This window comes from Geotrypetes seraphini, chromosome 5 (genome assembly GCF_902459505.1).
Source record: "Geotrypetes seraphini chromosome 5, aGeoSer1.1, whole genome shotgun sequence".
Classification (NCBI taxonomy): domain Eukaryota; kingdom Metazoa; phylum Chordata; class Amphibia; order Gymnophiona; family Dermophiidae; genus Geotrypetes; species Geotrypetes seraphini.
In genome coordinates this window covers 126287956-127214035 of record NC_047088.1, presented here as the reverse complement: position 1 = coordinate 127214035, position 926080 = coordinate 126287956, and the positions used below count along the sequence as shown (strand labels likewise).

Genomic DNA, 926080 nt, shown 5'->3' with positions numbered 1-926080 from the left:
GGATGGAAATGCTGCTGCACAGGGAAATGGGGAAAAATGACAGACAGACAGCGTGAGGGAGGGGAGACAGAAAGAAAGAAAGACACAGGAGCAGGGAGAGGGACAGAAAGACAGAGAAAGGGGGCCAGAGAGAGTCAGCGGGAGAGGGAAAGGGGGCTGCTTTGGGGGAGGGGTGTGCTTGGGGCAAACAGCTTTGCTCTGGGGGGGAAGACAGAAGGGGCCATGGAGAGACAGGGAGAGGGATAGGGGGCTGCTTTGGGGGAGGGGTGTGATGGGGGAGACAGAAGGGGCCATGGGAGAGATAGGGAAAGGGGACAGACAGCTTGCTCTGGGGGGAAGACAGAAGAGAGCCATGGAGACACATTTGGGGGGGAGGTGGTGCTGGGGGCACACAGCTTTGCTACTGGGGGGGAGGGGAGAAAGAAGGGATACAGACAAGCGGCCAAGGAGAGAGAGATAAAGAAACACAGACAGACAGACACATCTATCTAGCACCCGTTAATGTATCGGCTTAAAGACTAGTACTTAATAATACTTCAGAGTCCATTTAAAGTCTATAAGTCACTGAAGTTTGAAGACTTGTCTTGATGTCATTGGCATATAGACAAAATTCTGGCAGTCTCACAGGAGCTGAAACAAGAGACTGACAACACAAACAAACAACAAAAAAGAGAGTCTCTGGGATAGAAAACGGTCCTTGACATCCTCGTCTCAGGTTTCTTCAAGATATAATAAGATCACTTTGGTGACTGGTCAAATGAAGGTCTTCACTGTTCCTTGGATCACCATCTTAATTTTCCAGTTTGTGCTTTAGGTCTTAGGTGGTGTAGAAATTTTTAAGATTAATAAATAAATAAAATCCTCACTGCGGAGAGGTTTTACTGATGAGGCCCAGAGGCCAATTATTACGCTGAGTTTGACTGTCCTTCAGCAGTGCAAGTTTGGCCTGTTGTCTTGCCACTTATTCTGTGGTTGGAGAGAAGGAAGATATTCTCTTTTCCAACGCTTCCAGAAAATGTCAGTGAGATACTGCACTTGCTTCCACTGATATTTGTAAATATTGCCACTCTTAAAACTTCCTGGTGGAGCAGAATTGGTATTAGTTTTCTGTGTTAAAAGCATTGCTGGTGATTCTGGATCTGAAGACACTGGTACTAGAGGTCTGGCATTCATAACTGCTATATATCCAAAATTGGAGTGAGACAATCCTATATTTCCAGGTTGATTTTAGCAAACTCATAGTCCCAGAACAGTATTTTATTTCTTATTCATCATCATTTATTTTCAAAACATAATAACAAAAATTAAAATTAAATCATGTGCTCTATATATAAGTGGATCCTATGTGGGACTGTATAGTGCTCTGAAAATGGCTACAACGTAGCTTTTACGTGCTCATATTTCAACTAGTGCTCATATTTCAAATAGTTAAGGAGCACCTATTTTTGATCATAGCACTCGGCCAGAATATGCTTCTTCATATCTTAGTTCTAGAAATATAACAAGAAAAGATTAAGTTCACTTATCTGTTTCAATTATTCCCAATTTTCTCTTTGCTTCATTAGAAAAATCACTGTGATGTCTTCCTAGGTTACTTCCTTCACTTCAAATATATCCACTAAATTTCACCTGTGTCACCATACAAAACCCGACTGGGGATCCTGGTTTCGCCGCACTTGGCTTCATCAGGGGAAAAAGGCTGCCTCTGTTTCACACAATGCAGGCCCCAGTGCTGTCTGAGAATGTTCTCCGTGTCCTCCAAGGTAGACAGCTTGGTGCTGCCACCTCTGCAAGAAAGGTGGTTAAAGCTTCATGATCAGTTCAAGATTCGGTGATCTATACAAGTCCTGCACTCCTCTCATGTGTAAAGAGTGAGGAGGTTTGAACACCAATTACACTTTTAGGTCATATAGATACCTTTCTGTAGCGATTGGTCCAACTTGTCCAGAAGGAATATTTAATTCTCTGCAGGCCTCTAAAAGTTGGTTCTACAGTTGGAACGGAGTTGCTTCACTGGAGCCTTTGAAAGGAATTTCCACCAAGGCTTTGATGAAACTTGAAGTATTCATTCATTCAATAACTCAATGTGCACTGCTCAAACACTCATGCATGTGAAGATTAGAGCCCAATATTTATTTTGGGCCCTTCACCTTTTTTGCGTTATGTTTACAATTGGTCCAGATTCCCAAAATGTCCAGGTCCATGTAGGTAAATGATGGTTCAGTGCTAAGTCTATCTGCTGGCAAATCTGCCATTCTTTGATGTTGCAGCTTGCCCCTTAGTCTGCGACACTTCATACAGTAGTGAATTATAGAAGCAATGCTGCATTTTGCTCCTACAATCCCGCTGCTTCTTCTGTGAAGTGTCAATTCTGCTGTTTCTTCTGCATTTTGCTCCTACAATCCATAGCTTCTTCTGTGAAGTGTCTGCCTTGATGTTTCACTTGCTCGTGATAGTGTCACACTATCAGGTTGTATACTATTACCATGAACATGAACTTTATTCTGTATTCTACAACCTTCTGATTGAGGTCATGATTGTAATACCAAGTAGTTTCTGTAGTCTGGATGTACTAAAAATCAGTAGAACATTTGCTGGATGTCTGCTGTTATGGCAATAGGTTCTTTCATGAAGCGCATCAGGACTCCTAGTAAGCTGTTGATCAAATCAATCCCAGAAAGCAGTACATTATTGAGAGAGTCTCCTTGAAATTGAACACTGGAGTCAAAACGCAATCCTGATCTGGCCAGGCTTTTATAGATGGGTATACACTAGATAGGTAAGTACCAGCATTCATTCATTACCTTTCAGTGGTAGAGCTGGTTGCTGCATGATCATGGTCCAGCATATTCTGCATGAATACTATGAAGTACTGTTTTGTCTCTGGTTTCTTTCACAGGGTCCTTCTGCAGTGAAGTAAGTTGGATTAGAGCTTGCTCCCTCTTGTTAGGAAGTCATATTCTGAGTGTCCTAAAAGGTAGAGGGAGCCACCCAGATGTTGAACTCATCTCTAGAGATTTTCAGGAACTGTCTACTTCGACTGAGGAGTAGTTGGTTTGTCCATCAATCTTGGGTGACTTGAGTACTGTATCACCCAGATGATCTTCTGGATCTGGTGGTGAAGTGTTCTGGTAGGTGATTGAACTGTGTTCTGATTACTGTAGACATCCTTTATTGCAGATGATTCTGACAAGGTTTGAATAAGTAGAAAGCAAACCTAAATACTGCTAATAACCAGCAATACAGAGAGGGAAAACACTTGAGTACCTATTGTAAAACCGCTTAGATAACCTTGATAGGCGGTATATAAAATCCTAATAAACTTGAACTTGAAACATCAGTGTAGTTAGCCCAACAAATTTGAAGGGCTATGGCCTCAGAATCGGAGCCTACGCACAGCAGTGTCAATCACAAACTGAGGATGATCTGCGTAGTGAAATCGCTCCTGCTCCAATCATTGGCCAACACGCATCAATTTTTTTAGAAAATTTTTCAAAAGCATTTAAATGAAGCTATAAATACAACCTCTACAGGGTTACATTGTGTAAGTGCAAGCCAGGATCTGAAAAACATAGACCAGAAAAAAGACTTAGCTTTGTAGCTGACTTGTCTTTACAGGAAAATACAGTCACTAGTGGTTTGTAGGCAAACAAACACTACTATCCAACCTACACCCAACCTACTATCACCTATCCAAGGGCGAATTGATAAGCATATGGAGTATCAGTTGGGCCTTCTCTTGTTCCAAAAACTCTGACCAGAGCTGGTATATCTCTTCCTAGTAAGAGAAGAATATTGGCCTTTAGCTGTAGAGGTTCTGCTGTTGGTTGCATATGAGGGCTCTGTTCCCTGATATCTGGTATCTAATTGCACTTGAGTTGGTAGATCTCGCTTGATGCTGCCATCCATTGCTTCTATCACATAACCACTCTCGCTTTTCTCCCCATCTTTCTTGTCCTCCCTGAACAAGTTTCTGATGTGGTAGGGGTAGTGGTTCCCTTGGATATTAAAATCAAAGAAACTCTGTCCTTGCCAGGGATTGGTTACTTTGTTCATCAATGACAACTGCTTTTTCTGGTTGCTCTTTAGGATACACTTTTGACACACAAATTTTGGTGCATGACCTTCCACTGAGGCCTTCTCCACACACCTCTGTGTAGTTTGTAGTGACATTCATTGATGACATTTACTTTATCTATTTCTCCACACCTTGGCTTGACTTTGGGCAGGGTGTTTGAACAGGCAAGGAGACACAGGGTCTCATTCTCTTTGGTAAGAAGCCATCCAGATTTGGTCCTGGGTGATTCCTTGCATATTTTCCTGAAAGCACTCTACCTAGCATGGAAACAGAATATTCTAGCTGACAAGTTGAGCATACTCCTACAATCACACAAGTGGTCACTTAATACCGCCATTTTATGTCAGATCTTTGTCAATTGGGGAACCCCAGAAGTGAATCTCTTTGTTTCTCCCCACAATCACAAACTCCTAGTTTTCTGCTCCAGACTCTATACATCCGATCATCTGGAATTGATGCTTTTCTTGTCAACTGGAGGGACAGATTTCTCTATGCTTTCCCTCCAATATCTCTTCTCAGGAAGACTCAAACTTTGCCAGGAAAATTCTACCATGATTCTCATTAGCACTTCATTGGCCTTGACAACCATAATTTTCCTCTCCTCCTGCAATTCAGTATAACAGGAATCCATCATGCTTCAAGTCTTCCCAGCGCTGCTGCTGTAAGGATTCTCGTCTCCATTCCAGTGTACGTTCAATTAGCTCTCACAGCATGGTATCTCTATGAGCCATAGATGCTCTTCCACTATTGCCATCAGTGTCAGCCATCATAGAGGCCTGTAGGACACCCTCTACTCAACACTGCTATCATTTCAACTGGACTCGTTTCACAATCTGGTGTAATCTCAACTTACTGCATCCGACCACTTGTCTACTACTATCGGTTTCTAGACTATTTTTTGCACCTCTCTAACTCTGGTCAGAGCTCATCTCAGTGCTTTAAGTGCAATCTATACACTTCTGAGTAAAAATCATTATCATTATACATATAGGCAGCGGAACGCTTTTTTGTTTGGGGGGCCCGCAAGCTGCGCCCCAGACCACGCCCAAGCTGCACTCCAGACCATGCCCCCATAATAGTAAGAACATATGGAGTTCAAGCCCAGTAGCCTGTTCTTATGGCCAATCCAGGTCACTAGTACCTGGCCAAAACCCAAGGTGTAGCAATATTCCATGCTTACCAACAGCAGTGGCTTTCCCCAATAACAGACTATTGAGAAAGTCATTGGGGGAAGCCACTGCTTGAGCTACCATTTTTTTTCCATTTATTTTCCATATATACACACAATATAATCTTATTAACAATACAAATTGGTTAACCACAAAATTGAACTACGCAAAGCACATAGTAACATAATAGATGATGGCAGATAAGACCCAAATGGTCCATCCAGTCTGCCCAATCTGATTCAATTTAAATTTTTTTCTTCTTAGCTATTTTCTGGGCAAGAATCCAAAGCTCTACCCAGTACTGTGCTTGGGTTCTCCGAAATCTCCGTCAAAACCTACTCCAGCCATCTACACCCTCCCAGCCACTGAAGCCCTCTCCAGCCCATCCTCCCCCAAACAGCCATATACAGACACAGACCATGCAAGTCTGCCCAGTACTGGCCTTAGTTTCAATATTTAATATTATTTTCTGATTCTAGATCCTCTGTGTTCATCCCACGCTTCTTTGGAACTCAGTCACCGTTTTTCTCTCCACCATCTCTCTCGGTGAGCGCATTCTAGGCATCCACCACCCTCTTCATAAAGTAGAATTTCCTAACAATGCTCTTGAATCTATCACCCCTCAACCTCAAATTATGTCCTCTGGTTTTACCATTTTCCTTTCTCTGGAAAAGATTTTGTTCTATGTTAATACCCTTCAAGTATTTGAACGTCTGAATCATATCTCCCCTGTTCCTCCTTTCCTTTCAGGGCTTCCAGTCTCTTCTCATACTTGATTATCACATTGATGTTTGCCGAATAACAGGTGGGGCACACATCGATTGTATGTTATCAACAGATACCATATGAAACTTTATGAGTTGATGAATCTGTAGCCTCATAGGTGAAAGAATATTCCAATAAATTTTGGTTTTATAACCATTTAAAATCAAGGAGTGTTTTTGTAGGCACCTTGTATATATATATATACACAGTATATATTAGTGTCTTTTCAAGTTTCCCAGGCAAGGGGTGTCTCATACATTTTGGATTATGGGCCCCCTTATATCCTGCTTAATACAATTATTATCATCAGCTTCCCCCATCTGATTCCGAGGAGGAATCACTAATTTGCCCCTACATGTGCCAATCCTATTAGGAGGGGTATATGAGGACGCGGATTCACGTCAAGTCCCAACATACAGGGTATTTCATGCTAGTAACTCATACACAGACATGTAATTTAATCAAAATAATATTTATTCAATTTATATCCAATTAAACTTGAGGTTATAATTAGAACTAAGATTAAATTGCATTACATTCATTACCAACTCTGTAAAATATTCTGTGTATGAGGGGGGGGGTCCCATCTCTCCCAAGCCTAACTGGCCCAGGATAGAGAGGTCTCCCCTGATCATAGATGGGAGTTTTGCTTATGTATTCTCCCAATGACCAGTGACACGTCATTAGCATGTCACTGCAAAAGGTTGGACTTATGTGAACAAAGGCCTTCCTAAGCACCACTGCTGACAATTTATTAACAAACTGCAAAACTTGTTTTTTTTTCTAGGAAGAAAGAATATTTTTTTACCAGTATTCTTCTTATGTCTTAAATGAATCAAATATAGCCCTCTAATTAACTCACTGTTTACAAACCTGACAATCTGTGCTTTTTCTGTGTCTGACTCTGTCAGCACAGAGCCCTACTTCACATCTGGCTGTGTTTATATTAGCCTGAGATAAACCAACACAATTAAAGAGACTTCTTACATTCCTACGTTGTTTCGCTTGCCTTAATTATAAAAATTAAAGAAACTTACAATACTCAGACTTTTGGGCAGGGGAGACTCACGCCCTTCCTAAACTAGGTAATAATGCCATTGTACAGAACCATGGTGAGACCTCATCTGGAATACTGTGTACAATTCTGGAGGCCACATTACCGTAAAGATGTGCTTAGAATCGAATCGGTTCAACGGATGGCCACCAGGAGGATCTCGGGGCTAAAGGGTCTCTCGTATGAGGAGAGACTAAACAAACTACAGCTCTACACTCTAGAAGAACGTAGGGAGAGAGGAGACATGATTGAGACATTTAAATACATCACGGGACGTATCGAGGTGGAAGATGATATCTTCTTTCTCAGGGACCCTCTGCCACTAGAGGGCATGCGCTCAAACTCAGAGGCGGGAAATTTCATAGCGACATCAGGAAGTATTTCTTCACAGAAAGAGTGGTTGACCGTTGGAATGAGCTTCCAGCGCAGGTGATCGAGGCCAGCAGCATGCTGGACTTTAAGAATAAATGGGATACCTATGTGGGATCCCTACGAGGGTCGAACTGGAATATCGGTCGCTAGGTATTGACTTAAGAGGATGGGTCAGTAGGGTGGGCAGACTTGATGGGCTATAGCCCTTTTCTGCCGTCATCTTCTATGTTTCTATGTAATTGATTAAAATATAAGAATAAATAGGTAAATGATTCTAAAATAACCACTACACACATCCATAATCCCTTCCCACCCATCTCCCATCCCACCCACTCAAATATTTCATGGTGAACTCAGACCTGCTTAACGTAACTATTATCACCCAGAAAAATTTTCCCCCTAGAAGTTCCCCCTAGAATGTTTGTTAAACTAACTCTTCATCCCTACTTAAAGCATTATCTAGGAATGAAGCTATTAAAAAACAGCATTTTTGAACTTACAGTACTCTGTTTATTTAAAAACATCAAACGTATATTAACTTTAAAGTCGAAAACCCCCAGGATCTTTAAAACCAACATGCGCCACAAATATAAACATCCATACTATTCTCAGTCATTTTACCATCTAATTTTGCATACAGCATTCCTTTTCGGCCTTTATTGAAGACTGTCCCATATTCTTCTTCATATTGCCTTTTTCTTTTCATTTCAATTTAATGCTACAGATAGTAAACCAAATGGCAGCAAAGGTTTTCAGGCAGCATGGTCTATTCTTTTCAGCCTTTAAAGTTTTCAAGCAGCCTTTCTTTCTTTTTATCCTATATCCACAACTATCCCGTATATTTTCAGTTTTCCTTTTCCATTCAAATCAATTTAATGCTACAGAAATTCCACCAGATGGCGATATACATTCCCAAGCAGCATTTCTATTATCCCAGGACAAGCAGGGTGATGGGACTGATGGGTGATGTCACCGACGGAGCCCCGGTATGGGACCACTTTAAAAAGTGCATCGCCACTTTAAGAATTAAAAGAGTTAGCAATAGCCCAAAACCGCGTATGTGCCTTCCCGCCCGATGAGGGTACGTGGTCCTTCAGTTTCTTAGTTTCCATGAAGCTAATTCGTTGCGTTTTCAACGGTTGTTGAAACATTTTCGTTGCCTTCCCACTCTCGCGGTTTTCTGACTATTTAGTCAGTTTTTTCTTTTCTTTCATTGTTAGTTAAAAAAAAGAACTAAACAATTATAGTTTATTTATTTTTTCTTTTATCGTCGTCGGTTTGGCTTGGTAGGGCCTTATGGATCGCCATACTGTTTTCTCCCTACCTTATGGTTGTTATTCCATGCAGGTTTTTCCTGCTTAATTTTTATCTGAGCAGTTGTTTTTGCTGGGGAAGTTCCCTTCACCAACATCCTTACAGTAATTCTAGCAATGTCGGGACCTCAGCCTTGCCATTTTCTTCTTCCCCTGCTTTTTTCCTCACTAGCACATGCGTGTTCTTCAAAAATAGTTTCTCGTCAGCGATGTCAGTAATCCGGTGCCCATTGTACTTCTGGTACTGCTTTTCCAGTCCGCACCGACATGGACTTTGCTGCTCGGGCCCGATCCTATCTAGGTAAGTTGGCTCGCAAACTTCTCTTTTGGGTTTCAGGTCATTGTAAGGGACTTAGTAGATAAGAACAGGTTGTTCACCCTCTCCAAGATAGGGAGAACGAGAGGGCACTCTGTAAAGTTGAAAGGAAATAGATTCTGTACGAACATAAGGAAGTTCTTCACCCTGAGAGTAATAGAAAACTGGAACGCTCTTCTGGAGTCTGTCATAGGGGAAAACACCTCCAGGGATTCAAGACAGTTAGACAAGTCAACCAGAACGTATGCAGGTAGGGCTAGTCTCAGTTAGGGCACTGGTCTTTGACCAGAGGGCCGCCACGTGAGCAGGCTGCTGGGCACGATGGACCACTGGTCTGACCCAGCAACGGCAATTCTTATGTTCTTAGTAGCAGATTCATCCTTCACAGTTTTTCATCATGTCAAAGAGGTTCTTCATTTCCATCCAAAGTTTCTTCTACAAGTTGTCACTTTTATTTTCACTCAGTCACTTCTGCCTGTGTGTCTTTCTACACCTCATTCTCCTACTGGAGAAGCTGCTTTGTATACTTTGGACTGTACCTGGGCTTTGGCCTGCTATTTTCACCGGACAAAGCATCAGCGAACTTTTCTCTAACTTCTTTTGATTCACAAAAGTTAGGTCATCCTTATTCAAGAGAACGTTTCTGTGCCTGCTGGCTGTCTACATCTTGTTCTGCTATGCTCAGTCTGACCTGGCACGAGACAGTCGTGTCACAGCCTACAGAGTTCGAGCTCAGGCAGCTTTTTGTTGCTTTCCTTAGATCTACTTCCATTGAGGAAATCTGTAAAACTGCCACCAGGGATACAGAGAAGGCCGGATCATCCATGGTTTTTGTTAAATTTAACATGTGGAAAGCCAATCTGATATTATTTGAAGAATGTCTATGAGCAACAAACCCCGTTTGGTGCAAACCAATAATAAAAGGGAGAGCCTTAGCCAAGCATAGAGCCAATAACTTAGCCAAAAGTTTTCCATCAACATTAATAAAGGAAATAGGCCTGTAATTTGAAACCAACGTAGGATCTTTATTTGGCTTCAGCAAAACAATAGTTAAAGATTCTGTCATAGTACCTGACATGCAACCTTTATTCAATTGAGCCTGATATAAATTTAATAAATGAGGTAATAGGGTAATTTGAAATGATTTATAGAACTCTACATTGACTCTAAGGGACTTCAACGTTGCTTGTATTTCTTTCAATGAGATGGGCGCCTCTAGGTTGCCTTTTATATGATTGGGAATTTTCGGTCCTATGATAGAACTAAAAACTCTAAACCCTCTAGTTCTTTATTTGAATAAGGCTCAGAAGAATATAAAGCTTTATAAAAGTTCAAAAATTGTTTTAAAATATCTCCAATTTGAGAACGAATTTCACCCTTCTCATCTTTAATAACCACAATCTTTACTTTTCTTTTTTTAGCTTAAGATAATTAGCTAATACTCTTCCCGCCTTATTCGAGTTTCCATAATAGAGCCTGTTGAGAAAACAATTCTTTCCTAGCCATTTGAGAGGAAATCTCATTATATTTAAATTTATCTTTTAAGAGAGCCTGCAAAGTATGTTGTTCCCATTTCAAGACCAATTGTGATTCTAAATCTTTAATATTTTGTTCCAGGTCAGTAAATTCCTTTATAAGTTGTTTCCTAATATGTACTGAATAAGAGATTATTTGCCCCCTAATGGTAGCTTTAAAGGCGTCCCACAATGTCTCTAATGAGATTTCCTCTGAGGCATTAATTTGAAAATATTCATTCATTTTTAATTGAAATTCTTCAAGAAAGTTTGTATCTGCAAGCATTGTATTATTAAATCTCTATACAGGTCTACTAGAATTATTATCAGCCAGCCTAAATTCAATCCACACTCCACCATGAGCTGACAAAACGATTGGATCTATTGCGGCTTTTGTTACCTGTTGTACTAATTTATGCTGATACAAAAAACATAATCTATTTGCAAAAATGATTTGTGAACCTGGGAAAAAAAGAAAAATTCCCGATCATTAAAGTGAAGAATCCTCCATATATCTTTAAGTGCACAGGATTGTACCAAATTATCTAACCCTAATGATTTTATAATTCTACTTGGTTTCTTATCCAATAATGGATCCATAACAGCGTTAAAGCCCCCCACTACAACTACATCAGAAGCAGCCAGTGGTAATATCAACTGCTGAAGAGTCTTGAAAAATTCAGCCTGATGCGAATTAGGGGCATATACATTAACAAACAACCACCATGCTTTCCCCCAAGCTCATGTCTACATGGACTCATCTCCCTAGGGATGTGCAGAATTCAATATAAATGTAGCTAAACATTTACTACTAATTAAATAGCCACCCCAGCCTTTTTACCTACAGGCCGGGGCAAACAAACACTTACTAACCTACCCACCTTCCAGGTTTTTTTTCCATAGCATTTAAATGTGCCTCTTGAATGTAATAACAGCATTTTGTTTCTTTAGAAAATTAAGTGTTTTCTTCCTCTTAATTGTATGGTTGAGGCCATTGACATTTAATGAAAATTTTTAAAGACATCCTAGATAATTCACACTAACATTCAAATCAGTACCTTTCCTACCAAAGTATTCCCCCCTAAGTAAATTCCCTTGCACATCCAGGACCCTACCCATCCTACAACCTTCTCAAATCCCTGTCCCCCAAACCCCTCCCACCCTCACAAAGACAAATTGATATGGTTAACTTGGTTTGAGACAACAGACCCACCCCTCCCCCTCCCACCTTTATAAACTTAATTCATATAAAACATATTATATATTCCATAATGAAATCCATTTATTCTAAAAACCCATTTCCCATTCCCTTTTCCAAATAAACCTCAAATCCTATATTAAAATTTATAATTTATCAATATTACATATACTAATAAATTATCCCTAAGTCCGTTATATTAACGGGTGCTAGAATATATGTCTATCTTTCTGTCTCTCTCCCTACCCCTGTCTTTTTTCTGTCTCTTTCCCTCCAGCTGTCTTTCTGTCTGTCTCACTCCCTGGCCCCCTTTGGCTGGCTGTCTCTCTCCCTGCCCCTGTGTCTTTCTTCCTGTCTCCCTCCCTACTTCCCTGTGCAGCAGCTGCAGCATTACCTCTACCTCCATTTTCCTGTGCAATAGCATTTTTCCTTCCCCCCACTTCCCTGTGCAGAAGCCAAAGCAGCATTCCTTCCCCCTCCTTTTCCCTGTGTAGCAGCCTTTTTCCCCCCCCCCTACTTCCCTGTGGAAAAGCTGAAGCAGCATTCCCTCCCCCTCCATTTCCCTGTGCAGCATTTTTTTTCCATCCTTACTTCCCTGTACAGCAGCCATAGCATTCCCTCCCCCTCCATTTCCCGTGTTCAGCAGCATTTTCCCCCTCCCCCCCACTTCCCTGGGCAGCAGCCACAGCATTCCCTCCCCCTCCATTTCCGTGTTCAGCAGCATTCTTCCCCTCCCCCCACTTCTCTGTGCAGTAGCCACAACATTCCCTCCCCCTCCATTTCCCTGTTCAGCATCATTTTTTCCCCTCCCCCCACTTCCCTGTGCAGTAGCCACTGCATTCCCTCCCCCTCCATTTCCCTGTTCAGCAGCATTTTTCCCCTCCCCCCACTTCCCTGTGCAGTAGCCACCGCATTCTCTCCCCCTCCATTTCCCTTTCAGCAGCATTTTTTCCTCTCCACCCACTTCCCTGTGCAGCAGCCACAGCATTCCTTCCCCCTCCATTTCCCTGTGCAGCAGCAGGATTTCTCCATCCCCCTAATCTTCCCGCGGTCTGGCCGACTCCCTTGACAGTTATTTTTCAGCTTAAAGGTGCCACCGCGGCTCCTCTAACAATCCCTGCCTGCATCGGAAGTCTTCTCTGAAGCAGGTGCGGCTCGTGACAGGAGCCGCGGCGGCACCTGTACACTGAAAAATAACTCTGGCAAGGGAGCCGGCCAACTGGCAGTTCAATTCGAAGCTTCCGTCTGCCCTGCTTCCTGCATGCCTTGCACGGCGGCGGCTCCTCTCATGATCCCCACCTGCGTCGGAAGTCCGCCGCGTCTTTCAACTTAAAAATACCATACGGCAAGGCGAGCAGGGAGCAACAGGACGAAAAACAACCCTAAACAGAACCCATTCCCATGCAATACCTTGAGATTCAGCATCAGTCTAGCCCCTACCAGCAGCCAATATCTAATATAATAAAATGGTAGCCGCGCATGCGCACTCCTACCTGCGGGGCCCTACAGCGCACGGAAAACGGAACACGCAGGAGGGGAGTGCGCAGGCGCGGCTAGCGTTTTATTATATTTGATTAAAAGCTCAGTTTATTTTGTTAAAGAAAAATGCCTTCAATTAAAATAATAAATAATACCTATTTCATTTATGTTAATCTTCTACATTCAATATTAATATCAGAATCCTGTAATAAATAACCTTAGAATATTTATAACCTATATGTTCAAAAACTCATTGAAAACAATATATATTTAGAGAAAGAAAGAACTAAATGGACATTAAATAGTACTCAATACTTGATTTACAAACCATAATAAATCAATAAGTGTTTTCCCTTCCAAAATTTCTCATTTAATTTAGATATTCCAAAACATAAGTATCATAAACTCCTGAGCATATTCAATTAAATGATAGAAATAAATATGAACTAGCACTGATAAAACCTCATTTCTAACAAAGTGCAAAGCATACATAACAATGTAAGAACCTACTATGAAGTGTAAAATACATGTGGAAATTGATAAACTTAATATTAGAAAAAACCCCTAAATTTTGCATTTCCCCTGTACTCATTTAACTTAAAAACAAATAAGAACCATATCTTATTTAACATAAGAAAATAATTACCTATGTAAAATCAACAGAAACTATTCCATCCTCTAAACCTTTTCCCAGCATAGAACTAAATACCTCAATAATTCATAAGTATCTTACTATTTTCCTATGTTTAAGTATATTAAAATAATTTATAATATAATATATATAAGTTAAAGTTCCATAAATTGATATGTTCAAAAGAAATCAATTTCAGTTTGTTACAGACTAATGCCAAAGAAACACGTATAACTCGAATTACTCTGCATACACATTTCCTCTGATTAATCCACCTCAAACCTTCTGACACAGATTCTATTCTAGCTGATTTCACCAATCCATACAAAACCTTTCTCAAACATCGATTAACGATTCCTGCTGCTGCATAATTCCGTGTTGCCTGTTTGTACTTTTGATTACTGAATTTGTTCCACATAGAGAAGCTTACGCAGCCATTCACTATCCATGCCGAAGTTCCCCTTCCTTCCTGGTCCCGTGTCACATTACTTTAAAATCTGTCCATGTAGTCTGTCCACCAAATAAACAACAAATGTAGTTCCTTGTAATTTTAAGCACCACCGAAAGTCACCTGTAGACTTTGAATACTACTGACTGTATATAACAGCTGATAACTCTTTCCATTAAGAGGCTCTCTTCCAGCGTCTGTACTTTAATGAAGCAAACAAAACCATACGCAAAGGTTATTTCTCCCAGCATCCAAATCACACTGTCACATGGTCAAATTTCCCCTTTCAATAAATCCTTCTGTTACTCCTCTCCGAACTGGATCCATGAAATACATCTTTCCATTCATATCTCCACAAAGGAATGTACTGTCATCTGTACTTTAAATTACTGCCATTAAAAGCTGTCATTCCCAGTGAAATTTATTTTAATGAATATAAAAAATCATCTTGATATAAAGAAACCGTTATTACCAACTGTCACTGACACTCAAAATTAACTCTTGTATTCCAAAACAAAAATTATGTCATTTTACTCAGTTCATGTTAAATAAATTCCTCCAGCTTAACAGGGTCTTGATAATGTTGCATTTTATTCATAAAAGTAATTTTCTTTACAGCGGGATATATTAACCCGTATCTCACTTCTAGCTCCTAGCTTTGGCCTCAACTGTAGAAACTGCTTTCTCAGTATGGCTGTTTGGCAAAATCAGGGAGAAATATTAGACGGGAATCCCTTCATTGTACCAGCTTCTGCTGTTTTGCTGCAGATAAAATTTCTAGTACTTGTTTAAACCATAATACCTTTAAAATTACCAGTCTTGGGCTTGACTGAGAGACTTTGAAAGGAAGGCGATGAGCCCTTTCAATTTCAAATGGGTGCTTGAACTTCAGTGAAAGCACCTCAGGGATTAATTTACTTAAAAAAATCGATCATATTTCCCCCTTCCAAACCTTCCGATAAACCTAAAATTCTAATATATTTCTTCGGTTCCTATTTTCCTGATCTTCAATTGTTTGTATTAGCTGGTTTATTTTACCTTAATCTATTTTACACTGTAAAAGTGTATCTTCAGCCCCTGACAAACGGCTTTCCATCTGATCCATCCATGCATTGCAGACAGCCATTTGTTGTTTTAATTCTGCAAATCCTCTTTTACTCCACTAAGCTGCGCTGTTGTCCCTTTTATTAGCTCTTTAATTGTGTTCAAATCCAAACACACTTGCTTAATTAGTAAAGCAGGATCTTTAGGCAGTGGAACTTTAGAAGGTGTAGGAAAATCCTGTTTCACTCGTTTAGCTAAGCCTGCAGCTTCTTAATGATTCTGCTTGCCTGAAGTTCAATCAGGTAAGATCAGTATCCCAAAAATTCCTTCCAAAAAACTAACAAAAATAATAGTTTTAAATCAAGCTAGGCAAAGAAAAATAGAGAGGGAGAGCAACTGAATTAGCCGTCCATTTTCTAGTGAGCCAAGCTCCGCCCACCAATGTTTGGAATTTTTAAAAGTGAGTCTTAAATTCAGAGAGCAATAATTCATGTAGGTGGTTCCTCCAGGGCCAGAATGAAGGTGCTGTGTCCTGAGTCCAGTGTTGCATTATGCTTTTCATACCCAGTATACAAGCTTTTATAAACCAAAGTCCAGTGCCTTTCCCCTGAATGTGTAATACTGCTGACTGTCCTAAAGACTGTCCCTTTGGGTTTAAGCCAATACTCTGGTGTAAAACTCTGCCAAATATCCCACAAGTTTCCTATAATCTTTGGACAGCTCCACAAAGCATGGAAAAAGGAGTTAGAGGCTTCTGTACACCTTGTACAATGATCGGAAGGAATCTTTCCCATAAAAAAGTTGTTATTGTGAGATATAAGCCCGACATAGAACACAAAATTGACATGCTTGTAACTCCGCTGACTCCACCTAGGTAGGAATAAGTTGCATGAGGCACTGGAAGTCAGTACCAGTCAACTCTTCGCCTAAATCCAAGGCGATAGATAGTCAAGATAGTCAAGATCCTAGTGAAATCTTTAGGGGGGCAATCTGTAGGAGTCAATTTTTTTATGCAACCCTGTAATTGACAAATGGTCTTCCTCAACAGTGAAGAGTAAATCATATAGGGTTAGATTCACTAAGCAAACCGATCATTTATCGATCAGTTTGCGAGCCCTTAATGACCAGATTTCCATCCGGCCCATTTCACTAAAGCCTGTAGTGATCCTCCCATGGAAATTAGTAAACCCCATGCAAAATAGCCAAGCGATTGATTCATTAACAATTGCTTGGCAATTTTGGGTCAGGTTTTACTATTGCCAAACCAGACTGCTGCAGACCTGTCATTAACTGAGTTACCATTAGGTCTGCAGGCTTTTTGACAGGCCTGCCTGTCCTTTTTTATTTCATTTTTCTCCATGGCACAGATATTTGGCGTGTGTTACATATGCAAAATATCTGCCCCATAAAAAAATGAATAGAAAAGACAAGCAGGCCTGTCAAAAAAAATGTATCCCCTCACTAAAATCGCCCACCAAGTATGGCTACCCCCCCGACCATGCACAGCCCTTGTCCCCTCGACCTGCACAGCCCATCCCTGGCACAAAAAAGTTGGGAGCAGGAGGGGTGCCAATTAGGGACTTCCTTAGACTCTTCCCTAAGGAAGTCCCTGATTGGCTGAGGTGCCGCAGGCCCCTACAAAGGGAGGAGCCTGAGGCGCCTCAGCCAATCAAGACCTTAGGCCTCGCACCGTGTTGGGCGTTGGCGGCCCCGGGGAGCAGAAGCAGGAAGACTTTACTCCTGCTCCCAAGATTGTCGTAGGAGCAGGAGGGTCCCGGGTTACCCCTCCTGCTCCCAAAGATGAATTTTCTTATGTGGCAAAGGAGCAGGAGGGTTCAGGCACCCCTCCTGCTCCCAAAGATGATGGCATCCTTGGCGGAAGCAGGAGGAACCAGGCACCCCTCCTGCTTCCTATTGCAAAGTTACTGGGGTGGGTGGGCCGGGCCCAACCGCCTGGACCGACCAGGGGTGGGCCCGAGGGTGGGAGGACTAGGAGCAGGAGGGACCGAGCACCCTCCTGCTCCCAACTTTTTCATGCTGGGGGTGGGTGGGCTGTGCAGGGAGGGGACAAGGGCCGGTGTCGAGCAGGGCGGGTGTGTTGGGCCGATGCCAAATCTCTCTTCCCTGCTCGCCGGACTCCTACTCTCTGTTGCCGTTCCCCGCAGTGCAGGCCCGCTTTAAAACCACAGGCTTGCACTTGCAGAGAACGGCAGCAGAGAGCAGGGAAGAGAGATCTGGGCTAGGCTGAGCCCTGACAGCAGTGACAGGAGGCTGCTTCGCTCTGGCCGTGGGTAGGGGGCGTGCTAACGATCATCCCCATTTGCATGCAGGCCTTTACTGAATCAGTCGGCCGGCATGCAATAGGAAATGTATCGTGCATGGTTTGTAGGTTTAGTGAATCCTGCCCATAGTCTTGCAATGACTGCTGCTGATAATGAAGAAATCAAGGACTTCATATAATGTATAATTTGCTGATAATGCAAAAATATCGGGCCAATGAAGCTCTGGTCCTCAGAGGAAATCCAAGCAGCGTATGCTGCCCTCTTCTGTAATGACATGTGAGCATGGGTATGGGACACCAGCGCACTCATAACACTGCAGCTGCCAATTAAGCTGCTAGCTTTCACTCAAGGTGTGAAAAATAACAAAAAACATGGAAAATGACGCTAACGCAAGATTTACCAAAATATTTAATTTTATTGTTTCTATTTTTATATCATGGACATCAAAAGGCTAGTTGCGTTAGTGTTATAGTTGCCAAAATGCTGGCTTTCTGATAACGAACTCAGCTCAATACTTTGAAACTCCCCATTATATACCTTTGGCTCAGTGTGACATCATTGGCCTGTGGGCCAACCAAAAACAGAGGTGGTCTTTAAAGTTAGACAAAGAAAATTTTCTCCACGTTTAAAAGTTTCAGAAATTACATTTGTTTTGTTTACATTCATTTCTGAATATACATTAACATTTTATTACATATCCAATATTCAAGAGAAGCTGTATTTGTTAAAAGGGTGCTGAAATATTCTCAGCTTGCTTTGAACAACTAAGTTTCATGTTACACCTACAAACAGTGCTGAAAATTGGTCAGCCTTGGAGGAAAAGGAGAAAGAGAAGGAGAGGGTTGTTTTCCCCCTTTCTATGCTAGAGACTGCTAATTATTTCCAGATGTGCTCAGGCTTCCTTTAAATTTCTTTAGGTTGCAAATATATATATAATATGTTTTTCAAACCCATTCTTTTGTTCAATACACATCCATACACATAATCACTTATTCAGGTTCAGGGACACCTTTCATTCAGACCATGTATTTTCATTCATTCTATGTATTTCATTCATATTTAAACCATTTATATGTATCTCAGATTGGGATACGTAATCTCATATGTTCTTCCTACCCAGCCTAAGGCACATATGGTATCAATTAGAACCACGATGCTTCTAGCAGCGGGAAAACTCTGAACAAAGGACACAGGCTGAACACAAAATGGAGTTCAGCCAAACAGATACAGAAAGACAGAGATCAAAATGGAGTCCACGTATATCCTGATTTTTTTAATGATCTAGCCTAATAGCAAAGTACATAAAAATAATATTATTATGCTTTCCTTAATATTAATCTGTAGTGTGTTTTTCTGGCCTTGGCTACAGCCATAATCAGATTTTTATTCACCAGTTTTTCATATGCTTCTATTGGGCGTGGCCTTATCTAACACATATGCTTGTATCTAACTAGAGTTACCCAGAATCATACGAAAAACCAGCACTTTTGTAGAAACATTCCACAAAATACTGCATTATCATGTCCTGGCATCCATTCCATTACCGTCCCATAGACATCACCCCCTACTGGCCACGAGCCACTACTGCTCACATGTTTAAGCTGTTCTAAACCCCTTAATCCCCAACTGCAAAAATCGGTTCTCTGAACCCAGTCCAAAATCTCTATTGCCCTGTGATTGTTATGGCCCCATTTTGCAAGATCTTTCCACACTCCTCTGCTACTTATCAGCACTGAAGATCAAATATGCCAAGGGAGCAACCTTGGCTTTGCATGCAGAACATAAAACAAATGAATTGGGGTACACCATGCTTGTTCCATCGATAAAGGGGAGTAACGGCCTGTAGAATTATACCAATCTCCAATATGACAAAGGTGACAGACCATGTTATAAAGCTTAATATTTGGAACCCCAGTCCTCCCTGCTTCTAACTACCCATCAACAGAGGGGAAGTAATCTTTTACCCACCCAACAGAAGCAAGCCAATATTCTATGTAAGAGTTTAAGATCTCAATATTTTAAGTATAAAGGAAGAATTTGTAGGCAATACAACCATTTGGGGAAAAGAACCATGGCATAATATGGCCCATCAGAGTCAAGGGAAGCGCTGCCCACTGATGAAGTTTAGTCTTAGTAGCTGCCAGTAAGGGGGGTATGTTAAGATCATATAATTGCTGTGGATCCGTCCCCAATTGTATGCCTAGATATTTAAATAAACCCTGTGCCTGGCACAATGGACAATGAAAGAATTTCCATTTCCCTCGGTTCGGCAAGATCTCCAGATATTCTGACTGCCAAGTTTAATTTGAAGCCTGAGAAATCCCCGAATTTGGTAAAGGTCTCTAGCAGAGGAGGTAAAGAACATTCTGGGTGAATGATAACCAATATGTCGGCATAGGCCAAAAGTTTGAAAATTTCAGACCCTGTAGCTACCCCTCTATCTCTGGGTTCGCCTGGATGTCGCCCTGTAGCATTTCCCTATGTATCCCAAACGAGTCAGAAAGGCAATCATTGATCAGAAGCTTGGCTTGTACAAACTCCTGCCAAAAACAGCCCCCCAAACCTATATGCTCTAAGTGCTTTGAACAGGAATTCCCAAAGAACCTTGTCAAATGCATTTTCGGCATCAAAACTAACCAATATCGATTGGTATCTTAGGTTGTTAGATACTGAACAACCCCTGACAAATCCAACCTGGGGAGCTACCAGAAGATCTGGGAGGACCCTTGCCATTCTGTTTGCCATAATCTTAGTGAAAAGTTTGGCTTCAAAGTGAGATAGGTCTACAGGAATCTAAAGCTTCTCTCAAGGACAGATCATTCATCCTGTGTTATACAGGCATTAAAGACTTGCTAGACACCCAGAAATCTGGGATTGAAGTAGTTTATATTGAAGTATATTATATTACTGGTCATCAATGCCAGGCACCTTCTCCAAAGTACTAAGCCCAATAGTATGGTTGACTTCCTCTTCCTGGATGGGTAAGTTCAGGGCTAATTGTTGTGACAGTGATAGACAAGGGTACTCAACATTCTCTTTATAAAGGGAGCTATTGAGACCTATATTATCCAGATCCGTGAAAAAGGACTGAAAGGCCTGGGTGATATCAGTGTGAACTAGTACCCCTCACTTATTTTGAACCCACAACACCCTCCTGGGACCCTGTTCCTTCACTATTAGTTTGGCCAATAAGGCACCTGATTTGTTAGTGTGTTTATAGCAGGTTTCAAGTAGAGATTGACACGGTGGCGGTTTACCCGCAGCCACCGAATTTAAGCCGCGGGTCACCGCCGAAAACGGGGAAGAAAACTAGCAGTTGCTGCGGCGACGGGGACAAGGCCATTCACCGACCGCGGAAACGGTGACAAGGTTTGTCCCCGCGGGCCAATGTACCCCCTTCTAGGAACCGCTATTTACCTGTGTTTCACCGTGCTCATTTGTCAGATCAACCCTTCCTGCCAATCGCAGCAGAAGGGTACCCAACCCCTCCTGCCGGTCCTCCCAATGGCCTCCCCTAAGATCGCCGGCAGGAGGGTACCCAACCCCTCCTGCTGGACCCCCCCCCAACGAACCCTCCCACCCCGGAACCCCCTTAGTCTTACTTTCCAAGTTGGACCGGACAGCTCCTCGCTCGTCTGGCCAGCAGGCCTGCCTCCGTCCAAATGAGGCGGGCCCGCCCCTCCCCTCCCCTGCCTAACCCACAGGATCCTAGGGCCTGATTGGCCCAAGCACCTAAGGCCCCTCCTATAGCGGGAGTGGCTTTAGGTGCCTAGACCAATCAGGCCCTAGGATCCTGTGGGTTGGGCAGGGTAGGGGCGGGCCCGCCTCATTTGGACGGAGGCAAGCCTGCTGGTCATACGTGTGAGGAGCCGTCCGGTCCAACTTGGAAAGTAAGACTAAGGGGGTTCCGGGGGGGGGGGGTTTCGTTGGGGGGGGGGTCCAGCAGGAGGGGTTGGGTACCCTCCTGCCGGCGATCTTAGGGGAGGCCATTGGGAGGACCGGCAGGAGGGGTTTGGTACCCTTCTGCTGCGATTGTCGGGAGGGCCGTTGGGGGGGTCTACAGGAGGGGTTGGGTGCCCTCCTGCCGTGATCGCTGGGGGGAGGGGAGACTTGCAGCCGTAGCCGCGGTCACTATGCTAATCACGGCAGGGAGATCTTTGCCGCGATTAGGTACAGCGGCTGCGTCTACTTACCATATAGGCTAACATTGTAAGCATTTAAAGTACATGTCGTGTTTGTTTTTGCATTGCTAGCCCCAGGGGTGGTGGAAGATTAGTGATTGAAAAACTGTATGAAAAATAACTATTTTAAATTTAGTGATCAAAATGTGTCAGTTTTGAGAATTTATATTAATTAATTTTTTCTCTGCGTGTTTTGTTTTTGTATAGTTATTAACTAATATTTAACTAAGTTTTAAAGTTTTAAAGAATGTTTCCTTTATACGTAAATAAAGAAAAGTGAATGGGATTGCAGTGGCGGTGACGGGGCGGTGAATGGGGTGGCAGTGGCGGTGACGGGGCGGTGAAGAGGATGGTGAGACGGTGACGGGGATGGTGAGACGGGGACGGGGCGGTGACGGGGATGGTGAGACGGGGACGGGGCGGTGACGGGGACCAATTTTTTCACCGTGTCATTCTCTAGTTTCAAGTTATTAAAAATTTGATATACCGCCTTATCAAATATCAAAGCAGTTTTACAAAGTGTTATTAAAAGAAGACATTAATGTAGGGATGGATATCTGTTAAGTTCTGATCCAGGGCATCAGAACACAGGCGGGATCGGCACACAGGTGGTTCTGAACACAGGCCAGGTCGACTGACCCTGTGTGCGGATCTAGGCCTGTGTGTGGATCTTGGCCTGTGTTTGGATCCGAGGCCCTGTTTCTCATTCCCTTTCCCTCCTGTCACATATTCATTCTAAGCAAGGATAAGGTTTGCACCTTGAGACAGAATGCTGAGGCATTCCCCCCTCCCCGACTCTTGCCACTTATTAACCTGACATAGGTTTTACCCTTATCTTATTCCTTATCTTGTTTAAGCAACCCTTATATGGGCAACAATCAGAGTGCCTGAGCAAGGCTAATCAAGAGAGCTTAAGAAGCATGCATTATAACCTTTGGACTGTCACATGCCATAGTAAGATTTGAGACATATCAGAAATGTACACATTGGGAATCACTTTATTGTAACTGTTATTATGTATTCATATGTCACGTGAGATAGTAACTTTGAGAATCACATGAAATAGATATACAAGGTATTGCCTTGGTCTAATCCTCACTGTAAATGCATTATGACATAACCTTGTAGAGCATTAGTTAAGTAATTAATGGAATTATGATTCTCAATAAAAGGAGGAGAGACCATCCATTTAGGTCGCCTCATCCCACTCTGAGCCTTGTGTGTGCAGCATCATTCCTACACATTAAAAACAAATTTTGTATACATCAACAAGAAAACCAACAGACAGACAATGACTTACTGGTATGAAAGGTAACAGGGAGGAACTACAATAGTGTAAAGAACGGGAAGAAAAAATACAATGGGGAGGGACAATAATAATAATATTGGGTAGACTTCATAATAATAATAATAATTTATTTTCTTGTATCCCACCCAACCAGTAGTTCTGGGCGGTTCACAACAGGAGAATACTGAGACATTTCAGCACATGGTATGGTTTCATAGAACACACTACGTACAATCTAAAATTATATAATAAAAGTAATACAATTGTTAAAAACATTCAAGTACAATGTTAAAAATTATTAAAAAATTAAAACATACTATGACAATAAGAATAGAAACAAAAGACCTCATTTAAATATATCAATTAATATTATATCAAAATTAATATTCTTATTTGTCAAATAAATAGGTCTTTAATGATTTCCTAAATGTGAAGTAAGAATTAGATTGAACAATCATCGGACTTAGCCAGGAGTTCATCTTCCCAGCTTGATACTCCAAAGTCCTGTCTAAAAAGGTCTTAAAATGACAGGCCTTTGGAGTAGGGAAGATGAACTTTCCAGAATTTCTAGTTCCTTTTGTTGAATAAGAAAGTTTCAGATAGGGGGACAAATATGAGGGAGATAATAAAAAAAAAAAAACCACCTTATAACAAATGCATTCAAATTTAAAAAGCACTCTGGCCCCAAAAGGCAACCAATGCAACTTGATATAAAAAGGGCTAACATGATCATACTTTTTAAGATTAAAAATCAGGCGAACTGCAGCATTTTGCACCAAACCGAAGTCTTAATATAATCTTTTTAGGTAACCCCAAATAAATTATATTACAATAGTCTAAAGTTGATAATACAATAGATTGAACCAGTAACCGAAAAGATTCGCTGGCCCTTTCATGTAAAAGCTGATTAAGGGTGGCTTGTGACGTCAACCATTGCCGTCCTGTGTGGGTCTGAGTGTGTAACTTCATAATGCCATACCTGTTTTTCCCATCTCTTTATCTCCACCTCAGAGGCTCTCTTGTTGAAGCATATGAAATTATGTCCCCATGGAGGACTGCCTTTGCAGCCTCCCAAAATAGGTCGTGAGATAAAGGCCTTATTATGTTCTGCATAATCCTGCCACCATTTCACTAAAAATTCTTGGAACTGTGTGTCTTAATAAAGTGATTTGGGAAACTGCCAGGGACTAACCAGTTTTGTGCTGCCCTTCACTCTCAACTCCACCCACACAAAAACATGATCAGATATGCATGAGGGACCTTTCCCCACAGCCTGAAGTTGAGAAGTCAAGAGTATTCGATACCAACATAATCTATATGCGATAATGTTCCATGTGCTCTCAAGACATGAGTGTAGTCCCTATCATCCAGATGGAGAAACCTCCAAGAATCAAGGAGATCCAGAGTATCACAACGGGAATACCCTTGGTTTAGTCTATGGGCGTGATGCCTTTGTGAGTGGATATGTCCATTAAAGGATCAAAAATAGTATTAAAATCTCCACCCATAACAATAGGGATCGAGTCTGTTACCTGTGTTCATCAAATAAGATCCTGAAAGATTTATCATACACATTTGGTGCATACACATTTATCACCTACATCTCTTGGTTATTCATTGTAAGGATTGTAAGGTTATTCATCTAAGGATTGAGTGTTGCTCTAATGCAAGTCCCTTTTTAAACAATATTATCAAGCCGGCCTTCTGTAAAGTACAGCCGGATTCTCTATGATATCCCCCACCCACCATGTACACAATTTGTGATGCACCAGCTCAGGTGAGTTTCTTGCAAAAGAGCTATACTAGCGTTGTGTAGATCTTATTACATTTAATTGGGGAGTGAATCTCCCCACATTCTAGGATATTACTTTAGTCATCTCCAAATCCTGGATTATCGACTAGTCTAGCAGTGTACACCATTTCCCAGCCAGTACCTACCCACTCCATATCCAAATCTCAGGCGCAAGTCCTTCTCATTTCTCCCAGATCCCCAGCTACCACCACTACTCCCCATGCCAAAACCAGCCATACAAAGAAAAAACCCTCCCCCATTTCCATCCCTCCTCCTTCCCTCTGAAGCCTCTAGTGCTTCATAGTCTCTCCTCCCCTAGTGTCTTGAACAAGCCAAAACAACTCATTCCAGACCCCTCTAGTGTCCTCCCTTTCCCTAGAAGAAACAGGCATTCCCCCCACAACACATAACATAGAACATCCTCCCACAACACATAACAGAAAAAAGAGGGGCCACCAATAAAGTTATCCAGTCCTGAAGGCAGCTTTGAAAGTCTACCATATGAGATGGCAACTTTGTGCTGAAAAAGCCATTTGTCAAAGGATAATGTCTCTTGTGATGTAGTTTGGGTTCCAGTATCCAGGACCATCTGGCAAACCAGTCATGTTACATTTTCCGACCAGTTCCAGTAGCACATGCATGTCCCAAGGTATGACCTCCACTATAATTTAACTGTGTACGAGTGTAATAAGCACATAAAGTCATCCTATAATGATTTTCTCTTAACCATGCACACGGGGTCACCCCCGGTGTCGCCCTCAAGGTTCGAGCTATATCCCAATGTCCCAAATTAAACTGTAGTTCTCTTTCCCATTTACCCCTAATGTTCCTGTAGTCCTTTCCAGGTTGCAACTTTTGCAAACTAGCATGTATACAAGACACCAAAAGAGACACCCCCTCCTCCCTAGTAAACAACTCTCGTAATCTAGCCCCCAAATGCAAGCGCAATTGTGCTCTGTCGAGGGATCGCATAGTGCTCCACTTGAAAACACGCAAACTGTGCACCCCAGGTCTTTCCCACCTTAGCTAACAATTCTGCACGGGTTCTAAACTTAAAACTCCTCTTGCTCCCCTTAACCGGTACTCTCTAGAGTCCCTTCCAGATTACCTTGCCAGATTACCTTGCAAAGGCAACAGATCAGCGACTGACGGATCACCTCCCAAGGCATGCACAAGCCAACGCCATGCCACTTGTAATGTATCTAATATAATAAAACCCTAAGCCGTGCATGCGCACTCCCATCTGCATGCTCCCATTTTCCGAGCACTGTAGGACACCGCAGGTAGGAGTGCGCATGCGTGCGCATCTCTCTCTCCCCTGAGGCAGATGTCGGTGCGGCGGATGTCGGCAGCTGCAGGCCGCAGCTGTTGGCGGCTGCTAGCCACAGCGGCTGTCGGCGGTTGCAGGCCACGGTGGGCGAGCCCGGAGCCCAGATACTCCTGAAAAGGAAGGCAAAAACAGAAGGTTCTGTGTCGTCTCTGAGTGGCAGAGATTGAAAGAAGAGGTGCAAGAAGCTGTAAGGTCACTGGAAGGAAAAAGAATAAAGGAATTGGCAGATGAAGGAATCGTGGCTGAGAGTGAGGCTGTTCATTTGCAGGAGGCTGGCCAAGCAGACTGAAGGTGGTAGTCAAACACACAAAAGGACAGGGAGCTAGAGAGACAGATTTAAAGGAAAAAAATGCACAAGGAGAGAGAGACACAGAAAAAAACCAACAAAAGGAGATAGGAAAAAAAGACAAGAGAGACACAGCAGCCAATGAGACAGATAGAGACAGTAGCCAAGGAGAGAGACAGAAAAACACAAAAGACAGAGACATACAACATCCAATAAGACAGATAGACAGACAGTAGCCAAGGAGACAGATAGAAAAACACAAAAGGCGAGAGAGAGGAAAAAAGATAGAGAGAGACATACAGCAGCCAATGAGACAGATAGACAGACAGTAGCCAAGGAGACAGACAATAAATTGTTTTAACTCTTAAGTCTGCACATATATTCTAGCACCCGTTAATTTAACAGGCTTAAACACTAGTTAAATAATAAACTTGGACGAATAGAAGAGGACAATGCCTTTCAGGAACTATGAAGTAACACAAACACATTGTAACTCTTTAAAACTCCATCTGAAGAGGGATGTAAATGTTGGTCATATTCACCCAATCTCCCAAATGGCGAAGCAGACACGCATAATTATAGATTCGCATATCCAATAAACCTAACCCCCCCCCCCCATTCCAATTCCCCAACAATTGTGTCAACTGTAGTTTAGGTTTCTTAGCCATCCAACAAAAATGAGAAACTTTTTTATAAAGATGTGTAAATCCTTCTTTAGCAAATAAAACGGCAAAGTCTGCAACACATGCAACCATTTGGGAAAGATAAACAGCTCAACCAAGCAGATGCGTCCCATCAAAGAAAGGGGTAATGTCTTCCAGGTATCCAGCAAGAGTTCCATCTTTTGAAGTTTATCCACATTAAGGCGATATAATTGAGAAGTCAACATATTCATCACTGTCCCCAAATACACAAACTGCCCTTGCGCCCAAATCAAAGGAAACTCCATTCCCCATAAGGCCTGAACCTCCACAGAGGATGCCACAGAGGATGCCTCCGATTTATCTAAATTTAATCGAAAACCTGCATAATCACCATATTCTTTAATCAATTCCAATAAAGCCTTTAAGGAAGGCAAAGGATCCGTAAGGTGTACTAAAATATCATCAGCAAAGGCCAATAACTTAAAAGTAGTATTTCTGATGTCAATCCCTCTTATAGACGGCATTGCATATATTTCCCTAATAAGGGGATCTAGAGTAAGCACAAATAATAATGGCGATAAGGGACATCCCTGTCTCATCCCCCTATAAATCAGGAACCTATCCGTTTCAAAATCCTTCAACATCAATTTTGCCTGTGTAAGAGAATACAAAACTCACACCGCAGATAAAAAAACCATCAAAACCATATGCTATTGAGGTATCATAAAGAAAGTCCCACCTTACCTTATCAAACGTCTTTTCAGCATCAAAGCTAACCAGCACAGAAGGAAAATTGTGCATTGCTCGCTATTCCAAAGACAGCCATAATTTTCTAACATTTTTGCACTTGACCCGACATCCAAGTTTCCAAGATGCGAGGGAGCTCACCCTCTCGAGAAGTTTTGGTATGCCTATATGTCTCAAGTTGTTCCTTCTAAAGATCATCAATTTTATGTTCAAGTTCCACAATCTGTTTTTGCACCACATTCCAAAGTGCTGATTCTGTGCTGGATCTCATCAATCTCAAGCCCCACACTGTCCAATCTTTCTTGCGCTTCTTTTGCACAATCATATAATTTCTGGAGCTTTTTATCAAGAGCTGCCTGCACCGCCGATGTGACTTCAGCCGTTATTTCAGCAGTCCATGATACACAGACCAAAGAGGGTGGAGTGGCAGACTGCTCTGCCATTTTGGTGTCTGAGCCTTTCAGTTTCTCACGGTCTTTACATCAGAATGCTTCAGCAATGAAAAGATTTCAGTCATCTGGCCATCACAAAATGCTCTATTGAGGTGAGGTATTCCTGCCGCGATGGTAAGTCAGTTTGCCATTATATCAGCCAATTTGCTGGGAAAGACATGAAACTCTGCATTTCATCAGCTGCTCTCATGCATGACACCACGTGACCCCCCCCATCCAAACCCTTAATACCAGCTACACCAGTGATCCTCAACCTTTTTGACTCCAAGGACTGCTTTTATAGAAGCAAATTTTTTCAGAGACCGGTGGGGATGGGGTGAGGGGATTCGGGGCGGGTTCGTAAGTCAGTTTTATACACAAAAAAAGAAATAGAAATTTCTACCTTTGTTGTTTCTGCTTTCCTCATCTTGTCATTCTCTTCCTTCCATCTTTGCCTTCTCTCTGCCTCTTCCATATGGCATCTGTTTTATTTTTATGTCTCTACCAGAAACTCTGTCCCTCCACCCCCCCCAATTGATCTTTCCTCCGCTCCTCCCATGGTCTGACATCTCTTTCTTCCCTTCCATCTCTCACTCCCTCCCCAGGTGTTTTTAGCATCTCTCTCCTCCTCTCCTCCCTTCAAATCTGGTATCTGTCGCCTCCCCCTTGCGACAAACCCATAGCCAGTTTTGTCCCTGTACTGGATAAAAGCAGAGCACAGTCCCTGGTCAGGAGAACTGATCAGGTTAAAAGTAAGGATATGGAAATGGCTGACTTCCCCTTGGACAGTGAGTTGAGCAGGAAAGGTTTAAATCTAAGAATATACAACAGAGAATGCCATATCAGAATAAGTTCATCAGAAAGCCTGATAGGACTTTTACTGAGAAATGGAGCCTGATAGGACTTTTACTGAGAAATGGAGACCTAGTCGTGCAAGGTATATGCACACTATCAGCCTAGGAGAAACGAGTTATTTCCCTAGGGATTTCCTGCCCAACCACCCTTCTCCTAGGAGAGAGGTGGGGCTATGACACACCTAAAAGCAGAGCCCTGAATCAGAGAGGGGGCAGGAACACTGGCAGGAACGGAGGTGAAGCTGAGGAATCAAGGCAAAGGCACCAGCAGCATAGCAGAGAGACAGGTGAGTTGAGAAGTCTCCCTCAACCCCACAGTAGTGAGGACGTGGAGATGACAGGACTTCCCGAGCCTGACCCCAGCTGCTGAGAAAGCTGAGGCAATGGACACCACTGAATTGCTTCAGGAAGCTGACTATAACCTAGAGGGAATGGAGGTTAGTCAATGAGGGGAAGTGCAACAAAGCTGCATTTGTGTGCTGGCTCTCTGTTAACCTGAGACCAGCTGGCCTTCATTAGTGAGTGCAGGAAAACATCTCTGGCTGCCCTGCCGGAGGTGATTGTGTGGTAAAGGGACTGTATCTGTGAACGTGTGAAGCCTCTGTGATAAAACCTCTACAAAGCTATTAGCTTATCTAATACCTTGCTGTGCTCCGACGGCTGGAAAGCTCATCTGATGCTGATGAGCTCGAGTGCAAGGCAGAGGACTGAATGGAGCCTGAGCTATGAATTTTATCTTTAAAGTTTGTTATTTTCTACTGGTTAAGTTTATGCAGTTTACTTTCATTGTTGGGAAGTTTATTTTCATGATATTTCTGCTTATTCAAACCCTGGTGAAGAGGACTATCTTTAAACAGAGGAAGACCAGGGGAATGCAATTATATGCCATACATGAACTTTGGGCCATTCTGACAACTGTATGGTATTTTTTTGCTTTGTGCTTAATTTTTGCATTCCATGAGGGTGGCTGATAGTATTCAGACCCCCTGTTCAATAAAGCCTAAGAAGGAGAATTTGAACATAATTGTGTCTCCCTTTTATTGGCAAAGTATCTCAGTGTGGCCTGGCAAACTAGGCAGGTGCCTAGGTCTGTTTTACCTGGAAAGCCTTCCTCTTTCCTGGGGAAGCCACGCCGACAGGTCAAGATTCGGCACAGCTAAGCCGACTGCCGGTCAGAGCAGCTGTGTAACACCCTCCCCAATGCTCTGGTATCTCTCTCTCCTCTCCCTTCCTTTTCTGCTTTTCCTTCTCAATTTGTTTTCTACCTGTCTAGTTTCCAGTCCTCAATTTCCCTTTCATTGTGTCTGCCTACAGCATGCCACCTCTTTCCCTCACCCCTTCCAGTATCTCACTAAATCTATCATCTTCCCCAATCCAGCATGTGCTCCCCCTCCTATTCAGTAAGTGCTCGCTCTTTCCTCTACACTTCCTTCCAGTCTGCTTCCCTCTCTATCATCTCCCATCCAGTGTCTGTTCCCCTTCTCTCTCTTCCCTTCCATCCAGCGTCTGCTCCCTTTTCTCTCCTTCTAGCGTCTTCTCCCCTTTCTCTCCTTCTAGCGTCTTCTCCCCTTTCTCTCCTCCTTCTAGCGGTCTGCTCCCTCTCTCTCAACTTTTAGCATCTCTCACCTTCAAACCAGCATCTGCTCCCCTTTCTCCCCTCCTCACTTCCTTCTAGCGTCTGCTTTCTCTCCACTTTCAGTGTCTATTCCCCTCTCTCTCCCCTTCCAACCAGCATCTTTTTGGCCTTCCCCACTTCCATCCAGTGTCTACTCCCTCTCTCTCCACTTCTGTTCAGAGTCTGCTCTCCTCTCTCCCTTTCAGCATGTTACCCTTCCCCCTCTCCCTCCACTTCCCTTAAGCGTCACTGAACCTACTCCCCTTATTGAGCCACCTTTCTCCCTTCCCCTCACCTTTACAGGTGCTCTTCAGAGTTTTCTGTTTCTGAGTGTCCGGACACAGCAACATTTTCACAAGTCCCACGCGACTGCCCCAAAACTTCTCTGACACATGCTGCTCAGGTGGAAACAGGAAGTGCATCAGAGAAGAAGCTTTGGGGCAGTCGCATGGGACTTGTGAGAATGTTGCTGCGTCCAGACACTCAGAAATAGAAAACACTAAAGAGCACTCATGAAGTTGAAGGGAGGGAGATGGCAAGATGAGGGGAAGAGATGCCCATTGCCAGCAATTCTCTCGCAGCCCGGTTGTCAGCCGCAAGATGAGGGGAAGAGAAGCCCTTTGCTGGCATTTCTCTCGCTGTCATATGGCCATGGATCGCTACTGGGCCACGGACCAGGGGTTGGGGACCCCTGAGCTATGCTATCCACAAACCCTGACAACACATTCCAGAGCTTAACTATTCTCTGAGTGAAAAAATATTTCCTTCTATTGGTTTTAAAAGTATTTCCCTGTAACTTTATCAAGTGTCCCCTAGTCTTTGTAATTTTTGATGGAGTGAAAAATTGATCCATTTGTACTCCACTCAGGAATTTGTAGACTTCAATCATATCTCATCTCAGCTGTCTCTTTTCCAAGCTGAAGAGCCCTAACCTTTTTAGTCTTTCCTTATACAAGAGGAGTGCCATCCCCTTTATCATCTTGGTCATTCTTCTTTAAAGCTTTTCTAGTTTCACTATATCTTTTCTGAGGTAAAGCAACCAGAATTGAATACAATACTCCAGGTGAGGTCACACCATGGAGTGATACAGGGGCATTATGACAGTCTTAGTTTTGTTAACCATTCCTTTTTAAAATAATTCCTAGCATCTTGGTTGTATTTTTGGCCATCACCACACATTGGCTTCATCGTATTGTCTACAATGACACCCAGATCCTTTTCTCGGTGGACACTTTTCTCGGTGGATGCTATTCCCAATGTGTATCACTTTGTATTTGTCCACATTAAATTTCATTTGCCACTTGGACGCCCAGTCTTCCAATTTCCTAAAGTCTTTAATAAATAAACAAACATTCTTGTAAAGAGCCCATAAAAATATTAAAAAGCTCTGAGGTTCTTTACAAAAAAAAATCTCCAGTTCTTAGAAAATCTCTTCTTAATACACAATAATTCTGATTTACTAAAACCTCTGTAAACCAATTGAGGGTTGCTTCTTCTATGTCTAGCCCAGTGGTTCCCAACCCTGTCCTGGAGGACCATCAGGCCAATCGGGTTTTCAGGCTAGCCCTAATGAATATGCATGGAGCAGATTTGCAAGCCTGTCACTTCCATTATATGCAAATCTCTCTCATGCATATTCATTAGGGCTAGCCTGAAAACCCGATTGGCCTGGTGGTCCTCCAGGACAGGGTTGGAAACCACTGTATTAGATCACAATATAACAAGAGGTTAAATACTTAAAAGGTTAACATTTTCCCAAACGACCTAAGTTAGTTATGTAATTCCATGTTATTTTTCCCTGCCAGGCATTTATTTAAGTTCATTATTACTAACTGCATCAGAAAGGAAAAGAGGAATTTAAAAATTCCAGAAGTTATTTTCCATTTTGTACCTAATACATTAAACTGATTTTCACAGAATATTTCTAATTATTATTACTATTTTTGGTAAGAAAAAAATCAAAAGGACTGCATTAAACCTATTCCAGCTTAGTAACATAGTAGATGATGGCAGATAAAGACCCGAATGGTCCATCTAGTCTGGCCAAATTGATTCTAAAAATTTGTTTATTGGGGGTTTTTCTTCTCCTTTGCTATTTCTTGGCAAGAATCTAAAGCTCTGCCCAATACTGTTCTTAGGTTCCAACTAGAGAATGACACGGGGAAAAAATCTGTCCCCGTCACCGCCCCGTCACCGGCCAACCATCCTCTGCACCGCCCCGTCACCGCCGTTCCCTTCACCGCCCCGTCACCGTCACCGCCATCCCTTTCACCGCCCCGTCACCGCCACTGCCATCCCATTCACCGCCCCCGCTGCATCCATATAAGCCTTAGTACTGTAATATTTAGCTTATTCCTTTCTTATAAATCAAAGTTCCTGCTGCTGAACTAGAGAAAGAGATGTTCAGCTGGCAGGGCTTTGTTTATAAATTTTTATCAACACAACTAATATACTATTTTATCCTAAAGCAAAAAATAAATAAATAAATATAATTTTTTTTTCTACCTTTGTTGTCTGGTTTCTGCTTTCCACATCTTCTCATTGAATTCCTTCCATCCACTGTGTGTCTTCTCTCTGCGTCTTCCATTTGCTGTTACTGTGCCTCTCCCTTAACCCCCCACCCCCCTAATTGGTCTAGCACCCATCTTACATTACATTACATTAGGGATTTCTATTCCGCCTGTGCCTTGCGGTTCTAGGCGGATTACAATATAGAAAATATCTGGGACATTCCAGTAGAGTTACATTTCAGGATAAGAGTAAGTTACAGGAACAGTAATGAGTTATGATACTACAATTTCAGAGAAGATAATACTTATTACAGAAGATATTACATATACAGTGGTGCCTCACACAACGAACTTAATTGGTTCCAGGAGCAAGTTTGTTATGTGAAACGTTCGTTATGTGAAACGCGTTTTCCCATAGGAATACATGTAAAAAAAAATAATTCGTTCTGCAGCATAAAATATGCTAAGATGACATAAAAAAAGATAAATTTTTGGTTATTATTTTTATTTAGATACATCTAAAAACATAATTGTTTTTTAAAACAACACACATTTTTTAAATTTAAAGACAGACTAAGTAGAGTCTAATTTTACAGTGAGAGAGGGCAGAGTCTCAGCGGCAAAAACTGGGACTTAACTGTTCATTTTTTTTTTTTTCTACCGTGTTTCCCCGATGATAAGGCAGGGCCATCAAATAAGACAGCCCCCCCTTTTTAGAAAAAAATGTAAAATAAGGCACCCCCCCGCAAATAAGCCACCCACCGATACCTGCGCTTACCCGAATCGGGTGGTACGGTGGGTGACTCCGTGTGGTCCCTGGCACCCCCGACACGATCGGGGCAAGAGGGAGCTCAAGCCCTCTTGCCCCCCCGACTCCCCGACACGATCGGGGCAAGAGGGAGCCCAAGCCCTCTTGCCCCCCCGACTCCCCGACACGATCGGGGCAAGAGGGAGCCCAAGCCCTCTTGCCCCCCCCCGACTCCCCGACACGATCGGGGCAAGAGGGAGCCCAAGCCCTCTTGCCCCCCGACTCCCCGACACGATCGGGGCAAGAGGGAGCCCAAGCCCTCTTGCCCCCCCGACTCCCCGACACGATCGGGGCAAGAGGGAGCCCAAGCCCTCTTGCCCCCCCCCCGACTCCCCGACACGATCGGGGCAAGAGGGAGCCCAAGCCCTCTTGCCCCCCGACTCCCCGACACGATCGGGGCAAGAGGGAGCCCAAGCCCTCTTGCCCCCCCGACTCCCCGACACGATCGGGGCAAGAGGGAGCCCAAGCCCTCTTGCCCCGCCGATTCCCCAACTCCCCGACAATATCGGGCCAGGAGGGAGCCCAAGTCCTCCTGGCCACGGCGACCCCCTAACCCCACCCTGCACTACATTACGGGCAGGAGGGATCCCAGGCCCTCCTGCCCTCGACGCAAACCCCCCCTCCCCCCAACGACCGCCCCCCCCAAGAACCTCCGACCGCCCCCCCAGCCGACCCGCGACCCCCCTGGCCGACACCCACGACACCCCCAACCCCCTTCCCCGTACCTTTCTGTAGTTGGCCGGACAGACGGGAGCCAAACCCGCCTGTCCGGCAGGCAGCCAACGACGGAATGAGGCCGGATTGGCCCATCCGTCCCAAAGCTCCGCCTACTGGTGGGGCCTAAGGCGCCTGGGCCAATCAGAATAGGCCCGGGAGCCTTAGGTCCCTCCTGGGGGCAGGGCCTGAGGCACATGGTCGGGTTGGGCCCATGTGCCTCAGGCCCCGCCCCCAGGAGGGACCTAAGGCTCCCGGGCCTATTCTGATTGGCCCAGGCGCCTTAGGCCCCACCAGTAGGCGGAGCTTTGGGACGGATGGGCCAATCCGGCCTCATTCCGTCGTTGGCTGCCTGCCGGACAGGCGGGTTTGGCTCCCGTCTGTCCGGCCAACTACAGAAAGGTACGGGGAAGGGGGTTGGGGGTGTCGTGGGGGTCGGCCAGGGGGGTCGCGGGTCGGCTGGGGGGCGGTCGGAGGTTCTTGGGGGGGGCGGTCGTTGGGGGGAGGGGGGGTTTGCGTCGAGGGCAGGAGGGCCTGGGATCCCTCCTGCCCGTAATGTAGTGCAGGGTGGGGTTAGGGGGTCGCCGTGGCCAGGAGGACTTGGGCTCCCTCCTGGCCCGATCGTGTCGGGGAGTCGGGGGGGCAAGAGGGCTTGGGCTCCCTCTTGCCCCGATCGTGTCGGGGAGTCGGGGGGGGCAAGAGGGCTTGAGCTCCCTCTTGCCCCGATCGTGTCGGGGAGTCGGGGGGGCAAGAGGGCTTGGGCTCCCTCTTGCCCCGATCGTGTCGGGGAGTCGGGGGGGCAAGAGGGCTTGAGCTCCCTCTTGCCCCGATCGTGTCGGGGAGTCGGGGGGGCAAGAGGGCTTGGGCTCCCTCTTGCCCCGATCGTGTCGGGGAGTCGGGGGGGCAAGAGGGCTTGGGCTCCCTCTTGCCCCGATCGTGTCGGGGAGTCGGGGGGGGGGGCAAGAGGGAGCCAGGCGGAGAGAGGGCAGTTAAGCGCAGTGCCTGCGCGGAAGGATGCAGCTCGGGCGACTTCGTTGTGTGAAACGAAGTTCGTTGTACGAATCAAGACATAAAGTTCGTTGTGCGCAGCGTTCGCTGTGCGAGGCGTCCGTTATGCGAGGCACCACTGTAATAGAAGATAATGCATTTTACAGAGGTAATACATGTCAACTCGATCGGTTAAATCGGGTGTAGTGTAGAAGAAATTACAGTATATTCTAGATCACAGATAAAAAGATGATATAGGTGGGTATTTCCGAAGTCGTTGATTGGGAGCTCATTGGGTGGTGGTTAGAGTGATGGGAGATATTTTTTGAACAGTAATGTTTTTATTTCTTTGCGGAACTCTTTTATGTCTGTTGTTTTGGTCAGTAATTTTGAGATGTCAGAGTCTATTTTAGCTGCCTGTGTCCCCAGGAGGTTGTCGTAAAGTTTCTTACGACGAGTACTGTTGAGTGGAGGGTAGGTGAAAAGGTTCTGTGTTCTTCTTCTTCTTGGTGGGAGGTAGTGGTGAAAACGGTTATTTAGGTAACTGGGTGCCATGCCGTGGGTTACTTTGAAAATGAGACAGTAGAGTTTGAATTGTGTTCTTGCTTTTATTGGTAGCCAGTGGGATTCAAGGTATGCATTGGTAATGTGGTCGTGTTTGCTGAGTGAGTATATGAGTCTGAGGGCTGTGTTCTGGATGGACTGCAGTTTTTTTATCGTGTTGGTCGGGCAAGGTAAGTAGAGGCTGTTGCAATAGTCTACAATACTTAGCACAAGGGATTGGACAATGATCCTGAATTGTTCTTTGTTGAAGAATTTTCTGATTTTTCTTAGATTTCACATTGTGAAGAATGCTTTTTGGGTGATTTTTTGGATTTGTGTTTGCATTGTGCAGGTATACATCCTAGATGTATACCTAGGATTTTGAGGGCGCTCTGTATAGGGTACTTGATTGAGTTTACTTCCAGTTCTGTTAGGGATGGTTTTTTGTCCTTCTCTAGTAGTAAGAATTTAGTTTTGTCAGAGTTCAGCTTCAGCTTGTGATCTGTCATCCATTTTTCCACTGTTTCCAATGTAGTTTTCAGGCGTCCTGAGGAGATTGGGTTGTTTATATCGAATGGGAGGAGGATGGTTATGTCGTCCGCATAGCTGAAAGAAGTAATATTTAGGGCGTCCAGGGTGGTGCCTAGGGAAGCTATGAATAGGTTGAAAAGTGTGGGAGAGAGGGGAGAACCTTGTGGTACTCCGCATGGATTGGACCATGGTTCAGATAGAATGTCTTTTGATTTGACTCTGTATGTTCTAGTTTTAAGGAAGCCTTGGAACCAGTTATGAACTTTACCTGAGATTCCTATTGCGTCTAGTATTTGGAGAAGTATGGAGTGGTCCACCAGATCGAATGCAGCTGAGAGATCAAATTGGATGATTAGCAGTCTGTTTCCTTGGCTGAGGTGACTTTGAGCTATGTCTAGTAGAGATACCAGAAGGGTTTCTGTACTGTGGTTGGTTCTGAATCCGGATTGGGATGGATGTAGGATGTTGTGGGCTTCTTACCTAGAAGTTGTTGTGCGACTAGTCCTTACCTGGACAGTTGTTGTGCGACTAGTCCTTCTATTATTTTGATGTATGTTGGGATAGAAGCGATTGGTCTGTAATTTGATGGGTTATTTGTTGGACCTTTGGGGTCCTTCAGTATAGGCGTAATTATAATTTCTCCGAGGTCTGGTGGGAACTGGCCTTCCCCGAGTGTGGTTTGCAGCCATAATGTGTAGCTGGCTTTGAAGTTAGTGGAAGCAGTTGCTAGTAGGTATGGTGGGCAGTTGTTCAGATCGCATGATGATTTGCAATATTTTTTGTATAACCTGTCCAGTTCAGTCCACTGGGTTGTAGGGAAGTCGGTCCAGATCCTGTCTGCTGGTATTGCTTCATCTGTTGTGGGTTTTATTAGAATCTTGTCTATGTTGTTTTGTGGGTTAATGAATGTTGTTCTAATTGAGATTATTTTATTTTTGAAGTGGTCTGCTAATTGAGAGGCTGTAGGTGTTAGGTTTTCCTGGGTGGCTAGATATGGTTTGGTGTCGGTAAGGTTTCTTACTAGGTTGAACAGTTTTTTTGTGTCTGGTTTGTCGGTGCCTATGAGGTTGGAGTAATAGTCTTTGCGTTTTTCCTTCAGTTTGATTTTGTATTGCTTGATTTGGATTTTCCATTCTGTTTTAGTAATATCTTGCTTCTGTTTTATCCATGCCCTTTCTAGTTGTCTACATTTCCTTTTTAGTTGTAGGAGTTCGGTGTCAAACCATTTATCTGATTGTCTATGTATTTTGTTTTTTTCTTTTAGTGGTGCTAGTTTGTTCAATGTCGATTCGCTGAGGGCCCGCCAGGTGTTTATGAATTCACTAGGGTTGCTGTAATCTATTGCTGGATCCACTGCGCTCCAGAATGTGTTGGGTTCGATTTTCTGCCTGGTCATAAAGCTTGTTTTGGGAGGAGTGGGTTTATTTTTGTTATGCTCCCAGTTGATGGTGAAGTTGTATTTATAGTGGTCCGACCATAGGGTGGGTTGCCAGGCGCCGTTGGTGATTTGTATGTTTTGTGAGTTGAGGTTTGGGGATGAGTATGCTGCTATATCGAGTTGATGACCTTTTTCGTGTGTTGGTTCCGGGTTGAGGATCTGGTACGATAGGGCACTGAGGTATGATGTAATATCTACTACTTGTTTGGAGGTGTGGTCTTCTAGATGGAGGTTTAAATCACCAAGGATCAGATTATTTGTAGAGGAAAGGGAGTTCTGGAGGATGAACTCTTCTAGATCATGTTTAGTGATGTTCCATTTTCCTGGGGTGATGTAGCATAGAAGGCAATTTAGATTACCTGTAAGGGTGGTGTCCGAGAGTTGGCAGGCTAGAAGGTCTAAATGGGGGGTGGAGTGCTTAGCTAGGACTTTGATGTTGAAGTTGTTTTTTACTATGATTGCTAGCCCTCCTCCTTTTCTGTTGGCTCGGCATACTAGTTCGATTTTGTATCCTTTGGGACAGATTTCAATAATGTGAGGGTCTGTGTCGGATGTGAGCCAGGTTTCAGTTAGGAAGAGGCATCCTAGATCATTTTTGATTAGCCAGTCTTTGATTAGTTCTGTTTTTGGGCCTACCGATCGTATATTTAAGTATGAACATGCTATTGGTGTGATTTTTGTGAGTGGGAAGGGGGTAGGGGCTATATTTGATAGTATTTTTTGTGATGTCTGAGGTCTTTGTGAGCTTGTCTTGGTTTTTGTTGTATGTCTTTTTCCCCAGATTGTGGATATGCTTGATTGGTTGGATGGTGAACAGAGGATCAAGGTTCTAGGGGTTTGGAGTTTCCTGGTTTGTAGAATGGATTTATGTGGTACTGTAATGATTGGGATTGGCTGTGTGTGGTATCCAGCTATTTTCCATTTGTCTATGAAGAGGGATAGCAGTAGTATGGCAAGGATGAGTTTGGATGTGCTTGTATCCATTGTGTGAGTGGTTGAGAGAAGTTGTTGTGGGATTTGCTGGTACTTTGGAGGGACTCGGTATGTAGGCTGATCGAGTTCCTGTTTGTAGTTGAGTCACCTAGTAGTTATTTGGTTGGTTTTGGTAGTGGTGTTCTAGTGTGATTTCCGGTTTGTGTTAGGTGGCTATTCTCTCTCACCTCTAGGTTTGCTGGTGTTGGCAGTTTCTGTAATTCGGCAGTCGTCCCTGCAGTCGCTTCCCAAGCGCCTTAGTGTGCGCCTTCGTCGGCGCGCCTTCGTCGGCGCGCCGAACGGCGGTGCGCCGTTGGCGCTGGATCAAGTTAAAAATTGTGTCCTCCTGCGGGATCGGGGGGGCGGAGCAGGGCTCCCACGCCGGCCCGGTCGAGCTGGTGTGTGGGGGCGCTGGGCGCCGGTCTTGTTTTTTTAAATTGTGTCCTCCTGCGGGATCGGGGGGGCGGAGCAGGGCTCCCACGCCGGCCCGGTCGAGCTGGTGTGTGGGGGTGCTGGGCGCCGGTCTTGTTTTTTTAAATTGTGTCCTCCTGCGGGATCGGGGGGGCGGAGCAGGGCTCCCACGCCGGCCCGGTCGAGCTGGTGTGTGGGGGTGCTGGGCGCCGGTCTTGTTTTTTTAAATTGTGTCCTCCTGTGGGATCGGGGGGGCGGAGCAGGGCTCCCACGCCGGCACGGTCGAGCTGATGTGTGGGGGCGCTGGGCACCGGTCTTGTTTTTTTAAATTGTGTCCTCCTGCGGGATCGGGGGGGGCGGAGCAGGGCTCCCACGCCGGCCCGGTCGAGCTGGTGTGTGGGGGCGCTGGGCGCCGGTCTTGTTTTTTTAAATTGTGTCCTCCTGCGGGATCGGGGGGGCGGAGCAGGGCTCTCACGCCGGCCCGGTCGAGCTGGTGTGTGGGGGCGCTTGGCGCCGGTCTTGTTTTTTTAAATTGTGTCCTGCGGGATCGGGGGGGCGGAGCAGGGCTCCCACGCCGGCCCGGTCGAGCTGGTGTGTGGGGGCACTGGGCGCCGGTCTTGTTTTTTTAAATTGTGTCCTCCTGCGGGATCGGGGGGGCGGAGCAGGGCTCCCACGCCGGCCCGGTAGAGCTGGTGTGTGGGGGCGCTGGGCGCCGGTCTTGTTTTTTTAAATTGTGTCCTCCTGCGGGATCCCACATAGTCTGGCATCTGTCTTCTTCCCACTCTGTCTTCCACATTTCCCTTGGGGGTCTGTTCCTCTCCACCCTCCTTCAATGTCTGTTCTATTCCTTTCCACCACCACCCTTCCCTCCCTCCTTTACCATCTGTTCCTTTCTACTACCCTTCAGCTCCTCTCGCGTGGCCTATCTACCTTCCTTCCTCTTATTTTCATGGCACGTTACAATGTAATTTGTGCAAGCCACTGGAGCCTGCAAGCTCGGTCCCTGTCCCATCCCCACAAACCATCTCGCTTCTGTGCTCCTATTTTCTCCATTTCTAATATCTCCCCTATGTATCTGTCATTGCCCCCCCTGTGTCCATATACCATCCCCATGGCATGTCCCCTTTATGTCTCTGTCCCTATGCCCCATGCACATAATTTCCCCTCTTTCTGTTACCTTCCTGTGTCCAGATTTCCCCTATCTTCCTCTTCCATACCAGTGTGTCTCTTCTTTTCAACCCCATCTAGCTTTTTTCCCTCTTTCTTCCCCCCCCCCTGCTTCTAGCATCTGGCTCACCTGCCAGTCCTTCCCTTTCTTTCCTGCTGTGGGTTTTTCTTTCCGACTTCATCCCCTTGGCCCAGAATCCTTTTCCCTTTCACTCCCTCCTTCCAATTTGAGCCGGGAACACTAGCAATCGCACGGTCCCCGCAGCCACTACCCGCCTGCCCAATCGATCCTAGTGTTTAGCCAGCTCTCTCCCTTCTCCTCACCTTAGTTTATAGGTTTTCTTTTTCGGCGACCTACACGCTTTCCCAAAGAGCCGCGCACGCGCGGCTGCTCAGTGTTCAATCTTCTGCTCTGCTGCAACTTCCTGTTTCCGGTTGCGTCAGAGCAGAAGATCGAAACTGAGCAGCAGCGGGTGTGCGACTCTCTGATAGCGTGCGGGTCGCCAAAAAAGAAAATCTACAAACTAAGGTGAGGAGAAGGGAGAGAGCTGGCTAAACACTAGAATCGATTGGGCAGGCGGGTGTGAGCTGCGGGGCCGCGCGATCCTTCATGCCTTACTGCGGGGACAAGACCATTCACCGCCCCGCGGGCGGTGAATGGCCTTGTCCCCGTCGCCGCAGCGACTGCTAGTTTTCTTCCCCGTTTTCGGCGGGTGACCCGCGGCTAAAATGCGGTGGCCGCGGGTAAACCGCCACCGTGTCATTCTCTAGTTCCAACTACTGAAAAGTTCTTTTTATTATATAGACTTACACCAAAAAAGCATTACAATTCAATACATTACAAAGTGACAGCAGCAAATATCATACAAATAATACAAACATAAACTGACATTTCACTATCCCCACACCAAACCTGTACATATGAAACTAAACATCCCCAAACCCTGTACACAAAATGACTAGAAACCCCCCCATTCCCTCCCAGCAATAAACAAACATAAATACAAAAACTCAGTTAAAACAAAAACTGTAAAACGCGTCAGGGAGGCCGAAGCCGCACCCCCTTCCACAGTAAACGCCACTGCTGTTCACTCCTTTTTCTCTCTGCTTATGCAACTTGGCATACTGCCCGGCATCCATCGCCACTATGTCCGGTGCCAGCTGTCGCTGCCTCAGCGACATCTGGCAACGTGCCATCCAAATGAAATACTTCAGTATGGATAAAATAATAAAAAAAGTTTCACCATACACCCTCTTCCTCCCACCACCCCCGTAAACCCAATCCGCATAACTCAGACTTTCAAACAAACCCACCTGAAACCCCAAACCTCTGGCCACCCTCCTCCCCACCTCAACTGAAAAGGGGCAAAAACACAAAAAATGTTCCATTGTCTCTAACACTCCCTGGCACTCCCCCCTTGGACACTCCGTCAGTCACAGGTCTACACTTTAGATTCGCCCGGACATACATCTTGCCATGCAGTGCCAGCCATGCCACATCGAAGTACTTAGGGAGCAGGCGTGGCATCGCCACATAACGGAGTGCCTGCTGTTGACGTATCCCCGGGCAATCCTTCAGCAGAGGTTCCACCGCATAACACTGGTGCAGCACTCTTTCCGTCCATGTCTTCCTCCCCTCCACCACTTCATCCACCGTTACCCTCCAACTCCTAACTAAACGGGCCATGTCCGCCTGACCCGGCACCCCTGCCAAAACCCCCACCACCCGCTTCTTCCCTATTTCCACTCCCCCCAACCAGTCTTTCCAAAACACTGTACCCCACGTTTGAACACTTTCTACCCATGCCACCCTTTCCTGCTGTCCCCTCACCAACCCCCCCAAATGGAACTGGAGGAAGAGGGAGGAGAAAAAAAGAATGGGGTTCACCATCCCCAAGCCCCCTTGTTCTTTTGCCAAATACTTTACCCCCCTCTTTATTGGATTTAAGCGGTTACCCCAGAGGCACTGAAAAAAAAAGACTGTACATCGTAGTACAGGATGCACTACGTAGCGGGAGCAAACACACATAACTAAGGAATAGGAACAAAGGAACCAAATATACTTTCATTAGATGCACCCGTTCCAGAAATGTCAGCTTCCACTGCTTCCAGGCTTCCACCTTCTGCCGCCCTTCATGGATTTTTCCCTTCCAATTCTCCATTTGATATGCCTCATCCCCACTGAAGACAACCCCCAGCACCCTTACCCTCCCTTCTGGAGGCAAGAACCCACTTGTACTCTCCACCTCCCATGCCGGATCCCCGAGTTTCAACAAATGACTCTTTTCCTGGTTAATGCACTGTGGCTCCTGAATACTCCTGTGGCTCCTGAATACTCCCCCAGTTTTTCCTCCATCCACCTAAACTCTATTTGAAGACACAAACACAGAGATGTCATCGGCATATGCCACCACCCTGACCTTTGTGCCTTCCCCCATATCTATCCCTGTTAAACCCCCACCCTTCTCCAGCCGCTGCAGCAATGGATTGATGGCAAGTACATATAGCAATGGACTTAAGGGACAGCCCTGTCTCACCCCTTTCCCAATGGAGAAACGCTCCCCCCTCCACCCATTCACCAAGGGAAAGGTTGCTGCCTCCCTATACAGAGTCTTCAACCCCTCCACAAACTGCACAGGAAACCCATACTTTGTAAGAACCCCCCACAAATATTTGCATGGTACCCTATCAAAGGCTATGGCTTGGTCCAAACTAACAAGCACCCGCCCCCCCTGGGCCCTCCAACCCCTCTCAACTGCCTCTCTTACTGTTACCGCTGCTTCTATCGCCCCCCTTCCCCTGCTGCTGGTGCCAGTACTGATGCCGCCACCTCCCAGTCTTGCGCACATCATCTTTGCTAAAATTTTCCTATCTGTATTAAGCAAAGAAATCGGCCTCCAATTTCCCACGCTTGACCCTTCCTTCCCTGGCTTCGCAATCAAAACCAATACCACCTCCCTCATGGACCTCGGCAGAACAGGCTGACAGCTAAGCTCCGTAAACAGCCGCACCAAGAAAGGTATCATCTGCTCACAAAATGTCTTTAAAAACTCAGCTGTCAACCCATCTGGACCGGGTGATTTCCCTCTGGTCAGGCCAGCTATCGCCCGTCTTACCTCCTCCACCGTCCATGGGCCATTCAGCGCTTCTGCCTGCTCCTCTGTTAACCCTCCCCCCACCCCCGGGGTCCCCTCTATATATTCCTCCCACCCCTCCCTTTCCTCTTGCCCAACTTCAAAGAGCCCCCCAAAATGCTCTCCCACCACCCTCAATATTCCTTCTCGTGACTCCTGCTCTATCCCCTCATTATCCCACAAACTCCCCACCTTCCGCCACCTAACCCTCTCTTTGCATGCCCTGAAAGGGTCCGGTGAGATGAAATGCCCATAGTCCCTCTCCCACACTAAGGACCTATATCTAACGTACTGTAGTGCTTCAATTTTTCCCTTGACTACCTGAATCCCCTCCCCCTTTTCACCCCCTTCCACCCTCCAATTTAATTCCTTCCTCAGGGCTACCAGCCTCCCCTCCCTATTTTGTGATGCCCTCCTACTTATTTTCTTGAAAAAACCCTTGATCCTACCCTTCACAACCTCCCACCATCCCCCCAATGACCCGTACGCGCTTACAGTAGACAGCTGGTCTGTTCAGAACTCCCTAAAGGCCTCCTGTACACTCTCCTCCTGGAGCCATGCATTGTTGAGCTTCCACAGACCCCTACCCATAACTAGGTTCTTCCCCCCTACCTGTATGCTCACCAAAGCGTGATCTGTAAATTCAACATGCTGCACTTGGGGAGGGTCCTGACAGTCTTCTCTCCTTACAAAAAAACCTGTTGATACGACTGCGGCATTTCCCCCTGCCAAACGTAAACCCCCCTTGCTTCCCAAAAACTGTATAAATATCAACCAGCCCTGCCCCCTCCCCCACCTGTTTCAAAAATAATTCATCATATCCTAAAGAAAATTTCCTCCCTTCACTATCCTCCTGCCTCACCACTGCATTAAAATCCCCTCCCCACACCACCCTCCTGGTCATGTATAAATATGGTCTGATCCGGGAGATTAGAGCTTTACGCTCCCACTTCCTCAGGACCGTAGATGTTCACCAACCTTACCTCCTCTCCCTCCACCCTTACATCCAATATCTGCCCCCTCCCCCCACCCAATTCCACCACCCTATGCACTTCCACCGCTCTGGATTTAAACAGAATTGCCACCCCACCATAAGCCTCCTGGACTAATACCCAGTATGACGGCCCCCATTTCCAGTCCCTTTTAGCTTTCCACAATAAACTTGGGTGGTCAACCCTTGTTTCTTGCAACATGATAACATCCAATTGTTTGGAAGCCAGGAACTCATAAACCAGAAACCGCTTTCTTTCCGTTCGGAGACTAGCAACATTCAAAGTTGCAATATTCAAACCGGAACCCCCCATCATGACACTAATTTAGATTTCTTCCCCCCTTTCTCTCCGCTCCCTTCTTCCATTCCCCTCTTCACCACCACCCCTGGCGGAACCGCCTCGCCCTCCGCCAGAATCAACTCTTCCCCAATTCCTTCCCTTTCCTTATCTTCCCCTTCCTTAATCACATCCCTCCCCACCAGCAAAACATCCCCTCCATCTACTTCCATACCCTCCTTCCCACCCACCTCTGTATTTAGAAAAGCCCCTCCCCCATCCCCTTCCTCTCCCACTGTCTCAACCTGCAACCTCTCCAGAATCACCGCCGGGTATTCCTGCTGCCCTCCCTCCTGACCTTTCTTCCCCTTCCTCTTCTGGGACACCCCACCTCCATCCTCTTCCTCCTGTGCCAATACACTAAACCTATTAGTATCCTCAACCCTATCTCCCCTTCTTTTCCTCTGGTGTTTCCCCACCTTCTTACTACGTACCTTTTCCCATGTACCCTCATCCCCACCCCCACCCTCTCTCTCCCCCTCTGCTTCCTGCACCAGCCCTTCACCCTGCCTCACCTTTTCCTGGCTATCTTCCTGACCACCCTCCAGATCCCGTTCCTCCTCCTGGGCCCGCTCCTGCGGTTCCTCCCCTCCCCCATCATTTCCCTCTCACCACCTGTTATGTGCAGCCCTCGGACACTTGCTGAACGGGTGTCCCAGACATCCACACAAGTTGCACGGAATGAGGTCACACTCCTCCCCAATATGTCCCTTCCCTCCACATTTTACACACATCAGGGTAGGACACACCATACTTAGATGCCTAAACGATCCACATCGAAAACATACCCTGGGCTGCCCCTTGTAAAAACATTGGATGCGCTCTCTCCCAATGTATGCCACTGATGGAACATGCTGTATCACATTACCCATTTGACTTAGCTTCATGCTGGCCGTCCATCCACCAGCCCAGACCCTACTCGGGTCCATGATCTTCACTAATGGAGTCCGAAGCACCCCATACCGATTCAACCAGTATGTCAGGTCTGAACTGGGGATGGACTCATTTCTCACCAACACTGTCACTTGCACAAGGTCAGGCTTACTCACAGGTATGGCTTTAAATTCTGCCCACTGCTCCCTCCCCCTCACCCCCTCATATTTTTCCCAAAATAACTCTAAACCCCTCTGTCTCTGGATACTGATGTCATACTCCGGAACCATTACCGGGTGAATACAGGTATACAGGTCCTCAGGGATGAAGCCCAACCCCAGAACCATTCTCAACATCCTGTCCCTTGTTGGCATATTCCCCACCCCCACCCACTTCAACTGAACCACATTTCTTCTCTTGAAAATACCCCCCTCTCCCCCTGCCCCGCTACCCCACCCCCCACCACCATTCCAATTCCCTCCACCATCCTCCCTCCTCCCCCCACTCTCCCCTTGTGCATTCCCCCTCCCCTGATTCCTATCCCCCTGCCCCGATCCCCCAGCCACCACATCTGCAAAAGATATTCCCCATTTAACCCCTTTCCGGGCACCATGCCCACCACCACCAGATCCTCCACCCTCTCCCACCCCCTCCCCAACACCCCCATTCACATCCATAGGGATCTGTCCTGCATTCAGTTCTTTCAACTGCAGTTCTTTAGAACAAGGCAAAACTTGCTTTGTCCATTGCTGCCGTTGTGGCAGCACAGCTTCATCACCTACAGCCACCTCCTGCTGTATTTCTCTCTGTAGATTCTCAGGTTCCAGCTCCTGACTCCACTCCACTCCTTCCAACACACTGGAAATACCTCTTTGCTGTACTCTGCACTTTGAATTAGGCTGAGTTCCCTCAGCACAGCTCAGAGAAGACTCCACCCCTTTCTCAGTCACATTCTCAGTCATACAAAAGATTCCACCCACCAGTTCTTGGGAACTCCTCCCCTGAGCTGCATTCTGGGATTTTCCTTGCCGATGGAACTCAAGTGTTTCCAATCCAGGCTGCTGCTCAATCACTTTCAAATCACATTCCTCCTCCTCCTCCAAGAATTTTAGCAAGTTACTGGGCAAACTAGTCTCAGCTGCCTGCTGTTCCAGCACTCCCTCAGGTGCTTTTATTAAAGTTTGTGGTAGCTCAATTTCTGTTTGTGGTTTCTCAGTCCCTGCTAATACTTGCTCAAACTCTGTATGAAGTTTTTCAGTCCCTGCTTGTTCCAGGTAGTTCACTCTTTGTGTGGCTTTCTTCTTCCTGCGCTCCTTTGTCTGCCCCTCCTCCACTCTGGTTTCTGCTGTGTCTGCACTCTTTCCCCAGCTGTACCAATTCAGGCTGTCTCCCAACTTTTCTCCAGTAGCCTCTGTGGTAGCTTTTTCTTCCACTGCTGTGGGAGTTTCCTGCACTTCTTCCAACTGTCCTGCTTCTGCACAGGGTTCTTCTGCAGAAACTGCTGCCTGTAATTTCCCCTGGTGTCCCTGCAACCCTGCCATTCTCTCTCTGTTCCAATACACTAAAGCCATGGGGTTAGACACATCTTTTGAAATACCAGCCATCTCTGTTATGCAGTTCTCCACCTGCCGCTGAAGGTATTGCTGTTCTTTCTTATACTTTTTCTTTTGCTGCTCTGGAGCCAGCTTAAACAGAGTGGACACCATACGTTGTTTCTTTTGTAAGTCCTGCAGCTTTTTCTCCAATCCAGCCATCCCCTTAACTGTTAGTATGGCTCTGGTGGCCAAATCCATGTCCTTCTCCACCTCCTCCTCCCCAATGAAAATATCCTCCTCTGACCCTTGTGAGTCCTCCATATCCTCCATCACTGTAACAGCCTGGGCTTTCTTCCTGCCCATCTCCACCTCCAACTCCCAGGCCCTGCCAGACCCTTGTTGTACCTTCATGCTCCTTGGTATCAATTCTGGAACAGGAACCCTTCCTCTAGGAGCTCTGGGGTCTGGCTCTTCTGGCTCCTCCAGCCTGATGGCCCAGGCTTTTCACCTTCTGGTTCCCTCCTTCCTTCCATAGTAGGCCCTCCAAACCAGGACCTTCCATGGGAAGGGACCCCAGGCTTCATAGCTCTGCCTGGGGCACAGAGCTAGGCCCAGCTCCCACCTTCCACAGGCCTCTGGTTCTCAGTTGCAGCTCTCTCTTTAGCTCCTCTCACAACCACAGTCACACACAGACTGGTTCCAACTACTGAAGTCTCCGTCAAAGCTCACTCCAGTCCATCTACACCCTTCAGCCATTGAAGCCCTCCCCAACCCAGCCTCCTCCAAATGACCATATACAGACACAGACCATGCAAGTCTGACCAATACTGGCCTTAGTTCTTCAATATTTACTATTATTTCTGATTCTAGATCCTCTGTGTTCATCCCATGTGTTTTTGAATTCCGTCATCATTTTCCTCTCCACCACTTCTCGGGAGCGCATTCCAGACATCCACCACCCTGTTCGTAAAGAAGAATGCCCTTACATTCCAAGGTTTTCTAATAAATAGGTCATATCAGGTTGTTAGTGCTGGTCAGTTTTCCACCTGGTGGGTAAACGAAAGTGGGGTTCCTCAGGGATCACCACTTTCGCCAACTCTTTAATATTTATTTAGCTCCACTGGGTCATTTTCTCTATAGTTTACATGTAAAATTTTTCATTTATGCAGATATTTCAATATTAATTCCTTTAACTGCATTTACACCAGAAATTTTAAATCATTCATACAAAAGTAGAGTTTTGGAATTCTAGTTTCAGATTGAAATTGAACCCAGATAAATCAAAGTTTTTTTTTGCTAGCCCTAATGATAAGCTTACAGAACGATGCTTACGGTAAACGGTCAAACTTATTCAATAGTTCCTACTTTAAAAAAATATTAGAAGTTACTTTGGATCGTACTTTATCATTTAAGGCTCATACAGATTTACTGGTCAAAAGATGTTTTATCACTCTTTGGAAGTTGCGTACCATTAGAAAATATTTTGATTTTTTATCATTTAAAATACTGGTTCAATCATCAATTCTTTCAATGCTGGATTACCGTAATGTTGTTTATTTGGGTAGATTAAGATTAATTCAAAACACAGCAATTCGTTTGATTTTTAATCTAAAAAAACATGATCATATCAGCTCATATTATCAAAGGCTCCACTGGTTGCCATTTTAGGCTAGAATATTGTTTAAATTTGGATGAATTTGCTACAAAGTCTTATTTGGATTGACCCCCATCTTATCTTGTTGCTCATTTTAGATTTTTTATATGTAAAAAAATATACGTAGAACTGGCTGGTTTTATTTTCCTTCAGCAAAAGCGTGCCATTTTAAGAAATTTTTAGATAGGACTCTGGCATATCAAGCAGGAGTAATGAATACATGCTTGAATGCTCTTATTACTCCAGTCCTCACTTATCAGCAATTTTGGAAATATTTTAAGACCTATCTATTTAAACAGTATAATACTTAATAGATATCGAAATCAATTTGATAAATGGATTTTTATTATTTTTATGGAATAAGGTTTACAGAAGCTTATCTATTTTAGTATAAATAATCTGTATTGTGCATACTTTGAATGAATTAGGGTCGTACTTTGTCAGTTAGTATCTTTTATTGAATTGTGTTATTTCCTTTTATAAGACACTATTAGCTGGCTCTGTATTTTAAATACTTTGTAATGTATTGTGTAAACCACCAAGAACTGATGGTGTGGCAGTATACAAAAATAAACTATTATTATTATTATTATTGAGTCTCCCACCCCTCAACCTCAAATTATGTCCTCTGGTTTTACCATTTTCCTTTCTCTGGAAAAGATTTTGTTTTACTTTAATACCTTTCAAGTATTTGAACATCTGAATCATATCTCCCCTGTCTCTCCTTTCCTCTAAGGTATACATATTCAGGGCTTCAAGTCTCTCCTCATACGTCTTTTGTCGCAAACCTCCTATCATTTTTGTCGCCCTCTAGACTGCTTCAAGCCTTTTTGTGTCCTTCACCAGATACGGTCTCCAAAACTGAACATAATACTCCAAGTGGGGCCTCACCAATGACCTGTAAAGGGGCATCAACACCTTCGTTCTTCTACTAGTTATGCCTCTCTTTATATAGCCCAGCATCCTTCTGGCAGCAGCCACTGCCTTTAAATCTTCAGACACTATCACCCCAAGGTCCCTCTCCCCCCTCCGTGCATATCAGCCTCTCACCTCCAAGCATATAAGGCTCCTTCCAATTATTAATCCCCAAGTGCATTACTCTGCATTTTTTTGCATGGAATTTTAGTTGCCAGATTTTATACCATTCCTCTAACTTTTGTAGATCCTTTTTCATATTTTCCATTCCTTCCTCAATGTCTACTCTCTTACAAATCTTGGTATCATCCGCAAAAAGGCAAACTTTTCCTTCTAACCCTTCAGCAATCTCACTCACAAACATATTGAACAGGATCAGCCCCAGCACCGAACCCTATAAGAAGAAGGGAGCCAGGGCACGAGGCAAACCTCGGCAGCGTTTTTGTTCTGTTCTTCTTCTCTTACAGGAGCGGAGAGGCAGAGGGGAAGGCAGGAGGAAGCAGCCAGAGCAGGCTGTTAGACCGGGGTCGCGGCGAGAGTTAGCTCCGCCCACCCCCACCCGCGTCAGAGGTTACATCGGGCCTGGGCTCCCCCTATAAGAAGAAGGGAGCCAACGGTGCCCAGCCGTTCGGCGCACAGCGAAGGCGAGCGGCAAAGGCGCTCGCCTTAGCGAGAGCGCCTTTGCGAAGGAGCCTTGAGAAGGAGCCCAGACAGCAGCAGCAGCAAAAATCTTTTTTTTTTCTCTCTCTCATTACTCTCTTCTCTCTCTACCCTTTCAGCTAGCTGCACGCCGGACACCACTCATACACACCGAGGAACCAAAGGAGCAGGGAAAAAGAAATGGAGGCTGCAGGAACCCAGCGGAGCTACCCAGTGTACTGCATCGAGTGTCATATGTATGACTACCTCCCCTCCGGGAGGCAGGCGTACATATGCGGTCGATGTCAGGAACTGGATAGCCTGAGGAAGGAGGTCGGGAGAATGCAGGCCAGGGTCCAGGAGCTGGAAGGACTGTGCACCTTAGAGGAACCATGCTGGACAACGGAGGATACCACCGGAGAGAGTCACGTCACGGAGCAAGTAAGAGAGCTCGAGAAATTCATCGAGGAGGCCTGCAGGATGGTGGCGGCTCAGGACAAACAGCACATCGGAGTGGAACCAACAATTGGACAGAATCCACCAGACGCCATGAGAGTAGGACCTTGCGGAGGAGCTGGACAGGCAGAGGAGATAGTGACCCAACAGAACCCAGAGGAAAATCTAACGGATCGCGACACGGACCTGAGACCAGAGAGACAACCAAGGAAGGGGAAGTCTGCAATTGTAGTGGGAGACTCAATCCTGAGAGAAGTGGACAGTCACATAGCAGGAGGGAGAGAGGACCGACTAGTGACATGTCTCCCGGGAGCGAGAACGAAGGACGTCATTGACAGAATAGAGAGAATCCTGGACGGAGCTGAAACAGAGGAGACAGCGGTGATAATCCACGTTGGAACCAACGACATCAGCAGGAGAAGCTACAACAGGACTACACTAACTGAGCAGTTCAGGATCCTGGGGAGGAAACTGAAGCTGAGGACAAGGAGGATAGCCTTCTCAGAGATCCTGCCAGTACCGAGGGCAGATGCTAAGAGACAGACCGAGCTGCAAGCAGTAAACGGTTGGCTGAGGAGATGGTGCGAAGAGGAGGGTTTCCACTTTGTACGGAACTGGACAACTTTTTTGGGGAAGAACAAGCTCTACAGGAGGGACGGACTGCACCTGAGCACGGCTGGGACGAGGTTGCTGGCACGCAACGTCCAGAGCAGCATAGACTTGGCTTTAAACTGAGGAGAAGGGGAAAGCCGACAGTCGACCTGACCTCGACACATCGGACCAAAGTATCAAACAAAGATACTGAACCAGAAATTTGTAAAAGAGGGCTCGGGACTGAGAGGGAACTTTTGGGAAAAGGACACAAGGACGCAATGCAGGGAGCCAATGCACAAACGAACCTAGCAAGCAGAATTAAGAGAGCAACAGGAGCCAGAGGGTCATCCAAACATGGGGGAGCAGGCTGAGGACAACATAGACACACCGCAGGATGGGGATGAACACAACAAAGTTCGGGGGCTGGCAACCCATGAGGAGGTTGGCAGGGGCGCCAAACCACGAGGAAAACCAGTGGAAAAGGCAAACAACCAGGACTTAAATTGCCTATACACTAATGCTAGGAGCCTAAGAGCCAAAATGGGAGAACTAGAAGTCATAGCCAATACAAAAGACCTGGACATAATAGGAGTCACAGAAACGTGGTGGACTGACGACAACAAATGGGATGTGGCCATACCAGGGTACAAACTCTACAGGAGGGACAGGACACACAAGGGTGGAGGAATAGCGCTTTATATAAAGGACTCCATACCTTCAACCAGGATAGAAACAACAGTAAGGGCGGACAACTTGGAATCACTATGGATTAAGCTACCTGGAGGAGCTGGATCAGACATAAAATTGGGCCTGTACTATCGCCCACCTGGACAACCGGAAGCACTCGACCAGGACCTGGAGGCTGAGCTGAGGCAGATATGCAAAAGCGGAAGCGTGATGGTGATGGGAGACTTCAACTACCCTGGGATAGACTGGAGTATTGGACACTCAAACTGCACAAGGGAGACCAAATTCCTGGAAACCACGAGGGACTGTTTCATGGAACAGCTGGTCACGGAACCAACACGGGGGGATGCAACTCTCGACCTAATCCTCAATGGGCTAGGGGGACCTGCAAAGGAGGTGGCGGTGCTAGAACCCCTAGGAAACAGTGATCACAACATGATCCAGTGCAAGCTGGAAATTGGACCATCAAAGGTGAAAAGATCCACAGCGACAGCACTCAACTTCAAAAAAGGGAATTATGATGGCATGAGGAAACTGGTGGGAAAGAAACTCAACGGTAGCGCAAGGAAGATGGAGTCTGTAGAAAAAGCCTGGTCCCTACTCAAGGGCACGGTGCAAGAGGCACAGAACCTGTACATCACCAGATTCAGGAAGGGGTGCAAAAAAAAAAAATCGAACAAAAAACCCAGCGTGGATAACAACTGCAGTGAAAAAGGCGATAAGTGACAAGAAAGCATCGTTCAAAAAATGGAAATAGGACCAAACAAAGGACAACCAAAAGGAGCACAAAGAACACCAAAGGGAGTGTCACCGTGTGGTTAGAAAAGCTAAAAGAGAATATGAGGAGAGACTGGCGGGGGAAGCAACAAACTTCAAATCGTTCTTCAGATATGTGAAGGGGAAGCAACCGGCAAGGGAAGAAGTGGGGCCATTGGATGATGGAGACAAAAAAGGAGTGGTAAAAGAGGAAAAAGAGATAGCAGACAGGTTAAATAAGTTCTTCACGTCAGTCTTCACGAGGGAGGACACATCCAATATTCCGGAACCGGAGGACATCGTAAATGGGGATCGGGATGAAAAGCTGGTCCAACTAGAGGTAAGCCAAGAGGATGTCCTCAGGCAGATAGACAGACTAAAGAGCGACAAATCGCCAGGTCCGGACGGCATTCACCCAAGGGTACTCAAGGAACTAAGGAACGTAATAGCAGAGCCACTTCGCCAAATATGTAACCTATCCTTAAAAACTGGAGAGATCCCGGAGGATTGGAAAATTGCAAATGTCACACCCATCTTCAAGAAGGGTTCAAGGGGGGACCCGGGGAACTACAGGCCGGTGAGCTTGACCTCGGTCCCGGGAAAAATGATGGAAGCACTGATTAAGGACAGTATCTGTGAACACATAGAAAACAATGGACAGCTAAAGTCGAGCCAGCACGGCTTCTGCAAGGGTAGGTCATGCCTCACAAACTTATTGTACTTCTTTGAGGGGGTAAACAGACAGGTGGATAAATTACCTTGACTTTCAAAAAGCCTTTGACAAGGTACCGCACGAAAGACTGCTTAAAAAGCTGTGGAGACACGGGGTGCAAGGGGAGGTCCACCGATGGATCAAAAACTGGCTGGCAGACAGGAAACAGAGGGTTGGAGTGAAGGGCCATTACTCAGACTGGCATGGGGTCACGAGCGGAGTTCCGCAGGGGTCGGTGCTGGGACCGCTCCTGTTCAATATATTTATAAATGACCTGGAGGCGGGAACAAATTGCGAAGTTATTAAATTTGCGGATGACACCAAACTCTACCGCAGGGTTGAAACCATGGAAGACTGCGAAGATCTGCAAAGGGACCTAACGACGCTAGAAGAATGGGCCAAAAAATGGCAAATGAACTTTAACGTAGGGAAATGCAAGGTCATGCATGTAGGGAAAAAGAACCCGATGTTCAGCTACAAAATGGGAGGATCACTGCTAGGGGTAAGTAACCTTGAAAGAGACCTGGGAGTGATGGTGGACACGTCTTTGAAGGCGTCGGCACAGTGCGCCACAGCCTCAAGAAAAGCAAACAAAATGTTGGGTATCATTAAGAAGGGTATCACGACCAGGACAAAGGAGGTCATCCTGCCACTGTATCGTGCAATGGTGCGACCGCATCTGGAGTACTGTGTCCAGTATTGGTCGCCGTACCTCAAAAAGGACATGGCGGTACTTGAGGGAGTCCAGAGAAGAGCAACTAAACTGATAAGAGGTATGGAAAACCTCTCATATACTGACAGACTGAAAAAGCTGGGGCTGTTCTCCCTGGAAAAGCGGAGACTTAGAGGAGACATGATAGAAACCTTCAAGATCCTGAAGGGTATAGAAAAAGTAGACAGGGACAGATTTTTCAGATTACGGGGAACCATAAGTACAAGGGGGCACTCGGAAAAATTAAAAGGAGACAGGTTTAAAACAAATGCCAGAAAGTTCTTTTTCACCCAGAGGGTGGTGGACACATGGAACGCGCTTCCGGAGGCTGTGATAGGCCGGAGCACGTTACAAGGCTTCAAAGAAGGTTTGGATAGGTTCCTAGAGGATAAAGGAATTGAGGGGTACAGATAAGAGTAGCGGTAGGTTATAGGGATAGTCTGGGACCATTGCTCAGGCAATGGGCCTGATGGGCCGCCGCGGGAGCGGACCGCTGGGCGAGAATGGACCTCTGGTCTGCCTCAGTGGAGGCAACTTCTTATGTTCTTATGACTCCACTACTCACATTTCCTTCCTCCAAGCAACTTCCATTAACCTCTAGCGTCTGTCCATCAACCAGTTTCTAATCCAGTTCTCCACTTTGGGTCCTAACTTCAGCCCTTCAAGTTTGTTTAAGAGCCTCCTATGAGGCTTTGCTGAAATCTAAGCATATGTCCTTGATACTGTTCTCTGGTCACCCAATCAAAAAATTCAATTAGGTTCATTTTGGCACAATTTACCTTTAGTAAAGCCATGTTGTCTCGGATCCTGTAACCCATTAGATTCTAGGAAGTTCACTATTCCTTCTTTCAGCAACACTTCCATTATTTTTCCAACAACTGAAGTGAGGCTTACTGGCCTGTAGTTTCCCGCTTCATCCCTGTGACCATTTTTGTGAATAGGGACCACATCCGCTCTTCTCCAGTCCCAAGGAACCACTCCTGCCTCCAGAGATTTGTTGAACAAGTCTTTAATAGGACCCGCAAGAACCTCTATGAGCTCCCTCAGTATCCTGGGATGGATCCCGTCCGGTCCCATTGCTTTGCCGACCTTCAGGTTTTCAAGTTGTTCATAAACACTTTCCTCCATGAGAAAAGTGCAGAATCTACTCCATTTTATTGTATAACTTTGCTAGACAATCTCAGGTTTTTCTTCCGTGAAGTATTTGTTTAGCACGTTTGCTTTATCCTCATCACTCTCCATATATCGGTTCCTAGCATCTTTTAGTTTAGCAATTCCATTTTTCGTCTTCCTCCTGATATATCTGAAAAAAATTTTGTCTCCCTTTTTTACATTTTTAGCCATTTGCTCTTCCGCCTATGCTTTCGCCAGTCATATCTGCCTCTTGGCTTCTTTCAGTTTTACCCAGTAGTCCTTTCTGTACGCTTGGGTTTTTTATATTTCAGGAACACCAACTCTTTTGCCTTTATTTTCTCTGCCACTAGTTTAGAGAACCATGTCAGTTTCCTTTTTCTCTTTTTATTTATTTTCTTCACATAAGGTTCTGTAGTCATTTTTATAACTCCTTTCAGCTTAGACCACTGTTTTTCCACTTCTCTTATGTCCTCCCATCCTAACAGCTCTTTCTTCAGGTACTCTCCCATTTTATTAAAGTTCATACGATTGAAATCTAGGACTTTTAGTATCATGCAACTGCCCTCCACTTTAGCCGTTATAACAAACCAAACCGTTTGATGATCACTACTTTCCAGGTGAGCACCCACTCGTACATTAGATATACTCTCTCCATTTATGAGGACCAGATTCAATATCGCTTTTTTCCTCATGGTTTCTGTCACCATTTCCCTGACCAGAGCTTAACAATGTAAAACTTAATTCACTTAGATTTCAGGAAGAGACTATCAATTAGACAACACTGTCACCTCAAATTCACTTCCATCCAACAGATATACAATTACAGGATACCTAATTATTAAACATTATTGTACTACATTTCCCATAATTCTCAAACACTGACACATACAGAATATCAGTTCTTCTTTAACAGATTCAATAAAAAAGCACGCTGTTTATAACTCCAGATACACAGCCACACACAAATACAATATTCTAAATTCTGACATGCAATCCTGTATAATTAGATACTGGAATTGTAATTCAAAATAGTTTCACATCTTACAGTACATAAGAATCAATCATTAATTCATAAACATAAATACAGTTTGCATTCTGTCCCAAGTGGAACAAAGCAAACATTAGCAAACTGTAGCATTTACTGTACCCATTCATAACGAGACAGGAAACATTTTGGTCAGCTTGAAAGGACTCTGTCAGCTTTGACTGAAAGCAGGGGAGACATAAATTTTCTTGGAATTTTGTTTTCCTTCAATGGTGATGAAAAAAACTATTTATATTATTTATTTTTAAAAATGTATAAACCACTTAAATCTAAGTGGTGCACATAAAACATATATAATATCAGGACAAAACAAATGAATCAAATACAAAATAAAAATACAAATTGCATTTCAATCTGAATTCATTGGTGCATCAAATTTCAACTCTAACCATCATAGACATTACTCAGTCTTAAAGAATACAGCCTGTCATAACCCTTCTAATATCAAAGAAAAGCATCTACAAACATATGTGTTTTCAGCTATTTTTTAAACTTCATACAGTCCTTACATAATCTCAAAACACCGGGAAGAGAGTTCCAAAGTTTTATACCAGCTATGGAAAACATAGGGCTCCTTTTACTAAGGTGTGCTAGTGGTTTTAGCGCACGCTACATTGCCACCCGCACTACATGCTAACCCCTCCATAGAGCTTGTGTTAGTATTTTTCATGTAGCTTGGGGGTTAGTGCGCGCTAATCTTTAGCGCACGCTAAAAATGCTAGCGTACCTTAGTAAAAGGAGCCCATAAAGTTCTTCGATCTTCCTTGTCATTAATCAACTTCATACCACCTTCTAATCTCAATTTACTGGCTGGTTGATAAATTTTCTAGAGATCTTGAAAGTACACCGAGACATAAATATAATACTTGGTGCACAATTGAGAGTACCTTGTAGTGCAGTGTTTTTCAACCTTTTTACACCCGTGGACCAGCAGAAATAAAAGAATTATTTTATGGACCGGCAAACTACTAGGACAAAAATTTTAAAACCCTGTTTCCGCCCCATCTCCGTGAGCTCGGTCCCCGCAAATCATCTGATCCCATCCACACAAGCCTTAGTTATGATTTTATATTGAATGTATTTTATTAAAGTATAAAAAGAAACAATATTCTGTACAATTGTCATTTTATAAATACAAATAATACAGAGCAAGGATCAACAAAACCCCTGTCTCCCCTCCCCTTCACATATATCCCCTCTACTATCAAGAAAACTGAACAAGCCAAATTATTACAGAATGCTACACAGAAATATCATGCTAACAGAATACTGCAATCACACATGACAGGAATAGTTTTAGGGGAGGGCAACTGCCCCCTGGTCAGAGAGCACTCTAAGCCAGCTGGAAGCTAAAGAAGCACTGCCTGGGCTTTGCAGTCCCGTTATGTCTAACACCAGCTCTAGTAGGATGTCAATCAAAGGACCCGGTTTGGATGTCAACTGAAGTAAAGAGAGCAATAAGTGACAAAAAAGTATCCTTCCGGAGATGGAAAAAGGACCCAATGGAGGAAAATCACCAGGCGCACAGGAAATGCCAAAAGGAATGCCACCAAGAGGTTAGAAAAGCGAAAGGGGAATACGAAGAGGGGCTGGCCAGGGAGGCGAAAAACTTCAAGGCATTCTTCAGTTACGTAAAGGGGAAGCGACCAGCGAGAGAGGAGGTGGGGCCGTTGGACGATGGGGATAGGAAGGGAGTGATTAAGGAGGATAAAGAGGTAGCTGAGAGGTTGAACACGTTCTTCTCGTCGGTTTTCACGAGCGAAGACACATCTAATATACCGGACTCAGAGGAGCTCATGAGTGGGGAACAGGCCGAAAAATTGGAGCACATAGAGGTAAGTAAGGAGGATGTCCTCAAACAGATAGACAGGTTAAAATGCGGTAAATCACCGGGCCCGGACGGGATCCACCCAAGGGTTCTGAAGGAACTAAGACAAGAAATAGCGGGCACAATCCAGCATGTTTGCAACCTATCCTTGAAAACTGGTGAGGTACCAGAGGACTGGAAATTGGCGAATGTCACACCTATCTTCAAGAAGGGATCGAGGGGTGACCCCGGGAACTACAGGCCGGTGAGCCTGACTTCAATTATAGGGAAGATGGTGGAAGCTATGATCAAGGACGGCATTTGCGAGCACATCGAGAGGAATGGCCTACTGAGAACAAGCCAGCACGGATTCTGTAAGGGAAGGTCGTGCCTAACGAACCTTCTGTACTTCTTTGAGGGAATAAGCAGTCGGGTGGACAATGGGGAACCCATAGACATCATTTACCTCGATTTTCAAAAGGCTTTCGACAAGGTGCCACATGAAAGGCTGCTTAGGAAGCTGTGGAACCACGGGGTGGGAGGGGATGTGCACAGATGGATCAAGCACTGGTTGTCGAGTAGACTGCAGAGGGTCGGAGTGAAGGGCCAATATTCTGACTGGCGGGGAGTCACGAGCGGTGTGCCACAGAGATCGGTGCTGGGGCCGTTACTCTTCAACATATTTATCAATGACCTGGAAAAGGAGGCAAAGTGCGAGGTTATAAAATTTGCAGACGATACCAAACTGTGCGGTAGAGTTAGGTCCAGGGAGGAGTGTGAGGACCTGCAAAGGGACCTGGACAAGCTGGAAGACTGGGCAAACAAATGGCAAATGCGCTTTAACGTAGAAAAATGCAAGGTCATGCATATAGGGAAAAAGAACCCGTTGTTCAACTACAAATTGGGGGGGGCATTGTTGGGAGACAGCAGACTTGAGAGAGACTTGGGTGTGCTGGTGGATGCATCACTGAAGCCATCTGCACAGTGCGCAGCAGCCTCGAAAAAAGCCAACAGGATGTTGGGCATCATAAAGAGGGGCAAGGACGCGGGAAGTCATCATGCCATTGTATCGAGCGATGGTGCGTCCACATCTGGAATACTGCGTTCAGTATTGGTCGCCACACCTCAAGAAGGACATGGCGGTACTTGAGAGAGTCCAAAGGAGAGCAACGAAACTGGTAAAAGGGCTGGAACACTGCCCATACGCCGAGAGGTTGGATAGGCTGGGGCTCTTCTCTCTGGAAAAAAGGAGGCTCAGGGGAGATATGATAGAGACCTTCAAGATCATGAGGGGCATAGAGAGGGTGGATAGGGACAGATTCTTCAGACTGAAGGGGACAACAAGTACGAGGGGGCATTCGGAGAAACTGAAGGGAGATAGGTTCAAAACAAATGCAAGGAAGTTTTTTTTCACCCAAAGGGTCGTGGACACTTGGAATGCGCTACCGGAGGAAGTGATCAGGCAGAGTACGGTACAGGGATTCAAACAGGGATTGGACGGATTCCTGAGGGATAAAGGGATCGTGGGATACTGAGGGAGGAGCTGGGATGTAACACAAGTATAGAAAGCTAACCAGGTAATAAGTATAGAAACCCAACAGGTCGTGCATGTGCAAGACCGGAGGGTTAGGACTACGATGGGAAGATAGGACTTCAATGAGAAACCAAGGTGTCAAGGGAGCCCCTTCTGGTGATTCAGACAGGTCGTGACCTGTTTGGGCCGCCGCGGGAGCGGACTGCCGGGCAGGATGGACCTATGGTCTGACCCGGCGGAGGCACTGCTTATGTTCTTATGTTTCAAATCTGATATATTCTAATCACAAAATAGAAATAAAATTATTTTTTTCTACCTTTTGTCATCTCTGGTTTCTGTTTTCTTCTTTTCACTCTCTTCCTTCCAGCGTCTGCCTTCTTGTGTCTCTTCAATCCAGCATCTGCCCCTTCCATCCACTGTCTGTCCTCTCCCCCTTCCATTTTAAATCTGTCTTCTTTCTATGCCCCTCTCCCCTTTCCATCCAGCCTGCACCCCCTCTCTTTTTTACATGATTCACTCCAGCTTCACTGCTCTCTTCATTTTTATCTCTCCTACACCAGATCTACCATCATTGTCCCTCTGCTTATTTTTCTGCTGACCCCTTCCCATCATCAATCTCTCTACTTTCTCATGCCTGTCTCTCCCCTTCCCCTCCTCTAATCTCCCTACCAGCTGTTTCCTTCCTTTTTTCTTCTCCCTTCCCTCCTGCCCAGCAGCTTCCCAGACTCCTTTCCCTCCTCCCCTCCCAGCAGCATCTCTCCTCTTTCCCTCCAGGTCCAGTAGCAGCTGTCCCTTTTCTCTCCTCCCCTCCCAGCAGCATCTCTCCTTCTCCCTCTCCAGTAGCAGCTGTCCCATTTTTCCCTTGCCCAGCAGCTTCCCAGATTCCTTTCCCTCCTCCCCTCCCAGCAGTATCTCTCCTCCCTTCCTCCAGGTCCAGTAGCAGCTGTCCCTTTTTTCCCTTGCCCAGCAGCTTCCCAAACTCCTTTCCCTCCTCCCCTCCCAGCAGAATCTCTCCTCCCTCCCTCCAGGTCCAGTAGCAGCTGTCCCTTTTTTCCCCTTGCCCATCAGCTTCCCAAACTCCTTTCCCTCCTCCCCTCCCAGCAGCAACTCTCCTACTCCCTTTCCAGGTCCAGTAGCAGCTGTCCCTTTTTTCTCCTTGCCCATCAGCTTCCCAAACTCCTTTCCCTCCTCCCCTCCCAGCAGCATCTCTCCTACTCCCTTTCCAGGTCCAGTAGCAGCTGTCCCTTTTTTTCCCTTGCCCAGCAGCTTCCCAAACTCCTTTCCCTCCTCCCCTCCCAGCAGCATCTCTCCTACTCCCTTTCCAGGTCCAGTAGCAGCTGTCCCTTTTTTTTTTTTACCATGGTCAGCAGCTTCCCAGCCTCTAATAGTGGCTTTCTCCCCTCCCAGCAACTCTCCTTACTTGCCAACGCAGCGATTCAGGAAGGCAGCCTCGGGTCCTTTGTTGTGTCGCACTACCTCTGAGGAAAGTGGAAGTTGCATCATCAGAGGCGGCCACGACTCAGCAAAAGCCCCAAGGCTGCCTTCCTGAATCGCTGAGCTGATAAGTAAGGAGAGCCGCTGGGAGGAGAGAAAGTACACTGTTGGAGGCTCCCCATGACTACAGCTTGTCGATCTTGTCGGTCCTGCGCGGACCGGCAGGAATTTTCTGCGGACCGGCGGTTGAAGAACAGTGTTGTAGTGTATTCACTGTTGGACACGAAGCCAATGTAAAGATTTCAAAACTGGGGTGATGTGTACAGCTTTAGAAATACCTGTTATGAAATACCTGTTATCAGTCTTGCTGCAAAATTCATTAATTGCTGCATGGATTTACATTTCAGCTTAGACAAGCAAAGAAAAAGTGTGTCACAATAATCAAGCTGGGTCAACAACATATTCGAGTAGATGTGTTACCTCTTATACTTATTAGGGGCAGTCCGAAATTTCTGCCTGATCTGATGTTGGGGTCATTTCGGCAATGGAGTGCTCAAAAACTTCATTATCTTTATCAGGTACTACATGACGATAGTTCTGAAAACTCATTCCCTGAGTTACAAACATAATTTGGTCTCCTATCAGTCTTTACTGATTCTGGGTCAGGGTTTCGTACGTAGCAGAGCAGCTACCTCGCTGCGATCTATTGAAAGTCATCCCTTGAGCCAAGCTTTTGTCTCTCTCCCTCCCTCCGCGCCCCCATGGCAGAGGAAAGGGAACGGTGAGGGCACATCGCCTTCTTTCCCCCTCTCCTAAGGTACAAGGAACCAGATGGCCCGAGGGAGGGAGGGATTGATTGATTCATTCATTCACGTAGACATCTAAAACAGTCCCCTCCAGCCCCTTCCGCCGGCGCCTGATGGGGCACCAGATGGCTTATTCTCCCCGATTCCCCACGCTACGCATAGGCAGGGACCAGATGGCCAAAGCCGGGACCGGCCCCAGATCCCTTGACATAAAACCCTTAGACGTTTTCTTCCTGGAGAGCACATACTCTCCAGTACTCCGGGCTTAATAGTTGGTGTTTAATAGTCCCCGCCGCCCCCCTCCGACCATGCGGTGGCTTAATAGCCGGGGAGGGGGGGGGCCTTCTTCCTCGAGAGCTTAATAGTCGTTCCAAGCAAGGCCTCACAAAGAGCCTATTGGACCTCACTCCCATGGAAGGGCCCGCTTGCCGTGATGTCCGTCCCCCATCGTCATCCCCCCACCCCCATCCCCGTCCGCGTAGCGAGTTGGTGGGGGTGGGGGACTTAACTAACACCCGCGCGCACGCCACAGAGCAGCAATGCCCCCCCCCCTTAATGGTAGAAAGATACCACCCGCTTAAACTCTTAAAATTGGAAGAACATCCCCCGCCCCAACCCATCCCATCCTAGAACCCGGTTCCTATCCTCGATAGTATACAAAATATGCTTCGCTGTCACTTCAAGGGGGATTAAGAGTGTGCCTCAAAGAGCCCCAAAGAATGCCCCTTTGCCATAGGGTGGGGTGGGGTGGCGGCGCACATAAACTTAAAAAAAAAAATAGCTAGCTCAAGCACACACTTGTGAAAAAGCAAAGTGTTGTTTTTTGTTGTTTTTTTTTTTTTTAATTAAAAAATAAATAAATAAAAGGGCAAAAATCCAGCAAATCTTCCACAGTCAAGCTCTCCGGAGCTAGGACCTGGATGTAAGATGCAAGGCATGATTTGTGAACTCTATAATGTTTTGTTTGCTGGCTTTTTTTTTTTTCCCCCCTTCTCCTTAGTGTAATTTCGGCTTTGTGGTTGGTTTCTTTTTGTTTTTAGTTTTGCCCTCTTTGGCGTTTCCAAAAAGAGGGTGGGCTAAAACCCGAGGTTGTATATAGGCCCGGGAACCTGATAAGGCCTGGCAGGAGGGGCCTGCTTTGCTTGCTGTTGGAAAAGTACAAAACAACTTGATTGTTGTTGTTTTAGCCTGACAAATAAAACGCCCCTTTGTATGTGCAGAACTGTAAGACAAGAGGAATTACCAGGCCCGAGTGTTTACGTTTCTGCTTTTGGAATTTCGGCTTGTTCCATTTTGTTGTGGTGGCTTTTTTTATTCTGTTGTATTTTTTTTTTTTTAATGCCAAAAAGAAAACAAAACAAACAGAGGGGACCGAGGCCGTTAAAGGCCCGCCGGGGGTGCCTAGTAAGGCCAGGCAGGCGGGGGTCTTGATTTGTTGGACTGAACTGTGCGTAATTGATTATTAGATCTATACATTACAGAAAAACTTTTTTCTGTGCATTATTACATTTTTCTTTTTGTGCCTTCGAGAGATCTGCCATTATGTTATGCTACGAGAAAACTACACAACAAAGATATTGCTGTGATCGGGAAGTAACCCGATGCTTGTGGGCCTTTTGTTGTTGTTGCTGTTGTTTTGCCATGACAAATCATTAGCAGGCCGGTAAGCAAGCCCGGGTTGTTTACATTTCTGCTTTTGGAATTTCAGCTTGTTCCATTTTGTTGTTGTGGTGGCTTTTTTTTGTGTGTATGTGGGGTGTTTTGTTTTTTGGTGGGGGGGCGCGCCTCTTTGGCATTTAAAAAAAAAAGAAAAGAGGGGACCGAGGCTGTTAAAGGCCCGAGTGCCTAATAAGGCCAGGCAGGCGGGGCCTGCTCTGTTGGACTGAACCGTGCAGTTATTGGTTGTTAAATCTACACATTACAGAAAACTTCCCCTCCCCCCACTCACTCACACACACACACTACAGAAAACATCCCCTTCCCCCATTCACACACTCCAAATGTTTGAATAATTAAATTTCTGTGCATTATTAATTTTTTTTTTTTTTTTTTTGTGCCTTCGAGAGATCTGCCATTATGTTATGCTACGAAAAAACTACACAACAAGGATATTGCTTTGACCGGGAAGTAACCCGAGACCTATGGGCCTTTTGTTGTTGGGTTTTTGTTTTTTTTTTGACCTGACAAATCATTGTGCCTTGTTTGTTGACAACTATGTCGTCAAGAGGAAGGGAGGCATCGGCTGGGGTATACCAGGCGGTAAGCCCGAGTGTTTCCGTTTCTCCTCTTTGGAATTTCGACTTCCCCGCCCCTCCCCCCTTCCTCTGGCATAAAAGAGAGAGAGAGAGAGAGAGAGAAAAGCTGATAAAGGCCCGGGTGCCTAATCAGGCCTGGCCAGGCGGGGCCTGCTTTGTTTGTTGTTGTTCTTGTTATTGGAAAAGTACAAAACGACTCGACTGTTCTTGTTTTAGCCTGACGAATAAAACGCCCCTTTGTTTGTGGAGAAGTGTAAGACAAGAGGGAGGCATCGACTGTGGAATTACCAGGCCGGTAAGCCCAAGTGTTTACTTTTCCGCTTTTGGAATTTCGGCTTGTTCCATTTTGTTTGTTTTGTTTTTTGGCCTCTTTGGCATTTAAAAGAAAAGAGGGGACCGAGGCTGTTAAAGGCCTGGGTGCCTAATAAGGCCAGGCAGGCGGGGCCTTGTTTTGTTGGACTGAACTGTGCGTTATTGATTATTAGATCTACACATTACAGGAAAACTTTCCCTCCTTCCAAATTTTTGACTAATTGATTTCTGTCTATTTTATTACAGATTTCTTTTTGTATTTTCTCATAGCTTAGCCTTTTGTTTACAGCATTGAACTCAGGGGTCATGCCTTTAAGATGTTATGTAACGAAACTACATGACAAGGATATTGCTGTAACCTGAGGCCTATGGGCCTTTTGCTGTTGTTGTTGCTGCTGCTGTTGTTTTGCCATGACAAATCATTACCAGGCCGGTAAACAAGCCCGAGTTGTTTACATTTCTGCTTTTGGAATTTCGGCTTGTTCCATTTTGTTGTGGTGGCTTCTTTTGTGTATGTGGGGTGTTTTGTTTTTTGTTGGGTTTTTTTTTTGCTTTTTTTTTTGGGGGGGTGCCTCTTTGGCATTAAAAAAAAAAAAAAAAAAGAGGGGACCGAGGCTGTTGAAGGCCCGAGTGCCTAATAAGGCCAGGCAGGCGGGGCCTGCTTTGTTGGACTGAACATTACACATTACAGAAAACTTCCTCTCCCCCCACTCACTCACTCACACACACACACGCACACACACGCACGCACACTCCAAATGTTTGACTAGTTAAATTTCTGTGCATTATTACATTTTTCTTTTTGTGCCTTCGAGAGATCTGCCATTATGTTATGCTACGAGAAAACTACACGACAAGGATATTGCTGTGACCGGAAAGTAACCCGAGGCCTATGGGCCTTTAGTTGTTGTTGGTGGTGGTGGTGGGTTTTTGTTTTTTTTTTTGCCTGACAAAATCATTGTGCCTTGTTTGTTGACAACTATGTCGTCAAGAGGAGGGGAGGCATCGGCTGGGGTATACCAGGCGGTAAGCCCGAGTGCTTCCGTTTCTCCTCTTTGGAATTTTGTCTTTCCCCCCTCCCCCCTTCCTTTGGCATTAAAAACAAAAAAAAAAAGAGAGAGAGGCTGATAAAGGCCCGGGTGCCTAATCAGGGCTGGCCAGGCGGGGCCTGCTTTGTTTGTTTGACCTGTGCCCTACTGATTAGATCTACATCTACATTGTTTTAAAAGCTTCCTCCTAGCTTGACTTTAAGGAAACAGATAAAAACATATCTATTTCATGTTATCATTTTAAAATCTATCTTCCCCACCCCCACCCCCCTTTTTAAATTGTTGGTATTTCTTAATATAGTTAACATTTTATTAATGCAGAATCTTTAGAAGATTTTAATCCGATGTATGCATTTGTATTGTATTTATTGCATGATGTATGTGTACTGCAATTGAGTGTTGCAAACCGCCTAGCACTCTTAGGTATGGCGGTCTATAAAAATAAATTATTATTATACACATTATAGAAAACTTCTGAAGACCTTTCCCCCTTCCCGCCCCCCACCCCTCCCCCCTGAAGGGACATGTCTTGCAGTTTTCCTTATGCTATGTTTGAAACTGTAAGAAAACCAGACCCTGTTTGTTTTTCCTTCTCTGAAATAGTGCAAGGCCATTTTTATGTTTGAAAAGATGTGTGTTATCTTGTTGTGAAGTGAATTCAATTGTTTTCATAAGCTGTATTTGCAAGCAGCCTTAGATAAGAAACAGGCTCTGCTGACCAAGGCACCCTTTGGACTTCAGTCTTTAGATAGAAAGATGCTGGTTATTTCTTTTAAAGTTTCATGTGACCTGTGTCCATATATGGTTTGCATTTACGTCACATGCTGACAACACTGATTCATGTAAAATGATATAAAAGGGATGTAAAGCTTACAATAAATTGGACATGTTTGGAAGATGATTTCTTGTCTTTAAGATATGTCCCCAGATGCATCTGTCTTGCAAATGACAGACAGAGAGAAAGTATGGGGCAGGAATTGGGACCTAATCCTTTTCAGTTGGGGGCCCGCCCGGGATGGACAGATGACATCACCAATATTTTGTGAGTATTTCTGAATTTTTTCTGTTCTTTAATACTCACTGGTATTGGTGACCTGTTCCCACCCTTTATTTTAAGTTCAAGCTTTGGGTTCTATTACGGTGTTTTTGGGGAAACAAATCGGGGTACTTTCGGTAAGCGCCCCTCGTGAATATAAGCAGCTGACATTCTTTCGGGAAAAATGAAATTATTTATAGAACCCCCCCCCTGCCTACTCTGTCATTTGTGAGGTTAAAAAATTTTATAGAGTATAAGATTTTATTGTCTCTTATTACTGTACCTCACTTATAAGGTAAGATAAGCGAATATTTTTGCATTGTTATATTGTTTTTGTAATGAGTCATAAAGGCACTTAGGATTCTCCCCTCCCAGACAGATAAGACTTGTAAGGCTTATGTTGCCTGTGTGTGTGTGTGTGTGACATTCTTCCTTCAGCCTACATCTTTCTGTGTCACCAATCCTTTCCCGTATACGTTTGCACGGTTTATATGGTTAACACTGAGGTAGGACATGCTGTTATGTGGAATGAATTGCAAGCGGTGTTTGAATCAGTCTAAGATCTTTCCCTCGTAGCTTGTACACAAGAACTATTTCTTGTCTTCCTTTTGAACATACAATAGTTTGATCCTGACTCATTTTGTGCATTTCTTCTACGGCTGCTTCCTTTGAGTTCTGTGCTGGCAAAATTTTGTTTTGTTTTTAGAAAATTAGCCAGTTGTAAATTTTCTCTGTGCTTATTTGGATATCTAGTTACTGACCTTAAGGAATGCCCTGGGGAGCACGCTTGTGATGTTTCAGCGAAATGCAAGCGTGTCTCTGATGCAAAACCTCACAAATACTCCAAACAGTCCAAACCTAATGTGCAGAGGTTGGCTCCTGCTGTGGAGGATGGATTTTCCCCGGAATTCGTGAATACGCTTTATAAGGCGTACTTAGTTAAAAAGTCTCTGCCTGTTTCCCTTCTGGCTCGGGCACCAGTCACAGGAGTCCCTGTCTTGCAGGACCAAGTCTTTTCTCTTGTCTTCTTTCAGGGGTGTCTGCAGGTAAGCTGTGCCCTTGGTTGCACCGAACACTCTTTCTATACCTCTGCTTTTGCCAGGAGGCAATGCGGCAGTTGCAAATGTGGCGAACTTGGTGGATCTCCAGGAACCGGATCAGTGTGGAGCCTCAGATTTGGGAGACGATCCCATTGTGTGCCAATTTTTCAAGCACGCACACCTTGTGGATTTGATCTCAGAATCTCTTCAGAAATTGAAGCTGCAGTCTGAGCATCTCTTTCTGTATGCACAGACATCTGGCTGCTCTCCCTTTGAGATTCTCACGGGATGACCTTTCCCCGCCCCATGGGTAGACAAACCCTTAATAGTTGAGAGTAGTGATCTTCCCTTGATACAGGATGAATACGTCCGAAAGCTCATTGAAATATTAGGGCTTGTTCAAAGAAACGTGTCTTGCACTTCTCCTTTCTCTCCACAGATTCCTACCCATTTTTTCCAGCCTGGTGATTGTCCAGAAGCTTTCCAAGGATTGGAAGCAGACGGATTTCCCCTTTGGCCTTCCCACTACTGTGATCGCTGCACTCACTGAGGAGTTTCCTGTTTGGATCCACACAAGTCGCTTGAAGAGGGTTAACCTAAAACCCCAGAAGCAAGTCTTCCCTGCGCAGATTTCACCTCCTCCAGTGGAACAACATGATGATCTTATTGCAGCATTCTACCAACTTTATCATTCTCTTACTGGCAACGCTGCTGCTAGTTTTTCTTCCTGTATGGATCATTTCTAACTGGGTCTACAGGGATGATGTGTTCTGGGTCCACGACACTTTCTGCTCATATACATCTGTAAATGACACTCCTGCTGTAAACAGCACCCCCGGCACCTCTTTGCGAATACGACGTCAAGCTGGACTACTCCCTCGCAAAGGCTGTCCTTCAATTGGAATCCAGAAAGACAGACAGTATTATACCTTTTGGTATAATTCCAGCAGTGTGCAAGTTGCCACCTTCTCCTTTGAGTATTGTGACATTGTGGACTGTTCATCAACTGATATCCCAAGGCTGTGCCATTGGTTCTCAGAGATTCCTAAAACTAAAGACATATGTATATATATGTGTTACTGACATATGTATATATATGTGTTCCTGGATAACAGGAAGCAGAGAGTGGGCATTAATGGGATGTTCTCCGACTGGGAGATAGTGACTAGTGGTGTACCCCAGGGCTCAGTACTTGGACCGATCCTTTTTAATATTTATATCAATGACTTGGAAAACGGAACATCCAGTGAGATCATCAAGTTTGCAGATGACACAAAACTCTGCCGGGCAATCAGATCGCAGGAGGATAGTGAGGAACTCCAGAGCGATTTGTGTCGGTTAGAAAAATGGGCGGAGAAATGGCAGATGAAGTTCAACGTGGAGAAATGCAAGGTAATGCATTTAGGCAGTAAGAATAAGGAATACGAGTACAGAATGTCAGGTGAAAGTCTGGGAAAAAGTGTACAAGAAAGGGATCTGGGTGTACTAAGAACATAAGAACATAAGAAGTTGCCTCCACTGGGTCAGACCGAGGTCCATCCTGCCCAGCGGTCCGCTCCCGCGGCGGCCCATCAGGTCCGCGACCTGTGAAGTGGTTACTGACCAATTCAATAACCTACCTCAAGTTCTATCTGTACCCCTCTATCCCCTTATCCTCCAGGAACCTATCCAAACCTTTCTTGAACCCCTGTACAGAGTTCTGGCTTATCACCTCCTCTGGAAGCTTGTTCCATGTGTCCACCACCCTCTGGGTAAAAAAGAACTTCCTAGCATTTGTTCTAAACCTGTCCCCTTTCAATTTCTCCGAGTGACCCCTAGTGCTTGTGGCTCCCCACAGTTTGAAGAATCTGTTCTTATTCACTTTCTCTATGCCCTTTAGGATTTTGAAAGTTTCTATCATGTCCCCTCTAAGTCTCCTCTTCTCCAGGGAGAACAGCCCCAGCTTTTTTAACCTGTCAGCGTATGAGAAATTTTCCATACCTTTTATCAGTTTAGTCGCCCTCCTCTGCACTCCCTCGAGTACCGCCATATCCTTTTTGAGGTACGGCGACCAGTATTGAACACAGTACTCCAGGTGCGGGCGCACCATTGCGCGATACAGCGGCATGATGACTTCCTTTGTCCTGGTTGTGATACCTTTTTTGATGATGCCCAGCATTCTATTTGCTTTCTTTGAGGCTGTCGCACACTGTACCGATGGTTTCAGTGATGTGTCAACCATAACTCCCAGATCCCTTTCAAGGTTACTCACCCCTAGCCGTGTTCCCCCCATTTTGTAGCTGAACATCGGGTTCTTTTTCCCTACATGCATGACTTTGCATTTCTCTACGTTAAAACTCATTTGCCACTTATTTGCCCAGTCTACCAGTCTCGTTAGGTCCCTTTGCAGGTTTTCACAGTCTTCTGTGTTCCTAACCCTGCTGCAGAGTTTGGTGTCATCAGCAAATTTGATAACCTCACATTTTGTCCCGGTCTCCAGATCGTCAATAAATATATTAAACAATAGAGGTCCCAGCACCGACCCCTGTGGAACTCCGCTCGTGACCCATTGCCAGTCTGAATATTGGCCCTTTATTCCAACCCTCTGTTTCTTACCTGCCAACCAGTGTTTGATCCATCGGTAGATATCTCCTTGCACCCCGTGGTTCCACAGCTTTTTTAATAGCCGTTCGTGAGGTACCTTGTCGAAGGCTTTTTGGAAGTCAAGGTAAATGATGTCTATGGATTCCCCCTTATCTATCTGGTTGTTTATTCCCTCGAAGAAGTAAAGCAAGTTTGTGAGGCACGACCTTCCCTTGCAGAAGCCATGCTGGCTCGCCTTCAGTTGTCCATTTTTTTTTCTATGTGTTCGCAGATTGTGTCCTTTATCATTGCTTCCATCATCTTTCCCGGTACTGATAGATAGGACCCTGAAGCCGTCGGCACAATGCGCGGCAGCGGCAAATAAGGCAAATAGAATGTTGGGCATGATAAAGAAAGGAATCTCGAGTAGATCGGAGAAAGTTATAATGCCGCTTTATAGGGCAATGGTCAGACCCCACTTGGAATACTGCGTCCAACATTGGTCTCCCTACCTAAAGAAGGATATAAAACTGCTGGAGAGGGTGCAGAGACGAGCAACCAAACTAGTGAAGGGTATGGAGAAACTGGTATATGAGGATCTACTTAAAACACTGGGATTGTTCTCCCTTGAGAAAAGGAGACTGCGTGGGGATATGATCGAGACCTTCAAAATACTGAAAGGAATCGACAAAATAGAGCAGAGAAGATTATTTACATTGTCCAATTTGACACGGACAAGAGGACATGAAATGAAGCTAAGGGGGGACAAGTTCAGGACTAATGTCAGAAAGTTCTGCTTCACACAGAGAGTGGTTGGCATCTGGAATACTCTCCCAGGGGAGATTATTGCAGAATCGACAGTCCTAGGCTTCAAAAGCAAACTAGATGCATATCTCCTTGAGAGAGGCATATAAAGTATGGTTAGCTATAAAATAAACCAGGTGTATACCTGGCAGGGCCTCCGCGTGTGCGGATCGCCGGACTTGATGGACCGAAGGTCTGATCCGGAGATGGCGCTTCTTATGTTCTTATGACTCACGTTGGGGGGATAAGTGTGCATTCTGGGGAGCGGTAGGGTGGAATATTGATACTGACTGGGCTTATAAACCAGAAAGTACTCTGAAAAAAGTGGACCGAAATGGTAAATCACTGCTTACTTGTATGACCCTTCATAAGGTTGGAACCTGTTATAGGAAAAGTGTTCCTGCACAAATTATTAAGCTTTCTCTTACTATTGACAACCCTAGACCTACTGATGAAGGTATGTACATTATGGACATGTGGTTTAAGGGTGGGTCTAGCTATCCGATCCATCAGTTTTCTTATGGGATCTATCTACCTCCTCTAATTTTACCTATCCCCTTTGTGCACTGTAGTGTTCTAAATACCTTTTGCTGCCTGGACAGAAAAAGCTTGATATTGCCATTGCCATTTATAAGGGTAATTACACATGTCATGTTTCTAATCTGACACAGGGTAGTTTTGTAGGTAATTTACCCCCAGGTTATTGTTCTGTCTTGGCTCATAGGTATGCCCCATTGTTGCAGCATCAGATTTTCATCCTAGGTGATATTTACTGGCTCTATGGAGACTTTTGGCTCCCTGTTAAGCTACCCAGCCAGTGGATAGGCCAGTGCACTTTAGCTAAGGTTATCATGATCCTGCATATTTTTCTGAAAGGCATCCTTCCTATTCACATGGTTTTTCCTCTTTTCTGTCTCGACATAAATCTGATCTCCTTGGTTGTTTTGATTCACATGTATACTTAGATGTTATAGGGGTCCCAAGAGGGGTCCCAGATGAATTTAAGGCCCGAGCTCAGGTTAAGGCTGGGTTTGAGTTCCTTATTCCCTTTTGTTACTATTAATAAGAATGTTGATCGGATTAATTAAATTTATTATAATCGGCAACGCTTTGTGAACTACTCTAGGGATGCCTTGCAAGGTATTGCTGATCAATTAGGCTCCACTTCTCAGATGGTTTTCAAAATCATATGGTCCTAGATATGATTCTAGCTAAGAATTCTGTAAAATTCTTCCCAGTACTTTATGGTGTTGTACTTTTATTCCTGACAATATAGGTCCTACTATGGCCATTCAGAAATAAGCAGACCTCTTTGCTGAGCTCAAATGTAACTCTGATTTATCTAATTCTTGGGATCAACACTTTAGTTGAATGCAGGGTTGGATAAAAGACCTTTTTATTGTTATAATCTCTATTATCTGCACTCTTGTCTTGACTGCTCATGTACTGTGTTATTCGTATTACAGCTCCTAAAACCCCTCCTCGAGAGACATATCTAGAGTATCTCTCCCTCCATGCTCATGCTGTGCATTTATGACGTCATTTTCATGACGTAAGAGGGGATTGAAAGGACACGTCTTGTAGTTTTCCATATGTTTTGAAGCTGTAAGAAAACCAGACCCTGTTTGTTTTTCCTTCTCTGAAAATAGTACAAGGGCATTTATGTTTGATAAGATGTGTGTTATCTTGTTGTGAAGTGACTTCAATTGTTTTCATAAAGCCATATTTGCAAACAGCTTTAGATAAGCAAAAAGCTCTGTTGACCACAGCACCCTCTGTGGACTTCAGTCTCTAGCTAGTAAAAATGCTGATGTCTTTAAAGTTTCATGTGACCTGTGTCCATATGGTTTGTGTTTACATCACATGCTGACAACACTGATTCATGTAAAATGATATAAAAGGGATAGCTTACAATAAAATTGGACATGTTTTGAAAGATGATTTCTGGTCTTTAAGATATGTTCCCGGGTGCAACTGACTTCCAAATGACAGAGACAGAGAAAGTATGGGGCAGGAATTGGGACCTAAATCCTTTTCAAAAATGAGTCTCCCCATGCAATTAGATTTCCCCATAGATTTCCTGCAGCTCTATGCCTTCAGCAGTGTAAAGAAGATAACTTTTAATGACCACATTTGATATCAAGAGCTGTTATTTTTAAGCATATTTTATTTTGCTCAGGAATATAAGTTTCACCAAGATTAGCATTAATCTTGGGACAGTGGGACTCATTACAATCCAGGTCCATTTTCAAACACTGGACACTATCAAAAATATTTATGCACATTATTTTTAAAAACATCCAAATATATGGTGAAATAGATTAAAATCAACATGAAAACACACTCCCAAAATATCCCACTTTCTAGTGATTTATTTGGTGAAAATAATTCTGTATAGGATATAATTGTTATTTTGGGAGGGTATTTTGTTGTTGCATTATATTATTTTGACATCAAACTAATGTTGATATTTTTCATTACCTATCTAGGGATAATCTATACCTATCTTAATTCTGAATGTTACAAGTGAGCCGTCTCATTTTGTTGAATCCTAAGCATAGCATTTGAACATAAAAACAAAAACATTAATTAAAAGATTTATTACTGAATGGACAATATTTGTATCCAAAAATAAAACTAGAGGGATAACACATCTTGCATATTATAGAATACAAATCAAAATGCATTCAAGTGTTGTTTCAATGATTTACACAACAAACTGTACAATTTCAAAGTGAAAGACCAGAGTAACAGAAGTAGTATAGAAATATTCAAAAGATATTTAAGAACAAGCAGTATAAGAAAATAAAACTCTTGAATGCATAAAGTATTCATATTTATTGACTTGATGAAGCCCCTTTTGTAGCAATAGTAGCACAAATAATTTGGGATAATGCAGTGGCACTGTGCATGTTTTGCCCATACTTCTTGACAGAGTAAACTCAGTTGGTTCAAAGTACAGATTGGGAAAAGGCAAATTTCAGTGTGTTCATGACCTCTCTGCAAAGTCAGTAGCCATAGGTTAAAACTACAGAAGGTTACTATGACATCTAAAATTATTTTCAAAGAAATACAGAAGTGCTGGCTGAGAATGGAGAAAACAGTGGCTGTTTTAACAATTTCAAGATTATTCCACAATTGCATGGAAGAGTATCCTGAAAGAACAAACAAAACAAGAAACTGCAGACCTTGTACACGATGCAGGCAGGCTTTATTATGACAAATAAATCTTTGATTAAAAACCTTTTACCAGGTAAGGGACCCAGAGCAAACAAACCAAAGACTGCAGACTTTGTACACGATGCAGGCAGACTTTATTATGACAAGTAAATCTTTGATTAAAAACCGTGTTGGGTCCCTTACCTGGTAAAAGGTTTTTAATCAAAGATTTATTTGTCATAATAAAGCCTGCCTGCATCGTGTACAAGGTCTGCAGTTTCTTGTTTTGTTTGTTCTGGATTGTTTTACACTGCAGACAGTTGAACCTTGGTTTCCTCCTTGGATTCGTTTTGTTGCAGAGTATCCTGAAAGAAACATTCACGCGTGTAAATAAAATGCTCTTTGGATGCTACGCAGTATTCTGCAAATTTACTTCCCCTTTTACAAACCCATAGTGCGGCAAAATCCATTAAATCCCTATGGGCATTGGAGTAATTACCACAGCAGCTGCCTCATTTGCAGCTTTGTAAAAGGAGCTCTTAGTGTGTAACTATTGCTTCAAATGTAGTTTATACAACAGAAATTATTTGATTTTTCACCCAGGAGTTGTTGGATCTGCTCAACTACTGTGACCTCTCTTTCAGGATATCTGATTAACTTTACATCTGTCTATGTCTTATGTCTGTTGAGTCTGTTTTTGCCCTTTTTAATTTTTTTTTTTTACTTATTGCTATTTTATTTTTGTAAAACCGCTTTGAATTTGGATAAGGCGGGATTTTCTATGAACAGGTTGTGAAAACGTATGCTAACAAGATTTTCTGTTTCCTTATTATTAGCTACTTTTTTTAAACTTTTCTATAATTGTTCGTACCCATTGAAAGCGTAAAGTCTTATGTTGATCAGTAATACAAACTCCTATAAGCACTGTAAATCTGAGTATAAGGTTAGAAAGCAGAAATTAGATTCATGTCAAAGTTAATGAAGGCAATTTTTTAATGCCTTAATTTCAATGTATTAAACTGTATTTCCAATGTTCATTCTGTTGGCTTTTATAAAGCTCTGATTTAAATAAACCTTGCTGACAGGTCACTAATAAATTACCTGTATATTAACTATATTCTTGAATTACTTTTAAGAAAAGAATGAGTTATGAAGTACAACATTGTCACACACCAATTTTCCCCTTCATGTTTTTAAAGAAATATTGATGCTAAAGACCATTTTCTGGATCTTCTCTTCATTTCTTAAAATGTTGGCTTTTACAGTGCATATCTTGTCCTGCTGCTCCTTAATCTGCTGCTCCAGTCCAGACAGTTCCTGTTTTAAAGGTTCTACAGCATTCTCTGTGATGCTATGGAGACAAAGCAGAGTCACTTCAAGAACTGCACAATGATGCTTTTCAAACAGATATTTGAGAGGAGATACTATTTTGGAATCAGGACATAATTTCATATAACTTCTTGGTTTTCCATGATTTTGTGACAGTCACATAGATTGCAAATTCAGACTCCTCAATGCAGAACTGGCTAATCTAATCTAATCTACCTTAGGTTTGTATACCGCATCATCTCTACATTCGTAAAGCTTGACACGGTTAACAAGAGTTAGGGTAGAAAGGAAAATGTAAGGAAAAGCCAGGACAAGAGTGGTTTAGTAGATGCATGTTTGTTGATTACCCTGACATTTTTTAAATCTCCCCTAATCCTTCTTCAATCAATTTCTTTATCATGCCAAAGTTCATTCTCCACCAACTTCTTGAGCTGGCCACCAGTAAAAGAACTACCATATTTGCCGGCATATAGGACACACTAGTGTATAAGATGCACAGTTTAAGGAAATAAATACTTATGCGCCTGAACAATGCCCCCTGTTAGGCTCTGACTGCACCCTGCACCCTCCCTGCCAGGCACTGCTCAAAGCCCACTTCCCTTCCAGGCTTTTAACATAACATAACATAAAACTTACTTGTATACCGCAATTGCCATTAAGTTCTATGAAGTTCACAAAGACTAGTAATACAAATTGATAAACAACCAATATCTTCTGAAAGATTCCCTACAAAGATATGTTTTTAAGGCGCGTCAAAATTGTTGATACGAGTTTGTGAATATAAATATATGAGTTAAATCCCTGGACCATGAAGCTGCCTGAAAAGATAGTAATCATTCCTGAAATTTCTTATATTTACATACCTGACTCCCCTCCCTGCCCTGTCCATCTATCCTATCTCCTCTGACGCTGGTGACACTGGTGGTCCAAAGGTGCAGTGGGCATGAGATTGGTTCGCGGGAGCCAGTCAGGAAGCTGCTCAGCACCAAACAGGAGTGCGCTTAGCGGCTGAAGAAACCCAATCTCACAGCAGCCACCATCGACTGGGTTAGTAGCGGTGCAGGAGTGCGGAGAGCTCGCTCCTGCCCGCTGCACCTATGGACCACCAGTGTCACCAGCGTCAGAGGAGAAAAAGTGCGTCCTATATGCTGGCAAATACGGTATTTCCTTTTATGTCCTCATAAGCTAGACTTGTGTATTCATACAGATACTGGAATAATTTCTAACCAAATACTCCCTCAGTGTAGAGGCCCTAGCATCCTGACTACCTTGTACCATAGAGAGCACAGTTACTTACTGTAACAGTTGTTATCCATGGAAAGCAGGCAGCTATTCTCACACGTGGGTGACATCATTCACGGAGCCCGGATGCGGACAGCCTTGCATGCAGACTTGCTTGTAGAAACATAGAAATTTCAAGTCAGCCGCAACACGCATGCGCGAGTGCCTTCCCGTCCAGTGCAGGGCGAGTCTCCTCAGTTCAGATAGCTAGCAGAGAAGCCAACCAGGGGAGGTGGGTGGATTGTGAGAATAGCTGCCTGCTGTCTCTAGATAACTGTTATGGTAAGTAACTGTGCTTTATCCCAGGACATGTGGGTGACCTCTAAGCTAACCAGAAAGGGATGGTGGGAGTGTTGGCAACTTAGGAGAATAAATTTTGTAATACTCTCTGGCCAAAATGGCCATCCCGTCTGAAGAAAATATCCAGACAATAGTGAGAAGTGAAAGTATGAACCGAGACCAGGTAGCAGCTTTGCAAATTTCCTCAATAGGTATGGATCTGAGGAAAGCCACTGAAGCTGCCATTGTGGGCTGTGACTCGACTGTAGTTGTAATCCAGCCTGGGCATAGCAGAAAGAGATACAAGCAGCCATCCAGTTGGAGATGGTACGCATAGAGATGGTACGCATAGAGATCCAACTTGTTTGGATCAAAGGAAACAAAAAGTTGTGGAACAGTTCTGTGTAGTTTGGTGCGTTCCTAGAAGGCCAAAGCATGTTTACAATCCAGATTCTCCAAGATGAGAATGAGGCTGTGGAAAAAACACTGGAATTACAATAGATTGATTGAGATGAAATTCTGAAATCACTTTAGGTAAGAATTTAGGATGAGTATGGAAATGTGAAAGATGGATCAGCAACTAACGCTTGCAGCTCACTGACTCTTCGAGCAGATGTGAGGGCAATGAGAAACACTACTTTCCAAGTGAGATACTTCAGATGAGCCATAGACATTGGTTCAAATGGAGGCTTCATCAATTGAGCAAGAACAACATTAAGATCCCAAACCACTGGAGGCGGTTTGAGAGGAGGTTAGACATTGAAAAGACCTTTCATGAATCTGGAAACCACCGGATGAGCAGAGAGGGGTTTCCCTTCAATAGGCTGATGGAAAGCAGCAATTGCACTGAGATGGACTCGATCAATGTAGACTTGAGGCCAGAGATGGATAAGTGCAAAAGATAATCTAGAACAGAAGATAAGGAGGAATCTTGAGGCTGCTTATCATGAGAGATGCACTACGCAGAAAATCTAGTCCATTTTTGGTGGTAGACATAGTGGTAGGCTTTCTAGAAGCCTTTAAAATGTCTCTTACAGGTTGAGAAAACTGAAGAGGAGTTATGTTGAGAGGTACCAAGCTGTCAGGTGCAGAGACTGCAGATTGGGATGAAGTAGAGATCCTTGACTCTGTGTAAGCAGGTAGAAGGTATGGCTCCCTGCTGCTGAGTTGAAGTAGAAAGGAGTACCAAGGTTGTCTCGGCCACCGAGGAGCTATCAGAATCATGGTGGCATGATCATTCTTCAACTTGACAAGAGAATGAGAGGGAATGGAGGGAATGCATATAGAAAAAGATTCGTCCATTCCAGTATGAAAGCATCTGCCTCGAGGCGATGAGGAGAATATATCCTGAAGCAGAACTGGGGCAGTTTGTGGTTGTGGAGAGCTGCAAAGAGATCTATCTGAGGCATTCCCCACTGCGAAAAAATGTGATGAAGAGGCGAGGAATTGAGTGACGACGACTCAATAAGTCCACAAAGCAATTTTTCGCCCCTTGGACAGCTTTGAGGAAGGTGCCCAGTCCCAAACCTTCAGAGCTTCTTGACAAAGGGAGGGAGATCCTGTCCCCCCCACTGTTTGTTGACATAGTTGGCTGTCCGTTCAAATGAGGACTACATGGTCGTGAAGATGTTGAAATGCTTTGAGAGTGTTGAAGATCGCTCTGAGTTCCAACAGATTGATGTGACACTGACAATCCATACTGTTTCAGTGGCCTTGAGTATAAAGACCATCGAGATGAGCCCAAGCTTAGGCCGAGGAATCTGTTGTGAGGACCTTCTGATGGGGTGGCATTTGAAACAGCAAGCCTCTGGAGAGATTGGAAGAGAGCATCCACCAACGGAGAGACTTTCAACGAAGGACTGCAATGTGTTGAGAGAGTGGGTAGCATGCCTGCGTCCACTGAGATGCCAGGGTCCACTGAGGAATTCTGAGGTGAAGTCTGGCAAAAGGAGTCACGTGTACTATGGAGTACCATCATGTGTCTCGTTGAGATTGAAAAGTGGGAAGACATTGCATGACAGAGTTGAAGGAGAGCTTCTAGACGTTGTTGCAGAAGGAATTCTCTGAGTTGGATAGTGCCAAGAACAGCTCACATGAACTGTAGATTCTGAGAGGGCTAAAGTTGGGATTTGAGAAAGTTGATTTTGAATCTCAAACTTTGTAGGAATCACATAGTCCATTGGGTCGCTACAATAACCCCCTGAGATGTGGAATCCTTGATGAGCCAGTTGTCTAGGTAGGGGAACACCTGAAGACCATGGTTCTTTAGAGCTGCTGCTACCACCACTTGGTGAACACTCTGGGAGATGAAGCCAGGTCAAAGGGTAGCACTCTGTATTGATAATGCAGATTCCCCACCTGAAATCTAAGATATTGACGGGATGTCGGATGAATGGGAATATGAGTATAAGCCTCCTTGAGATCCAGAGGGCATAACCAGTTGTTCTGATCTAGAAGGGGATAAAGGAACGCCAGGGACAACATGCAAAATTTTTCTTTGACTAAAAATTTGTTGAGAGCCCTGAGATTCAGAATGGGTTGTAGATCGTCCGTCTTCTTCAGAACTAGGAAGTAACGGGAGTAAAACCCCCTGTTCTGCTGTTCCAAAGGAACTGGTTCGATGGCACGGAGACGAAGCGGAGCTTGAGCTTCCTGAAGAAGAAGGGTGGTCTGTGATGGACCGGAAGGATACTCTCTTGGAGGAAGCTCTAGTGGAACCTGAGTGAAATGAAGAGAGTATCCTTCCCTGATGATTGACAGCACCCAGGTCAGATGTAATTATCTCCCATCGTTGATAAAAATGGAGATGGCCTCCTATGGGGGGAAGAGAGGACAGTCAAAAAGGCTGTGTAGCCTTAGATGCAGAAGAAGGCTGAGGTTTCTGTTGCTTCTGTTTCTTGGGAGGCGGACGATTGTAAGGAGCCCCTCTTGGAGTATAACGCCTCTGAAAAATTGGAGGAGGGCGTGAAGGCTTCACAGGAGCTGGCTTAGGCTTTGGTCTGACAATGGAAGCAAAAGATTTTTCATGTTCAGAAAATTTATTTCTGGTTGCCTCGATAGATTCATTGCCTGCAAAAGCAGTCCAGAAGATTATGGTCCATGTCAATGGTGTGAAGCCAGGCCAGGCGGCGCATTGCTACAGAGAAAGCAGTGGCTCTGGCTGACAATTCAAATTGCTCATAAGACTGAAGAAGATGTAATCTGAGTTGTGACAGAGTAGCGATGAGTTCTTTGAATTTGAAGTGCTTTTGTGTATCCAAATAGCTGAGAAATTTGGAATCAATGAACTTGAGATAAGTAACAAAATTAAAATAATAATTGAAGACTTTGGAGGATATCATAGTAAAGGCGATGTCCATAGAACTTGTCCATAGTTTTCCCTTCCCTTCCCTTCCAGGAGGAACGGTATCATAAACTCTGGAAGGATGAGATCTTTTTAAGGAGGACTCCACAAGCAGGGATTGGTGAGACAACTGTGAATTCTCAAATCCTTTGCAATGCAGATTTCTATACCTGGAGTCCAATTTGCCTGGAACAGCAGGAATGGTATAAGGAGTCTCCAGGTAGCGTGTGAAAGTCTGAGACAAAAGCTTGTGAAGAGGAAGCTTAAGTGACTCTGCAGGAGGTTGGGGAAGATGCATGACCTCGCGATACTCCTTAGAGTATTTAGAAATTGAAGTTCCAGGTCATCAGTCATCCGGCAAAGAAAAGAAGAGAAAGACAGCTGATCCGCCAATGCCTTGCCTCGAGAGGGACTTGATGACCTCAAGGCGGCCTGGGTCAGAGGTGAAGCCTCACCGGAGAAATCATCCTCAAAAGAATATGGAGACTTGGATGAGACAATGGAAGCAGCTGAGTCCTCAAGGTCTGGAAGCAGAGACCTCGATCGAGGAGTCTGGAAGAGCTGGAAGGTGTGGAATGAGGCTTAGATGAAGAAGGACGCTCTTTGGAAGACGAGCTATGCCTGGATGAAGGCCACGATCGACGATGAGAGTGGTGCGTAGAAGCAGGTCTCGAGGATCGAGGATGGCCCTAGAGATGGAAGCAGGCAATGCTACCTGTGAATGGATAGGGCTAGAAGCTATAGATCGAAGCTCAGGTTTGATGGAGGAATCTCGAAGCACTCCCAAAGACTCTGCTCCTTGTATGGAGTGTGAGGATTCCTGTCGAGGCATTCGCAAAGAATCTACTCCTTGCATAGATGCCAGACCAGACACTTGCAAAGACTCCCTGCATAGAGTGTAAAGGTTCAGCTCGAGGCATGGATAGAGGCTCGACCTAACGGGAGTTTGCAGGTTACCCAGGCTGGATTAGAGAAGATGCCGTCGGCCCAAATTTGGTCAGCAACTGATCAAATTGCTTCTCTAACATGGTCTGGAAAGAAGCCGGCAAAGATGGATCCGTGTCTGAAACCGGACCACTTGCTGTGGCTATAGGTTCCAAGGTGGCAGTGGAAATGTGCTTCGACTTAGAAGTCTTGGAAAGTTTGAGGACCACTGCCGGAACTTTCTGCTGAGTTATCTGGCCTGAGGGTTCAGGGGAAGATACAGCAGGTTTACTCGAGGTGATAGATGTCCCAAACGAGGAAGGGCTGATGAGTCTCGATTTCGGAGTCGTGGAAGCAGGAGGACCCTTGGTGGAAGGTGGAACTGAGGTCGCGCTCGAAGTCGAGGGTGTGACAGAACAGTCCATCCCAAAAGTTTCTCCACTAAAATCCAAGAATGTTTAAGGGCTTGAGGTTGCACAGCGCTCGCACGACTTCAGATTATGGTTAGGCCCAAGGCACTTGAGGCACCAACGGTGTGGGTCCGTGAGGGAAATCGCATGCTGGCACTGGCTACACTTCTTGAAACCTGTTGCTGGCCGGGACATAGGAGGGAAGATAGCCGCAGCGAAGTCGAAGCCCGTAGGCTGCGGCCGAGTGGCCTGTCCCGCCAGTCGAACGGAGAAAAAAAGCCTCTTTTTTTTTTTTAAATGAAAAGAAAGAAATTAACACAGCGATTTGCGAAGAAAAGAAACACAAACCGCGGTGAGAGAAGGCACGAAGTAACAAAGTTAAACACAGAGTGTCAAAGACGGACTTCTCGGCTCCGCGGAAAACTGAGAAGACTCGCCCTGCGCTGGGCGGGAAGGCACTCGCGCATGCGCAGTGCAGCTGACTCAAAACTTCTACGTTTCTACAAGCAAGTCTGCTTGCGAGTCTGTCTGCATCCAAATGTGAGAATCATAATCATTACTCTGTGACAGTAATGAGAGAAAAACAGTGTGGGATTGTAAATTGGTGCATGAACCTGTGTGATGGGTAACGCACAGCTAATTTCATCACAGAGGTTCAGAGACTGATGTCTCATGTAGTGCATAACCCCAATATAGACATACTGCAAATTTCCCCATGGTACATGGTCAAGGCAGTAGCACAAAACTCTGACTGTCATCACTAAACTAGTTTGACAGGTTTATTGATGATCTAATTTGCCGGCCCAATGTACAAAATGGCCCACCACATGCTTTTCCTGTGCGTTTGTTCATTCTCCGATTCTGTCATGCAAATGACCTCATTAGCATTAAAAAGAGGTCATTAATATTAAAACGAGCCCTCTGATTGATGTCCTAACATTGCTTGCTAAGTGATGGCTGCTAAGGGCCTGAAATTACTGACAGGTCTACCCTATGTTTTTCTTTTTTTTAATGCGCACAGATGTGTTACATGCGCACAATATCTGTCCTCATAAAAAAAGTCATGCTGAAATGTTGACATGCCTCCCGATGATGCCCCCAAACAGAAAAGGAGGCAGGAGAAATGCCCACTCCCTCCTGCAGAACTGACCCCTCCCTGATGCCACAACTCCCCATGCCAGGATCCCTCTTCCCTTCCCCACCTGACCCCCATACTTTTTCCAGGAGGAATGCTCATATTTTAGTCCATCTGGGACCCACCCGACATCAATGCCCCCTTCCGATCCTTCCCTCTACCCCAAACTCCCCCAAAAGAGGACCCTGGTGGTCTGGGGGAGTCAAATCAAGCCCCTCCAGTTCAAGGACACCCCCTAACTTGGATACATAAGGCCCCTCCCATAGAAGGGGCTTAGGCACCTGGGCCAATCAGGGCCTAGGCCCCTCCAAGTGCATACCAGATTGCACCGGGAAGGGGAAGGCCTGTGATTTTGCAGAGACAGTGTGAATCCCTCTTGCCGGACTTCTACGACAATGCCTACAAAAAGGTACAGGGTGGTTGGGGTATGTCCTTGAGCTGGGGGGGGGGGGTCTGACTTGACTCCCGAAGCCCACCAGGGCCTTCTTTTGAGAACTTTGGTCAGAGGGGTCTCTTCATGCATTAAAACATAGTGTTGCTGAGGCAGGAAGGAGTGGGCATCCCTTCTGCTGAAAGTATAGGGGTCGTGAAGGAGGGGATTCTGGCATTGGGTGGGGGCAGTTCTGTGTGGGGGTCACCTGATGGCAGGAGGGAGTGGGCATTCCTCCTGCCTCTTTTTCTTGGCTGTGATTAGGGGGGGGGGAGTAGAAGCCAGCACTACTTTTTTAAAATTGGGACAGGGATTGTGCATGTGTAACACATGCACAACTGTGCCATTAAAAAAATAAAAAAGTCTTCTTGTCCCAAACAGCTGAATGGCAGGAGGCCTCCCCTACCTCTCAGCTGTTCAGGCTTCCCCTGCTGGCTCTGCACGTGTGAAAGTCGCTTTTCCTGTGACTGATGGGGTGGACTGATGGGGCAGACCTCCACAAAACTCATTTGCATGGAAAGCCATTTGACCATCGATCGCTGTTTTGGAATCAGTGAAAAAAAAAAAAAAATAAAAATCAGTCCACAGCGACCAACACAGTCTTAACCATTTTTAGTGAATCCAGCCCTATAACTAGATAATGAAGGCTAGAGATAATAAAGTTTTTATAGTATTATAATCTAGGATATAAGTGGTATATAAATAAATACAATAAATAATAAAATAGCTTTCTCTTACTCTATTAAATGAGAGAGCATTTGTAAACCATTATACTTCCATATTTATAACAATGATCAGTCAACCCCGGAAGAAAATCAGCACTGCCAACAATAGGAAGGTACCTGGAATAGTGCTGTCCGAGTTCCTATTCGAATCGATTCACTAATTCACTTCAGGTGAATCGATTTGAATTAATTTGTTAAAAAAAAAAATCAGGCTCGCTGATTTGTTGACCAACCCTCCTCCCGTCCTTCATGTCTTCTAAAGCAGACGTGGCAGCGCTGCCTCTTGCTGGCCATCCACTGCTGCTCCTGATTTAGGGGGCAATGGAGGTGGGTCAGTTGGGAAGTGCTGCATAGGCCTTTGTAGCATCCTCCAGCTTCCCCCTGGCCTCCTGGTCTTACCTTCAGGTAATTAGGGCAGCCTGAAGAGGATCACCAGTGCTGTAGCAATCCTAACAGGCTGCTGTCATTCTCTGCAGCACATTCTCTCTGCTGTGATCCTGCCCCTGACATCAGAGGAGGGAGCAGTCTTGAGAGAGACTTGTGTGTGCTTACATTTGTATGGAATCTATCCCCTTTCAATTTTAGAGAGTGCCCTCTCATTCTCCCTACCTTGGAGAGGGTGAACAACCTGTTTTTATCTACTAAGTCTATTCCCTTCAGTACCTTGAATGTTTTGATCATGTCCCCTTACAATTTCCTCTGTTTGAGAGAGAAAAGGCCCAGTTTCTCTAATCTTTCACTGTACAGCAACTTCTCCAGCCCCTTAACCATCTTGGTCGCTCTTCTCTGGACCCTTTTGAGTCCTTCTTTATGTACGGTGACCAATGCTGGACGCAGTACTCCAGGTGAGGGTGCACCATGACCCGGTACAGCGGAATGATCTGTTCGTGATCCCCTTCTTTATCATTCCTAGCATTCTGTTTGCCATTTTTTGCCACCACCATACATTGTCGATCATAACTCCCAAGTCTCTTTCCTGGGAGGTCTCTCCAAGTACCACTCCGGACATCATGTATTCGTGCATGAGATTTTTGTTACCTACATGTATCACTTTATACTTATCCACGTTGAACCTCATCTGCCATGTTGATGCCCATTCCTTGAGCCTGATTATGTCACGTTGCAGATCTTCGCAATCCCCGTGTCTTCACTACTCTGAATAACTTTGTATCGTCCGCAAAACTTGTCGTACCAATGTCTAGATCATTTATATAGATGTTGAAGAGCACGGGTCCAAGCACCAAGCCCTGCGGCACCCCACTGGTAACACTCTTCCAGTCAGAGTATTGTCCATTTACCCCCACTCTCTGTTTCCTATGACCCACGTATTTCACCCTCGATTCCATGGCTTGCAATTTTCCAAAGTAGTCGTTCATGTGGAACCTTGTCAAATGCCTTCTGAAAATCCAGATATACAATGTCGATCGGGTCGCCCTTGTCTATCTGTTTACTCCCTCAAAGAAGCGCAGCAAGTTCGTCAAACACGATCTACCTTTGCTAAAACCGTGCTGACTGGTCCTTATCAGCCCGTGTTCATCAAGGTGATCAATGATGCGGTCCTTTATCAGCGACTCTACCATCTTTCCCGGTACCGAGGTCAGACTCACCGGACTGTAGTTTCCTGGATCTCCCCTCGAACCTTTCTTGAAGATCAGTGTAACATTTCCAGTCTTCCAGAATCTTTCCCGATTTGATCGACAGATTGGCTATTATTTGAAGCAGTTCAGCTATGGTCCCTTTCAGTTTCTTGATGGATGCCATCCGGTCCCGGGGATTTATCGCCTATCAATCTGCCTATATACCTCCTCTAGATTGACCGTCAATCCTGTCAGCTTTTTGTCTTCATTTCTAGCATATAGCCTGAATGGTATGCTGTATACATCTTCTTTGGTAAATACAGACACCATTTGTCGGCAATTGCTTTGTTCTCCTTTAGAGCTCCCTTTATTCCATGGTCATCCAATGGTCCCACCACTTCCTTCACAGGTCGTTTCCCCTTAATATATCAAAAGAACGGCTTGACGTTCTTCGCCTCCAATTCGATCTTTCAGCAGCCTTTGAGACTCAGTTGACCACCATTTACTATTAATAAAACTATCAGAAATAGGCATAACAGGCACTAAAATGGTTCTCAGATTACCCTCAGTATCTCTATCCCCCCTACACTATCCCTTGAGTCCAACTTCTCTCTCTTTCTGTTCCCTCCCTAATCTAATCTTCTATTTGTGCGTCGCTCATACTTATACAAGCTCAAGGCAACTGTAAAGAGTGGTAAGAGGGGAGAGAAAGAGGAGGGAGAGAGGGGAGATAGATAGGGAGGAGGGCGAGAGGGGAGGTGAATAGGTAGGAGGGAGAGGAAGGAGAGAGAAAAAGAGGGGAGGGTAAAGAATATTAAGTATCGAACAGATGGGTTTTCAGTTTTCTTCGGAAGATGATGTGGCAAGGTTCAGTTCTGGTCCTTTCTATGAGGCCATTCCAAGTTTTTACTCCTAGAAAGGTAAGCATGGAGTGGAAATCTCGTTTATAATAAAGATCTTTAGTGGATGGGAGATTTAGTAGCATCAGTTTGAGGGTTCTGCGGGAAGTAGACCATGCTATTGAGAAGAGCTGGATGAGTGGGGCCGCAGAGTTTTCATAAAGTATGCGGTGAATGATTCAAGATATTTTGAATGTTATTCATGATGGGATGGGTAGCCAGTGCATTTGTTTGATGAATGTTGTGACTGAGTCGTATTTTCTCAGGTTGAAGATAAGTCTTGTAGCGTGGCCGGCCCTCAAGGCTCGCGGTAACCGGCCCACGCTTACAATATTCTCCCCAGCGTGCTTCCCCAAGATGGAGGAAGTCCCTGTTGTGCAAAACTTATCCTATGAGTTTAATCAGAATGGCCTCACACAGGTAAGTTATGAAATAACAAAAATCAAATTTATTGTTCAATTCACAAGTCCAAAAAAAAAATGCATCAAAAGAAATTGTATTCCAATGGTCTTTGGCAAAAATAACACAAACAAAATATCATAGTAACCAGCCTGGTCTGGATATCTGTTCCAAAGTTCTTTATCAATGTCCCAGGTGTAGCAGAGTCTCTAACAGTCCTTGACTCTCAAACAAAGAAAACTCTGAAAACTATTCACCCTGGTGCTGTGTAAATCCTGTCTCAAGCTTACAGGATATTTACACTTTCTGAATAAGAACCTGCTGCAGTTCCTTCCACAGCAGTCTTCTTGGTAAGCAAGAAGAAAAAAAAAAAACTTCTCATACCAGCATACCCTTGGGCTAGCATACATTCCCTTAGTTAGCATACTTCAGGAAAATACTTATACTCAATGGAAATGGAAACTTTCAACAAAACTTAGCACCAAAAAACAACAACTTCAGACTAATTGATTTCCATTTCTTCAAATTGTCCCACCTCTGGTAAAGTGCTGCAATCCATAGCTTCACCTTCAGGATTTACCAGGGTTGTATCATCTGGTTCTGTGTCCAGCATTTCAATGTCCCTTGTCTCAGGGGGACCTGGAGGCTCCTTCCACCTGAGAGCTTCTCCTCTGTCTCCCCTCCTCTTGGTCAGCCAGCCCTCTAAATGCTGCCAAGCTGCTGTACCACGCCCAGCCCTACTCCGGGGCTGAACTTCCTTCAGCTGTGTTTGCCTTTTCCCCTGCTTAGCCAGCTTTTCACAAAATGGAGGATTTAAAGGGGCCTTACCAGATTTCACCAGGCTGTGTTCTGCATTAGGTCTGAACACAGCCTGTGCTTTCTGGTCTTGTTCCTGCCTATCAGGGACACAGTGATTAGCCCGGACCAGTTTCAGGGGATGTTTTCTCCGGGGTTTAACTGGCACAAGGCCGGCATTGGGCTCGGGTTTGTGACAGTCTTATGACAGTGTTTTGGATGAGTTGAAGTTTGTGAATTAGGAGGTTGTGATAGGACAAGAGTACCCTACCGGGCTTCAAGGAAGGAATGGATAAATTCCTGAAGGACACAAATAGAGGCAGAGACAGGTTATGAAAGGGCTTAGGAAGAAGGATAAGGGGGATTAAAGGGTTTAGACAATGATCACCTTACAGGTCATGAACCTGATGGGCCGCCGCGGGAGCGGACTGCTGGGCGCGATGGACCTCTGGTCTGACCCAGCAGAGGCAACTTCTTATGTTCATATGTTCTTAATTAGAACAGTATTGATTCCCATGTAGATGGAGTTACAATAGTCCAGTTGTGGAAGGATCATTAGTTGTACAATTAAGGTAAAGTGATATTGGTGAAAGTAAGGTCTGATTAGTTTTAATTGTCTCAGGGTGTAGAGGGATTTCTTTCGGAGACTAGATATTTGGGGTTCCATGATTAGAGTGGAATCCAGTATGCAACCTAGGATTCTGGAGGACTCATCTATGGAGAGGGTTTCGCCTGATTGAAGGGTGATGCTTGTAGGTGCCATTTGCTGGGCCGTGTGGAAGTATAGAACTTTGGTTTTAGTTGTGTTTAGTTTCAGTTTGTTGATTGTTGCCCAATTTGGGATCTTCTCTATATTGTGTGAAATTTTGTTGGGTAAGTCCGATTGATTTTTGGTTGTGGGAATAAGGAGAAAAATGTCATCTACATATGACATTATGCTTTCATCTTCGAATTTGATGTTACCTTGAGAGCTCATGAAGAGATTGAATAGGATGGGGGAGAGTGGGGAGCCTTGTGACACACCACAGAAGGCTTTTCAGGGGTTGGAGGTCTCTCCGTTCTTCTTGACAATATATTCTCTGTTTTTTAGGAAATCTGAGAACCATTTTAGTGCCTATTATGCCTATTTCTGATAGTTTTATTAGTAGTAAATGGTGGTCAACTGAGTCTCAAAGGCTGCTGAAATATCGAATACGGTAAATAAGTCATGTAACAAACCCCAAAGCCACCCGCCCGTTATAGAACGTGCATAAGTGCAATCACCTATAAGAAGTGTATACACCAATCAAAGTCCTCTAACAAAATTTCTTCTTTCCATGTTGACTACCAACAAAAGTCCTACGGTGAAAACAATTTCTTTTGCTTTTTCTCTTATGAATCCTTGTCATCACTTGGAATCCAGCATTGCTCTACACCCGACGGTGTTTCACAGAAAGCGTCTTCAGGAGACAAGACTTATGGACTTCAGTTATAATCCTTATAAATCAATATTGATGACAACCATCAGGAAAGGAAAATCAATTTCCTGCTTGTCGGGGGGAGAGGGGGGGGAGAGTAGTTGTTCAAGCAGAAGGTCTTCTGTTGGTCTTCTGCTGATTTGTTACAGTTAAGGTAGGGGGTGGTTAAGGATGGTGGGTCTTTTGGGAAGCATCCCTCCTGCTGGGGGGTTGTTGTTAGGCAGGAGGGATGCCTGCTCCGGCTGACCTGATCACAGGGCAATCCCTGATTAGCAGAGCAGGCAGGATTTTCTGAAGCTGCCGGTTCAGCTGTTTGGGGCTTCCCTTGCCGGCCCTCCCCCACCAACTGATCGTGGCCATTTTTGCCACATGGAACATGACAGGCAAACAGAAGGAAAATGTGGGTAAGGGACTGTTTACAAGGCCTTACCTTAGGACTCTCAACAATGACGCTGACTCCACACACCTCCATTTCCGATTTAGGCAGGCAGCTCCTCTGGGCTCCAAGAAACTGTCCGACAACTGATTGCTCACCACTCCTAATTGCTACTGCTACACATTACAACTACAACCCATTAAATGGGTTTTAAAAATATGTGTGGCGATTGAGAGGACCCAATTGGGAGCCCTGCTGGCTCAGCGTTGCACTATAGAGCGAGGAGTCAAGGCAAGACAATGATGGCAACGACAACAACAACATGGCCGCCGGAACTTGGAGGGGCCACAAGTCGACACCATGGTTAATGGCGGTAAAGAACGAGGGGGGTTGCTTCCAACTGCAGGAATAAAATTTTTCACCGTTCTTGCAGGTGGTGAAAAGTTTTGTTCCCACGTCTGCGGCGACTCAGGCTTTGGGGTCTAATTCTTAGCCAGTAGAGAGAGAGATGCCAGACTATGAGGGCAATGGAAGAGATTCAGGGTGTAAGTGAAAGAGGGATGGGATTTAGAGGTAGACAGAACTGCAGTTGGAGTGAGAAAAGGAACTAAGGAGGCTGGAACCTGAGAAAGGAAAAGGTAGAAAGGAATTTCAGGCCTCGGGATAGGAGAATTCTACACAAAACTCTACAAATAAACTTTACAGAATTTAGAAATATTTTATGCAGAATTTTCAAACATTTTGCGCAGAATTCTACCAGAAGTAATAGATGGAGGAAACAACAAGCATATTAGAACAGACAAATAAACCAAAGTAAATGAAAATACAAAGTAAATGAAAATATGATTGGGGTAGATAAACCAGACTTAAGGAAATTGTTCAATATTCTAGCAAAAGTGACAGACAGTGCAGCAACAACTGTCTCAACTACAGCCCCCCCTACCCAACATATTTTGAGAATAAGATAGAGAATATGTTTAAACTATTGATAATATGGAAGACAATTAACTAGAGGATATTTCTGAAAGCAATTCATTAAATATACCAGTGTACACAACAAGGGATAGCATTTAATACAGTCACAACAAAAGAATTAAGACCTCTGGTGACTAGGCTATCTGAAATGAAATGCCAACTGGATCTATGTCCATTCCATCTATACCAAGATATGCCGGAAGTAGTACTGAATTGGTTAATTGAGATGATTAATTCTACACTAGGGCAAGGTTGGTTCTCAGAGGAATTCTAGGAAATTATACTTACACCTATCCCTAAACGAGCAGACCTAGACCAAACTGCAAGCTATAGACTGGTAGCAAGCATACTATTCATGATGAAGTTGATAGAATTTGTAGTTGCCACCCAACTAAAAGATTATATTTCAAAATGGAATTTACTATTACCCCTCCCAACATGGGTTCACAAATAACCACTGTACAGAAACATGATTGACTGATCTGACATGGAGAGTTAGATCAGTATTAAACACAGGTAAATAAATGTTACTATTACAGTTTGATGTCTCAGCAGCATTTGACAGGGTTAACCACATCTACTAAACAGAACAGCTACTAAACAGAACAGCTGAAATAAAGATCTTAGAAATGGTATTACAATGGTTCCAATGCTTTCAGATGAAAAAACACTACAGTGTTAAAAGACTACTGGTCTCCACCATGTGGAGTACCACAAGGATCTCCCATCTCACCATTATTATATAACATCTTCATGACTTTATTGAACTCAATAAGCCACAGGTCAGAGGAATGGCTCTTCTCATATGCAGATGATGTCTTTCTACTAATCCCTGCAAGTCTCAACCAAGCAATCATGACTACAATATTGTCCAGAATGCTAACTAAAGTGCAAGAATGGGTGGGGAGATACCATCTCAATTTAAACATTGAAAAAACCAAAATATTATGGTTTGGGCAACACAAACATCTAATCCCATCTACTATTACTCTGACAACTGGAACCAGCTTCAACACTGAAAAAAACCTACAAAGTACTGGGAGTCACTTTAGATAGCTGTAGTTTTAACATAGTAACATAATAGATGACGGCAGATAAAGACCCAAATGGTCCATCCAGTCTGCCCAACCTGATTCAATTTAAATTTTTTTTCTTCTTAGCTATTTCTGAATCCAAAGCTCTACCCGGTACTATGCTTGGGTTCCAACTGCTGAAGTCTCCGTCAAAGCTCACTCAAGTCCATCTACATCCTTCTAGCCATTGAAGCCCTCACCAGCCCATCCTCAACCAAAAGCCCATATACAGACACATACCGTGCAAGTCTGCCCAGTACTGGCCTTAGTTCTTCAATATTACTATTATATTCTTATTCTAGATCCTCTGTGTTCATCCCACACTTCTTTGAACTCCGTCACCGTTTTCCTCTCCACCACCTCTCTCGGGAGCACATTCCAGCCATCCACCACCCTCTCTGTAAAGTAGAATTTCCTAACATTGCTCTTGAATCTACCACCCCTCAAACTCAAATTATGTCCTCTGGTTTTACCATTTTCCTTTCTCCAGAAAATATTTTGTTCTACGTTAATAACTTTCAAGTATTTGAATGTCTGAATCATATCTCCCCTGTCCCTCCTTTCTTCTAGGGCAGGGGAGCCAGAACAGGTTTTCAGGATATCCACAGTAAATATGTATGAGATAGATTTGCATCTTAAGGAGGCAGTGCATGCTAATCCATCTCATACATATTCATTGTGGATATCCTGAAAACCTGACCTGGCTCCGGCTCTCGAGGACTGGAATTGTCCACCCTTGTTCTAGGGCAGGGGTAGGGAACTCCGGTCCTTGGTTGGGTTTTCAGGATTTCCACAATGAATATGCATTGAAAGCAGTGCATGCAAATAGATCTCATACATATTCATTGGAGAAATCCTGAAAACCTGACTGGAATATAGCTCTCGAGGACTGGAGTTCCCTACCCCTGTTCTAGGGTATACATATTCAGGGCTTCCATATGTCTTCTGGCGCAAACCTCCTATCATTTTCGTTGCCCTCCTCTGGACTGCTTCAAGTCTTTTCACATCCTTCGCCAGATACGGTCTCCAAAACGGAACACAAGTAGGGCCTCACCAATGACCTGTACAGGGGCATCAACACCTTCTTCCTTCTACTAGCTACGCCTCTCTTTATTCAGCCCAGCATCCTTCTGGCAGCAGCTACCGCCTTGTCACACTGTTTTTTCGCCTTTAGATCTTCGGACACTATCATCCCAGGTCCATCTCTCTGTCCGTGCATATCAGCCTCTCTCCTCTCAGCATATACAGTTACTTTCAATTATTAATTCCTAAATGCATTACTCTGCATTAATTTGCATTGAATTTTAGTTGCCAGATATTAGACCATTCCTCTAACTTTTGCAGATCCTTTTTCATATTTTCCACTCCCTCTTTGATGCCTATTGTTACAAATCTTGGTAACATCCGCACAAAGGCAAACTTTTAACTCTTCAGCAATGTCACTCAAACATATTGAACAGGATCGGCCCCAGCAATGAACCCTGAGGGACTCCACTACTCACCTTTCCTTCATCTGAGTGACTTCCATTAACCACCACCCTCTGGCATCCGTCCGACAGCCAGTTTTTAATTCAGTTCACCACTTTGGGTCCTAACTTCAGCCCTTCAAGTTTGTTCAAGAGCCTACTATGAGGAACCGTATCAAAGGCTTTGCTGAAATCTAAGTAATTTACATCTAGCATATGTCCTCGATCCAGTTCTCTGGTCACCCAATCAAAAAATTCAATCAGGTTCATTTGGCACGATTTACCTTTTGTAAAGCCATGTTGCCTCGGATCCTGTAACCCATTAGATTCTAGGAAGTTCACTATCCTTTCTTTCAGCAACACTTCCATTATTTTTCCAACAACCGAAGTGAGGCTTACGGCCTGTAGTTTCCCGCTTCATCTCTGTGACCACTTTTGTAAATAGGGACCACATCAGCTCTCCTCCAACCACTCCAGTCTCCAGAGATTTGTTGAATAAGTCTTTAATAGGACCCGCCAGAACCTCTCTGAGCTCCCTCAGTATCTTGGGATGGATCCCGTCCGGTCCCATCGCTTTGTCCACCTTTATTTTTTTCAAGTTGTTCATAAACACTTTCTTTCGTGAACAGCGCAGAATCTATTCCATTTTCTTGTGTTACTTTGCCAGACAATTTCGGTCCTTCTCCAAGATTTTCTGTGAACACAGAACAGAAGTATTTGTTTAGCACGTTTGCTTTTTCCTCATTACTCTCCAAATATTGGTTCCTAACAACTTTTAGTTTAGCAATTCCATTTTTCATCTTCCTCTTTTCATTAATATATATGAAAAATTTTTTGTCTCCTTTTTTTACATTTTTAGCCATTTTTTCCTCTGCCTCCGCTTTCGCAAGACGTATCTCTCTCTTAGCTTCTTTCAGTTTTACCCGGTAGTATTTTCTGCACTCCTCTTGTTGTTTTTTTTCTATATTTCAGGAACACCAAATCTTTTGCCTTTATTTTCTTTGGCGTTAGTTTGAAGAACCATATCGGTTTCCTTTTTCTCTTGGTTTTATTTATTTTCTTCACATAAAGGTCCGTAGCCATTTTCCTTTCAGCTTAGACTACTGTTTTTCCATTTCTCTTATGTCCTCCCATCCTAACCGCTCTTTCTTCAGGAACTCTTCCATTTTATTAAAGTCCATACATTTTTTTTTAAATTATTTACTTGTTTTATTAAACATTATCAAGAATAACTTCTTGTACAGAATATGATCAAGAAAATCAGCACTATTACAAAAAAGAAACTAAGTACAAAATTAAAGAGTAACTCATTTGCTTAATCAAATTTTAGAATCTCATATTAAAGATCCAAGATGGTAAAGTTGAGTGAAAATTAAAACTAATAAGTATGAATATTTTATCAATCAGGCGGATAGCTGAGAGTAATTCATAGGAGAAAACTAATTAAGTTGTTACTAATAAGTTGTTACTAATTCCCCTTCAAGACGTTTCATGGAAAGAAAGCCCGTTAGTTGTGAAGGTTCAAAAAATACATAATTACAAGATTTATACTTTACTATGCACTTGCATGGATACCGTAATAAGAATAAGGCATCCATCGCAGTAACCCCTGGTTTGAGAAGCAGGAACTGTTTTCTACGTTTCTTGGTTTCTTTTGTCATATCAGGTAATATTTGAACTCTGTCCCATAAATTCTTTATGTCTACTTTTGAAGTATAACTTTAATATCCAGTTCTAGTCTAGTAAAGTTGCTGGCCTAGCTACATCTTTCATTGAGGTTTCCAGGATCGTGGTTAAGTCCATCTGTTCACTCTCTACCGGAAGTTGCTTCTCTACAGTTTTTGTAGGCAGATATATTTTTGAAAAGGGAGGAAAAACATCTTTTGGAACATTAAGTACTTCCAAAAAATATTTCCTTAAAGCTTCTTTGGAAAATTCAGTATTCTAAGATTATTCATTCTATTATTATTTTCCAAGATTTCCATCTTTCTTCTTAAACTAAGATTATCTCTAATTAAAGTTGTTTGTACCTCCTTTACTTCCAAAATCTCTTTCTCAACTTTTTTTACCTAATTTTTTAACAACCATTATATCTTGTTTAAATCCATTTAATTCCTCCCTTTGTTCAGAAAGTTTATTTTCTAAGTCCTTTATTTGTGGTGACAAAGTCTGTCCCAACGCAGCTATCAATACCCATAAAGAGACTAGGGTATCATTAATAGGTTAAGGCATTGAAAATATACTTGCAGCCGTTGATCCAGCTTGTGCTATTCCCGGTATCTTTCCCCTATGTAGGCCTTGTCTTTCTTCTTGGCCCTTCGGTGTTTTATCCACAGCAATGTTCTTATCCAGTGTTTCACTTGATTAAGCCTCCCGGGAAATGGAGTCTGCCTCTTCGGACTGGTTGCTTTCCCGTGGTGAGCTAGCAATCTGTGGTTGAGGGGGTGGGGTTCTGGCGTCGGGGCTCAGCGTTGATTCCAGCCCAAGGAAACTCGCTGCAGCCTCACTCACAGCCCGCGGTTCCAGCAGGCGACTCCCCGACTGTATCGGCTCCTGGCTAAGATGTCTCAAGAAATCGTCCATTGTCACCTGTCTATACATTTGAAATCTAGGACTTTAAGTATTGTGCGGCCGCTCTCCACTTTAGCCGTTTGATGATCGCTACTTCCCAGGTGAGCACCCACTTAAACATTAGAGATACTCTCTCCATTTGTGAGGACCAGATCCAATATTGCTTTTTCCCTTGTGGGTTCCGTCACCATTTGTCTGAGCAGAGCCTCTTGAAAAGGCATCCACAATCTCCCTACTTCGTTCCGATTCCGCAGACAGAACATTCTAGTCTGCATCCGGCAGGTTGAAATCTCCCAACAGCAGCACCTCCTCTTTCCTTCCAAACTTTTGGATATCCACAATCAGATCCTTATCAATTTGCTGCGATTGAGTCGGAGCCCTTTTGAAGATGTTAACAACTTAGTAAGAAAACCCTTTCTTACACAACAAAAACTAAGACTTCATCCAACAATACTACAAGATACTAGTACAGTCACAACAACACTGTAACTATTAGACTAAAATTAATGAAAGAACTCCAGCTGATACAAAACACTGCAGCAAAACTCATACTACAAATTAACCTCTCTTCCTCTGCAATCTGCACTGATTATAGAATAGAATTCAAACTATACTGTGTAGCGCATTTAAAATGCTATATGATGATTAGCTTACCCAGATTTGCTGAACTATTAGGTAAATCTGTGAACCAACATACTGTAACTCAACCTGACCTTATCATTCCCAACTCTGAAAGATATAAAATAAAAGAAATCTCACAGATCTTTGAATTATCAAATAGCAAAAGTGTGGAACTCACTTTCCATTGAAATTCACACAACCACAGTATTATCTACTATTTGGTAAAAATCTAAAAACATGTTGTTTTAAAGAAATCCCTACCAGGTGTCCAAAGAGACTCAGACTAATATGTCACCTGAAACAAAGGCAATGTTAATAGTCAGCTGCTATTTATGATTTATTACCTCAGACTGTATATATATTTTATAACAATTTAATAACTTTATGTAACATGTATAATTCTTTGTAACGTATTTCACTCTCAATGTAATATATTGCCTGTATCCCACCTAGAACTCTAATGGGGATTTGGTGGGATTGCACATAACATATCACCTACAAAACTTCTTTTAGTATTCAAAGCATTGAAAACAAATTAACTCTCTTATCTCTCATATCTAATTGAACCCCACCAAGAATACTTAGATCATCCAACCAAAACCGACTAGTCATCTCAACCTACTGCAAAACAGTACATGAGCATGTTCGCCTATCCATTTTTTAGTTCACTGTCCCATACTCTGGAATAAAGACAGGTTGTTCACCCTCTCCAAGGAAGGGAGAACGAGAGGGCACTCTCTAAAGTTGAAAGGGGATAAATTCCTCTCTTCCTCTTTCCCAGACCACCTCTTCCATTGACACGTTGCCACCACACCACTAGGAACACTTCACCGGGTAGGCCAGCAATGCTATAAACTTTATAAAACACATTATTATATTTTCTTATAAAGCACATATTTTAACTGAACTCTCTGACATCCTCAGCCTTTCCATTTACAAAAATAGAAGGAAGAAAAGTTCCCATTTCCTGCTGTCTCATGTCCCCGGCCTATACAATATTTTTCTTCTGCAGACCCTTCAAAAGTCTGACCAAATCCTCGTTTCACTTGCATTATAAAGTACTGAGGATGCCATCTCTCCCCAATCCCAGGTCCTAAAGTCTAAGACAGTAGCGCAAACTAGTGCTGCCAGATTCAGGAAAAAAAATTTTGATTCGATTCAGCCTATTGAATTGGTTTTTCGATTCGATTTTCCTGCCCAGTTGGGTGATTTTTTTCAAAAATCCTGGTGGGTTTTATAGCTTTTTCACCCCCTTTGGCTTCTCCTAACCACACTGGCGCTGTGGTGTAAATAAAATAAAGAAACAAAAAGGACTTTTCCTCTCTGTTAAATCCTAGCTCATGTTTGCGGTCTAACACCAGCTCTGGCAGGATACACATTTCAAATCTGACATATTGTAATCACAAAACAGAAAATAAAATTAATTTTTCTACCTTTTGTTGTCTGGTTATTTTTCAAATCTTGTTGGTCCAAGGCTCTGGTTTTCTTCTGATAACTTGCTTGCCAGGGTCTCCTTCTTTCTTCTTTTTGCATGCTAACCATCCATCTGCCATCTCTGTCCTCCCTTTCCATTTCCCTTCCCTCCCCAGGAAGTCTGGTATCTTTCCTTGTTTTCATCTCCCTCCACAGATCCACCTTTTCTTAACTACCCTTTCATCCGGCATCTCTCCCTCCTTCCCCACCACCCCAGGGTCCACCATCTCTCCCTTTCTTTTCCCAATTACCCTCCTATCCAGAATCTCTATCCCTGCTCCACACCATCCTTTGTGTCCAATTTCTCTCCCTTTCTGTTCCTTCCCTCCCTAAATCCCATGGTCCATCATCTCTCTCCCTCTCCTCTATTTTCAGACCCTTTATTTCTTCCCCCCCCAAAGTTTGGCATATGCACGTCTCTTTGAACACCCCCTTTCCTCCGTGTACTTCTAAACCAAGGTCCCCCCCAAAGGCCTGTCCCCCCCTTAAAGGTCTGCACCCCCCGAAGGCCTGCACCCCCCAAAGGCCTGCACCCCCCCAAAGGCCTGCACCCCCTTGAAGGCCTGCACCCCCTTAAAGGCCTGTCCCCCCTTAAAGGCCTGCACCCCCCCTTAAAGGCCTGATCCCCCCTTGAAGGCCTGCACCCCCCTTTTCAGACCCTTTATTTCTTTCCCCCCCAAAGTTTGGCATATGTATGTCTCTTTGAACAACCCCTTCCCTCTATGTACTTCTAAACCAGGGTCCCCCCCTGAAGGCCTGTCCCCCCCATGAAGGCCTGTCCCTCCCCTTGAAGGCCTGCACCCCCCTTGAAGGCCTGCACCCCCCTTGAAGGCCTTTCCCTCCCCTTGAAGGCCTGCACCCCCCCCTTGAAGGCCTGCACCCCCCTTGAAGGCCTGCCTGCCTGTCCCCCCACATGAATGCCTGTCCCCCCCTGAAGGCCTGTCCCCCCCTAAAGGCCTGTCCTCCCCTTGAAGGCCTGTCCCCCCCCTTATAGGCATGCCTGCCTGTCCTCCCCTTGAAGGCCTGCCTGCCTGTCTCCCCCAATGAAGGCTTGTCCCCCTCCCCCCTTTAAGGCCTACATCTCCCCCTTTAAGGCCTGCCCGCCCCACGTCGAAGGACCGCTCGCCCCCCCTGAAGGCCTGCCTGCCTGCCCCCCCAAAGGACCGCTCACCCCCCCCCCCCCGCCGTCCGGTTCTTCCCCTCTGGCCTCCCCACACCATTTAGAGTAGCGAAGCAGCCTGCAGCAAGATTGCGATGTCAGCGATCTTGCGCTGCTTCGTGCTGTTTCCTCCGCCACGGACCCGCCCAGACGTCAGAGGGGGGCAGGACAGTGGCGGAGGAAACAGCACGAAGCAGCACAAGATCGCTGACATCCCCAATGACTTCAGGCCGGGAGCACCCCCTCAGGGTGTGCACCCGGGGCGGACCCCCCTTAGTATGCTACTGTCAGGTGCCCTCCCGATTGAGCCAGAATCAATCTTCATTGCGCCCAATTGTTGTTAGATTCCTCGGTGAGGCTCTTTTTAACCTGGGAGTTAGAGAGCTGCACGGGAACGGGGACGACGGGCATCCCACGGGTTCCCCCTTTGGGTCACGGGGATCCCGTGGGGACGCCCCTAGGGTCGTGGGAATCCTGTGGGGACGCCCCCTAGGGTCGTGGGGATCCCGTGGGGACGCCTCCGAGGGTTGCGGGGTTCCTGCGGGGCTAGATGTACTCAGTCGCGCGGCTCTTCTCCCTACCTGCTCTGCTTGCAGCACAGAACCAAACGGAAGTCTTCCCGACGTCAGCGCTGACGTCGGAGGGGAGGGAGAGCTTAAACAAAGCCCTCCCTCCCTCCGACTTCAGCGCTGACGTCGGGAAGACTTCCGTTCGGCTCTGTGCTGCAGGCAGGGCAGGTAGGGAGAAGGAGAGTAGCCTCGCGGCTCGAGTGGCTACCAAGGGAGGGGGGCAGTCCGCCCCAGGTGCAGCAGAGCCGGCCAGGTCCCCTTACTTTTGTGGCACTTCCCCGACCGACCGACAACAGCCCTGGTCCGACAAACCTCCCTGCAGCAGCTGTAAGAAGGTAATTTAGATTCGCGGTTAAGGGCAAGGAGGTTTGTCAGACCGGGGCTGTTGTCAGTCGGTCGGTCGGGGAAGCGCCACAAAAGTAAGGGGACCTGGCCGGCTGTGCTGCACCCAGGGCGGGAGAGAAGGAGGGGGGAGAAGGACGCTGAAAGCACTTGGGAAGACAAAGAGGTGGAGAAGGACGCTGAAAGGCCATGGGGAAGACGGGGGGGAGGACACTGAAAGCAATTGTGGAAGACAGAGGGGGAGAAGGACGCTGACAGGACATGGGGAAGACGGGGGGGGGGGGGAGAAGGACGCTGAAAGCACATGGGGAAGACAAAGGGGTGGAAAAGGACACCGAAAGGACATGGGGAAGACGGGGGGGGGGGGGGTGGAGAAGGACGCTGAAAGGCCATGGGGAAGACAGAGAGGGAGAAGGACGCTGAAAGGCCATGGGGAAGACAGAGGGGGGAGAAGGACACTGAAAGCACATGTGGAAGACAGAGGGGGGAGAAGGACGCTGACAGCACATGGGGAAGATGGGGGGGAGAAAAGAAATGGGGAAGAGAGAGTGGGGAGAAGACGCTGGCAGGGAAGAAGACAGAGATGCCAGACTATGGGAGGAGCGGAGGGAAGAAGATGGGTGCCAGCCTAATTTGGAAGGGGGGAGAAAGGGAGTAACAGAGCATATGGAAGACGCAGAAGGAAGAGAAACAGTGGATGGAAGGAATTGAATGAGAACATGAGGAAAGCAGAAACCAGGCAACAAAGGTAGGAAAAGAATTCTATTTCTTTTTTTTTTGCTTCAGTATATTAGTTGTGTTGTTAAAAATTTATAAACATTAGAGACTCTGGTAGAAACCCGTTTACAAAGTATGTATTCTTCCCAATTAATATTTCCAAATTAATAAAGTCTTTTTGCTTATTTGTAAATGGGTTTCTACCAGAGCCTTTAATTCAATAGCATAATTAAATGAAATAACTATTTCTGAAGTTTATAGGGACGGGCGGGGACGGAGGGGATTCCTCTCGGGGACAGGTGGGGACGGGTGGGACTTTGGCAGGGACGGGTGGGATTTCTGTCCCCGCGCAACTCTCTACTGGGAGTGGCAGCCTATTAAAAATGGACAGCTATGTGGTAGAATGGGCAAGCATGAAAAATAAAATAGCCATTATTTTCCTTCCATTGCTCTGGATTTTACTAGTCAGGGTTTTGGTTATAAGATAAGGACCTATCCAAGGGCAAAGGAGGAGGGTTTAAATGGCTAGCTAAAATTACAATTGGAGAAGCCAGAACACAAACCAGATAAAACAAACAGGGGATAATATATTGACCTAAATATGTATTTTTGTGCTGAGGTCACTGGAAACAGGAGAATGAAATATAATTTCCTCTAACAATTGTACTGGAGGATGCATATAGGAAAATGTAGGGTTTGTTGTGGGAGTGGATTAGCCACTCCCCTTTTCTTTCACTGAGACACGGGATTTTCAGTGCATGCTCTTAAATGACTTAGTCACATGGGAGCAGTAGTTGACTTTTAAAGATAAATGATTTAAAGCTGTATGTATGGATAATTTTTCCTCTGTAAGTATATTGTAATACTTTTTATTGTAATACTTTTTCCTGGTTTCTTCTGTACCTTTTCTTTATTAGATAAGCTAGTATTAAAATGTAACTTTAAGAATTCTTGTGTGAGGGGGACGGACATTCCCCCAATATGCATACAAGCGCCTTATATGGTATCAAGTATTCATGACCAATTAGATGCAGGCAGTAAAATGTTGTCATGTATTAGGTATATTTAAGTGAACCCAGCAGAACAGAATTTTGAGGGCGTTATGTCAGGGAAGTTGCATTTACACTCTCTGACTTTTAATGTTCCTCCATTGTACAAATGAATGCTTTGAAACAGGACTGTCTGTTGAATTTTAATAAAACAAGATTTTATCTGGAACATTTGTACAATTATCATCATTTCAGTGCACCTATGGGCAGGGTACAACCAAAACTCTGCTCAGCTTTCAGCAAGTCCTGCTTATACTCACTACTGCTAGAGCACATGCAGGACTGATCATGATGGGATCATTTATCGTTCCTGATCTAGCCATAACTACTGCTAGAAAACGGAAGTCCTTCCTGGCTATGCGACCAAGACTGAAATCTATGAATGCCCATTATGGCTTACAATACCCAGTACAAATGATTGTGACCATCAACAATGCTACCAAAGTATTTGAGTCCCCCGACTTACTTCAAGCGCATCTGGATCAAATACAATCTCAGGGAATGGGAACCTGACTCTCTCTCCCTTGCACAATAGTTCCTGTCTGGAACTAACAACAGGCTTGACTGCTGTATATTCTCCGGTTTTCTCCAATTCAATTGCTGTTGACTTTTTTCCTTCTTTACCTCAAATTAACTGTTTGCTTTTATAAATGAAAATTTTTTTATCTTTATGCTTGGTTCTTTTTATATTCTAAAGTTGCTAGTTTTATATAGTTGCTGCTGGTGTTTCCGTCACCATTTTGTAATTCTTTTCCCTTCCCCTTGCTCTCTAGCTCCTTCCCGCGCTCGCCAGGACTCCATTTTCTTATAGATGCTTTTTTCTGCTTTAGGCCTTCTTATGTCCGATAGATTTTATTTAATGAAATGGCTAATCTATTTTCCCTATTTCTTAATGCTGGATATCCGTAACGTTTCTCTTTGCACATTCTTCCTCTTCTTTATGTGTATATCTTTCTTGTTTCTTACTACCCCGTAACGTATTAATTGTTTTTTCTCTTTTTGTCGGAGAACAACTAAGAGGTTATTGCATTGCACTTACAAATGTCTCTTTCCCCTTATTTTCTGTTTTCCCTTTTTGTTCTGGGTATGTTTCCTTCCTTCCTCTGTTATTTAACTGAAGATTACGAAGTTTTACTGAACTCTAATTACATTTGTATGTTTCTCTACATTTTTATCCCTATGGTTCTTCTTATTACACTTGCAATGTTTTTTTCTAATCTAATCTACCTTAGGTTTGTATACCGCATCATCTCTACATTCGTAAAGCTCGACACGGTTAACAAGAGTTAGGGTAGAAAGGAACTCCAGTGGAGGGAAGAGGCAAAATGAAGAGAAAATTTAGAGGACTAGAATAACCAGAGAGGGAGGAGGAGTTACATTTTTGAGAATAACCAGGTTTTCAGATGTTTACGGAAGAGTTGGAGGGAGCTCAGATTCCTAAGAGGGGAGGTAAGGTTGTCCAGAGCTGAGTGATTCTGAAAGGGAGGGAAGAACCTAGTTTTCCTACAAGTGGCCTTTTAGAGAGGGAAAGGAAAGTTTCAGTTTTTGGGTGGATCTGGCAGAATTGGGGTTAGAGGAGTTCCAAGAAAGAGGAATAAAGGGAGGGAGAATACCGTGTAGGATCTTGAAAGTGAGGCAGGCACATTTGAAGTGGACTCTGGAGATAATCGGAAGCCAGAGGAGCTTGGATAAAAGCGGTGAGACGTGGTTGAATTTGCTTTTTGCAAAGATAAGCTTAGCAGCGGTATTCTGAATCCGCTGGAGTCTTTGAAGGTTTTTCTTTGTTAGGCTAAGGTAGATAGAGTTGCAGTAGTCCAGTCTGGAAAGGATGGTGGATTGGACAAGGACAGCAAAGTGTTTTTGATGGAAACAGGATCTCACTTTTCTCAGCATGTGAAGGCTGAAGAAACATTTTTTTACTAGAGAGTTGAGGTGGTCGTTGAAGGAAAGTGTAGAGTCAATGATGACTCCCAGAACTTTACTAGAATATTCAAGATGCAGAGTGGGGCCAGAGGACAGAGGTGGGCAGTTGGTCTAATTTTGGGCCGAGCCAGAGAAGTTTTGTTTTAGATTCGTTCAGTTTCATCTGCACAGTGTGGGCCCAGGATTGAAGGTTCGATATACATGAGGATATGTTCGCCGAGAGATTGGTGAGTTTCCGGTCGGTCTCGAGGAGGACAAAGATGTCGTCTGCGTAAGTGTAGAGTGTTTCAAGGGGGGAGAGATGGAGGAGTTTAAGGGAGGACATATAAATGTTGAAGAGGATAGGAGAGAGAGGTGAGCCTTGTGGGACTCCACAGATCGGGTTCCAGGGGGAGGAAGAAGTGCCCTTCATGTTGACTATGTAGGAGCGGGAGCGTAAGAACTTCGAGAACCAGTCAAGGACTGTGGAGTTAAGGAAATATGGCCCATTTCTGGGGAGAAGAGACCCGAATGGAGGGCGGAGTTTATGAGAATGGTAAGAGATGAGATGGCCTGAGGGGGAGTGTTCTCGTAGAGGTAGGAGGGGAAAGGATCCAAGGTACAGTTGCAGGATTTCAATTTGAGGCAGAGATTATAGACCAGGGATTCAGAAACAAGTTCGAAGGAAGACCAGGATCTGTCTGCTGGGATAGGATTGGGGTCAATTGGAATCAGAGATTTGTAGGAGATTGCAGATGGGAAGGAGCGCCTCAAGGTGGAGACCTTATCGTTGAAGAACTTTGCTAGAGAATCGGCTGAGGGGAAGGAGGGAAGTATGGAATCATTTTTGGATGTTAAGGAACGCCAGATGTTAAATAATGTGCTACTCTATATTTGATCACTCGCTCATATTTTTAATGAATTTGTATGTTTCCTCTTTGATTTGCCTATTTATTTGCTTGACTCCTCTCTGGTTGAGATCTCACACTCCGTCTCTAGATGTTTATTTTCCTTAATTTCTGTGTTTTCCTTCATCCTCTGTCTATCCCTCCGTCTTACCCCCTGATGTTTAATTGTAGACCATGGAGTTTTGCTGAACTTTTAACATTGTTTTATCTATATTAACTTTCTACTCTAATCCTGTTTATTATTAGAGTGATTGTTTTTTAATTGACTATACCCTTATAATGTTTTTATCTATTATCTTCCCATCTCTCTCACCCTTGTCCATATTCCTTTTGAATTGTATTTACATTTTCTGACTTTATTTAATTGTCTTAACACTGTTTGTGATATTGTATCTCCGTTACCTCCCCCTACCTGGTTAATCCTATGTATTTCTGATCTATTTTCACTTTACATGAATTATGCAAACATCCTGACCATGCTTATAATTTCATACTTTCTCCTTATTAATATGTATGTTTTATTCCCTATAGGCCATATTATAAGTATATATTTAAACTATACCATATATAATTGCTTTTCCACAGTTTAATGCTCTGAAGTCAACTACTTTGCTATAGATATTGATTGTTTAGTTTGTCACTATACTACGAAGTTCTATTTCTGATTTGTTTGTTTTTTGTGGATTTTTTTGGTCAGATCTCCTTTTTTTACATAGTTTTAATTATATCATATGTTTTTACTTACCGCTTATCCAAATGATTTTATTAATTTCTATTTATCCCTCAAGTTGTCTGATATCTTACTTTATAACACTTTCTCCCGCAGTAACCCTTATATAGAATGCATTTCCTCTCATATTTCTTTCTAACTGGATCCCTCTATTGCTTTTTAATATAAATCAAATGATTAGTTGCTCCTGCCTTTTTCCTCTCAAGACATATATTAATTGTTCCATATATGATTTGTAGTATCTCTCTTCTAATATTGCTCTAACTTCTATTGATTCTTGTTTTTTAACTCTAACTCTGATGAAATGTTGCTATCTGCGCTACGCATGATCCCAAGTATTACATCTGTCTACTTTTTAATGTTGTATTAATTATTGCTAAATTAAATACTTATATAGCTTATTTTTAATGAAATTTATCATTTTATCAAGCACATGATTTGTATTCCTAGCCTATATAACTCTGTTTCCCTGATGCTCTAGACTCATTCATTCAATTCTAATATTCCCCATCATCTTTACTATCCCTACTATTTGAGGATTAATCTGTAGTATTTTGATGATGTTTGTTATATCAATTTTTGTCTCTTATATGACTGAATTGCTTGTTTTCAAACACTGATCTTCTGGTATTTAAAATAGTGTCTGACTCATATTGTTGAACTTTTTATTATAACTTTATGTTTCACTTTTCATGCTGGAAATATCTTCTAACACTATTCTCTATTGCTCTTTGGTTCTTTGATTTCTGGCTTTCTTATCTGCTGTCTTATTAATAATAGGAGGTTGCTCTCTCTTCAGGCGTCTCTTGTCTATCTGCTTTCCCCCCTATTATTCTCAATCTTTGCAACCTGGCTGAGCTTGCTTTTGCTCTATATGCCTTCAATATTCTTTTTCCCTCAGAGGTCCCTTTCTTTTTTTTCTATTTCTTGAATTGCAGTGCTACATACATATGTATTGTTACATACATATGTATTGTTATGGCTGACAATAAAGTATTCTCTAATCTTTCCTTTATATCTTGGAATGTCAATGGTCTGAGACATCCAGTAAAGAGGAAAAAAATCATCACCCATCTTAAAAAACTCTAGAATTCCATTGCCTTTCTACAGGAAACTATGATCTCTCCCTCTACTTAGATACTAATACCTGGCTAACATGATGTAGCAATTTTATCTAATAAAGCTGTCCCTGTCCAGCTCCTGGAAGTTAAACATGATACTGAAGGTAGATGGTTAATAGTTAGGGCAAATATTCTCTCATAGAAGTTCTTCTTGTTAACATATATGCTCCTAACATACATTCCCCCAAATTTTTTATTCAATTGTTTCACACTATTGCTGAGTTTGATACCCTTCCTCTCATTATACCTGGCTGGATAGACACTCTTCCAGTTTTGTCGTACCTTCTAAAGCTAATGCTACTTTAAAATCCTTACTTAAGCACTATGACCTAACAGAACCATGGAGATTACAACATCCGGATGACAGGGATTACACCTACTTTTCATCTCCTCATAAAAGTTATTCGAGAATTGATTATTTTCTCATTTCCTCCTCCTTGCTACACAATCTATTTACCACTGCCATCAACTCTATTGTTATATCTGACCATGCTCCCATATCACTCGAACTGTAATGGGATACTATAACCCCCAACTAGATCCCCCCTTTGGTGATTACCCAACCATCTTCTCTCTGATGAATTTGTTAAAACAGCGGATCTCTAAATTTATCGACAAATTTTTCCAGTTTAATAACACTGATTCTTTAGATCCCCTAACTATATGGGAGGCCTTTAAGGTCTCATTACGAGGTGAATTGATTTCCTGTCAAGCGTTTAAATTAAAGTAGGAAAGAAAAGAACACAATCTTGAATTTCAAATCAAGAAACTTGAGCATGACTTTTTTTATATCAAATGATAAAACTCTTCTGCCCCAAATGTATAAATTAAAATATTCTTATAATAAATTAGCTACCATGACAGCTCAACAAGATATATTTACCACCTCCACTAAATATTATATGGAGATGAACAAAAGTAGCAAAATGCTTGCTAATTATCTTAAGCGAAAACGAATTAAAGTACAGATCTCCTATATTCAAGCTCCGGATGGAAAACTCCTTTCTTCGCACTCTGACATCTCACAGGTTTTCCACGATTTTTATTCTCAGTTTTACTCCTCAGAAATAATGCAACATTCACCTAGTGCTGAGGAATTTCTGACCACCTTACAGCCACCTAAACGTGGCTCATCAGATATAGTAGAGCTTAATTGCCCTTTTGATCCATCAGAAATTGTTTTAGCTATAAAACATCTTATCTTCTGGCAAAACGCCTGGAGCTGATGGTATTATAATGGAATTTTATAAACTCTTCCATGACAAACTTTCTCACACACTTACAACTTTATTTAAATTCCCTAAATCCGCAGAGTATCCAACAGTCACTTCTTAGATGCTATTATTACTATTATACCAAAACCTGGTAAAGATCCTCAGCTAATCTCGAATTAAAGACTTATCTCTTTACTTAATGCTGATTATAAAATATATGCTACGGTTTTATCCGCTAGATTACAATGCTCAATAGGTTCGCTTATCTCCTTCCATCAAGTGGGCTTTATGCCAGGTCGGCTTATAACAGATAACTCTCGTCTCTTTTTCCACCTTGCTTCCATTGTACATTTCTCTAAAGATCCCTGTATAGCCCTCTCTCATTAGATGCTGAAAAAGCATTTGATAGAGTTGAATGGTCTCACCTCTTTCATACAATGCACTGATTTGGATTCTCTCCTCAATTTATTAACTATGTTAAGATCCTTTATTCCTCCCCTAAAGCCTCCATAATTGCAAATAACATTTTATCGACTTCTTTTAAATTACATAGGGGTACTCGACAAGGTTGCCCCCTCTCACCTTATCTTTTTAATATCACTCTTGAACCCCTTCCCCTAACGATTAACTCCTGTAAAATAATCTCTGCCATACTTTATAATAACTTAGAATATAAATTGACGGCATATGCAGATGACGTATTACTTTATCTTACTAATCCGGATCAATCTCTACCTGCCCTTTTTTATTTAATAGGTTCTTTCTCTCTTTTTTCTGGCTACAAAATCAACCAACATAAAACTGAAGTGTTACCACTTAACCCACATTCCCAACCGGCAGTGGTGCAACACTTCCGTATTCTCTGGTCACCCTCATGTATTAGATATTTGGGAATTGATCTATATGCTACTCTGTCTGCCACGATTCATCACAACAGTGAAAAACTTATTGAGCATGTTAAGACTTTGTTGAATTCGTGGCATCCTCTCCATCTGTCCTGGTGGGGCAGAATTGAAACTATTAAAATGATGATAGCCCCTAAAGTAAATTTCATCCTTAGTATGATCCCACAATTATTTCCAGCCTTGTTTTACAAAACAATAGACAAGTATATCTCATCTTTCATATGGAGCCGAAAACCACCGAGGATTGCCCTTAAAAAGCTTAAAGCCTCCAAAGCTGTAGCTGGGGTGTTATTACCTGACTTTGACTTATCACAAGGCCTTTATTCTGCAACAATCCAGCCTCTGGTTCTCATTGACACCCAGCTACTGCCCTCTCTGGCTGCAACTTGAATATTCCCTTTCTACCTTCTCTCCTTCGCTAATTGCGCTGTTGACATCTCACACAAAACTCCATGAGCTCAACTCTATCTTAGCAACAAACCAAACCAAAGGTCCAACTGTCTGCAGTGAAAAACAATCCAGAACAAACAAACCAAAGACTGCAGACTTTGTACACGATGCAGGCAGACTTTATTATGACAAGTAAATCTTTGATTAAAAACCTTTTACCAGGTAAGGGACCCAACACGGTCCGTGTTTCGGACTAACCTTCAGAACAAACAAACCAAAGACTGCAGACTTTGTACACGATGCAGGCAGACTTTATTATGACAAGTAAATCTTTGATTAAAAACCTTTTACCAGGTAAGGGACCCAGAGCAAACAAACCAAAGACTGCAGACTTTGTACACGATGCAGGCAGACTTTATTATGACAAGTAAATCTTTGATTAAAAACCTTTTACCAGGTAAGGGACTCTGGCGGCTTTTTCAGCGCGTTACTTATTGCTATTTGTCCAAGGCTTTTTGCTCTTGATAATTTTCCTTTTTATCAAAAGCGGACCCCTGACGAAGGTTAGTCCGAAACACGGACCGTGTTGGGTCCCTCAACTCTATCTTCTCACAATTTGTCTCTTGTCTACTTGAATTAGATAAATTACTTGATGTGTCTGTCTGTACTTCTTCCTCGATTTCCCTCTGGCATAATCCACGATTCCTAATTGACAAAGCACCAATTTTTTGGCCCACTTGGGCTAAATTAGGGATCTGGTTCCTATCTGAAATTTGTACTCCAGCTTTACAACTTCTGACATTTGCTGAATTGTGTGACAAATTTGCCCTCCCAGCATCTGCTTTCTACCAGTGGTTACAATTCAATTCTTTGTTCACAAAATCAAGGATTTTGGGATGAGTGCGAAGGACCACCTTGTCATGATGAAACACTGTAAAAGGTGGATCCGCAACCGATGCTTGAAGCTCACTAACTCGACGAGCAGAAGTGAGGCCAATGAGAAACACCACTTTCCAAGTGAGATCCTTCAGAGGAGACTTGTTAAGAAATTCATAAGCTGAGAAAGAACAACATTGAGGTCCCAAATCCACTGGAGGCGGTTTGCGGGGAGGATTGACATGGAAAAGTCCTTTCATGAATCTGGAAACCACAAGATGTGCAGAAAGAGGTTTCCCTTGAAGAGGCTGGTGGAAAGCAGCAATTGCACTAAGATGGACTCGTATCGATGTAGACTTGAGGCCAGATTGAGTCAGGTGCAAAAGATAGTCCAAAACAGAGGACAAGGAGGCATGTTGAGGCTCCTTGTGATGAGAAAAACACCAAGTAGAGAATCTAGTCCATTTCTGGGAATAGCATTGTCTAGTAGCAGGCTTCCTTGAAGCTTCCAAAACATCCCACACAGCTTGTGAAAACTGAAGGGGAGTTACGTTGAGAGGAACCAAGCTCTCGGGTGTAGCGACTGCAGGTTGGGATGAAGCAGAGATCCCTGATGCTGCGTAAGCAGAGAAGGAAACATTGGCAGAAGGAAGGGCTCCCTGCTGCTGAGTTGCAGAAGAAGGGAGTACCAAGGTTGCCTGGGCCACCGAGGAGCAATCAGAATCATGATGGCCCAGTCAGACTTGAGCTTGACCAGAGTCTTTTGAATGAGAGGAAACAGAGGAAACGCAAACAGAAAGAGATTCCCCCAGTCCAAAAGAAAAACATCTGCCTCAAGATGATGAGGAGTGTAGATCCTGGAGCAGAATTGAGGCTGTTTGAAGTTGTGGGGAGCTGCAAAGAGGGCTATCTGAGGCATTCCCCACAGAGAGAAGATGTGATGAAGGGGCGTGGAATGGAGAGTCCATTCGTGAGGCTGTAGAAGACGACTCAAGTTGTTCGCCAAGGCATTGTCCGCCCCCTGAATGTAGACAGCTTTGAGGAAGATGTGGCGAATTGCCCAATCCCAAACTTTCAGAGCTTCCTGACAGAGGGAGGCCGATCCCGTGCCTCCCTGCTTGTTGATATAATACATGGCGACCTGATTGTCCGTGCAAATGAGGACCACCATGTCGTGAAGCAGATGCTGAAAAGTAGTGAGAGCATTGAAAATCGCCCTGAGTTCCAGTAGATTGATGTGGCACAGACGATCCACACTCGTCCAATAGCCCTGAGTACGGAGACCATCCAGATGAGACCCCAAGCATAGTTCGAGAAGTCGGTCATGAGGACCTTCTGATGGGGAGGCATGTGAAACAGCAAACCTCTGGAGAGATTGGAAGAGAGCATCCACCAGCGAAGAGACTGTAGCAGAGCAGGAGTGACCTGAATGTGTCGAGTCAGAGGGTCGGAGATCTGCAGTCCATTGAGATGCCAGGGTCCACTGAGGAATTCGCAGGTTAAGTCTGGCAAAAGGAGTCATGTGTACTGTAGAGACAGAAGAACCATCATGTGTCTCGCCGAGATGGACGGGCGAGAGGAGACTGAGTGACAAAGATGAAGAAGAGCCGCCAGGCGTTGCGGAGGAAGGAACGCTCTGAGTTGAATAGTATCCAGAACAGCTCCGATGAAGGGAAGAGCCTGGGAAGGTTGCAGATGGGATTTGGGAAAGTTGATCTCGAATCCCAGACTCTGCAGGAACCAGATCGTCCTCTGGGTCGCCTGGACGACACCCTGAGACGTGGAATCCTTGATGAGCCAGTCGTCGAGGTAGGAAAACACCTGAAGACCATGGTTCCTGAGTGCTGCGGCCACTACAACCAGGCACTTGGTGAAGACTCTGGGTGATGAAGCCAGGCCGAAAGGGAGCACTCTGTATTGAAGATGAAGATGTCCCACCCGAAATCTGAGGAATTGACGGGAGGCCGGATGGATGGGAATATGAGTGTAGGCCTCCTTTAGATCCAGAGAGCATAACCAGTCGTTCTGCTCGAGGAGGGGCTAGAGAGAAGCTAGGGTCAACATGCGAAACTTTTCCCTGACCAGAAACTTGTTGAGCATCCTGAGGTCCAAAATAGGACGCAGGTCGCCCGTCTTCTTCGGAACAAGGAAGTACCGGGAGTATAAACCCTTGTTCTGTTGGTCCACAGGGACTGGCTCGACGGCACGAAGCCGGAGCAAAGCCTGAGCTTCCTGAAGAAGAAGGGCGGTCTGGGTTAAGGTTGAAGGATACTCTCTTGGAGGATGTTCCGGAGGAGCTTGATGGAACTGAAAAGTATCCTTCTTTTACGATGGAAAGGACCCAGAGGTCGGTGGTAATAGTCGTCCATCAATGATAAAAATGATGGAGACGACCTCCGATGGGAAAAACCAGGAAGGGTAGAACGATGGAAGTTATGTTCCCTACGAGACAGTTAAAAAGGCTGAGGAGCCTTGGGGACAGCAGAAGGCTGAGGCTTTTGTTGGGGCTTCTGCTGACGACCTGTGGGAGAAGAAAAGAATACCTCCTGCACCCAGGATCATCTCAGCTTAAGATGCTCCTCATCCGTCAGTCTGGTCTCCTGGAGACTTGCAATATCTGCTTTGGTACTTTGCAGGGAGGCAAGAATTTTCTACCGCTTTATCGGCAAAGTAATACCCCCCACATTCCAGGAGACCAGCCTAAAAGGTGTGCCCATTGCCTAGCCAAGAAAGTATACACCAGCTAGACCAGAAAGGCAAAAGCCCGGGAGCCCAGCCTCCCAGAGCTATACAGTCACAGAGGGCTCCCCCACCCATGCTCCTACCCCAACTAAATAAATCAAACACAAAGAAAATCAAAAGTACAACCAGCAATTTGGAACTATGGGACTCCGGATGCCCCCCTCCCAATTTCCAATACCACCCCAAACCCCCACACCCCCCCTCCCATCCCACCCCCAACATCCAATCCTACTACATGGTCCCACAATCAAGTGGATCCCAGGAAGAACACTAAGATGCAAAGGTTCAGCAGCTGAATCAACCTTTGCAGGCTTCTGAGCTCCAGAGGGCTATTAAGGCCAGTAAGCCTGGCACTGCTCCGGGCCCGGATGGTTTTTTGGGAGACTTCTATCACATCCTAGAGGCACAGATTTGCGGTCCCTTGCTTGCCTATTATAATGAGGCTGTGTGAAGCGGTTCTTTTTCCCATTTTTCTAATGAGGCATCTATAGCTCTTTTGCTCAAACCTGGCAAGGCTGCGGATCTTCCCGGTTCTTATCGGCTTATTTCCCTAGTCAATGTAGATCTTAAGCTTTTTTCCCATATACTGGTTAATAGACTCCTTCCATATATCTCCCAGTTGATCCACGGGGATTAAGTAGGTTTCGCTCTGAGGCGGCAATCGGTATTGAACGTGCATAAGATCTTGCTAGCCGGGGCGGATCTAAGATGGCAGCGGACAACTGACGGCGTCTCCGATCGAGCATGGCAGAGTTTTGCAAACTAACTCCTACCTGTTCGTTATGCCACATACCAAACGAAAAGGAAGCGTTCATTCCATTCCCTCGATGGTTAGAATGTCTTCTCCTGCACAGCGCTCTATCCTGGAGTTCGCCACAACTTCGAGGTCCCAGGAAGGGTCCGGAGGTGTGTCTACTGCCTTCCTGGCTGGAGGAGAAGCCGAGCTAGACTTTGAAACATCCCTTTCACCTCCGGGAGTCATTACTCCACCGTGCCCTGCTTTCAACGCAGCAGTTTCGAGGGGCACTTGCAGCAAGGAACATGGGAGAGCAGGCAGAGCTGAGAGTTGGAGTTTGCTCCCAGCTAACAAAATTGCCGGTGATAACTCTGGAGAATATATGGGAAATTCTCCAGCACCTAAACAGTAACATCACCAAATCTTCTCAAGATACTTCTCAGCTTGTAAGTACTGTTGCCTCTTTAGAGAAAAAAGTACAAAAGAAGACTTTGTCTTTCACTATTTCAGATGTTAAGTCTTGGAGAGTGTCAACCTTTGCTTTAACTTGCTTTAAATCAGAGGCAAAGTTTCTTTGAATAGAAAGATAGAACATCTGGAAAATTTCAATCGCAGGCTGAATATCCGTTTGTTAAATTTTCCTAAATCACCATTAATGTTTTCTCTGGATTTATTTAAAAAATACCTTAGTGAAGTTTTGAAATTTTCCTTGGAAGCTTTTCCCCAATTAAATTTATTATGTGCCATTTAAAAAGTAAATCCAGATATGGGACAAGTTAATTCAAACAGTCAGGAAAATTTAAATATTACAGACTTGCTTGAAAAGAGTATATCAGAAGCAACTGAAAGATGTTAATGCTATATTTAAATTGTATTATCGGAATTCACAAGTATTGTTCTATGGCAAAAAAAGTTTGGATGTTTCCTGATTTAACTCACCAAACACAAGAAAGAAGGAAACTGTTTCTTGCAATGAGATCTGAGGCACTAAGTATTGGTGCCTCATTCTTTTTTGGCATATCCGTGCAAGAGTATGATTAAGTACTTGGAAATGAAATATGTCTTCTAAGCACCAGAACAACTGAGAACATTCTTGGATATGAAGAAGTTGATGACGTGAATGTTTGGGAGAGATTAAGAAGCGATCTTATGGATATTGGGACCTTCCGTTAAGCCTTTTCCTTAATTTTGGGAGGGTCTTAAATATGATTCTCTTCTCTTTACCAAGATCCGCCCTCCCTGATACTGGGGTCTAAGGAAGATAGCAATTTCTATGCTAATTGAAAATTTATTTAATTATTTGAGTTTATTTCTGTATTTCTTGTATAAGAGCTTATTTTATCTTGTTGAAATTGTTAAATCTCAATAAAAAAAAAGGAAGATCTTGCTAGCCCTGGCTCACACTCAACATGTGGAGGTTCCAACCTTGTTCGTGAGCTTGGATGCGGCCAAAGCCTTTGACAATGTTTCCTGGTCCTATTTGTATCAAACGTTGGATTATATTGGTGTCTCTGGGTTTTATCGTGCTGCTATTGGTTCCCTTTATGTGAATCCCATGGCTTCCCTCCTGGTCAACGGGATTTCCTCTGAGAAATTTCATATTCGCCGGGGAGCCCGTCAACAGCCCTGTCTCCTCTGCTGTTCATTCTTTCTTTAGAACCTTTATTATGTACTTTGCGGAAATTTGCGGAGGTGAGAGGGTTGCGCTTAGCGGAGCAGGAACTTAAAACACTGGCGTTCGCAGATGACTTAATGCTTATACTCACGAACCCGGCCCACTCTCTTCCGGTGGCTTTGGACTTGATAGCGGAATATGGATTTTATTCAGGTTTGGTTATTAATCTTGACAAATTGGTTGCTTTACCGTCTTATCTTTCCATTCGTCATCAGTGGGAAGGTGTGTTTCCATTACAATGGGCTGCGGCTTCCTTGAAGTAGCTCGAAGTCTTCATTCCACATGATCTCGCTACTCTATATGCCATTAATGTGGGGCCCCTGTTTAGTTCCCTGTCTGCAAAGTTACGTATGTGTCATACTTTTCCTCTCTTTTATGGGTAGAATTGCATTACTCAACATGATTATGATCCCCTCCTGATTATATATCTTTCAAGTCCTCCCTTTGTATCTGTTACATCGAGATGAGACCAAGTATATTTGTTCCCTTTAGTATTTCATATGGAGGGGTCGTCGGGCTCGGTTATCTTATCAGCAGGCGGCGCGCTCGCTCTATAAAGGGGGTCTGGGATTGTTTAACCTTCGCTACCTTACTACATTGAGATCCTGAGCCCAGGCAGTCTGATATCTGACAGTCAGGCAATGGGGTCTCATCCTTCAGATAACGATGATGAATTCTGAAGGGAACTGGCATTTGAGCGCCCAGAGTATAAGCCTCCGACAGCAGTTCCCGTCTATCAGTGCTCAAATTGGTTCTCTGAAGGGAAGCCAAATAATGTTGAATCTGCAAATATGCAAACTGATCTCTACCGGTCAGACCATAGTCTCGACACAACTGGGCAAAGAGTTTATTGTACCATCACTATGAACCAAATGGAACAAATATGTCAACCCCATTGCCTCCCAATGGTATGCGTCATATCAATGATTACTTTCGGGGAATGTCTGATTTTTCCAATACCTCTTTAGAACTCACTTGTTTTCAGGGAGTTCAGGGGTGCATTCCATTTCTCCTTCCTCCCCCTCTCACCGGGGGCTTCAGGTGTTTGGTTTACCTCTGAGGTGGGTCTGGGCATGGCTATGCCGCTTTCATGGCATTAGTGCCTGCGAGTCCCCCTTTCTACCTATTTGCTTTAATAGCCGATTTTTGCTGGGAACGGGGGTCTTGTGGTTCACTCATTGGGAGGCAATGGGGTTGACATATTTGTTCCATTTGATTCATAGTGATGGTACAATAAACCCTTTGCCCAGTTGTGTCGAGACTATGGTCTGACCGGTAGAGATCAGTTTGCATATTTGCAGATTCAACATTATTTGGCTTCCCTTCAGAGAACCAATTTGAGCACTGATAGACGGGAACTGCTGTCGGAGGCTTATACTCTGGGCGCTCAAATGCCGGTTCCCCTCAGAATTCATCATCGTTATCTGAAGGATGAGACCCATTGCCTGACTGTCAGATATAAGACTGCCTGGGCTCAGGATCTCAATGTAGTATTTCCTGATGATATCATTTCCACTGCTGTAACTAGACTGCCTTCTTTAAGGAAATATTTATATTTTTTTGAAATGCACTATAAATTGTTATTTCGACTTTATGTTTTGCCCAAATGTGCATATCGTGCTAAGCTCTGTCCCTCAGCAGGTTGTGACACATATGGACATTTGGAGGCAACTCTTGGCTATATGTTTTGGTCATGCCCGGCTGTTCAGGTTTTCTGGACTAGCTTGTTTGCATTTATTGGATACATTTGGAAGATGACTGTTCGCCCTTCACCCGAACTTCTTTTTGGAGTTCCGCCTTATCACCCTCGACTGCCTGGCACCAGGGCTTTTCTGCGGTGGTCTATTTTGTCTGCACTCAAATGTATTCTAACATAGAAACATAGAATATGAAGGCAGAAAAGGGCCAACGACCCAACAAGTCTGTCCAATCATGATCCCTTCCACCCTCGAGAAACTATCCTCTATCATACCTCAATAGCGACCCCACATGTTTGTCCCATCGTTTCTTGAAGTCGAGCGTGCTACTAGCCTGTCATGGAAGACCATTCCATTTATCAATCACTCTCTCGGTAAAGAAGTATTTCCTGGTGTCCCCATGGAATCTTCTACTGCAATAGTTGGAGCCAGCAGCTCCCACTCTTTCCTTGTGGAGGGTCCAAATGATTATTTTGCTTGCTTGGGAATATCAGAGTATTCTGGACCTCTCCTCTGTGTGTGGTATCTCTTTTACGGCTATCTGGGAACCATTCTGGAAAACTATGACTCCTGTGGCCAGGAGTCGGATTCTGAACTGTTGATTGTGTGCTCTTATATGCAGGTGCTTTCTCTATATGTTCTGCCTTGGAATACTGTTTGATTTGTTAGTTATTGTGGGACTCTGGATTTTTTTTGGGGGGGGGGAGTTTTAAAATTGAAAATGTTTGAACTCTTTTTTTTGTAAGGATTGGTGGATCTGTGTATTTCTCTTGGCTCAATAAAAATCATTACACATAAATATATTTCATACCAGTAGCCAAGGAGTGCGAGGTCTATTTCTGTGACGCAACTGGCAGCCTGTCGCGTTGCGGTCAGTGGTCAGAGGCAACGAATTGAGTGTCCATTTGTGAGGGTGCAGAAGACGATTCAATTTGTCTGCCAGAAAGTTTTTCTCCTTGAATGTAGACCGTTTTCAGAAAGATGTTGTGAAAAATTGCCCAATTCCAAACTTTCTGAGCTTCCTTGCAAAGGGGAAGGGATCCTGTTACTCTCTGCTTGTTGACATAGTACATGGCTACTTGAATGTATGTATGAATGAGGACTACTTGATCGTGAAGAAGATGCTGAAAAGCTTTGAGAGCATTGAAAATTGTTCTGAGTTCCAACAGATTTATGTGACTCTGAAGATCTGTGATGGACCAATGTCCTTGAGTAAGGAGACCATTGAGATGAGCCCCCCCCCCCCAAGTGTAGGTTGAGGAATCTGTCGTGAGGACCTTCTGATGAGGGGGTGTTTGGAACAGTATACCTCTGGAGAGATTGAAGAAAGCATCCACCAGTGGAGAGACTGTTTGAATGAAGAAGTCAGGGTAACGTACTGAGAGAGAGGATTGGAAGCCTGCACCCATTGAGAAGCCAGGGTCCACTGGGGAATTCTGAGATGAAGTCTGTAAAAAGGAGTCACGTGAACTGTAGAGGCCATGTGATCTAGGAGAACCATCATGTGTCTCACTGAGAATGAAGTGAGGGGCAACACTTTGCGACAAAGTTGTATGAGAGTATCCTGACGTTGTTGAGGAAGTAATGTTCTGAGTTGCACTGTGTCCAGTGCAGCTCCAATGAACTGTAGATTTTGAGAGGGCTGTAGCTGGGATTTTGGAAAGTTTATTTTGAACCCCAAACTTTGGAGGAATCAAATAGTCCTTTGGGTCACTACCATGGCTGTGCAGAGCTGCTGCTACTACTACTAGGCACTTGGTGAAAACTCTGGGATATGATGCTATGCTGAAAGGTAGTACTCTGTATTGAAAATGATGATTTCCCACCCAAAATCTGAGAAACTTGCGGAAGGATGGATGAATGGGAATGTGAGTGTAAGCCTCTTTGAGATCCAGAGAGCATAACCAATAGTTGTGATCTTGAAGGGGATACAAGGATGCTAGAGACAGCATCCAAAATTTTTCTTTGACAAGAAATTTTTGAGAGCTCTGAGGTCCAATATAGGTTGTAGATCTCCCGTCTTCTTGGGGACAAGGAAGTAACAGGAGTAAAACCCCGTGCTCTGCTGTTCCAGAGGAACTTCCTCGATGGCATGGAGATGAAGCAGAGCTTGAGCTTCCTGAAGAAGGGTGAGCTGCAATGAATTGTAAGGACACACTCTTGAGGGGAGATCTGGTGGAATCTGAAGAAATTGAAGAGAGTAACCCTCCCTGATTATTGTGATGACCCAGAGGTCGGATGTAATTAATTCCCATTGATGATAAAAATTATGGAGACGACCTCCGATGGGAAGAGGGGAAGACAGAGGCAGAAAGACTGAAGTTATGCTCTGTGTTAGATAGTCCAAAAGATTGAGTGGACTTGGGCGCAGCAGGAGCCTGAGGTTTACACTGCCGTTGCTGCTGCTGTTTCTTAGGAGGCAGCCTTGAATAAGGTGCTGACTTCTATGGATAACGCCTCTGATAAGATGGAGGAAGCCTATAACTCTTAGCAGTTGAGGAAGGAGGTACGTACAGGTGAAGATAGGTGAGCCCTCCATGATACTGGAGGTGAAGATAGATTCCCTGAAATCCCCAGAATAATAGAAAAATGACAATATATTTTATAGACAAACAAAACAACCCTGAGAGGAAAAGTATAAAATCATGTAGATTCACAACTAATCAAATACATACAATCAAAGGAATCCACTATTCAAAGTTACAATATAAATTACAGTATAAATTCATTCAACAGTTTAATAATTTAATGATTCAAAGATTAGATAACATCAAAACATACACATTAAAATATATTCTAAAAACTCGAAGGAAGGAATCCAAAACTTCATTACATTAGATTCACACATTTACAAAAGAAAACCGTAGTGAACAAAAACAAAAAAAACAGAGTGTTCACTAGTTAGAGTAGTTCACTTATCTTTGATCCATTCAAGCTTCAACAAAGACATCAAAAGGCCAATAGGAATCCTTAACCATCTGAGGAGAGTCAAATGTTCAGAATCCATAAATCCGTATGCAGTCAGATCCCAAATATATCATCGAAAATAAAGGGCAAGTGCAGCAATTAAGTGATATTGTGATCAAATCGTGTTCAAAAGCATTGGGAATAAACCCATCCAATAAAAAACGTAAGACATTCCATATCAGTTTCAGCTCTCTCAACACGAGCCGTGTTTCGATAATACTCTTTATCAAGATGAAGAGCAGCGCTGAGGGGGAGAAAGCACACAAACATGACCAATATATCAACAAGCATACTAAGCTAAAACAGAAATACAAAAACAGTATATAATTCTAAAAACATATATATTGTAGCCACACTACAGCCCTAGGCCGGGACTCAGCAGTGCCCTTAGTGGTTACATACAAAAGGTGCACCGGCGTGTGACCCAATAGGGAGTCACTCTGCAAACACTGCTTTAATAAATGAAACAAACACAAAAGAAAACACAGAACCAATGCACAAAGCTTCAGTCTGGTTCTCCAAAAGAAAATTTACTTGTCAGAATGGCCCAAATAAAGCAAACAATGCAACTTGCAAAATCCAAAGAAAAAAATACCCAAAATGAAAACTCTGAGAAAAGTTCAGGATTTTCTCCTCAAAGTCAGTGATCTGCTTTATACTTCTGCTCTCCTCAGAGCTTCTTTTCAATAAGCTTCCCAAAGCCTGCTTCCTTAGCAGATTGTGGAAACCGTTCAGTTCTCTGCTTTGCTGCACAAAATTCACAAACAGTTTTCAAATAGCAAAGCCTCCAGCAGATTTTGTAGCACTGCTGGGAATAGGGGAGTGCCTTAGGATTGCCTGACAAAAGCTCAAAACAGCATTCAAAAATCCCACCCAGATGTTGGCAAACCTCTCCCCACATAAAAGGCACTCACAGCTTCTTAAACAAAAATGCAGAAAGTCAAAAAGAGTTCAGAAACAAAAACTCACAGTTTATAGCTTAGTCCTTGAACCTGGTTGCCAAGCCCATTTCCATTGATTCTGGCAACACAGCTAGCTCCTTATCAGGCAGTTCTCCCTGAAGCTCCATGGGAGTCTCTTCCTCTGGTACTGGTAGTTCTGGCGGTGTTCCAGCTTCTTCTACCTCCATGGGTGTACAGCCATTACTCCTGCTTGAGCCTGTGAGGTCATCATGAGAGAGAGACCTCAGCTTTCTCCCAATCCTGCCTAACAGCTTGTTAAAGACTGCTGTTTTTTTCTAGGGGAGGGACACGCCCTGCTCTGCCTGAGTTAGCAGGATCTGTTCCTCTCTCTGGCTCCCCCGGTGGTGACCTAGTTAATAGTCACTCTGCTGGCTCTCAGGTTTCACTTCATTCTGGCTCCCCCTGGTGGACAGCTGGTAAATCACCGTGACCAAGGTAGGCACGAAGCCTGCCTGGTCACAATATATATATGTGTAAAGGCAATCATACCAGGTAGGAAGCAGAGGCTGTCTTAACCAGGAGCAACAGTGAAAGCCGCTGCCAAAGCGTCATGGACTCAAAAAAGAGCCAGCACTTTAAATAAAGATCTACGCAATGATGTAAAAGCCAGCTGCATCAAATAAAGAACAAGCCTAGACCAGCAGCTAAAGATTAAAGAAAACAAACAGAAAAAAGGCAGAAAAAAGAAGAAAGAAAGGCTCAATGAAGAATCAGCCATTCAATCTCTCTATTAAAGCCATCAAGAATCTCTGTGTGCCATGAAAAAAAAAAAAATATATCAGACGCTGCTCCTGGTAAGTAAGCAGCTGAGAAATATCACCACTAGTTCTTGAAGCAAATGCTTAAAAACACAAAATCACAAATCAGATAAAGAATGATGGAATTGCAACCTGTGATCCACAAGAGGAGAATCACTCTTCTGGGTCCTAATAGAACTTAAGTTTTCAGCTATACAAATTTTAATAGCCCACTTAGTCTGCCCAATGTAAAGCTTATGGCAAGGGCAAAAAATACCATATACTACCTGAATAGAATTACAATTAGTTTTGTGACGTAGTTCAAAATTAAGATTCACATTGGGAATAAGAACGTACTTAGTGTTCATAGAAAATTACACAAGGGGCATATCCCACCTCAGTCAGTTGCTGAATAAATGGGATGATATTTCAGACATTCTCCCAAATTTTTACTACGTCTAAAGGCAAACCTGAGCTTATTTCTAAACTCAGGATAGAAACCCAGCAAATGCCAGTGCTGGCAAATGATGTAGATAAAGGAGAAAAAGGAAGCATGCAGGTAATCCTTTGATCAGAAGTATCCCTAGGAGGTTTAGAGAGAAAAAGCCATTGGCACTCAGCACAGAACATAAGAATTTGCCTCCACTGGGTCAGACCAGAGGTCCATCCCGCCCAGCGGTCCGCTCCCGCGGCGGCCCCTCAGGCCTATCACCTATGTAGTGGTCCTTGACTATTCCTATAACCTAGCTCAACTCCTATCTGTACCCTTCAATCCCCTTATCCTCTAGGAACCTATCCAAACCTTCTTTGAAGCCCTGTAACGTGCTTTGGCCTATCACGGCCTCCGGAAGCGTGTTCCATGTGTCCACCACCCTCTGAGTAAAAAAGAACTTCCTAGCGTTTGTTCTAAACCTGCCCCCTTTTAATTTCTCCGAGTGCCCCCTTGTACTTGTGGTTCCCCACATTGTGAAGAATATGTCCCTGTCTACCCTTTCTATGCCCTTCAGGATTTTGAAGGTTTCTATCATGTCTCCTCTAAGTCTCCGCTTTTCCAGGGAGAATAGTCCAAGCTTTTTCAATCTATCAGCAGATGAGTTTTCCATACTCTTTATCAGTTTAGTTGCTCTTCTCTGGACTCCCTCAAGTACTACCATGTCCTTCTTGAAGTATGGCGACCAGTACTGGACACAGTACTCCAGATGCAGGCGCACCATTGCATGATACAGTGGCATGATGACTTCCTTTGTCCTGGCAGTGATACCCTTCTTAATGATACCCAACATTCGGTTTGCTTTCCTTGAGGCCGTCGCGCATTGTGCTGACGCCTTCATTGTTGTGTCTACCATCACACCCCCAGGTCTCTTTCAAGGTTACTTACCCCTAGCAGCGATCCCCCCATTTTGTAGCTGAACATCGGGTTCTTTTTCCCTACATGCATGACCTTGCATTTCTCTATGTTAAAGCTCATTTGCCACTTTTTTGCCCACTCTTCCAGTATCGTTAGGTCCCTTTGCAGGTCCTCGCAGTCTTCCGCGGTTCTAACCTTGCTGCAGAGTTTGGTGTCATCCGCAAGTTTTATAACCTCACATTTTGTTCCCGCCTCCAGGTCGTCAATAAATATATTGAACAGGAGCGGTCCCAGCACCGACCCCTGCGGAACTCCGCTCGTGACCCTTAGCCAGTCTGAGTAGTGGCCCTTTACTCCAACCCTCTGTTTCCTGCCTGCCAGCCAGTTTTTGATCCATCGGTGGACATCCCCTTGCACCCCGTGGTTCCACAGCTTCTTAAGCAGCTGTTCGTGGGGTATCTTGTTGAAGGCTTTTTGGAAGTCAAGTTAAATGATGTCCATGGATTCCCCTTTATCCATCTGGCTGTTTATTCCCTCAAAGAAGTACAGTAAGTTTGTGAGGCACGACCTTCCCTTGCAGAAGCCGTGCTGGCTCGCCTTCAGCTGTCCATTGTTGTCTATGTGTTCACAGATGCTGTCTTTAACCAGTGCTTCCATCATCTTTCCCGGAACCGAGGTCAAGCTCACTGGCCTGTAGTTTCCCGGTTCACCCCTTGAACCCTTTTTAAAGATGGGCATGACATTTGTTATTTTCCAGTCCTCCGGTATCTCCCCAGTTTTTAAGGATAGGTTACAAATTTGGTGAAGTGGTTCCGCTATTTCGTATCTATCGGAGGACAGCCTCTTGTCTTACCTCTAGTTGGACCAGCTTTTCATCCTGATCCCCATTTATGATCTCCTTGGGTTCTGGGATATTGGATGTGTCCTCTCTCGTGAAGACCGACGAGAAGAACTTATTTAACCTGTCAGCTATCTCTTTTTCCTCCTTTACTACTCCCTTCTTGTCTCCATCATCCAATGGTCCCACTTCTTCCCTGGCCGGTTGCTTCCCCTTTACGTACCTGAAGAATTATTTGAAGTTTGTTGCATCCCCCACCAGTCTCTCCTCATATTCTCTTTTTGCTCTCCTAACCACTCGGTGACATTCTCTTTGGTGTCTTTTGTGTTCCTTCTGGTTGTCCTTTGTTTGGTCCTTTTTCCATTTTCTGAACGATGCTTTCTTGTCACTTATTGTCTTTTTCACCGCATTTGTTATCCACACTGGGTTTTTTTGTTCGATTTTTTTTGCACCCTTTCCTGAACCTGGGGACCTACAGGTTCTGTGCCTCATGCATCGTGTCTTTGAGTAGGGACCAGGCTTTTTCTATGGTCTCCATCTTCCCTGAGTTGCCGCTGAGTTTCTTTCCCACCATTTTCCTCATGGCATCGTAATTCCCTTTTCTGAAATTGAGTGATGTCGTTGTGGTTCTTATCACCTTTGTTGACCCACTTTCTAGTTTGCATTGGATCATGTTGTGATCGCTGTTTCCTAGTGGCGCTAGTACCGCCACCTCCTTTGCGGGTCCCCCCCTAGCCCGTTGAGGATTAGGTCAAGAGTGGCATCTCCCCGTGTTGGTTCCGTGACCAGCTGTTCCATGAAACAGTCCCTCATAGCCTCCAGGAAATTGGTCTCCCTCATGCAGTTTGAATGTCCAATACTCCAGTCAATCCCAGGGTAGTTGAAGTCCCCCATAACCACCACATTTCCGCTTTTCATACCTGCCTCAATTCAGCTTCCAGGTCCTGGTCGATTTTTTCCGGTTGTCCAGGTGGGCGATAGTACAGTCCCAAATTGATGTCTGCTCCAGTTCCCCCTTGTAGCTTAACCCATAGTGATTCCAAGCCGTCCGCCCTTACTGTTGTTTCCATCCTGGCTGAAGGAATGGAGTCCTTTATATATATCCTTTATATATATATCGCTATTCCTCCACCCTTCTTGTGTGTCCTTCTCTCCTATAGAGTTTGTACCCTGGTATGACCACATCCCATTTGTCACACATCCCACATGACGAAGGTTGCGTGTTTAGCCATGCGTTTTATCACTTGAGCAGGATACCCGCGTTGTTTAAATCTACGAGACATATAAGTAATTTGGGTTTTAAAATTTGCATCAGAAGAGCACAAGTGTTTAGTCTCAACATCTGCCCCATCGGTATACTATTACGTAATAATTTTGGATGGTAACTGCGATAGTGAAGCAACAAATTCTTATCAGTAGATTTCCGAAAGATGGAAGTGTCAAATTTCCCATTACAATAATATAACTGAATACTAAGAAACTAATCGATGTGGAATGACATGTCATAGTGAACTGAATGTTATAATCACATTGATTGAGATACTCTAAAAACCCTTCAAGATCAGATTGAGACCAAAACCAGAAAACAAAAATATCATCAATTTACCTCTTCCAATAAAGAACCTTAGAAAAGAATGTAAAGGATCAAAACCGGCCATGAATAAGCATGCGATGGAAGGAGCCACAGTCACTCCCATCACTACACCCTTCTTTTGAATGTAAAAAGTTTTGTTGAATTTAAAATAGTTCTTATTAATGACAAAATCAGCCATGGATAATACAAGATCTAAACGATTACCAATATCCTCAGATTTAGATAATACTTGTCTGAGGATGAGCATGACTTCCGATTGGGGAATACTAGTGTATGATGATGTAATATCCATGGTGACCAAAAGAATAGAATCAATCTTGTCCACTGGTATCTCCACTTTAGATAACTGAGTAATAAAATCCATAGAGTCTCGTACATAAGAAGAAATCTTGTAAATAAATGGTTGGAGGGAAAAAAAACAATAAATTGAGATAATGGTTCAAATAAAGATTTCTGACAAGAAACAATAGGACGACCAGGGGGATTAACTAAAGATTTATGAATTTTCGGGAGAAAATAAATCACAGGTATGATGGGATATTGACAATACAAATATTTAAACTCTTTGGTGGACAAAAGACCATCATTATTTGCTTGAAATAGAAGATCATATATTTCTTTTTGAAAAGGCCTGTAGGATTCCTTCCTTCGAGTTTTTGGAATATATTTTTATGTGCATGTTTAATGTTATCTAATCTTTGAATCAAATTATTAAACTGTTGAATGAATTTATACTGTAATTTAATATTGTAACTTTGAATAGTGGATTTCTTTGATTGTATGTGATTGAATATATATTATAGGCCTGAAAGAAGGCCTAAAAGACACCCTGAATAAAACTGTCAGCTTTTAAAAAAATCTGTTCTTGCTGAGATAAGCAAGTCAAGCAAAGTGAAATGCTGAGTAAGCAAGTCAAGTGGAACTCATTTCTTCACATAGCAACTAATATGGACATCTGCTGAAAGTATCATAAAAATGAGGAAGCGAAAATAAGATTAGCATATACCATTGACCAAGAATATAAAATTAACTGTGATACAAAAAAGGTGCCGGAATGGGTAGGCCCTTATGACCCTTACAGGAAAGATTGATGACCTTGATATTGAAATAGCATATGTCAGGGAATTAGCTAGGTTTTTGGTAATGACAAGAGCGTCACAAGTAAAACTGTAAGCCAATTAAGAAACTGATAAGTGAAATGACGATTGTAAGTAACCAATAAAAACTAGAAAATGTAATATCTACCAATGTGGCCTTAGGCTGCCAAAAAATGTATATAAGATAGCCTTTTTGCTGATGTAGCCAGAACAGATCTGAGGTTTCTTCAAGCCGGTTTCATATACCTATACTCTGTTACTCCATATGCTGAAAGGTTTATTCTTGTAAGCTGTTATTGTTTATTAATAAAAAAATATATTACTTATACCAGCATATTCAGTGTCGTGAGGTCAGTTATTGAAGGTCCAAACAGGGGGCTCTTCACAGTGGAAGGCTTCGGCCTAACTATAGAGGCAAATGATTTCTCATACTCAGACAAGCGCTTTGTGGCTGCCTCAATGGAGTCATCAAACAGCTCATTTCCCGGACATGGAATGTTGGCCAATAGATCTTGCAGGTTTAGATCCATGTCCACAGTGTGTAACCAGGCGAGACGATGCATGGCCACCAAGAACGCAGTGACCCTGGAGAACATTTCAAAAGCATCATATGCAGCCTGAACCATATGCATGCGAAGTTAACCTACAGCAGAATGCAGATGCTTGGAACTCTGATAGCCGATGTTTTGGGAGATACTTGAAGAAAGTAGGCATAGTGTTGACCCAATGCTTGAGATAGGATTGAAAGGACAAAATTATAGTTTAAAATCCGATTCGTCATCACAGAATTTTGATACAGACGGCCAAACTTGTCCATGCTCCTTCCCTCTCGGCCAGGAGAGACTATGGCATAAACTTTAGCAGGATTGGATCGTTTTAACAAAGACTCCTTGAGAAGAGATTGATGGGACAGTTGAGACTTCTCAAATCCTTTACAATGAACCATCTATATAATGGCACTGCAGGAATAGAGTATGGGGTATCCAGATTTATCTGAAAGTCTGACAAAGAATGCCATTCAATGGGTAATTTGAGGGAATCCCTAGGAGGATTAGGCATACCCAGCTCTTCCAAATACGTCTTAGAGTATTTTGAATCAGACTCCAAGGCAATGTTGAGATCTTTACTCATTGACATAGAAACTTAGTAAAGGACACCGGATCAGAAGAGGGATGACCTTGTTGAGGTGAAGGTGAATGAGAGCCCCTCATGGCAGAGAAAGAAGGTGAAGCCTCTCTGAAATATTAGTGAAGATCTGAATCCATAGGCAAAGATGTGGAAGAAAGTCCACTCCTGGAATGAGCGGAAGAAGCAGAATGCTTTCTTTTGAGGAACAAGCTGTTGAAGAAAATCTCGCAGGAGAAGAACTCGACTGGTGAGAATCCTGTGGCTGCTGAATGTGAGGATCCATAATAGATTTCCTCGACAAGGGAGTTTGGTGGCCTCGAAGAATCTTGATGCCTCAATGAATGAGGTCTGCCTCAAGAAGAAGACCTGGGAATGTCTCGACAGATGATGTGGAGATGAACTATGCCTCGGAGAATGGGGCATTGAGTCGAAATGCAGCCTCGATGAGGAATGTCGAGGTGTCCGTGCCCTGTGCCTCGAAAAAGGCAATGCCTTAATGTTGTGAGGTAGGACTGGAAGTTGAAGATTGTGACCAGTCATGCTTCCCCCAAGACTTAATAACAGACCATAGACTTTTCCTCCAGGAATTTGCCCAAATCTTTCTTAAAACCAGCTACACCAGGGCTGCCCAAGTCCGGATCCTTGAGATCTGCTGGCAGGTCAGGTTTTCAGGATCTCCACAATGAACATGCGTGAGAGAGATTTGCATACCAAGAAGGCAGTGCAGGGCAAATCTCTCTCATGCATATTCATTGTGGAGATCCAGAAAACCTGGCCTGCCAGTAGATCTCGAGGACTGGACTTGGGCAGCCCTGAGCTACACTATCCGCTTTTACCACAACCTCTAGCAACGCGTTCCAGAGTGAAAAATATTTCCTCCTATTTGTTTTAAAAAATATTTCCCTGCAATTTCATCGCGTGTCCCCTGACTCTGAGGGATGTAGAAGGTATTCAAGAAGGTTATAAGAAGAAAAAAGGATCTAGGGCCTTGCACACCAGAAAGCAAACCTTTTCCATTTGAAACCTCCTAGTGGAAACTCTTCTGGAAACCAACAGAACTTGAGATAGTACCCCCCCGCACTGAAATGGCCCGTGCTGCTCCCGATTCTCATAGGAAACTCAATGAGCGTCATGGAGTAGTGCGGACAATTCAGCGCAACTCCCCGCGCTAGAAACTGCTATCGCAGTTTCGTAAAAGGAGGCCACAGTGTCTGGTAAGTTCAGGAAATCCACTGCTACCCGTTCTCAATATCCAAGCACTGAGAGCTAGAGACCAAAGGAAGGAATGTAGTAGGGCCCTCAAAAAAACATACCAAACCAGTGGATTTGGTCCATTTTTATTCAACAATCCCATACAAAGTCAAACTACCGTTTTTTAAAAAACCAAAAAAAACAGGACAGTTATGTTGAACATCTCAAAGATATTTTAGACTGGCTTCTTTTGGATTGTTATCTTTATCACGATGGATGATCTGCATCAGCAGCTTTGTAAACAGACTACATATGAAGACTGAACATCTAATTTATCTTTTATAAACAGTTATATTGATTTGACTTTGAGACATTCTAGACCACTACTCGCATGGTCTGCAGAAGAAATCCATTACAGGTTTTTCACTCTACCTCTAGTATACTTCACAGGCTAGTAATAGCACTCCTTTAGCAGTCAGTACCCAAGCATAGAGAGGCACACTCATCTGTGAAGTAGAGGCCACCTGTAACTAACAGTCTAAACTATTATTCTGCTCAAACAATTAAATAGTACCGTTAACCTCCAATAGAGGCGTCAAAGGAGTTCAGAACTACTCCCACAGACTCCATATGTACAAACTCTTGTGTAACAGCCCAAAGGGTTGACCAGTCTCCAAGAAAACAGATTGGATAAGTAGGGACTGAAATTTGAAATCAGAATCTGAAACAGGCACAGCAAGGACAGGGGCGGGGGTCTAAGAATGTCTTACCTATCTACTGGAAAATAACTACCAGGATAAATACATAGTCTCTTTTCCAGTGGCAATAGGCGAGACATTCTAGACCATAGGGATGTACAAAAGCAATCCCCAAGAAAGCTAGGGTGGGCTTAGCATGTGCCGGCCCTTAAGAGACCAAGGACCCAAATAGCAGAGTCCTGTCAGGCAGCAACATCCACTCTGCAGAAATTGGCAAACATGTGAAAATAAGACCAACTGTCACCGCCCGTGCAAATCTCAAAAGAAACAGGATCTATCTTCCATCCATGAAGAAGCTACACTCATGTCAGAAAGCACCTTAACATAAATAGGGGATAGTAGCCCCCGCAAGAATGTAAGTGGACTAAAGGGCTCTATGGTTCCATCTAGAGATCACAGCTTATAGAAGTGGGAGAACCCCACAGGAGCAAATGAGCCACCACTAAAGGTGGTCGAGAAAGTGAAAGAGTCGCTAATAATACAGGAGCATCCTTCGCATGGTCCAAGTTCTTTAGCAGACAAATGCCGAGCTTGAAACCCGGCAGCTGAACAACCGGGAAACACACTTCAAGATGGACATGGAAAGCAGAAACCACTTTTGGTAAAAAGAAAGAAAGGAACTGTCTGCTCTCAGGAACTCGAAGCAATAGGGTGTTGACATGACAATGCCAGCCATCCGCTATGGTCCCAAGAGAGAGAGCGACTAGAAGAAAACAGTCTGGAGAGTTAAATCCTGGAGAGCATCATCTCTCAGTGGATCAAAAGGAGGCCTGGCAGAAGCCAGACTGCACTACATTAAGGTCCCAGATTGGGAACGGATTCTTAATAGACAGCCAGACCCGAAGAGTTTTGGCAAAAACCGAGCAATATCCAGATGCAACTCCAAGAGAACTGCGAATCCTGGGATCTAGAACTGGAGAGACCGGCCACCGGGATCCACAGAGACGCCACCATGAGGCCTTTATCCAGACCCGCTTGGAGAAAACAAGGACCTGTGACACCTTAGTCGAATAAGAGTTACGCCGGGTCAGCTGAGCCATGAGGGAAGCTCCCTTGGGCTGCCACAAAGCTGCGGACACTCCTGCGTCCAAGGATGCAAGCTAGAAATAGCCCGAGCTTTCCATAAAGGACCCTCCAGAGAGTCAAAGTGCTCATGGAACTATGAACTCATATCTGGATGCCACGAAAAGTCACAGATTGCAAACAAATGCTGCAGAGCTAGGGAGTAAAAGTTGAAGAAATGAAAAGGAATCCACAGTCAACTCTGGTAAAGATACAGCGATGAGATCCTGTAGCGTCTCAGACTTAAACAAGTGCCTGACAGTCAGATCTTCTCTAGGATCTGGTGCCCCAAAGGGATCTTGTGCATCCAGCACTTAAATCCATATTCCCAAATCTGGGAAGTACAGCACTGAACAAAAAAAAGGATCAGGTAGGTCCGAGAGCAGCCACTGGGACCCCGGAATGGCGAAGACGGAAGTACAGAGACGACACCCCCCCCCCCTCCCCGAAGCTACTCAGTCTGCCGAGATATGAGATGCAGGAGAAACAGAAAAGCAACCAACAGGCCGGAACCCTGGAGTAAAATACGGATCTGCAAAATCGTCCTAAATTCTGAGAAGGTATCTGGACCCTGGGCATAGAGGCACCCTTAGATGACTCCACTGGTGCTTCTTAGGCTGCGGAGAATCCGTCTTGCGGCAGACAGACAAAGCCGCAGAACCAAGCCCCAAAAATAAATGCGTCCGCCCCAATGGGCTAGCTGAGTGTGTAATCATCTGCTTTTGTGAAGGGGAGGCTGAACCAATAGTTTACCACCCCCCCTGACTATGCCACGCGGTATGTGGTGCAAAAACGCTCTATAAATGCGGCAATTTTTTCCCAAATTTGGTATGAATCCTGTCACACAGCTATTCCCTGCTCTGACTGGCAGGCGGCTTAGCTGTGCTGAATCTTGATCTATTGGCGTGGCTTCCCCAGGACAGAGGAAGGCTTTTCAGGTAAAACAGCCCTAGGCTCCTGCCTAGTCCTGCCAGGCCACACTGGGATACTTTGCCAATAAAAAGGTGAGACACAATTCAAGTATGTTCCAATTCTAATCCTCAGGCTTTATTGAGGCAGGGGTGGGGGGTCTAAATACTTTCAGCCACCCTCATGGAATGCAAAAAAAAAAATTAAGCACAAAACAAAAGATAGCATACAGTTTGTCAGAAATGGCTTGAGAAACCAAGCATGGCATGCAGTTCCAATTCCCTGGGCTTTCTCTGCTTTAAAATAAAGTCCTCTTCACCAGGGTTCACATAAACAGAAATGCCATGAAAATAAACTTCCAAACTTTAGAAATAAAGTTCCAAGCTTCCCAGCTAATCTTGCTGGGTAAGGTGCCTAGTTTTCAGAGCAGACTCCTAGGCTCATTAGCATCAGCTGAGATTCCCAGCCGATGGAGCACAGCAGGGTATTGATAAGCTGTTAGGTTTACAAAGGCTTTAACATACTATCAAAGATAGCAGACAACAACCTCCGGCAGGGGCAGTCTCTGAGTAAACCAGAGAGGTTTTCCTGCATTCCTTAATCAAGGCCAGCTGGTCTCAGGTTACAGAGAGCCAGCACACAAACACAGCTTTGCTTCACTTCCCCTCATGGACTAACCTCCATTCCCTCTGGGTTAGAGTCAGCTTCCAGAAGCACTTCGGTGGTGTCCATTGCCTTAAGCTTTCTCATGCAGCTGGGGTCAGGCTTGGGAAGTCCTCTGCCATCTCCATGTCCTCACTACTGTGGGGTTGAGGAGGGAGACTTCACTTCTCATCTGCCTCTCTGCTATGCTGCTGGTGCCTTTTCCTTGATTCCTCAGCTTCATCTCTATTCCTGTCCCTTCTCTCAGGGCTCTGCTTTTACGTGTGTCATAGCCCCACACCTCTCTCCTAGGAGCAGGGGGGTTGGGCAGGAAATCCCTAGGGAAAATAACGCTGGTTTCTTCTAGGCTGATAATGTGCATACCTTGCAGGACTAGGTATCCACTTCTCAGTAAAAGTCATATCAGGCTTTCTGATGAACTTATTCTGCTAAGGCATTCTCTGCTGTATATTCTTAGGTTTAAACCCTTCCTGCTCTACCTCACTGTCTGAGGGGTAGTCAGCCATTTCACTATCCTTACTTTTAACCTGGTCAGCTCTCCTGACCAGAGACTGTGCTCTGCTTTTATCCATTACAGGGATAAAGCTGGCTACGGGTTTGTCACAATCCACACAAGGAGACCCTAAGGACTCCATTCCAGCAATTTTCCTGGCAAAATTTTGAATTTTACAGAAGCAGGGAAAAGTTGAAAAAAATCTAATTAAAAATTCAAATTGGCAAACGGACCTGAATTTACTTAAAAACAGTTTTTTGTGGAGTGTGACATATGCACTGTTTTTTTGCTTTAAATGTGGGCTGTCATACCAAATAACACTAGGTTGAGGAACTAGTAAGTAAGTAATTTATAATTTTCAATTTATTTTCTTGATCTTTAACTCATCTCTTATTGTTATTTGATTGACACTGAGGTTGAAATGATTTATTTTACTACGTGTGATCTGAGTTTTGATGGAACCTGGAATTTAACACAAATGGATAAACCATCTCCTCTTGGGGGAGTCTAAATCTATTTTATTTTAAGATATTTGGGGTTTTACTTTCTTTTTTAGGATTTAATATATTGTTTATATGTAAGATGAAAGTTTCATACACGTATCCAATACAGTTACACATTGTTGAACACCAACATGTAGGATATTTGCATTTTTAAAGCCAGAGACATTGGCCATTGTATAGGTTTAAGTTTATTTATATTTTTATTTGTGTAATTTGATTGTGCATTTTTTAACATATGTGAGGTTATGTATTATTTGTGCTTTAGTATTTGCGTAGTTACTCTCTAGTAACACAATATATTTTTTTGTATTGTTTTACTATCTATTGCCCCTGACACAGTCAACGGGGTGAACGTGGCCTTGTTGGGCAACAATGTTAAACAGCTGGGAATTTTTAAGAAGCTAAAAACACTACTTTCTTAAAGGACTGCTCTTTGTTTATCTTCCACGCTGCTGTTTTGGCATTTTATATACTGGTACTGTATTATGTTTTAACTCTTTCTTAATTGTTTAAAAGGTTCAACCAATGTGTTTAGGTAAAGAAATATTGTTTTATTATAGGTTTTTGTTAATATGCAAATTGGCAGAGTTATTATTTTAATTTTGAATAGCGAGCTTCTTCTGCCCACTTAAACCACAGTGAATATTGACCCCATTGTCTCTATGGTCCAAACATGCAAATATCCTACACGTTGGTGTTCAACACTGTGTAACTGTATTGGCTACGTGTATGAAACCTTCATCTTACATATAAACAATATATACATGTACGAAACCACTAGCTACCTTCTGCTTCTGAGTTAACAGATAAAAAAAATAGCTGCAGTTAAATGAAATTACTTGATGTTAACAAAATTCAATCAGTGCTGTTCAAATGTAACAGTGTAAAATGGAGCTGTAGAAAAAAACAGAAAATCTGAAATTCTTTGAAAAAAAATATGGATGTCAAGTGAAAAAGCTGACCCAAGGTGCAATGCAAAGACACTAATTTTAACAATTTTTTAAAAAGTCACATGACACTCCATGAAAGAAATGTGACCATGGGATTTGCATTTGTGGGGAGGATGGAACTAATGTGAGTGGTTCTGTATAACAATTATGATGTTGAATCTCCCTGTTCCATACAGCATGTTAGAAAAGTTTAATAGTTTGTGATTCTCTGCTCTTATAGGCCTCCATGGCTGGTGTCATGGTTGTTGCAGTTGCCTGGGGTCTCGCTGTATCTGGAAAGGTAGATACAGCTGCTGTAGATCAACTGCTGTAGATCAGCAGCTGTAGATCAACTGCTGTAGATCAAACTGCTGTAGATCAAACTGCTGTAGATCAAACTGCTGTTTCATCAAGGATACACAGAGAATCACAAATGATTGTTACAGTTGTCTGAATCTATCTTCATTTGGGTAAGTAGAACCAATGTTTCAGCCATCATGCTGTGGCTTTCTTCAGGGCATGCTGTGAGGTCTGAAGTTTGTCTTTATATATAGTGGGTCCTATAACCTGATTGGCTGGGTTTTGAGGTGATTGAGTCAGGAAAGTTTTGTGTCATGAATTTTACTTTCTTGCCCAAATTCAAATTCATGACCAACAAACTTTCCTGCCTCAATCACCTCAAACCCCAGCAAATCAAGTTACAAGGCCCATTATATATATATATATAAAGAAAACTGCAGACCTCGCAGCATTTCCTGAAGAAAGCCACAACATGATGGCTGAAACATTGGTTCTACCTACCCAAATGAAGATAGATTCAGACAACTGTAACAATCATTTGTGATTCTCTGTGTATCCTTGATGAAACAGCAGTTGATGAAATAGCAGTGGTGAATCATGAATTTAGACAGTGAACAATTTTCAGAATGCCGACTTTGGGGGCAAGTTATCAAAGGAACCTACTATTAACATATGTTATTTTACTCTCATTGCATAAAATGGGATCTGTGATAAAACAGTAAAAGTTAATATCAAATAACCTGTCTTAACAGCAGCCCACGATGATAACCTCCCTCCTTAGACCCATGTAATTCTGAAGACCTTATTCGTTAAGTGTTGCAGGACATCAGTATCATATATGGGACACGTCTCTAATATTGTATTCTTTCTCCTTACCTTTGCTCCTTGAGTAGAGCCTCTTCATGCTGGCGGTTTTCATGGCACCAAGTTTGCAGCTCATTCTGCATGGCATCCATATCTTCCTGAATATAGTTCATGATTTACCCAGAGGGAGGGGCACTGGCGGCACAGCATTTGAATTGAGGTACGCAACTTCTCAATCTCTTTTGATACTATGTCCTTTTCCTTCATCTTTGCTGCATCAGACAACTGTGGTTTCCCCTAGTTTCAGTTGAAAAGAAAATTAAGAACTTAGATGATACAGTCAACAATGCAGATTCAAATAATTAAATTCACACATTATGGGATAGTAATTTTTTTTTCGATTTCAAATATGTTTATTGAGTTTCAAAGAAAATCAAAAAAACTCTGTGGAGTGACGATGTTCCTAAATGGACTTTATTTGAAAGTATCAAAGTTCCAAAGGTACACTAAAATCATCCACATAAAATAATTCCATCCACATAAAAGTAAATCATCCACATAAGAGCCTTAAAGGACCTAGTCCGCTAGGGATACAGGACCCAACACGGTCCGCGTTTCGACAAAAAGTCTTCTTCAGGGGTCCCTGGGGGTCCTATAAAGGTGTGTACGTGGGAAACAATTGTGTGGTGAACCAGAAGTGAGACACTGCTTGCATTTGCAATGGAGTTTCAAATACAAAATAGAGAAACAAATAATGGAGCAGAAACATCAAATAACAAGTGAACAATGAGGTTCAAGAAAACCATCAGGAAATCCAGAAGGTTAATATACAAAATATCTCATATAGAACCTTAGGAGGATAACCAGATGGTCCAAAAGGGACCAAATATAATCTTGAAGAGGAAGAGAAAAAGAGGAGAGAAAAAGAGGAGAGAAAGGAAAGATGAGAAGAAAAAGAGCAAAGCCATGGAGATATTAAGGAAGTGAAGCAATTATATAAAAAGTGCAGGATGGACATCCCGACCCCATATGGGGTAGCAGAGAAGGGAAGAGGATAAAGACGGTACCATCAGAACCATAGGGAAAGACAACGGTTAAGGAGAGAAATGTTGAATAGATTCCCAAATTCGGGAAATAAGCAGAGCTCTGTTTGAAAATTCTGCCGCTTTCGTCTCATACAAATGGATCATAAGCACAGTGTTCCACCAGAAGACAACATTAAGTAAGTCTGCAGACTTCCAATTGTGAAATATCATTTGAATCGTTATAGCGATCAGTATATTAAGAAGAGATTGTTGACTAGCAGAAAGAGGGTCTGACACCGCTAAAGCTCTAAAAAGTAAGATATCAAATGAGAATTCAGAGGAAATAGGTATAATACGGTGGATAAGGCGCCATATTCGTGCCCAAAACTCCTTAAGAATGGGACATGCATATATCATATGATGAAGATCCCCTAACTATGACGCACAGTGCCAACATAGATTGGAATCTCTGAGATCTGCCATAAACATCTTATTGGGCGTCCAGAAGGCTTTATAAGCAAGAAAATATAAAGATTGAGATAAGCTGGCAGATGCCGTTGGACAAACAATTTTACTGAAATAATGATCCCAATCCTGGTCAGAACCACGCCAAGGAGTGTGGGATGACCAAGCATCAGTAGATCTCGTGGATCTAGGATATAAATGGGATCGGAGTTCTTTATAAAAGAGGGACGTGGTATGATCAAGTACCAGACCCATATGTGAGAATGTCATAAAGGCAGAAGTCGGAGGATATGTAAAGATGGAGGGAGATTATTTCTTCAAGCAATGAGAGAGTTGTATCCAATGAAAGCATTCTGAGGGTAACTTGTCCAGGAAGGGCAAACTTGTCCATGATCTGAGAAAAAGAAAGGAGCATCCCATTGTCCAAGATCTGATTCAATGTCCAAATCCCCCTATCCATCCAAGAGCCCCAACAAATAAAACGATTATCAATTCGGAAGGAGGAGTTATTCCATAAAGGAGAAGAAGCCGTAAGTCGTCTATCGGATCTAGAAATATGATCAAAATGTTGGATCGCTTGGAGAGTAGCACAGATGGCAACAGACTTAGAGGATAGCGAAGAGGGGGAGAGGAACGGTAAGCAAGATAGCGGAATCAGCCGCACAATATGTTGTTCAATGCGAAGCCAGGCAGTTAGATTTTGGGATAAGGAAGGGTCCTGGGTCTACAATGAGCTATAGCGAAGGAGCGATGTGATGTGGTAAAGGAAAAAAATCCGGAAATCCCATGCCCCCATTTTCTTTAGAGGACTTAAGGATTTTCAACGAAATGCGAGGGGTCTTGTTACACCAGAGATAAGCTGATAATTTGCTCTCGATGGTTTTGTAGAACTCCTTTGGGGCCAGCCTAGGTAGCATAGTTAGATATTTATAGTGACCAAACCGCACCATAACCCAAATTCACTCATCTACCCTAAAACAATTCACAACCACCAACAGAAACCACCACCCTTAACTGTGCCTACTTAAACGTCAGAGCCCCTGGTTCAAAAACAGAACTTATAAAAACCTGGATAAAAAAAGAAAACCTAGACTGCCTCTTCCTCACAGAAACCTGGCTAACATCGGACACAGACCCAAGAATTACAGAAGTCTGCCCAAAAGGATACAAAATTACAGTGACCTGCAGAGAGAAAAAAAGAGGAGGTGGATTAGCGATCTTACTCAAAGACTCCCTAACTTTAAAACATATTGGAAAAAACTTCCACCCCTTACATGGACCTTTTAGCATGTCAAATCTCTTCCACCGCACTGAAAAACTCACTAAACTGCATGCTCTGTTATATAACACCAGGAAACTGGGCCATGGTTAGATCCGAATTTGAAAACTTCATATACCAAAACTCTCTTACAGCAGCACACAATCTTATCCTAGGAGACCTAAACCTTCATCTTGAAGACCATTCATCCAAGCCAGTAGACAATCTACTTTCTTTCCTCAATGCCCTATCCTTCCAAATTTTAAACCCACAAACTACTCATGAGAAAGGACACCAACTGGACATTGCAGCCTTCATGACCCATCAAACATCTACTTCAGAAATTCAAACATCTAATGGAACCTGGTCCCCATCCCTCTGGTTAGACCACTACACTTACACCTTCAACATCATCTGGACCAAAAACAAATCCAAACCAATATCCAAAATAGTAACCTACACATCACGCAAACGCATCGAGCCCGCAATTTTCTGGTCAAAACTAGACGAAACAATCCAAGAAGACAACCCCAAAGACTTCATTTCACACTGGGGCTATTTGAGCAACAACATCCTTGATGAACAAGCCCCACTTCGAACCAAAATCATAACATGCAGACGATCAGACCAATGGTTCAACGAAGAATTACTCCTACTCAAGAGACAATGTAGACGTCTGGAAAGAAAATGGAGAAAAACCAACCAAGATCACACGAAAACCGCCTGGAAAAAAATTAACAAACAATACAAACTTCTATTAAAAGAAAAGAGAAAAAAAACATTACACCAACCTAATAGGCACGGAAACCCAAGACACCAAAAAACTATTCCAAATATTAAAAGATCTAACTAACACCATACCCTATTTGACCACTAACAATAACTCCTCCCCTTCAGCCTCCCTCCTAGCTGAACACTTCAAGAATAAAATTACAAACACCAGAGCTACTCTCATTAGTAACCCAACCCACCTACTCGAAGTCACAATACTCCCCACAGAAAATGAATCTTGTGCTGCAGACAGATCTTGGTCCCAATTCCCTAAGATACATTGGAAGTACAGCCACGCATCATGTGAACTCAACCACTGCCCGCCATATCTCCTGTCATCAGCGAGCACTAAGTTCCGTACCTTACTCCTACACTGGATACAAACCATGCTCACAGATGGCATTTTCCCGAATGACCTCAGCGAAATCATCACCCCAATCTTAAAAGACCCAAAAGGACCAACAGACCTCTCATCCAACTACAGACCAATAGCCTCAATACCTCTATATATCAAACTAACAGAAGGATTAGTAGCCAAATTCCTCACCAACTATCTCGAGGACCATAACTTACTCCATCCCACGCAATCCTTCTTCAGAACTAACTTCAGCACAGAGACACTACTAGGCTCCCTTATCGACACAGCAAGACAACACCTCAGCATTGGAAAAAAAATGCTGCTCATACAGTTGGACCTGACGGCGGCATTTGACCTGGTAGACCATAACATCCTACTGCAAATCTTGGACTCAATAGGCATCTCAGATAAAGTATACTCATGGTTTGAAGGTTTCTTAAAATCCAGAACATACAAAGTAAAATCAGACAAAGAAAAATCCAAACCTTGGTCCAACCCCTGCGGCGTTCCACAAGGGTCCCCAATGTCCCCTACTCTCTTCAACCTATATACGGCCTCTCTTGGCGTTTACCTGAACAAACAAGGCCTAACCTCTTATAGCTATGCTGATGACATCACCATCCTCATTCCTTTCGACCAACCAATGCTCTTAATGTCGGACACACTACACAGAACTCTAGCTACAGTTACGACTTGGGTGGAAGACCACAAACTGAAACTCAACCCAGACAAAACTAAATTCATCCTCCTAGAAAATAACAAAATCCCAACCATAACCAACTTAGAAATCAACTCTATCAACTACCCTTTGCAAACCACCCTAAAACTTCTAGGTATGACTATTGACAGAGGCAGCACCATGCAACCACAAATTAACAAAACAATACAGAAATCTTTCGCAGTTATGAAAAACTTTAGACAAGTCCGAAAATTCTTCAAAAAAAAACACAATTTCAGCTCCTAGTACAATCTCTAATCCTAAGTATCCTAGACTATTGCAACATCCTCTACCTCCCCTGCCCTGCAATAATGATTAAACAACTACAGACAATTCAGAATACAGCTCTGAGACTCGTCTATTCATTGGCTTCCAATCCAGGAAAGAATACAATTTAAATTCTACTGTATACTATTTAAAACTATAAATGGAGACAGCCCAACCTACCTAAATGACCGCCTCATCCAAACCACCTCTACCAGGCATAGAAAAACACACACCCCATTCACTTACCCACCAATCAAAGAAGTAAAACGGGAAAAACTATACAACGGACTACTGGCCACTCAGGCAGCGAAGATAGACAACCAAGTCTCCAACCTATTGACAACAACCCCAGACTACAAGATGTTCAGAAAGGAAATAAAAACTATACTCTTCAAGAAATCCCTTAATAAAGCTTAATACCATGATAAAGCTTAACACCCCTCTTACCATCCCCTCCCTAACCCCAGATCCTACTTTTCTCTCTCTTGGAAACCTTCTCTGATCTAACGTTGTAGCCCTTCTTCCATAACTCTTTTTGTAATCCGCTTTGAACCGAAAGGTAATGGTGGAATAGAAATCCATAATGTAATGTAATATTGCTCTAGAACTTCATATTCAGAAACAGTGGCTATAGAAAGGCTAAATCTTCTTTTAAAACATTTCTCTTTTGTTGCCTTGCAGTCTGGAAGTAAAAAGGAGTGTTTGTTCTTTGTGCACTACCAGATTTCCCCTTTATCGTATTTCATATTTAGCTTCTTATGTTCCACAAATATCTTCACAGGAAAACCTCTCATCTACATAATTTTCTTCTAGAATTAGATTGCAGTCTATAAGGAAATCAGCTTTTATCTGGCATTATTTTGTGAAATGCTCTACTCAATTATTGTTAAAGTGAGAATTGCAATTGCTGTCTTGGGTGTTTGGGAGTAAGGCTCAAAGAGTGAGGCATGGGTGTGCGTTTTTCCCAACTATTTTATCATGTGTGTTCCTCTTTTTCTAAGCAAGGATTGTAACTTTATTTCAGTTATGTATATTTTGATTGTTTTCTTTCTCCTGCATTTCTGTGATGCTGTTTTATAAACCTGCTTAATTGTTTTAGTGAAGTGTTATAGGGGGCTCATTCCCCCCCCCCAAAAAAAAAAGTATAAATAATTAAACAGGGAAATCAACACACATATGGCCACAAAACATCCAGTATGTCACCAATCCTCAACTAGATAGTGAAATTTACTATCAGTTATTTTGCAAAATAACTGATAGTAAATTTCACTATCTAGTTGAGAATTGGTGACATATCAGATAGAGCACCCTTAAATTGGATTAATTATTGTGCATTGTGTGATTCACAAAACATCCAGAGCATCTCCCGGTTCTAGTCACCAAAATCCAGGGGTGGCGTCAGGGGATGTGCATCCTGTCACCATAACAGATAGCATCTGAAAACATGCCTGGACTTAGATCTACATTAAAAGCGAATAAGGTGAGGAACAAATTATCTTTTGATCTACTAGTGATTTGATTGTAACCATCCCCTTTCCTTCTCACCTGCCCCTACCTTTCTCATACCACACTCATACCTGTCAATCCTTTCAACCTCCCTTCCTACCTGCTTGTTGTCTCACCCACGGTTCCAGTTTGTCCACTCCCAGTCAGTCACCATGCTCTGTGTTGCTGCCTTGTCTGTGTGTGTTTGCATTGTGTGCTTTAAGCTGGAGAGTGTGTGCTGATTCCTGCAGCTGCATGTATCTGAGTTCCATGTGCTGGGAGTGGGACAGTGCATAGGCGTCAGAACGGAGGGGGGGACCACAGGGGCTGTGGCCTTCCCCAAAATTACCTCTTACTTTTATCCCTGGTGGTGCAGCAGGCAGGAGTGAGCTTTCTGCGCTCCTGCCCCGCTGCTAACCCAGTCGGTCGCAGCTGGTTTCTTCAGCCGCTGAGCATCAATGAGCAGGAGTGCGCTTTGGTGCTCCTACTCGGCACTCAAAGAAGCTGATGAGCGTCGAGCAGAAGCGCCAAATCGCATTCCTGATCATTGATGCTCAGCAGCAGAAGAAAACAGAGTGCTGAGCTCAATAGACCTTAGTTAGCTTTTCTTATGTTCTCGGAGAAAATCTGTGCTGGAAAGGAGGTGAAGCATAGAAGGGAAAGAGTTTGTGTTGGAGCTGAGGGAGTGTGTTTAGGGAGCAGAGTGACAGTGCTGGGCCGTATCAGGAGAAGTCTGTGAAAGAGACTCTTGTTTGCATTGTTGCTGTTGTTCCCTGGACACTATACTTTGACTTTCTCTACTCTTCAGGCCAGAGGAGGTAGGAGGACGGGGCAGGGTGCAGAGTGAGTGAGCGAGGGAAGGGGGCTGGGTGCAGAGTTTGACGGGGGAGGGGCTGGGTACAAAGGGCTGGGTACAAAGGGAATCACTAAGGGATTGGGCCCAATCCGGCCAAGTCCGACAAATTCACAAAAGTATAATATGCAGATGGGGTGATTGGAGGAATGCCCCATCTGTCTGCATGGATCGCGTATGCGCAGACCATCAGAGCCGTGATATTTTTTATTTTTTATAGTTTTGAGCCCTGCAAGCCTGTGGTTTTAACCCGCGGGGAAGGGCAGTGCAGGGTGGCAGGACTTCGGGGCAGAGAGGAGATTCGGAGCAGTGCAGGGCAGCAGGACTTCGGGGAAATTCAAGGCAGTGCAGTGCAGACTTTGGGGCAGAGAGCAGGAGATTTGGGGCAGTGCAGGACTTCAGGGCAGAGAGCAGGAGATTCAGAGCAGTGCAGGGCAGCAGGACTTTGGGGAGATTCGGGGCAGTGCAGGGCGGCAGGACTTTGGGGCAGAGAGCAGGAGATTCAGAGCAGTGCAGGGTGGCAGGACTTCGGGGAGATTCAGGGCAGTGCAGGGCCCTGACATCGAATGTGTTTTAATCTTTCTCATAGGACACTGACAACTGTGGAGCTTTCTGTCTTAAATAAAGGACTTTCATTTGTGCCTACAAATTCATCAGAATGTGCAAATTGAAACTTTTTTCAGAATGAAGATAATTCCATAAATCAACCACCCACATATGACAAATCTCTAAAGGTTAAATCTACATGGTGCCCTCCACATATTCAAACCTTTGAGAACCTGGTATTGAGAGATGTAGGCATTTTGGAGAACAACCCTCTTTCCACACGTTTCAATTTGTCTCAGACCCAGCAAGCAGTGTTGCAGTCTTTGGCAGCAGATAAGAGTATTATTATCCGTCCAGCTGACAAAGGTGTGTGTGGGGAGGAGGGAGGGGGTGACCTTCAAGATGTTGATCAATACATAGCAAAAGCTACCTGACAACTATTGCATTCCACTTATTATGAACCCTTACAGAGCGATCCTATGGAGCACATTCAGGATGTGATTTCTCATCTTTTAGTACAGGCATTAGAAACGGGAGTTGTTATTGAAAGAGAATTCAAATTCTTATTTTGCAAACATCGAAGAATAACTGTGATTTATTTTGTTCCGAAGATTCATAAATCCCCCCGGGAGACCCATTCTCTCAGGGATAGGATCTTTGTTGGAACCATTATCTGCAATACTGGATACATATCTTAAAGATAGAGTCCCATTGGCACCTTCGTATGTGCTGGATTCTGCTAGCATGATTAATTTTTTGGCTAACTTTCAGAATGTACCATCTCACGCTATACTCATCACTCTTAACATCATAGCATTACATACCAACGTACCACAAAAAGAAGCTATTGACATCAATACAGAAGAATTGCGAGCTTTAGAGTTATCCGAAATCAGGGTCCATTTTTTGATACAGTTGGCCTCCATAGCGTTGGGTATGAATTATTTTCAATTCAATACGATGTTCTATAAACAAATCAAAGGCACTGCAATGGGGGCCAAGATGGCCCCTTCTATCGCCTGTCCAAATTTGAACGCATTTTTCTATATCCTTCAGAACACTGGCAACATCACATGTTTTGGAAACACTATACCGATGATATTTTGGCAGTATGGACAGGCCCATAATATAAGAACATAAGAACTACCATCTCTGGATCGGACCTTTGGTCCATCAAGTCTGGCGATCCGCACATGCTAGGGCCCAGCCAGGTGTAATTTTAGTCACTCATATCCCTCTATGCCTCTCGTAAGGAGATGTGCATCTAGTTAGCTTTTAAATCCTAGAACGGTGGATTGCGCAATAACCTCCTCTGGGAAAGCATTCCAGGTGTCCACCACTCGTTGCGTGAAGCAGAACTTCCTGATATTTGTCCTGGACTTGTCCCCCCTTAGCTTCAGTCCATATCCTCTTGTCCGTGTCACACTGGATATTGTAAATAATTTTTTTTCCTGCTCTATTTTATCGATTCCTTTCAGTATTTTGAAAGTCTCAATCATATCCCCTCGCAGTCTCCTTTTCTCAAGGGAGAACAATCCCAGTCTCTTAAGTTGTTCCAAGTTCTCCATACCTTTTATTAGCTTTGCTGCTCGTCTCTGCAACCTCTCCAGCAGTTTTATATCCTTCTTTAGGTTGGGAGACCAATGTTGGACACAGTATTCCAAGTGCAGTCTGACCATTGCTCTATAAAGTGGCATTATAACTTTGTCCGATCTACTCGTGATTCCTTTCTTTATCATGCCTAACATTCTATTTGCTTTCTTTGCCGCTGCTGCGCATTGTGCTGACGGCTTCAGGGTCCTATCTATCAGTACACCCAGGTCCTTTTCCTGTTCGCTCTTACCCAGAGTTGCACCTGACATAAGAACTGCCATCTCAGAATCAGACCTTAGGTTCATCAAGTCCGGTGATCCGCTCACGCGGAGGCCCAGCCAGGTGTAACCTGGCGAAAAGAAAAGAAAAAAAAAAAAAGGTTAGTCACCCGTATCCTTCTATGCATCTTTCGAAGAGATGTGTATCTAACTTGCCCTTAAAACCAAGAACTGTTACCCGTATCCTTCTATGCATCTTTTGAGGAGATGTGCATCTTGCCCTTAAAACCAAGAACTGTGGGTTCCGCAGCAACCTCTACCGGGAGAGCGTTCCAGGTGTCCACCACTCGCTGCGTGAAGCAGAACTTCCTGGCGTTTGTCCTGGGCTTGTCCGCCCTCAGTTTCAGTCCATGACCTCTTGTACTGGTCACATTTGACATCGTAAATTACTTTTTATTCTTCTCTATCTTGTCGATTCCTTTTATTATCTTAAAAGTCTCAATCAGATCCCTTCGCAGTCTCCTTTTCTCAAGGGAGAATAGTCCCAGTTTTTTAAGTCATTCTTTGTAGTTCAAGTTTTCCATACCTTTAACTAGCTTCGTTGCTCGCCTCTGCATCCTCTCGAGCAGTTTTATATCCTTCTTTAGGTAGTGAGACCAGTGTTGGACACAGTATTCCAAGTGTGGTCTGACCATTGCTCTATACAGTGGCATTATGACCCTCTCTGATTTACTAGTGATTCCCTTCTTTATCATGCCCAACATTCTATTTTCTTTCTTTGCCGCTGTCGCGCATTGTGCCGACGGTTTCAGGGTCTTATCTATTAGTACCCCAGGTCCTTTTCATGTTCGCTCTTACCCAGAGTTGCACCTGACATTCTATACTCGCGCTCCTTGTTCTGTCTGCCTAAATGCATTACTTTGCACTTTCCACATTAAACTTCATCTGCCATTTCTCCGCCCATTTCTCTAACTGACACAAGTCATTCTGGAGTTCCTCGCTATCCTTCTGCGATCTGATTGCCCGGTATAGTTTTGTGTCGTCTGCAAACTTGATGATCTCACTGGATGTTCCTTCTTCTAGGTCATTGATGAAAATATTAAATAAGATGGGCATAAGTATCGAGCCCTGGGGCACACCGCTAGTCACTTTCTCCCAGTCTGAGAACTTCCCATTTATGCCCACTCTCTGCTTTCTGTTCTCCAGCCATTTGCCTATCCATCTTAATATATTTCCCTCTATTCCATGGCTTTGTAGTTTCCTGAGAAGTCTTTCATGTGGAACCTTGTCGAACGCTTTCTGGAAGTCCAAGTATATTATGTCCACCGGTTCTCCACTATCAATTTGTTTGCTCACGTCTCAAAAAATTAAAGTAAATTCGTCAAACATGATTTCCCTTTCCTGAAGCCATGTTGACTAGCTCTCATCAGGTCGTGTGTATCCAAGTGCCGGCCTATGCTTCAACCATCTTTCCAGAGACAGACATAAGACTCACAGGTCTGTAGTTGCCCGGTTCTCCTCTTGATCCTTTTTTGAAAATTGGCGTGACGTTCGCTATCTTCCAATCGTCCGGTATCTGTCCAGTTCTAATTGACAGGTTGGCAAGTTTTTGCAAAAGCTCTTCGATTTCAACCTTCAGTTCTTTTAAGACTCTCGGATGAATTCCATCAGGTCCAGGGGATTTGTCGCTTTTAAGATTGTCGATCTGGTAGTATATCTGGTCCAAGTCCATTTCTACTGTGGTGAGGCTTTCCTCTATTACTCCTTTGAACACTTTCACTGCTTCTGGTATTGTTGCAGTGTCCTCCTTCGTAAAGACAGATGCAAAGAAGGAATTTAGTCTGTCTGCAATTTGTTTGTCTTCCTTGATGTACCCTTTTCTTCCCTGGTCATCCAGCGGTCCCACCGCCTCTTTTGCAGGTTTTTTTCCTTTCACATTGAAGACCCTAGGCCTTAGACAGACCACTCAACTCTCTTTATGCTGATACAACTAATATGAGTTTTAATAATCAAGTAGCATATCACACAGCATACAGAGTGATAGAGCATACACCAGGCTTGACAGACTGATGGAGAACTTCCGATGAGTTCTGAAACTATGGTCCAGGGAGCTTTCTTTTATATGATTCTGGCAGCTCTGGCCCACGTTGGTGCATGTTACATTTCACACTTTCATTGGTTAATCATATTCATTATTTCATATATTAAGCTATGGATTGGTTAATATAATTGAGTGATTCTGTGTCACGCCTTTCCTCATATGCTTCTCCCTCACTTCCCCATAAATGTTCTCTTAATATATCAAGAACCTCCCTCGAGCACCTGGGCCTAACGGTTTTCCAGCTCTGTGGTTAGCCTTCTTATATACTTCTGTCCGTGGTTCGTCTTTCCTCTGGTGAAACTTTCATAGAGTTATCATGCTGCTTATATTTTTCATTAGAATTGTTTTTCTCTCTCTAACTATGCTCTCTGTTTGCCTTTGCTTCTAAGAAAAAGTAGAAGTGTCTTTCAAAGTTCACAGCTTCTCTCAGAGTTGACAATTTCTAGTCAGAGAGCCCATTTGCTTTTTCAGCAACCATTTTAGGTCTTAGCTGTACTGGCCTTGCTTTGGCCTGCTACTGCTGTGACTGGGAAATTCTCAGGGGTCTTCACCTGAGCTTACAGGACTTTCCTCCCCCTCCTCAATGTATCTAAAGAAGGGCTTGAAATTTTTGGCCTCTTGCGCTATTTTCTCCTAATAGTCCTTTTCGGCATCCCTCACCGCCTTGTGACATTTCTTCTGATCATCTTTGTGTTTGTTCCAAGCTTCAGTTGTTTTCATGCATTTCCTTTTTTTAAAGGAGTCCTCCTTTTCTTTTATGGCTTCCTTCACCTCTCTAGTAAGCCATGCCAGTTTAGTTTTCCTTTCCTCTCCTCAAAAAGACACAGAAGAACCCCTAACCCTTTCACCTTCCCCCCTTTCAAGGGCACACATCGCAAGAAAATGTTCGATAATCTTCTGGCAACTCAAGCAGCAAAACTCAACCAATCCGTCTCCAACCTGCTGACAACATCGGACGACTTCAAGACGTTCCGCAAAGAAATCAAAACCCTGCTCTTCAAAAAATTCATCCAAAAATCCTAACCCCCTTACCTACCACCAGCTCACTTCTCCAACCTCTCACCTTCACCCAGAAAATTCCAGTTACCCAAAAAAAAAAAAAAAAAAAAAAAATTGCATCCTCACTGGAAAATGTCCAGTAATCTCATCTGAAATGTTTACATCTCTGGAAATGTCCAGTCAATTCTTTTGTAATCCGCCTTGAACTGCAAGGTATAGGCGGAATAGAAATCCGTAATGTAATGTAATGTAATCCGCGGAATGTAGAGATTTTGTGCTTTCGTGATAGTATTTTTCAGTAGGGACCATGCCTGATCTACCATTTTAACTTTGTCCATCTTTTTCTTGAGCCGTTGTTTCACCATGGCTCTCATGCTATCGTATCTTCCCTTTTTAAAGTTTAAGGTCGTGGTTAAGGTTTTGGTACATTTCCCTTTCCCTATGTCAAGTTTAAAGTTGATTATTAGTTTCAAGTTTTATTATAATTTGATGAATCGCTTAACTAATTTTTACTAAGCGATTTACAGCATAAAAAGAACACATTTATTTATACATTATGGGGTTCATAATAAAAAAAAAAACGTCTAAAAAGTGTCCTAAATGGCTACTTGGACAATCAAAAAGCCTGATCGTCCAAGTACCTATAACCAAAGCTGTTTTTTTAGACGTATCTAAAACCAGCTTAGGTCTTTCCCCTGCCTCTAGAAGCACAGAAAGAAAAAAGGCGTGTTTAGAGGAGGGGAAAGTGCAGGTTGGGCCCATGTTCCTAAGGCCCCACCCAACGCTATTCTGATTGGCCCAGATGCCTCAGGCCCCACCTGTGGGCGGGGTTTCTGCCGCCTGGGCCAATCCGGCCCCATTCTGGACCCGGCTGGCCTGCCGGACGGGCGGGCTTGGCACCCGTCTGTCTGGCCAACGTTAAAGGTATGGGGAAGGGGGTTTAGGGTGGGGGGGGGTCGTGGGGTCGGCCGGGGGGTCGCGGGTCAGGCCGATCGGGGGTTCTGGGGGGCGATCATTGGGGGGAAGGGGGTTGTGTCGAGGGCAGGAGGGCCTGGGATCCCTCCTGCCCGTATTGTAGTGGGGGTGGGGGGCCCAATCCAGTCGGGGGGGTCACCGGGGCCAGGAGGGCTTGGGCTCTCTCCTGGCCCGTTCGTGTCGGAGGGGGGTTGCCGGGGCTTGGGCTCCCTCCTGGCATGGGGGGGGGGCACAATCGCCAGGGCAAGAGGGCTTGAGCTCCCTCTTCCCCGATGTCATTGGGGGGTTCGTGGGCACTCTCCTGCCTGGATCGTTGTGGGGGGGATTCTGTTGTTTTTGACAGACACCGGTTATAGAATCCAGCTTTTAGGCGAAGGACTGGCTCCTCCTTCGCCTAAAAGCCCTTGTGTTGGATGTTTAGGGCTTAGGTGTTTTTTTGGTTCATTATGGGCAAAAAGTGTAGACGTCGTGGGGGTGTACTTGTAGACGTAGTGGTGATCTGGGCGTTTAGTAGAGGCAGGCCATAATCAAAACAAAACTCCTTTTGGACGTTTGTTTTGATTATGGACATTTTCCCTGCTTCTGCTTTGAACGTTTAAGGACTTAGCCCAAAAAGGGACTTAGACGGTTTTATTGATTATGCCCCTCCACGTTTTTAAAGGAAAAAAACCAAATTTATTATTAAAACAATAATTGGGACTAACAGACATACAGACCAACCGAAACACTAGGCAAAAAAGGGCAAAACTATAGTTCAGTATTTTCCAGGGTAAAGAGAAAACCCATAAACGAAGGGAAAAACATTAGGAAAGGGAAGATAAATATCTATTATATCTATAGTATTATATCTATAAAGGGTGAAGCAAAATCTTTAAGACATAATTTATAAATTAAAAGCGTCTTTAAAGAGAAACCTTTTTAAATTACTTTTAAAATGACAAAGGTTGTTTTCCTCTCTCAATTGCAGAGGTAAGGAATTCCAAAGTTGAGGTGCTATTACCGAAAACATATCTTGTCGCCGAGTTCCAATAATTTTCAGGGAAGAAACAACTAAAAGTTTTAGATTGGTGGACCGAAGGGAACGTGATGTACTATAAGGAATAAGTACATTATTAATAAATTGGGGTTCGTTAGTATCAAGGGTTTTGAATACTAATAATAAAATTTTGAAAGTAATGTGGTGGTTGATAGGAAGCCAGTGAGATTTGATTAGAAACGGAGTAAAGTGATCGTATTTTTTACCATTATGAGTAAGTTTAACGGCAGTGTTTTGGATAATTTGTAATAGTTTCTTTTCCTTTTGTGTAATATTTATTAATAACGAATTGCAGTAATCAAAGAGTGAATTAGAATATTTAGAGATTTTGGCTCTAGGATCTTAGACATTGACCAAATCATACGTAATCTAAAAAAGCAAGATTTTACGATATTACTTATATGCTCGTGGCAATGTTCTCCACAGAAATTATTTCCAGCCAGGTGGCATGAAAAAGTAGCCGGGCGGGGTGGGGAAATTTGGTAGTGGAGAAAATTAAGGGCTCCTTTTACACCGAATAGCGTGCGCTAAAATGCCCCGTGTGCTAGGCGCAACCGCCTCCTCTTGAGCAGGTGGTAGTTTTCAGGTAGCGCGCGCTAAAACACTAGTGTACCTTTGTAAAATGAGCCCTAAATGTGTACTATTTTTATTAGTTAATTATTATTGTTTTCCAATGCTCAATATGACTTCCTTTTTTAAGGTTTGACACTTGTGCCAGAATATATTTATTAAATTTAAGAAGTATCCAATTCTAGAAGTGAATAATTAGATACGTGCCCTCTTTCAAATGGTATAGAGGTTTAAAAAAGGGAAATGCGTTAATGAAGTCATTGGGTTCAATCTAGCCATTTATTTCTGCATGAATTTAAACAACAAAGTAAAAAAAAATAAATATAGCTCATCCAGTCATACAAGAAACGGCTCTACAGCACCTCTAATAATGTTTTGATCACTAGGTTCCTTCCTGAGGTCTCACTGAGGATATAAAATACAGTAGATGCAATCCCCACTTCCAGACCTCTTCCATATAATTTATGGAGAGATGTTACTGAGCCTTGAAGGAGACCTGTGTGATTGCACTACAGCAAAATAATAAAGTAGCAGATTAAGATCAAAGTGAAAGCTAGAGCAAAACAGTTTAGGTAAAGATGCAGGTAATAATTAGCAATGTATTAAAAATATTTTATTTTTATTTGCTTATAATGTCATTTGAAAGCTGCTTGATGTTAATACAACTTTAACTTAATTCTTTATAGTGGGTGTGGGTGTGGTGGTGGTGGTAGTTGTAGCCTACGAAAACAGTAAAGTAAGAATAGGGTCATTAAACCCTGTGGCGTACCTAGTATATATGACAGCCAGTGCTGATCATTTTTTTTAAACCCTTCTCTAAATAAAAAAATATATTTTTAGTAATAATCCATGAGTCACACAACAAGGGTGCACCTAGGAAAAAGCAGCATCTTAAACACTGCAGTGAGCACTAGAACACCAACACACACATTGTAAAACTAAAGCCAGATCCTGCACAGTCAATTGATCCTGTACAGTCATTGCTAACAGAAAGCCATGTCCTTTTTATACACACAGAACACAGATACACCCTTGTCCAATATGGAATAACCACAAACTAAAAATAGAAATATGTAGACAAACGTTAAACTGAACCGCCAAGAAACCAGACTGCATACAATGCAACACCACAGAAACAGTGACACATGTCCCCTATTACTGTGCAAAATATAAAGACAGTAGATGTAAATTTGAAAAAACTGATATATAACAATCACCACTTTACAAATTAACAAATAGAAATAAAACAAATAATGAGAAATAAGAAAATACCATTTTATTGGACTAATCCATTTTTCAATTAGCTTTCAGAGACCAAATCTTTCTTCAAGACAGTACTGTATACAGCTGTTATGGTATCCTGTCCTGACCTGAGGAAAGGGGTTTAGTCCCAAAAAACTGCCCTATTTCCTATGTATAAACTTTAATCAATAGTTACAAAACTACTTGATACTACGTAAAGCAACAAAAAAATTTTTTCTACGTTTTGTCGTTTCTGCTTTAATCATCTTCTCTTCACTCTCTTCTTTTTATTTAGCGTTTGTCCTCAATCCCTTCCATGCAGCATCTATCATCTCTCTTTGCCCCTTCCACCCAGCCTCTGCCCTCTCGCTCTCTACCCCTTCCATCTTTCTGACCCTTGCATCCACTGTCCACCCTCTCTCTGACCCTTGCATCCATTGTCCACCTTCTCTGCCCTTCCTTTCCTATGACAGTCCATCCCTGGTGTTTCCATCTAGGGCAAGAACATGTACAGGAAAAAGATCCTTAAGGAACAACTTTGATACTAAATAGAGACCCAAGAAAAGTATAATTAGTCACTCGTGTCCCCCAAAACACCACAAAAAATATGTATTTTGTGCATGACATGCATAATGACAACACACAAACCTAGAGGACTGGGTAAAACGAGGATCTTGCAGGCCCCATGAACCTCGCGGATCTCTACCTCACATCCTTAAAAATTTGCTTACTTCAAGGGTGAGCGGGAACCGTGAGGTCTGCGGGTGTTAAAATGCCCTGCAGACCCCATGCCACAAAGATGTGCGAGGTCTGTGGGATCCGGACAATCCTTATTTTACCCAGTCTCCAAACTTAGGAAAGTCTATGCATTGAGAGCAATTTTTTAAGCTATTTACCCAGATGCTGTTTCCAGAAAAGGAAGGTTTAAATCTATGGGAATACTTATTTTCTTGGATGACTTTTTCAAAGAGAAAGTGCTCAGTGCTCTTAGTCTTAGTTTCATGATAGATGTGGTGTACCAGTTATCAAAGAGAAAGCACCCACAAACTTTTCATTGGCCTGAAGTTTTGAAAATAGCCCAGAGAAAACTCGATTTCTGTCATAGAACTACTCTACCTTCTTGCAGGACTTGGAACCAGCAGCCCTGCACATAGCCCAGTTTGCGCGATCATTAACTCATACCAACATCTGTGCACAATGCACAGCATGAAAATCCCTGCACTTCAAAATCATACCATTGTAGGAGCTTCAAGTAGCAGCTCTCATCTGATGATTTGCCAAGATTTTTTCCCTGTATTTTAAGGGATAGGAATTTTTTTTTACACATAAAAAAACACCTCTCTTCTGAGCTGCACACCTTAAGCATTGCAGTTCAAATAGCAAACAGCACTGGAACCCAGTGAGAAAACTCTCTTTGCTACTCATAGATGCATACAACTGATTAATAATGACTTGTCGTCCTGCCCCCTTTGGGGGTCGATGGGCATTTGCTGTGACTTAGGAAAGATCAGAGCAACTGACCCCCTTCCTTTGCCATGAAATTCAAGTGGCAGAGGCACAACTCGGATTCTGTTCCCTCTCAAGAAAAAAATGACGTTACAAACCGAGTAACAATCCAAGAGACCAAAAACTAAACTTTCCCGAGGCAGAAACCCCCCCACGTGGTCTTGATCACTCTGCTTGCCGGAACTGAAGGGAATTTGACACTTTTTTTTTCTCCCAGAGGAGTCCCAGACTCGCTGAAGCCACACATCTGAGCAGAGGCATTATCTGCAGTTTTGTGGGAGGTGTTGTTTACACTCAACGATTATTCTGCTTTCCCAATCAAAGGACAGAGCCTGGTTAAAGAAACAGCAAAATAGCTCAGTAACCCTCCTGAGGAAAAATGGAGGCAACCTGAGGAGTGCCCTTCTGATGTGCCATCCCGTGCTTATAAATTGGCAGTGATTTGTATTTATTTCACGGGCAGCTGCTTTAGCCCGTAGCGAATTCATGCTACGGGGCTCTAAGGTGTGCGTAACTTCCAGTTTCGGAGGGAAGAGAAGGGAAGCCGGCACACACACCTTAGAGCCCCGAAGTATGAGTTCCCTACGGGCTAAGGCAGCTGCCTGTGAAATAAATACAAATCACTGAGTTCGCGTCTCTAAGCCGGTGAGAGGTGTTTTTTTTTGTGTTATGTTGAGCAGCGGCAGCAGCAGCAGGATTTGCATAGATGTCATCCGGGCGGTCATCTAAATTAGCCGGGCGTAGCGCCCGGCTGAAAGGCCCTGGGGAGAACACTGGCTCGTGGTATGAGAATTTATCGATGGTGACACCAAGAATTTTTAAAGATGATATAAGTTCTAGGTGAGTGTTAACAAGGATAAAGGGGGCACTCAAATTTATTCCCTGTTTCCATGTAAATGGTTGAGCTTTTATTTTTTGTATGTTTAGGGCTAGCATATAGGAATTAAACCATTGTTTAACCTTCTCTAATTTTAAGTTGAAAGATGTGTATTTCATCTTTATTTTCTGGATTTAGAGGATGGGAAAGTTGAATGTCGTCGGCGTAAGTGAAGGTGATGAAGCCTATGGACTGGCATAAAGTCAGAAGGGGGGACAAAAAGATGTTGAATAGCAGTGGGGACAGGATAGATCCTTGTGGAATACCGTAATTAAGGGTGTAAGGTTTAGAGACAGGGTTATTAAAAGTAACTACAGAAAAGCGATTAGACTGTAAGGATCTGAACCAATCATAAATTTGATCACAGATACCTATGGCTTTTAGTCTGTCGAGAAGTAAGGCATGATCAATGGTGTCAAATGCAGCTGACATATCTAATGAGGAAAGAATTACATATTTGTGATGATCTAAATAATTATGTATGTTGGTGGTTAGACCAATCAGCGAATATTCTGTAGAATGGTTTTTCGTAGATCCTGCCTGGTTTGGATGAAGTGCATTAGTTGATTCAACAAAATATGACAGTTGATCAAATACTATCCTTTCAGTTAGTTTTGCTAGGAATTGGCTATCGGATGATAATTTCCAGGAATCTTGAGGCTGGATTTATGATCTTTTATTATCGGGAGAATTGCTATTTAATATAAGAGAATGTATAAAAGGCCCAAAGCATGAAAACAAATTTTTTAAGAAAAGTGGAGGAATGGACTCTAAACGAGAGCCCTTTAGATTAACTCTTTGAAAGAGGCACTCAATGTCAGCTAATGACGAAAGATTAAAAGTGGAACATTTGGCAAAGGGACGTTGGCCGTCAGTAGAGATACTAGTAGGAACATTGGATGGCGTATGATTGAGTTTATTCCATATATCACTGATCTTTTTACAAAAGAAATCTGCCAGATCTTGGGCTGTTGGTCTGCTCTTAAAACTAGAATCTTGTTTTTGAGGGATAGGAGCAATGGATTTTAGAATAGAATAGAGAATTGAGGGTTTTTTTGCTTTTAAAATTTTTGTAGAATAATAATTTCTTTTGGCATAGTTAATTTTAGTTTTATAATAAGCAGCGTGTTCTTTATAGAGTTTTAAATTAATGGGTGATTTATTTTGACACCATTTCCTCTCAAGAGATCTTAGTTGTCTTTTGAGCAACAATAGCTCATCTGAGAACCAGGGATTGTGGATTTTATGGGAGGAAAATGGTTTTAGTAATCAGAGGTACTTCATTGTCCAATAAAGATTGAATTGCAGAATTCCAAATAGTAAGCTGTTCTTCTAAAGTGTTGGCATTTAATTTTAATGTTTTTGGATTAAAGAGGGGAGAGATGTTCGATAATTCCAGTTTTGTATAATCCCGATAGGAATTTTTTTGGGGTTGTGAGTGATTAATTTTATGTTTGGAATGAATCTTGATTAAAATAAAGTAGTGATCTGACCAAGGAATTGGTAGAATATGAGGATCAGAATATGTAAAGCTTTGGGCTTTGGGGATTAAGATCATGTCTAGTGTGTGTCCTGCCGAATGAGTTGGGCATTGGATTGCTGGTTGAAGATTAAGGGTGTTGGTATGTGTAAGTAATTCATTGGTGAAAGGGTTAGTTGAGTCATCAAAGTGGAAATTGAAGTCACCAAGGATCAAAGGATTGCTTGATGAGGAACAGAAATCAAAGATTAAATTTTGGAGAAGAGTTAGATTATTTTGACCGATAGGTGGGGGAATATATAGTTGTAGTATATCAATATTTGGTTTGGTATTAAGTCTGACTTGGATGAATTCGATGATTACATTTCCGGAAGAATGGTCTATAGTACTGACCAAATTATCACGATGTATGATGGCTAAACCTCCTCCTTTACGATTATGACGATGATTAAATAAATATGAATAGCCTGAAGGACAGCAATAAGAGAGATAGGCTTCATCACCTTCTGTTAACCAGGATTCAGTGATACAAAGGATATGTAAATCATGAGAGAGGATTGTTTCTTTTATGAGATGGTATTTACTTTTAAGAGATCTTACGTTTATAAGCCCTAATTTCAAAGATGTATTATTTATATAGTAATTGAGAGGGGGGTGAGAGTAGTGAAAACATTAGTAATAGCTGATTGGTAAAGAGAGGGTATTTTAGGGTTATGGGGGCGGTGGCCCCAGAGAACCAGAATGTTAGAAAACTGAGAAGACATGGTATAAGCTTTTATAGAGTTGGTGTGTGCAAGCAAATCTAATCTAACAAATTGTACAAGATACAATAGGAATGATACTAAGATAATGGAGACTGGGCTACTACCTATTTGATGTCTGACGCTTTTCCCAGTAGAAAAAAGAGATGATATTCGGGGTGGGGGCGCCCTCAGTTGGCGCACAAAGGAGCAGTTCCTGTTCCTTAAGTGCGCTTCTTCGGCGCACGCCTTTGTGGCATGCGCCGCAAGTGCCCCGAATTTAAGAGTCATAGGCAGACATGGGGTGGGCAGAATCCAGCGGGTACAGAAGACTGGAAAGCTCATCTTCTGACTTCCTTAGGCTTCCATTTCTTGCTTCCCTTCTGAGTTGTCTTGAGTGATTTGTCTGTCGACTGGATGATTTCTGACTTCCTGTCTGCTGTCTTCCTGTTTGTTGTGAGTCTGCTGGTGTTGCTGTGTTGGTACCTGTGAGTGCTTGTTTCTCCTCTAGGTGTGTAGTATGTGAGTATGTGTGCTCTGCTGTGTAGCTAGCTAAAAATAGGACTTGTCGCTTTTGTTCTAAGTTGCTCTGCTGGGCGACCGAGTTTCCCGGCTCTTTCTTAAGGCTCCTTCACAAAGGCGAGCTTGTGTGTGTGTTGTCTTCTGTGCTTGCTACTTCCCTATTAGCTGCTTGCTACTTCCCTATTAGTAGTTTGACCAGTGTTGACTAATGTTGTCGTGTTCTGTGTTAGTTAGTGCTGGTGTCCGCTGTGTCCTCCTTCTGCTCTCCTTTAGTGGCACGTGGTTGTGTGTTCTCTGTATCCTCTGTGTATTCCTGGTTGTGTGTTGTACCTGCTTTGTCCTCTGCGCCTGTTGTGGTCCCTTCTCAAGGCCCTTTGCAAAGGCGCTCTCGATAAGGCGAGCGCGAACGGCTGAGCGCCATTGGCCCCTCCTCTTTTAAGGGGGAGCTTCGAAGTCTGATGTCAGGGGTGGGCGGAGCTAACTCTCACCAATTCCTCTAGTATCCTGCTTCTTCTCTTCCCTTCTCTCCCCTTCTCAAGCTCTGAATTGCCTCCCTTTCCTAAAGCCTTCTAATTTCTCCCTCTGTGCTGCTCTTTCCTGATTGCCTTGCCAAGCTTCAATGTGTCCCGGTCGTTGGCCCCTCCACTTTTAAGGGGGAGCTTTGATGTCTGATGTCAGGGGTGGGTGGAGCTAACTCTCGCTGATTCCCCTAGTATCCTGCCTCTTCTCTTCCTTTCTCAAGCTCTGAATTGCCTCCCCTTCCTTTTGCCTTCTAATTTCTCCCTCTGTGCTGCTCTCTCCTGCTTGCCTTGCTAGTCTTAATCAATTTTTAGAATGGCTTGATGGCTGTGACAAGAATTTACAGTTTACTATGACCATGATATTAACATCTCTTTACATCAGGGGTTGTTTTACACCAGCATCTACCGTAAACCTTTTGCAATATAATAGCTTTCATCCCAAGCACTTAAGGAATAATATTCCAATGGGCCAGTTTCTACACCTTAGGAGACTGTGTACCACAGTTGATGAATATGTCAGCAAAGCTAGCAATATGAAACTCAGATTTCAAGAAAAAGAGTATCCCCCTTCTGTTATCCATAAAGCGTACAAAACAAGCTCTAGTATGTGTTCTTCTATATTCCACTTTCGCTTTTCTAATTAAGCTTGTCATTAATCATCATTGGGACATTATGCAATATCATCTGGAGTTTCAGAACCCCCCTAGATTTGCATTTTCTAAAAATCAGAATTTGAAACAGTGGTTGGTGCGTTCCCAGTTTTTAAGGTGTTATTCACAATCAAGTTTCAAGTTTTCAAGTTTATTAAAATTTTTGATTAATCGCTTAATCTTACTTCAAAGCGATGAACAGAAACAATTAAAATTACAATATTAAAAATAAAACATTAATTTAAACATAACATTAAAATAAACTAGACTATATCAAATAGAGAATGACACGGGGAAAAAATCTGTCCCCGTCACCGCCCCGTCACCGGCCCACCATCCTCTGCACCGCCCCGTCACCGCCGTTCCCTTCACCGCCCCGTCACCGTCACCGCCATCCCTTTCACCGCCCCGTCACCGCCACTGCCATCCCATTCACCGCCCCGTCACCGTCCCCGCTGCATCCATATAAGCCTTAGTACTGTAATATTTAGCTTATTCCTTTCTTATAAATCAAAGTTCCTGCTGCTGAACTAGAGAAAGAGATGTTCAGCTGGCAGGGCTTTGTTTATAAATTTTTATCAACACAACTAATATACTATTTTATCCTAAAGCAAAAAATAAATAAATAAATATAATTTTTTTTTCTACCTTTGTTGTCTGGTTTCTGCTTTCCACATCTTCTCATTGAATTCCTTCCATCCACTGTGTGTCTTCTCTCTGCGTCTTCCATTTGCTGTTACTGTGCCTCTCCCTTAACCCCCCCCCCCCCAATTGGTCTAGCACCCATCTTCTTCCCTCCGCTCCCGCATAGTCTGGCATCTGTCTTCTTCCCACTCTGTCTTCCACATTTCCCTTGGGGGTCTGTTCCTCTCCACCCTCCTTCAATGTCTGTTCTATTCCTTTCCACCACCACCCTTCCCTCCCTCCTTTACCATCTGTTCCTTTCTACTACCCTTCAGCTCCTCTCGCGTGGCCTATCTACCTTCCTTCCTCTTATTTTCATGGCACGTTACAATGTAATTTGTGCAAGCCACTGGAGCCTGCAAGCTCGGTCCCTGTCCCATCCCCACAAACCATCTCGCTTCTGTGCTCCTATTTTCTCCATTTCTAATATCTCCCCTATGTATCTGTCATTGCCCCCCCTGTGTCCATATACCATCCCCATGGCATGTCCCCTTTATGTCTCTGTCCCTATGCCCCATGCACATAATTTCCCCTCTTTCTGTTACCTTCCTGTGTCCAGATTTCCCCTATCTTCCTCTTCCATACCAGTGTGTCTCTTCTTTTCAACCCCATCTAGCTTTTTTCCCTTTTTCTTCCCCCCCCCCCTGCTTCTAGCATCTGGCTCACCTGCCAGTCCTTCCCTTTCTTTCCTGCTGTGGGTTTTTCTTTCCGACTTCATCCCCTTGGCCCAGAATCCTTTTCGCTTTCACTCCCTCCTTCCAATTTGAGCCGGGAACACTAGTGATCGCACGGTCCCCGCAGCCACTACCTGCCTGCCCAATCGATCCTAGTGTTTAGCCAGCTCTCTCCCTTCTCCTCACCTTAGTTTATAGGTTTTCTTTTTCGGCGACCTGCACGCTTTCCCAAAGAGCCGCGCACGCGCGGCTGCTCAGTGTTCAATCTTCTGCTCTGCTGCAACTTCCTGTTTCCGGTTGCGTCAGAGCGGAAGATTGAAACTGAGCAGCAGCGGGTGCGCGGCTCTCTGATAGCGTGCGGGTCGCCGAAAAAGAAAATCTACAAACTAAGGTGAGGAGAAGGAAGAGAGCTGGCTAAACACTAGAATCGATTGGGCAGGCGGGTGTGAGCTGCGGGGACCGCGCGATCCTTCATGCCTCACTGCGGGGACAAGACCATTCACCGCCCCGCGGGCGGTGAATGGCCTTGTCCCCGTCGCCGCAGCGACTGCTAGTTTTCTTCCCCGTTTTCGGCGGGTGACCCGCGGCTAAAATGTGGTGGCCGCGGGTAAACCGCCACCGTGTCATTCTCTAATATCAAACTTAACAAAACACGAGTAATAGGAAGAGGGGATTTGAACTACAAAATATTCTAGAAAAGGAGGTCAGGCAAAAACACAAGGATGGGAATTAAAATGAATGGTCAAATACAGCATTAATGAATTCAGAGTAAGACTTATTAATCAAAAGCGTCTTTGAAAAGGAATGTTTTTAAATTGGTCTTGAATTTATCAATATTATGTTCTTCTCTTAAATAAATTGGCAGAGAGTTCCAGATTTGTGGGGCAGTAACTGAGAAGATAAATTGTCTTCTGGTATTAATGATCTTTAGAGATGGAATTGTCAGTAAATGCTGTTCGTTTGACCGCAATATTCTGTTTGTGGAGTAAGGGATCAATGATTTAAAAATAAATGCAGGTGTTTTGAAAAGCATTGCTTTAAAGGTGAGTAGGCAAATTTTTTTTTCTTTGTTATAAGTTTAATGGAAGTATTTTGTATGATTTGAAGCCGTCTTATTTCATTTTGTGCAATCCCTTTAAAAAGGGCATTGCAGTAATTGATTTTAGAGATTACTAGGGAATGGATAAGGATATTTAGTGATTTTGAACAAAGATATTGTGAAAGGGAGCGAATTTGACGGAGTCTATAGAATGATGATTTGACGATACTACAGATATGTTCATGAAAAGTTAATTTACTATCAAATATAACTCCTAAGATTTTAATGGTATTAACTAATTGCAAGGGGATATTTTTTATAGTGATAGGGGCAATAAGTTTAGGAGTTTCTTTCCATGGGAAAAGCATCGTTTTTGTCTTTTCAATATTAAGGGCCAACTTATTTATATCTAACCATTGATGAATTTGTTCAAGTTTATTGTTGATTGCTGTGATATCCAAAGAATTGTTGGGATCCAAAGGGTGCAAAAGTTGAATATCATCAGCATATGCGAATACATGAAAACCTATAGATTGGCAGACAATCATCAAGGGTGCAAGAAAGATATTGAAAAGTAAGGGAGAAAGAATGGATCCTTGGGGAATACCATGAGATGTTAATGATATTTTAGAATTTGAATTATTAATTGTAACTGTGGATGTACGATCAGTAAAGTAGGATTCAAATCAAGATAATACTTGGTCAGTAATGCCGATTGAATGAAGTCTGTCTAATAGAAGATGGTGATCTATGGTGTCAAAGGCAGCAGAAAGGTTGATAGAAATTAATAAAACCGATTGGTGATGGTCCAAAAAGTAATGTATTGAAGAAGTCATTTCAATCAGTGAATGCTCAGTATTATGATGTTGTCGGAATCCTGTTTGGTTCGGATGAAGAAAGTTGGTTTTTTCAATAAACTCAGAGATTTGATTGAAAACAAAGTATATCTGTTTTTGGCCTAGTTTGAATGGAAAATTGTAAATATTCGATGTGAGTGTTTAAGGAGGAGTCAATTTTATTTATTGAAAGGGAATCATGATAAATAGTTGCTAAACCTCCGCCTCTTTTATTGCAACGATGATTAAAAATGAATGATAAACCGGGAGGACAAGCGTAATCAAGGTATGCTTCCTCACCTTCTGAAAGCCATGTTTCAATGAGACATAGGATATCGAAAGAATATTGAGTAATGAGGTCTTTAAGAATATGGAATTTTGATTTGATGGAGCGTATATCTTAAGTTGACTAATTTTCAAATCTGAAGATGATGAATTTGTTGTAGTAGAATATAATTGATGAGAGATTAAAGATGAATTTGAAGTAGCTGAAGATATTTGTTGAATACCTAAGGGAATTTCCCGACGTTCAGGATGACGAATAGTATTTATTTTATTTTTTAATTTTAATGGCCGATGTCCCCAAATTACCAGGAGAACACAGTCCTTGTGGACTTGTAAAATGTGCACACATAGTGTAAATTTACAGCAGATCCATTTTTCAGCAAAAATTGTACATAGATCCACCCGTCAGGCAACAGACTGCCATTCTCAATAAGTGGCTGCACCACCCGCAGTATAAAACTAGAATAGGGGAACATATAAGCAGAATTTGATACAAGAAGCCCCTCTGGTGTCCCACTGGCTAAGACATCAACACGACTTGCAGATTTAAAATATTCCGTATTGGATACTGTCACTAGCACCAGAGGAGGCAATGTAGCACATATATTATAGAAAAAAATGAAATTGAGTGGCTGGCTTTCCTCTGAAGAATATCTGGATGCTACAACTGTATGTTGCTTGCATGCATGGCGTTTCATTTTTGATTTCATTACATCAAATACCATTGCTGTGTTTTTAAATTTTGAACTTTATTTAGTTTTGGTATGCATTTTTTGCTACGTTAGTAAGTTTTGATGTCATCACGTAGCAGTACACAGTGGGGGCCTCCCCCTTTTTAAAAACGGTGCGGAGGATAACGTCCTTTGTTGGTTGAAATGCCTTGTACAAGCATCGGCATTCAGCATGTGGAATGGCTTATGCGTTTCTTTTCACATGTTTTGCTAATGAAACTTAGTACTTCGGTATAGCAGTGTGGTTATGAGGTTTATTCCACACAGTATAATAATAATAATAATAATAATAACTTTATTCTTCTATACTGGACAATCAGCGAAATACAGGATATAAGAAGAGAAGGTTACATAAGAAATAGGTAAAGGAACTGCAAAAAAAAAAAAAAAACACAGTGAAATTACATTGAGGTAGAGAGGAAGAATATATCATTTGGAGGCTTCTGTTTAGGAGATGAATTTGTCAAACAGAATGGTTTTGATTGATTTTCGGAATGCGCCGTAGGTCAAACTGGCTCTGTTTATGTAGTTGTCCAGCCAGGACTGCTGTCTGCCTGTTTGGAACTTGAAAGTCCTGTCCAGAAAGGATTTGTATTTGCAGCCTGTGATCTTTGGGTAAGTAAATATGTTTCGATATATGCTGTTTTACATTTTTTTGTATTGCAAATACGACCGTAAATCACGGAGATTTACAAACTCTTTAAACTTCATTCTTAGCTGAGAATTTTGAAAGTTTCCATTGGCTCTCCTGAAGCAGATCTTGAAACGGGGCCACGTTGGGACCCCTCAGACCATTTTCAAAAGCTAAATGAAGGGTTAATTAATCCAGTGATTTCTTGGGTATTTGCATTTTAAGATATTTATGAATCATCTAAGAAAATGAAGAATGAAGAAATGAAAGAATTTAATAATTAAACCAAATCAAGTCTCAGAGAGTGATCATATATATAAAATTTGCAATGACTGGATGATGAACTCTTACCGCGAGGGTGGTGACACCCCCCTCTTTTGGAGTTTCACATCTCTGAGCGCAATATATAAAATCTGATCACTCCCTGGAGACTGCAACTTTATTGAAATCAGTCTTTTCTGTATTTATAAAGATGGCAGAAAGTGAAGGAGAGAAAAACAGCAAATGGATAAGGTGGTCCTGAATACAAAGTTAAGAGCACAGCCAGAGACTGGGAAAGATGGTTTGAAAACCAAAATCACCAGGCAATAAAGGTAGGGGAAATGATTTTATTTTCAATTTAGTGACTGAATTGTATCAGTTTTGAGAAATTACATCTGCTGTCTATATTTTGCACTGTATAGGAAGAAATGAATTTGTTTCTATTTCTCTGAGGGTTGTACTGCATGCAGAGTCTTGCATCTTTGGGTTTTGTTTGTATATATTAGTACTTTTAGTTTGTGGTCCTGTATTTGCATAGGGGTTATCTGTGTTCTGCATGTGTGACCAAGGCCAGGTGTTCTGGTAGGAATGAATGTTGAGAAACATACAGTGTGCTTTGTGTAGTTTAATTTTGTGGTTAACCATTATGTATTGTTAATAAGATTATATTGTGTGTGTATATATGAAAAATGAATGGAAAAATGGTATTACAATTAGTACTATTATGGGGGCGGGGTCTGGGGTAGTGCATGGGTGAGGTCTGGGGCACAGCTTGCGGGCCCCCCAAAACAAAAAATCATTCTACTGCCTATGGGAATGTGAGTGCTTGGGTACCATCTGTTTGGGGAAGGGTTCACTACTTGCTATAGGGGTAAAGTGTGCACAGTGGTTTTTGTGGGGAAAGTGGGGCTTACTTGTGGTGCTGGGTGTCAGATGCACTTAGGGCCTGTTTTACAAAGCCACGCTAGTAGCTGCAGCGTGGTAACGGCCCCGAAGCCCATAGAGATTTAAAGGGCTTCGGGGATGTTGCTGCGCGGCTTTGTAAAACAGGCCCTTAATGTACTAGTAGTAGGGGAAACACTACTGCAGGCTGTGACAAATCTAGCTTTCCTCCTAGCTTTGTCACAGGAATAACTAGGAAGAGCAGGAAGTCCCTATGCAGGTGAGGTGACCAGATTGCCTCTGCTGAGTGTGAGAGCGCTGATCTCCCTTGCACCGAGATTGTTGAGTCAGACAGTGATGGCCAGGGAGAGTACAGACCAGCTGCAAGTTACTCTTCCAAGCCTGCTGTTAGAGCTCATAAGACCTCAGGGAACAGGAAACTACATTTCCCAGAAAAGCAGTGACCTAGTAGGAAGCTGTCATGTGACCAGTCACAGCTGCAGAGGGAGCTTTCTCCCTTCCCCCTCTTTAGAGCAGGGAGGGGTGATTTGGAGCCTGTTAAAACGAGCCCGCTGAGACACCGATTGGCGGAGGAGCAGAGAAGCTGGGAACGTGAGTCTGCAAGGCAGCACAACTCCACTCCCCAGCTGAATGCTGAAGAGCTGGGATGAGACTGTGATATGGTGGACTTGTCAGAGACAGTCAGAGAGTTGGGAACCCATGAACACTGATATGCCAAGTATTCCAAGGGAGAGGTTGGAAGCCATGGACACCAGCCAAGAGGTTGGAAGTGTTATATTTTGTTGATGCTTACCTGTTTTTATGAAGTTTTGGGACTAAGTTTATTTTGTGTGCAGAACTGTCTCACTTCCCAGAGCTAGGCTCTGAGATACTCTTTCACACTGTTTGGTGCTTTAAACTGCTGGGACATTTGCAAACCACAGAGCATTTCTGCTTGCTCTCCTTTCCTCACAGCTGGAAGCTAATTAACTACTGATAAGTTACTGCAGGGAACGTCAGCCACGGAGGAGCTCTGTTTTGTATAGTTCCTAGCTGCAGTCAGCCTGTGCCAGAGTTCTAGCTTTAAGCAGTATACTTTTTGATTGTGGAAAAGTTTTATTTTCATGTAACCAGAGCCTTGTGAATTTTTTTTACTGCTCCTTCATAGAAAGAGAGCATTGCTAAACCTACCTTTATCCTTTAAGGCTGGTGAAGAGGACTGAATCGCAGAGACTGGAGTCCAGCCATAAGTCTGGTTTTGTGTTCTTTGCTTTTGATTTTATAACATTCATTCTAGTGTTTGTGAAGCCAGTGTGGCCAGGTTGGCCCTGTTTTGCATGTTTTGGTTTCTGAACAAATGTACTGGAAAATATCACAACTTACTGACAACATCAGAGCAACCTGACTCAGGGTCAGGAATAAAAGGTTACCTTTATTTTTGACTTTCCTGGGTGTGTAATTTCCTTGCCTGCTTTTACTGTGATCATTTTACCTGTTGGTTTCCACCCTAGGCTGGTGCCTAGGGAGCCTGGAGGGAACGTGCTGGGAGTAGTAGCGATCACTGTGAACCCGGCTCGCTGCGCAGTTCAGGAGCCCGGGTTGTGACAAGGCAGAAGGGAGTGGTGAGGGAGATACCCCTGTGTGAAAGTGTTCAGGCCCTGCTTCTGTTTCCTGGACCTTACAGACCAGGAATGCATCAACAGATACCAATTTGACAGGGCTGTCATCAGGATGGATAAAAATCACCAATATTATAAAAAATTAAAAAAAAAAAAAATCTGATTTTAAATTGTATTTTTTAATAATTTGTTTTGAGGAAAAATCTATCTTAAGATAGTTTTCTATTTAAGATAGTTTTCTATTTAAGATACATTATAGTCCAAAAGTTATTCATTTCAAAATAAGGATTAGTTTTTAATAATGTATCATGATGCTGTATATTTATGCAGGGCCATATTCTATAAACGGCGCCTAACTTAGGCCATCTTTTACTAAGTCGCGGCAGAGCTTTCTACTGCAGCCCGGGGCGCTAAATGCTCTGACACTCATAGGAATTCTATGAGTGTTGGAGCAGCGTCAAGAGTATTTAGCGCTCCAGGTCATGGTAGAAACCTCTAAGAGGCTTAGTAAACGGGGTGTTAATTGGTAAAATCCATTTTAAAAAATGTAAAAATCGTTAAAAAAAGTAAGCATCTACTGGCACCTAGAAAACAGCACCTTCATCGCATCTATAGAGGCGCCTTAGAACGCATGGTTAACACCCAAAATGACCTTAGACGGTCTAAGGTACCTCCGAAGATGTGATTCTCGTTGAAGGTAGACCTACCGAAAATGGAAGCCTTTAAAACTCTGGCCTACATTTCCAATGCCTACCTTTGATGAAAGCCTCGATTCTATAAATGGCACCATTGTGTGACTGACATGCGATTGGCAGCTGTTTTTTAGGTGGCAGCCAATAATGGCACTGTTTACAGCATCCAGCCTGGAATGTTTAAATTTTTTACTTAATGAATTCCATTAATCCATTCATAATGTCATGGGCAATTTTCTATCTAGAAGATATTATCACAGATGCATGATTTTAAATTTCTCAAAACTATGTGAATTTGTGCCTGCAGAGATAAAAATACTTCTTCACACAAAAATATTATAAAATATACAAGTTTGAGAAAAAGAACTTAGCACCATTGTTCCTTTGCAAATTGATATACACAGAATCAACCCCTTACCTCTTAAGTGCTAAGTTTATATATCTGCATAAGGAGCCATGTGTGAGGAGGGAGGGGGCAAGCAGTAAAAATGAAAGTGAAACCTTTTGAGCAGAATACTCCACAAGTCTTGAGTTCTTTGTATGTATAGCCTGAGGTTTATATTATTCTCTCCTTGGTGGAGAAGATCTTTAATGGCAGAAGGCCGTAAAAGAGACCCAGTATGGGAATATTTTAATGAAGTTATTCTATCTATGGGCAAGGCAGGCATGTGTGCAAAATGCAAATCCTGCAACAAAGAAATGCAAGGCCTGTTGGACATAATAGTGGTAGAGAAGAGGGAGGGAGAAATGTTATACTAGGAGGGAGGAGAGATAACTCAAAGAAGGGAGAGATGTCAGATTCTGGAGAAGGGTGATGGAAGGAGTAAAGAGAGAAATGTCAGACCATTGGAATGGGAAGAGAGTGATACCAGAGCATGGAATGGAAGGGAAGGAGGGGAGAGAGATATGCCAGACTGCAGAAAGGAGAGGAGAGAGATGTTACACCTCGAGAAGAGGGAGGGAAGGAGAGAGATTCCAAGCTATGGGAAGGAGAGGAGAAATATGCCAGACAATATTGTAGGGTCATGAAATTGTTAACTGTTGTTTAAAATATTGCTCTGGTCTACATAGCTGAAGTAAGTGTATAATCGATTGACTTCATCTGCCTAAAATGTATGTCCCTACCTTACCAGATTGTAAGCTGAATAGATAAGAGTTTGAGCCATGATGTGCCCTGCCCTTCTGTACATGTAGCATTTAGACCTGTAAGATTTAGATAAGCAGAGAAATGAGCTAGTTTCCTATAGGACTATAAGTTGTACCCCTGAACCTATCATAAGTGCTGGCTTAGGACCAATAATAATTGTAGAAAAGTTATAGAAGTAACAAATGAAAATTGTAGTTTTTGCATATATTAGTTTGCGAAAAGGGCATAAAAGTCCGTGTATTTCCTGTTTCTGACACTCTAGTAGGCAGGCTCTTAACTGCACTAGAGTCCGGTATATCGTAATAAATCTCTTGTACTTTCTTCACGCCTCTGACTTTGTGTGTCCAAGTGACCTTTCATTTGGCACCCGAACAGGGACTTGAAGGTCTCTTGACCACTGGTTACTCGATTGGTCACTTGTTTCTGGTCCTACGGCTGACGTGTCTGCTTAGCCGGCTGCCTTCCTTTTGGGGGGTTGGCAGACCACAGGACGTTTGACCACTTCAACTGACTTATCTAATCTCAGTTTAAAGTACAAGAATCTGTATCAGTTTAATTCTGTCCTGGAGTGGCCACCATCTGGTAAGTGGGGATTGATCATCACTATCCTGTCTCTCGTCTCCTGCCTAGTAAGCCTCGTGATCTGTCGCTGAAGTCGTGGGGAAGGATTCTAGGAAACTGTTATTTTCTGGTTGAGTAACTGAACTGAAATCTGTTGTGTTTTGTGTGTTTGAGAGTGTCTTAGACGTCCTTGAGGACAAAGCGAGTGTGGACCTGTTAGTACTGCGTTTCCCTAGTCTGGAGACAAGAAGAGCCAGGAATTCAGGGAAGTGTTTTTGTCCTCCATTGCATAATGGGGGGATGTCTGTCTACCTGTGGAGATCCCTTGATATGTTAGCTAATTTTTTTTAAAAAAAGGGATTTGTCTCTGATTTCATTTAACAAATCAACCCTTATTCGTCTGTGCCAGTTAGAATGGCTGATATTTGGTGTGGGCTGGCCCCCTCTGGCTCCCTGGAAAAGGACATAACTCGTCAGGTTTTTATGCATTCGTTTGCTGTCAGTTCCTCTTCCAGTCAGCCAATTTTTGCATTCCAATGGGAAAACCCTTCCAACTGGACAAACCTCCCAAGTAACCTGGACTCGTCTATCCCGGGGCTTTAAAATTAGCCCCACTCTATTCAGCACTAGAGAGTTGCACGGGGACAGAAATCCCACCCGTCCCCACCAAAGTCTCACCCGTCCCCATGAGGAATCCCACCCGTCCCCACCCGTCCCTGCGAGGAATCCCCTCCGTCCCCACCCGTCCCCGCGAGGAATCCCCTCCGTCCCCGCCCGTCCCTATAAACTTCAGAAATAGTTATTTCATTTAATTATGCTACTGAATTAAAGGCTCTGGTAGAAACCCATTTACAAATAAGCAAAAAGACTTTATTAATTTGAAAATATTAATTGGGAAGAATACATACTTTGCAAACGGGTTTCTACCAGAGCCTCTAATGTTTATAAATTTTTATCAACACAACTAATATACTACTTTATCCTGAAGCAAAATTAAAAAAAAGAAATATAATTCTTTTCCTACCTTTGTTGCCTGATTTCTGCTTTCCTCATGTTCTCATTCAATTCCTTCCATCCACTGTCTCTCTTCCTTCTGCATCTTCCATATGCTCTGTTACTGTGCCTCTCCCTTTCTTCCCCCTTCCAAATTGGTCTGGCACCCATCTTCTTCTCTCCGCTCCCCCCATAGTCTGGCATCTGTCTTCTTCCCTGCTAGCGTCTTCTCCCTACTCTCTCTTCCCCATTTCCTTTCACCGTCCTTCTCCCCCCATGTCCTGTCAAGCGTCCTTCTCCCCCCTCTGTCTTCCCCATGTCCTTTCAGCATCCTTCCCCACCCCCCCACATCTTCCCCATGTCCTTTCAGCGTCCTTCTCCACCCCTTTGTCTTCCCCATGTGCTTTCAGCATCCTTCTCATCCCTCTGTCTTCCACAAGTGCTTTCAGAGTCCTTCCCCCCCGCCCTTCCCATGGCCTTTCAGCGTCCTTCTCCACCCCTTTGTATTCCCCATGTGCTTTCAGCGTCCTTCTCCCTCCTCTGTCTTCAAGTGCTTTCAGAGTCCTTCCCCCCCCCTCCCGTCTTCCCCATGGCCTTTCAGCGTCCTTCTCCCCCCTCCTTCTCTACCGCCCCGGGTGCAGCACAGCCGGCCAGGTCCCCTTACTTTTGTGGCACTTCCCCGACCGACCGACAACAGCCCCGGTCCGACAAACCTCCCTGCCCTTAACTGCGAATCTAAATTACCTTATTACAGCTGCTGTAAGAAGATAATTTAGATTTGCGGCTACAGGGCAGGGAGGATTGTCGGACCGGGGCTGTTGTCGGTCGGTCGGGGAAGTGCCACAAAAGTAAGGGTACCTGGCCGGCTGTGCTGCAACTGGGGCGGGGTGTGGCGGGGCGGGGTGGACCGCCCCCTCCCTTGGTAGTCACTCTAACCGCGAGGCTACTCTCCTCCTTACCTGCACTGCCTGCAGCACAGAGCCAAACGGAAGTCTTCCCGACGTCAGCGCTGACGTCGGAGGGAGGGAGGGCTTTGTTTAAGCCCTTTGTTTAAGCCCTCCCTCCCCTCCGACGTCAGCGCTGACGTCGGGAAGACTTCCGTTCGGCTCTGTGCTGCAAGCAGAGAAGGTAGGGAGAAGAGCTGCGCGACTGAGTACATCCAGCCCCGCAGGAACCCCGCGACCCTCGGAGGCGTCCCCACGGGATCCCCGGGACTCTAGGGGGCGTCCCCACGGGATCCCCGTGACCCGAAGGGGGAACCCGCGGGATGCCCCCGGGTCCCGCGGGATTCCCGTCGTCCCCGTTCCCGTGCAGCTCTCTACTTCAGACCTTGCCAATTTCTTCCCTTCATCTGATTCCCAAGTCCTGCAGTATTCCGGGTTCTTTATGAGTTCTGTCTGTCCAAATGTATCAGTGAAGTTTAAACTGTCAGTTGTTCACAGCATGAGAGGAGAGTACTTTTCCTTTTGTGCTGATAAGGGCCATGAAGTGTTTAGCACTTCAAATGCGGTTTCTCCTGAAACAGATAAGTGATTTTGCATTTGAAGTTTTTGGCTATGTTATAAAATGTTTATATATATTCAGAAATAAATATAAACGAAAAATATGATTTCTGGAAATTATATTCCATGCTAAAAAGTTCTTTGTCCAAATTTAGAAGTTATTTGTCTAAATTAAAAAATTCTGAAAAGGACTACATCTGTAATTTGATCTCTTTGATCTTTAAGCAACTCTCTCTCCTTTTTGAAATTCTGTAGGAAGGGGGAGTAAGTCTCTACTGAGACCCATGTTGATTGTAAAAAAAAAAAAAAAAAAATGAACAATGTTTAAACTTGTGAGTACAGTAAAACCTTGGTTTGGGAGCATAATTTGTTCCAGAAGCATGCTTGTAGTCCAGGGCACTCGTGTACAAAAATATACATACTTGTATTGCAAGCCCTTGCTCGTTTGGAACAGTCACTGCATTTCTGCAGCGTCATATAGAGAGGAACCATTGGCTCAGTTGTGAAAATGTGATGCTTCTATACTGTATGTAAGTGTATTGCACGACGTTGCTGGTATATAAAATTTAATCATTGCTTGTCTTATAGAACACTTGCAAACCAAGTTATTTGCAATCCAAAGTTTTACTGTATATTCCAATCTTTGTTTTGTATTTCTTTTTATAAATCACGTAAGCTTAGTATAAAAATGTAAGTTTAGGTAAGAATGTAATTTTTAGGAATGCTTTTATATGGAAGTAAATATTTTTGCCAGTCAGCTGATAGTGAAGGGACTGCTGCTTTAGAGAGTGCTTGTGTCAGACTAACTTCACTATTCATAAGTTTTAATTTTATTCTATTTGCATGTTTTATCTTTTATCAGTAAGTTTTACTGTATTTTATCTGTAAATTTAACTTTTATCTGTAATGATTTTATTTTATGTGTGTTTGGTTTCTACAAGTTTTTACCAAGTCAATTTTTTATTTTTATTTTACTAAGTTTATATTTCAAGTTTTATAGTTTTCTTTTATCACCCATATTCTGGCAGGTTCACATTATTAATCTTCTGTCTTGTGTTTCATTCCTTCAGTCTCTCTCCACCATTTTGAATCGCCGCCGCAAAGCGGCGGCCCGCTGGACACGCCTACACTCAGCTGGTACATGCAGTTAAATTCCCCCCCTCTTGCGGCGCAGGTCCTGCTCCTTGTTGCGCTCCTTTGTGCGCAACTTTGTGGGCAATTTTATGATTTATTTAACCTACTCGTTCTTCTTTTCTTAGCGCTTTCTTTTTTTCTCTTTGTCTTAAATTCAATATCTATTCTCATTAAAATCCTTCGTAAATCTAGAATTCTTCTAATTTTATTTTGGTCTTTCACCATTCATTTATCCATGAATCCTTTCTCATCTCAAATTCAGGTTCAATGGGGTCACAGACCTCCCCCAGTAGTCTCCTTGACCACTTTTAACCCCTCTAATCTAATTAACCTTACTTCGTCTACTTCTTTTCAGTCATCAAACAAATTTTCATCCAAATACACTACTCCAGCAACATCAAAAAAGATTTTAAAAATAGGTTTAATTAATGTCAGATTACTACGTTCTAAACATCACATTATTAAAGATCTTCTAACCAACCAATCGCTCGATCTTCTTTGTATTGTAGAAACCTGGCTCAAGGAGGGTGATGAAGCTTATCTGTCTTATGCTTCTCCCCCTAACTATAACTTTTGTTTTAACCATCGCACAGGTAAAAAAGGAGGTGGTCTTGCAATCATTTACAAAGCTAACTTATCCCCAGTAGTTGAATTCACTCAAATCATTGGTACTATTGAATATATTCAAGTAAAACTTAATTCGAATCCAAATATCAAATTACTTCTACTATACAACCCTCCTCCAATTAATCAATCTACTTTCACTCAGTTATTATCTATTGTCTCAAATTTTGTTACCACTTCACCTTTTACTATACTTCTTGGAGATTTTAATCTCCATTTCGAGGATAAATCCAACCCTTATACTTCTGAATTTCTTGTTCACATGAAAGATCTTGACCTTATACCTTTCAAAATTGGCCCAACACATATTAAAGGTCACACTCTAGATATGATTTTTGCCTCAGAGGAATTATTTGATAATTTTTCAAATCTCGAAATCTCAAAAGTCCCATGGTCTGACCATAGTCTCATTCAATCAACACTAGTTATTCACCCCCCTCACGATCCTTTTAGATCTCCCAAAATCATTAAAGTAAGAGACCTCCAAAATATAGATGACTCGCTTCTCGCTGCACCATTACTGGATCTGGATAATTTTAAATCTCTATCTATAAACGACCAACACCTGTCAATCCCTTTTAAATAAAATTGCTCCTATAACAATTAAAACAATTTCACCAAAAAAACAAAAAAAACCCTGGTTCAACTCTTCTCTTGTATTACTAAAACAACAGTTACGTTCAGCCGAACGTAAATGGCGAGCTAAACCTACATCAAACAATCTGGACACTTACAAAAATCACTCCCAATATTACCGCCAAATGATCAACGATGCAAAAAAAAAATATTATAATAAAAAAATATCTATGACTAAGAATTCTTCATTACTTTTCAAAATGTTAAAACAATTAACTACCTTTAAACATAAACCGGATATTTCTGCTAATGATTCTCTCTCAGCCGACTGTTTAGCTGATTTTTTTTACACAAAAATTACTAATATCAAAGCTAATTTAGTCAACAAAACTCCTGCTATTTCTGATGAAGATCAAATCAATTTTCAAGCTACATGTTCGAAGTTCATCCTCCCTACCCTATCTGAACTAAGACAGTTATTTCAATCAATAAAACTCAAAGGTTCTAAAATTGAAGCTTTTCCTCCTTTTCTTCTTAAACGATACTTCTCAATTTTCGGTCCAATTATTCTACAAATTATTCACAAAAGTTTGTCAACATCATCAATTCCAGAAGACTGGAAACATTCAGTTCTTCTACCAATTATCAAGGATTCTAAAACTAGTCCGTGCGATTGTTCTAACTATCGTCCAATAGCGAGTCTTCCATTCCTAGCAAAGCTAACTGAAAAGGTAGTTTTTCAACAGTTGTCAGAATTTGTAGACAAAACTCATGTCTTGCATCCTAATCAAGCAGGATTTCGCAAGAATCACTCAACTGAACACTCTTTACTAGGTCTTGTCACAACTATTCATTACTTTCTGGACCAACATAAATCTGTCATTCTCATTTCTTTAGACTTAGCGGCAGCCTTTGACACTATTGATCACCATTTATTACTTCACCGCCTTTCTTCCATTGGCATCAAAGACCAAGTTTTAGATTGGTTTCAGTCATATTTTACTAATAGATCTTCTTCAGTACACTTCAACAATTCTATTTCAAAGCCATATCAATCAAATTATGGAGTACCTCAAGGGTCCATATTGTCTCCATTACTATTTAATATTTATCTGGCCCCCCTCTTAACCCTATGTCAATCTATAGGATTTACAGTGTATGCTTACGCGGATGATTTTCAACTTCTACACCCCATAGATTCTTCAAGTTCCCAGGATATATTAGAAATCAACCATAAGCTGGCCAAAGTTCATGATTGGTTGAACAATAATCAACTTTCTTTAAGTATCAATAAATCTACTTCTATGCTTTTTTCAGGGAAAGAAGGTGTACAACTCATCAACCCAATCTTAATAGATAACAAACCTCTATACCTCACCACCAATACAAAAATCTTAGGTGTCATTTTAGACAATAATCTCTCTTTCCGATTACACATCAGTGCTTTGGTGAAAAATTGTTTCTATAAACTGAGAATGATTCGTTCATTGGTTCCCCTTCTCGATTCATTTTCGCTCAATACTTTAATTCATTCTCTAGTGATTTCAAAACTAGACTACTGCAATTCCTTGTTAAAGGGGGCATATCTTAAGGATATAAGGCGCCTCCAAATCATACAAAACACTGCAATAAAGGTAATCTCAGGTTCAAAAAAATTCGATCATGTTACACCTCTGCTTCAAAACGCTCACTGGCTGCCAATTTCATATAGGATCACATACAAAATAGCACTATTAGTCTTTAAGACATTAAGAAATAATACTTCTGCATTTATAGATAGGCTTCTGATTCCTTACAGCCCGTCAAGAGCTCTCAGATCATCCTCACAAGCATCCCTATATGTTCCCTCTTTAAAAATCATCGGTACTCGCCGTGACCTGATTTTTTCGGTTACAGCCCCTACCATTTGGAACTCACTCCCTCTTTATTTAAGACTTGAACAAGATTTGAAAAAATTCAAAAATAGTTTAAAGTGTTTTCTTTTTAAAGAAGCCTTTAACTAAAAGTTTATTTTTCTGTTGATTCCTAATCTCATCGTTTTGTATTAAACTCTGATTATATATCCCCTTTTTTGGATTTTCAAGTTTGCAAATTCTTTTCTCACATCATCCTTATGTTCTAACCTAATTTGATTAACACTTTTTTTATTTTATTTTTTTTTTTTTTAATTGTATTTTTTCTTTTCCCTCCTTTCCTACTGTTCCATGTGTTTGTTATCCCAGTTCGTTTTTAATTTTAAAGTTATTATTTTTATTAACGATGTATTTGTGATTTAAGAAATCGAATTTTATTTCTTTGTAAAACGCTTTGTATCCTGAAAAGCGTTTAATCAAATAATTTAATAAACTTGAAACTTGAAACTACCCTGCTTAGTGGGTGGATCCAGAACTGCATTTTACTTAATTTCTACAAGTCAGCTCTTTGGGGTAGGAACCTGATATAGAATAGGGATTGAGAACAATTCTTATGTGTTAGTAGACATCTTAAGTTCAATTATTTTGTACCTTCTCTAATCTTTTGTAAACCGCATAGCACTTCACGGTATTGCGGTATATAAACTGTTATTATTATTAATCTGAGTCTTTCAGATAGTGGGTCTGCCTTTTCAATTTTCCTGTGGCCATATTTACATTGATTTCAAGTATGCCTTCCTCGTGTCACCTACCTTGGCTTTCAAATCTCCCAGGGTACCAGGTCCCTTCCCACACCCAGGTCCAGGCTGTCTGTAGTCTCCCTGTCCCTGATAACTGCAAGGCTCTGAGCACCTTTCTCAGTATTGCAGGATACTGTCCCATCCAGATCCCTGATTTCTCTACTATTGCTCGTATGATTCCACCAAAGGCGCTGACTCAGCCCCTTTTGTCTGGACCCAACTTCAGGAGCGGTCTTTTCGCTGCCTCCAAAAACTTCTGACTCAGGCCCCTGCCCTCTGGCACTTCCGCCCAAGAAGCTGAGCTGTATGCCCTCACTTCTGCCCTGCGATATTCTGCTTCTTTAGTCTTGCAACATCTACACTGACTCCAAATATGCTTTCTTTACCTTGCATTCCCATAGGGCCATCTGGAAATATCGAGGTTTCATTACAGCCTCCGGCCGCCTGATCCATCATGCTCCCCTCATTCTTGACCTTCTTGAGGCCGTACAACTACCCTCACGTGTTTCTGTTATGCACTGCCATGCTTACAAACGCGTGATGAACCTTATCTCTCGTGGCAATGCCCTTGCCGACCGCACAGCCCGAGCTGCCAGTCTCTGCCCCTTCCTTCGGCTCCTCTATACACCATCATTCCTTTTCTGGATTACCTTACACCCCTCAGGAACAGACTTGGGCCCGCACTCTTTCGGGCCAGTCTGTCCTGAAAGGGGGGTGGATACAAAATGTGCCAATTCAAGTGCCAATCCAGACTCACACACTGATACTTCAAACGCAAGCACAGCGGGTACCCTCATATTCATTCCTCAACATCTGGCCCTCACGATTGTCAAAAGATGCCATGATCTGGCACACTCTGGAAAACCCGCTATGCAAATGACTCTCAAGAGACATTTCTTTATCAATCACCTTGATCAGCTAGTCCGGAATACGGTCCGACAGTGTGTTGTCTGTTCTAGAATAAAATTCCCAATCAGATGACGGCCACCTCTTGGACACCAACCCATTGGAACATATCTGTCTGTAGACTTTACCCACATGCCCATTTCCCGTTCCTTCAGTCACTTCCTAGTCTTCACAGACACCCTGACTAGATGGGTCAAAGCCTTCCTTACTTGCACTGAACGCGCCAGAGACGTAACCAAACACCTCCTGAATAATTCCGTGCTTTGATCTCCTTGTTTCCATAGGCAGTGACAACAGCCCCCGCTTTCATTGTCAATGTTGTCCAACAAATTGCTCAGGCCCTCCAAATTGAATAGAAATTACATGCTGCTTACCATCCTGAGAGCTCTGGTCAGGTCGAAAGACTAAACAGAACTCTTAAGACCCTTCTCATGAAATGAACTGAAGAAACTAATCTGTCCTGGCCTGTCCTGCTGCCTTCTGTTCTTTTTCAGATTAGATGCACCCCATCTAAACCCACTAAATTGTCCCCATTTGAGCTCATGTTCGGCCGGCCACCACCTATTGTGAACCCAGATCCTGGTTCCTTTGCTACTCTGGGATCAGATATCCTCCAGAGTCAGGTCCAATCTTTAGCTAAAGCTCTTCAAGAGCTCCACAAATGGGTCCTGGAAAGGGCCCCATTACCGATAGCTACACAAGTCCATGGGTATGTCCTTGGAAATACAGTATGGCTAAAACTTGGAAGTCAGATCCCCTGAAACCTAGGTGGATAGGTCCTTTTATTGTCCCAATTTCTTCTCTTACAGTTGTCAAGGTGTCCGGACATGAAACTTGGTTCCACTACAAAACGGATCTTCAGCTGAAGCTTTCTAAGACCTCAAAAGTTCTGAATATTTACCATTGTACTTAGCAGGTGTTCTGAATATAATTCTTTATAAGTGTTTGAGTTTAATTGACTGCCTGTGGTTCACCACTGCCTTAAGTGTCTTGAGTATAACTGTTTGAAGTTTTCTAAGTTGTGCCTGAAAGAAAAATGAGCTTCCTATATTAGTATATATATATATCTGATATTTGTGTTGCCCTTACTTATGCTTCTTTCTTCTGTATTTCTTTCCTATTGTACTTAACAAGTGCAGCCCCTTTTGCCTGATGTTTGTTTGCATGAAGGAGTTAAGTACAGAAAGTGTCAAACATCAGAGGGTATTTTCTGTTTCCAACCTACTGGTGATGAAGTTTAAAAGTGGACGGAAATCTGCATTGATAATTTTGATAACTTATCAACTAGACTCTTATTGTAGACCCCATTCGTCCGGTGTCTTTGTATTGTGATACATGTGTGTTATTTGATGTTTCTCAAGGTCATGGTACTACCCCTAATACAGTTTTGTGTGGCTCCCTAGATTAACTGTGTTTTATTATACCAAATATGCTAAGTATATATGTCTGTATAACCTGATGCCTTTAAGAACTGCCCCTATGAGGAAACCTTCACTAATGGTGGAGCCTGTCCTTTATGAGAAAGTGTCTTGTGGGCCACCTACAATAACCCACACAAATATCCCCCTAATACCCCGTCTGCCTCCCTTACTATAGGTCCTAGCTGCGGCCCCTTGTGTACTACAGGCTACTGTAATCCCATGGTTTTCACTATCACTGACCCATATAACTGGAATGCCAATGTCCAAGTCCAGAAGGCCAGAGACCACATGGCATTGTATATTGATGATAAAAGGTGAGACCCAGGTACTGTTGTATATGTCCGAATTGTATCCCGCTCATGTGCTCCTGTCCATCACTCTGTGGTGTTTCCCCAGTTTTATGAAATTATGAAAGTAGATACTAATATCCTGTAATCACTAGAAATCTGTTTATACAGTTTGCTGAAACTATAGGTCAGACTCTTAATGTTAGCAATTGTTTTGTATAAGGAGGGACTGGTATGGGAGAACAGTGGCTATGGGAGACAATGCAGCTGGACATGTTAAACCTGACTTCACAGACCCTCACTTTTACGTCAGGTCCACGACCTTCACGATGGGCCTTGCGAACCTCCATTGTTGCTTCCCACTGTCTTCAGCGCCCTTCAGACACTGCTTAATGAAACTTCCTATGAATTATGGTCAACTCCTGATAGTTGATATTGGCTCTGTGATCTGTTTGCCTACTCTTGGTTGCCTGCTAACTGGACTGGTACATGTGTGCTTTGCATGATCCGTCCTAGCTTCTTCCTGTTACCGCTAGCCGATGGTGAACACCTGGGAGCCCCTGTATTCAACACCAGGGGTTGCCAAAAGCGGTCTACTTCCACCAATTCCCTTAAAATAGGTGAATGGGGTGATGACTATCCTGCAAAATTGCTGCTTATGCACCTGCCACATGGACCGAAGATGACACCTGGGGCTATCGGACCCCAATCTATATGCTGAACTGCATTATTTGTCTACAAGCTGTATTCGAACTGATAACTAATGAGACCACCTTAGCTTTGAGTACCATTGTCAGAGCAAATGCTAAAATGCGCACTGCTATCTATCAGAACTGCCTAGCTCTAGACAGAAGGTGGTGTCTGTGGTAAATTCAACCTCTCCAACTGCTGCCTTGAACTTGAGTAAAATGATTGAGGACGATGTGGATCGTATCACCAAACTGGCTCATGTTCCTAACCAGACCTGGCGTGATCTTACTGCAGACTGGATCTCTGGTACCTTCGGCTCCTGGTTGCCCTCTGGTTCAGCACTGAAGATCATCTTGCTGGTTGCCACCCTGTCTTCTCTGCTCCTTTGCTGCCTGCCCTGTGTGGTCCCCATAGCCATAAAGATGCTCCACTGAACTATGGACTCTGCTGTCAAACGTTCCACTGCTGCATCGGCCCTTGCCCTCTCCCAGTATCGTCCCTTACCCACTGGGAACCTTGACTTTCCTGACCCCTAACGTTATTTTGTCAGGCTTGGCTCCTTAGGTACGCCAGCCTGAAAGGGGAGAATGTAGGGTCATGAAATGGTTAACTGTTGTTTAAAATATTGCTCTGGTCTACATAGCTGAAGAAAGTGACTTCATCTGCCTAAAATGTATGTCCCTACCTTACCACATTGTAAGCTAAGAGTTTGAGCCATGATGTGCCCTGCCCCTCTGTACATGTAGCATTTAGACCTGTAAGATTTAGATAAGCAGAGAAATGAGCTAGTTTCCTATAGGACTATAAGTTGTACCCCTGAACCTATCATAAGTGCTGGCTTAGGACCAATAATAATTGTAGAAAAGTTATAGAACAAATGAAAATTGTAGTTTTTGCATATATTAGTTTGCGAAAAGGGCATAAAAGTCCGTGTATTTCCTGTTTCTGACACTCTAGTAGGCAGGCTCTTAATTGCACTAGAGTCCGGTATACCGTAATAAATCTCTTGTACTTTCTTCATGCCTCTGACTTTGTGTGTCCAAGTGACCTTTCAATATGAGAGGGGAAGAGGGAAGACAGAGTTGTCTGACCATGGGAGATGGATGAAATGGTACACAGGGATGGAGGGGAAGGAAGACATGGAAAAGTAGATAAATTTTGAGATGGAAGAAAGTTGAATGTTAAAAATTAATACTAAAGATGACAGAAAATGAAGGAGAAAAAAACCAGCAAATGGATAAGGTGGCCCTTGATACAGTTAAGAGCACAGAGACTGGGAAAAGATGGTTTGAAAAACAAAATCACCAGACTACAAAGGTAGGGGAAACAATTTTATTTTCAATTTAGTTACTGAATTGTGTCAGTTTTGAGAATTTACATCTGTTGTCTATATTTTACACTATTCAAGAAGAAATGCATTTGTTTCTATCTCTCTGGGGATGTACTGCATGCAGAGTCTTGCATCTTAGGGTTTCGTTTGTAGATATTACTACTTTTAGTTTGTGGTTCCATATTTGCATAAAGGTTATCTGTATTCTGGTAGGAATGAATGTTGAGAAGCTTAGTGTGCTTTGTGTAATTTTGTGGTTAACCATTGTGTTATGTATATAAAAAAGAATGGAACATATGGAGTTGGGGTCTGGGGCGGAGCTTTCAGCCCACACCCAAACAAAAAAGCATTCCACTGCCTATGCCTAGAATGAGTACTTAAATAAAATTAGGATTAAGTATGGTAACCTTTATGAGGTGAAAATAACCTGGTGAATCGCTGGAATGGCATCTCAGCGTGAGGCAGGATCTATACTTCTAGAAAGACTAAGTATCTTAATAAAACCTTTGGCCCATGACTTAGCCTGTGTTTTAGATTTCGGTTCCTTATGTGATTGAGTTTGACACCCCTGGTCTAGAATGTCTTACCTACTGCACTGGTATATGTTTTAACTACTACTATTAATTATTTCTATAGCGTTACCAGATGCATGCAGCACTGCACAGAATCACAAAGAATAAGAAAACGGTCCCTGCTCGATACAGCTTACAATCTAAACAGACAAGACAGACAAACATGATATCATGGATACGGTTAAGGGTAGAGGAGTAGGGTTAAGGGTAGAGGAGTAGGGTTAAGGATTGAAAGCTATATCAAAAAGGTGGGTTTCAGTCTGCTTTTAAACAAGGGAAGGGGCTTGACAGACAAACTCGGGTAATTTATTCCAGGTATAGGGGGCAGCTAGATGAAAGGAACAAAGTCTGGAATTGGCAGTGGAGAAGGGTAACACTAAGAATGACTTAACTAAGGAACAGCGTTCTCTGGGAAGTGTATAAGGAGAGAGAAGCGAGGCGAGATATTTAGGGGCAGCAGATTGAACACACTTATAGGGGACATAAGATCTTGAACTGTATATGATGGCAGATAGGGAGCCAGTGAAGTGACAACATCTGCAAGGGTACTTCTTGAGCTCCTTTGATGCTTCTGTTAGCTGTTGCTAGTTTATTATATGTTACAGTTTATATATTAAAGCAAACAGCTGTATTGTATTGTCCTTACTTCACATAATTGCTTTGAGCTCTAGCATGCTTGGGTACTAACTGCAGATGGCAGTAGAGCTCACAGTGAAGGAGGAGGAACACAGAAAAAAATCCAGAGTGGATTCCTTCTGCAGATGGCTTGTGGCCATGGGGAGATAACCCGCTTGTCTAGAATGACACATCTATATATTAGAATAGATATTATCAAGATAGACAATCTCTTTTCAGTTTTTAATTATGTAGCATGAGGCTGAACATTCATGCAATGCTTAAATGTTTTGCTAATGAATTCCATTAATCCATTCATAATGTCACAGGCAATTTTTCTTTCTAGAAGATGTCAGAAATGCTTGGTTTTGCATTTCTCAAAACTGTGTATTTCTGTCTGAAGATAACATGCTTTTTCAGAGCAAAAATGTTATAAAACATACAGATCTGAGAAAAAGACCTTAGCCCCACTGTTCCTTTGCAAATCGATACATACAGAACCAATCCTTTACCTCTACGTGCTAAGTTTATATATCAATCTGCACAAGGAGCAAAGTATGAGGAGGGAGGGGCAAGCAGTAAAAATGAAAGTGAAACCTTATGAGCAGAATAATCCACAAGTCTTGGGATCTTTGTGTGTATAGCCTGAGGTTTATCATATCATTCTCTCCTTGGAGGAGAAAGCACAGTTACTTACTGTAACAGGTGTTATCCAGGGACAGCAGATATTCTCACATGTGGGTGATGTCATCCACGGAGCCCCGGTATGGACAGCTTTAAAAGTGCATTGCCACTTTAAGAACTTAAGAAAGTTTGCAAACTGACTGCACCGCGCATGCGCGAGTACTTTCCCACCTGACGTAGGCTTGCAGTATCTCAGTTCTGTAAGCAAGCCAAGAAGCCAACCACGGGAGATGGGCGGATTGTGAGAATATCTGCCTGCTGTCCCTGGATAACACCTGTTATGGTAAGTAACTGTGCTTTATCCCAGGACAAGCAGGCAGCATATTCTCACATGTGGGACTCTCTAGCTTACTAGAAAGCACAGTTACTTACTGTAACAGGTGTTTTCCAGGGACAGCAGGCAGCTATTCTCACATATGGGTGACGTCATCTACGGAGCCCCGATGCAGACATCCTCGCATGCATACTTGCTTGTACAAACTTCAGAAGTTTTGAGTCAGCCGCACCACGCATGGGCGAATGCCTTCCCGCCCAGCACAGGGCAGTCTCCTCAGTTCAGATAGCTAGCAGAGAAGTTAACCAGGGGAGGTGGGTGGGTTGTGAGAATATCTGCCTGCTGTCCCTGGATAACAACTGTTACGGTAAGTAACTGTGCTTTATCCCAGGACAAGCATGCAGCCTATTCTCACATATGGGTGACTTCCAAGCTAACCAGAATGGGATGGTGGGAGCGTTGGCAACTTAGGAGAATAAATTTTATAATACTCTCTGGCCAAAATGGCTATCCCGTCTAGAGAAAACATCCAGACAATAGTGAGAGGTGAAAGTATGAACCGAGGACCAGGTGGCATGTTTGCAAATTTCCTCAATAGGAATGGATCTGAGGAAGGCTACTAAAGCCGCCATTGCTCTGACTTTATGGGCTGTGACTCGACTCTGTAGATGCAGTCCAGCCTGAGCATAGCAGAAAGAGATACAAGCAGCCATCCAGTTGGAGATGGTACGCTTAGAAATTGGATGTCCCAACTTATTTGGATCAAAGGAGACAAAAAGTTGAAGAGCAGTTCTGTATGGTTTGGTGCGTTTCAAGTAGAAGGCCAAAGTACGTTTACAGTCCAGAGTAAGAAGAGTTGATTCTCCAGGATGAGAATAAGGCTTTGGAAAAACACTGGAGGAACAATTGATTGGTTGAGATGAAATTCTGAAACCACTTTAGGTAAGAATTTAGGATGAGTATGGAGGACCACCTTGTCATGATGAAACACAGTGAAAGGTGGATCAGCAACTATAGCTTGCAGCTTACTGACTCTTCGAGCAGATGTGAGGGCAATGAGAAACACTACTTTCTAAGTGGGATATTTCAGATGAGCCGTAGACATTGGTTCAAATGGAGGCTTCATTAACTGAGCAAAAACAATATTGAGATCCCAAACCATTAGAGGAGGTTTGACACTGAAAAGTCTTTTCATGAATTTGGAAACCACCGGATGAGTGGAAAGGGGTTTCCCTTTAATAGGCTGATGGAAAGCAGCACTTGCACTGAGATGGACTCGAATCGATGTAGACTTGAGGCTAGAGGTGGATAAGTGCAAAAGATAATCCAGAACAGAAGATAAGGAGGAGTCTTGAGGCTCCTTATCATGAGAGATGCACCACGTAGAAAATCTAGTCCATTTTTGATGATAGCTTTGTCTAGTGGTGAGCAGAGATAGAAGAGGTTGATTTCTGGGATCATTGGATGAAAACAAGCATATCCATTTTAGATGAAATCGCCCCTAAACGAAATAATAAAAGCTGCTCAAATAAATATACCTAGTAACGACCTTATTTGACACCACACGCTACACTCAACCCATGCATAATATTAAGCTACCTTCTGCAAATGACCTAGCACAGCATTTTGATTCAAAAATTAAAAACCTAAGAAACAACTGTTCGACAAATGACATACATGAACATCAAATAGTAAACGCATAAAGAAATGTAATACCAGCGGATATGATTTGGACCACCTTTCAAGATTTAGAATGGAATAATTATATCAAATTATATAACAAGTACACTAAATCATTTTGTGTCTTGGACTCCTGTTCCCCAGAAATTACGAAAGCAGCTCCATTAGGCTTTAAACTAACTTTGCTGAACTATCTGACCGATAAATTAATAAACGGTAAATTCCTTACTAATAATGGCCACATCATAATAACCCCAATTCCAAAAAAATCGTAAAGAATCACTAGCATTAGAAACCAACTATAGACCAGTAGCATCCATTCCATATTTTGTAAAGATCATAATCATACCCAATTGATGGAATATCTTGACCAGTTTTCTCTTTTACATGAAACTCAATCTGGTTTCACACCTCTATTCAGTACGGAGACAGTAATCATGGCCATCTTAGACAATTTACGTTCCTTGTTTAGTAAAGGCTTTAATGCCCTGATTATTCAATTTGATATGAGTTCCGCCTTTGACTTAGTGGACCACGGGAAGCTGTTACAATGCTTAGATGCAATTGGGATCAGAGGTGAGGTGCTAGACTGGTTCTGAGGTTTCCTTACATCCCGCATCCATCAAGTATGCTTTAACTACAATCTCTCTGACACTTGGAGTAATCCATCTGGCGTTCCACAGGGGTCCCCATTGTCCTCATTACTTTTCAATGTTTACATGTCATCACTAGGTGTGCAATTGTCCCAACTAGGGATAAAAAATTTTAGTTACGCAGATGACTTCACGATCATCATCCATTCACTACCTCTCTCTCTGAAGCTACTCCTATGGCAACAGAAGAACAATAGTTGTCTGAATTTAGACTGAAGCTAAACTCAGAAAAAACAAAATTCTTCATAGTCTCGTCACAACTACTAGATACTAAAACATCGCTGCACATCAACAAACTTAGTTACCCTATCCAATCTACTATCAAGATATTGGGAGTAATACTAGACCAGGGCCTAACCATGAAAGTCCAGGTGGAATCTTTGATTAGAAAGGGTTTATTTTACTCTCTGGAAGCTTCGGTCTATTAGAGTATATTTTGATGCTTCATCGTTCAGAATTATGGTACAATCCCTTATACTAAGCCAACTTGACTATTGTAATATCGCTTATCTGGCAATTACCCAAAAGAACTTGCATCGATTATAACTGGTGCAAAAAGCGGTGGTCAGGCTGATTTTTGGGCTGAAGAAGTTCGATCACGTAACTCCTTCCTACCGACTCCTGCACTGGTTGCTGATGGAGGCTCGTGTGAAGTATAAGTTCGGTTGTTTCTGCTTTAAGGTATTTTCGGCCTAGCCCCCCAGATATATATCTGACCTTTTCTCTTTTTCAACCAATCAACATATGAGAAGCTCAAACGAAGAATTTTGTTTTCCCACCGGTTAGAGGATGTAAATTTAAAAGACATCATCAACATCTCCTCATATCAGGCAGCATTATGGGGTAAAGAAACAATTACTCATGCTTGCAAATACCTATGGGGAATTCAGGAAACACCTACAAACATACCTGTTCCTAAAGTACGTAGGCAGCTGCACTGCACAATCCATCCCCACAACTGATTGCTAAACTTCAACTCTGTTAGTACTACTCAATCTGTAACATTTTTAATCATTGTAAACTGCATAGAACGTCACGGTCCTGCGGTATATAAACTGTTGTTGTTATTATTATTATTAGTGGCAGGCTTTCTGGAAGCCTCTAAAATGTCTCATACAGGTTGAGAAAACTGAAGAGGAGTTATGTTGAAAGGTTCCAAGCTGTTAGGTGCAGAAACTGCAGGTTGGGATGAAGTAGAGATCCTTGACTCTGTGTAAGCAAAGATGGAAAAACTGGTTAAAGGTATGGCTCCCTGATGCTGAGTTGAAGTAGAAGGGAGTACCAAGGTTGTCTCGGCCACCGAGGAGCTATCAGAATCACGGTGGCATGATCGTTCTTCAACTTGACAAGAGTCTTGAGAATGAGAGGGAATGGAGGGAATGCATATAGAAAAAGATTCGTCCATTCCAGTATGAAAGCATCTGCCTCGAGGCGATGAGGAGAATATATCCTGGAGCAGAACTGGGGCAGTTTGTGGTTGTGGGGAGCTGCAAAGAGATCTATCTGAGGCATTCCCCACTGCGAAAAAAATGTGATGAAGAGGCGAGGAATTGAGTGACAACGACTCAAGAAGTCCACCAAGCAATTTTTCGCCTCTTGGACAGCTTTGAGGAAGGTGTTGTGGAGGATTGCCCAGTCCCAAACCTTCAGAGCTTCTTGACAAAGGGAGGGAGATCCTAGCCTCCCGTTTGTTGACATAGTATATGGCGACTTTACTGTCGCATCCGAAATGAGGACTACCTGGTCGTGAAGATGTTGAAAAGCTTTGAGAGCGTTGAAGATCGCTCTGAGTTCCAACAGATTGATGTGACACTGACGATCCGTACTGTTCCAGTGGCCTTGAGTATAAAGACCATCGAGATGAGCCCAAGCGTAGGACGAGGAATCTGTTGTGAGAACCTTCTGATGGGGTGGCGTTTGAAACAGCAAGCCTCTGGAGAGATTGGAAGAGAGCATCCACCAGCGGAGAGACTGTCTCAACGAAGGACTGCAATGTGTCGAGAAAGTGGGTCGCATGCCAGGAACACGCCAGAGACCATCACCAGAGACTGGAACTCATTTTCAGCGACAACCAGCGGTAGCAGGAGGCTCTTAACCTCCATAAAGGGAGCATGTCTCAAACAAATGGTAACGGAGCCCACTAGGGCCCAGGCGATCCTCAACCTGGTACTCACCAACGGGGAAAACATCTCAGAGGTCTCAGTAGGAGATACGCTAGCCTCCAGCGACCACAACATAGTATGGTTCAACCTTAGGAAAGGCTTCCCTAGATCAAACACGAAAACAAAGGTACTCAATTTCCGGGGCACAGACTTCGCACGCATGGGAGATTTCGTCCATTGGACACTGCATGTACCAAGCGGAGACCGATGATGTAGAAGCTAAGTGGTTAACACTGAAATCAACCATACATGAAGCAACTAGCTGCTTCATAAAATCAGTAAATAACGACAAAGGAAACAATAAACCCCAATGGTTCACCGCGAAGATCTCGCACTTCAATTAAGGAGAAGAAAAAAGCGTTTCTCTCCTACAAGCGCACGGAGAAAAGAGAGGCAAAGGTAGAATATAGGACCAGGTCTACAGCGGTCAAAATGGCAAGTTAAGGAGCAAAACTTCGAGTGGAAGAAATTCTGGCAAAAAACATTAAAAAGGGGGGACAAATCCTTCTTCAGGTATATTAGTGACAGAAAAAGGAAACACAGGCGGGATAGTACGCTTAGAAGGCTGGACGGAAGTTACGTGGAAGCATGATTCCGATAAAGCCAAACTACTGAAATGAATACTTCTGCTCAGTCCTTCACCTGTGAGGCACCGGGACACAGTCCGCAGTTTGAAGGCAACACAAAGCACAGAAGACCCGTTTCAGAATTTTGAGTTCACACCAGGTGAAGTTTATAGTGAACTGGCAAGACTCAAGGTGAACAAAGCATGGGACCAGACAATTTGCACCCAAGAGTGCTCAGAGAATTGAGCGATGTCCTGGCAAAACCGTTGGCTGAGCTATTCAATCTCTCCCTAAAGTAAGGGGAAAGTGTCCCCTGACTGGAAATTAGCTAATGTCATTCCTCTGCATAAAAAGGTTGCAGGGTGCAGTAGGCTGTGAATTATAGACTGGTGAATCTCACATCAATAGTGTGCAAACTCAAGGAAACACTAATTAAAAAGCAAATTGGACACGATCTTGAATGAAGGAATCTTCGGGATCCCAGTCAGCATGGATTCACCAAGTGTAGGTCCTGCCAATCCAATCTCATCATCTTCTTTGACTGGGTAACAAGAAAGATGAACTTGGGAGAGTCTTTGGACGTCGTGTACCTGGACTTCAGTAAAGCTTTTGACAGTGTCCCACATCGCAGGCTGCTAAGCAAGATGGAATCGATGGGGTTAGGAGAGACACTAACTGCATGGGTCAATGATTGGCTGAGTGGCAGACTTCAGAGGGTGGTGGTTAATGGTACCCTCTCTAAAACATCGGAGGTGACAAGTGGAGTGCCGCAGGGCTCGGTCCTGGGTCCACTCCTTTTTAACATATTCATAGGGGATCTGACTCAAGGGCTTCAAGGTAAAATAACACTATTCGCCGATGACGCCAAACTATGTAATATAGTAAGTGAATGCAGTTTACAGAATTATATGGCGCAGGACCTGCTTACATTGGAAAGTTGGTCCTCAACCTGGCAGCTAGGCTTCAATGCTAAGAAATGTAAGGTCATGCACCTCGGAAGCGGAAATCCATGCAAGACGTACTTCTTGAACGGAGAAATTTTAACTAGGACTTCAGCAGAACGAGATTTATGAGTAATCATAAGTGCAGACATGAAAACTGTCAATCAAGTGGAGAAGGCTTCATCTAAGGCAAGGCTGATATTGGGTTATATCAATTGAAGTTTCGTCAGCCGAAAGCCTGAAGTCATAATGCCGTTGTACAGGGCCATGGTGAGACCTCATCTGGAATACTGTGTGCAATTCTGGAGGCCACATTACAATAAAGATGTGCGCAGAATTGAATCGGTTCAGCGGACGGCCACCAGGATGATCTCAGGGCTCAAGGGTCTCTCGTACGAAGAGAGACTGAACAAATTGCAGCTCTACACTCTCGAGGAACGTATGGAGAGGGGAGACATGTTCGAAACATTTAAGTACCTCACGGGACGTGTCGAAGTGGAAGATGATATTTTCTTTCTCAAGGGACCCTCGGCCACAAGAGGGCACCCGCTCAAACTCAGGGGCGGAAAATTTAATGGCGACACCAGAAAGTATTTCTTCACAGAGAGAGTGGTTGATCATTGGAACAAGCTTCCAGTGCAGGTGATCGAGGCAGATAGCTTGCCAGACTTTAAGAATAAATGGGATACCCATGTGGGATCCCTACGAGGGTCAAGATAAGGAAATTGGGTCATTAGGGCATAGACAGGGGGTGGGTAAGCAGAGTGGGCAGACTTGTTGGGCTGTAGCCCTTTTCTGCCGTCATCTTCTATGTTTCTATGCCTGCGTCCACTGAGATGCCAGGGTCCAATGAAGAAATCTGAGGTGAAGTCTGGCAAAAGGAGTCACATGTACTATGGAGGCCATGTGACCTAGTAGTACCATTATGTGTCTCGCTGAGATTGAAGAGCGGGAAGACACAGCATGACAGAGTTGAAGGAGAGCTTCTAGACGTTGTTGCGGAAGGAATGCTCTGAGTTGGATAGTGTCCAGAACAGCTCAAATGAACTGTAGATTCTGAAAGGGCTGAAGTTGGGATTTGAGAAAGTTGATTTTGAATCCCAATCTTTGTAGGAATCACGTAGTCTGTTGGGTCGCTACAATAACCCCCTGTGATGTGGAATTCTTGATGAGTCAGTTATCTAGGTAGGGGAACACCTGAAGACCATGGTTCCTTAGAGCTGCTGCTACCACCACTAAGCACTTGGTGAACACTCTAGCAGATGAAGCCAGGCCAAAGGGTAGCACTCTGTATTGGTAATGCAGATTCCCCACCCGAAATCTAAGATATTTACGTGATGTCGGATGAATGGGAATATGAGTATAAGCCTCCTTGAGATCCAGAGGGCATAACCAGTTGTTCTGATCTAGAAGGGGGTAAAGGAACGCCAGGGACAACATGCAAAATATTTCTTTGACTAAAAATTTGTTGAAAGCCCTGAGATTCAGAATGGGTCGCAGATCGTCCGTCTTCTTCAGAATTAGGAAGTAACGGGAGTAAAACCCCCTGTTCTGCTGTTCCAAAGGAACTGGTTCGATGGCACGGAGACGAAGCGGAGCTTGAGCTTCCTGAAGAAGAAGGGCGGTCTGGGATGGATTGGAAGGAAGATCTGGTGGAACATCAGTGAAATGAAGAGTATCCTTCCCTGATTATTGACAGCACCCAGGTTGGATGTAATTATCTCCCATCGTTGATAAAAATGGAGACGGCCTCCTATGGGGGGAAGAGAGGACAGTCAAAAATGGAGATGGCCTCCTATGGGGAGAAGAGAGGACAGTCAAAAAGGCTGTGCAGCCTTAGATGCAGAAGAAGGCTGAGGTTTCTGTTGCTTTTGTTGCTGCTGTTTTTTGGGAGGGGGATGATTGTAAGGAGCCGCCCTCGGAGTAGAAGGTATGACTCCCTGCTGCTGAGTTGAAGTAGAAGGGAGTACCAAGGTTATCTCGGCCACGGAGGAGCTATCAGAATCATGGTGGCATGATCATTCTTCAACTTGACTAGTCTTGAGAATGAGAGGGAATGGAGGAAATGCATAAAGGAAGAGATTTGTCCATTCCACTAGAAAAGCATAGTAACATAGTAGATGACGGCAGATAAAGACCCGAATGGTCCATCCAGTCTGCCCAACCTGATTCAATTTAAATTTTTTTTTTTTTTTTCTTCTTAGCTATTTCTGGGCAAGAACCAAAGCTTTACCCGGTACTATGCTTGGGTTCCAACTGCCGAAATCTCTGTTAAGACTTACTCCAGCCCATCTACACCCTCCCAGCCATTGAAGCCCTCCCCTGCCCATCCTCCACCAAACGGCCATACACAGACACAGACCGTGCAAGTCTGCCCAGTAACTGGCCTAGTTCAATATTTAATATTATTTTCTGATTCTAAATCTTCTGTGTTCATCCCACGCTTCTTTGAACTCAGTCACAGTTTTACTCTCCACCACCTTTCTCGGGAGCGCATTCCAGGCATCCACTACCCTCTCCGTAAAGTAGAATTTCCTAACATTGCCCCTGAATCTACCACCCCTCAACCTCAAGTTATGTCCTCTGGTTTTACCATTTTCCTTTCTCTGGAAAAGATTTTGTTCTACGTTAATACCCTTTAAGTATTTGAACGTCTGAATCATATCTCCCCTGTCTCTCCTTTCCTCTAGGGTATACATATTCAGGGCTTCCAGTCTCTCCTCATACGTCTTATGGCGCAAGCCTCCTATCATTTTCGTCGCCCTCCTCTGGACCGCCTCAAGTCGCCGTTTTTCGCCAGATACGGTCTACAAAACTGAACACAATACTCCAAGTGGGGCCTCATCAATGACCTGTACAGGGGCATCAACACCTTCTTCCTTCTACTGACTATGCCTCTCTTTATACAGCCCAGAATCCTTCTGGCAGCAGCCACTGCCTTGTCACACTGTTTTTTCGCCTTTAGATCTTCGGACACTATCACCCCAAGGTCCCTCTCCCCGTCCGTGCATATCAGCTTCTCTCCTCCCAGCATATACGGTTCCTTCCTATTATTAATCCCCAATGGCATTACTCTGCATTTCTTTGCATTGAATTTTAGTTGCCAGGCATTAGACCATTCCTCTTAACTTTTGCAGATCCTTTTTCATATTCTCCACTCCCTCTTCGGTGTCTACTCTGTTACAAATCTTGGTATCATCTGCAAAAAGGCACACTTTTCCTTCTAACCCTTCAGCAATGTCACTTACATACATATTGAACAGGATTGGCCCCAGCACCGAACCCTGAGGGACTCCACTAGTCACCTTTCCTTCCTTCGAGCGACTTCCATTAACCACCACCCTCTGGCGTCTGTCCGACAGCCAGTTTCTAACCCAGTTCACCACTTTGGGTCCTAACTTCAGCCCTTCAAGTTTGTTCAACAGCCTCCTATGAGGAACTGTATCAAAGGCTTTGCTGAAATCCAAGTAAATTACATCTAGCATATGTCCTCGATCCAGCTCTCTGGTCACCCAATCAAAAAATTCAATCAGGTTCGTTTGGCACGATTTACCTTTTATAAAGCCATGTTGCCTCGGATCCTGTAACCCATTAGATTCAAGGAAATACACTATCCTTTCTTTCAGCAACACTTCCATTATTTTTCCAACAACTGAAGTGAGGCTCACCGGCCTGTAGTTTCCTGCTTCATCCCTGTGACCACTTTTATGAATAGGGACCACATCCGCTCTCCTCCAATCCCCAGGAATCACTCCCGTCTCCAGAGATTTGTTGAACAAGTCTTTAATAGGACTCGCCAGAACCTCTCTGAGCTCCCTTAGTATCCTGGGATGGATCCCGTCTGGTCCCATCGCTTTGTCCACCTTCAGTTTTTCAAGTTGCTCATAAACACCCTCCTCCGTGAACGGCGCAGAATCTACTCCATTTTCTCGTGTAACTTTGCCAGACAATCTCGGTCCTTCTCCAGGATTTTTTTCTGTGAACACAGAACAGAAGTATTTGTTTAGCACATTTGCTTTCTCCTCATCACTCTCCACATATTTGTTCCCAGCATCTTTTAGCCTAGCAATTCAATTTTTTATCTTCCTCCTTTCACTAATATATCTGAAAAAATTTTTATCTCCCTTTTTTACATTTTTAGCCATTTGTTCTTCCGCCTGTGCCTTCGCCAAACGTATCTCTCTCTTGGCTTTTTTCAGTTTTACCCTGTAGTCCTTTCTGCTCTCCTCTTCTTGGGTTTTTTTATATTTCATGAACGCCAACTCTTTCGCCTTTATTTTCTCAGCCACTAGGTTGGAGAACCATATCGGCTTCCTTTTTCTCTTGTTTTTATTGATTTTCTTCACATAAAGGTCCGTAGCCATTATCTTTGGGACATTGCTGTGCAAGGCTGCCCTGTGAACATCTAAAAGCTAAGTTACTCAGCATTTCATATTCTGCTCTTTTAACTGGTTTTCAGCATTATATCTGCTTAATTTCTCTTCTCCTCCCTGTTTCTTACTAAAAAATATAAAAAAGCACAAAAAAATAAATCCTTCTCTTTCCTCTGTTAAATCTTATTTCCTCTTCCTGCATTTTTGTTTAAAATACTGTGTTTTAGGTGGTATAGAGCCTATATTTCTGGTGCCTGTGGCTCAGGGTGACTAAAGTAGGGAAAATCCTGTTATAAATCCTGTGTTTTAGGGTAGCACTGATAGAACCTGCATTTTTGTTTAAAATACTGTGTTTTAGGTGGTATAGAGCCTATATTTCTGGTGCCTGTGGCTCAGGGTGACTAAAGTAGGGAAAATCCTGTTATAAATCCTGTGTTTTAGGGTAGCACTGATAGAACCTGCAGTTTTGTTTAAAGCATCTGCCTCGAGGCGATGAGGAGAATATATCCTGGAGCAGAAGTGAGGCAGTTTGTGGTTGTGGGGAGATGCAAAGAGATCTATCTGAGGAGTTCCCCACTGTGAAAAAATGTGATGAAAAGGGGAGGAATTGAGTGTCCATTCGTGAGGTTGCAGATGACTCAATTTGTCCTTTAGAGCTTCTTGACAAAGTGGGGGAGATCCCGTCCCTCCCTGTTTGTTGACATAATACATGGCAACTTGGTTGTCCATCCAAATGAGGACCACCTGGTCATGAAGAACATGTTGAAAAGCTTTGAGAGCACTGAAGATCGCTCCGAGTTCCAACAGATTGATGTGACACTGATAATCCGTGCTAGACCAGTGGCCTTGAGTATGGAGACAATCAAGATGAGCCCCCTAAGCATAGGTCGAGGAATCCGTCATGAGGACCTTCTGATGAGTGGGTGTTTGAAACAGCAAGCCTCTGGATAGATTGGAAGAGAGCATCCATGAAGGGACGCAGTTCTGAAACAGGGAAAGGTCAGCACACTGTGAAAGAATGGTGAATCATTCCCTCTCTTCCCCTTACCTTATTTAAATAGTCCTTATATGGGCAACAGACAGACATTGCCTATGTGCCGAAGCAGGCTTGTCACGTGCTGAGCTTAAGGGTGATCACGAGGCGCATGCATTATAACCTTCAAAATGTCACATTCGATGGTAAGCTTTTAGAATCATTAGATGTGTAAACAAGGGAATCACTTTATTGTAACTGTTATAATGTATTCAGATGTCAAGTGAGATGGTAGCCTTGAGAATCACATTAGATATGTAAAAAAGGGAGTTACCTTGGTGTAATCCACACTGTAAATGCATGTTGAGTCTGTAACCTTGCAAATCATTAGATAAGTAAATAAGGGAGTTAAGATACTCAATAAAAGGGTTAGAGGCCTTCCATTTAGGGACGTCTGATCCCTACACATCCACCAGTGAAGAGACTGTCTCAACCAAGGAGTGACTATAATGTGTCGAGAGAGTGGTTCACAAGCCTGCATCCACTGAGATGCCAGGGTCCACTGAGAAATTCTGAGGTGAAGTCTGGCAAAAGGAGTCACATGCACTGTGGAGGCCATGTAACCTAGGAGGACCATCATGTGTCTCACTGAGATTGAAAAGCGGGAAGACACTGCATGACAGAGTTGAAGAAGAGCATCCAGACGTTGTTGAGGAAGGAATACTCTGAGTTGGATAGTGTCCAGAACAGCTGTGATGAACTGTAGATTCTGAGAGGTTTGGAGCTGGGATTTGGGGAAGTTGATTTCAAATCCCAAGCTTTGTAGGAACCACGTAATCCATTGGATCGCTACAATAACCCCCTGAGATGTTGAATCTTTGATGAGCCAGTCATCTAGGTAGGGAAACACCTGAAGACCATGGTTCCCGAGAGCTGCTGCTACCACCACCAGGCACTTGGTGAACACTCTGGGAGATGAAGCCAGGCCAAAGAGTAGCACTCTGTATTGGTAATGCAGATTCCCCATCCGAAATGAGGTATTGACGGGAGGCCGGGTGAATGGGAATGCAAGCCTCCTTGAGATCTAGAGAACATAACCAATCGTTCTGATCTAGAAGGAGATAGAGGGATGCCAGGGACAGCATGCAAAACTTTTCTTTGACTAAAAATTTGTTTAGAGCCCTGAGATCCAGAATGGGTCGCAGATAGTCCGTCTTCTTCGGAACTAGGAAGTAATGGGAGTAAATAGAGGCTTAAGTGATTTGCCCCAACATCAAACACAGTATTGGGTGGTGCTTATCTTGGGTGATCGGTTTTGGGAGGTTGCTGTGGTTTTTTTTCAAGGGCAACGGCGTCTCACTAGTTGAATAATCAGGAACCCAAATGCTCTTACTCAGGTAGCACTCAGTTTACACACACGATTCAGACGTTCAAATACTTGAAAGATATTAACGCAGAACAAAATATTTTCCAGAGAAAGGAAAATGGTAAAACCAGAGGCCATAATTTGCGGTTGAGGGGTGATATATTTAAGAGCAATGTTAGGAAATTCTACTTTACGGAGAGGGTGGTGGATGCCTGGAATGTGCTCCCGAGAGAGGTGGTGGAGAGGAAAACGGTGACGGAGTTCAAAGAAGCAAGGGATGAACACAGAGGATCTAGAATCAGAAAATAATAGAAAATATTGAACTAAGGCCAGTACTGGGCAGACTTGCACAGTATGTGTCTGTATATGGCCGTTTGGTGGAGGATGGGCTGGGGAGGACTTCAATGGCTGGGAGGGTGTAGATGGGCTAGAGTAAGTCTTAACAGAGATTTCGGCAGTTGGAACCCAAGCACAGTACCGGGTAGAGCTTTGGATTCTTGCCCAGAAATAGCTAAGAAGAAGAAGAAAAAAATAAACAATATCTGGACCAATTTTCCTTTAACTTTGCGGGGGAGGATAGCATTGTTTAAAATGGTCCTGTTTCCGAAATGGCTATATGTGATGCAAACTTTTCCTATGTATATTACGAATAAGGACATTGGTCTGTATCATAAAGTGTTACGTAAATTTATTTGGAATAATAAGAAGCCCAGATTGATTTTAGCACAACTTTCCTTACCACTGGGTTTGGCTTTGCCGGACCTGCTGAAATACAATGTTGCCTGTCTCCTTCGTCATCTGGTGGACTGGATCAAGAATACTACCTATTATACTCCTGTAGCCCTGGAACAGCAACTGATGGCGCCTACGCACTTGTTGTATTATCTTCATGCAAAACGACCCCATCGGATTTTTCCGACTCGTTCTCATCCTCTGTTGAAATCTATGCGCCAATGTTGGCAATGGTTATGCAAACGGATGCAGGTACCTTTTACTTCTACAGTGCTTTTACCCTTGTGGGGAAATCGGGATTTGGATCTGGATGCCTCTAAGACTTACTTGAGGACTTGGGTAACCAATGGCCTTTGTTATGTGAGGGACGTGGTGACAGCACAGGGCCTTCCGGTTTCCTTCCCTGCTCTCCAGGCTCGGGGTGTTGTACAGGCTCGGGATTGGCTTTCCTATGGTCAAGTCAGTCACTATCTGCACTCCCTGGATCGCTCTACTTTGCATGAAGATACGGCAGACATGGTTTGGGATACTTTGACCCTGTCCCGTTCGACCAGTATGAGTATCTCCTTTCATCAGATCAGCTTGGGCAGTTTTTTGGCACCTTGGAATTATGATGCAGTGGCTGTTGTTTGGAATCTGGACCTTGCCTCTACAGAGCAGATCACTGGTGAGGATTTGCGTATCCTCATGCGACATCTTCCGAGACTGACTCGCTCGGTGGTGTTGCAGGAACAGCACTATAAATTCTTGTTGAGACTTTACATTTCCCCATATAAGGCCTTGGTGGCCGGTATTGCTACTCATGCTGAATGCCCTAAATGCCGTTCTGCCCCTGCGGGTTTGTTTCATATGTTTTGGTCCTGTGACAGAATACAAACCTTCTGGTCTTTTGTTGGGCTTCATCTACAGACGATCTTAAAGACAAGACTTCCCCTTGGAGCGAAGGTTTTTCTTTTTTATCACTTTACTTCTTTGGGACTTTCTAGGGGTAATTCCCTGTTGCTGCAGAAGGCCTTTTTGTTATCTCGTAAATGTATCCTCTTGTTATGGAGGCAGGTTGAGGTGCCTACCCTCACAATGTGGAAAAATGAACTGTTTACTTTGCTGAAGTATGAATATTTGGATACTAAGAAAAGTGGCCCTGGTCAATGGAGGAAATTCCGAGCGATTTGGGCTCCGGTCTGGGACAATTTGTCTCCGGGTGCCCGAAGTGCTCTTCTGAATTTCTGACACTGGAGTGCTTGGGGGGGTGAGGGGTGGGGGGGGGGTTTGGAGAGTGGGTTGTTCTTGGCTTTTGATGAGTATCTTTTGTCTCCGCGCAGAAACAACGCGGTAGACCCTTTTTGTCTTGGGTTTTGCTTTGTTTCTGGTTCTTTGTATTCAGATTGTGGTTTACTTCTTTGTATTCTTTTTTTCTTAATAAAAGAAAAATTAAAACAAAAAACAAAAAAAAAAACAACCACCCAACAAATTTTTAGATTGAATCAGGTTGGGCAGACTAGATGGACCACCTGGGTCTTTATCTGCCGTCATTTACTATGTTACTACTACTAAATCCTCCTGCTCTGCGGTTCCAGAGGAACTTCTTTGAAGGCATGGAGACGAAGCAGAGCTTGAGCTTCCTGAAGAAGAAGGGCGGTCTGGGATGGATTGGAAGGATACTCTCTTGGAGGAAGATCTGGTGGAACCTCAGTGAAATGAAGAGAGTATCCTTCCCTGATTATTTACAGCACCCAGAGGTCGGATGTAATGGTCTCCCATCGATGGTAAAAATGATGGAGATGACCTTCTATGGGGGGAAGGGAGGACAGAAGCAGAATGATAGGAGGTTAGGCTCTGTTTTAAACAGTAAAAAAGGCTGCACAGCCTTAGGCAAAGCAGAAGGCTGAGGTTTCTATTGCTTCTGCTGCTGTTATTTCTTGAGAGATGCTCGAGTGTAAGGAGCCACCCTTAGAGTATAATGCCTCTGGAAAACTGGACTGAAGGTTTTGCAGGAACTGGCTTTGGTTTTGGTCTGACAATGGAAGCAAAAGACTTTTCAAGTTCAGACAATTTCTTGGTGGTAGCCTCTATGGATTCATCAAAGGTCATTGCCCTCACAAGGAATGTTAGCCAGACTGTCCTGAAGATTAGGATCCATGTCAATGGTGCGAAGCCAGGTCAAGCAAAGCATGGCTACCAAGAAAGCAGTGGCCCTAGTGGCCCTAGTTCAAAGGCATCATAAGATGACTGGAGAAGATGCAATCTGAGTTGTGACAGAGTAGCAGTGACTTTTTGGAACTCAAAATGCCTGTTGATCCAGGTTCTGGAGAAAACCTGGAAGAATATCAATGAGGAACTTGAGATGAGTAATGAAGATAAAATTGTAGTTGAGGACTTTGGAGTAGTGCTGCCCAATTCAGGAAAAAAAAATTTAATTCGATTCGATTCAGCCTATTGAATTGGTTTTTCAATTCGATTTTCCTGCCCAATTGGGTGTTTTTTTTCCAAACATCCTGGTGGGTTTATTTTATAGCTTCTTCACCCCCTTTGGCTTCTCCTAACCACACTGACGCTGTGGTATAAACAAAATAAAGAAACAAAAAGGACTTTTCCTCTCTCTGTTAAATCATAGCTCACGTTTGCCGTCTAACAAAAGCTCTGGCAGGATATATTTCAAATCTGGTTGTCTACTGATAACTTGCTTGCCAGGGTCTCCTCCTTCTTTCTCCGTGCTAACCATCCATCTGCCATTTCTGTCCTCCCCTTCCATTTCCCTTCCCTCTCCCGGAGGTCTCCATCCACAGATCCAGCTTTACTTTTTTCGTCTCCATCCACAGATCCAGCTTTTCTCAACTACCCTTTCATTCAGCATCTCTCCCTCCTTCCCCACCACCCCAAGGTCCACCATCTCTCCCTTTCTTTTCCCAACTACCCTCCTATCCAGTATCTCTATCCCCCTCCACACCATCCCTTGTGTACAACTTTTCTCCCTTTCTGTTCCTTCCCTCCCTAAATCCCATTGTCGATCATCTCTCTCCCTCTACTCTATTTTTAGACCTATTATTTCTTCCCCCCAAAGTCCGGCATATGTATTTCTCTTTGAACCCCCTTCCCTCCCTCCCTCCGTGTACTTCTACACCAGGGCACCCCTCTCTTGAAGGCCTGTGCCACCATCCCTGAAGGCGTGTCCCCCCTTGAAGGCCTGTCTCCCCCCTTGAAGGCCTGCCTGCTTGTCCCCCCTGAAGGCCTGTCTCCCCTCCTTGAAGGCCTGCCTGCCTGACCCCCCTGAAGGCCTGCCCTATCCCCACTCCACCCCACCCCAAAGGGCTGCTCACACCCCTCCCGGAAGGTCTGCGTGTTCCCCCTGGCCTCCCACTGGTGTCCAGCTTCCCCCTGGCCTCCCCGCACCATTTATCTTTGAAGACCAGCCTGCAAACAAGATCGCGGTTATAGCGTCTTTCCAAACTGCTTCGGAGCTGTTTCCTCCGCAGCGGTCCCACCCCTCCTCTGACGTCAGACATCGTTTGAAAGTTTGAGACAAAAGCTTATGAAGAGGAAGCTTAAGTGACTCTGTAGGAAGTTGAGGCAGATGCATGACCTCAAGATACTCCTTAGAGTATTTAGAACCAGCATCTAATTGAATTTCCAGGTCATCAGCCATCTAATGAAGGAAGGAAGAGGAGAGCTGATCCGCCAAGGCCCTGCCTCGAGAGGGACTTGATGATCTCGAGGTGCCTCGAGTGGAGAATGAAGGCGAAGCCTCTCTGAGAAGTGGCAATCCAAAGAATATGGAGAGTTGGAGGAGGCAATGGAAGCAGCTGACTCCTCTGGGTCAAGAAGCGGTGACCTCGATCGAGGAGTTGGAGGCCTCGAAGAGCTGGTAGGTCTGGAATGAGGTCTGGACGAGGAAGGCTGCTCTTTGGAAGGAGACCTACGACTCGATGAATGCCTTGATGAGGGCTTCGATCGACGACGAGAGTGATGCCTGGAAGCAGGTCTCAAGTAGGATCGAGGACACTTTGCCCCATGTATGGAAACAGGCAATGTTGCTGGTGAATGAATAGGGCTGGAAGCTGTAAATTGAAACTCAATGGTTTGGATCGAGGCATCTCGAAGCACTCTCAAAGACTCTGCTCCTTGTATGGAGTGTGAAGATTCCTGTCGAAGACACTCGCAAAGAATCTACTCCTTGTATCGAGTGTGTAGATGCCAGACCAGACACTCGCAAAGACTCTGCTCCTTGCATAGAGTGTGAAGCTTCAGCTCGAGGCACAAGCAGAGACTCAACCTCACGAGAGACTGCTGATTGCCCAGGCTGGATTACAGGAGGCATTGTCAAGGCAGAACCATATTTGCTCAGTAATTGAATAAATTGCTGCTCCAACATGGTTTGGAGAGAAGCCTGCAAATGTGGATCCGCGTCTGAAACCGGACCACTTGCTGAGGCTATAGGCTCCAAGGTGGCAGTGGAGATGTGCTTCGACTTGGAGGTCTTGGAGAGCTTGAGGACCACCACTGGAACCTTCTGCTTAGGCATCTGACCTGAGGGAAGCTCAGGGGAAGTTAAAGCAGGTGTACTCAAGGCTAAAGATGATCCAAACAAGGACGGTCTGATGAGACTCAAGGTCGGAGTCGTGGAAGCAGGAGACCCTCGGTGGAAGGTGGGAAAGTCCATCCTGAAGAGTTTTTCAACTAAAACCTGATGTTTAAGGGCTCAAGGTTCAAGAGTAGCACAGTACTCGCACGACTTAGGACTATGGTCCGGCCCAAGGCACTTGAGGCATCAGCGGTGTGGGTCTGTGAGAGAAATTGCATCTGGCACTGGTTACACTTCTTGAAGCCCTTTACTGGCCAGAACATAGGAGGGAAGATAGCCGCTGCAAAGTCAAAGCCCACAGGCTGCGGCCGAGCGGCCTGCCCACCAGTCAACAAAGAAAAATAAAATAAAGTATTTTGGTTTCTTTTTTTTAATTAAAGTAAAATAAAATAAGTAACACAACGATTCGGGACTAAAAAGAACACAAACCGCGGTGAGAAAATGCACGAAGCAAACTAAGTTTAACGAAGAATGTCAAAGTAAACTTCTTGGCTCAGTGGAAAACTGAGGAGACTCGTCCTGTGCTGGGCGGAAAAGGCACTCGCGCGGTGCGGCTGTCTTGAAACTTCTGAAGTTTCTACAAGCAAGTATGCTTGCGAGGCTATCCGCATTGGGGCTCCGTGGATGACGTCACCCATATGTGAGAATAAGCTGCCTGCTTGTCCTGTATAAATTTTATAATACTGCTTGGCCGAGGTGACCATCCCATCTGGAATAAGATTGCAGACAGTAGTGAGAAGTGAATGTATGAATAGGAGTAGAATGTAAAAAAGCAACTGAAGCTGCCTTAGCTCGGATTTTGGGAGCTATGACACAACTCCCCAGCTGCAGCCTAGTCTGAGCATAACAGAAGGCGATACAAGCTGCCAACCATGTAGAAATAGTTCTTTGGATACAGGATGTCCTAATTTATTAGAATCAAAGGAGATGAAGAGTTGAGCTACGTAGCTGAGTACTCTGTAAGTAGTAGGCCAAAGCTGGTTTATAGTCCAAAGCATGAAGACCCATTTCTCCTGGATGAAAATGAGACTTAGGAAAAAACACTGGAAGCACAATGGATTGATTAAGATGGAATTCAGTGACTATCTTTGGAAGGAACTTTGGATGAGTGTGAAGCACCACTTTGTCATGATGAAACACTGTGAATGGTGAATCTACCACCAGTGCATGAAATTCACTTGCTCTTTGAGCAGATGTAAGAAAGATGAGAAAAGCCACCTTCCAAGTGAGATATTTAGGATGAGCCGAGGACATTGGTTCAAAAGGAGACTTCATAAGTTTAGCAAGGACCACATTAAGGTCCCAAACTACTGGAGGTGGCTTGAGAAGAGGTTTGACATTGAAAAGTCCTTTCATAAATCTGGATACAAGAGGATGAGCAGCGAGAGGTTTTCTGTCAACTGGACTATGAAAAATGTTGACAGCACTAGATGAACTCTAATCGAAGTTGTCCTGAGGCCTGAATTGTATAAATGCAGAAGATATTCCAATACTGAAGATAAAGAGGTGGATTTAGCATCATCATGTTGAAGAGTATACTACGTGGAAAACAGCTTTCATTTGTGTTGATAACACTGTGCTTAGACGGTTTTCTTGATGATTCCAAAATGAGTCTGACAGGCTGGGAAAGATGAAGGTCCGCTGAAGTCATCCCGAGAGGTACCAAGCTGTCAGGTGAAGATTGGGATGCAGAAGAGATCCACCACTTTGTGTGAGAAATCTGAAGGATTGGTTCCTTGATACTTAATTGAAGTAGGGAAAACCAGGGTTGTGTGGGCCACCGAGGAGCTGTGGCCTCCTCCTGTTTGAGCTTGACAAGTATCTTGAGGATGAGAGGGATTGGAGGAAACGCATAGAGAAACTTGTGCGTCCAATCCAGTAGAAAAGCATCCACTTCTAGCCATTTTGGGAGAGTACTGCCTGGAGCAAAACTGGGGCAGCTTGTGGTTAAGGTGTGATGCAAACAAGTCTATCTGAGAAGTCCCCCCACTGAGAAAAGAAGTGATGCTGAACTGCAGATTTGAGTGTCCACTCGTGTAACTGAACAAACCTGCTGAGCTTGTTTGCAAGATAATTCTTTTCTCCTTGAATGTATATTGCTTTCAGGAATATGTTGTGAGCAGTCGCCCAAGTCCAAATCTTTTAGGCCTCATGACAAAGACAGAGAGAGCCCGTGTCGCCTTGCTTATTTATGTATTACATTGCAATCTGATTGTCCATGCGTTGTAGATCACTCAGAGTTCCAATAGATTGATATGACAAAGGCGGTCCTGGGGAGACCAGTGACTTTGAGTGCAAAGACCATCCAGATGAGCCCCTCAAGCATAGGTGGATGAGTCCATTGTCAGAACCTTTTGATGTGGAGGTATGTGGAACAACCTCCTCTGGAAAGACTGGAAGAGTTCATCACTGCAGAGATTAGTAAAAGTGAAAGAGCGACGGTAATGTGTTGAGACAGTGGGTCGAGAGCTTGAGACCATTGAGAAGCGATTGAGGCAGCCTGAGATGAAGTCTCACAAATGGAGTAACATGTACTGTGGAAGCCATGTGACCCAGTAGTACCATCATTTTCCTGGCCGACAGTGATGGCAGGTGAGAAGTCTACATGCAAAGCTGAATCAAATTTTCTAGTTTTTGCTGAGGGAAAAAACGCTCCAAGATGAATGGTGTCTAGCAGAGCTCCAATAAATTGCAGATTCTGAGAGGGCCGAAGTTAGAATTTGGGAAAATTGATTTTGAAACTCAACTGCTGAAGAAGAGAATTGTTAAACGAGTCACTGCAATCACTCTTTGAGAGGTTGGATCTTTGATCAGCCAATTGTCAGATAGTGGAACACCTGGAGACCCTGATCCACTACCACCAGGCACTTAGTGAATACTCAGGGAGAGGATGCAAGGCCAAAGAGCAGAACTTTGTGCTATGCCATCTGAAATGTGAGGAATTTCTCGGAGGTCGGATTCACTGGAATGTGAGTATAAGCCTCTTTGAGATCTAGAGAGCATAGCCAATCATTGCGATCTAAGAGGGGATATAGAGTTGCCAGGGACTTTTTCTTCAGTAGAAAGATATTGAGGCCCCTAAGGTCTAAGAATGGGTGCAAACCTCCCATCTTCTTTGAAATGAGAAAATACCGGGCGTAAAACCCCCTTTCTCTGCGCAGGTGGAATCTTCTAAGAACATAAGAATTGCCGCTGCTAAGTCAGACCAGTGGTCCATCGTGCCCAGCAGTCCACTCATGAGACGGCTCCTGGGTCAAAGACCAGTGCTCTAAATGAGCCCAGCCTAACATGCGCACTTTACAGTTGAGCAGGAACTTGCCCAACTTTGTCTTGAATCCCTTGAGGGTGTTTTCCCCTGTGACAGAATCCGGAAGAGTGTTCTAGTTTTCTACCACTCTCTGGGTGAATAAGAACTTCCTTATGTTCGTACGGAATCTATCCCCTTTCAACTTTAGAGAGTACACTCTCATTCTCCCTTCCTTGGAGAGGGTGAACAACCTGTCTTTATCTACTAAGTCTATTCCCTTCAGTATCTTGAATGTTTCGATCATGTCCCTTCTCAATCTCCTCTTTTCGAGGGAGAAGAAAGTCAGTTTCTCTAATCTCTCGCAGTACTGCAACTCCTCCAGCCCCTTAACCATTTTAGTTGCTCTTCTCTGGAACCCATCGAGTAGTACCGTGTCCTTCTTCATGTACTGCGACCAGTGCTGGACACAGTACTATAGGTGAGGGCGTTCCATGGCTCGGTACAGCGGCATGATAACCTTCTCTGATCTGTTCGTGATCCCCTTCTTTATCATTCCTAGCATTCTGTTCGCCCTTTTCGCCGCCGCCGCACATTGCATGGACTGTTTCATCGACTTGTCAATCATAGCTCCGAAGTCTATTTCCTGGGAGGTGTCTCCAAGTACCGCCCTGGACATCCTGTATTCGTGCATGACATTTTTGTTACCAACATGCATCACTTTACACTTATCCACGTTAAACCTCATCTGCCATGTCGATGCCCATTTCTCGAGCCTGATTATGCCACGTTGCAGATCTTCGCAATCCCCGTGTCTTCACTACTCTGAATAACTTCGTATCGTCTGCAAATTTAATCATTTCACTCGTACCAATGTCCAGATCCACCGAGCCCTGCAGCAACCTACTGGTGACGCTATCTAGTCCTATATTGTTCATTTACCCCCAATCTCTGTTTCCTATGCTCCAGCTAGTTTTTAATCCACATGAGTATTTCACCCTCAATTCCATGGCTCGCAATTTTCCGAAGTAGTCATTCATGTGGAACCTTGTTGAACGCCTTCTGAAAATCCAGATATACAATGTCAACCGGGTCACCCTTGACTATCTGCCTGTTTACTCCCTAGAAGATTTAAAAGTAAGCTCAAATGCTTTCTTTTTTTTTTTTTTTTAATTATTTGTTTATAATTTTACAAATTGTTAAACAACAATGTAATAGAAATAAACATTTAAGAAGAAACATAACATAAATTATAAATCAAAAATTTCACAAATTTAACTAAGTTCATAGTCCACAAACTAGGGAGAGAGAATCCTACACCTTCAAGGGAAGTTGGTTTTTCAAGAAATGTTCATTCAAATTAAATTAGGAGATCAAACAGTTGGATTAAATTAAATTATCATCCTGGTTAATAGAAAAGGCATGGAGGGAATTGGAGCTTAACCAGCTGCCTTACCCTCAAGAAAAAATTTCAACTGATCAGGTTCATAAAATATATATCTATTATTCTGATAGGTAATACAGCATTTACGGGGAAAACGTAACTGAAAAGTTGCTCCTATACTCAAAATTGGCTGACGATAAATTAAAAATTTATTTCGTCTATCTTGAGTCCATTTTGATACATCAGGAAAAATTGAGACTTTTGAACCATGAAATTCTGAATTGTCAGTTTTATAGAATAGACGAAGAACTGCTTCCTTATCTTGTTGAAAAACAAAGGTTACCAATAAAGTTGCTCTTCCCATAATTTCTTCTTGTTGAGATGTTTCCAGGATAGCTGTAAGATCTAAATCTCCTGCTACGGTTCCTTTTCCTTTATCCTCTTTAGGAATATTTAAATAATAAAGTTTATGTACCGGTGGTAAATTATTTTCAGGAAATTTAAGTACTAGTCTCAAGAAGGAATGAAACAGTTCTCTTGCCGGTTGGAATTTGGAAATAGGAAAATTTAAAAGTCTAAGGTACAAACTCCTGTTAGCATTTTCCAAATTTTCCAATTTTCTAACAAGTAAATTTTTATCCTTCAGTTGTAAATTAATTGAAGCTTTCGCTTCAGTCATAGATTTTTCCAATTTGTCTATTCTATCGGATTGCTTTAGAAGTTTCTCATCAAAAGTCTTGTTGGTACTCTGGGCTGAAGTGACGAATTGAGAGCATACCTTATACAATGATTCCAAGCCACTCTAAATAGCCTCCATGTCTATAACATCAGGTCTTATCAAAGGAGGAAGCAAAGTTGTACCGGGAATCACTCCACTGGATTCCACCTTCTCCTTCTCTGTAGCATTACAAGTTTCTGTTCCTCCATTCTCCATTGTCGGCTGCACAGGAGCCGACAAGCTGTGCAACTCATCCGGGGTCAGAGGGGAAATCGGAAGCACCACCGGAGGAATCAACTCCGGAGCTTCCTGTGCTGCAAACATCGCACCCAACACCGTCCCGGGACGAGGAGGAACTCCAGGTCCCATCGGGCTGAGCGAAGTCTCGCCCTCCAAGATCGAGGTCTGCCCCCCTCGATCAGCGGACACGCCCGCTCCAACTGGGACGGCAAAGCTGGTAATCGCCGTCTGCGTCGACGGCGAAGAGGCAGAGAAAGTAGGAAGAACGCCCCTCTGTCTTCCCCTGTGCTTCGGCATTATAAAGACAGGAAAAAGAAGTCAAGTAAGTAAATATTTTGCCGATTGTGCAGGAGCCTCTCGCCGACATGACTTACTCCGTCGCCATCTTGGATCCTCTCCCAAATGCTTTCTTTTTAAAGATGCATTTGACAGCTGAGATAACCAGAACGTACGACCCGACTAAAGTTTTTTATAGATCTCATTATATTTACTACTCTTGCCTCCCTTCGTTTTTCCTTCCTAATGTTGTTTACCATATATGTTTTCTTTAACCTTCTCAAAATTGTATTTCTTCCCCTTCTCCTTTCCCTTTGTATCCCACGTTTGTCTTAAGTTTTTTTAATTAAAGTGTCAGTCTCCCTCTATTAACTTATGTTTATTATTATACTATGTACATCGCTTAGAATGTTAAATAAGCGATTAATCAAATATTGAATAAATTTGGAATAAACTTGGAAACTTGGAAGTACAGCAAGTTTGTCAAACAAAATCTGCTTTTGCTGAAACCGTGCTGGCTGGTCCTCATCAGCCCGTGTCTGTCAAACTGATCAGTGATACGGTCCTTTATCAGTGCCTCTACCATCTTTCCCGGTACCGAGGTCAGACTCACCAGTCTGTAGTTTCCTGGGTCCCCTCTCAAACCTTTTTTGAAGATTGGCGTAACATGCGACACCTTCCAGTCCTCCAGAATTTTTCCCGATTTGATCGACAGGTTGGCTACTAGTTGAAGAGTTCAGCTATAGTCCCTTTCAGTTCCTTGATGACCCTCGGATAGATGCCATCTGGCCCCGGGGATTTATCACTCTTAAGCCTATCTGCCTGCATACCTCTTCTAGACTGACCGTCAACCCTGTCAGTTTCTCGTCTTCATTTCAAGCATATAGCCTAATGGGTTCTGGCATGCTGTGTATATCCTCTTCGGTAAATACAGATGCAAAAAAATGTGTTCAGTTTGTCGGTAATTGCTTTGTCCTCCTTTAGCACTCCATTCCACGGTCATCCAGTGGTCCCACCGCTTCCTTCGCGGGTCGTTTCCCCTTAATATATCGAAAGAACGGCTTGAACTTTTTTGCCTCCTTGGCTATTTTTTCCTCGTAGTCTCTTTTAGCCCCTTTTACCAGCTTATGGCACCTACGTTGATGTTGTTTGTGCTTATTCTAGTTTTCATCCATTTTTGACCTTTTCCATTCCTTAAACAAAGTTTTCTTGTCTCTGCTCGCTTCCTTAACCTCTACAGTTTTTTGGGTCCCTTGTTGCTACGCTGTTTATATAGATTTTGTGCCTTGGTGCCCGTGTCCTTAAAAAGGGACCAAGCTTGCTCTAGCATTTTTACAGTGCTTATCCTCTTCTTAATCTTCTTCCCCACCATGCATCTCATCTCTTTGTAATTCCCCCTTTTTCGGAAGTTCAGTGCCATGGCCGTTGTTCTGGATCGATGTTTCGCCTTCTGAGTCCAGGTCAAAGCAGATCATATGGTGATCGCTGTTTCCCAACGTCCCTTCTACTTCTACACCATTTGCCGGTCCTCGCAGTCAAATTAGAATTAAGTCCAGAATTGAATTTCCTCTTGTATTTTCCTTGACAAGTTGTTCCAGGAAGCAATCGCCTACAGCATCCAGGAACTTGGCCTCCCAAGCACAGCCAGAGGTGCCTAGGGTCCAGTCTATCCCCGGATAGTTGAAGTCACCCATGATAACTTCGTTGCCTCCCTTGCAGTTGTGTTTAATCTCATCAGTCATTTCTCCATCAATTTCTTCAGACTGTCCTGGGGGTCGGTAGTAGATGCCGATCTTCATTTTCAGTCCATTTGTTCCTGGAATTTTGACTCATAGAGACTAACTTATCCATCGGTTGTGGCATGTTCTCTCCAGTAGATTCAATTCCCTCTTTGACATATATGGCAATGACCCTACCTTTTTGAGCCACTCTGTCTCTGTGGTATAGTTTACATCCTCGGTAGCTACAGTGTCTCAGAAGTTTTCCTCAGTCCACCATGTTTCCGTGATGCTGATGATGTCAACATTATCTTTCTATAGCTTATAATTCACCCATCTTATTCCTAAGGCTCCTTGCGTTCGTGTATATACACTTGAGTTTGCGGCCTGTTCCTTTCTTGCATTTCCTTCCCTCTTGTGTCCCCTTTCGGTCCTGTCTTGCATGTGATCCGATGAGTCTTCCCCTCTATCTTCCTGTACGGTATCCTCTGGGTATACCGGTTCCCAAACCATCGACTCTTTCTCTCGGTCGACTGTCGGCTTTCCCCTTCTTCCTAGTTTAAAAACTTTTCAACTTCTCGCTTGATGTTGCTTGCAAGTAGCCTTGTTCCATCTCTGATGAGTTGGAGTCCGTCCTTCCTGAACAGCTTGCTCTTCCCCCAGAACGTCATCCAGTTGCGCACAAAGTGGAATCCTTCTTCCTCACACCAGCGCCACATCCATGCGTTGACTGCTTGCAGCTCCATCTGCCTCTTCTCCTCTGCCCTTGTTACTAGCAGGATCTCCGAGAATGCTATCCTCTGTGTTCTGGTCTTCTGCTTCCTTCCTAGCATCCAGAACTAGTCCTTTAGTACTTCTCTGTTGTAGTTCCTGTTGCTCATGTTGTTCGTCCACACATGGATCACCACAGCCTTCTTCCACACTGTCTTTGCAGCTCACTAAGTCTTCTTCCTTGGCTCCCGGGAGGCAGGTCACCAGCCGATCCAGTCTTCCTCCCTCTATAACATTGAGAAGAAGGAGGGATTCTATCTCCCGAAGAATACTCTTGGCAGATGATCTTGAGGCATACTGACGAAGTAAAGAGAGTATCCAGAGATCTGTGATTATCAGTTCCCAACGGTGATAATACAGCTAGAGCTGACCTCCGATTAAGGCTGAAAAATAGGAACAGTGGCTATGCTCTCTAGAAGCCTGTCAACAAGATTGACCAGGCTTTTGAGGAGCTGCTGATTGAGATTTCTGAGGGCACTGTTGTTTTTGCTTTTTCTGTTGCGGTCCATGAGGAGCAGCTAGTTTTGAAGAAATATGCCTTTGATATGAAGAAGGCGGTTTAAAAGATTTAGAAGCTGAAGGCTTAGGCTTGGATTTAACTAAAGCATCCCAATGTTTCTCATGATTAGTAAGCTTTTCCAGCAGCCACACGAGACGCGACTTCAAAGCTCCGGCTGCAATACAACGCATAGCCTTATGGAAATCGCCACGAAGAAAAGGCTTCCTTCGCAGGACCAGGAGCTGCTGAACTTGGGTGTGGGAGAGCAACATGCCCCTCTCCACAAATGCTAACGCTGAACCAGTTGGAAGACTCAGTGAGACAAGTTAATTTAAGTTTTTTTTTTGGCCCTGCCACACTTACCTTCCTCCATCGCCGGACCAGAAGATGCTGAAATCGGGTATGGGAAATCACTCCGCCCTTCCCCACCACTGCTAACGCTAAGCCAGTTGGAAGGCTCAGTGAGACAAGTTAATTTAAGTTTTACTTTTGGCCCTGCCACCCTTACCTTCGCTGGACCATCGCTGGAACCGGGAGATGCTGAACTCGGATGTGGAGAGCACTCTGCTTCTCCCCCACCGCTGCTAACGCTGAGCCAGTTAAAAGGCTCAGCACCTAACGGCACACAGCCAAGTGTGCCTTTGCAAAGCGACCAAACCACTACCCTCTCAATGTCCGTCTAATCAGTCCTTGCTAAGCTACAAACCAACACCACCCATCCAGTTTTCTCCCAGAAATATTTTCCAGCCAGGTGGCATGAAAAAGTTGCCGGGTGGGACGGATGGGGAAATTATGGTGGTGGGGAAAATTAAATATGCAAAATTTTTATTAATTATTATTATTTTCCAATGCTCAATATGACTTCCTTTTTTACGGGTTGACACTTGGGCAGTGTTCCAGTTGCATTTAAGCCAACCTTGTAAAAAGTAATGCAGATCCTCTTATTCCGAATAACTACTGGCCAGTATCAAACCTTCCATGTCTAATGGAATGGCTAAAAATGTAAAAAAGGGAGACAAATTTTTTTTAGATATATTAGTGAAAGGAGGAAGATGAAAAATGAAATTGCTAAAAGATGCTGGGAACCGATATGTGGAGAGTGATGAGGAAAAAGCAAATGTGCTAAACAAATACTTCTGTTCCGTGTTCACAGAAGAAAATCCTGGAGAAGGACCAAGATTGTCTGGCAAAGTTACACAAGAAAATGGAGTAGATTCTGCGCCATTCATGGAGGAGAGTGTTTATGAGCAACTTGAAAAAACTGAAGGTGGACAAAGTGATAGGACCAGACAGGATCCATCCCAGGATACTGAGGGAGCTCAGAGAGGTTCTGACGGGTCCTATTAAAGACTAATTCAACAAATCTCTGGAGACGGGAGTAGTTCCCGTGGATTGGAGGAGAGCGGATGTGCTCCCCTATTCACAAAAGTGGTCACAAGGATGAAGCAGGAAACTACAAGCCGGTGAGCCTCACTTTGGTTGTTGGAAAAATAATGGAAGTGTTGCTGAAAGAAAGGATAGTGTACTTCCTAGAATCTAATGGGTTACAGAATCCGAAGCAACATGGCTTTACAAAAGGTAAATCGTGCCAACAAACCTGATTGAATTTTTTGAATTGGGTGACAGAGAGCTGGATCGAGAAATATGCCAGATGAAATTTACTTAGATTTCAGCAAAGCCTTTGATACGGTACCTCATAGGAGGCTGTTGAACAAACTTGAAGGACTGAAGTTAGGGCCCAAAGTGGTGAACTGGGTTAGAAACTGGCTGTCGGACAGACGCCAGAGGGTGGTGGTTAATGGAAGTCACTCGGAGGAAGGAAAGGTGAGTAGTGGAATCCCTCAGAGTTCAGTGTTGGGGCCGATCCTGTTCAATATGTTTGTGAGTGACATTGCTGAAGGGCTAGAAGGAAAAGGGTGCCTTTTTGCAGATGATACCAAGATTTGTAACAGAGTAGACACTGAAGAGGGAGTGGAAAATATGAAAAAGGATCTGCAAAAGTTAGAGGAATGGTCTAATATCTGGCAACTAAAATTCAATGTAAAGAAATGCAGAGTAATGCATTTGGGGATTAATAATCGGAAGGAACTGTATATGCTGAGAGGAGAGAGGCTGATATGCACGGACAGGGAGAGGACCAGGGATGATAGTGTCCGAAGATCTAAAGGCGATAAAAAACAGTGTGACAAGGCGGTGGCTGCTGCCAGAAAGATCTGCTGGGCTGTATAAGAGGTTGTAGCCAGTAGAAGGAAGAAGGTGTTGATGCCCCTGTACAGGTCATTGGTGAGGCCCCACTTGGAGTATTGTGTTAAGTTTTGGAGACCGTATCTGGCAAAGACTTGAAACGGTCCAGAGTGAGGGCGATGAAAATGATAGAAAGCTTGCGCCAGAAGATGTATGAGGAGAGACTGGAAGCCCTGAATATGTATACCCTAGAGGAAGGAGAGACAGGGAGATATGATTCAGACGTTCAAATACTGAAGGGTATTAACATAGAAACAAAATCTTTTCCAGAGAAAGGGAAAATGGATAAACCAGAGGACATAATTTGAGGTTGAGGGGTGGTAGATTCAGAGCAATGGTAGGAAATTCTACTTTACGGAGAGGGTGGTGGATGCCTGGAATGCGCTCCCAAGAGGTGGTAGAGAGGAAAACGGTGACTGAGTTCCAAGAAGCGTGGGATGAATACAGAGGATCTAGAATCAGAAAATAATATTAAATATTGAACTAAGGCAGTACTGGGCAGACTTGCATGGTCTGTGTTTGTATATGGCCGTTTGGGGGAGAATGGGCTGGAGAGGGCTTCAATCGCTTGGAGGGTGTAGATGGGCTGGAGTAGGTTTGACAGAGATTTCGGCAGTTGGAACCCAAGCACAGTACCGGGTAGAGCTTTGGATTCTTGCCCAGAAATAGCTTAGAAGAAAAAATTTAAATTGAATCAGGTTGAGTCTTTATCTGCCGTCATCTACTATGTTACTATGTATGTCTTTCAAAACTACCGTACATGAGAGAGAGTGGTATTCAATCAACTTCAAATTCATGTTGAATCAGTTAATGCTTTGTATCCTGCGATAGCAATTCTGTCACAGCAAATGCACTGAAGCCGATAGGAATTAAATGGACTTTGGTGCATTTGCCATGGAAGAATCTCTACTAAGGCTTTGTAAAAGGGGTCCTTACTGAGTGAAACTCCATAGTCACTTAGATCAGTGTTTTTCAACTTTTTCAAGCCAAGTACCCCCTAAGTTTAACAAATACCAACCAAGTACCCCAGCCCAATCTCCATCTGACCCTACCTCCATTATAATAGTACTAATTGTAATGAAATTTCTTCCATTCATTTTTAAGGTAAACACAATATAATCTTATTATTCACAATGGTAACCACATAATTAAAAAAAACCCACAAAGCACACTGTATGCAGAGAAAATGGTAATTATTTATATTTGTTTTATTTATCAAAGAGGTCAAGACAGATGACCAAAATATGCAATGTCACCTCAGTAACAACTATAGAAAAATAGACAAATATAGTCTTTAAGCCCGTTACATTAACGGGTGCTAGAATAGAGTGTCTGTCTGTCTATGTTTCTTTATCTCTCTCTCTCCTTGGCTGCTGTCTGTGTCCTTCTGTCTCTCCCCCCCCTAAGCAAAGCTGTCTGCCCCCAGCACATACCTCCCACCCAAAGCAGCCCCCTTTCCCTCTCCCTATCTCTCCATGGCCTCTTCTGTCTCCCCCAGCACACCCCTCCCCAAAGCAGCCCCCTTTCCCTCTCCCTGTTTCTCCATGGCCCCTTCTGTCTGCCCCCAGAGCAAAACTGTCTGTCCCCAGCACACCTCCCCCCCAAAGCAGTCCCTTTTCCCTCTCCCTATCTCTCCATGGCCCCTTCTGTCTCCCCCTAGCACACCCCTCCCCCAAAGCAGCCCCCTTTCTCCCTGTCTCTCCATGGCCCCTTCTGTCTTCCCCCAGAGTAAAACTGTCTGTCCTCAGCACTCCTCCCCCCCCAAAGCAGCCCCCTATCCCTATCCCTCCATGGCCCCTTTCCTTCTCCCTCTGGCCCCCTGAATTAATACCCCTGCTTACCTGGCCTGCTCCTCTTCAAAGCAGGCCGCGATCGTGGTGGCCGGCCCCAGCGAACTTCGCAGGCCGCTCCCCAACCCGGAAGCACGTTCCCCCCAACGCGATCCCATGCGTCAGAGGGAACGTGCCACCGAGGCCGGAAAGCAGCCCGCGAGGCCCGACAAAGCCGGCCACGATCGCAGGCTGCCCCGAATAGGAGGATCAGCGGCAATGGCAGGGACAGCAGCGGTGAGTGAGGGCGGGAGGTTTTGGTCCAGCTTGGTGAGGTGAGGGCGGGAGGTCTGCTGAGCTTCCTTCGGGTTGGTGAGGGCGGGAGGAGGGGAGTGGCCAGAGTGATCATTGGCCGGGTTCTAAAATGGAACACGGCCACGGATCACACACCACGGTCGCAGTAATCACGCTTTTTTAAAAGTGCATGCGCCACTAACCTTTTATTATATAGGATATAAATAGCAGATTATAAATTCTTAAAACTGACACATTTTGATCACTAAATTGAAAATAAAATCATTTTTCCTACCTTTGTTGTCTAGTGATTTCTCTGGTTGCACTTCCTTCTGACTGTGCATCCAATATTTCTTTTTCTGCTTCCTGCACACTTCCTCTCTTCCGGACCTCATTCCCTTACCCAACCAACATCTGTGTCCCTCCATGAGTCCAACTTTCCTTCCTCTCTCTTCCACACCTATTGGCAACATGTCTCCCTTTCTCTCCTTCCTCTGTTATGATCTTGCATCTCTCTGTTCTTCCTCAGGGTCTCCCCCCCCCCCCCGGTCTCTTCTGTCTGCACCTCCCATAGTCCAGCATCTATAATAATAAAATGCTAAGCGCGCATGCGCACTCGCGCCGCGTGTTCCCTGATCCCTGATCTGTCGGGATGTGGCGGCACGAGTGCGCATGCATGCCAGACAAGCCTCCCTGCTCTCCACCTCACAATACGGCCCTACCAGTCGAAGTTTCTTTAGACGCTGCCACGGCGGCTTGAGGCGAAAGGCAGTGCAAAGGCACTGCGGAGCGGCAGCTGCCGGGAGGAGGCCATGGCGGCTTGAGGCCTTCCCGGTCTCATGAGCCGCATACTCATGCCCTGATTGAAGACAGGGAGAGAAAGATGAAGCTAGGAAGGTGTTCTTACGGAGTAAATAATTGCTGGAAATCAGATGCCATGTGATACAGTTTCATTATTGCCCTGGCTCCATCAGAGGACCCTCAGTCATCTCCTAATGCTCTGTTAATTATCCTGGTAATCTCTGGGTGTGAGGGGAAGCACTTGGACTGTGACTTAGTACTACTTAACGGCGAGAGCTGGGCAGTAGAAACCTGTGGGCACTCTAAATTAGTGCTGCCCGATTCAGGACCAAAATTTTAGATTCAATTCAATTTGATTTGGCCAACTGAACTGATTTTTCGATTCAAAATGATTCAATTTCTATGTTACAGCTTTTTAAGTTTAAACATTTCAAACATTTTATTTAACCAAGGTAATATCATGTGAAATATAACATTAGCTTTAAAATTAGCTAAAAGAATGGATTACATGAATTATATTTTTCTAGTTCCTATTTGGAAAAATTAGTTTGTCATTCTTCCTCTATAAGCTATTATCTTCCCCCCCCCCCATCTTAATTCATCATCTGACTATAATTTTCAGCAGAGCAGCCAGCTCAGCGTGCAAATTTTGCTCTGCTGAAAATTCTACTTTAAAATCGAGAGTTACAGAGTTCGGAGTTGCAAATTCACTTATGACAACATTTTCCAGCACAAGATAAGTTTTTTATTTTTGTACTCTAAGTGGGTTGTGCAGTGTTTTAGCACTTTTGAGATTGGTCTCCATTCATTCCATTATTATTTAGAGTGGGTTTACACTCTACATTATTATTATTATGCACTCAGGAAGATCCTGTGATTGTGTGCTGTATTGAGCCTTGTGCTCTTGCATGAGATAAGTATTGAACGCTGCACATTTTTTTCTGACTTATGCAACTCATACTGTGGACTTCCAAATCGCTAAATTATTATTTATAGTGATAGTGATACTAGCGGATTACCTGGCATTGCCTGGATATTTATTTATCCAAAAATGTCCCACCTCCCACATGTTCCACCCCCCACATGTCTATGGGGCTGAACTTGGACTTAAACAGCATCAAGAGTGTCAGCATTCATCTCAGTGAGTCCGAAAACTATAGGTTAGACACTAATATCTGTTGTTTTCGATAATTTTTATATGTCACCTCCTTCCCACCCCCACAATATTTTTCCCCAGATCGTAAGTCATATGTGTACCAAGTTTGGTTGAAATCTCCATGCGTTTATGGATTAGAGTAGACACTAATATCTGTCATTTTCGATGTCACCCCTTCCCCCCACCCACATCACCCCCTTCCACCCCTCACCCACAGTATTTGTGCCCAGATAGTAAGTCTTATGTGTACCAAGTTGATTGAAATCTCTCCATGCGTTTATGGATTAGACACTAATATCTGTCGTTTTCGATGTCATCCCCTTCCCCCCCCCTACTCCCCCCCATGACACCCCTTCCTCCTCCCCCCCAGTATTTGTCCCCAGATAGTAAGTGATATGTATACCAAGTTTGGTTGAAATCTGTCCATGCGTTTCAGAGTTATGCTGGAACATATATAAATACATCCAATTTTATATATATAAAGATAATTGCGTGAGTGGATTCTGTATCTCCCTCAGTGCTCACTTGAAGAACTATTATAGAATCTGTGTAAATTTAAAGCAACAGGCAGAAAGGGCTGTAAATGAGACATTGAGGTGCAAACTGGAAAAGAAAGCCCTGAGTTCTGTTTTGCTATGGTAATCAAGGAGGCAGGAAGGATTGCAGCAGATTTATATTGTTGCTGCTGGGAGACGGTGAAGCTACGCCCTGAAAGAGAAGAGATGGAAACTACTGGCTCATGTGCAGTGCAGGCTGGGTCAATCTCACACAAGAAAACAAAATGAATTATGGGGGCAGAGCGAGAAATCCTGCACAGGGACTTACAGTAGAATGAAGGACTCAGGCAAAGAAAAAGCCCGAGCGGGCCTGTGCAGATTGTTGGCAGCGGCTAAGAAAGAACAAATTGTTTCAGCCGAAGTGAATCAGTGAATCGATTCGAATCGTGAATCGGGCAATTCTACTCTAAATTCAACTACTGCAGAGAAACTGTAGTAACCTCAGTTAAATGTTGGCTTGAACAGCCTGTGTAATGTTGGATCCTCTCCCTCATCTAGGGCCGTCACCGATCCATGGTTGCCTGCCCCAAACTGAGAATTGGAATTCTCCAAGGAAGACGTAGGGTGGGAGAGTAGCAGAATTGCATCTGACCCTAGATCATCCCAGTCCTTTTCTGACTGGGCCTCTGGCTTCTGAAACTCTACTGGCTGCAGCGCAGCCTCACTTTGTGGAGGTAAACTTCTCTGAGAGCTAACTGGTTGACACATGGACAACCCTTTATGCTTCTGGTAAACTATATACATCAAAGTCACAAAATCAGGATCAAAGACCTGACTTGGAACCTTCAAGGACCTCTCAAGGTCAGGGGCATCTGTGCAAAGGCGCTTCGCTAGTGATGCAGTCACGTTTAAAAGACTAACAAGGCTTTACGATAAGATCTCAAGTTTTCTGCACAATGATGTGACCAAAGCAGGCTAAGACTAAGGCTTGTGGCGCAAGCACATACCTCTTCTAACCCTTCAGTGCAAATTAGGCACAATATAAGAACATAAGAATTGCCGCTGCTGGGTCAGACCAGTGGTCCATCATGCTCAGCAGTCCGCTCACGCGGCGGCCCTCTGCTCACAGACCAGCGCCCTGAGACCAGCCCTACCTGCGCACGTTCTTGTTCAGTAGAAACTTGTCTAACTTTATCTTGAATCCCTGGAGGGTGTTTTCCCCTATGACATATTCCGGAAGAGCGTTCCAGCTTTCTACCACTTTCTGGGTGAAGAAATACTTCCTTACGTTTGTACAGAATCTATCCCCTTTCAACTTTAGAGTGCCCTCTCGTTCTCTCTACCTTGGAGAGGGTGAACAACCTGTCCTTATCTACTAAGTCTATCCCCTTCAATACCTTGAATGTTTCGATCATGTCCCCTCTCAATCTTCTCTGTTCGAGGGAGAAGAGGCCCAGTTTCTCTAATCTTTTGCTGTATGGCAGCTCCTCCAACCCCTTAACCATCTTAGTCGCTTAGGAGGCAGGAACAATTTTTACTAAATTTGAGGCAGGAGGAAGCTTTAGAAATAAAATTGGGAAATCCAAGATGACCACCACAGCTGTAACTCACTGATTTTCCTCAGCCATTTTTCCTGTAAACCAACTTGAACCAAAAGGCTTTCGCAGTATATAAATAATGATTTATGTTATGTGCTGTGCCTGCATCAGCTTCTCACTGCAGCTTGAAATGGAGAAAGGATTTCTGCCTCAGATAAGCAAGGGAAGCTCCAGCAGCTTGTCTCTTCAGGTTGCCTTTTATTCAGGTTCCAAAAACCTGAATCCCTCAACCCCCTCACACAATTCTTCAGGGGAACACAGCTGACCTCCATCAAGTCTCCTGGCTAGTCACAGGGTAAAATCAGTCTGCGCTGAAGTGCCTGAATTCATGGGGCAAGCACCGCTCACAGAGGACCTAGTCCCCAAGTGGGTCATTCCATGTCAAGTGATCAGATTCTTGGAAAGTGCCCTGCATGACCATCACGGATTTTGATGAAACTTCATATGCAGAGTCCACCATGTCTCAAACAAACTTTGGTAAAGTTCTAGTTTCGCCTGTGGAATATTTGTGGAGATTAGCCATTTGTTTGACCCCATACCACAATGAAATACAGTACGACAATGACATTGAGGTAATGACATTCTGACAACTTTGAGACACAATATCTCCCGAGCTGTGTTTCCAAAAAAACTGAAACTGCACAACTTTTTGAGCTCTGTTCATTGCTACCAATAACAATTTTTGCCGAGCACAGATTGAATGCCTGAATTACAGTAAACTTGGCCGAAAAAATTAGTGCTCCAAAAAAAGTCAAAGTTTGACATTACTTAGCTCCCACAATAATTGAGTAATAAATGCGAAATTTGGCGCATAATGTCTCAGTACAACGTTGTTTTCAAAAGTACAATTTCAACCTCCAAGCTCTTTCCATTAGTTTACAAATTAAGTGTAAAGTTGCTAATTTGTGTAAAAAGGCCAAAAATAGGGTATTTTCAGCCTGCTTTTACAGAAAAATACCTTTTAGAAACTCTTTCAAATCAGTCTCATTAGAAAGAACATATTTCAAACCCCCTAGAAAAGTGGACTTCATTTTTCAACGCAGGTTAACAATGGCTGAAAAAGGGGGACAAAGTTGGGAGACGTTGCCACGACAACAACCTCTATTTCAACATAGTTCTGTCATTTTTAAAGTTACAGTTTTGTATTGACGTATTATTACTACTACTCTATTGCGTTGGTCCATGGTGACATTGTCACTACCAGTTCAAGAGTTTGAACTGGCAACCCCATCGCCATAGGGGTCACCCCCGATAGCTGTGCAATACCAGCCACGGGTGGGCCACTTCGTCCAGGTTCCCAAGCCTCGCATTTGGTTTCTTTGTCAAGGTTCCAAAGCCTTTTGTTGGTATCTTTCTGGTTCCAAAGCCAATGATTAGGGTGTCTTGTCCTAGGTTCCCAAGCCTAAATTGGGTATCTTATATGGTTCCCAAGCCGAAGTGAAGTCCACTTTGATTTTAACTGCCAGCAATCTTTATAACATTCTGTTAAATTTTTGAGCCACTTTCTTCAATGCAGTTTCTGGAAATTGATATTGGCGGCCGGATGATGTAACTGAAGGGGCACAAAGCATGCAGATGAGGTGTTGCTCTGGAACCCAACAAACGTCTTGCCTTTCTGGCCAATAAAACGAATGAGCTGGACCATGAAGATGCATAAATTTTATCAATGCATCATTTTGTTCAATTGAGACTTCAACAACGTTGCCTATCCACCATTGATTATCGTAAGTACAGGCAACGTAGCAACCAGGAAAGATTTCGGACACTTTCAAATTTGGAATGGCAGTATCAGAAATTTTGGCAACAAAATTTATTGTGTCATTTGAAACTTTGCTGACACGAACCGAGTTTGAGTCGACTGGTACAAATTGGTGGTGCTCTCTGGTACCGGCTACTGTGCTGCTTTCATGCCATCTTTCTTCTTGAAACTTTTTGCTTTCTTCAATTTCTTCTTTTGGAACATAAATGTATTTAACTCCGTGTATATTTTGGTCACAAAAGTTAAATAGATCCTTTGGCGTCAATATTTGATCCGTTGATGGTCTTTGGAGGCTAGCCCGGGCAGCCAGTCGTTTAGTTGTTCCACCAACTCCATTGCAGGGTGATTTTCCGTGGCTAGTTCCAAAAAAATTCCATTCAGCCTCAATGTTGAAATCATTTCTGTGATTGCACAAATTCACAAAGTTCTTGTAGTTTTTATATTGTGCAGCTGAGCCGTCACTGAAGTAGTATATTTTGGTAATGTTTGTTTGAGTTACCAAAATTCGATCAACTTTTGAATAAACACGTGTACAGATATTGTATCATGTTGCATATGATCAGAAATAATGCAACAGTTTACAACTTGCAATGTGCCCACTTCATTGAGGTAATATGCAACAAAAGGATGTACCGTAGCTTGTGAATTTTCCCAGTGAAAGCCTTGGGCGGCATCCTGTACAACAAATGAGTAATTTTCAGCGAAATCCATCAAAACGATCATTTCCGTTTCTTTTAAGCCTGTCTTCAACATCTTCAAATATTCACTTTGATGTTTTGAAATGAAATGATGGCTTGTCAACTTCCAAATCTTGCTTGCAAGTCTTTCAATAAAGTTGTCCATGGTTGAGCGCGGCTGCTTCTCTGACCGAAGAAAGCAGCAGGGGATCGGAGGAGCAGCGGAGAAGCGGAGAGGCCAAGCAGAGTCGAGCGGAGGGGGGCAGGCAGGCGATCCAGCGGGGGTAGCGGCGAAAGTAAGCTCCGCCCACCCCACCGCGTCAGAGGCAGCGTCAGCGCCCAGGCTCCCCCTTAAAAAGGGGCGTGCCAACGGCGCGCAGCCGTTCGGCGCGCGGCGAGCGGCAAAGGAGGCCTTTGCGAGGGAGCCAGAAACGCCAAGTAATCACTTTCTTTTCTCTTTTGTCCTTTCTCTCTCTCTTACTCACAGCAGGAGTACACCAGCACTTTACGAGAGCGATGGAGGACCCAGGATCCCAGAGGTACTTTCCGGTATACTGCACAGAGTACAATATGTACGACTACCTCCTCTTGGGAAGGCGGGAGTACATATGCAGTCAGTGTCAGGAACTGGAAAGCCTGAGGATGGAGGTCAGCAGATTGAGGGTCAAGGTCCAGGAACTGGAGGGACTGGAGGGACTGCGCACCACAGAGGAGATGAGCTCGTCAACCAAGGACACAGATGGAGCAGGCCCCATTGTGGAACAGGTGAGGGACCTCGAGAGATTCATCGAGGAGGCCTATAGGAAGGTGGAGGAACAGGACCAGCAGCTGCACAGACGGATGTCGGCAGACGAGACCCAGGATCCACAAGGCGACACCAGGGAAGGACCTAGCGGAGGAACCACGCAAGAGGAGGAGACCGTGACTCACCGGGACCCCGAGGGAGAGACACCGCACTACACCATGGACACGGACCTGAGACAGAGGAGGTTGCTGAGGAACGGGAAGTCTGCTATTGTGGTGAGAGACTCGATCTTTAGAGAGGTAGATAGTCACGTAGCTGGAGGAAGGGAGGACCGGCTAGTGACTTGTCTCCCAGGGGCCAAGACACGAGACATCACTGATAGGATCGAGAGGATCCTGGACGGAGCAGAGACAGAGGAGACTGTGGTGATAATCCACGTCGGAACGAATGATGTGAGCCGGAGGAACTTCAGCATGGCCACACAGGGTCCTGGGACGAAAGCTGAAGCGGAGTACCCGGAGGATAGCATTCTCAGAGATCCTGCCTGTACTGAGAGCAGATGCAAAGAGGCAGGCAGACCTCCAGGCTGTGAATGCATGGTTGAGGAGATGGTGCCAGGAGGAGGGCTTCCACTTTGTAAGGAACTGGACGTCCTTCTGGGGAAAGAGGAAGCTCTACCGGCGGGACGACCTGCACCTGAGCACAGCGGGAACTAGACTACTGGCAGCCAATGTGAGGAAGGAGATCGAGAGGGCTTTAAACTGAGGAGAGGGGGAAAGCCGACAGCTGATCTGATGTTGACGCTTCGGACAACAGTATCCAGAACAGATGCTGAACGGGCTGACTACAAGGAGGAAGTAGAGGGACCGGTGGATCTTATGATCAGACAGCGAGGGAAACATCAGGTAAAGGGAGCTTGCTGGGAGGAGACTAAGGGGCATGGAGACACAGGGGGACTGGGTGGCACGAGGGCGAAAGCTGAGGGCAATATAGGGGTGCCACAAGGCGAGGGGGATCAAACAGAGGCTCAAGGGATGAAAGCCCAGGAGGGGGCCGGTAGGGCTAGAAAACCCAGAGGAAAAGCGGGGAAGTGGGGTGGCGGGAATGTGGGGAAGCCGAAAGCTACGAGGGTAAAGGCTGAAGGCAAAACAGAAGCACAGGGAACAGGAGAACTGCCTGGAATTCAAGGGGAGGCGGACCAGGTAAATGCGGAGGTGGAGGAAAAACGACGGGACCTGCGGTGTTTATACGCAAATGTAAGAAGCCTCATGGCCAAGATGGGTGAACTAGAAGTCGTGGCCAAGGGGGAGGACCTGGATATAATTGGAATTACAGAAACCTGGTGGACGGAGGAGAAAGCAATGTTACTTACCGTAACAGTTGTTATCCAGGTACAGCAGGCAGCTATTCTAACTAGTGGGTGATGTCATCCGACAGAGCCCCGATACGGTCATCTTGCAAGCATGTCTTGCTTGAAGAAACTCAGAAGTTTCGAGATGCCCGCACCGCGCATGCGCCAGTGCCTTCCCGCCCGATGCTCCGGGCATGTCTCCTCAGTTCAGGTAGCTAGCAGAGAAGCCAACCCAGGGGAGGTGGGTGGGACGTGAGAATAGCTGCCTGCTGTCCCTGGATAACAACTGTTACGGTAAGTAACACTGCTTTATCCCAGGACAAGCAGGCAGGTATTCTCACTAGTGGGTGACCTCCAAGCTAACCTCAATGGGATGGAGGGAGAGTTGGCAACTTAGGAGAATAAATTTTGTAACACTGTTTGGCCAAACTGTCCATCCCTTCTGGAGAAAGTATCCAGACAATAATGAGAGGTGAATGTATGAACCGAGGACCAAGTGGCAGCCTTACAAATCTCCTCAATCGGTGTCGATCTGAGGAAGGCTACAGAGGCTGCCATTGCTCTGACCTTATGGGCTGTGACCTTACAGGGAAGGGGTAATCCAGCCTGGGCATAGCAGAAAGAGATACAAGCCGCCATCCAGTTGGAGATGGTGCGCTTCGATACAGGTCGTCCCAACTTGTTTGGATCAAAGGAGACGAAAAGTTGAGGAGCCGTTCTGTGTGGTTTGGTGCGATCCAAGTAGAAAGCCAAAGCACGTTTACAGTCCAGAGTGTGCAGAGCTGATTCTCCAGGATGAGAATGAGGCTTTGGAAAAAATACTGGAAGCACGATGGATTGATTGAGATGAAATTCAGAAACCATCTTAGGCAGGAATTTCGGATGAGTGCGGAGGACCACCTTGTCATGATGGAAAACAATGAAAGGTGGGTCTGCCACCAAGGCCTGAAGCTCACTGATCCTGCGAGCAGATGTGAGGGCCACCAGAAAAACCACTTTCCAAGTGAGAAACTTTAGTGGAGCCTTGCTCAGAGGCTCAAAAGGAGGTTTCATAAGCTGAGAAAGGACAACATTTAGATCCCAAACCACTGGAGGCAGTTTGAGAGGAGGATTGACATGAAAAAGTCCTTTCATAAATCTGGAAACCACAGGATGAGAAGAGAGAGGTTTCCCTTGTAGAGGCTGATGGAAAGCCGCAATAGCACTCAGGTGGACTCGTATAGATGTCGACTTGAGACCGGACTGAGACAGGTGTAGAAGACAATCCAACACAGAGGATAGGGAGGCTCGTTGAGGCTCCTTAGAATTGGAAATACACCATGAAGAAAATCTAGTCCATTTCTGGGAATAGCATTGACGAGTAGCAGGCTTCCTGGAAGCCTCCAAGACATCCCTCACCGCCTGGGAGTTATGTTGAGAGGAACCAAACTGTCAGGTGGAGAGACTGCAGGTTGGGATGAAGTAGAGATCCCTGATGCTGAGTAAGCAATGAAGGAAACACTGGAAGAAGGAATGGCTCCCTGCTGCTGAGTTGAAGTAGAAGGGAGAACCAAAGTTGCCTGGGCCACCGAGGAGCTATTAGAATCATGGTGGCTTGGTCTGATTTCAACTTGACCAGAGTCTTCTGAATGAGAGGAAATGGAGGACATGCATACAGAAATCGATTCCCCCAATCCAGCAGAAAGGCATCTGCCTCGAGTCGATGAGGAGTGTAGATCCTGGAGCAAAACTGAGGCAGCTTGAAGTTGTGGGGGGCCGCAAAGAGGTCTATTTGAGGCGTCCCCCAATGTGCAAATATCTGATGAAGGGGGTTGGAATGGAGAGTCCATTCGTGAGGCTGGAGGAGACGACTCAAGTTGTCTGCCAAGACATTGTCCTTCCCCTGAATGTAGACAGCCTTGAGGAAGGCATTGTGGCGAACAGCCCAATCCCAGACTCTGAGAGCTTCCTGGCAGAGGGAGGCCGATCCCGTGCCCCCCTGCTTGTTCACATAATACATGGCGACCTGGTTAATACAGGACCACCATGTCGTGAAGCAGATGTTGAAAAGCTTGAAGAGCATAGAAGATGGCTCTGAGCTCCAGAAGATTGATCTGATGGAGGCGGTCCGCACTGGTCCAGAATCCCTGAGTGCGAAGCCCATCCAGATGAGCCCCCCAGGCATAGGTCGAGGAATCGGTTGTAAGAATCTTCTGATGAGGAGGAGTGTGAAACAGCAAACCTCTGGATAGATTCGAAGAGGTCATCCACCAAAGTAGAGACTGCCGAAGAGCAGGAGTGACTATGATGTGTCGAGTCAACGGGTCTGACACTTGAGTCCATTGAGAAGCTAGGGTCCACTGAGGAATTCTGAGATGGAGCCTGGCAAAGGGTGTCGCATGAACTGTAGAGGCCATGTGGCCCAGGAGGACCATCATGTGTCTCGCTGAGATGGACTGGCAAGAAGACACAGACTGGCAGAGACGAAGAAGAGCATCCATGCGCTGAGGAGGAAGGAATGCTCGAAGCTGAATGGTGTCCAGTACCGCCCCAATGAAGGGAAGGGACTGGGTAGGCTGCAGATGAGATTTGGGAAAATTGATCTCGAAGCCCAGGCTCTGCAGGAAGCAGATCGTTGTCAAGGTCGCCGAAATGACCCTTGGAGCTGACGGGGCCTTGATGAGCCAGTCGTCGAGGTATGGAAATACCTGAAGACCCCTGTTCCGGAGTGCAGCGGCCACCACCACCAGACACTTCGTGAAGACTCTGGGAGACGAGGACAGGCCGAATGGAAGCACCCGATACTGCAGATGTCCCACCCGAAATCTGAGGAACTTGCAGGAGGCCGGATGAATGGGAATTTGAGTGTAGGCCTTCTGGAGATCCAGAGAGCATAACCAGTCGTTCTGCTCGAGGAGAGGGTAGAGAGAAGCAAGTGTCAGCATGCGAAACCTCTCTCTGACTAGGAATTTGTTGAGGGCCCTGAGGTCCAAAATGGGTCGCAGGTCACCCGTCTTCTTCGGAACAAGGAAGTACCGGGAATAAAACCCCTGGTTCAGTTGGTCCGTCGGGACCGGCTCTACGGCACGAAGCCGGAGCAAAGCCGGAGCTTCCTGAAGAAGAAGGGCGGTCTGAGTCAAGTTGGAAGGATACTCTCTTGGAGGGTGGTCCGGAGGGACCCGATGGAAATGAAGGGAGTATCCTTCCTTGATGATAGTAAGGACCCAGAGGTCGGTTGTTATGGCCTCCCAGCGATGATAAAAATGATGGAGGCGCCCTCCGATGGGAAAAACAGGGGAAGGCAGAACGAGGTTGGTTATGCCCTCGACGAGACAGTCAAAAAGGCTGAGTGGTCTTAGGGACAGCAGGCGACTGAGACTTAGGCTGACCCTTCTGGGGAGACTGACGCTTCGCCGGTTGCCTCGCAGGTGGAGTTTGCCTCGGCTGATAACGCCTCTGATAAATCAACGGCGGACGAGAGGGTCGAGACTGCTGAGGCTTAGGCTTCGGCCGAAGGATAGATTGGAAGGACTTTTCGTGGTCAGACAACTTCTTCGTGACAGTCTCGATGGATTCGTCAAAAAGATCCGCCCCAGCACACGGGACGTTCGCCAGGTGGTCCTGAAGATTCGGGTCCATATCAATGGTCCGCAACCAGGCCAACCGGCGCATCGCCACCGAGCAGGCCGCCGCTCGGGCGGAGAGCTCGAACGCATCATAGGCAGATTGCATTAACTGAAGCCGAAGTTGGGACAGCGAAGCAACCACTTCCTCAAACTCAAACCTAGCCTGGGACTCGCTGTACGGTGTGAACTTCCGAAGCACAGGTAGAAAAAATTCCAAGTAGGCTGCAAAGTGGAAATTGTAATTCAGGACTCGAGACGCCATCATCGAATTCTGATAGATGCGTTGACCAAACTTATCCATGGTTCTGCCCTCGCAGCCCGGAGGCACTGAAGCATAGACCTGGCCAGGATGAGACCGCTTGAGCGAGGATTCGACCAGGAGGGACTGGTGAGAAAGCTGAGGACCCTCGAAGCCTTTATGATGCACCGTGCGGTACCGTACATCCAATTGCCAGGGACCGCAGGGATAGAGTAAGGAGACTCGAAGCATCGTATGAAGGTCTGGTCAAGGAGCTTGTGCAGGGGAAGCCGCAAGGACTCTGCCGGAGGACGAGGCAAGTGCATGGTATCGAGGTACTCTTTGGAATATCGAGATCCAGCATCGAGAGTAATGTCCATGTCATCCGCCATCTGCCTGAGGAACGATGAAAAGGACAGTTGGTCTGCCGTCGCCGGTCTTCGAGACGGACTAGAAGAAGAAGAAGCTTCAGGCTCCAGAGAGGCCTGCGAGCAACAGGACGAGTAGAAAACCTCGGGGTCCTCGAACTCCGGGCCCGGAGGAGGAGACCCAGTCGAAGCAGCATACCCCAACCGAGGCAATTTCTTCTGAGGCGAGATGGTCGAGTGTCGAGAGGAATGCTTCGAAGAATGTCTGGATCGATGCCCCTCCCGATGCCTGGAAGGGGATCGAGCCCGTCTGTGAGAAACTGGGTCAGACGCCTCCAAGGAATAGATTGGACTCGATGCCGTCGATCGCACAGGCGGAAGAGTCGGAGGCTCCCCCGACGCCGCCCAGATTTGATAGGGGGTTCGGAAGAACTCGTCCTGCTTCCTGCTATGCCCAGGACTGGGTGGCCCCAAAGGTGGACGCCACACTGAGTCATGGGGCGGAGTAATCGGTTCCAAGGGAGGCAGGTCACTAAACGAGGCTTTCCTCGAGGGGATGGGCTCCAAGGGAGGCATATCACTAAGGGAGGCCCTCCTCGAGGAAATCGGTTCCAAAGGAGGTACAGCGCTAACGGAGGACCTCCTCGAGGACCCGGACACCGCTCGCCGCTCCTCCTCGCCGAGTAACGAGGTAGTGCGGCGAGGAGGAGGAGGAGGGGGCGGACCGCCCCTCGAAGCCGAAGCTGGAAGGTCACCCTGGATGGTGGCAATCAGCCGAGGCCCCATGGTCTGCATGAGCTCCACGAACTGAGCCTCCAGGATGGACCGCAACGAAGCCGATATGGAGGGATCCGCACCAAAAGGGGGCCCTTCCGCACGGTCTCCGCGTTCTTTGGGTGCTACGTGCTTCTGCTTGCCAGTCTTCGGCACCTTGAGCACCACCGGAGGAACTGTCGGGGTCGATACCTGCTCCGAGGAGACGGATGAAGGCATCGGCGCCGAAGCCGGGGCCGAAACCGGTGTGAACGACGCCGGTTTCAGGAGGCCCAAAGCAGCCGGGGAGGCAGAGGGCTTCGCAGAAGGAGTCGAAGCACCTGTCGATGTCGATGTCGAAGCTGCAGGATCCGATGAAGCTTCCATCTTGAACATGGACTCCCACAGCAGACAGCGACGCTTAAACGCTCTCGCCGTCAGAGTGGAGCAAGGCCGGCACGATTTCGGGAAGTGATCCGGTCCCAGACACTGTAAGCAGCGTTGATGAGGGTCCGTGAGCGAAATCGCGCGCTGGCACTTGCTACACTTTTTAAAACCGGTGATCGGCCGGGACATAGGCCGGAAAAGCTCCGCCGCAAGGTCGAAGGCGCGGGGCCCCAGCCACGCGGCCGACCCGGTATCGGAAGGTAAACATTTTTTTTTTTTGAAAAAGAAATCAAAGAAAGAAAGAAATGCACAGGAGAGCCAAAAGAACTCAACCCGCGGCAAAATAGAAGGCAAAAAAGAGATTCAATGGGTGCAAATTGAAGATAGACTTCTCAGCTCCGCGGAAGAAAAAGAACTGAGGAAACACGCCCGGAGCATCGGGCGGGAAGGCACTGGCGCATGCGCGGTGCGGGCATCTCGAAACTTCTGAGTTTCTTCAAGCAAGACATGCTTGCAAGATGTCCGCATCGGGGCTCTGTCGGATGACATCACCCACTAGTGAGAATACCTGCCTGCTTGTCCTGGGATAATCAATGGGATGTGGCGCTGCTGGGGTACAAGCTCTATAGGAGGGACAGGACCCACAAGAAGGGGGGAGGCATAGCACTATATATAAAGGACTCTATCTACTCGGTCGGGATGGATATGGCAATGAAGGCAGAGGGGCTGGAATCGCTATGGATCAAATTGCTGGGAAACAAGGGTGCAGGCATAAAGCTGGGGCTGTACTATCGCCCACCTGGTATGCCAGAAGGAGTCAGACACGACTTGGAAGCTGAACTGAGACAGGAATGCAGGACTGGAAGTTTAACAGTGATGGGGGACTTCAACTACCCGGGGATAGACTGGAGTACGGGTCACTCCAACTGCACTAGGGAAACAGGATTTGTAGAAGCTGTGAGGGACTGCTTCATGGAGCAAATAGTCATGGAACCAACGTGTGGGGGTGCTACTCTTGACCTCATCCTAAATGGATTAGAGGGGCCTGCAAGAGGGGTAGAAGTGGGAGGACCACTAGGCAACAGCGACCACAACGCGATCATATTCACATTAGAAAGGGGGACACCCATAGTAAGGAGGACTGCAACAACTGCACTTAACTTCAGGAAAGGGAACTATGTTGCTATGAGGGAAATGGTGGGGAGGAAGCTCAGAAACATCTTTAAGATGGAGACTGTAGGAAGCGCCTGGACCCTATTCAGGGACACCCTGCAGGAAGCACAAAGAACGTACGTCCCCAGTTTCAGGAAAGGCTGCAAGAACAAGCAGTCAAAGGACCCGGTTTGGATGTCAACTGAAGCAAAGAGGGCAATAAATGACAAAAAAGTATCCTTCCGGAGATGGAAAAAGGACCCAACGGAGGAAAATCACCAGACGCACAGGAAATGCCAAAAGGAATGCCACCGAGAGATTAGAAAAGCAAAAGGGAAATATGAAGAGGGGCTGGCCAGGGAGGCGAAAAACTTCAAAGCATTCTTCAGTTACGTAAAGGGGAAGCGACCAGTGAGAGAGAAGGTGGGGCCGTTGGACGATGGGGATAGGAAGGGAGTGATAAAGGAGGATAAAGAGGTAGCTGAGAGGTTGAACACGTTCTTCTCGTCGGTCTTCACGAGAGAAGACACATCTAATATACCGGACTCAGAGGAGCTCATGAGTGGGGAACAGGCCGAAAAATTGGAGCACATAGAGGTAAGTAAGGAGGATGTCCTCAAACAGATAGACAGGTTAATATGCGGCAAATCACCGGGCCCGGACGGGATCCACCCAAGGGTTCTGAAGGAACTAAGACAAGAAATAGCGGGCACAATCCAGCATGTTTGCAACCTATCCTTGAAAACTGGAGAGGTACCAGAGGACTGGAAATTGGCGAATGTCACACCTATCTTCAAGAAGGTGTGACCTTCAAGAAGGGGTGACCCCGGGAACTACAGGCCGGTGAGCCTGACTTCAATTATAGGGAAGATGGTGGAAGCTATGATCAAGGACGGCATTTGCGAGCACATCGAGAGAAATGGCCTACTGAGAACAAGCCAGCACGGATTCTGTAAGGGAAGGTCATGCTTAACGAACCTTCTGTACTTCTTTGAGGGAATAAGCAGTCGGGTGGACAATGGGGAACCCATAGACATCATTTACCTCGATTTTCAAAAGGCTTTCGACAAGGTGCCACATGAAAGGCTGCTTAGGAAGCTGTGGAACCACGGGGTGGGAGGGGATGTGCACAGATGGATCAAGCACTGGTTGTCGGGTAGACTGCAGAGGGTCGGAGTAAAGGGCCAATATTCTGACTGGCGGAGAGTCACGAGCGGTGTGCCACAGGGATCGGTGCTGGGGACGTTACTCTTCAACATATTTATCAATGACCTGGAAAAAGAGGCAAAGTGCGAGGTTATAAAATTCGCAGATGATACCAAACTGTGCGGCAGAGTTAGGTCCAGGGAGGAGTGTGAGGACCTGCAAAGGGACCTGGACAAGCTGGAAGACTGGGCAAACAAATGGCAAATGCGCTTTAACATGGAAAAATGCAAGGTCATGCATATAGGGAAAAAGAACCCGTTGTTCAACTAAAAATTGGGGGGGGGGGGCATTGTTGGGAGACAGCAGACTTGAGAGAGACTTGGGTGTGCTGGTGGATGCATCACTGAAGCCATCTGCACAGTGCGCAGCAGCCTCGAAAAAAGCCAACAGGATGCTGGGCATCATAAAGAGGGGCATAACAACCAGGACACGGGAAGTCATCAAGCCATTGTATCGAGCGATGGTGCGTCCACATCTGGAATACTGCGTTCAGTATTGGTCGCCGTACCTCAAGAAGGACATGGCGGTACTTGAGAGAGTCCAAAGGAGAGCAACGAAACTGGTAAGAGGGCTGGAACACTGCCCATACGCTGAGAGGTTGGATAGGCTGGGGCTCTTCTCTCTGAAAAAAAGGAGGCTCAGTGGAGATATGATAGAGACCTTCAAGATCATGAGGGGCATAGAGAGGGTGGATAGGGACAGATTCTTCAGACTGAAGGGGACAACAGGTACGAGGGGGCATTCAGAGAAACTGAAGGGAGATAGGTTCAAAACAAATGTAAGGAAGTTTTTTTTCACCCAAAGGGTCGTGGACACTTGGAATGCGCTACCGGAGGAAGTGATCAGGCAGAGTACGGTCCAGGGATTCAAACAGGGATTGGACGGATTCCTGAGGGATAAAGGGATCGTGGGATACTGAGAGAGGTATCCAGGTAAAAAGTATAGAAACCCAACCAGGTCGTGCATATGCAAGACCGGAGGGTTAGGACTTCGATGGGAAGATAGGACTTAAATGGGAAACCAAGGTGGCAAGGGTGATTCAGACAGGTCGTGACCTGTTTGGGCCGCCGCGGGAGCGGACTGCTGGGCAGGATGGACCTATGGTCTGACCCGGCGGAGGCACTGCTTATGTTCTAGTACGCTTGTTTCTAATGTTTCACGGTCAGCATGAATCCATTGCTTAAATTCTATTGATTCTTCTGGATCTAAATCCTTGAATATTTCTTCCAGGTATGCTGTTAGTTCTTCTTCACCAGGGCAGTTTTGACATCGTTGTAGCATACAGTCCTTGACATTTAGGTCGCACACAGTTTTTTCCATAAGAACTTTGTAGTTCTCTTTGACATTGGCGCCTTGTAGCATGAGCTTTACATTTTGATGTATCGTGCAGACACACACGGAGTGTGCACCTGATGCACCAACGGTTACACACCACTTAGGCCTGAGCTCACATAATTTGGAAAAACCAATTTCAGTTCCGTATTTGTTACAGTACGCCACGTACAGCTCTTTTAAATTACACAACAGCAGCCACTTTTGCTTTTGTACTTTTAAACCATTGAGGCGGACTGAAATGCAATCTTTTTTGCCAGGACATATTCTGTTGAATTCATCGTCTTCGTAAAAATCTTGAACTCTATTTGCAATTTCTTTTGGAAGGGACTTGCCAATTTTTGCATCAGGTATAGAACAAATGCCTTTCTCTTTCTTTACTTTTTGGGCTGTTCTGACCATGCGCTCTGAAACGCCAAACTTCATTGCTGTTTCCTTTATTGACCAACTTTTTGGGGCCATCGTCAATAATTGAACTTTCATTGACCTGTTGGATATTGCAATTTTCGTTTTCATTTCTTCAATGAGGTCAGTGTAATCTTCACATAACTTGCATTCTACAGACTGACGAGACGGCCCAACTTCTTCAGCTGAAACTCCAGCAGCAGATGTAATCTTCTTGGCTATCACATTCTGCACACGTTCAATTTTTCGTATCACATAGCCGGCTTTATCTCTACTAGCTAACCTTCGAATTTTCAATGGAGAGGTTCCTAAAGCAGTCAAGCTTTGATCAACTGCATTGGAGATGCTGATATCAAAATCGTCTGAAGATGAAGATGCTGCAGTAGCTTCACTCATTGAAACGTATTGGGCTTTGCACCTACTGCAAAGTTTCTGACCTGGCTTGATATTTATTTTGCCATTCTAAAATCATTAGACATGGCAAGATCGACTTTTAACAATCCACTTTGAACAATGTGATTTTTCTTTTCAAATGGATTACAACACGATGTTTGCTTTAATTCGTATTTGTCGAGATACTTTGCTTTGTGGTGGAGGCAGATTTGGTCTTTATCCATCAGTTCAACTTCAGAGCGCCGAGTGATAAGCAATTTTTCATCGGTTGACAAATTATGTAAAAAAATGAGCCCACATTTTTTAGAATAAAATGTGCCGTCATGACACTTTGACAACAATTTTTGCCCAATGGCACAGTCTGGCAGAAAAGGATTATTATTAGTCGATTCGTTGGCATCCATTTTAAACTGAATTAATAATAATGTGGATCTGAAAAAGAAAACAAGTTGTAATTTGTGATCTGCATGCAACAAAATTATCACCTCAATTTCTAGTTAGGAATAATCATTAATTAAGAACACTATAATTGTACCCAAAGCTTGAGTAAAAATAAACAGGGAAAAACAGTGTGAAAAGTGACATAATTGTAAGTTGAAACGTAGGCCGTTGCCATGGTGACATCTTCCAACTTTGTCCCCCTTTTTCGGGTATTGTTAACCTGCGTTGAAAAATGAAGCCCACTTTTCTAGGGGGTTTGAAATATGCTCTTTCTAATGAGACTGATTTGAAAGAGTTTCTGAAAGGTATTTTTCTGTAAAAACAGGCTGAAAATACCCTATTTTTGGCCTTTTTATACAAATTAGCAACTTTACACTTAATTTGTAAACTAATGGAAAGAGCTTGGAGGTTGAAATTGTACTTTTGAAAACAACGTTGTACTGAGACATTATGCGCCAAATTTCGCATTTATTACTCAATTATTGTGGGAGCTAAGTAATGTCAAACTTTGACTTTTTTTGGAGCACTAATTTTTTCGGCCAAGTTTACTGTAATTCAGCCATTCACTCAGTGCGCGACAAAAATTATTATTGATAGCACTGAATAGAGCTCCAAAAGTTGTGCAGGGTAGCTAAGTTTCAGTTTTTTTGGAAACATAGCTCGTGAGATATTGTGTCTCAAAGTTGTCAGAATGTCACTGTCGTACTGTATGTCATTGCAGTATGGGGTCAAACAAATGGCTATATCTCCACGAATATTCCACAGGCGAAACTAAAACTTTACCAAAGTTTGTTTGATATATGTGGAACTTTGTGCATAAAGTTTTATCAAAATCCGTGATGGTCATGCAGGGAGCCCTTGATCACTTGACATGGAATAACCCAAGTGTTAACATAGGCTAGTCAGGCAGGTGCTCTTTTTAAAAAGTGTGGCCCTCCTGGCTACAGACTCCAAAGTTTACCCTTCTCTCAAGGGGAGCTATTCCATGACTACTAGGAACTTCTTAGAAAGTGTTGAAAAAAATATTGGATTAAATCCCAAAAAATATACTACAGAGCACATGGAGGAGAGGGAGTGCTGCCCTGAGATTTAAGGGGGAGGAGAGAAGAAAATGATTGATGTCTTCTGCAAGCAACTTGAGGTGCTTAACCCATTCGTAAGGAGTTGTATGCTGTTTGCACAGGAAATAACGTTGCACACAACTGCTTTAGCACATCGGTGCAAGAGGGCATTCACAGGGGGAGGAACATGGGCAGGGCACTATAATTTATGCCTGAAAGTGATACATTTAGTTTTGTGCATTTACACCTGCTGCTGATATTTAAGAATGCATGCCTAAATGTAGGTACATTAATGGCAACTTATGCTAGTATTCTATAATGGAAATTACATGCATAATTGCTGTTATAAAATAAGCTCACACCTCACGTAAACTGGGAGTTTAAACTGTGGTGCCCAGCTATAGAATTGCTCTCTATAAGGTTTTAGTTTGCTATAATCAACTAGTTGTTAGAAAGTTTTGTTCTCATTAAGCAATCAGTCTCTTGAAATACAGTTGAACTATAAGTGAATAAATAACTTTTATAATCAATTACCTTCTCAACAGACTTTGTTTGCTGCTGTGTCTCATATTCTTTCTTCGTTTCTAAAATCTTCTTCACAAGCCCACCTGTTGGGAATGAAACAGTTAAATAATATATAGGGCTTAAGGTATGATATGATCAGATACGTAGAAACTGTGGCTATTAAAATATAATCCGAAATGTACTTATTTATTTGGAGGGAGGCATAAGAAAATACGGAAGCCCATGCCCTGGGATTTTCTCTATAGGAATTCAGAGATAGCAGGAGATTGAGGAAGGGCTGATTGAGTAAGATGGTCCATAAGACTATGGTATAAATTCAACCTTATCAGAACGTGCCTCCATAAGTCTGAATATGTTCTACCTCATGTAGCTAAGATATGGTTAAAATATGTATTAGTATGGGACAAATTTAGGTCACTCATGGTCCTACAATATCCTCATAATGCAGCTGGCTATTCATAACAATATGGTAATGTGGTTAGAAATTGGTTGGATAGCTATTCTTTGAAGCTGTTATTGACAAGAGTTTTATTGTAATATGAATGAGCAACTTAGTACTAGTTCTACTGCAAAGTACAAAGTTAGTTTAGTGATAAATAGGCAGTTAAAAACCAAGTTTTGTCATATTTTATCTTAGGATAAAATCTAAGAAGGAATGTCAAAGCCAAGAAGCAGTGCAGAAGAATGGATGCTAGGGAAGGGCACAATCCACAAGTTCAGTGAAATGTCTTGACTGCCCTCGGTCCTAACGGCCTGGCATCATGAGGAAAGGAGGGACAGGGGAGATATGATTCAGACGTTCAAATACTTGAAGGGTATTAACTTAGAACAAAATACTCCCACCTAGCTCACTCGATGCCCAGTATCTACCACCACCTACCTCTCCCCATCTCCTACCTACTCTGCCTCCATACCTCCAAATTAGTTTCCAAGTTTCCAGTAGTTGATATACTGTATATCAGTGTTTCTCAACACGTGGTATGCGGCCTGGCCACCAATTCCCACCTGTCCGTAGAAGCAGCTGCTGGCGGGGATCCCACGTTCCTGCCCGCTGTTCCCCCTGGCTGCTGAAGCCACTTTCGGCAATCTCTGCCCATGATGCCCCCGCAGCCGACACAGTTGGAAGAAAAGTTGGACTCATGGAGGGACAGAGAGAGATGTTGACTGGGGAAGGGAATGAAGTCTGGAGGAGAGGAAGCATGCAGGAGGCAGAACGTGTTGGACTTGGAGAGAGAGTGAGAGATTTATGAGGAGGGAAGAAAAATGTCACACACAGGGGAAGGGGGAGAGGGCAAAGAGTAAAAAGTTGAACTCATGGAGGGAGAGAGAGAGATGTTGGTTGGGGGAGGGAATGAGGACTTGGAGGAGAGGAAGCATGCAGGAGGCAGAGAGAAAGATGTTGAACTGGTGGAAGGGAGGGAGAAATGTTGGATATGGCAGTAGAGGGAGTGGAAGAGATGCACCCTGATCTCTCTTTCTTTCCCCACTCCCTTTGCAGCAGGGGAGGAAATGAGAGAGAGAGGGAAACATGTTGCCAATTGGGGCGGAGGCGGAGGAGAAAGGAAGAAAAGTTGGACTCATGGAGGGACAGAGAGATGTTGGTTGTGGATGGAATGAGGTCTGGAGGAGAGGAAGCATGCAAGAGGCAGAAAGAAATATTGGATGCGTAGTCAGAAGGAAGTGCATCCAGAGACTCATGAAATCACCAGGCAGCAAAGATAGGAAAAATAATTTTATTTTCAATTTAGTGATCGAAATGCGTCAGCTTTGAGAATTTATATCTGCTGTCCATATTTTGCACTATATTTGTCTTTTTCTATAGTTGTTACTGAGGGGACATTGCATATTTTAAAGTCATCTGCCTTGACCTCTTTGGAAAAAATTGAATATAAATGATAATTTTGTTTTCTATAAATGATAATTAACATTTTCTCTGCATACAGTGTGCTTTGTTTTTTTAATTTTGTGGTTGCCTTTATGTATTAAGATTATAATGTTTGTATATGAAAAATGGATGGAAGAAATTGCATTACAATTAGTACTATTATTATGGGGGTGGGGTCTGAGGCAGAGCTTGGGCGGGGGTACTCGACTGATATTTATTAGACTTAGGGGGTACTTGGCTTGAAGAAGTTGAGAAACTCTGCTGTACATAACAAATTTTTTCTACCTCTCATCTTCAAACACTTCCCTCACAACTACTTCTAACCTACAAAAGTAAATCCCCACCCCTCATAAATATAATTTTCCTCCCTTCTGTCCTGTACACAGCAATATATATACACACACACACATATGATTTCTCCTAGTTTAAAAAATGTTTCTGTTAATTATATTTAGCTATATATTCCTAAGGCACATTAATTTATTTAAAATATCATTATAACATGGTGTATGGCCAGAGAGGAAAGGGACAAATGCACCAAAATGTGTTAAATGTATGTGATTAGGCCTGCTAAAAATAATAAGTAAAAAGAGATTATTTACTTTCCCTGGCAAGCTCTTTTCTAGTAGATAGGTGAGACATTCTAAACCAGGGCTGTCCAAGTCCGGTCATCGAGATCTACAGGCAGGCCAGGTGTTCAGGGTATACACAATGAACATGCATATGAGAAATTTGCATACCAAGAAGGCAGTGCAGGCAAATCTCTCTCGTGCATATTTATTGTGGATATCCTCAACACCTGGCCTGCCAGTAGATATCGAGGAACGGACTTGGGCAGCCCTGTTCTAGACCATAGGGTTATTTCCACCTCACTCGCATGAGCTACAGAAGAAATCAATTCCAGCTTTTTCACTCTGCCTGCCAGTAGAGGTTTGCACTGGAACTGGTATCATGGGAATCCTGCGGGGATCCCACAGGTATTCCTCCTTTGTCAATAGGAATTCCATGGGACCCCTCCAAGGCCCACGGGACTTCCACGGGGATTGAACTGGGGTTCTTATCTTCCCGACTCGAGGACTACCTTATTTCAGTTCCAGCGCTGCGCTGAGCTCCGAGTTCCGATGAATCAGCAGCATGTCACGTAGGTATGGAGCTCATCATGTAGGCAGTAAGCTCAGCACAGGCACACATTGGTTCAGCTGCAGCACAACAGGCCAATCACAAATGAACTCAGAGTTCTAAGGTCATTTGTGATTGGCCCATTGTGCTGCAGCTGAACCAATGTGTGCCTGTGCTGAGCTTACTGCCTATGTGATGAGCTCCAGAGGAGGGAGAGCCGGTGACTGAGTTGCTGCTTTTGGGGAGCTTCACTTTCCGTTGCCTTTGTGCAGCCGCCCGAGCAAGGAGTGGGATGTGGCTCCCAGCTGTGTTCTGCCCTGCCCCGCCCCGCCCCCACCTGAACTGGCCAAAGTTGCACGGGGTAAGTGTGGGCACTGGGTCTAGAGAAGGGAAGGACCTCGGAGGCCGGGCCAGGCCAGAACCTTGCACCTTCCCCTCCTTGGCTCCCCGCTGCCATGGTGAAGGTGGCTGCAGATCCTGGGGTGATTGTCTGGGAGAGGGCCAGACAGCCTCCCACTGCCAGACCACTTGGCAGGAGCTGGCTGGTGCTGCTGAGTCTGGTTAGTGGGGGTGGGGGAGGGGGAAAGGCTTGGTGGATGCTGGGATTTGGCATGCATGTGACAGGTGGGGGAGGAAAGAGAGGAGTCAATTTAGCCCACAGGTTAGGCAGGGGTGGGCTTGGGATTGTGGGGGACAGCTAGGGGGAAAGGAGAGGGAAGTGACAGGCAGGCCAGGGTGAGGAGAAGAAAGAGTGAGAACTATCATGAAGGGAGAGAGTGAGGTGACAGGGAGAGAAGGGGGGCACAAGATAGCAAAGGCAAGTAAGCAGGCAGTATGGCTAATATGAGAACTAGCAAAAGGGACAGGTGATGACCATCATGAGGGGTAGGGAGAATGAGGCAATGGTGACATGGAGCATGGGATGACAGGTGGCTAGAGAATAAGGTGGCAAACAGGCCAGCCAAAGTGATAGCCTGCCACCTTGGGCAGAGAGAGAGGTAGGGAGAGTAAAGTGGAAAGCTGGATGGGGTGAAGGGGAAGGGGGAGAATCTGGTGACAGAAACAGGCATAAGGGGGTACAGAGATGATTGTGCATATTTCTGTTCTTCCTCAGGGTCTTTCCCTCTCTGTCTGCACCTTCCATAGTCCAACATTTGCCCCCCTCTCTTCTGCCTCCCCTTTGTTTCAGGTTTCTCCTTCTCTCTATCTTCCTTCTGCAAACATTTTGAGTCCTCCCACCTTTGGTTCAGGTCTTTGTCTCTTGCACTCTGTCTTTGTCTCTCTCACTCTGTCTTCCCCCTCCCCAGGGTCTGGCATCTCTCTTTCCTCGGTTCAGGATGTTTCCCCTCTCTAACTCCTCTAGTAGTCCAGGATCTGCCCTGTCTTCCCCCTCTCTTTTGGTTCAAGACTGCTTTCCCTATCTCCTCCTTAAGGTCCTTTTGTCTCCCCCCCCCAATCCCATCCCACCGGGGCCCTCGCGATGGGCACAGCCTTATCTTCGCTGCTTCCCGCACAAAGTGACTGTCCTCGTCTCCGTTCTTCCCTCTGGGACTATCACAGTTGAAAGTTAATTATGGCAGCCTGCAGAGCAAACGTAGCAGGCTGCCGTCGGCCTCTGTAGCACGTTCTCTCTGCCGCGGTCCCGCATCTCCTTTAATGTCAGGTGCGGGACTACGGCAGAGAGAACGTGCTACAGAGGCCAATGGCAGCCTGCTACGTTTGCTCTGCAGGCTGCCGTAATTAACTGTCAACTGTGATAGGTCCAGAGGGAGGAACAGAGAATGCTGAGGGGGAAACGTGTCATCTGAGCGCAGAGCGCCCGGCTAAAGAGACTAGGTGGAACACTGGCTCAGCGATCTACCAGCATTGCCTCTGCGATCGACCGGTAGATCGCAATTGACGTTTTGGGCACCCCTGGGGCTAAACTATTATTCTACTTAAACAATTAAACCATACCGTTAACCACCAATAGAGGCATCAAAGGAGATCAGAACTACTCCCAGGTTATACTTATGTACAAACTCTTCTTAATCTCAAAGGGTTGACCGGTCTCCAAGAAACAGAGTGAATAAGCAGAAGGAGACTGAAATCTGAAATCAGAATCTGAAAACATACACAGCAACGACATAGCTGGTGGTCTAGAATGTCTCACCTATTTATTAGAAAAGTACATAATCTCTTTTTCCAGTGGAATAGGTGAGACATTCTAGACAACAAGGACATACAAAATCAGTCCCCCAAGAAAGCTAGGGTGGGTTTGCTGCGCCGGCCCTTAGGATTGAGGACCCAAAGGCAGAGTCCTATCTGGCAGCAACATCCATCCACTCTGTAGAACTTGGCAAACATGTGAAAAGAAGACCACGTCATCGCCCTAGCTTTGGCCCACGATCTAGCTTGGCCCACGAAGAAGCTACACTCCTGGCAGAACGCACCTTAATAGAAATAGAGGACTATTGCCCCGCAAGAATATAAGTGGATGAAATGGCTCTACGGATCCACCTGGAGATCGTAGCCTTATAAGCATAAACAGATGGTCAGAAAGTGAAACTCATTAGTGACCTTCAAATAATGCAGGAGCACCCTGCGCACGTCCAACTTCTTGAGCAGATGATCCTGATGTTTGGAACCCGTCGGCTGCACAACAGGCAAACACTTTCTGATTGACATGGAAAGCCAAAACCACTTTGGGTAAAAAGGAACTGTCCGCAGGGAAACTCCAGTCTCAGAAATTCGGAGCAAAGGGTGTTGACACGACAACGCCTGCCATTCAGAAACTCTTGGCCCAAGTGATGGTGACTAGAAAAAAAAACAAACGGTCTTGAGTGTTAAATCCAGGAGAGACACATCCCTAAGGGGCTCATAAGGAGCACTGGTATGACCAGACAGTATCAGGCTGGGAACGGATTTTTAACGAGCGGCTGGACCTAAGAGCCCCTTTCAAAAACCAATCAAAATCCGGATGCAACGCCAAAGAGAATTGATGATCCTGGGATCTAAAACCGGACAGACCACCTGGATCCACCACCGTGAGGCCTATATCCAGACCAGCTTAGAGAAAAGGACCCATGATACCGGAGCCGAATAAAGGTCCACTTGTTCCTGATCACACCAGTGCTGAAAGGTTTTCCACACCTTAGTGTAAGCCGACACCGTGGACGACTTCTTAGACCTGAAAAGCATAGCTATCACAAGCTCCCAATAGCCTTTATGTTCTAAGGCTGCACGATCAAGAGCCATGTCATAAGAGCAAAGTGACCCAGATCCTCTATGGCTACAGGGCCCGAGTGAGAAGGTCAGGATAGACACTCAGGCGCAGACTGCATTCCACCTGCAGCCACATCAGATCCATGTACCACAGTCTTCAAAGCCAATTGAGTGCCACCAGAATGACGCAGCTGGGATGAGTTGCAATCCTCCAAAGGACCCGGCTGTTCAGCGATAAAAGTGGAAAAACATATAGAAGAACCTCCAGAGGCCACAGTTGCTCTTCTAGAGCATCGAGTCTCTCGCTTCCGGGCTTGGATCTGCAACTGAAGCATGGTGCCTTCTTGTTTCGTGCTGTGGCCATGAGGACGAGGACGAGCTGCCCCCAGCGCCTCACAATCGCCCAAAACGCCTGCTGCACTAGGGTCTACTCGCCCAGATTCCCAAGTCTGACAGCTGAGGAATCTGCTTGAATATTTTCCACTTCAGCCACATGCGCTGCCGTCAGCACCAGGAGATGACATTATGCCGAAAGGAAAAGAAGTCGAGCCGCCTGAGCCAAGAGAGAATTCTTGGTTCCTCCCTGACAATTAACATAGGCCACTGCCGTCATTGATCGACCACTTCCTTGGTGACGGAGTCCAACAGCCCTGAAGAAGAAGACAACCACAGTGAGCCCCCCCCAGCTACAAAGACTGGCATTCATGGTTACTATCATCCAGGAGGCAATGCTTAAAAGAATGCCCTGGCAGAGCGATTGAGAATGAAGCCACCAGGTCATACTGACTCTAGCCTCCAGAGTCAACTGCAGACTCAGCTCTAAGACATCTTGGTGGGAAGTTCGGATCAGCCGCTGGAGCCCCTGAAACAGTCTGGGAAGGAAGAACAGATGTCGCAGGCGGTGGCACAAAGACCCCCAAGCACACTCCACTGCTGAGATACGTAGCAGAGGGAACAGAAGAGCACCCAGAAGCTGGACCCCTGGATTGAAATTCAGACCACAAAAATCTCATGAATTCTGAGAAGGTATCTGGACCCTGGGGCACAGTGAGCGGAGAGTGTGCTAGCAGGAAGAAGCAGAGAGAGGAGCAGAGAAGGCGGTGCTAGCAGGGGAAGAGGCGAGAGCTAACTCCACCCACTCCTGACGTCACCAGCCAAACTCCCCCCATAAAAGGGGACGAGCCAACGGCGCGCAGCCGTTCGACGCGTGGCGAAGGCGAGCGGCAAAGGCGCTCGCCTTAACGAGAGCGCCTTTGCGAAGAGCCAAACTACACAAGACAACGATACCTTAGGGCAACAAGCGGACCTCTCAAACACACTATCCCTTCACCCTAATTGTACAGGCTCTCATACTAACTCACAGACAGCAACCCTCTCAGACATCTCAAACTCTCAGTCTCTCAGACACCCTTATCTTTCAAGCACTAGATACCCCAATCTTCCAACTCTCAGACACCCTAATCTTTCAAAATCTCACACCTGCTCACAGACAGATTTTTCTAATTTTCCTAATTCTCTACCTTACTGACAGGCAGACCTCAATTACAACTCAGCAATGGCAGGGAGGACAAGAAGCGCGAAGTCTACAATCAAGACCAGTATTCCACTCGCTATGGGGATCCAGGAAGCGACCACGGACTGCGTGCAGAAGGAGGAGGACCTAGGACGGTGGACAGAAGTCTCTGTGCAGACCGAGACCATCCCCTAGTGCTACACTACAGTCTCTACACAGACAGAGGAGGACGCGCAGCTGGATGGAGATCTCATGCAGGAACTAAGGAGCCTCAGGGAGGAGGTGATATGCCTGAGAAGCATCCGAGAAGATGAGGCCTACATCGACGGAGTCGTCCAGGAGCTGTCCCAAATCACCGAGCAGGCCCATAACAAGTCCATCCTCGAGACGCCCAAATCATCAGCTTTGAAACCAACAATTGGGATACAGGAAATGGCTAGTGGCACTGACTCCAGGCAGCTGGTGACCTCCTCCACGGGCAAACATAGGAGGCCCCCCTCCCCCTTTTTTTCAATCTCTTCATCTTCTCCTTCTTCTTACAAACAGGGCAGCTATACATCAACCCCTCAACTCACCCTGCGGAACAGATTCCAGATTCTTCAGGAAGGAACTGCCGATGAGGAACAGGAGCAGGAACAGGAGCAAGCCCAACACACAGCTCCATCTACAGAGACAACTGATCGGCTCACCCCAAAGAAGCGCAGAGTAATAGTCATCGGGGATTCCATGCTGAGGGGCACCAAGGGACCAATTTGCAGACCGGATATGCAATCTAGGGAGGTCTGCTGTCTGCCTGGAGCCAGGATACGAGATGTCACCGCCAGTCTGGATAGACTACTAATGCCCCAAGACCACTTTCCTATGCTTCTTGTCCACATAGGAACCAACGATACTGCCAGGAACACACCGGAGACCATCACCAGAGACTTTAGAGCACTGGGTGAGAGGCTGAAGCGGACAGGAGCGCAGGTGGTTTTCTAATCGATCCTCCCAGTTAGAGACAAGGGAAGAGCCAGAGATGAATGTATCCTGAGGACGAACGAGTGGCTACAGGGATGGTGCCGGGATATGAACTTCGGATTCCTAAACCATGGGGAAGCGCTACAAGGACTTCAGGGACCAGACGGACTCCATCTGACCATTAGGGGTAAGAACGTCTTCGGACACCGTCTAGCCCGCCTACTTCACAGGGCTTTAAACTAGGTAAGTCGGGGGAGGGTACCCATTCACATATTAGTGCAGAAAGGAATTATCCTGATGAGGTGAATCGAAACTCCTCTTCCATGTCCAAGGTAAGTACCCACATTGCAAACAGTTCTTTAGGAGTCACACCGACTCGGGTAGGATACGCCTCACAGGGACTTAGCAAACACAAGATATGGAGGGCCATGTATGTCAATGCACACAGTTTAGGTAACAAATTTCTAGAATTGGAGGATGAAATAAGGAATGCCGACCTAGATGTGGTGGCAATATCTGAAACTTGGTTCACGGACTCACATGGGTGGGATATGGCTATACCGGGCTACAATCTACTTCGTCAGGACAGAGAGGGCAGGTTAGGAGGGGGGGGGGGTAGCTCTATACATTAAAGAGGACATCAAAACCACCAGGGTCACAGATGTCAAGTACACCGGGGAGTTCCTCTGGGTAAACCTGGCAAGAGGCAGAGAAAAATGCCTGTATCTAGGTGTGGTATACAGACCCCCAAGACAACTGGAAGACATGGACGCAGAATTAATTGAAGACATAGATAATATCACTCTACGGGGAAAAGCTGTACTGCTAGGGGACTTCAATATGCCTGATGCAGACTGGAACTCATTTTCAGCGACAACCAGCGATAGCAGGAGGCTCTTAACCTCCATAAAAGGAGCACGTCTCAAACAAATGGTAACGGAGCCCACTAGGGCCCAGGCGATCCTCGACCTGGTACTCACCAACGGGGAAAGCGTCTCAGAGGTCTCAGTAGGAGATACATTAGCCTCCAGGGACCACAACATAGTATGGTTCAACCTTAGGAAAGGCTTCCCTAGATCAAACATGAAAAAAAAAGGTACTCAATTTCCGGGGCACAGACTTCGCACGCATGGGAGATTTCGTCCATCGGACGCTGCAGGACCAAGCGGAGACCGATGATATAGAAGATAAGTGGTTAACACTGAAATCAAACATACATGAAGCAACTAGCCGCTTCATAAAATCAGTAAATAAACGATAAAGAAACAATAAACCCCAATGGTTCATCGCGGAGATCTCGCACCTCATTAAGAAGAAAAAAGCGTTTCTCTCCTACAAGCGCACGGAGAAAAGAGAGGCAAAGGTAGAATATAGGACCAGGTCTACAGCGGTCAAAATGGCAGTTAGGGAGGCAAAACTTCGAGTGGAAAAAATTCTGGCAAAAAACATTAAAAAGGGGGACAAATCCTTCTTCAGGTATATTAGTGACAGAAAAAGGAACACAGGCAGGATAGTACGCCTTAGAAGACCGGACGGAAGTTACGTGGAAGCAGATTCCGATAAAGCCAAACTACTGAATGAGTACTTCTGCTCAGTCTTCACCTGTGAGGCACCGGGACACGGTCCGCAGTTGAAGGCAACACAAAGCACAGAAGACCCGTTTCAGAATTTTGAGTTCACACCAGGTGAAGTTTATAGTGAACTGGCAAGGTGAACAAAGCCATGGGACCAGACAATTTGCACCCAAGAGTGCTCAGAGAATTGAGCGATGTCCTGGCGAAACAGTTGGCTGAGCTATTCAAACTCTCCCTAAGTAAGGGGAAAGTTCCCCTGGACTGGAAATTAGCTAATGTCGTTCCTCTGCATAAAAAGGGTTGCAGGGTAGAGGCTGCGAATTATAGACCGGTGAGTCTCACATCAATAGTGTGCAAACTCATGGAAACACTAATTAAAAGCAAATTGGACACGATCTTGAATGAAGGGAATCTTCGGGATCCCAGTCAGCATGGATTCACCAAGGGTAGGTCCTGCCAATCCAATCTCATCAGCTTCTTTGACTGGGTAACAAGCTTGGGAGTCTTTGGACGTCGTGTATCTGGACTTCAGTAAAGCTTCTGACAGTGTCCCACACCGCAGGCTGCTAAGCAAGATGGAATCGATGGGGTTAGGAGAGACACTAACTGCATGGGTCAATGATTGGCTGAGTGGCAGACTTCAGAGGGTGGTGGTTAATGGTACCCTCTCTAAAACATCGGAGGTGACCAGTGGAGTGCCGCAAGGCTCGGTCCTGGGTCCACTCCTTTTCAACATATTCATAGGTGATCTGACTCAAGGGCTTCAAGGTAAAATAACACTATTCGCCGATGACGCCAAACTATGTAATATAGTAAGTGAATGCAGTTTACAGAATTATATGGCACAGTACCTGCTTACATTGGAAAGTTGGTCCTCAACCTGGCAGCTAGGCTTCAATGCTAAGAAATGTAAGGTCATGCACCTCGGAAGCGGAAATCCATGCAGGACGTACTTCTTGAACGGAGAAACTTTAACTAGGACTTCAGCAGAACGAGATTTAGGAGTAATCATTAGTGCAGACATGAAAACTGCCAATCAAGTGGAGAAGGCTTCATCTAAGGAAAGGCAGATATTGGGTTGTATCAATAGATGTTTCGTCAGCCGAAAGCCTGAAGTCATAATGCCTTGTACAGGGCCATGGTGAGACCTCATCTGGAGTACTGCGTGCAATTCTGGAGGCCACATTACAGTAAAGATGTGCGCAGAATTGAATCGGTTCAGCGGACGGCCACCAGGATGATCTTGGGCTCAAGGATCTCTCGTACGAAGAGAGACTGAACAAATTGCAGCTCTACACTCTCGAGGAACGTAGGGAGAGGGGAGACATGATCGAAACATTTAAGTACCTCACGGGACGTGTCGAAGTGGAAGATGATATTTTTTTCTCAAGGGACCCTCGGCCACAAGAGGGCACCCGCTCAAACTCAGGGGCGGAAAATTTCATGGCGACACCAGAAAGTATTTCTTCACAGAGAGAGTGGTTGATAATTGGAACAAGCTTCCAGTGCAGGTGATCGAGGCAGACAGCGTGCCAGACTTTAAGAATAAATGGGATACCCATGTGGGATCCCTACGAGGGTCAAGATAAGGAAATTGGGTCATTAGGGCATAGACAGGGGGTGGGTAAGCAGAGTGAGCAGACTTCATGGGCGGTAGCCCTTTTCTGCTGTCATCTTCTATGTTTCTATGTTTAGGTGACTTAGACTTGCACTTCTCAGGCTGCGGAGGGTCCATCTCGCGACTGACAGACAAAGCCGCAGAACCAAGCCCTGAAAGCAATGGTAGCTGCCCCAATGGGTTAGCTGAGCATGTAATCATCTGCTTCTGTGAAGAGGAGGCTGAACCAGTAGTTACCGCACCCCCCCCCCCCACGACAGTGGCACATGGTGCAAAAACGCTCTAAAGGCGGCAATTTTGCACAAATTTGGTATGACTCCAAACTAGGAAACCTAAGGACTCCATTCCAGCAGTTTTCCTGACAAAAATCTGAATTGTAAAGAAGCAAGGAGACGTTGAAAAAAAGATAGTTGAAAATCCAAGATGGCTGCCAGACCTGAATTTGTGCCAAAAACACACTAAAAACGGCACTTCCCAAAATGAAAAAAATTACAAAAATAGGATTTTTCAGGTGGGGGGAACACAAAGGAACACTAGAAACCTTCAAAACCCCTTGAAATTAACTTTTGAAAATCTTTGTTGGAGCCTGTCAGCTCCTCTGTACTCACTGATACCAGAGATACAGCTGTTGCACCTGCTTCCAGCCTTTTCAATGGCTGGTTCAGAATTCACTGCCACACTGCTGGAAATGCATCCTCCAAACTGATCTTTGGGCTGCCAGTCAGACTCCACTGTCTATGTCTCCACCCCTGAGGACCACCTGGACAGGCATAAGAACATAAGAACATAAGCAGTGTCTCCGCTGGGTCAGACCAGAGGTCCATCGTGCCCAGCAGTCCGCACACGCGGTGGCCCAACAGGTCCAGGACCTGTGCAGTAATCCTCTATCTATATCCCTCTATCCCCTTTTCCAGCAGGAAATTGTCCAATCCTTTCTTGAAACCCAGTACTGTACTCTGCCCTATTACGTCCTCTGGAAGCGCATTCCAGGTGTCCACCACACGTTGGGTAAAGAAGAACTTCCTAGCATTCGTTTTGAATCTGTCCCCTTTCAACTTTTCCGAGTGCCCTCTTGTTCTTTTATTATTCGAAAGTTTGAAGAATCTGTCCCTCCCTACTCTCTCTATGCCTTTCATGATCTTGTAAGTCTCTATCATATCCCCTCTAAGTCTCCTCTTCTCCAGGGAACAGAGTCCCAGTTTTTCTAATCTCTCAGTGTATGAAAGGTTTTCTATCCCTTTTATCAGACGTGTCGCTCTTCTCTGAATCCTCTCTAGTAACGCCATATCTTTCTTAAGGTACGGCGACCAATATTGGACGCAGTACTCCAGATGCGGACGCACCATCGCCCGATACAATGGCAGGATAACTTCTTTCGTTCTGGTTGTAATACCCTTCTTGATTATGCCTAGCATTCTATTTGCCTTCTTAGCAGCCGCCGCGCACTGTGCTGTCGGCTTCATTGTCATGTCCACCATTACCCCCAAGTCCCTTTCTTGGGTGCTCTCCTTCAATAATATCCCTCCCATCGTATAGCTGCACCTCGGGTTTCTGCTTCCCACATGTAGTACTTTACATTTCTCAACGTTGAACTTCATCTGCCATCTCGTCGCCCATTCCTCTAGTTTGTTCAAGTCTCTTTGCAATTCTTCGCAGTACTCTTTAGTCCGAGCTCCTCTAACTAGTTTGGTGTCGTCCGCAAATTTTATTATCTCACACTTCGTCCCTGTTTCTAGATCATTTATGAATATATTAAATAGCAACGGCCCAAGCACCGAGCCCTGTGGGACACCACTCGTAACCCTCCTCCAGTCCGAGTAATGGCCCTTCACTCCCACCCTCTGTTTCCTACCCGCCAACCAATTTCTGATCCATCTATGTACATCTCCTTCCACCCCATGGTTCTTCAGTTTCCGAAGTAGGCGTTCGTGGGGTACTTTGTCAAAGGCTTTTTGGAAGTCTAGATATATGATGTCTATGGGGTCACCTCTGTCCATTCGTTTGTTAATTCCTTCGAAGAAGTGCAATAAGTTTGTTAGGCACGATCTCCCCTTGCTGAAACCATGTTGGCTGGCTGTCAGAAGTTTGTTTCTTTCAAAATGTTCGTCGATGTTGTCTTTTATAAGTGCTTCCACCATTTTCCCTGGAACCGAGGTCAGACTCACCGGTTTGTAGTTTCCTGGGTCACCCCTTGATCCCTTTTTAAAGATGGGCGTAACATTGGCTCTCTTCCAGTCCTCTGGGATCACGCCTGTTTTCAGGGATTGCAGATTTGCTGCAGTAGTTCCGCTATCTCCTCCTTTAGTTCCTTCAGAACCCTTGGATGGATTCCGTCCGGACCCGGGGATTTGTCAGTTTTTAGTTTTTCTAGCTGCCTGCGTACGTCTTCCAGGCTCACTTCCATGGATGTTAATTTTTCTGCTTGATCTCCCTTGAAGATTTGCTCAGGTTCCGGTATGTTGGATGTGTCTTCATTTGTAAATACAGATGAAAAGAACATGTTAAGTCTTTCTACTACTTCTTTCTCTTCCTTCACCACTCCCTTCCTGTCTCCATCGTCCAGCGGTCCTACCTCCTCCCTGGCTGGCTGCTTCCCTCTAACATATCTAAAGAACGGTTTGAAATTTCGAGCTTCCCTGGCTAGCCTCTCTTCATACTCTCTTTTGGCTTTTCGAACCACACGGTGACATTCTTTTTGATACTTCCTGTGCTCTTTCCAGTTGTCCTCAGTTTTGTCCTTTTTCCATTTCTTGAATGAATATTTCTTATTTCCTATCGCTTCCTTCACTATTTTAGTTATCCACGCCGGGTCTTTTGTTCGACTCATTTTGCACCCCTTTCTGAATTTGGGGATATACAGATTTTGCGCCTCGCTCAGTGTCCTTGAAAAAAGACCAGGCATGTTCTACCATTTGCCATTTTCTGGAAGTGTTCCTAAGTTTCTTCCTTACCATTTTCCTCATTGCTTCGTAGTTTCCTTTCCTGAAGTTGAACGTTGTCACTATGGTTCTATTTCCTTTCGGTATTCCTACTTCGACCTTGAACTTGATCATATTATGATCGCTGTTTCCCAACGGTCCTACTATTTCCACTTCCTTTGCTGGTCCCTTTAACCCATTTAGGATTAGATCCAGAGTGGCATTTCCTCTCGTCGGTTCTCTTACAAGCTACTCCATGAAGCAATCTTGTATAGCCTCCAGGAATTCTGTCTCCCTAGCGCATTTTGAGATTCCAAGACTCCAGTCTATCCCAGGATAGTTGAAGTCTCCCATAATAACCGTGTTACCGCTTTTGCATTCACGCTTCATCTCGTCTTCCATTTCTTCATCGATATCTCTGGTTTGCCCGGGTGGTCGATAGTATAGACCCATCTTTATTTCAGGCTCTTTCATTCCCAGTATTTTAACCCATAGCGATTCCAGCTTGTTGGTCATCTCTGCTTTGTCCATTTTTGTCGATTGTATGCTTTCTTTTATGTATAGGGCTATTCCACCTCCTTTTTGTCCTGACCTGTCCTGGCGATAGAGCTTGTACCCTGGCAGTGCTGTATCCCATTTGTTTTCTTCATTCCACCACGTTTCAGAGACTCCAATAATGTCTATGTCTTCTGCATTGGCCATGGATTCCAACTCCCCCATTTTGTTTCTTAGGCTTCTTGCGTTAGTATATATGCAATTTAGATCCTGGTATTTTCTTGTTTTCATTTCCTTTCCCTGTGCTTCGGTCTTTAGTTTATTCTCTTGTGCTACAATACTTCTAACCTCCTCTTCTGTATTAGTCAACTCCTGTAATTTGACCATTGTTTCTTTCCAGCCTTTTTTCCCTTTAGTATCTTCATGGGATACCTTCTTCTGAATCGTCGACGCTTGGTCGACTGTCGGCTTTCCCCTTCTTCTTAGTTTAAAGCCTGTTCTATTCCTCTCCTGACGTTGTTTGCTAGAAGTCTAGTTCCCGCCGGTGCAGTCCATCTCTCCTGTAGAGCTTGCTCTTGCTCCAGAACATTGTCCAGTTCCTCACGAAGTGGAATCCTTCTTCCTCACACCATTTCCTCATCCACGCATTCATTGATTGTAGTTCCTCCTGTCTTTTCACATCTGCCCTCGGTACCGGTAGGCTCTCTGAGAACGCTATCTTCTGAGTTCTCATCTTCAGCTTCCTTCCCAGAATCTTGAACTGTTCAATCAGCGTGCTTCTTCTGTAGTCTCTCCTGCTGACATCATTCGTCCCGATGTGGATCAATACTGTGGTCTCTTCTGTCTCTGCTCCGTCCAGGATCTTTCCAATGTTGTCTACGATGTCTTTGGTTCTTGCTCCTGGGAGGCAGGTCACCAGTCGATCCTCTCTCCCTCCTGCAACGTGGCTGTCCACATGCCTCAGGATCGAGTCTCCCACTAGGATCGCTGACTTTCCCTTCTTTAATTTTCGCTTCGGTCTCAGGTCAATGTCCTTGGAGTACTTCGCTGCTTCTTCTTCTATGTCTTCGATGTGCTTCGCTGTTTCTTCTTCTAGGCATCGACCAGCCATTTTCTCCCCCTCGTGTGATGCTCCTCTGTGGGCGTCTTCTTTGAGGTCATCTGCTTCTTCTTCTCCCTTCCATGTTGGTGTAACTTCATCTTCCATCTGAAGTTCGTTCTCTTCCACCCTCCTCCTGTAGGCTTCCTCAATGAATTTCTCGAGTTCCCTGACTTCCTCCTCAATGTGTCTCTTGTTCATGAAATCTTCAGCTGTCGTGACTGGGTCCTCAGTAGTGTAGAGTCCTTCTAGCTCCTGTATCTTGTCCTCTAGTCGCTTTACTTCCTTCTTCAAGCTTTTCAGCTCCTGACACCGACCGCATACATATGACTGTTTCCCCGAGGGGAGGTAGTCATACATATGACAGTCAGTGCAGAACACTGGAAAGCTCATCTTCTGGTTTCTCTCTACTTCCATTGTCGTTCCTGCTTTAAAATAACAGTTAGCAGTTTACATGTGACCTGCAGATGTTATGTATGGTAGTGCCTTCTGTGTCTGCTTTGTGTCCTCTCTCTCACTCTCTCTGCCTGCTGCTGGTGTCCTCTCTCTTCCTCTGTGGCTGGTGTCCTCTCTGCCTTTTGCTTGTGTGTGCTGTCTTGGCTTTACCTTACCTGTGTGTGTGTGTTCCTTGTGTGTCTGTCTCCGCTTTACCTTCTGTGCCTGCTGCTTCCTTACCTTGCAGGCTTTCCCTGGTGTCCTTGGTTGTGGTGACTTTGTCCCTTCTTGAGGCCCTTCGCAAAGGCGCTCTCGCTAAGGCGAGCGCCTTTGCCGCTCGCCTTCACCGCGCGCCGAACGGCTGAGCGCCGTTAGCCCCTCCCCTTTTAAGGGGAAGCTACTCTGGATGACGTCGGGGGAGGACGGAGCTAACTCTCGCCGCTGCCCCAGTCGATCCTGCCTCCTCTGCTCCTGCTTTTCTCCTCCGGTTGTGTTTGTTTCTTGGTTTTGCTCCCCTGTTCTCCTCCTCTCGCTTCTCTGCCTCCTCTCTGCCTTCTACAGAGCCAAACGGCAGAGGCGCAAAAACACAGACAGCACGCTGCGGAACACCGCTTAGCCCCCTAAGCGCTACACAGTCTGCACTCCACCCCTCGCTTAACAGGGAGTGAGACTAGGTCAGGGAGGGCTCTGAGCTCCAAGGAAGACTAAGCAGATTGGCTAAAAGGTACCCCGAAGGGATTGGCCTGTCAGCTACAGATCAAAGTCTGTAAATTCGCAAGCAGGCAGAGCTTCAAATCCACTTCAAATGTGAAAATATCCACAAAAGGAACGAAACTATGTCCAATGAAAAATAATAAAATGGGGAGAGCAAAATCCACAGAGCTGCAGTCATGCGTGCAGAAGAAAAGACTGCTGGAGAGTGCTAAACTAGCCTGTGAGGTACTCCGGAGGCAGAGTGAAAAAGCTGAAATGGATTTCTTCTACAGCTCATGCGAGTAAGGTTAAATAACCCTATGGTCTCTAGAATGTCTTACCTATTGCACTGGAACAAGCATTTTGGTGTGTTAATGTTTAATGCACCTTCATGAACCGAAGCCAGAGGGCTGATTTACTTAACTGTTTTCCACTAAACAGAGAATAGGAGTATAAAACAGTCATGAAGGACCACACTATGGTGTTTCAGTTTTCTTTTTGAACTTTGTCTACCTTTGTAAATGTGTATCTGCGCACTGAAGGGTTTCTTTATATATCAAGAACAGAGAGAAAAGGGGACTATAAAGAGAAAAACATACAATACTCACCATCCTTTTCTTCCCATAAAAGATCCACTCCAAACACATTGCTCTTAGCTAATCAGATAAGTATGACACACTCATCTCAAAAAATTTACACGTACCATGTTTTTCATTTCCATCCAATTCAACTGAAGGGCCCTGCAACAAAAAATACACAAGCAGCTCTTTTCCAGTCACTGTTGTTAGAGTAGGCTAATTGTCAGCATGCACTGAATTCATTAGAAAAATAACTCCTAAAGAAAACAAATTATTTCAGAACTTTGACTTCATGTTTCTGATGTGGAATCAATTTTCAGTCAAATCAAAAGAAAAGGAAATAAAGAAGTCATTCTTTAAAAAATGTGAATTCACTTTCAAAGTGGCTCTTTCATACAGAGAAATTTTATTTATTTATTTAAAAAAAATTATAAACCGCTTAAAATCAAAGCGATGTACAAAAGACAACCAAAGTACATCAAACAAAATTAACATTAACTTATCAATCTTTATCAAGCTGGAGTTCTTACTTCATCTTGCAACATCACTACATTAACCCATAGAGACAATGCAATGCCAGATTTATTCAGTGTTCAGTCTGTACATATTACATAAATGCATCGACAAACAGTTGAGTTTTCAACTGTTTCCTGAAACATGTATGATCTTTACACAGTCTCATAACTCTAGGAAGTGAGTTCCAGAGCTCTATACTCCCACTACTGAAAACATCAAATCTCTTATTTTCTTGAAGTAGATCCTATTTCATTATCATTTACAAGCTTCATACAACCCTCAAATCGTAACCTACGATTAGGATGGCAAACTTTCCAATGCATGTATGAAGCACCTTGTGGTATATTCACTGAGGGAATGGAAGCCAATGCAATTTTCTTAGAACTGGAATAATATGTTCAAACCAGCTGCTGGAATGATCCAAGTTTAATATTAGGTAATCCAATGTACAATATGTTACAGTAATCAAGTAGAGTTAATATCAATGCACAGCAATGAAAGATTAGGTTCTTACCTGGATAATCTTTCTGTTAATCTTCTAGGGATTCCATATGTGTGCTGATCAATCCATTCCCGTGAACTGGACTTGCAGATGTGAGAATACTTACAGCTTTTAGCACCTCCCATATGGAGGAAGAGCCCAGTGCACCCTCCAGTTAAGTCCTAAAGCAATCAATCTCCACTGGAACAGAAGACAAGGAAGGTAATGGTCAATGAAGATCTCTATGAGGAAAAGGATGTTACTAGTAGTGTACCTCAAGGTTCTATTTTGGGCCTGTTTTTAACATTTTTGTAAGCGATATTGCTTAAGAGCTCTCTGGCAAGATTTGATTCTTTGCAGATGATACCAAAATCTGCAATAGAGTAGACACCCCTGATGGTGTGAACAACATGAGGAACATCATAGTGAAGCTTGAAGAATGGCCTGAAATTTGGCAGCTAAATTTAATGCTCAGAAATGTAAGGTCATGCATTTGGGCTGCAAAAACCCAAGGGAACGGTACAGTTTAGGAGGTGAAGAACTTCTGTGCACGAAAGAGGAGCGGGATTTGACAGTGATAGTATGTGATGATTTTTAAGCGGCCAAACAGGTCGAAAAGGTGACGGCAAAAGCTAGAAGGATGTTAGGGTGCATAGGGAGAGGTATGGTCAGTAAGAGGTAGTGATGCTCTTGCACAAGACTGATGAAACTTCATATAGAATATTGTGTACAATTCTAGAGACCACACCTTAAAAAAAGATATAAACTGGATGGAGTCAGTCCAGAGGAAGGCTACTAAAACGGTTGGCGGCCTTCATCACAAGGGATATGGGACAGACTTAAAGATCTCAATATGTATTACTTTGGAGGAAAGGCAGGCGAGGGGAGATATGATAGAGATGTTTAAATACCTACATGGCATAAATGCGTATGAGGCGAGTCTCCTTCATTTGAAAGGAAGCTCCAAAATAAGAGGGCATAGTATGAAATTAAAAGGAGATAAGCTCAAGAATAATCTAAGAAAATTCTTTTTTACAGAAAGGGTGATAGATGCATGGAATAGGCTCCCAGTAGAGGTGCTAGAGACAAAGACTGTGTCTGAATTCAAGAAAGTGTGGGACAGGCATGTGGGACCTCTTAGGGAGAGGAGAAGATAGTGGATGCTGTGGATGGGAAGCCTGGATGGGCCATTTGTCCTTTATCTGTCATCATATTTCTATGCAACTTAGAAAACAAGAATTAGAACAATTCAACATAACGATTGGAAAACAACCATAGAGAAACAACTTGCTGTGTGCAACTGGCACAAACATTAAGGGAGCCAGAGGCTGAGGAATACACTTATTCATACCGAATTTCCTAGCCTTTAGCCATCTGGCTAACAAGAGGAGAATTCCAGACCTGGAACACAGAAATATCCGAGGGCAGGCCTATGGAAACCATAGTAGATTAACAGAAAGATTATCATCTAGGTAAGAACCTAATCTTTCATTCTGTTACATCTACTCCGGATTCCGTACACATGGAGACGTACCAAAGCAGTGGCTGATGTCTAGGGTGGGCCAAAACAGCCTGCACACAATACTGAGGTCCCAAAAGTGGCATCCTTCCGAGCTGCCACATTTACATCAGTAAAATTTGGAAAAAGCATGTAGAGTAGATCAAGTAGGTGTTCGACAAACTTCTGCGGGAGTCACTGCCCGAGACCCTACCCAGGAAGAGGCGACACTCCTGGTCGAGTTTGACTTGAGAGTGACTGGTGGCTGCTTAATGCAGGCAAAGTACACAGAAGAATGGCCATGCAAATCCATCTAGCAATAGAAGCTTTAGATGCCGGCTTGCCAAACCGGAGTGGCTGGTAAGCACAAATAGATGGTCAGAAAGGGGAAAGTCATTCATCAGTTCCAAATACTGGAGCAAAACGCTGCAGACATCCGCCTTCTTCAATAATTTATCCTGTTTGTCAGACTCTGTGGATTGAAAAACAGGCACATGAACCTCCTGGTTGATCTGGAAATCTGACACCACCTTTTGGAAGAAAATAAGGCACAACACCTTTATCCGTTATTCTGAGGAAAGGCTCTCTATAGGAGAGCTCCTGCAGTTTTGAGATGCTCCATGATGAAACAATCGCACAAGGAAAGGGAAGCATCCTTGAGAGGCTGATATGGTGCTTTAGTGAGGTCCTTTAGAATCACATTAAGGTTCCAGGTTAGAAAGGGACAACGCAGCGGAGGCCTCAAATGGAGAGCTCCCTGGAGGAACCTGGTCATATCAGGATGAGCTGTCAGCGACGACTTGTGATTCTGCACCAGGAAGCAAGAAAGGCTCGTCATCTGTGTCTCAAAGGGAAGACATAGCCAGGTCTTTTTCCAGCCCAGTTTGAAGGAAAGCCAGGATGATCGGAATAGGAGCCTGAAGCGGCTCCTTAGCACAATTGCTTAAAAATCTGCTAGGCTTTGCATAAGTCACCAGAGTAGAGGGCTTCTTAGCTTGAAGCAGTGTGGCAATAACCATGGCAAACTAGCGCTGAGCGCTCAAAAGCCATGTCGTTAGACCAAAGCACTGTGGATTCTCCATGGGGACTGGTCCTTGACTGAGAAAACTGGAGACCTTTGTCCTGCTGCAGACATACCAGATCTGCGTACCAAGGCTGGTGAGGCCAATTTGGAACCACCATGATCACAAGGCCTGGATGAGTTGCAATCCGACGGATGAGCCAGCCCACCATTGGCCAAGGAGTGAAGACATAAAGGAGATTGGCGTGTGGCCAGGGCTGGACCAATGCATCCAACCCCGAGCTTCCTGATTTTGCTCTTCGACTGAAGAAGTGTTTGGCCTTCATGTTCTTGGCTGAAGCCATCAAAATCTATCACTTGTCTGCCTTTGTGCTGCACAATGAGATCAAACACCCTATGCGAGAGCAAACATTCCCCTGGGTCCAAGAACTGTCAACTTAGAAAGTCGGCTTTAACATTTTCCACTACGGCCACGTGGACAATGGAAAGAGCCTGAAGGTGGGCTTCCGCCCACTGGAAGAGCCTCTGAGCTTCCAGTCGCAAGGGGGTGTTCCTTGTACCCCCCCTGCCTGTTCATATATACCACAGGACACTCTTACAAGCCTATCCCTCCAGGACATCTTCCAGAGCCTTTAAGGCCAGCCGAATGGCTCAGAGTTCCAGATGGTTTATGGACCATTTTCTCTGATGGGGAGTTCACTGCCCCCCCAGCCGAAGAGGCTGGCATTGGTCATGAGAATCATCCAGTCTGGGATCAGAAGAGGCATGCGTAGGCTGACCTTAGCAGCCCCCATCCAAGGGAGCTGCAGCTGAAGAACATAAGAACTGCCATCTCCGGATCAGACCCATGGTCCATCGAGTCTGGTGATCCGCATATGCGGAGGCCCAGTCAGGTGTACACCTGATGTAGTTTCAGTCACCCATATCCCTCTATGCCTCTTGTAAGGAGATGTGCATCTAATTTGCTTTTGAATCCTAGAACGGTGGATTCCGTAATAACCTCCTTTGGGAGAGCATTCCAGGTGTCCACCACTCGCTGCTTGAAGCAGAACTTCCTGACATTTGTTTCAAGTTTATTTATTCATTTGATGAATCGCCTATTAAAATTGCTAGGCGATGTACATAATCCAAGTAAAGAATAAAACAGAGAAACTAACATATTAACAATATGATTACATAAAATACATACTTGAGGTGGGAGGAAAGAAATTAAAGTTACAATCTTGAGTTTGATAGAAAAGGTAAAAACAAGAGGTAAAGGGTTATAAAACCAATGCACAGTTTAAGAAGTATCTCTAAAACATATAAAAGTTTCAAGTATTAAAAGTGTCATTAAATAAATAAGTTTGTCCTGGACTTGTCACCCCTTAGCTTCGGTCCATGTCCTCTTGTCCACGTCACGTGGACAGTATAAATAATTTATTTTCCTGCTCTATTTTGTCGATGCCTTTTAGTATTTTGAAAGTCTCAATCATGTCCCCTTGCAGTCTCCTCTTCTCAAGGGAGAACAGTCCCAATTTCTTGAGTCGTTCCTCAAATTCCAAGTTCTCCATACCATTTATTAGCTTCGTTGCTCGCCTCTGCACCCTCTCCAGCATTTTTATATCGTTCTTTAGGTTGGGAGACCAATGTTGGACACAGTATTCCAAGTGTGGTCTGACCATTGCCCTATAAAGCGGCATTATAACTTTCTCCGATCTACTTGTGATTCCTTTCTTTATCATGCCTAACATTCTATTAGCTTTCTTTGCCGCTGCTGCGCATTGTGCCGATGGTTTCAGGGTCCTATATATCAGTACACCAAGGTCCTTTTCTTGTTCGTTCTTAGCCAGAGTTGCACCTGACATTCTGTACTCATATTCCTTGTTCTTGCTGCCTAAATGCATTACTTTGCACTTTTCTACATTAAACGTCATCTGCCATTTCTCTAACTACACAAGTCACTCTGGAGTGCCTTACTGTCCTTCTGCGATCTGATTGCCGGCATAGCATTGTGTCGTCAGCAAACTTGATGATCCCACTGTATGTTCCTTCTTCTAGGTCATTTATGAAAATATTAAATAAGATAAGATGGGCCCAAGTGCCGAGCCCTGGGGCACACTGCTAGTCACTTTTTCCCAATCCGAGAACATCCCATTTATGCCCACCCTCTGCTTTCTGTTCTCCAACCATTTGCCTATCCATCTTAGTATATCTCCCTGTATTCCATGGCTTTGTAGTTTCCTGAGAAGTCTTTCATGTGGAACTTTGTCGAACACTTTCTGGAAGTCCAAGTATATTATGTCCACCGGTTCTTCATCATCAATATGTTTGTACACGGTTTTGAAAAATTGAAGTAAATTTGTCAAACATGATTTCCCTTTCCTGAAGCCGTATTGACTGGCTCCCATCAGGTAGTATGTGTCCAAGTACCAGACTATGTTATCTTTAATCAATGCTTCAACCATCTTTCCAGGGACAAGACGTAAGACTCACAGGACTGTAGCTGCCCGGTTCTCCTCTTGATCCATTTTTGAAAATTGGCGTGACGTTCGCTATCTTCCAATCGTTTGGTATCTGACCAGTTCTAATTGACAGGTTGGCAAGTTTTTGCAATAGCTCTCCGATTTCAACCTTCAGTTCTTTTAAGACTCTCGGGTGAATGCCATCAGGTCCAGAGGATTTGTCACCTTTAAGTTTGTCAATCTGGTAGTATATCTGGTCCAAGTCCACCTCTACTGTGGTGAGGCTGTCCTCTATTACTCCTTTGAACACTTTCACTACTTCTGGTATTGTTGCGGTGTCCTCCTTCGTAAAGACAGACGCAAAGAAGGAATTTAGTTTGTCAGCAATTTGTTTGTATTCCTTGGTCACCCAACGGTCCCACCGCCTCTTTTGTGGCTTTTTTTCCTTTTATGTATCTAAAAAAGGGCTTGAAGTTCTTGGCCTTTTGCGCTATTTTCTTCTCGTAGTCCTTTTTGGCATCCCTTACCACCTTGTGACATTTCTTCTGCTCCTCCTTGTGTTTGTTCCAAGCTTCGGTTGTTTTCGTGTGTTTCCATTTTTTAAAGGAGTCCTTCTTTCCCTTTATGGCTTCCCTAACCTCTCTAGTAAGCCATGCCGGTTCTCTTTTGCCTTTATTATGCCGTCCTTTGGTTATCTGTGGGATGTAGAGGTTTTGTGCTTTCATGATAGTAGTTTTTAATAGGGACCATGCCTGGTCAACTGTTCTGATTTTATCCATCCTTTTCTTGAGCCGCTTTTTTACTATGGCTCTCATGCTATCATATCTTCCTTTTTTAAAGTTGAAGGTCATGCTTAAGGTTTTGGTACGTTTCCCTTTCTCAATGTCTAGTTTAAAGTTGATCATGTTGTGATCCCTCGTCCCAAGCGGGACCATGACTTCTACTTCTTTTGTCTGACCAGTAATGCCATTTAGGACCAAGTCCAAGGTGGCGTCTCCTCTCGTCGGCTCTCCCACCATTTGTTCTAGGAATCAGTCTCCTATCATTTCCAGGAACTTCGTCTCCTTACCACAGTTTGAGGTTCCCAGGTTCCAGTCTCCCATGATCATTACATTTCCTGTCCTACATCCTTGTTTGATTTCCTTTATCATATCTGAGTCTGTCTCCTCCGTCTGTCCTGGGGGGGGGGGGTAAAGGCCAATTTTTGTGTCCGCACCGTTGCGTCTGGGAATCTTGATCCAGAGGGACTCCAGCTTCTCTTTCCCCTATATCTTTACCTCTCTAACAGATTCTATTCCTTCTTGAACATATAGGGCAATGCCTCCCCCTTTCTGCCCTGTTCTATCCCTTCTGTATGGCTTGTATCCCAGAAGTACTGTATCCCATTCATTTTCATCATTCCACTATGTTTCTGTTAAGCCAATGATGTCTAGTTCGCCGTGTCTTGCTATTATCTTCAGCTCTCACATTTTGTTTCTCAACCTTCTAGCATTCGTATACATACATTAAAGTTCCCTTTGTGGTCCCTTCTTGGATTTTCTAAGTTTCGCAGCCCCTACTGTGCCCCCGCTCATTTACTTCGTGATCTTCACCCCCTATGTTTGGGTAGCTGTCTGTGGATCCTTTTTCAGGGCATTCTGTCACCCGGGCCATCGACTGGTGGTCGACTGTCGGCTTTCCTCTGACCTTTAGTTTAAAGCCTTGTCAATGGCCCTCCTCATGTTGCCTGCCAATACTCTTGCTCCTTCCTTGGTGAGGTGTAATCCATCTTTTCTATAGTACCTGTTTCTTCCCCAGAACGCCGTCCAGTTGCGCACAAAGTCAAAGCCTTCTTCTTCGCACCATCTTCTCATCCAGGCGTTGATCGTTCGCAGTTCCTCTTGCCTCTTCTCATCCGCTCTCAGTACCGGGAGGATCTCAGAGAAGGCCACCTTCAACTCCCTGACTTTCAGCTTTCTTCCGAGCTAGCGGAACTGGCCCTTCAGTTCTTCCCTGTCATACTTCCGTCCGCTCACATTGTTGGTTCCCACGTGGATAAGCACAGCAGTGTCCTCTCCTTCTGCGTTGTCTATGATCCTGGTGATCCTGCTGGCCACGTCCTTCACTCTTGCTCCGGGCAGGCAGGTGTCAAGTCTATCCTCTCTTCCTCCTGCGGTGTGGCTGTCCACATGTTGTATAATGGAGTCTCCTACGATGATCCCCATCTTCTCTGTTCGGGGGTTCCTCGGGGGTCGTAGATCCACATCCATGATGTAGGGCTGATCTTCTCTCTCCTGAGGTGCGTACCCATGCAGTCTCCCTCTTCCTCTCGATGGGTGGTCGCCACCTCCGCTTCAGTCACAATTGTAGTTGTAGTGATGTCTCCTCCAAACCGGTCTAGGCCATCCTCCTGGGTTGCTTGGATACAGTTTTCCAGCCTTGGGACCTCTACATGTTGCTGGTGGGCTTCCTCAATGAATCTCTCTAGCTCCTCGATCTCCTCGTTGGTACTGGACTCCACTAGTCTCTTCTCTTGCTCGCGGATTTCCTCTTCAAAGGTGAGGCGCTCTTCTAGTTCCCTCACTGTCTCTTCTAGCAGCCGGACTTACCGTTTCAAGCTATCCAGCTCCATGCATCGACTGCAAACGTATGCCCGAATCCCCAAAGGGAGGCAGTCATACATATTGCAGCCAGTGCAGAAGACTGGAAAGCTCATCTTCTGGCTTCCTTGGGCTTCCATTTCTTGCTCTTCTTCTGCCTGAGTGATTTGTTGTGAATCCTCTCTCTCTGTCGGCTGGATGTTTCCTGACTTCCTGTTTACTGTCTTTCTATTTCTTGTGAGTCTGCTGGTGCTGCTGTGTTAGTACCAGTGAGTGCTTGTTTCCAGTCTAGGTGTGTAGTATGTGAGAAGTGAGCCCTGCTGTGTAGCTAGCTAAAAATAGCTTACCTTCTAGGTCGTTCTGCTGAGCGACCAAGTTTCCAGGCTCCTTTGCAAAGGCGCTCTCGCTACGGCGAGCGCCTTTGCCACTCATCTTCGCTGTGCGACGAACGTCTGTGTGCCATTGGCTCCTCCCCTTTTAAGAGGGAATTCGGCTGATGACTGTCGACGCGGTGGGGGTGGGCGGAGCTTACTGTCGCCGCTGCCCCTAGCTAACCGCTCGCTTCTGCCTCCTTCAACTCGTTGGTTTGCTTTTTGGCTTGCCTTTTCTCCTCTTGCCTCCTCTCCTTCCTGCTGCTTTCTGCTCTTCTCTCCTGGCACTGATCGCTGCGTGTGCCGCTTGGCTCCTCCCTTTTTAAGGGGGAGTTCGGCTGATGACTCTGTCGACGTGGTGGGGGTGGGCGGAGCTTACTCTCACTGCTGCCTCTAGCGAACCACTCGCTTCTTCCTCCCTCCTCAGCTTGTTGGTTCGCTTTTTGGCTTGCCTTTTCTCCTCTTGCCTCCTCTCCTTCCTGCTGCCTTCTGCTCTGATTTCCTCTCCCAATGCTGATCGCCGCGTGTGCCGCTTGGCTCCTCCCCTTTTAAGGGGGAGTTCAGCTGATGATTCTGTCGATGCGATGGGGGTGGGCGGAGCTTACTCTCGCCGCTACCCCTAGCTAACCACTCGCTTCTGCCTCCCTCCTCAGCTCGTTGATTCGCTTTTTGGCTTGCCTTTTCTCCTCTTGCCTCCTCTCCTTCCTGCTGCCTTCTGCTCTCCTCTCCTGATGCTGATCGCTGCGAGTGCCACTTGGCTCCTCCCCTTTTAAGGGGGGAGTTCGGCTGATGACTGTCGACGCGTTGGGGGTGGGTGGAGATTACTCTCGCTGCTGCCCCTAGCTAACTGCTCGCTTCTGCCTCCTTCCTCAGCTCGTTGGTACGCTTTTTGGCTTGCCTTTTCTCCTCTTGCCTCCTCTCCTTCCTGCTGCCTCCTGCTCTCCTCTCCCTCTCTGCGCAGATAACCGGGATAGAAGGGAGTCCTGAAGAGGTCGCATATGGTCCCTGGCCCAGTGGACAACCTCCAGCATGGCTGCTATAGAGCCCTGCACTTGAAGGTAATGGTAAGCAGATGGAGCCTGCTTTTCCAAGAGCAACAGAATTTGTCTCTGGAGCTTGTTTGTATGGCTCAGGAAGAAACACTAGGCCGCAAGCAGTATTGAAGAGAATGCCCAAGTACTCCAGAGTTTGGGTCAGATCCAAATGGCTCTTTCTGAAGTTGACAATCCAGCCTAAACGCTAGAGCAGTTCCGGTAATTGATGAGCCGTCAGCTTGTACTCCTGTTTAGATGAGGTTCCGATGAGCCAGTCATCCAGAAAGGGGTGAACTTGAATCTCCATGAGCCGCAGGTGAATTGCAATCACCACCATAACCTTGGTGAATGTGCGGGAGGTAGTTGCCAGGCCTAACACGAGAACCGTAAACTGGAAATGCTGCTGAAGTACGGGGAACCGCAGATATCTTCTGTGGTCTGGAAAGATGTGTATGTGCAGATATGCTTCTGCGAGGTCCAGAGAGACTAGACATTCTCCCAGAACCACTGCTGCAATGACCAAACAGACCATATCCATGTAGAAACAAAGAACCTGCAAAAACACATTTACTGCTTTGAGGTCAAAATGGGCCTAGTCTTATGTACCTTTCTTTGGCACGAAGAAGTATTTGGAGTATTTGCCTGAGGCTGAGTCATCTTCGGGGACAGGTTCTATGGTCTGAATGTCCAAAGGTTTCTGGAGAGTGGCTCAGACCTTGATCTCCCTTTCCGGGAGGGAAATAAAACTCAATCTTGTGACCCTCTTGGATGATATCCAGCATCCATTGGTCCAAGGAAATTTTCTCCCACTCCTTCAGAAACTCCAACAACCATCCCCCAATATGCGGAAGCGGGGCCAGCAGTCTAGCATCACTGGGTCTTTTTGGAAGGTGAGGTAAGACCTAGTAACCTGTTGGCACCTGGCATTATTGAAACACTGCCGGTAACCTTAGAGGGACCGCTGAGCAGAGGGACCTGGGTAGTATTGCTAAGAACGGAAGAAGGGATGAAAATTATTTCTACTCCCACCAGAAGGATGGCGAGGCCTATTCTCCAGCAGGGACTTAGAGTGCCACATGGCCATAAGGTCATCAATGTACTTACCAAAACATATCTGCCCATTAAAGGGCAGTCTGCTCAAGGTAGTCTTGGATGCCAAGTCATTCACCCACTGCTGGTTCCAGAGCATTCTGCAAGCTGAGACTGCATAAGCTGACACCTGATAAGGTCTTAGAGAGCATCCACCACATAATCTACCCCTTCCTGTATGAGATGGGCGCAGGCGTCATCTTCCACCAAGGGAGTCCAGTGCAGTCTGGTGTGGTAGGCCCGCACAGCAAAAGAAGCGGCAGCAGCAGCCTGGATCTCCAGAGCAAGAGCTTCAAATTGTTTCTTAAGAATCAATGTCCACAGAGGAGGAAGTGAAGTCATTGAGCCGGATGGAAGAATAAGCCCGCGGCTCCCTACGTACTGAAGCGAGTGACGGATTATTCTCTAAATACGGCAGTATTTGAAATAATTATTTTAGCACTATTTGATTAATCAGAAAATAAGCATTGAAAATAGTAAGAAAAAAAATCTACTGACCTGAAGGACTTTGCCAGCTAGACGAGAGGCTGGTAACGTAGCGTAGCTCCTGAAGAGCTGGGCAGTGAGATAATAACGGAACCAGAATGCCCTGAGGGGAATAATGTTACGCCGTTTATGGAAGAACTGCGAGGGGGATTCCAGGAGTTGAAAGCGGATAAAGCAGCATCGAGAGAGGATTTGGCATCAATGAGATCTGAACTTAAGATAGATATAATTGGCCTGGGCCAGCATATGGAGGAGGCAGAACAACATGCCAAGGAAGTGCTGGCACAATTGAATTCAATGGAAGAAAAAAATGCTCAACAGGAGAAGCAAGTGATTGATCTTATGGACCATATAGAAGAGCTGGAAAATAGGGATAGGAAACAAAATCTAAGAATAAGAAGTTTACCAGACTTACCTGAATATCGTAACTGTTTAGAAGTAGTATAGAAGTGCATGTACTGGCTCAAGTACAGGGTGAAAACCAAATAGATCAAATTCATATTGATCGGGCTGACCGCTCCTTGGGCGTAGCTCGGCCTAATCAACTTAAAGATATCGTAATATGCTTTCATAATTATGTACAAAAGGAAGAAATTTTAGCTGCAGCATGAAAGCAGGAGAAGATTATATGGGATACACATGAAGAAGCTACATTTGCTGATATTTCCCCTTTTACTTTGTGACAACGGAGGGAATTGGAAACTTTTACTTTAAAACTCAGAGAAGAACAGTTTTGATAAAGGTAGACATTTCCATTTGGATTACAATTTAACGCAAAGGGAGCATCATATCGTATTTAAACTAAAGCTGCAAATATTTCAGTTTTTAGCATGGGGAGAAGAAAATGTTGCAGGGCAGGAGAAGAAACAACAAATGGATCAATCATTGAAATGGCAGTGGGTTGGCGCTATAGGGGTAGACTGCGTCCTGCCCAGAAAAAAAAAATAATAACAACTTTATTTTTCTATACCGCCAACACCCAAAGAGTTCTAGGCAGTTCACAAAGTAAGAAGACTGAACAATTCAGTGATGAAACAAAACACATAAGCCACAGTACAATATACCGTTTTATAAAACTATAGTATGAATACTATGATATAATAATCGATCAAGTAGCAAATTTTTTTAAACAAATAATCTTAACTAATTTCCTGAAAGTGCAATAAGATACAGTCTGTCGAATCATATCAAACCAAACTTGAACTTTACCTGTTTGATAGGCCAAGGTTCTATCAAAAAACTTTTTATAATGGCAATTTTTGGGATTAGGAAAAGTAGACTTTTACTAAGGTGCGCTAGCGTTTTTAGCGCACATAGGAAATTACTGCTTCTAGAACTAGCGCCAGCTCAATGCTGGCATTAAGGTCTAGCATGTGCGGCAATTCAGTGCGCACAATTCCGTGTGTTAAAGCCCTAACGCACCTTTGCAAAAGGAGCCCTTAGTCGGACTATGCAGTTTGAAATTAGAAAAAGGTAAGATGGAGATAATCCTGATAGCAATTTATAACAAATGCATGCAAATGTGAAAAGTATTCTAGCTTCTATTGGCAACCAATGCAGTTGACGGTAGTAAAGGTTTATATGTTCCTGTTTTTTCAACCTGAAGATTAAACGGACAGCTGTATTTTGAATTAGCCTTTTACTAAGATGCGTTAGTGGTTTTAGCGCACGCTACAATGCCACGCGTGCTAAACACTAATGCCTCCATAGAGCTTGCATTAGTATTTTTCATTTAGTGCATAGTTTGCGCATACTAATCTTTAGCACGCGCTAAAAACGCTAGCGCACCTTAGTAAAAGGAGCCCTTAGTCTTCCTAGGATTGTTTTATAGGATTACAAATAAATTATATTGCAGTAATCGAGGTTAGACAAGATTAATGCCTGGATTAAGTCTAAAAGAAATAGGGTCAAAATATTTTTTTTAATGGTACGCAATTTCTATTAAGCGAAGAAACGTTTCTTAACAAGTACCAAAGTTAAATGATGATCTAGTGTAATTCCCAAAACTTTAAGAAAGGGAACTACTGGATATTCTTGTCCTCTTATGTAAAGAGTTTTATCCATGATTTTATCATTAGGACTAGCAAGAAAAATCTATTTTTTTTCCAGTATTTAATTTCAACTTAAATTCAATAGTTCATTGTTCAATCTGATTTAGGATAGAGGTGATCTGATCCTTTATTCCGTAGTAAAAAAATGATTGGCATCAATATCGTGATGTCATCGGCATAAATGTAAAACATTACATTTAGATTTTGTAATAGATCGGCCAGAGGGGCATAGATGCTAAACAATGTGGGTGACAGTGGTGAACCTGAGGTACCCCACAAGGGTTGCTCTAAGAATCGGAATATTGACAATTGCTGAAAACTTGATATGATCTTTTTTTTCTAAAGCCCTGAAACCAATCTCGGACTTTTCCAGAGATTCACGTAGCATCCAGACATCCCAGTAGAATCTCATGGTCCACCAGGTCAAAAGCACTACTAAGATCTAGATGAAGTATTAGTGCACTGGTGTCTTGGTTAAACTAACAAGGAATATGATCTATCAAAGAAGCTACAACCGTTTCTGTACTGAAGCCTTGTCTAAATCCAGATTGATAATCGTGAAGAATATGGAATTTTTCTAAATACTTGACTAGTTCTAAGTTAACCAAACCTTCCATTATTTTACAGAACAAAGGTATACTTGCAATGGGTCTATAATTTGTTTTGATAAATATGGGTTCTTTATGATTCTTTAAAATAGGGGTAACCAAAATAATGACCCAACTTGTTCGGAAATAGGCCTTTTATCAAGGAAAAATGAATCCATTTAAATAGATCTGCCTTAAAGGTAATTGGAGTTTCTTCATAATTGTTGGAGAACCCGTGTCTAATAAACAGTTCGATTTGACATATTTGTTGTACAACTTAATAAATTGTTGCCAATCTGGGTTATCAAATTCATTCCATTACATGTCAGCTCTTACACCTTCTCTCAACTGCACTGGTTTAAGATTGGGAAAATCAGAAGTAGACTATAAAGTAACTCTTAAATTACAAATTTTATTATTAAAAAATTCTGCTAATATGGCAGCAGACTGAAATTTTTCATTACTAGGTCACTTTATAGAAGCAGTATCAGTTAGCGTGTTCACTAGTTTAAATAGTTCTCTACTGTTTATCTTAACTGTGCCTACTTTCTGTGCATAATAGTTGGAGTGTTTATCTTTGATAAGATTCTTATAGATTTTTAAGTTACATCTCCAATTTTTCTTGTCCTTCTCATTATGTGTTTTTTAACCATAATCCTTTCCAGTTTTCATAATTTCTGTTTAAAAGCCAATAATTCTGCATCATACCAATCGTTTAGAGGTTTTTGTTTTCTTTTACGTGTCTTTAATGGAACTATTTCATCTAGGATTTGATTACTAATAGTTTTCCACAGAATTGGAAAATTTGTAGTGAGACCAAAATTCAAGATCATGAAGGGCATAGAAAGAGTAGACAGGGACAGATTTTTCAAATTACGGGGAACCACAAGTACAAGGGGGCACTCAGAGAAATTGAAAGGGGAAAGGTTTAGAACAAACGCCAGGAAGTTCTTTTTCACTCAGAGGGTGGTGGATACATGGAACGCGCTACCGGAGGATGTGATAAGCAGAAGCACGCTACAGAGCTTCAATCAGGGTCTGGACAGGTACCTGGAGGACAAAGGGATTGAGGGGTACAGATAGGAGTAGAGGTAGGTAATAGTTAGAGGATTAGAGGCAGTTACAAAATTAGTCAGGGATACTGTTCAGGCAATAAGGCCTGATGGGCCGCCGCGGGAGCGGACCGCTGGGCAGGATGGACCTCTGGTCTGCCTCAGCAGAGGCAACTTCTTATGTTCTTACCTCTTTTAGTCACACTCTTTTCTGTCCTATCTTTTAAGAGATTTGATTGAGATGATCTCTCCTGCCAACTTAATATAAAATCACAAATACTATGGTCCGACCAAATAGAATCATTCCAGCATGCCTGTTTAAAATGAATTTTGGGACTTAGCAATTCTTTAGAAGAATACGTGACCAAATCCAACTGGTGGCCTTTTTGGTGTGTTTTTACTGGTTCAAGTTTAAAAAATCCCAAAGTTAAGAAAGAATAAAAATCAATAGTGGCTGTATTTTCACTTTGTTCTAAATGAATATTACTGTCACCCAACAAAAGGTTATAAAATTCTACCATTGTATTGGAAAGTAGGAATTCCTTCACAATATTCCATTTTTTGGGAGGGTTATAGAATAATGTAGCAATTAAAACATCCTCTTGATCATTCTTCAAGATCCTACAAGTTAGTTTTTCAAGGTTCTCTGTGGATTTTTAATCTAACATCCTGAAATCAAAACAATCCTTAAGGATGATGGCTAATCCACCTCCCTGCTTCCAACTTCTAGATATAAGTAGGATTTTAAAACCTTGTGGAAGACAATCCTTTACAACAGCATCATTGTCTGAGACCAACCAAGTTTCTATCAACTATACAAAATCAGGGTTGGTCTCCTCCAACCAATCCTTTAATAGTTGTGTTTTGTTTCTAATTGAGTGAATATTTTAATAAAAACTTTGGAAGTTATCAAAGTTTAAAATATCAGATTCCCTAAAAAAAACCTCAAGATTTCTTTAAAAATATTGCTTTTTATCATAAGGTTTATAAGATTTACAAAATCTATGGGAGGTAATCACGAATGGTTATTTGCAGGGGGCCTGAATCTGAACAGTCATACAAAAATTGCCAAGAAACTGGCTCTACTACAAATTTAGAGGATGGCGCCAAGTGTAATGAACTGTGATAGGTTTTGCATCTAGTGCATCAATACACCAACTCTTATAGCAAATCATATATAACATAGCAAATATCAGCAATTGATTATTAAATAACGCCATCTTTCCAAAGATGGAATCACAATTATAACAGAATTCCTACAAGAATAGTAAATACTTATCAATCTCCTGCAGTCCCTCTGCTCAGTCGCTACGCAAAGGTGCGCACCGAACGGCTGTGCGCTGTTAGCCGCTGAGGTTTTAAAAGTTCCAGTGGTCACGTGATCAGGCAGGGCGGAGCAAGGCTCATAACGCCGGAGACTGGAAACAGCTAATGCAGGGGTGCCCAATACGTCGATCGCGATCGACCGTTAGATTGGGAAGGCAATGCGAGTCGATCACGGAGTCCATCCCGGGCTCTGTGATAGACTCGTGTTGCATCCCGACCTACCGGGCCAATCTCCCCGACGTCCCCCAACACTGCCCCAAGCTCTCCTGGCTGGCCTGGAACTTTCTCTCCGACAACAGAATTAACATCGGGGAGCGGATTACTGGTCAACATGACGTTTCTGCAGGGGGAGCTTGGGGCGGCGGTGGCAGCAAATCTAGTGGCTTGGGGAGGGCAGGGAGAAAGAAAGAAAGGGGGCATGCAGGGAGACAGAAAGAAAGAAGGGGGCAGGGAGAAAGAAAGAAAAAGTTGGGGGAGAGAATGAGGTCTTGAGTAGATAAAGCATACAGGAGGCTGAAAGAAGGGAAGAAATATTGGATGCACAATCAGAAGAATAAAATGCAACCAGAGATGATGACATTAACAAACAAAGGTAGAAAAAATGATTTTATTTTCAATTTAGTGATCAAAATGTGTCCGTTTTGAGAATTTATATCTGTTGTCTATATTTTGCACTATGGCTCCCTTTTTCTAAACCGCGGTTTTTAGCGCAGGGAGCCTATGAGCAGTGAGAGCAGCATGCGCATTCTGCGCAGTTCCCTGCGCTAAAAAACGCTATCGTGGTTTAGTAAAAAGGGAGGGGGTATATTTGTCTATTTTTGTATGGTTGTTACTAAGGTGACATTGCATAGAGTCATCTGCCTTGACCTCTTTGAAAACCCCCCAGAATATGAATGATAATTGACATTTTCTCTGCCTTTCAGTGTGCTTTGTGTTTTTTAAAAATTTTTATTGTTGGTAGATCATTTTGACTTGGCCATTTTAAAAGTAGCTCACAAGCCCAAAAAGTGTGGGCACCCATGAGCTAATGGCACAGACATGGTGGATTTTCCCCCCTGAGACTTTAAAAGTCCCAGCGGTCACATGATCAGGCAGAGAGGAGCAAGGAGCAAGGAGAGTGTAAACAGCTGATGGCTCTGAATAGAGCCGGTTGTTGAGAATCACGGAGAAGGTAGATTTTCCCCGCTGAGGTTTTTTTCCCCCCATAAATTTTTTTATTTTTCAAAATAAATATACAAAGTATACAAATAATTATAAATATGCAAATATACATATATGCAAATATACAAAAGATAACTTAAACATGAAACAGACTAGTTGTACATATCAGATGCAGAAATAACTCATGAAAAAGGACATAAACTAGATAATCACCTTCTCCCACAAAGAAACCATAGACCCTAAAATACATTACTACACAGGGTCCTGGGAAAAATGCATTTGGTCAGATCACTATATTGGCAAGTTCAGCCTACGCTGGCAAAAACAAAGTACACAACCAAAACACAAAAGCGACAACACAAAAACAATAACCAGTCGTGGTACTATATACCCAACCGAATTCTGGGCTCATTATGAGTTATGTCCCACAACCAAAGAAATTCAGAACTTCCCAACAAGATGGGAAAACATAAGAACTGCCACTGCTAAGTCAGACCAGTGGTCCATCATGCCCAGCAGTCCGCTCACGCGGCGGCCCTCTGGTCTAAGACCAGCACCCTAACTGAAACTACTCATGCCCTGAGACCACTTTCCTATGCTTCTTGTCCACATAGGAACCAACGACACTGCCAGGAACACACCGGAGACCATCACCAGAGACTTTGGAGCACTGGGTGAGAGGCTGAAGCGGACAGGAGAGCAGGTGGTTTTCTAATCGATCCTCCCGGTTAGAGGCAAGGGAAGAGTCAGAGATGAATGTATCCTGAGGACGAACGAGTGGCTACAGGGATGGTACCGGGATATGCACTTCGGATTCCTAAACCATGGGGAAGCGCAAACAGGACTTCAGGTACCAGACGGACTACATCTGACCAGTAGGGGTAAGAACGTCTTCGGACACCGACTAGCCCGCATACTTCACAGGGCTTTAAACTAGGTAAGTCGGGGGAGGGTACCCATTCACATATTAGTGCAGAAAGGAATTATCCTGATGAGGTGAGTCGAAACTCCTCTTCCATGTCCAAGGTAAGTACCCACATTGCAAATAGTTCTTTAGGAGTCACACCGATTCGGGTAGGATACGCCTCACAGGGACTTAGCAAACACAAGATATGGAGGGCCATGTATGTCAATGCACACAGTTTAGGTAACAAAATTCTAGAACTGGAGGATGAAATAAGGAATGCCGACCTAGATGTGGTGGCAATATCTGAAACTTGGTTCACGGACTCACATGGGTGGGATATGGCTATACCGGGCTACAATCTACTTCGTCAGGACAGAGAGGCCAGGTTAGGAGGGGGGTAGCTCTATATATGTCTAGAGGACATCAAAACCACCAGGATCACAGATGTCAAGTACACCGGGGAGTCCCTCTGGGTAAACTTGGCAAGAGGCAGAGAAAAATGCCTGTATCTAGGTGTGGTATACAGACCTCCAAGACAACTGGAAGACATGGACGCAGAATTAATTGAAGACATAGAGAATATCACTCTACGAGGAGAAGCTGTACTGCTAGGGGACTTCAATATGCCTGATGCAGGCTGGAACTCATTTTCAGCGACAACCAGCGGTAGCAGGAGGCTCTTAACCTCCATAAAGGGAGCACGTTTCAAACAAATGGTAACGGAGCTCACTAGGGCCCAGGCGATCCTCGACCTGGTACTCACCAACGGGGAAAGTGTCTCAGAGGTCTCAGTAGGAGATACGCTAGCCTCCAGCTACCACAACATAGTATGGTTCAACCTTAGGAAAGGCTTCCCTAGATCAAACACGAAAACAAAGGTACTCAATTTCCGGGGCACAGACTTCGCACGCATGGGAGATTTCGTCCATCGGACGCTGCAGGACCAAGCGGAGACCGATGATGTAGAAGCTAAGTGGTTAACACTGAAATCAAACATACATGAAGCAACTAGCCGCTTCATAAAATCAGTAAATAAATGACAAAGAAACAAAAAACCCCAATGGTTCACCGCGGAGATCTCGCACCTCATTAAGGAGAAGAAAAAAGCGTTTCTCTCCTTCAAGCGCACGGAGAAAAGAGAGGCAAAGGTAGAATATAGGACCAGGTCTACAGCGGTCAAAATGGCAGTTAGGGAGGCAAAACTTCACGTGGAAGAAATTCTGGCAAAAAACATTAAAAAGGGGGACAAATCCTTCTTCAGGTATATTAGTGACAGAAAAAGGAACACAGGCGGGATAGTACGCCTTAGAACACCGGACGAAAGTTACGTGGAAGCAGATTCCGATAAAGCCGAACTACTGAATGAATACTTCTGCTCAGTCTTCACTTGTGAGGCACCGGGACACGGTCCACAGTTGAATACAAATATACAATACAAAGCACAGAAGACCCGTTTCAGAATTTTGAGTTCACACCAGGTGAAGTTTACAGTGAACTGGCAAGACTCAAGGTGAACAAAGCCATGGGACCAGACAATTTGCACCCAAGAGTGCTCAGAGAATTGAGCGATGTCCTGGCGAAACCGTTGGCTGAGCTATTCAATCTCTCCCTAAGTAAGGGGAAAGTTCCCCTGGACTGGAAATTAGCTAATGTCGTTCCTCTGCATAAAAAGGGTTGCAGGGCAGAGGCTGCGAATTATAGACCAGTGAGTCTCACATCTATAGTGTGCAAGCTCATGGAAACACTAATTAAAAGCAAATTGGACACGATCTTGAATGAAGGGAATCTTCGGGATCCCAGTCAGCATAGATTCACCAAGGGTAGGTTCTGCCAATCCAATCTCATCAGCTTCTTTGACTGGGTAACAAGAAAGTTGGACTTGGGAGAGTCTTTGGACGTCGTGTACCTGGACTTCAGTAAAGCTTTTGACAGTGTCCCACACCGCAGGCTGCTAAGCAAGATGGAATCGATGGGGTTAGGAGAGACACTAACTGCATGGGTCAATGATTGGCTGAGTGGCAGACTTCAGAGGGTGGTGGTTAATGGTACCCTCTCTAAAACATCGGAGGTGACCAGTGGAGTGCCGCAAGGCTCGGTCCTGGGTCCACTCCTTTTCAACATATTCATATGGGATCTGACTCAAGGGCTTCAAGGTAAAATAACACTATTCGCCAATGACGCCAAACTATGTAATATAGTAAGTGAATGCAGTTTACAGAATTATATGGCGCAGGACCTGCTTACATTGGAAAGTTGGTCCTCAACCTGGCAGCTAGGCTTCAATGCTAAGAAATGTAAGGTCATGCACCTCGGAAGCGGAAATCCATGCAGGACGTACTTCTTGAATGGAGAAACTTTAACTAGGACTTCAGCAGAACGAGATTTAGGAGTAATCATCAGTGTAGACATGAAAACTGCCAATCAAGTGGAGAAGGCTTCATCTAAGGCAAGGCAGATATTGGGTTGTATCAATAGAAGTTTCGTCAGCCGAAAGCCTGAAGTCATAATGCCGTTGTACAGGGCCATGGTGAGACCTCATCTTGAGTACTGTGTGCAATTTTGGAGGCCACATTACAGTAAAGATGTTGCCAGAATTGAATCGGTTCAGCGGACGGCCACCAGGATGATCTCGGGCTCAAGGGTCTCTCGTACGAAGAGAGACTGAACAAATTGCAGCTCTACACTCTCGAGGAACGTAGGGAGAGGGGAGACATGATCGAAACATTTAAGTACCTCACGGGATGTGTCGAAGTGGAAGATGATATTTTCTTTCTCAAGGGACCCTCGGCCACAAGAGGGCACCCGCTCAAACTCAGGGGCAGTAAATTTCATGGCTACACCAGAAAGTATTTCTTCACAGAGAGAGTGGTTGATCATTGGAACAAGCTTCCAGTGCAGGTGATCGAGGCAGACAGCATGCCAGACTTTAAGAATAAATGGAATACCCATGTGGGATCCGTACGAGGGTCAAGATAAGGAAATTGGGTCATTAGGGCATAGACAGGGGGTAGGTAAGCAGAGTGGGCAGACTTGATGGGCTGTAGCCCTTTTCTGCCGTCATCTTCTATGTTTCTATGTTTACCAGCGCAAGTTCTTGTTCAGCAGAAACTTGTCTAACTTTGTCTTGAATCCTTGGAGATTGTTTTCCCCTATAACAGCCTCTGGAAGAGCGTTCCAGCTTTCTACCACTCTCTGGGTGAAGAAGAACTTCCTTTCGTTTGTACCGAATCTATCCCCTTTCAACTTTAGAGAGTACCCTCTTTTTCTCCCTACCTTGGAGAGGGTGAACAACCTGTCCTTATCTACTAAGTCTATCCCCTTCAGTACCTTGAATGTTTCGATCATGTCCCCTCTCAATCTTCTCTGATCGAGGGAGAAGAGGCCCAGTTTCTCTAATCTTTCGCTGTACGGCAACTCCTCTAGCCCCTTAACCATCTTAGTTGCTCTTCTCTGGACCCTTTCGAGTAGTACCGTGTCCTTCTTCATGTACGGCGACCAGTGTTGGACGGAGTACTCCAGGTGAGGGCGTACCATGGCCCAGTACAGCGGCATGATAACCTTCTCTGATCTGTTCGTGATCCCCTTCTTTATCATTCCTAGCATTCTGTTTGCCCTTTTTGCTGCCGCCGCACATTGTGTGAACGGCTTCATCGACTTGTCGATCAGAACTCCCAAGTCCCTTTCCTGGGAGGTCTCTCCAAGTACCGCCCCGGACATCCTGTATTCGTGCATGAGATTTTTGTTACTGACATGCATCACTTTACACTTATCCACGTTGAACCTCATCTGCCATGTCGATGCCCATTCCTCGAGCTTGATTATGTCACGTTGCAGATCTTCGCAATCCCCCTGCATCTTTACTACTCTGAATTTCAGCAAAGAACTTTTAGACCAAATAGCCCCATACCAAACATACAAAAAAAAAAAAAAGATAGACCACCAAATGAATGGTTTAACTTAGAACTACTAACCACCAAACAGGAACTAAGAAAATTGGAGAGAATCTGGCAAAAAAACAAACAAAGAAACAGACAAGACAAACTAGAAACAAAAAATGAAAATATACAAAAATCTGATCAAAGAAAAACGCACAAAGCACTATGCACAAAAAATAGGTACTACAAAAATAAACAGTAAAGAATTGTTCAAACTAGTAAAAACGTTAACAGATACAACACGAATCCTGAAAAAGGACGAGTGCACCCCACCTGCCCAAATCCTAGCCAACTTTTTAAAAAATAAAATCACAGACCTAAGAGCAACTCTACCCACACCCACAACAAATACACTTCACTACCTCGAACCCCATGACCAAGACTCCAGAGCAGACATGATCTGGGACCACTTTGAGTTCCCAAACTGGAATCAGTTCCTAAATTTATTCAATGTACCAAATCAAACTGTCTTCTTGACGCATGTCCCCCCAAAATCATGACAGTTGTCCCACCAAACTTCAAAAAAGAACTATTTACATGGCTAACTGCCCTTACAAACGGAACATTAAACAAGAACATGGGACACATACTGATCACTCCTATCTCCAAAGACCAGAAAATCTCTACAGCACCGACATCCAATTACAGACCCATAGCAAGCATTCCCCTTTTCACAAAGATACAGGAAGGACTGGTCAATCTACAACTAGTAAACTATCTAGACAAATTTAACATCCTTAGTGAACACCAATCAGGATTCAGAAAAGAATACAACACAGAAACTGTCATAGCCTCCATACTAAACCACCTTTATAATCTTTTTAGCAAAGGCAAATGCGCACTGATCCTACAACTAGACCTCAGCAGTGTGTTCGACCTGGTAGACCATGAAATTATGCTACTGTGCCTTGATGCAATGGGAATCTCGGGAAAGGTAAAGAAATGGTTCCAAGATTTCCTAACAAACAGATCCTACCGAGTAACCAGCAATGGAAATTACTCCAACCCAAGGAAAAACCCGTCGGGTGTGCCCTAAGGCTCCCCTCTATCGCCCACACTGTTCAACATCTACCTCGCATCCTTAGGTCACCTTCTACAAAAACTAAACTTAAAGCACTACATATACGCAGATGACATATCCATTTTAATCCCCTTAATAATAATAATAACAGTTTATATACCGCAATACCGTTAAGTTCTATGCAGTTTACAAAAGATTATTGGGGTACAAGTTGAGTTGACATACAAGTTGAATTAACTTAAGGGATGTGGGGAACAATTGGGAGAAAGGGCAAGAGAGGGGAAAGAGGGAAGTGGGTCAGCTGTCTAGGTCTTTCGGGAATAGGTGGGTTTTGAGGCGTTTCCTGAATATCTCATAAGTGGTGGGCAATAGGAGTTGTTCTAGGTCTTTACCCCATAGAGCAGCCTGATGTGAGAGAAGATGCTCATGGTGTTTTTTTAGTTTGCATCCTCTAACCGGGGGAGAAACGAAGTGCGGGTGGGAGCTTCTCTTGTGTTTGTTGGCTGAGAAGGAGAATAGGTCAGTGATGTATTTAGGGGTTAGACCGTAGAAAACTTTAAAACAGAGGCAGGCGAACTTAAACTTTATACGAGCTTCCACTGGCAACCAGTGTAGCTGTTTGAAGTATGGCGTCACGTGATCGAACTTCTTTAGACCGAAGATTAGTCTGACCGCAGTGTTTTGCACTAGTTGCAATCGTCGCATATTCTTTTGAGGGATTGATAAGTAGACGATGTTACAGTAGTCGAGTTGACTTAATACGAGGGATTGTACCAAGATTCTGAAGACAGAGTTATCAAAGTATGCTTTAATGGATTTAAGTTTCCAGAGGGTGAAAAAACTCTTTTTGATTATGGAGTCCACCTGATCTTTCATGGTGAGGCATTGGTCCAGAGTTACACCCATCACAAATGAAATTACAGACAACCTCTCAAACACAATGACAGAAATCGAAAAATGGACCACCAACTTCAAACTGAAACTAAACACAGAGAAAACAAAAGTCTTTTTGGCAAGCCCCAATAACAAAATTACGAGAACATCGTTAAAAATAAACAACCACGAATATCCAATATCCAATACCATAAAAATACTGGGTATCGCTCTAGATACACACCTACCCATAGCTGACCACACAAACTTACTGGTGAAAAAATGTTTTCACACGCTGTGGAAGCTAAGAACTTGTAAAAAAAAAAAACTTCGATACAACATCCTTCAGGTTGCTGGTGCAATCATTGATCCTATCCATCCTTGACTACTGTAACATCGTCTACCTGGGTATCCCACAAAAAACAGTAAAAAATTAAGATTAATACAAAACACCGCTGTTCGCTTAATCTTCGGACTGAGAAAAAAAGACATTAGCCCCTACTATAAAAAACTGCACTGGCTACCAATGGAAATGCGAATACTATTCAAATTTGCATGTATCTGCTTCAAACAAGTCTGAGGTCTAGCACCTTCCTACCTGCAAACACACTTTATTCTGCACAACCTCACACAAACAACCAGAAACAAAAATATCTTTGCATAGCCAAAGATCACAGGCTGCAGATACAAATCCTTCCTGGATAGAACCTTCATGTTCCAAGTCTGGCTGAGAAACTGCATAAATGAACCCAAACTGACCTACAATGCATTCCGAAAATCAATTAAAACCGCCCTATTTGACAAATTCATTGACTAAACAGACAACCCTCTCTCACTATGATATTCCCCGTTCTAAACACTAATTCAATTTCTCAGGTAACTCCAATTTTCATGTATTCTTTACCCATGGAACTCCAATTAGTATGTAACTGTTATTTTATGTTTCCTGTTATTCGCTGACTGTCCAGCCTTCTTTCAATGTGAACTGCCTAGAAGTCACTTGACTATGGCGGTATAGAAAAATAAAGTTATTATTATTATTATTATTAATAATAAGCGGGAAGATAGTATTAATTATAAGTCAATACAACCAGTGTCTCATGTCAACCAAATCCAGCAGGGCCAGTACATATAATTTCAGCTGAGAGTATGCGTGTAAAGAATAGAAGAGAGTTCCCAATGAGCATCATACTGAGCATCCCAAGCGACTTAATTAACTGACAAGAAGTGATATTTGTTATGCCTATGTCCAGGGAGTAACTGAAACTCAGCATACTGCGTGACATGTTTTCTCAAGCCTGCTTATCTGCTATCCTGACCTCAGTGATCTGGGTGTTGCCAAAACAAAGAACAAAAGAACAGTAAAACCAGGTTGACCAGGTGTCCGAGTGAAGAAAGCTGGTTTCTGCAACAAGCCTGCTTATCTGCTATCCTGACCTCTTGACCACAGTGACCTGGGTGTTGCCAAAACAAAGAACAAAAGAACAGGACCGGGTGTGCCTGAGTCGTAGTGAAGGAAGCAGGTTACTGCAGAATCGGCTTGTATAACTATGAACTCAGCAGTTTTCACCCTATATAAGAAACGGGACTGTCCCCCAGAATCAGAATCCATCTTGTTGCAACCATGGGGCAGTCCCGTGCCCTACCCACCTATCAATCGCAGGGATTCCCGATGGTGATGCCTGGGATCACGGTGAAGTTATTTTATTTTTATATTCATCTATATATATAAGTATAATAAAGGGTTATTGTCTATGCTTTTATATTGTCTGTGTGCTTTTCTGAGTGTCACTGATCATCCCATCTGATAGAAATAAGTGGCGGAACAATATTTTATAAATATTACATTGAGATAATTTATATCAATGGTCCAAGTCACAATAAAGTTGAACAGGTCTCCATACTTTGAGAAAAGAACTAATAGAATGATGTTATTCAGCTATTACACTTTCAAATTTGTTGGTTATGCATACCATGTTCCACGATACAATGTATTCTACCTTAGATAAAGGTCCTTCCAACAGTGCAAGATATTTTTAATAGCCAAGAATAATAATATATTAAGTAAACGAGCATTGAGTTCGGACATAGAATATGTAAGACCATGTTGTCCAAGAATAATAATTTTAAGATGTAAGGGTTCATTAATATTTAGAATGGTGGATATGGTGCTCCAGACTTTATCCCAATACAATTTAATATGTGAGCATTGGAATAAAATGTGCAGCAGTTTACCTTCGAATTTTCCACAGGACCAGCATAGATTGGAGCCTTCTTTGGAAAATTTAGTGAGTTTATGCGGCGTCCAGTGGGATCGATATAGTAGAATGTATATTGATTGAAGGACTGGAGCCGATCTAATAGAATGAATACTCTGGTCCACACTTTCTGCCAAAGCTCATCATCAGTGGAAATGTCTAAATCCGGATGCCATACACTCATCATTAGTGATATAGACACAGGTGAAGTTTATCTCAATAAAGTGTACCATTTAGAGGCAACACCTTTAAGAGGAGCTATAGTAATAATATTTTGAAGGAGATCAGATATTGGTTTCAATTTTAAAAGTTCCAGAATTGAAGCAAACACAAGTTTTAATTGAAGCCAATTAATATATTGATTGGCTGGTAGATTAAATTTATCACGCACTTCTTCAAAAGCCAACCATCGATTATTACATAAAAGATCTTGCAGTGTCCAGATATCATATTTTGCCAAATAGGCCAATTCAAGGCGATGTTATTGATTTTAAAAGTATTATTGTTCCATAATGAAATCAATGTGGTGTCATAATGCTAACAAAATGTAAGAGAACCTTATATGTTGAATGGAAAATACAATTATATTTTTTCAGAGAGGAGGATATTGACAGGATGCAAGCAAGATTGTTGGTACCATATAAGATTTTTTCCAGAGACAGCCAAGGGGGGGGGGGGGGGGGGGGTTTCAGATGTAGTTTTATTAAGAAGCCATAATGAGCCCTGACGCATTATGAAGGCTTGATGATATTTTAAAAAGTCTGGAAAGTTGACTCCACTGTTCGATTTATCATTTTTAAGTTTGTGCAATGCTATCCGTGGTTGGCTATTTTTCCACAAGAATTTGCTCAACATTTTTTTCAATAACATGGTATACATTCTTGTGTACTAAGAAGGGCAACATACTTAATACATAGTTAATTTTGGGTTGAATCATAATTTTAATCGTGGCCAAGCGCTCCCACCAGGTAATTTTTAATGGTGACCATTTATGTGTTAAGTCCTTTATTATGGACTAGTCTTATAGCCCGTTACATTAACAGGTGCTAGAATATATGTGTGTGTGTCTGTCTTTATTTCTTTTTCTCTCCTTAGCCGCTTTCTGTATTTGTCTCTTTTTTTTTTTTTTTCCTTGGCTGTCCACCACCACCCCTTGCCTGCTCCCTCTGTCCATTCTCCCTTCCTTTCTGTGTACTCCACCACCCCATCACTGCTCACCTTATCCAGCAGCACCTCTTCTCCCTTTGTTTTACCTCCCCCCCTGTCCATCATCACCTCCTTCCTGCTTCCCCTGTCCAGCAGTAGGCCTCACTTCATTTTTCTGCCCTCCCCTGTCCATCAGCACCTCTTCCCGTGACCATCAACCCCTTTTTCCTGCTCCCCCTGTGCAGCAGTACACCTCCCTTCCTTTTTCTGCCCCCCCTGTCCATCAGCACCTCTTTCCCTGTCCATCAACCCCTTTTTCCTGCTCCCCCTGTCCAGCAGTATGCCTCCCTTCCTTTTTCTGCCCCTCCATTACCCTGTGCTGCAACATTTCCCTCCCACCCCACTTCCCTGTGCAGCATTTTCCTCCCCCTCTCCCTCCCCCATACCTTCCTCCTTACCTCCATGCCGTACCATTCTCTCCCCCTCTGCTCCCTTTCCTCCTTAAACTTCATCGGGCAGCAGCAGCAGCATTTACAATTAATTGCTGTTGCCGGCTTCAGGTCTTCCTCTCTGGCGGGTCCTGTCTTCATGAAAACATGAAGTAGGCAGGACCCGCCAGAGAGGAAGGCCTGAAGCCGGCAACAGCAGCGAATTTTAAACGCTGCTGCTGCCTGAAGAAGAGCGGCGGGGTCGGAAGAGGCAGAGCTGTGGCTCCCCGAGCTACGATTTCTTTCGTTGGCTCCTTCAGTCCCGGCTGTCTCTCTAAAGACGCAGCGGCGGCTCCTCTCAATATCCCCAACTGCAGACTTCCGACGCAGGTGGGGATTGCGTCCCGTTTCCTCCTTCCTTCCTTCCGACGGCAAGAGCCGCCGCGCGCATGCACACTCCTACCTGCGGGTCCCTACAGCTCACGGAAAACGGGCTCACGCAGGTGGGAATGCACACGCGCGGCTTAGGGTTTTATTATATTAGACAGCATGTAATCCTCGTTTAGTTTTCCTGTATCCTCCAAAGTTGGACCTATGAAAAATCCTAAATACTTTAATTTGTATGCATTCCAAAAAAAAACACACCTTCATTGCAGTTCAGAGGCATTAATTCAGACTTAAGTAGTATTTAATTTATAGCCAGAGACCTGCGCATAGGACTCAATTACCTTGATGACATGTGGGATAGAGTCTAGTGTTATGTACTGCATAACATCATCTGCATATGCAGCAAGTTTGATTTCACAACCAAAGTATTTAAATCCTTGAATTTGCTCTTATAGCCACCAATAGCGGTTCCAGAGATAAATTAAAGAGCAACGGGGACAACGGGCATCCTTGCTGGGTGCCTCTAGAGCAGGGATCTCAAAGTCCCTCCTTGAGGGCCGCAATCCAGTCGGGTTTTCAGGATTTCCCCAATGAATATGCATTGAAAGCAGTGCATGCACATAGATCTCATGCATATTCATTGGGGAAATCCTGAAAACCCGACTGGATTGCGGCCTTCAAGGAGGGACTTTGAGATCCCTGCTCTAGAGGGTTTGAAGAAATCAGAGAGGTAACTATTAATGGAAACTCTTGTTCTGGGATTTGAGTATAACACCATTATCATGGAATACCATGTAGCATAAATAAAAGGCCATTTCACTATATCAAACTCCTTTTCAGCGTCAGGCCTTATTAGTGTAAATTTTTGAGTAGAGGATTGAGATGCTGCAATAACATTCAATAATATACGGGAGTTGTTAAAAGAGTGTCTAGCATTGATAAATCCAGTTTGGTCTGTGGTAATCAGGAGTGGTATTATTTGTTGTAATCTACTTTCTAGTATCTTGGCGTAGATTTTAGCATCCACATTAATCATAAAAAGTGGTCTGTAATTGGTTACAAACTAGGGATCCTTTCCCAGTTTAGGGATAACTATAATGGTTGCTTCTGTAAAAATACCTGAAGCAGCTCCTTGTGATATCAAATATGTAAAAAATTGTTGCATATATGGGGCAAGTATATGTTTAAAAGATGAGTAAAATTCAATAGTAAACCCATCAGGGCCTGGAGATTTATGCTTGGCCATATCATTAATTGTGTCAGTTATCTCATTTTGTGTGATTGGCGAAGATAGATGCTCTTAGGCTGAAGTAGGTAAAGATGGTAAGTCAATTCCATCTAAGAAAGTGTGAGAGATTCTTTTATTAGCTAGTTCAGAGGAATAAAGTTTTTCATAGTATCTTTTAAATTCTTGAAGAATCTCAGATATTGTGGATATATTATCGCCATTTTCCAACACTAGTTTATTAATCGGTTTCTTTTCACTTTTCTTTTGCAAGTATGTTGCTAGAAGATGACCCGATTTATTATTGTCAGAATAATAATTAGCCTCAGTGATGAAAACCGAGCGAGCCGCATTTTCCTGTAGAATAGAATTGTATTGGAAGTGAAGTTTTTGAAGGTCAAGAAGAATGTTAATGTTGTTAATATCTAGTTGGTGATCATGTTCCTTTTTTTTAATGTCGCATTCTTGAGCATGAATTTCTGCAGCTTGTGATTTCCTAAATTTGGAATTAAGTGAAATTATTATGCCTCTGATATATGCTTTCAATGCATCCCATGTAATAATCCAGATAGTATCTTTTGAGTTATTGAACTGAAAAAACTCTTTAATAGCTGTAATAACTTGGGGGCTCATAATAAAAAGAGAAAAACGTCCAAAAACCGGCCTAAGTCGGCACTTGGACGAACATTGTCAAAATAGGTCCAAGTGCCGATATTAAAACGGGTTTTGGACATATTTCTAAACGACCTAGGCCTTCATAGTGCCGCTGAACAACCAAAGCTAAATGAGGCGTTTCAGGAGGAGTGTCAAGGGCGGGAGTTGGGCGGGATGAGGGCCGGCTTAGACTTAGTCGTGCAGCATGTATAACCGAAAGTTATACAGCCCAGGATCGACGGAACTTGGACGTTGTGACTTAGACCATTTAAAACATGTTCTAAGTAACAAAAACCCCACCTAAAGTCACCAGATAAGCATTGCAGACACATAATACAGACCCCCACACACTACCCCAGTGATCACCGACCCCTTCACCCCCATAAAAATATTAATCACACCTTTAAAATTCAGCCTCCAGCCCATCATCACCTGGCAGCCTGGCATAGGAAAGCGTAGTCCGTCCAGTACAAAGGTGGCTTAAGCCATCTTGGGGGTGGGTTAGGGACTCATGGAGAGGAGGACCCATGCCTATAAGCCTCTGTAATCACTGCATTGATAATGAAACATGTGCATACCCCTATACATCCCCAAAAACCTTTTATACTGGCATATAAGTGGCTCCTACAGCCATAAGGACTATTGGGGTGGTAGATAAGTAGGTCTAGGGGATTCTGTAGGTGGTTTGGGGGCTCACCATGACCTATAAAAGAGCTGTAGTGAGGAGAAGACATGGCACCCTTTTTGTGAAGTTCACAGCAGTGCCCTGTAAGGTACCCCACTATTTAGGTGCCATGTTTGGGTGTTCAGTCCATCACTTTGCAGACCTCGCCCACATCTAACAGGGCTTGTTCTAGGCATTTTTGACTTGGACAAAAAGTTGGACAAAAATGTGGTATAAAGATGAACGATTTAGTGACTTGGACGATCAGATCTGCAGGACGTATAGTTAGACGATTTTCGAAATGGAAAAATATTTGGATGTATTTTTCGAAAATGTGTCCTAGGCTGTTTTTTACTTTGGACGACTTGCGACTTAGATGAAAAAGGACTTAGATGTTCCTTTCGATTATGCCCCTCCACATCTTTAAATTCAGCTTCATGTAAAAGGCTAGAATTAAATCTCCATTGTATAGGAGCAGACACTTGGGTAAAATTTTCTAAAGTAACAGTTATAGCAGCATGATCTGATATTGAGATTTCTTCAATGGTGGCATCTTTTATGAAGTGGCGAATAGAATGGCTGATGAGAAATATATCTATGCGCAAGTATGAACAATGAGGTGATGAATAAAAAGTGAAGTCTTTGTTGGTTGGGTGAAGGTCTCTCCAAATATCAAATATCCCCGCTGAGGTTTTAAAAGTCCCAGTGGTCACGTGATCCAGTAGGGCAGAGCAAGGCTCATGACTGATGCCAATGGAAATATAGTGCTCCTTTTCCTAAGGTGCACCAGCGTTTTTAGTGTGCACTAACAACGCGCTAAATGAAAAATACTAACGTAAGCTCTATGGAGGCATTAGCATTTAGCACGTACGGTATTGTAGCGCGCGCTAAATTCACTAGTGCACCTTAGTAAAAGGAGCCCATAGTTTTGAGAAATCTTATTAGAGCTACCAGTTATAAGTTTTGGATCACATAATATGAATATTGAGAGTTGAGATGTATTTAGGATTTAAAACTGTGACTTGTGGTGTCTTTACTGCCTTATAGAGATATGAAAGAATGGTAAAGATTACTACAGCGGGGGGTGTTGGTGTTTATCTTTCCTTTCAGTTGATGTCTTTGAGGCATTGGGTGGGGGGAGGGAGAAGTGGGAGGGGAGGTTTGGGGGGGTTCTTTTTGTTGTTTTTGCTTTGTGTTTGTGTCTTTGGGATGTGTATTTATAGAATGTCCTTTAAATTGATGATGAAAAGTGAAGGAGGATGGGGAGAAAGAGTAATTTGAGCATGCTTTCTTTGAATGTAGTTACTATTAATGGTAGAGGCCTGAATTCTCCCTTTAAAAGACAATGTGTAGTTAAGGAGGCGTTATGATTAAAAGCAACTATATGTCTGATTCAAGAAAAAACAAAAGTATTTATTGACTTCTAGACAATTTCCTGCTTGTAAAGTGGCCTCACACACACATAAAAAGTTTCAGGGATGGCTATCTTGATTTCAGGGAGAATTCAAGTCTCAATTATGTGGAAGGTAGATTTTTGATACTACATGTATCTATAAATGAAATTTTGTATAATATAGTATCAGTATATGCACCAAATGAGAACTGGTAAATATTTTTATCAGCTGTTACAAGATAAGATGATAAGTATGCCAACTGGGATGTGATAGTTGAGGGGGGGGCATTAATGTTACCCTACTTCCACCATTGGATAATACCAGTAGGGTTAAATATTGCAGAAAAGATTGAAAAGAATTGCAAGGGATGTTGCAACATTTAGGGTTGTTTGATGTTTGGAGGCAGGGTCACCCAGGGAGATCCCGATTTACTTATTACACTCCGGTACACAATTCGTACTCGCAAATTGATTATTTGGATAGGCACTTTTTTCAGCTACATGGAGGGTAAAGATTGAGGCACAGCTGTGGTCAGATCATGCTCTAGTGGTAGTTTCATTGAAATTAAAGGAAGCAGATAGATCTCTCCAATTCTGGAAGCTCAATGAAAGTACATTAAACAATGAGAAGATGTTGGCAGAATTAAACCAACTTATCCCTGAATATTTTACCCTGAATAGAACCCCTGATGTGGCTTTAAGAATAGTTTGGGATGGATTTAAGGCATTTATTAGGGACCATTTATTAAAATGGGCTGCCCGATTGATAAAACAAAGAATTCAGAATGATACTCAGTTGTGAATACAACTCTCTATAGTACATACACAATAAAAGTGTCCCTTCTTCGAAGAAGGTAATAGGGCTAGTAGATTAGTAGCACATCAATTAAAGGAAAAACGAACTCAAACATATATTATATACTTGAAAAATATAAATGATCAGGTAGTCTGAGGTGGGAGCCTTTTGGATTGTTTTACAACATTCTACCAAACTTTATATTCATCTGAGGTAGAACATGATTCCCAACGGGGATTGCAGTATCTAGAAAAAGCTGTCTTAACACAATTAGATGTAGATCAAAGTGATTTGATGGAGGAGATGATCTCCTTGAAAGAGATACAATGTGCAATTAGATCTTTACCTTCAGGTAAGGCACCAGGTTTTGAAGGCTTTACAGTCAAATTTTATAGGCTTATTATCACCATAAGAACATAAGAAGTTATCTCCGCTGGGTCAGACCAGAGGTCCATCGTGCCTAGCAGTCCGCACCCGCGGTGGCCCATCAGGCCCATGACTTGTAATGTGATCCTTCTCTAAGCCCTTTGATCCCTTTTATCCTTCTATCCATACTCTGTCTAAAACCTAACTCTACCTCTATCTGTATCCCTCAATCCCCCTATCGTTCAGGAATTTATCCAATCCTTCTTTGAACCCCCGTAGTGTACTCTGTCCTATCACAACCTCCGGAAGCGAATTCCAGGTGTCCACCACCCTCTGTGTAAAACAGAACTTCCTAGCATTGGTTCTAAAATTGTCCCCTTTCAGCTTCTCTGAGTGCCCCCTTGTGCTTGTGGTTCCCAATAATCTGAAGAATCTGTCCCTTTCTACCTTCTCTATGCCTTTCATGATCTTGAAAGTCTCTATCATGTCTCCTCTTTTCAAGGGAGAAGAGCCCCAGCCTTCCCAACCTGTCTGTGTATGAAAGGTTTCCCATACCTTTTATCATTTTCATGGCTCTTCTCTGGACCCTTTCAAGTATCGCCATATCCTTCTTGAGGTACGGTGATCAAATTCATCAATGGCTAGATGCTAATAAACTAGCCTTAAATATTCATAAAACTAACATGATGCTCTTTCCATGGAAGGACTGTAACACACCGCTTATTCCAATTTCTATTAAAGGCACTCCATTGCAGATAACCCAAAACATTAAGATCTTAGGAATAATATTTGACAATAAATTATCATACCACGATCATATAAGCCAAGTGGTTAAATCTACTTTTTTCAGACTGTGCCAAATTCATTCCGTCGCCAAATTTTTATGCGCAAAATCCATGAATATTCTAATACATTCTCTAGTCATCTCCAAAATTGATTATTGTAATGCCTTATTTAAAGGCTTGCCGCAAAAAGAAAACAGATGTCTTCAAATTATTCAGAACGCCTCTATCAAAATAATTCACAAAGCTAAAAAATTTGACCATGTCTCACCCTTACTCAAGGAGGCACACTGGCTTCCCGTTGCACATCGCATTTTATTTAAAATAGGTTTACTCACTTTTAAATCATTAATATTTCAAACCCCCGCCTTTATTTTTAGAGTTTTAATTCCTTACACTATTTCCAGAACACTGAGATCTCAGGAACAACATTTATTGGCCATTCCCTCACTAAGAGTTATTAATACGAGGCGTCATACTATTTTTTCAGTGACTATTATTATTTTTCAGCGTCATACTATTTTCTCAGTCTTGGAATGATCTCCCACTCTATATAAGGGAAGAAAAGAATTTAGACAAATTTAAGACTAAGCTTAAAAGTTTCCTTTTTAATGATGCTTTTAGAGAATAAATGATCCTTCAATCCATTTTTATCTTATATTTCTTTTTTTTCATGTTTGTCTTCCCTCCCAATGTTTTTACCTTTATATATTAAATTTAATACAGATTGTAACCTTTAAATAATCTTCCTGTTGTTTCTATATTGTATTTATGAATTTTTTTTTTTTAATTGTTTTTGAAACACTGTATGTCTATGTAATAATTTACCTATGTTTTTAGATATTTGTAACCATTTTGTACATCGCCTAGAATGTAGATTAGGCGATTAATCAAACTATATAATAAACTTGGAAACTTGGATCAATACTGGACACAATACTCCAGATGCGGGCGCACCATCGCACGATACAGCGGCATGATGACTTCCTTCGTCCTGGTTGTAATGCCCTTCTTAATAATACCTTATGCCCTTCTTAATAATACCAATATTGCAAATAGTGTTTAATGATATTCTGAAAAATGGAGAAATACCACAATCTATGCATGAGGCAGGTATTACAGTTTTACCGAAGCCTGGAAAAGATCTTACTCTATGTAATTCATATAGGCCCATTTCCTTATTAAATATTGATGCTAAAATATTAGCTAAGATCTTGGCAACTAGAATTAATAAGTTATTAAGAAAGCTGGTGAGTGAGGATTAGGCGGATTTTGTACCTGGTTGAACTACTGGAGACAATGCAGTGGACATTATGTGGTAAGCTAAACACAATAAGATTCCCCTAGTACTGTTGACTGTCGACGCTGAGAAAGCGTTCGACAGAGTGGAGTGGGTTTTTTTTTGTTACAAACACTTGAGTTTTATGGATTTGGCCCTAACAACTCTACTTCAACAACTTGGATTAAAATAAATCTAGGTATGCAGATGTACTCCCTTTATATAGGGGTCATGCTAAGGGTATCTTATCTCTAATATTATTTGCATTAGTAATGGAACCCATGGCTGCAACTATTAGAACATAAGAAACGGCTTCACCGGATCAGACCGAGGTCCATCTAGTCCGGTGATCCGCACACGCAGAGGCCCATTTAGGTGCTCCTTTTTGGAAACCCGGATTTCCCGTATCCTTCAATATGATCTGCAAGAAGGTGTGCATCCAACTTGTGTTTGAAAACCCAGCACAGTATTTTCTGCCACCACCTCCTCCGGGAGAGCATTCCAAGCGCCCACCACTCTGTGTGAAACAGAACTTCCTGACATCTGTCCTGAACCTGCTGCCATTCAGTTTTAGGCTATGACCTCTTGTCCGTGTCACATCTGAAAATGTCAGTAATGCTGCTTCCTGGTCAATTTGATCAAATCCCTTTAATATTTTAAAAGTCTCTATTAGATCCCCACGCAGTCTTCTCTTTTCGAGGGTGAACAGTCCCAGTTTTCCGAGGCGTTCCATGTAGCTTAAATTCTCCATGCCTTTGACTAATTTCGTGGCTCGCCTCTGTACCCTTTCCAACAGAATTTTATCCTTCTTAAGGTATGGAGACCAGTTTTGGACACAGTATTCTAAGTGTGGTCTGACCATTGTTCTGTAAAGTGGCATTATAACATCTTCCGACCTACTCGTGATCCCCTTCTTAATCATGCCCAACATCCTATTTGCTTTCATTGCTGCCGCCGCACATTGAGCCGATGGCTTTAGGGTTCTGTCTATCAGCACCCCCAAATCCCTTTCTTGTTCGCATTTGGCTAATGTCACCCCCGACATCTTGTATTCATGTTCTTTGTTTTTCTTTCCCAAATGCATCACCTTGCATTTGTCTATGTTAAAATTCATTTGCCACTTTATTGCCCACGTTTCCAGCTGATTTAGATCTTTCTGAAGATTCTCACAGTCCCTTTGAGAGCCAACCGCCCGACATAGTTTTGTATTCTTCAAAGACTGTGCATAATACAGAATGCAGCAGTTAGATTGATTTTTGATCTACAGATGTATGATCATGTCACTGATTTCTATCGTTAACTGCGTTGGCTTCCGGTTGAAGCACGGATTAAGTTCAGCTGTATTTGTTTTAAGGCATTAACAGTTCTAAAATCCCAGAGTATCTTATGGAATCTTTCATCATTACAAATTCTAAACATTTTAGAAAAATCTCACTCACTATTCTCGTTTCCTTCTGCAAAGGGATGCAAATATAAGAAATTCCAGGAACAACTGTTGTCCTTCCAGGCAGCCTCATGGATTAGGGATCTGACTCACATAGTCACACTTTCAAATTTGTATCAATAATTTCGACGTGCTTTAAAGACACATCTTTTTACATAATCTTTTGGAAGTTAGATATTAGTTGTTTATTCATTTATATTGCTAATCTCTGTGAACTGCATAGAACTTAACGGTATTTGCGATATACAAGTTATGTTATGTTATTAGATGTCATTCAGGCAATCGAGGGGTTAATATTACAGGGGAAGGATATAAAATAACTTTGTTTGCAGATGACATTTTGCTGACAGTTGGTGATCCAGTTATATCTCTTCTCTGTATATTACAGGTATTAACAGAATATGGTCTCCAGTTGGGATTTAAGATGAATGCTTCAAAATCAGAGTTTTTGAATGTTAACCTAGATAAGCTATTGATCTCTCAGTTGCAGAATTATGTCCCTTTTTTATGGGTGGTTTCACATATACAATGAAAACCAGGGGTGAAAATCCCGTCTGATCTCTCTCGTTTATACCAGCTAAATTATGTGAAATTGTTTCAGGATCTGTCAAACAATCTAGACAGATAGCATAGGATGGGACATTCATGGCTTGGTAGGATCACAATATGTAAAATGATGATGTTACCCAGGTTTTTATATTACTGCTAGACATTGTTTCTTAAAGTCCCTAGATTAACTATTAAAACCTTGCAAAAAATGTATGGTTACATTTGGCAAAGGCATCTACCCAGGATCTCATGAGCTTTGTTATCATGCTCTAGAGTTAAAGGAGGGTAGCAGACCTGTATAAATATTATATGACGGCCCAATTGAAATCTACTGGAGAGTGGTATAATTCACAACCTAAAGTATGGGTATGCATTTATAGAAGTTACTTCACTCAAAATGAATGGGCCATGTGCATACCAATTGAGAGAAGTATTCCCTGTGAGTGAATCTGTGAGACTACTGGATGATCAAGGAGTGAAAGGGGTGCTCAGGGATTATAAGGCCATAGCGGAAAGACTGAATGAATTCTTTCCTTCGGTCTTTACATAAGAACTTAAGAATTGCCGTTGCTGGGTCAGACCAGTGGTCCATCATGCCCAGCAGTCCACTCTCGCGGCAGCCCCTAGGTCAAAGACCAGTGCCCTAACTGAGACCAGCCCTACCTGCGTACATTCCGGTTCAGCAGGAACTTGTCTAACTGTCTTGAATCCCTGGAGGGTGTTTTCCCCTATAACTCTCTGGAAGAGCGTTCCAATTTTCTACCACTCTCTGGGTGAAGAAGAACTTCCTTACGTTTGTACGGAATCTATCCCCTTTTAACTTTAGAGAATGCTCTCTCGTTCTCGCTACCTTGGAGAGGGTGAACAACCTGTCTCTTATCTACTAAGTCTATTCCCTTCATTATTCTTGAATGTTTCGATCATGTCCCCTCTCAGCCCCTTCTTTTCAAGGGAAAAGAGACCTAGTTTATCTAACCTCTCGCAGTACGGAAACTTCTCCAGTCCCTTAACCATTTTAGTCGCTCTTCTCAAGTAGTATTGTGTCCTTCTTCATGTAAGGCGACCAGAGCTGGATGCAGTATTCCAGGTGGGGAGCGTACCATGGCCCGGTACAGCAGCATAACCTTCTCCAATCTGTTCGTGATCCCCTTCTTAATCGTTCCTAGCATTCTATTCGCCCTTTTTGCCGCCGTTGCACATTGCATGGACGGCTTCATCGACGTGTCGACCAGTACTCCCAAGTCTCTTTCCTGGGGGGTATTAAATTTTTGTTACCAACATGCAACACCTTACACTTATCCACATTAAACCTAATTTGCCATGTTGCGGCCCATTTCTCAAGCATGTTTATGTCCCATTGCAGGTCTTCGCAATCCTTCTGAGTCTTCACTACACTGAATAGCTTTGTATCGTCCACAAATTTAATCACCTTGCCTGTCGTACTAATTTCCAGGTCGTTTATAAATATGTTGAAGAGCACAGGTCCAAGCTCAAAACCTTGCGGCACTGCACTCGTGATGGAAATGGTTTTGAATGGTAATGATGCAGAGGAACTGAAATAAATCTTGGTGAATCTGAAAGATGTACTGAGCCAAATCGACAAGTTATAAAGTGATAAATTTCCAGGACTGGATAGCATACATCCCAGGGTACTAAAAAAACTTAAACATAAAATTTCTGACCTGCTGTTAGTGATCTATAACCTGTCGCTAAAATTGTCTGTAGTACCTGAAGATTGGAGGGTGGCCAATGTTGCACCGATTACAGACCGGTAAGCCTCACTTCGGTGCCGGGCAAAATGGTAGAAACAATTATAAAAAATAAAATTGTGCAACACATAGACAAACATGATTTAATGAGATGGAGTCAGCATGGGTTCATCCGAGGGAGACCTTGCTTTACAAATTTGCTTAACTTCTTTGAAGGTGTGAATAAACATGTAGATAAAGGTGAGCCGGTTGATATAGTGTACCTAGATTTTCAGAAAGCTTTTGATAAAGTTCCTCATGAGAGGCTCCTGAGAAAATTAAAGTGTCCTGGGATAGGTGGCAAAATTCAGGTGTGGATTAGGAATTGGTTATTGGATAGAAAAAGGAGAGTAGGGTTAAATGGTCATGTTTTTCAATGGAGAAGAGTGGAGTACTGCAGGGGTCTGTACTGGGACCGATGCTATTTAATTTATTTATAATTGATCTGGAAATTAGAACGACGAGTGAGGTGATTAAATTTGCAGATGATACTAAACTGTATCATCTGGCAAGTTGTTAAAACGCAAAGTGATGCACATTGGGAAGAATAACCTGAATCAGTTACCGGATGCTAAGGTCCACCTTGGAGATTAGCGCCCAAGAAAAGGATCTGGATGTCATCATATACAATACGATGAAACCTTCTGCCCAATGTGCGGCAGTGGCCAACAAGGCAAACAGGATGCTAGAAATTATTATAAAAGGGATGGTTAACAAGACTAAGAATGTTATAATGCCCCTGTATGGTACAACCTTATCTGTATGGTGCAACCTCATCTGGAGTACTGCGTTAAATTCTGTTTTCCTTATCTCAAGAAAGATATAGTGGCGCTAGAAAAAGATAATTAAATTTGCTGATGACACAATGTTGTTCAAAGATGTTAAATCTCAAGAAGATTGTGAAAAATTACAAGATTATCTGAGCATCAAAATGGCAAATGATGTTTATTGTGAGCAAGTACAAAGTGATACATGTGGCAAAGAGGAACCCGAACTATAGCTATGTGATTGCTGGGTTCTATGTTAGGAGTCACTGCCCAGGAAAAGGATCTAGGTGTCATTTTTGAGATTACGTTGAAACTTTCAGCTAAGAAAGAAAATAGAATGTTAGGAATTATCAGGAAAGTAATGGAAAACAAATGTAAAAATGTTATAATGCCCTTGTATTGTTCTATGGTATGGCTGCACCTTGAATACTGTGTGCAATTCTGGTTGCCGTATCTCAAAAAAGATATAGCTGAATTAGAAAAGGTACAGAGAAAGGTGATGAAAATGATAATAGGAATGGTGTGGCTTTTCTTGTGAGGAAAGGCTAAAGTGGCTAAGGCTCTTCAGCTTGGAGAAGCTCAGGGGCGATATGATAAACAGTCTATAAAATACTGAGTGGTGTGGAAAGGGTAGATATGAATTCCTTGTTTAATCTTTCCAAAAAATACAAGGGCATGCAACAAAACTACTAATTAATAGATTTAAAACAAACCAAAGAAAATATTTCTTCACACAATGTGTGATTAAGCTCTGGAATTCATTGCCGGAGAATGTGGTGAAATCAGCTAACTTAGTAGGGTTTAAAAAAAGGTTTAGATAAATTCCTAAAAGAGAAGTCCATAGACTTGGAGAAATCCACTGCTTATTCCTAGGATAAGCAGCATAAAATCTGTTTTACTACTTGGGATCTAGCTAGGTACTTGGGACTAGAGAGCTGCACGGGAACGGGGATGACGGGAATCCCGCGGGACCCGCGGGTTCCCCCTTTGGGTCACGGGGATCCCGTGGGGACGCCTCCGAGGGTCGCGGGGTTCCTGCTGGGTTGGATCGCAGTGCACTCGAGCCGCGAGGGTAGTCTCCTTCTCCTTACCTGCCCTGTCGCAGCACACAGCCGACCGGAAATCTTCCCGATGTCAGCGCTGACGTCGGAGGGAGGGCTTAAGCAAAGCCCTCCCTTCCTCCGACGTCAACGCTGACATCAGGAAGACTTCCGGTCGGCTGTGTGCTGCGACAGGGCAGGTAAGGAGAAGGAGACTACCCTCGCGGCTCGAGTGCACTGCGATCCAACCCAGCAGGCTGTGTGCGGCAGGGCAGGTAGGGAGAAGGCAATGGCGTACGAAAGAGGGGGGAAGGGGCGGTCCGCCCCGGAGAATGTGCACAGCCGGTCAGGTCCCCCGATCGACCGACAACAGGCTCGGCTGACAAATCTCCCTGCCCTGTAGCCGCGAATCTAAATTACCTCTTACAGCAGCTTCACTACTCCAGCTGCTGTAAGAAGGTAATTTAGATTCGCGGCTACAGGACAGGGAGATTTGTCCGACCAGGCCTGTTCTGTTGTCGATCGGGTGCAAAAGCGCCACAAAGGTGGAGGCAGGGAGGGAGGAAAGGTGGAGTGGAGAAGAAAAGACGCTTAAGGGGGGAGAAGGCCGCTGAAAGCACTGGGGAAGACAAAGGGGTGGAAAAGAACGCTGAAAGGACATGGGGTAAACGGGAGGAGGGGGGGAAGGACCCTGAAAGCACTGGGGAAGATAAAGGGGTGGAGAATGCCACTGAAAGGACATGGGGAAAACAGGGGTGGAGAAGGCCGCTGAAAGGACATGGGGAAGACAGAGGGGAGAAAGGCCGCTGAAAGGACATGGGGAAGACAGAGGGGGGAGAAGGATGCTGCCTGACAGGACATGGGGAAGATGGTGGGGGAGAAGGACACTGAAAGGAAATGGGGAAGAGGGAATGGGAAGAAGACGCTGGCAGGGAAGAAGACAGAGGTGCCAGACTATGGGGGGAGCGGAGGGAAAAAGATGGGTGCCAGACCAATTTGGGAGGGGGGTGAAAGGGAGAGGCACAGTAACAGAGCAAATGGAAGACACAGAGAGAAGAGAGGCAGTGGATGGAAGGAATTGAATGAGAACATGAAGAAAGCAGGAACCAGGCAATAAAGGTAGGAAAAAAACTCTTTTTTTTTTTTTTGCTTAAGGATAAAGTAGTATATTAGTTGTTTTGATAAAAATTTATAAACATTAGAGGCTCTGGTAGAAACCCGTTTACAAAGTATGTATTCTTCCCAATTAATATTTCCAAATTAATAAAGTCTTTTTGCTTATTTTTAAATGGGTTTCTACCAGAGCCTTTAATTCAGTAGCATAATTAAATGAAATAACTATTTCTGTAGTTTATAGGGACGGGCGGGGACGTAGGGGATTCCTCGCGGGGACGTAGGGGATTCCTCGCGGGGACGTAGGGGACGGAGGGGATTCATCGTGGGGACGGGTGGGATTTCTGTCCCCGCGCAACTCTCTACTTGGGACCTAGGTTGGCCATTGTTAGAAACAGGATACTAGGCTTGATTGACCTTCAATCTGTCCCAGTATGGCAATTCTTGTGTTCTTATATACTTATTATTATGTATTTTCAATGACTAGAAGTATGTTGTAGGAATGTGTGCATTTTAAGTAGAAGGATGTTCACAGCCTAGGGAATTTTATCCAGATGATAATTTAATTACCAGCTCACACTTTCCATCACAATTATACTAGTAGAGTGGGATATGGGCCTGGGTCCCCTTCTCTGCAGTCTACTGTACCATCCACTAGGATACTCCAGAGACCTGCTTGCTGTTGTAATAGTACTGGCTATAACATATATGAAGCTGTCATACAGGCTGATATGTACTGTTTACATTCACATCTTTTGGGGGTGGGAGGGGTTCTGTAACAACTGGGGGAGAAGGGCATGCCGTCATGCCTCCAGTGTTCATCTGGTCCGTTTGCCAAACAGGTGGCTATTTATTCGTTATTGAAATTGGTCTAGCCTGAAATGTCCAAGTTTTGCTTTGGACACTTTCTGCAATGTTCTTTTATTTCAGAAAAACATCAAAATCATAAGTCCACTTAATTATACTTTCCCTTGAGATTTAGATGCACTTCAGACAAACAATATAAAAAAGTCTAAAAAAAATTGTATTTTGAAAATGGCAATTTGGATGTGTTTCTCTTTTGAAATTAGCTCTATACTGGAATTGGAAATGGTACAGAGAAGGACAACAAAAATGACAAAGGAAGTGGGAAGACTTTGAAGAAGAGACGGCTGGGGGTGATATGATAGAGGTCTATAAAATACTGAGTGGAGTAGAATAAATAAATGTGAATTACTAATTTACTCTTTCTAAAAATATAAAGACTAAGGACCAAGTAGGCAAGAGCCCTTCTGAAATAGGAGTATGGAGAACATCTTGAATGAACAAGTCTGTTTTGTTCTAAATAAAACATATGAACCAACAACAAAGGAAAAGGGATTGGGACTTTTTGTAGTTTTTACAACCACACTCAGTACATATAGGGACTTCAAGCATTTTCCCTATCTGTCCTAGTAGGCTCACAATCTATCTAACGTACCTGGGACAGTGGAGTCACAAGGAGCAGTGTAGGTTTCAACCCACAACCTCAAAGTCGCTAAGGCTGTAGCTCTAATCACTACACCACACTCTCCTCACATTAAAGCAGCTCAATTAGTACACCAAATTAGTACTACTCTTCATGGCCTTAAAGTTTGACTGGCATCCAAGTTACAGGCTTGCATAAGTACATTCTGAGTGAGAGAGTAGCAGGCCCAAAAAATAAACGACAGGGCGGGGGGGGGGGGGGGTATCCAGAATGATACTTGGCACTGTTGCTATCGTTTAACATCAAGTTACATAAAGCAGCCATTTTCACCATCTGCCAATTAAAGTGTTAAGAAGCACTCTTCTCATATCCAGCTTCTTTAGAAAACGGTCCTGTTTCCTGGAACCTGTGGACTGGAATGCTGGCAATATGACTTTCTGATTTATATGAAATGCTGAAACCACCTTCGGCAGGAAAGAAGGTAACGGGACTCCAGTGGCAGTGTAGGAAAGAGCCTGGAGTTCTGCGATCCATCTCACCGAGGTCACAGCCACCAGAAAATAACATTTTGAGAGTCAAATCCATCAGAGAAGCTTCCTTCAGTGGCTCGTAAGGAGATTTCACTGGAGGCCTGATGCATAGTGCATCCTTCAGGAATCTGCCATCTCGGCAGTGTAGATCTGTGCTCTCAAGCTCTGAAACAAGAGACCTGCCACTTGGACCCAAATGAAAACCACAGTAAGCTCCTTGTCAAGGCCAGTTTGAAGGAATGCCACAACAGAGACTGGAGCCAAAAATGGTTCCACATTTTGCTGGGTGCACTCTGATGGAGGTGGACTGGCTAGTAAGTTCGATATCTGCAAGTACAACTTCCGTCTGTGTGCTTCTGGAAGATAGACATGGCTCTCTGCTAGGTTGAACAAGACTCCCATGTATTCCAGGGATTGCGTTGATGGCAAATGGCTCTTTTGGTAATTCACAATCCAACCCAGACTCTCTAGGAGGACCTGAGCTACCGTGTGCTGTCCTTCGTCAAATGAAGGAGCCCTGATCAGCCAGTCTTCCAGACAGGGATGAACATGTAAGCCCATCTTCTAAAGGTGGGCTGCTACCACAACCATCACCTTGGTGAAGATGTGAGGAGCAGTTGCCAGGCCAAAGGGAAGGTGGAAATATGCAAATAGGCAGTGGCGTACCAAAGGGGGTGCGGGGGGGGGCGGTCCGCCTCGGGTGCATGCCTGGGGGGGGTGTACAGCCGACCCGGTTTTGAAGGCGATGTTGGACCGGCACGCTTAGCTATCCTGTTCTCACTGCCTCTAACACCGGCCCTGCGGCTCTGGACTTCCCCACACCTGCTCCCCACCCCCCTGGATCGCTATTATTTTAGATGTTATGGCAGCCGTGGCGCTGTATCCATCAGAGAAGACTTCTAACCTCGGCCTGCCCCAGAACTCTTCCTGCAGCAGCCGCCCACCTAGGCAGGAACAGGAAGTCATTGTTGCAGGAAGAGTTGCAGGGACAGCGTTAGACGGAGTAAGAGCTGATGGTGCCGCAGAGTCCCAAGGGGGTAGGGAGGAAGAAAGAAGAGTAACCGAAGCATTGGCCATTTGGGGGGGAGCAGGTGTGGGGAAGTCCAGAGCTGTAGGGGAGAGAGAGTGTTGCTGTACCCAGCTGGAGGGAGAAGGAAGATGAGGGACGGAATGAAAGGAGATGCCAGGGCTTGGAGAGAAGGAGGAAGGTATGCAAGACAAAAGGAAAAGGAAGGGGGAGATGTCAGAGCATGGAGGGGGAGGGAAAGATGGAAGAAAAGGAAAGGAGAGAGATGCCAGAGAATCAGGGAAGGGAAGATACCAGACTGGGGTGCAAAGGAAAGAAAGAAGAGAGAGATGCCAGAGCATGGGGATGGGGTGGTGACAGAGAGAAAAAAAATGGAGAGGTGGCAGAGCTGAAATCAATCATGTACAAAGGAGAGAAGGAAGATGTCATATGGAAGAGAGAGAGAGAGAGAGAGAGAGAGAGAAGGCAGACATTGGATGGAAAGGGCAGAGAGGGCAGTGACTGGAAGGGGCGAGACAGAAGGTGAACAGTAGATGGAAGGGGTAGAGAGGGACAGACACTGAATGGAAGTGTGCGGGAGAGGAGGGACAGCCACTGAATGGAAGTGTGAGGGAGAGGGGAAGCAGACGCTGGAAGGAAGTGGGGAGGAGAAAGAAAAAAGGGCACATGCTGGATTGAGGGACGAGGACAGAGTTAGATACTGGAAGGGGTGAGGGAAAGAGGTGGCAAGCTATAGTTAGACACAGTGAAAGAATGAAATTGAGGACTGAATAATAAAAAAGAATTTAGACAGAGACAGAAAATAAATTGAGAAGGAAGACCATGGAAGAATGGGAGGAAGGGAACAGAGAGAGATATGCCAGAGCAGTGGGGAAGGGGAGGAGACAGATACCAGACCTAGGAGGAAAAGAGGAAGGAGACAGATACTGGATCTGAGGGGGAAAAAGGAGGAGATATGCTAAAATCTGCTGGGAGGGAGGAAGGAAAGAAGGAGAGAAAGAGGCAGAGAAAGGGAGGGTGTTGTAAGCAGATTAGAAAGACTACAGAGAGAAAGGCCTGGACGAAAGGGGAAAGACAGGAGGAAGATGCAGGACTAAGGGAGGTTCAGACAGAGAGGGAGGGAGAGAGAGGGAGACCTGGAACAACGGTACAAAGGAGAACTGACACTGGATCTGGGGAGGGTAATAGAGGGAAAAGAGAGAGAGACCTGCACCCAAAGAGGATGGGGCTGGATTGTGAAAGAAATGTTGGATGCAAAAGAAAGAAAGCAAGAAAGCTTGGATGCACAGTCAGAAGGAAATGCAACCAAGAGACTCATGAAATCAACAGTCAACAAAGGTAGGAAAAATGATTTTATTTTCAATTTAGTGATCAAAATGTGTCTGTTTTGAGAATTTATATCTGCGGTCTATATTTTGCACATGTGTCTATTTTTCTATAGTTACTGAGGTGACATTGCATATTTTAAAGTAATGTTTGACATCTTTGAAAAAATCCCTGAAAATTGTAAATGATAATTAACATTTTCTCTGCGTACTGTGTGCTTTGTGTTTTTTAAATATATTTTATGTTTACCATTATGAATTAAGACAATATCTGGAAGACAGTGAGGGCGACATAACGAGGCACTGGGGGCACTAAGGACACAGGATGGAGGCACTGGGGGCACTATGGACACGGGAAGGAGGCACTGGGTCCGCTACGGACACGTGACGGAGGCACCGGGGACGCTATGGACATGTGACGGAGGCACTGGGGACGCTATGGACACAGGACGTAGGCACTGGGGGCACTATGGACACAGGATGGAGGCACTGGGGCTGCTATGGACATGTGACGGAGGCACTGGGGCCGCTATGGACATGTGACGGAGGCACTGGGGCCGCTATGGACATGTGACGGAGGCACTGGGGCCGCTATGGACATGTGACGGAAGCACTGGGGCCGCTATGGACATGTGACGGAAGCACTGGGGCCGCTATGGACATGTGACGGAGGCACTGGGAGCACTATAGACACAGGACGGAGGCACTGGGGGCACTATGGACACAGAATGGAGGCACTGGGGGCACTATGGACACAGGACAGAGGCACTGGGGGCACCATGGACACAGGACAGAGGCACTGGGGGTACCAAGGACATGGGAAGGAGGCACTGGGGGCACTAAGGACATGGGAAGGAGGCACTGGGGGCACTAAGGACACAGGACAGAGGCACTGGGGGCACTAAGGACACAGGACAGAGGCACTGGGGGCATTAAGGACATGGGAAGGAAAGAGGGAGAGAATAGAAAGGGATAATTGTTGGGCCTTAGTACAGAAAGAAAGAAATGAAAGAAAGGATACACAGTCAATTAATAGATGTCCCCTTTTGATGAAAAAAAATAAATGGCCACATTACCTCTGACTTACTTTCTCTGCAGCAGTCGGAAACCGCGCTGAGATGCAGGAAGGTCCCGCGATGACTCGTCTGCCGGCTCTGCTCCAGAAGAAGTAAGTTACGTCAGAGAGGGTGGACCCAGCAGACGCAGTCATTGTGGAACCTTCCAGCATGCGGCTGCCGAGTCCGCTCCAGAGCAAGTACGTCGGAGTGGGGTGGACTGGCATCCGGCAGCTACAGTCATTGCGGGACCTTGCTGCATGAAGGGATAAAAGGAGCAGGACTGCTGGAATGGAAGAGTGGTGGAGGGAAAGAAAGGGGGCAGGGTGGTATGGAAGGGTGGTGCTGATGGAACTGATATACAGAGAAAGGGGAGAGACCATAAGGGGGAAGGATATTGGAGGGAAAGAAAGGGGCAGATGCTGATATTGGAGAGAGAAAGGGCAGACATTGGATGGTAGTGGGGAGCCTATGCTGGATGGAAGTGCAGATGGGAGAGATACGGGAGCAAATGCAGGAAGGAAATGGAAGGAGAGAAAGAGGGGAGCAGACGTTGGATGGAAGTGGACAGAGAGAGGAGAAGGTACTAGATGGAAGGGTTGGAGAAAGAGGGTACATGATGGAAGGAGGGGGATAAATAAAAGGAGGGCACATGATGGGGAGAAAAGGATTGAGTTAGGGAAACACTTGAGAGGTGAGGGAAAGAGGTGGCAAGCTTTAGGTAGACAGTAAAAAAGGACATTAATGAGAAGGGTAGTAAGAACGTAATCTAGACAGATGCAGAAAATAAATTGAAAAGGAAAATGAGGGGAAAAAAAGGGAAAGGGATTGCAGAGGAGAGGTGTGGGAGAGGGAAGGAGAGGAGAGAGATGCCAGACCAATGGGTGTGAAATGAGAGATGGAAGGAGGAGGCATACAGTTTCTGGAAGGGGCACAGAAGGAGAGAAAATGCCATATAGGGGAAGAGAGACAGCAGACAGTGGATGGAAGGAAGAGAATTACAAGAAGATGAGGAAAGCAGAAACCACAGAAGACAAAGGTAGAAAAAAATGTTCTATTTATTTATTGCTTTAGGAGACATGTGTCACTGTTTCTGTGGAGAATTGTATACAGAGTCCAACTTCTTGCTGGTTCAATTTAACTTTTGTCTATGTATTTCAATTTTATCCCCCCTTTTACAAAACTGTGGAGCGTTTTTTAGCACCAGCCGTGGTGGTAACAGCTCTGATGCTCAGAATTCTATGAGCGTCAGAGCTGTTACCTCCATAGCTAAAATCCACACTACAGTTTTGTAAAATAAGGAGGGGCTAGTTTGTGATTACATATTCCATGCTAGGCGAAGGTGTTTTGTGTGTTCTGTGTGTTCGAAAGACATGATTTTTTGTTAGGATTGATCTGTACTAGTCTGGCTTGTTTAGTTTTACAATGGGTGTATTGATGTTGTACTGTTCATTGCAGTATGTAAGATGTTGCCTTTTCCTAAGTACTCATGTGTGACATGTGGATTGTTACTAAAAATCATGTTTTCATACAGATGTGGGGGTGGAGTGTCAAAAAATGATGGGCCCGGGTGTCACATATGCTAGGTACGCCACTGCAAATAGGCCTCCGTCAATTCCAGAAAGGAGAGAAACTCTACCGGAGCCACTGCTGCAATGACAAACCATCTCCATGCGGAAACGTGGAACATTGAGTGCTGCATTGATGTAAGGTCTAGAATGGGTCTCCAATTGTCTGAGCCTTTCTTTGGCATGATGAAGTATACTGAGTATCTGCCCAAGCATGAGTCTTCAGGCAGTTCAGGTTCTATGGCCAGAACCTCCAACAACCTTCTCAATGTGGCCTCCACATTGAGTGCTTTCGCTGGATGCCCCACTGGGGAGTCCACATACTAGTCTGTTAAAGGCCGGGTGAAGTAACCGCTCTGGATGATTTCCAGAACTCAGTGTTCTGAGGATATCAAGTCTGCAGAAAGTCTGACAATACCAGGCCTGCAGAAAGTCTAAGGGCCATCTCCCTATCTTGAGAGGGACCGCTCCGGACTTGACATCATTGTGTATTCTTACAGGAAGCAGCAGCATGGGAACCAGAGACATAAGAACATAAGAAGTTGCCTCCGCTGGGTCAGACCAGAGGTCCATCGCGCCCAGCAGTCCGCTCCCGCGGCGGCCCATCAGGCCCATGACCTGTAAGGTGATCCTTGTCTCAACGCTTTATAGTAACAGAGTAACATAGTAGATGACGGCAGATAAAGACCCCGAATGGTCTATCCAGTCTGCCCAACCTGATTCAACCTAAACCCTTCAATTTTTTTCTTCTTAGCTATTTCTGGGCAAGAATCCAAAGCTTTACCCTGTACTGTGCTTGGGTTCCAACTGCCGAAATCTCTGTTAAGACTTACTCCAGCCCATCTACACCCTCCCAGCCATTGAAGCCCTCCCCAGCCCATCCTCCACCAAACGGCCATATACAGACACATACCGTGCAAGTCTGCCCAGTACTGGCCTTAGTTCAATATTTAATATTATTTTCTGATTCTAAATCCTCTGTGTTCCTCCCACGCTTCTTTGAACTCAGTAACAGTTTTACTCTCCACCACCTCTCTCGGGAGCGCATTCCAGGCATCCACTACCCTCTCCGTAAAGTTGAATTTCCTAACATTGCCCCTGAATCTACCACCCCTCAACCTCAAATTATGTCCTCTGGTTTTACCATTTTCCTTTCTCTGGAAAAGATTTTGTTCTACGTTAATATTCTTCAAGTATTTGAACGTCTGAATCATATCTCCCTTGTCTCTCCTTTCCTCTAGGGTATACATATTCAGGGCTTCCAGTCTTTCCTCATACGTCTTCTGGCGCAAGCCTCCTATCATTTTCGTCGCCCTCCTTCTGGACTGCCTCAAGTCTTCTTACGTCCTTCGCCAGATATGGTCTCCAAAACTGAGCACAATACTCCAAGTGGGTCCTTACCAATGACCTGTACAGGGGCATCAACACCTTCTTCCTTCTACTGACTACGCCTCTTTTTATACAGCCCAGCATCCTTCTGGCAGCAACCACTGCCTTGTCGCACTGTTTTTTCGCCTTTAGATCTTCAGACACTATCACCCCAAAGTCCATTTCCCCATCCGTGCATATCAGCTTCTCTCCTCCCAGCATATACGGTTCCTTCCTATTATTAGTCCCCAAAAATGCATTACTCTGCATTTCTTTGCATTGAATTTTAGTTGCCAGGCATTAGACCATTCCTCTAACTTTTACAGATCCTTTTACATATTTTCCACTCCCTCTTCGGCGTCTACTCTGTTACAAATCTTGGTATCATCTGCTAAGAGGCACACTTTTCCTTCTAACCCTTCACCAATGTCACTCACAAACATATTGAACAGGACTGGCCCCAGCACCAAACCCTGAAGGACTCCACTACTCACCTTTCCTTCCTTCGAGCGACTTCCATTAACCACCACCCTCTGGCGTCTGTCCGACAGCCAGTTTCTGGCCTTACAGATTTCCTCAATGGGAGTTGAGCAGAGCAAAGCAACAGACGCCGCCATCGCTCAGACCCTGTGGCCTGTGACTCGACCCGGCAGAGAGGCCAGCCTGAGCGTAACAGAAAGAGATACAAGCGGCCAACCAGTTAGAAAGGATCCGCTTAGAAATAGAGTGACCCAAGCGATTAGGATCGAAAGAGAAGAACAGCTGGGGAGCAGAAGGATGAAGAGCGGTGTGCTTCAAGTAGAAGGCCAGCGCACGCTTACAATCAAGAAAATGCAAAGCCGCTTCTCCAGGGTGAGAATGGGGCTTCGGAAAAAACAAATGAAGAACAATGGATTGGTTGATGTGAAACTCAGAAACAATCTTAGGCAAGAACTTAGGATGGGTACAGAGAACCAACTTATCATGATGGAAGACAGTGAAAGGTGGGTCCGCTACCAAGGCTTGAAGCTTGAAGTGAAAGCAATAAGAAACACAACCTTCTAAGTAAGATACTTCAAGTGAGCCCACGCAAGCGGCTCGAACGGGGGTTTCATCAAACGAGCAAGGACCATGTTAAGACTTCAACTACCCGGGAATAAACTGGGGTATTGGGCACTCAAACTGCATGAGGGAGACCAAATTCCTGGAGGTCACGAGGGATTGTTTCATGGAACAGCTGGTCACGGAACCAACACGGGGTGATGCCACTCTTGACCTAATCCTCAACGGACTAGGGGGACCCGCTAAGGAGGTGGCGGTACTAGCCCCACTAGGAAACAGCGATCACAACACGATCCAGTACAGGCTAGAAATTGGATCATCAAAGGTGAAAAGAACTACAACGAATGCACTTGACTTCAAAAAAGGGAATTATGATGCCATGAGGAAAATGGTGGGAAAGAAACTCAACGACAGCGCAAGGAAGATGGAGTCTGTAGAAAATGCCTGGACCATACTCAAGGGCACAGTGCACGAAGCACAGAACCTGTGCATCCCCAAGTACAGGAAAGGGTGCAAAAAACATAGAACAAAAAACCCAGTGTGGATAACAAATGCAGTGAAAAAGGCAATAAGTGACAAGAAAGCATCATTCAAAAAATGGAAAAAGGACAAAACAGAGGAGAACCAAAAAGAACACAAAAAACACCAAAAGGAGTGTCATCGAGTGTTTAGGAAAGCAAAAAAAGAATATGAAGAGAGACTGGCAGGGGAAGCAACAAACTTCAAATCAATCTTCAGGTACGTTAAGGGGAAGCAACTAGCAAGGGAGGAAGTGGGACCCTTGGATGATAGGGACAGAAAGGGAGTGGTAAAAGAGGAAAAGGAGATAGCTGACAGGCTAAATAAGTTCTTCACGTTAGTTTTCACGAGGGAGGACACAACCAACATTCCGGAGCCCGAGGAGATCGTAAAAGGAGAGCAGGATGAAAATCTGGTCCAACTAGAGGTGAGCAAGGTGGATGTCCTCAGGCAGATAGACAGGCTAAAGAGCGACAAATCGCCAGGTCCGGATGGCATTCACCCAAGGGTACTCAAGGAACTAAGGAACGAAATAGCTGAGCCACTTCGACAAATATGCAACCTATCCCTAAAAACTGGAGAGATTCCGGAAGACTGGAAAATAGCAAATGTCACGCCCATCTTCAAGAAAGGCTCAAGGGGAGACCCAGGAAACTACAGGCCGGTGAGCTTGACCTCGGTCCCGGGAAAGATGATGGAAGCACTGATTAGAGACAGCATCTGGGAACACATCGACAACTATGGGCAGCTAAAGTCGAGCCAGCATGGCTTCTGCAAGGGCAGGTCATGCCTCACGAACTTATTATACTTCTTTGAGGGGGTAACCAGCCAGGTGGATAAAGGGGAATCCATAGATATCATTTACCTTGACTTCCAAAAAGCCTTCGACAAGGTGCCACACGAAAGACAACTAAGGAAGCTATGGAACCATGGGGTGCAAGGGGAGGTCCACCGATGGATCAAAAACTGGCTGGCGGACAGGAAACAGAGGGTTGGAGTAAAGGGACATTGCTCAGACTGGCAATGGGTCACGAGCAGAGTTCCACAGGGGTCGGTGCTGGGACTGCTCCTATTCAATATATTCATTAACGACCTGGAAGCAGGAACAAAATGTGAGGTTATTAAATTTGCGGATGACACCAAACTATATCGCAAGGTCAATAACATGGAAGACTGCGAAGATCTCCAAAAAGATCTGACAACACTGGAAAAATGGGCCAAAAAGTGGCAAATGAGTTTCAACATAGGGAAATGCAAGGTCATGCATATAGGGAAAAAAAACCCGATGTTCACTTACAAAATGGGGGGGGATCAGCGCTAGGGGTGAGCAACCTTGAAAGAGACCTGGGAATGATGGTAGACACAACATTGAAGGCGTCGGCGCAGTGTGCCACGGCCTCAAGGAAAGCAAACAGAATGTTGGGTATCATTAAGAAGGGTATCACGACCAGGACAAAGGAAGTCATCCTGCCACTGTATCGTGCTATGGTGCGCCCGCACCTGGAGTACTGTGTTCAGTTCTGGTCGCCATACCTCAAGAAGGACATGGAGGTACTTGAGAGGGTCCAGAGAAGAGCAACTAAGCTAATAAAGGGCATGGAGGACCTCTCATATACTGACAGACTGAAAAAGCTAGGGCTTTTCTCCCTGGAAAAGCGGAGACTTAGAGGAGACATGCTAGAAACCTTCAAGATCATGAAGGGCATAGAAAAAATAGACAGGGACAGATTTTTCAAATTAAGGGGATCAATAAGTACAAGGGGGCACTCAGAGAAATTGAAAGGGGAGAGGTTTAGAACAAATGCCAGGAAGTTCTTTTTCACACAGAGGGTGGTGGATACATGGAACACGCTACCAGAGGATGTGATAAACAGGAGCACGCTACAGGGGTTCAAAGAAGCTTTGGATAGGTACTTGGAAGACAAAGGGATTGAGGGGTACAGATAAGAGTAAAGGTAGATTATAGGGATGGATTAGAGGTAAGTTACAAAATTAATCAGGGACCACTGTTCAGGCACTAGGCCTGATGGGCCGCTGCGGGAGCGGACCGCTGAGCAAGATGGACCTCTGGTCTGATTCAGCGGGGGCAACTTCTTATGTTCTTAAATCACAGGAGGAGGTTTAAGGGGCGGAAGTGAACGTGGAAAAGGCCTTTCATGAAGCGGGAATACCACAGGATGAACAGAGATAGGCTTCCCGTAAATCATAAGAACATAAGAACGCCTTATACCGAATCAGACCTTTGGTCCATCTAGTCCGGTGACCCGCACACGCGGAGGCCAAGCCAGGTGTTCCCCGATGAAGACCTTGTTTACCGTATCCGTTCTTTATAGCTCAAAATTTTCCATACATTTTACTAGCTTCGTGGCTCGCCTCTGCACCCTCTCCAGCAGGGTCACATCCTTCTTTAGGTAGGGAGACCAGTGCTGGACACAGTACTCCAGGTGTGGTCTGACCATTGCTCTGTAAAGCGGCATTATGACGTCCGCCGATCTACTCGTGATTCCCTTCTTTATCATATCCAACATCCTGTTTGCCTTCTTTGCCGCCGATGCGCACTGCGCCAACGGCTTCAGGTCCTGTCAATCAGTATCCCCAGGTCCCTTTCTTGTTTGCTCTTCCCCAATGTCACACCTAACATTTTATATTCATGTTCCTTGTTTTTCCTTCCCAGGTGCATCACTTTGCATTTTTCTATATTAAAACTTCATCTGCCACTTTTCCGTCCATTTCTCTAGCTGGTTCAAATCTCTTTGGAATTCTTCGATGTCCATTAGTGACCCAACTGTCCGACATAGTTTCGTGTCATCTGCAAACTTGATAATATCACTTGTTGTTTCCTCTTCCAGGTCATTTATGAAGATATTGAATAAAATGGGCCCAAGAACCGTAATGGCACTAAGGTGGACTCGAACCGAAGAGGACTTAAAACCAGCGCCAGACAAGTGCAACAGATAATCCAGGACAGCAGACAGGGAGGCAGAGATCGGCTCCAGCTGTCGAGTAGCACACCAGGAAGAAAAGCGGGTCCACTTCTGAAGGTAACATTGGCGAGTAGACTCCTTCCGAGACACCTCCAGGACATCCAGCACATGCTGGGAGAACTGGAACGGGGCATTAAGTCTCGAGGAACCAAGCCGTCAAGTGCAGAGACTGTAGGATGGGATGAAGAGAACCCCGACTCTGCATAAGCAGAGAAGGAAAAACAGGTAGAAGAGGATCCCTGGAACTGAGTTGTAACAGAAGGAGAACCATGGCTGCTGGGGCCACCGAGGAGCTATCAGAATCATGGTGGCACGCGTAGACTTGAGCCTGACGAGAGTCTTCAGAATCAGAGGGAAAGGAGGGAACGCATACAAAAACAGGTTCATCCAATCCAGTAGAAAAACATCCGCCTCGAGTCTGAGAGTGGAGTCCCCCCAATGAGCAAACACCTGACGCAGGGTCAAGGAATGGATGGACCACTCGTGAGGCTGCAGAAGACGACTCAACTTGTCTCCCAACAATTGTGCTGGCCCTGAATGTAGACAGCTCAAAGGAATATGTTGGGGCGGATGGCCCAATCCCAGAGCCGCATCACCTCCTGGCACAGGGACCCCGTGCCCCCTTGTTTGTTGATATAATACATGGTGACCTGGTTGTCCGTGCGGATCAGCACCACTCGGTCGTGAAGAAGGTGACAAAAAGCTTTCATGGCGAGGAAAATTGCTCGAAGCTCCAGCAGATTGATGTGACAAAGGCGGTTGGCACTGGACCAAAGACCCTGAGTGCGAAGACCATCCAGATGAGCCCCCCCAAGCATAGGCCGAAGACTCCGTCGTGAGGACATTTTGCGGAGGAGGCCCATGAAACAGAAAACCTCTGGAAAGATTGGAAGAGAGCATCCACGAACGGAGTCACAACAATGCGTTGAGAGAGAGAATCCCGATCCTGGTTCCATTGGGACTCAAGAGTCCACTGAGGAATACGGAGGTGAAGTCTGGCAAAAGGAGTCACATGAACCGTAGAGGCCATGTGACTGAGGAGGACCATCAGGAGCCAAGCCGGGGCCAAGGACAGATGGGCCACGATCAGGCATAAACGAACAAGGCTTCCTGCCGAGGCAAGAAGGAGTGGAGACGAACCGTGTCCAGGACCACTCCGATAGAACTCTAGAGACTGGGATGGACAGAGGTGAGACTTGGGGAAGTTCACCTCAAAACCAAGACTCTGACGGAGCAAGATGGTTTGATTCGTCGCTCGCAGAACTTCTTGGCAAGAGAACGCTTTGATCAACCAGTCATCGAGGTAGGGAAACACCTGCAGGCCGCAGAGACGCAGCTACCACAACCAGGCATTTCGTGAAAACCCTTGGAGAGGCCGCCAGGCCAAAGGGAAGAACATGATACTGGCGATGGAGATTCCCCACCCGGAATCTCAGAAACCAGCGGAAGGCCGGGTGTATCAGAATGTGCGTCCAGCGAACACAGCCAGTCCCCCTCGTCCAAGAGGGGGTACAACTTAGGAAGGGTGAGCATTCTGAACCGTTCCCTGACCAGAAACTTGTTCAGAGCACAGAGGTCCAGGATCAGACGCAGATCACACGTCTTCAAGTTTCAAGTTTAATGGAGATTTGATTATTCGCTTAATCATAATTCTAAGCGATGTACATAATAATAAAATTACAAAATGTGGGGAACAATAGAATAAATAACAAAAATCAGGTCTGATAAGACTATTGACAAACGTAACAAAACTAAGAACATAAGGGAAGAGAGGGATAAGAACTACAAATTATCTAAAAGTTAGAGAGACATAAGGGAAATACAGAAGGAAAGGGAAGTTAAAAATTACTTCAATAAAATTGGAGAGAAAAAGTAAAATTGGTTGGAAAACTAAATGGCTAATTTTCAAAGACGTCTTTAAAAAGAAAGCTCTTTAGTTTATTTTTGAATTTTTCTAAGTTGTGTTCTTCCCTCAAGTGAATAGGAAGTGAGTTCCAAGTTTGGGGGGCTGTAACAGAAAAAATCAATTGCCGTCTAGTATTAATAATTCTAAGAGAGGGAATCGTCAGCAAGTGCTGTTCAGTAGATCTTAACGTTCTATTGGAAGTATATGGAATTAATAACTTATAAATGAAAGCTGGAGTTTTGTAAAGAAGGGATTTGAATGTGAGCAAACATAGTTTATATGTTATCCAGTGAGCAACTGGAAGCCAGTGTGCTTTATTGAGAAGGGGTGTTACGTGATCAAACTTCTTAGCTTCGAATATGAGCTTGATAGAAGCATTCTGAATAATTTGTAGACACTTGATTTCATTTTGAGCTATTCCCTTGAATAGGGCATTGCAGTAATCGATTTTGGAAATCACGAGAGAGTGGATAAGAATAGAGGGATTTAGTGCAGAGAAATTGTTAAACTGAGCGAATTTGGCGAAGCCTAAAGAAAGTTGATTTGATAATGCTACTAATGTGATCATAAAAGGATAGTTTGTAATCAAAAATAATCCCTAGAATCTTAGTATTCAGTTTTAAATTATCTCTCCATGGAAAGAGCATCACATTTGATTTATTAACGTTGAGTGCTAGTCTATTAGTATTCAGCCATTGGTGTATTTTTCAAGTTTCATATTAATTGTTATTGTATCCAGAGGATTATTAGTATCTAACGGATGTAGGAGCTGAATGTCATCAGCATAGGCAAATAGATTAAAACCAATGGATTGGCATAGAGTCAACAATGGGGCAAGAAAAATGTTAAACAAAAGTGGGGACAGAATAGACCCTTGGGGAACACCGTATGTAGTAGAGAAACTATCAGAAGTTGCGTGATTAAAAAATACAGATGAAGTACGATCAGTAAAATATGATACAAACCAAGAAAAACCTGGTCTGTAATGCCATAGATTGGAGTCTGTTTAACAAAAGCTCATGGTCGATCGTATCGAAAGCGGCTGAGAGATCAATTGAGATTAGAAGAACCGATTGATGGTGATCCAAGAAATATTGGATGGATGTAGTCATGCCTATCAATGAGTATTCTGTAGAATGATGCTGTCTGAAACCTGTCTGGATTGGGTGCAAGATTTTAGTTTTTTCAATAAATTCTGATATTTGATTAAATACCACCTTCTCGGTTAGTTTTGCTAAAAACGGAATGTTAGCTATTGGTCTATAATTTGATTTGTCCCTCAACGCTAACTTTATGATCTTTAATAATAGGATGGATGATTGATTCCTTCCAGGTTTTTGGCATGATACTTTGTTTCAGACTCTCACTAACTAGGGTTAGGATAAATGTACCGAAAATCTTGAAGTAACGTTTAAGGAAAAAAGGTGGTATTGAATCTACTTGAGAACTCTTCATATTAATAGATTTCATAAGAGTTTCAATCTCTATAAGGTTTGGTATCCTAAAATGAGAAAATTTTGAAGATAGTGTCCCGGGCTCGATTTGTTCTTTATCTAGTATTGCGTATTGATTTGTGGTGAAAGTTGACCTAATCCTATTAACTTTATCAATGAAGTAGGTTGAAAGTTCCTGAGCAGTAAGAAAGATGTCCCCCGCTTGATTTTGTCATTTACTAGAAGATGTAATTGATTTAATATAGCATAAAGAGCTGAGGAATTTTTAGCCTTCAGAATTTGACCTGAATAAAATTTCAGTTTTGCTTGATTTTTTGATTTGTACAGTTTTGAGTGCTCTTTGAATAACTCAGCATTGGCTAGCAATTTATCTTTTTTCTACTTGCGTTCCAAGGATCTACGTTGCTTTTCAATGAGAGTAAGTTCAGCTGTAAACCAGGGGTTCGTGAGTTTCCTTGCAGAGATAACTTTAGATTTCAGGGGTGCTACTGTATCCAATAATAGTACAGGGAGTAGAATCCCGTATTCCACTGGTCCGGAGGAAACTCCTCGACTGCCCGGAAGTGAAGAAGGGCCCAAGCTTCTCGTAGGAGGGGCAGCTGAGACCAGCCCAAAAGGAAACTCTCTTGGAGGAAGATCCGGGGGTACGTGACTGAAGTGAAGGGAGTACTCCTCCCAGATGATGGAAAGCATCCAACTGTAGGAGGTAAGACTTTCCCACTGGGTGTAGTAATGATGGAGATGCCCCCCGATTGGGAGGAGAGAAGTCTCCAGAATGAAGGGAGCCTGAAGGCTCATACCGGAATTGTCAAAAAGACGGCCCAGGCTTTGCCGGAGCAGGTGGCTGGACATTAGCTTGTCGCTGCTGCTGCTGTTACGGCCACTTCAAAGGAGGCCGAGTGAATGCAGGAATAGTTTTCTGCGGATATCTCCGGAGAGGGATTTTGTACTGCTGAACCGGAGGGGGTCTTCGGCTTAAGGCGCACCAGAGAGGCAAAGGACCGTTTGTGTTCCGAGAAGTGCTTGGTGGCTGCCTCAATGGAATCATCAAATAGCTCTTTACCCACGCAAGGGAGATTGGATCCTGGAGATTCGGGTCCATGTCCACAATTCTGAGCCATGCGAGGCGATGCATGGCGATCGCAAAAGTCGTGACCCTTGAGGACAACTCGAAGGCGTCATAGGCTGCCTGAAACATATAGAGTCAGAGCTGGGAGAGAGTCTCCTCGAGGAGACGAAACTCCTGAATCCAGCATGTCCACCCGGAACAAGTGGAGGGCTTCCACACAGAACCGGAGATAGGACGTGAAGATAAAGTTATAGTTGAGGACACAGTTCGCCATCATTGAGTTTTGATAAAGACGGCGACCAAACTTGTCCATCATACGTCCCTCCCGACCCAGAGGGACGGCTGTGCATACCTTCGAGGGTTGGATTTCTTCAAGGAAGATTCAACCACCAAGGATTGGTGAGAAAGCTGAGAACTTTCGAACCCCTTGACCAGGATCGTCCGGTAATGGGATTCCAACTTGGAGGGAATAGCCAGGTTCCGGAAAAAGGTTTGCCGGAGAACCTGATGCAAAGGCAAGCGTAGCGCTTCAAGGGGCGGATGAGTAATCCCCATCTCCGCCAGGAATTCCTGGGTATAATGGGACTCAGACTGGAGGTCCAGGTTCAAGGCCTTGCCCATGTCAGCAATGAAACGAGTGAAGGAAGAGTTTGAGAAAAAGACTCATCTTCAGGAGGGGATCCCAAACGAGATCTCGGGGCAGCAGAGAAAGAGGGAAAAATCTCCCTCGAATAGCACGCCGAAGCCTCGGAGTCCCGCGAATGGGAAATCGAGGAGGCTCGACTAAAATGCCTTGGGGGCGTCGAGGAACGACCCCTCATAAGATGGAACGGAGAGGACCCTGGAGTCCAAGGGACCCTCATGCGGAGCCCCAGAGAAGACGGGGCAAAGGAAAATTCCTCCACCAGCTTTGAAGAAGACCCTCAGGAGGCGGACCGGTGCCCTGAGGGGGAATGCACAGTAGTCCAGTTCAAGGACAAGGGTGTGCCTGAAAGGTTTCGTGGTCGGAGACCTGCCCCGAAGGGGCGGGGAAGACCGCAGCCGTTTAGGAGGGGCAAACCTCGGCAAAGTAGCGGGTGAAAAACAGATCCCGGTCACGGGTCCCCGAAAAGTCACAGGCCCCGAATCCGGGGACGAAGAATCGCTCGAGGGAATCCTGCAAGTCTTGCGCATATGGCCCCGAGACACAAGCGAAGTATGCTCAGGCTGGTCAGACAGGGACTGGGTCGAGACCGAGGTCAGAGGCGTTGAGGCCGGGACCAGTTGGCTCACCACCGAGGAAAGCTGCAAGGTAAGGATAGCGTTAAGCATGTCCTCTAACATAGGCACCAAGACAAAAGGAAGTTGGGTCTTAGGTGTAGCAGTGCGCTCCTTTGGGGGCGACCGAGGAAGAGTATTCCCTACGTGAGGAGGCACACTTTGAATGATGTCTCGAAGAGGTCGATGAAGCGGAGACATGATTGAGACATTTAAATACATCACAGGACGTATCGAGGTGAAAGATGATATCTTCTTTCTCAGGGGACCCTCTGCCACTAGAGGGCATCCGCTCAAACTCAGAGGCAGGAAATTTCATGGCAACATCAGGAAGTATTTCTTCACAGAAAGAGTGGATGACCGTTGGAATGAGCTTCCAGCGCAGGTGATCAAGGCCAGCAGCGTGCTGGACTTTAAGAATAAATGGGATACCTATGTGGGATCCTTACGAGGGTCGAACTGAAATATCAGTCGCTAGGTATAGGCTTAAGAGGATGGGTCAGTAGGGTGGGCAGACTTGATGGGCTATAGCCCTTTTCTGCCGTCATCTTCTATGTTTCTATGTTTCTATGTTACTCACATGAGACTCCGAGGTAGGCTTCTTTGTTGGCACACCTAACGAGGCAAGAGGAGACTTACCCGAGGCCGGGGTAGCAGGAGGAGCCAAGGCCGTGGTCTTCAAGGCCGAGGCCCCCGATACCGGGGCCGAGCTCAAGGCCTGTCCCGCAGGTTCCATGGGGCCAAACAGTTGAAGAATCTTGGCCACTCTCCGAAGAGCACGCGGTTGCAAAGTCACACAACGCGGACACGACTCAGTGCGGTGCTCTGCACCCAGGCACTCCACACACCAACGATGGGGATCGGTGATGGAGATAACCTGATTGCACTTAGTGCAGTTTTTTAACCCGGAACGAGGCCGGGACATTAGCAAAAAGACGGCCGCAGCCCTGCGAGGCCAAGCGGCCAGAGCAAGACCGGAGACCCGGTCAAAAGGATGCGAAAGAAAAGAAAAAAACAAAGACTCAAACCAAAGGAACAAAGAAAGTTGCAGTGCAAGAGGGACAACGAGACCGCGTGCAGCAAGGGAGCAGTGCTTCTGGCTCCGCGGAAAATATTGAACTAAGGACACGCTGAGGAGACGCATGTCCTAGGTCGGGTGGGAGGGGAACACATGCATGTGCGGGCCATTCGCAAGCTTGAAGGTCTTCAAGCAAGTCTGCTTGCGATAACGTCCGCTAGGGGGCTCTGTCGGTGGCGTCACCCACATATAGAGAATATGCTGCCTGCTTGTTCTGGGATAAAATAGCTGACTCCCAGCAATTTCTTCACTGTGTTTTGCCTCTCCTTCAGGAAAGGGCCAGGTGTCACCATATTCACGATGGTTTTTAATAGAAAACAGCGAACATATGAAAAAGTTATTTGCGTTTTTTCTGTATTTGCAGTTCTGTTAATCCCCTATCACAGCGAATACGGAGGGAGAAGTATAGTATCGTGACGCAAGTAGTCACTGATCATGCATATGCATAGGCTTTGGATATCAGGATTGCAGAAGTAGATAACGAAGGGTGTAATGTTGCTTGGCTATTTTCCCAGTGAAACCCCTGTACTGCATCCTAAACAATGAAGTAATAATTTTCAGCAAAATCGATCAAAACAATAGCATGCCTCTCCTTTATATCTGCTTTCAGTTCCTTCAGATAAACACTTTGGTACTTGGAAATAAAATGGTGGCGGGCCGAATTTAAAATTTTTCTAATTAATTTGAAAGTGAAGTCCTATATGGATAGCTGTCGAGTGTGTATCTCGATCAGTGTGAATCCACTGCTTAAATTCAATAATATCATATAGATCATGTTTACCAAAGAACTCAGTAAAATATTCCTCCAGAGGGATCTGCCCAGGACAAATTTCACACCACTGCAACATGCAGTTTTTTGAGCTCATATCACAGACAATCTTATTCAGAAGCACCTTGTAGTCATCTGGAAATGAAATTACTGAAAGCAATAAGTTTCACATTCTGGTGGATTGTGCAGACACAGACTGAATGAGTCCCTGATGAACTGACTGTGACAACACTTTGGCCGAAGCTCACAGAACTTTGAGAACCCAATTTCAGGCCCATGCTGACTGCGATAGGTGATGTACAGTTCATTCAGATTGCATAATAGCTATCTTTTCTGCTTTTGCACTTTTCAGCACTGATCTGACAGAGACATAATCTTTCTTGCCTGGGCATATTCAAGAGATTTCATCGTCTTCATAAAAATCCAGGACTTTCTGTGTAATCTGCTGAGCAAGCACTTTTCCTCTCTTTGTTGCTGGAACAGCAAGAATGCCATCCTGCTGTTTCAGCTTCCTGGCCTTTTTAACCATTCTTGTTGAAACGCCAAATTCCAAAGCAGTTTTCTCAATAGTCCAGTTGTATGGAGCAAGAGTGAGAATTTGTATTTTCTCCCTATTACTAGATAGTTCCAACTTCTGCTTCAGTTCAGTCAATAGGTCATAGTCAGAACATCTTTTACATTGGCCCCAATAACCCCAAAGACTTCATAAACAGTTGGCGGACCCTCAGTGAAACCACACTAAACGAACTAGCTCCAATAAAAAACAAATACAAAATAGACAGACCATCCAATAAATGGTTCGACGACGAACTCTTACAATTAAAAAGGAAATGCAGACAACTAGAAAGGTCATGGAAAAAACAGAAACAAAATCTTACCAAAGATGAATGGAAAATCCAACTCAAACTATACAATACCAAACTGAAGGAAAAACGAAAAAACTTCTACTCTAAACTCATTGGCACAGAAAAAACCAGACACTAAAAAACTTTTTGACATTGTAAGAAACCTCACCGACACCAAACCATTTCTCGCCACCCAAGGAAACCAAACTCCCACAGCCACCCAATTAGCGGACTATTTCAAAAACAAAATCATCACAACCAGATCCACATTCAACAATTCACGAACCAACTTAGAAGAAATACAAATCAATCCCACAGTAGATGAAGCAATACCAGCAGACAGGATCTGGAATACCTTCCCAAAGATACAATGGTCAGATGTGGACAAGCTCTACAAAAAATACAGCAAATCATCATGTGACCTGAACAACTGTCCCCCATACTTACTAACTACAGCCTCCACCAAATTTAAAGCCACCCTCACACTATGGCTTCAAACTACACTAAGGGAAGGTCACTTCCCACCAGAACTAGGAGAAATCATAATTACTCCTATCCTAAAAGATCCCAAAGGTCCTATAGACAATCCTACAAACTACAGACCAATCGCCTCAATCCCACTATACATCAAACTAACAGAAGGCCTAGTCGCACAATATCTCTCCAACTTCCTTGAAGACCATCACATACTGCATCCATCCCAATCTGGATTCAGATCTAACCATAGCACAGAAACTCTACTGATATCACTATTAGACACAGCCCGACAACACCTTAGCAAAGGAAACAAACTACTTCTCATTCAACTCGATCTCTCTGCCGCATTTGACCTAGTTGACCACCCCACACTACTCCAGACATTAGACGCAATAGGAATCTCTGGTAATGTTCACAACTGGTTCCAAGGCTTCCTTAAAACTCGAACATACAGAGTCAAGTCAAAAGAGCATCTATCCGACCCATGGTCAAACCCATGTGGAGTACCACAAGGATCGCCACTATCTCCTATATTATTCAACCTCTTCATAGCATCCCTCGGCATTACCCTAGACGCCCTAAACACAATATCATTCAGCTATGCGGATGATATAACAATTCTCATCCCCTTCAACATACAAGACCCCTTATCAACAAACCACCTGAAAATAATAATGGAAACGATAGAAAAATGGATGTCAAGTCATAAACTGAAACTGAACTCGGAAAAAACTAAATTCCTACTATTAGAGAAGGAAAAAAACCCATCATGCACAGAACTGGAATTAAACACAATCAAGTACCCAATGCAAAGCACACTCAAGATCCTAGGAATTCAACTAGACAGAAATTGCACAATGCAGACCCAAATCCACAAAATCATCCAAAGAGCATTCTTCACAATGCGTAATCTACGAAAAATAAGAAAATTCTTCATCAAGGATCAATACAAGATAGTAGTACAATCCCTAGTACTAAGCATAGTAGATTACTGCAACAGCCTTTACCTATCATGCCCAAACTACATGATAAAACAATTACAGACAGTTCAGAACACAGCCCTCAGACTCATCTACTCCCTCAGCAAATTTGACCACATCACAAATGCTTACCTTGACTCACACTGGCTACCAATAAAAGCAAGATCCCAGTTCAAATTCTACTGTCTACTATACAAAGTAACACACGGAACGGCACCCAGCTACCTAAACAAAAGACTACACCGTAATCGCTCACACAGACTAAGGAGAACTCAAAACCTATTCACTTACCCTCCTCTCAAAGGTACACGACGTAAGAAACTATACGACAGCCTTTTAGCCACTCAGGCAGCAAGAATTGACACTACCATTTCCAATCTACTGATCAAATCAATAGACATAAAAGAATTCCGAAAAGAAATCAAAACTCATCTCTTCAAAAAACACTTTCCTTCATCTTAACCTCAACATAGCACTAGAAATTACACACACGAACACCCCTCCATAAATATACCTAAACATTGTACAACTCACTTCATCAACCTACGATTTATCTACTACGTGCTCCAAATTTCTCCTGGAAACTTCCAGACTAACAATTGTAACTTGATACATTCCTGATTCTATGTACTGTAATATTCCTGAATTTGTCCAGTCTCTTAAATTGTAATCCGCTTAGAACCGCAAGGCACAAGCGGAATAGAAATCTGTAATGTAATGTAATGTAATGTAATGTAATATCAGCTGGAGTTAAGTCACCAATAACTGCAATTTGGTCTGCAATTGCATTATGGGCTTCAAAGAGTTTGCGTTTAGCATAACTTAAGGAATTTTGCTTGCTAATCCATTGAATCTTTAGAAGAGAGATTCCTAGTGGTGAAAAGCTGGCATTGAGGTTTTCAAATGCATTGGTAGGGTCATCACTGTCAGAATCAGACTTAGGGCTACTTAGATCTTGCAGTTTGACATGTACGTCTTGCCTCCATCTTAGGCAAAGCTTTTGGCATTGTTTATACTTGTGCTTTGTGATGGTTTTTATATGATCAGCTGCAGGAAGATCAATAGGGCATAGACCTTTGAAATTGCTGTGATTCTGTTTTCTGAACTGATTACAGCAGTTTTTCTGTAGAAATTCCAAACTACGTCAGAATCAAGGCTTCATGATGAGTACAGATATTAGATTCCACGGACAAAGTAGAAAGTCCAGAGCGTCTTTTAATTAATTCTTGGTCAGGCAAAGAGAAATCGGAAATAAGCTTCAAGCAGCTTTCTCCAGAATAGAAGGTAGAATGGTTTCTGGCACTCAGAATTATCATAGATTCCAATACTGCAGGGCTCTAGCTTATTATTAGTCTCCATAAGATAAGAGTCACGCAAAAATACAGAATACAAGTAAGGTGAAAAATATCAGTGTGAGAACACAATGAAAATAGAGCAAAGCAAGTTATACATGTCAGCAAGTGCAGAGTAAGTTTCCAAAATCCACACAGGCATAGCCAAGTTAACTAGGGAAAGAACCAGATGCTGCACAGAAAGAATAGACGGAAAGCAACACGCCAAAGGCAAGCTTTGTCAAATAATGAAGTCATATGGTGACATGATGAACCTTAAAGCCACTGTGCTATGATAGTTGCAAGTCAGAACATGTTTAGTAAAGCTGCATGTATCGGACATACTACTACAGCTATACATACATTCTTGTGAATCACATGATTATGCATTTGGGCTTGCACGCAATAAGTAGTTTGTGCAAGCAAACGCATGTTTTGACTCGCCTTGCAAAAGTGCACAGTAGGTTTGTCAAACGCTGAGCATAGTACTAGATGAGTACTTGTGGCTGATAAAGCTTGGTTATGAGTTTTCAGATCAATACAGTTCCACTAAACATTCACAATGAAGTGCCAATGACCCTTCAACATAACATGTTTACGCAAGCAAGTAATGCTTATCTTTAAACTATCAATTTTCATCAAAGAAAGATCGGGCCCAAGATGAAACAGGATAGCTTCTGTAGCAAAAAACATGCTCTTTCAAATGATATAAAAACAAACAAACTACACATTAGAGATATTTGAATCTGAAAAACAATGAAAAGTTGCATAAATGCATAAAATCATATTTTTGGGATGGTCATATCTTCAGCTTCACTTGACTGTAAAAGCTCATATTGCAAATCTTGTACCTCATGGTACATGTTTGCTGGTAAAGTTGTGATCTCAGCTGACTTACTTACCAGCAGCAGTATGGAGCCAACCTGCCAAAAATTTTCATTAGTGAATTTTTTTTGCTTACTTTGCTGACCTGTAGAAATGGAAGCACGTTCGCAAAAGATTTCAAATTTGGCACAGAAACTTGCCCCAAGGTGTTGTACCAAACAGCAAAATTTCAGACTCCTGGGTAGTTTCCCTTTGTCGCAGTGCTTAAGCAAAGTTAGCATTTTAGGTCACACGAGGAATGGGAGTGGATCGATTGCTTTTGTTTAACCACCCCTAGCTCCTGACCAAATTGAGATAGATCCCAAACATTTTGCAGAGTTTCATTTGAGATCCTAGACAACACCCCTTTAAAATTTGGTTGGATTTCAAGGGGGTCGAGTGTAGGTGGTTTTCAATATTGGTCCACTTGGCATGGAATGACTCCTTTGTAATTTGACGGAGTGAAAAATCAATCCACTTGTATTCCTTCTACTCCACTCAGGATTTTGTGAACTTCAATCATATCTCCACTCAGCTGTCTCTTTTCCAAAATGAAGAGCCCTAACCTTTTCAGTCTATCATCATACGAGAGGAGTTCCATCTCCTTTATTATCTTGGTCGCTCTTCTTTGAACCTTTTCTAGTGCCGCTATATCTTTCTTGAGATAAAGAGACCAGAACTGAACCCATTACCCCAGGTGAGGTCGCACCATAGAGTAATACAGAGCATTATAACATTCTTAGTCTTGGATAAGCATTCCTTTTTTAAATAAGTCCTAGCATCTTTTTTGCTTTTTTGTCTGCCACTACACATTGGGTGGAAGGTTTCATCGTATTGTCTACAATAACACCTAGATCCTTTTCTTGAGCGCTAACCACCAAGGTAGACCCTAGCATCTAGTAACTGTGATTTGGGTTATTCTTCTCAATGTGCATCTACTACTACTACATCTACTGTCTCATTATCTGCAAGAAAAGTCAATAGTAACAGAGTGTAAAGTGAATATAAATGTTAATTTTTATATGACTCTTATGGATCCCCTGAAACCCATCCATGGACCCTAGGTTAAGAACACCAGATCTAAATGATTTTAAGTAATAGCCACCCTCCCAGTGGTCCTGAGGTGATTCAATATCACCAATGTCTTTAGCACACCATCCTATTCTTATTTATCTTAGTTAATTCTATAGTTTACTCCCAACATAAACACCTACCCTTAACCTAGGCTACTTTGTCTTATTTTAATTTGTTTTGATTAGAATATAAACTACTTAGATATTTTAACAGTTTTTCAGTATAACAAATACAAATTAAATATGAAACATTTCTATATTGTTCTTACTTATTTACGCAATTCTTTCTTGGAACTTACAGCCAACCCTGACATCTTTATTAAAATTATTTTCAAGTATTCATTTTCACAAATCACAAGTGATAATTGGAAATAAAGAAATAAACAATTCTTATATTAAAACAGTAATAAAGGAAAATAAACTATTACAATTTCTCCATAACAGGAAATTAAAAATCCCTAAAACAATTAAACATCTAATATATAGCAAAACACGATCACTGAATACAGCAGCATTTAATCTTTATGAGCAACCACTACTTTCAATTCTTCTCTTGCCTCTAAAAACTCAACCGGCTGTATAGAATCAAATAAATGAAATGACTGATTCATGTAGTATTAAAGTAATACAAGGAAATTGTAACAAAAATTTAGCTCTTAGAGCCAGTACCCTGATTCTTAGTCAAAGTTCTTGACATCTTTCCTGTGTTATTTTCGAGAAATCAGGAAAAATTCTCACTTTGGAATCCAAAAATAGCTTATTCAAATGATTAAGTTACGGTCAGGTTCTAAAGCAAAAGAGTACTAAGATTCCAGAAAATCAGTTATGTTCATTGCCTCCCTATTGTTGTCCTTGTTGCCTGATTAGGCTATATTCCCCACACCAAATACAGTACATAAAATGTCTTTGTTATAGAGGCAAAAAGTCAGGTGGCATTCCCAATATCTTGATTAGATATTTCTTGACCATATCCAAAGTGAATAAGAGTAGAGACCTAGGAAAATTATTAAAACATAAAATTGTTCTTGTGAAAATTAAGTTTTCTATAAAGATTATCAATGTCTTTAATCAACAAAGATTCAACACTCTGAACCTCGTGCAATTTAACAAGAGCTCCAATCCTAGAAGCCTGTTGATAAGAAACCTGAGCCCGACTTACCACTGCTTCAGAAATATTTGATATATGACTAATACATTTTTGAGACAGTTCATAGAAACATAGAAACATAGAAAGATGACGGCAGAAAAGGGCTACAGCCCATCAAGTCTGCCCACTCTTCTGACCCACCCCATCAAGTCTGAGTGCTAATGACCCAGATCCTTAGCTCATATAGAGATGTTTGAAAGCCTTGAATTGTACCCCATAGCGACTCAAGCATCACTATGTCTGGTTTCTCCAGAACATGCTGGCCCACAGAGTAAGCAGTAGCTGAACCCCAAGAATGAATCAGAGCACTCACAATTTGTGTCACAGGTGAATTAGAAGCTCCACCAACATTGGCTCTCTCTTCTTGGGGACAAGAGACTGTGACTGGGTCTCCCTCCAGCTGCTCCACAGATACCCCAATGGGAATATGTATTTGCTGAACTCTCACCGCAATTGCTTCTGGGTTGAAGAGGTAATGACAGGGCTAAGTGAGACCTATCAATACTGCTGCCTGCTGATGTCCCAGCAGGCACGGCCAAAACACTCATTGTGTGCAGCACCAACCTTGCCCAAAACGGTTCCAGTTTGGTTTGCTGAGACAACTTATCAGTAGTGGGAATAGAGGGAATACCCTGTGCCATGCCTCATCTTTTCCTCATGCTTAAGGATTGACAAAGTCTCGAGGTATAACGAACAACATACCAGCCAAGTTGGAGCTCAGTCACGTGTATTACCTCAATGTCATCTTGGCTCTATCTACTCCCCCTGGCATCTTGTATAAATTTCTCGTCACCCTGACCAGTATCTTTAGTGTTCCCATACTTGCCAGTGAGCTCATATTCCTTCATGCATTACTGAATTGAATGCCTTTTTGAAGTCAATATGGCTACCAAGATGTTAACTGGGAAGAAGTAATAAAATTACCAATAACATATTAGATGATAATAAGAAACACACTTGAAAAAAGGTTAAAAACTCAATTCAAGAGGTACAGTATCATCATTCACTGACCGTTTCCACATCTGGTATTTCAGGTAGCTGAGATGCTGTTTCCATCACAACAAACTGGTCATCATCATCATCTGTGCCATCACCCTTCCTTCTGTCTATGATTACATTACCACTGCTGACCCTACAGAGATGAAAATACAAATACAATACTTACAAGCAAGTTACTCAGTCTTGATGGAGTGCTAAAGACAGGATCTGCTACTGCTGAGATAGAATCTGCATTTGAATATCTCTGCTGGTAAATTGTCTTAAACCTTTGGACAGATACGTAGGATAAACTGAAATTCTATGTCTATTTATAATTCACTTACCTGTAGATTGTTTCTCCAAGGAAATTAGGATAGGAGTTCACAGGGATGTTTTTCCAGTACTTTTCCTTAACATTTGATAATGTATCAAGGTAAATATGTGCCTAATCAGTCCACTGCAAGCTTCCTGGGGAGGAGAGAGGGATTGGGAAGATTCTGATACTGCTGTCCTTGGATAACACCTGGTAAAGATTAGTAACTGTGATTTCTCCGAGGACGAGCAGGGATTCCTCATACATGAGATTCCTAGCTACAGGTTTGTCTGATAGAAAAAAAGTGAAAAAATAAGAGATGCTATAAATACTGTATTTAGCAGCAACAAGCCTTGGAACAGAGTGTGGTGCAGTGGTTAAAGCTACAGCCTAGCACCCTGAGGTTCTGGTTTCAAATCCACCCTTAGCTTGTGATCCTGGGCAACTCATTTAATCCCTCTTCAATAACACTGGTCAACAAAAAAAAGTTTTTCTTTGCTACTGAGAACTTAAGAAGTGTTCTTAGTTAATTTAATGATTCCGATTTCAGATCTGTAATTGAAATTCAGCTAGCACATCAGGTTTCTGAGATACATGCTACTGATTTTTTTAGACAGTTTGCCATATCGACACAATATTGCCAATATGAACTGTGTCCCACCAAACTTGTGTTAAGGATTTACTCTGAAAACAAACATGAAGACAATAAGGAGATATGTTACAGCATATATTTACGCCTCTCTTAACTCACAAAAGTGATGTCAGCATGTTCAGAAATGTTTGACACTTGCACTGTACATTTGTCTCTCTTTGCAAGAACCAACAATAGTCTCCCATCATAGAGGGATAGAACTTTCCCTGATATCTGCTTTCCATCACCTTGATATCTTGATTAAATCTTTCCCCATGCTCATCGCTGACCACCAAGATTGGGTGGGAAGAAGTCTATCATTAAGATCTGGAGTTAGCAGGAGAGGTTGTTTTTCATCCACTTCAGGTACAACTCTTCCACAGCAGCAGAGGTACATTCTTTATCTGAACTTTCGGCTGTGCTGCAGATGTGGAAGGAGGAATTAGAACTGGATTCTCTGAGTCATGAGGAATGAGTTTAATTGCTGGTGGGCAATCAGGATACAGAATTTTTGATTTATTCCTCTGTGAATCCAGCAATTTTTGTCATGCAAAAATAAGTCTGAGTGATGAATTGTTGGTTCACGCCACACCATGGGTAGCGAAAGGCATCTTCTTCCATTTCCCATTCAGCCATTGTGTTAATCTGGAATAGCAGACAGTGTAGCACACATGAGGTGCCCATGCTTTATCTTGGTTGCCAACTTTACAGCCAAAATAATGCTTGTATGCACTTTGAAGTCTGCTAGACAGATTCTTTTGCTGATCTTGTGCAGTACATTGTCTGCAGACTTAACAGAAATTATCAGGATGGTTAACACAACCCTGCCAAGATGGCATTTTGAATAGACGCTAAGCAGTGAGCTCCGTGCTAGGGCTGTTCCACAAGCCCTCTTTCCCTTTACCTGTTCTGTGTGGCTTGTCCTCGCAAATCTTTGATATCGCTGGCAGTTGCTTGTCTCTGCCGGCGTTTGAGTTTTTCCTGCGGGTATCGAATGGTGCTGTGGGACCAAGCACAGAAAGAGTCCCGAATGGGGAAGAGGAAGGGAACTATCCGGTGTATTCCTCTGGTTGCCGAGTTTCAAGACCTTGGTGCAAACAATGCTGAATGGTGGGTTCTCTTGCCAGCCCAAGGAGACGCCCCTGACTCTGGCAGGTACGCCGGGCTCGGCGAACCTCAGTGACGATCGGGTTTCCTTAAGCCCGATTCAGGGGCGAAGTCCTGTCCAGCCAGGAAGCAGCCCTGCAGAGAATGGCTGAACAGCTTACCCTGGAAGGTGGATTGCTGTCTAGCCCCGGAGGAGCAGTGGGAGGAGAAGTAATGGAGGAAGAAGTCTCCACTGGAGCCCAGACATTGGCACTCAAAGCAGAGGCAGGAAAAACCATTGTGAGTAACAACATTCAATTTGGACAATTGACTAAGCCAGCCTCCAGAAGGCAATAATTAAGGTACAGGCGGACTATGTCTCTGTCAGCTCTCGGGTTGGAGCCCATGAGGAAAAGTTAAGAGAACAAGCAGATGAAATTAAAAAAACATGAAGAACAGATTATTCAAATAAAAAAGGTAGAAATGGAGATTATTAAAGAAAAATCTTTTATTTTTTTTAAAAACTAGAATATATGGAAAATAAGCAGAGAAGAAACAACTTAAGACTTTCAAATTTTCCCAAATCTCCAGTATTATCTCCACTTGAGATGGTGTGCAAATATTTGAAAGAAATTTTAATGATTCCACAAGATAACTTGCCGCCTATCACCGCGGCTCAATATATATCTATAGGGAAGAAACAGGATAGTTCTACTTCTGCTGAAAGGGGAGAAATGGAGAAGGGAGGAATTAACTTAACAGATTTTTTGGAGAATTCCCTGGAAGTAGTTATGGAAAGGATAACTCTTTTGGTAATGTTTGCCTTGGAGCATGACAGAGACTTTATATTTAAACTTTCCTTCAGACATATAAATGATAAGTTCTTTGGTTCGACAATCCAAATTTTTCCTGATATTGCTTAAGCGACACAGAAGAGACGGAAAGAATTTCTTCTTTATAAGCCTAGAGCTTTGGCTCTAGGTGCATCCTTCATTTTGAAATTTCCAGCAAAAGCTGTGTTTCACTATAAGAACATAAGCAATGCCTCCACTGGGTCAGACCTGAGGTCTATCGTGCCCAGCAGTCCGCTCATGTGGTGGCCCAACAGGTCCAGGACCTGTTCAGTAACCCTCTATCCCTTTTTCCAGCAGGAAATTGTCCAATCCTTTCTTGAACCTCAGTACCGTACTCTGCCCTATTACGCCCTCTGGAAGCGCATTCCAGGTGTCCACCACACGCTGGGTAAAGAAAAACTTCCTACAAGGAAAACATTTTTTATTTTTTGAACCAAAGCAATTGTTGGAATTTATATCTGCCAAGGAGGGGGGGGGGGTGATTGCTCTACCAGCAGTTTAAGTCCAGGTTATTTGGGGGGTTTCCATTGTCTCCTGAGCTGTTCTTGTAATTAATAAGCATATTTCCTTTATTATTATACTAATACTTGGATCCATATTTTTAAGTTTGTGGACTAAATAATCTATACTATTTCTTTTCCTTACATTACAACTTTTTGGGGGAAGAACAAGCTCTACAGGAGGGACGGACTGCACCTGAGCACGGCTGGGACGAGGTTGCTGGCACGCAACGTCCAGAGCAGCATAGACTTGGCTTTAAACTGAGGAGAAGGGGAAAGCCGACAGTCGACCTGACCTCGACACATCGGACCAAAGTATCAAACAAGGATACTGAACCAGAAATTTGTAAAAGAGGGCTCGGGACTGAGAGGGAACTTTTGGGAAAAGGACACAAGGACGCAATGCAGGGAGCCAATGCACAAACGAACCTAGCAAGCAGAATTAAGAGAGAGCAACAGGAGCCAGAGGGTCATCCAAACAGGGGGGAGCAGGCTGAGGACAACATACACACACCGCAGGATGGGGATGAACACAACAAAGTTCGGGGGCTGGCAACCCATGAGGAGGTTGGCAGGGGCGCCAAACCACGAGGAAAACCAGCGGAAAAGGCAAACAACCAGGACTTAAATTGCCTATACACTAATGCTAGGAGCCTAAGAGCCAAAATGGGAGAACTAGAAGTCATAGCCAATACAAAGGACCTGGACATAATAGGAGTCACAGAAACGTGGTGGACTGACGACAACAAATGGGATGTGGCCATACCAGGGTACAAACTCTACAGGAGGGACAGGACACACAAGAAGGGTGGAGGAATAGCGCTTTATATAAAGGACTCCATACCTTCAACCAGGATAGAAACAACAGTAAGGGCGGACAACTTGGAATCACTATGGATTAAGCTACCTGGAGGAGCTGGATCAGACATAAAATTGGGCCTGTACTATCGCCCACCTGGACAACCGGAAGCACTCGACCAGGACCTGGAGGCTGAGCTGAGGCAGATATGCAAAAGCGGAAGCGTGATGGTGATGGGAGACTTCAACTACCCTGGGATAGACTGGAGTATTGGACACTCAAACTGCACAAGGGAGACCAAATTCCTGGAAACCACGAGGGACTGTTTCATGGAACAGCTGGTCACGGAACCAACACGGGGGGATGCAACTCTCGACCTAATCCTCAATGGGCTAGGGGGACCTGCAAAGGAGGTGGCGGTGCTAGAACCCCTAGGAAACAGCGATCACAACATGATCCAGTGCAAGCTGGAAATTGGACCATCAAAGGTGAAAAGATCCACAGCGACAGCACTCAACTTCAAAAAAGGGCATGAGGAAACTGGTGGGAAAGAAACTCAACGGTAGCGCAAGGAAGATGGAGTCTGTAGAAAAAGCCTGGTCCCTACTCAAGGGCACGGTGCAAGAGGCACAGAACCTGTACATCCCCAGATTCAGGAAGGGGTGCAAAAAAACCGAACAAAAAACCCAGCGTGGATAACAACTGCAGTGAAAAAGGCGATAAGTGACAAGAAAGCATCGTTCAAAAAATGGAAAAAGGACCAAACAAAGGACAACCAAAAGGAGCACAAAGAACACCAAAGGGAGTGTCTCCGTGTGGTTAGAAAAGCTAAAAGAGAATATGAGGAGAGACTGGCAGGGGAAGCAACAAACTTCAAATCGTTCTTCAGATATGTGAAGGGGAAGCAACCGGCAAGGGAAGAAGTGGGGCCATTGGATGATGGAGACAAAAAAGGAGTGGTAAAAGAGGAAAAAGAGATAGCAGACAGGTTAAATAAGTTCTTCACGTCAGTCTTCACGAGGGAGGACACATCCAATATTCTGGAACCGGAGGACATCGTAAATGGGGATCGGGATGAAAAGCTGGTCCAACTAGAGGTAAGCCAAGAGGATGTCCTCAGGCAGATAGACAGACTAAAGAGCGACAAATCTCCAGGTCCGGACAGCATTCACCCAAGGGTACTCAAGGAACTCGTCGGTTTTCACGAGCGAAGACAAATCTAATATACCAGATTCAGAGGAGCTCATGAGTGGGGAACAGACTGAAAAATTAGAGCACATAGAGGTAAGTAGGGAGGGCATAGAGAGAGTAGAGAGGGACAGATTCTTCAAACTTTCAGAGAATAAAAAAACAAGAGGGCATTCAGAAAAGTTGAAAGGAGGCAAATTCAAAACTAATGCTAGGAAATTCTTCTTTACACAACGGGTGGTGGACACCTGGAATACAATTCCAGAGGAAGTTATAGGGCAGAGTACAGTACTGGGGTTTAAGAAAGGTTTGGACAAATTCCTGCTGGAAAAGGGGATAGAGGGGTATAGATAGAAATTTACTGCACAGGTCCTGAACCTGTTGGGCTGCCGCGTGAGCGGACTGCTGGGCGCGATGGACCTCAGGTCTGACCCAGCAGAGGCATTTCTTATGTTCTTATGTTCTTATGTCCTCAAACAGATAGACAGGTTAAAATGCGGCAAATCACCGGGCCCGGACGGGATCCATCCAAGGGTTCTGAAGGAACTAAGACAGGAAATAGCGGGCACAATACAACATGTTTGCAACCTATCCTTGAAAACTGGTGAGGTGCCGGAGGACTGGAAATTGGCAAATGTCACACCCATCTTCAAGAAGGGATCGAGGGGTGACCCCGGGAACTACAGGCCGGTGAGCCTGACTTCAATTATAGGAAAGATTGTGGAAGCTATGATCAAGGACGGCATTTGCGAGCACATCGAGAGGAATGGCCTACTGAGAACAAGCCAGCACGGATTCTGTAAAGGAAGGTCATGCCTAACGAACCTTCTGTACTTCTTTGAGGGAATAAGCAGTCGGGTGGACAATGGGGAGCCCATAGACATCATTTACCTCGACTTTCAAAAGGCTTTCGACAAGGTGCCACATGAAAGGCTACTTAAGAAGCTGTGGAACCACGGGGTGGGAGGGGATGTGCACAGATGGATCAAGCACTGGTTGTCGGGAAGACTGCAGAGGGTTGGAGTAAAGGGTCAATATTCTGACTGGCGGGGAGTCACGAGCGGTGTGCCACAGGGATCGGTGCTGGGGCCTTTACTCTTTAACATATTCATCAATGACCTGGAAAAGGAGGCAAAGTGTGAGGTTATAAAATTCGCAGACGATACCAAACTGTGCGGCAGAGTTACGACCAGGGAGGAGTGTGAGGACCTACAAAGGGACCTGGACAAGCTGGAAGACTGGGCAAACAAATGGCAAATGCGCTTCAACGTGGACAAATGCAAGGTCATGCATATAGGGAAAAAGAACCCGTTGTTCAGCTACAAATTAGGGGGGGTATTGTTGGGAGATAGCAGACTCGAGAGAGACTTGGGTGTGCATCACTGAAGCCATCTGCACAGTGCACAGCAGCCTCGAAAAAAGCCAACAGGATGCTGGGCATCATAAAGAAGGGCATAGCAACCAGAACACGGGAAGTCATCATGCCATTGTATCGAGCGATGGTGCATCCACATCTGGAATACTGCGTTCAGTATTGGTCGCCGCACCTCAAGAAGGACATAATGGAGAGTCCAAAGGAGAGCAACGAAATTGGTAAGAGGGCACTGCTCATACGCCGAGAGGCTGGATAGGCTGGGGCTCTTCTCTCTGGAGAAAAGGAGGCTCAGGGGAGATATGATAGAGACCTTCAAGATCATGAGGGGCATAGAGAAGGTGGATAGGGACAGATTCTTTAGACTGAAGGGGACAGCAAATACGAGGGGACATTCTGAGAAACTGAAGGGAGACAGGTTCAAAACAAATGCAAGGAAGTTTATTTTCACCCAAAGGGTCGTGGACACTTGGAATGCGCTATCGGAGGAAGTGATCAGGCAGAATACGGTACAAGGATTCAAACAGGGATTGGATGGATTCCTGAGGGATAAAGGGATCGTGGGATACTGAAGGAGGAGCTGGGAGGTAACACAAGTATAGGAAGTAAATCAGGTAATGAGTATAAACTAACCTGGTCGTGCATGTGCAAGACCGGAGGGCTAGGACTTCGATAGGAAGGCAGGACTTAAATGGGAAACCAAGGTGGCAAGGGAGCCCCTTCTGATGATTCAGACAGGTCTTGACCTGTTTTGGGCCGCTGCGGGAGCGGACTGCTGGGCGGGATGGACCTGTGGTCTGACCCAGCGGAGGCACTGCTTATGTTCTTATGTTCTTAACTAAGGAACGTAATAGCAGAGCCACTTCGCCAAATATGTAACCTATCCTTAAAAACTGGAGAGATCCCGGAGGATTGGAAAATTGCAAATGTCACACCCATCTTCAAGAAGGGTTCAAGGGGGTACCCGGGGAACTACAGGCCGGTGAGCTTGACCTCGGTCCCGGGAAAAATGATGGAAGCACTGATTAAGGACAGTATCTGTGAACACATAGAAAACAATGGACAGCTAAAGTCGAGCCAGCACGGCTTCTGCAAGGGTAGGTCATGCCTCACAAACTTATTGTACTTCTTTGAGGGGGTAAACAGACAGGTGGATAAAGGGGAATCCATTGACATCATTTACCTTGACTTTCAAAAAGCCTTTGACAAGGTACCGCACGAAAGACTGCTTAAAAAGCTGTGGAGACACAGTGCGCCACAGCCTCAAAAAAAGCAAACAAAATGTTGGGTATCATTAAGAAGGGTATCACGACCAGAACAAAGGAGGTCATCCTGCCACTGTATCGTGCAATGGTGCGACCGCATCTGGAGTACTGTGTCCAGTATTGGTCGCCGTACCTCAAAAAGGACTTGAGGGAGTCCAGAGAAGAGCAACTAAACTGATAAGAGGTATGGAAAACCTCTCATATACTGACAGACTGAAAAAGCTGGGGCTGTTCTCCCTGGAAAAGCGGAGACTTAGAGGAGACATGATAGAAACCTTCAAGATCCTGAAGGGTATAGAAAAGGTAGACAGGGACAGATTTTTCAGATTACGGGGAACCACAAGTACAAGGGGGCACTCGGAAAAATTAAAAGGAGACAGGTTTAAAACAAATGCCAGAAAGTTCTTTTTCACCCAGAGGGTGGTGGACACATGGAACGCACTTCCCGAGGCTGTGATAGGCCGGAGCACGTTACAAGGCTTCAAAGAAGGTTTGGATAGGTTCCTAGAGGATAAAGGAATTGAGGGGTACAGATAAGAGTAGCGGTAGGTTATAGGGATAGTCTGGGACCATTGCTCAGGCAATGGGCCTGATGGGCCGCCGTGGGAGCGGACCGCTGGGCGAGATGGACCTCTGGTCTGCCTCAGCGGAGGCAACTTCTTATGTTCTTATGTTCTTATTACTGTTGTAAGTGATGTTAGGTGTATTAATTTTCTTTGATTAATGGTGTAAATCTGTACTCAAGTATTGAAGTGCTTAATAATTTGAGAAATTGAATAAATGAATAAATAACAAACACAACCTTGTCTTATCATAATAATTATATTATCTTAGACAAAAACAAACAAAATATAAAAATTCACAGGTAAAAAAGGCAGCACAATTACTTTTTAGTATAAACTTTCAAATTACTGGTATACGTGATTGATAAGCTATCCTAAAAAACAATATTGTGTTACAGAAATTGTAAAATGCAGAAGCTTCACAGTAGCGTATGATGAAAATGATATAAACACAGACAGACGCATAACTTAAAAGCAGGATGTGATAGACGAAAACTGTTTTCAGATTTAGGGTCAGCATGTGGCTCTTGTTATGGTACAGGTGACAGAACTCCAATAGCAAAATGCTTGTTGACCAGTGTAATAGATGAAATAATAGGCACAATGCACAACCTGCCTTATCCAAAAAAACCTCTTATTATGCAGCAAATATCAATTTTTCGAGAGGAAAAAGATCTCAGAAACCAGCTCAGAAATTGAATTAATTTGAATTGAATTAATTGAAAATCTGAGGCTTACCGGTTACTAATATCTATCATGGACCTTTAAAAAAAAACCTCTTTTTTGTGATTCAGTGTTTTCAATTTAAAACGTAAAGTGCCTGGTGCCAATAAACTTAACTATCAATCTTTATTTCAAAATGTTCAGCAACACTTATCTTAATGTGCAGCCTTGTCTCAATGGGACCTGTTTCACCTATAGAAATGGCTTCTTCCGGTGTTGTATTTAGAAAGCTGCTTTTCATTTTACAATCAAATTAATACAATAAGTCACCGAACAGCAATATATGCTACATCCACTCATGAAATAACTTAAAATCAACACTTGGGCCCTGATTCTTCAAACTGCGCCTAACTTTAGGTGTGGTTTAGGCATCCAATTTAAGTGTTAATGAGCAATTTAAGTGTCTTAACAAGCGTTAATTGGGACTTAGATGGAGGTAGGTGCTAGTTAGGCGTCCTTAGAATGTAGACATGAGTTTTTGGAAAAGTCACGTCCAAGTATGTAGATGTGGGCGTAACCTGGGTGTGGTTAAGAATAGGCTCCACATAGGCGCTAGTTGGGTAGCAGACCGCGTCTACACCTCACAGAAATTATAGGCGAATGAAAAGCTGGTCTAAGTGTGGTTTCTGCTTGGGCTGAATGCGAGTTTATATAGGTAGAACCTAGGAATGCTTTGGGCTTCCAAAATGATATTTTCTACATAAAGTTCAGGAATCTGGTTTTTCCTCTTTTTTCCCCTCCTAATTGATTTAATAAGCCACCATATCAATAGAGCACATCAATACAACCATATTGCATGCAAAACATAGTACCTTTTTGCCCAAACAGCAATATGATTTACTAATTACAGCATATGACGTTTGGAAGATAAAGCAGTGCTCTGAAGAACTGAGCTACAGAGGGAATTCCTTTTAGAACTTGGTAACAGGAGCCTCTACATACTAAGCTGATGACAAATGGCTTTTTGTTAAAGCTCTGAGAAGTGAAGGAAATGATTAAAAGTCAGTACAGCTGTGTTTGGCTAAACCACACCCAATGTACACCCAAACAGTTTGAATGTTTTCTGATGGGAAGTCCTAATGGTGCCTATGATGTCAGACGCCACTTAGGCGTGCTTTGAATAAGAAGGTCCATCAGATCAGAGTTTTCAATTTTAGGACTCTAATTCTTTATTATTGCTTATGCTGATTTCTGAGACCTTACCTTTCTTATATCTGCCACAACTCTCTCCATTCCACAGCTATAGTAATTTGCAATTGATGTCTTTCTAACATTTTTCATCTCTAACATTTTTCATCTTTCCAAGTGAATATGCTTCACCTATGCAAGGAACTCCTTGCTAGCAGCTCAGATATCTTGCTTCTGTATGCTGCTTCCATTGCTGCCTGCTGCGGATGCCTTCTGTGTCTGCTGTCGTTGCGCATGCTCTTTTATCTGCTTTCCCCCCCCCTTTGGCTTCTCTCTCCCTCTGCCTCTCTCTGTGGCTGCTTTTCTCCTGCTCAGATCAACTCTGCTCCGTTGGCTCCTCCCCTTTTAAGGTGGAGCTTCAGTGGTCGATGTCGGGGGTGGGCGGAGCTAACTCTCATCGATTCTCCTCTTGGTCTCCTGCCTCTGCTTCTCTCTCCTGCTCTTTTAACTGCTTTTTCCCCCCTCTGGCTTCGCTCTCCCTCTGCCTCTCTCTGTAGCTGCTTTTCTCCTGCTCTCTCCTGCTTCAAGGAGCTCATTTTACAATTACTACATAGCTTCCTATGTAGCACAGAGGTTAAACTTACACCTTTCTACACTGATGTTTGCAGTTCAACTCCCAGTCAGTACCTCTCACTAAAAATGAAATTTTATAAATATCCTTTTAAAGATAGCATACTGTGTTACTTTTTTTTTTGTTTTTATTATGTTAAAGCTTACAATCCTGAGATAATGAAGAAAAAGAATATGACAGGGCAGTGAGATCCAGCTTGTGTTGTCTCCTGTCATCTATCCTAGCAGAATTAATTGCCTATACGGAAAAGTATAATAAAACCAGAATTGCTATTATTGTATGGCTCATTGTGTGGATTAGAATGAAGGTTATCGTGTTAGCATGTCACATTTTTTCAAGATTCACACTGATGTTCCCAGTTGAACTCCCACTGAAAATAATATATAATAAATATCCTTTTAAAGATGGTATACTGTTTTTATTATCCTTTTAAAGATGGTATACTGTGTTTATATATATATATATATTTTTTTCTAATTCTTTATTTATAACATTTTTCTTATTACATCAAGCATGCGCATGCACAAGATTAGCGCATGCTATAGCATGCGCTAGCCGAAAAATTACTGCATGCTTAAAAGGAGGCAGTAGCAGCTAGCATTTGCTAAGCGCATGCTAAAACCGCTAGCATGCCTTTGGAAAAGGAGCCCTTAGTCCACAATTTTAGACAAAATCAACAGGAAAAAATAAGATCTGTGGTAATTTTAAACTAACGAAAGAACGGCAATACTCTGCATATCCTATAGCCGGTTTATGTCAGGTTACACTTCATGAAGTACAGATACACTTTGTTCTTTTGATTCTAACAGTTGCTTGGGTTCAAAAAACAGGTAATTCTTATTTTGATATGTAACAAAACACTTTACAGGAAACTTTAATAGACATATAAGGTGAGTATTCTTGGCCGCAATGCAAAGAATTCCTTCCTCCGCCTTTGGGATTTCTGAGATAAATCTGGAAATGCATGAATATCAGAACCTAAGAACTAATCATTTATATGACAGAAATACATTCGTAGTATATACGCCCTATCACTTTCCAAAGCAAAAGTTAACAGCAATGTTTTTCTCTCTGTAATAACCTCCAAAAAGTTCTCTAGGAAATTAATTAAGTTTAAATCTGTCCCATTTTCTCCTTAATTCCCATTAGGAGTTGATACCACCACAGGTTTCTTTAATTGAAGATAGTTAGCTCTCACAATAGGATGCAAATTTTCTCATGGAATAGCCAAAATTTCCTTAAAGTATTTCCTTGTCACCTCCACAGGTGACAAGGGACATTTAGGGAAATTCTGGAATCTCAAATTATTTCTCCTCAATTGATTCTCAAAGCTTTCCATTTTTCTTGAAATATGAGTTCTTTCTTTAACCAACTCAGTTTCTAAAGCTTTCATTTCTGTCAATTTTTCTTCCTGGCGACGAGAGCGGACGCCTGAGAAGGAGGCTCTGCTAAATCACCCTTATCAGCATTGCTGAACAATCCCTATATTTGAATATGGGGAAGAGGAAGGGAGCCCACAACGGCTGATTCAGACGACTATAGATGGAGCCTTTTTGCAATCAGACGAACCTGCTATAGCTACTTCTGGGGAGAGCCAGAATTCTTCGGGCAAACTTGACTTACAGGAAAGGGTGGTGCAAAGCTCGGAGCAAAGGTCAGCTCCACTCCAACCAGGAAGGAAGCCGGTGGAGGGAGCGTCTGAAGAGCCAAAGCCTAAAGTTAGGTGCAGTTTTCAGAATCGGGGTTTTACTGCGCTAGAATACAGTTTACTTCTGACTCGCTGGTCAACTCAAAGATGTGCTTTTAAACAGATCTTTCTATACGTAAACAACATGTGCTTTGAATCTACCTTTCTGATATATACGCTGTGCATGTAATGCTGTTGTCAATTTCATTGAAGCAAAACTATTAAATTTTTAAAGGAACATATTCAGTTCAAACGTATTGTTTAACCCTAAGGGTTTAATAATCTGAAGTCTATGTATCCATTTCGCTCCATGCTGAAGTAACTATTTTTTTTCTATCTCCTCCTATTACAGAAACCGGTTCTTGGTCAAAAGCGAAACACTTTAAATCTTTAAATGAATGATTTAAATCTACACAATGTTCTATCAAAGGTTCTATAATTCTTCATTTTAAATTCGACTTATATTCTTTCATCCTGATTTTAAAAGATCTTGAAGACCACATAACATAAGGGAGTGTGTGGCGCAGTGGTTAGAGCTACAGCCTTAGCACCCTGAGGTTATAAGTTCAAATCCCTCACTGCTCATTGTGACCCTAGACAAGTCACTTAATCCCCTCATTGTCCCAGGTACACTAGATAGAGTTTGAGTCTGCCGGGACAGATAGGGAAATATGATAAAGTACCTGAATGTAAAACCACTTTGGCTATAAGTGGTATATAAATAATTAAATAAATTAAATCCTTTGTCACATGGGCATAAGATGATGTACACTATGTATGTGGAATTACAGTTCAAAAGAATTCTGATGTCGTATGACTTGACATCATAAGGATTCTTGAACTCTTTGCATCTGTAATGTGGCAACACAAATATTGCAAGATAAACATTTGAAAAAACCTCTTGGTATCAGAGCATTCTTTTGTTTGCGTTCCAACAAAAATCTGTGCTGGACTTAACAGATCTTTAAATTCTTCTCTCGAGAAAAAGCTATTCTCAACTGACTATCTTTGAAGACTGGATGAGTCCTCACTATATCCCAATGTTTTTTTATCTAAATTAGCTATTTGAGTCCCTTTTTCACCATATTTCAAAACGCATGTCATCACATCATCCTTTTCTTTGAACTTCTTCTGATTGAATAACAAGTCCCTGTTGCAATATCTGGCACTTCTGTATGCTTTCCGAATGATAGATTTAGGATATTCCCTTTCAATAAATTTATCTTGAAGCATCTTCGCCTAACGCTAGAAATCATGTAACTCAGCACAGTTACGTCTAATCCTGATAAAATGAGAGAAAGAAGACTGTCTCTCAAACTTTTTGGATGACAACTGTAATAGTTTAACAACGCATTTTTGTCCTTAGGTTTTGTATAGCCTATCATGATAAAACCTTCTGGTTTTTGTACAATTGTCAAATCCAAAAAATTAATCTGTGGAGCAATAGCTGTACCCATAGCGACTCCTATGTCCTTTTTAAGAGATTCAGGACATGTGATTAGTCTGTTATCTGACATCCCAGAAATTGATTTTCCATTTATTTTGGTGACCTTAGATGTAACCTCATTGTATACGTCCATTCCACAGAATGCGGCTTTGGAGATACTCAAAAGAGTTTTGGAAGAAAGAGAAAAAACCAGCAGAGTTCTTGCTCCAATTGTCATTATTGGCCATGAAAGAGAATGTTTTTCTATATGATGGAAAATTCCATCAACAAATAGCTGGGGTCGCTATGGGTGCAGCTTTTGCTCCATCTGTGATCGATTTTGAAGAAACTTGGGTTTACAAATCCCCTTTTAAAGATTGCATATACAAATTGTACAGATACATAGATGATTGTTGTGGAAGGGTACATTAGAACAATTAACATCTTTTGCTATATGGCTAAACACCTGTGATGAACATTTGAAATTTGTGATATCACAACATAGTGATCGTGCTCTTTGGCTCAAATGAGCCTGGGAGTGGCAGCCTATTAAAAATGGACAAGTATATGGTGGAATGGGCAAACATGAAATAAAATTAAAAAATAGTCACTAAACCAGTGTTCAGGATTTTACTAGTTAGAGATTGATTGAGAAGATAAGGACTTAATCCAAGAGCAGGAGAGAAAGTTTTACGAGTAGATATATATAAAACCAAAATTGGATAAACCAGAATACAAAACCAGATAGGCAAAGATGGAATAAAATATTAATCTAAAAAAACATGTTCTTTGTGCTGTGGTCACTAGAAACAGGAGAAGAGCAGGAATTCATCTTAGGGCATTAGAATTGATTGATAAGCTCTGTTGAAGGCCAGAGAAAATATAAACCAGATGTCGTAGCTTAGTTTCACAGATGTTCATTGTTCAGTTCGGTCTAGGGGTATGCTCATGAGACCTATGGGCAGACAGGGTTTGGCCTTTGACCTGGTTGCTATAGAGATGGATTTCTCTTCTTACTTTGGGCTACAGAAATTGACATTCTAGGGGGCCCTCTCCTTTTTTGCAGAGTAAAGTTAGAGACACTATTTGGATACAAATGTGCATGTATCACTGCATGTACGATTATATGTACTAAGCTTTAGTAAGCTATTAATATATAAGTTAGTACTTTAAAAATGTAGGAACTTTTTTATTTAAATGCCTAAGATTAGAATGTAACTATCTAAAAAATGTATTAAAGAACATGTATAGGAAAAATTAGTTTTTGGAATGGGCTAGCCATTCCCCCTTCTTTTTTCACTGTGAAATAAAGGATTTGTGAGTACATGCTGTAAAATCACTCAGTAGTATGTAAGAGAAGGGACACAGAAAGGAGAGATGGTTTAAAGCTGTGTGCATGGATATTTTTCTTTGTAAGTATATTGCAATACTTTTTCTTTATCTCTTCTGTATTTTTATAGATGATGTAAGCTAGTATTAGAATGTAACTTTTGGGAATTCTTTTATAAGGGAAAAAACCCCACACACCCCATGTGAATGTATAGAAGCAAGCCTTATATGGAAATAAATATTTTTGACCAATTATATGCAGGTAGAGGAATATCGTCATATTTTAGGTATATATAAGTAAATGAAGCAAAACAATGTTTGAGACCGTTTTTCAGAAAAGTTGCATTTACACTTCTGTTTGTGATGTGTCTCCATTGTACAAATGCCTTTTGAAACAAGATTACTCTGTTAATTTTTAATAAATATTTGATTGGAAATATTTGTACAATTATCATTATTCCAGTGCATCTAAGATCAGGGTTACGAGATAACTCTGTTCAATAGCCAACAGAGGATATCCAAGAGCTGTTTCTGGTCAATTAAATCGCTTTGAATATCAATCCCAATATTTATAATAAGATAAGGCTCTCATGTATTTACCTCTCTGAAGGCATCTCAGCACTCCCCTGACGTTTCAGTCGAGGAGGAGCTGGTCTGGCACTACTGGGCCTTGGAATCCTCCTAAAGCAAAACATGAACAAAACAATAATTCACAAAGGAAAATAATTTAAACAGAACATCAGAGCTTAAAAATGGAAAAATATGCTGCCTTAAAAGTGACTGCTGATTGAGTATCAATGGCGCTGGGTACAGAATTGCACCTCTGGCATGATTTTCCAGGCCAACACAGGGTTTTCCAGACCTATATTTCTGGTCCCTACCTTTGATGTGAATCGTGCCTTAATAGGTGCTTTAGGCCGCCTAATGCCACTTCTGGCGTTAGCAATACCCACAGTGGTGTTATGTGGACTAAACCGCTTATGGAGGCATCATTACAGTGCTGGTTTTCTAGGCATCGCTAGGTGCCTAGAAACTCAGTTAAAAATGTTGCTTAAACGGCAATTTTTACTGAGCTTGGGCGCCTACCAGCACCTAAAGAAAACCAAAAAAAACCAGTGCCAGTTAAGAGAATCTGGGCCAAAAAATTTCTATCCATCTATATTGAAGTTATGTTTAAGTAGCATAAAGTCTCTGAAAATTTGGCTTCACCTCCTAGAACAAGGTGTGATATGTATGATTTTGATTTAATGAATATGATCTCAGCCTCTCAAATTTGCTGCTTGTGCTCATCATAAAACTTGTTATTGCATTAAAGAAAATTTCTTTATGGAGCCTGTAAAGTTTAAAACATGGTTTCCTTTCCATCTTTTAATTTTAGATTGTAAACCACTTTAATTCAAGAAAAGCGGTACATTATCATAATATATTAATGCTTATGATTTTAAGCATCTACACTTATGCTAGCTATACAGCCAGTATAAATGCTCACACCTAGATTGGTGTGAATTGCACATAACTTATACTTTTCAATGTTACATATGCAAGGGTGTTTCTTGCCCACATTCCACTCATCTGCAAAATACATTTAATTATTTAACAGACCTAACAACCTAGGTGCTTCACAAAAATATATACATAAAATACAAATAAAATCAATAAGCATAAAACAACAAATTATGTGAGAAATACAAGAAACATGATGGCAGATAAAGGCCCATCCAGTTTGCCCATCCACTATCTTCTCCTCTCCCTAAGAGATCATACATGCCTGTCCAAGCTTTCTTGAATTCAGACAGTCTGTCTTCACCACCTCTACTGGGAGACTATTCCACACATCAACCACCCTTCTCTGTAAAAAAGTGTTTCCTTAGATTGCTCCTGAGCCTATTACCTTTTAACTTCATCCAGAGTTTCCTTTCAGTTGAAAGAGATTTGCCTCATGCATATTTATGCCATATAAGTATTTAAATGTCTATCATATCTCCCCTCTCCTGCCTTTCCTTCAAAGTATACATCAGTGTTCTCCCCTGGGCCTTTTAGCCCGGGGAAGAACATCAGTATACATCAGTGTTCTCCACCCGGGTAATTAATGACCACCTGGCTCATGAATTCTGCTGCTACCTCCGCTGCTCAACATTTTAAAAAAACCCAAAAACAAACGGTTTGGATATTTCACGCCTCAGCCCGTAGCGAACTTATGCTCCGGGGCTCTAACATGTGCGTGCTGGCTTCCCTTCTCTTCCCTCCGAAACCGGAAGTTATGTCCGGGGGGGGGGGGGGGGGGAGCGGGAGAGAAGGGAAGCCAGCATGCACATGTTAGAGCTCCGAAGCATGCGTCTGCTACGGGCTAAGGTGGGAGACAGGTCAGTGAAGCTTACAATTTGCTCTTCTTGCTGCTGGGTCCTGCCTACTTTCTGTTTCCGCGAAGGCAGGACCCGGCAGCATTTCTCCCCTGATGTCAATTTTGCCATCGGAGAGGAAGTTCTGGTCAGCCAATCGCTGCCTGGCTGGGCCGGAACTTCCTCTCCAATGGCAGAATTGACGTTGGGGAGAGGAATACTGGTTGGCCCAAAGCAGGGAGAGCTTGGGGCGGTAGCGGCTTTGGGGCCTGTTATTCGATGATAGCAGCAGCAGCTTGGGGGAGGACAGGGAGGGAGAAAGAAAGAAAGAAAGAGGACAGGCAGGGAGACAGAAGAAGAGAAAAAGAAAAAAAGAAAAGGGGCATGAAGAGAGAAAGTAAGGGCAGGGAGAGAGGAAGAAAAAGTTGGGGGAGGGAATTAAGTCAGGAGGAGAGGTTGAAAGCATACAGGCTGAAAGAAGGGAAGAAAGATTGGATGCATAGTCAGAAGAAGAAAGTGCAACCAGAGACTCATGAAATCACCAGAAAACAAGGTAGGAAAAATAATTTTATTTTCAATTTAGTGATCAAAATGTGTCTGAATTTATATCTGCTGTCTATATTTTACACTATGATCCCCTTTTACTAAACCGCAATAGAGGTTTTTAGGGCAGGGAGCCTATGAGCGTCGAGAGCAGCGCTGGGCATTCAGCACAGCTCCCTGCACTAAAAACTGCTATCATGGTTTAGTAAAAAGGGAGGAAGGGTATTTGTCTATTTTTGTATGGTTGTTAGTGAGGTGACAGTACATAGAGTCATCTGCTTTGACCTCTTTGAAAAACCCCAAGAATAGGAATGATAATTAACATTTTCTCTGCGTACAGTGTGCTATGTGGTTTTTTTAAAAAATTTTATTGTTGGTAACATAGAAACATAGAATATGACAACAGAAAAGGGCCACTGGCCCAACAAGTCTGCCCACTCTAAGGACCCTCCCCCCTAAGCACTTCCACGAAGTGAACCCACATGCTTATCCCATTTTTCTTAAAATCGAGCACGTTCCTTGCCTTAATTACCTGAAGTGGAAGATCATTACAATAATCAACCACCCTTTCAGTGAAGAAATACTTCCTAGTGTTGCTATGAAATCTCCCACCCCTGAGTTTCAATGGATGCCCTCTTGTTGCCGTAGGTCTTGTAAGGAAAAAGATATCTTCTTCTACCTCAATACGGCCAGTTACATATTTGAACATCTCTATCATATCTACCCTCTCTCTACATTCCTCGAGAGAGTATAGCTGCAACTTACCTATGCAACTTGCATAGGCTGGAGAAGGCTGGAGAAGCTGGGGCTCTTTACCCTGGAAAAGCGGAGATTTAGAGGGGACATGATAGAGACCTATAAAATCATGAAAGGTATAGAGAAGGTGGAGAGGAACAGATTCTTCAGGCTAGCGGGGACATCAAAAACAAGAGGGCATTCAGAAAAACGGAAAGGAGACAGATTCAAGACAAATGCTAGGAAGTACTTCTTCACTCAGAGGGTGGCACCTGGAATGTGCTTCCAGGAGAGGTGATAGGACAGAGTACAATAATGGGTTTCAAAAAGAGCTTAGATGACTTCTTGAAGGAGAAAAGGATTACAGGGGTACTATACAGGGTACTTCAGGATTAGGGCATAAACAACTCAGGTGGTGGGAACTTACAGGTCAAGGATCTGGAGGGCCGCCGTGAGAGTGGGCTGCTGGGCACGATGAACCCCTGGTCTGACCCGGCAGAGGCAATACTTATGTTCCCTAGACGTTCCTCATATGGGAGATCCTTGAGTCCTGAGACCATCCTGGTGGCCATTTTAAAAGTATCTCGCATGTACAGCATGGTTCTTTATTCTACGCAGCTCTGGTACTAACAGTACTACGGGTGCCTTATGCTACTTTCACTACCACTTGCAGTCAGGTTCGGCATTTTATCATGGTTTTGGGTTTTTATTTAGTTTTCACCAGTATTTTCATTTATTTATTAAAGCAGCCTTTTTTAACAGCCTGATGCCCCTCCCCTATCGGTGTTCATTCAAATCACTGCTGATACTTTTTTGGCACCTCTTTCAACGGATCAAATATCATAGCCCCACTGCCGCGTGTTCACATTTATTCTGAGTTTATCTCAACAGTGCAGAGACCTTTTCAGTAAGTCCATTTTACTCTCCCTTTTTTACTTTTCTGAGTGCTGTGGTTTTATTCTTTGGTTTTAGTACAAGCTCATTTGAACAATAATTTAGATCTTTCCCAGGTTTCACTTTTCATCTGCCCGGTCGACTTGTCTGAGCTACTATCGGCTTATGTTTTCAAGATACACTCTGTATTATCAGCTGTTCATTTCCCATACGTTTACTTTTGCCCTGTTGAGGTCTATATAGTCTAGGCATACTGTTTGTAACCAGCCATCATTTTAAGTATATATATGCCCTATTTGGGGGGGAGGGGGGGAGTTAAGTTCTTTTAGCATGTTATTTCATTATTTCTGAGTTCGGTGTTACAATATGTTGTTCTTGGTTTTTAGTTTACAAATTATTTATTCTTTTCTATGACATGTTCGCATCGCAATTTTACTCAAAAGTATAAATAGGTATCCATATTTCCATTCAAGTTTCATCACGGTGCACTGGTTTTGGCTCCAGTATTTGTCACTTCCGTCCACCAGGTCTGGCTATCCGTTACCATCTCATATTTTAAAGACTCACTCGTTATAATTAGCGATGATCCACACGTCTCTTCATAATGGACATGTCCGATTTTAGCATTTGGATCTTAGTACTATGGGTTTGGTCTTTTCTGGTTTCCTTTTTAAAGTCTGCTTTTCGTCTGGAGTCATTACATTTTATGACATTTTTTGTGGTTATAATTGTATGACATGTCTAAATCGGTCAAGTTATCCATTCTTTGTATTATTTTTTGTCCCCTCATATAGTGGCAGACCGCTCCGGGTGCCAGCCCTAGGGGGGGTACACAGCCGGCTGGATCCAGAACCTTCCAAGCTGCTCTAAATGGCTCCTGCACCTCAGCGCGGCTGCCGTACTTATTCCGAAGCAGAGTTGGCAGCCACACTGAAGTGCAGGAAGGTCCCGCGATGACTGCATTTCCCGCCTCTGTTTCCGGAAGACTTAAGTGACGTCAGAAGGGGTGGACCAGCAGCTGCAGTCATTGAGGAACCTTGCCACTACTCCCTGCGTCTTCTGGCCCACCCCCTCCAATGTCACTTACATCTTCCAGAGGCAGAGGCAACAGAAGCAGTCATCATGGGACCTTGCTGGTTTGGAGGGAGAGAGGAGCATAGAAGGGTGGTGGAGGGAGAAATAGGAGGTCAGGGTGGTATGGAAGGATGGTGGAGGGAGAGAAAGGGGGCAGATGCTGATGGAATTGGTGTGCAGGGAAAACAGAGAGAGACATAAGGGGGAAAGATACTGGATGGAATTGGGTTGGAGGGAAAGAAAGGGGGCAGATGCTGATGGAAGTGGGGGTAAGGGAGAGGAGAGAGTGAAATGCCAGACCATGGGGGTGTGGGAGAGGGAAGGAAAGAAGAGGAGAGAGATGCCAGACCATTGGAGGAGGGAAGGGAAGAAGATGGATGCCAGAATAATAGGGGTGAAGGGAGAGATGGAAGGGGAATACAAGGAGAGAAGATGCCATATAGAAGAGGCAGAGAGAGGGTAGACAGTGGATGAAAGGAAGAGTGTGACAAGACTATGAGGAAAGCAGAAACCACAGAAGACAATGTAGAAAAAAAATTCTAATTATTTTTTTGCTTTAGGGGAGATATATCGCTGTTTCTGTGGTGTTGCATTGTATGCAGAGTCCAGCTTCTTGGTGGTTCAATTTAACCTTTGTCTAGGTTTTTCTATTTTATCCCCCCTTTTATAAAACTGTAGAGCGTTTTTTTAGCACCGGCCATGGTGGTAATTGCTCAGAATTCTATGAGAGTCTGAGCTGTTACCACCATGGCTAAAAACCACATTACAGTTTTGTAAAAGGAAGAGGGGTTAGTTTGTGAATACATATTCAATACTAGGCGAAGGTGTTTTCTGTGTTCTGTGTTTTCGAAAGACATGGTTTTCAGTTAGGATTGACTGTGTAGGATCGATCTGTACTAGTCTGGCTTGTTTAGTTTTACAATGGGTGTATTGATGTACTGCTCACTGCAATATGTAAGATCCTTGAAAACTGGAGAGATTCCGGAGGACTGGAAGATAGCAAATGTTACACCTATCTTTAAAAAGGGGTCAAAAGGAGACCCAGGAAACTATAGGCCGGTAAGTTTGACATCGGTTCCAGGCAAGATGGTAGAAGCACTGATAAAGGACAGCATCTGTGAGCACATCGAAAAAAATGGGCTGATGAAAGCGAGCCAACATGGCTTCTGCAAGGGAAGATCGTGCCAAACAAACTTACTGCACTTCTTTGAGGGGGTAAACAGCCAGTTGGACAAAGGGGAACCTTTAGACATCATTTACCTTGACTTCCAAAAGGCCTTTGACAAGGTACCCCATGAGCGGCTGCTTAGGAAGCTGTGGAACCACGGGGTGGAAGGGGACTTATACAGATGGATCAAACACTGGTTGGCAGGCAGGAGACAGAGGGTTGGAGTGAAGGGTCACTACTCGGGCTGGAGGAAAGTCACGAGCGGAGTTCCGCAGGGGTCTGTACTAGGACCGCTGCTGTTCAATATATTTATAAATGACCTGGAAACGGGGACGAAATGTGAAGTTATAAAATATGCGGACGACACTAAACTCTGTAGAAGGGTTAGAACTACGGAAGAGTGTGAGGATCTACAAAGGGACCTAAACAAACTGGAGGAGTGGGCGAATAAATGGCAGATGAAATTCAATGTAGGGAAATGCAAGGTCATGCATATAGGGAGAAAAAACCCGATGTTCAGCTACCAAATGGGGGGATTAGTATTAGAGGGAAGTAACCTTGAAAGAGATTTGGGTGTACTGGTGGATACAACAATGAAGTCAACGGCGCAATGCGCAGCAGCCGCGAAGAAGGCAAACAGAATGTTGGGTATTATTAAAAATGGTATTATGACCAGAACAAAAGAAGTCATCCTGCCGTTGTATCGGGCAATGGTGCGCCCGCACCTGGAGTACTGTGTTCAGTATTGGTCACCGTACCTCAAGAAGGATATGGCAATACTTGAGAGGGTCCAGAGGAGAGCGACACGAATGATTAAGGGCATGGAAAACCTTTCATACACTGAAAGACTGGAGAGGCTAGAGCTCTTCTCCTTGGAAAAGCGGAGACTCAGAGGAGACATGATAGAAACCTACAAGATCATGAAGGGCATAGAGAAAGTAGAGAGAGATAGATTCTTCAAAATTTCAAAACATAAAAGAACAAGAGGGCATTCGGAAAAATTGGTAGGGGATAGATTCAAAACAAATGCTAGGAAGTTTTTCTTTACTCAACGGGTGGTGGATACCTGGAATGCGCTTCCAGAGGACGTAATAGGGCAGAGTACGGTAATGGGGTTTAAGAAAGGATTGGACAATTTTCTGTTGAAAAAGGGGATAGAGGGGTATAGATAGAGGATTGCTGCACAGGTCCTGGACCTGTTGGGCCGCCGCGTGAGCGGACTGCTGGGCGCGATGGACCTCGGGTCTGACCCAGCAGAGGCATTGCTTATGTTCTTATGTTCTTATGCTGCCTTTTCCTAGGTACACTCTTGTGTGATGTGTGGATTGTTACTAAAAATCATGTTTTTCATACAGATGTGGGGGTGTCAAAAAATGATGGGCCTTGGGTGTTACATATGCTAGGTACACCACTGCCTTCATAGCTTATATCTAATCCACAAGCCTGCTTTTAGGACCTACAGGGTATGTATCCCTCTGATTCATGACAATTTCACTTCTCATGTTATCCATTCTTTTTATTATACAACTGCCCAGATAAGCATCATTCTTTGACGTGATTGGACCTTGAAAACTAACGGCAACAGTGTTCTCCCCAGAAATTTTTTCCAGCCATGAAAAAACATTTGCTGCATTTAGTGTGCCACAAAAAACATTTGCTCCGTTTAGTGTACCAGAGTCAAAAAAGTTTGAGAGACGCTGCTCTATACTATTTGAAAGAGGGCAACTATCTAATTATTCACTTCTACATAAGAACATAAGAACTGCCATCTCCGGAACAGTCCCTGGGTCCATCAAGTCCGGTGATCCGCTCACGCGGAGGCCCAGCCAGGTGTAACCTGGCGAAAACTTAGTTACCCATATCCCTCTATAGAAACATAGAAAGGTGATGGCAGAAAAGGGCTACAGCCCATCAAGTCTGCCCACTCTACTGACCCACCCCATTAAGTCTGAGTGCTGCTCGAGCCACGTAGGGATCCCACGTGGATGTCCCATTTATTCTTAAAGTCGAGCACGCTTGTGGCCTTGACTACCTGCACCGGAAGTTTGTTCCAGTGATCTACCACTCTTTCTGTGAAGAAATACTTCCTGGTGTCACCACTAAATTTCCCTCCTCTGAGTTTGAGCAGGTGCCCCCTTGTGACTGAGGGTCCCTTGGGAAGGAAAATATCGTTTTCCACCTCGACACGGCCTGTGACGTACTTAAGTCTCAATCATGTCACCCCTTTCCCTGCGCTCCTCTAGAGAGTAGAGCTGCAATTTGCCCAGTCTTTCCTCGTATGAGAGACCCATGAGTGCGGAGACCTTCCTAGTGGCCATTCGCTGTACCGACTCAGCTCGAAGCACATCTTTACGGTAATGTGGCCTCCAGAATTGCACACAGTACTCCAGATGAGGTCTCACCATGGTTCTATATAGTGGCATTATGACTTCAGGTTTGCAGCTGACGAAGCTTCTATTGATACATCCCATCATTTGCCTTGCCTTGGATGAGGCCTTCTCCACTTGTTTGGCAGCCTTCATGTCTGCACTGATGATCACTCCCAAGTCCCGTTCTTCTGAAGTCCTAGCTAGTGTTTCTCCATTCAGGGTGTATGTTCTGCATGGATTTCTGCTACCAAGATGCATGACCTTACACTTCTTAGCGTTGAAGCCCAGCTGCCATGTCGAGGACCAGTTTTCCAACTTGATCAGATCCTGCGTCATACCATCCGTGAGATTGCTTCCACCCACTATATTACACAGTTTGGCATCATCTGCGAACAGCGCTACTTTACCCCGAAGCCCTCGGGTCAAGTCCCCTATGAATATGTTGAAAAGGGATGGTCCCAGGACTGAGCCCTGTGGCACTCCGCTAGTCACCTCTATGCGCCTTTCGAGGAGATGTGCATCTAACTTGCCCTTAAATTCTAGAACGGTGGTTTCCGCAGCAATCTCCACCGGGAGAGCGTTCCAGGTGTCCACCACTCGCTGTGTGAAGCAGAACTTTCTGGCATTTGTCCTGGGCTTGTCCCCCCTCAGCTTCAGTGCATGACCTCTTGTCCTAGTCACATTTGACATCGTAAATAACTTTTTGTCCTGCTCGATCTTGTCGATTCCTTTTATTATTTTAAAAGTCTCAATCAGATCCCCTCTCAGTCTCCTCTTCTCGAGGGAGAACAGTCCCAGTTTTCTAAGTCGTTCTTCATAGCTCAAGTTCTCCATACCTTTTACCAGCTTCGTTGCTCGCCTTTGCACCCTCTCGAGCAGTTTCATATCCTTCTTTAGATAGGGAGACCAGTGTTGGACACAGTATTCCAAGAGTGGTCTGACCATTGCTCTATAAAGCAGCATTATGACCCTCTCTGATCTACTCGTGACTCCCTTCTTTATCATGCCCAACATTCTATTTGCTTTCTTTGCCGCCGCCACACATTGTGCTGATGGTTTCAAGGTCCTATCTATCAGTACCCCCAGGTCTTTTTCTTGATCACTCTTACTCAGAGTTGCACCTGACATGCTTACTCCTTGTTCCTTCTGCCCAAATGCATTACCTTGCACTTTTCCACATTAAACTTCATCTGCCATTTCTCTGCCCATCTCTCTAACTGGCTCAAGTCTCTCTGTAGTTCCTCGCTATCCTTTTGTGATCTGATTGTCTGACATAGCTTGGTATAGTCTGTAAACTTGATGATTTCACTGGAAGGTTCAAGGTTTCAAGGTTCAAGGTTTATTAAATATTTGATGAATCGCTGAATCTGTTTACAAAACGATGCACATAATTATAAAATAGGATAGAATTAAAACATACAAAATACATGAACATTGAGATTGAGACAGGACAAACATTAGTTGGAAAGGGAGGAAGGTAAAAAGATACATCTGTTATATCGAGAAAGACAAATAAGGGAAAAAACAAAAGGAAACAGGGTAGTTAAAAAAATATCATAAAAGTCAAAAAAGGTTTAAATGTTAAAAGCATTCCTTCTTCTAGATCATTGATGAAAATATTAAATAAGATGGGCCCAAGAACCGAGCCCTGGGGCACACCGCTAGTCACTTTCTCCCAGCCTAAGAGCTTCCCATTTATGTCTACCCTCTGCATTCTGTTTTCCAGCCATTTGCCTAGCCACCTTAGTATGTCTCCCTCTATTCCGTGGCTTTGTAATTTCCTGAGAAGTCTTTCGTGTGGAACTTTGTCGAACGCTTTCTTGAAGTGCAGGTATATTATGTCCACTGGTTCCCTGTTATCGATTTGTTTGTTTGCTGTTTCAAAGAATTGTAGTAAATTCAAGCATGACTTCCCTTTCCTGAAGCCATGTTGACTGGCTCTCATCAGGTCGTGTGTATCCAAGTGCCGGACTATGCTATCTTTAATCAGTCCCTGACCAATCTTTCCAGAGACAGGCAAGACTCACTGGTCTGTAGTTGCCTGGTTCTCCTCTTGATCCTTTTTTGAAAATTGGGGTGACGTTCTCTATCCTCCAGTCGTCCGGTTCTAATTGACAGTTTGGCAAGGTTTTGCAGTAGTTCACCAATTTCCACCTTCAGCTCCTTGAATACTCTCGGATGAATTCCATCCGGTCCAGGGGATTTGTCACTTTTAAGTTTGTTGATCTTGTAGTATATCTGGTCCAAATCCACTTCTAATGTGGTGAGGCTGTCCTCTATTTCTCCCTTGAACACTTTCACTGTTTCAGGTATTGATGTAATGTCCTCCGTCGTAAAGACAGACGCAAAGAAGGAGTTTAGTCTGTCAGCAATTTGTTTGTCTTCTTTGATGCACCCTTTTCTTCCCTGGTCATCCAGCGGACCAACTGCCTCTTTTGCAGGTTTTTTCCCTTTTACGTATCTAAAAAAGGGCTTAAAGTTTTTGGCCTCTTGTGCTATTTTCTCCTCATAGACCTTTTTGGTATCCCTCACCACCTTGTGACATTTCTTCTGATCGTTTTTGTGGCTGTTTCAGGCTTCGATAGTTCATTTTTTAAAGGAGTTCTTTTCTCTTACGGCATCCTTCACCTCTTTAGTAAGCCATGCTGGTTCTCCTTTCCTTTTATTTTTCCGTCCATTGGATATCTGTGGAATGTAGAGATTTTGTGCTTCCGTGATAGTGTCTTTCAGTAGGGACCATGCCTGATCCACCGATTTAATAATAAAAATATTATGGAACAAGTGTCAAACCTTAAGAAAGGCAGTCATATTGAGCATTGGAAAATAACTAATAATAATTAACTAATACAAATAGTACACATTTAGGGCTCCTTTTACGAAGCTGCGATAGCGGTTTTACCGCGCGCTTAGCTCGCGCAGAATTGCCGCACATGCTAGATGCTAACGCCAGCATTGAGCTGACTGCTGAGAAATTCCTAGAGGTCTTGGTCTAATCAAATGTGGATAAAACAACAACTGTAGTTATCAGAACAGGTTGATATTTGGAATACACAGTTTGCGAAGACCTTAGAGAAAATGGCATCGCTGAAAAAAGGTTTTAAGCCCAACTTACAAACACCAGAACTTCAGACCCTTAAGCATGAAACTGAAAGGAGAAGGTGCAATCTCACCTAGATGTGAACAGGCTAAACTGTAAGAACCACATGACAAAGTACCACCAAGCCTTAACAGCAGCCAAAAAACCAATATTTCTGTCAATGCTTTGAACAGGCTGCCAACTCAACTAAGCACCTATTCAGCACGGAAACCAGCCTACTGCAACTCCCAAAACACAACCAACTTGCCTAGTTGATTAGCGCACACACCGCGTACTGCACCAATCTCGCTCTTAGGTGCTTAGGAATATATATTACCAGTTCAAAATTATTATTTATTAATTTTAATCTTACATGTCTCAGAAGAAATATGTATGATGGAGTCCCATTGGCGTGAAATTTGCATCTCTCCAGATGGTCTCTCTGAGTCTATACTGGTAGTTACTGTTATATTTTCATACTGACCAGCATGACATCATCACTTGTCAACCAATCAGCCAACAGAAGCTGTCCTTAGGTTTGAACAAAGAAATTCCTTTACATAGGAACAAGTTTTTTTTAAATCATATTTATGTTTACATTAATTTCTGAATATGCATAAAACATAATATACTCAAAGAAAACTTCCTCTCCCTGTATTCTTTATAAATTTAAATCAAAACAGTTCTCTTACCCTTTTGCTTGAAACACTGGGGTTTTGAGCCTCCCTTAATGAGAATTCCTATACTGGGCCTTTAGGGGGTTTCCATTTTCAAAACCTGAATTTTATAGTAATTTATATGCACATTTCATATGTAAAGACATAACCAACATTCACACACATAATCACTCATAGGATCCCATCACACACAACACGGTATATTGCATTCATAAGATACATATAACTATCCTATATCTTCCACATGCCAGACTGAGAGTAGAGAGTTGCGCGGAGACAGAAATCCCACCTGTCCCCGCCAAAATCCCACCCGTCCCCATGAAGAATCCCTCCGTCCCCACCCTTCCCCGTGAGGAATCCCTCCGTCCCCACCCGTCCCCGTGAGGAATCCCCTCCATCCCCGCCCGTCCCTATAAACTTCAGAAATAGTTATTTCATTTAATTATGCTACTGAATTAAAGGCTCTTGTAGAAACCCATTTACAAATAAGCAAAGAGACTATTAATTTGGAAATATTAATTGGGAAGAATACATACTTTGTAAATGGGTTTCTACCAAAGCCTCTAATGTAAATATAAAATATAAATACTCAGCTGATGAGAACCCCCAAGCTGTCAGTTGAGGACTTCCTTTGCAGTTGGCCGGGGGTCCCTTTTGCCAAGCTTGACAGGCAGCAGTAGCGTCCCTGAGTCACAGATGCTGGCACCTCAGTGTCTCATGGATGTTGCCAGCGACTGCTGTGCTTGGTGGAGGGGAGTTCTGGCCATCTCTAGAGGAGGTCCTCTGCTGGCGGTGCTTGGGGATCCCCACCAGTCACAGCAAGGGTCAGCAAGTACTTCAACACTGTAGAAATAAAACCAGAAATACATTTCCTTTTTTTTGAACACAATACAAAGACATCTGCTATATACATTTCCCAAAGCTAACATATTTTAGTCAATAAATTCCGTTTTTTACCTTTGTTGTCTAGAGACTTATTTTTCCATAAAGTTGGTCCAGACTTCATTCCCTCCCCCAACTTTTTCTTTCACCCTGTCCCTTTCTTTCTCTCTCCCTGCCCCCATTTCTTTCTTTCTCCCTGCCCTCCTCCAAGCCACCGCCATTGGGGAACAGGCCGCCACCGCCAGGGAACAGGTTGCCACTGCTGCTGTAATCGGGGAACAGGCTGCCGCCAAGTTTTGAGTTCTCCCTGCTTCCCTTCCCCGTAAAGAGGATGCTGAAGCGCCGGGCTGACAAACCTTCCCATCTCCACCCAATCTCCACCCCAGACCCCACCCCCATAATAGTACTAATTGTAACACCATTTTTTCCATCCATTTTTCATATATATACACATACAATATAATCATGTTAACAACACATAATGGTTAACCATAAAATTAAAATACAGAAAGCACACTATGCTTTTCAACATTCATTTCTACCAGAAAACAGATAACCCCATGCAAATACTAGACCAAAAACTAAAAGTACTAATATTCAAACAAACTCTAAGATGCAAAATTCTTCAAGCAGTACAACCCCCAGAGAAAACCAAACAAATGCATTTCTTCTTGAACAGACAGCAGATGCAAAATCACTAAATAAAAGCATTTCCTCTACCATTGTTGTCTCTCTCCCTCCATGTGTCTTGCTTTCTGGCCTGCCCCCCAGTGTTAGCTTCAGGCTGGTCCATGGTGTGATCAATGCAGGATCTTTGGGCTGGCTCCCTGAGTGCTGCCTTGCACAAAGCTGTGGGAAGAAGCTCCTTGCACGCATCCCACACCTCATCTGGAAGCCTTCCCTCTGACTTTGCGACGTCAGAGAGAAGGCTTCCGGGTCAGGCGCAGGCCGCGGGTAGAACCCTTTTCCCATGGCTTTGTGCACTGCAGCATTCAGGGAGCCAGCACAAAGATGCCGCATTGATCGCACCGAAGACCACCAGCTACTGAACAATCTCTTGAGCCCGATGGAGGTGCTGGCCCTGTGGACCAGCAGAAAATTCTGCGGACTGGCGGTTGAAGCTGAGTCGCGAGCCGCACTCAAGTGGATAAAGAGCCGCATGCGGTTCGCGAGTCGTGGTTTGCCAGCCACTGATGTAGAGTAATGCATTAAGATGGCAACACCCCTTTGCCTCCCATTGAAGGTAGAAGAGTAGACTTCCCCCACCCAACCCCTCAGCAGCTTGGCATGCTCGATCTGAGAAAGGTGGGTCTCTTACAAATATGCTATATCAGTACCCAGCTTCCTGAGATGAGTCAATATCCGTGAACGCTTAATGGGAGACTTGACTCCATCCACATTAAGCGTAGTCACTTAACTACCTTAGTTTTTTATTTTTAATTTTTTTTAAATTTTACTTTGAGTTTGGAGCATTGGTTTCTTATTTTAAAGCATGCACACTATATATTTCCAGCCACAGTAAACCAGTTTAACTCTGAAAATACTCTGCAAGCATCTGCTTCCCTGGCTGCAAACGGTCCCTAGCTTCTGAAATAAAAGAAATGTCTATTCCAAGTAAGAGAACTCTGTCCCCTTCTTCTACCTTGCCTTTGGTTCCCTCGAAGGTTGATTAATTTTTGCGATCACCTCTCCCCTGGCTCCCCTTTTCCTATTTGCTAAGGAAGAATCAAAGAGAGAGAGAGAAAAAGGAAAAAAAAAAAAGTCAAGCAGCCCCTGTTTTTTTGGAAAGCTCTGTTAGTCTTCTTTTCCCTACCTGCCCTGCCGCAGCACACAGCCGACCCGGAAGTCTTCCCAATGTCAGCGCTGACGTCGGAGGGAGGGAGGGCTTTGCTTAAGCCCTTCCTCCGATGTCAGCACTAACATCGTGGAAGACTTACGGGTCGGCTGTGTGCTGCGGCAGGGCAGGTAGGGAAAAAAAGATGACACTCGCGGCTCGAGTGCTTCTGAACCCCGCAAGATCCCCGCAACCCTAGATGGCGTCCCCACGGGATCCCCGCGACCTTAGGGGGCGTCCCCACGGGATCCCCGCAACCCGAAATGGGAAACTGCAGGATCCCCGCGGGTCCCGCGGGATCCCCATCATCCCCATGCAGATCTCTAACTGAGAGGTCTGGTATTAATTAGAGCCATGAAATCAAGGTGGGAAATTGCATAAAGACACAGAGAGACAAAAAGAAACATGGAGGCAGTTTAATACCTCTAGAATTGTCATATATATCCTGATTTCCCTTATGGTCTTGCTTCACCTAGCAATTCACATAAAATGAAATTCCCATTTTCTTACGCTACACATCGATTTCCTGGTCTTATGTTAATTAACCTGCCTTCTCAAAGCTTTAAATGTGTTTGCATGTATATAAGACCCTCTGATCAGGACTAGAAAGGTCTCTGTCATGCCCTGCTAATGCTTCTGCGTAGTTTGCGCCAAACCAGGCCTTCTTCACTAGTCAAAACTGAACTGCAATGATTTTGCTGCATACTTTACCAATAACATTAAATCTCAGCCAAGATTTACAGGCAGTCCAATCCAGTCTCCAATAGGCTAACCAGGAGCACACAAACCTACTCCCTCCTGCCACAGACATATGGGTCTCTTTTAACCCAATAGTAGAGGAGGCCTTCACAAAATCCTAAGAGCTCTCTGACCAACAACCTGCTCTCTCAAACCCTGCCTATTAAAGACAGTGCAGGAGGCAAGCAGAAGCCTTACAAAAGATGCTACAAAATTGTGATCTCCTCTTTTTCAAATAGCAACTACCAACAGCATTTAAAAGGACAGTGGTGTGCCCTTTGCTAAAAAAAAGAACAACCTTGATCAGGACAAACTTACAATTACAGTTTCTTAATTGTAGTCAAATCAAGGTGGTTAAAATTAAAAACAATGGGAACAAGATTTTTTTTTTTTTTTAAAACAAAAAAACGATACTGTAAACATACAAAAGATTCAGGGAAGGGATAAGTTACAATATTTATAAGGGAAAGGGGAAATTAATAAAACAAGAGAAAACACAAGAGGTTAAGGGGATAAAGTTTTTTTTGTTTTGTTTATTCTGGGATAGGAAGCGTCTGTAGGGATTCATAGTCTTTCTGAAATAATAAACCTTCAGCTGTGACTTGAAGACTTTAAGAGATTTTTCCGATCTCAGATAAAGTGGTAACGAGTTCCAAAGGCTTGGGGCCATCACTGAGAAACTTGGCTCGTGGTTAGCATCCAGGAACATTTGTCAAAATGCTGAAAAGAGGAATGAAAATTACTTGTTGGCATGTAAGGAATCAGATGACTGTACAGAAACAAAGGAAGGCAAGATGATCGAATTTGAAATGTAAGAACATTATATTTGAAAGGAATCCTGTATGCTATTGGAAGCATATGTTCAATTTTAAATAGCAGAGTTAAATGATCATATACGGAGTGGCAATAAAGCAAGCGAAGAGCCGTATTCTGGACAAGCTGGAAGATAGAGGGAAAGACTCACCGGAGGATACCGTGCAGAAAGATATAGGGGAAGATTCACCAGATCACAGGCAAGACAGACTGATAGGGACACAAGAGGGAAGAAAATACAAGAAAAGAACAGGCCACAAACTCAAGTATATGTACACGAACGCAAAGAGCCTAAGGAATAAGATGAGTGAATTAGAAGCTATGGCACAAAAAGATAACATTGACATCACTGGAATCACGGAAACTTGGACTGAGTAAAATGCCTGGGACACTGTGATACCAAGATACAAACTATACCGCAGAGACAGAGTGGCTCAAAAAGGTGGGGGCATTGCCATATGCATCAAAGAGGGAATTGAATCTACTGGAGAGAACACACCACAACTGACGGATAAGTTAGTCTCTATGGGTCAAACTTCTGGGAACAAATGGACTGGAAACGAAGATCGGCATCTACTACCGACCCCCTGGGCAGTTCAAAGAAATTGATGGAGAAATGATGGATGAGATTAAACGCAACAGCAAGGGAGGCAACACAGTTATTATGGGTGACTTCAACTATCCAGGGATAGACTGGAACCTAGGCACCTCCAGCTGTGCTAGGGAGACCAAGTTTTTGGAAGCTGTAAACGATTGCTTCCTGGAACAACTTGTCAAGGAAAATAAAAGAGGAAATGCAATACTGGACTTAATTCTAAACGGATTACAAGGACCGGCACAAGATGTAGAAGTAGAAGGAATGCTGTAACCGGCAGCCTCAGGGCAAGGTGTCTTGAGCCACCGGTACAAGAAAAACCTCTTGTGAGCCGCTGCGGGCAGCACAAGGAAAAATAATAAAGCGTTTAGTTAAGGACACAACCGCACCAGGTAAGTTCTTTTCAAAATAAACTTGAGCTTTATTCCTCAAACTAAAAATAAACATAAAGCTTTGTCAGGATGTTTCTGCTTATAACTGAGACTCAAGGTCCATATGGCAAAAATTAAATAAGTTGCTAAAGTCCACATTAATTCATAGTCCATCAGCATGTATCCCAAGAGAAAAGAAAAAAAACTCAAAAACTCAACACACACAAGCTTCAGAGCTGTATCAATTCAATACAAGTGAGTGCAACTACACTGGCTTCTTCAGTGCTGGCCAGACAGTGTGCTCCGTGTGGTGTTAATCTGCCATAAAATTGGCCCTCTATCCCACCACTATGAACACGGGGCTAACCCCACTGTCTGGGACTGGAAACAGTTCACTTTCCCTCACCAGAGAAAGAACCATAAACTTCCAAAAAGGAAAATAAGTTCCAAAAATACAGTCCAAAAGAAAACTTCTTTTGTTCTTCAGCTGGCTTAAAAATAACCAGCACAGGCAAGCAATTAGCAACACAAACTTTCAAAAATCATTCAATAAAGTCAGTCACTTGCCTCTCACACAGCATATTTCCATGGGCTGGGCTTCACTAGGCAATTTGGTAATTGTCTCAGCATTGGCTTCCAGTTCCATATCCTGTGGCTCCTCCAACAGACCAAGAGGCATGTCCTCACCAGCCTCTATTAATTCCATAGACTCTGGAGTTCGGCTACCATTCAGAGCTCTCAACCCTGAGTGCTGTGACCTGTTCTCTCCAAGTTCCTGCTGCTTCTGACTCTCAAGGAACTGAGTTCTCAGATTAAAGAGTCTGCAGCCCCGCCCCAAACCCTCAGGAGGAAGTGATTTCCTGTTAATCACTCTAGGCTTCCGTGGGGGATGGGAATCCTGCAGTTCTTCTCTCCTACTCCCTCTACAGGACATAGAAGGAAATTCATTCAATGACTGAAATTGTGCTTTTAAAGGGGGTAATTGCGTGGAGCCTTAACTTGACTTGAGCACTGCTCTAGGGACATTCCTAGCAGGCATAGTCTGCATACCACAATGCTGAGAAACAGCAATTACATGATCCGCTTAAACCATGACACAGGGGCAAAATATTGGTCCAGAACCCCGGCCACGGCATTGAATTTATGAAAAGGGAATTACGAAGGGATGAGACTCATGGTGGGGAAGAAGATTAAGAGGATAAGCATTGTAAAAACGCTAGAGCAAGCTTGGTCCCTTTTTAAGGACACAGTCACCGAGGCGCAAAATCTACATATACCGTGTATCATAAAAACATAAGAATTGCCACTGCTGGGTCAGACCAGTGGTCCATCCTGCATGGCAGTCCGCTCACGCGGCAGCCCCCTAGTCAAAGACCAGTGCTCTAAATGAATCCAATCTCACCTGTGTATATCCTAGTTTAGCAAGAACTTGGTCCAGCTTAGTCCTGAAACCCTGGAGGATGTTTTCCCCTACAACAGACTCCAGAAGAGCATTCAAGCTCTCCACCACTCTCTGGGTGAAGAAGAACTTCCTTACATTTGTACAGAATTTATCCCCTTTCAACTTTAGAGAGTGCCCTCTCGTTCTCCCTATCTTGCAGAGTGTGAATAGTCTGTCTTTATCTACGAAGTCTATTCCCTTCAGTATTTTGAATGCTTCGATCATGTCCCCTTCTCAATCTCCTCTTATCACGGGAGAAGACGCCCAGTTTCTCCAATCTCTCACTGTAGGGCAACTCCTCCAGCCCCTTAACCATTTTAGTTGCTCTTCTCTGGACCTTTTCGAGCAGTACCGTGTCCTTCTTTGTCCTTCTTCATGTACGGCGACCAGTGCTGGACGCAGTACTCCAGGTGAGGGTGCACCATGGCCTGGTACAGCGTCATGATAACCTTCTTCAATCTGTTTGTGATCCCCTTCTTTATCATTCCTAGCATTCTGTTCGCCCTTTTTGCCGCCGCAGCACATTGTGTGGACGGCTTCATCGATTTGTAAATCAGAACTCCCAAGTCTCTTTCCTGGGAGGTCTCTCCAAATACCGCCCCGGACATCCTGTATTCGTGCATGAGATTTTTATTACCGACATGCATCACTTTACACTTATCCACACTGAACTTCATCTGCCATGTCGATGCCCATTCCTCGAGCCTGATTATGTCACGTTGCAGATCTTCGCAATCCCCCTGTGTCCTCACTACTCTGAATAACTTCGGATCGTCTGCAAATTTAATAACCTCACTCGTCGTACCAATGTCTTCATCGTTTATAAAGATGTTGAAGAGCACGGGTCCAAGCACCGAGCCCTGCAGCACCCCGCTGGTGACACTTTTCCAGTCCGAGTATTGTCCATTTACTACTATTCTAGGTTTCCTATGCTCCAGCCAGTTTTTAATCCACGTTAGTATTTCACCCTTGATTCCATGGCTTGCAATATTACAAAGTAGTCGTTCATGTGGAACCTTGTCAAACGTCTTCTGAAAAGCGTTCAAGGGGATATCCGGGAAACTACAAACCAGTGAGTCTGACCTCGGTACCGGAAAAGATGGTAGAGGTGCTGATAAAGAACCCATCATTGATCACCTTGATAGACACGGTCTAATGAGGACCAGCCAGCACGGTTTCAGCAAAGGCAGATCTTGTCAGACAAACATTTTGCACTTTTTCGAGGGAGTAACCAGGCGGATAGACAAGGGCGACCCGGTCGACATTGTTTATCTAGATTTCCAGAAGGCGTTTGACAAGGTTCCACATGAACGACTACTTTGGAAAATTGCGAGTCATGGAATCAAGGATGAAATACTCACGTGGATTAAAAACTGGCTGGAGCATAGGAAACAGAGAGTGGGGGGTAAATGGACAATACTCGGTCTGAAAGAGGGTCTCCAGTAGGGTGCCACAGGGCTTGGTGCTTGGGCCCGTGCTCTTCAACATCTTTATAAACAATCTGTACATTGGTACAATGAGTGAGGTGATTAAATTTTCGGACGATACGAAGTTATTCAGAGTAGTGAAGACACAGGGGGATTGTGAAGATCTGCATCGTGCCATAATCAAGCTTAAGAAATGGGCATCGACATGGCAAATGAGGTTCAACATGGATAAGTGTAAAGTGATGCATGCTGCTAACAAAAATCTCATGCACGAATACAAGATGTTCAGGGCAGTATTGGAGAGAACTCCCAGGAAAGAAACTTGGGAGTTCTGATCGACAAGTCGATGAAGCCACCCACGTAATGTGCGGCGGCGGCGAAAAGGGCGAACAGAATGCTAAGAATGATTAAAAAGGAGATCACAAACAGATCAGAGAGGGTTATCATGCCGCTGAAGTGGGCCATGGTGCGCCCTCACCTGGAGTACTGCGCCCAGCACTGGTCACTGTACATGAAGAAGGAAACAGTGCTATTCGATAGGGTCCAGAGAAGATCAACCAGGATGGTTAAGGGGCTGGAAGAGTTACCGTACAGTGAAAGATTAGAAAAACTTGGCCTTTTCTCCCTCGAGCAGATGAGATTGAGAGGGGACATGATTGAAACATTCAAGGTACTGAAAGGAATAGACTTAGTAGATAAGGACAGTTTGTTCACCCTCACCAAGGTATGGAGAACGAGTGGGCACTCTCTAAAGTTGAAAGGGGATTGTCACACCTGTGCTCTTGAACTGCTTCATGAACCCATGGGATTGTAACAAAGTTCTCTGGCCCGGTGTGTCCCTTACCACCAAGGGACCCCTCAGGACTTTACCTGGCTTACTATTAGCCTAATAAGGGCATGCAAGGGAAGAGTCCAAGTCAGAATTCATCAAATCTTAGCTTTATTATAGTCACTGGTCTCACAAAGCAAAAATTCTGGCTTCAGCTTAGCAGTTTCAAAAAAACATGCACTTTAGGAAAACATAAGTTTCTCATCCAGAGACAAAACCCCCAAACCCTGTGTCTTAGTTTTGTAAGTAAAGCATTATAATCCAATCCCCTACTTCTGGACTTTCCTAGCAGCATGAAACACAGTCCTCTTCACCAGAGCATAGGCTTAGCATAATTAATTAGCTGTTTATTCCCCGGCAGCAAGTGGACAGGTAAAGTACAGAGAGAAAAAAAAAACTCCAAACAAAACTGAGTAATAAAAGCATGTCACATGGTTTTACCTCCAGCTTAACGTTTTCCCAAACTGTTGTTCTGCAAATAGGCATAAAATTCAGAAGCACAGGTTTTATAAGGAAAACTTAGCACAGCCTAGCCTATGGAGAAGTTTTATTTTGAGAGCCTTTGCTCTGGGAAAGTACAGGGCTCTCAGAACGTTTTCCTGCTGAGACGTTACTGTGATCAATTATGCACAGCTGTGGGGAAAGAAGTACTTGGCTCAGACTGGCTGCTAGCAGGGAAAACATATCCAAATATTTGTTAGGCTCAAAATTAAAGCTCAGGTACAAACTTAAAGTCTAATATAAAAGGAGAGAAATACAAATCTCCTTCAAAAGAAAACACTGTCTTCTCTGGAGGCTCAGATACTGCAGGCAAAACACAGCACATATGTCTCACTGCATTTCTATATCTATTGAAAAACCTCAGGTCCTACCAGACTCTCTTGAGTGTCCATGATTTCCCCTGGGTTTTGCTCCCAACTCTCAGAGGCAGGAACCAGCTCCTCTGTGTCTGTCATAAGGCAGTCAGTTTCCCTAGCCTCATTAGACTGGGGAGAGAAAATTGTCCTTTCTCTCAGGCTCCTGCCAGCTTCCATTTCCCAGAGTCCAGCTTGGTTCTCTCCTGCTTGTCTCCACTCTGCTTGCCTCCCTACTGTTCTGCACTGCCTCGTTTTAAGCTGTGGAGAGCCACTCCCCCCTGTGCCTAGGTGGGGAAAGGGCCTTCCACACACTGGCTTGTTCCGTTTGGCTAAGTGCAGGTTCCTGGCTCTTACAGGGACAGGCTGATGGAAAGAAGTAATTTCCTGGCAGGGTGGGGGACAGGTTTAAACTGTGTGCAGCTTCCCTGCCTGTCTTCTTCCTGCCATACCTCATCTGTTGCCAACTCTCTGTCCCAGTAGTAGTCAGCTAGTTCTGTAGTCTGTGATGCTACTTGGTCAGCTCTTTTGCATCAGGGTATAGTATATTTCTTTCCTATCTCTGAGACAATACCCGAACCGGACTTGGGTTTGTCATAGACAAACTCGAAACGAACTTCGGCTTGTCAAAGGATAGATTCCGTACAAACATAAGGAAAATCTTCTACACCCACAGAGTGGTGGAAAACTGGAACACTCTACCGGAGTCTGTTAAAGGGGAGAACACCCTCCAGGGTTTCAAGACAAAGTTGGACAAGTTCCTGCTAAACTGGAATGTAAGCAGGTGAGGCTGAACTCATTTAGAGCACTGGTCTTTGACCTAAGGGCCGCCACGTGAGTTGAAGTAGGAATACCGAAGGGAAAGAGAACCACAGTGACAACTTTTAACTTCAAGAAAGGAAACTACGAAGCGATGAGGGTAATGGTAAGGAAGAAACTTAGGAACAGCTCAAAGAAATGGCAGACTGTAGAGCAAGCCTGGTCTTTATTCAAGGACATGGTGAGGGGGTGCAAAATCTGTATATCCCCAGATTCAGAAAAGGGTGCAAAAAGAGCCGAAACAAAAGACCTGGTGTGGATAACTAAAGAAGTGAAGAAAGCATTAGGGGATAAGAAGAATTCTTTCAAGAAATGGAAAAAGGGCAAAACCGAAGAGAACTGGAAAGAACACAGGAAGTATCAAAAAGAATGTCACCTCGTGGTTAGAAAAGCAAAAAGAGAATATGAACAGAGGCTAGCCAGGTAAGCACGAAATTTCAAACCATTCTTCAGATATGTTAAAGGGAAGCAGCCAGCTAGGGAGGAGGTGGGGCCGCTGGATAATGGGGATAGGAAGGGAGTGGTGAAGGAGGAGAAAGAAGTGGCGGAAAGACTAAACATGTTCTTTTCGTCAGTATTTACAAAAGAGGACACATCTAATATCCTCTAACTTCTCTCCTTCTCTTCCTTGCCTCTTCCTGAAACGAACAAGATCTGTTTCTTGGTCCCGAAATCGTCCTGCAAACATTCTCGTCTGGAGGCAATTCCCCTTAGAAAGAAAGAATACGCAGACAGTGTCCTAAAGGGATAGCCTAATCTTTTATTAGTACATCCAGCTTTTATACTCTTTAACATGGGTCAGTGATATTAGCAGATGACATAAGTACAAACCATATCTGGTGACAGGATACATAGGATTCAAAGAAGTAATCAACACTAAAAAGGGGTGGGGTGGGTGAATGAGCAGGATATGTACTTCATTGTTTAAAGCTAAAAGGTGTTATCACTCTCAATCGGTACATGGCAGTGGGGGGCCGAACCTCTATTGTCTCAAACAGATAACTTCTTTAACAAGATTAAATGACCTTGCCCCAAACCATCAAGAGAGTAAACACGAACATTCTGCATTTGATTACCTCCAGCACAGGCAGAAACAAGACATAAGATATGTGTGTCCTTTTTAAATGTGTCCTTTCACTTCCTCTGACCTTGACTTACCTCAGACTCTCGACTCCTCCAATCCTGTCAGCCACCAAATGGCTTAACAAAATGGATCACCCTATCCAACTAATCACCCCTTCTTCGTTACCTCCCTTACTAAATGCCTCTGCTCTGCTTTATCGAACTCCACAGTATATATCACCGCCGTATGTAATACTACTGTATGAACTCCGCTATATATATGCAACTTACAGCAAATGTAACTTCTCTGCAATTGTAACCGACCTGAAAAATAACTTCACCGTAAATGTAGCGTCGCCAAAAATGTAAATGTAGCTATGCCAAAAAAAAAAAAAAAATGTGTAATTTCGCTGTAATGTACAGTCTCTTCATCTGTTAACCGCATAGAACTTCCATGGTAATGCGGTATACAAAAATAAAGTTATTATTATTATTATTATACCAGAACCTGAACAAATCTTCAAAGGAGACCAAGCAGAAAAATTAACATCCATGGAAGTAAGCCTCGAAGACGTATACAGGCAGATAGAAAAATTAAAAACTGACAAATCTCCAGGCCCGGACGGAATCCACCCTAGGGTACTGAAAGAACTAAAGGAGGAAATAGCAGAAATACTACAACAAGTCTGTAATCTATCCCTGAAAACAGGCTTGATCCCGGAGGATTGGAAGTTAGCCAATGTTACGCCCATCTTTAAAAAGGGATCGAGAGGTGACCCGGGGAACTACAGACTGGTAAGTCTGACCTCGGTCCCGGGGAAATTGGCAGAAGCACTGATAAGATAGCATCGAGGAGCATCTAGAAAAGAATAAACTTATGATAACAAGCCAACATGGCTTCTGCAAGGGAAGATCGTGCCTGACGAACTTATTGCACTTCTTCGAAGGAATTAACAAATGGATGGACAAAGGGGACCCCATAGACATCATATACTTAGACTTCCAAAAAGCCTTTGACAAGGTACCCCATGAACACCTACTTCGGAAACTGAAGAACCATGGGGTGGAAGGAGACGTACACAGAGGGATCAGGAATTGGTTGGCGGGTAGGAGTGAAGAGCCACTACTTGGACTGGAGGGTCACGAGTGGTGTTCCGCAGGGGTCGGTGCTTGGACCACTGCTATTCAATGTATTTATAAATGATCTAGAAACAGGGACGAAGTGCGAAGTAATAAAATTCACAGACGACACCAAACTATTTAAGGGGGCTAGGACTATAGAAGACTGTGAAGATTTACAAACGGACCTGAACAAACTAGGGGAGTGGGCGACGAGATGGCAGATTAAGTTTAATGTAGTCTTGCACGTAGGAAACAAAAACTCGAAGTACAGCTACACGATGGGAGGGCTGTCACTGAGTGAGAGTACCCAAGAAAGGGACTTGGGGGTAATAGTGGACAAAACAATGAAGCCGTCGGCACAGTGCGCAGTGGCCGCTAAGAAAGCAAATAGAATGCTAGGTATAATCAAGAAGGGTATTACAACCAGAACGAAATAAATTATCCTGCCGTTGTATCGAGTGATGGTGTGCCCGTATCTGAAGTACTGCGTCCAATATTGGTCGCCGTACATAAAGAAGGATATGACGATATTAGAGAGGGTTCAGAAGAGAGCGACACACTTGATAAAGGGTATGGAAAACCTTTCATACGCTGAAAGATTGGAGAGACTGGGGCTTTTTTCCCTGGAGATGCAGAGACTTAGAGGGGATATGATAGAGACTTACAAGATCATGAAGGGCATAGAGAAAGTGGAGAGGGACAGATTCTTCAAACTTTCGAAGACTACAAGAACGAGAGGGCATTCAGAAAAATTAAAAGGAGATAGATTCAAAACCAATGCTAGGAGGTTCTTCTTCACCCAGAGGGTGGTGGACACCTGGAATGCGCTTCCAGAGGGCGTGATAGGACAGAGTACGGTTTTGGGGTTCAAGAAGGGATTGAATGATTTCCTGAAGGAAAAGGGGATAGAAGGGTAAAGATAGAGGATTACTATACAGGTCCTGGATCTGATGGGCTGCCGAGTGAGCGGACTGCTGCGCATGATTGACACTACATTTCCAATTTTATTGAAAAAGGCAGCAATGCTGTACTGTACAATAGAAGTAACCAATGTAGCATGAATGTTTGATGGGACTGAAAAGTGGCACGATGGTCCCACCTTTGATCTCTTAGTGGCACCAACCCTGTAGGAGACAAAGGGCACTGAGCACTTTTCACAAAAATTTATTTAATTTTTATTAAGTTGTTTATTTATTACTAGTCTTATAGCCCGTTACATTAATGGGTGCTAGAATATATGTGTGTGTCTGTCTTAATTTCTTTCTCTCTCTCTCTCCTTAGCCGCTTTCTTTCTTTCTTTTTCCTTGGCTGTCTATCACCACCCCTTGCCTGCTCCCCCTGTCCATTGTCCCTTCCTTTTACCTCCCCTGTGTCCACCACTACCCCTTCACTGCTCTCCTTATGCAGCAGCAGCCCTTCTCCCTTTGTTTTACCTCCCCCCTGTCCAGCAGCACCTCTTTCCTTCTCCCCCTGTCCAACATTAGGCCTCCGTTCCTTTTTCTTCACCCCCCTGTCCAGCAGCAACTCTTTCCTTCTCCCCCTGTCCAGCAGTAGGCGTCCCTTTCTTTTTCTCCTCCCTCCTCCTTCTTATCCCTATGATACACTTACCTTGCTCTGCCCCTGATCAGAGGTTTCCGACAGCCGCCCAGTTGCACCCATTGGAAAAGTTCACTCTGCCGCATCCTGCACCCCTCCTGACGCGACTCCCGCTGTCTTTCTTTCTGTCTGTCTCTGTCCCTGGCCCCCTTTGTCTGTCTGTCTTTCTGTGTATCTCCCTGCCCCTGTGTCTTTCTTCTTTTCTTTCTGTCTCCCTTCCTCCCTCTGTCTGTCTGTCCAAAGCATCGTTCCTTCCCCCTCCATTTCCCTCCCCCCACACCAGTTCCCTGTGCAGCAGCATTAGCGTTTCCTCTACCCCCCTTTCCCTTCCCGCAGGCCCGACTACAAACCTGGCAATTTAAGCAGCATGTGCAGCAGTCTTCACATGCTGCTTCGGGTCCTTCTACTGCCCTGATGTACTCTGGCACATCCCTGATGACATCATCAGAGACGCGGCAGAGCAAATCAGGGCAGTAGAAGGGCCCGAAGCAGCGTGTGAAGACTGCTGCACACGCTGCTTAAATCGCCAGGTTTGTAGTCGGGGCTGTGGGAAGGGGGGGGGCGTCAAAGGACTCGGGTCCCGGGAAGCGGAAAGTTGCTGGGCTGCTCGGTGGGGGCGCTGAGCGGCCGCGATCCCTCTCCTCCCAGACACCCCCCCGCTGGAGGAACGGAGACCGGCGGCTGACTGCAGTCCCGGCTTGTGGAGCGGCTGGTAACGTATAAGCGCGCATGCGCACTCCTGCGACCACAGACCTACTGATCACAGAAGCACGCAAATAGGAGTGTGCATGCGCGGCTAACCTTTTATTATATAGGATAACAATATGCTGATGTGTTGATAAATATATTTTGATTACGAGCATATTAGAAATAATATATACTCCCAGTGGTATTGTGTATAGAAAAGAGAACATCTTAGTTACCATCAAGAGATGAACGTACATAATTAATCAAACCTAATAGAGAATGTTCTCTCGAGTGATTGAGCCGAAAGCCCGTTTGGCATGAATGAAGGGCATTAATTTGGTCTAAATGATCAGAGAGCTGTGTAGCAACAACTTTGTAATTTTTGAAAAATTTTGATTGGGTGATAATTGTTAACTTCTAAAGGGTCAAGTATTGGGGATTTAAGAACTGAAACTACTATGGCATGTTTCCAACTTGAAAGTTACTGGCCAGTACCTAACATCCTATTTCTAGGAAAACATACTGGTTACGGATAGGAAAAAATAGGACAGAGAAGCTGGAGTCCCACTGGATCAAGATTCCTAGACACAATGGTGCAGATACAAAAATTGGCCTTTACTATCGACCCCCAGGGCAGACGGAGGAGGCAGACTCAGAAATGAGAGAGGAAATTAAACAAGAATGTAAGACAGGTAATGTAATAATCATGGGAGACTTCAATTTCCCGGGGATAGACTGGATCCTGGGAACCTCAAACTGCGGCAAGGAGGCCAAGTTCTTGGAGGCGCTAGGGGACTGCTTCCTGGAACAAATGGTAGGTGAGCCAACGAAAAGAAACGCCACCTTGGACTTGGTCCCAAATGGCATTACGGGACCGACAAAAGAAGTAGAAGTCACGGTCTTGCTGGAGACGAGCCATCACAACATGATCAACTTTGAACTTGACATCGGGAAAGGGAAACGTACCAAAACCTTAACCATGATCTTAAACTTTAAAAAGGGAAGATACGATAGCATGAGAGCCATGGTTAAACAATGGCTCAAGAAAAAGATGGACAAAGTTAGAACGGTAGATCAGGCATGGTCCCTACTGAAAAATACTATCATGGAAGCACAAAATCTCTACATACCGCGGATTTCTAAAGAAAGGAATACTAAAGGCAAAGGCGAACCAGCATAGCTTACTAGAGAGGTGAAGGAAGCCATAAGAGAAAAAAAGGACTCTTTCAAAAAATGGAAACACATGAAAATGACTGAAGCTTAGAACAAACACAAAGATGATAAGAAGAAATGTCGCAAGGCGGTGAGGGAAGCCAAAAAGGACTATGAGGAGAAAATAGCACAAGAGGCCAAAAATTTCAAGCCCTTCTTTAGGTATGTAAAAGGCAAAAAACCTGCAAAGGAGGCGGTGGAACCACTGGACGACCAGGGAAGAAAAGGGTACATCAAGGAAGACAAACAGATTGCAGACAAACTAAACTCCTTCTTTGCATCTGTCTTTACGAAGGAGGACACAGCAACAATACCAGAAGCAATGAAAGTGTTCAAAGGAGTAATAGAGGACAGCCTCGCCACAGTAGAAGTGGACTTAGACCAGATATACTACCAGATCGACAAACTCAAAAGTGACAAATCCCCTGGACCAGATGGAATTCACCCGAGAGTCTTAAAAGAACTGAAGGTAAAACTTGCTAACCTGTCAATTAGAATTGGACAGATACCAGACGACTGGAAGATAGCAAACGTCACGCCAATTTTCAAAAAAGGATCGAGAGGAGAACCGGGCAACTACAGACCAGTGAGTCTTATGTCTGTTCCTGGAAAGATGGTTGAAGCACTGATTAAAGATAGCATAGTCCGGCACTTGAATACACACGACCTGATGAGAGCCAGTCAACATGGCTTCAGGAAAGGGAAATCATGTTTGACGAATTTACTTCAATTTTTTGAGACCGTGAACAAACAAATTGATAGTGGACATAATATACTTGGACTTCCAGAAAACGTTCGACAAGATTCCACATGAGAGACTTCTCGGGAAACCACAAAGCCATGGAATAGAGTGAGATATACTAAGATGGATAGGCAATTGGCTGGAGAACAGGAAGCAGAGAGTGGGCATAAATGGGAAATTCTTGGACTGGGAGAAAGTGACTAGCGGTGTGCCCCAGGGCTCGGTACTTGGGCCCATCTTATTTAATATTTTCATCAATGACTTAGAAGGAACATCCAGTGAGATCATCAAGTTTGAAGATGACACAAAGCTATGCCGGGCAATAAGATCGCAGAAGGATAGCGAGGAATTCCAGAGTGACTTGTGTCAGTTAGAGAAATGGGCGGAGAAATGGCAGATGAAGTTTAATGTGGAAAAATGCAAATAAATGCATTTGGGCTGAAAGAACAAAGAACACAAGTATAGAATGTCAGGCGTAACTCTGGGTAAGAGCGAAAAAGAAAAGGACCTGGGTGTACTGATAGATAGGACCCTGAAGCCGTCGGCACTATGCGCGGCAGCGGCAAAGAAAGCAAATAGAATGTTAGGCATGATAAAGAAAGGAATTACGAGTAGATCGAAGAAAGTTATAACGCCGCTTTATAGAGTGATGGTGAGACCACACTTGGAATACTGTGTCCAACATTGGTCTCCCAACCTAAAGAAGGATATAAAACTGCTGGAGAGGGTGCAGAGATGAGCAACGAAGCTAGTTAAAGATATGGAGAACTTGGATTACGAGGAACGACTTAAGAGACTGGGATTGTTCTCCCTTGAGAAGAGGAGACTGAGAGGGGATATTATCGAGACTTTCAAAATACTTAAGGGAATCGACAAAATAGAGCAGGAAAAAAAATTATTTACAATGTCTAATGTGACACGGACAAGAGGACATGGACTGAAGCTAAGGGAGGACAAGTCTAGGACGAATATCAGGAAGTTCTGTTTCGCGCAGTGGGTGGTAGACACCTGGAATGCTCTCCCAGAGGAGGTTATTGCGGAATCCACCGTTCAAGGATTTAAAATCAAACTAGATGCACATCTCCTTACAAGAAGCATAGAGGGATATGGGTGAATAAAATTACACCAGGTGCATACCTGACTAGGCCTCTGCGTGTGCGGATCACCGGACTTGATGGACAAAGGTCTGATCTGGAGATGGTAGTTCTTATGTTAACTCGGTGATTGGCTAGAAGGGAAAATTGGCTAGATCCATGTCAATCTGGATTCAGATCTGGTTATGGAACAGAAACAGCCCTTATATCACTATTTGATCTTCACAGAAACCAAGACAGAGGATTTGCTAGATTTTTCAGCAACTATTGATACTATGGCTCATGATCTTGTGCTAGTACAACTAGCAGAAACAGGTATCAAAGGAACAGGATTCAATGGAACTTGCCTGGCTCAGATCCTATCAGACAGACAACAGTCTATACCAGCGATGGCGAACCTATGGCACGCGTGCCAGCTGTGGCACGCGAAGGCCTTGCAGCTGGCATGTGGGAAGGTCCGCAAAAGAGAGCTGCATGGGTTACGGGGATCCCGTGGGGACGCCCCCTAGGGTTGCGGGGATCCCGTGGGGACGCCTCCGAGGGTCGCGGGGTTCCTGCGGGGCTGGATGTACTAAGTCGCGCGGCTTTTCTCCCTACCTGCTCTGCTTGCAGCACAGAGCCGAACAGAAGTCTTCCCGACGTCAGCGCTGACGTCGGGAAGACTTCCGTTCGGCTCTGTGCTGCAAGCAGGGTAGGTAAGGAGGAGTAGCCTCGCGGCTCGAGTTGCTACCAAGGGAGGGGGGCGGTCTGCCCCGCCCCGCCCCGTGTGCAGCACAGCCGGCCAGGTTCCCTTACTATTGTGGCGCAAACCCGACCGACCGACAACAGCCCTGGTCCGACAAACCTCCCTGGCCTTAACCGCGAATCTAAATTACCTTCTTACAGCAGCTGTAAGAAGGAAATTTAGATTCGCGGTTAAGGGCAGGGAGGTTTGTCAGACCGGGGCTGTTGTCGGTCTGTCGGTCGGGGAAGTGCCACAAAAGTAAGGGGACCTGGCCGGCTGTGCTGCACCCGGGGCGGGAGAGAAGGAGGGGGGAGAAGGACGCTGAAAGCACTGGGGAAGACAAAGGGGGGAGAAGAACACTGAAAGCACATGTGGAAGACAGAAGGGGGAGAAGGACACTGACAGGACTTGGGGAAGACGGGGTGGGGAGAAGGACGCTGAAAGCACATGGGGAAGACAAAGGGGTGGAGAAGGACGCTGAAAGGACATGGGGAAGATGGGGGGTGGAGAAGGACGCTGAAAGGACATGGGGAAGATGGGGGGTGGAGAAGGACGCTGAAAGGACATGGGGAAGACGGGGGTGGGTGGGGTGGAGAAGGACGCTGAAAGGCCTTGGGGAAGACAGAGAGGGAGAAGGACGCTGAAAGGACATGGGGAAGACAGAGGGGGGAGAAGGACACTGAAAGCACATGTGGAAGACAGAGGGGGGAGAAGGACACTGAAAGCACATGTGGAAGACAGAAGGGGGAGAAGGACGCTGACAGGACATGGGGAAGACGGGGGGAGAAGGACGCTGAAAGCACATGGGGAAGACAAAGGGGTGGAGAAGGATGCTGAAAGGCCATGGGGAAGACGGGGTGGGGGGGAAGGACATTTGAAAGCATTTGTGGAAGGCAGAAGGGGGAGAAGGACGCTGACAGGACATGGGGGAAGACAGAGGGGGGAGAAGAACACTGAAAGCACATGTGGAAGACAGAAGGGGGAGAAGGACGCTGACAGGACATGGGGAAGACGGAGGGAGAAGGACGCTGAAAGGCCATGGGGAAGACAGAGGGGGGAGAAGGACGCTGACAGGACATGGGGAAGATGGGGGGCAGAAGGACGCTGAAAGGAAATGGGGAAGAGAGAGTGGGGAGAAGATGCTGGCAGGGAAGAAGACAGAGATGCTAGACTATGGGGGGAGCGGAGGGAAGAAGATGGGTGCCAGACCAATTTGGAAGGGGGGAGAAAGGGAGAGGCACAGTAACAGAGCAAATGGAAGACGCAGAAGGAAGAGAGACAGTGGATGGAAGGAACTGAATGAGAACATGAGGAAAGCAGAAACCAGGCAACAAAGGTAGGAAAATAATTCTATTTCTTTTTTTCTTTTTTTTTGCTTCAGGATAAAGTAGTATATTAATTGTGTTGATAAAAATTTATAAACAAAAGAGGCTCTGGTAGAAACCCGTTTACAAAGTGTGTATTCTTCCCAATTAATATTTCCAAATTAATAAAGTCTTTTTGCTTATTTGTAAATGGGTTTCTACCAGAGCCTTTAATTCAGTAGCATAATTAAATGAAATAACTATTTCTGAAGTTTATAGGGACGGGCGGGGACGGAGGGGATTCCTCACGGGGACGGGCGGGGACGGAGGACATTCCTCTCGGGGACGGGTGGGGACGGAGGGATTCCTCACGGGGACGGGTGGGATTCCTCATGGGGACAGGTAGGGACGGGTGAGACTTTGGCGGGGACGGGTGGGGACAGGTGGGATTTCTGTCCCCGCGCAACTCTCTAGTCCGCAATTAAGATATGCGGCGCGGCGGGAGGCGAGTGTGCCGGTGTCTGCTTTGCAGCTCACCTGGCAACAGGGCCGGACTGGCCATTGGGAGGACCGGGCATTGTCCCGGTTGGCCGCGGCCCATCCTGGTGTGCTGGCTGCAGTCCTGTGAGTGGATGTTTAGCCTGCCTGTCTTCCCCTTAGTATCCTATGAGCCAGGCAGTGTGTGAGGGGGAAGTGGGGGGAGGAAGAGAAGCTTCACACTGAGTCTGTCACAGGAACTCAGTGAGGCTGTAGTGTGACTCCACATGTGACATCTGTAATCAGGAACAGTGCTCCCATGCTAGAGAGTTGAGGATATGGGGGGATGTTAATGTATCTAATAATGTGCTCCTCTGTAAAAACCTCTGTATCTTCCATGGGGGACATGCTAAATTCGAGGAAATAAAAAAGCTGCTTATGATGATTGCATAGAGAAGTTCAGTAAGCTGAGAGGAGGGCTGGGCTCTCTGTGAACAACCAACACACTAATCCTCTGCGCTGTACCTTAAGGAAAACTCAATATAGCAAAAAAAACAGTAAAGTGTATATGTGGCCCTTCACAGTGCTTTTGTAAACATCATAATAAAATAACAAAGGCTCCAATAATGAAAAATAAAAGTCCTTTTCCCATACACTCAGGTTGCACAAGTCCGGTTTTCACCCGGACAGTATATTTTTTGACCAAAACGGATGTCTACAATTAGTAAAATTCCCCAATCACATATTTTTTTATGGGGACGGATTTGTATACAGCACTTCATTAGATTTTTTTTATTATACAAATTTTATCTTTTTGTAGACTTGAAGTCTTGAACAAAGAAAATGAGTACAGCAAAAAAAGATAGTGGAAGACCATTCCAAGAGGCCTGGACAGAGACATATGGAGTGATTGAACGCAGTGGGAAAGCATTGTGTATTATTTGTAATGAAAGTGTTGTCTCGCACATCAAGTGTCAAACGTCACTTTGAGACCAACCATAACAGTGTTGCTGAACTTGGTTTAGCTCAAAGAAAAGAGTTCCTTGTAGGAAAATTAAAGAAATATCACTCCCAGTCTCTTAGTTTTAGCAACTATCTTTCAAAAACTAATCATCTTACAGTTGCCAGCTTTCAAATTTTACTGTGCATGGCAAAATATGGTAAGCCCCTCTCTGATGGAGATTTTATCAAAAAGGCAATTTTGGCTGGGAGTAATTCACTCTTCCATGATTTCCAAAACAAGGATAAAATTGTGCAGGGCATCTCTGAGATGCCGCTAAGCAGAAATACTGCAAAAGATAGGGTTCTGCGAACGGCTGCTGATGTTAGTCAACAGCTTACTTGCGACTTACAAAAAGCACCCTTCTACTCCATGTGCTTGGATGAAAGTACAGATATTACTAACCATGCAAGACTAGCACTCATTTTGCGTTATGCTACTGGTGACATCATGAGAGAAGAGCTGGTAAAACTGCTGTCTTTGCCTGGAAGAACACAAGGGATAGATATCCACAATGCTGTGATGGAGGCTTTTTCATCACTAGACATAAGTCCAGAAAAAGTGGTTTCAGTTACTAGCGATGGAGCACCTAGCATGGTGGGGACAACATCAGGATTCATTCATTTATTTGCTAAGGAAGCAAAACATCCACTGATTCAATTTCACTGCATAATACATCAAGAGGCTCTCTGCGCCAAAGAAAGCAGCAAAAAACTTGACGATGTCCTCAAAGATGTAACAAAAATGGTGAACTTCATCATGGCGCGTGCTCTTAATTTTCGACAATTTCAAGCCCTTCTTGATGAAGTTCAGGCACAATATAACACTTTACTGATGTACAATAATGTCCAGTGGCTGAGCAGAGGACGAGTGTTAGAGAGATTTGTGGCCTGCTTGGAAGAAGTTAGGCTATTTATGAACGAAAAGGGGGAAGACTATCCTCAACTCACCAACATGGCCTGGCTTACCAACCTCATGTTCTTTACAGATTTTACTAACCACTTTAATGTACTAAACAAAAAATTACAAGGCATGGGAAAAACAGCAGAAAGCATGTTTAGTGACATCAAAGCTTTTGAGAGAAAATTACATGTTTTTGAAAAAGACCTCGAGAGTGGACAGCTAAAATATTTTCCCAACCTAAAAATACATTTGGATAATTCTACATTTGTGGACAGTCATAAAAAACACCAGGAAATCCACAAAGCATATTCCACCATTGTAGCCGAAGTAAAGGAGAATTTTAGTAAAAGATTTTCTCAGTTCCATAAGATGGAGACAACCCTTTCATTTATAACTTCCCCAGAAAAGTCCACATTTGAAGATCTTGATCTTTCCTGCTTACAGTGGTTGGATATTCAAAATTTGGAAATGGAGCTACTGGAATTTCAAGAAAGCTCTATTTGGAAAAGTAAATTCAATGACCTGCATGCGGCTCTTGAACGTATTGAGTGTGAAAGGGTGACAAATGAAATCACTGCTAGCAGTTCTGAAAATGAAATCCTAAAAGCGTGGAATTCTCTGCCAGACAATTTTAAGTCCATGAAAGCACTTGGGATTGCTCTTCTTACTTTGTTTGGGTCATCCTATGCTTGTGAGCAGCTGTTTTCTGCTTTGAATCATATAAAATCTGATGCTAGAAACAGATTAACGGATGACATGAGTGCTGCATGTGTTGCTCTGAAATTAACGCACTATGAGCCAAGGATTGACAAGTTATCAGCATGCATGCAACAACAAAAATCACATTAATTTTTTTCAGAGCATGCCCAATGCATATGTTTACATGAAGCAGTGTTTGCAGTTCAGACACTTTCTAAGTTATTTAAATATTATTTAAAGATGTTATTTAAAAAAGGGACTTTACATGGCCCTGTTGTATTCCAATCTGGAATTTCCCAAAAAAAACGGTTGGTTTAATTGAAAGCTCTTTTGTTTTCTTTACATCATATTATTAGAAATGTAATGATTTAACTATTTTCTAATTTGATTGTAAATGGATTAAGAGATATTTGGAGCATTGAGATTAAGCATCAAATTAATGCATCTCAATGGCCACGTATTTGGTCTTGGAGAATTAAAGGTACGATGTCGGCATCTATTAGGCAAACATGGTTCTTTTTGTTGCATAGAGCATTCTGGACCCCTACTAGATTACAAAAATTAGATTGCTCTAAGTCTAATAGATGCTGGCATTGTAAAATTGAAATTGGAACTTTAGACCATCTTTTATTTTATTGTCCATGTATTCAGGCATTTTGGATATCAATATGGGATCAAGTTAATATATTGATGGAAAATCATGTAGCATTATCCTACGACACAGTGATTTTTGGAATGTGTATGAGGGCCAAAAGTCAAATATCTGCAGCAAACAACAAATTATTGATGATTCTTACTGGAGTGGGAATTCAACAAATAACGACTAATTGGAAAGACTGTTCTAGATTGAATTGTAGTTTTTGGTGGAACTCAGTTTGTCATTTATATAAGATGGAAAGATTTCTTGCCGTACAGAGGGGATATTTTAAAAGGTTTAAGGAGGTGTGGAGGCCATTAATTGAATATTGTAATGATTAAGGGTTATTCTTTTTCCTTAGGGGATAATTTGTAAAAATGGGGGGGAGGGAGAGTCTAAATATGTATATGTTTGGATAAAATATTTTGTTGATAGGGGAGGGGATGGGAGGTGGGTGGAGGGAATTAAAACATGTGTAATAATATTGCTTAAGAATGTCAAGTGAGTGATGTGAATTACTTGTAATAATATTGTACACTTGTTGAAAGAAATAAAAAGGAATAAAGATGAAAAAAAAAAATGAAAAAAAAAATTGTAAATTTTACAAAAAAACATGTATAGACTCTTTGGGAATACACACCGAGTCTTGACACAGTTAACAGTTTTAAGAAGTTTATCTTTTTTTTTACTCAGGATACATTTGACATGTTATGTGAATAATACATTTAAAATATATTGTGTAACTGAATCAAATTCTTCCTAAATTCATTAAATTGAATGAAATCATTAAAACATTATAAATTGCCAATAAATTGAAATGAAAACCAAAGGATTGTGAATCAAATTGATTCTCTGACAATACAAAGATTCCAACCTTTAAAAATGATGTTACATAGTTCAGGCAACTTTGTAAAGAGTTTTTAGATACTAAAATCTTGTTATTAAGGTTTAATTGACGTGCTGGCACTTTGAGGAAATTATTTGGTTTTGTGCGGCAGTTTGGGCACTCGGGCTCAAAAAGGTTAGCCATCACTGGTCTATACTGTTTGGTAGAACCTCATCTCCATGGGCTTGTGGAGCACAAGGATTGATACTGTCACCTATTCTGTTCAAAATCTACCTCAAGCCTCTAGCCCAGCTGATTTGATCAACAGACACAAGTTCTACATCTACATCTACAGCTTCTCATACTCAATGAACCAAATTTAACCATAGCCCTGAACAAACTGACTACCTAACATCAATTTAAAAATGGGCTAAAAACAAGCTGTGCCTGAACCCAAGTAAAACCAAACTTCTATGGGTCCCTAACATGAGTGGGCAAATACTTTACATCTAAATTTTCTTTTGGAAATAAGAACTCCCCATCAAATCACAAGTCAATCTTTGAAATACAGCTAGACAACACTTCAGGATTTGCAAACTTTGGTGTTTGCGGCAGACTTTGATATTATAGCTACCTAAATTTAAAACTCTATGTCTGATCTTCGAAGCTTTTAAAAGGAAATGTCCCAGAGAACTTGAAGAACAGGATCTCCCTCTACACACATCCAAGGTCCTCCCAAGGAGTATCCCTAACCACACACTGTCTGAAAGCCAACCCACGATGTGATACTCAACAGTGAGCCTTCTCTGGAGTAACACAGAAACATAGAAATAGACGGCAGATAAGGGCCACGGCCCATCTAGTCTGCCCACCCTAATGACCCTCCCCTACCTTTGCCTAGTGAATAGAGCCCACGTGTCGATCCCATTTGGCCTTAAAATCAGGCACGCTGCTGGTCTCAATCACCTGCAGTGGAAGACTATTCCAGCGATCAACCACCCTTTCAGTGAAAAAGAATTTCCTGGTGTCACCTCTGAATTTCCACGGATGCCCTCTTGTTGCCGTGGGTCCCTTGAAAAAGAAGATATCTTCTTCCGCTTCGATGCGGCCCGTGAGATACTTGAACGTCTCGATCATGTCCCCCCTCACTCTGCGCTCCTCAAGCGAGTATAGCTGCAGTTTGTCTAACCTTTCTTCGTACGGGAGATCTTTGAGTCCCGAGACCATCCGGGTGGCCATTCTCTGAACTCCAATCTCAGCACATCTTTGCGATAATGTGGTCTCCAGAATTGCACACAGTATTCCAGGTGGGGCCTCACCATGGATCTATACAATGGCATAATGACTTCCGGCTTACGGCTGACGAAACCCCTGCATATGCAACCTAGGATCTGTCTTGCCTTGGATGAGGCCTGCTCTACCTGACTGGCAGCCTTCATGTCCTCACTGACGATCACCCCCAAGTCCCGTTCTGCTACCGTTCTTGTTAGGATCTCACCATTAAGAGTATAAGTCTTGTATGGATTATGGTTGCCTAGGTGCATGACTTTGCATTTTTTGGCATTGAAGCTGAGTTGCCAGGTCCTAGACCAGCGCTCCAGTAGGAGTAGGTCATGCATCATGTTGTCGGGCATTGAATCTTCATCCGTTGTGCATTTTCCCACTACATTACTTAGTTTGGCGTCATCGGCAAATAATGCTATTTTACCTCGAAGCCCTTCTGCCAAGTCTCTTATAAAGATGTTGAATAGGGTCGGTCCCAAGACCGAACCCTGTGGCACTCCACTAATCACCTCCGTCATTTCTGAGGGGGTGCCGTTCACCACTACCCTTTGAAGCCTATCACCAAGCCAGTTCCTAACCCATTTCGTCAATGTGTCACCTAATCCTATAGAACTCATCTTGTTCAGCAACCTGCGGTATGGTACGCTATCGAATGCTTTGCTAAAGTCCAGGTACACGATGTCCAGGGACTCCCCAACATCCAGCTTCCCCGTCACCCAGTCAAAGAAGCTGATCAGGTTGGATTGACATGATCTCCCCTTAGTAAATCCATGTTGACAGGGGTCCCGTAGATTTTCCTCATCCAGGATCTTATCCAATTGTCGTTTGATCAGAGTTTCCATAAGTTTGCTCACTATAGATGTTAGACTCACTGGTCTGTAGTTTGCTGTCTCCATCTTTGAGCCTTTCTTGTGGAGTGGAATGACGTTAGCCGTCCTCCAGTCCAATGGGACGCTTCCTGTACTAAGGGAGAGGTTGAAGAGTGCCGACAGTGGCTCTGCCAAGACATCACTCAACTCCCTAAGCACCCTGGGGTGTAGGTTGTCAGGCCCCATTGCCTTGTTAATCTTGAGTTTTGACAACTCATCGTAGACACTGCTGGGCGTGAATTCGAAGTTACTAAATGGGTCAACTGAGTCAGCCCTTGTCTGTAGTTGAGGGCCAAGCCCCGGCGCTTCACGGGTGAAGACTGAGTTGAAGTATTCATTTAATAGCTGGGCTTTTTTGGAATCCTTTTCCACATAGTCTCCGTTTGGTTTCCTAAGACGTACAATCGGGTTGCCAGAGCGAAGGAGAAGGAGGCAGCGTGCTCGGGTAGCTTGACAGAGAGGGAGAGTCGGAGACAAAGAGTTCTGCACAAGGGAAGGAGGCAGGAAGAAGCACAGGACTCGGGGAAGCGGCGAGAGTACGCTCCGCCCACCCCCACCGCGTCAGAGGCAGCGTCGGACTCCCCCTTGAAAGGGGGCGGAGCCAGCGCGGAGAGCATTGAATCGGGTTGCCAGAGCGAAGGAGAAGGAGGCAGCGTGCTCGGGTAGCTTGACAGAGAGGGAGAGTCGGAGACAAAGAGTTCTGCACAAGGGAAGGAGGCAGGAAGAAGCACAGGACTCGGGGAAGCGGCGAGAGTACGCTCCACCCACTCCCACCGCGTCAGAGGAAGCGTCGGACTCCCCCTTGAAAGGGGGCGGAGCCAACGCGGAGAGCATTGAATCGGGTTGCCAGAGCGAAGGAGAAGGAGGCAGCGTGCTCGGGTAGCTTGACAGAGGGAGAGTTGGAGACAAAGAGTTCTGCACAAGGGAAGGAGGCAGGAAGAAGCACAGGACTCGGGGAAGCGGCAACAGTACACTCCGCCCACCCCCACCGCGTCAGAGGCAGCGTCGGACTCCCCCTTGAAAGGGGGCGGAGCCAACGGCGCGCAGCCGTTCGGCGCGCGGCGAAGGCGAGCAGCAAAGGCGCTCGCCTTAGCGAGAGCGCCTTTGAGAAGGGACAAGTCAACGGAGTAAGACAGAAGGGTAAAGAAGCGACAAGTACAGAAGGAAAGCACAGAAGGTAAGAGAGAGACAGACACAAAGGGCCAAGCCGTTCACACAAGTATACCAAGCAGGCAGAGGGAGAGAGTGAGAGAGAGGACCCCAGCAGCAGGTAGAGAGAGAGAGACACCAGCATAGAGAGAGAAGACACCAGCACAGAGAGAGAGACAGAGAAGACACCACCAACAGGCAGTGAGTGAGAGGACACCAGAGACAGTTAGAGAGAGAAAGAGAGGGCACCAGCACAGAGAGAGAGTCAGGGAGGACACCAGCAGCAGATAGGGAGAGAGAAAGGACACAAAGCGGACACAAGTCACAAGTAATCTCAAGTCACAAGTAATCTCAACTGATATCTTAAAAGTAGGAACAACAATGGAAGCAGAAGGAAGCCAGAAGATGAGCTTTCCAGTGTTCTGCACAGACTGTCATATGTATGACTATCTCCCCTCGGGAGACAGTCATATGTATGCAGTCGGTGTCAGGAACTGAAAAGCTTGAAGAAGGAGGTCAAGCGACTAGAGGACAGGATACAGGAGATCGAAGGATTTCACACCACGGAGAGACACATTGAGGAGGAAGTCAGGGAGCTCGAGAGATTCATTGAAGAGGCATACAGGACGAAGGTGGAAGAGAACGAACTTCAGATGAAAGAAGAAGCTACACGGATACCAACATGCATGGGAGAGCAAGAAGAAGATTACCTCAAGGATGACACCCACAGAGGACTACCGCAAGAGGGGGAGAATTTGGCTAGTCGAGGCCCAGAAGAAGAAAGAGTGAAGCACTTTGAGGACATTGACCTGAGACCGAAGCGAAAATTGAAGAAGGGAAAGTCAGCGATCCTAGTGGGAGACTCGATCCTTAGGCATGTGGACAGCCACATAGCAGGAGGGAGAGAGGACCGACTGGTGACCTGCCTTCCGGGAGCAAGAACCAAGGACATCGTGGACAAAATTGGAATGATCCTGGAAGGGGCGGAGACAGAAGAGACAGTTGTAGTGATCCACATCGGGACGAACGATGTCAGCAAGAGAGACTACAAAAGAAGCACGCTGTTAGAACAATTCAAGATTCTGGGAAGGAAGCTGAGGATGAGGGCCCAGAAGATAGTGTTCTCAGAGATCCTACCAGTACAGAGGGCAGATGTGAAAAGACAAGAGGAACTACAATCAATAAATACGTGGATGAGGAGATGGTGTGAGGAAGAAGGATTCCACTTTGTGAGGAACTGGACGGCGTTTTGGGGCAAGAGCAAGCTCTACAGGAAAGATGGACTGCACCTCAGCGCATCAGGAACTAGACTCCTAGCAAACAACGTCAAGAGAGGAATAGAACAGGCTTTAAACTAAGAAGAAGGGGAAAGCCGACAGTTGACCAAGGGTCGACGATTCGGAAGACGGTATCCTGCGAAGATACTGAGGGGAAAAATGGCTGGGAAGAAACAAGGGACAGATTGCAGGGGTCGACGAACCCAGAAGAAGTGGTTACAATGTCTGCAGCAAAAGAGAAGAAAATATGGACCGAAGCACAGGGAAAGGAAAGGAGGACAGCAAAATACCAGGATCTAAAGTGCATATATGCTAATGCAAGGAGCCTAAGAAACAAAATGGGGGAACTAGAAGCCTTGGCCAACACAGAAGACATCGACATCATTGGAATCTCTGAAACATGGTAGAATGAGGAAAGCAAATGGGATACAGCACTACCGGGATACAAGCTCTATCGCAAGGACAGATCAGGACAAAAAGGAGGTGGAATAGCCCTATACATAAAAGAAGGCATACCATCCACAAAAATGGACACAGCAGAGACGGCCAGCAAGCTGGAATCTCTATGGATCAAAATACCGGGAAGGAAAGGGCCTGAAATAAAGATGGGCCTATTTTATCGCCCACCCGGGCAAACCAGAGATATCGATGAGGAAATGGAAGCCGAGATGAAGCGAGAATGCAAAAGCGGCAACACGGTTATTATGGGAGACTTCAACTACCCTGGGATAGACTGGAGTCTTGGAAGCTCGAAATGCACTAGGGAGACAAAATTCCTGGAAGCTACACAGGATTGCTTCATGGAACAGCTTGTTAGAGAACCGACGAGAGGAAATGCCACTCTGGATCTAATCCTAAATGGGTTAAGGGGACCTGCAAAGGAAGTAGAAGTAGTGGGACCGTTGGGAAACAGCGATCATAATATGATCAAGTTCAAGGTTGAGATAGGAGTGTCAAAAGGCAAGAGATCCATTGCAACAACCTTTAACTTCAGGAAGGGAAACTACGAAGCAATGAGGGAATTGGTAAGGAAGAAACTTAGGAACACTTCCAAAACATGGCTAACGGTAAATCATGCCTGGTCCTTCTTCAGGGACATGGTGAGCGAGGTGCAAAATCTGTATATCCCCAGATTCAGGAAGGGGTGCAAAAAGAATCGAACAAAAGACCCGGCGTGGATAACCAAAACAGTGAAGGAAGCGATAGGCAATAAGAAAAATTCATTCAAGAAATGGAAAAAGGACAAAACTGAGGGGAACTGGAAAGAGCACAAGAAGCATCAAAAAGAATGTCACCGTGAGGTTCGGAAAGCCAAAAGAGAGTATGAAGAGAGGCTAGCCAGGAAAGCAAGAAATTTCAAACCATTCTTCAGATATGTTAAAGGGAAGCAGCCGGCTAGAGAGGAAGTGGGACCGCTTGACGACGGAGACAGGAAGGGAGTGGTGAAGGAGGAGAAGGTAGTGGCAGAAAGGCTTAACATGTTCTTCTCGTCTGTATTTACAAACGAAAACACGTCCAACATACCGGATCCTGAGCAATTCTTCAACGGAAGTCAAGCAGAAAAATTAACATCCATAGAAGTGAGCCTTGAGGACGTTCATAGGCAGATAGAAAAACTAAAAACTGACAAATCCCCGGGTCCGGATGGCATACATCCTAGGGTTCTGAAGGAATTAAAGGAGGAGATAGCAGAACTACTGCAGCAAATTTGCAACTTATCCCTGAAAACAGGCGAGATCCCGGAAGATTGGAAGATAGCCAACGTTATGCCCATCTTTAAAAAGGGATCAAGAGGTGACCCGGGAAACTACAGGCCGGTGAGCCTGACTTCGGTTCCAGGGAAAATGGCAGAAGCACTGATAAAAGAAAACATCGATCAACATTTTGAAAAACATGAACTTCTGATAACCAGCCAGCATGGTTTCTGCAAGGGAAGATCGTGCCTAACAAACTTATTGCACTTCTTCGAAGGAATCAACAAACGGATGGACAAAGGCGACCCCATAGACATCATATATCTAGATTTCCAAAAAGCCTTTGACAAGGTGCCCCATGAATGTCTACTCCGGAAACTGAAGAACCATGGGGTGGAAGGAGACGTACATAGATGGATCAGAAACTGGTTGGAGGGTAGAAAACAAAGGGTAGGAGTGAAGGGTCACTACTCCGACTGGAGGAGGGTCACGAGTGGTGTCCCGCAGGGCTCGGTGCTCGGGCCACTGCTATTTAATATCTTCATAAATGATCTAGAAACAGGGATGAAGTGCGAGATAATAAAATTTGCAGACGACACCAAACTATTTAATGGAGCTCAGACTACAGAGGACTGCAAAGAATTGCAAAGGGACTTGAACAAACTAGAAGAATGGGCGGCGAAATGGCAGATGAAGTTCAACATTGAGAAATGTAAAGTATTACATGTGGGGAGCAGAAACTCGAGGTACAACTATACAATGGGAGGGATGTTATTGAATAAGAGTACCCAGGAAAGGGACTTGGGGGTAATGGTGGACATGACAATGAAGCCGTCGGCACAGTGTGCAGCGGCCGCTAAGAGAGCGAATAGAATGCTTGGTATAATCAAAAAGGGTATTATAGCCAGAACGAAAGAAGTTATCCTGCCGTTGCATCGGGCGATGGTGCGCCCGCATTTGGAGTACTGCGTCCAATATTGGTCGCCGTACCTTAAGAAGGATATGACGTTAGTCGAGAGGGTTCAGAGGAGAGCGACACGTCTGATAAAAGGTATGGAAAACCTGTCATATTCTGAGAGATTGGAGAAGCTGGGTCTCTTTTCCCTGGAGAAGAGGAGACTTAGAGGAGATATGATAGAGACTTATAAGATCATGAAGGGCATAGAGAGAGTAAAGAGGGACAGATTCTTCAAACTTTCTAATAACAAAAGAACAAGAGGGCATTCGGAAAAGCTGATAGGAGACAGATTCAAAACAAATGCTAGGAAGTTCTTCTTTACCCAACATGTGATGGACACCTGGAATGCACTTCCAGAGGACGTAATAGGGCAGAGTACGGTACTGGGGTTCAAGAAAGGATTGGATAAATTCCTACTGGAAATGGGGATAGAGGGGTATAGATAGAAGATTACTACACAGGTCCGGGACCTGTTGGGCCACCGCGTGAGCGGACTGCTGGGCATGATGGACCTCGGGTCTGACCCAGCAGAGGCATTTCTTATGTTCTTATAATTCCGCCAGAGTTTTTACTTCTATCACTGATATACCTGAAGAAGGATTTATCTCTCTTCTGGATGTTCTTTGCCAGAGACTCCTTCATGTGGAATTTAGCCTCCCTGACTGCTGTTTTGACTGCTTTAGACTTGGGTCAGGTAGTCTGCTCTAGAGTCCTGTTTCCCCGATTGTTTGTAAGAGAAGACTGCACATTCTGGAATGCACTCACTGAAAGGCTTCTTTTAACACAAGACTATCTCCAGGAAGCAGGTGAAAGCTTGGCTCAACAAGCCCTTTAATAGAAGAAAATTAACTTGCTAGTCACACACACACACACACACAACAATTGCACATACTTTAGCAGGACATGTTTAACCATTCCTACCCTAGCTAATTTTCAAGCACTATTCTGACCTCATGTGCAACTTTTTAAAAATTAGTCCCCTTATTTTCTTATCCTCTTACTCTAGCTATACACTTCATCCACCTTGGGAGTCAAAGCCCAAGAAAAAGATCTAGGTATCATTGTAGACAATATGCTGAAACCTTCTGCCCAATGTGCAGTGGCAGCCAAAAAAACAAACAAGATGCTAGGAATTATTAGAAAAAGGATGGTAAATAAGACTAAGAATGTTATAATGTCTCACATCATGGTACAACCTCACCTTGAGTACTGTGTTAAAATCTGGTCATCTTATCTCAAAAAGATATAGCAAAACCAGAGAAGGTTCAAAGAAGAGAAATCAAGTTGATAAAAGGGATGGAACTCCTCATGTATGAGGAAAGACTAAAGAGATGAGCACTGTGACAAACTCACTACAATCCCAGGTTTTGTCACAGGAAAATCTAGGAAAACTTACAACCCCGGTGCAAGAGGCCAGACCAGGTCAGAGCCCATGACAGAGAAATAGCTGACTACCATATGAGCAGTAAGGATGAGACTGACATAGAATGGCAGAACAGACAGGAGCAGGAAAGTTTTGCCCTACCTAAAGCAGTGCCAAAACAAAGCAAGAAACTTCTGTTCTGCTATTACACTGTTCCTGTGAGACAGAAATCAAAGAGAAAGTTTTCTCTTAGAGACACGTTACAGGCTGAGGAAGGGAAGACCTTCCCCCCACACAAGCCAAGGGTGTGTGGTTTTCCTCAGCTTAACAAGAGGTAGAGGAGAGAGCTAAGGGAGAGACAGGAAGAAGCTCAGAATGGGACGTAGCGTCACACACACCAGTCAGCTGAGGTGAACAGTTCTGATTGGGCCATGGCAAAGAAGAAAGAAGAAGTTAGCTTCACTCCAGATTCCTTTACCTCAGAACCAAGGGCAGGATTCACTAAACCTCCAAACTGTGCACGATCCGTTTCCTATTGCATGCCGGCCGACTAATTCAGTAAAGGCCTGCATGCAAATGGAGACGATCATTAGCACGCGCCCTACCCATGGCCAGAGCAATCCCCGCTCATGTGCACACCCTGACAATAGTGACAGGAGAAGCCTCCTGTCACTATTGTCAGGGCTCAGCCCAGCCCAGATCTCTCTTGCCTGCTCCCGGACTATCCTGCTCTCTGCCGCCATTCCCTGCAGTGCAAGCCCATGGTTTTAACAAGTTTCAAGTTTATTAAAAGTTTGTTGTACACGCAATATCAAATACTTCAATACGTATGACAATAAAAAATTGGGAGACAAAATAAAACAATTTGTACAAATAAACAAACAATGTATGTACACAAGTAATTGGCGATACATAAGGGAAGAGGGGTGAACTACAATCTTTAAGGAAAGTAAAAATACATTTAAGGAAAAATCAAAATCAGGAGGGTAATAAAGAATGTTTTACAAATATGGCTAAGCCAAAAAAAAAAAGAGGATGGGGAGGTATTTGAGTTCAAGTTTCAAGTTTATTAAATTTTACTATACCGACTATCAGCAAGTATCTAGCCGGTTTACAAGTTAAAATAAGATAAAAGATAAAACTAAATACAAAAAAGGGGATTGTGAACACTTAGACTTTAACTAGACATACTGGAAAGTGATGGTAGGGAATAAAGAAATGGAAGGGAGAAAAATTACATTGTTCAAAATGAATTAAAAAAAAGGAAATGGGAAAGGGAAGGATGAAACATAAGGAATGGGATCGCTTCCTGAAAGCGGTTGAAGTATTGAAGAATAGATTATTCTTGGGAGCAGGAGAATGCGTCTTGGAATAAGAAAGTTTTTAATTTAGTCTGGGATTTATGATAGATAAATTATCCTATCTATGACTCAAATGCATCTTTGTACAGGTAGCATTTTAATGTGCTTTTAAATTTTCTAATGAGGTTTCTCCACATAAATAGATTGGTAAATTGTTCCAAAGCTGGGGTGCTATGACTGAAAAAAATCGTAGCTCTTCTGGTACCTATTATTTTTAAAGAAGGGATAGTCAGCAAATGCTGTTCCGTTGATCTTAAGAGTCCTGGCTGGAGAGTATGATATCAAAAACGATGTAGAAATATTGGTGTGTTGGTTTGTTGGATTTTGAAAGTTATCAGTGCAATTTTATAGATTATTTTGTGTTAAATTGATAACCAGTGTGCTTTTCGTAGACGAGGTGTGACATGATCATATTTTTTGGAGTTAGTAATAATTTTTATTGCTGTATTTTGTATAATTTGTAGCCTTCTTATTTCTTTCTGAGTTATGCCATGATACAATGTACTGCAGTAATCCAGCCTAGAGATAACCAAAGAATGAATTTTAACATTAAGAGCTTCTGGTTTTAAGACTTTGGATAGAGATCTAATGAGATGTAACTTATAGAAACAGTTTGTAACTATGGAACTAATCTGATCATGAAAAGAAAGTTCTTGGTCTAATAATACTCTTAGTATTTTCATCGTTGTTACTTTTTGTAATGAGAAATTGTCTAAGAGTATTTGTGATGAGAATGTAAGGTCCTTTTTCCATGGAAAAAACATTATTGAAGATTTGGTTGCGTTCAGAGCCAACATGTCTTTAAGCCATTGACTTATTTGTTTTAACTTATTATTTATATTTATTATCTCATTGGAATCAGTTATATTTAACGGATACAAAAGCTGGATGTCATCTGCTTAGGTAAGAGGAGAATCCAATGGGTTGACTTAAAGTGAGGAGTGGCAACAAGAAAATATTAAATAAAAGAGGGGACAAGATTGAGCCTTGAGGGATGCCATAAGAGTTTGTATAGTTGTTTGATGATGAATTGTTGAAAATAACTTTGGCTCGCCTATCTTGAAAATATGATTTAAACCAGTTTAGCACTTGGTCAGAAATGCCAATGGAAGACAGTCTCTTGATGAGTAAATGATGGTCAATAGTATCAAATGCAGCAGATAGATCAAGTGAGATCAGGAGGACTGATTTATGGTGACCAGGTGGAGAGTCTGGGTGGCAAGATTGCCTGGAAGGGCGGAGCAGGAGAGCCACTGCACCCGACCGGTCCACCCATGGTTGGGCTGTGCCGGCCAGACACCCCCCTCCCCGTACCTTTAAAAACGTTGGGAGCAGGAGGGGTGCCCGGACACTCCTGCTCCTTGAGGCAGGCTCTCATCTTCAGAAGCAAGAAGGTTGCCAGGACCTTCCTCCTGCTTCTACGCTGCTGAAATTCTTCAGGAGGAGGAAAGTCCTCCTCCTCCTCCTGTTCTTCGGCCAACCGCCACCCCAATAGGGCTTAGGCCTCCTCCTCCCAAAGATTTTCAGCAGCATAGGAGCAGGAGGAGGGTCCTGGAACCCCTCCTGCTCTCGAAGATGGGAGCCTGCCTCAAGGAGGAGGGACCGAGCACCCCTCCTGCTCCCAACTTTGAGGTCGGGTTGGATGTTCCGTGTCGGGGGGGGGGGGGCATGCTGGTCAAGGAGGAGTTAGTCGGCCTTTGGAGCAGGAAGGACCAGGAACCCCTACTGTTCCAAATGTTTTTAAAGGTACATGAGGTGGTGGGTCTGGTCGGCCCAGCCATGGGTGGACCGGTCGGATACAGTGGCTCTCCTGCTCCCCCCTTCCAGGCAATCTTGCCACCCAGACTCTCCTGCTCTCTGCCGCCTTCCATGCAATGCGAGCCCGCGGGTTTAAAGCGGGGCTGCACTGTGGCATGCAGCACCACTTTAAACCCGCGGGCTCACACTGCAGGGCCTTGGCAGAGAGTAGGAGCTCAGGGAAGAAAGCAGGGCTGGAAGATTGGGGCAGAGTAGGGCTTCAATGGAGCTGGAGAGTCGAAAAGACTTTCAACTGGTCTCCAGCAGTCGCTTCTTAGGTTGAGCAGCCAGCCCAGTCGAATCTGAAATTTTGGGTAGTGAATTAGGTCGCTGTCCAATTTGCATGCATTTCACCTCATTTGCATGCACGGATTCAAAGCGGATCGCAGGGGAGATGAGTGAAATTTGATAGTTAAGTGGTCGCAAACCGATCGCTACACGATCGGTTTGCTTAGTGAATCTGGCCCCATGTGAGGCCATGAACATTGAGGAGAGTGGTGCTGTGACAAAATCTTTGCCAGAGCAAATGGAGATAGCCTGAGCAAAACTGAGTGTGCTGGATGTTTTCCTTGCTTTCTTTTTCTGGTGTACAGTGTGTGCTGCAATTGAAATTACATTTTTGGACTGTAAAGTTCTCTGCATTATCTCTGTTCTTTAAACCTGAGGAACTGATTCTTTTGCTAAGCAGAGCAGTTGCTAAAACTTGGACAAACGTTGAGCAGGAAAACTCAGTCTGTTTTGGTTTTCTTTGATTCACTGTTAGCAAAGCTACATGTGCAGACACCAGCTGTTAGCTGTTGCCATGGCAGCCCATTTGATGGAACTGAGCCTGCATGCTCTTCAACAATGTTCTGAAAATCTCTGAGGTTAAAAGCTTTCCTGTTCTCATTGATATGTTTGTTTCAGCCATGATAACAACCATCCTGTTTTGATGAAGTTTACCTTTGAAAACCATTCTTATGTGCCTGCTGCATGAATGCCATATAAAGTTTATTTTATGTCTCAGTAAGATCATTTTGCATAAAATTGTAAACCTCTTCCTCTTCCAGAGGCTGTTATAGGGGAAAACACCCTCCAAGGATTCAAGACAAAGTTAGACAAGTTTCTGCTGAACAAGAATGTGCACTGATAGGACTAGTCTCAATTAGGGTGCTGGTCTTAGACCACAGGACCGCCGCGTGAGCGGACTGCTGGGCATGATGGACCACTGGTCTGACTCAGCAGTGGCAATTCTTATGTTCTGTCTCTCCCATGGCTACCCGTGCCTGTAGCTCAGCCTTGATTACTATAAGTACATAAGCTACAGATTCAACTTGAAATACAAGACAGGATTTTGCTTTATTTTCCACTCTGTAAATGGTAGAAAAGTTGGCTGAATGAATTGGACTGAGAAAGCTACAAATTAAAAACATTACTGAATTTTAGGCTCTGGTGAAGAGAACAGTATTTACTTACCTGATAAAGTCCAGAGGCCATGGTTTGAGTTAAAGCTTCAGGTTTCAGGTTTATTAAAAATTTGATATACCGCCTTATCAAAGCGGTTTTATGGTCGACAGAAATACAAACCTTATCTTTTTGTTTTATTTCCATGATTACATTGAAGCCTGTTGTGGAATTACACACTATGAGCATTGCTTAGTGCTGTACAAACTAGTCAATGTTATGAGCATTGATTTTGAGGCCTGTGGCCAAATAAAACTTGCTTTTTTTTCTTTGCCTTCCTGACTGTGTGATCTGTTCATTAAAGAGTCTAAGGCTCAAAAGTCGTGAAAGGCTCTCCTAGTTTCAAGCTGACACCCCAAACCAGAATAATGTATCACAACCCAGCGGCCCGCCACGCTCTTTGGGGGCACAGGTGTGACAGCACTCTTCGGCTTGGAAAGGAGACAGATGAGGGGAGATATGATTGAAGTCTACAAGATCCTAAGTGGTGTAGAATGGGTACAAGTGGATCGATTTTTTACGCCATCAAAAATTACAAAGTCTAGGAGATACTTGATTAAGTTACAGGGAAATATTTTTAAAACCAACAGAAGGAAATACGAGGGTAAATAAAAAAGTAAAGACAAAATACATTTAAAGGCTTTAATAGAACTAACTATGAGTAATTGAACATATTACTTTTCCATATAGTCTCCATGGAAGACAACACATTTCTTGTGTATCGTTCAACTAGCTTCTGCATTCCTGCAGAGAAGTGTTTTGGCTGCTCCTGAAGCAGAGGTGAATCTACAATGGAGAAGACAAATGTCTCCACTCCATTCTTTGTCTTTTGCTCTCCAGGTCATAGCAATGCACCCATATCTCGCTGCCATTGACAATTCTCTCCAGAATACTTAGATCTTCATACCGTCTCAGGAACTGGGTTACAACCTCCACACACCATTGCTTGTGCAGACCAGTGAGCTGTTTGGGAACCCATCGTATGCAAACTTTCTTATGTCCCAAGTCAACATGCACTATGGCAAATACAGATCCATAGCTGATATCCAAATTTGAAGCCAATTTAGAAACAGTTATCTGTCAGTCTTCTCAAATCAAGGCATCCGCTCTGTCAATGTGCTCTTGTGTGTGCAATTATTGATCGGCGACCAGAACAGCCTTCATTGGTTACAAATGGTCTTCCAGCTTTAAACCTTTTTACCCACTCATAAACCTTTTGTTGATTCATGGTGCTATGTCCATACTGAGTCAATATAAGACAGTGAATTTCCAAAGGTTTTACTCCCTCTGCCCAAAGAAAGCGCACTACTGCATGCTGTTCTTGGATGGTGTAATCTTGAAATGGAGCGTCCATGTTTTTGATCTCATAGCTGCCAGACGATTTAAGACTGAGAGCTGCACTGTGTGTGGACAAACTATTCAACAGGCACTGTACGAGAACATATATTGCATTTTGCTAGTTCTTTTCTGGTTATCGGGTAATTTAACAATTGCCTTTAATTTTTGATTTGCCCTTGTATTTTTTTCACTCAAAGAATAGATAAGCTCTGGAAAATATTTCCAGAAGAAGTATTAACAGTGGTTAACAGAACGATTTGGACAAATTTTTGGAGGAATAGTCCATAATTTGCTATTGAGACAGAAATAGGAGAAGTCACTATACTTATCCTGGATCAGAAGCATGGAATGTTGTTACTATGTGGGTCTTTGCCAGGCACTTGTAACCCTGTATTAGCCACAGTGAAGATGGGATACTGGGCTAGATAGACCATTGATCTCACCCAGTAAGGCTATTCTTATGTTCTTATCTTTGCTCACACCCTATGCTGTTGTGATCGGGCCGAGCGGTCATTACCTGTTACACCACTATCCCCAGGCACTTCTGGCTTTCCTTCCTCAGGCTCTGCTAAAACAACAAACATACTCTGTTAAAACATATGACCAGGTCGCTCCAGGCCATTCCTGGTAATCACCAGGTCCTCCCTGACCCTCTTTTGCCCTCCAGGTCTTCAGGCACCTTCCACTACTATTTACTGGTCCCTTTGCTGGTTGCCACCAGTTCTGCCAGTCCCTCCTGAGGATTCCTTCCAGTCCCTCACTATCGTGCTCTCTCACATGCTCCCCACCAGCCCCCTTGCTCTACCAGGCAGGCTGGTCTATCAGGCTTGTTAGGACAAGGCCAGCATTCCTCCCTTGAGTGTCACTGGCTCCCAAAGGAGCTCCTGCTTTTCTCAGCTCCTTGCTCTGGAACTGTCCTTTTCAGCACCATAATTCACTCAGGGATAGTAGACAGTTCCCAGAAACCTTTGCAAGATCTCGATGCAAATGAGCTCCACACACCACTGTTCAGGCTCCCTCTGCTGGCTCGTGACAGGAACCTCACCCTGACACAGTTGTTTATTAAAATGTTTTATTGCATGTTGGGTTGACATTGGAATGTAGCATACTATGCCATACTTTGTACTGTAATTTGAATATTTTTACTGCTGTAATTGTCTATAGCTTATGTTTGGCTTATTCTTACTATATACCATCTTACATTACATTACATTACTGACTTTTATTCCACCATTACCTTGTGGTTCAAGGCGGATTACATAAGAGGTTATCTGGACATTTCCAGAAGAATTACATAGTTGAGTGGGTTACTTCGGGGGATTGAAATGCTTCCTGGGGAGTTAATTTATCTTGATGGATTTCTTGAATAGCAGGGTTTTTATTTCTTTTCTAAAAGTTTTGTAGTCTGGTGTTGTGATCAGAAGATTGGATAGTTGGTAGTCAAATTTCACTGCATGCTTGGCCAGTAGGCCATCATACATTTTTTTGCGTTTGACGCCTCTGATTTGGGGATGAGTGAATGGTGCCTGGGTTCTCTTTTGTCTGATTGTGGTAGTTCAGATAAGGCAGTTGTTCAAGTAGGCTAGGCTGACCCCATTCATGGCTTTAAATAGTAGACAGTAAAATTTGAAAAGTATTCTTGCTTGTATTGAGAGCCAGTGTTAGTCGAGGTATGCAGCAGTGATGTGGCCGTATTTCTTCAGCAAATAGATCAGTCTCAGGGCTGTGTTTTGTACTGTTTGTAATTGTTTTATCATGACTGCGGGGCAGGGGAGATAGAGGATGTTGCAATAGTCTAGAAGTCCTAGGACTCGGGATTGGACCATGAGCTGGAATTGTTTTCTGTCGAAGAATTTTTGGATTTTCTAAGAAGTTTCGGATGACTGCGAATGTCTTCTGTATTGTTTTGTTAATTTGTGGTTGCATGGTACAGCATCTATCATCACTCCCAGAAGTCTTAGGATGGGTTGAATGGGGTATGTAATTAAGTTTATTACTAAGTTTTTATGGTTGGGGGTTTTTTTGGGTTTTTTTTTAGAATAAATTTTGTTTTGTCTGGGTTCAGTTTTAGTTTGGTTCTTTCATCCATGTAGCCACTGTTTCTAACGTTCTATGTAGTGTGCCTGTTATGGAGGGTGTTGGTTGATCAAAAGGAAGGAGGATGGTGATGTCGTCTGCATAGGTATAAGAAGTTAAGCCTAATTTGTCTAGGCAGGTGCCGAGGGATGCAATGTAGAGACTGAAGAGTGTTGGGGATAAACGTGACCCTTGGGGTACGTCGCAGGGGTTGGACCATGGTTCTGATTTTTCTTTGTTTGTCTTTACTCTGTAGGTCTTGGATTGTAGGAATCCTTGAAACCAAGTGTGCACCTTTCCCGTGATAGCTATTGTTTCTAGTATTTGTAGTAGAATGTCATGGTCTACCAGGTGAAATGCTGTGGTGAGGTCTAGTTGTATAACCAGCATTTTTTTGCCTGTGCTGAGGTGTTGTCTAGCTGTGTTCAAGAGGGAACCTAGCAGTATCTCTGTGCTGTAGTTGGTTCTGAAACCAGACTGTGTAGGGTGGAGTAAATTCTGGTTTTCTAGGTAGTTGGTGAGGTGTTTAGCTACAAAGCCTTCCATTAGCTTGGCATATAATGGTATTGAGGCTATGGGTCTGTAGTTGGATGGTAGATCTGTTGCTACTTTTGGGTCTTTTATGATCGGGGTGATGATTTCATTGAGGTCTTATGGGAAAAGGCCATCTGTGAGCAAGGATTATATCCATTGTATGATTAGTATGCGGAATTTTGGGCTGGAGGCTTTTAACAGGTATGGAGGGCAATGGTTGAGGTCGCAGGCTGCATGGCTGTATTTTTTGTAGAGTCTGTTTAGGTCAGACCATTGTATTGTGGTGAAGTCAGACCAGGTTCTGTCTGCTGCAGCTGATTCTTTTTCTGGGGTGGGGATTGTGATCTCATCAAGGTGGATTGGGGTTCCTGCAAAGGTTGTCTTGGCTGTTGTAATTTTTCTTCTAAAGTATTCAGCTAGAAGGGTGGCTGAAGGGGGTGGAGTGTCGTTATTGGCCAGGTAGGGTTTAGTGTCTGTGAGTTCTTTTAGTAATTGGAATAGTTTTTTTCGTCTTGAACTTCTATGCCTATTTGGTTGGTATAGTGTGTCCTTCTCTTTTCTTTTAGTTTTTGCTTGTATTGTTGGTTTAGTTTTCTCCATGATGTTTTTGTGTGTTCTTTTACTTTTTCTCCATTTTCTTTCTAGTTGTCTCTATTGTCTTTTGAGTAGGAGTAGTTCGTTGTCGAACCATTTGTCTGATTGTCTGCTGATTCTGGTTTTTGTTTATACTGGGGCTAACTCATCTAGGATAGCTGTACTTAGTGTGCACCACTGTGAGATAAACTTTTGGGGGTTATTTTCTTGGATAGTTGCATCTGTTTTATTTCAGAATATGGAGGGGGGGGTCGATGTATTTACATGATTCATAGGTTAAGCTTTGGGATTTTTAATTGATTTTGCCTTTATGTGTAGTGGTCTGACCAGAGAGATCGGGACCAATTTCCGTTTCAGGTGTGAATCTCTGGTAGAAGGAGCTGTTGGGTCATGAAGACTGATGTCAAGTTGGTGGCCTTTCTCGTGTATGATTTGTGGATCTAAGATCTTGTAGGTTAAGGCTTCAAGGTAAGATAGTAGGTTTTCTACTTGTTTAGAGGATTGGTCTTCGAGATGGAGGTTTAGCTCTCCTAGGATTAGGTTGTATACCGCCGTTAGTGAGTTTCGGTATATAAAATCTTCAAATTCTGGTCTTGCTGTGTTCCATTTCCCTGGTGTTATGTAGCAGAGCATGCAGGTTATGAATCCTTTTAGTTTGGTGCATGATAGTTGCCAAGCTATGAGGTCCATGTATGGGGTGGATACTGTGTCTAGTATGTTTAAGTTTAGGGAGTTTCTAACTAGGATGGTCAGACCTCTTCCTATTTTTTTTGTTATCCTGGGATCAGAGTCTGAGGTTAGCCAGGTTTCGGTAAGGAAGGAAAAATTATGTTCTTACCTGTTAATTTTCTTTCCTTTAGACGCAGCAGATGAATCCAGAGACCAATGGGATGGCACACATCTACCAGCAGGCGGAGATAGAGAAACTGATTAACAGGTGGTCCTATTGGCTGGCACTCTTCCTCTATCTTCAGTATAGCTCCTTACCTAAGCATCCGTAACCATCAATAGGCATCGCATGTAAAAAACTTCTTTCCCATAACAAATCTCAAAAGGCATACAGAATACAGACCATCAATCATACAGAATACAACCATCAATAATAACAAACTTCGAAAGTTGCAAAACAAAAAACCGACAGACAATATCCAGAAAGGGTGGGGCTCTGGATTCATCTGCTGCATCTAAAAGAAAGAAAATTAACAGGTAAGAACATAATTTTTCCTTCCTTAGCAACAGCAGCAGATGAATCCAAAGACCAATGAGATGTAGCAAAGCAATCCTCAATCTGGATGGGAAGCAAACGCCGTGCCTCTGAAACAACCGAAACACTAAACGTATCCACCGCATGCGCCTCCGCATCCAACTGTTAATGCTGAGATAAAGCACTCTCGGAAGACCAAGTAGCCGTGAGACAAAACTCCTCCAAGGAAAAAACCTCTGGACCGAGTCCAAGAAGTAGCCATCGCTCTGGCGGAATAGTCATGAAGTTCTTTCGCCAACCGCTTCCCTGCCATCAAGCAAGCGTAAAGAATGTCCTCCTGAACCCATCGAGCGATGGAGGCTTTGGATGCCGCCATACATTTGAGGAGTCCCTTGAAGAATACAAAAAGTTGATCTAAACAACTAAAATTCGTTAGAAATGTAGCTCGCGGAGAACACTACGCACTTTCCAAAAATGTAGTGAATAAAAGCACATCTCCCCATTTCTCCTCACAGGAAGAAGGAAGGAAAAGTGAGAGTGTCATAAAAGAAAGGATGACACCTCCTTAGAAAGAAATTGTGGTACATTCCGAACTGACACCCCTGATTTTGTAAATCAGAAATAGGAATCCCCTCTGAACAAGGCCTGCAACTCAGAAAACCGCCGAGCTGAAGCCATGGCCACAAGAAACCCCGTGTTCAATGGCACAGCCTTTTAGAGTCTCAAAAGGATGAAATGAAGCCTTCGGTAAACTGCGAAGAAGTATCTTAAGACAGGGCTTTCTAAGAGGTGTACGAATATACCGTACTCGGTTTAGGAACTGAACTACATGAAGCTGAGAAGTAAGCAAAGAGCAAGATACCTAGCCCTTGTAACAAGCTAAGAATGGCACTTGAAGCTGAAGGGAATTGAATGCTAAGCCCTTGGCAATACACTTGTGCCAAAAAAGAACTCTGGAAGGGTGCAAATGTTGAGAAGTACCCAAGAAAGGAAAAACCTCCAAAAGGAAGCAGAATCCACAGGTGAAGACGTCTGTATCGCCTGGATAAGAGAAGAAACAACCTGCTTCGCATAACCCTTACACATCAGCCATGACTTTTCAAAAGCTAGGTCGTAATACCAAAATAGTACGAATATCCATGTTGATCGGACCCTAGGTGAGCAAATCCGGAGATACCAGGAAACTCATCAGTCTGACTGTCGAAAGACTCATCAGATCCGTAAAGCAAGGATGGCGCAGCCAATCCAGAGATTCTACAAATACTGTGCCCTGAAAGCGAGCTTGAGATGGCAAATCCAAGCCATCATCAGCCAGGGGAAAATACTGAAAAAAGAGAACCAGAGGCAAGAAAGAAGCCACGCTGCTACCTCCTCTGACTCCCACTCCCCTGTGCCCGCCAAAGAAGCTAGGAAGCTTAGAATTTTGAGATGAGGCCATGAGGTCTAGTTCCAGGAGATCTCACTTCCATACAAAGAGCTGGAACTCCTGAGCCAAAATTCTCAATATCCAAGATGCAGAAGATTTCACTATTACTAACATTTACACTTTCTAGAGCGTACACAGCGCTGTACACTGTAACATACAATAAATGGGCCATGCTCAGATTTTGCGGAGAGAAAGTCTATCCAAACTCTTTTCCTGACCCGTAAAATGATCTGCCAACAGAAGAGGAAGATGAGGGTCCACCCATTGAAGTAGAACCACAACTTTACCCACCAACTGAGTACATCACCTACTGCCCAGGCTGTAGAGAAATACCCCCATCATAATATTGACTGAAAAGACCTTCAGCGTTATTCCGGAAGAATGGTCTGAAGCTCCAGAAACAGTAGCCTGACCATGCTCCAGAGTAGAAGAATGAACAAGTACTGAGTCGCCTCGTAAGACCAGACTCCTAGAGCTGAGGATGGAAGGCACCGAGCCCCCCAACCCGACAGCCCAGGATGTTTGGTGACCGTGAGCTAGTCCAGCAAAGACTGAGGCATGCCTTTGAAAAGAGAAATCTCACTGAGCCACCAAATCATACAGAGCGATGCTTGAGGAGCCTACCAAATAATTGGAGCCCTGAGATACCGGGAACCACTGGAACAAAAGCGACCGATGTAGCATTATAATGGGAAAGCAAGCCGAAGTTCCCAGTGGAGTCAGCAACATGGATCCTAGAACCTGTACAGAATCCCATACTCTTGGTCATGGTGACCGAAGAAGAATGCAAACCTGAGACTGTGACCCATCGCCCTAGTCTTTGGGAAGAAACACATTTCTCTCCTATATGAATAAAAACATCTCCCTGATATATCTATAAATAGTACAGGAGAAAAGAGCGCTGTGCAAATTCAAAGATTCACTTCCAAAGAACTGAGGAAAAGAAACCACCCTTTTCGTGTCAGTCAAATGGCCCGACTGTTAGACGTCCGAATCAAGCAATCAGTCAAGAAGAAAGTAGGTGAATCACCTGGTAGTGCCAAAACGGTACCACTGCCCACATTTGCTAAAATGTTTGTGAAGCCTTGGGTAGGTGAAATGGCATGTGCCAAAACTGAAAGCGCTGCTCCGAGAGAGGCAAGCAAATCTAGTGCCGATTTGGAGTCCATAGTGAAAATGTCAATATTAGAAACATAGAAAGATGACGACAGAAAAGGGCTACAGCCCATCAAGTCTGCCCACTCTTCTGACCCACCCCATCAAGTCTGAGTGCTAATGACCCAGATCCTTAGCTCGACCCCCATAGGGATCCCACGTGGATGTCCCATTTATTCTTAAAGTCTAGCACGCTGGTGGCCTTGACCACCTGCACTGGAAGTTTGTTCCAGTGATCTACAACCCTTTCTGTGAAGAAATACTTCCTGGTGTCACCATTAAATTTCCCTCCTCTGAGTTTGAGCGGGTGCCCCCTTGTGACCGAGGGTCCCCTGGGGAAGAATATATCGCTTTCCGCCTCGACACGACCTGTGATGTACTTAAATGTCTCAATCATGTCTCCCCTTTCTCTACGCTCCTCAAGAGTGTATAGCTGTAGTTTGCCCAGTCTTTCTTCGTATGAGAGACTCTTGAGTCCGGAGACCATTCTAGTGGCCATTCGCTGGACAGATTCAGCTCGAAGCACATCTTTTTGGTAGTGTGGTCTCCAAAATTGCACACAGTATTCCAGGTGAGGTCTCACCATGGTTCTGTAAAGCGGCATTATGACTTCAGGTTTGCGGCTGATGAAGCCTCTATTGATACATCCCAACATTTGCCTTGCCTTGGATGAGGCCTGCTCCACTTGTTTGGCAGCCTTCATATCTGCACTGACGATTACTCCCAAGTCCCGTTCTTCTGAAGTCCTAGCTAATGTTTCCCCATTTAAGGTGTAAGTTTTGCATGGATTTCCGCAGCTGAGATGCATGACCTTACATTTCTTAGCGTTGAAGCCCAGCTGCCATGTCGAGGACCAGTTTTCCAACGTGATCAGATCCTGCGTCATATTATCCTTGAGATTGCTTCCACTTACTATATTACACAGTTTGGCGTCGTCGGCGAACAGTGTTACTTTACCCTGAAGCCCTCGGGTCAAGTCCCTTATGAATATGTTGAAAAGGGATGGTCCCAGGACCGAGCCCTGCGGCACTCCGCTAGTCACTTCCGATGTCTCAGAGAGGGTGCCGTTGACCACCACCCTCTGAAGTCTTCCACTCAGCCAATCGTTGACCCATGCAGTTAGTTTCTCACCTAACCCCATCGACTTCATCTTGTGCAATAGTCTGCGGTGTGGGACACTGTCAAAAGCTTTACTGAAATCCAAGTACACTATGTCCAGAGACTCTCCCGAGTCTAACTTTCCCATCACCCAATCAAAGAAGCTGATTAGATTGGATTGGCATGACCTACCCCTAGTGAATCCATGTTGACAGGGATCCCTTAGGTTCCCCTCGTCCAAAATCGTGTCTAGTTTACCTTTAAGTAAAGTTTCCATGAGTTTACATACTACTGATGTGAGACTTACTGGTCTGTAATTTGCAGCCTCTGCTCTGCAACCTTTTTTGTGCAGAGGAATGACGTTCGCTGTTTTCCAGTCCAGGGGGACTCTCCCCATACTTAGGGAGAGATTGAAGAGTACTGCTAACGGTTTCGCCAGAACATCGCTTAGCTCTCTGAGCACTCTTGGGTGCAAATTGTCCGGTCCCATGGCTTTGTTCACCTTAAGTCTTGACAGTTCACTGTAAACATCAGCAGTTTTTCTGCAGAAATGTGTAACCCCAAGAAACTAATTAAGCAGAATGGGATCCAGCCTGCCCAATGCCCTCGTCTTGGGCACCATGCAGTAAGTGGAACAACATCCCTTAGTTCCCGAAGAACTATAAGAACTGCCCTGAGGACCAGTAACACTTAAAAGGGAAACACAAAACATAGAGACTCCAAGAACAAACCGGAAACCTGGAGGAGGATGCAAAGTTGTAAGCATCCTGAAAAATGTTCACAGCCCCCTGACCTGACATTATAGCGTCTTCCCCCTCATGATATAGCTTCTTCCCCCTCATGAGAAAGCCTGAAGAGTCATGGGAAGAAGTCAAGATCCCCTCAGAATGAAGTGCAGAAGGTCAAGGAACGGCAGGATGAGAACTGTAGATCTGTAAGGAGAAAGAAACTCTCCTAGGAAAAAAAAAGAAAAAAAAAAAAAAATCAAGGTTCACAATGTAAAGAGGAATATACTGGAACCATGAAACCAGTACTAATTCCATGCAACGTGAGTGAAATACGTATGTCCTTAAAAGTGAATACGTACTAGACGCAATCAAGATTCTGCATCTACCTCTCCGTGGAAAACAATAGCATCCTAACAAGTATCAGACAAAGCTCACATTGCTAATGAGAGCTTCAGGGATGAGGCTAACAACCACAAAGCACGTGCTCCTCCGCGGGTTTGATAGAATAGGTAACTGGCTCCTGGTTAGAAGGAGCTGTACAGCCCTTTCTGTCTGGTCGGGGAGTCAGTCTAGCATGTGCCATGAGAAAATGGCGACAGAGAAATCAGCATGATAAGCATGGAAATCTGAAGTCCAGGCCTCCTCACAAATAGAGAAAGAGTCCTGGCTGCAGGAAGATGCCCGAACTTGGAAACTGGTTGTACTACCTTTAGGCATATATATCCTATGCCACTACTAGTGGCATACATATAGTGATATACATGCAGCACAGCACAGAGGCCCAAATAAGAAGGACAGTTACCAACAGACAGAGGCTCAATCTGCAGGGACCCCAAGAGAGACAATGAGATACCAGTGTGAAATACAGGGCACTCTTACTGCTGATCTCACTGTGCCGTGATTTGCCGTATGTCGACCCAGTCCGGAGACAAACCAAGACTGGGTGACCTAGCACAGGTCAGAGTCTCTCTGGTAATCCCCTTGAGGGCTAACCCCAGAGTCTGATTAAACTAGCAGCTTCCTTCAAGTGAATACAGCAGGAACACAGACATAGACATATAAATCTGCCTAAGCTTGTCCCAAAGCTGGTGAAACACGTACAACTTGTCTGAACCAGAAAGGAGAGAAGCCGCGGCATAACCTGACCAAAGTCAGCTGGAAATAAACTACCGGAATACTGCAGCTCTTCCGCCATCGCCGGAGACCCAAGCACACGCCTGATTCTCGCCGACACGTGGCCGCTGCATCAACACTCCTAGAAACATAGTCGGATTCAAGCCCCGCAAAATTTACCCTGCCGCAGCCTACATAGAAAGAAAATCAGACTCAGGGGAATAACTAGAAGAGCGATACGGTGCTTCCCAGAGCGCCAGAAAAAACATGTCCCATCTCATGCGCGCTACTATAAACCGGCACCTGCACAATCAGCTGCACATGGCCGTGACAAACACCGACGAAAGAGAGCCTCGGAATAAACAGAACTACTACTGCTGCATTGAAACCCAACGAGGAGAACAAGTGCAAGCATAAAATCAAAACTGCTACTGCCGCGTTGTAACCAACAAGGAAACCAAGCACGTGCATGCATAGGGCGGGAAAGTCCTGGCTCCCTCAACGGATTTCTAGTCATAAAACTTAGCCTCAATAAAATATCCATTCCTTAAACGTATGTTGACCAAACCCACAGAACCTGAAGTTCAAACAATAGTAAAACACACATACATACTCACTAGCCTGTTAGGGCCGGTTGAAGTGTTGGTTGTGCAGCACTAACAGGGCAGAATGTAGCAACTGTGGTCTCCTTTTTTTTAAACAGAGAAGGGAAAGAAGAAAAAAATTGAGACCCAGTCAGACCCTCTAGCAATGGAGGGAGGGTGAGGCAGGGGTCTGGGGGGGCCCAGGTGTAACCCCTAAAGCCGGCACCATTCAGCCGGACACCCCTGCCTCACTGAAGAGAAACCTCAACAGGAGAAATAGAATGGCAGTCTCATTAAAGAGAAACCTTAACAGGAGAAAATAATTTTTCAGTCACAGCCAGAATTCAGGAGCTAGTTGAATAGCGACCATCACCTGCTGGGAGATAGAGCATACTGAAGATACAGGAGGAGTGCCAGCCAATAGGACCACCTGTTAATCAGTTTCTCTATCTCCACCTGCTGGTAGATGTATGCTATCTCATTGGTCTCTGGATTCATCTGCTGCTGTTGCTAAGGAAGAGGCAGTCTAGATTCTTGGTTTCTATCCAGTATCTTATGCGTTCTATCTTTGTGCCTAGAGCTCTGATGTTTATGTAGGCACATAACAGTGTGATGTATTCTGTTTGAGCATTGTTTGTCATTTTTGGGTGGATGAGTGATCTTGGTTGTGGGTGTGGATTGGTCCTGCGTGAATTCCTTTAAAAAGGCAGTAAATAAATCCTAATAAATGTATTATTTCCCAAACTCTTATTGTGTGCTTCTCCCCCACAATCATGTTTGGCTGGGTCCACTCAGTGTTAGGTCCATTAGAGAAACACATATATCCAAACATAAAATCTGCTTTTGAAGCACCACTGTTTCATCTTTTGACTTAAGGAGGGTGAGGAAACCTATCTGAACCAATGCAACCCTCTGAGCTACACTTCTTTAAAAATTTATATTCTTTTTATTGAAAGTTTGCATGACACAATACAATGAACAATAAAACCTGTTGTACAGTATTTCAACACGAATGAAATAAAAAGTTTTGACGACATAACAAGCAATGCCTCCACCATGTTCATGGGTAAATGAGAAACTTGAGTAAGAAGGTGGGCAAGCTTGAGTTATAATATAGCAAGTCACTTGCCTTCAGCCAAGTTTCTGCAATTGCAAACAGGATCATCTTATGAGTAACAAGTTTCAAGTGTATTTATAATATACTGCTTACAAGCAAACTAAACAGTTTACAAATAAGTTTATAAAACAATATAAAATTATAGAAAGGAACTACATCATTAGGACAATAAAAGACAGCAAAGCAAAGTTAATTACCTGTAGCAGTGTTCTCAGAGGACAGCAGGTGACTCACTTGTGGGTGACATTATCCACGAAATTCAGTACAGACAGATATGAAGTGTACTGTCACTTTCAATTTTAAGGCACTGCCATTACTGATCGTGTGTCTGTGCATTCCTGCCAGACTTCGGCTTGTGGGACCTGCAGTTCAGTAACAAAGCTAAGAAGCCAACTAGGGGAGGTGGGTGGGTTATAAAATATATACCTGCTGTCCTTTAGAATACCTGCTCTAGGTAAGTAACTTTGCTTTCTCAGAGGACCAAGAAGGTATAATAATCTCACACGTAGGACTCTCAATCTACCAGAATCAAGCTTCTAGATTGGAAGATTAGGTTCTTACCTTTGTTAATCTCCTTTCTGTTAATCCACAAAGGATTAATGTATGATAGATGTGCAATCTAAACCTGCGAACCAGGTCTTATAGAAGGGACAAACACAGCTTTCAGGACCTCCCACATTGCCAGTAGTGCCCCCTTCAGTTTAGTTACAAACCAATTAATCACCACAGAAATAAAACACAAAAAAGAAAGGGAACAAGGAACTTCCCAGACATGATACAATTCTGATCTGCTCTTCAAGATATACAAATAATTTGTAATAAACAGGATAACAGTCAAGAAACATGGCAGCAGCAATAACCAAGCTGCTATGTGCAAAAAGCACAAACATCAAAGGAGCCAGAGACTAAAGAATCCACTTACATATACAGGAAATCTTTTGCTTGGCCATCTGGCTGGCAGGAGAAAGATTCAGGCCTGGAGGGAGAAATACCCAAGGCAAAAAATAAAGGAGATACTGAAAATACAGAGTGTGAAGAAAGCAGATAATACAAAAAAAATACAGAGGGTGGGCCATATGTAATCCATCATAGATTAACAGAAAGATATTAACAAAGGTAAGAACCCAATCTTCCATTTGGTTACATTCACTCCGGGAGGAATAGAAAAGCCTGCCCTTAATACCAAGACCCCAAAAGCAGAGTCCGCTCAAGCCAAGTCCACTCTGTAAAACCTCATAAAGATATGGATATAAGACCAAGTAGTCTCCCTGAGGAATGCAGAAGCATCCATCTGCAGACCAGAAATGATGTCATGAGACATATGCTGTCTGCCTGGTGCCAAAATCCAAAATGTTATGGAGAGCTTGCAAAGACTCATCAAGCCTGATTACTATTAACCAATACTACTAAGGATACTGCCAGGTACCCCTGCAAATGTATCAACACCGACTTTGTGGCTCTGGATGAGAAGGTGAAGCAGTCAGGAGCACAGGTGGTATTCTCGTCCATCCTCCCTGTCGAGGGTAAAAGCCAGGGTGGAGAAGCTCGCATCCTGGAGATGAATGCTGTGACCAACCCAGCACCAGTGCTGGCTTACTCCCAAGAAAAAGCAGCATTAGGAACTTACGGTCCCTTACCAAATGAGCTGACCAGGACAGTAGCCATAGTCAGGAGTTAGCTGGCTACTCCCCAGGCAGTGAAGCTGAGCAAGTCAGGGACTGGTTACCTAGTCACTCACAAAAAAGACCTCAGGAAAGGTTTATTTCTGAGCCAAGAAGGTTTACTGTTTTTAAAGAGAAGCCTGTTATTTTGAGACAGTCCCTTAAAAAGCAGTATGGAGGAAGCCAGGCTCCTCAGCTTAGAGAATCAATTCCTCTCCTCCGCTCCGCAGCGGGTGTGGCTCTTCCAAGCATAAAATGCAGGGCTTGGAACAGCTAGAGGAGGAGCCAGGGGAGGAGCAAGAGAAGCAGGTGAAACAGCCTCAGGAGCAGTGCTGGAGGCAGCAGAAGTAGCTGGTGGAAAGGACCAAGGGAGCAAAGCAGTGACTTGCTGAGCCATGGTTGGGGGCCAAGAGGTGGACATGCTTGAGGAGGGACTGGCTTCACCCCAAACCTCCAGGGAACCACCAGTTTGGGAAGCTATAGATACCACCTGTGGGCCAGAGGAGGTCAGTTACCTTCCTGAAGTTATAGAGGTGGGTCCCTGAAAAGTTAAACCTTTGAATTGTTTTTTCTTCTTTGCCTGATTGGTGTAAACTGGGGCTGGGAAGACGAAGCTTCTATAGGAGGAAGCAGGAAGCTGACTTTGGGGAGTTTTATTTCTTTTCCCCTATCAGCGTTTTGGAGTTTTTTCTTTTCCTGCATTTCTTTTTGGCTGTGAAGTTTTTTTTGTATTGCTCAGTTTGGCAGTAATTGCAGCCTGGTGTGGACTATTGAGAGTGTGTTCCTGGGGTGAAGGCTCAAGAGCCCTAGAAGTCAGACCAAGAGGATTGACATTTATTTTGAGGTTTGTTTGTTTTTTTAATGCTAATTTGTGAATTTCTTCTCCTTTGTGCAAGCCAGACCACACTTACCACTCCAACAAGGAGGAAAAGGAACAAAAGCTGCAAACTCAAGTGTATGTACACAAACGCAAGGAGCCTTACAAATAATATGGGTGAATTAGAAGTCATAGCACAAAAAGATAACTTTGACATCATAGGCATCACGGAAACATGGTGGACTGAGGAAAACATCTGGGACACTGTGCTACCGGGATACAAACTATACCGCAGAGACAGAGTGGCTCAAAAAGGTGGGGGTGTTGCCATATACGTCAAAGAGGAAATTGAATCTGCTGGAGAGAACACGTCACAACTGACGGATAAGTTAGAGTCTCTATGGGTCAAAATTCCAGGAACAAATGGCCTGGAAACGAAGATCGGCATCTACTACCGACCCCCAGGGTAGTCCAAAAAATTGATGGAGAAATGAAAGACGAGATTAAACGCAACTGCTAGGAGGCAACACAGTTATCATGGGTGACTTCAACTATCCGGGAATAGACTGGAACGTAGGCACCTCCGGCTGTATTAGAGAGACCAAGTTCTTGGTTGCTGTAGGCGATTGCTTCCTAGAACAACTTGTCAAGGAAAATACTAGAGGAAATGCAATTCTGGACTTAATTCTAAATTACATTACATTAGTGATTTCTATTCCGCCATTACCATGCGGTTCAAGGCGGATTACATTCAAACTAAAAAACAAGAATTACATTCAAAATTTGAAAGAATAGAATAAGCGATGATCTAAAATTTTTAAGGTAATTAAAAAAAAAAAAAGTTGGGTAAAGAGTTACCAACTGGAAGTAGAAGTCTTTAGGAGATAAGAATGGGGTGAATTATGTGGTTTTAGATAACATTAGGTAAAGAGAAGAATATTAGAGAGTACTAAGGGTATAGAGAGTGTTGGATGTTGGGTTGGGATTAGTCGTGCTGGATAGGTTTTATGTGTTTTTTGAAGAGTATGGTTTTAGTATCTCTCTTGAAGGTGTTGTAGTTTGTAGTTGAAGATAACAGGGTGGTGATTTGTCTGTCCAGTTTAGCTGCTTTGGAGGCTATTAGGTTGTCATAAAGTTTTTTTCGTTTGACATTTTTGGATGATGGGATGAGAGAATAGTGAGTGTAGCTGGTTGAGGAGGATTGATTTAGTCAGTTATTCCAGTAGGTTGGGCTTTCTCTGTTGATAGCCTTGTAAAGTAAGCAGTAGAATTTGAAGTGCACTCACTTCTATTGGAAGCCAGTGCGAGTCATGGTATGCCTCTGTGATATGGTCATATTTTTTTAGTGAATAGACAAGTCTTAGGGCTGTATTCTGTATTGTCTGCAGTTGCTTTATCATGGTCGCGGGACATGGTAGGTATGGTATGTTGCAGTAGTATATCATCCCAAGGATAAGAGATTGTACCAATAGAAGGAATTGCTTCTTTTCGAAGAATGTGCGGATTTTTCTTAGATTTCTCATGGTCATGAACGATGCCTTTATTATTTTGTTAATTTGGGGTTGCATAGTGCAGCCTCTGTCAATTATGATTCCAAGCAATTTTAGTGTAGGTTGTAGTGGGTATGAGAACGAATTTATTACAAGATTAGTTAATGTTGGAGTTTTGTTATTTTCTAGTAGAATGAAATTTGTTTTGTCAGGGTTAAGTTTTAATTTGTGCTCTGTCATCCAAATTGCAACTGATTCGAGTGTTTTTTGTATTGTGCTTGTCATGATGGATTCTGGTTGGTCGTAGGGTAGGAGAATAGTGATGTCATCTGCGTAGCTATATGAAATTATGCCAAGATTATCTAGGTAGTAGCTGAGGGAAGCTATGTATATATTGAATAGTGTAGGTGATAGGGGTGATCCTTGGGGAACTCCGCAGGGGTTGAACCATGGTTCTTATTTTTCTTGCATTGTTTTGACTCTCTAAGTTCTTGATTGTAGGAATCCTTTGAACCATGTAAGTACTTTGCCTGAGATTCCTATTGAGTCGAGAGTCTGTAGAAGCATGTCATGGTCTACCAAGTCGAAGGCTGCAGAAAGGTCTAGTTGTATCAGCAGGATTTTTTTGCCTGTACTGAGGTGTTGTCTTACAGTGTCCATTAGTATTCCTAGAAGTGTCTCCGTGCTGTATTTGGTTCTGAATTCTGACTGTGTGGGGTGGAGTATGTTGTGATTTTCTAGGTAAGAGGCTAAAGTTTTGGCTACGAGACCTTCCATCAGTTTGATGTACAATGGGATTGAGGCAATGGGTCTGTAATTGGATGGTTGGTCTGTTGCTCCTTTAGGGTCCTTTAATATCGGTTTGAGGGGAGATCCTTTAGGGTCCTTTAATATCGGTTCAAGGGGAGATGCCCATTCCTCGAGCTTGATTATGTCATGTTGCAGATCTTCGCAATCCCTCTGCGTCTTTACTACTCTGAATAACTTCGTATCATCAGCAAATTTAATCACCTCGCTCGTCGTACCTATGTCCAGATCATTTATAAAGATGTTAAAGAGCACGGGTCCAAGCACTGAGCCCTTCGGCACCCCACTGGTGACGCTCTTCTAGTTCGAGTATTGTCCATTTACCCCACTCTCTATTTCCTATGCTCCAGCCAGTTTTTAATCCACGTGAGTATTTCACCCTCAATTCCATGGCTTACAATTTTCCGAAGTAGTCGTTCATGCGGAACCTTGTCGAACGCCTTCTGAAAATCCAGATATACAATGTCAACCGGATCGCCCTTGTCTATCTGTCTGTTTACTCCCTCAAAGAAGTGCAGCAAGTTTGTCAAACACAATCTGCCTTTGCTAAAACCGTGCTGACTGGTCCTCATCAGCCCGTTTCCGTCAAGGTGATCAATGATGCTGTCCTTTATCAGTGACTCTACCATCTTTCCCGGTACAGAGGTCAGATTCACCGGTCTGTAGTTCCCCAGATCTCCCCTCGAACCTTTCTTGAAGATAGGTGTAACATTCGCTACCTTCCAGTCTTCCGGAATCTTTCCCGATTTGATCGGCAGATTGGCTATTAGTTGAAGCAGTTCAGCTATGGTCCCTTTCAGTTCCTTGATGACCCTCGGATGGATGCCATCCAGTCCCGGGGATTTATCGCTCTTAAGCCTATCAATCTGCCTACATACCTCCTCTAGACTGACCATCAATCCTGTCAGCTTTCCGTCTTCGTTTCCAGCATATAGCCTGATGGGTTCCGGTATGCTGTGTACATCTTCTTCGGTAAATACAGATGCAAAAAATGTGTACAGTTTGTCAGCGATTGCTTTGTCCTCCTTTAGTGCTCCCTTTATTCCATGGTCATCCAACGGTCCCACCACTTCCTTTGCGGGTCGTTTTCCCTTAATATATCGAAAGAATGGCTTGAAGTTCTTCGCCTCCTTGGCTATTTTTTCCTCGTAGTCTCTTTTGGCCCCTTTTACTGCCATATAGCACCTGCATTGATGTTGTTTGTGCTTGTTCCAGTTTTCATCCGTTTTTGACCTTTTCCATTCCTTAAATGAAGTAGATAAGGACAGGATGTTCATCCTCTCCAAGGTAGGGAGAACAAAAGGGCACTCTCTAAAGTTGAAAGGGGATAGATTCCGTACAAACGTAAGGAAGTTCTTCACCCAGAGAGGGTAGAAAGCAGGAACACTCTTCCAGAGGCTGTTATAGGGGAAAACACCCTCCAAGGATTCAAGACAAAGTTAGACAAGTTTCTGCTGAACAAGAACGTGCGCTGGTAGTGCTGGTCTTAGATCATAGGGCCGCCGCGTGAGCAGACTGCTGGGCATGATGGACCACTGGTCTGACTCAGCAGTGGCAATTCTTGTGTTCTTATGAAGTATTTACCAATATAAAGCCATTACAGGACCGAGTAAACCTGTGAGACCACCTGCAGCACAAGCCATTGCAAACAGCTACAACTCAGTGGTGCTGTTTATGGTGTATCTTCTTTCTGTTTGGCCTTGCATGTTTCTCTGTAAAGTTTTTTTTTTTGAGTTTCATGAAAACTGTGGTGTTGATTGCCTTTGTGATTTACAATTGCCAGCCTGACTATTTTGCTTTAAGCCCAATGAAAGGATAAATAAAGACTACTTTTTCTTTTCACTACTTGTTTTGTATGGTGGTGTTTTTGGCTGCTACAGCCAGCATACCGGCTGGACCTGGGCAAGCTCCCGGGCCAGTGTTTACTCCTAAGGGTTACCCTAGTTCCAGGGATCCGAATCTAGTCTCCACCAGTGCCCTCTGCTGTCCTGACTAGAGGCCTGGTGGGCGACAATGCGTGGCTATGTGGATGGTGTCGTCAAAAGCGTTTTGGCTACCTGGACCATGGGGTGATTTTCCAAGGGCTGCTAAGCAGGGATGGTGTGAAGAAGGATGGAAGGGAAGAAGCGTTGGGGCAGGGTATCAAAGCCCCCGGGTGAGTATAAGCCCTCAGGTAAGTAAACCATTGAATACCGCTACACAGATGGGAAAAGGGGGCAATGTCTGGAAAGTCTGCTCGAAGTATGGGAAACAAGATTCGGAATATAGTGGGGCAATCAAGGAGATGCGGTTCATGGAGAACTGGCATGTAGTTATACCAGGCTATAATCTGTTCAGGAAAGACAGGGTAGGAAGAAAAAGAGGGGGAGTAGCGTTGTATGTTAAAGATCATATTAAAAACCAGAAAAGAAGTGGGGAAAGGACACAATCAAACTACAGGGACAATCAATTTATTGGAACATTGTAAATCAATGATACGTAAAATAGAAACATGATGACAGAAAAAGGCCTAATGGCCCATCTAGTCTGCCCATCTGCAGTAACCATTATCTCTTTCTCTCTCCGAGAGATCCCATGTGCCTGCAGGCATAAAGATATATCCTTTCAATCCTTTTCATACTGGACCCTGTCACACCCGCGCTCCTGTAAGGCGCAGCGAGCCCACGGGCACGTGACCAAAACCTCAGATCCAGCGTGTCTCTTACTACCAAGGGATCCTTCAGGTCTCAATTCAGACATGGTATCTGCCTCATGAGCATGCAAGGTTAAAGAGTTTAAGTCAGAAATGGCAAAACAACATAGGTTTATTTCTGCCACTGGCAAAATAAACCAAAATACAGGCTTCAGCCTTGCAGTTCAGGATAAACTTATATTTCATGGAATTATAACAAAAAGAAAAGGTTCCAACAACACTCTCAGGATGTTCAAGTTTGGTCAGCACTGAATTGAGTACAGTCCTCTGCTTCTGGACTTTAACAGGGTAAGTAACAAAGTCCTCTTCACCAGAGAAGTTATACTTTGACTTTACTGGCTTTACACCTAGTTCAGTGTTCTCCCTAGCGACTTTTAGCCGGGCGCTCCGCCCAGTTAATTTAAGTGAGCGCCCGGCTGTGAATTTGAGGAACGGCACTTGTTAAATAGTGAAACTGCAACTACCCTTCAAAATTTAGTTGACGGGACAGTACTGGCTTCAGCGGTTCTCATTACAGGAGCTCACAAATCTCTCCGCTTTTGTGAGCTACTTTCTGGCCGATTCCGGACCGCCTATTGCTGAGGTTTTTTTTTCATTGGTTCAGATGCAGTACAACAGGCCAATCACAAATGACTTTAGAACTCTGAGGTCGTTTGCGATTGGTTCATTGTGCCCTAGCTGAGCCAATGAAAATTCCGGCACCGCAGCAGGAGCTTCGACTTTGAGAAAGAGCCATGCCACTAGGAAGAGTGCCAACACTAGCGAGTCTGCCATGGCCAAAGAGGAGAGCACCTTTGGACAGACCCGCGCCGACTGGAAGCAGTTCATTTACAACCCGTGGAGTGGAGAGGTCCTGGGGCGGACGGCCAATAGTTGGGGTAGGAGCCTGGAGAGTGAGGGAGGAGGTTTGGAGGTGAACCGGTGGGTTATCTTATTTATTTTTTTTTACCAGTAGCTTTCATCAGTGTGAGAGGTGTGCGCGCGCTGCTGCCGACTGTACAATCTGTGTTCCCTTCACGGTGACAGCCTTCGTGTAATGAGAGAATGCGCTCCCACCAGTTTTGTTTTAAAAAAAAAAAAAAGCCGAAATTCGCAGCATAGGGAAGCTAAAAAGAAAGTTGTAAGGGAGGGAGAGAGGGAGATGAGCTGAAGACAGAATGCAGGCCTCCTAAGGCAGACTGATGAGCCGCTGACTAAGTTCAATTCTAGTTTTATTTAATTCTGTTCACACCCCTGCCTCCTTTTTATTATTTTGTATGTAGAGGCGTCGAATGGAAGGTCGAATTGGGGAAGGAAATTGAGGAGGAGGAGGAGCTATGGCAGAGAAACTGTCAGCCATCCCCTTTATTTGATCCTGCAGGTCAGCCTCAGCGGTTTGGTGGGTTTTGTTTTTTTGTTTTTTTAAAAAATATATTTTATTGAGCAAATCAAGAAAAAACACAGAACACAACAAAAGGCAGCCGTGCTAAAAGAGCAATAATACACCACGGCAAACCCTAAGTACAAGGCATCAACTAAGAATACAACAGTCACACAGTGCCATAAAGAATCAAGTGCTCGAAAAGATTTTACAAATATCACCCAAAGATACCCAACCTACCCACCAAGCCTCCCCCCTCTCATGTGGATGGCACAACAAGAAGAAAGATATCAGAAAAAACGCAGGTATGTATGAGTGAGTGACGAAACAAGCAACACGTGCCAGAGAGCAGAATAGAATAGAAAGAAAGAGGTGCAGTCCCCCATATCCTATGAGTTAAGAAGTAAACTCCTAGAACGGTGCGGCAAAGCCGTCCAATAAGCCTCTCAAATCTCCTGGAAACGATCCCAACTACGGGGAACCCTACCAGACACAGCCCGGCTTTCCAGCAAGGTCAATTCAAAGAGTGAACGTTGCCATTGTACCACCGTTGGGATAGCCTGCTCCAGCCAGCACACTAAAATCGCCCGTTTGGTCAGTAAGAAAGCTTTCTGGACAAACAAACGGTGCCCTCCGGGCAGAGATCCCATCCCATCCAGTACATAAAAAAGAGCAATCAAAGGAGAACAAGCTGGCAAATTCGGCAGGAACGAACGAAGATAACACCAAACCCGAGACCAAAACCACTGTATACAGGAGCAGGTCCAAAACATATGCCCCAACGTGGCTCCAGGAGAGGCACACTTAGGGCAAGTATCCCTGTCAGCGAAACCCGCTCGAAAGGCTCGGACTGGTGAAATGAAAGCTCTATGCAACAACTTATATTCCTGCTCCCGATGAAAAATACTCCAAGAAACAGCCGCAATGCTGCCAAAACCATGGGAAAGCATATCCGGCGAGATGTCACTCTGCAAGTCCTGGCTCCAGGCGTGTGCCAAGTGACCAGTCTGAGTATCAGGACACAAGGTCAGTAAGGTCGAGATATAATAGCTCAGCTTAGGGGCCACCGGTTCCCATAAAGCCAGACACCGACCCAAACGATCAGCACTGTGAGCTGTCACCCCCAATGTGTCTAGGCCGGAGATATAATGACGCACCTGAAAGTACCCAAACATATCAACAGTGTCAAGGTCGTATAAGGACTGAAGTTCCGAGGGGGTAAGCAGGCGCCCCTGCTCATGCAGAAGGTTCCCCACTCTTTTAATGCCCCTGGCATACCAAATCTGGCATACCAAATACTAAAAGTGCGAGTCTCCGAACCCGGAGTAAAGTCCAGATTTCCTACAAAGGGAAGAAACGGTGTCTCACTAAAGTTCAAAGAAAACTTCCTACACAAGAGTTTCCATCCCCAGCGCATATAGGCCCAAACAACATGAGTCCATATAGGCAGGGGCAAACGGATAGAAGGAGCATGAAGGACATACAACCCCGCCACTGGTCCCAACAAATCCTTTTCTAGTGGATAATTTAGGGCAACCGAACTTTCAAGACATCAATCACGGAGAACCCTCAGCCCACAGGCCAAATTATAAAGCTGAAGATCAAGCAGACCAAATCCACCCATAGAGAGAGGTAGCATTAACACATGAAGTGGTAGGCGAGGCCTTCTGCCACCCCACAAAAAGGTCTGCAACGCTTTATACAAAACATCCAAATCTCTACGTTTCAGCCATAAGGGTAAGATCTGTAGAAGATACAACCATCGAGGTACCAGCATCATATTATACAAATAGATACGCCCGGACAAAGAGAGGGAGTGCACCCCAAAGACGTAGGATTTCAACCTTTTTTTAAGTAAGGGCCCCACATTAGCCTCATACAACTGATTCAGAGCTGAAGGTACACAGACCCCTAAATATTTAACCTGGAGAGGTGTCGCTCTCAGTGGAAAAAGAGGCCACACCGCATCGATATCAAGATGTAAAGCCATAGCCTCCGATTTAGAGACATTAAGCTTCAATCCAGAGAGCTCCCCAAAACTATGAAAGAGATCCAATAAAGGACCTAGAGCCTTCTTCGGGTCCGTAAGGATAACCATAATGTCGTCAGCAAAAGCCATGCAGCGGATTGACGAGCCGCCCACCGCCACCCCTGAGAGATCCGGATGATGCCGAAGCCGGATCAATAAAGGCTTCAAAAACAAGATGTATAAAAGTGGGGAAAACAGGCAACCCTGCCTAGTCCCCCTCTCCAGTCGAAATACTGAGGAGGGACAACCATTAACTAGCACCGCTGCCGCCGGGTTGGAATACAAGGTTCGTAAGGCCTGCATGAAGAACCCCGAGATCCCATATCTAGCCAATAATGGAAAAGGAAAGGCCCATTCGACCTGATCAAATGCCTTCTCCGAGTCAAAACTAATGACCAGAGAAGGAATTCGATGGTAGTCACAATGTGCCATAGTCAACAAAAGTTTGCGTACATTATGTCCCGCCTGCCTGCCCGACACAAAACCGACCTGATCCTCCTGTATCAAGGTGGGTAAATAAGGAGCCAGGCGGTCCGCTAACAATTTGGCCAGTATTTTTAAGTCCACATTAATAAGGGAAATAGGGCGGTAAGACTCGACCAGGCTATGGTCCTTTCCCGGCTTAGGCAGAACTGTAATAAGAGCCTGATTAGCCAGCTCGGGAAAGGAGCCATGTTCAATGGCCTGATTAAAATAGCGACAAAGCGGGTTCACAATGTAGCCACTATGAAGCCTGAAAAATTCATCACTCCGGGTCCCGGAGATTTACCCAGGGGAAACCTCTTCACAACACCTAGAACCTCTTCCCGAGAAATGGGGAGGTTCAAAACCTCACTAGCGGCAGCCAGCAAGATGGGTAATGCCAGAGAATAAAGGAAGTCCTCAATCAACTGAGCCTTATCCGCGACCTCTGCCGTGTATAGTGTTTGATAATATTGAACAAAAAGGGCCTCCAGCTGCGATTGCTGAGTCACAAGCTGTCCAGTAGCACAGCGCAGGGAAGAGATCAAAGTAGGACCTCTCCAACCCTTAGTTAAATTGGCAAACATTCGGCCAGGCCTATTACCAAACCTATGAAATTTATATTTGGAATGAAATAAAGAATTACGTGCCCGCTCATGCAATAAGGTATTGAAAGCCATTTGGGCAGTATAAAACTCATGCCGATGTTGTGTGGTGGGAGAACGAATAAACAACTGATGGCTGATTTTAACCCTCCGTTCCAAATCCAAAATCTTAGAAGCTAAAATCTTACGCTTACGGGAGCTATATGTGGAATAGGCAAGTACATATGAGGATGGGGAAATACATGGAAGGACAAGAAGCTATATTGCACTGATGGGCTACATATTACTACAGCAGGAAAAAGAAACCTTGCAGAGAAATTTAGACAATATTTTTCTAGGCATTTAAACTAGAAGGTGGGGGTGGTGTTTGTACGAAGGACAATTATAGAGACCACCCCCGGCAAAAGAAAAGACGTGATAGTAGTAAAGGCTGCAACATAAGCAATATCAGCAACTCATTTCTTAGTATTGCAACGGAAAGTGAAACGACCCAAAAATCCATACGAAAAAGGAGATTATCGCTGAAAAATAGCTGGAAAGCGATGACCACAAATGCTCGCAGTCTAAGCAACAAAGTTCATGATCTGCAAGCCCTGATATTAGAGGCAGATCTAGATATTGTTGCTATCACAGAGACATGGTTCAGTGAATCACATGGATGGGATGCAAACATACCGGGATATAATCTTTTTAGGAAGGACAGAGATGGTCATAAAGGTGGAGGAGTAGCCCTCTATGTAAAGATTAATATCCAAGCGACCGAAATGCAAGGGACCTGGGGAGAGGAAGAAGCGATATGGATTGCTCTGAAAAGAGAAGATGGAACTTCTATCTACGTGGGTGTAGTCTACAGACCTCCGACTCAATCGCAGTAAATTGATAAGGATCTGATTGTGGATATCCAAAAGTTTGGAAGGAAAGAGGCAGTGGCGTACCTAGGGGGGGGCGGGCCGCCCCGGGTACCAGCCCTAAGGGGGTGTTCCCGGCCTTGCCGTTCAGTCCCCCGCCACCCCCGAAGGACCGCTCGCCCCCCTGGCCTCCCCGCACCACCTATGAACAGCCGCAGCAGGATCGCGAAGTCAGCGTCAGCATCCCTGCGCTGCGATCCCGCCCCTCCTCTGACATCAGACGTCGGAGGCTGGGGCTGGCGGGCTCGGAGTGGCGCGCGGAGTTACGGTGCAACCCGGCTCCCACTGTCCTCGAGCTCTCCTCTGCCCGCGTTTTGCCGCTGCCGTTCCGTTCCCCGTCCCTCCTCCCCTCCCCCGCCCCACTCCGACTCTCAGCCATGGTCATGGCGGATGGTCAGAGGCACTTGCAACGGGGGCCCGTGCGGGTGGGCTTCTACGACATCGAGCGCACCCTGGGAAAGGGCAACTTCGCCGTAGTGAAACTGGCCAGGCATCGCATCACCAAGACCGAGGCAAGTAGAAGCGGCGAGCCCCGGCGGTAGGGGGCGGAGGGCGGAAGCAGGTCGCCCCTGCAAAATGCGTTTGGGGGTCAGGAAGTTGGGGCGGGCGGGCAGGCAAGCAGGCTTTCAAGGGGGAGGGGGTGACAGGCAGGCAGGCAGGCCTTCAAGGGGGGACAGGCCTTCGGGGGGGGGTGTAGGCCTTTGGGGGGGTGCAGACCTTCAAGGGGGTGCAGGCCTTCAAGGGGGGAAAGGCAGGCAGGCCTTCAAGGGGGGGATAGGCCTACAAGGGGGGGGGGACAGGCCTACAAGGGGGGGGGACAGGCCTTCAAGGGGGGGTGCAGGCCTTCAAGGGGGGGACAGGCCTACAAGGGGAAGGGACAGGCGTTATGTTATGTTTGGAATAATGGTTACATATATGAGGTTCAATAAAAGAAAATTTTCACTGCCTGTTTCTATTCTGACCATTTATTCCATTTCATGGTTATTGCAAAAAAAAAAAAAAAAAAAAAAAAAAAAAATTTTTTTACATGGGGGGGGGGGGGGGGGGTGTCAAAAAATGATGGGCCCCGGGTGCCACATACCCTAGGTACGCCACTGGAAAGAGGAGGTTCTGCTGTTGGGAGATTTCAACCTGCCGGATGTGGACTGGAATGTTCCGTCTGCGGAATCGGAAAGAAGTAGGGAGATTGTGGATGCCTTTCAAGAGGCTCTGCTCAGACAAATGGTGACGGAACCCACAAGGGAAAAAGCGATATTGGATCTGGTCCTCACAAATGGAGAGAGTATCTCTAATGTTCGAGTGGGTGCTCACCTGGGTAGTAGCGATCATCAAACGGTTTAGTTTGATATAACGGCTAAAGTGGAGAGCGGCCGCACGATACTTAAAGTCCTAGATTTCAAACATACGGACTTTAATGCAATGGGAAAGTACCTGAAGAAAGAGCTGTTAGGATGGGAGGACATAAGAGAAGTGGAAAGACAGTGGTCTAAGCTGAAAGGAGCGATAAAAATGGCTACGGACCTTTATGTGAAGAAAATTAATAAAAACAAGAGAAAAAAGAAGCCGATATGGTTCTCCAACCTAGTGGCAGAGAAAATAAAGGCGAAAGAGTTGGCGTTCATGAAATATAAAAAAACCCAAGAAGAGGAGAGCAGAAAGGACTACAGGGTGAAACTGAAAGAAGCCAAGAGAGAGATACGTTTGGCGAAGGCACAGGCGGAAGAACAAATGGCTAAAAATGTAAAAAAGGGAGATAAAATTTTTTTCAGCTATATTAGTGAAATGAGGAAGATAAAAAATGGAATTGCTAGGCTAAAAGATGCTGGGAACAAATATGTGGAGAGTGATGAGGAGAAATCAAATGTGCTAAACAAATACTTCTGTTCTATGTTCACAGAAGAAAATCCTGGAGAAGGACCGAGATTGTCTGGCAAACTTACACGAGAAAATGGAGTAGATTCTGCGCCGTTCACGGAGGAGGGTGTTTATGAGCAACTTGAAAAACTGAAGGTAGCAAAGCGATGGGACCAGACGGGATCCATCCCAGGATACTAAGGGAGCTCAGAGAGGTTCTGGCGAGTCCTATTAAAGACTTGTTCAACAAATCTCTGGAGACGGGAGTGATTCCTGGGGATTGGAGGAGAGCGGACGTGGTCCCTATTCATAAAAGTGGTCACAGGGATGAAGCAGGAAACTACAGGCCGGTGAGCCTCACTTCAGTTGTTGGAAAAATAATGGAAGTGTTGCTAAAAGAAAGGATAGTGTACTTCCTTGAATCTAATGGGTTACAGGGTCTGAGGCAACATGGCTTTACAAAAGGTAAATCGTGCCAAACGAACCTGATTGAATTTTTTGATTGGGTGACCAGAGAGCTGGATCGAGGACATATGCTAGATGTAATTTACTTGGAATTCAGCAAAGCCTTTGATACAGTTCCTCATAGGAGGCTGTTGAACAAACTTGAAGGGCTGAAGTTAGGACCCAAAGTGGTGAACTGGGTCAGAAACTGGCTGTCGGACAGACGCCAGAGGGTGGTGTTAATGGAAGTCGCTCGAAGGAAGGAAAGGTGACTAGTGGAGTCCCTCAGGGTTCGGTGCTGGGGCCAATCCTGTTCAATATGTATGTGAGTGACATTGCTGAAGGGTTAGAAGGAAAAGTGTGCCTTTTTGCAGATGATACCAAGATTTGTAACAGAGTAGACACCGAAGAGGGAGTGGAAAACATGAAAAAGGATCTTCAAAAGTTAGAGGAATGGTCTAATGCCTGGCAACTAAAATTCATTGCAAAGAAATGCAGAGTAATGTATTTGGGGATTAATAATAGGAAGGAACCGTATATGCTGGGAGGAGAGAAGCTGATATGCACAGATGGGGAGAGGGACCTTGGGGTGATAGTGTCCGAAGATCCAAAGGCGAAAAAACAGTGTGACAAGGCAGTGGCTGCTGCCAGAAGGATGCTGGGCTGTATAAAGAGAGGCGTAGTCAGTAGAAGGAAGAAGGTGTTGATGCCCCTGTACAGGTCATTGGTGAGGCCCCACTTGGAGTATTGTGTTCAGTTTTGGAGACCGTATCTGGCGAAAGACGTAAGAAGACTTGAGGCGATCCAGAGGAGGGTGACGAAAATGATAGGAGGCTTGCGCCAGAAGACGTATGAGGAGAGACTGGAAGCCCTGAATATGTATACCCTAGAGGAAAGGAGAGACAGGGGAGATATGATTCAGACGTTCAAATACTTGAAGGGTATTAACGTAGAACAAAATCTTTTCCAGAGAAAGGAAAATGGTAAAACCAGAGGACATAATTTGAGGTTGAGGGGTGGTAGATTCAGGGGCAATGTTAGGAAATTCTACTTTACGGAGAGGGTAGTGGATGCCTGGAATGCGCTTCCGAGAGAGGTGGTGGAGAGTAAAACTGTGACTGAGTTCAAAGAAGCGTGGGATGAACACAGAAGATTTAGAATCAGAAAATAATATTAAATATTGAACTAGGCCAGTTACTGGGCAGACTTGCACGGTCTGTGTCTGTGTATGGCCGTTTGGTGGAGGATGGGCAGGGGAGGGCTTCAATGGCTGGGAGGGTGTAGATGGGCTGGAGTAAGTCTTAACAGAGATTTTGGCAGTTGGAACCCAAGCATAGTACCGGGTAAAGCTTTGGATTCTTGCCCAGAAATAGCTAAGAAAAAAAAAAAAAAAAAATTTAAATTAAATCAGGTTGGGCAGACTGGATGGACCATTCGGGTCTTTATCTGCTGTCATCTACTATGTTACTATGTTACTATAATGGCCCCCCCGCAACACCGCCTTAGCCGTACTCCAAAAAAGGTCCCCATCCTCCACATGCTCCCCATTGAATGAAACAAAATCTCTCCAGGACTTGATGAGAAAGGAGGAAAAATCGGGGTCATGATAAAAAGCTGCAGGAAATCTCCATCTATATCCACCCCCCCCCCCCCCGATTTCCCCCCCCCCAGCAGCAGGTCAAGCCATATCGGAGCATGGTCCGAAATAGCCAAGGCCCCAATAGACGCCCCAGACACACAGTGAAAAGAAGAACGGGAAAGGAGAGTATAGTCAATCCTAGCAGATGTGTGATGTACCTTAGAAATATGAGTGTAATCATGGTCCCCAGGATGCAGAGTACGCCACACATCCACCAGATCCAGGGTCTGTATAAAAGACTGCAGTCCATTATCAGATCTAGGGGAAATGCGTGTAGACCCCCCAGAACAATCCAGACTGGAGTCAAGTACAGATTTAAAGTCCCCCAAAAGAACCAGAGGAGCAGAGAACTGAGATTGTAAAGGGAGAAGAGTACCCAAAAGCCTTTTGAAATAGGAACAAGTTTCAAGTTTATTCAATATTTGATCAATCGCCTATCAATAATTACTAAGCGATGTACATAAAATATTAATATTGGGTAAACAAGAACAAAATTGAGTAAAAAGATAAAATCTTTAAACATAGACATAACATCTTTAAACATAGAACGCTGTGCCACATTAGGAGCATAGACAGAGGCTAGGAGTACCCGCTGTTGATGGAGCATACCTTGAACCAACAACCTCCCCCTCCCCCCACCCCCCGAGTCAAATCACCATCCACTATGCCAAACAGATCAAGGGTGCCCCCATGCCAATAGCTCCCCCTCCCCCCCACATATGCAAACCCGGCATACCAGGAACCAAATAAAACAAAACAGTGAAAAAACCAGAAACAGAACAGCAAATGTACAGGGTAACATTAGGCAGACCTATGTTCCATGCCCAGGAATGCACAGGCTATGAAGATGCCAGCCTCGTGTCCCCTACAAGTCTCCAGTCCCCCTTATGCCACCCGTGAAACAGAAACTCCCAGGCAGTAGGAGGGCAAGAGCCGGAAAACGAAGAACACACAGGCACAGTCCGCCGGGCAACTCAGGCCAAGCCATCCGGGGACGGGAACCACTGCAGCAATTGTGCCTGAGCCGCCTCACACGTGTCAAACACATGCGGCTGTCCCTGGTAAAGCACACGAAGCCTGGCCGGGAACTGTAGAGTAAAACGAACATCCCTGTCCATTAGCTTTTTGCAAACAGGAGAAAACCCTCTCCTGAGGGATGCCACCTTGACAGAATAATCTTGGAAAACAAGGATCCTCTGATTCTGGAATGTAAGATCTTTCTTCTTGCGGTAGGATTTCATAATCTGGTCTTTAATGGCAAAGTTAAGTAGGCGCAGGATGACAATGTGTGGTCTTGCAGCACCATCTACCTTCCTACCCAGCCGGTGGGCCCGCTCAATCCGCACAGGGCCTAAAGCAGCTGTATCCAAGAGCTCAGACGAAAGCCACTTCTCCAGGACAGTAGCCAAAGTAGCATCAGGCACCACTTCAGGTATGCCCATGAGGCGCAAGTTGTTCCGACGGGAACGGTTCTCCAGATCATCAATCTTGTCCGTGCAAGCAGACACCTGAGCGCGCAGCGTAGCAAGCTCACATTGCACTGCATTCAGAGAGTCCTCTCCTGAGCTCACCCGCTGTTCCACCTCCGTCACTCTGCTGTTAAATGCATGCACTGCCGTGGACAAAGTCGCTAAGGTCTTTGTAACCGTGTCTAATCTCGTGCCCAACGCTGAGACCACTGCTGCTGTGATTTTGGACACCAGCGGTTCAGTAACAGGGTCAGAGTCCTCGGCCCCACCTGCCATTTTTTCCTCTGCTGAAGCCTGGGCCTTCCCACGTGTCCCGTCCTTCTTAGCATTTTTGGTGGACATAATGGCTCCGTTTTTTCGGACAAACTTGTCCATAAAGGGAAGCAAGGTCACTCGCTCCAAATCGGGTCGCGAACCAAAGCAGAAAATAGTTCAAAATAAGCAGAGGGAAGGGAGAGCTATAGAGCTCAGGAAAAACACAGCTTTCCCTGCTCACAGCATGGCCACGCCCCCCTGGTGGGTTTTGTTAAGTTGTCTTGAGTTGAACCTGCTGATCCATGTAAGTTTTCCTCTCACTGTGCAGATAAAGCACAGTTACTTACCGTAACAGGTGTTATCCAGGGACAGCAGGCATATATTTTCACATGTGGGTGACGTCATCTACGGAGCCCCAGCGCGGACAGCTTTTCAAGCAAACTTGATTGAAGTTTCAAGTTTGCTACACTGCACCACGCATGTGCATGCCTTCTCGCCCACTAGAGGGCGCATCCCCACCTCGTGGTCCTCAGTTCCATAACCAGCAAAGAAGCCATCCCCGGGGAGGAGGGCGGGTTGTGAGAATATATGCCTGCTGTCCCTGGATAACACCTGTTACGGTAAGTAACTGTGCTTTATCCCAGGACAAGCAGGCATGATATTCTCACATGTGGGTGACCTCCAAGCCAACCAAAAAAGGGCAGGTGGGAGGATGGCAATTAGGAAAACAGATTACGTAACACCGACTGGCCAAACTGGCCGTCGCTTCTGGACAAAGTGTCCAGACAGTAGTGGGAGGTGAACGTATGAACCGAAGACCAAGTGGCAGCTTTACATATGTCCTCCACAGGAGTAGACCGGAGGAAAGCAACAGAAGCTGCCATCGTCCGGACCTTATGCCCCGTGACTCGACCATGGAGCGTAAGGCCAGCCTGAGCGTAGCAATAAGAAATACAAGCAGCTAGCCAGTTGGACAAGGTGCGCTTGGAAATAGGATGTCCCAGTCGATTAGGATCAAAGGACAAAAATAATTGAGGAACCTTCCGATGAGACTTGGTACGTTGGAGATAAAAAGCCAACGCCCTCTTACAGTCCAGCGTGTGAAGTGCTGCCTCACCAGGATGAGAGTGGGGCTTCGGGAAGAACACCGGAAGAACAATAGACTGATTGAGGTGGAAATCAGACACAACCGGAGGAAGTGACGTCATCGCCGCGGATGGGAGCTTAATCTGAAAGCTCCGTTCGGGCCCGGAGATCTAACTCTTCAAAGTTGTGTAAACGGCGCTTTTTTCTGCTTCCCGAGTGGTGGTGCGGTGGGTGAAGGTTGGGAGAACCCCATGGCAACGCGCAAAAAAATTCCCGGAGACAAACCTGGCCAGCGCACGATGGAGCAGGTGCTGGGCCGGGTAGCACGTGGCGGAGCGGGCCCGGAGACCAGCAGCGGGGAAGCGACGCGCTTGAGTGGCGCTATCACGGCGGTTGCCGACATGCTGGTTGAGCCTGTGCAGGTGGATGCCCCGCCGGAACCACTTACTAAACAATTTGTAGTTGAATAACGGGTTCTTTTTCCCTATATGCATGACCTTGCATACCACTCTCTCAAGTACGGTACTTTTGTAAGAAATGGAAGGTTTGATACTGGCAAGTAGTTATTCAGAATAAGAGGATCTGAATTATTTTTTTACAAGGTTGGCTTAAACGCTACTGGAACACTGCCTAAGTGTCAACCCTTAAAAAAGGGAGTCATATTGAGCATTGGAAAATAATAATAATAATTACCAAAAATAGTGCACATTTAATTTTCCCCACCACCAAATTTTCCCATTCCGCCCCACCCGGCAACTTTTTCATACCACCCGGCTGGAAAAAATTTCTGTGGAGAACACTGCAGTTCATACAAAAACAAGTTCAGCAATCCTTAGTTTCTAGAAAAATAAACTTACAACAGACTGTGCAGTGCAGCAGGTAGACCTTTCACATGGTTTTACTGAAATATACCATGCATACTTTCCCTTGAAAACGTTGCTGCAGTTACTATGCACAGCTGAGAAGGAACGCAACATAATTACTCAGCTTAATATCAATCCAGGAAACCATACACACATTTGCTGGTAACCCACACTTCACTGCTGTAAATGAAGCCTCCAAGTTTAGCTTTCAAGGCGAGTTCCTAACTTACTTCAAAGAAGGATTATAGTTTAGCTGGGAGCTCAGAGATATAAGCAGCAAACCCAACTCTTATGCTCACTGTACTTCCATGGCTATGGGATGGGTCTAAGTTCCTACCCGGCTTTCCTGCACCTCCATGGCTTCCTCCTCTGGCTATTCCCAAGGATTCCAGGTAGGAGACAATTCCTCTGCCTCTACCATATGCCAGTCTGTAATATCAGACTCCTCCGGGTGGAGTGAGAGTGACTGACTCTCCCCAGGTTTCCTCTCTCCTGTTTGCCTCCCTCCTCTTCCTGTTCTGAGGAGCCATGTTTTATCCTGTGTAGAGCCACTCCCCCTCTGAATAGGTGGGGGAAGGGTTTTCCACATACCATCCTGCTCCCTATTATTACAGGCAGGCTTCTTTGTAGTCCTAATTCTGCTAGGTTGCTCAAACGGTATCAAACTTCTGACAGTGGCAGGGACAGGTTTGCACTGGGTGCAGCTTTCTAACCTAACCTTTTCCTGCTCTAACCTTTTCCTGCCCTGCCTCTTCTGACTCCATATCATTGTCTGAGCAGAAGTCAGCTTGCTCTATTAATTGGCAGGTGACCTGGTCAGCTCTCCTATACCTAGGCTCAGTGTGTTTTCTCCTGATTCTTGGGACAAAGCCTGGGATAGATTCGGGTTCGTTATGGGCAAAACCCAAAACAGCCTTGGGTTTGTCACAACCCCAACACGGTCCATGTTTCAGCTAAGGTAGCCTTCTTAGGGGTGCATGACAGAAGCCCAGTAGATGGCACCAGAATACAGTGCTTTAAGGCACTGTTCGGCTTAGCCCCTAAATATATAACTGACCTTTTCTCTTTCCCAACCAACAAACATAAGAGAAGTTCACACTTTAATTTTGTATCTCCACCGGTTAAAGGATGTAAATTCAAAAGTCACCACCAACATCTTCTCTCATATCAAGCAGTATTATGGGGTAAAAACCTGGAACAATTACTTATGCTAGCTAATACTTACGGGGAATTTAGGAAACATCTAAAAACATATCTGTTCCTGAACTACTTCGGCAACTGATTTGTACAATCTTCCCCACTTAACTGATCCCTAGAGCCACGATTCACTAGTATTAACTTGTCAGTTCCACTCAATTTGTACTATTTTTAATCATTATAAACCACATAGAAAGTCACGGTCCTGCAGTATATAAACTGATATTATTATTATTATTATTAATACAACTAAACAACTAATTTGTTCTTCGCAGCGTTCTTCAGAATCACATGTTTTAGATATCGTATCAGGAAGGAGGCTCCTTATTAGATATCGAGAGTTTGAAGGGTACAATACATTTATTTTTACTTAAGTACTTTGACCAACTCTACTCATTTTCATGTCTTAAATGTACTATTTTAGTCTCTTGGGCGCATAAAGAGAGGAATGGCCAGTAGAAAAAAAGGAGGTGATAATGCCATTGTAAGACTCTGTTGAGACCCCCATTTGGAAAACTGTGTGCAATTTTGGAGACCGTACCTTCAAAAAGATATAAATAGGATGGAGTCGGTCCAGAGGGCTTGTGCAAAACTGGCCTTTGTCATAAATCGTATGGGGATAGACTTGGAGAACTTAATATGTTTAATTCTGAAAGAAAGACGTTTAAATAGCTTCTTGGCATTAATGTACAAGAGGAGAGTCTTTTTCAAATGAAGGAAAACTCTGGCAGGAGAGGGAAAAGGATGAAGTTAAGAGATGTTAGTCTCAGGAGTAATGTAAGAAGTAGTGGAATAATGTAAGAAGTGGTGGAGATGAAAGACTGTTTCTGAATTTGATAGTGTGGGACAGGCATGTAGAATCTCTTAGGGAGGAGATAGTAGATGATGTGGAAGGGCAGACTGGATGGGCCATTTGGCCTTTATCTGCCATCATGTTTCTTTCTTTCCTCTGAGTATAAAGGGCTCATTTAAAAGCAAAGGTTCTAGAATTTAAAAAAAAACTAACTTTGCTCGGATGAGGGATTAAGTCAAGGAATTGTTGTCTAGTGGGAACGTCTAGAAGGAGTGGAAATGCAGTGGGCAAAACTGACAGGAGTAATTGTAAGAGCAACAAACCTTTTTTGTGAGGCAAGTACCGTAAATACTCGAATATAAACCGGGATTTTGGGTTCAAAAAATTGGCCCAGAAATGGGGGACCCTGTTTACATTCGGGTCAATACCCCCTCCCAGAATTTTTTTTTTTTAAGGTTGCCACCGCGAGGCTCTGCCCCTACCTCCATCCCTACCCTAGCCACATATGGTACCTCATTTTGGCGATCCACAGTGGAGGTGCAGCAGGCAGGAGCAAACTTTCTAAGTTCCTGCCCTGCTGCTAACCGGCTGCCGCGAATTCCGTCGGTCGCTGAGCAACACGAGCAGGAGCACGATTTTGCACTGCTGCTCAGTACTGAGAGGCATCCTTACTGGCTCCCGTGAATTCTCACAGAGGGAGGGAGGGTGCAGAGTCTGAGAGGGGAGGCTGGTGCAATGCCTGACAGGGGAGAGAGGGAAGGGTGCTGAGTGCATTGTCTGGCAGGAAGGGAGCTGGGTGAAGTGCCTGACCGGGGGTGGGGGGGAGGGTGCAGAGCCTGACAGGGGAGGGAAGGATGCTGGGTGCAGAGCCTGATAGGGGAGGGGAGGATGGAAGGGTGCTAGGCGCTGAGCCTGACAAGGGAGGAAGGAAGGGGGCTAGGAGCAGAGCCTGACAGGGCAGGACACTTGAATATTAAGCCGCCCAACTTATATTCAACGCAACCATTTTTCTTCCTTTTTGGGGGAAAAAGGGGGTCTCAGCTTATATTCAGATTGACTTATATTCAAGTATTTACAGTAAGTAAAAGTAAGAGGAAAAGAAGGTCGCTTTGATCCTCAAAAGTAGTAGCTGAGAAGTTAAGGAATAAGAAGTTAGCTTTCATAAACTACATAAGATCGCAGAAAGAGGAAGACAGGCAAAAATATCTGAAAAGTTAAGAGAGGCTGGTCATGTAGTAAGGAAATCAAAGATGCAAATTGAAGAAAAAAATAGCTGACACGGTAAAACAGGGAGACAAGACATTTTTTAGATATATTAGTGATAGGAAGAAGTGCAAAGTGGCATTGTGAGACTCGAGAAAAATGTAGAAGCTGTTAAAGAAAAGGCTGAATTGCTTAACAAATATTTTTGATCTGTGTTCATGGCTGAAGCACTGGAAGCGGGACCACAGAAGCCAAACGTGAACAGGGATGGAGAAGTGGTAGATCTTGATAGATTTTCAGAGGGTTGTGTTCGTGAGGAGCTAGCTAAAATAAAGGTAGACAAAGCGATGGGGCCGGATGGTGTAAATCTGAGGGTATTGAAGGAAATTAGGGAAGTTCTGGTGGCATCGCTGACTGACTAATCTTTTCAGAGTCTCTAAAGTCGGGAGTGGTATCGGAGGACTGGAGAAGGGCAGATGTGGTCCCTCTACACAAGAGTGGAAGTAAGGAATAAGTAGGGAGTTATAGGCCGGTAAGTCTGACTCCTGTGGTAAGCAAATTAATGGAAATGCTTTTAAAACAGAGAATGGTGATGTTTCTGGAATCCGGTGGAGTATAGGGCCAGAGACAACATGGATTCACTAAAGGTAGGTCTTGTCAGACAAATCTGATCAACTTATTTGACTGGGTGACCAGAGAATTGGATAAAGGGAGTGTTAGATGTGGTGTATTTAGATTTTAGCAAAGCCTTTGACAGTGTTCCACACTGATGTCTAATAAATAAGCTGAGTGCCCTTGGGATGGATCAAGAATTGGTTGAGTGGAAGGCGATAGAGGGTAGTGATCAATGGAGATTGCTCTGAGGAAAGGGATGTTACCAGTGGTGTACCTCAAGGTTCTGTTCTTGGGTCTATCCTTTATAACATTTTCTAAATGATATTGCTGAAGGGCTGTTGGGTAAGATTTGCCTCTTTGTGGATAATACCAAAATCTGCAATAAAGTAAACACCAAGGATGGTTTGAATAATATGAAGAAAGACCTGTTGAAGCTTGAAGAATGGTCTCAAATTTGGCAGCTAAAATTTAATGCTAAGAAATGTAAGGCCATACATTTGAACTGCAAAAATCTGAGGGAACTGTACAGTTTAGGGGGTTAGGAACTTATGTGCATGACAGAAGAGCAGGATTTGGCTCTGATTGTATGTGATGTGACCAAACAGGTCAAAAAGCTGGTGGCAAAAGCTAGAAGGATGCTAGGGTGCATAGGGAGATATATGGCCAGTAGGAAAAAGGAGGTATTGATACCCCTGTATAAGACTTTGGTGAGACCTCATTTAGAATATTGTGTACAATTCTAGAGGTTGCACTTTCAAAAAGATATAAAAAGGATAAAGTTGGTCCAGAGGAAGGCTACTAAAATGGTACGTGGTCTTTGTCATAAGGTGTATGGGAACAGACTTAAAGATTTCAATCTGTATGCTTTGCAGGAAATGCAAGAGAGGGGAGATATGATAGACACGTTTAAATACAATCAGCAAAGTTTAAATACTTACGAGATGTAAATGCGCATGAGTCAATTCTCTTTTTTTGAAAGGAAGCTCTGGAATTATAGGGCATAGGATGAATTAAACAGTGATAGACTCAGGAGTAATCTAAGGAAATACTTTTTTTACAGAAAGAGTGGTAGATGTGTGGTTATTTTCGATTATAAATTAACCTTCCATGATCACATTAGTAGAATTATTAAATCAACCTTCTTCAGACTCCGTCAAATACATTCAGTTTCACAGTTTCTTTGTTCAAAATCTTTAAACATTCTCATCCATTCTTTGGTGATTTCTAAAATTGATTATTGCAACTCCCTATTTAAGGAAATTGCTCAAAACGAAATTAAACGTTTACAGATTAACCAAAATGCCTCTATTAAACTTATATCAAAAGCCAAGAAGTTTGATCACATAACACCTCTCCTTAAAAAGGCACACCAGATTACATATAAATTATGTTTGCTTACATTCAAATCCCTACTTTATAAAACTCCTGCTTTCATTTATAAATTATTAATTCCCTATACTCCAAATAGAACGTTGAGATCCAATGAACAGCATTTATTGACGATCCCCTCTCTCAAAATTATTAATACAAAACGGCAATTTATTTTCTCTGTCAAAGCCCCCCAAACATGGAATTTGCTTCCTATTTATTTGAGGGAAGAACGCGACTTGGAAAAATTTAAGAGTAAATTAAAAAGCTTTCTTTTTTATAGACGCTTTTGATACTTAGCTAGCCAGTTTTCTAGCTGATTTTAATTCCACTGTATAACCTTACTGTAGCATTTTGACTTCCCATACCTTCATGTCTTCTTCTTGAATGTCTTGCTTACTTTCAAATAACATGTAGTTCTTTTTTCCTTCCCTCCCTAGTGCTTTATAGGTTTGTCAAGTATAGTCCTCCAAGACTTAGCTCTTGTTATGAGTTGTATTGTTTTCTAAATTCTGTAATTTTAGTACTGGGTACATCGCTTTGAATTACGATTAAACGATTAATCAAAAAATTTTATTAAACTTGAAACTTAAACTTAAACAGTCTCTCGGAAGAAGTGGTGGAGACAGAGACTGTGTCTGAATTCAAGAAAGCCTGAGATAGGCACATGGGATAAAAACATAAGCACATAAGAGTTGCTGCTGCTGGGTCAGAGGTCAGACCAGTGGTCCATCATGCCCAGCAGTCCGCTCACGCAGCGGCCCTTTTGGTCAAAGACCAGCGCCCTAACTGAGACTAACCCTACCAGCGTACGTCCTTGTTCAGTAGGAACTTGTCTAAATTTGTCTTGAATCCCTTACGTTTGTACAAAATCTATCCCCTTTCAATTTTAGAGCGTGCCCTCTCGTTCTCCCTACTTTGGAGAGGGTGAACAACCTGTCCTTATCTACTAAGTCTATTCCCTTCAGTACCTTGAATGTTTCGATCATGTCATAAGAATATAAGAAGTGTCTCTGCTGGGTCAGACCACAGGACCATCGTGCCCAGCAGTCTGTTCGCGCGGCGGCCCAACAGGTCCAGGACCTGTGTAGTAGTCATCTATCTATACCCCTCTATCCCCTTTTTCTTCAGAAAATTGTCCAATCCCTTCTTGAACCCTAATACACTCTCAATCTCCTCTGTTCAAGGGAGAAGAGGCCCAGTTTCTCTAATCTTTCGCAGTACGGCAGCTCCTCCAACCCCTTAACCATCTTAGTCGCTCTTCTCTGGACCCTCTCGAGTAGTACCGTGTCTTTCTTCATGTACGGCGACCAGTGTTGTACGCAGTACTCCAGGTGAGGGCACACCATGGCCCAGTACAGCGGCATGATAACCCAGTGGTTTGAAAAACAGGAACACCAACTTCCTGGTTGACATGGAAATCTGAAACAACCTTTGGCAGGAAAGAAGGAACAATTATGGAGGATTATTCTGTCTCTGTGATCCTGAGAAAAAGCTCTCTACAAGAGAGAGCTTGTAGTTCTGAAATGCATCTTGCCGAAATGATCACCACCAGGAACACTGCCTTTACAGTAAGGTCCAAAAGAGATGCATCCATGATCAACTCAAAAGATGCTTTAAGTAAGGCCCTTCAACATAATGATGAGGTTCCACTTTTTGTCTGTTGCATGAGTGGCCTCAAGCGAATCTAGTCACATCTGGATAAGCTGTAAGCGAAACTGAACTGCTGTGCACTCCAAAGATTGAGAGACATGCCACTTGTACCTTGAGGGAAGTCACTGCCAGGCCTCTCTCTAAATCAGATTGCAGGAAGAACTGGCAATGACTTCCCTCAAGGTACAAGTGGCAGGCCTCTCATGCTTTTGGGTGCACAGTTGGAATGGGAGCTCCACCTGGTTCCTGGCAAACCACTATTGGAAAGCCTTCTAAACCTTGGCATAGGCCGCCATAGTAGAAGGCTTCTTTGCCCGCAAGAGTAGCAATGACCACATCTGAGTAGCCTTTTTGAATCAGGGCCTTGTGCTCAAGAGTCATGTTGTAAGACCAAAGCACTGGGTGTTCAACATAGGAACATAGGTCTTCCCTGACTGAGAAGGCTGCGGTGAAGAGGAAGCCATACCAAGGATGGCGAGGCCAATCTGGGGTCACTAAGATCATGAGGCCTGGATGATTCGCGATCCTGCAGATGACTCAGCCAAGGAGGAAAGACATAAAGGAGATCCTGGGTCGGCCGGGCTGAACTAACACATCTAGCTCTAAGCTACCTGGCTTTTTCAACTGAAAAAGCACTTGACTTTCAAGTTTTTGGCTGAAGCCATCAAGTCCATTGCTGGTCTGCCTTTTGTGAGAGGGACCATTTCCCCAGATCTAGAACTTGACGACTAAGAAAATCTGCTTGCACATTTTTTACTCCAGCCACATGCGCTGCTGAACGAGCCTGAAGATGCACTTCTGCCCACCAGAACAGCTTCCTTGCTTCCAGATCCAATAGAGCACTTCTGGTGCCTCCCTGCCGGTTCACATATACACTGCAGTGATATTGTTGGAAATACTCATTGCTTTTTCTTTCCAGGGTGTTCTCCAGAGCCTTTAATGCCAGTCTTATGGCCCGAAGCTCTAGAGGATTTATGGACAACCTCTTTTGATAGGGGGGAGAGGGGTCCATTGGCCTTGGATGTAGTAGACTCCACAATGGGATCCCCAGCCAAAAAGGCTGGCATCAGTGATGAGAATCACCCATTGTGTGATCTGAAAGGACATGCCCTTCGATAGGGACACACCCTGAAGCCACCAGCATAAGCTGTTCTTCGCTGTCTCCATCCAGAGGAGCAGCATCTGAAGGAGTGACATTGAGGGGACCACCTAGATAGAAGAGACTCCTGCAACGACCTTCATGCGTGCCCTGGCCCAGGGGACAGTCTTCAGACAGGCTGCCATGGAATCCAAAACCTGCAGGTGATTCCAGGCAGTAGGGATAGTAAGAGCTAAGAGATCCAAGATTTGATTTTGGAATTTCTGGTTGTATGGCTTGGGAAGAAAAACATGGCCCTTTGCAGCGTTGAACTGAATGCCCAGATATTCCAGGTTCTGAGTTGGCACTAGCTGGCTCTTTTTGAAGTTGACAATCCATCTCAGTCTCCGCACCGCCTGCTCGCACTCTAGCTTGGACAGAGCCCTGATCAGGGCCAACTGTCCAAATAGGGGTGCATTTGGATCCCCATTCTGTGCAGATAAGCAGCAACTACCACCATAACGTTGGTGAAAGTGTGGGAAGCAGTTACCAGACTGAACAGAAGGACTACAAATTCGAAATGCTGATTGAAAACATGAAAACACAAATATTTCCTGTGTTTAGGGAAGATGGGAATATGAAGATAAGCTTCTGTAAGTTCCAGGGACACCAGGAATTTTCCTGGAGTCACTACCGCAATTACCGATCGGGCTGTTTTCATGTGGAATCTTCAGAAATGCATTGACTACCTTGAGATAAAATATGGGCCTCCAGTCCTCTGTGCCTTTCTTAGGCATGACAAAGTATAAGGAGTATACCTGAGCCATGTCTAAGAGTTGCTGAAGTGTGGCTCAGACCCTGGCCTCTTTTTCTGGAGAATCTAGAAATAAATCCGGAGGGAAATGATATAATTCTAATGTCCAGCATACATTCATCCGATAAGTTCAGAACCAATTCCCTTCGGGAACGACAACAACCAAACCCCAATGTGTGGAGCAGTCTGAATCTTGGTGTCATTGGGGCTTCTTGGAGGAAGGGTTCACGTGAGACCCAGAGGTCTGCTGGCATCTAGGATTGCTATTACATGATCTGTACCCTTGGAAAAATCTCTGGGCGAAGAAGACCATGCTACCATGATGGGACCGGTGGGAGGGATGAAAATTACCCTGATCGCCCCAGGGAGAAACAGAGGTCTAGGATTTAGGGTGGAGATTCGCCACAGTGACCATGTCATCAAGACCCTTGCTGAAGAGCATCTGTCCCTGCTTAAGGTTGTTTTAGAAGCAGAATCACTAGTCCATTGCCGGATCCAGAGTATCTTGCGAGTAGAAACAGTATATGCTGAGACAAACATAATTTAATGAGATACGAGTTAGCATGGGTTCAGTCTAGGGAGATGTTGCCTCACCATTTTGCTTGACTTCTTTGAAGATGTGAACAAACATGTGGATAAAAGTGAACCAGTTGATGTAGTGTATCTAGATTTTCAGAAAGCTTTTGACAAAGTTCCTCATGACAGGATCCTGAGAAAATTAAAGAAGGAAGTTGAGCTACCACGTTTTCTGCACCGTCTGTCATATGTAAGACTACCTCCCCTCTGGGAGGCAGTCATACATATGGCAGAACACGCCGGAATCAAACAATAAGGTAGAGTCTCTATGGGCCAAAATTCCGGGAACAAATGGAACGGAAACAAAGATCGGCTCCCAGGGCAGTCCAAAGAAATTGATGGAGAAATGGACGAGATGAAACACAACTGCAAAAGGAGGCAACTCAGTTATCATGGGCAACTTCAATTATCCGGGGCACCTCCGGCTGGGGTAGGGAGACCAAGTTCCTGGATGCTATAGGTCAGAGGTCCCCAAAGTTCCTCCTTGAGGGCCGAATCCAGTCGGGTTTTCAGGATTTCCCCAATGAATATGCATTGAAAGCAGTGCATGCACATAGATCTCATGCATATTCATTGGTGAAATCCTGAAAATCCAAATGGATTCGGCCCTCAAGGAGGGTCTTTGGGGACCCCTGCTATAGGTGATTGCTTCCTGGAACAATTTGTCAAAGAAAATACGAGAGGAAACGCAGTTCTGGACTTAATTCTAAATGGCACAAGGTGTAGAAGTAGAGGGGACGCTGGGAACCAGCGATCACAATATAATCCGCTTTGACCTGGAAACATCGATCCAGAACAACTAGAACAAGCATGGTCTTCTTTTAAGGACACAGTCACCGAGGCACAAAATCTATATATAGAGCGCATCAACAAGGGATCCAAGAGGAAAAAGAAGAAGGAACCGGCGTGGCTCACTGTAGAGGTGAAGGAAGAGATCAGAGAAAAGAAAACTTCATTAAGGAATGGAAAAGGTCAAAAATTGATGAAAACTGGAAAAAGCACAAACAGCATCAAAGCAGGTGCCATAAGGCGGTAAGAGGGGCCAAAAGAGACTATGAGGAAAAAATAGCCAAGAAGGTGAAAAACTTCAACCGGTTCTTTCGATATATTAAGGGGAAACGAGCTGTGAAGGAAGCGGTGGGGCAGTTGGTTGACCGAGGAATGAAGGGAGTGCTAAAGGAGGACAAAGCCATCGCTGACAAACTAAACACATTTTTTGCGTCTGTGTTTACCGACAAGCTATACGCGGGAAACGATGGCGGGAAACCGACAGGGTGGACGATCAGTCTAGAAGAGGTATGCCAGCAGATTGATAGGCTTATAAATGATAAATCTCCAGGACCATATGGCATCTATCTGAGGGTAGTCAAAGAACTGAAAGGGACTATAGCTGAACTGCTTCAACTGATAGCCAATTTGTCGATCAAATCAGGAAGGGTTCCAGAAGACTGGAAGGTGTCAAATGTTACGCCGATCTTCAAGAAAGGTTCAAGGGGTGATCCAGGAAACTACAGACCAGTGAGTCTGACCTCGGTACCGGGAAAGATGGTAGAGGCGTTGATAATGGACCACATCATTGAACACCTTGACAGACACGATCTGATGAGGACCAGCCAGCATGGCTTCAGCAGAGGAAGATCTTGCTTGATGAACTTGCTGCACTTCTTTGAGGGAGTAAACAGATGGATAGACAAGGGTGACCTGGTCGACATTGTATATCTGGATTTTCAGAAGGCTTTTGACAAGGTTCCGCATGAACGAGTACTTCAAAAAATTGCGAGCCATGGAATCGAGGGTGAAATACTCACGTGGATTAAAAATTGGCTAGAGGATAGGAAACAGAGAGTGGGAGTAAATGGGCAATATTAGGACTGGAAAAGCGTCACCAGTGGAGTGCTGCAGGGTTCTGTGCTTGGACCCATGCTCTTCAACATATTTATAAATGATCTGGAAATCGGTACGAAGAGTGAGGTGATTAAATTTGCAGATGATACAGTTATTCAGAGTAGTGAAGACGCAGGAGGATTGCGAACATCTGCAATGTGACAAAAAACACGCTCAAGAAATGGGCCGCGACATGGCAGATGAGGTTCTACGTGGATAAGTATAAGGTGATGCATGTCGGTAATAAAAATCTTATACACGAATACAGGATGTCTAGAGCAGTACTTGGAGAGACACCCCAGGAAAGAGACTTGGGAGTACTAGTTGACAAGTCGATATAGATTTAAATACTTGGACATACGAGACAGTGCAGCAGTTTAGATATAGGGACTATACAGCAAATTAAGAACCATAGTTTAAATATAAGTAGTTTAGTTTAGATACAAGTTATTTGAGTATAGGCTGAGAGTGGACTATACAGAAATTTAGGCAGAAGATTAGAATGGAGAAAGAAAGGTAGAGGTGGGGTTTAAGGGGGTTGGGTGTAGACTGAGGGTGGCCTTTAGTTGAAGAGGAGGGTCTTTACCATTTTCCGGAATGTCATTAGTGAGTTCTGTAGTCTTGAGTTGAGGGGAGAGTTGGTTCCAGAGTTGGGGAATGAAGTGGCTGTAGGAGCGTTTGTGGGCGGTTTCTGAGAGGAGGGACCTTCCGGGGGAATGCATAGGCGTATCTCCGTTTCTGAGTGAAGGGTGCGGGTGGAGATGTAGATGGGTAGCTTGGATTTTATGTAGGAAGGGGTGGTGGCATAAATTATTTTGTGTGCTATTGCCAGGGCCTTGAATGCACAGCGTTGGTTAATTGGGAGCCAGAGTTCAGCGCGGAGTGCTGGGGAGATGGGATCATGGTAGTTGAGGCAGTGTAGGAGGCGGATAGCTGCATTTTGGACCCGTTGGAGGCGCTTGAGATCTTTTTTGGTTATTCCATTAAATAGGGAGTTGCAGTAATCCATTCTGGAGAGGACATATGCGTAGAGGAGTTGGGCTAGGTCAGGTGTGGAGATGTAGGGTTTGATCCTTCTCAGTTGGCGGAGGTACTAGAAGGAGGTAGAGACTACTTGGGATATGTGGGTGGATAGGGATAGGTGTCCGTTTAAGGTTACTCCTAGGCTGCGTATTTGATCTGTTGCCGTTAGTAGAGTGGTGTTCCATGATAGTATTGGGCGTGTGTATTTGGTGTTTTTTTTTCCTGATCCATAAGAGTTCGGTTGTAGTTTGTTGTTTGTCATCCAGGTTTTCATGTCAGAGAGGCAGTGTTGGAGGTTAGCAATTTGGAACGATCGGTTTTCGCCTAGCGGTAGGAGCAGCTGGATGTCATCGGCATAGGAGTGGATTTTAATGTTGTACTTCTGCGCTATATCAATGACAGGTCTGATGTAGAGGTTGAATAGGAGGGGGCTAGAAGGGCGCCTTGGGGAACGCCATATTTGATAGGCTTGGGGTTAGATTTGTGCATCTCTAGTAGGACAGTTTGGGTCCTTTGGTGGAGGAAGGTGAACCATTGGAGGGCAGAGTCCTTGATTCCAAGGTCATAGAGTCTGGATATGAGGAGGTGGTGGTCGACCTTGTCAAAGGCAGCACTGAGGTCAAGTAGGATTAGTAGGGCATCGCTGCCTTTGTCGCGTATTGACCAGCTGTCATCGATGATATCTAGGAGTACTGACTCTGTGCTGTGGCCTGTTCGGAAGCTGGATTGAGCAGGGGACAGGGCCGCTTGTTCTTCTATGAAAGGGTGTAGTCGGCGGAGCACAATTCTTTCTAGGAGTTTGGAGACCGGGCGATAGTTGCCAGGTTCGTTAGGATCAAGAGTAGGTTTGATAATAGCTGATTTCCAGCTGAGGGGAACTGTCCCTGTGGAGAGGGAGGTGTTAATGATGGGGAGGATGGATTCTGCCATGGCGTCTTCTGTGGACAGCAGGAGGCTGGATGAGCAGGGATCGAGGATGGTGTTGGAGGATTTGAGTTCTCTCAGGGTTTCGAGAACCTCGGCATGGGTGGCCATATCAAATTGGGGGGAGAGTGGTAGAGGATGGGATATTTGGGATAGGCTAGGGGTGTGCAGGAGTGGGGTTGGTGTTGGTGTCAAGATTGTTGCGAATGGTTTGTACTTTGGACTGGAAGAAGTTCGAGAGAGTCTCACTATCAAGTTCTGTTTGGTTGTTGTGGCTTTTTCCTTGGGCACTGGTGAAGAGTTGGTTTGTGAGGGTGAATAGTTGTTTGGATCTAGCAGTGGCTAATTGTAGGAGGCGAGAGTAATAGGCTTTGTAAGTGATGGATGTGCTTTTCCAGTGGGCTTTGGTTTCTGAATTTGGGTGTTTGATCCAATTCCTTTCTGCTTTCCTCAGAGATCGTTTTATGGATCGGAGGTCACTGGTGTACCAGGGAGCAGGTGTTTATTGGTGGTTATTCGAGTTGTTTTTGTCTGGGCAAGGCTGTTATAGAGGGATTGGATGTTGGAGTGCCACATAGAGGCTGCTAGGTCGATGGAATGGGGATGTTGGGTGCAGTTTAATTTAGGGTGCGAATGCCTGCAGCCATGGCTGGAGGGTTGACTGAGTTAGGGAGTTGGTGTAGGGTGGGAGGGTTAGGGTCTTTACACGGGGCTAGGGTAGTTTCGAGTGGGAGTTGGAATTCAATGAGGTGGTGGTCTGACCATGGGACAGGTGTGGTGGTGTAGATTGTTTGTTGGTGCTCCGTAGTTGGGCCTCTGAGGGTGAAGATTAAGTCTAAGATGTTGCCTGCTGAGTGTGTAGGGGTGGTTATAGCTTGATGAAATCCCAGGTCGGTGACGGAGGAGAGGAAGCTGTCTCGTTGTCCTGAGGTGTTGGGGTAGTCTGGGAAATTGAAATCTCCCAGGATGGTCACATGTTTGTGGGAGATGGACAGTTCGGTGATGAATTTGAAGAGGGTATCTAGGGTATCTGTTGGGGAGTTGGGGGCTCTGTAGAGGAGTGCTAGGGATGTCAGGAGGCAGAGTTCATCTCCCACACCGTCCCAATTCAGATCCCTGCAGTGAGGAGGTGTGCTGACGCGTCGGGCAGCTCCTGTTGGTAATGGAGCTGTTCTGAAGCAGGAGATTCAAGTTTAGAGCCCTGCTAGGGATGTCAGGAGGCAGAGTTGGTCTCAGAGCACTGCTCTTTGACCTGGGGGCCATCGCGGGAGCAAACTGCTGGGCACGATGGACCACTGGTTTGACCCAGCAGCAGCAAGTTCTTATGTTCTTATGAGATAGGTGGCAAAGTACAGTTGTAGATTAGGAATTGGTTATGAGATAGAAAACAAAGGGTAGATTTAAATAGTCATTTTTCTCAATGGAGGAAAGTAATCAGTAGAGTGCTACAGGGATCTGTATTGGGACCACTGCTATTATTTATAAATGATCTGGAAATTGGAACAGGTGAGGTGATTAAATTTGCAGATGAAAAATTGTGTGTGAAAAATTGCAGGCAGACCTTAGGAAATTGGAAGACTGGGTGTTCAAGTACCAGATGAAATTTAATGTGGACAAATTCAAAGTAATGCATACATTGGGAAGAATTACCCATATCACAGTTATCAGATGCTTGGAGGTTACTGCACCTTGGAGGTTAGTGCACAAGAAAAAGATCTGGAAGTCACCGTTAACAATATGATAAAACCTTCCGCCCAATGTGCAGCAGCAGCCAAAAAAAGATGCCAGGAATTATAAAAAAAAAAAAAAAAAAGGATGATTAACAAGACTAAGAATGTTATAATGCCTCAGTATTGCTCCATGGTGCGTTCAACTCAGGTCTCCTTATGTCAAGGAACAGATAGCAATCAATCTTCTCTATATATTTCAAAAGCTCACAGATGTCAATTTCCCAGGACCTCAGTGAAACCACTCAGGGCTCAATTATTCTTATAGCCCTAGAGCTTTAAGTATTTGATCATCACTGGTTCAATATTATTTATATTTTCTTATTTTAACTTGGTTTAAGGTTTCTTCTACCATTCCCAACATATTTATACCATTTTATCAAGCATATAAATAGCAACCACGTATCTTTTAAAACTTGAATCACACAGTCAAGGGTTTTTAAATCTGTTTGGCAAGTCGTTGTCTCAAGGATACCACATAAACTCATAGCAAAAGCACCTTTCTTGCCAGCTCCACCCTGGACCAGCTCCTTCCCTCTTGGTCTGGGGAGGAGCTGGCAAGAAAGGTGCTTGTGCTAAGGGTTTATGGAGTGTCCTTGAGACAGTGACTTACGAAACATGTAGAATTTTAAAAAACTCTGACCGAGCGATTCAAATTTTAAAAGATAAGTGCTTGTTATTTATAAAAACATAGAAACATGATGTTAGATAAAGGCTAAATGGCCCATTCAGTCTGCCTATCTGCAGTAACTATTATCTCTCTCTCTAAGAGATCCCACGTGCCTATCCCAGGATTTCTTGAATTCAGACACAGTTTCTGTCTCCACCACCTCTTCCAGGAGACAGAGCATCTAGCATCCTTTCTGCAAAAAAAGTATTTTCTTAGATTACTCCTGAGCCTATCACCTCTTAACTTCATCCTATGCCCTCTCATTCCAAAGCTTCCTTTCAAATGAGACTCGACTCATGCGCATTTACTTCACATAGGTATTTAAACATCTCTATCATATCTCTTCTCTCCCGCATTTCTTTCAAAGTATACAGATTGAGATCTTTACGACTGTCCCCATAAGCATTATGACGAAGACCATGCACCATAGTCTTCCTCTGGACCGACTCCATTCTTTTCATATTTTTTTGAAGGTGCGACCTCCAGAATTGTACACAATATTCTAAATGAGGTCTCACCAAAGTCTTATACAGGGGCATCAATACCTCCTTTTCGTTACTGGCCATACCTCTCCATATGCACCCTAGCACCTTTTCAACCTGTATGGCCACCTTAATCACACCCAAGTCCTGCTCTTCTGTCGTGCACATAAGTTCCTCACCCCCTAAACTGTACAGTTCCCTCAGGTTTTTGCAGCCCAGATGCATGACCTTGCATTAAATTTTAGCTGCCAAATTTCAGACCCTTCTTCAAGCTTCTCCAGGTTTTTCTTCATGTTATTCATCCCATCCAGGGTGTCTACTCTATTGCAGATTTTGGTATTATCTGCAAAGAGGCAAATCTTATCCGAGAGCCCTTTAGCAATATCGTTTTTAAAAGTGCTTGATAAAATGGTATAAATATGTTGGGAATGGTAGAAGAAACCTTAAACCAAGTTAAAATAAGAAAATATAAATAATGATGATCAGATACTTAAAGCTCTAGGGCTAAGAGAGTAATCAGCCCTGAGTACTAACGCTAAGGTTCTGGGAAATTGACATCTGTGAGATTCTGAAATATGTAGAGAAGACTGATTGCAATAAGTTCAAGAGCTCTGAATTATTATATCTACCCTTATGGTGAAGAGAGAACAACAACCAAGATGTTAAGGGGATGGAACTAAAAAAGTTAAGGCTCTTCAGCTTGGAAAAGAAACAATTGAGGGGAGATATGATTGAAGTCTACAAAATCTTGAGTGAAGTAGAATGGGTCGATTTCACTCCGTCAAAAATTACACAGACATGGGGACAATCGAAGTTACAGGGAAATACTTTTAAAACTAATAGGAAGAAATATTTTTTCACTCAGCAAATAGTTAAGCTCTGAAACACATTGCCAGAGGTTGTGGCAAGAGAACATATTATTTTTAGGAAGGACAGAGATGGTTAAAAAGGTGGAAGAGTAGCTCTATGTAAAGATCAATATCCAAGTGACCGAAATGCAAGGGACCTGGGGAGAGGAAGAAGTGATATGGATCGCTCTGAAAAGAGAGGATGGAACTTCTATCTATGTGGGTGTAGTCTACAGATCTCTGACTCAATCGCAGCAAATTGATAAGGATCTGATTGTGGATATCCAAAAGTTTGAAAGGATTTTTCTATTCTCATTTAGATTAAATCTTTTTTTTTTTTTAAACCCAGTTACTTTTAGACCAAGTTTCACCAAAATCTTTTAATACCCTTCCTGATGTTGTTCTTCCCTAAATGTTTTTCTTTTTGGTTTTTGTTTATTTTTAAACAAATGTAGTTTATCCTTGTATTCCTTATGTATCCTTAAATAACTATTGATAAGATTGTATGTTTATTGTTTTAAATGGTTTTTATTTGTCCCCCCAAATTATTATTGTTATACGCATTGAAAATATTTGATATTGCGTTCAAATCAAAACTTTAATAAACTTGAAACTTGCTGCTATTGGGAGATTTCAACCTGCCGGATGCGGAAAGAAGTAGGGAGATTGTGGATGCCTTTCAAGAGGCAGACAAATGGTGACGGAACCAATGAGGGAAAAATCGATATTGAACCTGGTCTTCACAAATAGAGAGAGTATATCTAATGTTCAAGTGGGTACTCACCTGGGAAGTAGTGATCATCAAACAGTTCGGTTTGATATAAAGGCTAAAGTGGAGAGCGGCCGCACAAAACTTAAAGTCCTAGATTTCAAACGTACGGACTTTAATGAAAGGGAGGGTACCTGAAGAAAGAGCGGTTAGGATGGGAGGACATAAGAGAAGTGGAAAGACAGTGGTCTAAGCTGAAGGAGTGATAAAAATGGCTACGGACCTCTAGATGAAGAAAATAAATAAAAACAAGAGAAAAAGGAAGCCCATATGGTTCTCCAAACTAGTAGCGGAGAAAATAAAGGCGAAAGAATTGGCGTTCGTGATATATTAAAAAACCCAAGAAGAGGAGTGCAGAAAGGACTATAGGGTGAAACTGAAAGAAGCCAAGAAAGATACGTCTGGCGAAAGCACAGGCGGAAGAACAAATGGCTAAAAATGTAAAAAACGGAGACAAAATTTTTTTCTGATATATTAGTGAAAGGAGGAAGATGAAAAATGGAATTGCTAAACTAAAAGATGCTGGAAACCCATATGTGAAGAGTAATGAGAAAAAAGCAAATGTGCTAAACAAATACTTCTGTGTTCACAGAAGAAAATCTTGGAGAAGGACAGAGATTGTCTGGCAAAGTTACACGAGAAAATGGAGTAGATTCTGCGCCATTCACGGAGGAAAGTGTTTATGAGCAACTTGAAAAACTGAAGGTGGATAAAGCGATGGGACCAGACAGGAGCCTTCCCAGGATACTGTGGGAGCTCAGAGAGGTTCTGGCGGGACCTATTAAAGACTTGTTCAACAAATCTCTGAAGACGGGAGTGGTTACCGGGGATTGGAGGAGAGTGGATGTGGTCCCTATTCACAAAAGTAGTCACAGGGATGAAGCGGGAACTACAGGCCGGTGAGCCTCACTTCGGTTGTTGGAAAAATAATGGAAGTGTTGCTGAAGAAAGGATAGTGTACTTCCTTGAATCTAATGGATCTGAGGCAACATGGCTTTACAAAAGGTAAATCGTGCCAAAGCAACCTGATTGAATTTTTTGATTGGATGACCAGAGAGCTGGATCGAGGACATATCCTAGATGTAATTTACTTAGATTTCAGCAAAGCCTTTGATATGGTTCCTCATAGGAGGCTCTTGAACAAACTTGAAGGGCTGAAGTTAGGACCCAAAGTGGTGAACTGGGTCAGAAACTGTTTGTCGGACAGACGCCAGAGAGTGGTGGTTAATGGAAGTCGCTCGGAGGAAGGAAAGGTGAGTAGTGGAGTTCCTCAGGGTTCGGTGCTGGGGCCAATCCTGCTCAATATGTTTGTGAGTGACATTGCTGAAGGGTTAGAAGGAAAAGTGTGCCTTTTTGCAGATGATACCAAGATTTGTAACAGAGTAGACACCGAAGAGTGAGTGGAAAATATGATAAAGGATCTGCAAAAGTTAGATGAATGGTCTAATGGCCTGGCAACTAAAATTCAATGCAAAGAAATGCAGAGTAATGCATTTGGGGGATTAATAATCGGAAGGAACTGTATATGCTGAGAGGTGAGAAGCTGATATGCACGCATGGGGAGAGGGACCTTGGGGTGATAGTGTCTGAAGATCTAAAGGCGAAAAAACAGTGTGACAAGGTGGTGGCTGCTGCCAGAAGGATGCTGGGCTGTATAAACAGGGGAATAGCCAGTAGAAGGAAGAAGGTGTTGATGCCCCTGTTTAGGTCGTTGGTAAGGCCCCACTTGGAGTATTGTGTTCAGTTTTGGAGACCGTATCTGGCAAAGGACGTAAGAAGACTTGAAGCGGTCCAGAGGAGGGTGACGAAAATTAGAGGAGGCTTGCGCCAGAAGACGTATGAGGAGAGACTGGAAGCCCTGAATATGTATACCCTAGAGCACAGTTTTTCAACTGCCGGTCCACAGAAAATTATTGCCGGTCTGCGCAGGGCCGACGAGATGGACACTGTTAAATTTCCTGCCCCGGTGGTGTTTGCTGAAATCTTCTATTCTTCCCAGCCTCGGGTGATCAAGACAGGCTGCCGACGTCGGGCATTCCCTCTGTGAGTCTCGCCTATGCGGAAACAGGAAGTTGGAACAAAATAGGCGGGGCTCAGAGAGGGAAGGTCCTGACATCGGCACCCTGTCTTGATCGCTGCCCCTGCCGAGTCGCCAAAGAGGGCCCCGGGGAAGATGCAGGTAGAAGGGAGATGGTCAGCGTGCGCAGGGGGGTCAGGTGTGGATTGGGGCCATCAGCAGCGTCTGTGCTGAGAGTCTGCCCACGTGCAGGATGCGGCGGGTAGGGGCCTCTGGCTCATCTTAGGTGGCAGGGCCTGCGGTGCAAAGCTGTTTTTGCCGGCTTGGGGGGGGTCGCGAATGTGAAGGGCACAGCAGGAGTAAGATCATGGGGAGCCTTCAACAGTGACTGTCTCCTCTCCTAGCAGCTCTGTACTTACCAGAGCAGTGATTCACTTTGGCAACTTCCCCTTTCCTCAGAGGCGGCAACGGACTCAAGGCTGCCTAAGGATATCACTGCTGCAGGCAAGTACTGAGAGCTGCTGGAAGGAGAGGAAGCCACTGTTGGAGGCTGGGAAGCTGCTGGATAAAGGGAGAGCTGCTACTGCACCTGGAGGGAGGTAGAAGGTGAGGCTGCTGGGAGGGGAAGAGGGAAAGGGATGGGAAGAGAGCTACTGTTGGATAGGGGGAGAAGGAAAAAAGGAAGGAAACAGCTGGCAGGGAGATTACAGGAGGGGAAAGGGGGATCAGGGTGGCATGGCGAGATCAGAAGAGAGAAAGGAGAGAGAGAGGAATGAGAAAGGAGAGAGAGACTGATGCTGGAAAGGGGGTCAGCAGATAAATGAGAGAGGGATAAAGATGCTAGATCTGGTGTAGGAGAGATAAAAATGAAGAAAGCAGTGAAGCTGGAATGAATGAGAGAGGAGACACAGGATAGATGGAAAGGGGAGAGGGGCATAGAAAGAAGTCAGATACATATGGAAGGGGGAGAGGCCAGACAGTGGATGGAACGGGCAGACGCTGGAAGGAAGAGTGGAAAGAAGATGAAAGCAGAGACCACAAAAGGTAGAAAAAAATCATTTTATTTCTATTTTGTCATTACAATATATCAGATTTGAAATATATATCCTGCTAGAGACATACCTGGGGACTGCAAAGCCTAACACTATTCCTATCATGTGTGACTGCAATATTCTGTTAGCATGATATTTCTATGTAGCATTCTGTAATAATTTGGCTTGTTCAGTTTTCTTGATAGTAGAGGGGATATATGTGAAGGGGAGGGGAGACAGGGGTTTTGTTGGTCCTTGCTCTGAATATTTATATTTATAAAATGACAATTGTACAGAATATTGTTTCTTTTTATACTTTAATAAAATACGTTCAATATAAAATCATAACTGAGGCATAACTGAGGCATAACAGATGGGATCAGATGGTTTGTGGGGACCGAGCTTGCGGAGATGGGGCGAAAATGTCTTTTTCTAAATTTCAGTCTTAGTAGTTTGCTGGTCCACAAAATAATTATTTTATTTCTGCCGGTCCACGGGTGTAAAAAGGTTGAAGAACACTATTCTAGGGTATACATATTCAGGGCTTCCAGTCTCTCCTCATACGTCTTCTGGCGCAAGCCTCCTATCATTTTCGTCGCCCTCCTCTAGACCGCCTCAAGTCTTCTTACGTCTTTCGCCAGATATGGTCTCCAAAACTAAACACAATACTCCAAGTGGGGCCTCACCAATGACCTGTACAGGGGCATCAACACCTTCTTCCTTCTACTGACTACGCCTCTCTTTATACAGCCCAGCATCCTTCTGGCAGCAGCCACTGCCTTGTCACACTGTTTTTTCGCCTTTAGATCTTCGGACACTATCACCCCAAGGTCCCTCTCCCCGTCCGTGCATATCAGCTTCTCTCCTCCCAGCATATACGGTTCCTTCCTATTATTAATCCCCAAATGCATTACTCTGCATTTCTTTGCATTGAATTTTAGTTGCCAGGCATTAGACCATTCCTCTAACTTTTGCAGATCCTTTTTCATATTTTCCACTCCCTTTCACATTTTTTAACCTATCCTTTTGTTCTTATCCTGTTTGTTTTTACCTCAAGATATTGTAACTCTTTCCTCCCCTTGATTGTCCTTTTGTGTCTAGTACTGTCAGTTGTACTGCATATATTTCCCTTGTTTTGTTTTTATTTTATTGATTTTAATTACTGCCCATTGTTTTTTTATTTATTATAAACTGCTTTGATTTGACTCTTTTCTTAAAAAAATGATGGCATATCAAATAAAATAACTGTAACTGTTCTTTCCCAGGCAGAGATCGCCTAAATAAGTAGTCTCAGGGCACCAAATCCCCCCCAAAGTCAAACTTTTGTTGAAAAATAAGAAAAATAAAGCAGTGCAAATCAGAAACACCTCTGCATGGTTAATTTGCAGAAGGGAAAAAACTGAAGGGGGCACTATACTCCTGGCAATTTGGGAGGTGCTAATAAAAGCTGTTTTTGTCACTTCTGCAAGACCCGGTTTGAGGGTTGGAATTGAGCACCTATCATACGGTATCCAGAGTGGATGTATAAGAAAGAGGGTTAACAGGAACAATTATAAGCCTGGTGGTACCCAATAGGGTTGGAGAGAGAATTGCTCTTAGTAAGTGAATAAATTTTAAACAGCAGTGGGAAGTGAAGGAATGGACTGAGGACCAAGTGGCTGCTATGCAGATGTCCTCAATAGATGCAGAATGGAAATGGGCTACTGAAGTCACCTTAGCCTGTACATTAAGAGCTATAACACGGCCTTCAAGTGACAGCCCAGACAGAATATAAGCATAGGAGATACAATCTGCTAGCTGGTTCTCTTAGTTACTAGAATTTCAAGTCTGCTAGGGTTGAAGGCCAGAGGGTTGAAAGCCAAACAGTTGAGAAGAAGTTCTTTGAGGTTTAATCCAAACCAAGTTGTACGCTAGATCATGTCTGCAGTTCAAAGTGTGGACAGCTGCTTCACCTGGATGAGAATGAGGTTTTGGGAAGGTGACAAGTAGAACTATGGACTGATATGAAATTTTGAGATGACCTTTGGAAAGTGTTTCGGGTGAGTGTGCAGGATTACTGTGTCATGGGTTTTTGCCAGGTACCTGTGACTTGGATTGGCCTCCGTGAAGACGGGATATTGGGCTAGATGGACCATTGTTCTGACCCAATAAGGCTATTCTTATGTTCTTATCCACATTTCTTTAAGTATCATATAAGTCAGTAACATAGATACGATTATAGGATAAGTAGTTAATACAGTATTATATGTAGTTTGTATCTATACCAAACCTTGGACGATCCATTCTTAATTATGGCTGTGCCTGAAGTGCACTAAGAGGCATATCACCAAATAGATACTGCTACTGACATCGAATCAAAGGGGCAAAGCAGTATCCAGTGTTACCAGGTGCATACCTTTTCAGGTCTCGGATACCTCCCAGGTGGACTGGAGCTGCCCTGGATGTTCATGCAGCCTCCTCGTGCTTTCTTTAGTGATGCTATACTGATGTCAATGGAAGAAAGCAGAGCATTCTCTCACGTCACCCTGTGCATCCCTCTTCAGTCCTTGGGCAGCTTTCCGAGTGGACTAGAGCTGCCCTAGATATTCACACGGCCTCCTTGCACTTTCTCCAGTGCCCTATGTCGGCAAAAGTAAGGTGAAGCAATTTATCACATCATCTAGTGCGTCCCTCTCTGGGCTTTCGGCAGCTCCCAGGTGGACCCCATCTATTTAATTTGTTTCTTAGCCCATCAACAACTCTTATTAGCCGGCTATTCACTGCTGCTTCCAGTTTTTACCAAGTTGTTATCCATCAGGTTCTCTTGTATTGACACATTCTAGGACCCGTGAGGAAGGAGTGTTTCTTTGAAACACGGGCCATGTTAGGTCCAGTCTCATCAGTCCTTTTGGATACAAACTGTTTTATGATTTTATTTCTATTTTTATGATTGTTTATTAAAGACTTGGTGTCCTGTACACCATCATTGCAGTTTGTTATTTTTCTACTTTTGCTTTCACCAGACATATATTTCTCTTGGCTTCTTTTAGTTTCATCTAATATTCCTTTGAGTAACATGAAAACTTGGATATGTAATAATTTAATACTCGAGCAAGAATGTAGCTTGTTGGATTTCTGGATGTTCTCCTACCTAGACCATCTCTTATTCCCATCTTGTTTAGTATATGTGAGTAGTTTATTCCTTTCACTATCTTTTTAACTTTCTGTGCAGCTCTCCTATTTATTAAAGTGAAGTAGTTTTTATTCTCTGACAACTACAGTCTTTTTATAATTTTTTGAGGATTCTACCCTCCAGGCTTTGTGTTAAACATAGAAACATAGAGTATGACGGCAGATAAGGGCCGGCAGCCTAACAAGTCTGCCCACTCAAGACTAGCCCTCCCTCCCTGGGATATCCATTTTTTTTTAAGCATAACTCTGTGGTACCCCTATCTGTTTGTCCCATTGATTCTTGAAGTCGATCACGCTACTGGCTTCGACCACCTAACGTGGAAGACCATTCCATAGATCAATCACCCGCTCGGTGAAGAAGTATTTCCTGGTGTCTCCATTAAATCTTCCCCCCATGAGTTTCAGCGGATGCTTTATGCTTTATTTATGTCACCTTTGGCTTACAGTAATATCATTTATACTAAAATCACTCAGTACAATCTAAAAATGCTTCTGACAGTTCAAAATACAATAGTCTGCCTTATTTGTTGGGCTCATAAAAATGACCATGTATCTCCATTTCTATTTCAATTGAATGGCTTCCAATTCAATGGCATATTTTTTTTTTTTTAATTTTAATAATAAAAGATTAGATTTCTTACTTCTGCTAATCTTCCTTCTTGTAGATATCCTCTGGAGCATGAACTATCGGGTAATGCATCCATTCCAGCCTTGGCTGCAGAACTTAAAAATAACACCAACCCCCTCTGCGATGTCACCTGTGCAACCACTCCCCTTTAAGTTCAGTAGGTAGCAAAGCTAGGAGTATCTAATACAAACAGGAAACACAAGAAAAAGAGAAGGGGTGCGGCGACTCCGACGCAAATCAATGCTGCTATGATAACCAAATACATAATCAAGTTAGGCTAAGTTAGGATAATAAGAAATTGAAACATTTCACAGCTGCAAACCTGAGGAACAGGTCACTAAAGAAGAACCAGCCTAAAGAGCAGAAGAGGCACCATCCCAGGACCCCTAAAACCCCATAAGCTTAAATAAAAGGACAAGCGGGGAAATGTTAGCGAGGCTGGTCAAAGAGAGAAAGCCAACTTACAACATACAGGCAGGCAACCTGCAAATTGGGCAAAGCAGATGGGCAGGAGTTCAGGCTCCAGAGGATATCTACAAGAAGGAAGATTAGCAGAGGTAAGAAACCTAATCTTTCATTCTTGTACAATCCCTCTGGAGTCTGAACTATCGGGATGTATTAAAGCAGTCCCAAATCTCAGGGGGGGGGGGGTCTAATGAGCCTGCCAATGGGCCAAAGGCCGCAATACCCATCACTGCCACATCAAGCTGGTAAAACCCGGAAAAAAAATATGAAGGGAAACCCACGTGGCCGCCCGACAAATCTCCTCAGGCAAGACCACATGAGAATCAGCCCACGAGGAAGCCCTTCCTCCGGGAGCACTCACACCAAGGGGAGGCTGCTTCCCAGCCACCACATGGGCTGCGGAAATACCTGCATGCAATCAATGTGAGAAAGGTAGCCTTGGAAGCAGGCAGACTCCGGCGTGGTCCAACACACGGAAGTCATTAGTAGCCTCAAGGCATCACAAAAGGAGATGCCGCACCTCCAGAGACCACAAAACACAGGTCTTAGACTTGGAACCCGACAGGACAAAAGCGGGTAGCCGAACTATCTGGGAGACGTAGACTGTTGACCCCCACGTACAGAAGAAAAGAAGACACGGTCCTCAAAACAACCACAGACTCCGTAATGCGGAGAAAAGGATCCCTGCATGACATAGCCTGAAGCTCTGACAGACCCTGAGCAGAAGCGACCATAACAAGGAAATCAGTTTTAAAGGCAACATCTCTCAGAAAAATCCCAGCCAGTGGTTCAGAGATCAGACAAACCAGTGGGTGGAGAACCAAACTCAGATCCCTTGGAGAACCTGGCAGTCGCAAGGGAGGCCGCAGCCTCCCCGCCCCACCCCCCTCCCCAATAAGAGGCCTACAACATCATGGGGAGACACCAGAGAACCCCTGAGAGAAGAGGGACCCGAACACGACAGTCCCGCAATGGAGACCTGGAAGAAGAAACCGCCAGACCCTTCCTGAGGCCAGCTTACAGGAAGGCCAGAATAGGTGCCACCGATGGGGCCAAAGGATTCATGTGAACTGCTGTACTCCAGGCCGAAAAGCACCTCTAGGCCTTCACGGAGGCTGGCCCCATCAAATTCCTGTTGCCATGAAGAAACGTGGCAATGACAGCAGAAGAGAAGCCCCTAGCCCTCAAGGCCGCGTGTACAACCCCAGGTCGCAAGACCAAGCTGTCCGGAACTGGAAGGGCTATCGGGCCCTGCGTGAGCAATCTCCGATGGCAAGGAAGACACAGACCCTTCAACTGCACCAGGTCTGCGTACCAAGGACATCTGGGCAAGTTCAGGGCCACTAGGAACACCGGACCTGTGTGAGATGCCACCCGGCCCAGAACGTGCCCTATCATAGGCCATGGGGAAAAGCCATACAGAAGTTCCCCATCAGTCCATGGTTGAACCAGCGCGCCAAACCTGCTCTGCCGACCTCGGCTGAAGAACCGGTCCGCCTTCTGGTTCCCCCGAGGACACTATCAGATCGAAGACGGGGTGACCCCTCCGAAGAAACATGGCTTTGAATGTGAGCACGGACAGGGATCATTCACCCGGGTCCAAAATCTGACAACTAATCTAAACTTTAAGTTTATATACCGCATGCTCTCCATAATTATAGAGCTTGGTATGGTTTACAAGATCTTAATGTCTACTGGCACATCATCCACCCCTGCCACAGGAGTGGAGGACAAGGCCAGCAGACGTTTGTCCGCCTAGGCAACGAGCATCCGAGCCTCTAGGCTCAGCAGGGGACTCCTCATGCCCCTCTGACAAGAAGACATAGGTAACCACCGGCGCAATGTCTGAGAATACGCAGAGAATCCCGTAAAATCACAGCAGGCCATACAGACCATATACATCTCCTGCCGATTGAAAAATCATCTGCTCTCCAATGCAGTCCATCAACAGTGGACTGGCACAGACTGGCAAACTGCTCCCCAACCGGAGAGACTTGCGTCTATCGCCAGAGGCACCCAGTCCAAGACGCGCAGAGGGAGCCCTCTGTACAGAGAAACCAGGATCAACCACAACACCTCACAGCTGCGAGTCATTACCAAACATGGCAACTTCACCCCAGCACATCCCGCTGAGGATTCCACCGGGACAGAAGGGACAACTGAAGAGAATGGATGTGAGCCCTTGTCCACACCTATAGTCGCCACCAATAGATTCAATACCTGCAGATACTGCCAGGCTGTCAGGGCTGGAGCTACTAACACGTCCCAACTGCACTCCGAAGCTTGATTATCCCGGAGTTCGACAGAAACACTTTGTTCCTGCCAACATGGAACCAGACACCCACTTACTCCAATTCATGTGGCAGCTCAAAGTGACACATCGTGAGATGGATCACCCAGCCGAGACTATCCTGCATTCACCACTTGGCAAACCGCCAAGGGCCTTCCACCAAAGAGGGAGCTCTGATCAGCCAGCCATTGAGGCACTGATGGACTTGCACTCCCAGCGAGCGCAGATGGACAGCCACCACCACCATGACTGTGGTGAATGATCTGGGCGCCGACACCAACCCAATGGGCAGTGCCGTGACCTGGAAGTGCCTCCCAAGAACATGCAACCTCAGGAACCTCCGATGATGCATAAAAAACAAAACACAAAAATCGAGATGTGGAGGTACACTTTCGAGAAATCCAAGGAAGCCAAAAACTCCCTGGGCGCCACTGCTGCCACCACTGAATGCACCACTGAATGTTTCCAGCCAGAAACATGGAACTCATAGGACAGCGTTCACTGCCTTCAGGTCCATAATTGGTCAGCAATCTTCAGAGTACTTTCTTTGGCATGATGAAGGAAAGGGTGTATCCCCTGGTGCCCCAGTTTCCCTTGGGACAGGCTCTATAGCTGCCTGATCCAGCAACCTGTGCACCGTGGCTCGCACCTGGTTGGCCCTGTCTGGAATTCCCACAGGAGGGGACAAGAATAATTCCAGCAGAGGCCGGAAAAACTATAGTCAGAGACCATTCCTGAGCACAACGAGGACTCACAGGGCTGAGATTACCATTTGCCATTCCAGAAGGAAGGCCGAAAGCTGCCACCCCTCCCCCCCGAGACCTGGCGGTATATTATTCTCTAGGAAGGGGCAGAAGGCCGGGAGTAGAAAAACCATGGGTGCGCTGCCCCTCCAAAGCCAGGACTGGAGGGATCTCCAAAATGTTGTCCTGCCGGCAGGGGACCGGTGAACTCCAGCAGGGATGAAAATCCGGCTGTCCCACACCCATGGTCGAACGAGGTCTAGAACCCGGGAACACCTCAGGCTACAGACCTGAACACTGGCAATAGGTAATCCAAACCTTGGGCAAAAAGGAGCAAACATGTAAAAGGAACTGGCTCACTGAGCCTTTAGCTGAAGTAGCACCCAACTACTGGTGAATCCAAGTCATTTGCCGAGCAGAGCCTGAAGAAGCTCCGAGCTTAGTTCAAGATGCTACAGAGTGCTTCGGTCAAAAAAGTTCAGACATTCCCAGGCCACACGGAAATGCGATCGCCAGTCCTGAACATCCTGCAGGACAATCCCGCCATCTGAGGTACGCTTAGTGACCTGAACTACAGCTGAAACCACCATCAGCGGGACCAGTCTCTAGTTGAAGTCCGATGCCATGGGATACAACTTCACCAAGTCCAAGGAAAAAGAACCCTTCCGACAAAACCGCAATGCAGCAAGGAGGTAGACAGCGGAGGCATAGAACTCCGAACTGTACAAACTGTCGGAACCGCATGGTCTAAAACCAGGTTCCGTGTTCACAGTAGCCCAAAAATAAAGATGGGCAGGCGGCTAGTCATGAAGAGCCGGCACTCCGCCTGGCGATCTGTAAGATCTCAGAACCCATTGGTCTGGGTAACACCCAGATCCGCTAAGTTAGCCACCTCTGCTGATTCCACCAAAGAAACAGGCGACAGAAACGGCATAAAAAACCGAAGCAGAAGCAAGGACAGGGATGAGCCGCCTGCTCTCTGGTACCCCAGTAAAGAAACAAATCATTATGCTGGCTCCAAAAGTAGAACAGACTGTTGTTCTATAGTCTGAGTGGGAGAAACAGGCAAAGCCCCTTTTACTCCTGGGTTGTTTTTTGGTTGTTTTTTTTTAACAGTCAGATACCTCAGAGTCCCAAAATCTGGTGAAAACAGGCACTGACGGCTGGATCCACTCTGTGCGTCTCAGATCTCACAGGAATAGCAGACTGAGGAGACTTTTTCCTGAAATTGTGCTTTCATTTTGCAAAAACGCCATCTGCGCACAGTTTAAGAGTCCAGGATGCAGTAATCACTATTTCGGTGGAATGAAAGGGCATTAGAGCCTCTCAGGAGGAGAGGTGCGTGAGATCTCCTCATGGCCCGCAGCACACGGGATAAATGGCCATGAATCCAGCCGCCATCCACCGCATCTAAGGCATGAATCCACGCCATCCTGTCCTGAGGTAGGCATCTGTGAAGTTTGGAGCAAAAATGATGCTTCCAAGACCAAAAAATATACTTTTAAGAAAATCCAAGATGGCCACCGCGGGTGCCAATTTTGACAGAAAAACGGCCGTTAAAAATGCAGGAAAATGCTAAAAATGACAATGTTAGGATTTTACATGTGGGGGGGGGGGACCATGGCATGCAGGGAAACCCCCCAAAACCCCGACTTGAGGACCCCCAAAATCAGCAAAGTCTGTGACTCAGACACCACAGACATGTGTACAATGCATTTCAATGGCAGCCAGCAATACACAGTACAGGTATAGGGAGATCATTACCTCAGAATCTGATTAAACTGGATATTTCAGATCTTCTGGCCGCCTCAACTTCCCTGTCACCTCAGATCATGACCACCAGGATCCCTCAGGGAAATCAGGGAAGACACGTGGCGTACCTCCTCGGAATCGCAGCAGCCTGCGCTCTACCCCTTTGTGGACGAACCAGGGGAGAGATGGCTCCCGAACCTGGAAACCTGATTCAATCTGCAAGCTGTCCAGAGGGCTTACTGCAGTTTCAGACTTATAGAGCACCCTCCAGAAGCAGACAACTTTAAAATGTCTGCGATCTCCCGCCGAAGGATCACTCCCATAGAGTTGATCCGCAGCACGAGGGCAAACCCGTAGTACTGAATAAAATAAAATACTAGGAATTGAGAAATAAAATCACAAGCAAAAGAAAATAGAAGTTCTCAGCAAGGCTGCAGAATCAAACTGAACTTCAAGGAGAGTGGCCGTATAGGTGACATCGCAGATGGGGTTGGTGTTATTTTTAAGTTCTGCAGCCAATGGATGCATTACCCGATAGTTCAGGCTCCAGAGGGATTGTACAAGAATTATAAATCTTATTTTAGGGCACTTTGTGATTTCATTTATTAAAAATTAATAGACCACCTTATTCCAACAGCAATCAAAATTTTAAAAAACAACGGAAAGTTCAGGTGATAAGTCCTTTGCATCATCGATCTCAAATAAACAAATGTCACTTGTGCTGATTCCTTTCTTCTATAATAGTTATTTTTTTATGTTCCCTCCAGGTTGCTTAGGTCACTTAATGAAAATTCTTTCTAGCAGGACCAATTCTTGAATATTTAAGCACCTAAGTGCAAACGCTATTTAAAAGTAGTTTTAAAACAAACCTCAAGGCACTGTAATTGCACCTAAGGAGGTGCTTTATGATGCCTAAAGACACTGTAGGCATGACAAACACCGGAAGTGGCATTAGGTGTCGTAAAGCACCTCTGTAGGCGTCAGAAATGTAGGCCTTGAAAACCCTGGCCTACATTTCTGGTGCCTACCTTTCCCGAAGGTGCAATTGTATAAATGGTGCAATCGTATGAATGAATGGCCGATTTTAAGGTGGCGATTGACAACGGTGCCATTTACAGAATCTGGGCCTTAGAGTCCACTAGAGATACTGTGGTTTTTTTATTTTTGTCTCCCACTCAATAGTATTCCCTTACCAGCATCACTTAAGACAGGGGTAGGGAACTCCGGTCCTCGAGAGCCATATTCCAGTCGGGTTTTCAGGATTTCCCCAATAAATATGCATTGAAAGCAGTGCATGCAAACAGATCTCATGCAGATTCATTGAGGAAATCCTGAAAACACAACTGGAATATGGCTCTCGAGGACAGGAGTTCCCTACCCCTGACTTAAGAGCTGAGATGTCCTATTAGAAATATATAAATTCCTCAGACTAATCTTTTCAAATAAGTTTTTGGGGACCAGTAATTAATAGAGGAAGCAGCCTGGGCTGGAGTATTTTGCTGAAGTGTCCTATTAATTTTTGCAGTTCCTTTTAATTTCCTGTTTTATGTTATTTTAGCTTTGTAAATCATCTTTACCTATTGTCAGAGGAAGCAGTCTAGCAGTGTTTTTCAACCTTTTTACACCTATGGACCGGCAGAAATAAAAGAATTATTCTGTGGACCGGCATCGGTCCGTGGACCGGTAGTTGAAGAACACTGGGCTAAGTCGTGGGCCAGACCCTGCCCATCTCCACCCCAGACCCCGCCCCCATAATAGTACTAATTGCACCTTGCACGTCCCTTGCCTCATCTGGAAGCCTTCCCTCTGACGTTGCAACGTCAGAGAGAAGGTTTCCGGTTCAGGCGCAGGATGCCCATAGGAGCCACTGCCCGTGGCTTTGTGCACTGAATCAGTTAGGAAGAGGGAGCTGGCTTGAAGATAATGCCGCATCGATCGCACCGTGGACCGGCGGTTGAAGAACACTGATTTGGGCCTAATGCACGTGCTGGTCCTGTGGACCGGCAGCAGGAAATTTCTGTGGACTGGCACTGGTCCATGGACCAGTAGTTGAAGAACACTGGTCTAGCAAATGCTGAACAAACCATAAACTGTAAATTACCCTACCAATATTGCATTTATTATCCATATATATCCATATTTATATATATATATATATATATATATATATATATATATATATATATATATATATATATATATATATATATATATATATATATATATATATATATATATATATATATATATATATATATATATATATATATATATATATATATATATATATATATATATATATACATATATATACACACATATATACAGTGGTACCTTGGATTACGAGCATAATCCGTTCCAGGAGCATGCTCGTAATCCAAAATGCTCGTTTATCAAAGCGAGTTTCCCCATAGGAAATAATGGAAACTCGATGGGGAAACTCGCTTTGATACATTCCTACCTCCCCACCCCCGAGGCCAGGGCGCTGCCCCCCCTCCCCCGCTTGCAAAGTCCACCCCCCCCCCCCCCCCGCGTGATCCGGCACCCCCCGACCAACTTTAACTCACCCCCCCTCCCGTCTGGCACCGGCACGAGAACCGCTCCCCCCCCCCGCTCGCAAAGGGCCCCCCCCCATGAGAACAGGAACCCCCCGCCCGACCAACTTTAATTCACCCCCCCTTTGGCATCGGCACGCAGCCCACAAGTGCCGGTGCCGGTGCCACTTGAAGATCTTCTTCCCAGTCTCTGCCAGCTTTGAGCATGCATCTGTGCATGCTCAAGCCCTTCTAATTCTCCCTCTCGCCGAGATCGGCAAGAGGGAGAATTAGAAGGGCTTGAGCATGCGCATATGCATGCTCAAAGCCAGCAGAGACTGGGAAGAAAATCTTCAAGCGGCACCGGCACTTGTGGGCTACGTGCCGGTGCCAAGGGGGGGGGGGGGTGAGTTAAAGTTGGGCGGGCGGGGGGTTCCTGTTCTCACGGGGGGGGGGGGGGTGCCGATTCGAGCGGGAGGGGGCCCTTTGCGAGCGGGGTTGAGCGATGCCGGTTATCGGGAGGTGCTCGCAAATCGAGTCAACACTCGGTTTGCGAGACACATTTTGCGAGAATGTTTTGCTCGTCTTGCAAAACACTCGCAAACTGGGTTACTCGCAAACTGAGGTTTGACTATCTATCTATCTATATATATATATATATATATATATATATATATTGTGACCAGCCAGGCATTCTCCCAGTGCAGGTCCCAGTCAGGACAGAGGGAAAGAAGGTGAAACAGAAAACCCGGGGAGGAATTGGGAAGGAACAGGTTGGGTCTGAGCTGGATAATCTTGTTGACCACCGGGGGAGCCCAAGGGGCCCTTGGAACACTGCCAGGGCTGACACAGCAGGGCGGGGTCCCAAGGTATATAAACCTGTCCCAGACAACAGGAAAGGGAGCCAGCTAGGGAGGAAGTTTAGGCCTTGCCTCCCTAGGGACCCTGCTGAGCCAAGCAGGGACAACAGGCCTCAGCCTATGGAGTTGGAGGAGCTTGAGCAGTCAGGAGAATTGTTTCAAGCTGATGAACCCATGGATTGCCAAGACTCCTGCACTACTGGGGATGATAACTTGCCAGAGCCAATGCTGGTGAACTGGACTTTGAGCCACAAGCAGTGAGTGTTTGTTTTTTTAACTGTTTGTGAGCTGTGTTTTTTCTTTGGAATGCTGATGTTTTGAGTGAAAGCTTAGAGAGAGTTTGGGGAGAGGTTTTGCTTCCATCTGGGTGGGAATTTGAAAGCCTGTCTGAAGGCCTACAATTTTGGCAAAACCTGCTACTCTCTCCTGTTCCTGATAACCATAATTAATGATTGTCAGAGGCTTTCCTTTTTTCTGCTAAAGTCTAGAAACTAAGGAAACTCAAATATTGGACTACAGTCTCAGGACTGAGTAAAAGGACTGCTTTTCTGCAGTTAGAGTAAGCTCTCTAAGGAGCTAAGGTCTCCAGATTGGGTGAGACTGAAGAAGCAGTGGAACAGTAAAAGTTTAAAACTAATTTGGTATGCTTCAATTGCTTTGCCCTTTTTGGCCTTTTTGGTTTTTGTGTTCTTTTTTCTTGAATGCTGTATAGGAGTACTGGCTGATATTCCTGACTAGTTCAAGGCATTACTTACCTGTTGTGAAGAAAGTGAGTAAAATGAACCATTTATTTAAACTTCTTGAATGCTGAGACTTTATTGTGTTTTTGTTTTTTTTGTTTTTTTCCCAATACAGTTCCTTCAACTGTCCTGCAGGAGGTGCAATAATCCCACTCCTGATACCAATTATGTGGCCATCAGTCCAACCCAGGATAGGGGTTTGTAGAAATCCTGATGGCTACACTAAATTATATACTTGCGTGTAACCCGGCCTGGAGTCACCCTGCAGGACTGGATTTTTAGTAGTCAAAAAAAAACACAATAAAGTCTCAGCATTCAAGAAGTTTAAATAAATGGTTCATTTTACTCACTTTCTTCACAACAGGTAAGTAATGCCTTGAACTAGTCAGGAATATCAGCCAGTACTCCTATACAGCATTCAAGAAAAAAGAACACAAAAACCAAAAAGGCCAAAAAGGGCAAAGCAATTGAAGCATACCAAATTAGTTTTAAACTTTTACTGTTCCACTGCTTCTTCAGTCTCACCCAATCTGGAGACCTTAGCTCCTTAGAGAGCTTACTCTAACTGCAGAAAAGCAGTCCTTTTACTCAGTCCTGAGACTGTAGTCCAATATTTGAGTTTCCTTAGTTTCTAGATTTTAGCAGAAAAAAGGAAAGCCTCTGACAATCATTAATTATGGTTATCAGGAACAGGAGAGAGTAGCAGGTTTTGCCAAAATTGTAGGCCTTCAGACAGGCTTTCAAATTCCCACCCAGATGGAAGCAAAACCTCTCCCCAAACTCTCTCTAAGCTTTCACTCAAAACATCAGCATTCCAAAGAAAAAACACAGCTCACAGTTCAAAAAACAAACACTCACTGCTTGTGGCTCAAAGTCCAGTTCACCAGCATTGGCTCTGGCAAGTTATCATCCCCAGTAGTGCAGGAGTCTTGGCAATCCATGGGTTCATCAGCTTGAAACAATTCTCCTGACTGCTCAAGCTCCTCCAACTCCATAGGCTGAGGCCTGTTGTCCCTGCTTGGCTCAGCAGGGTCCCTAGGGAGGCAAGGCCTAAACTTCCTCCCTAGCTGGCTCCCTTTCCTGTTGTCTGGGACAGGTTTATATACCTTGGGACCCCGCCCTGCTGTGTCAGCCCTGGCAGTGTTCCAAGGGCCCCTTGGGCTCCCCCGGTGGTCAACAAGATTATCCAGCTCAGACCCAACCTGTTCCTTCCCAATTCCTCCCCGGGTTTTCTGTTTCACCTTCTTTCCCTCTGTCCTGACTGGGACCTGCACTGGGAGAATGCCTGGCTGGTCACAATATATATATATATATATATATACACTAGTGTTTAAGCCCGTTACATTAACGGGTGCTAGAATAGATGTGTAGACTTAGGAATTTCTTTATTTCTCTTTCTTTCTGTATGTCTTTCTCTCTCCCTGCCCCCCTTCTTTTTTTCTGTCTCTCTCCTTGGCCGCTGTCTGTCTTTCTTTTTTTCTGTCTCTCTCTTTCTCTCTCCCTGTTCCTCTTCTTTCTGTCTGTCTTTCTTTCTTTTGTCTCTCTCCTTGGCCGCTGTCTGCCTTTCTTTCTTTCTGTCTCTCTCCCTGGCCGCTGTCTGTCTGTGTGTCTTTCTTTCTTTCTTTCTTCCTTCCTCTCTCCCTGATCTCCTGTCTTTCTGTGTGTGCATTTCTTTATTTCTGTCTTTCTTTGTTTCTGTTTCTCTCCCCTTAATAACCTATCATACTGCCCTCCTCCATCTCAAATTACAAGAACACTTTATTATGCCATGTCGTACACGTTGAGGATCACAGGCTGGTTGCCCATCCTTATTCCCCGTGGCTTCTTTTACCGTGGCTCCTCGTCAGCGGATACCTTAAGTGTTAGATCAAATGCGGGCGGGAGGGGGGAGTCGCCACCGTGGTGTTCACCAATTCAAACTCTGTGTCGCCGCATGCGCAGTAGAAGGAGCCAGAAATCCGCCGCATGCAAAACACCACAGGCTCCTTCTACTGTGCATGCAGGGATCACGGAGTTTGAAGTGAGCATGTGCGCTAAGGGTTTTATTATGATATATATATATATATATACCCACACACACAGTAGCTGCTCAAACAGTCAATGTTTTAACATCTTGTATGCAAGTAATCTAGACTTCAAAAAAAGAAAACTCACAAACCTCAAGTGATCAGAATTTGTTCCAATGTGAGTGCCAGCATAGAAAAAAAATCCAGAGTTTCATATCTGAAATTGATTGAAGTCTTTAGTTTTCCTTACCTGGGTCATTAATATTAACTTGAGTAATGGCTGCACTAATCTTTAAATAGGTAACTGTCTTATTTTCTGTGGCAATTGACCATTCAACAAAAAGACAAGTACAAACCTTTGGATGATATGAGATGGAAGCCCATCTGATAGATCCTCAACCTCAGAACCCATGGGCTTTTCAGTCTCAGCCTCTGTTAAGATTAGAAAATACAGAAGTAAGCAGTGTTTCAAATACTCCATCAATTGCCAGTTGAAAAATGAGGGTTTGAATTTTCTTGTTCTACTGTTTTGGGACTAAAAATGGGCAAGTATGTTGAGACCTGTGATGTTTAAGGCTCCCCTTTCAACTCTCTTACCTGGTCTGCATCCGACTCTCCCTCCCCTCCATCTTCTGGTCAAATATTGCTCTCTCTTCCTCTCCTCCACCTCCAACATTGCTTCTTCCCTCTTCTTCCTTTCCACCTTTGGATCCAACTATTTCCCTCCACCCTTCACTCCCATTATCTAGTATCTCTCTCTTGCACCTTCCACCAGTGCACAATCTTGCATTTCTCCTCCCCACCTGCAGTTTGGCATTTCTCTTTCTCTCTCAATTTCCCCCTATCTATCTTAAACTTGTCAACTAGAGGTCAGCAGCACAGCAAATCAACTAGGTTGCCTATAGCATGCTCAAGAACATTCCCTTTGATCAATCCCTGCACCAAGAAGCCAAGTTTAAGGTAGATGGGGAAGTTAACAGAGAGGGGGAGAGTATATATGGTATATAAAAATGTTAATTCTGGGACTAAGATGCTATGAGGGTAGGGGGAGGAGAGGAAGGAGGTGCTGGGCTATGAGGGTAGAAAGAGAGAGGGAGATGCTTAAAATGGAGGAACCATTTGGGAGAGAATGGGGAGGGATGTGAAAGGATGAGTGAATATGGAGAGTAGAAATTGGAAGATTAGATTTATATCTTCGATAATCTTCTTTATGTTAGTCCCTGAGGATTCCAACCCGCAATCTGGGAGCTGCAAAAATCCACAACTTTTCTGAGCACATGCTCCACTCTTTTAGCCTGAGAGCTAGTAAACATATCTACTGTAGTTAAGTCCCAAAGCCAAGCACATACCTGTAATTGGATATCTGGAGGGTCTTGCTCCATTATTTGGAGAGGTCTAATGAGTTCAGTCTGTCTGATCATCTTTTTGTTCTCCTGAGGCAAAAGGGGTACAGGGGAGAAAACGGGTACAAAAGTAATAAACAGGCACAAAGGCAACTAAGAAAAAACATGAGAGACTTCTCAGGAAACTACAAATCCATGGAATAGAGGGAGATGGGTAGGCAATTGGCTAGAGAACAGGAAGCAGAGAGTGGGCATAAATGGGAAATTCTCGGACTGGGAGAAAGTGACTAGCGGTGTGCCCCAGGGCTCGGTACTTGGGCCCATCTTATTTAATATTTTCATCAATGACCTAGAAGAAGGAACATCCAGTGAGATCAAGTTTGCAGATGAGACAAAGCTATGCCGGGCAATCAGATCGCAGAAGGATAGCGAGGAACCCCAGAGTGACTTGTGTCAGTTAGAGAAATGGGCAGAGAAATGGCAGATGAAGTTTAATGTGGAAAAATGAAAAATAATGCATTTACGCAGAAAGAACAAGGAACACAAGTATAGAATGTCAGGTGCAACTATGGGTAAGAACAAACAAGAAAAGGATCTGGGTGTACCGATAGATAGGACCTTGAAGCCGTCGGCACAATGTGCGGCAGTGGCAAAGAAAGCAAATAGAATGTTAGGCATGATAAAGAAAGGAATCACGAGTAGATCAGAGAAAGTTATAATGCCCCTTTTATAGAGCGATGGTGAGACCACACTTGGAATACTGTGCCCAACATTGGTCTCCCAACCTAAAGAAGGATATAAAACTGCTGGAGAGGGTGCAGAGACGAGCAACGAAGCTAATAAAAGGTATGGAGAACTTGGAATACGAGGAACGATTTAAGAGACTGGGACTGTTCTCTCTTGAGAAGAGGAGACTGCGAGGGGATATGATCGAGACTTTCAAAATACTTAAGGGAAATCTACAAAATAGAGCAGGAAAAAAAATTATTTACAATGTCTAATGTGACACGGACAAGAGGACATGGACTGAAGCTAAGGGGGGACAAGTCCAGGACGAATATCAGGAAGTGGTGGACACCTCTCCCAGAGGAGGTTATTGCAGAATCCACGGTTCAAGGATTTAAAATAAAACTAGATGCACATTTCCTTAAGAGAAGCAAAGAGGGATATGGGTGAATAAAATTATGCCAGGTGCACACCTGGCAGGGCCTCCACGTGTGCAGATCACCGGACTTGATGGACCAAAGGTCTGATCCGGAGATGGCAGTTCTTATGTTCTGAGAACATCATCTACTCTGCAGTCCTGCATGTCCTTGAGCAGCACACCGCCTTTGTGCCTCGTGACCTGAGCCACTTAAGAATCCATGCTAAGCTGACTAAAGAGTTGCTGACACCCCAGAACCATAAGAAACAGATAGGACATGGTTCTCGCTACCTCGAGTTTCTACTCCGGAGAGTCCTCATTACTCCGAAATCAGGATGTCAATCTCAGTATGCCAGGGAAAGGCAGAGGACTGAGCTCTCACACCACACATAAAAGAGGAGGAAGTAGAAGGAGCTAGATGTATGACTAAATTCAACTCATGTAGAGGCTCTGCAAAAAGATCCGGCAAGGCAGTGGATGGAAATAAGCTGCAAACCAGGGAATTGTTCCCTGGCTCTAAAGCCAAAGCTGGATCCAGGTTCCCAGCCATGAGAGACTATCCCCCCCAAAAAAGGGATCCACAAACTGGTCATCATCATCATTGTCTCCAGTGGAAAGGTCTCCCAAAGCCTTAAACAGCAGCAGATTGAGGCGATGGTCAGAGGCACAGCAAGGCTATGCAGGAGAACCACAGCTCTCATGAGAGGTATTCCACAAAAATTTCTGAAAGTCTGAAAATTCCTCAGAGTCCTGGCACAAGGAGTCACTCTCTTATGACTGTAGCTTGCGCTTCTCAGGCTGTGGGGTGTCCACATTAAAGCACACTGCACTGTCTGGAATTCCAGGCCCCGAAAATAGACAAGGCCACCCCAATGGGCTGCCTGAGAGGTTAAGGTTGCCATTCCCACCTTTCCAGACTGCGCTATGTAGCACAAAGATGTTCCTGAGGTACCAAATTTGCACAAACTTTACATGAATTTGGAGTAGAAGAGCCCAAGAACTCCATCCCAACCAGTTTAGAGGCAAAATTTGCAGTTTTGGAAGTGTAGGAAACTTTTGAAAAAAAGAGATCACTAAAACTCCAAGATGGCTGCTGCTAAGAAAGTCGTGCCTAAAAACGCTAATTAAAGACACATGAAAAGTTCTAAAACAGCAGAATTAGGATTTTCCAGGTTGGAGGGGGGGGGGAAAGGGGATCATGCAGAAACATACAAAACCAGAAATTCAGACCTCCCCCGATTCACTTCCCAGGCTGTAACAGCCTTACTCACTGTGACCTGTACTGCAGCCTGCCTCAGCTCTCTTACAGCAGCTGGAAATGAGAAGAATCATTGCTCAAACTGGGAATGCCTCTCCAACGCTGATCTTCAGGCTGCCAGCCAGACATGGAGCCTAATTGCACCTCACCCCCAGTATGCTTACAGAAGATGGGAGGCGAAAAACTCAGCCAGCAAACTGCGAGACACCGTTGAGTCTCCTAAGGGTGCATAATAGCCTGCTCTCAAACCCCTACCAAGCAGTAGGTGATGAATATTTGCAGGGATGGCCCTGAGCTCCAAAAAATACTTGTGCAGGCTGGCTAAAAGGTACTCTGGGGATTGGCCTATCAGCTGCAGACCCAGAGTCTGCTTCTTCTCTTTGCAGGCAGAGTTGAAACAAAGGTGAAAGTTCTGAGCACTGAAACACAGAATAAAGGTCAAAAAAACACCAAATAAAATAAGAAAAAGAGAGAGTAGTGCTTGTGTGCCAAGGGAAAAACTGCAGGTGGTAGTAGAGCTAACAGTGAAGTAGGAGGGACACATCAAAAATCTGGAGTGGATTCCTTCAACAGATGGCTCGCAGCCATGGGGAGATAATCCACTTGTCTAGAATGAATCGCCTATTGAATGGAAAATCTATATCTTGTAGGAAAACTAGACCTAATCATCAGAACCAGCTGGTTTAGGGTTTTCTTCTGTCCTGAGAAGGTGCACAAAGGTTAACACTGGGTGTATAATATAACACATTTTCACCTGGTTCTGTTTCCCCATTCTTTGTTTTGCACTCAAGGGCACTATAACCCGTCTCAAGTCTCAGTTCCCCTGTTCTATCTCATATTGTCTAATACCTCCTTGCATTAATCCTTCACCCCCAGGCTCTTGCTTGATTTCATTAGGACAGAGGACAAAGCTGCCCTTCTTAAAGCAGCAAATAAATTCAATTATTAAAAGTACCAATATGATTTCAATCTCATAGCTCAGCTCTTTAAATTTGGCAAAATTGTACTTTATAGACTTTCATACATATTCTCTGAGAGATGGTGGCCTAATCCTCACAGTATCTATTAGGGTCATCAGCCTCCCCCTTCCCAGCCTTCCCACAGGTGATCATGCATGTTACCCAATCTCTCTAATTCAAGTTGAGAAGGGGAGCGAGATAAGGTAGATATAGCATGTACATTCTGCTGGACCATCAGGTGAGCCTTGGGCTTGGAAAAAATGTCTCAGCTCAGTTTCCAAAGAGAACATCCACACTGAAGAAAACAACAGATACTTATTAAGGCAGCTATAATTCCAAAGATACTAAATAGAAGGGTTTATAGCCAAGCAATACTAGGTATCCAATCAAAAAGCTAATCAGTGAAGATATTGCCTGCTTTCTCCACTGAATGTACATATACAATTATCACAAACTGTGAGATAATCACATAAGTGGAACTTGGTGCAAAAGATTAGAATAGCCAAGCTAGCCCTACAGCATGGAGAATTGTAACGAAAGGTTAGGTTTCTTACCTTTGCTAATCTTCTTTCTTGTAAATCTCCTCTGTAGTCTGAACGATAAGATGTTGTCAATCTTATGCAGCCATAAACTGTAGGGAACTCAAAACAAATTCTTACCCATCCTCCAGTGGTCATATCCTGATCAGTCAGTAATCAAGCCAGGTAAGTCTACAGTAAAGACAGGAAACAAAAGAAGAGAGAGGGGGTACGGGGAACTCCCAGACACATAATCAATTCTGCTCATGGTAAACAATTTCAAAACTGTAACTGCCCTAAGGCAAAACATATCATAAACAGTTAACTTGAACATGAAACAATTTGGAACTATACAAATTTGGAAAAAGGAGATACAGCCTGAAGGCTCAGAAGGGGGCCCTTAAATCCTACTTTAGAGGTCAATAATGGTATTCTCAATGAGGCTGGTCAAAGACAGAAATCCAGCTTACCAGTTACTGGTCAGGCGACCTGTGAATTGGACTGAAAAATGGGTGGGTGTTCATCCTACAGAGATTTACAAGAAAGAAGATTAGCAAAGGTAAGAAACCTAATCTTTTGTTCTTGTACACTCCCCTCTGTACTCTAAATGGTAGGGACGTATCAGAGAAGTCCCACAAGATCCGGGGGGGGGGGGGGGGCGATGAGCTCGCCGCCAGGACTAAAGCCCCAAAAGCTGCATCTTGCTTGGCCGCCACATCAATTCAGTAGAACTTGGTGAAAGTATGCAGGGAAGCCCAACTGGCCGCCCTGCAAATCTCCTCAGGAGAAACAGCTGTTGATTCGACCCAAGAGGAAGCCATTCCTCTGGTGGAGTGAGCCCTCACCCCAAGGGGAGGCTTTTTCCCTGCTGCCACATAAGCAGCGGAGATTACCATGTGGATCCAATCTAGAGAAGGTAGCCTTAGAAGTGGGTCTATCCCACCAGGCAGGACCAGACACTACGAAAAGATGGTCCGAAAGATGGAAGTCATTCATGGCCTCCAAATATCTCAGAAGGAGACGTGTCACATCCAGGGACTGCAAAAGTCTGCCTTTAGACTTGGAACCCGAGGGAACAAAGGTGGGCAGCCAAACTTCCTGATTCACATGGAATGCAGAAACCATCTTCAGAAGGAAGGCACCGTCCTCAAGATGACCGCAGAATTAGAGAATGACACGGTGACAAAATTCATTACCGTTCCCGTCTCCGCAGATAACCGCGGGAAATAATCCCATGTCATTTTTTAGTGTCTATTTCAACCTCCGTCCTTCTACATCAGCATTCTTCAAAGCAAAGCTTGAGGGTCAGTGGCTGGGCCCATTCATACTCTGATTCTTCCCTCTCTCCTTAAAAAATAACATAAAGATGGTTTTCCGCGGTTATCCGCGGGGGACGGGAACGGTGATGAGTTTTGTCACCGTGTCATTATCTACGCAGAATCCATGATGCGTAGAAAGGAATCTCGGCACGAGAGAGCCTGGAGCTCAGAGACCCAACGTGCAAAAGTTTCATAGTTTATTAAAATTTGATTAAACGCTAAACATAGAATTCAAAGCGTTGCACATTAAAATAAATGGGGGAATTAATATTAAAACAAACATGACAGCACAGATCTACTAATATAACATAGGGTAGGATATAAAAAAGGAAAGGGGGAGAACTCCATTATTAAAGAAGAGAGAACAAAAAAGGAAATAACATCAAGGAAGGGAAGGGATAAGTTAAAAATGATAAAATATTAAAGTGGTAAATTACTCATAAGCATCTTTAAAAAGAACACATTTTAAATTTCCATTAAATTTATTTAAATTTTGTTCTGCTCTAATGTACAATGGAAGGGAATTCCAAATAGCAGGAGCTGTGACAGAAAAAATAAAAGTGTTATAAGGAAGACAAGTCTTGATGGTGAGACCTTGCAGAGACCTGAACCAGGAGCTCATAGGGAGGGCAAGCCAGTGAGTGGAGAACCAAGTTCAAATTCCAATTTGGACAAGGCAGCCACAGGGGGGCGGCAGCCCCCCCCCCCCCCCCCAGCAAGAAGCGGGTGGGACACTAGTGAACCCCTGAGTGAAGCACGAAAGGCCCATAATCTGAACCCAAAGAGAATAAACTGCCAGTCCCTTCCTGATTCAAGCTTGCAGGAATTCCGGGACCTGAGCCACTGAAGGAGCCGAGGGATCCACTTGGGCCCTGTCACACCAGGCCTGAAAACACCTCCAGGCCTTCGCATAGGCTACCACAGTAGATTTACGTTTACTCTGGAGTTACATAGCGATGACGGTGGTCGAATAGCCCCTGCTGTGAATGCCGTGCGCTCAAGAGCCAAGCTGTTAAGACCAAACCGGTCCGGGTCTTGGAACGCTATGAGGCCCTGCATGAGTACACGTGGATGGCAAGGAAGTCGCAGACCCCTCTATATGAGTACTGAGGCCACAAGGATCACATGGCCCACGTGAAAAGCTACATGGCGCAGAATGCACCCTATCATGAGCCACGGAGGAAAGACAGAGAAGGCCTCCCTGAGGCCAAGGTTGCACCAGTGAAAAAGGAAACTGACATGGTTCTCCAAACTAGTGGCGGAAAAAATAAAGGCAAAAAGTTGGTGTTCCTAAAATATAAAAAAAAAACCAAGAAGAAGAGTACAGAAAGGACTACCAGATGAAATTGAAAGAAGCCAAGAGGGACATATGTCTGGTGAAAGCGCAGGTGGAAGAACAAATGCCTAAAAACGGAGACAAAAATTGTTTCAAATATATCAGTGAATGGAAGACGATGAAAAATAGAATTGTTAAACTAAAAGATGCTAGGAACCAATATGTGGAGAGTGATGAGGAAAAAGCAAATATGCTAAACAAATTCTTCTGCTGTGTTCAAGGAAGAAAATCCTGGAGAAGGACCAAGATTGTCTGGCAAAATTACATGGGAAAATGGAGTAGATTCTGTGCCGTTCACGGAGGAGAGTGTTATGAACAACTTGAAAAAATGAAAGTGGACAAAGCGGTCCCAGACGAGATCCATCCCAGGATACTGAGGGAGTTCAGAGAGGTTCTGGCAGGTCCTATTAAAGACTTGTTTAACAAATCTCTGGAGACGGACGTGATTCTTGGGGATTGGAGAAGAGCGGATGTGGCCCCTATTCACAAAAGTGGTCACAGGGATGAAGTGGGAAACTACAGACCGGTAAGCAATTTGGTTGTTAGAACTTCCTATAATCTAATGGGTTACAGGATCTGAGGTAACATGGCTTTACTAAAGGTAAATCTTGCCAAAAGAACCTGTTTGAATTTTTTAATTGGGTGACCAAAGAGCTGGATTGAGGACATATGCTAGATGTAATTTACTTAGATTTCAGCAAAGCCTTTGACACGGTTCCTCATAGGAGGCTCTTGAACAAACTTGAAGGGCTGAAGTTAGGACCCAAAGTGGAGAACTGGATTAGAAACTGGTTGACAGATAGACACCAGAGAAAAGGTGAGTAGTGAAGTCCCTCAGGGTTCGGTGCTGGGGCCGATCCTGTTCAATATGTTTGTGAGTGACATTGCTGAAAGATTAGAAGGAAAGGTTTGCCTTTTTGCTGATGATACCAAGATTTGTAACACTAGAGAGTTACGTGGAGATACAAATCCTACCCATCCCCGCCAGAATCCCACCCATCCCCGCCAGAACCTCTTCCGTCCCCGCCTGTCCCCACGAGGAATCCCCTCCGTCCCCGCCCGTCCCTACAAGGAATTCTCCCTGTCCCCACGAGGAATTCCCACTGTTCCTGCCGTCCCCCATAAAAGTTACCTGTCCCCTTAGTACTTATTTGTATTTGGGATAGTGGAAAGTTAAGTGACTTTCCCAGAATTACAAGGAGATGCAGTGGGAATCAAACCTAGTTCTCTTGGATCTCAGGCCTCTACACTCTTTAACCTGTCTGACACCATTTGGCCATATTGTTTAAGCTGTTTAAGCTCTTAAAGAAGTTGACTAAGAAGCCTGAATCTGTCTATCATTCCATCACTCCCTCCACTCCATTATTCATTCATCTATCTCTCTCCATCAGTATGCAGTGTGCTGCTAATGTTTTATCAAGGGCTTCTGGCCAGCTTTTCTTTGCTATCATTCTTTGCTGTCATTAAAAAAAAAAAAAAAAAAAGTTAAACAAGAGACTAACAGGGAATTCCTTTCCTGCAGTCTGTCTCTCTTTACACCATCACCATGCATGCCATTCTCAGCTGTCCATCGACCCTTCTTCCATCCAGTTCTCCTCTTCCCCCTGCCTTAGCCCTCTGAAATAATTTCTACACTGTGAAGACAGTTTTGTTTGCGCAATGTGCGTGTGAGTGCCTCGCAACTGCACAAAGGATAACTCTGAGAAATGCAAGAAGCTCAAAGTGTGTCGGACATATCATACACATAAGGCGAATAAAGATCTCTGCAATCTGACTGCATCAGCCTCGCAGGTTAACTTGATACCTCATTGCACGAAAGGGAAATCTGTAAATGCTGAAAATGAAGGCATTCTAAGAACAACAGAATTTCCTCTCCCGGCCCACCTCACGCACTCCCTGCACACTGGAGAGCCCAATTCAACTTTCTCAGTCTTCCTCCAAAAGGAGAGGAGGCGGAGGTAGGGGAGGTGGATCCCTGTCGCGTGTCTGTTTCCAATTGGCCACAAATGGGTTGAGGGTGGACGTTATGTAAATGCATGGGTGGGGAGGGTGGACTTCATAAAGGCTGATTTCCTGTTCTAGCTTTGCACGTGCCACTGCCCGACCAATCAGCAGCAATGCAGTGAGCTCAGCACTTAGGCACACTGAGCGCCTACGTGCTGAGCTCACTGCTCAGAATGGCTATTCCCGCCGTGGCGCCGGACTGGTATCATCTTGAAAATTAGGTAGATCTCAGAACGGGAGATCCCAGTTCCATCCCCGTGGGAGTCCCGTGGGCCTGGGAGGGGTCCCCACGGGAGTCCCGTGGGCCTGGGAGGGGTCCCCACGGGAGTCCCATTGACCTTAAGGGGATCCCCGCGGGACATGCGGGATTCCCGCGATCCCCGTTCCCATGCAGACCTCTAGTAGACACCAAGGAGGGTGTGGAAAACATGAAAAAGGATCTGCAAAAGTTGGAGGAATGGTCTAATATCTGGAAACTAAAATGCAATGCAAAGAAATTTAGAGTAATGCATTTGGAGATCTGTAATTGTAAGGAGCCTTGTTGCTGGGAGGTAAAAGGCTGATATACACGGATGGGGAGAGGGACCTTGGGGTGATAGTGTGCGAAGATCTAAAGGCGAAAAAACAGTGTGACAAGGCGGTGGATGCTGGACTGTATAAAGACAGGTGTAACCATTTGAAGAATGAAGTGTTGATGCCCCTGTACAGGTCGTTCAGTTTGAGACCATATCTGGTGAAGGACACAAAAAGGCTTGAAGCGGTCCACAGGAGGGCGACGAAAATGATAGGAGGTTTGCACCAAAAGACATACGAGAGACTGGAAGCCCTGAATATGTATACCTTAGAGCAGGGGTGTCAAAGTCAGTACTCGAGGGCCGCAATTCTGCTGGGTTTTCAGGATTTCCCCAATGAATACGCATGGGATCTATTTGCATACACTGCTTTCATTGTATGCTAATAGAGCTCATGCATATTCATTGGAGAAATCCTAAAACCTGACTGGACTGCGGCCCTCGAGGACCGACTTTGACAGCTGTGCCTTAGAGGAAAGGAGAGACATGGGAGATGATTCAGACGTTTAAATACTTGAAAGGTATTAATGTAGAACAAAATCTTTTCCAGAGAAAGGAAAATTGTAAAACCAGAGGACATAATTTGAGGTTAAGGGGTGGTAGCCTCAAGAGCAATGTAAGGAAATTCTTTATGGAGAGGGTGATAGATGCCTGGAATACGCTCCCGAGAGAGGTAGTAGAGATGAAAACAGTGAGAGAGTCCAAAAAAGCATGGGATGAACACAAGAGGATCTAGAATCAGAAAATAATAGTAAATATTGAAGAACTAAGGCCAGTACTGGGCAGATTTGCACGGTCTGTGTCTTTATATGGCCATTTGGTGGAGGATGGGCTGGGGAGGACTTCAATGGCTGGGAGGGTTAGATGGATTGGAGTGAGCTTTGAAGGAGACTTCAGTCATTGGAATCTAAGAACAGTACCGGGCAGAGCTTTGGATTCTTGCCCAGAAATAGCTAAGAAGAAGAAAAAAAAACACAACAAAAACAAGTTTTTAGATTGAATCAGGTTGGGCAGACCAGATGGACCATTTGGGTCTTTATCTGCCATCATCTACTATACAGTGCATCCAACCATTCATGCCGACCTCTTGTCGGTGGTTGAAGAATTTGTCCGCCTTCCTGTTCCCAGCAGACTCCATCAGGTCGAAAAATTGGATGGCCCCACTGTAGTACTATGGACTCAAACACTCTCCTGGAAAGGGACCACTCTCCCAGATCCAGGGTGTGCTAACTGAGAAAGTCTGCCAGAACGTTTTCTACGACCGTCATATGCATTGTGGATAGGGCCAACAGATGCTTTTCCACCCATGAAAAGAGCATCCGAGCTTCCAGCCTCAGAAGAGGACTCTTGGTGCCTCCCTATTGGTTGACATAGGCCACTGCTTTTGCATTGTCCGAGAACACTCGGACAGCTCGACAATGGCAAGGCAGGGCAAGGCGGATCGTCTGCAGCTCCAGGCGATTGATCAAGCACCGGGGCAGACTTGCAGACTGCCCCCCAAGCTGGAAAGACTCGCGTCTCAGTTAAGAGTCACCCAATCTAAGACCCTCAGATGGAGCACTCTTTCCAGGGTCAGCAGATTCAACCACCACTGCATACTGCTGCGGGCAACCGCAGTCCAAGGAAGTGGACAAAGGATCCCATTGTGGATTCCACCACGACAACAGGGACTGCTGAAGGGAATGGAGCCAAGCTCTCGCCCATGGAACCACATCTATTGTCATGACCATGAGACCCAGGACCTGCAGATATTGCCAGACCATAGGAGCCAAAATCGCTAACATGTCCTGAATAGATTTTCGAATCTTGATCTTCCTGGGGTCCAGGAGGAACACCTGGTTCCTGGCTGTGTGAAACCTGACTCACAGGTACTCCATGTCTTACGTCGGTTCGAGGTGGCTTTTCTTCAGATTGTTCACCCAGCCAAGATGCTCCAGCAGCTGAACCACTTGTTTCACCGTCCTGCGCCCCTTTGTCAGTGAGGAGGTACTGATCAGCCAGTCATCCAGGTACAGACGGACCAGGACACCCCGAGATCGAAGGTACACAGCTACCACTTCCATGATCTTAGTGACGGTTCTGGGCACAGAGGCCAGACTGAACAGTAGAGTATCAAACTAGAAGTGCTGTCCCAACACATGGAACCGCAGAAACCTCCTGTGCCCCTGAAAAATGGGTATGTGGATGTATGCTTCCATGAGATCCAGGGAAGCCAAGAATTCCCCTGGTGTCACTGCCGCTATAACAGATCACACCGTTTCCATCCTGAAGCATGGAACACACAGGAATACATTCACTGCTTTTAGATCCAGAATTGGTCTCCAATCTTCTGAGCCTTTCTTTAAAACGATGAAGTATATCGAGTATCTCCCAGAGTGTAAGTCACCCTCTGGGATGGGTTTTATTGCCACCAGGTCTAGCAGCCTGCGAACAGTGGCCTGCACATGCAGGGCCTTTTCTGGATGTCCCATGGGTAAAGCCAGGAAGAAATCCGACGAGGGTAAGTAAAATTCCAATCTGAAGCTATTTTGGAGAACCTCCAGGACCCACCGGTCTGAAATCACCTTCTGCCACTGTCAGGAAGGCCGAGAGACACCCACTCCCACCCCCCTCCCCCATGATTCGAGGGAGAGGTTCTGAAGGACTTGTATCAGAACTGCTTTTTAGCAGAGGCAGGAGGACACCTGTTGGAGGAATGCTGGCGGGCAGGACGTCCAAAGCGAGGTCTGGAGGAAGCTCTGAATCTTTGGCCCGAGGTTGTAGGCCTAGCGTACTGGTGAGGACGCCTGTAGGGATGAAAAGTCGGATGTCCTGAGCCCCGGGCTGTTCGGGGCTTAGTGTCCAGTAGGACCTTAGGCTTATAGTCCTGTACACTGTAAACCACACAGTCCCTTAAAAGGTAATCTGCTCAGCGTGGCCTTGGAAAAAGAATCCCCAGTCCACTGACAAATCCAAAGTATTCTTTTAGCTGACTGAATAAGCTCCCACCTTAGCAAATACCTTCATCGTGTCATATAGGGCGTCCGCCAAGTAATCCACCCCAGAGACCTGAAAATACAGGTCTCGGAAGATTACATCCTCAGGATCATGTCTGAGTTGGCCGCTGTAGCCCTAACTCCTGCTGCCGCCGAATCAAAAAGGTGCTTGAGGATGAAATCCACTTGCCTCTCCTGAACATCTTTCAGAACTACCTCACCATCAGAGGGCAAGAAAGTGTGATTAGTGACCTGCGCCACAGCCGAATCTACTTTAGGTGGAACCAGGCCTAAAGGGACAATGGGATACAACCTTGTCATGGCCCTAGCGCAGGACCCTCTGGGGATTCCCAAACTTCAGAAAGGATCCTAGCCAAATCTGGATTATCCGGAAATGAGGCAGACAGCGGTCGTTGGTCACTCATTAGGGAACATTCTGTCTGTGCGGGTTGAACCGAATTCAGGTTCAACTCTCGTAAGGACTCTACAATAATATCCATCAGATGGTTAGTCTTAAACTGTCTGCGCACAGATGGGTCCATCCCCGAGATCACGGGACCCACTTGCATCTTGATCACGAAGATCTGCTAGATTAGCTACATGAGTGGATGCTGCTGAGGAAACCTGCAACAGCAGTGGAATGGATACCAAAGCTGAAGCGATGGCGGGAACCGCCTGCCTGCTCTCCGGGGTTCCTGAGATGGAACACAGACACATGCTAGAATCCAGTGGCTGGGAAGATCCCATCTGTTGCACTGGATTCTGAGTTGAAGAAAGAGGCATGGCCTTTTTAACCAAAAACACCTGATACATCATATTGACAAATTCCGGAGGAAAGAACTCCCCTGCGGCAGGAGCCGCTCTACGTGCATCTGATTTAGAGTGCTTAAGATGACATGTGGGACTTGCCCCTAAAACTGCATTTGTGTTTCACTGAAGCGTTAGTCTTATCCTTTCACCTTGCTGGTAGTATTAGAAGCGAGCGCCTTTCGTGTCGCCAGTAGTATTAGAAGTGAGGGGGACTCTCCGGTGGAGGGAAGAGCGGAATCCGTGCATACCTTGCCCCCCTCGTGAGCCGAGGTGCACATAAGAACATAAGAATTGCCGCTGCTGGGTCAGACCAGTGGTACATCATGCCCAGCAGTCCGCTCAAGTGGCAGCCCTCTGGTCAAAGACTAGCACCCTAACTGAGACTAGCCCTACCAGCGCACGTTCTTGTTCAGCAGGAACTTGTCTAACTTTGTCTTGAATCCCTGGAGAGTGTTTTCCCTTATAACAGCCTCTGGAAGCATGTCTGCGAATCCGCCAGCTATCCGCCACAAACGAGGCATGAATCCATACCATCATGCCCTGAGGATGCCATCTGAGAAGTTTGGAGTGAAAACAAAGCTCCTAAGAACAAAAAATATATTTTTGAAAAGTTTAATGAAAATCCAAGATGGCCACCGCGGGTGCCGATTTTGCCCTAAAACAGCCAGGAAAAACACAGTGAGCCTGGGAAAACAGCGATTTTGCATTTTTATAGGTTGGAGGAGGGGATAGGGCATGCAGGAAAACCACCCAAAACCCCCTTTTTAGGACCCTCCCCCAAATCGCCAAACCAGCGTGCACTCAGCTACTCACAGTGGCATGTGCTGCAATAGAAAAGAATGGCTTACAAGCTTAAGATACAGCATGCAAGGAGATCAGTACCTCAGGAGCTGAGAAAACTGGATTTCAGGTCTTCTGACCACCTCACCTTCCTGATCACCTCAGTCAGCGACTATCAGAACTTCCAGACCAAACAGGGAAGATACACAGTCCGGTCCCGATCTCAGACCTGCGCCCTCCATGGACGAACCCAGGGTGAGTTAGCTCCCGATCCCAGAGCCCCAATCTGACCTGCAGGCTGTCCAGGGGGTTTACTGTAGCGTCAGGGAACCCCAAGATGTAGACAATTTTATATAGAAAAGTCTGTGATCTCCCGCCAAAAGATGTTCCCTTAGGGCGAATCCGCAGCACTGGGCATGACGCGCATCAGATATCAAATCAGTACACTCGAATTTTGCAAAATAAAACATGGGCAGAAGAGATAAGCCCCTACAGCATGACTGTAGGAAACAAAACTGATCTTCAAGGGAGTGTCCCAGGAGATGACCACAGGAGGAGGGGTCAGAATTTGTTTTGCGTTCCCTACAGTTTATGGCTGCATAAGATTGAAGACACTCTACCATTCAGACTACAGAGGGATTGTATAAGAAATATCGTTGTATATCTTGACATAAATACTAGTCACAACCCTTGGAAAATGGATAAAGTTGACTTAAATAAATTGAACAAAATTACAATACATGTGCTTACCATCTACTCCAAGTGGTTGCTGCCTCTGTGTTTTAGGTGCAGGAAGTCGAGATATCTTTAGAGAACTATGACTCTGCAAAGAATTGCAGACAAGAATTTGATCAGCCTCCAATATATAATTCCTTTTAGGTGTACACATTCATTCAAGAACTAATAAAGCCTAGTATTTCAAGTATTCAATTTTCTATAAAATATAATTTAATTTAATGCAGAGTTTATATACTGCTAAATAATCACACTGGCTTTGAAGCGGTTTACAAGAAAACAAATAAAAACTAGATTTATACAATAGGCAAAAATCTAATCAGGTACTTTAAGTAATTTCCCTCTCTGTCCCAATGGGCTCACAAAACCAGAAGCTACATCGGGATGTAGGGATGACATTCTGCCATTCTGAAATAGGGCGAGATCGGCACACTGATTTCACCGCCCCTGTGAAAGAATTATGAGCCCCTGTGAAAGAATTATGAATTATTCCCATTCCCGCTCCCTTTTTGCCATGCAGCTATTCTAAGTAAAGGAAAATGTTAGCATCTTGTCACAAGACCTTTGTCACATATTTACCCTAATCCCTTACATGGGCAACAATCAGACTTTGCCTACAGCTTAAGGCTAAGGAGCATGCATTATAACCTTTGGACTGTCACATGCTTATCTTATTTGAGTTGTCCTTATTTGGTAAGGACATCAGCTGACAGGCATTGCATATGTGCAAATCAGGCTCTGTCCATATGTTAATCAGGCCCTTGTCTAAGTGCTGAGTTGGAGGATGATCACGAGGTAAAAGCACGAGGTAAAGGGAGGGTGATCACGATGTATAAGCATGTATCTTACTATGATGTGATTAGCATAGAAGCATAATAAAAAGGGACTCTGAGCTAGCCCCTGGCAGCGCCTCCTCCCGACTCTAAGACTGCGTGTTTCTTTTGTGGCATTTCTACAGAGGAGGAGCTCATCGGCAGAAGGAAGGTCTTGGAATAGGCCTCTGAAGATTTTTCAGTATGGCACAGCTGGCTCATTCAGGTAGTAGGCGTGAGGGGAGCTGGGGAAGGGATGCTGACCCATGGGGGGTTCTGGATGGCTGGTTCCAGAGTTGGAGCTGAGGGAAGTTCTGGATCTGGAACGGGGGAAGAAAGGTGTTGGACCCATGGGGTGGGGGGTTGGAGCTAAAGGGAAGGGAGAAAGGTACTGGACTTAAGTGGAGGGGAGACTGGAGCTGAAGGGAAGAGAGAGGTGCCAGACTTAAAGCTGGGAGCTAGAGGAAAGGAAGAGGTACTGGACACACAGCTCAGAGCTGGAGCTCGAGGAAGGGAGAAAGATGTTGGACCCATGGGAGTGTAGGGATGGAGAACTGATAAATTCTGATCCAGGGCATCAGAACACAGGCAGGGTCAACACAAAGGCGGTTCTGAAAGCAGGCCTGTGTCTAGATCTAGGCCTGTGTTTAGATCTGAGGCCCTTTTTCTCATTCCCTTTCCCTTCTTGCCATGCAGCCATTCTAAGTAAGCATCTTGTCACAAGACTTTTGTTATATATTAACCTGACATACATTTACCCTTTTTCTCTTATCTTGTATAAGCATCCCTTATATGGGCAACAATCAGACTTTGCCTACAGCTTAAGGCTAAGGAGCATGCATTATAACCTTTGGACTGTCACATGCTTATCTTATTTGAGCTGTCCTTATTTGGTAAGAGTCCAAAGCAAACTAGCTATCTTGCCATGTATAACTCCAAATGCAAAGAACTAAACTTTGATATATAGACACTGGGGACGCTACTCTGAAAGATATCAGCGTAGCAGCACTCCTCACTGAGTTCACCCTGTGTATATCAAACCTAATATTTTTTTATTTTTATATTTTATAGTTCAACTCGTAACTTGTCATGAAAATTTTCTTTAAACATTAATTTTATAAATATTTCTTCATCTTCTTTGTTTATAAAAACTTTATCTTATTATTAAAGCATTCCATTTTCAAAAATTCACTAATGGATAATGCACTTATCTTATATATATCAGCTGTGTGGCCGCACTATTCCCCACCAACGCGTTTCGCCTTCTTCTTCAGGACGGGGCTAGTGCTGCAACTACACCAAAAACTACACAGATTACCTTATAGTGTACTTACAAAACTATGCTATTCAATAAAAACCAAACACACCAACCTGTTGGCTTACACCATTCCATTCTGTGGCCGTTCTAACATTCAAATATGGCCGCAGCATTCCTTGCAAGCTATTTATATCCCACCCCCATGACGTCAAAAGACACACACCAATCAACAGCATTCTTCCTAAAGTGTCATGCTTCTTGGAACAACCCCCAATCACTAGAGAGCAAAAACATAAACCCTAAATGGAACCCAAAAAGATTCCCCAGTGTCTATATATCAAAGTTTAGTTCTTTGCATTTGGAGTTATACATGGCAAGATAGCTGGTTTGCTTTGGACTGTTATTTAATACTTGCCACAAAGCCATTGATTTCTACTTATTTGGTAAGCACATCAGCTGACAGGCACTGCACAGGCATTGCAAATGTGCATAGACTCAGGCCCTGTCCACGTGTTAATCAGGCCCTTGTCTAAGTGCTGAGTTGGAGGATGATCAAGAGGTAAAAGCAAGAGGTAATCACGAGGTAAAAAGCATATACCTATCTTTGTATCCCCCAATGTAAAACCATGTACCTTTGTACACACCAATCATGAGATGTGTAAACGAGGGAGTTACTATGATGTCATTAGCTTAGAAGCTTAATAAATAGGGACTCGGAGCAAGTACTTACTAGCGCCTCCTCCTGATTCTAAGATTGCATGTGTGTTTCTTTTGTGGCATTCCTACATGGGAGGGGTGCTACAGTGAAAGGAGAGAGGTGCTGGATACCTGGGCAGTGTTGAGGAAAGGGAGAGTGGTGCTGGACAGCAGAGGGGGTTGGAGGGAAGGGTAAGCTAGGTGTTCAATCCATGGGAGAAAGGCTGAGGTAAGGGAAAGAGGTGCTGGACCTGCAGAGAGGAATAGGAGAAAGAAATGCTAAACCAAGGGATGAAGGGAAAGAAATATTTAACACAGTGGAAGAGTGGAGGGAGGAAAGACATTGAGAGACACATTGGTGTAAGAGGGGAGAAGCAAGATATACAAGAAGAGAGGAGATGATGAGCATGGATGGGAGCATAGGGACAGGGACATAAAGGGAAATGCTACATGGGGGTGGTATATAGACACAGTCAGTAAGGCAATGCCAGACATAGCAGTATATGGACACAGAGAAAAGATGGTAGACATGAGGGAGAAGAGGAATGCAAAAAAAGACTTGGGGTGGTGGGGGGGATAGAAACACAGAGGATTGACACTTGGCACAGAAGGGATAGGGACACAATAGTGTTGATGATGAAGGCAGGGAGATGGGCACAGGGGAAATACTAGAAAACACAGTCACTTAACGTAATAGGTGTTATCCAGGGACAGCAGGCAGCTATTCTCACTTATGGATGACGTCATCGACGGAGCCCGGATGCAGACGCCTCACAAGCAGACTTGCTTGAAGAAACTCGAAGTATCGAGTTGCCCGCACCGCGCATGCGCGAAGCGCGTCTCCTCAGTTCAGATAGCTAGCAGAGAAGCCAACCAGGGGAGGTGGGTGGGTTGTGAGATTAGCTGCCTGCTGTCCCTGGATAACACCTGTTACGGTAAGTAACCGTGTTTTATCCCAGGACAAGCAGGCAGCATATTCTCACATATATGTGACCTCCAAGCAGTGTTGGCAATTTAGGAGAATAAATTTTGTAATACTGTTTGACCAAACTGTCTATCCCGTCTGGAGAAAGTATCCAGACAATAGTGAGAAGCGAAAGTATGAACCGAGGACCAAGTAGCAGCCTTACAAATTTCCTCAACAGGAATAGATCTGAGGAAAGCTATGGAAGCTGCCATTGCTCTCACTTAATGGGATGTGACTTTACTGGTTAAGGGTAATCCAGCATGGGCATAGCAAAATGAGATACAAGCCGCCATCCAGTTGGAGATGGTGCGCTTAGAAATTGGATGTCCCAACATGTTTGGATCGAAGGAGGCAAAAAGTTGAGAAGCAGTTCTGTGTGGTTTGGTGCATTCCAAATAGAAGACCAAAGCACGTTTACAGTTCAGAGTATGAAGAGCTGATTCTCTAGGATGACAATGAGGCTTTGGAAAGAAACTGGAAGAACAATGGATTGGTTGAGATGAAATTCCGAAACCACTTTAGGGAGGAATTTAGGATGAGTATGGAGGACCACCTTGTCATGATGGAACACTGTGAAAGGTGGATCAGCAACAACCAAAGCTTGCAGCTCACTGACTTTTCGAGCAGAAGTGAGGACAATGAGAAAAGCAATGTTACTTACCGTAACAGTTGTTATCCAGGGACAGCAGGCAGCTATTCTCACTAGTGGGTGATGTCATCCGACAGAGCCCCGATACGGACATCTTGCAAGCATGTCTTGCTTGAAGAAACTCAGAAGTTTCGAGATGCCCGCACCGCGCATGCGCCAGTGCCTTCCCGCCCGATGTACCGGGCGTGTCTCCTCAGTTCAGGTAGCTAGCCTGAGAAGCCAACCCAGGGGAGGTGGGTGGGACGTGAGAATAGCTGCCTGCTGTCCCTGGATAACAACTGTTACGGTAAGTAACATTGCTTTATCCCAGGACAAGCAGGCAGGTATTCTCACTAGTGGGTGACCTCCAAGCTAACCCCAATGGGATGGTGGGAGAGTTGGCAACTTAAGAGAACAAATTTTGTAAAACTGTTTGGCCAAACTGTCCATCCCGTCTGGAGAAAGTATCCAGACAATAATGAGAGGTGAATGTATGAACCGAGGACCAAGTGGCAGCCTTACAAATCTCCTCAATCGGTGTCGATCTGAGGAAGGCTACAGAGGCTGCCATTGCTCTGACCTTGTGGGCTGTGACCTTACAGGGAAGGGATAATCCAGCCTGGGCATAGCAGGAAGAGATACAAGCCGCCATCCAGTTAGAGATGGTGCGCTTCGATACAGGTCGTCCCAACTTGTTTGGATCAAAGGAGACGAAAAGTTGAGGTGCAGTCCTGTGCGGCTTTGTGCGATCCAAGTAGAAAGCCAGAGCACGTTTACAGTCCAGAGTGTGCAAAGCAGATTCCCCAGGATGAGAATGAGGCTTTGGAAAAAACACTGGAAGCACGATGGATTGATTGATATGAAATTCAGAGACCACTTTAGGTAAGAATTTTGGATGAGTACGGAGAACCACCTTGTCATGATGGAATACAGTGAAGGGTGGATCTGCCACTAGGGCCTGAAGCTCACTGACTCGGCGAGCTGACGTGAGGGCCACCAGGAAAACCACCTTCCAGGTGAGATACTTAAGAGGAGCCGTTTTGAGAGGTTCAAACGGAGGCTTCATAAGATGAGACAGGACAACATTGAGATCCCAAACCACAGGAGGAGGTTTGATAGGAGGATTGACATGAAAAAGTCCTTTCATAAATTTGGAAACCACAGGATGAGCAGACAAAGGTTTCCCCTGTAGAGGCTGATGGAAAGCCGCAATAGCACTCAGGTGGACTCGTATAGAGGTAGACTTGAGACCAGACTGGGACAGGTGTAGAAGATAGTCCAATACAGACGATAGAGAAGCTTTCTGAGGTTCTGTAGCATTGGAAATACACCAGGTCGAGAATCTCGTCCATTTTTGGGAATAGCATTGTCGAGTAGCAGGCTTCCTGGAAGCCTCCAAGACCTCCCTCACAGCTTGAGAGAACTGGTGAGGGGTTATGTTGAAAGGAACCAAGCTGTCAGGTGGAGAGACTGCAGGTTGGGATGAAGCAGTGAACCTTGATGTTGAGTAAGCAGTGAAGGGAATCACTGGAAGAAGTAGTGGCTCCCTGCTGCTGAGTTGAAGTAGAAGGGAGAACCAAGGTTGTCTGGGCCACCGAGGAGCAATCAGGATCATGGTGGCATGGTCTGATCTCAACTTGACCAGAGTCTTTTGAATGAGAGGAAAGGGAGGAAACGCATATAGGAAGCGATTCCCCCACTCCAGTAGAAAGGCGTCTGCCTCGAGGCGGAGAGGAGTGTAGATCCTGGAGCAAAACTGAGGCAGTTTGAAGTTGTGAGGGGCTGCAAAGAGGTCTATCTGAGGCGTTCCCCACTGAGCGAAGATCTGATGAAGGGGTTTGGAATGGAGCGTCCATTCGTGAGGTTGGAGAAGCCGACTCATTTTGTCTGCCAAGACGTTGTCCTTCCCCTGAATGTAGACAGCTCTGAGGAAGGTGTTGTGGCGAACCGCCCAATCCCAGACTCGAAGAGCTTCCTGACAAAGAGGGGCCGAGCCCGTGCCCCCTTGTTTGTTGACTTAATACATGGCGACCTGATTGTCTGTGCGAATAAGGACCACCATGTCGTGAAGTAGATGCTGAAAAGCTTGGAGAGCATTGAAGATGGCCCTGAGCTCCAGAAGATTGATTTGATGGAGTCGTTCCGCAGTGGTCCAGAACCCCTGAGTTCGTAGACCATCCAGGTGGGCTCCCCAGGCATAGTTCGATGAATCGGTCGTGAGAACTTTCTGATGGGGAAGAGAGTGAAACAGCAAACCTCTGGATAGATTCGAAGAGGTCATCCACCAGAGAAGAGACTGCCGTAGAGCAGGAGTGACGACAATGTGACGGGACAACGGGTCGGACACCTGAGTCCACTGAGATGCCAGGGTCCATTGAGGAATCCTGAGATGTAGTCTGGCAAAAGGCGTCACATGAACTGTAGATGCCATGTGGCCCAAGAGGACCATCATGTGTCTCGCCGAAATGGACGGGCGAGAAGACACCGACTGGCAGAGTAGAAGGAGAGCATCCATGCGTTGAGGAGGAAGGAATGCTCGAAGTTGAATGGTATCCAGAACAGCCCCGATAAAGGGGAGAGACTGAGTGGGCTGAAGATGTGATTTGGGGAAGTTGATCTCGAAGCCCAGACTCTGCAGAAAAGAAATTGTAGTCAAGGTCGCCGAAATGACCTCTGGAGCCGACGGTGCCTTGATGAGCCAGTCGTCGAGGTATGGAAATACCTGGAGACCCATGTTCCGGAGTGCAGCGGCCACCACCACCAGACACTTCGTGAAGACTCTGGGAGACGAGGAAAGGCCGAATGGAAGCACTCGATACTGCAGATGTAGATGTCCCACCCGAAATCTGAGAAACTTGCGGGAGGCCGGATGTATCGGGATGTGAGTGTAGGCCTCCTTGAGATCCAGAGAGCATAACCAATCGTTCTGCTCGAGTAGGGGGTAGAGAGAGGCAAGGGTCAGCATGCGGAACCGCTCCTTGACCAAAAACTTGTTGAGGACTCGAAGGTCCAAAATGGGACGCAGATCGCCCGTCTTCTTCGGAACCAAGAAATACCGGGAGTAGAACCCCTGGTTTTGCTGATCTACTGGCACCGGCTCGACGCCGAAGCAGAGCCTGCGCCTCCTGTAGAAGAAGGGCGGTCTGCATCGAGTTGGAAGGATACTCTCTTGGCGGGTGGTCCGGGGGGACCCGGTGGAAATGAAGAGAGTATCCCTCTCTTACGATGGTAAGGACCCAAAGGTCCGAGGTGATCGACTCCCATCGATGATAAAAATGGTGGAGTCGACCCCCGATGGGAAAAACAAGGGAAGACAGAACGTCGGTTATGCTCCCTGGAAGAGAGTCAAAAGGGCTGAGTGGCCTTGGGTGCAGCCGGCATCTGAGGCTTCTGCTGAGACTTCTGTGGAGGCTGCCTCTTCGCAGGCTGTCTCGCTAGGGGAGCCTGTCTTGGTTGATAACGCCTCTGGTAGATTTGAGGCGGTCTAGATGGACGAGACTGTTGAGGCTTAGGCTTAGGACGCAGAATGGATTGAAAAGACTTCTCGTGGTCCGAAAGCTTTTTAGTGACAGTCTCGATAGACTCATCGAACAGATCCGCTCCCGCACAAGGCACATTAGCCAATCTGTCTTGGAGGTTCGGATCCATATCAATAGTGCGAAGCCAGGCCAGGCGACGCATGGCGACTGAACAGGCCGCAGCACGTGCCGAGAGCTCGAAGGCATCGTAGGAGGATTGCATCAGCTGCAGCCGCAACTGGGACAGGGTCGCCACCACCTCCTCAAACTGGAAACGAGCTTCAGCATCGATGAAAGGGACGAACTTGCGGAGGACCGGCAAGAAGAAATCCAAATAGGAAGAGAAGAAAAAATTGTAATTGAGCACTCGAGTCGCCATCATCGAATTTTGGTAAACTCGTCTACCAAACTTGTCCATCGTTCTCCCCTCCCTGCCCGGAGGCACAGAAGCGTAGACCTGGGAAGGGTGAGAACGCTTGAGAGAAGACTCGACCAGAAGAGACTGATGAGAAAGTTGAGCTCCCTCAAACCCCTTGTGGTGAACGATGCGGTATCGAGCATCCAGCTTACTGGGAACCGCAGGGATAGAATACGGTGTCTCAAAACAGCGCATGAAAGTCTGGTCCAGCAATTTATGCAAAGGAAGTCGAAGAGTCTCCGCCGGAGGGTGAGGCAAATGCATCGTATCCAAATACTCTTTAGAATATTTAGACCCAGTATCCAAAGTCACATCTAAGTCATCCGCCATCTGTCGGAGAAAAGATGAGAAAGACAATTGGTCCGCCAAGGCCGGCCGCCGAGACGGACTAGACGAAGTGGAAGCCTCCGGGTCTAGGGAGAGCTGAGACCGGCATGGAGAATAGAGGTAGATGGTTCCTCATACTCTGGTCCCTCCGGTTGGGAAACATCGGGCGATGAGTATCCCAAACGTTGCATCTTTTTCTGTGGGGACACTTCCGAATGACGTGAAGAGTGTCGAGATGAGTGACGAGAACGATGCCCCTCCCGGTGCCGGGATGGGGAGCGAGAACTTCTGTGCATCGCACGATCCCCCGAAGCCTCTAAGGAATGGATGGGGCTCGAAGCGGTGGATCGCAGAGGTGGCAAGGACGCGGACTCACGCAGCGCCACCCAAGTCTGGTATGGAGTGCGGAAGAACTCTTCCTGCGATGCAGTATGCCCAGGACTCCTAATATCAGGGACCGTCCCAGCGCCCTGTTGCTGTGGAGGAGTAATGGGCTCTAAAGGTGGCATATCCGGAAGGGAAGCCCTCCTGGAGGCATCCGCCGCCCTCCGCCGATCCCCCTCGTCGAGCAGCGAGATCGAACGGCGAGGGGGAGGGGGAGGGGGCGGACCGCCCTCAGGGACCGGTGCTCGGACTTCACCCTGAATGTTGGCGATAAGCCGGGGTCCCATAGTTTGCATAAGCTCGACAAACTGAGCTTCCAGCAGGGATCGAAGCGAAGCCGATATGGAGGGATCCGCACCGAAAGGGGGTCCTCCTGCACGGTTTTTGCGCTCCTTCGCGGCCAAGTGCTTCTGCTTAGTAGCTTTGTGCACCTTGATGACCACGGGAGGGACAGTGGAAGGCGGTACCTGAACCGAAGAGACAGAGGCAGGCGCCGCAGCGGAACTGGAAGCCGCAGCCGGTGTAAACGATGCTGGCTTCACGATGCTGGATGCGGGAGTCGTCGATGCAGGTTTCGAGCGGACCGGCGAAACCTCAGCAGCTGTAGAAGCAGACAGATCCTTGGCAGTCTCCATCTTGAACATCGACTCCCAAAGTAAGCAACGCCGCTTGAACGAGCGCGCAGTGAGCGTGGAACAAGGCCTGCACGATTTCGGAACGTGGTCCGGACCAAGACACTGGAGGCAGCGTCGATGCGGGTCCGTCAACGAAATCGCACGCTGGCACTTGCTGCACTTTTTAAAACCGGTGATTGGCCGTGACATAGGCCGGAAAATCGACGCTGCAATGTCGAAAGAGGTAGGCCGCAGCCACGAGGCCGGGCCGGCCGAACCGCCGGAAGAAATAATTTTGAACTCTTTTTTTTTTTTTAAAGAAAGCAAAGTAAAATTGAATTCAAAGAAATAAACCAAAACGCGGGTTAAAGAAGGCAAAGAAAAACTGAAATTCAGTCAGCGCAGATTGAAGATAACTTCTCAGCTCCGCGGAAAGAAAAGAACTGAGGAGACACGCCCGGTACATCGGGCGGGAAGGCACTGGCGCATGCGCGGTGCGGGCATCTCGAAACTTCTGAGTTTCTTCAAGCAAGACATGCTTGCAAGATGTCCGTATCGGGGCTCTGTCGGATGACATCACCCACTAGTGAGAATACCTGCCTGCTTGTCCTGGGATAATACCACTTTCCAAGTGAGATAATTGAGATGAGCTGTAGACATTGGTTCAAATGGAGGCTTCATTAGTTGAGTAAGAACATTGAGGTCCCAAACCACAGGAGGTGGTTTGAGAGGAGGTTTTACTTTGAAAAATCCTTTCATGAATCTGGAAACCACCAGATGAGCAGGGTTTCCTTTCAAGAGGCTGATGGAAAGCCGCAATTGCACTAAGATGGACTTGGATCGATGTACACTTGAGGCCAGAATTGGACAAGTGCAAAAGGTAATCCAAAACAGAAGATAAGAAGGAATGCTGAGGCTTCTTATGATGAGAAAAACACCATGAAAAAAATCTAGTCCATTTTTGGAGATAGCATTGTCTAGTGGTAGGCTTCCTAGAAGCTTCTAAAACATCTCTTACAGATTGAAAAAACTGAAGAGGAATTATGTTGAGAGGTACCAAGCTGTCAGGTGTAGAAGACTGCAGGTTGGGATGAAGCAGAGATCCTTGACTTTGTGTAAGCAGAGAAGGAAAAACTGGTAGAAGGAATGGCTCCCTGCTGCTGAGTTGAAGTAGAAGGGAGTACCAAGGTTGTCAGGGCCACCGAGGAGTAATTAGAATCATGGTGGCATGATCGTTTATTAAAAATGAGAGGAAATGGAGGGAACGCATAGAGGAAGAGATTCGTCCATTCCTGAAGAAACGCATCTGCCTCGAGGCGATGAGGAGAGTATATCCTGGAGCAGAACTGAGGCAGTTTGTGGTTGTGGGGAGCTGCAAAGACATCTATCTGAGGCGTTCCCCACTGTGAAAAAATGTGATGAAGAGGCGAGGAATGGAGAGTCCATTCGTGAGGTTGCAGAAAACAACTCAAGTTGTCCGCTAAGCAATTGTTTGCCCCTTGAATGTAGACAGCTTTGAAGAAGGTGTTGTGGCGGATTGCCCAGTTCCAAATCTTCAGAGCTTCTTGACAAAGGGAGGCAGAACCCGTCCCTCCCTGTTTGTTGACATAATACATGGCGACTTGGTTGTCCGTTCGAATGAGGACTACTCGGTCGTGAAGCAGATGTTGTAAAGCGTGGAGAGCTTTAAGGATCGCTCTGAGTTCCAACAGATTGATATGACACTGACGATCCTTATGGGTCCAGCGGCTTGAGTACGGAGACCATCGAGATGAGCGCCCCAAGCATAGGTCGAAGAGTCTGTCATGAGGACCTTCTGATGGGGGGGCGTTTGAAAAAGCAAGCCTCTGGAAAGATTGGAAGAGAGCATCCACCAACGGAGAGACTACTTCAAGGAAGGAGTGACTGAGATGTGGTGAGAAAGAGGGTCGCAAACTTGCGTCCATTGAGATGCCAAGGTCCACTGAGGTATTCTGAGGTGAAGTCTGGCAAAAGGAGTCATGTGTACTGTGGAGGCCATGTGACTCAGAAGCACCATCATGTGTCTCGCTGAGATGGAAGAGCGGGAAGACACTGAATGACAGAGGTGAAGAAGAGCTTCCAAACGTTACTGTGGAAAGAATGCTCTGAGTTGGACAGTGTTCGGAACAGCTCCAATGAATTGTAGACTCTGTGAGGGCTGAAGTTGAGATTTGGGAAAGTTGATTTCGAATCCCAAACTTTGTAGGAACCAGGTAGTCCATTGGGTCACTACAATAACCCTTTGAGATGTGGAATCTTTGATGAGCCAGTTGTTGAGGTAAGGAAATACCTAAAGACCATGAGTCCTTAGAGCAGCTGCTACCACGAGGTACTTGGTGAACACTTTAGGAGACGAGGCTAGGCCGAAGGGTAGAACTCTGTATTGATAATGCAGATTCACCATCCAAAATCTGAGATATTGACGGGAGGCTGGATGAATGGGAATATGAGTGTAGGCCTCCTTGAGATCCAGAGAGCATAACCAGTCATTCTGCTCGAGAAGGGGATAAAGAGATGTCAGGGACAACATGCAAAACTTTTGACTAGAAATTGGTTGAGAGCCCTGAGATCCAGAATTGGCCGCAGATCGCCCGTCTTCTTCGGAACAAGGAAGGAACGGGAGTAAAACCCCTTGTTCTGCTGATCCAAAGGAACTGGCTCGATAGCATGGAGACGAAGCAGAGCTTGAGCTTCCTGAAGAAGGGCGATCTGGGATGGACTGGAAGGATACTCTCTTGGAGGAAGGTCTGGAGGAACCTGAGTGAAATGAAGAGAGTATCTTTCCCTGATGATGGTAAGTACCCAGAAGTGGGTGTAATTGTCGTCCATCGGTGGTAAAAAAGATGGCGACGACCTCCTATAAGGGGAAAAGAAGGCAGAGAGTCAGAACGGTGGAAGCTATGCTCTGTTTTAAACAGTAGCTATGCTCTGTTTTAAACAGTCAAAAAGGCTGAGGAGCCTTAGGTGCAGCAGAAGGTTGAGGTTTTTGTTGCTTCTGAGGTTGCTGCTTCTTAAGAGGAGGCGAGTATAAGGAGCCTGCCTCGGAGCAAAACGCCGCTGATAGGAGTAGGGCATACAGGTTTTAACAGGAGCTGGCTTTGGCTTAGGTCTGACAATAGAGGCAAAGGATTTTTCATGGTCAGAAAATTTCTTGGTGGCTGCCTCGATAGATTCATCGAAGAGGTCATTGCCCTCACAAGGAATATTAGCTAAGAGGTCCTGAAGATTAGGGTCTATGTCAAAGGTAAGAAGCCAGGCAAGGCGAGACATAGCTACAGAGCAAGCAGCTGCTCGAGCAGATAACTCGAAGGTATCATAAGATGACTGGAGTAGATGTAAGCGAAGTTGAGATAAAGAAGCAATGACTTCTTGAAATTCAAAGTGCTTTTGAGTATCCAAATAAATCAAGAACTTTGGGAGTAGAGAAATAAGGAACTCAAAATAAGTAATAAACTGAAAATTATAATTGAGGACTTTAGAGGATATCATGGCATTTTGATAGATGCGACGTCCTAATTTGTCCATAGTTTTCCCTTCCCTTCCAGGAGGGACTATGGCATAAACCTTGGAAGGATGGCACATCTTCAAGGAGGACTCGACAAGCAGGGATTGATGAGATAACTGAGAGTTGTCAAACCCTTTGCGATGTATAGTTTTATATCGAGAGTCCAATTTTCCTGGAATAGCTGGTAAGGAAAAAGGAGTCTCCATGCACCGACCAAAAGTCTGATTTAAAAGCTTTTGAAGAGGAAGCTTAATTGACTCTGCCGAAGGTTGAGGAAGATGCATGACTTCGAGGTACTCCTTAGAGTATTTGGAGCCAGTATCTAATTGAAGATCCAAGTCCACAGCCATCTGACGGAGAAAAGATGAGAAAGATTGCTGATACGCCAATGCTTTGCCTCGAAAAGGACTCGAGGACGTCGAGGCAGCCTGTGTCGAAGATGAAGCTTCGGCAGGAAAAATGGCATCAAAGGAATATGGTGACTTGGACGAGGCAATTGAAACCGAAACATCCTCGAGGTCCAGCATTGGAGACCTCGAACGAGGAGTTTGTGGTCTAGTCAAAGTTGGAGTAGATCGAGGCTTAGTTGAAGAAGGTCTTTCTTTAGAAGAACCATGTCTGGAAGTATTCCTTGATGAAGGCCTCGATCTTCGATGAGAACTGTGCTGGGAAAAGGATCACGAAGATCGAAGAGACTTCGTCAAACAATGTAAAGACTGGAAGCTATAGATCGAAATTCCGGAGGATTGGTAGAGGAACCTCGATGCACTCTCAAAGATTCTGCTCCTTGTATAGAGTGTGAGGAATCCTTCCAAGGCACTTGCAAAGATTCTGCTCCTTGCTGAACGTGCTTAGATGCCAGACCAGACACTCGCAGAGACTCTGCTCCCTGCAAAGCGTGTGGAAGCTCAGACTGAGGCAAAGGAAGCGGCTCAACTTCGCGGGAGTCTGCTGAATGCCCAGGTTGGATAAGAGGGAGAAGCTTCGGTCCCATGTTAATAAGGAACTGAATGATTTGCTTCTCCAACATGGTCTGGAAAGAAGCTGGCAAGGATGGATCCGTGTCTGAAACCGGTCCACCTGCTTTGGCTGGAGGTTCCTTCGGGGTAGTGTGATTGTGCTTCGACTTGGAAGTCTTAGGCACTTTAATCACTACCACAGGAACAGTCTGCTGAGCTATCTGACCTGAGGAAACAGGGGAAGATACAGTAGATGTCGTCAACCTCTGAACAGAAAAAAGAGACACAAAAACACATAAACCCCGCACTTTTTTTTTCTAGAAGACGCCTGCACAGAGCATGTGCAATAGTGCAACTACAGAACTGGAAGTCTGAAGGGAGCTGTGGCGGTCTTTTTGTTAATTCTCCGGTGGGTAGTTTTCTGGCCAGCTCCCTTGCTGCAGTTGTCCGTGGGTGGCGTTGGCTCCTCGCACATGATTCATGGCTGAATCTGAAGCCTTCACTCTGCAGCAAGGGAGCCGGCCAGAAAACTACCTGCTGGAGGGAGGCACAGAAGGGAGGGAGGGAGAAGCTGGGCAGCACAAAACTCCTTGTTCGGCCGCGGGTTGGACACGCCTGGGCTAGGATATTATTAAAATTAGGATGTGTTTCTTACAAGATCATGTTTAGTTTCGTTCCATCTTAACGAGTTTCCAAGTTTTATTAAGGGTTGATAACCCATAAAAACATAAGAATTGCCACTGCTGGGTCAGACCAGCAGTCCACTCAATGCGGCGGCCCTTAGGTCAAAGACCAGTGCCCTAACTGAGATCAGCCCTATCTGCATACATTCCGGTTCAGCAAGAATTTGTCTAACTTTGTCTTGAATCCCTGGAGGGTGTTTTCCCCTATAACAGAGCGTTCCAGTTTTCCACCACTCTCTGGGTGAAGAACTTCCTTACATTTGTAAAGAATCTATCCCCTTTTAACTTTAGAGAGTGCCCTCTTGTTCTCCCTACCTTGGAGAGGGTGAACAACCTGTCTTTATCTACTAAGTCTATTCCTTTCATTATCTTGAATGTTTCAATCATGTCCCCTCTCAAGTCTCCTCTTATCAATGGAGAAGAGGCCCAGTTTCTCCAATCTCTCATTGTACGGCAACTCCTCCAGCCTCTTTACCATTCTAGTCGCTCTTCTCTGGACCCTTTCAAGTAGTACCGTGTCCTTCTTCATATACGGCGACCAGTGCTGGATGCAGTATTCCAGGTGGGGGCATACCATGGCCCGGTACAGCGGCATGATAACCTTCTCCGATCTGTTCGTGATCACCATCTTAAATCATTCCTAGCATTCTATTCGCCGTTTTCACCACCGCCGCCGTGCATTGCGTGGATGGCTTCATCGACTTGTCGACAGGCACTCCCAAGTCACTTTCCTGGGGGGTCTCTCCAAGTAACGCCCCAGACATCCTGTATTTGTGTATAAGATTTTTGTAACCGACGTGCATCACCTTACACTTATCCACGTTGAACCTCATTTGCCATTTCGCAGCCCATTTCTCAAGCGTGTTTATGTCACGTTGCAGATATTCGCACTTCTCCTGCATCTTCACTACTCTGAATAACTTACTATCATCTGCAAATTTAATCACCTCATTCGTTGTACCAATTTCCGGGTCGTTTATAAATATGTTGAAGAACACGGGTCCAACCTTGCGGCATTCCACTGGTGACGCTTTCCAAGCCTGAGTATTGTCCATTTACCCCCCACTCTCTGTTTCCAATCCACCAGCCAGTTTTTAATCCATGTGAATATTTCAACCTTGATTCCAATTTTGCAAACTAGTCGTTCATGCGGAACCTTGTCCAACGCCTTCTGAAAACCCAGATATACAATGTCGACCGGGTCGCCTTTGTATATCTGTCTGTTTGCTCCCTCGAAGAAGTGCAGCAAGTTCGTCAATAAGATCTTCCTTTGCAGAAGCCGTGCTGGTTGGTCCTCATCACATCGTGTCTGTCAAGGTGCTCAATGATGCGATTCTTTATCAGCGCCTCTAACATCTTTCCCGGTACCAAGGTCAGATTCACCGGTCTGTAGTTTCCCGGATCACCCCTCGAACCTTTCTTAAAGATCGGCGTAACATTCGCCATCTTCCAGTCTTCCAAAACCTTCCCGATTTGATCGACAGATTGGCTATTAGTTGAAGCAGTTAAGCTATAGCCCCTTTCAATTCCTTGATGACCCTCGGATGGATGCCATCCGATCCCGGGGATTTATCGTTTCTAAGTCTATCAATCTGCTTGCATACCTCTTCTAGACTGACCGTCAACCCTGTCAGTTCCCCGTCTTTGTTTCCCCGCGTATAGCCTGTTGGCTTCCAGTATGTTGTGTATATCCTCTTCAGTAAAAACAGATGCAAAAAATGTGTTCAGTTTGTCGGCGATGGCTTTGTCCTCCTTTAGCACTCCCTTTATTCCATGGTCATCCAACGGCCCCACCGCTTCCTTCACGGAACGTTTCCCCTTAATATATCGAAAGAACGGCTTGAAGTTTTTTGCCTCCTTAGCTATTTTTTTTTCTCGTAGTGTCTTTTGGCCCCTTTTACGCCTTATGGCACCTGCTTTGATACTGTTTGTGCTTTTTCCAGTTTTTGTCTGTTTTTGACCTTTTCCATTCCTTAAATGAAGTCTTCTTGTCTCTGATCGCTTCTTTCACCATTAAAGTGAGCCAAGACGGTTCCTTGTTCATTTTCCTCTTGGATCCCTTGCCGATACGCGGTATATATAGAATTTGCGCCTCGGTGACTGTGTCCTTAAAAAGGTACCATGCTTGTTCTAGCATCTTTACAGTGCTTTTCCTCTTCTTAATCTTCTTCCCCACCATGAGTTTCATCCCTTCGTAATTCCCTTTTCGGAAGTTCAGTGCTGTGCCTTTCGTTTTGGATCGATGTTTCGCCCCTGTGTCCAGGCTGAAGCGGATCATATTGTAATCACTGGTTCCCAGCATCCCTTCTACTTCTACACCTTGTGCCAGTCCTCTTAGACCATTTAGAATTAAGTCCAGAATTGCGTTTCCTCTCGTATTCTCCTACAGCATCCAGGAATTTGTTCTCCCTACCGCAGCCAGAGGTGCCTAGGTTCCAGTCTATCCCCGGATAATTGAAGTCACCCATGATAACTACATTGCCTCCCTTGCAGTTGCATTTAATCTTGTCCATCATTTCTCCATCCATTTCTTCTGACTGCCCTGGGGGTCAGTAGTAGATGCCAATCTTCATTTCGATCCATTTGTTCCCGGAATTTTGACCCATAGAGACTAACTTATTCTTCTTGTTTTCTCCGGTAGACTCAATTCCCTCTTTGACGTATAGGGCAATGCCCCTACCTTTTTGATCCACTCTGTCTCTGCGGAATAGCTTATATCCAGGTAGCACAGTGTCCCAGATGTTTTCCTCATTCCAACCATGTTTCCGTGATGCCAATGATGTCAAGGTTATCTTTTTGTGCCATAGCTTCTAATTCACCCATCTTATTATTTAGGCTCCTTGTGTTCATGTACATACACTTGAGTTTGTGGCCTGTTACTCTCTTGCATTTCCTTCCCTCTTGTGTCAAAATTTCTGTCTTGCTTATGATCTGGTGAGTCTTCCCCCACTATCTTTCTGCACAGTATAAGTGGTTTACAATAGAAAGTCAAAGAATAGGTGTTTGTGAAGACATGACATGGATGTGAGGGGAAGAGGGAGAACTACAATATAAATAGAAAAGAATGGGAGGTGAGGATGGGAGAAGTCCTGTAAGCCTAGGTGAAGACCCCTGAGAATTTCCCCAATATAGCATAAACAGGCCAAAACAGGCCAATACAGTTAAGACCTAAAATGGTTGCTGATAAAGCAAAATGGACACTCTGACTAGAAACTATCAGCTCTGAAAGACACTTCTGCTTTCTTGAAAGCAAGGTCAAACAGAAGGCATAGCTTGGAGAGAAAAACAATTCTAGGGAAAAAGAGATCTTAGCCCTATAGTGGTATAAGCTGATGGAAGTTTCACAAGAAGAAAGACGAACCAGGGTATGAGAGTACAAGAAAGCTAATTGAAAAGCCGTTAGGCCCAGGTGCTCGAGGAAGGTTCTTGATATATTAATAGGACATTTACGGGGAAATAGATAGAAAAAGGCATGACACACAGTATCACTCATTATACTAATCAATCAGGTTTCAGGTTTTTATTTATATTTGATGGATCGTTTATTCAAATTGCAAAGCGATTTACAGCTTCATAAAATGGGTTACAATAAGTAAACAACTAACAAGAGTCTTAGAACTAACAATTTTAAGACGTACACGAAACGTAAGGATAAAGGGGAAAAATTACATCTTCATAGCTTAAGAGAAGAGAGAAAGTAAAGGATGAGACGATGGGAAGGGGTAAAAAATCTGAGCCCTAATATTTGTATCTAAAGAAGGAGGGTAAAGATTGAACGCGTCTTTAAAAAGACAACTTTTTATAAGTTTCTTAAATTGACTGAGGTCTTTTTCTTCTCTGATATGAGAAAGAGCATTCCACAATTGGGGAGCCATTACTGAAAACATATCGTGTCTTCTAGTGCCGATGATTTTTAGTGAAGGGACTGTAAGGAGCTTTTGAGTCGTCGATCAAAGAAAGCGAAAAGTATTATGTGGTATAAGCAATCGGTTGATAAATTGTGGTTCTTTGAAAATTAAGGTTTTGAAAGTTAAAAGTAATATTTTAAAAGTAATGCGGTGGCTAATTGGGAGCGAGTGGGATTTAATCAGTAGGGGGGGTGACATGATCATATTTTTTACCATTATGAATGAGTTTGATCGCTATGTTTTGTATGATTTGAAGGCGTCTTTTCTCTTTTTGTGTAATATTGATTAGTAAAGAGTTGCAATAGTTAAGTTTGGCCATAACTAGAGAGTGAATTAGTATATTGATCAATTTGGGCTCAAGAAATTTTGAAATCGAACGTATCAGGCGTAGTTTATAAAAGCACAGTTTGACTGTATTGCTTATATGATTGTGGAATGAAAGTTTGTCATCAATGATAATGCCTAAAATTTTTAAGGAAGTCACAGACTAAGTAGATATTATCAAGGGAACATGGAGTGTTCAAATGTATATCTTTTTCCATGGAAAAAGCAGTGATTTTGTTTTTGGGATGTTTAAAGCTAGCTTGTTGAAATGAAGCCAGTTTTTTATCACCTCTAATTTCTTATTGATTTCATTAATTTCCTCTATGTTTTCCGGGTTTAATAGGTGTAATAGTTGAATATCGTCAGCATATGTGTATGTGGTGAAGCCAATTGATTGGCAAATGCTCAGTAGTGGGGATAGGAAAATATTAAACAATAAAGGTGAGAGGATAAAACCTTGAGGAAGTTGAAGAGTAAACTTTAGAAGTCGTGTTATTGTAGTTCACCATGGATGAACGGTTGGTAAGAAATGAAGTGAACCAATCCAAGACTTGATCCGTGACACCTATGGATTTTAATCTTTTGAGTAATAGGTCGTGATCGATTGTGTCAAAGGCAGCGGATAAGTCTAATGAAAAAAGGATTACGGATTTATGATGATGTAAATAGTAATGTGTATTCATTATCAGTCCTAATAATGAGTATTCTGTGTTATGATGTTTCCTAAATCCCGTCTGATTCGGGTGCAGTACGTTTGTGGATTCGACAAAATCGGAGAGCTGTTCATATACCAGCCTTTCCGTTAATTTGGCTAGGAATGGTATATTGGCGATGGGACGATAATTTGATACTTTGTCCAGACTGATTTTGTGGTCTTTTACTATTAGAGTGATTATTGCAGCTTTCCAGGACTGAGGAACCATACTTGTGAGTAGACTTTTTGATACCAGGGAAAGAATAGAAGGACCAAAGCGAGAGAAAAATTTTTTAAGAAAAAACGGTAGGATGATTTCTGTGCGGGCTCCTTTTTGAAGAGGGCTTCAATATCTGTTAGGGCAGGGATCTTAAACTTAGCATATTTGGCTGTGGGTAGGAATTCCGTATTAGAACTGTCACTTGCGTTTGCTGATGTGGTAGAATCAAATAAATTTCGGATGCTACTGATTTTTTTACAAAAATAATCAGCCAGTTCTTGGGCCGTAAGTTGAGTCTTTTGTTTACTATTTTCTCTGTGGGGCATAGGAGCAATTGATTTCAGAATGGCATATAAAATATGATGGATTTTTTGCTTTGAAGATTTTTTTTGAGTAAAAGCGCCGTTTGGCAGTGTTGATTTTCATTTTGTAGAAATAAGCATGTTCTTTGTAGAGTTTTAGGTTAGAGTGAGATTTAGTGTGACGCCATTTCCTTTCCAGTGATCGTAGTTGTTTTTAAGAAGGGAAAGCTCGTTCGTGTACCAAGGGTTAGATAATTTAGGGGGGAAATTGTTTTGGAGATTAATGGCACTTTATTATCTAGAAAAGATAATAAGGATGAATTCCAGATTAGCAGATGCTCTTCCAATGAGTCCGTGTTGGGAGTTGGAGTGAGCGAATTAAGTGAGAGAGGGATATCTGATAGTTCTAGTTTAGAAAAATCACAGAATAAGATCTTTTTATGTTCTAAAGGTGTTTGTATTAATGTGTCCTTTTATGAAAAGGACACATGATATAAAGTAATGGTCAGACCAGGGCATGGGTGAAATGATCGGAGCCGAATAAGTGAGCATATGAGATTTAGCAGTGAGAATCATGTCCAAGATATGGTTTGCAGAGTGCGTCGGATCTTGAATTATTGTTTGTAGGTTTAACGTCTTGATGTAGATTAGCATGTCTTTAGTAATAGAATTGGTTAGATCATCGAAGTTAATATTAAAGTCTCCTAGTATCAAAGGATAGTTTGTTGCAGAGCAGAAATCAAAAATTAAATTTTGGAGAAGAGATATATTATTTTGCCCTATGGGAGGGGGAATGTAAAGTAAGAGAAGGTCAGTTTTGGGATTGAAATTAAGTTTTACATGGAAATAATAGTCTTGATTAAATTGTTAAGGTAAATAGTGGCTAAGCCCCCACCTTTACGGTTATGGCGGTGGTTCCATTGATAGGAATAGTTTGGTGGGCAACAGAAGGAGATGTAAGCTTCGTCTCCATCTGTTAGCCAGGTTTCAGTTATACAGAGAATATGGAGACCCTGTGAGAGAATGGTATTTTTTAAAAGGTGATATTTACCTTTAATGAATCTAGTGTTAATGAGACCTAATTTTAAACAAATGTTAAATGAAGTCTGATTATTTTGAAAGGAGGGGGTAGATAACTATTGGTGTGTGATTCGTGGACCGAGATAGGGTTGGGATTTCCAAAGTTGTTGGCAAGCGGAAGCTAGTGGTCTTGTGGTTTCGTGGTCGGTGGCCCCAATGAACTGGAATGTTAGTTTGGTAAGAAGGCATGATGAAATCATTGAAGGCACTAGAATACAGATTCATTAAACCGACCAGCAATGTATAAGTTATAAGGAGAGTTTTAAGACTATGTAGCTTAGTGGAGTTAGCTGATGTATTCAATTTGGTTTTCAAAGTACGGGCGCCCTCAGTTTGCGCACGAAGGAGCGGTCCTGCTCCTTATGCGCACTCTTACGGCGCACGCCAAAGGCGCACGCCTCTGCGGCATGCGCCGCAGAGAGCCCAAATTTAAAGAGCATGGGCTGACCTGATTAGGGGGCGGAGTCCGGCGGCTCGCGGCGGCAGAGGAGGAAGAAGGCAAGGCTAAAAAGTAAAATATAAGACCACAGTAAATAAAATTGTAAAAACAGCTTAAAATTAAATTCAGAGTGGAATAGTAGCTGGTGCAAAGGTACAGTGAGGCGTGCGCCGCAGAGAGCCCAAATTTAAAGAGCATGGGCTGACCTGATTAGGGGACAGAGTCCGGCGGCTCACGGCGGCAGAGGAAGAAGGCAAGACTAAAAAGTAAAATACAAGTAAAATATAAGACCACAGTAAATAAAATTGTAAAAACAGCTTAAAATTAAATTCAGATTGGAGTAGTGTGAATGTAACATGCACCAACGTGGGCCAGAGCTGTCAGAATCATATAAAAGAAAGCTCCTTGAACCAAGGATTCAGAACTCTTTGGAAGTTCTCCATCAGTCTGGCTATCTTGTATATGTTCTATTACTCTGTATGCTGTGTAATTTGTTCCTGTAAGCTATTGCTATTTGATTATTAAACTCATATTACTTGCATCAGCATAAAGAGAGTCGAGTGGTCTTTCAGTGGAGGCCGTAATAGCCTTCTCTTCAATGGTTGACCCCGACGTTTGATAGAGGGATCTCGCAGGTTTAGATCACTCTCCGGCTGTAAGTACACGGGTTGTAGCCCTCTGCCTCCCCGTATGTAATTAGTATTTCACATTATTTCTTGCGCTTACGAAGTTAGCCGTGATTAGCCAGGGATGTGAATTTAGCTTTGACTTAAGGTGCCCTGAGCTTATAACATAACATGACAAAACTTTACTTTTCAGGGATGACATTTAGCTTTGACTAAAGGGGCCCTGAGCCGCTCATGATTAGAGGACAAGTAATAAAAATAAAAAACCTAACCATGTCTTATTGTGCCTAACAATCATTTTTCTGTCCACAGGTATCCGGCACATATTGATATTGCTTTTTATATTGATATTGCATTGTGGTGTTTCCTATGAATCCTCAAGGGATGGTCTTTATGCCAGTAATCTCTACTGAACGCCCCTGAAATTTATATCCTCGAAGCTATCTTTCTCAGCCTCTCTTCTCCATAAAAGAAAGCATTTCTAAATACATCACAGCCTGTCCCGGCTGCGCCCCAGCACCAACGAGTGGATTAGGGAACTTCAAAGTATAAATTTTTTCCCCTTTAACCCCTAGGAAGCAGAGTCAGCCGTAAACAGGGACAGCAGTGCTGCTCTTTCTTATTTTGTTATTTAACCACCGTATTTTTGACTTACAATCATCTCATGCATGATACAGCGCTAATAAGGTACCTCTTCTTCTGTGATCACGATTCATCATTTGTAAGTGTTCTTTCTTTCTTTTTGTATATAGTATATTATACAGTATTGTATATAGTATATCCTAAATTGATAGCTTAGGAAGGATCCGATCGGAGGAATCCATCAGAGGGGATTGTGCCTCTCTCCCTGGCTTCCTGCAGCAGCGGTTCTGCTTCTTTGTTCAACGCAGGCATCTTCAGAGACGGACCCTTGACGTCACTGGGTCCGTCTCCAACAATTTTAAAACAGAACGCCGCCGCGGGAGACTCGGGAGATCTCCTGCATCGGAGGAATCCATCAGAGGGGATTGTGCCTCTCTCCCTGGCTTCCTGCAGCAGCGGTTCTGCTTCTTTGTTCAACGCAGGCATCTTCAGAGACGGACCCTTGACGTCACTGGGTCCGTCTCCAACAATTTTAAAACAGAATGCCGCCGCGCTTGCGGCCGCAGCCGCGCGGCCGCAGGGCGTGGCCGAAGGGGCTCGCCAGGCCCCTTGGGAGCCCCTTGGAGCCACGGGGAGCCAGGGAGTTGGAGATTATTGATTTACCTATTGGAATAAGGAACTAATACAGGAGATCTCTAGATCCAGGATATATGATTTGATTTGTACCAGTGCCTGGTGAGACGCTGAGGGTACGATTGTTATATTACAACAGCGATTAGACTATTTGTCAATCGCGATGCCGAAGAGACGGGGTAAGAGCGCCGCTGCAGCCTCGCGACGTCTTGAACACCCCCCTCTCACTTCAATTGAACATTTTCTTCAGCGTCTTCAGAGGGAGTCAGTAGGTTCGGGGAATCGCCCGCTGGACTCTGCGACGTGGAGTGACGCCGGATCGGAAGTTCTTGGGCTGGATACCACGCTGAGCCCCGACCAGAGGAGTCCACCTCCCCCACCGCTGAGAGCGAGTTCCCCATGTGAAAGGAGTGGGCCAGAAGTAGCAGCACTCTCTGATCATGAGGCTGTAACATCAGGGAGCCAGCAAGGTGAAGTCTCTATGGCTTTGTTAAGCCCAGAGATGGTTCCAGCGGATAGAGCAGAAGGAGGAGAAAATCCAGACCAACAGACAGAAGGCAGCCAAGGTGAGTCTTCCCCAACTTTACATGAGACTTTCTTTAAATATGAAAAACCAGCTGAAGTGACTCTTGATTCAATTTGGGACTTAGTTTCCAAACTGGGAGACTCACTAACTAAACAAATTAAAGAAGGTGAAAAGAATATAAAAATTCAAAAACAGACAATAGAGGAAAATAAACAGGAAATTTCCAATGTCAAAGAAAAATTGGGAGGTATCGAAAATGAAGTGAAAATGATTAAACAAGTTCAATCTACAATAATAAATGATAATCAAAGTATTAGAAAAAAATTGGAAATTATGGAAAATAATTATCGGACTAATAACCTACGACTGTTGAATTTTCCTAAAATCCTATCTGTAAACCCGAGAGAGATGATAAAAAGGTACTTCATGGAGATATTTAATATTCCTGAGGAATCATTGCCTCCCCTCACTCGAGTATATTATTTGCCTATGAACGTAAGGGGTCAACATTCGGAGGATAAGAGACAGGAAATACAAGACCTTCAACAAAATTTGACAGTAATTTTGGAAACATCAGATAAAGATTTGGTTAAACCAGCAACTCTTATACTATCTGTGGCTTTGTTGCCGGATAAAGATTGGATTTTGAAAATGTTCTTTAGGAACAAGAGTAAGGAGTTTCTGGGTTTGAAAATTCAAATGTTTCCAGATGTTAGTAGAGAAACTCAGAATCGTAGACGTCAGTTTCTTTTGTTGAAAGCAGGAGTTACACAGCTGGGTGGCATTTTCTTTTTACGTTTCCCATGTAAATGTATAGTAAGATATCGAGATAATAAGTATGTGTTTTTTGAGCCATCTCAACTTACTGCTTTTCTGACACTGAAACGTCTGGAAAAAGAGGGTATAACAACAACTACCACAATAACAACTATGTAACTGTAATAACAACTAATTGGACTTGGCATTAGAATAATTCCTCAAGTCAGACACAGGGCACTATTCTTTTATATAAAATTTAAAATTGATTTCCTTAAAAGTTCACTCTTATATATATCTTGGATCATATAATAATTATTGAGGACTTGAGATTGTCCGATTAGAATTTTGTCCATATTATGTTAATGATTTACTTATTATTTTGTGTTCGATCTGACAATCTTTCTGTACAAAATGTTTTGATTTTGTTAAAATTTTTAAAATGATAAATAAAGAATAAAAAAAAAAAAAAAAAAGGAAGGATCCGAGATATGATCCACAGTCCTTAGCTAGACAATGCCTTCCTAGTTTAGTTTTCATACTCATTGTTTGGTTAACTATAGGATTTGTAGATTGACGCATTGATTATCTTGAGCCCTAGGATAATTATTCTTATTATGTTACCTATGACCCTTCTCCAACATGCATTCCACCCAAGCCTGCATCAACTCATTCAACACTTTCATGATAAATGGGTTAAACTCACCTCTAAAGAACGTATAAAAAATTCTACTGATTGGAAATGGCCTAAAGAGGGATCGCTCCTTTGAAGTGATTTAGTTTCCTTCCATACTACTATTCTTAATACTAAAAAGGGTAATTCACAAATTGAACATTTAGAAATGTGGACACTCTGGCATGCCCGATGTGTAGACACTCCTTCCACTGCCCAAACAACCCAATCTCCTGGTGCAGGGGATCCTCCTCGGCTCCGGTTCCTGTACCTCAGGAATTGCCAACACCTAACATAAGAACATAAGAACATAAGCGTTGCCTCTGCCGGGTCAGACCAGGGGTCCATCGTGCCCGGCAGTCCGCTCCCGCGGCGGCCCCCCAGGTCCATGACCTGAAAGTGTTCCCTACCTAACTTAAAATACCCATACCCTGTTCACTCAATGTCCTGTAAGGTAAATCTCTATTTGTACCCTGTTATCCCTTTCGCTTCCAGGAAGTCATCCAGTCCCTTTTTGAACCCCAGAATTGTACTCTGCCCTATCACCTCTCCGGGAAGCGCGTTCCAGGTGTCCACCACCCTCTGAGTGAAGAAGAACTTCCTTGCATTCGTTATGAATCTGTCTCCTCTCAGTTTTTCTGAATGACCTCTTGTTTTAGTTGTCCCTGCTAGTCTAAAGAATCTGTCCCTCTCCACCTTCTCTATGCCTTTCATGATTTTATAAGTTTCTATCATGTCCCCTCTCAGTCTCCGCTTCTCCAGGGTAAAGAGCCCCAGCCTGTCTAACCGTTCGGCATATGAAAGGTTCTCCATACCCTTTATCATCCTCGTTGCCCTCCTCTGGACCCTCTCGAGTATTGCCATGTCCTTCTTGAGGTATGGTGACCAGTATTGGACGCAGTATTCCAGATGTGGGCGCACCATTGCTCGATACAGTGGCAGGATAACTTCTTTTGTTCTGGTAGTGATACCTTTTTTGATAATGCCCAGCATTCTGTTCGCTTTTTTTGAGGCCGCTGCACATTGCGCCGCTTGCTTCATTGTGTTATCCACCAATACCCCCAGATCTTTTTCTTGGCTTCCTTCCCCGAGTACCCTCCCTCCCATCGTATAGCTGTACATGTAGTTCCCCTTCCCTATGTGCAAGACCTTACATTTCTCCACATTGAAGCTCATCTGCCATTTTTTTGCCCACTCACTCAGTTTGTTCAGGTCGCTCTGCAGTTCTTTGCATTCTTCAACAGTTCCGGCCCTGCTGGAGAGTTTTGTGTCATCCGCGAATTTGATAACTTCGCACTTTGTCCCCGTTTCTAGATCATTAATAAATATATTGAACAGCAACGGTCCCAGCACTGACCCCTGCGGAACACCACTTGTGACCCCTATCCAGTCAGAGTAGTGCCCCTTTACTCCTACCCTCTGTTTCCTGTCCGCCAGCCAATTTTTGATCCATCTGTACACGTTTCCTTCCACCCCGTGACTCCACAGCTTCTTCAGTAAGCGTTCATGGGGCACCTTGTCAAAGGCTTTTTGGAAATCCAGATATATAATGTCTACTGGGTCACCTTGGTCCAATTGCTTACTTATCCCCTCAAAGAAATGCAGTAGATTTGTCTGGCATGATCGGCCTTTACAGAAACCATGCTGACTCGATCTCATCAGATTATTTTTTTCTATATGCTCGTTGATACCTTCCCTGATCATTGATTCGACCATCTTCCCCGGAACAGAGGTTAAACTCACCGGTCTGTAGTTTCCCGGGTCGCCTCTCGATCCTTTTTTGAAGATCGGTGTAACATTCGCTATCCTCCAGTCCTCCGGGATTACCCCTGTTCTCAAGGACAGGTTGCAAATATGCTGCAGTAATTCTGCTGTTTCGTCTCTAAGCTCTTTTAGTATTCTCGGGTGGATCCCGTCTGGGCCCAGAGCTTTGTCCGTTCTTAATCTATCTATCTGCCTGAGAACGTCTTCGAGGCTTACCTCCATGCATGATAGTTTCCCCTCCTGATCTCCCCTGAAGATTTTTTCCGGTTCTGGCACACTGGATGTGTCCTCTATTGTAAAGACCGACGAGAAGAACTTGTTTAGCCTACCAGCCACTTCTTTTTCCTCTTTCACCACTCCCTTCCGGTCACCCTCGTCCAGGGGCCCCACCTCCTCCCTCGCTGGCTGTTTCCCTTTCACATATCGGAAAAATGGTTTGAAATTTTTTGCTTCCTTGGCTAGTCTCTCCTCATATTCTTTCTTGGCTTTCCTGACTACTCGGTGACATTCTTTTTGTTGCTTCCTGTGCTCTCTCCAGTTTCCTTCAGTTTTGTCCTTTTTCCACTTCCGAAATGATTTTTTCTTGTCTCCTATCACTTTCTTTACTTCACTGGTTATCCATGCAGGGTCCTTTGTCTGATTTTTCTTGGAACCTTTCCTAAATCTTGGTATATATAGGTTTTGTGCCTTGTTTACTGTGTCCTTGAATAGGGACCAGGCTTGCTCCACAGTCCGCGTTTCCTTGGAGCTGTTTCTGAGCTTTTTTCTCACCATTTGTCTCATGGCATCATAGTTCCCTTTCTTGAAGTTAAATGTTGTTGCCTTGGTTCTCTTTCCCATAGGTAGTCCTACTTGCACTTTGAACTGAATCATGTTGTGGTCACTGGTTCCTAGTGGTCCTATGATCTCCACATCCTTCGCGGGGCCTTTCAGCCCATTGAGGATCAGATCCAGAGTCGCTGATCCTCTCGTTGGTGCCTCGACTAGTTGTTCCATGAAGCAGTCCTGTACTGCTTCCAGGAACTCCGTTTCCCTTGCACATTTTGAGTTTCCGAGACACCAGTCTATCCCAGGATAGTTGAAATCTCCCATAACTATGGTGTTTGGGTTCTTGCATTCCCTTCTCAGCTCGGCTACCATTTCTGTATCTTCAGCTTCAGTTTGCCCAGGTGGACGGTAGAACAGTCCCATCTTTATCTCGGCTCCGTTGCTTCCTGGTACTTTGATCCACAATGCCTCCAGTTGGGCATTTGTCTCTGCTGTGTCCACAGTGGTTGAGTGAATTGTATCCCTTATGTATAGTGCTATTCCTCCCCCCTTCTGGTAAGTCCTGTCTTTTCGGTAGAGTTTGTATCCTGGCAGTACTATGTCCCATTTGTTTTCCTCGTTCCACCATGTTTCCGTGATCCCTATGATGTCTAGTTTCTCATTATTGGCCATGACCTCTAGTTCCCCCATTTTGTTCTTTAGGCTCCTTGCATTTGTATACATGCAGTTCAAGTCCTGGCATTTTTTCTTCCTTTCTATTTCATCTTGCATTTCATTCTTCATTTTGTCCCCTTCCTGGCCTGCCAACTCCTGAGTATTGTCTCTTCTGGCCTTTCTTTGTGGTAGATTCCTATTGCCTTCCCCTTGTGGCCTGTTCCTATTGTCCTCCTCTTGTTCTCTCTCAACATCCAATCCCGTTTTGACTTCCCCTTCCAGTATGTTCATCCTGGCCCCCTCTCGCTTCATCTGACTCCCTTGTTTGTTCATAGTCTGTTGCTTGCCACTTGTGTCATCCCCAAAATCTTTCCCCTCAGTATCCTCATTGGGTACTGTTTCCCGAACCGTCGATACCAGGTCGACTGTCGGCTTTCCCCCTCTTCTTAGTTTAAAGCTTGCTCTATCGCACTTCTGACGTTATTTGCTAGTTGTCTGGTTCCCGCCTTGCTCAGGTGTAGACCATCCTTCTTGAAAAGCTTGTTCTTTCCCCAGAACGTTGTCCAGTTCCTCACGAAGAGAAATCCCTCTTCCTCACACCATTTTCTCATCCATGCGTTAATTGATTGTAGCTCCGTCTGCCTCTTCGTTTCTGCCCTCGGTACTGGCAGGATCTCTGAGAAGGCTATCCTCTGGGTCCTCATCTTCAGTTTCCTTCCTAAGATTTTGAATTGTTCAGTCAGTGCATTCTTGCTGTAGTCCCTCCTGGTGACATCGTTCGTCCCGACGTGGACTATCACTGCTGTCTCTTCCGTCTCTGCTCCTTCCAAGATTCTCTCAATCTTGTCAACGATGTCCTTTGTTCTCGCTCCTGGGAGACAGGTCACTAGCCGATCCTCTCTCCCTCCTGCTATGTGACTGTCAACGTGCCTCAGGATTGAGTCTCCCACCAGGATTGCAGATTTCCCTTCTTTCAGCCTCCGTGTCGGCCGCAGGTCTGTGTCCTTGGTGTTCTTTGTTTCTTCCAGCAAGGTTCCTCCGCGGGTATCCTCTACCTTGGTGTCAGATGTTCCTTGTCCTCTGCTCTGTGTGTCTTCCTCATTTCCGTGCTCCTGTTCTTCCACTCTCCTGTAGGCATCATCAATGAACCTCTCGAGCTCCCTGACTTGTTCCTCGTTGTACTCATCTTGCATGGGGTCTTCGGCTGTCTGGAAGGGGGCTTCGGAGATGTAGAGTCCCTCCAGCTCCTGGATCCTGAGCTTCAGTCGACTGACTTCGCTCTTCAAGCTTACCAGTTCCTGGCATCGTCCACACACATATGACTGCTGCCCGGAGGGGAGGTAGTCATACATGTGGCAGTCCGTGCAGTACACTGGGAAGCTCATCCTTCGGGTTCCTTCCGCTTCCATATTTGTCCGCTCTCTAGGAGTCCTGTTGCTCTTTGCTAGTGTTTTCACTCCTGTGCCTGGCTCTTCCTTACCTTCTTCGTCTTTCGCTTCCTTTTACTTATGCGCTTGTGCTATTTGCCCCTTGCTTACCCTCTGTGGCTGCCTTTTCCTTTAGCTCGTGTTCTCTCCTGAGTCCTCCTTTTCTTGTCCTGTTGAGCTTGTTACTGCTGTCTCTGTGTATGTGTGTGTGCTACCTTCTTAGCCTGCTTCTAACCTGTCTTTTGCCCTTGCTACCGTTCTTCAGTGCCTTCCTTGCCTGTCGTTCCTTTGATGTGTGGTCCTTCCTGGGCCTACTCCTTCCTTCTTTTCTGTGTTTGCTTCCCTTTTACTTGTGTGTGTGCGTGTATGTGTTACTTCCTTACCTTGCTTTCTTCCTTTCTTGGAGTCCTTGGATGTAGTGACCTGGCCTGCCCTTCTTGAGGCCCTTCGCAAAGGCGCTCTCGCTAAGGCGAGCGCCTTTTCCGCTCGCCTTCGCCGCGCGCCGAACGGCTGGGCGCCGTTGGCTCCCCTCCTCTTAAGGGGGAGTCCGGCCTCTGGCTCCGCTGGTGACGCGGTGCGGAGCTTACTCTCGCCGCTGCCCGCCCTCGCCGCCTCTACCCTCTCTGTCTCCCGGCTCCTCTCTCCAACAAGCCTCCACGCGGCTTGTGCTGCTTTCGCGCCGCGGCTCCCCTCCTCTTAAGGGGGAGTCCGGCCTCTGGCTCCGCTGGTGACGCGGTGCGGGTGGGCGGAGCTTACTCTCGCCGCTGCCCGCCCTCGCCGCCTCTACCCTCTCTGTCTCCCGGCTCCTCTCTCCAACAAGCCTCCACGCGGCTTGTGCTGCTTTCGCGCCGCGGCTCCCCTCCTCTTAAGGGGGAGTCCGGCCTCTGGCTCCGCTGGTGACGCGGTGCGGGTGGGCGGAGCTTACTCTCACCGCTGCCCGCCCTCGCCGCCTCTACCCTCTCTGTCTCCCGGCTCCTCTCTCCAACAAGCCTCCACGCGGCTTGTGCTGCTTTCGCGCCGCGGCTCCCCTCCTCTTAAGGGGGAGTCCGGCCTCTGGCTCCGCTGGTGACGCGGTGCGGGTGGGCGGAGCTTACTCTCGCCGCTGCCCGCCCTCGCCGCCTCTACCCTCTCTGTCTCCCGGCTCCTCTCTCCAACAAGCCTCCACTGCGGCTTGTGCTGCTTTCGCGCCGCGGCTCCCCTCCTCTTAAGGGGGAGTCCGGCCTCTGGCTCCGCTGGTGACGCGGTGCGGGTGGGCGGAGCTTACTCTCGCCGCTGCCCGCCCTCGCCGCCTCTACCCTCTCTGTCTCCCGGCTCCTCTCTCCAACAAGCCTCCACGCGGCCTGCACCACAACTTTCTCCAGTTGAATCTCTGGACTTATCTAAACCTACCCCAGCCCTCCAGGCTCCTCTGCTCATTAAGCTGACTAATTCCGGAACCATTAAAACTGATTATGCCCCTTGGAGCTTTGCCGATAAACTTTCTGTCAAAGCTCAGCTCCCTCCCCTTCTGGCTGGAGCATCCCCTTGGATCGCCAAATTTGAACAGATTACCTCCTAGTGGTAATTAGCCCTTGGTGATGTGTGCTCCCTGCTGGTTGAATGTGTTGGTAAAGTTACAATCGACATTTTTGTCAATGCAGGCATTGCCAATTATTCCATTGATGTTAAGAATTTTGACGGGGACCGTTTTAATTACTGGTCTTCCGTCTGGAAAGCCCTTCGGGCACGATATCCCAATGAAAAGGATATGTCTAGGCTCACCTCTCTCAAATATAAGGTCGGCTCTGACATATATTCTTTCATCCAAGACTTTGAGGAAAATTGGGAGATGCAAATTGGAGACTCTTGTTCTAAGGAGGGAATGTAATGTAATTTATTTCTTATATACCGCTACATCCGTTAGGTTCTAAGCGGTTTACAGAATGACAGGTCTCGCCTTTCAAACCCTCAGACATACTATGCCCAATGAAATCCAGACAAAACTTGATTCAATTGTGAGCATGGCAGGCAAGCCATGGTCAGAAATTGTGTCCCACATAATACACTATTCCCAGTTCTTACATGACGCTGAATCTAAAGAATACAAGGAGTTGCTCCAGTTACAGACGAAAGCTCTGGCTTTACAGATCCAAGGTCATACCAATCCCTCTGCTCCCCCGCCTACAGATAAACTTCCTGATGCTGTTTCTCAAATAAAACAGCAGTGCAGCTTGCCAAAAAGGAAGATGTACAATTCGCCCAAATTCAGTGGGCTCAGAATAATCCCCAGTGGCCACAATACCACCCACTACCTACCCGAAGATCTACCCCAGGATCCTGCGGCATGCGAGGTGCCGAGCATCTAGTCCCTCGGGGCTGTGCTTACCGTCCTCCTATTGACAAATCCCGAAAACAGTGCTGGATGTGTAATAAACGTGAACATAGCGCCTATGAATGTTGGTCTAATGATACTAATTGGGGTGGTAGAGGGGACGGCCAAGGCCGTGGGCGTGGTGTGCCCCCTACCCAGCCTGGTAATGATAATTTTGCCTCAGGACCCAACAGGGGACCTTTTCCCTGATGATCCCTATGATCATCACTAACTAGCCCATTTTGTAACCCATTAAACACATACTTCCATACTCTCGCCCTAACATTGCTTTCACAGTTTGCACTGAGCACTACATGTGGAAATTACTTCCTCAAGGCCTCCATCCAAGTCCTGGAATCTTTTTCCTAGTCATTCCATATGACCTATAGGGGTTCAGGGACACCATGTCTGATTCCCCCACTTCGTTGTTCGCCTATGATTATGACATTCTCCTATCCTCAGACACTGACTCAGACACTAACTTCCTGTGCCAGTGTCTCACTGGTAATCTCCACTTTCTAATATCTTATCTCCTCCTGTAGTCTACCAATCCATTTCTACAGGGAATCCAAGGGTAAGCGCCCCATTGCTATAAATCCCTCTTACATATACATTATTATATTATTAGTCTGACCTAAAAACAAGCTCCTCAGTTCCTGTTACCATTACAATCCCTCCCAGTAGATTTGTATGCTATTTGCTATCTCTCTGCCTCTTTCACACCTGTTGAACTGTGTTTCAACAACTGTGAACAGGGGATGATAAAGGTGATAACCATGATAGATAGCTGCCATTAGCGCAACCCAAAAAGTAGCAGATTCATTAATAGCATAGCATTGCAACATGTCACACCCTCAGAACGTCTCATGATAGCCTAAATACTCTAGCCCATAAAAATAAATCGCTGTATTATGACATTGCTTTGAGAGAGAGAGAGAAAAAGGATCACAGACAAATTTTTGTTTTACAGATAGATTTTGCTTTCAAAGAATGTTGGTGAGCAAATATAGGAAAGGCCAGAAGTTAACAGAGAGTGACAAGTGAGAATGGCAATAAAGGGAAGCTATAAACAGATTTCTGAAGATCAAAGAAAGATAATGCACGTAGATAAGAAGAATCTGAGTTATTTTTGCACAGTAATATATATCATGAGTAAGTCTAACTAATAGACAAGCGACAATGCAAGGATTTTGTTTCCTAGAGTCAGGGAAAAACATAAAACTGCAGTGTTCTACAAGTGCACTTTAAGAGAATCAATTTTTTTAGCTACAAGAGGAGCGTTCCCTTAATATTTGCTAGCAATTAATGTCTGTACATTTTTCTAAGAACTGCAGCCTTTCGTGCTACAGTGAATCGTTGTCTGTTGTATTGTGTCATACGTCAAATTCGATGTGTTGTATTGTGTCATATGTCAAATTCAATGTTTGTTTGGAAATAAGAGTGGATTTCCATTGATGAGTACTCAATATAATTAACAATTTAAAAGAAAAAGCTATTTTTCCTTTACTTACCATAACAGCTTCAAAAAAAAAACAAAAAACCTGCTAGCAGTCTTTCTCTCTGCCTCCTCTTGGAAATTATAAGAATAAATGTTACTTCCTCTTTTTCTGATTCTCTGGTACACGCAAGAATACTTCCTGGTTCAACACAATGCAATCAGCGTTTAGCTTTATTTACAAACATTTCTAACTTTGTTTAAGAACTTCTCTAATAAGTTGCTGAAGAAAATGTCCAGTTCTATGGATTGAAATGCAGAATATGAGTGAAAGTCTTTCTCAAATGCACCACACACCGAAGCAAAAGTAACTAACTTCTGCTTTTTCATCTCCGCTGTCACAGATGGTTCAACAGAGATATGCACTATACTGTTAACCCATTATAGGCTGTTCACTGCTTGTTAGAAAAATCGTTCGTCTAGGTTTAAACAATATGTATTATTTTATTTGGTTTCTTAGCGAAATATATTATGAGCCAAACGAAATTGTACCCATGATTTGCTAGAATTCCATGGGAAAGACATTTCTCCCATAATCCTATTTTATTTTAATTTTTAGGTTTTATCATCTTTGCTTCAGCATGTTTCAATATAATATATGTGTTAATATGTCTAAGGCTATAGCTTAGCCATCCTTTTATTTGGGTTTGACTTTTTAACTATAATTCCCTTAGGCTGACAAATATAATTCAGCCAATACATATATTAGACCTTAGGCTATTTAAATTAAAGCAGATAAGTTTTTGTTTTCTTTTATATTTCATCTTTTAATGTTGTACCTATTCTGTTAGTAATATTATTTAGGCATAGCTGGAAACAAAATAAAGGATATACAGTGGTGCCTCGCATAAAGAACGCCTCGCACAGCGAACGCTGCACACAACGAACTTCATGTCATGATTCATACAACGAACTTCGTTTCACACAACGAAGTCGCCCGAGCTTCCACGATCGCTGCCGATGCATTGCATCCTTCCGCGCAGGCACTGCAGGCAGTCGTTAGTCACTGCGCTTAACGCGTTTCACATAACGAACTTTTTGCATAACAAACTTGCTCCTGGAACGAATTAAGTTCGTTGTGTGAGGCACCACTGTATATTATAGGTATTTCTTCCATATTGATTATGGTCCTCTTTATAAGGACATTTACCATATCAGATGAAGCTGTTTGCCACATGAAAATTGAAGACCCTAGGCCTTCACAGATAGACCACTCAACTCTCTTTATGCTGATACAAATAATATGAGTTTTAATAATCAAATAATAGCTTACAGGAACAAATTACACAGCATACAGAGTGATAGAGCACACATCAGACTTGTCAGGCTGATGGAGAACCTCCGATGAGTTCTGAAAACATGGTCCAGGGAGCTTTCTTTTATAAGATTCTGGTAGCTCTGGCCCACGTTGGTGCATGTTACATTTCACACTTTCATTGGTTAATTATATTCATTATCTCATATATTAAGTTATGGGTTGGTTAACATAAATTGAATGATTCTGTGTCACGCCTTTTCTCATAAGCTTCTCCCTCATTTCCCCGTAAATATCCCGTTAATATACCAAGTTCCTCTTTTGAGCACCTGGGCCTAACGGTTTTTCAGCTCTGTGGTTAGCCTTCTTGTATACTTATGTCCGTGGTTCTTTTTTCCTCTGGTGAAACTTATCATGTTGCTTGTCTTTCCTCTAGTGAAAGTTATCATGTTACTTATGTTGGGTTTTTTTCATCAGAATTATTTTTCTTTATAACTATACTTGTTGTTTCTAGGAAAAAGCAGAAGTGTCTTTCAGAGTTCACAGCTGCTCTCAGAGTTGACAATTTCTAGTCAGAGAGCCTATTTGCTTTTTCAGCAACCATTTTAGGTCTTAGCTATACTGGCCTTGCTTTGGCCTGCTACTCCTGTGACAGGGAAATTCTCAGGGGTCTTCACCTGAGCTTACAGGACTTTCCCCTCCCCCTTCTCAAAATCCATGTTTGCACCCTTTTGATGTCTATTAATGACTTATTTGCACAATCATGGACTAATGCTATTTGAAGCATCATCGCTGGAAATTTCCATCCGTATGAAACCCTGACGATGGAAACCCTAAAGATTTATCAACGAAGACTTCTTGACTGTTGCTACTAAGGACAGGACGATCTTCATGACCTTGAACTTCTACAGCTTTAATTATGGACTTATTGATTTACTCTTTAACTCTTTTATGGACTCATGCAGTATTAGTGTGTGTGTGTGTGTGTATGTATATATATATATATATATATATATATATATATATATATATATATATATATATATATATATATATATATATATATATATATATATATTTTCATGTGTTTATAATTATTTCTAACAGCCCTATTGCAAGATTCATGTGTTTTACTTGATTATGACTTTTATGCATTTTCATCCTGTTTTTGACTCCCATAATCGCTCCCTAGCTATTTTCCATTTCAATTGGATTATTTCCATCCCCTTTCTTGCTGCTGAGGGAAAAGTGCAGTGAAGAAGAAATAACGAGCCCAGCTGAAGGATGATGACGTAAGAAGATTTGATGTGGTTACCTGGACTTCCACCCTGGCCTTGAGCATAACCTGATGGCGTCTGGACCCAGCTGAGTCTGCACAGATCCCAGCTACAGTGGTACCTCAGTTTACGAGTGCACCGGTTTGCGAGTGTTTTGTAAGACGAGAAAAACATTCGCAAAATCGGCGCCTCGGAAACCAAGCGTGCCTCGATTTACGAGCACCCCCCGCGATCTGGCACCCTCCCCCACGATCCGGCACCCCCCTGCCGCGACCTGAAGTCCCCCAGACCCACCCGAACCCACTTCTTACTTTCATCTGGCCTCGGCACCGGCATGTCCTGTGCGTTGGTGCAGGTGCCCGAAGATCGGCCTCCTCTTCTGTGCTGGGCCTTGAGCATCTGTGCATGCTCAAGGCCTGCGAGTTCACGTTCTCTCAGAGAATCTCAGAGAGAGCGTTGGTACTAAAAATCATGTTTTTCGTACAAATGGTGGGGAGGTGCCAAAAAATGATGGGCCCTGTGTGTCACACATGCTAGGTATGCCACCGTGGAACTCTAAACTGGCTGCCTGTTTTTGGACAGATTTCCTTGAATACTAGGCATCTGAATATATTAGAACAACATCGGATGAGTTCTTTGATACCCACAGCATAAAGGCATTCCAGTCACATGGTTCTGATATGTTCTGAATCTTTAGCAATACAACTTCTTATGTCCTGCAATTTTAAACAGGGAATCATTGCGGTATAGTTCTGTTGATAAACGAGTTTAATATTGCTAGGATTGTTTAAGGATGGCAGTCTGTGGGATGAAGAGAGCTGGGAAGAGTTGAGTCTACTGGGGGAAGAGGTATGTCTTTTATCTTTTCCTGAACAGGCAATGTGTGTGTAATATAAGGCAGATAGACTGTTCCAGATATATGGTCCTAGGAACTCGAAGGTGGAATGAAATATCCTCTTCTGACGTACTCCTTGAGAGGATGGAAACTGCATCTTAAATCGCTGCGTGGTCCTTGAGTTATGGAAGGTGTATTAGACCGCAATGCTGGCCACTAGTCTGCTGGAGTTTTCTACAAAGATGGATATGTGAATCATAAAGGCTAACTTATAATTAATTTTTTTTTTTCACAGGTAGCCAGTGTAGTTCGAGTAGCAATGGGTTTGGAAGATTAGCCTTGCCGCTGAATTTTGGAGCACTTGCAGGCACTTTAATTCTTTCTCTGTGGCACCATAGTAGAGTGAGTTGCAGTAGTCTAGTCTAGAGGCATGTCAGATGACTGGGGATGAAACTCAACCTTGGTGCCATGTAGAACCCATCCATTATGCTTATTTGGAGGCTTAAGGCTTGCCCCATCTGTCTTCAACTTGCTAGTATTAAGGAGGAGCTCTGCAAACTTAAACAAGAATTGAATACAATTAAAGCAGCTTTCATCACTCCACAAAATCATACCAACTTACCAACTCTACCTCAAAGAATAAAACAGCCGAGGAATAAATGGGTCACAGTAGGCTCAGGAAGACTGCGACATGTAACATAGAAACATCCACCTTCACAAATATTACCTCTACAGAATTCCTTTGCTCCACTAGTGCACTGCGTTACTCAAGAAAACAGAAGGGAGGTGGGACTGTAACCAATGAAGGTAACTCAAGAGAGCAAGCACACCCTAAGCACAAATAACAAGGCCAAAAACAGAAAACTATTACTGTTGGGGGATTCCATCATCAGAGGCATTAACCTTGGAACACAAGGCGAGGAGACCAAAATAGTGAAATGTCTTCCAGGATCCTCAGCTACCAGGAGTTCCAGGCAAATACAGACTATAATTAAGGAAGAAACTAAGGATTTTAACACTGATGTTGTCATCCATCTGGGAACAAATGACCTGGCCAACAACTCCACACTTGCAGCAAAGAAAGCTTTTCGGGAGCTTGGTGAGGGCGTGAAACCTTTTGTAAACACTTTAGCTTTTTCTGAAATACTGCCTGCATATGGAAAGGGAGAGCAAAGAGTGAAAAACACAGAGGACTTTAATAGATGGCTCAAAGCCTGGTGTCATCAAGAAGGCTTCAGGTACATAGGAGAATGGGGAAATACATGGAAGGACAAGAAGCTATATTGCACTGATGGGCTACATATTACTACAGCAGGAAAAAGAAACCTTGCAGAGAAATTTAGACAATAATTTTCTAGGCATTTAAACTAGAAGGTGGGGGTGGTGTATGTACGAAGGACAATTATAGAGACCACCCCGGCAAAAGAAAAGGTGTGATAGTAGTAAAGACTGTAACATAAGCAATATCAGCAACTCATTTCTTAATATTGCAACGGAAAGTGAAACGAAACAAAAATCCATACGAAAAAGGAGATTATCGCTGAAAAATAGCTGGAAAACGATGACCACAAATGCTCGCAGTCTAAGCAACAAAGTTCATGATCTGCAAACCCTGATGTTAGAGGCAGATCTAGATATTGTCGCTATCACAGAGACATGGTTCAGTGAATCACATGGATGGGATGCAAACATACCGGGATATAATCTTTTTAGGAAGGACAGAGAAGGTCAAAAATGTGGAGGAGTAGCTCTCTATGTAAAGATCAATATCCAAGCGATCGAAATGCAAGGGACCTGGGGAGAGGAAGAAGCGATATGGATTGCTCTGAAAAGAGAAGATGGAACGTCTATCTATGTGGGTTTAGTCTACAGACCTCCGACTCAATCGCAGCAAATTGATAAGGATCTGATTGTGGATATCCAAAAGTTTGGAAGGAAAGAGGAGGTTCTGCTGTTGGGAGATTTCAACCTGCCGGATGCGGACTGGAATGTTCCGTCTGCAGAATCGGAAAGAAGTAGGGAGATTGTGGATGCCTTTCAAGAAGCTCTACTCAGACAAATGGTGACGGAACCCACAAGGGAAAAAGCGATATTGGATCTGGTCCTCACAAATGGAGAGAGTATCTCTAATGTTCGAATGGATGCTCACCTGGGAAGTAGCGATCATCAAACGGTTTGGTTTGATATAACGGTTAAAGTGGAGAGCGGCCGCACGATACTTAAAGTCCTAGATTTCAAACGTACGGACTTTAATGCTATGGGAGAGTACCTGAAGCAAGAGCTGGTAGGATGGGAGGACATAAGAGAAGTGGAAAGACAGTGGTCTAAGCTGAAAGGAGTGATATAAATGGCTACGGACCTTTATGTGATGAAAATCAATAAAAACAAGAGAAAAAGGAACCCGATATGGTTCTCCAACCTAATGGCTGAGAAAATAAAGGCAAAAGAGTTGGCGTTCGTGAAATATAAAAAAAAACCAAGAAGAGGAGAGCAGAAAGGACTACAGGGTGAAACTGAAAGAAGCCAAGAGAGAGATACGTCTGGAGAAAGCACAGGCGGAAGAACAAATGGCTAAAAATGTAAAAAAGGAAGACAAAAATTTTTTCAGATATATTAGTGAAAGGAGGAAGATGAAAAATGGAATTGCTAGGCTAAAAGATGCTGGGAGCCAATATGTGGAAAGTGATGAGGAGAAAGCGAATGTGCTAAACAAATACTTCTGTTCTGTGTTCACAGAAGAAAATCCTGGAGAAGGACGGAGAATGTCTAGCAAAGTTACACGAGAAAATGGAGTAGATTCTGCGCTGTTCACGGAGGAGGGTGTTTATGAGCAACTTGAAAAACTGAAGGTGGACAAAGCGATGGGACCAGACGGGATCCATCCCAGGTTACTAAGGGAGCTCAGAGAGGTTCTGGTGAATCCTATTAAAGATTTGTTCAACAAATCTCTGGAGACGGGAGTGATTCCTGGGGATTGGAGGAGAGCGGATGTGGTCCCTATTCATAAAAGTGGTCACAGGGATGAAGCAGGAAACTACAGGCCGGTGAGCCTCACTTCAGTTGTTGGAAAAATAATGGAAGTTTTGCTGAAAGAAAGGATAGTGTACTTCCTTGAATCTAATGGGTTACAGGATCCGAGGCAACATGGCTTTACAAACGAACCTGATTGAATTTTTTGATTGGGTGACCAGAGAGCTGGATCGAGGACATATGCTAGATGTAATTTACTTGGATTTCAGCAAAGCCTTTGATACAGTTCCTCAAACTTGAAGGGCTGAAGTTAGGACCCAAAGTGGTGAACTGGGTCAGAAACTGGATGTCGGACAGACGCCAGAGGGTGGTGGTTAATGGAAGTCGCTCGAAGGAAGGAAAGGTGAGTAGTGGAGTCCCTCAGGGATCAGTGCTACGGGCCAATCCTGTTCAATATGTTTGTGAGTGACATTGCTGAAGGGTTAGAAGGAAAAGTGTGCCTTTTTGCAGATGATACCAAGATTTGTAACAGAGTAGACACCGAAGAGGGAGTGGAAAATATGAAAAAGGATCTGTAAAAGTTAGAGGAATGGTCTAATGCCTGGCAATTAAAATTCAATGCAAAGAAATGCAGAGTAATGCATTTGGGGATTAATAATAGGAAGGAACCGTATATGCTGGGAGGAGAGAAGCTGATATGCACGGACGGGGAGAGGGACCTTGGGGTGATAAGTGTCCAAAGATCTAAAGGTGAAAAAACAGTGTGACAAGGCAGTGGCTGCTGCCAGAAGGATGCTGGGCTGTATAAAGAGAGGCGTAGTCAGTAGAAGGAAGAAGGTGTTGATGCCCCTGTACATGTCATTGGTAAGGCCCCACTTGGAGTATTGTGTTCAATTTTGGAGACCGTATCTGGCGAAGGACGTAAGAAGATTTGAGGCGGTCCAGAGGAGGGCGATGAAAATGATATGAGGCTTGCGCCAGAAGACGTACGAGGAGAGACTGGAAGCCCTGAATATGTATACCCTAGAGGAAAGGAGAGACAGGGGAGATATGATTCAGACGTTCAAATACTTGAAGGGTATTAACGCAGAACAAAATCTTTTTCAGAGAAAGTAAAATGGTAAAACCAGAGGACATAATTTGAGGTTGAGGGGTGGTAGATTCAAAGGCAATGTTAGGAAATTCTACTTTACGGAGAGGGTGGTGGATGCCTGGAAAGCGCTCCTGAGAGAGGTGGTGGAGAGTAAAACTGACTGAGTTCAAAGAAGCATGGGATGAACACAAAGGATCTAGAATCAGAAAATAAGATTAAATATTGAACTAAGGCCAGTACTGGGCAGACTTGCACGGTCTGTGTCTGTATATGGCCGTTTGGTGGAGGATGGGCTGGGGAGGGCTTCAATGGCTGGGAGAGTGTAGATGGGCTAGAGTAAGTCTTAACAGAGATTTCGGCAGTTGGAACCCAAGCACAGTACAGGGTAAAGCTTTGGATTCTTGCCCAGAAATAGCTAAGAAGAAAAAATAAAAAAAATTTAAATTGAATCAGGTTGGGCAGACTGGATGGACCATTCGGGTCTTTATCTGCCGTTATCTACTATGTTACTATGGCTTTATAGATTGCTGAGTTATATTGTGACACATGCCATTATAGTTTAGTAGGGGTTGGGTTAGTTTATCTGTCCTCTTAATCCTATATCAAGCCTACTTATTGAGTATCAGGGCCTTATGCCTGTGCTCCGCGACCAAGTACCAGCATGACCTTCAACCACAACTTGACCTTGGGATTTCGTAATCGTCGAACAGGGGAATGAGGACGGGAGGAGACGTCCTATAAGCCCAGGTGAAGACCCCTGAGAATTTCCCCAATATAACAATTCTAGGGAAAAAGAGATCTTAACCCTATGATAAGCTGATGGAAGTTTCACAAGAAGAAAGACGAACCAGGGATATGAGAGTGCAAGAAAGCTAACCACAGAACTGAAAAGCCGTTAGGCCCAGGTGCTCGAAGGGGGTTCTTGATATATTAATAGGACATTTACGGGGAAATAAGGGAGAAGTAGATAGAAAAAGGCGTGACACACAGTATCACTCATTATACTAACCAATCCATAGATTAATAAATGAGATAAGGAATATGATTAACCAATGAAAGTGTGAAATTTAACATGCACCAACATGGGCCAGAGCTGTCAGAATCATATAAAAGAAAGCTCCTTAAACCAAGGATTCAGAACTCTTCGGAAGTTCTCCATCAGTCTGGCCAGCCTGGTGTATGCTCTATTACTCTGTATGCTGTGTGATTTGTTCCTGTAAGCTATTGCTATTTGATTATTAAACTCATATTACTTGCTTCAGCATAAAGAGAGTCGAGTGGTCTTTCAGTGGAGGCCGTAATAGCCGGCTCTTCAGAGAGAAACACAAAATATGCTCATCTTCATTTTCTTTACCAAAACAATTTTTGCACAATATTATTTTGTTTTTCCATCAGTAAAGGAATGAAAGAATAAAAGATACGTGTTAACCCTAGCATTGCTAGCAATCAGCAGTTTTGGTTGCCCTAACCAATGTCAGCAAAGGCCTATGGGAAATTATATCAATCTGATTCTGGAATGTTGATGCAGAATTCTGTGCTCCTGCACAGAATTCACATACATTAAGCATCCAGCCAGACTGGATTGTTTATCAAGAACATAGGCTGCTTGAATGGGACAAAGAAGCCAGAGACTAATCCCATCTACCACGCCTGCAAGTATCACACCTTCCTTATTAATTAAACTAACCATTGTTTCAAACAGTTTACAAATTCTAAACAGAAAGATACTGGAAAATACAATAGTTTCTATATTTAAAATAAGATTCCAAGCCATAAAAGGCTCCTCTCTACAACACCCCCCTCTCTTGCTCCTCTGGCTCCTTTTGCTCCTCTTGCTCTCTATCTCTGGAACCTGAAGCTTGGGACATCACCTTCCCCACCCCACCCCCACCTCCTTTCTCTCTCTTTCTCTTTCTTTGTGTGTTCTCTCTCATTCACAAGAACACAGAAGCAGTCTCTGTAATTGTAACACAGAAGCAGTTTCTGTAATTGTAAAACTTATATCTCTCATTAATTTTAATGCTTAATTGTAACTTTTATGAATCTTACTTTTCTGTAAGCCTATTTCTATAATATATTCTTTACATTAGGGATTTCTATTCCGCCATTACCTTGCAGTTCAAGGCGGATAACAAAAGAATTATCCAAAATGTATTACAACAAGAACTTACCAAAAAAAAAAAAATTGGTCATTTTCAAAAAGAGTAAGAAATGGGTAAGGTTATTTGTTTGGGGTAGTTGGCTTTAGTGAGAAGTGGAGTTTGAGACTTGCAGTATTATTTCTTTTTTCAGAGTTTTCTTTAAGAGTATGGTCTTTATTTCTTTTCTAAAAGTCTTGTAGTTGAGGGATGCCGTCAGTACATTGGCGATTTGGTTGTCTAGTTTGGCTGCTTGAGAGGCCAGGAGGCCATCATATAGTTTTTTCCGTTTGACCTCCTTAATTGGGGGGTATGAGAATGGGGTGTGAGTTTTCCTTTGTCTGGTTGCGGTGTTGTGGATGATGCAGTTCAGGTAGTTTGGACTGTCTCCGTATAAAGTCTTAAATAGTAGGCAGTAGAATTTAAATTGTATTCTTGCTGGGATCGGAGGGCAGTGCGATTTGAGATATGCTTCTGTAATGTGATCATGTTTCTTTAATGAGTAGATGAGTCTTAGTGTGTGTTGGTCTTCTTCCCCATGCTCTGGTAATGGAGTGTAGAGTGTTAGATTGTAGGTTTGAGATTCTGTCACTTGATGTTCTCCTGTTTTGGAGGAGAGATTTATTTATATCTGTAGCGGGTGTAGAGAGGAGGTTATTTGCTGCTGTCTTCCCGCTGGTTAAAAGAAGGATTAACAGTATGAAATGCTGGGCTCGTGAGGTTAGCTTCATTTTGGGTTGTTGTTTTTTTTTGTTGATGGTTGGTGGTTGGTGAAAGGTGGTCAAAGGGTCTTTGATGGTTTGGCTGCTGTTTTTCGTTTGGTTTTACGTTTGGTAGTGTTGTGGGGGTGGATCGCTTCTTGGACGCTTCACAAAGGTGCTATGAGCGTCTTAGACAGCGTGCCGTTAGGCACTGAATCGTTTATTGGTTCAGCGTACTCCCGACGGATGGGGAGGAGGGGCGGAGTGCGCTCCCACGCCAGCAAGCCTCCCTGCCTGCTCCTGGGTCCAGCGATGTGGCCAAAGTGAGTTTCAAACGAGAAACAAGAAGTAAATAGAAACTAATAGAAACACGGGTGCTGAGAGACTTCCTGAGCCTTCCAACTGCCTCAGTGTAGTCTCGTTGGGTGGGGGGAGGGGCAGAGTGCGCTCACACGCCAGCAAGCCTCCCTGCCTGCTCCTGGGTCCAGCGATGTCGGCCCTGTGCAGTCCCGTCGGGAGGTGGTAGGGGCGGAGTGCGCTCCCACGCCGGCAAGCCTCCCTGCTTGCTCCTGGGTCCAGCGATGTCAGCCCTGTGCAGTCCCGTCAGGAGGGGGGAGGGGCGGAGTGCGCTCCCACGCTGGCAAGCCTCCCTGCCTGCTCCTGGGTCCAGCGATGTGGCCAAAGTGAGTTTCAAACAAGAAACAAGAAGTAAACAGAAACTAACAGAAACACGGGTGCTGAGAGACTTCCTGAGCATTCCAACTGGCTCAGTGTAGTCTCGTTGGGTGGGGGGAGGGGTGGAGTGCGCTCCCACGCTGCCAAGCCTCCCTGCCTGCTCCTGGGTCCAGCGATGTGGCCAAAGTGAGTTTCAAACGAGAAACAAGAAATAAACAGAAACTAACAGAAATATGGGTGCTGAGAGACTTCCTGAGCCTTCCAACTGGCTCAGTGTAGTTTCGTCGGGTGGGGGGAGGGGTGGAGTGCGCTCCCACGCCGGCAAGCCTCCCTGCCTGCTCCTGGGTCCAGCGATGTGGCCAAAGTGAGTTTCAAACGAGAAACAAGAAGTAAACAGAAACTAACAGAAACACGGGTGCTGAGAGACTTCCTGAGCATTCCAACTGGCTCAGTGTAGTCTCGTTGGGTGGGGGGAGGGGTGGAGTGCGCTCCCACGCTGCCAAGCCTCCCTGCCTGCTCCTGGGTCCAGCGATGTGGCCAAAGTGAGTTTCAAACGAGAAACAAGAAATAAACAGAAACTAACAGAAATATGGGTGCTGAGAGACTTCCTGAGCCTTCCAACTGGCTCAGTGTAGTTTCGTCGGGTGGGGGGAGGGGTGGAGTGCGCTCCCACGCCAGCAAGCCTCCCTGCCTGCTCCTGGGTCCAGCGATGTGGCCAAAGTGAGTTTCAAACGAGAAACAAGAAGTAAACAGAAACTAACAGAAACACGGGTGCTGAGAGACTTCCTGAGCATTCCAACTGGCTCAGTGTAGTCTCGTTGAGTGGGGGGAGGGGTGGAGTGCGCTCCCACGCTGCCAAGCCTCCCTGCCTGCTCCTGGGTCCAGCGATGTGGCCAAAGTGAGTTTCAAACGAGAAACAAAAAATAAACAGAAACTAATAGAAATATGGGTGCTGAGAGACTTCCTGAGACTTCCTGAGCCTTCCAACTGGCTCAGTGTAGTTTCGTCGGGTGGGGGGGAGGGGCGGAGTGCATTCCCACGCCGGCAAGCCTCCCTGCCTGCTCCTGTGTCCAGCGATGTCGGCCCTGTGCAGTCCCGTCCGGAGGGGTGAGGGGCGGAGTGCTCTCCCACGCCAGCAAGCCTCCCTGCCTGCTCCTGGGTCCAGCGATGTGGCCAAAGTGAGTTTCAAACAAGAAACAAGAAGTAAATAGAAACTAACAGAAACACGGGTGCTGAGAGACTTCCTAAGCCTTCCAACTGGCTCAGTGTAGTCACTTCGGGTGGGGGGAGGGGCGGAGTGCGCTCCCACGCCGGTAAGCCTCCCTGCCTGCTCCTGAGTCACACCTTTATTGAGATCCCTTTATGCCATCACCTATGGCTGTGTTTCTTATTTGATTGTACTCCCGGTGAATCTTCTGTGAAGGTATTGAACTCGGGACCTGTCGTTTGTAAGGGTGCCTCACATAACCCCTCCAAACTTACATTGGGGGGTTGCGATCATCCTTACAATATGTAACCAATCTACCTCCCTACTAAGTGGCCAAATGGGGTCTATAATTCAACTGCTAATTTCACTATCATTCTCTTACATGTATTTTAGTAAATTAATGAAAACTTATTTGTTTAGTAAATTCAGAAAATGATTATTGTATGGTTTTGATTGTAAATTTTAACAGTTAATATGCTGGTTTTATCTTTTGTAAATTGCTTAGGACTGCAAGGTATCTGCAATTAATAAATACAATTTTATGCTATATTTACACTCTTAGCAAATTGTGGGAACATTGTTTCACTACTGCAGTAAAATACTGACATCATCGCTGATGGTTTCCCTATATGAAAATACCGCAGACTTTTTCCATGGCATATTTTCAAAATCCATTTTTTTCATTTCGTCTTCACTGTTTTTTTGTTTTCATCTTCTTTATGGTGAGGGGTTTCTTTTTCCCTCATTTGTGCAATCCAACAGTGACCCATCTTGAATCAACCCGACACTACTTTCTTCCCATATCCATAGCTATAGCTAATTCTCATTCCCTAGGCTCAGATCACTACACTTGTTCACTCTAGCCCAGCAGTCTGAAACATGCGGCCTGCGGGCCGCATACGGCCCCCCAGGGACTATTTTGCAGCCCGCGATCTGTCCTCGCCTAAAGCAGGGGTCCCCAATCTGCTTCCCTTCCCACTGCAATCGGGGAACAGGCCAGCGCCCGAGGTCTTAGCTCTCCCTGCATATCTTCCCCAGCTTGGAACCGACCAATTCTCGCCACCCGACGTCAATTCTAACGTCAGGGAGGAAGTTCCGGCCAGCCAATTGCTGCCTGGCTGGCCCGGAAGTTCCTCCCCAACGTTAGAATTGACGTCAGGTGGCGTGCATTTGAATATCCAAGCGTCCGAAATGCAAGGGACCTGGGGAGAGGAAGAAGCGATATGGATTGCTCTTAAAAGAGAAGATGGAAATTCTATCTACGTGGGTGTAGTCTACAGACCTCCGACTCAATCGCAGCAAATTGATAAGGATCTGATTGTGGATATCCAAAAGTTTGGAAGGAAAGAGGAGGTTCTGCTGTTGGGAGATTTCAACCTGCCGGATGCGGACTGAAATGTTCCATCTGCGGAATCGGAAAGAAGTAGGGAAATTGTGGATGCCTTTCAAGAGGCTCTACTCAGACAAATGGTGACGGAACCCACAAGGGAAAAAGCGATATTGGATCTGGTCCTCACAAATGGAGAGAGTATCTCTAATGTTCGAGTGGATGCTCACCTGGGAAGTAGCGATCATCAAACGGTTTGGTTTGATATAACGGCTAAAGTGGAGAGCGACCGCACGATACTTAAAGTCCTAGATTTCAAACGTACGGACTTTAATGCAATGGGAAAGTACCTGAAGAAAGAGCTGTTAGGATGGGAGAACATAAGAGAAGTGGAAAGACAGTGGTCTAAGCTGAAAGGAGCGATAAAAATGGCTTCGGACCTTTATGTGAAGAAAATCAATAAAAACAAAAGAAAAAGGAAGCCAATATGGTTCTCCAACCTAGTGGCTGAGAAAATAAAGGCGACAGAGTTGACGTTCATGAAATATAAAAAAACCCAAGAAGAGGAGAGCAGAAAGGACTACAGGGTGAAACTGAAAGAAGCCAAGAGAGAGATACGTTTGGCGACGGCACAGGCAGAAGAACAAATGGCTAAAAATGTAAAAAAGGGAGATAAAAATTTTTTCAGATATATTAGTGAAAGGAGGAAGATAAAAAATGGAATTGCTAGGCTAAAAGATGCTGGGAACAAATATGTGGAGTGTGATGAGGAGAAAGCAAATGTGCTAAACAAATACTTCTGTTCTGTGTTCACAGAAGAAAATCCTGGAGAAGGACCGAGATTGTCTGACAAAGTTACACGAGAAAATGGAGTAGATTCTGCGCCGTTCACGGGGGAGGGTGTTTATGAGCAACTTGAAAAACTAAAGGTGGACAAAGCGATGGGACCAGACGGGATCCATCCCAGGATACTAAGGGAGCTCAGAGAGTTTCTGGCGAGTCCTATTAAAGACTTGTTCAACAAATCTCTGGAGACAGGAGTGATTCCTGGGGATTGGAGGAGAGCGGATGTGGTCCCAAGTTTTCTCCCCAGGGCCTTTCAGCCGGGCGCTCCGCCCAGCTAATTTAGATGAGCGTCCGGCTGTAATCTCGATCGCAATCCTGCTTCTATTGCCGCCTTCTGCTCAACATTTTTTTTAAAAAAACCCTTCTCACTGGCTTGGAGATTTACCGGGCTGACTCGGCACAGCCTGAATCGCAGGAGCCTGACTTTTTTTGTTGTTGTTGTTTTTAACGCCAGCAAGAGACTTGAACCCATGCTTCGGGGCTCTAACATGTGCATGCCGTTTCTCTCCGAAACCGGAAGTCACGTCCTGAGGGAGGAAGAGAAGGGAAGTCGGCATGCACACACCCCGGAGCATGGGTTCGCTATAGGAGACAGGTCAGCTTACAACTTGCTCTTGCTTGCTTCGGGCTTTCTTCGCTGCCGGATCCTGCCTACTTTCTGTTTCCGAAAGTAGGCAGGACCCGACAACGAGGAAGGCCCGAAGCAAGCAAGAGCAGCGAGTTGTAAGCTTCCTTCCGTTGCTGACTTATGGAAGATAGGTCAGAGATGGAAGGAAGCTTACTACTTGCCTTAGTCCAGCCCTGCACAACACGCGGCCCAAAACGGATCTCACTGCCGATATGGCTCTCACTCCGCTCTCCTTTGAAGATCAGCTCAGGATTTAGCCCGAGATCAGACGAATATTAAAGGGCATTTGAAGGCATCTGAGCAGATTGAGAATATGATCTGTTTTTCCATGCCTAAAAATACCACCTTGTCTAATGTAATCTCTGATCAGATCCTTAAGAGTGATGCAACTATGTATGCTGGACAGTCTCCTCCAGTAAACAGAGCTTTAAAGCCTGCAACCATACAGAACCAGATGGTCAAAGGGCTCCGAAGTGTAGTATTGCCAAGGGATCTGTCTCACAAGTTTCTGACGCTGGCAGATGTAAGCACAGCACAAGAAATAGAGACTTGTGGCATTCTGTGTAGAAAGCTGATGCATAATGAATTTACTATTACCCATGTAATAGTGCCAAAGCAGTCTGCTGGACCAGACTACAGTACAGTGATATGGAGAATGTGGAAGAATTATTCAGTGTTCAAGATCAACATGATCTCCTCACAGAAGAAAGACGGAGAGAAAGAGAGAGGCCTAGACCAAAGGGGAAAGACAGGAGGCAGATACTGAAGAGGGAGGAGAGAAGGGAAGGAGATAGAGATGTCAGACCATGGGGTGGAGTGGGAAGGAAGGAAGGAAGGAAAGGAAAAGAGAGAGATGCCAGAGCATAGGGGTGGAGACAAAAAATGGAGAGGGGTTGAAGCTGAAATAAATCATGTACAAAGGAGAGAAAGGGCACAGGATATAGAGTTTATTGAAGGGACATAGAAAGAGGGAAGATACCATATGGAACAGAGAGAGGGCAGACACTGGATGGAAAAGGCAGAAAGGGTGGACAGTGGATGCAAGGGGCAGAGATAGGGTGGACAGTAGATGGAAGGGGGAGAGAGAGGGTAGAGGCTGGATGGAAGGGGCAAAGAGAGAGAACAGATGTTGCATGGAAGGGAGCGAGGACAAATGCTGAATAGAAAGAAGAGAGTGAAGAGAAGATGACTAAAGCAGAAACGACAAAAGGTAGAAAAAAATATATTTTTGTTGCTTTACGTAGAATCAAGTAGTATTGTAACTGTATTGATTAAAATTTATCAATAGGAAATGGAAATAAGGCAATTTTGGGAGGGAATAAACCCCTTTCCTCAGGTTAGGACAGGATACCATAATAGCTGTATACTGTACTATCTTGAAGAAAGATTTGGCCTCTGAAAGCTAATTGAAAAATGGATTAGTCCAATAAAATGGTATTTTCATATTTCTCATTATTTTATTTCTATTTGTTAATTTGTAAAGTGGTGACTTATGTAGAAGTTTTTTTCAAATTTACATCTACTGTCTTTATATTTTGCACAGTATTAGGGGACATGTGTCACTGTTTCTGTGGTGTTGCATTGTATGCAGAGTCTGGTTTCTTGGTTCAGTTTAACTTTTGTCTACATATTTCTATTTTTAGTTTGTGATTATTCCATATTGGGCGAGGGTGTATCTGTGTTCTGTGTGTATGAAAAGGACATGGCTTTCTGTTAGCATCGACTACAGGATCAATTGACTGTGTAGGATCTGGTTTGTTTAGTTTTACAATGCGTGTGTTGGTGTTCTAGTGCTCACTGCAGTGTTTAAGATACTGCCTTTTCCTAGATGCACCCTTATTGTGTGACTTGTGGATTATTACTAAAAATATCTTTTTTTATATAGAGGAGGGGGTTGTTAAAAAAATGATTAGCACTGGCTGTCATATATACTAGGTACACCACTGGATTTAATGACTCTATTCTAACTTTACTGTTGACGTAGGTGTTGTGCCCCCAAACACACAGACACACACATTATAAAGAATTAAATTAAAGTTGTATTATCATCAAGTAGCTTTCAAATGACATTATAAGCGAATAAAAATAAAATATTTTTAATACATTGCTAATTATTACCTGCATCTTTACCTATACTGTTTTGCCCTAGCTCTTTGCACTATAGCAAAATAAAAAAGAAGCAGATAAAGATCAATCACACAGGTGCCCTTCAAGGCTCAGTAACACCTCTCCATAAATTATGTGTAAGAGGTCTGGAAGTGGGGATAGCATCTATTTCATATCCTTAGTGAGACCTCAGGAAGGAACCTAGTGATCAAAACATTATTAGAGGTGTTGTACAGCCATTTGTTGTATGACTGGATGAGCTATATTTATCTTTTTTTTTTTAGTTGTTTTTAAATTCATGCAGAAATAAATGGTTAGATTAAACCTAATGACTTCATTAACGCATTTCCCTTTTTTAAACCTCTATACTATTTGAAAGAGGGTGAATATCTAATTATTCACTTCTAGAATTGGATACTTTTTAAATTTAGTAAAAATATTCTACCACAAGTGTCAAACCTTAAAAAAGAAAGTCATATCGAGCATTGGAAAATATTAATAATTAACTAATAAAAATAGTATACATTTAATTTTCCCCACTACTAAATTTCCCTGCCCCACCCGGCTACTTTTTCATGCCACCTGGCTGGAAAAAATTTCTGGGGAGAACACTGGGTCCCTATTCATAAAAGTGGTCACAGGGATGAAGCAGGAAACTACAGGCCGGTGAGCCTCACTTTGGTTGTTGGAAAAATAATGGAAGTGTTGCTGAAAGAAAGGATAGTGTACTTCCTTGAATCTAATGGGTTACAGGATCCGAGGCAAAATGGCTTTACAAAAGGTAAATCGTGCCAAACGAACCTGATTGAATTTTTTGATTGGGTGACCAGAGAGCTGGATTGAGGACATATGCTAGATGTAATTTACTTGGATTTCAGCAAAGCCTTTGATACAGTTCCTCATAGGAGGCTGTTGAGCAAACTTGAAGGGCTGAAGTTAGGACCCAAAGTGGTGAACTGGGTCAGAAACTGGCTGTCGGACAGACGCCAAAGGGTGGTGGTTAATGGAAGTCACTCGAAGGAAGGAAAGGTGACTAGTGGAGTCCCTCAGGGTTCTGTGCTGGGGCCAATCCTGTTCAATATGTTTGTGAGTGACATTGCTGAAGGGTTAGAAGGAAAAGTGTGCCTTTTGCAGATGATACCAAGATTTGTAACAGAGTAGACACCGAAGAGGGAGTGGAAAATATGAAAAAGGATCTGCAAAAGTTAGAGGAATGGTCTAATGCTTGGCAACTAAAATTCAATGCAAAGAAATGCATTTGGGGATTAATAATATCAAGGAACCGTATATGCTGGGAGGAGAGAAGCTGATATGCACGGACGGGGAGAGGGACCTTGGGGTGATAGTGTCCGAAGATCTAAAGGCGAAAAAACAGTGTGACAAGGCAGTGGCTGCTGCCAGACAGATGCTGGGCTGTATAAAGAGAGGCGTAGTCAGTAGAAGGAAGAAGGTGTTGACGCCCCTGTACAGGTCATTGGTGAGGTCTCACTTGGAGTATTGTGTTCAGTTTTGGAGACCGTATCTGGCGAAAGACGTAAGAAGACTTGAGGCGGTCCAGAGGAGGGCGACGAAAATGATAGGAGGCTTGCGCCAGAAGACGTATGAGGAGAGACTGGAAGCCCTGAATATGTATACCCTAGAGCGGGGGTCGGCAACCCGCGGCTCCAGAGCCGCATGCGGCTCTTTTTCACCTTTGCCGCGGCTCCGGTAGTGTGTCACGCGGGCCGGACCAATCAGCAAGCAAGGCTTTCATCTGTGTACGTGCTGAGCTCACTGCTCAGCATGGCTATTTCCCATCGCGACGCCGGACTTGTAAGCTGCATGCCTGCATCGCCAGAATTTAGGTAGGCTGTTTTCATCCCCGTGGGAGTCTCTCTCGTGCGCTATGGCTCTAAGTCAGGGGTGCCCAACTCAGCAGCAGCGATCGACACAAGCTTCTGACGTCGGGGCCTACCCTCTGCGAGTCCCGCTTGTTTCAACTTCTTTTTCCACAAAGGCGAGACTCGTAGAGGGAAGGCCTCGATGTCGGCAGCTTGTCTTGATCACCGCTGCTGACGAGTTGCTGAAGAGAGCCACGGAGCAGGGGGGTGTTGCCAGGTGCAGGTAGAAGGGAGAGGGCCAGATGCAGGACTCGTGGGTGAGGGAGGAGAAGAGAGAGAGAAAGAGAGAGGGGAGGGAAACAAAAGGAAATATTTCATACTGGGCTGGGCCAGAGTGGAGGGAGGGTGGAAAGATTCTAGCTACAGGGTGCAGTAACAAAGGAAAAGAGGGGGGAAGCTGAAAATGGAGATAGTGACACAAAGAAGAGAAAGGGTAAGCAGGACCTACTGAATAAGGATAGAGATACAGAGGGGACATGAAGAGGAGGTGAAATAGAGACATAGAAGTAATGCTGAAAAAGTGGGGGGGGGGGGATAAAGACATTGAAAGGGCAAATGGTGAACATGGGGTAAAGACAAGGACAGAGACAAATGAAGATTCTGAAAAAGTGGTGAGATAGGAATATAGTGAGATGGACACAAAGAAGGGTGATGCTGGAAAATAGGTGGAATGGTAATTCTGACAAACACAGAAGGGAAATGCTGGATCAAGGAGAGATGGGGGCTCAGGCTGGATGGAATGAGGAGAAATGCTTTGTTGGCCCGGAACTTCCTCTCCTACGTCAGAATTGACGTCAGGGAGCGGAATGCTGGTCAGCGCGACGCTTCTGCAGGGAAAGCTTGGGACGGCGGTGGCTTGGGGGCTATTCCCCGATGGCGGTGGCAGCAAACCGAGTGGCTTGGGGGAGGGCACGGAGAAAGAAAGAAAGGGGGCAGACAGAGACAGAAAGAAGGGGGAACAGGGAGACAGAAATAAAAAGTTGGGGGAGAGAATGAGGTCTGGAGGAGAAGAAACATACAGGAGGCTGAAAGAAAGGAAGAAAGATTGGATGCACAGTCAGAAGAAGAAAGTGCAACCAGAGACTCATGAAATCACCAAACAGCAAAGGTAGGAAAAATGATTTTATTTTCAATTTAGTGATCCTGTATATAGCATTAAGATAAGAAACAATATATGCAGTGTTAGATTTGTTTTATAATGGTTTTGCGGCTCCAAGTTTTTTTTTCTTTTCGAAAAGGGTCCAAGTGGCTCTTTATGTCTTAAAGGTTGCAGACCCCTGCCCTAGAAGAAATGAGAGACAGGGGAGATATGATTCAGACGTTCAAATACTTGAAGGGTATTAACGTAGAACAAAATCTTTTCCAGAGAAAGGAAAATGGTAAAACCAGAGGACATAATTTGAGGTTGAGGGGTGGTAGATTCAGCGGCAATGTTAGGAAATTCTACTTTACGGAGAGGGTAGTGGATGCCTGGAATGCTCTCCCGAGTGAGGTGGTGGAGAGTAAAACTGTGACTGAGTTCAAAGAAGCGTGGGATGAACACAGAAAGCAATGTTACTTACCGTAACAGTTGTTATCCAGGGACAGCAGGCAGCTATTCTCACTAGTGGGTGATGTCATCCGACAGAGCCCCGATACGGACATCTTGCAAGCATGTCTTGCTTGAAGAAACTCAGAAGTTTCGAGATGCCAGCACCGAACATGCGCCAGTGCCTTCCCGCCCGATGCTCCGGGCGTGTCTCCTTAGTTCAGGTAGCTAGCAGAGAAGCCAACCCAGGGGAGGTGGGTGGGACGTGAGAATAGCTGCCTGCTGTCCCTGGATAACAACTGTTACGGTAAGTAACATTGCTTTATCCCAGGACAAGCAGGCAGGTATTCTCAATAGTGGGTGACCTCCAAGCTAACCTCAATGGGATGGAGGGAGAGTTGGCAACTTAGGAGAACAAATTTTGTAACACAGTTTGGCCAAACTGCCCATCCCTTCTGGAGAAAGTATCCAGACAATAATGAGAGGTGAATGTATGAACCGAGGACCAAGTGGCAGCCTTACAAATCTCCTCAATCGGTGTCGATCTGAGGAAGGCTACAGAGGCTGCCATTGCTCTGACCTTATGGGCAGTGACCTTACAGGGAAGGGGTAATCCAGCCTGGGCATAGCAGAAAGAGATACAAGCCGCCATCCAGTTGGAGATGGTGCGCTTCGATACAGGTCGTCCCAACTTGTTTGGATCAAAGGAGACGAAAAGTTGAGGAGCAGTTCTGTGTGGTTTGGTGCGATCCAAGTAGAAAGCCAAAGCACGTTTACAGTCCAGAGTGTGAAGAGCCGATTCTCCAGGATGAGAATGAGGCTTTGGAAATAACACTGGAAGCACAATGGATTGGTTGAGGTGAAATTCAGAGACCACTTTAGGCAGGAATTTCGGGTGAGTGCGGAGGACCACCTTGTCATGATGAAATACTGTGAAAGGTGGGTCCGCCACCAAGGCCTGAAGCTCATTGACCCTGCGAGCAGATGTGAGGGCCACCAGAAAAACCACTTTCCAAGTGAGAAACTTTAGTGGAGCCTTGCTCAGAGGCTCAAAAGGGGGTTTCATAAGCTGAGAAAGGACAACATTTAGATCCCAAACTACTGGAGGCGGTTTGAGAGGAGGATTGACATGAAAAAGTCCTTTCATAAATCTGGAGACCACAGGATGAGAAGAGAGAGGTTTCCTTTGTAGAGGCAATAGCACTCAGGTGGACTCGTATAGATGTCGACTTGAGACCAGACTGAGACAGGAGTAGAAGATAGTCCAACACAGAAGAGAGGGAAGCACGCTGAGGCTCTTTGGAATTGGAAATACACCAGGAAGAGAATCTAGTCCACTTTTGGGAGTAGCATTGTCGAGTAGCAGGCTTCCTGGAAGCCTTTAAGACATCCCTCACCGCTTGAGAAAATTGGTGAGGGGTTACGTTGAGAGGAACCAAGCTGTCAGGTGGAGAGACCGCAGGTTGGGATGAAGCAGTGATCCTTGATGTTGAGTAAGCAGAGAAGGAAACACTGGGAGAAGGACCGGGTCCCTGCTGCTGAGTTGAAGTAGAAGGGAGAACCAAGGTTGCCTGGGCCACCGAGGAGCTATTAAAATCATGGTGGCATGGTTTGATTTCAACTTGACCAGAGTCTTTTGAATGAGAGGGAATGGAGGAAACGCATACAGAAATCGATTCCCCCAATCCAGCAGAAAGGCATCTGCCTCGAGGCGATGAGGAGTGTAGATCCTGGAGCAAAACTGAGGCAGTTTGAAGTTGTGGGGAGCCGCAAAGAGGTCTATTTGAGGCGTCCCCCATTGTGCAAAGACTTGATGAAGGGGGTCGGAATGGAGAGTCCATTTGTGAGGCTGGAGGAGACGACTCAAGTTGTCTGCCAAGACATTGTCCTTCCCCTGAATGTAGACAGCTTTGAGGAAGGCATTGTGGCGAACCGCCCAATCCCAGACTCTGAGAGCTTCCTGGCAGAGTGAGGCCGATCCCGTGCCCCCCTGTTTGTTCACATAATACATGGCGACCTGGTTGTCTGTACGGATGAGAACCACCATGTCGTGAAGCAGATGTTGAAAAGCTTGAAGAGCATAGAAGATGGCTCTGAGCTCCAGAAGATTGATCTGATGGAGGCGGTCCACACTGGTCCAGAATCCCTGAGTGCGAAGCCCATCCAGATGAGCCCCCCAGGCATAGGTCGAGGAATCGGTTGTGAGAACCTTCTGATGAGGAGGAGTGTGAAACAGCAAACCTCTGGATAGATTTGAAGAGGTCATCCACCAAAGTAGAGATCGCCGAAGAGCAGGAGTGACTATGATGTGTCGAGTCAACGGGTCTGACACTTGAGTCCATTGAGAAGCTAGGGTCCACTGAGGAATTCTGAGATGGAGCCTGGCAAAGGGTGTCACATGAACTGTAGAGGCCATGTGGCCCAGGAGGACCATCATGTGTCTCGCTGAGATGGACTGGCGAGAAGACACAGACTGGCAGAGACGAAGAAGAGCATCCATGCGCTGAGGAGGAAGGAATGCTCGAAGCTGAATGGTGTCCAGTACCACCCCGATGAAGGGAAGGGACTGGGTAGGCTGCAGATGAGATTTGGGAAAATTGATCTCGAAGCCTAGGCTCTGCAGGAAGCAGATCGTGGTCAAGGTCGCCGAAATGACCGTTGGAGCTGACGGGGCCTTGATGAGCCAGTCGTCGAGGTATGGAAATACCTGAAGACCCCTGTTCCGGAGTGCAGCGGCCACCACCACCAGACACTTCGTGAAGACTCTGGGAGACGAGGACAGGCCGAATGGAAGCACTCGATACTGCAGATGTAGATGTCCCACCCGAAATCTGAGGAACTTGCGGGAGGCCGGATGAATGGGAATGTGAGTGTAGGCCTCCTTGAGATCCAGAGAGCATAACCAGTCGTTCAGCTCGAGGAGAGGGTAGAGAGAAGCAAGAGTCAGCATGCAAAACCTCTCCTTGACTAGGAATTTGTTGAGGGTCCCTGAGGTCCAAAATGGGTCGCAGGTCGCCCGTCTTCTTTGGAACAAGGAAGTACCGGGAGTAAAACCCCTGGTCCAGTTGGTCCGTCGGGACCGGCTCCAAGGCACGAAGCCGGAGCAAAGCCTGAGCTTCCTGGAGAAGAAGGGCGGTCTGAGTCAAGTTGGAAGGATACTCTCTTGGAGGGTGGTCCGGAGGGACCCGATGGAAATGAAGAGAGTATCCTTCCTTGATGATAGTAAGGACCCAGAGGTCGGTTGTTATGGCCTCCCAGTGATGATAAAATTGATGGAGGTGCCCTCCGATGGGAAAAACAGGGGGAGGCAGAACGAGGTTGGTTATGCCCTCGACGAGACAGTCAAAAAGGTTGAGTGGTCTTAGGGACAGCAGGCGACTGAGACTTAGGCTGACCCTTCTGGGAAGGCTGGCGCTTCGCCGGTTGCCTCGCAGGTGGAGTTTGCCTCGTCTGATAACGCCGCTGATAAATCAACGGCGGACGAGAAGGTCGAGACTGCTGAGGCTTAGGCTTCGGCCTAAGGATAGATTGGAAGGACTTTTCGTGGTCAGACAACTTCTTCGTAACAGTCTCGATGGATTCATCAAAAAGATCCGCCCCAGCACACGGGACGTTCGCCAGGCGGTCCTGAAGATTCGGGTCCATATCAATGGTCCGCAACCAGGCCAACCGGCGCATCGCCACCGAGCAGGCCGCCGCTCGGGCTGAGAGCTCGAACGCATCATAGGCAGATTGCATTAACTGAAGCCGAAGCTGGGACAGCGAAGCAAGCACTTCCTCAAACTCAACCTAGCCTGGGACTCGATGTACGGTGTGAACTTCCGAAGCACAGGTAGAAAAAATTCCAAGTAGGCTGCAAAGTGGAAATTGTAATTCAGGACTCGAGACGCCATCATCGAATTCTGATAGATGCGTCGACCAAACTTATTCATGGTTCTGCCCTCGTGGCCCGGAGGCACTGAAGCATAGACCTGGCCAGGATGCGACCGCTTGAGCGAGGATTCGACCAGGAGGGACTGGTGAGAAAGCTGAGGACCCTCGAAGCCCTTATGATGCACCGTGCGGTACCGCGCATCCAATTTGCAAGGGACCGCAGGGATAGAGTAAGGAGACTCGAAGCATCGCATGATGGTCTGGTCGAGGAGCTTGTGCAGGGGAAGCCGCAAGGACTCCGCCGGAGGACGAGGCAAGTGCATGGTATCGAGGTATTCCTTGGAGTATCGAGACCCAGCATCGAGAGTAATGTCCATGTCATCTGCCATCTGCCTGAGGAACGATGAAAAGGTCAGTTGGTCCGCCGTCGCCGGTCTGCGAGACGGACTAGAAGAAGAAGAGGCTTCAGGCTCCAGAGAGGCCTGCGAGCAACAGGACGAGTAGAAAACCTCAGGGTCCTCGAACTCCGGGCCCGGAGGAGGAGACCCAGTCGAAGCAGCATACCCTAACCGAGGCAATTTCTTCTGAGGCGAGACAGTCGAGTGCCGAGAGGAATGCTTCGAAGAATGTCTGGATCGATGCCCCTCCCGATGCCTGGAAGGGGATCGAGCCCGTCTGTGAGAAATTGGCTCAGACGCCGCCAAGGAGCAGATTGGACTCGATGCCGTCGATCGCAGAGGCGGAAGAGTCGGCGCCTCTCCCGACGCCGCCCAGGTTTGGTAGGGGATTCGGAAGAACTCGTCCTGCTTCCTGCTATGCCCAGGACTGGGTGGCCCCGAAGGTGGACGCCACACTGAGTCATGGGGCGGAGTAATCGGTTCCAAGGGAGGTAGGTCACTAAACGAGGCTTTCCTCGAGGGGATGGGCTCCAAGGGAGGCATATCACTAAGGGAGGCCCTCCTCGAGGGAATCGGTTCCAAAGGAGGTATAGCGCTAACGGAGGACCTCCTCGAGGACCCGGACACCGCTCGCCGCTCCTCCTCGCCAAGCAACGAGGTCGTGCGGCGAGGAGGAGGAGGAGGGGGCGGTCCGCCCCTCGAAGCCGAAGCTGGAAGGTCACCCTGGATGGTGGCAATCAGCCGAGGCCCCATGGTCTGCATGAGCTCCACGAACTGAGCCTCCAGAAGGGACCGCAACGAAGCCGATATGGAGGGATCCGCACCAAAAGGGGGCCCTTCCGCACGGTCTCCGCGCTCCTTCGGTGCTGCGTGCTTCTGCTTGCCAGTCTTCGGCACCTTGAGCACCACAGGTGGAACTGTCGGGGTCGATACCTGCTCCAAGGAGACGGAGGAAGGCACCGGCGCCGCAGCCGGGGCTGAAACCGGTGTGAACGATGCCGGTTTCAGGAGGCCCGAAGCAACCGGGGAGGCAGAGGGCTTCGCGGAAGGAGTCGAAGCACCCGTCGATGTCGAAGCTGCAGGATCCGATGAAGCTTCCATCTTGAACATGGACTCCCACAGCAGACAGCGGCGCTTAAACGCTCTCGCCGTCAGAGTGGAGCAAGGCCGGCACGATTTCGGGAAGTGATCCGGTCCCAGACACTGTAAGCAGCATCGATGAGGGTCCGTGAGCGAAATCGCGCGCTGGCACTTGTTACACTTTTTAAAACCGGTAATCGGCCGGGACATAGGCCGGAAAAGCTCCGCCGCAAGGTCGAAGGCGTGGGGCCCCAGCCACGCGGCCGACCCGGTATCGGAAGGAAAAATTTTTTTTTTATTTTTTAAAGAAATCAAAGAAAGAAATAAATGCACAGGAGAGCCAAAAGAACTCAACCCGCGGCAAAAAAGAAGGCAAAAAAAGAGATTCAATGGGCGCAAATTGAAGATAGACTTCTCAGCTCCGCGGAAGAAAAAGAACTGAGGAGACACGCCCGGAGCATTGGGCGGGAAGGCACTGGCGCATGCGCGGTGCGGGCATCTCGAAACTTCTGAGTTTCTTCAAGCAAGACATGCTTGCAAGATGTCCGTATCGGGGCTCTGTCGGATGACATCACCCACTAGTGAGAATACCTACCTGCTTGTCCTGGGATAAGATTTAGAATCAGAAAATAATATTAAATATTGAACTTGGCCAGTTACTGGGCAGACTTGCACGGTCTGTGTATGGCCGTTTGGTGGAGGATGGGCAGGGGAGGGCTTCAATGGCTGGGAGGGTGTAGATGGGCTGGAGTAAGTCTTAACAGAGATTTCGGCAGTTAAATTGAATCAGGTTGGGCAGACTGGATGGACCATTCGGGTCTTTATCTGCCGTCATCTACTATGTTACTATGTTAGTTAATATTGAGTACGCCTTTTGGGATCCTATACCACTACAACAATTTCTAGTTGCAAGAGAATAGAAATGAGATTTGTTTCACCTAGCTGAGAATATGAGGAGAATTAATACAAATAATATCCCATTTTAAGGAATGATTCAAGGTTCTCTAGTGTGAACCGAGAATTATTGTCCTTTATTTTCTTGAATTTTATTTAAATTAGAAATAGTAAGATGTACTCCCCATTAATGTGGGCTTAAAAGGAATTATGTATGTATGGTTTGATTATGTATTGTTTTATTTTTTTTTTTAAGTCAATCATTTTTATTATCAACAAAAGAAACACAAATACAAAAAACAAAGTAATAAAGCAAAATACATCGGCACAAGGCAGCAAAACAAACAATATACTAGGAAAAAGCAGAGATGGCAATCTGGCTTAGGATACCAAAGCATGATATAAGCTATTAGTATCAAGGGTATAATGGTACCAGAAATACAACACTGTACATAATACATTGCGAGGAAGCAATACATTACGGGGAAACATGTCAGGTTACACATTCACAGTATGAAATCAAGGGAGACCAAATATTACGAAAAGAAGTGTGAGAACCCCTGTACTCGGCCACTCTGGACTCATACTTATAGGCAGAGAGCACCATGGACCACCATTGAGAGGTAGATATCTGTCGCTGCGCCTTCCAATTAAGCAACACAGTCTTGATGGCCAATCCACAGAGAATGTCAAACAAGGTCTCCATAGGACGAGGGAGAGGAGGATCAAGTGCAGCGGATCGCAATATCACCAGACCATAAGTTAATACTGCAGGAGATGGAATAATATGACTCACAATGCCACCTACCTCCGACCAAAAGCCAGAGACAAAGGAGCAGTCGAAAAGCATATGTTGAAAAGTTCCAGTAGTCGTGAGACATCTCCAGCATCCAGCAGAAGAGGTGGGTGCGACTCGTTGTTGTTTGACAGGGGTCCATAAGGATTTGTGAAGAACAAAAAGCAGAGATTGTCTAATAGAGGCCGAGTGCAGGGGTCTGTTACATCTCCGCCATACTTGACTCCATTGAATCTCAGAAACGGGAAAAGAAAGATCTCGTTCCCACGCTCTCTGTACAGGTAAGGGGGCGTACGAAGTCTCCTTTCGAAAAACATTATATATCACTGACATAACATGAGGCTTGTTACTCCACGTGGATATCATGGGGACAATGGGGGAGGATTGGACACGGTGTAAACGGTGCAGGTCAGTCCCAAAAGAAGCAATCATACTGTGTCTAAGCTGTATGTATCTGAAGGCTTGATTGCTGACATTCTCGCAGTTGCATTCCATTTATGGGTTACCTCTCAAAGTGTTCTCCCTCATTAAATCTCGTATATATCAGATCCCACAGGCACTCCAGGCGGACCAGTAGACCATTCGGGACCCAATAGTTATCTGTGGATTCCCCCAAATAGGAGAATGATAAGATAGATAGAGAGGAGATCCCAGAGCTTGGCCAAGACTCATAAGTGCCTTTTGGGATACAGAAAAAGTCACCCACTCCCTGAGTAATGGGAACCCCGAGGAAAAACAACTCTTATCAAGCGAGTAGGGATATACTAAGTCCCTCTCGAGTTCCCCCCAGTAGGGTAGGTCAGCACTTTCCGGGGGCAGGAACCATTTACTGACACCTCGTAAGAGCGCCACAGAGGCATATAGTGTAAAATAAGGGAAATTTACTCTGCCCTGGTGCCAGGGTATTTTAAGGGTAGACAATGCAATGTGAGATGGCTTCCCATTCCAAAGAAACTGGACAAGAATCTTATCCAACTTTTTGAAGAAAATAGGGGGAAACGGAAGAGGGAGCATTTGTAAAACATATAATATTAGGGGAGACATCATCATGCGTATGGACTCAAGTCTACCCCACCATGAAAAATGCAAGGGGGACAACTGAGAACACATTGTTTGAATCTTTGTTAATAGAAGCATGACATTCAAATCTATCGTGTCCTGCCAGGTGCTGCAGAAACGTATGCCAAGGTATTTAAGATCTTGCGGATACCACTTGAGGCCAAAGGGAGATATCATCGCTTGAGTGCAATGGGAGTTCAAAGGAAGCACCTCAGTCTTATCCCAATTAATGGTATAGCCTGATAAAGGACCAAAGTCAGAGAGTAGTGTAAACACCACTGGCAGAGTGGACTCCGGGTTGGAGACGTAAAGAAGCACATCATCCGCGAAAGCGGAAAGATGGACCTCTCGAGGCCCCACCTCGAGGCCCCACCTAGCAGCTGAGGAATCCAAACGTCTAAGTAAGGGCTCTAGAGCCAGGTTGAACAGGAGGGGCGATAAGGGACACCCCTGCCGAGTACCCCGAGAAAGAGAAAAATAAGAGGAAAAATGACCATCCACATTCAACCTGGCCCTAGGATTAGAGTATAAAAGGCACACCATATCAATGAAAACATCACCCAAGTGAAACCAATGCAAGGTATAAAAATATCTCCATTCCACATAATCGAAAGCCTTTTCGGCGTCTAAAGACATCACACATTGTGGTACGGAGACATTACGGGCGGCCTGCAGCACGTGGCAAAGGACTCTTGAATTGTCAGCCGTAAGTCGGCCCTTAACGAAACCGCATTGAGTAGGATGTATGAGTAATGGTAAAACTTTAGCAAGTCGATTTGCAAGTATCTTGGCATAAATCTTGCAATCATAATTGAGTAAAGAAATTGGTCTGTAATTTTTAGGGAGCAAGGGATCCCATCCGGGTTTAGGAAAAACCACAATATCCGCTTCAGTAAAAGTTCCCCCACTCGAACCTTTATCTAGAAAATCATTGTAGAGTCGAAGGAGTAATGGAATCATAATGGTTTAAAAAGTTTTATAGAAACCCAGGGGGAGACCATCTCCTCCTGGGGCCTTACCCGATCGCAGACCCCTAATGGCCTCACTCACATCAAAAGCAGACAAGGGCTGATTGAGCTCCGTATGAAGTTTGGTCGGGAAAGAAGGAGGCAGCAAGTCCCGGAAAAAATCATCAAAGTCGCTCTCAGAGGGGGTTACCCCCGAGGTATACAATTTCTCATAAAAGGAGCGAAACTGATTAGTAATGGCGACCGGATCAGTGACTAAAGAGTCCCCCTTTTTAAGGGCAGTAATATGACGAGCCCTTTGCTTCTTTTTGAGATAGTTAGCTAATAGGGTACCCGCTTTATTTCGGTGTTCATAATATAGAGCACCCTCATGAAGCAACATTACACCTGCTTGCTCGGACAAAATGGTATTATATTGAAATTTTAATTTGCGGATTTGTATCAAATCCGAGACATCTGGTGAGATATGATAACGTACCTCTAGGGACTTTATCTGAGTATCGAGTTCTATAAGAGAACTTTTACGTATTTTGGCAAGGTGAGCCAAATATGCTATTATTCGCCCCCTCAAGTACGCCTTACAGGCATCCCATATAGTCTGAAAGGAAACAAGCGGGGTATCATTATGAATGAAATATTCATCTATCCACTGCTCTACCTGAGATATGAACTCGTGATCCGTCAATAGAGCATTATTCAGACGCCAAGAGGAAGTATTAGGTGAAGGAGCTGATAAGATATATGTTATTGATACAGCAGAGTGATCCGAGAGAGGACAGGAAATTATAGACGATGATTGTACAGAGCGTATGAGTGATTTAGAGATCAAAAAGTAATCTAGCCGCATAGCCGACGCGTGAGGCATTGACCAAAATGTGTATTCTTGGTCTTTGGTGTGAAAGAGGCGCCATACATCCGCGAGATCATAGGACTGTAAAATATTAATCAGAAGAGGATGTGTCGACGGTGGACGGTAAGATGATTGGGATTTACGATCAAGGTGCGGATCAAGAACCAAATTCCAGTCAACGCCCACAATAATATAGTCTGTAGAAAGGGAAGCCATCTCTCTAGATCAGTGGTTCCCAACCCTGTCCTGGAGGAACACCAGGCCAATTGGGTTTTCAGGCTAGCCCTAATGAATATGCATGAAGCAAATTTGCATGCATATGCAAATCTCTCTCATGCATATTCATTAGGGCTAGCCTGAAAACCCGATTGGCCTGGTGTTCCTCCAGGACAGGGTTGGGAATCACTGCTCTAGATATCTCATGAAAGAACTTCGGATCTGAAGTATTAGGTCCATATACCGAGAGAAATGTATACCTACTGGAGGCTATGTCAAGGGTGACTGAAACCCATCGGCCCCTAGAGTCGTGGGAGGAACCAACTATAGCATATTGAAGGCGTTTAGACAGTAAAATAGAAACCCCACCCTTAGTGGAATCTGCTGGTAAGAAAAAACAATGTGAGACCCAATCCCTCTTTAGTTTGGCAGATTCAGTAACATTCAACTTGGTTTCTTGCAAAGAAACTACCTGTGCGGAATGGTGCTTACAGAACAGTAGCATTTTCTTTCTTTTGATAGGATGGTTTAAACCTCTAATATTTAAAGATAACACTTTACATATCCCCAACATAAGAAGATAACATCAAGATCAGGATAAGGAACAGTACTGCACCAGTGCAAATATCCCCATGCCATGCAAGAGTCCTATGTGACACACGCTGCCTTGGACAAATACAAAAAAACCCATACATACACACAGTCACACTACCCCCCTTCCCTCCCACATGCACAGCAATGCCCCCCCACCCACAAGGCAAAGGCCTTGTAACCATCCCGCCCAAAAGGCGACCCAAAGGCCTATGGAGGGGAAGAGAGACTCTCAGCAGGAAGGCTAAAAGTCAGCAGCCTCCCCTCCATCAGCCCCTTGGCACATCAAATTGTCATAATACAGAAAGTTATATCATAAGAACCAATCACTCAGAACAGTATAAAGACCAAAACAACAATTGCTGACCGATTGTAAAACCATCCCCGAACCATTCAGGGAGAGAAAGCAGAGAAAAAACACAACCAGAAAGCTGGAGCAGTGACAATAGGACAGTCAAGTATCCATGCGATGCAGATCTTCCTGTTCTTTTAGAAAGCGATCAACTTCGTCAGGGTCAGTGTATGTTTTGGTTCTATTTTGGTAGGTGATCTTGAATCGAGCCGGTGATAGGAAGCCATAACGCGCTTCAATAGCCCTCAGACGAGGACGCATGGCCAGAAACTTGCGACGCTTTTCAGCAGTAGCTTTCGTGAAATCAGCTGATATATAAATGGTTTGTCCTTGCCATTCAATTTTGTGCATGGTCTTTATTTTTTCCAAAATTAGGGCAACATGAGGAAAGTGCAGAATTTTCATGACCACCGGTCTCGCCCGCTGAGAGCTGGTCGGGGCCTTAGTCGGCACCCGGTGGGGCCTTAGTCGGCACCCGGTGGGCCCTTTCAATTTCCAGAGTTCTGTCAAATGTTAGAGATAGGACCCTGGGTAACCAATCTTCAAAGAACTTGCAGGGATCAGATCTCTCGGACCCCTCATGTAGGCCGTTCAAGCGCAGATTGCGACGACGCCCACGATTGCCCAGATCTTCAAGCTGCATCTCCAACGCATGCAGAGCTTTGCGGTCCATTTTTTGATTCGTATCGAGTTCAGCAATACGTGAGTACTTCCGATCCAGCACTTGCATTTTCGCGTCCATGGTCGAGATTTTTTCGGTGAGATTCATAATTTCGTGTTTAATGTCCTTAATATCATCTTTGCTTTCGGACATCATGTTTGAAATAAATTGTAGTTGTTCCGATATCGTGGCCTCCGAGTCACCACGTGGTCTGCTCACTTCCCCCTTAGTTGGCGTCGGGGAATCCTGTTTCGAACGTTTGGCGCTGGAGCTGCCAGCAAAGGCAGCCTCAATCTTACCCTGCTTGGGTTGAGGCATCTATGCAGCAAAAAATATCTCGATGGCAGAGCGGATAAGTGAGTGAAAAGTTCAAAACAACGGGGCTGTGGACGGAAGCTCGCGACCTAAGCTTCCATAGCGATCAGGCTCTCTAGCCCCCCCCCCCCCCCCCCCCCCCGATTATGTATTGTTTTATGTGATTTTCCTTTTTTCCTTTGAATTATTGGATATTGTAATGTATTCAAAATTATAAATTTAAAAAAACAAAACAAAACTATGTTAGTTAAGACCTCGGCGCTGGCCCGTTCCCCGATTGTGGTGGCAGCAGCCTGTTCCCCGATTGCGGTGGTGGCAGCCTATTCCCAAATGGTGGTGGCTTGGGGGAGGGCAGGGAGAAGTAAAGAAAGAAAGGGATGCAGGGAGACAGAAAGAAAGAAGGGAAATGGGACACAGACAGAAAGGGGCACGGAGAGAGAACGATAGAAAGAAAGGGCGGGCATGGAGAAAGAAAAAAAGAAAGAAAAGGGGCACGGAGAGAGAGAGAAAGACAGACATATAGAAAGAATGGGGGCATGGATAGAGAGAGAAAGAAAGAAGGGGGCAAGGTGAAAGAAATAAAAAGTTGCGGGAGGGAAGGAGACAGATGCCAGAACAGGGGAAAGGAAGGAAGGAGGGAGGGAGAGAAAGGAAAGAAAAAGATGTCAAACCATGGAAATAGGGACAGAAGAAGAGAGAGATAGAAGGGAAGGTAAGACATGGAAACGTAGATTTTGAAAAGAAAGCAGAAAAATTGAATTTTAAGTTAATGCCAAAGATGGATGCAAGGCAGAAAGTGAAGACGGAGAGAAAACCAGTCAAAGGACAAGAAGACCCTGGAAACATAGTTAAATGCACAGAAAAAGTCACCAGACAACAAAGGTAGGGAAAATGATTTTATTTTCAATATAGTGATTGAAATGTCAGTTTTGAGAAAGGAAAGATATTAAACTTTAAATGTGAGGGCTGCAGAAAAAATAGGGTACTTGGAGGGCCGCAGAAAAAATAGTTAATGACAATTTTGCATAAGGTAAAACTCTTTATAGTTTATAAATCTTTCCTTTAACTGTTAAAGGAAAAATTAATAAACTATAAAGAGTTTTACCTCATGCAAAGTTGTCATTTCTTTAATAAGACATTAACTTTTTTTTTTCTGCGGCCCTCCAAGTACCTACAAATCCAAAATGTGGCCCCACTACGGGTTTGAGTTTGAGACCACTGCCCTAGCCTAAAGCCTCCAACTCAATTAATTCTAACTCAGTTATCTTCTTGGTTGTGCTGACTTGACTGGGCAACAATTGGGCAACTAACTATATGCATTTAAGATTATTAATAATTTTGCATGTTTATCTCAGTTTGCCTATGGTTTTCCTGCCCTAATTTTTTATGGTGTTTTTTCTTTTATTGTATTATTTTTAAATTGTACACCTCACAGACCTGCTTGCCACTAAATGCAGTATAAAAAGTTTTACTAAAAATATATGCATACTTCTCTGCATAAAATACTGTTCTACATGCTCAATTTGCTTTTAACATTAACCCCCTCTTCTACGAAACTGCGATAGGTTCTAGCACAGCAAGCTGCGCTGAATGTCCCGCGCTGCTCCCAATGCTCATAGGAACTCAATGAGCGTCGGTAGCAGCACGGGCCATTCAGCGCGGCTCTCTGCCCTAAAAACTGCAAGCACGGTTTCATAGAAGAGGGGGTAAGTCTATGGGTAAGGAGGGTGTGGGCATTTTATAAACCTTTCAAGCATATAAAATCAGCTTTTATGCATGTAAAAAGGCTTTTATAAAATTCCACAGGGCATACGTGGTATGTTCTGAAGTGGAGATTGGGCAGTGTGAATGGCATAAATGACCGGTAGACATGTGCTACATACATACATGCGCCACCTACTTGGGAGCAGGGATATATGTATGCATTCTAACCATGATTTATGCTCTCTCAGCCTAGTTGGCCTGTATAAAATTATATCCACAGGGGGGGTCAACATGATGCTGCCTACCTAGACAGATGTGTGTGAGGAGAGCTCCCACCCCATCTCGCTAAAATCAGCGCAATTTACCTGCTCATCTTTCAGGGACCTTTCCTGCTTACTTATTGGGGACAAGCTTCTGTTTCCATCGGGTGCTTTTGGACTCGGGATTCAGTGCTGGGCATGCCTATAAAGTCGGTGCGAAGCTCCAAGGAAAAACCTCCGTCCACCCCCTCTAACATGGCAGCAGAGCAAGCCACCTTTACGATCCCGGCTGGGGACTGGATTACCGACATCACTAAGTCTGTGTCGGCAGCTCTGGAAGACAGACTGAATAAAATCCAGTCTGCCATGGATGAAATGCACAAAAAATTTGACTCTCACAGCAGGTGCCTGACCGAGGTCGAGCAGCAAGTGTCCGATCAGGAGGACACGTGCACGGGCCTCACCACGCAGCTGGCTGAGCTGCGGAAATAGTCCCAGGAGTTAGCTCACAAGTTGGAGGAGAATGAGAACCGAAGCCGACGCAATAATCTGCGGCTGGTCGGACTTCTGTAATCGATCACCGACCTGGCTCTGTACATCTTCAGTAAATGGCTGCCGAACAAACTGGGCCTTGATGCTGGCTCGACGCGATTTGAGTGTGAGCGGGCTCATCACATTGGTTCACGCACATAAGGTGAGGGGAGACCGTGCACGGCTATTGCCCGCTACGCCAACTGACACGAAAAAGAGCTGCTCCGAAAAGCGATCCAAAAGGCGGGGGCCCTAGAATACAAGGCTCTAAGGTGCTGGCATTCAACGATTACTCGGTCCGGGTGGCAGCCCAAAGAAAAGTGATGTCGCCGTACTGCACGGATCTGCACAACCGGGAGATCAAGTTTACCCTAGTGTTCCAGGCCAAGTTGAGGGTCTGGCATGATGGTAAAACTTTCAACATGGCCACGGTAGAGGAGGCTCGGGCTTTTCTGGCGAAGCTTCCTGCTTAATCCCGCTCATTTGGACCAGTGAAGCCTTTCTTTTCTCTAATGGGCCTGCTTGACTCCTCAGTGGGGATTGGAGACTTGACTGTCCCACCAGGATATCTGGAGGCTCTTCTTGCCTGCATTTGCATGGGGACCTGCATTCTCCGAGGTCTGCCGGTGTGAACTGTAGTGAGTTTTCGCTATTTTCCAGTCTGCGGGACCTTTCGTGGCTGAGAGAGCTTTTAGAGAGTGCCTGGGGGACGTTTTGCCAGCTGGGGTCCTCGGCCCCTGGTCCCTACCAGGACCCATACTGCAGATGGACCGGACTTCCTCAATTGTTTTGTCCTGTTGAACTTTGGAGTTCTGGGGATGTAGAATGGGAGGTTATCTGGGAGGGGGGGTCTATGGGTAGGTTGAGAGGTCTGTTTATGGGATTGCATGTTGGTGGGGTACGCATGCTTGGGAGAGAGGGGGACTGGGGAGGGGAGTTGGGGGGTTTGGGTGGTGTGGAGTATGTGTGGGTGTTGGTGTCTGTTGGGGGAGCTTGTGGAGATGGGGTAGGGTGGGGGTACCATTGGCCCAGCGGGTGGCGTGCATTCATGACATAGGGGCGGCAGAGTCTAGCTGGGAGGCTCTGCTTCCACTACACAGATTTCTCACTGTATGTCTTGTGTTTCGGATGTCTGATGATCATGGTTTATTTCCAGTTGCCTGCGTGGTTGGGAAGGGCCTTCTTTTTACCCTACTGTACTGTGCCGTCAGTTTCTCTACCCTCTCCCGGTATGTCTGATTTGAAGCTGGTCACCTTTAATGTGGATGGCATTCAATCTCCCATTAAGAAAGCTCGGATATTGACCTGTTTGCGGAGAATGGGGGCAGATCTGGCCTATTTGCAGGAGACCCATATTACTCAGCCTGAACATGCTAAGCTGAAGAGGACTTGGGTCGGGGAAGTCTACTCCTCCACCTTCAGTGGGCGGCAGCGGGGAGTGGCAATTTTGCTGCACAAACGTTTGCCTTTCACTTTACATAAACAAATATCAGACAGGGAGGGAAGGTACATCATTGTATTGGGGGAGGTTTGGGGCGTGAAGTTGCTACTCTGTAATCTGTATGCCCCGAATGTTTACAGTCATAAGTTTTCTCCTCAGCCCTTTCTCTAGTGTCGAGTTATCCTAAGTATCATGTACTCATGGGGGGTGATCTAAATATCACGGCGGCTCCCGGTGTGGACTGCAGGCCTCCAAGAGCCAGTATGAAGGATCATGATGGATGATGGAGACAGAAAGGGAGTGATAAAGAAGGAAAAAGAGGTAGGTGATAGGTTAAACAAGTTCTTCTCATCAGTCTTCACAAACGAGGACACATCCAGTGTACCGGAACCCGAAGAGATCTTCAATGGAGACAAAGAAGAAAAACTGTCGACAATCTTATTCAACATCTTCATAAGGGACTTGGCTGAGGGGCTTCAGGGTAAATTAACGTTATTCGCCGATGACGCCAAATTATGCAATATAGTAGACAAGAACACAACAGGACCTGACATCAAATCCAAGACCGATAGTATGGCACATGACCTCCTCCTACTGGAGAATTGGTCCAGGACCTGGCAACTAAATTTCAACGCCAAAAAATGAAAGGTCATGCATCTTGGCAACAAAAATCCATGTAAGACTTACAGTCTTAATGGTGAGATCCTAGAGAGAACTGTAGCGGAACATGACTTAAGGGTAATCATCAGTGAGGACATGAAGACTGCAACTCAAGTGGAGAAAGCTTCATCTAAGGCCAGACAAATCATGGGTTGCATATGCAGGAGTTTCATTAGCCGTAAGCCCGAAGTCATAATGCCATTGTATAGGTCCATGGTGAGACCCCATCTGGAATATTGTGTGCAGTTCTGGAGACCACATTACCGCAAAGATGTGCTGAGACTTGAGTCGGTCCAGCGAATGGCCACACGGATGGTAACAGGGCTCAGGGAGCTCCCGTATGAGGAACGGCTGAATAAATTGCAGCTCTACTCCCTAGAGGAACACAGGGAGAGAGAGGGCATGATCGAAACATTCAAATACCTCACGTGCCGTATCGAGGTAGGGGAGGATATCTTCTTCTTCAAGGAACCCACGTCAACACGAGGGCATCCGTGGAAAATCAGGGGAGGGACATTGCATGGCGACACCAGGAAGTACTTCTTCACCGAGAGGGTGGTGGATCGATGGAATAGTCTTCTGATACAGGTAATTGAGGCCAGCAGTGTGCCTGATTTTAAAGCTAAATGGGATCGAAAGGTGGGATCTAGGGGAGGGTCATTGGTGGGGGCAGACTTGATGGGCCTTGGCCCTTATCTGCCGTCACTTTCTATGTTTCTAATAGATATAAGCCATGAGGATGTCCTCCAACATATAGATAGATTGAAAAGTGACAAATCACCAGGCCCGGACGGAATCCACCCAAGGGTACTAAAAGAACGTAAGAAATGAAATAGCGGAAATACTCCAACGAGTTTGCAACCTATCCTTGAAAACTGGCAAGATCCCGAAGGACTGGAAGATAGCAAATGTTACACCTATCTTTAAAAAGGGATCGAGAGGAGATCCGGGAAACTACAGGCCAGTAAATTTGACATTGGTTCCGGGCAAAATGGCAGAAGCACTGATAAAGGACAGCATCTGTGAGCACATTGAAAAAAATGGACTAATGAAACCGAGCCAACATGGCTTCTGCAAAGGAAGATCGTGCAAAACAAACTTACTGCACTTACTGCACTTCTTTGAGGGGGTAAACAGCTAGTTGGACAAAGGGGAACCCATAGACATCATTTATCTCGACTTCCAAAAGGCCTTTGACAAGATACCCCATGAGCGGCTACTTAGGAAGCTGTGGAACCACGGAATGGAAGGGGACGTACATAGATGGGTATCATAGATGGGTACATAGTAGTGAAGGGCCACTACTCGGACTGGAGGAGGGTCACAAGCGGAGTTCCGCAGGGGTCAGTACTCGGACCACTGCTGTTCAATGTATTTATTAATGACCTAGAAACGGGGACGAAGTGTGAAGTTATAAAATTTACGGATGACACTAAACTCTGTAGCAGGGTTAGAACTGTGGAAGAATGTGAGGACCTACAAAGGGACCTGAACAAACTGGAGGAGTGGGCGAATAAATGGCAGATGAACGTCAATGTAGGGAAATGCAAGGTCATGCATATAGGGAAAAAGAAACCAATGTTCAGCTACCAAATAGGGGGATTAGTACTAGAGGGAAGTAACCTTGAAAAAGACTTGGGTGTGCTGGTGGACACAACAATGAAGTCAACGGCACAATGTGCAGCAGCCTCAAAGAAAGCAAACAGAATGTTGGGTATTAAAACCAGAACAAATGAAGTCATCATGCCGTTGTATCGCACGATGGTGCGACCGCATCTGGAATACTGTGTCCAATATTGGTCGCCGTACCTAAAGAAGGACATGGAGATACCTGAGAGGGTTCATAGAAGAGCGACAAGAATGATAAAAGGTATGGAAAATCTTTCATACGCAGAGAGGCTAGAAAGGCTGGGGCTCTTCACCCTGGAGAAGCGGAGACTCAGAGGAGACATGATAGAGACTTACAAGATCATGAAGGGCATAGAGAAGATGGAAAGGGACAGATTCTTCAGCCTATTGGGAACTACAAGAACAAGGGGGCACTCAGAGAAATTGAAAGGGGACAGGTTTAGAACCAATGCTAGGAAGTTTTTCTTCACTCAGAGGGTGGTGGACACCTGGAATGCGCTTCCGGAGGATGTGATAGGACAGAGCACATTAAGGGGATTCAAAGAGGGATTGGACAAGTTCCTGAAAGATACGGGGATTGAGGGATATAGATAGAGATAGAGATAGGATCATGAAAGGGTATAAATAGAAGAAAAATGGGGATTGAAAGGTTTTAGACAAAGGATCACTTACAGTCATGGACCTGAGGGGCCGCCGCGGGAGCGGACTGCTGGGCGCGATGGACCCCTGGTCTGACCTAGCGGAGGCAACGTCTTATGTTCTTATGTCTTATAACCGGGGGTGGGATTCCTGATGCAGCACCTTGGCCTTGGCCTGGTGGCCAGTGTGGAGGGCACTGCATCCTTTTGACTCTGAATTCACTTTCTATTCCCATGTTCACAAAGGGTGCTCCCAGTTAGACTATATTCTTCTTGATCAACATCTGTTCTCTCAGGCTACTAGATCGGAGATCATTGAGGCCACGGTCTCTGATCGCATGACTGTGGAGCTTGCCTTGACCTTCTTTTTTACCTGCAAAGCCTCCTCCTGGAAGCTGTCTCCGCACTTGTATAATGATCCTGAGTTTCGGACCTTTCTCAAGGCGCACTGGATAGATTATCAGATAATGAATGCTACCCTGAATGCTGGTGTCTTTCTGGTACGCGTCTACGGCGGTTATGAAGGGGCATGTAATTGCCTACACAGCCATCAAATGGCGGGAATGGGAGAGGGAGCTTCTGCTGCTCACCCAGAAATTGCATGCATTTTGGCGGGCAAACATAGCTACCTTGTCCGAATCGGATCACCTGGAGTATAGGGGACTTAGGGAGCAGATCAAGGCCCTGCTTCATAAGCGCGCGGAACAGTCCCTTTACTTCCAGCATTACCACCTTTACTGTTGGAGGGGTTAAGGCGGGGAAGCTTCTGGCTAATCTGGTCTACCCGCATAAAAAAATGCCAAATCATTACAGCTATCCGGGATTCCAGGGGGAATCGGCACATTGGGGAACAGCAGATAGCGGACTAGTTTGTTCAGTACTATACCACCCTCTAAGGGCATAGTCCTTTGGATAGAGCAGCCTTGGCTGCTTTCTTTCAGGACCTTCCTTTGCCACAATTGGCTGATGACCAGGCTGCCACTCTGAGTGCACCGGTTTCTGCAGAGGAGCTGTTGATATCCATCAAATCGCTTAAGTTAACGAAAGCACCTGGACCCGATGGCTTTGGTCCAGAATTCTACCGGATCCTCCTGGACCTCTTGGCAAATCCCCTTAGTGAGATGTACAATGCTGTGTCGGCGGAAGGAGGGGCGTTTCCGGATAACATAGCCCATGTGGTCTTGATTCCCAAGCCCGGCAAGGACCTGGATCTGGTGGGATCCTTCCAACCCATCTCACTCCTGGACCAGGATATTAAAATCCTGGCCATGACCATGGCACGGCAGTTGAACTGTTTTCTCCCAAGATCTTATCCATCTCGATCAGGTTGGCTTTGTGATGGGACGTTACGCCTCTATGAATCTGATGAAAGTCTTGGGAGCTATTCATGCTCGGATCGGCCAGGGTAGTCAGGAGGCTGTGGTGGACCTGGACATGGAGATAGCCTTCGATAGTATCTCCTGGGACTATCTCTTTTGGGTGTTGCAGTGAGGTGGCTTTCAGGGGGCTTTTCTGGCTTGGGTGACGGCTCTGTATACTAATCCCCGAGTGCGCCTTTTAATAAATGGGGGTCTTACGGTTGACTACGTGAGGTACACAGCAGGGATGCCCTTTGTCTCCCCTTCTCTTTCTTCTGGCTATTGAACCCCTGGCGGTCAAGATCCGGCAGGCTGCGGACATATGGGGGATTTAGGTGTGGGGCCAGGAGTGTAAAATCAGTCTCTTTGCTGATGACATCTTGCTTTACCTGGACCAGGTTGTTCCACACTTGCATCTCGCCTTGGATGTGATCAAAGCCTTTGGAGCTTTGTCTGGCTTACAAGTCAATTGTAGTAAATCAGAACTTTTGTTGTTGTCAGGCGGTCCCCCAGAGCCCTGGCACGCTCTCCTACCCATCCCCCTAATGTCCAAACCTATGCGCTATTTGGGTATCTACCTGAGCACCGATCTAGCTACTCTTTACAATGCTAATGTTCAGCTCCCTCTTGAGACCATCGGGAAACTGTGTCAGGCATGGCAGGAACTGCCACTGGGCCTGTTTGGGAGGGTGGCCCTTGGCTTCAGCAGCAGGACAAGCTTTCTTTTAAATCTGTTTTTTCCCGCTTTATCTGGAGACATTGGGCGCGCTTAAATTGACTTTGGGCAGTCTTAATGTTCCGGACATTCGGTTGTATAATGTGGCTGCGCTACAACATTGGATCTTTGAGGGGTACGCTGGGTGTGCCTGCTACTCTCCTCTGGGCTGGATGGATGGCTGGTGTCACCCGTTTCAAATTTATGAACTTACTTTACTTCCAGTCGGATCCGGTATGTCAGTACCAGCCTTGTTTTCAATTTCTCTGGCCATTTCGGATGGCCTGGCAGTGGTTGCGGAGACATGGTTTGAGCCCGCAGACATCTCCATTTATGAGGTTTGAGGGCAATTCCCAGTTTGCACCAGGATGGGGTTGGTCAATATTCCGCGATTGGACGGCCAGGGGATGTGTATCTATGACACAATTGTTAGACTTGTCTCCTGAGGGTTTCCCCTCTTTTTAGCAGGTCCGGGATAAGTGGGGCTTTCCTTCTCACTATTTGTTTTTTTACTTTCAACTTCAGCATTACTGTGATGTTGAAGGTAGGGACAATTCGGGGGCCTGGGCTAAGGGGCGGTTGGATGCAGTTCTCTCGGCCACACCGGTGCAAGTCAATACTCTCTCCCACTGGTACAGACTGTTGAAATCCTGTTTCTTTGTCCGTGCTAGTGCCTTTGTGGTCTGCATGGGAAAGGAACTTGTGACAGTCTTTCTGAATCGCAATTTCTAGCATGTTTCCAGACCCTGTACTCCTTTAATAAATCCACTGATTTTCAAGAGCTTCAGTACAAGTTTCTCCACAGAGCTTACTTTACCGCACTAAGAGGGACACGTTTGGGACTCTGGGATAGTGATCTCTGTGTTAAATGCTGTGTTAAATGCAAGAGTCAGGCTGGCACTTATGTCCACTCCTTACTAGAGTGCTCCAAACTGACTATATGGAAAGAGGTCCTTCCCCTTTTGGAGAGAGTTTGCATCGACCAGTTGAGTGGGATTATGGGACCTTTTTGCTGGGCTTGTAGGCCACACTTCGGAATCAGGGCTTCACACTTCCCCAATGCCATTTCTTTTACACTGTTCTCCTTTTAGTTAAGAAACTGATTTTGACTTATTGGATATCAGCAGACATGCCACCAGTGTCTCAGTGGAGGTGTAGACTTCGGGAGTTAGCTCAGTTTGAGATTCGGTCCTATGCTAGTTCTCCGCACAAGGTCCAACAGCATTGTTACCCTGTGGGAGAGCTTGCGAGATCTAGTGTCTTCTTGAGAGACTGGGGAGGGGGGGGGGCGATGGTTCTTTAATCTCTGGTTTGATGGCTACTTGTCCCAGGTGGGGGCATGCAGGGTTCTTGGTACCTAGGGGGCGAGGGAGGGGAGGTGGGTTTGAGGGGTGTGCTGGTGTGTGCGTTTGGATGTTTGGAGTGGGTGCGTTTGTGTGACTGGTGGCGACTGGTGTGGGTGGCTGTCCTGGGTGTTCCCTATTTCAACACAAAAGGGTGGAAGGCCACTGTACTGGTTGGTTTGATACATGCCTCTCTCTGTTCTGATATATGCTGAGCTCTACCTTTGGGTTTCTGGCTGGGTTCGGCTGGTGGGATTGCTGCCTTTGTTGTTTCTTACTGCTATTTGGACTTTTATGCATTTTAAACTGCTGAGTTTGTATTTTGTCTAGTTGTGACCTTTCTCACTTACAATAAACATATATTTAAAAAAAAATTATATCCACAGAAGACAACTGATGAACATACTGTATATAAAAGGTGTGCCATCATTATAACCCTTGGTTTTATTACTTTAGAAGGCTATACAGTATAAAAAGGCATTAAGATTAAGCTTTATGGTACATACCTCCTTATCCAAATCTACCTTACTGTCTTTCAAAGATTCAGATGATTTTCTGACAGATATCTCTTCAACTCCTTTGAGCTATAAGAGAGAAATATATACTGTATATTTTACATATGTGACTGTTTAAATGTTCTCAAATATCTTAATACAGGAGAAGCAAAACAACTTATGTTTCCAATATTCCAGTATAGAAATATGGAAAGCAAAGTGAAATACAGGTATACTGCAGGCCTGGTTTACAGTCACAGTCAATAGTGTTCAATAATACTTATTCTGAATGATCACTTAGTAGTCAAGAGGACATTTTAGAACAGCTGCACAGTATGCAAACAGTAGACATCTAATATAATAAAGCCCTAAGCGCGCATGCGCACTCCCACCTGCGTGCTCCCGTGTTCCGTGCGCTGTAGGGTACCACAGGTAGGAGTGCGCATGTGCGAGAATCCCCCCGAGGCGGCTGTCGGCAGCTGCAGGCCGTGGCGGAAGATGCTCTTCGCGTGGCCTTGGCTTAAAGAGAGAAGCTGCGATTAGCTCGAGCCAACAAATGCCAACTGCCCGGAGGGGAGGGATGCAGGGCCACGCCCCCAGCCGAACCTCCTGTCTCCTTCGCCCAAGATTCCGTCCCAGCGGCCAAGCCCGAGAGCACGTCCAGCTTTTCCTGGTAACCCTAGCCAAATAGACTAAGCTCTAGGGGGGAGGGGCAAAGTCCCATGCAAGGAAAAGCAGAATTGGCATTAGCATAAATCCAGGATCGGACTCAAATCAGCTTCCTAGAACGGGCATAAATGTCCTCATGGTTTTGGAACCTCTCATGTAGATTAATGAGGTGGTAGAGTACTTTATAATATGTAAGGAGGTTTGTAAATTTACCAAGTTAGAAATTTGTGCTATGCTAGGTTTTGAAATAAGTTCATATCATTATATCTTAGGTGAAGGGTATATCATACCATGTTGGTGGTTTTCAGTTATCCCAAGTCCACATTCTGTCCACATTGATTAATCTAATATATAAAGCCCTAAGCGCGCATGCGCACTCCTACCTGCGTGCTCCCGTTTTCCGTGCGCTGTAGAGCACCACAGGTAGGAGTGCGCATGTGCGAGAATCCCCCAAGGCGGATGTCGGCGGCTGAAGGCCGTGATGGCTGTAGGCGGCTGCAGGCTGCGGCGGAAGATGGCTGAAGCCTGGCTGGAGGAGGACGAGGAGGAGCTGCGAAAGAGGTGAAACAGGGTCAGAGAGAGAGATGATAGAGGGTGTGAAAGGGGGAAAGGGAGAGATGGAAATGGTAGGACCACTGCTGCTTTGGAGCACTGAGGGAGGAAAGGTTAGTACGTCAGGACTGCTGCTGCTGCCTGTCAGGAGGGCCAAAAGGGTACAAAGGAAATGGTGAAAGGTGAGGTGGTGGGACTGGGATCAGTGGGAGGCAGGGTCCGGGCATAGGTGGGGCTATTCTAGCAACCATTACTGTAACGAATGTAACAGGCTAAAACACTAGTCCACAATACTTCTTTCCGATTCCGCAGACAGAACTTTCCAGTCCGCATCCGGCAGGTTGAAATCTCCCTACAGCAGCACCTCCTCTTTTTATCCAAACTTTTGGATATCCACAATCAGATCTTTATTAATTTGCTGCAATTGAGTCATAGATAGAAGTTTTATCTTCTCAGAGCAATCCATATCACTTCTTCCTCTCCCCAGGTCCCTTGCATTTCAGGGTAAAGCTTGAAAAAGAAAAAGCATAGGGGGTAATACATTCATTTTGAGCACAGAAATTTTTCCCCACCAAGATAACCATAAGGAACACCATTTATTTAAATCTCGTCTAATATTACTCCATAAGACGTTATAATTGCTAGAATACAAATTTGAAGGATGTCTAGTACTTTGAACTCCCAGATATCTTATTTGAATAGGGGCCCATTTAAATGGAAAATTTATACGAATTTCTTCTTCTTCAGAAGGAGAAGTTGTAATTCCTAAAATTTCCGATTTATTATTTAATTTTGAACCCTGCTACATTGCCATAAAGTTGTAATTCTGACAAAATCTCTGATAGGGTCCGCTGGGGTTGATGGACATAAAATAAAATGTCATTGGTAAAAAGTGCCAGTTCATGATGTAAAGAGCTAAACTGAAATTCCTGTATTTCTGAAATACAGTGGTGCCTCACACAACGAACTTAATTCGTTCCAGGAGCAAGTTTGTTATGCGAAAAGTTCGTTATGTGAAACGCGTTAAGCGCAGTGACTAACGACTGCCTGCAGTGCCTGCGCGGAAGGATACAATACATTGGCAGCGATCGTGGAAGCTCGGGCGACTTCGTTGTGTGAAACGAAGTTCGTTGTATGAATCATGAAATGAAGTTCGTTGTGTGCAGCGTTCGCTGTGCGAGGCGTTCTTTATGCGAGGCACCACTGTAATTCTTATACACTGAGCAAAAGGCTCTATTGATATAGCAAAAAGAAGAGGTGAGAGGCGACAGTCCTGTCTAGTTCCTCTCTGAATTTCAAAAGGGACAGAATATCCACGATTCACCTTAACCCATCCTACCAGGTTTTCAAACAGTTTACGAATCCACGTAGAGTCCTGTCCCAGCTCTCACTTTCTGTAACTGCCAGTTACTGGGCAGACTTGTACGGTCTGTGTCTGTGTATGGCCGTTTGGAGGAGGTTGGGCAGGGGAGGGCTTCAATGGCTGGGAGGGTGTAGATGGGCTGGAGTAAGTCTTAACAGAGATTTCGGCAGTTGGAACCCAAGCACAGTACCGGGTAAAGCTTTGGATTCTCGCCCAGAAATAGCTAAGAAGAAAAATAAAAATAAAAATAATAATTTAAATTGAATCAGATTGGGCAGACTGGATGGACCATTCGGGTCTTTATCTGCCGTCATCTACTATGTTACTATGTATGTTACTATGCTGCCATAGAAAACCCCAGCAGACCCAGGTCTGTCAAATGCCTTCTCTGCATCAGTTGATAGAAGCAGAAAAAAAACATTTGTTTTATGAGCTCTCCCCCATTATATAACATTTAGTGTCCTAGAGATATTGTCCCCAACTTAGCGTTTTAAAACAAAACCAGATTGATTAATATGCATCAGGTAGGGTAGAGCTATGGAAAGTCTGTCAGTTATCAATTTAGCTATAAGCTTTACATCTACTGTACATTCAAAATGGAAATAGGGTGATATGAAGAACATGAGGCAGGATCTTTTCCAGCTTTCAACAATACGGTATTCCCTGCTTCCCTCAAGGAGTTTCCCCACCAATAGTTCATTACCTGCCCGTACCAGTAATGGGCCCACCATATTACAAAAAAAATTATAAAAACAGGGATAAAATCCGTCAAGACTAGGGGAACTGTCTAATCTTATGGTTTTAATAGCTTTCAAAATTTCCTGTGTCGTTATAGGAAGGTCCAATTTAATAATGTTTTCATTTGAAAGCTCAGGCAGTTGAACTCAATCTAAATATGCTGTTATCTGTTCCTGCCCCGATTCAGATTCAATATATAAAGTTCTTATAAAAGACCAAAAAAATCTCAAATCTTCTCATCTTCATAAACCAATTCATCCTTATGTCCTTTAATTTCTATATAATCTGTGTCTCTTTCCTCCTTGCTAAGATAGCTCCAACTTATTGTTATATTCAAACAAATACTCCCTAGCTTATGATCTTTGATAATTTAGCTGGGCCAATTGTAGGGCATTTAATTCTGCTCGGCCTTGTCTTTAATTGTTGTCATGTGGATTTGGAGGGACATCGTTTGTGTTATCGTTCTAAGCTCAAAAGCTATCTATCAAAATCAAATGGGCATCATCTCTTTTGCGTTTCTTCCTAGCTCCTCATTTGATAAAATAATAATAATAATAACAACTTTATTCTTCTATACCGCCATAGTCGGATGACTTCTAGGCGGTTCACACCGAAGAGGTTCACCAATCAGTGAATTACAGAATGCAAATAATGAAAGTACAACATATTACAGAAGAAATAGACAGAAGAAAAATATAAATTTAGTGTGGCTTCTTATTTGTCCCCTCAATGTCCACTTTTAAGGCATCAGAAACTTCCCCATTATCATTATCCTCTAAATATCTTACCAAAACATCTTTCAGATCACCACATATAATTTGATCCCCTAAAAAGTAATCACTTAGCCTCCAAAAACGAGTTGGTGGTAAATTATTATGGAATTCTATTGATATCCATATAGGGGAATGATCAGATATTTGTATGGAGGCTATAAAAGTATTTTTAAATGAACCCCAAGATTACCTAGAGCAGTGTTCTTCAACCTTTTTACACCCGTGGACCGGCAGAAATAAAATAATTATTTTGTGGACCGGCAAACTACTAAGACCGAAATAATAAACACATTTTCGCCCCGTCTCCGCAAGCTCGGTCCCCACAAACCATCTGATCCCATCTGCACAAGCCTCAGTTATGATTTTATATTGAACGTATTTTATTAAAGTATAAAAAGAAACAATATTCTGTACAATTGTCATTTTATAAATATAAATATTCAGAGCAAGGACCAACAAAACCCCTGTCTTCCCTCCCTTTCACATATATCCCCTCTACTATCAAGAAAACTGAACAAGCCAAATTATCACAGAATGCTACACAGAAATATCATGCTAACAGAATACTGCAGTCACACATGATAGGAATAATGTTAGGCTTTGCAGTCCCCAGGTATGTCTCTAGCAGGATATATATTTCAAATCTGATATATTGTAATGACAAAATAGAAATAAAATGATTTTTTTCTACCTTTTGTGGTCTCTGCTTTCATCTTCTTTCCACTCTTCCTTCCAGCGTCTGCCCATTCCATCCACAGTCTGGCTTCTTCCCCTTCCATATCTATCTGACTTCTTTCTATGCCCCTCTCCCCTTTCCATCCAGCCTGTGCCTCCTCTCTCCTTTTTACATCATTCATTCCAGCTTCACTGCTTTCTTCATTTTTATCTCTCCTACACCAGATCTAGCATCTTTATCCCTCTCTCATTTCTCTGCTGACCCCCTTTCCAGCATCAATCTCTCTCTACTTTTTCATTCCTGTCTCTCCCCTTTCCCTCCTCTAATCTCCCTGCCAGCTGTTTCCTTCCTTTTTTCCTTCTCCCTTCCCTCCTCCCCCTATCCAACAGTAGCTCTCTTCCCATCCCTTTCCCTCTTCCCCTCCCAGCAGCATCTCTCTTTCTACCTCCCTCCAGGTGCAGTAGCAGCTCTCCCTTTATCCATCAGCTTCCCAGCCTCCAACAGTGGCTTCCTCTCCTTCCAGCAGCTCTCAGTACTTGCCTGCAGCAGTGATTTCCTTAGGCAGCCTTGGGTCCGTTGCCGCCTCTGAGGAAAGGGGAAGTTGCCAAAGTGAATCACTGCCCTAGTAAGTACAGAGCTGCTAGGAGAGGAGACAGCCACTGTTGAAGGCTCCCCATGATCTTACTCCTGCTGTGCCCTGCACATTCGCGAATCCCCTCAAGCCAGCAAAAACAGCTTTGCACCGCAGGCCCTGCCGCACAAGACATAAGATACATAAGATACATAAGCAATGCCTCTGCCGGGTCAGACCTGAGGTCCATCGTGCCCAGCAGTCCGCTCACGCGGCGGCCCAACAGGTCCAGGACCTGCATAATAATCCTCTATCTATACCCCTCTATCCCCTTTTCCAACAGGAAATTGTCCAATCCTTTCTTAAACCCCAGTACTGTACTCTGCCCTATTACATCCTCTGGAAGCGCATTCCAAGTCTCCACCACCCGCTGAGTAAAGAAAAACTTCCTAGCATTTGTTTTGAATCTATCCCCTTCCAATTTTTCCGAATGCCCTCTTATTCTTTTATGTTTTGAAAGTTTGAAGAATCTGTCTCTCTCCACTCTCTCTATGCCCTTCATGATCTTGTAGGTCTCTATCATGTCTCCTCTGAGTCTCCGCTTTTCCAGGGAGAAGAGCTCCAGCTTCTCCAGTCTTTCTGTGTATGAAAGGTTTTCCATGCCCTTAATCATTCGTGTCGCTCTCCTCTGGACCCTCTCAAGTATTGCCATATCCTTCTTAAGGTGCGGTGACCAATACTGAACACAGTACTCCAGGTGCGGGCGCACCATTGCCCGATACAACGGCATGATGACTTCTTTTGTTCTGGTCGTAATACCATTTTTAATAATACCCAACATTCTGTTTGCCTTCTTCGCGGCTGCTGCGCATTGCGCCGTTGACTTCATTGTTGTATCCACCAGTACACCCAAATCTCTTTCAAGGTTACTTCCCTCTAATACTAATCCCCCCATTTGGTAGCTGAACATCGGGTTCTTTCTCCCTATATGCATGATCTTGCATTTCCCTACATTGAATTTCATCTGCCATTTATTCGCCCACTCCTCCAGTTTGCTTAGGTCCCTTTGTAGGTCCTCACACTTTTCCGTAGTTCTGACCCTTCTACAGAGTTTAGTGTCATCCGCAAATTTTATAACTTCACATTTCGTCCCCGTTTCCAGGTCATTAATAAATACATTGAACAGCAGCGGTCCAAGTACAGACCCCTGCGGAACTCCGCTCGTGACTTTCCTCCAGCCCGAGTAGTGACCCTTCACTCCAACCCTCTGTCTCCTGCCTGCCAACCAGTGTTTGACCCATCTGTGTACGTCCCCTTCCACCCCGTGGTTCCACAGCTTCCTAAGTAACCGCTCATGGGGTACCTTGTCGAGCCGGAGGCCCCTACCCGCCGCATCCTGCAAGTGGGCAGACTCTCAGCACAAACGCTGCTGATGGCCCCAATCCACACGCTGACCTCCCCGCGCACGCTGACCATCTCCTCTCTGCCTGCACTTTCCCTGCGGCCCTCTTCGGCGACTCGGCAGGGGCAGCGATCAAGACAGGCTGCCAACGTCAGGACCTTCCCTCTCTGAGTCCTGCCTATTTTGTTTCAACTTCCTGTTTCCGCATAGGCGAGACTCACAGAGGGAATGCCCGACGTCGGCAGCCTGTCTTGATCGCCCGAGGCTGGGAGGAACAGAAGATTTCCGAACACCACCGGGGCAGGAAATTTAACAGCGTCCATCTCGCCGGTCCTATGCGGACCGGCAGGAATTTTCTGCGAACCAGCGGTTAAAGAACTGTGACCTAGAGCACCACAATTGGTCTATCCGAGTATAAGTCTGTTTTGCATGTGAATAAAATGTATAATCTCGGCATAAAGGATGATGTAAACACCAGACATACATTAATTCAAAATCATTGACCAATTTCAGTAAAGCTCTTCTATTTGCCTGACTATATTCTCCCCTCCCCCCTTTTGAATGATCCCAGTTGGGATCTGGGATAACATTAAAGTCACCCCCCAAAAATACCGGCCCCTTAACAAATGTACTTAATGACTCAGAAAGAGATTTTTAAAAATTTGCCTTGATGTATATTTGGGGTATACCTGTAGATATTAATTAGTTACCTTTTGACCTTTTAATTGAGCCTGTATAGGTATGAGTGATGCACAAATAGAAGATTAGATTAATTTCCCTTTAATTGTTAAGGCTCTGTTGATCTTTATAAGTATCTTCCAAAATAAAGGGACAAGATGAGCGAATAAGAATAGCTACGTCTCTCACCCATCACTTTCCTTCTGGGCCATGGAACCCCAAAACTGAATAATATTTAAATTGAAGCAAATGGGGCTCCCTGTAATTCAAATGAGTCTCTTGTAATAAGACTGTAAAGGCTTTAGCTCATTAATAACAATGCTACGATTACCCTTGTCACTTAGACCATTAACATTCCAAGATTCCAGTAACATAGCTGGTGTTGTCATCAATCAGATTTTACTAGAAAAAACATGATCAATTCCCTGTCCTTCCCCCTGCCTATCCACCCTTCTCCCCTCTCCTCCACTTGCTGACTTACCCCCCTCGCTGCCAGAAGAATCCCACAGAGGAAAATATATCCCATCAAGAGAACAAACCACCACTCACACAAACTCTGACCCCCCTCAATCATCCACCATATTCACTCAGCACCATTCAAAGAAAGACAATAATAAAACAATGATAATTAAGTCATATTCATGTGGCAGACTCATCTCTTTGGTTCTGATGTTGGGCCTTGGCGTCCCCAACTTTACGCCATTACACATCTGTATTTTGGATTGTTGTAAGAGGCTTGTGGGTCTGGGTCTCCTCTTTGGGCAGATCTTTACAGCCTAGATATTTTAAGACCCTCCATGCCTCAATACATGACTGTGCTTGCTTCGTACTGTCTGCAAGCGTTATCAATATCCCAAATGGAAATAAAGCACAGTTACTTACCGTAACAGGTGTTATCCAGGGACAGCAGGCAGCTATTCTCAACATGTGGGTCACGTCATCCATAGAGCCCAGATGCGGACAGCTTCACAAACAGACTTGCTTGAAGCACTTAAAAAAGTTCTCGACTGCCGCACTGCTCATGCGTGAATGCCTTCCCACCTGATGTAGGCACGCGTCTCCTCAGTTCAGTTAGCTAGCTAAGAAGCCAACTAGGGGAGGTGGGAGGGTTGTAAAAATATCTGCCTGCTGTCCCTGGATAACACCTGTTACGGTAAGTAATAATAATAATAATAATAACTTTATTTTTGTATACCGCAATACCACAAACAGTTCAGAGTAACTGTGCTTTATTTCCATTTGGGATATCGATAACGCTTTTTAACCAGCCAACATAGTTTCTGCAAGGGGAGATCGTGCCTAACTAACTTATTGCACTTCTTCGAAGGAATTAACAAATGGATGGACAGAGGAGACCCCATAGACATCATATACCTAGATTTCCAAAAAGCATTTGACAAGGTGCCTCATGAACGTCTACTCCAGACTCTGAAGAACCATGGTGTGGAAGGAGACATACATAGATGGATCAGAAACTGGTTGGCGGGTAGGAAACAGAGGGTAAGAGTGAAGGGCCACTACTCGGACTGGAGGAGGGTCACGAGTGGTGTTCCGCAGGGCTCGGTGCTTGGGCCGCTGCTATTTAATATATTAATAAATGATCTAGAAACAGGGATGAAGTGTGAGATAATAAAATTTGCAGACGACACCAAACTATTTAGTGGAGCTCGGACTAAAGAGGAAACATAGAAACATAGAAATAGACAGCAGTTAAGGGCCATGGCCCATCAAGTCTGCCCACCCCAAAGACCCTCCCCTACCTTTCTCTGTGAATAGATCCCACGTGTCTATCCCATTTGGCCTTAAAATCAGGCACACTGCTGGCTTCAATAACCTGAAGTGGAAGACTATTCCAGCGATCAACCACCCTTTCAGTGAAAAATAATTTCCTGGAGTCCCCGTGCAGTTTCCCGCCCCTGATTTTCCACGGATGCCCCCTTGTTGCCACGGGACCCTTGAAAAAGAAGATATCCTCGATGCAGCCCATGAGATACTTGAACGTCTCGATCATGTCACCCCTCTCTCTGCGTTCCTCGAGTGAGTATAGCTGTAATTTATCCAGCCGTTCCTCGTACGGGAGATCCTTGAGTCCCGAGACCATCTGGGTGGCCATTCTCTGGACCGACTCAAGTCTCAGAACATCCTTACGATAATGCGGCCTCCAGAATTGCACACAGTACTCCAGGTGGGGCCTCACCAAGGATCTATACAATGGCATAATGACTTCAGGCTTACGGCTGACAAAACTCCTGCATATGCAACCTATGATTTGCCTTGCCTTGGATGAAGCTTGCTCCACTTGATTGGCAGTCTTCATGTTCTCACTGACGATCACCCCTAAGTCTTGTTCTGCTTCAGTTCTTGTTAGGATCTCGCCATTAAGGGTGTAAGTCTTGCATGGATTTTGGCTGCCCAGGTGCATGACTTTGCATTTTTTGGCATTGAAGCTGAGTTGCCAGGACCTAGACCAGCACTTCAGTAGGAGTAGGTCGTGCATCATGTTGTCGGACATTGAATTTATGTCTGTTGTGCTTTTGCCCACTACATTGCTTAGTTTGGCGTCATCGGCGAATAATGTTATTTTACCTCGCAGCCCTTCTGCCAAGTCTCTTATAAAGATGTTGAATAGGATCGGGCCCAGGACCGAGCCCTGTGGCACTCCACTGATTACCTCCATCATTTCAGAGGGGGTGCCATTCACCACTACCCTCTGAAGCCTACCTCCAAGCCAGTTCCCAACCCATTTCGTCAATGTGTCGCCCAATCCTATAAAACTCATCTTGCTGAGCAACCTGCGGTGTGGTACGCTATCGAATGCTTTACTGAAATCCAGGTATACGATGTCCAGGGACTCCCCAACATCCAGCTTCTTCGTCACCCAGTCAAAGAAACTGAGCAGGTTGGATTGGCAGGATCTCCCCTTAGTAAATCCATGTTGACGGGGATTCCGTAGATTCTCCTCATTCAGGATCGTATCCAATTGGCGTTTGATTAGAGTTTCCATTAGTTTGCACACTATTGATGTGAGACTCACCGGTCTGTAGTTTGATGTCTCCATCTTGGAGCCTTTCTTGTGGAGTGGAATGACGTTAGCCATCTTCCAGTCCAGATCCAGACAACACTGGTTACAGAATCCCCACCCCCCCCAACCATCCAGGCAGGAGGGTGCCCAAGCCCTCCTGCCATGTCAAAAACGACCCCCCCCCCCTCCCGACACATCGGGGCAAGAGGGAGCTCAAGCCCTCTTTCCCCGGCCAACCGCAGCACCCCCGACAAATTCGGGGCAAGAGGGAGCTCAAGCCCTCTTGCCCCTGCCAACCGCGGCACCCCCAACGATATCGGGGCAAGAGGGAGCCCAAGCCCTCTTGCCCTGCCGATTAACATCGGGCCAGGAGTGAGCCCAAGCCCTCCGGGTTGAGCCCATATGCCTCAGGCCCCGCCCCAAGGAAGGGCCTAAGGCTCCCAGGCCTATTCTGATTGGCCCAGGCGCCTTAGGCCCCACCTGTGGGCGAGCCTTTGGGAAGGCTGGGCCAATCTGGCCCCATTCTGCCGGTGGCTGCCTGCCGGACAAGCGGGATAGGTTCCCGTCTGTCCGGTCAACTTAAAAAAAAGGTATGGGGAAGGGGGGTGGGGGTGGAGGAGTCGTGGGGTCGGACGGGGGGTCGCGGGTCAGCGGGGGGGCGATCAGGGGTTCTGGGGGGTGTGATCGTTAGTGGGAGGGGGGTTCCGTTGAGGGCAGGAGGGCCTGGGATCCCTCCAGCCCATATTCTAGTGGGGGGTGGGGGTAGGGGTCGCCGGGGCCAGGAGGGTTTGGCCTCCCTCCTTGCCCATTCATGTAGCGGCGGGGGGGGTCGCTGGGGCAAGGAGGGCTTGGGCTCCCTCCTGGCCCAAACGAGTCGCGGGGAGGGTGGTCGCCGGGGTCAAGAGGGCTTGGGCTCCCTCCTGGCCCAAGCCAGTCACAAGGGGGGTGGTCGCCGGGGCCAGGAGAGCTTGGGCTCTCTCCTGGCCCAATGTTAATCGCGAGGGGGGGGGGTGATGGATCGCAGCAGGAGACATACTCACCGCGATGCCATCACTCCTCTACCGGAACTGCCGTGACCCGCGGCAGGAGAGATAGGGCACCTCTCCTGCCGCGGGTCGCGGCAGTTCGGGTAGAGGAGTGATGGCATCGCGGTAGGGGAGATGAGGCATCTCTCCTGCCGCGATGCTTGTGGTGGGTAGGTTTCCGGGCCGCTGAACTGATGGCACCAGCGGCCATCAGCTCAGCGGCCCCTTTTTTGGCACTTAGACCTGGTTTGACTATGTCTAAGTCAAAAAGGTCTAAGTGCCGACTAGGCAACCTGTTAATGTTTTAGTTATACCTGTTGTACGCCTAGGTGTAGGTCGCCCCACCTGCCCGCCCACTGCCCGCCCTTTCCCCTCCTCTAAACACACCTCTTTTCTCTCTGTGCGTTTAGTGGCAGGGGAAAGGCCTAAGCTGTTTTTAGATACGTCTAAAAACCAGCTTTGGTTATGGGTACTTGGACGATCAGGCCATTTAGGACACTTTTTAGACATGTTTTTTTTTTTTTTATTATTACCCCCATTATGTTTACAATAGCCATAAATGATAACGGTGAATAATACAAAACTTTGCTAAAATAATTACTATTGGAACCAGCATTAATGTAAAATTTATTACGATAGGAAAAGGTTAAACAGACTGCATTAATTAGAAAGTGGAGATGTCATGATTGCAAAGGGAGAAAATATACAAAAGAAATAAGGGCGTCAGTAGAAGTGATGTGGTGAGAAGGCTTTCAGGATTATTTTATAACTAAATCTCTCCCTTACTGAAGAAAAATGAATTAAAACCTGTTGAGTTATTACTCACCCCTCAAAGTAAGACAACTACTGACCGTCAAATTTGTGTTATTTCTTTCTCTGATCAAGCTCAATAGGTAGCAAAAATTGTTAATAAATACTGGCACATTTTGAACTTTCATCCCATTTTTAAGGACTCTCCTCGCATAGTTTTCTCCCGTCCTGAGAATCTAGGCAATTTATTGACCGGGACTTTACCAAATAACAGTTCCATTCACGGGAGTCACAGTGCATGTGATCACTGCAATATGTGCTATAATTCTCTCTCCATCTCTAGCTGGCACCATCCGCAAACCCAAAGTGAATATCAATTAAGACACCATACTACTTGCCTGTCTCAGTGGGTGACTGATGTGATTGTGTGCCCATGTGAATTGCTGTATGTGGGACGTACCAGTAGAAAGATTAAGACAAGATTGTCGGAACATAAAAACAGACTCAACACCGTTACTTTATCTGCCCCCATGGTTCCCATTGTCTGGAGAAGGGCCATGATTTTTATGATCTCTCGTGGTTCATCATGGAACAGATCCCGTGGGATTTCAAAGGAGATAAGGCTGCCCACATTTAGTTATGGGAACAATTCTGGATTTTTCGATTCAACACGGTTCAATCACATGGCCTTAATGACAGCATTGAGTGGAATACCATCGTGTAGCCTCTCTCCCTATTGGCCTAATGTGCCTTTGTTCCTGCTTGGTTGCTTTACCTGATTAACGTCCTCCTGTTTGGTTTTTAAAGTGACGCTTGCACTTCAATCTGGTAGCTCCGCCCTCCTCTCAGCTGGATCTGTTCTACAACTGTTCACCAATTGTGGCAACGTTTTTGAATCATCTCCTCCCTGATTGGCAACAGGTTCCTCTGGGGGGCGGTCTTATGTATGCGCCTGATGTGGAGAACTGGAGAGCCTGAAGAGACAAGTCAGACTCCTGGAGGGCAGAATATTGGAACTGGAGGCACTTCAAGCAGGGGAGGAGAGATGCAGAGAACATCCAGATAGAGGAAGCAGAGAACAAGACAGAAGACACCATCGAGGAAGAAGTCCGATAGCTGGAGAAGTTCATAGAGGAGGCATACAGGGAGGCCGAGGAAAATCACCAGCAACAGTGGAACTGCCAAAAGACACATACAGAGAGTGTGGACCACCGGATAGACAACCACCAGGAAGAAATGGGTGATACAGTAGCAAGAACGAAGGTTACGGACCTGCGGCAGGAGAGATGGACATACACCAGGGACACGGAACTGAGGCTGGAGAATCAGTAGAAGATAAAGAGGACAGCAATCGTCGTGGGTGACTCCATCATCAGACAAGTTGACAGCCACATAGCGGGAGGAAGACTTGATCGGCTGGTGACCTGCCTACTGGGAGCCAAGGTAGAAGACATAGTGAGCCGCATCAACAGGATCCTCAACAGTGTGGAAGAAGAAGATACGGCGGTGGTGATCCATGTGGGGACGAACAACGTGAACAATAGGAACTACAACAGGGAAGTACTGAAGGACCAGTTCCGGATGCTAGGAAGGAAGCTGAAGACCAGAAAGCAGAGGATAGCATTCTCGGTGATCCTGTCGGTACCCAGGGCAGATGAGAAGAGGCAGATGGAGCTGCTAGCAGTCAATGCGTGGATGCGGCGCTTGTGGAGGAAGAAGGATTCCACTTCGTGCGCAACTGGACAACGTTCTGGGGGAAGAGCAAGCTCTACAGGAAGGATGGACTCCACCACAGCAAAATCTATATATACCGCATATCAACAAGGGATCCAAGAGAAAAAAAGAACAAAGAACCAGCGTGGCTCACTCTAGAGGTGAAGGAAGCGATCAGAGACAAGAAAACTTCATTTAAGGAATGGAAAAGGTCAAAAACGGATGAAAACTGGAACAAGCACAAACAACATCAACACAGGTGCCATAAGGCAGTAAAAGGGGCCAAAAGAGACTGCGAGGAAAAAATAGCCAAGGAGGCGAAGAACTTCAAGCCGTTCTTTCGATATATTAAGGGGAAACGACCCACAAAGGAAGTGGTGGGACCATTGGATGACCATGGAATAAAGGGAGGGCTAAAGGAGGACAAAGCAATCGCTGACAAACTGAACACATTTTTTGCATCTGTATTTACCGAAGAAGATGTACAGCATACCAGAACCCATCAGGCTATATGCTGGAAACGAAGACGGAAAGCTGACAGGATTGACGGTCAGTCTAGAGGAGGTATGTAGGCAGATTGATAGGCTTAAGAGCGATAAATCCCCGGGACCGGATGGCATCCTTCCAAGGGTCATCAAGGAACTGAAATGGACCATAGCTGAACTGCTTCAACTAATAGCCAATCTGTCGATCAAATCGGGAAAGATTCCGGAAGACTGGAAGGTGGTGAATGTTACACCGATCTTCAAGAAAGGTTCGAGGGGAGATCCGGGGAACTACAGACCGGTGAGTCACTGATAAAGGACAGCATCATTGATCACCTTGACAGACACGGGCTGATGAGGACCAGTCAGCACGGTTTTAGCAAAGGCAGATCGTGTTTGACAAACTTGCTGCACTTCTTTGAGGAAGTAAACAGACAGATAGACAAGGGTGATCCGGTCGACATTATATATCTGGATTTTCAGAAGGCGTTTGACAAGGTTCTGCATAAACGACTACTTCGGAAAATTGCAAGCCATGGAATTGAGGGTGAAATACTCATGTGGATTAAAAACTGGCTGACAGATAGGAAACAGAGGGTGGGGGTAAATGGACAGTACTCAGACTGGAAGAGCGTCACCAGTGGGGTGCCGTAGGGCTCGGTGCTTGGACCCGTACTCTTTAACATCTTTATAAATGATCTGGACATAGGTACGACGAGCGAGATGATTAAATTTGCGGATGATACAAAGTTATTCAGAGTAGTAAAAACGCAGGGGGATTGCGAAGATCTGCAACGTGACATAATCAGGCTCGAGGAATGGGCATCGACATGGCAGATGAGGTTCAACGTGGATAAGTGTAAAGTGATGCATGTCGGTAACAAAAATCTCATGCACGAATACAGGATGTCCGGAGCAGTACTTGGAGAGACCTCCCAGGAAAGGGACTTGGGAGTTCTGATCGACAAGTCGATGAAGACGTCCACACAATGTGCGGCGGCAGCAAAAGGGCAAACAGAATGCTAGGAATGATAAAGAAGGGGATTACGAACAGATCAGAGAAGGTTACCATGCCGCTGTACCGGGCCATGGAACGCCCTCACCTGGAGTACTGCGTCCAGCACTGGTCGCCATACATGAAGAAGGACACGGTACTACTCGAAAGGGTCCAGAGAAGAGCGACTAAGATGGTTAAGGGGCTGGAGGAGCTGCCGTACAGCGAAAGATTAGAGAAATTGGGCCTCTTCTCCCTCAAACAAAGGAGATTGAGAGGGGACATGATCGAAACATTCAAGGTACTGAAGGGGATAGACTTAGTAGATAAGGACAGGTTGTTCATCCTCTCCAAGGTAGGGAGAACAAAAGGGCACTCTCTAAAGTTGAAAGGGGATAGATTCTGTACAAACGTAAGGAAGTTCTTCTTCACCCAGAGAGTGGTAGAAAGCTGGAACACTCTTTCAGAGGCTGTTATAGGGGAAAACACCCTCCAAGGATTCAAGACAAAGTTAAACAAGTTTCTGCTGAACAAGAACGTGCACTGGTAGGGCTAGTCTCAGTTAGGGTGCTGGTCTTAGACCAGAGGGCCGCCACGTGAGCGGACTGCTGGGCATGATGGACCACTGGTCTGACTCAGCAGTGGCAATTCTTATGTTCTTATGAAGGGACTTTCTGTCTCCGAAACCGGGCTTGGTGAGGCTGGTTATTAGGATGTGTAGGTTTGCTGCCTTCCTTTTTTTGATTACAGATCATCGGATGAACAACTAAGCTAAGTCTGAGTTTATCTTTAGGAGTTGGCTGGGGAGTTCTTTCTGCGGGTCGTCCTACTGTATTTATGCACTTGTGTGACTGATAAAAATTTTTTTATCACTGTTTAAGTTTCAACACAATTTATTACTTTGAGCACACAAGAGGTGTGCAATGATGGTGTGCGGGCAGAGGTTAGCTAATCTGTGCCTAGTTATGTAAAGCGCTGGAGATCATTCTCTTTTCGCTGACCTTACACACTGAGGACACCCCATTTCACATATTAAATTTAACTAATTTATTCAATTATTGTCCTTGCTCAAGTGCTTCTGTATGCAGGTTGGTCCCCTCTAAGAACCCATTGACTTTTACTGCTTTTTTTGAGTGTCTTTTCGGGTTCCTAGGCAAGGGATGTCACATACATATAGGATTATTGGCAATCCCCCCCCCCTTTATATCCTGCATAATACAATTATCGCCATCAACACAATGATATTATTTAAGACAGTACAACATGTGGAACTGTGCAGTATAATACTTGCAAGTATAATATTCTTACCTTTCTGTCTACTTTCTCTAGTTCTTTAGGTTTTTCTTGTTCTCTTCCCTTTTCTTTTGTGCGTTCCACCTCTTTGCCATGTTCTTTCTGTTTATCTCTCTCTAGATCCCTCTCATGATCTTTGTCTTTTTCTCTTCCTTTCTCTCTGTCCTTTTTTTTTTCCTTCACTTTTATGCCATCATTCTTTCTCTCTCTTTCCTGCCCCTTCTCTCTATCCTTTTCTCTTTCTTTCTCTTTTTTCTCTTTGTCTGGTCTTGATGGTCTGTTGATATTTCTCTCCTTGTCAAATTTTTCTCCATCTTGAAATATATCCTTGTCAATATCTCTCTGTGTCTCTTTTTCACTGTCTCTGAGCTTTTCTTTTTCTATTTTTCTTTCTTCTTTCGATTGTTCCCGATCTTTCACATCTCTGCTGCTGCTTCTGTCTCTTATTTCAGAATCCTTCCTATCCTAAAATTGAAAAAAATCATATTAAAATTACTTAAGAGGTATGTGGACAGTGCCAAAAAGGACACAGATGAGTCACATTTTCAAAAGAGGAGTCAATATTTGTACATAATTGTTTGTTGTAATCTATATTATAGCTTTTATTCAGATAGGATCCCAACAGACTATGTAATCGTAGCTTGCAATGCATGTTTTACAGCCTCTAGGGCAAAGCACAGGATCACCATTAAGCAACCTGAAAGCATGACATCTTCTAAATGGAGAGAGGAAAAGGCAACACTATTAACTAAGCCCCTCTTTTACGAATGCATAGCACAGGTTTTAGTGCCAGCAGCACTCACAGAATTCCTATTAGAGTCAGAGCAGTTACTGCCACTGCTGGCGCTAAAACACGCACTATGCATTTGTAAAAAGAGGTAAATGAGACACATAAAAGGGTCCATTCAGGCACACACTATTACATAAAATTAACCGTAGACTAAGACTTAATCTTTTGGCTTTTTCAGACTAACTAGAACAAAGTTAGACTCCAAATTTCAAAGAAGCTGAATATCAGGCAAGATGCCCAACTCAGCAGAACATTGTGCAGAGTCTGGTAGAACACAGAGCAGATTTGGAGGTCCAACATAGTTAAATGCAAATGAAAGGTGCATACTTACCCAGCAGGTGACACTCCTTCCACATGTCTTATTCTGCAGCCAATTGCAGGCTTTGTTACCCCATGCAGCAGCAATGTAGACCAAAAGAACTGAGAACTAGAAGAAGGTGAGTCCTTTCCCAAAGTGTATGAGATTACACTGAGTCCTGGTCCAACAGACATGCTACCCATAAGAGTTGGTAGCAGTGAGCTGCAGAAGGAACTAGGATCTGCAAGAAGGGCTACATTGAGTTCCCTGATAGGATAGCCAAAGCTGGAACATTTTAAGAGTTGACCCCTAGTGCTTGTGGCTCCCCTCAGTTTGAAGAATCTGTCCTTATTTACTCTCTCTATGCCCTTAAGGATTTTGAAGGTTTCTATCATGTCCCCTCTAAGTCTCCTCTTCTCCAGGGAGAACAGCCCCAGCATTTTTAACCTGTCAGCGTATGGAAAATTTTCCATACCTTTTATCAGCTTAGTCTCCCTCCTCTGCACTCCCTCGAGTACCGCCATGTCCTTCTTGAGGTACGGCGACCAGTATTGAACACAGTACTCCAGGTGCGGGCGCACCATTGCGCGATACAGCGGCATGATGACTTCCTTCGTCCGGGTTGTGATACCCTTTTTGATGATGCCCAGCATTCTGTTTCTAAATTGCAGGTTTAAGTTCATTTTGCAGCAATGCACAGTAATTTTCACTGTTCACGGTTTTCCCATACGCTTGGAAATGTGTCAGAATAGGCCCCTTCATGTCCCCAAAGAAGGTTAATCTGATTTTCTTGAAGGAGGGCTCATGTTTGAATTTCTTCTTCGCTGGAGAAGACAGATATCTCTCCATTTTATGCTTTGTCTTTAGCTCTCCAGATTGTAGTGATGCACCCATGTCCCGCTACTGGCGACTATACTCGGATCTTCTTCATACCGTCTCAGGAACTGAGTCGCAACCTCCACATGCTGTGCAGATCAGTAAGCTGTTTGGGAACCCATTCTGCAGACTTTTCTGTATCCCAAGTCAAGATGCATTATGGAAAATGCAGACCCACAGCTACCGTATTTTTACGCATATAATGCGCGCGTTATACGTGTTTTTACAAACCGTGCATACCCTTGCGCGGTATACGCGTGAGCGCGTTGTACAAATTTTTTTTTACATAGTTCCCCCCCCCCCCTGACGTCCGATTCACCCCCCGCAGGACCGCTCGCACGCACCCGCACCCCCACCCCGAAGGACCGCCGATTCCCCGACACGATCGGGGCAAGAGGGAGCTCAAGCCCTCTTGCTCCAGCCAACCGCGGCACCCCCGACATGATCGAGGCAAGAGGGAGCTCAAGCCCTCTTGCCCCTCCGACTCCCCGACACGATCGGGGCAAAAAGGAGCCCAAGCCCTCTTGCCCCGCCGATTCCCCAACTCCCCGACAATATCGGGCCAGGAGGGAGCCCAAGTCCTCCTGGCCCTGGCGACCCCCCCCCCCGCTAGTTGTTCGGGCCAGGAGGGAGCCCAAACCCTCCTGGCCACGGCAACCCCCTACCCCCACCCCGCACTACATTACGGGCAGGAGGGATCCCAGGCCCAGGCCCTCCTGCCCTCGATGCAAACCCCCCACCCCCCAACGACCGCCCCCCCAGCCGACCCGTGACCCCCCTGGCCGTCCCCCACGACACCCCCACCCCCCTTCCCCATACCTTTCTGTAGTTGGCCGGACAGACGGGAGCCAAACCCGCCTGTCCGGCAGGCAGCCAACAACGGAATGAGGCCGGATTGGCCCATCCGTCCCAAAGCTCCGCCTACTGGTGGGGCCTAAGGCGCCTGGGCCAATCAGAATAGGCCCGGGAGCCTTAGGTCCCTCCTGGGGGCGGGGCCTGAGGCACATGGGCCCAACCCGACCATGTGCCTCAGGCCCCGCCCCCAGGAGGGACCTAAGGCTCCCAGGCCTATTCTGATTGGCCCAGGCGCCTTAGGCCCCACCAGTAGGCGGAGCTTTGGGACGGATGGGCCAATCCGGCCTCATTCCGTCGTTGGCTGCCTGCCGGACAGGCGGGTTTGGCTCCCGTTTGTCCGGCCAACTACAGAAAGGTATGTGGAAGGGGAGTGGGGGTGTCGTGGGGGTCGGCCAGGGGGGTCTGCGTCGAGGGCAGGAGAGATCCCTCCTGCCCGTAATGTAGTGCCGTGGCCAGGAGGGTTTGGGCTCCCTCCTGGCCCGAACAACTAGGGGGGGGGGGGTCGCCAGGTACAGGAGGACTTGGGCTCCCTCCTGGCCCGATATTGTCGGGGAGTTGGGGAGTCGGCGGGGCAAGAGGGCTTGGGCTCCCTTTTGCCCCGATCGTGTCGGGGAGTCGGGGGGGCAAGAGGACTTGAGCTCCCTCTTGCCCCGATCGTGTCGGGGGTGCCGCGGTTGGCTGGGGCAAGAGGGCTTGAGCTCCCTCTTGCCCCGATCGTGTCGGGGAGTCGGCAGGGCAAGAGGGGAAGCAGCAGGACACCGGTAGGCACTTCTACATGATGGGGGGGGGGGTCGGGAGGCTGTGGGGGTGCGAGCGGTCCTTCAGGGTGGGGGTGCGTGCGAGCGGTCCTTCGGGGTGGGGGTGCGAGCGGTCCTGTGGGGGGGGATGAATCCGACGTCGGGGGGGGCATCAGGCTTTCAGGGTGGTGACAGGACTTCAAGGGGGAGAGGAGAGTCGGGGCGGGCGAAAGAAGAGTCGGGCAGCATGCGCGGTATACGGGTGTGCACGGTATACAAAAATTTCTGTACATAATTTTGTGTTTTCCGCGCGCTATACCAGTGTGCGCGTTTTACACGGGTGCGCGTTATCTACGTGAAAATACGGTAATATCTAAATTTGCAGCCAATTGAGAAACCGTTATTCGTCTGTCTTCTCTAATCAAGGCACCCATCCTGTCAATGTGCTTTTGTGTGCATGATGTTGATGGGCGACCAGAACAACCTTCGTCTATTACACCTGTTCTTCCCACTTTAAACCTTTTTACCCACTCAAACTTTTCATTGATTCATGGTGCTATGTCCACACTGAGTCAATATTCAACAGTGAATTTCCACAGGTTTCACTCCGTCTGCCCAAAGAAAGCACACTGCTGCAAGTTGTCCTTCAATGGTGCAATCTTGAAATAGAGCATCCACGTTTCTGACCTCATAGCTGCCACACGATTGTTGTATGGCATGTATGTATTTTTCTTATACATACATGCCATACAACAATCGTGTGGCAGCTATGAGGTCAGAAACGTGGATGCTCTATTTCAAGATTGCACCATTGAAGGACAACTTGCAGCAGTGTGCTTTCTTTGGGCAGACGGAGTGAAACCTGTGGAAATTCACTGTTGAATATTGACTCAGTGTGAACATAGCACCATGAATCAATGAAAAGTTTGAGTGGGTAAAAAGGTTTAAAGTGGGAAGAACAGGTGTAATAGACGAAGGTCGTTCTGGTCGCCCATCAACATCATGCACACAAAAGCACATTGACAGGATGGGTGCCTTGATTAGAGAAGACAGACGAATAACGGTTTCTCAATTGGCTGCAAATTGTTGATCTTCAATGATTTGCATTGTTTGTATTACAATTAATTGTTGTGAATCGCCTAGAACTTTTTGGGTATGGCGGTATATAAAATAAAATTATTAATATTATTAAAGGCCAAGCACTGAACTGTGTGTGGATGAACTATCCAACAGACAATGTACAAGTATATATATGTTGCATTTCATTAGATCTATTCCAGTTATCATGTAATTTAGAGATGGCCTTTAAAGCACAGTTACTTACCATAACAGATGTTATCCAAGCAGATATTCCCACATGTGGGTGACGTCACCAACGGAGCCCTAGCACGGAAGGTCCCAAGTGAAACGCTACTTTAAGAATTTTAGAAAGTTTGCGACCGACCGCACCTGCACGAGTGCCTTCCCGCCGACATAGGCGCGCGGCTACTCAGTTCAGGTAGCCAGCTAAGAAGCCATCCAGGGGAGGTGGGTGAGTTGTGGGAATATCTGCCTCTAACCCTGGATAACACCTGTTATGGTAAGTAACTGTACTTTATCCCAGGACAAGCAGGCAGCATATTCTCACATGTGGGTGACCTCCATGCTAACCAGAATGAGATTGTGGGAGAGTTGGCCTTTAGGAAAATAAATTTTGTAATACTGCCTGAACAAAGTGCCCATCCCTTCTGGAAAAAGATTTCAGACAGTAATGTGAGGTGAATGTATGAACCGAGGACCAAGTGGCAGCTTTGTAGATCTCCTCTATAGGAGTGGAATGGAGGAAAGCTACTGAAGCTGCCATAGCTCTAACTTTATGGGCTGTGACTTGGCTCTCCAGTTGCATGGCAGTTTAATGAGGGTCGCCTTGGATGAGGAATCCACAGACACTGTCTGATCCACAGAATCCAGCACGCAGAAATAGAGTAAGCTGATAGCTTACTCACCACCCTGAACAGGTGATACAGGGCATCGGCCAAATAGCATAGTTATTTACCTAACAGGTGTTATTCGGGACAGCAAATATGGGTGGCATCATCCACAGAGCCCAGTACGAACAGTCTGAAAAGTGAACTGTCACTTTAAATTTTAAGAGCTTTGCAACTACCTGCACCATGCATGAGCGACTGCCTTCCCACCTGAAGAGGCTCACAGTACCTTAGTTCTGTAAGCAAGCTAAGAAGCCAACCAGGGGAGGAGGGTGTGATGTGAGAATATCTGCTTACTGTCCCCGCTTAACAGCTGTTACAGTAAGTAACTGTGCTTTATCCCAGGACAAGCAGGCAACATATTCTTACATAAGGGACTCTCTAGCTTACTGCAGTGGGATGGAGGGAGAGTTGGCTTTTAAGAAAATAAATTTTGCAAGTCTGCTTGGTTGAAATGCCTATCTCATCTGGAATATAATTCCAGACAGTAGTGAGACATGAACGAGTGAACTGAGGGCCAAGTGAATGCTTTGCAGATTTCATCAAAGGGAGTGGAACATAAGAAAGCAACTGAAGCTGCCATAGCTTGAACTTTATGTGCTGTTACATGACACCCGGAGTTGCAGCCCAGGCAAAATGAAATACGGGACACAAGCCATATGGAAATAGTTCTTTTGGTTACTGGGCAGCCCAATCTGTTGAGATCAAACGAGATGAACAGTTGAGATGTCCTGTGAAACTGAGTCCTTTGTAAATAAAAAGCTAGGGCTCGTTTGCAGTCCAAGGTATAAAGAGCTGTTTCTCCAGGATGAGAATAAGATTTTGGAAAGAACACTGGAAGCACAATGGATTGATTTAAGTTAAATTACTTGACCACTTTTCCCAAGAATTTAGGATGGGTGCAGAGAACTACCTTATCATGGTGGAATATCGTAAAGAGTGAATCTGCCACCAACAATTGAAGCTTGCTTACTCAATGTGTGGAAGTGATAAAGATTAAGAATACCACTTTCCAAGTGAGATACTTAAGAGGAGCCAAAGACATTGGTTAAAATGGAGGCTTCATCAGGCCAGAGAGAACATTAAGATCTCAATGACTGGAGGCAGTTTGAGAAGTGGATTGATGTTGAAGACCTTTCATAAACCTGAAAACAAGAGGATGCGCAGCCAGAGATTTATTGCTGACCTGAACATGGAAAGCACAGAGGACTCAGGTAGACTCTGACTGAAGTGGTTTTAAGACTTGAGTTAAATATGTGAAGAAGATATTCTAACACAGAAGATATAGCATCCAGATGTTGAAGATCACACTATGCGGAAAGCACAGTTACTTACCATAACAGGTGTTATCCAGGGACAGCAGGCAGATATTCTTGACTGATGGGTGACGGCACCGACGGAGCCCCGGTACGGACAATTTTAGAGTGATTGCACTCTAAGAACTTTAGAAAGTTCTAGCTAGGCCGCATCACGCGTGCGCGAGTGCCTTCCCGCCCGACAGAGGCGCACGGTCCCCAGTTAGGATAAGCCAGCTAAGAAGCCAACCCGGGGAGGTGGGTGGGACGCAAGAATATCTGCCTGCTGTCCCTGGATAACACCTGTTACGGTAAGTAACTGTGCTTTATCCCAGGACAAGCAGGCAGCATATTCTTGACTGATGGGTGACCTCCAAGCTAACAAAAAGAGGGATGGAGGGAAGGTTGGCCATTAGGAAAACAAATTTTGTAAAACAGATTGGCCGAAGTGTCCATCCCGTCTGGAGAATGCATCCAGACAATAGTGAGATGTAAAAGTATGAACTGAGGACCAAGTAGCAGCCTTGCAGATTTCCTCAATAGGAGTGGAACGGAGGAAAGCTACAGACGCTGCCATAGCTCTAATCTTGTGGCCCGTGACAGAACCTTCCAGTGTCAGGCCCGACTGAGCATAACAGAATGAAACGCAAGCAGCAAGCCAATTGGACAGAGTGCGTTTAGATACAGGATGACCCAACTTGTTAGGATCAAAGGACAAAAACAGTTGAGGAGATGATCTGTGAGGTTTGGTGCGATCAAGATAGTAAGCCAGAGCACGTTTACAATCCAAGGTATGCAAAGCCTGTTCACCTGGATTAGAATGAGGCTTTGGGAAAAAAACAGGTAGAACGATGGATTGGTTAAGGTGAAACTCAGACACAACCTTAGGAAGGAATTTTGGATGTGTACGGAGGACAACCTTATCATGGTGAAAAACGGTGAAAGGTGGATCAGCCACCAGTGCATGGAGCTCACTGACCCTCCTGGCAGACGTGAGAGCTATTAGAAAGACCACTTTCCAAGTTAGAAATTTAAAATGCGTTGTGGCCAAAGGCTCGAAAGGAGGCTTCATTAACGCAGAAAGAATCCAATACAACAGGAGGGGCCTTAAGAGGTGGCTTCACATTGAAAAGGCCCTTCATGAACCTTGAAACTAAGGGATGAGCTGAGAGGGGTTTTCCATGAATCGGCTCATGAAAAGCTGCAATAGCACTAAGGTGAACTCTTATCGAAGAGGATTTAAGACCAGAGTCAGATAAGGACAAAAGATAGTCCAACACCAGTCCCACTGCTGTAGACATGGGATTAAGGTGATGTAACAGGCACCAGGAAGAAAACCGAGACCACTTTTGTTGGTAACATTGGAGAGTAGACGGTTTCCTGGAGGCATCAATAATCGAACGGACAGGCTGAGACAGGAGAGCGTGAGCCGAAGTCAGCCCGAGAGATACCAAGCTGTCAGGTGCAGAGACTGTAAGCTGGGATGAAGTAGCGTTTGCTGATGCTGTGTAAGTAGTGAAGGAAACAGTGGAAGAGGTATGGGTTCCCTGGAACTGAGTTGAAGTAGAAGGGAGAACCAATGCTGTCTGGGCCACCATGGAGCGATGAGAATCATGGTGGCTTGTTCCCTCTTGAGCTTGAATAATGTGCGCAGCATGAGCGGAAGAGGAGGGAATGCATAAAGGAAGAGATTGGTCCAATCCAGGAGAAATGCATCGGGCTCCAGACGGTGAGGAGAGTAAAGTCTGGAGCAAAACAGGGGCAGTTGATGGTTGTTGGGAGCTGCAAAGAGATCCACTTGAGGTGTGCCCCATTGAGAAAAAATGGACTGAAGAGTCGAGGGGTCGAGAGTCCATTCGTGAGGTTGAAGAATTCTGCTGAGATTGTCTGCTAAGCAATTCTGTTCCCCTTGGATGTAGACTGCCTTCAGGAATAGGTGACGAGCAGTCGCCCAGGTCCAAATCTTTTGAGCTTCTTGACACAGGGGACGGGATCCCGTTCCTCCCTGTTTGTTGATGTAGTACATTGCAACTTGGTTGTCTGTGCAAATGAGTAGTACCTGAGGAAAGAGAAGATGTTGAAAAGCTTTGAGGGCGTAAAACATCGCTCTGAGTTCCAGGAAATTGATGTGGTGTTTCTTTTCCTGGTTGGTCCAAAACCCCTGAGTTCGGAACTCGTTCAAGTGAGCTCCCCAAGCATAGGGGGAGGAATCCGTGGTGATGACCAGTTGATGAGGAGGTAGATGGAACAGCAGACCTCTGGATAGATTTGAGGATGTCAACCACCAAAGAAGTGACTGTCGAAGAGACGAGGTCACAGATATGAGTTGAGAACAAGGATCCGTCACTTGGGACCACTGGGTCGCTAAGGTCCATTGAGGAGTACGCAGATGGAGACGTGCGAAGGGTGTGACATGTACTGTGGAGGCCATGTGACCCAAGAGCACCATCATGTGATTTGTAGAGATGGAAGTTTGCTGGAACACCTGCTGACAGAGATGAAGGATGGTGTGAAGGCGGTTTGGAGGAAGAAACGCCCTCATCCGAATAGTATCCAGAATGGCTCCAATGAATTGAAGTCGCTGAGTTGGAATGAGGTGCGACTTGGGTAGATTGATTTCGAACCCCAACAGTCGAAGGAAGTGAATGGTCTGATTGGTGGCTATGTGAACGGCCTGAGGAGAAGGAGCCTTGATGAGCCAGTTGTCCAGATAAGGGAAGACTTGAAAGTTGTGGGAGCGGAGATAAGCTGCGACCACAATCAGACATTTGGTGAATACCCTGGGAGAGGAGGCTAGGCCGAAGGGTAACACCTTGTATTGGTAATGATGTTGGTTGACAAGGAAGCGAAGATATTGTCTGGACATCAGATGAATCGGAATGTGAGTATACGCCTCCTTGATATCGAGGGAACATAGCCAGTCTTCCTGAGAGAGAAGAGGGTATAGGGTGGCAAGAGATAACATCTTGAACTTCTCCTTGACCAGACATTTGTTGAGATCCCTGAGATCTAATATTGGTCTGAGATCTCCAGTCTTTTTGGGTACAAGAAAGTACCGGGAATAAAATCCCAGGCCTTGCTGGTCTAGAGGAACTGGTTCGATGGCATTGAGAAGAAGGAGGGATTGAACCTCCTGAGCGAGGAGGAGGGACTGAGCCTTGTTGGAAGCAGACTCTTTTGGCAGACTTAAAGGTGGAGGAGTCTGAAAGTTTAGGGAGTAGCCGTGGGCGATGATAGCAAGTACCCACTGGTCGGAGGTGATTGCTTCCCAGCGAGACAGAAAAACTTGTAGTCGACCTCCTATGGGCTGAGGTAGAGGACATGAGGGAGGAAGACTGGCAATGTCCTGGAGAAGAGAGTCAAAAGGGCTGCGTCGGCTTAGTCTGAGGAGCCGGCTTTACAGTAGGCTGTTGTTGCTGACGGGCCTGTTGCTGCTGCTGACGCTGTCTGCGAGGCTGAGGGGGATGAGGCTGAGCCGGTCGAGCAGAAAACCTCCTTTGATATGAGGATTGTTGTCTGAATGGACGAGGAGGCGGAGGTTTTTTCTTGTTTTTCAACAAGGTGTCCCACCTAGTTTCATGGGCGGAGAGCTTTTGTGTGGTGGTATCCATGGACTCCCCAAACAGCTCATCCCCTAGGCAAGGCGCATTGGCAAGTCGGTCCTGATGGTTTACATCCAGGTCTGAGACCCGTAGCCATGCCAACCTTCTCATTGCTACAGACATAGCAGTAGCTCGTGATGTCAGTTCAAAAGTATCATAAATTGAACGGACCATAAACTTCCTGAGTTGCAAAAGACTAGAGGTACATTGCTGAAAAGCAGGAAGTTTACGGTCCGGAATATACTTTTGAAAAGAGGTCACCTGTTGGATGAGATGCTTCAGGTAAAATGAGAAGTGGAATGCGTAATTACCTGAACGGTTGGCCAACATCGCATTTTGGTAAAGGCGTTTCCCAAATTTGTCCATGGCCTTACCTTCTCTGCCAGGAGGGACAGAGGCATATACACTGGCTCCTGCAGATTTTTTCAGGGTTGACTCTACCAACAAAGATTCGTGGGGAAGTTGGTGCTTGTCAAATCCAGGGATTGGAATAACTTTATACAGAGATTCCAGTTTTCTTGGGGCTCCTGGAATCGTCAAAGGAGTTTCCAGATTCTTATAAAAAGTTTCCCTCAAGATGTCATGGAGGGGTAACTTTAAAAACTCTTTAGGAGGTTGGTCAAAATCCAAAGCATCCAGAAATGCCTTGGATTTTTTAGAGTCAGACTCCAATGTAATAGAAAGGGTGTCTGACATTTCCTTTAAAAATTTGGTGAAGGAGGAGTGCTCTGGCTTAGCAGCAGTATCCTGCACCGATGGTTCATCCTCATCAGATGTGTAATCTTCCTCGGTACCGAAGGGATCATCTGAGTCGAACCACAAGTCAGGGTCCCGTACCGATTGGAAACGGCCCTGGGAAAGTGGAGTAGATGTTACGGTGTGCTTAGTCTTGCGTACCGATTTACCTGAACGGGTGGAGACGGTACCTGGGGAATGCGGTACGGTACGGGGTTCAGAGAACGGTACCAGGTCCGAGACCATAGGGGTAGCACGCCGCTTCGGTTCCGCTGACAGAACAGGCATGGATAAAGATTTGTGCGGTGCCGAAACAGTCGATGTCGATAAAAGAGGCTGATCGACAGACGGCACCGAAGGCTCAGTCGGTACCGATACTGAAGGTTCGGGGTCAACAGAGCCGGGAGCAAGTGTTGGAGTTGCTGCTTAAGCTGGACCTGGAGGATAGAGGCAATGCGCTCATCCAACGTTGGTCCCGATGGCACCAGTACCGGTTTTTTCTTGCTCGGTACCTTCGGTGCTGCTCGACGCTCTGGTGAAGTCGATGCCGATGACGAGGCAGTGACTTCAATGGGAGCGGAGCGTTTACGAGGCCGGCGCTCAGTCTGCAGGACTTGGCTCACTGCATGCTCGACTGGCGGGCATAGGACAGTAGGGGAAGGCTTCTTAGCCGGCTTACCTACAGGAGTCGACACCGGCGATGCATCTTGCGGTGCCGAGGCAGTCGGAGTCGATTTGGAGGAAGTCGTCAACGTCGATACCAGTGCAACTTCCATAGCGGTACCGAAAAGGATCCGCTGCTGAATTTGACGATTTTTTAAAGTTCTTTTTTGTAAAGAACTACAGCGGGTGCAGGTTTCAGCCCTATGGTCCGGACCCAGACACTGGAGGCACCACTTGTGCGGGTCGGAGAGGGAGATAGGGCGGGCACACCGCTGACACTTTTTGAAACCCGGTGACGGGGGCATGAAGGGAAAAACTGCTGTAGCAAAATCGAAGCCCGAGGCTTCGATGGTGCCAACAGGCCCCGCCGGGGCAGATTGATAAAAAAATGAAAAATAAAACGATTTTTTTTTTTTTTTTTTACACAAACGGTAAAGAAAAATGAAAGAAATAAATTATGAAGAAAAAAATACGCGCGAGTGGGAAGGCAAGTGAAAAGGTAGAAAAAACTTCCAACAGCTGTTGGAAACACGCATCTTCTTAGCTCCGCGGAATTAAGAAAACTGGGGACCGCGCGCCTCTGTCGGGCGGGAAGACACTCGCGCACGCGCGGTGCGGCCTAGCTAGAACTTTCTAAAGTTCTTAGAGTGCAATCACTCTAAAATTGTCCGTACCGGGGCTCCGTCGGTACCGTCACCCATCAGTCAAGAATATGCTGCCTGCTTGTCCTGGGATAAAACCTTGTCCATTTTTGTTGGTAGCACTGCTGTATAAAAGCTTTTCTGGACACATTTAAAATGACTCTTGACAGGATCAGAAAGATCAGCGTCTGTTGATATCAAAGCGAGAGGTACCAAGCTGTCAGGTGTAATGACTGTAGACTGGGATGTAAAGAAGACCCTTGACTTTGTGTGAGAAGAGATGGAAAGATCTGCAGAGGTATTGGATCCCTGATCGAGTGCTGAAGTAGAAGGGAAAACCATGGTTGTCTGGGCCACCAAGGAGCTATAAGGATCATGGTGGCTGATTCTTGCTTGAGCTTCACTAGTGTCTTGAGAATGAGAGGATTTGATGGAAACGCATAGAGGAATTTGTCCGACCAATCCAGGAGAAAAGCATCTGCCTCTAGATGATGAGAATATTGCCGGGAACAGAATTGACCAAATAAAATGTGGCATAAGTTAGAATGATCCTTCATCTCTACCTGGCACCTTCCACGAGCTACCCGGAATAGTGGAGGAGCACCACTGGCACTTCCCACACTGTTCATGGCAACCCCGTCTCCCTTATTTTCACCCCATATTTTTGAAAATTACATTTTTGGCCCAGAGTTATACCCCTAGAGTAGGCTATTCGGGGAAAATCAAGAAGCGAGCGGTGGATCTGTACTATGTACCAATGTTGTCTCATGAGGTCCACCATTAGGTTAGTCGCTTTAGAAAAAGGTAATACGCAGGTCAAAATCTCATTATCCATCTCAATGCATGTCTTTCGCTCTTCTAAAAGGAGTTCCCTTTGCGCAAATCTAGCTCGTAAGTAAGCTAATCTTATGGATCTCTCCGGATAACCTCTCTTTCTAAGTCTACACTCTAGGGGTATAACTCTGGGCCAAAAATGTAATTTTCAAAAATATGGGGTGAAAATAAGGGAGACAGGGGGTTGCCATGAACAGTGTGGGAAGTGCCAGTGGTGCTCCTCCACTATTCAGGGTAGCTCATGGAAGGTGCCAGGTAGAGATGTGACTTTGAGGGCGAAAACTGATACTGACTGTAACTCGCAGGATGTTATCTATGTGATTATGTGTCCGTGCGACTTGATATGTCAGTTGGACCAACAGGAGGGTAAGGATTAGAATGACTGAGCATAAATCACATATTGTGAACAAAGTCATGCAGGCACCCGTAGAGGATCACACATAACCATACGTGGGAGGGACGGAGGGAAAGATCAAAGGAGGTTAAATCAAAGCGAATAACGATATATTTTCTTGCTGGATAAGGTGGACCCTAGAGGGTTAAATGGGGAAATAGAATGGTTATCGGGGATTGGTTAAATTTATCCAATAGGAACAGGGGGTGGGAGGTTTTGAATTAAAATGTGGAGGAGTATATAAACACCGGTCAGTACGCTGCGGCCATCTTTCTCTCACAGATTTTGGAGTCGGATGACAACAGCGACCTCGGTGAGCTACATTCTATTCATTTATATAAGAAGCACTGAAAGGAGTATAGTGGGTAGCTGTGTTGTATGAATGGTTTTTCACAGCGTCCTGCTTTTTATGCTTTATTCCGTAGGGGGACCCTTGATACAGCAATGTATGCGAAACATGTCGGGTCAGACTCCTAGGTTTTGGCTGTGATATAAGCTAAGTACAAATACACTATTTAAGCACTTTATATTTATATATATTTATTAGGGGAAATTCTATTATGCAACAAAAAGATTTTTAGATAATTTCATCACATAAAAAGCAGAACAAGGAAAAGTTTACTATCAATAAGGTGACAGCCAATGATGAGGCGCCACGTAAAGCTTCCCGCAATTTGAAAAGTGGCTTTGTGGTGGAATGGTGGGGCTGAGGCTTCCCTTTGAGATTTATTACTGATGTTAACAATATAGAGTCCAGGTGGTAAATGCTTATATGGGAACAGAATTGAGGAAGTTAGTGATTGAGGGCGGACACAAATAGGTCAATCTGAGGAGACCCCACTGAGAAAAAAATCCAATGCACGACCTTGGAGTGAATGAAACGTCCACTCATATGGTTGAATAAATCTGCTGAGCTTGTCGGCAAGAGTGATTTGTGCTCCTTGAACACAGACAGTCTATAGAAATATGTTTCAACCGATTGCCCAGTTACAAATATTCTCGGACTCTTGACAAAGAGCCAGAGAGCCCGTCCTTCCCTGCTTGTTTATGTAATACATTGCAACTTGATTGTAGGTGTGAAAAAGGACATGATTGGATACAGAGCAGTCTTCAGAACATTCTCAATTGTTCTGAGCTCCAAGAGATTTATGTGGAATTTTTGTTCTTGAGCAGACAAGTAGCCCTGTGTCCCGAGACTATTTAGATGAGCCCCCCAAGCATACATGGATGAGTCTGTTGTCAAAACCTTCTGATGAGGAAGCATTTGGAACAGTAACCCCTTGGAAAGATTTGAGGAATTCATCCACCACTGTAGGAGTTGACAAAGCGATGATGTGACCACAATCTGCTGAGAGAAGGGATCGAGAGCTTGAGACCATTGGGACGCCAGAGACCACTGAGCTGTTCTAAGGTGAAGTCTGGCAAAGGGGGTAACATGTATTGTGGATGCCATGTGGCCCAAAAGTCTCATCATTTTGCTGAGATAGACGGAAGATGGTAGACTTGATGGCAAAGTTGAAGCAGATTGTCTTGTCATTGTTGAGGAAGGAATGCTCTGAGCAGTATCATGTCTAAGAAAGCTCCTATGAACTGAAGAGTCTGAGAGGATTGAAGTTGACATTTCAGAAAGCTGACTTAGAGCCCTAAGTGTTGAAGGAAGAGGACAGCTGATTGTATTGCTGAGCATACTCCTTGAGGGGAGGCGTCTTATGAGCCAATCGTCCAAGGTAGGGAAAAACTTGAAAGCCCTGGTCTCTTAAAGCCACTACCACTACAACAAGGCATTTGCTAAACACTCTCCTAACCAAGCTATTAGAATCCATCATATCCACCCAACTCTCATCCTACCTAGAACGATTCTCTATCCTCCTACCCCACCAATTCGGCTTCAGACCCAACTTTAGCACCGAATCCCTCTTGGCCTCACTAATCTCTAAGGTGCAACAACTCCATTCTCGCAACAAATTTGCTGTTCTTCTTCAATTCGACCTCTCCGCAGCCTTCGATGTCGTTCACCACGACATCCTAATCTTCCAACTCTCCGAAATAGGCATAAGCTCCACAGTCCTGGATTGGTTCTCGAAATTCCTACGCTTCCGCTCCTACACCGTTAACACAAACGGTTCCTCATCCCCCGCCTGGAAGCCGAAATGTGGAGTCCCTCAAGGCTCACCCCTCTCCCCTATCCTTTTCAACATCTACATGTCCTCTCTGAAACTCCTTCATTTATCCCCCCTAGAAACTCTCTACTCCTACGCTGATGACATCCTCATCCTCCTCGAAACCGACTCGAACCTCTCGAACCTCGCTGAGAACATCTCCACATGTATCACGAATCTCCAATCCTGGGCCCAATCTGTACAAATGAAACTGAATGAGTCCAAATCCAAACTACTTTGGCTCGGCCCAATCCCAGACCATTTACCCACCTCCATCCCTCTATCTTCCGGCCCCACTCTTCAGCTTGAGTTTTCAAGCAAAGTCCTAGGCATCATCTTAGATTCCTCTCTCTCCTTCAACGATCACCTCAACTCCCTGGTAAAAAAATGCTTCTTTAGCCTCCATATGTTGAGGAAAGTAAGATCCTGCTTTCATCACTCTCATTTCGCCATCCTCGTTCAATCCACCATCCTCTCTAGACTGGACTACTGCAACTCCATCTATATAAGCCTAACTAAGAAAAACCTCCATAGACTTCAGCTAATTCAGAACGCCGCAGCCAAGCTTATTTTCGCAAAAGGCAAGTTCGACCACGTTTCCCCACTCCTCTCCAAGCTTCACTGGCTCCCAGTATACTCCAGAGTCCTCTATAAATGTGCCTGCATAGCCTTCAAGATTCTACATGGCGTCCTTCCTCCTGTTATCCCACTCTTCTGGAATTCCTCAAACCCGCTCTCGACTAGATCCTCCCAAAAACTGAAACTATCTTTCCCTTCTATAAAAGGTATATCCCGCGCAGGAAAACTTGGAACATCCCTCCCCTTTAGAACCACAGAACTCTGGATCAACCTTTCATCCCCGCTCAGAAATTCTAGCTCCTTCCAATCCTTCCGCAAACACTTGAAAACTTGGCTCTTTTCAAAAATCTAATCACCTCCCGTGCTCTAGTACACTGTCCCCCTCTATCTCCTCAGTCCCTCCCCTATATCCTTTCTTTGTAGTTCCTTTCCTCTCAACCTCTGTAAACCGTGCCGAGCTCTGCGCACGCGGAGATGGTGCGGTATACAAACCTAAGGTTTAATTTAGTTTAGTTTAGAAGGGCAGAACTTTGTAATGAAAATGTTGATGGGCAATTAGAAATCGAAGAAATTTTCTGTGAGACGGATGAATCAATATATGTATTTATGCTTCTTTTAGATCTAGAGAGCACAGCCAATCGTTTTGATCAGAGGATACAGAGTTCCTAGAGATAACATTCAAAACTTTTCTTTGACTAGGGACTTGTTGAAGTGACACAGGTCGAGAATTGGATGGAGACCTCCCATCTTATTTAGGATGAGAAAATACCTGGTGTAGAACTCCTAATTTTTCTGATGAGGGGGCACTACTTCTATGGCATTTAGTTGAAGCACAGCCTCTATTTCCTGAAGAAGAAGGGTAGTCTGCTGCGGGTTCAGAGAAGACTCTCTTGGAGGATGATTTGAAGGCTTGGAGAGATAATGAAGACTTTGAAGGACCCACAAATCGGATGTTATCAGAGTCCAACGCTGATGGCATAATTGTAGACGACCTTCAATTGGCTGAGGGAGAGGCTGAGAAAGGGGAACCGCAGTTATGCCCTCGAGAAGTGCATCAAAAGGATTGAGTAGGCTTTTGAGGAGCTGTCGCTTGAGGTTTTTGAGATTGTTATTCTTTCTGCTTTCTTTGAGGTGGCTGTCTAGCCACAGTCTGTTTAGCAGAATAGCACTGCAGATATGAATAAGAAGTTTTAGCAGGTTGCCTTGAAATCGAAGGTTTAGTCTTTGTCTTGACCAAAGAATTCTAACTCGTTTCATGCAACGTTAACTTTTGAGGGGCTGTTTAGATGGAAACAACAACGAGTTCCATCTCCTAAGCACAGAATATTGGCTAATCTGTTCTGAAGATTAATGTCCATGTCAGAAACTCTTAGCCAAGCCAGGCGTCTCATAGCAACAGACATAGCTGATGCTCTAGATGACATTTCAAAAGCATCATAGGCTGATCTTGCAATATATTGCCTAGTTTGAGAAAGAGATCTCACCAGCTGCTGATATTGTGCAAGATGTTCTTTAGGAATATACTGGTCAAAGTCAAACAGAAATATAGAAACATGATGGCAGATAAAGGCCAAATTGCCCATCTAGTCTGCCTATCCGCAGTAACCATTATCTCTTTCTCTCTCCAAGAGATCCCACATACCTATCCCAGACCCTTTTTAATTCAGACACAGTCTCTGTCTCCACCACCTCTTCTGGGAGACTGTTCCATGCATCTACCACCCTTTCTGTAAAAAAGTATTTCCTTAGATTACTCTGGAGCCTATCACCTCTTAAACTTCATCCTATGCCCTCTCATTGCAGTTTCCTTTCAAATTAAAGAGACTCGACTAATGCGCATTTACATTATGTAGGTATTTAAACATCTCTATCATATCTCCCCTCTCCCACTTTTCCTCCAAAGTATACAGATTGAGATCTTTAAGTCTGTTCCCATACGCCTTATGATGAAGACCACCTACCATTTTAGTAGCCTTCCTCTGGACCGACTCCATCCTTTTTATATCTTTTTAAAGGTGCGGCCTCCAGAATTGTACACAATATTCTAAATGAGGTCCCACCAAAGTCTTATACAAGGACATCAATACCTCCCTTCTATAACTAGCCATACCTCTCCCTATGAAACCTAGCATCCTTCTAGCTTTCGTCGTCAACCTGTTTAGCCACCTTAAGATCATCACATACAATCATACCCAAGTCCCGCTCTTCTGTTGTGCACATAAGCTCTTCATTCCCTAATCTGTACCGTTCTCTTGGGTTGCATTTCTTAGCATTAAATTTTAGCTGCCAAATTTCAGACCATTCTTCAAGCTTCACCAGGTCTTTCTTCATGTTAGTCACACCATCCGGCATTTCTACTCTATTGCAGATTTTCATATCATCCACAAAGAGGCAAATCTTACCCAACAACCCTTCAGCAATATCAAATATTAAAAAAAAAACAAAACAACAGGTCCAAGAACAGAACCTTGAGGCACACCACTGGTAACATCCCTTTCCTCAGAGCGAGCTCCATTGATCACTACCCTCTGTCACCTTCCACTCAACCAGTTCTTGACCCAGCCCGTCACTTTGGGACCCATCCTAAGGTCACTCAGTTTATTTATTAGACATCTGTGTGGAACACTGTCAAAGGTTTTGCTAAAATCGAAATAGACCACATCTAGCGCACATCCTCTATCCAATTCTCTGGTCACCCAGTCAAAGAAATTGATCAGATTTGTCTGGCAATTGTTTCATCAGATGTTTTAGATAACAGGAAAAATAGAAATTGTAATTAAGGATACATAAGAACATAAGCAATGCCTCTGCTGGGTCAGACCTGAGGTCCATCGTGCCCAGCAGTCCGCTCTCGCGGCGGCCCAACAGGTCCAGGACCTGTGCAGTAATCCTCTATCTATACCCCTCTATCCCCTTTTCCAGTAGGTAATTGTCCAATCCTTTCTTAAACCCCATTACCGTACTCTGCCCTATTACGTCCTCTGGAAGCGCATTCCAGGTGTCCACCACACGTTGGGTAAAGAACTTCTTCCTAGCATTCGTTTTGAATCTGTCCCCTTTCAACTTTTCTGAGTGCCCTCTTGTTCTTTTATTTTTTGAAAGTTTGAAGAATCTGTCTCTCTCTACTTTCTCTATGCCCTTCATGATCTTGTAAGTTTCTATCATATCCTCTCTAAGTCTCCTCTTCTCCAGAGAAAAGAGACCCAATTTTTCCAATCCTGCTTGCTAACATGGAATTTTGATACAGGCGACGTTCAATTTGTCCATAGTACGACCCTCACGCCCAGGGGGTGCTGAGGCATAAACTTTGGAATTTGAAGATTTTTTAAGAGTTGATTCCACTACTAAAGATTGATGTTGAAGCTGTAGTTTATCAAAACCTGGACAAGAAATGATTCTGTATAGAGAATCAAGTATTCTTGGAGCAACCGTAATGGTTAAAAGCATTTCTCAAATTTTGAAAAGTACCTCTCTAAGAATGTCATGTAATGGTAATTTAAGGAGTTCTTTAGGAGATTCATCATAGTCCATAGCTTCTAAGTACTCCATACTATAGGTAGTGTCAGCTTCCAGTTTAACAGGCAAAGCTTTGTTACCTAATGTATTTGGTAAAGGAAAGTCTTTCTGAAGGAGACCTCTGTCGAAGAGGTGTTTTCTGTGGCGATGGGTCTGAAAGAGATACCAGAAGACTCCGTGACAGATAAAGTAGGTGAACAGTCTAGGTCAGAACGAAGGTCCGAATCATATAAGAATTGGCGATACTGAAAGTCACAAAGAATGAAATTTCTGATATTTTTAGTACCGGTCCGATGAACATAAGAACATAAGAATTACTGCTGCTGGGTCAGACCAGTGGTCCATCGTGCCCAGCAGTCCGCTCACGCAGCAGCCCTCTGGTCAAACACCAGCGCCCTACCTGCGAACGTTCCAGTTCAGCAGGAACTTGTCTAACTTTGTCTTGAATCCCTGGAGGGTGTTTTCTCCTATGACAGACTCCAGAAGAGCATTCCAGTTTTCTACCACACTCTGGATGAAGAAGAACTTCCTTATATTCGTACGGAATCTATCCCCTTTCAATTTTAGAGAGTGCCCTCTTGTTCTCCCTAACTTGGAGAGGGTGAAAAACCTGTCCTTATCTAGTAAGTCTATTCCCTTCAGTACCTTGAATGTTTCGATCATGTCCCCTCTCAATCTCCTCTGCTTGAGGGAGAACAGGCCAAGTTTCTCTAATCTTTCGCTGTACAGCAACTCCTCCAGCCCCTTAACCATCTTAGTCGCTCTTTTCTGGACCCTTTCGATTAGTACCGTGTCCTTCTTCATGTACAGTGACCAGGTACAGAGAACACACAACGAGGCAGACACATAGGACACAACAGGCGCAGAGGACACCCACAGCAGGCGCTGAGGACACACAGCCAGGCAGATACAGAGGACTCAACCAGTCGAGCACAGAGGACACAACAGGCACAGAAGACACACAACCAGGTAGACACAGAGGGCACAGAGGACAGTCACAGCAGACACAGAAGACATCCACAGCAGACCGGCAAGTGGGCAGTAGACAGAAGCAGGATGTTGAGCTACCCAGTTTTCTGCACCATCTGCCATATGTATAACTACCTCCCCACTGGGAGGCGGTCTTACATATGTGCTTGATACGGAGAACTGGAGAGCCTGAAGAAGCAAGTCCAACTCCTGAAGGACAGAATACTGGAGGCACTTCAAGCAATGGAGGAGGAAAACAGAGATGCAGAGAACATCAAGGCGAAAGACACCATCGAGGAAGAAGTCTGGGAGCTGGAGAACTTCATAGAAGAGGCATACAGGGAGGCCGTAGAAAAACACCAGCAACAGTGGAACTGCAGGGATACACCTACAGAGAGAGTGGACCACCAGATGGACAGCCACCAGGGAGGAAATGGGTGACACAGCAGCAAGATCTGGAAACAGCAGAGGGAACCCAAAAGAAGACGAATGCCAGGATAAGAGAAAATGGATGGGAACGAAGGACATGGACCTACGGCTGGAGAGACGGACATACACCAAGGACACGGACCTGCGGCTGGAGAATCAAGAGAAGATGGAGAGGACAGCAATCGTTGTGGGGGATTCCATCATCAGACAAGTCGACAGCCACATAGCGGGAGGAAGACTGGATCGGCTGGTGACCTGCCTACCAGGAGCCAAGGTAGAAGACATAGTGAGCCGCATCAGCAGGATCATCGGCAGTGTGGAGGAAGAAGATACGACAGTAGTGATCCATGTGGGGACGAACAACGTGGGCAACAGAAACTACAGCAGAGAAGTACTTAAGGACCAGTTCCGTAAGCTTGGAAGGAAGCTGAAGACCAGAACGCAGAGGATAGCATTCTCAGAGATCCTGCTGGTACCCAGAGCAGATGGGAAGAGACAGATGGAGCTGCAAGCAGTCAACACATGGATGCGGCACTGGTGTGAGGAAGGAGGATTCCACTTCGTGCGCAACTGGGGGAAGAACAAGCTATTCAGGAAAGATGGACCCCTTCTCAGCAGAGACAGAATGAGGCTACTTGCAAGCAACATCAAGTGAGAAGTTGAGAAGCTTTTAAACTAGGAAAGTCGAGAGAGAGAGTCGATGGTTCGGGAACCCGGAGGATACCTTACAAGAAGACAGAGGGGAAGACTCACCGGATCATATGCAAAACAGACAGAAAGGGACACAAGAGGGAAGGACATGCAAGAAGGGAACAGGCTGCAAACTCAAGTGTATGTACAAGAACGCAAGGAGCCTTAGAAATAAGATTGGTGAATTAGAAGCTGTGGCACAAAAGGATAACGATGACATCATCGGCATCACGGAAACATGGTGGACTGAAGAAAATGTCTGGGACACAGTGCTACCAGGATGCAATCTATACCGCACAGACAGAGTGACTCAAAAAGGAGGCATTGCCATAAACGTGAAAGAGGGAATTGAATCTACTTGAGAGAACATGCCACAACAGTCGGATAAGTTAGAGTCTCTATGGGTCAAAATTTCATGATAAATGGACCGGAAATGAGGATTGGCATCACTACCGACCCCCAGGGCAGTCCGAGGAAATTGATGGAGAAATGACGGATGAGATTAAACGCAACTGTAAGGGAGGCAATGCAGTTATCACGGGCGACTTCAACTATCCGGGTCTGTATTTACTGAAGAAAATATACACAGCATACCGGAACCTATCAGGCAATATGCTGGAAGCAAAAATGGGAAACTGGTAGCGTTAATGGTCAGTCTAGAAGAGGTATGCAGGGAGATTGATAGGCTTAAGAGCGATAAGATAAAGAAGAGGATCGATGAGCATTCCTTTTACGCTTTGAAAGCGAGGCAGGAGAAGGCGAGCGGCAAAGGCAGGAGAGGGCAGGAAAAGCGCGAGGCAAGGCGAGGGCGAGCGGCAAAGGCAAAAACAGCTTCGGGGTAGCGGCGAGAGTAGCTCCGCCCACCCCGCACCGCATCAGCAGTAGGCGCCGGGCCCCTCAATAAAAGGAGGCAGGCCGACGGTCAGGCCACTGCTGCAGGAGGAGAGAACAACTCACCAAGCAGCGCACGAGGCAGAAGGCGAGCGGCAAAGGCAGGAGAGGGCAGGAAAAGCGCGAGGCAAGGCGAGGGCGAGCGGCAAAGGCAAAAACAGCTTCGGGGTAGCGGCGAGTAGCTCCGCCCACCCCGCACCGCATCAGCAGTAGGCGCCGGGCCCCTCCATAAAAGGAGGCGTGCCAACGGCGCACAGCCGTTCAGCGCGCAGCGAAGGCGAAGGCGCTCGCCTTAGCGAGAACGCCTTTGCGAAGGGCCTTGAGAAGGGCCTAATCTAAACTCTTCATTCTACCACTCGATCAATCACACCCTTCCTCTTTTCTTTCTTCCCACACCCATACACTTTCTTACACTCTCAGCCAGATAATTAATCCTCCCTTGAACCTCTCAGACCCTATATTAAAAAAAAAAAAATAAAAAACCCCCTCTGATATCTCTATCCTCATCTTTCTCCTTACATACTCTCTGACATCTCAACCTTTCTCTTTACAGAAATAAATCCCTCTAACTTGGAAATGGCGGGGAGGACACGGAGTACCAAAGCTACAGTCAAGATCGACACTCCAGCATCCAGAGGGACTCAGGGGATGGTCGAGGTCTGTACTCAGAAGGCAGAGGGTGACATGGATCAGAGGGCAGAGGGCTCAGTACAGACCGAGACCTTCCCCCCCTCCCAAAGTGCACTACAGTCTCTACACAGACAGAGGAGCTGGGAATCTTGGAAGAGGATATCTTGCAGGAACTACTGAGCCTCAGGGAGGAGGTTAAGCGCCTGAGGAGCATAAGAGATGACGAGGCCTTCATCGACGACGTCATCCTGGAACTGTCACACATCACAGAGAGAACCCACGACAGGTCCATCCTCGACACGCCCAAACCTACAGCACTAAACACACCAATTGGAGTACAGGAGATGATTGGAGATGCTGGCCCCTGGCAACTAGTAACCTCCTCTACGGGCAAGCGAAATAAACCCACCTCATTCTCACGCTCTTCTCCTTTTTCTTCTTCTTTTTCTCTTCAACAGGATAGCCACTCATCAATACCACAGCTAACTCTCAGAAATAGATTTCAAATCCTACAAGATGAAACCACCGAGGAAATAGCAGAAGAGGCTCATGAGGATACCCAGCACACAACGTCAAATCCAGAGCACACAGACCGACCCCCTCGAAAGGAACGAAGAGTGGTAGTCATCGGTGACTCCATGCTAAGGGGCACCGAGGGACCAATTTGCAGGCCTAATTTACAGTTAAGAGAGGTCTGCTGTCTCCCTGGAGCCAGGATCCAGGATATCACCACTAGCCTTGACAAAATTCTAAAACCTAATGATCATTTTCCCATGTTTCTCATCCATGTAGGCACAAACGACACTGCTAGGAACGACACAGAGAACATCCCCAGAGATTTTGGAGCGCTGGGAAAGAAGCTGAAGCAGACAGGAGCACAGGTGGTCTTTTCATCAATTCTTCCAGTGAGAAACAGAGGCAGAGCTAGAGAAGAGCGTATTCAACAGACTAACGAATGGCTCCGAGAATGGTGTGCAGAAATGAACTTCGGATTCCTAAACCACGGCAAAACGCTCCAGGGACTGCAGGGACCAGACGGACTCCACCTGACCAAAAGAGGTAGAAACGTATTTGGACATCGATTGGCCCGCCTACTCCACAGGGCTTTAAACTAGGTAAGTTGGGGGAGGGTACATACTTATATCCCAGAGCAGTAAGAAACCACCCTGAGGAGGCAAGTCGCACTCACACTACCAAATCTAAGGTAAGTACCAATGATATCCACAATAATTCAGGGAGAAATATCACTAATAATTTAGGAGCCACACTAACTCATAAAGGAAACTCTTCACAGATATGGAGGGCTATGTATGTTAATGCAGTGGTTCCCAACCCTGTCCTGGAGGACCACCAGGCCAATCGGGTTTTCAGGATAGCCCTAATGAATATGCATAAAGCAGATTTGCATGCCTCTCACTTCCATTATATGCAAATCTCTCTCATGCATATTCACTAGGGCTAGCCTGAAAACCCGATTGGCCTGGTGGTCCTCCAGGATAGGGTTGGGAACCACTGTGTTAATGCACACAGCTTGGGCAATAAAATTCTAGAATTAGAGACTGAGATAGCAAACGCCGATCTTGACGTGATAGCGATATCCGAAACCTAGTTCATGGAATCGCATGGGTGGGATATGGTTATACCAGGGTACAACCTACTTCGTTGCGACCGAGTGGGTAAATTGGGAGGAGGTGTAGCACTATACACTAAGGCAGTGGTTCCCAACCCTGTCCTGGAGGAACACCAGGCCAATTGGGTTTTCAGGCTAGCCCTAATGAATATGCATGAAGCAAATTTGCATGCCTATCACTTCCATCATATGCAAATCTCTCTCATGCATATTCATTAGGACTAGCCTGAAAACCCGATTGGCCTGGTGTTCCTCCAGGACAGGGTTGGGAATCACTGCACTAAGGAAAGAATCAAAACCACCAAAATCACAGATGTTAGATACACCGGGGAATCCATCTGGGTGTACCTGGCCAGAGGGAATAAAAAATGCCTATACCTTGGTGTGATATATAGACCTCCCAGGCAACAGGAAGACAAAGACATAGAATTAATCGAGGACATAGAGAACATCACACTGCGCGGGGACTCAGTAATACTAGGAGACTTCAACATGCCAGATGCAAACTGGAACACACTCTCCGCGACTACGGGTAGCAGCAAAAGAATATTAAACTCCATAAAGGGTGCACGTCTCAAGCAATTGGTATTGGAGCCCAACAGGGACCAGGCATTACTAGACCTAGTACTCACCAACGGAGATAGCGTCACAGAAGTCTCAGTAGGAGACACACTGGCCTCCAGCGACCATAATATGGTATGGCTCAACCTCAAGAAAGGTTTCCCTAAAACAAACACAACAACAAGGGTTCTCAACTTTAGAGGCACAGACTTCAACTGCATGGGAGATTTTGTCCATCAGGAGCTACATAAACAAGCAAAATCTGACAATGTGGAGGACATGTGGTCGTCTCTAAAGTCCATACTACACGAAGCAACAGACCGATACATAAAGACAGTAAGTAAACGCAGAAGAAACAAAAGACCCCAATGGTTCAGTAAAGAAATTTCAGACCTAGTTAAACAGAAAAAAGACGCATTTATCACCTACAAACATTTAGGCAGAGAGGGGGCAAAAGAGGACTATCTAGACAGATCTAAAGCTGTCAAAACAGCAGTCAGAGAGGCCAAACTCCGAATGGAGGAAGAGCTAGCACGGAAAATTAAGAAAGGGGATAAATCTTTCTTCAGCTATATTAATGACAGGAAAAGAAACAAAAATGGGATAGTACGCCTGAAGCAATCGGACGGTAACTTTGCGGAATCAGATTCTGAGAAGGCAGAACTACTAAACCAATACTTCTGTTCAGTGTTCACCCGCGAAATGCCAGGAGCTGGTCCACAGCTGCAGACGGGAGATAACCAGAAAGACCCGTTTCAATATTTCGAATTTACACCCAGTAGCGTTTACGACGAACTATCAAGACTCAAAGTAAACAAAGCCATGGGACCGGATAACCTACACCCCAGAATGCTCAGGGAGTTAAGGGAAGTCCTGGCTGAACCATTATCTGTTCTTTTCAATCTTTCCCTAAGCACAGGAAGAGTCCCCTTGGACTGGAAAACCGCCAACGTAATCCCACTCCACAAAAAGGGATGCAGGACAGAGACAGCAAACTACAGACCAGTGAGTCTCACGTCTATAGTGTGTAAACTAATGGAAACACTGATCAAACAGAATCTTGACACAATCCTAGACGAAGAAAAACTGCGTGATCCACACCAACACGGGTTCACCCAGGGTAGATCCTGCCAATCTAATCTGATTAGCTTTTTTGACTGGGTTACTAGACAACTGGACGCCGGAGAGTCACTGGACGTGGTATATTTGGACTTCAGTAAAGCATTTGATAGCGTCCCTCATCGAAGATTACTGAACAAGCTGAAATCGATAGGATTAGGAGACAGTCTAACTACATGGGTTGGGGATTGGCTGAGCGGTAGACTTCAGAAGGTGGTGGTGAACGGTGCCCTATCCGAAGCATCGGATGTGATCAGTGGAGTGCCGCAGGGCTCGGTCCTGGGCCCAATTCTATTCAACTTATTCATAAGAGATATGACGCAGGGACTTAGAGGAAGGGTATCACTGTTCGCCGACGATGCCAAACTTTGCAACATAGTAGGCAAAAGCTTATTACCTGATAATATGACACACGACCTACTGTTGCAGGAACAATGGTCGACTACTTGGCAGCTAGGCTTCAATGCTAAAAAATGCAAGATAATGCACCTGGGTAAGAGAAACCCGCGTAGAACTTATGTACTAAATGGTGAGACCTTGGTTAGAACCACGGAGGAACGCGATCTAGGAGTGATCATTAGCGAGGACATGAAGGTTGCCAATCAAGTGGAGAAGGCCACCTCCAGGGCAAGACAAATGATGGGATGTATCCGCAGAGGTTTCGTCAGCAGGAGACCTGAAGTTATGATGCCGTTGTACAGAGCCATGGTGAGACCTCACTTGGAGTACTGTGTTCAGTTTTGGAGACCACACTACCGAAAGGACGTGCTGAGGATCGAGTCGGTTCAGCGAACGGCCACCAGGATGGTCTTAGGGCTCAAGGATCTCACGTATAAAGAAAGACTAAAGAAAATGCGGCTGTACTCACTTGAGGAAAGAAGAGAACGGGGAGATATGATTGAAACATATAAGTACATCACGGGACGCATCGAGTCAGAAGATGATATCTTCTGGCTCATGGGACCCTCGACCACCAGAGGGCATCCGCTGAAAGTCAGGGGAGGGAAGTTTCATGGCGACTTCAGGAAGTACTTCTTCACCGAGAGAGTGGTGGATCATTGGAACAGACTCCCACTCCAGGTGATAAAGGCCAGCAGCGTGACGGATTTTAAGAGAAAATGGGATACTCACGTGGGATCTTTAAGGGAGTAAACTCAGGGAGGAGGGATACTTGGAATGGGCAGACTTGGTGGGCTATAGCCCTTTTCTGTCGCTTTTTTTTCTATGTTTCTATGTTTCTATGATGACATCTTGATCATGAAGGAGTCGATGCATAAAAGGAGGAGATCGATACCTTGAAGAGGAGCATCAATGAGATGAATGAGAACTTCGATGCAGAGATTGATGCCTGGAGGTTGAACATCATTGAAATGAAAAATGACAATTCCACACATGAGAGTCCTGAGGAGTGCAATGCTCCGACAGACAGCTGACAGCGATTGTCTAGGAGCGATGGTCTAGGACATGGCAACTCAACTTCAATGCCAAAAAATGCAAAGTTATGCACCTGGGCAGCCAGAATCCATGCAAGTCTTATACCCTTAATGGCGAGATCCTAGCAAAAACGGTAGCAGAACGAGACTTGGGGGTAATCGTCAGTGAGGACATGAAGTCTGCCAATCAAGTGGAGCAGGCTTCGTCCAAGGCAAGACAAATCATGGGCTGCATACGAAGGGGTTTCGTCAGTCGTAAGGCGGAAGTCATTATGCCATTGTATAGATCCATGGTGAGGCCCCACCTGGAATACTGTGTGCAATTCTGGAGGCCGCATTATCGCAAGGATGTGCTGAGACTGGAGTCGGTGCAAAGAATGGCCACCCGGATGGTCTCGGGACTCAAGGATCTACCATACGAAAAACGGCTTGACAAATTACAGCTATACTCGCTTGAGGAGCGCAGAGAGAGGGGGGACATGATCGAGACGTTCAAGTATCTTACGGGCCGCATCGAGGCGGAGGAAGATATCTTCTTTTTCAAGGGTCCCACGACAACAAGAGGGCATCCGTTGAAAATCAGGGGCGGGAAACTACGAGGTGACACCAGGAAATTCTTTTTCACTGAAAGAGTGGTTGATCGCTGGAATAGTCTTCCACTACAGGTGATTGAGGCCAGCAGCGTGCCTGATTTTAAGGCAAAATGGGATCGGCACATGGGATCTATTCACAGGGCAAAGGTAGGGGAGGGACATTAAGGTGGGCAGACTAGATGGGCCGTGGGCCCTTATCTGCCGTCTATTTCTATGTTTCTATGTTTACCTTTAGGCTTCCCAGACACCAGAATCTCTTGCGATGTCAAAGTCGATGCCGGCATTTTCAATGTCGATGGCTAAGAAGATCTGTTGGCGTCCATGGTAGTGCCAAACAACTGCATCTGTTGAGCGCAACAGGCCTTAAGAGAGGGCAACTTTAAAGAGGAACACTGGGAACAAGTCTCAATGCTGTGGTCAGGGCCTAAACAATGAAGACAACAGGAATGAGGGTCGGCAATAGAAACAGACCGCTGACACCTATCATACTTCTTAAAACCCGCCAAAGATTCTGACATGGATGGGAAATTAAACTCGATTTTTGAAGATGAAACCGCCAAGAAAAAACTCCGAAAGAAAAAAGAAAAGAAAAATACGTGAAATGAGAAGGCAACGCCGACTGAAGGGAGTTCTGTTAAAAAGATACTTCTTCATTCTGCGGAAAATGAACTGAGGTACCACAAGCCTCTTCATGCGCAGTGTGGGGAGTTGCAAAGCTCTTAAAATTTAAAGTGACAGTTCACTTTTCAAACTGTCCGTACTGGGCTCCATGGATGACGTCACCCATATGTGAAAATATGCTGCCTGCTTGTCCTCGGATAAAGTCCACTCCAGCAATCAAAAAACAGAATATCCTTATCCATGATAGTGTCAGGATTGTGACGCAGCTTGGAGTGATAGGCCCTGGCGACAACGGATGCCGCTGCAGCTGCTCTCAAACTCGAGGCCACAGAATCAAAAAGCCTTTTGAGCACAAGATCTATGCTGTGGTCTTGTGGGGGGTTTTTTAACACCACACCATCTTCACTGGGAAGAGAAGTACACTTCGTAACCTGCACCATCAAAAAAATCTATTTTGGGGGAAACAAAATGCAGATTAAAAGTATCCACCAGTGGACCAAGCTTAGACATAGCCTTGGCCATATGTAGAGGACCTTCTGGCACTTCCCAGTAACCCGTGACCATCTTCGTGACGTCCAGATGGTCAGAAATACAAGACTGCAGTTTCATGCTACACATAAGGGAGCACTCTACTGTTGAGGACTGAGGAGTCTCCAACTTCAATCCCTGAATGGATTCCAAAATGATCCCTATCAGCGCGAAAGGTTTTAAAAGTCGCACACTGTCCTCCCCAAGATCTGAAGCATTCCCCAGATCTGTGACTGCAGCCACATCCGAGTCCTGCAGATCTGTGACTGGAAAAATGATTGCATCCCCCACTGTGGAAGTGTCTGTCAGAAAAAGTTAAGGCATGAGATCATCTGCGTCATCCTCAGATGGATTGTCCCCCGACTGCACATGGCTCTGTTGCTGGGCACCCATGCCCTTGGGGAAAGGGAGCTGTCCTCACAGGGATCCTCTGCAGCATGAAAATATGTGAAGCAGTGGAAAAATACTGACTTTAAAGAAAAAATAAATATGAGAAGAAAAAAAAAGACTAGCTCCTACTGGAAGACAAGGAGGGCAGTCTAGAGGTAAGAGAGGAGGAGAAAAAAATCTATGCAAATTAGGCTTCCTACAAGAGATCTTGCGAGATGGGATTGAATTATTCAGGAATTGAATAGATTGTACAAGAAACATTTTTGAAGGATGTCTGTAAAGATTTTCAGTTTACTACAAAGCAAAGTGGTGACATGGTAGAAATTGTGTGAGCCAGTAATGAGCTTGATGACTATTTTGGATGAGCTGGATACAGTGGAGGTCTTTCAGTCTGGTAAAGTAAGTTACAGTAATCTTATCTGGTTGAGCACCAAGACATGAACAAGTATTTTGAAAGTTGACTTCTGAAGCAAAGATTGGACAGAATGGATCATACGGAGGTTGTAAGAAAAAAAAAAAAAATAAATAAAAAAACACTGTTGCACCAGAAGTCACCCCTTCAAAAAAAAAAAACCAAAAAGTCAACCATGCGTCCTTAAAACCTCTGCCCCCTGCTAATCTCCCTATCCATGCCTCTGACTCTCTAACCCCAGTCCCGACACTTTATTGCAATGTCAGATCCGCATACAGCAAGATCCAAATTCTGAAAGATCTTCTTGATGATTTTGACCCTGGATTCTTATGCATCACAGAATCATGGATTGCTAAAGATGACCTATTTACACAAAACAAACTCTATTCCCATGGTTACCAAGGCCTCTTCTCACCCAGACCTAACCGAAAAGGAGGCGGCCTGGCACTACTCTACAAATCTTTCTTTGACGTCCAGCTCCTTGGAAAGGGCAGCCACCCTCACTAGAATATATGCCTCAGTCAATGATGAACTCCGCCCTCACCCATTGGGTATCTTGCTACTATACCGCCCACCTACCCCTTGGATCAAGTCCTCTGATCTCGTCCTCGAGACCATAACAAACGCCTTCCTTAAATTTCAAAGATTACTGATTATTGGGGATATTAATCTCCACCTTGATGACATCACCAGCAAGGACGCGATTGAATTTAACAACTTCCTCTCCTCTCTAGGATTTTCCCCCCCTGCTCCCTCTCCAACCCATGAAAAAGGGCACACACTAGATTTCATCAGTTTCCTTGATCTTACCTCTTACAAAACTTCAGCCGATGACGCTCGTTGGGAACACGTCCCTTGGTCAGACCACTTCTTAGGGGCTTTCTCTCTTCCCAATTTCATGTCGCATCTTGGGGCCCCATCCTGTTCCCCCAATTCCATTACCTTCCGCAAAAAAATTACGAGCGATCTGTTCTGGACCAATTTCCTTAAACATCTCTCCTCCATTCCCAAGCCCGCAGATTCAGAAACCAATTGGCACAACTGGATCACCCTCTCTGAATCCACCCTACCACTCTCTTGCTCCATTATCCACTAAAACCATCTCCTACCCCCATAAGACCCCCTGGTACCTTCCATTTCACAGAGAACTGAAGCAGAAATGTCGAGCTTTGGAGCGCAAATGGAAAAAATCTAATTCCCCTACAGACAGACAGACCTGGAGGGTCAATATTAAGCTCTACAATACAATATTAAAAAAAGCTAGGAAGAACTACTAAGGAGACAAGATCTCCAGATCCAACAACCAGAATAGTGCATTGTTTAACATCTGGCGCTCCTTAACCTCTAAAAACGACTCCACCCTGCTTCCCTCTTTTCCGTCAGCTGATGTTCTAGCAAAATTCTTCTATGAAAAGGTTACTTCTCAAGATGCTCCTTCCCGCCTACAGTCTCCTACAACTCCCTGGTGCCCACCGATCCCATCCCTACACTACCTATCTCCAACCCCATCCCAGCTGACAGATCTTGGATTGCCTTTGAGCTCATATCTGAATTGCAGGTCTCTAAACTCTGCCTCAAACTAAAAACTTGCAACTGTACCTTGGACCCTCCTACCTATTTGAGAAAATTCCCACACAGGTCATTGCATCTCTCACCAAACTTATAAACTCTGCCCTTCTATCAGGCCTATTCTCTTCTGAAATGGGACACATTGCTTTGACCACACTACTGAAAAAATCTGATCTAGACCCCTCCACTTCATCCAGCTATCGTCCAATAGCAAATATCCCTCTCCTAACCAAGATGCTAGAGTCTATCATATCTTCCCAACTCTCATCCTACTTAGAAAGATTCTCTATTCTCCTTCCTTACCAATATGGATTCAGACCCAATTTCAGCACCGAATCCCTATTGGCCTCACTAATCTCTAAGGTTCAACAATTTCATTCTCGTAATAAGTTCGCTGTTCTTCTACAATTTGACCTTTCTGCTGCTTTTGACGACGTCCATCATGATATTCTAGTTTTCCAACTCTCCGAGATAGGCATCAACTCCACAGTTCTAGACTGGTTCTCAAAATTCTTATGTTCCCGTTCTTACACCGTTAACATGAACGGCACCTCATCCTCCCCCTGGAAACCGACATGTGGAGTCCCGCAAGATTCACCTCTATCTCCTATTCTTTTCAATATCTATATGTCCTCTCTGAAACTCCTCCATCTATCCCCCTTTGAAACACTTTACACTTATGCTGATGACATCCTTGTCCTCCTCGTGACCGACTCAAACCTCACTAACCTCTCCGAGAACATATCCTCATGTATATCGAACCTCCAAACCTGGGCCCTCACTGTTCAAATGAAACTAAACGAGTCCAAAACAAAACTACTTTGGCTCAGTCCAATATTAGACCATTTACCCATCTCCATTCCACTGTCCTCCGGCCCCACACTACAGCTTGAATTCTCAAGCAAAGTTCTGGGCATCATCATGGACTCCTCACTATCCTTCAATGACCACTTCCACTTCCTGGTAAAAAAATGCTTCTTTAGCCTTCATATGCTGAGGAAAGTGAGATCCTGTTTCCATCAAAAACACTTTGCCGTCCTTGTACAATCCATCATCCTCTCCAGATTAGATTATTGCAACTCTATCTACTTAAGCCTAACTAAGAAAAGCCTCCTCAGACTCCAGCAGATTCAGAATGCTGCAGTTAAGCTTATTTTCACAAAAAGTAAATTTGATCACGTCTCACCACTTCTGTCCAAGCTTCACTGGCTTCCAATAATCTCCAGGGTCCACTTCAAATGTGCCTGCCTAACTTTCAAGATCCTTCACAGCATTCTTCCTCCCGTTATTCCACTATCTTGGAATTCCTCTAATCCTAATTCCACCAGATCCTCCCAAAAATTAAAACTATCATTCCCTTCAATAAAAGGTATATCTCATGCTGGAAAACTAGGGACATCCCTCCCCTTTAGAATCACCGAGCTCTGGAACAACCTTACATCCCCTCTCAGAAATTCGAGCTCCCTCCAACTCTTCCGAAAACATCTGAAAACTTGGCTTTTCTCAAAAATGTAACACCTCCCCCCTCTCTGGTACCCTAAAACCCTCTATTTCTCCTTTACTCTTAATCCACAACCATCCTTTGGAGTTCCATTCTATCTTAGTCCTGTATACCGTGCCAAGGTCTACGATCGTGGAGATGTGGTATACAAACCTAAGGTTTAGTTTAGTTTAGTGTTTAGAAGCTGAGAGCAGAGTTAAGAGTGATACCAAGAACCCTCAAGTTTTTAACTAAGGAAACCTGGATGCCATTAAGTACGGGCAACAAAAGCAGAACCTCACTAGCAGAGGTGAAAAAAGCAAGTACTTATCAGGATTCAGCTTAAGCCAGTTAGTATTTAGCCAAAAGGTAATCTGAACAAGCTTCTAGCTGAGGTAGTACATATCATGTGAAGTGATCTGTGCCATTCAGAGACTTCTCATGCAAACTGTTAGCTGAAACACGGTCCTTGTCAGATCTTTTAATATTTAATAGTTTTCAACAGTTGACGTTTCATGTATATGGGCCAGCTCAACCCTTTGTTTCTGTTTTGTCTTGGGGTTTTTTGGGTTTTTTTTTGGAGGGGTGGTTAGCATGCATTACTAACTAGAAAACGAGGAAGCATTCTCAGTTATGTCTTTAGAAAGAGGATGGATTTTCAATTGTATGCAATATTATCCCAGCAGAAAAGGAAAACACAGTAGTCAATTTTCATAAGAAAATAACCCATATAGACCATGCAAAATTATACAGCTTATTTGAAAATTGTCACCTAAAAATAATCCAAATAATCCAATTACTATCCATTAAAGAGCTGTATTCTTGCAAGACTCACCACTTTTTCTTCAAAGTTTTTCCTCTCTTGCATCTTGGACTCTCTATTCCTCTCTTGCATCTTGGACTCTCTATTCTCTTTATCTTGAGGTTTGAAGGGTGGTTTTCCTTTCATCTCTGTTTTCTCCCCAGCAAGAACCTTCTTTACAGCATCATCACTGGATAGCTGCAGGAAGAAATGTTGGCAATAAAAAAGAGTGGATAGAAACCAAATTAACAGTCAATTCTAGGTATGAACACTGGAAAAATGATCAAAACAAATATCCTAGTTTCCCATATTTTGCTGGCTTTGAAAAAGAGATTATGAGCTAGATTCACTAAAGATAGTGACTAAATCGTTGTTGTCCAATTCTCTGGCCAATTTTCCAACAGCTATTGATTCACTATCAAGTTTGCATGCAAATGATTTGCACGGAGATGCAAATCATTTGCATGCAAGCCCACCGACTCAATCGCTCATTGAGCGACTGGCACATGGCAGAGCCCTAACAGTAGTGACAGGGGAAGCGACCTCCTGTCACTGATGTCAGGGCTTCTGCTTTTATAAAATGGAACAGATGTTTTGCGCAACTTACCTGTCTCATTAAAAAAGCTTCCCCCATCCCCTGTGCTAGCACCCACGAGCCACCGAACCCCAAAAAGATGGCAGGAAGGATGCCCACTCCCTCCTGCAAGGAAAGACCTCCACCCTGAAGGAAAAGTCAGGAGGGATGCTCACTCCCCTTCTGCCACAAAGGTGCCTGCTCACCCCCCCAAAGAAAAACAGTAGGAGGGATGCTCACTCCCTCCTGCTACCGGCGGCCCCCCTCCCCCTCCAAGCCCCGTGCTCCATACCTTAACATTGGGAGGAGGTACTAAACACCCCTCCTGCTCCTTCTCCTCTTTGTGACATTGGGCCTTAGGCCTCTCCCCAGTGAGGGGAAGTAAGCAGGCACCTTCGTAGAAGGAGGGAGTGAGCATCCCTCCTGCCTTTTCTGGGGGGGGGAAGTGTAGCGGGAAGGTCCTTCATGGTAGGAGGGAGTGGGCATCCCTCCTGCATTTGTTTTGTTTTAAGTTCGGGTGATCACCGTGATTGCTGGGGGGGCCTGCGGTGGTGGTTGTGGGGGGGATTTTTTTCGTGCAAAATATCATACAAATACATGCAAAATATCTGTGCCATTGAAAAAAAAAGGAAAAAAATACAACACACACAGGCAGACCTGTCGGTAACAGTTACTGATAAGTCTACAGCAGGGGTGTCAAATGTCGGTCCTCAAGGGCCAGGATTTCCCCAATGAATATGCATGAGATCTATTTGCTTGTACTGCTTTCATTGCATGCATATTCATTGGGGAAATCCTGAAAACCCAACTGGATTGCAACCCTCGAGACCAAAATTTGACACTCCTGGTCTATAGCAATCGGGTTTTAGGATCGGTAAAACCCAATGCTAAATAGCCAAGCAATGTAAGTGAATCAATCGCTTGACTATTTTGCATGGAGTTTTACTAATTTGCATGGCCTGATTGGAAAATGGGCAATCAAGGGCAAAAACAGGCGGTGGGCATTTAGTGAATCGGGTCGGTTAGCAGCGTTCGTCGCAAACCTGTGAAAACATGTTTAACAACGATTGCTGACTTTAGTGAATCTAACCCTATGTACTTACTCTGGTAATCTCTTTTCCAGTAGATAGGTGAGACATTCTAGACAAATGGGTTATATCCCCTTAGCTGTGTGCATCTGCAGAAGGAATCCACTCCAGATTTTTCCGCTTGCCTCTGCTGTACTTCACTGGGCTTCTTAGCTCCAACTACAGTTAGTACCCAAGCACTGAGAGCCACCGAATACACGTAACTTAGAGGCATCTGTAGCAACAGGCTTAGAAGCAAAGAGGGGCATAATAAAAAAAAAAAAATTAAGTCCCCCTTTGGCCTAGGTCCTAAATGTTGAAAGTAGAAGCAGGGAAAATGTCCATTCTCAAAACAAACGTCCAAAATGAGGTTTGTTATGAGAATGGCCTACCTATACGTTCAGCTGTTTAAACGGCCATACCACCACTACGTCTACACTTACAACACATTATCAATCCAAAAACAGCCTAAGTCCCAAACAAGAGCTTTTAGGCGAAGGAAAGGCCAGTCCTTCGCCTAAAAGCTGGATTCTGTAACTGGTGTCTGTCAAAAAGAAGACCGGTTACAGAATCCATACACACACACACCCCACACCCGTAGCAACAATCGCTGCAGGAGAGATGACTCAACTCCCCTGCCGCGATGGCGATCGGCCCACCTCCAAATTGCCACGAAACATGGCAGGAGAAATGCTCAATCTATCCTGCCGCGGTTTGTGGCAGTTCGGATAGAGGGTTGATCGCTCTCCTGCCGCGATACACCCCCCTCTCCCAAACCAATACGGGCAGGAAAGATCCCAGGCCCTACTGCCCCGATGCAGCCCCCCCTCTGATTGGAACGGGCAGGAGGGAGCCCAACCCCTCCTGCCCCGATGAAACCCCCACCCCTCCGATCCGATATGGGCAGGAGGGAGCCCAACCCCTCCTGCCCCCCACCCCCACTAAGATACGAATAGGAGGGATCCCAGGACCTCCTGCCCATGACGAACCCCCCGACTACCCCCCCCCCGAACCCTCACCAACCACCGACCTCTCGACACCCCTCCACCCCCCCTTTCCCTCAAAGAAGTTGGCTGGATGGATGAGTCCCAAGCCCGTCTGCCCCGCCATCCGCAGAATGGCGGGCCTTAGTTCCTGATTGGCCCAGACTCCTAAAGCCCCGTCCACAGGAGGGGCCTTTGGTGCCTGGGCCAACCGGAATTGACCCAATTGCCTTAGGCCCCTTCTGTGGGTGGGGCTTTAGGCACTTGGAGCAAATCCAGCCCATGTGCCTAAGGCCCCTCCTGTGGGCGTGGCTTTAGGCGTCTGGGCCAATCAGGCCCTAAGACCCACCATTCTGCGGATGGCGGGACTGCCGGGTGGACAGGCTTGGGACCCGTCCCTCCATCCAACTTCTTTGAGGTAAAGGGGGCCTGAGATTCCAACTGCCCGTATCTTAATGGGGGTGGGGGGGTGGGAGTTTCATTGGGGCAGGAGGGATTGGGTTCCCTCTTGCTCATATCCGATCGGGGTGGGGTGGGGGTTTCATCAGGGCAGGAGGGGTTGAGCTCCCTCCTGCCCAGATTGCTACGGTGGGGGGCAGGGGGAAATCACAGCAGGAGAGATTGGCTATCTCTCCTGCCGCGAAAGCGATCTGAAGTGCTGTGGTAGGCGGCACTTCGGGGTATCGTTATCGCGGCAGGGGAGATGAACCATCTCTCCTGCCGCGATCATTGCAGTGGGGGGTAGGCAAGTTGCCGAGGCCACTGAGCTGATCGCAGCAGCCGCGATCAGCTCAGTGGCCCCTTTTTCGGCACTTATACCTGTTTTGACTTGGTCTAGGCAACCTGTCTAAACTTTTGGTTATACCTGCTGTACAACTATGTCTAGGTCGGCCCCCCCTCCCGCTCACCTCCTTCCCTTTCCCCTCCTCCAAAAACGCCTCTTTTCGCTCTATGCGTTTAGAGGCAGAGGAAAGGCCTAAGCTTGTTTTAGATACGTCTAAAAGAAGCTTTGGAAAAGTGGAAGTGATGTCACTGATGTGGCAGGTCGCGAGAGGCTGAGGCTCCGTGCGGGCCGCAGTGTAATTGTATGCTTGTGAGGTGATTTCAGCTCGCCTTGCCCCTTCTTCTCACTCCCGGTGTGGGGTGTTATGGCAGCTGCTACCCGCCGAAAACTGTACCCCTCCCGAGCAACGATGGGCAAATCAGGGCCGGGAACCGACAAGCAGCACGTTTCCCTGAGTGTCTCCAAGATGGCGGCGGACCCGACTGCAGCGCAGGCATTGGAGGTGGAGGGAGTCGGAGGAGCGCGCGGGGTGGGGGGGGGGATCTGCGGACATGCTGGCAAGTCTTCGGGAGGATATTCTGTCCATCCGTACAGATATTAAACAGGCGGTGTTGGATATTAAACAGGACTTGCCTGATATCACCCGCAGGCAGGAGGAATTGGAGACGAGAGTGGATGCGGTAGCGGAGGACGTAATCGATACTCAAGGTGCTGTGATGGTCCTTTAGAAAGACGGAATGGATCTGTGGGAGAAGATGGAAGATTTGGAAAACCGCACACATCAGTGTAATTTGCGGCTGAGAAGTGTGCCTGACACTGATTCTTATCGGAATGTGCGCAAGATGGCTCAGGATATATGTGAGGATTTGTTACGCTTGGCACACAGGGCCGCTTCCGATGGTCCTGCAGTGTAAATCGAAAGAGCGCATCGGGCATTGGGCCGGGTGCAGGGAAATCTCCCCAGAGACATTGTGATCTGCCTGGCCTCTTATGGAGTCAAAGAGACTATTCTGCAAACTGCAAGGTGTCGGTGATTATCAATGGCAGGGGCAGTCGATTGCTATCTATCAGGATCTTGCTGCGGTTACCCTGAAGAAGCGAAGGGAGTTTCAGGGGGTGACCCGTTATTTGAGGCAAGCTGGCTATAAATATTAATGGCAGTTCCCCTTTGCTATGGTGATGACAATTGGGACGGTGCACAAGAGGGTTAAAACTTCAGTAGAGGCGTGGACTGCGCTGAAAGAACTTCTGGGGGAGAAGCTGCCGGCGGAGCTGTCTGGAGAGGCTGGTGGTGGAACAGTTGGAGATCGTCCTGCCCGGTGGCAGAGAGTGCGCCCGCAGGGTACACGGAGAGGAGAGATGGATCGGCCAGGAGGACATCCGCCCTGAAGTTGCTGTGTGGACTACCTGAGGGCTAAAATTTCTGGATGATTGCTGAGGAGTGTGTTTTGGGTGTTCTTCGGGGGGGACGGGGGGGTTGTTGTTTCTTGGAGGTGGGGGGTGGGTAGTGCTTATGCTGCTGTTTGAAAGGATTGTTATGTTCATTCTCGTATTTTATATTGGGGTTTGGGGGAGTGTGGGGGAGGTTGGGGGCGGTTAATGAGGGACTTATTTGTTTGAGCAAACAGCTGCGGCCATGCCATTGGTGGGTCTTCCTTGTTTAAATGGCTTTGGCCGTCTATGGGGATGGAGGGGGAGAAGGGGGGGTCTTGGGCGGAGGGGAGGGGTGGATGGGTGGGTTTGTTTGGGGGTTTTTTTCAGGGGGCTATCTCTCATCATGTGGGCTCCATGTATGGTTGGGGGAGATCTGCGGCTGGAGGCTGGGACGGCTGCAGTCTGGATTGGGGTGGTGGTATTTGGGAGTGGGGGAGGAGGGAGTGCCATGGTTAAAGTGGTGACTTGGAATTTGGGGGATATTAACTCCCCGATCAAGAGATCTAAGATTTTGCACCATTTACAGAGACACCGGGTTGATGTGGCCCTGTTGCAGGAAATTCACCTGGATGCAACTGAACATAGTAAGTTGAAGTGGTGGTGGGTGGGGGACTATGTGGCGGCAGATGGGGTTCACAAGAAAAACGGGGTAACTATCTTATTTCGGAAGGGGGTGGTGTCTAATCTGGAACAGTTGGATATTGACCCGGGAGGACATTTTGTCTTTTGTAGAGGGGTGATTGCCCGAAAGACCTTTCTCTTTGGATGCTTGTATGCTCCCAATGTTTTTGACCTTCTCTTTCAGAAACGGGTGGTGGATGTCTTATTGGCGTATCCAGGGGAGCAGATGCTCCTTGGGGGGGTTTTAACGCTGTTTGGGATCCTAGTATTGATTGTTCGGGGGTGGCTGGTAAGGGCAGAAACCCTGGGTCGCAAGGGTTGCAGAGCTTGGGTCAGCTGTTTGATCTGGTGGATGTTTGGCGGGTGCTACACCCTGTGGAGCGGGATTTTACCCATTTGTCGAGAGCACATAACACACAGTCCCGTATTGACTATCTTTTGGTGTCTAGTTCTTTGTTTGGTATGGTGTGTAAGGCTGAAATCGGAGCGGCCGTTATTTCTGATCATGCGTGGGTGTGGATGCAATTGGTGGTGGATAGTGGTCGGGACCGCCGGAGGTGTTGGGTGTTTCCTCTATACCTATATAAGGATGTTCGCTTTCAGGAGATGTTGAGCGAGCACTGGCGCACTTATGTTCATGATAATGCGGAGCGTCAGGATCAACCGGTCCTGTTTTGGAAGGCCGCAAAAGCGGTGTTGCGAGGGGCAATCATTAGTTACACTAGTCATGTGCACAAGATGCGCGACCGAGAGATCTTGCGCTTGGAAAGGGATTTACGTCGGGCACGCCGGCTCTTTGGCAGCACTCATTGGGAGGAGGATAGGGCCCGGTACTTGGAGCTTCAAGTGTCTCTTAATGAGTTATTACAACAGCGGGCGCATAAGTCTATGGCTTATTACAACATCAGATGTACCGTTATGGTCAGAAAGGGGGGAAATTGTTGGCTCGTTTGGTTGCGCCGGACCGGGGGTCGAAGCAGATTATGTTATGTTAAAAGATCAGAAGGGGATGATTTATTGGTGCATCTGGTGGACCCTGAACGTTCATTGCCGGCCTTATTGGACCTTTTGAAGGAAAATGGGGATTTTGCTGGCTTGCGGCTTAATTTGTCCAAGTCTGAAGCGTTGGCCTCATCAGTGGATATTCAGGAGGGGTGGGGGACTCAGTTTCCTTTACGGTGGGCTAAAGGGTCCTTCCGTTATCTCGGGGTGTGGATAGCTATGGATGTCAATGGGTTGTATAAATTGAATGTTCCTTGTTTAATGCAGACTACGCGTAGTTGGTTGGAGAGTTGACGCTCACTGCCTTTATCGTTGTCTGGGAGGATCCAGTTGCTTTGGATGGTGATTTTGCCGAGATGGCTTTATTTGTTTCAGACTTTACCTGTGCGTCTTCTTCGGCAGGACCTGCGGAGAGTGCAAGTTTTTTTTTCTCAGTTTATTTGGGCATGCAAGAAAGCTAAGTTGTCCCTGGTGTGTTTGCAGGGTGATTGGGGGGAGGGGGGATTAGGCTTGCCGGATTTACAACGCTATAATTATGCTTGCCTATTGAGGCACTTAGGGGATTGGCTGTTGGAGTCTTCCAAGTTTACCCCGGTGCAGATGGAGAAGGCTTATTACGCTCCGGCACACCTTTTTTCCTTGTTACATTTGCAGCGTGGACAGCTCCCTATTCGTTTGTGTAACAGCTTGTTGGTGAGATCCTTGCGGGAGGCCTGGATCTGGTTGGTGCACCATTTGGATGGCGATCCGGTGGTCACTGACCAGATCCCGTTGCGCGGGCATTCTCCTTTTTCTCCAGGGAATGATAATGTGGCTTTTGTTGTTTGGGAACGGTAAGGGGTTTGGAAGTTGGAGCATGTCATGACGCCGGAGGGTGATTTGATCGGATATGATGCGTTGCTGAGCCGGGTGGGGAATAAATGGGGAAATAGATTTGCTTATTGTCAGTTGAAGCATTTTTGGGCAACTTTAGATCAGGGCCAATTGGGCTCCCATATGGGCTCTAGATTGCGGGATTTCTTTCTCGGCGTTTGGCGCGCGTGGAACCCTGTAAAGAGTGGGGTAGCTACAGGAGGGGTTGGGAGACTGATTTGCATATATCTTTGCAGGCTTGGAACATTTTGGATCACATTAAGGGAGTTCCCATGTTGACCCGAAGTGCAGCCTTGAGGGAGTGCTTTTATAGGGTGCTTTATCGTGCGTATTTAACACCTAAACAGTATTTCTATTGTGGGGGTGCTCTTACTCCAACGTGCCCTAAGTGTGGGACGGAGGACGGCACTTTTGAGCATATGATGTGGGGGTGTAGCCTTATTCAGTTGTACTGGCGAGAGATCCTGCATTATATGCGTAGTGTGCTTCATCTTGCACTGGCTGGTTCCCCTGAACAATTAGTGTTGGATCTTCCTGGGGCCTATGGGACGTTGGGAAGAGTGCGCCGATTTTTCTGTCGGAAGCTTAGTTTGGTGGCCCGGAAGGGCATTTTGAAATGTTGGATTTCAGTAGTGCCTCCTGGGTTTTGGCAATGGCGGGCGGCAGTACATGAATTGGCCTATTGGGAAGCAAGAGATGCGATCGGGTCTCGTAAAAAGGGGCAGCGTTTTCTGCAACTTTGGGACCCCTATATTCGGCAGTTACATCCTAAGGGTCACAGTCTTCTCGAATACTTTGGGGGACAGGTGAGGAGGGACAGGGGTAGTCTGGTTGGTGTGCTTGGGGGAGGGTCTAGCTGTACTTCTTATTACTGAGGGGTGGTATGCAGGATGGGAGTTAATTTTTTTTTTTTTTTTTTTGTGGGGTGGGTTGGGGGGGATGGTAGTATTGGTGGATTGGGGAGTAGGGTGGTCTGGGGGGCAGGGGGGGTTGGTCTTGAGGCTGCTCCTACAGAGTGTGGGAATTATCAGAGTACAGATTCCCTATTTGTTTTAGTCTGATGGTAGAGCAGGTCCAGGTCTAGTTCTTTCCTTGTGGTGACTGTGGAAGTTTGGGGGTTGGGGTTTGGGGGGTGGATTGGAGCACTTGGTTAGTGTTATCATATGCATCTGTGTTTGTTTTGAAATTTTAATAAAACAGTTTCAACACTAAAACAAGCTTTGGTTATCGGTACTTGGACAATCAGGCTTTTTGATCGTCCAAGTACCAATTTAGGCCATTTTTTAGACTTTTTTTTTTTTTTTTTTTTTTTTTAATTATTATGAGCCCCAAACTGTTCTGCTCAAGAGGTAAATCAAAATGTAAGGGCAACAGCCAACAAATGCTTTAAAGGAGCACAGAATTACTTTCATATAAAATGGAAACATATACAAAATGCTTCCCAGCCCCCACGGGCTGACAGACATCCAAGAATCAGTTTGGAGAAGTACAAACAGACTGAAACAGTAGATATGTACAGGAAAGACTGGGCGGGAGTTTAGAATGTCTCACCTATCTACTGGAAAAGAGCTTACCAGGGTAACTACATAAAGCACAGTTACTAAACGTAACAGATGTTATCCAGCTATTCTCACAAGTGGGTGACATGATCCAACGGAACCCCGATGCGGACGCCTCACAAGCAGACTTGCTTGAAGAAACTCAAATTTTCGAGTCGCCCGCATCGCGCATGCGCGAGTGCCTTCTTGCCCAACATCGGGCGCGTCTCCTCAGTTCAGATAGCTAGCAGAGAAGCCAACCCAGGGGAGGTGGGTGGGATGTGAGAATAGCTGCCTGCTGTCCCTGGATAACATCTGTTACGGTAAGTAACTGTGCTTTATCCCAGGACAAGCAGGCAGGTATTCTCACAAGTGGGTGACCTCCAAGCTAACCAGAATGGGATGGTGGGAGTGTTGGCAACTTAGGAGAATAAATTTTGTAATACTATATGGCCAAACTGTCCATCCCGTCTGGAGAAAGTATCCAGACAATAATGAGAAGTGAAGGTATAAACAGAGGACCAAGTGGCAGCTTTACAAATCTCCTCAATCGGTGTCGATCTGAGGAAAGATACAGAAGCTGCCATTGCTCTGACCTTATGGGCTTTGACTTTACTGTGAAGAGGAACTCCAGCCTGGGCATAGCAGAATGAGATACAAGCCGCCATCCAATTGCAGAGGGTACGCTTAGAGATAGGATGTCCCAACTTGTTTGGATCAAAGGAGACAAAAAGTTGAGGAGCAGTTCTATGTGGTTTGGTGCGTTCCAAGTAGAAAGCCAAAGCACGTTTACAGTCCAGAGTATGAAGAGCTGATTCTCCAGGGTAAGAATGAGGCTTTGGAAAAAAACAATGGAAGAACAATGGATTGGTTGAGATGAAATTCCGAGACCAGTTTAGGAAGGAACTTCGGATGAGTGCAAAGAACCACCTTGTCATGGTGCAACACTGTAAAAGGTGGATCCGCAACCAAAGCTTGAAGCTCACTGACTCGTCGAGCAGAAGTGAGGCCAATGAGAAACACCACTTCCCAAGTGAGATACTTCAGATGAGCCTTGTCCATTGGTTCAAATGGAGGCTTCATTAATTGAGTAAGGACAATATTGAGGTCCCAAACCAAAGGAGGCGGTTTGAGAGGAGGTTTAACATTGAAAAGTCCTTTCATGAATCTGGAAACCACAGGATGAGCAGAGAGGGGTTTCCCTTCAATAGGCTGATCAAAAGCCACAATTGCACTGAGATGGACTCAGATCGATGTAGACTTGAGGCCAGAATTTGATAAGTGCAAAAGATAGTCCAAAACAGAAGCTAAAGAGGAATGCTAAGGCTCCTTATGACGAGAAAAACACCAGGTAGAAAATCTAGTCCACTTTTGGTGATAGCATTGTCTAGTGATAGACTTCCTAGAAGCTTCTAATATATCTCGTACAGATTGAGAAAACTGAAGAGGAGTTATGTTGAGAGGTACCAAGCTGTCAGGTAGAGCGACTGCAGATTGGAATGAAGCAGAGATCCTTGACTCTGTGTAAGCAGAGAAGGAAAAACTGGAAGAAGGTATGGCTCCCTGCTGCTGAATTGAAGGAGAAGGGAGTACCAGGGTTGTCTCGGCCACCAAGCAGCGATTAGAATCATGGTGGCATGATCATTCTTCGACTTGACCAGAGTCTTGAGGATGAGAGTGAATGGAGGAAACGTATAGAGGAAAAGGTTCGTCCAGTCCAAAAGAAACGCATCTGCCTCGAGGCGATGAGGAGAGTAAATCCTGGAGCAGAACTGAGGCAGTTTGTGGTTGTGGGGAGTTGCAAAGATAGATCTATCTGAGGCGTTCCCCACTGTGAAAAAATGTGATGAAGAAGCGAGGAATGGAATGTCCATTCGTGAGGTTGCAGAAGACGACTCAAGTTGCCTGCTAAGCAATTTTCCGTCCCTTGAATGTAGACAGCTTTGAGGAAGGTGTTATGGCGGATTACCCAGTCCCAAACCTTCAGAGCTTCCTGACAAACAGAGGCAGAACCCGTTCCTCCCTGTTTGTTGACATAATACATGGCGACTTGGTTGTCCGTTCGAATGAGGACTACTCGGTCGTGAAGCAGATGTTAAACAGCATTGAGAGCTTTGAGGATCGCTCGGATTTCCAACAGATTGATATGACACTGACGATCCGTACAAGTGCAGAGGCCTTGAGTACGGAGACTATCGAGATGATCACCCCAAGCGTAGGTGGAAGAGTCTGTCGTGAGGACTTTCTGATGTGGGGGCGTTTGAAAAGAAAGCCTCTGGAAAGATTGGAAGAGAGCATCCACCAACGGAGAGACTGTTTCAATGAAGGAGTGACTGATATGTGTTGAAAAAGAGGGTCGCAAACTTGTGTCCACTGAGTTGCCAGGGTCCACTGAGGAATTCTGAGGTGAGGTCTAGCAAAAGGAATCACATGTACTGTGGAGGCCATGTGAACCAGAAGTACCATCATATGTCTCGCTGAGATGGAGGATCAAGTGGAGAAGGCTTCATCTAAGGCAAGGCAGATATTGGGTTGTATCAATAGAAGTTTCGTCAGCTGAAAGCCTGAAGTCATAATGCCGTTGTACAGGGCCATGGTGAAACCTCATCTGGAGTACTGTGTGTAATTCTGGAGGCCACATTACAGTAAAGATGGGCGCAGAATTGAATCGGTTCAGCGGACGGCCACCAGGATGATCTTGGGGCTCAAGGGGCTCTCGTATGAAGAGAGACTGAACAAATTGCAGCTCTACACTCTCGAGGAACGTAGGGAGAGGGGAGACATGATCGAAACATTTAAGTACCTCACGGGACGTGTCGAAGTGGAAGATGATATTTTCTTTCTCAAGGGACCCTCTGCCACAAGAGGGTATCCCGCTCAAACTCAGGGGCGGAAAATTTCATGGCGACACCAGAAAGTATTTCTTCACAGAGAGAGTGGTTGATCATTGGAACAAGCTTCCAGTGCAGGTGATCGAGGCAGACAGCGTGCCAGACTTTAAGAATAAATGGGATACCCATGTGGGATCCCTACGAGGCTCAAGATAAGAAAATTGGGTCATTAGGGCATAGACAGGGGGTGGGTAAGCAGAGTGGGCAGACTTAATGGGCTGTAGCCCTTTTCTGCCGTCATCTTCTATGTTTCTATGTTTCTATGAAGACAGTATATGAGAGGTGATGAAGAGCTTCCAATCGTTGTTGCGTAAGAAATACTCTGAGTTGGACAGTGTCCAGAACAGCTCCAATGAATTGTAGAGTCTGTGAAGGCTGAAGTTGAGATTTGGGAAAGATGATTTCGAATCCTAAAGTTTGTAGGAACCAGGTAGTCCGTTGGGTTGCTAGAATAACCCTTTGAGATGTTGAATCTTTGATGAGCCAGTCGTCAAGGTAGGGCAGCGCTTTGTATTGATAATACAGATTTCCCACCCGAAATCTGAGATATTGACAGGAGGCTGGATGTATGGGAACATGAGTGTAGGCCTCCTTGAGATCCAGAGAGCATAACCAGTCGTTCTGCTCGAGAAGGGGATAAAGGGATGCAACATGCAAAACTTTTCTTTGACTAGAAATTGGTTTAGAGCTCTGAGGTCCAGAATGGATCGCAGATCGCCCGTTTTTTTCTGAACAAGGAAGTAACGGGAGTAAAACCCCTTGTTCTGTTGTTGCAAAGGAACTGGCTCTATAGCATGGAGGTGAAGCAGAGCTTGAGCTTCATGAAGAAGAAGGGCGGTCTGGGATGGACTGGACGGATAATCTCTTGGAGGAAGGTCCGGAGGAACCTGATTGAAATGAAGAGAGTATCCTTCCCTGATGATGGACAGGACCCAGAGGTCTGATGTAATTGTCATCCATCGGTGGTAAAAAAGATGGAGACGACCTCCTATAGGGGGAAAAGAAGGCAGAGGCAGAACGGTGGAGGTTATGCTCTGTTCTAAGCAGTCAAAAAGGCTGAGGAGCCTTAGGTGCAGCAGAAGGCTGAGGTTTATGCTGTTATTTCTGAGGCTGCTGCTTCTTAAAAGGAGGACGAATATAAGGAGCCTGCCTCGGAGCAAACCGCCGCTGATAAATAGGAGGAGTGCGTGCGGGTTTAGCAGGAGTTGACTTTGGCTTCGGTCTGACAATAGAAGCAAAGGATTTTTCATGATCAGATAATTTCTTGGTGGCTGCCTCGATAGATTCATCAAAGAGGTCGTTGCCCTCACAAGGAATATTAGCTAAGCGGTCCTGAAGGTTAGGGTCCATATCAATGGTACTAAGCCAGGCAAGACGACGCATAGCTACAGAAAAAAGCAGCTGCTTGAGCAGATAACTCGAAGGCATCATAAAATGACTGGAGTAAATGTAAGCGAAGTTGAGACAAAGAAGCAATAACTTCTTGAAATTCAAGTGCCTTTGAGTTTTCCAAAGAACTCAAGAACTGTGGGAGTAGAGAAATAAGGAACTCAAAATAAGTAATAAAATGGAAATTATAATTGAGGACTTTAGAAGACATCATGGCATTTTGATAGATGCAACGTCCACATTTGTCCATAGATTTTCCTTCCCTTCCAGGGGGTACAGTAGCATAGACCTTGGAAGGATGGGATCTCTTGAAGGAGGACTCAACAAGCAGGGATTGATGAGTTAACTGAGAGTTGTCAAACCCTTTGCGGTGTAGTTTTATAGTGAGAGTCCAATTTTCCTGGAACAGCTGATAAAGAAAAAGGAGTTCCATACACCGACCAAAAGTCTGATTTAAAAGCTTATGAAGAGGAAGCTTTAGTGACTCAGCCGGAGGTTGAGGAAGATGCATGACCTCGAGATACTCCTTGGAGTATTTGGAGCCAGTATCCAATTTAAGATCCAAGTCTACAGCCATCTGACGGAGAAAAGATGAGAATGAGAGTTGATCCGCCAATGTTTTGCCTCGAGAAGGACTCGAGGACGTCGAGGCAGCCTGTGTCGAAGATGAAGCTTCGGGAGATAAAAAGGCATCAGAGGAATATGGTGACTTGGATGAGGCAAGCGAATGTGGAATATCCTCGAGGTCCGGCATGGGAGACCTCGAACGAGGAGTATGTGGAGTAGAACAAGGGTTAGTGGAAGAACCATGTCTGGAAGTATGTAATGTAATGTAATTTATTTCTTATATACCGCTACATCCATTAGGTTCTAAGCGGTTTGAAGAAAATATACATTAAGATTATAAATGAGAAGTAAGAAGATACTTAAAAAATTCCCTTACTGTCCCGAAGGCTCACAATCTAACTAAAGTACCTGGAAATTAATAAAGAAGAGAAAATAAAGATGGTTGAAAAAAGAAAAATTCTATGTGAACTTATAGGATGGAAATTAAACTGACAGTGAAGAACTGTATGAAAAATACATATGGAATGCAGTTAGAGAGGGTAGGTTACAATCTATTTATGGTATTTGTTTAATTGGAAGGTGTTAAGGTGGGTAATTTGGGGGAAGGTTATCTGAAGGTAGGTGAATCTTCTGGAGGTAAAAGAGGAGGGGTTAAGATATTTGGATGAATTTTTTGAAAAGCAGGGTTTTGATTTCTTTTCTGAATGTTTTGAAGTTGTCTGATATTGTCATAAGATTGGAGATGGAATGGTTGATTTTTGCTGCTTGTGTTGCCAGAAGGTTGTCAAACATTTTCTTGCGTTGTGTGCCTTTGAGTGGGGGGAAGGCGAAAGGGTTCGAGGTTCTTCTGTGTCTTGAGGTGGAGATTTGGTTTAAGCGGTTGTTTAGATAGGAGGGGGAAGAGCCGTGTATGGCTCGATGAAGGCCTCGATCGGTGATGAGAACTGTGCCTAGAAGCAGATCTCGAAGAGCGATGAGACCTCGAAGAATGTCTAGAGGTAGAGGAACCTCGATGCACTCTCAAAGACCCTACCGTTCTATAGAGTGTGAGGAATCCTGTCGAGGCACATGCAAATATTCTGCTCCTTGCTGAATGTGCTTAGATGCCAGACCACACACTCGCAGAGACTCTGCTCTCTGCAAAGAGTGTAGAGGATCAGACTGAGGCAAGGAAAGCGGCTCGACCTCGCGGGAGTCTGCTTCATGCCCAGGCTGGATAAGAGGGAGAAGCTTCGGTCCCATGTTAGTAAGGAACTAAACGATGTGCTTCTCTAGCAAGGTCTGGAAGGAAGCCGGCAAAAATGGATCCACGTCTGATACCGGTCCACTTGCCTTGGCTAGAGGTTCACTCGGGGTAGTGTGATTGTGCTTCGACTTGGTAGTCTTAGGCACTTTAATGACTACCGCCGGAACAGTCTGTTGAGCTATCTGACCTGAGGAAACAAGGGAAGATACAGCAGATGTCGATGAAGAAAAAGCCGCTGCAAAAGACGAAGGTCCGATGAAGCTCGAGGTGGAAGCAGTCGAAGCTGGAGGACCATCGGCCTAAGTGGAAGCCTAAGTCACCTTGGAAGTCGAGGTCGAGGTCATCTTCTAAGTCGAGGGTTCATAAGAATCCATTTAGAAAAGCTTGTCCACCAGGATACAACAACGCTTAAAAGCACGAGGCTGAAGCGTTTGGCAAGGCAGGCACGATCAAGGATGATGCTTAGGCCCAAGGCACTTGAGGGGTGACACGTCAAAAGCGCGGAAGACAATCGCGCGCAGACAACTCAGCGCTAAGACAATGGCGCTCACAGACAATTGCGCTAAAGACAATTGCGTGCCACGATATCTCCGCGCAAGACAATTGAGCGCAGCGACAACTCAGCGCAAGACAATTTAGCGCAAGATAATTCAGCGCAATGACAATTCAGCGCGCTACTAGAGGCCGCTTGCTGTTCAAAGGACACGCGCACGTACAGCACGTTACATCATGTTACACGTGATCACGTCAATGCGCGTTCAGTATCATTCCCTTGAGTCTTTGCGTTTTCAATATAAGTCACGTGAATGCATTTTCGTTACTATGGTTACGTTTCCACATTATATATGTCCTCCGAACAGCCCGCCTTCCTTTCGCTGCCTGACCGTGTCCGTTATAGGTAAAGATCTGGTTTTGCTAGTACTTGATCTATAACGAATATTTGTCTTGCGCGGATTTATCTCGCCTCTGGTGAGAGCGAACGTACTTCCACATTTCTTCATTTACAGGTATGTTTATATTTCCGGTTCACACGCAAGAAAAGCGAGGGTATGATCATAAAACTCAGCGCAATTGATTATGAAGTTTATATAGGGTATGTTGATATTTACATTTCCGGTTCTCACGCGCGCGCCGACCGTGTTTGTAAATGTCGCTGCCTTTGCAAGCGATACCAGATGCGTGCTACACAATCGCAACAAAAACGAGGGTATAAGTTTAAAAATCAGCCAAATTCACTATGAATTGTTTATATTGGGTATGTTTATATTTATATGGGTATGTTTATATATCATGGAATGCTCATCGCGCATGCGCGCATCAATCGTCATTCTTGCACGGGAAGGGGTAAGAGCATTCCATGATATATGGCGCGCCGCCAACTGAGCACAGACAACTGAGCGCAAGGTTGACGGCGCGCCGAAGAAAAGCACTATTTTAAAGGGTTCCGACAGGGGGTGTTGGTGGGGAACGCCCCTACTTTACTTAACAGACATCGCACTGGCGTTGTGGGGGGTTTAGGGGGTTGTAACCCTCCTCATTATACTTGAAACCAAACTTTTTGCCTGCTTTTTAGGGAAAAAGTTCAGTTTTAAGTATGTGTGGGGTTACAACCCCCTAAACCCCCCACAACGGCAGTAGGTAGCAAAGCCAGGAGTATCTAATACAAATAGGAAACACAAGAAAAAGAGAGGGGGTGCGGGGACTCCCCGATACAAATCAATGCTGCTCATGATAACCAAATATATAATCAACAACCGTCAATAAAAGGCTAAGTTAGGATAATAAGAAATTGAAACATTTCACACTTGCAAAACTGAGGAACAGGTCACTAAAGAAGACCTATCCTAAAGAGCAGAAGGGGTATCATCCCAGGATCCCTAAAACCCCATAAGCTTAAATAAAAGGACATTCGGGGAAATGTTAGCGAGGCTGGTCAAAGAGAGAAAGCCATCAGTTACTGGTAGCAACCTGCGAATTGGACAAAACAGATGGGTGGGAGTTCAGGCTCCAGAGGAGAACTACAAGAAGGAAGATTAGCAGAGGTAAGAAACCTAATCTTTCATTCTTGTACAATCCCTCTGGAGCCTGAACTATCGGGAAGTATCAAAGCAGTCCCAAATCTCAGGGGTGGGGGGCCCAATGAGCCCGCCGCAAGAAGAGAAGGGACAAAGGCCACAACACCCATAGCTGCCACATCAAGCCGGTAAAAACCACAGAAAAAACAATATGAAGGGAAACTCATGTGGTCGCCCGACAAATCCCCTCAGGCGAGAAATGATAGTCAGCCCACGAGGAAGCCCTTCCTCCAGGAGAGTGAGCCCTCACGCCAAGGGGAGGCTGCTTCCCCGCCGCCACATGGGCCATGGAAATGCCCGAATGCAACCAATGCAAGAAGGTAGCCTCGGAAGCAGGCTGACTCCAGCGTGCGGAGCCCGCCAGGACAAACAGATGGTCCAACAAACAGAAGACGTTAGTAGCCTCAAGGCATCTCAAAAGGAGACCCCGTACCGCCAGAGACTGCAAAACACAGGTCTTAGACTTGGAATCCGACAGAACAAAAGTGGGTAGCTGAAGTACCTGGGAGACGTGGACTGCTGACCCCACGTACAGAAGAAAAGAAGACATGGTCCTCAAAACAACCGCAGAGAATAGGATCCCTGCATGACATAGCCTGAAGCTCTGATAGACCCTGAGCAGAAGCGACCATAACGAGGAAATCAGTCTTAACGGCAACATCTCTCAGAGAAATCCCAGCCAGGGGTTCATAGATTAGATGAGCCAGTGAGTGGAGAACCAGACTCAGATCCCTTGGAGAACCCGGCAGTCGCAAGGGAGGCCGCAGCCTCCCTGCTCCCTTCCCCCGTAAGAAGCCTACAACATCTTGGAGACACCAGATAACTCCAGAGAGAAGAGAGACACGAACACGACAGTCTCGCAATGGGGACCTGGAAGAAGAAACCACCAGACCCTTCCTGAAGCCAGCCCGCAGGAAGGCCAGAACAGGCACCACTGATGGGGACCAAAGGATCCATGTGAACTGCTGCACACCAGGCCGAAAAGCACCTCTAGGCCTTTGCGGAGGCCGACCCCATCAAATTCCTGTTGCCATGAAGAAACATGGCAATGACAGCAGAAGAGAAGACCCTAGCCCTCAAGGCCACGCGTACAGCCCCAGGTCGCAAGACCAAGCCATCCAGAACTGGAAGGGCTATCGGGCCCTGTGTGAGTAATCTCCAATGGCAAGGAAGACAAAGACCCCTCAACTGCACCAGGTCTGCATACCAAGGACAGCTGGGCAAGTTCAGGGCCACTAGGAACACTAGACTTGCGTGAGATGCCATCCGGCCTAGAACATGCCCTATCATAGGCCACGGAGAAAAGCCATACAGAAGTTCCCCATCAGTACATGGTTGAACCAGAGCGCCAAGCCCTGCTCTGCCGACCTCCCGTCGGCGGCTGAAGAACCGGTCTGCCTTCCGGTTCTCCGAGGACCCTAACAAATCGAAGGCGGGTTGACCCCTCCAAAGAAACATGGCTTCGAACGTAAGCCTGGATAGGGACCATTCTCCCGGGTCCAGAATCTGACATGTGAGGAAATCTACCGGCACATCATCCACCCCTGCCACAGGAGTGGAGGACAAGGCCATCAGACACTTCTCCGCCTAGGCAATGAGCATCCGAGCCTCTAGGCTCAGCAGGGGATTCATCATGCCCCTCTCAGAAAGAAATAAGAAGATTACAAATTATACAAAATACTGCAATAAAAATTATTACTAACTCCAAAAAATACGATCATGTCACTCCCTTGTTACAAAAAGCACACTGGCTACCAATTTCACATAGAATAATCTATAAAACTGCACTGTTAACCTTCAAAACTCAACAAACCAACACACCAATATTTTTACATTGTTATTTGATACCATATTCCCCAGCCAGATCTTTAAGATCAATAGATCTGCATTTGCTGACCATCCCGTCCCTGAAAATAATAGGCACCAGAAGAGCTACAACTTTTTCAATCATAGCACCCCAGCTATGGAACAAGTTACCAATTTATCTGCATGGTGAAACTTTAGAAAAATTTAAAAGCACATTAAAAAGCCACCTATACAAAGATGCATTCGAGATATAAACAGGATAACTCTTATCAACAATCTCAGGTTCAAATATTTATATCTAACCAGATCTATATATAGGTCACAACTTCTCCCTTTCATTTTTAGATCTTGTTTTATTTGTAAAACATTTTTAATTACCCTTCTGATGTTGTTTTTCCTAAATGTTCTCTTACTTTCTTTAATAATTGTAGTTCACTCCTTATGTATCACTTATTAATTGCGTACCTCGATTGTATGTTTGCCTGTTTAAATTGTTTTATTTTGTCCTCTCCAAAAATTTATTGTTATACATCGACTGTATGTTTACCGGTTTAAATTGTTTCATTTTGTCTTCCCCTCCCCCCCCCCATTTTTTTTTATTGTTATACGCATTGAAAATATTTGATATTGTGTTTATATCAAAATTTTAATAAACTTGAAACTTGAAGACAGGCAACCACCGGTGTAATGTCAAAGAATACGCATAGAATCCCGTAAAATTGCAGCAGGCCAGACAAACCATACACATCTCCAGCCGATTGAACAACACAGTCCACCAACAGTGGGCCGGCACAGAACGGCAAGCTGCTCCCCAACTGGAGAGACTCGCATCCGTCGCCAGAGGCACCAAGTCCAAGACGCACAGAGGGAGCCCTCTATACAGAGAAACCAGGATCAACCCAACACCATACAGCTGCATGTCGTTGCCAAGCATGGCAATTTCACCCCAGCACATCCCGCTGAGGATTCCACCGGGACAGAAGGGACAGCTGAAGAGAATGTCCACAGATCACAAATATGGTCGCCACCAATAGGCCCAATACCTGCAGGTACTGCCAGGCTGTCGGGGCTGGAGCCACTAACATGTCCCAACTGCACTCCGAAGCTTGAACGTTCCGGAGTCCGTCAGAAACATTGGAACCAGACCCCCATGTCCTCCATGTCCTGCGGCAGCTCGAAGCGACACGTCATGAGATGGATCACCCAGCCGAGACTGTCCAGCAGTCACTACTTGGCGAACCACCAAGGGCCTTCCACCAAAGAGGGAGCTCTGATCAGCCAGCTGTCGAGGCACTGATGGAATTGCACCCCCAGAGAATGCAGAGGAACAGCCACCACCACAACTGTGGTGAATGATCTAGGCACCGACAACAACCCGATGGGCAGCGCCGCAACCTGGAAGTGCCTCCCGAGAACATGCAACCTCAGGAACCTCCAATGATCTGGAAAAAACAACAACAAATCGAGATGTGGGAGGTACACTTTCGAGAAGTCCAAGGAAGTCAAAAACTTCCTGGGCGCCACTGCTGCCACCACTGAATGCACCGTTTCCAGCCGTAAACATGGAACTCATAGGATGGCGTTCACTGCCTTCAGGTCCATAATTGGTCAGCAATCTTCAGAGTACTTTCATTGGCATGATGAAGGAAAGGGCATATCTCCTGGTTCCCCAGATTCCCTTTGGGACAGGCTCTACAGTTGCCTGATCCAGCAACTTATGCGCCGTGGCTCGCATCTGGTTGGCCCTGTCCAGAATTTCCACAGGAGGGGACAAGAATAATTCCGGCAGAGGCCAGAAAAACTGTAGTTAAAGAACCATTTCTGAGCACAAGGACTCACTGGGCCGGAATTACCATTTGCTATTCCAGAAGGAAGGCCGAAAGCCGCACCCCCCCCCAAATTGGGGGGGGGGGGCCCTGCCAGAGACCTGGTGGCATATTTTTCTCTAAGATGGGGCAGAAGGCCGGGAGTAGAAAAACTGTGGGCGCGCTGCACCTCCAAAGCCAGGACTGGAGGGAGCTCAGAAACGCTATCCCGCCACCAGGGGACCAGTGAACTCCAGCAGGGATGAAAATACGGCCGTCCCACACCCCTGGTCAAACGAGGTCTAGAGCCTGGGAGCACCTCAGGCTACAGACCTGAAAACTGGCCACAGGTCATCCAAACTTTGGCCAAACAGGAACGAACACGTAAAAGGAACCTGCTCACTGAACCGTTAGCTGAAGTAGAACCCGACCATTGGTGAATACAAGTCATTTATTGAGAGGAGCCTGAAGAAGCTACGAGCTTAGTTCAAGATGCTACAGAGTGCTTCGGGCAAAAAAATTCAGACATTCCCAGGACACACAGAAGTGGCTGCCGCAGCTTGCCCTCCCACTATAGCGGAAACAGAACGACACTGGAGATCAAAATGCAATCATCAGTCTTGAACATCCTGCAGGACAATCCCTCCATCTGAAGAAAAGGAGGTACGCTTAGCGACCTGAGCCACAGCTGAATCCATCGTCAGTGGGACCAGTCTCTAGTTGAAGTCCGATGCTATGGGATACAACTTCACCAAGTCCAAGGATAAGGAAACCCTCCATGGACTCCCAAACTTCTAACAGCACTTCCGCCAAAACCGCAGCGCAGCAACGAGGCAGACAGCGGAGGCATAGAAATTTGAACTGTACATATTGTCAGAACTGTATGGTCTGAAACCAGGTTCCGTGTTCACAGTAGCCCAAAAATAAAGATGGGCAGGCGGCTAGTCTTGAAGAGCTGGCACACCTCCTGACGATCCGTAATGTCTCGGAACCCATTGGTTTGGGTAACACCCAGATCCGCTAAGTTATCCACCTCTGCCGATTCCGCCGAAGAAACAGGCAACAGCTGAAGCAGAAGTAAGGATGGGGACGAGCCGCCTGCTTTCTGGTACCCCAGTAAAGGAACAAATCATCATGCTGGCATCCAAAAGTGGAACAGACTGTTCTGGGAGAACAGGAGTGGGAGAAACAGGCAAAGCCCCTTTTACTCCTGGGTTTTTTTTTTTTTTTTTTGGGGGGGGTTGTCTTTTTTACAGTCAGATACCTCAGAGCCCCAAAAGCTGGTGAAAAACAGGCACCGGCGGCCGGAACCGCTTTGTGCGTCTCAGATCTCCCAGGAATAGCAGACTGAGGAGACTTTTTCCTGAAATTGCACTTGCGTTTCACAAAAACGCCATCCCTGCCCAGTTTAGGCGCCACGGATGCAGTAATCATGACTCCAGTGTAATGAAAGGGCATTCGGGCTTTTCAGGAGGAGGGGAGCGCGGGATCTGATCACGTGTTACCCCCCCCTCGTGGCCCGCGGCACAATGGGATAAACAGCCGTGAATCCAGCCACTATCCGCTGCATCTAAGACATGAATCCATGCCATCCTGTCCTGAGGTGGCCATCTGTGAAGTTTGGAGCAAAAACGAAGCTTCTAAGACCAAAAAATATACTTTTATAAACTTTTAAGAAAATCCACTGATGCCGATTTTGACAGAAAAACGATGGTAAAAACGCAGGAAAATGTTAAAAACGGGAATTTTAGAATTTTATATGTGGGGGGGGACCAGGGTATGCAGGGAAACCCCCGAAAACACCGATTTGAGGACCTCCCAAAATCGGCAAAGTCTGTGACTCACAGACACCACAGACATGTGCTGCAATGCATTTCAAAGGCAGCCAGCAATACACAGCTTGAAAAACACGGTTTTGTGAAAAATACTGATATGTTCAAAATACACTTTCACAAGAAAAGTCCAAAAGGTGTCATCTAAAGCATGGACAGAGCTGCTTCGGTTCAAATAGGTTGTGTCATAAAAAATGGAGGTTACCACCCAATCACCTTTAAGCCACCATTGTGGAGGTGTGAGGGCTTTAGTCTGAGGCTTTTTCCTCCATTTTTTATGACACAACCTATTTGAACCGAAGCAGCTCTGTCCATGCTTTAGATGACACCTTTTGGACTTTTCTTGTGAAAGTGTATTTTGAACAGCCAGCAATACACAGTACGGGCATAGGAAGATCATTACCTCAGGAGCTGATTAAACTGGATATTTCAGATCTTCTGGCCACCTCAACTTCCCTGTCACCTCAGATCACGACCACCAGGACCCCTTAGGGAAATCAGGGAAGACACGCGGTGCGGTTCCGATCCCGACGTACCTCATCGGAACCGCAGCAGCCTGTGCTCTACCCCTTTACGGACGAACTAGGGGAGAGATGGCTCCCGAACCTGGAGACCCGATTCAATCTGTAGGCTGTCCAGACGGCTTACTGCAGTTTCAGGCTTACAGAGCACCCTCCAGAAGCAGACAAACTTTAAAATGTCTGTGATCTCCCGCCAAAGGATCACTCACACAGAGTTGATCCGCAGCACAAGGGCAAACCTGCGGTACCGAAGAAAATAAAAGACTAAGAATTGAGAAATAAAATCACGAGCAGAAGAAAACTAGAAGTTCTCAGCAAGGCTGCAAAATCAAACTGAACTTCAAGGGGAGTGGCCGCACAAGGGACATTGTAGAGGGGGTTGGTGTTATTTTTAAGTTCTGCAGCCAAGGCTGGAATGTATGTATTACCCAATAGTTCAGGCTCCAGAGGGATTGTACAAGAAGGAGCATTGGAAAATAATAATTTACTAATAAAATTAATACACATTTAATTTTCCCCATTACTAAATTTCCCAGTCCTGCCCCGCCAACCCCACCCGACTACTTTTTCATGCCACCCAGCTGGAAAAAATTTCTAGGGAGAACACTGAAAAGTCAAAGCTGAAAGTCATAACATGGAATTAGAACTGAATATAAATCAGGAATTTTAGAGCACAAAGAGGTTTGGAGACAAAAATTGAAAATGTACAAAAATCTGACTAAGGAGAAAGAAAAAAAATTTTATGCCCAGAAAATTGGTAATGTATCTTTTTTTTAAAAAAGTCAAATCATTTTATTGAAGAAAGAAGGAACAACAGAAAAATACACAAAAATAAATAATCAAAAGCAGTAGCAGAGCAAAGAATTCAAAGGATGGTACAAAGCTGAACAGCATCAGGAAGTGCAATACAACAGTATACAGGCAGTTCAAGTAATGGAATCACAGTATTTCTGCAATGGAGACCAGATACCATGAAAAGTCCTTTGGGAGCCTCTACACTCAGCCAATCGTAATTCGTATTTATAACACAAAAGTACCATATTCCACCATTGATTCGTAGGTATTGAGGTGTTGCATTTCCAATGAAGGAGTACAGTCTTTATGGCCAACCCCAGGAGAATGTCATAAAGAGCAGAATATGATCGAGAGAGTGGAGGCTCCAGTATGGTGGATCTTAGTATTACCTGGCTATAAGTTATAGTCAGAGACAAAGAGAAAATCTGACCTACTATAGCTCCCACTTCAGTCCAGAATGTTGAGGCAATAGGGCAATCGAAAAGCATATGCTGAAAAGTTCCCAAATGGGTCTTGCAATGCCAACAGTTGTTGGATGAAGTTGGGGAAGCTCGTTGATGTTTGATAGGAGTCCAGAGCGATTTATGAAGAACAAAAAATAGTGATTGTCTGAGAGACGCTGAATGCAGTGGTCTGTTACAATTGCTCCATAACTGCGACCAGTGTTGTTCGGAAACAGAACATTGAAGATCATGGGACCACTGTCGCTGAACTGGTAAAGGATCATCTGGATCAGCACCTTGTATTACATCATAAATCCTAGACATCAAATGAGGTTTATTACTCCACAAGGATAACAAATTGGTCGTAGGAAAAGAGCCCCTTTGCAGACGCTCTAAAGCAGATCCAAAAGCCGCATACATACTGTGACTCAATTGAAGATATCTGTAAGCCTGATGAGAAGGTAAGTTATACTTGAGTTGTAACTGGGCAAAAGACATTAAAGCATGGTTAATCAGAATGTCTCGTATATACCATATACCAACATTGATCCAAGACGGCCAATGCACCATATTTGAGCTAATAGTGATGTTAGGGTTACCCCATAAAGAAGAAGAAACAGTGGTAAATATCGGATGTTTTAGGGTTCGACCCAAATCCAAAATTGCCTTTTGGGTGCTATGTAGTACCTCCCAATTGGCAAAGCATGGAATTGTTTTGGAGTAACTGGCTTCAGGTAAGGTATATGGTAGTACTAGGTCTCTTTCCAGCGTGTACCAATAAGGTACAGTAACACAGGTAGGAGGTATAGACCATATGCTAGCACCTCTCAGGATTGCTGCAGTAGCATAACGTTTATACTGAGGGAAGTTAACTCCTCCCTGAGAACATGGTTTCTTGAGGGTGGACAACGCTATACGGGATGGCTTTTCAGACCATAAAAATTTGGTCAAGATACGGTCGATCTGTTTGAATAAGGTGGAAGGTAAAGGCAATGGCAGCATTTGAAGCACATATAGTATTTGGGGGGTCACCATCATTCGTATGGACTCCAACTTACCCCACCAGGTCAAGTACAAAGGGGACCACTGATGACATAGTGTTTGGATTTTGGAGAGCAGGAGTTTAACGTTATGATCAACTGTATCTTGCCAGGTATTACAAAAATGAATTCCTAAGTATTTAATAGTCGTGGAACACCTGTGAGTCCATAAGGTGCAATCATATCCTGCGTACAGTAAACGTTTAAAGGCAACACTTCAGTCTTATCCCAGTTAATGGTATAACCTGAGAGCCGACCAAAACTGGAGAGAAGACCAAGTATCGCCGGTAGAGAATCAACTGGATTGGATACATATAGGAGCACGTCGTCTGCGAAAGCAGACAGACGTACCTCATTGGGCCCCACCATTATACCTTTAAAGGCAGGGTCAGAATCCAGTCTGCGCAACAAAGGTTCTAGGGCCAGATTGAAAAGGAGGGGTGACAATGGGCATCCTTGCCTAGTCCCCCTAAATAGGGAGAAATAGGAAGAGAAATAACCATCCACATTCAATCTGGCCCTAGGATTTGCATAAAGTATATGGATCATATCTATGAAATCTTGTCCCAGTTGGAACCACCTTAAAGTGTAAAATAAGTATTTCCACTCCACATAATCGAAAGCTTTTTCTGCGTCCAAAGACATCACGCATGTCGGAGTGGAAACATTGCGGGCTGCCTGTAATACATTACAGAAGACTCTAGAATTATCCGCTGTCAGTCGTCCTTTTACAAAACCACATTGAGTAGGATGAATAAGTAAAGGTTAGAACAGTAGCAAGTCTGTCTGCAAGAAGTTTCGCGTATATTTTACAATCATAATTGAGTAATGATATGGGTCTATAATTTTTCGGAAGCATGGGGTCACGCCCAGGCTTGGGGAATACTATTATATCTGCTTCAACAAAAGTGCCCCCACCAGAGGCATTAGCCAAGAAGTTGGAATATAATGCTGATAATTTGGGGATAATAATCTTCCGAAAGACTTCATAAAATCCCAGTGAGAGTCCATCCCCTCCCGGCGCCTTGCCAGATTTCAAACCGTCAATGGCCTCTCCCTATCTCCAGTTCAGTTATTGGATTATTGAGGTTGTCCAACAACATAGATGGCAAGCTAGGAGGGGTCATACCCTTGAAAAAATCATCAAAGTCAGCTTCAGAAGGATCCACCCCCGAATTATATAAGTGCTCATAAAAAGATCTGAAAGAATTGGTTATTTCATTAGGATCTGTGATAATAGATCCAGCCGGTTTAAGAGCTTTAATACGTCCAGCTCTTTTTTTCTGTTTGAGGTAGTTAGCCAACAGCGTCCCCGCTTTGTTACGGTGTTCATAATAAAGGGCCCCTTCTTTCACCAGTAATACACCAGCTCGTTCTGAGAGGATGGAGTTATACTGAAATTTAAGCTTGCGCAGCCGAATCAAAACTGGAGTGGAAGGAGACAAATGATACTCTGTCTCTAACACTTTTATTTGAGTTTCTAGGTCTGTGAGTTCACATTTTCTCTTTTTGTTTAAATGGGCCGAATAAGCTATGATTCTTCCTCTCAGATAAGCTTTATAAGCATCCCAGACAATTTGAAATGACATCCCCTGGGTATCATTGTGTGTAAAGTATTCTGTCGTCCAGTTTTCAACCTGATATATAAAGTCTGTATCCGCTAATAGAGCCGTATTGAGACGCCAGGCCGGCTTAGGTGACGGAGGAGTAGACAGAGAAAAAGAAACAACAATCCCTGAGTGGTCAGAGAGTGGGCACGTAATGATAGAAGTAAATCGTATAGTATTCAATAGAGATTGAGATAAAAGAAAATAATCTAATCTCATGGCAGAAGCGTGAGGTGCAGACCAAAAAGTATATTCAAGGTCTTTTGGATGGTAAAGACGCCAAACATCCATCAGTCCATAGGAGTGAATGATGTGTGTTAGTATTGGTACCATAGGGGGTGGGCGATAGGATGATTGGGATCTATGGTCAAGATGAGCGTCAAGTACTATATTCCAGTCCCTCCCCATAATATAATGATCAGTAGTTATTGTGGCTAATTCTTTAGCTAGAGATTTGAAAAAGTCAGAATCAGGGATATTAGGACCATAAACAATAAAGAAAGTATAACGGACAGCATTAATTTCCAGGGTAACTGTGACCCAACGCCCCTGCGAGTCATGGGAAGAATGTACAACAGAATAATTAAGATGTTTGGACAATAATATAGCCACCCCACCCTTGGATTTCACTGCAGGAGAGAAGAAGCATTGAGAGACCCAATCACGTTTTAGTTTAGCTGATTCAATTGAATTCAATTTAGTTTCTTGCAGAAAGACTACCTGAGCCGAATGATGTTTGCAATACATAATAAGTGCTTTTTTTCTTTTGATAGGATGATTGAGACCTCTGATGTTCAATACCTTACATGAAGCCATCAGAAACTATCAGGGAAGCAATGATTGTATATAAAATGAAACTACACAAGTATATCTTACAACCTGTACTGTATATTTGATGCCAAGTTACAACTGCTTTGCTCTGCACACAAAAGAAACAAACCCCACACACACACACAAGCTTGCACCCCCCCACCCTCCCTACAATCAACCAAAATCCCCCCATCCCGCAAGACAAAAGCCCTGCAATCAACCCGCCCAACCGGCGCCCCAAGGGCCTGCGGAGAGGGAGAGACACCACAACATGGAGGTCTCGAGTCAATTCCCTCCCCCACCAACCCCGCATAAAGAACAATGATGTAACATAAAACCTTTTACAGAAAAAACATATCACTCATAATCAACAGCAGTATACTTTTAGTATTAGAAACCCCTAAAGAGGAGCTAGCATATTATTAAAGTCACGTTTCCATGCGCAGTAGTGCTTCTTGCTCTTGAAGAAAATGCTCCACCTCACCCGGTTCGGAATAGGTTTTAGTTTTGTTTTGAAATGTAATTTTGAATCGGGCTGGCGATAGAAGACCAAATCGGGCTTCCAGAGCCCTAAGGCGAGGGCGTAGAGCACGAAATTTTCACTGCTTATCGGCTGTAGCTTTTGTATAATCCGCCGAAATATAGATGGTCTGGCCCTGCCACTCGATCTTATGGAGCGATCGCATTTTCTCCAAAATCGCCGCCACGTGGGGGAAGCGAAGAAGCTTCATCACTATCGGTCTCGCTTTCTGAGAGCCATTTTGTAACTTCGTGGGCACCCGATGAGCCCTTTCCACCTCCAAAGGTCTGGCAAATTGAAGGGAAAGCACTTTAGGAAGCCATTCCTCGAAAAACTTGCAGGCGTCCGAACCCTCAGTACCCTCGTTTAAGCCGCTGATACGCACATTCTGACGACGCCCTCGATTACCCAGATCTTCCATTTGGGCCTCCAGGGCGTGAATGGCTTTCCGATCGGTTTTTTTATTCGTGCAGACTTCATCAATAAGTTGAGTTTTTCGTTCCAACACAATCATTTTAGCATCCATTGCCGAGATCTTTTCGGTAAGATTCATAATCTCGTATTTAATATCTTTGATGTCGTCCTTGCTTTCCAACATCATATTGGAGATCTGCTGCAATTGATCTGAAATCGTTTGTTCCGAGTCGTCACACGGTCTGCTCGACTCATTTTTCGTGGGCGTCGGGGGATCCTGTTTTTGTCGTTTGGCTCCCGAAGTGCCGGCAAAGGCAGCCTCGATCTTACTCTGCTTGGGGAAAGGCATCGCAGACATGCACCAGAACAGCAAATTGTACTTTTAGAAAGGGTGATATATTTATATAAGCGGAGTTAGTGGCGGGAGCTCGTGACTCAAGCCTCCATCTTGAACGGGCTCTCTAGCGCCCCCGGTAATGTATCTTTTAATAGTAGCAGTTTTTTTAAATTAGTCAATAACCTGTATGATATTCAGACACTTACGGATCCCGCAGAAGAATCCACTTTGACTGCAGATAATTTGGCTAATTTTTTTAATTCAAAAGTATAAAAATTAAGGTATTCTTTAGTTGACCCTATTCACCATCATGGGTGTTTTGCTATGATTCAGGACTCGGATGCCCCTAGAGTAGACATGAGCTGGACTAACTTTTCTATAATAGATTGGAAAATTTTCAACAAATTCTACAATAAATACGTCAAATCATACTGCAGACTTGATAGCTGCCCTCCAAACGTTATGAAAGCGGCCCCCAATTAACTTCAAAACCAAACTCTTAGTTTGGATCAATTTTCAACTATCCATAGGGAAGTTCCCAGAGGAACAAGACCAAATTGTGATAACACCAATAAAAAAAAATATTAAAGAATCATTAAATAATATATCAAAATTTTAGACCCATTACTAATATTCCATTGGTCACTAAGCTATTGGAGGGGATGGTTAATGCAGAATTGACTACCTATTTAGACAAGTTTAGTACCTGCATAATAACCAATTAGGTTTCAGGTCTAGTTTTAGTACCGAAACAGTCATGGCTTCTTTGTTAAACCACTTACACTCTCTTTTCAGTCAAGGCCCATATGATCCTGCAGTTAGATCTGAGCTGTGCCTTTGATTTAGTGGATCACACCATTCTACTGGATTGTTTGGAATCTGTTGGCATTGCGGGTAAGTTTTAAATTGGTTTCAGAGGTTCCTTGGCAAAAAGTCCTATCAGGTGTTTAAGGATGACAATCTGTCCTGTTGTTGGGATAACTCTTGCGGGGTGCCGCAGGGCTCCCCTCTGTCCCCAACTCTGTTTAACATTTATCTTATTTCGTTGGGCAATTTGTTACAAAGTTTAAAGCTTAACTTTTATATTTACACAGATGACATCACTATTGTTATTCCGTTAATCTCTGTCATCTGATTTTACTAGTTCTTTGGCAAATATTTTAAATCAGATCAAGCTCTGGATGATCGCGTTTAAACTAAAATTAAGCACTGAAAAAACTAAATTCTTTTTAGCAACGTCCAATGAAAAGATAAAAGAAACCACGATCCAAGTGACTGGGCTGGAATATAATATTGAACAATCCATAAAGATACTGGGTGTAACCCTGGATAAACATCTGACTTTGGAAAAACATACAGATCTATTGTTTAAGAAATGTATTTCAGTTCTCAGTAAGCACCGCACCATTAAGAAGTTCTTTGATGAAGCTTCTTTTCATTTACAGGTGCAGTCATCCATTTTGAGTATTTTAGATTACTGTAAAATATAAAATAACACTCAAAAAACTTAGACTGATCCAGAACACTACTGTTCGCCTTATTTTTGGACTAAAAAATGGGAACATATTACCCCCTTCTATCAAAAACTTCACTGGTTGCTGGTAGAGTCCAGAGTTCTGTTTATGTTTTCCTGTATTTGTTCAAAGCAGTTTTTGGGATGTTACCAGACTATCTTGCTTCTCATTTCTCTTTGAATTATCTCAATTAAGAGAACAAGTAGAATAAATCTATTCAGCTATTCTCCTTTAAAATCCTGCCAATATAAGAAATTTTTTGACAAAATTTTTTCCTTCCAGGCCGCCAAACTGAATATGTGGCTAGGAAAACCTATATTAAGAGGCCACTTCTTATTTTGATTTTAGGAAAACATTAAAGACCTGTCTGTTTGACATGTCTATATCCTAGTATTATAACTGTTTAATTCACTTTTGTTTCTTAACTGATGCATTTCAATTTTAATAGATTTTTTTTATTATGTCATTTCAATTTTATTGATTGTATGTATTTTACCTTGTTGTGAACCGCTTTGAACCTTTTCTGGTATAGCGGTATATAAAGCAATGTTACTTACCGTAACAGTTGTTATCCAGGGACAGCAGGCAGCTATTCTCACTAGTGGGTGACGTCATCCAACGGAGCCCCAATGCGGACATCTCACAAGCATACTTGCTTGTAGAAACTTTTAGAAGTTTAGAGTTGCCCACACCGTGCATGCGCGAGTGCCTTCCCGCCCGATGCACCGGGCGTGTCTCCTCAGTTCAGATAGTTAGCAGAGAAGCTAACCCAGGGGAGGTGGGTGGGACGTGAGAATAGCTGCCTGCTGTCCATGGATAACAACTGTTACGGTAAGTAACATTGCTTTATCCCAGGACAAGCAGGCAGGTATTCTCACTAGTGGGTGACCTCCAAGCTAACCACAATGGTATGGTGGGAGAGTTGGCAACTAAGGAGAATAAATTTTGTAACACTGTTTGGCCAAACTGTCCATCCCGTCTGGAGAAGGTATCCAGACAATAGTGTGAGGTGAAGGTATGAACCGAGGACCAAGTGGCAGCTTTACAAATCTCCTCAATCGGTGTCGATCTGAAGAAAGCTACAGAGGCTGCCATTGCTCTGACCTTATGGGCTGCGACTTTACTGTGAAGGGGTAATCCAGCCTGGGCATAGCAGAAAGAGATACAAGCCGCCATCTAGTTGGAGATGGTGCGCTTAGAGATAGGGCTTCCCAACTTGTTCGGATCGAAGGAGATGAAAAGTTGAGGCGCAGTTCTGTGAGGCTTGGTATGTTCCAAGTAGAAAGCCAAAGCACGCTTACAGTCCAAAATGTGAAGAGCTGATTCTCCATGATGAGAATGCGGCTTCGGAAAAAACACAGGAAGAACAATGGATTGATTCAGATGAAATTCCGAGACCACTTGGGGAGGAATTTGGGATGAGTGCGAAGAACCACCTTGTCATGATGAAACACTGTAAAGGGCGGATCCGAAACCAATGCTTGAAGTTCACTCACTCGACGAGCAGAAGTGAGGAGAATGAGAAGCACCACTTTCAAAGTGAGAAATTTCAGAGGAGCCTTGTTAAGAGGTTCAAATGGAGGCTTCATAAGCTGAGAAAGAACGACACTGAGGTCCCAAACCACAGGAGGCGGTTTGAGGGGTTGATTGACATGGAAAAGTCCTTTCATGAATCTGGAAACCACAGGATGTGCAGAAAGAGTTTCCCCTGAAGAGGCTGGTGGAAAGCAGCAATAGCATTAAGATGGACTCTGATCGATGTAGACTTGAGGCCAGATTGAGACAGGTGCAAAAGATAGTCCAAAACAGAGGACAAGGGGGCATGTTGAGGCTCCTTGTGCTGAGAAAAACACCAAGTAGAGAATCTAGTCCATTTCTGGGAATAGCACATTCTAGTAGCAGGCTTCCTTGAAGCTTCCAAAACATCCCGCACAGCTGGAGAAAACTGAAGGGGAGTTACGCTGAAAGGAACCAAGCTATAAGGTGTAGCGACTGCAGGTTGGGATGAAGCAGAGATCCCTGATGCTGCGTAAGCAGAGATGGAAACACTGGCAGAAGGAAGGGCTCCCTGCTGCTGAGTTGTAGAAGAAGGGAGAACCAAGGTTGCCTGGGCCACCGAGGAGCAATCATGGTGGCCCGGTCGGACTTGAGCTTGACCAAAGTCTTTTGAATGAGAGGAAACGGAGGAAACGCATACAGAAAGAGATTCCCCCAGTCCAGAAGAAAAGCATCAGCCTTGAGACGATGAGGTGTGTAGATCCTGGAGCAGAACTGAGGAAGTTTGAAGTTGTGGGGAGCTGTAAAGAGGTCTATCTGAGGCGTTCCCCACAGGGAGAAGATTTGATGAAGGGGCGTGGAGTGGAGAGTCCATTCGTGAGGTTAAGCTGACAGGAGGGGAAGGAGCTGACATCAAATTGGGACTATACTATCGCCCACCAGGACAGCCAGAAACAAACGACCTAGACCTGGAGGCCGAACTGAGACAGGTGTGCAAAACAGAAGAGGTGGTGGTTATGGGGGACTTCAACTATCCGGGAATAGACTGGGACATTGGGCACTCAAAGTGCACGCGAGAAACTAAATTCCTAGAGGCAATAAGGGACTGTTTCATGGAGCAGCTGGTCACAGAACCAACGAGAGGGGATGCCACTCTAGACCTAATCCTCAACGGGCTAGAGGGACCCGCAAAGGAAGTGGAGGTACTAGCACCGTTAGGGAACAGCGATCACAACATGATCCAATACAAATTAAACATGGGAACAACCAAGGTGAAAAGAACCACAACGACAGCACTCATCTTCAGAAAAGGAAACTACAAGGACATGAGGAAAATGGTAGGAAAAAAGCTCAGCAGCAGCTCAGGAAAGGTGAAGACCGTAAAGGAAGCCTGGACACTGCTTAAATGCACAGTGCTCGAGGCACAAGACCTGTACGTCCCAAGGTTTAGGAAAGGGTGCAAAAAAAATCGAACTAAAAACCCAGCATGGATAACATCTGCAGTTAAAAAGGCGATAAGCGACAAGAAATCATCCTACAAGAAATGGAAAAAGGAACCAACAAAGGAAAACCAGGAAGAGCACAAAAGACACCAGAAAGAATGTCATCGAGAGGTCAGGAAAGCAAAGAGAGAATATGAGGAAAGACTGGCAGGAGAAGCAAGAAACTTCAAACCCTTCTTCAGGTATGTGAAAGGGAAACAACCAGCCAGAGAGGAAGTGGGACCACTGGATGACGGAGATAGGAAAGGAGCGATAAAGGAGGAAAAAGAGATAGCTGACAGGTTAAACAAATTCTTCTCGTCAGTCTTCACCAGAGAGGACACAACCAATATTCCGGAACCCGAGGAGATTATAAACGGAGAACAAGATGAAAGGCTGGTAAAACTAGAGGTGAGCAAAGAGGATGTCCTCAGGCAGATAGACAGACTAAAGAGCGACAAATCACCAGGCCCGGACGGCATCCACCCAAGGGTACTAAAAGAACTGAGAAATGAAATAGCAGAGACACTTCACCAAATATGTAACCTCTCCCTAAAAACAGGGGAGATCCCAGAGGACTGGAAAATAGCGAATGTCACGCCTATCTTTAAGAAGGGATCAAGGGGTAACCCGGGAAACTACAGGCCTGTGAGCTTGACCTCGGTTCCAGGGAAGATGATGGAAGCAATGGTAAAGGACACAATATGCGAATACATAGAAAACAATGGACAACTGAAGGCGAGCCAACATGGCTTCTGCAAGGGAAGGTCATGCCTCACGAACTTGCTGTACTTCTTTGAGGGAATAAACAGCCAGATGGATAAGGGGGAATCCATAGACATCATTTACCTTGACTTCCAAAAAGCCTTCGACAAGGTACCTCACGAACGGCTACTTAAAAAGCTGTGGTACCACGGGGTGCAAGGGGATATCTACCGATGGATCAAACACTGGTTGGCGGGCAGGAAGCAGAGGGTTGGAGTAAAAGGCCAATACTCAGACTGGCAATGGGTCACGAGCGGAGTTCCGCAGGGGTCAGTGCTGGGACCTCTACTGTTCAATATATTTATTAACGATCTGGAGGCAGGGACAAAATGTGAGGTTATCAAATTTGCTGATGACACCAAACTCTGCAGCAGGGTTAGAAACACGGAAGACTGTGAAGACCTGCAAAGGGACCTAACGAAACTGGAAGACTGGGCAAAAAAGTGGCAAATGAGTTTTAACGTAGAAAAATGCAAGGTCATGCATGTAGGGAAAAAGAACCCGATGTTCAGCTACAAAATGGGGGGAACACTGCTAGGGGTGAGTAACCTTGAAAGGGACCTGGGGGTGATGGTCGACACATCACTGAAACCATCGGCGCAATGTGCGACAGCCTCAAAGAAAGCAAACAGAATGCTGGGCATCATCAAAAAAGGTATTACAACCAGGACGAAGGAAGTCATCATGCCGCTGTATCGCGCAATGGTGCGCCCGCACCTGGAGTACTGTGTTCAATACTGGTCACCGTACCTCAAGAAGGACATGGCGGTACTCGAGGGAGTGCAGAGGAGGGCGACTAAACTAATAAATGGTATGGAAAATTTTTCATACGCTGACAGGTTAAAAATGCTGGGGCTGTTCTCTCTGGAGAAGAGGAGACTTAGAGGGGACATGATAGAAACCTTCAAAATCCTTAAGGGCATAGAGAGAGTAAATAAGGACAGATTCTTCAAACTGAGGGGAGCCACAAGCACTAGGGGTCACTCGGAGAAATTGAAAGGGGACAGGTTTAGAACAAATGCTAGAAAATTCTTTTTTACGCAGAGGGTGGTGGACACATGGAACGCGCTTCCGGAGGAAGTGATAGGCCAGAACTCTGTACAGGGGTTCAAGAAGGGTTTGGATAGGTTCCTGGAGGATAAAGGGATAGAGGGGTACAGATAGAACTTGAGGTAGGTTATAAAAGTGGTCAGAAACCACTTCACAGGTCGCAGACCTGATGGGCCGCCGCGGGAGCGGACCGCTGGGCGAGATGGACCTCGGTCTGACCCAGTGGAGGCAACTTCTTATGTTCTTATGTTCTTATGTGAGGCTGGAGAAGACGACTCAAGTTGTCCGCCAAGGCATTGTCCGCCCCCTGAATGTAGACAGCTTTGAGGAAGGCGTTGTGGCGAATCGCCCAATCCCAAACTTTCAGAGTTTCCTGACAGAGGGAGGCCGATCCCGTGCCTCCCTGCTTGTTGACATAATACATGGCGACCTGATTGTCCGTACGAATGAGGACCACCATGTCGTGAAGCAGATGCTGAAAAGCAGTGAGCGCATTGAAAATCACCCTGAGTTCCAGGAGATTGATATGGCACAGACGATCCACACTCGTCCAATAGCCCTGGGTGCAGAGACCGTCCAGATGAGCCCCCCCAAGCATAGTTCGAGGAGTCGGTCGAGAGGACCTTCTGATGGGTAGGCATGTGAAACAGCAAACCTCTGGAAAGATTGGAAGAGAGCATCCACCAGCGAAGCGACTGCAGCAGAGCAGGAGTGACCTGAATGTGATGAGTCAGAGGGTCGGAGATCTGCGACCATTGAGAAGCCAGGGACAAATGAGGAATCCGCAAGTGAAGTCTGGCAAAAGGAGTCACATGAACCGTAGAAGCCATGTGGCCCAGGAACACCATCATGTGTCTCACCGAGATGGACGGGCGAGAAGAGACTGAGTGACAAAGATGAAGAAGTGCCGCCAGGCGCTGAGGAGGAAGGAACGCTCTGAGTTGAATAGTATCCAGAACAGCTCTGATGAAGGGAAGAGTCTGTGAAGGTTGAAGATGGGATTTGGGAAAGTTGATCTCGAATCCCAGACTCTGCAGAAACCAGATTGTCCTCTGAGTGGCCCGGACCGCCCCCTGAGACGTGGAATCCTTGATGAGCTAGTCATCGAGGTAGGGAAACACCTGCAGACCATGGTTCCTGAGTGCTGCGGCCACAACCAGGCACTTGGTGAAGACTCTGGGAGACGAAGCTAGGCCGAAAGGAAGCACTCTGTACTGAAGATGAAGGTGTCCCACCCGAAATCTGAGGTACTGACGGGAGGCTGGCTGGATGGATGGGAATATGAGTGTAGGCCTCCTTGAGATCCAGGGAGCATAACCAATCGTTCCGCTCGAGGAGGGGATAGAGAGAAGCTAGGGTCAACATGCAAAACTTCTCCCTGACCAGGAACTTGTTGAGCACCTTGAGGTCCAAAATAGGACGCAGGTCGCCCGTCTTCTTCGGAACAAGGAAGTACCGGGAGTAAAAACCCTTGTTCTGTTAGTCCACAGGGACCGGCTCGATGACACAAAGCTGGAGCAAAGCCTGAGCTTCCTGAAGAAGAAGGGCGGTCTGGGTTAAGTTGGAAGGATACTCTCTTGGAGGATGATCCGGAGGAACATGATGGAACTGAAGAGAGTATCCCTCTCTTATGATGGAAAGGACCCAGAGGTCGGTGATAATAGTCGTCCATTGATGGTAAAAATGATGGAGACGACCTCCAATGGGAAAAAGCGGGGAGGGCAGAACGATGGAAGTTATGCTCCCTATGAGACAGTCAAAAAGGCTGGGAAGCCTTGGGGACAGCAGAAGTTTGAGGCTTTTGTTGGAGCTTCTGCTGGTGCTGCCTCTTCACAGGCGGCCGGATGGTGGGGGCCTGCTTCGGCGGTAGCGCCTCTGATAAATCATAGGCGTACGAGACTGACGAGAGATAGCAGGCTTGGGCTTCTGGCAGAGAATAGATTGAAAAGATTTTTCATGTTTGGACAGCTTCTCCGTCGTCGCCTCAATTGACTCATCAAAAAGGTCCGCTCCCGCACAAGGAACATTCGCTAGCCTGTCCTGGAGATTCGGGTCCATATCAATGGTCCAAAGCCATGCCAAGCGTCTCATGGCCACCGAACAAGCAGCAGCTCTAGCCGAGAGTTCAAAAGCGTCATAAGACGATTGCATCAACTGCAAGCGGAGTTGGGAGAACGACGCCAGTACCTCCGAGTACTCGAAGCAAGCCTGAGAGTCCAGATAGGGCAAAAACATTTGAAGAATGGAGAGAAAACACTCAAAGTAGGTCGCAAAATGAAAACTGTAATTCAGGACTCGAGAAGCCATCATCGAGTTCTGGTAGATGCGCCTGCCAAATCTGTCCATGGTTTTGCCCTCCCGGCCAGGAGGAGTGGAGGCATAGACCTGGGAGGGATGAGACCGCTTCAGGGAGGATTCAACCAATAGGGACTGGTGAGAGTGCTGCGCCCCGTCGAAACCCTTATGGTGCACCATGCGGTACCTAGCATCCAACTTCCCTGGGACCGCAGGAATGGAGTATGGAGTCTCGAAGCATCTCATGAAAGTCTGGTCCAGAAGCTTATGTAGAGGCAGACGGAGAGACTCAGCAGGAAGTTGGGGAAGATGCATCGTCTCCAAATATTCCTTAGAAAACTTGGAACCCGAATCCAGGGTGATGTCCAGATCCACCGCCATCTGCCTCAGGAAGGACGAGAATGGCAACTGGTCCACCAGGGCTGGGCCTCGAGACGGGCTCGAAGAAGATGAGGCGGCCTGATCCGCCGAGGACCGGCAGGGGGAGAACGAACCCCCGCAGTCCTTGAGTTCTGGCATAGGAGGAGGAGGAGAGTACTCCGGGGAAAACTCCCGAAAAGGTTGCTTTCGATGAGGCGAGGCGTATCTCGATGAATGCCTTGATAAATTCCTTAATGAATGCCTCGATCGACGTCCGGAGCTGTGTCGAGAAGCAGGCCTCGAGCGTCAAGGCGAGCGAAGCACAGACGAGGACTGGAGGCTGTGGATCGAAGCAGCAGAGGCTAAGACGAAGCCCCCCGAGGCGCTCCCCAAGGCTCGAGGCTCGGCATCGAGGAGGAAGTCTCCGGTCCAGGCAAGCCATGCATCGAGGGTATCTGTTCCAAAGGTGGCATGGGCAAAGACTCTGCTCCTTGCGAGGCATGCCCCGAAGCCAGACCAGACACTCGCCAAGACTCTGCTACCAGCAGTTAGAGTGTGCGCCGACGAGGCACCGGAGGCGGCTCGACCTTGCAGGAGGCTTCCGCGTGCCCAGGCTGGATCTGGGAGAGAAGCATCGGCCCAATCTTAGTAAAGAGCTCGACAAATCGCTTCTCCATCATGGCATGGAACGAAGCCGGCAAAGAGGGATTCGCATCAGCAATGGGACCTCCAGCACGGACATCGCTAACTCGGCCGTCAGGGGGCTTGGGCTTAGAAGTCTTGGGCACCTTGAGCACCACTGGAGAATGGGAGGCTGCGCTACCTGACCTGAGGAGACAGCGGAAGGCATCGCAGCAGGCGTCGGAGTCGAAGCCGGCACGAACAAGGCAGGCTTGAGCAGACTCGAGGCCGAAGATGTTGAAGCGGAAGTCGAAGGTGTGGCGCTCTGCGTTGAGGGCAGCTCCGGGGACGCCTCCATGCTAAACAGCGACTCCAACAAAACACAGCGACGCTTAAAAGCATGTGCTGTAAGTGTGGAGCAAGGCCGGCACGATTTCGGAAGATGTTGAGGCCCCAGACACTGAAGACAGTGTCAATGAGGGTCCGTCAACGAAATCGCGCGCTGGCACTTGACACACTTTTTAAAACCAGTAACAGGTCGGGACATAGGCCGAAAAAGCTCCACCACAAGATCGAAGCTGCGGGGCCGCGGCCACGCGGCCTGCCCAGTCGAACGATCAAAATAATTTTTTTTTTTTTCTTTTTTTTAAAAACAAGAAAACGCAATGTGAGCCAACGATAATGAGCCCAAAAAACTCAAAACCGCGGGCACAGACGGCACAAGTGAAGGAACCTCACACAGAGAGTCGAAGACAGACTTCTCAGCTCCACGGAAGAGAAAGAACTGAGGAGACACGCCCGGTGCATCGGGCGGGAAGGCACTCGCGCATGCGCGGTGTGGGCAACTCGAAACTTCTAAAAGTTTCTACAAGCAAGTATGCTTGTGAGATGTCCGCATCGGGGCTCCGTTGGATGACATCACCCACTAGTGAGAATACCTGCCTGCTTGTCCTGGGATAAAATTAATTATTATTATTATTATTATTATTATAAAGACAACAAAGATCATGAACATGGAAAACAATGAAGATTTTGAGCTTGAAGGCAATTAAAATCCTTTACAATTTCTATTCTATCTCCTGGGCTATTTCGTAAACAAAGAAGCAACTAGCAGAGAAGAAATACTCCACAGAATAGCACTTGGTCTACCAGAAAGCACAGTTACTTACTGTAACAGGTGTTATCCAGGGACAGAGGGCAGATATTCTCTACATGTGGGTGACGTCACCGACGGAGCCCCGTAGCGGACATTTTCGCAAGCAGACTTGCTTGAAAACCTTCAAGCTTGAAATTTGTCCGCGCATGCGCGCAAGCCCCTCCCGCCCGGTCTAGGGCATGCGTCTCCTCAGTGTGGCCTCAGTTCAGATAGCAAGCAAAGAAGCCAACCACGGGGAGGTGGGTGGGTTGCGAGAATATCTGCCTGCTGTCACTGGATAACACCTGTTACGGTAAGTAATTGCTTTATCCCAGGACAAGCAGGCAGCATATTCTCTACATGTGGGTGACTTCCAAGCTAACTATAATGGGATGGAGGGAAAGTTGGCAATTTAGGAGAACAGATTTTGCAAAACTGACTGGCCAAAGTGGCCATTATGCCTGGAAAAGGCATCCAGACAGTAGAGAGATGTGAAAGTGTGAACCAAGGACCAAGTGGCAGCCTTACAGATTTCCTCAATGCGAGTTGAGCGGAGGAAAGCAACAGACGCCGCCATCGCTTGGACCTTGTGGCCTGTGACTCGACCCGGCAACGAGAGGCCAGCCTGAGCGTAACAGAAAGAGATACAAGCAGCCAACCAGTTAGAAATGGTCCACTTAGAAACAGAGCGACCCAAGCGATTAGGATCAAAAGAGATGAACAGCTGGGGAGCAGAATGATGAGGAGTGGTGCGCTTCAAGTAGAAGGCCAGCGCACGCTTACAATCAAGAGAATGCAGAGCCGCTTCTCCAGGGTGAGAATGGGACTTCGGAAAAAATACAGGAAGGACAATGGATTGGTTGATGTGAAACTCAGAAACAACCTTAAGCAAGAATTTAGGATGGGTACGGAGAACCACCTTATCATGATGAAAGGCAGGTCCACAACCAAGGCTTGAAGCTCACTGACCTGACATGCAGAAGTCGGAGAAATAAGAAACACAACCTTTCAAGTAAGATACTTCAAGTGAACCCGAGCTAGCGGCTCGAATGAAGGTTTCATCAAACGAGCAAGGACCACATTAAGATTCCAAACCACGGAAGATGGTTTAAGGGGTGGATCAACGTGGAAAAGGCCTTTCATGAAGCGGAAAACCACAGGATGAACAGAGATTGGCTTCCAGTCAATCGGCTGATGAAAAGCAGTAATGGCACTAAGATGGACTCGAACCGAAGAGGACTTGAGTCCAGCACCAGGCAAGTGCAACAGATAATCCAGGACAGCAGATAGGGAGGCAGAGACCGGCTCCAGCTGTCGAGTAGCACACCAGGAAGAAAAGCGGGTCCACTTCTGATGGCAACATTGGCGAGTGGACTCCTTCCGAGACGCCTCCACAGGCTGGGAGAACTGGAACGAGGGCATCAAGTTTCGAGGAACGAAGCCGTCAAGTGCAAAGACTGAAGGCTGGGATGAAGCAGCGAACCCTGACTCTGCGCAAGCAGAAAAGGAAAAACAGGCAGAAGAGGCTCCCTGGAACTCAGTTGCAACAGAAGGGAGAACCACGGCTGTCGGGGCCACCGAGGAGCTATCAGAATCATTGTGGCATGCGTGGACTTGAGCCTGACGAGAGAGTCTTCAGAATCAGTGGAAATGGAGGGAACGCATACAGAAACAGGTCTGTCCAATACAGCAGAAAAGCATCCGCCTCGAGTCTGAGAGGGGTACAAACCCTGGAGCAGATGCAGGGCAACTTGTGATTGAGGGGGGACGCGAATAGATCGACATCCGGATTCTCCCAACGAGCAAACACCTGACGCAGAGTCACAGAATGGATGGACCACTCGTGAGGCTGCAGAAGACGACTCAACCTGTCCGCCTGACAATTGTGCTGACCCTGAATGTAGATCGCATGAAGGAACATGTTGAAGCGGATGGCCCATTCCCAGAGCCGCATTGCCTCTCGGCACAGGGACCCCGTTCCCCCCCTGTTTGTTGATATAATACATGGCGACCTGGTTGTCCGTGTGGATCAGTACCACCCGGTCGTGAAGGTGACAAAAAGCTTTCAGGGCGAGTAAAATCGCCCGAAGCTCCAGCAGATTGATGTGACAAAGGCGGTCAGCACTGGACCAAAGACGCTGAGTGCGAAGACCGTCCAAGCATAGGCCAACGAGTCCGTCGTGAGGACCTTTTGTGAAGGAGGAGCATGAAACAGAAAACTTCTGGAAAGATTGGAGGAGAGCATCTTCAACAAAGGAGTCACAACAATGCGTCGAGAGAGAGGATCCCGATCCTGGTTCCATTGGGACGCAAGAGTCCACTGAGGAATACGGAGGTGAAGTCTGGCAAAAGGAGTCACGTGAACCAGAGAGGCCATGTGACCGAAGAGGACCATCAGGAGCTGAGCTGGGGCTGAGGACAGATGGGCCACCCTCCTGCCGAGGCCCAGGCAACAAGGAGCAGAGACAAACCGTGTCCAGGACCGTTCCGATGAACTCTAGAGACTGGGAAGGACAGAGGTGAGACTTGGGGAAGTTCACCTCGAAGCCGAGACTCTGAAGGAGCAAGATGGTATGATTCGTCGCTCACAGAACTTCTTGGCGAGGACACTTTGATCAACCAGTCGTCAAGGTAGGGAAACACCTGCAGGCCGCGGAGATGCAGGGCCGCAGCTACCACAACCAGGCATTTCGTGAAAACCCTCGGAGTGACCGCCAGGCCGAAGGGAAGAATACGATACTGGAGATGGAGATCCCCCACCCGGAATCTCAGATACTGGCGAGAGGCCGGGTGTATTGGAATGTGCGTGTACGCCTCTTTGAGTTCCAGTGAGCACAACCAGTCCCCTCGTCCAAGAGGGGGTAGAGTAGGGAGGGTGAGCATTCGGAACCATTCCCTGACCAGAAACTTGTTCAGAGCATGGAAGTCCAGGATCGGACGCAGATCTCCCATCTTCTTGGGCACCAGAAAGTACCGGGAGTAGAACCCTGTATTCCACTGGTCCAGAGGAACCTCATTGACCGCCTGGAGGCGAAGAAGGGCCCGAGCTTCTTGGAGAAGGAGGGGCAGCTGAGACCGAAGTGTGACTGAAGTGAAGGGAGTACCCCTCTCAGCTGATGGAAAGCACCCAACTGTCGGAGGTAGAAATGATGGAGATGCCCCCCGATAAGGAGGGGAGAAGTCTCCAGAATGAAGGGAGCCCGAAGGCTCAAACCAGAATTGTCAAAAAGACGGCCCAGGCTTCACCGGAGCCGGCGGCTGCACCTTAGTCTGTTGCTGCTGCTGTGGCCGCTTCAAAGGAGGCCGAGAGAACGCAGGAGTAGTTTTCTGTGGATACCTCTGGAGAGGGAGCTTGTACTGTCGAGCCGGAGGGGTCTTCGGCTTAAGGTGCACCAGAGAGGCAAAGGACCATTCGTGCTCCAAGAGGCGCTTAGTGGCCGCCTTGATGGAATCATCAAATAACTCATTACCCACGCAAGGGAGATTGGCTAGACGATCCTGGAGATTCGGATCCATATCAACAATTCTGAGCCAAGCGAGGCGATGCATGGCGATCACAAAAGCCATGACTCTCGAGGACAACTCGAAGGCATCATAGGCCGCCTGGAACATACAGAGCCGGAGCTGAGAGAGAGTCTCCTCGAGGAGACGAAACTCCTGACGACGAAAATCCGGCACTTCTGCCCGGAACGAGTGGAGGGCTTCCACACACAACCGAAGATAGGATGTAAAGATAAAGTTATAGTTGAGGACACGGTTCGCCATCATCAAGGTTTGATAAAGACGGTGACCAAACTTGTCCATCATACGGCCCTCCCGCCCCGGCGGGACGGCAGCATACACCTTCGAGGGGTTGGACTTCAAGGAAGACTCAAGCACCAGGGATTGGTGAGAAAGCTGAGAACCTTCAAATCCCTTAATTGGAATTGTTCGGTAGCGGGATTCCAACTTGGAGGGAATAGCCGGGACAGCATAAGGGGTCTCTAGGTTCCGCAGGAAAGTTTGCAGGAGAACCTGGTGCAAAGGCAAGCCTCCGGAACGCTTCACGGGGGGATGAGAAACCCCCATCTCGGCCAGGAATTCCTGGGTATAACGGGACTCCGACTGGAAGTCCAGGTTCAAAGCCTTGCCCATGTCAGCAATGAAATGAGTGACGGAAGAGTTTTGAGAAGACTCATCTTCAGGAGGGGATCCCGAACGAGATCACGGAACAGCAGAGAAAGAGGGAGAAATCTCCCTCAAGTAGCATGCCGGAGCCTCGGAGTCCTGAGAATGGGAAATCGAGGAGGCTCGGCTAACGCGCCTCGGAGGTGTCAAGGAATGACCCCGCACAAGATGGGTCGGAGAGGACCCAAGAGTCCGAGGGACCTTCATGCGGAGCCCCAGAGAAGACGGGGCAAAGGAAAATTCTTCTGCTGGCTTTGAAGAAGATCCTCAGGAGGCAGCCTGGTGCCTCGAGGGAGAATGCACGTTAGAATCCAGTTCGAGGACAAGGGTGTGCTTGGAGGGTTTCGCGGTCGGAGACCTGCCTCGAAGAGGCGGGGAAGACCGCAACCTTTTAGGAGGAGCAAACCTTGAAAAACCAGGGAAAAATGGGACCCCGTCATGGGACCCTGGAAAGTCACAGGCCCCAAATCCGGGGACGAAGAATGGCTCGAGGGAACCCTGCGAGTCTTACGTGTGTGACCCCGAGGCTCAAGCGAAGTACGCTCAGGCTGGTCAGAAGGGTGGGTCGAGACCGAGGTCAAAGGCGTTGAGGCCAGGACCAGTTGGCTCACCACCAAAGAAGGCTGCGAGGTAAGGATTGCCTTAAGCATGTCCTCGAACATCGGCACCGAGACCAAGGGAGGTTGGTTCTGGGGTGCAGCAGTGCGCTCCTTCAGGGGCAACCTCGAGGAAGAGTATTCCCTACGTGAGGAGGCACGCTTAGAATGATATTTTGAAGAGGCCAACGAAGCGGCACTCGCATGAGACTCCGAGGTAGGCTTCTTCGCTGGTACACCTGAGGAGGCAAGAGGAGACTTACCCCAAGCCGGGATAGTATGAGGACCCGAGGCCGGGGTCTTCGAGGTCAAGGGGGACTTCGAGGCCGAAGGCCCCAACGCCGGGGCCAAGGCCGAGCTCGAGGCCTGTCCCGCCGGATCCATAGGGCCAAACAATTGAAGAATCTTTGCCACTCTCCGACGAAGAGCTCGCGATTGCAAAGTCGCACAACGCGGACACGACTCAGCACGGTGCTCCACACCCAGGCACTCTACACACTAACGATGGGGATCGGTGATGGAGATAACCCGGTTGCACTTAGTACAGTTTTTGAACCCGGAGAGAGACCGGGACATAAGCAAAAGGACAGCCGCGGCCGCGCGAAGCTAAGCGGCCAGAGCAAGACTGGAGGTCCAGTCAAAAATACAATAAAGAAAAATAACAAAGACGCGGGCACAGCGACTTAGACGAAATTAAAAAAAGAAAGCCGTGGTGGAAGGGGGACGAGATTGCACGTAGCAAAGGAGCAGTGCTTCTGGTTCAGCGGAAAACATTGAACTAAGGCCAAGCTGAGGAGACGCATGCCCTAGACTGGGCGGGAGGGGCACACGCGCATGCGCGGGCCAATCGCAAGCTTGAAGGTCTTCAAGCAAGTCTGCTTGCGAAAACGTCCGCTAGGGGGCTCCGGTGATGTCACCCACATGGAGCGAATGTGCTGCCTGCTTGTCCTGGGATAATAGCATTTTGTCAACCAGACTAGCACTTGGACTTCAAAGCACAGTTACTTACCGTAACAGGTGTTATCCAGGGACAGCTGGCAGATATTCTTAACGCATGGGTGACGTCACCGACAGAGCCCCGGTACAGACCTTTTTAACTAGAAAGTTCTAGTTGGCCGCACCGCGCATGCGCGAGTGCCTTCCCGCCCGACGGAGGAGAGCGTGGTCCCCAGTTAAGATAAGCCAGCTAAGAAGCCAACCCGGGGAGGAGGGTGGGACGTAAGAATATCTGCCTGCTGTCCCTGGATAACACCTGTTACGGTAAGTAACTGTGCTTTATCCCAGGACAAGCAGGCAGCATATTCTTAACGCATGGGTGACCTCCAAGCTAACAGAGAGGGAGGAGGGATGGTTGGCCATTAGGAAAATAAATTTTGTAACACAGATTGGCCAAAATGTCCATCCCGTCTGGAGAAGGCATCCAGACAGTAGTGAGTAGTGAACGTGTGAACTGAGGACCAAGTGGCAGCCTTGCAGATTTCCTCGATGGGCGTGGAACAGAGGAAAGCCACAGAAGCAGCCATAGCTCTGACCCTGTGGGCCGTGACAGCACCTTCCAGTGAGAGACCGGCCCGAGCATAACAGAACGCAATACAGGCAGCAAGCCAATTGGAAAGCGTCCGTTTAGAGACAGGACAACCTAGACGGTTAGGATCGAAGGTCAGAAAGAGCTGAGGGGACGAGCGGTGAGCCCTGGTACGGTCAAGGTAGTATGCAAGGGCACGCTTACAATCCAGCGTGTGCAACGCCTGTTCCCCAGGAAGAGAATGGGGTTTAGGGAAAAAGACAGGCAACACAATGGACTGGTTGAGGTGAAAAGCCGAGACCACCTTGGGAAGGAATTTAGGATGGGTACGCAGAACCACCTTGTCATGGTGAAAAACAGTGAAAGGTGGGTCGGCAACCAGTGCATGCAGCTCACTAACCCTCCTGGCAGAAGTGATGGCAATGAGGAAAAGCACCTTCCATGTTAGAAGTTTGAGCGAAGTTGTGGCAAGAGGCTCAAAAGGGGGTTTCATGAGGGCTGATAAAACCACATTCAGGTCCCAGACGACAGGAGGAGGCTTCAGAGGTGGTTTGACATTGAAGAGGCCTCTCATGAACCGGGAAACCAGTGGATGAGCCGTGAGAGGTTTTCCGAGGATAGGCTCATGAAACGCAGTGATGGCACTGAGGTGGACTCTGACTGAGGTAGACTTGAGGCCAGCATCGGATAGAGAGAGCAAATAGTCCAGTACAGTTTCCACCGCTAATGAGGTGGGATCGTGATGACGCAGTAGACACCAAGAGGAGAACCTGGTCCACTTCTGATGGTAACATTGGAGGGTGGCCGGTTTCCTGGAGGCATCCAAAATGCGACGGACAGGCTGAGACAGATTCTCTGGAGAGGTCAGCCCAAGAGAAACCAAGCTGTCAGGTGGAGCGAAGACAGATTGGGATGCAGTAGAGACTGACGTTGCTGCGTAAGTAGAGTAGGAAACACAGGAAGAGGAATGGGCTCCCTGGAGCTGAGCTGAAGCAGGAGGGAGAACCAGTGTTGGCGAGGCCACCGAGGAGCGATGCGAATCATGGTGGCCCTGTCCCTGCGGAGTTTGGATAACGTCCGCAACATCAGAGGTAGTGGAGGAAAGGCGTAGAGGAACCGATCCGTCCAGTCGAGCAGGAATGCATCTGGGGTCAGACGATGAGGAGAGAAGAGTCTGGAACAGAACTGGGGTAGCTGATGGTTGTGAGGCGCTGCAAAGAGGTCCACCTGCGGAGTGCCCCAGCGAGCAAAGATGGAGTGGAGTGTTGAAGGGTCCAGAGTCCACTCGTGAGGTTGAAGGATGCGGCTGAGATTGTCGGCCAGGGAGTTCTGTTCGCCCTGGATATAGACAGCCTTGAGGAAGAGATTGCGGGCCGTGGCCCAGGTCCAGATGCTGAGAGCCTCCTGACAAAGGAGGCGAGATCCGGTGCCGCCTTGCTTGTTTATGTAGTACATGGCGACTTGATTGTCTGTGCACAGGAGAAGGACCTGAGGGCAGAGGAGGTGCTGGAAGGCCTTGAAAGCATAGAACATGGCTCTGAGTTCCAGGAAATTGATGTGATGTTGACGCTCCTGAGGGGTCCAGAGTCCCTGGGTGTGTAGATCTCCCAGGTGAGCTCCCCACGCATAGGGGGAGGCATCCGTGGTTATGATCATGGAGTGAGGGGGTAGATGAAAGAGTAGACCCCTGGAAAGATTTGAGGAGTGCAACCACCATTGAAGAGATTGCTGAAGAGACGATGTCACAGAGATGGGATGAGAAAGAAGATCCGTGGTCTGTGACCATTGGTTGGCAAGAGTCCATTGAGGTGTCCTGAGGTGGAGTCGCGCCAGAGGAAGCACATGGACCGTCGAGGCCATGTGGCCCAGGAGGACCATCATCTGTCGGCAAGGAATGGAGTGATGAAGGAGCACCTGACAACAGAGGTGGAGCAGGGTCCGTTGACGGTCGGAGGGGAGAAACGCCCTCATTAGTGTGGTGTCGAGAACTGCTCCAATGAACTGAAGTCGCTGTGTGGGAAGCAGATGTGACTTGGGGTAGTTGATCTCGAACCCCAGGAGATGGAGGAAAGAGATGGTGTGATGAGTGGCTTGTAGCACCAGTGGAGATGTAGGTGCTTTCACCAACCAATCGTCCAAGTAGGGGAACACCTGGAGGTTGTGAGACCTGAGGAAGGCCGCCACCACAATAAGGCACTTGGTGAACACCCTGGGCGATGAAGCGAGGCCAAAAGGTAGCACCCTGTACTGATAGTGACGGTGCTGTATCTGAAACCGTAGGTAGCGACGTGAAGTCGGATTGATTGGGATGTGAGTGTAGGCCTCTTTGAGGTCCAGGGAACATAGCCAGTCGTGTTGAGAGAGAAGAGGGTAAAGCGTGGCAAGGGAGAGCATTCTGAACTTCTCCTTGACCAGACACTTGTTGAGGTCCCTGAGATCGAGGATGGGACGAAGGTCTCCTGTCTTCTTGGGAACCAGGAAGTAGCGGGAGTAGAATCCCTGACCCCTTTGGTCCGGAGGCACCTCTTCGATGGCATTGAGAAGAAGGAGGGATTGGACCTCCCTCAGGAGGAGGGGGGTTTGGGAAGAGTGAGAAGCAGACTCTACGGGAGGATTGTCTGGTGGAAGAGTCTGGAAGTTGAGAGAGTAGCCGTGGCGAATGATGTTGAGGACCCATTGGTCTGATGTGATGACCTCCCAACAGCTGAGGAAGATTTGGAGGCGACCTCCAATAGGTTGAGGAAGAGGCAATGATGATGGGAGACTGGCTATGCCCTGGAGGAAAAAGTCAAAAGGGCTGAGATGGTTTTGACGGAGGGAGAGGCTTGGCAGGTTGGTGAGACTGTGAGCGAGCCTGAGATTGATGCTTTTGACGAGGTCGGCGAGGCTGCTGTTGAGGCGGGTTGAGAGGTCTGGCCGAGAACCTGCGTTGGTATGAAGACTGCTGTCTGTAGGTGCAAGCAGGTGGAGTCTTCTTTTTAGGTTTAATCAGAGTGTCCCACCTGGTCTCATGTGCTGAGAGTTTCTGGGTTGTTGAGTCCAGGGACTCTCCGAAGAGTTCATCACCCAGACAAGGTGCGTTAGCCAGGCGGTCCTGGTGGTTAATGTCCAGGTCAGAGACTCTCAGCCATGCCAAACGTCGCATGGCCACCGCCAGGGCAGATGCGCGAGAGGTGAGCTCAAATGAGTCGTAGATGGAGCGAACCATGAATTTCCTGAGTTGGAGGAGGCTGGAAATATGTTGCTGGAAAAGAGGGACCTTACGTTCAGGAAGGTATTTCTGTAAGGAGGAGAGCTGTTGCACCAGATGCTTCATGTAGAAGGAGAAGTGGAAGGTGTAGTTGTTGGCTCTATTGGCTAACATGGCATTTTGGAAAAGGCGCTTACCAAATTTATCCATGGTTTTTCCCTCTCTGCCAGGAGGGGTGGAGGCATATACACTGGAACCCTGAGATTTTTTTCAAAGTAGATTCCACCAGGAGGGACTCATGGGGCAATTGAGGTTTATCAAACCCTGGGATTGGAATAACCCGGTACAAGCTATCTAATTTACGAGGGGCTCCAGGAATCGTGAGGGGAGCTTCCCAGTTTTTATAGAAAGTTTCCCGTAAGATGTCATGGACGGGCAACTTCAGAAATTCTTTGGGAGGTTGCTCAAAGTCTAGGGCATCGAGGAAAGCCTGAGACTTTTTAGAGTCGGACTTCAAGGGAATGGAAAGAGCTGCTGACATCTCCCTAAGGAATTTGGAGAAAGAGGATTGCTCTGGTTTGGAGACGGTGTCGGTCATGGAGGGTTCTTCATCGGTTGATGAAGCATCCTCCTCGGTACCGTGAGGGGAGTCTTCCCACAAATCTGGGTCCCTAACGTCGGGGTGCATACGTTTGGACATCGGTGTGGAGGGCTCGGCATGGCGGGTCTTTGAAAGAGATTTGCCTGAGCACACCGAGGAGGTACCGGGTGAGGAAGACCGATGTCGTTCCTGGGACCGGACAGGATCGGCAGCATCACGGGTACGTAGTGTAGGTGTTTCTGCCAAGAGCACCGGCATGGAAGTATTAATCGGTACCGAGGGGGTCGACACCGATGGGACAGTGTGAGGCTCGGACCGGTCCTGTACCAGAAGGTGCGGTGCCAGCAACGCCGGCAACAGTTGTTGGAGCTGTTGTTGCAGCTGCTCCTGTAACTGTGTTTGGAGTATGGCCGCGATGCGGTCGTCCAGGGGAGGCACCGGTACCGCTTTTTTCTTCTTAGGTACCACAGGTGCCGCTCTACGCTCCGGCGATGAGGAGGCAGATGATGAGGCACTCACTGAGATCGGAGCGGAGCGTTTGCGGGGCCGGTGCGGCGCCGGGAGGGCCGGTGTCGCAACCGTGGCCGGAGGGCGCTCAAGGGAAGAGGGAGGCTTCTTAGCCGGCTTACCTGGGCCCAACGACCCCGAGGAAGGGTCCGGTGGTGTCGATGTCGTCGGTGCCGACTTTTGTGGTGCCGTCGACGTCGCAGCCGGTTCCATGGCAGATCCGGTACCAAACAAAATATTTTGCTGGATCTGCCGATTTTTCAAAGTACGTTTTTTAAGCGTAGCACAGCGGGTGCAGGTGTCAGCCCGATGCTCTGGACCCAAGCACTGGAGGCACCAATTGTGTGGGTCGGTGAGGGAGATCGGGCGTGCACACCGCTGGCACTTCTTAAAACCCGGTTGAGGGGGCATGAAGGGAAACACGGCCTCCGCAAAATTGAATCCGGAGGCCTGTATGGTGGCAACAGGCCCCGCCGGGGCCGGCCTGAAAAAATAAAGAAAACTCGACGAATTTTTTTTTTTTTTAAACAAAAATAAAGGGAATCCGATAAGAAAAAAAGGAAAAAAGTGAGAAAATACGCGAGCGGGAAGGCAAAAAGTAGTTTTTCAACGGCCGTTGAAAACACATGCGTCTTCTTCGCGGAAACGAAGAAACTGGGGACCACGCTCTCCTCCATCAGGCGGGAAGGCACTCACGCATGTGCGGTGCGGCCAACTAGAACTTTCTAGTTAAAAAGGTCTGTACCGGGGCTCCGTCGGTGACGTCACCCATGCGTTAAGAATATGCTGCCTGCTTGTCCTGGGATAATGAAGGCTCTCAACAAAGTATTCAAAAATAACACTCTAAATGAAGATCAGACTCGTCCATGCACTCATTTTCTCAGTAGTCAATTACAGATGCAAAAGCTGGCCACTATAGAAACAAGAGAAGTTCTTCTTCACCCAGAGAGTGGTAGAAAACTGGAACGCTCTTCCAAAGGCTGTTATATGGGAAAACACCCTCCAGGGATTCAAGACACAAAGTTATACAAGTTCCTGCTGAACCAGAATGTACACAGGTAAGGCTAGACTCAGTTAGGGCACTGGTCTTTAACCTAAGGGCCGCCGCGGGAACGGACTGCTGGTCACGATGGACCACTGGTCTGACCCAGCAGCGGCAATTCTTATGTTCTTATGTTAAGACAGTAAGGAAATTGACTCATTTGAGTTATGGTGCTGGAAAAGGATTTTATGCATGCTGTGGACCGCCAAAAAAACTTACAAATTGATTCTGGAAGAGATCAAACTGGCTATGTCATTTGAAGCCCAAATGATGAAGATACGACTCTCTTATTTTGGTCAAGCCATCAGAAGAGAACGATCATTGGAGATAGATATATGGGGACAGGCAAAGATCTCAATATGTATACCTTGGAGGAAAGGCAAGAGAGGGGAGAGATGATAGAGACATTTAAATACCTATGTGGTGTAAATGCGCACAAGTCATAAGAACATAAGAAGTTGCCTCCACTGGGTCAGACCAGAGGTCCATCGTGCCCAGCGGTCCGCTCCCGCGGCGGCCATCAAGTCCATGACCTGTGAAGTGGTTTCTGACTATTTCTATAACCTACCTTCACTTCTATCTGTACCCCTCAATCCCCTTTTCTTTCAGGAACCTATCTAGACCCTCCTTGAACCCCTGTAGCGTGCTCTGGCCTATCACAGCCTCCGGGAGCGCCTCCGGGAGTCGAGTTTCTTTCATTTGAAAGGAAACTCTGGAATGAGAAGGGATAAGTCTCCGGAGTAATCTAAGGAAATAGTATTTTTTTTTTTACAGAAAGGGAGGCAACATGCATGGAACAGTCTCCCGGAAGAGGTGGTGGAGACAGACTGTGCCTGAATTTAAGAAAGCATGGGATAGGCTCATGGGATCTCAGAGAGAGGAAGAGAATGGTTACTGCAGATGGGCAGACTAGATGGGCCATTTAGCTTTTATCTGACATCATGTTTGTGAAGATCAAAGGAACGAGGCAAAGAGGGCGACCTGCAATCAAACGGCTGGACATATTGAAAACAGCCAAGGGGATGACGCTGAAGGACCTTACCGGACTAGCACAAAACAGATTTTTGTTTTTTTAGATATGTAATTCATCAAGTCACTAGAACACAAATAAGAAGTGATGGTACTTCACACAGCAAAGAGAAGGAAAACAGAAGACAAAATAGAAAAATTCATATATTTAGAAGGATGTAATTGTTTCTCAAAGTTACTAAATTTGATAACCATGCAAATTAAAGCAAGAGAAACAAATATTTTTCTGGTACAGACAGGAAACTTCATACCTTGCTGAGACAGCATTTTCCAATTGCTTGAAGCAGTTCATTGGTTTTCTCAGGTTCATGCCCTGCTATGATGCGAGCTGGCTTTACTGACAGTGGTTCTTCTGTCACCATCATTACAACATCTATTGCCTTTTGAAGAAAGCTGATCTTTGCATCCTTATCCTATTAAGATACAAAAAATATCTCTCAGATAAAAAAAAGATAAGGTACCTTGATAGTATTTTTTCCAGTAGACAGGAATACCTTAGGGTATTCTGTCCTCTCTCGTGAGCATACTGCAGAAGATCAATCACAGCTTTTGAAACCTCCACCTTCCAGGAATCTGCTGCCCCCTTCAGTTTGTTCCAAATCATGCAAGAGCTTTAGAGTAGAGAGTTGCGCAGGGACAGAAATCCCACCCGTCCCCACCAGAATCCCACCTGTCCCCACAAAGAATCTCCTCCGTCCTCGCCCAAAAAGTGCATCATAGAATATGAGCACTTTAAATAATAAATATCAATCTAAAATGAACAAATTAGAACAACAGAAAAAGATATATAGAAGGCTAAACCATCGTATCTACCAAAATATATACACAGCGGGAACCTTAATGTGTTACACAATGAATTTAAAAACTTAATTAAATATAATGATAACAAATATTAATCAGATGAAAGATAAAAAGCATGATAACAGATTTTGGTACAATTCATATATAAAACCAAGAAATCAATATGAAATAAATAGCATATTAAAGCTCAAATTTGAATTAATCAGACAGAATGATATTTATGCTAATGATTGCTTTAAAAATATTAAAAGACATGGTGTGACAAAATACAATGCAAAATAATAAATTAATACAAAAGACCATCGCATCAAAAGTCATACTATATCAAGATGCAATACAAAATAAAAGCTTAATAAATACAATAAATAATCTCATCAAGAAGTATAATGTAGTAGGGGGGTGCATGATAGGGGCAAAGAGAAAAACAAAACAGTACTATAAAAACACATTTGTATAGAGAACATAATATGACATTAGAGAAACATGATGCAGATGAGAGGAAAAGGCTGAGTTAAGTGGGCTAAAAAATGAATAGGATATAGAAAAACAAAACAAAATAAATAAATAACATGAGACCATAGGACTGGCTAAAAACAAATCCAAAAGAAATGGAGAACGTAAGGCCATGGGAATAACAAGCTCTAAGGGAGAATGCAGCTGGCTAAAAAGGACTGAAAACAAAATCAGAATTAAAGCGTTGAATATCCATAAAAGACTACTAAGACCAGTGTAACGTGCTGATTATAAGCTGTCTTTGATAGTGATGGAAAGTCCCGCACATCTTTAATCAAAACGGCTATAATAGCAAAAGCCAAACGATGAACCACCTGACATGCCTGGGGATATGTAGGTGCTAAAGAAACAAAAAATATAGGAAAAAATGTAAAAAATAAGGGTAATGATGTTATAAGTAAACAATGTAATTAAGCCAAAGAGGAACAGATGGTCTTAATAATTGAAAATAAAAAAAAGGAAGACTCGCTGAATAACAGAGATGGAAACACCCAGAATAGACACCGACATATAAAAGACCCGAACTAAAAACATAGTTGTTATGCATCAAAATAATCTTATGGGTAACAGACTGACTAGATAAAGCTAATGGCATAGAAAGACCCCATATGAAGCAGAAGACTTACCAAATGGCCGGTGATAACTGGAGAGAGGCAAAATATCATAAAAAAATGCTATGGAAGAATCACCTTGCACGTGCCACCACCCGACCAATCAGCAGTAATGCAATGAGCTCAGCTCGTAAGCACACTGAGTGCCTACGTGCTGAGCTCACTGCTCAGAATGGCTGTTCCCACCACGGCACCGGACCGGTCTCATCTTGAAAATTAGGTAGGCCTCAGAATGGGAGCCCCGGATCCATCCCCGTGGGAGTCCCGTGGGCCTAGGAGGGGTCCCCGTGGGAGTCCTGTTGATTTTGGGGGATCCCCACGGGACCCGCAGGATTCCCACGATCCCTGTGCAGACCTCTAATCTAGAGTAAAAGAGAAGAAAAAGAAGGGACACGGTAAACTCTCCAAAACCAAGGTTCTGACCTGCTCATTTAACATTATAACAGTCAGTAATGAAACTATAATGCAGGGGTGCCCAATACGTCGATCGTGATCGACCGGTCGATCGGGAAGGCAACGCGAGTCGATCGTGGAGCCCATCCCGGGTTCCGTGATACACTCGTGTTGCTGTCCCGATCGACCGGCCGATCAGCCTTCCTCTCCCCAAGGTTCCCCACCGGTCATCACTTCATACCCATTCTCACTGCGCCCTTCCTTGCCCGACTGCCAGAACCCGTCTTCCCTCTCTCGCTTTTTCCCATAGACAATCTTTGATAGACTGGGGTTTGATGTCACTTTCTTCGGGAGAAGGCGGGAGGAAGGTCTAGGGAAGTCACGATCCTGGAGAGCTGAGCGCCAACTGCCCCCGGCGGAATCAACAGAGCCACCAGACTGGAGAAAGGCAGTCGGGAGCAGGAGGTGCACTGCCCAAAAATGCAAGAACTGCTGCTGCTGCTCTGATGTCTTGAGCCTGATAATGGGAAGTTGAAGGGGGGGGGGGGCGCTACGCATTCTTCTAAGTGCCATGCTGAAAGGAAACTGGAATGGCTCTCATGGAAGGATTTTTCTTTTCCTCGGCCCTGGGCATCCAGAGATTTGGGCTTCGTGCTGACCAGCATTCCTCTCCCCGATGTCCATCGCTGCCTGCCTGGCCCGGAACTTCCTCTCCGACATCAGATTTGAAGGGGAGCAGAACGCTGGTCAGCGCAAGGCTTCTGCAGGGAGAGCTAGGGGCGGCGGTGGCTTGGAGGCCTGTTCCAAACCTAGTGGCTTGGGGGAGGGCAGGGAGATTTCTTTCAAGAAACAAAGGGGGCAGGCAGGGAGACAGAAAGAAGTGGGGCAGGGAGACAAAGAAAGAAGGGAAACAGAAAGAAAGAGGCAACAGGGAGACAGAAAGAAAGTGGGCATGGAAAGAAAGAGAAAGAGAGAACAGGAGGCATGGAAAAAGAAAGAAGGGGGCAGGGAGAAAGAAAGAAAAAGTTGGGGGAGAGAATGAGGTCTGGAGAAGAGAAAGCATATAGGAGCCTGAAAGAAGGGAAGAAATATTGGATGCAGGAGTGGGCTGAAGTCAGAAGATGTCAGAAGAAGAAGTGCAGCCAGAGTGAAGTGAGAAGTCAGAAGAAAGTGCAACCAAAGACTCATGAAATCACCAGACAACAGAAGTAGGAAAAATGATTTTATTTTCAATTTAGTGATCAAAATGTGTCCGTTTTAAGAATTTATATTTGCTGTCTATATTTTGCACTATGGCTCCCTTTTACTAAACCGTAATAGCGGTTTTTAGCGCAGGGAGCCTATGAGCGTCGAGAGCAGGTGGGGCATTCAGCGCAGCTCCCTGAGCTAAAAACTGCTATGTGGTTTAGTAAAAAGTGAGGGGGTATATTTGTCTTTTTTGTATAGTTCTTCCTGAGGTGACAGTGCACTTTGAAAAAAACCCGGAATATGAATGATATTAACATTTTCTCTGCCTTTCAGTGTGCTTTGTGGGGTTTTAAAAAATTATTTTATTGTTGGTAGATCATTTTGACTTGATCATTTTAAAAGTAGCTCGCAAGCCCAAAAAGTGTGGGCACCCCTGCTATAATGTATAAATGAACATCACCATTGAACAGTAAATCACATTAAATAAAAGCAACAGCCTGAATATCAGTGGACTCAATTATCTCTTTAGATTCTATTTACAAACTGAGTCTGAATCCATAGACTGACTGGCAGAGAAGAAATCTTAGCTATGGACAGGACAATGAAGCATAAGGTAGAAACAGGAACATCAGAAATTATCAGGCGGTGGGGTTCAGCATACCATTCCTATCTACTGGAAAAAAAATAATCATCAAGGTAAGAACCTAATCTCTTTCTCCAGTGCAATAGTGCTACTCCTCTGGTCGATTGTGCTTTCATCACCATTGGCAGTTGTTTGCCACAAAGCAGGTGGAGAAGATTGCTGTCCAAATGGGAAATGGTGGCCTTGGAGGCTGGTCTGCCTCAGGTTCACTCTCTATTTAGGACAAAGATATGGTTCGATAAAAGAAACTCAATAGTTGCTTCCAGGTTAACGCAAGAGAACTCTGCTGATGTCAAACAGCTTTAAAGCTTCATCTTTCTTCTTAGAACCTATAGAATTGAAAGGCTGGTACCCTGACTTCCTGGTTTTTGTGAAATGCTAAAACCACCTTTAGCAAAAAGGAACACAAGGTTACTTCCATTTCGGTGATCCTCAGAAACGGTTCCCTGCAAGACAAAGTTTGCAATTCCGACACTCTTCCGGCCGAGGTAAATGCAAATGGAAACACCGCTTTTATCCATGAAAGAAGCTTCCTCCAAAGGTTCATACAGGGTCCACCGAAGAGCCTCTAACACGATGCTGAAATTCCAGGAAGGACAGGGATCTCAGATCGGTGGCCTGAGCCACAGAGCTCCTTTCAAGAACCTAATAATGTCCAAGTAACCAGCCAGGAAGACTCACTTATCTCAGTCTCTAAAGCAAGCCAGGCCTGCCATCTGAACCTTAAGGAATGCCACTTCTAATCTCTTTTCCATGCCCTCACTGACAATACTGGGGCTTTGTTGGGCTCCAGATTCTCCTTATTGCAACAACGCTAAAAAGTAGATGGTTTCTTGGCCTTTAGTAGGGAGGTAATGACCACACTGAATATCCTTTCTTGGCTAGCGCCAAGCTAGAGCCATGCCATAAGACCAAAGAGACCCAGATAGTCTAGAGCAATGGTTCCCAATCCTGCCCTGGAGGACCAGGCCAGTCGGGTTTTCAGGATAGCCCTAATGAATATGCATGGAGTAGATTTGCATGCCTGGCACCTCCATTCTATGCAGATCTCTCTCATGCATATTCAGTAGGGCTATACTGAAAACCCAACTGGCTTGGGGGTCCTCCAGGACAGGGTTGGGAACCACTGGTCTAGAGCACTGTTCTTCAACCTTTTTACAACTATGGACCAGCAGAAATAATAGAATTATTTTATGGACCAGCAAACTACTAAGACTGAAATTTTTTTTAAAAAAACTTTTCCGCCCTGTCCCCACGAGCTCGGTTCCCGCAAACCATCTGATCCCATCCACAAAAGCCTCAGTTATAATTTTATATTGAACATATTTTATTAAATAAGTATAAAAAGAAACAATATTCTATACAATAGTCATTTTAATAATACAGAACAAGAATCAACAAAACCCCTGTCTCCCCTCCCTTTCACATATAAGCTCTCTATTATCAAGAAAACAAGCCAAATTATTACAGAATGCTACACAGAAATATCATGCTAACAGAATACCGCAGTCACACATAACAGGAATAGTGTTAGAGGAATGCAACTAGGGCAACTGCCCCCCTGGTCAGAGAAAGCCCTAAACCAGCTGGAAGCTAAAGCACTGCCTGGGCTTTGCAGTCACCAGATCTAGCAGAATACATATTTCAAATCTAATATATTCTAATCACAAAATAGAAATAAAATTATTTTTTCTACCTTTTGTTGTCTCTGGTTCTGCTTTCACTCTGTTCCTTCCAGCTTCTGCCCTCTGTCTCTTCAATCCAGCATCTGCCCCTTCCAACCAAAGTCTGCCCTCTCCCACTTCCATATGATATCTGCCTTCTTTCTATGCCCCTCTCCCTTTTCTATCCAGCCTGTATCCCCCTCTCTTCTTTTTACATGATTCAGTCCAGCTTCACTGCTCTCATTTTTATCTCTCCAACACCAGATCTAGCATCTTTTTTCCTCTCTCCTTATTTCTCTGCTGACCTCAATCTCTCTACCTTCTCATTCCTGTCTTTTCCCTTTCCCTCATCTGATCTCTCCATTCCACCCTGACCTCTTTCCCTCCTCTAATCTCCCTGCCAGCTGTTTCCTTCCTTTTTTCCTCCTCCCCTGTCCAGCAGTACCCCTTCTCCCTTTTCCTCCTCCCCTATCCAACATCATCTCTCCTTCACCCTCCCTCCAGGTCCAGTAGCAGCTCTCCCTTTATCCAGCAACTTCCCAGCATCCAACAATGGCTTCCTCCCCTTTCCTCCGCTCCCCTCCCAGCAGCTCTCAGTACTTGCCTGCAGGAACGATTCACTTAGGCAGCCTTGGGTCCTTTGATGGGTCACGCCACCTCTGAGGAAAGAGGAAGTTGCATCATCAGAGGCGGGCTGCGACTCAGCAAAAGCTCCAAGGCTGAAGTGAATCGCTGCAGGCAAGTACTGAGAGTTGCTGGGAGGGAAGCGTAGGAAGCTATTGTCAGAGGCTCTCGCCAGCCCTGCACAGACCGGCTGGCCCTGCACAAACTGGCAGGAATTTTCTGCGGACTGACACTGGTCCGCGGACCAGTGGTTGAAGAACTGATCTAGAGCAATCCACCTCTGTGTGAGCAAGTCCAGATACACCTGAAGCCAGAGACATTTGTCCACTTGTAGTCATACAAGATTCACATATCAAGGACACATTGGCCAATCCAGGGCCACAAGGATTACCCTCCCTGGATGAGATGCTATGTGATGGACCTATCAGGAGTCATGGAGGAAACACATATAGCAGCCCAGACTTTGGCCATGGTTGCAACAACACATTCAAGCCCATACTTCTGGTCTCGTCTTTGGCTGAAAATCCAAGGCACTTTCTTGTTGTGTGCCATTGCCATCAGATCAAACATCGGATGCCCTCAATGTCTGACAATGTTTTGGAATGCCCACAGAGCCAATGACAACTCTCCCAGGACCAACGTCTGTCTGTTTAGGTAGTTTACTTACACATTGTCCACTCTGGCTACTTGTGCCATCGTGATAGTCAGTAGATGCTTTTCTGCCCAAGCGAAAAGTAGTTTCATCTCTAGTTGGAGCGATGTTTCTTCAGGTACCTCCCTGCCAGTTGACATATGCCACTGCTGTGGCATTGTCTGAGAATACTCTTACGGCTCTGCCTTCCAGCATATTAGGTTTTGAGCCAGACAGACTGCTCTCAGTTCTGGCCTGTTTAATCGACCACTTCCGCTGCAATGATATCCATTTCCCTTACACCAGGTGACCATTGCAGTGCGTTCCCCAGCCGAATAGGCTGGCATCTGAAGTCAGTGTGACCCAGGAATCGATCTGAAGTGGAATGGCATCTGAAGTTAGTGTGACCCAGGAATCAATCTGAAGTGGAATCCCTTTTGTTGGAGACTGTGAGTGTAGCCACCAGTTCATGCTCTTACAGGCGTCTTCCATCCAGAGGCCTGATGGACACACATGCACCCTCCTATGGCAGCCACTGAGCCCAGATCCTGTAGGTAGTGTCATGCTCTAGACACTGGCTGAGACAGGAGGTTTGTAATTTGCCCCCAGAGCTGCTGTGTGCCTCTGGTAGAAAAACTCAGCATTCCAACATGTTGAAGAGAACTTCCAGGTGCTCCAAAAGTTGGAGTGGGGACTAATTGGCTCTTTCAAAAGTTTACAATCCAGCTCAGACTCTGAAAAGTTTGCACAACTGTCGCCACTGCTCTTTCTCCCTCATATAGGGAGGGAGCTCTGATGAGCCAGTCGTCTAGATCAGTGCTCTTCAACCGCCGGTTCGCAAACCGGTGCTGGTCCACAGAAAATTCCTGCCGGTCCACACAGGGCTGGCAAGATCAAAGTGCTGAAATTTCCTGGCTAGCGAGATCAATGCGCTGAAATTTCCTGTCAGTCTGCGTAGGGCTGGCGAGATCATGGGGAGCCTCCAACAGTGGCTTTCTCCCCTCCCAGCAGCTCTCGGTACTTGCCAGCGCAGCGATTCACTTCAGCAGTCTTAGGGTTTTTGCTGAGTCGCACCCCACCTCTGATGATGCAACTTCCTCTTTCCTCAGAGGCGGAGTGACATATCAAAGGACCCAAAGCTGCCTTAGTGAATTGCTGCGCTGGCAAGTACAGAGACCTGCTAGGAGGGGAGAAAGCCACTGTTGGAGGCTGGGAAGCTGCTGGACAAAGGGAAAATAAAGGGACAGCTGCTACTGGACCTGGAGGGAGGGAGAAGGAGAGATGCTGCTGGGAGGAGGAGGGAAAGGAGGCTGGGAAGCTGCTGGACAAGGGAAAATAAAGGGACAGCTGCTGCTGGGAGGGGAGGAGGGAAGAGGCTGGGAAGCTGCTGGACAAGGGAAAATAAAGGGACAGCTGCTACAGGACCTGGAGGGAGGGAGGAGAGATGCTGCTGGAAGGAGAGGAGGGGAAGGGAAGAGAGTTACAGGGGGGACGAGGGAAGGGAGAAGGAAAAAAGGAAGGAAACAGCTGGCAGGGAGATTAGAGGAAGGGAAGGTGTCAGGGTGGAATGGAGAGATCAAATGAGGGAAAGCGGAGAGACAGGAATGAGAAAGTAGAGAGTGATGCTGGGAAGGGGGTTAGCAGAGAAATAAGGAGAGAGGGAAAAAGATGCTAGATCTGGTGTAGGAGAGATAAAAACGAAGAGAGCAGAGAAGCTGGAATGAATCATGTAAAAAGGAAAGGTTGTGCAGGCTGGATGGAAGGGGAGAGGGGCATAGAAAGAAGACAGTTACCATATGGAACAGGGAGAGGGCAGACAGTGGATGGAAGGGACAGATGCTGGATTGAAGAGACAGAGAGAGACACTGGGAAGGGAGAGAGTGAAAAAAGATGAAAGCAGAAACCAGAGACAACAAAAAGTAGAAAAAAATAAATTTCATTTCTATTTTGTGATTAGAATATATCAGATTTGAAGTATATATCCTGCTAGAGCTGGTGTTAGACATAACTGGGGACTGCAAAGCCCAGGCAGTGCTTCTTTAGCTTGCAGCTGGCTTAGGGTTCTCTCTGACCAGTTGCCCTAGTTGCACTCCTCTAACACTATTCCTGACATGTGTGACTGCAGTATTCTGCTAGCATGATATTTCTGTGTAGCATTCTGTAATAATTTGGTTTACTCAGTTTTCTTGATAGTAGAGGATATGTGAAGGGGAGGGGAGACAGGGGTTTTGTTGATCCTTGCTTTGTATTATTTGTATTTATAATATGACAATTGTGCAGAATATTGTTTCTTTTTATACTTTAATAAAATACATTCAATCTAAAATCATAACTGAGGCTTGTGTGGATGAGATCAGATGGTTTGTGGGGACCAAGCTCACGAAGACGGGGCGGAAACGGGTTTTTAAAATTTCAGTCTTAGTAGTTTGCCGGTCCCTCAAGCTTCCAGAAGGCCTTGGGCCGCTGAGGGTGGAACAGGCCCATCGGCTGGGCACCAGGTGGGAGGTGGATTTCCGCCTCCGGGTGATTATTCTGTGCCTTCTGAATTTTGCCTATAAGACTGCAGTGCTGATGGCTCTTCGGCAAGGGCGCCATCTGCTGCACAAGAATCGCAGGATCTTATGCTTCTAGGATTACTCCTCTGCCGATTTGGACCTCTCTGCTCACGCCTCTTTGCTCGCAAGATCCGATTTGCTGTATTGCATCCAGCAAAGCTCTGCGTCTCCCATAATGGGACCACCTGTTTCTACGAGACTGTGGCAGCAGCTCAGAGCTTCCTGGACCAGCTGGAGGAGACTGGGTGTTTGCCTTCCTTGAAGGCACCTTGACTGCTGTAACCATCCTTGGATACTTTTATTTTTGCTCTTTATTGTAGCTTGTTTCTCCTCCCTTGGCTGTTTTGGAATCCTGATTTGTGGACCCCTCTGGAAAGACTTTTGATTGGGGGGGTCCCGACCCTTGGCTGAGTCATACTTATTACCATTGCTGGTATAGATCCCTTTTCTTTGCAGCTGCTGGAAGTTTTTGGCTGTGGAATGCTCCCCCTGCCTACTGAATGTTTGCCTATCCCTGGAAGTTTTACTTTTTTTTCCTCCTTATGATACTCTCCCTTGTTGTTGGGGAAACTTGTTCTTCCCTCCTTTTTTTTTTTTTTTTTTTTTTGTTACACAGGCAACATGGGTGGACTGGTCTGTGGACATCAATGATTCCCGCTGATTTCCTAGGTTCCGGAGATGTTTTGGAATCTACTACCGGTCTACATGCTGTGTGCCCCGCCTTTTCTGTGGCCCCATTATTTGCTGGTTTGGGATCAAAAGTGCCTCTTATTTACTCCCTTGGACTAGACCTGGTGTGGTCAGGGCTTTGGATTCCGCTGATGTCTGTTCTTGGGGTCCAGCCTTTATGCTTTGGCCTGGGCTCCCGAACTACCCTGGAGAGACGCCTTGTCCCTAGTGCTGTTGGATGACGCTTATGGGTCAGGAAGCTGGTGACATGGGTTTTGGGAAGGGACCTGATCTTGTGCGCCACCAGCAGAATTTCTGGCTAGCTTGGACTGCTTGTGTGGATACTGGTTGGTTATGATGGAGTGTTTGGTGGGGTGGACTGTAGGGATGTGTGTGGTCTGGGGAATGCCCAGTTTTGTTCTACACTTAGTGTGCAAGAGTTGGTTATTGAGGGAGTGTGGGCTGATGAGTATGTTGGGAGGGTGAGGCATGCAGTATTGGGGGGGGGGGGTTCCAGGTTTTCCTATTGTTCTGTTTTAGAGAGGGATTGCTATTCTATTTTGGACATTAGGGATTGGGTTGGGAGTGTTACATCATGACTGGTTCCTAGGAGAGGAACCCTTTGGTTTTTCTGGGGTGGGATAGGACAGATAGAGGATGTTAGGAGTTTAGGGGGTTCAGGTATGGGGAGGATTGCAAAGGGTGGGGGACAGAGAGATGTTTGGGGGAGGGTGATGGGGGTACATGGGGGACTGTGGATTGGGGGGAGGTGGGTGGAGGGGGAGGGGTTGGGATGGGGGAGTGCAAAGGAGAAGGGTTGGGGTGGGGAGGTGTTTTGGGGAGTTTTCTTTGGTAAAGAGTTGTTTCTTGTTCCTGCAGTGTCTGGTCCTGAGCAGATCTATCCTTTTTTTGTGCTCTTTTGCTTATTTTGAGAGCTAGCTGTCATGCAGGGTGCCGAAAGCTAGGACAGCATCCTGGTGATCGCATACTCTTATTTTTTTCTTCAATTTATCTGGGTTCACTTCTATGTTGGGTGAATGGTAAGAATAGTAACCTGGAATGTGGAGGGCCTTAATTTCCCTGTGAAATGGGCAAAATTTTTACAAAATCTACAGAGAATCAAAGCGAATATAGCAGTGGTCTCAAACTTGCAGCCCGGGGACCACATGCGGCCCGCCAGGTACTATTTTGAAGCCCTCGGTATGTTTATCATAATCACAAAAGTAAAATAAAACAGTTTCTTGATCATATGTCTCTTTAGCTATAAATGACAATATTATTATTAAGACTTAGCCAAAAGGAAAGATTGATAAACTATAAAGAGTTTTACCTCATGCAAAATTGTCATTTCTTTAATAAACATTAACTATTTTTTTCTGAGGCCCTCCCAAGTCCCTACAAATCCAAAATGTGGCCCTGCAAAGGGTTTGAGTTTGAGACCACTGGAATATAGCGATGTTGCAGGAGATACACCTAAAAACAAAAGGAATTGGCCCCAAAATATCCACAAAGAAGAAAATCCAGAGAAAATCAAAAATACTCTGTGGAGTGACGATGTTCCTAAATGGACTTTATTTGATAGTATCAAAGTTCCAAAAGTACACTGAAATCATCCACATAAAATAATTCCATCCATATAAAAGTAAATCATCCACATAAGAGCCTTAAAGGACCTAGTCCACTAGGGATAGAGGACCCAACACGGTCCGCGTTTCGACAAAAAGGCTTCTTCAGGGGTCCTATAAAGGTGAGTACCTGGGAAACAATTGTGTGGTGAGACGGAAGTGAGACATTGCATTGCATTGCAATGCAAGCAGTGTCTCACTTCCAGCTCACCACACAATTGTTTCCCATGTACTCACCTTTATAGGACCCCCAGGGACTCCTGAAGAAGACTTTTTGTCTAAACACGGACTGTGTTGGGTCCTGTATCCCTAGCGGACTAGGTCCTTTAAGGCTCTTTTGTGGATGATTTACTTTTATGTGGATGGAATTATTTTATGTGGATGATTTCAGTGTACCTTTGGAACTTTGATACTATCAAATAAAGTCCATTTAGGAACATTGTCACTCCACAGAGTTTTTTTGGTTTTTGCAGGAGACACACCTTACAGATCTGGAGCATACTAAATTAAGGAGAGGCTGGGTGGATACTAAATTAAGGAGAGGCTGGGTGGACAGATGCATAACAGCAGCAGCGATGGGGCAATACTGTGGAGTGGCTATTTTTTTTTGTAAGGTGGTGGCTACTCGGATTACTCCATTAGCGATAGACACGGGAGGGCAATATGCTTTTTGCATAGCTGTGATAGCGGGTACTACAGTGCTCGTAGGTTGCATTTATGCTCCCAATACCTACAATAGATCATTTTATATCAGACTGAAGACCCTCCTTTTGACTCATGTTCATTTACCAAAGATTTTTTTTTTTTTTTGGGGGGTGGGGGGTGATTTTAATTTGGCCTGGGATCCCGCTCTTGATAAATCTCATCCACTGAGGTCTGCCCCTGGCTAAGGGTCTTCCCCAGCTTTGTCAACTCTTAGATATTTGGCGGCTTTTACACAAGGGGGAACGGGACTTTACTCATCTTTCTCGTGCACATTCAACTCAGTCTCATATTGATTATTTGTTGATCTCTTGTTCATTTTTTTATTTTTTTTTTTTGAAGATTCAGTGGACGGAGATTGGGCCTTATGCAATCTCCAACCATGCCTGGGTGTGGATGGACTGGAGGGAGGGGGAGGGATCTGGGTCTCCTAGGTATTGAGCCTTTCCCTTGCAGCTTAAAAATGATCCAAAATTTCCTCTTTATCTTAAAAGTGGAAGGACTATCAATATCACAATCGCCAATATGAGGGGAATCCAGTATAATATTGGGAAACTGTGAAGGCAGTTCTAAGAGGGGCCATTATCAGCTATGTTAGTCGCATTTGGAAAGCACAGTTACTTACCGTAACAGGTGTTATTCAGGGAAAGCAGGCAGATATTCTCACGTGTGGGTGACGTCATCTACGGAGCCCGGATGCGGATAGCCTCGCATGCAGACTTGCTTGTAAAACTTTGCGCGAGAGCCTACCCACCCGAAGTAGGGCGCGCGTCTCCTCAGCGTCTCCTCAGTTCAGATAGCTAGCTAAGAGGCCAACCAGTGGAGGTGGGTGAGTTGTGAGAATATCTGCCTGCTGTCCCTGGATAACACCTGTTACGGTAAGTAACTGTGCTTTATCCCAGGACAAGCAGGCAGCATATTCTCACCTGTGGGTGACCTCCAAGCTAACCAGAATGGGACGGTGTGAGTGTTGGCAATTCAAGAGAATACATTTTGTAAAACTGCCTGGTCGAAATGGCCATCCTGTCTGGAAAAAGAATCCAGACAACGAGAGGTGAAGGTATGAACCGAGGTTCAAGTGGCAGCCTTGCAGATTTCCTCGATAGGAGTAGATATCAGAAAAGCAACAGATGCTGCCATGGCTCTGATTTTGAGGGCTGTGACTCGACCCTGTAGATACAGTCCAGCCTAAGCACAGCAGAAAGAGATGCAAGCAGCCATCCAGTTGGAGATGATGCGCTTGGAAATCGGATGTCCCAACTTGTTTGGATCAAAGGAGACAAAAAGTTGAAGTGTAGATCTGTGTGGCTTAGTTCTTTGTAAGTAGAAAGTCAAAGCACTCTTACAGTCCAGGATATGAAGAGCTGTTTCTCCAGGATGAGAATGAGACTTTGGAAAAAAACCTGGAAGTACACTAGATTGTTTGAGATGAAAATCTGAAACCACTTTAGGTAAGAATTTAGGATGAGTACGGAGAACCACTTTGTAATGATGGAATACTGTGAAAGATGGGTCTGCTACTAAAGTTTGAAGATCACTGGCTCTGCGAGCAAACGTGAGAGCAATGAGAAAGAACATTTTCCAAGTGAGATATTTCAGATGAGCCGAAGCCATTGGTTCAAAAGGAGGCTTCATCAAGAACAACATTGAGATCCCAAACCACTGAAGGTGGTTTGAGAGGTGGTTTGACATTGGAAAGTCCTTTCATAAATCTGGAAACCACAGGATGAGCAGAAACGGGTTTCCCTTCGAAAGGCTGATGAAAAGCAGTAATTTCACTGAGATGGACTCGAATGAATGTGAATTTGAGTCCTTATTGAGATATATACAACAGGTAATCCAAAACTGAACAGGTAGATTGAGGCTCCTTGTGATCAATAGTGCACCAAGCAGAAAATCTAATCTATTTCTGGAGGTAACATTGTCTAGTGATAGGCTTCCTGGAAGCCTCTAAAATGGTAGTTAGGTTGAGAGGTAACAAGCTGTCAGGTGTCGAGACTGTAGGTTGGGATGAAGCAGAGACCCCTGACTCTGTCTAAGCAGAGACGGAAAAACTGGTAGAGGGTATGGCTCCCTGCTGCTGAGTTGAAATAGAAGGGAGTACCAAGGTTGTCTCAGCCACCGAGGAGCTATCAAAATCATGGTGGTATGATCATTCTTCAACTTGACAAGAGTTTTCAGAATAAGAGGGAATGCATACAGGAAGAGATTCGTCCATTCCAGTAGAAAAGCATCTGCCTCAAGGCGATGAGGAGAATATATACTGGAGCAGAACTGAGGCAGTTTGTGGTTGTGGGGAGATGCAATGAGATCTATATGAGGAGTTTCCCACTGAGAAAAAAATTTGATGACGAGGCGAGGAATTGAGTGTCCATTCGTGAGGTTGCAGAAGACGACTCAATTTGTCCATCAAACAGTTTTTCAGAAAGGTGTTGTGGAAGATTGCCCAGTCCCAACCTTCAGAGCTTCCTGACAAAGTTTGGTGACATAGTACATGGCGACTTGGTTGTCCGTTCGGATGAGGACTACCTGGTCGTGAAGAAGATGGTGAAAAGCTTTGAGAGCATTGAAGATTGCTCTGAGTTCCAACAGATTGATATGACACCGACGATCCATGCTAGACCAGTGGCCTTGCGTACGGAGACCATCGAGGTGAGCCCCCCAAGCGTAGATCAAAGAATGTCATGAGGACCTTCTGATGAGGTGGTGTCTCAAACAGTAAACCTCTGGATAGATTGGAAGAGAGCATCCACTAGCAGAGAGAATGTCTCAGTGAAGGAGTGACTAATGTTTCGAGAGAGTGGCTCGCAAAGCCTGCGTCCACTGAGATGCCAGGGTCCACTGAGGAATTCGGAGGTGAAGTCTGGCAAAAGGAATCACGTGTACTGTGGAGGCCACGTGACCTAATAGTACTATCATGTGTCTCGCTGAGAGTGAAGAGCGGGAAGACACTTTGTGACAGAGCTGAAGAAGAGCATCCAGACGTTGTTGAAGAAGGAATGCTCTGAGTTGGATAGTGTCCAGAACAACTCCGATGAACTGTAGATTCTAAGAGGGCTGAAGCTGGGACTTGGGAAAGTTGATTTCGAATCCCAAGCTTTGTAGGAACCACGGAGTCCATTGGGTCGCTACAATAATCCCCTGAGATGTTAAATCTTTGATGAGCTATCGTCTAGGTAGGGAAACGCCTGAAGACCATGGTTCCTTAGAGCTGCTGCTACCACCACTAGGCACTTGGTGAACACTCTGGGAGATGATGGCAGGCCAAAGGGTATTGAAAATGCAGGTTCCCCACCCAAAATCTGAAGTACTGACCGGCCGGATGAATGGGGATGCGAGTGTAAGCCTCCTTGAGATCTAGAGAACATAACCAATTGTTCTGCTCTAGAAGGGGGATAAAGGGATGCCAGGGACAGCATACAAAATTTTCTTTGACTAAAAATTTGTTGAGAGCCCTTAGATCCAGTATGGATCGCAGATCGCCCATCTTCTTCGGAACTAGGAAGTAACGGGAGTAAAACCCCCTGCTCTGCTGTTCCAATGGAAATTCCTCGATGGCACGGAGATGAAGCAGAGCTTGAGCTTCCTGAAGAAGAAGGGAGGTCTGGGATGGATAGGAAGGATACTATCTTGGAGGAAGCTCTGGTGGAATCCGAGAGAAATGAAAAGAGTATCCTTTCCCGATTATTGACAACACCCAGAGATCGGATGTAATGGTCTCCCATTGATGATAAAAATGATGGAGACGATCTCCTAGGGGGGGAAGGGAGGACAGAGGCAGAACGATGGAGGTTATGCTCTGTGTGAGACAGTCAGAAAGGCTGAGCAGCCTTAGGTGCAGCAGAAGGCTGAGGTTTCTGTTGCTTCTGCTGTTGTTTCTTGGTGGGTGCTTGAGTATAAGGAGCCGCCCTTGGAGGATAATGTCTCTAGAGAGTTGGAAGAGGTCGAGAAGGCTTTGCAGGAGCTGCTTAGGCTTTGGTCTGACAATGGAAACAAAAGATTTTTCATGCTCAGACAGGTTCTTGGTGGCAGCCTCTATGGATTCAAAGAGGTCTTTGTCTTCACAAGGAATATTAGCCAGACGATCCTGAAGATTAGGGTCCATATCAATGGTTCGAAGCCAGCCCAGGCGGCGCATCACTACTGAGAAAGCAGTGACCCTGTAAGAAAGTTCAAAGGCATCATAAGATGACTGGAGAAGATGTAGGCAGAGTTGCACCAAGGTACCACCGAGCTCCAGAAACTCCACATGTCTATGTTCATCCAAGTTCTTCATAAAACTTGGAAGATGATCAATCAAAAACTTAAAATAAGTCATGAAGTTGAAATTGTAATTTAGGACTCTAGAGGCCATCATAGAATTCTGGTAAAGGCAACAGCCAAACTTGTCCATGGTCTTGACCTCTCTTCAAGGAGGTACTGTGGCATATACTCTGGAAGGATGAGTTCTCTTTAATGAAGATTCCACAAGGGGAATTCTCAAATCTCTTGCAATGTAGTGTTCTATACAGGGCTGTGGAGTCAGAGTAGGAGTCTGAGTTGGAGGAAATTTTGGGTACCTGGAATCGGAATCAGAAGTACAAAAAACTGAGGAGTCGAAGTCGGAACATTTATCTACCGACTCCATTTTTGAACTTGGCATGCCAATCGCGAGCGATTCTTTCAGCTATAGCACCCACTATATACACAGCACAAATGTTGCGAGCAGCTTCTGCGACCTTAGAACCTTGATTAAAAGCAAAAAAAAGGTGATGTTGAAAATGCTCATTTCTCTCAACTTGACATTCCATTTTAACAATCTGAAAATTAACCAGTGCTGTGGAGTCGGAGTCGGAGGAAATTTCGGGTACCTGGAGTCAGAGTCGGAGTCTGAAGTACAAAAAACTGAGGAGTCGGAGTCAGAACATTTATCTACCGACTCCACAGCCCTAGTTCTATACCTTGATTCCAATTTACCTGGAACAGCAGGTATAGCATAAAGAGTCTCTAGATTTGAAAGTTTGAGACAAAAGTCTATTAAGAGGAAGCTTAAGGGACTCCGCAGGAGGCTGAAGCAGATGCATTGCCTCTAAATACTCCTTAGAATATTTAGAACCAGCGCCCAATTTAATTTCCAAGTCGTCAGCCATTTGACAAAGAAAGGAGGAAAAAGATAATTGATTAACTAGAGCCTGGACTCAAGAAGGACTTGATGACCTCGAGGCGCCTCGAATGGAGAAGGAAGGCGAAGCCGCTCTAGAGTACTGGTAACACAAAGAATACACAGACTTGGAGGAGGCATTGGAATCAGCTGATTCCTCGGGATCTGGAAGTGGAGACCTCAGTCGAGGAGTTGGAGGCCTTGAAGAGCTGGAAGGTCTGGCTTGAAGCCTGGACGAGGAAGGCTTTTCTGCAGAAGACAACCTGCAACTTAATGGATGCCTCGATGAGGGCCTCGATCTATGACGAGAGTGCTGCCTGGAAGTAGGTTTCAGTTGAGATCGAGAAGAGTTTGTCCTATGCCTGATGAATGAATAGGGCTAGAAGCTGTAGATCGAAACCCCATAGACTCAGAGGTTTGGATCGAGGAATCTCGAAGCACTCCCAATGACTTGAGAGGATTCCTGTCGAGGCACTCGCAAAGACTCGATTCTTTGCATGGATTGCGAGGATTCCTGTCGAGGCACTCGCAAAGACTCGATTCTTTGCATGGATTGCGAGGATTCCTGTCGAGGCACTCGCAAAGACTCGATTCTTTGCATGGATTGCGAGGATTCCTGTCGAGGCACTCGCAAAGACTCGATTCTTTGCATGGATTGCGAGGATTCCTGTCGAGGCACTCGCAAAGACTCGATTCTTTGCATGGATTGCGAGGATTCCTGTCGAGGCACTCGCAAAGACTCGATTCTTTGCATGGATTGCGAAGATTCCTGTCGAGGCACTCGCAAAGACTTGATTCTTTGCATGGATTGCGAGGATTCCTGTCGAGGCACTCGCAAAGACTCGATTCTTTGCATGGATTGCGAGGATTCCTGTCGAGGCACTCGCAAAGACTCGACTCCTTGCATAGATTGCGAAGATTCCAATCGAGACACTCGCAAAGACTCGACTCCTTGCATAGAGTGCGAGGATTCCTGTCGAGGCACTCGCAAAGACTAGACTCCTTGCATAGAGTGCGAAGATTCCAACCGAGACACTCGCAAAGACTCGACTCCTTGCATAGAGTGCGAAGATTCCAATCGAGACACTCGAAAAGACTCGACAGGAGATCTGGTGGATCTGCGGAGACCATTGCCTCAACCGCCCCATGATCACCTGTGACCCCCAAATTACTACAACTGGCTGCTGGACGCCTAGGATGTCCACAACGAAAAAGTTGGACTGCTACGGGTTTGCAGGAAAAGAGGAGCCCCAAAGGCAGCGGGAACAAGCCCGATACAAGTGGCCAAGATGGTGGTGTCGGAGGCCGCTATGAGGAGCGGCATGGAACTCCAGGATCAGCCAGGCAGTAGTGTGCAGGGGGGTTCCATGGAGGCACCGGACTCCCTGAGAGATCTGCTGATGGACATTCGAAAAGAAATGCAGTCCCTGCGCCATGATGTTACCAAAGCAGTTACACATTTAAAACAAGACCTGGGGGACATGAAATTTACTGCAAGTGAGGTCTACCAAGAATTATCAAAATTAAAAGTAAACAAAGCTATGGGCCCGGACGATCTACACCCTAGAGTACTTTGAGAACTGAGTGAGGTCCTGGCAGAGCCGTTAGCTGTGCTCTTCAATCTTTCCCTAAGCGAGGGAAAAGTTCCCCTGGACTGGAAAACTCCCAATGTTATCCCGCTCCACAAAAAGGGATGCAGGTCAGAGGTTGAAAACTATAGACCGGTGAGTCTCGCATCAATAGTGAGTAAACTCATGGAGAAGTTGATCAACATAAGAACATAAGCAATGCCTCCGCTGTGTCAGATCTGAGGTCCATCGTTCCCAGCAGTCCGCTCACGCAGCGGCCCAACAGGTCTAGGACCTGTGCAGTAATCCTCTATTTATACCCTTCTATCCCCTTTTCCAGCAGGAAATTGTCCAATCCTTTCTTAAACCCCAGTACCGTACTCTGCCCTATTACGTCCTCTGGACACATTTCTGGATGATGAAAGATTAAAGGATCCCCACCAGCATGGCTTTACAAAGGGAAGGTCTTGTCAATCCAACTTGATAAGCTTCTTTGACTGGGTAACCAAAAAACTGGATGAGGGTGAGTCCCTGGATATCATGTATTTAGACTTTAGCAAGGCTTTTGATAGTGTTCCACACCATAGGTTACTGAACAAGATGAACGCGTTAGGACTAGGAAAAACACCGACAGCATGGGTACAGGACTAGCTCAGCGGCAGACTCCAAAGAGTAATGGTGAACGGTATTCCCTCAAAAATGTTAAAAGTGACCAGTGGTGTCCCACAGGGTTCGGTCTTAGGCCCGATGCTATTAAATATCTTTGTTCGGGATCTAACAGGGACTTCGAGGCAAAATTACATTATTTGCTGATGATGCTAAACTATGCAACACTGTGGGCAGAGCAACAGAACCTGATAATGCGACCAGGCCCAGCACTATGGAACAGGACCTGCTTATGTTGGAACAATGGTCAAGTACTTGGCAGCTAAACTTTAATGCCAAAAAATGTAAAGTAATGCTCCTTGGGAGCAGAAACCCATGCAGAACATACACCTTGAACGGTGAAATCTTGGCAAGAACCATTGCAGAAAGGGACTTGGGAGTTCTCATCCAGGAAGATATGAAAGCTGCCAACCAGGTAGAGAAAGCTTCAGCAAAGGCAAGACAAATGCTGGGTTGCATCAGAAGGAGCTTTATCAGCCGTAAGCCTGAAGTCATACTACCGTTGTACAGATCCATGGTGAGACCTCACCTGGACTACTGTGTCCAGTTTTGGAGGCCACATTATCAAAAGGATGTGAAGAGAATGGAATCAATCCAGAGAATGGCCACTAGGATGGTCTCAGGACTTAAGGACATGCCATATGAAGAACGTCTGACCAGATAGCGCTTATATTCTCTCGAGGAGCGCAGAGAAAGGGAGGACATGATAGAGACATTCAAATACATCACGGGTCGCATTGAAGTGGAGGAAGATATATTTTTTCTTACGGGTCCCACTGCAACAAGAGGGCATCCGCTAAAACTTAAGGGGGGAAGATTTCATGGTGACACCAGGAAGTACTTCTTCACCGAGCGGGTGATTGATCGATGGAATAAACTTACACGCCAGATGGTCAAGCCTAGTAGCGTGCTCGACTTTAAAAATCGATGGGACAAACAGGTGGGGGGTGCTACAGGGTTATGCATAAAAGATGGGTAATCCAGGGAGGGAGGGGTCTTGAGTGGGCAGACTTGTTGCCTAAACCGAATAAAAAGCGGGCTCATATCGTCTTATTTCCTTATTGAATACAGAGGTTAAACTGTTAGCGAAAATCATGGCAAATCGGAAGGCTGTTGTGCTTCCCTCCCTTATCCACAAAGCTCAGGTGGGATTTGTGAAGGGATGGACAATAGCTAAAAATGTGGGGAAATTGTTGCTGTCTTTGGAACAGCGGGTGGTGTGCAATCTCCCATCTGTGCTGGTCAGCTTTGATGCCGAAAAGGCGTTTGATAGGGTGCGGTGGATTTTCTTTATGATACTTTAGCGGCCTATGGTTTTGATGTTTTTTTTGTATCGGCGGTGCAAGCATTGTATGCTCTTCCACAGGCTAAATTGGTGTTAAAGGATTTTGAAATGGACCAGTTCCCAATTTCCAGGGGGATGAGACAGGGTTGCCCCTTATCCCTGTTACTATTTGTGCTTACCCTGGACCCCCTTATTCGGGATATATATGCCATGCCATCTATACAGGGGATTGGCATTGGAGCTACTACTTTTAAGTTATCGGCCTTTGCGGATGATATCTTAGTTCACAAGTTTCAAGTTTTATTATAATTTGATGAATCGCTTATTCGAAGTTTACTATGCAAATTACAACAGAATAAAAATATACATAAATTTAGACATACTATTTAAAATTTACATATAATGGACTATACCGACAAACTTACAGATAAAATTGATACACAAGGAATGAAGGGATAAAGTTACAAAATTAATGTTTTAAAGAAAAAAAGAGAACCATAAATGGAAAGAACACAAAGGAGGGCAAAATGTATCTTTCGGGGGCCACTACTTCACTGCTTAAATATGAATTAAGCGATTAAAAGCATCTTTAAAAAGAAAGCTTTTTAAGTTATTTTTAAAATGACTAAGGTCCTTTTCCTCTCTTATATATTGATGTAAAGTGTTCCATCATATGCAGTTAGAAGAGGCATTGCGTGCCTCTTCTAACTGCATATTTAGCCAACTGCATTGCTTGTTTCTTTTAACTGCATATTTAGCCAAGACCCATTTCAAATTGTTTCACGCTAAGTTCCAACCTGTCCATTATCACACTAGAATCTGTGGGACACAAATTCCTTTTCAGCCTTTGCTCCTCTCCCATTCGCTACCAGCTCTCCAAACTTCTCTCTTCCCTTCTCTCCCTCCTGGTATACTCTCTGACCTGCCCCTTCTCACTGACCCACCTGACTCCAACCATGAAGCCTTCACTCTGGCCTCTTATCCTCCTTCTCTGCTCCCTCACAAACACTTCCCATTCCCAAAAACCTCTTCCCCTAAACTCTCCCGATGCTACATTCCCCAACAACATCTGTCCTGGCCTCAGAATCCCCACGCTAGTACCTACCAGACCCTATCTATTCAAAAAGCACCGAGGTGCTAACCTCACCTCCCTAAAGCCTGTTCCCCCAGCAAACCTGCCCAACCTTACCTCAGACTCTCTCACCCCAGTCCCTACTCTCTATTGTAATGCCAGATCCGTCAGAAATAAGACTCAAATAGTAAAAGACTTACTCCAGGATTTTGATCCAGGTTTTTTGTGCATCACTGAATCATGGATCAAAAAAGATGACTTTTACTCACCCAAAATGAACTCTGTCCCCCAGGCTACCATGGTCTTTTCTCTCCTAGAATAAACCGGAAAGGAGGAGGTCTAGCCCTTCTCTACAAATCATTCTTTAATGTTGAGCTCCTCAAAAAGGGTAGTCATCCTTCCTTGGAATTCATGCTAGCCTCAATAAACGACGAACTTCGCCCCCACCCATTAGGCATCCTACTACTTTACCGCCCACACACCCCCTGGAACAAATCCTCTGACTTAGTTCTTGAGACCATAACAAAGGCCTATCTAAAATTCCAAAGATTATTGATCGTTGGTGACATAAACCTTCACCTAGAAGACAACACCAACAAGGACACAACTGAGTTCAAAGACTTCCTCACTTCCTTAAGCTTCACTGCTCCCCCGCCCACCCCTACCCACGAAAAGGAGCACTCCATTGACATCATTAGTTTTCTTGACCTGACTGAGCACAAAACTTCCGCAGATATGACCCGTTGGGAACATGTCCCCTGGTCTGATCACCTCCTAGGCTCTTTTTGCCTCCCTGTCTTCATGTCGGCCCTTGATACCCCAACACGTGCCACAAACTTCATCTCCTACCGCAAAAAAATCTCAAGTGAATTATTCTGGTCCCAGTTTCTCAACAAACTCCCTCCTCTTCCCAATCACACGGACCCAGACTCAATCTGGCACAACTGGGTGACTCTTTCCGAAACCACATACCATGCCCTTGCCCCTCTAGCCACTAAACCCATCTCCTACTCTCATAAGGCTCCCTGGTATTTCCCATACCACAGAGAATTAAAACAGAAATGTCGGGCCCTAGAACAGAAATGGAAAAAATCAAAATCCCCCCTAGACAGGCAATCCTGGAGAGAAAACATCAAATTCTACAACTCCGTGCTAAAAAAAGCTAGGAAGATTTACTATGGAGATAAAATCTCCAGGTCAAAAAACCAAAACAGTACACTGTTCCACATCTGGCGGAACCTAACTTCTAAAATGACTCCGCCCCCTCCCCCTCTCCCATCTCCAAATGACCTAGCCAAATTCTTCAACGAGAAGATCACTACCATAAAGAGTTTGTTCCCCTCAGCTATCTCCTACAACTCTCTTCCCCCGAAAGACTCCGACCCTATCCCTGCCGACAGATCTTGGACTACATTCGAACTTGTATCCGAGACCCAGATCTCTAAACTCTGCCTCAAACTTAAATCCTGCAAGTGTATCCTAGATCTTTTCCCATCCTACCTTTACGAAAACATCCCTGGCAGGCCATCTCTTCCCTTACAAACCTTATAAATAAAGTTTTACTATCTGGCCTGTTCTCCACCGAAATGGGACACATTGCCTTATCCCCTCTTCTGAAAAAAGCCGATCTCGACCCTTCCTCACCATCGAACTACCGTCCCATAGCAAACATCCCTCTTTTAACAAAACTTCTAGAGACCATAGTCGCTACTCAGCTCTCCTCCTACCTAGAGAGATTCTCCATTCTCCAACACTACCAATACGGATTTAGGCCCAATTTCAGCACCGAGTCCCTCCTAGTTTCCTTAATCTCAAAGGTGCAACAACTACACGCCCGAAACAAATTTGCTGTTCTCCTACAGTTTGATCTCTCCGCGGCTTTCGACGTCGTACACCATGACATACTAATCTACCAACTTTCAGAGATAGGAATAGACTCCTCTGTTCTAAACTGGTTCTCAAACTTCCTTCGCGCTCGTTCCTATATTGTCAACACAAACGGCTCCAAATCCGCTTCATGGACACCATCCTGTGGTGTCCCACAGGGCTCCCCCCTATCCCCTATTCTCTTCAACATGTATATGACCTCCCTGAAGCTCCTCAAACTATCCCCCCTTGAAACAATCTACACATATGCAGACGATATCCTTATCCTCCTCGAAACAGATTCAAACCTTACAAACCTCCAAGAGAACATCACTTCATGCATAATGAGACTTCACGCCTGGTCCCTTTCTGTACAGATGAAATTAAATGAATCAAAAACAAAATTACCCTGGCTCAGCCCAAAACTAGCACACCTGCCCACCCTCTTCACTCTACCCACAGGCCCTGCTCTGCACCTTGAGTTCTCAAGCAAGGTTCTCGGCATCACCATCGACTCCTCCCTTTCCCTCAACGATCACCTGAATTCCTTGGCAAAATCTTGATACTTCAGCCTCCACATGCTGAGGAAAGTTAGATCCTATTTTCACAAAAACATTTCACCATCCTTGTACAATCCATCATCCTATCCAAACTCGATTATTGTAATGCCATCTATTTATGCCTAACTAAAAAAAGTCTCCGCAGACTCCAGCTTATCCAGAATACTGCGGCCAAGCTGATTTTTGCTAAATGCAAATCTGATCACGTCTCCCCACTACTTACCAATCTTCACTGGCTCCCAGTACTTTCCAGAATTCATTTCAAATGCTTCTGCCTGGCTTTCAAGATCATTCACGGCATCCTTCCGCCCCTAATCCCTCTATCCTTCCTCGCCCAGACGCCTGCTACCACCAGATCAGCCCACAGACATAAACTATCCTTCCCCTCTCTACACGGCATCCTCCACGCAGGTAAACTGGGAAAATCCCTCCTCTCCAAAATAACGGGCCTTTGGAACGATCTCACTGTCCCGCTGCGGAACCTGGGCTCCCTCCAACTATTCCGAAAACAACTGAAAACCTGGCTTTTCTCTAGCATATAACATCTCTTCTCCTGTCTACATCCCCTCTTTTTATATGCTTTTGTAAACCCTTTCTCCCCTCTCTTCTTATATTTTTAAGCTTTGTAAACCGTGTCGAGCTCCACCTCCGTGGAGATGATGCGGTATATAAACTTAAGGCTTAGTTTAGTTTAGTTTCCAGAGATGGGGGGCCATCACTGAAAACATATCATGGCGTCTGGTTCCGATTACTTTCAAAGAAGGGACTATTAAGAGCTTTTGAGCTGTAGAATGAAGCGAACGTGGTGTATTATAAGGAATAAGCATTCTATTCATAATTTGCGGTTCATTGGTGGACAGAGTTTTAAATACTTAGAGTAATATTTTAAAGGTGATACGGTGATTGATTGGAAGCCAATGTGAGTTAAAAGAGGAATAACGTGATCATATTTTTTACCATTATGAATAAGTTTAACAGCTGTATTTTGAATTATTTGAAGACGTTTCTTTTCTTTTTGGGTAGTGTTTATTAATGATGAATTGCAGTAATCAAGTTTAGCGAAAAGGGAATATATTAAGATCAGTGTTCTCCCTAGCCTGTTTTAGCCGGGCGCTCCGCCCAGCTAATTTAGGTGAGCGCCCAGCTGCCTTCTTCCAATGACGCGCTTCCCCTCAGGAGTAAGTAACTTTTTTCCCCCACACACAACGCACTTTTGGGACGAGGAAATCACATGCGTTTTTGTTTGGTTTTAAGTTTCAAGTTTTCAAGTTTCAAGTTTATTAAAAAGTTTGTTATACCACTTATACAAAGTTCAAGGTGGTGTACAGCAATAATAAAAGAGGGGAATCTTTAAAAATAACAAAACAGAAGGAGTCACTTGATGTGCTGAGCCGAACAAGACGTGCTCTGCTCGAGCTCCGGGGCCCCGAGTCCTCCTGTGCCTTGCTGCAAGTGAATTTTAGCATTGACCTCTTCATTTCTCGCTCGATCTGTTTATGGACCGCTTTGCTCCACCAGCCAGCCCGGTAAAGAGCGGCAAAGTGACCCGAGGGACGAGAGACACGCATGCCGCGTCCCGACTCTAAGATGGCGGCGGGGGTGTCGGACTCCGGGTCTGAGCTCCCGTTGTCTGCGGCCCACATTGCAGCGCTCTCTGCCTCGGTCGTGAGAGCCTTGGATGCTCGCTTCGACCAACTATCTGGCCAACTGACGTCCCTCGAGTCCCTGGTCTCTGAGACAACAAGACGGACTGGGGAATTGGAGTCCCGAGTGGCGCACGTGGAGGAGGCCCACTCTGCATCGGCGGCAGACCTGACCTCCCTTAAGGAACAACTGGCGCGGCAGGCGGACAAGATCGAAGATCTCGAGAATCGCTCGAGACAGGATAATCTTCGCCTTATTGGCCTACCAGAGACGGTGTCTGAGTCTCGGCTGCATGCCATCCTGGAGTCCTGGCTGCGTACTGCCTTGCCCCTGCCCGATGGAATGGGGCCTTTGCGGCTGGACAGAGCCCACCGCCTTGGGAGGCGTAATGACGATCACACTAGAGCCCGGGTCACCATCTTCAAGGTGCATAACTCCGCACACAAAGTGGAACTAATGAAACAATACCGCCAAAAGCGTAATCTCCTTACGTTTGAGGGCGCCCAGGTTTGTCTATTCCAGGACTACTCTCCGGCGCTGCAGAAGCGCAGACGGTGTTTCTTCAGGGTATGCTCTGCGCTCTTTGACCGCCAGCACCGTTTCCAGCTACTTTACCCAGCACAACTGCGGATCTGGACTGCTGCGGGGTGGAAAAGTTATACCTCAGCGGAGGATGCTCAGGCTTACTTGGATTCCCTGCCGGGGGAGGCAGGGCCTTCCTCGCCACCTGAGGCTTTCCTTTCTCTGCTGGTGAATGCTGTTTCTGTGGTGATTGGACCTGGCGCTACATAAGTGCAGAGCTTGGGCTACACAGATGTTGCTGTTGTTGTTTCTAACCTTATCCTGGTAGACCTGAAGGCCACTGCTCGACGCTGTATTGCCTCTCACCCTTGGTCTCAGTATCCTTGTTGCAGCATGTTTGTCGGCTTGTTGCCCGTTACAATTTGTGGGCCATTTTGTTTTTTGGAGCCCTACCTGCTGGTTCTGACGGAGCTTGGAGTTATGGCTCCGGAGCCGGGGTTCCTGCCCTGTTGGATATCTGCAGTGTTCATCGATGGCCTGGTCCTTTCTGCTTGCTTCTGAACACTTGGCGCTTAGCTAGAGGCCAGGGCCTGTGTCGCTCTGGACATGGCTGCTGCTGCCTTTGCCTTGCGAGGGTCCCCATGTGGTGTTGAAGTGCCTGGCTAGTGACCATCTTGCAGCTTTTTGCATTCCTGGACCTTTTGCACAATTGGACTCATTTTGGACTAATTGCACCCCTCCAGTTCTGCTTTGTATGGGTGCGTTATTGCTTTGTGTGTTTGGGGTATGGACGGGGGGGGGGGGGTTTGCATCGGGTTGTGGTTCTTGTGTGATTGTTACTGGTAGGTATGATTTCAGGGGGGGGGGGGAGTTTTCTGTCTTTCCTTCCTTGTTAGGATTCTGGGGGCTATTTCTCCTAGGGAGCTGATTTTGTGTGAGTGGCCGTAGCATGGGTATGAGTGCTTCAGTGGATGTCTGCATGGAACTCTACAGCCACTTTTCCTTTGTGTTATGGGGAGATCTCTCTTGTTTCCGGGTGCCTGGTGGCGCTGCTTTGCCTGAGATTCTCCCACACTTGTGGTTTTGTGAGTTCTGGGTTTTTGTTCTAGTGGCTAGATGGATGAGAGTGGAGCGGGCTGGTCTGGTGTGACATGTATGTGGGCTCCTTAGCGCAGTTTGAATATTTGGTGGGTGAGCTCTGAGGAGGGTGGGATTGGGGCTGGGGGGCCTTGGGGCCCTGTTAATATCTTTGCGTGACTCCTTCTTCCTGCTCTAGTGGGATGGAGTGTGGGACTGTGGGGGGATGGGGGGAGGGTTGGGGATGGGGTTTGTTGGGATAGGGGGGGTGGGTTGTCTGTTTGGGGGTGGGGGGTCCTCCTTTGGTATGGGGGTTTGGTTTTCTGGATAATTGTCTTGTCTATGTTAACAATTTCAGGCTACTTGGTGTATTGGATCACGCTGCTCTGGGTGGGGCTGGGCTCCTGGGGCGGTTTCACACTTTTTCTTCCTCCTTCCTGCATTTTTCCTGACTTACTGACCTGAGTACACCTTTTAGGCTTGTTTCTTGAAATGTTGGGGGCATTACCCTCGCCAGTTAAGCGATCCAAAATCTTGGCTGCCTTACAACGTTATCACTCGGATATTGCTTGTTTGCAGGAAACTAGGCTGACGGACGCGGAACATCTTAAGTTAGCCCGTTCCTGGGTGGGGGAGGTTCATTTTGCCTCCTCTTCAGGTCGCCATGGCGGTGTTGCGGTATTGATTCGTATATCCTCTCCCCTTGGTGTGCAGCTTCTTGACAAAGATGTTGATGGTAGATACTTGCTTTTGCGTTTGACCTTGGGAGATTGTTCCTATCTCTTACTTGTGGTTTACGGCCCTAACTCGTCGGAATCTGACTTTCTACAACGGTTGACCTGTCTCTGTTCTCGTTTTTCTGGAGATCCCCTTCTTATAGTGGGAGACTTTAATTTGGTTTTGGATCCTACTTTGGATAAATCTGGCTCCCCCTCTGCATCTTTGGGAGCTAAGGGTCGTCTTCTCTCCGATTTTTGTGATACTTTTTCAATGCTTGATCCTTGGCGCATTTTTCATCCTGAAGTTAGGGATTACACTCACCTTTCTCGGGCCCATAATACCTGGTCCCGGATAGATTATATTTTTCTTTCTTCTACTTTATTTTCTTCGGTTCTTTCCGCTGAGATTGGTCCCTTGAATATCTCTGATCACGCGCCTATTTGGGTGGATGTTCATCTGGACGTTACGTATTCTAGGGCGCCTCATTGGCGCTTCCCGTCCTACCTCGCTCACGATAAAGAATTTCAAACCTTTTTGTCAGCGCAATGGGAGAACTATGTTACTAACAATGCTCCACATCTGGATGATCCGGTTTTATTTTGGGAAGCCGCCAAGACTGTACTTCGAGGACATATTATATCCTTTCTGAGCGTTCGCAATAAACGTATCCACGGTGGTATCACTGCCCTGGAACGGGCATTACGTGTTGCTAAGCGGTCTTTTCAATCTCGCCCATCCATGCAGACTAGAGAACGTTATCTGTCAACTCAGGCAGCTCTCAATTCACTGCTTCATTCTCGATCTCAAAAAAGGGCGGCTTACTATACACATCGCTTTCAGCGCTTTGGGAATAAGCCTGGGCGCCTTATGGCGCGATTGGTGAAGGCTACAACCTGCAAGAAGCCGATTTTGTCACTTCGGGCTCCGGGTGGGGTACGGTGACTAGTCAGGCGGATGTCTCTGCTGTTCTTTTTGATTTTTTCCGTCAATTGTATGATGTGCCTGCTACCGTCTCTCCAGATTTGTTGACTGACTACCTTCAATCCTCGGGCCTTCCGGTTTTGCCGGAGGCAGTCGCGTCATCTCTTAATAGACCGTTTCGTGCGGCACAATTAGACACCGCGATTAAGACCCTTCACTAGGGAAAAGCCCCGGGTCCGGATGGCTTCTCGGGCGAATTTTGTTGCCTTCTTTCTTCCCATGTTTGTGGTCCCTTACTGGCTTATTTCAATGCCGCTATTGCTCAGGGTTCGTTTCCGCGTTACACTAACGAGGATCTTATTACCTTGTTACTGAAGCCTGGTAAAGCGGCTGATGACCCCGGTTCCTATTGTCCGATCTCTTTGATCAACGTGGACCTAAAGCTTCTTTCCCGCATGTTGGCTGATCGCTTGGCTCCTCATCTCCCCAATCTTATCCACGAAGACCAGGTTGGGTTTGTCTGGGGCCGTCAATCTGTTTGTAATGTTCGCAAGGTTCTCTTTGCTATCGCCCATTGTAGTTCCCATAGTATTCCGGCTTTGTTTGTCAGTCTTGATGCGTCCAAAGCTTTTGATAGTGTCGTCTGGTCCTTTTTGTTTCGTTCTCTAGAACATATAGGTTTGGGTGGCTTTTATCTTGATGCGATTAGATCACTTTATTGTAACCCGAGGGCTTCCCTTTTGATTAATGGAACCAGGACTGATTCTTTTCCTATTTTTCGGGGTACTCGGCAGGGCTGCCCCCTTTCCTCCTTACTTTTTCTGATTGCTTTGGAATCGTTGCTTTGTACTCTTAGGGGATTTGCTGCGGTTCAGGGCCTCCGAGTTAGGGGGATCGAGTTGAAGACTCTTGCTTTTGCCGATGATTTGTTCTTAATCCTCACTCGACCTGAGGTTTCTCTGCCTACTGCGTTAGATCTTCTTTCTGAGTTTGGTTTTTATTCTGGTCTTACACTTAATTTGGATAAGTCCTTTGCTTTGCCTTCTTCCCCCGACCTTCGTCGCTCTTGGAGGGGGGTGTTCCCCCTTCGATGGGCTGATTCTTCTTTGAAATATTTGGGAGTGCTCCTTCCTTTGGATTTGTCCACTTTATGTCGATTGAACGTGGAGCCTTTGTTTCTGGCTCTTCAGAATAAGTTGCAGCTTTGGAGAAATCTACCCTTTTCGCTTTTGGGCCGTGTGTATTTGTACAATATGCTTATTGTTCCTGTTGGCTCTATGTTTTCCAGGTTCTTCCTTTGTTCTTGACATCTCGGGATGAACGCCGATTAGAACGTTTAGGCCAACGCTTTCTTTGGCGAGGGAAGAGGCCCCGTCTCCCTTACAAACGGGCGGCGGTTCCGTGGTACAAGGGCGGATTGGGTTTACTGAACCTACGCTATCTAACCATTGGTTGTGGAATGCGCCACATCAATGATTTTTTCCGAGGGACTTCTATCTTCACTGCTACCCACTTGGAACTTCATTGTTTTCGCTTTACTCATTTTAGTGCTTATCTCCACTCGCTTCCCTCACCTGAGCCTGAATCTCTCTCAACGAAGGTGCTACATCGTCCCTTGCGGAAGGTTTGGCACTGGGTCTGTAAGTTTCACTCTCTTTCTGCTTCCGTCACTCCTTTTCTACCTATACGTTTTAATCCCTCCTTTTTACCAGGGATTGATGGGTTGAGTTTTGCTCGGTGGGAAACAAAGGGCATTCATTACGTATTTCACTTGGTTGATGATGATGGTAAAATTAAATCCTTCGCCAGATTGAGCGATGAATTTGGTCTCCCGCCCACTGATTACTTTGCTTATATGCAGGTTCATCATTACCTTTCTTCTTTGCCTTTTAGATTTTTACAGGCCTCTTGCCATGAGTTATTATCCACGGCATTTACCATTGGTTCCCAACTTTCTGTTCCCCTTAAATTCCATCATCGCCATTTGAAAGATGAGTCCCCCATGTTTGATTTCACCGGCCCACGGGAAGCTTGGGCACGTGACCTTGCAATTGATTTGCCTGATGATGTGATTCACCAGGCAGTCCGTAGATTACCTGCCTTTAGAAAACATACTGCCTTTTGGGAGCAACACTATAAGTTGATTTTTCGCTTGTACATCTCTCCCAGGAGGGTGTATCTCTTGGGCTTTCGTGAAACTGCTGCCTGCCCCCGCTGCCATGTTCCTGATGCAGGCCTGGGTCACATGTTCTGGACTTGTTCCCACATCCAGACCTTTTGGCGTGCTGTTTTTACATTTGTGAAGCGTATTTGGAACATTTCGATTCAACGCTTGCCTTTACTGTTGTTTGGAGCTATCCCTCATTATTACCCTCGCCCGAGGGGGGCTGCTACCTTTATTAAGTGGACTGTCCTTGTTGCCCTGAAGTGTGTTCTACTGAAATGGCTCGAGGGGGAAGCACCAGATTACTCTATTTGGCGTTGCAGGATGATTACTCTCTTGATGTGGGAGCGGCGTGATGTGCAGGACTTTTCCTCCCTCCCAGGCCGTACTTTCCAATGTGTCTGGGAACCATTTTGGACTACTATGACTCCAGTGGCTCGCAGCCGTCTGCTTAATAGCTGACTTTTGTCTATGTCTTGTTTCATGTACCTGGTATGCCTGATACCTTGGTTTCTTATCTGTTTATTATTGTAACACTTTGAAGGAGGACCCACCAAGGGAGGGGGTGTTTGGGAGGTTGGGGAGGGGGGTTGGGTGGGGTGGTTCAGTTGGGGGGTGGGGTTATTGATATGTTTATACCAAAATGTGAGCATATCTGCTGTTTACTCTGTCTCCATGGTTGTTGTTTATCTTGAGCTCAATAAATATATTTGACTATAAAAATAACAAAACAAATTAATATTGATATATTAAAAACAAGACAATATTAAAAAGCAACAAATAACAAAACCATAGACTGAGACTAAGGAGATAAACTACACACAAAAAGGGAAAAGGGAAGAACTACAGCATTTAAAATAAAGCACATTTAAGGGCTAAAACAATAGGTAGGGAGAAAGGACAGTTTTAACCGAAATATCCTCAAATAAGAAAGTTTTTGAGTTTTACTTTAAATTGTTTTAGAGAGGATTCCATCCGCAAATGGAGGGGCAATGAGTTCCATAGAGTAGGAGCGGTCACAGCAAAGTTATTAGATCTCAAAGTGTTAATCAATTTGAGAGACGGTACAGTTAAGAGATTGTGTGATGTGGAACGAAGAGATTTAGCGGGGTGATAGGGAATAAGAAGTTGGTCAATAAATACTGGTTGATTAAATGAACGAGTAGTAAAGGTTAATAATAGAATTTTATAGCTGACTCGGTGTTCAACCGGTAACCAGTGAGCATCAATTAACCCCTCTCTGCAGCCCAGCTAAGGATGGGATACCGGGGGGATGGGTAATTTGCTGAGTAGAGCTCGTGTCGCCTTCTGTATGCTCAACCCTCGTTGCTGCACCTGTGCCAATTTCTGACTAGACCAGACATGTCAAAATCTGGCCCGCCAGATGACCACAAAACCCCAGCCAAGCTGGCCCGCAGGCAGACAGACGCAAACGCCGAGCGGCCTTACAGCCCATTATCCCGACATTGCCAGTGGCAACAGGGTGAGCAACGGACCGCGACCTCCGCATCCCAGTGCCGGTGTGCTAGGCTGGAACCGCCGCCCCTCCAAAGCCTCGGCCACTTCAGAAGACAAGCCGAGAAGTATGGGAACGTGCGAAAGGCACCCGAAGGCATGAACGCTTCACCATTGTGGACTGAGAAGTGATCCACAAAAGCAGAGCGACCGGGAACAGCCTGCCGCCGGCACGCAGAGTCTGGAAGGCTGGCCCACATGCTAGTCACGCACGCCGTGGGGAGCCAGCAAGAGCCATGTCGAGGTCCCATCAAGTGATGAGAAAAGACGTCAAAGTGCCCCATGAACACTAATGCGGAGGCTAGGCTGCTCTCGCAGAGGAGCAGAAGGAAGCAAGATGGCTGCCTTGCATGATCTGCTAGGGAGGATGACCGGGGCCGTGCTGCCAGACCTCTGCAAGGCCAAGGGCAGCACAAGAGGCCAGAGCACTCCCCCCATCCCTCATTCCCAAAAGTAGGGCCCTACTGTTTCTCTCGAACAAAAGATCAGCTCCACAGGTAGTCCTCCCTTTCCTTTGTTCAAAAGATTTTCAGAAATACAAACTTCCCACAAACTGTGTCAGTTATGCAGGTTGGCTCATCCCAGTATAGACATCTCTTCCATCCATTTTGTCTATATCACATAGCTGGCGCGGGGCAGGAGAGACTGCAACCCGACACTTCTACCAAGCATAAGGGGTCTTTTTATTAAGGTATGCATTTAGCACACGCTAAATCGGTTAACAATAAAAGGATCCCTAAGTACCTCAATAAAAAATTTGGCCCGCGATCCAGCACATGCCCCAGATTTCGGCCCCTATGTGATTGAGTTTGATATCCCTGGACTAGACGGACTAAGCAGAAAGGAATCCCCAAGCATGCTCAAACCCGCGGATATTCCATCACCAACCGTCCGCCTGTTCCCCTACCTCATAAGCCATGCAAAGACAGAAAGCTCTATGTCCTGCCTCCCTCCCCCACAACCCCCCCCAAAAAAAAAACCACAACAATCTGCTCTTGTGGCTTGCTGCTACTGCTTCCTTGCCTGCCCGAACCTCCAGGAACCTAACAAAGCCTCCAAGCGAAGGGCGCACCATTGTCGGCGCGCAAATGACTGAAGTGGTTTTGACGTGCCATCCCGAGAGAAACAGTAAGGAAACTTAAAAGCCGGGTTCTCTTCTTGAGATAGACGGCCTCCGCAGCACGTTCCCTCTGCCATGGACCTGCCCCTTTATGTCAGAGGACGGGCAGGACCGTAGCAAAGGGAACGTGCTGCGGAGGCTGCCGGCAGCCCACTAGGTTCGCTACATCACCGGCAATCCTCTGCAGGCTGCCATATTTACTTTTAAAGGTTGGTCCTCAACAAGCGGCTGTCACAGTGCAGAAGATGACCTCTCTCGCTGGGTGCGGGAAGCAGCGGAGGTAATGCCCCGCCTGTTGCGAGGGCCCTGGCGGGATGGGGATTGCCATAGAGATGCTGGATCTGGACACCGCGGTGGGGTTGACAGAAATGAACCTTCAGGCAGGGCAGGAAAGCAGACTTGAACCAAAAAACAAGTTAGATGCTGGAATAGAGGGAGTAGAGAGAGAGGAAACACCCTGAACTGAGGAGAGAGATGCCAAGCCCTGGGGAGGGGGAAGCCAAAGAGAGTGAGAGAGACAGAAAGACCTGGAATTGAAATGATAGCAAAAGGAAGATAAAGAGAGAAACCTGAAACAAAGGGGCAGAAGAGAGGGGGGCAGATGTTGGCCTTGGGTGTGTATAGAGGGAAGAGAAAGAGACTGCAGAGAGGTGGAAAGATTCTGGACCAGGGAGGGAGGAAGGAAGGAGAGAGAGAGGCAGAGAAAGACCTAGAAGAAAGGAGAACAAATGCTGGACATGGGGAGGAGGGTTGTAAGCAGAAGACAGAGAGAGAGAGAGAGAGAGAGAGAGAGAGAGAGAGAGAGAGAGAGAGAGAGAGAGAGAGAGCCAACCTGGACCAAAGGAGAAAGACAGGAGGCAGATGCTGGACTATGGGAGGGGCAGACAATTGACAGAGGGGGAGAGACCCTGAGGAAGAACAGAGAGATGCAAAATCATAACAGAGGAGGGAGAGAGAGGGATACATGTTGCCAATAGGGGTGGAGGAGAGAAGAAGAAAAGTTGGACTCATGGAGGGACAGAGAGAGATGTTAGTTGGGGAAGTGAATGCAGTCCAGAGAGGAAGCATGCAGGAGGCAGAAAGAAAAAAAATGATGGATGCACATTCAGAAGGAAGTCCAACCAGAAACTAATTAAATCACCAGACAACAAGAGTAGAGAAACTGATTTTATTTTCAATTTACTGATCAAAATATGTCAGTTTTGAGAATTTATAATCTGAGGTCATATTTTGCACTATATTTGTCTATTTTTCTTTAGTTGTTACTGAGGTGACATTGCATATTTTATAGTCATCTGCCTTGACCTCTTTGAAAAACAAAACATAAATTATAATTAACATTTTCTCTATATACAGTGTGCTTTGTTTTTTTTTTTTTTTAATTTTGTGATTACCATTATGAATAAGATATTGTGTGTACATAAAAAATGAATGGCAGAAATTGCATTACAATTAGTACTATTATAATGGGGGTGGAGTCAGGGGCGGAGCTTGGGCTGGGGTACTTGGTTGGTATTTGTTAGACTTAGGGGGTACTTGGCTTGAAAAGGTTGAGAAGCACTGGTCTAGGTGACTATGGAGTAAGGGCCCCTTTTACAAAGCTATAGTAGCAATTCTCCCATGGCAAATGCACCAAAGTCCATTCAGATCCTATGGGCTTCAATGCATTTGCTGTGACAGAATTGCTATCGCAGCTTTTTATAAGGAGCACTAAGGCAGGAACTACAGTCTCTGTGCTATGTCTTAAACAAAAACCAGATTGCCGGGGATGCAAAGCTTTAACTGATTCAACATGTGAGTTTGAAGTTGGTTGAATTACCACTCTCTCAAGTACGGTAGTTATTCGGAATAAGAGGATCTGCATTAGAGAATGACACGGGGAGCGATCCCCGCAGGGAACCGCGGCGTGGCTGCGGTTTGGCTGCGGGTTATGGAGACTCCATAGCCAAATCGCCGCAGACACGGGGACAAAAGTTTTCACCGCTCGCAAAAACAGTGAAAAGATTTGTCCCCGCAGGCAAATGTACCCCCTTCTATGTACCGCTATTTACCTTGTCTTCACCGTGTGTCTTTGGTTCGGGACCGGGTGTCAGATTTTTTCCGGCGGCCATGTTTGTCTCCGCCATGTGGTCTGTCTCCTCCAACTCTCTACCCGACTTGCACGTTGCCGCATTGACTCCGCCCCCCTAATATACAGGCTCTTCATTGGTCAGTTCTTTTTGCTCGATTGGATTCACTTTTCACTCATTTCACTGGGAGGAGCTGAAAGCCTGAAAACTTCGTCAGGTACAAGTAAGTGTTCTCCCCGGCTGATTTAGATGACCGCCCAGCTAATCCTGCTCATTCCTGGGCTGACTCGCGCCGAAAATTTTGACGTCTGCCTTGCATGCTTTTACTTGCTTCAGGCCTTCCTCATTGCCGGGACCTGCCTACTTTCTGTTTCCGCGAAGGCAGGACCCGGCAGCGAGGAAGGCCCGAAGCAAGTAAAAGCAGCAAGTTGTAAGCTTCCCTCCGGGGCTCTATAGTGTGCGTGCCGACTTCCCTTCTCTTCCCCCCCCCCCCCCAGGACGCTACTTCTGGTTTCGGAGGGAAGAGAAGGGAAGCCAGCACGCACACAATAGAGCCCCGGAGGGAAGCTTACAACTTGCTGCTTTTACTTGCTTCGGGCCTTCCTCGCTGCCGGGTCCTGCCTTCGCAGAAACAGAAAGTAGGCAGGTCCCAGCAACGAGGAAGGCCCGAAGCAAGTAAAAGCAGCAAGTGTAGTGGTATACAATTTGAGAAAAAAAAAAACAACACACAGACATTGGACCTGATTCTGCTTGCTCTCGCCACGGACACGGACCGACACGGACCTCAGATTTTTAAGGCGGTACGGGTTTAGATCCGTGAGGTCCGCCAGGTCCGTGAGGTCCGCGTTTTACCCCTTCCCCAACCTTGGTGCTTATTGTGGTCAGCCAGGAAGAATGAAATCAAAAAAGTTCGAGTTTAGTCAAGCTGTGATTTGAACTTTATAGGCTTTTTTTTTTTTTTTTTTCATCCTTTAACTGGCAGGCAGAAGAATGCTCCATTTATTAATCTTGCAAAGTCTGATACAGGAAAAGCTAGAAGTGCATCAGGATTTAAGGAGCTTGGGGTATGCAAATCTACTTAATGCAGAGATTACAGTAAAACAAAATCACTTTTCTATTTCACTGCAGCTCTATGAGGTTCTTTTGCCCTTAGCTATAGTCAAATGATGGATAGGAATATGTTTATTTCATTTAAGTTAAGGGAAAACAATATTTTTTCTGAGTATCCTTTAAATAATGGTTCACAAATTAATTCAGCCTGTTTTAAGGCTGGGTTTTGTTTTTCACATTATTGCTTCTGTTTTTATAATCCTTAAAAAAAATAATGGGCAATTCTCCAAGTGGGTTCTTCCTCGTAGGCACCCTGAGACTGTACAGGGAACGCTATTCTATAGCAGTGAATGGGCTCCCAGGTTCCTTTACAGAATGGTAGCATATAGCCTTAGATTCCTTACAGTTAAAGCAGCCATAGAGCTGACGTAACTAAGCATGTCCACTTGTGGGAGAAATGATTTTATTTTCAGTTTAGTGATCATAATGTGTCTGTTTTGAGAATTTATATCTGCTGTCTATATTTTGCACGATGGCCCCCTTTTACTAAATCACAATAGCGGTTTTTAGCACAGGGAGCCTATGAGCATCGAAAGCAGTGCAGGGCATTCAGCGCATCTCCCTGCGCTAAAAACCGCTATTGCGATTTAGTAAAAGGGGAGGGGGTATATTTGTCTATTTTTGTATAGTTGTTCCTGAGGTGACATTGCATAAAATCATCTGCCTTGACCTCTTTGAAAACCTGCGGAATATATATGGGGTGGGGGAAGATTAGTGATAGAAAAATTGTATGAAAAATGACTATTTTCAATTTAGTGATCAAAATGTGTCAGTTTTGAGAATTTATATCAGTTATCTATATTTTGCATTATATTTGTCTATTTTTCTATAGTTGTTTCTGAAGTGACATTGCATATTTTAGTTATCTGTCTTGACCTCTTTGAAAAATGAAACACATTAATTAATATTTTTTCTGCATACAGTGTGCTTTGTGTTTCTTTAAATTTTGTGGTTACCATAATGAATTAATATTATATACAGTAGTGTACATGAAAAATGAATGGAAGAAATTGCATTACAATTAGTAATTACTATTATGATGGGGATGGAGGTCAGGGGTGTGCATTCCAGCTACCAGCACATCTTCAGAGAGGGCATTCTCATTCTCTATTGCAGGAAGGACTGTGGAAGAAAGGAGAACTAGATTGAATCCAGAGATTGTGGATGATTTGTTGTTCATCTACGGGTTAAAAAATAAGGACAATTAAAAGTACAGGTTGTGTTTTGTTTTTGTATAGTTAACTAAGTTGTAAAGTATGTTTCCTTTATACGTTAATAAAGATAAGTATATAAAATCATACCTGTTTGAGGCTTTTATGCATGCTGCGGTGACGGTGACGGGGCGGTGAATGGGATGGCAGTGGCGGTGACGGGGCGGTGAAAGGGATAGCGGTGACGGTGACGGGGCGGTGAAGGGAATGGCGGTGACGGGGCGGTACAGAGGATAGTCGGCTGGGGACGGGGCGGTGACGGGGACAAATTTTTTCCCCGTGTCATTCTCTAATCTGCATTACTACTGGAACACTGCCTAAGTGTCAAACCTTAAAGGAAATCATATTGAGCACTGGAAAATAATAATAATTAACTAATAAAAATAATGCAAATTTAGGGCTCCTTTTGCACTAGCGTTTTTAGCGCACGCACCGGATTAGTGCGCGCTAGCCAAAAAACTACCATCTGTTCAAGAGGAGGCTGTAGCGGCTAGCACGCACGGCATTTTAGTGTACGCTATTCCGCATGTTAAGGCCCTAACGCACCTTCATAAAAGGAGCCCTTAATTTTCCCCATCACCAAATTTCCCTGTCCCGCCCGGCTACTTTTTCATGCCACCCAGCTGGAAAAAATTTCTGGGGAGAACACTGAAGATATTTAATGATTTAGGCTCAAGAAACTTATGGAAAGAAGACATATTGTCGGCGGCGATTAGCAGCAGCAACAGGGAGGTAAGATTGTAGCAGCGCGAACCGGGGGAAAGGAGAGAGGTGCTTTTTTTTTTTCCGCAGCAGAGAGAGAAGGATGTAGGCAGGCAAGCTGGCTGGCTTTAGTGCAGCAGGGAGGGAGGGAGATAGGTAGACATAGTGTGACCATATGGCTCCAGAAAAAAGGGGACGGATTGAGATATCCAGGTTTTACTTCCATTGAAAGTAACCAAGATGTCTCAATTTGTTCTCCTTACTTCCATTGCTTTCAATGGAAGTAAAACCCGGATGTCTCAATCCGTCCCCTTTTTTCTGGAGCCATATGGTCACACTAGGTAGACAGGCAGGCAGGCAGGCTGGCTTTGGGGATGGACAAAATCTGGAAGGCAATGGGAGGACATAAGGAGACACTGGGGGCACTAAGGACACGGGAAGGAGACACTGGGGGCACTAAGGACACGGGAAGGAGGCACTGGGGGCACTAAGGATACAGGACAGAGGCACTGGGGGCACTAAGGACACAGGACGGAGGCACTGGGGGCACTAAGGACATGGGAAGGAAGGAGGAAGGGAATAGAAAGGGACAATTGTTGGGCCTGAGTGCAGAAAGAAAGAAAGGATACACAGTCAATTAATAGATGTCCCCTTCTGATGATAAAAATAAATGGTCACGTTACCTCTGACTTACTTTCTCTGCAGCAGAGTCGGCAGCCGCGCTGAGGTGCAAGAAGGTCCCGCGATGACTCGTCTGCCGGCTCTGCTCTGGAAGAAGTAAGTTACGTCGGAAGGGGTGGACCCGGCAGACACAGTCATTGCGGGACTTTGCCACAACTCCCTGCGTCTGCCGGGTCCACCCCCTCCGACGTAACTTATTTCTTCTGGAGCAGAGCCAACAGATGAGTCATCACGGGATCTTCCAGCATGCGGCTGCTGAGTCCGCTCCAGAGCAAGTACGTCGGAGTGAGGTGGACTGGCAGCCAGCAGCTACAGTCATCGTGGGACCTTGCTGCATAAAGGGAGAGAAAGAAGCAGGATTGCTGGAATGGAAGAGTGGTGGAGGGAAAGAAAGGGGGCAAGGTGATATGGAAGAGTGGCGCTGATGGAATTGATGTACAGAGAAAGGGGAGAAACATAAGGGGGAAGGATATTTGAGTGAAAGAAAGGGGTTCTGATGCTAATTGAAGAGGGGTGGATGGAGAGAGAAAGGGCAGACATTGGATGGTAGTGGGGAGCCTATGCTGGATGGAAGTGCAGATGGGAGAGATAAGGGAGCAAATGCAGGAAGGAAATGGGAGGAGAGAAAGAGGGGAGCAGATGCTGGATGGAAGTGCATGATGGAAGGAGGGGATAAATAAAAGGAGGGCACATGATGGGGAGAAAAGGACTGAGTTAGGGAAACACTGGAAGGTTGAGGGAAAGAGGTGGCAAGCTTTAGGTAGAAACATAGAAATAGACGGCAGATAAGGGCCATGGCCCATCCAGTCTGCCCACCCTAATGACCCTCCCCTACCTTTACCTTGTGAATAGATCCCACGTGTCGATCTCATTTGGCCTTAAAATCAGGCACACAGCTGGCCTCAATCACCTGAAGTGGAAGACTATTCCAGCGATCAACTACCCTTTCAGTAAAAAAGAACTTCCTGTCGTCACCTCGCAGTTTCCCGCCCCTGATTTTCCACGGATGCCCTCTTGTTGCTGAGGGACCCTTGAAAAAGAAGACCTCTTCCTCTGCCTCGATGTGGCCCGTGAGATATTTGAACATCTCAATCATGTCTCTCCTCTCTTTGCGCTCCTCGAGCGAGTATAGCTGTAATTTTTCTAACCGTTCCTCGTACGGGAGATCCTTAAGTCCCGAGACCATCCAGGTGGCCATTCTCTGGACCAACTCCATCCTCAGCACATTGATGAGAGGGTAGTAAGAATGTAATCTAGACAGATGCAGAAATTAAATTGAAAAGGAAAATGAGGGAGAAAATGGAAAGGGATTGCAGAGGAGAGGTGTGGGAGAGGGAAGGAGAGGAGAGAGATGCCAGACCAATGAGGGTGAAAGGAGAGATGGAAGGGGGAGGCATACAGTTTCTGGAAGGAGCATAGAAGGAGAGAAGATCCCATATAGGGGAAGAGAGATGGCAGACAGTGAATGGAAGGAAGAGAGTTACAAGAAGATGAGGAAAGCAGAAACCACAGAAGACAAAGATAGAAAAAAAATTTCTATTTATTTATTGCTGCGGCAAAGAAACAAAGTTCCTGGAAATGATAGGAGACTGCTTCCTTGAGCAAATGGTAGGGGAACCAACAAGAGGGAACGCCACATTGGATTTGATCCTGAACGGCATAACTGGGCAGACAAGAGATGTAGTAGTCACAGTCCCACTGGGGACGAGCGACCACAGCATGATCAACTTTAAACTTGGCATTGGGAAAGGAAAATTAATCAAGACACAATCCACAGCTTTTAACTTCAAAAAAGGAAGATACGAAAACATGAGGGACATGGTAAGAAAACGTCTCAAGAATAGGATAGCTGAAATAGAAATGGTAGAGCAGGCATGGTCCCTACTAAAAAATACTATCACCGAAGCTCAGAATTTATACATTCCGCAGATAGCCAAGGGAAGGAAACATAAAGGCAAAGGAGAACCAGCTTGGCTAACCAAAGAGGTAAAAGATGCAATAAGGGAAAAAAAGAGCTCATTTAAAATATGGAATCGAGGCTTGGAATAGCCACAAGGTTGATCAGAGGAAGTGTCACAAGGTAGTGAGTAAAGCCAAAAGGAACTATGAGGAAAGGATAGTGCAGGAGGCCAAAATCTTCAAACCTTTCTTTAGATACGTAAAAGGGAAGAAACCGGCCAAGGAGGCAGTGGGCCCTCTCGACGATCAAGGAAGAAAAGGATACATCAAAGAAGACAAACAGATTGCAGACAGATTAAATTCCTTCTTTGCGTTGGTCTTAAGTACATAAGTACATAAGTAGTCGCCTCCGCCGGGGCAGACCAGAGGTCCATCCAGCCCAGCGGTCCGCTCACGCGGCGGCCCATCAGGCATATTGCCTGGTCAGCGGTCCCTGACTAATTTTATTGCCTACCTCTACACTTATCTCTAAACCTTCCACTGCTCTTATCTGTACCCCTCAATCCCTTTGTCTTCCAGGAACCTATCCAGGTCATCCTTGAAACCCTGTACTGTGCTATTTCTTATCACGGCCTCCGGAAGGGTGTTCCATGTGTCCACCACCCTCTGTGTGAAAAAGTACTTCCTTGCGTTTGTTTTAAACCTGTCCCCCTTCAATTTCATCGAGTGACCCCTTGTTCTTGTGGTTTCTTTCAAATTGAAAAATCTGTCTTTGTCAACCTTTTCGATGCCCCTCAGGATCTTGAAGGTCTCTATCATATCTCCTCTGAGTCTCCGCTTTTCCAGGGAGAACAGCCCCAGCTTCTTCAGTCTGTCAGTGTATGTAAGGATTTCCATACCCTTAATCAGTTTAGTTGCTCTTCTCTGGACTCCCTCAAGCATTGCCATGTCCTTTTTGAGGTACGGTGACCAGTACTGTACACAGTATTCCAGATGCGGGCGCACCATAGCCCGGTACAGTGGCAGGATGACTTCCTTCGTTCTGGTCGAGATACCCTTCTTAATGATACCTAACATTTGGTTTGCTTTCCTCGAGGCTGTGGCGCATTGTGCCAACGCCTTCAATGTCGTGTCTACCATCACTCCCAAGTCTCTTTCCAGATTACTGACCCCTAGCATTGATCCCCCCATTTTGTAAGTGAACATCGGGTTCCTTCTCCCTATATGCATGACCTTGCATTTCCCTACATTGAAGCTCATTTGCCACTTTTTCGCCCATTCTTCCAATGTCGTAAGATCCCTTTGGAGATTCTCGCAGTCAACCGTGGTTTCAACCTTGCTGAATAGTTTGGTGTCATCTGCGAATTTGATGACCTCGCATTTTGTTCCCGCCTTCAGGTCGTCAATGAATATGTTAAACAGGAGCGGTCCCAGCACCGATCCTTGAGGAACCCCGCTCGTGACCCCTTGCCAGTCCGAGTAATGGCCCTTTACACCAACCCTCTGCTTCCTGTCTGCCAGCCAGTTTTTGATCCATCGGTGGACCTCCCCGTGCACCCCATGATTCCATAGCTTCCTGAGCAACCGCTCATGTGGTACCTTATCGAAGGCTTTCTGGAAGTCTAGGTAAATTATGTCTATGGGTTCACCTTTGTCCACCTGGTTATTTACCCCCTCAAAGAAGTACAACAAGTTTGTGAGGCACGACCTACCCTTGCAGAACCCATGCTGGCTCGACCTTAGCTGTCCATTTTTTTCGATATGGTCACAGATGCTGTCCTTAATCAGTGCCTCCATCATCTTTCCCGGGACCGATGTGAGGCTTACCGGCCTATAGTTTCCCGGGTCGCCCCTCGAACCCTTCTTGAAGATGGGCGTGACATTAGCTATTTTCCAGTCCTCCGGGATCTCTCCAGTTTTTAGGGATAGGTTGCATATTTGCTGAAGTGTCTCTGCTATTTCATTCCTTAATTCCTTGAGCACCCTTGGGTGAATGCCGTCCGGACCTGGCGACTTGTCGCTCTTTAGCTTGTCTATCTGCCTGAGGACATCCTCCTGGCTCACCTCTAATTGGACCAGCTTGCTATCTTGATCTCCATTTTCTATTTCCTCTGGTTCCGGAATGTTGGATGTGTCCTCCCTCGTGAAGACCGATGTAAAGAAGTCATTTAACTTGTCAGCTATTTCTTTTTCCTCCCTCACTACTCCCTTTCTATCCCCATCATCCAAGGGCCCCACTTCCTCCCTCGCTGGTTGCTTTCCCTTTACGTACCTGAAGAATGATTTGAAATTTTTTGCCTCTCCCGCTAGTCTCTCTTCATATTCCCTCTTTGCTCTCCTAACCACTCGGTGGCACTCCTTCTGGCTTTCCTTGTGTTCCTTTTGGTTGGCCTGCGTTTGATCCTGTTTCCATTTTTTGAACGATGCTTTCTTGTTACTGATCGCCTTTTTTACAGCTGCCGTTATCCATGCTGGGTTCTTTATTCGATTTTTCTTGCACTCTTTTCTGAACCTGGGGGCGTACAGGTTCTGTGCTTCGTGCACCGTACGCTTGAGCAGGGTCCAGGCGCTTTCTACGGACTCTACCTTCCTTGTGCTGCCGTTGAGTTTCTTCCCCACCATTTTCCTCATTGCATCATAATTCCCTTTTCTGAAGTTGAGCGCTGTTGTTGTGGTTCTTTTCACCCTGGATGATCCCAGTTCTAGTCTGCACTGGATCATGTTGTGATCGCTGTTCCCCAGTGGGTCTAATACCGCTACTTCCTTTGCAGGTCCCCCCAGTCCACTGAAGATTAGATCAAGAGTAGCTTCTCCTCGTGTAGGTTCCATGACCAGCTGTTCCAGGAAGCAGTCCCTCGTGGCTTCCAGGAATTTGGTCTCTCTCTCGCAACTTGAGTGCCCGATACTCCAGTCTATCCCAGGGTAGTTGAAGTCCCCCATCACCACCACACTTCCATTCTTGCATACCTGCCGCAGTTCCGTCTCCAGGTCCCGGTCGATTTCTTCCGATTGGCCAGGCGGACGATAGTATAGACTCAATTTGATGTCTGCTCCAGATCCTCCTGGTAGCTTAACCCATATTGATTCCAAGCCTTCCGACCTTACTGCTGTTTCCATTTTGGTTGAGGGTATGGAGTCTTTTATGTATAGCGCTATTCCTCCACCCTTCTTGTGTGTCCTGTCTCTCCTGTAAAGTTTGTACCCTGGTATGACCACATCCCATTTATTGTCATCAGCCCACCACGTTTCTGTGATTCCAATTATGTCCAGGGCTTTTTGACTGGCTATAATTTCCAGCTCTCCCATTTTGGCCCTGAGGCTCCTCGCATTTGTGTAGAGGCAATATAGGTCCTGATTTGTCGCCCGCCCTGCTGTTTTCTTTCCATGGCTCGGCGCTCCCACCTGGCTTGCCTTTACTCGGTCATCCACCTCCCGTGGCGTGTCCGTTTTGCCCCCATCCAGTATCTCCTTTTTTGGATGGTCCTCTTGCTCCCATTGTTCTCTTTCAACCATGCCTGTTAGGCTCGTTTGGGCACTGGGCCCCTGCATTGCATCTGTGGGCCTTTTTTCTGAAGATTTCCACTCAGCCCTTTTGTCTAAAAGTTCCCTCCCAGTCCCTTTGTCCAAAAAGTCCCTCTCAGCCCCTTTGTCCAAGAGTTCCCACTCGGTCCCTTTGCCCAAAAGTGTCCCCTCAGTCCCTTTGTCCAAAAAGTCCCTCTCAGCCCCTTTGTCCAAGAGTTCCCACTCGGTCCCTTTGCCCAAAAGTGTCCCCTCAGTCCCTTTATCCAAGAAGCCTCTCATAGTCCCTTTGCCCAAGAATTTTCTCTCAGTCCCTTTGTCCAAAAGATCCCACTCGGTCCCAAGCTCTCTTTTGCAATGTCCTTGTTCAGTATCATTTTTTGATACCAATGTCCGGTGTGTCGAGGCCAGATCGACTTCCAGCTTTCCCCTTCTCCTCAGTTTAAAGCTAGGTCTATGGCGTTTTGGATGTTTCTTGCCAGCTGCCTCGTCCCAGCTGTGCTCAGGTGCAGTCCATCTCTCCTGTAGAGCTTGTTCTTCCCCAAGAAGGTCGTCCAGTTTCGAACAAAGTGGAATCCCTCCTCCTCGCACCATCTCCTCAGCCATCCGTTCATTACTTGTAGTTCGCTCTGTCTTCTTGCGTCTGCTCTCGGTACTGGTAGGATCTCCGAGAAGGCTATCCTCTTTGATCTCAGCTTCAGTTTCCGCCCCAGGATCCTGAACTGCTCAGTCAGTGTAGTCCGGTTGAAATTTTTCCTGCTGACGTCGTTGGTTCCAATGTGGATTACAACTGCCGTCTCCTCTGTCTCGGCTCCCTCCAGGATTCTATCAATTCTGCTGATGACGTCCGTTGTTCTTGCCCCCGGGAGACATGTCACTAGTCGGTCCTCCCTTCCTCCGGCAATGTGACTGTCCACTTCTCGCAGGATTGAGTCTCCTACTACAACAGCAGATTTCCCCTTCCTCAGATGTCTCTCTGGTCTCAGGTCCGTGTCCTCCGGGCTCTGCTGGATCTCCGCTGGTCCTTCCGCCAGGTCCTGTTGGGTACCATCATCTGCATTTTCAGATCCTACGCTAGGTCCCACTCCCATGGTGTTTGTTGGTTCCTGACCTCCAGCTGCCGGTTCCCGTCTGATACGCTGGTGGTCCTGTGCCTCTGCCATCTGCCAGGCCTCCTCTATGAACGTCTCGAGCTCTCTGACTTGTTCTGTGATGTGGCTCTCTCTGGTAGTATCCTCCGTTTCCCCACACTGTTCCTCTATTGAGCAGAGTCCCTCCAGCTCCTGGACTCTAACCTGAAGCCTTCCGACCTCCCTCTTCAGGCTATCCAGTTCCTGGCATCGATTGCATATGTATGCCCGCCTCCCAAAGGGGAGGTAGTCATACATATGACATGCGATGCAGTATACTGGGTAGCCCTGCTGGATTCCTGCAGCCTCCATTTCTCTGTTTTTTTTCCTGTGTTCTGTAAGAGAAGAGAGAGAAAGAGAATGAGAATGAATCGCGAATAAATTAGAGAAAATGTACCTCAGGAATTTCTCTACTGGGCTGCCTGTGCTCCTGGCTCCTTCTTAAGGCTCCTCCGCAAAGGCGCTCCCGCTAAGGCGAGCGCTTTTGCCGCTCGCCTTCGCAGCGCGCCGAACGGCTGCGCGCCGTTGGCTCCCTGCCTTTTAAGGGGGAGCCCGGCTGAAGTCGCTGACGCGATGTGGGTGGGCGGAGCTAGCTCTCGCCCGCCTCTGGCTCACCGCGTCCCCCTCGCCTTTCTCCTCTCCTGCTCGCTGCCGCTGGAATCGGCAGCGAGCCCTGTAGCTTCTGCCCTCGCCTGCCTGCCTCCTCTCCTGGCCGCGGCTCCCTGCCTTTTAAGGGGGAGCCCGGCTGAAGTCGCTGACGCGATGTGGGTGGGCGGAGCTAGCTCTCGCCCGCCTCTGGCTCACCGCGTCCCCCTCGCCTTTCTCCTCTCCTGCTCGCTGCCGCTGGAATCGGCAGCGAGCCCTGTAGCTTCTGCCCTCGCCTGCCTGCCTCCTCTCCTGGCCGCGGCTCCCTGCCACCAATGAAGACACCATATCAGTACCCGAGCCAGTGAAAGCATTAAAGGGAATAATAGAGGAGAGCCTCAACACAGTAAATGTGGATCTGGACCATCGACAAACTAAAAAGCGACAAATCCTCTGGCCCGGATGGAATTCATCCGAGAGTGTTAAAGGAGCTAAAGGTAGAAATCGGAGAATTACTGCAATCGCTCGCTAACATGTCAATTAGAACCGGAAAGATACCAGAAGACTGGAGGATAGCAAACGTCATCCCAATCTTCAAAAAAGGATCAAGAGGAGAACCAGGAAACTACAGACTTGTGAGTCTCACATCAGTCCCTGGGAAGATGGTTGAAGCATTGATCAAGGATAGAATAGTCCAACATCTGGATACCCATGACCTAATGAAAGCTAGTCAACATGGATTCAGGAAGGGGCAGTCATGTTTGACGAATTTACTTCAGTTTTTTGAGACGGTGAACAAACATATTGATAGCGGAGAACCGGTGGATATAATATACTTGGACTTCCAGAAGGCTTTTGACAAAGTTCCACATGAGCGACTTCTCAGAAAACTTCAAAGTCATGGAATAGAAGGGAACATACTAAGATGGATAGGAAAATGGCTGGAAGAGAGAAGACAGAGGGTGAGCGTAAATGGAAAAGTAACTAGTGGAGTGCCTCAGGGCTCGGTTCTTGGGCCCATCTTGTTCAATATTTACATAAATGACCTGGAAGAAGAAACAACAAGTGAAATCATCAAATTTGCTGATGACACAAAACTGAGTCGGACCATCAGGTCACAGACGGACTGCAAGGAACTCCAGAAAGATTTGAGACAACTGGAGAAATGGGCAGACAAGTGGCAAATGAGGTTTAATGTAGAAAAATGCAAAGTGATGCACCTGGGCAGGAAAAACAAGGAGCACCAGTATACCTTATTTGATGCAACTTTGGGCAAAAGCAAACAAGAAAGGGACCTAGGGGTAATGATAAGACAGGACCCTGAAGCCGTCGGCTCAATGCGCAGCAGCGGCAAAAAAAGCAAACAGGATGTTGGGCATGATAAAGAAGAGTATCATGAATAGATCCGAGGATGTAATAATGCCGTTATACAGAGCGATGGTGAGACCACACTTGGAATACTGTGTCCAACATTGGTCTCCCTATCTAAAGAAGGATATAATACTACTGGAGAGGGTGCAGAGGCGAGCGACGAAGCTAAAAGGTATGGAAAATTTGAGCTACAAAGATCGCCTCAGAAAACAGGGACTTTTCACCCTCGAGAAGAGGAGACTGCGAGGGGATCTGATCGAGACTTTTAAAATACTGAAAGGATTCGACAAAATAGAACAGGAAACACCTTTATTCACATTGTCGAAGGTGACTCGGACAAGAGGTCATGGACTGAAGCTGTGGAGAGACAGGGCCAGGACAAATGTCAGAAAGTTCTGCTTCACAGAGCGAGTGGTGAATGCCTGGAACGCTCTCCCGAAAAGGTTGTGGAGGAAACCACCATTCCAGGATTTAAGGGCAAGTTGGATGCATATCTTCTTGAAAAACACATTGAGTAACTAAAGTATTCGCCAGGGTAGACCTGGCTGGGCCTCCGCGTGTGCAGATCGCCGAACTAGATGGACCCATGGTCTGATCCGGTGCTTGCATTTCTTATGTTCTTATGAGACATGTGTCACTGTTTCTGTGGTGTTGCATTGTATTGTATGCAGAGTTCAGCTTCCTGCTGGTTCAATTTAACTTTTGTCTATGTATTTCTATTTTATCCCCCCTTTTACAAAACTGTGGAAGGTTTTAGCGCCAGCCATGGTGGTAACAGCTATGATGCTCAGAATTCTATGAGCGTCAGAGCTGTTACCACCATGGCTAAAATCCCCACTACAGTTTTGTAAAAGAGGGAGGGGTTAGTTTGTGACTACATAATCCATACTAGGCAAAGGTGTTTTCTGTGTGTTCGAAAGACATGGTTTTCTGTTAGGATTGATCTGTACTAGTCTGGCTTGTTTAGTTTTACAATGGGTGCAGTATGTAAGATGCTGACTTTTCCTAGGTACTCATGTGTGACGTGTGGCTTGTTGCTAAAAATCATGTTTTTTGTACAGATGGGGAAGTGGGGGGGATCAAAAAATGATGGGCCCCGGGTGTCACATATGCTAGGTATGCCACTGCTCCGGCCCACTTTGTCTTGGATTTGTCAGAGGCTTTTGGCCATTTGCCTAGGGGGCATCGGGCTCTGTGTAGGAAGATGAGTTTACTAGCCAGGAAATGTATTCTACAGTGTTGACCCTCCAGCATTTTGCCATTGGCGGAACCAATTGCATCAGTTGGCCATCTGGGAGGTGTGGAATGTCAGAGGAGCTAGGAAGCAAAAGATGTTATTCTTGAATATCTGGGAGCCATATCTGCAAGACTTGCATCAAAAGGGTCGCTGTGAGGTTTTAAGATGGGTGTCCTAATCTGGGCGCTGAGTATGTAGGGTTGGGAGAGCAATAGTGAGTACTGGTGGGGCAGGGTGGAGAGTATCACTGGGGGGGAGGGGAGGGGAGGTGGGGGGTATTGAAAAGTTCTGGCACTTAGTCACGGATATGATAAGTGGGGTTTGGTGGGGGGAGGGGATGGTGTGCATCTTTGGGGCTCATAAGAGTCCAGAGCCTCGGAGTGCCTTTCCACCCTCATTAGTCTCGCTCGCCTTATGTAGAGTAGGAAAGGGGGGGGAGTTTGGTTGCTGTTACTCTTCTTCTGTACATGCTTGTTATATTATTCAGTGTTCTCCCTAGGGCCTTTTAGCCGGGCGCTCCGCCCAGCTAATTTAGATGACCGCCCAGCTGTCATCAGATCGGGAATCCAGCTGCTACTCAACTTAAAAAAAAAAATTAAAAAAAAAACTCACCGGCTTGAAGATTCCCACTTTATCCCGTAGCGAACTCGTGCTCCGAGGTTGTAAAGTGTGCTTGCCAGCTTCCCCTCTCTTCCCTCCGAAACCGGAAGTTATGTCCGGGGGAGAGGGGAAGAGGAGAAGGGAAGTCGGCACACACTCTGCAGCCTCGGAGCACGAGTTCGCTACTTAATATCTGATGAGGCTTCAACCATGCTGCCTGAAAATATCCATCTAGAACGTGCTCATAGAGCCTTGCAAGCGCCACGCGCTAACAGGTCGCGCGATTTAATAGCCTGTTTTCAAAACTTTAAAGTCAAGGAGGCTGTCATGGCTAAAGCTCGGGTGCAATCACCTCTTCGGTGGAAAAATTACGACCAGCTTGGCGTTGGTCACTTTAAGGCGGAGAGTCGACTTAAAACCGGTCTTGAAGTACTTGCAAAAAAGGCGATTCGCTATCGCTGGCACCACCCATTTGCACTATTATTTCATCTGAAAGGAACTTTGAAAACAGTACATTTCATGCAGGATGCAATCCAGATTTTTCTGGACGTGAACTTTGGGGTCCAGGAATCGTCGGCGGGTGGTGGCCTTTGAGATTTCCAGCTTGATGGACAGCTGTTACTCCTATTCTGGAACTAATTTCAGGGATTTGCTTCTATTTATCCTCATGTGTGTTTGAGTTGAGATCGTGTGGTGTTTTGTGGTTATTGAGTGTAGCGGAGTGGATGGCTGGATGTTAGTTTTTACTTTCATACCGGTAGGTTGCATTTAAGGTTGGTGGGGAGTGGGAATTGGCCACCATGTGGTGGGATATTTCCAGTAAGTTGTTGATTGGGAGTGGGTGGGGTGGGGGTGGGGAGCTCAATATTTTTGTTTTCATTTGGTTCTCAGGGTCTTCAGATATTGAGGAGGGGTTTTGTTGAAGGTCTCTTTTTTTTTTTTTTTTTTTAAGTACAGAGGGGGGAGAGTACTAAAAGAAGTGCTAGATTGGGTAGGGGAGTGAGCTTATGGGGCCAGAAACAGAGGACAGACAGAGAGATGGTGGGCAATGGTCTGAAGGGAGAGAAGTTGTTCCAGGGGTGTGTGGAGGAAGAGGGAAAGATACTTGAAGGGAGAACTGTTTGGAAGAGAAAGGGAGAAATGGTAGACCTGGGGGAAGGAGGCAGGGGGTGAGATGGGGTGGGAGGCAGTTGGGAAGAGACAGGGAGAGAAGATGGATCTGGGGATGGAAGGGAGGTAGTGATAAATTTTAGGCAGCATCTCTCTTTTTTTTCCTTCATTTCATTGTTCAGCATCAAGGGGGGAGGGAAGAAGAAAAACAGAAAAGAGAGGGAGCAAAATGTTGGACAATGGGGATAAGGAAGAGAGATGGACCCATGGGAGGGCAGGAGGGAAGAGAGCTAGGATAAGAGAGGGGATGGAAAGAAAGGGACAGGGAGTTATAGCTTGACCAGTAGAGAGAGGGAAGGGGATTCTGAAAGTGGTGAACCACATGAATGAGGTCAAAAGAGAGATAATGACAAGATGAGTGAGAGAGAAGTGAGTAGGGAGTAGAAATGTGGCAATGGGGAGTAGATAGCAGGAAATAAGAGGCTGGGAAAGGAGTGAGATGGGAAATGGGAGAGCTAGGGCCAGAGAAGATTGAGAATTGAGAGGTAGCTGAACATTTAAAAAGAAGAAGGGTGAGAAAGAAAGCAAAATTTGAATGGACAGAGGCAAAAAAGAAAAGAAAAAGTTAAAGCTGAAAGGGAAAATCAATATGTTGGAGACAAGCTTAAGGAGGAAATGGAACAAGAGGAGAAAAAATTGAACAGCAGCCACTGGAAAGAGAATTAGTTGAAGATAGACAAAAAGCAAAAAGAGAAACTGGGACCAAGATGATGGAGAAACAAAATATCCAGACAAGATAGAAAAAATTGTTTTATTTTGAATTTATTAACTAGAATATGTTAGCTTTGGGATATGTGCATCACAATTATTTTTGTAGTCAGTGGCGTAGTCATATACAGCTGATTTGGGGGAGGGATTGAAGCCCAAAATTAGTGGATGGGCACCAAAGTTTCTTCCCACCTGAGTGCAGTTTACAAATACTTGAGCTATTGGGGATTCCCAAGCCCTGTCACCTAAAGACATCTTCCTCCAATCTGGCAACCCAAAATCTCCAAGCTTTGCAGCCAATGGCAATATCCTCAAGCTGCCACTGCTTTTATGCATGCAGGAAAGCCAAGGTGATTGGGGGGAGGGCAGGGAGGAGAGAAGGCAGCAGCTCTGCAATATTGCTGCCAGCTACAGAACTTGGGAAGTTGGAGGGGAGGAGGTGGCCATCAGTTGGTGAGGCTTGGGGATCTCTACTAGCTACAGCAGGGAGATGTTCATTTTGAGAGAGCCTAAGCTCAAAGTGGGAGGCCCAAAAAAGCAGTAATATTTACCCTGACTGAATGATCCTCCACCTGCACCGCTGATAACTGATGTAGCATCCCCGCTCTGAAGAGGTTCACCGTAGCTGTAATAAAAGTGAATGGAAAAACCACGAGCAGGCATCCCTGTTCATTAGAGTCGGGATGCGGAAGCCTGTGGCTGCTCCCACTGTCAGCGGTGCACGTGGAGGATCACTCAATCAGGGTAAGCGTTATTGCTTTTTTGAGTTCCTCTCCACAGTGTCCCTTTAATGAAGGTTTATTATTAGATACGTGCATCTTCTATATTAATGATTGCAAATTTGGGACCTGCTCAGCCTTTTTTTTTTTTTTTTTTGCTCATCAGCTAGTGTTAATGTTTGTGCGGCCCCAGATTTTTTTCGTCCCATGTGGCCCAGGGAAGCCAAAAGGTTGGACACTGCTGCCCTATTCCTTCACCATGAGCAGGGAGAGGTAATTTTCATAGTGTTCCAGGCCATGCACCAACCCTATTTCCCACTCCTACTCCTTCACCTTAAGCAGAGAGGGGTAATTTGCATAGCACCAAATTTGAACCACCAAATTTCCCCGTCCCGCCCTACCCGGCTACTTTTTTGTGCCACCCGGCTGGAAAAAATTTCTGGGGAGAACACTGTTATTGTATATGATGCATCATTATTTGTACTGTGCACCCTTGGGGTGCCCTGGCGTTGTATTTGCTGTTGTTTGCATCAATAAAAAATTGTTTGAACCTAAATAGAAAATAAAGAAATTAACACAGCAATTCAGTAAAGGAACTAAGACAAACTGCAGTGAAGAGAAGGCACGAAGCAACGAAGTTTCACGAAGAGCATCAAAGATAGACTTCTCGGCTCCACGGAAAACTGAGAACTGAGGAGACTTGCCCTGTGCTGGGCAGGAAGGAAGGAACTCGCGCATGCGCGGTGCAGCAGACTTGAAACTTCTACGTTTCTCCAAGCAAGTCTGCTTGCGAGACTGTACGCATCCGGGCTCCGTGGATGATGTCACCCACATGTGAGAATAGCTGCCTGCTTGTCCTGGGATAATGATCTGAGTTGCAGTATCCAATACAGCTCCCATGAACTGTAGAGTCAAGAGGGCTATAGTTGGGATTTTGGTAAGTTGATTTCGAACCCCAAGCTTTGGAAGAACCAAGTCGTCCATTGGGTCACTACAATAACCCCCTGAGATGTTGAATCCTTAATGAGCCAGTCGGTCCAGGTATGGAAAAACCTGAAGACCATGGTTTCGCAAAGCTGCTGCTACCACTAATAGGCACTTGGTGAAGACTGGCAGATAATGCCAGGCCGAAGGGTAGCACTCTGTATTGAAAATGATGATTTCCCACCCGAAATCTGAGGAACTTGCGAGAGGCTGGATGAATGGGAATGCGAGTATAAGCCTCTTTGAGATCCAGAGAACATAACCAATCATTCTGATCTAGGAGGGGATACAAGGATGCTAGAGACAGCATCTGAAATTTTTCTGACAAGAAGTTTGTTGAGTGCTCTGAGATCCAATATAGGTTGCAGATAGGCCGTCTTTTTCAGAACTAGGAAGAAACGGGAGTAAAACCTCCTGCTCTGCTGTTCCAGAGGAACTTTCTCGATGGACGGAGATGAAGCAGAGCTTTATCTTCCTGAAGAAGGGCGGTCTGGGAAGGATTGGAAGGCTACTCTCTTGGAGGAAGATCTGGAGGGACCTGAATGAAATGAAAAGAGTAACCTTCCCTGATGATAGAGAGGACCCAGAGGTTGGATATAATGAGTTCCCATCAATGGTAATAGAGATGGAGACAGCCCCCCTATGGGAAAAGACAGAGATAGAACTATTGAGGTTATGCTCTGTGTTAGATGGTCAAAAAGGCTGGGAGGCCTTGGGTGCAGCAAGAGTCTGAGCTTTTTGCCTACGTTGTTGCTGATGTTGTTTCTTAGGAAGCGGCCTTGAATAAGGAGTCGCCTTCTGAGGAAATCGTCTCTGGTAGGATGGAACAGGCCTAAAACCTTTGGCAGTGGAAGGCTTTGGCTTTGGTCTGATGATGGAAGCAAAGGACTTCTCATGTTCAGATAAACGCTTGGTAGATGCCTCAATAGAGTCATCAAACAAGTCATCGCCCTGGCATGGTATGTTAGCCAGGCGATCTTGGAGATTTGGGTCCATGTCCACAGTGTGAAGCAAGGCAAGATGATGCATGGCCACCGAAAAAGCAGTGACTCTACAGGACATTCAAACGCATCATATGAAGATTGAACTGGATGCATGTGAAGTTGCCCCAGAGAACTGTGAAATTGTTGAAATTCTGGAAGTCTATGTTGAGGAAGATATTTGAAGAAATCAGGTATGGTGTTAACCAAATAATTGAGATAAGATGTGAAAACAAAGTTGTAGTTCAAAACTCGGGTCACCATGAGCGAGTTTTGATAAAGGCGACGACTAAACTTGTCCATAGTCCTGCCCTCTCTTCCAGTGGCATAAACCTTGGCAGCATTGGTTCTTTTTAAAGAAGATTCCACAAGAAGAGACTGGTGGGATAATTGAGATTTGTCAAATCCCTTACAGTGAACCATTCGATATCGACTTGTCAAATCCCTTACAGTGAACCATTCAATATCGAGATTTCAACTTTGCTGGCACAGCAGGAACGGAATATGGTGTCTCAAGATTTCTCTTGAAAGTTTGAGAAAGAATGCCATTGATGGGTAATTTGAGAGATTCTCTAGGAGGATGAGGCATTCCCAGTTCTTCCAGATACTCCTTAGGGTATTTTGAGTCAGATTCTAAAGATATGTTAAGATCTTTACTCATTTTAGAGAGAAACTTCATAAAGGATACTAGGTCTGAAGAGGAATGACCTCATTGAGAAGGTGATTGAGAACCCCTCGCGGTCCCTCTCATAGCAGAGAACGAAGGTGAAGCCTCTCTGGAGTACTGATACCTGATATCCAAGTCCAGAGGCAAAGATGACCCACTTCTGTAATGTGAGGAGAACCTCACTGAAGAACTCGACTGATGAGAGTGGTGAGGGGCTCTGCAACAGACAAAGGAGTATGAGATCTCAATGAGTCTCGATGCCTGGATAAACAAGATCTTGTCTCGAGAAGATCTAGGTCTCAATGAATGCCTCTACTCCCGTGATTAAGTCAGATCCAGTCTGGAAGATGAATGTAGAGGAGTCCTAATCCTATGTCTCGAAAAGGGCAGCACCTTATGTGAAGAGGAAGAACTGATAGACGGAGTTTGAAGACGAGATACCACAAAGGACTCGCTCCTTGTAACGAGGTATCTCGAGGCACTGCCAAGGACTCAACTCCTTGTATAGTGTGTGCAGACTCCTCTCGAGGCACTCTTATGGACCTGACTCCTTGTACATGGTGACTAGGTTGAGCTCGAGGCACTGCCAAGGACTCAACTCCTGCTGAGTGCTCAGGCTGGACTGCAGGAAGCAGAGTTGAGACAGAAGTGAATTTGGCAAGCATAAAACCAAACTCCTGATGCAGAATAGTCTCTATCATATTCTGTAAAAGCGGCACCGAGACCACTGAATCTGGTACATTTGGTGCGGCTATATTCTCCAAGGAAGACGACCTCGAATAAGAAAGAGGTCTGGATTTGGAGACATGTTTCTTAGGCAGCTTCAAAACCACCGGTTTCAAGGGTGGCATATCTGAAGGAGGTGGCTTAGCTACCTTACCTGAAGGAGGCCGTGAGGATAACGGCTCCTCAGGAAAAGATTAAGGTGATTTCCCCGAAGACAAAGATTTTGCAAACAAGGAAGGTTTGATTAAGGGCAAGGTCGAGGTAAAAAGCGATAAGCCCTTAGAAGACTTCACTGGGTTCGGAGTAGAGGTCGAGGCCAGGGCTGGAATCGAGGCCAAAGAGCTTGAATTCGATGACATTTCAGGGCTCGAGGCAGAAAGGTAGCACAGCGGGCACATGACTCCGGACAATGGTCGGGTCCTAAACACTGTACACACCACTTGTGTGGGTCAGTGAGGGAGATCGCGTGCTGGCACCGGCTACACTTCTTAAAGCCTGTAACCGGTCATAACATAGAATGGAAAATAGTCGCAGCTAAATCGAAGCCCGCGTGCTGAGGCTGCAGAGTAGGCCGCGCCATGTACACGAAAAAAAGGAAACTTATTTTAAAAATGTTTTTAATATGAAAAGCTCAAATAAACACAGCAACCCTTTAAATAAAATATACGAGCCACAGTGAGAGAAGGCACGAGTAGAACTAAGTCTAGTGCAGTGTCTATGGGTTTGTTAAGTTTGTCATTAGTCATGCAAAACTCAGTTCTTGTTATGTGTTGTATTGTTCCCTAAATTTTGTAATCTTATTGCTATGTACATCGCTTAGAATTATGATTAAGCGATTAATCAAAACCATATTAAACTTGAAACGAGTGGTTTGTCGGCTCCGTGGAAAACTGAGAACTGAGGAGACGTGCGCCCTATGTCGGGCAGGAAGGCACTCACGCATGCGCGGTGCAGCAGTCATGAACTTTCTTAAAGTTTTACATGCAAGTCTTCTTGCGAAGCTGTCCGCTTCTGGGCTCCATGGATGACGTCGTCCACATGTGAGAATATGCTGCCTACTTGTCCTGGGATAAAGCTAGAGACCGGGAGTTGTTTCGTTTAACTCAGGGGTGTCCAACCTTTTGGCTTCCCTGGGCCACATTGGCTGAAAAAAATGTTTCTGGGGCTGCACAAACGCGCAAACACTGCAGAAAGACAGAGGAGGGAGTTGGCAAGACGGTAAACACCCGGGGGCAGCAGAGGAAAACACCGTATCGCCCTCGACCAGGGTCGCATAAAATACTTCACGGGGCCGCAGCTTGGACACCCCTGGTTTAACTCATCAACTTACGATAGCTCACCGTGCTTTTAGCCTCCGTCCCTCTCTACCTAATAAGCAGCAACTGTTGTCCTTACAAGCAGCGCTTAATGAGCTCATTCATCAAAGAATGGCTAAAACGCTCGCTTATTATAAATATATACTTATGTTCATGGCCATAAGAGTGGGAAACTGTTGGCCCGCTTGGTTGTAAAAACATTTTGTAGCTTAGAACTCCTGGGACACGACAGGTGACTAGTAACATAGTGATCTATGAAGTCTTTCGAAGTTTCTATGCAAATTTATACGCTCCCCCCCTCCCAATTTGGGGCTTCCTAGTTGGATCTTCCTTGTCTTATTGAGACGCAACTTAGGAGGTTGAATGCGCCTATTGATGCAGGGGAGATGGAGCTGGCTATAGCTCAGAGTTCTACCTTGAAGGCTCCTGGCATCGATGGCTATTGAGCAGAGTTTTATAAACTCATGAAACTGGAAATTGCTCAGCCGATCTCCAACATGTTTAATGTGATGATTAATGCTGAAGCTATGCCGAAGCTATGCCGGAGCATCTCAATGTGGCTCAGATAATAGTTCTGAAACCAGGGAGAGATCCTACCCTTCCAGAATCATATCATCCTATCTCTCTACTTAATTTTGATATTAAACTTCTGGCTAAAATTCTAGCTAACAGATTAGCTAGACTCCTACCACTATAGCTGAACTGCTTCAACTAATAGCCAACCTGTCGATCAAATTGGGAAAGATTCCGGAAGACTGGAAGCTGGTGAATGTTACACCGATCTTCAAAATAGGTTTGACGGGAGATCCAGGAAACTACAGACCGGTGAGTCTGACCTTGGTACCAGGAAAGATGGTAGAGGCGCTGATAAAGGACCGCATCACTGACCACCTTGACTGACACGGTCTAATGAGGACCAGCCAGCACGGTTTCAGCAAAGACAGATCTTGCCTAACGAACTTGCTGCACTTCTTCGAGGGAGTACACAGGTGGATAGACAAGGGCGACCTGGATTTTCAGAAGGCGTTCAACAAGGTTCCACAAGAATGACTACTTCGAAAGATTGCGAGTCATGTTATCAAGGGTGAAATACTCACGTGGATTAAAAACTGGCTGGACCATAGGAAACAGAGAGTGGGGATAAATGGACAATACTCTGACTGGAAGAGGGTCACCAGTGGGGTGCCGCAGGGCTCGGTGCTTGGACCCGTGCTCTTCAACATCTTTATAAACAATCTGGACATTGGTACGACGAGTGAGTTATCAAATTTGCGGACGATACAAAGTTATTCAGAGTAGTGAAGATGCAGGGGGATTGTGAAGATCTGCAACGTGACATAATCAAGCTTGAGAAATGGGCATCGACATGGCAAATGAGGTTCTATGTAGATAAGTGTAAAGTGATGCATGTCAGTAACAAAAATCTCATGCATAAATACAGGATGTCCGGGGCGGTAATTGGAGAGACTTCCCAGGAAAGAGACTTGGGAGTTCTGATCGACAAGTCGATGAAGCCGTCTATGCAATGCATGGCGGTGGCAAAGAGAGCAAACAGAATGCTAAGAATGATTAAAAAGGGGATCACAAACAGATCGGAGAGGGTTATCATGCTGCTGTACCGGGCCAAGGTGCGCCCTCACCTACGTCCAGCACTGGTTGCCGAAACATGAAGAAGGATACGGTACTACTTGAAAGGGTCCAGACTACTTGAAAGGGTCCAGACAATTATTAAGGGGCTGGAGGAGTTGCCATTCAAAGCACAGTTACTTACCATAACAGGTGTTATCCAAGGACAGCAGGCAGATATTCTCTACATTGTGGGTGACATCACCAACGGAGCCCCCGAGCGGACATTTTCGCAAGCAGACTTGCTTTAAGACCGTCAAACTTGCAAATGGCCCGCACATGCATCTCCTCAGTGTGGCCTCAGTTCAGATAGCAAGCAAAGAAGCCAACCACGGGGAGGTGGGTGGGTTGCGAGAATATCGGCCTGCTGTCACTGGATAACACCTGTTACGGTAAGTAATTGTGCTTTATCCCAGGACAAGCAGGCAGCATATTCTCTAAATGTGGGTGACCTCCAAGCTAACTATAATGGGATGGAGGGAAAATTGGCAACTTAGGAGAACAGATTTTGCAAAACTGACTGACCAAAGTACCCATTACGCCTGGAAAAGGCATCCAGATAAGAGAGGTGGAAGTGTGAACCGAGGACCAAGTGGCAGCCTTACAGATTTCCTCAATGGGAGTTGAGCGGAGGAAAGCAACAGACGCCACCATCCCTCAGACTTTGTGGCCTGTGACTCAACCCGGCAGGGAGAGGCCAGCCTGAGCGTAATAGAAAGAGATACAAGCAGCCAACCAGTTAGAAATGGTCCGCTTTGAGACAGAGCGACCCAAGCGATTAGGATCGAAAGAGAGGAACAGCTGGGGAGCAGAACGATGAGGAGCGGTGCGCTTCAAGTAGAAGGCCAGCGCACGCTTACAATCAAGAGAATGCAGAGCCGCTTCTCCAGGGTGAGAATGGGGCTTCGGAAAAAATACAGGAAGAACAATGTATCGGTTGATGTGAAACTCAGAAACAACCTTAGGCAAGAACTTAGGATGGGTACGGAGAACCACCTTATCATGATGGAAGACAGTGAAAGGTGGGTCTGCAACCAAGGCTTGAAACTCACTGACCTGACGGGCAGAAGTGAGAGCAATAAGAACACAAACTTCCAAGTAAGATACTTCAAGTGAGCCCGAGCTAGCGGCTCAAACGGAGGCTTCATCAAACGAACAAGGACCACATTAAGATCCCAAACCATGGAAGGCGGTTTAAGGTGCAGATGAACGTGGAAAAGGCCTTTCATGAAGCAGGAAACTACAGGATGAACAGAGATAGGCTTCCTGTCAATCGGCTGATGAAAAGCAGTAATGGCACTAATCCCAGATACCGGCGAGAGGCTGGGTATATTGGAATGTGCGTGTACGCCTCTTTGAGGTCCAGTGAGCACAGCCAGTCCCCCTCGTCCAAGAGGGGGTACAGAATAGGGAGGGTGAGCATTCTGAACCATTCCCTGACCAGAAACATGTGCAAAGCATGGAGGTCCAGGATCGGACACAGATCCCCCGTCTTCTTGGGCACCAGAAAGTACCGGGAGTAGAACCACATATTCCATTGGTCCGGAGAAACCTCCTCGACCAAGAGGCGAAGAAGGGCCCGAGCTTCTTGGAGAAGGAGGGGCAGCTGAGACCTACCCGAAGGAAACTCTTGGAGGAAGGTCCCACTGAAGTACGTGACTGAAGTGAAGGGAGTACCCCTCCCGGATGATGGAAAGCACCCAACTTTCGGAGGTAAGGCTTTCCCACCGTGTGTAAGAAATGATGGAGACGCCCCCCGATAAGAAGGGGAGAAGTCTCCAGAATGAAGGGAGCCCGAAGGCTCAAACCGGAATTGTCAAAAAGACGGCCCAGGCTTTGCTGGAGCCGGCGGCTGGAACTTAGCCTGTCGCTGCTGCTGCTGCTTTGAAGGAAGCCAAGAGAATGCAGGAGTAGTTTTCTGTGAATATCTCCGGAGAGGGAGCTTGTACTGCCGGGCTGGAGGGGTCTTCGGCTTAAGGCGCACCAAAGAGGCGAAGGACCGTTCGTGCTCCGAGAGGCGCTTAGGGGCCGCCTCGATGGAATCACCAAATAGCTCATTACCCACGCAAGGGAGATTGGCTAGATCAGGGGTGCCCATTAGGTCAATCGCAATCGACAGGTAGCTCGCCAAGGCAAAGTGAGTCGATCGCCCAGGATTCACTTTGCCTTGGCGATCTATCGGGCAGATCAGTCTTCCTCTCCCCGACATCAATTCTGCCGTCGGAGAGGAAGTTCGGACCAGCCAATCGCTGCCTGGCTGGGCGGAACTTCCTCTCCGACGGCAGAATTGATGTCGGGGAGAGGAATGCTGGTCGGCCCGAAGCAGGGAGAGCATGGTGCGGCGGCGACTTTGGGGCCTGTTATCCATTGGTGGCGGTTTGGGTCCTGTTCCCCGATGGCAGTGGCAGTGCCTTGGGGAAGGGCAGGGAGAAAGAAAGAAAGGGGGCAGGCAGGGAGACAGAAGGAAAGAAGAGAAACAGAAAAAAAGAAAGGGGGCATGAAGAGAGAAAGAAAGAAAGGTCAGGGAGAGAGGAAGAAAAAGTTGGGAGAGGGAATGAGGTGTGGAGGAGAGGAAGCATACAGGCTGAAAGATTGGATGCACAGTCAGAAGAAGAAAATGCAACCAGAGACTCATGAAATCACCAGACAAGGTAGGAAAAATGATTTTATTTTAAATTTAGTGATCAAAATGTGTCTGAATTTATATCTGCTGTCTATATTTTACAATATGGTCCCCTTTTACTAAACCGCAATAGTGGTTTTTAGCACAGGGAGCCTATGAGCGTCGAGAACAGCGCTGGGCATTCAGCGCAGCTCCCTGCACTAAAAACTGCTATTGTGGTTTAGTAAAAAGGGAGGGGATGGGATCAGGTGGTTTGCGGGGATGGGGACCAAGCTCACGGGGACAGAGACAAATTTTTTTCCCCATGTCATTCTCTAGGCTATGCCACAAATCTATTTTGACTATTTGTGGGCGAGCGTGGTGTCAGTCGGGTAGACGTAGCCGTCGTAGAACAAGCGGGCACGGGGTATGGCTCTCAAAAAAAATCTTAATTGTTGTCTTGCTGATTTTGGCTCTTTTGACTAATGAGTTTGCCTACTACCGGCCTATACCAAACTTATCTTAGGGAAAGAGGGGGGCTTAATGTGCCAGATCTTAGTTGTTACAATGTAGTAGCATTGTTGCGAGGAGTACATGAATGTCTTTTGGATGAACAGAAATTCTTTCCTATACCACTACTGAAGGCATAGTGTCATCCATATGGCTTTCTCAATCTCTTCCACATTAACGCTGGATCCACCCCTGATTGTAGACCCAAACTTACTTTTTTACAGCTTTTTTGGGCAGCTTGGGATTGGTGGCGGACGAGGCAAGGGAAGAAAGGGTGAGCTTCCCTGCTGTTGGGGTTGGTGGGCAACCTGGCAAATAAGGGTTGTAGAAGTCTATTTCAGCTAACAGAGTTGGGGGGAGGAATGTTCCCCTCCTTTGCCCAGATGAGGGCAAAGTGGGATTTGCCTTCCTCACATTTTTGGCCCTATTTACAAGCTTGCCTTAATTATACTCAGGCAAGGGTACTAAATTGGACAGATGCCACATGCCCTGAATACCCTTTCCATGTGGTAAAAAATAATTATTGAAACAGTGGATGTGATTAGCATAGCCCAAGCGGCTATACAATGGGAGAGAGAGTTAGACCAGACCAACCCTTAGATGTTGAGAAGGGGAGTCGTTTGCTGACCTGGAGGATATTGCTGAGGAGACTTTTTGCTGGTCCGGGTCTCCTGTAGCAGTGGTTCTTGCTTTCCTTCTACCAACGCCGACAGGCATCTACAGAGACGGACCCTCTGACGTCATCAGGTCCGTCTCCTACAGCTTAAAGAGAATCCGCCGCCACGGCCGCAGGGCTTGGCCGAAGGGGCGTGCCCTAAGGGGCACGCAAGGCCCCTTGGGAGCCCCTTTGGAGCCACGAGGAGTTCGGGAGCTAGAATTTGCTGGTAATATTATTTACTTTCTGCTATAATTTCTTCTATGTTTGTTTGAATATGGGGAAAAGAAAAATTAAACCAAAAAGTTCAACACCAGTGGTATCTGGTCCCATGGACAGACATTTAACTTTATTATCTGAAAATCCACTTGCTGCACCATTAAATGTAGATTCCTCCTTGTCAGGAGCTTCAATAAGTACCCTCGGACTCCTCCCTTCACCCAGTATCTAGTGATAGTAGGAATATAAACCCTACTATATCCGATGGACAAGCGGTTTCCTCTACCCATATAAGTAAATTAGTTTATACTGAAATACCTAAACCATTGATTTTTTCTGGAGGAGTGGAGGAAAATCCACGAACAGAGGAAACACAGGATATTACCCTAAAGGACTTATGGTTAGTAATATTTAGGGTTGAAGGGTTTCTCAGGACAACGATGAAACAAATGTTAGTTTCTTCTAAATTAGAAAATGTGGACTCTAATTTAGGTTGTTTAGATAAACGACTAAATATTATAGAAACTCAATGTAATAATTTACAAGCTGTCTCGGTATCTGCTGTTAAAGATTCTACAGTGATACATTCCAAAATTGAATCTATGGAGAATATGAATAGAGTGAAAAATCTCCGCTTGGTCAATTTTCCAGTAACTCATTTATTGTCACCTGAAATTTTATTAAGGAAGTTTTTTAGAGAAGTACTGGGAATGGCCAATGCGGAGAATTTTCCAATAAATAATTATTATATTCCTCCAAAAAAAATTGAATCTGCCCAGGAGGTGGACCATCTGACCACACCAGAAGTAAATTTGACCGAATTTCTGGAAGACACACAGGATGTGATTCAGAGTCAGTCCACCCTGGTGATAACATGCATGAGCGAGATGGATAAGATGTTAATAATGAAACTTTACTTCAATGAAACTTTACTTTAATGAAATTTTGTGGGGATTTAGTTAGGATATTTCCGGATGTCTCTAGGACCACTCAATTGAGGAGGAAAGAATTTCTGAAATTGAAGGATAGAGTTTTGGCCCTAGAGGCATCTTTTTACCTGAAATTGCCCTGTAAATGCTTGGTTAAGTTACAAGATATTGAGTATGCCTTTTGGGATCCAATACAACTACAACAATTTTTAGTTGCGAGAGAACAGAAATAAGTTTGTTTCATCTAGCTGAGAATATGAGGAGAATTAATTTAAAATAATATTCCATTTAGTAAGGAATGATTCAAGGTTCTCTAGTGCGAACCGAGAATTACTGTCCTTTATTTTTCATGAATTTATTTGATTAGAAATAGTAATATGTGCTCCCCATTAATGTGGGCTTATAAGGAATTATATATGCATGATTTGATTATGTATTGTTTTGTGTGATTTTCCTTTTTTCCTTTGGAATTATTGGATATTGTAATGTATTCAAAATTATAAATTAAAAAATAAAAATAAAAAGATGTTGAGAAATTTCAGGCCATCTTTCAGGCGGGTCTGTGGGGGTTTTTTTGTTGTTGTTTTTAAGCTGCAAACTTGCGAGAAATGCATTTTAAGCTTCTGCATAGGACATATCTGACTTGAGCCCAGCGCTGTGCTATGGGGCTGTGGGCAGAGTCACTCTGCCTTAGATGCAAAAATGCAGATGGCACATTTTTACGTACCTTCCTGTTTATGTTCCATGGTATTATATGACTCTATTGCTGGGGGATCAGTGCCTCTTGCTGAATAACAATATGCCTTTGCCTTGTCATAAATTTCTGGTAATAGCCTTTTTGCTTGTAATAAAAGTTATTCTGAAATATTGGCTGGAGGAGGAGGATCCTCCCCTCGCTCTTTGGACCCATATGATGATGCAGATAGCCAGATTTGAAATAACCTTGGAGAAAGGGAAAAGACAAACTCCTGAATGTTTACATTATTTGTTTCTGTGGCAGCAATGCTTGACTTTATGATGGCTTTTGGGTAACTCTGTGGTGAGTCTTACTCCGTCTGGGAGTCTTCCTTTGTCTATGTATACTATCTTTGGGCAACATGGGGGGACGGGGATGAGTGGGGGTGAAGTGACTGAAGGATGCATAGGGTGTGTCTGGTGAGTTGTTTGTTTTGTTTTTGTTTTTTTTGCTTTTCTTTCTTTAGGAGGCGGGGAAAATAGGTGATGGATGCTTGCTTGCTTTTTTTTTTTTTTCTTTATATTACAAAAATGTGCAGGCTGTATGCCACTACACAGAAAGGACTTTCAGAGTTTTCTTTGCTCTCACAGACTGGATGGACTGTTCAGCTCTTTATTTGCCATCATTTACTATGTCACTATATTTGTACTTTATGGTCAAATCTGTTTTTTATTGTGCAGTAAGGCAAAAGATACAGCCAACACAGTCTATAATACACAATATGCAACAAGGCACAATGTTTCAAATAGTATGCAGCCCCACCCAGCCCATCCAACCAAAAACCTCGGCATCCTCCCCCCACCCAAGGGAAATTAGAGGTGACAAGAGGAAATACTTCTTTACTGAGAGGGTGATTGATAGATGGAATGGTCTTCCACGTCATGTAGTCGAGGCTAGTAGCACGCTCGACTTCAAGAGATGATGGGACAAACATGTGGGGTCGCTACAGAGGTATGATAGAGGATAGTTTGAGGGTGGAAGGGATCATGATTGGGCAGACTTGTTGGGCCGTCAGCCCTTTTCTGCCGTCATATTCTATGTTTCTATGACCAAAAGGTCTCAAGCATTCAATAGACATTCCTCATAAAAACAAAAACAAAAAACACTGCAGTATCTGATCCTGAGCAAAAGTGCAGTGCCCAGCAGACTCCCTAAGAAAGAGTATTCAAAATGAGGCTACGACCTCGAGGGGGATAAGGAAACCAAGTAAGCAAGAAAAGACTACGTCATTTGCCTCCCACAAGGCCAAATGATGCACTGAGGTTCGGAGATAGTCCAAGATTGTAAGATACATTTGCGGGCAAGAAGACACACCTTAGGACACCATAGGGAGGCCTCGAAAAGCTCCTGGCACATTTTAAGAGGCGCTGTATATAACGTGTTATAGACACCCAAAAGGAACGAATAGTCCAATAATCCCCCAAAAGAGTGAGCAAAAGTACTAGGTTCCCTGCCACACTTCAGACAAAGAGGAGAGGCAACGCCCCCAATTTTATGTAACTGTACCTAGGTTTAATAGGCCTGATATAGCACTCTAGCATAACACTTCCTGAATACCGCTCCCGTTATCAACCTAAGAATCCCGCTCAGAGCGCCCAAAATGTTCTATCAACTAAGATCTTTATGAAGCTCCTGTCCCCACTTGGCTTGTATTCGCTAGAAATCTTTAGGGCATTTAAAATGAAAGATGGCCCTATGCAGTGCCAACACTGATGTGTGAAAAGCTGTCACCCCTTGAAAAAAAAACCTGGAGACTCTTCCCTATAGGTTGCGCAATCTTCTCCTGAGGGAGAGAAAGAATGTAATATTTAGCTTGGCAATAGGCAAAAGTATTTCCCCAGCAACGATCCAACTGATCACCAAACACTATGAGAGGCTTCAATTGACCCTCATGAGTCAACAAATGCTCCACAGTGCTAACCCTGCGGCGAGCTCTGTCAAGAAAGGTAGGGTTAACCCACCCTGGAAGAAAGGCCAAATTCCCTCTCAAAGAGAGCTGATTAGTCACTCGGGGGTCCCCTCCCAACTTACAGATTAAACTCCCCCCCTCATGGCCTGCATAGAGTTCAGGAGACACTTGAACGGAATATCTCCGGACAACCTTTGGGCATCAAAAGCAGTTTCAAAATCTAAAGGAGTATACTGATTCTTTCTCTGTAACCAATCTTTCAGATGACTCAATAAACAAGCTTCATTGTAAAACCCAAAGTTGGGAAGCCCAAATCCCCCCTGCATCCATCCCCCCATTAAATAATGATAGTAGATTTTTGGCTTACGCCGATTCCATCAAAATCTAGATAATTGAGTTAAGCAATTTAGGTCCTTCTTTAACAAGCGAATGGGGAGGCCCAGCATAACGGAAAGGAAACACCCCACTAGGACTTTAGCTCTAGTGAATATGGTAAGGCCTCGGATTTAAGAAGGTTCAGCCGAAAACCATATTCCACAATAGTTTCCAACAAAGCCAGCAGGGAATGGCGAGGATCTGTAAGGTGAGCTAGAAGATTGTCTGCGAAGGTGGCAAGTTTAAAGCTATGGCCCCCGAGCTGAACACCGGTAATGTCTGAATTGGAATAGATCTCTCGCCTCCGAGGCGCTTTAGCCGAGCCTCCTCGATTTCCCATTCTCGGGACTCCGAGGCTCCGGCGTGCTACTCAAGGGAGATTTCTTTCTCTTTCTCTGCTGCCCCGAGATCTCGTTCGGGATCCCCTCCTGAAGATGAGTCGTCTTCTCAAAACACTTCCTTCACTTGTTTCATTGCTGACATGGGCAAGGCTTTGAACCTGGACCTCCAGTTGGAGTCCCATTCTACCCAGGAATTCCTGGCAGAGATGGTGGTTTCTCATCCTCCCCGTGAAGTGCTCCGCTTGCCTTTGCACCAGTTTATACGGCAAACTTTCCTGCGGAACCTACAGACCCCTTATGCGGTCCCGGCTATTCCCTCCAAGTTGGAGTCCCACTACCGGACAATTCCAATTAAGGGATTTGAGGGTTCTGAGCTTTCTCACCAATCCCTGGTGGTTGAGTCTTCCTTGAAGTCCAACCCCTCGAAAGTGTACGCTACCGTCCCGCCGGGGCGGGAGGGCCGTACAATGGACAAGTTTGGTCGCCATCTTTATCAAAACTCGATGATGGCGAACCGTGTTCTCAACTATAGCTTTATCTTTATGTCCTATCTCTGGTTCTGTGTGGAAGCCCTCCACTCATTCCGGGCGGACATGCCGGATTCTTGTCGTCAGGAGTTTCGTCTCCTCGAGGAGACTCTCTCCCAGCTCCGGCTCTATATGTTCCAGGTGGCCTATGATGCCTTCGAGTTGTCCTCGAGAGTCACAGCTTTTGCGATCGCAATGCGTTCCCTCGCTTGGCTCAGAATTGTTGATATGGAGCCGAATCTCCAGGATCATCTAGCCCAGGGGTGCCCACACTTTTTTAACTCGCGAGCTACTTTTAAAATGACCAAGTCAAAATGATCTACCAACAATAAAATTTTAAAAAAACACAACGCACACTGTACGCATAGAATTGTTAATTATCATTCCTATTCCGGGGGTTTTTCAAAGAGGACAAATCAGATGACTCTATGCACTGTCACCTCAGTAACAACCATACAAAAATATTCAGGAGCACTCCACTATAAGTTAAGTGAGGTTCCCTGCATTTTAAATAAAAAGATAAACAAAAATAAAATAATTTAATATAATATGAATAAAGATTGGACTCATGTAGAGTTTAAGCAACTGGCACTGTTTGCCTGATTGCTACCCGAAGGTCCATACAAAAATTAATTGAATTACAAAGCTTTTGCTAGTATATAGCATTAATAATGAAGACACAATAGGAAGGAAATGAGATACTAAGAGCTAACCTCTGCTATGATGGTGACAAGCTAAACAACTGTTTTATGATTGTATTGATGGTATACCAGTAACATCTGTGTTTGGCATATAGTCACATAACAAAACACGGTTTTACAAAAATAATTCCCTGCACAGTCAAGCCTGCAAGGATTAATAGATGTCTTTCAGCAGCTCCCCTCCCTCACCCTTACCTTCGTGGTCAATTTAAAATGATCTACCAACAATAAAATTTAAAAAAACACAAAGCACACTGTACCCAGAGAAAATGTTAATTATCATTTATATTCCGCGGGTTTTCAAAGAGTCAAGGCAGATGACTTTATGCAATGTCACCTCAGTAAACACAGTTACTTACTGTAACAGGTGTTATCCAGGGACAGCAGGCAGATATTCTTAACTGATGGGTGACGGCACCGACGGAGCCCCGGTACGGACAATTTTAGAGTGATTGCACTCTAAGAAGCTAGAAAGTTCTAGCTAGGCCGCACCACGCATGCGCGAGTGCCTTCCCGCCCGACGGAGGCGCACGGTCCCCAGTTAGGATAAGCCAGCTAAGAAGCCAACCCAGGGAGGAGGATGGGACGTAATAATATCTGCCTGCTGTCCCTGGATAACACCTGTTACGGTAAGTAACTGTGCTTTATCCCAGGACAAGCAGGCAGCATATTCTTAACTGATGGGTGACCTCCAAGCTAACAAAAAGAGGGATGGAGGGAAGGTTGGCCATTAGGAAAATAAATTTTGTAAAACAGATTGGCCAAAGTGTCCATCCCGTCTGGAGAATGTATCCAGACAATAATGAGATGTAAAAGTATGAACTGAGGACCAAGTAGCAGCCTTACAGATTTCCTCAATAGGAGTGGATCTGAGGAAAGCCACAGACGCTGCCATAGCTCAAACTTTATGGGCCGTGACAGAATCTTCCAGGGGCAGTCCGGTCTGAGCATAACAGTACAAGATGCAAGCAGCAAGCCAATTGGATAACGTGCATTTAGAAAACAGGATGACCCAACTTATTGGGATCAAAAGATAGAAAAAGTTGGATAGATGACCTGTGAGGCTTAGTGCGGTCTAAATAGTAAGCCAAAGCACGCTTACAGTCCAAAGTATGTAAAGCCTGTTCTCCAGGATGAGAATGAGGTTTCGGGAAAAATACAGGCAAGACAATGGACTGGTTGAGGTGAAAATCAGATACAACCTTAGGGAGAAACTTTGGATGTGTACGTAGAACCACCTTGTCATGGTGAAAAACCGTGAAATGTGGATCAGCTACTAGTGCATGCAACTCACTGACCCACCTGGCAGAGGTGAGGGCAATAAGGAAGACTACTTTCCAAGTGAGAAATTTGAGATGAGTTGTGGCCAACGGTTTGAAAGGAGGTTTCATGAGAGAGGAGAGAACCACATTAAGATCCCATGTAATGGAAGGAGGCTTAAGAGGTGGTCTCACATTGAAAAGGCCTCTCATGAACCTGGTGACTAGAGGATGAGCCGTGAGGGGTTTTCCATGAACGGGCTCATGAAAAGCAGTAATGGCACTGAGGTAAACTCTGATTGACGTAGACTTGAGGCCGGAGTCTGATAAAGAAAGTAATCCAACAGTTGTTCCACCGGAAGTGAAGTGGGATTATGATGATGAAGAAGACACCAGGAAGAAAAGCGAGTCCACTTTTGCTGGTAACAGTGAATAGTGGACGGTTTCCTGGAGGCATCCAGAATGGAACGAAAAGGCTGCGAGAGAGAAGCAGAAGCAGCGGTTAAGCCGAGAGAAACCAAGCTGTCAGGTGGAGGGATGACAGGTTGGGATGAAGAAACGACTGCTGATGTTGAGTAAGTAGAGTAGGAAACAGTGGCAGCAGTATGGGATCCCAGGAACTGAGCTGAAGTAGAAGGGAGAACCAATGTTGCCGAGGCCACCATGGAGCAATGAGAATCATGGTGGCTTTCTCCCTCTGAAGCCTGAACAATGTCCGCAACATGAGAGGAAGGGGAGGAAAGGCATAAAGAAATCTGTCCGCCCAATTGAGGAGAAAGGCATCTGGTGTCAGACAATGAGGGGAGTAGAGTCTAGAACAGAAGAGGGGCAGCTGATGATTGTGGGGAGCTGCAAAGAGGTCCACCTGAGGCATGCCCCATTGAGCAAAAACAGACCGGAGAGTGGCAGGGTCGAGGGTCCATTCATGAGGCTGAAGGATCCTGCTGAGATGGTCTGCTAAGGAGTTCTGTTCGCCCTGAATGTACACCGCCTTCAGAAAGATACTGCGAGCAGTCGCCCAGGACCAAATCTTTTGGGCCTCCTGACATAAGAGGTGTTATGCCACCGCATATTACTGACATATTCAGAATATTACTGATATGAATCCTCAAGTCTGCTTACCTGAACTCCTGACCTCCAAAGAACAGTAAAACCAGATGATCATCAGTAAAGACAGATGGGAGACTACATCACAAGGAAGAGGCCAGTAACATCAAAAGGATCTTGACCTCTTTTGACCTGGGTGTTGTCAAAACAGATATCAAAAGACCAGGACCAGCTGTCTTACTAAGAGGACAGTAACATCAAAAGGATCTTGACCTCTTTTGACCTGGGTGTTGTCAAAACAGATATCAAAAGACCAGGACCAGCTGTCTTACTAAGAGGACAGTAACATCGAAAAGACAAGTATCTGATATCTTGACCTCTTTTGACCTGGGTGTTGTCAAAACAGATAACAAAAGAGCAGGACTAATCGAAACAGCAGGACCAGCTGTTTATGCTTTTACTATGAACTCCGCAGTGTGCATCCTATATAAGACCGGGATTCTGACCCCGACAGTAGAATCCTAGCCGTCTACAGGAACAGAAGCCACGAGGCTAAAGGGTCAGTCTCCCGTGTCCACTCATCTATCAATTGTATGGATTCTCCAATTGTGAAGGGAGTGTTTGCCTGTGATACGGTGAAGGTATTTAATTCTTATCATATATATATATATATATATGTATAATAAAGTGTTATTGTTTATGCTTTATATTGTCTGGGTGCTTTTCTGAGTGTTACTGTTCATCCCACCTGTCAGAAATTAGTGGCGGAACAAATTGGTCCCAGAAGTAGGGTAATCATGTGGTCAGGAAAGCTAACTAGAAAACAAGGGGTGGAGGAGCAGGCTCCCAATCCCTCCATTCCAAATGGGAATGAAATAATGGGAAAATTAATGGCCACTGAGTGGTCTGTAGAAGCAGGATTGTGTGAATCCTGTACTTTTGGAAGTGGGGATCCACATGAATTATGTGCCTCCTTACAAAAGGTGAAAATCTCAAAAGGAGAAGAGCAAGAAGTAATTTTTAGACAAGGAAGGATGATTTTGTCAGACTGGAGGAATTTGCATGAAGCTAAACAGGAATTACAATTGAAATTAGAAGAGCTGGAAAAGAAAAGGAATAAACAACAGCATGCCATTACAATGCTACAATGTCAGAATGAGTTGTTAATGGATAAGGTAGAAACCTATCAAAATGTAATAGAACAGTCAGCTATGCAATATGCACGATATAAATACAAGAAATGCAGGTGGAAAGTGAGTTACAGAAAAGTTAAAATCTTAATTTATCATCTGCCGAATGATTGGAATCCAAACAAACGGGATGGGAATATTTGGGATTCAAATTCTAATAACAGTGAGGAGGATATATGTGTTAAAGGAGAACAGGCAGAAAGTTTAGAAGCAGAGCCTGTGAGGAGACAAAGATTACAGGGAAATCTGCAAACAGGAGAAAATCTAGTTAGGGAGGATGTTACTCCACATGAAATCATGGATATGATGGCACGCTTTACACAGCAGCCTGGGGAACCACTAATACAGTGGGTAGTTCGGGTGCAGGAGCTGGGCGCAGCAGGGATTATGTTAGATGCCACAGATGCCCCTAAATTTGTTCAAATTAGTCAAGAAGTAGCAATGCAACATGCGTTGCGGGAGGATCCTTATCCTGCAAAAAATGCCCAATGGTCTTTATTAGAGATAATTAGTAGGGGTGTCACGAGGCGATATCCACTTGAATCTGATTGGCCCTCAAATGATAAGATTTGGTATACATTAAAAGATGCTCAAATGAGAATTAAGGAGGAGTCTATGAAGGCAGCCTTAGTAATAGGTCACGCTGACACATATATGTCATTACCTTTTACTGAGTCCATGAGAAATAAAATAATTAAGTATGCTGTACCAGCATACAAACAGGTAAAGATAACTTTGTTGATCAATCAAATAGACAGGACTATTTTGGAAGCCTTAGAAGCGGTCCGACAGTTAGGAGATCGGGGGGACTGGGGACCTCAAAATACTTTTGATAAAAAGAGAACAGGACAATCCAATTCAAGGGGAATGTACAAAAGTAGAGGACTGGGAAAGAAATCTATGCCTCAAGCACAAGTGAACAAAGGAGAGAGGGTGCCATCGGCTCCCCCTGAGGAAACTGCTTCCATTCTTTATCCTGATTTAAAAGGGTGGAAGTGTTGGGAGGATCAATAATGTGAATGCCGAGCCTCAGTGTGTACCTGGACCAAATTAGAACAGCGTCCGCAGGTAGAGATAAATATTTAGTAGAAACCTGGGGAGCAACAGGTACAAGCTGTAGTGGACGCTGGGGTGTAGGAATATAAATATCAGGATTGGGGGGGGGAATTATACAAGCAGGAAGAAAAAATTTTACAAATTTTAAAATTGGACAATTACCAATTTGGGATTAATCTATGGGATTCCTTGCCAGATATCCAAAAAGAGTTAACATGATAGCTTTCGGATGGAATCTATAGTTTTGGTAAATTGCCAGACATTCCTATGAGATCAGTAGTGGTGGGGAAAATTGTAAACATGAACCAATGAAAAATTGTAAACATGAACCAATGCATTTTTTACTATTCCTATAGTGGAGCAATGTCCAGAACCATTTACATCCACTTGGCAAGGGAGGCAATATACATATACCAGACTACCACAAAAAATACTTACAGATGCCGCAAACTAAAAAACAGACTTGGGCCTTTTTAGATTTTGGAGGCAACATATTTCACATCTGGGGTAACATATGGGGTTGGTTAGACAATAAAAAAGTAGAAATATTGCTAAGTGACCTTTAAAGTTTTGTTAGATAGTATAAGGAAGTTGCACTCCAAGTAATTTTGCAAATGTGTCTTTTACCTCAAACACTAACATTGTGAACCACTGTACCTGCACGTAAACCTCTCTTATATGTTTTATAGATTAAAGCGTCCCTGCTTGAATTTTTATGATTGTGTGACAGAGCTTTGAAATGGAAGAAAATAGAAAAGAAGACCAGTAAAACTATATAGAGCAATTAACTTAAATTTCTATCTCTCTTTCTTTTAGAAGCTTAGTATCCAGACATGGTCCGGAGAACCAATTTCACTGTGCCACATTTAAAATACTTCCAGCAATGTGACCTGATAGTGGGAATCCAATGGATACCACATTTGTTTGTGACTCTTTTGATTAATAGTGTGCTTATTTACAGATTAAATTCAACCCTGAATCATTACCGATGGAAGAAAGCATGCCGGAGCTCTGTGTTTGTCTGTTTCTGTTATGTGTTGTCTGTTTTAGCTTAAGGGGTACCCCAACATTGCACATTGGCCATTTCCAGAGGTTATTCCACCCCTTCTATTAGTCCAAATGGTACCATATCCCTTTCCAAAAAAGATTCCCCCACATACCAGAAAGTATCTTATGAAAACCATGCTCACAATGATTTTATGCTATGGCTCACAGGTAATCGAGGCCAGCAGCGTGCCAGATTTTAGGAATAAAAGGGACGCCCATGTGGGATCCCTACGTGGGTCAGGGCAAAGGGTCTATAGAGTGGGCAGACTTGATGGGCCTTGGCCCTTTTCTGCCGTCATCTTTCTATGTTTCTATGTTTCTATACAGCCCAATGATAATTTAGTTAGGGGTTATATTATAAAAGGATATCTGAAGAGAAATAATTAGAAAGCTTTATACCTGGTAAAATGGTGTTCATTGGTATTTGATATTTGCTAAATAAAATTTAAAAAAAAAAAAAAAAAGGTCTCTCTTTATTTAACTTACCAGGTATAAACAGTGCAGTGCACATCTCTGACATAAGTTATTTTGGTATCACATTCTGTACGTGTGTATGGTCTCTCTTAAATGATATAATAATTATGTCCAGAACATAAAAAGGTGTATTTTCTGAATGTCCTACAGAATACGTTTAAGTGCATTAGTGTTGTTTCTCTTATCTCACACAATTACTACCTTACACACAAGTATTGTGTCAAATGTTATCACATTCTGTACGTGTGTATGGTCTCTCTTAAATGACATAATAATTATGTCCAGAACATAAAAAGGTGTATTTTCTGAATGTCCTACAGAATACCTTTAAGTGCATTAGTGTTGTTTCTCTTATCTCACACAAATACTACCTTACACACAAGTATTGTGTCACATGTTCTCACCTTCTGTACATAAAATGGTTTTTCTCCTTTTTCTCTTATCTTCTCTTTTACCACTAGGGGTGTTTATTGTAACTAAAGCATTGAAGCTAAATAGTCATGAGGAAATATTTTCCTTGAAAAATCACGTACTGGGAAATGTTATTCCATATAGACTTTCATCCTTTTGTGATAAAATTGGTCAGCTCTGCTCTCTCATTCTGATGATTTGGCTAACATGCTGGGTTAAGAGAAATTTCACCAGATCGAGAAGATGATGACACGCAACCAGACATACAGTGCCATGAAGCTATTATGTGGCACCGACTTGGGAATAGAAGTGAGCCTATATCCTGCCACTTCACATTAGGGCTGGTCTCTGGAGGCGGTGCTCGTGAATCTTACATGAGTGAAGGCATGTGAGTGGCATAGCAAGCCTATTGAAACTGGAGCATAGCCAGACCCTAACCAAAGCTGCTAAGAAAAACAGGATAACAGATAACTGCAGTGATCGATGGTGTCTATGAAGCTACCCTAAATGTATGTAAGCCATGAGTAAGAGCACAAATATAATATTAATAAGATTATTAATTTCCATGATTCCCTATACGTGATACTTTCAAGTAAAATGCCTAATTAGCAAGAAATATTAGGGAATGCAAGAATACCAAGTTTAGCACATAAGGAAATAATTTATGAAGGGAAAATTAATTTTCCCATTTTACCTTTGCTTAATAAATACTATTGTTTCCGAAATACTGGCTGGCAAACAAGCATATTTTGGCTCCAGAGTAGCAGATGTATTTAGATGGGAAGGTGAATGGGTGCCAAATACTGTACATAATTATGAACTATGATCAGTTAATGTTACATGTCGTTAATGATATCACAAAGAATTAACTTTATCACATTGATTTAAAATCACATCACATTCTGTACCCTTAGATAGAAAATGGTGTAATTTTGAAATGAAACAATGTGTCCTTTTACGGGGATGCCTTTGACATTGGGACCCCAATTAGGGTTTCCCCTTTTTCATGGGCAACAAATAGATGAACAAAATAAAACAAACGTGTCATTCTATGAACCATGTTCTTTATAAAAATGTTTTTGTTGCTAGCAGTACTGTTAAACTTGTGATTCATGCTATTCAAGCTCCCTTTTCAGTATGTGTATAGCAAATGTAAATATTAATTTTTCTTTTACCGATGTATTTTATTGCCATCTATAAAGAAAGCCATGCAAAATAATTGTGAAATACAGACTTGAGTATCCAAGAGTGGAATGTTATGCCACCGCATATTACTGACATGTTCAGAATATTACTGAACATGTCTGCTTACCTGAACTCCTGACCTCCAAAGAACAGTAAAACCAGATGATCATCAGTAAAGACAGATGGGAGACTACATCACAAGGAAGAGGCCAGTAACATCAAAAGGATCTTGACCTCTTTTGACCTGGGTGTTGTCAAAACAGATATCAAAAGACCAGGACCAGCTGTCTTACTAAGAGGACAGTAACATCAAAAGGATCTTGACCTCTTTTGACCTGGGTGTTGTCAAAACAGATATCAAAAGACCAGGACCAGCTGTCTTACTAAGAGGACAGTAACATCAAAAAGACAAGTATCTGATATCTTGACCTCTTTTGACCTGGGTGTTGTCAAAACAGATAACAAAAGAGCAGGACTAATCGAAACAGCAGGACCAGCTGTTTATGCTTTTACTATGAACTCCGCAGTGTGCATCCTATATAAGACCGGGATTCTGACCCCGACAGTAGAATCCTAGCCGTCTACAGGAACAGAAGCCACGAGGCTAAAGGGTCAGTCTCCCGTGTCCACTCATCTATCAATTGTATGGATTCTCCAATTGTGAAGGGAGTGTTTGCCTGTGATACGGTGAAGGTATTTAATTCTTATCATATATATATATATATATATGTATAATAAAGTGTTATTGTTTATGCTTTATATTGTCTGGGTGCTTTTCTGAGTGTTACTGATCATCCCACCTGTCAGAAATTAGTGGCGGAACAAGAGGCGAGAGCCCGTTCCGCCTTGCTTGTTGATGTAATACATGGCTACTTGATTGTCTGTGCACAGAAGCAGAACCTGAGGGTAGAGAGGATGGTGAAACGCTTTGAGAGCATAAAGAACATTGCCCGGAGTTCCAGGAAAATGATGTGATGAGCACGTTCCTAGATCGTCCACAAACCTTGGGTGCGAAGGTGGTCCATGTGTGCCCCCCAGGCATATGGGGAAGCATTGGTGGTGATGATCATGGAGTGAGGAGGCAGATGGAAGAGAAGACCTCTGGAAAGATTGGAGGAGGTCGACCACCATTGCAGAGACTGACGAAGCGACGATGTTACAGATATGTGACGTGAAAGAGGATGTGTCGCCTGGGACCATTGAGTGAGCAAGGTCCATTGAGGAGTCCGGAGGTGGAGACAAGCGAGGGGAGTGACGTGCACCGTGGAGGCCATGTGGCTTAACAAAACCATCATCTGGGCTGGAATGGAGGTTTGAAGGAGCACCTGATGACAAGAGGTGGAGCAAGGTCCATAGACGATCGGAGGGAAGAAATGCCCTCATGAGGATGGTGTCGAGGACCGCTCCAATGAATTGTAGTCGCTGAGAGGGAAGGAGATGCGACTTGGAGTAATTGATCTCGAAACCAAGAATTTGAAGGAATGAGATGGTGTGGTAGGTGTCTTGAATCACCTGCTAAGATGAAGGAGCCTTGATTAGCCAGTTGTCCAGGTAGGGGAAGACCTGAAAACTGTGATATCTGAGGAAGGCAGCCACTACTATCAGACACTTGGTGAATACCCTTGGAGAAGAGGCAAGGCCGAAGGGTAACACCTTGTATTGGTAATGACGTTGATAAATCTGAAATTTGAGATACCTTCTGGAGTTCTGATGGATAGGTATGTGAGTGTATGCCTCTTTGAGGTCGAGGGAACATAGCCAGTCATCTTGAGTGAGAAGGGGATAAAGCGTGGCCAGAGAAAGCATTTTGAATTTTTCCCTGACTAAGCATTTGAGTTCTCTGAGATCCAAGATAGGTCTGAGATCCCCCATCTTTTTGGGAACCAGAAAATAACGGGAGTAAAATCCCTGCCCCCTCTGATCTAGAGGAACTTCCTCTATAGCGTTCAGAAGAAGAAGGGATTGAACCTCCTGAAGAAGGAGGGAGGACTGAGAGAAGTTGGAAGCAGACTCTTTTGGAGGATTATCTGGAGGAAGAGTCTGAAAGTTCAGAGAATACCCGTGACGAATGATGTGTAGAACCGATTGATCTGAGGTGATGAGTTCCCAACGGGTGAGAAAGATGTGTAGACCAGTGGTTCCCAACCCTGTCCTGGAGGACCACCAGGCCAGTCGGATTTTTGGGATAGCCCTAATGAATATGCATGGTGCAGATTTGCATGCCTGTCACCTCAGCTATATGCAAATCTCTCTCATACATATTCATTAGGGCTATCCCAAAAACCCGACTGGCCTGATGGTCCTCCAGGACAGGGTTGGGAACCACTGGTGTAGACGACCTCCGATAGGCTGAGGAAGAGGAGAAGATGGAGGGAGACTGGCTATGTCCCTGAGAAGCAAGTCAAAAGGGCTGGGTGGATTTGGGCAGAGCAGCTGGTTTTACAGGTTGCTGTTGTGGTTGGCGAGCCTGTTGGTGATGCTGCTGGCGTTGCCTCCTAGGTTGATTCTGAGGAGGATGAACAGGTCTGCTAGAATAACGACGTTGGTAAGCCATATGCTGACGAAAAGGGCGAGGTGGTGGAGGCTTCTTTTTATTTTTCAGAAGTGTATCCCATTAGGTCTCGTGGGCAGATAATTTCTGTGTGGTGGTGTCCAAAGATTTACCAAACAGCTCGTCCCCCAAGCAAGGAGCATTAGCAAGCCGGTCTTGGTGGTTTACATCAAGCTCCGAGACCCGAAACCAAGCTAGCGGCACATGGCAACTGCCATGGCAGTAGCCCTGGAGGTCAGTTCAAAGGTATCATAGATGGACCGTATCATGAACTTCATAAGTTGAAGGAGACTGGATGTATACTGCTGGAACAAGTGGACCTTACGCTGCGGAATGTATTTCTGGAGGGAAGACAACTGTTGGATTAAATGCTTAAGGTAGAAGGAAAAATGAAAAGCATAATTATTGGAACGGTTAGCCAGCATAGAATTCTGGTATAACCGTTTACCAAATTTGTCCATTGTCTTCCCTTCTCTGCCAGGAGGGACTGAGGCGTAGACACTAGAACCCGCTGACTTTTTCAGTGTGGACTCCACTAGTAAGGACTCATGGGGAAGTTGTGGTTTGTCGAAACCCGGAATAGGGATCACCTTATAAAGAGTGTCTAATTTTCTTGGAGCTCCAGGTATAGTCAAAGGAGTCTCCAAGTTTTTATAGAAAGTTTCTCTCAGGATGTCATGGAGAGGCAACTTTAAGAACTCTTTAGGAGGCTGATCGAAATCCAGGGCTTTGAGGAAAGCCTGAGATTTTTTGGAATCTGACTCCAATGGTGTGGAAAGAGAATCAGACATCTTTAAAAATTTTGTAACGGAAGACTGTTCAGGCTTAGAAGGTTGTTCTTGGAAAGAAGGGTCTTCGTCGTCTGAAGTAACCGCTTCTTCGGTGCCGATGGTAAAATTATGTTCTTACCTGTTAATTTTCTTTCCTTTAGAAGCAGCAGATGAATCCAGAGACCAATGGGATAGCTCACTTCTACCAGCAGGTGGAGATAGAGAAACTGATTAACAGGTGTACTTATTTGCTGGCACTCCTCCTGTCTCATCAGTATAGCTCCTTGCCCAAGCACATTTAACCATCAGTAGGTATAACATGTAAAAAACTTCTTTCCCAGAACACCTCGCGAACAGCAACGATACAGAATACAATCATGAACAACACCCAATCACTAAAAGCCGTACACGAAAAACTGACAACCAGATATCAGAAAGGGTGGGGCTCTGGATTCATCTGCTGCTTCTAAAGGAAAGAAAATTAACAGGTAAGAACATAATTTTACCTTCCTTAGCAAAGCAGCAGATGAATCCAGAGACCAATGGGATGTAGCAAAGCAATCCTTAATTTGGGTGGGAAGCAAACGCCGCCTTCGCAACAACCGAAGCATCAAAAAAACCCCTATCGCATGTGCCCGCATATCCATGCAGAGACGCGGAGAGAAGGTACTCTCGGAAGACCAGTTAGCCATGAGACAAATCTCCTCCAAGGCAAAAAACCCTCTGGGCCGAGCCCAAGAAGCAGCCATCGCTCCAGCGGAATGGTCATGAAGTTCAATCGCCACCCGCTCCCCTGCCAGCAGGCAAGTATAAAGAATGTCCTCCTGGACCATTGAGCGAGGTAGGCATCGGACGCCGCCATACGCCTGAGGCGTCCCTTGAAGAATCCCAAAAAGGAGATATAAACCACTAACAGTTGTTAGAAACCGATCTCGCGGAGAACGCTACATACGTTTCAAAAAATGCAGTGAATAAAAGTACTGCTTCCATGATCTCCTTCCAGGAAGAAGGAAGGAAAAGCGAGCATGATGTAAAAGAAAGGATGACCCCCCCTAGAAAGAAATAGTGGTACCATCCGAACTGACACCCCATAAGACGGAAATAAGGAATAGGAATCCCCGTTGAACAAGGCCTGCAACATCGCCACTGCAAAGCTGAAGCCATGAGCACAAGGAATCCCATGGTCAACCGCACAGCTCTTTAGAGCCCCAAAGGACAAGGCTAAAATGAAGCCATCGGAAACTTAGAAGAAGTACGTGAATGAATTACACCAAACCGGGCTTTCTAAGAGGCGCATGAATATACTGCCTTCTGTTTAGGAACTGAACTACAGGAAGCTGAGAAGTCAGCGAAGGGCCATATACCTAGTTCCTGTAACAAGCCAAGAATGATAACTGAAGCTGAAGGGAATTGAACGCTATGCCATCAGCAATATACCTGTGCTAAAAAGGAACTCAGGAAGGGTGCAACTGTTGAGAAGTATTCAAGAAAGGAAACACCTCCAAAAGGAAGCAGAAGCCACAGGAGAAGACGTCTGTAGCGCCTGGATAAGAGAAGAAATAACCTGCTTCGCATTACCGTCACACGCCAGTCAAGACTGCTCAAAAGCTAGGTCGTAATACCAAAGTAGTATGAATATCCATGTTGATCTCAATCAAGGAGAGCAAACTCGGAGATCAAAGGAAACTTCTCAGTCCGGCTGTCGAAAGGCTCAACAGATCCACATAGCAAGGATGGCGCAGCCAAGCCAGAGATTGTACCAATACTGTGCCCCTAAAGCGAGCTTGAGATGGCAAATCCAAGCTATCATCAGCCAGGGGAAAACAGTGAAAAAGAGAAACCAGAGGAGTTTTTTTTTTTTTTTAAAGCCTACAGCACCTGGTATTCCCAGGTGGTCACCCATCCAGGTACTAAACAGGCCCTATCCTGGTTGGCTTCTGAGACCAGACGGGATCGGGCACCTTCAGGGTGGTATGGCTGTAAGAAAGAAGCCACACTGTTACCCCCTTGAACTCCCACTTCCTGTGCCCGCCTAAGAAGCTAGGAAGCATGGAATTGTGAGACGAGGCCATGAGGTCAAGTTCCAGGAGATCTTATTTCCACCACAAAAAAGTGGAACACCTGAGCCAAAATTCCCAATAACCAGGATGTAGAAGATATCACTATAACTAACGTCTACACTTCTAGAGCGTACGCAGTGCTGTACACAGTAACCTCCAATAAATGGGTTATGCTCAGATTTCACAGAGAGAAAGACTAACCAAACTGTTTTCCTGTCCTGAAAAATGATCGGTCAACCGAATAGAAAGATGAGGGTCCACCCATCGAAGTAGAATAACCACTGTACCTGGCAACTGAGTACATCACCTACTGCCCAAGCTGCAGAGAAACACCCCCATCATAATACTGACTGAAAGGGCCCTCAGCGGCATTCCGGAAGAATGGTCTGAAGCTCCAGAAAGGAAGCCTGACCATGCTCAAGAGTAGAAGAAGGAACCAGAACTGAAGACCAGACTCCTGAAGCTGAGGATGGAAGCCACCGAGCCCCCCAACCCGACAGGCATGCCCTGGAAAGACAATCTTTCTGAGCCCCCAAATCATACAAAGCTATGCAGGAGAAGCCTAGCAACTAATAGGAGCCCAGAGATACCGAGAACCACTGGAATAAAAGCGGCTGCTGAGCGTTAGAAGGGAAAGCAAGCCGAGGTTCCCAGAGGGGTCAGCAATATGGATGCTAAAACCTGAACAGAATCCCATACTCTTAGCCATGGTAAGCGAAGAACGCCAATCTGAGATCGAGACTCCACACTCAAGGCTCTGGAAAGAAATACAAGTCTCCCCTATAAGAATAACAGCATCAACCCGATATACCTATAACTAGTATAGGAAAAAAGAGCACTGCAAATATGAAGATGCGCATGTAAAGAATTGAGGAAAAGACACCACCCGCTTCGTGTCAGTCAAACGACCCGACTGGAAGTCGTCCGAATCAAGCAGGCAGTCACGCATAAATCAGACAAATCGCCTGGCAGTGCCAACGACCCCCTGGGTAGTTGAAATGGAATGTGCCCAAACCGAAAGCGCTGCTCCAAGAGAGGCAGGCCAACCTAGTGCTGACTCAGAGTCCATAGAGAAAATGTAAATATCTTCCCCGTTTGACTGCAGAAATGGGTAACCCTGAGAAACTAATGCAGCCGAATGGAATCCAGCCTGCCCAAAGCCCCCATCTTGGCCACCCACTAATAAGTGGTACCCTAAGAACTACGAGAACTGTCCCGAGGACCAGCCACACTTCAAAGAGAAACGCAAAACAGAGAGACTCTGGAAACGTGAGGAGGATGCAAAGGTACAAGCATCCTGAAAAAAGTTCACAGCTCCCTGACCTGACAGTAAGGCGACTACTCCTTCATGAGAAAACTGTCAACCTGGAAAAAGAACACCGTCTTGCGATGTGAAAGGGAGCATGAGGACATTCAGCAACCTGCCTGAGCTGTACGCAAGCAAAGGAAAGACAAGGCGCACCAGGCGTAATCCAGAAGCAGCATACGCCTCTCCAGAGAAACGAGCTGTACCTGGCCGAAAATAGATCAGGTTTCCACTCCAAAAGAGAGCGTAAGGGGAGAATTCATTGGGCATACAGTACCAGCTACCCTACGACCTCGCAAGCAGAGGATCTTGCCCTTAGGGATCAGCCGCCACTAGAGCGGAAGGCCGTCTAGCTTTTTTTTTTTTTTTTTTAAATAGACTTGAACCTTCGCCTCTTCTTTTGGAGCCATATCAGCTCTACTCCTCAGCTGGGGCTTGAACCTCAGCTCCTTGTTACTAACCCAGCACACAACCCTTGCGCCCCCAGGTTTTCACAGACAAGCTGGCCCACAGCAAGAAAAAAAGAATCATCATCAGGCCTCAAGAGAGACCCTCAACTCGGAATTCCTGCAACTACCCCGCAGAAACCAGTCTAGAGCCCAAGCCGGCGGACGCAGCACCCAGGCAGAAGGCCTAAGGAAACCTCCAACATCGCCGCACGTTATCGGAACCCCGAGTGAAGAAATGAACCACACGAATGATACACTGGCACGCCCTTGACACCTACTCCACCTTGCTGTTCGCTCACCCCTAAGGCAGCAAAACCAAGCGTAGGCAGCCAAACTCAGGGCAGAAACTTAATGTGGACGTGCCTAGGGATATAAATGGACAGCCCCCAATAACAACCAGTTGCCTATTCTCTTTTTTTTTTTTTTTCTTGTTAAGAGAAGCATGTGGACAAACACCACAGCAAATGGAGCACTGCAATACGGGGCACAGCTGATTTCAAACAAAAATAAGCCGCAGTACACGCTTAAGTTAGCTGTAGGACATGAGTCAATGAACCCCGCGGCGCTGGGGGCCCAAGCGCGGGCACTTTCCTGCCAGAATCAAAATCGGCTGGCTCCCCCAATAGCGCTGTACAAAACAGACCGGGAGCTCATAGCAAAAACCGCAGCACATCGCTCCGCAAAGCAGATGGCGAGGCCCACGCTGAGAACGGCAGCCGCCCAGAATCACTCCCCGAGTATTGCAGTGCTGGCGACCCAAACTCGGACTGTTTCGCGCCAAATTAGACCGGCTCCTATAACATTGCCGCTCACACCGGACTCGGAGCCCATAGCCGAAGCGTATAAAAAATGCAAAACACACCTCGGGGAGGAAAAGGGAAAAGGCGCATGGCTCCCTACAGTAGGGGAGCACAAGCTCGCACCACTTGCGCTATAGAACGCTACAGCTCCATTACAGATACACACCCGGAGCCGTCCTCACAATTTGCGGCCATATCGAAAGCCACACAGTTACATTTACCCACGAGCCGTGGCAGTATCAAGAAACAATGTCCCAGAAACTACCAACCCCACAGCACAAGCGCTATGGTAAGAAAAAGAAGCGCTCCTTAGTTATGCGCAGGAATACAGAGGCCACCTACCTCAATGAATCAAGCTGATACCATAACATATTCCACCACAAAACAAAACTGCCATAGTCAAAAACCCACAGCTCTCACACAACCACAAAGTTCAGAGACCAGTAGAATAAAACACATACTCACAATCTACTGGATAGTGCCGGTAGACGCCGGCAACACCTGCAGCCTAGCACGAGCAGGGCAAAAAGTCAGCTGTGTAGGCCCCCTTTCTTTTTTTTTTTTTTTTTAAATGGGAAAGAAGAAAAATAGGGACCAGGGCAGACTCTCTATCATTGGAGGGAGGGTGAGGCAGGGACAAGGGGGGGCCCAAGTGTAACCTCTAAAGCCGGCACCGATTAGCCGGACACCCCTGTCTCACTGAAGAGAAAAAGCTCAACAGGAGAAACAGAATGGCAGTCTCACTGAAGAGAAAATCTCAACAGGAGGTAATAAAGTTCCAGCCACAGCCAGAATCCAGGAGCTAGTTGAATAGCGACTTCCACCTGCTTGGAGATAGAGAATACTGATGAGACAGGAGGAGTGCCAGCAAATAAGTACACCTGTTAATCAGTTTCTCTATCTCCACCTGCTGGTAGAAGTGAGCTATCCCATTGGTCTCTGGATTCATCTGCTGCTTTGCTAAGGAAAGGCTCCTCAGAATCGTCCCACAAATCTGGATCCCGCACCTGTGAACCTCGACCTCGAGAAAATGGAGTGGAGGGTTCAGTATGGTGGAATTTGCACACCGATTTACCGGAGCGCAACAATGCGACACCAGGAGAAGTGAGCTGATGTCTAGCGGTGTCAGGAGACGGTGCCGATTCCGTGACCGTCTGAACTGCATGATGCGAGAGCCTGGGTTCCGCTAACAAAACCGGCATGGAGGTGGATACAGGAGGTACCGGTGCTGAGAGTGTCGATGCCGACAACAAAGGCTGTTGCTGAACCAACGGTACCGAATGTTCAGACTGGACTGGAGCTGGAAGGTTCGGTGCCAGCAGAGCAGGGAGTAGTTGCTGCAACTGCTCTTGAAGCTGGACGTGGAGGATAGCTGCAATGCAGTCATCCAGGGAAGGCACCGGCACCGCTTTCTTTTTCCTCGGTGGAAACCTGTGGTGCCGCTCGACGCTCTGGAGATGAGGAGGCCGATGATGTGGCACTCATCTCAATGGGAGCGGAGCGCTTCCGAGGGCGTCTCGATGCCGGCAGGACTGGGCTCAATGCAGAATCGGCAGGAGGAAGCTCCAAGGAAGAGGGAGGCTTCTTAGCCCGCTTACCTGGAGGATTCAACACCGAGGGAAGCTCCGGCAGTGTCGACAAAGGCGGTGCTGATTTAGAAGGGGTAGCCGACGTCGGAGTTGATGTCGATGGTTCCATCCCGGCACCGAAAAGAAGTCGCTGTTGAATTTGTCGGTTCTTTAAGGTGCGCTTTTTGAGAGAAGCGCAACGGGTGCAAGATGAGGCGTTGTGATCCGGACCGAGGCACTGGAGGCACCAGTTGTGGGGGGGTCGGTCAAAGAAATGGGCCGTGCGCACTGTTGACACTTCTTGAAACCTGGCTGCGGGGGCATGAAGGTGAATACGGCCTCCGCTAAATCGAAGGCTGAGGCTTCGATTGTGCCAACAGGCCCCGCTGAGGCGAAAGAAAAAATAAAAAAAGAGAAAACTTATTTTATTATTTTTTTTTTAAACAGAAAAGAAAAGAAAGAAGGAAAACTTCCAGAAACGAAAGAGAAAAAAACGCGCGAGCGGGAAGGCAAAAGAGTTTTCAACGGCCGTTGAAAAAAACGCGTCTTCTTAGCTCCGCGGAAACTAAGAAACTGGGGACCGCGCGCCTCTGTCGGGCGGGAAGGCACTTACGCATGCACGGTGCGGCCTAGCTAGAACTTTCTAGCTTCTTAGAGTGCAATCACTCTAAAATTGTCCGTACCGGGGCTCCGTCGGTGCCGTCACCCATCAGTTAAGAATATGCTGCCTGGAGGAGGAAGTGACGTCACCGGGAAGCATGGCTGGTTAATTCTCGAGCTCCGGAGGGGCTCGATATTGACAGCATAATAAACTATCTCTACAGAGCAGCGAAAGGGTAACGGTCGGTGAATTGCACTCGTGAATGGATGGCGAGTAGAAAAAAGCTGGCAAAGTTTCAATACTCGGCAACGGGGAGCGTGAAAACGAGATCGCATGCTCTGGAGTCCCCGACAACCTCAGACAAAATGGCGCATCAATCTGGACCTAAACAGCTTGGAACGCAACAGGCCAGTGCAGAGCTGGGAGACAAACTAATGGTAGGGAACTTGGAACGTTGGTTCAGAGAACTTAAGGAGGAGATGGTGGGGCTCCGCTCAGATGTTCGAGTGGCCCTGGCAGAAATAAGATCGGAGGTGAGCGAGCTAGGCACCCGAGTATCGGCGACGGAGGGGCGTTTGAACCAGGTGGAGCCCACGGTGCAGGCCTGCTCATCGGAGCTGCACGTGGCGGTGTCCCAGCTAGAAGAACTGCGGAGTCAAGTGGAGGACTTAGAAAACCGCTCGAGACGCCATAATTTAAGATTTAAAGGAATCCCGGATACGGAACAATACAAAGACGCGAGGACTGTGGTTAAAGACTTTTGCACAGATTTGCTTCGGGAAGAGGAGCGGGAGGACGTGAGCCCTATAGTTTTACAACGAGCTCATAGGAGCCTGGGTTCAGCCAGAGGCACGGGCAATAGAGACATCATTGCATGCTTTGGTGATTTCCCGATTAAAGAAAGGATTCTACAAGCAGCCCGGCGCCACCCTAATTTTACATGGAAGGGAGTGGTGGTGGGGGTCTATCAGGACCTAGCGGCTGTGACCCTCCAAAAACGCCGCGCTTTTAAAGAGGTGACTCAATTTATGAGAACGGAGGGCTATCGTTACCGCTGGCTATTCCCCTTTGGATTGTTAATCACGGTGAACGGGAAGCATCACCGAGTGGATTCCTCAGCTGACGCATGGCTCGCATTGAAGGATTTGGGCTGTAGAATGGCGGAGGACAAAGGCGAAAGGGGTTCTACAGGAGAGGAGGAAGATCCAGGCACCGGACCTGTGGAAGTACTAGCTGAGAGCCCACAGCCATCAACCTCTGGCACTTGAATTGATCACCAGATGCTGGATTGACTGTTCTTGTTTAGTTCCTAAATCACAGGGGGTTGTGGGAAGTTGAATACTGTAGTTGCGGCTCTGCTGGGTTATTCTATATAGGGGTGCTTTTTGATAGAAAAAGGGCTACCCGGGAGGAGGGCTGCATGAAGCTATTAGTTACATTTTATTAGGAGAGTGAGTTGAACTTTTCCTTACTTAATGTTCTTGCTTTAATGATAGAACTGGTTGGAAGTTGGATGATGGATGAATGGTGCGGACATGAAGGAGAGGAGGCGAAGATGATATGAAGGTTTGGAAGGTGAAGATAGTCTGGGAGAGAGTGCTTAATGGTACAGGGTTGGAATCCATATTATGCCATGGGAGTGTGGATCGGGGCAGTGTGTTAATGGCAGGGTTGAATGTTTCATTAGCTCTCCTCTTCTCTGTAAGATATCTGAGATTCTATTGGGTGGGATTGGTGGGTGTGACGGAGAGGGGAGAATACAGCTTTTATGTGGATCTTTCTGGACCTTGATGACAGGAGTTAGCTATTGTTTCCATTGTTCAATATTGTGTTATTTTCTCCCAGAGGGTATCTAAAAATGTTTACTGTATAGGGAGCCTGCACGGTAATTAGAGATGTCTTCTCATAGTTCTACAGGTGGGAAGGAAGCACGGGGGGTTCTTGTTGAATATTGGGGGGAGGGGAGAGAGTGGACAGAATGCATGGGGAGTTGGAGTGAATATAGAGATAGGGAATGCAATCACGATGAGCCTCTTGGATATGACGTACATTTCTCATATGGCTGATTCCAAAATGGATGGATCGGCTATTAGGAGGGGGGGGGGGAGGGAAGGGACTGATTCTTAGGAGGGAGCAGACCTGGCAGAAAGAGGGAGATGGGGAGCCGGAGATTGTCATTGGATCCTGGAATGTTAATGGACTTAATAGTCCTGGTAAACGGAGCCTGGTGTTTAGGGAATTGACCCGCATGAAATGGGATATATGTCTGCTACAGGAGACTCATTTGAGACCCCGGGATGTTGGCCTACTCCAAAGACCACAATATGATTTGATCTGGACACATCAGAGTGTGGGGGCTACCAAAAGAGCGGGAGGATTGGCTATCTTGGTGCGAAAAGGGGTGGGATTCCAAGTGGAACACATATTTAGGGACAAGGAAGGGCGATGCCTGGGTCTGCAGGGAAGTTTACAGGGTCGACAGCTGACAATTATCAATATATATGGCCCCTGTTCTGCTCAAGTCACCTATTTCAAGGGCCTTCAGACTGAACTGAGATCATTTGTCAGAGGGGCGGTTTACCTGGGGGGTGATTTTAACGTTCCTCCGGACCCAGTCTTGGATCATTCGGGAGGGGGGCGTAGGTCTCTAAACAATCCTGTAAAGGCGCTAGGCAATTTAATGCACTCACTGGGATTAGTGGACTGTTGGCGCTTACTTCACGGTACTCAGAAAACGTACACATTTTACTCTCATGCACAAAATACTTATACTAGACTTGATGGATTGTGGATTCATAGAAATCAGATGGGAGGGGTTGCGCGGGCTGAAATAGAACCGATGCATATTTCTGATCATGCCCCTGTCTGGGTGGCCTGCACTGGGGTGTTGGAATCAAGTGGGCGTAAATACTGGAGGCTTAATGAGTCGCTCCTGGGTTCAGTGGAGGTAACAGCAGCTGTGGAACGCACAATCACTGAATATTTAGAACAAAATGATAATGGGGAGGTAACCGATGCAGTATTATGGGATGCTTTAAAAGCAGTGGTTCGTGGAGAACTTATTAAATGGGGGGCTAGATACAAACGGAACAGAACCCAGAGATTTCTACAATTACGCCAGAGGTTGTTGGAGTTGGAGAGGTTACATCAGGACACAAGGGAGGCGCAGGTTTGGGATCAATTGCAGAGGGTGAGAGATGAATTATATCAACACCAGGTTGAGGAGACGGACAAACTACGAGCCAGGTTCCGTATTCAGACTTATGAACATAGTAATAAAGCAGGGGCTCATTTGGCTCGATATATTAAAATTAAGCAGAATAGAGCAACAATAACAAAGATACGGGGGGTTCAGAGGGGTGATGTAAAGGTGACGGACTCAGAGATCAGGAAGGAGTTCTTAACATTTTATTCTAATCTATATAGTGCCCCGGAGGCGGTAAATCGGGATGCTCGGGCTAATTTTCTTGACTCCCTTCCTTTGCCGAGATTATCTGAATCAGATCAAGCTTACTTACAAGAACCGGTAAAGGAGGCGGAAATTTTGAGAGTGATTAAGCAGTTAAAACAGGGAAATCACCAGGATTAGATGGATACACTGGATGTTTCTATAAACAATTTTCAGGACAGCTAGGACCATTATTGGCGAGAGTGGCGAATGGAGTGCCACATGGAGCCCTCTTGCTGACTACTATGGGGGAGGCGGGGGTTACTATACTTTTAAAACCGGGAAGGGACCCCTTGACATGCGGGGCTTATCGCCCTATATCACTCTTGAATTTAGATGCAAAAATATTGGCTAAGGCACTGGCTCTGCGTTTGGGGAAAATTTTGCCGTCTATAATTCACCAAGATCAAGCGGGATTTATACAACGTAGGCAAGTGAGTGATAATATTCGGAGGACTCTGAATCTGCTTTGGGGAGCAGGTCAAAGGGCGGATAAGTTGGTCTTGATGTCCGTAGATGCGGACAAGGCCTTTGATAGGGTCCTCTGGGAATTTCTATGGGACGTGATGGATCGTATGGGACTGGGCCAGACATTTATTGGTTGGATTCGAGCACTTTATACCGACCCGCAGGCTTGTCTACATGTTAATCAATCTTACACCGATTTTTTTCCCATTTGTCGAGGGACCAGACAGGGCTGTCCGCTTTCACCTCTCTTATTTGCCCTGTCTATAGAACCATTGGCACTGAGTATTCGGAATCATCCGAATCTGAGTGGTTTTGAGCTGAACGGGGTTGAACACCGGGTAGCGCTATTCGCGGATGATATTTTACTCTATGTGAGGAAGCCTGATGTCTCCTTTCCGCATCTTATGCAGCTCTTTGAGCTATATGGAAGACTCTCTGGGTTCCGAATCAATCTGGATAAAACCGAGGTGTTGAATTTGACACTCACGCCTCCTGAAGTGGAGAACATTCGGGGCAGTTTTCCTTTTAGGTGGGTGGAACATGGTCTTAAATATCTTGGAATCTATATTCCTAAAGATATAACCCAGATTTATGAGAAGAATTATCAGCCCCTCTATAGGCGAATCCGAGCAGACTTGCAGAGATGGCATGGTCTTTGGATATCATGGTGGGGCAGGATAGCTCTCGTGAAGATGAATGTGCTTCCAAGGTTGCTGTTCCTATTTCAGACATTACCAGTGCAGGTCCCAGCTCGGGATTTAAGGGGGATGGGGAAAGCATTACGTACTTTTATCTGGCAACGTAAATCACCGAGGTTATCCCAATCTCTGTTGTGGGCGGCCAGATCCGATGGGGGGAGGGGACTACCGAATTTGGAATGGTATTATCAGTCAGCCCAATTGAAATTGATCCTGGACTGGGAACTGGGGGAACATAAAAGTGGAATCCAGTTAGAACAGGGACAGGGGGACAGTATGAGGTTGAAACATAGGCTTTGGATCTCGGGATCCTGCCGATCTTGGACTTCGACTATAGCTAATCCCTTTGTAAAACATTTGGTCACGGTGTGGACCCAAGCTCGACACCAGTTGAGCAATGGAGCATTGATCTCTTCATTGGCTCCGATACAATTTGAACCCCAATTTCAGCCTGGGAGTGATACTAAGGTGTTTCATCGCTGGGCCCAGAGGGGACTGAGGGTCTTTAGAGATTTGATGGGGAACTCAGGGATCTTAACCTTTGAGACGCTCCAGAAGAAATTTGATTTGCCTGACAGGGACTACCTGGCTTATTTTCAGATACGACATTTCCTGCAGGCCCAGGGTTGGGGACAAGCTTTTAGTGCTGAGCAGGAATCCTTTGAGAATCTGTGGTTACTGCTTAGGCAGGTGCCCCGGCCTTTATCAGTGTTGTACCATTATAGGAGGGGTCATTCCCTTATTCAACCTTCCTTTCAGAAACACTGGGAGCGAGACTTAGAATTTTCCTTTTCCAATAAGCAATGGGAAGTGATATATGGGGAGGTGACCCGGGCATCAACTTGTGCTTTGGTCCAGGAGAATGCATACAAGGTACTCACTAGATGGTACTATACTCCTGAGCGTCTACATAAAATGTACCCGAGGATGTCAGCACTTTGTTGGCGTTGTAGTAATCACGTGGGTTCTTTTTTACACATATGGTGGGATTGTGAGTCTCTTGGACCCTTTTGGAGAGCTGTTGCCGCTACCTTGTCTACCTTGCTAGGGGCTCAGGTGGAGGTTACACCGCAGACGTGCCTTCTGGGGCTTTATAATGAAAAAGTACACGTTTGGCAGACTAAATTGTTGCGCTGGGGCCTAGCTGCAGCCAAATGTCTCATAGCGAATCATTGGAAAAACAAGGAGGCTCCTTCTCCAAATGCCTGGATAACGAGATTTCTGTCCATTGGACGAATGGAGATAGCGGTGGCTATTCGTCGTCATAAATTCATGTCCAGGGCTTTTACCTGGGTTAAAATAAGAGATTTATTGAACACCTTGTAGGGGACGGTTAGCTAATTCTGCCGGGTCTGCTCTTTGGAAGATGAGAGGGTTTTACAGGGGGGGGGGGGGATTTGGATTTAGGATGGTGAACATTGAAGGGAGTAAAAGGGGGGGGGATTGGGGGAGTAAATTGAGTGTGATTTGTGCATTCTTCATTTCTGAACATTACCTGAAGTTGTTGCTGTTGATGTTCTGGTGTTTGAAGATTGATATTCAAGGAGTATTGTATAACTTGAAAAATTGAAATAAAAATTGAAATTAAAAAAAAAAAAAAAAAAGAATATGCTGCCTGCTTGTCCTGGGATAAACAACTATACAAAAATAGACAAATATACCCCCTTCCTTTTTACTAAACCGCGATAACAGTTTTTAGCGCAAAGAGCTACGCTGAATGCCCTGCACTGCTTTCGATGCTCATAGGCTCCCTGCGCTAAAAACCGCTATTGCGGTTTAGTAATAGGGGGCCATAGTGCAAAATATAGACAGCAGATATACATTCTCAAAACGGCCACATTTTGATCACTAAATTGAAAATAAAATCATTTTTCCTACCTTTGTTTGGTAATTTCATCAGTCTCTGGTTGCACTTTATTCTTCTGACTGTGCATCCAATATTTCTGCCCTTCTTTCGGCCTCCTGTATGCTTCATCTCCCCCAGACCTCATTACCTTCCCCCAACTTTTTCTTTCTTTCACTCTCCATGCCCCCTCTTTCTTTCTGTATGTCTTTCTCTCTCTCTCTGTGCCCCATTTATTTCTTTCTTTGTTTCTCCATGCCTCCTTTCTTTCTTTCTCTCCATGCCCCCTTTCTGTCTGTCTCCCTTTTTTCTTTCTCTCTCCCTGTCCCTCCCTTGCTTTCTTTCTCCCTGCCCTCCCCCAAGCCACCGCCATTGGGTAACATGCTGCCACCGCTGCCATCGGGGAACAGGCCATCACCGAGTTCTGAGCTCTCCCTGCTTCCCTTCCTCGCGGGGCCAACCAACTCTCACCACCCGACGTCAATTCTAACGTTGGAGAGGAAGTTCCGGGCCAGTCAGGCAGCAATTATAAATCTTTAACTGTTAAAGGAAAGATTTATAAACTATAAAGAGTTTTACCTCATGTAAAATTGTCATTTCTTTAATAAGATTATTTTTTCTGCGGCCCTCCAAGTATCCTATTTTTTTCAGCGACTCTTTCTTTTCTCAAAATTGACACATTTAAATCACTATAATGAAAATAAAATCATTTTCCCTACTTCTGTTTGGTGATTTTATTTTTCTGTGCTTTTAACTATGTTTTCAGGGCCTTCTTGTCCACTGATTGTTTTTCTCTCCGTCTTCACTTTCTGTCTTGCATCCATTTTAGCATTAACTTAACATTCAATTTTTCCATTTTTCTGCTTTCTTCTCAAAATCTAGTTACCTTCTCTCCCCTATTTCCATGGTCTGACATCTCTCTCCTTCCCCCCAGTGTAACATTTCTCTTTCCCTTCCTCCTTTCTGCACTCTGATGTCCATCTCCCTTCGCTTCCTTCTTTCTGGTCTCCCTCCTGTCCACCAGTCCAGCATTTTTTTCTCTCTTCCTCCTATATGCTTCTCCTACGGTCCTCCTTCCCTCCCCCAACCAACATCTCTCTCTCCCTCCCTCCATGAGTCCAATTTTTCACTCTCTTCCCATCTCCCCCTTCCCCAGTGTAACATTTCTTCTTCCCTCCTTTCTGTCCTCCTCAACCATCTCACCCTCTCCATGAGTCCAACATTTTCTGCCTCCTGCACGCTTTCTCTCTGTTCTTGCCTCTTCCCTCAAGTAGCATCCCTCCTTTCCACCCCCCAACCCAACATGCTCTCTCCCCATGCACCATCTCATCCTCCCCTCTAGTGTAGCACTTTCCTTTCCCTCCATTTCTGCCAGGTCCAGCAGCACCTCTTCTCCATTCCTTTTACCTTCCCCCTGTCCAGCAGTACCCCTTTTCCCTTCTCTGCTCCCCCTGTCCAGCAGTACCCCTTCTCTGCTTCCCCTATCAAGCAATACCTCTCCTTTCTGTAGCCCAGCAGCAGCTCACTGCATACTTTTAACTTAGTCACAGCTGCCGCTAGCATTAGTTTAGCCGTGGTTTCATCAGGCAGCTTTGGGGCTTTTGCTAGGCCAGCCCGATTCGCATTACTGAAGTGGGCCAGCCTAGCAAAGGCCCCGTGGCTGCCTGATGAAACCATGGCTAAACTAAAGATAGCAGCAGCTGTGTGACTAAGTTAAAATCACATTGAGCTGCCGCTGCTGGTCCGGGGGTGAGAAGAAGAGGAGCCCCGGCAGCGATCACAGGAAGTCAGCTGACGCCAGCATAAGGCAGGAAGTCAGCTGACGCTCAGTTCACCACCTCAGGAAACTCAGCTTCCCCATTGCCGGTTCCTGTGCACTCCTCCTCTTCCTGCACAACCCCACACAGGAACTGCGCTTCAGGTTTCCGCGAGAAGGCAGAAAGTCAACTGACGCCGGTGCCAGTGATCGGCGGCAGAAAGCACTTCTGAGATCGCGTACAAACTGCAGGCTGAAAAATAGTACCTGGAGGGCTGCAAGTTTGAGACTACTACTTTATGCCAAATCTCTCGAGTCCAAAACAGATGAGGCCACAGAATGCTGTCAAAGGCCTTTCCAATGCCTAAACTAGCAAGCAACGCTCTTATTGTCCTTTCCCTTGGACTCCCACAATGCCATAAGTGCCTTACACAAATTCATGGAGGTGTACCTCCCGGGTACAAATCCCACATGATCCTCCCCTATCAATTGGGCAAAAAGTTGTTCAAGCACTTAGCCAATATTGCTGTCATCAACTTAACATCTTGATTTAAAAGGGATATGGGTCGATAAGACCCAGGAAGTTCAGCATCTTTTCCTGGCTTAGGGAGAATAATATGTGCAATGTTTGACCTCCCTGAATTTCCCCGCTCTAACTTCAGTGAATATGCACTGCAAAGGCTTTAAAATCATATCATTTAGAATTTTATAATTCTAGCCATAAGGACCCAGTGACTTAGCCAGAGACAAACAACTAATGGCAGTCCTGATCTCCTTGGTTCCTATGGGCTTATTCAAATTTTCCAGTTGCCCCGGTGCCAGCGCCGGGAGGTGCAGACCTTGGAAAAAGGTATCCCTTTTATCCTCCTCAACCTGACCTTTGCTATAGAGAAAGGTATAGAAGTGTATAAATTGTTTCACTCTAGGTCAGTATAATGTGCTCTAGATCGGTGTTCTTCTACCTTTTTATACCTATGGACCAGCAAAAATAAAATAATTATTTTGTGGACTGGCAAACTACTAAGGCTGAAATTTTTTTAAAAACCTGTCTTCACCCCATCCCTGTGAACTCGGTCCCTATCTCCATCCCGTGTACAGAGAGTAGGGAAAAAGAGAGATCCATGGTACATTCTCCCACTCCCTCTATTGCCATATCAAACATTTTTCCCTCTCTCATCCCCTGGATTATGTGCAGCATTTTTCACTATTGCCCACCAGCCCCATGCCCAACATTTCTCCTTCTATAACCCCTCTCCGGCACCATGCCACACCTCTCCCTCCATCACTATGTCCCTCTGTTCCCTCTCCATCACCATATCCAACATTTCCCTTTCTCATCCTTCTCTTCCCCTCTCTTTCTTTTCCCAACAATTTTCCTCTTTCTTCCTTTCCCCTTGTGCACCATCTTTCCCTCTCACTTACACACTCATCCCTAACAATTCTCCCTTTCTATCCCCTCCCTTGTGTCACAAGTTCATGCCTCCTCCCTCCCTTCTGGGTCCTGAGTTCGTGTTCCCCCCTCCCTGCCTTCCAACCTCTGTCCCAAATTCACACCCCTCCTACGACTCAACATGCTCCTCCCCTCCCCCCTTTTCTCCCTTATTTTTTCAGCCTCTGCCGAAGCTGGATCAGTGTCCCCTGCAAGCTCGTGTCAGTCTTCCTTCCGGCTTGGCTGCTCCTTATCTTCAGTGTCAGCTGCACTTGTTTGTCGGGACAGCGTGCAGCAGCTCTTGCAGTTCCATGTCAGCCACGTGCAGCGTGCAAGAGCCACTGTGCACTGTCTCGGCAAACAAGTGCAGCTGGTGCTGAAAATAAGAAGCAGCCAAGCTGGAAGGAAGACAGACACGTGCTTGCTGGGAATACTGATCCTTCATGGACCGGCAGGAAATTTCTGCGGACCGGCACTGGTCCACAGACCGGTGGTTGAAGAACACTGCTCTAGATCAGTATAACAGGTTCCCTAAGTATCCGAATACTCCCTATAAGTTGTTGCTTATGGGGCAGATAGACTTAAGTTTGCTATCAACTTCCCTGTTTTCCTACCCCACCATTATAATTTGTAACACTGAAAATATATATCTTGCTGTGCTCTAGTGGTTAAGATCTGATCTATTTTCTTGTGAATCTGTAGAATCTTATGCTTAGTGACATCATCTAACCTATGGACATGAACTTTCAGAAGTGTTTGCAGCTCTTGGAAAGTTGCAACAGAGTACTGTCTCTAACCTTTTGCTTCCTAACCATATACGAGATGATATGGCCCTGAAGACCCATCTTTGCAGCTTCCCAAAATATGGTGGAAGGCACATTGGTCGGGGACTTATCCTGTAGATAGAACCAAATTTCAAGACTAATATAAATGTGGAAATCTTTGTCCCTGTATAAATGGGGGGGGGGGCAGTTTCCATACTCTATTCTGGTCCTTATTAAGTAAGTGTAAGGTAAGGGATACAGGAGCATGGTCCGATAGTAAACTTCTATATGAGTTTCTCCTACACTGGACAAAAGACTCTGAGAGGGGAGGAGGTAATCAAGCCTTGTATACACATTATGTAGATGGGGGGGGGAAAAAAAAAAAAAGTGTAATCCTACTCATCAGGATTTAAAATTCTCCAAGCATCCACCACCCCTAATTGGTGAATAAGAAAATTTACCCCTTTAGAATCATAATGGGCATCTCCGATTTAAGGGGTTTGCGATCCAAGATTGGGTTAACAACAAAGTTAAAATCCACCCCCCCAGGAGAAGTTTGTGAGTTGGGTATGCGGCCAAAATAGCTACTAGATCAGTGTAAAAGCTATGTCGATACACATTAGGAGTATAAACATTGCAAAGTACCACTGGCATAGCCCATATCTTACTACCACCACCACTACTACATACCTACCATTTTTGTCAGTAAAAGACCCTGTGGACATGAAAAAGGCAACTTTTATGTACAAAAACTGCCACACCTCCTTTTCAGTTTGGCATGCTCCTACGTAGTAAGATGTGTCTCCTGTAAATATACAATATCAGCTTGGAGCTTTTGTAGCATGGATAATAGTCTGGTTCGCTTCACTGGGGAATGAATACCATCAGCATTCAAAGAGATTACCTTGAGTTTAACCATAATCTATATAAAGTATGTCTTAAGTTTGGATATAAAGAGGCTATGCTTATTTTCTCTTAAACCCTTTTGTACTTTCCCTTACATGTTTACTTTCCTATAACTAATGTAGTTCTTTCCCTTTTACCTTCTGTATCAAGTTAGTCTATGTCGGTTTAATTTTTAAGCTGTAAAATAATGACTTTATTTTAGAAGTTTTATAGGCGCTACTATCAAATTTTAAATGAATCTGAAACCTACATGATCGAAGGGTGAGGGTCCCCCCCCCCCAGCTAGACCCCCTTCCCACATATAAGAAAGCAATTCCCTCCCCATCTCTGAATACTCCAAACCTTATATGAGTGACACACTCCCACCCCCCTCCCCTCAACAGTCGCACACACGCTCAACCACCACCACACAAACCCAAACCAAAGAAAAAAACTAACCCAGCATGATCAGAAACCACCTCCCCCCCTCTACATCAGACATCCTAAAACAATCACAAAGAAGTGTCCCAGTGGGGTCACATGATGGCTGGCACCTGAACGGATGTCTGAACACGGGGCTCCGCTCTAACTCCCCCCTGAAACTCCCTTTTCTCGGGCCGTAGCTGGCAAATTTTCTAATATTCAGGTTTCTGGGCTTACCAACATGAGGGTGCCTGGCTGTGGATCGCGCGGCGACTTTTTCATTCTGGCGATGCGCGGGATGCCGACCCGAGCTCTCAAGGCGCCAAAGAGCAGCGTGGCCCAGATGTACAAGATGGCGGGGACCCAAATAGAGACATCTAAAGATCGCTCTCCAGATAAGGTGCTGCAAGTGTCCATGCGACATTTATCTCAGCTGCTGAACGACAAGCTTGCAAAGCTTCATGCTTCGATGGATAAGCTTAAAGACGCACTGGCTGGACATGCAGCTCAAATCCGACAGGTGGAGGAGCACATGTCGGCCCAGGAAGATTGCGCGTTGGTCACGGATGGCCGACTCGACTCCTTGGAAACACGTGTCTGTCAGCTCCTTGAACATAGAAACATAGAACATGACGGCAGAAAAGGGCCACGGCCCATCTAGTCTGCCCATACTAATAGTCCACCCCCTAACTACCTCCATGAAGAGATCCCATATGCCAATCCCATCTTTTCTTAAAATCTGGCACGCTGCTTGCCTCAATTACCTGTTGTGGAAAATTATTCCAGCGATCAACCACCCTTTCGGTGAAGAAATATTTTCGCCATGAAATTTCCCACCCCTGATTTTCAACGGATGCCCTCTTGTTGCCGTGGGTCCTTTAAGGAAAAAGAGATCCTCTTCCACCTCGATACGGCCTGTGAAATATTTGAATGTCTCGATCATGTCTCCCCTCTCTCTGCGTTCCTCGAGTGAGTACAGCTGCAACTTACCCAGTCGTTCCTCATACGGGAGATCCTTGAGTCCTGAGACAATCCTGGTGGCAATTCGTTGAACCGACTCAACACTCCGCACATCTTTCTGATAATTCGGCCTCCAGAATTGTACACAGTATTCCAGATGGGGGCATTATGACCTCGGGCTTACGGCTGACGAAACGTCTACGGATATAGCTCATGATTTGTCTAGCCCTGGATGAAGCTTTCTCCACTTGATTGGCAGTCTTCATGTCTTCGCTAATGATCACCCCCAAGTCACGTTCTGCTACAGTCCTTGCTAGGATCTTACCATTTAGGGTGTAAGTCCTGCATGGATTTTTGCCGCCAAGGTGCATGACCTTGCATTTTTTGGCATTGAAACTTAGTTGTCAAGTCTTTGACCAATGCTCCAGTAGGAGTAGGTCCTGCGTCATACTGTCGGGCATTGAGCTTTTGTTGGGCACTGTGTTTTCATCTGTTGTGCGGTTGCCTACCATGTTGCATAGTTTGGCGTCATTGGCAAATAATGTAATTTTACCTCAAAGCCCCTCAGTCAAGTCTCTTATGAAGATGTTAAATAGGATCGGGCCCAAGACCGAGCCCTGCAGCACTCCGCTGATCACCTCCGTCGTATCGGAGAGGGTACCGTTTACCACTACCCTCTGAAGTCTACCTCTAAGCCAGTCCCTAACCCATGCGGTTAATGTTTCACCCAGTCCCATCGAACCCATCTTGCTCAATAACCTGCAGTGTGGGACGCTATCGAACGCTTTGCTGAAGTCCAAGTACACGACGTCCAGGGACTCCCCTATATCCAGCTTTCTTGTTACCCAGTCAAAGAAGCTGATCAGATTTGATTGGCAGGACCTTCCCTTCGTAAAACCATGTTGATGGGGATCTTGTAGATTCTCCTCATTCAGGATCATATCCAATTGGCGCTTGATTAGTGTTTCCATAAGTTTACTCACTATCGATGCGAGACTCACCGGGCTTTAATTCTCAGCCTCCGTTCTGCATCCCATTTTGTGGAGTGGAATGACATTAGCCATTTTCCAATCCAACGGGACTCTTCCTGTACTTAGGGAAAGATTGAAGAGCGCGGATAACGGTTCCGCCAGGATGTCACTCAACTCCCTGAGCACCCTGAGGTGTAGTTTGTCCGGTCCCATAGCTTTGTTCACCTTGAGTCTTGATAGCTCCTCATAGACACTGCTGGGCGTAAACTCGAATGAGTCGAAGACCATGAAAACAGGACCCTTAGGAAGAATCTTCGAATCACAGGGCTCCTGGAAAACGTGAAAGACTCTTGAGCTTCTCCAAGTAGTGGAGAGATGGCTACAGAGAGAGCTGGGCCTACCTGAGCAAGCAGGTTCTGTGGTGGTAGGGCAGCGCCGCAAAAGTGACGGTAATGGCCGTCAAGACCTGTGTTGGCCAGATTCCACAATTATGCGATCAAGGCGCGTCTTTTGGACCTGTTCAAAAAATCTATAACTCTGTCCTATGAAGGGGCCAAGATTATGCTGTTCCAGGACTTTTCCAACAAAGTTGCCGAGCAACGCAGAGCCGCACAGAGTCTTCACACCATATTGCTCGCAACTGGTTACGTGGGGTATTCGATTTGCCTTTCTCTATCCCGCCAAGGTGAGGCTGACTCATGAAAACCGGTCCCTTATACTGACCACTGTGGAAGAGCTGAAGCGGTTCATTGAGAAGCTGCTGGCGCAGTAAGGCTGCTGTTGGGCTCCTGCTATTGTTTCTTTGCTCCCTGGCATCGGGAGCTCTTGCTTTCGTGGGAGATTGGTGGATTTTTTCCTCTACACGGGGCTCATGGGGGTCTTTAGACTCTCTCCTTGACTTTGCTACAATCTACTTTGGAGCGTCCCAGACCCCATCGTTTCTGTGCCTTCTCTGATGCCGGTCTCCCTCAAGTCCTTTGACAGCGTAGTGGCCTAAGACAGGGGCTTCACTGGTCTTCAGGTGACTGACGTTGGACTTCACCCCGTGCAGAACTCCGAGCTTTGCAGCCCTGTTGATGTTGGTGGCTTTCCACCCTTTCACTTTTTTCACTTGTTCTGTGTGTTTTCTTGGACAATGGTTTTTGGCCTGGTTTATGGTAGTGTTTCTATATTTGGAGGTTTGGTGGGGGGAGGGGCAGAATGAGTGACCGTGTGTGGGTGTGATATGTGGCAAGTGGTTGTTTTGGGGCTTTGTGTGTGTGTGGGTTTTGGATAGTTGGGGAGTGTTTGAGATAAGAGGGGTAATCGGGGGAGCATTAGAGGGGGGTGGAGGGGTAGGTATGGGGACCGTGGGGGCCCTGGTGGGATGGGGAGAGTGGGAGGGGTGCGTCCTGGGACTCTGTTTGATACTGCTTCTCATTACAGGTGAGTAGCGCGTTGGTTTGGCTGGGAGACTGACGCTGCTGCCCCATAACGGCTATTGACTTTTGGGTTGGATTATTTGCTTAGGATTTCCTCATGAGTGCTGTTAAGATTGCTAGCTTTAACATTAATGGACTACACTCTCCTGTTAAACGTAGTAAGATGCTTCAGTATTGTAAGAAATTGCATGTGGATGTCCTACTCTTACAGCACGCCAAGCTGAAGAGGGACTGGGTGGGGGAGGTGACATATGCTTCATACAATAGTAGGCAAAGGGGTGTTGTATTCTTGTACTTTACATAGTGATTCAGGACCCTGAAGGCCGATATGTAATTTGGGCCGGGGTCTTTTTGGGAAAAAATGTGTCTTTTGTTCCCTTTAAGCTCCTAATGTATACTCTCATAAATTTTTCTCTGTCTTGGTGGCTGCCCTCATGCCTTTCTCTGAATATCACCTGGTATTGGGTGGGGATTTTAATATTACTGCTGACCCCCTCATTGATTGTAAGCCTCCCAAGCCTCGGCTGCAAGGGGGTGACCAAAAAGGAGTGAACTTTGTCATGCGACAGTTGGGAATAGTTGATCTGTGGCGCAAGCTCCATCCTGATGAATCTGACTTCACTTTTCATTCCCTAGTCCATAATGTACATAGTGGCCCCTTCCCTTCTTGTCAGGAGTATCCCAGGTGAGGATCGAGGACGGTGTCATGTCTGATCATCACTTGGTCTGGATGGAGCTGATTGACACATAGGGGTCCCGGCAGTCATCCACTGGTTAGCGTATGAATCCCACGCTGTACGAGGATGCCGAGTTTAGGGCTTTCCTTGAGCAGCAGTGGGATTATTTTATAGCCAAAAACCCTGCTTCCGACGTTTCGGAGGTGGTGTTTTAGGAGGCCAACAAAGCTGTCTTGCGAGGTACAATCCTTGAGTACACTGCTCAAAAACGCAAAGCTCAGGATAAGGCACAGCGTTTGGGTGCAGTGCGGGGGAATCTCCATAAATCTGGTGCTACTTCTGCTCGGTCCCAATATTTAACTTTAAGAAGGCAAATTAATGAATTATTAGCGGACCTTTAGAGATATCAGGATATACAAATAACGTCTACACCAGTGGGGAAATAAGGCAGGTAAATTGTTGGCCTCCTTAGTTACTGCAAGAGCTCAAAAGTGCCTTATTCCTAAAATTAGGGCATCCAATGGGAGGGAGGTGGCTTCCTTGGCATGTATACAACAGAGTTTTGTTGACTTTTACTGGGCTCTTTATGATCGGGGGACTTGTGACACTAAACAGAGGACTGCTTTCTTTAGGGACCGTCAGCTTCCAATTCTGGGGCAGGACCAATGTCCTGCCCCTGAACGCTTTTGTGCGGGAGCTGGAAATTCAGCAAGCTATTAAGGCCTTGAAATTAGCTAAAGCACCTGGACCTGACGGGCTGGGCCCTGAATATTACAAGCTGCTGGGGGCTAGGGTGGTAAGCCCTTTTCAAGCCCTGTGTAGGGCCCTTTGCTGGGAGGGGCTGCCTCCGCATAGGCTTACCCATGCACACATTGTGGTTCTCCCAAAACCGGGCAGGGCGGAAGATCAGTTGGGGTCCTACCAGCCTATTTCATTGCTAAATCAAGATATCAAGTTGTTTGCTGCCATTATGGCTGCTTGTTTGGGCCGGGTTTTGCCCCGCCTGATCCATCCGGATCCGGTATCCCAAGCTGGTCCGGGAGAGAGAGCAGGGTGGCACAAATTTGCCTGATTTGCGTCTCTACAATGTTGCTGCTCTAATGCGGTGGGTGCATGAAATCTATACGGGACCTCAAAGAAGACGCCCACAGAGGAACATCACATGAGGGGGAGAAAATGGCTAGTCAATGCCTAGAAGAAGAAACAGCGAAGTACATCGAAGACATAGAAGAAGAAGCAGCGAAGTACTCCAAGGACATTGACCTGAGACCGAAGCGAAAATTAAAGAAGGGAAAGTCAGTGATCCTAGTGGGAGACTCGATCCTGAGGCATGTGGACAGCCACGTAGCAGGAGGGAGAGAGGATCGACTGGTGACCTGTCTCCCAGGAGCAAGAACCAAGGACATCGTAGACAAAATTGGAAAGATCCTGGACGGAGCGGAGACGGAAGAGACCACAGTATTGATCCACGTCGGGACGAATGATGTCAGCAGGAGAGACTATAGAAGAAGCGCGCTGATTGAACAGTTCAAGATTCTGGGAAGGAAGCTGAAGATGAGGACTCAGAAGATAGTGTTCTCAGAGATCCTACTGGTACCGAGGGCAGATGTGAAAAGACAGGAGGAACTACAATCAATAAATGCGTGGATGAGGAAATGGTGCGAGGAAGAAGGATTCCACTTCGTGAGGAACTGGACAACGTTCTGGGGCAAGAGCAAGCTCTACAGGAGAGATGGACTGCACCTGAGCACGGCGGGAACTAGACTTCTAGCAAACAACGTCAGGAGAGGAATAGAACAGGCTTTAAACTAAGAAGAAGGGGAAAGCCGACAGTCGACCAAGTGTCGACGATTCGGAAGAAGGTATCCCATGAAGATACTAGAGGGAAAAAAGGCTGGGAAGGAACAATGGTCAAATTACAGGAGTTGACTAACACAGAAGAGGAGGTTAGAAGTATTGTAGCACAAGAGAATAAACTAAAGACCGAAGCACAGGGAAAGGAAATGAAGACAAGAAAATACCAGGATCTAAATTGCTAATACTAATGCAAGGAGCCTAAGAAACAAAATGGGGGAATTGGAATCCATGGCCAATGCAGAAAACATAGACATCATTGGAGTCTCTGAAACATGATGGAATGAAGAAAAATGAGATACAGCACTGCCAGGGTACAAGCTCTATCGCCAGGACAGGTCAGGACAGAAAGGAGGTGGAATAGCCCTATACATAAAAGAAAGCATACAATCGACAAAAATGGACAAAGCAGAGACGACCAACAACCTGGAATCGCTATGGGTTAAAATACCTGGAAGGAAAGGGCCTGAAATAAAGATGGGTCTATACCAGTGTTCCCGCTAAGGTGCGTTGGCCTGCGCGCGCGCACAAAATATTACATCGCAGCGCAAAGTTTCTCTTCACAGCGCACACACGCGTCGCAAAGGTAAGGGGAGGTAAGGTAAGGGGACGCATTGGGGGGATTGCACTTCCCCACAATTGCCATGCTTCGGTTCCTCTTCTTCCTTCCTTCCTTCCCCCCCCCCCCCCCGCGGGACCCTGCGGCACCATCAACTCTTACTCCCTCTAATGTCGGCCCTGCAGCTCCAGACTTCCTCGCACCTTCTCCCCTCCCCCTTTGGATCGCTATTATTTTAAATGTTATAGCCGCGGAGCTGTATCCATCAGTGGAGATGTCTAACCTCGGCCTGCCCCGGAACTCTTACTGCAACAGTGACTTCCTGTTCCTGCCTAGACGGGCGGCTGCTGCAGTAAGAGTTCCGGGGCAGGCCGAGGTTAGACATCTCCACTGATGGATACAGCTCCGCGGCTATAACATTTAAAATAATAGCGATCCAAAGGGGGAGGGGAGAAGGTGCGAGGAAGTCTGGAGCTGCAGGGCCGACATTAGAGGGAGTAAGAGTTGATGGTGCCGCAGGGTCCCGCGGGGGGGGGGGGAGGAAGGAAGGAAGAAGAGGAACCGAAGCATGGCAATTGTGGGGAAGTGCAGAGCTGCAGGGAAGAGTGTTGCGGTACCCAGCTGGAGGGAGAAGGAAGATGAGGGAGGGAATTAAAGGAGATGCCAGGGCTTGGAGCATAGGAGGAAGGTATGCCAGTCTAAGGGAAAAGGAAGGGGGAGATGTGAGAGCATGGAGGGGGAACGAAAGATGGAAGAAAAGGAAAGGAGAGAGATGCCAGAGAATCAGGGAAGGGGAGATACCAGACTATGAGGAGAGGTGTGGGAGAGGGAAGGCGAGGAGAGAGATGCCAGACCAATGGGGTGAAAGGAGAGATGGAAGGGGGAGGCATACAGTTTCTGGAAGGGGCATAGAAGGAGAGAAGATGCCATATAGGGGAAGAGAGACGGCAGACAGTGAATGGAAGGAAGAGAGTTACAAGAAGATGAGGAAAGGAGAAACCACAGAAGACAAAGGTAGAAAAAAATTTCTATTTATTTATTGCTTTAGGAGACATGTGTCACTGTTTCTGTGAAGCATTGTATGCAGAGTCCAGCTTCTTGCTGGTTCAATTTAACCTTTGTCTATGTATTTTTATTTTATCCCCCCTTTTACAAAACTGTGAAGCGTTTTTAGCGGTAGCAGCTCTGATGCTCAGAATTTTATGAGCATCAGAGCTGTTACCTCCGTAGCTAAAATCCACACTACAGTTTTGTAAAAGAGGGAGGGGTTAGTTTGTGATTACATATTCCTTACTAGGCGAAGGTGTTTTCTGTGTTCTGTGTGTTCGAAAGACATGGTTTTCTGTTAGGATTGACGGTGTAGGATTGATCTGTGCTGGTCTGGCTTGTTTAGTTTTACAATGGGTGTATTGATGTACTGCTCACTGCAATATGTAAGATGCTGCCTTTTCCTAGGTACTCATGTGTGACGTGTGGTTTGTTACTAAAAATCATGTTTTTCTTACAGATGGGGGGGGGGTGCCAAAAAATGATGGGCCCCGGATGTTACATATGCTAGGTACGCCACTGTATGTAAAGATACCAGAAAGCTGGCGTAGCAAAAACTTCTAAGTTTTGAGTATTTAACCCTCCCACAATCTCACGGGCACTCGTTTCAAGTTTATTGAGATTTTGATTTAAACGCAATATCAAATATTTTCAATGCATATAACAAAAATAAATTTGGGGAAATAAATAAAACCATTTGAACCAGTGTTCCCGCTAAGCTGCGCTGGCGTGCGCTGGCGCACAAAATATTACATCGCAGCGCACACGTTTCTCGTCACAGCGCACGATCGGAAGAGGCGTACGGCAGATGGCAGGGCGGCGAGAGGAGAATCGAGCGAGTTGGCTCATAACTTGCTGGCGCCCGATATTTTTGGCTCACGGTGAAAAAAGTTTGCTCACAACACCCGCCCGCTTAGAGGGAACACTGGTCTATACTATCGTCCACCCGGGCAAACCAGAGATATAGATGAAGAAACGGAAAACGAGATGAAGCGTGAATGCAAAAGTGGTAACACGGTTATTATGGGAGACTTCAACTATCCTGGGATAGACTGGAGTCTTGGAAGCTCAAAATGCGCTAGGGAGACAGAATTCCTAGAGGTTATACAAGATTGCTTCATGGAGCAGCTTGTAAGAGAACCGACGAGAGGAAATGCCACTCTGGATCTAATCCTAAAATGGTTAAAGGGACCTGCAAAGGAAGTGGAAATAGTAGGACCGCTGGGAAACAGCGATCATAATATAATCAAGTTCAAGGTCGAAGTAGGAATACCGAAAGGAAATAGAACCATTGTGACAGCTTTCAACTTCAGGAAAGGAAACTATGAAGCAATGAGGATAATGGTAAGGAAGAAACTTAGGAACACTTCCAAGAAATGGCAAACGGTAGAACATGCCTGGTCTTTTTTCAAGGACATGGTGAGCGAGGCGCAAAATCTGTATATCCCCAGATTCAGAAAGGTGTGCAAAAAGAGTCAAACAAAAGACCCGGCATGGATAACTAAAATAGTGAAGGAAGCGATAGGCAATAAAGCACAGTTACTTACCGTAACAGGTGTTATCCAGGGACAGCAGGCATATATTCTCACATGTGGGTGACGTCATCTACGGAGCCCCGATGCGGAAGCATTTTCAAGCAAACTTGATTGAAGATTTTAAGTTTGCTCTGCTGCTCCAAGTTTCCAAGTTTATTAGTTTTTGATATCCCGACCATAAAACAAATATCTGGCCGGTTAACAATATAATTTAAAAGAGGGAGTAAAAAGAGAAAAATATATAAAATATTTGAGTGGGACATAAATGACAAAAACCAGACAAACTTGACAGTGAGGATAGTAAGGGAGGAGGGGAAAAAGTTACATTTAATAAGAAGAAAAGGGAAGAGTGGGTAGGGAAAAAAACATGAAGGTGAGGGCATGTAGTAGTAGTAATTGCTTGCGAGAGGAGAGAAAATAGAAATAAAAGAGAAGAGGAAAAAGATAGATAGTAGAAAATCTAGGTTAGGTTAAACGCGTCATGAAATAAGAAAGTCTTTAGACAGGATTTAAATTTAATAAGTTGTTGTTCGTCACGGAGGTATTGTGGCAAGGAGTTCCATAATGTAGGGGCAGTTACAGCAAAATTTGTTTTACGAGTATAATAGAAATCTTTTAGAGGGGGGATGAAAAGAAGTTTTTGATCAGAGGATCTTAGAGTGCGGGAGGAGCATTGAGGTATCAGGAGTTTGTCAAGGAATGAAGGTTGATGAGATTGTTTAATTTTAAAGCAGAGTAAGATGATTTTGTAGGTGATACGGTGGGTGATAGGGAGCCAATGAGCTTCTTTTAAGAGTGGAGTAACATGGTCAAATCGGCCTTTTTTATAGATAAGTTTTATTGCAGTATTTTGTAGTATTTGAAGGCGACGTAATTCTTTTTGGGGAAGGCCATTGAGAAGGGAGTTACAATAATCTAAGTGGGAGATTACTAAAGAATGAGTCAGAACAGTAATAGAATCAGTGTCCAGGATAGAAAGAAGAGATCGAATAATACGCATTTTGAAGAAGCAGACTTTAACGATTGAACTGATATGATCATGGTAAGTAAGATCTCTATCAATAATGACACCCCTCGTGGTCTCCAGTTCACTTAACTAGCCAAGAAGCCAACCTTGGGGAGGCGGGCGGGTTGTGAGAATATATGCCTGCTGTCCCTGGATAACACCTGTTACGGTAAGTAACTGTGCTTTATCCCAGGACAAGCAGGCATGATATTCTCACATGTGGGTGACCTCCAAGCTTACTGAAGAGGGATGGAGGGAAGTTGGCAATTTAAGCAAATAGATTTCGCAATACCGATTGGCCGAACCGGCCATCGCTTCTGGACAGGGAGTCCAGACAGTAGTGGGAGGTGAAGGTATGAACCGAAGACCACGTGGCAGCCTTGCAGATTTCCTCGATAGGTGTGGACCTGAGGAACGCTATGGAGTCTGCCATCGCTCGGACTTTGTGTCCCGTTACTCGACCATGCAGCGCGAGACCAGCCTGAGCATAGCAAAAGGAGATGCAATCGGCCAACCAGTTGGACAAGGTGCGTTTGGAAACTGGGTGGCCTAACCGGTTTGGGTCGAAGGACAGAAACAGTTGTGGGACTTTCCGGTGTGGCTGAGTGCGTTGGAGATAAAAGGCCAACGCTCTTTTGCAGTCAAGAGTGTGGAGCGCCACTTCTCCGGGGTGAGAGTGGGGCTTGGGAAAAAACACGGGTAGGACGATGGACTGATTGAGATGGAAATCAGACACTACTTTAGGTAGGAACATTGGATGGGTGCGGAGTACCACCTTGTCGTGATGGAATACCGTGAAGGGTGGGTCCGCTACCAGCGCTTGTAGCTCACTAATCCGCCGTGCGGACGTGAGCGCGAGTAAGAAAATTACCTTCCAAGTGAGGAATTTTGGATGGCATTTGTCTAGTGGCTCAAATGGGGGTTTCATTAGTTGAGCCAGAACCACGTTAAGGTCCCAAACCACCGGGGGAGGTTTGAGAGGGGGGTGGACATTCAGCAGACCCTTCATGAAGCGAGTGACTAAGGGATGGAGCGAGAGGGCTTTTCCTTCCAGGGGCTGGTGAAAGGCCGCAATCGCACAGAGGTGTACTCGAATGGAGTTGGTCTTTAGGCCGGAGTGAGATAGTTGAAGTAGATAGTCAAGGACCAGGGGGACGGGGGCCGACACCGGGTCCTGGCTGTGGGAGGAGCACCAGGTTGAGAATCTGGTCCACTTTTGGGAGTAGCAGGTTCTCGTCGAGGTTTTTCTAGAGGCCTCCAATATCTCCTTGACTGATTGAGACACGGGGAGAGCAGTCAGGGGGAGAGAAACCAAGCATTCAGATGAAGAGATTGAAGATTGGGATGTAACAGTGAACCCTGACCCTGTGACAGTAGAGAGGGAAACAGAGGCAGAGGCAGTGGATCTCTGACACTGAGTTGAAGTAGAAGGGAAAACCACGGTTGGCGAGGCCAGCGAGGGGCAATCAGGATCAGGGTGGCTTGTACTGTTTTCAGGTGGACAAGCGTCCGCAGTATTAGAGGAAACGGCGGGAACGCGTACAGGAACCTTCCCTCCCAGTCGAGGAGGAAGGCGTCGGCCTCGAGCCGGTCCGGGGAGTATATCCGGGAGCAGAAGAGAGGCAGCTTGTGGTTGTGAGGGGACGCGAACAGGTCTATTTGAGGTGTCCCCCACTGTTCGAACACCCCTCGTAGGGTCTGAGAGTGTAGTGACCACTCGTGTGGCTGGAGGAGGCGGCTGAGTCTGTCCGCCAGGCAGTTTTGTTCTCCTTGTATGTACACCGCTCGGAGGAAGGTGTTGTTGGAGATTGCCCATTTCCAGAGGCGCAGGGCTTCCCGACAGAGGGGCCAAGACCCTGTCCCCCCTTGTTTGTTTACGTAGTACATCGCTACCTGGTTGTCGGTTCGGATGAGAACCACTCGGTCGTGGAGCATATGTTGGAAGGCTACAGCTGCGAGATAGATGGCCCGAAGTTCTAGCACGTTGATGTGGCAGCGACGGTCTTGTGCTGACCACATTCCTTGGGTGCGTAGGCCGTCCAGATGGGCTCCCCAAGCGTACTCCGACGAGTCCGTGGTGAGTATCTTGCTGTGGGGTGGGGTGAGGAAGAGCAAACCTTTGGAAAGATTTGAAGAGTCGCCCCACCAGCGGAGCGATCGTTGCAATGAAGGAGTCACTGTCACGGAGCGGTCGATCGGGTCCCGGTCTTGACGCCATTGAGACGCCAGGGTCCATTGAGGGATTCTCAGATGGAGGCGGGCGAAGGGTGTGACATGGACGGTGGAGGCCATGTGGCCCAGGAGGGTCATCATCTGTCGGGCTGATACCGAGGTCAGCAGGGAGATCCTTCGGCTCAGGCTTACTAACGCCTCCCGGCGCGGAGGGGGGAGGAAGGAACGGAGGCGAACCGTGTCCAGCGTGGCCCCGATGAACTGTAGGGACTGCGAGGGGCGTAGTTGAGATTTTGGGAAGTTTATTTCGAACCCCAGACTTTGTAGGTAGGTAATAGTCTGTTGGGTCGCTGAGATAGCCCCTTCCCTGGACGGGGCTTTGATTAGCCAGTCGTCTAGGTAGGGGAATACCTGGAGGCCCTGGGAGCGTAAGGTTGCTGCTACCACCACGAGGCACTTGGTGAAGACCCGGGGTGATGATGCTAGTCCGAAGGGGAGGACTCGGTATTGTAGGTGCCAGTCCCCTACCTGGAAACGCAAGAACTTGCGGTGAGCGGGGTGCACTGGGATATGTGTGTACGCCTCCTTGAGATCGAGGGAGCAGAGCCAGTCGCCCTCGTCGATCAGGGGGTAAAGTGTCGGTAGTGAGAGCATCCGAAACTTTTCCCGTACCAGGAATTTGTTGAGGCGTCTCAAGTCTAGTATTGGGCGTAGGTCTCCCGTTTTTTTCAGTACCAGGAAGTAACGGGAGTAGAAGCCCTTCCCCCGTTGGTCGGGGGGAACCTTCTCCACTGCTCTCAGGCGAAGTAGGTCTCGAGCTTCGGAGAGGAGTAGGGATAGCTGAGTCTGGTTGGGAGGGCAATTCCTTGGGGGGTTGTCCGGGGGATTGGCCCGAAAGTTGAGAGAGTACCCTGATGAGATCACGCCAAGGACCCATGCGTCCGACGTGACTTGTTCCCAGCGAGGGTAAAAGGCTTTGAGTCGACCCCCGATGGGAAGGGGGCCTGGGACTATGGCGGAGGGGGCCCGCCCCCTTCCGCATGCCCCGTCAAAAGGACGGGGATGGTTTAGTGGTCGCAGGCGGTTGGGACTTGGGCATGGCCCTGTGGTGGGCTTGCGGACGCCTGGGTGGGGGCCGCGAGAAAGCAGGGGTGGACTTTTGTGGGTAGCGGCGCGGAGGGGCCCTATACGGCCTGGCCGCTGGCGGTTTGGGCTTTTGCCGGACAAGGGAGGCAAACGAGCGTTCATGTTCGGAGAGGCGTTTTGTAGCCGCCTCGATCGTGTCATCGAACAATTCCTTTCCCACGCAGGGGAGGTTAGCCAACCGGTCCTGTAAGTTGGGGTCCATATCGACCAGGCGCAGCCAAGCTAGTCGGCGCATGGCGATAGCGAAGGCTGCTTCTCTGGAGGAGAGTTCGAAGCCATCGTAGGCCGCGTGGAATAGATGAAGGCGCAGGTTGGAGAGGGACTCTAAAAGTAGGCCGAACGTTCCTTGCCTGGAGGCCGGTAGGTCAGTCTCAAAGGCTCTCAGTAGTCCAATGAGGTGTTTGAGGTAGGATGTGAAGGTGAAAGTGTAGCTTTGCACCCTAGAGGCCATCATTGCGTTTTGGTATAGTCTCCTGCCAAACTTGTCCAGGGTTCGGCCTTCTCGGCCTGGGGGGACCGCTGCTGAGACCCGGGACGGGTGAGCCTTTTTCAAGGAGGATTCTAGTAGCAGCGATTGGTGGGAGAGCTGTGGTTGCTCGAATCCCGGGTAAGGTACTGTGCGGTACTTGGCCTCCATTTTGGAGGGTACGGCCGTGACCATGTAGGGGGTCTCCAGGTTCCTGAAGAAGGCCTGTTGGAGTACCGGGTTAGGTGGTAAGCGGAGGGACTCTCTGGGCAGTGATGGCATATCCAGCTCCGCCAGGTACTCCTTAGAGTATCTGGAGTCGGACTGGAGGTCTAAGTCCAATGCATGGCCCATGTCTTGGACGAAGCGAGTGAAGGATGGACGGGATGTCCCCGGGGCCCCGTGCGGGGTCGGGGAACGAGACCTTGGTCGGGTGGAGAAGGATAGGGAGGCTTCCCTCGAGTATCGAGGTTCATGTTCCGATCCATGCTCCGAGACTGGGGAAGCACTGTGAGAGTGTTCCGGGGTTGTCGATCTTCGGCGTCTCAAGGGGCCCCTCGGAGACGATGCCGGAGTTAGGGGTACCGATCGATATCGGATCGGTGACCTCGATCCGGATTCCCTCGGAGAGTACGTCCGAGGGGGAGTTCGGAGGATGCGCGGGTTGGAGAGTGATAGCTCAGCCACCCTTAGTGGTCCCGTACGAGGTGTGGGAGAACGGCCTCGTAGAGTTGGTGAACCTCGGGCCTTCTTGGAGGTACGGCGGTTTGAGGTTTCTGTCGTTTTAGCCCGACGTTTTGCCCCTCGGCGGTCTGCGGAGGGGGAACGTCTCGGGTGCCTCGGCGAGGAGTCTGAGGAGGATGGGATGCGACGAGGATTGCGCACCTTTCCTCGAGGTTGATCGGTGCGAGGCTCAGGCTGGTCTGGCACGTTCGAGGTCGAGGCCGATTGAAACTGGGCCATTGCAGTGGACAGCTCCGACGTGATCATCGCTGGGAGTAGGTCCTGGAAGACGGGCACGGACAGCATCGAAGGCATGTCCACTGCCTCGGTGCACTCCACCTGGGGCGACCTCGTATCAGAGTATTCCCGAGTGGTGGAGGCACGGCCCGAAGGCTTGGAGGGCTTAGTCGCTGTAAGCATGGGGCTTCCGCCATGCGTCGACGTTGTCCCCGAGGTTGGCTTCTTCGCTGTTACAGAACCTGAAGAGGGAAGAGGGGACTTACCCGGGGCCGAGGCTTTCTGTTGTCCCGAGGACTTTGGGGTCGAGTCTCGCGGCGATGCCGAGGTATCAGGGGCCGAGGTCAAGGCCGGGGCAGAGGCCGGGGCCGACCTCGAGGCCGAGGTGGAGGGTTGGTCCGGAGTGAAGAGGTCCGCCATGCGGGCTTTTCTTCGGCGGAGGGCCCTGTTTTGGAAATTAGCGCACTGGGGGCAGGAGTCGGTTGGATGAGCTGCCCCCAGACAGAGGATGCACCGGCGATGCGGATCTGTGAGAGAAAGAAGCCGCTCGCACCGGGTGCACTTTTTAAAGCCGGTCAAAGGCCGGGACATTAAATCGAAAGTGGCCGCGGCTCGATTAGCCACGCGGCCACGGGGACCCGGAAGCCTCCGGGTCGTCGAAAACGAAGCAGGAATCAAGTAAAGTTGTAAGGAATTCGCGCACAGCGACTTAATCGAGAAAAAACAAGAAAAAATCGCGGTGCTAGAAGGCAGTTGGGGCAGAGCCTGAGAAACACGGCTTCTAGGCTCGCGGAAAATTTTGAACTGGAGACCACGAGGGGATGCACCCCCTAGTGAAGCAGGAAGGCACGCATGCGTGGAGCAGCAGAGCAAACTTAAAATCTTCAATCAAGTTTGCTTGAAAATGCTTCCGCATCGGGGCTCCGTAGATGACGTCACCCACATGTGAGAATATCATGCCTGCTTGTCCTGGGATAAGAAATATTCATTCAGGAAATGGAAAAAGGACAAAACTGAGGACAACTGGAAAGAGCACAGGAAGTATCAAAAAGAATGTCACCGTGTGGTTCGAAAAGCCAAAAGAGAGTATGAAGAGAGGCTAGCCAGGGAAGCTCGAAATTTCAAACCTTTCTTTAGATATGTTAGAGGGAAGCAGCCAGCCAGGGAGGAGGTGGGACCGCTGGACGATGGAGACAGGAAGGGAGTGGTGAAAGAAGAGAAAGAAGTAGTAGAAAGACTTAACATGTTCTTTTCGTCTGTGTTTACAAATGAAGACAAATCCAACATACCGGAACCTGAGCAAATCTTCAAGGGAGATCAAGCAGAAAAATTAACATCCATGGAAGTGAGCCTGGAAGACGTACGCAGGCAGCTAGAAAAACTAAAAACTGACAAATCCCCGGGTCCGGACGGAATCCATCCTAGGGTTCTGAAGGAACTAAAGGAGGAGATAGCGGAACTACTGCAGCAAATTTGCAATCTATCCCTGAAAACAGGCGTGATCCCAGAGGACTGGAAGATAGCCAATGTTACGCCCATCTTTAAAAAGGGATCAAGAGGTGACCCGGGCAACTACAGACCGGTGAGTCTGACCTCAGTTCCAGGTAAAATGGTGGAAGCACTTATAAAAGACAACATTGATGAACATTTTGAAAGAAACAAACTTCTGACAATCAGTCAACATGGTTTCAGCAAGGGGAGATCGTGCCTAACTAACTTATTGCACTTCTTCGAAGGAATTAACAAACGGATGGACAGAGGTGACCCCATAGACATCATATATCTAGACTTCCAAAAAGTACCCCACGAACACCTACTTCGAAAACTGAAGAACCATGGGGTGGAAGGAGATGTACATAGATGGATCAGAAACTGGTTAGCGGGTAGGAAACAGAGGGTGGGAGTGAAGGGCCACTACTCGGACTGGAGGAGGGTCACGAGTGGTGTCCCGCAGGGCTCGGTGCTTGGGCCGCTGCTATTTAATATATTCATAAATGATCTAGAAACAGGGACGAAGTGTGAGATAATAAAATTTGCGGACGACACAAAACTATTTAGTGGAGCTCGGACTAAAGAGGACTGCGAAGAATTGCAAAGAGACTTGAACAAACTAGGGGAATGGGCGACGAGATGGCAGATGAAGTTCAACGTTGAGAAATGTAAAGTACTACATGTGGGTAGCAGAAACCCAAGGTGCAGCTATACGATGGGAGGGATATTATTGAAGGAGAGTACCCAAGAAAGGGACTTGGGGGTAATGGTGGACATGACAATGAAGCCGACGGCACAGTGCGCAGCGGCCGCTAAGAAGGCGAATAGAATGCTAGGCATAATCAAGAAGGGTATTACAACCAGAACAAAAGAAGTTATCCTGCCGTTGTATCGGGCGATGGTGCGTCCTCATCTGGAGTACTGCGTCCAATATTGGTCGCCGTACCTTAAGAAAGATATGGCGTTACTCGAGAGGGTTCAGAGAAGAGCGACACGTCTAATAAAAGGGATAGAAAACCTTTCATACGCTGAGAGATTAGAAAAACTGGGACTCTTTTCCCTGGAGAAGAGGAGACTTAGAGGGGATATGATAGAGACTTACAAGATCATGAAGGGCATAGAGAGAGTGGAGAGGGACAGATTCTTCAAACTTTCGAATAATAAAAGAACAAGAGGGCACTCGGAAAAGTTGAAAGGGGACAGATTCAGAACGAATGCTAGGAAGTTCTTCTTTACCCAACGTGTGGTGGACACCTGGAATGCGCTTCCAGAGGACGTAATAGGGCAGAGTACGGTACTGGGGTTCAAGAAAGGATTGGACAATTTTCTGTTGGAAAAGGGGATAGAGGGGTATAGATAGAGGATTACAGTCCAGGTCCTGGACCTGTTGGGCCACCGCGTGTGCGGACTGCTGGGCACGATGGACCTCTGGTCTGACCCAGCGGAGGCACTGCTTATGTTCTTATGCTTATGTTCTTATGAGCTGATAAGTTTGCTCTGGCAGGGTTTTGGCATCTCTTGGCGGTCCCGGTGTCGGTCTTTAATATCCTGTGGCAAGGAGCCGGGGCTTGCGCTCCTATGCTTCGGCCCTTGCACATGGCGTGGTGTTGGTGGCAATCTTCTCTGGGGAAAGCGGTGGGTCCTTCATCTTTTACAGAATTTGAGGGTAACCCTAGGTTCCCTGCTGGCTCGTCTCATGCATTTTTTTTGTCAGCTCTGAAGTCTGGTTGTCGGTTTGTAGGGCAGGTTGCTGAATTTGGGGTCGGGGATGGTCCCCTCTTTTATGGCGTGTCGGGATCGATGGGGATGGAATGAGGGGTCAACGCTCGCTTATCTTCAGCTTCACAGCTACTGTTTGGCACTCCGACCGTCGGGGTAGAGTGCCCACTTTTTCTCCCTTGGATCAAGCTTTTATGTTTGTCCTTTCTGAGCTAAACAAGCTATCAGGGTGGTATAAACTGGGGGAAAGCGTGGAGGCCAATGCGGGCTCTAGAATGGATGGCGGAGGATTGGAGCTCCAAGTTGGGAGAGCTGGTTTCTGCTGCAAAATTAGCTTTGTGCTTTCGGGAATGTGCAACAGCATCCCCAAATGTGGGTTTGCAAGAGGTGCATCTAAATATTCTGCATATGGCCTACATTACGCGCTTTAAAATGCATAAGATGGGGCTCTGGCCGGATGCCTGGCTCATCGGGATACGTTGGTACACCATTTTTTGGAATGTTCCCTTGTGGATATCCGTGCTTCGGGTGCTGGAGAGTGTTATTGTGCAGTCCTTAGAATGGTCTTATAAGACGTTACTGTTGGGTGCCACAAGTCCTCTGGTGAAGGCTGGTATTTCCGAGCCTCAGCATTTTCTCTTGGTGGCTTTGGAAACAACTAAATAAAAAAAATAAAAAACTCATCCTTCGACATTGGGTGGGAAATATGCAACCTGAGTCCAACAGTGGCGAGCTAATATGTCTCAGATGGCAAGCTGAGAGAACAGCACAGAAAGCAATGTTACTTACCGTAACAGTTGTTATCCAGGGACAGCAGGCAGCTATTCTCACTAATGGGTGACGTAGTCCAACGGAGCCCCAATGCGGACACTTATTTGAAGAAAAACTCGAAGTTTCAAGTCGCCCGCACCGCACATGCGTAAGTGCCTTCCAACCCAGACCAGGACGCATCTCCTCAGTTCAGTTAACTAGCAGAGAAGCCAACCCAGGAGAGGTGGGTGGGACGTAAGAATAGCTGCCTGCTGTCCCTGGATAACAACTGTTATGGTAAGTAACATTGCTTTATCCCAGGACAAGCAGGCAGGTATTCTCACTAATAGGTGACCTCCAAGCTAACCATAGTGGGATGGTGGGAGAGTTGGCAACTTAGGAGAAAAAATTTTGTAATACTGTTTGGCCAAACTGTCCATCCCATCTGGAGAAAGTATCCAAGCAATAGTGAGAGGTGAAGGTATGAACCGAGGACCAAGTGGCAGCTTTACAAATCTCCTCAATTGGTGTCGATCTGAGGAAAGCTACAGAAGCTGCCATAGCTCTGATCTTATGGGCTGTGATTTTTTTGTCAAGGGGAAATCTAGCCTGGGCATAGCAGAATGAGATGCAAGCCGCCATCCAGTTGGAGATGGTGCGCTTGGACACTGGGCGTCCCAACATTTTCAGGTCGAAGGAGATGAAAAGTTGAGGAGCAGTTCTGTGAGGTTTGGTGCGTTCTAGGTAGAAAGCACGCTTACAGTCCAGAGTATGAAGAGCAGATTCTCCAGGGTGAGAGTGTGGCTTCGGAAAGAACACAGGCAGAACGATGGATTGGTTGAGTGAAATTCCAAGACAACTTTCGGGAGAAATTTCGGATGTGTGCGGAGGACCACCTTGTCATGATGGAAGACTGTAAAAGGTGGGTCTGCTATCAAGGCTTGGAGCTCACTGACCCGTCGAGCAGAAGTGAGGTCAATGAGAAACACCACCTTCCAAATAAGATACTTCAGGTGAGCCTTGTGAAGAGGTTCAAATGGAGGTTTCATAAGCTGCGAAAGGACAACATTGAGGTCCCAAACCAGTGGAGACAGTTTGAGTGGAGGATTGACATGGAAAAGTCCTTTCATGAATCTGGAAACCACAGGATGAGCAGACAGAGGTTTCCCTTGTAGAGGCTGATGGAAAGCAGCGATTGTACTGAGGTGGACTCGTATGGAGGAAGACTTGAGGCCAGACTGAAACAGGTGGAAAAGGTAGTCCAAAACTGAAGGCAAGAAGGAATGTTGAGGCTAGGCAGGCTGAGAGACACACCAAACAGAGAATCTAGTCCATTTTTGGTGGTAGCATTGTCTGGTAGCAGGCTTCCTTGAAGCTTCCAAGCCATCCCTCACAGGTTGGGAGAACTGTAGAGGGGTTACGTTGAGAGGAACCAAGCTGTCAGGTGTAGAGACTGCAGGTGGGGGTGAAGTAGAGATCCCTGATGCTGTGTAAGCAGAGATGGAAAAACTGGTAGAAGGTATGGCTCCCTGCTGCTGAGTTGAAGTAGAAGGAAGTACCAAGGTTGTCTGGGCCACCGTGGAGCAATCAGGATCATGGTGGCATGGTCTGACTTCAGCTTGACCAGAGTCTTTTGAATGAGAGGAAATGGAGGAAACGCATATAGAAAGCGATTCGTCAAGTCCAGGAAGAATGCATCTGCCTCGAGGCACTGAGAGGTGTAGATCCTGGAGCAGAAGTGAGGCAGTTTGAAGTTATGAGGGGCTGCAAAGAGGTCTATCTGAGGCATTCCCCACAGGGAGAAGATGTGATGAAGGGGCGTGGAGTTGAGGGTCCACTCGTGAGGTTGTAGAAGACGGCTCAATCTGTCTGCTAAGGCATTGTCCGCCCCCTGAATGTAGACCGCTCTGAGGAAGGTGTTGTTGCGATTCGCCCAATCCCACACTTTCAGAGCTTCCTGGCAGAGGGAGGTCGATCCCATGCCTCCCTGCTTGTTCACATAGTACATGGCGACCTGGTTGTCTGTGCGAATGAGGAGCATCTGGTCGCGAAGGAGATGTTGAAAGGTCTGGAGAGCGTTGAAGATCGCCCTGAGTTCTAGGAGATTGATGTGGCACTGGCGGTCTGTGCTGGTCCAGTGACCCTGGGTGTGGAGGCCGTCCAGATGAGCCCCCCAAGCATAGGTCGACGAGTCGATTGTGACGACTTTCTGATGGCGGTGGGTTTGGAACAACAAGCCTCTGGAGAGATTGGAGGAAAGCATCCACCAGTGAAGAGACTGATGTAGAGCAGGAGTGACCTGGATGTGGTGAGTCAGAGGGTCGGACGCCAACATTGGGATGCCAAGGTCCACTGAGGCGTCCTGAGATGAAGTCTGGCAAATGGCGTCACATGCACTGTATAGGCCATGTGGCCCAGCAGGACCATCATCTGTCTCGCCGAGATGGAAGGGCGAGAGGACACTGAATGTGGCAGAGGTGAAGAAGAGCCTCCATGCGTGGGGGAGGGAGGAACACTCAGAGTTGGGTAGTATCCAGGATCACCCCGATGAAGGGAAGAGACTGGGAGGGCTGTAAGTGGGATTTTGGGAAGTTGATTTTGAATCCCAGATGTTGTAGCAACCAAATTGTCTTCTGGGTCGCAAGGGCAACTCCCTGAGATGTGGAATCCTTGATGAGCCAGTCATCCAGGTAAGGGAACACCTGGAGGCCGTGGTTCCTGAGTGCTGCGGCTACCACTACCAGGCACTTGGTGAAGACTCTGGGGGATGAGGCCAGGCCGAAGGGGAGCACTCGGTACTGAAGATGAAGATGTCCCACCCGGAATCTGAGGAATTGGCGTGAGGCCGGATGAATGGGGATGTGAGTATAGGCCTCTTTCAGATCCAGAGAGCATAACCAGTCGTTCTTCTCGATGAGGGGATACAGGGATGCCAAGGTCAGCATGCAAAACTTTTCTTTGACCAGAAACTTGTTGAGCACCCTGAGGTCCAAAATGGGCCACAGATCGCCGTCTTCTTCGGCACAAGAAAGTTCCGGGAATAAAATCCTTTGTTCTGTTGGTCCTAGGGACTGGTTCGACAGCCCCGAGCTGCAGCAAAGCCTGGGCTTCCCGAAGAAGAAGAGTGGTCTGCGTCAAGTGGGAAGGATACTCTCTTGGAGGATGTTCCGGAGGAACCTGGTGGAATGAAGGGAGTATCCCTCCCTGACGATGGAGAGGACCCAGAGATCAGTGGTGAGTCGTCCATCGATGGAAAAAATGGTGGATGCGACCTCCGATAGGTGGAGCTGCTGAAGAAGATAGAACGACAGAGGTTATGCTCTCTTTGAGATATTCAAAAGGGCTGAGGCGCCTTAGGAACAGCAGTAGTAGAGGCTTTTGCTGATGTTTCTGCGGGTGCTGTCTCTTCACAAGCTGCCGGATGGGGGGAGCCTGTTTTGGGGGGTAACGCCGCTGGTAGATCAGTGGCAGGCGTGATTGATGAGGAGGAGCAGGCCTGGGCTTCGGATGCAGGATGGACTGGAATGACTTCTCATGGTCCGAGAGCTTCTTGGTTACCGCCTCGATGGACTCAAAGAGGTCGGTGCCAGCGCATGGAACATTGGCAAGCCTGTCCTGGAGGTTGGGGTCCATGTCGATTGTCCTCAGCCACGCCAGGCGGCACATAGCCACCGAACATGCTGCGGCCCGAGCCACGAGCTCGAAGGCGTCGTAGGAGGACTGCATAAGCTGCACCCGGAGCTGGGATAATGAAGCCAGCACCTCCTGGTACTCGAATTGTGCCCTAGTATCCACGTAGGGCGTGAACTTCTGGAGTATGGACAAGAGGAACTCCAAATATGTTATGAAGTGGAAGTTGTAATTCAGAACTCTCGAGGCCATCATGGAGTTCTGGTAGACTCTCCTGCCGAACCGGTCCATGGTCTTTCCCTCTCTACCAGGTGGAACAGAGGCGTAGACCTGGGAGGGATGGGACCACTTCAGTGAGGATTCCACTAGCAGGGATTGATGGGAGAGCTGAGAGCTGTCGAATCCCTTACGATGAACAGTGCGATATGTGGTATCCAACTTACCCGGCACCGCGGGAATCGAATAAGGTGTCTCGAGGCACCGTGCAAAGGTCTGGTCCAATAGCTTGTGTAAGGGAAGCTTTAGGGACTCCGCCGGTGGTTGAGGGAGGCGTATAGTCTCCAGGTATTCTTTCGAGAATTTGGACCCCGTGTCCAGGGGGATGTCCAAGTCATCAGCCATCTGTCGAAGGAACGAGGAGAAGGACAGTTGATTGACCATTGCAGGGCCTCGAGATGGGCTCGATGAGGTCAAGGCCTCCAGCTCCATTGGGAACAGGGATCGAGACGATGAGAGGGATCCCATTGTGTCCTCGAGCTCCGGCATCAGTGGAGGTGTAGTGGGTGAATATTCCAGGTATGCTTGCTTCCGATGAGGCAAGGCCTGCCTGGACAAGTGCATCGATGAGTGCCTCGATCCGTGATTCGGGCTGTGTCAATAGGTCGGCCTCGATTGGCGAGGCGAGTAGGTCTTCGCTGAGGCCCCCAGGTATTGAATGGGGCTGGAAGCGGTCGATCGAAGCAGGGGTGGTTGCCGCAGAGGCTCGAACCCCGTTGGGGTGATCGGCTCCAATGGAGGCACTCGCAAAGACTCTGCTCCTTGCATCAAGTGAATCAGCTCCAACAGAGGCACTCGCAAAGACTCTGCTCCTTGCATCGAGTGCATCGTCTCCAACGGAGGCACTCGCAAAGACTCTGCTCCTTGCATCGAGTGCATCGTCTCCAACGGAGGCACTCGCAAAGACTCTGCTCCTTGCATCGAGTGCATCGTCTCCAACGGAGGCACTCGCAAAGACTCTGCTCCTTGCATCATAGTAACATAGTAACATAGTAGATGACGGCAGATAAAGACCCGAATGGTCCATCCAGTCTGCCCAACCTGATTCAATTTAAAAATTTTTTTTTTTTTCTTCTTAGCTATTTCTGGGCGAGAATCCAAAGCTTTACCCGGTACTGTGCTTGGGTTCCAACTGCCGAAATCTCTGTTAAGACTTACTCCAGCCCATCTACACCCTCCCAGCCATTGAAGCCCTCCCCTGCCCATCCTCCTCCAAACGGCCATACACAGACACAGACCGTACAAGTCTGCCCAGTAACTGGCCTAGTTCAATCTTTAATATTATTTTCTGATTCTAAATCTTCTGTGTTCATCCCACGCTTCTTTGAACTCAGTCACAGTTTTACTCTCCACCACCTCTCCCGGGAGCGCATTCCAGGCATCCACCACCCTCTCCGTAAAGTAGAATTTCCTAACATTGCCCCTGAATCTACCACCCCTCAACCTCAAATTATGTCCTCTGGTTTTACCATTTTCCTTTCTCTGGAAAAGATTTTGTTCTACGTTAATACCCTTTAAGTATTTGAACGTCTGAATCATATCTCCCCTGTCTCTCCTTTCCTCTAGGGTATACATATTCAGGGCTTCCAGTCTCTCCTCATATGTCTTCTGGTGCAAGCCTCCTATCATTTTCGTCGCCCTCCTCTGGACCGCCTCAAGTCTTCTTACGTCTTTCGCCAGATACGGTCTCCAAAACTGAACACAATACTCCAAGTGGGGCCTCACCAATGACCTGTACAGGGGCATCAACACCTTCTTTCTTCTACTGACTACGCCTCTCTTTATACAGCCCAGAATCCTTCTGGCAGCAGCCACTGCCTTGTCACACTGTTTTTTCGCCTTTAGATCTTCGGACACTATCACCCCGAGGTCCCTCTCCCCGTCCGTGCATATCAGCTTCTCTCCTCCCAGCATATACGGTTCCTTCCTATTATTAATCCCCAAATGCATTACTCTGCATTTCTTTGCATTGAATTTTAGTTGCCAGGCATTAGACCATTCCTCTAACTTTTGCAGATCCTTTTTCATATTTTCCACTCCCTCTTCGGTGTCTACTCTGTTACAAATCTTGGTATCATCTGCAAAAAGGCACACTTTTCCTTCTAACCCTTCAGCAATGTCACTTACATACATATTGAACAGGATTGGCCCCAGCACCGAACCCTGAGGGACTCCACTAGTCACCTTTCCTTCCTTCGAGCGACTTCCATTAACCACCACCCTCTGGCGTCTGTCCGACAGCCAGTTTCTGACCCAGTTCACCACTTTGGGTCCTAACTTTAGCCCTTCAAGTTTGTTCAACAGCCTCCTATGAGGAACTGTATCAAAGGCTTTGCTGAAATCCAAATAAATTACATCTAGCATATGTCCTCGATCCAGCTCTCTGGTCACCCAATCAAAAAATTCAATCAGGTTCGTTTGGCACGATTTACCTTTTGTAAAGCCATGTTGCCTCGGATCCTGTAACCCATTAGATTCAAGGAAATACACTATCCTTTCTTTCAGCAACACTTCCATTATTTTTCCAACAACTGAAGTGAGGCTCACCGGTCTGTAGTTTCCTGCTTCATCCCTGTGACCACTTTTATGAATAGGGACCACATCCGCTCTCCTCCAATCCCCAGGAATCACTCCCGTCTCCAGAGATTTGTTGAACAAGTCTTTAATAGGACTCGCCAGAACCTCTCTGAGTTCCCTTAGTATCCTGGGATGGATCCCGTCTGGTCCCATCGCTTTGTCCACCTTCAGTTTTTCAAGTTGCTCATAAACACCCTCCTCCGTGAACGGCGCAGAATCTACTCCATTTTCTCGTGTAACTTTGCCGGACAATCTCGGTCCTTCTCCAGGATTTTCTTCTGTGAACACAGAACAGAAGTATTTGTTTAGCACATTTGCTTTCTCCTCATCACTCTCCACATATTTGTTCCCAGCATCTTTTAGCCTAGCAATTCCATTTTTTATCTTCCTCCTTTCACTAATATATCTGAAAAAATTTTTATCTCCCTTTTTTACATTTTTAGCCATTTGTTCTTCCGCCTGTGCCTTCGCCAAACGTATCTCTCTCTTGGCTTCTTTCAGTTTCACCCTGTAGTCCTTTCTGCTCTCCTCTTCTTGGGTTTTTTTATATTTCATGAACGCCAACTCTTTCGCCTTTATTTTCTCAGCCACTAGGTTGGAGAACCATATCGGCTTCCTTTTTCTTTTGTTTTTATTGATTTTCTTCACATAAAGGTCCGTAGCCATTTTTATCGCTCCTTTCAGCTTAGACCACTGTCTTTCCACTTCTCTTATGTCCTCCCATCCTAACAGCTCTTTCTTCAGGTACTTTCCCATTGCATTAAAGTCCGTACGTTTGAAATCTAGGACTTTAAGTATCGTGCGGCGAGTGCATCGGTTCCAACGGAGGCACTCGCAAAGACTCTGCTCCTTGCATCGAGTGCTTCGGTTCCAACGGAGGCACTCGCAAAGACTCTGCTCCTTGCATCGAGTGCTTCGGTTCCAACGGAGGCACTCGCAAAGACTCTGCTCCTTGCATCGAGTGCTTCGGTTCCAACGGAGGCACTCACAAAGACTCTGCTCCTTGCATCGAGTGCTTCGGTTCCAACGGAGGCACTCACAAAGACTCTGCTCCTTGCATCGAGTGCTTCGGTTCCAACGGAGGCACTCGCAAAGACTCTGCTCCTTGCATCGAGTGCTTCGGTTCCAACGGAGGCACTCGCAAAGACTCTGCTCCTTGCATCGAGTGCATCGGTTCCAATGGAGGCATGGGCAAAGACTCTGCTCCTTGCAATGCATGAATTGTTGCCAGACCAGACACTCGCAGAGACTCTAATCCCTGTTGAGAGTGTGTTCCCCGCTGAGGCACTGGAGGGGGCTCAACCTCGCGGGAGGCCTCCACGTGCCCAGGCTGGATTTGGGAAAGAAGCTGAGGCCCCATCATGGTAAAGAGCTCGATGAATTGCTTCTGTAGCATGGTCTGGAACGAGGTCGGCAAGGATGGATCCGCATCTGAAATGGGACCACCTGCACAGGCCTTGCGTTCCCTCGGAGCAGTGTGTGAGTGCTTGGACTTTGAGGTCTTGGGCACTTTTAACACTACTGGGGGAATGGGCTGCTGGGCTACCTGACCTGAGGAGGTTGAGGAAGGCATTGCAGCAGGCGCCGGAGTCTGAGCCGGGACAAACAAGGCGGGCTTTATGAGACTCGGTGCCGCAGAGGTGGTAGGCTATGGAGTTGCGGATGATGTCGAAGGCGAAGGTTCCTTCGTGGTCGACGGCTCTGTCGAGGACTCCATGAACAGCGATTCCCACAAGACGCAACAGCGCTTGAAAGCACGTGCGGTGAGTGTGGAGCAAGGCCAGCACGATTTCGGAAGATGTTCAGGCCCGAGACATCGAACACAGTGTCAATGAGGGTCCGTTAGCGAAATCGCGCGCTGGCACTTGTCACACTTTTTAAAACCCGTGATAGGCCGGGACATAGGCCGAAAAAGCTCTGCCGCAAGATCGAAGCCACGGGGCTGCGGCCACATGGCCTGCCCGGTCGAACGGAACAAAATTTTTTATTTTTTTTTTTAAACAATAAAACACGACGAAAATCAGCGATTAAGATCGAATAAAACCAAAACCGCGGACTTAGAAGGCACAATTGAAGAAAACTTCGCGCAGAGAGTCGAAGACAGACTTCTCGGCTCCGTGGAAGAGTAAGAACTGAGGAGACGCACCCTGGTCTGGGCGGGAAGGCACTCGCACATGCGCAGTGCGGGCGACTCAAAACTTCGAGTTTTTCTTCAAAGAAGCGTCTGCATCGGGGCTCCGTTGGATCACGTCACCCATTAGTGAGAATATCTGCCTGCTTGTCCTGGGATATAAGGGGCATCCAGTTGGAAATCTGTATCTGGATTGCTGGAGTTCCTTTTAGTGCAGGATGCAAGGGTGGGGGTGGTCCATTTCTTTATTAAAAATTGGATTTTGCATAGGAGACGCTTCTATAGCTGTTTTTGCTTGTTTCTGTTGAGACATTGTATTTTGCTGTTCTCTTTGTTGGTTGCCTTTTGTATTTTCTCTTGTGCATTTTTTAAAAAACCCAAATAAGCACCCTAGCACGTAAGAGATATACAACAGAAATAACATTCAGGGCAGCAGTTCAAATCACTGAAAAGTAGAGAGAATCGGGGCTGCTATATAAAAAAAGACACCCTGATGCAGTGAGAAAGTCATAACCCACAAAACGCAGGCCGTGTTGGTTTTCAGATAGCGGCAAGTAGAATGCACATTGAAAAAGTGGATCTACATAACAAGATAAGTTGAATTTTCTTGAGCTTTACAATTGATGCACATGAATGAGCTGAAATTGTTATAGCAGACTACTGTACCTGACTAGACCAGTGTTCTTCAACCTTTTTACATCTGTGGACCGGCAGAAATAAAAGAATTATTTTGTGGACCGGCAAACTATTAAGACTGAAATTTTTTTAAAAACATTTCCGCCCCGTTTCCGCGAGCTCGGTCCCCGCAAACCATCTGATCCCATCTGCACAAGCCGCAGTTATGATTTTATATTGAACATATTTTATTAAAGTATAAAAAGAAACAATATTCTGAACAATTGTGATTTTATAAATACAAATATACAGAGCACGGACCAACTAAAACCCTCGTCTCCCCTCCCCTTCACATATATCCCCTCTACTATCAAGAAAACTGAACAAGCCAAGTTATTATAGAAAGCTACACAGAAATATCATGCTAACAGAATACTGCAGTCCCCAGTTATGTCTCTAGCAGGATATATATTTCAAATCTGATATATTCTAATGACAAAATAGAAATAAAATTATTTTTTTCTACCTTTTGTTGTCTCTGGTTTTTGCTTTCATCTTCTTTTCACTCTTTTCCTTCCAGCGTCTGCCCTGTCTCTTCAATCCAGCATCTGCGCGTTCCATCCACTGCCTGCCCTCTCCCCCTTCCATATGTATCTGACTTCTTTCTATGCCCCTCTCCTCTGTCCATCCAGCCTGTGCCTCCTCTCTCCTTTTTACATCATTCATTCCAGCTTCACTGCTTTCTTCATTTTTATCTCTCCTACATCTCCTACATCTTTATCCCTCTCTCATTTCTCTGACGACCCCCTTTCCAGCATCAATCTCTCACTACTTTCTCATTCCTCTCTCCCCTTTCCCTCATCTGATCTCTCCATTCCACCCTGACCCCCTTCCCTTCCTGTAATCTCTCTGCCAGCTGTTTCCTTCTTTTTTTCCTTCTTCCTTCCCTCCTCCCCCTACCCAACATTAACTCTCTTCCCATCCCTTTTCCTCCAAACCTCCCATCAGTATCTCTCCTACCTCCCTCCAGGTCCAGTAGCAGCTCTCCCTTTATCCAGCAGCTTCCCAGCCTCCTACAGTGGCTTCCTCCCCTTCTAACAGTTCTCAGTACTTGCCTGCAGCAGTGATTTACTTAGGCAGCCTTGGGTCCATTGCCGCCTCTGAGGAAAGAGGAAGTTGCCGGTGAATCACTGCCCTAGCAAGTAGGAGAGCTGCTGCGAGGGGAGACAGCCACTGTCGAAGGCTCCCCAGGATCTTGCTAGCACACACTGACCATCTCCCTTGTACCTGCAGCTCTATCCCTTCCACTTGCACCTTCCCCACGGCCCTCTTCAGCAACTCGGCAGGGGCGGCGATCAAGACATGCTGCCGACGTCGGGACCTTCACTCTCTGAGTCTCGCCTATTTTATTTCAACTTCCAGTTTCCGAAAAGGCAAGACTCACAGAGGGAAGGCCCCGACGTCGGCAGCCTGTCTTGATCACCCGAGGTTGGGAGGAACAGCAGTCGGCAGGAATCGCAGTCGGCGTGGACCGGCGGTTGAAGAACAGTGGACTAGACTATTTACTTAACAGCGTAAAGAAAAGCACAGTTACTTACCGTTAACAGGTGTTATCCAGGGACAGCAGGCAGCTATTCTCACATATGGGTGACATCATCAGCGGAGCCCAGATGCGGAAGCTCGCAAGCAGACTTGCTTGAAGAAACTAGAAGTTTCGAGTCGACCGCACCATGTGGTAAGTAACGGTGCTTTATCCCAGGACAAGCAGGCAGCCTATTCTCACATATGGGTGACCTCCAAGCTAACCAGAATGGGATGGTTGGAGTGTTGGCAATTTAGGAGAATAATAATACATCTGGCCAAACTGGCCATCCCGTCTGGAGAAAACATCCAGACAATAGTGAGAAGTGAAAGTATGAACTGAAGACCAAGTAGCAGCCATGCAAATTTCCTCAATAGGCGTAGATCTGAGGAAAGCTACTGAAGCTGCCATTGCTCTGACTTTATGGGTTGTGAATCTACTGTGTAGGGGTAATCCAGCCTAGGCATAGCAGAAAGATGCAAGCAGCCATCCAGTTGGAGATGGTACGCTTAGAGATGGGATGTTCCAACTTGTTTGGATCGAAGGAGACAAAAAGTTGAGGAGCAGTTCTGTGTGGTTTGGTGCGTTGCAAATAGAAGGCCAGAGCTGATTCTCCAGGATGAGAATGAGGCTAACAATTGATTGGTTGAGATGAAATTCTGAAACCACTTTAGGTAGGAATTTAGGATGAGTACGGAGAACCACCTTGTCACGATGGAAGACAGTGAAAGGTAGATCAGCAACTAAAGCTTGCAGCTCACTAACTCTTCGAGCAGAAGTGAGGGCAATGAGAAACGCCACTTTCCAAGTGAGATACTTCAGATGAGCCGAATCTATTGGTTCAAAAGGAGGCTTCATCAATTGAGCAAGAACAACATTGAGGTCCCAAACCACAGGAGGCGGTATGAGAGGAGGTTTGACATTGAAAAGTCATTTCATGAATCTGGAAACCACCGGATTAGCAGAAAGTGGTTTCCCTTCAATAGGCTGATGGAAAGCTGCAATTGCACTGAGATGGACTCGGATCATTGTAGACTTGAGGCCAGAAGTTGATAAGTGCAAAAGATAATCCAACACAGAACATAAGGAGGAATTTTGAGGCTCCTTATCGTGAGAAAAACACCACGTAGAAAATCTAGTCCAATTTTGGTGATAGCATTGTCTAGTGATAGGCTTCCTAGAAGCCTCTGAAACGTCCCTTACAGATTGAGAAAACTGAAGAGGAGTCATGTTGAGAGATACCAAGCTGTCAGGTGTAGAGACTGCAGGTTGGGATGATGGAGAGACCATTGACTCTGTGTAAGCAGAGATGGAAAAACTGGTAGAAGTAGAAGTAGAAGGGAGTACCAAGGTTGTCTGGGCCACCGAGGAGCAATCAGAATCATGGTGGCATGATCGTTCTTCAACTTGACCTGAGTCTTGAGAATGAGAGAGAATGGAGGGAATGCATATAGGACAAGATTTGTCCATTCCAGAAGAAAAGCATCTGCCTCGAGGCGATGAGGAGAGTATATCCTGGAGCAGAACTGAGGCAGTTTGTAGTTGTGCGGAGCTGCAAAGAGGTCTATCTGAGGCGTTCCCCCATTGTGAAAAAATGTGATGAAGAGGCGAGGAATGGAGTGTTCCTTCGTGAAGTTGCAGAAGACGACTCAAGTTGTCCGCCAAGCAATTTTTCGCCCTTTGGATGTAGCCAGCTTTGAGGGAGGTGTTGTGGCAGATTGCCCAATCCCAAACCTTCAGAGCTTCTTGACAAAGGGAGGCAGATCCCGTCCCTCCCTGTTTGTTGACATAATACATGGCGATTTGGTTGTCCGTCCGAATGAGGACTGCCTGGTCGTGAAGAAGATGTTGAAAAGCGTTGAGAGCCTTGAGGATCGCTCTGAGTTCCCAACAGATTGATATGACACTGACGATCCGTACTGGTCCAGTGGCCTTGTGTACAGAGACCATCGAGATGAGCACCCCAAGTGTAGGTCAAATAATCTGTCACGAGGACCTTCTGATGGGGAGGGTGTTTGAAAAAGCAAGCCTCTGGAGAGATTGGAAGAAAGCATCCACCAACGGAGAGACTGCTTCAATGAAGGAGTGACTTATGTGTTGAGAAAGTGGGTCGCAAACTTGCGTCCATTGAGATGCCAGGGTCCACTGAGGAATTCTGAGGTGAAGTCTGGCAAAAGGAGTCACATGTAATGTGGAGGCCATGTGACCTAGGAATACCATCATGTGTCTCGCTGAGATGGAAAAGCGGAAGACACTGTATGACAGAGTTGAAGAGCTTCCAGACTTTGTTGTGGAAGGAATGCTCTGAGTTGGACAGTATCCAGAACAGCTCCGATGAATTGTAGATTCTGTGAGGGCTGAAGTTGGGATTTGGGAAAGTTGATTTCGAATCCCAAACTGTAGGAACCAGGTAGTTCATTAGGTCGCTACAATAACCCCCTTAGATGTTGAATCTTTGATGAGCCAGTCGTTGAGGTAGGGAAATACCTAAAGACCATGGTTCCTTAGAGCTGCTGCTACCACTACCAGGCACTTAGTGAACACTCTGGGAGATGAAACCAGACCGAAGGGCAGCACTCTGTATCCATAATGCAGATTCCTCACCCGAAATCTGACTTATTGACAGGAGGCCGGATGGATGGGAATATGAGTGTAGGCCTCCTTGAGATCCAGAGAGCATAACCAGTCGTTCTGCTCGAGAAGGGGATAAAGGGATGCCAGGGACAACATTCAAAATTTTTCTTTGACCAAAAATTTGTTGAGATCCCTGAGATCCAGAATGGGCCACAGATCGCCCATCTTCTTCGGAACAAAATAATAAAGGCTACTAACTAACTGCTGACTAAATAGATCAATATAGTGGATTAAATCTTTGTGCTTAATATAAAATGAACCACTAAAACCGTATATGAGCGTGTTGTCGGAGCAGCAGCTGACTTAGGAGAGGAGAGGAGAGGCGAAGTCATGCGCATGCTCGCACAGGATGGCGGCTGGCTTGGATCGGGATACGGGAGGCACTGACGGACGGCAGAGGCATCGGCCGAAGCAGGAGGGCAGCCGCACAGCGACCCCGAGGGAAGGAAGCCACCACTTTGAAAGCGCTGTAGCACCCGCAGGCAGGTACTCACCCCTGGGCCACCATTGCTGAGTGCTCATTTATCGGGGCAGTGCTCGGTTTGCGAGACAAAAGTTTGCCGAGTGTTTTGCTCGTCTTGCAAAACACTCGCAAACCGGGTTATATATATAAATATATGTGATTTGCAGGTCAGGTAGAATTTAGGAAAGATTAAATGCATGGACCTCTGTAGAGGTAAGGTGAAAATTTGAATTTTTTTCCCCTCTGTGTTCTCTGACCAAATGAGCTGTCTTTTTTGCTCCAGTTTGAGCTATGGAGACATAGAAACATGATAGAAGATAAAGTCCTAATGACCCATCTAATCTGCCCATCCGCAATAACCATCATCTTTTTCTCTCTCCGAGAGATCCCACGTGCCTATCCCAGGCCCTCGAATTCAGACAGTCTCTGCTTCTACCACCTCTTTCGGGAGACTGTTTCACACATCTACCACCCTTTCTGTATAAAAGTATTTCCTTGGATTACTCTGGAGCCTATCACTTCTTAACTTCATCCTATATCCTCTCATTCCAGAGCTTCCTTTCAAGAAAGAATGACTCATGTGCATTTACATTATGTAAGTATTTAAAAGTCTCTATCATATCTCCCCCCCCTCCCTCCTTCCCTTCAAAGTATACAGATTGATATCTTTAAGTCTGTTCCCATATTCCTTATGACGAAGACCACACACTATTTTAGTAGGCTTTCTCCGGACAGATCCATCCTTTATATATCTTTTTGAAGGTGCGGCCTCCAGAATTGCACACAATATTCTAAATGAGGTCTCACCAAAGTTTTATATAGGGGCATGAACACCTCCTTTTCCCTACTGACCATACCTCTCCCTATGCAATCTAGCATCCTTCTAGCTTTCGCCGACACCTTTTCAACCTGTTTGGCCACCTTAAGATCATCACATACAATCACACCAAAGTCCCGCTCTTCAGTCATGCACATAAGTTGTTCACCCCCTAAACCAGTGGTCTAAAACCCGCGGCCCAGGGACCACATGCGGCACACCAGGTAGTATTTTGAGGCTCTCGGTATGGTTAGCATAATCACAATAGTAAAATAAAACAGTTTCTTGATCATATGTCTCTTTAGCTGTAAATTACAATATTATTATTAAGACTTAGCTAAAAGGAAAGATTTATAAACTATAAAGCACAGTTACTTATCATAACAGGTGTTATCCAGCAGGCAGATATTCTCCCGACACCCCCTGCGGCTCTAACTTTCAACTTTCTGCCTCTTCAGCGCAGCTCCACTGCTACCGGGAGCTGCCCCAACAAAAGCCAGACCTTCCGCTGCAGGGGAAGGACATCGGGTCGGCGTGAGAGACCAGCTCCGCCACCCGACGCCCCAAGCGGCTCTAACTTTCGAACACCCAGTCTCTTCAGGGGGTAAGGTTGGTACTAATAGGCCTAAGGGCTGTCGCCAAGACCGGACTGTACTGCTAAGGAAAAGCTCTTAATTAAGACTTGTCCAAGACGAACTGAGAGACCTGAGCCATAAGAGTTATCTTCCTCAACATTACATTACATTACATTAGGGATTTCTATTCCGCTATTACCTTGCAGTTCAAGGCGGATTACAAAAGAATTATCCAAGATGTATTACAACAAGAACTTACAAAAAAAAAATTTGTCTAAAAAATACATTAGGGATTTCTATTCCGCTATTACCTTGCAGTTCAAGGCGGATTACAAAAGAATTATCCAAGATGTATTACAACAAGAACTTACAAAAAAAAAATTGGTCTAAAAAATTGCGCTAACGGCACTTGGCACCAGCGGCCAGTTTCGGGAGCCCTTTCCAGCAGGGCACCTGGCCTCATCTCACTCCTCCCCCGTTCCAGCAGAGGTGAGATCGAAAGGGAAGCAGGGGAAACTTTTCTCCCTTCAAGTGGGCTATCGCCAACCGAAACCAGCGGCCACATCAGCGGGTCTCAAGAGCACCGCTCCGCCCACCCCCCCGAGCCAGCAGGGGAAACTTTCCCCATGTTTAAGTCTAATTGTGAAATCTTTCATCATTAAGCATAATCGTGAACCCATCCAAATGTAAAGTTCATTTACTAGCTCTCAAAAAAAATAAAAAAATTAAAAAAAAATATATATATATTTAACAAATTAGTTAACAATTGACAACAATTTTCAAAATTAAGAAGACAGCAAGCATTTAACAAGTTATAAGATTCAACAGGTATTTAAGATAATTTTTTGATTACTTTGATCAAATTTGATCAAAAAATTATCTTAAATACCTGTTGAATCTTATAACTTGTTAAATGCTTGCTGTCTTCTTAATTTTGAAAATTGTTGTCAATTGTTAACTAATTTGTTAAATGCCTATTGTATCCAAAAATCTATGCTAATTTGAATTCCGATTTGATAGCCAGATTATCTTCATCTCCCTTCCACAAGATCATTTTCAGAATAACTCCAATTCAGAAATGCTTTACTAGATCTGTCCAATATCGTTTGTGCTGATACCTAGTACGTTATTACCTAGTCGCTCCTCCATCCATAACCTACTCTCACACGCCTCAAACAGGCCATCTAACCCATAGATCCCTAATCTCTCATCATGAAGCCACCTTCATGGCTCCTTCTTCTCCTACTCTGCTCTTCTCTCAAACTCTTCCCCTGCCTGACACCCCTGCCCCCAACCTCCTCGACTCTACAAATGCTCGCAATATCTGCCCTGACCTCATAATTCCCAAGCTCATCCGCCCCAAACACCACCCATCCTACAAAAACCCTCGCAAAGTCAACCATGCCTCTCTAAAACCTGTCCTCGCTTCCACTCCCCCCCAACCTTGCCTCACATTCTCTCACCCCAGTCCCAACAATCTATTGCAATGCCAGAACCGCTTGCAATAAGATACAAATCTTGAAGGACCTACTCGAGGATTCTGACCCCGGATTCCTATTCATCACAGAATCTTGGATCACAAAAGATGACCAATTTACTCAAAACAAACTCTGTTCCCAAGGCTACCAAGGCCTCTTCTCTCCCAGAACCAACCGAAGAGGAGGCGGCCTGGCCCTCCTTTTCAAATCATTCTTTGATGTCCAACTCCTTGAAAAGGGCAGCCACTCCTCATTAGAATACATGTTAGCCTGTCAATGACTAATTCTACCCTCATCCTCTGGGTATCCTGCTTCTATACCGGAACAATTCCTCTGAACTCGTCTTTGAAACCATTACAAACGCCTTCCTCAAATTTCAAAGATTACTGATCGGAGACATCAATCTCCACCTTGACGATGTCACCAAGGATACATCCGAATTTAATAGCTTCCTCTCCGCTTTAGGCTTCCCCCCCCCCACACACTCTCCCCAACCCACGAAAAAGGCCAAACACTAGACCTCATTAACTTTCTAGATCTTACTACTCACAAAACCTCAACCGACAACATTCGCTGGGAAATTGTCCCCTGGTCCGACCACTACCTAGGGACCTTCTGTCTCCCCATTTTCATGTCACATCTCGGGCCCCCATCCCGCACCTCAAATTCTATTACCTTCCGTAAAAAAATCTTGAGCAATTTGTTCTGGATCAATTTTCTCGACAAATTTTCCCCCATCTCTAAACCTGCAGAACCAAAATCTAACTGGCAAAACTGGGTCGCCCTCTCCGAGTCCACCTTCCATTCCCTCGCCTCTCTCTCCACTAAAACCATTTCCTACTCCCATAAGGCCCCTTGGTACCTCCCATACCACAGAGAACTGAAACAGAAATGCCGTGCTCTGGAACGAAAATGGAAAAAATCTAAATCCCCTACAGACAGACTCTCCTGGAGGGTCAACATTAAAATCTATAATACTGTTCTAAAAAAAGCAAGGAAAAACTTCTACGGTGACAAAATCTCCAAATCCAACAATCAGAGTAGCACATTATTTAACATCTGGCGTTCTTTAACCTCCAAAAATGACTCCTCTCCCTCAGCCGATTCTCTAGCAAAGTTCTTCAACGATAGCAAAGTTCTTCAACGATAGATTGAGGCGCTCCTTCCCAACTGCATTCTCCTAAAAATCTCTGATTCCAAATGACCCCAACCCTATCCCAACAGATTCCTACCCTATCCCAGCAGACAGATCCTGGTCTTCCTTCGAACTTGTTTCCGAATCCCTGGTCTATAATCTCTGCCTCAAATTGAAATCCTGCAACTTGCAATCCTTTCCCCTCCTACCTCTACGAGAACACTCCCCCTCAGGCCATCTCATCTCTTACCATTCTCATAAACTCCGCCCTCCATTCAGTCTCTTCTCCCCAGAAATGGGCCATATTTCCTTCACCCCACTACTGAAAAAACCTGAGCTTGACCCCTCTACACCATCCAGCTACCATCCAATAGCTAACATTCCCCTTCTTACCAAGATGCTAGAGTCCATCATATCCACTCAACTATCTTCCTACCTTGAGAAATTCACCATTCTTCAACCCTACCAATACGGCTTCCGTCCCAATTTCAGCACCAAATCCCTTCTGACCTCCTTAATCTCAAAAGTTCAATATCTCCATTCTCGCACTACTACTGACCAAACAGAATTCATACCTATAGCCAAATGTTCAAACTTTAAAATCCCATCCCTACAAGATATCAATTCACTATTACAACAAGTAAACTTAAAAAATTCCCAATCTGAAATCATTCCACCTTTCTATTTGAAAAAACACTTCCTACATTTTGGTCCCTTCATACTGTCACTCATTCAAAAGAGCCTTCTTACTTCTACAGTTCCACTTCAATGGAAGACTGCATATATCACCCCCATTCTTAAAAACTACAAAATTGGTATTGATGATTTATCCAATTATCGTCCGATAGCTAATATACCATTTATAGCTAAATTAACAGAAAAATGGATCTTCAATCAACTCTCTGACTTCATTGAGAACACAAACGCTTTACACCCAAATCAGACTGGTTTCAGAAAATTCCATAACACTGAATATTCGTTACTTGGCTTAACATCAAACATACAATATTTCCTGGATCATCATAAATCTGTAATACTATTTTCTTTAGACATTTCAGCAGCATTCGATACCATAGATCACGAACTGCTCATTAATAGGCTTGCGGAAAAAGGAATCACCGAGAATGTTTTAGCATGGTTCAAATCGTATCTTTCAAACCGTTCCTCCTCTGTTAGATTTAATAATGAAGTTTCCGCCCCCCACACTTCCACATTTGGTATACCCCAAGGTTCAATTTTGTCCCCTTTACTCTTTAATATTTTTCTCTCACCACTATTAGAAATTTGCCAATCCATAGGCTTTATCCCATTTTCGTACGCTGACGATATACAATTAATTCATCCTCTTGATCCGAATAATACCACTGAAGTTTCTTCTATCAATTACAAACTTGAACAAATACAAGACTGGCTTACCTCAAATAAATTATCATTAAATATTAACAAGACCAAAACTATGTTATTTAATTGGAAAAAAGACATACTATTATCAAAACCGTTTGTACTTAACAATATTACTCTTAACCTAGTATCCACTGTGAAAATACTTGGAGTTTTTTTAGATGATAATCTGACTTATCATGAACACATCTCCCACATAGTCAAAAATTGTTTCTTTAAACTACGGCAGATCAGATCAATTACCAAATTTCTAAATTTACCATCATTAAAGATTCTAATACATTCTTTTGTTATATCGAAAATTGATTATTGTAATGCCTTATTTATTAATATTACACAAAAAGAAAAAAGGAGATTACAGACCATCCAAAATACTGCTATAAAAATAATATATAATGCAAAAAAATACGATCATGTCTCCCCACTACTTAAAGACGCTCACTGGTTACCTATAAGTCACAGAACTCTGTTCAAAACAATGCTTCTCATCTTTAAGACTTTATTATACAATGAACCACAATTTATTTCAAAATCATTAATCCCTTACACAACCCAACGCCCATTACGATCATCGGAACAAAATCTGTTAACAGTACCGTCACTGAAAATCATAGGTACACGAAGAGCCGACATGTTTACAGTAATGGGGCCACAATGGTGGAATGCAATTCCCCAATATATCAGAATGGAACAGGACATTACAACTTTTAAAAAATTGCTAAAAACTTATTTATTTAAAGACGCTTTTACTTCTGATTGACCTAAAAACGCTTTTTAATATTGGCTTAAATCTTATTGTTTTATTTTTTTTTAAACTACTTACTTAAAGAGTCTTTTGAATTTCAAAGCGTTCACTTCCTTTAAAGACAGCTTTAGCTTGTGTTCTGATAAAGTTAAACCTATCCTTTTGTTTTTCCCTTTTTTTTTCGAACCCAACAGTGTAACTTTATGTTATTCCTTACCCCTCATGTATGTTTTATATAAAATGTAATGTGTAATTTGTCAATATTTGTTATATTTTAGCCTCTTGAATACTTTTATTTTGTTAATGTACATCGCCTAGAAATTTTGTAATAGGCGATTCATCAAATATTCAATAAAACTTGAAACTTGAAGTTTGCCGTCCTTCTTCAATTCAACCTCTCTGCAGCTTTTGATGTCGTCCATCTTGATATTCTAATTTACCAACTCACCGAGATAGGCATAAACTCCACAGTCCTTGACTGGTTCTCGAAGTTCTTACGCTCCCGCTCCAACATAGTCAACATGAAGGGCACTTCTTCCTCTCCCTGGAACCTGCTCTCTCCTATCCTTTTCAACATTTATATGTCCTCCCTTAAACTCCTCCATCTCTCCCCCCTTGAAACACTCTACACTTATGCAGACGACATCTTTGTCCTCCTCGAGACCGACCGGAACCTCACCAACCTCTCGACGAATTTATCTTCATGTATATCAAACCTTCAATCCTGGGCCCACACTGTGCAGATGAAACTGAACGAATCTAAAACAAAACTTCTCTGGCTCGGCCCAAAATTGGACCAACTGCCCACCTCCATCCCACTGACCTCTGGCCCCACTCTGCATCTTGAATATTCTAGTAAAGTTCTGGGAATCATCATTGATTCTACACTTTCCTTCAATGACCACCTCAACTCCTTAGTAAAAAAATGTTTCTTCAGCCTTCACATGCTGAGAAAAGTGAGATCCTGTTTCCATCAAAAACACTTTGCCGTCCTTGTCCAATCCACCATCCTTTCCAGACTGGACTACTGCAACTCTATCTACCTTAGCCTAACAAAGAAAAACCTTCAAAGACTCCAGCGAATTCAGAATACCACTGCTAAGCTCATCTTCGCAAAAAGCAAATTCGACCACGTCTCAATGCTTTTATCCAAGCTCCACTGGCTTCCGATTATCTCCAGAGTCCACTTCAAATGTGCCTGCCTCACTTTCAAGATCCTACACAGTATCCTCCCTCCCTTCATTCCTCTTTCTTGGAACTCCTCTAAACCCAATTCCACCAGATCCACCCAAAACCTGAAACTTTCCTTTCCCTCTCTAAAAGGCGTTTCACTTGTAGGAAAACTAGGTTCTTCCCTCCCTTTCAGACTCACTCAGCTCTGGAACAACCTTACCTCCCGTCTTAGGAATCTGAGCTCCCTCCAACTCTTCCGTAAACATCTGAAAACCTGGTTATTTTCAAAAATGTAACTCCTCCTCCCTCTCTGGTTATTCTAGTCCTCTAAATTTTCTCTTCATTTTGCCTCTTCCCTCCACTGGAGTTCCTTTCTACCCTAACTCTTGTTAACCGTGTCGAGCTTTACGAATGTAGAGATGATGCTGTATACAAACCTAAGGTTTAGATTAGATTAGATTAGATTTTCAAAAAGAGTGAGAAATGGGTAAGGTTATTTGTTTGGGGTAGTTGGCTTTAGTGAGAGGTGGAGTTTGAGACTTGCGGTATTATTTCTTTTTTCAGAGTTTTCTTGAAGAGTATGGTCTTTATTTCTTTTCTAAAAGTCTTGTAGTCGAGGGATGCCGTCAGTAGATTGGCGATTTGGTTGTCTAGTTTGGCTGCTTGAGTGGCCAGGAGGCCATCATATAGTTTTTTCTGTTTGACCTCCTTAATTGGGGGTATGAGAATGGGGTGTGAGTTTTCCTATGTCTGGTTGCGGTGTTGTGGATGAGGCGGTTATTCAGGTAGCTTGGACTGTCTCCGTATAAAGTCTTAAATAGTAGGCAGTAGAATTTAAATTGTATTCTTGCTGGGATCGGAAGCCAGTGCGATTGGAGATATGCTTCTGTAATGTGATCATGTTTCTTTAATGAGTAGATGAGTCTTAGTGCTGTGTTTTGGATAGTTTGTAGTTGTTTTGTTATGGTTGTAGGGCATGGGAGATAGAGGATATTACAGTAGTCAAGTAGGCCTAGTATTAAGGACTGAACTATGAGCTGGAATTGAGTTTTCTCGAAGAATTTCCGAACTTGTCTTAAGTTTCTCATGACTAAGAATGACTTTTGTATTGTTTTATTGATTTGTGGTTGCATGGTGCAGCATTTGTCGATAGTTATTCCTAGCAGTTTTAGGGTGGTTTGTATGGGGTAGTTGATTGCGTTGATTTCAATGTTGGTTATGGTTGGTATTTTTGTTGTTTTCTAGGAGGATGAATTTCATTTTATCTGGGTTCAATTTCAGTTTGTGATCTTTCATCCAGGTTGCTATTGATTTTAGTGTTTAGTATATTGTGTTTGTCATGGAGAGTTCAGGTTGATCGAGGGGTATGAGATTGGTAATGTCATCGGCATAGCTGTAGGAGGTTATGCCTTGTTTGTCCAGGTGAGAGCTGGGGATAGAGTCGGGGATAGAGAGGATCCTTGGGGAACTCCGCAGGGGTTTGACCAAGGTTCAGATTTTTGTTTGTCTGATTTTACTTTAAAGGTTCTTGATTTAAGGAATCCTTCAAACCATGTGTATACTTTATCTGTGATACCTATTGTATCCAGGATTTGTAGTAGAATGTTATAGTCCACCAAGTCGAATGCAGCGGTAAGGTCTAGTTGTATGAGCATCATTTCTTTTCCTGTGCTGAGATGTTGTCTGGCTGTGTCCAAGAGAGATCCTAGTAGTGTTTCTGTGCTGAAGTTGTTTCTGAAGCCGGATTGTGTGGGATGGAATATGTTATGATTTTCTAGGTAATTGGAGAGGAATTTGGCAACTACTCCTTCTATTATTTTGACGTAGAGTGGAATAGAGGTAATGGGTCTGTAGTTGGTTGTTTGGTCTATCGGTTCTTTGGGGTCTTTGAGGATCGGGGTGATGATGATTTCGCTGAGGTTGGTAGGGTAGTGGCCGTTTATTAGCAATATTTGTATCCAGTTTAGAAGAAGAGCGCAGAATTTTGTGCTGGATGTTTTTAGGAGATATGGTGGACAGTTGTTGAAGTCACCGTATATGCTGGGAGGAGAGAAGCTGATATGCACGGACGGGGAGAGGGACCTTGGGGTGATAGTGTCCGAAGATCTAAAGGCGAAAAAACAGTGTGACAAGGCAGTGGCTACTGCCAGAAGGATTCTGGGCTGTATAAAGAGAGGCGTAGTCAGTAGAAGGAAGAAGGTGTTGATGCCCCTGTACAGGTCATTGGTGAGGCCCCACTTGGAGTATTGTGTTCAGTTTTGGAGACCGTATCTGGCGAAAGACGTAAGAAGACTTGAGGCGGTCCAGAGGAGGGCGACGAAAATGATAGGAGGCTTGCGCCAGAAGACGTATGAGGAGAGACTGGAAGCCCTGAATATGTATACCCTAGAGGAAAGAAGAGACAGGGGAGATATGATTCAGACGTTCAAATACTTAAAGAGTATTAACGTAGAACAAAATCTTTTCCAGAGAAAGGAAAATGGTAAAACCAGAGGACATAATTTGAGGTTGAGGGGTGGTAGATTCAGGGGCAATGTTAGGAAATTCTACTTTACGGAGAGGGTGGTGGATGCCTGGAATGCGCTCCCGAGAGAGGTGGTGGAGAGTAAAACTGTGACTGAGTTCAAAGAAGCGTGGGATGAACACAGAAGATTTAGAATCAGAAAATAATATTAAAGATTGAACTAGGCCAGTTACTGGGCAGACTTGTACGGTCTGTGTCTGTGTATGGCCATTTGGAGGAGGATGGGCAGGAGTAAGTCTTAACAGAGATTTCGGCAGTTGGAAACCAAGCACAGTACCGGGTAAAGCTTTGGATTCTCGCCCAGAAATAGCTAAGAAGAAAAAAAAAAATTTAAATTGAATCAGGTTGGGCAGACTGGATGGACCATTCGGGTCTTTATCTGCCGTCATCTACTATGTTACTATGTCACAGGTTGCATGGCTGTATTTTTTGTAGTATTTGTTGAATTCGGGCCATTGTATATTGGGGAATTGAGACCATATTCTATCTGCTGCAGTAGAATCTCTATCTATGGGGAGAATTGTGAATTCGTTAAGATGGGTAGAGGTATCATTGAGGGTAGCTCTTGCATTGGTAATTTTATTTTGGAAGTGTTCTGCTAATAGAGTGGCTGGGGGGGTAGTATTGTTAGTGGTCAGGTAGGGTTTGGTGTCGGTTAGGGGTTTTAGAATTTGGAATAGTTTTTTGGTGTCTTGGGTTTCAGTGCCTATTAGGTTGGTGTAGTGTGCTTTTCTCGTCCTTTAATTGTGATTTGTATTGTTTGTTGATTTTTTTCCAGGAGAATTTTGTATGATCAGAGTTCGATTTTCTCCATTTTCTCTCTAGTCGTCTACATTGTCTTTTGAGTTGTAGCAGTTCGAGTCGAACCATTTATCTGATCTCCTGCTGGGTCTGGATTTGGTTTGCAGTGGGAGGGAAGTTTCATAGCGACTCCAGAAAGTACTTCTTCACCGAAAGAGTGGTGGATCAGTGGAACAGACTCCCAATGCAGGTAATAGAGGCCAGCAATGTGACGGATTTCAAGAGAAAATGGGATGCTCACGTGGGATCTTTAAGGGAGTAAATTCAGGGGGGCGGATAATTGGCAGGGGCAGACTCGATGGGCTATGGCCCTTTTCTGCCACCATTTTCTATGTTTCTATGGGGCTAAATCATCAAGGGTGTTGGAGCAAAGTCTTTCCCAATATAAGATGAAGTCCTCGGGGTTGTTTTCTAGAATAGTTTCATCTATTTTTGACCAGAATATGGAGGGTTTGATGTGTTTGCGTGAGGTATATGTTACTTTGAGTTTTGGTATAGTTTTTTTTGTTGTTTTTGGTCCAGTTGATGTTGAAAGTGTAGGTGTAGTAGTTCCGTTAGATGTATGAATTTCTGTTAAGGATGGTTGGTGGGTCATGAAGGCTGCAATATCAAGTTGGTGGCATTTTTCATGATTTGTTTGTGGATTTAGCATTTGGAAGGATAAGGCTTTGAGAAATGAGAAAGTTGTCTACTTGTTTGGATGATTGATCATCTAGGTGTAGATTTAGGTCTCCTAGGAGGAGTAGGTTGTAAGTTGCTATTAGTGAGTTTTGGTATATGAAGTCTTCCACTTTGGTTCTTCCTAAAGACCAGTTTCCCAGCGCTATGTAGCAGAGCATGCAGTTTAGTGTGTCTTTTAGTGTGGTGCTTGAGAGTTGGCAAGCTAAAAGGTCCATGTACGGGTTAGATGTTTGCTCAATTATATTAAGGGTTAGATCTTGTTTGATTAAGATTGCTAGGCCTCCGCCTCTTTTTTTTTCTCTGCAGACCACTGTAATTTTGTATCCTTGTGGGCAGACTTCAGTTATTCTGGGGTCTGAGTCGGAGGTTAGCCAGGTTTCTGTGAGGAAAGCACAGTTACTTACCGTAACAGGTGTTATCCAGGGACAGCAGGCATATATTCTCACATGTGGGTGACGTCATCTACGGAGCCCCGATGCGGAAGCATTTTCAAGCAAACTTGATTGAAAATTTAAGTTTGCTCTGCTGCTCCACGCATGCGTGCCTTCCTGCTCCACTAGGGGGTGCATCCCCTCGTGGTCTCCAGTTCACTTAACTGGCCAAGAAGCCAACCTCGAGGAGGTGGGCGGGTTGTGAGAATATATGCCTGCTGTCCCTGGATAACACCTGTTACGGTAAGTAACTGTGCTTTATCCCAGGACAAGCAGGCATGATATTCTCACATGTGGGTGACCTCCAAGCTAACTGAAAAGGGATGGAGGGAAGTTGGCAATTTAAGCAAATAGATTTCGCAATACCGATTGGCCGAACCGGCCATCGCTTCTGGACAGTGAGTCCAGACAGTAGTGGGAGGTGAAGGTATGAACCGAAGACCACGTGGCAGCCTTGCAGATTTCCTCAATAGGTGTGGACCTGAGGAATGCTACGGAAGCTGCCATCGCTCGGACCTTGTGTCCCGTTACTCGACCATGCAACGCGAGACCAGCCTGAGCGTAGCAAAAGGAGATGCAATCAGCCAACCAGTTGGACAAGGTGCGTTTGGAAACTGGGTGACCTAACCGGTTTGGGTCGAAGGACAAAAACAGTTGTGGGACTTTCCGGTGTGACTGAGTGCGTTGGAGGTAAAAGGCCAACGCTCTCTTGCAGTCAAGAGTGTGGAGCGCCACTTCTCCGGGGTGAGAGTGGGGCTTGGGAAAAAACACAGGCAAGACAATGGACTGATTGAGATGAAAATCAGACACTACTTTAGGTAAGAACTTTGGATGGGTGCGGAGTACCACCTTGTCGTGATGGAATACCGTGAAGGGTGGGTCCGCTACCAGAGCTTGTAACTCACTAACCCGCCGGGCGGAAGTGAGCGCGAGCAGGAAAATCACCTTCTAAGTGAGGAATTTTGGATGGCATTTGTCTAGGGGCTCAAATGGAGGTTTCATTAGTTGAGCCAGAACCACGTTAAGGTCCCAAACCACCGAGGGGGTTTGAGAGGAGGGTGGACGTTCAGAAGACCCTTCATGAAGCGAGAGACTAAGGGATGGAGCGAGAGGGCTTTCCCTTCCAGGGGCTGATGAAAGGCCGCAATCGCACTGAGGTGTACTCGAATGGAGTTGGTCTTTAGGCCGGAATGAGATAATTGAAGTAAATAGTCAAGGACCAGAAGGACGGGGACCGACACCGGGTCCTGGCTGTGGGAGGAGCACCAGGTTGAGAATCTGGTCCACTTTTGGGAGTAGCAGGTTCTCGTCGAGGTCTTTCTAGAGGCCTCCAATATCTCCTTGACTGATTGAGACACGGGGAGAGCAGTCAGGGGGAGAAAAACCAAGCATTCAGATGAAGAGATTGAAGATTGGGATGTAACAGCGAACCCTGACCCTGTGATAGTAGAGAGGGAAACAGGCAGAGGCAGTGGATCTCTGACACTGAGTTGAAGTAGAAGGGAAAACCACGGCTGGCGTGGCCAGCGAGGGGCAATCAGGATCAGGGTGGCTTGTACTGTTTTCAGGTGGACAAGCGTCCGCAGTATCAGAGGAAACGGCGGGAACGCGTACAGGAACCTTCCCTCCCAGTCGAGGAGGAAGGCGTCGGCCTCGAGCTGGTCCGGGAAGTACATCCGGGAGCAGAAGAGAGGCAGCTTGTGGTTGTGGGGGGATGCGAATAGATCTATTTGAGGCATCCCCCACTTTTCGAACACCTGTTGTAGGATCTCAGAGTGCAGTGACCACTCGTGTGGCTGGAGGAGGCGGCTGAGTCTGTCCGCCAGACAGTTTTGTTCTCCTTGTATGTACACCGCTCGAAGGAAGGTGTTGTTGGAGATTGCCCATTTCCAGAGGCGCAGGGCTTCCTGGCAAAGGGACCAAGACCCTGTTCCCCCTTGTTTGTATACGTAGTACATTGCTACTTGGTTGTCGGTTCGGATGAGAACCACTCGGTCGTGGAGCAGATGTTGAAAAGCTACAGCTGCGAGTTAGATGGCCTGAAGCTCTAGCATGTTGATGTGGCAGCGACGGTCTTCTGCTGACCACATCCCTTGAGTGCGTAGGCCGTCTAGATGGGCTCCCCAAGCGTACTCCGATGAGTCCGTGGTGAGTATCTTGCTGTGAGGTGGGGTGAGGAAGAGCAAACCTTTGGAAAGATTTGAAGAGTCGGCCCACCAGCGGAGCGATCGTTGCAAAGAAGGCGTCACTGTCACGGGGCGGTCGATCGGGTCCCGGTCTTGCCGCCATTGAGAGGCCAAGGTCCATTGAGGAATTCTCAGATGGAGGCGGGCAAAGGGTGTGACGTGGACGGTGGAGGCCATGTGGCCCAGAAGAGTCATCATCTGCCGAGCTGATACCGAGGTCAGCAGGGGAAAACCTTCGACTCAGACTTACTAACGCCTCTAGACGCGGAGGGGGGAGGAAGGAACGGAGGCGAACCGTGTCCAGCGTGGCCCCGATGAACTACAGGGACTGGGAGGGGTGTAGTTGGGATTTTGGGAAGTTTATCTCGAACCCCAGACTTTGTAGGTAGGTAATAGTCTGTTGGGTCACTGAGATAACCGCTTCCCTGGACGGGGCTTTGATCAGCCAGTCGTCCAGGTAGGGGAATACCTAGAGGCCCTTGGAGCGTAAGCTTGCTGCGACTACCACGAGGCACTTGGTGAAGACCCGAGGTGACGATGCTAGGCCGAAGGGGAGGACACAGTATTGTAGGTGCCAGTCCCCTACCTGAAAACGCAAGAACTTGCGGTGAGCGGGGTGCACTGGGACCTGCGTGTACGCCTCCTTCAGATCGAGGGAGCAGAGCCAGTCGCCCTCGTCAATCAGGGTCGGTAGGGAAAGCATCCAAAATTTTTCCCGTACCAGAAATTTGTTGAGGCGTCTCAAGTCTAGTATTGGGCTTAGGTCTCCCGTTTTTTTCGGTACCAGGAAGTAACGGGAGTAGAAGCCCTTCCCCCGTTGGTCGGGGGGAACCTCCTCCACTGCTCTCAGGCGAAGCAGGTCTCGAGCTTCGGAGAGGAGTAAGGGTAGCTGTGTCCGGTTGGGAGGGCAATTCCTTGGGGGGTTGTCCGGAGGAATGGCCCGAAAGTTGAGAGAGTATCCTGATGAGATCACGCCAAGGACCCATGCGTCCGACGTGACTTGTTCCCAGCGAGGGTAAAAGGCTTTGAGGCGACCCCCGATGGGAAGGAGGCCTGGGACTATGGCGGAGGGGGCCCGCCCCCTTCCGCGTATCCCGTCAAAAGGACGGGGATGGTTTGGTAGTTGCAGGCGGTTGGGACTTGGGCATGGCCCGGTGGTGGGCTTGCGGACGCCTGGGTGGAGGCCGCGAGAAGGCAGGGGTGGATTTTTGTGGGTAGCGGCGCGGAGGGGCCCTATACGGCCTGGACACGGGTGGTTTAGGCTTTTGCCGGACGAGGGAGGCGAACGAGCGTTCGTGTTCGGAGAGGCGTTTTGTAGCCGCCTCGATAGTGTCATCGAACAGTTCTTTTCCCACGCAGGGGAGGTTAGCCAACCGGTCCTGCAAGTTGGGGTCCATGTCGACCAGGCGCAGCCAAGCTAGTCGGCGCATGGCGATAGCAAAGGCTGCCTCTCTGGAGGACAGTTCGAAGCCATCATATGCCGTGTGGAATAGATGGAGGCGCAGGTTGGAGAGGGACTCTAAAAGCAGGCCAAACGCTCCTTGCCGGGAGGCCAGTAGGTCAGTCTCAAAGGCTCTCAATAGTCCAATGAGGTGTTTGAGGTAGGATGTGAAGGTGAAAGTGTAGCTTTGCACCCTAGAGGCCATCATTGCATTTTGATATAGTCTCCTGCCGAACTTGTCCAGGGTTCGGCCTTCTCGGCCTGGGGGGACCGCAGCTGAGACCCGGGATGGGTGAGCCTTTTACAAGGAGGATTCTACTAGCAGCGACTGGTGGGACAGCTGTGGTTGTTCGAATCCCGGGTAGGGTACTGTGCGGTACTTGACCTCCATTTTGGAGGGTACGGCTGTGACCATGTAGGGGGTCTCCAGGTTCCTGAAGAAGGCCTGTTGGAGTACCGGGTTAGGTGGTAAGCGAAGGGACTCTCTGGGCAGTGATGGCATATCCAGCTCCGCTAGGTACTCCTTAGAGTATCTGGAGTCGGACTGGAGGTCTAAGTCCAAAGCGTGGCCCATGTCCTGGACAAAGCGAGTGAAGGATGGGCGGGATGTTCCCGGGGCCCTGTGCGGGGTCGGTGAACGAGACCTCCATCGGGTGGAGAAGGATGGGGAGGCTTCCCTCGAGTATCGAGGTTCCTGCTCCGAGACCGGGGAAGCACTGTGAGAGTCGTCGATCTTCGGCGTCTCGAGGAGCCCCTCGGAGACGATGCCGGGGTTCGGGGTACCGATCGATGTCGAATCGGTGACCTCGACCCGGACTCCCTCGGAGAATACCTGCAACCTCGGGTCGGGGTCCCGGTCCGAGAGGGAGTTCGGAGGATGCGCGGGTTGGAGAGTGATAACTCAGCCACCCTTAGTGGTCCCGTACGAGGTGTAGGAGAACGGCCTCGTAGAGTTGGTGAACCTCGGGCCTTCTTGGAGGTACGGCGGTTCGAGGTTTCTGTCGTTTTAGCACGACGTTTTGCCCCGCGGCGGTCTGCGGAGGGAGAGCGTCTCGGGCGCCTCGGCGAGGAGTCCGAGGAGGATGGGATGCGGTGAAGCTTGCGCACTTTTTCCCGAGGTTGCTCGATGCAAGGCTCAGGCTGGTCTGGCACCTGTGGGGTCGAGGTCGAGGCCGATTGTAACTGGGCCATTGCAGCGGACAGCTCCGACGAGATCATCGCTCGGAGTAGGTCCTGGAAGACGGGCATGGACAGCATCGAAGGCATGTCCACTGCCTCGGTGCACTCCACCGGGGGCAACCTCGTATCAGAGTATTCCCGTGTGGTGGAGGCACGGCCTGAAGGCTTGGAGGGCTTAGCTGAGGCTGTAAGAATGGGGCTTCCGCCATGCGTCGACGGTGTCCCCGAGGCTGGCTTCTTCGATGTTACGGAACCTGAAGAAGGAAGAGGGGACTTACCCGGGGCCGAGGCTTTCTGCTGTCCCGAGGGCTTCGGGGCCGAGGTCAAGGCCAGGGCCGAGGCCGGGGCCGACCTCGAGGCCGAGGTAGAGGGTTGGTCCAGAGCAAAAAGGTCCGCCATGCGGGCTTTTCTTCGACGGAGGGCCCGGTTCTGGAAAGTAGCGCACTGGGGGCAGGAGTCGGTTGGATGAGCCGCCCCCAGGCAGAGGATGCACCGGCGATGCGGGTCTGTGATGGAAAGAAGCCGCTCACACCGGGTGCACATTTTAAAGCCGGTCAAAGGCCGGGACATAGAATCGAAAGTAGCCGCGGCTCGAGTAGCCACGCGGCCACGGGGACCCGGAAGCCTCCGGGTCGTCAAAAACTAAGCAGGAATCAAGTTGAAAAGTAAAGAATTCGCGCACAGCGACTTAATCGAGAAAAAACAAGAAAAAATCGCGGTACTAGAAGGCAGTTGGGGCAGAGCCTGAAAAACACGACTTCTAGGCTCAGCGGAAAATTTTGAACTGGAGACCACGAGGGGATGCACCCCCTAGTGGAGCAGGAAGGCACGCATGCATGGAGCAGCAGAGCAAACTTAAATCTTCAATCAAGTTTGCTTGAAAATGCTTCCGCATCGGGGCTCCGTAGATGACGTCACCCACATGTGAGAATATCATGCCTGCTTGTCCTGGGATAAAAGACAGTCCAGGTTTTCTTTGTGTTATCCAGATTTTTATAAGTTCTGTTTTTGGACCTAGCGCTCTGATATTTAAGTAGGTGCATTTGAGTGTGGATATCTCTGTGTGATAGTCGTGGATTGTGTTTTAATATATAAGTGATTTAGTGTGCCGGTGTGGTTTAGTCTTAGTGTGTGTTGGTCTTCTTCCCCATGCTGTGGTAATGGAGTGTAGTGTTAGATTGTAGGTTTGAGTTTTTCACTTTGTGTTCGATTTATTTATATCTGTAGCGGGTGTAGGGAGGAGGTTATTTGCTGCTGTCTTCCCGCTGGTTAAAAGAAGGATTAACAGTATGAAGTGCTGGGCTCGTGAGGTTAGCTTCATTTTGGTTTTTTTTATTTATTTTTTTTTGTTTGGTGGTTGGTGGTAGAAGGATGCTGTTTTTCGGTTGGTTTTACGTTTGGTAGTGTTGTGGGGGTGGATCGCTTCTTGGTCGCTTCACAAAGGTGCTATGAGCGTCTTAGACAGCGTGCTGTTAGGCGCTGAATCTTTTATTGGTTCAGCGTAGTCCCATCGGGTGGGGAGGAGGGGCGGAGTACGCTCCCACACCGGCAAGCCTCCCTGCCTACTCCTGGGTCCAGCGATGTTGGCCCTGTGCAGTCCCGTCGGGAGAGGGGAGGGGCAGAGTGCGCTCCCACGCCGGCAAACCTCCCTGCCTGCTCCTGGGTCCAGCAAAGTGGCCAAATTGAGTTTCAAATGAGAAACAAGAAGTAAACAGAAACTAACAGAAACACGGGTGCTGAGAGACTTCCTGAGCCTTCCAACTGGCTCAGTGTAGTCTCGTCGGGTGGGGGGAGGGGTGGAGTGCGCTCCCACGCCAGCAAGCCTCCCTGCCTGCTCCTGGGTCCAGCGATGTCGGCCCTGTGCAGTCCCGTCGGGAGGGGGGAGGGGCGGAGTGCGCTCCCACGCTGGCAAGCCTCCATGCCTGCTCCTGGGTCCAGCGATTTCTTTAATAAGACATTATTTTTTTCTGAGGCCCTCCCAAGTACTTACAAATCTAAAATGTGGTCCTGCATAGGGTTTGAGTTTGAGACCACTACCCTAAACTATACCCTTCCCTTGGGTTTTTGCAGCCCAAATGCATGACCTTGCATTTCTTAGCATTAAATTTTAGCTTCACCAGGTCTTTCTTCATGTTATTCACACCATCCGGCGTGTCTAATCTATTGCATATTTTGGAATCATCCGCAAAGAGGCAAATCTTACCCGACAACCCTTCAGCAATATCATTTATAAAAATGTAACACGAACAAGCCAAGAATAGAACCTTGAGGCACACCACTGGTAACATCCCTTTTCTCAGAGGAATCTCCATTGATCACTACCCTCTGTCGCCTTCCACTCAACCAGTTCTTGACCCAGCCCGTCAATTTGGGAACCATCTCAAGGGCACTCAGTTTTTTTATTAGACATCTATGTAGAGCACTGTCAAAGACTTTGCTAAAATCTAAATACACCACATCTAGCGCAGATCTTCTATTCAATTCTCTGGTCACTCAGTAAAAGAAATTGATCAGATTTGTCTGACAAGACCTACCTCTAGTGAATCCATGTTGCCTCCAGTCCTGTAATCCACAGGATTCCAAAAATTTCACCATTCTCTGTTTTAAAAGCCTTTCCATTAATTTGCTTACCACAGAAGTCAAGGCTTTCCAGCCTGTAATTTCCTACTTCTTCCATACTTCCACATTTGTGGAGAGGGACCATATCAGACCTTCTCCAGTCCTCCGGTACTACTCCCGACTCTAGACTTATTGAAAAGGTCAGTCAGCGGAGCTACCAGAACTTCCCTAAATTCCTTCAGCACCATCCAGCCCCATCGCTTTGTCTACCTTTATTTTAGCTAGCTCCTCACGAACACAACCCTCTGAAAATCAATCAGGGTCTATTACTCCTCCATCCCTATTCACATTTGTCTTCTGCAGTCCCGCATATTTTTGTCTGCCTATCTTTGCTGTAAAGGAAAGACACCCTATGTCCAAGGCACTTGAAGACTTAAGAATTTGGAAATTACTGTACACCTTTTAATTGCCTACTGCCCCATACTCTCAAAACTATCCCCAAGAACTAACCCATACCCCTCCCCAATATCCCATACCCAAAATCCCATACCCAATATCCCATACCCAATATCCCATACCCAGTCACCAACTACCCCTTATCCCCCAGCCCAATTATTGCAATAATTCCCATCCCCAAAGTTACCCTAAGCTATAACTAACCTCATGGCCAAAACTAGCCCTCCAACTACAACATCCAACAGAGGAATTCCTGCCTTCATCTATCTACATAACCCCCAAACTAATTTTGTTTGTTTTTTAATGCTTCCTTTAATCTTCCATACATTATCTTCCCCTCATATTCCCAGCTTCTTGGCAGCAGAAATGTGATTTGTCCACAAGAGGAAATCTAGTACCTGATAATTTTAGTACAGTAATGAACAGCAGCAACAAGTGACAAGCAGATTTTCAAACTGTGTTGCCATAAAACCCCAGACATTCTCTTTCAGTTTGAAAGTCTTCAAGAATAACTAAAAACATTGTTAGAACGCAGAGCAAAAGGATAAAATTGGAAAGAAAAAAAAAATGAATACCACTATCCAATACCTACCTTAACATTATCCGATTTCATTTCTGCTTCTGTGTAAAGTCCTTTCATAAAACCAGTTGATCGTATTACCTTCAAAACACAAAATTTGAACCAGGTCACTAAGAAACAAAACCAGGATCATGAGCTAATCACTGAGATAGAGAAAAACTTAGTTCTTTCATATACAGTCATGTGAAAAAATTAGGACAACCCATGAAATATTCAGGTGAAGGGGCATAATAAAAAATAAAAAAAATAAAAAAAGTCTAAGTCCCCTTTTGGCCTAAGGCCCTAAACGTTGAAAGTAGAAGCAGGGAAAATGTCCATTATCAAAAAAAGTCCAAAAGTAGATTGTTTTGTTTTTTTAAATAATGGCCTGCCTCTACATTCAGCTGTTTAAACACCCAGACCACCACTACATCTAAACTTACACCATATAATCAACCTAATAAAAGCCTAAATACCAAACGCCCAAAACAAGGGCTTTTAGGCGAAGGAGGGGCAAGTCCTTCGCCTAAAAGCTGGATTCTCTAACCGGTGTCTGTCTGTCAAAAACAACACTGGTTACAGAATCCACCCCGCCCCCAGACAACAATCTGGGCAGGAGGGGCCTAAGGCTACTGGGCCGATTCTGGTTGGCCCAGGTGCCTCAGGCTCCATCTGTCGGTGGGGTTTGAGGCACCTGGGCCCGCCATTCTAAGGATGGCGGGCCTGCCGGACAGATGGGCTTGAGACCCGGCCTGCCGGCCAACTTTTTCAGGTACGGGGGGTGTCGCAAGGTCAGCAGGAGGGTCTTGCGGGTCAGCGGGTGGGGGGAGGTTTTCAGCAGGCTGATCGGGAGTTCGGGGGGGGGGCAGTCGTGGGGGGGCTATGTCGGGGCAGGAGGGCCTGGGATCCCTCCTGCCCAGATCTTAGTGGAGGTGGGGGGTAGGAGAGTCGCCTGAGCAGGAGGGGTTGAGCTCCCTCCTGCCCGATCGTGTAAGGGGGGAGTGTCGCCGGGCAGGAGGGGTTGAGCTCTCTTCTGCCCAATCTTGTAAGGGGGGGTCACCTGGGCAGGAGGCCTTGGGCTCCCTCCTGCCCAATTGTGTAAGGGGGAATCGCCTGGGCAGGAGGGCTTGGGCTTCCTCTTGCCCGGATTGTTGTTGGGGGGGGTGTCGCCAGGCAGGAGAGGTTGAGCTCCCTCGTGGGCGATTTTATCGAGGGGCGGTGTCGCAGGGCAGGAGGCCTTGGGCTCCCTCCTGCCTGGATCATTGTCAGGGGAAGGGGTGGATTGCTGCAGGAGAGATGCCTCATCTTTCCTGCAACTTTAGCGATTCTAAGTGCCGCGATGGTTGCAGTGGGAGGTGGGTAGGTTGCCGGGCCACTGAGCTGATCACGCCAGCCGCCATCAGCTCAGCGGGCCCTTTTTCATGGTCTAAGTCAAAACGTCTAAGTCATGGTCTAAGTAAAAGCATATAAGTGCCAACTAGGCAACCTGCCTAAACTTTTGATTATACCTGCTGTACGCCTATGTCTAGGTCGGCCCACCTCCCGCCCTTTCCCCTCCTCCAAAAATGCCTCTTTTCGCACTATACCTTTAGAGGCAGGGGAAAGGCCTAAGCTGGTTTTAGATACATCTAAAACCAGCTTAGGTTATGGGTACTTGGACGATCAGGCTTTTTGATCATCCAAGTACCTATTTAGGCCACTTTTTAGACTTTTTTTTATTATGAGCCCCTTATTTCTTAAGAAATGTTCACATATCGATGTCAAATCTTTTTTTATTTATCTCTGGAAAAGAAAGAAAGAGATGTATTGAATTTGCAGGTAGTTAGAATACACATTTTTGTGGATATCTTTTGTTTCATGAGTAAATCAAGGAAAATTTTTGTTGCTTACCTGCAATTACATCTCTTTCTTTTCTAGAGATAAATAAAAAAAAAAAGATTTGACATTGATATATTAACTTTTCTTAAGAAATAACTGAATATTTCATTGGCTGTCATTTTTTCACAAGCTTTCCGCCTAGATTTGAATTTTCAGCAGGTTTTCCTCATGATCTTTTAATTATATTTTGCATTACTACATTTTTTTCTATTTAAATATTTTAAAATAAAGTACATGCAAATAGAATCTATTAATTATGGGGTCTCTTACTAAACATTAGTGCTTATCTGCCACAGGACCCATTTTATTCCACATTTGGTACCATATCTTTGCTGGTGTGAATGCCGAAGCCTCGCCAATCAAAGAAATCCACTGCTAAAGCCACCCCCTTCCTCAGGAGCAAGGCAATCACAAACTGAGCACGATATAAAAGAATGTAAGCGTCGGTGACTGGCAGCATACCGCTGCCTCAGAAGCGAGAAAGTATGAGGAGGAAGGAGGCAATTCAGGAAGCAGATTTTTTTAGATGGAGGGACTTCAGCTCTCTCGCCAGCCATTGAACAGGTTTCTGCATCTTTGGAGGGGGCCCCCGAGCCAAAATGGGGGGACCCAGGTTTCCAAGCCCTCCTCATGGCTATGCTACAGATTAAAGGCCTAATATTACTACTACTATTTATCATTTCTATAGCGCTGAAAGGCATAAGCAACACTGTACATTTAATATAAGATAGAAGGTTCCTGCTCAGATGAGCTTGCAAACTCATTTTGACAGACATCAGAGGACAAATACGGGGGTTGGGGAGTTTCTTGCAGAGAGAATGATAGAGTGAACATAGGAGTTGAAAGCAGCCTTGAAAAAAGTGGACCTTTAGCTTGAATTTGAATACTGCTAGAGAAGGAGCCCGATGTAATGACTAAGGCAGTCTGTTCCATGAATACGGCGCAGCAAGATAATCCCTCCTACAGATAGGAGGAACTTGCTCAATGAACAGAGTTCATGGGGGAAGCATAGGGGGAGATAAGTGCGGAAAGATATTGAGGGGCTGCACAGTGAGTACACTTGGAGGTAAGAGAAGTCTGAACTGTATTCGGAAATGGATGGGGAGCCAGTGAAGTGACTTGAGGAGAGGTGTATTAAGAGTATGGCAGCTCCTGCGGAATGTAAGTCATGCATCAGAATTTTGCACGCATTGAAGGGGAGAGAGATGGTTGAATGGAAGAAGCAAGTTGCAATAGCGAGAGGCGATGAGAGTATGGCTAAGGGTTTTGGTAGTGTCGTTCTCTAAAAGCTTGAGACTAGCCTTAAATTGGCCATTCCAACTAGATGGAAGAGCATCTATAAAATGCTAGTATCAATACGTGAAAATTTAATACATCTTAGACAAACGGCAACTGAATTAAATGATTAACACTGCAAAAACTGCTTTCAGATTTAAATGAACAACAGATTAGGTTCTGTTAAGATACACCGGAGTTCGTACTTTAGCTGTTGATTCCCACAAAACTGCAGAAGGGTATCGCTTTAAGATCTTGAATTCCTCCCCTTCTGCAGTGAAGAACAGCTTCCTACTCATTTGGTACCAAAGCAATCAAACTCCATTGAAACAGAAGTAAAGAGAAGGAGAGGCACAGGGAGATTCCCCAACAACAAACACATTCTGCGCTGAAACTTAGGAAGCAAATAGAACAATGATCAATAAACATTTAACAAGCAGTGAACAATAAATTAAGCACATCAGCAGCTATGAGCCAACCTGCTAAGTGTAACTAGTAGGGGCTAGAGAACCCTTCAAAGGAAATGAGAACAGGAAGCCCCAGGTTCCTGTAACATCTCTGCTTAATCTTAGATACAGAAGAAGAGGTCCCATGACAGACATTGGCAATGTCCGAGGCAGAAATCAGGAGAATCAAAAGTCTGCACAGAACACAGATTAGGTAAGAACCAGAGTCTGTACTTTAGCTGATGTTCCAAGGCAGTGCCAGATGTCTAAGGAGGGCAGATGAGCCTGTACACAAAACCAAGGATCCAAAAGCAGCATTCTCTCGACCCACCACATTCGCTCTGTAGAACTTTGTAAAGGAATGAAGAGTAGCCCAAGTAGCTGCTCTACAGATCTAATCAGGCAAAACAGCCTGAGACTTCCCCCAGAAGGTCGCTACACTTTCTGTTGAATGTGCTGCAAGAGAGATATGGGGCTATTTTCCACAGGCAATGTAGGAAGAAGAAATCGCCATTCTGCCCATCTAGCAAGGGAAGGTTTGGAAGCTGGTCTGCCCCGTCTCGAGTGATTGATCAACACACACACAAAAAAAAAAAAAGATCAAAAGTGAGTCAAAAGCCCTCTCCAGGTAGATAAGCAGGTCCCCTCGCACATTTAGCTTGTGCAAAAGTTTCTTCTGTTTGGTGGAACCCATAGGTTGAGAGGCAAGCAAACAAAGATCCTGATTGACATGGAAGATGGAAACCTACTTCGGAAGAAAGGAAGGAACTGTATGCAAAAAAACATACAATTCCATGAAATGAAAAAAAGGCTCCCTATAAGGTGACCATACGTCCCTTTTTGAACAGGACCATCCTGTTTTTAGATCCCCTGTCCCGTTGTCTCCACGCACAGCTTCAGGACACCGAAATGTCCTGTTTTCAAAGACAGCGTCCCGAAGCTGTGAGTGGGGACAACGGGACAGACTATCACTTCCCCTCCCTCCTTCCAGCGACGGAGCAGAAGCCTGCTCCTCTCCCCAGGATCAGCCCCCGCTGCTGCTACCTACACACCTGGCCTACCGCCGCATCAACCCCTCCCCCACAACTAAAGCAAAAGAAGGTCCAGGTGCCAGCCCACAAACCTTCCCAACGTCAATTCTGACGTCGGAGAGGAAGTTCCGGGCCAGCCAATCGATACCTGTCTGGCCCGGAACTTTCTCTTACTAAGGATATAGGAAGGAGGCACTGGGGGCACTAAGGACATAGGAAGGGGCACTAAGGACATAGGAAGGGGCACTAAGGACATAGGAAGGAGCACTGGGGGCACTAAGGACATGGAAAGAGGCACTAAGGACATGGAAAGAGGCACTAAGGACATAAGAAGGAGCACTGGGGCTACTAAGGACATGGTAAGGGGGCGCTAAGGACATGGGAAGGAAGCACTGGGGGCGCTAAGGACATGGGAAGGAAGCACTGGGGGCACTAAGGACATGGGAAGGAAGCACTGGGGGCACTAAGGACATGGGAAGGAAGCACTGGGGGCACTAAGGACATGGGAAGGAAGCACTGGGGGCACTAAGGACATGGGAAGGAGGCACTCGCGACACTAAGGACATAGGAAGGGGCACTATGGACATAGAAAGGAGGCACTGGGGGCACTAAGAACACAGGAAGGGGCACTAAGAACAAAGGAAGGAGGCACTGGGGGCACTATGTACGCAGGAACGGGCACTAAGGACATAGGAAGGAGGCACTGGGGGCACTAAGGACACAGGAAGGGGCACTATGGACATAGGAAGGAGGCACTGGGGCACTAAGAACACAGGAAGGGGCACTAAGAACAAAGGAAGGAGGCACTGGGGGCACTAAGTACGCAGGAAGGGGCACTAAGAACAAAGGAAGGAGGCACTGGGGGCACTAAGTACGCAGGAACGGGCACTAAGGACATAGGAAGGAGGCACTGAGGGCATTAAGGACATAGGAAGGAAGGAGGGAGGGAATAGAAAGGGACAATTGTTGGGCTTGAGTGCAGAAAAAAAAGAAAGAAATGAAGGAAAGGATGCACAGTCAGAAGGAAATCGCAACCAGAAACTCATGAAATCACCAGACAGCAAAGGTAGGAAAAATGATTTTATTTTCAATTTAGTGATCAAAATGTGTCAGTTTTGGTAACATAGTAACATAGTAGATGACGGCAGATAAAGACCAATGGCCCATCCAGTCTGCCCAACCTAATTCAAGTTTAATTTTTTAATTTTTTCTTCTTGGCTATTTCTGGGCAAGAATCCAAAGCTTTACCCGGTACTGTGCTTGGGTTCCTACTGCCGAAATCTCTGTTAAAACCTACTCCAGCCCATCTACACCCTCCCAGCCATTGAAGCCCTCCCCAGCCCATCCTCCACAAAAAGGTCATATACAGACACAGACCGCACAAGTCTGCCCAGCAATGGCCTTAGTTCAATGTTAATATTATTTTCTGATTCTAGATCCTCTGTGTTCATCCCATGCTTCTTTGAACTCAGTCACAGTTTTACTCTCCACCACCTCTCTCGGGAGCACATTCCAGGCATCCACCACCCTCTCCGTAAAGTAGAATTTCCTAACATTGCCTTTGAATCTACCACCCCTCAACCTCAAATTAGGTCCTCTGGTTTTACCATTTTCCTTTCTCTGGAAAAGATTATGTTCTACGATAATACCCTTCAAGTATTTGAACATCTGAATCATATTTCCCCTGTCTCTCCTTTCCTCTAGGGTATACATATTCAGGGCTTCCAGTCTCTCCTCATACGTCTTCTGGTGCAAGCCTCCTATCATTTTCGTCGTCCTCCTCTGGACCGTTTCAAGTCTTCTTACATCCTTCGTAAGATACTGTCTCCAAAACTGAACACAATACTCCAAGTGGGGCCTTACCAATGACCTGTACAGGGGCATGAACAACTTCTTCCTTCTACTGGCTACACTTCTCTTTATACAGCCCAGCATCCTTCTGGCAGCAGCCACTGCCTTGTTACACTGTTTTCTCGCCTTTAGATCTTCGGACACTATCACCCCAAGGTCCCTCTCCCCGTCCCTGCATATCAGCTTCTCTCCTTCCAGCATATACGGTTCCTTCCTATTATTAATCCCCAAATGCATTTCTTTGCATTGAATTTTAGTTGCCAGGCATTAGACCATTCCTCTAACTTTTGCAGATCCTTTTTCATATTTTCCACTCCCTCTTCGGTGTCTACTCTGTTACAAATCTTGGTATCATCTGCAAAAAGGCACTTTTCCTTCTAACCCTTCAGCAATGTCACTCACAAACATATTGAACAGGATTGGTCCCAGCACCGAACCCCGAGGGACTCCACTACTCACCTTTCCTTCCTCCGAGCGACTTCCATTAACAACCACCCCCTGGCATTTGTCCAACAGCCAGTTTCTAACCCAGTTCACCACTTTGGGTCCTAACTTCAGCCCTTCAAGTTTGTTCAACAACCTCCTATGAGGAACCGTATCAAAGGCTTTGCTGAAATCTAAGTAAATTACATCTAGCTATGTCCTTGATCCAGCTCTCTGGTCACCCAATCAAAAAATTCAATCAGGTTCGTTTGGCACGATTTACCTTTTGTAAAGCCATGTTGCCTCGGATCCTGTAACCCATTAAATTCAAGGAAGTACACTATTCTTTCTTTCAGCAACACTTCCATTATTTTTCCAACAACTGAAGTGAGGCTCACCGGCCTGTAGTTTCCTGCTTCATCCCTGTGACCACTTTTATGAATAGGGACCACAATCGCTCTCCTCCAATCCCCAGGAATCACTCCTGTCTCCAGCGATTTGTTGAACAAGTCTTTAATAGGACTCACCAGAACCTCTCTGAGCTCCCTTTGTATCCTGGGATGGATCCCGTCTGGTCCCATCGCTTTGTCCACCTTTAGTTTTTCAAGTTGCTCATAAACACTCTCCTCTGTGAACGGCACAGAATCTACTCCATTTTCTCGTGTAACTTTGCCAGACAATCTCGGTCCTTCTCCAGGATTTTCTTCTGTGAAGACAGAACAGAAGTATTTGTTTAGCACATCTGCTTTTTCCTCATCACTCTCCACATATCGGCTCCCAGCATCTTTTAGTTTAGCAATTCTATTATTCATCTTCCTCCTTTCACTAATATATCTGAAAAAAATTGTCTCTCTTTTTTACATTTGTAGCCATTTGTTCTTCGGCCTATGCTTTCGCCAGACTTCTCTCTCTTGGCTTCTTTCAGTTTCACCCTATAATCCTTTCTGTACTCCTCTTCTTGGGTTTTTTTTATATTTCACGTAACGCTAATTATTTCGCCTTTATTTTCTCCACCACTAGTTTAGCTTCCTTTTTCTCTTGTTTTTATTGATTTTCTTCACATAAAGGTCCGTAGCCATTTTTATCGCTCCTTTCAGCTTAGACCACTGTCTTCCCACTTCTCTTATGTCCTCCTATCCTAAGAGCTCTTTCTTCAGGTACTCTCCTATTGCATTAAAGTCCATACGTTTGAAATCTAGGACTTTAAGTAACGTGCGGCCGCTCTCCACTTTAGCCATTATATCAAACCAAACCGTTTGATGATCGCTACTTCCCAGGTGAGCACCCACTCAAACATTAGAGATACTCTCTCCATTTGTGTGGACCAGATCCAATATCGCTTTTTCCCTTGTGGGTTCCATCACCATTTGTCTGAGCAGAGCCTCTTGAAAGGCATCCACAATCTCCCTACTTCTTTCCGATTCCGCAGACGGAACATTCCAGTCTGCATCTGGCATATTGAAATCTCCCAACAGCAGAACCTCCTCTTTCCTTCCAAACTTTTGGATATCCACAATCAGATCCTTATCAATTTACTGCGATTGAGTCAGAGGTCTGTAGACTACATCCACGTTCCATCTGTTCTTTTCAGAGCGATTCATAGCGTTTCTTCCTCTCCCCAGGTCCCTTGCATTTTGGTCGCTTGGATATTGATCTTTACGTAGAGAGCTACTCCTCCATCTTTTTGACCACCTCTGTCCTTCCTAAAAAGATTAAATCCCGGAATGTTTGCATCCCATCCATGTGATTCACTGAACCATGTCTCTGTGATAGCGACAATATCTAGATCTGCCTCTAACATCAGGGCTTGCAGATCATGAACTTTGTTACTTAGACTGCGAGCATTTGTGGTCATCACTTTCCAGCTATTTTTCAGCGGTAATCTCCTTTTTCGTATGGATTTTTATTTCGTTTCACTTTCCGTTGCATTACTAAGAAATGAGTTGCTGATATTGTTTATGTTGCAATCTTTACTACTATCACATCTTTTCTTTTGCCGGGGGTGGTCTCTATAATTGTCCTTCATACATATACCATCCCCACCTTCTAGTTTAAATGCCTAGAAACGTATTGTCTAAATTACTCTGCAAGCATTCTTTTTCCTGCTGTAGTAATATGTAGCCCCTCAGTGCAATATAGCTTCTTATCCTTCCATGTATTTCCCCATCCTCCTATGTACCTGAAGCCTTCTTGATGACACCAGGCTTTCAGCCATCTATTAAAGTCCTCTGTGTGTTTTTCACTCTTTGCTCTCCCTTTCCATATGCAGGTAGTATTTCAGAAAAAGCTAAAGTCTTTACAAAAGGTTTCAAACCCTCACCAAGCTCCCGAAAAGCTTTCTCTCCTGCAAGTGTGGAGTTGTTGGCCAGGTCATTTGTTCCCAGATGGATAACACATCAGTGTTAAAATCTTTAGTTTCTTCCTTAATTATAGTCTGTATTTGCCTGGAACTCTTTGGTCTCCTCGTCTTGTGTTCCAAGGTTAATGCCTCTGAAGATGGAATCCCCCAACATTAATAGTTTTCTGGTTTTGGCTTTTTTATTTGTGTTTAGAGTACGCTTGTTCTCTTGAGCTACCTTCATTGGTTCCAGTCCCACCTCCCTTCTGTTTTCTTGAGTAACACAGTGCACTAATGAAGCAAAGGAATTCTGTAGAGGTAATATTTGTGAAGGTGGATGTTACTGTGTTACATGTCGCAGTCTTCCTGAGCCTACTGTGACCCATTTATTCCTGGGCTGTTTTATTCTTTGAGGTAGAGGTGGTAAGTTGATATGATTTTGTGGAGTGATGGAAGCTGCTTTAATTGTATTCAATTCCTGTTTAAGTTTGCAGAGCTCCTCCTTAATACTAGCAAGTTGAAGACAGAAGGGGCAAGCCTTAAGACTCCAAATGTCCCAAAGATAATGCAGTTAACCTTAGTAGTAAATCAGAGCCCCTCCCTTCTCCATCTAATCAGCAGACATAGTGGTTGAAAACTAGTAAGTCAGAAATACAGGCTCTATACCACCCTAAAACACAGGATTTTAAACAAAAATGCAGGCTCTATACTAAATCAGTGGCTACCCTAAACACAAGATTTTCCCTACTTTAGTCACCCTGTGCCATAGGCACCAGGATTTAATTAGAGTTAATATAAGTCCTATGAAGAGGAAGAGGAAATAAAATTTAACAGAGGAAAGAGAAGGGTTTATATTTTTGTGCTTTTTTGTTTTTTTAAGTAAGAAACAGGGAGAAGGAGAAGAGAAATTAAGCAGATATAATGCTGAAAAACAGTGAAAAGAGCAGAATATGAAATGCTGAGTAACTTAAGTTTTAGAAGTTCACAGGGCAGACTTGTTCACAGCAATGTCCCAAACTTTTATCAAGGTGCGGAATACCGTGCGTTAAACCGCCTGCCGCGCTAGCCGCTAACGCCTCCATTGACGAGGCGTTAGTATTTTGGCTCGTCACGGGGGTTAGCGCATGATGAAATGTCTGACATGCTAACCCCCGTAGCGCACCTTGATAAAAGGAGCCCTAAGTGTACATGAAAAATGAATGGAAGAAATTGGGGGCGGGATTGGGAGCAGGACTGACAATTAATAGATGTCCCGTTTTGATGAAAAAAATAAATGATCACATTACCTATATAAGAAGGCCTGCAATTCTGAGATCTTTCTCGCCGAGACTATGACAACCAAAAATACTAAGGTCTACCAGGGAAGTTTCCATAAGAGGCTCATACAGAGAACAGACCAGCCTCTTCAAGACCACATTGAGGTTCCAAGATTGGAACGATCTGCGTAATGGGAGTTTCAATCCAAGAGCCCCCCTCAAAAACCAAGTGACATCTGGGTGAGACACCAAAGACCGAAGGCCATTCCAAGTCCAAAAACATGCGATAACCAGCTAACTGCACTTTGAGACACAAAAATGCAAACACCTTTCAAGACAGGCTTGCAAGGAGGCAAGGATCACCAGAAAAGGAGCCCTATCCTGCTCCACCTGCTTTTTGGCACACCATAACTGGAAGGTCTTCCAGGTCTTGGCATAAGCCACAACTGTTGCAGGCCTCTTTGTTCTAAGGTGAGTCAAAATCACACCCTCCTAATAACCCTTACGAATCAAGGCTGTGCACTCATGAGCCATACTACAAGACCATTGGACCATGGCCTTGACTAAGAGGCCCCCGGATGAACCAGCAGTTTTAGGAATCTGCCTTTCTGCAGATGCATCAGATCCACATACCAAGGCCTGAGGGGCCAATCTGAGACTGACAGAATCACCTGTGGATGATCTGACCCATCATGGCACACGGCAAAAACAGAGAGGAGCTACTCTTTGTTCAGATGGGGATTTACGTCAAGGAATTGTTGTGTGGGTGGGAACGTCTGGAAGGAATGGAAATGCGGTGGGCAAAACTGAAAGGAGCAATTGTAAGGGCAAAAAACCTTTTTGTGAGGCAAGTAAGTAAAAGTAAGAGGAAAAGAAGGCCGCTTTGGTTCTCAAAAATAGTAGCTGAGAAGGTAAGGAATAAGAACCTCTTTCAAAAACTACAAAAGATCGCAGAAAGAGGAAGACGAGGAAGACAAACAAAAATATCTAGAAACGTTAAGAGAGGCTGGTTGTGTAGTCAAGAAAGCAAAGATACAAATGGAAGAAAAAAATAGCTAAAATGGTAAAACGGGGAGACAAGACTTTTTTAGACATATTAGTGATAGGAAGAAGTGCAAAAGTGGCATTGTGAGACTCAAAGGTGAAGGAAAGGAATATGTAGAAGCTGATAAAGAAAAGGCCAAATTTCTTAATAAATATTTCTGTGTTCACAGCTGAAGTGCAGGGAGCAGGACCACAGATGACACACATGAATAGGGATAGAGGAGTTAGAGTCTATAATATAGACCCCGATTGATTTTCAGAGGGTTGTGTTCATGAGGAGCTAACTAAAATAAAGGTAGATAAAGCAATAGGGCCGGATGGTGTACATCCAAGAGTGCTAAAAGAACTTAGGGAAGTTCTGGTAGCTGCGCTGACTGCCCTTTTCAATGTGTCTCTAGAGACGGGAGTGGTACCGGAGGACTGAAGAAGGGTGGATGTGGTCTCTGCACAAAAGTAGAAGTAAGGAAGAAGTAGGGAATTACAGGCTTATAAGTCTGACTTCTCTGGTAAGCAAATTAACGGAAACGCTTTTAAAACAGAGAATGGTCAAGTTTCTGGAATCCTGTGGATTACAGGACTGGAGGCAACATGGATTCACTAGAGGTAGGTTTTGTCAGAGAAATCTGATCAATTTCTTTGACTGGGTGACCAGAGAATTGGATAGAGGATGTGCGCGAGATGTGGTGTATTTAGATTTTAGCAAAGCTTTTGACAGTGTTCCACACAGACGTCTGATAAATAAACTGAGTGCCCTTGGGATGGGTCCCAAAGTGACGGGCTGGGTCATGAACTGGTTGAGTGGAAGGCGACAGAGGGTAGTGATCAATGGAGATCGCTCTGAGAAAAGGGATGTTACTAGTGGTGTGCCTCAAGGTTCTGTTTTTGGGCCTATTATTTTTAACATTTTTATAAATTATATTTCTGAAGGGTTGTCAGGTAAGATTTGCCTCTTTGTGGATGATACCAAAATATGCAATAGAGTAGACACGCCGGATGGTGAATAACATGAAGAAAGACCTGGTGAAGCTTGAAAAATGGTCTGAAATTTGGCAGCTAAAATTTAATGCTAAGAAATGCAAGGTCATGCATTTGGGCTGCAAAAACCAAAGGTAATGGTATAGTTTAGGAGGTGAAGAACTTATGTGCACAACGGAAGAGCAGGACTTGGGTGTGATTGTATGTGATGATCTTAAGGTGGCCAAACAGGTTGAAAAGGTGACGGTGAAAGCTAGAAGGATGCTAGGTTGCATAGGGAGAGGTAAGGCCAGTAGGAAAAATAAGTTATTGATGCCTCTGTATAAGATCTCATTTAGAGTATTGTGTACAATTCTGGAGGCCAAACATTCAAAAAGATACATAAAGGATGAGTCGGTCCAGCAGAAGGCTACTAAAATGGTGTGTGGTCTTCGTGATAAGGCGTATGGCAGGGGTGTCCAATGTCGGTCCTCGAGGGCCGCAATCCAGTCGGGTTTTCAGGATTTCCCCAATGAATATGCATGAGATCTATTAGCATACAATGAAAGCAGTGCATGCAAATAGACCTCATGTATATTCATTGGGGAAATCCTGAAAATCCGACTGGACTGCGGCCCTCGAGGACCGACATTGGACACCCCTGGCGTATGGGGACAGACTTAAAGATCTCAATCTGTATACTTTGGAAGACAGGTGGGAGAGGGGAGATATGATAGAGACATTAAAATATCTATGTAATATAAATGTGCATGAGTTGAGTCTATCATTTGACAGGAAACTCTGCAATGAGAGGGCATAGGATGAAGTTAAGATGTGACAGGCTCCAGAGTAATCTGAGGAAATACTTTTTTACAGAAAGGGTGGTAGATGCATGGAACAGTCTCCCAGAAGAGGTAATGGAAACAGAGATTGTGGTCTGAATTCAAGAGGCACAAAACAGAATGGAATTGTCCAGAAAAGAATGATGTGCACTAAAGAAAAAGTGTCCTCCAATCCGTCTGGTAATTTGAAGATCTTTATTGTTCCAATATCAAAATAACAAATTCATCGACTCAATGACTCGACATGTACATGTTTTGGCCATCAGGCCTGCCTCAAGAGTCTTAGAAATCGCGAATGATCATCTAAGAAGTATGCTGACACTCAAATGATTTGACCAAAAGCCAATTTCAGAAGAATATCTTCCCGCGTGTTATACGAGTACTGTTGTATGACACCGTACATATGATTGTTCCCGATACTGAATTCAAGAGGGCCTGGGATAGACACATGAGATCTCTCAGAGAGAGAAAGAGATAATGGTTACTGTGGATGGGAAGACTAGATGGTCCATTTGGCCTTTATCTGTCGTCATGTTTCTACTCTGCGGGCCAGGGCTGAACTAGGGCATCCACTGTGCCTCCCCACTCGGCCCTTCAACTATAGAAGCCTTTGTGTTCTTTGCTGTAGCCATGAGATCCATGTCTGGTTTGCCCCAAGTCCAAACAATGAGAGAAACATTCTCTGGGACAGAAACCACTCCCTGGGGATCCAGAGTCTGCCTGCTGAGAAAGTCAGCCTGGGCATTCTCTACCCCTGCCATGAGGGCAGCTGAGAGAGATTACAAGTGAAGTTCCACCCACTGGAACAACACCTGTGCCTCCAAGCGACATGAAGTGCCTCTGGTGTCTCCATGTCCGTTCACATAAGTCACTGCAGTGGCATTATCTAAAAAACATTCCAACTGCCTTCTCTAACAGGAAAGATTGCAATTCCAGAAAGGCTAAAATCGAATGTCTCAGTTTCAGATAATTTATGGACCACTTTATTTCTGAAAGGATCCAACTGTCCTGAAGGGGGCAACCGCAAGCGAGTCTCTAGCCCTTAAGGCTAGCATCAGTTGGGAGCATCTCCCACACACAAATTCTGAGAGGCAAATCCAAGTTTATTTCCAAGTTTATTACAAGGGATCCTCCTGGACCCACCAACGCAAGCTGCACTTTTGCCTTCGCAGTCCAGGTGAACTGTGTCTGCAGGAAGAACCCTAGGCAGAAGAGAGTCCTGGAGCAGCCACAAATAAGCTCACGCCCAGGGAAGAACTTCCAGAGAAACCACCATCAAGCTCAGCACCTGAGGGTAATGTCAGTCCAAGGAGCTCGGTAAAGCCAAGATCTCTAAAATCTGCTTCCTCAGCTTCTGTTTATGCAGCTTGGGAAGAAAAACATAGCCCTGCGCCATGTCTAAATGGACTCCCAGAACCTCTAAGCCTGGAGTCAGCTGAAGGCGACTTGCGGAAGCAGACAATCTAGACTGAGATCTGCACTCGTCTCATCACCAGTGACAATTCTTCTAGAATATTCAGATCTTCTTACAGTGTCAGAAACTGGGTCGCAACCTCCACATGCTGTTGCTTGTACAGATCAGTAAGCTGTTTGTGAGCCCATCGTGCACAGACTCTCTTATAATCCCAAGTCATCATGCATTATGGCAAATGCAGATCCATAGCAGATATCCAAATTTGCAGATAATTGAGACACCTTAAACCATCAGTCTTCTCTAGAAACTCACACCGACCTCAGCGTCAGGAAATGCTTCGCAGTACTCTGGAAACTCCGCACCATAAAAAAATACTTCAATGACTCCTCGTTCCGCCTTCTAGTGCAATCTGCCATTCTCAGCATTCTAGACTACTGTAATATTATTTACCTGAACTCCACGAAGAAAACTACCAGGAGACTAAAAGTGATCCAAAACACCGCCGTTCGCCTCATCTATGGCCTAAAGAAATGGGAACATATCACCCCTTTCTACCACCAACTTCACTGGCTGCCTTTCGAATCCAGAGTGCTCTTCAAATTTGCATGCTTCTGCTACAAATCGGTAAATGGCCTCTCGCCAAGATACATCAATCCCCTCTTTAACCTTTACTGCACCAATAAGAAATCCCGCAGAATTCAACTGTTCGCCTACCCCTCGCTAAAGCTCTGTCATCTTAAAAGATTCCTAGACAAAACCTTCGCCTTCCAAGCAGCCAAGATGAACCCATGGATCGCCCAAATGATTCTCGAGGCTCCCACTTACCTCGACTTCAGAAAAACACTCAAAACTTATCTATTCAACAAACAAGCCCCGTAACGCCCCCTTTCCGGAATTACCAGGCCACACGTTTGACCCTTTCCCCCCTTTATTGATTGCTGTCTTCCTGCTCCCCTACCCGCTTCCTTCTTCATCAGCTAAGTTCCGCTAAAGTTGTTGTAAATCCAATAAACTGTGGTAATTTGGCCCGTTCAGCCCTTCCCCCCCCCTCTATTGACCGCTTTCCTCCTTCTCTCCTTCCCACTTCCGCTTCTTCAGCCATGTTCGGCTGAAGGTGTTGTAAATCCAATACATTGTTTGTAAATCGGCATGTCAATGCGGATCCTAATGTAATTGTTGTGAACCGCCTAGAACTCGATGGGCATGGTGGTATATAAGAATAAAATTATTATTATTATTATTATTAATCAAGGCATCCACTCTGTCAATATGCTCTTGTGGGCATGATGTTGATGGGTGACCAGAGCTACCTTCATCAGTTACACCTGTTCTTCCCCATTCATAAACCTTTTGTTGATTCATGGAGCTTTGTCCATACTGAGTCAATATCTAACAGTGAATTTCCACAGATTTCACTCCCTCTGCCCAAAGTGCACTAATGTATGTTTCTGACCTCATGGCTGCCACACGACTAAAGGCTGAACACTGTACTGTGCATGAACAAACTATCCAACAAGCAATGTACAAGTAACATGCTGTATTTTGCTAGCTCTGTTCCGGTTATCACACAGTTTTTGTTTTTTGTTTTGTTAAGAAGCATTCGGGCAAAATTTTATCAGTCTGAAATTACTCACATCTTCCAGTCAGCAGTCCTGTGAAATCTTAAATTTTAATGATGTTATTTTATTTAGGAGTGAATGTTTTCTTGTATGCTTGCTGTTTGTATGGGTTAAGTCTATCCTATTTAACAATGGAGTTCTTTATTTTTTATATTTGACTGTATTTTGTAAACCGATTGGACCAGTAAAATGAACGAGCAGTATAACAAGATTAATAAACCATAATTTAACAATTGGCTTTAATTTTTGTTTTGTCCTTGTAGTTCCAGAGATCCAGAAAGACGGTGAAGATATGCCTCCATTAAAGCCAGAGAAGCAAGAAATTCCCCCAAAGTCACCTGTAACGGAGCAGACCTTTACTGCGAAAGCAGGAGAGCTTTAGGGCCTTGTCTACTACATCAAGTTCAGAATGGGCCTCTACTCTTCTGTGCCTTGCTCAGATATGATGAAAAAAAGAAGCATTTGCATAAGCCTGATTCTTCTTGAAAACTAGTGTCAGGGAATGAATATCTAAGAGTCATTGCACTGCCGCTCAGACTCTGGTCTCCTTCTCCGGCTATCTGGCTGAGAAGATGAGGAACCGATCTGGAGGGGATAGAGAAAACTAAATCCTATGCCTTTTTTTTCTTCCAGAAAGCAGACAGCCAACCACCGACAAGGAGGGGCATCAGTTGCCCTGGTAACATCATGGGTACATAGAGGCCAAGCTACCACAGGAACCCAAAGGTTACTGGCGCCATATTAAATCTCTGCTGGACCCCTGGAAGGGCCTCTGAGAAAAGTAATTGGAGATAAGGAGGTGGAACCTCCTAGAGTTACGAAAATTGCCTCTGCCACCCTCAGCGGAACGATAGCCCCTGCTGTCCAAAAGGATTTGAAACGGTTATACACCTCAATGGCCATGAAGTCATCCACATCTTTATCAAAAGCATCTGACCCACGAAGGGTAACCTGCTGAGAGTGGCCTTGGAGATTGTCACCCGCCCACTAACTGATCCAGAGTATTAAGCAGGCAAAAAAAGGAGCAAGCAGCAACTTTACTCAGGACTCTGATGATGTCAAAGAGAATCGGTCACAAAATCCACTCCCTCCTTAATTATGTGGGGACAGAAATCCCGCAGTTCTGAAAGGCCAGTCTGTAAGCTTGTCTGACAAGCCTGTACCACTATGGAGGGAGCTGCTGCAGCTCTGAAACCCAAAGCCAGCACTTCAAACTGTCCTTAAAAGGACAACGCCCTTATTACGATGCTGTGCGCCTTTAAGCATCACACCACCCACACTAGGAAAGGAGGTGCATTTGGCTACTGACCCAACTACGGAGTCCCCTTTAAGCTGCAATAACAGCTGTTGGGAGTCTGGAGCCATAGGATAAAGCTTGGACAGAGAGCCTTCAAGTGACTCCCTTTGGACAGGAAAGAAGTGAGTCCGTTCATTACTGTCGCTCAAAAACAAGTTACGGGAGCTGGAGGGCAGCTGAGAATCGAGTTGCAATGCAAGCAGGAAGTTAACTGTGACCTGCGAAATTGAACCTGACTTAACAAGATGGCATACTGAGGGATCATCACCAAGGTCCACTACATTTCATTACTCCTGACCTCCTGTCTCCTTATCCAAAAGTACAGCAGAAGCTTAAGAAAGAAAAGGCATGGATAGGGAAATTCAGTCCTCCTGGCTCTGAAGGGTCATGAGCCAGCGTGTTGTGAGGCAGACAGACCTGCTAGGGAGAAGCAGCCCCAAATAGAGAAGAAGCTGGTGCACTCACATACAGCATAGTGTTTCCCAGATCCATTAAAATAGATTTTCCAAAGGATGATCCCTGGAATGGAGGCCCTATGGACCCCTGCAACGCTCCTGAGAGGGAGCACCTCCTCCGCCTCCACATGCTTTTGTTTCACACCTTCGTTGCATGCAGCATCTGATTGAACTTCCTTCCCCAAAATGTCAGGCATTTTGGGCCTTCTGGGGGGGTCTAACCCCCTGGAAGACTGAAAGTCCCGCACCCCACGGTATGTGGAACACAGCTGCTTCTCAGCCATCAAATCCATGCAGAAAATGCTTGGATTGAGGGAAAATTGACCTGGGGACCCAATTGCAGTTCATCCTGAGGAAAAACAAGGGGTTTTAAGGCAGAAAAGGCACTTAAAATTTTTTTATTTTTTTAAAGATTACTGAAAATCCAAAATGGCCAATGCCAGAAAAATTTGTGCCAAAAAGCACAGTTACTTACCATAACAGTTGTTATCCAGGGACAGCAGGCAGATATTCCCACACATGGGTGACGTCACCGACGGAGCCCCGCATCGGACAGCCTCGAAAGCAAACTTGCTTGAAGATCTCGATCTTTCGAGGACTGCACCGCACATGCGCGCGTGCCTGTCCGCCCGAACTAGGGGGCGCATCTCCTGAGAGGATCCTCAGTTCAGATACCTAGCCAAGAAGCCAACCAGGGGAGGTGGGAGGGTTGTGGGAATATCTGCCTGCTGTCCCTGGATAACAACTTTTACGGTAAGTAACTGTGCTTTATCCCAGGACAAGCAGGCAGCATATTCCCACACATGGGTGACCTCCAAGCTAAGTAAAAAGGGATAGAGGGAAGTTGGCAATTTACGAAAAAAGATTTTGCAAAACAGATTGGCCAAAATGGCCATCCCTCCTGGATAAGGTATCCAGACAATAATGAGAGGTGAAAGTATGAACCGAGGACCAAGTGGCAGCCTTGCAGATTTCCTCAATAGGAGTTGATCGGAGGAAAGCTACAGATGCCGCCATAGCTCTAACTTTGTGGCCCATCACTCGACTTTGCAGAGGAAGACCAGCCTGAGCATAGCAGAAAGAAATGCAAGCAGCCATCCAGTTGGAGATTGTGCGTTTTGATATAGGACGTCCCAACCTGTTCGGATCAAATGAGATGAAAAGTTGAGGAGATGTTCTGTGAAGTTGAGTGCGTTGGAGGTAGAAAGCCAAAGCACGTTTACAGTCCAAGGTATGAAGAGCCGCCTCTCCCGGATGAGAATGAGGCTTTGGAAAAAACACAGGTAGAACAATAGACTGATTGATGTGAAATTCTGAAACAACTTTAGGTAAGAATTTAGGATGAGTACGTAGGACCACCTTGTCATGGTGAAAAACTGTGAAGGGTGGATCTACAACCAAAGCTTGTAACTCACTGACTCGTCGAGCAGATGTGAGGGCGATCAGGAACACAGCTTTCCAAGTGAGATACTTGAGGTGAGCTTTGTCAAGCGGTTCAAAAGGAGGTTTCATAAGTTGAGCTAAAACAACATTGAGATCCCAAACCACTGGAGGTGGTTTAAGCGGTGGATGGAGATTTAGAAGTCCTTTCATAAAGCGAGAAACCATAGGATGTGCAGAAAGAGGTTTTCCATCCAGAGGCTGATGAAAAGCAGCTATAGCACTAAGATGGACTCGAATAGATGTAGTTTGAAGTCCAGATTTGGACTACTTTGCTTCATTTGTCCCAAACTGATGATAAAGAGGACGATATAGGTTGCAAGTGACGCGTAGAACACCAAGTAGAAAATCTAGTCCACTTCTGGCCATAACATTGTCTAGTCGATGGCTTTCTGGAAGCAAGTAATATATCTTGAACAAACTGAGAAAATTGAGGAAAGTCTGTTATGCAGAAAGGTACCAAGCCGTTAAGTGTAGAGACTGCAGATTGGGATGAAGCAAGGATCCTTGACTCTGCGTGAGTAGAGAAGGAAATATTGGCAGAAGTAGAGGCTCCCTGGTGCTGAGTTAAAGTAGAAGGGAGAACCAAGGTTGTCTGGGCCACCGAGGAGCTATCAGAATCATGGTGGCATGTTCTGACTTCAGTTTGACAAGAGTCCTGAGAATCAGAGGAAACGGAGGAAAGGCATAAAGGAACCGATTCCTCCAATCCAGTAGAAACGCATCCGCTTCGAGACGTTGAGGAGCGTAAATGCGGGAACAAAATTGAGGCAGCTTGAAGTTGAGAGGCGATGCAAACAGATCTATCTGCGGAGTTCCCCAACGAGCAAAGATTTGGTGAAGAGTAGGAGAATTGAGCGTCCATTCGTGAGGTTGTAGAAGATGACTCAATTTGTCCGCCAAATAAGTGTTGACCCTGAATATAAAATGGGATCGGCACATGGGATCTATTCACAGGGCAAAGGTAGGGGAGGGACATTAAGGTGGGCAGACTAGATGGGCCGTGGGCCCTTATCTGCCGTCTATTTCTATGTTTCTATGTTTCTATGTTTCTATAAACAGCTCTGAGGTAGAGGTTGTGAAGAATTGCCCAATGCCATAATTTCAGAGCTTCTTGACATAGGGAATGCGATCCCGTCCCTCCTTGTTTGTTGACATAGTACATGGCTACCTGGTTGTCTGTACGTACAAGAATTACCATGTCGTGAAGAAGATGTTGAAAAGCTTTGAGAGCATAGAATATTACTCTGAGTTCCAACAGATTGATATGACACCGACGGTCTGCCTGAGTCCATAGACCCTGAGTGCGGAGACCGTCCACATGAGCTCCTCATGCGTACGTTGACGAGTCGGTTGTGAGGACTTTCTGATGAGGAAGAGGGTGGAACAGTAAGCCTCTTGAAAGATTCAAAGAGAGCATCCACCAACGGAGAGACTTCCGCAATGAAGGAGTTATGGAAATCAGTCGAGAAGGTGGATCCACGGTTTGCTGCCATTGGGATGCCAGTGTCCATTGAGGAATACGAAGGTGAAGTCTGGCAAAAGGAATCACATGAACTGTAGAAGCCATGTGACCGAGCAGAACCATCATCTTTCGTGCTGGAACAGATGGAAGGTGGAATACTTGTTGAGAAATCTGAAGAAGTGCGTCCTGACGTGGTTGTGGAAGGTAGGCTCTCAGATTGATAGTGTCCAGAGTTGCTCCTATGAACTGGAGAGACTGAGAGGGAATCAACTGAGATTTGGGAAAGTTTATGTGAAATCCCAAACTTTGCAGAAAAAGAATAGTCTGTTGGGTCGCTGTAATAATCCCTGAAAAAGAGGGAGCTTTGATGAGCCAGTCGTCGAGGTATGGAAATACTTGGAGACCCTGGTTGCGAAGAGCTGCAGCCACCTTGGATCTTGCTGCAGCTTTCGATACCATCGACCATTATCTTTTATTACAACGTCTTGAATCCATAGGCGTAGCCGATCATGCCCTTGAATGGTTCCGCTCCTATTTCTCCGATAGATCCTATACAGTACAATTCAACACAACAAAATCAAATCCTTACCACTCTAACTTCGGAATCCCACAAGGCTCCATTTTATCGCCTTTATTATTTAATATCTACTTGGCTCCACTTCTGACTCTTTGTCAATCAATAGGGTTTACAGTATACGCTTATGCCGACGACCTACAAATTCTACACCCCATTGACCCAACCAATCATTCTGAGATTCAGGCAATTAATCAAAAATTAAGTAAAATTCACGACTGGCTAAACATCAATAAATTATCACTGAGCATCTCAAAAACTAATACCCTCCTTTTCCCAGGAAAAGAGGGAGCGCAACTAATTTCCCCAATCATTATTGATAACATTCCACTATCATCAGTCACTACTATAAAAATTTTAGGTGTTCTCATAGACAATAAATTAACATTTCGACCTCAAATAAGCGCCTTAGTTAAAAATTGTTTTTATAAAATGAGAATGATCCGATCATTAGCCCCCCTTCTCGACATTAGTTCTCTCAATATTCTGATACATTCACTCGTTATATCGAAATTAGATTACTGTAACTCACTTTTAAAAGGAATATATCACAAAGACTTAAAACGTTTGCAGTTGATTCAAAATACTGCTATTAAGATAATTTCAGGAGCAAAGAAGTATGATCACGTAACCCCTCTTCTTCAAAATGCCCATTGGTTGCCAGTCTCACAAAGAGTAACATATAAAATCGCCCTCTTAACATTCGGAACTCTGCAGTCAAATGCCCCAGCCTTCATAGACAGATTACTGATTCCATACGACCCACCAAGATCCTTAAGGTCCATATCTCAATTTAACCTCAACATTCCTTCCCTAAAAAATATCGGCACACGCCGTACCTCAATTTTTTCAGTTACAGCCCCTACAATCTGGAACACTCTTCCACTACATTTAAAAATGGAAAAAAACTTTAAAAAATTTAAAAGTAACTTAAAATGCTTCCTTTTTCAGAGATTAAATAATTAATACTTGTTTTTAATTTATACCCTTCCCCTAATTCCTTTTGTGTTTACCTTAAATGTTTCTTATTTTTATTTCATCAATTGTATTTCTTACCCCCTTTACCAATCGTGTCTATTGCATGCCTGTCTATAATTACCTAATACGTCAGTCATGTTGATCTTAAAAGTTTGTATTAAATGTTTTATTTACTTTTTTCTGTAAAGTTATTTTTATTCTGTACAACGCTTTGAAGAAACGAAAAAGCGTTTAATCAAAAATTGAATAAACTATAAACCACCACCAGACATTTTGTGAAAACTCTGGGAGAAGAAGCCAACCCGAAGGGGAGAACTCGGTACTGCAGATGAAGGCTTCCTACTTGAAATCGAAGGTACTTGCGAAATGCTGGATGAATAGGGATACGAGTATACGCCTCTTTGAGATCGAGGGAACACATCCAATCCCCGTGATCCATTAAGGAATATAAAGTCGGCAGAGTGAGCATTCGAAATTTCTCTTTGACTAGAAATTTGTTGAGAGCTCTGAGATCCAGGATTGGTCGCAAATCCCCCATCTTTTTGGGAACTAGAAAATAACGGGAGTAGAATCCCAAGTTCCTTTGGGGAAGAGGAACTTCCTCCACAGCTCGCAGGTGAAGCAGAGCCCGAGCTTCTTGAAGAAGAAGGGGAAGGTGCGACTGATTGGAAGGACACTCTCTTGGATGGCGATATGGAGGCACCTGAAGTAACCGAAGAGAGTATCCCTCTCGTAGGATGGTAAGCACCCAGAGATCTGATGTAATGAGCTCCCACTGGTGATAAAATGTGGAAAGACGACCCCCTATGGGGAGGGGAGAATTTGGAAACAGAGAAATTGGAATGCTCAGGCTGAGACTGTCAAAAAGACTGAGCAGGTTTGGTGGCAGCAGGAGTCTGAGACTTTTGCTGGCGCTGTTGTTGAGGAGGACGACGAGGAGGAGGCCTGGAAAAATCAGGAGTCGTTTTCTGAGGATAACGACGTGGAGTCTGTTTGAAACCTCTAGTTGGTGTAGGTTTAGGTTTTGGTCGAATGAGGGAAGCAAAAGAGCGTTCATGTTCTGAGAGACGCTTGGTAGCTGCTTCAATAGAGTCATCGAACAATTCGTTTCCCTGACAAGGTAGATTTGCCAATCGATCTTGAAGATTGGGATCCATGTCAACAATACGTAACCATGCTAAACGACGCATGGCTACAGCAAAGGCAGATACTCGAGACGAGAGTTCAAATGCGTCATATGAGGCTTGTAACATGAAGAGTCGTAATTGAGAAAGAGTCTTGAGGATGAGTTTGAATTCTGAAAGACGAGTGGTGGAGATATTCGGGTAAAAAGATGGTAAAATCTTCAGGAAATGGTTGAAGTAGAATGTAAAAATGTAGCTATAATTAAGAACTCTATTTGCCATCATAGAGTTCTGGTATAAACGGCGACCAAACTTATCCATGGTACGACCTTCTCTGCCTGGAGGAACTGAAGCGTAGATTTTAGAAGGATGTGCTTTCTTCAAAGAGGATTCCACTACCAGGGATTGATGAGACAGTTGAGACTTTTCATAACCTTTACATGGAACTGTTCGATAACGGGATTCCAATTTAGATGGAATGGCAGTGATGGAATAAGGAGTCTCCATGTTACGAACAAAGGTTTGTTTAAGAACAGGAGTCATTGGTAAACATAGTGACTCTTTAGGTGGATGAGGAAGCTCCATATCTGCTAAATATTCAGGAGTATATTTAGAATCAGAATGAAGATCTAGTTTGAGAGCTTGTCCCATATCAAAGATAAATTTGGCAAATGAAATGGATTTGGAATCAGATGCTTCCTCAGGAGACACACTGCGAGATTTAGGAAGTGCTGAGTATGAAGGGGAAGCCTCTCTGGAATATGGTGACAGTGGTTCTGAGTCTAGACGTAGAGTCACAGAAGAAGCTGCACTGTGAGGTGGAGTAAGAGAATGTTTTCTCTTAAGGCTCCTAGATGGAGAAGTACCAGGTGTACGTGGTACCGAATGAGTCGAGGTCTGAGGTGAAGTGTCTCGACGAGCTGGCTTCGACGGTGGAGTCTTCGGTCGAGAAGGACTTCGAGTCGATGCGCGATGGTGTCGGGATCCGTACTTCGACTTCGAAAAATGAGGCAGAGAAGTCTCGGTATCCAAAGCCGAAGACTCCCTCCGAAGCTTGGAAGCGATATGTCTCAAATGCTTCGACCGGTGCTTCGGAGGAGGTGATTCCGGAGAAGAATCAGATGAAGGAATTCTCTTCGGTGTCCGGGATCGGCCTCGAGATACTGGAAGCTCCGGTTGGGTGACAGGCTGATCCGTCCGAGGCAAGGTCGAGGACAGAACCAATTGAGCCACTAAGGAGGAAATCTGAGTGGTCAGTATAGATTTCAGCATGTCCTCCAGCATCGGCACCAAGACAGAAGGTTCTGATCTCGTACGTGCAGCAGTACGCTCCGAAGAGGGCGACCTCGAAGGTGAGTATTCCCTTATCTTGGAGGTACGCTTGGAAGATGGACGTGCAGAGGACTCTGTTGGCTTCTTGGGTACGGTACCTGAAAGAGAACCCGGAGACTTACCCCCCATGGAAGACTTCACCGATGGCACCGTCTTCGAGGGAACCGAAGCAGGCAAGGTCGAGGCCTTCGAGACCGAAGCTCCAGCCGGAACTTGGGTCGAAGCCTTCGAGACCGTGGTCGTCGATGTTGTCGGAGTCAAAGCCTTCGAGACCAGGGCAGCCGCCGAGGTCGAAGTTGAATCCGAAGGTTGCTCCATGTCTCCGAAAAATTGAAAAAATTGGGCGCACCTGCGTCGAAAAGCCCGTGGAGTGAGAGTGAAACAACGATGACAATCTTCTGGGGAATAGGTTGGACCCAGGCACTGTAGACAGCAGCAGTGGGGATCGGTGACCGAAATCACACGATTGCACTGACGACAACGTTTAAACTCGGTGAGACGCCGGGACATAGAAAAAATTAAGTCAGTGTCGAACGGAAGGAGCAATTGGGCCTAGGCCCAAGGCTCACCGGCCGGACAAGAAATAAAAGAAACAAATGAAATTGTTTTTTTTGGGGGGGGGGGGGTTTTTAAGAAAAAAGAAAACGAGAAAGAAAATAGGAGAGCACAGCGACCGAACTTTACTGAAAAAAAGAAACAGCCGCGGTGAAGAGAAGGCTAAATTGCTGCAGAGATGTAGAAAAACGTGTCTTCTTGTCTCTGCGGAATTAAACGAACTGAGGATCCTCTCAGGAGATGCGCCCCCTAGTTCGGGCGGGAAGGCACGCGCGCATGCGCGGTGCAGTCCTCGAAAGATCAAGATCTTCAAGCAAGTTTGCTTTCGAGGCTGTCCGCTGCGGGGCTCCGTCGGTGACGTTAGAGAATGACACGGTGGCGGTTTACCCGCGGCCACCGCATTTAAGCCGCGGGTCACCGCCGAAAACGGGGAAGAAAACTAGCAGTCGCTGCGGCGACGGGGACAAGGCCATTCACCGACCGCGGAAACGGTGAAAAGGTTTGTCCCCGCGGGCCAATGTACCCCCTTCTAGGAACCGCTATTTACCTGTGTTTCACCGTGCTCCTCATTTGTCAGATCAACCCTTCCTGCCAATCGCAGCAGAAGGGTACCCAACCCCTCCTGCCGGTCCTCCCAATGGCCTCCCCTAAGATCGCCGGCAGGAGGGTACCCAACCCCCCCTGCTGGACCCCCCCCCCCAACGAACCCTCCCACCCCGGAACCCCCTTAGTCTTACTTTCCAAGTTGGACCGGACAGCTCCTCGCTCATCTGGCCAGCAGGCCTGCCTCCGTCCAAATGAGGCGGGCCCGCCCCTCCCCTCCCCTGCCTAACCCACAGGATCCTAGGGCCTGATTGGCCCAAGCACCTAAGGCCCCTCCTATAGCGGGAGTGGCTTTAGGTGCCTAGACCAATCAGGCCCTAGGATCCTGTGGGTTGGGCAGGGTAGGGGCGGGCCCGCCTCATTTGGACGGAGGCAAGCCTGCTGGCCATACGTGTGAGGAGCCGTCCGGTCCAACTTGGAAAGCAAGACTAAGGGGGTTCCGGAGTGGGAGGGTTCGTTGGGGGGGGGGGTCCAGCAGGAGGGGTTGGGTACCCTCCTGCCGGCGATCTTAGGGGAGGCCATTGGGAGGACCGGCAGGAGGGGTTGGGTACCCTTCTGCTGCGATTGTCGGGAGGGCCGTTGGGGGGGTCTACAGGAGGGGTTGGGTGCCCTCCTGCCGTGATCGCTGGGGGGAGGGGAGACTTGCAGCCGTAGCCGCGGTCACTATGCTAATCACGGCAGGGAGATCTTTGCCGCGATTAGGTACAGCGGCCGCGTCTACTTACCATATAGGCTAACATTGTAAGCATTTAAAGTACATGTCGTGTTTGTTTTTGCATTGCTAGCCCCAGGGGTGGTGGAAGATTAGTGATTGAAAAACTGTATGAAAAATAACTATTTTAAATTTAGTGATCAAAATGTGTCAGTTTTGAGAATTTATATTAATTAATTTTTTCTCTGCGTGTTTTGTTTTTGTATAGTTATTAACTAATATTTAACTAAGTTTTAAAGTTTTAAAGAATGTTTCCTTTATACGTAAATAAAGAAAAGTGAATGGGACAGTAAGGGAATTTTTCAAGTACCTTTCTTATTTCTAATCTTAATGTATATTTTCTGTAAACCGCTTAGAACCTAACGGATGTAGCGGTATATAAGAAATAAATTACATTACATTACAATTACATTACATTACATTACATTACATTGCAGTGGCGGTGACGGGGCGGTGAATGGGGTGGCAGTGGCGGTGACGGGGCGGTGAAGAGGATGGTGAGACGGGGACAGGGCGGTGACGGGGATGGTGAGACGGGAACGGGGCGGTGACGGGGATGGTGAGACGGGGACGGGGCGGTGACCAATTTTTTCACCGTGTCATTCTCTAGGTGACGTCACCCATGTGTGGGAATATGCTGCCTGCTTGTCCTGGGATAAACAGTTCATTGGACCTAAACTTAAAAAAAAAAAAAAAAAAGATTTTGGAGTTGGGGAAACCCGACTAACCCTAGAAACCCTCTTTTTCAGACAACCCCTCCCCCCATTACAAGTCCTCCAATAGAGATCTTCAGGCTGCCAGTCAGGCGAGAGACTCCAACCACAGAATCCTACCCCTTGAATTCCATACGTGTTGGGGGGAGACACTTCACAGCCTGATACCCAGAGGCCCACAACTTGCACTCAAGCCTCTGATTAATCCAATCAGCAAGTGAGTAAGCTCCCAGAACGGACCCAAGCACTAGAAGGGATATCAAGCAGGCTACCTCCATGGAGGCTCTAATCTCATGGAGATTAGAGCAGCAGTCTACCCACATGGGAATGCATCCTTTCCCCAACGAAGTAAGACCAAGAAGGAGAAATCCATGCAGAAAGGTTGAAAACAGATGGCAAAAATACCCGAAATTAATAAAATGAAGCAGAGCAGATCAGAACACACCTTCTGAGTTCGCTTACAAAAGGAAAAACTGAGAATGGAGTTGTTCTCCATTGCAGAAGAGGAGAGTTCAAGATACTCTTCTGCAGTTTCGTAGGAAGTGGGAATCAATAGCTAAAGTACAGACTCCAGTGTATATGTAACAAAACTACTATTAAATTACATCATTTGTGTCTTGTCTGCTGTTAAACTCCCTCCTACTTGCAATGCCCTTCCATTACATGCCCAGTTGCTCAAGCATCTTACTGTTATTGCAACAGATTAGAGAGCTGCACGGGAACGAGGACAATGGGAATCTCGTGGGATCCACAGGGATCCCGCGACTTCCCCCTTCGGGTCACAGGGATCCCTTGGGGACGCCCCCTAGGGTCACGGGTATCCTGCGGTGTTTGATACAACTCGAGCCACAAGGCTCGTCTTCTTTTTCCTACCTGCCCTGCTGCAGCACACTTAGCCGACTGGAAGTCTTCCCCGATGTCAGCGCTGGGAAGTCTTCCAGTCGGCTATGTGGGCTAGGGCAGGCAGGAAATAGAAGACGAGTCTCGCGGCTCGAGCTCCATTTGGCTGAGAAAGTTGCTGGTAATTTGCTTGCAGATGAGGACTGGGAGGCAAACGCAGAACACAAAAGGGGGGAGGGAGTGCGTTTTTGGACACAGAAGGCATGAACTTGGGAGAGAGGAAGGGAGGGAAAGAGATGGTTGTGTACACGGGAATGGAAGAAAGGAGAATTTTTGGTCATAGGGAGAGAGTGAGGTACAGATGAGAGGGAGAAATATTATGATGGAAAGGGAACAGTGGGACAGATTGTAATGGATGCAAGATGAGGAATGTTGGACATAGTGGTGAAGGGAATGGAGGGAGAGATGTGGCATGGTGCTGGAGAGGGGTGATAGGAGGAGAAATGTTGGGCATGGGGCTGGTGGGCAGGCACGAAAGATGAGAAAGGGATAAATGCTGGACCATGGTAGGAGGAACCAATGGACAGCAACAGAAGAATTTACAGAAGATGGGAAAGCGGAAAAAAGAAACTGGGACCAACTTTATGGAAAAATAAGTCTCCAGACAACAAAGGTAAAAAATGGAATTTATTGACTAAAATATGTTAGCTTTGGGAAATGTATATAGCAGATGTCTTTGTATTGTGTTCAAAAGAAAAGGAAATGCATTTCTGGTTTTATTTCTATAGTGTTTAAGTACTTGCTGACCCTTGCTGTGACTGGTGGGGATCCCCAAGCACCGCCAGCAAAGGACCGCCTCCAGAGACAGCCAGAACTCCCCTTAAACAAGCACAGCAGTCGCTGGCAACATCCATGAACCACTGATGTGTCAGCATCTGCGACTCAGGGACGCTACTGCTGCCTACCAAGCTTGGTAAAAGGGATCCCCGGCTAACTGCAAAGGAAGTCCTCAGCTGACAGTTTGGGGGTTCTCATCAGCTGAGTATTTATATTTTACATTAGAGGTTCTGGTAGAAACCCGTTTACAAAGTATGTATTCTTCCCAATTAATATTTCCAAATTAATAAAGTCTCTTTGCTTATTTGTAAATGGGTTTCTACCAGAGCCTTTAATTCAGTAGCATAATTAAATGAAATAACTTTCTGAAGTTTATAGGGATGGGCGGGGACGGAGGGGATTCCTCGCGGGGACAGGTGGGAACGGAGGGATTCCTCGCGGGGACAGGTGGGATTCCTCACAGGGGCGGGTGGGGACGGGTGGGATTTCTATCCCTGCGCAACTCTCTACAACAGATTCATCCATTGTTACTGGCAACAAGGAGCATTTCCAATATTAGGCTCTTATTTTCTTGTTCATCCACTACACCTATGTCTGAAAGTCAATCCAGTTATCTTCCTAAATGATGTAAAAACACAGGCAACCAAATCTTTAGGAAAGTTGTTATCAGATTAAAACAGAAGTCTCTATTTGTGATTTTTAAATTCTGAACAAAATATTGTCCCTTTTTATACTGTACTTTCATAAAAATATTTAAATATAAAATAAGAAGACAAAGCCCACAGAGACAGGGCTGAAATGGAGATAGAGCCTGAGGGAATGACGGGATGGCAATAAGCTTTGTCCCTGTGTCATTCTCTCACTTCTTCCCCTTTCCCCCAGGTCCATTATCTCTCTCTCCTCTCTCCAAACCCTCCCCCAAGTCCAAACACCTTTTTCTTCTTTCCCTCCCAGGTCCATTATTCCTCTCTCCCCGCTCTTTGAACCTAATTCTCCCTCCCCTTCCTCCCTCCATCCTTCTCCCAAACCTGACCGTGGCTCTCTCAAGTCTCCACCTTCATCTGCACCCAGTGTACCTTTTCAAACACAGGCAAGTAGATCCCTAGTATGTGTCGAATTAGGATAAAAATTTATATTTAAAATACTTGTACTGTAACTATTTTAAATTGTAACCTAACTGTATATTATATATGTCAACCTGTAACACATTCTGAGCTTTTTGGGAAGAACGGGATAGAAAACGAATTAAATAAATGCATTTTGGACCTGCAAAAAGATTTGCCCATCAATTCTGCACCACATGGTAAAAGATTATGTAAGGGAATTGCATGCTTCACTAGGGAGGGGGAGAGGGCCAAAAGAGGTAGTATTGGAGGATGTTTAATGGGTGGCTATGTTATACTTTATTGTTGTTACTTAAGTTCTCTAGATGTACCCTGCCATTGTTTGTATTTTAGCAAAAGAAAAAAAAAAAAAAGTTGAGCCAGAAAGCAGACATCAGATAAATTGCTGGGCAAAGGTGTTCCTATCTACTGGAAAATATATTATCAAGGTAAGAATCTAATCTCTTTTTCCAATACAATAGGGATGGTACACTAAACTGAAGGGAGGTACCTAAGCAGCCTCCAAACTCTAGGGTGGGAGAGATGAACCTGCACTTAGGGAAAGATTCTCAAATGTTTGCTGTAAAATTGAATGGACAGCTGTCGTGGATGCTACTATAACGATTTAAAAAGGCAAATCACTCTTTAAAAAACCATGCATGCAAATGGAGGGTCACTAAATTTGCATGTGGCTATTGCTGGTGATAGCGATCAGCAAATGTGCAGAATAAACATGCAAAAAATAAAAATAAAAAGTCCCATTTTGAAGATAAGCAGGAGGGATACATGCTCACTCACACCTGCAGCCGTCAACCAACACCCCCCGCCCCCCGGCAGCAGGAGAGAGGCCCACTCCCTCCCGCTGTCATGCAACAACTCCCAACACCACCTTGTAGCATATGAAATGCTCACTCACTCCTGCCGCCATGCAACCCCAGACACACTTTTGCAGCAACCCCCCCAAATCCCAGCAGCAGGTAAGATGTCCACACCCTCCACCCGCCGTGTCCCCAACAACCCCCCTCCCCTCCCGTAGTGCCTATGACGACCCCCTTACGAAGGCTGTCTGGAGAGACGCTTACCCCCTCTGGCCAACAGGCCCACCTCTTCAAAATGGTGGGCCTTCCCCTTTCCGTTGTATCCTGGGATGTGTCAGGGAGGGGGCCTAGGGCTCTGATTGGCCCAGGTTGCTTAAAGTCCTTCCTATGGGTTGAGGGTTGTTGTATGGTGGCAGGAGGGAGTGGGCATCTCCCCCGCTGACGGGCAAAATTTTCTGGCAGGTCTGAGCTGTCAAGCCTTACTTTTCTATCAATGGCTGAGCCAATTAGTACTTAGGCACTGACCAAAAAGCACAGTTACTTACCGTAACAGGTGTTATCCAGGGACAGTAGTCAGATATTCTCTACTTGTGGGTGACGTCACCGATGGAGCCCCCTAGCAGACGTTTTCACAAGCAGACTTGCTCAAAGACCTTCAAGCTTGTGATTTGCCCGCGCATGCCTCTCCCGCCCGGTCTAGGGCATGCGTCTCCTCAGTGTGTCCTCACTTCAGATAGCTAGCAAAGAAGCCAACCACGGGGAGGTGGGTGGATTGCAAGAATATCTGTTGCTGTCCCTGGATAACACCTGTTTTGGTAAGTAACTGTGCTTTATCCCAGGACAAGCAGGCAGCGTATTCTCTGCATGTGGGAGACCTCCAAGCTAAGCAGAATGGGATGGAGGGAGAGTTGGCAATTCAGGAGAACAGATTTCGCAACACCAACTAGCCAAAATGGCCATCATGCCTGGAAAAAGCATCCAGACAGTAATGCGAGGTGAACTTATGAACCGAGGATCACGTAGCAGCTTTACACATTTCCTCAATGGGAGTCGAGCGGAAGAAAGCAACAGACGCCGTCATCGCTCTGACCCTGTGGCCCTTGACTCGACCCGGTAGGGAGAGACCAGCCTGAGCGCAACAAAAAGAGATACAAGCGGCAAACCAGTTAGAAATGGTCCACTTAGAAACCGAGCGACCCATGTGATTGGGATAGAAAGAGAGGAACAGCTGGGGAGCAGAACGATGAGGAGCGGTGTGCTTCAAGTAGAAGGCCAGCGCACGTTTACAATCAAGAGAATGTAGAGCCACTTCTCCAGGATGAGAATGGGGCTTCGGAAAAAACACAGGAAGGACAATGGATTGGTTGATGTGAAACTCAGAAACAACCTTAGGCAAGAACTTAGAATGGGTACGGAGGACCACCTTATCACGATGGAAGACAGTGAAAGGAGGGTCCGCCACCAAGGCTTGAAGCTCACCGACCTGATGGGCAGAAGTGAGAGCAATAAGAAACACAACCTTCCAAGTAAGATACTTCAAGTGAGCCCGCGCCAGCAGCTCGAACGGGAGTTTCATCAATTGAGCAACGACCACGTTAAGATCCCAAACCACCGGAGGAGGTTTAAGGGGCGGATGAACGTGGAAAAGGCCTTTCCTGAAGCGGGAAATCACAAGATGAACAGAGATAGGCTTCCCATCAATCGGCTGATGAAAAGCAGCAATGGCACTAAGGTTGACTAGATCCGAAGAGGACTTGAGCCCAGCGCCAGACAAGTGCAACAGATAATCCAGGACAGCCGATAAGGAAGCAGACAACGGCTCCTGCTGCCGAGTATAACACCAGGAAGAAAAGCAGGTCCACTTCTGATGGTAACATTGGCGAGTGGACTCCTTCAGAGACGCATCCCGGACATCCAGCACAGGCTGGGAGAACTGGAACGAGGGCATTAAGTCTCGAGGAACCAAGCCGTTAAGTGCAGAGAATGGAGGTTGGGATGGAGCAGAGAACCTGACTCTGCGTAAGCAAAGAAGGAAAAACAGGCAGAGGAAGAGGCTCCTTGGAACTGAGTTGCAACAGAAGGGAGAACCACGGCTGTCAGGGCCACTGAGGAGCTATCAGAATCATGGTGGCATGCGAAGACCTGAGCTTGATGAGAGTCTTCAGAATCAGAGGGAATGGAGGGAACACATACAGGAACTCGTTTGTCCAATCCAGAAGGAAGGCATCCGCCTCGATCGTGAGAGGGTGTAAACCCTGGAGCAGAAGCGGGGCAACTTGTGATTGAGGGGGGACGCGAACAGATCAACGTCTGGAGTCCCCCAACGAACAAACACCTAACACAGGGTCACGGAGTGGAGGGACCACTCGTGAGGCTGCAGAAGACGACTCAGCTTGTCTACCAGACAGTTTCGCTGGCCCTGAATGTAGATAGCTTGAATGAATATGTTGCGGCGAATGGCCCAATCCCAGAGCCGCATTGCTTCCTGACACAGGGACCTGGACCCTGTGCCCCCGTTTGTTGATATAATACATGGCGACCTGGTTGTCTGTGTGAACTAGCACCACCCGGTCGCAAAGCAGGTGACAAAAGGCTTTCAGAGCGAGGAAAATCGCCAGTAGCTCCAAAAGATTGATGTGACAAAGGCGGTCGGCACGGGACCATAGACCCTGGGTGCGCAGACCATCCATCGTGAGACCTTTTGCGGAAGAGGAGCATAAAACAGAAAACGTCTGGAAAGATTGGAAGAGAGCATCCACCAATGGAGAGACCTCTTCAACAAAGGAGTCACAATAATGCATCGAGAGAGAGGATCTCGATCCTGCTTCCATTGGGACACCAGAGTCCATTGAGGAATACGGAGGTGAAGTCTGGTACAAGGAGTCACGTGAACCGTGGAGGCCATGTGACCTAGGAGGACCATCATGAGCCGAGCCGAGCCGAGGACAGATGGGTCACCCTTCGGCACAAACAGATAAGGGCCTCCTGACGAGGTTGAGGTAAGAAGGAGCGGACACGAACTGTGTCTAGGACTGCTCCGATGAACTCTAGAGACTGGGACGGGCAGAGGTGAAACTTGGGAAAGTTCACCTCGAAGATGAGACTCTGAAGGAGCAAGATGGTCTGACTTGCTGCTCGCAGGACTTCGTTGCGAGAAGACGCTTTGATTAACCAGTCGTCAAGGTAGGGAAACACCTGCAGGCCGTGGAGGCACAGGGCCGCAGCCACAACAACCAGACATAGTAACATAGTAGATGACGGCAGATAAAGACCCGAATGGTCCATCCAGTCTGCCCAACCTGATTCAATTTAAATTTTTTAATTTTTTCTTCTTAGCTATTTCTGGGCAAGAATCCAAAGCTTTACCCGGTACTGTGCTTGGGTTCCAACTGCCGAAATCTCTGTTAAGACTTACTCCAGCCCATCTACACCCTCCCAGCCATTGAAGCCCTCCCCTGCCCATCCTCCACCAAACGGCCATACACAGACACAGACTGTGCAAGTCTGCCCAGTAACTGGCCTAGTTCAATATTTAATATTATTTTCTGATTCTAAATCTTCTGTGTTCATCCCACGCTTCTGTGAACTCAGTCACAGTTTTACTCTCCACCACCTCTCTCGGGAGCGTATTCCAGGCATCCACTACCCTCTCCGTAAAGTAGACTTTCCTAACATTGCCCCTGAATCTACCACCCCTCAACCTCAAATTATGTCCTCTGGTTTTACCATTTTCCTTTCTCTGGAAAAGATTTTGTTCTACGTTAATACCCTTCAAGTATTTGAACGTCTGAATCATATCTCCCATGTCTCTCCTTTCCTTTAGGGTATACATATTCAGGGCTTCCAGTCTATCCTCATACGTCTTCTGGCGCAAGCCTCCTATCATTTTCGTCGCCCTCCTATGGACCGCCTCAAGTCTTCTTACGTCTTTCGCATGAAAACCCTCGGAGAGGCTGCCAGGCCAAAGGGAAGAACATGAAACTGGAAATGTAGATCCTCCACCCGGAATCTCAAATACTGGCGAGAGGGGATACAACATGGAAAGGGTGAGCATTCTGTATCGTTCCCGGACCAGAAACTTGTTCAGAGCGTGGAGGTCCAGGATCGGACGCAGATCCCCCGTCTTCTTGGGTACCAGAAAGTACCGGGAATAAAATCCGGAGTTCCACTGTTCCATGGGAACCTCTTCGACCGCCCGAAGGAGAAGAAGGACTTGAGCTTCCTGCAGAAGGAGAGGAAGCTGAGACTGAGCAGAAGGAAATTCTCTTGGAGGCAGGTCCGGGGGTATGCGACTGAAGTGGAGGGAGTACCCCTCCCGAATGATAGACAGTACCCAACTGTCAGTGGTAAGACTGTCCCACTGGATATAGAAATGATGGAGACGATTCCCGATGGGGAAGGGGGAAGGCTCCAGGAGGAAGGGAGCCCGAAGGCTCGGACTAGAATTGTCAAAAGGATGGCCCGGTCTTCGCCGAGGCCGGCGGCCGAGTCTTAGGTTGACATTACTACTGCTGCAGTGGCCGTTTCGAAGGAGGCCTAGAGAAAGCAGGAGTGGATTTTTGTGGATACCTCCGGAGAGGAATTTTATATTGGCGAGCCGGAGGGGCCTTCGGTTTAAGTTTTGTCAGAGACGCAAAGGACCGCTTGTGGTCTGAGAGGTGCTTCGTGGCTGCCTCGATGGAATCATCGAAGAGCTCATGACTCACACACGGGAGATTGACAAGTCGATCCTGTAGATTCGGATCCATATCCACAATCCGGAGCCAAGTGAGGCGACTCATGGCGATCGCAAAGGCTGTAACTCTCGAGGACAATTCAAAGGCTTCGTAAGAGGCCTGAAAAATATACAGGCAGAGTTGGGAGAGAGTTTCCTCGAGGAGAAGAAACTCCTGACGCTGAGGCTCTGGTACGACTTCCCGGAACGAGCGGAGGGCATCTATAGAGAACCGGAGGTAGGACATGAAGATGAAATTATAGTTAAGGACACGGTTCGCCATCATCTAATTCTTATAAAGGCGGCAACCAAATTTGTCCATCGTACGGCCCTCCCCACCCAGGGGGACGGCCGCGTAAACCTTCGAGGGATTAGACTTCAAGGAAAACTCAACTACCAAAGATTGGTGGGAAAGCTGAGCACTTTCAAACCCTTTAACCGGGATAGTCTGGTAACGGGACTCCAACTTGGAGGGAATAGCCGTGACCGCATATGGTGTTTCCAGGTTCCGGAGAAACGTCTGCCGGAGAACCTGATGCAACGGAAGCGAAGCGCCTCACGAGGCGTATTGTCAACTCCCTTGTCCGCCAGGTATTCCTGGGTAAAGCGGGAGTTGGACTGAAGATCCAAGTTCAAAGCTCTGCCCATGAAACGAGAAAAGGAGGAGGTCCGAGAAGAAGATTCATCCTCCGGGAAAGACTCTGACCGAGACCGGGGTGCAGCCGAGAAAGAGGGAGAAACTTCCCTGGAATAGTAAGCTGGAGCCTCAGAGTCCCATGAACGGGAGACCGAAGAGGTTCGACTAAGGCGTCTTGGGTGCATCGAGGAACAGCCCCGTGCAAGATGGACCAGGGAAGACCCCGGAGTCCAAGGGAATCGCTGGTGAAGCCTTGGAGAAGAGAGGGTATAGGAAAATTCAACAACCGGTTTCAAAGTAGGCCCTTTAGAAGCCGGCAATCGCCTCAATGGGGAACATACACTAGAGTCCAATTTGAGGACAAATGTGTGTGTAGATGGTCTCAAGGTTGGAGACCTGCCCCGACAGGGCAGTGAAGACCGGGGCCTTTTAGCAGAGGCAATCCTCGCCGCAGTAGTGGGGGAAAAACGGGTCCCCGGCCTAGATCCCTGAAAAGTCTTTGGTGACTCAGGGGAGGAAACTCAATGAATCTTACGGGTGAGGCCTCGAGAGACGAGGAGATGCTCAGGCTGCTCACATCGCGACTGGGTCGAGACCGAGGTCATAGGCGTCAAAGTCGGGATTAGTTAGCTCACCCCCGAGGAATGCTGTGTGTTAATGATAGCCCTAAGCATGTCCTCGAACATAGGCACAAAGGTAGGTGGGTCGGAGGTGTAGCAGTGCACTCCTTCGGGAGCGACTTCGAGGAAGAGTATTCCCTACGTGAGGAAGCACGCTTAGATAGATGTCTCAAAGACGCCGATGAGGCAGCGCTGACATGAGACTCCGAGATAGGATTCTTTGCTGGTACACCTGAGGAGGGAACATAAGAGGAGACTTACCCGAGACCGGAGCCTTCGAGGCTGACGGGGACTTCGAGGCCGAGACCCCAATGAGGGTATCGAGGCCGAGCTCGAGGCCTGTCCCGCAGGATCCATGGGGCCAAAGAGTTGGAGAATCTTGGCCACCCTTCGACGAAGAACCCGCGGTTGTAAAGTCGCACAACAGGGACACGACTCAGCACGGTGCTCTGCACCTCATGCACTCCAAACACCAACGATGAGGATCGGTGATGGAGATAACCCGGTTACACTTAGTACAGTTTATAAATTTGGAACGAGGCCGGGACATAAGAAAAAAAGACGCCTGCGGCCCCGCGAGGCCAGGCGGCCAGATGACGACTGGGAACCCGGTCAAAAATATACGAACTGAAGAAAAAAATGAAAATAAAGGAAATTAAAGATGCGAGCACAGCGACTCAACAGAAACTATCCAAATAAGCCGCGGTACAAGAGGGACAACGAGATCACGCAAAGCAAGGGAGCAGTGCTTCTGGCTCCGTGGAAAACAGAGAACTGAGGACACGCTGAGGAGACGCAAGCCCTAGGCAGGGTGGGAGGGGCACGTGCATATGCGTGGGCCAATCGTAAGCCTGAAGGTCTTCAAGCAAGTCTGCTTGCGAAAACGTCCGCTAGGGGGCTCCGTAGGCAACATCAACAACATGTAGAGAATATGCTGCCTGCTTGTCCTGTGATAATGTACGGCTACAACAAATTTAGAATAGCGAGATTAGGGAATCACCCGGCGATAATAGAGAATCGCCCAGAGTGCTCCATTAAATATTAATGACTTGTTGTAATACATTTGCCTGGCAGAGTCGGAGACTGCTAGAAAGCTCAGAAAAGCATAGTTACTTACTGTAACAGGTGTTATCCAGGGACAGCAGACAGATATTCTCGACATGTGGGTGACGTCATCCACGGAGCCCCGTCGCAGACAGCTTTTCAAACAAACTTGATTGAAGATCTCAAAGTTTGCTAGTGCTGCCCATGCATGCATGTGCCTTCCTGCTCCACTAGAGGGCGCATCCCCTCCTCGTGGTCTTCAGTTTAGATAGCTAGCAAAGAAGCCAACCTCAGGGAGGTGGGAGGGTTGCGACAATATCTGCCTGCTGTCCCTGGATAACACCTGTTACGGTAAGTAACTGTGCTTTATCCCAGGACAAGCAGGCAGCATATTCTCTACATGTGGGTGACCTCCCCAAGTTAACCAAAAAGGGACATAGGGAAAGTTGGCAATTTATGAAAACAGATTACGCAAATTCGACTGGTCAAACTGGCCGTCGCGCCTGGAAAAGGCATCCAGACAGTAGTGAGAGGTGAAGGTATGAACCGAAGTCCAAGTGGCAGCCTTGCAGATCTCCTCAATATGCGTGGACCCGAGGAAAGCGACCGACGACGCCATTGCTCGGACTCTATGTCCTGTGACTCGACCTTGCAGCGAGAAACCAGCCTGAGTGTAGCAAAAGGAACTACAAGCAGCTAACCAGTTGGATAAGGTGCGCTTGGAAACAGGACGGCCCAACCGATTAAGATCAAAAGAGTTGAAAAGTTGAGGAGTCGTTCGATGAGACTCGGTGCGTCGCAGGTAAAAAGCCAATGCCTGTTTACAATCCAGAGTGAGAGTGGGGCTTCGGAATAAACACCGGAAAAACAATGGACTGGTTGAGGTGGAAATCCGAAACCACCTTAGGCAAGAACTTAGGATGAGTACGAAGGACCACCTTGTCATGATGAATTACAGTAAAAGGCGGGTCTGCAACCAGAGCTTGCAGCTCACTAACTCTGCGAGCAGATGTGAGAGCAACCAGGATCACCACCTTCCAAGTGAGGTACTTCAGATGAGCCTTATCAATGGGTTCAAACGGAGGTTTCATCAATTGAGCCAGAACCACATTAAGATCCCAAACCACCGGGGGAGGCTTGAGGGGAGGATTGAAGAGACCCCTCATAAAGCGGGAAACCACCGGATAGACAGAGACAGGTTTTCCATCAAGCGGCTGATGAAAGGCAGAAATTGCACTGAGGTGGACTCTAATAGATGTCGATTTGAGGCCAGACCTAGACAAGTGGAACAGATAATCCAGCATGGAAGAGAAGGAGGCAGAGAGCAGCTCCAAGCGGCGTGCAGCACACCACGCAGTAAATCTGGTCCATTTCTGGGAATAGCATTGCCAAGTGGGGGTCTTCCAAGAGGTCTCAAGAACATCCCTCACTGCCTGAGAGAAACCTAAGGAGGGAGGCACGTGGAGAGGAACCAAGCTGTTAAATGTAGGGACTGAAGATTGGGATGCAACAGCGAACCCCGACTCAGCAGAGAAGGAAACACAGGTAGAAGCAGAGGCTCCCTGACACTGAGCTGGAGGAGCAGGGAGAATCATGGCTGCCGGGGGTCACCGAGACACTATTAAGATCATGGTGACGCGGATTGATTTGAGGTGCACCAGCATCCTAAGAATCAGAGGAAAGGGAGGGAACGCATAGAGGAACCTGCCCATCCAATCGAGAAGGAAAGCATCCGTCTCGAGACGATCTGGGGAGTACATCCTCGAGCAGAAACGAGGCAACTTGTGGTTGAGGGGCGAAGCAAACAGATCTATCTGTGGAGTTCCCCACCGAACAAATACATGCCGCAGAGTGTGAGAATGGAGCAACCATTCGTGCGGCTGAAGAAGGCGACTCAACTTGTCCGCCAGACAATTCTGCTATCCTTGGATATACACTGCCCGAAGAAAGATGTTGTGGCGTAACGCCCACTGCCAAAGATGAAGGGCTTCCCTGCAGAGCGACAGGGAATTCGTCTCCCCTTCCTTGTTCACTTAATACATCGCCACCTGGTTGTCTGTATGCACTAGATCCTGCAGCAAATGACGAAAAGCCACCACGGCATTGTAAATGGCCCGGAGCTCCATAAGGTTGATGTGGCAGCGACGGTCCGTACTCAACCACAGACCCTGAGTCCGCAGGCCATCGAAGTGCGCTTCCCAGGCGTATGCCGAGGAGTCCCGTCATCGGAACCTTCTGATGCAGGGGCACGAGAAAGAGCAAACCTCTGGACAGATTGGAAAAGTTGACCCAGCCAACGGAGCGAGCATTTCAAGGAGAGAGTCACCGCAATGTGCTGAGATGCGGGATCCCAATCCTGCTGCCACTGAGACGCCAGAGTCCACCGAGGAACACGAAGATGTAACCGGGCGAACGGCATGACGTGAACGGTGGAGGCCATGTGCCCCAGGAGGATCATCATCTGCTTGGCTGAGACCGAAGACCTCTGAGACACTAGCTGACTCAGCTGCAGGAGGGCAGCCTGCCGAGGCAGAGGTAGAAACGACTGGAGGCGGACCGTGCCCAGCACAGCTCCAATAAACTGCAGGGACTGAGAGGGGCACAACTGAGACTTGGGGAAGTTTATCTCGAACCCCAGATACTGAAGGAAGATAATAGTCTGACGGGTCGCTGAAATAACCCCCTCCCTCGACAGAGCTTTGATAAGCCAATCGTCGAGGTACGGAAAAACCTGAAGGCCCTGTGATCGCAAGGCCACCGCGACCACCACGAGGCACTTTGTGAAGACTCGTGGGGATGAAGCGAGTCCGAATGGGAGGACCCAATACTGCAAATGAAGGTCCCTCACCCGAAAGCGGAGAAACTGTCGACAAGCCAGGTGGATCGGAATGTGAGTGAAGGTTTCCTTCAGGTTCAGGGAACACAGCCAGTCCCCCACATCCATCAAGGGATACAAAATGGGAAGCAAAAGTATGCGGAACTTCTCCTGAACTAGGAACTTGTTCAACTTCCGCAGATCCAGGATCTGACGGAGGTCCCTGGTCTTTTTGGGAACCAGGTAGTACCGGGAATAAACCTCGGAGCCCCGCTGACAAGGGGGAACCTCCTCCACCGCCCGCAGGCAAAGGAGGGCGTACGCTTCCTGAAGTAGTAAGCGAAACTGTGCCCTGTCGGAAAGAGACTCTCCTGGAGGCCTGTCCGGCAGTAAAGCCCGGAAGTTGAGAGTACCCCTCTTGGATGACCCAAGAATCTGCAGTAACCTCCGCTCAACGCTGATAAAAGGCGCGGATACAGCCCCCGATAGGCAGAGGGAGAATAGGCCAGACAGGGGAGTCCAGCCCCCTCCCGCCGGACCAGTCAAGACGGCGGCGGCTTAGACGCCACAGGGGTCTGGGGTTTAGAAGGGGCCCTCTGCTGCTGCGGATGCCAAGGAGGAGTGCGAGAGAATGCCGGCATCGATTTCTGCGGGTAGCGCCGGGGAGGCAGCTTGTAGGACTTGGGCGGAGCGGGCTTCGGATTTCGCCTTAGCCCGAACTAAGGAAGCGAAGAAGCGTTCGTGTTCGTGAGAGGCGTTTTGTAGCGGCCTCAATGGAATCATCGAACATCTCGTTCCCCAAGCATGGAAGATTGGCCAACCAATCTTGGAGGTTGGGGTCCATATCAACAATGCGGAGCGACGCATGGCCACCGCGAAGGCCGAGAACCTTGAGGAGAGCTCAAACGCATCGTAGGAGGCCTGGAACATGTACAGCTAAAGCTGCATCAAAGTATCCACAAACCCACGAAATTCCGCACGGCGCTTGATAAGCAAATCATCCTCGAAAGATGGAAGGGACTTAACACACCAAAAACCAAAACACAAACTGCAGGCTATGTACAAGATGAAGGCAATGTTTATTAAACCAAAGGAATTGCAGTGAATATACAACCTTATTACCAACCTAGGGACCCAATACGGTCCGTGTTTCGGACAACACGCCTTCCTCAGGGGTCCATGGTAAATAAGGATTAGAACAAACTGCAATGAAAATTATCAAACAAATGCCTTCCTGAACCAAAATCTCAGAATGAAGGTGTGTATGCACTCTTCTTTGTCGCATTCATTACGCATCTTCATTCTGAGATTTTGGTTCAGGAAGGCATTTGTTTGATAATTTTCATTGCAGTTTGTTCTAATCCTTATTTACCATGGACCCCTGAGGAAGGTGTGTTGTCCGAAACACGGACCGTATTGGGTCCCTAGGTTGGTAATAAGGTTGTATATTCACTGCAATTCCTTTGGTTTAATAAACATTGCCTTCATCTTGTACATAGCCTGCAGTTTGTGTTTTGGTTTTTGCTTGTTGCCTTATTTACTGCAGACTTTGTTGGATTTTCTTTTGTGCTGAGGGACTTAACACACTACTTAAGATAGGACGTAAAAGTAAAGTTGCAATTCAGGACCCTGTTCGTCATCATGGAGTTCTGATACAGGCATCTCCCAAACTTGTCCATAGTCCAGCCCTCCCGGCCTGGCGGGACAGCTGCATACACCTTGGATGGGTGAGACTTCTTTAGGGTGGACTCCACCACCAAGAACTGGTGAGAAAGCTGCGCCTTCTCAGACCCCTTGCAGGGCACCGTCCGGTATCGAGACTCCATTTTGGATGGAATGGCCAGAATGGCATAAGGAGTCTCCAGATTGCGAAAGAAAGTCTGTTGCAACACCGGTTTCAGGGGGGAGCCGCAAGGACTTCCTAGGAGGGTAGGGGAGCTCCATCTCCTCCAAATACTCCTTGGTATACTTAGAATCTGACTGGAGATCCAAGTTTAAGGTCTTTCCCAAATCCTGAACAAATCTAGTAAAGGAAGAGGGCCTGCTCTCAGAATGCCCCTCAAGGGGAGTGATGGAATGAGTCCGCAAGGCAGCCGAGGAAAAGGAGGGAGAAGCCTCCCTAGAATACTATGCCGGAACATGCGTATCCACAAGCATGGACGCTGAGGAAGTCCCGCTAAAAGAACGGGGAGGGGTCAACGAGAGCCAGCACTTAGAAGACCCCGGAGGGGAGGACCCCAGGGTCCGGGCCGCCGAGGTCCGATGACGCCGCCCCGGATACCCTCGGCCCAAAGAAAAGCCCCGAGAAAGGGAGGCAAGACCTCCTGAGGTCCGCTCCTCTCGGATCAGGGTCCCCGACCGGACAGGCGACCGGAGCAGAGTCGGGTCGGATAAGGTGAGGTCTGAGGTTTTAATGGACCCAGTGCAAGGACCCGGGGACCTACCCCGCCTCGGGGAAGAGTCCCAGAGGCGCTTCGCAAATCACCTAGACGAGGGCGTAAAACGCCTCGATCGAGGCCAGCTCGAGGGAGAAGCATGTCTCGATGGAAGGGGCGAGGATGATGACAGATGCCAGGACCGGCGCACCTTGCCCCGAGAAACCTCGACGCGACGCTCAGGCTGGTCCCCAACGCGTGAGGTCGAGGCAGTAGCAAGCTGAGCCAAAGCAGAGGAGAGCTCCGAAGAGATGATCGCCTTCAGCACCTTCTTGAACATCGGTACCGTGACCATATTAGGTCGGGCAGGTGCAGAAGTGCGTTCCACCGAGGGCGACCTTGAGGAAGAGTATTCCCGTATGGTGGAAGCACGCTTGGAGGACTTGGAGGGTGGTCTCGTCGAGGCCGGTGAGATTACATTCACCGCCTGGATGGCCAGAGACTCCGAGGAAGGCTTCTTCGGTAGCTGAACTGAAGGAGGAAGAGGAGACTTACCCGGAGCCGAGGTCTTCGAGGTCGAGGCCACCGAGGCCTTCGAGGTCGAGGCTGACGTCGAGACCGAGGTCAGGTCGAAGCAGGAGCAGCCTCCATGGCTAAGAGCTCCGCAATCCTGGCCCTACGTCGCCGAAGAGCCCGAGGCTGAAGAGTTGCACAACGAGGACAGGAGTCCGTCGGATGATCCGCACCCAGGCACAGAATACACCAGAGGAGCGGGTCTGTGACTGAAATAACCTGACCGCACTGGGAACACTTCTTAAACCCGGTAAGAGACCGGGACATAAGTTTTAGATAGCCGCAGCCACGTGAGGCCACGGCGAACCGGGAGCCCCCGGTCACCAAATTTTTAAAAAATAAAAAAACACACGATCAAGTAAACCGCACAGCGACTCCCGAACAAAATAAAGAAGCCGCGGTGCTAGAAAGGCACTTAGAATAAAGCAGAGAAAAGAGACAGGGCTTTCTGGCTCCGCGGAAAACTAAGAACTGAAGACCACGAGCAGGGGATGCGCCCTCTAGTGGAGCAGGAAGGCACACGCATGCGTGGGCAGCACTAGCAAACTTTGAGATCTTCAATCAAGTTTGCTTGAAAAGCTGTCTGCGACGGGGCTCTGTGGATGACTTCACCCACATGTAGAGAATATGCTTGTCCTGGGATAAAGTAGCTAATAGCAATGCTTGATTTTAGCAAGGTATTCTGCCCCTTTATATAGACTGAGCAGGTTCTTTGCATTCAGGCAGCTTTTGCACACAGAGTTCTTAACTAACTCTCCCTGGTTATAAGTGAAGCAAAAGAATCAAATATAAGCTTTACCTCCTTTACAGTCCACAAACTAGCAGACAAAAAAAAAAGAAAATTCTTAAACACTGACTCAGAACGGCTTCCAGGCACAGCTGTTGCACTGCACTGCTAATTAGCTGCTTCCGTTCAAACGTACCTGAGTGCCAAGTCCCAGCAAAAAACAGATTTTTCTGAGCTAGTTTTACCAGGAAAGAAAAAATCACTAGCTCAGAAATGGTACCGTTTATCAGCAGGACAAACTTCTGCCAACACAAGCCACTTTCTTCCAGTCAAAAATACAGTTCATGGCAATGTCCTCCTCAGAGAGTTAATAGCACAACTCACTTTTACAACAGTTGATTTCTATCAGTTCCACACTAGGTTCTGGTTCATTTCCTGCTGCTTGCAAATCCATAGCTTCCACATTATTTAACTGTTCCAGGACTGGGGCAGAATCAACTTCCTGCATCTCCCAGTCTTCCATCTAGCTGGGCACCTCCCAGCTACTTCCTCCCTGACTCCCTCACCGGCTTCCATTTAGGGAACTCAAAAATCATGCCCCCCCTCTGCTGACTGGGGGGGGGGGGGAGGTGAATCAGTTCTCTACAAAACTGCTATGTGTGCCCGAGGATAGATTTCCCTGCTCCTTTCTTAAAGGAACAGCAAGTATTTCAGGTAAAAGTCTCCGGCCAGGATTTCAAGGCTCTATACAAGAGTGCAAGCTTTCCTGCAGAACTTTTCCCTTTATCATACTGGCTCTTCCACTGGCAGTGGATTTGTAACACTCCCCCACACTTAAACACTGACTACCCCTAGTAGGCAGTGTACCAATCAAATATTAATGGCATTTAGGATTCTTGCCCTTTTTCTCTAAGGGTATAGTAACAGGACTGGGAGTGGGATCCTGAAAACCTTCAGGCCATTGTAGGACAGAGTATTGAGCGGTGTTTATGTGGCTCTCTGCTCCTTCTTGTTCTACCTCCTCCAAATTATTTACCCTTATGGCTAAGGCTGTCACAATCCCGACTATATTCTCTACACTTTCATCTTTCACCGCCTCCTCCCGGGTTTTCAAACTTTTCAGTATACCCTCCATTTTATTAAGTTGTGAGTTATTTTTCTCCATTTGAGTTTCAATGGCATGTTTCTGCTTCACCCACTTACTACTTTCTCCTTCCTTCTCTTTCCATTTAACTATAAGGTTTTCTATCATGCCGAGCACAGGAGAGGTAGGAAGCAGCGTGCTCAGGCAGCCAGGAAGCGCAGAGAGTCGGGACAGAGCAGGAGAAGGAGGCAAGTAGGATCTGAAGGTTCAGGGAAGTGGCGAGAGTACGCTCCGCCCACCCCCACCGCGTCGGAGGCAGCATAGGACTCCCCCTTGAAAAGGGGGCGGAGCCAACGCGGCAACACACGGTGCTGGTGCCGAGCACAGGAGAGGTAGGAAGCAGCGTGCTCAGGCATCCAGGAAGCGCAGAGTCGGGACAGAGCAGGAGAAGGAGGCAAGTAGGATCTGAAGGTTCGGGGAAGCGGCGAGAGTACGCTCCGCCCACCCCCACCGCGTCGGAGGAAGCGTAGGACTCCCCCTTGAAAAGGGGCGGAGCCAATGGCACGCGGCCGTTCAGCGCACGGCAAAGGCAAGCGGCAAAGGCACTCGCCTTAGCGAGAGCGCCTTTGCGAAGGGCCTTGAGAAGGGCCGAGCAAGGACAGCCAAGGACTCCAGAACACCAGGTAAGGAAGAAGTGAGCACACACAAGTAGAAAACACGAAATAAGACACACACAAGACAGGAAAGGATAAAGAAGCAGCAGGTTCCGGGGACAAGAAAGAGGCCCAAGGGAGGTAAACAGACCCACCAAGACAAAAAGCGGCAGAAGAAGTAGACAGGAAGGAGCCAAGCACAGGAGAGAGTACAGCGACCGCCCACATAAAGACATAAGACAGGGGAAAGAGCATCTAGTGGACTACGAAGAAAGAGAAATGGAAGCAGCAGGAACCCGGAGGAGCTTCCCAGTGTACTGCACGGAGTGTCATATGTATGACTACCTTCCCTCGGGAAGGCAGGCATACGTATGCAGTCGGTGTCAGGAACTGGAAAGCCTGAAGAAAGAAGTTGGTCGACTGCAGTGCAGGGTTCAAGAGCTGGAGGGCCTCCACATCTCGGAAGCACCGTTCAAGACAACTGAAGACCCCGCAGGAGAGAGTCACATCGAGGAGCAAGTAAGGGAGCTCGAAAGATTCATCGAGGAGGCCTACAGGCAGGTAGAAGAGCAGGATCAGCAGCAGCGCTGGAGCGAGGAAGCTATGTCTACACGAGATGGAGGACAGGGGCCAACAGATGGAAGACAGGAACCAACAGACGCCAAGGATGAAGGACCGCATAGAAGATTCAAGCAAGCAGAGAGGGCAAAGACTGGCCGGTATCCCGGAAGAGAAGTACTGAACCACATCGAGGACACAGACTTGAGACCAGAGAGAAAGCCGAAGAAGGGGAAATCTGCAGTCGTCGTGGGAGACTCAATCCTGAGAGAAGTGGACAGTCACGTAGCAGGAGGGAGAGAAGATCGGCTAGTGACTTGTCTCCCAGGAGCAAGAACGAAGGACATCACCGACAGAATTGAGAGGATCCTGGACGGCGCAGAAACAGAAGAGACAGCAGTGATAATCCACGTGGGAACAAATGATGTCAACAGGAGAAATTACAGCAGGACTACGCTAACTGAACAGTTCAAGACCCTAGGAAGGAAACTGAAGCTGAGGACACAGAAAATAGCATTCTCAGAGATTCTGCCAGTACCGAGGGCAGACGTGAAGAGGCAGACTGAGCTACAAGCAATAAACGCATGGTTGAGGAGATGGTGCAAAGAAGAAGGATTCCTTTTTGTGAGGAACTGGACAACTTTTGGGGGGAAGAACAAGCTCTACAGGAGGGACGGACTACACCTGAGCACGGCAGGAACGAGGCTGCTAGCAAACAATGTCGAGAGGAATTGAGCAGGCTTTAAACTGAGAAGAAGGGGAAAGTCGACAGTCGACCTGACGTCGACGGTTCGGACAAGAGTATCCAAAGAAGATACTGAGCGGGAAAAATTCTGGGAACAAGCAAGAGACGAACAACAGAAACTGTTGACCAACAAGAAGGGCAAACAGATAAAATTAGAGGGACAGGAGAAATCGGAAAATCAGGTTGCAGACGAAAAGGATGCAACAAAAAATGAGGAAGAAAGGAGCAGAAATCAAGGACTGGCGGCCCAAATAGGGGATGGCAAGAGGAGCAAAACACATGAAAAACCAGCAGAGAAAAGAAAAGACCGGGACTTAAATTGTTTGTACGCAAATGCAAGGAGCCTAAAGTACAAAATGGGAGAGTTAGAAGTCAAAGCCAAAAAAGAGGACCTAGACATTATTGGAATCACGGAAACATGGTGGAACGAGGATAACCAATGGGACGAAGTACTGCCAGGGTACAAACTCTATAGAAGAGACAGGACTCACAAGAAGGGTGGAGGAATAGCACTATACATAAAAGATACCATTCCCTCGTCCACAGTGGATATAGAACCAAAGGCGGAAGGATTGGAGTCATTGTGGGTAAAATTACCGGGGAAAAAATGGCCTTGACATAAGACTGGGTCTATACTATCGTCCACCTGGACAAATGGAAGCAAACGACAAAGATCTGGCAGCAGAATTGAGGCGGGAAGGCACCAAAAGGAATGTGACAGTAATGGGAGATTTTAACTACCCCGGGATAAACTGGAGTATTGGAAACTCGAACTGTGCGAAGGAAACAAAATTCTTAGAGGCTGTGAGGGACTGCTTTATGGATCAGCTTGTCAAGGAACCAACAAGAGGGAATGCCATCTTCACCTAATCCTCAACGGACTTGGGGGACCAGCAAAGGAAGTGGAAATAGTAGGACCACTGGGAAACAGCGATCACAACATGATCCAGTACAAATTAGAAGTAGGTACAGCAAAAGGGAAGAGAACCACAGCGACAATGTTCAACTTCAAGAAAGGGAACTATGATGCTATGAGAGCAATGGTAAAGAAAAAACTCAGAAAGAGCTCAAGAAAAACAGAAACCGTAGAGCAAGCCTGGTCTCTATTCAAGTGTACAGTTCAAGAAGCACAACATATGTACATCCCCATATTTAGAAAAGGGTGCAAAAAAAACCGAGCAAAAGATCCCGCATGGATAAACGATGAGGTGAAGAAAGCGATAGGAGACAAGAAAAAATCTTTCCGGAAATGGAAAAAGGACCAAACTGAGGAGAACTGGAAAGAACACAGGAAAAGTCAAAAAGAGTGTCATCAAGTGGTTAGGAGAGCAAAAAGAGAATACGAAGAGAGGCTGGCCAGGAAGGCAAAAAAATTCAAATCATTCTTCAGATATGTTAAAGGGAAGCAACCGGCAAGGGAGGAAGTAGGACCTTTGGATGATGGAGACAGAAAGGGCGTGATAAAGGAGGAAAAAGAGGTAGCCGACAGGTTAAACAAATTTTTCTCGTCAGTCTTCACGAGCGAGAACACATCCAGTGTACCAGAACCCGACGTGATCTTCCATGGAGACCAGGAAGAAAAACTGTAAACAATAGAGGTGAGCCATGAGGATGTCCTCCAACAGATAGATAGATTGAAAAGCGACAAATCACCAGGCCCGGACGGTATCCATCCTAGGGTACTAAAAGAACTAAGAAATAAGATAGCGGGAATACTCCAACGAGTTTGCAACCTATCCTTGAAAACTGGAGAGATCCCGGAGAACTGGAAGATAGCAAATGTTACACCTATCTTTAAAAAGGGATCATGAGGAGACCCGGGAAACTATAGGCAGGTCAGTTTGACATCGGTTGCGGGCAAGATGGTAGAAGCACTGATAAAGGACAGCATCTGTGAGCACATCGAAAAAAATGGGCTGATGAAAGCGAGCCAACATGGCTTCTGCAAGGGAAGATCGTGCCAAACAAACTTACTGCACTTCTTTGAGGGGGTAAACAGTCAGTTGGACAAAGGGGAACCCGTAGATATCATTTACCTCGACTTCAAAAAGGCCTTTGACAAGGTACCCTATGAGCGGCTACTTAGAAAGCTGTGGAACCACGGGGTGGAAGGGGACGTGCATAGATGGGTCAAACACTGGTTGGCAGGCAGAAGGCAGAGGGTTGGAGTGAAGGGTCACTACTCAGACTGGAGGAAGGTAACGAGCGGAGTTCCGCAGGGGTCTGTACTCAGACCGCTGCTGTTCAATGTATTTATCAATGACCTTGAAACGGGGACGAAGTGTGAAGTTATCAAATTTGCGGATGACACTAAACTCTGTAGAAGGGTTAGAAATGCGGAAGAGTGTGAGGACCTACAAAGGGACCTAAGCAAACTGGAGGAGTGGGCGAATAAATGGCAGATGGACTTCAATGTAGGGAAATGCTACCAAATGGGGGGATTAGTGTTAGAAAGAAGTAGCCTTGAAAGAGATTTGGGTGTACTGGTGGACACAACAACGAAGTCAACAGCGCAATGCGCAGCAGCCGCGAAGAAGGCAAACAGAATGTTGGGTATTAAGAAGGGTATTACGACCAGAACGAGAGAAGTCATACTGCCGTTGTATCAGGCAATGGTGCGCCCGCACCTGGAGTACTGTGTTCAGTATTGGTCACCGTACCTTAAGAAGGATAAGGCAATACTTGAGAGGGTCCAGAGGAGAGCGACACGAATGATTAAGGGCATGGAAAACCTTTCATACACTGAAAGATTGGAGAGACTGGGGCTCTTCTCCCTGGAAAAGCGGAGACTCAGAGGAGACATGATAGAGACCTACAAGATCATGAAGGGCATAGAGAGGGTAGAGAGGGACAGATTCTTCAAACTTTCAAAACATAAAAGAACAAGAGGGCATTTGGAAAAGTTGGAAGGAGACCGATTCAGAACGAAGTTTTTCTTTACCCAGCGTGTGGTGGACACCTGGAATGCGCTTCCAGAGGACGTAATAAGCACAGTTACTTACCGTAACAGTTGTTATCCAGGGACAGCAGGCAGCCCTTCACAAAACCGCATTGAGTAGAATGAATGAGCAAAGGGAGAGCCCTAGCTAGTCTTTCTGCAAGAAGTTTCGCATAAATTTTACAATCGTAATTGAGTAAGGAAATGGGTCTATAATTTTTCGGAAGTAAGGGAATCCCGTCCAGGCTTGGGAAAAACTACAATATCCGCTTCAACAAAAGTGCCAGCACTAGTTCCTTTTCCCAAAAAATCAGTATATAATCTAAACATATGGGGAAGCAGAGACGTCTGGAAGGTTTTATAGAAGCCCAAGGGAAGACCATCACCTCCCGGAGCTTTTCCGGGCTTTAGACCAGCTATGGCAACTTCAATTTCCAAAACTGAGAGGGGTTTATTAAGGTTCTCAATTAGTTGAGAGGGAAGTGTAGGGGGGGTCATACCCTGAAAGAAATCATCAAAATCTTCCTTAGAGGGATCAATTCCAGAAGTATATAAACATTCATAGAAGGATTTGAAATGGTCAGCTATGGCAGTAGGATCTGTAATGATCCTACTGCCATAGCTGTTTAAGCACCTTAATATGTCCAGCTCTCTTTTTGTGCTTGAGATAATTAGCCAACAACGTCCCCGCTTTGTTTCGATGTTCATAATATATAGCCCCTTCATGTAACAGTAGGACTCCTGCCCTCTCAGATAGTATGGAGTTGTATTGGAACTTGAGTTTACGGATCTGCGTTAAACCTGGCGGAGTGGGAGAAAGATGATACGTCACCTCTAGTGATTTGATTTGATCTTCCAAGGTAGTGAGTACCCGTTTCCGTTCTTTATTCAAGTGAGCTGAATATGCTATGATTCTACCTCGCAAGTATGCTTTATAGGCGTCCCATATAGTTTGAAAGGCTATCTCCGGGGTGTCATTATGTTCAAAATATTCTTCAGTCCAATTTGCAACCTGAGTTAGAAAATCTTTATCCACTAGGAGAGCCGTATTCAGGCGCCAGGTAGGGGTAGGAGAAGATGGTGCAGAAAGAGTGAAGGAGACTGAAGCGGCGGAGTGATCAGTTAGAGGACAAGGAAGAATAGAGGCTGATCGTACAGTTTGTAAGAGGGAATGAGACAGGAGAAAGTAATCCAGTCTCATGGCAGAAGCATGGGGTGCAGACCAAAAGGTATATTCTAAGTCTCTAGGGTGAAAGAGACGCCAGACATCAGCCAGTCCATAGGACTGGATAATGTGCTTCAATACCGGAAGCGTAGGAGGGGAGCGATAAGAAGATTGGGATCTCCGGTCGAGGTGGGCATCTAAGACCAGATTCCAGTCTCCACCTACTACAAAATAGTCAGTGGATATAGATGATAGTTCTTTAGCTAAGTCTTTGAAGAAGTTAATGTTAGGAGCATTCGGGCCATATAGTGTAAAGAAAGTGTATCGACGGGAATTTATGTCTAGGATGACTGTAACCCATCTCCCCTGAGAGTCATGAGAAACTTGTATGCACTATAGTGTAATTAAGATGTTTAGAGAGTAAGATGGCCACCCCTCCCTTAGAGGAAACTGCAGGGAAGAAAAAACATTGAGAGACCCAATCCCGGTGGGGGGGAGTGGCTTAAGGAAGATGGCCGCGGGTAGCTGGAGTTAGACGCCACGGATGTTCCCGGGCTGCTCTTACCTTTGAAATGGTGAAAAGACAATCTAAACTTCGGGTTTTTCCCGATGAATCTTTGCCAGCAGCTTCGGGCCCGATGGACGCTTTTCTTCAGCGAGGGACACCAACACAGCCGGAGGATTTCTCGGCTGGGAGAGACACGCTGGCTGAAGCGTTACAGCTCTCCCTCGAGGCAACATCACTAACCCTGGAAGAGCGGAGTCCTCAGAGTCGCCCGGGGGCGTTTGATCAGTCGATGGAAGAGCAAAGTCCTCCGAGTTGTTCGGGGGCGTTTGACCAGTTGACGGTGGAGGAAATGTCCCGGGGTGTTCACTCTCCAGACCTGCTGAGATCGGGAGTCGGCCCAGCAGGAGGAGTGGTGAAGCCAAATCGACTATCAGAGCATTCGGAGGAGTTGAAACAGAAATTGCCTCAGGATTTCCCGACACTGACTTCATCGCCTGCTGAAGTTCCAGGTACTTTTTCATCAGAGAATCTGGGTGTTGAACTGATACCAATGCAGAGACCCAAGGTTTTCAATATGGAGACAATCTGGGAAGCAATATCTAGTTTGCAAATCTCTTTGGGAACCCAAATGCAGCAACTTACCACACGCTATACCTCTGTTGTGTCTGAAAATTTGGAAATGAAAAATAGGATATCCAGCGTTGAAAATAAAGTGGATGGACATGAAACTAGAATAAAAACAGTGGAGTCCCAGGCTTCGGTCTGGGTAAGAGATAGTGGAAACCTTAATTTTAAGGTGGAAATGTTGGAAAATATGACTAGAAGAAGTAATCTTCGGATTATTAACTTTCCAAAATTACCACTTATCTCAGCGCAGGATACTTTTAAAAAGTATTTGAAAGAAGTTTTGAAAGTTCCCGAAACCTCCTATCCGCCTCTCACTAAAATATATTATTTACCTACCAGTGTATCTGTTCAAAAACCAAACCAGCAGAATTTGTCTGCTGATAGTTTGGATTTGACAAATTTCCTTGAGAGGTCAGGTGAAGAGATACCGGCAACTGCTACGCTACTTGTACAATTTGCTATTGATGCTGACAGGGAATGGATGCTTAAAATGTTTTTTAAGTTTAAAGATGTACCATTTATGACTAAAATAGTGAGAATGTATCCAGACATGTCACAAATGACCCAAAAGAGAAGAAAACAATTTCTCATTTTGAGACCAAGGGTTCTGCAGTTAGGTGCGACGTTTGTACTCAGATTCCCATGTAAATGTGTAATGACCTATCAAGGGAACAGATTTATTTTCTTTGAACCTCAGCAGCTGACAAAATTTATTTCTGCTAAAGAGCAAATTTAAATTCTTGAGAGAATTTCAGTCTCAACCTAGCTCAAGTATAAGGTTTTTGTTCTTTCTCGCTACCATCTTTTATTTTCTTTGTATTATTTGATAAAGATTTCAGCCATTGTAAAGCTTACTCCCCTCTTAATTGAGGTCTAACGATACAAACCAGTAAAATTTATATTTGGGTCTAATGTTTTTTGCCGTATGAGAAAGGAAAAAATTTTTGCTTTGTTTTTGTATTTCTAATGTATATTTTCTTTATTGATTATGGTCTCATTTTAAAGTTTGAACTGGAGTTGTATTACTTTCTTTGTTTTGACTAATATTATGTCAATACTATAAAATGAAAATAAAGAATTAAAAAAAAAAAAAAAAAGAGAGAGACCCAATCCCGCTTCAATTTAGCAGATTCAATCAAATTTAGCTTGATTTCTTGCAAAAAGACTACATGTGCAGAATGATGTTTACAATACAGTAGTGTCCGCTTTCTTTTGATGGGGTGGTTTAAACCTCTAATATTCAAAGATAACACATTACAAAGAGCCATCAGTAGAATGTAAAAAAAAAAAAAGTGGTATACAGAAAAACTGAGCGTCGCTTGTCCACATCCCACACTACCCTAATAGCACATAACCAATTAGTATCTGCTCTGCTCGGAAAAAAAAAAATCAGAAACAAACCCCATTCACACACGCTTGCATACACCCCTCCACCCACCCCACAAGCATCCCAAACCCCCCTCCCGCCCATAAGACAATAGCCTTGAAATCATCCCGCCAAAAAGGCGCCCCGAAGGCCTACGGAGGGGAAGAGGCAGCACAACATGGAGGCTCAAGGCCAGGCCCCTCCCCCATCGGCCCCGCTGCAAATATGATGGTACAAATCAGTAATATAATGGTGAAATACTCCACTCATAGCTCTGAAAAGAGCTAAGCTATTAAGCGCTTCCAATAAAACAGTAAAACAGTAAACAGTAAATATAAGCGAGAAAGTCTAAGCAGTAAGCCTGGTACACGATCAAGTGTCCATACACTGCAGGTCCTCCTGTTCTCTTAGGAACTGATCCACGTCTGCAGGGTCAGTGTAGGTTTTGGTGCGGTTGTTATAGGTGATTTTAAAGCGTGCTGGTGAGAGTAAACCAAAGCGTGCCTCGAGTGCACGCAAACGAGGGCGCATGGCCAGAAATTGGCGCCGCTTCTCCGCAGTGGCTTTGGTGTAGTCGGCAGATATATAAACGGTTTGCCCCTGCCATTCAAGTTTCCGAAGCGATCGCATTTTATCCAGGATTTGGGCCACGTGCGGGAAGCGCAACAGCTTCATTACTATAGGACGTGCCCGTTGGGAGCCTGAAGGGGATTTGGCTGGAACCCGGTGGGCTCGCTCCACCTCAAGCGGTCGGTCGAACTGTAGGGAGAGCACTTTGGGGAACCACTCTTCAAAAAACTTACATGCGTTAAGACCCTCAATCCCCTCTTGTAAGCCAGTAATTCGCAAATTATTCCGCCGGCTATGGTTACCAAGATCATTCAGCTGATCCTCCAGGGCGTGCAGGGCCTTCCGGTCCATCGATTGATTTGTTGTTAGTTCGTCAATAGTTTGGCACTTGCGCTCCAAGACTTCCAGCTTGGAATCCATCGCAGACATTTTTTCAGTAAGAGATATCATCTCTTGCTTAATATCTTTAATGTCATCTTTGCTTTCAGAAAGCATGTTGGAAATGAGTTGGAGCTGGTCCGACACCGTGAGTTCCGGGACAACATGTGGCCGAGTTACATCTCCCTTAACAGGGGACGGCGGGTCCTGTTTCTGCCTTTTAGCTCCAGAACTGCCTGCAAAGGCAGCCTCAATTTTTCCCTGCTTGGGGGCAGGCATGTTTTCCGCAGGATTTAGCGCAAGTGCTGTAGTGCACGAGGGGAGTAAAAATATCGGAGCCGTGGACGACAGCTCTAGCCCTAAGCCTCCATCTTGTTCAGGCTCTCTAGTGCCCCCCCCCCCAGGTTAGCGTACCTTAATAAAAGGACCCCTAAGTACCTTAATAAAAAATTCAGCCCACGACTTAACCTATGTTTTAGATTTCAACCCCTTATGCGATTGAGTTTAACATCCCTGTTCTAAGGCAGGGATGTCAAACTCAAATACACAATGGGCCAAAATTAAACTTGGACAAAGTCACAGGCCAGCCTTGATATTTATTTTAAAAATGTGTACAACTCCAAAAGGAAACTGCAGACAATGTTAAAAAACAACATATTAAAGAAAATGATATGTTTAAAAAACAATGACACAAGGTACAACTAGCCCATGATTGATGTAAAATAGCTGAGCCAAACTTAAAACGGAAAAACTCAAAGGGATTAAAACCAAAAAAAGGGATGAAATAAAAAGCACAGTTACTTACCGTAACAGGTGTTATCCAGGGACAGCAGGCATATATTCTCACATGTGGGTGACGTCATCTACGGAGCCCCAGCGCGGACAGCTTTTCAAGCAAACTTGATTGAAGTTTCAAGTTTGCACACTGCACCACGCATGTGCTAGCCTTCTTGCCCACTAGAGGGCGCATCCCCACCTCGTGGTCCTCAGTTCCATATCAAGCAAGATAAAAGCCATCCCCGGGGAGGAGGGCGGGTTGTGAGAATATATGCCTGCTGTCCCTGGATAACACCTGTTACGGTAAGTAACTGTGCTTTATCCCAGGACAAGCAGGCATGATATTCTCACATGTGGGTGACCTCCAAGCCAACCAAAAACGGGCAGGAGGGAGGATGGCAATTTAGGAAAACAGATTACGTAACACCGACTGGCCAAACCGGCCGTCGCTTCTGGACAAAGTGTCCAGACAGTAATGGGAGGTGAACGTATGAACCGAAGACCAAGTGGCAGCTTTACAAATATCCTCCATAGGCGTGGATCGGAGGAAAGCAACCGAAGCTGCCATCGCTCGGACCTTATGCCCCGTGACTCGACCCGAAAGCGGGAGATCAGCCTGAGAGTAGCAAAAGGAAATACAAGCAGCTAACCAGTTTGACAAGGTGCGCTTTGAAACCGGATGTCCTAAACGATTAGGGTCAAAGGACAAAAACAATTGAGGAACCTTCCGATAAGACTTGGAACGTTGGAGATAAAAAGCCAACGCTCTCTTACAGTCAAGCGTATGAAGCGCCACCTCACCAGGATGAGAGTGGGGCTTCGGAAAAAACACCGGAAGGACAATGGACTGATTGAGGTGGAAATCAGACACAACCTTAGGCAAAAATTTAGGATGGGTGCGAAGAACCACCTTATCATGATGAAACACCGTGAAAGGAGGATCCGCCACCAAGGACTGCAGTTCACTAATCCGACGAGCGGACGTGAGCGCAATCAAAAAGACCACTTTCCAAGTTAGAAACTTAAGATGAGACTTGTCGATGGGCTCAAAGGGAGGCTACATCAGCTGAGCCAAGACTACATTAAGATCCCACACCACCGGAGGAGGTTTCAGAGGAGGATGGACATTCACTAAACCCTTCATGAAACGAGTAACCAGAGGATGAAGAGAGAGAGAACGACCCTCGAGGTGCCGATGGAAGGCGGCAATGGCACCGAGATGCACCCGAATGGAAGTCGTCTTCAGGCCCGACTCAGACAAATGCAACAAATAATCTAGAACCGAAGACACAGGAACTGAACTAGGTTCCAGATGTTTCAAAGAACACCAGGACGTAAACCTGGTCCACTTCTGGGCATAACAGAGCCGAGTCGAGACCTTGCGCGAGGCCTCCAAAATCTCCCTCACGGCCTGAGACACCGGAATCGAAGTCAGGGGGAGAGGAACCAAGCAGTCAGATGTGAAGATTGGGATGTAACAGAGAACCCCGACTCCGAGACAGCAGAGAGGGAAATACCGGCAGAAGTAGAGGTTCCCTGACACTGAGCTGAAGAAGCAGGGAGAACCAGTGCTGTCTGGGCCAACGAGGCGCAATGAGGATCATAGAGGCTCCGGTCAATCTGAGATGAACCAGCGTTCTCAAAATCAGAGGAAAAGGAGGGAACGCATAAAGGAACTTCCCCTCCCAATCGAGAAGGAAGGCATCTGCCTCGAGACGGTCCCGGGAGTACATCCAAGAACAATAGAGGGGTAGTTTGTGAGTCTCCGGGGAGGCAAACAAATCCACCTGAGGAGTCCCCCAGCGGTCGAAGACCTCGCGCAGGACCCGGGAGTTCAGAGACCACTCGTGCGGCTGAAGAAGCCGACTGAGTTTGTCTGCCAGCCGGTTCTGCTCTCCCTGAATGTAAACTGCACGCAGGAACATGTTCTGGGAGACCGCCCATTCCCAAAGACGAAGAGCCTCCTGGCACAGAGGCCAAGAGCCCGTACCCCCTTGTTTGTTGACATAGTACATTGCCACCTGGTTGTCGGTCCGCACGAGCACCACCTGATCGCGCAGTAGGTGGACAAACGCTCGCGCAGCCAGAAAAATGGCGCGAAGCTCCAGCACGTTGATGTGGCACCGACGGTCCTCGGGCGACCACAGCCCCTGCGTCCGCAGACCGTCCAGATGAGCCCCCCACGCGTACTCTGAGGAGTCCGTGGTCAGGACCTTGCTGTATGGCGGAACGAGAAACAGCAAACCCCCGGACAGATTGGAAGAGTTGGTCCACCAACGGAGCGATCGACTCAAAGAAGGAGTCACTGATATCGGGGAAGACACCGGATCGCGATCCTGCCGCCACTGAGAGGCCAGAGTCCACTGAGCGAGTCTCAGGTGCAAGCGGGCGAAGGGCGTGACGTGAACCGTCGACGCCATGTGACCCAGCAAAATCATCATGTGCTGGGCTGACACCACCGATTGCTTCCGACAGTGGCGACTCCACCGCAGCAGGGCCTCCCGTCGAAGAGGGGGGAGGAAGGCGCGGAGTTGAACCGTGTCCAGCACGGCTCCAATAAATTGGAGAGACTGCGCCGGGCTCAACTGAGACTTGGGAAAGTTCACTTCGAACCCCAGGCCTTGCAGTAAACTGATAGTCTGTTGGGTCGCTAAGATAACCCCCTCCCTGGACGGGGCCTTGATCAGCCAATCGTCCAGGTAGGGAAAGACCTGTAGCCCCCGAGAGCGCAGGGCCGCCGCAACCACCACCATACACTTGGTGAACACCCGAGGGGACGACGCCAGACCGAAGGGAAGAACCCGATACTGCAGGTGCAAATCTCCCACTTGGAACCGCAAGAACTTGCGGAAAGCGGGATGCACCGGAACATGGGTGTATGCTTCCTTCAAGTCCAGGGAGCACATCCAATCCCCTGCTTCCAGGAGTGGATATAAAACCGGAAGCGACAACATACGGAACTTCTCCCGGACCAGGCACTTGTTGAGCCTCCGAAGGTCCAAACTGGGGCGCAAGTCCCCTGTCTTTTTCGGGACCAGAAAGTAATGGGAGTAAAACCCCCGCCCCCTCTGATCCGGCGGCACCAGCTCTACGGCGCGGAGGCTCAACAAGGCTCTCGCCTCGATCAGGAGAAGGGACAACTGGCTCCGCGACTGCGGCCAAGCTCTGGGTGGCATGTCCGGAGGCTGCACGGAGAAGTTGAGCGAATAGCCCTCTGAGATGGTCCGGAGCACCCAAGCGTCGGACGTGATCCCAGACCACGCCCCGGTAAATGCGCTGAGGCGACCCCCGATGGGGAGGGGGGTTCAGCGAAACCGCGGAGGGGGCCCGCCCCCAACCGCACACCCCGTCAAAAAGACGGCGCGGGCTTGGCCGCTCCCTGCGTGGCGGGCTTAGAAGGGCCACCCCTACCCTGCTGGGGAGGTCGCCGTGGTGGTGGTCTAGAGAAGACCGGCATAGACTTCTGAGGATACCTCCTCGGGGGCTGCCGGAAGGGACGCTGCGGAGGGGCCTTAGGCTTCGGACGCACCAAAGAGGCCAGGGAGCGTTCCTGTTCGGAAAGCCGCTTGGTCGCCGCATCCAATGAGTCGTCAAACAGTTCCGACCCGACGCAAGGCAAGTTAGCCAAGCGCTCTTGTAAATTTGAATCCATCTCGAGGGTACGAAGCCACGCCAGCCGGCGCATGGCCACCGCACAGGCAGATACCCTCGAGGCAAGTTCAAACGCGTCGTAAACTGCGTGGAACAAGTAGAGGTGCAGCTGGGAAAGATTAGAGCTGAAGGTGGCAAACCTGTCTCTATGGGACTCCGGTATCACCTCGCGAAAAGAAGGGAGGTCCTTCACCATCGTACGCAAGAATGACGAGTACGAAAAGGTGTAATTCAGCACCCTCGTCGCCATGAGAGAGTTGGCATAAAGGCGACGGCCGAATTTGTCCAGGGTCCGGCCCTCCCTACCCGGCGGGACCGCTGCCGACACCCTGGAAGGCTGCGTTTTCTTAAGCGCCGACTCTACCAGAAGGGAATTGTGAGAGAGCTGCCCCTTCTCGAACCCCTTGATGGGAAGGGTGCGATATTTTGACTCCATTTTGGAGGGCACCACTGCGACCGTCAAAGGAGCCTCGAGATTCCTAAGGAAGGTCTGATGGAGGACCTTGTTGATGGGAAGGCGAGGGGATTCCCGAGGGGGGGCAGGAAGATCCTGCTCCTCTAAAAACTCCTTGGTGTAAGTGGATCCCTCTAACAAGTCCACACCCAAAGCCACCGCCATATCCTGCACAAACCTCGTGAAGGATGAAGGTCTAGCAGGAGGAGAGGGTGACCGAGACTTCCCTGCCGAGCCGAAGGGAGAGGCCTCATGAGAGTACCTCGGCTCCCTCCCCGATCCCGATCCCAAGGAGGCACAGTCCTGTGACCTCGAAGGGGTTGGAGACCGAGTTTGTCGAAAGGAACCCTTGGGGGATCCCCCCGGGGTCCGGGGCACCGAAGCCCGTCCCTTCGGCCCCGGCGAGGACGCTCGGGAACTCTCCCTGGCAGGAGACCTAAACAAGTTGGGATTATCGACCCGCAGGTCCCGTACCCGCAAGGTATCGACCCCGGCCGGCGACGAGCGACCGCGCCGCCGAGGCGAGGCCCGAGACCGCTTGGCCTTCCTCGCACGGTGCCTCGCCCGAGGCTTGCCCGAAGGTGATGAACCTCGCGAGGACTCAGAGGACGACGACGAGAGCCGCCGCACCCGGCGCACCTTGTCGCGTGGGCGCACGCTACGCTCCGGCTGTCCCCTCGAAGCCGAGTCCGAGGGCAATGCCGAGGTCGAGGCCGTGGGCGCCTCGGGAGCCGAAGCCCCGGTACCCGAGGCCGAGGTCGCCAACTGCGGGGCCATCGAGGCCGAAGCAGTCGAGGCCGAAGCCTGCTGCAGGTGCTCAATGGCCCCGGTGAGCTCCGAGGCGATCAACGCCCGGAGCAATTCCTGGAACACCGGGATCGACATCCCCTGGGGCAATACCTGCCGACGCTCCTCAGAGGGCGACCTCGGTCTCTCGAGTATTCCCTCGGGGCGATGGACTTGGGCATCTTGGGCTGAGCGGAGGTGGACCCTCCCGCCGTCGAAGAGCCCGAGGATGGCTTTTTTGACGATCCTGGAGCTGAGGAGGGAAGTGGAGACTTACCCGAGGCCTTGGATGCAGCAACCTGCTTAGATGGCATCGAGGGACGAGGCGAAGCCGAGGGTCCCGAAGCCGAGGTCGAGGCCGAGGTCAAGGCCGGGGCCGAAGCCGAGGCCGAACTCGAGGCCTTCCCAGGCGGGGACTCGACGGAGAAAAGTTCCGCCATGCGGGCCTTACGGCGTGTGAGTGCCCGCTTCTGGAAGGTGGCACACTTGTCACACGCGTCTGTCGGGTGCTGGGGCACCAAGCACCGTAAACAGCACCGATGAGGGTCTGTTATTGAAAGTAGTCGGTCACAACGACCGCACTTTTTAAACCCCGTAACAGGCCGGGACATGGGCCTACAACGTGGCCGGGAACGAACGAGGTTCCCGGGCCGTGGCTACCGGGAGCCCCCGGAGCAACGGAAAAAGATATATATTTTTATTTTTTTTTTTTTTGGAAAAAAGAAAAACAAAGAAAGAAAGAAAATCTACACGCAGCGACCGCGTCGAAAAAACGTACACAGCCGCGGCAACAGAAGGCAATTAGAGCACACAAATATCCACAGGGCTTCTGGCTCCGCGGATGAATTAGAACTGAGGACCACGAGGTGGGGATGCGCCCTCTAGTGGGCAAGAAGGCTAGCACATGCGTGGTGCAGTGTGCAAACTTGAAACTTCAATCAAGTTTGCTTGAAAAGCTGTCCGCGCTGGGGCTCCGTAGATGACGTCACCCACATGTGAGAATATCATGCCTGCTTGTCCTGGGATAATACCATGTGAATTAGCAACATAATGTTTGAAAAAGCGTAAAAATATAATCATAATAAAAATCATTATATGAAGCAGAGAAAATGAATAGGCATATGGAAAAACATTAGCACTGGAAAAGAATGAGTACCAGAAAACAAAACACCAAATTAGAACGTGATCAAAAAAACTATGGGCTCCTTTTACTAAGCTGCGATAGCGGTTTTAGCATGTGTGCTAGACGCTAACACCAGCATTGAGCTGGCGTTAGTTTTAGCCGCGTAGCGCAGGTTTAGCGCGTGCTAAAAACACTATTGCAGCTTAGTAAAAGGAGCCCTATGTACAACAAGGGATTAAAAAGAAAAAATTATGAAAAAATAAATCAGTACACTTCTCCCTTCGTATTCACTGTGATAGGGGGATTAACAGAACTGCAAATACAGAAAAACCGCAAATAACTTTTTCATGTGTTATTCATGGTTTCTATTAAAAACCATCGTGAAGGGCCTGGAAACCTACGTATCTCGTGGCATGGGAACGGGACTTGGGGCAGGTGTACGATGAGGCCTTATCTTGCAGTGGCTTCTGTGCTGGTGGAGAATGCTCATAAAATGCTGGTCCGCTGATATATGACACCAGTTCACCTGAATAAGATGTCTGTTCAGGGCACAGCCTTATGCTGGAGGGGATGTGGGGAGCAGGGAACCTTTTTTCATATGTGGTGGAGCTGTCCTTCCATTCAGGTCTTTTGGAGACAGGTGTTTAAGTATGTGGGGGATCTTGTTCAGGTGTCCCTCCAAGAAAGAGCGGAGATGGCCTTATTGGGGTTTCCCTTGGGAGGGGAAGATGACACCCAAGATAAACTGGTACGGTTGGCGTTCACAGCGGCTAGGCTGATTGTAGCTTGCCATTGGCGAAGCACGACTGTACCCACGATGACTAATGAGAGAAAAATTGGGCTGGGTTTGTGAAAGATACAGGCTTTCGGCCCTATTGACTAGGCGATGGCAGCACTATTACAATATTTGGGGGAGATACCTGGAAGTGGAGGGATTGGATGTGGGGCATTCTAATGTCAGTTGAATTGATGGACCTGGATTGGACTTGGGCACTGAGGGTTTGTCTTATTCTGGTTATGTGCTTTTATTTGTTCAATTCTGTTCTTTTTCTCCTTCCTTTTCTTCGGGTGCTTTGATGCCCATTGGGGGGGGGATATATGGTGTAAGGGGGATGATGGTTTTTGTATGCTGTTACGGGGTGGTGAGGGGTGGGGATGACCTCAACTCTCATCTCCAATTCCCCCCCTACCAAACATTCAGGAAGTTAATCAAAACCTACCTTTTTGACAAATTCCTCTGATCTATCCTCTGATCTATCTATTCCCTGCCTCGTCCTCTGATCTCGACTCACCCCAGACTCTTCACCGCCGTATGTAATACTGCTATTTGTAAAACCGTTGTATGTAACTTACAGCAAATGTAACTACTCAGTATATGTCAACCTAGCTGACAAAACAACTGCACCGTAAATTTATCGTCTAAAATGTAAATGTAACATTACTGAAATTGTAACTTCGCTGTAAATGTACAGTCTCTTCATTTGTTAACCGCATAGAACTTCCATGGTAATGCGGTATACAAGAATAAAGTTATTATTATTATTATTATTTTGTTGTTCTGTAAATTGATTGATTGTACTTTGTATTGTACTGCTGTGGTGGTCTGAGGTTCTTTGTTATAAATAAACAATTACAAAAAAAAAAAACCCAAAATAAAAAACACATCGTGAATATGGTGAAACCGCAAATAACATGGTGGGAGACCTGGCCTGCTCCTGAAGGAGAGGCAAAACATGGTGAAAGTGCTGGGAATCTTTGATTTTCTCTGCAAATGCTTGGAAAGCAGAGTTACTTATCGTAACAGGTGTTATCCAGGGACAGCAGGCAGATATTCTCTACATGTGGGTGACATCATCCATGGAGCCCCTTCGCGGACAGCTTTTCAAGCAAACTTGATTGAAGATCTCAAGTTTGCTAGTACTGCCCACGCATGTGTGCCTTCCTGCTCCACTACAGGGCACATCCCCTCCTCGTGGACTTCAGTTCAGATAGCAAGCAAAGAAGCCAGCCTCAGGGAGGTGGGAGGGTTGCGAGAATATATGCCTGCTGTCCCTGGATAACACCTGTTATGGTAAGTAACTGTGCTTTATCCCAGGACAAGCAGGCAGCATATTCTCTACATGTGGGTGACCTCCAAGCTAACCAAAAAGGGGATGGAGGGAAAGTTGGCAAATTATGAAAACAGATTATGCAAAACCGACTGGCCAAACTGACCGTCGCGCCTGGAAAAGGCATCCAAATAGTAGTGAGAGGTGAAGGTATGAACCGAAGACCAAGTGGCAGCCTTGCAGATCTCCTCAATAGGCGTGGACCAGAGGAAAGCGACAGACGCCGCCATTGCTCGGACTCTAAGTCCCGTGACCCGACCTTGCAGCGAGAGACCAGCCTGAGCGTAGCAAAAGAAAATACAAGCAGCCAACCAGTTGGACAAGGTGCGCTTGGAAACAGGATGGCCCAACCGATTAGGATCAAAAGAGATGAAAAGTTGAGGAGCCGTCCAATGAGACTCGGTGCATCGCAGGTAAAAAGCCAACACTCGTTTACAATCCAAAGTGTGAAGTGCCACCTCCCCAGGATGAGAGTGGGGCTTCGGAAAAAACACCGGAAGGACAATGGACTGGTTGAGGTGTAAATCCGAAACCACCTTAGGCAAGAATTTAGGATGTGTGCGAAGAACCACCTTGTCATGATGAAACACAGTAAAAGGTGGATCCGCAACCAGAGCTTGCAACTCACTGAGTCGGTTGGCAGATTTGAGAGCAACCAGGAACACTACTTTCCAAGTGAGAAACTTCAGATGAGACTTGTCAATGGGCTCAAACGGAGGTCTCATCAACTGAGCCAGGACCACATTAAGATCCCAAATCACCAGAGGGGGCTTGAGGGGAGGGTGAACATTGAAAAGTCCCTTCATAAAGCAGGAAACCACCGGATGGACAGATAACGGTTTCCCATCAAGCGGCTGATGAAAGGCAGCAATCACACTGAGGTAGACTCGAATAGATGTCGATTTGAGGCCAGACAGGGATAAGTGAAACAGATAATCCAGCACGGAGAAGACCAAGAGGCAGAAAGCGGCTCTATGCGGCGTGCAGCACACCACACAGTAAATCTGGTCCATTTCTGGGAATAGCATTGCTGAGTGAGGGTCTTCCGAGAGGCCTCGAGAACATCCTCACTGCCTGAGAGAAACCTAAGGAGGGAGGCACGTGGAGAGGAACCAAGCTGTTAAATGTAGACTGCAGATTGGAATGCAACAGCGAACCCCGACAGCAGAGAAGGAAACACAGGTAGTAGCAGAGGCTCCCTGACACTGAGCTGGAGGAGCAGGGAGAACCATGGCTGCCGGGGCCACCGAGGCGCAATCAAGATCATGGTGGCGCGGACCGACTTGAGATGTACCAGCATCCTGAGAATCAGAGGAAAGGGAGGGAACGCATAGAGGAACCTGCCCGTCCAATCGAGAAGGAAAGCATCCGTCTCAAGACGATCTGGGGAGTACATCCTCAAGCAGAAACGAGGCTACTTGTGATTGAGGGGCAAAGCGAACAGATCAATCTGTGGAGTCCCCCACCGAACAAACACCTGCCGCAGAGTTTGAGAATGGAGCGACCATTCGTGCGGCTGAAGAAGGCGACTCAACTTGTCCGCCAGACAATTCTGCTCGCCCTGGATATACACCACCCGATGGAAGATGTTGTGGCGCAACGCCCACTGCCAAAGACGAAGGGCTTCCTTGCATAGCGACAGAGAACCCGTACCCCCCTGCTTGTTTACATAATACCTCGCCACCTGGTTGTCCATACGCACCAGGACAACGGAATCCTGCAGCAAATAACGAAAAGCCACCACGGCATTGTAAATACCACGGAGCTCCAGCAGGTTGATGTGGCAGCGACGGTCCGCACTCGACCAAGGACCCTGAGCCTGCAGGCCATCAAGGTGCGCCCCCCAAGCGTACACCAAGGAGTCCGTCATCAGAACCTTCTGATGCAGGGGTATGAGAAAGAGCAAACCTCTGGACAGATTGGAAGAGTTGGTCCACCAACGGAGCGAGCGTTTCAAGGAGGGAATCACCGCAATGTGCAGAGAGGCGGGATCCTGCCGCCACTGAGACGCCAGAGCCCACTGAGGAACCCATAGATGCAACCAGGCAAACGGCGTGACGTGAACAGTGGAGGCCATGTGCCCCAGGAGGATCATCATCTGCTTTGCCGAGACCGGCGCCCACTGGGACACCAGCTGACTCAGCCGCAAGAGGACGGCCTGGCGAGGTGGAGGCAGAAACGACCGGAGGCGGACTGTGTCGAGTACCACCCCGAAAAAACTACAGAGACTGAGAGGGGCACAACTGAGACTTGGGGAAGTTGATCTCGAACCCCATACGCTAAAGGAAGATAATAGTCTGATGGGTCGCTGAAATAACCCCCTCCCTCGACAGGGCTTTGATCAGCCAATCGTTGAGGTACGGGAAGATCTGAAGGCCCTGCGACCGCAGGGCCGCCGCGACCACCACAAGGCACTTCGTGAAGACCCGTGGGGACGAAGCAAGCCCGAATGGGAGGACTCGATACTGCAAGTGGAGGCTCCCCACCTGAAAGTGGAGAAATCGCCGAGAAGCCGGATGTATCGGTATGCGAGTGTAGGCTTCCTTTAGGTCCAGGGAACACAACCAGTCCCCCTCGTCCATCAAGGGATACAAAATGGGAAGCGAAAGCATGCGGAACTTCTCCCGTACCAGGAACTTGTTCAGTTTCTGCAAATCCAGGATGGGACGAAGGTCCCCGGTCTTTTTGGGTACCAGGAAGTACCGAGAATACACGCCGGAGCCCCGTTGGCAGGGGGGAACCTCTTCCACAACCCGCAGGCGAAGGAGGGCCCGCGCTTCCAAAAGAAGCAAAGGAAGTTGCGTCCTGTCGGAAACAGACTCTCCGGGAGAAATGTCTGGAGGCAAAGCCCGGAAGTTGAGGGATTAGCCCTCCCGAATGACAGAGAGAACCCAAGAGTCCGCAGTGATCTCCACCCAACGATGATAAAAGGTGCGGAGACGTCCCCCGATGGGCAAAGGGGGAACCCCCAAGGCGGAAGGGGCCAGACCCCTCCCGCCGGGCCAGTCAAAAGAACGGCTGCTGCTTAGGTGCAGTGGGGGGTCTGAGGCTTAGGAGGAGCCCTCTGCTGCTGTGGACGACAAGGCGGAGGGCAAAAAAACGCCGGCATGGACTTCTGCGGATATCGCCGGGGAGGCAGCCGGTAGGTCTTGGGCGGAGCTGGTTTCGCCTTAGCCCGGACCAGGGAGGCGAAGGAGCATTTGTGTTCGGAGAGGCATTTAGTGGCGGCCTTGATGGAATCAAACAACTCATTTCCCAGACACGGAAGATTAGCCAACCTGTCCTGCAGGTTCGGGTCCATATTGACAATGCATAGCCATGCCAAGCGACGCATTGCTACCGCGAATGCCAAGACCCGAGACGACAGTTTGAAGGCTTCATAAGAGGCCTGAAACATGTACAGCCGAAGCTGTGACAGGGTATCCACAAGCCGGCGAAACTCCGCACGGAGCGTCCTCGAATGATGGCAAGGACTTGATGCACCACTTCAGATAAGAAGTAAACGTGAAATTATCGCCATCATGGAGTTCTAATAGAGGTGCCTCCCAAATTTATCCATGGTCCTGTCCTCCCAGCCTGGCGGGACAGCAGCATAGACCTTAGACGGGTGAGACTTCTTAAGGGTAGACTCCACAACCAGGGGCTGGTGAGAGAGCTGCGACTTCTCATACCCCTTACACAGCACCATGCGGTACGGGACTCCATTTTGGAGGGAATAGCCGGGATAGCGTAAGGTGTCTCCAGGTTACGAAAGAAAGTCTGCTGCAACACCGGATTCAGCGGCAGCCATAGAGATTCCCTAGGATGGTATGGAAGCTCCATCTCCTCCAAGTACTCCTTGGTATACCTGGAATCAGACTGAAGGTCCAGGTGCAAGGCCTTCCCCATATCCTGCACAAAGCGAATGAAGGAAGAGGGCCTGCTCTCCGAATGCTCCCCAGGCGGAGTGGTGGAACGAGACAGCAGGGCAGCCAAAAAGGAGGGGGAAGCCTCCCGAGAATACTGGGATGGAACATCCGTATCCACCAGCATAGACGCCGAAGAAGCCCTGCTGAAGGAACGAGGAGGCGTCGACGAGAGCTTGCGTCTCAAAGTTCCCGGAGGGGAGGCTGCGAGGCATGGACCGTCAAGGTCCGAGGACGGTGCCCCGGAGAACCCCAGCCTGAGGACAAGCCTCGGGAAAACGAGGCCAGGTCCCCCGAGGCAGGCTCCTCCCAAATCGGGGAGTCCAACTGGACCGGCAACCTCAACAGACCGGCGGTTTGGACAGAGTGAGGTCTGTGGTCTTAATGGAGCCAATAGTGCAAGGACCCAGGGATCTACCCCTCCTCAGGGGGGAGTCCCGCGGACGTTTCACAAGGCGCCTCACCCGGTGCCTCGACCGAGGCCGGCTCGAGGGAGAAACATGCCTCAATGGAAGAGGCGAGGAATCCAACGAGGACAGACGCCGAGAACAACGCGCCTTGCCTCGAGAAACCTCGACGCTACGCTCAGGCTGGTCCACAGCGCACGAGGTCGAGACCGGAGCAATCTGCACCAATGCCAAGGAAAGCTCCGACGAGATGATAAGTCTTCAGCACCTCCTCTAACATCGGCACCGTGACCATATCCGGCCGGGCAGGTGGAGCAGTGCGTTCCACCGGGGGCAACCTCGAGGATGAGTATTCCCATGTGGTGGAAGCACGCTTGGAGGGTGGTCTCGACGAGGCCGGCGGGACTACACTCACCGCCTGGATGGCCAGAGACTCCGAGGAAGGCTTCTTTGGTAGCTGAGCTGAACCTGAAGGAGAAAGAGTGGACTTACCCGGAGCCGAGGCCTTCGAGGTCGAGGGAGACTTTCCCGGGGCCGAGGTCTTCGAGGCCGATGTCGAGACCGAAGCTGAGATCAAGGCCGAGACCGGGGTCGAAGCAGGAGCGGCTTCCATGGCGAAAAGCTCCGCAATCCTGGCCCTACGTCGCCGAAGAGCCCGAGGTTGAAGCGTGGCACAGCGAGGACAGGAATCCGTCGGTTGATCAGCACCCATGCACAAAATACACCAGCTGTGCGGGTCAGTGATGGAGATAACCCGACCGCACTGGGAGCACTTCTTAAACCCGTTGAGAGGCCGGGACATAAGGTAAGACGGCTGCAGCCACTCGAGGTCAAGCGGCAACAGTGAACCGGGAGCCCCCGGTCGCTGAACCGAAAGTACAAAAACACGAAAAACAAAGAAATCAAGTAATGAGCAACACGCACAGCGACTCCCGATGAAAACAAAGAAGCTGCGGTGCGAGAAAGACACTTAGAGAACGCAGAGAAGAGAGACAGGGCTTTCTGGCTTCGCGGAAAGCTAAGAACTGAAGAACACGAGGAGGGGATGCGCCCTCTAGTAGAGCAGGAAGGCACACATGTTTGGGCAGTACTAGCAAACTTGAGATCTTCAATCAAGTTTGCTTGAAAAGCTGTCCACGATGGGACTCCGTGAATGACCTCACCCACATGTAGAGAATATGCTTGTCCTGGGATAATCAGCAATTTCTCTATGCAAGCTGATGTAATTGGGGAGGGGGGGGAGGAGCCAGCAAGGTAAAAACCGCAAATAATCGAAACCGCGATTGCTGAAACCGCATACACTGAGAGAGAAGTGTACTTACCAAAAAACCAATTACAGAAGAGTCCAGTACTACTGTGACACAGTGCGAGTCTGGGAGGAGAGCCAGAGAACGCCACGGGAATTGGTAAAAACGTCAATCGTGATGACATGCCTAATGGGGACATGAGCCCATTGGGTCAAAAAACTGTCTACCGGCAGGCCAGCTCTAGTAGACATTTGGTATTTTCTCGTGGGACAAATATAATTACACTGCGGGCCAGATTTGGCCCACAGGCTTGAATTTGACACCCCTGTTTTAAGGTAAAGCATGCACAACCACACACTGTTCTTAAATGTGGCCATGCATTATTCCTGAATCTGCTGTAGAAGTATAGGAGTCTATGCCACTACTCAGTGAAATATAATTAAGCCGCAACCGCGTTCTTAAGTGCGAGTCGGGCATCTGTAACTTGGGGACTGCCTGCAATTACTTACTTTACACGCTTCAACCAGCTATCAATGTAAAATTTCAGAACCTAACTGGTGTTAACTTAAGAATTATAACATGGAGTGGAAGGTAGAGAAAGTAGGCTTGAAATGAATAACAAACCAAGCTTAATTGGTTACTCACTTCAAGCCTACTTTCACTGCCGTCCAGTCCGTTGGTGTTTTGCTGATATTTTACCCACAGAGAAGCTTTTTTTCTTCAGTCATTCTGCTCACTAAAGAATTCATATGCCACAGCTGATAAAAGGGGCTAGATACTAAGCAGAACCTGCATGAACAGCGCCCACTTCCCAGCAACTAAAAGTATAAACAGATCAGCCCGAGGCCTAACTAACTATGCTTTTTCCATCTGTTATTTCTTTACAATCAATTACCTCCTATTACTACACTCAAACATTTAGAATACAGTACTCAGTTTTATGTCAAATTTTTTTCTATACTCTTTCCTACCCGCTCCTCAGACGCACTCTCACCTCGGAAATTATATCGTGTAGGTATCGAAAAGGCGGTTTCCCAAGTAGCTTGTCAGTAAGTGGAGGCTTCCTAAGTACCTTTCCTAGAGATTCTTGAGTGCGACGCACCACCGAGATATCCATAATAGTAAATTATCGTTCTTGTAAAGATTTTGTAACCCCCTCAATCAACCATGCAACACCTGAAATCCCACAATAAATCTATAAAGAGCATGCGCGTACCCGTAGCCAGTATCCTAGCAACAACAACGCATCTATCGTTTAATGTCACAGGCGCAGACATCATAACCCCGCCTCCAGCCAAAGCACTTAAAGCGCAAGCTTTTTTTGCTCTGTCAACCGAAGTTCAGGATTGGCTTTTGCTTTAAAATTATTCCAACTCAATAACATGTAGAGAAGGAGTTTCTTGATATAAATTTACTTTTTTTATTGTTCTGTGGGTATTTTAGTCTTAATTTTTATTAAAACAACAGGTGTGTCATTCTGGACAGAGAGGGAATATCTCAGTGCTCTCGAGCCCTGCACAGATGGCAAAAAAAGTTTCCAGCCCAACTCATGGCAAAAAGTAGCTCCAGAGTAGGCCAACTTGTGTTGGAGTAGCCTAAAAAATAGCCCAAACAATTGCCACTGGAAACTCCTCTAATTTATCAAACAAATACGTAATACACATACAAACTGTTTATTTATACACTGCATCATAGGCAGCAGAACGCTTTATTGTTTGGAGGGGGGACAAAAAGCACAGTTACTTACTGTAACAGGTGTTATCGACAGAGCCCGGATGCGGACACCTCACAAGCAGACTTGCTTGAAGAAACCAGAAGTTTCGAGTCGACTGCACGCGCATGTGCCTTCACACCCAGTGTAGGGTGCGTCTCCTCAATTCAGATAGCTAGCAGAGAAGCCAACCAGGGGAGGTGGGTGGGTTGTGAGAATAGCTGCCTGCTGTCCCTGGAAAACATCTGTTACGGTAAATAACTGTGCTTTATCCCAGGACAAGCAGGCAGGTATACAAGTGGGTGACCTCCAAGCTAACCAGAATGGGATGGTGGGAGTGTTGGCAACTTAGGAGAATAAATTTTGTAATACTGTTTGCCCAAACTGTCCATCCCGTCTGGAGAAAGTATCCAGGCAATAGTGAGAAGTGAAGGTATGAACCGAGGACCAAGTAGCAGCCTTATAAATTTCCTCAATAGGAGTAGATCTGAGGAAAGCAATTGAAGCTGCCATTGCTCTAACTTTATAGGCTGTGACTCTACTGTGTAGGGGTAATCCAGCCTGGGCATAGCAGAATGAGATACAAGCAAATATCCAGTTGGAGATGGTACGCTTAGAAATAGGATGTCCCTACTTATTTGGATCGAAGGAGACAAAAAGTTGAGGAGCAGTTCTGTGTGGTTTGGTGCGTTGCAAATAGAAGGCCAAAGCACATTTACAGTCCAGAGTATGAAGAACTACTTCTCCAGGATGAGAATGAGGCTTTGGAAAAAACACTGGGAGAACAATGGATTGGTTGAGATGAAATTCCGATACCACTTTAGGGAGGAATTTAGGATGAGTACGAAGAACCACCTTGTCATGATGGAACACCGTGAAAGGTGGATCAGCAACTAAAGCTTGCAGCTCACTGACTCATCAAGCAGAAGTGAGGGCTATGAGAAACACCATTTTCCAAGTGAGATACTTCAGATGAGCCTTATCAATTGGTTCAAATAGAGGCTTCATCAGTTGAGCAAGGACAACATTGAGGTCCTAAACCACAGGAGGCGGATTGAGAGGAGGGTTGACATTGAAAAATCCTTTCATGAATCTGGAAACCACCGGTTGAGCATAGAGGGGTTTCCCTTCAATAGGCTGATGGAAAGCCGCAATTGCACTGAGATGGACTCGGATAGATGTAGACTTGAGGCCAGAATTGGATAAGTGCAAAAGGTAATCCAAAACAGAAGATAAGGAGAAATGCTGAGGCTCCTTATGATGAGAAAAACACCATGTAGAAAATCTAGTCCATTTTTTGTGATAGCATTGTCTAGTGGTAGGCTTCCTAGAAGCTTCCAAAACGTCTCTTACAGATTGAGAAAACTGAAGAGGGGTTATGTTGAGAGCTGTCAGGTGCAGAGACTGCAGGTTGGGATGAAGCAGAGATCCTTGACTCTGTGTAAGCAGAGAAGGAAAAACTGGTAGAAGGTATGGTTCCCTGCTGCTGAGTTGAAATAGAAGGGAGTACCAAGGTTGTCTCGGCCACTGAAGAGCAATTAGAATCAACTTGACCAGAGTCTTGAGAATGAGAGGAAATGGAAGGAATGCATATAGGAAGAGATTCGTCCATTCCAGAAGAAAAGCCTCGAGGCGATGAGAAGAGTATATCCTGGAGCAGAACTGAGGCAGTTTGTAGTTATGGGGAGCTGCAAAGAGGTCTATCTGAGGCGTTCCCCACTGTGATGAAGAGGCGAGGAATGGAGTGTCCATTCATGAGGTTGCAGAAGATGACTCAAGTTGTCCGTCAAGCAATTCTTCGCCCCTTGAATGTAGACAGCTTTGAGAAAGGTGTTGTGGCAGATTGCCCAGTCCCAAACCTTCAGAGCTTCTTGACAAAGGGAGGCAGATCCCGTCCCTCTCTGTTTGTTGACATAATACATGGTGACTTGGTTGTCTGTCCGAACGAGGACTACTTGGTCGTGAAGAAGATGTTGAAAAGTGTTGAGTGCTTTGAGGATCACTCTGAGTTCCAACAGATTGACACTGACAATCCGTACTGGTTCAGAGGCCTTGAGTACGGAGACCATCGAGATGGGCGCCACAAGCGTAGATCGAAGAATCTGTCATGAGGACCTTCTGATGGGGGAGTGTTTGAAAAAGCAAGCCTCTGGAAAGATTGGTAGAGAGCATCCACCAACGGAGAGACTGCTTCAATGAAGGAGTGACTGTTATGTGTTAAGAAAGTGGATTGCAAACCTGCGTCCATTGAGATGCCAGTGTCCACTGAGGAATTCTGAGGTGAAGTCTGGCAAAAGGAGTCACGTGTACTGTGGAGGCCATGTGACCTAGGAGTACCATCATGTGTCTCGCTGAGATGGAAGAGCGGGAAGACACTGTGTGGCAGAGTTGAAGAAGAGCTTCCAGACGTTTTGTGGAAGGAATGCTCTGAGTTGGACAGTATCCAGAACAGCTCCGATGAATTGTAGATTCTGTGAGGGCTGAAGTTGGGATTTGGGAAAGTTGATTTCGAACTCCAATCTTTGTAGGAACCAGGTAGTCCGTTGGGTTGCTACAATGACCCCCTGAGATGTTGAATCTTTGATGAGCCAGTCATTGAAGTAGACCTGAAGACCATGGTTCCTTAGAGCTGCTGCTACCACTACCAGGCACTTGGTGAACACTCTGGGAGATGAGGCCCCACCCGAAATCTGAGATATTGATAGGAGGCCGGATGAATGGGGATATGAGTGTAGGCCTCCTTGAGATCCAGAGAACATAACCAGTCGTTCTGCTCGAGAAGGAGATAAAGGGATGCCAAGGACAACATTCAAAACTTTTCTTTGACCAGAAATTTGTTGAGAGCCCTGAGATCCAGAATGGGCCGCAGATCGCCTGTCTTCATCGGAACAAGGAATTAACGGGAATAAAAACCCCTGTTCTGCTGTTCCAAGGGAACTGGTTCAATGGCATGGAGATGAAGCAGAGCTTGAGCTTCCTGAAGAAGAAGGGCAGTCTGGGAAGGATTGGAAGGATACTCTCTTGGAGGAAGCTCTGGTGGAACCTGAGTGAAATGAAGAGAGTATCTGTCCCTGATGATGGTGAGCACCCAAAGGTCGGATGTAATAGTCATCCATCGGTGGTAAAAATGATGGAGACGACCTCCTATAGGGGGAAAAGAAGACAGAGTCAGAATGGTGGAGGTTATGCTCTGTTTTAAACAGTCAAAAAGGCTGAGTAGCCTTAGGTGCAGCAGAAGGTTGAGGATTTTGTTGCTTCTGAGGCTGCTGTTTTTTTAGAGGAAGGCAAGTGTAAGGAGCCGTCCTCGGAGGAAAACGCCGTTGATAGATAGGAGCAGGGCATGTAGGTTTGGCAGGAGCTGGCTTTGGCTTAGGTCTGACAATAGAAGCAAAGGATTTTTCATGATCAGACAATTTCTTGGTGGCTGACTCGATAGATTCATTAAAGAGGTCATTGCCCTCACAAGGAATATTAGCTAAGCGGTCCTGAAGATTAGGGTCCATGTCAATGATATGAAGCCAGGCAAGGCGACGCTTAGCTACAGAGCAAGCAGCTGCCCGGGCAGATAACTCAAAGGCATCATAAGATGACTAGGGAAAAGTTATCGGAGTTGAGATAAAGAAGCAAGGACTTCTTGAAATTCAAAGTGCTTTTGAGTATCCAAATAAGTCAAGAACTTTGGTAATAGAGAAATGAGGAACTCAAAATAAGTAATAAAATGAAAATTATAATTGGAGACTTTAGAGGACATCATGGCATTTTGATAGATGCGACGTCCGAATTTGTCCATAGTTTTCCCTTCCCTTCCAGGAGGGACTCGACAAGCAGGGATTGATGAGATAACTGTGAGTTGTCAAACACTTTGCAATGTACAGTTTTATACCTTGAGTCCAATTTGTCTGGAACAGCCAGTCTGGTATAAGGCAGGGATCTCAAAGTCCCTCCTTGAGGGCCGCAATCCAGTCGGGTTTTCAGGATTTCCCCAAAGAATATGCATTGAAAGCAGTGCATGCACATAGATCTCATGCATATTCATTGGGGAAATCCCAAAAACCTGACTGGATTGCGGCCCTCAAGGAGGGACTTTGAGACCCCTGGTATAAGGTGTCTCCAGGCATCGACCAAAAGTCTGAGACAAAAGCTTGTGAATAGGAAACTTAAGTGACTCTGCTGGAGGTTGAGGAAGATGCATGACTTTGAGGTTCTCCTTAGAGTATTTGGAACCAGCATCTAATTGAAGATCCAAGTCCACAGCCATCTGACGAAGAAAAGATGAGAAAGATAGTTGATCCGCCAATGCTTTGCCTCGAGAAGGACTTGAGGTCGTCGAGACAGCCTGGGTCGAAGATGAAGCTTCGGCAGGAACATAAGAACATAAGAATTGCTGCTGCTGGGTCAGACCAATGGTCCATCATGCCCAGTAGTCCGCATACGCAGAAGCCCCCAGGTCAAAGACCAGTACCCTAACTGAGACTAGCCCTACCAGCGCACTTCTTGTTAAGCAGGATCCTGTCCAACCCTGTCTTGAATCCCTGGAGGGTGTTTTCCCCCACAACAGATTCTGGAAGAGCGTTCCAGTTTTCCACCACTCTCTGGGTGAAGAAGAACTTCCTTACGTTCGTCCGGAATCTATCCTCTTTCAACTTTAGAGAGTGCCCTCTCGTTCTCCCTACCTTGGAGAGGGTGAACAACCTGTCCTTATCTACTAAGTCTATCCCCTTAAGTACCTTGAATGTTTTGATCATGTCCCCTCTCAATCGCCTCTGTTTGAGAGAGAAGAGGCCCAGTTTCTCCAATCTTACATTGTATGGCAGCTCCTCCAACCCTTTAACCATTGGTTGCTCTTCTCTGGTCCCTCTCGAGTAGTACCATGTCCTTCTTCATGTACGGCGACCAGTGCTGTACACAGTACTCCTGGTGAGAGCACACCATGGCCCGGTACAGCGGCATGATAACCTTCTTCGATCTGTTCGTGATCCCCTTCTTTATCATTCCTAGCATTCTGTTTGCCCTTTTTGCTGCCGCCGCACATTGTGCAAACGGCTTCATCGACTTGTCGATCAGAACTCTCAAGTCCCTTTCCTGGGAGGTCTCTCCAAGTACTGCCCTGGACATCCTGTATTCATTCCTGAGATTTTTGTTACCGACATACATCACTTTACACTTATCCACGTTGAACCTCATCTGCCATGTCGATGCCCATTCCTTGAGCCTGATTATGTCACGTTGCAGATCTTCGCAGTCCCCCTGCGTCTTCACTACTCTGAATAACTTTGTATCGTCTGCAAATTTAATCACCTCGCTGGTTGTACCTATGTCCAGATCGTTTATAAAGATGTTGAAGAACACGGGTCCAAGCACCGAGCCGTGTAGCACCCCACTGGTGACGCTCTTCCAGTCTGAGTACTGTCCATTTACCCCCACCCTCTGTTTCCTATCCGTCAGCCAGTTTTTAATCCATGTGAGTATTTCACTCTCGATTCCATGGCTCGCAATCTTCCGAAGTAGTCGTTCATGTGGAACTTTGTCGAACGCCTTCTGAAAATCCAGATATACAATGTCGACTGGGTCGCCCTTGTCTATCTGTCTGTTTACTCCCTCGAAGAAGTGCAGCAAGTTTGTCAAGCAAGATCGTCCTTTGCTGAAGCCGTGCTGACTGATCCTCATCAGATTGTGTCCATCGAGGTGATCAATGATGCAGTCTTTTATCAGCGCCTCTACCATCTTTCCCAGTACAGAGGTCAGACTCACTGGTCTGTAGTTTCCTGGATCTCCCTTCAAACCTTTTTTGAATATTGGCGTAACATTCGCCACCTTCCAGTCTTCTGGAATCTTTCCTGATTTTATTGACAGATTGGCTATTAGCTGAAATAGTTCAGCTATAGTCCCTTTCAATTCTTTTATGACCGTCGGATGGATGCCATCCGGTCCTGGGGATTTGTCACTCTTAAGCCTATCAATCTGCCTGCATACTTCTTCTAGACTGACCGTCAACCTTGCCAGTTTCCCGTCTTCGCCTCCAGCATATAGCCTGTCGGGTTCTGGTATGCTTTGTATTTCCTCTTTAGTAAATACAGATGCAAAAAAACGTGTTCAGTTTATCGGCAATGGCTTTGTCTTCCTTTAGCACTCCTTTTATTCCATGATCATCCAACGGTCCCACTGCTTCCTTTGTGGGTCATTTCCCCTTAATATATCGAAAGAACGGCTTGAAGTTTTTCACCTCCTTGGCTATTTTTTCCTCATAGTCTCTTTTGGCTCTTTTACAGTTTTATGGCACCTGCGTTGATGCTGTTTGTGCTTCTTCCAGTTTTCACCCGTTTTTGACCTTTTCCATTCCTTGAATGAAGTCTTCTTGTCTCTAATCGCTTCCTTCACCGTTACAGTGAGCCACGCCGGTTCTTTGTTCTTTTTCCCCTTGGATCCCTTGTTGATATGCGGTATATATAGATTTTGCGCCTCGGTGACTGTGTCCTTAAAAAGGGTCCATGCCTGCTCTAGCGTTTTTACCGTGCTTATCCTCTATTTGATCTTCTTTCCCACTATGAGTTTCATCCTTTCATAGTTCCCTTTTCTGAAGTTCAGTGTCGTGGCCGTCATTCTGGATCGATGCTTCGCCCCTGCATCCAGGTCGAAGCGGATCATATTGTGATCACTGGTTCCTAGTGTCCCCTCTACTACATCTTGCGCCTGTCCTCGTAGTCCATTTAGAATTAAGTCCAGAATTGCATTTCCTCTCGTGTTTTCCTTGACAAGTTGTTCCAGGAAGCAATCGCCCACAGCATCCAGGAACTTGGTCTCCCTACCGCAGCCGGAGGTGCCTAGGTTCCAATCTATTCCCGGATAGTTGAAATCACCTATGATAACTGCGTTGCCTCCCTTGCAGTTGCGCTTGATCTCATCTATCATTTCTCCATCAATTTCTTTGGACTGCCCTGGGGGGTCGATAGTAGATGCCAATCTTTATTTCAAATCCATTGGCTCCTGGAATTTTGACCCATAGAGACTCTAATTTATTCGTCATTTCAGGCATGTTCCCTCCAGTAGATTCAATTCCTTCTTTGACATATACGGCAACGCCCACACCTTTTTGACCCACTCTGTCTCTGTGGTATAGTTTGTATTGTATATGCCGGTAGCACAATGTCCCAGACGTTTTCTTCAGTCCACAATGTTTCTGTGATGCCGATGATGTCGAAGTTATCCTTTTGTGTTTTAGCTTCTAATTCACCCATCTTGTTCCTTAGGCTCCTTGCGTTCATGTATATACATTTGAGATTGCGTCTTGCTCTTTTCTTGCATTTCCTTACCTCTTGTGTCTCCTTAGATCTGTCTTTCCTGAGATCCAGTGATTCTTTCCCGCTATCTTCCTGCACGGTATCCTCTTGTGTCCCCATAGATCTGTCTTTCCTGAGATCCGGTGAGTCTTCCCCGCCATCTTCCTGCATGATATCCCCTGGAAAAAAGGCATCAAAAGAATATGGAGATTTAGACGAGGTAATCGAAACCGCTGCATCCTCGAGGTTCAGAAGTGGAGACCTCGAACGAGGAGTCAGTGGTCTAGTCGAAGTAGGGGTAGATCGAGGCTTAGTTGAAGAGGGTTGTTCTTTAGAAGAAGAACCATGCCTGGAAGTATGCCTCGATGAAGGCCTCAATCGTCAGTGAGAACTGTGCCTGGAAGCAGATCTCAAAGATCGAGGAGACTTAGTCTCTGAGACAGAAGCAGCCAATGCTACCAAAGAATGGATAGGATTGAAAGCTGTAGAGCAAAGCTCCAGAGGCTTGGTGGAGCAACCTCGATGCATTCCCAAAGACTCTGCTCCTTGTATAGAGTGTGAGGATTCCTGCCGAAGCACTTGCAAAGATTTTGCTCTGTGCTTCATGTGCTTGGATGCTAGACCAGACACTCGCAGAGACTCTGCTCTCTGCAAAGAGTGTGTAAGCTCAGACTGAGGAAAAGGAAGCGGCTCGACCTCGCAGGAGTCTGCTGAATGCCCAGGCTGGATGAGAGGAAGCAGCTTTGGCCCCATATTAGTAAGGAACTGAATAAACTACTTCTCCAACATGGTCTGGAAGGAAGCCGGCAAAGATGGATCCGCGTCTGAAACCAGACCACCTGCTATGGCTGGAGGTTCCACCGAAGCAATGTAAATGTGCTTCAACTTAGAAGTCTTAGGCACTTTAAGCACTACCGCTGGAACTTTCTGCTGAGCTATCTGACCTGAGGAAACGAGAGGATACAGCAGGTGTCATCGAAGAAAGAGCCGCTGCAAACGACGAAGCTCTGATGAGGCTCGAGGTGGAAGCAGTAGAAGCAGGAGGAGTCTCAGTCGAAGGTGAGGCTGAGGGCGCCTTTGATGTCAAGGGATCGGAGGAAGAATCCATGCCGAACAGCTTCTCCACCAAAAGATGACGACGTTTAATGGCTCGAGGTTGAAGAGTAGCACAGCGCTCACAAGACTTCGGTTGATGTTTCGGCCCAAGGCACTTGAGGCACCGACGGTGTGGGTCCATAAGGGAAATCGCACGCTGGCACTGGCTACACTTCTTGAAGCCCATGGCAGGCCGGGACATAGGAAGAAAAATAGCCGCCACAAGATCGAAGTCCTTGTAATACCATTTTTTTCCATTCATTTTTTTATATATATACACACATACACAATATAATCTTATTAACAATACATAATGGTAAACATAAAATTAAACTACACAAAGCACACTGTATGTTTCTCAACATTCATTCCTACCAGAACACATGGCCTCGGTCACACATGTAGAACACAGATAATAACCTCTATGCAAACACAGGACCACAAACTAAAAGTACTAATATAAACAAACAAAACCCTAAGATGCCAGACTCTACATCAGTGGTTTTGAACTCACGGCCAGGGGGCCACATGCAACCCGCCAGGTTTCAAGTTTCAAGTTTCAAGTTTAATATTTATTTGATTAATCGCCTTGTCTATATTCAAGGCGATTTACACATGGATAAAAGTTACAGAATAAAAGAAATTTTAAAATAATTTAAAACTGACCAGACACAGACGATAACTAGACAAACTGGAAACGAAAGGAAGGTAGGGGAAGAAGTTACAATGTAATTGAGCAGAGTGGGAAGCCAAAAATGGAAAACACAGAAGGATGGGATGAAAAATAGTTAAATATATTATGTGAAGAGAAAAGACAGGTCCAAAAAATTTGTTGAATATTAATTAAAAGAATCCAATAGTATTAGAATACGAAAGCATCGTTAAATAAGAAAGTTTTCAGTTTATTTTTAAATTTGTCTAGGTTGATTTCTTCACGTAAATAGATGGGGAGAGAATTCCAAGTTTGGGGAGCTGTGACTGAGAAGATATACTGACGGCGCGTATTTATTATTTTTAACGAGGGGATCATTAGTAAGTGCTGTTGGTCTGATCTTAGGGTTCTATTGGAGGAATACGGGATTAATAATTTATGAATAAAGGCCGGAGTTTTAAACAGAAGAGATTTAAATGTGAGCAAACAAAGTTTGTACGTTATTCTGTGGGCTACTGGAAGCCAATGGGCTTCCTTAAGAAGAGGAGTTATATGGTCGAATTTTTTAGCTTTTGAAATAAGTCTGATAGCTGTATTCTGAATAATCTGAAGGCGTTTGATTTCTTTTTGTGCTATACCATTAAACAAAGCATTGCAATAATCTAATTTTGAAATAACAAGAGAATGGATGAGAATTTTCAATGAATCATTACTAAATAGCTGAGAAATAGATCGTATCTGTCTCAGTCTAAAAAAAGAAGACTTAATAACACTGCTAATGTGATCATGAAAGGAGAGTTTATGGTCCAAAATTACACCAAGTATGGTACTATTTTTAGGCCCTCAGTATGTTTATCATAATCACAAAAGTAAAATAATTATTATTAAGACTTAGCCGAAAGGAAAGATTTATAAACTATAAAGAATTTTTACCTCATGCAAAACCCTTACTCGCGCATGCACAGTTGAAACGGCGTGATCCCTGCCACTGTGATTTGTGCCTCCGTGACCGGGTTCATTTTGTGGGGTGCAGCGGTGGAATCTGGTGGTTTGATTTGCAGTGCGTAAGAGGAGCTTGCGGCGCCGATTTTCCCCATTGCCAACGTCGCTTCCACCCTAGTGCAGGGAGGGAGGTTTCAACTCGGGCCTTCCTCACTGCTGGGTCCTGCTCCTGCCTTCACGCAAAAAGAAAGTAGGTGGGAACCGGCAGCGACGAAGGACCGAAGCAAGCAGGAGCAGCGAGTTGTGAATGCTGCGCTATCGACAGCTGTGTGAGACCTGGGAGGAGAGGGGAGGGGTGGATGAGAAACGCTACTGATGGCTGTGTGAGACTGCGGAGGGGGGGAAATGCTGCCGATGCCTGTGTGAGACCATGGGGGAGAATGCTGCAGCAGCAACCTTTTGGGGGGGGAAAAGGGAGAATGAAAACCAGGGAAGGGGGAAGGGCTACTACAGGACAGGGGGCACAAGCAAGAGGTACTGGTGAACAGGGGGGAGGTAAAAGGAAGGGAGAAGGGGTGCTGCTGGACAGGGGGAGGTAAAAGGAAGGGAGAAGGGCTACTGCAGGACAGGTACAACAGAATGGGTGCTGCTGGACGGGGAAGGAGGCAAGGGGTGCTGCTGCATAGGGAAGGATGGGAGAGAAATGCTGCTGCTGCACAGGGAAGTGGGGGTGGGGAGAGGGAAAGGGGGCCAGAGAGCAAACTTGCTATGCTTTGCTAGGGGAGGGGTGCGCTGGGGGGAAGGCAGCAATCTTGGTTTGCTTGGGAGAGGAAGACAGAAGGGAGCCATGGAGAGAGACAGAAAGACAGGCAGGCAGCGCACGAGAACAAATGACAAGACACACAGAAAGGCAGCGGGTAGGGACAGAGTCAGGAAGTAAGAAAGACAGTCAGACAGGGGGCCAGGGAGAGAGACAAACAGAAAGAATGACAGACAGACAGGGGACCAGAGAGACAGATAGACAGCTAGAAGCCAAGGAGAGAGAGACAAAGAAAAAAAGACAGACAGCGGCCAAGGAAAGAGAGAAAAAAAAGACAGACGGACAGCTCATATGGTAAGTTTTCATTAAAGTTTGTGATCTGTTAAGTCTACACATCTATTCTAGAACCCGTTAATCTAACGGGCTTATACACTAGTTTCTTTAATAATACATTAACTGGGTTTTTTTTTCTGAGGCCCTCCAAGTACCTACAAATCCAAAATGTGGCCCTGCAAAGGGTTTGAGTCCACTGCTCTACGTGCATTTTAACACCTGAGAAATAGAAATAAATTAATTTCTTCCTCAACAGTGCAAAATATAGACAGCAGATATAAATTCTCAAAACTGACACATTTCAATCAGTAAATTGAAAATAAAATCATATTTCCTACTTGGTTGCACTTCTTTCTGTCTGTGTTCTTGTGTTTCCACAGCCTTCTTATCCATTTGCTGTTTTTCTCTCCTTTATTTTCTGCCCTACATTAATCTTTGGCATTAACTTTTAACATTCAGCTTTCTTACATTTTTCTGCTTTCTTCTCAAAATCTACTTTTCTGTGTCTTCCCTTCCCATCTATACATGTGTATCATTTTCTTTCTCTTTCTTCTCCCCTATTCCCATCTATTCCATAAGAAGCATTTCTTCTATCTCTCTTCCCTGCCACATCCATTGCTGTGAACCATCTCCTCCTCTCTCTTCCCACTTCTCCTCCATCCCTGAGCACCATCTTTGCCCTCTCTCTCCAGTGGTCTGACATCAGTCTTCCCCCTTACACCCTCATATGGTCTGGCATCTTTCTCCTCTCCCATGGTCTGGCATCTCTCCTTCCCTCCCTCTTCCCATGGTCTAACATCTGTCTCCTCTCCTTCCCGCAGTCTGGTATCTCTTTCTTCTCTCCTTCCTTTATCTGGTCTTCAGAATCTGACATCTTTCATTTCTTTAAGACATCCCTCCCTGTGTAATATTTTTCTTTCCCTCCTCTCCACCACTATCATGTCTAACAATTCTCCCTCTTCTTCCTTTCCACATCTCTCTTTCCCTCCAACTCCATGCACCTATGTACAACAATTTTCTTTTTCTCTTCCCTCCCCCACAGGCAGCATCTCTCTTTTCCTCACTTCCCAGCACCCCATGCATTCATCATCCCAGCCCATGCAACCTCTGTCCTTCCCTGTCCCCTGTACACCACAGCCAGCTGTATACCCCATCATCATCTTATCTCAGTACTCCCACTCCAAGCCAGCATCTCTTTGACCCCTCACCCCACCCTATCCCAACCCACAATTCTTTTTTTGTCTTCTCTGGTTTCTGTTTTCCTCAACTCTTCACTCCCTTCCATCCACCATCTGCCCTCTTCCCCTTCGATATGGCATCTACCCAGTGACGTACCTAGCATATGTGACACATGGGGCCCATCATTTTTTGACACCCCCCCCCATCTATATGAAAAATATGATTTTTAGTAACAATCTACATACAACTATACAAAAATAGACAAATATACTCCCTCCCTTTTTACTAAACCGCAATAGCGTTTTTTAGCACAGGGAACTTCGCTGAATTCCCCATGCTGCTCTCGATGCTAATAGGCTCCCTGCGCTAAAAACTGCTATTGCAGTTTAGTAAAAGGGGCCCATAGTGCAAAATATAGACAGCATATATAAATTCTCAAAACGGACACATTTTGATCACTAAATTGAAAATAAAATCATTTTTCCTACCTTTGTTTGGTAATTCCATCAGTCTCTGGTTGCACTTTATTCTTCTGACTGTGCATCCAATATTTCTTCCCTTCTTTCAGCCTCCTGTATGCTTCCTCTCCTCCAGATCTCATTCCCTCCCCCAACTTTTTCTTTGTTTCATCCTGTCCCCTTCTTTCTTTCTCTCTCCATGCCCCCTTTCTTTCTGTATGTCTGTCTTTCTCTCTCCGTGCCCCATTTCTTTCTTTCACCCTGCCCCCTTCTTTCTTTTTCTCTTGCCCCCTTTCTTTATGTCTGTCTTTCTCTCTCTTTCCCCATGCCCCATTTTTTTTCTTTCTTTCACCCTGCCCCCTTTCTTTCTTTCTGGATCCCTGTCGTTCCCCCCCCCTTGCTTTCTTTCTGGCTCCCTGGCTCCCCCCCCCCCTTTCTTTCTTTCTCCCCTCCCCAATGCCACCGCCGCTACCACCACCATGCTGCCACCACCGCCGGAGAAAGGCTGCCACTGGCCATCGGAAACAGGCCGGCGCCGAATTCGCCCTCCTTTTTTTCCCGCGGACCGACCAACTCTGGCTGTTCGACGTCAATTCTAACATCAGAGAGGACATTCCGGGCCAGCCAGGCAGCGATTGGCTGGCACAGAACGTCCTCTCTGACGTCAGAATTGACGCCGGACGGCTATAGTTGGTCGGCCCGTGGGAAAAGAAGCAGGGCGAATTCAGAGGGAGGGAGAACTGGCGCTGGCTTCTTTCAGATGATTGTAATGGCAGCCTTTCCCCGGTGGCAGGCCAGCTGTGCACCCCCTTGGGCCTGTGCACCTGGGGCAGACCGCCCCCCCCTAGGTACGCCACTGCATCTACCCTCTTTCTATGCCCCTCTACCCTCTCCCCTTTCCATCGAGCCTGTACCCCCCTCTCCTTTTTATATGACTCATTCCAACGTTGGTTTCTCCAACGTTGTCTCTTTAAAAAAATAATATTTGTATTGTTATTGGTGGTTTTATTTTTTCCCCTTTATATTTTATTTGTAAACTCGCGTAGAAAATTTGATAAGTGACAGAATCAAATTTTAATAAAAACTTTAAACTCTTAATTTTTCTCTCTCCTACACCCTCTCTCCAAATTTGTCTGCAGACCCCCTTGTGAGAAAAGTGTTGCCCACAGAAGAGAAGGACTCTGCAGACTTTGGGTAAAGTTATGCAATTTAATTTATTTACTTTATGGCCCAAAAGGGTGTCCAATTTTCACAAAAATTGGCAAGATAGGCACATAGAAGTTCACATGATCATACAATATACAGTTAATTCATATCTTTATTAGTCCCTCCTGCCTGTCTGCTCATTGGATAGAGCAAAGACAGTTCACAACCTATCAGATACTTTATCTGCCTCTTCCAGTCTTCTCCACCACTAATTACTTATCCCATTACCATTATTCCACAGACCCTTGACTCTTATTTACCATTGTCCATGTTTGAGCACTCACTCCTCCCCTCACATGCTCATCCCTCATGTAACATGCTTAAATCATCTTTTTAAACAATAGTCCTTATGGTTAGTTCTGCTAACACTTCTAATACAATGTTCACTTCACTGCAAGTTTTGTATTCAGTGTCCCAGGAATGCTCCCCCTTCCATCTTTTGAGTCAGCAATGCTTCTTACTGTTCTGTGCACACAGTGTTAGACAAATTCCTTCTGCTGGAATTTTACCAGTATTTCATTTAGTTTTTTTTACCTCTTTATTAATATATCCTTATTTGTATAATGTTACCTCCTCAGGGTATTTATTATATGGCACTCTGCCTTATTAGAATTATATGTATTAATATCTTTTCATATCTGGTTAAATGTATTATATCCTATATGTTCACACCTTTGTATTATTTTTGCAACAATTAACACCATTAAAAAATATATATATGTCAGCGCTGACATTGGGAAGACTTCCTGTCGGCTGTGTGCTGCGGCAGGGCAGTTGGGGAAAAGAAGACGAACCTCGCGGCTCGAGCTCCATTTTGCTTGTAGATGAGGGCTGGGAGGCAGAACACAAAAGGGGGGAGGGAGTGCTTTTTTGACACAAGGCATGAACTTGGGAGAGATGATAGAGGAAGGGAGGGAAAGAGATGCTGAGGTGGGGGAGGGAGTGCGTTTTTGGAAACAAGGCATGAACTTGAGAAAGCGATGCTGAGGTGAGGGAGGGAGAGCATTTTTGGAAACAAGGCATGAACTTGGGAAAGAGGATGGAAGAAGGGAGGGAAAGAGGTGGGGGAGGGAATGCATTTTTGGACACAGAAGGCTTGGGAGAGAGGAAGGGAGGGAAAGAGATGGTTGTGTACACAGGAATGGAAGAAAGGAAAATTTTTGGTCATAGGGAGGGAGTGAAGTACAGATGAGAGGGAGAAATATTGTTGTGGAAAGGGAACAGTGGGACAGATTGAAATGGATGCAAGAGGGAGGAATGTTGGACATAGTGGTGAAGGGAATAGAGGAAGAGATGTGGCATGGTGCTGGAGAGGGGTGATAGAAGGAGAAATGTTGGGCATGGGGCTGGTGGGCAGGCACGAAAGATGAGAAAGGGATAAATGCTGGACCATGTAGGAGGAACCAATAGACAGCAACAGAAGAATTTACAGAAGATGGGAAAACGGAAAAAAGAAACTGGAACCAACTTTATGGAAAAATAAGTCTCCAGACAACAAAGGTGAAAAACAGAATTTATTGACTAAAATATGTTAGCTTTGGGAAATGTATATAGCAGATGTCTTTGTATTGTGTTCAAAAGAAAAGGAAATGCATTTCTGGTTTTATTTCTACAGTGTTGAAGTACTTGCTGACCCTTGTTGTGACTGGTGGGGATCCCCAAGCACCGCCAGCAGAGGACCTCCTCTAGAGATGGACAGAACTCCCCTCAACCAAGCACAGCAGTCGCTGGCAACATCCATGAGCCACTGAGGTGCCAGCATCTGTGACTCAGGGACGCTACTGCTGCCTGCCAAGCTTGGCAAAAGGGACCCCTGGCCAACTGCAAAGGAAGTCCTCAGCTGACAGCTTGGGGGGTTCTCATCAGCTGAGTATTTATATTTTATATTTACATTAGAGGCTCTGGTAGAAACCCGTTTACAAAGTATGTATTCTTCCCAATTAATATTTCCAAATTAATAAAGTCTCTTTGCTTATCTGTAAATGGGTTTCTACCAGAGCCTTTAATTCAGTAGCATAATTAAATTAAATAACTATTTCTGAAGTTTATAGGGACTGGCGGGGACGGACGGGATTCCTCGCGGGGACGGGTGGGGACAGAGGGGATTCCTCACGGGGACGGGTGGGGACGGAAGGATTCCTCGTGGGGACGGGTGGGATTCCTCACGGGGACGGGTGGGATTTTTGCGGGGACAGGTGGGATTTCTGTCCCCGCACAACTCTCTACATTGCGCATGTGCATTAACACATTCGTGCACATCGCCAATATTCATGCATGTGCAGGAAGGTGCACCAACACAATCACGCGCACGACATATATGCATGGAAAGTCAGTTTTATATGGCTGGGTGCATTTGCATTACTATGGTTACCTAGGCTCTTTGTATATGAGTCAAGTGAGTGCATTTTCGTTACGTAGGCTCTATTTATGTGCTGAGAACAGCATGCCCTTCTTTCTGTGCATGACTTTGTCTGTTACTGGTATAAGGTATGGGTGAGTGTTATCTCGCTAGAACTTTGTCATAGTAACATAGTAGATGACGGCAGATGGACCCAATTGGTCCATCCAGTCTGCCCAACCTGATTCAATTTAAATTTTTTTTAATTTTTTCTTCTTAGCTATTTCTGGGCAAGAATCCAATGCTCTACCCGGTACTGTGCTTGGGTTCCAACTGCCGAAATCTCCGTTAAATCCTACTCCAGCCCATCTACACCCTCCCAGCCATTGAAGCCCTCCCCAGCCCATCCTCCACCAAACGGCCATATACAGACACAAACCATGCAAGTCTGCCTAGTACTGGCCTTAGGTCAATTTTTTATATTATTGTCTGCTTCTAGATCCTCTGTGTTCATCCTACACTTCTTTGAACTCAGTCACAATTTTACTCTCCACCACCTCTCTCGGGAGCACATTCCAGGCATCCACCACCCTCTCCGTAAAGTAAAATTTTCTAACAATGCCTTTGAATCTACAACCCCTCAACCTCAAATTATGTCCTCTGGTTTTACCATTTTCCTTTCTCTGGAAAATATTTTGTTCTACATTAATACCCTTCAAGTATTTGAATGTCTAAATCATATCTCCCCTGTCTCTCCTTTCCTCTAGGGTATACATATTCAGGGCTTGCAGTCTCTCCTCATACGTCTTCTGGCGCAAGCCTCCTATCATTTTCATTGCCCTCCTCTGGACTGCTTTAAGTCTTCTTACATCCTTCGCCAGATACGGTCTCCAAAACTGAACACAATACTCCAAGAGGGGCCTTACCAATGACCTGTACAGGGGCATCAACACCTTCCTTCTACTGGCTACGCCTCTCTTTATACAGCCCAGCATCCTTCTGGTAGCAGCCACTGCCTTGTCACACTGATTTTTCGCCTTTAGATCTTCGGACACTTTAGATCTTCGGTCCCTCTCCCCGTTCGTGCATATCAGCTTCTTTCCTCCCAGCATATACGGTTCCTTCTGATTATTAATCCCCAAATGCATTACTCTGCATTTCTTTGCATTGAATTTTAGTTGCCAGGCATTAGACCATTCCTCTAACTTTTGCAGATCCTTTTTCATATTTTCCACTCCCTCTTCGGTGTCTACTCTGTTACAGATCTTGGTATCATCTGCAAAAAGGCACACTTTTCCTTCTAACTCTTCAGCAATGTCACTCACAAACATATTGAACAGGATTGGCCCCAGCACCGAACCCTGAGGGACTTCACTACTCACCTTTCCTTCCTTCGAGCGACTTCCATTAACCACCACCCTCTGACATCTGTCCGACAGCCACTTTCTAACCCAGTTCACCACTTTGGGTCCTAACTTCAGCCCTTCAAGTTTATTCAACAGCCTCTTATGAGGAACTGTATCAAAGGCTTTGCTGAAATCTAAGTAAATTACATCTAGCATATGTCCTCAATCTAGCTCTCTGGTCACCCAATCAAAAAATTCAATCAGGTTCGTTTGGCACGATTTACCTTTTGTAAAGACATGTTGCCTTGGATCCTGTAACCCATTAGATTCAAGGAAGTACACTTAACTTTCTTTCAGCAATACTTCCATTATTTTTCCAACAACTGAAGTGAGGCTAACCGGCCTGTAGTTTCCTGCTTCATCCCTGTGACCACTTTTATGATTAGGGACCACATCCGCTCTCCTCCAATCCCTAGGAATTACTTCCGTCTCCAGAAATTTGTTTAACAAGTCTTTAATAGGACTCACCAGAACCTCTCTGAGCTCCCTTAGTATCCCGGGATGGATCCTGTCTGGTCCCATCGCTTTGTCCACCTTCAGTTTTTGTAGTTGCTCATAAACACTCTCCTCTGTGAACGGTACAGAATCTACTCCATTTTCTCGTGTAACTTTGCCAGACAAACTCGGTCCTTCTCCAGGATTTTCTTCTGTGAACACAGAACAGAAGTATTTGTTTAGCACATTTGCTTTTTCCTCATCACTCTCCACATATCTGTTCCCAGCATCTTTTAGTTTAGCAATTCCATTTTTCATCTTCCTCCTTTCACTAACATATCTGAAAAAATTTTTGTCTCCCTTTTTTACATTTTTAGCCATTTGTTCTTCCGCCTGTGTTTTCGCCAGATGTATCTCTCTCTTGGCTTCTTTCATTTTCACCCTGTAGTCCTTTCTGCACTCCTCTTCTTGGGTTTTTTATATTTCACGAACACCAACTCTTTTGCCTTTATTTTCTCCGCCTCTTGTTTGGAGAACCATATCGGCTTTCTTTTTCTTTTGTTTTTATTGATTTTCTTAATATAAAGGTCTATAGCCATTTGTATCGCTCATGTCAGCTTAGACCACTGTCTTTCCACTTCTCTTATGTCCTCCCATCCTAACAGCTCTTTCTTCAGGTACTCTCCCATTGCATTAAAGTCCATACGTTTGAAATCTAGGACTTTGTGCGGCCGCTCTCCACTTTAGCCGTTATATCAAACCAAACCGTTTGATGATCGCTACTTCCCAGGTGAGCACTCACTCGAATATTCGAGATACTCTCTCCATATGTGAGGACCAGATCCAATATCACTTTTTCCCTTGTGGGTTCCGTCACCATTTGTCTGAGCAGTCTGTATCAGGTATTTATCTTGCGTGGATTTGGGACCTTGGTGAGAGTGACACTACTTCCAAATTTCATCATTTGCAGGTATGTTCATATTATGATATTCTTTTTTTATATATCTTTATTCATTTTCAATCTAAAAACAGTGCAAACAAGAATTCATACAAGTTATTAAAAAAAAACAACCAGCATTTACATCCATCAGTAAAATACATAAGAATAATTTTCATCCCCCTCCCCCCCTGCTTTCAATGTATTCAAGATAATCATACAATAGTACTTTCATATCTTCAATAAACTTTCCCACCCACCCCCCTCCCTAGTAAATGATAACTAGAAGTAAAGGGAAACAGCATTCATTTAGACTCAATAAAATTGGTCAATGGACCCCATATTCATTTAAACCATTTGTTACCCCCCTTGCTCAGAAATTATTTTTTTTGTATCTGTAGCACAAGCATTAACAAATGCCACCAAAAGTGAAATTTAAGCGGTCACAATTCTTCCAGTTTTTCGTAATCATTTGGATGGCTACCCCATTCATTATACCCAATAATCTGTTTTTATGTCTGTCTACTGGAGATGTAGAAGATAACAACATCCCACATATTACCGCTTCATATGACAGTGGAACCACAGTCTCCAGAATCAGAGTAATATGTCCCCATATAGATCTCCAGAAATTGAGTATCAAAGGACAATAGAATAATAAATGATCCAGTGTCCCTATATCAAGATGACAGTGCCAGCATCTATTAGATTTAGAGCGATCTAACTTTTGTAATCTAACAGGGGTCCAAAACCTTCTATGTAATAATAAAAAAAAAGTCCGTCTCATAGATGCTGATGCTGTACATCTTTTCCTCCAAGACCAAATCCGTGGCTTTTGTGTAGCAGAAATCTGCTGCTTAAACTCAATGCTCCAAATATCTCTCAAACATCTTTTTGGTTTCTTATTCATATAACCAGAAATTAATGTAAACCACTGGGCGGCCTGATGCCCTAGGAAATCTGTCTGGAAGCATAGGACCGACAAGCTATACTGATTTTTTTAGATTTCGCCAATCAGGGAACCCCTTCTGAATGGCTTGCTTCAACTCCAACCACTTATAAATTTGAGACTTTGAAATACTGAATGATTGTTTACAGTTGTGAAAAATCAAGCATTTTCCCATTAGATATCACATCATCTAAGAACATAAGAACATAAGAGTTGCCTCTGCCGGGTCAGACCAGAGGTCCATCGCGCCCAGAAGCCCGCACCCGCAGCGGCCCATCAGGTCCATGACCTGTTAAGTGTCCCTGTCTTTCCTGTACCTTCCTGTCTATCTGTCCCTGCCTTTCCTATACCTATCTCTATGTCTATCTGTACCCCTCAATCCCCTTATCCTGTAGGTATTTATCTAAACCTTCTTTGAACCCCTGTAGCGTGCCCTGCCCTACCACAGCCTCCGGGAGCGCGTTCCATGTGTCCACCACCCTCTGAGTAAAGAAGAACTTCCTAGCATGTCCCCTTTCAATTTCTCCGAGTGCCCCCTTGTATTTGTGGCTTCAAGAAGATCTTAGGCTCGCAAATTTTAATCTTGGAGTTCAACCATAAGGATTAACACGTGGACTTTCTTACTGGAATATCTGTTAAATTGTTAATAAATTGTAATGTACTCCATGTGGCCAATAAGATAGAACATAAGAACATAAGAATTGCTGCTGCTGCTGCTGGGTCAGACCAGTGGTCCATCGTGCCCAGCAGTCCGCTCACGAGGCGGCCCTTTGGTCAAAGACCAATGCCCTATCTGAGATTAGCCCTACCTGTGTATGTTCTGGTTCAGCAGGAACTTGTCTAACTTTGTCTTGAATCCCTGGAGGGTGTTCTCCCCTATGACAGACTCCGGAAGAGCGTTCCAGTTTTCTACCACTCTCTGGGTGAAGAAGAACTTCCTTACATTCATACGGAATCTATCCCCTTTCAATTTTAGAGAGTGCCCTCTCGTTCTCCCTACCTTGGAGAGGGTGAACAACTTGTTCTTATCTACTAAGTCTATTCCCTTCAGTACCTTGAATGTTTTGATCATGTCCCCTCTCAATCTCCTCTGTTTGAGGGTGAAGAGGCCGAGTTTCTCTAATATTTTGCTGTATGACAACTCCTCCAGTCCCCTAACCATCTTAGTCACTCTTCTCTGGACCCTTTCGAGTAGTACAGTGTTCTTCATGTATGGCGACCAGTGCTGGACGCAGTACTCCAGGTGAGAGCGCACCATGGCCCGGTACAGCGGCATGATAACCTTCTCCAATCTGTTTGTGATCCCCTTCTTTATCATTCCTAGCATTCTGTTAACCTTTTCGCCGCCACCACACATTGCGCGGACAGCTTCATCGACTTGTCAATCATAACTTCCAAGTCTCTTTCCTGGGAGGTCTCTCCAAGTACCACCCTGGACATCATATATTCGTGCTTGAGATTTTTGTCACCTACATGCATCACTTTACATTTATCCATGTTGAACCTCATCTGCCATGTTGATGCCCATTCCTTGAGCCTGATTATGTCACTGCAGATCTTCGCAATCCCCCTGCATTTTCACTGCTCTGAATAACTTTGTATCGTCAGCAAATTTAATCACATCACTCGTGAACTCGCAGGCCGAAAACTTTTCAGTTAGGTTGATTATCTCGTGCTTAATGTCTTTGATGTCGTCTTTGCTTTCCAACATCATGTTAGAAATTAATTGAAGTTGTTCGGAGATCGTGAGGTCGGGGTCGACATGTGATCGGGCCGCGTCTCCCTTTGTAGGCATCGGCGGGTCCTGTTTTGGCCTCTTAGTGCCCGAAGTGCCGGCGAAAGCAGCCTCTATTTTACCTGTTTAGGTTGAGGCATCGTCGCAGGGAGAAAATATGATGTGTTAGCAGATGAGAGTGGGTGAAATGCACGGGGCAGCGGGATCGCTGGCAGGAGCTCGGGACCTAAGCCTCCATCTTGTTCGGGCTCTCTAGCGCTCCCCATAGGCCTGTAATTTGAAACCAACATGGGATCTTTATTTGGCTTCGATAGAACAATGGTTAAAGATTCTGCCATAGTACCTGAAATACAACCTTTAATTAGTTGTGACTGATATAAATTTAAAAGATGAGCTAATAGTGTAGTTTGGAATGATTTGTAAAACTCCACAGTAAATCCATCACCACCTGGAGCGGATTTAACTCTAAGGGTTCCTTTTACTAAGCTGCAATAGCGGTTTTAGTGCCAACATTGACCTGGCGTTAGTTCTAGCCGTGTAGCACGAGTTTAGCGTGCACTAAACGTTATCACAGCTTAGTAAAAGGAACCCTAAGAGACTTCAATGCTGTTTGAAGTTCTTTAAGTGATATAGGCACTTCAAGACTTCCTTTTATATGCTTGGGAATTTTTGGCCCCTTAATTAACTTTAAAAACTCTAAACCCTCAATTTCTTTATTTGAATAAAGCTCAGAAGAATATAAAGCTTTGTAATAGTTCAGAAATTGATTTAAAATATGTCCAGTTTGAGAATAAGTTTACCCTTCTCATCTTTAATAGGCACAATTTTTTATTTTCTTTTTTTTGCTTTGAGATAGTTAGCCAATAATCTTCCCACTTTATTCAAGTTTCCATAATACAGAACCTGTTGAGCAAACAAATCTTTCCTAGCCAATTGTGAGGAAATCTCATTGTATTTATAATTAGCTTTCAAAAGGGTTTGTAAAGTAATTTGTTCCCATTTCGAGGCCACTTGCGATTCTAAATTTGTAATATTTTGCTCCAAATCAGAAAATTCATTTTTTAACAATTTCCTAATATATGCTGAATACGAAATGATTTGCCCTATCATAGTAGCTTTGAAAGCATCCCACAATGTTTCTAAAGAGATTTCCTCTGAGGTATTAAGTTGAAAATATTCATTTATTTTTTTTTTTAATTCTTCAAGAAAGTTTGAAGCTGCAAGCAGTGTATTATTGAATCTCCAAACAGGTCTACTACTTTCTTTTTCAGTGAATTGAAATTCAATCCAAACACCAGCATGATCCGGCAAAATGATCGGGTCTATGCCAGCTCTTGAAACCTGCTGAGTTAATTGCTCTGAAACAAAAATGTAATCTATTTTAGAAAATAATTTATGCACATAGGAGCAGAAAGAAAATTTCTGAGCATTAAAATGAAGAATCCGCCACATATCTTTCAAGCCACAGGACTGTACTAAATTATCTAAACTTAATGATTTTAGTATCTTGCTGGGCTGTTTATCCAACAATGAATCCATAACAGCATTAAACTGCAGCTAAAGCTAACTAAAGCTAATGGATGCTGGACAGGGGGAGCGTGGAAGGCATACTGCTGGACAGGGGAGAGGTAAAAGGATGGGAGAAGGGGTTTTGCGACCTGGCAGAAAGGGAGGGAAAGGAAAGGTACTGGAGGGGAAAGTTAGATGGTGCTTGGGGAGAGAGAATGTTGGGTTGGGGGTGGGAAAGAGGGATGCCACTGAGAGAAGAGGTAAGGACAGAGAGAGAGTGTGCAGGAGGCAGAAAGTGTTAGTTGTGGAGAGGGTGAAGTGGATGGGGAGGGCAGAAAGGAGGGAAGGAGAAATGTTACATTGGGGAAGGTGGAGAGTAAAAAGTTGGACTCATGAAGGAAGGGAGAGAGAGAGAGAAAGAGAGATGTTTGGGGGAGTGAAGGAGGACCAGAGAAGAAGCATGTAGGAGGCCTTGGAAACATAGTTAAAAGCGCAGAAAAGGTTCATTGTCATAAGCGCGCCGGACAAATGCGCGCCGACAAATTGGAGCAGACAATTGAGCACAAGACTTCAGTGTGCCACACAAAAACCTTATTTTAAAGGACTCCAATGTGTGTGGGGGGAACCTCCGAGTTTACTAAATACTGTTCACATTGCTGTTGGGGGGTGGGTTTGGGGGGTTGTAACCCCCATTATAGAGGAAACAACTTTTTTCCTGTTTTGTAGGGGAAAAGTTAAGTTTTCTGTATAATGTGGGGGGTTACACCCGCCACACTCCCCAACATGGCAGCGCAAAAAGTATTCAGTAAAGTGGTGGGGATCCCCCCACACCCCCCGTCGGAGCTCTTTAAAATAAAGTTTTTGTGCGCCGCACTGATGTCTTGCGCTCAATTGTCTGTTCCAATTTGTCGGCGCATTTGTCTGGCGCGCTTTTGTCCTGTCAACGAAAATAAGTCACCAGACAACAAAAGTAGAGAAAATGATTTTATTTTCCATACAGTGATTGAAATTTGTCAGTTTTGAGAAATGAAAGATAGTAAACTGTAACTGTGAGTGCCTCTGAAAAAATAGGGTACTTGGGGGGCTGCAGAAAAAATAGTTAATGTATTATGAAAGAAATGACAATTTTGCATGAGAGTAGCTATTGTTGCTGCTCAGAGAGAGGTTTTCTGGGTTAAAGTTCTAGAAAGGCATTTGCCATGAGGCTTATTTATATATGTCCTTTAGGAAACTCCTAAAAACTAATTTGTTTGCTAAATTTGTAAACTGATGTTTTAGAATTTTGATTGGTAAATAGTATATTGTTTTTACAGTTTGTTTATTTTAGCTGATTTTAACACATTTTTAGTAAATTACATTCAAATATATTTTTTATTGAGCTCATCAAGAAAACCAAGTAGACATATAGGACAAATTGCATACAAGCTCAGAGTTTATGGTACAAAACCCCTCCCACACACTACTCCCCTACCTTTGTGAACCCCTCCCCTCCCCCCAATCCTCCCCCCCAGGTCCTCCTTCCAAGTACAACATCATAAGCATAAGTATAATACAAGACGGAACAGGCATATCAACGGAACAAGGTGATACAGAAAACATGGAATCAACAGTTAAGTAAACGACTGCGAGCCAGTGGAATCATAGTAGTCCAAAAGGGTTCCCAGGTGCGTTGAAAGATGCGCCCTGAGAGAGAGAAAAAGTCCTTCACATCCCTTCGTTCCCACATCAGAAGGGCATGCATCCGACATCGCCAGATGGAGTAATCTGGTGCTTCATCCTCAAGCCATTTCAGCAAGATACATTTCAAGGCAATAATGACAGTCCACTTGAGGAAAGCAGCAGCCCCCCTTTGACAAGGGTAATTATGAGGAACAGCTCCAAATAAAATCAAAGGGGAGCGTTGAATTGTAATGTTCCAAATGTGCTCTACAAAAAGAAAGATGGCATTCCAAAAATACTGAATATTAGGGCAAGTCCAGAACATATGTCCCAAGCCCGCTTCAGGGATTTGACATCTAAGACAGGAAGCTGTTTCACAAAACCCAGAAAGATGAGCCCTCTTAGGAGAAATATACAAGTGGAAAACCAACTTATACTGCTGCTCCCAAAAGGTAGTGTATTTGCGAAGGGCAGTCAACCTACGGACAGCCTGTAAAAGTACATCATCAGGTAATGCTATAAGGTCACGAGCCCAAGCATCCTGTAATTTAACATGATCAAACAAGGGGGACTCATCCTTCAAATGGCAATGATGAAATTTAAGGGGAATAGGAAGTTGGGAACCAATGGTAAAAGCCGTAGACAGCATCTCTTGGCAAGAAGCCGTCAAAGAACCAGAGGGTAAAGAATGAATGTAATGTTGGATTTGCATATAAGCAAAATAATCAGTGGGCGGGAGATCAAATTCTTCCCGCAGCTGTGCAAAAGACTTAATTTTTCCATCATCATCAACTAATTGAAACACATAATGAATGCCCCTTGTTTCCCACCGAGCAAAGCTCGGCCCATCCACCCCGGGGAGAAAGAAGCTATTAAAGTGGATAGGCAGAAAAGGAGTTACAAAAGCAGAAATAGAGTGATATTTGCAGACCCAGCATCAAACCTTCCGCAAGGGACGGTGCAGCAACCTAGAAGAGAGAGGCTCAGGCAAAGAAGAAGGAATAGAGTGAAGATATGCACTAAAGTGAGTAGTCCGGAAGCAGAAAAGTTCCAAAGAGGTGTTGGTGAAGGCAGAAATACTCATGAAAAGATCATTAATATGGTACTTGCCACATCCAATAGTCATATAACGAAGGTTTAATAAACCCAGGGCACCCTTGAACCGCGGGGTTGCCGCCCATTTATAGGGCAGGCAAGGCCGCTTCCCAGCCCACCTCTGAACCAAGCGTTCCAGCCAGCATTCATCCCGAGAGGTCAAATAAAGAGGAAGGACCTGAAAGACATATAACCAACACAGGACAATGAGCATGTTATAAAGATGTACCCGATCCAAAAGCGAAAATGGAAGGGGTTCCCCAAAGCTGCAGTTTATTTTGAAGGGCCAGAAACAATGGCTCCACATTCAAAAGATACAGACTAGATAAGTCCAATGGAATAAGTACCCTCAAATATTTCAACGTAGAGTCGGCCGAGTGAAGGGGGAAAGCACCCCTCCATATGGAACGTAACTCGGGGGAAGAAGGCAAGGCAAAGTATTTAACCAGATTAAGAGAAAGACCAGAATAAAAGCCAGAAATGAGATCTAATGCCATCGGTAGGGAAGCTTCAAGCCATGTCATCCGCAAATCTAGGTCTTTAGCACTACCCCACCAACACGAAGGCCCCGCACAGCATCAAACTCCCGAAAAGTGCAAAGCAGAGGCTCTAAAGAAAAAATAAAATGTAAGGGTGAAAGGGGGCAGCCCTGCCGAGTACCTCGAAGGACAGGAAAGGAATCTGTGCGAGTCCCATTGATCAGAAGAGAGGCCCTCGGATTAGAGTAGAGAGAACACACGGCATTAAGATAAAAGCCCCCCAAACCGACATGTTCAAGGGTATGAAACAAGAAGGACCAATGGACACTGTCAAAAGCTTTAGGAATGTGGTGAGATTGACAATGGGCTAGCGCAAAGAGGACCTTACGAACATTGCAAACTGATTGACGTCCCCAGACAAACCCTACCTGATCCTCATAGATGACCTTAGGAAGATGCGGAGCGAGTCGATCGGCCAGCATGCGAGAGAGGAGCTTAAAATCTATGTTGATCAAGGAGATAGGACGATAAGAACCCGCCGCATCAGCCTCCTTACCAGGTTTCAGCAGTAATGAAACAAGGGCCTCATTAGCACAGCGCGGAAACGATCCCTTAGCATTAGCAGTGTTGAAGTAAGCCAGAGATGGGAAGAAAGAATACGATAAAAATCTCCCAAAAATCCATCTGGACCCAGGGCCTTACCGGAGCGTAGAGCCCTGATAGCGGATTCTAATTCCGCTGCTCTAAATGGACTATTGAGAGAAGACATGACATCCTCCGGTAGACGAGGAAGTCCAGAGGACTGAAGATAGTCCGTCAACAATTCCAGAGAAACATCGTCGGGGGCATCGTATAAGTTTCGAAAAAAGTCAAAGAGATATATTGGCTGTACTGGTCACCCGACCCCCACCCTGGGTCCGAAGAGACAAGATCGGTTTCTTGTGGGTCTCAACTCGTACCAAGCATGCCATAAGGTGCCCGGGCTCGTTCCCAAAATGGTGAAAATTATGTTTATGGAAAGCCGCCCATTTCTGAGAATGGGAATGATTCAAAGAATTGAGAGCCTCTTGAGTAGACAAATAGCGTTCCCGAGCTTCCCTCGAGGGATTCGAATGAAACATCCGCTTAGCTACACGTAAGGCCCGTTCTAAGGTAAGGATACCACTATGGATACATTTGTTGCGAACACTCAGAAAATAAATGATATGGCCCCGAAGCACCGTCTTGGTGGCTTACCAAAACAAGATAGGATCATCCATGATTAGTAGAGTAATCCTCCCACTGGGCCTACAAGAAGTTTGAAATTCTGTATCCTGAGCAAGATAGAATGGAAAACGCCAGAAGGGCGTACAAATATACGCTGCATCCAGATAAACATCTACCCAAATTGGAGTATGGTCAGAAATATTCAGGGGACCAATCTCAGCGGAAATGACCGAAGAGAACAAAGTCGAGGACACAAAAATATGATCGATCCGAGACCAAGTATTGTGAGCCCGAGAAAGTTGAATGTAGTCACATACTTCAGGATGAAGAAGATGCCAAGAGTCAACCACTGAGAGAGTATCACAAATATCAGAAAGAAGACTACCCTTAGCCCCCAAGGAGACAAAAGAGGTACTGGACTTATCTGAGGCAGGGTCCATCACCAAATTAAAATCTCCCAAGATAAGCGGGTCCCCAGAGTAATGAGAACAAAGTTGAATCAACTTTTGCAAAAAAGCAGTTTCTGATGAGTTAGGGCCATAAACCACAAGTAACAGGTAGCATCGATCACCCGTCAGATGTAAGAGCAGGTATCTACCATCATGAGCCTTATCAAGGACCTGCACTCCAATAGGTGAAGACTTGCGGACCAACACAGCAATTCCTCCATGTCAGCCCTGAGAGGAAGCAAAATATACCTCCCCACCCAAGAACGACCCAGCTTAAGATGTTCCGCGTCCGTCAACCGGGTTTCCTGTAAGCAGGCAATATCTGATCGATAACGCTGCAAAGCAGCTAATATTTTTGACCGCTTTGTCGGTGACGAAATTCCCCCGACATTCTAAGAAGTAAGCCTAAAGGGAGTACTCAGATCAGAAAATCAGGAAATAAGCAGAATATAGAAGAAAAAAGAAAAAGTTTGAGACTACCCCAGGAACCCAGCCCTCCCCAGAGTAGTGTCGCCAAACAGAAGGCATAGCCCGAAAATTAGAATATAAACAATGCCAAATCCCAAGAATCGTAATACACATATGGAAGGAGGACCGCCCACTCAACCCATCCACCCAATCCCGACCCACAAAATACTAAACCACCCCAACACACTACAGTACAAAAACCCACACCGCACCATTGAAGTGCGATGGAACGAGGGAGTCACAACGACGTGAGCGGGGCCCTGGGTCCCCCCACATAGAACTCAGAAAAAGAAGAAAATAGACAGGCATCTAGATCCAAAATTATACACCACATCCAAAGCATACCATGGCCCCCTCTCAATCCAGGAAGGACCACGGGGATCCCCTTAAGAGAAACACAAACAGCACAAACAGGCAAATGAAATCCCCATAAAGGACCAGAATCAACCAGTCCAGACAGTGTGAGGGCGAGCTGCAAGAACCACCCAAGGGGAGCCAAAATATAGTTGGCGAGAGAAGCCTAAAGCCTCATAAGGAAAAGCACCCCAAGCCTCAGTCAGGAAAGGGACCAACAATCAAACAAACTGCAAGCATGCCCACCCCCGCTTGCTAACATACCAGCAGATTAAGAGAGAAAAATAAGAACAGTCAAAACAGACCCAAGAAAGATCTAGACATTGAGGCCCTTCTCACACTCCAGCCCCCCATCATACAAAACAGACCCCGAAAAGACATCCCACAAAACATCCGTCCAACATGCAAACACACCTCCCAAAACCTCTCACACCCCCAGGACAGCAATATCATATCCATAACACCCCAAGCAGCACCCTCAAACCCACTATGAATTAAGGGGAGTATACGTGCACCAGAGGGAAAAAGACTACACCCCAGGCAACCTGATACAATTACAGTCCCCTTAACATACCTTCGCTGGACAGCCTGAAGATCAAAAGGAAGCCTAGGGCAATTCAATCCCAAAGGCAAAAAAATAGCAAATGGGCTATGTGTAGAAACAATCCAGTCATGAGGAACAGGAAGCACGGGGCTCTTCAAGCACAAGCAAACCAGACATCCACCCCCCTCAAACAGACAACCAGTCCAAAACACCCCATGCTTCACAGACACTCAGAACCCCAAACTTTCAAAAGTCCCGTCTTGGGCTGCTTCCACGAAGTCGTATGTCGTCCACCCGTCCAGTCAAACTGGAAAAGGAGACAGCCTCTGCAGGGGATCCTGAGTCCAAAGCATGCACAGTGCCAGAAAGTGGGCCCCCAAGAATAAGGGCCAACAAGCAGTCCAGAAGAGGTCTTGTAAAACACTCACAAACTGGTGCACTCGTAAACCGAGGTTTGACCGTTAATGTGTTTGTAAATGTATTAACATCAATGTGTAAGCAATTATAGTAGTTATAGGTACTGTAACCAGTGGTGTAGTGAGGGTGATTGTCTGCTATGCTAGTGGGTCCTTTTTGGGCATCTTTCCCTTCCTGTATTCTGGGCTGAGATATAGTGATGTTGCTAATCCATGAAGGTTGTCCAGTCATATGTCTACTATTACAGGTTTAATTTAAAGGTAAGTACAGATATATTGGGTCCTGTTTGTCATATAATGTTATAACATTATAAATTCTAGTCTTGCAGGTATTGGTTGTGTTGAGGGATAGGAATTTGCTGAAACCTTAGGGTTGTGAAGCCGTTCAATCTTGGAGGTATTATATTCAAGGTAAGTACAGAGGTATAGGGATTTGTATTTCATATGTATGTAATAACTTTATAAAATCTACTATTGCAGCTGTTGGAGGGATAGGGACTTCTCAAATCTTGACTGTTTTCCTGCCATGGATTGCACCCTTGCAGGTATGATGGCCTCTGCTATAGTGCTGAGCTCTGCGGGTCTATATGTCCAAATGCATGGTATAACCTCATATAATTCTACCCTTGCAGATTTCTTGTTTGCTGGAATAATGTAGACATGGGGGAGTATGAATTTCACATGCATGTCATAAAAACATAAGAATTGCCGCTGCTGGGTCAGACTAGTGGTCCATCGTGCCCAGAAGTCCGCGCCCGCGGTGGCCCCTAGGTCAAGGACCAGTGCCCTGTCATAACTCCAGAGTCAAAGGGAGAGTACCAGTCCTGAGGGTTTCATTGATATACTTCCAGTCTTACAGTTTTGATGTTCTTTTGAATACTGCATTGTTATAGGGAATTATATTTCAAATTGAAGTCAAAATATTATAATATTATAAATTCTACTGTTTCAGGGGTTATTCGTTCAGAGCTAACTGCCATTGAGATGGAAGTAGTAACATCACAGCGTGGGAAAGAGAACTGGGTTCACAAAGGATATCGTTATCGTCGTGACTGAGTTATAGCAGATGGATCGAAGTCCTGGAGATGTATGCAGAAGAAAAAGGCTCATAGGGGCCCGGAAACGGAAGTGGATGGCCGGTTAGTGTTTGTACTTATCCAGACTCCACGTTGGTGAGGAGCGAATGAGCATGCTACCCCATTGACCGCTGGCTGCATCGGAGCGGGAGAACAGGTTGCGAGGCATCTATGCTGTGAAGGTAGCAGTCGCGAAGAGGAGCATTTTTGCTTTAGAGAAGGAAGCCCCAAGTCTGAGCCATGACAGGCTCCGCTGAGGGAGAAGGGAGTCCCTGCTGTGCCCGGTTGAAGGCGGAGAGGTGTGGAGTCTGCCCTAGTCAGTGCTTCTGCTGCGGGAGTGAGTAGTGAAGGATACTCCTCCAGACGGATTTTGTTGGGCTTTGCTGAGGGCGAAAAGGAGAGTCTGTGGATGGCGGAGGAGTTTGCCCTGTGCCCTTGGGACCTATTGCGAATGCTGGAGGGTGAGCATATATACAGTAGAAAGGTGCCTCATATATCTTGCGGACCTTGGTGGACCCGGCTGGGAGTGGAAATAGGTAGCCACCCAGTAGCACTTCAACCCAGACTTAAGCTGTAGAGGTGGGAGTTCTCTCCTCCTGGAGGATTTTGGAGGGTCTTGCTGGGAGTGACGAGAAAAGTGCGGAGGAGGAGTGGAGAGAGCATCGGAGTCCTGCTGCAGAGGAGGAGACCTTGACAGGTGAAATAATATAAAGAAATAATATAAAGAGAGGCTTTTGTTATGCTGTAAAATGTGAAAGTGGTTATGATAATTAAAAAGCCAATAGACTGATATTGGGTCAGCTTAAATTGGTGGGGAACTAATTGGTTAAATTGGATTAACCTTAAAAAAAAAATCTCTAATTTAGCCATATTGTAAAAATCTAGTCTCTATAACTATTTGGAACTGAACTAACCAAGGAAATATGGCTAGCAAGAAAAACAAAACCAGACCTTAAAATGTTTGCTTACCAGGCAGAAGACTTAGTGGAAGTGCCAGTTCACAAACAAAACTTAATACAAGAAGAAGCTGAGCCAAATGTACGTGGAAAAGAAACATTAGAGACATTAGACTCCCTCCCCCGGCTGACTCAATATTAGCTAGCAAAGGGGGACTTACAACACTGGATGCTGATATTAAACTCTCACTTGCAGTATTTACCTGAGATATTAAAGTTAATATTGATGGTTTACATAAAAAATGGATGAAATGACTCAGAATCTCCAGGAATTTGAAGAACACGAACAGAAGATAACTGAAATCCCAAAACATTGTAAACAAATAGATATATCAATAGAGGAATTACTCCTTAAAGTTGAAGATGGAGAAAATTGAGCAAGACAAAATAACTTGAGATTCCACAGAATCCCTGAATCAGAACTTAAGGACCCGATGTCCAGTCTCTTATGCCATAAGTTTCTGGAAACAGAAAATCCAGAAGCTGAATTGCCAACTATAGATTTTGAAAGGATACATCGAGCTCTGGGACCACGTAAACCAGAGAGACCAAGGGATATAATAGTGTGTTTTCTAAGAGAGAATGCTACAAGTAGCACAAAAAGTTGGTCATCTGATGTGGAATAATGCCAAAGTGGAACTCTTTGCAGACATTTCTTCAGCGACCTTGAAACATCATTGAGATTGTCGTGAAGTAACTAGATGCTTACAACAAAATAACATTTGTTATAAATGGCATTATCCATTTGGGATTTCTTTTATGCTCAATGGCAAAACAGCATAAAGTTACATCAGCCCTAGAGGCTCAACAGCTACTTATACAGGCTAAACTGTGGCCTACTGAGGGTGAGAAACAGCAAAAGGAGCCATTACAATTTATATTTGCAGGATTGTCAAGCCAGAGATGACATAGAGTGGATCAAAAGAAGAGACTACAAAGACAACCAGAATAAAAATGTTTAGCTCTATACTAAGAAGAACTGTTAACTGCATTATCTTTGGGACAGTGCTGTGAACAAGGCTGCCCTGTGAACTTCAATAAGATAAGTTGCTCTGCATTGGGGGGGCGCTAGAGAGCCCGAACAAGATGGAGGCTTAGGTCTTGAGCTCCCACCAACGATCTCGCTATCCTGTGCATATCACCCTCTCTTACCTGCCAGCACATCACTTTTCCTCTCTACAACGATGCCTCAACCTAAACAGGGAAAAATAGAGGCTGCATTTGCTGGCACTTCGGGCGCCAAGAGGCCAAAGCAGGACTTGCCTACGCCTACGAAAGGAGACGTGGCCCGGTCATGTGCTGATCCGGACCTCACGATCTCTGAACAACTCCAACTGATTTCTAATATGATGTCGGAAAGCAAAGACGACATTAAGGACATTAAACATGAGATCATTAACCTCACAGAAAAATTTTCGGCAATGGATGCCAGACTTATCACTTTAGAGCGCAAAACCCAGACCATAGACGAGCTGGCCACTAACCAAAAAATGGATAAGACGCCCCCTGCACGCGCTGGAGAGTCTGCTGGAGGACCTTGGTAATCGCAGACGGCGACAGAACCTGCGTATCAATGGTCTACATGAAGGGGCGGATGCCTGCAGATTTTTTGAAGAATGGTTCTCCAAAGTGCTCTCCCTCAAATTCGATTGGGCTTTGGAGGTGGAACGAGCCTACAGAGTTCCGACTAAGGCTCCGTCCGGCTCCCACCGTGCACGACCGGCGGTGATGAAATTATTGCGCTTTCCTCATGTCGCCATGATTCTAGATAAAATGCGCACCCTGAAAAAAATTGAATGGCAGGGACAGGGCAGGGACAATTTACATCTCTACAGACTACACGAAAGACACAGCTGAGAAGCGGCGCAAGTTTTTAGCCCTGCGACCTCACCTGCGTTCTATTGAGGCCCGTTTTGGTCTCTTGGCTCCTGCACGCTTCAAGATAACTTACCAGAACAGAACTAAAACCTATACTGATTCTGCTGAAGTCGATCATGGATACTTGAATATCCTTACCTTTCTCCTATAGCATTTCTATGTGCTCTGATAAGTGTGCAGATTAATGCAATAATGTTCTGTTATTGCGATTCTCTTACTGTGGTTATGGGTGATATGATTCTATCAGTTACTTTTACTGTATGATCCAATCTGTTTTTTTGTGGGGTCGTTGGGGGAGGGGGACTCTGAGCCTCCATGTTGTTTTGTTATGTCTCTTCCCCTCTATAGGCCTTCGGGTCGCCTTTTGGCATCTGTCTTGTGGGCAGGTGGGAGTTGTGGTGTTTGTTGGGAGGGTGGTGGGTTGTATGCATGTGTGTGTGTATGGGGTTTTTTTCTCTGAGTTAAGTTCCAGGCAGCTGATTTTCTGTCTTAGATTTTCGTGGAAAAGTGATACATGTGACGGTACTGTACAGCTACTGCTTTTGGTAATGCTTTATACTGATGGCGTTGTGTAATGTGCTATCCTTGAATATTAGAGGCTTAAATCATCCTATTAAGCAAAAAAAAAAATGTTATTGTTCTGCAAACATCACTCTGCGCAGGTGGTCTTTTTGCAAGAAACTAAGCTGAATACCATTGAATCTGTCAAACTAAAAAGGGACTGGGTCTCTCATTGTTTCTTTTCTCCAGCTGTTGCCTCCAAAGGGGGGGTGGCTATTTTATTGTCTAAACACCTTAAATATACCATAGTTAGCTCTTCCCATGATTCACAGGGTCGGTGGGTATCAGTCACTCTAGACATGGCCTCTCGTAGATACACATTTCTTTCTCTATATGGCCCTAATACTACTGATCACAAGTTCTTTCAAGTGGTGGCTTCAGAACTGGCTTCCACACCACTGACTATATCATAGTTGGTGGCGATTGGAACCTGGTCCTTGATGCGCATCTAGATCGTAAATCTCAGTCATCTTATCGCCCACTGTCAACTCGCCCACTACTGATGAATATTCTCCGGTCCTATGGCCTCGCCGATGTTTGGCATCTTTTTCATCCCAAAGATCTCGAATATACCTTTTGGTCTGCGCCCCATGCATCTGCTATGTGGCTGGACTATTTTCTTATATCTCAATCTCTCCTACAATGTGTTCAGTCCTCTTCTATACTCTCATATCCTTTATCGGACCACTCTGCTATATCAGTATCTTATGTTCTTTCTAACTCCTTGTCTATACAATCTTCCTGGCGTCTGAATGTTGCTCTTCTGATGGACCCAGCATTCATATCCCAGGTTGAGACCTGGACTTCTGAATACTTTTTGTACAATGATACGCCGCTTGTTTCCTACCAGACCATTTGGGATGCCTATAAGGCTTACCTGAGGGGTAGAATCATAGCGTATTCGGCTCACCATAACAAAATACGTAAGCAAACACTCCTTGATCTAGATGTAAGAATAAAATCTTTAGAAATACGTTACCACATGACAGCTGCTGCTTCCGATTTGATGCAGCTACGTAAGCTCAAATTCTAATACAACACCATCCTATCTGAGCAAGCTGGCGTATTGTTGCTACATGAGGGGGCTCTGTATTATGAACATAGAAATAAAGCAGGTGCCTTATTAGCTAATTATCTCAAACAGAAAAAGAGAGCTCATCATATCACTGCCCTTAAGCCGGCGGATTCTCTCATCACTAATCCCGTTGTCATCACGGCCCAATTTCGCTCTTTCTATGAGAAACTGTACTGACTTTGATGAGTTTTTCCTTGACTTGCTTCCTCCCACACTTCCGCCTAAACTACAGGAGGATTTAAATCATGTCAGACATGGATGTTAGTTTGGCAATTGCTGATCTGCGCTCTGGTAAGGCTCCGGGAGGGGATGGTCTTCCCCTGGGTTTTTATAAAACATTTCAAACAACTTTGATTCCTTTACTTCTTCGGCTATATGCTGATTTTGCGGCTAAGGGTTCCAGTGGGGGTACTTTTGCTGAAGCGGACATTGTGGTCTTTCCCAAACCTGGTCGAGATCCCTTGCTACCTAAAAATTATAGACCAATTTCTTTACTCAACTATGATTATAAAATATATGCTAACATCCTTGCAGATAGGCTTGCCAAAGCTCTGCCTTTGCTCATCCATCCTACTCAAAGAGGCTTTGTTAAGGGGCAGCTCACTGCTGATAATTCTAGAGTATTTTGTCACATGTTGCAGGCCGCCCGTAATGTCTCCATTCCCCAATGTGTGATGTCTTTAGATGCCGAAAAGGCTTTTGACTATGTGGAATGGAGATATTTATTCTATACCTTACATTGGTTCCAACTAGGTGATGCCTTTATTGATATGGTGCACCTTCTATACTCTAATCCTAGGGCCAGATTGAATGTGGACGGTCATTTATCTCCTTATTTTTCCCTGTCCAGAAGAACTCGTCAGGGGTGTCCTTTATCGCCCCTCTTGTTCAATCTGGCCCTAGAACCCTTGCTGAGACGCTTGGATACATCTGAAGAAATTCAGGGTATAATGGTGGGCCCGCGTGAGGTGCATCTTTCTGCCTTCGCGGATGATGTGCTCCTTTATATCTCCAATCCGGAGGTTACTCTGCCGGCTGTATTCACTCTTCTCTCAAATTTTGGTGCTTTATCTGGTTATACCATCAATTGGGATAAGACTGATAGGTACTGCCTTTAAATTCCTATTGTACTCAAGCGATGGTCTTCCCATATGGTCTTACTTGGTGCCCCCTCATGATCTTAAATACCTGGGTATCCGTTTCTGCAACACTTGGCAAGATACGATAGATTTAAATGTTAAGCTGCTATTGGCCAAGATTCAGACGTTATGCTCCCAGTGGTCCGCCTTGCATTTGACTTGGTGGGGCAGACTGGAGTCCATTTGTATGATGTTGGCCCCTCAAATACTGTATGTATTGCAAATGCTTCCTCTTCCTTTTCCCCCCACTTTCTTCAAACAACTGGATAGGATTCTTGTCAAATTTCTCTGGAACGGGAAACCGTCTCGCATAGCGTTATCTACCCTTAAGAAGCCCTGGAATCAGGGAAGGGTGAATTTTCCTGTTTTCTGTATATGCCACAGCGGCAATCCTACACGGAGTCAGTAAATGGTTTTTGCCTTTGGGTAGTGCTGCTCTGCCCTACTGGGGAGAGCATGAGAGGGCCATGGCAACTCCTTCCTCTCTAGATCAGGTCTCTAGATCTGGTGCTCCCTGTCTGCGTGAATGGATGGTGTTTAATGTATCTCAGAGGGCGATTTTGGGTCTTGGGCGGTGTCTTCAATACCCACTATATCTATCACTCCATTCCCCCCTTTGGGGCAATCCCCAGATTACTGTTGGATCCCGAATGATATATTGGTCTACATGGATAGCATGTGGTATCTGGCATATACATGATTTGATACGAGCAGGTTCTTTGATGACATTTACTCAGTTACAATCGGTATATGAGCTGCCTTCCAATCAGACTTATCGTAAATTACAATTATGTCATAGTATTTATGCTCTTTGGCGCTGACTTGAAACGCCTTCACCGAACTCTATCTTCTCCCATTATCCCCTTATTGGCCTCCTGGAGTGTTAAGCCTCATGTCATGTCTATAATATATGATATTCTCTTGAACTCGGGTCCGGTTGTGTCTCTTCCTATTCAGAGACTATGGGAACAGGACCTATCTATTGCCATTACTGAGAACCAATTGACCCAGGTCTGGCGATATTGCAATAGACCCCTGCATTCGGCCTCTATTAGACAATCTTTGTTTTTTGTTCTTCATAAATCACTTTGGACTCCGGTTAAACAACAACGTGTTTCCTCTACTTCCTCCAATATATGCTGGAGATGTCAGATGTCTACTGGTACTTTTCAACATATGCTTTTTGACTGCTCCTTCGTATCTGGTTTCTGGTCGGAGATTGGGGATACTGTGAGTTGCATTCTTCCATCTCCTGCATCTTTGACATATGGGCTGGTGATATTACGTTCCGCCAACCTGGAGCCTCCCCTCCCTCGACCTCAAGTGGCCTTATTTGACAACATTCTCCTTGGCTTGGCCATCAAGACTGTGCTGCTCTACTGGAAACAACAGTGTCTACTTCTCGATGGTGGTCTATGGTTCTTTCGGCCTATAAGTATGAGTTTTGAGTGGCCAAATGCAGGGGTTCCCAGTTGACTTTTCGCAATACTTGGGCTCCATTGGTGTCTTATTGTGACTGTGAAGCTTGACTGCTTGTTCTGAGATTTATCTTGTACAGTACTGTCTATGTGTGATATGTCTGTATACTTGAATATGTTGAACTCCTGTGTGCCATGAGGGTTGTAACCAAAGTAACCTTTGTCACTTTTTCCGGATTGTCTGATTTTAGCTGCCTTTGTTGTGTTTTGTTCTATATGCTCATCTTAATAAAAATTGATTGACTTTAAAAAATTGCTCTGCATTTCATATTCTACTCTTTTCACTGGTTTTCAGCATTATATCTACTTAATTTCTCTCCTCATCCCTGTTTCTTACTAAAAAAAAAAAAAAAAGCACAAAAAAATAAACCCTTCTCTTTCCTCTGTTAAATCTTATTTCCTCTTTCCCTTCCCTTCATAGGAATATATAGTCCCACCAACCCCAGGGACCACCATTCATATATAGATACCCATATATTCAGGACTACTCAAATCAAGTCACTTCACAACCAATCAAGATGACCTTTATTCTATGCAATCACTGTGGTGCTTTAATTCCAAGACCATACGAAAAAGCGGGATCCAAGATGGCGTCTGGCTGGACGCGCTGAGACGCCGCTCTGAAGATTTTTCTTAAACAATTTTCAATCATTTGCAAGTGGCTCTTTTACTCACCCGATGCCTAAACGGAGGGGCCGTAGCACCGCTGGTGCCTCGCGGCCCACGGCCACCCCCGCGGCTGGAGACATCGGGGAACTCATCAGGCGGATGCAGGGTATTTTTTCGGCATCGGAGGGAGGCCCGCAGAGGAGTAGCGGCGTCAGTGAGGCCGTGGAGATTCCTCCGGGATTGGAGACATCGTTGAGCCCCGACGTTAGGGCGCCGCCCCCGCAACCTCAGCTAAGCAGCTCTCCAAGGGGTAAGGAAACCCCGGAGGTCGGGGTCTTGTCTTCCCCTGAGGCAAGTAGTCCATCACAGAGCCTGCTGACAGGAGCTCCTATGGATATGAGCTCCTTTGAAGAAGCTGAGGGGGAATCATCTGAGAGGCGAGTTAACCTTCAGGGACAGCGTAAACTTAATCAACTGGACGGTGAGCACTATGACATTTCTTTACCTGTATTTTCTTTGGAAAAACCCTCAGAAGTAACTCTGGACTCACTATGGGATCTTATGGCCGGACTAGTGAAGACCATAAGTCCCAAACTTCAGTTAATTGAGGGGAAATTATCTCAACATTCTACTGAACTTAAAGATTTGAAAAAGGATATGACTGCCTCTAATTTCTCGGTTCAAAAGCTTGAACAGGACATTAAATCATCCAAACAATTACAGGAAGCTTTAATGAAAGACAATATCAATCTTAGAAGAAAAATGGAGAACTTAGAAAATAACTCTAGATACAATAACTTAAGAATCATTAATTTTCCTAAGCTTCCATTGACACCTCCTAGAGAAATGTTTAAAAGATATTTTCTTGAAGTTTTGGGGGCCTCAGAAGATTCATTACCTCCTTTATCACGAGTCTATTATTTACCTAATAAGACTAAATTACCAAAAAAGCCGTCGGATCAAGGACTATTGGATGTATCAGAGTTATTGGAAAAATCAGATAAAGAGGTTGTAGAACCGAGTACTTTGATTATAACAGTAGCTCTCTCTATTGATAAAGCATGGTTGTTAAAACTGTTCTTTAAAAATAGACAGAAAGAATTTATGGGTTGTAAAGTCCAGGTATTTCCTGATTTATCACGAGAGACGCAAAGGCGTCGTCGTGAATTTCTTTTGTTGAAGCCAGGTGTTATATCTTTGGGTGCTACTTTTTATTTGCGACACCCTTGTAAATGTATAGTCCATCACCGATCAGTTAAATATGTTTTCTTTGAGCCTAGTCAGTTGACTTCTTTTTTAGCGCTCTCCCGATTGGAGGTAGAAAAATCATAAGCTCTATGACTATAGGTTAATCCCAGCAATCAGCCTTCCAGCTAACTTTATGAAAGAGTGTACATTAAGTTCAATTCTTTAATTTTGGCTTTATTTTATAAGAAATCTTGGATCCAATTTAGAGGACTTGAGCATTTTAGTTAATATATGATTTTATGTTATTGGAATGTTTCTTGCTTTATTTAGAATTGCTAATTTGCTTTCTGTACAAGGTATTCTTGATTATATGATTTGAAAATCAATAAATATATTTAAACATAATTCCAAGACCATACTATTTGGAGGCTTAAGGCTTGCCCCATCTGTCTTCAACTTGCTAGTATTAAGGAGGAGCTCTGCAAACTTAAACAGGAATTGAATACAATTAAAGCAGCTTCCATCACTCCATAAAATCATACCAACTTATCACCTCTACCTCAAAGAATAAAACAGCCCAGGAATAAATGGGTCACAGTAGGCTCAGGAAGACTGTGACATGTAACACAGAAACATCCACCTTCACTAATATTACCTCTACAGAATTCCTTCGCTTCACTAGTGCACTGTGATACTCAAGAAAACAGAAGGGAGGTGGGACTGGAACCAATGAAGGTAACTCAAGAGAACAAGCACACCCTAAGCACAAATAAAAAAGCCAAAAACAGAAAACTATTACTGTTGGGGGATTCCATCATCAGAGGCATTAACCTTGGAACACAGGGCAAGGAGACCAAAATAGTGAAATGTCTTCCAGGATCCACAGCTACCAGGAGTTCCAGGCAAATACAGACAATAATTAAGGAAGAAACTAAGGATTTTAACACTGATGTTGTTATCCATCTGGGAACAAATGACCTGGCCAACAACTCCACACTTGCAGCACAGAAAGCTTTTCGGGAGCTTGGTGAGGGCGTGAAACCTTTTGTAAAGACTTTAGCTCTTTCTGAAATACTGCCTGCATATGGAAAGGGAGAGCAAAGAGAGAAAAACACAGAGGACTTTAATAGATGGCTCAGAGCCTGGTGTCATCAAGAAGGCTTCAGGTACATAGGAGGATGGGGAAATACACGGAAGGATAAGAAGCTATATTGCACTGATGGGCTACATATTACTACAGCAAGAAAAAGAAACCTTGCAGAGAAATTTAGACAATATTTTTCTAGGCATTTAAACTAGAAGGTGGGGGTGGTGTATGTACGAAGGACAATTATAGAGACCACCCCCGGCAAAAGAAAAGATGTGATAGTAGTAAAGACTGCAACATGAGCAATATCAGCAACTCATTTCTTAGTATTGCAACGGAAAGTGAAACGAAACAAAAATCTATACGAAAAAGGAGATTATCGCTGAAAAATAGCTGGAAAGCAAAGACCACAAATGCTCACAGTCTAAGCAACAAAGTTCATGTTCTGCAAGCCCTGATGTTAGAGGCAGATCTAGATATTGTCGCTATCACAGAGACATGGTTCAGTGAATCACATGGATGGGATGCAAACATACCGGGATATAATCTTTTTAGGAAGGACAGAGATGGTCATAAAGGTGGAGGAGTAGCTCTCTATGTAAAGATCAATATCCAAGCGACTGAAATGCAAGGGACCTGGGGAGAGGAAGAAGCAATATGGATTGCTCTGAAAAGAGAAGATGGAACTTCTATCTACGTGGGTGTAGTTTTTAGACCTCCGACTCAATCGCAGCAAATTGATAAGGATCTGATTGTGAAAATCCAAAAGTTTGGAAGGAAAGAGGAGGTTCTGCTGTTGGGAGATTTCAACCTGCCGGATGCGGACTGGAATGTTCCGTCTGCGGAATTGGAAAGAAGTAGGGAGATAGTGGATGCCTTTCAAGAGGCTCTGCTCAGACAAATGGTGACGGAACCCACAAGGGAAAAAGCGATATTGGATCTGGTCCTCATAAATGGAGAGAGTATCTCTAATGTTCGAGTGGGTGCTCACCTGGGAAGTAGCGATCATCAAACGGTTTGGTTTGATATAACGGCTAAAGTGGAGAGCGGCCGCACGATACTTAAAGTCCTAGATTTCAAACGTACGGACTTTAATGCAATGGAAAAGAGCTGTTAGGATGGGAGGACATAAGAGAAGTGGAAAGACAGTGGTCTAAGCTGAAAGGAGTGATAAAAATGGCTACGGACCTTTATGTGAAGAAAATCAATAAAAACAAGAGAAAAAGGAAGCCGATATGGTTCTCCAACCTAGTGGCTGAGAAAATAAAGGCGAAAGAGTTGGCGTTCATGAAATATTAAAAAACCCAAGAAGAGGAGAGCAGAAAGGACTACAGGGTGAAAATGAAAGAAGCCAAGAGAGAGATACGTTTGGCGAAGGCACAGGCGGAAGAACAAATGGCTAAAAATGTAAAAAAGGGAGATAAAAATTTTTTCTGATATATTAGTGAAAGGAGGAAGATAAAAAATGGAATTGCTAGGCTAAAAGAGGCTGGGAACCAATATGTGGAGAGTAATGAGGAGAAAGCAAATGTGCTAAACAAATACTTCTGTTCTGTGTTCACAGAAGAAAATCCTGGAGAAGGACCGAGATTGTCTGGCAAAGTTACACGAGAAAATGGAGTAGATTCTGCGCCGTTCACGGAGGAGGGTGTTTATGAGCAACTTGAAAAACTGAAGGTGGACAAAGCGATGGGACCAGACGGGATACATTCCAGGATACTAAGGGAGCTCAGAGAGGTTCTGGCGAGTCCTATTAAAGACTTGTTCAACAAATCTCTGGAGACGGGAGTGATTCCTGGGGATTGGATGAGAGCGGATGTGGTCCCTATTCATAAAAGTGGTCACAGGGATGAAGCAGGAAACTACAGGTCGGTGAGCCTCACTTCAGTTGTTGGAAAAATAATGGAAGTGTTGCTGAAAGAAAGGATAGTGTACTTCCTTGATCTAATGGGTTACAGGATCCGAGGCAACATGGCTTTACAAAAGGTAAATCATGCCAAACGAACCTGATTGAATTTTTTGATTGGGTGACCAGAGAGCTGGATCGAGGACATATGCTAGATGTAATTTACTTGGATTTCAGCAAAGCCTTTGATACAGTTCCTCATAGGAGACTGTTGAACAAACTTGAAGGGCTGAAGTTAGGACCCAAAGTGGTGAACTGGGTTAGAAAGTGGCTTTCGGACAGATGTCAGAGGGTGGTGGTTAATGGAAGTCGCTCGAAGGAAGGAAAGGTGAATAGTGGAGTCCCTTAGGCTTCGGTGCTGGGGCCAATCCTGTTCAATATGTTTGTGAATGACATTGCTGAAGGGTTAGAAGGAAAAGTGTGCCTTTTTGCAGATGATACCAAGATTTGTAACAGAGTAGACACCGAAGAGGGAGTGTAAAATATGAAAAAGGATCTGCAAAAATTAGAGGAATGGTCTAATGCCTGGCAACTAAAATTCAATGCAAAGAAATGCAGAGTAATGCATTTGGGGATTAATAATAGGAAGGAACCGTATATGCTGGGAGGAGAGAAGCTGATATGTACGGACGGGGAGAGGGACCTTGGGGTTATAGTGTCCGAAGATCTAAAGGCGAAAAAAACAGTGTGACAAGGCAGTGGCTGCTGCCAGAAGGATGCTGGGCTGTATAAAGAGAGGCATAGTCAGTAGAAGGAAGAAGGTGTTGATGCCCCTGTACAGGTCATTGGTAAGGCCCCACTTGGAGTATTGTGTTCAGTTTTGGAGACCGTATCTGGCGAAAGACGCAAGAAGTCTTGAGGCGGTCCAGAGGAGGGCGACGAAAATGATAGGAGGCTTGTGCCAGAAGACATATGAGGAGAGACTGGAAGCCCTGAATATGTATACCCTAGAGGAAAGGAGAGATAGGGGAGATATGATACAGACGTTCAAATACTTGAAGGGTATTAACGTAGAACAAAATCTTTTCCAGAAAAAGGAAAATGGTAAAACCAGAGGACATAATTTGAGGTTGAGGGGTGGTAGATTCAGGGGCAATATTAGGAAATTCTACTTTACGGAGAGGGTAGTGGATGCCTGTAATGCGCTCCTGAGAGAGGTGGTGGAGAGTAAAACTGTGACTGAGTTCAAAGAAGCGTGGGATGAACACAGAAGATTTAGAATCAGAAAATAATATTAAATATTGAACTAGGCCAGTACTGGGCAAACTTGCACGGTCTGTGTCTGTGTCCGGCCATTTGGTGGAGGATGGGCTGAGGAGGGCTTCAATGGCTGGGAGGGTGTAGATGGGCTGGAGTAAGTCTTAACAGAGATTTCGACAGTCGGAACCCAAGCACAGTACAGGGTAAAGCTTTGGATTCTTGCCCAGAAATAGCTAAGAAGAAAAAAAAAAAATTAAATTGAATCAGGTTGGGCAGACTGGATGGACCATTCGGGTCTTTATCTGCTGTCATCTACTATGTTACTATAATAAAGATTAGAAGCTGAAATGGGGTAGATAAGAAATAAAAGCTGTGGAGAACCGGGATAGGGTTAACTTTCTTTGAACCTGATGCCTGGAATTGGACCTGGCTTCTGGTCTCATCGACTAGAGGTTGGATCCGGACCCAGAGATAGGGGACGAAGGAGATATGGATGTGTTGGGGAGAGGGGGGAGGGGGATGATTGGGTTTTTTTTAGGGGAGATGAGGAGACCTGGGAGAGAAATTATAAGTCCTGTAGGATAGGAAAAACAAAGAACAAAATGAAAAGATTATTACAGAATGAATGGAAGTAAGATAAGACTGGGAAGTCTAAATGTTAATGGACTCAATATACCTCAAAAACGTCAGTAGTTTTTAAAGAAAATGAGAAGGCTGAATTATATTTGTTTTATAGAAGAAATGCACATACAAAAAACAGGAGAAAAGATGATTCACTTTAAAGACTACCCGATGCGAGTAAGGGCTTCTAATAAAAAGGACAAAAAGAAGGCAGGCGTGGGGATACTATTTGATAAAAAAATAAAAAATAAAAGTTATTACAAAGGCTGAGTGGAAGGATGATGAAGGTAGATGGATTATATGGATGGGAGAATTGAATGGGGAAAAGGTGACTTTGGTGAACCCCTATGCTCCTAATATCAACCAAGGGAAATTTTTTGAACAACTTTTGACTGTAATTTTGAAAAATCAAGAAGGAATATTACTGGTGGGAGGGGATTTTAATTTGGTGTTAGATCCTCGTTGGGATTCTACAAGCAATAAAGGCGATAGATCTAAATAAGATAGGAAACACTTTAAAAAAAACTCCTGGAAGTACAGTATTACACTTATTAGATGGATGGCAAAATCTGCATACATTAGGAAATAATTATACCTATTATTCATCCCCCATAAAGTTTATTCCCATATTGATATGATTTGGTTGGATAAAACTTTGGGAGGTAAACTTATAGATGCAAAAATAGAGGAAACTAGTTGGGCAGACCATGCCTCAATTTGGGTGGATTTAGTATGGGGAAATTCTAAGATAGGGACACGGTACTAGAAACTAAATGATACTTTGTTAAAAGACCCTAAGGTAGCCCAGAAGATAGAACAAATTATTAGAAACTTTTTAGAAAACAATAGTATTGATCATTACTCATCTATTACGTTTTAGGACTCTTTAAAAACTGTTTTAAGGGGAGAATTGATCTCTATAGCTTCTCATAAGAAAAAGATTAGGGAAAGAGAGGAAAAAAAATTGAGAGAAAAACTAATGAAATTGATAATACAACATAAGAAAGGATTGGGGGGAGCAGCTTAGGATTCAAATAAAAGAGATGCGTATGGTTTTGGGAAAAATGGAAGATGAAGTTATTTAATTTAAATTGCCTTAGTAATTAAGCTGCGCTAGGGGTTTTAGCGCGCACTAGACACTAACACCTCCATTGAGCTGCTGGTAGTTTTTGGCACGTAGCAATGTAGCGTGCGCTAAAAACGCTATCACACCTTAGTAAAAGGAGCCATTAAACATTATGGTGTTCATAATCAAAAATCAAAGACGTCTAAAAAACTGCATGTCGGAGTTTGGACGTTTTCCCGGCAAAACGTACAAATGACCATAATCAAAAATCGGCCAGCTGTCGCAAAACGTCCAGCGTAAGTCGGGGGCGGGTCTAGGCCCCAAACGTACAAATACGATAACCAAAACTCAATCAGTTTGCTCTGTGCGTTCTAAGTAGCGTTTCCACTTAGACCTACTTCCACAACGTCTAAGCTGTTCCTGAGTGTGTGCCGCCCTCTGTACAGGTAATGGAAGAGTGTGTAATTTCATGTGTGTACCCCCTCACTCTGACCATCTCTATCTGAACCTCCCTACTTATTTTCTCACTGCCGTTTGTCTCCACACGTTTCATTGCAAAAATCCCTCTCTCATCCCACTTATCACTTATCACCAGCTGTTTCTCTTCCATCTATTTCATCTTACTCATTCACTGTGGTCTCTATCGTGTGGCAGGAGCTGCACAGGAGTGAGTGCTCTGTTTCACCATCTGGGGGTGGAGGGGGGATGGGGAGGGTGTCGGGTGACTGCCTGGCTGGGGCCTGTTTAGACTAAGGTGACCATACGTCCCGTTTTGAATGGGATAGTCTATTTTTCACATCCCCTGTCCCGTTGTCCCCACTCACAGCTTCAGGATGTCGAAATATCCCGTTTTCAGAGACGGCGTCCCAAAGCTGTGAGTGGGGACAACGGGACAGGGGATCGCAGCCTGGATTCAGCAGCATTATTGCTCGGGCCCCGATGACCCTCCTATCTCTCCCTCCCTCCCCTCCCAGCGAGATGACAACCTCCCTCCAGTAGTGTCGGCAGCCGCTGCAAGCTAAACAGGCTGCTTCGCGGCTTTCTCCTGCCGGTGAAGCATCACTAATGACATCATAGGAGGGTCAGCGGGGGTTCGGCTGGGAGGGGGGAGAAGCGGTCTGTCTCGGTGCTCAAGGTCTGGCACCATTACCTTCTTCGGGCAGCAGCAACATTTACAATTTGCTGCTGTTGCCGGCTTCAGGCCTTCCTCTCTGCTGGGTCCTGCCTACTTCCTGTTTTCATGAAGACAGGACCCGATAGAGAGGAAGGCCTGAAGCCGGCAACAGCAGTGAATTGTAAATGCTGCTGCTGCCCGATGAAGTTCAGGACACCAGGCCTTGGATGACAAGGAGGAAAGGGAGCAGAGGGGGAGAGAATTGGGGAGAGTGTTGAAGGAAGATGAGGGAGGGAATGAAAGGAGATGCCAGGACTTGGAGGGAAGTCCTGGAATTGGAAACAGAAATAAGGAATGCCGACCTGGATGTGGTGGCGATATCCGAAACCTGGCTCACAGACTCCCACGGGTGGGACATGGTCATACCGGGTTACAACTTGCTTCGCCGGGACAGAGAGGGTAGGAAGGGAGGGCGTGTAGCATTATATACTAAAGATGACATTAAGGTCACGAGAATCTCAGATGTCCAGTATACTGGGGAATCCCTTTGGGTTAATTTGGCCAGAGGGAAGAACAAATGCTTGTATCTTGGCGTAATTTACAGACCCCCAAGACAACAGGATGACCTGGATATGGAAATAATCGAAGATATAGAAAATATCACCTTGCGTGGGGACACAGTATTGCTAGGTGACTTCAACATGCCTGATGTGGATTGGGTTACACTTACCTCTGCTTCCGGCAGCAGCAGGAGGCTATTAAACTCTATGAAAGGAGCAAGCCTCAGGCAATTGGTGTTGGAACCGACAAGGGATCAGGCAATACTGGACCTGATACTTACCAATGGAGAAAGTGTCACAGAGGTCTCGGTGGGCGACACATTGGCCTCCAGTGACCACAACATGGTATGGTTCAATATCAGGAAAGGTTTCACTAAATCTACTACACTAACCAAAGTCCTCAAATTCAAGGACACAAATTTCAAAGAAATGGGAGACTTCGTTCACCAGGCGCTACAAAGCCAAGAAGAAACCGATAACGTGGAAGACATGTGGTCGACTTTGAAAGCAACCATACAAGAAGCAACAAACCGCTATGTAAAATCAGTAAGTAAACGGCGAAGGAACAATAAGTCACAGTGGTTTACTGCGGAGATCTCAGACCTGATCAAGGAGAAGAAAAAAGCATTCATCTCTTACAAACAATCAGGGAAGCAGGACTCTAGAGCAGACTACCTGGCCAAATCAAAAGCCGTCAAAACAGCAGTCAGGGAGGCTAAATTTCTCATGGAGGAGTCTCTAGCAAAGAACATCCAGAAGGGAGATATATCCTTCTTCAGGTATATCAGTGATAGAAGAAAAAACTCAGGCGGGATTGTACGTCTTAGGAAACCAGAC

The 926080-nt window shown here is 45.5% G+C and overlaps 2 protein-coding genes and 1 pseudogene across 2 annotated transcripts; all 3 read right to left on the bottom strand.

Moving 5' to 3' along the window:
* Positions 1-75522: 75522 nt before the first annotated feature.
* Positions 75523-135609, bottom strand: LOC117360686 (TRAF3-interacting protein 1-like). Its single transcript, XM_033944882.1, has 2 exons — positions 135510-135609; positions 75523-76235 (listed from the first exon to the last, which is right to left on the bottom strand). The coding sequence occupies exons 1-2, from the start codon at positions 135587-135589 to the stop codon at positions 76070-76072; spliced, it is 246 nt and encodes an 81-aa protein (XP_033800773.1). The 5' UTR covers positions 135590-135609; the 3' UTR covers positions 75523-76069.
* Positions 135610-135632: 23 nt separating this feature from the next.
* LOC117360389 (TRAF3-interacting protein 1-like) lies at positions 135633-877349 on the bottom strand (the record flags this gene model as incomplete). Its single annotated transcript, XM_033944098.1, has 13 exons — positions 877132-877349; positions 806399-806467; positions 655373-655534; positions 602806-602970; positions 568100-568549; positions 551393-551470; positions 474093-474165; positions 458681-458756; positions 338898-338978; positions 322836-322956; positions 252365-252401; positions 234158-234231; positions 135633-135734 (listed from the first exon to the last, which is right to left on the bottom strand). Coding segments are annotated over exons 1-13 (1611 nt in total), but the record flags the coding sequence as incomplete, so codon positions are not given.
* Positions 736951-737069, bottom strand: LOC117361707 (annotated as a pseudogene).
* Positions 877350-926080: the final 48731 nt, after the last annotated feature.

Coding starts and splice junctions, on each gene's coding strand:
- LOC117360686 (XM_033944882.1), bottom strand. CDS start 135,589: ATGGATGCCATGCAGAATGAGCTGCAAACTTGGTGCCATGAAAACCGC. Junction 76,236..135,509: donor GCTCTACTCAAGGAGCAAAG/GTAAGGAGAAAG, acceptor TTGTCTCCATAG/CATCACAGAGAATGCTGTAG.